Source organism: Ischnura elegans, chromosome 11 (genome assembly GCF_921293095.1).
Source record: "Ischnura elegans chromosome 11, ioIscEleg1.1, whole genome shotgun sequence".
NCBI classification, from domain to species: domain Eukaryota; kingdom Metazoa; phylum Arthropoda; class Insecta; order Odonata; family Coenagrionidae; genus Ischnura; species Ischnura elegans.
Genome location: NC_060256.1, coordinates 62,899,753 through 63,960,709, shown reverse-complemented (window position 1 = coordinate 63,960,709; position 1,060,957 = coordinate 62,899,753). Strand labels below are relative to the sequence as shown.

The following is a 1,060,957-nucleotide window of genomic DNA, read 5'->3' as shown; positions in this document are numbered from 1 at the left end:
TGTATCAGTGGAAATCATATAATAATTATACATACTAATTCACAAAACAGCACAAAATATCCACCCAAATAGCAAGGTAAGTTGCCATCAAGCTTGATTCTTGACTTGACCTAGAAATTCAGGCTTTAATCAAGCTTGACAATGCAAGCCTGACTTCAAAGTTTAAAATTTTTTTTTTATATCCTAGGATATGAAACATATGATGACACATTTTATCTCGAGCTAACACTGCACTGATGCTCGCGTGTACCTACGGCCTATAGGCACAAAAATCGCTCTTATTCCGTTACTTGCAAGAACTTGCAGCTGTTTTTTTACTAATGTCTTTATAATAGTGTATTTTTTATCACAAATTTATTTTCCGTGCAAATCTACGTTTTTTTATAACTTAACATGTATGTGAATATTATCGATAAAATTGACTCCTCTTCACTTACTCCTACAGCAATCATCAGCATCGCTAATAGGTTGATACCTAGAGTTTATGACAGTCAAATGTCTATATATTACGAAGTTATTTTAATAAAATAATTGTCGACGTACAGCCCAAAGTAAATCTAAAATACTTAATTTTCGAAACAAAGGACAAAGCATGTTTCCGTTAGAAATAGCGCAACATTGACGCAACATATCTAGGTTAACAATTTTTTTATAAAATATTTAATTATATTATTATAAAATAATAATATAAATAATAATATATTATATAAAGGGAGTTTACTGTATATAAACCCCTGCCGAAATCATGGTAAATCTAAGCGTCCTGGTAGCGCAACTGGTAGAGCACCTGGCCGGCAACCAGGAGGTTCTGGGTTCGTGTCCCAGTCAGGCCGCATTTTTACCCTCTGATTTCTGGCTTTTTCCATCTACCACAGCACCATTGTCCTCGTCCTTTTTCTGTTCCATGTTCCTATCCCATTCTTTCCTTACCACTGAATTTATATGTATATATATATATATAAATAAATGCCATGATAGGCCACAAAAAACACAGACACAAATAAAAGAGGACTCACACGTTAGTTTCTTTCAAATTTTCGACCTCTTAGGGTCTTCGTCGGGAGGGAGGCAAGAAGAGACTGAGGACGAGGACAGAGGATGCCTAAAGGCTGAGGAGATTAGGATAAGATAGGGGAAGGGAGAGGATGGGGAATGGGGGATAGGAGAAGGCTATGGAGATCAGTGGGCCCTGTTAAGGCCAGGCGGGTTGAATGCTTGGTGTAGCCAAATGGAAGACAATTCAAGCGTTTTTAATTCTAGCGGTGAGGCGGAGGGTGGGAGAGAGGTAGAGGTAGAGAGAGGAGGCAAGTATTCCTATGTGAAAGCAGTCATCAAATTCTAAATTATGGGAAAAGGCGTGGGTAGGGACAGGAAGCGAAGCAGATTGGGAAGTGGGTTTGCAAGAAGCTCGATGGTTGTTAATCCGTAGGTTGAGTGAGGTGGTGGTTACAACAAAAAAAAACAGACCACCCACTCAAACTTAATTCTATTGAATTAAGTTACATTTGGTTATTCAAAGCATTTCTTCCTCCCGGCTTAAACATCCACCGCTAATCCCTTAATTGCCTCAACCCACTTCTTTCCCCCCCTCTTTGGACCCTACCTCCCTTCTATTTCCCCTTCCCTCAGCTATCCTTTACCCTCTACCTACAGTCTCTTACCTAACTCCGAGGAAGGTGGTAATGCCACCGAAAATTTAGTGAGTGTGAGTTTATATTCTTTTTCGTATATATATATATATATATATATATATATATATATATATATATAATATATATTAATATTAATATAAAATATTTAATATTTAATAAAATTTAAAAAAAGCATGAAGTGTGATGCCCTAGAAATATTACCACATAAATTGTATAGTCAAAGCGGGTTTCAAAAAAGTCGAAAAAATGATTTTTGTCCTTGTTTTTCCGGATCCGGACCACTGTGCGTCGCCTCCCGGTTGTAAGTTATAAGATGTTGCTAGTGTTAAGATGACGGATGATGGCAAAAGGAGTTGTAGACAATGCTGACATATTATAAGAGAGCAGAAACCTTAAAGATGGCCATTCAGGTTGTTCATGAATATAATAGATATAGCAGCTCGTAATGCATTTGCCATTTGATGTGCAAAATTCCAGAATTAGTCCAGATAAGGAGGATATTTCCTAAGTCTTAAGATCATAAACTCGTTCTACCAAGTAGAGGCAACGAATAGCGTACCGGTTAATTACTGCTCCTCTGAAAAAATGAAAATTCAGAAATGCCCGAATCTGAACCAAATTACAGCAAATCCAAAATTGGCGGATCCGGGACCCACGAAATCTTGACTTAAAGATAAATGCTCCGTGTGTCAAACATCGCTACAAGACTGTCACAGTGATATCTAAAAATGGTGTAATCAGTGGCGATGACAGATGGGGGGCGCGCGCCCCCCCTTGTGGGGCCGCCCGTATTGCCAAACATTGTAGAACCACAATTATAACTTTTTATATCAAAAGATGATGTTGTCTTGTATTTTTACATAATCACTTTTATTAAAACCTTCTTAAACTTTGCATGTGACTTGATTATTTTTTATTACGATAAAAGTAAAGGTAACTCAAGGTATCTTTTACCCCCCCCCCCCCTTGAGTTTTTTCTGTAGCCACTACTGGGTGTAATTTCATATTCCTCTTTTTTGCAAACAAACATTTGCTTACTTATAAATATTTAATAAATACATTGTTTAATTTTCTGTATCATTATGGCTTGCCGTGATTTTTTTATTATAAAATATCAGCATTGAATTGTGTAACTGAATTATCATCTTTTTTGTAAACGATTCTTTTCCTTGTTTTTAACTTAATTAGGCAATAATTGTTTATTTTTATATATTATCATGGCTTTTAATGATGTTTTTCAATTAAGTCAATGCACTGACGTTAAATTGTTTTCATCTCCCCTGTACATAAAGAAATAGGATGGTGTCCCTAAAGGACCCTAACGGCAACCATCGTAGTAAAATGCCGTCAGGTAACCAGAGTTGAATATATTACAATAGAAATGTGAAAAACTCTAGTGATTGAAGGCTTTATTTAGCTATGTAGGTACATACTTAGCAATGCATTTTACATTACTTAGGTACATTACATAATAATAGAAAGAAAAAGACAGAAAGAACTTCATAGCTACTACTATCAGAGACGGAATAATTGAAATTTAAAGATAAAACACAAATTTATTGCACATAAGGCCCGAATCATCAATGACTCACCTAAATTATTGAAAGAACCTATTATTCTTATTCGACCGATCGTATCTTTTATTTTCTCGCCATTAAAAACCAATTATATCATCTTGAAGTTCGCGATATATAGAGAATAGACCTTGGTAAACTTTTGCTTATTCATCACAAAGAAATATTTAACATGGGAAGATGTTGACAAATAATTTTCAACTTTAATGCACAGTGAAAATGGCCCACTCTTTACACCCCGATCTCAATAACACCTCGAAATCTTCAAAGTGCAAAGAGTAGGTAGGCCATTTTCAGTGTGCATTAAAATTCAAAAGTTTTCATCAATATTTTTCCATGCTAACTATTTCTTTGCGGGAATCAAGCAAAAGCTCACAAAGGTGTATTCTCTTTATAATGTGAATTTCAAAATATTGTAATTAGTTTGTAATCGCGAGAGAAGACAAGATACGACCGGTCAAAAAGAATAATCTGTTCTTTCAATGATTTAGGTGACTCATTGATAATTAAGGCCTAACGTAGGATGAATGTGTCTTTTTATTTCAATTCTTATGCATGTATGCCTTATGTTTCATTCGGTAGCCGCAATTCAGATTCTTCTAAGTTCATTAGCCAATGCATCCTTGATATCCTCGTCTCAAAGCGTGCAGCGGATATCCTACGTTGGCCACAGCAGTCAAAGCAGTTTGAATATTCGCCGGTGTTGCTGTATTTGAGGTCAGAATAATAACACTTTCTGAAAATAAAGAGTAAAAATCAAATCAGAGTTCAAGTTCATGCCTTCATGAACATTTTAAACTTTATTACTTATTAAGGGGCTTGTTGAAAATTCATTTTGATTCAACTTAGTCGAAAAATATTGATATCATATTTGAGAAAAATGCCATGAATTGATGTAAATGTATTCACTCACCAATTTTTCCAAGAAAAACATTTTCACATGAGTAAAGCACCAAAAACACACCATCAGTTCCATCTAATATGTAGTAGTTTGCCGACTTTGAGGAATCTGAAATGTAAAAACAATTGATGAAAAGTGAATTGAAAGAATAAAAGAGACTGTTACCACGAAATTTAGTCAATATGGTGAAAATATATGCTAGAAGAGAGCATAATATCGTGGGTGCAGGGCCGGCCTTAGGGCGCGGCGACCGGGGCGACCGCCCCGTGCCCCGCGCTTTGGGGGGCCCCGCGTTCGTGAAAAAAAATTAAAATATACGATGGTTTTGAAAACGCAATTTCAACTATTACTGTATTGTTAAGTCCGTGCTAGACAAAAAATAATATTATGAAAAAGGAATAATAATGCAGTAATTTTTATTGTGCAATTGCGTTTGTCAGTACAGTACTGTGTCGTGTGAGTGATAACAACGAGTGAGAGAACTTGACATGAGTGAGGGTGGGCGCTATTGAATTTTATGAATAAATATGATTATAAATTTTATTTGTATTATACTATTTTGAACTCAACTGCGTGATGGTATCATAACGGCGTAATTACGAAGTCTGAATTTGGGAGGGGAACACATACTTAGCCAGAGAGTGGTAGGGATTCAAAATGCTCGAGTTTGTAGATGGGGTATAGAGTTTAATATTTTAAGTGAAGGGCCCCGCACTGAAGGATCACCCCTAGCCCCGCACCTGCTAGGGCTGGCCCTGCGTGGGTGTACTTAGATACTGGAGTTCAAACTATTTACTAAAATCAATATAAAAATTAAAAGGTTGACATTTTCGGTATCACAATCGTTGCCAGTTAATTGATGAGCACTTGTCGTCGCTTCCCTTCCTTTCTGTAGGCCAAAACGCTCAGCGATTCAATAGGGTAGTTTCCTTCATCAAAGAAAACAAAAGGCATTGATGGCGATTCGTTACCCACCATTAGTGTATTCATAATACACAAATTATTTGGTTTTTGAAATACCGGTTTAGACGAATGGCAATGGTCAAATTTTATCCTCATTTGAAAAAGGCCAGATTGGCGCCCATGCGATTCCACTCCACGTGACGTCACAGGGACCTAGTTTCTACACGAGAGGATAGGAGTTATGCATCGTCAGAGGCTACCAATGCATGCATGAGTCACAGAGCTCAGGGAAACATGTCTTAATAATCACCTATTAAAACTGGCTAAGGTCGGAAAGTTTTCTTCGATTGATAAGGTATTAATAAACCTTTTTTAAGCCATGCGCTACCAGACAGGAAGGTACTCAGCTACCTGTTAGCATCCTGCGTCCTATCAGCGCTCAGAGCCTCGACCAAGGTCACCTACCAGGCGGGAGGGGGAACCAGAAATGCGTCGTACGGACTTTTTCCCTTCATTCCTACTTACGCGTCGCGTTTTCGCGCGCTTGAAATTTTTCACTTTTCATTTGATCGCGAAAAATAGATATCGTCATTTAAAAATCTAAAAGCGTGAAATACGTACTCCAGGAGTAATAATCTTTCGATTTAGGCAATAAAAAAATAATAGGAAACCACCCTATTCGGGAACCGAAATTGTTATTCATCTGAAGTGTGCCAAATACTTTATTTCACGCACTGCAATTGGAAGATTAAATATCCAGGAGATGCGAATTCAAATGATAACCAATTAATCATCATTGTAACTTCCAAACTTGATTGCAATGAGGAGTAAAGGGATGAACGTAAATTCAATTCCCTGCGTCACTGCTTCGGTAATAAGGAAGAACAAACGAAGTAATTTAATGCTCAAAATCTCATTTTTTAGGGAGAAATTGATACTGGCAGGCCACCCGGCGTTGCTCGGGAAGGATAGTACCCAGAGAAGTGGGAAACACAGGAATTCATGGTCACATGGCAGGATTTTTATGTAAAGGAACAAAGCAGGTATGATGATAGTTTTCATATGAAACAGCAAACAATGGATCAACAACAAGTGGGATCATCTTGTACCCCATTCTAAACATTGATAATTATTAGTGATACGTGAAAATCGCATATGGGATAAAATCCGATATTGATGCGATACACGTGAATAAATGCGATAAAGGCGCGATGACTGGACTTTTAGGATATTTAAACAGCAAATTTGCCTTTCCGATGGAAAAATTCGTAAATTTAGTGCCGAGCCTGCCCGTCGCTGCGCCCCTGTACGTTGGGCCTTACCACTTACTATTACAGAGGTTGAGAGGGAACCCAGGTAGCTTCTGCGGGTTAAGCAAATATTTCTTGCCATCTGCCTAGAAAAAAAACTGAGTTTGGTAATGCTACACTCCACACAATCTGGACAGAGGTTTGCAGAGAGATTTTTCAGCCAGTACAATCTGGTTGTGACTGACAGACGCAACCGGTTGAAGGAGGAAAGTTTCGAAACTTATTCAATGTTGATGTCAACTAGTGTAAATGATATTCAGGCTACTAATATCAATTTTAATTATTCACTTTATGTCTTATTCCTTAATTTATTATTGCTATTCTCCATAATTACTTAAACTATTCCGTATTTTTTCAAATACGGAATATGCGTTTCATCATACTTTGTTGTCAAGTACTAGTGCTACATTATGAAAATAAAGAAAAAAGTAGACACTACAAAATGCAATGAACTATAATTGAAAGTGCTATAGAATAAAAATCAAAGTGATATTTTCACGTATCTAGTCCGTACGTGCGGAGACCAAAAATGTCATGTGAACGCATACCCCAGAAAAAGGGTTTGCACCGAGAGGAATAATTGTTGCTTGTAGAATTTTTTGAGTTATGTTTTTCCTTTGACCGTGTCAAGAGGTGTGCCTACCCGTCAGGATGTCCAACTGAAGAAGTTGTATGACGTGACGCAGAAACGTGGCTAAGAATATGCTTTTTTGGGGGGGGAGCGATTGGATGACCTGGGGTGGCGACCCCCTCCTCCAGCCAAGGGGATTCGGGAAAATTTTTGAAAAATGACATGCCTAGAAATACATTTTACATCATTTTGTCACTAAAAATTTAGCTTTAAGTAGATGCAGTTATTATGTTACAAAACCAGGCAGTAGTTTTATATATTTTTTAAATTTCTCTGAGATTTTGGAAGGGGATCTATCCCCTCATCTCCCCCCATAGTTACGCCACTGACGTGACGTAACGAACAGTAATGAGAAAACGACGCCAAGGACGCGTTGGACACAACCAGAAGTGGCACCACGGACTTCGGGAGCATGAGATGCACCTATGTACTAACTTTGGTTGCAATCCGTATTCCCTTATGGAAATGTATAGCGGGCAGACAAACAGACATGCTCTTTTATAGCCGGAAATCGGGAGTTTCTGGGTTCGAGTCCCAGTCAGGCCGCATTTTTACCCTCTGATTTCTGGCTTTTTCCATCTACCACAGCACCGTTGTCATTGTCCATTTTCTATTATATGTTCCTATCCCTTTATTTCGTTACCTGTGAATTTACACGTATGCTTGGGCTTAAGGCGTCTGGTCCGGTAAAACATAACTAATAAGATTCTACTCTTACCTATTAATACTCTTGGTGCAAATTTTTTTCTAGGGTATGCGTAATCTCATCCCGTGCGCGATATACAGAAATCATTGTTTCCATTATTTGCAGTTATATATGCATACCATCATCAGACATGCTTTGTCCTTTTACCTAAAACTCCTGCCATGTGATCATGAATTCCAAGTTTCCCACTTTCTCTGGATACTATACTTCCCGAGCAACACCGGGTGGCCTGCTAGTAATCAATAAATTTCAAAAGCCATCTGTATCACAAATTATGACTATTAAAAAAATTATCAGCCTCTTAGTTCAATGGAGTGTACGATATTTTTATTAAATCTATCTTTAGCAAACAAACTGGATTGTTTACCACGCGTGAACATGCCACGTATAATTGTCCGTATGAAGAACACGGTGTGCCTCAAAGCCACAAAAAGACATCGTTTGGCCTTGAGACTTGTCATTGTGAATGCCAATCTAACTTGAAATTGAACCCGTTTGTATTCAATTGGCACATTTGTCGGAATAAATGGGATTCGTGGTATTAATGTATCTCCTTGGAACATGCTATTCATAATTTATGGTGATAGAAAGAGATTTCAAACCACATAAACAATACTGACGGTCGTCAAGGGGACAGTAAGCCCAAAGCGCTAAAATTTCACGTTTTTTTTGGATGTTTTTTTCTAAATTTACCGTAAATCACGCGGAAAACGAAATTCGATTGCAAGAATAAGAATGGGCATTTCCTTTTCTTTCCAATGGAATATGTCTCTACTTAATGTGACCGTTATCACTATATTAACTATGCAAAAGAAAAAAGGTCTGCCGTCATTAAAAACAAACTTTACATGTATTTCTTATGGAAATGACTATGGGCCCATTCCAGGGCCTCATGGGCCCTGGAGAAGAATGAAAAATAGTTTACAACATATTTTCAGGCCCACTGAACATACACACCAAATTTCATAGGAATAGGTCGAGCCGTTTTGGAGGAGTTCGGAAACAAATAACCACGTGACATATATACACCTACACCTCCTTACAAATTTTCTGTCAGGAAATCAAATCACGCGAATAAAAAACTGATATTCGCAGCTAGGCTTCCTCGTTGTCCTCCGCGTCGATTCATCTTCGTGACGACAGTTTCGCTATGATTGGGGGGGGGATGAGGGGATAGATCCCCTCCCCCAAGTCCTAAGAAATAAAAAAATATTTAATGCTATTGTCTAGTTATGACATGCAATAACTATATTTGGTTTAAGTTAAATTTTTAGTGCCAGAATGATGTAAAATGTATTTCTAGGCATGTCATTAAAAAAAAATTAGCAATTTATTTATTTTATTTATTGAGCATAGCTGCAAATATCTGTGTTTTATTCGCATGATTTTATTTCCTGACACCTTAATTCCTTGCTTTGATGACTTCATGCGAGGTAAGCAAGATTTGAGGCATGATTGACGAGATATCTTGTTTTTAATACAAATATTTATGTTGGTGATTTGGAATGACTTTTGGATTTTTTATTAGATTGAAACATCTACTGAAGTGACATTGAAACTTTTGCTCATCCAAAATAATTTTCCAAGCATTTCAACGTATGATATGGGTACGTTTTTGTAGCTAATGCTAAACTATATGCATATTATTTAGGGATGGACGGATCCAGGATTTTTAACGGATCCGGATTCGGATTGGATCCTTGATTTTCGGAGCCGGATCTTTCGGATAGGATATTTTCGGATCCAAATGCATTTTCAAAATCCTGTCCCTGAGATCCCCCCGATGAATGTTCAATCTCTTGGGAAGAATCACACTATGCGCCAGTTGTATTTTCCACGGCTGAAATTCTCCTACGTAACCTCTGCGAGAGCTTAAAAAAAAAAAAAAAAAAAAAAAAAAAAAAAAAAAAAAAAAAACGGTTCATGAGTAGAACAAGAATTGCATGGGACGGCGCATTCGCAGATAGAATCGGAATTTAATAATGAAAAACACTTTGTTTCAAGTTTCGATTTAATCGGAACTCTTTCCACCCTTATTGCGCGTTGCATTCACTGAAGCTATTATTTAAAATTTCGGATCAGGTCCGATGTCTTTCGCGTCTTTGGATGCGATGTATCCGATGAAGGGCAATATCCGCGGATATTTGGATCCGAGGTATCCTATCCGACCATCCCTAATATTATTACTTGCATTTTGAAGAATTGGAGCGCAATATTAGCAGATTTGTCAACTATCGCATGGAACACCAGCAATTATGATTTAAGAAATCTTATTTCGTTAGGCACTTGGATAGGATTTTCATGGCCCTTGGCCTATGCAATGTCTAATCCAGGGTCAAACGAAAGAAGAATTTATTCTTAATTAGTAAAACCATTTAGGCATATGTGGAAACTCCCCTACCCTAAAAGAAAAAAAAATTATTTAACCAAGGAAAGTATATGGAATGCAACCGGGTTTAATCTAGTTCTTTATGTCACCACTTGATGCAGTTGAATTTTAGATGTTGTTGTGTCGAAGAATAAATTCTCTTTGGAGGTAAAGAAGAATAGTTCAATTTGCAAGAAAAAAGAAGAATAATAATCTCTTTGGAAGAAAAAAATCTCTTTCTATTAAGCTTTTTTAGATTTTACTCTTGGTATGCGGTAGGTATCTCAGGTTGTTTGGGGCCTGCCATAGGGTAGATAATCAGTTGATGATGAGTAGAACTTACAATAGCTAGGGAATTGGATAGTGAGGAATGTCCCACCCGATGTCGATGCGTCTGCCACAGTTCCACCTGGAGTGATGGAGCCAGTGACGGTGAAGGATTGTTGCGTTCTGAAATAAGCGTAAGAACATTACTCATTAATTTAAATAGTAAAGGCAGGTTATCATTACGCCAGAATCGCTCGATAATTTTTCCCTATCGGTTTCACGGATAGCACCAGCATAGCTTTTAATAATAATAATAATAATGTCGTCTTTATTTCACAAGTGAATTTAGGACTAGATAGTCCTCTCTTACAATTAACTTAATTGACAATCACATACATCCACGCTCTGGATGGTGTTTAAACCACCCAGGCGGGATTCGAACCCTCGACCTCTAGGTTAGCAGTCGGGGACTTTATCCCGGCTCCACCGAGACCGGCTTTTAAGGATCAGCTACAATGATAGTTCGAGCTATACAAATTAATCGTACGATTTAGCCTATGCATGCTTTATTATATTAGCGAGTCACGGACGATGACACATTGTAGAGGTCAGTAGGGGGTATTTTTAAAGAACGGTGAAGATGAAATTGATAAAGAATCTGAGCTTTTCCCGGCATGGATGAAAGCTTCTCAGGTTTCCAACCGGGTCAGGGTTTACATGGTGTAGGCCAAGGTATCTATTCTATTCTATCAACTTTTTGCAATATTCAAAGAAAATTTAGCTGTTTCTACTCTATGGTCACTGATTCCTACAACGGTGCTCACGATTAATACCTGATGTTGTATATTTGTCGTCAATAAATCCAGAATATTTTTTCCTCTGTTAGGTGAGGAGGCAATTGAAAGCAATGCATTTGATGAAAAAGCGTGCAGTAAAGCCCCGAAAATGAATTTATCTCTCCCACCGAGGATTACGGTATAGGTTTCCCTATCTATAGGAGCCACGTTGAAATCTCCACCTATAATAATTTTTTTCACGATATTTGGATGCTATGCTGTTTATCTGGGTTTCAAAATCCAAAATTGATGTTATATCTGAGCTGGGTGGTCTATTGTACAAGCATACAAATATAGTTTTAAATTTTGGACATTTAATTGAACACCACACAGATTCAACGCTGGTCTCCAGTACGATTTCCGATTGGCTGATGATTGAATCCTTTATAGCTACAAAATCACACCTCCAGCTCGATTAATTCTATCTTTTTTATATAAGGTGAAATATTTTGGGAAGACTATTGTCTGAATCATCATGTGTTAGACACATTTCTGTTCCTATAATGACGTTACACATCGTACTATGAATTAAATGGTGGAATTCTGGAATTTTATTCCTTAAACTAGGGCAGTTAACCACTGAATTACGATTATTACTACAGAACTCTTATTATTGTGATTCTTATTGCTGCATTTTACTCTTTTCCATTAAGCTGTTCTTAGGCCCTATAATTCCACTGCGGAATTTTTTATCTCACTACGAAAATGTCTTGAATCTATTGATTTCTGATGTTCCTATTTTATCCCACAACTGACCGACTGCCTTCCCTGCCTTTTATATTATGAAAAAAATACGTTCGTCTTCTTTAAAGTTACTATTACGTAAATGAAAGTCAAGTTACAGTTTAAGTTAAAAATTTCTCAAAGTTGCTACACTAGAGGTGGCTCGCAGGTTATATTGTGTGGATGTAGATGGCCATGGTGAGATTCTCTCGTGAGACCTCATGAAATACGCCGCCAGTGTATGGCACCCGTATGGAAAAGGTATGGTTTCGGATATAGATAAAATACAGCTGCGAGCAGCAAGATTTGTTAAAAATTGCTACCTTAACCATAGTGGTGTAACTGACTTAATTATGAATTTAGAATGGGAGAATGTAACCAATGAAAGGGAAGATTTTGGATTTATTCTTTTGAGGAAATTTGTTGTTGAACAGGACTTACCTAATATTCTAGAAAGATCGATTGCGACCTCAATCATATGGATTAGATTAGGCAAATATACTGCAGAACCGAAAGATTGATGTCGTTTGGTTCGTGTACAGTAAGTAACCATAAGGCTCGTTTCACATGGACGCGGACGGTCCGCGCTACGCGCGCGGATGAGGTTCCATTGACGTTAATGTAAGCTTACACATGACTGCGGATAGTCTGCATGCGGAGGAGCCATCCGCGTGGCCCCTCATGGATCATTCGCGCGCGTACGGGTCACAAAGACAGGTTTGCGCTTACACATGAACTCGGACGGCTGATACGGACCAAGCAGGATTTGTCAGCAGAGTTAGAGCTAGCTTGGAGGTAACAGTGCGAGTGCGTCTTTTCGCTATGGGTACTAAAATTGACAGAGAGTATAAGGGTTCAAGGTGAACCCTTCACGGATACAACACACCGGGGCCAAGCGTTTTTGAATGTTCTTTGTGCCACAATACGGTGCATCCAAAACGTACAGACTTTTAATAAAAATAATCATCACAAAAACAATCAATAATTCTTTTTTTCTTACCCTTATCTTAAGGAAGATCACATATTATTTTCACAATTGGCATGCAACCCAAGAGTTCATGAATATTCTCTGCACATTTATGCTACCGAAAATATTTATTTTAGAAGATGTTGTCAAAATGCCCCATGACCCTTAAAGCTCAGGTGTAAAGCTTAGGTCTAATAGATCTTTAGAATATTCCATAACACCGAAGCGTTCAGACATTTTATAATTTTTTGAAATTGTCGCATCTAAAATGCAACAAAATATTCTTTGAGGATTGCTTAAAATTTTAACTCGGTACTCACTTCAAAAACTACATGTCAAGTACTATTCATTACCAAAATACAATATAAAACATCTGGCTCTATTGTTATGATTATTACTCTGAAACCAATAAATAAATGATATGCAAAGAGTCACAATATCATTCCACAAAAAACCTCTGGTAGGGCAAATAATATCAACTATATGTGCATGCAATGCATTTTAACATATTTCATAAACTCCATCTACAAATAAATGCCATCAAAAACACCAAAATCTAAAGATCAAGAAAGATTGTTAGCTTCACTTACATTTTATTTTGACCGGTGACACTTAAGCTGAAATATACCTGCGTAGTCACCAGTGTAATTGTGTACACAACGCACTGCCAGTTGTGAGTATGCACACTCGGTGTACGGGCATATTCTCTCCATGTACCTTCGATCTGTGAATGAAGAATAAATAAGTACTGATATCACCATTACCAAAACCTTCAATAAAAAATCACCATGTTAACCAACCGAGCGGAAATAAGACTGGCTGACTCGGTCCGAATTAGTAAACGGACTGGTTTGCGAAAGGGCCTCACTTTCGATTAAACAGGATCAATTCTCGGTAAGGGCCGAGTGGTTAACACATCGATCTGATGCAACCAGTGGCGGATAAATATGAGGGGCACAGGGGGCGCCCCCCCCCTTGCGGGGCTGTCCGCATTGCCGAACTTTGCAGAACCACAATTGTAACTTTTTGATATCATAAGATAGCATTGTATTGTGTATACGTATAATCAGTGTAAATAAAACCATTTTTAATTTAGCATGTAACTTGATTATTTTTAATTGCGATAAAAAGTATAGGTAACTCAGAATACCTTTTGCGCCGCCCCTCCCTTGAGTTTTTTTTTGATTCTTCTCCGATGACCATACTTTCTTTCACAAAACACTGTTTTGTTTAGGCGGAATCGACTATGACAAGCAGTTATTTTTTTCTAAAATAAGGTTGTAGACCGAGTAAATTCCTCAAAAATGGCAAATAATTTCTACCGGAGTTCTCTTCAACTCACTAGTGCCTTATATTGGTGTAAATCTGCCATCAACAGTGCCTGGCTATAAAAATAAAACTATGATTCTTTCGCTTCTAATTCTACATCAAGAAACAGAATTAACTAGACTTAATAAAGATGTATAAAGCGAAATGTAAACATATGAGATGGAGGCAAAGAGAGGGACGGCAGGGTCGATCGGCGAATATCGATATATTGAATGCATCTTGGTAAGCGCAACGCGCCGAATCAGCTCATCATCATCATTCGTCAACAACTCTAAGATTGGTTTGACGAAGCTCTCCATAGTATATTTAATCCATATTTTCCGGATATTATTCCATCCTGACCTTCGCCGACGACGGCGTTCCAATCACCTAAAACAATAAGGTTTCCTTCACTCCTAAAGTGTTTGATTACTTCCGCGATATCTTTGTAGACGTCTTCATCTTTTTCATTCTCGCAGTCTGCCTGAGACATTTATACCTGTTCCACTGCGGTATCAACCTGTTTAATCTATAAACTATCCTTGCATTGTACTGTGGGAAGCTTCGAACACGCATTCCGAGTATTATCCCAACCCCATTATTTCTGAGTATTATCCCAACCCCAGCGTTACTGTTTCGAGACCCTGTGTGTATGATATTATACCTTCCTCTCCGAAGCCTCCCTATTCAGGCCAGATCAATTCGCTGATTCCTAGGATGTCAAGATTCAATCTTTGCATTTCCATATTAAGGTTTTCCAGCTAACCGGGGGTCCAAATCGACCTCACGTTCCATGTTCCTATCCTCATAACTTAATCATTTTATCAGAGTTTACCGATTGAGTATGCTCACTTGCTCTTTTCAGAGCGATGTCAGTTTGGTTGGTAAACGTAGTGAACGACACCACATTTCAAAATACCTTCACTACATCTGTTTCTGATAGATTCATATGCATATGTTAAGTAAGAGATAGCGCGGTTTTCATAGACTCATAATCTCCATAAACTCATTCATTCATTAATAGGAATGTAAACCTAAGGTTGCTATATTGAAGTTCTTCATTAATTCCATTCCCGAGCTACTCCCTTCCGTTCCCTGTGATTCTTCATCCTTGTGATCTTCTTTACCTGTCCCAAGTTCTCATCTTTCGGCCCTACGCGGAGGACATATTGGGAATTGAAACAACCTAAGTATAGAGTTTATATTACAATATGAGGCTCCACTAGGTAGCTGTAGCAGTCCTAATATGAACCCGATCTCCGCGCATTAATTCGCACTCCAACTTTCGTCACTAGTGGTGAAAGGATCTGTAGGTTTTAATGCATTTGGCTTTGAATTCCCTTCAGAATTTCATGTGAGCATATCTTGCAATAGTTCCGAGGCAACGGTGTTTTACTCCTATGCTTATATTCCAGGATGGCATTTCGCCTGCAGTACATTTTTTTTAAGGGTATGCGAGTAGTGCTTTTTGATTTCGAGTCGAGCCTCGAGTCGAGTTTGAAACTACTCGCGAATATCGACATGAATCTAGTAATTTCGGGATCTGGCAACATGAAAATAAATGTGCCACGACTTATTCTCATTTTCAAATATTTTTCAGTTTTATTTTCTGAATGATTAGCTTGATCTAAAAAGGAAATGATGATAAGGAATGTTGGTGGTAATTGTGTCAGTATCAGGAGATGAATGAAAATTAACGTATCTTGGAAAGTTCGATAAGCACTATTGCATTCCGATTATGTTTTTTAACCTACTCCGTAGAGTACTGAAATTTCAACTGATAACGCAATGAGACTCGAAAACTAGGTATGAATTGTAATAATGAGTACGCATTATCATATTGCATTAGGAAAAAACCAAGAAAATGTTTATTTTAAAAATGCGTCGTTTAGCGACACGATAATAAAATAATTCAAAGAAAGGCTCGGTGTTAAAAAATGGGAAATATGTTTACAAAAATATTTCCTCGAACTGAAATAAATTTTTTTGTCTGGCAACCTGTTGTTTTGTGGGCCCAAATTGTGAAAATTATGTAAATAATTGTGAATATCAGGCTTCTGTCAAAGAAAAAGTAGAAAGAAATTATGAATAAAAACTACCGTAAGAACTCGAGAATCGATCTTGAAACCTCAGCATGGAAATCGCGCACTATTACTACTACTTATACCACAGTTTCATGTAGATGATAATCTACAGGGAATACATTTCACTTGTGAATGCTTAAATGCATTTTTTGAAGCTACTGGTAATATCAAGCGTAATATTAGTTAATAGAGCATAATTGAATATATATTGAGCTTAATTTTTAGCAATAAACATGCAATTACATGCGCTGCGTAGCGTATCTCTCGCGGGCTAATACGTATATGGACATTTATCCTGGCGAATGGAACGCCACTATTTACGGCGACCGGTGGGAATCAATGGAATTGCGGGAGTGGAAGATCTTGTGTGCAATATTTAGGCCATAAATACTCTACACAGGATTCTCCACTTCCATGGTTCCAGTGATTCCCACCAGTCGCGGTAAATAGCGGTGCTCCAATCGCTAGGATACAAGTCAACTTACGTATTGGCCCGCATGAAATACGCTACACGTTGAATGTAGTCGTTTATTGCTCAAACTCAAACTCAATTAATTAATATTAAGCTCAATTTCATATCTAATAGTTAAAAAAACGCAGTTCAATATTTATAAGTGAAATTTACCTCCTTCAAAACGCGAGTACTTGTAATGTAGTTCAGTTGTTACGGTGCTGGTATATCATTCTCAGTTCGATTACCACCTTTAGTATTTTTTTCATAATTTTCTTCTACTTTTTATCTTACAGAAACCTGCTGTTCACAATTATATTCATGATTTTCACTGAAAATGTTGAGTAAAAAAAAACTATAAATAAATATTAATGAAAGTACTGCAGACGCGACTCGATCTTAGAAAATAAGCGTGGCTATTGAATTCCTACGCGTTTATTTATTTGATGAAATTCAACTACTATGTTGCTCAACCATTAGGGTATTTGACTATGGAGCGAATTTTGACTACCTTTTCGGAGTCGTCCAGCCCCGCGTCAGCGCCTCTAACCATTAGCTGCATTTACGATGCGTCACGGCCTACGCTTAATTCCCCCGTTCAAGAGAAAACTTTAAGTTTCTCAGAGCAGAGTAAAAAAGGGTCTCGCTCTTGAAGATTAATCCAAGTACCCGCTAAATAATCGGAATCTACTGCATTTGCATTCGAAAACTCAAAGATGCAATAATAATCGTAGATTCCAAAGAGCAGTATAATAAAGCATATCATTTAAGTCATTAATCAGCTCCAAACTTACCATATCAATCATCACAGCGGCAGAAGTTACTGTAGGGCAACTTCCAAAGGAAAACTTCTGTCCATAGCTCTGTGTAATGAGGAGGACTAATATGAAGGCGATTGCTACCCTCTTTCCCCCCATCATGATCTCTGCAGTATCAAATGCTGATGAAAAAAAAACTGGATCGTCAAAAAAAAACACTATTAATCACCAAACACTATTAAAAATCAAATTATTTCCTCTCAAATTTTGTTAGTAATATACTTTTGCTTTATGCAGCGGTCACAAAATACACAGTTACTTTCGCACTTAACCTCATTAAAAGAAAATAATAAAGACGTCGACGTCATTCACAATATTTTCTTCGTTAAAATGTCCAGAGTTATGGAACAAAGGGCACATCTTTGATGGAAAGAGGTTGAAGCTTGCAATTTTCATAAAAATACCTATTAAATAAATTGAAAGAGCCCGAAGAATTTTAACCTCTAAGCCTCCGAAATTGAGGAGTTTGATGAGAGCTAAGAACATGCCTTACAAGGAAATAGTGTTAAAAGTGTGATGGACGATGAACATGTAAGAACACCCAAGAACACCCCATCACGGGATGGTGAATCTAATATAGATTAGTAAAGGAGAGTAATGAAATTTCTTTGATCAAAAAAGAAATAAATTGAAGGACAGGCATACTTTAATACGTTTGCAGGAGGTGACCGACAGCTGAGGTCATTGGCGCCATGAGGGAAGGGCAAGGAAGAAAGGGTGGAAAGAAACCTGGCGTTAGCATTAGTATGTTCTTAACGAAAGGCGCCAAAGGGATCACGGCTTATAACGTCCCATCCGACGGTCGGAGTGTTGCACTTGAAATGTCCTCCACACAACATTCAAAGAGGGATCGGGCAGTTGGGCGGATCGGAAAAATCTATTTTTTCAAATCCATCTGCCCCAATGAAAAAAAGTTGTGGGACCGATCAAAAATAAGGCCTGAAAAATTTGAGACCTTTAAGTGAACCCCTGACCCTCGCTCAAATGCAATTTAGGGGGGAGGGTCAAAATTCGAAAAATATAATATTTTATGGTTATCTTTTATAGATTTTGCCGAGTCACTGCCCTTCTAGAGCAAATATTTCGTGTATTTTGACGTATCTGCCACCGTTCAGCCACAAAATGCCTAATTTGAGTTCGCGTCCGCGAAGAAAATATTCCAACGCCCACGCATCGCCGCGGATACAAGAGCGCCAGGCCGATCCAGTACCCTCCCCGCTTGCTTCTTCCCCTCCCACGCCTCGATTACAGCAAAATTCATCCCGCGTGTGCTGCTAGGAGGGCGTTCATCTTTGATAACATAAAGGGGAAGTGGTAGAAGGTAAAAAAAAGGATGCGTAGTGAGACTATTTGTCCCTTCTTTGGAGCTCGTCCGGCGCTAAACAAATCGATGTTACCAACTTTTAGATAAGTGATGAAATATTTTTAGATCCGAGAACGGGAGAAAGGATCCTACGGTCAATAAAGAGGCCTCTCGAGTGGCTATGAAGGTGTGCAAACTTTGGATATGCGCTTCAATTCCGGTATTGTCCGACAGCTGTGACTAAATGGATTTTGGGCGAAGGCCGCTCGAGTCCCCTCCCCGCTCGCCTCTCCCACGCCCCAAGTACACCAATATTAACACCAAGTGCGTCTTTCTTCGTTAGTCTAACTAATATTTAATGTTTCAGCATCGTCTGTGGAGGAAAAATGACGAAAGAATTACTCAATTATCTGCTTTCCCATCTGTATTTCTTATGTCAGTGTCATTCCTCGTCTTTCGCTGCTGTCAACAAAGTTTTGGTGAATTCCTTGCAGTAATTCGGCAAAATCTATAAGAAATAACCATAAAATATTACATTTTTCGAATTTTGACCCTCCCCCCTAAATTGCATTTGAGCGAGGGTCAGGGGTTCACCTAGAGGTCTCAAATTTTTCACGCCTTATTTTCAATCGGTCTCACAACTTTTTTCACTAGGGCAGATGGATTTGAAAAAAATCAATTTTTCCGATCCGCCCTATCGGGTAGTCTCTGAAAATTCTCTGCCATCGCTGGGTATTGAATCCCAGCTTACGGGGTGGGAAGTCAAGATTCTAGCCACCAGACCAACACGATCCCTACTTAAACACTACGGTTCTTATCAGGGAAAAAGTTAGCGATCTCTAAAATTAGGTCTCCTCTCTCACCAACAATGTCCGATCTCTTAATAGAGGACTTTGAGGAAAAGAGCTCTGTCCACTGCGACATTGAAACCCAAATGATTTTACCACTGTGTCGATGATACTTTCCTTGTGTGGTCTCGCGGACTCGAGGCACTTTAATTCTTTCGAAACTATACGAACCAGCAACATTGGAGCGTCAAGTTCCCGTTGGAAATGGAAAATGCCCAACTAAAAATTATTCCTCATACTTAGAGATGCGTGAAAATCACACTTTCATTTTTATTTTATCGCACTTTCAATAACAGTTTATCGCATTTTGTAACGTCTATTTTTTAGTTTCATAATGAGGTAGATGACAATAAAATGTAGCGAAACACAGTTATATGACAACATGCAGAATATTTTAAATAACTATGTCGTAGAACAATAATAAATTAAGGAATAAGACGTATAGTGGCGGAGGTGTAGCTTCCCCGTTCACGGCCACGTCGTGTCGCAGCCAACTAGCAGCTGGCCAGTCGCTCACATGCTTTAGCGGTGTGTGTCGACGGAGCATTTAAACTGCAGTCGGCACAAAATGTAAGAATTTGCCGTTGAAAAGGCAAATTTGCGTAAAAATATCATTAAAGTCCAGTCATCGCATCCATGTCGCATTTATTTGCGCATATCGCATTCATCGCATTTGCGATTTTCACGCATCTCTACTCATACTCTCCGAAGTATGCTTGGCCCACGCCTCAATTAGGAGTTTACTCTCATTGAGACATCTGGGAACACAGCCGATATATTGGATACTATGTCTAGTATGTTCTTCTGTATTAATCGTAAAATAACAGGCGCTAAGAAAGAGGGCAGAAATTAATTTTTAAAGGCGATATTTTCGGCTAAAATAAGACGCGCCCGAATAACGGTCTAAAATTTCCATTCTCAAAAATCTCTGACATACTCCATAAAATGAAAACGACACTCGAATAATAATAAAAAATGCATAGTACAGTATTAACCAAGGAGACGAAATTGCTCAATGCGAGAGTCACCACCCTTTTTATCTCAATGGAGATGGATAGCTACCGCCAAAAGTATATAAAATACGTGTTCGGCACCAATGAAAAACGATGTGAATCACGAATACTTACAATTAGCAAAACGTTTAAGCTGGAGGGAGCGTCCCGTGATCTCGCTTGGTCTCTGGGGATGACAACCGACAGAATGGACCCGCGGACGACCGGGGTTACTCCTTTTATTCGAGCTTATTCCAGAAACTGGAAAATTTCCACCGCTCCCCTCATGGAAGCTCCACTTCCCCTCCCCTCAAGCTCACATTTGGTTGAAAGAACCTCCCAAATTCTCGCGTGAAAGAATTCAAATCGGAGACAACACATCCCCTTATTATTATGGACCAAAATCGGGTAATAAATAATTGAGGAGTTCAGCGAAGGATCAAGAGGTGCGTGGAAGGAGGAGAAAATTAGAAGTGGAATGACGTGCGGGAGTATTTTTTGTTAGGACATGTAAGTGCTCATCTGCGAAATTCGCAGAACTTTTTCCAACAATGGAAGAGCCATATAAAAGGATTTTAATGCCTTTGTAATGGGAGTAAAAGTAAAATAATAGAGAGATAATAGTTTCGTATAAAATCATTTCAGGATTGATTTTGTGGAAGTTCGATATATCCATGGTGACAGTACGCAAATGGTAATTTCACGCTATAATTCAATACTCAACTACCGCCCATGGTTTCAACATATTATGTCATTTTCAAGGAGATACAACAAACACTTCCTCAGTATTCATACCCAGGCCAAGGTAGGAGGTGTTATATTATATATAACATAAAAATATCCCAGGATGAAAACTTGTACCGTCAGTGATACAGTCTGCCTATTTATCGCCTAATTTACACGAGAATTAAAGTCACTTGCACTTATATTACTCTATCAGAATATCCACATATATCAGCACTCATGAAATAAAGTGGTATGATTTTATTATAGCCAAATACTAAAAAAAAACAGCAATATAACATATCTCCACTCGCCACCGGAATGAGTTTCCGGCACCTCTAGCCCACTCGACTTCCATCCGATCGGAAAGCCGGCCTTGAGTCGATAGGAAGCCAGTCTGAAACGCACGGATTGCCTGGCCGATGGTAAGTGACGTAGAATCCGCGTCAAGTCTCCCGATCCGCTCGGAAAGGGAGACTCTGAAACACCCTGCAGATATCGTTTTACTAATTGTTTATTCGACTACAACAATGAATCATTATATATTGTTTAAACGTAGACGTTTAGCTTCTACGGTCGAAAGAGTGAAGAAGAAAACGCGAAAAACTAATCGAACGGCGAAACGGTCGTCTTCTTCATCTCGTCACGGGAAAAATATTTGATTGGTGCATTTCATTGTATTTTTTGTGAAGAGAATGAAATTTTCGCATTAAAAATAGCGTTTTAAAATTAAAATTTAACCCTTCAAAGCTTTTTCAAAATGGCCGAAAGGTATATTTCGATTCCCGAAGTGTAGGAGAGTACATGAATATCGAAGTTACGTATGCTGTATATTGAAGAAGAAATTTCCAGAATTTTCATGTAAGGTAATGCTTATGTTGTTCCTTTTGCTCAAAATAAACCACAAAGACGAAACTCACCATTTTGGTAGCGTGCGTTGCCGCGGGGTAATCCAACTTTTCGTACCCAAATACCTCGGAAACCAGAATTTTTTTTTGGGCGAAAACCCCCTAATGACAAGGTAATAACTCAAAACGATAAGGACACTCATCACGATGATTGCTTCGCATGAAGGTTTAAACATGGAAAATAGCAATATCGTTGGCGAGTCCACCGATGTCAAAAAAACGCATAGGTACAAAAATCGCGCGGTGGGAAAATACAACGCTACCCCAAGAATTTTCGAGAAAATGCCTTTCAAAGGAGGAGGCACCAACACGCCAAGCCGAAGGCATCGGTTTTTTGTACAGAGACCTCTGGCGCCAAACCAGGGGCCGTATTCTGTATTTCCAAAACGATGGGTGCGGCAACGATTCGTCGGGTTGGACGTCACACCGACTCCCGGCAAGCAGTCGTGCGATTCTGTTCGAACCCGATCGGTGCGGCACCGACGGGAGATCGTCGGTAGTAGTACCGACACCAAAAATGTGTCAGGCCCCCGACTAGTGGGTTTCATGAACTCCCATGGGTTTCGTGGGTGCGCATTGTGCGTTTTATTTTGTTTTCACCTCATTACCGAGTAAATAATGAGGTTTGCTTCAATGTCATCTCTCTCTACCCCTTCGAACAGGCCTCTATAATTATTAATTCATTGTGTCATCATCTATATTGATTACCTTGACATCAATATAAGATATTGGTTAATAAACATGAGGTCTGCCACCATATAATGACTTTCTCTCATTTATGTTACCACTTTCACTCGCTTGGATTAGGATTTATTTCACTCTATCATCATTTATCTACTCCTGTGACATAAAAAAGATATTTTTGGTTAAATATGAGTTTTTCCACAATGTTATCACGTTATCTTACTTTGAATAGGCAAATGTTATTTCACTCAATCATCATTTGGCGTTTCTCTCGACATAGAAATTAGATCTTTTTATTTAAATATGAAGTTTGCCGCAACGGTATCAGTGTCTTTCATTTGTAATAGGGAATATTTTTCAATTAACCGTCAGCCATTGGTTTCCTTGGCGATAAAAGAAGTTTGTTAACAAGTATGAGGTTTGCCGCAATATTATCATTTTCTCTCACTTGGAATGCGCAACTTACATGTATTTCACCAAACACAATTTCTTTACTTCCTCGTCATTACACTAGTTTTAATTACACCCAGCCTCATATTTTTATAGCAGTTTCCTTACTTGTTCCTCTAATATATCATTTACATTTGCTTTTGAATACTACGTTCACGTTCCATGGTATGTGATTTTCGTCTGCTATGGTGCCAATGGCATAACCTTCCATTGATAACATTCAGACGGAACTTACTTAATGACAACTATATTACCAAATCATGAATAGATAGCTATATACGGAACCACTATATAAAAAAGAAAATACGATCTCAAGGATAGCTTCATTAATTCTTTCCAGCAACAACAATCTCCATCACATACAAACTATATTGTGATGTTGTAATATTGTTTCCTTCGATTCCGTAGGCACAGCATTACTTGCCCCGTTCACATTACGTTCTTTTTACGCCGGTTAGCCCCGACCATGGTTACAAAACGAGGTGTGAACGCAAGTTCCCGTTAACCGTGGTTGGGATTCTGACCACCGTTTTCCGACCATGGTTGGCGGTGGTTCATGCGTGTGTGAACGCAAGTTGGTTAAAAGCTGGTTAGAAAAAGAAGAAGGCGAAGCAGCAACCTACAGTTGTGAGAGCTTCGTTTGTTAGACGTGTTGATTATTTTATATTTAAAGATAAATATCCGACGATAGAGGCTTGGAAGCCCTCGTATTTTGCATTATTTATAATATTAATATCTGAGTAAGGGCATAAAATATAAAACTGGAGCAGTAAAACCAAAAATTTGATAATACCTAAATAACATCGTTGTAGGAGTCTGAGCCACGGCTATTGGAAGGGGGATAGGTTAATTGTAAGTTGATGTTATCGACGGCATATCATTCATTTAAGTATGTGATTAGAACGATTTTGATGTTAACTAATGTCCCCTTAGCTTTTATATACAATAACTTCATCCGTTTATTCGTAGGTACCGGAGAATTCGTCGTTTAGGACTGTCTGTGCTTGTATTATGGGGTGAATTCCAGTCAATGCAACTTTTGCTCGCTGATTGGAGACATCTAGGAACATATTTGTGCCAAAATAGTGTTATTTTCAACGTGACATCTCCCGTTAAGCTACTGCTAATAATCACAGTGCCAGTGGTTGTAATGCACAAAGTTTGACAAGGTTGAAAAATATCGGCCAAGAGTTATCAGTGTTCCATCGTGATTGAATTGTAAAAAGTGCTATTACGCTATCGATAAATGTCTAACAGTAGTGTAAAAATTGTCAGTGGCGTGCTAATCTCCGTTGTTCACCGTAGATATGACATTTCACGATCACGCTATTGAAATAAAAACTGTGAGTGAAGTTTGTTATTCCATTATTTCAACGAATAGTAGTGAGAAATGTCACCTGTGTCACTTGTGTGGGCTAATTTAAGGGTTTAAATCAGTGAATAAATAGTTGTATTCATCATAACGAGTTCTGTTATTGTAAGTTGTACGTGATGAATATTAGAATGTGATAGTGACATCCAGTTTTTGATAACAGTATTTGCCTATTTCCCACCATATTTTTATGGTATATGCTAGTATATTGTTTATGGATTTACCTATATTATTGAAATAGGTTGTAGCTTGTGTGTGTGTTGGCAGCGGAACCGATTCGCGATCTCACATGTGGATTGTGTGCAGACTGTTTTGCTGTGAATTCGTACCGTAGGACGGATACGACTACCTTCTCCGTTAATCCGGCGTTGCCAAATTCAACAGCACAGCTTACGATCGTTATCCTCCAGTATTACAAGTTTCTTTTACCACTCGATTTGCCGCCAACGTATAGCAATAATTTGTCTTAACAAATTCCATGAGGGTCGTGGCATCAATTTTTGGTGTCCTAAAAAAAGGCTAAAGGCTGGTGTCCTAACACCCCATGCCACACGCCTTTTAGGCGGCTTACGGGGTATTATGTAGACGTAGATGAATTTCAGGTGTACTATTCGAACGAGTGGCAACGTTATCATCCATTTTTCTGATAACCAAAACACACGAAGTGAAACGCTTGTACTTCATCATCCCGATGCCGCATTATTAATACCCCAAGTAATAATCTAGGCACAATAGCAATAGGAAAACTTGCCCAAGAATATCAGAACAAAATAAAGTGACAATGAGCGGCTAAATACTCCCTCAAAACAAATTTTACACCATGCACTCAGCGTATTTCCCTACTCCCTACGGTTGTTTAGGCACCTATGACGTCACGCCTGGCCTCGGCAAATGCTCGGGTGTCGTCGCGAGTCTTATGAATACAGTGGTCGGCTCAGAGAAATTTTTCTCGATTTTAAATGCAATTTTTTTTATTTCTTTTGATGTTGAATGGAGAAACTGAAGGTATTTTTGCGAGCTAATGTATCCATTTGACTTATTCAAAATATTTTTTAGAGCAATCTACGACCCATGGAAGTTCCTCATTGACGGATTCACTTCCGGCCACATTTCGTTTCCTCAAATTATCCAATGCCCGTTCACATTACCATCATTCTTAACCAGCGTAAGATGACGTCAGAACCAACGCGCGTTCATACTTACCATGGTTAGACCCTGGCGACATCTGATGAGTGGTAAAGTAAGTGCAAGTGAAAAATGAATATACGAGAGCGAATAACCTGTTGGAAGGAAATAGAGAATGTGCAGGGAAAAGTTCTTGTGTTAATTGCAATGATTTTCAACGTATGTGCATATTATGAGCTGCTTATGAATTAAAAATTGCATTCCAGCGTCTACAATCATTGTTCCTTGCTACGTAGAAGGTAATTTAAATGTGTTCGTCCAACTAATCATTTCATCGATAGTGTGGCTTGCATTCTCCTACTGCTCTATTTAATACGAATAAAAGCGAGTACTAGTGATAATTAGGTTGATATCAACAACATATACTACTACTTGCCCTTGATTCGGATATGTTGACAAATCATTGATGTAGGTGAAGAAAATCGAGGACCTAATCTTGAGACTTGAGCCTCAATTGAGACACACTTGTGATTTGGGATGGAGATACACTTTTCGCTGCATTATATTCTTCGCAATTATTGTTTTCTGATTTTGACAAAGGACATGATCCAATCTGATGCTCTACCGTAAATTAAAACTCTTATACCTCTTCTTCAAATGCGGACGAATAACTTGCAGAAATGTGACGATTATTGAAATTTAACTTATGAAATAAGAGAAAGAACGTGGTACTTTTTGCGATATGTAGTATCACCCGACGTTTCTAACTTTATTTTCTATAGCTATATCTGACTAGCCGTTAGCCTGATATTTTTTATTGATGTGGGAAGAACTTTCGTCTAAGAATGAACATAAGTGATCTTTTACAAACTGGGACTAAGCACTCTCACCAAAACATTAAAATCATAGTGACTTTCGGGTTTCTATTATGGAAGTTTCGCACATTTTACTTAATTCTACCAAATATTTATATAGATTATTCAATCTGTCCGTAACAATACAATACGAGCTAATAGCTAATTCACTACGAACTATATAGTATATCGCATAACTTAAATCGGGTTTAAAATCTCATAATATACAACAAATTACGGAATGAACCAATAACACTTTCCTTAGAATTAATTCTGACGAATATAATTCAACAATAACGGCCGTCTCCTCTTCGAATGCTTTATTTTCTGCTGGCAACTATTACAAACAAATTACAACAATAGCTTCGCGTGATGTTTAGGCACCTTTGACGTCATCGAGGCTTCGTCGGCAGTGGCTTGGGGGGTGAGGGAGTTTTTCCCGCGCTTTAAAATTCGTTATATTTATCATTAAATATCTCGCGAAGGAAAACTCAGATTTACATGCGGTTTTCTTTGTTGTATTTAGAAAATAATTTTCTGTCCGCCTATGAAATAAAAATAATTCATGCAAGTTCCCCATTCCATCGAAGTGATTCCAACGAGTTAATCTGTTGAAGGATGCCGAATAGTCGACGTGCATTTTTTGGCGAAGCAGATGATTTGTACGCATTGTTCTTCAATTTTATCATTATCAACTTCAGATTCATTTAATTTTGATAATGTTATCTTCTATCTTTGCCATGATTTAATCTGCTTAATCCCTTATTAATTTAATCCAGGTTCATGAATATACAGTGGAACTTGGTTATAACGGCATCGGCTGTAACGTCAGCTCGGGTTTAACGTCACATTTTATACAGACCAGCCAAAATTGAACATTTTATGTTGTACGAAAACCCGTTTATATCGTCGACAAATATTGCGACGCTCGGGTATAGCGTCAAAAATTTTGCGATTCTTAGGTTGCAAAAGTACTTCACTGCTTCAACATTCAGCGCGCTTCAAGACGTTTGTTGCACAACGGAGAGAATTTATATTTCTGAAAGGACCGTTCAAGAGAAGATCACAGATTTTTTTTGGCAGTAAAGTAAGATTTTTATTAGGCTATAAAATATTTAATTGTGAACATAATTTTTTATTTAATTTTTTTATTAGACACATATTCAAATGTACGAGTAGATAGACGAGAGTAGGCTGCTTTTTTTATAACGCCACTCAGATATAACGTTAAAAATCTTCTGGTCCCTTTGATGACGTTATAACCAAGTTCCACTGTATTAGTTTTTAGCACATGATAAAATTGAAGACAATTCTTAGGCAAAGGTATTAATCTTTGAAGTAAATCACAGCCTTTCATCAAATTAAGCCGAAACTAAGTAAGAACTTGATCTTCATATGAATACTTACCCAATACATTGAATTACATCAACTTCTAACTCACCTCACAAATAGTGGAAGACGGCTATGGTTGCCACTCATCCATCCCCCACATTTGTAGCCATTTAGCCCTTACCTGAGGATTACAAGGAAAAACAAAAGCGCGGAACACATCCCTACAACTAATGGAACAGTTTGGTGCAGAAGAACCGCCCATCTCTCTTATTTATCAATTACAAAAATGGAAAAAACTGCACCAACTCGACGTTACGCCTATGCTACAACACAGACCGCCATTAATGATTTGACTGAAGATGGCAGACTGCGACGACTCAACTTCGTAGTTATTATATGGCAATATAGAGGACTCTGCGTCAAAATCGCCTTCAACTGTTCGTAAATAAGAAATACGCCACCGAATTCTTCAGTAGACTTTGGTATCGAATACTTCAGTCATCGGTTTTGCTATCCGGCCCGCGGGGCGATTCGGAACTTGGAATGTGGCCCTCGTGGCTTAGTAGATTGGAGACCCCTGTTCTGGACTTTTAATATCAATGAAATTGATGATGAAATACATAATGCTCTAGATAATGAACTTCTATTTAAACAAGTATTTTCTACAAGTTGAAAACGATGTATAATTTTCGTAAAGACGTAAAACAATTTGAAGTACATTCTGAAGAACAGATAAACTATCGTAAGTCTCAATAAATTCTATCACTTTCGCTTTTGAAGCGATGCGCCTACAATTTCAAGGGAAGTATTATATTACGGTCATGATTATTCGCATGTTTAATAAAATTTAGGCGCTTATAGGAATTACTTTAACAACCAGCACTGATAAATTACATATTTCGGTGTACAGCACGTTTCGAGGTGAAGTGAATATTCGTTTCATGAATTCACAGAAAAATGACTCCGAAAAATCCAATTCATATATACATATAAATTCAAAGGTAAGGAAAGAAAGGGATAGGAACAATTTGTTCCTATCCCTTTCTTTCCTTACCTTTGAATTTATATGTATGTTTGCGCTTAAGGCGCCGTGTGAATGAATGAAGTTGTATATATATAAAGGGGAGGTTTTCGGGCATGTTTGAAATGATGGTTCCTTCTTAACAAGTTATCCAATAGGTATCGATTATCTTAATCGAACAATAAGTCGTAATTTCCGCTAATAAAAAGATTTAAAACGACGACAAAAAACTGCGTACCAATGAGTCTTCACTTGTTTTTACCCTTCTTTCATAGGTGGTGAGACGTCAGATGACTTCTAACTACGGATATATTCGGTTTTTCCTTTTTGGGAAGGAGGGGGAACCGTACAGACTGGTTTGAAACCGACGCACAGTGGGCTAAAATCGAAAAAAGCTGGCCAAAAATCAAAATATTGACTTTTTTATATCGAACCAGGAATAGAATATTATCATTTTAGAATGTCCAGGGCATGTAAAACTGAAGTTAGTTATCCGTCAAAATTTTTTGTGTAATTTTTATAGCTCGCCAAAAATCAATAAAAATCGGTGAAATCGTGAGTGCGCGATTTTTACGAAAAAGTTCAACGTTTGTTCCCCATGCAATTAATACAGTTAATAATTCGAAAATTTTGAGGATATTTATGGATAGTACCACTCTTTTAGTTAATTATGAGCGAACTTTTGTTTTAGTCAATTGCTTTTTATTAACTTTATGAATTTTTAAAAATACCACTATTTTTCGTCAATTTTTTACCTAATGCTAGGATAAAAGTAGTTACTGCCGCTTGCCGCCGCTAAGATATTTACACCAGGAGTTAGACTGAAGTCTATATTATTAGACGGAAAAGAAAAATATTGCTCTAACTTGCTCCCCTCCGATTTTTTCGTGATAAAACAAAATTATGTAGGGCGGTTGTCGCACCCCATGGCCCGCAATACACGGCGTAGGCACTCGAGAACATAGGATGACATGCGTAGTAGTCCGTTTGAGAGACTGGATTTTCCCTTAATTGTGAGTGCATTGTACTCAACTAATTGTTATTTGCGGTGTATTTATGATTTTTGCCTTCTTCTGACCATTATACCCCTGGGTCTTTCCGCGGGAGCCACGTGCGGATGGCAATAAACCTAACGGTTCGCGCGCTCCCCAAGCCTTTTGTCCTCGGCGGCTACCCCTATGCAGCCAGATTTGTTCTTTTACTATGAACACGTGCAAGTGTTTCCATTCTACAAATTGGGTTTTCCCAAAATATGCCGTCTATGCGATTGGCACGCTTATTTCCAGCCGGGTGCTCAGCTTCAGTCTCCCGTCAGTATTCCTTGTTGAAGTGTGTGCCGAAGGACGTTCTGTTTAGTTGCCAAGTTATGGATACAGCATTAGTGACACGCCAAGATTTGCATAGTGTGATCTTGGAAAATAGAACGAGTACCATTAAGCAGAAGAAATCGTTTGTACTGGAGTTTTTACACAAAAAATATTTTTTGGGAGGAGATGAGAAATTAAAAACTTTACTTGCGGCCTTCAAGTGTTTTTTCATCAGTACTTTCGAAAGTGGGATGCGTGCACCAGAGTGAATAGTAGATTTCTTAAGTTGAATCATACTTGGTTACAACAGCCAATAACACTTCCTGACGCTGTGTTAAATTATCTCCCGTGTTCGTCTCCTCCAGGTGAGTGCTAATGTTTACGGATAAGTGATTATATTTACTGCACGCATATACAACTGCACCAGTATTTCATTCCTTGTTGTATTAGTCTGTGAATTGTGATTATTTCGTAATTTATTTATACATTGTTTTAGGCTCCACTGAAAGCACTCCTCGTGGAAGACCGTCACTGCATTTCGACAGTGCAAGTGAGAGGTCTAAACGTAGAAAAGTGATAAAACTGTGAAGTTCTACTTCACTGGAGGAATTAAGTGTAGCAACTTCCATGGAATTACGCGCCACAGGAGACAATGCAGCAGCTAAGATTGTAAAAGAGGTCACAACTACTACCCCAACAAGAGGGAAGCGAATGCTTTCCAAATGGAGGGCTAAAGATGTACCTCAAAGACAGCTCTCGGAAGAGGAAGCCGTTTCTCAAATTGTGACGGCACAATTGACGAAGAGTCAATACCTCTTCATTCGGGAAACAGCGAAATTTCATGGGCACGATATATACCCAAATTATGAAAGGGTTAAAAAAGCAAAAAAGGTGGTTTATCCGGAAGGGATAACCATAGAAGAGGAAAAATGTGAAGTAGAATTGCAATCTCTACTTAATCATACGGCTTCAAGAATTATTCCTTTCATCGTGCAATCAGGCAAGGAAATCTCCGCTTCGACATGCAAACTTATATGTAAATGGGGTTTCGATGGTAGCTCTGGTCACTCTCGCTACAAGCAAACATGGCAGACATCAAATGTGAAAGATGACAGCTTGTTTGCCACCTCTCTAGTGCCTCTGCAATTGTTGGACTCAGCATCAGGTAAACAAAAATTGAGCATAAGTTTTTAGTGATATCTAAAGTCATGATCGTATCTAATATTTTCTTCTTTTGTGAAACAGGAGAATACATATGGTCAAACCCTCACCCGTCTTCGGCTAGATTTTGCAGGCCTATACGGATTCAGTGGGTCCAGGAAACGAAAGAGATCTCAAAAGCTGAAGAGAATTATGTACGCGACCAAATAAACAACCTTCAGCTCGCTAGTGTGGGCAATGTTGTGGTCAAATTTGAATTACTACTTACAATGATTGATGGAAAGGTAAGGTTTCTCTATCAAATTCAATTTTCACCCGGGAAATAATGGAGTAGATATTCATAACTTTTTTGCTACAGGTTTGCAGTGCATTGACTGAAACGTCTTGCATGAGGTGCTATCTTTGCGGCGCAAGAATTTCAGACATGAATAATTTAAAAAAAATAAAAACAATGAAGGTGGACGAATCAAAATTTTCTTTTGGTTTGCCAATTCTTCACTGCTATATAAGATTTTTTGAATGTCTTTTGCACATATCTTACCACCTGGACATAAAAATGTGGAAGGTGAGATCAAAACGTATATACATGTGTTGCATTACTTATCAGAGAAAAGTAAATGAAAATCTCCCAGCATAATTATTTTTACTAAAACTTGAATCTTTACTGACAGATTAAGTCAGCAGATGGATCTAAAATAGCAATGGAAAGGAGGAAAAAAATTGTTCAAAACGGATTCCGGTCCAGAATGGGTCTTATTGTTGATTTGCCTAAGCCAGGTTTTGGTACGACCAATGACGGGAATACTGCGAGACGCTACTTCGCAAATCCAGCACTATCGGCTGAAATCTCAGGTAAATTGTTACATTTTCTTCATTGATATGATAAGAGATACACGAAGCATTTTATTCCTAAAATATTCTAATCTAAGCAATTGGATGTTGAAATTGAAAATCGTCAAAAGTTGATATTGATTGTAAATTCCATTAAATATTGTGGAAGTGGAAATAGTATTTTTACTTTAAGGAATTCACTTTGTCAACTTGGTAGGTTTTCTTAATCGTTAATCAGTTAGGATGTTATTATTGCGTGAGTTGGTAAATTATTAGTAATCGACAATCATAATAGAGTGCCATCTACAATTCTCTTCCAGGAATTTCAGAAAACCTAATTACTCGCTTCTCGGTAATTTTGAGAGCTGTCTCGACTGGAATTCGAGTAAATGATAAGACTTTCTCTGCTTATTGCCTTAAAACCGCTAAAATCTATGTAAAACTCTATCCATGGTTTCATATGCCGCCAACTATTCATAAAGTTTTACTGCATGGAGCGGAAATTGTGAAAAATGCCACACTTCCCATTGGACTACTTTCCGAAGAGGCGTTGGAAGCCCGACATAAAGATATAAGAAGATATCGCGAAAAATATACCAGGAATGTTTCTAGAATTGCCACAAATTATGGACTTTTCCATAGGCTTCTGCTTACGTCAGATCCTTTTATTTCTTGTTCTGCGGGAGTTCCCCGTAAAGTAAAAAAACTTCCAGAGGGGGTGAAAAATCTTCTGGTTAAAAGCGAAAATATTTTAGAATATGAAGAGTCTTCATCCTCTGACTCAGACTAGAATTTAATATGGTGTACCTTTGTTTTGAGAAATTTGCAATAAATATATTTGTCAATGGTATTCATTTTTATTATTACGCTTCAATGACCAAAATTTCAGGTGTAATAGACTCAAAAGCAATTTTAAATCATCACTTACCTTAGTAGTAGCTATTTGATAGCTTAAATATAGTTAAAAATGGAAGAAAATCTGTTTTTCTCTTGATATTCCCGTATCAAAATTTTGCTTGCCCCTGGGAACTATGGTTCCCGCAAAACGTCTAGCTATTTTTAAATTTTATTGCCCTCCTAAACAATGTTCTGGACTAAATCATCCTAAATAAGTTTCATTGTGTCCATAAAATACCCATTTCACAAAAAGTTTCATTTATTTTGCAACACTTTAGACTACAATGATCTTTGGCCAGCTTTTTTCGATTTCAGCCCACTGTGCGACGACCTTACAGAATCGTTGAAAGTGCCGTCGTCGGTAAGGAAACCGTTGTCGGTATGGAACGATGTCCAGTCGGTGGGCTTGAAAGGTAAACCGATCGGTGCGGTACCGATGAAATACAGAATACGGCCCCAGGGCAGAAGAAAAATCGCCTGAATGTAGTGAAAAATTGCGAGAAGTAACAAGAAGTATTTGCTGGGAAAATGCTAGGTGCATTAAAATCCTAAGGCCTCCGATTTTTTTCTCCGGACTGGAAAAATAAAGAAACATGTGTATTGTTTTAAAATAGGGTGGTTTCCTATTATTTTTTATTGCCTAAATCGAAAGATTATTACTCCTGGAGTACGTATTTCACGCTTTTAGATTTTTAAATGACGATATCTATTTTTCGCTATTAAATGAAAAGTGAAAAATTTCAAGCGCGCGAAAACGCGACGCGTAAGTAGGAATGATGGGAAAAAGTCCGTGCGACGCATTTCTGGTTCCCCCTCCCGCCTTGTGAGGTGACCTTGATCGAGGCTCTGAGCGCTGATAGGACGCAGGATGCTAGCGGGTAGCCGAGTACCTTGCTGGCTGGTAGCGCTTGGCTTAAAAAAGGTTTATTTATACCTTATCAAACGAAGAAAACTTTCCGACCTTAGCCAGTTTTAATAGGCGATTATTAAGACATGTTTCCCTGAGCTCTGTGCCTCATGCATGCATTGGTAACCTCACACGATGTTTAACTCCTATCCTCTGGTGTAGAAACTAGGTCCCTGTGACGGCACGTGGAGTGGAATCGCATGGGCGCCAATCTGGCCTTTTTCAAATGAGGATAAAATTTGACCCTTGCCATTCGTCTAAACCGATATTTCAAAAACCAAATAATTTGTGTATTATGAATACACTAATGGTGGGTAACGAATCGCAATCAATGCCTTTCGTTTTCTTTGATGAAGGAAACTACCCTATGAGCGCGCACTCTTTGTCAATACGTGACAGAGATATTTCAACTGTAGGACAGATAAAACTCTTTCTGCAGCGTCCAGAATGGGAACCGTTTTAGATACTTGAATTTACGACGTTTTCCTTACACGAACATCGTGCAATCATTCTTTTTCTGCATTTCCGTGGTGTGACCACGATTGAATTTCATCGACAGCTGAAGGAAGCATGTGATGACGCGTCATAAAAAAAGTTTTTTTGTTCAAAAACCTCTGACACAAATGATTTACTCTGCTTCATGAATCTCCCTCTATTTGCCATGACCATTATATGTAAATCTTGGTGATTCATTTTCATTGTATTCATAACTGGGCAACTACACCGCCCTTCGGCACAAACTTCGACGAGGAATACTTAAGGGAGACTGATGTTGAGCTTGCGGCGAGCCAATAGAAATGGCGGCGGCGAGAAATGAGCGAGCCAATAACTTAAACGGCATATCATAGGAAAACCCAACTTGAAGAATGGAAAAATTTGCACATGCTCAAAGTAAAAGAACAAAATCTGGTTACCGTAAGGGCATGGGTTAAGGCATAGCCACCGAGGACATAGGGCCTGGGGAGCGCGCGAACCGTAAGTGTATTGTCTTCCGAACGTGACTTCCGCGAAAGGACTCGAGGGTAAAATCGTCAGAAGAGGGTATATGTCATAAAGGCACCGCAAATATTGATGCAATGCACTCAATAGTTTGGGAAAATCCAATCTCTCAGACGGACTTCTACGGATATCATTCAAAGTTCCCGAGTGCCTGCCTTGAGTATTCTGGGTCAAGAGGCGCGAGAACCGCCCGGCATCAATTTGCTTCACCACGACAATATCGGAAAGTTGCAAGTTTGCGCAGGATTTTATTGTTCCGTTACATATAATAATCATCACTCTAACTGTTGATGAAAATATTTACGCGGATATAAGCTGAACTAAGTAACTTTATCTCTGATTTATTTAAAATATAAGCGAAAAACAGTTAATGTTTATAAATGTGTGACGGTCAATCGGAAAGTCATATTTTCCAAGACCTTAATAGTAACTAAAACATATATTTTATCGTTATAGATGCGCCAATAGAACAATCTCTATGTTTTGGACCCACACCAGGGCAACAAACATTATTTGGGTATTGAGGTATTTTGCAAAAAATGTATATTAGGACATTCGCGATTTTTTGTCCCTTTTTGTTGGTTAATGTGCATATACAGAAGATAAATAAATGAAAATAAGTAAACGTGTTTAGGTATCTAGACATTCTAGAATAATACTATGCAATTTTGGGACCAATACAGATTGGTAAAAAATTGGGTTTTGGTCAGCTTTTTTCGATTACCGCCCGCTGTGTGACGTCGCGTCGTTATGGATGTGTCCGTTCGTTGGTGCGACAGTTCAATGAAGGCAGAACATCGATTGACCACAAACCAAAAAGTCTAGGCTATTTTCCAGTGGTCAAAGCAGACTCCAAAGAAACCTTCGCCGCGGTCATGGGATCATTGCGCCGCCATTCTGGAAAATTTATCAGTCTGCGGGGAGATTACGTGGATATTTAACATCAGATTCATACTTATCGGATGAGTAGCTAGTTGGAAAAAAATGCCTAAGACCATAGAACTTGAATGACCCACGTAATAATCACAAAGGTCTCCCTCGTTGGTTAGTGCATTCAGAACTAGTAAAATTTTCTAGTCGTGCATTGAATTACATTAGTATCAAAAATCACGCACTCAAAGAAGAATGGTCTACCCAATCGGGAGTCGAATCCATCATTTAAGGGAAGTTAATGGGCATTAATTGCTCAGTATAAAATTTAGAGCTCACTGGATATTCATGGATAACAAAAAAATCGTAGTAATCAAATGTGGTATATGGGTTGCATAAAAGGAGATTTTCAGAGGGGAGTTTTATTCGTGAATATTATTTCATTCAAACAAAATAAAATCATGAGGAAAACTATTAATCTACCGATGTGCCCCAAAAAGATTTGAAATATCTCTGCCTCAAGCTAAAGATCATTTTTTCTCATACAATTCACTAGTAAAAATACTCTCATTTTGGGAATTTTTCCCAAGTATAAGGGAAAAAGGCAGCTTATCCTCACTTGGAATTTCTCCTTTGACTCCTTAGTCTTAGGTTTCTCGTAAGTTTCTACTTTTAACTTTCACCAAATGAGTACCGGGGGTGCGGAAAGGCATAAATAATGACAAGTACAATAACACTGAACGTACTTATTCTACTACGAGTATTTAGTGAATTGTTTTTAGTTAGGTCTTCTTCTGCTTTACGTACCTGCTCTTTAAGGTAACAATGACTAAGTTTTTCAAGGGGTCAGATTTTTAAAACTAATTAAGAAATTTAAATACGTATGGAGTAAAGGGCTAAGATGGCGATGTTATGTGTGTCAGAAAGGATGTAATTTATAAATGGGGAAAATATTGTAAAATACCCCTACATGGAGATGAGGTGGAAAACAGGGAGGAAGTAGAGAAAAAGAAAACATTTAACAAATACAACCAGAAGTGACAGTATCTTCCTTAGAAGAGGTGGAAGAAGCATTAAAATCCTTACAAAATAACAAAACTGTAGGAGAGGATTGCTTGTCAATAAAGCTTTTGAAGAAAGTGGGACAGGATCTTCTCAAGGATATACGAGGGTCGCTCAATAAGTCTTCAGAAAAAGATATAAAAACAAATCATATTGGATCATTTTTTAAATTTTTTTCATTGTAGTCTCCTTTCAGCTCTAAAAGATTGTTAGCACTTCTCCAAGTATTGTTAGCCGTCCAAAAAGAAGAATCTCGGGATATCCTCAAAATAAGCTTTAGTTTGGGTGATAACCTCCTCCTTAGACGAAAACCTTTGTTCATCAAGCCATTTCTTAAAGTTTTGCTATAAGAAAGTCTCTGGAAGTCAAATATGATGAATATGGTGAAGTTTTCTATATTTGAAACTTTAATTCCATTATTTTGCCTATTGCAACTGAACTGGTGAGCAACCGTGCATTCTCTTGTTGAATGAAAAACATTTTTTGTTTCAAATTAGGACGCTTTTCTTGATTTCTATCAACAACCGGTCCAATAACGATGCATAACACTCTCCTGTTATTATTTTACCCTTGTCCAAGTATTTATTTTAATTATTTCGCATACATCCCAATATATAGTTGCCATGACCAGACAGGCACATTTCGGGGGATCGGGTCGGTGTGGTGGCTGGAGTGTTGGCTTCCCACCCCTTGGGCTCGGGTTTAAATCCCGGCGGAGGCAGAGATTTTCAGAGACTGCCCGATCCCTGCTTGAATGTTGTGTGGAGGACATTTCAAGCGCAACACTCCGTCCGTCGGATGGGACGTTAAGTCGTGATCCCCTTGGCGCCTTTCGTTAATAGCAGGCTAATGCCGACGTCGGGTTTCTCTCCAACCTTCCTTACCTACCCTTCCCTTAAGGCGCAAATGACCTAAGCTGTCGGTCGCCTCTTTAAAATACCATACCATACCGGTGCATTTCACCATCATCGACTGCTTTTGAGGCCGTTCATCCTCAAAATTCCATCGCTTTACGTGATATTTTGTCTCCAGAGGGTAAAGACGAAAAACGCAATAGCGATCTTGCCAAGATTTTTTCGCACCTAAATTTTCTTGCATAATTAAATCGATTTCTTATTGCAATATGCATGTGGTTTGACCTTTATTACGCGCTTTCATTCGTCTGCCACTTAAAACCATATCGTGGATTTTGCCAATCATGTCGGGGAAGACACTACCACAGGACGTCCGGTACGATGTTCATTTTTTTGGATGTACGGCCTGGTTAAAATCAATTTTCTGTCCGTAGGAGAGGCATGCATGTGTATCCGAAAGGTATAATAATAGATAATATATTCCAAGAATCAGAGCTTAATAGTATCTAATGGATATATGTTATCGTTAAAGATACACCAATAGAACAATCTTTATATTTTAGGGCAACAAACATTGAGGTATTGTCTATACTAAAGAGATAATATACCTATATATGATACTAGCTTAGACGGTGAGCTTCGTACCGCCGAACAATCAATTAGTAGTTTAGTTACACCATTTATAAATCAATAGTGGCTGAACTGATTTAATTATTTTTGACTTATTTTAATAAAACTGTAAAATCTATAACATTACAAAATAAGTGTTACAATCGCTTTTTAAAAATACATTATCTTCATTCAATTTACATAGGCTGAACGGGGGCACGTAGTCGCGGTTTTTTTCAATGAATTCTCTTATCTTTTAACTCAGGAAATTTTAAACATTGAGGTATTATAAAGCAGTTGATGAGGTAAACATTTTATGCATTAAGTTGAAGGCCCATTCATGTTTTTAACCTTAAAAAATATTTTTTATTCCAAGTCTGTTGCGTAAAACTGTCCCGTTCTTGGGGACTACGCAAATAAATGTATCGGGCAGTAGCAAAACTGTTTAAGAGTAAAATCCTTAGAAAAATCACAATATTCAGGCCCAATCAAAGTATGATTCTACCTACTTTGTTGTATGGATCTGTGATCTGGACACAAAAAACAGAAAAAAAGTTTCGAAAACAAAATTTTACGCTATATACCTGTCCCCGTGTGCGATCAAGACACTTTGAGGGTACGGACCATCAGACAATTGAGAGATTTCTACCATGACCCCGACATCATTTCCCAAATATAACCTTAAGGTTAAGGTGTGCGGGCCGCGTGACCATGAGAGAGCTGGGTTCTACGCTGAGGGTGGTAGCAGAAAAACTCCGAGGACGGCGCGCCGCCGCGGCGGGGAGATCAAGAACTGAAAGATATGCAACAGTTCAACGTAGCTCCGAAGTTGATGCAAGACCGAAACGGTAGGCGATCTGCTGTTGATGAGGCCAAAAAACTTTTGGGTCATAGATGCATTTACTGAATTGGTCCTCCATTCTCCAAGTGGCCACATAGATGCATTTACTGAATTGGTCCTCCATTTCATCAGCTTACTTTCAAATCATCGAGGCTGCCAATCAGGATAAATATTCAAAGAAAATTCGCTTTCTAAGGGGATCATGAGTGTTTCACTTTACAATAGGTTAGTTTCCTATTTTTTTTAATTGCCTAAATCGAAAGATTATTAGTCCTGGAGTACGCATTTCACGCCTTTAGATTTTTAAATGACGATATTTATTTTTCGCGATTAAATGAAAAGTTGAAAATTTCCAAGCGCGCGAAAAGCGACGGCTAAGTTGAATGCTGGGAAAAACCCGTGCGACATGATTCTGGTTCCCGCTGTCACCTTATGAGGTGACCTTAGGGCGAGAATTTGTGCGCCGCTGCGCTGCTAGCGGGTAGCAGTGTACCTTGCTAGCAGGTAGCGGTTGGCTTGAATAAGGATAATCAATACCTTATCAAATGAAGGAAACTTTTCGACCATAGGCAGTTTTAATAGGTGATTATTAAGAGATGTTTCCCTGAGCTCTGTGCTACATGCAACACGATGTAAAACTCCAATCTACTCGTATAGAAACTAGGTCCCTGTGACGAAATGTGGAGTGGTATCGCATAGGCGCCAATCTGGCCTTTTTCAAATGCGGTTAAAATTGACCGTTGCCATTCGTCTAAAATAGAATTTCTGAAACCAAATAGTTTGTATATTATGAATGCACTAATGGTTGGTAACGAATCGCAACCAATGCTTTTCGTTTTCTTTGATGAAGGAAACTACCCTATTGCCATTTAACTCTTACAAGGGCAGTGGCACTTGCAACTTTCTTTTCAAACAGAAGCCTACTTTCAATTTCTGTATCGCAAAACGAAGCGTTTTCGCAAGAATACCCTGCTAGCTGGTAGCGCTTGGCTTAAATAAGGATTATTATTCCCCTATCAAACGAAGGAAACTTTCCGAACTTAGGTATTTTTAATGTGTGATTATTAATAGATGTTTCCCTGAGCTCTGTGCCTCATGCATGCATTAGTAATCTCAGACAGTAAAACTTCTATCTACTCGTATAGAAAATAGATCCCTGTGACGTCACGAGGACTGGAATCGCATGGGCGCCAATCTGATCTTTTTCAAATGAGGTTAAAATTGACGTTGCCTTTTGTCTAAATAGTTTGTATATTATGAATACACTAATGATGGGTAAGGAATCGCAATCATTGCATTTCGTTTCCTTTGATGAAGGAAACTACCCTATTCTCCAGGCCTCCAAAGGCAGGCGAAGAGCCAGGATTATTCCATTCGGAAAAACTCGCATCCGAAATCAAGAATTAAAAAAATTACTTGGAGTAGAACTTGATCACTTGTCCAAAATTTACGCGGTAACATAGCCCAAAAGTCAGGTTTATTTAACATTACGAGTACCCGCGAAAGTTTTAGCGAAGAAACTCAGCTGAAGAGGCCGAGGGTATTTCACTTCCCTTGGGTATGCCAACTGTACAACGGGTTAAATAAAAATGTTTAAAGCAAGAAATACGTCAAAGCAAAGTAGATAATACTCTTTAATGAGTAAAATAGTGGAACAATTTTAAAATGATAACTTGTAATTTTTTCTACTTCTGTATCTAAATTAAACTGAAGAGTTATCCTTTAACGTTTTAAACTGGCTCATGATTCTTTCTGATGGAATACACAGATAGGGCCAATGATTCTATTCAATAGTATTTTCCTGCCGATGTCTATTACATTTTTCGGTCATTTTAATGAAAATTGGAGCTGCTTCAGTTTGCAATCGATTCAGTTTTTTTGTACTGAGACAGTCATTTCACTAATAACGGTTCATTCAACAACCCATAAGAGGAGTTAAAATCTCTATTTATAAAAAGTCCTGACGGTAGTGTCAAAAACTTCGAAGCCTATCCGGGAATCAGTGATCATTCAGCTTCGTTCGTTTTTTCTCAACTGGAGAACTTCCGGGCGGCGCAATAGAAAACAGAAGAAATACATCAATAAAAGCTTGGGCGCAGTATTGAGTTTCAAACACTTTTCAGTTGTTAGAGTAGTAAACTATCTATTTTTGGCATTATAAAACAATTACGTATCGAGGAAAGGACATAGTTCACGAAAATGGATTTCTTGATTGAAAAAATTAATTATTTATCTTTTTATATAAATTACAACCAAATAGTTCAAATAAATTTTTATTAGAATTGGTTGGGAAACAAATTGGTTCGATAAAATTTGTGTTTCCAAATGGTAAGAGCTGTGCGTCATATCGTTCATTGAGATGGAATATAAAAACAAGCGAAGAAATTCACATTTTTATGTTATTTTTCGGTGCAAAAATATTTTCAGTACTAACAGCCGCAATCATAAAAAAGTTCCCATTATTTTATATGCTTGGACATAATTTTGTTCGAAATATGGAGCACGGGTTAATCAAGACTTTAACTATTTTTATCGGCATATTTGACTGTTTCTGTGAAAATACTGAGGATTTTCCGAGTGTAGCGCTTTACGGTTCAGGGGCCGTATTCTGTATTTCGTCGGTACCGCACCGGTCGGTTTCCCTTCCCAGCCCACCGACAGCACATCATTCCGTACCGACGACGGTTTCCATACCGACGACGCGTCGCTGAATTAGCCGTCGCAACGGCTAATTCAGCGATTCAGTATGGTCGTCGGTATCAAACTAGTCGGTACGGTTCCCCCTCCTCAAATAGGGAAAATCCGAATATATCCGAAGTTAGAAGTCATCTAACGTGTCTCCACCAATGAAAGAAGGGTAAAAACAAGTGAAGACTCATTCGCACAGTTTGCTGTCGTCATTCTCAATCTTTTTATTTGCGGAAATTATGACTTTATTGCTAGATTAAGATAATCGATATTGGATAAGTTGTTAACAATGCTTATATAATGTGTGGTAGTAATGCTGTACCTACAGAATCGAAGGAAACAATATTACAACATCACAATATAGTTTGTTTGTGTTGGAGATTGTTGTTGCTGGAATGAATTATTGAAACACTCCTTGAGATCGTAGTTTCTTTTAAATATTGGTTCCGTATATTGCTATTTATTCATGATTTGTTAAAATAGTCGTCATTAAGTAAGTTCCGTCTAAATGTTATCAACGGAAGGTTATGCCATTGGCACCGTAGCAGACGAAAATAACATACCATGGAACGTGAACGTAGGATTCAAAAGGAAATGTAAATGTCATATTAGAGGAACAAGTTAAGAAATTGTTAAAAAAATATGGAGCTGGGTGTAATTTAAAGAAGTGTAATGACGAGGAAGTAAAGAAATTGTGATTGGGTTAAATACATATGTTTAAGTTGCGCATTCCAAGTGAGAGAAAATGATAATATTGCGGCAAACCTCATACTTATTAACAAATATCTTCTTTTATCGTCAAGGGAATCAATGGCTGACGATAAAATGAAATTTAGTTGCCTGTTACAAATGAGAGACACTGATACCGTTGTGGCAAACTTCATACTTAAATAAAAAGATCTTATTTCTATGCCGAGAGAAACGCCAAATGATGATTGAGTGAAATAATAGTTGCCTATTCAGAGTGAGATAAAGTGATAACATTGCGGCAAAACTCATATTTAGTCAAAATATATATATTTTATGTCAAAGGAGCAAATAAATGATGATAGAGAGAAATAAAGCCTATTACAAGCGAGTGAAAGAGGTAAAATAAATGAGAGAAAGTCATTATATGTTAGCAAACCTCATGTTTATTACCCAATGTATTTCTGTCAAGGTGATCAATATAGATGATGACACAGTGAATTATAGAGGCGTATTCGAAGGGGCAGAAAAAGATAACATTGCAGCAAACCTCATTATTTACTCGGTGATGAGGTAAACACAAAATAAAACGTACAATGCGCACCGGGGAGTTCATGAAACCCACTAGTCGGTGGCCGAACCGACACATTTTTGCTGTCGGTACGGCTACCGACGATCTCCCGTCCTCACGTCGGGGCCGCACCGATCGGGTTCGTACAGAATCGCACGACTTCTTACCGGGAGTCGGTGTGACGTCGCACCCGACGAATCGGTGCCGCACCGGTCGGTTTGGAGTTACAGAATACGGCCCCAGAAACGTAGACACTTAGGAAGGAGGACGAGAAAAGACTGGAGGCATTGAAATGGTTCCAAGATGGTTATTTTTTCTCGCAGACTGAAGGGTTTGTGATGGCAACTCAAGGCAGTGTCATCGGAACTCATAATTATGAAAAAAAAACATATTGAAGATAGAAATAACAGATAAATTTAGAAAATGTGGGAAAGCCGGTGAGTCGATTGAAAAAACAACTTCAGGCTACTCAGTTCTTGCATGAAACAACCATCTCAATAGGCACTGAGTGGGTGTGGCAAAGAATTGAGAATGTAAAGTAGACGGAGAGGAGGAGGAACGATGAATTGCTGGACATGCTGGGTGAGGAGAGGCAGCTTTTAGATTAGATACGGAGGAGGCAGAAGGTATGGATGGAGCGAGTACTTGGCGGGAAGGGGATGTTGAAAACAGTATCAGAGGGTAGAATGTTAGGTAAACGAGGGAGAGGAAGGAAATGAATAGGATTTTTGGATAAAATGAAAGGGATTAGGCCTTTTTGTGATTTGAAGAGGGAAGTGGTTGATGGGGTGGGAGGATCCCATAATTCTTCTCAAGTAATCCATAGAAATTTACGTTAATCGTTTGAATACTTTAATAATAATGCAACATACAAGGAATCGGGCAGACTAATTGCTTCCTCCCCTCCCCACTCCCTCAACTAAGTCTTCTCCTGTCACAGAATCCTCTCCCCCCACGCAACCCACCCTCTTCTCAAATTCCCCGCCCAGCTAATTGGAAGGGCCTTGAGCCACGGGCAAAACAGCTTCGGATACACACGCACGTCTCTCCTACGGTAGGAAAAAAACACACTCGTGTTTTTTCTACCGAAAACCCGCACCCGGCATCACCCGGCCTCCACCATCCTTCCATAACAATAACCATTCCGTAACGAGCGCTGGAAACATAGAAAAATCAAAAATCGATTTTTGATCGATTGAAAAATCGAGGAAATCATGATCGAGCTACTATCTTCGGGTTTCTATCCAAACTTGATTTTTTAACTTCGACCTTGACCATTTACTTCGATCTCAGCAGCGTCACTACCGGCCTATGATAACATCCATTCATCCATCCCGAGGGAAAGACTTTTTTCTACCGTTCCGTGTGACCAGGCCTTAATTTCATTCAGACAATCATACAATTTGAACTCAGAGTCACCTGGTGGCAGACTACGAAAATGACACATTCATTTCATCTGGCTTGTATAGGCGACTTCTTTGTTTACATACGGCCCCGATAGTTATTTGGATTTGATATGATCTTGCTTGACTTGGATATCTCACTGATTGGATATGGGCAGCGAAAGAATGGAACACAAGAAAAGGGGATGGGTAAAAGGAAGGATCAGATGGAAAGGCCATTAATGTATGAACCGCGAGAATTGTCCAAGAATGAGATCCAAATGATCGTTAAAAGGTCATAAAAAAGCATGTGATAGGCAAAGAAATAAGTTTCAAGTACTATTTACACTGTATTTACTCGAGTTCCTGTTTTTGAATCAAGACCGACTGCAAAACGAGTCGAAATTTTAGGTGTTGCGTTGACATGCAGCGAACGCTATGGGCATCGCAGTAATAAATATTGAATTTACCATGCGAAAAGCCTCATATTTCTAGTATATTCCTGTAGCGTGCGCCGATTCACAGGAGAAGGATGGAGGGAAATCACGACACACTCGCTTTCAAGACTAAAATTCAACTGCCTTTATTATGTCCTGTTTTTTATATCACAAGGCTTAAGGGCACGAGAAAATTTTAAAATGTGCTTTTGTTGTGGAACACTACTATCCAACAAAATTTGAACGATATCGGCGAAAGACACTTCGTGAATATTCCTTGTTAGGGGCTCCTTTCGACGAGAGGCCGGCCGCCCCATACATTCCTTATTTTTCTCCGTGGTTTAATCGTAATCAGTATTTATTCTCGTAAACAGCCACTTTCCTTATAATTTGATCCTACAATGGGTAGAATGATAGGTACATTTATAGAGTTGTTTACAAAGTGAAATAAGTAACTTGATAAAATCCTGCGGTAACCATGATTTAAGAGTGTACTTACGTTGAGGATATCCCGTTGACAATATAGATAATGTATTTGACTCCGTTCTGTGAATCATTAACCGCTTATTCCTCTTATTTTTGTCCTTTCGAACACAAGCAAAAAACTTCTCCGGCGAGTAAATAGAGGTACTAGACGACGCGACGGGGCACTTTATATGGTTTTATGAGATACACGATTTATATGGTTTTCACACGTTTTTCTATTGAAGGTCCATGCTGCAATACACTTACTGCATTAAGCATATGATGTAGATGTGTAACGTAGATCATAATCTGCAATCAACTTATTTGGATTTAATCTTTCCAAAGCTCCCCAAACAATCGCCTTTATTTATTTCAACAACGCCTTGGCAACCCAAAATATTCGCAATCCGAAGTTTGACGTTAAAACAGCAATTATGTTCGCCAAATATGCGTTTGAGGCCCCACATAGACAGTTTTACTATTCACTTCGTAGGCCTGTCATCAGTGGATACCGTGCCGTGATGTAACGTGCGCACTAGGGTTAAGACTTTTTGTACAAAATTTAATTTCCTGTGCCACAGAAGGATGAACTTTTGCCCAAAAATAATGTTAGAAGTCTTAGTTTCGTTCTATTTATAAAAAAAGTCACCCACAACAAGAAATTGCTAATTAGAATTTCAGTCATATACAAGGTACATCCCTGTTCTTTCTTGAGCCTTGTCAAACATTCCTGAAAGATCTCAACCTGTATGATGGGACTCTATTGAGTAGTCAGGATGTTTGTAAGACTCTCTGAAATCTTATATGACAGTATTGAACTTTATATTACTTAATAGAAATGACCAGAAAGTTCTAAAAAATTCTCCATTTTTTTCTCCATGTAACTCTATAAGTTGGTGCTCTTCTCATTAACTCTCATTAACTTTTATTCCTTATTTCTAATTAATTTGTTCCAAGTCTCATACTGCAATTTGAAATTATAATGTCTCATAAGAGAAATGCAACTAATTTTGAAAGGAACGAGAAGATCTGGGGCAAGAGTCTTACTCAATTTCAAGATTCACATAAGAAAAGGAGAACTGTTCCACTAAAAGAACAATCACTGGAAAAGAACAGCGGGGTAACACTGAAAATCTAAGTTGTTGGCCGCTTTCTATCCCTTGGACCATGTATCAAAGGAAGGAGTGAAATACATTATGAAAGAAGTTATAAGTTTGTGGAAAAAGAAATTAAATTTCCAAACATCAAATCAAGTAGTAAAATTAAAACAAGAACATGAGGTAAAGCTTATGATGAATTCGTAAAGCGAGAAAAATGCTATTCATTGAGTGAAGTATTTGATATAACAAAAGAAAATGGTGAATAGCTGTGCAATGAGGACAGAAAGTTATATCATCTACAGATTGAGAGCAAAGGAAAGGTAGGGCATACTACGGAAAAGGCAGCAAGTAATGAATCTAGACATCCATCCTAAAGAAGAAAAATGCCTTTGGTATCTATTTTATCAACAGCAATTGCAAAAATTATGTCAACTTGTGTATCAGAGACAGAGAGTGAATATCAAGATTCCGAAGAAAAAGAACCTATGCACATGTAAGGAGTACCTACTGCAAAACCAAAATTGCAACAAAATCAGTAACATCTTTCAATTTATCAACCAGCACAGCATCAGCAGTTTGTAAACAGGCATTCCAAGACGGGATTAATGTGGATATGCCTTCACAATTGGGTATTTACAGACCCACTATTAAAGACGCCGTTACAATAATAGGAGAAATGAAGAAAACGCTACAATTAGAAAAATTTTTAATTTAAAAAAATTAATGGAAATTGGAATGGCAACAAATGGAAAACTTTATGGAAAAGTGTAAACATGATTGTTGCGGACACTACAAATGTGAATACTGGAAGAAAGAATGGAGTTGTTATTCAGTGTTTGCTGAAAAGAAACTAGAAAAGCCACAATTCATTGCTTGTCAGCACCATGTTCTTGATCGATTTCTTCGCTTAATAATGGATAATGAACTTGGAGAAAATGAGACGTATCCCAACTTTGATAATATCCATTTATTCAGGTACTTGTATATAATTATGAATGAATGAATTTCAAGAATGGCAAAGAAGAGATTACTGAATCAGCAGGATGAGGTGATTAAATGAAATTTCTATTTCATTTAACTCGGGTTTTCCGTTTCCGATGATTTCCTAGAGTAAAGTTTCAGAAAATACCCAATTTAAGTAATGCCAGGTGGAATTCCCGAGTAATAATAGCTCTTCTGTCATTTATAATTTTAGCAGAAAAAAGAACTTCGCTACTCAGAACTTGTAGATAAATCTCTAACAGTTGGGCAGATCCACTGGGGTAGCCATAAATTACGTGCGCGAGGGGAGGGGTCCGAAACCAGGGGGAGGAAGTTTTGAAAAACAGGGTAGCAAGTAGAAGTTTTAAAACTAATTTTAACACTTTTAATATAGAAAAAAACTTCATTTGTCGAAGAAATATTTTGTAAATTCAGGATATAATCAATATTTTGTTTTCTTTTATGAGGGGAAGTAATTGTGTTTTATATTTCGGTGATGGGGGTTGGTCCAGACCCCCAAGGCCTCCCCCCTCGCCACGCCACTGGACAGATGTGTGTTACTACATAAGTGTTATAAAATTGCATCATTATAATTTGATTTGTAATTTAAATAAAAAAACTGCCACAAAATGATTTTTTCACCTTATACGTTACTATGGTAAAAATAGTTTTTTTGGGTTGGCGGTGACCTTTTTTAAAAACTGAATAAAAATAATGTCTTTTTCTTTACTTTTGAACAAATATTCATCAATTGACAGTACAGGAACATGGGGTTACAAAAAAGTCATAACCCTAGTGCGCACGCTCCGTCACGTGTTTTCAAACAGTCGATGAAGATTATTTTTAATGGCTCATATCTCAGCTATAAAACATTATTCATCCGCGAAATTTTCGGGAAGTATATTTGAGGTAAGTATCTTATTGTTCTAGTACTTTTAAAAAAGTTTGCATGTTCCCATTGGTTTATATTTGAAGTTGAAATAATTTGTTGCGCATTTAAAATGTACGAAAAAATGTACGACAAAATGTACCGTGTAACCACCTAATCGTGGATCTTGTCCATGAGAATGTACAAGAATTGGTTCAGAAAACCATTCAGAAAAATGTACAGAATCTTGTACATTCTAATGTACCGTGTAACTACCTAATCGTGGATCTTGTCCATGAGAATGTACAAGAATCTGTTCAGAAAACCATTCAAAAAAATGTACAGAATCTTGTACATTCTAATGTACCTTGTAACCAGGCCTTAAGGCTAGTTGAATTGGAAAGGCACGCCTTCGTTCATCAAGAAAGCATCTAAATTAGTTGATCTCTCTAAAATAATTAGTGAAGCGGAAGGGTTCCAAGTGGTGATCAAAAAACTTTAATGTGCGTGCATTGGTAATTTTTTACTACAAATAATAAATAAAGCATGCATTATAAGTAAATATTTTGGGCTTTTTCTACATCTCAAATGTGTTTTGAGTTGATGGTTTGAGGCATGACTTGGTGAAATTGCTTCATTTTAAGTAAAAAACTGTAAATTTCACATGTGATGGTAAACACTGAGCATTGAAATAGATGTTTAAACCTGCGACTCCATACTAGATGGATAATTTTCTGTATAGGCTTGCCCTTTTTGCGGCAATAGCGCACATAATAAGATTTTGAGGCGTGACTTGGTGAAATTGCTTCATTGTAAATAATAAGCTTTGTAAATTTCACATGTGATCACATGTGAAATGTACAAAGATTTTATTTAAAATTAGTTTAGTGTTTTTTTTCGAATGCATCTATCATTTTTTCGAATGTATTTCAAGACGTTATTTGTAAAAAAATGTATTTAATGTGGAAAAATATCGTCAATTTCTTTCGATTTATCGATATTTCGGTTAAAATTTCGATTTTTGTCGAAAAGTCGAGCTTTTCATTTCGATTAAACATCGATTGCTCGAAAATCCGATTTTGACAGATGTTTTTCCATCAGTAACCATAACTTCCACAATCAAAATAGAAATGGTATTTAATTTCAAACTCACTCACCGTAAAATAATCGTGATCACAATCACTGATAATTATTATAATCACTATTATTATTTACTATAAAATAAATATCCACCTCTAAAATCAGAGAATGTGTCCCATAAACATGAAGAGGAATATTTCGTGGTAACTCATTGTCATCACTATGGTTCAGTCAGGCAATTAACCCACTGTCAACTCAGCTTAAGAAATGTAACATCGGGTATAGGTTAAATCGCAGAAATGATGCCCGAAACAATCACTTAATCTTAATGGATGATCTGAAACTGTACGCCGAATCCAAAGAAAAACTTCAGGTACTCACCAAAACTGCAAAAACGTTTAGTAAGGATACAGGAATGGAATTTGAACTGGACAAAAGTGTCCCAATCTACACTTAAATGAGAGACAACCTCAAACACCAATGAAATGTATAGACGATATGGAGATACTTCCTGTGGACGTTACATATTAGGGATATCCGAGTAGTGATTTTTCATCTCGAGTCGAGTATCGAGTTGAGTTCAAAACTACTCGCGAGTATCTAGTCGAGTCGAGTTTGGACATTCCTGGATCTGGCAATATGATAATGTATGCACCAACTATTTCCCATTTCAAATCCCCTTGAGGATTTTCTATCCTGAATGCATAGATTGATTTACATAGGAAAAGATCAAGAGGACTGTGGATGGAAATTGAATCAGAATTAGGAGATGAATGAAAATTAATGTGTCTTACACAGTTCCATTAGTACAATTGAAAAGAACTAATCTCTAGTAATATGTCAATTTAATTTATAAATGTATCCAAAATGCTATAAAGAGCTCTGAATAAAAGCATTTGCACCATTCTAATAATGACTACATATGTAAATGAATAATGTAATATTTGATGCTTTCAAATTCTCATGCAGAAAAGTCAGTTGTTCTACATGATTAGTTAGCTGGTTTTGACGCCTCCATGTTATAGTATTACTGTATGCAGAAAATAGTTTTTTGCTGCTCGTGTGGCTGGAAAATTACTTTCTTGATAAAATTGTTATATTTGAGAACTCTATGAATTTTTATGAAAAGTTATGTGAACGATATTTACGGATCTTGAATCTTCGTGGAATTTAATTGGACCATACGAACGAACTGTTGAACTTTATACGGACCAAAATTTTTTTCCTTAAATTCTCACTTAGGCTAATCAACCTTAGCAACTCCTGTTTTGTTAGTTCAAGAAGGATACAAAACTCAGAAAAGGAATAAACTAAAATTAACATCGGACATAAGTAATATTCGAAAAGGCAAAAAGATGAACTATATGTGACGTCAAACAGAGAAAAACCGGGATTGCCCGCTAAAGCCGAATAGTTACATGTTTATTCCTAGAAATCTAAACAATTTTTACGTACTCTCCCAGTGTTTGAGTTAAGATAGTAGGGTTGGGTATGCAAGTATCGCACATTAAAGTATGAGCGACGTAGAAGTTCACTCCGATTATTCCGAATACACCGCCGGGTAGGAAGACGGTCGGCCGCCGCGGCTGACGGAAAGGTTTATGGCGCCGACGCGACGTCGACTACTGACTGCTACGTATACAGCAATCTGAAAATTAAGGGCCAAGGCAATTGAACGACTTATTGACTTTCATAACGATATTATTACATGGGTTTCATGATGGCGTCTCCTGTCGGCAGATTCCTGAACTCACTGGTCTCGATAGCTCTTTAACCGAAACTATTCGACTCGACTCGACATTCGTAATACTAACCGAAACACTCGAGTCGAGTACCAACTACTCGAGTTTTCGAGCATTCGCACATCACTAGTGCATATAAATACTTTGGCTTTTATCAAAATCATCAGATAGACCTTACTGAATTGAAGAAAGCCCAAGCAGATGCGTATAAAATACGGGTGACGAAGAGCCTGAATACTATGCTATCTGGAAGGAACATGATAACGGCTATAAATACTTGGGCAGTGCCTGTCCTGTCTTGATTCTTTGGAATTTTGAAATGGTCTGATTCGGATCTAAATGAGCTGGACCGACTGACGAGGCGACTTTTAAATAAATTCCGATGTTTACATGATAAGGCTTCGGTCATCAGGTTATATATCCCAAGAAAGAAAGGAGGCAGAGGCCTAATAAATATTCTTCGACATTGCCGATCTCAGGAACAGTCAATAAAAATCTCTTTAAAAGCGCCATAAGATGCATTTATGAAAGAGATAGTAAAGGAGTACGTGAAGTGCATACCACTGAATCTTGGATCGTACCAGAATCAGAAAAAAATATCAGACCTGAGCCAACAGAAGCAGGAATGGAAGTCCAAAGTTTTTCATGGATTGTTCCCTACGGTCATGCAGCAGGATTGGGTTGACAGAAGCTCATCTTTGAAATGGCTCCAAGATGGCTTTAAATTCTCGCAGGCTGAAGGGTTTGTGATGGCAATTCAAGACTGAGTCATACGAACTTGTAACTAAGAAAAAAACATATTAAAACTATAAATAATAGATAAATTTAGAAAATTTGGGAAAGCCGGTGAGTCCATTGAACATATAACTTCAGGCTGCTCAGCTCTTGCAGGGAACAACTATCTCAATAGGCACTACCAATTAGAAAAAAAATATCCACCAAGACCTGGCAACTATTTATGGACTTCAAAAAAAAAATACTCCATCGTATTACAAATACCATCCATCTGCCGTTCTAGAGACAAATACAAACATTATATACTGGGACCGACCGATATTTAAAAAAAAAACCTTATAGATTACCTGATATTTTATTGATCCACAAATCACAGCAAAGAGCATACCTATTATTGATGTAGCAGTGCCAATGAATCACGATGTTGAGTCTAAGGAAGGAGAGAAAATACAAAAATATCAAAATTTGGCTGGTGAAATAAAAAAAATTTGAAATTTAGAAGAAGTTAGCATTCACCCACTAATAATCTCTTCGGATGGAGTCTTATCTAAACGGTTCAAAAAAGAAATTGAATGCCTGGAATTCAAGAACCTGATCTCGGGCAAAACGCTGTTTTAATACAGGCTTGCCAGATTTTGAGAAGATTCCTGGGGCGGGTATGATCGGACAGAGAGATAGGGTGAATTATCTTCCTTAGCATGCGAGCCTAATCCTAATTTTCCCTTAGGATAGGTGAATATTACCAGATGCTACAAACCAGCTGATAAAGCGTAAAAAATCGAAAATAGCAAGTTCATTATTACGCCATACAGCAAATCACATTTCAATAGCAAATGAACATTAACTTTAGGTAGCCTTGATGGAGAAACTGTTTAAAACCACCATCGAGTAGTTACACATTTTACTTTTACTTAAAGATACGCATAGCTCGTGCATTGATACGATTACAATCTCTCAGCAATGTAAGTGCGTGCCTTAAATATACTTACTGGCAGTTTATGCACATATAACTCATTTGCATGAATTATTTACAGCAATATTTTCTCTACACTTTCTTTGGTGAGAAACCAAGGACATGAAAATCATACGAATACGCAGAGGCATTCAAAATGAAATTTTGTATTGAAACAATGCGTTGGAAAACGACTTTAATTATTAGTATTTCCCCATTCCTTCACGGAAGTTCAATTCCTCCATCACCTAACAATTGATCCAACTTTGCTAAGTTACGATGTGATGCTAAAGTCTGTGAATAAAACAGGCGTGTTTGGTTAATGAGAAAAGGATAGTAAGATAAACAGGTCTTCTAGGTGGGCTAGAAAGGACGTTTGCCTAAGTGAAGAAGAAAGAGAAACGCAAATTGGTGGGTAAATGTTATGAATAGTAAAACTGGTGTGTCGACTTCCATTGGAACCAATATCAACTTGTATTTTATCTCTAATAATATGGAAAATTATGAGGGAGACGCAGTGGCGGATACAGATGGGGGGCGCACGGGGCGCGCGCCCACCCCTTGCGGCGCCGCCCGTATTGCCAAACAATGCAGAACCACAATTTTAACTTTTTTAAATCAATAGATGGCATTGTATTGTATTTTTACACAATCACTTCAATTTAAACCTTATTAAACTTTGCATATGACTTGATTATTTTTATTACGATAAGAGTAAAGTAAACTCAAGGTATCTTTTGCGCCCCCCTTGAGTTTTTTCTGTTTCCGCTACAGGGGAGACGATGGCCTGAAGGTTACAGATGATTTTGGCCACATTTTTCGTTTGAGCAGCCTCTTATGTGATTCACTCCTTTCATGCAATGGATTCGGAAATAATCGGGCAGGCTATATCATGGAGATAAAAGAGGCGTTCTTGCCAATTATGCCACCAAGCCATCTTCTCAGACCGAGAAGGTAAAATCTATGCTGAAGAGTCATGGGGAGATCCGGATTTGCATCCCTGCGAAGCAAAATATGTTTTCATGGCGAAATTTATCCATGGTGTATATAACTTGCACCCATGCGCCTGACTGTGGACAAAGTCACTTGTTACATCCAGTGCTTTAGAGCATATATTATGTTGGTAATGAGTAAGAAGGTGAAATATTTATGGGAAATGTGCAATCTTTATCCACTGATTCAGCACATTATTCAGCATAAATTATAAATTTAGCATGTATAAATAACAAGATTACTTTAAGACATCAAATAATGAATATTGTTATAAAAATCGTCGTCATCAATCAAAAAAGTTTATCAAGTCCCGGTTCCAAAGCGTTGCCGAGACTTATCCTCGTGTTAAAACGTTAGCATAAATTTTGGCGTCGTAAGCGGATCCTTTTAAACATTTCTTCAGGTATATATTCACAAAAATGTATTTAATCTCCAGGACGAATGAATATTTCGACGTACACTTTCTTAGTTCTGTTCTATTCTATGTCAAAAGTCGCGTAAAATTTGCGTCCGCCATGTTGTGACGTTAGAGCACTAGACGCCATTCCATAATTTTTACCATTTTTTTTATTTCAGCCCGTGCGTTGGGAAGTTTTGGCTGCCTATGTGAGTTCTAAGGATTTGGTCGTTAGATTATTCTTTCTCATAGGATAATCCTCCAAAATCGCTAGAACAATGATGGCTTTGCCTGGTTTCTCTATTTAGTTGGGCCCTTTTCGCTTCCATAGCGTTAAGGTGTTTTTCCCGTCCCATCCCTTCCGAACCTATCCTACCCCAGAGGCGTCGACGGGCTCCTATCGCGGCGGCGCCTCTTTCCTTTTTCCTTCCTCTCCAGCCCCTCCCCGGGTGATCGGGCGTATAAGTCTCTTACTTGGTTCCCGGCCCCGGTGTGTTGTATCCCTGAAGGGCTCCCCTTGAGCCCTCATTCTCATTGTCTACGTGGGTGATCTACGAAAAATAGTAGAAATTTCCCTCCTCATGGGAATTTTTTTCCTTTTCTGTAGAAACATTAAATCATGGTTTCACTAGTGGTGGGCCCTGGTCGCTTTCTTAGCGGCGAGGGTATTCCCTTGTAACGTAAGATTTCACTTTTTCCCGGCGTGTGATGGCGGTGAATTCTTCTCGGGTTTCCATCCGGGTGAGCTCCATCTCCATCGCTGCCGACGTTTAGATAGAATCCTTTTCTATCGTCATCAGGGCCGATGATGCCAGTAGGAAAGTGCCAGGTTTATATATCCTCGGTCGTTATGTTGGGTCGTTCTGATTGGCGGAGAAAGAGTGCGCTTTTCCCGCCACTTTCAAAATCGGGTTCCATGCCTTACTTAAGTTGAAACCCTCGTCTCTGTTGAAGATTCTATCGAAAAGTCGGCAGCGATGGAGATGGAGCTCACCCGGATGGAAACCCGAGAAGAATTCACCGCCATTCCCTTGTAACGTTTTTTATTTCCTCTTCAATGGTTCACAAATATTCTTATTACACTGTATAAACAAACTCGGGAGCAAAAACACATTCGCACGCTACGACTATTAAGGCCATTTTACACGGGGCACGGAATTGCGCAGGTTAGAGGTGCATTCATTTCTAAAATGGCGTGAAATTGCGCGAATGCATGAACGAAATTAGAACAGGGGCTATTTTGCCGTCTTGCATCCACGCATTCTCGCATGTGTTCTAGCAATTCACCGCTTTACACGACGCAATTTCGATTGCGCCTTCGCACGTACGTCAGATTGCGCGATTCCGTGTACTATGTAAAACGGCCTTTACAATCCAACTCCCCTTACTCTCCCTCCCTCGCCGTCAACAACAATTCATCCGTTCCCCTCTGCTGTTCATTATTGCCCGCTTCATTGTCCTCCTCCCATCAATCGTCACACCAACATCCAACTCAAAACAACTCAAAATTAGGTGTTACACCCTATCCCTTCCTCGAGGTGTCCTCGGGCTCTCATCGCGGCGATGCCTCCTATCCTTTTTTCTTTCCTCTGTCCTTCCACTCTTGAGATGGCGCGGGCGTATGAGTCTCTGACTTGGTTCCCGGACCTTGAGAGAGTACCCCTTGCGGGCCCGCTCTGGGTTTCCGATTCCACTGTCCATGTGGGTGTGTTTGTATTTTAATCTCGGGTTGCATGGAGTGATCCACGCTTTTTGGGAGCTCAAACCATCTGTACGTGCTATAATGTGTTTTTTTTATGACCGTGGGGTGTACCTACACGTGGGAATCCTTTTGCATGTTGGTGATTGGCCACTTCCTGCTAACACCCTAAGGGTAGACGGGCGCTTACATTTGAAAAAAAATATCCGATTTAAGAATTCGTGGTCTGAATATTGCTAATTGGTGAGAAAAAAAAACATAAAAAGCCTCAGGTTTGTGCCTCAGTTATTTTGAATTTTTAGGTTTTCGACCCTGATTAAACATTTTCTCAGATATAAATGGCAATTTAGAGATCGAAGGACAAATATTCCAACAGTTTTATCGTATCGTGATTGCTTATTATCGAAACGCTGCTTCAAAGGCGCCCGACGCATTTCCCCCACCGCGGCGGGGGGAATATGTGGGCTAGAATCGAAAAAATCTGGCCAAAACCTCAAAAACGATTTTTTTGAGCTAGGAAGTTTAAACTTTGCATAAATATTGTCAAATAAATTGTGCATAACCTTCCAGATTATATTTTTCTCCGTACTCTCCGCCGCCGCCGTCCAGAACTGGAGTCGACCGCGCGTTCGAAAAAACGATGTAAAAATCGGAGTTACGAGCTGGTGTAGGATTTTACTTTAGATTCACAATGAAGAAGCTTCATAGAACGGCGTGGTATAAGTCATTTGGCGTAAGTCGGAGGAAGTATCTACTTTTTCTCTACGTTAATGTAAAAAAATTGGCTGAAAACAGCCTGCAGGCTCCGCCATTTTGTAATATATCTAGGTATGGTTAATGATGAAAAAATATCTTGGAAAACTCTCCAAATGAAAGAAAAAGAAGTGTTAATTAAGATGAAATAACAGTTTTGACAATGATACTATTCATGAAACCACTGCACGAGGATCAGAAAAGATCGAAGGTTTTTCGCTAAATTTGTTCAAATTTGACCTCTAACATATTGTTAACGTGAAGATACAGGAAAGAAATAATCTGGAAAGTTATGCACAATTTATTTGAGAATATATTTGCGAAGTTTCAACCTCCTAGCTCAAAAAAATTGTATTTAAGGTTTTGGCCAGCTTTTTTCGATTCAAGTCCACTATGCGCCGCCCCGCCACCAGCCGCGCCTTATTTGATGCGTGCAAGACTCTTCAGTCTCGAGAACCTTCCCTCCTTCCCCTTACATACTAGGAGAGGGGAGCTAGAGTGAGTTATAATGACAAACTGGGGACAATTTGAGTCATTCGTAATTTCCATTTGTTTAAAAGTACACTTCAGGCGAAAAAGAAAAAATAGGGTATTCAGGTTCTTAAAATACATTAAAACAACTGCATGTGATCCATTAGGACTCCATGCGGAAGGTGAAGCAGCCCTGCGCGGCGTGCTCTTGTTATTTCCTGTTCTCCCAGATTTTATTGAATTAATTGTATGTATCGAAAATCAGGCTGTGCTCGCCTGTCTCCGCAAAGGAAGCGGACCCCTGTTCAAAGACGATGAATATTGTAATTTGTACCTTCGTATAATAAAGGATCCGACACGCAATGTGTCCTGGAGGTTTGTCCCGTCTGCAGCCAATCTCGCCGACCGTCCATCCCGGACTTTACTCCTCTAATATGCCTAGGCCGGCCATCTTGGCCTGCTTGGGGATATATATGCAGGGTAGAGTAAGGGACTCGGTTGAGTTGGACATTGGCTGTGACCGGGACAAGCGCCCAGTCTCTCCGCAAACCGTTACTATTCATGCCTAACAATCAAAGTAGCATTTTTTATCTAGGTTGAAATCCTCAACATTAAAATGACTGTATTTAGATCCTTTTGGCGCCTCAGGCTAGGGGCGGGTTAAGGGGGTTTATGATCCCCCTTAATTTTATCAAAAAATATGTAATTTTTTATCAGTTGAAAAGTATTTTTATCCTCATAAAGGAGTTAAGGGAGTGTATACACAAACTGTTCCACAGTTCGTGCGCAATTTTTCACCTCTAATTTTTGACTTAACCTTGAGCAATATTCATAAGAATTGGCATACTTATGGGGAAAGGACCTATTTATATTACTGTGAGCAAAATTTCACAATTTTGAACTTTTGACCTCATAATTTGGGTCCAAACCAAAATTTTTAATTAGCTTTTTGGGGTTTTAATGTTAAAAAAATCGAGATAGAAAAAAGTCCGAATTTCATCGACCAAGATGTCTATTCTTAGGTTTTCGGACATGAAAATACCGAAAATAACACTTTTATTTTCGAAAATTCAACCGTTGATCCAGTGAGGTCACAGTAAAGGTCACAGGGGTGGCAAAAGCAATAGCATACCAACAAAGGTATCTATCCAAAGGTTTTAAAGGGTGTCCAAGTCATTAGTATTGTACGAATACCTGTCTTGTACACTGAATGACCACCAAGGTTAATACGGAGGTCAAAGGTCAGAGGTAAACGCCGGGCCGTCATGACAACCAACGTGTGGAACCATAGGTTTTAAAAAGTGCCCAGTTCAGTTTTTTATCCCCCAACCCCTCGCTGCGCCACTGATTCTCATTATGAGACGCGCCGCAGTCGCGTAACAAGCTGTCCCGGTAAACCAAGTTAACCCCAACTAACCAGTTAAAAATTCTATCATTAATGGGGGCATTTGTTAGTGTTGTGGGAGAAGCTTTATGTTTGTGCTAGCAGAAATTTAAAGTTTACGATTTAGATAGAATCAGAAAAACAATTTTTTTAACGCAATCCAGAAATGAAATATTTCACTATAATTATATATTTTCCCCGACCACTTACTTCTTCACAAACCACCTCATCTTCATCTTGCCGCGTATGGTTTGAACTGCTCTGCCAACTGAAGATATGGAATTTGAAGTAGTTCGCTGCAGCTCCGAGTGATGGCTCTTCGGAGGGGCAAATCTACTTCTATGTCACACGGAAGAATTTTCGTGAAACTTCGCAATCACGGGTAAGTTTGTTTTCCCCAGATAGGCGCGAAAAATGAAACTTTTAAAAAGTTAGTTTTATAGAAATTCATTGAGTTTTAACTATATGTCCTAATGAGCACGGTAAAAAATACCTTCAAATGAATTATTAACGTAAAGTCACTTTCAAAAGTTTTAGGACAAAGTTTGTGGCGCCACTTCTGCTTCTCAAGAAAATTTAGTTTCCCTTACTCCATTTGTTTTCCTTGCTCACGCACTGCAAATATTTCGCATCCATGTGAAAATATATGAACAAAGAGGGAGAAGTTGCTTGCTAAATTTATCGTTTTGTTTCGATCTTTGATGGATTTAATGATTAATTTCGTGTGCATACTCTATGTCCTTGCTCCGGTTTTCACTGCTGGTCTGATATTATGTATTACAAAAACCTTAACGTCACCAGTCGTGGTGGCGTAGTGGAGTAAATGCGACGTCGTCAAAGTAAGTGTTGTTGGATCGATTCCCCTGCTCGGAATTAAAACCTCAACTTTTTTTCCTTGGTAACTCCTTTCGTATTTAATAATGGGTTTCAAATAATTTAAATTCGCTGCAACCGTTATATACTTTTTTTTAATGGTAAATGGTAATATACAAGTTAAGAATTGGGCAAGGGTTGACGTATCATTTTTATGGATTGCTAGTACCCATTTTGAAAATTAGGGATTTGCAAAAGGGGTAACCGTAACCCGACGGTAAGGGGCGCATTCAAACCCAGCGTTGGTATTAACTTAATGATTTTAGATTGGCGATGAAGGGTCACGCATAGTTGTTGATTATTGCATTGATTGGTTTAGAAAGCTGTTGATTATTATGATTTTCTGAAATGAGTACCATGCTTCATCACACGTCTCTTGAGACGGGTGATAAAGCACAATGTTCATCACCACAAACCTCAGTCTAGGGATTTGAAATAAAGCTTCGAAATTACACTTTTAAACGCACTATTTATAAAAATTCCCTGGGCAAGACCCCCGGTATGGGCTTCCCCAATATTTTTTTATGAGTCGGCACCCCTGCATATATATCATTATTAAAGATGGCGGAAATAAGGAATTCGCCAATATTTGAATCCTCTTTCAAGTACTGTGTTAAGGCGAACGACAAATAACTTCACTTGCGCGTTCAGGGCACGTTAAAAAAGATAGGGAGTAGAGAAAGCTGGCATCGGCTTTCTCTTGTTCTTAACAAAAGGCGCCAAGGGTCTGAACGTCACATGCGACGGACAGATATTTTGTACTTGCAGTGTTACCCACACACCACACAGGATGGGAACGACATTCAACAGAAAAATGTCCACCACCGCCAGATTTTTGAAAAAAGCCCTCGGAGAGAATTACCTATGCACTGTCAAAACGAAAATTTGTTTCCGTGAAATTACCCACTCATGCTATTCACTTTCCGTAGCAGGCATATAGCGCTAGAGGGTAGTAGAGCTCAATAACCCACTACAACTCTTAAATAATTTCAAGTTTTTTTTAACTTAACTGAGAATCGTTCAACAGATAAACCTTTTAATATTGAAAAACGAAAACTAAAGGAATGAAGTAAATTCTATTACCATGACAAATTATAAAATGAATCCCAGGTAAGTTAAATTTGTGGATATCAATCATCTCTCCCCGAATGATCAAATAAAAATGACTTAAAGTGAAAATAATAATTAAATAAATAATCAAAAATAATTACTTATGAACCCAAAAACTTATGGAAAACTTTAAAATTATTAATTTGATTGCCGTGTTTTTTTCAGTACATACGCATAAAAAATAATTGTAAATTTTCGTAACATCTTTTATCGACCAATAAAAGTTAAAAAATCAAAACATGATACAAAAATGGCAAAGCTTGCAAATTATTCTTCGGAAGGCGTAAGCGTTGGTTTTATCTAATTAATAGCGAGTAATACCACCATTATTTTCTATGACCGCCTCCAGTCTGGAGCTCATAGAACGAACTAAATTCTCGCACACCTGAGGACGGCGTCCAATCGATTGCCATATTTGGCGCACATGACCATTTAGCGCATCCAGATTGCGCTCATTCCCAATGTCCCATTCTCTCACCACTACACTCCAAAGGTTTTCTATGAGATTCAAGTCTGGGGAATTAGATGGCCATGGCAAAACATGAATCCGTGGATGCTGTTCAAAAAAATTAGAAAGGATATTTGCCCTATGGATTGGGCAATTGTCCTGGAGGAAAGTCACTTCCTCGCTAGGCGGAACGACCGTTTCAATATACGGCAGAAGATGGTTCGTCAGGATACCCACGTACTCCTCTGCATTTAGTCTTGGAGACGTGGAAACTATAGGCCCAGGCCCTGCAGCCGTCATTGCACCCCAATAACTTTTGCTGAGGCGTCCTGAGTTATTCCTTGTAAGGATGTGCCGCTGATCGTATCTATGAACGTAATGTGTTCGTGTTGCATTAATCAATTCCATCATGATTGACAAAACAATAGAAATAAATATTAGCAATTTAAGAAATGAAAGAAATGCTTTCATACCGTGTATTCCTTGCCCTCCACAGTTTTATTATTCCTTCCTGATTGCTGCGAAAAGTTTTTTCGCCCGCGAAAATAGTTAAGTCCCAAAAAACCTAGTCGTTTACTAAATTATTTCTGCTGAAAAACAACCTCGAATGCTTCTCCTGCTCAGTTAAGAAAGGCTTTAGGGCAGGTTTGTGGTGTTGTATGCCATGCGCAATCACCCGCCTTCTAATTGTTGCGTAGCTGCAACCAAATTGCGCCTTCCTGGAAATCGCAGCTACTCCGCCAACACTGAGAGGTTTACCCTCAATCAAATGGCGAATCCTGTTGTCCTCCAAATCGTTGGTGGCCCGAGGTCTGCCGCTTCTTCGCCCGTCCTTCAGGAATTCGTCGCCTTCCCTAAAACGCCGTACCCAGTAATACACGGTATTCCAGGACAAATTGAGCTGGCCAGCTATTTGGGCAACTGTTTTACCGCCCTCCACCATGCCAATTACCTGTCCGCGTAAGGCTGGACCGCGTGCTCCTCTGCTCTTCCATAGCCCAGAAGTTCAAGACTGGTTCTGAGTTATCGATGAAGTTGTTTCTGAACCACGTGCTTTTCTTTAGTTCGATGTTCCATGGTTCACGGTTCTCAGGTCCTGTTCCCATGATTACCACTTCAAAGCCATGGATATCTTTCATTCCCAACTGTTAGTAATTCGTGGCATGGATAAATGATTAGAGCGTTAGTTTGCTGATCTGGAGTCTTAGGTTCGCATCCCCTTCGAAGCTAATATTTTTCCTTTTGAAAATTTTTAATTTCAGCGTATTTACTGTCATAATTATTATTCAGTAGATACTCATAATTAGAGAGCGGAAAAAAAACTCTTTCGACGTTTTGTAAAAGTGGGACTTTTGTGGTTATAAATAAAAATCTTCACCAATCTCATCAAATAAAACCGTTTTCAATTACTTTCTTAGAGACTTTTTGGGACTTTTTTGCTGTGGCGTGACTTTTTCAATTAAAAGAGACTTTTCTGGGACTTTTTTTATTGAAAATACGTTTTTTTCACGCTAAGGTAATATTTTGCTGTTGTGACCACACTTGTTCAACTTTGTGTCGGACAAATCTTGTTTTTTATGCTGTGCATACTATACGGAGCAAATATTTACCGTAAAGTGTAAGCTACTAACAATTGCTAATGCGGAATTTTATTAATAACTCTGGAAACTGCATTGAATTCTTTCGATTATTCCACCGTTCATGAAGTAAACTCATGAAGTGCTTCAACTCGAAGGTGGTTTGGATATGTGAGGGTAGAGCTTAACACGTCTTATTGCATGTTAAATTCACATATTTTTTCTTTCCCTGGGCCACCTCACCCTTTCTTGCTAAGGGTGTCCAAAGACTTCACAAAGGGACATTATGAACCAACTTATTTGAACCCGGGTGGTCAGCTGTCAAGGGGAGAGCGCTACACTGTATGCTAGCACTCTGCTTTTTTGCAGGAGATAAGTGGAAAAATGATATAAATGTATGAAAGGTTATCTAGAATTTCCGAAATCTCTCGAAAAGTCTCACGTTATATGAAATGGAATTCCTGCAATTTTGCTCAGTTAAAAATAACTACAACGGCAGGTTCTAAATTATAGAGGAAAAATGTATTTAATTTTTTACTTCAGGTTGTAAAGAATATTGACCCTGAAGACGATGCAGAATGTAAAGAAAATGCTCGAGAACTCTTAGAAGATAGTACACTCTCACTGGAAATGATATGTATTTCAGCATCCTTTGGGTTTTTGGTAGAAAAAATCAAATATCTTGAATCTTCTATCCTGAGCCTCAGTGATTTGGTGTCAACAATAATGGGTGTGAAGAAGAAACTTGAATGTGTCAAGGGTAAACAAGCCATAAGTGTTTATGGCAAATTGTGCAATGTTTTGGATAAAAACGAAGGCTTCAAGTTAATGACTGATATAGCTCAGATTCTCGACGGAAAGGTAAAGGGGCAGACATCTAATGTTTTACAAAAACTCACCTTAAGTGAAGTGGCTACGCTGCGATATGTTCCTATTACAACATGTGAAGTTGAACGATCGTTTTCGACGTATAAACTTATTTTGACCGAACGTCGCACAACATTTACCATGGAAAACATAGAAAAATATCTTATCTGTCACTACTTCATAGATAATTTTTTGGAAATACAACTCAAATTGAATGAAAATAGGTTTTTTTTCCTTTATTTTATATCATACAATTAATAAATAAAATCTGTTATCCGTAATCCGTAATTTGACTTTAATTTCTCTATTTCAAAATGAAGATAGACATTGATCAGCTAAAAAAATTACAGGGGTCAACTATATTCTTAAACAATTGCTGATCATCCAAGAAAGTGTTATTAGGAATTTAAAAAAAATATTCTACAAATTATGGTGATCTCCTGTCTTAAAAGTCAATAAAATAACACGTAAACCCACGAATCCGCATCTCTACCCTCTTTTCTCCATTAATTCAGTTAAATTCAGCCATTTTCTCATGGAAATTACTCAGACTTTTAAAGAGACTTTTTTCAAAAATATTGACAACTTTTTAGGCGACTTTTTTTTTTGAAAAATTGGAGACTTTTTTTCCGCGCTCTACTCATAATTTATAAAGGGCTTAATTTGTTTTTTATGCAAGCTGACCCGGCGAACTTCGCACCGCCTAGCAATCAATGAACATTTATTTTAAATAAATCAACATTCAGCCCTGATGATGAGTGCCGAGACGGTACTTGAAACGTTAGCCGTTATAAAAACATTAATCCGGTGGGAATCCCGAGAAGAGTTTACCCACATTATTCGCCGGGAAAGTATAAAATCATATTTCACAATGAACATTTTGGTTATAGCATTTATAAATAATGAGCGGCGGAGCCGATTTGAATCATTTTTGACTTATTATAATACCGTAAGGAAAAAATTCAATAAAACTACAACAATTAGTATTACAATTGCTTGTCAGAAAGGCATTTTCTCTATCTACATAGAGTTGACCAGGGCTTGTTACGCAGAATTTCTTTCTGTGAATTTTCTTATTTTTATGTTTTAACTTATCAAAATTTAGACATTGTGGTTTTATAAAGCAGTTAATAAAGTCCAAATTGTGGCGAGCCATTTATAACTCGGTTTGGTAAAAGTGCACTCCGTAAACGTGCCCCGTATGTAAACGAACCCGAGTGTACACTACACATTTGGGTTTATTCTGCACTAGCACCTTCTGATATACAACAGTTTTTGCTTTGTTATTAGACGCACGAACAAATGAAGCGGATAGTTTACCAACGCTGAACATGACACATAATTGTTCATGAGAAAAACATGGATTTCCTAAATTCAGACTACAAACACTCAACGGTTGACATAGTAATTAGCTAATCATCATCGCGAATGAAACACGAAGCCGAAATTTTAATTTATTTGCACTCATAGGGCATATCAGATGGGATCATGGAAATCCTTGGAATGAGAATATCCTCATCTTTGAATGTTCCTTTGAATATAACCGCGTGAATCACATTGATTATCGTTTTTTTATCACCTAAAATGTTCCATTACGGTGGTAAGCCAGTAGTCACATCTAAGAAGTTTAAAAATGCAGATGGATAGTTGGTGACTTCATCTATTTTTGTAACACAGTCAATAGATTTGAGTAAATGCAGATTTGAGTAAATTACCAATTATTTGCAAATTTCGAAGTTTCGAAGAAGTAATCCACATCTTCGTCCTGAGCCGCCAAAATTGCTCGCTCGCTCTAAAATTTGTGATTATTGTGCTCATCAGACATGTTCGAGAGCACTTTGTTGAAGAGTTCATCTTTCGATGAAACGAAATTGCAAAAATGCCGAGGATAAGAAATAAATCCGCTCGATTCGTCGACATGAACACGGCCTTTACCGATAGTCAAAAATTTTTATGAGGCTCAGTCATTAAATTGGTAAAAACAAAACAGATCATTTAGTAAGTAGAATGACCGACTTGAACTTGAGCTGTTGAAGTGTTGCCAACTCCTAAAAATGTCCCCTAGCATCCATATTAATTTCTTCCATGAACTGATATTATTTTTAAATGTTAATTCTGCTATTCGAGGTTGATACGAATCCAAAAAATTCTATTCATCTAGAAAATCGTTCAAATATATGTAGCCGTGCTCGAGTTGTAAATAGTGTAACTAACACGATTTACGACTTTTTTATGAATATAAATATACTTAGATTAAATAAATAACATAGAAACACTGAAAAAGGGACACTCACAAAATGTTTTTCAGACGTTTCTATGGGGTTACCCACCATTCTCAATGAGTGAGACAGGATTGCTGATGTCTTCTGTGGAGTTTAGGGGGGGGGGGGAGGTTGAAGGGGTAGGTGGAGGTGAGGGGGAAATGGGGAGGGATTGGCTGGTGGCTACTGAGCGACGTTCAGCCCTGGGGTTTGAACGCTGTTTACACACAGGTGTGCTGGGTGAATTTTCTGGTAGTATTTCGATTTAGGAAAGGGTAAAGCACTGCTCGAAAGAACTATTTTGTGTTGGAGTACTGGTTCAACGAATGGACTTGGTGGAGAAGTGATGGTTGTTCATTCGAATGGATACTGCCGTGGTGCATTCTCCAATGTAGTAGGCAGGGCAGAAATTGTAGGATAGTCGGTAGATGGAATTAAAGGAAGTATTTAAAGGAAAAAGGAGAAGAGGAAGATTTGTTGATGACTGGTGGGGAGGTGGAGCGAAACAAGAAGCAGCACTTGCATCTTGGGCGGTTGCATGTTGAGGAGGAAGAAGATAGGAGGGCAGTACGGGGGAGAGAGGGGCGGTTGTATCGGAATATTTGCGCACGTTGGGTGCCTTTCTGTAGGTGATAGAAGGGCGGGAAGGGAGGAGATTGGAAGTACTTTGGTTTGCGCTGATGATGGGGTAGAGGTCTCTTAAGATATTTTTTATTTCTTAGGGCTGTTTAGGTCTTCTTCTAATTCATTGGTTAAAATTCTAGATTGTGCATTCGCAATAGGGTATAACATCAACAGGTTTCCATTATCAGCTCGCCGATTACTTGGATGAATCCGTTCTGACAAATTAGTTGGATCTTTGCATTGATTGAAAACTAGAAAACACATTCAACGCGAAACCCAAATGAAGTAGTATGTTATGATTATAAAGGCTATTTGCTGTATGTAAGTCAAGTTGGACGTCATATAATGACACACATATCACCCGTCTCAAGGGACGGGTGAAAAACTATGGAGCTCTTTACAGAGAATCATAACAATCAACAGCTTTCTAAACCAATTAATGCAATAATCAACAACTATGCGTGACCCTTCATCGCCAATCTAAAATCATTAAGTTAATACCAACGCTGGGTTTGAATGTGCCCCTTACCGTCGGGTTACGGTTACCCCTTTTGCAAATCCCTAATTTTCAAAATGGGTACTAGCAATCCATAAAAATGATACGTCAACCCTTGCCCAATGCTTAACTTGTATATTACCATTTACCATTAAAAAAAAGTATATAACGGTTGCAGCGAATTTAAATTATTTGAAACCCATTATTAAATACGAAAGGAGTTACCAAGGAAAAAAAATGTTGAGACCTTAATTCCGAGCAGGGGAATCGATCCAACAACCTTTACTATGACGACGTCGCATTAACTCCACTACGCCACCACGACTAGTGACGTTGAGGTTTTTGTAATACATAATATCAGACCAGCAGTGAAAACCGGAGCAAGGACACAGAGTATGCACACTAAATTAATCATTAAATCCATCAAAGATCGAAACAAAACGATACATTTAGCAAGTAACTTCTCCCTCTTTGTTCATATATCTTCACATAGAAGCGAAATATTTGCAGTGCGTGAGCAAGGAAAACAAATGGAGTAAGGGAAACTAAATTTTCTTGAGAAGCAGAAGTGGCGCCACAAAATTTGTCCTAAAACTTTTGAAAGTGACTGTACATATCTTCTCCTAAGATATCTATAATATGTAAAATATGCTTATAAAGGATCCCGTGAAAAAATAATGGATACTTACAATTATATGTATTAGAGGATTTCTTTAGTACTAAGTACTGATAAGGTCACGTGCAAGTAGCAAGTCAAATTATGTTCAAAAGAAGACACAAATGTAAGATAAACTACTTTCGCATCTTTCAATGCTTCGATACCAAAGAGTTCCAGATTTCACCAAAATCAGTCCATCCATGGACGAAGAAATGTATACGGGCTCTTAGAGGTTAGCCATTACTGTTTCCACAACCATAAACTAGGGCTAATTCCAGTTTATATACCGAGGACCCAGAATGAAATTGAATAATTCCAATTTACGTGATGCCATCATCCCATCCGTTTACCTAGTTATTTATTGGCCAATTTCGGCTACAGCGTTTATTTACGTGTCTTTACTTTCGATTTATAATACTATTTCCATTAAATTTAGCAATAACGACGAATGATTGATATCAGGCGTTTAATTAAATCTATCTGTATTCGATGGAAATTTGATTAATGGCCAAGGAAGCGGAAATTTGTCTTAACAAAGACAACTGCACAGGGCAGGAACTACGATTCTGCGTGACCGATCCGACCGCAGAGTACATATGCTCAAGAATGCTCAGGGTGACTGGTTAATAACAAAAAGCTAAGGCAAAAATTAAATGCACAGCGTCTTTATACGTGTGGGAAATGAAAATATTAATAGGTAAAATAATTATTAATACATTCAATCGAAATCCTTAAGTATTATATTCCTTCAATTATGATATTTAATTCCTTATATTATAAATCTTTTTGCCTTCTCTGTGGGTATTAAATTACATGGAAATAAACATTGCTATTGATATAAACAGCAAGATTACAGAGTAGTCTGTCAAGCAGTATAATATATCAAATTACTTCAAATTTTTATCAATTCAGTCAAGGTACTATGCCCAGAAGCAGAAAATCTCTCTCGCTAAAATTAAAATTATGTCAAACCGAAACCAAATTGATCTAGAAGAATTCATTAAATTGCAAATTCATAGATTACTATTAAAATATTTTAACGAGAGGAACATTGACTGATGGGGAAATATTGAAAATTTATTGATCTATGGGCCAAAAAAAGGAACTATGGAGAAAATCCTTTTCTCATTTGAGACCAAAAATATTTTGTTCGGTACCACCAGATCTCACCGAAGTATGTCGTGAAATGAAGATCATAAAATCAGTCAGAAATTGGTTGCTTTAAACAGTAGAGGTTGAGGCTTTGCTCCCTTAATTATACAAGAGCTGATGCCATTACTCGAAGAGTGATGCAGGGACATTAATAAGGGTTGTACTTATTTTCTTCTTCTTTTCTTTCTTTGCATAATTGCCATTTTAGACACTGTATCATCCCTGCGAATTTTATCAGTTTATATAGATTTTTTTTGCACTCCAGACTTTAAGTATAAGTTCAAAATAATGTATGCAGCCCTGGCCAATTCCAAATAGTATATGAGGCAGTCGGCAACCTTAAAGTGAAAAATCCAAAGGGTGTCTAATTCTAAATCTTTGCTTATGCATATTTCATGTATTATTTGTAGTGGTAGCAATTAAAATTATTATCATTATCAAATGAAATTATTTAGAAATACCTTTCAAGCATAATCAGATTGTATGAAACATTCCAACTATTGGCTAAATGAAATAGAAAAATATCTTTCACAGCCACCGAACGAAAAATATATCCTGGTATTATGCAACACAACGTGTTTGTCTCCTTTTTTGGAAAGCCAATGAGAAAATAAGATACGGGTTGCATCAGGTTGTCCTAAAATTACTTAAAAATGGCGAAACTATTGTCCCTCTTCCTGCGCGTTACTCATTCTGGGTGATTCAGTTAAGATATCGCAATCCATGAAGTAGCTCTAACCGCGAATGGTAAAACTGCATGAGACGCAATCGTGGGAAGCTGCCAAAAGTCTTCTCTCACTCTAACGTCGCTATAGGGATACCAATTAATCTTTAGCGTAACGAAGCCGAAAGGATCGTGCGCTAATTGAATCGACCAGTCCTAAATGCGGCTAGGACACATTGAAAAGTATGCCACACTTAAGTGTAACACAAGGTGATGTCTTTCATCCATTAAACCTTAAATTAATGGCGACATTTTTTATCTACTGCGGCTGTGCCAACATAAACCAGGTCCCAGATTTTATCGCATTAGATATCACTAGCACGTCACAATTTAATCGAGAAGTCAGTATTTCTTTGCTAATTTATCTTCTAACACAACCGGAAAATGAAATAGAGGTGCAACTTCGCCGATCTTCGAATAACAGGAAAAAATATGGGATCCGGCGGAGAAAAGTTAAAATAAAATGGAAATTAAATCAGCAAGGATTGTGAAACACTGCCAAGAGCGAACAGAGATTGTTACATAGCATTTACATAAATTAGATTGGGAGACGATAGAGACTCCTAGAGAGGACGCTAAAAGTTATGTTTAGACTGCTTTAACAATGTATGACAGATAACTGAGTCAGAGTGACTCGTAGAACATCATAAAACCGCACAATATACAGCCCGATGTAAACTATTAAAAAGGAGATGTATTTAGTAGAACGAATAGGCTCTGGGATTAGTTTTTCCTCAGAACAATAAAGGACTTAAAAAAAAGCTAGGATTCAACTCTGGTAGGTGGATAGAAATCCGACAAGGATCCCGCGAGGATACGTTTCTTAAGGCTTGTTTACACGGTACATTAACACGTAGGGGTTAATGTCTAAATGTATGAACGCGAGAATGAACGCCAAAATGCACCGTGTAACCACCCAACTTGTGCGAATGCATGCACAGAAAATAGAACCTGTTCTAATTTGGTTCATGCATTCGTACATGTTTCGTTCTGGTCCACAAAAATCATTCATGCGAACAGGCATTAAGTCACACGTGTTAATGTATCGTATAAACAGGCCTTTAGACTGGGTATGTAAGTCAGAGACTTTACCCTGTAACTAAGGAGGGGAAGAAGGGAAGGAAGAAAAAAAGGAGGCGGCGAGTCCGCATAAGCACATAAATTCAACGAAAATCACGCTCCACCATTTTGTTTCGTATCCAAATCAATTATGACAATTAGTACATGAATTTTTATGATTATTAATAAAAATAACTGTTTAATAACTGGGTATTGAAATGGACGCGTCACCGAATGTGCAAATATATTGAAAATAACTGTGCAAAAGTTCAAATTTTGCATTTCGCTGCTTCGAAAAAAGCAGAATTAGTATAAATATCGAAAAAATTCACAACTGGCGATTTTCGCGTGACTTGTTCAACGTAAGGGCCATCTAATTTTGTTCGAAAAAATAACCAGTGAAGGAATGGACGCGTCACCGAATGTGCAAATATATCGAAAATAACTGTGCAAAAGTTCAAATTTTGCAATAATTTTTTTTGTTGAAAATTTGCCCAGTTCTTTTCGATTTCAGTCGGAAGTGTAAGGAGCCTCCATTATGAGCCCTACGACGCGACGTCACTGAGGTAGTGGAGGAGAGGCAGAAAAAGAGATGGAAGAACCTCATGCCGTCATTAAGGCGATGAAAGCTGCCGAAAGCGAAACCAGATGTGAAGCTCTCGGAGAAAGGAAAGATCATCTTATGAGGAGAATGATCCACAGATTTTCCTCATGTAGAACTCAAAAATATCTTATAATGCGCATACAAATGGTTTTAAGTATTATCGTTCGGATTAGCTGGTTGGTTTGCTATCATCTATCGTCACATATCTATTGGTTAAGCTTGCGGAATAGTGTGTGGATGCAGAAGCCATTGTAAATTACTCTCACTCAAGAAATTAATGATAAAATGTAATTTGTAATCACAAATGAATGGTTTTAAATAATAAAGAAGCGAAATGAATCCCTAAAGGTGTGTAAAATGGTAGTGATTTTTTTATTCTGTGCATAGTGATCAAGCCTGATTCTAGCTCATGCATCAAAACCTGCTTTATTAAAATTGCCTAAGGTCGGAAAGAGTCCTTCGTTTGAGAGGGTACTAAGCCAAGCCGCTAGCTGGTAGCAGCCTGCATCGTAGTGGCGTTCATAGCCTCGCACCGAGGTGGCCTCACACGGCGGCAGCGGGACCAGAATGACATCACACGGGCTTTTCCCAGCGTTCATACTTAGTCGTCGCGTTTTCGCGCGGTTGAAATTTCTCACTTTTCATTCAATCGCGAAAAATAGATATCGTCATTTAAAAATCTAAAAGCGTGAAATGCGTACTCCAGGAGTAATAATCTTTCGATTTAGGCAATTAAAAAAAAAAAAGGAAACCACCCTATTGGAGCAGGAATTCAATGTGCTAAAAACGTACTCACTTCCTGGTTGCTATGTCCGATGTTGGGTGAAAATTAACTTAATCGCAATCGTTTAAAGCAGAAGAGTCTCGATATTTCATGCTGATCGTCACAAAAAAATCACATATGCATATTAATAAATTGCGGATAGAAACTGAATATGACTAGAGAATTTTATTATCTTGCTCGCCATTGATGACAGAAAAATACGAAACATTTCAGAATGGAAAGTTCTGTTCAATAACAATTGTGGAGATGCTGGCAGAAATTTTTTAACTCAGAGCGGTGACCTATTGTGGATTCCAATGAGGTACATATTAAGTAATCGTTTCTAAGATAGCTCGCTGGAGGCCTTTTTTATGTAGCTCTTGTCTGTACGGATGGTAAGCTCACAGGTTGGATATTAATACCATAATGAAGATTTATAGAAATGGGCGCGCAAAGCGATTTCTACTCGCAGAGTGACATGTATTGTTGTGACATGTTCCTATATTACTCAGATTATGTGATAGCCAAGAAACATTAATTACACCCCTAAAATTAAACAAAAAATAGTTTTTTGGGTCACACATACTGCTTTGAACTGAATAATTAGTAAAATTTACGATTCTAAATATAATTTAAATATTTACGATTAAAGAAATATAGCTTTTCGAGAAACGACTGAATTCTGTAACTATTTTATTTTTAAAAGCTATTTAAATGCATAATAAATTAATATTTCACATTCGAAACGCGAGTTCAATTTTGAGCGATGATATTCACGCGCTTTATCTAAAAGAATCTGCCATCAAATGCATTCTTTACGGAATGAAATTGATTTACGTCAATGCTCCTCTCAAAAAAAAAGTAAGGCTATCTAATTCAAAGGGACACAAATGCTTTGTTTCCTTGACAGGAATGAAAACTAAGTTTATATTTATCCGACTTCTTTTTAACGGCCAGCCTCAAAATCCGGGGAGAAAAGGTATCAAAGCTCTAGCTATGATTTCAATCTATTTTCAATCTGATGGTTTTTTATTCAACAACCCCTCGAATGAAAAACTTCAGCCTTACTCGATCTTTTGTTTGTTTGAAAACATACGTCAATTGACGAAGTTTTTTTTAGAAATAAACAAACCACAGTCATCAAAATTTTGATTTTATTCAAACTCGAGACAGTTTTCACTCTTAGAATACCTTCTTTTAGAGTTATCAATAACAGACTTTTAGTTATTTCCACAATATATTTTTCAAAAGGCATTGTGATAGTAATAAAGTGTTTGTTGTTGATAATACGGAGCCCTTTCACCACGTACAAGTTTCAAGTTTCGATTTAACTTCTTTTAGTGATTGGTTTTCAATAAAAGGATTCTAAAAAAACCCTATGATTCACAGGACAAAACATTCTTGAGAATTTAGCTGTCTGGCAATGAATTGTAGAAGCTGATTTAGATTTGAGAACAGAATGGAATTGCTCTCATGACTCATCCGCTACTGAGAGACAATCAATTACATTGTTTCTCGAGCACTTTGCGCAACACGTTTATTATTTGCCTCGCAACTCATCTGAATCTATCATTGGAATAGGCTGACATACCCTTGATAGCTTCGTGTTCTGCAATCATTAACCTAGAAGCTACTGTTTATAGTCCTTGAGTCATACTCAAGGGATTTGTAGGTGAAGTACGAATTGCTTGTAATAGTCTTTGAGTATAGGTCTCATTTTCACTTCTTGGGGATATCCCAGTTTATTTCTTTGCCACAGTGATGGAGATGACATTGATTCATTTTATTTTTGTGATTTTCTTCAGATTATGATCTAAATTAAGAAATCCCATGCGTATGTGTACTTATTATTTCGAGAAAAACTTTAAGAATATCTCAAAACGAATATGAATATAGAATTGGTCAATTAATCTAAGACAAAAATGGATTAACCCAGTGAGCAATGAGGAACTCCTTTGAAGAATGGAGAAAAGAGAAGTCTCCCAAAAATCCTATGAAGAAGATGACCCAAATTATCCGGCCATATCGTACAGTATGATGGTCTGATGAAGACAATAGTCGACGAATAAGTGGGCAGGAAAAGATGGAGAGGAAGAACCCGAATGAGTTATATAGGACAAGTTATTATGGTTTTAAAAGAGAATAATAAGTAGAAATAATGTGAAGAGTTTGGTACTATTATTATGATATTACTATGGTGTTGTGGCACTTCATGAATTTTTGGTCGGGCTATTTAGTATTTTAGAGGATTAATATCATACTAAATTCTTGGAACTGGCGGAAAGTAAGATTGGGACCCATGAACAAATAAAAATAGAGTAAACGAGGAGATTTTTTAGAGGGCTATTGTGTTTTGATTGAAATATTTAGAATCATAATCAAAAGTATGGAGAGTGAATAATGAAGTGTTGCAATATTTAAATCTAGTCATGGATTAATTTTGGAGCATTCATATTTCGGGTAAAAAGTTTTTGCAATGTCAATCAATTTAAGGCTCTTCAACTAAAATCTTGCAAGTATTTTTTGATATATTTAAATGTTAATCTTTATGTTAAGGTTATTACATGATAGGAATTAATTTTGAAAGTGTCTTAGTAGCATACATCATTCCAACTAAATAAGGGATTTTCTATGAATAGATCAGTGACTTTATCCGCTTCCTTCCCGGCATAAAAATATAAATTAGCATATTTTGAACGAAATCAAGGAAATGGCCATTTATTAAGAATTGAAACAATGTTAATTAGTCTTATCATAGTACTGTACCCAAATAATTGAATAATGCTTATAGTTTTGAGTGTAAAAAAGTGCTCTTTTGCCATTTCTCTCACTGAATCGTAATAATTTGAAAGAAAATTTTCAAAGAGAAAGGCATTGTGAAGTATTTAAAACTAAGTTTGATTTGTGCCGTTTTCATCATGATAAGTAATTGAATGTAGTTCGTGGGTTTAAGCATAATACTCCCTCACTTCTCACAATACATTGTAATTGTAAATTAAATTTTAAATGATGATGGTAGCATAGGCAGTTGAGATAAATCTCATTCAGCAAAATGATATGACGGCTGCAAGAAAATGTTAATGAGAATAAAAAAAATCGGAAGTAACGCAGGAAGGGCAACTTTACCGAGCGCTAAAAATTGTTCAGCGCGGCAACGTCCATTAAATGTCAAAACAAAAAAAATCACCGGAACGTAGTGAAAACAGAAGCCAGTAATGCCTTTAATACACTTCGATATGTATGTGAGAATGAAGAAGATGAAACTCAAATTGAAACAAACGAGTTGATCGTAAAAGAGGGACTTGCCTCACTTCTGAAGTTAAAATCATTTCTCCAAAATATTGGCAATAAGCACAATGAAATTACGATTGATTCTTAAGAAAATCTCCAAAATTTCATTGCGAATATTTGAATGGAATTTAAACGAAGCGAATTATAGAAATGTACATCCATCAAATTTTTCAGAAAGTAAATATAATCGTTAAACGAACAGATAACCACAGTTTTTAAATATTAGAATTAGATTAAACTCTCATTTTATAAATTTTCATTAGTATTTTGTTAATTAGCCCTAAATCTCCTATTCTTCTGCCTCGGTTGCAGCGGGGTGAAGCCCTTGCCTGCCAAACCGATGGTAGCGGGTTCGAGTCCTGCCTGGGCATGGTTTTTTTAACTGTATTCGATACCTCCACTGCACAAACGCTTAACAATCGCCCATTGAATCAAATCCGCTCATCTAGTACTACTAGGGCTACTAGATGAGCGGATTTGAGCGGGCGATTGTTGAGCGTTTGTGCAGTGGAGGTATCCTATTGTCTACTGATATTAAAATGATCGCAATTGAGGGAACCTGTGATCATTACAGACATAATTATTTAGCGGTTACCCCTCGAACACCATTTTTCTCCTGGAACAGCCTAAGAGAGATTTTACTGTACATCCCTCTGAGAGAGCAATGAGCTAAATCAGTGTAGGATGAACCGGTTGAACGCTCGCTTTCAATCGGACGTGAATTACGAGGCGAGACAAAAGGATCATTCAAGCAAGACCCAGCGCGTTTATAGCCGATTGTAGGACAAATTACCGCGGGAAATCTAAGAAAGAAAAAGAAGAAGGGGGAGAGAGAGAGAGAGAGAGAGAAAAAAAACAAACGCGATAAAGATCCGGCGATGTGGAGACGTCAGGTGTACCAACCGAAAATATTTCCTTCCCTCACGCGCCAACTCGAAATACACTCTTGGCAGAGGGCGGGAGTAGTCGCGACTCCTAGCGCTAGCACACGGTGTTAACGGGTGAAAGACGGAATTGTGGGGGGAGGAGGAGAGGCAGTAGTGAGAATCGCGCACGGAAATAGCCCACGCAAGGGGGGGGGGGGTTAGGACTTTTCAGGGAGGAGGGGGTGGGGGTTGGGAAGGGCGTGGGAAGGAGAAAGCCCACACGCGCAATCATTACACACAACCCGCCCTCATAAGACGGAATTCAAACTTAAGGCGACGCATCACTCCCGCACGACCAAATCAATTAGGCAAATAGTTACAAGTCAACCATGTGGTCGGGTGGCACATAACGTTGTGCACTCAAAACAAAAAATTATATTGATAAATACAAAGACATCATGTAATCACAAGCAGCAAAAAGATATATGAGTGGGTTGGAAGCCAAGTGATTTCTCTTTTCTACGCAGAGTTAGGCACAGAAATTCGGTAAAGAAAACAAACAAGATCAATTAGATACTTAGTAGTGGCATTTGATTTGCCGCTCGATATCACCACAGAACAGACAACAGAGACTCACTCGTTTCCCTTGGCAACCAGGTTTTTGTGTATTCATTCTAACAATTAACTTTACCTCACTCTGTTGAGAACAAAATCACCTGTACCCCTTGGCTTCCGACCTACTCATATATACATATACAATCCAGAACACAAAAAAAGAAAAAAAAAGAAAAAAAATATAAACATTACCCGAATGTATACTTATAATTTTAATTATATCAATTCTTATATAAATATTATTATAATACCCCAAAGTTCAATTATTACTACTATTTTTTTTAGCTTTGTCATTGAAATCCTACTATTAATTAGGAATGGCTCCAATATTTCGTCGGGTAAATCATTGCAAACATCAATCCCCAGAAAATTTTTAAGTATTCGAGAGCTGCCTCCGAGGCTCTATCTTAAAATTTTTATCCCTTCTTGCTAAGTAACTGGGACCCAGCAGGGGATACAGAAAGAAACTCGAGTGGGGGTCGCAAAAGATATCTTGAGTTACCTTTGCTTTTACCCTAATAAAAAAATCAAGTCACAGGCAGAGTTAAAGAAAACTTTAGTCAAATTTATTACACACAATTTACAAGACAATTTATACAAGACAATGCCATCTTATGATATAAAAAAGTTATAATTGTGGTTCTGTAATGTTTGGCAATACGGGCGGGCCCGCAAGGGGGGGGGGGCGCCCTCTGCGCCCCCCATCTGTATTCTCCACTGCTGGGACATTTATCATTACATGTATTTTCTTAACCCATTCAACTTCAGACTATTTTCTGAACATCGTGCTCCTATCCTCTATTTATTATTTGTGGTTATTTTTTTAAGGCAATGAAAAGATATTTAGCTGTTGGTAATCAACGTAGAACAGTGAAAAAAGTTATTATAATTTCATATTGTGGAGTATCTAGTTAACACATCGAGAATAAGCTTTCACTACTAGTATAATATAATTTTGTTACTTCCAATGCATATATTTCATGAAATATGAGTTCATTATGCACATTATGGAAGTTTCAGTATCGGTAAACTTTAAGCAACCGTTGCACTGTCATGAACGGTACCTGTAACATTGCATGTAGACATCGGAGGAAGGGTCAGGGAAAGTAACGCTTTTAAACCCGTTGCATACCCAATAATTTTGGTGGGCTCCTTACATACTTTGATCACGTGAACATATAACTTAAACGCAACACAATTCGCAAAATAGGTGTTAAAACTATTACATACGCTGTTTTAAGGCTATTTGACTATTTTAAGATAACTATAAGAAAAACAAATAGTTTTAAAAAATCCACATTATTTCATAAGTTATTGCGCAGTAAAAGCATAAGGCATAAAAACTTCGTGACAATGATAACAATAAATATTATAATCATTCAAAATTTATGCTTCACGACCCCTTACTCCGGGAATCCGTGGTTGACCCACATCTCGTGATCTAAAAAAAATATATATTATAATCATTCAGAAATTATATTCCAGAATGAAAATTTGAAAAAATTCAGAAATGCAAAAAATTTATTGTTTTTATTTTTTTGTTAAATATTTTCTCAAATTTATAATATCTAGCAACTTGCATATAAAAATTTACACAGCACTGTTTTATTTTATTATAATGTGGGAGTATTTTGGGATACAGAAAGATATGGCTATCTAAAGTAGTAGGCTAAATTTCCAAAGAAGGGAACTTAAGGTAGGTTCTAATAATAAGTGACGTATAGTACCAGTTGCTGATAATAGGATATAATTCATTCGGGTAGCATTAAGTATCGGAGACATTCATTGTTTCGGTAAATATAATAAAAAATATAAACTGTGCTGTCCATTTTTGATTCCAAAATTCTTTCAAATGTAACTGCATACACCATTGCAGTCTCTAATCGGATAAATAGGGTATTTTTGGATTGGGAACATAGTAGCTTTCAAATATAGAACGTCTTCTATCAAATGAAGTAGATCAGGGTAATGTATGATTGATATCTATATTCCTGACAAACAAAAAGATCGCGAGAGGTATTATGTTTGGGATTAAAATAGTGAAGTCATCTTCTGAAACTAATGAGGCTACATAGAATAAGCGTAACGGTTTTCCTCAAGGCCCGGGTTCGAGACAAAAGCGTAATTAGTGATTCGGTGGATCAAAAAGTTTTTGTGCCTTCTTGCTACAAACAATTTATGCCTACCAGGTTATCGTATATGGTTGGATTTTAATATCACGAAAATAACGTTAATTTTTATCTGTAATTCTAAATTTTACGTTTAAAATATGAATAAAAATAATTTTGATGGAAAAACATAAATCTATCACTTTTCAATGCATACTTATTATGAAAACGCCACTTTTTTGTTTTTGCTGACACATTGGAAGCTTTTTTTGGGTTTGAAAATTGAAAACTAGGCACCGATGGTGACCAAAAGCTGTTATTGTATTGAGAATTTATCTAACCTAAAGATTCTTGATTCATCGACGACTGGAGGATGAGGTTTATCTCGAAAATCACGATGTAAGCATTTTTATCTGGCAGCCGCGACGGTTTGGTCATCTCGTCTTGTTCCTGCCTGAATTCAGATCTCCCAAAGTACGAGGAAAGACCTTATTAGGAAGCATTAGAGATACCTTGAACTGTAATCCTCCTTGTATTGTATTCTCGCCGTAGAAAAAGAAGCCTCAAATCTCGAATAAGTTTGCCCCTGGGACATCAGATTTGCTCTGAAAATGGCATTTTCGAAACCAGCTATTAGTGTCGTATGTTATATCAGGAGGTATGCTCGTAAATGGTATCATTAGAATTTGTTTACGTTTTTGCGACCCCTTCTCCAGCTTTCGGGCTTGTTGACTTTCCATTGAAAGGCTGGCTTATCAACCCTCCCCTGAACGGCTGGCTAGTCGTAATGCACCCCCTCCGCTTATCCTCTTTTCTCGGAGCACATCACCAGCCAATGGCAAACAGAGCTTAGGGAAGGAGGGTGAGTAGTCGTCCATCAAGAGCAACAGCTCAAGTCAAGTGGAGCAACTTACCGGGATACCTCCTTGTATGTTATTCTCGCCGTGGAGGCAAGAGCCTAAAAACTCGCAGATTTTTCCCTCTGGGACGTCAGATTTTGCTATAATATGGACATTTTCGAGTCTGGCTATTAGTGTCGTATATTATATCAGGAGGTATGCTCGTAAATGGTATCATTAGAATTTGTTTACGTTTTTCCGTCCCCTTCTGCAGCTTTCGGGCTTGTTGACTTTCCAGTGAAAGGCTGGCCTATCAACCCTCCCCTGAACGGCTGGCTAGTCGTAATGCACCCCCTCCGCTTATCCTCTTTTCTCGGAGCACATCGCCAGCCAATGGCAAACAGAGCTTAGGGAACGAGGGTGAGTAGTCGTCCACCAAGAGCAACAGCTCAAGTCAAGTGGAACAACTTACCGGGATACCTCCTTGTATGTTATTCTCGCCGTGGAGGCAAGAGCCTAAAACCTCGCAGATTTTTCCCTCTGGGACGTCAGATTTTGCTATAATATGGACATTTTCGAGTCTGGCTATTAGTGTCGTATATTATATCAGGAGGTATGCTCGTAAATGGTATCATTAGAATTTGTTTACGTTTTTCCGTCCCCTTCTGCATCTCTCGGGCTTGTTGACTGTCGACTGGCTTCTCGTAATGCAACCCCCACGCTTTGCCTCCCTCTGCTGGATACCATACCAGCCAATGGCGAACACAGCATGGTGGAGTAGGGTGAGTATTCGCCCGGCAACTACAACAGCTGAAGTCAAGCGGGGCGACATACAGGGATACCCCCTTAAACGGTTTTCTCGCCGTGGAGATTCAAGCCTCATTTCTCACCTTTTTGGTCCCCGGAACCCCAAATGCGCTATAAAGACGGCATCTCCGAAGCTGGCTCCGCGAGGCTTGTAATATTTTAGCAGTTATTATCGTAAATGTTATTATTGCCACAACTGCATGGATTTATTACAGCAGCCTTTGATCCTCTCATTTCAAAATTGAGTATATCGGTGTTAATTTCGGCAAAATAATTCTCTTTCCGCATATTTATTTGCATTTAATGTAAAATTGAAGGTTAAATTTGAAGCTATTTTCTCAGTTGAAAATTAATGAGGTAACTACTTTTTAATGTGATTGTGAATGGTGACATATATTTGCATTGCTGCTATTTCAAAGTATTTCACTTACCTACTCGCTGCTTTTAAGTTGCTTAGATACCCATCCTCTGCTTTCAGCGCTGATATGTACTTACCTTTTAAATGGGGAAATAAAATTTCTCATCGATATCTTCAGGCTTTACTTCGTAAAAATAAAAGAATAAACTTTTAAGCTTCCCTAATATATTTAAAATAGCACCAAGGTTTACTAATGCATTAAAAAACCACCTATGCTTGATAAACCACAAAGAATAGGGTGATGTTTTTATAAAATTTTATCGAACCCTAGAAATATTTATTCTTTTATTTTCTTTAAAATATCAATTGCTACTAAAGCATTCTCATCAAGGAAGACACGATCCTTCAGCTTCAAGCAAAACAGCTTCCTTATAGTATAATTAACCGGGAAGAAGAACACTGTGTTTCAAGCCTTAAAAAAAACCTACTCGGTGCAATGCGATGAAGTGTTTTTGAGATTCGGGGAGCTTGTGAGCTGGCTGCGACTTGGCTCCCAAATGACCAAATGGCGCATTTTAAAATGCCTACATTTCGCTGAGACACAACGAAGTTTTGATTGGCCAGAGCATTAGGTTCCCACTCCACAGAAAACGCCATTGCTAGGAAAGAGATTTGCCTACAACAAGTTTAAATGGTATTAGCATCGACTGCTAAACAATTTTCGCCAAATTCTAATACTTCAACAATTATTTTTAATTAAATACATTATTTTTAAGTCAATATTTTTGGCCTTTCACAGTAGTAGCACGATTTAAACTTACCTTATCTCCTTTTTGGGAACGGCTACGGAACAATTGGTTTGATATATATTTGGTGAAAAGACCCACCACGGCCATAGGGCAGTATATAGTAGGGTAACCTTAACAATATGTATGTAAATTAAATAAATGTAAAAAGGCGATAATAATAATATTTATTGGGAACTAGTACAGTCACTTATAATAATAACATAAATTAGCAAACAAGTCAGTGCAATATAAAATATTTCTCGGGTGAATTTCTTCACGAGCTCCTGCATAAAAAAAGAAATGAAAGAAACATGAAATTAGATAACTTCATTTAAATTTTATCAGGCATTAAAGGCGAAGAACAACTTATGAAAATAAATGAAAGTTATGAAATGGTAGGTCTTAATGAGTTTGAAACACCATTAGCTATGACTGAAATGGCTATAAAGGAGTGTTACACAGTCAAACATAGAAAAATCAACAAAAATAAATTAGATAAGACAGAAAAATGGTTGTGTAGATAAATTCACCATTCAAAACTTTTATAAGAGAGAAGACATTGAAAAACAGTTCCGTAATTTCTTACAAGATAAATTCCCTGAAAAAGTTGCAAAAGTACTTCAATACCAGGTCAAAATTAGAGAGAGATTCACATGCGATCAGCAGAAAAATGTATAAAATTAATTTCACTATTAGAACACAGCATAGGATAGAGAAATGAAAAAAGAAAAGACTGATGTATTAACTATCTCAGGTTTTCTTCCAGTCAAAGTAGATTTTCATTGAAGATATGACATCCATCTTAATGTCACCCAAACCAGTCCCCAATTCCGCAGTATTTATTTCTTTAGTTGAGAAGGTGATCCAACACTCCACACTGGCGATAATGCATGTAAAACTCACTCATCAAATTCTAATTATAGCCACAACTTATTTACTATTCCCGATATTCAAGGAAATATGCTATTGCTAATTTCAGGAAACAAATGTGAGATTATTTTAGCAAAGGCATTGTTTTTTGCACAGATACGGAGTGAGAAGGAAAATCTATTGCAAGAACTAGAAAATTCATTTGCTCATTCATCCATAGAACGACGGACTGGGTCCAATGGACCCAGTTGGTAGTTTTGAAAGTTTATAATTATGCCAAAAATGGACGAAACTCATTTTGACGCCGTGACTTTACCTAAATTTATGTCCTCTAAACATAGCAAGAAATAACGAGAATGGGCTCATTACATTGTACAGTATACTACAAAGTTACATAGTGGACGGACTGGGTCCATTGGACCCAGTCGACTATTTTCAATGCTATGGGTAACTCATTTCAACTTATCAGCAATTTTCTTATTTACTTTGTATTTTTGGGAGATTCAATGTTTATGGAGTTATGAACAAAGTCGTAGGCGATACCGATAACCAATTCATGGGCAATTTCCTGGATTTGCTTGAAGCTTTCATATGCTCTTACAAGGCCACATTTACAGTGATAAGGTCAGAAACATGTGTCCACATCGTTTCGTAATGGGTAGTATTTGCAACTTTCTCTGGTTTGACGCATACACAGTGTGAATTATCTACATTCAGTCCCAAAATCTGTTAGTTTTATCTGTGAGGCCGTTCATCTAGCGTCTGCGGTGCTTTCGTGGTGGTCATTCAGAAGTTAAGCTCGCAAGCTGGAGTGGTCTTGCTGCCTGCCAACATTTGCTGTTATTTTCTAACTAAGGAAATTGAAGAATTTGAATACCATCATCAAATTTTGATGCCGTACATGGTAACTACATACCTTTATGAATTATATAAAAGATTATACTCTTTCATTCTAATGTAATACCTCAGTATTAACATCATTTACCAAATCGTTTGCTCCTCAGTTGGATTAGTTAGATGAAGTGGTGTATTGATTTTCATTCTCTATGATATACTTACTTACTCTTACTTACTTACTCCCAGGGCCATACATATCTAAGTAGATATTTGGCCGCACCAACAATCCTCTTCCATCTATCTCTATTTCCTGCGTCCTCCTCGGTCGCTCCTAATCGCTCCAGATCTACCTTCACTTGGTCCCACCACCTTCGCCTTGGTCTTCCTCTTGGCCTTCTTCCTTCAGGATTCCTCATTATAACTTGTTTTAAATGATTAGTGTCCTCTCTTCTCAAAATGTGACCAGCCCATCTAATTCTTCTACATTTAAACTCGCACACTACATCTGGATCCTTGTATAGCTCTCTTAATTCTCTATTGTGTTTTCTCCTCCACTCTCCTCCTTCAGAGATTGGTCCATATATTTTCCTAAGGATCTTATTTTCAAAAACAATTAATTTTCTTTCTTCCTTTTTATCCAGTTTCTAAGTTTCACTTCCATATAACAGTACGGGTCTTATGATTGTTTTATATATTCTGATTTTAGTAGTGTGTGATAGTAATTTTGAGGACATGAGTTTGTTGCAGGCGTAGAAGCATCTGTTAGCCAGATTTAGCCTGTTTTGTATTTCTATTGCTTCTTTGTTTTCTCTTGAAATAAAAACGCCTAAATACTTAAAGGAGTCCACTTTTTCAAATTTGTGGTTGTCTATGTAGAGAGGATTTTGATTTCTGTTCATTTCATTTCTTGTAAAGTGTATATATTTAGTTTTTCCATCATTTACTTTTAGTCCTAGATTAGCTGGTTCTTCCATGAAAAGTTTTGTAAGCCGGCGTATGTCGTCTAAATTTTCTGCTAAAATTACCACATCGTCTGCAAAAGCAAGTATATTTATTCTGGAGCCAATTGTTACGCCTTCGTCCATTTTTGCTACTTTTTGAAGAGCTTCTTCTATTGCTAAGTTGAATAGGATTGGGGATAGTCCATCACCATGTCTTACGCCTGCCTTTATCCTGAAAGGTTCCGACACCCGTGCATTTATTCGTACTGAGTATGATATATCTATGATATTCTCTATGATATACAGCAATTTTATTATTCCTATCTTTACAGGATGCTTGGTGGCACCAAATTTTGGTATTGATGAATTGAGGTATTGATGTGACTGAATTCATAGAGTGACTATTCATATACTTACAGTGTAGTTGAGGAGCTAAGATATCGGCGTCGCCCTTTGGATATTATAGTCAAAATAACTTTCAAGATATATTTGAGGTAATAATAAAAAAGCACTGTTTGTAATTATTGTAAAAATTAGCTGTTCTAGTATAATTATTGAGATCTTTGAATTGCTTGATGATATCAGAAACATAATATGAGACAGTGCTTTGCTAATGTTTACCTAAATTCATAACTAAGGAGTAGCACGAACAATGTTATCTTCCATTTATATCTAAGTAAAGTTTGGAATGAAAAATCGATCAATTTCATTGCCACTTTATCCACAATCTTGCTAATAGTGACACACATTTGGAGTGCGTTCATCTAAAGATTGCAGAAGGACGTGTTCAGCATCTAAACATACAGCGCTGACAGGAGGAGGGTAGTAGTGACTCCGGTGGAGATGAAGCCTAAAATGTTGAATGCGGATGGAGAAGAACGGATGGAGAAGAACCTTGGGCGCATCTTGCTGAGAAGATGATAGAAATATGAAAATGGGGAATTCCTATCGGGAGAAAATTTTATTTCACGCAATCTGAAATAGGAGTGGTAAACAAAACCTCATGCCACTAAAAAGGGTAGAATCCGAAGGCGTAATATTTTGTGTCTAATCCTGTGCGCCGTGCGGAATTTTTATTCTGTCTTTTCCTCTTTTGCTAATTTTGCGTCCTAACATCTTTGATGTTGTTAGAAAATGGATCACCATTGAAAGGCATAAGCTTTGTAGAATGAAGAAAATTACTCTGAAATAAATAAGGTTCTGGGATTGCTAATATTTATCGTTTTTACAAGTCAAAAATGAAAATATTTCACAACTTTGGAGTAAAATAGACGGGCGACCAATAGTAAACAGTATTATTGAGTCAAAATAATACTGCGGGTTATTCGATTTGATGATGCGACAGAAATGAGGAAAATCAGAGGCGAAGATAAGTTGCAGACTATTAGAGGGGTATTTGATGGGCGGAATGAATTTTTGAAATATGCATTCGTGCCAGGATCCTGCATGACAGTTGACGAACAGTTATTGATGTTCCGTGGGCGCTGTACCTTTAGAGAGTTTGTTTCATCAAAACAAGGAAAGTAGGTATGGAATTAAATTTTTGAATAAAATTAAAATTTTCGCTACAAGTGGTAGTAGTGATTCATACAAGTGGAATATCCAAGTATACACAGGTAGAGACTCGATAAAAGTTGAGAGGTCAATCAAGGGAAAAGATTAATTACAGGTATGGTTGAGGGACTAATCATCCAGAAATATAATATGTGAAAGTAGGCCACCTACTACTTTCCAAAGGTTTAGCGATTGCGGAGATCATGAGGTAAAATAAACGAGGGATTCCACCCGAGCTCACGTCTGTAAATGTCATACAGCCTACCGGGTTTCCTAACAAAGAGGTATCTCATGAATCTCATGGAATCCAAGAGAAAATCAATATCGGAAGAATTTACATCGCGAAGCTGTTTCTTTAATAGAACGAATGTATAGTGAAGTTCCAATTTTAACTTAAACTTTTGCCGAAACAGATGATAACCTAATGAAATCTAATATTTCCACAGATAATTTCCGAAAAGTATTTTCCTCCTCACCCCAAGAAATCTCTAGTTGAGTTTAGCTTCTTTGTAGAGCATTTCATGAATTTATTTTAAGATATTAAAGAACGAATGTGCAATGAGAACCAATTTTAATTTTAACTATTGCCAAAATGGTTGATAAACTAATAAAACTAATACTTCGTCATAAAATTGCCAAACAATATTTTTCCCTCTACCCCGAAAAATCTTGCGTAGATATTAGCTTCCCTGTAGATCGTTTCAGGAATTGATTACAAGGCACGAAAGAACGACTACACAATGAAATGTCAATTTTATTTTTATCTTTAGCCGAAATCGTTGATAACTAAAAAAAACAAATATTTCCTCAAATGCAATCCGAAGATTCAAGCGTGAGGGAGTAGAATTTTTTCCATAGTGAAATAAACACTTGCAGCTTTCCATGATTCTAAAATGTATTAAGACATAGGTTTCCATGTTAACCCTTTATAACCCAATGTTGCTTCTAAGCGACATCAATAATGTTTAATCTTTCAACTCTATTCAGGAAATATCTAAATTACCCATTATTTTACAGTGTTAATTTTAATGATGAAATAGTTAGCTGCCACGATATTTCTAATTGAGTGTAAAATTTTCAAGTATTCAAAATGAAAAATCTTGAAATTTGATTTATCTCAGAGTCAGTTCTGGGTTATTAAGGGTTAATGCATCATCTTCTTCCTTACTAATGTACACATTTCGTACCTTAAAGATGACGTACGTAGTTACATCGAAACGTAGGTCGTAATAAATTTTATAATCGTGGAAAATATCAAGTCTTTACTTCAATATTTCCTCGTATACTTTCCGAACAATACTTCCCCCTAGTGGTGTTTTTTTTATCTCCTCTGTTGATGGTTTCAGGTTATTTGGGCAAAATGGATACGAAAACTTAAAAAAATTTAATCGCCGGCGCGCGGTTTCCCGGAGTATTTGGAGCTTGAATACTGACTGCGGCTTGGGTGTTGGAAACCACATCCAGCAGCTTCCAAGCTGTGTTAAGTTTCTCGGTGCCAGATATTTCTGGGCAGTCTCGTCTGGGCCAGAAAGTCTGCTGCCCCCCACCCCCTTTGCCACCTTCACGGTTAGATATCAGCCGGGCGCCGCACGTCCCCTTGTTCTCTGATCTATGCGCTCAACCGCTGAAGCGAACTTTGCTTCGCGAAGCGGTGCTGAGAGAACTGGGAAATGAAGTAGATACGTTCCGGTGGATTGAAACACACCAGGACAGGTATTCTCTGCCTCAATTATATCCGAAGCATTCCGTCGACATGCATTCACTAGTGATGGAAAAACGTTGGTCAATACCGATTTTTCGAGTACACGATTTTTAATTGAAATGAAAGAGTTCGACTTTTCAACAACTGTCGAAATTTCAACCAAAAGATCGATTAATCGAAAAATCGACGTTCTTCTTTGAAAAATATACAGTTCGTACAAAAATATTTATTTTTTATTAAAAAAACATTCAAAATACACACTACTAGAAAAAAATCCCTAAAAATTTACTCATAATACGGGATAGAATTATTAACAGTAAACATTTACAAATGCGCGCACATTTAAGTTCTGGAATCACCGCCTGGAACCATTCAGCTCATCTAAAATTTAAAAAACCAACTGATTATGATGCTTTTCTGATGATGGAGGGCGTGCCTATCCCATATTAGCGGCCTTACAGGAAAGCCATTTAATAGGGAGAGGTGACGTTATCATACGCCGATAGTTATGCTGCTGAAATCAAACGAAATGGTCAAGATCTAAGTTGAAAAATCGAGTTTCGATCGAAATTCGAAGATCATGACTCCATCTCTATTTCATCGATTATCGAAAATTAAAACTCGATTTTATCGATTTAATCGAAATCGATTTTCCACCTTTAATGAATTCATGGAAGGTGAAATATTAAAATTAGCGTATTTGTGGATTAAAATGCATATTTTCTTTTATCTACAGGTTATACAGTAATTAAAAAAATTACTAAAATTACTAGCATTAATATAGAGAGCCAAGAGTAGATTACGTATTATATGTAATTCTCTTAACCTCCACGCAGGTAAATGAAAGTTCTAATACTTGAGGCTGATACTAAGAAAAACGGATATGTCAGATTCCTTACATGGGAAACGAATCAAAGTAAGATTCTGTGTAAGTTTAAAGACATTAAAAAAAACTTACTTTTATGAATGGAGTTCAGCAATTTTGGCATTAACGGCTTGAATTACTATGAAAGCATGTATCTACGATTGGTAATAATTATTGACTAGAGATCGTTATCTCATAATCATCTGTATCATCACAACCAAAATATATTGGAATTGCTCAGGGTCAAAATAAGTTCATACTGGTAGAGACACATAAATTAAAATCTAAAGCCATCAACTGGGATACATCAATAGCATTATACCACGCCCTCAAAATCCATAAAAAATAAATGATCTTAGGAGAATATAAAAATAAGATCAAAGCCAAATGACTCCATAAAATAGTCCACTAGCTAAATATGAGAGATACGATAGTTGGAAGATATAATATCACAAGAAACGGTCGCAGATCGCACCGATATGAAGTATTGCTTCAGGCGTGGCATCGTGGAAGGGATGCAAATTGACGAAAGAATACAATGTATTCGGTCAGAGATATTTATTTACTTTCCAAAAGGCGTTTTGCTATCACACCAACAAATATTATAATAATAATAAAAAAAACAAAGGTGGCGTTGTGCCAAATACATAGATATATCTGAGATAAAATGCGATCTTTCTACCGTAAATAAATGTTAGAGAATTTAAGATACCTTAAATATATTTCATAAAATAACTCAATGACAAGCTTTAAAGGCACAAGATTTTCACCAGCAAGAAGAAAACAAAATATTTTCATGCAGTATAGGAAGGTATAAACAAATTTTAATGGTCCAGTAAATCTTTTTAAGTCTGACAGGCATATACTCACCCTATTCACACATTTCAAGGGGTGGAATACGCTTGCAGTTAGTCTAATCCAAGAAAAGGAACTCTTAAAAAAATTGTATGAGTCGTATTTGTATTTGTTCTGCATGGGCCTCTAAGAATTTCATAGTAATAGCAAGGGGAATAATTCCCCCTGACCGAGTAATAAACCACAGATTCATATTTATATTCATGTGTAGGGAAGAACTTTGTACCCCACTGGTATTTTTTTACCTGACGAATAAAAAGAGAACTTTCCAGAGTGACCTTGACTGCGTGAAACGGGAATGTAACCGATAATAGGGGAACCGGTAATAGGGGAATGTTTTTCCGATCATTGACTATTGTGGTTGATTTAGAAGCAGCAAACCATGGAGCAGTACATACAATCTTTCCAGTCAAAAATAATCGGCTGCCGGTTTCATAGCCTTTGAAGCAGCCTTTGAGGAGATATTTTATTTCTTTAATTTGTATTTACTTGGAGGGATATTGAATCTCTTAATAAAAGGCGTCGGTATGGTTAAATAGACAATTTTTTTGATTGCGTGAAAGTCAGTCGCTTGGGCTTGAACAAATCTACAAGCTATTTCAATGAGAAATAGAAATGGCTTCATGGCTTACTGCTTTCCACATACAATCTTGATGCGAGACGAATTAGGTGATGCGTTCTGTGACTTAATGAACATTTTGCCCTAAGGTTCTACTGTCGCACTTCGCTGACAATCTATTATTAACCTACATTGACGAGAAAATTGCACCTTTCTCTCAATGTATTTGGGCAGACGAGTCCACTATTGAACAAAATATTAGGTCCTCGCGGTCCATGCATGTTAGCAATGAAAGGGAGAATGGACTTACGTGAAGTCACATCCAGATGAGAACCTCACACCAGGGCATGAGTCGCGAGTTGGTGGCTATTCAATTCAAACCTGCTGCGTGAACGACAGAGAAATAAAAATTTATTGAAAAGGGGTGAATCAACAGGAAAAATATTCATTAGACAGGTTCGAAATAACTTAGCGCACTAAAATAAATCTGCCAGAAAAACATATACGAATTGAGTGGCGTTGACTATCGGTTTCTTGGCAGTAAAATATTTTTAGATAATATTTTTATACTCGATCGGCAATCGATAGTTTCTGGGTTCGAATCCCTCGCCCTCTGATTTATGGTTTTTTCCATCTACCACAGCACCGTTATCCTCGTCCCTTTTCTGATATTGTTCCTATCCTTTTCCTTCCTATCCTATGGATATATTTGTATGTTTGAGTTTATTACGTCTTGTGAATGTGTATTTTAAGTTTATAAGGGAATTTTGGAAGCGCATTTTCTACCAGGTCCGCAATAAGTATCGGGGCGATCGCAAGAGATATATCGTAGGAAAGAGGCAGAATTTAAGTAATTCGTTAAGGCAAAGAAATACAAAAGAAAAAGTAGATCGCATTTGCATCTTGGAAATCGTGTTCTCCCGTTCATGCTAGGCAAAGAAACTGGACGCGCGTTAGAGTATTGTTTCGACGTGCTAAATTTGCCACCGAGGATGATCCTCGCTAATGAATATGCGACGTATTAGAGACGTCTTTTATTTATAGCGTCGCATCACGGAGTACCGCTCTCCATTCACTCAGCCATGTGCGAAGCGCGGCAGGAGTGAGGGAAGGGATTTAACGTTCCATCCAATGCCGCCAGCCTTCTGACCTTTCACATCGCAAGCATTTTCCTCATTCCGACATCCGTAGAGATGATTCCCCTAGTCCATAGTAGAGCCACCACGACTCACACCGACGAAAAATCACTGGCTGCTCGCCAAAGGGATTGTGATTCGATAATAATGATTCCTGGGAAATGACGTCCAAGTGTGACGAAGCAAAAAAGTGACAAGGATACCACTAATGACCCACTTACTATTTCAAGGGTGTGAACAAGGTATTTATTTTTTTATTCAAGATCAACGGGCAACTATCCTCTTAAGCACATAGTACACAAAAATAGTAATACAAAAAGAATATATTATCATTCAAATTTAAACTAAATTAATAATTAACATTAAGAATTAGATTTCATATTTCAATAAGGTATGTCATCAGTAAATGAGTATATGTGGATATAAATCTCTCCTAAAGGCTGATAATGTAATTTCCACACGAACATTCGCTGGCAATAAATTTCAATTTCGTCTACGCCTATTTACAGGAGAGCGAGGTAAATAATTTCTTTGTGAAGTCTGCTCAGCTAAGTCACATGGATACCTGATATTAAAGTGCTCGGCACTAAATAAATTACATATTGCAGCACCATAATTTACATATTAGAATTACACAAGACGCCTTTCTGAACTAGAGATCCCAACGAGAATACAAAGTCAAATGAAGAAAGATTATCTTTCTCACTGTTTTAACTTATCATAGGAAGTATGACTGGAGATATATTTTGGCATCGAAATGGAACTCGACATGGGATATGATGTATTTAATGAATTAGTTTATCAAGTTCAAAAGCTGTCCTGATATTTTACTAAGACATGGGCGATATTATAGCATATTTTGAGGAATGATTCACTCGATATCATGAATGTTTGCCTAATCCAGGCCATCATTGCTAAATCAACGGGGCTCATAGAAAAAAATGCGATATTAAAATTGAAACATTTAGTTTTTAATTCAAGTACTCAAGAATACGAGAAAGAACGTAAAGAAAATTCCTTCCCATTAATTTAGCTTCATGCTTCAGCTAACTTCTTGAAAACCCCAACAAAATATTTCATTGAATAGATTTAAATTAATACTGAAACTCGATAAAGGTCGATTTCATTGATTCTTCACTAGTTATCTTGATTGTTTTCAAGCCGAACCTTCCCGTGCCCTGAGTAAATTGGTATTTTATTTGTCATCAATTTGGTAAATTTTATTTAGCATTTTATATTTAATCGAATACAATTAAAAAAAATTATTAACATTTTCAGCATCACATACGTCTTTGGAGTTCAAAATAAATTTAAAATACCGATTCAAGGGCATGTTAGGATAAAGGCTGTAAAATTTTTACTTTTATTTAATTTTACGTGGTTTTACAGTTCAATGTCTTATTAATTAAATAATGAGAAATTAACGCACGGTTATGCCATAGGTTGTCGGTCATAAGACTTCTCGAATGCGACTTTCTCAATGGTAAGTAAAATCTCATTAACGGGGGAAGAGGCTGGCTATTTACGAAACCACCGTGAATGGCGTAAATGATGCCAAGGTAAGCAACATGTCTACTTCACACGTAATAGGGTCCTTTCTTCTAATAACCAGACTATTACGGAATGGTGCAAAGCACTAGGCATGTTAAAATGTTTACCAAATAGAAAATATATCAATTAAATGGCTAGCGATGGGACTATGATGGGTGAAATCTATTAAGAGAACACGTTACCAAGCATAAGAACCACATATCCAAAGAAAATCTTTAAATTCATACAGAGTAATGATTAATAAGGTAAACTGGTAATGAAAAAAATAGTTTTATCTCAGAACACAAAGAAATGTATTAAAGGAAATTAATTAACTTCAAATGATTTAAAACTAAACTTCAGGGTGCAAATTATCAAAATAAGTATATATAAAAATTATTATTAATATTATTATTATAAAGTATTTATAGTAAAAAAAGTATTTTTTCCCCTTTTATCAGAATATTCCTTATATTCGTTTTGAATTCTATTTAGATAGCTGCGGATCTTGTGACATTCATCCAGGAAGTAGGGCAAAGAAGTAGGCGAAGAGGGAGAATACAGAAAAAGATTGAGGTAGATAAAAGCGTAGAGAACTTCAGTATTGGAATAAAAAAGCTGAGGGTTTCAAAGCGCATAAAAAGGAAAATATATTCATTTCAGCAAGAGAAATAAAATGGCGCTACACGTGATGGTGGACAAGAAATTATCAGAAGGTTTTAAAGGAAGTAAAAATGATGAAGGAACTCCAGATAGTGTAGGGTCACGAATATAACCATAATAGCTAGGCTAGTAAGAAAAAAATCATCATTATTAATTAGGTAATTTATTGCAAAAATAAAAACAATATATCAAGGAAAGAGCGTGATGGCCAGATGTGTAGATCGCTTGGCTTCTAATCGAAGGGAACAGTGTTCAAATCTGGCTGAATCTTTCGGCCACCCCCAATTAGAAATTCTTCTCGATACCAGGTGGTCATTGGTATAAAGTTATGATAAATTTACTGCGGTTTAGATTATTCTAGTGAGCTCTAACCCTCACGTCTAAAAAACCAACATTTGGGTTGAATTTATATGAATAAATTGCTTATTTCAATAAAATATGCACACATTTTTAAAGTTAAATTGCAATAACACGTTAATTTCTTTTACTTTTATAATTTTTATAGACCATATGGCTATATGGCTAGCCTGACGTATTTTGAAACCTACACTTTAATTTATGGCCGGTTTGAGAGTTTTTTTACACGAATTTCTAAAGAAAAAAATGAATGGACACCTAGGATGATTCTCATTATTTAAAGACGTAAATGTGTCTTACGTACGAGCATTATCTGAACCTTATTAGGTTTTTCCTTAGCAATCTTCTTGGATTTTTTAGAGGTATTTGCGTCGTGCAAAGTGAGAAATAAAGAAATTGCATGAGATTGCGAGATATTTTTCCATCAATCCCAGAAAATATGGGTATGTTCTTTTGCATATTCCTACGGGCGATGGAAAAAAATTGAATAGACGTTTAGAAGAAAAAATATAATAAATATTCAGTGTACCACAATTTTATAAATCAATTAATAGAATCCGAGGGTTATAAATTATTTCATCCATAGTTAAAAGAAATAGTAACATAACTGTTTATTTAGAATGAATTTTAAAACGCGATATCTACTATCATGATTATTTAAAGCATTAGAAGCCGGTATTATCTACACATTTCCCGACGGACATATCTATCATTAGATTTTCTGGAGGTATAATTGGTTGGAAAGTTTATAATATAGCGTTATTAGCCTACGTCCCAACAATTAATTTATTTTGAGATAAAAATCTCAACTCTACTCCGAGAAAATTGGTAATTATGTTTGAAAAGTCGGTTACCGTGAAAATTAGACCCAGAGTACGACTCGAGAATTTCCTAAAGCAATAGTTGTTTGGGTGTTCAACTTGTGTCTCACTTGGTCAGGGGTGTGTCGATTGGCAAGGGACGAGAATAACTGAAGGAAATGACAGAAAAGCGAGTGAAATTTTAGTAGCATTCGTAGTTGTTTCAGGCTGGCCGTATGCTTACTTAGTTGAAGTTTTATCAATGGCTACGACAACAAGTTCTCCACGAGTTTTCCCGACCCGTCAAGAGCATCATACTATATTCTTAAATGGCTGGCGTGCGTCGCTCAGAAATGGACGAGGATAACTTGGAGAAACAGAGAGAGAAAGGTTAGTTGATGACGTACGGATTGTGCGGTCACCAGTTAGTATTGCGCACGAACGGACCGTTCGGAAGAAGGGACGAAGGGGAGGGGCTGAGGTTCTCCAAGTGGAAAGGGGGAAGTGAAAAAGGGGAGAGGGGAAGGAGCGAGACAAGTCGGAGAAACCCAGGTTTTTCTGTGGCAAGACTTTTGGGATGATGGCACGACGCCCAAAGAAGGCCGCGCCCGTTCCCACAATTCCCGGAGGGCGGAGGGGGTGAGGAGGGGGTAGGCAGAGGGCGTAGGTGTTGAAAATCAGGGGGGGAGGAATAGGAGGGGGTTGAATTTTGAGGGGTCTTCTAGGGCGACGCCTAGCGGATCTACCGTGCACAAGTATCCGAGGATCCAAAGCGAACCCGTCGCAGTACACCTCAGGACTTCGCCAGGGAACAGTGCGGAACAGATAAGGAAAAATTGTGTCCAAGGACCCGAAGAGAATTTAAGCTAGACAAGGAAAAACCTTTGAACGACTCAAGATGGTTTACGAATCTGACTTCTACACGACCCGTCGGCCTTACAGCCGTCCAAACATCTCTTCCTACACTGTTTCCGTGAGTAGTTGAATGATTTCTGAATTGTGTACCACTGACTTTTCCTAGTTTTCATTTGTTATCGAGATCTGTATGCTCCTGTTGAGCGTTTTGAACCCTTTTAGACGTGGACTTTACCTTCGGTATGTCCATTCCCCTGTTTAATAACCTAGAACGTTGTGTTTACATTTGTTTACGGTTGTTGTGTTCAAAGAGAAATCTTCCGATGTTTCTTGATTGCACCTTTCTCTCTCTCTCTCTTAATTTCAATTGTTTAAACATCTTGTGGTATGTACGACAGTGGTAGTTTTTTTAATTGTCACTTAGAATTGTGGTGTGGAAAAATTGTTCGATGTGAATGATATGTGAGTTCGTATAGGCTGTGTTATCGTTTAAGACCCTTTTTGTGTTTCGAAAATTTATGTTTAGTTCTTTTTGTATCATCCCAGACGTTTGTTTTGTATATGGAAGTTAGTTTTGTGTGGTGCAGCTGAATTCATGCACGTGCGAGGGGCGCCTGGAACTACTTTTGTAATCACAGCAAATAAATCGAGTAAATGGTACCGAAGGAATTATCCGTGTAAGCTTCATTTAGAATTTGCATTAATTAATGCCATGAAATACTTTTCATACTTTAATTATACATTTTTGACATCGATGCAGAAATAATGCCCATAAATCTGCGACGTAGTCAAGGAGTCTAAATTAGTAAACACTACAGTTTCTTTAAATTTTCGTCGGTATTTCTTTTTGTTTTTTTTATTTTTGGTGTTTTTGCACGTTTTTTTAAGAGCCTAACTATAAATAATTCACCTTACAATTTTTTTTACCAAAGTGACGAGTGGATTTTGAGAAAAATCTTAGCCAAACAAACAACCATCTCATGATTAACCGTGTAGCATGTCACTATTTGGTAGAGTACGGAATATATTTACATGTTCGTGATTTTCATTCTGAAACCCTAAGTATTTCTAAAATCAAAGTTATTTAATGAAAAAACTGAAGAAAAATTACAGCTTCTCAACTTATCTTCCAATTACAGAACCATTTTTTATTTTTATGCTTTTTTAAAAGAACTGCGTATATTTTTAATAAAAGAAATGAGTTAATGATTACCTCGAGAAATTGGCGAATTATTATTGACCTACTATTAAACGTCAGTCATATCGTGGGTACTTACTTATAATTTGAGTCCTTCGATCGTCAACCACAAAAAGAGAACGCTAGCATGAGAGCTTTACACTACAAACATTTTTACGTCAAACTCAGCTAGGTAGGCTGGTTAGACGGAAATGATTATTGAAGTTCCATAGAATACTTTAAATAATCATAGCAAAATCTGATTCGTAAATTTGAGATTTTTATCATTATGATGTCCGATTGCACCCAGTAACGTCTAAGAATTCAGTGTTTAGTTAAAGAACAGTATACCCCAAATGTAACCCCACTTCAACCTAATAGCTTATGAATATCGTACTTTAATCACTTTATCAGTCACATAATGAAGGATTGGGGATATTCATACAGAAGTTTCTGATATATATAAGAAATCACTGATACTAGACATATCAAATTCATACCTTATTTGAAAACCTACCTTTAACGGCTAGAGTTCTTTAATAAAAATAATTAACAAATAAATTAGGACATTTTTTCACCAAAAATTTGCAGGTGTGATGTCATGAGAGTGAGTACGTATTGTGAGTTTTGAAGAGACACTTCCTGAAGCGTAGGCAGCCAGTACCGCAGCGCCCGGAACATATGCATTCAGTGCCGTCAACGCACCCAGTTCATATGCAACCATCCAAGCATCCACCTCAGTGGAGTTCGGTAAATTTGATATCAGCTAGGTATTTAGGCAAAAGAACCAAATATAAAGGGTATTAAGATCGATTGTCAGTGCGAATTTTTTGGACTTGAACCGCGTAGGTAGTTTGAGACTTTTTTTCTTAAACAGCGGTCGCTTAGCTGGTCTTTAATACCAAAGAATTCATTCAGTGGAAATATTTGAGTAAAATAATAGTGGAAATTTGATCTGTACCATAATTAAAAGTTACTACTTCGAAATAGACTTTTCATGGAAGAATATCGTCTTCTGCACATGAACGGTAAACTCTACGGGCGCTCTCACGCCTGGTATATAGGTAATGGAAGAGCCGCACTCAAAGACGTCCAAGAGCCACATGTGGCTCACGAGCTCCGATTTGCGGCAGGTAGACACTGGAAGGGAGTTTTCTGGTCCTGGATACCGTTGAGGAGCGGTGGGTGGAGGATTTGAGCGCGAGTCGTAGGCTCTGAGACCAAAGTGGGGATCATCCCACAAAAATTCCTCCCGTATGAATAGCATTTGGCGGATATAAATACACGAGGTGATTCAGTTCCACGGAGCGGTGGTAGAGAGGTGGAGAAAGGGGCGTTGCGCAGCACCTTTAAAATCTTTCGCATGGGCGAAGAGCGAGACACAAGACGCACGGGGAGCGTTGACAACTCAAGTTCGACGTTGCGCCATGGGAAAAGGTGGCGAGCCGATTGACAAGGGCCAGCAGGAATGACGTTTGAATGATAAAAAGGGTTGAGTTATATTTTTCTTTCTCATGACCTCAATTTTTAACGTTTATTAGTGTCTCGGATTGTAGATCTTTAAAAATTGAATGCAAACTTTTTGCTAAAGTTTTTATATATTTTATACCTTTTTCTGAGATTGTTTTTGCAATGAAATACAGGGTGGGGCAAAATGGGCTCCCTGATTTGAGAATTGAGACCAATTTTTATTCCGCTCATTTAGTACTATTAAGGCTACTAGAAGAGCGGATTGATTTGGTGGGAGATTTTGAGCGTTTGTGCAGTCGAGGTATCGATTTTTCGTATGCTTAGAGAAGAATATTTCTTTAGTCATGAGTCCGTAGGAGTCCATTCTGCCCCACACCGTACTTTCTTGTTTAACAAAGCATATTCCTATGAAGGTTTAAAAATATACCGACACGTTTAAAAAAATGTATTTAATTGTTAAAGACCTTAACTCCAAACACTAATCAACCAAGAAATTAGTGAAAAAAATCAAGTAGAGACGGTAGAGCTCTACAGACACAGCTAGTTTCAGATCTACTGTTTGTGCAGACAATTATTTTTGGATTTTGGAAGGGCTGAAAAAGGGCGTGGAAAATACGATAAAGTTGATTAAAAGACACATCGCTCCCACTTGTCTAGTCTATTTTTAATACTAAGTACGTGTTTAAAACTTTCGCCATTACGTTGATATTTTCAGAGTACAGGGCGTACATTTTTTCCGCATCTCAAATATGTCAAATTTACCTCAGTATTTCGCCAAATGTCAAATTTATGTACTTCATATGTATGAATATGCAACTAAATCCTATAGTTATATCCTATATACGCTGAAAATTTCAAGCTGAAAATCTAGTTTTCAAACAAGTAATTTGTCGCGAAAAATACAAAATATAACCTGTCTGGAGGGAGAAAAACGTTTACGTGTCCGCAATTTTTCAAACTCCTTATCATGATGACTAAGCCGACTGACTATATCCATGTTCGAACGGTTTCATAAGCCTATTGCAGCAGTAATATATATTTTTCACTCATATAGATCTGAAATCAGAGCTATAACTAACCATTCATGCACTCACAAATTAGTAAATGCAAATGAATTAAACTTAATCATGAAGTAAACCGAAAATTATAAAACGTCATCAAAAATCAAATTACTAAAGGTTTCTCGGTCCATGTTTGTAGATTTATGGGTTTTTGGAAATATCCCTTGTCAGGTTATTAAAATGGCCGACGTTTCTTCTCCTATGCCGGAGACCTCATCAGGGTAAATGCCTGATAATAATGCCTAAGGGCAAATCCCAAAAAACCAAAAGTCATCAAAAATGTTCATATTTTATCGAGAAATATTTGGTGCGGAAATCACGGCCACTTATTTTCTCCGAAAGAAATCTATTAATCTGAGATTTTCTGAACACAAATCTGCCAAAATATGAGGAAGACGCTTTAAAAGCTAGTTTCATCGAAAAGTAAGGCTTAGTAAGTCAACTCTTGTAAATTTACCCACATATAGTCATTAGTTTAGTCGTGTTCAAAATCCGATACGTTTATATTGGAGCGACCACAGACTTTCTCAGGAGTATAGGAAAAATCAATCGGTCACCATCATCACGACACGATTATTAATAGTTTTAATGAGAATGATGTTTTTCTATATCTTTACAAAATTGACCCAGGCTTACGCAAACGAGGAAAGTGGTTTTCATAACAGGATGTAATCAATTTATTTCCGCGCACACAAGAGCATAACAGCATTTGCTTCCACTCCGTATACGCTTGCATTCAACGCAGCCCCGCGGGGTATTTGGCAATGTACCCATGACGCATGCGATTCCGATTCACGCTGACCCCATTCCAAAGGATCCGAAGCGTTTGCTTACGCGCTCATCCGCCTTCCAACCACATGCTAAAGGTGAATGCCGGTGCGTGCGTTGGTTAAGCCAACAAGCAGATGTCAATTGCGTCCGATAATTGCACGTGGAGCTGAAGTTTTCAGGCAAGGAAAAATCTTAAGAAAAAATAAAAATTGGTATGAAACAAAAGAATTAAGAAAATTAAATTAAAAAAGATTAGATTTTCGTAGTACATGCAATTTGGAGCTTCCGTAATGGAGATTGTGAATTAAAAGTCTCGACCAAAATTAAACGCGGGGGATAAAAAAAAACATTTCACAAGATGCATTATGCCAGGGGTGTCAAGCACGCAAGCATAATAAATATGTAGTCAAAATGAATTTCAAGCCTTTGCAATAATATATTTTTTAAATATTTTTTTTCACTGAATAGACACGTAAGATAAAGAAGAGCATTTTCTAAGACACAGTTGTTACAGTTATAAACGATTGAATAAAGATTTTTTCTGAAAAATCCATAGTCTCTATGTAAAACTACCTTTTTGAAAAAAACATATACATAATTAAATCACTAAAGCGAGCTGATATTTTACTTCTGGTCATTATTTTTGTACGTTAATTTCCTGTTTTACAATTTCAAGTCTGTTGAAAGTTGTGATAGCACTTCATTACAAGATATAGATGTGAAAATGTTGAATACTTCATATAATAAAAGTCTCACCCCTACTTTCTCTGAAATAACACCCTGAATGTACTGAATTGGTATGTCTGAAAGACAGGTGAACTGGAATATGTAAAAGTAAAGACGAAAAAGAACGAACTTTAAGTTTGGATTTCAGGGGATATAGAGAGAAAACAATGCAAAGCGATACTCGAAATATGTAAGCAACCTGCGTTTTTAAAATTTTTATACGACCAGTTTCGCTTTTATAGCATCACTAGGCGATACAGACCTGATAATTTTGAAGTGGAAGTTTCCCAAATTAATGAGTGCAAAGTGCGAATTAATCGCTTTCTTTCATTAACTTGTCATTCTTTACTCATTCCTCAGTCTTTTTTTCTCATGCAAAAAATTGCCTGCAACTCGTGCTACTACTTCATCACGCGGCACAACTGTCCGTTGCCCTTTACATTCCCTCTCCCTCCTAATGGGAGTATTTATAGCGACTTTAAAGTCGGGGATGTTTGGAAGAAAAACGTGCCTTCACTGATTCTTGGACGAGGGAGGATGTGGTTGGGCCAGGCAGATGGTTCCGGTCTCCGATTAGCGGCGGGGGAAACGAACGAAGAAAAAAAAACAGTTGACGGCAGCCGTGCGTCGATTCTAACGAGCATTCTGCAAGGGGTGGGTTTGGGTTACGCCCCATTTCTCCCAGTTTCACACTGGATTTTCCCCTGCGAAAGTCTTTTTTTTTCTGGATAAAAAAGACTTTCGCAGTTTTGTTTATTATCGCACCAGATCAAAGGATATAAACTCAGTGGTAAAAATAGGAATGCATTCCCATAGATTATTTGTGCACACATTTCTTTCCGCTGGTTATGAGATATAGGATTTTTTTCGAGGTAGAGAAAAATCCTTAAAATACGTTAACGAAGATTGGCATTAAACCAATACACATTTTTCGATATTCTACTATTCTACCTTCTAATTTTACTAAATAGAACCACAGGCTAACTCGTCAAGATTAAAAAACGAAAAATTACGCGAGGGGTTGAATTCGCAAGTAACTATATCAGAATTAGAATACTAAGATTGATAAGAAAAGAAAAATGTCACTTCCAAAACTAAGAAGAAACAGGGGAATAGGAAAAATAAGGCACAGTAAAATTGGAGATAGCAAATATTTTGTCATTCTCATACTTCGAATTCCTCATAAAAGTAAATAAAAAAAAGATTTTTTGTTTACTTTATCTCATTGAATTTTTCAATGTTATCCTTTCCCGAACCTGTGGGTTGAAGTGAAGGCCTATTCTTGACGTGTAAACGCGATTTATATGAGCCATTTTACCATTTGAGATTAAATTCACATTAGTATGAAATTTTTTTATCGGAAATTGTAATTAATAGCGTCACTATCACTTTATAGCAGTACACTCAGACCTTCTATTGCGTGAAATTTATCGTCTATCACTCCACGACGCAACTAAAATTTCAGAGCGACTCCGAAGAATCGACTATTTCTAAGGAAATTCCGTACTAAATAAAACATAGCGATAGAGTACTAAAACCTTGATGCAATCACGCTAATTAGTTCGTTGCATTGCCATACCAACAATTGCACAACTTCATAATTCAATAACCTTGAATTGGATATTATGATATAAAAAAAATGCTGGGCCTTGCAAATTTATGTGCTCCACTTTATGCCTAAGGGCTAAAAAAAGATCTTAACACCCATTCACGACGATAAACATTGTGAAACAGGCTGTTTTCGGTCCATTTCTTCTGAAAAGTCATTGACTCTGTGCCAAACATCGAAAGTGTGTCAGTATTTGACAGTTGAAGTTGTGCTAGAAAAAATATGATACTCAAGAGTGTTCCCTTTTTAAATGTTTTCAGCCATGAATTCGAACACGCGGAATCAATCGTTCCCATTTCAAACTCTGCGCAACAGTAGGGCTATTCAGATCAATCCATTTTGATTGAGACCTTAGTCTTTCAGATTCAGAAGTAACTTTATTTTTTATTCGCTCTTAACCATTTTAACTTCAATTTTATCTCGAATAATTGCGTGAATGTATAAAAAGATATCTGAATAGGTTCTTGAAAGAAATGACATTCATGAAAATGTTGCATATTATCATTAGCACTTTGAACATCATTTGAAAAAAATTGAGGTAATTAAAGAATTTACAAACATTTACACTTTTTCCCCCATAAGTATAAGTTTCGCTTGAGAATTTTGAATCTATCGGTTCAAAATGCCCAAAACTCGTCATCTAAAATACGTGTGAATCTTACTAAGTAGAATATCTGTAGAGCAAACATTAAAAAAAAATCAATGAGGTTGTGAGGAAAAACCTCCAAAATACTGCACCGAGAAATTCTCAAAAAAGAGCTTAGACTTACTGTTAGAAACAGGTAGAATTATTGAAAAATAATTTGCTTTCGCTGGCCGTATCAACAAAGTGGTCATCCAAACTTACCCAAATCGTAGCTTTCTCACGAATGAAGAACCTTGGGATTCAAATGCTGTACACATTTTCAAGCGATGATAGCTTACACTCGTAAGTACTTCGCGCCAAAGAAAAGAAATGCCTTTACAGGAAATTAAAAATAATTACTTACCTTGAAGGTATTTATGAATATGAGTAAATTTGATTCTATATTGGAAGATTCTAAGCCATAAAACCAATGATAATTAGACGGCTATTTGGGAGTTGCGCGCAACAAAAATAGTCTCCCGTAGAACGCTAAGAAAAATCTGTGGTGGTCACATTTTATAAACGCTTGTTGACAGAAATTCTTCGATATTTTTTTGCCTCTCTTAGACGTCATTTTTTGCAGATCTTAAATGCTGTTTTTGTTATTAATTGAATTTTATTCATCATCATCATCACTGGTCAACAATCCTAGGATTGGTTTGACGCAGCTCTCCACTCAATTCTCCTATCAGCTAATCTTTTCACACCTACGTATTTCTTCTCTTTCACATCCCTCTTTACTTGTTCCATATATTTTGCTCGAGGTCTTCCTTTTCCATTCTTGCCTTCCACTTGTCCTTCGACGATTACCAGTTTATAATAATACAGGTTCACAGAATAAATGGAAGGAATATACCCTTTGAAGACAGTAAACCTCTCATAAATACGTCTTAGGGCAAAAAACCTACGACAAATTGAGCAAGAAGAAAAACTAGCTAAATTTTTAAAAAATTAAGCGGCATTTGTACAATTATGATTCATATAAATTTTACAGTAATGGGCTAAAAAACTTTTCATAGTACATGGGTTCATTTCTTAAAGAGGAAATTCGTATACCCCCTGAAAGATTCACTGTTAAATAATTTGAATTTGTAATTGAAAGTGAGGTAGATAATATGCAACACCCTTTTTCCAGAAGGCAAAGAAATGGAGGTACATTGTATTTTCGGGGAATGTTTACGGGGGAAGCAGAGGGCCCCCCGAAAAGAGGAAAACTTTTTGCCCACCACCTGTCGCTAAAAACAACCTTAGTGCCTTCATGTATTAATATTATCTTCCTTCCTTAATATATCAATGACACATAAATTTTTCATAAAAAATATTATGGTGTTCCTTTTTACAATGTAATATATTGTCACGTCAGGCGATTGTTTTTTTTTCAAAAATCTCTTTATTTTCTTCAAATTGTGTTTTTTTTTTAATTCTCTCACCCCTTTAGGCAGTTTTCTCTTCTTTTCTCCTCAACAATTCCCCTGTCGTTTTTGGCCAACAATTCCCTAACAACAATAAATAACAGCGTTTAAATATCAAACGCTAAAAAATATATCCCCAATCTCGAATTAATTTTATCCCTCCAAGATATAAGATACCAGGCCCTTTCAAAATATTGTGAAGTCCTCATTATGTAAAGCAGCATTTAAGCAAGCAATGTACCCGAGATAACGCTCATATTACGCTGAAGGCGAAAATGAACAACAATGCGACCCACTTTGGCACGCGACCAAAGTAAATAAATGCATCGCTTCCTGTGGGCGCCATAGAGTACCTCCCGTCGGAAAGGGCAATTTCCTCCGTCTGCGCTAGAGGGTAGCTGGTAGGGCGGTTGAGGGAAGCTGGCGGCAGGGTGGGGCACATGGGTGGTACAATGCCAGGGAGGAAGGAGGCTCCTGGACTCAAACGCACGGGTTTTCCGGCCGCCGCAGAGGCGAAGGCAGGCAGGCCTGCGTAGGTATAAGGTTTCCATGGAGAGGAGGAGGGTGGTGGGACCAAATTTAGACAGGGCCGGGGAGGGTTGAGGCGCGAGGAAAGTGAGATATGAGGAAAGAGCTGGGAGGGAAAGGGAGAAATGCTGGGAAGGAGGAAAGCGCAGAGAGAATTAGCGCAGAAGGGGCGGGAGAGCGATACCCTGAGGTATTGATGAATGGATGGCGATCAATCCTGCGCTACCTTCATTTTTTTTAAGTTCTGGCACATCCGTCGTCGCCTAAGTTGTGACTGATGTCTAAAGATTGGGAGTCAAGTACAAATTTGTATTTGTAAAAAGAAATTCAGTGCATATAAGTAATTTAAAGCTTACTAGAAATTTAAGCAAACACTTTAATATTCTTTACACAGCCGGTTTCAAGACATTGATTGTATTAGCATCATGTGTACTTCTTGTGTAATATGTACCTGACGATTATACAAAATTTATTGAAATATGTAATCAACACAAAAAATATAATGAAATTTATATAATAACTTTTAATAAAAAACGCAGAGTAATCTTACACTTCTAAAAAAAAGTTAGAGAAAGTGCGTTCCGGCACTGCTAATTTTGCCATGACGTCACTGCATTACTATCGATAAATTTCCACAAAAATCGATCTGATGCCAGAAAGTTTTTATCGACTAATATTTTAGAACTCCACCAGATTAAGCCCTAAGAAACTCTCTGCAATCAGTATTTATGATGAAAAAAATATTCTTTATTTTCGAAACTATGCCTTATAAAATACGAGTCAGTTTTTTTACTTAAAGAGTGGGGTACAATCAGTACTTGTTTAATCGTTAATGGAAAATTATTTCATAAAGAGACGCTAGAAACTATATCCTACGATGTTATGATAAGAATGCTAAGCTATGTATACCAACTATGTTTCCTTCACTATTTGTCATATAAAAGCCATTTTCCTATGAGTAAGCGTAGCTAATGTAGCAAAAACTCTTCGGCTTCACGTGTAGTAACAAAATCACTAATTTAAATAATTTACACAAGAGTTTTTTCCATGAATTTCCAATAAAGAGAAACTTTTAACACTACATCCAATCATAAACATCGTTACAAATACGATGACCGATTAAATGCGTGTGAAAATTCGTATACGTAAATTTTTTCGCGCGTACACGAACCCGGATGTCTCAAATTCGCGTCTAGTGATGCTGCCATATAATAATAATTCTCTAATTGAATACGTGCGGCGATATTTACGCCTTGATTCGCTAGTTTTAGCCCTAACTGACCTGAGAAGACATGTTCTTTCATCGAATTTACGTCCGCCTTCATAAGCGATCTCTCTTGACCAAAGACTTGGCCAAAATATATAACGATAGCGAGCTAAAAATGTTAGCTTACCCGACTACCTGGATTTTCTGCGAGAAATATAATTTCAGGGATGACCGTCTTTTTTATGGCAACGTTTCAAAAGAAATTTCCAGAGTTTTCACGACCTGGAGTTGTATCTCACAGGTGGAAATTAATCCAAAGAAAAAATATGCCGGGAAAATGATCTCAGATGGATCCGTAAAAAACGGAAGCAATTAATTTCTCGCAAATAAGTAGCAGATCTTTCTGAACGGCTCAACTAGCAGATTAATTTCGGTTTTCTGAACAGTGAACTCTTTTATATAGTCGCGAAGGTATGAGCTTAAGTAATGAGATATGAACTCCGTGTAATGCCTTGGTGAGTAAGCATTTGGCTCGCGTCCGACACATAGCTATTACTTAAAATACTCAAATATATCGGGGCCCAATATAATACTCCTTTTGAAACTGAAGAATAATTATCCTACACGAAAGATTATTTTACCCTAATATCATAAAAATATTTACTTAGAAAAAAATTTTTCGATCTTGAGACAACTTAACATTCCAAATGGACTTCAGTTCTCCCATACAATAAGAGATAAGGTAAATAAAACTAAATATACCTTTTAGAAAAGGTAACCATCGCCTTCCATTATCTAATTGCATAAAACGCTGAGTGAAGAAGGTTGAAACATATTACTTGAATTCCACCAAATGCTTTCAAAGGAAAAGCCCAAGTCATCATGTGGTCGTTAAAGAAAATGGAAATTTAACAATTGAGAAGTTTAATTCGTGAAATACCGCTAGAAAGTTTCAATCGACTAATATGATAAAACTGCACCCGATTAAGCCTGAAGCAGCTTACAGTAATTATTATATATGATGAAAAAAACAGATGGTTTTCAAAATGTTTCCACTATCCTACGGCAAAAAAATTCACGTCCACCTCCCTTCACATTGAGCAGCACTAGATTCCTTCTTCACGGTAAAAATAAGTTGACTTAAAATACCTTCCTCCATGTATTGCACTTCATTATGCATATCAAACGTAGAAAATAGAGAGAAATGTATAAAAAGAGTCCATAAAACAAAACGAATTAAAAAAAATTTTATTTGGAAAAAAAACTATTATCTGGAAACAAGTATAAAGAGCAGAATAATTCGAGATGCCGAGGCGTCTTTGACTTCGAAATGGGGCACAATAGAATTTTATTTATGGAGTAAACATCCGAAAACCGATGGAGAATTGAGAGGGAAAGAGGAGAGAACGCAGATTTCAGCAGGGCTTAAAAATAACCCAAAGGATGAAGAAAGGATGGTCCGTTAGATGTGTAACTTTCGCAAAGGAGCCGGGTGGAGCCCATGCGGGTGATGCAATGAGTGATGGAAAGAAATATCTGGTCGCAGCTGCCAAAGCCGTAATAATCGGGGAAGGAAATGTTCTTTTTATGACAGTATTAAAGACTTTTAATGACAGTATTAAATTATTTACTAATTGATAAGGATGGCATATTCATTAGAATTGGTATTTAAGGAAAATTTGGAGATGAAACAAATAAAGATTATCTAATATGATAAAAATGCTAATTTTCTAGTAAATAAATTATTAAAAAAGGTCAAAAAAGTCAAAATAAAATTGAAGCTGTGAATTCAAAAAAGCGCAAGTCCATTCAGCAAAGTTTGAAACAAACCAATTTCTCAACAGATATCCTAATAAACCAAAGCTATCCCTTCAACTTTTCCCATGAACAGATTATTACAGTATCCATTCATGCAAAATAAAGATGAGCAACAGCTCTAATAGCCCCAAAAGGTATAAAAATAAACTGTTCATTCTAAATTCCTGCCAAATGAACGTATTTTTTTAGAAAATAAACTATCTAATAGGTCACAACATTTGAAAAGCCACTCTTAGGCTACTAAATTTGCCACCAGAATATTAGTTCCATTTTTAATCAACCTGAAGTAGCTTGTTCTGATAGTTGTCAGAAAAAGAATTTGTGGCTCATACAGTTAATTTTTTCGCAATAATTAAAAAATGATGGCCTACCGTTAATATATCTGGGATACAAAGATATATGCACGAACTAAAGACTCTTACCGTAGAAAGTGACAAAGGCTACATGTATTACTGGACCTCGATAACAACAACCCCCTTTTTAAACTTAGATAATTACCAACTATACAGATTTTTCATTATCTTAAACTCACAAGCTAATGATTCAATCCTTATAAAATTGCATCAATTAAAAAGAAATTCCATCAATAATTTTCATTTCAAGTTTCATCTATTACTTGAAAGTTAACTAACAATTCAAGAAACAACACCATTGTTACGATACATTTGGAGAAACTAAGTAAAAGTAATTAAAGAAAAGGACCTTATTGAAATCATAATTTTTGTTTAAATTACTTTTCGGTTCAAAACATACACGGAATACAAAATTGAAGGTACAAATGATAAGATTCGTATAATAATGAAGTCATTAATGTAGAATTTTATGGCCATTAGCACTAATTATAGAACAAAATTTATCGCACATGATGGCAAAATCTATCTCTCGTACTTAGCTTCTTGCCAACGAGTAGGCTATTTCGAAGAAACGGAAAACTGCTAAACTATCAGATAGCGCAGGAATCAAAGCGCGAAAAATGTCGTTATCTTTTTACGATCGTACGGCAAGCATCAAGATCTCTTTTTGAGATTGAGGTTCACCAGTTTCGTTGAGCTTCTGAAATACCCGGGCGTGCGTCAATGCGTCGAAGTGGTACGGAATGAAAGTATGCAGCCAAAATATATACTACGTTAACGAGACACGAATAGGCCCCTAAAATTCACGTGGATTTCAAAATAGCTAGCGATGATAGAAACGAAAAGAGAGGAAAGAGAAATGTAAATACAGCTAAAAGCTACAGATCATTTTATGGAAGAAAACCAATTTCAGTAAGAAATAAGAGGATTGGCGGCTTTAAAACCCATCAAAAAAACTTCAATAAAATAGTAAAGATGTCCAGAATTAAACATTATCATCAACTCTTAAAAAGCAAGGACCAAAAAATGTGCATTGGAGGCCATAAATTTTAGAAAATACAAAAAAGAAGTAATGGAAAAATATAGCAATAGACACATTTGTTAATGAGGTTGTGACGTGAATCTTACTCACATCATATAGATATTTCAGTACTTGTTTTTTTGAATTTTATCTGCAGTATAGAAAATGTGATTTCTGCACCCAAAGAAAATTGTTATTTTCGAAGAAATGCCTCGTCTACTGTTTAAATTTCAGAAAAGTTAATCCTATTTTACGTGAGAGATAAATATATATCATCAAAGACTTAAAAATCACCTAGCTGAAGTACAATATTGAAATGAAAGTTGTTGGCCTGATACCATTGAACGTATTAAAATGCAAGTAGATGTATAGTGAAGAAAATACTTCACTGCATGGAGACTGGAAGATATTCCAAGCATGCTATCATTTTCTCTGGCCTGACAATTATAGAATTGTGGGTCAAGTTCACTTAACTTTTCACGAGCACAACACACATAAGATAGGGGAGGGGCGGTTTCAATTTTCCTTCTCAGACATTACTTTAACCTGATGGTTGGATTTTTAGGTGAAGGTAGAGATTACCCCACATTAAGCCATCGGCGTTAGATATCACACATTCAAACTAGGGGACCCAGTTCCTTTCTCTTTGCCAATTCGAGAATTTTTGCTCGGGGAGTCTCAAGAATTTTATCGTTGCATACGAAATAAGAATCGCTATGAAAATTATTTTATTTGTACTTCAACTGGATTTAAATTGAAAACAAGAGAATTTGAGAGGCTTGGAAAGATTAAGTCTATACCTAAGGCTAAGTCTATTTTTGTCGTATTATCCTCGGTCTACTTCCCTACGAAGAGATTAATTTCTGAGACATATTCATCATTTAGGAATCCATTTGAAAAATACCTCTGTGCGTGGGAGACTAAAATCAAATTAGAGTCTTGATGACTTAAGTAATTGCAAGAGGCGGAGGAGTGGCGAAGCGTCGCCGTCGTCAAGGTGGGTTGAAAAGAGAGAGAGAGAAATGGAGCACAGAGTCAGAATTAGAATGGACAGGCTTTGTCGCCAAGGTGACAAAGAAAGAGTCAAACAAAGAGCTCACGAGGCAGACTGGGATGTGAAGGAAGAAATCTTTTTACTAGGTAACTGTTAGGTCCACTAAATATTGTCTATCAGCTCGCTCTTTTAACTCCATAATTTATTTAGAATGTCAATTCATTTATAAAATCCTCACCTCGTTAGGACATGAATTTAGGAATGAGTTGCCATCAATATTAAAAAGTAGTAAAATTTTCTTTTCTTCAAATCGTATTTTAGAAATAAAAATAATTTTCTCCTCCAAGTTCATGCTGTATTTGAAACATCAAGTCCTTCCTCTAATTCTCAGATGGGACCCTTGTAAATTATTGAGGAACTTGCTACTCTCAGCTTAAAACACTCGAGAAATGTTCTTATTGTAAAAAATTCGTAATTCTTGTTGAGATCGATTCAATTTGCCGGACTAACAGCTCATGGGATCTAATTGTTCCTAATGAATATATAGTTGAACGTCAAAGTTCTCGAAGTCGCTATGGGTTAAAAGGAACATTGGTTCCATACATTCAAGTCACTTGAAAAATTAGGGTTGAGATGGTTTCTGCACCCAAAGAAAATTCGTATCGTTGAAGAAAGATAGTATTCTCGTGTACTAGAAAAGTAAATCCAAAATATTCAATAATACGCCAATCACAGCCAAAAAATCTGACAGAATAATTACATCAGTTCCACTTATGTCCAAAATTTAACTCAAATATCAAAGCTTGAACAATTGGAAGGCATACACGTTCTTTATACCAGACAGCAATTTGTACAGAATTTTCTTTTTAGTAGCCGCGGATTGTAGAAGTAAAACAGTGAGGAATTGATGAACGTTCTCATGTAACATAAGGTAGAGCTCTTTAGTGGTTAATCGAAGAGCTATTTATCATCCACTTAATGCGGATCAAACGGATGAGAAGGCAAACATTTTCTTTATACCAGACGATCAATACGAACAGAATTTCCCTCAAGTTGCCCCGAAGCGTAGGAGTGATATAGTGAGAATTAAGGAACGTTCTCATGTAACATAAGCTAGAGCTATGTAGTACTTTATCGGAGAGCTATTTATAATGTACTTGATGCGAATCAAAACAGCGGACAAACTGAATCGAACGCGGGGTTTCTTGGGTTTGGGGCCCACGGGGATTCTCACACAGCGGCGCCAAGTGCCTTGGGAGATGGTCCCGGACGTGCCGCGTCCCAGCCAGGTGGCTCCAGTGTTCACGGCCTTCGGCAAGGTGGGCAAATACGAGGAGGACAAGGCGAGGAAGTCGCTGCCCAGGAGGACCGACTTCAACGCCGGCTTGCCCAGGGGGGTCCAGTCCGTGTACCCGCGGAGATACCCCAACCCCACTCCGACCCAGATGAAGGAGGACGCCCAGAAACAAGTGCTCATCTCCCGCAAGTACGCGCCGCGCAGGGTGACGTTCGAGGGTGCGGAAGGCTCAGCTGCCGCGCCTCAGCTGCCGCACCCGGCGGTGAAATTGCCCGGAGACGAGTTCATCGAGCGGCTACTGTCCGGGGAACATCCCGTAGCCGCGACACCCTTGCCCGGCTACTCGACCAACTACCAGGGGCCGCTCCGATGCTACTCAACCTACTACCACGCCTAGGACCGAAGGGAAATCCTTTGAACACCCCCAACCTAGAGCATTCTGAATTCAAACCGTCAATCCCCCACCCCGACTAGATATTAAGCTAAGTAGGTCTAGGCACGTAAGGATAAATTTATCCCAACATTGACATAGACCCAGAAATTTGAAAAAAATCTAGAGGAATAACAAATATATTTTCATTAATTAGGAAGCACTTACCGTAGTCATTACTGGCACTTTTACTAGAGAACTTCGCGTGGGGTTTGTTGATAAATAAAAGATGCTACTAGATCCTACTACCAAGCATGGGGGATGATGGGAAAACCTTGAACACCCCCACCTAAAGCAGTCGTAATTCCAACCATCAATCCCCAACCCGGACCAGATAGACAGATCAAAGTAGGTCTAGGCGCGACGGGATAAATCTATCCTCTCATTAAAATAGACTCGGAAATTGAAATAGACTCGACTCTAATCATCAACCCCCAACAATACATCGACAAATCTAAGTAGGTCTAGGCGTAACGGGATAAATCTTTCCTATCATCGAAATAAATGCGGTACATAGAACTGAAACTGAAATAGACTCGGCAATAGAAAACAAATATCATTGAAACAGCAACATTGTAGTGGAATAACCTAGTTTATTCCTATTATTTAAGGAGCACTTACCACAGTTATTAGTTGCAATTTCACAAGAAAACTTCGCGCATTATTAATGGGTTTTGTTTAGTTAAAGATAGAATAGAATGTCTCCTGAGAGAAGTCATCTTCAACTGAGCCATTCATACAATATAGGTTTAAAAATATAGAGCGCATTTTAGAAACGTATGCATTTTTCTTAAGGTTTATGCCTTTTGAAGGAAAAATTCCACAGGCTTGTGAAGCATCTAAACAGAAGCATCTGCTGAAAATTTAATTGCTGATAAAACGACTACTTCCTTACAATACAGGGCTTACTAGATGAAATTTCAAATATGGTTTCTATCAATTCGTGGTTCCAAGTTATATTTAGGTGAGCGGTTATTGCTTAACCCTAGTCTATAGTTATCACCCAAGGGAATAATTTAGCTTGCTCAATACGAGATGTTTTCTTTCCACCAACCCCTTTCCTATTATCCCCAGAGTATCCCCAAGAATCATAAAACTCAAGCTTCTTTTGATAGCATTTATAAGTGGCATTATTTCTGCTTCGAAAATATGAGTGAAAGATGAACAATATTGTGACGAAACGAACGAATGATTCATCGAAAACTCGAAATTTACACAATAATGAGGGTGTGAAGTGTAAAACATGATTTTGAATATTAAAAATGGTCTTCTCATCAAAATATTTTTTTATTCAAGCATTTGATATATCTCCAAAATATAGACGTATGGTCTTCAATTGCATGTGTCCATTTAAACCATTTAAAAATGGCCTATACTGAAAATAAAATTACAAGAATACATGTTTGAGTTCAATGAAGCTATTAAACGAGGGTAACTAATTATAATCATGGTTTTGCAACGGTAATTATCATTCAAATGTATCTAAACGTGATTTGACTAGAGAGTCTTCTCATTCTACTTAAGATGTAAAATCACTACAGCAGTGGCTTCTTCATGACATAATTTTGTGCAAATAGGCCTGAAAGCCCAACAATAAGAACTGTCTTCCAGTTTCAACCACTTCCCTGATACATTCAAGTGAACATAAATTTTAAATATAAAATTTCCATATCAACATGTAAAAATGTAAGCTTAATTTCATTAGCTACTCTAAACACTTCGTTTCTTATATTTGGATGTCATTAAACGAAAATTAAACCATATAAAATGCAACGGACAAAATTATTACCTTGCGAATCTCAGAGCAATCAGGTAGTTGCTGTACATTGGAACCAGTAGACGATATTGTCTGCTGAAGAAAATGTAAGACTATTATCAACTTGCCCGACTTCCTTGAAGTCATTTATCCTAGCAGGATAACAGTTTATCCTTTGCATTATTATCTTACAAAGATCAAATTTTAACAGACATTTCACATACCAAATATTTAGCACAATTTCTGCTCAATTATATGGAAAAGAAGTCATTGAACAAACTCTAATATTCAGTGACGAGAATGGCTCACTACATTTTGGTCACAAAAATTTTTCATACATGAAATTCAATCCCTTATTAACTAAAATACACTCTGCCTTGACCTCTCATGACACACAGAGTGAACAATATACATCATCATCATCTACGGAGATGGGCGTGATAGAAAGAAGTCCTGAAATTCCAGGAGCAGAGGGAGGTGAAATAGTTAACCCCGATTCCACTGACTCCGATGTGAATGCCAAAGAGCTATTCACCAGCACCAAGGGAACATCTGGAAAGTCTTCGGAACACGCGGTAATTTGCTGTGAGAAATTGGAACCTCGATCTTAAACCTGATATCAGTTCTCCAATAGCCACCGTTGGGCAAGGGTAAATAAATTTTATTTAACTAGAGAACTTTCCGCGATCAATATTTTAGAGATCTTAGAAAATTGCAAAAGATTATTTGAGTACATTTATATAAAAAGAGCACAAATATGTGGTTCAAATTCGTAACTCACGCAGGACACTTCACTCTCGATCGGTTTTTTCTAGTTAGGACACGTATTTCTTGTTTAAAAATTAAACCATCATCTTGAGATTTTTAGAGTACATAGAGTACACCTTTTTCAAAATATGACTGATTCTCAGATACAAAAAACTAACAACAAACAAACAACCGAAGGATTTTTTTCAAATGTGCGGCACAGGAAAATTTTGTTAAAATTCTACTTTGTAAGCTCTGAAGATTTCAATATGATACTGTATGTTTAACCGAGTCACAGACAGATACGAACAAAAAAGAGTCCAACTAAGCAGGAGTGATACGGCTTCTTAATGCAACGTTTCGGCCGGTAATTAGAGAAAAATATTCACAGCGAAGAAAGCATTCTTCTATTGTCTGCCGCTCATTACCAAGCAACAAAGTTTCGCGAAAGTGGAAGCCAACTCGAAAAGCGTCCATTAATTATTTTGAGCGTAGTCCAAATCAGTAAAAAGCATATACATGCAAGTCCATTTATCGGCTTTCAAGAAGAGAAGAATCTGAAAGCGCCACGAAAGTTTTCAAGTATTTTATTCTGTGGCTATGAATTTTCATGCAAAATTAAGCCGTGAAAACCTTTTAAAAAGAGATTTCAACGCGGACTTTGGTAGGATTGAATTTAAATAAGAGTAAATTCCACAGTTATATAAATTCTAAATATGCAAGATGCAGCTGTGTAAATTTCAATGCAAATCTCAAAAACGGAACTTATTCAAGCTTCCCAACCTGGATGCTGTCGATATAAGAACTGTCATTCCTCAACTAATCATGTCTTCCCTAATGAGAGGAATTAAAGATGAAAAATATTACACGCATGAAATGTATTTTCATCACAGGCGTTACTTCACTGGTGCCATGTAATCCCACTTTATTTGGGAAACACATATATTCGAGATTATTTTAAAGCCCAAAAAAATCTTAATAGGCCTGAAGTGTACCGTGTAAGTGGAATTTATTCTAGGATGATTCGGTAAGAATACTCGGAAATCCTGTCCCTCGGTGTTATCCAATGTAATGTTGTCAAAGTCGCAGTCATTTTCCTAGTGCGTCTCAAATTGTATATTAGCGCTCCTTTATCTTTGAAAGAGTTAAAATCTATTGATGAAATTGTTCTTTCAAATTCAGAAATTTAACAGCATAGATAATTGTTTCAATACTTGATTTTCTATCAATCCATTTTTCTTGTGACAACGTACGTCGAACGAAAAATTTCAAATTGAAGAATATATTCAATAGTTATTCTGATAACAATTTTGATTGCTTAATTTTACAAAGAGAATGATTCTCGTACGCTATGTTTCTTGGTATTTTTGGATTTTGTGATACTGAAAGCCAATAAATAGAATATTTTGTGAAGCCTGTTTTATTGCCGACTCGGACTCAACTCAAAAAAGAAATAGATTTTTTAAAAAGCATTGCAGCATTTTTCCGGGTATTAATTTGCCTCGTATGGAGAACTGAAATCAGGTTTAAGGCCGAGAGTGACAAAAATATCCGCGAACGTTACCATCTGGGAAAAGTTGAAGAGCAGTTTCCGTCGGCGAAATAATTTCAGAGGTCGGGCTCACCTGAGGGGGCTAAGTCTTCACCGGTGGGCGCTGCCAAGACTGTCCAGGGGGCAAGACCCCTGCTCCTCGACGGTGGATGGCTTGGCAACTACGCACACGTGTACCCTAGAGGCGACGGAGGCGTATCCGACCCTCGGAGACGCCGCAACGTCCGGAAATAAGAGCCGTCCAAATTCCTCGGCGAAAAACTCACGCATAACGACGCACGCTGACATTTCGCTTGGCCACTGAAATGAAATATGCCTCCGTTAAAAAACGCGCCCGTTATAATTAACCACTTGCACAGCGCTCCGGCAGCACTTATTAACTCCAAACCATCACACATCACCGCTACATAGTCAAACAACACAAAATATCAGTACAGGCACTCATAAGACAATAATCACTTGAAATAAAACAGGGCAAACATTTTTAGTTACTTAGAGAGACAAATAATTTTAAACTTGCAATTTTGGTGAGGCATTAATTATTGAAATCATAGCGATGACACTTCATTTGGATAAATTTTAAAGGTCTTTAAAAAAATAATTTTAAACTTGTAACTACACCAGACTTATAATTTTTAACTTGTAACATTGCTGAGATCATAGCGATAGCACTTCATTTGGGTCTTCATGTGAAATATTCGACAATTGGTGGCATTTGCTGAAGCAAATCCCTGAATCCTTACATACTACGCATTATTTTCGTGACTTTAAAAAATACGGTGGTAACACAACAGGCATGCTTCCATCAATAAGACCAACGAAAAATTATTTTGAAGTTCACTCAGACATTATGCAGGCAAGGAAGGTTACATATGAATTTTGTTTAAACTCATTGTGAATTACGACACAATAAGCTCCACAATCTGAGTCATCCAATGTAATTTTCTATTATGGGCAGGTAAAAAAATGTAATGAGAGCTATTTAACCCACATAATTCGAAAACATCCTTAACTCATCATTAATGGTATAGCAGGGCAAAACACTTGGCTACATTTAACACCAACGAAATATATTCATTATTACAAATCGGTGAAATAACTTACTCATGATACAAACTTTACCACCGGGATGGTACCGCGGGAAATGTAAATTCATTTCAAATCACTCATTATGAAAGAAAAATAGGAGCATATTGCGGAAGATAATTTTTTTTAAATACGCAGATAAAACATGCCATTGAAGAGTAAAAACAAAATACTAACACTATAACTGATCCTGAAAATTCTCGTGAGCAACGTGCACCACAATCCAAACGAAGGGCTCAAGAGAGGATGTAATTATTGTAAGTGTTTATAAAAGTTCTTTAAAGTTATGTCGATGGAATAAATACTGCTTTAACAAGGTATAGCTTGCTTTAGATAGAGCAGCATGAAAAGTGGAAATGTTAGTGAATGGAAGTTTATGAGAACTGACATTTCAGTATGCCATTTCACCCCCCCAACTCTAAATTTCATTCGAATGGCTTTTAATACATGAATTAGAGGTATAACTAACTCATGCACCTAACGGTAGTCATGAAGCACACCTTAAATCCTATATTTTACTGTCTTCGATTCACAAGTTTTTTCACGAGCAATAAGTAGCCATGGATGTTATTACTATTTCTAGAAATATTTCAAACACTCTTGATTAACGTATTGAAAATCAAATTAGAATCCTCCATCTCTGCTAGTTTCAATATCAAAAATAATTCCTATTTGCAATAATTTATCCGTCAAAACAATGATGACGAACCTTTTTTTTTAATTTTAATGACCATTTTTAATTAAGAAATTAGGAATTTACGAGAATAAACTTAAACTTTATCTTATTAACACAGAAAAAAATAGTTTACCCTATGCAACAAATTATCTTTGATTGATAAAGCCTGTTACCACTGCACAGTCAAATTTATGGCTTAAATATATCTCACGAGGAATAGGCTACACTTCAAAGAGGAAGTGGTTCCTATATACAAGATATAATTGGAAAAAATATCGCCAAAATGCATTTTCGTGTGAAGTGTGTGAAATGTAAGGCTTGCATGTGATATGTCAAAAGAACATAGCAAATATATAGAAGCTGACTTGAGTGAGTAATCAAATCCACAGATCAACGCCGAAAAGAGAGAGAAAGTGTGCACCATAGGAATGCTGTTTTTTATGCTATAAGTATGTGTGAAACCTTATATATGCACTGTTCTATATTGTATATACACTATTTATACATGTTTGGCATGGTGAGCTATATCCTGAAAGTTTCTATACAGGCCTTTCGCGAATTTTTACGAAAAGAATCTTTTAGATAATTCCGCGAACAATACTGACAGATAAATTAATTTATAACTACGAAGGTACTTCTGCAAGCTATGCAATATGTAAACTATGACGTCCTCAAATACGTAAAGACACATTATTCTTGATTAGCACCTTATTTTGTCTACTACAATATTTAATAGAAAAATTGAGCCAACTTTACCCTTTGAACGACTGAAATAAAATATAATGTAAAATAAGAATAAAATATTTTCAGGAGTTACTCTTCTAGAAATCATGGTAATATTAAGTATTCCCATATACTATAGTGATGAATCTAACCGGGGAGCGGAAATTACAGCTTGTTCAAAATATTTATTTTATAACTCCGCGAAAAAAGGACACAGTATCTTGCACAAATTTCTGAACGAAGATTTGAAAATAATTAAAATTTTGGGGGCCTTGTTTTTTTGCAATCGACTCCAGAGTTTTTGAACGATAGAAAAACTTTCTTGTTTCGATAGTTACTAAAAACATCCTAATGATACCTATTGTTGTAACGCTGTTCTATCATAATTTACACGAAGCATTTGTTACAAAATCTATGAAAATCCTTTTAACGATAGCAAGTAATTAAAATGTCAAACTTATACAAACGAAAGGAAGATTGAAAGATTAATTTTCTACGAAGCTCCATCAAATGGCCTGAAATGGAAACTTTCAGGATATAATTGGAGGAATGAATGATAAGAGGTAAGGATGGTTTAGAAAGTGGTGACGTCATCGGGAGTATTGACTTTCCCCAAAATCATTGCGTGCTAGCAATACCACAATATGTATGCTCGGTGCAATCGTAATCACGAAACTACTTCACCATTATCGTAGACGTAGTATAGATTGTTTCCATTGGCGTTCCTGTGAATTACAAACAATCCCCCAAATTGTAACTAATAATTGAATTGGCCTCTTCTTGAAATAGAATTTAACAGAAAAGTCCCAAGTTTAAGAATCCTCTGTGGGAATGGAACCTTGTGTACATGTTTTATGTCTACCTTTGGGGAAATATGTAAGATAAGAACTTGGACTGGAAAAGACCGCCCATAATTTCCAAACGAGAAAGATCATTCTAACAACCATGCGATTTTCCACAATGTTCCATTCACCCCCTATGTACGTTTTGACAACTGGAGTGAACTAATTATTGATCAACGTAATTCACGCTTTGACTTCGGGAATAATGTGAATTCAAGGAGTTCGTTTTATATGCCACACCCGTTTTAAGTGGATAAAAACTGGCTGGGGACCATAACTTTGTGGTTATTATTGGGTCTATAATACTTGTGACCATGTCCCATAAGGGTATAACCATGATTCACTAAATATATCGTTCTTTTTAAGAAATATACTGACTGCGTTGGCAACATGATGGCGCTGACTTTATCTTGCAGTCCATTCAGAATTACTAGTTTCGTGTGCAAGTAAGAAATTTCCTTTCAAGGAAATTTTTTCCGCGACTAAATGTATAGGGATTACGATGCTCAAATTTTGCATCAGAGGTTAAGTAATACGCATTATCTTTTCAGAAGGGTACCGAAGTGAGTAAAGTCATCAAGCAGCCTAGGAATAGCTAGAAATCATATTCCGATGAATTTTTCAAAAATGAACTATTTGAAAGGGATTGGCGAAGCTTTCTAATTACTTAAAAAATCCGTGTACTTACTCACGGAAATAATGCTCACGGAAATCACAAAATATTGGAAAAGTTGGCTCTAAAATACTTGCATCTCAATCGATATACAAGCGAATTTCTGTGAAGGTACATTGTGAGCCGATTTCCACGACTATATACCACAAAATATTAAGCCACTTCGTGGGTTACAATGAAGAGGCTTAATTTTTGACGGGAGGTGGTATTGGGAAGAGGTAGGTGGCAATCTCCAAAGTTGGAACTTGGCTTAAAAACCTTGGGGGTAGCTTAAGAGAAACACTCATTATGTCAGCTTGGAGATAGCTTATGAGAAATAGACTTACAATCAGTACGAATATTAGAATTTACTCTCTTTGGTACTCCTCCGAAATGATAAAACTCCATCTATCTCGACAGCAAAAATTGTACTTCAAAATTTGAAGGTGACATTGAATCGTTCATTATAAATGGTTCGAATATCAGTGCTCGGAAATACCCTCTTCATTTCCCCCTGAAACTTGTAACAATAGTAAAGACCGAGTAGACCACGAACCCTTCCTGAATTAAGGGATAACTTGGTGCTCAGGTGCCCCTGTGTCGCACCCTTCTGTTCTTAACCAAAATCACGCAATCTCTCTCTCTGTTGTCTTCCCCGGCAGACCCCGCGCCACTACGTAGTCACGGACACTCCAGAACGCGGTCGGCGCGCCGAGGAGAATTACTCTTATGCTTACACCTCCGAGACACAGTCATCTTCGTCCTCCAGCAATCCATCATCCTCCTACTCCTCCCCCTACCTGTCCTCATCCGTCCCAAGCCGCAGTAACTACTCTGTGACCAACGAGAGGGTTTCCCGTTCTTCGGGGGGCCCTGGAGCCTCCTCCTATTCGACCACCACGGAGAGGAGCTCCCGTTCCTCAGACTACCCCGGCTCCTACCACTCCTCCTACACCTCAACCTCTTCCGGAAGGTTGCCTCACGGCACCACCTACCGCCATTTCTCCTACAGGGTTTAGATCAAGGGTGGGAAGAGAGAGAGGAGGAGGGGGTATAACCCTGATTATCCCCCCCCACAGTGGGAGAGATCATTTAGATTCAATGATCTAACCCTTGAAAAAATATTAAATAACACAAAATTTCTCCCTTGTAAAAAATTGAGTTACCTAACCCTTACCCAAACTACCTTAAACCCTTCATAGCCTACCCCAGTTCCTCAGCTTATACCACTCGATCCGATATGTAGGACTATCTTGCGAGCATGATGTTCGCGATTTTTTCAATTGGCTTCTATTAAAAGAAAAGACTAAAAAAACACATCTATCAAACCTAAAAAAAAACTTAAATGAGTTGTCCGCTCTTATTTTTTTACCAAATTTACGCGATGCGTATGAATAAAAAAATACATCTCTAAAACAGCTAAAAATATTATGAGGTTTTTATGATAATATTTTTATTACATCCAGGAAAATATTTAGCTCATGCAATAACGATAATGTAAAAAAAATGGATGAAGAAAGTCATACCTCTAGCATTACGCACATTCACACTTCCGCACTGACAAGCTGTTAATCGTCACAATAAATTACCCTAGCACACATTTAGCGAGGAATTACTATCTTCAACAAATCCAAAAAAGTTATCGATTCATCCTTTACCATCCAAATGGATACTATCACCGATGAAACTTGAGCATTACGGAAATAACTTTCAGAATGGGTATCCACAATAAATACTAACTTCACAGATTGCGTTCAAGCAAACTCACGAATAATATTGCTTCACTATAAAATCTGTAGTTGCTTCTTTGTGGCCACAACACTTTTTTTATGGAATTACATTATATTATCTTATCCCACAACGAAATTTTACAATGCTGTTTGGCTTGAGCATTAACGAATGTTCTCAAATTAACCCAACCTTCACCTCTTGATATTGTTTTCTTACTACTTTGCACATGGGTTGCGTTAGGTTGTAAATAGAAAGCACCTCACCATTAGATCATCCCATAAGAATCGATTACGATATTTGATACTAGTAGGGACTTAAAAACGATAATATTATTTGGACGTAAATCATTCCTTTTATTTTCCTGAGATGCGACCTTCTACACTTTTGTTTGTGAGAGTAGCGGGTCAATGCAGAGCATTCCAACAACAGAAAAAAGTTTACTAAAAATAATATTCCCTTCGAATGGTAGCTAGTTATAAGACCTGTTGGGATACGTGTATACGTCATAATTAAAGCTGGATGACCCGATATTTTAATCGCACTCATTTAAATGATTGATTTAATCGATTCATGGGGTTTCAGAACCACATCAACGGCTTCTGTAGTCAATGGGTAATCAACCCAAATATATTCAGTATTGTAAGCGAAGCTTTAATTTTTTTATTTACCCCTGCTAGCGTAAAATAAGAGTGATAACTTAAATTATATAGCTAACTGTTTGAAAAGTTGTATCTAATTCTATTCCGTGTTATTTAATCTAACCGCAAATAACTCTTAGAGAATTATAACCACTTCACTTGTTCAGTTACCATGGTATGATAAAGATCAGCGCTGGTATTTTATTGGACACTAACAAACCACGAAGAAGGTTTATATAGATACTTGTGACGTTTTGTAATAGCAAAAAAATAGAGATAGAATGTCTTGCAACGAGGCGATTGTAGGATAGGGCTTAAGTGAGGGTGTTCAAGAGGTGAAAGAACTCGGAAATCACTTACGTCAACATGCAAATTATATATATAATTTATGAAAAAGAAATACATAGGTACACCTATGACGTCACCACTTTGTCTCACTCAAGGGGCACAAAACTAGAATTCCGCCATATTTGGTGACCCAGCCTCTGTCGACATCTCGGGTTGAAAGCTCCCGTTGGATCCTTTCGAAAAGAAAATATATCCTTATCCTGAATTCATTCACCCACACCCTTAAAAAAACCTCCAACTCACTTGTAAGATGATGAATATTTTGAATGAGGAATGGGTGCAATATTGCACGTGACTAATTTAGTTCTCTCTCTTCTTTTTCTTGTTCTCTTTCTTCCTGCACTGTCTGCCCGTGGGGGAAAATTTTACCCTTTTTTCCGACCCTCATTTTATTTTCTTTTTGGAAATTTTTTTTGCTTCCAAAACCTTTCCTGTTTTCTTTTTTGTAACATTTTCCAAAATCCGATTGCGGATATGAAAATATAACGGCGCGCACTTTTTTTTGAAATCGCCGACGCCAATACCTTATTTTTTTGTTTTTTGCATTTTTATCTCATCCCACGGCATATGAAACCTTAAAAAAAATAATCATGGAAATCACCCACCACAACCATATTCACCCTATTGAATCCACCGATCTCACACACACGCCAAAAACGGAACACTTCACCTGACCTGAACTTCCGCTGCCGAATGCTGAACACTGGGGTTGAACCGGGAAGGTTATACCGGTAAGTTTAAATTGGATATATTCAACGCAGCTAAACAAGCTCTCACTGCTAAGTAACAATGGATTTTCTTTGCAGCTACAGCTTCTGCCGATGTATGTATCTTGTGGTGTGATCGTTTGTGCATATACTAATTGCCAACCAACTCTCTTATTTCCATGGTACGATCATCAGCAATGCATACAAACTTTTGGAAGGTTGAATGGCACAGGTTATGAAATCAGTTCTTATTTAATCTCTGAATTTTCTGGTCATACTTAAGGAATGGTTGGGGGAAAAATAATCTTTTGATCCACGAGCTTCATAATTATTCTCACAGAACAATCCGGAGTTCTTTAACTCCATAAAATGATCTAGAAAATTAGGTCTTAAATCTGAATTTTGCAAAAATTGTAAACTGTTTGACAGAGTTATTTCTTTATCATAGGGAAAGTTCACAAAATTGGCGGCAAAATTTAATCCTTGAACTGTCCATCTTTATGTATATACAAATATTCAGCGACATTAGAATAGCCAAGGGTGGCTGTAAAAATCATTATGACCATGAGAACCAAATTTTTTCAGCATAGTTTTATATATACGGATTCCAGTTGCTGGTATAAATATTCAGGTAACCCAAAGGAAAAAATTCTAAGGTGATATGGAAATCAGAGAGTTGAAAACCGCTTAACGCTATGTAAAACTTTATTGAATTCCACAATTTTTACAACCCTTTTCCATCAACCAATCATGATTATTACCCGCTCAAAATTTAAAACATATTTTTTAATGCTTTTTAACACTTCAAAAGACTATATTCACTCTTTTTACGATAACGAAAATGGTGAGTTACACATTTTCTTTGAGTTGAGACACTGGAATGTTTCGAGTGTGTATTTTCTTGGAGTAGTTAGGTTATTCTTTAAAATCCTTGTGTTTATATTTAACTTTTATACAAGACGTCAGTATACAATACTAAAACACTGAGGAGTAAACTCCGCTTTTGGCAAGATGTTCGATTGGCTATTCCCTGAAAAACAAAGGCATTCTTTGCCTGAAAATACCTATTACAGGTAAACTGCAACAAGTTTTCGTTCTCTCGTTACGGTAAAGGGAGGTTATTAGGGTTATATTTTGCCTGCGATGCAGAAAATTAAGCAATATTCCATGAGCTAACTACAACTGAGACAAATTTCACTTAGTTACCATGAAATACTATTCCCATAGTTTAAGAAACCTTATTTTTCAAGGCATCTCACGCATGAAATTGAAGTAAATAAATCCGATCAATTCAGTTTCGTAATGATTTAAAGGTATTCTAAGTAAGCCCTTCGCAATGAGGCGAAAGAAATGCCAGATAAAACCTTTAAGAGATAAAAGAAAAGTCCATAAACCTTAAGAGGTTCACACGTCGCAAACCACGTCATTGATACGACTCAAAGCTACAGAGAAAGTGGTGTTTACTGATAGCCCAGGGAAAATCCTGAACTCACTCTCTGTTGGCCTAGTTAATCCCATTAATAGGTATAATAATTCTCCCAATCCGGTGTGAAAAAAATTCAAACTCGAACGGACACAGTGAGGGTAGGACCTGGATGGGCTACAACGCCATTCCGAAATCTCTTTGAAATTTTTTTTATCCACTATCTCTGGCGCGTTTTACGCGCGTATTTTTAACTCGCAGAGTCTGGAACCGTTCCAAGAAACCTCTCGGAGGCGCGAGATTCACGAGGGTCCATCTAAGTCTCAGGATACGGTCCGCTTGGAGGCCCTCAGGCGCAAAAAGGGATGCCATTCTTGAAAGGAACCAACATTCTTACAAAAAAAGCCATTTCAATCCGCAACGGTGGTCCCATGAAGGTCTTTAACCTTCTTCTACGAGCAGCTAATAACTTTTTCCTATGATATCAGTTATCTTAGTAGGCATAAAATTCTACTCCCAAAATTGAACGGCAAATCTACATTTTTCAAGGCGTTTTTTTCGATGCATAGGAATTCGATTAAGTCAGTTTTCTATAGATTTAATTATTTTCAAGGAAAGTCCTCCGTGATAAGGAAATAGATATGCAAGATAAAACCAAAAGTAGATTTAAAAAAATATCCCATAAACCTTAAGAGTGATTATAATTTCCTTCGATTATTCTCGTGGATATTTTGGTGATACGACATTTGATTGTAAATAACAAGGAGAGTTTCTTTTCAGTTAAATAATACATCATATTGGCAGTTAAGTTGTTGACCAGGCAGTTCTTCCCTACTCAAACTGTGTAATCTCGCAGTACTTCAGTAAAGTTCCAAAAAGAAATGGCCAGAAGCAATATTTTGTTTGGAGAAAAAATAATGCTCATAGAAATTTCTGCCTTCTTCGAGTAGTTGTCAAATAAGAGACGTATGCGACAAGGGTCACGCTCTTCAAATGAAAGTACATGCAGATAATTAAGGTAAACAGTCTGGTAGGAATTTTTAATTAATTAAATATAGTCACCCTATGTAAGCTTCTAAAATATGTTAGATCATGTTTGAGCAAATATTTCCACTAATTCAGAGTGAATCCTGGCCGACGGCTCATGAGAAGAAATTAAATTCGAAAAGAAATAATTTTTTGAGCAGGGGAAGGTTGCCTAAATAGCACCAATTTTGGAAAAAAACGAATTAACTGAAGAATAAGAGACGCAATAAAAGTTTTAAATGCTGTATAATATGAGATGTGTATGTAAGAATTTCTATTTCTCTCACAATTAATGGGGACAATCAATTCCAAGTTGAACACATGTATAAAAATTCAATTTCAAACCTCTGCAAACGGTGCGATTAAGGCAACCGGTTTCTCAAATCGCACCACTGGAGGCCAAAATTAGGAAATGATGTTTCAACGACAATGAGAGGCAGAAAGGCAAGTTATTTAAGGTTATTGTTTAGATCCTTTAACAAAGCAAACGAGTACATTAAAATACCATTAACATAAGTAACGAAAAAAGTTAAATAAGTCATATCTTTGACATTAATATTAGATGTATTTTTTTGCTTGATAAAATACATATAATAATTGAAACAAAATTTACAATTATTTTGTAGAAGTGTTTATGCTTTGGAATAGTCTTTTCATGGCAACTTTTTTGAGACTTCTTATATCGCTGAGGTATAGAGAGACGTGTTGCGATTTGGGAGTTACCGCCATTTTATATGAAATCATTTACACTGCCTAAACACGTAATCATATCACACTGTTAACAGCACCAAATGATACAAAGTAGACTTCAAAAATATGATATGCAGCTAAAATTATGTAAAAGCTACTTATTTGTTTTCATTATTCTTGCAAAAAGACGAAAGAAATAGCAAAAGAGACCCTTATCTTCTTAATACCTACGCACCTGACATGTCGCTACACTGGTGACCATATTTAAAGTGTGGTGAGTTAAGAGATGCAGTTCCAAATGCAGCCATTAGATTACAAATATATCTAATACATTGGTTTTTAGGGTGGTGGTGCGATTTGGGAAGCGGTGCGATTAAGGCAACTCTCCACAATGTTCCCTGGAGCTAAAATAAGCCAATGCCAAAAGAAGTGACAGGCCAATAAAAATATCGGACTGAGTTAACAAGGATTGACAGCAAGGACAACAACACTTTCTCCAAGAAAATCATCCTAAATAGGCTCACTCCTTTCCCAGCTTTTACTATTCAAAACATTTCACATCTTAATCTCTATTTATTTACCTATGTATAACTATTTATGCACCCATATATAACTATTTTCATCCATTATTTTAATACGATTTTATTAAAACGGCATGAGCAATACACGAGAAAGCATACTAATTCTAGATGCAAAAATGAGTAAATTTGATTAATTACATACGCTTTGTGCTATTGAACACATTCAATTAACCGCTATAATAACACTAACGCCGCTCTTATGCTCAAACTATTTCTAAATGTTACGAGATTGACATATAAAAAGAGGAACGTATTGAATAACCTTGTATAAATATATCTTGCCAATTAACACGCCAAATTTGCGAACGGTGAGAAAAAATAAGTAATATTTAACGCTTGAGAAAGGGCAATCAAATTTGTCATTTGCTACTTCATTAAAAAAAACAATTATGCAACTATATTCAGCACAAAAATTACATTCTTTCAAATAAAAAAGCACTTGCTAAAAATCAATCACATTCTAGTGAAGTATTCACACAGTGTCGAAATTCACGTCCAAGTCCTATGCAAAAGAGAGAAATGATAACTCTTTCTGTGGCCACCAATTTTGGCCCCGTAGTAGCTTGATATTCGCTTTTAAAATGCCGAACCAATTACCCGATCACCAGTACTACCACCACCGTGCCATCCCATACCTGGCGCACACCCGGCTCACCACTACTGGACCGCCACCAAGATCGACCCGGGTTCGACCCTCGGTGATTGTCGCCGAGATTGACCGCATTGCTCATCGTGCGAGACCGCACCTTTCCTATCAGCCAACCGAAGATTACCTCAACTCGAGGTCAATGGTGGTAAGTTTTTAAGTTAATTTCCAACGTGAATTCTCGCAGAGGAATGAAGATTGCATTATTTTTACACGAAAGTATTGGCACTGGAAAAAAATGGTGTGAGAGCAATCACAAAGTAAGTACCGAGTATATCACAGAAAAATTTTGGCACGCCAAGAATTTAGAACACACTGGAAAAGTAAAGAGAAACAGGTTGTCAGGATATTCCTCGAATAGAAAAATGCCTCAATTATTCCAGTTGAATTTTCAGGCTTAAAATTATATCAGTTTAAAAAAATTCATTGATTAAATCATTTATCACTTTAATCCATCGGATTCCTGAATCCCTGATGACGATGGGCGAGTTGTCCGTCGAAACGTTAGAAGGAGAAATGGAGGACCTGACCCGGTGCGAAACCCGAGAAAACTTCACTGCACTTTAATCAAACATACGTGTCATTCAGCACACTACTAATTTTCCCTCGGACAAATACCCTATATCCGTGATTGTCTCGTCACTTTGAAGTACTTGTTGGTGTCCCTTGTTATTCTCCAATGTTGACTAATATCTCTTTATTCCAGGTTAAAAATTGAAATAAATAGATTTTTATTTCAGGCACGGGAATTAGAAAAATCCAGAGTTTCTGTTAATCTTTGGCCATAGTTGATTTTAGTTGACTTCAAATATGATAACCATAACCGGAATATAAAAGAAACTTCGAGTGCTTCAGTCCCACTTTCGAGGCAAAAATTCTTACGGAAGATATGAAACAATTAGAAATAAAATCATATTCCCAGTTTTATCAATATGGATTAATAAAACCGTTAGGGTGTAATAATTTATTACAAGAAAAAAACCTAGCGGAGAACTAAGGGCAGCTTTTTGGAATCAAATATCTACGCTTGTATTATCTTCAATAAAATTAGTCGTCGACGGGCTTATTTGGCTGAAAATTTTCCATGGTTTGGAATGAAAATATTTTATATTGCACACAGTTTTATTCCCCTACTTCGGTTTAAACACTATTGCATAAATTTGCAGAAGTTAAAAAAAACAAGAGGTTAAGTTTTCCAAGATTTTAAAAAAGCCTTCTTCGAGAATTTAGCGTCAATGTTTCGAGAATTTGAGAATTAAGCGTAAATGCCGCAAAATGTCGAACTAAAAACATCAAAATTGTTACATACTTCTTCTCGGATATAGTGGTTATATAAGTGGTCACATTTCTCGGTAAATACAAACCAAGCAAAAAAATGGTATACTTACAACACAATGTAATGGGTAAGCCGCTTTTCATGTAATTTGACGAGCTTTTACGGTGGCAGCTAAGGTCAGCTGAGTACGTAGTAGGCTGCTCACAACACATTTCTGCCTTGTACTCTTAACTTTTTCTTATCTCTAACAGCTTTTTTTACCTCTTGAAAATGACGAAGAGGTTTGAAGCAGAGGATAATAAAACTGTGTGGAATATTAGAATTTTTTAAATCCAAATCATGGATTATATTATATGGGAAAATGAATCGTCCACTCTTACCTTTGTGAGCAGCGCTGAGAGGATGTGCCGCATGATAATATAGACTATTCCCTATCTCTTCTGCTTCTCTCCTGCAGTCATTCGACGATGAGACGCGAGACATCCGAGCTCATACGAACGCCCTCCTGCGGCGGATCCATGAGCCTCTGCCGCCGAGGACCAGGAAGCCCCTCCTGAGCGCCACCCCCAGGTCAGTGGCGATCCACCTCTACCCTCTCTCCTTTAGCCTACCCTCACCACCTCATTCAAATGACGCTGTGAATGAAAAATTGAATGGGAAATATATGAGGTGGTGAATTTCACGCACGAGGTCCTTCAGGGTTCCCACACTAACTAAATTATAAAAATTCACGGTTTTTTCCAGGTTTTCACGGTCAAAATTGCGTCAAATTCGCGGTCTGTTGATGCGCCATTTTAGGAAGAAATATTGATCACATAAAAATCACTGGCTGCACGTTAACTAAACATATAGCGAGCGCAATAAACGCAGGGAATGCAAACGCCGAAATGAGTGTTCTTATGACGTCACCTATCGTAACAAAATTTAGGGCCGGCTAAAGGTTGTGAGAGGGAAAATAGAGGGTGACCGGGAAGTGAAGAGGTGTCTGATTTTTCGCCAGGGTTAATGATCACTTTGGTTAAAGGTCTTCCAGTTACAGCCTTAGGGTCTGTGTGTCGTCATGACACATGGACCAATATTTGCGCTCCAAATGTACGTGTGTAGATAAATGCGTGGACTTTGTCTGCACGTGACTCGGCCTTGAAACATGTTCGAAGTATCGATTTTTCTTTCGATCTGTCAATCGTAGATCAACAATCAAGATTGCGAGGTTTTTAAGGTTTTACGACGAATTTCACGGCTATTTCCAGGTTTTATTTTCACGGTAGACGAAATTCACGGCTTATTCACGGTTTTAAGATTTTCACGGTTGAGTGGGAATCCTGTCCTTTCAGAAAATAACGGGAATTTTTCAATTTCGCGTAACCCAGAGTTTGTAGTCCGACTTTCAATTTTTTATTATGTCGGTATACATTAGTGGTGTAGCCAGGAATTTCATTCGGCGGGGGTGGGAATCCAAAACCAGTCTAAAGAGCCCCAGAGCATATTTAACATGAATAACTTAGGCACAATATGCCACTAATTTTGGTGATATCTTTTGTACAAGCTGGGGGAATTTTTTTTAAACACAGAGTAATAAGCACATAGAGGGTTTTAAACTAATTTTAACACTTTTCATAACCGAGAAAACTTCATTTTCCAAAGAAATCTTTTGTACATTCATGATTTTTCTATATTTTGTTTTCTTTTAAGATGAATAAAAGTAATTGTGTTTTTATATTTCGGGGGCGGGGGGCGGGGTTCGGACCCCCCTTCGCTACGCCAATGGTATACATTAGGGCGGATCGCAAAAATCGATTTTTTTCAAATCCATCTGGCCCAATGAAAAAAAGTTGTGGAACCGATCAAAAATAAGGCCTGAAAAATTTGAGACCTCTAGGTGAACCCCTGACCCTCGCTCAAATGCAATTTAGGGGGGGGGGGGGTCAAAATTCGAAAAATAAAATATTTTATGCTCATTCCATATAGATTTTGCCGAGTTACTGCCCTTCTAGTACAAAAATTTCGTGCATTTTGACGTATCTGCCACCGTTTAGCCACAAAATGCCTAATTTGAGTCCGCATCCGCGAAGAAAATATTCCAACGCCCACGCGGCGTCGCGGATATCAGAGCCGCAGGCCGATCCCTTCCCCTCCACGCTTGCTTCTCCCCCTCCCACGCCTCTAATACAGCAATATTCATCCCGCGCATGCTGCTAGGAGGTCGTTCATCTTTGATAATATAAATCAGAAGATGGTAGAAGGTAAAAAACGATGCGTGGTGAGACGACTTGTCCCTTATTTGGCGCCTCGTCGGCGTTGAACAAATCGATGTTACCAACTTTTAGAGAAGTGATGAAATATTTTTAGATCTGCGCACGTAGGAAAGGAGACTACGGTCTATGAAGACGCCTCTCGAGTGGCTATAAAGGTGTGCGAACTATGGTGATGCGCTTCTCTTCCATTATGAATGTGACTAAATGGATTTAGCGGTACCACAGGAAGTACTAAAACTTACGGAAAATCGTAATAGGCCAAAAGTAGGGTTTTATTGAAGTATAAGACTCAAACAATTTTAAAGGAACATTTTAAATTATGCGATGTTTTTGCGTGTAAGTGCATGGAGGAGCATAAGGTTCCCCCAATGAAGAAGTATTTTGAGAGACAATCTGACGAAAAGAAAGATGATGGCTGCTGGATTGAACCCTAAAGAAACTCGACAACTGAGGAAAAAAGGGAATCGTAGGAGAGCGTTGAGTCATCATCGTCAATTCTTGTACGGGAAAATAGTATCAAAAATTTTCTTCATCAATTCATCCGAAGAAGATTAAACTGGCGAGAAATTAGCCGATTTGTATCTCTACTTTCCTCATGAAATAAACATTAAGGACTATAAACTCAAATTGGAACTTCTTCGGGGAAAATGCGTCTGCCAACTGTGATAGAGGTATATGCAAGAACCAAGCAACAGCAATGATCGTTCCCGCAACTTCAGCTGACGCAAAGGTCATAACTTCGTAAGATACATCAAAGCTAGTGTACCAGAATTACTTACGTAGACAGAAAAAGATGCTAATTACTGTGAATAAGAAAAGAGAGGTGTCATCAAAAGGCCTTATTTTATTGGAATGAAAGACTATACTCTTGTCTGATGAAAAAAGGGAAGAGGACTTATCAATACAAGTTTAGAGGGGAATGTGTGGTGTTAGGTGAAGAAACAGGTTCCCACTTTTGAAGGTTTGCCTCCCCCGTCGGAGGATTAGCAAAAGTTATAAAATCTGCGATTATCGATTCCTTTCCGAGTGAAAATTAGATACACAGAATTAAAAAGGATTTCATTAAGATAGTACCAAGCGAATACCGCCCAAAAAGGAGGCATCATCCCTTTGCTATAAGCGTAATTCCATCATCCCTTACAGTGTGGGTAGACTCTTCTCGGGATTCCCACCGGGTTAATTTTTCCATAATGGCCAACATTTCAAGCTCCGACTTGGGGCTCATCCTAAGGGATAAATTTTGTTGAACCCCGAAAAGAGTTTACCCACATCATTCGCAGGGAAAGCATCAAATCATATTTCATCCCTTACAGTGGTCTATTTGCTAATTGCACTATGTTGACTTGGATTTGCGACATAAACGTTGGGAGAGTAATCTAGGGACCCAATTTGCGTTTCTGCAAGGATGCGTTTGGCGACCAATCCGAGATTTTTTTAATTGCTGGATTTTAATATCGACGTAAAGGACTACCCGCTGCTGATATATTGGAGAGAGACTCCGGTTCCTTCGGCTATATCTGAGCTTAGCGCTGTGGAATTTAAAAATCTATTGATGAAAGTTCAAATTTGAATTTCAATATTCCTTTTATTATACATGCGGACGAGAGATTCGCGAAAGAATTCACCAAAACTTTGTTGACAGCAGCGAAAGACGAAGTATGACACTAACATAAGAAATACAGACTGGAAAGCAAGTCATTGAGTAATTCTTTCGTGATTGTTCCTCACCGGACGATGCTGATACATCAAGTATTAGTAAGACTAACGAAGAAAGACGCACCTGGTGTGAATTTCGGTGCATCTGGGGCGTTCGAGAGGGGAGCAGGGAGGGTACGCCGGCGGCCTTCACCCTTATTCATCCATTTAGTCACACCTGTCGGACAATACCGGAATAGAAGTGCGTAAACTAAGTTCCCAACCCTTCATAGCCACTCGAGATGCGTCTTCATAGACCGTAGTCTCCTTTCCTACGGGCGCAGATCTAAAAATATTTCATCACTTCTCTAAAAGTTGGTAACATCGATTTGTTCAACGCCGACGAGGCGCCAAATAAGGGACAAGTCGTCTCACCACGCATCGTTTTTTACCTTCTACCATCTTCTGATTTATATTATCAAAGATGAACGACCTCCTAGCAGCATGCGCGGGATGAATATTGCTGTATTAGAGGCGTGGGAGGGGGAGAAGCAAGCGTGGAGGGGAAGGGATCGGCCTGCGGCACTGATATCCGCGACGCCGCGTGGGCGTTGGAATATTTTCTTCGCGGATGCGGACTCAAATTAGGCATTTTGTGGCTAAACGGTGGCAGATACGTCAAAATGCACGAAATTTTTGTACTAGAAGGGCAGTAACTCGGCAAAATCTATATGGAATGAGCATAAAATATTTTATTTTTCGAATTTTGACCCCCCCCCCCTAAATTGCATTTGAGCGAGGGTCAGGGGTTCACCTAGAGGTCTCAAATTTTTCAGGCCTTATTTTTGATCGGTCCAACACCTTTTTTTCATTGGGCCAGATGGATTTGAAAAAAATCGATTTTTGCGATCCGCCCTAGTATACATGCCCCAGAGGTATGATAAAATTGCAAAAAATGCGTTCAAATTGGCAATAAATATCAGAACATGCAACCCGGATATCTTATAAGCATAAGATATCTTACCCACGAAGCAAATATCTGGCTATACGCGCATGGACCGCACGTAATTAATATCCAATAAAACTTTTATGTCGATTGTTGTCCTTGAGTATAGGTCGAGAAATATATTCCAAGACATTGAATCTATATTAAACATAGAGGTCAAGAGAAAGGAAAAAGACTCAATATTGTTTTTTACAAAAGCTCTTTAAAAACTTAAGCCATTCTCGAAATAGTCACGACTTTATCTTATTCATCATCTTATTTGTTTAAATTCGAAAAAGAATCCTACCTGCAACCTGATGACAGAATATTTGATTACAGCTACGACGTGGACCCTCCGATGCGCATCACTTCTGACGCCTACATCCAGAGGATGCTTGGGCCCTTGAAGAGCGTGCATCACGACGTGGAGACGCTGTCGTACTACCCCGAGGGTCGGCAGTTCATCGGTGAGACTCTGAGATCGGCGAAGGCGAGGCTGAACACCGCGGCTATCGCGGCTAACGGCAATGCGCAGCTAGCGTTCGACCTCTACCACTGATTTGCCTCGGTCGGTTTGTTTCGCGAAAGCTCAAGCCATCTCGGCAACGACAACAATGACGCAGGCCTCACATTTTCAATCATGACGAAAGAAACTTTTTCACAGTAGCAATATGATACCCACGAAACATGATCGAGATATAATTTGTGGCACTTCTTGTTCTGAGAAGTGTCATTGGAAACGAAAAAAGTTAGAGGGGTTTCCTAGCGTTTCGATGCTAAACCCTGCAAACGATTCGAAAACGACTTTTTTTTTGCTTTTATTCCAACGCATTTCTTTTAATTTCTTTTTGCTCGCAAATTTTTGGGCATAGTATTGCATTTTTTGGTAATAGTATTAACGCTTGTTTGTTTCACGATCATACATAAACCTTTTATTTACATGGTGGACAGTTGCGTGATTTTTTAAACATTTTTAGCATTTCTTTTACAAACCTTCACGATTATTTATTTTTTTTAGAGTAATGATTGAAGTGACCTTTATTTTGATGACATTGGCTGATGGATGAATTTTTAGAGGTGGGAAGCATAAGAAATTATTTCATTAAAATTTTACGGAGTATTAAACACTCAATAATATTATAACGTTATATTACAACAAAAATACATTAATTAGAACATGTAATTAATTGAATACGATTGCTTGGAAAATTAACTTTCACTTGTAACAATTGATTGTTTAGAGAATAAACTATTAAGATTTCTAATTAATATCAGATTTTATTTCCTAACTTTCACCAACATTTAACTTACATAAATATTCACAATTGGGAAGAATAATTTTATCTTTAATGCAAGCAGTAGAATTGAATAAAAAACGATTAACAATCTAGTCAGATTGAGCATAACTTGATAACTATGAAAATCACTTGGCGAATAGTTGACATGAAAAAAAAACCTTCAACAAAAATGTAGATTAACCTGTGAGTTTGAAGATGATAGAATAAAATGTGGCCTCATGTGATATCAACCTCTAATTTATAATAATGAACAGAAGCTCTGATCGAAATTGAGACAAAGGGGGCTATTCTGCTCATAAAACCACCATGATGAAGGCCATGATTTCATTAATTTCTGTATAGTAAGAATACTTAGATTAAAACTAAGTCTTGGCAAACTGAAGGTTTGAATCCTATCCCAGATAATTATGCCCAGAAAGGTTTCTTGGTATTCCCATTAGGTGATAGGCTCCATACTGATAGCCCTGATACTAGTGAATGAGGAAACTTCGGCAACCATGGAGCCTGTGACCTAGTTGGAATCCCAAGAAGTGGCAACTTACCTTGGGTGGTACATGAGTTGCAGTGAATGGCTCCCAGAGCATATTTTATATGAATAACTTGGGCACAAAATTCCTGTAAATTTCGTGATATCTGTTGTTAACTTCATGGAGCTTGCTATTTATCTTCAATGAAAGAGGAGAGTATAATTTCATAAAATACATTTTGGTTGCTAGCGATCATTGTTTTGGACATTACATTTGTCAGCTAGAATGATAAAAATTCATCTGCTAGTTACATTTATATAGAGATGAGTGTAGAAGGGTAGGTTTGAGCCTGAATTCTTATATAGTATGCTATCAGGTGAGGATGTCAATTACTTGGTTCTAGCTAGCAATCACATGCTTATGATAAGCTAAGCCATAACAAAACGCAACATACATTTTTGAATATTCAAGTCACCATAACCAGCCAGAGCATTTTAAAAAGAAACAATACCTTTGAATATGAAAATATCTCTGGCATGATTAACATGAATATCCAATTGAAATAAAAGGTAGTTGTTATTTTTCACCATTTTTTATGCATATGTTGCATTTCGACTCTCACAGCTATCATCTGGTACAAGATGTCACAGTATATGTTTATGTACTGCGATGTGTACAGTAATGTCTTGTACCAGATGATGGCTCTGGGTGCTGAAACACATTGTATGCATTAAAATAATTGTGGAAAAGTGCAACTAATTTTTATTTCAACATGTCGAACTTCCACCATATCACACCTGAATCAGTTGAATTTATGAAGAATCAAGTGTCTCCCTTTACGTTAGTCCTGCAAAGATCAATTTGTATTGGATGAATTATATAAAAAAATATTCTCCACTAAGACATGTTTTGAGCATCCAAGTCTTCATGTTTCCACTCATTTATATTATGTAAGAGAATTTTCGAAGCCACTGAATTAGAGGAAAAAAATTGAAATGAGAAAAAATATCTGACAGTAAAACACCCAAGTCGGTCATATTTATCAAGTTTTATCAAGTTATGTACCAGTACAATTGGTCAAAACTTTATTTAATAATGCCAACCACAAAAATCATTTTAAAATTTAATATGTACATAAAAAGTTAGGTTCTTAACTATGATACCATTTAGACTCGAGGAATAGTATCTCACAATCAGACATAAAATGCATTAGTGCAACCCAGTGGCACAGCAAGGGGGGGTTTTGGGGGAGAAATTTTTAAATTTAATTCATTTTACTGAATGAGTTAGAATTACTTATAGAATAGTGCTAGGATTAATCAAATATCCCCCAGAAAGACGTAAAACTCGCCATTTTGAACCATTAATCTTAAAAACATTTCTGGAGGAGAGCCCTCACAACTCCCACTCACCCTGGCGGGTATGCAATACCCCTACACCCCAAATTATTATTAGTTGCGCCTAAAACCCCCCCTAGCCTTAATTTTTGGCTGCGCCCCTGGTGCAACCCAAATTATGGCTGATTAGTAACATCGCATGAGGATGAACAGCAGAGAGGCTGATAGGCATGTGTTGGTGAATGTCCAACAAATTTCTTGTAAACCCTAATTCACCCCACCAAATCATTTTCACGCCTGGTGCTGCCATAGGCAAGGGTCACCTGGCCTGTCTCAGTTTTGCTGGTGGTCGGGCCTTCTCCAAGAGGAGGAACCTGGCATGGCGAAGGGACGACGACCAACGTGTCAAGGATGACGTGACCTTCCTATCCCACTACGACAGGATGCGCACAATGGCTGCAGGACCAAACCTATCTGACGGCTCCCAGGCGGAAGGATCAGGTAAGAACTTAAGTGGCTTGAAGCAATTCAAGTTAAACTTTTAGAATACCCAAATCACACAGCGTAACCATCAGATAGTATTTTGATCCAGACTACATAACACCATATTCACCACCTCAGAGCATCAGTCTCATTGGAAGCAAAGCAAATATGGAAACAGTTAAGAGAGAAATGTGACAATAATCTTCTACTGGAGGCCTCTAAGGGGCACCTCAATCTTTTCTGATATCACCATTGTATCCAAACTTCTCTATGATAATTTGTCTGATACAGGTAGAATAACTAATACGTATTTTGTTGTGATATTTCCCAAGTTTAGTTGGCAAATAAAACCATAAGTGCACAAGAAAAACTAATAGAGATGGTTCAGACATGACTTTTTAGGATCATAGGCATTATAACTTATCTCAAGTTTTTCAATACTGCGAATCAAATTTTTTGGGCATTGCAGTTTGAGTTTTTGAGTTGATGATGAGAATGTAAAAAGGTTTACCTCTATATCTGGTTTATGATTACCCTTTGAGAAAAAAGAGGTGATATAGGTAACATTACATGAGCTTTTTCATGCTCGTCAACCTTAAATTCAACTGTTTTTAGTATGACTATGGCTCTTTTACTCTGTAAATATCTTGCAAAGTGTGACGTGTTGCTTGTATGCAGGAGCAGTAAGGATGAAAATTGTAGCTTTCAAATATGTACCAGGAAATATGACAAATTTCTTAATTATCCTTTTAAATTGTAATTACTATTTTTCTTATGGATCAACAGAAAAATAAATGAGCTGCATAGTACAATTTGACTCGATTGCAGAGGGGCTTCATTTCTCTCTTTTCCATTGACTATGAAGATAGTAAAAATATGTACGTATAATACCACAAAAGACAAAAAAAATGTCCACAGGGTTTAAAATCAAGAGTTGACTTTCTACAAATAGATGGATAGTTTAGCATATCAATGGGTAGATGAGGGTGAACTCACACTTGAACGACCATACCTAAGTTAAATAAGTAAGTTACTTTACGGAAGGGAATTTCCAATTCATATGAATGTTAGTGGTTACCAGCAATCATGGAAGGCTCTTCCATATTGGAAACTGTAAGTTCACCAGTGATTTTGGTTAGTATATGCTGAAATTCCATCTCACAAGGTGGTTACTCATAGGGCAATGATGTTAACTTATCCTTATTATAGGCCTTAAGTGGATCAATTTGAGTGTTTCAGAAAAAGAACATGAATTATAAAAATTCCTCATTAATCTTTAATTCAGCAACTGCTGCCAATTAATGAATATTCACCATGTGAACCTTATACTGGTTGGTTATGGCCACAGCAGTCGGAATGAAGTCCCTAAACATTGTCCGCAAATTTCAATCGACTGAGATAAAATCATCACTAAATAATTGACACAAGGTAGTTTAATGAAATAAGAGTCTAATATTTCCTAATTATATAGTAGTGAACTACCTGTGGACAATATGGAATCGACTCTAGATAACATTCATATTCAACTGCAACAGTTTCACAATTAACAGCATTGGAGATGATTTGTGCAGGATTTTATTGTTTATGGTGCCATCCAGTGGTGACCACCAATTAAATGATGACCATGAATTATTGGTTTTTCATTGATAATTAATTTTTTCAATTCATAAATTATGACAAAAATATTATCAGTGAGATAATACTGATTGCTCAAACTACGGTTGAGACAGGGGAATGTTTTGAGGATGGTGCATCACGAAATGAGTGCCCTTTTCATGAGTTTTTGTAGAATTTATATTTCTTCTTAGATATCTGTTTCCCATACACCTTTCAACACCAAGCATTTACTAACCTTCATCATCTTTCAACAACCTTTTGAGTGTACACCACTTTTTTTACCATAGAAGTGTGATTGTAAATACAATCTTTGCACAGTAGAGTGTCCACAATGTTTTCACTCGTACATAGTAGAGGTTATGAAAATTGTGATTCTATGGTTATTGTTATGCACCAATATATGTTTTGTGCCCATGCCAAATCCTAAAATGTGGTAGAAGCTCTAGTTCTTGCACCGATTTTGAGAGGTATCATGAAGAAGTGCCTCATACACAGAGGTTCACATTTTTGATAAATTTGAAGCAATAGGCTGAATAAAAATTTCATTAAGAAAACACATAATGATGACAGTCCTTTAAAATCATAAAAGGTCTCTTCTATTGATGTAAAACCATGGTAAATTCTAGGAGTGGAGAAATGAAGTTGGAGGAGGGTTTTTCCATAATAAAGAGAGTGGATCATTTACGTGAGCCTAATTTAGGTTAATAAATATTAAATAGATTTTAAGCTCTACTTAGAAACAGGAGAAAAATTTAAATAGAGCAGCCATCTACCTTCAACTAAATTAGATAAGGTAACAAATTAAGATGACCACAGTGCATTTTTGTCGAGAAAACATCAACATCGGTATATATGTAATATTGAATGGATTATACTGAAATTATCGTCAATGCTCAAGAATTTTTAAATAATCAAATTATACACAATTGGGCCATCTAGTATGGCTAGATAGGTTGAGAGTTATCATTTGAACCACATTTTTGGATTTTTGACATGTGTTTTTCTCTGAGTTTGCTTAGCCAACATGAGTTAATGTGCCGTCTCAATTCCTTCTCCTTTGCAGGGTCTGTGGAAAATGCCTAAAGCACTCATATGTGTGTGTGAATGTTTGTGGTGCGTGTTTGTGGCTATGAGCGTGAGTCAACATGAGAAACTATGATGAATGTAATAAAAATTACCTTCACTCCTGCAAAAGTCAATACTCATCCATTACCTCAACCATAAATCCAAGCCTAAGTTCATATTCTCTCTATATTTCAATGCTAAAAGTCACAGCAGCTACATCAATATTTTTATATGTCAATGTAATACTCAGTATCTATACCATTTACAGTATATTAATTGTCTTGCTTTGCAAAAGAGTAAAATAAAGGTTTCAAAAAAGCATTTTCTCAATCTAGAAAGGCTTTTCATCAGCGTATACCTATCATGAATCTTAATATTCATGAATGCCTTAACGAAGCAAAGTTTCTATTTTTGATTAATCTGAGTCTCCTAGAAGTAATTAAGAAGTTTTTTCATCACTTTATTTGAAATCCCATTTGTGTTGTCTTCATTCAGTGGATTTTTTAAAATCGCTGTTTGGAGAAGAAGGCATTGGCCATCACTGATGAAAGCAATTCTGGATAGCTATCAACTTGTTTTTCTTTCACCTACGGCTTCCTTTAGTTGCAAAAAGAGATATGATTGGCTATACCTATTCATGGACTATTAATACATGCATTGGTTGTACATATTACTTACACAGAAATAATGAATTTGAGACAAAAGTAACCCAAGAAATTGAGAAAAAATTAACCAATATTTTGATTAACACCCCTTCACATCAACATTGTATATCTTTTTATCCATCCCTATTTATACTCTGGCCTAGTGAATTTTTACAAAATCTTCCCAGTGTCAACTAACATATCCAACATTACCTCATAACATTGTCAATATTATTTCAGAAAAATTGAAATTAATGACTTCATTTCAATTTTTATACTACCTTAGACACCAATATAGTATGAAGCATGACCCAATGAGTTGTTAGAAAATTTTCATCACATGTTTTAACAGCTAATTAGTCTTTTAGGGGTAGCATGAAACTCTATTTTATCATGTACTTCATTTTGTTTTGCTTACAACTTTTTCTTCTTTATTATTTTGTTGATATGTTGAGCATACTCACTGAGTTGTTTTTTATCAATATTCAAAGCATTCAATTACTGTTCTTCAGTATCCAGATTATAATTTTTCTTTACTGGTGGTATTGATTTTAATATCCAATAAAAATTCTTGACCAGCAAAAAGATGGAAGTCAGCAGATGTAGCTTAAACAATACATTATACAACACAACGAGTGGGTATGGATATATAGCATTTAAGGAAAGAGGACTTTGCACAGAAAAGAATAACAGTTAAGTGGAATTTCTTTAAATACCTAGGGAAGAAAAGTATTTCAAAAAGATATTTGTACATACCCAGATGGCACAGAATCCTCCGTATCTAATTCGTATGCAGATAGTATCCATTGACGAAAAGCGACGGAGCGGTAGTCAATGGATACTATCTGCATACAATTAGATACGGAGGATTCTGTGCCGTCTGGGTAATTTAACCAAAAAAGTGGTATAATAAAAAACACATTTTTCATTTAAAAAATCCATTACCATCACACTTCATTGGTTTACCTTCAATCAAAAATGCAAAATTGAATAGTTAATATTTAAAGAAAAAGTTTTTTTTTCAATCACAAAATTTGAAGAAAAATAAATCAAGTTTTAAAATCCCCTCATATTCTAGTACTAAATAAACAAATATATAACTTTTAAATTATAACTGACAAAGTATAACATTACAGGAACATATTTCCAACACTAAACAGGAAATTCGACTGAGATAGATATTCAATATATAAAAAAATATTAAATCTATCACAGAGAAGTAAATTATTATTGAGGAACTAAATTATAGTTAGTAAAATGCTGATGAACAGTAAAGCTTAGTTATATCCTTTCAAATAGGCTGAACACCTATCATCTTTTTATTTAGAACCTAAACTTATCAGAAATCAATTATATAATATCCATCAATTTTACTGTGAAGTATTATTTTTTCTACTACCTCCTTTAATTGAAATAATTCAAATTTATTCATTAATGCATCTTCTTCACAACATAGTGTTGTCTAATACAATAATTTTTGTATAAAATTCAATGTAGATATTTATTGGTTCCTTGAATATCATTAACTTATTCTGAAAAATATTCAGAGCTATACTTATCTGAGGCTAAATAATCCCCGAATAAAAAAGTAAGGCTCTCTTCTCCATAGACACTAATCTGAAATCTTACAATAAATGACTATAGTCGTAGTCTACTTTAATGGCCTACTCATCAAACCATACTTAATAGTCATCAATTAACTTATTATGCAGTAGTATCACTGACAGTAAAGCAGTAACCTCAAAGCAATTTTCATTCCCTGATATGAAATAAAAATCAAATTAGCACCACACTGCCCTTTTTAAACAAAAAATAACGAGAGTGTGAGAGCGAAGATGGAAATCATTTGAATCAAAGGAAGAGCTGCTACGGTTACAGCATAGTCAACATACGAGTAAGTATCAAGCGTTAATAATGATCTTTAAAGATGATTTTACCATCAAATAATAAGACTAACCATTTATTGAAGAGGGTGAAAAATTCTACCAAAAGGCAAAGCATTGTCCATAAAAATGAATCCTCTTCAAATGCCAGACTAAAAGATTCAATAATAGGGATTGATGACTTCCTGAAGTGCCTTCTGTTTCTATCAAAATGCAGTGATTGAACTAAATATTCAATGTTAAACTGAATTCAATTGAATGTTGTGTGTGAACAGAATAACGAGTGAAAGTGATTAAAATGGTAGAAATAGTTTCTGAAATCATAATTTGACGTGCCATAAGACACCTTGAGCCTAACAAAAAAATGTCAAGTTTCTACTTTGAATCATCGATATGAAATTGTCAAGGTATTTTCAAAGTACGCAAAAAGACTTCTTGTAATGTTACATGGCTCAGAAACGGAAAGTAAACATTAAGAATTGGCTCATAGATTTGTTTTACCTAGCAGCTAAACAATTTGGTAACTACATTTTTAAAATAACATTTGGTATTATGTAGATAACTTCAGTAGTTATGATGAAAACCCCAGTAGGTTTGTATATGCTGCACAGTACCCTTGCTTTGAATATCACATTTTGTGTAGGCAACTACTGGTTCATTTATTTTATCTAACCAGGCTTCGAGTTAAGCATACTTTTAACCAAAATAAGTATCAAGTAACAGCAAAAAGTTCTTATTTCAAGCTTTGCCTCATAACCAAGAATTGGTGATCATGGAGACAGATTACAAAAGATTGTGCAATTGATATTCTAAAACGATTATGAATACTTACAAAGGATTAATTAAAATTTACTTACTCAATCATTAATCCTTCAAGTTAAATGAATATTTTAAATGCTCTTGCCTGAAATATTTTCTGTAATTACAGGTCTGTACTACCTGTCTCACTCCTTGAACCGCTACTCTTCTAGGAACAGTGGATCAAACCTGAACCCTGAATATGTAAGTTTGAATTTATATCTACCTTACTTCATCATCCAATAAATAACACCCCATTTCACTATCCTCAAAATAATATAAACACAGGCGGATTTACAGGGGCACGAGGACATGTGCTCCCCACCTTAAAAAATGTACAACATTTTTAATATTGCTATCGTTAAGTTTGTTTTGTTTTGTGTTTTACGGAGCCTCAATCATTTAATTTCATATTTATAACTTTGATATTAAAATAAAGAGGATATTTTGCACAGTAAATGTTATATCTTGTTTATAATTTCAATTATGAGATCATCTGTCCGTCAGGCTCTTGAGCCCCCCAGAAAAAAATTCTGGATCCACCCCTGAATATATGCATAATACCAGTGGCTGGCATTCAGTAAGGTAGCCAGGATTTTGAATTGGGTTGGGGGTTTACTGGAGATTTAAGGGCCCTTCCTGGGTTTATGGAAAATACCAAAGGGCAAAGGGGGTCCTGGGATTTTTAGGATCTTTCATGTTGAAAACGTAATTTAAAAAATGTTATAGTAGTTATTTTGTATGAGTATTTATTAAAGTAAAGTATAAAATATGTATATATGAAATAAAGTAATACAGGTTCAAGGGGGTGGTTGCAGGGGCACAGCTAGGAATTAATGCTAGGGGGGGTTTCAGGCGCAACTAATACTGGGGTGCTTGAGGTATTGCTTACCCGCCAGGGTAAGCGGGAGGCGTGGAGGCTTTCCGCCGGAAAAAATTAAGATAAACGGTTCAAAATGGTGATTTTTACGGCCTTCTGAGGGATATTTTATTAATCCTCACACTATTCTATAAGCAATGTTAATCCAATTAAGTAAAATAGATTTAACTTCAAAATTTCTGTGAGCTCTGGGGGGGGTTTTATCCCCCAAAACCCCCCCTAGCTGCGCCACTGGGTGGTTGTAACTTCCCCCCCACCCCCCAGTGACTACATCACTGCTGAGATTGATCGACTGGGGAGGGATAAGGTATGTTGATTTGGGGGAGTAGTTCATTTTGCACAGCAGCGACATAGTGGTATGCAATGCCTCACAGCAATTATGCGCCAGAGATCTGAAATGTATAGAGGAGTGGATTTTCGATTTAAATCAATTATTTTTAAATGTTGTTAGTTATGATGGTGAAATAAAAACACACTGCAGAGCCACTACAATAAAATAACCATCTTTCCAATTTTTTCAGTAATTACAGGTTACGCCTCCTTAAACTAGTAGTCTAGGAGGAGGTTAAAAGCCCAAGCAAAACATCGCATAACGGGCCAGGAGTAATCTATGATGCTTAAGATTTTAGCTAATATGCTGTGGCTGGGAAGACTCCCAAGCCTCCACAGTAGTTCAATACAAAACACTGCTTGGAAATTTATGTAAAATATTGTATTTCCCTTACTTTATTAGACACACAAAATTAATGATAAAGCTTACAAACATGCTAAATATTTAAAGCGATTTTGGTATTCTTTGCATCACAGATATTCTTAATCACAGCCACTGCTGATAAGGTAGATTGACAGATATTAACCACTGCCCCTGACTGCATGCTTTTAGATTGATAAATCTTTCCTAGGGGAGACTCATGGTTGATCAGGGAATGAAAAAATCTCCTAAGTTAATGAATTGAATTTTCTCCATTCCATTCACAGTTTTGACATAAATATATCAAAGAAAACATGGGGAGTTTTGCTTTCTCGAATCAATTCGCAACTATGTTGTTACAGCCTTATAACTTAGGTAATGGAAAATATTTTCTGCTCAACCTTTTCTGTAGCATGCTACTGGGTAAGTGTTCCTAAAAAGTAGTAGCAATAATTGACAAATTGAATGCGTATGATTCTTTCAGGTCCCTACAAAGTCAGTGGTTGATGACCATTCATTCAACTCCAAAGTAGCCAGAGAGGAGAGAGCCAAGGCAAGGGAAGCTGCAGCTGCATCGCCTTCCGACGCAGATTCAAACGCAGCCAGGGAGGAAAGGTTGAGGAAGAAGAAATTGAGAGACGAGGAGAAGAAGAAGGAGGAAGAGGAGGCTGAGGCAAAAAGGCTGGCAGAAGAGGAGGAGAGGGCAAGGCAGATGGAGGAGAGGAGGAAAGAAGCGGAGAAGAAGGAGATGGAGAGACAGGCGGAACTGGCGAGACAAGCTGAACTGGAGCGGCAGGAGCAGGAAAGGCAAGCCGAGTTGGAGAAACAAGCTGAACTCGAGAGACAAGCTGAACTCGAAAGGCAGGAAAAGGAGAGGCAAGCAGAACTCGAAAGACAAGCTGAAGCCGAGAGGCAAGCAGAGGCTGAAAGGCAAGCTGAGGCAGAGAGGCAAGCAGAAGCAGAAAGGCAAGCTGAGGCAGAGAGGCAAGCGGAAGCCGAAAGGCAAGCTGAGGCAGAGAGGCAAGCTGAGGCCGAAAGGCAAGCAGAAGCTGAGAGGCAAGCTGAGGCCGAGAGACAAGCCGAATTGGAGAGGCAGGCTGAACTGGAGAGACAAGCCAAGGAAGAAGCCGAAGCTGCAGCCGCAGCTGAGGCAGCCCCAGTCGAGGAAGAAGTGGTCGCCGAGACAAAGGAGGAAGTGGAAGCAGCAGCACCAGAAGCTGAACCAGAGGCCGAGACTGGAGAAGTGCCCCCTGAGGAAGAGAAGCCCGCACCAGAAGAAGAAGCAGTACCTGCGGCAGCAGAGGAAGAGCAGGCAGCCCCTGAGGAGGCTACAACTGAGGAGGGCGCCGAACCAGTAGTAGAGGAACCCCAGTCTCCAGAAGCACCGTGCACAAATGGCATCGAGAATGGGGGAGAGGAACACGACGGCCCCACGATCGAGGAGGTGATGAGCCCACAGCCTGAGGATGAAGACGCTGCTGCAGCCCTTAAGCTGTCTCAGCTCAGGCAAGAGTCAGCGGCAGCAGAGGCCGGTGGCGAAGAGGAGAACGAGTGAGGTGGAGGTCCCGTGCGTGCTCCACAAGAGGTGGTGGCCGAGCGGGGAACCATTATCATACCATTCACGGTGGGACCAATTGTTTGAAACGTGAATCACTTTGAACTGAAGGATCATCATATGAAATACCAAGCACGATCGTGTCATCATCTGGAAATCATTTTGATTTTCGTGTTGGCACGTCAGTAAGTGAATGTTAAGGATATTATAAAAATGTTAAAATTTTAGGCAAGTTGAGTTTTAGTTGATCTAGCTTGTGCTGCCTCATTTTCGGTCGTCGGTAACAGTTTTGAAAGAAACCTCTAAACATGAAGAATTTTATTTCATCCCGCGTAATAATGTACATTCATTTAGACACAGTTAAATGTTGCTGCAGATGCCAAAATTACAGTTTCATCGATCAAGAGCATAAGTCAATTATAATGAGCAAATGAATAATTGACAGAGGTCCTACTGTATGGTATAAGTGAGGCAGTTCGACATGTTTTCCCCGTTCTGTATATAACCAGTTAGAGCCGTCCACTTATAGTTAACAAAGCATCTATTGTTATTTGTTGAGCGTGATTGTTAATACCTATGGCCGGCCATTGGAAGTATAATCTATCAATATTACTTCCAATTTATGATGCTGATGTGTATTAGGCTTGAAGCCCATATATTTATTTATTGACTGATGTTAATACTGTTGGCTTGTAAATCACCAAGTGATTGATTTTGTAACAGCCCTACTGATAATGTGTCGTCTAATTGTTCTTCTGCTTCACTTGATACACACTCATTGTTTTATACAAGAAGCACCAATGTAAATAAGTATGTAACATGTTCTGCTACTGAAGATTTCTAGAACAGCATACTCCAGCACGAAGCTTGCTTGTTACATTCATTTTCTTCTTTAATGTCATGAGCATGGATTAATCGGAACTGTTCTTCATCCACTATTTTTCATAACGCAGGAAAATGGTGAAGATGAACAATTGTTCCTCACAAAGGGCGGACTTTTACTTATCATGATTATGTTTTTGCCCACATGTATGTGAGAGATATATATTTGCTTTATAAAAGATATTTCATCTTCATATAAAAGAGAGCCAAATATAGTTTGCTCTTGCATACATTTTTCACCGCTTTTCAATAAATGAACATCCTTCACAAATGTCTCAATTTTTATCAATTATTATAAGGTACCACTGACAAAATTCTTACTTAACAAACATCCACATGTATGTAATTTAAAAAGTACCATCAAATTATTAATACCAAGAGAATTCATCTGGAGGACAAATATTACACTTTCGTTTTATGCTCATATTATTATTTGAACAACATTTAATTTATGCTTGTAAACTCATCAATTAAATGTACAAGGTAAAAAGCTCAAAAGATAATATATTTTGCTTTAGTCACATTTCTTATGAAGTGCAATACTATGCTAAATTTGGTAATAGCAACCAGTATCTTGACTTGATAATCTGATTCATTGCATAGCACAAATACTTACTTATTAATTATCATGCATTAAATGAGTTTAATGAGGGCTATAAAATTTAGGTTAATCAGCTATTATCAGAACGGGTTGGGATAAAGTCACAACAAAAATTCCAAAAATGTCCTGATAAATAGAACTTAATAGTTGAACAAGAAATTGTTGAAAGGCAAAAGGGTTAGCACTGCATCATTCATAATAAAAGTTCATTCTTTAATTTCTGGACATATTCAATAACAGAAAGTCAATCTTATAATAATACGCATCTAGGTTAACTAGGTGGAGCCACTTCCTGTACAAACAAGACACTTTGTAAGTTCCACAATGAATATTAATTACCGATCATGATTTAAACACTTAGATAATGAATTAATCATCAAAACCATAATGAGTAATAAATTTTCACTGTGGAATGAACAAAGTGAATTTCCTTTTCCTTATGATGAAGCATCATAATCACTCCAACGAACCTCACCATTCAAATCAGGTCTTTGCTGTAGATCTATGAAAGTGAATTTTTGTAATGTGAGGGTTGGAGTTTCCTTCAATGAAAGCTCTAATTGTTACCTCTAAAAGCCCTGCCAGTCCACCAGTTGCAATGGTTCCGACAAAGCTGTACCATTCTAGTCTATAGTAGTCCATTAAATTACACAGTTAAATTCTGTGTGTCCCATACATTGGAACAAGTGAAGATGTAATCAAAGAGTAATGACTGCAAGGAAGGAATTCATGTGAATTGCTTTAAAATATAAACTTGTGTGTGTAAAAGATAAAAAGTAAAAAGTAATGAAAGTGAGCAGTTTTTTATAATACGAGGACTAGAAAAACATTGCACTTACTCTTTCAATGTCCTATCCAATTTTGAAACTCATTCTTCCTTGGTTCCTACTCAGAAACTATCCAACAAGACTCAAAATGCCAAGTTCTGGTGGATCCTGGATCAAATTTACTTAGGCTGTCATAGTCTGAGAAGTAGAAATATAAATATAATTCTACAAGAAACTTCAGCAAGAAAAACCATCTCAATAAAATCCTTGCCAGCAAATAAGGGTGGTATATCCCAGAGAAAAGTTTTTACCTAATAATATCCAGTGGCGTAACTAGGAATATGCTTTGGAGGGGGGGGGGGGGGGGTGAGGGGCCTAGGGGGTGACTCCCCCCACCCCCAAGCAATCGGGTTCCGGGAAAATTTTTGGAAAATGACATGCCTTAGATGCATGTTGCATCATTTTGGTACTTAAAATTTAACTTTTAACTTCAAGTAGATGCAGTTATTATACATCAAAACTAGGCAATAGTTTTATAGTATTATTTTTTGTCAGAGGCTTCTAGGGGGGATCTGCCCCCCCATCCCCCCATAGTTACGCCTTTGATAATATCCCTTTTTCGTGAGCAATTATTCAATGGAAATAAAATTTCAAAACGAAATAAAAATAATATGAAAACAAATGCTACCGTTGTAGTCGACCAATCAGACCCATAAGATCCAACAGGTGACATCAGACCACGCGGGAGTTTCGATTCATTTCGGTGATTCGAATCATGTGATTTGGTTCATGTCAATGAATCGTTCAAGACAACGCAGATTTTAGAGTTGAATATTAAAAAGTCCATTTCCGAGAGAATAATTAAAAAATAAAACTGTAATTTTATAAACTTTCAATTTTTCACGTGCATTACCAAGGCCGAAATTTGGTTGAAAAATATATTTTATTCCTCCTCTTATGTCATTTCTCAAGTCACTATTATATCTTTGTAATTTTTTTCAACTATCACCGCTTTACATTAGGCCAAGTATCGTTAGTGACGGATATTAGCACGAGCCAACTTTTCCGCGTGATTCCATTTTCCCTCGTGCGACGGTTCTTCAAAAACTACTTAATCGAAATGAACCACATGATCGACATGAACCATTTGAAACGAATAATGCAAATCATCACATTCGGTTCATGACAAAGGAACCGATCAGATTGAACGATTCACTCATGAGCGACACATATCTTGTCGCTCCTAGTCTTCGCCATTTCTATCTTGGTCTATGCGCAGAAGCCGAAGAAAGTGCGCATGCACTGAGATGTAAGGGGTATTCATGGGGTTGGCCTCAACATCAACCTAGGCCACTGAACACTAGCTGTTTTCATTCTCACCTGTTTCTATTCGTCTCTTTTTTCCAATCATGACGTGGGATTCAGCTGTTTCGCATTTCGCACACGTAGCGTATTTTCCGCGAATACGCTACATAGCGTAGCATACTGCTAGTATTTTTGACATAGTTTTTAAGCACTCTTGTTCCAGATATTTATAAAGTTTCTCAAACTCTAGCTTCAAAACAAACTTCATATTAACACTGAAAAAATATTGCAATCCCGAAAATTCACGTTTGCGAAAAATAAGGAGCCCTACTCATAAAGCCGTGTGACACTAGTGATCCATTGCAAGTTCCTCACGAAAATGTTTTCGCGTTGGGACTCATTCTGCCTCGGAACCGAATCCACTCTCTACACTCTTTGTTGGCCTCAGAGGCGGCGAGGATAAGTCCTCGCCTATCATACCAAAGGTCGTCGGTTCGAGTCCCGCTTAGCGATAGCTTTCCCCTTCCAAGACATGGATATGTGTGATCCTCTGCTGCTGATTGTTTAAACTACCGACGTAAAGAGCAAATTATGCTCATATCGGGGGTTATTGAGATAAGTAATAATATACACTACGCATTTGAGCCAATCCAATAGGCTACTTAATGCTTATTTGGAGTTCTTAACGTTGTCAAAGTTCCGCTAGCTTAGTTTGGCAATTTTTGGACTTAGTCACCAACTGATATTTTGAGGTGCCTCAGTTTTTTTTTAAATTCCCTACAATAAGAAAAAAGATGCTACCATAATCATTAGTTGGTATTTATCCGGTGATTTTGATCGGAGTTTTTCCATCATTCGTGATACTTCTAACAATGTATAAACTCTGTGCCCTGACAGCCACTTTACTGGTGGGGACATCCTTTATTTTAATTACCTCTCAACGTGCTACGAGAGGTTATGCAAGATTTCCTGGTCAGGCAGCAAGAATGCCTTAAATGCGATGGTGGACCTTTAGTGGACAATAATGAAGTGTTCAAAAAATAATTTTTCTCGTTTTTAATCAAAATGGCTGTTATTAGTAAGAAAATATTTAAAAAGTTTTTTTTCCAATAACCAATTACTTTATTTAATCATCCTGTTTCATTGGCGGACCCTGTATTTCGAAGGGGGGGATCCGGACCTCCCGAACTCCCCCTGCCCAAACCACCCTCACCCAACTACCCATCTACCCTCGGTTACCTCAAGTGTCGGCTCAGCCCCAAATAAACAGTCAATACTCGAGGCCACACAAAGGCAACAGACCCACATTCACTTCTCTGGTACGGACGTCCGCCGTGCACGGAATGAAGTTTCGACTGATTTACAGCGGCGGGCCGGAGGCTTGGAAACATCACGCAGGGAAGAGGGTCCTGCCACACAAATCATCATCATCATGGGCGGGAGGCGGATCATCACGTCCCGATTCAATTTATTCCGGCCAGTCGCGCTCTCACGACGGCCAAAGGGCGCCTTGAGGGACGGGAGGGCAACCTCATGCGAGGGTGGGCCACGCATCGAGCTTCCGGAATGTTCTCCACGGACCAGGGGGACCAAGGCAGTGCAGTAGCGAGGGGGGGGGGTCCAGAGGGTCCGGACTCCACCCCAAATATAAAAATACAATTACTTTACTCAGTCATAAAATAAAACAAAATATTGAAAAATCATGAATTTACGAAAGATTTCTTAGAAAAATGATATTTTCTCTATAGTGAATAATCTAAAATTTAAATTATAACCTCTATCGTCTCAGGCTCAACTTTAAGGAAGTTCATTTTAATAATGAAATGAAATAAACTTTATTTTATTCCACCAATTTATTTTAAGGTACGACTAGTTTCGACGCGGTGCCGTCATCATCAGGTACGAAGAGTCGAATCGAAGGCATGGCTCACATACAGGGTGTCCCATTTATCTTGACCACCCGTTATAACTTTTTGTCCAGATGCAAATTCAAAAATGTGTCATGTACTGTACTGTACAGTACTGTAGTACAGGAGAGTCCACGTGACTTTTGTGTTATGTTTTGACTTGGTTGTCATTTGTTTACTGCTAACTCCAATAAGTGGAGGCGGTTGTGGTCCCAGGCTCAAAGTGACTTTGGTGTTATGTTTTGACTTGGTTGTTATTTGTTTACAGCTAACTCCAGTAAGTGGGCGCTTATGTTTTCCTAACGTTGCGTTTATGTTAATGGTCCATTTTGCTACATTTCTGAATTAATCTTTAGAAGAGGAAATGAATTGTAAAAAAAAGTTATAGGGTGCCATTTAAAAATGGCATAGTGCTGTTCATATCTTTGTGAATAACATAGCTACAAGGAAGGCAATCATGCTGATTAATGTCCCCTTGACGGCTAATGAACATTTACATGAGTTGAGGCGGAGGACCGTTACAGGTTTGGGTTTTGCCGGGTCGTTGGTGACTAACGTAGCGGTGAGTGTGTCCATGGGAGTAGGGAGCGGAGGAGAATTACCGGTTATAGTTTTTTCTGTGAGGGCTACGAGGGGGGAAAGGTTTTCAAACAGAATGTCATTAAGAAGAGGACGTTTCTTCATTTGCCTCCATATCCCCAAATCTTCCTTTCTGTCCGCTCTCCCACATTTTTCTTCCCGGAACAGAATTTTTCAAGAAGGCCAAAAAATTTTTGGAGGGGTGAGCAATTGGTAATGGAACGATAATTAACGCGAATAAAACAAACTTAATTAGATTCAAGAAAGGTAGAAATGTGGTATTATCCGATTACTGCATCATGGGAAAAATTCTTAGGGAAGTTAACAGCTGAAAGTATTTAGGAGTGGTATTGGGTAGGGATTTACAATGGGGATGACACGTGGAAAGCACGAGAACGAAATCTTTTAAAGTATTACCCTTTTTGATGAGAACCATTGGAAAAAACTGCACTAGTGCGAAAGATTTTGCCTACAAAACATTGTAAGGCCTATTTTAGAATATGGAGGGTCAGTTTCATAAATATAACCCATTCAAACAGGGCCTGTGACCTAGGAATACGATTTGATCCTTCCACATCGAATCCAGAAAATTGCAACTTAAATGGTTTATATTATTTACAATGTGCAACAAAACATTTTTTCCAGGATTGACTCTCGTGAGCAATAATATTTTGCTGGCATTTATGTATATATTACTCGTCACCCCAAGTCCGACCCCGGAAAATACTGCATTTCGCTGCTGTGTGCCAAAGGAAGTCTCAAGATTATTATTTGAAACGGAACTAACAAGAATACATTTCTGTTGAAGTGCTTCCAGAAGTTCTTCCCAGTATTTGAAAAAGCCGTAAGACGAATGAATAAGCTTAGCGCAAATGCAAGCAAGCGCTTCGCTCAGGTACTATAAGACGCAAGGTGTTGGTTCCCATGGACGAAAAGAGGCCTACTTCAACGCCAGCGCAAAAGCTTTCATGAAATTCACAAGAAGGAGAAACATTTACCCGGAAAAGGAATGTGAATGAAAGCTGCATGTGTTTGCACAGCTTACTGACATCGGATCCAAAAAAACAAAAAAAATTCTGGAAGTGAGGGATAGAAATAGATTGCAGTATTCCTAAGAAAAGTATATTCCACACCTTTCAACCTATTGAAAATAGAATTTTGTGAATTTCATTCGACATTCTTGTTCCAGGGCATTCATCTATAGTGCCTTTTGATCGAAATGCGAAACAAAGGGGTCGTCCACTTAGATCCGAAATCACAATTCATCTACATCTACATAATACCCTGCGAGCCACCTCTAGGGTGTTTGGCAGGGGGTGATCAATCACCAGCATGCAGCATGCATTGGACTCCCACGTGCACACCACACCGTCCAAAAAACGTCACGTATACTAACAAATTATACTACTATATGCTGTTAGAAATAATAATAAAATTAAAAAACATGCAATAAGTTTTACATAGGTTAGTTGGCTACACTACAAGTCATGCAATCTATCTATGAGTTCCATCGCTGCCGTTATAATCTCTTATTGATCGTGGAAAAAATGACATTCTGTACCTGTCTGTTGTACAATCTATCTCTCTTATTTTATTTATATGATCTGATCTTCCGTAGTATGTTGGTGTCCGTAACATATGGTTAATTTCGTTAGAAAAGACACTGCTCTTGAATTTATCTAAAAGGTTTAGTCCCTTTTTTCAATTTACGGTCCGACAGAGATTCCCATCCGAGTTTATCTAAGAGGTCACTTACACTAACAAGACCTTCGTAAGGACCTTTCACATGCCTGGCAGTTCTTCGTAAATCTCTCGCACACATACCTGGCAGCTCTCATCAAAAGAATGCGGATGATAAAATGGATATACAGGGCTGAGAAAAATTATGTCATGAAATATTAACCCTGGATAGCTGACGCCAAAGAGTATGAGGGTTCAGGGCGAACCCTTCGAGGATACAACGCACCGGGGCAGGACGCATTAGGCAGTAATTGTAGGTAAAAACCATTGCAAAAGTTATTTTCTATATTCTCAGAAGGATTTACGCTGGGCAACCTATTGTTGATAAATACAAGTGAAATGTTTCGTAAAGTATGTACTACTACTTCATGTCCTAGGCGATTCATTCTGTTAAAGAAAAGGATACAAACTTAGCCCTTGATTACTAAACCTGGCTCAGAGTCACGTGGTCACTAAACTCTCGTCATTTTGACTATGTTATTTTTTTTACCTTCCAATGAGGTTATTTTTGTTCTTTAAAGCAATTAACATAAAGTTTTACTATTTTTAATATATATTTTAAATTTTAAGTCATACTTTTTTCATTAAAAATATTTTTTAATTAATGCTTTTTAATTTCATTTATAACAAATTTTTGATGTCAGGTGCTGGGGAAAATATATGAGAAACCATTAATTACGTGTTCTTTATAATAAAATGCATTTTCCAAAAGTATGGAACTTTAATTTGGCGTATCGTAAAAATTACGATGGTTTAGGGTGTTTTTTACATTTCCCTTTTATTATTTTCGACCTTAACATAACTAAATTGGGCGACGTTGCTTTAATAAACGGAAGAGATTAAAACAAAGTGAAAGATTTGCCGCTTGAAAGTGACTTGACGAAGCATATCGAGAGGAGAGCGGGTGGAGAATAGAACAGAGCTGGTCGTTAATTCACCCTCAGCATCTGTTGCCACCTCGACGGAATGTATCAATTCGTTGCCACAGAGATGCGGAGAAGAACAGAGGAATACTCCTTTTACTGCCTCGTTCACTTTTCCAGCGCACAGCGGGGGTAGGGTGCAAACGACTCCATAGGGGGAAGGGAGTAAAGAAGATGCAAAGGGGTGACAGACGGGGAAAGAGGGGTGGAGGGAGAATAGATGGGGGGAAAATTGAAGGGGGGGCTGAGAGAAAATGAGGGAAGAGGAGAGGTTGGAATCAGATTGTGGAGGGGAAATGAACAGAGAAAAGGTAGTTGCATACACTTAAGGATATTCCAGTGGAAAACGATAAGGGAACATCCATTTATTAGGTGTGGCGTTTTGGGGGTTGAGGGGGTCCAGCCGATTCTCACCTCATCTCAGGTGGAGGAGAAAGGGGTCCTGGCAAGTATCACGAAATTTATTTCCACAAGAAAGAGTGTGAAATGTGATTCTAAACTACGATATTAGCAATATTAAATAAAAATAATTCATCATCATCATCATCACTGGTCAACAATCCTAGCATTGGTTTGACGCAGCTCTTCCATCAGTTCTCCTATCAGCTAATCTTTTCACTCCTACGTATCTCTTCTCTTTCACATCTCTCTTTACTTGTTCCATATATTTTGTTCGAGGTCTTCCTTTTCCATTCTTGCCTTCCATTTGTCCTTCGACGATTGTCTTCATCAGGCCATCATGTCTCAAGGTGTGGCCTATGAGGTTGTTCCGTCTTCTTATTAAGGTTTTCATGAGGCTTCTCTTCTCTCCTACCCTTCTTAGGACTTCCTCGTTACTAACTCGGTCGATCCATTTGATTTTCATCATTCTTCTGTAGCACCACATTTCAAAGGCCTCTATCCTTGCTTTCTCCGCTGCGGTCATTGTCCATGCCTCACTTCCGTATAGGATATAAAAATAATCAAACAAATTATTTTTTTATGAATCCAACGCAATGAAGCATATGTTAACGTTTTTACACTGAAAATACGCATTTTGAAAAATCTCACCTGAGATTAGAGGGAGGGGGTCGATCTCTCGATACGTCTCTCACAAAGCTTACGATATCTCACTAAGATGGGTGCTAGGGGGTACAGCAATCGCCAAAATCACCTCGCGTAATTAATGGTTTACTGTGGAAGAGCCATTTCGGTGTCTTAGATCAGCACTTGGTTTTGTCTAATTTGTTTTTGACTAACTTTAGGCTTCTAGATAAGATTTGTAGTTTAAACTTCAGATTTAGACCTCAGTTTTTATCTATCATGTCAAAGGTTTAAGCCACAGGATACCCTCTTTTAGCCTTATATGTCATACAAAATTTGAACATGAAAGAATTTTAAGGGGAATGGAACTATATGTACTCTCCATTCGGAAGGGTATTCATCTACACGATGGATATATACAAGTGGTTAAGGTTAAAATTGCGATCAATCATTAACCTTGACATGAACGCTAGAATCACCATAATTAGCGTCCAGAGTGGACTAGAGCTTAAACCAAACAAGTTACTCTGGCATCCAAATTTCACTCTCCGTCAGAAAAACAAAACAATGCAAAAAATATTTTGAAATGAAAAATTAATTTCAAAAATCTTTTGAGTGTCTTCTTACTTTGATCCTGACTTAAATAAATTTCTTTTCCCACTTCTAGTGTGCTTCGTGCGCATCCAGAACAATTGAAATGCACGACTTTGTGCCCCAGTCTGTGACCGATCGTCAAGGGATAAGTAGATGGTATGCATGCATATAGGCACATGGAAGGGATAAGGAATAGGTAAAGAAAGATGTGTAACAGAAGAAAAACCTAGGTGTGAACAGATTAGCTGATAGGAGTATTGAGTGGAGAGCAGCGTCAAACCAATCTCAGGATTGTTGACCAGTGATGATAATGAAGATTATGTTCTCCTTGTTGCTCTGAATCTTTCAGAGCGACTAGTAGAACATCATTTTGATCGGATATCAGGTGAAATTTTGAATGAGCACTAAAAATTCAACGTGAATATAGGTTTGCCTCATGTTTCCCGGACTTCCGCCGTTTTTTTATGTCCAGGGATGGCAATTTCTCGGGAAATTCCAACTCCCACTTAGACTTAGAACTAAAGACGCTGACCGATGACGACAAATAACGTGGTTTAAGACTGGAAAAAATAATCACACTGCGGAACTCTTGAAACATTAGCCATACACCATATTTACATACACCACAGTTGGTTGTATCTCTTTTTCAGAGCTAACAATATCTATTAAATCCCAGTATTTTATTTCTAACCAAGTTGAAAAATTGTACACACAAACTTCATTGCAAAACTTATTTTTTATGAAACATGAAAGTTTTTCACTCAATGTTTGCTAAAATAATTTAGTAAATTTTATATCAGATTTGTTTCCAATAACGACAAGTATTGACCGGAATTTTTAAAATTTGATTCGTTCAAATTCTGTATTGAAAAATAATTTTTGTTTCAAAATTGTGGAAATAATTAAATCAGAAAAGTAAAGCAGGAGCATCAAAAATATTGGAAAACTGATGCCGGATTTGATTTAAGCGGTCTCTAAAACTTATATATATGCATATTTTTGAGTTGATGTAAAAATTTTTAGACTTTTTTCCGTCCAAAGTGGGGTTTGGCCCCACTATGCGACGGCATGAAAAATCATCGTAGTTTGACTTTTTTTGCCTCGTGAGTCGCCGGAATACCACTGGGAAAAGACGTCACTGCACTGTTATCACGGGGAAAAGAATAACGAATCGCTCCTGGAACCCTAAGAATCTCACCCCCGCTTCAGGTTGGAGGCACTCGACTTAGCGAGGCACGAAAGCATTTTCAATAACCGTGGCGGGATTCAGATAGTCGATATCTAATAACAATTCCGGCGTTCCAGTTTGAGAAGGCGGAAACTGACTTAGCGCGCGTAGGTTTGCCCAGGGCGGGGGTCAACCGTGGGTGTGGAGAGCGTTACGCAGGGGGGGAATAGAGGGGGAAGACCCCCCCAACAACCTTTGCGTCCCCAAGACTAGAGAAGGAGGGTGGGAGAGGGATGTGATGAGGTTATAAATCTATTTTTGGTGCGGCGCCGCATTCGCTGTTTCCAGCCGATACTACTACACCAACCACCCACAACCAACACGAGCCGCCTTTGCACGTCCTCGCTCAAATAGTCCTCCCGTGGGCGATTCCCTTGTACCCCACTCCATCTGATCACGGTTCATCATCTACGTATCACATGAAAATCCGCTTCAATAAACAGAAAAATAGGCTAAACATTTTATCTCATTTCAAGAGCAGTGTATTTTCCGTCGAAGTTAGCCATAACTAACGGATTCCAACATACTATGGTAGGTATGATCGTATTAATTAAATATGAAAGATATGGTGAATCATATCCTTCGTTTACCATAGTACTATAGTAGACGTGATCATGAGAATAAAATAAATAGACTGCAAAACAGAGAGATTTAAAATGTCATTCTTCCCTCGTACATTAGGGATAGCAACGTTGTCTCAATTGATAGGATTAATGGCGTCGCTCGCTAGGATCACTCATTGCATGTTTTTTCATAGTTCTAACCTTGCATGTATTTGCTCTAGGAATTACTAACCATTAGCAATTTTTTTATGAATAAGCATGTATTTTCTTGTATGCGTAATATTTCAATGACCGTGCGGTGTACATGTGGCGGTCCTCTTGCATGCTGCATGTTGTTGATTGGTCACCACCTGCCAAACATCCTTGAGGTGGCTCGCAGGGTATTATGTAGATGTAGATGGTGTAGAACAGATGTATTCAGGATGTCGACTATAACGGCAGCGTTAGAACTTACAAATAGGTTAGTTGCCTAGTGGTTTATCCTAATAACTTATGTATTCCTCAATTCATGTTTCTGAATTTTCTTAGTATTTCTAACAGATTGTTTTGTGTTTTCTAGCTTTATCCACAGATTTCCTTCCTGAGTACCCAGTCGATAAGTTTTGCATTTACATGAATGTGAAAGTGTCATTTATTAGAAAGTGTCATTTATTAGAACATTTTTACGCCCGTGCGATGTGCATGAGGGAATCCTCTTGCATGCTGCACGCGGGGATTGATCACCCCTTGCCAAGCACCCTAGAGTTGGCCCTCAGGGTATTATGTAGATGTAGATGAATAGTCGCGTTGCCGGAGATGCTACGGAATAACACCCGTGTTCTAAAAAAATATAAAAAATATAACAGACTAGCAATGTCAACCTGCCTGTTCCACAGCCAGGTTGACTCCGCTGCGCTACCGGTCGTTGCCTTGTCCATTGTTATCATGGCATCATGCACTTATGACGATGGATGACTGGTTCATTGAAGCGACGTCCATGGTTGGGAACCTGAACTCTGGAATCCCCCATAAACTTTCATGTTGCAATACTTCGGGAAAGCCTGTGATCATTCTTCAAATTCAAAAATTATTTCTCGCAGAAATCCTGCCTGTTCGATAAAAAGAATGCTCTTAAGTGTCTGGTAATGGTGAAGTTTCCCTTATTCTTTAATTTCATTCACTGGGCTTCAGAAACGTGTTTGTGAGGTATTTTTTGTTAAAAATGCCTTTCGTGTGTATATTGTCGGGATGTAAAGGAAACCCCGGGACATGGTTCAAGTTTTTAGCTTTCCAAAAGATCCTGAGTTGAAGAAGAAGTGCATTTTGGCGATAAGAAGAAAACATTTCACCCCTACGAAAAACATTAAGGTATATTCTCTTTCTCGCTGTAATTATTTGGATGCAATTTTAAGTTAGAAGTGGTTTCGGGATGTTGATGCAACACTTCAGTTCTGAAAATGGTGAAAGAACGTAATGTCAGTAATTCGAGCTTCGCGTAAGTAGGAATAAATAGGCTTCACTATAAGTGTATGCTTCGTATATTTTTTCAGGATTCGGTCTATTTTTTCATGACTGAAAAAAGGAGGAACCAAGTGACGTCACTGCCAGAATTCACAATGGTCTCCTTCATGTGAGTGTGCGGTATGTTGCCGTACGTCCTTTCGAAGGTGTCGCGTGGAGACACGTGGCGAATTATTCATTCCAGGTTTTTGCCTGGGAGAGCACGAGGAGTGCGTGACGACTTCGCGTGATGCACGGTGCACGAAAGGAACATGCACGCCCTCTCCGGCCGCCACGATAAATAAGTGAGCGAACGACTCATCTGCGCCTCAGAACTACGGATACCCCGAAGACGGCTATTGGGAAGCCTACTCATCTTCTTTTATTGAAGACCTTCCTTATCACGACTTTGCGGGTCAAAGCAAACACTAAATGTCACCTCTACGTTTGTGCGGGCGAAAATAACACGCAGAGAAAACAAAGATTTGTGAAATTCTGGTTAGATCCTACGTGGAGAACATCGGGGTAAATAGATCCACGGCCGTAGCCAGTACATGGGGAAATCAGCGGTACAAACCCCACGAAATTTTTGTGACATAGTCATCACTGAAACCCCTCCGAATTTTCTTCTGGATACGGCCTTGAACCTCTTAGGTACTATTTTTCCAAAAACATGATAAATTTTCAATTTCGAAATTATAATATCTGCTTTCTACTTTCCATTACCATGGAAATATATTTCCAGAGCGCAGCTTATTTTTTATCCTCTCATTCTTTCATTTTTTTAATTCTTTTCTTTTTTAATATATAAAGAAGACGAGAGAAGATTGGTGGCATTCGAGATGTGGGTACGGAGAAGAATGGAGAGGGTGAAATTGACGGAGAGGAAAAGGAACGACGAAGTGCTGGATATGGTTGGTGAGGAGAGGCAGCTTTTAGATGAGGTACGGAGGAGACAGAATGTATGGATGGAGCGTATCCTTAGCGGGGAGGGGATGATAAAAATGGTATTAGAGGGTAGAATGTTAGGGAAACGAGGGAGGGGAAGGAAAAGTATAGGATTTTTAGATATATTGAAAGAGAGTAGGCCTTACAGTGAATTAAAGAAGGTAGTGCTGGAAGGAAAGGGAGGCTCCCAGATCACTTCTTTAGTATTCCATGGAAACCTACCTTAATCGGTAGAATACTGTAATAAAATAATTCCTTTTTTATATTTAACTGCTCCAATGGCAGTTAAAACTCGAGTTAATTTTTTCTCAGATCGAGATTGTTCTTCCGACTGTTCCGGAGACATTCCGAGGGTTTTTACACCTCATGTTAATCTATCCTTCGCCATTTTCTTCATTTCGTAAACCATTGGTGTATTAAATTTTTCATACTAATATTATCTTAGTATGGATGCTTAAAACCCCACAATCGCCATTTTATTGATTTTGTTATTCATTTTTATACTTGATTTTTCATACCAATATTATCCTAGCATATTCTAACATCCCCATAATCGCCATTTTCTTCACTTTGTTACCCATTTTCATATTTGATTTTTCGTACCAATAATATGCTAGTATGGAATCTTTAGACCCCAAAATTACCTCTTTTTGAATCACCGTATCTCAGAACAAGAAATGAAAATTTGTGAGAAAGATTCCGAAATGTCTACATGTTTAACCTTTTACATCCAATGAATGAATCTTCATCCATCATTCCATACCTTAACGCATTTTTTAAGTTTCCCAGGATATTCTAACTCCGCTCTGTAATTATAGGCAATTTACAAGTAGGTATCATATGAAAAAATACAGATTTTGACATCGCCATAGAAAATATCATTCACTTCCCTGAATTTTCTCTTAAACATACTTTATTTCTTAAAAATTATTTTAGTATCAGGGCAGTAATTCATATCATTCCCAACAGATGCATTTGCGATGATGGCGTACGATCCATTTCAGTTGTCGGCTTCACAGTGGGTCACAAAAATTTATTTAAGAATACTTATTAGTTTTATATCGGGAAATTGTCAACAGCAAAACCCTAAAGCGGTCACGTGACTTAATTCCCGAATAAAGAGTCCCGAGAACTTGCGTTAAATTCCCATTTCTAGCTAACATTCTTCCCTCGGGGCAGATATAATATAAGAAAGTGAACCACTAAAATTTACGTTCATTTTCATACACACTAATCGTTCCCCAGCTATTATCCTAAACATTAATGCATCGGCAATGTTTCATGAGAGATTTATCGTCGCGATGGAGTAGAAAAAAATTTTCAATAACTATCTTGAATCTATTTTTTGAACACATGAAAAGTTATTTAGGAATTCTGCCGAATATAGATAAAATCTTATTTTAGGCACTTTTTCTGTTTAGTAATCCCTCTTTTTAATGTAATCGCTTCCATTTACTTATATCATCGCTCAACTAAAATTCTGTTCTCTGAAGGTACATAAAGATTTTCATGACTTGTGTTTTGACAGAGATCGATCACGTTTTGTGAATAAAAATTGATTTTCCGCTAATAAAATCCTCAGAATCAGTAATAATAAAAATAGATCACTACTCACTGCAGTCAGTTATGTACAGCGCAGCACCAAATATGCTACCGATTGTTTTTGTCACGTGATTTTGAATGAGATAAATGTATTTATGAATGACAAACATTGAATGAAAACATAATAAAAGAGAATGTAAAGAAATAAAACTGGTTTTATAAATTCTGTTTGTATTATGGTCCCTTAAATGTAACTTACACATAACTAAAATAGTACAGTATGCTTGATTTTAGTCACTGCTTTTCTCTTCACTGGTCTATTCATTTGTCGCCGTGTGCAGCGTCGCAGCCGGCCGTTCCTCGTACCTCAAGTTTTGCTCGTATTTCAAAGCGAAATTTCGCTCGTTCGACGGATCGTATCTTAAGTATCTCGTATGTCAGGACTCGTATCTCGAGGTACTACTGTATATAATCGTCCGTATCGTGCAAATATACCAGTATTTAACGGACCATTTTCAAGTAATACAATCAAAACAAGGAAAGACAAAGTGATATAAGCAAATCAACAAGAGAATTTATAAACTATTACAGAAACAATTCTTTTTAACAATATACCATTTTTACTGTGCATTAATTTGAAATTAATATATATGTTAATTAAGATACATAGTTTTGTGCAAATATGCCGAACAAAGCACTACCTTACATTACGATATTATGGTAATTAGAACATGAACTTCGAGAAACAGGTAGTTAAATAGTCTTTGGCTAAATATTCATCTACATCTACTTCTACATACTACCCCGCAAGCCGCCTAAAAGGTGTGTGGCAGGGGGAGTTAGGACACCAGCCATTTAAACATAAAAGGAAATGCTATAACGCAATTACGATGAGCATTTATTAAAGTCCTTTATGGTTCTGGGGAAAAACGAATTCCCATATATGTCAGTTCGGCAAAATATCTCTCTTAATTTATCGCTTCTGTCGGACCTGGAAATTTAGTGGGGCTCTGAGATGATGTTCTCCGCGTCGCTCCCATAGATATCTATTCTCAATTGTTCAAGCAATCCTATCGCGAAGCCTCTGAGTGTCTAGCGGCTCCCAGCCTAATTCGCTTAACATCTGGGCAAACGCTGTCTGTACGCCATTAGAAGATTTTGATGAACCGTGCAGCCGTCCTAGGTATTTTATTCAGCTCGCGGATTAGGTCTTTCAGCACCGGATCCCATACGCTCGCTGCATATTCAAGGTGCGGTCGGACGAGTGCGAAATAGCACCTTTCTTTTACTTTCTCATCCGAAAATCTTCCCATAATACGATTGAGAAATCCTAATTTCTTCAGGGCTATGCTGCAAATATGTCTCATATATGTTCCCCGCGAGAGGTTCGAGGTTATCGTTACTCCTATGTACAAAATATTTGGCTGCTTTTGGAACCACGTAATTTAATGGATCAATTTTGCAGATTTGACGAGGGAATAAATTTCCGCATAGTTCTCATTCCCGTAACCAGGCAAAAATACAACTAATAAATTCACACACACGCTAATTCCGCGTTGGACACACGCACGCACACACGCAGGTTTATGAAGATTACGTGTACGACAGTGAATTACTTATCCAAATAAAAAAGACATAAAAATTAATTTAATAAATGCGAGCTCAAACTCACGCTCGTAACTGTCGTAAGCTTCTCAAACCTGTGCGTGTGCGTGCGTGAGTCCCACGCGGAATTTTGTTCTTTAGAGCAAATCCGCGCTATGCGTGTGAGTGTGTATTTATTAGTTGTATTTTTGCCTAGTTACGGGATTGAGACGCACGCGGAAATTTATTCTCTCGTCAAATCTGCGAAAAGGATCTATTAAATTGCGTGGTTCCAAAAGTGACCCCGCGCTATGCGTGAGTGCGAGCGTACATTTTTCAATTAAATTATTATTTTTTCCTATTTCATTTTGTGTGAGTGAGTCACTGTCGTATGCGAGAGCTTCATAAATGTGTGTGTGCGCCGTGGTCCCACGCGGAATTTCGTTCTTTAGAGCAAATCTACGAAGAGCGAGAGTGTGTGCGTGCATTTCTATATTTCATTATTTAACAAATCCGCCTGGGGAGTGAATGTGAATGCACAATTTTAATTATAATTTTCGCGTGATTGAGACCTATGCGTACAGTTACTCCCTTGGCAAATCTGCTAAGTGAGTCAGTGGGCTTGCGTGAGGGTTTATTTTAGCGTTCTTTCAGTTTCGATTGTTTTATTTTTATCCACTGACACCTTCTTTAACTTCCTTTCGTTTTATTGAGACACCTAAACAGAATTGGATTCGAAAAAAAAACAGTCAAGCATATGTTAGTTAAAAAATTTTTGGGCTATGTCGCCGCGTCAATTTTCGGGTGCCCCCAACGTTTCCCGACCGATGCTGGTCGCTTTTTCAATGATTGAGATTCCCTTGAAAATAAGACTGGCATCGGTCGGGAAGCGTTGGGGCCACCCGAAAATTGCCGCGGCGATATTGCCCAGAAGTTTTTTTTTTAATAGCATGCAAAGTACCCGCGAAAGTTTTAACGAAGAGTCAAGGATTTTTATTGAGAAAACTTAAGATTAGACATGGTCATTGGTCAACTGGAGTTTATTTCCTGGGCTACTTTAAGACTTTACTACTTTGCAAACAATACGTCAAAGCTAAAATTGATCATCTTTAAATGCAGTCTCATAAGTACACCAACCTTAATTGAATTTTTGGAATCCTTCCGTTTTGGGAAGAAAAAGAATTTGAGTGAGACTAGCCTTGGGGAATTTATTATTCCAACTTTTTTTACGGCCGTATAGCTTTCGTTATTTTGTATTTATCTAGGATTTTTGCGAATTAATTTTATATTAAAAATTATGCAAGTATTTAGGCGATAAAAAAGTTAGCCGAGACATAATTTTAAAGTTCGATACTTGAGAGGCCAGAGTCGTTCATGATAAGTTGATGAAAAATATGTATTCATCTTTGCAAAACTTAGTCTACATTATTAGCTCAATAAGTCCGCAATAGGTTTTGCAATTCATTATCGTAATAATAATTTGGTAATGGAATAATGGTAATGTATTTCGAGATATGAAGTGAAACACTTTGCACTTTCCACATAAAAATTTATTACTCTAGAGTCGACATGTCTCGCTGCACTACAGCATTATCAAGACTTAAACAAGAAATTAACCTTACCAATATATATACACCAATTGCACACTCGCAAACATTTGAGAAATGGGGGTGGAAGTTGGGGGTCGAAAGGAGGGTTGGGAATTATAAACTGAGCGTTAGTCTTTAAAATTCTCAACCCTCCTTTCCACCCCACCTTCCACCCCCATTTCTCAAATGTTTGCGAGTGTGCAATTGGTGTATACATATTGGTATGGTTAATTTATTGGTTTAGTCTTGATAATGCTGCAGTGCAGCAAAACATGTCGACTCTAGAGTAATAAATTTTTATGTGGAAAGTGCAAGTGTTTCACTTCATATCTCATAATGGATCTCCACAAAGTATCTGCCTCATCCATCCAATTCAGTAATGTATTTCATTACCATTATTTACTATAGTAGAAGATAGAATATTTTGTTTACTTTGAAAAATCACAAAATATATATCAGCTTCAATTTTAATTTTTTTCGGGTTCCGAGTTCATATTGTTCCACTTTCTTTACGACTTTCAAACGGAAAACTATGCGCTTTTAGATGTAAATAAGCCAAATCATTGATAAGTTCACATTAAGGAACCGAAGAATTCTTCTTTGCGGAGTGTAATCCACAACCTCATACTCAATCACTATTTGATTGCTGTTGTGCGTCCCAGAATGCAGTGCTATTTTAGGGGGAGGAGAATGAAATGTAAATGAGATCAAAAAAGCTGACGGAATATTCGATAAGTAATTCAATTCTGAACGTTTTTCTATACCAAGCAGATGACTGAGATTCCATTTCCCTTGCGTTAATACAGCCATCCCTCCACTTTTAGAACAAAAAAAAACAGAAGTTACATTAGCCGTCACTTTTCCCGTGCCCATTCTCTAGAATAATCTGTTGTTTCCTGGATTACTGAAGCTCGAAGATTGCATGAAAAAGATTCTTTTATCCCGTGTCTAAAAAATCTCGCCGTCGGAAAAACCAAATTTCAATTTTATCGAAAAATATCTCAAGACGTTGAATATTCCGACACCAAGGAGATGAATTCTGTGGCTAGTGCCGAGAATTCATATAAAATATTCTGTAAATCGTTTTAGAAGGAAGGCTAAAAATATAATACATAATTTGGAAGGAAAAAAGAAACAGTCAAGGAGATGTATTGGAAAAAATCTAAGCTTAGTAATGGTCACCCAAAGTTTTGTTCTTTGGGAATAGCTATAATAGCTTGTAAATAGCTATTTTATGGCATTCCTACCTTGCAAGCAATGCGTCAAAGGTAAAATTGGTCCGATAAAGTCGGTTTCTATAACACTTCAGAGGATTTCTGGATCCATAGGTGACCAAAGGAATAGAATGACCCGTTATCTCTGAATATGCGACTGTAAAATAAATGCTGATGGTGCTCCACGGGGTACCCCCGATCGGTGTCAATCCCACCAACTTGCGAGTGAAACAATGGAAGGCCTACTCGAAGCTAAAAGCTTTGCAGTTCGCAGTGAAATTATTCAACAGGCTAAAGACCTGAAATTCAACGTCTTATTTTCTCGATTCTACGGAAGTTAAGTAAAGTCTAATAAGCAAGATGGATGCGAAAGATACTATCGTCGATACAGAAGGGAGTTTTAAGTGCTCTCGTCATAAATGGAACAATAAGAGAATGAAAGACAGTGAGAATACTTAAAAGAGGTTCGGATTTAGAAGCCAAGCTCGAGGGTTTTCCTATATTTTGTCTTTTGCTGCCTCTTTACGAGAGAAATATTTTAGGTAGAACCATTTTGTGCAAATGGTATTAAATTAGGGAGTGATAAAAGGTAATATGAATTTTCTATGAATGTTATTATTTTTCATTTCATAAAATAATCCATTATTTATCTTATTGGACTTCAAATTGAGCACTTGCACGTATTATTGTCCACCTTATTCCCGAAGATACGACGCGACGTCTATTGTGAAAAATGTTTTCTTTAAATTCAAGTTTTACAAAATTGTACTATCTTATAAAAAGTTCTACGTATGTATCACAATAAGACTCCAGATTTTTTATTTAAAACTTGAGATTTTCGTTCTGTAAGCTAACGAAGAGTATACGCCAATTTTGGTCGAAATTGGCTACCCCAAGGGTTTATTTTCTTTGACTTTTGGGCAAATTTGGAAGGAATGACTCTATTAAAGAATTAGCGGAGAATTTTTTCTATCCACACATTAGCGCTTTCTGATACCTTTCCCCTGCTTGATACACCTAAATCTGTCTTTCTATACATATTACTGTTTCCTGCCACACTGTAGGGCGGGGGGAATGAACCCTTTACCCCTTCCTTGTGCCCGTATCTCAAAAATATAATACTTAACATGTTGGAAAAAATATTTCTTGTGTGTAGCGCTTCTGATCATACTTAGGAAACTCTGTAGTGGGTATTTCAGGAAGAATTTCCATTCAGGTGGTACAGGAAATAATTTTAATCATTTTTTGTCCATAAAAATGGCGTCGCCACTCCTAAGTTACTGAGCCATGGCAACGCCAAAATTGTTTTCGATTCACTGTGCAGTTACCATGACAACTGTTTTTCTTTTGTATCCAGCCTTTCAGACATTTTATTCAATACTCTGGATTGTAAGGATATTTAAGAATTTCAATCGGTCGAAAATGAAAGATAATAATTTTCCGGAACAATTAATCTTATAAGCTTAATTGAACGAGAGCTTTGAGCGATTATCAACAACACGATTGCTCAATCTCATCCATTTTGAGATTAATTTTTTCACACTATTATGATCGCATAATTTCGTCCAACCTTAATTATGTAATGTCCTTAAACATCCAGAGTTTTAAATAAAATGTTGAAGGGGTTGGATAACAAAGAAAAACTCTTATCATGGTAACTGCAAAGTGAAACAAAAAATAAATGTTTGCGTTGCCAAGGCTCTGTAACTAAGGAATTGCGACCCCATGTTTATGAGCGAAAAAATGATTAAAATAGTCTCCCCTACCAACTCCGGAAGTATTGAAAATTTAACCTGAAATACCCTGTGTATGCAGATATTTTTCTTCTTGTACGAGCATAAAAAGGATTTCGAAGACGAAAGATTGTATAACCAACAGGGAAATGGATTACAAAAATTTCCTATCGTAGTTAAAAGAGAAGACGGTCTATTATCAGGAAGGTTTCTTCGGGTTGGTGACCGCAGAAGCCTCCGAAAGAAAATCCCAGGGAAGCCTCTACGAGCACGTTTAGCCGAACCCACTAGGAGTGATTTTCTGAGTTGCAGCTCTTTTTAGGGAAACCACAGATGGGGCAAGTAAAGAAACTGCCTACACCCACCCTGCTTCCTGAAGACAAAACGAATGCATAAGTACTCGCTGAGTTCAACAACCTATCGGTTTTGCATAGATCAAGACAAAGTATTTTGGAAATAAAATAAAGCAATTTTTTTCATCAGAATGGGAAGCAGCATTTATGCGTAGAAAATACCGTTAAGTTTATGGCCCCATTAATTTTATAGAAAAATTTACACTGTCTGCTTCGTAAAGAGGTACCAATTTGGCATGTTAAATTATTTACAGAAACAATGCATCATATGACGTTGAGAATGGAGCAGAATAATCATCCTCCTCAAAAATCGTAGCTGAAGCTTGGAGAAAACTGCGCAGGGCGCTTGGGGGATAATCATTAATGAGCCCATAATGTCCGAAAAGAGAAGAAAACATGTCCGTTAGTGTCAGGAGCATAATCGCAAATATTTCCAACGTAATCTGAGCTTATCAAGGGCAATGGTCATTAACCACTCCGTAACAATGGACATGTAGGGTCTTCGAATACGAAAACTGACCAGTTTTATTAGAACGATGTAGTTCTCGGTTGTTTTCTTCTCGACTTGTTCATAATTTAAATTAGGAAATTATTTTTTCGACGCAAAGAAAAATGAGTGCCGTATTTTAAGATAAATTACCTCATTCAATTTTATTCACTTTCGTTGTCAATTTTGTACAGTAAATGATTGCTTGTAAAACTAACTAACGGATATTAGAAGTTAAGCAGTAGCAAATTCGATTTTAATACCAAGAGCATTCAAAAATATCGAATTTTCTACTTTCCCATGGAACAGAATAATAGCCTTGCTGTTAGTAATCAGGGACTATGAGGAATATTAATTTTTCATGGCAGAATATTTGTACACAGATGAATAAAGAAAAAAATCAAAGAATTTCATTCGAATGAAGTAGCAAAAAACCATTTTTCAGTTAACAGACGTGATCGAAGATGCATATAAAATATTTTCACACGTGTCCCAAGCACAGGATATCAACTGCTCCTCCTAATTTTGATTCACAATCACGTCCCTTAGAAAATTCTATGGGGCACGTTACAGAATTAATTCCCAGTTTTCTTCCTGGAAGCAGTTGATTGAATTTCAAATAAATTTTTTTCTATACTACCCAATTCGAACCATGCACTACGGTTATTGAGTAACTTCATAGCCTCTAAAGCAGGACTAATTCGATGGATTAAAATATTTATCCGTTAACTTGGCAATCAGCTTGTAAAATAGTGGTTGAATTTATGTGTCGCTAAGTGCATGGAATAAAGTAGGATTTTTATTGGCGCGAGATCTAAAAACTCGTTCTTTCGGGTTTGGCTGCAGGGCCCGATTGCCTTAGTTTTGTAAGCTGTAAGTATACCGGTCGTAGGTTATAATTATTAGATAGTATTATTATTAGTACTAGTATTAATTAGTTATTACGTTGGCAACTTAGTTCCTGCCGTTTTTCACACTGTTATATTCCTTATCTTATTAAATGTTTTTAGCTCAATGTCATAAGTGATTCGAAAGAGAACATTTTTTTATGGGGGGATGAAGCGATAGTTCCTCTCAAAGCCTTAGAGAAATAAAAAAACATTTAAAACTACTGTCTAGTTTTGACACATAATTACTGCATCTGCTTAAGGTTAAAGATCATTTGTTAATATCATAGCATTAAACCATTGAGATGAGTCGTTTCATAAAAATATTTCTTGGAACCCCCGTTGCCTGGAGGGGAGGAGGGACGCCTCCCAGCCCTTCTATTCCCCCAAAGCATATTCCTAGTTACTCCACTGATCAAAAAAATAATCTAATTAGTCAATTACACCTTTATCAGTTTTATTTATATTTGTAAAGAGATTCGTATTCCTAAAATCAATATTTTCACGCGAAAATTTTGGGAAGTTGCGATTGATAAACTTGAAATAAATTTAAAAATTAGTAAAACCATCGAACAATCTGTATTGGTACATAGGATTTTACCTCTATGAGCATTCATCATTAGAAGATGAATATTAGTTCCAATGAAATTGGTTTATGGAGTTCACTAAGTTTAAAACTTGTTTAAATGATATCAGATTTATCAAACAGGTGTCGGAATGTGTGCTTAGTACTCATCTACTAGGGCAGGGGTGGGCAATTGTTTGGGCTTGGGGCCACCTTGTATGAGGGGAGGTTATCGGATGACCGTTACGTTTACAATGATTGTATTCATCAGTTAACATTATATTCAATTTCAGAAAAAATATAAATTGTATAATAAAAATTAAACAATAGTGGTAGTTCTATTCTACTTATTTATCTTGTTTACTTAATATTAGTTAGATTTCTAGCTGCTAGCTCATTTAATTATATAATCAATTTAATGAGACAAGTGTACTCTATCACTTTTTTTTTAATTCTGTGTCGGGCCATCAAAACTTCTGTGGGGAATATTTTCCACCTCTGTACTGGGGGAATATTTTCAACAATTATCAGTATCGGTAAGCAGAACAAGATGGAGGGGATAAATTCCAATGAAGCGGCCTGACATCGATTTAAAGGTGAAGATGCCACGACGAGCGTGAAGGGAGCTAAAATTAGCACAACCAAAAAAAACAAAAGAGGTAGAAAAAGCGCTACTTTATTCATGGATGGCGCTCCCGTAATGGAAAAGAAAAAGAAGAAAAAAGTAACCTCGTTCCGAAGTACTCGACGCGGAAGCGGTGGGGGACGTCGAATTGCCGAAGTTTCCTGTCGATCGTGCTGATCTTCGATCGTTAACTTCCTCCCTAAACCTGGGATTGTCCTCGGAATTCTCCTCCCACTCCTCCTCTCCGCCTATCTGCGGCAATTCACGACTATGCACTGCTTCGAGACGGGTCGTGGCGTTAAAATTTCCGTCCATCTCACCGGATTATCTATCTTCAACGGACCTCCCTACCATCCACGCGTTTTGTTTCTCCTAACTCAAGAAGGTGTGTTTTTAAGGAGGATAGTACGAGAAGCGGAGTCTACGTATTTCTAATAAAAAAATTAAAATATGACCTGCATATTGTTTTAAATCGCTCGTTGGCTACAAATATAAGGCTTTCCGTGCTACAATTTCATGGAACTTCATATTGGGGTGGTGTGAGAATGTTTAAAATTTTACTTCAGATTTGGTATAACGCGGGAAATTTGCGATGGAAGAATATACTTAAAAGTCGAAAAATTATTCACTATCTAACTGTACGTCTATGAGTGAAATTTCGCGCTCTTTTAAGAGGGATAAAATTGTTTGTAATACATAGAGGTTTCTTTTCTTTCGAGGTTTACTGCTTTATTTTAAAAGTTTCTTTATACAATCTGATTTCTTGGTGTCCCGAATGTAGAATTTGCTATGGTTACGATACCTCTACGTTGTACAATGTATTGATGAGGATAGACGTTTTTCAAAAAAGTTTTTGACCTTTGGTGCGACTAATTATTTTACACTAGAAAAATTCACTTCCATATCATCCATCTTCCTCGCTAACTCTCTAGAAAAGAGCATTGCGGTGCATCCTTGTGAGACGGGAGTTTCTTTGGGGGAAATTCTTCGGAATGGCCGATTATAGGGCATTGGACTGCCTTTCACATTTCTTAGCCATTGGAGAAACAATTTTACAACCACACGGGATAAAACCATCACCTAGTGAGGCGGTAAATGCCATCCATATTGCACAACAGTGGATGACAGAATCCACAATAATAGATACAGTGTGGTATGGATGCATTTTCATTTTTGAAAATCCTTTTCTGGTTTCTCATCGTGCTAAAGTGATGTAGATTTCATGTTCGAAATATAACGCATTGCGAAATTGCATGTTTCGTATTTTTGATGGCTTTGAGCAGTCAAAAGACATATTTACATAAGAAAATATCTATTTTCGATATTTTACGGACGGGAAATAAATCTTCACTTTTTATTTGAAAATATCCTATTTAGTTTCATTGAAAAATTATATGAGATTAGTTTCGATTCATAAAATTTTAGAGACTAGATTATGATACATTCTAATGATAAATCATCGATCCGTAATATTGAATTAATTACAGCATTCAGAGCTATTAATTAGTGAATTATCTTTATAATATTATGCTAAGAAGGTGGGTATATTAGAAGGGTGTGCAGAAGGAAAACAATCGAAAATATGAAAGAAAAATTACTTGATCTCCGTTTTCCTTTTCAAGCCGTCATTATTCGGTGAAAGGGCCATGGAGATGATCAGGCAGCGAATAATTAAAAAATATCAAAGAGAATGTTTTTAATTTTCCTTTTTTATTATTCCAGCCCATCATCGGAAAAGGGTAGGGTGACTTTCACGATAAAAAATGTGAAACTTATAAAGGGTGAAAAAATTATAAAACTCGACGGAATATAGGCACGAGTAAGAGGAGGGTTATCGGCATGCCAATGAAGCACGTGCTTGAAAATGAAAAAGAAATCTAAAAGAAAAATAAAGCTAAAAAAAAACTCTGTACAGAAAATAATCACGCGAGGGGTGATTATTGCTCGCAATTATTCACCACAACCCTGAATGCGATCAATGTCCAGGATAATCACGCACCCAGTGATCAAAAATATCAAAGAAAATGCTACAAATTTCATTAAAGCTATTTTAATCTAACATAGGCAAGTAATGGCGTTTGTAACGTGGCGTGACGATTGTAATGGCGTAGGTGAGCAAAAATACTTAACCATCTTAAAACTGCGGGGCTGATTCTCGGCCGAAAAGTGCCATCCGCCTAAATATCGACTTTGCGGTATTCAATTGTTCAAATTAATAATCACGCAAAAATACAAGAAAACTCTGGAATAAAAAATGAGGATAAACTATGAAGTTGAAAATTTATATATTAAAGGTAAAATAGAAATAACAGCATGTTTATATGCCAAAAATGACAAAAGAGACATTTCTTCTCGAAGGTGTTACATTTTATTAAAAAACCTTTTGCATTTCTCACCAGTGCCACAACAAGTAGGTGGTACGGGGGTAAATGAATAAATGAAGAGAAGATGATAAAATGGCGAAAAAATCAGCACTTGTTGGTGGGATCGGGATGGTAATGTATAAAAGTGATCGAAATTACAAAAAATAAAATAAAATCGTATAGACTAACAAAGCCAAAAAAAGAACTCAGCACGGCGTGAGTCAGGTGAGGGTTGACATTTCCTTACCGATAAATACACAGGATAATCAGGTTGCGGATAATCTAAACTATCATATAAAATTTTATAATATTTTTACATCCTTTTAATCTATCGTTAACAAGGGGTGGAGGCATTGTAATGGAGTAGAAGAGCGAAAATATTAAAGTAAATAAAGGAGAAAAGAAAGGTGATAACGCAAAAAAATCAGCACTTCTCAGCGCAATAAATTTGCTGGGATCGTGATGGTCATGTAATTCATGATCAAAAATACGAAAAAAAAAATAAAAAAACGTATAGAATAACTAGGAAAAAAAGAACCCAGCACGGTGGGAATCAGGTGAAAGATGACTTTTCCTCACCTATTAATTCACAGGATAATCAGTTATTTGAAAATCAAAATTATAAAAAAATGTTATAATTTTCTTTTATGCCATTTTAATTTACCTTAGTTAAGGAGTGAAGGGATTGTAACAGAGTGACCGAGCGAAAATATTAATAAAAATAATAAAGGAGCAGGAAAACGTTAAGAAACACAAAGAAAAACATCAGCGCTTGTTGGTGTGATCGTTATGGTCATGTAATAAATACGTGATCGAAAATACAAAAAAATAAAATAAAATAAAAATGCGTAGTGACTAGAGCAAAAAAAGGCTCAAACACGGGTTGCGTCAGGTGAGGGATGACGTTTCCTCACAAATAATCCACAACAGAGCCGTAGCCGATATACACCGCGCCGTAGCCTTTATCCTGCCTCTATCTCTCCCACACTTCTCCACCAAAACACACAACACACCCTGACTCAACCCCATCGACTTCTCACGACGCATTTCCACGTCTATCTCTCTTTCTCTTTCACTCGTCCACCCTCTCTCCCACACTCCTTCTTCCCAATCGATAAGAGGACAATAATAAACTGAAGGACGAGACACATTGGTTGCGCGTCTCCGGAGTGGTGGTGTCGTCCCTTTAGACTCTTTCCCGCACCCCTCATCGCCCCACACATGGACCGTTCCTTGGGGGAGTCCTAGCCGAAGGGTATGGACTGTTAAAAAAATAAGCCATCATCTTCATCAAGACCAATCGAAAGAAAACTCAATAATCGAAGAAAACTAAAATATTTATCAATTATATTAGTAATTACCTCATAACTTGATAAATGTTTTAGTTTAGTCTTTGACTTTTGAAGCCTTGAGAATAGGGTGGTTTCCTATTACCATTTTATTGCCTAAATCGAAAGATTATTACTCCTGGATTACGTATTTCACGCTTTTAGATTTTTAAATGACGATATCTATTTTTCGCGATTAAATGAAAAGTGAAAATTTTCAAGCGCGTGAAAACGCGACGGGTAAGTATGAATGCCGGGAAAACTCCGCGTGTCGTCATTCTGGTTCCCGCTGCCGCAAGTGAGGTGACCTTGGGGCGAGGCTCTGAGCGCTGATACGACGCAGGATGCTAGCAGGTAGCAGAGTACCATGCTAGCTGGTAGCACTTGGATTAAATAACGATTATTAATACCTTATCAAGCGAAGAAAATTTTCCGACCTTAGCCAGTTTTAATAGGTGATTATTAAGACATGTTTCCCTGAGCTCTGTGCCTCATGCATGCATTGGTAATCTCAGACAATGTAAAACTCCTATCTACTCGTAAAGGAACTAGTTATCTGTGACGTCACGTGGAGTGGCATCGCATGGGCGCCAATCTGGCCTTTTTCAAATGAGGATAAAATTGACCCTTGCCATTCGTCTAAACCGGTATTTCTAAAACCAAATAATTTGTATATTATGAATAACCTTATGGTGGGTAACGAATCGCAATCAATGCCTTTCGTTTTCTTTGATGAATAAAACTACCCTACTGCTGGAGAGAAGAGGAACCCTATGAAAACTTTTAGAAGTAGACTGCCTACAAAAGGGCGTAGCCAGGATCAAAACTAGGGGGGGTGAAGCCAAGGTTGTTCAAGTTTTAGTTTAGATTTAAGCATGGAAATTGTGAATAAAATCAACATTTTAAGGAAACTATAACAGCTCTTTATTAGTTTTTAAAATTATTTGCTTGAAAAAATATTATTTTCCTTAAAAACATGTGCGATTTTTGCTTTTAGGGGGGCGGCTGACCCCGCCTGCCCCTCGCTGGGTACGCCCATGTGCTTGAAGAAGAACCTGTGGAGAGACTCGTGGATGGCAAGAATGGAAAAGGAAGACCTCGTAACTTTAAATATATGGAGCAAGTGCTGAATGAAATGATAGAGAAAAATTTTTTACGAGAGAATAATTAAGATAAGTTGATGGAAGAATGGAGAGGAGAGCTGCTTATTCCAATCTACTAGTATATTAGTAGCTACCTCATAACTCGAAATATATGGATTAAGGGCCGTATTTTTAAACAATACCCTTGCTCTTATTCTTCGCCGGAGTCGGAAGAGAAAGAGATGTATCTCCACCAACTATTCGCAGTCAAGAACGTTCCTACAGCAACACCAAACTCTTCCTCTTCGAAGTTGTGAGTGTTGAGTTGATCGCTGAAATTCTCATATCTACGTCATGCTTTGTGTGACGTTAGCTGCCCACAGTTCATTGCGGCAGGAACGCATTAGCAAAAAGAAGGATCGCTTTTATTTATAAAAATGGAGGACAACAAGATGGTCAGGTTTACTAGGGAAGAATCTGAGGTGTTAATTTTATGCGTGTTTATTCAGAACAATATTTGGCAGCATTAAGTCAAATCCGTTTGAAAATTCATCAGTATGTTTTGTGGAAAAAGGCTCATACTACCGGCCCAAACTTAGCCTTTGATTGACATGAAACTGCTAGGTCATATCCATCGTAGTCTGTTGGCAGGGACTCATGGCCCACAATTCTCGGCACCGCTGTTACAGTTCGACTTCTCCAGTGTTTGGTCAATGCCTTGAAGCTCTCAGGGTAATGGAATTTCGAATGGCTAAGGACCAGTTTTACCTTTCCAGCGTAAACGCAGGAGAAATGAAAAAAGCAAAAAAAGAGAGTGCATACAGTGCTCACTAAACGAGAAGTATTACAACTTAACACATTTTAAAATATAAAAAAAAGACTTGTCAAGATGGCGCTAGAGCGAGCTGGAATGAGTCCAAAGAGCGATCAACCATGATTACGATAGGGTGGTTTCCTATCATTTTTTTATTGCCTAAATAAAAAGAGTGAAATACGTACTCCTGGAGTACGTATTTCACTCTTTTAGATTTTTTAATGTAGATATCTATTTTTCACGATAAAATGAAAAATGAAAATTTTCAAACGCGCGAAAAGGCGACAGGCGAAAAGGCGAAGTATGAATGCTGGGAAAACCCCGTTTGACGTCATTCTGGTTCCCGCTGTCACCGTGTGAGGTGACCTTGGGGCGAGGCTTTGAGCGCTGATACGATGCAGGCTGCTAGCAGGTAGCTTAGTACCCTGCTTGCAGGTAGCACTTGGCTTAAATAAGGATTATTAATACCCTATCAAACGAAGAAAACTTTCCGACCTTGGGCAGTTTTAATAGGTGGTTATTAAGACATGTCTCCCTGAGCTCTGTGCCTCAGACGATGTAAAACTCCTATCTACTCGTATAGAAACTAGGTCCCTGTAACGTCACGTGGAGTGGCATCGAATGGGCGCCAATCTGGACTTTTTCAAGTGCGGTTAAAATTGATCATTGCCATTCGTCTAAACTGTGATTTCTAAAACCAAATAATTTATATATTATGAATACACTAATGGTGGGTAACGAATCGCAGCCAATGCCTTTCGTTTTCTTTGATGAAGGAATCTACCCTATTCAGTGGGTGAGGAGCCGAGGGGTACAAGTGATTTCTTTTTTCTACACAGTTAGATACAGAAATTAGGTGTAGAAAATAAACAAGATCAATTAGATGTTTATTAGTGCATTTGATTTTCCACTAGATGTCAGCACAGAGCAGAGAGTCACTCGTATCCCTTGGCAACCAAGTTTTTGTGTATTTCTTCCAGCAATCCACTTAACCTAACTCTGTTGAGAAAAAAATCACTTGTACCCCTTGACTTCTCAAACCCTCAATAACCATAAAATCCACAAGACACGCCTTTGACAGCATTGCTTTTTAATTATATTTTATCCAAATTAATTTCTTCAGCCATTATTTTTTAAATTTAAATAGGCCACGAATACAATTTCCACATAATATTTTATTAGCACCGATCATGGTTTCGTTACAGAGTAACATTATCAAGGCGAAGATTTAGGTAAATTGACAGTATATATATAGCAGGAGCCGTTGGTTAGGGGAAGGCAAGGGTTGGGGTTGGAGCTGGGTTAGGCGTCACTGTAGGTGGGGTGGGTGGAGGGGTGGATGAGTAAGGGGGAAAGTGGAGGAGGGGGCAGCGAGAAAGGTAAAGGTGGTCGTTAACCAGGTACGAATCTCTGTGGCTTAAAATTTCCAATTCTTCTAAAGCGTCTAATCTCCGTCCTTTCTTCCCAAAATGCAGAATGGTAGGGATGAAGTCACTTATGTGCCCCGTGTCGTTAAGGTGTTTTGCAAATTGTGAGTGATCTTTCCCCTGTCTATGACACATCTGGTGCTCATCCGCCCGGATGGAAAAACTCCTCCCTGTTTGGCCGATGTAAATCGCGTCACAGTCGGCGCAATTTAGGCGATATACTCCGCTCCGTTCCTCCGGGATATCCCTGTCCTTTGGTGACCCCAGCATGCTCCTTAATGTGCTGTGGTTGTAAAAGGCTGGCCTTATTTTTTCTTTGGGAAGTAATCTTTGCACTCTCAATGACAAATTCCCAAGGAAGGGAATCCGGCACCATTTAGGAGATCCCAAAGTTCTTGATCCTTGTATTCGTGCTATTATGGATTTCCACCAAGTTACGCCCTCTACGATTAATTAATTAAATAGGCCAATTTTTGCACATTATGCTCATCTATTTGCTATTTATATTATTTTCTAATTAGATTATATTTTTCCACAGAGGGGCAAAGGCCGCGTCGCGGGGAGGAGAACTCAAATAACCCGCTAGGCATGAGCGAAATGGTTAAACGTGTATTGTCAATGCCCCGACTAAAAAAAAATAGAAAAAAGAGGTGGTAGACGAGGGTGATGAACATCAAAGGAAAGCGGGCGAAATATTAACCCCATAAAAATAATACTTCGGCCTAATATTTATCCCATGAATGCGGGTATGGAGGTCTAGCACTGACGCTACTCTGAATTCCTTTGATCATAGCATGCGACGAATTTTTTTGTCTGACCAACGTTAGCACCAAGCTGGCGCGGTTTCCCCCCTCTGATGATTTTACTTCAGAACTCTACACATACTAAAGGAGGCGAACGAAATGTTCAAAACTGTGAAAACTCAGTCTTTGCTAGTAGTAGAAATGCGTTTTTAAGGGTGCGTCGACAACGGGGTCATTTGCACCTTTGACTGTATATTACCTATAGATATGATTTTATAAGAAATTAAAGGCTGAGCAAGTATTATACCGAAGAAATTAAGCATAAGACTTCGTTCGATCACAAGCAATGTACACTAACATTGACACATTTAAAAAATATTGCTATTTAAAATGGTTTACACCATACACCATGAAGTATTCAAGACTTTAGCGTAAGTTTTTATCAATTGATGTGGCATGAATAAAGGCAAAATTGGAACTGGGGGTAATAATTTATTTCCAAATGAAAACCAACACATTCACATAGCTTTTGGTTCTTCAAATGCATCGTCCAGTGAGCCATTCATTATTCGAGCCCACAACGATTACACGATGAAAATGAATCGTTCCAGTGAAAGCCAAGACGATAAAGTAAACCTAGAATAAACTTCAAACAATACTAATACTCGGTTAAGTTTGTGACGCCATCCGACTTTAACCAATATTCGGAAAAATAGATAATTACCCAGGTGAGCGGGAGTGATTAGTTTCACTCTTGCACACCAAGTTGTTTGAGAAGAGCTTTAGTTTCCTCGCGACTGTCCATCTCAATCCATGCTGCCTCTAAACCCACTCAGATCACGGTGCTCGTGAGTGGCTCATGCCTACATCAACTGGTCGGTAGCGTGCGGACCGATGAGGTGTTTTTTTTACTTGGGAAAGGGGTGCAATTAGTCGCGCAGTTGAGAATTAACTTTGACCGTGTCCGAGGAGGTTGACTCCGTGACATTCGGATGGATATACGAGGCCAAGGTTAAAGACCGTCGTGCAGACGATCCCGTGGGAATCTTAGACTTCTCTCTCTCGCCAGTACGACACCTCCAGGAGTCTGGTACGAGAATCGAAGTATACGTGGTACTCGCAATGTCAACGCAATACGCTCTCCTAATTTTGCCTAATTGAGTGGCTTCCAAAAAAATAGATTTTCGTTCCTATAAATAAGATGATATCTAGCGTAATTCTGATGCATGTTGAACCAACATGAAATAGCTTTTAAAACCTCCACTGGATGATCTAGTTTATTTTTATTTTTTACTGATCCTATGAGTTTAATATACGTTATTTGGATTATACGTGCAGAATGGTCGGCACAAAATCACACGTTTGGTATTATTCCCGCAGACGTTTGGCAAACTGACACCCTGATATATTACAGGTGATATAACGTTTATTTTCCTCAGTCTGCACTCTGAAACACCTTCCCGTCAGTCCAAAATATGTGGTCCCACATGCAGAAGTAGATTCAGCATCCGATTTGGGTGGGTCCAGGGAGTATGGAATACCACCCTGCAGAGAGGGGCGATCTCTCGAGTAAAATTTTTTGTAGGGAGTGCTACGCTCTACGATAATACAACTCTAATCTCTCTCACGTTTGGGACTTCTAGCCATGCATTTTGCAAACATACTCCCTGTACTCCTTCACAATGGTACAAAAACTATTAAACTAATAAAAATAAAATCTTTTGATAAAATTTGGGAGGGGTCATGACCCCTGCGGAACTCCCCCCTCCTGAATCCGCCACAGCCCACAATGATGATGTCGACCTCCCGGCAAAACCAAGGTCGTGATGCGTCGCCGTAATTAATCATCTGATGGAAGTTTTCAGAGATTTTTGTCTAGTCGGTTCAACATTTCCTTGCTAGATTTCCTGAAAATCCTCATTTTCAGACTGGGTTCATCAGGCGATACTTCTCCAAGCACCGAAATTATTAACGCCTGCATATATCGCTTTGACAAAAAATGGATAAAATGCCATTTATACCTTAAGAGCCATGGTAGTCGAATATTTGTTGGCGTGATTTCATTAAATACTTTTTTCAACCGTTATCTACATGATCTTAGGTGCATTCCCAAGAGCATATTACTATTATATTCTTTTTAGAGCTATTATGAATATAAATTCTTGGCCCGTCAAAGTACTCGGACAATTGACTAAGTTACCAGCAAATTAAATTTGCAATTACTGATTTCAAGATACCTTAGTCAGGGTAGTGACAAAATTGAACACTTTTACTTAGTATTTTCTCAACTGCGAAACCTTTCTGAGATACAAGTGAAAGTTAAGTCACCACTACTCACCATAATCTAAAAACTCCGAAATAGCCGCGTAAGTTTCGAGCAAAAATACACCAAGAAAAAATATTAAATACGACCGGTTGGTGGATGAAAGCATTAAATAATTTCCATTGAATAAAATTTCAATCGCTGGAAAAAAAACATTAGAAAATTGGCTTTTCATTCCTATGAAATATTGCTTTTATAATACCTAAGGCCGATAATCGGCACCTGAGCACATCACACCAATTGCAGAGGGGTACATCAATTTATATGGGTACTGACTCACGAAAAACATTAGCTATAGTGACAGTGAATAAGAACATAATAATCTCATTCATTCATTTATAGCACTTCTTTCCCATCATTGGTGTACTGCAGCCCACCTTTTGGAAGATAGCTCCTTCAGCTTCATGGTATACTTTTTCTTAGAGTCCTTCTCATCTCTCATCTCTCACTCATCCATCCCGTGGGACTTTTATTGCGCTTTTATTTCTCCGTTTTATTCCTCACGCAATTACTATATCTAATGACACGACCTGTACAACGGATCCTTCTTATTCGTATGGTACTCCAAAATTCTCATACTTCTCCTATTCTTCGGTACATCACCTAGTTCCTCACCCTACCTGTTCATTTGATCTTCAACACACAACGCCTACACGTCTTCGAGTCTTTTCTGATCCGCTTTTTCGATTTTCCTGATCTCTGATACATAGAGAACCACTGCAAGTATGAATTTTTTCCCATACTAATTCCCAATAATCAATAATAATCCAAAAGCAATGCGCAGAGAACGCGTTTTAAAAATATATTATCACGGGTGATTTTAATGGGAAATGCATGTCAGCAATAAGTCATTTAAAGAGATCATAATAGTACAGACGATTGTGAGCTTATGTCTCAGTATGAAGCCTTTGTGAGAACTAAGATCCTTAGGGGAGCTTTTTCATCTGAATTATCGCTTGAATTAGGGGCGTCTGAGCTTTTATTCGGAGAGCACTCTTGAGGAGAAGAGTTGCCATGGATACGAAAACTGGGCTAGCACGTGACTGTGGGCGTACTCCTCTCTAGCCGAACGAGGCAGAGGCCCAGGAAATTGTACCTTAATTATAGTCCTGACCGATTTAAGACAAGGTGATTTCCTATAGAGGTCATCTAAAACTGCGAACTACTAATTGATAGGGGATTCGATGATAATTTAAATTACCGTCGACTTCACTTTTTCAAAATGGAGGATAGGGCAGATTTTTAAGTCTAGCTTTTAATAACATTCACAGGCCCGGAACTAGGGCAGGACAAGGGGGGCATGTACCCCGGGTGGCAAATTTCAGGGGGCGGCAAAATGTGAAAGTTTGTAAAAAAAACTTATTTAATTTCCCCAGCCAAATTATTTATCAATAATTATTAATTTATAAGTTATTAAACAATGATATGAATAGAACGTCTTAATAGCATACATACGGTGCGTAGCTTCAACTAATGCATCTCGAAAATATAGCTTACGGATGTATTTTAGAGAGAGTTTAAGGAGGAATCTGCAATACTTCAGGAGGTGGTAGAGGATATTATTATAATAATATTTTGTCCCACAAACATGGGGTCGCAATTACTTAGTTACCGAGCCATGGCAACGCAAACATTTCTTTGGATGCACTTTGTGGTTACCATGAAAACGGTTTTTCTAGGGTACCCACTACCCAGCATTTTCGACATTTTATTTATTACTCTAGATTATTAAAGACATAAAGTATTCAAGGTTGGACGAAAATGCAAGATTATGATTGCCTGAAACAATTGAAATCAAAATGGTGAGTATGCACAATCGTATTGTAGATACCCGCTCAAAGCTCTCGTTTAATCAAGCTTATAGATTAATTGTTTCAGACAATTTTAATCGCAAATTTTCGTCCAAAATTGATTATTTAATGTCCTTGTAAATTCACAGTGTCATAGTATCGAATAAAATCTCGAAAAGACTGGGTATCCAAGAAAAACCGTTATCATGGCACCAAAAAAATGTTTGCGTTGCTATAGCTCGGTAACTAAGGAGTTGCAACTTCTTGTTTATGCACAATAAATGATGAAAATGGTCTCCCCTACCACCTCCTGAAGTAATGAAGATTCCTCCTGAAATACCCTGTAATTTGGTGGTGGGGGGTATGGGGGCGGCAAACTGATCTTTGTCCCCCCTGACAAAACTCCTAGTTCTGGTCCTGGATCCCTATCCAGTAACTACGTCCCCCCGTTTCCGAGATTTCGGAATCGAATTTTCTGATTCCCTTTCCGTCACTCGGAGGCTCTCTTATGCTATCCACCGTGCTAGATGTACCGCATTGTTGAAAAGCGTCAATGCCTTTCAAGGTATGAACACTTTCAACTGGTATCCCCTGTAACTTTATTAGATTCCTAATTTCGCACATAATCATCTATTTTCCATAATTTTTAGTACACGTACCGTGCCAGTTATTGCAAATTACTCGTGACTTCTTACCAGCTTCTGCAGCACCACCACTTTCGCGGTAAAAATATCCCATAAATTATCAGCTGGCGCATCACTTTTCGATTCCAAGAAACGGAAAGTCATTTTTCGAGACCCTCAATCGTTTCGGCCACTCTCGGAAGATTTTCCGTGACGGAAAGTTCGGATGGACCTCAGTGGATAGGTCATTCCGAAATTATGACGTCTTTCCGAGAATCAATCACGAACTATCCGAGAGATTGCCTTAGTGTATAAGGCTCCTGAATATTCATTATCATCAACAGCCATAAATCCTAGTATTGCTTTGACGTAGCCCTCGACTCAGTTCTCTAATTGGCTGATCTTTTCACACATATAAAATGCTTCTGCCCTACATTCTCAATCACATCTTCTGCGTACCTCATCCGTGGCCTATCTCTACTTATCCTTTTCACTTGTCCTTTAACGAAAATTTTCATTACACTCTGCCCCTCATAATGTGGTCCTTTAATGTCCCGCCTTCCCCCCCAGGTTTTCAAAACACTTCTCACTACTTTACTTAGAACTTTCACATTACTCACACAATCTATCTACTTGATCTACGTCATTCATCTTTAACACCACATTTCGAAGGATTCCAACTTTGCTTTCTTCCATGATATCATCGTCCATGACCCACGGCAATAAAGAAGCATTCTCCAAATGTAAGTCCTAAGAAATTTCTTCCCGAATTCCACCCTCAGCATTAAAAAAAAACTGCTCTTTTTCTGGAATTCCCTCTCCGCTTTGGCTATTCCTACTATTTTCTTCTTGCTTTGTCCAAAGTTAATCACTCGACAACCCTAATAGTAGAACGGCTTCACGTACTCAAGATTATGGTTTCCCATGTTGCTTACCTCTGATTTTCTAGGCTTCACATGTTACACTTGCAAATTTTGTTGTAAAAACATATATGCCGTACGAAAAAAGTAAAAATATTGCAACGTATTATTTAACTAATACTTAAGGTTTCCTAAATTTCAGTTCGTCAAGGCCTCATCTTTTCTACTCCACACCAATAATTTTGTATCCTAAACACTAATTTTCTACCTATATCTAGTAATTGTGTTTTCCATAGTTAAAAAAATTATATTCGTGTCTCTCTCAGCCACTGATATAACTGTTATGTCATCGGCAAATCTCAGCATGTTAAATTTATCATCGGTGATTTCCACTCTTGGCTTCCGTGCTTTCTCTTTTACTTTTTTTGATAGTTTGGTTGAAGCATTCTACACTTTTTTTTTAATTCCTACCAAGAGATTTTAAGCGAGTAATGGTTAAAGTAATATAAAAAATAAAGGTGTGAAACATTAAAAAGTTTACTGTATCCTCTGTAACAGTGCCACAATCGCCCTTTAGCTCTTTCCAATCACTGCTCCAAACAATCTTCAATTCCCATTGGACTCTAGGACTGCGCAGTATAAGGAAAGGCCTCGGGATGTATACGAAAACTGCATGAATAATGCAGCCAACGTCGGGAGTAAATCCTATAACCCTAATATGAGATTGCGGGCCAAAGTGAACGCGGCTGGGGGCAAGTGCTTCGACCAGGATGACCTCCATCTATTCGTGAGCATATTGGATTGGCGCCTCCGACCATATTCAAATCCATTCTAACACTCTCCCGAGTCTTACGATGCGAGGAGGAAAATATGGCGGGGGAGGATTGCCTCCCCGGCTTTATAGCACAGTGACGCATCGGAGAGCGCATTCGCACCCCAAACCACATGACCAAGGTGGTCAACCCACTTGGGAAATTTGGGAAGAAATCGGGAATAGGAAGTTATCATAAGCGCGAGTCATTTCGACCCAATTTTTGTAGCATGTTAGCTCGCTCGTCTCTTCACCAATAGTTTTCAACAATTTCATTCATTGCTACGAACTCATACATAACTACAGTGTAACAGATACATTTATTGAGACATTATTATTAAAGAGATCTACATTTTGTGGAAAAATAAATATTTTTGATGGGAGAAATATAACCCTAACGTTATACGATACTTGACTTTTACTTATTTAATCCACGAGTTTCGCTACCTATTGTAATTATCCGGGAATATAAAAACCTTTCAGTTTGCATAAATTGCAAGTGATATTTTATAGAACAGCACTGTAATTATTTCAAAATCATAAGTTAGCAGTATAATTTCGGGGCCCGAAGGAGCTTGTATTGCAGATGATATAAATGCAATGTGAGTTCCAGTATGTGAAACGAATAGCATAATTTTAGGGTGTTTGTCATCTACATAAGGTTTCGAGATTTTCAGCGTAATACACGACAGAGTAGATGGAATCTGATAAATCATAAAAGGTTAGACTTAGCAGTTCACAACCTCTTCCTATTGCAAATATTACGAAACTTAAAGAACATATCCGTTTTGCTCGAAAATAATCTGTGCTTCAACCCTAAAGTGGTCTGTTATGCTGATAACTCGATGAAATTCCAAATTATCCATTATAATCAAATTAAGCTATGGCATAATTTTGATCCTCAAGTCATTGGGCATTTCATTGCAATTCAGCACTTTCATTATAGCGAAAAGAAAATTGTACAGGAATCAGTTTAGTAGTCAAGCTTGTTAGGCGAATAGGGTGGTTTCCTATTATATTTAAGCATTTCTTAATAATCACCGATTAAAATTGCCTATGGTCGAAAAGTTTCCTTCGTTTGATAGGGTGTTAATTATCCTTATTTAAGCCAAGCGCTACCTGCTAGCACGGTACTCTGTCACCTGCTAGCAGCCAGCATTGTAGCGGCGCTCATAGCCTCACACCAAGGTGACCTCATGCGGAGGCAGCTGGAACTATAATGACGTCACACGGGATTTTCCCAGCATTCAAACTTAGCCGCCGCGTTTTCGCGCGCTTGAAAATGTTCACTATTCATTTAATCGCGAAAAATAGATATTGTCATTTAAAAATCTTAAAGCTTGAAATACATATTCCAGGAGTAATAATCTTTCGATTTTGGCATTTAAAAAAAATAGGAAACCACCCTATCCTCACTTGAAGGGGCTTTCAAGGGTAAAAATGACAGGACCTGGCAATGAGTCCCATATAAGGAGGTTTATCACTCACTTAGATCTCACTTAACGAGGTCTGACTGCATCTGTCCTATAAACATGGGGTCTCCTTGTCTCTTAACTCCTTAGTTGCTGTGTTATGTCAACGCAAATATTGTGTTGGATGCACTGTGCAGTCACCATGAAATCGCTGAATAACGCAAATTGCAGAGATGGAAGGGATCAGAAACTTGTGCTTGAGATATGTTTCGTTCATTTTATGCCACCTAAAAAGAGAATGGTGGCGTATTTTTACAATGGACTCAGAACAATTGCGGACATTTCAACTTTCAAAGGCTCATATCTTTAAGATTAAAGCTTGATTTTCAGAGGCATCATTAAAAAATTCGTTTATATTTTTAGGAAAATGTATTTTATTTATTGTAGTAAACATCATTTCTCCATCATTATTTTCTCAGATGATATGAAAACTTAGGTTATGTCTCTTAAATGACGCCTTTATTGAATAAAACCTGAACATTGGGGTGAATTCATTCATCTTAAGTTACTAACTTCTGTGTCAAGCCTCCATTGTTGGAGCTAGATTTTAGGGAAGACAATTTGAACTATTTTTGTCCTATAAACAAGGGTTCGCAACTCCTTAGTTACTGAGCTATGGCAACGTAAACATTTTTTGGGTCACTTTGCAGTTTCCATGAAAACGCTGAGTAACGTAATGTGTAATGATGGAAGAGATCTGAAACTTGTGCTAATTGTGCTTGAGATAATTTTCGTTCGTTCGGTGCTATTCACAAAGAGAATGGTAGATTATTTTTACAATGTACTCCGAATAATCGTATACATACATATACAACTTTCAAATGCGTATTTTTATGAGAAAGCTTTATTTTCCGAGATAACATAAAAATATTCATAATGAAATGTTAGGAAAATTTATTTCAATTATGCTATTCACAAAGAGAATGTTAGGAAATTTTTACAACGGACTCCAAATAATCGCAGCCATTTCAACTTCAAAAGACGTATTCTTGGCGTATTCTTAAATCACAAGGGAAAATTAAAATATTCTTGCGAAATGCGGGAAAAAATCGGGAGTCATATTTATGTAACCGAGAGGCCATGTATACAGTTCACGCTTCCTCGTTTCGAGACCTGTCCTCAGTGACCCCGAAGTCAGCCGGGCGGAGCCAAGTGACCAATCCGAAGCCATACAAAAGGGCCCAATTTTCGACGACAAGGGGGTCAACAATTGAATGACCGAGTTCGTTCAGCACCCTCGCACGAATTGGTGAGAGTAGAGAGAATGGTTCACTAATAAGGTTTTCCAGCGAAGTGCGACATTTTATCGGAGACGTCGATTCCAAGCTCGCAACCGTAAAAATCCATCGGATACCATGTGAATTTACAGAGAGATACTAAGTAGATGAAGTATTTCAAAGACTATTCAAGAATTTTTAGGAGTTTTCAATGCCAGAATATCCTTCATTAAATTTCATTGATGCGTCATGCTTATGGACGATGGAAGCAAGGTTTTGGTACTAGGAGTAATTTAAAAGAATATAAGTAGTAAAAATATTTAAATACGTATAATAAACTAATATACATATTTATATAAATTTTATACTGCTTTCGAGAAGAAAAATATCCCTATTTCCTGAACTTAAAGACGACTATCCGAAGACCACATCGCATAGCTGCCTTGTGAGTTTTCGTCGAGATACTCGTAAAATACGAACCATTAGAAAAAAAAACTCAAACTTTGCAGAATATACTTATAGAAATTATTGAGGATTGCCGGTATGCATGATAAATGTAAGTTGAAGGATTTATTTGTATTGATAAGTCTCACTACACACAGCAAGCGAAACGATGGAGGGGTAAACAGAATTGTCTAGGAAAGTGCAATATTCTCTTTAAAAATATTTCCGGAGTACGTTATCGGAAAACACTTCACCGATATTATACATAAATATTTGCCAACGTGAAAAGCGAAATATTTAACAAAACTTTTCATTTAACAAAAGATTTTTTACCACGAGGGTAATAAAATCTCACATACAAACATTCAAGCCTCCGCAACGATCTTACATAGTACGTATTTTGTCTTAAATACAAATGATCAAAGATCTATGATCAATGATCGATTTGGAAAAAAACAATCTCACTAAAGAGACAAATCAGTAAATTATCAAGTATAAAGTTTACTATACACTCTCTACGACGAAAAGTATCACTGCGTCAGTTTCTTTTTCAAGGATTTATCTTTCGAGAATACACAGTACCATAGGCGGATCCAGGGGGGGGGGCACGGGGGCACGTGCCCCCCCCCCAGGCCCTCAAAAATATGCAAGATTTTTAATACGGTCCCATTAACATGGCGTTCGTTTTGTATTACGAGGTATCCTTGTGCCCCACCCAGAACAAAATCCTGGATACGGCCTTGCTTGTGCCCCCCCAGAATGAAATCCTGGATCCGCCCCTGCACAGTACGAAATTAACACTGCAAAGTAAGATCGAGGGCAAATATATTCGATTGTTTACAATTACTATATGGTAGAAGTAATAAGCCATTTGTTGGCAGGGGAATTGGTAAAATGTTTGAATCATATTAGGTGTTAAATTAATAATAAATATAAATTTATAAAATAATAATGATAATTAATATATATATATATAATATATAAATAATAAAAATAAATACATATTTTATTAATTTGTTTTCGATTTCATCTTAAGGTAAATACTGTTATTATATAATTATTAAATTAGGAAATATAACATAATCACACAAAGTATACATGCTACATTTTAGTCAAAAGAGTTGGAGTACACTAAATGATGAGGATGCGAGTAGGCACTTTATACCAAAGAGAAGGAAAGCAAGAAAGTTCACTGAGGCCCTTACAATAACTTGTATAACAAGAACCCAATCATCAAAGTTCATCAGGGGAAAAATCCCCTCATAGGGCTCAATTAGTCTCTAATTCTCCAAGCATTCCCGTTAAGTCTTATAAGCGTTTAGTCGCGAATAAATTAAATTCTCTATATCACTTCAATCCCTGATCAATGACCACCTGCGCACACAATTTCTATAAAACTAAGACTCACTTGTCACTCACTGAATGAAGAAGATTACGCTTTCAACGCATTAATAGGTATTAAGAATTCCAATTCCTCTGCCAAAGATAGCCCAATCATTTCCTACCTACCCTCTTCGGACAAATGTTAAGAGCGAATTAAACCCATCATTGAGTTAACTATTGACTCTGTAAGTACGATTCGAGGTACAAAATCCGATTACCGCCCTCTCGTGCGTCACCATAGAAAGGGATCGTACGCCCTAATTTAGCACGATCAATTCACTCATGAAAATGTTCTGACGGTGACATCCTTTGCAACTCCTCCTATTATATTATATCTCTATATATAACTCCTCCTCGACATTACCTCCCTAGTAATGAATTGATGGAAACGAATTCGGAAAACTACATATTCTCCGCAACATCACAGTCCTAGGAAAAAATAGTTGGTCTTATTTTGATACAAAATGGAAAACACATGCAGTAGCATATTTTGTACCTACTGCTAGAAGAGATATTTTAAAAGTTTGGTAAAATAAATTCAAATTTATCAGCAAAAAAATGTTTGATGATAGTAGCCACCTTATAGTAGTTTCATTACAATATCATATGTGACGAAATTCCTCAAAGGTCCTAAAAGAGTGTCTATATCCCAATTGTAACTCGTGCGAATGTATCCCATGCACATACGAGAAAACAAAGCAGAGTAAAAAAAGAGTACTAAATTTGAAGGTGTAAGCGCTAAGGAAACGATACCCCACTTCATAAAGAGCACCTGAATGAAGTATTTTGTCGTTCCCAATGATTAACAGTCGGAAATACGATTTCCTTCAACAGTTTTGCTAGGATATGAAAATAATCTCTAGCTTTACAAGTCCTTGTTATTATTTATTATTATTATTAATATTATAAGTACAGTTACAAGTCTACCATCCGGTCGGGTGTTAACATAGATACACATAAATAAATAAATAAACCCATAAAAAAGTAATAAAATATAAACGTTTATCCAAACGTAGTGAAACATACAAAATGGAAATACTCTTACCATTCAACCCTCTACAACTTTCTCATAAAGAATTAAATATTTCGCGGTAATGATTCCAAAACTACCTTAGGAAGACCGTTCCAATGCCTTATCTCCCGGTGCAGGAAAGAATATTTCATCGGATTAGATAACTGTTTTTGGTGGTCTATTTTGTGCACGTGATCTTTTCTTAACAAATAATGCGGCTCTTTAAACTTTTTCAAAGCAACTATTTAGTTGCTAAAAACCCACGTGGTCTATTCCTGCCGGCAACAGTTTGCTCACCCTCGGAATAGGTCCAGATGCCATTACTTATTCGTGGCAACTAAAAAGTCACCCGTACGCGGGACCACAGTCAATGGCGTGCGTTTCATCGGAACTTCCTCAAAGTAACTAAATACTTGCTTTGTAAAAGTTGCCAGAGCGCGGGAGGAATTTCATATTTTTTATTTTTACATAATTTTTAATATCTATCCATATAGGATCACCAACATAGGATTTAAAAATCCCTTTCAACCGCACTTTTTTTCTCCTTAATTCAAGGGATTCCCATCGTAGTAGATACGTATATCATATCCGTTACACTGGCCTTCCTTTTGAAATTCCCATTGGCTAAACGTTGAACTTTGGATAGTTATTTTATATTATGTCCCACATAAGGATAATAAAATGACCACCATATTGTTAAAAAATTTTCACCTTCATAAAATATCCAGCTTCACAATGAATAAATTGATAACAGTTAGACAAAATATGCAAGTCAATTTAACTAACGAATTCGGTGGTTAGGTATGAGCAGAGATTGAGATAAAATACCAATACCTCGTAGGCAAAGGCCTATTTCTTCAGCCAATCGAACCAAGCTAAGAGGAAAGACTGGGAACAGGTGTAAGGTTTGGAGAGATTCAATTCTATTAGCGCCATGCACAAAAGGAGCAATCAAAATGTAGCCATTGACTACCGACCTCGAAACCAATGCTGCACTCGGAGAAAGAGCAGAGTGGAAGGCGATAAAGGAATATGGGCCGTGTGCCGCCGATAGAAGCGAAGTTGGCGAATTGATTTCTCATTCCGAAAACGTAACGCCCCACTTGGAAAAAAATTCATCAGAACATTAACTACATTATTAATATCTTCAATGCAGTACAAAGAGACTTTTAATGACTTTACAAGGCAAAATTATCATCAGTGAGTTGATGCAATTTTATTAGGGAAATCGATATCACTTCGGTGACATGGACAGGATTTATATGAGATTCCACTTTTGAATCGTTTAAAATTAGCATTTAAAGGTTACTGAGAACAAGGAAAGTAGAATATCTTTAATCCACGATCCCAAATGTCCCGATCAAAAAGCTCCAAAAAGGAAGAGGATTTTTCTTGGAAATCCCTCTCAGCCACTATATTCCAAAGTCGATTCTCTGAAAAATATATAATGCTCAAAATACGATATTTCTTTGCAAATTTTCTTCAAGAAAAAAGTATCATAAAATATGAAATTGCTATTTACTGTTCGCAAGAGATAATTTAATGAAAAAATCATTATTTAAAAAATGCGTATCAAAAACTTACAGGCTTGAATCTACGTGACAGTAAATTCGTCAACAGCACAGTTTTTTGGGAGGGATTTTCATTATTAGGTGAAAGAAAAAGAAGATATCATTTCGTTGGAAGGATAGTACTTAAACTTCAAATATGTAACGGAAAAAAATGATACATGGTAACAGAAAAAATGACGGAGGGTGAAAAAATTCTAGTCTTGCGCCTCGACTTAATAAATTTCCTCTATGATGCGAGAGGTCCCGGATATTTAAAAGAATTTTGATGATTCTTAAAACTTCGTGTAAATTATGGAATATGTATTTAAAAAAAACAGAAAACATGGAAACGTTATTAATGAATATTATTATAATAAATTGCCTCTATAATGCGAAAATTCACGGAAATTCAAATGACTTTCGAATTTTTCGACATAGCATATTAAAATGCTTTATCATTGCATCAAGAGAGATTACGATAGTTACCTAAGGAGCACGATCATTATTTCTCTTCTCTATGATCCTTGAGCACACACAGTTTCGATCATTCTAGAAGATTTGAGCCCAAATCGTAGAGCATCTTCCCTCAAGTGAGCAAACTCCTCGGAATACATCGTACGGAATGGTCCGCATCTTTGCGAGCAGAACAAACAATCCCTCAAACATCGCCAAAAAGTACTTCGGAATTTACGATGACTCAATCAATGCTCTGTGTACTCTAGGGAACGAAGGAAGACGAGAAAGATGATGGGAGAGGGAAAGAAAATTCATCGACCAAAGGAAAAGTCCGATAACTCGCTCGCATGCCTTTGGAGAATGAATCCATTCCGGAGACGCCTCAGCACTTCATCCGTAACGTAAGCATGCGGGCAGGAAAGGGGGGGAAAGCGAAGCCGTTTTCGGGAAAATAACATGCTGAGAAAACATACCCACACACAGACGTACAAACACGCACCTTGAGATCATGCGAGTGAGGTGGAGTGAGTCAGGGGTAACGTTCATACTCTCTTCGGGAAAGAATCAACACGTCAAGGGTTGGGATAAGGGGAGGAGGTGTGTGGCGGTGAGGGAAGGAAATAGCAGGGGGCGGGTTACAACAACGAAGGGGTTTGGAAGATGAAATAGGGGTGTTGGGTCTCTCTCTCTCCCCCCCCTGCTCCTTATTCGACCCCTCTTGCAAGACGGGGCATCGAAAAAATCTTCGGAAAAATCCGTCCATTATTTGGCCTAAGGGAGAAAGTTGCGTCGTCGAAGAAGAGTCGTTGTCGAAGATGGGGACGAGGAGGAAGGGTGGGAATTGGTGTGGGGATGACGTAAGGGGTGACGCCAAGGGATGTGGAGAGTGGGGGTGACGGAGAAAACACGTTGAATAAGGGAATATTCAAGGGGTTGGTACAATACCTTCGCTCCTCAGAACACTATTTGCTATTGAGTTTAGATTTATTTATTGAGTTAATACAAGCTGACCCGGAATACGTTGTTTTGACATATAAATTATTTCTAGTAAATATTTTGGTGGTCAAATAAAAAAATAGATAACTTATCGTAAGTGCGTGGGGATGTGTTATATGACTGAAAGAGGAAGATGCTGTGAACAATGTTGACCTAAACAAAACAGTAAACATCTATTTTCTTTTAATTCTTTGTTCTTTTATTATATTTTATATATATAGACACTTCGAAATGTTTCTCGACGAGGTAAATAACATAAAAAAACCCAGGTTGGACAGAAACACAGTGTACAAAAAAAGATAAAAAATACTCACAGTACTGAATTTTCGGTGGCGCATTACCACCTTCCTCAGAGTTAGTTAGGAGACTGTAGGTAAAGGATGAAAGATAGCTGAGGGAAGGGGAAATAGTGGGGAGGTAGGGTCCAAAGGGGGGGGGGAAGAGTGTGCTGAGGCAATTAAGGGATTATCGGTTGATATTTAAGTCGGGAGGAAGAAATGCTATAAATAGCCACATGTATGTTAATTCAATGGAATTAAGTTGGAGAGGGTGGTCTGTGGGGGAAAGGGAGGCCAAAACTGATACATTGTAGCAATCATTGAATTGATATATAAAAGAGGATGACTGTTCATTAATCAAAGTTAGTTCGTAGGTGCATCTCATGCTCCCAAATAACGTAGTGCTGTTTTTGGTTGTGTCCGACGCGTCCTTTGTGTTTTTATTTCACTATCATTAGTTACGTCACGTCATGCAATTTCTGTGGTTGCTAATCCTGCTGGGCAGACAAAACCCTTGACACGGTCTGGTAAAACATAACTGATAAGATTCTACTCTTACCTATTAATACTCTTGTTGCAAAACTTTTTTCTGGGGTATGCGTAAGTTCATCCCGTGCGCGATATACAGAAATCATTCTTTCCGTTGTTTGCTGTTATTTATGTATACCATCATCAGACCTACTTTGTACTTTTACCTAAAAATCCTGCCAAGAATTCCCAGTTTCAACCTTCCTACTTCTCTGGATACTATACTTCCCGAGCAACACCGGGTGGCCTGCTGGTAAATAATAAATTTCAAATGACATCTCTATCACAATTTATGACTATTAAAAAAATACTATCGGTTCTTAGTTCAATGGAGTGTTCGATATTTTTTAGTAAATCTATCTTCAGCCAAAACAAACAAACTGAATTGTTTACACACGCCTGAACATTCCACGTATGATTGCCCTGATGAAGGTGTACAAATATACCAAAACGTAGGCAAGCATTTTTAATTTAAAATTCTTTAAGACACATACTCCTCTGAATACCATTTTCTATTGACAAATTCAAGTATACTGGGAATAGCCACGGTGATAACTTTACGGAGTCACCCGCAATGCACAAATTGTGCGAAAACTCCACGGGGAAAATAATCATTCGCCTAGACCGGGATTCGAACCCGGATCCCCCGATTTTCGGTCGAATGCATTATTGCCAAGTAATCACATCTGAAATTTCTCCCATAAAATCTTATGTCAGAATACTGGAATAATGAAAACTTTCATTCTTACATACGACTTTATGGAAGAAATTTAAGATGCGATATTATGGCTCAAATTTTACTCATGTGATTTTCTTGACTAGTAATCCAAGATACACCAGAATGAAACGATTTTTGGAGATGCTATTTTGCAGCTAGGAGCGGTCGATATGTAAAATATGGGGTCCGAATATTTTATTTTCATCGTCGATCTACGAATGAAGTATGCAGACCAATTTTGTACAGTTACCAGGGTGAGTCGTGCTTGACCCTGTTTGGAATTTTTCCAATCGGTTTCCATGGCGAACGGTTGATTTTGATTGGTTTTCAATACGATCGGAATTTGCTGCGCTTGAAAAATGTCGTTCCGATGGCGATATACGCCCTCGCATTGAGTCACCTGAGTCCGAACAGTGTCAAGCACACTCTCCGGGGAACTTAAATTAACCCTAATACGGGCAACATATTTTTCTGACGTAATCGGGCAAGGTAAGCCCAATGGACTCTTTTAACTTATACTTTTAATTTAAACTATTAAACAGTGAAAAATATTACTTTTCACATCAATTTGTAAATATTGAGCACTATAGAATCATTTAACATAAAATTGATTATTTTTTGTTTAACAAAAGTTTTACAATACTTATTAATTTCATACATAGTCAAACAGCGAGTACAGTAGACCCTTTTGACTAATTATTTCTGTTTTCACTGCATAAAACACCAAATATTTATCGTTACATGTATATAGTGATAATTTTACGTTATTTTGACAATTAAAACCAAATATTTTTACATGCATATTACTTTTTACACTTCGTGCAAACAGAATTATTTCTAAGTTACTTTAATTCCGAAAGAAGTTTGAATCACTCTAATTTATAGGAAATATACAATTAGAAGAAGTAAAAAAAATTACAACATGCTGACATTTCAATAACATAATAAAATTCTCAAAAATGTGATGCGATGAGTCCAAGAGACTCACCTTGCCCGTATTAGGGTTAAGGGGCAATCTTTTGCATTTGATGTTACTCTTATGCAGCGATGTATTTATGATGTATCATCCTTTAGAATAGCTCGTAGTCTAATTAGAGCTTCTGGCAACGAGTGTAAAGCAGGGATGGCGATGGAAATTAAACGAAAGTCAAAACCAGTAAAATTTCAATAGTTTCTTTCCCGGGATAGAAATGTAGAAACTAAATTAATAAAATAAAAAAAATAATAAATCTAAAGTCATTAGATTAGATAGTGATGTATATGAATAACACGAGGGGGGAATGACATTTTAAATCTCTGTTTTGCAGTCTATTTCTTTTATTTCCTTCTCATAATCACGTCTACCATAGTGCTCGTACGATGGTAAACGAAGGATATAATTCACGTCGTCTGAGAAAATATCTTCTTCGAATTTATTAAGTAAATTAAGCTTATACTTCGATCTACGCTCCTGTGAAGATTCCCATCCTAACTCGTGTAACATTCTTGAAACGCTGCACTTTTTGTCGTAACAACTCATCACAAATCTGGCCGTCCTGCGCTGTACTCGACTGATTTCAGCTATCAGCCCTACTTCATAAGGGTTCCTCACGCTAGCAGCATATCGATGGCTAAGTTCTAACAACGCGTATCTCAAATTCGGACGGTTTGAGACAGGTATCTTAAACAAAGTGTGAGATACCGCTGCCAAACACCCTAGAGGTGGCTCGCAGGGTATTATGTAGATGTAGATGTAGAAACGAAAAAGAAAGGAAAAGACCTCAAGTTCTACTGCGCACGCAAACGAACCAAAACGTAGTCTCACGCTCCTCGCACCGTGACCGAAACTCGCGTTCACTGTGAATGATGCTGAGAGTAACACAAAAAAGGGGGCGCGCTGTTTTGGTGGGAAAAGCGATAAGTTTGGGTGGAGATTTCCGCGAGAGTGAATACGTCAACAATTGAAAAGGGTGTGGTGTGAAAAGGGCGGCAAACGAGATGTGACGTCAGAGTGATTGGGGCAGGCCGGAAAGGTAGCCGAGTGGAGAAGATGGGCTCGGTCATCAGAACTGCACGAGATTGAATGACGATCAAAATCGACCAATGCCTCGTTCAGACTACGATTGTTCCAGCGATCGTCCTAACGTCAGTTGGCGGAACTAGAGGCTAGATAATAATGTCAAAAATATCAATAAAAATAAAAATACGAAGATCTGAATGCACCTCATCATTAAAATTGAAAAAATATATTTGTGTTATAGCTTACTCTAACTATAGGCGGAGTGGCGGTCGCAGGAACCTCTTCCCCCGGGCATGATCAACGCCCATGCTAGAGGTGTGAACGCAAGCCTGGACAATAGTACCCGTAGTTCAGAACATTGCCACTTTACGATGGTTAGGCGCTACGAAACCGGAAGAGGAGGCGGCAAGAGAAAAACGAAAAGTTTGTGAAGCTCCCATCGCTCCATTTTTTGTCATGGAGTTGTCCCAGCAAAAAAGTATACGGGCGGAAGAAGAAATGTACTTTAAATACACGTTGAACACATTAATATCTAACCTCTATTCACCTGAACAGCTTTGCTAACCGTTAGTTTCTCGTTCACTTCAGATTTCAGGACTGGAGGGCAGCACAGGTTTCACCGTCGTAGTGTAAATGATAAAAGGTAGTTCGTACGATCGCTAATACGATTGCAATATGAACAAGGCACAAGTCCCAAGATAATTTTTTCGTGTTAATTTCACAAGGCATTCCCGGGCTATTTCTAGACGCTTTTTCTTCACCTGCATCGTCTATTTGTCTGTTTCATCCAAGGAATCTTGTAATCGATTTTAAACCCAATTTTTATAGTCGGATCGGCTTGAAATTTTGCATACTTGCTTGCTTCTGATGACAATACTGTATTTAATATTCAGACAATTGAAATTTTGTTCCATTGTGCCCTAATAAAGTTCCATATAAAAAATAGTTTTAAATTGTCAATAGACGGCGTTATTGGTAAATGTTTTCGCTGAAATTTCGTTTACGGCTCTGGTTTAATCGATTAAAGGATTCACCTCAAAAAAATTGGTAATTAAAAGAAGGGAAAATAACTTTTTCCAAAAACATGGCTTTTATCTCTTAAAAACACTACGTCATATAAACTATGAATGAAATGAAAGTAAAAAATAGACTTTTCATTACTAGGGGATTAAGGCGTGAATGGTGATTAGGTGTAGATATTAGCATGCGTGTTAATCCTTACTTATCTATCAAGCTCTTTTACACTCATTACTAATAGGTCTAATCATGCTTTATTATCCGAGTGATGAAAAATCTATTTTGTGCATTAGCAGCATAGCGAATTTTATACTGATTTTGGAAAGAGAAAGTTTATTGAAATATTTTTTTTTAATTTTCTATGAGCTCCGTCAGTGAATGACATGGCTACAATTTGAGACGACAACATCTTCGCCACACTGAGCTCAGCGGTCATTCCTACACTTCCTACCCGTTGCTGCACCCTTTTCAACGCAAACATCAACACGTATCCAAATCCAAACTCTTTCCTCCTCAACGCTCCCCACTACTTGTAGCCACGACCAAGGGTGTGAAAATTGACTCAGGTCGAGGAGGAGGCGCCCTCATTCTTCCACTGGGCGAAACTTATTCACTTCGGACCCTTGCGTCTTCCTTGCTGAGTCCTCATCTCCACACGGGCCTCAAGTAACAGGGAATAGATTCACTTCCAACCGAGGTGACATTGGGAAAAAGTAAGGGACCGAACCGAGAAGAGACAGTGTGGCATGAGGAACTTCGGCAAGACACGCATCATCATAACTAAATGTTGCTTCTAAGTAACATGTAATAATGATTGAGTAGAAAATTTTCGCTTTTTTAAAATGGGAAGTCTTGAAATTTAATTTCTTCCTGAAGCAGCTCTGGGTTAGAAAGGATTAAAATGCTCTGAAAAAGGCTTTCTTATACCAAATACCAAGTACATAACTCCTACAATAACGTAAAAATTCGTCTACATTTACGCTTAAGTACGTGGGATCAGCTTGGTGTGGTAATTAGAAATTTGGCTTTCCACCCCGAAGGATTGGGTTCCGATCCTTGCGATGGCGGAGACTAAACAAGACTGCGTGATACCAGTTTGAGAATTGTGGAGATGGAACTTAAATCAGAGCACTTCGCCCGTCAGATGGGAAGTTAAGCCGTAGTCCTCGTAGCATCTTCCGTTAAGAGCAGGCTATGGCAGACGCCTACTTTTTCTCTACACTCCCTTCCCTTCCTCCTCAATGGAGTTACCCTTCCAACCGATTTCCAGGGAATAGACCATCCCAAGATCCCACTCGGCACGGCGCTATTAATTTATGTAACGTGTAAATGTCTTTTTTTGCCGCAATTTATAACTATCTCTTGTGAATGGGAAAAAATTTTCACAAAGTATAAACACTTCATACGAAGGATGAAAAAATGATTTGACTTAGCTTTGGCTTGATGGGATAACGGGTAGTTTTACTGACCTGCTGTCGAAGCATTCGAAGAAAAAGAAGGGTTCGAATCTCGGCAAAGCCAAATGACTTTTACACTAAGATTTTCAACCTCGATGTAAACTACTGTGCACCCGTGCAAATGACCGCGTACATAGTCACTTGTTTCATTCGGTATAGCTCCGTGAAAGGTCTTCAACTGTGCCAGCCGTACGTTTTGATAAGGCAGTAAATTCCCCCAGAGTCGAACAACGCCAAGTACTATATAAATACGGCCATTTATACTAATATTTATGCAGAGAGGATAGGAATCCAGCCAGACTCACCTTCTATGTAGTATGGCCAGGCTATGTAGTGAGTCAGATAATCAGCAGCCTCCCCAATCACAGAAAAGTGGAGTGCTGGAACAGGTTACCCGGTTTCGGAAGTTTCAATCTAGCCCAACAAACGCAGAAGCAGAAACTCGCCCTTTCCATATGCTGGCTCTGAAAAAAAGTCACATGAAAAACACTTTTCACACACGCACTTATAAGTATATTGCGCACACTTGCTCACAAATCATGGTTAGGAACTTAAGACGTCGATGTTAAGATCTACGTTACATTAAAACTGTGGCCGTGATAAATGAGGCATGATAATGAGTCTGTCGTAAGAATAATATATTTTGCAGAACTCTAGAAGCCTCTAATAGGGCATTTTGACCAATTTAGAAGTCTCCGTCAACACCTCAAAGTTGTGGCCGTTGGTGAGATATATGATTTAGTGTTTTACATTAGTTCATGCAAATTTAGTAAATAAAAGTAATACTTGACCATTTCATATTCATGTACCTCTCATCTTTTCACATAATTCGCCTTAAAAATGAAAAATATAAAAATATAGTTCCGATACGTTGGCACAAGTGCTATTAATATAAAAGGACCTAAACCTCAAAATTTCATGTCTATAAAAGTTTTGAATAATGATTACATTTTTATTCAAACAAGGCCATCAAAAATAGAATCGTGCCTTGCTCACAAAACAGTGAAGGTCTAACCTGAAAGCGTGTCTTGGGGTGATGCGGTGAGTTATCTTAACCCTCCACTGCATTTTGTATCATATATGAGTGGGTGAGTATCCAAGTGGTACAAGTGATTTTTGTTTCTAAACAGAGTTAGGTACAGAAATTAGGTATATAAAATAAACGAGATCAATTAGATGTTTATTAGTGCGTTTGATTTTCCACTCGATGTCAGCACAGAGCAGAGAGTTACTCGAACCCTTGGCAACCAAGTTATTGTGTATTTCTTCCAACAATTAACTTTACCTAACTCTGTTGAGAAAAAAATCACTTGTACCCCTTGGCTTCTCAACCCCTCATATGATGCACTACACTCTTTGCCGTTTATTTCTGAAAGCCACAATTCTTCCTCTCTAACGCATGATGAATCAGATATGATAAATCCACTCGTTATACTATGTGGTTCTCGAAACAGTCAGTAGGGGCCAAAGGTGATCAGCTTCTAATTATGTTGAAGGAAGTCAGCTCTCCGGATGAGAAACGAATAAGAGGATTTACCCAAGTGATATCTATATAAGTAATTATTAAAGGTATGGGCGCCAATGAGAAGTTTTCAATGAGTATGTGGTATGAAAATCTTTGTTGGAATTTTCCCAAAACTGAAATACATATCAATTTAATGTTAAAAGTTGTCTATAACCATAATGTATGTAATAATATTATTTTCTATAACGGTAATGTATGTATTAATACGAATAATGTGTGATACCTATTAAATTTTTTTCTTAAAAATTAAAAAATAACATAAAAGTTATTAAAATGTAGCAAATGCAGCGTTTTTTGATATATTTTATAAAGAAAAAAATTGGCACTTATTCAGAAATTCATGCAGTTAAGGGCAAAAGTGAAAATTTAGTCCTATCAAATGTTGAGCTCATGATGAGGAAGAACTTAAAGCACTGAATCTCCTATCTAATGACGCATTTCAAATATCCGGATTAAGTTCATAGTGACGTGAATAAATTCATTACCCTAAGAGGAAACGAGAAATGCGCACTCGTTCCACTGTAAAATACACTCTGAAAGTATGCTATATCGTTTAAAAATTTAGGAGCAAATTTTCCTGGAATTTAAGAGCGCGAATGAACTACAGGATTAAAAAGACGATTCATGGAAAATTTTACGCACAGACGTAGGAATGGTTCCAAAGAGCACCATAAAAATTTGCCTCATAAAATGACCACTTTTCAATAAAAATAAAGGCCAGCTTTGAAGTTTTCTCTGAAGACACGGGAGGTAAAATTCTCTTTTTGCTCACAAGTATGCAAGCTATTCTTATAACTGGGACCTTCTACAATAACGGCCACGGGGAAACTTCTGAAGCGATAAAGTGATTCCGTGAATTTGAACAGCAAGCACGTACATAGCAAGTCAGCTTTTCAACGTGCATTCAAGATCGTCATTATTTTGTTGACATATATTACGCAATATTCCGAGAAACGTGACTATGACTATATCACAACTGTGACTAAAGGATCAATTATCATAAAAAAACAAGAGTTTTTCGAGGAAACACGCAGCATATTGACTTGCCCACATTGGCGTATCCACCGGGGGGCAGCTGGGGGAAGCTGTAAAGCAAATGAAGCAAAAGTAAATTTGGTTCAAACGAAATTTTTGAACCAATGTTCTCTAAATCCAAGAAGAGTGATATTAGCATAAAACATGCAATTAATATAAAAATATTATTTCCGAGTAAATATTTGAAAACTAATAAATTGCTGTTATAATTTTCTTGAAATTCTTTTTCATAACCTTTTCTGTGTCACAATTTGAACGACCACGGCTTGACCGCTTCTGGTTTTGATACTGGTTACTCTCTTGCTTGCACAATACCTAAACTTGAAAGGGAATACTGCTCCCTTACAGTCTTGAATTTCATTTCCATTGGGTATGTACTGAACGATTTATGACGTTTCTTAGCAGCGATCTGCAGATGTGGGTCGCAAGACCACAGCATGGTAGAAATGATGTTTTCGGGATGCAATGTTGGTTGTACTAAATCCGAAGAGAATGAAAACTTTCATTAATTTACATATTAGGAGCACTCTATATTTCATCCACAGATTAGACCGGGGTTTAATTAGAAGAGTGAAATCTAAACGGAGGAGAGTAAATTCAAAATATTGTTTGGACACAGGAAAATAGCATCCACGCACTTCTTGAGGCTACACTCCAAAAGCCATGTGTACTGAGTCTATGCACTATTGCGCTTCATGAGGGGTTGGAATTTGGAGAAGAATTAAGAAACGTGTATTCGCTCCGTAAGAAATATAATTACTAAATTAAAAGTATGAAATTAGCGAAGCGATAGGCAGGACGAATCTTCCAAGGCCAGGACAGTCGCGGAAGATTCGAGAAGGAAAGATATCGCATCGTCAATCAGCGCAAACTACCAATGCGGACACTTGGTTTTCATCAGCAAGGTTTCTGGCGACGAACAAACAACAAATCGGCCGAGTAGTAAACAGGGACATTAAGGAAGGCCAGCAAACAATTACCGGAAATGATAGGAGCGAACTCTCATTCCCCTGAAATCTCACTAACGGTTTCCGTTCACGAGGATATTATCTTAGTCACGTGGGCCGAGATAAGGGAGAGCCGGTGCATCGAAGCGAGCGGAAAACACGGATTTCATTTCAATACTTTTATTTTAATGAACATATTCTTTTGATAAAGAAATACCCAATGGCCGTACTGTGGTCTATATAAGAGATTCTTAAGGAAGAGACTGAGCGGAAGGGAATTGAAGAAGTAAGTCAGCTAAATAGAACAAAATTACACTATTAGACTAAAGAAAACACAAACATGATATTGGGACATGTTTGTGTTTTCCAATTTTATGTATCTTTCCTTTTTTTAAATTTACCACAGTTTTTTCTCAGATTATTTTCTCAGGGAATACTTATTTAGGAAATGCATGAGAATATTGACCAAGGTATATTCTGAAAGTTATTGATGATCACTTACGTTATTAACTAATAATACGCCCTAAAATAAGTATACTATTATAGGGCGCCCTATCATAAGAATATATATTAATATAATAAGTAATTAGCTAATAATAATATCCCCTTAAAAGAACAAATCATTCCCACTCGATAAGTGGTATTTTGACTAACCACGTGTCCAAAATATATGCCAAAAACTTGAAATTTTCAAGATAAGCAGGGCAAGCCCTTACCATCATCATCTGCTCTTTCAATATGAAAATTTGACCTTTCACAAAATACTGAGGGAAAATGTTTATATTTAGGATACAAACAAATGTTGACGATCATTACGTGGCCATGGATCATTACATTAAAAAATTAGCATTCGGTTTAAACCAGTATTGTATCACGAAAAAAGCTGGTAGAGTATGAAAGCACATGCTATCTACTCAGGCATTCGTTCCTTGGAGCAAATTGGGGGAGCGTGGTATCCTATTGAGTAGATCATTTGTCTACATTCCGGAGAGTCCTCGGTTCAAATCCATGGCGAAGCGTTTAGTCAACCCTAACAAATATAAACTCCTAGTACGACGTGGCCTGGGGAAATCAACAGGTACCTCTACTCTAAATATGAGTAATATTAACGCCTGTGGTTTAATTTGGGGCGAGCTCTACCCTCACCTACACAAAAACCTTTCGGGTTGGAATACTAATTGCTAGTGAGTGAGTGAGGAGAAAATATCCGAGGTGTATGAGTGAATGTGATTATTATTTAGCTTATAATGCGTTTTTTGGCATCTACATCTACATAATACCCTGCGAGCCACCTCTAGGGTGTTTGGCAGGGGGTGATCAATCACCAGCATGCAGCATGCATTTGGACTCCCACATGCACACCACACCGTCCAAAAAACGTCCCGTATACTAACCAACTATACTACTATATGCTGTTAGAAATAATAATAGGGTTGTTCAAGCCTATCAGAACGGTCTCAAAAACGAATGGATATCACTTCTGATGTAATTTCATTTTGATTGGGATTAATTACAGATGCGTTGAAAAAGTAATGGTGGAATTATTAGCAATCAAAATTCGAACAATTACAACGCCGCCAAAAACGGTCCGCCATCTTGAAATAAAGGTGATGACGTGACATGAGCGCTTCACTGGCATAAGAAAAATCCCGGATTACTGTGTGAATGCTTAAGACACATACGGAAATTTGCTTCTTGGGATAAATCTGTTGCCTGAAAGCGTGTGTATCCATCTGTATGTTTCTATCTTTTTGTTTTTGGTGTATTTTGTGCAGTGATTTATTTCCGTCCCTACCTTCTTCTCCCCAATCATTTTCTTATCCAATTCATTTGCTCGCTCACTGAAGAGTAATTCAACAAATTATATTCATCATTTGATATGTTCCTAGGAGTTAAAAAGTTATCAATTGCATAGGACGAATTTCTCCGAATTTCATTCAAAAAATATTGCAAGGTGGAGGGATGGAAGAAACTAGACCGAAAGTAAGGTCCGCCAACAGGGTGGATGACTTTGCAATGAAGCCCTCAGCGCCTCGATCGGGTGTCAATTAAAACTTAACCGACGAGGCGTGGGCGCGTGGGCGATTGTATTACGTGCATAATCCCAGGAGCAAAGAAATGAGGTCGGCTCAGTCTGTTTTTCATCAACGCCAATGGTCATAGGAGGTTGATCACGGGAGCTGGGATAGTGTATTGAAAGCCATCCAACCGTTTCCACGCGCCCATGTTATCCGTCTGCTCTCGCTCCGTACTTTCACTGATTCAGTTGTACTTCGACTGACGTCGGTTATTGGTTACGATGCGGTGGCTAGGTATGTAATCTTATGCCGTAAAATAGAAGCGGTGAAATCAAGGCTGCGAATGAATTATTTCGTACCTATCAATAAATTCTCAAATTGAATACGTGTCGCGCTGAAATATTCTGCGGTGACCACCCATTCCAGGGAAAGCATATAGGTAAATTGGGTAAATAATTATTTATATGCGCTCTTACGTACTGCAATACAAATAACAAATTAATAAGCCATTATCCGTAGCTACTTTGAATTTACAAAGGAGATAAACTAACAATAGACCGTGCTATAGCCACGAGTTGTAATCAAGCAAGCACAGAGTTTTCTTTTTTTATGCGCACCGAAAAAATACGAGGATCAGGTTGATCAAGTGGGTAGTGTTGACTCCTCACGCCTTGGGTTATCTATCTAATCCCGGCTAAGGCAGAGGTTTATCAGAAGTTATCAGATCCCTGCTTAATAACTGTCTCGAAGACATTAAAAATTCTGTACTTTGTCTGGTGGATGAGACGAAATCCATTATCCCTAAGGCGACTTTTGTTACGAGCCTAACAATTCTGACGAAAGATTTCTACGCACTTTCGCTGATTGAGTTGTATTTCGACTGACGTTGGGTATTGGTTATGATGTGATGGCTAGTCAGGTAATCAAGAGCCCTTGAGCATGAACAGAGATTTCTTACTTTTGTAGTAAGTATACTGAAAAAATACTGCGGTCAGTTCGATAAGGTGGCTTGAGGGTTGACTCCTTACCATGATTCAAATCCCTGCGGAGGCGGAGATTTATCAGAAGTTATCAGACCCCCACACTTCATTTTTGTCGAAGGCATTTAGATTTTACTTCTGTCGGATGGGACGTAAAACCATGATCCCCTTGGCAACTTTTTCATGGAGTATGTCAAACCTGACGCAAATTTTTCTGTCCACTTATCTTCTATAAGCGATCCCACGGCGAAAATAGCCTATGCTGCGGGGTGTCGGTCGCCTCCTCAATGATTTACCAACAATTTACCGACAAATACAGCGTACTTTCCCAAGGAAATCATTGGCAAGCAATAATAATTCCTGTTTACATTTTTATTTTAGTAAATGCAAAAAAATACAATTTGTCTGTAAAGAAATACAGATTATGCGACCAGAGTAAGAGACTTTCTGTGAATAAATCATTTGATTTCTCCTAGATACGAATAATAGGAGACAAAAACCGGGAATATTTATTCACGGCTTATATACATGTAGCCTCCGAAAGCGACCGATTCCCAGTCGATATCCATAGTCCGCCTTGTGAGATTTTTATTGATGAAATTGGTTTTGCTAAACCTTAGGACCATCGGGTCAATGAAGATTTAAAAAAATCCCTTTCATAAATAAGATGCTGGTTCCAACAACCTCAATGAATACTGGAAAGCATTAACTAGGTGTTACACCAAGGCTCTCAATAAATAGCCCATATTGCTGTCTTTCGTTACAATTTTATTTGGATATACACCAGTGAAGGGGTATCGGGTGATTGAGTGGTACGAGCATATGGAATATGAAATTTTAGGGAGGCAAAATCGGAGGCCTATCGGTTTTCAATTCCGCCTCCAACTTAAAGCACCGCTGACGGGAAATCGCTAATATGTCGTTCTCCTCCTACTTTTAAAATCAATAAGGGTCTAGAATAAACCTAGAAGAGATTTAAAAATATTTCCTCATTCATGCAGATTTATTTCCCCAACAGTGATTGAATCGATCTGAAAACTTTTTTCAATAGCGTCAAATAATATACTTAGGAAATAGCCCGGTCAAAATAGACATTGACCCTTGCATAAATTGCCAACAAGCTGAAAATTTGCATGAACCTCAAGGATACTTCTCTTATGAAATCCTGAAAAGTCCCCATCGATCCCGTGTGTGCAAAAAATTTTATTCAAGGTCAAAAGTCACAAAAATGAGTTTTTTGCATTTTTTGGCCAAACGGTTAGTTTTATGATAAAAATTGCTCAGATCAAAATTGTAGATCAGAAAATTATCTACAAAATTTTTATTTATATTTTTTCTATAAGATTTACCGTTTCTGAGAAAAAGCCTTTCGAATGTAGGCTGGAGCTGTACTCTCCGTAATATGTTTGACTATATTGTTGCGTTCTCCGAACATTATTGGAACATTATTAATTATTATTTAAATTTTTTTTGCACACACGGGATCGATGGGGACTTTTCAGGATTTCATAAGAGTGGTATCCTTGAGGTTCATGAGAATTTTCAGCTTGTTGGCAATTTATGCAAGGGTACCCCTATTTTTTGGGCTAATTTGACCGGGCTAAAATGGATTAAATCGATAGTGAATAAAAAAATGTATCGCAATCACTGGAGAGGGTAAATTCATAAAACAAATGGTTCGCGTAGAGATTTCGCGAAGCCGCTTCATGCTGGTAAAATAAAAACGTCTAAAATTCTCACTAAATTCAAAATAAATTCACCTATTTTCTTGGATGGCCAGTTCTGTTGCTTCGTAAAACTGGTGGTGCAATAAACTTACTTATATTCCATCTGAAATTATAGTGCATTTAAGTTTTTATTTTAATTTAATTAACAAAACTTTACGTAAAGTGAAATTTGTATTTACAACTCCGTCATTTTTCAACAAAACATTTTCTTCGCCAGGTACTAATAAATATTGTTAGGCGTTACTAAGTGGATCCTCAATAATGTGAAACACAAATTAGTAGGTACAAAAATTCTACAAAATATTTTACCGTTGCACTTTCATCCTCAAGGAACAAACTTGCATAATACATAGATATTAGTTTCATCAATATATACTTCTTGTTTCCAATGGCTTTCGCTAATGTAATTACCATTCACCAATTGAGTAAATGTACTACTTTTCGCCATACATCCACACCGTTTTAGTACATGCCTACCCTGCAATGATTGGGACAAAAATCATTTTATGCCAACCATATTTGCAACGGATTAACAAAATGAGGCGTTCCGCTGGATATTGAAACGTGTGAATTCCTAATCGGAAAATCGTGCGGATGTGAATTGAAGGTGGCAAATCAATTATTTCGGACCTATTAATAAATTCTCAAATCGAATACGTGATGCGTTGAAATATACCGCAGCGACTACACATTCCAGTGAAAGCATATTAATTGGGTTATACACGCTCTTACGAACATGTATCCAAAAAATAAATTGCTAGTCAATACCCCTCTCTGCTTTGAACTTACAAAGAAGATAAACTAACAAGAAACCCTGTCATAGCCACGAGTTGTATTCGAGCAGGCACAGATTTGTCTTATTTTTATAGCATACCGAAAAAATACGTGGATCTGGTTGGTCAGGTGGCTAGAAAGTTGACTTCTCACCCCGTGGGCCACGGTTCACATCCCGGCAGAGGCGGAGATTTATGAGAAGTTTTCAGACCCCTACCTCATATGCGTGGAAGATGTATAGAATTCAGTACGTTTTCTGGCGGATGGAACATTTAGCCATGAACCTCTTAGCAACTTTGGTGAAAAGCATGTCAATTCTAACACAAGATTTCTGTTCAATTATCTTTTATAACCTATTCAACGGCACAAATAACCTAATATGTGGGGTTTCGGCTCCTCCAATTATCTGCCTACTGGTATGGTATTTGGAGGAGGCGACCGACAGCTGAGGTCATTTGCGCCATGAGGGAAGGGTGTGGAAGGAAGGGTGGAGAGAAACCCGGCGTCGGCGTTAGCCTGCTATTAACGAAAGGCGCCAAGGGGACCACGGCTTAACGTCCCATCCGACGGACGGAGTGTTGCGCTTGAAATATCCTCCACACAACATTCAAGCAGAGGGCAGTCTCTGAAAATTCTCTGCTTGCACTGCCGGGATTTGAAGCCGAGCCCGCCGGGTGGGAAGCCAACACTCTAGCCACCACACCAACCTGATCCCCCTATCAACGTACTACTTACCAAAGATACACCGTAATTTCCTAAAAAAGTATAGGCAAGCAAGAGTTATAACTGTTTACATATTTATTTCACAACGTGACACAATACTACGCCTTTTTTAATTCCATATTTTTTATGGTACTCGCAACTCCGTACGCCACATTCCGAATTCACAAGGAAGATAAACTAACAAGAAACCCTTCTAGAGCCACGAGTTGTATTCAAGTTAAAGTAGGTCATAATAGCGTTGAGGTAGGTGCGAAAGGCATTTACGAAACCCGGAAAAAAAATTAAAAAGTTAAATGAGTTAATGCACGCATGGCTTCATAATGCAGAGTTGAGTCCAGACATCTCAGCGAATTATCCTAATTTTTCCTCGACTTCTCCGAGTAATTAAGGTCATTTCACGCGGCACGTGCTTGTTAGCAGGAGATAATGCAGATGAAAGAGACCTCACTCATAATTGTTAGGAAGAGCATAGGTACTCACGCAAGTGATTTAAAAGTTAATCAAACGATTTTTATTATCTACCGTGGATTTCAGAATAAAACCGGAAGTATGCTGAATTTCCTCATCAGCAAACGGCAAAATAAAAATAAATAGCAGATCGAAATGGGGTTTAATTACACTGATCTCGTCATCATTTAGTAAGTCTGGAGTAATAATTTAAAATTGAATAGGGATGGGGCACTGTGATAATTATTGTAAAATGATGAAAAATATTAAAAAGAATTAGAATCTCCTTAAAAACAGGAATATGCCAGAGTTGATTTGAAAAAATTAAATAGAATAATAAATACCTCGAAATAGCAAAAGAGTATTTTATTTACGATAGACGATATTTTTATTTATATCGACGAATATTGGTGTACAATTATGTTATGAGTAATGTTTAATAAGAATCGTATACACCAACACTTTTAATGATGGAATAACTTTTAAGTAATCCAGACTAATCAGTTTGCATAACTTTTAACAGTAATTTTTAGAACCGATGGTTGATTAACGCTAACGTCTCTTCAAAAGTACATGAACTTAATTTGACTCTATTATCACATTATCAGCCATAAAAATTTAAACTCGGACCGACTGGGTGGAAAGTCAACACTCTAGCCACGACACCAACCCGAAACTCATTACAAAGAAAAATATCTTGTGTTATTACCGAGTGTAGTGGGTTACTCAATCTGATGAATCTCTCCCAAAGACAAGTCCTAGTTACGCCACTACTACGTCTTACACGACTTAAATCCATTCTTTCCTGATCTTCATCCGATTCTTAGAAGCGTTTTACCCTTTGTCTACCAACCACTTTATTTCCAAATACATTTCCTGCATGCGACATTAGACTTCTAACGAACTTTATACGTTACTTTTTACGGACAATTTGTAGGATGAACATGTCAACGACGACGTCATATGGAAAAGAATATCTGCTTTCTTTAAGCGCCTATGTAACAAACAAAGAGCTCTTCCTCACGAGAATACATTACTAAAAGTCAAGGAGATTAACAGGCCATAACTCAATAGTTTATCACTTCGTCGGAAAAGGGCAAATATATTACCAGTTGAAGTAATTTTGCTTGTTTAAAAATATATTTGGTGTATAGCAATACACACAATTTATTTGCTTCTTAATAATTTACAGGGTAAATTAAAATTTAAAAATATACACCTACATTCTGCCAATTTTGGCATCAAGCGAGTAAAAATGCGTCATTTTAGAACGCAAGAGCTATGAAATGAAGAGATTCCACAGACAACTCATCTCTTTTTTTACGTTGAAGCCCTGGAATGTGTATCACTGTTTTTAGTAAGTCCACGTGCATTGCGCGCAATGCAATTTTTAATATCCTTACCGTAGCGAGAATCAATATGACAATTTTCATACCAATTTCCCATGGAATGTTATCACAATTTATCCCTCGCAATATCACACGAATTCTTCACGTCTATCTCCTCCTCCCAGCACTTGCAAATTAAATTGAAACAGCAATTTTTCGACAAAGCCGTAGAAGGAATTTGAAAAAATTGGATTTGATATGAGGATAATATCATATCAATAATATAGGTGATTGAAATCTACGGCCGTTTAACAGTTGAAATAAAATTAATGCCCCGAGGCCGTACTCTTTGCTGGGCAAAAAGGTAAAAAGGTGGGGGGTGGGAAGTTGTAAGGATGACAGTGAGGTGATACACAAAAATTAAGCTGAAAAAATATTAAAAAAAACAATCGCGCAAGCTCACTCACTCACCTGGCAGGTTAACTCAAAGGAAAAAATTCCACGTAGGTCTCAATCACACACACACACTCAGATTTGCGAAGCTTCCGCATACGCCAGTGACCCACTCGCAGCAAAGAAATATACAAAAATATAAAACTAGGAAAATAACACTCAAGCACCTCGCGGATTTGTTCTAAGGAACAAATTTCCGCGTAGGTCTCTATCACATACACACTCAGGTTTGCGAAGCTTTCGCTTACACCAGTGACCCACACATACCAAAGAAATAGACAAAAATATAAAACTAGGAAAATCACGCTCACACTCACGCACCTCGCGGATTTTCTCTACGGAATAAATGTCCGCGTGGAACACACGCACTCACACACACAGGTTTGTGAAGCTATCGCTTACGACAGTGAAATCACAGTTCTACTATCACAGGACTGGTCACATAATTTCGATCAACCGCAGAATGTAAATATTTTCCACAGCGATTAAATTGATTTGCGAATCTAAGTGATTATTAGGATTTACTTTCAGTAGTTTCGCTATTTGCCACATTTATAACTCTACCTGTTCATAAGCTAACTCAATAATTGATATAGATTTATACGTAGGTATTCAATCAAATTCACTTTTTCGAATGGGAGGCGAAGCCGTGGCCATTTTGGCGCCTTTCGTTATGATAAGGCTGATGCCAACGCTTAGTTTTTCCCAAACCTTCCATTATTACCCCACCCTCATGGCTCACATGGCCTCAGCTGTCCACAGGTAATAGATATTTGCTTTAGGGGAAGCTTAGGTTGTATTCTACGGGTGTCCTATAACTGCTGGTAATTATTTTGCCAATTTCCACATATTTGAAAATTATAAATTTAAAAAATAAATTGTGTTTGCATAAAACTGAACTTTAAAGTCATCGTAAGCTTTCACCGAAACGGCCGTAATTATCACGGCTAGGTCTTACTAAAATTAAACTTTGGGACACTAGCGGCAGCAGTTTTTATTATCCGATCCGATTTTGAGAAAATTACGGATTTTAGACCCTAAACATAGTCCACAACTTACCATAGTGAAAGAGAAAGTCAGAGGGTAAGTGCCCCTGGCCTAGTTGAATCCTAAAGGGATGTATCGCAGGCAGTTGTAACAAGGAAAACAATTTTAAGGGGAGCTATCAACAGATTATACTAACCTATTATATTAATTATATCAAATATGCAAAGTCGATGCTTGCAACTTCCTTTGCCGTTTCATTGACATTCATCGCTTCCATAAGAATTCAGGAGTTGAGATCTGATTTGATACTAAGGGTACCAGTATTTAAAGTTTATGCAATTTTAATTATGCAAATTTTTTCGGAGACGCAGTTATACTTAGCTTTTACGAGATGATTATTTTCTAATTCAGCTTTTATTCCGCATTTCTATCACCAAAAATAAAACAAATAATCTAAATACAACAAATAAAAAAATCTCCGTAAACGCAAACTTTAGTTTTTCCTGGATACACACAATAACTTATACCACTTACTTAAATACTACTTTAAATAAGTGGTATAAGTTATTGTGTATATCCAGGAAAAACTTATAATGGGATACCACAAAGTAAACCAAGAGTTAGTGAATTTTGAACGCAAACTTAGTTGATGCGCGACACCATGATGTTATCCCTCTGGCTTCAATTTGCCCGACCCACCCCACTGTTCTCCAGATCCCACCCCTCCACCCTTGATACACCTCTCTCCTGCACCCCCTCACCTCTCCCACGCCTCCCCTCCCCGCCCCCTCACTCGGCTCGCACGTTGCCCGAGGTTGCGCGAACCTCGCGACCAGTCGTCAGAGCGAGTACAGACGAGAGCGGTCGCCGAGGAAAACAGCTAGTGCTTGGCGGACGGAGAGCGAACCATCGCCCGGGAGAAGTTTCGTACGGCCGGCGCGAGGCGGGAATCTGCCGCATCAAGAAAACAGGAGGGAATATTCGGAAAAAAACTCGACACGAGTGAATAACTCTTCCTTTTGAGGGACTGTAAACTTTTATTTCTTCATAAACACCACTCCTGGCTCTTCTTGAAACCCAAACAAACTTCCACGACAGTATTTTGCGAGGAGTAGTCGCACCGAGAAAAAAACACGCTAGTAATAAAGTTGGATCCCCTCGTTCTGTGAACTAAAGCGTGACGGTTCAGTGCAAGTCTTGGTGGAACCTGCCTGACATCCGCCCGACACACGGCTGGCTTGGACTGCCGGCGAATCGGTGAGGAGGCTGACGTATTCTGGGTAGGATAGAGACCGTCTTGAGCGGCGATGGACCGCGAGGATCAAGCGGAAGGACGACAGCAGCAGCCGTCGCCGTACGCGCCGAAGCCTCCCGTCTCCGAGACCCGGAGAGGTGAGTTATGCACACGTTATAATCCACCAGTAATTTTACGCGTTTTACAGAAGCAAGTTTTTGGACCCTATTATGTAAAATACAGGATGTTTGACAAAGAACTCCCTAGTTTAAACGTGTCCTAGAATCTGTAAAAAGGTGACATACGCGAATCTATCTTGTGGTGTTACATTTAACAACTCTCCAGAATTAATTAGAAATTATCTTTCATGATATGTACTCTTTCATGTAATTTTTCATTAATTTTCCCATTATGTTTACATTTAAAACTAGGGAGTTTTTTTCGAACACCCTGTATAACTGATAACTTCAGGCTTAACTATGTGAAACCTTTCCAATATGGAAAATATGAAAATAAAACTTTGCTAGTTTTATTAATGTATTAGCGAGCCTAAAAAAGTTTTATTCCTTTATTTTCTATTATGTGAAGTCGATACTTGCAACTTACTTTGCCGTTTCAATGACATTTATCACTTCTATTTGAACTCATGTGATGAGACCTTTTCTTGTAAAATGCAGTAACAGTTAAATGTTAGGATAAAAGGTTGCAAATTTTGCATATTCGTAGGTATACTTAGTTTCTACGAGCTAATTCTTTTTTAACTCAATTTTAGTCCGCATTTCTTCCACCAAAAATAGAACAAAAATACTTAAAAGAATCTTATGAAATAGCCTACTTATATGACCCTTACTATGGAGAATTCCTCTACACATGCATATGAATGAAATATACTCCGATATAATAAGAGAAATGTATCGAGTCAGGTGAGGAAATCCATGCCTTTTTTGACATTTTGAGCCAAATGTCTATACACAGAATCGAGAACTAGTTTTACGTGGAGCACGTTTTTGCATTGTACTAGGAATTTAATAATTTTTTGTCAGTTCATGACATTTTAGCTTACACTAGAAGTAATGGGGAGAGATTTGTATTTTTATATTAATTTTGGGTAGAGATTTACAGTTGTAGGTTTCGATCATGGATGATGCAGATTTCTTTAGACCAATTGTCACCATCCCCCCTGCCTCTACCTCAACTCAGACCAACGGTCAGTTGAAAATTCCCAATCCTTCCCACACTCTTGTCGTCAACTTCCTTCCCCACCCTAAACCCTTATTAACCCAGAGCTGATTCTGGGAGAAATCAAAATTCAAGATTTTTCACTGTGAAAACGTGAAAATTTCGCTCTCAGATAACATTATCGTGGCAGCTAAATATTTCGTCATAACAATTTACACCACAAAATAATGCGTTGTTTAGATATTTCCTAAGTAGAGCAGATAATTTATAATTTTCAATGTTGCTTAGAACCAACATTGGGTTATAATGAGTTAAAACCCAAGGAATAGGATAATTTTCTCCTTCCAACCAACCTTCCACACCCACCTTCTTATTTTTTTGTGAGCAAATTTGTTCGAGACTACTTATTCTGGTATGGTTAACTTTTTTGTTAGTCTTGATAATGCTGCAGTGCAGTGAAACATGTTGACACCGGTGAAATAAAGTTTTACGTGGAAAAGTGATTAGCATCGCTTCATATCTCATAATGGATTCAACAAAGTATCTGGTTCTTCCATTCAATTTATGTTTTAAATGTTCTAAGTCGAAGGTCTTGGAAAATAACGTTTGAAGCTATTAATGTAGATTTGATGATTCCAATACATAAATGCTGACTGTGAGTATAAACCCTACTACCGTTCGTTCGGCGCAGATTTCTGGCACCTTTACCTGTTAGTTAATCGTGCATATTTCACGACACTTACAACCCATTCCAGTTTCTTAATCATTTCTCTTCCTAAGAATTTCATCCCGTTTACTCTCCCTTCAATGGCTCCCTTCATTTTGGCATGGCACACGATTTCTAATGTATGCGGATAAAAATGTTGGTTAGATTTCTATAATTTCCTTCAGTATTTCTATAAAAACTAAATGAAGTTTTTCCCTACCTTCCAAGCATTTCCGTTGGAAATTCGAACTTCGACTACCTATAATCCTAGAAAAAATGCATTGATCTGATAGCAAAAAAGTTACTTCATTCTTAAATACCCCAATCTACTAACACGCAATGAATCATGTGACCGAAACTATATGGTAACGTATAAGAAAATGAATGAACGGATATTTTGATTGAAGATGAAAGATTGACCTTACAAATTATTTCTCTCGCAGTACCGTAGACACCTTTTAACGCACATATCTCATTTTGGAAGAGGAAATGCTTAGTGCAATCAAATCCCTTTTACTGCTTAACTTCCGGGTACAGCGTTTATGACAAGAGAACCATAAATATTCCGTGGCCCTGCGAAGTAAAGTTCCTCTCATCGGAAAATAAACTTTGAGTTTCGTTTTATATTTATTTCAAATCGTTCACTCTTGCTTTACGGCTAAACTGCAAATAAAGATCTACGATAGAACAATACATGTGATTAATATATGAATTGATCCATGGAAAAAAGTTTTTATATATTCGAAATAAGTTCATGTACACAGTACCTACACGTTTAAATTTTGCATTTTACATTTCGGTCCCATTTCTTCTGACATGTCACTTTCTCGTAAACTATAACGAAAATTGAATGGACGAATACCAGATCAATATTCGCAATGTATAACGCACGTATTTTAAGCACCTTAAAATGCATTAACATAAAGTCAATGTTTCCGCAGACAGTTGAATTTCTAGTCAAAAAAAGGAAAATAAGCTGAACCCAGGCAATCAAACCTTCCTGCGATTTTAATTCTCTGCTGCTAATAAATGGTTCCAAAAAAATATAAAATATCAAATTAAGAAATGAATGGCTTAAAAGGATCCCATGTGATAAAGTATTCCATTAGGGTAGTTTCCTTCATCAAAGAAAACGAAAGGCATTGATTGCGATTCGTTACCCACCATTAATGTATTCATAATGTACAAATTATTTGGTTTTAGAAATCCCGGTTTAGACGAGTGGCAGTGGTCAATTTTAACCTCATTTGAAAAAGGCCAGATTGGCGCCCATGCGATTCCACTCCACGTGACGTCACAGGGACCTAATTTCTATACGAGAAGATAGGAGTTTTACATCGTATGAGATTACCAATGCATGCATGAGGAACAGAGCTCAGGGAAACATGTCTTAATAATCACCTATTAAAACTGGCTAAGGTCGAAAAGTTTTCTTCGTTCGATAAGGTATTCATAATCCTTATTTAAGCCAAGCCCTACCAGCTAGCAGGGTACTCTACTACTTTCTAGCTTCCTGCGTCGTATCAGCGCTCAAAGGCTCGCCCCAAGGTCACCTCACACGGCAGTAGGGGGAACCAGAACGACGTCACACGGAGTTTTCCCAGCATTCATACTTACCCGTCGAGTTTTCGCGCGCTTGAAAATTTTCACTTTTCATTAAATCGCGAAAAATAGATATCGTCTATTAAAAATCTAAAAGCGTGAAATACGTACTCCAGGAGTAATAATCTTTCGATTTAGGCAATAAAAAAATAATCGGAAACCACCCTATTTAAGGCTCCGGGTGCAATTTCATTAAGCCAACGTACCTATATTGGCCTCAGTTACTGCATTTCCGTGCTAAAAACCCAAAAGCTAGCTAGCTGAGACACCAAATCTATGTTTCTAGCGCGACCGTTTGATTTTAGCGCATCTTAAATCAGTATTCGGTCAAAACAGCACTCATATTATAATCGCGATCACATTTTTTTCCACACTTAGGTTAACCTTGTCATGATACGTTTCATTGGCTAATGAATTCAATTTTGTAAAAGCAGAACTCTAAAGCCCAGTTTCTGCGTTTATATTGGGCGGAATAAAATGAGAAATCCACGGAAATTTTAGCGAAAGTGACGTCTACTATCTTTCCCGGCAGGACCTCCGTAAATGACAAACTGAGAAGTGCAGGTGCAAGAAAGAACGCGCTAGCGAGACTCAACAGTCGCGAGACATGAGGAGTGACCGGTAATTATCCCCGGAGGAAATAATGACGTCTAATCCATAACGTGTTTACTTTCCGATGAGTCCCCACAACGAGTTCAGCCGGCAGACTTCCACGGTCTGGCAGCTGTTGAGTCCGGAGAGCACAACTAATTGTTGTGAACATATAGTGAAAGAAACAACATTTAGATTTAACCGGCATCTAGCAGGATGTGAACTTGGGGTTCATTCACTGGAATGGCTGAAGATGTTATAACGGCTCATGGGGGCTAGTGTATTCATTTATTTTAGAGGTTACCAACATTGAAAAAACGACCAAGATAAAATCCGATGGTGATTGAGTTTACTGACTGTAACGCATAGAGAAGTAGGACTCCCCTCCCGCTGTTCCGGGTTCAGATCCCAGGGAAGGCGGATATTGTTCAAAGGCGGCTCATGCCTATTTGGCTGCAATGTAGAATCTAAGGAGAATACTCCATTGCACTCCTCCGCATAATGGGTTCCAGAGCGAATATAAGAAGGGAAGATTAGAAATTCTAGCCCTCCCATCCCTCAAAAAAATGAGGACACATTACTGTGTCATAGGCTATCTACGTAGGCTACCTACCTTTGGTCTATCGTAGAAATTCCTATCCTAACTCGGGTACTATACTTCATTATGTTTTTACTTTTAAAATTTATATTAGACATGAAAATTATGGTGCGCCCTTATCCAAAATACTTAACCAAACCTTACATAAGCCTTGTCTCACAGAGATATAATCCATATGCACCACTGAATAGGATATTAATTCGAGGCTCTCTTTCTGCCTCTAGCTAAGAGTAGGCTAACGCCATCTCAAGGTTTCTCCCCTATCTTCATTTAATTACCTTGACCACTGTGCACAATTAATCTTAACTTTCTGTCCTCCCTCCCAATTCCATACCAATAATTAATCAACGGAAAGGGAATCAAAGTGAACTGGTCTTTATCCTGATTTGGTTACAACATGAACGAAAATGCACGGTACTTTAAGGATGCTTGCTAATATTGCAGTTCAGTCCAAAATATAGATTTTACGTGAAATTAATCACATTGAATTCAAGAAATGGGTTTCTGAAGAGTATATATGGTGAGGTCATATAATGTATTGAACAACAAGCTATGACGAAGATTTCCCGTAAATCAGAACATGAATATAATTAACAAGCTAGATCTCAACAGGGGAATAGTAATAAAAATTAGCATAAGGGCAGAGCTTAATTTTTTGTCCATAATTCTTGAAGTATATTAATATTTTGCACCATATCATCCATCATCAACCTAGTATTAACTCATTAGGCATTAAAAAATCAAAATAACATTAGTCGCATTAATGAAACTCGGATAAATTAAGAGGAAATTTCAAACGTTCCACGAGCTACCGCTAGGGGATAATTGAGAATTACTCACTACATAGAGAGGATTGATTAGGCAAAACATTATATGAACATTTCTCTTCAAATAAACGTCCATTCATTGTTGTGAAATGACATCAAATCTACTGAGGAACGAGCAAAATCCAGAAGTCTTGTAGAAATCCTATATTGACTAAAATTATATTAAAGTAAAACTCAATATATTAAAAATTTGTTTAGACTGTATCATCCTCAAAGACATTGACTCTACCGCGATCCCAAATGATAAAGCTAAAACGAAATGAACGAAGTACCAAGGTGAAAAACCATTTTCAGAGATGTTGTTTCGTTACAGATCTAAGTGCTATTATTGAAAGCCTTCAATATTTAATAATTGAATAACAAAACGATGAATTTGAAAAGAACGTTAATCGGTTTAACTCCTGACTTAATCCAATTTTGATCCAATTTAGCACACCAAAAAAGTAAAATAATTTGCATTACCGCTCAACGTTAACAGCCATCATGAAAAACTGACGTGTGGAGAAAAAACCTAAGAGTTTATTTACTGCTAACATGGACAAAATAACAGTGAGACAATATGTTTAAGCACCATTACTTAAAATAAATATAAGCATCTTGTTTGTATGCATTTTCATTCAAAAAAGTGGCATGCCCCTACGTCATCAATGGGAAAACATAGAATTAATTGCAAGAAAAATCTAGACAGCTGAATCCAAAGACATTTCCTTTAAACCATACTCTATATTAATAACTAATCGAGTTACTCGAGCGTAAGGAGTCAAAGATGATCGTCACGTAAAATTCATTCGTATGCTCGTATCCTGATACGGTAAACGAAGAAAATCATGAACGCATTCAAAAGCATTCCATACATGTTGCCGGGGGCAAAAATTTGCGCGCGATGAGATCACGAGAGTAAGTCATCTAGAACAACACCCTTAAAAAAGTAACATGTGTGTTCAAATTGAATATCAGTCACTGACAGAGACTAAGAACCTGTTCTGTTGATTGAATTTCTTCCCTCGATTCACTCTCAGCAGCTATCTCCAAGAATAACAGCATGGATTAACACATAAAATGAGACCACGCATGAGGCAACAGAATGTCAATGTACTTTTTGTCATCTTTAATTGTGATGTTAAATAACAAGAATGTGTAATTATAGGAAGGCACCTCAGCCACATTGGATCATTGAACACTGAATTCCTAACCCGTTTTCAAATCACGTGGATTCGGAGGGACAAATCCTACTGTATCTTCACGCAGGGGCGGATCTATTGGGGGGAGGGGGGGCTAAGGAGGCCATAGCCCCCCTTAGGAATCTAATTTTCAGTAGATAGAAAGGTAATTTTTTCCGACCCCAACCACAGCTGGAATTTTTAACCCCACTTAGCCCTCCCTTGTCCCTATCCTGGATCTTCCACTGCCTTTATGTGGCATCAAATGTTTTTAAAAACGACGTTATGATAATCAGCGGAAAGAAAAACGCACGAGTTGAGCGGAATTGATTCCATGACACAAAGAATGGAATTGTTTGCAAAAGAATTTCACAATTGAATAATTTCCATGAAAATCTTGAAGGTACGAGAATTTTTCTCTAATTTTGCTCATAAAATTGAAATATAAATCAAATCAGAAAATGTACAATAATTTGGTCGGTGCCGAAAACATTTAGTAAATTCTCGTTACTCATACTACTGAACATGTTCTACGAACAATGTCTGTCGCTAAAAATAAGTAGATGCCGACTTTTCAGGTAAATCAAGGTAGTGAAATAACTAATAACAGGTAAAATAGAATTATGGAGTCCTCCTAGGATTTGGAAAGGAGTTACATACGAATGATGGGAACTTTCCGTTTTACACGGTGAATGATGGTCATTCGCAAGATCATTCGGACGAAAATTCGCCGTGTAAAACGAGCTTAATGAATAAGCCGATATTTTAGATTCATCGTAAGCAATTTGGCTACTTTGCCTCGTTTCAAACTATTCCTAATAATATAATTAGGATCCCGTTATCAAACGAAGAAAACTTTTCGACCTTAGGCAGTTTTAATAGGTGATTATTAAGAGATGTTTCCCTGACCTCTGTTCCTCATGCATGCATTGGTAATCTCAGATGATGTAAAACTCCTATCTACTCGTATAGAAGCAAAAATCGCAACTCTTTAAGGAAAATCAGGAGTGGATTGAAACGAAAGTTTTCAGCGAATTTTCTTTAAACCACGAAAAATATTATTAATATAAGAGATGTAACTAAAATAATATTATTCGAGCAAATAATGTTTAAAACTAATAAAGCGCTTTTATATTTTTCTTAAAATGTTGGTTTAATTCACCTTTTCCATGCTTAGATTTAACAACTTGAACAACCATAGCTTACCCCCCCAGTTTTGATCCTGGTTACGCCCTTGCTTTGAAATACTATCTCTGTATAACCAATGACACATCTCTGACATGCACCTGGGCGTCCATCATCCGAGAGCATACATTTTACGTAAACCCATTTTAGAATATGCGGCTCCGCACGTAATCCGCATGTGTTGCTCTTACGGCCTTTCAGAAACGCATCACTCACAGCGCACGGCACGGATATCCTTTTCAGACCCTGAAATGAAGCGTAGAAAAATCTTGATGCACGCATCCACAGCATGATACCTTGCCGCTTCCAAGTTTGTGCGAGCTAATTTGTCAGATCTAGTTCGGTACTGTTATCTTTCCCTTTGCAAGGATAGAAACTCCAGGGCTTGAATTCTCCCCGCCTTCCTTATTTGCGTAAGGGGATTGTATTATTATACGAATACGAGATTTAGCTTGAGTACTTACCAATTCTATAAAGATAGATAGAAAATTTAAGGACTTACTCACTTTATTTTAAGTTTTCAGTTACTAAAATTTTAGGACTCACATAAAATATTTAGGCATATACTTTGACCAAAATTGTAAATGGAAGTCTCACATAAATAAATTAAAATCAGAAATGATTTCCATTGTAAGAAAATTCTACTTCCTCACATACATATGCCCTGAATCAGTGTTAAGAATGGTATATTATGCTCTTGTTAATTCAAGATTGCAATACGGAATAGCCTGCTGGGGTGGAGCATATTTTATCAGCATTAAGCCATTGATAATGGCGCAAAAAAGGGTTATCAGGGTTATAATGCGATCGTATAGGAAAAGCCACTCATTTCCTTTTTTTTCAAAAACTTAGATATCCTCCCACTAAGGCATCTATTCATTTATAAAGTCCTTAGAGTTTTCTATAACCGTAGCGGTGAAAAGGCCAGACCACAAACTTTTACAATCGTCAATAAGCCCAACTTATATAAATAAACTAACCTTCACTATACTTCGAGCCTTGCCTTTCCAAACATGCGCTTTAAAATCTATCACACTTTTAAAGCTATGCGCTGAAAAATCTGTCACACTTATGGTACTCAATGGCCTACATTAAAAAGTTCTCTATTATCTACTAGCGACGGTGGTGCTACAAGTTTATTAATATTAGATGTGGGTAATAAGGCGATAGAGAATATCATTTTAGGGGGAAGGCAATGAATTTTTACCATTGCATTTTCTTCAATGGCTATTATTATTTGACAATTTTTCAAACTCGTTACTTCTATCACTAAAAAAATGCCCTATTAAATGATTACAATTATTTGATAACGATAAAGCTGCAGCCACACTAGATTAGCGAAGAATGATTTTGATTTCTTGCTGTTGTTTTTTTATAGAACGATTGATTCAAATTTGTTAGAATTAAATCAATAGTTATTTTTTATTTTAAATTGAAATGAAAACAGTTTTCTGTTTAGCTCATAATTTAAATAGAAATTTCAAATCATAGCGTCATCATCTACCAAAATATCAAGTAGAATCTGGTCAAACCAATTCAATGAAATACTGCTGCTCTTTTTCTGCTGATTTTTGTAATGCTTCATATTTTATATGAAAAATATTGTATTTTCGTGGTGATTCTGTGAAAAAAAACACGACAAAGAATGATTTTTTAAATTTAAATTTTCCAATCCCACCCCATTATAAAATAGTATTACGTTTTTATTTTCAGATCACCATGGAATTCAAATTTGTTAGAATTAAATCAATAGTTATTTTTTATTTTAAATTGAAATGAAAACAGTTTTCTGTTTAGCTCATAATTTAAATAGAAATTTCAAAGCATAGCGTCATCATCTACCAAAATATCAAGTAGAATCTGGTCAAACCAATTCAATGAAATACTGCTGCTCTTTTTCTGCTTATTTTTGAAATGCTTCATATTTTCTATGAAAAATATTGGATTTCCGTGGCGATTCTGTGAAAAAAAAACACGACAAAGAATGATTTTTTTAACTTTAATTTTCCAATCCCACCCCATCATAAAATAGTATTACGTTTTTATTTTCAGATCACCATGGAAGAAAATAAAAACTTTTCGCTCAACGATATACCATAACTGAATCCCACTCCATAAGAAGGGTGGTAAAATATTGCTGTATGTATTTATTGTGGTACACCATCCAATTTTTATCTCTGTCTTCGTGTAATACAAGCTCTATTCGATAACAAGTCTATCTCATACGCAAATGAATAAACTAACAAAGTTAAATGAATACAAACAGTCTATGGGATACAGTCTAAAAAATTGTAATATATGAAACGGAGCATTAGAAGGGAGCGTTCAAGCCATCTTGAGTAGATGCGATGGTAGTCAATGAAGAATAATAGCCAAATAATTCACACATTTCTTTTAATCAGGAGGATAATTCACAATACTATCTTTCATAATAATTGGGAGCATGACATTCCAGAATCCCGAATCAAAAGTATTTCTCCTATAAAAAAGAGCCAATTAATTCATGTGAACGAGGAAATTCTGGACTACTTTCGGTGTAGCTAATTAGCGGGAATGGAGAAATAAGTCTTCAAAACGGTAATAACAATTTGATTTACTATATACCAGCATGAGAAATTACTCACGTATAGCTTTAAAAGTTGCACATGTGATTCATTACCAATTTGTAATAATAAATAGGCACAGCCTAAAAGTCCGAGATATACCTACACACGGTATTTTTGATTGATTTTCTGTTTTTTTAATTGATAGTACGCTCTCAGATTTAAAAAGACGTTAAAAATTTGAAAGAGAGCAGTGCAAATGCTAGTTAGCTCTTCCTAAGTCCTGGTTTAAACAGTGCGAGCTATTATCCGAGCTGGCCTGGTTAGTTACATCAGCGCAGCTACTCTGTGTGTGTCCTCATCATACGAGCTACTGTTATATGCGAGTCGGTCAGTAACTCACATCCGAGTTACTACAACTTTTTTTTGTTTTTACTCACCCTCCTCCACTATGCCACAAGCAACAGCCTGCATATCACTAGGACGTCAACTTGCACGGTATTGCGAAATGACAGTAGCTCGTAAGTTCGGGACCGCGCCGGGTGCATTCTTCGTGTTTCTGTCTTTCAAATAGTGATTGAAAACAAGATATGGCGGATAGATGGATTTCCGAACGGAATATAAAGATTTTTGGAGTAATACAAGGACCAAACCAACTAATCGAATTTTTTGGATCCTAATCATAAGAATCAGAGATTTACGTAAAGCCTCGCTTGAACACATTCGCATGGAATTGGGTTCGAAACGCCACGGAATCGATGCGAGTGCACACGTGCAGTAATTGTCTACTTTCACGCTAGCACTTCGCACTTGTGTGATCGGGCGAGGCGAGTCGAGCTACTGTCATGCGAGTACCCAGGTCCAGTAGCTGTCTACTGTCAGGTCAGCAACTTGTGTTGTGTAACCGCGCCCTAAGTTGATAAACAACCAATTCAGAGCCCCCATCTTTCGTATGATAAATTCCAGAGTAAAAAGACAGAAGACACACACGGACGATAATTTAGGCCAGGGGTCTCCAATTTACTAGGCCACGAGGTTCACATTCCAAGTTCCGAATCGCCCCGCGGGCCGGATAGCAAATTTGCCGATTACTGAAGTATCGATACCAACGTCTACTGAAGTATCCGATACCAAAGAGCAGTTGAAGGCGACTTTGACGTGCAGTACAGCGCTGCAATGCTCCTAGCGGCGTCTCACAGAGTTAAACGAGCGAGAATCGCGCACTACTTGAAACGAGTGCCGTATTTTGGAGACCCCTGATTTAGGCCATAAAAAGGTACTCATATAGAGGATGCAATAATTTAACGAAAACAGTTTCCCTATGCTTCGCAAAGATAGGAGCATGATATCTTCAATTGTTAACTTCATGATATATAACGTGGGATTGGAATACAGGGGTAACTTCAGAAGGTTTTCTTTACATATTTATCCTCATGCTATTGACAACAATGATAATTATCCTAATATTAAGACCAGGGTTGGCAAAATGTTTCGTTTCTCGGAGGGAAACGAAAATATGAAGCCTAGCTTTAGTTTCGTTCCTGCACGAAATCAAAATCACCAAGGAGTTTAGTTTTGACTCGGGACGAAATTTTACTCCCGGGAACGAAACTAAATTAATCGAAACCCCGCTGCTCAAAGTTAAGTTTCGATCCCAGAAGTTGAGTGGAGGGGGATAAGAGGGAATAGTTTCGACCCATTACGTTTGACATACGCGTAGAGAGATTAAAACATTGAGCTTTAAAATCGAATGGCCAGTTTGTGTTCACCGATCTCTTGTTAGTGGTAAAAATATGAGTGCCCCATGCATCTAATGCCGGTAGGCCGAACCTCTTCTTCATTCAACCACACTTCGTACTCGGTGTGTGGGTCGAAACTAAACTGTTAGAAGGTGAAGCACGTGATCTCTGCGGTGAGAAACATTATCTCCGTTTCGTTTCGTCTCAGAGTTTTAGTTTAGTTTCAACCCCAAGCAGTATTTACTCCGATTTCGTTTCGATCTTGAGTTTAGCTCCCTGGATTTAAATCCGTTTCGTTTCTATATTCCGCTCCATGAAATGAAACTATTGAAATTTTACTGGCGTTGAATTTCGTTTCGTTTCTCTTGCCAACCCTGATTCAAAGAGTACACTTGAAGTCTACTCGCGGGCGGTTAATCTCAAACTCGCTGAATATAGAAGTTTCCCCAACACTCAAAAGAGAACAGACAAAGTGACGATGCGAAGTGAGCAAAACATAAGTATTATAATTTTGTATTCGGCCGTAATCAAAAATAATTAATCATTTATAGAGTCATAAGTCTACACGACATTTCTCAAGGGAAAAAATATTCGCATACTTACGCCGGACCTTATCTCGAGCGAACTGGACAATGGTGATCCCGGATCGTGTCCATGTAAAGGAATATCTTGTATGATATGTGGTGCGATACGGTGGAAGTTAATAATATTAGTTAAATTTTGTCAGTAAAAATTATTGATATTAATTAATTGTGTTTCTCAACTTCTATAACCAATTGGTCTGCTTGCCAACTACACCATCAATTGTAAGTTTTCTTCAGTAGTCCCTTATAACTACATAGCATTGCAAATTCAGCGGAAATATTGCAATGCTTCATTTAACTGACATGAATTGGAAACTGATTTATTACGGTTGAGATTTTGTAGCGGCGTCATCACCTTAATAAAAATTTAAAGACCATCCAAGAGCTTGGATAATAAACAATTTGCCTCTTTATTGATGAAATTAATTAATGAGAATGGCATTACTAAGAATGGTTTCTAATTTGGACTAAGGTCCACAGTCAGCTCAACAAATTTACTGAGAACACGCAGTCAGCATTTTGGTCTTAAAATTAAAGAGGTGTGTCAATGGCTAAAAGGCACCTGCTCCTATTCCAGACACCAGGTGCACAAGTTGCTTAATTTGGCGCACTCTGCGGAGAAATTAAACTGTACAATGGGAAGCTTTTCTTCCACAAGGTAATTTCCGCTAAGTTCACTGCCAATTGGGCCTGAAAGGCTTGTATGAAAATACTTGGCCATCGTACGTCCTAATTCGTCAATGCCCACGCTATCATGAAATACCTTGACGTTAATTCCCATATCATACTAACGCTTTTTAGCTTTCTAATAAGCAATTTTTTTTCTATTACATTTTATGCTTACTTTAGAGTAGAATAAATAAATCTGAAACCACAGCTACACACATATATTGTTTATTTTGGGATTTGTGAGTTACAGACAGACTCCCTGGATTTTGCTTAAATATTCCGACTTCTGCAGTCTTTTGGTTCCCTTGCCAACTTCACCATCTATTTCAAGTTATCTTCAGCACTTCTTTATAGCTGTATTTGAATAATTTACCTTTATCCCCTTAATATCATTATCTGACTTAAAAAGTGTCAATTTTTAATGTTTTTATGGCTTATATAAACCTTTGCTTTGATCAATGACAATAAAAATTTAATAAGTCTCAGCAATTTTGTCAACTGGAATTTCACAAATCCTTTTTTTTTTGGGTGAAAAATCTTCTTACCCCAAGAAATTTAACGGAATAACTGGACCTTTGAGAGAGAGTAAAACTACTCATTTTGTCCGTAGAAAAATGACTTGTGCAAGCATTAAAGCTAAAATAATTTGTCAATTAAAACATCAAAATTTATTATGCAAGATAAGTTATGTTTTGTTGATTATTCATAAAAAAATATTCTGAAATTGCGTGATAAAAATGTATGACAATGAAATGAGTACGTAAGTAATACGAGAACGATTATGACAAAATACAAATACTTCTTTAGAGCATTTTTTCCTCGCATATCGTGTGAATTTAATGGTAATAAAAATTTATTAGAGTAAAATGAATAGTAATTTGAAATTACTACACTAACAAACGCCCCACTACATCAATTCAAACGTTAAAATGAAATAGCACACAGCAAAATCTGACGCTATGTCATCACACGAAATCTTTTTATGCGTAGGTCTAGCTTTGACTAGAGTATACAACTGTCATATTAAACCATCCGTCTTTACAAATGGAAAACCATTATGCTTCGTTCAGGCGATTATGAAAGAAATAATTCCTTTCAATATTAATTTTCCTCTCTGACGAAAATCTAAAGCAGGGCACGTCAAGCCCTTCCTAATAACCACTCCTTTCAAACCATCCCCGGAGTCAAAAATTTCCGAACGAACATCATCCGCTAAAGTAATTCATTTATTATGTTGAAAGGTCACAACAAATCGTGTTCCAGGCCTTTCAGCGTCCCTTTTCAACCCCGAGATTAAAGTGGAAGAGGATGAAAGAGATTTTGACGCGACATGGAGAGCGCCTAAAATGGTCCTTACATCCGATACAAATCGCGTAACAGGGTTCCATAAAAAAAACTAAAATGTTTAATCTGCACTCCATTTGCACAGGAATTTTGAACAGAAATCAAGAAAGAGAGACTATTTTGGAGTCGACATATTTATTTCACACTCTCAGAAACACATATGTGATTAAGTACTCTGGAAATTCTCATCTACAAATACCTGCATTCTCTTAGTACCATTATCTGAACAAAAGAGTAAATTATGAATGTTTTGATGGAAAATTTGCCCTGTGGTTAGAAATTACTGCCTTAAGGGTTCGCACTGAATATGGATTATCTTACCCTGTTTCCAAAAATAGCTCGTGCAAGGCATCGAATTCAAGCGTGGGAAACACCAAGAATAGAAAACCTAATAGTCCGTATCTCCCGCTTTGTAGATAGCACTTTTCTATACAATTTTATAACCAGGTTTTATAAGAAGAAGCATGCTACTTGAATTTGTCCAAACAAAATTATACATTTTTCGTTCCGTTCCAGATGTTAAACGGTGACCGTTGTCTTGTATTCCCTTGATAAAAATGTAATTCGAACGTATAACTAAGAATTTATGAAGAACCAAGAGGCAAAGAAAATGGATTTCCCAATTGATAATTCACATAGGTCCAAAGTGACCCTTAAATAGCAGGTTTGTAACCGCGCAATCATAAATTTAACTTCATAAAACATGATTTAAGCGCATTTTAATAAAGTAAAACATTCCCTTGGCATTTAATTCACATCGACGTTAACAATCAATATTAGGATAGTCGGCGCGATCATAAATGACACTAATTAAAAAATACTTTTCGCGCATATTATTGAAATAAAGCATTTACATTGCAAATGATACATCGAGGTTAAGAAGAAAAATTGGGATAATTGGTATGAAGTAGAGAGGGGGAAATACAAGCCTTATATTTTTGAGTAGGTACTTTCATTCTTAACAGCTATTCAACTTCTCATATTTGTGCCGTAGCGCCATTCTCCTGTAACTAACTATGATTCTGAACCAAGTACATAATTGTATCGAAAATAACTTAAAAATTAGTACGGTGGCGTGTTTGAATTTTACTTTAATAATTATTCTAGTGTTATAACGAATATTGCATAATTTTTTGCCTTAATGACTGCCATTAATACCATTTTTCTTAGTGAATAGAAAGTTCTGCCTTAGGGGCTCATGTGAAACATGGATTAACTCACCTGATTCCCATATATAACACGAAAAACGTATCTTTTATGGCCTCCAGTCGATGAAGTATTGTTCAGAGATTATATTTAGAAATTTCAGTGAAAATGTACTATACTCCATTTTGGACACCAACAAGGTTTCTTTATTCGAGGAATTTTCGTGTGAATCCTGATTAAGGTGCTTTGGTGCAGAAAGAAAATTTAATCCTGTAAATCATCAAATTGCAAGAAAACTACCATGCAATCCGATAAAAAAAAAATTCAGACAGGAATATCTGCGCATAAGTGTGCATCAGAGTGCATTCGTAAAGCTTGCTTGACGTCTAATGCAGGATGATCGCCGACAACGCTGAGTTTAAAGACCTTCGCAACCTAAGACTTCCATGGGGATGAAGATAACCTCTAAAGTAAGGCAGCAAGAAACGAGAGCATGACTCAAAACGAATGAGCGAATACTTCATTTTTCCCCCCATCGGGTAACTGGGTAACTAAAGAAGGAAATCGCACAGGAATATGGCGAACCGGAGGGCTTCTGAGAGAGAAAGAGCGCGCGATTGCGTAATTTATGCGGACGCGTTGGCATGACAACGTTGTTAAGTGTGTTTAGGGGATGGGAAGGAGGAGGAGCTTGAAGAAAGACACAAAGGGAGCCGAAGAGGCAAACAAGCCCTGCCTCTTTTTCCACTGAGGGATTACGCCCAAGTATAAATACTACACGGCAAAACCGCTTAGACACTGCCGTCTAAAGAGAAACTTACGAAAAAATAGTTTTACGCAAGTTTTTATTGTTGATTGCTCATCTTATATATTCCCAGGAAAATTCTCTAACATACCTCACACAGGATGCTTTAAAAACATCTATCCGTGGCAATCATAAAAAATAAGCTCAAAGGCATTCGCGTGTCACTTGATTTAAAAGTGACTATTGCCTGTGTTGGAAGAAAATACGTTAGGAACGTCATAATAAAAGAAAGGACATTTAAATGCAATTTTACTCCATTAAAAAACAGCAAAAAATAGAGTGAATAAAGATAAAAAACTTACTTTCGAGTCATGATCCACGTTGGGAATTAGCATTTTTCTCCCTGTTTCGGAATTGAATGCCGTAATATATATTTTTCGGACCACTCTTTTTTCTGTGTTGCAAGCGTGCATTGCTTCTCTTGCATTGCAGCGAATAGGAAAATATACTTCACATTAATCGTTGCAAGCTGGTGTAATCCATCAAAACGTGCACAGATCGATTGCTTGGATTGATAGTCCGCAAAATTCTACATTCGGAGTAATTTACTCTGAATCAGGATGAATATAATTCGTAATAGTTGACCTTCAGCGAAGTAGTGGATTTCGTTGACTTAAGTGTGTGATTACTTCATCTTAATGAAGAATTAAAGATTTTATTAATTTGCTAAAATTTAAGTCTCTCTGATAATATTTTAGCTGAGAAACAATCACAATCGATGCCAACCAAAATGACAACAAATTTGTGGAAAAAACACCACTACCTAACTTCAATAACCAGAATAAATGGGGTCTTTTACTCAGTCCGGAAATTACTATTCAATTTAAAAAGTTCGGTATATCAATCGGAAAGACAGCTAATGACGAAAAAAATATTTCTAATTCAGTCAATTTCTCGTAGTTGAAAAATGAAAAAAATGGTAAAGTTGAATTAAAAAAAAGAAGACATAAATGACAGCTGACAGTGATGCATACTTCAGCTTGCAAAGCTTACAAGGCTACAAAACTAGTACAGAAACCTTCGATATAGATAATAATAATAATACAATGTGTTTATTCGGGCGAGGTTGAGACTAAAAAGTCCCCTCTTCCACCTAACCCCTCGATAACGTCAATGCAAGCATATTAAAAAATGGTAGACAAGCGTTTACAATACAAAGAATATACAATATACACTGTTTGTGAAATGTCAGGGCGAACTATCCACGAAAACACAATAGATATAATTGACAGTTGACAGTGATTTTCTATATACATGTTTTAGCTTGAAAGGCATGGTGTTCTTTTAAATAACTTCGACCGCAGTGGGGTGGCCAGGAATTTCGTTCAGGGTGGGGTTCAAAACGATGGGGGAAAATATTTTAAAACAGGGTAGTAAGTAGAGGGTTTTTAACAAACTGTAACACAGAGTCGAAAAAACTTCATCTATCCAGAGTCGAAAGTATTTTCAGAGTCGAAAAAACTTCATCTATGAAAGAAATATTCCGTAAATCCATGATTTTTCAATTTTTTTTCTTTTCATCATCATCACTGGTCAACAATCCTAGGATTGGTTTGACGCAGCTCTCCACTCAGTTCTCCTATCAGCTAATCTTTTCACACCTACATATTTCTTCTCTTTCACATCTCTCTTTACTTGTTCCATATATTTTGTTCGAGGTCTTCCTTTTCCATTCTTGCCTTCCACGATTGTCTTCATCAGGCCATCATGTCTCAAGATGTGGCCTATAAGGTTGTTCCGTCTTCTTATTAAGGTTTTCATGAGGCTTCTCTTCTCTCCTACCCTTCTTAGGACTTCCTCGTTACTAACTCGGTCGATCCATTTGATTTTCATCATTCTTCTGTAGCACCACATTTCAAAGGCCTCTATCCTTGCTTTCTCCGCTGCGGTCATTGTCCATGCCTCACTTCCGTATAGGAGCATACTCCAGATGTAGGTTCTTATAAATTGTTTCTTTACATCCATATTTAAGTTTCCCGCTGTTAGCAGGTCTCTCTTTTGGTGGAATGCTCTCTTCGCCTGGGCTATTCTGCTGATAATTTCTTTCTTGCTTCTCCCGTCACTAGTTATCTTGCTTCCCAAATAACAGAATTCATCCACTTCTATCAGTTTTTGCCTCCCTATTTTAATGTTGGTCTTGACTTCTTCTCTTCTGCTGCATACTAAGATCTTGGTTTTCTTCGTGCTTATTTTCAGTTGATATCTACTCATTACCCTACCCATATTCACCAGAATATTTTTCAAATCCTTCTCTGTTTCTGCTATAACGGCTATGTCATCGGCAAATCTTCGCATGCTTATTTTTTCTCCATGGATATTCACTCCCAATGCCTTTTCTTTGATTTCCATAATGGCTTTTTCAATGTAAACGTTGAAAATTACGGGTGACAATGTACAGCCTTGTCGCACTCCTTTCTTAATTCTTGCTTCTTCACAGCTGGGCCCTGATTTTTTCACGGCTATTTGGTTTTTGTATAAACTGTGGATGATTCTTCTGTCATTATAAAGAACCCCAATTTCCTTTAGGATTCCAAGCATTGTGCTCCAATCCACGTTATCAAATGCTTTCTCTAAGTCCACAAACGCAACGAATGTTGGCTTGTTCTTTTCCATTCTCTTTTCTATGAGCAGTCTTAGGGCCAATATTGCTTCTCTTGTGCCTTTGTTTTTTCTGAATCCAAATTGGTCCTCATCCAAGTACTCTTCTACTTTTCGTTCTATTCTTCTATAGATGATCCTTGTCAGTATCTTTGATGCATGTGTAGTTCTTTTATGAAGGAATATAATTGTGTTCTTATATTTCGGGGGGTTCAGGACCCACCGGACCTGGATACACCATTCAGCCGTGATATAGTGGAAGTTCGACATATTGAAATAAAAGGTAGTTGCACTTTTCCCCAATAATAATTAAATGCGCGCTACGCGTTTCGACTCACAGAGCCATCATCTGGTACATCTCGCCTTTTAATGACTCGGTGAGCCGAAACACATCGTACTCATTATATTATTGTTGAAAGGTGCAACCATATTCCATTTCAAGAGTTCATTATAATATCGTACGGGTTTCTTTGTTTCCACAATCAATAATAAAAGAAAATCTGTAAAAATTTTATCCAGTTAATATAACCTCCTATACATTTTATTACGTATTTTAAGATAAACAAAGAGCAGGTAATGCAGTTTGCTTGATAACGAGCTTGAATAGCACCGAGAATTGAACGTTACCACCAGGATAGGTCAAGAAGTAAACCCTTAACGAAAAACGATGAAATATTTTCAGTGTGTTGCGGCTGATCGCTTACACATCGATCGCCCAGGGAAACTCGGTAAACATTTACCGTATCGTAAACACAGTCGGCCATGGGAACAGAAGCAAGGAGCGTGCTTCTTCCCTTCACAACACTTCCCCTTCCAGCCGGCCAGAAAAAGAACCAAAGCACACTTGTTGATTGCCCGACGCAATACAGCTCGCCTTAAAAAAAAAAAAAAACAAATGCATCACGACTGCGCAGCAGACGCGTACATCCAAACGTTTTCGGGGACATGTTGGTAAAGTACGTCAGCTGCACAGTTGAGTATGTGATCGCTACTCGAAGACGTCGCGCGGTTGAACTGGTTCTCTACGTTCCAGACTTTTTTTTTGCTGGGAAGCGCTCGAGATTGTCATCTTTATCCAAAAACCTCTATCCTATTCTTTCGCAACGTCCATAAAGAAGCTGCCCAACAGACTTTCAATGGAAATGCTTATTCTGTGAAAGAGATGCGTTTCTTCAAAACTAGGTTACATAGATTGCGATAAATCTCGTGTTCGGCGATATGATATTAGGATATCTAGGATTTCCAGTCAGTGATACAGACAGAGTTACTTGACAAATTACGGTCAACTGAGATTAACACTAAAATCTCTGGTTCTTTGAGAGATGAAAAAATGAAGAATTATGAGCTGATATGAGTAAACCTTCGCTGATATATTGGTTCGGCATCTCAGGCGTTGATTAATGCGCATAACCATACGGACTATAATATCGGAGAAATCAGTGTCGTAGCCAGGAATTCCGTTTTGGGGGGGTCCAAAAGCAGGGGGGAAATTTGTTGAAAAACAGAGTACTAAGTTTACTACTACAGAGTACTAAACTAATTTCAGCACTTTTCATAATCGAAAAAATTTTATTTGTTGAAGAAATATTTTGTAAATTCATGATTTCTCAGTATTTTTTTTCTTTTATAAAGGAAAATAAATGTGTTTTTATGTTTCGAGGGAGGTCCCGTCACCCCTGACCTCTTCCGCCGCTGCCTGAGAGAGTTTACCTCTAGGATAGCTTGACTCGGAATAGGTCAAATAGGCGCTGTATATAAAGTAAATAACTTACTATCTTTGTAATAATAGCTATCAGCATGCATTTCTTGGCATGTTAAAACTCATGCATGAATGTTGCTACGATAGCTTTTCCTTTTTATATCACTAACTAGTAGTTTTATCTGCATGGTAGCAAGTTCGTGTCCTTTGCATTCTACTGGTTTCTGATTTGCCCGCATGTCATTGTCTTGTGTGCTTAGCCTGTGCCCGGCGAATGAGCACGTGTCTGATTAAGGCATACCCCGTAGTCATGTCATCACCCCGTGCCACACACGGTATGCGTTGCATGGTACGACATAGATGTAGATGTAGATCAGCGCGCGAAAAGTTTCCCTACGTGGATCATTACTCTAGAATAGTTTTAGCATCCTGATCCATTCAATGTTTGATACTTTTAGTGGCATAACTTTACGTTTAATCGTTATATATATGTATAAAAGAGGATGCATGCCCTTCTGACCACTATGCATTTCCATACGGCAGCACTGATTGCAACCAAAGTTAATACGTAGGTGCATCTCAGACTCCCAAATCCCGCAAAGCTACTTCTAGTTGTGTCCGATGTCCGGTTGTGTCCTTTGCGTCCGTTCTAATTACCGTTTGTCACGTCACGTCATACAACTTCTGTGGTCCGACATCCTGCTGGATAAGAACATTTATTGACACGAATAAAGGGAAAATATAGCTCAAAGGATTCTCAACTTAACTATTAATCCTCTTGGTGCAAATCTTTTTGCTGCGGTATACGACGTTTATGGTCTGCGCATGAACGGACACGTAATTATCAATGTTGTGGAGCGGGGTATAAGGTTATCCCGTGCGCGGTATAAGGAAATCAATTTTTCCGTTGTTTGCTGTTACAATGGGTCAGCGAGGGGGGGGGTTTGGGGGATAAACACCCCCCCCCCCAAGAGCTCACAGAAATTTTTAAGTTTAATCTATTTTACTTAATTGGATTAATATTGCTTATAGAATAGTGTGAGGATTAATAAAATATCCCTCAGAAGGCCGTAAAAATCACCATTTTGAACCATTGGTCTTAATATTTTTCCGGAGGAAGGCCTCCGCACCTCCCGCTTACCCTGGCGGGTATGCAATACCCCCAAGCAAGCAAGTATTAGTTGCGCCTGAAACCCCCCCTAGCTTTAATTCCTGGCTGCGCCCCCGTGCTGTTACACATGTATACCACCATTATATCTGTTTCGTTCCATAACCTAAAAATCCTGCCATGTGACCATGAATTGAAAGTTCCAAGTTTCCCACTTCCCACACTTAAAAACGCCGGCAGGATCACGAGGTCATTCCTTTCTTTACTTGCCAGTAACTTTGATCTCCGATGCGCCCAGCACGTGCTTCCGTATGCATGTGTAAAGTGAGCTGATGCACAATTCCGCCCCCACCATTGGTCATTAGAAACTTTTCCATTCCCGAGGACGTTCACCGAAATATAGCATTCTAATCTCTCGATCCCCACACGCAAGGATTTACTCAGCACGCCGCCTTTTGAAACCTTATAGTAAATCAATCACTCGCCTCACTGATATCACCTGTTTATCTCTCTCGCGCGTAAACAAGGAGGAGAGTTTCTTCCGAGCACCTGACGCAGAAGACTGGCCGAGTGCTGTAAATCAGATGGATGACGGATTCCCCCGCAGTCTACGCCACATCAAAATATATCGGTGATTGGGATATCGAGTTGGAGTGATGGATAGATAGATACATAGATTCTGGCTTCCTAACCTCTGGGTCCGGGTTTAATCCCCGTCGGAGTTAATCGGAGACTGCCCGATCCCAACTTGAGCAGGGAACATAATCACCATTACACAAATATTGTGTGTTTCACAAATTTAATAATGGTCTTGCCAAAGTTTCGACACTGTTCTCTTATGTCAGGGTTCTTCATCTTTTTTTTAATGCAAGGGCCAAAAATTGATTTCACATCTTCCGAAGGGCCACAATGCTCTACTTCACTTTACCACCAGATCAATAAAATTTTTAAAAACAGTGGTGGAAAGATAGATTCTGCCTTCCTAACCTCTGAGTCCGGGTTCAAACCCCGTCGCGTCGGAGGCGGAGTTTTCCAGAGACTGCCCGATCCCAACTTGAGCAGGGAACATATTCACTGATTCATTAATATAGCGTGTTCCAAAAATTTTGCAATGGTCCTACCCAGGTTTCGACACTGTACTCTTATATCAGCGTTCTTCAACCTCTTTTGATGAAATGGCCAAAAATTGATTTCACGTCTTCCGAAGGGCCACAATGCTCTACTTCACTTAACCACCACATCAATAAAATAAAAAAATATAATTTCAAAGTGCAATAACCTTTATTGATTAAAAATTTGAATCAATCAATGCGATGACGAGTGTGTCGATATTTGGTTCGCGATAAAACATTTCCTTTAAAGGACCGCAAGAAATTATCCGGCGGGCCGCATGCGGCCCAGGGGCATCTGGTTGAAGACCCTTGATGTATACATGACTAAAACAAATAGTTTGTTTGCATTGTAACTAATTGAAAATAATTTGGTATACAGTGCCACCGCAATAAAGTTGATAAATTGGTGTACCAAAATCAAGTAAAATAAAAAATTATTATGGAAAATTTTTTGAAAAATAAGTAACTTTTTTAATAAGCTTTTCAAATTTTGCCGCCCTTCTGCCCGACACAAGTTCCGGCCCTGCTTCTAGTATTGGTTTAATTATTAAGTCTATTCGGATATAAAGGTTCCTGATGAGCCGCCCCCGCCTTCTAAGGCCGGGGAGAGGACTAATACAGGGCCGTAGATCGAACTGGACTAAACGATAGGAAAGCAAGAAGGCCGGATTGGAAATGCAACCCAGACATGAGCTGTATAGTAACTCAAAAGCCTCCTGACTCAAAGGATGCGTCGGCAGTGCGCTTGCAGTGGTCCAGGAATTAGCGATTGTATGAGTTCCAGCTGGCAAACGATGCCTCAACGTCTGAATTCCGAAATAACTGCGAGGGACATTGATTTTTTCCTCAACCTAAAGCCTCTCTCTCGACATAACCTTTCCCTCCACCATAAATAACCTTTAACGAACTCCTTTATCCCAACCATTCACACATCGTCGAGAAACTGTAAATTACTCCTTCAATTCAATGAATATGAGTTTAGAGAAAGATACAACAGGGAGAGCCTTGGCTTAGGAGTATAATGTGCAGTGTTTCACTGCAGTGGAATGGCTGGTAATTTGCCCCTAACTATATTCCCTGGTACTTGTTCGCGGAAGGTAAGATTTTACGAGTGTTTAAGAGACATCCCTGACTATAACCTATAAGTTTGCATTATCTTCAGAAGTTATAGCTCAATTTGAGCTTCCGTGTATTCCTTACATATGCTACCAAACTATTCATTCAACATTTATATATCCTTATAATTACTCCACCTAAGCATCATAAATCGTTAATCATTGGGATGATTTAATTTTATAATTTTTTAATACAATTTATACTTAAATATAGTAAATAAAATAAATTTTAAAAATATTTTTCACTTAATACAATTTATTTCAAAGAAACTTAAAAAATAGAACAAGCTATTTATTTTATCAACTGTAGAAAAACTAAAATCATTTAAATTGTAAACTTGAATGGATATTTGTATTTATAAAATGGTTTGCGAGTCCCAATGGAAATTACGCCCGGTAACACCACCGTTCAATTATCGACAATCAATAAATCAATAGAAAAGAAAGGATTTTTTCAGTGGGATCTGAATTTTTTCCTTGGTTTACCACGATTGTTTCTTTACCATCGATATAATGCCTTAGATGGCATAGAAGTGACGATTAATCTGGTTCACGATCATAGACTATAGGGATCAGGAATTCATATCAGATTATGAGCTTTGAGCGGTCCACGGTCAATGAGAAAAACGAGCCCAGAGCGCTCTCATTAAAGGCATTGTCCGCCCCTGGCGTTTAATACACAATAACCTCAAATCGGCCAACATCCGAGCGTAAATTTGACTACTCGAATCCCTCCAAATCTCACGACTGACGAAAGGACCCGGCTGAATATTGCAATCTCCGACATCAATGCCAATATCGCAACTCCGAGGATTCGTGGACAACGTGATAAATAACGTGGTAATATTTCACTGCACTGTGCAGAGACTCAGAAAATTATAGAGCAATCACCCCGCAATAGATAGAAAACACGTCGAAGCAGTTGCTTACTTGGTTTTAGGGAATACATAAATTTTTCTGGCCTCAACGAAGATAATGGCATGCTGATTCTTGAATAAAATATTTTTTTCCACTTTCCATGCCGCAGGAATGTGTAAAATGTGAACAACAATGCGGTAATATTGCACTACACCAACGATTCTCCGAACCCAACTTCATATAACTATCATAAAAATGACCTATTAATTAGGAAAGGGCTATTAAAATCTTTACATTTTCATTCTTTTCTAAGTATCAGGAGGAGTAATTTTTTGGGTAATTTTTCAAGTACACATGCAAAATGAAACATGGAAAAATACATTATCAATCCGATTTCTTAGGCTGCCTCATTTTCTCTTCACATCACCAATTTTAGATAAGGATTTTTATACTGTAACGGATCATTTGCTTGCTTTGACTTCACTCATAAAAAGTGCTGGCGGAGATAACAAAATCAAACAGCTTCAAGTGATATATATACCTCGTAAGTGTTTAACCATTATAAAATCTTTGCTCCTTAAGCCAAGAAAGTGATCACGATTCCAACACAATCACACGTTTTTTTATAGATTTTTAATGCTAAGTAGTAAATATTTGGTGAAATTAAAGCATTTTATATTTGTTTGCTTTAAAATGTACGCAGCTAATCGAATCCCATGTACACGTTTGAATTAATGGCTCTAATTCCCTATTCCCAAATAGTTGGATCCACGTTCCGCACCAGCCATTATTACTCTTTAAGATTAAAATTCAGACCATAACAAACTTGTCCGAGTCGACAAAAAATGTAAAACTTAAGACCATTAATAACCTTAAATATATTTACAGTAAGAAAAGATAAGACCATTAATAAGCTCAAATATATTTGTAGAAAGAAAAGATGTCTTCAAGAATGATCAAACTGAGGGGGATCAATATCATAATGGAATAGTGATAGCAGAATAATGATCTGTAGCAGAAAAGCTACTATAATGAGTAGGTAAGGAAAAAGCGGCAAAGTTGATCGAATTGCTCACATACGTTTGCATCAATGTCTCTATCTCTCAATCTCAAACAGGTGAATCCTAGTTCGATACCCGCAACTTAAAGGTTAATATAAAGAAAATAATAGTCGTAATTAAGAGATTAACGTGTCAAAGATGTTACAGTTTAAATGAATTTGATGTCAATTTTATTTACATCTTATTGATTTTATTAAAATCTATGATTTTTATATCCTTTTTGTGAAAGATAATACCTGCTAACTGTTTCCATTTCTCATAACAATATCAAAGTTGGATCTAAAATGCTAGCCTCAGTTTTTGGCTACTGGGCAACACACGCTCTTCTATATTTTTCCTCCGCGCTGTTCATATTTTCGAAGGCTTTCAGAGTAAACAAAAGAGCCACAAAAGATGCAGGTACTCGGAAATTTATTGTATACACCGCAAGGACGAAGAGGACATCGGATGAAATCATAGTCCTTTCTCGGAAGATAAAGAGGAAATAGCGTGGAGGCCAGGGGCAAGTTGGGATAAACAGGAGGAAGATCGTTGGCCCGGGGGGTGGTTAATAGGAAGGGCATAGTGCGGTGGGGTGATGTGTCGATATATATACCGCAGCCCAATTTCCGCCTAATTAATTCAGGGACCCTGGGGGGATTATTCCGCTCAAAAGAGGATCTAGGCCTCTTACGTGATAACCACAAGTAAGTAAATGTACTCCGGCAGGTGAGACGATGAGTGGATAAGGGTAGTAGAGATTTTGTGACCACGAATGCGGGGACGATATTAACTTGAGGGTAAAAAAGACGTGAAGAGGAAAAGGGAAAGCTATGTTAGTGAATAAGAGTGCCACAAGGCACAGCAGTCGCTACTCAAAATAGTACCGGTCTTTTTATCTGCAGTGGAACCTATGGATTTTGGTATTAAGAGTGACACTCTACTCGACGAAGTAAAATGATTTTCGGAAATTAAACGAATATATCTTTGTTAGGTTCACCTGTATATTTAAAAACGATACTAACCAAGTTTCATAACATAGTATTTGTAACTATGTTATGAAACACAGGTCATGTCTTCTTTAAATATAATAGTAATAAACTATTGCCTAAATAAATATTTTTATCCTTTTCTATCCATTTCAAAGTTAAATAAATTGCGTACGTATATATAAAAAGATTTAATGATCAACTACTGTTTAGGCTTACACTGCCCATCTATATACAAATAAATAGTGGATGTAGATATGTTATGAAACCCTGGTCGTGTCTTCTTTAAATACACGGGTGAACCTACCTCCGTTTTATTCTTTCATTTTCCATGATTAAAAGGTTTCACACAGTTCAGCCTGAAGTAATCAGATGTTCGTTAAAATTCTGAAATTTATCCTTGTCATATAAACTCTAAATATAAATTGCTGACTGCACAAGAAATCAGCATGGGAACAAGGATAGGGTTAAAAAAAATTTACATATGGAGCATCGCACTATTTTGCTGAAAAACCTGAAGTGGAAGTGGTGGAAGATACGAAAAGGCTAAAGTATTTTGGGAATTAGTGTTTCGGAAAATGTTGAAATTACCGTGGACTGACATATAATTTACTGCGGTAAGACATTGGGAACCAACATATGCGAGATCTTCCAGATCTATATTAATCAAGCTTACTAAGAACTGATCTTCATAACATTTTCCCTGAAAACTATGACAGAATTAGATAATAGGGATTTTGAAACGCGTGAATAAATTGAATTTTTTGTCCGAATGCTCCTCAAGTTGCAGTGAAGGTGCGTTGAAAAATCAGATGATTAAAGATTACAAGTGGTGTGTAGGACATCTTTCAAAACAGCATTTAATAGTACGAATCTTAGCCATCGATATAAAAAATATAGAAAATAAAAGTAAACATCAAATCCCCACGAAACATCAAAAACCAAAACATTTCAAATATCTACGAGAAATTGAACTTAAAGCAACTAAAATCCATTTAACGGGTTTTATGGTAGCATAAACACTGGCGGCATAATAAATATTACCAATGATGCATTTATAACACCATTTCGATTACATTCTGGCCAGGGGGGTAGCCAGGAATTTCGTTCGGAGGGGGTCCAAAAGCAGGGGGGAAATTTTTTGAAAAACATGGTGCAAAGTAGAGGGTTTAAAACTAATTTTGACAATTTTCATAATCGGAAAAACTTAATTTGTTGTAGAAATATTAAATTAATTTTATTAATTTCATTCATGAATTTTAAATATTTTGTTTTAAGCATGAGATGCACGTACATATTAAATTTGGTAACAATCCGAGCAGCCGTATGGAAATGCATGACGGACACACTAACAGAAATCCTCTTTTATATTTATATAGATGATAAATGTATAAAACGTCTCGTAGCATTAATACGGGGACATGAAGAGAGTTACTTCAAGTACCGGGTGTTTCAAAAAGAATGGCGAGGTGTTAAAACTTTAAAATATTTATTACTTTTAACGTACAGCTAATTCTCTTCCCGATTTAGGAAACGGGATTGAGAGAGCTGTTGCAGCTATTACTCGAGATTCTTTATCAACGTTCGGGAAGAACTCGAATATCGTCCAGTCATGTGGCGAATGGTACTCAAATCGAACACTTATAATAAACTCTTATGCAAATTTTTTCGAGTTGCTCCTTCATTAGAACCATAATGCACAGCTGTAAGTTTAGTGTGATAAATATTAGGGAGCATTTAAATTCCGCTATTCATTTTGAAGCACCCGGTATATCGTGAAGGAAGAGGGAAACATCCCACGAGTATGGGTAGACGTTGAAAGAACTCCATCGCGAGAGGTGGATTTCGACAAAGGTCTGTGGAAGGAGGGGCAAAGGATTTAAGGGGAGAATATAGATTGCCCTTTGACGGATACGTCACCGACAGATTTTTGTCGGCTTATATTTTTTTTCTCTCCCACCCAATGACGTCATAGACGACGAAAACGTTTTTCTCTCTCTCTCCCCCCCTCCCTCTTCCACCAATCTCTGGCCTTGCCTCCGCAGTGTTTTGAATCCGAAATTTTCTTTGCTTTCGCCACGTTGTGCCAGCCAGCCAGCCAGCCCTAATATCTCGGCGTGCGACCGAGAATTTCTGTTTTTTTTTATATATTATTTCCATTCCGCATTTTCTCCTCTCTATGAAAAAACTCCGGCGTCCGTTAAGGTATTTCCACGAGAGAAGGAAGAATGATGGATTGGAGGAAAACGAGATTCGTATAGCGACGACAGCGATGTAAATGTGTGAGTACTAAAGAGAGAGACACGTGCATTTCGGAGAAAGGAAACCCTCGCCATAGAAAAGAATGAACGCGCTCAATGCATACGCCGGAAACTCATCTGATACGAAGGTAACTCCTAGCATGAACGAAGGAATTTAATTTCAGAAGTTTTATGCACGTTTATTGCAATAAAAGTCCGCCGAGAAACGATAATACTAGTAGTTATTGCCTCAGAGATATTGCATTGTTGTCAATTTCCAACGGTATCAAACTCGAAATATTAACGTACAAAATCTAGGAACAAATACTAAACGCGAAATAAAATACATATTAAATTGTATTTTTGTTTATTTTCAGCTGTCTAAAACTGAAAATGATAACATATAATATGCAAAATAAAGACTACATACGAATTAAAATATATATTATATTGCACTTTTGCCCATTTTCAACCGTAACTAACTGGAAATAGTAAGGTAAAAATACAAAATAAAGACTACTTACTAATTAAAATAGATATTTGTTGAGTTAAAACTTAATGAAGAGAAAAATAAATAACTTTTTCCGAAATTCTGAGAGTTGATAATAAAAAATGATGCATATTTCTGTATAGATATGAAAGGACTAAGAGAGAGACACATGACTTTTGGAAGGGGAAACCCTTACTATTCAAAGGAATAACGCGCTTGATGCATACGCCGGAAACTCATCCAAAATGAAGATAACTCCTTGTATCGATGAAGGAATTTTATTACAGCAGTTTTTTACCATGTTTATAAGATTCCACCTATACAAAAAACTCCTGTTTATTATTGCCTCAAAAGCATTGTATTTTTGTCAAGTATGAACCGTATCAAACTGAATATAGTAACGTATTAAATTAAAAATAAAGACTACATACGAATTAAAACACATATTATATGGTATTTTTGTCAATTTTCAACCGTCGCAATTTAAATAAGTAACGTATGAATATTCTTTGTGACAATTAAAACCATATTTGTTCATCTAGAGAGTTCATCTAAATTATAACGAAGAGAAAATACTAAAGCAGTGACCCTTTTCTGAAATCCTGAGGGTATTAAAAATATTGCGTATTTCTCCCAGCCTCCACGTGAGTAAATAGCACTGAAAAAAATACGATGAAAGAGAATACGTGCTGAGGATAAGTTGAATGAAGGAGGCGAGTGTTTGAAATCGCTTTCTAGCGTTTAAAAAAGTAGTATTTTCAAGTTCTGTACAAATGCCACCGTCCTAATTAATGGGAGAAAATTCAAGGTAATTCCTCAACTGCGACCCGTGCGAGAAGAATTTTCCCAAATTAGCAGCTGCACCTACCATATCATAATCACCAGCTGATCCATACCATAATCTATTGTAATCAAAGGTTTCTCTACTCTTTCACGGTACATAATAGCATCAAATAAACTTACTCGGGTCCTGCAGCGAGAGTTATCGGGATTCCCGACTATATACGAAGTATCCTAAGTCAAATTTTAAATGAATGAAATTGCGGTTTTTATAATTCCATTTCAACAATTACAGATTCTCTAATTTTCTATGGTATTGCTTTCTTAGTTACTGAGGAAAAGAATCTAATAAATTAATAAATAGAAATAACTTTAATAGCAAAAATTAGGCCACATTTACACAATAATAATAATTACTAAAATTCTTAGTAGACTTACCATTCCGAGTTTTGAGTTGTCAATACATTGAAAACTTAATTCCTGTCAAATTATGTATAAGTTAGCAGGGACAGATAAGCTAGCTCTCACCAGTCAAAGAAAGTAACGCTCATGAGGTACATGTCCGGTAATAATTCGATAAGAAAGCTACTCCAGTCTTGGACGAAGAAAATCAATTCCAATAGTACTGATGTACGCTGTTTACTAAAGGCGTGGTTATACGGTACATGAACACGTACAAGTTAATGTCTGTTTACGTGAATGACTTTGGTGGACCGGAATGGTACATGTACGAATGCATGAACCAAAGTAGAACAGGTTCTATTTTCTGTCCATGCATTCGCACCAGTTGAGTGGTTACACGGTGCATTTTCGTATTAATTCTCGCGTTCATACATTTAGACATTAAATCGTACGAGTGAATATACCATGCAAAAAGGCCTTAAAAGAAGGATCCATCGACACACTAAAATTCTATATGTTATTGCCTCTATAATTATTTTATTTTTATAAATCCCCACGCATCTCAAACTGAAATTTGTTTCTTGAATAATTATGTAACAATACAAAATAACTAAAACTTGGTTAAGGCATTTACGGCCAATGACAGTAAAAATAAAAGAAACTTACTCATGTCTTACCACGTGATTTACCAGGAACACCATGGTTGGCAAATAAAGGCATATAATAAAATGAATGATCTTAAAGAATGAGAAGGTTTGAAGTGTACATGCTCCAATAATTGTTCGGGTGTACAAATGAAGAATGGTTGATAAAGCAACAAAGAAGCTTCTTAAGGAGGTCTTAACGGTTTTTCAGGAGTCTAACCGTAACACGTGACGTACTTTAATCGGTGGAAAATAGCATGAGTCATGTAACTAATAAATTATTTCCAAGACGCTTAAAACGGAACAAAGGCGAGCAGGCCTACAAGCAACCTTTACCCTGAGATCTAGCTCCAAAATATAATACTAAATTCAGTTAAATAATAATTGAAATTATTTCATACTGCAAACCAGAGCAACAATGCGTGGATATTAAGAAATGGAATGCTTGGTATGACGGCAGATAGGAACAACAAGGAAAAGCTTGAACTAGAAAAGCTTCCGCGAATAATAGCACTTCTTACTGATTCTTGCAAGGATGACTCGGCAGGAGAGATGATTCTAGTTCCAAGAATCACTTTCGTGCGCTTTGATAGACGAGAGGTGTGAACCATTAGAAAAGCTATGCAGGGTGGAAACGACGTACCCACAGTATATGCGAAGAAGAGTTGATGAACCGTAATTTGAAGAAGAGTTAATGAACCAGTGACCAAAGAAGGAGAAAATAAAAGCGCCAATAACTATGGTGAATACTATTAAACGTTTTCAATGGCTTACATTAAGGATGATGATAAAAAAATATATAATTTAGCTCCTGCCATCATGACTTTACGAGCATACTGCGACATCGTCAGAGCTTTCATGAAAAATTAAAGCTGTTCAACAAAATTTGTATATAAAAGGTTTTAATAGGCATAAATTTGGGCATAATCTATAAGCAAACTACTTCAATGGGGAGGCTTCTTGAAGTACCGAAGGCCTTTAGATTAAAGTTAAGTCCATTGATTATTTTAAAGGATTAAAATGTTTGATTATTGATATTGCGACAAGGACGCGAATTAATATGAAACAACAGAAACACAATTGAAAAATAAAACATGCAATTCTATTGAACTAGAAAGAATAACTGAGCCGCGAGAAAGAATATTACGTTAATGGCGGATGTGGTGAGAACATGCATGTCATTACTGAATGGAAAAATGGCTTAATAGCGTGCAACAATGAGAAATATCAAAGCTTATGATGGAATAGAAAGGAATAGAAAATGAAAACAGAGTGAGGAAAACTGTTAGTAAACAGGATGGCATGGATATTTATTTTCTGAGATTAAAATTCCACTTGCACCTCATCGTTCAACACTGGACAGTTTTAGACTGATGGCTAATAATCCTCTCGAAGTAAAACTACATGTTAGCTTCCACCGAGATAAACACCAAACATTAATTAATTACAAGCTTATGCTTAATGCTAATGGGCACAGGAGAAGCAGGAAAAGAGCACCCTGAGGAAAAAAGATAATTCATTGGAATAGGTAATAAACGGCGTGGGGGGAAAAGTGATTAGGAAAAGGTATACTACGACGACTTAAGTGAGGAGAAGTAATGATGGTCTTAAACGTGAAAGCTGCTTCGGGACAGAGCTAAGGAGATAACAAAATAGGAGTGAATGCAGGTTTAGTGATATTTTTAATTTTCCGGAAAAATTGTATCCAATGTAAACCTTCTATATTAAATGCATGTGTTGTTCTCAACTTGACGAAAAAGTTGTGATTTCGCAAATTCTCACGTAAAACTTGTTGGATTTGTAGCATGACTGAATAATTATTTTTCGCGTTATTATTAAAATCATCGCGTTTTTTCGGATTCTCAAGGACTCTGGCACATGCCGAATATCGAGAGAAGTACCTGCAAAGTATCCTAGTAAATATTAATGACATCCTAAAACTGTTGTTGAAAACTTAATGAATTAGCATCATGTCGTTTTTTATTACATTGCCATTTTATACTGCCTTTTGCAATCACCGTGTGAGATATTAGCCCATTTGTGTGAAACATAATGACCCTCGAAGTAAAACTATATGTTACCTTCTATCGAAAAAAACTCCAAACATTAATGATTAGAAGCTTATGTTTCATACTAATGGGCACAGGAGAAGCAGGAAAAGAGCACCCCTAGGAAAAACGATAATTCATTGAACCATCGGTAATAAATGGTGTGGAGAGAAAAGCGATGAGGAAAAAAGCTGAAGGTATTCGACGTGAGCTTGAATGAGGACTGAGGGAGTGATGGTCTGAGACTTGAAAGCTGCTTGGGGAGCTAATAAAAAATCAAGCGATCGATAATGCTACATTGAAGCTTTGGGACGCGCTGAGCTCCAAATTAAAATTTGCTTAGCTTAACTGAACGTGAACGGTTTGGTGAATAATAAACATCATGCGACAGCCAACTTAAAAATTCAATAGCGAGCGCTCAAATGATGCAAACTGTAAGCTTTCTCCCGATTTTAATTTCATCGCATTTAACGAAGACCTTGGAGGTGAAAGACACGTAAATTACTTTATGAAAGACCTAACAGTTTCATTTTTCCTAAATTTGAATATGCCATTACAAGGGGAATTTATAGGGAACATAATATGAGGATCTAAAGCCTTCATAAAGTGCTCATAACCAAGAATACTCGAATACTCTAAATATCGATTATCATTATTTAAGTATTCAACCGATTAAGGTAGGTTTCCATGGATTACTTAAGAAGCATTCTGAGAGCCTCCCCTTCCTTTAAGACCTACGCTATGCAATTCATGGTAAGGCCTACTCCATTTCATTCTATCTAAAAACCCTATTCTCTTCCTTCCTCTCCCTTGTTTAAAATTCTACCTCCAACACCGTTATCAACATACCATCCCCGCAAAGTACTCCCTTCATCCATACCTTCTGTCTCCTCCGTATCTCATCTAAAAGCTGCCTCTCCTCGCCAACCATATCCAGCACTTCGTCGTTCCTCCTCATCTCAATCCACTTTACCTTCTCCATTCTTCTCCATACCCACATCTCGAAACAATTAATAGTCAATGAGAATAAAAACTCATAACTCAAGTTCGTACTCATAGACAGAAGAACTTACAGTTAATTAAAAAGTATTAAAAAATAAAATACATGTTCACATACGGACCTTTATTCTTCTTATCCTTGGTAGATCTTTTTGTATATCCTGATAATAGGTATAAGCCATATCAGTTATTTTCATTGTTTTTTAAATGTACGAATTCCACTGCTATCTGTACCTAGGGAACAATATAATGCAGAGTAATATCACGCTGCAGCATCTATCAATTGCATCAAATAAAGATAGTAATGTTTTCAGGTCTAAACCTACAAATACTTTGTGATATTTTTGGTATTTTCAATGGGTTGCATAAATATTTCTCGCATTTGATATCACACGCAGCACAATTTTGCCCCCAGTACCTAAAAATAAACACTTAAGTCTTATAAAGCAAAATGATAGACAAAACAAATTTTAAAGTACTATTACAATACGCAGTAGTTCAGCCATTCCAGATTGATCCAATGTTGTTTTCATTCACAGATGACAAATTCCTCGACACTGTTTTACAACTGTCTTTTTCCCTTGAAAGGAGGATATCCAGCTTAATTTTTAACATAGCGTAGAATTTTCAATTTTTCTATCGTATCTTTGAAGTGGCTACCTTTGAAGGCAAGAACCAAAAGTTTTGGATAAGGAAAATCGTATAAAAATGTTAAACCCTCCTTATAGAGACATCTGAAATTCGATTATAATCTGATGATAAAAAAAAAGTTTTTCGTTAATTTTTGGGAGAAATTTGTAATGAATTCACTGGAATTTATATTTTATTATTTTTAAATTTTGATTTACATAAAAAATGACGCACATTAATCATTATATTGGGATAATCGTATGCAAATCAGGGATTGACTGATTTCAATCCAGCCATTTCTCGCAGAAATATTCCTTTAGGTTTTTGTCCATCAGTAAATAGCCCGTATTTCTCGAACAATTGCTGTTAAATGGTCTATATTTCAAATGTAGATGGTAATCAAAAGAGCGAGAACTGCATTATTTACTTCGTTAAAGTATGCGCTAATTCCCATGTTTAATAAATAAACCTCTTCGTGTGTTCAATACACGCAGAGCATGACTATGAATACATTGAAGATTCAACATACTGCGTTTAAATTTTGCTTGCTTTTTAGCATTAACAACTATTCAGTTAGTTTTTCATGAAAGAAAAACTTGGACGCTTGGAATTTTAACGCCCACACAACTCGAACACGAAGCTTTTATTGACCTCATCCATGCATATAAAAATAAATCTCTATCGAAGCATGTTCACCAAATATGAGGATTTATAACCCCATTTTTGTATCCAATACTGGGGATCCAATCAACTTCCGTGTTTTTGCGGTCTATATTTAGAAAACTCTGCCATTTATCGAATTATCTGACCGAAACCGAAGGACACCAAAATTGATAGACCAAGAATAATAATTTCCTTTGACATTGCGAATATTGTCGAGAAAGCTTCTGAGTCTTTCTATAAGTAAATCTTGAGGAACTAAACAAGAAAATAATAAATAATAAGTTCACGTAATATCATAATCATCTCGGTTCATCGTCAAGCTATGGAAAAATTCCATTTCTATCGCTTGTGAATAAATATGTAAATATTGTCAACCCATAAATTCAATACATTTGGACCAAAAAACGATCGATTTCCAACAACAATTAAAGATGTTATTTTTACCCTCGTAAAAACACTGTATAGCAGGTTTGCAATTGAATAAACATGAGATGAGACCTGTCTTCATTTATTCGGGCTGTTTCCCTCATGATTAAGAATCATCTTTAATAAACCGAATGTGCTTTTCATTTGAGAACTAATTAAAACACACACGCACACAATAAGCCTAAAAAAATATTTTCCTCTTATCAAATAGACATGAGTAGAGATAAACAAGACATAACTTTCCATGTAATATCATCACCAGGGCTCGTCAAATAATACAAAAGAATTTTCCAATAAATATGTAGAACGTTTTCAACCCGTAAAATGAATCGATATGAGCTAAAAATCGGTTGATATCAAAACAACTGCGGGAGCTGTTATTTGTAGGTAGGAGCTATTATATGTGGCAGGTTTGCAATGAAATATTCACGAGATGAGACCTCGCTTTTATTCTTCCGGACGTTTTCATTGTCATTACGAGTCATCTTCCATAACCAGAATGTGCTCTTCATGAGTGAATTGATAAACTCACTTGAGGCCTATAAAATTATTTTCCTCTCTTCTGGTAGACACGAATAGAAATAAACAAGAAATTACTTTTCATGCAACAGCATCACTTAGGCTAATCGAAAAACAATAGCAAATCCCTTTTCTATTGTGAGTCAATAAATGTGGCTTGTGGCATCATATGCTCAGCAGTCCATACCACATTGTCCGGTATAGTCCTCAAATTTCCTCAGGACAGGATGACGCCTCAGTACCTTAACTGGCTAAAGCACTCGACCGGAGATCGAGGGATTCGGGATCGAATCCCGGACGAGTCGAATAATTTTTTTCTCTGCGGATTTTTCGCACAGTTTGTGCATTGCAGCTCACTCCTTGAAGTTATCACCACGGTTAGTCCCGGTATACTTTAACTGTAGAAATACAGGATTTGATATCCCTCCTAGAACTACCGAATGGAGTCACTTACTCCTACCTTATCATTGTATGTTTTTGCGGATTATTTCGGCTTTTATTGATACATTACTTAAGGTAATCATTTTTGTTTGATATGCGAAATTCGAAAGTACATATATCAGGCGATTGCGTACATCGCAAGGAGTCAAAATGACTCCATCGGTAGTTCTAGTGTTACATAAAATATTTTCAACCCGTAAAATCAATCGATTTGAGCCAAACAGCGGTTGATGTCATACAAATAAGGGAGCTATTCTTTATATCATGGTAAAAGACCAGTTTCGCAATTAAATACTCACGAGGTGAGACCATCGGGACGTTTTCCTTGTCATTACGAGTCATATTTAATAAACCGAATGTGCTATTCATGTGTGTATGCACCCATAAACTCACTCGAGGCCTATAAAATCCTTTTCCTCTCCCCAGGTATAGAGAAATAAACTCCCTCAGACCCCTTGATATCTCGACTGACACGTCCAACAAATAAATTCACTCGATCACTCACCACAGACCCGGAATCAAGTACTCTGAGCCGTTCCACCCTGTGTCCGAATGGATTCGGAAGAGGGTCAGAGGATATAAAGCCCCTTCCATACTCCGCTCTTCCTGTCGGAGCTCTAAAAATAAGTTTCATTCAAAGCTCGTATTCCCCGCTGCCCCCGGAATCTCCGCAAACATTCACTCTCTCCCTCAATAAGGCCTTCCGTGCGTTTGAGCGGTCTGGCGTGACTGACGTCATTTGTCCCAAAAGCAGACCTCAGATAAATCCGCAAGAGGGTGTATTTATTTTCGAACGGGCGTTTAAATAAGGCTTATCGGCACAAAATCATCGTTTGAAAACGATTCGTTTCCCCTTCCTTGTCCCGCGAGCCGAAATTCCTTCAAGGGCCGAGTCAAATGCGGGCCCAACCGCCTTAGCCACGAATTTTACAAAAGAGGATTCTCAGGTCTGTCTCTGAATGTGTTGACAACCACCGCGCAATTGAATGGGTTTGCAGAAGTCGCCACTCGCGTCACTGACGGACAAATGGATCCGAGTTTCAAGGGTAAATAAGGTATAATTAGGAGTGATAACCAAGGGGGATGCATAGAGGAGGCCCAATTCCATCCCACAGAAGGTTGACTTCTGTTGCCAATTCGATCGCATTTTAAACGGTTTTCAAAAATGTCCGCAGTGCCGTGATAAGTGTAATGTGATCCACTTTTTCCCAATATTTTGCATTATTATGTTTGTAACTTCGAGGAATATCATAGGAGAGGATTATGAATTTGATAAATAACAACGTCATGAATCAAAATTTTGGCTGAAACCCCGAATTATACCTTATTTCCCCCTGAAACTCGGATCAATTTGTCCGTCAGCGACGCGAGTGGCGACTTCTGTAAACCCATTTACATGCGCGGTGGTTGACAACACATTTAGAGGCCGACTTGAGGTTCGCTTTGGTATTATTCGTGCACGATACCGAGGCGTCATCCCCCTCTGTGGATATTGCGGTCAATACCTGAAAAGATGGTCTAGAATGCTGAGCATACTTTGCGACTAGCAGTCCAAATCGTGCGCGCTGCGTCACAGCCGGACAGCAAACCCCAATCGTAATATTCAATGTTACAATCGTAATATTCAATGTTAAAGTCAATTAAAGTCTGGTGCTTTAGCACAGATATTGTCTTGAAGATATAGACTGGCACCGTGTGGTACCGCTAGGCCCTTAAGGGGTCAATAAATCGAAATTAAATATTTCGAATTTCACTTTTTAACGCCAAAAACGATAAATATTTTCTATTTTTCGCAAAAATAAAGATTCATTTTCATCCAAAATTACTGAAAAATGTCAAATCTTGCTTAAAAAAGTTATCTTTTCTGAAAAAAGTAATTATAAATATGCATATCAGTGTAAAACTCTCAAAACCCCGAACAAATTACAATAAATAACAAAAAAAGTTCGTTTAATATTGCACTACCAGCTGGTATCATATGGTACCGCTAGGTGTTTACGGGTTAAAAAGGTCCAACACGGGCCTGCTCATGATGATGAGATATCACATTCATAACTCCTCAATGCTACTCCTCACAATTGCACCGGCCGCGCGACAAAATAATGCATTAAAAGTGGATCGCATTGCACTCATCACCGCGCCGCAGACATTGTTGAAAGGCGATTAAAATGCGACCGAAGTGGCAACAGAAATGACCCTTCTTAGCAAACTTAACCTTCCCTATGCTGTCCCTTTGGCTTTAACCGTCATTCAATCCTATTTTTCATAAGAACACTCCAAAGCTCTACTCAAAGCCAAGACTGCAAAGAGAAGGGCCCAATCCCATTCCATAAAAGGCTGATTTCTGCTGCTTCTTTGGTCGCATTTTAATCGGTTTTAAAAAATGTCAGCGGCGCGGGGATGAGTGCAATGCAAGCCACTTTTTTCCGATATTTCGCAGTATAATGTTTGTAATTACGAGGAATAGCATTGAAAAGTTATGAATTTCATAGATCACAAATCGTGTACATAAATTTCGGTTGACACCCCTTATTGGATCTTCGAACTTGAGGATCCCTTGTTTGTAATATTCGTGGTGTTGTAGTTCATTTCTAACTACTCAGGCTACTCTCGGTAGTTTTCGAAGAAAAAGATGCCTCCTTAGAGCTCGATTGGTATGTTTTTAAATACGTATTACATCCTATAAGTTAATTTATCATGTTGATATGATCAGGGTACATACGGTAGACCTTTGCTAACATTAATCTCTATATTAGGAGTTAAAATTGTATCTCGATCTTTTCACTTCCCACGGCTAATTCGGCTATTCATTAACCTTTGCTGGCCTCGGTGGCAGCATGAGGAAGACCTCGCCTGCCATTCAAAAGGTCGCAAGTTCGAGTCCTACCTGAGTAGGTTGCAACTTTCCAGGGCATTGTTGACGTGTACGCTTAAATTGTTAACATGTTGAACATCCCAATGTAAAAGGCCATACGGAGCTGTTTCGGATGGTATGGGAATTAAAAGATAGACCTCCTTATAGTGCCATCGGTATTCTTTAATGAAGTATTGAACGTTTAAAACACATTTGATCACCTAGACATTTTCAGTATACCTTGAGCAGTCCCTTATCAATGTTAACCTGTTCATCAACTATTAAAAGTTTTCCTTAGTATTTTCCCAGTAGCAAATTTTTTAAATTGGAAATTTAGGCAAATATTGACCAATCTCTACTTCACATACCAAGAGTAGTTCAATTTTTAACAACATTTTAAAGCAAGGAAAACGTTAAAAATCAATATAAAACTCTGCAAGGCTGAATTCTTGATGTTTGGCTTGTTCAAAACTTTCGATATCATCTCGGCATATTTCTGAGTGTAAACAACTGGCCAATTTCCATACCTTCCTGTAAAGCAAAAATGAAATTTTATAGCTCAAGATTTTCTCGTGGGTGAAAATTCATGTTGGAGATGCTGTCAAATATTGATAAGAGACTTCTGTACATGCCCTATATGGCAGCGCTAGTATTAAACAAATAATGTGCCAGGAAGTGGAAACTAACTGTAACCAGTTTGAAAAGGAGCGATGTGTCCTGATTCTCGCACGGGGTGACAGATTTGTAGAATCAACGAGTTAGTATAACATTTTTCCAGGCGAGCATATCTAACCGTAACCTCCATCTCGGTGGTTAGGATCAAACCCGCCTCTGTTTTTTCAAGAATATTTGCGGGTATAAATTCAAATATCGATTACAAACAGACACGAGAGATTATGAGAAAGGAATTTGATGAGCCCTTTCAACTACCCGTTTCACCACGAGCAACTTCAATAATGTGCTGCAGTGAATATTTCAACAACGCGGTTGATGATAAAATGAAAAACATTTTGCGAGCGCACAGAATCTTTTTGCAATAGTGGGCATTTTGGTTTTAATCGCAAAATGTATTCCTGCGAACCTCATCGATTTCTGCGACCGTGTGGGCAACACGCCTTCGCTTTTTTCTGTGCTTCGGGGACAGTGCAATAACCCGCATATCTCGCAAATTATTGTCATACGATCGCTCCAACCGTTATTGGCAATAATGCCACATACAAAGAAAAATGTAATCACAATTCGGCTCGCCTGCATAAGTTGAGTGTAGAAAAAAAGTATGGGCTACTAACTCTCGTTTCGAAAATCTTAGCATCAGCGTTGACTATCTTCCAAGTTCCTTGTTTATTTACGGTTTCTCTGGCGATAATGGGTAAAGGTACTCATTACAGAAATAGATATGTTTTAGCCATTTAAAGAAACTATGAATCTTCAAGACCATGAAAAATTTTCATAGGAAATATCGCAATAAAACACTTTTCGTTCCTACGAATATAAATATAATATAATTTATCACTATTATCCGTAATATTATATTTTAATCTTGGAATATAGGTCGAAACTCCAGGATTCAAATTTAATACTAAATATAGAGGTCAGGAAAAGGAAAAACTATTTATCTGTAATTGAAAATACCTTTTAATAGTAGTAAAACATGAAACAGATTTTAAGTTATATAGAATTAAGAGCACACTGAAATAACTTTTTCCAGCGCGTCCAAAGTAGTATAATGATACACTAAACGTCGTAAATGGTATTCTATGATTTGTATAGAAGGAAAACCTGGTCAATTAAATTTACAAGCATCTGCACATTTTTAGGTTCAAGAACTCACCAATAACATCCCATGCAATGCGATACACCGAGTTACCAATACTTTATGACGTCTTACCCCTTACATTGTAAGACATTCATGAATGAAAATAATAAATATATCGGCCAAATTGTTGATGGCATGGCTAAAAAAAGTCATTCAGATATATTTGAAATCTTACAAAGCAGACGCATCTATTCAAATAATATTAGACAATGGAATAATGTATAGTGAAATTCACCTGTATCATTCGCGTACATCTCGTAAATTTTGCAAACAAATGCTTTTCTCTGGAGTATTTGGGGGGCAGGGGATACTTCAAAAGTAGACATAAAGACATTACCGCACTTTTCAGTTTTTTTTGCCAAAATTTCCTACTTCGTTTTTTACAGCAATACTAAAATAGGTATGTATTGTCACCCCTTTTGCAAGACTAATCCAGTATTTGTATATGCATTCAAACCCATAGTCGTATATTTTACGGGCAATCAACACATTAAATCAAGCTAAAATGGTGAAATCGCTTATTTTGCGAGGCCATTTTCTAAAAGGGGTGTTAATACCTATCGTGACGCTAGATTAAGCAAGCAGCGCTCTATTCTGATATTTCCGTCCCAGACACTCGCGTTCTCTTGCCTTTTCTCCCGACGAACAACCCTCTCTCTTTCTCAATATCACCCCCTTCCACTTTCTTCGATCTGAAATCGATATTGTTGTGGAAGGAGAAGGACAAAATGTTCAGAAAATCGGCGGAGAGTGAGGCCGGTAGGGAAGGGGAATCACCGTCTTCACGATGAATGGACACGAAAAACTTGAGCCAATTTCATAGGCCGAGGTAAAAATCTATATATATATATATATATATAACATAGACACACGTAAAAAAGGAACACTCACAAAAAAACGTTCAGACGTTTCAGCGGATTGATCCGCTATCCTCAGTGCTGAAGGGAGTTCACCTTCAGCACTGAGGATAGCGGATCAATCCGCTGAAACGTCTGAATGTTTTTTTGTGAGTGTTCCTTTTTTACGTGTGTCTATGTTTTTAATAAATCAGAGAACGTCTGTTTGTATGTCCCCCAGGCATTTCCATACGAATGCACAGATTGCAACCAAAGCCGGTACGTATGTGTATCTCATACTACTTAAAGCTGTAGTGCTATTTTTGGTTGTGTCCAACGCGTCCTTAGTGTCGTTTTCTCATCGCCGTTTGTTATGCCACGTCATACCATTTCTGTGGTTGGGCATCCTGTCGGGTAGGCACACCTCTTGAAACAGTCAAAGGGAAAACATAACCCTAAGGATTGAACAAGATATTAATCTTCTTGGTGCAAACCTTTTTGCTGGGTATGCGTTGACACGACGTCTCTGGTCTACGTATGCTAGGACACACATTATGATCAATTTGTTGAGCGGGGTATGAGTTGATCCCGTGCGCGGTATACGGAAATCATTTTTCCATTGTTTACTTTTACATATGTGTACCATCATCATACCTGCTTCGTTGCTTTACCTAAAAATTCTGCCATCTGACCATGAACTCCAAGTTCCAAGTTACACACTTCTTTCAGTACTATCCTTCCCGAGCAACACCGCGGCGCGCCGGGTGGCCTGCTACATTTGTTAAATGCCGTTAAGGTTTATGCCGTGATTGATTTTACCGAAACATTTACAATACTTGCTTCATAAAGGGGAACCAATTTTGCATGCATAAGTAATTACAGAGTCAATGCATCATGTAACGTAGATAATAGAGCGGAATAATCACTTTACCAAAAATCCTGCCATGTGACCATGATTCCAATATTCCCACTTTTCTGGGTACTATCCTTACCGAGCAACGCTGGAAGGCCTCCAACTATCAATGAAAATAAAATAGGACAAAATCAAACTGCTCTCTCACCAAAATAAAAAAAAAACCTTATCACCCCGTTCCACTATCCCACCCTCGCGAAATTCAATGACGTCATCAGGGGGGAAATTCTCGAGAAAATATGTCATCAAGGTTCCCTTTATTCTGAACACTGCGACGGTTCCACTCCAATCAACTTAGGGGAGGAAAATCCGATTCGTCCTCGCAAGTGGATGGGATTGACTCTCCCAAAACGTCGAAACAGTCTTTCGCTTTCATCGGAAATACCGCCGCCGCGACCTGGAATTGCCACATAACCTCCACTCTCTTAATACCAACTCTGGGATCCAATTCTGCTCTCCTTTATTTATGGCCCCCGAGAATATCACCTTCGATCAATGCACAGACCCAACTCCTCCTCCCCTTTCGCCACTACTTCTCAACCCTCCGTAATTTGGGTGGAAAAGGGGTTGATCGCGGAATTAGAATGCCTTTCCCTCCTTCGGTCCTCACGGTCGGATTTCCGTTTACTTTGCCGCGTGGGGATCCCATTCGGACCCTTTAAGACTGCTTCAAAAGGATCCGTTTGCGAGGAGGGATCGTCGTGGATGTCAAAGAGGGGGTGGTTAGAGAATCAATTAAATGCTTGAATCGACCACATCTTTTTATTGAAGACGAGGAAATGATCGGCAGCAGGTATGCTAATTGCTCGTGGCCCTCAGGAGATTTCCATTCCATAGTGTTTGTCGTTTTACGGTAGTTTTAGGCTAATTTTTACAGTTTTCAGCAGCTCGTACATATTTGTACTGATTTTCATAATTATTAGGGTTAAAATTACGGCTACAGTACACAATGTTAAATCTTCCCGGGTTTTCCACCGGGTGAGTTGCTTGCATGCCGACGTTTCGATTGGCTACCTCCGCCATCGTCCACCGGGCATGAAATATGTCACCAGTACCATACGCCGAGAAAAAAAAACAAAATCATACGGTACTAAACGGTCTCAAAACTCTGTGAGCATTTTGTGAAAAAATTGTCTTAGATAGATATCATTTAAACGGTATTAACAAATATTCTATATTATGAAGAAAAATGATGAACGAATGGATATTACCAACGGGGTTGTAAATATCTGGAGGCTTTGTTTCCGAGTTTTAGCGTGATTGAAGTTCCGCCTTCTTGGTTTGAAAATTTTCGGACTTAGTCTCCTACTGATATTTTAATATGTCTAAGTTGTGTTTGAAAATGCAATACAACGAGTGAAAAATGCTACTACAATCACTAGTATTTCGCCCGTGATTGTTATTGAATTTTTTCCATCATTCGAGATACTTCTATTTATGTATAGACACTGCGTCTCTTGGCCACTTTACTGGTGGGAATATCCTTGAAAATATACTTTATTACTGTAATTGTTAGATTACCGTTGCCTACAATAAAATCAAATACCAGTATAAGTGCAGGTAATAGAATAGTTTACTCTCGTAAATTTTATTTTCAGCTGAGCTGGTTGAAGAACGTAACCGTGGTGATTTACTTTAATTTTTCCCTGGGAAAGGATGTTAGAGTCATAACTTCGCGAAGCCTACCAATGCAGTAAAAAAAAGTTTACATTGTGCGTTCCGTAGTTTATTTTAATGCATCAACGAGTTATGACCAAAAATTTCACCAAATAGTTAGCATTGACCCTTGAGGGATTATCAACGTTTTGGTCAAAGTGGGTGTGGCTTGTTCTATCCAAGTACCCCCATTCCGGCCACACTTCGCTCCACGCTTGAAACCAGTGGTGCCCCCTCCAGATATTTACAACCCCCTCGGGTATTACCAATAAACGCCATGGTGACTTTTGAATGTTTGCATAAAGTGTTTGTCGTTTTACGGGGTTACTTAATAGGGCAATAGTTATGGAAATGGTACAAAACGGAGAAATCTTCTCAGTTTTTCCAGCGGGTGAATTGTTTTTAGGCTGAGGCTTCGATGGCTACCTCTGCCATCGTCCCCAAGGCATAAAAAAATCGGCCTACAAGCAAGTCATCCGGTGGAAAACCCAAGAAGATTTTATTAGTATCATACCCCGGGAAAGAGCTATATCATATGATACAAAACGGTCTCAATACTCTCAGAATTTGATGAAAAAATGGTAATAAATAGCAATTATTCACAAGTACCCGTTATTATGAAGAAAAATGATGAAGAAATGGGTATTACCAATAAAAGTCATGGAAAATCTTGATTTTTTTACACAAAACTTGAACATTAACGGAGATTTCAACGCAAAAATGGTAATTATTTTCACACTACGAGAGATTCCTTCAGTTGTTAAGATTGGAAACTTATTGCATATGGATGGAAATTTGGAAAAATATTCACGCACAAGTAGTTCATTTTCACAAATGGTTCATTTTTGAATCATTAACGCCCAAATATTTAAGCGTGATGGAGTAGATTTTTTTCACATTGAAATAACTACTTGCAATTTTCCACGATTATAAAATTTACTACGAGCTATGTTTCATTATTAATACATCATCCTCAAGATGGCCACCTTTAATATGAGGTAACATTGAAATGTAGTCCGTAATAAATTTTTTTACCGTGAAAAAATTGCAAAAGTTTATTTTGATATTGCTTACATCATGCGTCCAACTGCTGAACAAGAGAGCAAGCTTAGCACAACACCCGGTAAATATTCTTTTCAAGTACCTCCTTACAATACCATGGTATTATGAAATTCATAACTGCAGTTTCATGTAATGGTGAACTCACTTATGAACTCACTCAGTATCAATGAATTCAAACTAGTAACGCGTGCAATCGCGAATTCATTACTTAAGTTCAATTCTCAAGCTTTTAAGGTTGTATAAAAATAGTTCCATCGGGAATCACTAGCACTCTTATGGATTCCGATAGGTTTTGCTAAATGACGTCATAGGTAGGCTCCTACGTCCATCGATTCCCAACACTCCTGAGACACGTGGACAGTTCCATTCCGCAGTTTTATTTTTCACCGAACGCCACAAGGAGATCACGATATGAATGGCTGAGATTCGTGATGGATCTAAAAGAGACCTTTCAATACATTTACCGTTCAGACTTCGAAAGTGCAGAGATAAATCCAAATATAAATCTCATCGCAATAAGTAACGCAATCATTCACACTCAAGGATAATGCTCAGTTTAAGCTGAAATTCTATGAAAGACTCTTTTGAACTCTTTAAGTTCTTAGAGCAATGTTTAAGCGCTCTTTAACAGAAAGATATCCGCAATAAATAACTGTAAAGACGGCTGGGTTGAACAAATCATTTTATTAGCCAAAATAAATGACAATGCCAATACATTTCATTCAATAATTACACTTTAATCCAAAAATAGATAGAATTTGTTATGACTTGTTTGTAAGTTATGTTAGAAAATAATTACGTCTAATAGTCATCAGACTAGGAAAAATATGAGGTAAATAGCAATCTCAACGTCAATGTTTTCATGCTGGAAAATTTAATTTGCTGTCTCCCATGAGTTTCTAGACAAAAATGCCAGATTTTATTCATTCAATAGTATTACATCGGAGTATGACGCTACGTCCACATTTAATTCAGTTCTTCGGTATTTACTCTACGCTGAGGTGTAACGGATAGAAATAAAATATTAAACCACAGAGATATAAGTAGAAATCTATAAATTTATGTGGACATTTTTCTATTTAAACCCTTCAGAGAAGAGCATTACGTACCCCACAGGGATAAATTGGCCATTAGGTAAAATTTTCTTAGAATGTTAGAGCAATAAGCACGAGAAATTTCATCGTTGAATATTGCAATAAATATTAATTTTTGTCATCTCATAGACCCTGCAACATCTGAAGTATCGGGGTTTGACGTAAACCCTGTTTCACTTAAACGCATGCATTGTAAATAGTTATTTAATTGTGTGTTATTTCTTATATTTTACATACATATTAATTGTAAATTTATATATATATACGGTAAAATATTCATATTTATTACCAATTCCGATTCCAGCATGCGGTCCGTACGGCTGAAAAGGTTGACGACCCCTGTTTCAGAGCAAAGAAAATGATTTTCTCCGAACGTTGTCTCCCTCTCAGGGACTTAAAGCCAGTAGGATTATTACCCTTGGAACTGAAGACGAAGGGAGGAAACTAGAATGATATATACAGAAGGGAAAGCTGAAAATTGTGACATAAGCGGTATACCAGGCCTCTAACGAATAGTCCAGCGAAACATAGAATTCGCTTTACCGAAATACTGACGAGACTTTCGATGACTTTTCTATTGATTTTCAACCCATTTTTATTCGAGAACGATCATATAGGTCTAATTTTACTAAATGATTGGAGGCGGTAGAAATAGAGTACTATCACTAAAAGTCAACACCATTCAATTTTTGCATATTATTTAACTGCAAACATTGGAATAAATTGGAATTCCGATATGGTTGGTGCTGGTTACATGCTGAGAGAGGAAAAAATGATGAATAGGTTGTGAAAAAAACAACGCAAGTCATTTTTAACTCTAAAATATTTAATAATTTGTTTTTTTAAGTTTTAAGGAATTATAAAGTTTTTGGGACAGGCACTCCTTCACAAAAGTAGGCACTATGGAGGACACCTTTACTGGGAAGAAAATATCAAGATGAATAGTAAGTTATGGATACAATTATGGAGCAGAGAAAAGGAAATAACATGCGGAAATTCCATGTGGTTATTAAAAAAATATTGTCATTTAGTCAATGCAAGAAGGATTTGTGAGTGAAAGGACTGTCGAATATTGATTTCTGAGCGTTTCCAAGTAAATAGTCTGCATTTCGATATAATTTTTCCTTTTTAATTTAAATCTCCATCGTTTCGAGACCCTCTGGCCCCCGACAGCGTTATGAGTGAGCTTATAAGTCTCTTTTTTGATATCTGAGAAATATCCGTGTCCTTATCAAAATAAATTTATATTAATTCCAAAAGGCATTGAAAGAGCCGCGTGCCCGGTAGTATTCAAAATATAAAAAAACAATTAAAAAATAATATGCATAGTATTTTCAAGTAAGGAACAAAGAATGATAGTTTTCACAGGGACTATTCATTAGATACAGTGTTTTCGTCATCTGTGAAGTATTCATCGGTTCATAGCTTGGGAAAGGAAAGGTGCAGGACTGCAGAACACCAGTCTTATGCATGCAACACTATGACTGAGTGAATAAGTTGACCATTAGCGAGTAACTCTTCTGGTCCGCCTTCTGTCCGCTTGCAAGCTCCCCCGTCCGAATGAATTTTCGGCTGGAAACAACGCAGCAGGCTGAAAGCAAACGTCTTGAGGGATTCCTTTCGGATAAGATATTGTGCATTTAAGTGAGATCCGGCGCGTATGCCTGGGGAGCGAAGGTCGCCCTGATTCTGGCCCCAGTGGATAGGTTCTATTTCAGTGTTTCGCACCGCCTTCCGCGTCTCAAAGAGCAAGCAACTGCGAGCGTGGAAGAGCTTGCGACGGGAGAGAAATATTACCGAGAAAAGAATTGGAAATTCGTAGGCAAAGTAACAAATTTATTCACTGAAAGAGTCAGGTGCCCCTCACACATTCACTATGTATTATCTCCAACATGAAATTACTAATCATCTTATAAAAGATGCAAATATCATTCTTTTATTTCCCCCAATTAAAATGTACGCGAATAGTATTTATACTAAGAAGAATTTATAAGTAATAACTAAAAATAAATGAATTTATAATATGAATGATTGCATAATAGAAACTCCGAAGATGTTACGAAGAGATAAAATAACTGAATATGGACTGATCAAAGCTAACAATCTTTGGTTAGCCAAAAAACGACTCGGAAAATATAGCTACAAAATTTGCATTCGCATAATATTTCAAACGTGGCTAAGGCAAAATGTTTAGTTCAATTTTAATTCAAAAAATCCACCTGAAAATTTAATTAATTTATGGGTGTTTCTTTAAACAGTAAGAGGTTTCACTCCCAATGTTAAAAAGGAATCAATATTTTTCAAAAATCCCACAATAGAAATTTTACCGCGGCCCCATGAGGAAAATAATCCCTGAGGGAACTGACTCCTGAAGGAAAAGGGCTCACACATTATCAGGGGATATTGGCTAAGTCAAGTGATTTCCTCAGAGGCATATTTTGTCTCTCCCTTCTTAAGTAGGCGAAAATATTATCAAATACCGTTTACTAGTAAAGAAAATTGAAAGTTTGACTTAAAATTCGTACACTGGAGAAAGTATGACATATTTATATGGCGAAATGAATATAACAGGGGATCGGGTTAGGTGTGGTGGATTGAGTGTTGGCTTCCCACCCGGTGGGCTCGGGTTCAAATCCCGGCGGTGGCAGAGAATTTTCAGGCCCCATCCCTACATGAATGTTGTGTGGAGGACATTTCAAACGCAACACTCCATCCGTCGGATGGGACGTGAAGCCGTGGTCCCCATGGCGCCTTTCGTTAAGAGCAGACTAATGCGACGCCGGGTTTCTCTCCACCCTTCCTTCCATACCCTTCCCTCATGGCGCAAATGACCTCAACTGTCGATCGCCTCCTAAAAAAACCATGATTACCTATAACACATTGCTTATTAGCATTCAGGTGCTTGAATACACACGATTTGCATGGAACACGGTCACAAGCATCACCATCGGTTACACGTTAACAATTAGTTTTCGTAGTTAGCCATGAGTTGTCCTTCAACTCTAATGACTCCTTTTATACATGAGCATTGGATGCAAGGCTTTAATACAGCAGTGTATCTAATAACAACATCTAGGTTTGAAACTTTGAAGCAAGAGTATGGTTGGTACTCAAATTATAATTACCCGGCCAGGTACGAATTCGTTAACCGTTAAAACAGCCCACAAATATTGGTCGTGCCATGATTAGAAAGTCAAAATTTCTCTTTTATACCGGTTAAGGGGTAACGAACAATGTTGACAGAAATCAGCTGCTCTGTCACCGGTCAACTTCAAATTGCCAATGTTCACCACCAAACACCGTACAATTGGCTCGCAGGGTATTACGTAGATAGATGCAGATGATGATCAAGAAAGCTGGAAAGATGGAAGCTGCATGAGCATATCATACAGGATAGATACATGTAGATACTTAAGGCTACTAATAGGTTTGAGGGGTGTGTGATGATATGGTCATCTTTGATGTGCGAAAACGTCTCTTAATATATAATTTTATGCGTGTTCGGATTGATAATATAATAATAAATTAATAAAATAGCACAGTGATTGATTAGGTACGCTTTATCTTTCCTCTTTTGCCAGTTTGCTTGCATTTGGCAAAGTAAGAATTCTAATCGGAAAAAATCACTCTAAATTTCTCTCATGCTTAAAATTCCGTGTATACATATATATAGCTCATCTTCCGCGAAATGATTAGCAACTTGAGCTTTAATTCGCTTAGTAGAAGAAAGTGACAGCTATCTTAACGTCCGAGTGATCTATGAATCCCATGCGTGGTGTGAGTTTCACATACGTGGTGTTAGTTCAAGCAAATTATGAATTGATTTAATAATCGAAATATATTGGACAACACAGTAACAACTATATGATCACGCATTACAAAGAGGCATGAGGAGATGGTGGAATAATATAAAAATACACCTAAAGAAGAGACAAAAAAATTGTTGCAGAAACTAAAACGCATAAAGAATGAAATTATAGTTTCAAAAGAAGTGAGCTATACCATGAAAACAAAGAATTCCAGAGACCAAAATAGTGGATGAAAGGTAATAATGCTATTCTGTAATATCGATTCACAAGACATTGATGCTCAACAGGAATGCCTTCAAAGCTGGTAAAAATGCAAGACATTGGTACAATTTACGCGACATTTATTCCGGTTTATAGGGTCATTTAATCAAGCTCATCAAACGGGTAAAAACAGAATATAGTTCTTCCGAGCTCACATTGAACTCAGGTAAAACTATGTTAGGGGAGATTAACAATACAAAGTGTATTGGTGAGAGGCCGGTGAATGTTTTCCATAACTGATTACGACACCAGTTTTTTTATCAACTTTCACAGCAAAAACTTTAAGTACAGCGGGCACTACTTTAGTTTTAACTAGTCTATAAATATTAAAGGTTAATAGATAAAACAACATTGAGGGCAGAAGAACTTTATAAAGTTTTTCTGGCGGAGCAATTGTTCTTTTCATGTTCGCAGATGATTAAACTAGACATTATGCGGTGATCCTTTTCGCAGAAACATCTTCCAGACTTTCAGACCTCCGTAAACTTCAATGAATCGCATGGATCGATCTTAGCCATAATGCCACTGCAATAACCAAGGAACTGTCCCATATGAAATCCTATATAGGTCTCGTCACTCTCGTGGTCTCTCCGAGGAGAGACATTTCGTTAGGGATTCTCCGTAAGGCTAAAGGGGCAGGGCAAAGCTGGATGGAGGGGAGAAGTGAGTGAGATATCTTCTTAAGAAGGCCCTTATGGAAGTTATCTACCAGCGAGCCACTCCCCTCCACAGCGGCTCCGCTTCCCTGAGGGCGAATACCAAAAATAAAGCGGCAGATTATATCGCACGGAGAGCGGGCATCTTGAAAAGTCTTGAGAAAGGATCGCCAATGAAATGGACCATCGAGGACGGTGAGGCGGAAGCCATAGGGAGAAGTATTTTGTTCTGAAGCCAACCATATAACAGCGTCCGCAATCAAAATCTCATTTATCTATTCGGGAGCGGCCTGAAAGCAAAGGCAAGAATGCGTGCCACTTTCTGGGAGCAAAGCAATCTAAATTCCCACAGAAAATCAGCACAGAGGGGGAAAAATAGCACTGTATGATTTGGGTGGCCGAAGTAGGTGCATATTATCTTACGGCAAAACAAAGTAAGCTACAATTAAAAGGTATACGCTCCGGCTTCAGAGTAAAATTATTATTCCTCAGTAATATCCACAGCGAAAAAAGCAACCAATTTTCCGTTGAGCCGAGGTCCCCTAGGCGCCTTTCGCAGGCTGCCTATGCCGGGTTTCTCTCCACCCTTCCTTACCTACCCTTCCCTTATGGTGCAAATGACCTAAGCTGTCGGTCGCCTACTCCAAATACCATACCACAAAATCTTAGGATGCTAATTTTTTCTCCTACATCACTCCCGAAGCCTTTTCTTTGATTTCATTAATTGCTTTCTCGATGTAAACGTTGAAATTTACGGGTGGCAAAGCACAGCCTTGTCTCACTCCATTCCTAATTCTTGCTTCTTCACAGCTGGGTCCTGATTTTATCACCGCTTCTTGGTTTTTGTATAAACTGCGGATGATTCTTCTCCCATTTTAGATAACTCCAATTTCTTTTAGGATTCCAAGCAGTGTGTTCCAATCCACTTTGTCAAATGCCTTCTCTAAGACCACGAACGCAACGAAAGTTGGTTTGTTCCTTACCATTCTCTTCTCTATGAGCAACCTAAAAGCCAATATTGCTTCCCGTGTGCCTCTGCTTTTTCTGAATCCAAATTGGTCCTCATCCAGATACTCTTCTGTTCTTCGTTCCATTCTTCTGTAGATGATCCTGGCATAACAGATATTTTCGTTTTTTTCATTCCAGCAAATTTTGCAACCAATATAACTTGCTTCATGATCCATAGATACATAACATAAGCGGGTACTTCTAAATTAAAGAGAATAAAAGAGGGTGCGAAATGATGAAAGACGGATAAGCATTAAGAGCGGAATAAAAAGTATGTTACTTGATGGCTATTACCAATTATGAAATACATGAACTAAAATAAAAGCAAAAGGAAATCATAAACTACCATAGCAGTGAAAAATAATAGGAGCAGCAGAATGATTTCAAGCGAGAAATCAAATCGATGCTAGATTTAGTCATGGTACAACGTAATATTTATCAGTATCATGGATTGAATGAGTAGGCTGAAAGCAAATAAAACCGGGGATGGCAATAGCAGCTAAACGAAAGTCAAAACCAGTATAATTTCAATAGTTTCGTTCCCGGGAGCGAAATATAGAAACGAAACGAAGTGGATTTAAAACCAGGGAGCTAAACTCAGGGTCCAAACGAAATCGGAGTCAAAACTACTTAGGGTCAAAACTAAAGTAAAACTCTGGGACGAAACGAAATGCAGACAATGTTTCGCATCGGAGGTACCACGTGCTTCACCTTCCAACGGTTTGGTTTCGACCCACGCACCGAGTACGAATTATGGTTGAATGAAATAGAGGTTCGGCCTACCGCCATTAGATGCACGGGGCACTCATATTTTTACCACTAACAGGAGAACGGTGAACGCAAACTGGCCATTCGATTTTTAAGCTCAATATTTTAACCTCACTACATGTCTGTCAAATGTAATGGGTCGAAACTATTCCCTCTAATCACCCTACACTCAATTTCTGGGATCGAAACTTAACTGTGAGCAGCGGAGTTTCGATTAATTTAGTTTCGTACCCGTGAGTAAAGTTTCGTCCCGAGTCAAAACTTAACTCCTTGGTGATTTTAATTTCGTGCAGGAACGAAACTAAAGCTAGGTCTCGTATTTTCGTTTTCCTAACATTTTCGTTTGGTTTCACTTGCAATCCCTGAATGAAACACCGTCGTTAATAAATAAAAATGTCCAAGGGACCATGATTAGTGCTCGGGAATACCAATGGGCATATCAGATTGGACGAAGGCTGGAAATTCACACACGCACAGGATATGCACAGAAAGCCGCCGACATTGAGACATATCGCAACGAATGGGGAACAAGAAGCCTTAGATGTCCGACCATTGGGCGTGAAAAAGTCCGGGAGGAAGCCTTTGAAAGGAAGGTAAATTATCACATGCTACCGTTTCCTTCCCGCGTTTCGGTCGCTAAAAATCGCGAAGGACGAGAAAGAGAACAACCTTGAACACGCCCCCACAGCAGTCATATCAATCATTTATTTCCAACGCGATACACCCGGCGGATACCGCCCATGCTAGATTTTTTCCAACACATGTTCGCACTATATTAAAAAAGAAATCCCTATCCAATTTCGAAGTCAATATTTTTTTATCACACTTGAAGTAAGAATATCGTTGTTAAATAATAGCAAAGATCGTTGAAATATTTCAGCAAGTTCAAAGTTTAAAATGATGGTGAGAGTGTATAACTCTTTTTCGAGTGAAAATATGCCTTGAAGCTGACGATAGGCATAGTTTAAAATCCAGAACGAAAATACCTTTAATAATAAACAATGAAGTACTTACGCCATCCATGGTTGAAAAAATGTTAAACCTATCAAAATATCAATTAAAGGAAAGTAAAATCTGTAGGAAAGGAAAGTTCATACAGATTAAATGTAAAATAAATTTTGAGTGGTGAAAATTTAGGTCGCTATATTGTACTCAGACTTTAAAAAAATACAATATGCAATTGGAAAGCTGCTATATAAATGGCTGTGAAGAAATCGATAACTAAAAAATTGTTTTCGACTGAAATTAGATAAAAATACGCAACATCTTTAGTACACAATATTATCAAGCGTAAAATATATTTACTAACAATGCAACAATTGACAAAAGTAATTTTTGAGTTCTGGTAATGGAATTTCGATTTTATTTATAAAGCACTGTGATAATGAATTAAGGAAACAAATAGTCAAAGAACAACAAAAGGATAAGTTATTTGCAACATAGTATTCAGTTCTCAAAGTGAGATTTAAAAAATTGCAGGATTATCCAACAGGATATCATGTGGAAAATATATTTACCCTTTTCGCGACTGAGACTGTCCGAATATTCTGACTCAAGAGTCCACAAGAGGGTTTCGACAGCTTTTCGCAAACATTGTGATATAAACATAAAATTTAAAGTGCTTAAAAAGGGAAAGAAGTTTGAGCAAGCAACTTTAAAACACTTCAGTCCGAGCTCGACTTTATACTGGGGGATGAGAAAGTACTAAAAACATCTTTCACCATTTCACTTTTCGTCGGCTTTTTCCATAAAACTGATCATTCATGGCGATCTTTCCCGTGGTAATGCTTACGAGAAAAAAAATAACTCGCCATCTCTTTCGGCGCTCTCACGGGATTGTGTTTGTGTACGAATGTCTGCAAGACTGACGGAGCCCCTCTTCCGAAGCCATGAATGCAATTCGAATACGGGCACTTCATTCGAGTGATGAATTCTATCCTTTCTGCGTGGCTATTTTCGGGTTCCGCGATTTCGCCCACGAAAGGAATCCGGGCGTAAGTTATCTCGCATCCACGCGCTCCGTTTTTGCCACTTGATCAGCACCTACACTTAAGCCTCCTAGCCAAAAAAGCTCGCACGAGCGTGCTATTTCTCGAGCGTCAAAATGATGTTAGACGAGACCCAGGTCGATATTCATTACCTTCCGCTGCATAAATTTAGATATTCTGCACTTGAAAAATACTGTAATTTTTACTATCAATTTCAGCTACATTTCATAGTACTAATTTTCACTCGTTAATACAGTGTAGAAAAAAGGTTTAGGTTGCTAACAACAATTCTTATAGGCGTATCCATGGGTTAACATAATAAGAGAAATGAAATAATACACCAATCACGATAAAATATGAAATACATTTGGTAATGTATCTCTTTTATAATTTAATGGCCATTCCTACTATCCATTGGTTTATTTCATTTCCAGCCTTCGTCTACCGCGGATAAATAAAGCCTGAAAAAATTAACTAGTACCTACACACTCTGAACAGAAACCGAAACGTTCGGTAACAACTTAATGTCATCCAATGAACCTCCTTTCTTCGCAAACCTCGCGTAGCGAGATCACTTTAAACACCCAGAGATAAGCCATGAAACTAATTTGAAGAAGAAATATCCTCGCTATTTAACAAGAAAAATTATTAAATTTATTATAAATACGAAAATTAAGTGGCCCACGGTGAACTAAGAGAAGAAAAATTGATAGAAATATTGATATTCAAATAACGCTGATATAAAAATACTCAAATGCTAATAAAAGGCACAAAAGGGATCCAAAGAGGTCAAAATGACAACTAGCATATAGTGTACGAATTAGCAGAAAAAGTTTAAGGTGAGAAATAAATAACTTGGGCAATATTTTAATTCAATAACTATATTTTCTTCGCACCATCCCCAATATAATACGATAGAATATTTAGCTTGATAACAGAGAACCAACAAGTTCGGGGAAGGAAAGGTCTTTGAGCTCGGTTGACTTCCAAGGCTGGAATTCCTTTATAATTTTCGAACGGAAGTAAGACTTCGAGTTCCCACGGCTAATTTTCCCACGCCCGCGCAGCGATCAGAGACAATACCAAGCAGAGCGTACTCAATCCCACCCTCCCGCTATTTCTCACACTCTGCATTTATCAGGATTTTGGCAGAGAGGAATTAGATTAATTCTGTCCAATTTCCACCCCAAAGTACCCGCAGACCTACCACCTTTGTGATCCAAGCACTCGGTGGGCAGCCAAAGCTAAATCTTCAAAGATTCTTCCTGATTACTAATTCCATGAAACCGCTTGAAGCAATTCTTGTTTCTGCATTGCATGTTGATGAGCCAAGTCTAGTGTTTGCAATAGCCCAGCAAGTATCTGTTTGAGGCATACTTTGAGTGCTAGGGGTCCGTCATTCAGATGCTATTTTTCCTAGTTATATAATGCTACTTTTTTCAATTTAAAATTCTTAGGATTATCCCTTCCATGACATATTATATGAGTTCGATACTCAGAGCTCTTCTCACTCTCAGATTCATATAAAAAAAGAGAACCCACACCACCTGTATATAATCGCAAAGAAAACAACTTCCAAAACAATGAGCGGATGTCAGCGAAAGCTTTTCCTTTCAAAAAGGGGAGGGCAGTTAATAAAATTTCTAGTAATGCCGTAAACTCTAAAGAAACAAAATAAAGATATTGTTTCTGCTTATTCATTATGAGGAATTGAAGACTAAAAAAACAACAGTTATACGTAAATAATCGGATTTTCTTATCCGTTATAAATAGAATTTCTTCTCACTTCTAGCTACAAAATTATTTCATTTCCAGCAAAGACGTAATACGTTTCCCAATTACCTAGCACTCAAAACTTATCGTTATAACATGGAATTCCAAGCTTCACATCCGTTTATGCTCAACTGAACCATCTCCTTCCGCGCATTTAAGTTAATTCCATAATTTATCTTCTAACCTGAGAGTTATTTTTCAATTTATCACCGCCTCCATCCTTGTTCCTTAGAAAAAAAAACTCATCCCATCAAAAAAAAATTCTATATTTTCATATTTGAACATGAAAAAATGCAGTATAGCAGCCACTATTACTCCACTGTCGATAGGAAATCACATTTAAATCGCACAATCATTACATAAAAATGTAATGGATCGACCGAGTAAGTAATAAGGACGTACTAAGAGGAGTGGGAGAAAGAGAATTCTTCTAAAAACCTCAAGGAGACAAAAGATAACCATGAAGACAGTAATGTGGTCAGCTTTGTTGGCCACATTATGAGACAAGATGGCCCAATGTAAACAATCAGTAGGGCAAGAGACGGCCCCGAATGACTTACATAGGACAGGTTAAAAAGGATGTAAAAGAGAAGAAATACGTCTCTATGAAAAGGTTAGCGGGTAGGACAGAGAGAGAGGAGTAGGAGAGCTGCGTCAAACCAATCTTAGGATTGTAGACTAATGATGATGTTCACTAAATAAATTGATCGAAATCTAGAAATTCACTGTTTGTGTGTCCCCATGAAATCGTCAATAATCATAGAAAAAAATACAAAAATAGTGAAACAGAAATTAAAAAAGATATTTAGTAAGAACATGTTTATCGCGAAACATTGCATTGCAGATTTCACCGTGATGTAAAACGAGAATATCATGGTGAGGTTCAGCTCTTTCTTTTATACTCTACTTATTGAGTGCCTACAAATACAAGTCATGTAAAACAGGAAAATCTGTATCAAGTTTCGAAGTCACGAAATGCACTTGTGCAGCTTCTATGGTCTACCTACTTTTGGAAAAGAATTGATGTTGCACGCTCTGTGAGAGCCTATCTCAACCTCCTCCATGTAAAAGTTAATTCAATAGCACCAAAACCATGTTGAATATAGGTCAGTGCATGCTGAGAAAAAATTCATCCTCACCCAAACATCCTTGAGATGCACAAAACCCAACAGTATCATGGGTAATCGCAGTGAAATGTGCTCCATGATTTGAGAAGGGAAAACACTGAGAACATGCTATAAAATGCAAATCAAAAATAAACTCTTCAGCCCCAAATATGCCTACATATGGTTAACTAACTATACCCTACATCTTAAAAGAAAAATTTTCTCTCCAATGTCGTATTACTCTAACGTATTATCAGGAAATTGTCTTTACATAATGAGGGTCCCTTCTTCGCCAATTACAATCATATTACGCGAAGAAAATTCCAGGTGACCGCTAATTTTAATTATATTGAGGAGTATGAAGTAACTGCCAGTTCGGCGGGAGAGTAAGGCGGCATCATTAAGTCTACAACATTCATATGGGTGTAACGGGGTTGCTAGGGATAGTAGGTATTAGGCACGGATGATCAGGGATGCCGACATACAAAAAATATTGGGGGGCCCAAACCAGGGATCTTGCCCCGGGAAATTTTATAAGTAGTGACTTTTTAGTTTTTTAAGCATTTCAGAAGAGTCGTTTGATCAACATTACAAGCCTGATAACTCGAACCTCGATATCTGGACACTCCGGGGAAAATCAGCAAGCCTGATACAGTTTTTCCTCACGCCCATAACCAATTTTTGAGGGGGCTAAGGGCCCCCTCAGGCCCCATGGAGTCGGCACCACTGACGATGATGAATACTGGCCTTTCTATTCCCAGATATTGTATTCAGCACAATTCGCAGTTTCCTTCTTCAAGCCCAGAGTAAGCAACCAGAGTACGATGTAAAGTTTGATACCGAAAGAACTCCCGGCCATGTTCCCACAATCTTTACGTCAATGCTCTTAACGTGTCCTTATTCTTGCGCAAAAGCCATCGTTGAAGACTTATCTACACATATCCCGACCCCGAGTTCTTACTCCTCAGCCTTACGAGCTTCTACCAGAGCCATGTCTTTGCTTTTCACGAATCGAGTGGAGAAACTTCAATATATGCTTTACTTCTTAGCTGAGGCTTTCACACTTCCCTCAGCACTCTGACGTCTCCAGCAAGGAGCCGTCGTCGAGGAGAAAATAAACAATATACGACTGCGGTGGAAGATTTCCATTCGCAACTCCATCAATTGAAAGCACATTCGGAGAATCATTCGGTGAAAAACTCCTCTATACAGCGCACAATGCGGTGTAAGCTTGTACGCGCCATTTTCTTCCATTCTGGAACTACTGCCACGGGAAGTGCTCTGTGGTAATGTGAACTGAATTTCTATGACTATGCGAAAAATGCTGCTAAAATACATCCAAAGACTATTGGGCTGTCCGGAAGAGGCATGAAGCCGTCGACCTGGTGATGGCGAAGAAATGTTCATTCATTTGATTATTTATCGTGTTTAACGCTCGCCCAACACATACATTATTATAGGGTACTCAATCCAAAAGTATAATTAAAACAATTAAAAAAATTGCCAACAGCCACAATACATGTAATAAAAATGAAGATTAATAATGCTGAAAATACTAACTAAATATGTGACAGACACGAAAAACACAAAAAGCATTCTAAATTGCTTCATAAACAGATACTTAGCTTCTTTAAAAAGTAGTATTTCCTCATGCATATGTCCAGTTCGTTGAAATGCTTGCTATCTGTTACGAAAATCCTTTGTATTGTCAAATTTTCACAATAATTGGTATTCACCCTTGGTATGTAAAATATTTTATATTTAGCATTATCTCAACCGAATATTTTTCAGTAAGGAGCCCAACGCAACAGACTAGTTTCCACATTTCTGTCTATTGTGAGGTACCAATTGCTTATGGCATGTGATCCAATTAGCCATAACAGCTGTTATAAATTTCAAAATTTCGGCTAAGCCTCAGTGTGGACCAATCTCTTACCGAATTTTCCTGTGAGGAGCACTGTGCAATGGACTAGTTTTCAAATTGTGCCGCTAAAAATAGTTTAAGTCAGCGACTGATTTCCATGCCAGGCATATTTCAAGTGGAGAGTCAAGGGCAAGATGACGTTGTTAATATATTCAGTAGCAGGGTGAGTACGGTTGGGAGTGGTTGGGTCGGGAGGGGCAGGAAGGGGCGGGGGTGAGAGAAATACAGCATGGAATATGGATGTGACCTTGCCCCTACTTCTCAACTTAAGAATGGGGCCCTGCGTTAAGACCGCTCGAGGATGGAACAGTTTTAACCTGTGGAATTTTCCAAAACTTCTCGTGCATGGCGTTATAACATCCTGGACGAAAACTTAAAGAGACTGCAGCCAGAATAATTTCACTGTACACTCTTCAAAAGTTATTATCCCGCCAGTATTTCCGCTACCAACAACCTTACAACAGTGGGAAAATTCGCCGGAGGAAAATTCATTTTCCTTTACCGGGATTCGAGCCCGGATCTCCGGGGCCTACTGAATCAGGATTAAGGCATCATTTTTCCTTATCGGAATTTTTGCAAGTTCCGTGCCTTTACGGGCGAGAATTTAAAGCCACACCTTTTGCAATTCCGAAGTTATTTCTTTGAATGAACTCATAACACTGCGGTTGGAGAAGTATACTCCCCAGTGTTACTAAAGGTAACTAATTTGTTGGACGTTACGCGTTGCAATGTAATGCTCCCTGGATTATGAGGTACTTAAAACCCGCTTGCATTATGTTAAGACAATATCTTGTAAGGTATGCGTCATGATGTGATGCCATTTCACAATACTGATCACTTGAAGAATGCGTCCAGACGACTAAAACGATAAACAAAAACTAAAGCTACGAGTGATTTCTTAAAAATAAGTAAACAAAATTTTCAGTGACTCCATGCAAGACAAAAGTGCATGATATTAGTAATTACATAGATGACACGACTATAAAATTTTGATCCGTATATTACATTCTTTCTGATTTTTAGTGATTTTTTCGGATTTTAGTGATTTCTGATAGTGACCAATGCCTGCGAACATGGTGAAATTTTTTCTTTTGAAATGCGATTCGTGGAAGAAATCCGGGTGCTTAGCAACAGTGCTACCAGTTCGATACATCTGGTAAATGTGACCAGTGGCGGATCCATAGAGGGGGTAGGGGGTTTATTGTCCTCCCCCTGGGATATCCAATTTACACCATATAAAACGGTAATGGATCTTTTATAATGAGAAATAATACTTAATGCATTATAGAAACTTACCATGAGGTAAAATCACAAAATATTTAGGGGAAATTCCATTTGTGACGGAATTACCTTTAGAGAAAACTATGCCATTGGGCATTTCGATAAAATTGTTAACTACAAAAAAATGCAAAAATTCCAACTGTACATGATCAGAGAACATTTATAAAGGTGATTTTCATGCACAGAAACAGAATTAATTATCGAAATACCTTCTAAATATGCCCAAATTTGACATGTGACGGAATTACTGCCAGGTCAACCTACTAAGTGTAATGATATAAAACATCTTGAAAACTCTGTGGAACGAAGTATAATTTGAAAACTTTTAATAAGACTCTGAATAATTTTTCAAATACCGATTTCATAAAATTCGATCACGTAGCTATTGATTTATCAAGATAAAATATTTCCAGCCTTAATTTTAATTTGAGAGAAAAAGTTGACATTTTCATGGAAATGCCCTTAGATAAATGTTTCTTGTAAAAACTCAATTCTTTAAAAAATTAGGAATGAGACAATCTTAAAGTGTTGTTACAAGCCTGGAAATTCTCAAAATTTTCGTCAACTCCCGTACCTTTACTATTGTAAAGAAGTTACCCCCTAGGTTCCTCACTTAGCCCTCCCCCTTGTCCCTATCCTTTATTCGCCACTGAATATGACTTTGATGTGAAAAGGTGAATCCATTCTGAGTGCATACAAGATATCACCAGAAGAACATTTTTGACATAAAATAATATCAAAAAGATATCACTTTGCTGCATGGGCTATTAGAGCCGCTAGAGACTCGGAGGCTGCGCGCTAGGCTTCGCTTATTTGAACAATTGAGAATGGATATCTTTAAGAGTGACACGGAGAACATCATCTTATTATTGCCCAACTATATTTCCAGGGCCGACAGAAGCGACAAATTAAGATAAATATTTTGCCGAGCGGATAAATATGGGAATTCGTTTTTCACCCTAACCATATGGGGCTTTAATAAATGCTTGTCATAATCTTATTTGAGCATTTGGTTTTCATATATGGTGTCCTATCACCCCCTGCTACACGTCTTTTTATGCGGGTTGCGGGTCAGTACGTAGGTGTAGATGTACTGCTAGGAAGTTAATCCCCAGGCTGCCCACTCAGCCTCCCCTTTTCCTATCCTGTATCCGCCACTGAACATGACTTTGATGTAAAAAAGTGTATCCGTTCTGAATGCATACAAGATATCACCAGAAGAACATTTTTTACATAAAATGATATCAAAAAGATATCACTGTGCTGCTTAGGAAGGCAGGAAGCAAAAAAAATCATGGATGCATGGAGTAGGTGGGAAATGAGTGTCTGACGGAAAGAAATATGCAGCTTTTCACTCTTGCTCTAAGCCTCCCACACTGATCACTCCCTTTTCCGCTTGAGTGACGTCATTTGTACCACCCCCCCCACCCTTCCCGGTCGTTCTTCTTCCCAGGATACCCCCTCGACCCACCCGATTCACCAACCTACCACACCCCTTCGTGCACTTCCTCCCCCCGTCAAACCAATCCCACTTTATACTCCGCCTGAGAGGTTGTAATTGGTCACGTGACACCGCCCTGATCGGAGGGGAGGAAGAGGGATGGGGAGCATGGGAAATACGCCTTCCTCTCCTCCCTTTCGGAAAATATCTTCCATCCGTCAAGTCTTACTTCACACTCTTTCCTTCAATCTCTTTTCTGCATCCAATCCTTCCTTACCCTCGTACATGTACTTATTCCTGCACACTTGATGACGCATAAATTCAAGAATTTTCCCAGTTATAGTTGTCTCGTTCTCTGGCGGTACAGCAAGGAATCTATTCATCATATGAAAATACTATCTTTGTTGCTCCTCATGAAAAAAAAGTATTTTAGCTACCTGACTCAAATTATCACTTTATCGTCATCCATGATTTATAAATCCATGCAGGATGAAGGATAGATTTTACCCATAATTTTTTTTACCCTGACTGAAAAACACGTTCTTGCATTTAAAGAGCATGTAATAAATCAAGTTTTTCGATGGGATATTTTTCCAAATTTCCTCTTTCCATTCCCTAACAATTTTGCGATGAAAAGTAAAGACCTATATTAGTGTGGGTAAATTTTCTTGGGATTCATACCGAGTTAAATTCTTCATGTTAGCCGACGTTTCAAGGTCCGACTCGGGGCTCATCCTCTGGGCTGCTGAAGGTCGTATAATTTTTTATGGTTGGTAAGTCTCATCATTGCAATTAATTTAGTTTATTAATGTATAAAAATATAACTAAAAAGTTGATGCCAGTTCGTTTAGCGCCGCTATATGTATTTTATAAAATACTCTATTTCCTTACATGACCTTTTGTAAAATTATGTTCTTTCAATGGAAATAACATGGAAATAAAATTATGTTCTTAAAATGGAAATAAAATGATGTTTTTTCAAAGAAATTCGGTAATTTTTTCTTTATTTATTTCCAACTTTCCGTAAACAGTACATAGAGGCCTTTATAACGGAGGATTAACAGAGCACGACACAAAAATCCACGCCCTGAATAGGGGCCACCTAACCAGGCGGGATTCGAACCCGCGACCTACAGTATGGCAGGCGAAGACTTTAACCTACCGCCACCGAGGCCGACAAATTTGATCAGGTGCATCACGATTGGCTAGCCCAGTGACGCTAGCTCCGTATATTCGTCTTCGCTAACTTTCTCTAACTTCGGATATTTAATGCAGACCGGGTTTCCAGGTATTGCTGATGGAATACCCAGAATCTCGATTGAAATTATTTTCCTCGAGTTATATTTCTATGGCTTGAACGCGACTAAATTCGGATAATTTAACCCAGTGGGAATCCCGAGAAGAGTTTACCAACATTATTCGCGGGGAAAGCATCAAATTGCATTTCCTATTTTTCTGTTTTCGTTTACTGGTGAGATAAACTGTCATATAGAATATCCTATGTACTAGCCGTGTGCAAGGCAAATGCAAATAGGTATTCTAAAGGCCGTTTTACACGGGGCACCGAATTGCGCAGGTTAGAATTGCATTAATTTCAAAAATGTCGTGGAATTGCGCGAATGCATGAACGAAATTAGAACAGGGGCTATTTTGCCATCCCACGTCCACGCATTCTCGCATATGTTCTAGCAATTCACCGCCTTACACGACGCAGTTTTGACTGCGCCTTTGTACACACATTCAGATTGTGCAAGTAAGTGCCCCGTGTAAAACGGCCTTAAGAACATAGCTATCGCTATTATGCCAGAATAAGAGAGCGCAAGAAGTGACAAAGAACCGCAACAGCGCACTCCAAAAAACCTTGGGGCAGGCCAATTATTCCGGTTCTGCGAGGGAGAGAGTAAGTTTTTCAACTATCTTGTTCCCGTGTGTCAGTACAGCGTGCACGCAACGACATGTATATGAGAGAAATATCTCATCTACGCATGCGGTACGTGTTCGTGCGCGGTCTGTGTGGTTCGGTGAACTCAAGTAGCTGGTTACTGTGGTCAGTGGTTTTTCGCGGCTGGGATGGGGGACGGACGCAGTTTGCCGTGGGAAAGGTTGAAGCAGTGCGAGATACGTGCATGACAAACGCATCCCGGATACTACGATGACAAATCTATGCGAGATTGATGCTATCGCTCAGATTAAGAGAACTCGAAGCGACAGCTCCAGCTGGGAACTCACTGTTTATAGGATCGTTCAGGAGTTTGAAGCGTATTGCAACTAGGACCACTGGGATAAGATATTATGAATTATAGGTTTTGAATGATACATTAGAAGATGACAATCGGCGCCTCGCAATCATGAATCGCGCGAACACAAAGAATTTCGTCAGAGTTGATGAAAACGAGCAATACATACGTCATAAATAATAGAGCAATAAATAAATTACGGTAAAACTTGAGCATTAGTTTCTTCAAATCTAAAATTTTCAATTGCTGCAATCACAAGAGAATAACTGGTTCAGATGAGACAATTATTGGTCAAATATTGCTAAATGAAAAGTACTCCAGTAATTTTGATCGACAAATCCAAATTGTGTCACCTTCATCGTTAATGTTATACACAAGTATATTTATCGTTAAAATGCATTTATCCCTATCAAATACATTTTTTAAGGAGAATTACTTTTTTGGCGAATTTTAATGTAAATTCATTGCATGATTTTCGATTTCTCACACAAGGTTCAAAATTTACCATCTATCTCCATTTTACGCTATTATTTCGAGCACAATTCAGCAAAGTATTTCTATTGGCTGGGAAGCATAGGGTTGACTTAGGCCAGGCATGCATATATCCAAGGATTGGTCTTAATATGCATCATAAAACAGTTCGGTCAACTAGAATCAGCTACATCTCCTCGCTCAAACCTGAGGCACGCACGCAATAGTGGCTGTTTCGTAACAAAGCAATTTTCAGAAGCAACTCCACGCGTATACCATTGGATACACGCGTGCATTTAAGGGCGTCATTCTTAATAAACCAATGCGGCTGGCGGATGCAATGAAAATCAATCTGATCCTTACCGCTGACGGCGAAGGGTATGAGAAACTTAAGTCAGAGACAACCTGCGGCCGCCGATACGGTGATCTAGAATGATCCCTGGGATTTCCTGTCTTTAATAAACGGAATAAGAAGAGGGTAGGATTCAGGGAGGTTGTGATTGATGGTAATAACTGCGAACAACATCCACTTGAACTTTGAGACCTTGTTAAATTAGGCATTGTGTGAGCTCCCGCCGACTGGTTGAGGCAGGAATTCCAAGTCTTTGGCTCACGCTCCCGTTATAGGATTATCAAACTCAAGGATGGGAAGTGTTTTTGGAGAGTCTCAGCTCTTGCACAGCTCGGTGAAGAATTCGAACCTTCTCGGATGATCCTCTGTAAATGGTTCCCTAAACCCATAACATAAGAACATTTTTATATATTTTAAGACAGGACATGGAATTGATTAGAGAAATAATCGTGAAAAGAAACAACATCAGAATGTTTCAAACAAGATGATATCCACATGACCAATTGAACCAGCAACCCCCATGAAATTTCGAAGTATTCAATTTCCACCCTTACAGTTTTAATTAAGTTTTCTTGGATATTCCACTATTACTTATACCCCTAATTTTTTACATAATGCGTCCCGCGCTTTGATGAGTTATCATCATCTTCAGGCGTAAATTATGATCTCTTTATCTAGTTATTGTTACCTAGCTACCTAACGGAGGAAGAGATGATTTTTAAAACGGACGCCGGAATAGGGGAAAAGGATGGGTAAAGATATTCGTTTATCAGAATGCTGTCCTGACTTTCAATAATTCTTAAAATCTCCTACTGCTCTCTAGAGTCCAATTCACGGCGGTCGTTGCATAATTTTAAAATATTCATTTTAAAATAGCTCCTATGGCAGTTTCATATTAAGTGTTTAGCAAAATTACTTTTAGCATCTTTGTTATTTTTGTAAGCACTTATACTTATCCTTGTCCTAACATAACTCATCGAAACCTGGGTCACGCTATGTAATAAAGTAGTGGTATAAGTAATAGTGAAAAAAAATTATAATGGAATACCACAAAGTTAATAATGAGTTATTGAATTAAGTTTTCTAAACTACAAAAAAAGGAATTTCACAATTCTGACTAAAAAAGGGCACTTACCTTAGTATATTAAGGACAGTTTCCATAAGGAGCTTCTACACTTCAAAAATGCGACAAAATATCGATGCCAAAAATAATGATTTCTGCGCAATTTATGGTTTATTTAAGAAAAAATAATGAATATAAGTGAGAAACTTTTCAATACGGAGTGAAATTAATTCAAGCAGCCTCTACGAAGTGGAATCCTAAACTGTAAAAAATGTGTTATGTAAGGTTGAAATGATATTATTTCATTTTTCTACGAATTCTGGACGCATAACGGTGCTGGGCCTTCCTAATCGGAAATTAATACGCCCACACTCAGATGTGACTGGAAACATTAAAATGAATACTCGTGGAATTCTAACATTTATTAATAAAGTTAAAGACATTAACTTACTGGTAGTTTCGTAGACACTTCAATTGCAATACTGTTTTCAATACAATTTGCATTATCTTCAGGTGACTTTATCTCAAAAAAGTTTCGTCTAAATACCCTGGAGCGGAAGCGGGGATTACTCCTAAGCAGGGTTGGATTATAAATAAGCCGTTCGATTACTCTAGCGGAGGCGGAAGAGCGGGCGAGTGTGACTTTATTCGTTACGCTAACAAGCTTCGACTTTTCACTCAAGTTCGACGGGACTGATTTAGGCATGCGTATTTTTACGGAACGAACGATGATTCATATTTTTTATCATTTTTCCGAACGGCTCAAAGGAGAGTAACATATACTTTTTCCCGCCCAGATTACGGCCCATAAAGATTGCGAAGTCGGATTTTTTGCCATCAAACACCCACGCGCCCTGCGCGCCATCTCTTATGCGCGCAAAAAATAATAATTCGGCCACTCAAATCTCCCCGCAGAAATTTATTAATACCAGACATCCATCCCCTCGCCTCTCACGTTACGAAATGCTTCCGCACTACAGCGAATCCACGTCAGCATCCGCAGATCCTGAAAGTGTTCGTTCCAGAAGAAATATACTGAAAAAATCAATTCGGAACACGAAAAATCCTGCGAAAATTCCACAGAGAAAAAATAATTCGCTTTGACCGGTGTACGAACCCGGATCCCCCTATTAAAGGTCGAGTGCTTTAACCATTTATGCTACCAAGAGGACTACCAAGAGATTCCATCCCATAGAAGACTGATTTATGTTGCCGCTTCGGTCGCATTTTAACCGCCTTTCAAAAATGTCCGCGACGCAGTGATGGGTGCAATGCGATCCACTTTTTCCTAACATTTTGCTTGTTATTTTTGTCATTGTGAGGAACATCATTGGAAAGTTATGAATGTTACAGATCACATCATCAAATATCTCAATTTTGGTTAATACCCCTAATTATACCGTATTTCCCCACGAAATTCGGGTCTCTTTGTCTGTCAGCGATGCGAGTGGTGACTTTTGTAAACCCATTTAAATGCGCAGTGGTTGACAACACATTTAGAGGCCGACTTGAGTATTCGCTTTTGTATTATTCGTGTACGATACCGAGGTGTCATCCCCCTCTGTGGATATTGAGGTCAATACCTGACAAGATGGTCTGGAATGCTGAGCATACTATGAAACTTGCAGTCCAAATCATGCGCGCTGCGTCACAGCAAGGCAAACCCCGGCCTGTGATTACTAGAGGTGTTCGCTCTTGGATAGTTTAAGTATTCAGGGACTAGCCACGTTAATATCTGTACAGAGTCAACCGTAATGCATAAAATGTGCGCAAAAATCCCGGGATCCCGGCGAATGATTTTGTTCTCTGGGAATTTTGGCGCAATTTCTGCATTGAGGGCGATTCTGTAAATATATCACCGTAACTGGTCCCGGTATACTTAACAAAAAAATATTTTACGAAAAATTCCCTAGATAAATTTCTCCTAAGATTCTCACCGGGTTAGAAGGTCCAATTCTGAGGGCGTTTGGAGCTCCAACGCAGGGCTCATCCTCAGCGCTGCTGAACAAATGGGTCAGTTTCAGAAGTCCTGAGGATGAGCAGAGAGTCAGGGCATCAAACGTCGGCAGAAATAAAATGTTTACCCTATGGAAAACCCGAGATAAAGTTTACCATATAATTATCCGAAAAAGCACCGATTTTACGAAAAATGCTATTCTGAAATGCGCAAAATCCAAAGGTATTTTTTTTCTGCCGTAATAAAAACCGCTCTATTGGACAGGGATTTTTATGATTAATATTTTAAATATTTGCGATCCATTCTGCTCGATTTAACCAAATAGCAGTCTTTACAAAAATATCTTCGTTCGAAAACGAGGTTCGCGTCATGCGTAAGTATGGGCGGGTCACCTGAGTATACCCATTTTTAATCCTAGGAAATACACATAGCGGCGACGCATATATTAACTAATTACTTTTAATTTTCCATGTCGCGCCTTCCAAAGGCGCCTGGGCTCGCCCGCAGATTACCCGCCACTGTCACAGTCATCGCCATTTATGGAATATTCCTGTCGCACGAGCAATAATCCGCTATTGGTGGCCAACAATTGTAAACACAAGTTCGCTGTTTCTTAGGGAACGGTATAATCATGGGCGAAGTTAAGAATTTAACGTTGGGGGGACATCAATTTTGCCGGGGGTTTAGGGAAAATGGAACATCCGCAAGAGAACAGGAGTTATTCCATAGCCCGTGAATGTTCCGGGAAAATTTTTTTCAGTTAACCACTGAAAACAGTATTTTAGTTAGACAGTTAAACTGTAAGTTCTATCGTAGGCTAAAATTTGTTTAGTCTTTTGATGTTTTTGTTTGCATTGTACTTGAATGTAAAGGTTTCGTACTAATGTCGGACATTACCATTTAAATTTGGGGGGGGCCAAGTTCCCCCCCCGCATATGGGTAGAATACTGTTCCATTGTAACAATGTAAATTCTGTAGTTTTCCATTTAATAATAAACGTTATCTGTGGCCATTTTTTCATCAATACATTCCTAAATTCGTTTACCAAAAAACATGGCTCGCGTCTTACACGAGACCGCGTGGTAAATGAGACAATGCGTAAGATACAATTTCCTGGTCTTGTTCGTTCGTAAAAGTACGTGTTCAGTAAATATTCCACGGTGCAGGGGTAGAGTCATATTTTTTTCGGTGTGTGGAATCCATGCTTATAGTCTCCACGATTTGACTAGGTCACTAACAATGGAAAAATTAAGTTCTATTGTAAGAATTAAGCAAAACCAAGATTAAATTTTGAGTAAGCATCCTTGTGGCCAATATTTTCCATGTTATTCGATGTCTTTCTTATTGAGATTCACGAATTTATTTTTCGAATGTGATCAGTAACAAAAGAATAAAAATTTATGCCTTGTATGGAATATTACATTTTTGTTGCTGAAGCTTCATTTCCAAGTCGGTAAGAGCGATAATTACATAATATACAAATTAGATAGCCTATGTGACAAATTAATGCAAAGGGAAAGTATTTGCTTTCATGGTAAAGGTAACAATAATCCTCAAGGTCAGAATAATGTCTTCAGAAATTAATTTTCCTCGGAGATTTGATAAGAATCGCATATAACATGGCAGGAACTAGATAATAGTGCACCTGTAGAAACGAGAAATTTATGCCAGCTTTTAACCACAAAAATTATGCTGAATTAATGAAATTAAAGTGATTTTTAGATCAATAAAATTACTCGGTTGTCTATAAATCAAGCGTTTCAACCAGCAGTAACATATCTCACCAAATTCTTCTCTCATAATCAATATTCAGGTCATGGTGGGACAGTAGACAAAGCGTTGAGCACAGGGACTAGAAGATTCCCGACCAAAATGAGACAAAAAACTAATAATGAGTTGCAGTAACCACAACGAAACCCCATGGTGTGATATTCTCACCAACAAATCTCGATAAATAAAATCATGAGTGGTGCATTGAAAGGAGCTGACTCCCAACTATTAGTAGGTGCATGAAAGTCGACATCCAATTACAAAATTCAAGGTTACCCTAACGCCTAAAAATCAAATATCAGATAAAAACAAATCGAGTGAGCAAAATTGAATTTTCCCAATTTAATCAAATTATTGACACAATAATCATATTAAGTACGATTCACATATTTGGCTGATGGGACTAAATTTCGTCAAGCATCGAGGAAACCAAGAAAATTCGAATTTAAAACAAAATCGTGCGTGTTTTCCTGTTGAAATTCGCTCTAACGAGTAGGAATGGCTTGTATTTTTGGATAATTCATTCGAAAACAGAGAAGCCTTGGATTTTAAACGCACGTGCAAAGTTCATGAATTGGGAGACCTGAATCAAAAAATCCACCGCTCGGAGAAGATGTCCTCGTTTGGTCCGTGAAAAAGAGCTATGTAGATGAATGCATACTCCTCACAAGTAATCTCGCTGCCTGAGAGGCTTCCCCCTTTCTCTTTTAGCTTGCGAAAAAAACCGCAGGGTGGCGCTCAGAGCGACAACCCCTTAACCGTGGGCACCTAGATACGTGCCTTAGAGGAATAAAAATTTCGTTCCGTTCTCTGCCGGACTCATAAAGAGGCTTCCCCGAAATGCCACATCAAGCGAAAGACCCCCTCGAAGTTTTAAATTAGGAGCTGAAACAGGGAAGGAGATGACTTGCGAAGGGGATGAAAAGTTACGAGCACGGAGCTTGCGAAAGAAATATTTAGTCCTGGTGAACATGAGGAAAACATAATCGTCAACTAAAGGAGGACCTTATGACTCCGACGCGTCTTCATATACGAAGACTGAGCTCTAGACACTGAATTATTTTCTTCAAACTCCATAATATGACTAGGTCTTTATTAAAAGCTGCTCGATCTAACAAATTTATAGTTTCGAATTGGTTTATGAACAAGATTAAAAGCAACGTCAATGTCAATTAAGTTCAATCGCCACATACATACTTTGCTAGTAATCTCCATGTGTCGAGCACATTGATACTATGATATAGGTTGGTAACTTGCATTTAAGTAATGGGCTTATAAACTTACTAACCTTTTTAAATAAATTCAATTCCATTAGCTCTACAGTGTATATTTTATCAAATAGATCATTGTAAACACCTTGATTACGATGCTAGAGGAACAAATCTACACCGATCATATTTGTAATTCAAAATATTCCGCAAAAGTAATTTTGTTACTTGTAATGATCGAATAACTCTGGCAAATTAATTTCATTTAATAAACTTTCGAAAGCCACGTTGTATTACAGGAAGAATCCATTACTTGGCTATCGGTAGCAGGTTAGAAGCCTTCGAGACGCAGATAAAACTTCCACCGAAGTTTGGATTTCCTAAAGTCTTTGCGGTTGCTATTACTTTGTCCTCAAATTTTCGGCCCCACCTTTGGTAAAACTCTTTCAACAATATTAAAAAGACTAAATAAAAACACATCAGCTCACAAACTTACTACTTGAATGAAAATTGGCCTAAACTTAGCCGATGAAGTGACACGACTACAGAATGATGCTCTATCTAAAAGGAGAACAAAATTATTTATATTATTGAAAGACGCGCGTAGCTATTTTCCCAAAATTTGGCAGAAAAGTAAAAATAATGTTATAAAAACCTACTTATTTCCCACTTTTTAAACTCACAGAGTATAAAATAGAATAATTTTTAAAAAATCAATAATTATGTACGAACTTCAAGAGGTCTGAAGCAACTCAAAATGAGCTCCAACTCTTACGTTAAACATAATACAATTCGGAGTAAATTATCTTATTTATGCCGTAAATTTTTATACAGATTGTAACCCCAATCACCAACGCAACGGTTAATGCTGTAACGCTGGTAACAGCGCAGAAACCCGTTTTTTCGTCCAGTTGTCTTAAGATTGTATTCAATTTTGCTCAATTAAACTCATACTTGGATAATGGCTCTCCTTCCCTGAATGTGTGAAAATCTGGGGTGAGCCCTACCCTCACATATGCAAACCAACCTCCGGATTGAATCACTTAGTGTATATTTGATGAATAAAAATTGTAGGAATTGATCTCGTGAAACTCTCGTGGTGTGCCCTCGATGTTTCCTGTGGCCTTGCCTGAGATTGCCTTTCACTCGCTGGGTCCGGCATGAAGATAACCGGGAAGCAATTGGGATTTATTAATTGCGGAGCATATAATTTCATCCCGGACCGGCTGGTGCATATTTCATCGAAGAACCGCCACGTTTTCTTGTACCCACGCACGCGAGAACCCGCCTTTCGTATCGACGATCCCGCTCCGCTGGTCGGAATACGCACAGCAGTGAGACGGAGAAGGAGCGCGCCATATTGCCAAATGTTTCGGAAAGCCGTTGCGGCGAATAGGCGGAAATAATATGAGATGGTACTCATCCATGGCGAAATATTATTTATTTTATGGCTCCAGATGGTAGCACTGGATTTTCTGTGGCGCCCAAAACAGGAATGGATAAGTAGCAGATGGTTACAGGAGATTTAATGGATAGGGAGGAGGGAAGAGTATAAATGCATACATGCACGCATTTCTTAGGAATTTATATTTATTTCAGCTGACCTCTTAATTAATTCTATTTTTCGATGATATGTATAAAATGTTCTCTCTTTACTTACTGTTACATGTTCTCTCCTTATTTAATATCACATAGCTAAACACCTCAAGTATATTTGTAGATAAACAATTCTGCGCCCAATTTCTTACTTAGATTTAACTTATATCAAAATTAATTAATTATATAATTATTATACAATTAAAATTTTTAATAAATTATATTTATAATTTTTATTCATTCATTAAAATTCTCAAGTAAAGGACTGTTTACACAAGTTATTTAATAAAATTCTAAGCCCTGAGATTACAAGTAAATTTGTTGAAATATTGGCATGGAACTGAAAGTGAGCTTTAATAGACCAAACCTCAAAATTGCATAAAACAATTATATTAATTTAGGGGTCAACAGCACATTTATTAAATACTGGTTAATTTAACTAACATAACCGCAATCAGGAGAGTTTAATATACTCAAGGAATGGACCTTCAAAGAACTAGTATTAAGCATTATTTCCTAACAAAATATTCCTTCTTTACAAGAAGTAAGTAATGTGTCAACATTAAACACAAAGACAGATTTGGAAAAATTAATTCCCGTCACTGATTTATAAATATTCTTAGTGTTAGCTTTTTTAGTTTTCTATTTCTACCCTCCTTAAAAATTTTATCATATCGTACCAATACCCATTTTTTAAACTCGAAAATGACTTTTCCTGTAATATCGCCGACCAGGGTTGCGGCAGGGTACATTCCTCGCATGCCAACTGAAGGTCGCGGGTTCGAGTCTCACCTTAGTAGGTAACCGCTACTAGGGCATGGTTCTTAGGGGTCATCTATTGTTATTTGTTATAGCCCCCCTGTGTAATAGCCAAATAGCGTTGTTTGCGGGTTTACGAATACAAATAAAATTGTTATCGACCACATTAAACTTCCAAAAGTAAAATATTTTAATATATCAAAATTTTATTACGGAACGTTACATATTTAATTAAAAGATAACAGTGGGGAAGTATTTTGATACATATTCATTCTCATTCAAAGTCGTTTATTTTACCATAAATTCGCAACACTACGGAAAAAAAGTATATTAAAATACTGGCTTCTAGGCTGCATTAGATTACTTTATACGTAGGAAAATAAATCTAATTTAATTGAGAGAAAAATGCAAGTAACGGGCACATATTGAAAAGAGACTGAAAGTTTCCATACGCCATCATTTTGTTCATTTTTATTAATATAAGGAGAAATCAGCATTCAGCAGAGTTTATTTCTCAGCAGAAGGTTTAAAACTAGTTAATCCCATAATACCTCGCATATCAGAAGTGTTGAAATTACAAATACAAGTTTTTTATAGTTCTTTATCGTATACCTGGGAATGCATCTCCAGGTTATCATGATGCTGTCATGCATAGTGCCTCCAGCCTCAGAGGAAATAATGTTACAGATTACCAACCTTACGTCCATTAGATATCTCTGTCCTGAATTTCCAGGTTTAAGATATCACTCAGAGGCAATAAATTAACTTTAATCTGATTCATCTCCTAATCTAAGAGCATTGCCACGAGTCTGTAAATTAACACATTGCCGTAATCGATAGCGCCTTCCGTTTATTTCAGAGAGAGAGAACATTGTCATTCGTGAGATTTTAAATAATTAACTATGGCATCAATATTACTAATATTAATAGGAATAGGTTGATTGAAGGACATTGGTTCCAGCAAAGAAACAATATTAACATGTTCAACTACATAAAAATCTTTCATAATATCAGGGTACCATCTTCACCATTTGGAGAATAGATTTTACATCTACTTGTGACTCTAGCAAAGTATTATTCGGGGTGATTACGAAAATTTTGCCATGAAGAAGTCGCAATAAACCATTTCAGTTTGAGGAAGCAAAATCATAATCCGCAAACTCTACACCATCATCAGGGGAAGTAGACCATCCCAAGCAAACTCATAGTAATTCGATTGTTTGAGGCGTAACTTTGTGAAAGCGATTCATTATTAAAATTAAAAAGAAGAACTTAGTGATTATGATGACGTCTAACGTTGAAACCATGGTCGTAAATTTGTGAATAAATATTCTTGTGAAAGCACGAAGTTCTTCTTTTTTAATTTTAATCATAGCAATTCATACCCTGATATGGGTGTAGAAATATAACGAAATGTTGGAAAAAAATTGCACTTTAAATTTTTCAAGACCTATACTGCAAGGCCCTGAATAAAAATTAAGAGACGCAAAAAAAGGAAAAATCTAATCGCAATTGCAGTATTTCTCACTAAACATGGGGATTTCACTCGCCAGTGGCGAACTCTGGGGCGAGCTCTACTCCCCCGCATCCAAACCAACCGCCGAGTGAAGACCTCCATCCAAATAGGGCTATTTGTCCTTCATATGGAAATTATTTCCCTTTATCACGAATCTTAAAAAAGAGGATCCTCAAGCCAGCCTCTAAATGTGTTGTCAGCCACAGCGCATTTAAAGGGATATAAGACACGGTCTCCGACGTTACTTTGTAGTACTCTTGATGATAGCATGATATGCAGGAACCCGGGTCGTGCTATTTAAAATAAAGAGTAGAATACAACAAAGTATTTTTATTTTATCATTTAAAGGGATTTTACTAAAGCAGACACTCGCGTCACTGACGGGCAAAGTGATCCGAGTTTCACGGTGAAATGAGGCATAACTAGGGGTGTTAACCGAAATTCATAGACTGATGATGTGATCTATCAATTTCATTACTTTTCCATGCTATTCCTCGCAATGACAAATATTATACTGCAAAATATTGGAACAAAAGTGGATCGCATTGCACCCATCACCGCGCCGCAGATATATTTTCGAAAACCGATAAAAATGCGATCGAAGTGGCAACAGAAATCAGCCTTCTGTGGCAGTGGCGCTGCGAGGGGGGGTTTGGGGGATAAAACCCCCCCAGAGCTCAGAAATTTTTTAAAGTTCAATCCATTTTACTTGATTGGATCAACATTACTTACTTACAGAATAGTGTAAATATTAATAAAATATCCCTCCGGAAGCCGTAAAACTCACCATTTTGAACCATTTATCTTGAAATTTTTCTAAAGTCCGTTTTACACGGTTCACGGAATTGCGCAATCTGACGTACGTTTGAAGGCGCAATCAAAATTGCGTCGTGTAAAGCGGTGAATTGCTAGAACACATGCGAGAATGCGTGGATGCGAGACGGCAAAATAGCCCCTGTTCTAATTTCGTTCGTGCATTCGCGCAATTCCGCGCCATTTTAGAAATTAATGCAGCTCTAACCTGCGCAATTCCGTTCCCCGTGTAAAACGGCCTTAAGAGAGTTCCCCTCGCACCTCCCGCTTAACCTGGCAGGTATTCCACACATCCAGACACCCCAGTATTAGATGTGCCTAAAACCCCCCCAGCCTTAATTCCTAGCTGCGCCCCTGTTCTGTGGGATGGAATTGGGCCTTCTCTATGCAGTCCCCTTGCTCTTAATGCATATTCTTCTCTTTCGAGGGATCGCTGTGACAATCGGCCGATGGCATGCGTAGTTGCTCCACCTGGTTCCGGGGCGGCCGGCCTCTCTCCCTTCAATACTTCCCTCCCCTCTTTCTTCAACTCTTCCCACGCCTGTTACGCCCCCTTCGCCCTCCTTCCTCCTCCTCTATTCAAACGCCACCACACACAAACATGCATAGTCTCACATCTTCCTCCCTCTCAGCGCTCGCTCGTTCCAAAAACGCACACGCCATGCACACCACCAGATGTCTCCCAGTCCCCCCTTCCCCCTCGACCCACTCCTCCTATGACGTCCAAACCTTGCAGTTCTCTGTTGCTGCCACCACTTCGAGCGGTTAGATACAGGGGGAGCCAACCGCGATTGGGCAGATGCCTTTCTTCCCTCCTCCTCCCGCATGCCGCACCGCTCCTTGACAACAAAATCATATCTGATGCGATGCTTAAATTCATTCGAACACATTGCTTAACTTTTTTATTTGAATATTGTCATATACTCTAATGAAGTATACCGGGACTAGCCAAGGTGATAACTTATACGGGAGTCACCCGCAATGCACAATCGTGCAATAGATATCAACAGGCAAGAATGACGCCTCGGTAGCTTAACTGGCTAAAACACTCGACCGGAAATCGGGGGATTCGGGTTCGAATCCCGGTCAAGGCGGATGATTTTTTCTCTGTGGATCTTTCGCACGAATCGGTATGGTATTTGGAGGAGGCGAACGACAGCTGAGGTCATTTGTGCCATGAGGGAAGGGTAGGTAAGGAAGGGTGGAGAGAAACCCGGCGTCGGCGTTAGCCTACTCTTAACGCAAGGCGCCAAGGGGACCACGGCTTAACGTCCCATCCGACGGACGGAGTGTTGTCCTTGAAATGTCCTCCACATAGCATTCAAGCAGGGATTGGGCAGTCTCTTGAAATTCTCTGCCACCGCCGGGATTTGAACCCGAGCCCGCCGGGTGGGAAGCCAACACTCTAGCCACCACACCAACCCGATCCCCATTCGCACGAATCTAATGAATTTTATGCATAGAATGACGAAGTAATTCCACGTGTGACACGTACAAAATAGGTTACAAGCGTCATAAATGAGGGGAATTAAGTGCGTATGATAAAATTTCATAATATGAGTTTAGGGGAGAGCTGTCTCCAACCAAATTCAGGATTAATGACAAATATAGTGAGGATATAAATAGAGGCCAAGTGGTGCGTTCACTAACGTATATCATTGAAAGTTACCTTTTAAATTCCTTGCCCTCTTGAATGCATTGGAAAAAAAATATGTCGGCAGCCAACTGCTACATTGTTTTAGCATTTTCAAAAAAAATTTTAGGTTACTATATTCCAAGTCCTTCTGTCATGGGGATATATCTACTTTCTTCTTCCTATAATATGTCTCTTTTGACCAGAATTCGTGGATGTTAGAAACTAGACCTCTTGTTGATGTGATCTATTTGCACTCCGGATTAAATGGCGTAGTGAACTGTTTTAGCTTATGTTTCCGCTAGTTTATAAACCGGTCTATTCGAGCGCATCTGGAGGAGCGCCCCAGATGTCATTTTCATCGGAACATTTAATACGTTTGTGAAATGTACAGGTGTAGAATATCACAACAGGAAATGCGCATGCAGCTTACCTCTCGCTCTACTTCAATCGATATTCACGATAAGAGTGTGTGAAAATGTAATGAAAACTAGTTAAATGAAACTGCTCTGAGATTCGAGGCATTCATTACCACCGAGGCTGAACGCATGTCCGTCCGGTTGTTGAGGAAATTTTCCTGGATTTATCCGAACATATTCTCTTGTAGTTTTTTATGCGTTGCACTACTCCTTCCTATCGTTATATTTCTTCCTATTAAAAATTGAACTAAAACTAAATATTTAAATTTTTCTAAACGCATTTTTATTTTGGAGTTTATCTCGTAAAATTAAGCATGCGTGATATTTATATCGCCAGATATACTGGTGGCACGAACATACTGTGCCAAATTGAGATGTGCTTTGTTTTTATCTTTCTATCGTGTATTTGGAGCGCGGTTTCATTAGTCAGAATCGCCGGCACGCATCCGAAGTTTTGTCAGTGTAATTCTACCTTTGGCCCCTAGTTTTAAAACGTGCAGGCTGGTTGATGCATCTCTATTATTTTGAATATTATATCGTCATCATCAGGTGTTTTTTGTCATGGAAACAAAGAAACCGAGCACTTATATCCAATGCGCCACCAAGGAATCATTCCCCCTTTGTGCATATGATGGATTTAAGGGATCATCAGCACTCCACGCGCCATCGTCACATGCGTATTTTATCAGCAAAATCAAGAAGATTGATGTATCTATGAATGAAGTAAGCTTTTACCACCCGTCAGTTACGTTAAGTCTTTGATTTAACACAGATAATAAATAACCTACTTCTTTAACGGCGTGTACTTTTAGATTTTGGTTAATAGATTGGCTTATTATTTTTCCGATAATGAAGTGCTGAGAGATCGACACGTTTGAAAGCCAAATTAAAATTCCAATATTTTATTGGAGTATAATAAAAACGAAATCAATCTGTAGTAAAAATTTTTCGTTATCATTCAATCTTTATTTATATTGAAATATTCTGCCAAGCATAAAGATATTGCATATTTCATTCCATATTCCATTGCATTAAAATTCCCTCCAAGTCTATCATTATCTTTTTGTCATTTTCTCCAGCGTTTTCAGCGAGAACTACATGAAAATAGGTTCTCATCTGACGTCCTTTGTTGCTCATCTGAATGAAAAGCTAATACACGGCCTTACACAAGGGATGGTGTAACATAGCCTTCATCCCTGGATGCCTGACAATGCTGAGATTGTAGGCGGGTGTACCGAGTACCCGTACGAAGTGCGTTTGTGATAGCACATGCTTGTCCTCAGTGATGAAAATGCCGTCAACCAGATAATATCCATTAGGTCTTTGAATCGGATATAGATCGCCAAAATTCAGCTGAACGTCATGGGTAACAAAGAAAATGCAACGACATCGTTCCATGAGTGGATATCAAAGCCAAACAGGGCTCTCTATTAATGGCTGAGCATAGTACAAAACGATCAGTATTCAATACGGTGAGCATAAGCTTTATGAGCTTCGTTTAAATATAAATAATAACCTGAAAGTATAAAAATGGTGGGAAATGTTGAAATCCAAAGCGAATTTAATCTAGATTTTTACCTCCATGGCCAGGAGTGCAATTTTTCTCTTCAGACGTGAAGACAGTAAAAATTATACAAATTAGTTTGAAAAATCTTACGAAGGAAATAAAAATGACATTTGAAAATTCGTTTCAGGCTAGAATATGCCATTAGGGCTTGTTTGAGCCCTGGCGCTCAAAATTTAGGGACTGGCCCTCATAATAATAACTAAGGGCTACTTCATGGACTATAAATTTTAAACAAGACTTTTGCCCGGATATTTAGGTATCATGATATTTACTAATTCTCTAGTGGGTACAAAGGGTGGCGTGAGGTAAGACAGCATTTGTAATTGATGTGTCTTGATGATGACTCATTAGGTCGAAACGTTGAGCGGTCAAATCAAGATTTACAAAATATGTAGATTATACTTTTATGTGATTTAGTCTTATTTTATCAATTGAACTAATACTGAGCCTATGTACCGATGAAGCTTAAAAATTAAAGCCAAATGTGGGCCCGGAAAATTTTAAAAAATCGAAACCTAAACAAAATACACAAAAGGAAGATGAATAAATAAGTGGTACATAAAACTAAAAAAATCCACGAAATTCCTCACAGCATATTCTCAATTTTTCTTTACAATCCTTTCCATAGCCTACATAAATATGCTTAAAATAGAAATACTATGTCACGATTCCCAAAACCTCCATGCCGAAGAAAGAGTCCACCTTTATTGGATTGAGATTTGAATCATTCATCAGCTCATTCTGCTTCGCTTCCCATCCATCCACCTGAGTGTAATTAAGATCACTCCCGACCTATTCGAGGAAGCGGAGAATATTACACTCCAACCCCATTGCAGGCGTTCGAACTTAGGAGCAGCTCATGGTGGAACCTCCAAACGTAATTCGTTTCCGCAGCACGTACCTCAGCTGATCTTATTACAAGCGAGCCACCAACCCGCCTACCTCGTCGCTATTCGGGAAAATATAGCACTCAGAGGAGATACGTTCGTAAAGGGATTTCCACCGTTGAAAATGGAATAGAAATGCATGAAATTAAGCTCTAACGTGGAGAAAATAAATCTTTAATAGTATTAAAATACAAATCTATAGATGTATCGGCAGTACAAGGTACGCAGCCTCCTATATTATTTCTACTGTATAGATACCTTTTTCTCAACTTATACGCAACCAAACTCTACAAATAAAGTACCAAAATGCACATAAATTATCAGAGAACATGCGACGGCATATCTTACTTACCTAAATATTGCTATTGTTTCCTAAAATTGGTTTTCAAATAATTTTAAAAAAACAAGAAAACAAAAACCGGTATATGTTCCTGACGTTAACGGCGCACAAACTGATACATTTGTTCATTTGCAACAATATCTCGCATTCTTTAAATAACTTTTATCAAAATGCGGCTGATTCAACATTCAAGTCTCCTGTTGATACGTAAGAGAGTCATCATGTGCGTTTAACAGAGGATAGTGTAATTACTTCAAATGCTGTGTTTAAAGAGGTCCTCTGACCTCAGTTTGTACATGAATATTCCAATTAAATTTGTACATAAGACCCGGCCTTTTTTTCTACATTTTAAGTTAATTATTAGTTTAAAAAAAATTAGAAACGCGCCTATTCCTCTGTGGACCTGCATTGAAAATTTTTTGCGTATATTTTTAAAACAATAAAAAGGTTCAATCGAGGTATTTTAGCTAAGGACGAATATTTCGCAAATATCTGATTACAATTTACTCGGCGCTCGTTATTCTACTGTTTACAGTTAAGAGAGTTACACTTAAAGACGAAGGGTCATTACTGCAAAGTGTTCCGAAGGAGGGGTCGAGCGAATAGCTTTTAATATCGCTTCACAGTTTTTGCGCTAAAAAACATTGACAATCATATCTTTAAAGTTCCACAATATTATTCAATGATATTCCAGTGAATTTATAATTCTATTTTTGTATCTTTCTATGATTACTCTCAAATGCTATACGAATCCGAGGTGGCTATTCAAATTATACATTGTAAAATATTTTTCTGCCGACAATATAAATTTTTCTGCGACCTAAGGTCTTTTTTCTTTCGACAAAGCATACATAAATATGTATAATTACATTTATATCCTACTATGTAGATAACGATGTATGTTAATGGCCAACTCAGGTAAACTGTGTAGTTAGCATGAGTTGGCCATTCAGATTCCACTAGTTTTTCCACTAGCGGTGTAAATATATTGTGCTCTACGGTTCCTTTGTTCTCAAAGTCAATCAGTACATTACATGCATAAATATATTACTATTGAGGGTGAAATGTTCTCGCATATATAGGCCTTGATGCGGACGGTGACTTTGGTGCAAGTCAAGGAGTTACGGGTGCGATGAGGGAGGTGTGCGTAAAATAGTGCCTTTGGAGAGGATATGCATGGTGGGTGTCGCGAAAGGGGCGGGAGAGTACTAAGGGAAGTAATAATGGCAGGGGTCGAAGTGTGCAACTGCGGTGGAAAAAAGTGAGGCTATTGCCATAGGCCGAAAGGAATTTTACAATAACAATCAGCGGTGTCATAGTGCCAGAACGCCGTTCCGGCAATGGTTGAGAAAATACATAATAGTCAAATTACACTTTATCAATATTGGGGCCTCAAAAATTTTAATATATATTCAGTCGTAACCATAGCGAAATGGCTTGTAATAAAATGTAAATAATAACTTGTAATAAAAAAACGCACAGAGTAATATTTCACTGGTAAAAAAAAGTAGGAAAGTGCGTTCCGGTGCTGCTAATTTTTCCATGACACCACTGATAACAATCTTAAGAATCATCATCATCATTTGGCAACAATCCCAGATTGATTTGACGAAGGTCTCCGTTCCTCTCTCTTACCAACTAGTCTTTTCATAGCGACGTATTTCTTTTGAATTATATTATATTATTTCTTTTACAATATCAATCAATAATATTGCGGCAATTTCAAGAAATGATTGGCAATGTTTTTCGTGCAAAATTGTGATACAAAATTAAGTCATTCCACCGTACCTTCGGAACGCTTTCCAGTAATGACCCTTCGCCTTTAAGTGTAACACCCTTAACTCTAAACCATCGGAATGTAGAACGTCTCGTAAATCATAATCAGCTCTTTGCGAAAGAGTAGCCCTCAGGTGAAACACCTTGATTGAACATTTTTATTGTTTTAAAAATATATGGCGTGCCTTGTCCTGTCGGCAAATCTATGAACTTAATTGTTGTTTTATAGTATTTCAGAATTATTTTCGCTGACTTAGAGCCGAATTTTTCTCAAGTGAAACTTATCTTAATCGATTTGAATACTTTTTTAGAAATAATGTCAAAAAAAAAGTACTGGCCGAGCTGAAATTACGTCTTGTCAAGGTGTTAGGTGTGACAAACGAAGTAGGTGCTTATCGTTTTCATGACAGTTTCTAAACACAATTTTCGAACTGTACTTAATCGACTCACGATCAGCGAAAAAGGCTTTTAGAGCTACTATTATCGGTACGGTATTTGAAAATACGAATTTTTATAAAAGCACTGTTCTATTCCCACGAAAAATGTTGATTGCCGCAAGAATTTATTTTTCACTTGGATAAAATACAGGCATAAAGGTCGTTACACCATAAGGTTCATGGTAAAAATGAAATTTTTCCTAGCAGCATTACCATTTTCTAGTAATTAGTTTTATGTTGTAATTGAAGTCAAATCACGTTTTTTACATGAAAACGGTGCAGGGGGGACTAAAATAGCCGGAAAAGTATTAACTAGAACTTGTATGACTTGAACCACCCATATTCTGCGTATACTAAACATTGCAAATGACTATTCTAATTATACTTTCCGCACAGCTTTATAAGTACCCCTATCGACTACGACGACCAAGCGTCATTTTCAAGTTTTTCCTGGATATACACAATTACTTATACCTCTTATTTTTTATCAGAGCGCGACCCGGGTTTCAATGAATTATCATCATCTTCAGGCGCTAATTATGTCATACAAATCATAATGTTGGCCTGAAGATGATGATAATTCATTGAAACCCGGGTCGCGCTCTGATAAAAAATAAGTGGTATAAGTAATTGTGTATATCCAGGAAGAACTAATGATGGAGTACCACAAAGTAAACCAGGAGTTAGTGAATGTTGTCATTTTCAAGCTTTATTGAAATAAATACTAGCGATTTTTTACGATTGTAACATTTTTCAAAGTAACTACACCATCTGCAAGGTACAAACATAAGTACTTAATGACTATAGATTGAATGTACTTCATCTCATTTGTACCTTGAAGATGATGGAGAAGCACTGAAACCCAGGTCGTAATAGATTTTTATAATCGTGGAAAATTGATATTTTAAAATTGCTAATTAAAACATGGAAAAATTCTACCCCATCACGCTTGAATCTTTCGATTTCATCAATTTTCAAGTCTATAGTTGGCTCCATTGAAAAGTATTTGAAGATAAGTTGTTGAAATGGATCGAAGTACCTAAAAAGATGTGTGGAAGGAACCAAGTTGTTTCATTTAATAGATATAACGTTCGGAATTTCCACAATCTATCGCCTTCATCCATTAATATAACTGTGTTTACTAATTATAATTTTTTAATCCGGTTGGAAGTCCACTGTGATAGCAAAACGTTCATGATAAAATATAAAACACCATTAGTATTTCCCACTCTTTATTATATACTAGCACATATTGCTAGAATAGTATGAATTTGTTTTAAGGGTTTATATTTTTCTACTAAAATTAATTGGTTGAGGGAGGCACGTGCCCCCTTTGTACCCCTTGATACGCCTCGGGTGAAAAGTATGCGTAGCAAGGTTTTCGGGTGACCTCCGCGTCGATTCATCATTCCGCGTTGAGATCAAACCGAAAACCTTGCTATGCAATCTGCACCATTCCGCGAAAGTCTCCATCAACACCTGGTGAAAAGTATTAACACTGAAAGGACGGACACCTCTTTCACGGACACCTCTGACTTGAGGACAGAATTGAATTCCACTGCAGAAGGATATGCTTACGTATAAGGATAGAACCTCTAGTGTACGTACTCTCCCAGTTGCGGACACAGACCCTCTTTAGGCACAATTTTAGTCTAACGGACACCGTCGCCATGCGAATTCTAACCGAAAGTTTAAAAAAAATGAGTTTCTTTTTTTTAATAAAAGGATTAGCTGGCTTAACTTTCTACACCACAATACTTGCGGGGTAATATAAGCGTAAAATTGAGGTCTTCTTTAAGTCACCTCCGAATTACGGATACCTATAACTATAGGACACATTTTTGAGGACCGTTAGTGTCCATAAATGAGAGGTTTCAATGTAAAAGGATTTAATTCAGCTGGATAAAATTGCTACGCTACAGTGCTTGAGGGGAAATATTAAGCGTAAAAATGAGGTTTTCTTTACGTCACCTCCAACTTACGGACACCTTTAACTTACGGACACATTTTTGAGGACCGCTAGTGTACATAAAAGAGAATTAAATAATTATTTTTTTCTCTTCTTATCTTGACCTTGTTTAATACGTGTTATAATATTTCCTGGAGTTTAGGTCAATGTATTTTATGATAACAAGTTATAGCCAACGTTTCGATTTATTTTAAACCATCATCAGGGCTATGAAAGAAAAAACATGAGCAATATAAAACACAAAGATAACAACGATATACAATATTTTTACATAAAAATGTTACGATCGCGTTTTTTTTCTACAATAATATAATTTAAAATGTATACTAGGAAAAAACCTAATGACCTAAGCTCCAGGAAATATTATAATACATAAAAGAGAGGTTTCACTGTATTTAGAATAGCGTATTCGACAACTATACTGTTTAAAGAGGAGAAGGAGATGGTAAAGTGGGGTGCAGTTGGGGAGGGAGTGGGAATAGTGGGGATATGGATGGAAGAAGGTGTCTCTTCGCTTGGTGTTCATGAGAGGGTGACTAGGGTAGGAGGTGCGGGTGGGAGGGACGGAGAAGAGGGAGGGGGGGGGGAAGCTAGTGGCGGAAGTGACTGCGACGAAGGTGCTGCGGTTGCTGAGGGCGACACCCCGTGAGACAGAGAGAGAGAGAGGTCACAATCCTCTTTCCTTCCCCCTCCCCCACCCGCGTCGAAACGGATGCGAAAAGTTCGCATTCTAAAAAAAATACGCCGATGCTTTCAACGCCGCGGCCGAATTCCAGACAATTAAGGGGCTAAAAGCTCTCCAGAGACAGCTAAGGAAAGCGTACCGGGTGACTTCCCGGCTTCGTTTGACGCTCCAATTGGGGCGCTTGAATTTTTAGGCGGTTCGGAGGATTTCACGCACGATAGTCTCATTCCCTAATCCAAGTGAGATATAAATTTCGATACAGTTTCATTTTTTTTAATGACCTGTATTTTTGCGTTTTCCGATTCGTCGACTACTTCTCGAGTTATTTGCGGTGCAGAATCTTACGCCTTAACCCTTTCGCAGGAAAGTTGATAACGTCATGAACTTCTGGCGAGTATTTTGATAGAAAGGATGGGAAGAACCCAGCGTCACCATCAGCTGCTTTTAACCATAGGCAACAATGAGATCTTGGCTAAACCTTCCATCCAACGGGCAGCTCTGCAAATAAAGTGACCTCCACGATCATATCGCACTCGAGCAGGAATCTGATAAATTGCTTTGAAATATCTAAAACACTGGCGGTATATGAACCCCGGCTCTATGTTTGAGAAGCCAACACTATAGCTGCCACACCAATCCGATCCCCTTTTACGATAGTTAATGCAATATAGATAACGGGGGAATGAGCTCTACGGCCTCTGTAGAAGGGAGAATCAAACAGGGTTCTCAAATGGCCGTATAATTTGACACCACTCGTCAAAAACAAAAAAAAACGCTTAAGCAGAATACCCTCCTGTACCAGTTTACGGGAATTACTTGCACGCCAAGGACTACCACAGACACAAGTACACCCCCTGAATGGACACCTTCGAAAGGCTGTCAGACCTCGCTATGGTGACCCTGGGTTGTAACCTGGGACCCTTGGTAGAGATGGATTGTCTCTTCGTAGAGAAGATTTCTCTTTTCTCCCTTTATAATTACTAGGACGTTTTTATAAAGCAATTTTCATTGAGTTGACGCATCGCTTCATTTCAAAACATTATAGTTTTATAACCGTTTGATTAAAATCAGTTTAAACCGAGTCATTATGTGCAATGTGTAATACGACGTATACAAAGTTTGTTCATTCCTCATGTATAACAGAACAGCACGAGCGGACGAAAATATTATGCAATTAGAAACAAGCTGCACCGCATTAATCCCTTCCAATTCTAGTTTAAGGATACCGGGACTAACCACAGCGATGTAAGAGAGTCACCCGCAATGCACAAATTGTACTAAAAATCCACGAAGTTCGCAGTATTCGAAACCGGACCGGATTTCCGGGTTCGAATACCGATTAAGGCGAATGATCTTTTTCTCTGTGGGTTCTTCGTACCCTTCCACTTCAATTAATTTTCTAAATATTGAGATCCTATCCTCTATTTATTTTTTCTATGGGTCTTTTTAAATGAAATGGTAGGTAATGAAATTACATTTTGCAGTTTGTAATCAACGAATAACAGTGAAATAAGAAGTTATCAATGCTTCATATTGTTCACGAACGAACCCTCTTCCCGTAAGAATATCGAGAACACAGCTGTCGGCACTCGTATAAACTCATTTTATTTCTTCCAATGCATCATATTGCATGAAATATGAGTTCTTCATGTACATTGTGGATGTTTTAACATTCTTAAACTTCCAAAATATTTATAATATTGTTCCCAGGTCCTTAAATCATAAACAGTTTTATAATGTCGTATCCCGCTCGTCTTCGAACGAAATATTAGCGACAGTAAGCGTCCTCTCGAAGGTAAGGATCAGGTTCGGAAATAAGGAGTCACTCTGACCCAAAAATAGTGACTTTAAAATTATGTTAATCCGATGACGAGCTACACTCGTCGTTACAAGATTTGGCATCGGAATTTTATGACGTGCTAGACTTGTCATTTCATCGCAAGGGTTTAAAAAGAACTTTCCCAGAACGGATGGGATGTGATTAAATAAGCGACTCCCTCGTCTGAAGGTTGATGACACCTCAGTCGAGGGAGAGAGGTTGTCAAGAGGACTGCGAAGGATACAGTGAAGAAAAACATGGGCTACGGCGGAAAACACCGGAAAAGCTTGGGGATTTAAAAGGGATTAGATCACAGATTAGATAACACTCAAAAGCCAGGAAAATAATCCCACCGTTGTGTGTATTCCGCCATCTGAAACATCTCCAGCCAAATTAAAGAAAGGCAGGAGGAAAGAATGCCAGGGTCTATGTGAAGAGTGGAGTTGGTGTATGGTTTATAATACTGTCTTTTCCTACTTCCATTCTAAACGAAGGCCAGTGAAATTTATGCCGCCAGTTTACGCCAAAATATCCATGTTCATCTGAAATCAAAACAGTAAGTAGAGGCAATATCTGTGGAAGGTGCAAATACCTCCAAGTTGATTCGGGAGGGGATTGTGTAGCCAACCGGAAAGTAGGCGATTATATCCACAAGCCATAGCTTCCAAAATTTTAACCCATTAAGTTAAATCAAATCATCTAGCTTAACCAGTGGTGGGATAGTTGCTTTTCCAGCATCGAAATGCTAAAAATATTTATGATGTTGCTCACAAAACACATTTATTTTAGGTTCTATAAATTCGTGATTCCTAGCAATGGCTACGGGCCTATGATATGAAATGTGGCTGAACAAAGTCAACAATTAATGTTCAAATGAGATTTGACGATGATGTATATTTTAATGGAATCCAAAGTTTAATCACTCCATTAACTATTTCTATGATAAAGACATCTGCAGGTAATACGAAAAAAACGGAATTTCTCACCTCATCACGGCTCATTGTACTTGACCTCCCGTTTTTCTCTAAAAAGCAAATGCCAAATTGGTATTTTCACGACTTTTACTTGACTCAGATGTTCTTACGGTGAATATCAAGGGTTTCATAGGGTGAGACAACTGCGCAAAAGTGGATTACATAGTAAAAGTACAGAGTTATAAGGGTAGACGAGGCGAGGAGAAGCTTTATGTAGCTCTCTGAAAACAAATTGGATTCATAGCCTGTTGCTCTAAGAAATACTCATTCATAATATCGAGTCATTACACTAGGGCACTAATACGAGGATATGCTAACAAAAAAGTGAATACTGGAAATCAGCCAACCCAGCCAAAGAAATAGCCAATGAGCATCAAAACATTCTCACATTCAAATATGCATGGATTATAAACACAGCGGCACCCACGGGGTTGTAAAGTAATTAAATATTTTAAATACGTTATTATTCTCCTTAAATGGCCATAAAATAAAAGGTAATAGTTAACATGATAATATTCTGGTACGGGCTACCAAATAATTAAGTATATCCCGTTTCTACTCTTATACCTGACGTAGCAAACTTATCACAGTGGCTATTAAGTAATTCACGGCCATATCCATTATAGTTCACCCTCTTCAAAAAAATAATAAATCAAGCACTAAGAGTGCATAGAATTATTATAGAATATTTAAATAGAATATTTAAAGTAAGAAAACACCATTCTGATCGTTTGTACAGTCATCATAGATGCCACTGTCATTCTAGAGCTAATATCAGGGGACAGTGAAGCTGATTCCTTCTTCAAAGGAAAAAAAAAAAGCTTTCCATTTCCTGCAATCACTTAACAAAACCTTTCTTTTTCCCGCTTGGATGCCGAATGATATAAAAAGCTCTTTTTTAGCCCGAGCTCCCCAACTCATTGAGCCAAATAAAAAAGGAGAAAAATAAGAAAATGCGAAAATGAAAATCCAGCTGCCTTGATTTCCAAACGTGGCTTTGCTCAGTTTGACCTGCCTCATCCGCTCAGAATATTGAGCGAAAGAAAGGACCTGCCCTCATCAGAGGATGAGAAGGGGACGGGGGGCGGTTAATGACAATTTTATTAAAAACGAGCAAGACGGAGGGAAGGGAAAGATTTTTGAGAGTGGAACATGGAAAGGATATGAAATATCACGAACAGTTGGAATGAACGCGGGAGAGTTTTATTCGCGAATATTACAAAAGAGGATCATCAAGTAGACCTCTAAATGTGTTGTCACCCATTGCGCATTTGAATGGGTTCACAAAAGTCGCCACTCGCGGCGCTGACGGACAAATTGATCCGAGCTTCACGGGGATATATGGTATAATAGGGTAGTTTCCTTCATCAAAGAAAACGAAAGGCACTGGTTGCGATTCGTTACCCACCATTACTGTATTCATAATATACAAATTATTTGGTTTTAGAAATACCGGTTTAGATGAATGTCAAGGGTCAATTTTATCCTCATTTAAAAAAGGCCAGATTGGCGCCCATGCGATGCCACTCCACGTGACGTCACAGGGACCTAGTTTCTACACGAGAAGATAGGAGTTATGCATTGTCTGAGGTTACCAATGCATGCATGAGGTGCAGAGCTCAGGGAAACATGTCTTAATAATCACTTATTAAAACTGGCTAAGGTCGGAAAGTTTTCTTCATTTGGTAAGGTATTAATAATCCTTATTTATGCCAAGCGCTACCAGCCAGCAGGGTACTCAGCTACCCGCTAGCAGCCTGCGTCGTATCAGCGCTCAAAGCCTCACCCCAAGGTCACCTCACTTGCGGCAGCGGGAACCAGAACGACGTCACACGGAGATTTCCCGGCATTCATACTTACCCGTCGCGTTTTCGCGCGCTTGAAAATTTTCACTTTTCATTTAATCGCGAAAAATATATATCCTCATTTAAAAATCTAAAAGCGTGAAATACGTACTCCAGGAGTAATAATCTATCGATTTAGGCAATAAAAAAATAGTAGGAAACCACCCTATTAGGCGTCTCAACCGAAATTTATATACATGGTGTTGTGATCTATCAAATTCATAACTTTTTAGTGCTACTCCTCGCAGTTACCAACATAATACTTGAAAATTTGGAAAAAAAATCGGATCGCATTGCACTCATCTACATCTACTTGCTACCCCCCAAGCCGCCTATAAAGGCGTGTGGCAGAGGGTGTTCGGACACCAGCCGTATACATATAAAAAGCAAATGCTCAAACAATATTACGACTAGTATTATTAAAGTCCTTCATGGTTCGGAGGAAAAAAGAATTCCCATATCTATCTGTTCGGCAAAACATCTCTCTCAATTTATCGCTTCTGTCGGACCTGAAAATATATAGGGGCTCTAAGATGATGTTCCCCGTGTCGCTCCTAAATATATATATTCTCCATTGTTCACGCAATCTGAGCCTATCGCGCAGCCTCCGAGTCTCTAGCGGCTCACAGCCTAATTCGCTTAACATCCGGGTAACGATGACTGTACGCCCGTAGCAGTTTTTGACGACTCATCACCGCGCGGCGGACATTTTTGGAAACCGATTAAAATGCAACCGAATTGGCAATAGAAAACAGCCACAAATGATATGGAATTGAGCCTCCTCTATGCAGTCCGCTTGGTTTTATCATTCGGACAGAGCTATTCATTTGGGCATAAGATCCATCCGATTGCTTTCAGAAGTAAGGTTGTGAGACGGAGAGAAAATTGTTTAAAGGAAAGATTGGGATAGAGGGGTATGCAGTGAGCATTCTTGCCGCGCAATGGTGAAGCAGCGTTTTAGCGGTCACGGAAACGAAAGCAAAACAAGGTGGGAACAATTACGTATTTTTCCCGATTTCGACCTTGAATGATTCTTTCACCACATTTTCCCGCAAGTCCGATAGTTAATTCGCTCGATTTATACGTTATGCCCGGCAATTATTTGGTGATAAATAATATATTCGATGAAGTGGAACTTTTTGCGCGTCACTGTCAATTAAGGTCAAGCAAGGGAGGTGTGGCTTTAAATATAAGCACCTCTACTCGGCAGAAAGCAATATATTTTGGAAAGTTTCATTGAGTGGTAATACTATGACCGCTGGTCTTTACCGTCATTTTCTCTACAAATAGTAGACTAAGATGAAGTATAAGTGAAATTTTTTTAATTGGTACATGAATATACGCACTCTAGGTATAGAGGAAATTATTTGAGTTCAGTTAAATGCAAAATAACAAAGGATAGGTAAATACGCCTAGATTTGTTCAGAATTAATCACTGTTTCGTGGATAAAATTCCACTTTATGAGGTCGATATTATTTACAGATACATTTCTCACAAAGGTAATGGCCGAAGTTAAGATATGTCTCAGGGAAAAAATAACAGAACAACTTAGTAAATCACAAATTTTCTTCAAGTGCTTCAATTAAATAAAGAGTGCGACAAATTTCGTAAATACAGACACCTACAGCTACAGCTTTATCTTTACAAAAAATGAACTAGTTGTTTGTCCCACTCTACTCCAATCATTTCATTGGCTCCAGAACGAGACACCGAAGACATTTTTATTTTCCGTGGCACGAATGGAAATTTTCAGGGCAATTTAAAAATTTTAATTTTTTCAAAGACTTATAATTATACTTCCTTGTTTGAATAGCTAAATCCTACATTTTTAAAATTACTAACATCAGATTAATTAGGCGGAAATCATCTTCAATTAAAGCCGGAATTTAATTTCAAGCTCTCAAAAACTCACCCATAATTTCATAACGCGAATTTCTTTATATACTCTTTTTCCGTATTAAAGCGACCTCTCATTTCTTTAGTTGTTTCGCTATTCCCCTCTATATTTTGTTAACCTCCACAGATCAATGCTGAATTTCCTTTGCTCTTTTCTCCACACCAACAACGCATGATTTGTTCACTGAAATTAAAGTGAGAATTCTACTTTTCCACGATTTCATTGTTTACAACGACGCGTTTCGAAAACCAATCATCTGATCTTTGGGTACTTGGGTAATTTGATCAAAAGTGTACAGTTGGCGAAGTACCCGATGCGAGTCAAATTAGAGACTATCATTCAATTCTTTTCTTTTTAATGTGTATACTTTCAAGTGTAAGGAAAGTTAAAATGAAAATTTATTTCAACAGGAATATAAAAAATTTCTTCTAAGCCAAGCCTGAAACGCTTACAAACTAAATTAACTGATAGTGGCGCTAAAGAGCGCCGCGTTTTGTTTAAATATTTTTTATGTGAATTATCACCGAGTATTCCAAACAATTTCACAAATGATATTCCAGATAATATAGCGGTGGATGACATTTCCGCTTACAAAATGTCACCTAACTATGTCAAAAACTCTTCCAACTGTCAATGAACTCTTATAAACATTTTTGTTTTAGTTTCCATGTAGGCTTCCGCGGAGATTTTGACCCTAAGCAGTAATTCTTACGGGTTCCCTCCCGCTTTTATCCATTTTTCTGGACAATATTTTTTCCAAAGTTCCAGTTCGCTAGGTCCACTGAAGAAGCCAACTGGAACGTTGGCGAAATATTTTCCAGAAAAGTGGATAAACGCGGAGGACAACCAGGAAGAATCACTGCCTATTTTTTAGCTTTAAAATGCTGGCTTTATTATTTTCGTAAGTATCTCGCAAATGAGCAACATTGGCCCTCAGCCGAAAAAAATTCCAAGGTGTTACCAGCCGAACGGCGCACCGAAGTCACTATCCAATCGTGTCAACAACTCGAATGCGTTTAACCTTCGATGAGTCGAGAATGGTTTCTGCGCCGATGCAGCCGATTGACGAGCCAGATAGCGAGCCGTAATCCCCATTCCTTGACGGAAGGAAATACGTATCAGACGCTCAACAGAAGCGCAGCGGAATCATCCCGAATGAGGGAAGCGAGGAAGGGGGATATTTTATTGGATTCAGCTCACGACGGGAGCAAACGTCGAGGGCGGGCGTTTGACGCGTACCATATGGCCGTGACCATTGTTCTGATTGGATGCTACGTTGGGAAGAACAAGTGTTTCTTTCAATTCAGGAGTAACATCTCTTTCTTCCCCTACCTTCCCTCCAAACGCAACCGAGAACATTATAAAATTGATTGTTTGAGGCGTAACTTGGTGAAAGCGATTCATAATTAACATTAAAAAGAAGAACTTTGTGCTTTCACATTAATATTTATTCACGACCATGGTTTCAACGTTAGACGTCATCATCAGGTGAACTCTACAGAGGTCCATCACATCCTTTTATACCAGGCTAGGAGGGGTAGGGAGCACCTAGTTCAACCTAGTTACCTTCGTTAGTTACCTTCCTCCCTACCCCTCCTAGCCTGGTATAAAAGGATGTGATGGACCTCTGTAGAGTTCACCTGATGATGACGTCTAACGTTGAAACCATGGTCGTGAATAAATATTAATGTGAAAGGACAAAGTTCTTCTTTTTAATGTTAATCGAGAACATTATCTTGAACTACAAGCGAGATACGGTAGGAACAGGTAACATTATCCTCATCACAGAAGTCATTTATTAAATCTTTGCAACGAAAGAATAACAAATCCAACCATCAATAAGGAAGTAACACTTTGAGTCTTACGAACGCACTGGTAGGCCCATCAATTTCCCCCTCGAATAGGGTGTCCAGCCAATCGAAGCAGAATAGTCCATGCATAATTCCAGGTTTTCCAGGGAAATTTCACAAAATTCCAGGTTAATCTTACGTGATTACTGCCATATATAATAATTTTCAAACATCAAAAATTACCTCAATACTTTTAAATGATATTATATTTATGTATTTACAAGGACAAGGAATAGGTTAGTTAGCACATAAGTATTGTATTTCAAATTTAAATTTTTTCAATGCGAGCCAATACGCAGCTTCGACCTCGTAAGTACGTGTTGACGTCACCTGGCATTCTATTCTTCGCGTTTTTGAATCTTACTTGCGTCAATATTTCTAGAAATTTCGATTCTGTTTTCTTGTATAACATTCCACGTTTCGATGCGGCTGTAAAAAATGTGCAAGCAATAAGCTACAGCACTTTAAATAACGAAAAACACATTTTAGGTCAGAAAATGGGTGTTGAACCAGCAACATTTTATGTGAAATGAATTTGAAATAAAATATTTTTAAATTCCCGGTTGGAGCAAAAATTCACGAATAATTCATGAACAATTCCAGGGACAAAAAATTCAGGCACAATTCCCGATTTTCCCGGTCACTGGCCACCCTGCAAGAACAGATAGCAGATGCATCACTGCTAAGTTTCCGTTATAACGTAAAAGAAGTGCTAGAGGATGTGATTAAGTATCAGTACTTTCACTAAAAAATATGGGCCAATGAATAACCACGCCATAATGAGTAAATAGCAAGATAGAGATATCTTGGAGACTGACAACGATATCATCGAGCCAGAATCAATCCATTACCATCTCGTAATTGACTATACTTGTAACAATATATTAAAATAGCAAAGGTGAAACACAAGCCATTTAAAGCTACTAAAGCATCGGAACAGACCAAATATACCTAATATTTTATCGTTATTTTTCATCGAATACCATGGCTGTGGAGAGGGAACCAACGGATCATAAGACACAGAGACAACTGTCGATCATTCCGGTGATGCTGGTTTCGGGCACAATAGCGAATAATGAAATGATCTGAAAATTAAAGGTGGTTTCACACAGTCAACTTCCCGTTCAAGACTCGTTGAACAATCTTTCTCGAATGGATATGACGTCATGTCAATCGTCATGACTACGGACCTCTTGTCTTGTTTGCTCTTGAATTCCTTCGTTTCCATCAAATTCAGCTAGTCTTGAACGGCCCTAATTTCTATTGAATCCTGAATGGTATTGAATCTCATTTTATCGTTCAAGACGACGTGTTCAACGTTCCTTGTTCAAGAAATCTCTAGTAGTGTGAAAGACGCTTAAGTCTGCCATAGTATTGATCTATAACATCAATCAACGTAGAGAATATGCCTAATATATTTCTTATATGGAATTATAGGGAACCATTTATTTGGGATTACTGGAATTACAGATTAATACGTTCAGGTCGATCGACCAATCTAAAATCTACCTGATATTACGCACGATATTCTGAGTGTCAAAAAACTCACAAAAAGTATTTTAAGAGTGGGCATCACGAGATATTCTCATATTTACTGAGCAGTGCAGGGATATTTAATAAAAATTAATAAAATAAAATTCTTGGGTTAATTGGCCACGAAGTCACCCTACGTTAAAATATTTACCCATAAATATTCACAGCCTACACTGATTTCAACCATCTTCTTTTTTTCTATCGCTTCTATTTTAACTCACGTAATTCAACCAATCATCTCCATTTTAAGTTTAATGAAGCCAAAGAAAATTCCGTACGCATTTAATTTGGTACTAATTGATCATAAATTCATTTATTCTATCTTAAAATTCTGGAATGTTCTTTCAGAGGACGTCTCCTACGCACCTAATGTAAGTGATCTTATCATCATTCATACAAAATTAAGCTTTTCCCTTCAAAAAGTATGTTGATATTTATCTAATAGCTATCAAATATTCTGTTACAACTAACATAGAGCACTCGGCAGTATCCTAAAGCAGGATTAGAGAGCCAAGTAAGTCAGAAAGTTGGCTAACGGAGCCATCAACATTAAATCAAATCCGTTACGAAAATATATCAATAATATACGGTGATCCATCTTTTCTACCCAATATTTTTATGAAAACAGTCAAAGGCATCCAAATGGTACTGAGTTGGCACATAACGTTTGAAAATAAAATTACCACCGATTATATCAATCGGTTGTTATTCGCATTCATTTTCATTCCCTTAAGAGCTTTTTCTGTCGATTGAATGGTACATTAAGGCAAGACATTGATGCATAACTAATTTGCACTTAAATGCCCATGCCTCTTCAGTTTACTCAAAGGTACGATCTTCGGTAGTGCTTTCAAACATGCAACAGGGAAATCCCAACATGAACTCATTTTCTAAAAAAAAACAAAGAAGGCATAGACATATCAACAGCACGAAAAACATGTGTTGCGACACCAGCTCAAAGTTCAACTCATTAGCAAACGTAATCGAGGCTTACCGGCAATGAGGACAACAACGACGAAAATATATGCATTCCAAATTTTAACGAGAAAGGTAATTTTTCCACTTATTTGGCCTCGGGATATTGGAAGACTGCTCTGAAAATATTCGAGATGCGTAGTTTCCAGCGGTCAGGCATTTTAGGTGGGGGTGGGGTAAGACAAAGGGGGTCGAGAGAATGCAGAAGACTAGAGGACGTATGGCGTATGCACGGATGGCGCCTGCCCACCTTCCTTTATATTCGCCCGCCGTGGCAGGTGGCCAGATTGGAGAGTGCCAATGTCGATTCCCAAGCCGCCCTCCAAATTGAGACGAGCTGGATGGGAGAAAGAATTAAAAAAATGAAGAAAGGAGAGGCGCACACGCTGAAAATCCGACGACGCATTGTTACGAGGCGCACCCGAAACCCATGAAGGAAGGACCTGCTCTTCGTGATACTGAGGTGGGATGAATATGCAGTGAAACCTATCAATTTACGGACGATAACGGTACCCAAACATTTGTCCGTAAGTTAGAGGTGTCCGTTAGTCGGAGGTGACCTAAAGAAAACCTCAGGGTATTAGGATTAAAGGAAACATGAAACTTCATGTGTCGAGGAAAATTCTGCTATAACTGGCACCTCATTAGAAGAGCTGCGGAACAACATAAAATCATGTAAATGCATGATGTTTATTCACTTCTTCGAATGCATTGTAGCGCTAACAAGCCATCGGCAATACATTCGGTGAAGCAGGAAGAACAAACTGATCAGACAAATTATGCAGCTCATACACTGACAGCCCCATCGAAACAAAGCCGTTGAACGTTACAAATACCAAAACATTGTAGAGAAGGAGCAGTTAGAATCCATGGACTGACTTGTAACTCACAGCATATCGCACTACAAAGTGATCTATTTTACTCAAAGTCTAAGAACAATATATAGCAACAAAGAATGATTGGGAAAATACTTTTCGGATCATAATATACTAATAAAAAACAATTTCCCAAAAAAATGGTATTACGACCCAAGTCCATCCGGAATTATTTTATTTTTTATCTCTCAATAATGAAAAGTAATAAAAAATGATTCATCCACACTCCTCTTACTTGCTAATAAAATGCAACAATATGACATATATACTGCTATGCAATGACAGTGAATTATAAATATACTAGAAGGCAAAAAACCTTTAAATACACTGACAAGATAGTGAGTGAGATTTACTTCGCCTCTAAACAATAATAGCAACAGAAAGAACTGAGAATATTACGCACTTATTTAATGTTAATTGTTCGTATAAAAAGTGAGTTTAGAGCGCACATTTTTTGTAATTTCTCCAATAAATAAATTTTGCAGGGTAAAAATTTCCCGATTTAATAATGAACAAAAAACGCTCGTAACCTCCTTCGGTCCTGGCGTATCGTATTAAAGACATCGACATTTGAATTTTTTCACCACTTAGCTAAGTGAAATGTCGTTATTGCAACTAGTTAAGTGCGTCCTGACAGATGACAGCATCAGTATCTACACACTACCCCTCAAGCCGCCTTCAGATCTTAGAGAAGCAAAATATAAAATAGAAAAGTAGAAAAAAGTAGATGAATAACGGGTTCTCCATCATATTACGAGATAATACAAAAATCTGCAAATAAATTTAGCATATTTTATGACGTTTGCACATTTTATAATCATATAACGCCGATTGTAACAATTGATTGTAACCAATTGCACTCGGTCAAGATATTTTACCAGTTCCTACAACGCTTTATTTTTAAATGCACTCCAAGCTACGTGAATCACAATAATTTTAAACAATTTCATTCGACGAATTCACATTGTTTTCATCTACATCTACATATTACACCGTAATCCACTTAAAAAGGCTTGTGGCAGAGGGTGTTAAGACACCTGCCGTTTACATATGAAATGAAAGTGCCCGAACAAAATTACGACTAGCATTCATTAAAGTCCTTTATGGTTCGGGGGAAAACGAATTCCCATATCTGACCGTTCGGCAGAATATCTCTCGTAATTAATAGCGCCTGTTTTTTCTTCATACAGAAGCATGATTCACAGAAATCGCTAATGTTGTTTTCCAGCATCTAATTCACCAGAAATATGCATATAGTCTTCGGACACTAATGTTCATCTGTTTTAAATATTTCAAAACGTATGGAGAATAAAGGACTAAGCCCCAAATAATAGCCAGTTTTGGCAATAAATATTGATAAATAATATAACATCCAAGTTTATATAAACGAAGTTTAAATTTTATCTAAAGAAAGTTATGGTTTTAGAATGATCAACATATGTCTAGCGTATGCAACCCAAAATGTCCGCCAGGGGTGGCACGCGCTCACTCTTGGGGCCTTATCTCGGGAACCACTAGTCATAATTGCAAAACATTTTAGATGCAGCATGTAAAATGTCCACTGTGGCGTTAGTTACCATTGAAAATCGTTTGAAAAATACAGGCGCCTTCTTATCGCCATTCATATTCGAAAAACAGCCAAAAATTCCAAAATTTATCAACTTTGAGTGCGATGCGGCACGTCATCCAATTGCAATAATATTTTACAGGATACGTTTTTACACCAATTGGCATAAAATGAGGGGGTGTCCCGAAATAAATTCGAAAAATCGAAAAATAAGGACCACCCTAATGTCCCGCGACTGAGGAGATTAAAATAATCCTTTGGTCAAGCTTTGCGCAGCTCATCTGAGAGTACGTGTCCTCATCGGTATAAGTAGTGACAAGCGAGACTTATCTTGGCAGTTATAGTGTCGTAAACTGCTTGAACAGAAGGAAAACCTCAAGGGTGGCAAAGCATCCTCGTGCAGGTAAACTATTCGTGAGTACAAAGGGTGGCAAAATCCCAGGAGTCGACGACTCATCCTCCGAAAAATTACGGCACGGAAGCGACGAAGCCTTTTGCCTCCCGAGGGAAAGCCAAACTAAAAAGACCTCGAGATAAGAAACACGCACAAAGAGAAACGGGATAAACGCCAATGACGCTCTTATCCGGAAAAAGACGAATCATCAGCTCTGCGACGAAACGCTTATTCCGTCGCTTTACTTCTGACAAAACAATCGACCACTATCAAATTCTGGATACTTTTTCTTGCTTTTTATCCCCATTTACACTCTTAAAAAAGTGAATGTTCCTTTCGTCATCCATTCGGCTAAGGTCCTAACAGACGAGTAAAGTGATCAAATAATTTTGTCAGAAAACTCATATCCTATTAGAAACCTTAGTAGACCTATTAAATCATCTTTGTATCTCAATATTTGGGAACAGTACTAACTTCAGGATGGAAAATTAAAAATAGGAGAATATACAATTTTTTTTATTTTTTCCATACCACCGAAAACAGCTTTATACGGCCTTTTACATCGGGGTTATTAACATGTTAACAATTTAACGTGCAAAAACAACCATGCCCTAGATAGGGGAAACTTACCCCGGCTGGACTCGAACACGCGACCTCCTGTTTAGCAGGCGAGGACTATAACCCGCCATATCACAGTATTTTTACGTTATTAAATTTTAAGCTTTAGCAGGAACAAATTGACTTAGAATAGAAAAGAGCCATTATTTACTTATGAACAAGTTTAATCCATTTTCGGGTTAACTGCTGCGGGGAATAACGTTTTACCGCTAAAAGTTTTGACCCTCCGGTTGAGAATAAAACTGATATTCCAATGCAATCAATATTCTAATATTATGGGCACGAAGGCTTAAAAACAGACAATTCATGCGAGAAAAATATGCTTTCATATGTAAAGCAAACATACGGTAGTAAAATATTCTAATATTATGGGCACGAAGGCTTAAAAACAGACAATTCATGCGAGAAAAATATGCTTTCATATGTAAAGCAAACATACGGTAGTAAAATATTTTGAATCATATCCAAGGGAACACTGAGACATAGCAGCATTATTATTCTATGAATGAAAAAAATGAATGCCTTCACATAATACCCGCGCGCTGATGAGATATTGTCCAATCTCTGATTCTTTTTAATTTGACGCAATTAAGAATAAAGTAATCTTTGCGGCAAAAAATCTACATTTCACACTTTGGAGAGGCAAAAAATAAAATGGAGAAGTAGGAAAAAGTTGGACAACGGGTTCTCTATCACCATACGAAGATAATACAAAACGCTGATTCTAACGGTTGCATATTCTACAACTTTTACATGTTCCATAATTATATAAAGCCGATTCTAACGATTGATAACGATTTTAACGTGTTGCACTCGGTCGAGAGATTTTACCCGTTCCCACAACGCATTATTTGTAAACACGCTCCAAGCTATGTGAATCACTATTCCCGGGAGAAGAGCATAGTTTAGGTTGAATATACTAAACAATTTAATTTGACCAATTCACATTATATTGTCCAGGAACAGGAGAGAATTCGATGAGTAATAAACTCTAATGAGCCACGAATCTAAAGGCCATATTCACGGTGAATGATCATGCGAATGATCACGCTGAATGATAAAATGATCATTCACAGGATCATGCGAGCAAAATAGAACATGCTCTAACGAGCGTGATGCGCCCGCTCCCTGCGGGCTTCCCCCGCTCTTTTCAATGCAGGTCCACAGAGGGATAGGCGTGTTTCTAATTTTTAAATGTAGAAAAAAAGGCAGGGTCTTATGTACAAATTTAATTGGAATATTCATGCACAAATTGAGGTCGGAGGACCTCTTTAAACACAACATTGGAAATAATTACACTATCCTCTGTTTAACGCACATGATGACTTACGTATCAACAGGAGACTTGAATGTGAATCAACTGCATTTTGATAAAAGTTATTTAAAGAATGCGAGATATTGTTGCAAATGAACAAATGTATCAGTTTGTGCGCCGTTAACGTCAGGAATATTTACCGGTTTTTTTGTTTGTTTTTTTTGTTTCTTTTTTGTTTTATTTTTAATTATTTAAAAACCAATTTTAGGAAACAATAGCAATATCTAGGAAGTAAGATATGCCGTCGCATGTTCTCTGATAAATTCTGTGCATTTTGGTACCTCATTTGTAGAGTTTGGTTGCGTATAAGTTGCGAAAAAGGTATCTATACAGTAGAAATAATATAGAAGATTTTCACTGAATGACCATGCGCATGAAGGTTCATTCGCGAATTGTTCCGTCGTACACGGTGAATGGTCATGCGAATGAAATCATTTGCCGTGTATAGCGGCCTTATGACAATCTCACTCCCATTCAGTAAAGTCACCTCCATCCAGAAATTTCTCCAGTGTGATTCATCAAAGCCCTCAGTTATAATCGATCCGTATTCAGTTATCCAAGTCGGCCTTTCCATTGGCTCTCACCACGTTTTGAAAGACAGGATGTCAGACGAACGCTTGACGCGGCCACAGAGAAAATGGCTTAACCCCCCCTCAGGGAACCAAAGGGACGTTCGTGGTACACACATAATACGCTTTCGCTTTCCGAGAGAGAAAAAAAGCCCCCTGGGGGCGGAGCCCGAAGCAATCGACATCCAGCAGCCGAGGCGTTCCTAACATTTTCTTCCTTCCCCTCATCGTGACGCTCGAAATTTAGTCAAGGTCGATTGGATGGGCGTTGATTTTTGCCCCGACCGATCAGCGACGTAGAGTGTTACGTACGAAAAGCTTCGTTCTCTGAAGTCACAATCTCTCGCTTTCTCGTCAAGGTCGAGAGACCTGAGTTTACCTTTCATTGACCGCGCGAAAAAAAACGAAAGGTGAAGAAACTGCACAGGTGAAATCGATGATAAACACACGCGTGAGAATGAGGATCTGAGTTCCAGGTTTAAGTCACGTCCGTCTTTGCTCGCAGATCAATTAGTTGGACTAAATTCGATTTTACGTGGCGGATTGGATTTCTGCGTGAAATCACAATTTGGGAAGCGCCCCAGAGGAAAAAGAAGAGGGACATCAGGAAAAGAAGAAAGCTGGAAAAGAAGGCGTTCATGAACAGGAAAGAGCTGATGATAGGATCGATGTGTAAGAGTGTAAAAAATAGACTAATGAACAGTCTCACCTACGAAGTGTAGCTCTTTAATGTGCGGAAACGTGGACACTTTAGAAGGAGGACGAAAAAAGACGATGAATTTGAGGTGTGAGTGTGGAGAAGAAAAGAGAAGGTGAAGTGGACGGATAGGAAGAGGAACGACGAAGTGCTGGCCTTGGTGGGAGAGGAGAGGCAGCTTCTAGATGAGATACGGAGGCGACCATGGTTTCGACACTCCGTCATTTTTTCATAAATTAAAGTGTGGACATTGCCAATTGTTTACATTTTATCATGGAGCAATCTACAAGTTGTGAGGGCAGACAGGCCTGGGTGATTGGGAAAATGCTTCATTTAAACCTACATCTACATAATGCCCTGCGAGCCACTTCTAGGGTGTTTGGCAGCGGGTGATCAATCACCAGCATGCAAAGGATTCCCACATGCATACCACAAAGTCAAAAAAACGTTACGCATAATAACAAATTATACTTCCACATTATTCAAATGCAAAACTTACCAACTATTCATGAAGGCAATCTGCCGATAAAGTGATAACACCCAAAACATGGTGTTAAAAATACTAAGAAAATTCATAAACATGCATTAATGAATAAAGAAGTAAGTTGGCTACATTACAAGTCAACCAACCTATTAGTAAGTCCTAACGCTGCCGTTGTATTGCCTTAACGATCGTGGAAAAAACGACATCCCGAATCCATATGTTCTACCGTTTATCACGCTTAGGTACTTTATTTTCATGATCTGATCTACCGCAGTACGATGGCGTTCGTAAGTTATGGCTAACTTCGTCGGAAAATAAACTGCTCTTGTATGTATTATAGGTTTAGTCTAGTTTTCAGTTTCAAGGTCTGACCGAGATTCCCACTCGAGTTTATCTCATTGTCAGATATCAGTAACACTAACAAGACTATCATAACGACTTTTCACGTACCAGGGAGCTCAAACGTTGACCGGTGGAATACATTAGTAATAGTAATTAAATCACGAATATTACAACGTGATTCTCCGGTGGGCCAATAAATGTGCAGTCACTCACCTATCATTAAATTTGCTTATAAAAGTCACCACTCGCGACGCTGACAGCATAGTGATCCGAACTTCTCGGGGAAATAAACTTTAATTAGAGCTGTTAACCCAAAATTATATTAGTGATAACAAAATATAATGGTTTCACAATTTTTCTATGCCATTCCTCAAGAGCGCGCCTTTATCCCAAAAAAGGCATTTTTAAGTTTTGGCCGTGAGAAGTAATGAGATTGGACCGCAGCACTCTTATACACCTGTTGCACTCGGTCGAGAGATTTGACCCGTTCCCTCAGCGCTTCATTTTCACATCCGTTCCCAGTAACGTGAATCACGATACTCCAGGAGAAGATCATCATTTAGATTGCATATATTTAGCCGTTTAGTTTGACAAATCCGCACTGCAAGGAATTACAAGTAAGACAGCATGTTTTAGTGCCAATTAAACCCCTTACTGAATTTAAAAAAATCGGTAAAACCGTTTCGTGAGTAAGGGCAATTTGCTGGAAGAAAATAGGATAGCTTCATGATATTGTAATGAAAGTTATCCCAGCCACACGGCACGAAAGTTGAGCATTTCCTCCTTAAACCTGTGGAATCACTTCGTTTACGAAATGGTTACACAGGGAAACAGTGCATGCAAACAACCAAGGGAGTATACGACAATACGACACGCACTACGATTAGCAAAATAAAATATTGAACGAACGACCAACCTTCGCGTTGAAACACTGAGTGAGAGACCTTAAGTGCTAAACAAGTAATACATCACTTAAAAATATGCTATCGCTCAAGTAGTAGCAAAACGATCTCAGAAGAGTAAATCACATTTTAACACACTTGGGTTAAACGTAATTCCTCCTTGTACTTGAGTTCACCGTATATCGAGGTTTAACCTCAGTAGAAGGGGAAAACAGCATAGCAAAACCAGCATTTCGCAGTTCAGTTAGCGTATCACCACGCTTCCGTTGTCGCCTTCACGCGGTAGACCACAGTGTCACCGGCCTCTGTGACCTCGGGCGGAAAAAATCGGGCGTGGTTGGGTCAGGGGCAGGGCTGCAGCTTTTTGCGCGAATGCACCACTGTGTTCGCGACTGCTTTGCGGCATCCCTGGAGACCCCAATAATCCAATACATGTCGTTACTATGAAATCATTCTCTCGATTAATACAGCTCTATATTGAGCAGCTTTCATATTACCCATCCTTTGTTTCCCTTCTAAATTGGACTTCCCTTTGCAATTAAAAAAAGGCTACTCCCTTTCCTTATTTATATAATTCAGGAGGTGGTAGGGGAGACAATTTTAAGCATTTTTTGTCCTGTAAACATGGGGTCGCAACTCCTTAGTTACTGAGCTATGGCAACGCAAACATTGTGTTGAATTCACTTTGTAGATTTGTAGATACCATGAAAACGCTGGATAACGTTATGTGCAGCCATGGAAGGGATCTGAAACTTGTGCTAATTGTGCTTCACTCATTTGGTGCTATCCACAAAGAAATAGTAGCTTATTTTTACAATGGACTCCGAACAATTGTACACTTATCAACTTTAAAGGCGTACTTTTTTATGATAAAAGCTTTATTTTCAGAGAAAACATAAAAATATTCATAACTTATTATTAGGAAAATGTGTTTTAATAATTAAACATCATTCTTCAATCATTATTTGCAGGGATTATATGGAAACTTAAGTGATGTCATGGCCGTAATGCAGAATTCCTTAAATGGAGAGAGAGAGGTAATTTTCCCCAGTTACCGAGGCGATTAGCTACAACAATGGAAGCTTCTTCCCCCTTCCCTCCCCACCTTACATTCTTCTCTCTAACACTATTTTAGCATTTACCTAACTGTTAAGAACCGCATCCATCGACACCTTCAATCTCCTACGCGTCATGCTCAAGTTTTCACTCCTTGCCCACAATGTCTATAACTTCATCGTTCTATTTTTTCTTCGAGTGTATAGATTATTTTTAAAGGCAGTGATAAGGATTCATGAAGAAAATAACTGAAAAATTTAGTTTAGTTTTGTATTTCCTGAATTTTTGCCACTTTGATTTTGTATTTCCTGGATTTGACGGGGCCTTTTAACTGACAATGAGTGTGAATAAACACATACGAAATCGGTTTTTCATGATTCACAATCAGCTAGCTAGATCTCAAATAGACCCTTGGTAATGACCTGTACCTTAAGGAAGGAACGAATTTCCGTGATCCACAGCAGAGATGGAGTGACGTGCAGTGTGGGCATTATTCTCCTCTCAGAGGAAGGCAGCAAGGGTCCATACATTTTGTGCTTCATTTCCATCATTTAATTAGTGTTCGAATCCTGAGATAGATACTCCGCAGCCTACCAATATCTAATAACACCATTTTCTGCTATTCTTTTGTCGAAGCTAAGGTTCGTTTCGTTGGCTCTCCTTTTCCGAGAGCTCATCACACATGTCTAGAAGCGGCAAATGCTAAGTGCGAGATTACCTTAGTCCCTCTGGCTCAAATACTATTTTTTCGAAACAAATTACTTGATTACAACTCAGCCTATCACCTTGAAATGCTTAGGCTATTAGGATTATACGCAAGTCAGCATTTACCTGCATCTCAAATTTGAACATTTTACCTCAGTATTTTCGCATAAGGAGAATTGTCTTTTAATATTTAGGTAAGTGTTTAAAAACGTCTACTCTATAGACTCAGAAATTTTAAGATGACAACCTAGGTTTTAAACCTCACGAAGGGCCTTTTAATGTCTGCAAGTTACAAACGGGAAGTGCGAAATGGCCTTGAGAGAATGTATCTCTACTGCTCAATTGATATCTTTCCGGAAAAAATTACGTGCTTAAAACTTATACATTCGCCTTGAAATGCGCAGGCTATTAAGAAAAGGAAGAATTGTCCTATTATATACACGTAAATCTTCACAAACGTCTGCACTGTACACCATGAAATTTCAAGATGATAACTTACTTTATAAACCAGTTAGGAGGGTTCATTAATTACGTGAGGCGTTTAGGGGGTCAAGATGATTTTCACGCAATCTCATGCAGAGGTCCTGACAAGTATGACGTAATTTTTTGTCTGTGATTCTAAACTACGATATTAGCTATGATAAATAATATTATTAACTAATATTTAATAAAAATAATTTTTTTAAATAATCCAACCCAATGAAGCATAGATTAACATATTTACATTGAAAGTACGCATTTTGAACTATCTCTCAAGGTTAGAGGGAGGGGGTCGAGCCAAATCTCACGATACCTCACTAAGGGGGAGGTGGAGTCCAGAAATCGCCAAAATCACCTCACGTGATTAATGGAAGTCCCCTTACAAGTTAGAAAATGAAAATAAAATTTTAAAAATAATAAAATTGGCTTTTTCCAAAAACAGTATCATTCACTAAAAAGTAAAAGAAAAATAAGTTTTTCCTCACGCAGGGAATTAATCGTGAGTGCTGATTAAGCTTATTAATAAAGGGCGTGTAGGAGCCTGAAAGAAGAGTTAGGATTGACACGCAATGTTAAAATCTTAACCTAATCAGCAAACATGCTTAATTATCCGAGTGATGAAAAGCTCATTTTTAACTGTAAAGTGCATTCATTCTACTATTTTTGGAAAGAGCTTGTTTTTATCTTTATTTTCCTTTGAGTTTCTACTATTTAACGGTGAACAGTGGCGGATCCAGGATTAGGATAAAGAGGGGGGGGGGGCTACTTAGGGGGTAACCGCACAGCAGTAGTGAGGGGTCCGAAAAAAATGGCCATTCTACCTAGTGTAAATTGGATATCCAAGGCGGGACTATAGCCCCCTTACCCCATAGATCTGCCACTGGCGGTGAATAATGTAATCGATTAGAGCACAGCTTCAATCATAATCACATACGAGTATTCCCATATCTATGAAATGGGGACAAATAGAGGTTTAAAATGTTACGGTAATTGATCTGTCAGTTTTAGTTTTCAAATCTACGGTCAGGGGCACAAAACTTTAATCTTGAATATCTCAAAGCACACCTTCAATTACTTTTTGAATAAATTAAATTATATTTCCTTGGAGTGTCGCTATAGATAAACTTGCATAACATTTAAAAGCTCTAATTATTCCAATATCAAAAATATAAATAAAATATATATTTATATTATCGTTTGAGTGTTTTTTATTGTCTTTCATTCGATTTTATAATGTGTGTTACCCAACCTGGATTATATTTTTTATACGTATTAACATTAACAATAGCATACGTTTTTAAAAAATGCAAGCGAAAAGTTGTGATAAATATATTGTTTTATGTGTAGCAATTGCGTGCAAAGTTGATCTCACTTCGCTTTAAGAAGGGGCATATCCATTTTCCAAATAGCAGCTCGATAATTTTTTCGTCATAAGTCATGTGATACTATCGCAAGTTTATTTTTTGAATGGAAATACTTGTATGTCAATTTTTTTATATTTTTGGCTGGAGAATAGCTTTGGGGCTTCTCTCACCAACTATAAACTCAGAAAATTTGGGGGCGATGGCGATAGCGCAAGTGATACGTCATGTTAAAAAAGACCTGCCGAGCGGGAGTGATGCACCCCCTTAAACCTTCTTGCCCCGATCTGTCTCCTCCCTTCTCGTGAGAGAGAGAGAGACGCCCAAGAAGAGCGGAGCGTGCCAATCCGACTCGCACTGGATCCTCCTCCCGCCCCCAAACAAGACTGGTTTTGTGCACTCTTCCATAATCGCCGACGGGGAAACTGGGTGGCGGACGAAATAAAAGGGATTGGAAGGACGTTCCGTACCTCGACGGCGAAGGTCGTCCCCTCGGCCACCTCCCCAGCCTACGATCCGCCTCCGCCGTGCAGCCGAACCGACGTTTATGCGAGAGTTAAAAGGACTGTGCCACGAGCCGATCGTCAAGAAAGCACGCGGGTCCTTAAAATACTCAGCCCATTAAAACCAGGCACGGCAATAGAATAGACAAGTCTCAATTCTTTCGGTGCTACCGCGTCGGTTGTTTGTTGATGACAACGTTTCAAGCTCCGACAGCCCTGAGGATGAGCCCCGAGTCGGAGCTTGAAACGTTGGACATTAAGGAAAAATTAACCCGGTGGGAATCCCGAGAAGGGTTTACCCACATTGATTGATATTTTTTAGTAAGGGAGGTGGCTTAAGATTACGCAATCAAAAACAAATAATTTTAGCGGAAGTAATTAAATAAAAAGATTTGACATCATAGGCGACATCATTCGAGGTAAAAAGTAAAACATGAGTTGAGAGAATGAGGATAATTCAATTCTCATTTTTTTCTGTTCGAGATGTCCACAATAAGCACAACGCGACACAAACTTCAACATCATGAAAGGTGAAATTCAATACGGTTTTCGAATACACAATAGATTGACTGGCGAATTTAACATTGTAATAAGTCAAATTAATAAGGATTTTATAAGTTCATCTAATTATTACTGCATATCTTTCTCAAAAAGTGCCGAAAAACATTTCTCAGTTCCAAAATCTGACAACGAAGAGCATATAATTTAATAAAACTCAGACAATTAAAATTAAAATACCGTGAGAGATGATTACAAATATATATATTTCCTTCATGTTGTTTTCGTTGCTCAACAATTATGAGAGTTTATACTCATATCGTGGATAAACAAGGCCACTAGGAGAAAATTTACAGAACGTGCCGCAGCGAGCCAGTAACTATTACTTTCGTGTTTCATGAATTATAAACGAAGAATTTAAGAATTCTTATCGTATAGATAGGTCTCAAAAGAGTTGGGATGGTGATACGAGTCTTTAACAGGCACACAAGTTTTCATGAACAAAAATAAACCATATTATTGACCCGAAATTCAATACTCTATGAATAGCCACGCTGATTTTCGCAAAGCGTTACTGGCGATCAGCGGGTGCGAAGTGACTTTGGCAAAATGGGCCATTATTCCAGAAGAATGTCGTGAAAATCCACCAGTTTAAATAGAGGGTTGAAATGCGCATTCAGAACCTTAATGACGGCTGTTTCCTTTCAAGAGGGCAATACAGAGTATTCCCACTGTTCTATAAAGCATAGAATCTGTACCTCAAATTTCGATTCACGAATGACGTTCTTGAATCGACAGTGATGATTTCAAAAATGAAAAAAGAATTTGATTTATGAGAATTACACATTTTAAATCTTGCCCAGAGTGGGTTTGGCGAGAGATAATCAACCCCAACGAAGGTCATATCTCTACATTTGTCGAGATATTAGACCCCTGAAGATGCTGCTGAGGAATGTGAGGATTGTAAAATTTTGAGTCATTATCTCAGAGGCAGTAACATATTATCACCCCCCAAAGAGTTTAATCCATTGTCATTTTTGTTGCCTTTACTGCAAGTTCTTTCATTAGTTAAAGGAAAGTTGAAAGTATAAAAAGCTTAAAATATTCTGTTTCATTTCATCTAATCGCTGTGTGTGACCTAATAATCTACCCCGATAGAGGAGCTGATTGGCTAGGTATGCCTTCATGACTTTGTAGTCCTCTGAAAAGATTATAATTGCCATTTTGAAGAACACACAACGTTGACCAAAACAAAATTGGAAAATTAGAATACGGGGTTCTAAAAATAAATCTGGCATTTGGTATGCCTGTTCATGAGACTCATTAAAGCAATAAAATGGTGACAACTCACTTCGAATCCTAATAAACGATCCAACAGTCAATTCTTATAACTGTAGGAAAAAACACATTAATAATGAAACTAGCGTTCCAGTATCAAAACTTATAATTAAAATTTATATTCATACATTATATGGCAATACACGGCTAAAATAGCGCTAAACAACATATTATCACAACAGCAAAAGCGTACTTTTTTTAAAAATGCACGCGAAAAGCTTGGATAAAAATCTTATTTTGAACGTAGTAATTGCGTGGGAAGTTGATATCGCTTCACTTTAACAAGGGGCCATACACATTTACCAATTGGCAGTTCGATCATGTTTTTGCCATGGTTCCTGTGAACCTACCGTAAGTTTCCTGCATGTATATAAAAGCAATGACTGAAACCCAGTGTAACCAGTCCTGCAGTAAAGATGTCAAGAATTCCTCAACTGTCAGCGTCGCATTCGCCTTGTGCTTTCCCCAACAGACCAAAACTTGCGTGACCAACCTGTTTTCCTCAATGCATGAAAATAAAACCTGTCATGACCTCGGAAAAGCAAGGAATGTGACATCTCCCACGACTAGAAGACTCGCACCAGACACCCCGCAGTTCCCGACCTATGCGTGTACTTGCGTTAATTTTGGGATTAACTAAGATATAAATTAACCAAAAGAAGGCATTTTTCTGGTGAATTGAAACTATTTATTTGATTTAAGACCCGATTTTCGGCATTTTTACCTTAATATCATCGCATCCATCATGAATCTCTTGATATCAAGATCATAAATAGTAATGGACCTTAACGAAATCTGAACCAGCCGAGTAGAATAGCACAACATTTCTGCTAAATGTCAAGTTTATTATGTTTTGCACAACTGGTTTTCACGATGTCTGTTAGCAGGTATCAGTAAATGACGCGAATTTATCGGAAGCAGTCGTACGCAAAATTAAAATGTGGGTATTTACGCGTGCATATTTCATAACTTACCTATAGCAAATGTTTATCTGTATCTCAAACACTAAAAGGTTCTAATCAATCCATATCATTTGTTATTACATTTTCAAAAGAAACTTTTGTTGAAAATTTACTTTCGTTTTCGAATTGAATATAAATTTTGTTAGTCTATATTCTGCTCCAATGTCACTGCAGTATCCTGAATTTGACCCAATCAACAGGCAAATGTCGTGGGAAAAAAAGCTTTGCATAGAAATTGACACTAAATTTTGCGTAAAATAAGATGAAGCAATAAAAAATTGTATTATCACACGGTATGAAAAAATGCCGATTGCGACGGAGAGATTCACTCCCTTGATAACAATATGTTTTTCCCTAAGTTTCCGCGCAATCAATTGGCAGATATTCTCCAATTCGTCCAACTACATCGCCCTTCGGGCCATTCAAGAGGCAACTTCGGAAAGCAATCTTTTCCTAAATATTTATTTTTTATTCTTATTTTATTTTTTTTATTGTTTATATTTTTCTTTAATCTGCAGATTTTAAGTCTAATGCTCAATGTAAAGGCCGAATCAGCAGTTTATGAATGATGAAATTAATTAATTAATTTATTTATTTATTAGTAAATTCTTAGAATTGTCTACTCACCATATGTACCAAGAAAATTTCAAAACATTAACAAAAGTATTATGCTATTCATATGGCACGAAAAATTCCTGTCCCGCTAATTTCTATTAGTTTACAAAGTTACCCCGCAAAGCAGATATTTTATCGAGGGGGAAAAAACCTCATCCTTCCGCCAAATCTAGGGGGACACATCGTTGTGTACGCAGACGGTTTATTTTTCGATTCGAGTGAGTCACTCTCGCGGGGCGAAAGAGCGGTGGCAAGACGAGTGGGAGGTAGGCGAAGCAAAAGAAGGAGGGAAAGGTACAAAAAGCCGGGCTCGCATACATATAGGCTGGCTGCCTACCGCCTGCGTTGAGAGGGGGGGACAGTGGTGCAATGAGACGGAATGGATTATACGAGAGTCGAGCGTCTCTCTTCTTGGCCGGCTTAGAGAGTGAATTGGCTTCATGTCAAGGAGAGAGTATCGGAGACAGGAGGGAGGGGGAAAAGGGGTGTCTCAAGGCGGAGGGGTGGGGGGAAGATTCAGAGAGCCAGGCTTTCCCAACCCTCAAAACTGGCACTGGAGTCGGACAAACAAGAAACGATTTCCGGAAACAAATTTCGCACGCTCGATTTGCAGTTCGATTTTCTGATTCCTTGATTTTCGCGAGCTCATTATTGCTTGCAGTTTTTCAGTGAGGTAGTAAGGCCCAAAAACCAACCAAAATCGTAGAAAATCTTAACCAACGCCACGAATATTTAGAAATCGCGTAAATGACGCAAACATATATGAAGCCACGAACATTTTTACTTACAAAAATCCAAGAGCCCTACTCATTATCACACTACATTTTTTAATGCCGATCTACATTGAAGGACCCCATAAACATAATACAGTAAACCTAGCCTCATTTTATATATGATTGTGAAGAAATAAAAGCAGGTGAGAAGCGCAATTAAGTTTAATTAATTTCTTCATTTTATATAAGTTTGTGAAGAAATAAAAGCAAATGAGAAGTGCAATTAAGTTCAAATAATTGCCAATTTATAGTGACAGCATACATGGTTAGAGCTTGAATATGATACTTAGCGTCATTATGCACAGCACGTATAAATAAGGAAGGTTGATCAGTAAATGGTAGTAATTTTAATTTTCTCATGAAGGAAATAAGACCATCACAGATACCGTAACCAATGAGCCATTGAAGTCTTGGAGCCATTTATTGTAGACAGAATTGGACCCTGACCAAAACCCAGGCTCCTGGCACTTCGACAGTTCGACAAACGACAATATCCGGGAACAAATCTCGTAAAATTGACCCCCATACCTACCAAAACTGTGAAAATTTTACCCATCATTGTGTTAAATTTCTCAATGTGGATCTGCAAATCTCCCATTAGCATAATTCAGTAAATATGAAATGAATAGCAGAATTTCATGGAAAAAAAAGCCTGAATCTTTGTACGTTATATTTACTGTAATCAATTTTGCTGAAGAGTTTTGATTAGCCATTGAAAATGTAGATTTATTGTTATTATGTAAAGCACGAAAATATATAAAATGTGGAATAGCAAGCCCCTATTATGGCTTAGTCATTTCAATTATCCCACGAAAGAAATCACTTCAAGACCTCGAAATTATGGAGTCGAGTATTGAAGGCACTACTGGAGACAGTAGTTAGGGTAGAGGAAAGGGATATAAGGGGGGCTGAAGGCGAAGGGGAAGGAGGAAGAGATAGGAGTCAGGCTTTCCCCAACCCTCACAGGAATCGGACAAATGATAATTTCCGGAAAAAATCCCACACACTTATTCTCTCTGAAAAAATCTCATTATTAAGTGGGTAGGTTTGAAGTTGCACAATTCAAAATAAATATTCATATCACATGCCAACAAAAAATGTTTTACAACATAGATGGCATACGTCAGGTTTTAAAAACAATATTATGATAGAGAGAATGTGAATAAATCGATCGGTCATAATTTTCAAGTTGAAGATTTTCACGTCTAATTAAGCCGGCCGTGCGACCATATTCATAAAACTAACGGATTTCTTAAATGGTGCGCAAGATCACTTTAGTTGGCCACACCAAATATTCGCGAGCTCATAATTGCTTGCAGTTTTTCAGAGAGGTAGTAAGACCCAAACTAATCGTACTAAGTCGTAATAAGTTGACTTTCCATATGAAGGAAACAAAACAAACGCGAAAAGCCTTTTCAATACGACCTCGTAATTATGGATCCTTATTGTAGACGGAGGCAAAAGTGTACGAGAGTGGTGGCTAAGGGCGGAGGGGAGGAGGAAGCAGGGATATCACCAGCCAGTTAGGCTTCTCCAACTCCTTCTGGCACTGGAGTCGGACAAGTGAAAATTTCCAGAAACTTATCCCACACGCTTACCCCAGAATCTATACAGGGTGTCCCATTTATCTTGACCACCCGAAATAACTTTTTTTCCAGATGCAAATTCAATAATGTGTCAAGCAAATGTTCATTAGCCGTCAGGGGGACATTAATCAGCATGATTGCCTTCCTTGTAGCTTTGTTATTTACAAAGATATGAACAGCGGTATGTCTTTTTTAAATGGCACCCTATATTTTTTATTCGGCAATTCATTTCCTCTCCTATAACTCCTCCTGTTCATATCTTTGTAAATAACAAAGCTACAAGAAAGGCAATCATGCTTATTAATGTTCCCCTGACGGCTAATGAACATTCGCTTGACACATTTTTGAATTTGCATCTGGACAAAAAGTTATTTCGGGTGGTCAAGATAAATGGGTCACCCTGCATACGTAGTGCATGCGTATATTTTTCTCAACCTTCATCTTTTCATTGACGAACTGTATTTAAGTTCACTTTCAAATCACTTACTCTGGCTTCAACGAACTCAAGTCCATGATGAATTTTTTCAGAACCCTTGTACGTTTTTTTCAATTGCCAATTTTTATGGAAAGTATTTTTTTAAGTACTTTATGATGTAGACATAGCGAAACGTTGCATTGAAAAATATGAAATAATAGGCTTTCACTGTAAGCCACGATAGTTTCAATTTTCTCATTAAGGAAAAGACCCCAACAGAGGCACTATTAAGTAAGACTAATAAGTTTCAAGTCACTATATAAACGTCAGGACCTCGAAGATTTCATAAAATACCGTTCAAGAAGTTGAGATGATTCGAATTTAAGATGTGGCGCTCGTGAAACTTTCGGTCGTGAAGCTGAAAAGTAGGTCATGACTGAATGTAGGCCTAGATATCGCTTCAATAGGAATTCTTAGCCCTTGTTCGTAGTCTTTTTCTGGGGTTTATTCACACTCTAGAAAGAGCTTAGATCGAAAAGGAGTCACAGTCACATTTCAGCCCTTCATAGCTCACGTTTCCTTGGGATCGATTACTGCTAGTTCCCGGCAGGGAATGCGTTCTGTCCTAGAATCTATCCAATAACGTATTGAAATAACCATTTCACTAAAATTATGTGCGTGTGTTTAAGTGATAATAAGGCCTCATACATAAAATTAAGAAAAAATAATAAAATTTTAGTAAAATACTCGTATTTTATTTTTATCGAATCCGGTATTTTAAGACCACAAATGACAGTAGAGCCCTCCACCGGGTTTATGGCAAGGTTATGGGAATCATGGTGAATAAAGTTCCACTATGACTTCTATTATCTTCGCAAATAAATGCAGTTGATTCCTGAGGATAGCAAATACCTAAGGTACCTATTATTAATATCACTCTTGAAATCAGAGATACATACGGGCAATAATTTTTAAGGGAGAACTTTCAGAGAGCGTAGAGGATATAGAATAACAAAGGTATATGAGAGTGTATAGAATTAGGGGCTAAATTAGCTATCGGTACTCTGAGTAATATATCATATTTTAAATAAATTCTTCAGTCTTCCTCATTGAGGGCTTCTGTCAAATAAAAATACGCCGCGATAACCACAAGTGACGCTTGGTAAAATATGCTTAACTATTAACTACAGCAAACATCGTTCGCACTTGCAAGTGGATTCCATGGATTTGCGATGGGACGACTGTTTCATAATCCGCAGTCGCTGGCACTTGGATAATGGAATGGAATTATTATTATGGAATGGAATAATTAATTAATTTTATAATATATTATTAATTGTATTCTTATATTATTAATCATTTTTAATATTTATTACATATTACAATAAATGGGATGGATTATGGAATAACCGCGTCGCTACGAAGTTGGGATACACAATTGAAACTCCAGACTCATTTGGCATTCGTCTGCTTTCATACGGCAATAATTACATCGGAGTGCATCCACACAATATTTCTGCTCTTTCAATGCAGGCTAGAATCAAATCATTTTCATGTCCAGCTCATAAAGGCGCATATGCCATCTTGGCCTGTGAAAAAGCGCTCCAGAAATCACTTTCTTTCCCAAGAAGCACCATTAGCGCCGAAGAGAGAGAGAATTATGAAGGGTCAAGAATCCATAACCTTGCCTTTCCTACCTCGTAAAGTGTAACTGCCCGTCCAGCCGCAAGCACGCCACTAGTGGTGAAACACAGAAGAACACTCCCGCGCAAATGGTCGAGTCCTCGAGGGGAAATGATCTCCCAAATGCAAGTTGAGACCAGACCCGATGACTGAATAAACGTAGTCACTCCGAAGATTTTCACCACAGGCAGGAAACGGCATGAAATCGGGGTTGAAAAGAGATGTGAATAACTACTAGTGATGTTGTATCGTAATCTTCCGTTCAGGTCGAAGTTCCTTCACGCTTGGTGGAATCCCAGCGATACTATCGTCGACTTATGACAAAAAACGCGGCGAAAACCTGAAATATGTAGACAATTTCGAACTATTAGCAATTTCCCCACGCATCTCTCTTCTGATGAATGTTTACTTTCCGTTGCCAGGCAATAAACGGGAACCACGTCCATTTCAATCATGCGGTTCTTTAATTTTGGGATATGAGAACTTTATTTGAGGAGAGAAACCATACTCTAAACAACTTGACTTAAGTTTGCGTTGCTATGGAGTTGAAAAATTCTTTTTATTTTATTTATTTATTCCAATACCACCGGTTTTTGAGAACTTTACTTGAGGTCATAAGCCTTACCCCCAACAACTTAAATTAACTTGGCGTTGCTATGGTGTTGAAAACTTATTTTTACTCATTTCTTCACTTATTTTTCCCATACCAACGAAAACAGCACATACCTATTGAACATTTACATCGGATTTATCAGCAAATTAATAATTTTACGTCCATAATTACCATGTGCTGGGTCTTAATCCCGTCGCCACCGAGGCCGGCAAAAAAAGAAGGGGGCACTCTGATTTGAACCGGGGACCTCTCGGTCTGCAGTCGAATGCAGGCTTACCACTAAGCTATACCCCCGATGATATAAAAGAGGATTTTGCATATAATTAAAGCAGGACAAGTACTCAAATTAGGATTGCAATTAGTTTATAAAAGCTAACATTTCTCTGGAAATTAACCATAAGCACCAGTAGCAAGAAAGATAGTTTTGTCTATCGAGAGAAATGAAAACTATATTATGCCCTCTACAATCATGGCTGATGCGCGATTTGTGCTCTACTTGAAGGAATATTTCGCTACTTGGGCTAGTTCAGGTAAATTCAAGATACGCCAATTTGGTAAGAACGGGGCTTTACACCCCACACGAAATGCAGCCGTAAACCAACAGTTTTCTTACAGGGAAAAGTATCAAACATAGTAATGACAACGATTTCCATCCCAGGAAATGAGAAATAATTTGTAAACATCACAAATATAATTTAATAAATCGACCTAGGTATAGACAATCCGGTTTCTTCTCTTCGTCTCACTTTTAACACAGCAAATATGGCACTAACTGTAACGGTGGTCTCAGTGAAATTAGCTATGAAGCGCAAAAACATTTTTAGCCATTTTCCGGAAAAATGCTCTTCTTTACAAATTGCACAAATTTAAAAAAATTTTGAGAATATTTTTAGCTTTTAATTAAATGATAAGAGAATTTAATTATTCTTTACCAACTTATGACACAGCCTTTGGATAGAGTCACATATTATTCCATATATTTCATGACGTGTTGTGAAGGTAAAATATTTTGGGATGAATGCTTTAAACGCACAGTAAAGTGTACAATTTACATCCTGCCGTAAGAGTGTCAACAGCAGTTAATTTTATAAGAATGTATGTCTATATGGATACAACTGGATACTCTCAAGCAGCTGTGACCTTTAATAACTTTTATCGATCACAAACTCTGCCAAATGATCACAATTTCGCCAGTGAAATTACACCTCCAGCTGGGCCTTACGTAGTAGTCATAAAATTTATCACTACACGTTCAATAAAACTTCTATCTAAGGCATAATCTTAGTTATAACACTTTAGTTCTTATAAACGGTATTAAATACAAAGTCTTGTTACTATAGCCAATTAAGTCGTATTAATGGCATTTGTATGAAAACAATTTAGATGGTATGGTACAGTATTGCATTGCTGTAGTAAACTCGTCATCATTAAGTAATTCTCAGGCATTTTTCACCAGCATTTTCTCATGAGAAAGAACAGATTTAACAAACTTTTACATGGTATTTAAGGTAAAAAGCTCATAACCACGTTGAATCGTGTTGGCTGTTAAGCGTAGATTTAAACATACGCTTAACGTGGAAACAAAGGCTTATTAAATATAATTTCTCGTATTAGAAATGAGAGAAAAAGAAGTAATCGAGAAAAATATTCGATTTTTATTGTACTCTATTTAAGAATCATCATTTTCATCCAACATCTAGCTTTGATTCCAAAAATAGAGATGTTATGAGAGTGACAGCTCCTACATGATATTTTTTCCTCGCACTTTTCTCCGATTGTAATGGTCGCAGGTGAGTATGACTACCAATGGCAACAGGTATGACTAAGTGAGAGTCAGATCGTGCACGGCTGAGCGTCAACAACGCCTAATAAATGGTAGGTGAAAGTAGGTCGGCAAGTCATGCCTAACGTTGATGCATTATGCGCCGATAAGAGTCGCAACCACATGTAAGGATCTATCGCTTCGCAGACTGGATCGACACCAAATTCTCACTCCAAGGACAATTTTAATTCGACTATTTCCGAAAATCCGACATTCTTTAAATCGCTCTAAAGGCCTGGTTACACGGTACATTAACATGTACGAGTTAATGTCTGTTTGCATGAATGATGATTTTTGTGGACTGGAGCGGAACATGTACGAATGTATGAACCATAGAGTTTATATTACTATTTACAGTATATCATTTATGGTATGAACCAAATTAGAACAGGTTCTATTTTTTGTTCATGCGTTCGCGCAAGTTGGGATGTTACATCTTCGCTTTCACTCACGCGTTCGTACATTTCAGGCATTAAATCGTGCATGTTAATGTATCGTGTAACCAGGCTTTCAGGATTTTACCACTGCAATTATCAATGCAAAAGTTATTTTTTCCTCTCATTGAAGAGAAAAGGAGAAGGTATTAACCTCATTTAAAATTAATCTCCAAAACATGCCCCATTTTTCAAATATGTCTCACAGAAAACATTCCTCCGTTGATATTTTAGCAAAGTAATTAAGGTTTCCGGTTCCGATTTTTGAAGCCATATATTTACATATTTATTTCTGGCTATAACTTTTTATTCATAATATTTCATGCCATAATTTTTTATATGAATATACAAGAATTATAAGTGCCGAGAGGGATTCGAGAAAAATAAATAACCCTATTGATAAATTGACTATAGCAAAATGTTTAACTTTTCATAATTAAACAATACGCCATATGTAATACCTACAGTGGCGTCAATATAAACACATATTCAGTAAAAAGTTCTTCTTTACCGGTAATTTATCGGGGTGATGAAAACAGTCCTTCATGGTGTAGGTTCTTTCTTAAACGGAAGATTTTTACCGCACCACGATTAGGTGGATTAGAAATCTAATCTTCTCCCTCGCCAATCATTAAATATGACCTTTACGTTTTCTTTCCTTCCCTGGAACGCCTTAGCTTAGCGAAAGAGATGATATCTAACTTCTACACTATTTTCGTTAGAGTAGCGAACCCGATATTACCTTTTATCTACTTGGTCATTTACCCCAATTATTGACATTTCGTCCAATAATTTTTGAAAACGCTTTTACCTGTTGGATTTTTCACAGAATAAATCAATAAATGTTGTCACTCGTATGCAAAATTTATGTTTTAAAATGAAAAAACTAAACTAAACAGCGTGAAATATATAAGTACTCCAAATAATCAACACTATTCAATGAGGAACCACAATTGTCTCCTACTTAAGGTAATTAAGAATGGTTACGCCATCTGATAAAAGTATTTTATTGTTTGAAGTCTGTGATACTATAAGAATCCAATTAATTATTGCAGTAATGAAAGAGTCCCACAGAAAATAAGAATACATCATTAAAAGGAAATACATAATCCTTCCATATAGTAGCAGACTTTTCTCCATACTCGTAGTGTTTACATTTTTTGTTGTATTTCTCAATATCGAAGAAAAAAGTAATCCATAACGGTTTCAGTTGCCTAACCTCACTTCATCTTCAATATCCATCTCATTCTGAAGCTATCTTGCTGATTTAAATGATGAAATGCGAAGTAGAATAAAAATATTATTATAGAACATTCTAGTAAGTTTAATACTCATCAGACCACACGTGAAACATGTAATGGAACATGGAGGCACAAGTAGTAACCCTAACAGAATGATTCTTGAAGATATCAGATGATGTCCAAGGTTTATAATATCAATATCATGTGATTATATTTCCAAATCTTCCACGTATATTTAGGGGATACTTGAAAATCAATCACTTCACTGTTCACAGATGAATACTTAAGGTCATTTGCATACAAATTGCTATTGCTTACAGATTATTCCATTTTAATAAACAAGAAGAGAAAAACTCTGGGATTGGAATATACCTGAAACACGGATACCGGATAATAATATCATTTTCACCGGAGAAAACAATGTTTTTGTCCTTGGGCGTAGGTTCAAGCTAGAACATATTTGGGCTCACCTCGATTAATTCACTCTTTAGGAAAATATCGTCCTCAATTTCATATTTTCAATATCACCATTGGTAAAATTCAGCCAATTGACGTTTACAGAAGAGATGATTACTAATTCTGGGAATATATGATTTCCACTTATGAATATTCAAATTTGCGCTCTGGGCATTATTGCATGAATTAATCGTATTGATACTAATTAACGTTTCATAGTAACGGATGTAATACTCAAAAATTAATTGAGTTTATACACAATTATTTTAAGCAAAATTTAATTATTAACAAGCATAATCAACAAAAAAAAACTGGTCATAAGCGGATATTTACTCCTCTTACATGATATGGTTTCCAAAACCACGGCAGAACTAGGAAAAAGTATTTATTTATAATTCTATGGACAGTCTATGGAAAAAAAGTCTATGAACAGTGGCGATTACTTGAATTTAAAACTTAAGCCTCATTCACTACAAGTTTACTTGACTGCATTTGCCATTTGTTGAAATATCAAGACGAGTGTCTCTTGGTTCAAAACAGCATAGTATGGCTCAAATCGACTTAAGATTGTCATTAGGCGAGAAAAGGTAAAATTTACCTAGAAATTAACCAGTACCAAGGAAGGTAGCATTGTCTACAGAGAGAAAAACAAAAGGTTAATCCCTCAAACAGTGATTCCACGATTGATGCGCGGTGTGTGCTATGATTAAAGGAATATTCCATTAAAACATGTGGTTCATACTGTTTCAAGTTATGCTAACTCAAGCTGTGGGGAACGAGACTCTACTCAGGGTGATTGTGGAAAGGAGTAGATCTAAAATTACATTAAAAAAAAAGATTTTTAAGAAAAAATATTTCAAAAAATGTGATTATTAACGGTAATTACATCACTTTTACCAGACCAATGATCATCACTGATGTTTAATTTTTGACCTTTTCAGCAGGAGCAGAAGCGGCGGATGACCACATGGGTCCATCCAGCGAGGGAGACACCGCGCCAGAACCAACCCTAGTGGCAGCAGGAGGAACTGAACATGCCCAGTATCACTCACACATCCCACCAGGATTCAGGTGAGCACCGAAAGCTATATTATAACAAACTCACCTTATTCCTAATATTTTGGACAAGTATCACTCGCTTTATACTAGGTTAGCACTCGAGCTCCTAAAAAAAACCTCAGCAGCCAGGACATAAAAATGTAATTCCATGGATGGAAGGGACGCTTTGAAGTCAAATTTGTGTGGAAAAATTGGCAGCAAATAGAAAAATTCCTAAAGAGAATATGCCTCTCTCTTTGTCTCGAGATGACTAAGATTATGCCTCTATTTATCGTATATTTTCGGCAATTCCGAAGAGTTTGTCGAAAACTCAGGATTGTAAAAAGCAATGCCAATCAAGCCAGAGGACACAAACCTTTTTCTATATAGCAAATGAACAACAAAACAATACACCCACAACAGAACACGTGGGGGATCGGGTTGGTGTAGTGGCTAGAGTGCTGGCTTCCCACCCGGCAGAGAATTTTCAGAGACTGCTCAATCCCTGCTTGAATGTTGTGTGGAGGACATTTCAAGCGCAACACTCCGTTCTTCGGATGGGACGTTAAGCCGTGGTCCCCTTAGCACCTTTCGTTAAGAGCAGGCTAGCGCCGACGCCGGGTTTCTCTCCACCCTTCCTTCCACACCCTTCCCTCATGGCGTAAATGACCTCAGCTGTCGGTCGCCTCCTCCAAATACCATACCACCAACAGAACACGTGCGCCATTTTCAAATTAATCAATGTTAACTGGCTGAACAATAGTTCTGGTTTTTGGTCAAGAGTAAAGGAGAATATCACATGCTGTACATATAGATTGTTGTTCAGTTCAATTGTTCACACATTGTTGATCAGTGATTTCTGTGCCAACATTCCAACTACGCACATAAGAATTCACGTAAGACAGGTAGAATGAATGAAGTTTGAAATTTGTTGGTACAAATGATTTTGAGCATAATCAGCTGAAATCTGCGTTCCAACTTGTAATGCCAAATGGAGTATCCGGCCAGATGGAATAGACAGGTCATCAACCCCTGCGTTAACGAGTGTTGTTCAGCCGGATGGAAGTTTCGCTGAGTTACCTTACAACCTAGACTTCCACAAACTTATTTTTATCTTCTTCATTGAGTCCTTGATTATTTTCTTCCTTTAATTGATTTTACCTCAATAATATGTTAAGCCAATAATACACTGACTAAATTAGTAGTGAGTTAGTCAAAAGTTTAAGAGACTTACCCAAATTTGGAATTATAGCACGTAGGATCAATCCAATACAATCCACGTTGGAGATTGGAGTTTTTTCACATCCAGCGTATCTCTGCGAGAAAAAAAGACAAGTGACGAAGCACTATGAACTCTTACGCAATTTTTCCTTATATTAATAAGAAACCGTACTCAACAAAAATTTTATCGCTTTCAGAGGCATAAGATGCGATATTTGAATTTGTCTAATTTTTCTTTTATGCTTCTTAATAGACATCTCACCACATTGTGACCCTTGAAAGGAATGAGGAATACCAATTTGCACAGGTTTAAAATACTTTATTATTACAGTGAATTATTTACAACTATTATACTTAGGGTGATCCCACTGATTTTATCTCCTGATATTTATATACATCAATTTAATAGATTATAAAATATAAATATTTTCAAAAATCTTTTGTTTTGTGAGGTATCTGCAACATTTTTAAGACCGATTCTATCCCTTTTCAGAACTCTGTTTTTTAATTCTTGATTTTTAGTAAAAAAAGAATTATAGACGCCAATCTGTAGATGGAAATACTTATATTCCGCAGTATCCCTAACTTATTGTCCTACTACTCCTTGCCCATTGCTGTAAAACTGAAATACGCTATTTTTTAAGACTTACAAGACTTTAAGACTCACTGCAATGCTGACGAGGAAATTAATAAAGGAGATTTAGGTGGAGTGATGCGTTGAAACTACAGAAAATTACCCTTAAAAGGAGATGTAAGCCAACCCGGGAGAACTGTAATGTTGAAACAACAAGTAAAAACTTCGTACACTTCCACCGGATTATTAAATGCAAGATCTGGTTTCGCCGGATGGTTGAGGTACTACAGATGATGTCAACTGTTCGACGAAACTATGGTCGCATAATAAATCATCCTATTGAAGTTAACCAAGTTTTTTCTGTCTGATTATCGAAATTAATAATGTTGATTTGTGTCTTGTAGTGTAGGTCTTGAAGAATTAAATGCCTAATTTTTGGCCAACGTTCCGGTATATTTTTATACCTTCTTCAGGGCTTTTTTGCAATGAATATGATTTGTTCATACATAATTAACAAATAATATTTAAGAATTACTCTACAAGACACTAATTAACGTTAAAAATTGAGGTCAAAAGAAAGAAAAAAAGAAAAAAATAATGTTTAATAACCGACTACCCTTATCTTACCTAATAAATATAGCCTATAATTAATATAGGTAGTGGATAGATAAGAATAAAGTCGCAATAAAGGAATATGAGAAGCACCAAGCGCCTCTGAACTCCACGATCGGCGCCATGAAGTCCGCAGATAGAAGAACAACCATGCAGGCGGGGTTATACCGACTGCATTACTCTCACAAGCTAGTGATCGGGTCTCGATCCAAAAATGGGGTGACATGCCACCGAAGCAACACAATCCCAGTGCGGCGCCATGACCTCACCCCTGACGCCTTGTGCACGACGCCCAACGCCTGCTTTCCGCCTGCCTTCCTTTCTCATGCCATGCGGTGGCATTTCCCTCGGCTGGGTCCTCGTCTTCCCCAATAATATGCCCCGACACGAACTCTTGCGCCATCCCAGCCCCGTAAGGGGGTGCTCAACGGTGATTCTCCTCCCTCTACCCTTTCTCAGCCAGCAGCAGCCCCTTCCCCTTGAGAGCACCTTATCCATCCCCTCGAAAAAGACGACCAACTCAACCCTTTTACGTGAGAGTGTACACGGGGGAGGGTTACGGACAGTGTTGCCAATTTGAGGCTTTAAACCTATATATTGTGTCCGTGATAAAAACACGAATGGTTTTTTTCCACACATTAATAGGGTAGTTTCCTTCATCAAAGAAAACGAAAGGCATTGATTGCGATTCGTTACCCACCATTAGTGTATTCATAATACACAAATTATTTGGTTTTTGAAATACCGGTTTAGACGAATGGCAAGGGTCAAATTTTATCCTCATTTGAAAAAGGCCAGATTGGCGCCCACGCGATTCCACTCCACGTGACGTCACAGGGACCTAGTTTCTACACGAGAGGATAGGAGTTATACATCGTCTGAGGTTACCAATGCATGCATGAGGCACAGAGCTCAGGGAAACATGTCTTAATAATCACCTACTAAAACTGGCTAAGGTCGGAAAGTTTTCTTCGTTTGATAAGGTATTAATAAACCTTTTTTAAGCCAAGCGCTACCATTCAGCAAGGTACTCAGCTACCCGCTGGCAGCCTGCGACGTATCAGCGCTAAGCCTCGCCTCAAGGTCACCTCACCGGGCGGGAGGGGGAACCAGAAATACGACGTACGGAGATATTTCCCGGCATTCATACTTGAGCGTCGCGTTTTCGCGCGCTTGAAATTTTTCACTTTTCATTTAATCGCGAAAAATAGATATTGTCATTTAAAAATCTAAAAGCGTGAAATACGTACTCCAGGAGTAATAATCTTTCGATTAAGGCAATAAAAAAATAATAGGAAACCACCCTATTCAAAACTCAATTATCGACCATGGTTCAAACATATTATGTGATTTTCAAGGAACCATGGTCGGTAGTTGAGTTTAGAATTAATGTGTGGAAATTACCATTTGTGTTTTTATCATGGATATATCGAACTTCCACCAAATCAAGCCTGAAACGATATTATTCGCTATTTATTGTGACGCCGGGATCCATCAATATAAATATAAAAATCCTTGAAATTATTCAATTTGGCATTGCCCTTGTTATTATCATCTTCTCCCATAAAACTTTTTTTTAACAATCCCCTTCTTTTGTCAGCAACAACATAGCAACCTCTTTTTAAACCAACAATAAACAATCTAAAACATGAATCAAGGTAAACATAAAGTAGCGTATAAATTAATCAAATGAAAACCCAAATAAGGCATAAAGCTAAATAAATGAAGTTATATGAAATAAATAAAAATGAACCTTAAGAAGGCATGACTTTACAATACATCTCATTTATTTTACATGCATAAAAGCGTATTAAGGTGAATTATGGGTCCAAAACGGAAACGTTTTAACATAATTAATTAATGCAATGAATGATGGAGGCTGATATCTTGTGGAAGTTCATTGTAGGATATGAAGTAATGGTACTTCGCACTTTTCCACATTTATATATATTTAAAAATGAGTACACATTTTTCAATGCACTGCATCATCATCACGACCCACCGTCCTTACGTGAACATTTATTCTGGTATCGTTAACTTCGATGTTAGTATTGATGATTCTGCAGTGACTCGTTTTGAAAAAAATATTTTTGTTGAAAAGTGCAAAGTATCTTTACTTCATTTCCTATAAGTAATTATTAGCGTTTACGAAATTAAAAGCAGCTTAAACTGTGCGCGACTAGTTAACGTCTTAAAAACCAAGCACACGGATAAAAATACGGAGAGAAAAAGGGAAGACTTCATGCTACACATGGTGGGCGAGGAGAAGAAATATCAGGATATATGGAGGATACAGAGGGTTTGAATGGAGCGAGTACAAAGCAAAGAACGGATGCCTGTAATCGTGTAAAAGAGATCAACGTTAGGTCAGAGAGGTAAGAAGAGAAATAGAATATATCTTATAGATAACATTAAAGGGATTAACGTGGATTAAGATGGGAAGTTCAACTCTGCAGGGAAGAGGGCCTAGGTGATTCACAAAATGTTCCAAGTAGATCTATCTTTACAGCCAGGACGCTTAATTATCACGGAAGCAATTAAATATTCCGAGCATGTTTTCAGCACCTAGCGCCATAATCAAGGTTATTTGATTGATTTTCTTGGAATATTAGCAAAAATTTTATACTTGTTCACTAATGAGAAGGTGACGGTTTTAAATCACGTATTGCTTTACCAAGACCTGACCTTACGGTATATAAACATTGTTTCTTGTTTATAGGCCCAAAAGTGTATAACTTATTCCCTGATTCATGTCTGAAATCAAAAAATAATAACGCAATTATGAAAAATATACAGTCTTGGTTGTTTAGAATGCAAAGTATGGAGGATATTTTTATTTGATATAATACCATGTAATACATGTGCGTACTTACTTCAATTCAAATGCTGTACCTAAAATGTTTCTATGTCAGCATGACCCTTTGTAAATGATGGTAGCCATAAAATAGGTTGTCCTTAATGGCTACCTAAAGTTACTCCTTTTTATGTAATTAATTCTATTCTGTGCTTTTTATTTTTTGGAGTAATAAAACAAAAACAATTTACAATTTAAACATTTTTTCACCGATTTGTAATAGTGCAGAATGACAGCTCTTGATAACGAAGGGGGACCGGTTGAGCGAATAAAATTGTTTGGAAAATTACTACAGGTGTTTTTATCTTATTACTATGACTTTCCACAAAATGGACTCGTTAAAAGTCGATCTGAATGCATAATGATTTTTATTTCACGCTGAGTTAGTTTCACCAAACATTCTCCCAGAGAGAATGAGAGAGAATGGGAGTCGCGGAGAGAGATTGGGTTATGAGGGGAGAGACGTCTCTTAGCTCTCGAAGGTGTGGGAAGGCGGGGATATGTGCCCTCGGCGCTAATGATGAGGTCTCAGGTGGGGGAGAGGTTTTTTGGGGTGGCGCACACGAGAGAGGAGCACGTCTTCGAGTCAATCTCCCTCCAGCCGCACTTCCAGCCTCCTCTCAAACTTCGGGGCCTTGTTTTCTCCCCTATGCTTCGCGTCGCCCTCGTCCACAGCCTCTCAATGCGTGCCGAGGGGAGCTCGTGAATACATCCACGCTGACAGGCCGAGACACAATTTTGATGGCGAAGCCACTCGACTTGTTGTGGAGGGCGACCGACTCACTAGAGGTGATCTTCATCGTTAGGAATGGATGGATGGGTAAGGATTTTTGGGATAATGAAGGGGAAGAGGAAGGCATTTTCCTCCAGGCTTAAATTGAATGTAAATAGTCGAAGTTGTCCCAAATTAACGTTCTAATGGAAGGCTAAGATACTGTGCTTAAATTGCAAACATTTCACAGAGAAAAAATCATTACCTTTGAAGGGATTCGAACCTGGATATCCCGAATTAGTTCAAGTGTTAGAAAACCCTATGCTAATTCAGGATTTTTGCGAGAGACTCCGTAAAGGTAAGCCGCTGGTTAGTCCACGGTAATTCATTCAATTAAGTTTTTCGATAGGAAGAACAAAAATAAATTTGGACTCAGAATCTGCTTTTAAATCATTAAGTGTGAACCATAACCACCTAATTTCAATGCAAAGCCGGTGGAGTTTTTGTTTCATTTGGGACTCAATGTCGTCTCAATGATACCTCCGCATAAAATATTGCAAGGCATGAAAGACTTATTTTAAAACTACGGAAGCGGTGGATTTTCCCTCATGTTTTTTAAGCAGACCTACTTGAATATATCTTATCGAACCAACTAAAAAAGAACAGCGTATTATGTGCGATTTTCAAATTATATAGCCTCTCTCGATTTATCCAAAGCTTAACAATCCACTATATGGTCTTTCCAGCTGATCCAAATAACTAATAAAGTATCACTCAGGTTATAGTATGCGGGAATCTTATAGCTGGTTGCTGCCTCACCCTTGTCTTCTTTTCACACAAACTCACGTATAATTTGTTAGCCACGACTCACCTGACTTCGGCTTCGATATTATTTTTTTACGACAATTTTAAACCAGAAAATAAATCTTTCTAAAGCCATTACGATTAAAATTTAGCCAATCCCTAAATGAGGCTAATTTTTTAACCTACGTGATGCAAAGTTGACTAATAATTATAATGAAAATATACAAGTCATCCTTAATATTCACAACGTAGATTATTTTCCTTTTGAAACCACAACATTTAATTATAGTCCTATGCACAAACTGAAATCGAGATCAACTTTTACAGAAAAGTTTCTTTCCTACGTCACTTCGATTTAAGAATGCTCTCATATTATATAATGCACAAAAAAATCGACGAAGAACGAGGAGGCGCAGGGATAGAGACTTCCGCCCCACACTGAATATGTGGAGTTCACTCACCTGCGGTTTAGCCGGGGATGAGTTCTATCCTCACCTACCAAATCCGAATCAACCTTCGGGTTGAAGCACCGCGTGAATGATTTAAAAGCCTACATCTACATCTACATAATACCCTGCGAGCCACCTCTAGGATGTTAGGCAGGGGGTGATCAATCACCAGCATGCAGCATGCAATTGGACTCCCACATGTACACCACACGCTCCAAAAAAGTCACCTATGCTAACAAATTATACTACCATATGATGTTGGAAATAATAATAAAATTAAGAAACATGCATTAAGTTTTACATAGGTTAATAGGCTACACTACAACTCATGCAATCTATTTATGGGTTCTATCGCTGCCGTTATAATCCCGTATTGATAGTGGAAAAAAAGACATTATGAATCTGTCTGTACTACAATCTATCTCTCTTATTTTATATATATGATTTGATCTTCCCTACTATGTTGGCGTCCATAAGATATGGTTAACTTCGTTAGAAAAGACACTGCTCTTGAATTTATCTAAAAGGTTTAGTCTACTTTTCAATCTACGGTCCGACAGAGATTCCCATCCGAGTTTATCTAAGAGGTCAGTTACACTAACAAGACTATCGTAACGACCTTTCACATAACTGGCAGCTCTTCTTTGCACACGTTCTAACTCTGTTATTAAGCCTTTTTCATGAGGGTCCCAAACACTGGCAGCGTATTCTAAATGTGGTCTAACGAGTACTGAGTAAATAAGAGTAAGCCTACTAAGTAAGAAATTTAGAATGACTTTGTCTAAATAAATATAAAAGGTGCCCTTTTAACCATAATAATAGCCACGTGGCATCTGAATCGTGGGAATCCATCGGCCATCCACCCATTTCCAAAAACTTAACTCGACAAGTGGATTCGAGTTCATCAAACTTCTTTTGTCTATTGGGCAGAGTTATCAATAGCTTGGTCAGTCCCACCACATTAGATTCTGGTTTTATGAGCCACCGAGTTGTAGGGAATGCAACTTTTATGGGACAGATCTCCCAGAAAAGAACCCGATTGAGGGATTTCATTGATTTTTCTCCAGTTAATTGGGACTAAAGGCCATTTGAAAAGGCCAATCATCAGCGGTATTGGCCTAACTTTTGTATGAAGAAATATAATATTTTTTTCACTAGACACCCATTGTTTACAATCTCTTTCACCGTGGAGCTAATCCTGAACATGTCATCTTCCCTCTATCCTCTTTCATTGTCTTTAATTTCATTGCTTAATCCATAAGACACACGTTCTTCCACTTGGAAGCTGAGAAAAATATGTATAGATTTAAATCTACCACCAGAATTCCAGAAAGTATTTAGTATTTATTATTTTCTATACCTGAGGTTTAACAAATCAAAAGCAGAACTATAGCATATTTTAAATCTCAATTAGTCCACCTCGTTGCATTAAAATATCCATGCATTCTTAGTTACGGAATACTTCGGATAAATAGGACAGCCGCATAATCGGAGCCATGTGCAGCGGAACCGATACTTTAAAATTAATCAGACTTTGAATTACGTATTTCCTTAATTTTTACACGAATTTTATTGAAAATCCAGTGGAATATAAGAAATGTGGTATTACTCTCCCTCATTTCACACAAACGTGGCTTGCTCCATTGTAAGCCACAAGACGTCTCGCCTGAAGGTGAACCGATTCTCTAACCCTTTTCACACCCGCGAGAATACAGAGCTACAGCGTGAGAAGAGATATGAGGCGTGAAATGCCTTCCTCAACCCTCAACAGCCTCACCCTGAACCTCTCCCGTCTTATCCTCTTGTGGAGAGCCATGAATGCCTCCAACTATCGCCAGAATCCTCGACTTTTCCTCTGCCCACCTACAGGGAAGGAGTAGAAAAAATATCGAAAATAATGATACCACTTCGATTTATCGATTCTCTCCCTCCTCTACCACGTGGTGCGGCGGCCCCATGGGAGTGACGTGATATGTGCGAAAGATAAAAAAAAGGAAGTAGAGAGAGGGAGAAGTAGGGGGTTGGGGTGAAATGGTGTTGTTCGGAAGAGGTGGATGAGAAAGAAGCATGGGGAATACTCTTATTCCAAACTATGAAGACGGTGGTAGTGACACCGAAAAGTTAAAATCGTGAGTCTCTTTTTACTGCGCCTTTTATACGTTGTATTTCCCAACTTGGGAAATATTTGTGTTATACGTATTCATATTAAATAAAATAGTAAGGAACCAGCACTTGATAAAATAAACACATTAACAGAACATTCACACAGGAAAAAATTTTATTTGAAGCTTTCGAAGCTTCTGGTTTCTTTCTCAACGACTGGGAGAAGACTACTATATCATGGGTCTACACAAGTGTATACGTAGGTGCAGATATACAAGAATATAAATACATAGAGAGGGAAAGAAAGGAATAGGAACGCATAAGTAAAAAATGGACGGAGAAGGGGTTGATTCAAGAAACCAGAAATCGGGGGTTAAAAATGCGGCCTCACTGGGACAACATACAATTAAATATGTGAACATAATATACATACACGATTTCGTCGAAAAATGATGCGTGTAGCCCATAATAATAATGAAATGGCAAGTCACAAGCACTAAATAAAAACACGTACAAAAAATCACTATAACGGATAAAATAGTTTCCGGAGCTTTCGACGTTAGATATATATTTTTTACCAGGAGGTTCTGGGTTCGAGTCCCAATCAGGCAGCATTTTTACCCTCTGATTCCTGGATTTTTTTCCATCTATCACAGCACCGTTGTCCTCGTCCTTTTCATAGACGGATTTAGGGGCTTAGGGGCCACGTACTAGACGTTATTAAAATAGACAAGAAATTTTTATACGCTCATTACAGCTTTCGTATTTTGTCTTTGTTATCTAGGGAGCCTCGACCATTTGAGCCTTGAGCTCAAGTCAAGAAGACAGATTTGTCTGTTATTGGTCATTCCCTAGCCAGCGCAAAAAAAAGCATCGCCCAAGTGGGCTCACAAACTGTCGTTATTATATACGTAATTTATTAATATTTTCATATTAAAATAATGATAATACTTCGTTCAATAAATACTGAATGTTTTTCCTTATTTTTAAATATGAGAATACCGTTTGCCTGACAGAGCCTTGTGCTCCCCTACAAAAAAATCCTGGATCCCCCCTTGGTCATTTTTCTGCTATTAATTTCTATCTCTTTCTTTCCTACCCTATTAAGTCATTTGTGTACACATATACAGACCCACGAGAAGCAAAGCGATCGTTCCGTTTTTTTTTAATGTTTTTTACTGAAGGAGGAGAGATTGATGGAAAGGTGATTTGATGAGTACTGGGCACCTGCAAAGAATCCCCGTTCCACAATAGGTCTCCTGCCGTTTTTTGCAAAAGAAATTTACGCTGGAGTTCAACGCTCTACCGATTGCGGGGATGGTGGAAAAATAAAAGCTTTTTATTCCGGCCTCCATTGCCCACACTCAATACCATGCGCTGGATGTTATTTTTATCTCGGCTAAACCGGAGCAGATTTCCTTCTTCACCGCGTATAAAAAAATGGGGATATCTATTCTCGACGGGCATGATCAAAAGTGATATCTGCCCCCGTTGAATCCATATTATTTCATTTCTCCCTCAGTTCACATCCGTGGGAAATGTTTGCTTGCCCGTCGTACGACATGAGGAAACTAAAAAAAACGAGACCTAATAAAATCCAGTTCGGCGGAAAATCCATGAGTTCGAATTGCATCCGATACAAATAAGACAAGCTTTAGTGGCTATGAGAGCGAAAGAGGTTATTGAAATTTCCTCCAGACTTTACTCAAAACACACTGTATGAGGCGAGGGAAAATATACAGGGAATTTTCTAGGACCAGAGACGAAAGTAGTAGAACAACGGCTTTGCTTGACAATATATAAGTTTTTCCTTCGCGTGGAAACAGGATAAACTTTTGGTACGAAGTCCACCATTTCTCCTCCGAAAAAAATTCTACCTCCCTCAGTTACACATCGACGAGATTCAGCGTACGAATTGCAAACTTTAATTAATAAAAAAAAACTAATTGCATCTCCGTTAAATATATGGAATCGAAACAATACGAATTTCATTTCATACTTTTCTAAGCGAGAAGTTGTAATTAGTTGGTCCGAGCCAAAAGTATAAGACTTGGGCTGGTGTGTGTGTTAATGCTGCACCATCAGAGAATAGGTAACATAGGGATATGATTTTATTTATGAGCGTTACGAACAGGTTATGTTCGTCAACAAAAGCCCAAGTTCTGTAATAAGCGACCCCGATAAACAGGAACTTATGCTGATGAGGAACAAAATGAAATCGAAAGGCTGAAGTACCTACAACCGACACAAAAATTATGCGCATTGTAACATAGTTAGCACAGAAAAATGGCCAGATTGGAAGTATTTAGTTATCATCTTCATTTAATGACAATTATCTGAGGCTTCCGCTGCTGTCGAGCCTCATGAATTCTGACTAGTGGTTATTTCTCGTTGAAGGTATGGAAACTCTTCCTAGGTAAAATGAAACTTACGTAAAATTACAAATTTCCTAGATTGTGAGGAATCCGTTAGATATCTAGTCCGCAGTATATCTAGTTAGATATTCTAGTCTAATATATTTTATTGCGACTTAAATCCCCTCTACGAATCACTTTTTCGATTTTCTTCCACTGCATTTCATCTGCTCAGTGGCACTGGTCCGAAAATGATAATAAGTTGGCATAAAAAGTTTTGGTTCATGTATAATCGTAAATAGGAATAGAAATCCCATTCCAAAGGTCGGTGCCTCCAGTAGATGTTAATCACAGAGCTAAAGCAGTCATATGAAGCTTGTAGATGTAAGCAAAGACGATTTCCTCTGAAAATAAATGAATGTATCAAGAAATTACTGACAAAATCCTCTCGAAAGTCTCAATGAATCAATGAAAACTCATCGATGTTGACCCAATCGCCTAATCTACACCAAAGCAGCTATGTTTGTTCCGTAAGGGATCTCTGCGGTATCTCACCCGATTCTATCCAACCGGCATATAAGGTCTTCACCGACTGGCTGACTTTTTAACGGTCAAATGATCTAACTCCGTGGTCTTACAATCAAGAGGACTGCTTAGAGGAGGACCAATTCCATCCCGTAGAAGGGAGATTTCTGTTGCATTTTCGGTCGCATTGCAATCGGTTCTCAAAAATACCCGCGGCGCGGTGATGAGTTCAATGCGATCCACTTTTTTCGAATATTTTGCAGTATAATTTTTGTAATTGCGAGATATAGAATTGAGCTTTTATTTAGTTGACAGAACATGTCATCATGTAAAAAAATTTCAGTTATAACCCCTAATTATACCGTATTTTCCCATAGTAAATCGGATCAATTTGTCCGTGATGGAAAAACATCACGTACTGCCGTAACTGAATTAACTGCCACCCTTTAAGACCCCCTTGGACTGCGACGCTCCTAGGCACGTGCCTATTTTGCCCTACGGTAAATCTAAACTTCGGTTGCATTTTAATCGGTTTTCAAAAATGTCCGCGGCGCGGTGATGAGTGCAATACGATCCACTTTTGTCCAATAATTTGCAGCACATGTTGGTTATTGCGAAGAATAGGATTGAAAAGGTATGAATTTGATCGACCTTGTCATCAAGTAATTAATTTTCGGTCGACGCCCCTAATTATACCTTATTTCCCCGTGAAACTCGGATCATTTTGTCCGTCAGCGACGCGAGTGGCGACTTTTGTAAACCAATTTGAATGCGCGGTGGTTGACAAAACATTTAGAGGCCGACTTGAGGATCCTCTTTTGTAATATTCGTACTTACTCTAGCGGCTGGTTCTGTGGAATATTTTACCCTTCATTATTGGTTTCCGGGTTAATTCTGCGTCGATTCATTCTAGGCGGACGAAAGTTTCGGGCGCGTTCCAGTTCCCGTCTTCGGGTCCAAAATTCTGGAACCGAAGACGGAAGCTGGAACACGCCCGAAACTGTCATCCGCCAAAAATGAGTCGACGCGGAACTAACCCGGAAACCAATTATCAATTTAATCACTGCGGAAGCCTCCGTAATAACTTTATGTTATCCTCCACTTTGAAATTTCTTTCGTGTGTTTAATCGCCCAACATTTCATGTTTATTCTGTAAAACCTTTTTTTTTGTCAGTAATAAATCGAAGATTGATTTGACGATGCTCTCCATCATATTCCCCTATCATTTAGTGTTTAATACTTACATAATTTTTTTTATTTTATTACATTTATATTAATCTAAAAACTACTTGCATTATTAACTATTGAGACTTTAATAATGTTTTTTTTATCTTATTACACTTTTCTTAAAACTTCTTGCATTAGAAACTATTGAGTCTCTCATATTGTTTGGCTCAAAAATAAGGAATAATTTGTGAATGAAGCCTAGGCTTTGACGAATTTACAATCATAAATCAGGGATGACTACACAAAGCCATGCAAGAGTCAATAGATAGATATGACTCCACGGTAATTAAAAGAACTCTATAAATTCGTACGTAAAAAAATGAAAGCATAAATTGAAGAGAGAAAAGAGGTAGAAAATCAATGGAGATGTATACAATGAGACTAGATTCTATTAGGATCATATAACGCATAACCAATTTCTTAACTGAGTGGTTGAATTAAAAAAAGACAAAGGTAGCCATGTGGTCCAACAGAGTGTGATGAAAGAAAGGAAAGCATTACTTAGGCGTTGAGAGCTTAATATTCAAATACAGGGCCAGATCCGATGAGAAAAGATATGACCCCGTCGCTAGAGATAATTCCAGTGAATAAGTAACTCGTGAAAATGTTGATCCCATTCTCAATGTATCACGCGCTTACTGATGTAAGTAAAACTTGCAAATGCATCGTGAACTCTAAAGGGCGACGCTAACTACATTTATAAATATAATCTTTAATCTCCCAGGTTATAAAATGATGAAAACTTGATTTCGTCATACAGGTGGAAAGATTATCTTTAACGTATTGTGTAATTTCAGAAATTTTAAGGATAATGGGATGTGCGAGGAAATCTTAAAAACTATGCAAGGAGAGCATGAGGGCGTTCGCAGTTGGTGCAACCTCAAAAGGTAGTAATAACAATAATAATAATAATAATAAATCTATTTTCCTAGGATAATATCCTTTGGGACATATGAAATAAAATTTATACAATTTGACTCCGTAATATGACAAAATAGGGAAATGTAAATAAAAAAATAAAAAATTCCTCGTTGAATAATTAAAGCAGCGAAAGAATAAGTACAACATAAAGCAAAAGTCATCAAAACGAAACAAAAATCGAAGAGTGGGTACTTAACAAAACTTGTCAATACAGAATTATCTTAAGGATATGTAAAGTTGATTTTCAGTCTGGCAAATACAAAAGTAATTCTGTTCAATTGAATAATGTATATAACATAAGCATCATCAATGTATACGGAGATGTCCCACATTTTTCAACATTGTTCTCACGGTACGGCGAAATTTCATTCAGTTTTTTCCCCAAAATGACCTGTACATTCTATCAAAATCAACATTTTTCCTATACCATAAGAGCCTGTGTAAAAATGCTGATTTTCAAATGCTAATTCCAAATATGTTAGCACGAATGACAAAATGGGCTCGTTCAGCATTTTTTATTATTTTCTGCTTTGTTATCGTTCAAAAAAATGAATGAACCTATCAGTGGCTTAGCCAGGAATTTCTTTCGGTTGGGGGGGGGGGGGTCCAAAACAGGGCGGATTTTTTTTTTAACTGGTTACTAGGTTTTAAACTAATTTTAAAACATTTCTTAATCGAAACAATTTCTTTTGTAAAAGAAATCTTTGGTAAATTTATGATTTTCCAATATTTTGTTTTCTTTTATGAAGGAAAGTAATTGTGTTTTTATATTTCTGGGAGGGAGAGTCCGAACCCCCCGGACCCCCCCCCCCCCTCGCTACGCCACTGGAACCCATATTTTTCTATTTTTTGATCCGTCGCCTGCTTCTCGAGCAAACAAAAGCGAAAAAGCAGCAGACCTCACGAAAACCGTAATATTAAAGTTGGTGACGTCACCGACTCTTACCGAACGGGTCATCGCTTCTCTGCAATTTCTTGGCCTCGCGGATCCGTCTCAGGTGGTTTTTTTGTCGCTATCTCGGAGAGTTACTCGAAGAAAATCCGAAATCCTTTTGGTCACATATATGCGAGAGAGCTTCAGGGAAAATCTTCAATCGTATATTATTTGTTATTTGATAATGATGGTAAAGTTGTCACCGAAAATATTTACAAAGCTAGAAAGTTAAACTCCCGCTCCGACATTGCATACACTACAGACGATACTGCGTGTAATTTAGATTTCTATTCCCTGAGGAAATGATATAAGAAATCACTAATCAACGCGATGGGATAACAAAACATCATCGATACAATGCATCAACGATCGATATGAGGTAATAAATTGCGGGGCGGGAGGGAATACCCGCGCGCGTCCTCAAGGAGTTAGCCCCACCAATCACACCGTTCTAAGAGATAGAATTCAAGGAGTTTTTGTCTGAAGGAAAGCTACCTGCAGACTGGAAAATTGCAAACGCTACACAAATATTCAAAAAGGAAAAAATATTTAGCCAATGGAAATGTCGACCAATTACATTATCATCGATTTTAGGTAAGATACCAAGCCATCCAGAAGGACATCTCGCTTACGTTTCACATACACACATGCCCAGAATCGCTATTGTATTATTTTGTATTCCCATCGCCCAGGACTATAACGAGCTCCTTCATTATATCTTCGGGTTTCTCGGGTTTCTCTCCTACCTGTCCTTTTGTGTGGATGTAACATCCCGTGAGGACAGCATTCACCACGGGCCTAAGAACTACTTGGAGGCCATGAAATCCATGACGTCGTCAAGAGAACAGCACGGGAGACACGCCATTAAAAATACCATGATACGAGCAAATACTCATCGTGAATATCAAATAAAATAGAAAATAAATTCGGTATTAATTCTTGGAATAGTGTATTGAAGATAACGAAACTTATTCTATATCATTCAATATACTAAGTTTTGAAACAAAACATTGAATAGCATGTAAATAAATTTCATTTTAGTTACATTCTACACTTTAAGTGACCACGGTTTCGACATTAATATTCATGTTTATTTTTTCACAGGGGTGAAAATTTCAATGTCTATTTTATGAATTGGGAGTTAGCAACAGATGAGTACATAATTATACTACATAAACAACAGAAATAGGACTTCTAATACTGAGATTTGTTCATAAAATGGGCAATAGTTAAATTTTATGCTAATTATGACGTTAGTGAAAATATTTATCGATATTTCATATTATAATTATGACCGAAAGTTAATTGTAAGGACTCGCTCCACCTTCCTAAATTCATTCGAAAACCTCTTTAAAATATTTTCCTCTACTCCGACGTTTCTTTTTTTTTCTTATAACACTTTAGTCTTATGGTAATTTTGAGCTCTTTATAACGCCTTTTCATGAACAAGTCCAAAATTTCTAGTATTAATATCTGACTACTTAATACTCCATTCCTGTATGGAAAATTACTCATTTTCTTCCTCTGTTTGAATACATGTTGAGGTAACAACCGCAAAATAGACATCCGGATAGATTTTGGGATACGGAATCTTCCAGGGTGTGTGGGCACTTGGTAGTACATAATTAAGGATAGGTGTGGATCCTCTGGATGAAAAACTTATGTGTGCATAAATTACTTAAGTATTTTTTCGTAACACAGGGCCATTACTTGGAAATCAATTCGGCACGTCATTAAAGGTGACTCTCGAATTCAAAGTTCATAATTATTAACCTCGTGAAAAATCTTTAATATGGGCGAAAAGAATCCATTTCCTTGCCAGAATATTCCTCAAGTATAACCATTAACCAATAGCTTATTTTCATTAGTGTTGTTACAGAATTCCTGAATTCGAATTCCCAGATTTTTTCGAGAAATTTTCTTGACACTAATGTTCATTTATCATGACTTTTTCACATCACCAAATAAACCACAACATGGTAATAATAAGTAAAGTAGTGTAGTATAGTTAGTATTAATAGAATACCAAATTATAAAATTATAAAAATTGTTTTTAAAACATTTCTCAAAAACAAACGCATAGAAAAACAGTGACCCTTTCTTAAAATTATTTCAAATTATTATTATATCCTAATTTTCAAGAAAGGAAAGCACTAAATTTCAAGCCCATAGTATTGGTTGAATGAAATTTATCAATGAAAAGCATAAAAAAGACAGACGATATCGGAAATTGAAAACGTAGTGACTGACTTTTTTCTCTCGTGACCGTACTTAAATCTGATACTTGTTTTATCAGTACTTTCATTAGCTGCATCAATACTCTTCGGCACTCTCATTTCTACGATTTAGCTGCATGATTTCAAACGCTAAACCACAACTGTCAAGAAAACCCAGCCATCGGGAAATACGAGACTGCTTATCATGAGTTTTTGTACGTGTGAGTGATTCAACAAGTCCATCCTGACCCAGCCTACTGTGCAGTCGATGATAACGCTCTAAAAATGGCCACTCGAAGAGAACGCTTCTAGGTTAGCGAGGGGGAGGTATTTGTTCGTGAAATATTGCAGGCACTAAACACAGCGTACACGGCTGGGGGAAGGAAATATGTTGACAGCTGTGTAACAATGGAATTAAAAGAAATACTTAGTCCGCACTCGGATCCCATGGAGCACGACCTTAGTATCCTCTTTTTTTTTATTCCAACATGGTGCCAAATATTATGAAGTATTGACAAAAGTATTTTTTAAAGACTGAAAATTGTAGAGACATAACCACTTTACCCTATTCATTACATCAACATCAGAAATTCATTGCCAATGGGAAAGAAAGATTCTAACGTTATTGATGAAATTATGATCTTAATACGAAATATAATAAAGACCTACCCAATATTATAAAAGTAAGAAAGGTATTAAATTCTGCATGAATGTACTCAATATTTGATATCTGTCCTTTAACTTTAAACAAAAGCGGCAATTTATAGCCAATAAAAACCAATCACGCATCATTTTAGTGCTGATAATTTCTAAAACGATTAATCATCAGAGCTAATTTTTTTAAACAAAATATTTTCGAAATGTAAATGAAATAAATATACGTGATTGAATCCTGACTTATCTCCTCAAAACGTCATTGGCATAGACTTTTCATTATCAACTTAGTGAAACGTGAGACTTGAGCCACACACGGGGCCCCTCAGGGATCGACTTCTCGAAGCACGAAGGACCTATTGCGAGACCAGTCAGGCTACCCCCTTTTTCAAAAAATCCAATCAAACGAAACGGGAATTTTTATTTGTCAACGGGAACGTTCGGACGGTCTTACTTCATACCCCGATGGTGAAATCACCGGAATGGATATTTCGCCACTGCAAGCGATTCGTCCAGCGTGGAGAAAGAAACGGAAAATTTTATGAGCTCGACAAGTCCCCGAGCATGAGATTGTTGGGAAAAATTAAAAAAAAAATGAACGCTCCACAGCGCCAGAAGGACGAGGAAAGAGAGACGTGTGAAGTAGTAGCAGCTGAGGAAGAATGAAGTCCATAAGCCACCCCTCCCTTCACCTCTGGCTAGTGATCTGGGAAAAATTCATCCTCGTGACATTTCATTACTCCGAATATATTTTTACGAAAAAAATCTTATCTCTTCACATTTTTCGCGAGGCGTGTTTGCTGCCCTGTGCTTCACATAGCACCATATGCTATCACCGTAATTACCTGACGACTTGCATGTATCAGGAACTGAAGATGATAATAATTTGTTCACAGATTGTAACATCCGATTTGAACATTGTTAATAAACAGTTTATAGCTCAGCAATAATTTTAATACCTCAGTAAAGTAAAATTGAGATCGTTCACAGATGAAAATATATGTACAACAAAGAAATCATCAAATATCTTCTAATTGATAATGAAACTCATGGCATTTGATTTTTAGGTCCAGTCCTATTATTCTAAGCCCGTGGTCCTGTCTCATATTTGGAACCAAATTACTATATCAATTACGGCTCAGCGTCTACGTATAGAAATAAAGTGAAAATCGTTAACAAATGAAAATATACAACACAACGAAGAACATACATAAGTTAATATACAGCGTTGAAAAGGTCGACTGTTTGGGCCGGTTAGGAATAAGTACAATTGTTTTCTGAATTATTACTGGGTGAAGAGTCTTTGATTGGTTTAGGAAGGTAGTTTCATGCTTGTTTGGCGGCACCGGTAAATTATTTTTGAAATGTTATGGACCGATAATGGGATGAAGATGTTAGTATAGTTAGATTATTAATAGTTAGATAATGGGAGGAACATGATGATAGTTAGTACAGTTCTAGTAGCAACATTAAGATATGTTGTTCCCTTGGGAAAGAAGTCGAAGCAAGGAAGCATTAACGATTATACCTGGCGTCTACATGGCCAGAGGAGGTGGTTAACAGACTAAGAAATAAATTTTCCGCGTGAATTTTACGGCCCGTAGCAATGATGGTTATTGACGCTTCTTACACCAAAAATTGAACATAAATAAAAATGTTTTCCTTAATTTTTTTACCGTTGTCCATGAATTTCTAAAACTGTACATCGTATCCAGACGTGCAGCGTGATCATTTCAGCTATCAGAAAACGTAATCGTGGTTTCAAATTTAAAAGAAATATGTAAATCAGAAGCTATTTGCATTGAAATTTATAGAAAAACTCTATGCACACCGTCTCTAATAACCACCCCATGTTAAAAAAAAAGAAACCTTGTAGATTGCTCATAGATAACTTTAATCTCGACCCGTTTCTTTGCTGTGCGCCATCGTCAGGAGCAAATACCGAAAAAGCATAACCTGTACTGAGCATACATTGTGTCAGTCACTTTATCATTATATTCGCCAAAAATATTGAAACTCATTGAAAGACTTCAATCGGAAGAATGAGTAGCTAAAGAAAAGGTTTAAACTATCTGTTCTGATCCGCCTTGATCCTAATCTCTGTGTTAAAGATCCAGGTGAAGCTTGAGAATTTGTCATAAATACACTCAAAGCCGAAATATCAAGCGTACTGTGAGCAAGCACTGTAGATAGCGTTTCAAGTATGTTACACGAGTTAGGTTGGGAATCTTTACAGGAGCGTAGATCGAAGTATAGGCTTACCTTAGTTAGGAAATTCGAAGAAGATATTTTCTCAGACGATGTGAATCATATCCTTCGTTAACCATCGTACTATAGTAGACTCGATCATGAGAATAAAATAAAAGAAATAGACTGCAAAACAGTGAGATTTAAAATGTCATTCTTCCCTCGTACTATTAAGGATATCAACGCTGTCTCAATTGATAGGATTAATGGCGTCGCTCGCTAGGATCACTCATTGCATGTTTTTTTCATAGTTCTAACCTTGCATGTATTTGCACTAGGAATTACTAACCATTAGCAATTTTTTTAATGAATAAGCATGTATATTTTGCAAGTGTGCGTAATATTTCTATGACCGTGCGGTGTGCATGTGGCGGTCCTCTTGCATGCTGCATGTTGGTGATTTGTCACCCCCTGCCAAACAGCCTAGAGGTGGTTCGCAGGGTATTATGTAGATGTAGATTAAGAAGCGCATTGAATTTCCGCATGGGAAACACTACAGAAGCATTCTGAGATATCACAAAGCATGCAGAGATGAGAGAACAAGCCGTTCGTCGGTGACTTTCCCGCATTTCATACCAACTGACATCAGCGGCTCAAACTCCGAGACTCCTTCCCCCTCCATCCATCCAACTACCAACCCTAAGGTTAAGCGAAGACCTATCCATCACGATCGAAGACAAACGAGGATCGTTAGAGCGCAACACGTCACGACTTGAGCAGGGGAGGTGGGGGGCCCGGTTTGAGTCCCGGAGAGTGGGGTGGGGGCGAAGGAAAGAGGCAATAATGCCCCTGCCCCCACCCCCTCTCCGCACAGCCGCCGGCCTCGGAGGAGGAAGTCGAGCGATGGATGTGTTGAAGCGGTAGGCATGCGGGAAATGCAGGATGGGGGGGGGGGAGAAAAGAGTGGAAAACTAAACTATTGGTAGCCATGGGGATGAGGGATTAGTGCGAAGATTGCGCTGAAGAAAAATCATTCTCGTACCCATCAGTCTTAGAAAAAATATTGAGATTCATTGAAATTCTGAAATTGAGAGAATGAATGAAAGAAGCGATTTCAACTATTAGTTCTGAACCGGGATAACCCTGATCGCTGATTCTCTCTTTTCCGAAATGCATCTTTAATAATAATAATTATAATAACAATAATAAAATGCCTTTATTCGGGCGAGATTGTGACTAAGAAGTCCCCTCTTCCACCTCACCCCTCTATAGTGTCAATGCAAACATATTAAAAAATAATAGACAAACGTTTACAATACAAAGGATATACAATATAAAAGATTTGTGAAATGTCAAAAATATGAATAACTGTATGTAAAAATTTTGTGGAAAAAAGATTTCTGGAATCTTTTAAGGGTTTTATCGGTGAGTGAGGTGAAAGGAAGAAGGCCGAATGTGATTTAAAGACAGTAGTTTACTTTTGAAAGAAGTTCATGCGAGATGATTCGCAAAATGCTCCATATAAACCTACCTACGCCGGATTAATCCTCTTAGTAACAAAAAGTAATACCTCAGTCGCGCAGCTTACTTTTTAGGCACAAGTATGCCATTCTAAGGGCCATTTTCACCAACGAGGATAATTGAATTAACTCGGATAATATTCTCCAAAAATCGAGATATTACAACAATCGCGCTTCACCAGATGCGTTAACTCGGTTTTGGGCTGTTATCTCGGTTTATACTTTTACTGACGATATTCCGCCGTTCAAAGCTTATTATCCGAGTTAATCTGAGGGCAGATGTAACGTGGCATGGCGCGCATGCAGCTTCATCAGCTCTCGGAAAATACGTAGTAGGTGGCAGGCGAAAACTAAGGGATATTAGTGGCATATGGAAGGAAGGATAAGGTTAGAGCCGGCGACCGGATTAGGCTCCGCTTAACGAGAGTCACCATGAAGACCCAGGCTAAACGTCTCATTCGACGAACGAAGCGCTGAACTAGAACTGCCCTCCACAAACCTATCACGCAGATATCGGGTTACCTGAAAAATCTCCCCACCACCGGCATTTGAACCCTGGGCCTAAATAGGGTGAAGCTGACACAATAGCCACCATACAAACGCAATCTCCCATGCTTGAAGGGAAATCCTCCGCGGGTATTCATATATCAAGGCAGTCTCGCTAGAGTTTAAGCAGGCGTCTTCAGGTGAGAGGTTATGCTATACAGCGGCGCCGACTCCATGGGGCCTGAGGGGGCTTGAGCCCCCTCAAAAATTAGTTATGGGTGTGAGGAAATAACGTACCAGGCTTATCGATTTTCCTCGGAGTGTCGAGATATCGAGATTCGAGTTAACAGGGTTCTAATGTTGATCAAATGACTCTTCTAAAATGCTCAAAAAACTTAAAACTCACTACGTAAAAAATTTCCCGGGGCAAGATCACCGGTTTGGGCCCCCCCAATATTTTTTGTAAGTCGGCATCCCTGATGATATACTTAATTTTATAAAGGAGTGATTTCTCTAATGACGACTCCGGCAGTGGGAGCCAGCGAAATAGCCGCGTAATATGCATCAACGTGGAGAATAGCGCGAAAAAGGAGATCCGCCACTAGTCCTGCCCCCTCGAAATATCTATTACGTAAATCGCTTTTAGTCAATCATACGACCACTCCTTCCGACCTTTTGAGGTAGCGTAATATTTTGGGAAACCCCCAAAGCACGCTGAACCTAAAGCCTGAATTACACGATCATTTTCTTTCGCCGCGAAAAGTGATCACTCGAGCGATCGCTTTTCGCGACCGGAAAAGTGATCGTTCGAGTGATAATTTTTCTGAATCACACGGTCCCTCCCGCCGTCGCCTTTCGCATCACTTCCGATATCACAGCTCGTAGTCATAGGACCCGCATAACGAAAATATATATCGTGTTTGTTCATCTATGTCGTTCCCACGATTGCCAAACGTTGCGCTGAAATCGCTCCATACGGGAATGCGTTCTGATTGGCTGATATGAGGTTTTAGGGACGGTTTCAGTGACGGAAAAAGCGACCAGCCGAGTGATGAAAAAAGTGATGGGAATCCTAATCATTAGAGTGATCGCGAAAAACAATTGCCGGCGACGATCATTTGCGAGTGATCACTCTAGTGATCGCTCTATCACTCTGTGATCACTCGGAAATGACGGATAAAATTATAGTGTGATTCAGGCTTAAGGCTAGATGTCCATTAAATAGTGCATAAAAGTCCATTTCCGGCTATTTCGTTTAAGATATTGCGAACTTGAGGTGTTTCGTCAGATCGTGTACCACAACTTACCGTGCTGAAATATTATAAATTTTACATTTTTCCTTCAACAATCACTATTGGGGATCGATTAGGGAAACCATGGTTACTATTGAATATAAATGAAGAGTGGGACTTGAAAATTATATGATCGTTAAAAGTTTTCGCAACTTCTATCCATAATGCCCTCTTCATACAGAGTGAGGCAAATTATCTCTCGTGGCTAATTTATATTCTTAGAGATCGCACACCGCACTTAGTAAAATTATTTTACTCTGTAAATATTGAACGCAGTTAAAATTTAAACAACATAACTTAATATTTGACAACTATGAAACCTTTAAAAGTAATAACAGTCAATGATCAGGGAGTAGCGAAAATCATCATTCTTTGGATAGAGCTTCGGAATTCAGATTATTGAAAGCTTTAGGCATGGTGTAAATTTATACCGAGAATGGCAGACGGTAATACTTCCAAAAATGCAGTGAACACGATTGAATTTGGCAGTGAGGGCTGGAAAATAATGAATATTGAATCCTAAAGGAAAACTACATAACAGGTATACCTGATCCAATTAGATTTTCCGCGAAAAGTCATTTCCTGCTCCGAGCACTATTCTAGGAAAATTATTTTAGTCCATACTTTTCCGAATAACCTCATGCGAAGTTATGATTACTTTTTTTACAGGTATTATTACGGCACGGAAGTTGCGGTACTAGGAAGAGCGTAAAAAATACTTCGCCAATGATAGAATTTTAAATAAAATTGCGTTCATTTCCAGAAAACAGGAAATATGTATGGAAGTAATAAGTACCATAAATATTACAGCATGGAAATCGAAGACTATAAAATATGATCAACATTTTTTTTCCGCGCACTACAAAATATGAACAACAATTTTTTTTAATGCTGAACCGCAATGGAAAGGGCAATGGAATGTCAATCCGATTCATGACATGCTTTCAGTGTAAGGCCCCCTATTTTGGTATTCTCACTTTTTATTCCTTTTTTGAAATGCCTGGATTAAATTGTAAATATCGTGAATAAAGAGGGCCACCGTCTGCCAATTGTGTTGATGAAATCTCGGACATCAGGCTACCGTGTATAGATAATAAATAATATGGCATATAGAAGCAGTACTAAGGCACAATCAGCTCTGATAATGCCAATCGTGAGAAAGCCATAGGAAATGTGAACAAAATTGTCAATGCAATTTAAATATTTCTTCAGAAGACAGTTTAAGTTGCGTACACTGTAATGAATTGGCAAATAAATTACATTCTGCATTGTGTTTTTTTTATTCCTGCCACTTAGAGTAGCTTCCGATAGATGGCTCCTATTCACAATTTTCAAGCCCCACCTCATTGGCTATCGTGCTTAGAAAACTTGAAAAGATTGAAGCTACCCATTTATCGTATCCGCAAATTTAGTTAACCGCTGATTGTGTCTTTCCCTTGGCCATCGTTAGATTCATCTTCCGTCGTTTTACATCCAAGAGTCCCTTGACTCTGTCCACGCCACAATAAGATATGAATAAAATTAGCATCCAGGAAAGGACCTCGGCGCATTTGACAATTGGTTGAGGTTAAAATAGACAGCCGATGGTCTGACGTCATTCGGGGGACATTATATAGCGTCTCGCCGCAGTGTCGTCCGAAAAAAAGGCAATAAATACGAGCTTGGGGTTGAATTAGAGGCCCATCTTCTGAGCCTGATCATCAAAAAGCACTTCCGAACTGCGACATTTTGGAGCAGGGGCAACGTGCTTTGAGGCTTCCCATAAGGGAAGCAGAGAGATAGAAGATTAGAAAGAGAGTGAGAGATGAGATAGGGGAAGAGAGAGAGAGAAATATTTTATTTCGTTATGCCAATACAGAATTTTTAACAAAAATTTGAAACATACTCGGAGGCTACTCAACTTCATATGATGCAGTGAAAAGCAGCAAATATTTGTACGCATTTTTTCCATGTATGGAAATTTATTTCGTCAATTTCATAACTTTAGTGGATTTCTACGAAATAAATATAATTTCATACAATGCTCAAACGGCATATTTGTACAATTTTTTTGATTCTGTATTAGTATATAAATTGCGTCTTGCCTATATCACTTTATCTTTTCTTGTTTTGATTGTATTACTTTAAAAAAAAATGGTGCGCCAAGTACTGGAATATTTGCACAATACGGCCGATTTTGTTAGTGACAGCAATAAAATTTCTGAGTAAACTACATCAAGTGATAGGGGAACGCCTACTCAGTTTGGCGGCTAAGAGATGCTATTGGTATATTTGAAAGGTGCTATCTATCAGGAATTAAAACAACTACTTATTAACACCTACACATTTTGTTTGAACTTTAAACCGGTTTTACACAGAAGTTAGCTATTGCCACTGACATCCCTTTGCTTTTCACTGCCTGATATGAGCTTTCAATAAATTTACAAGAGAATATTGGTCCATATTGTACAAATATTCCAGTGTTTAGCGAACCATTTTTTTGAAGTAACACAAAAAACAAGCAAGGATGAAGTTATGCATAGGCAACTCAACAAGGAAATTTATATAAGGTAATTCAGAAACAAATATTTTGTAAAAATATGCCACTTGAATATTGCACCAAATTAAATTTATTTCACACAAATGCATAAAATATGAAAATGATGAAATAAATTTTCGCACATGGTAAAAATGCGGAAAAAAGTTTCATGCTTCCTTTAAATATATCAGTCATTGTATTTCTATCGTACCCCATTTTGGAAATCAGTCAATTAAACGCGATGGTCAATGATTACGTCCTAAATTATGGAATGGTTGCCCATGCGAACGCCATCATTGTTTTCAGCGAATAGACGCTTTTTGTGAAAGTTCCTTGCCCTTGATTATCACAGTTACTGTACGTAAAAAAAGGAACTTTGAGGAACTCCATCGTCTAAATGAAGCAATAAATTTCAATGCAACAAAAAGCATACGAAAGAGAGACTTTATTTCTGCGTCGGTTCATATATTTTTTGATATCTTCGTATTCATAGTATTTCCTATACTTAACTTTTTCTCAAAATCGTACCCGTTTATTGCGCGTAAAATTTTGAACGCTTGGTATTCCCGTAGGTGTTCCTTTGTCTCCGTAACTTGCAACTTTTATGCATGAAAGTAATGCATGCAATCTAGTAGTAGTTAGTATTGAAATTTTGTCGAAAAAAATATCGATACCACTAAAATTGGATTGGATTTTATGTAACAACGCAAACCTATGCTAACTTCGAAACCAATGGGTTAATTGAAAATTTATCGGTACTGCGTTGTGTGCAGTAGAATGTAGAGACATTTTATGGACGTTTTAACCACTTATTGACACAGCACTCGAAAGCACAAGACGCAAAATTGTCTCTTTACCAAGTAGTGCACGCTTGAATAAGTCAAGCGCTAAATTACTCTTAAAACTGACACATAGAAAAAGTTTTGTGCAAATATTCCATTTGAACATTACATTAAATTTCATTGATTTCATACTAGTAGACCACTCAGCGTTGCTCGGGAAGGATAGTACCCAGAGAAGTGGGAAACGTCTAACTTGGATTTCATGACCACATGGGATTTTTATGCTTTCTGTCTGATCGTGTCAAGAGGTGTACCAGGCCGGCAGGATCTCCAATCGAAGAAGCTGTATGGTGTGACGTAACAAATAGTAGAGAAAACGACGGAAAGGACACGTCGCACAGAATCAGAGGAAGCACATGGGGGTTTGGGAGTATAAGGTGCACCTACATGCAAACCTTGGTCGCAATCAGTGCAGCCGTATGGAAATGCATGGCAGACAAACAAACAGACATCCTGTTTTACATATATAAATAGAAGATAGATGAATACATAAACTAATAAAGAGACAAAGTTTCGTGCAAATATTCCATTTGGACATTGCATTAAAATACATTTAAGAGGGGGAAGGCGTGAAATAAATGAGGGAACAGGAAGACGGAGGACGGAGAGAGAAAGGGGAAGGGAGAATTATTTCCAGCGAGACACGTCCATTGAAAGGAATAAATTCGTAGAGTTCAAGACGTCACGGAATGACGCAAAGAATCCATGTGACCTAGAGCGTCCATCAATGATCGCGTCCGGGGCATCAGCAGTGGTCCCAACGAATCCAACCCCATCCCACCGAATTGACCCGAATATCCCAACGCCGTTGACCTCTACCGTCACCTCCAACCCATCGGGAAAGAACGCTTCTCACTGCGTCTACAACTATGGCCTTAGGGTACGCTGGTTAAAAATCTTTCCCAGGAGGATATTGATTTGTAGTTTCTGAAGGCAACAGGGCTTGTAGCCTTGTTACTTCAACCCCATATACCTCTGGACATACGCTCAACAATCGCCCGCCGAATCAACTCCGCTCATCTAGTAGCCCAACAATACGAATCCGCTCATCTGGCAGTAGCCGGCAGTAGCGTTTGTGCTCTGGCTTCTGCCAGCTGAGCGGATTCGTATTGCTGGGCAGTAGCCGGAGCATAGACCTCACCTACAATTCTACAAGCTTCGGAGGTGAGCGTTTATGCTCCGGCTACTGCCAACTGAGTGGATTCGTATTGTTGGGCTACTAGATGAGCGGATTTGATTCGGTTGGCGACTGTTGAGCGTTTGTGCAGTGGAGGTATCGCATTGTTACTTCAACAGCACCTCTTCCCGGAGCGGTAATGGGGAGATGCGGGTTCGAATCCCGGTTAAGCCAATTATTTTTCATTAATTCAGGGACTATCACGGAATTGGCCAGAAGCGAATCTTTACGTAGTAACTGGCAAGTCGTGGATTAATATGGGGCGGCCGCTCCCTCCCCTCCTCGCCCCCGTAATTAAGAAAATGAAAATACGGTAATTTTTAAGGTGGTATTCCAATGAAAGTTTTTATTCCACTGGCTTAACAAACCATGCAATGCAAGCAAAAATTGACTTTGTACGCAGCAATGTGCACGGATGTTAATTTATAAACACCATGGATGAATTTTGCCATGAAAAAATATTTGACTTAACCAGGATTCGAGCCCGGATCTCCCGATAGCTGGTCAGGCGTGTTAGCCAGTTACAACAGCCAAGCCATCTTCCCTAATCGGCACTAGGGAGATGCGGCCTCGAATCCCGATTAAGCCAAATATTTTTCCTTCCATCATTGTTGTATTTTACAGAAAAATTCATAAAAATAATTTCTGAACATCTAAAACCCACGTGTTAACACATAACAGACCTGAGACCCATTATCACTGAAAGGTATTTCATACCACCAAGGCGCTGTGGAAAGAAATAACCCCAAAAAAAAGACCTTAAAACGGCCTCTGAGTAGGTAATCCTACGGTTAAAAGAATCCGGAAAATTAATTAAACAAGGCATGAAATTCCCCAAGAAAGAAAATTATTTCTAGGATTTGAACCTGGGATTCAATTGGGAGATCAGCATAACGGTCATAATAGGGTGGTTTCCTATTATTTTTTTATTGCCTAAATCGAAAGATTATTACACCTGGAGTACGTATTTCACGCTTTTAGATTTTTAAATGACGATATCTATTTTTCGCGATTAAATGAAAAGTGAAAATTTTCAAGCGAGACACGTAAGGATGAATGCCGGGAAATCTCTCCGTGTGACGTCGTTCCGGTTCCCGCTGCCGCAAGTGAGGTGACCTTGGGGCGAGGCTTTGAGCGCTGATACGACGCCGGATGCTAGCAGGTAGCAGAGAACCCTGCTAGCTGGTAGCGCTTGGCTTAAATAACGATTATTAATACCTTGTCAAAGGAAGGAAACTTTCCGAACTTAGGTATTTTTAATGTGTAATTATTAAGACATATTTCCCTGACCTCTGTGCCTCATGCATGTGTATTGGTAATCTCTTGGTAATTGGATTCATTGGTAATCTCAGACGATGTAAAACTCCTATCTTCTCGTATAGAAACTAGGTCCCTGTGACGTCACGTGGAGTGGCATCGCATGGGCGCCAATCTGGCCCTTTTCAAATGAGGATAAAAATGAACCATTGCCATTCGTCTAAACCGGTATTTCTTAAACGAAATAATATGTGTATTATGAATACAGTAATGGTGGGTAACGAATCGCAATCAATGCCTTTCGTTTTCTTTGATGAAGGAAACTACCCTATTGTATAGGTATCTCGTCTTCACCAGCTACAAGGATATTAAATCAGCGTAGTACAAAACCAATGGATAGATACACCAAGACTGAAATTCGCCAAGGAAAAATCACTTGGTCTAGCCGCGATTCGGACCCGGATCTCCTATGGATGAAGATCACTTTATTATAGTGAATTTACCCTTGACATAAATGAATTTGCACCAGTTCAAGTGACTACCTTCGTAGATACTTGTTTCATATGAGGTTCTTGGAAGCTGGAATATTTTGTTGATGAAAAATTATGTAACTGGTCGAATTTTTTTCAACATTAATTAAAATTTACGGCATTACGATGATTTAGGCACCCTAAAATCTATTTTTTCAAAAAGGAAAATTATCAACAAGTCAATTTTTCGTAATTAATTCCTTTAAAATATATTTAAACATTGTGTAGTTAGGGCAGTAGGAGATGAGTAGGAAGAGTGCATTTGAGTATATTTAAATTTTCAAAGAAACGTTCCGACCCATGAATGTTTTGGAGTTAAATTAGAAAAATTACCTTTTTTATGGTGGTTCATTATGCCAACTTTTATTGTTGATTTCAGAACAAGATGTGTTCCTACCTCAAAAATTGAGCACGACCCAGCATTGTCATGGACTTTTTAAAGAATAAGTGTATTTGATTTGCATGGCTGAAAAAATGTTCTTTTCGACAAAGGTCACTAATCTTATCCTGAATATCTTTTCCATTCATTCTCTGCATGAGCAAAAACTATGTTTTTTTGCCTTCCCCACCAGTATCACAGGTCTTCTGGAGGAGCAAATATGAATTTTCATGACCGATACGTATTTATCCTAGCAACGGGCCAAAACAATCATGACTACGTTGACGAATGCATTTGATCCTTCTTTTGGTACGACTATCCTACTCATTCAGGCCAATAACAAGGATTGTTTTTCACCAATAGCGCCCAAAAGCGCGAATCCGCTGCGAGGCAAATCAGGGGCTTCATTCATATTCCCTCCTAACGCGTGATTAGGAGAATTAACGCACGTTCAAGCCATAGCATCAGATCGAGCCTTCGAGTGTTTTCCGTTTAGTGACATCGCCCTTTACCGATAGTATCTGCACTCGTGGTCACAAGTTTTGTCCAATCACAAAGCATTTGGCTATCTAAAAACTAAGAAATGAAATTGAAAATGAAAATTCAACGACGCGAACGTAATACTGCAAAAGTTATTCAATCCCTCTTCAGGTGAAAATCCGTTTTCTAGCAATAACATGCCACATAAATTTTAGTTAACATAGATCCATACCACGTTGAATCACGGAATTTATACCCAAGATACGAAACCTCAAATCAAAATTCAACACTAAATTTCCATTATGTGCACGGAATGTCTTAATAGCTGAATTTACCATTCATGGCAAAAGCGAACGCAAGTTTCAAAGAAGTTATCACAGATTTAGTGACGATGACAGGTAGGCAATAGCGTAACTAGGAATATGCTTTGGGTGAGGATGAAGGGACCTGGGGTCCCCCCCCCCCCCAGGCAACTGGGGTTCCGGGAAAATTTTTGAAACATGGCATGCCTGGAAATACATTTTAAATCATTTTGGCACTTGAAATTTAACTATAATCATGTGCAGTTATTATTAGGGATGGACGGATCCAGAATTTTTTCAGATCCGGATTCGGATCGGATCCTTGATTTTCGGAGCCGGATCTTTCGGATCGGATATTTTCGGATCCAAATGCATTTCCAAATTCCTGACCCTGAGATTCTCCCGATGATTGTTCAGTCTCTTGGGAAGAGTCACACTATGTGCCAGTCGTATTTTGCCTTTTTTATTTTCACAGGTTGAAACTCTCCTACGTAACCTCTGCGAGACCTTTCAAACGAAACGGTTCATGAGTAGGACAAGAATCGCATGCGACGGCGCTTTCGAAGATAGAATTGGAACTCTTTCCGCCCTTATTGCGATGCATTCACTGAAGCTATTATTTAAAATTTTGTATCCAGATACGATGTCTCCCGCGACTTTGGATCCGATGTATCCGATGAAGGGCAATATCCGCGGATATTTGGATCCGAGGTATCCGATCCGACCATCCCTAGTTATTATTTCAAAACTAGAAAATAGTTTTAAATAAATTTTGTTTCTATTAGACTTTGGGGGGAACTATCCCCTCACCCCCCCCCCAATAGTTACGACACTGTAGGCAGGGTAATGGTTTTATACAGAAAAATCTACTCTTATAATTCTTTTCATTTTACGAATTACCTGTCTATAGCGCAACGTTCTTCCTTTCCATCTTCTTCTAAGTATAACCTACCGAATACCAGGGATGCCGACTCACAAAAAATATTGGGGGGCCCAAACCGGGGATCTTGCCCCGGGTAATTTTATAAGTAGTGAGTTTGAAGTTTTTTAAGCATTTTAGAAGAGACATATGATCAACATTAGAACCCTGATAAGTCGAATCTCGATATCTGGACACTCCCGGGGAAAATCGACAAGCCTGACACATTTTTTCCTCACACCCAAAACGAATTTTGAGGGGGCTCAGGCCCCCTCATACCCCATGGAGTCGGCGCCACTGCCGAAGATTACACTAGAGTATCACTAGGAGACCACCTAAAATAAATTTCGAACCCTGAATAAATCATTATTAATTGAATATGACAGGACTTACCACCATAGCCCTTGCAATCACCGATTCCACGAATTAAGTTACCAAATAAAATCTATTTAAGACAGTGGCGTAACTAGGAATATGCTATGTGGGGGATGCCGGGGCTTCGAGGGGGTGACGGGGTTTAGTAGGGGCTACCCCCCAGAAAACGGGGAGTTCAAGAAAATTTTTAAAAAGTAACATGTCTGAAAATGCATTTTACATTATTTTGGCACTTAAAATTTAACCTTAAAAAGATGCTGTTATTATATATCAAATACATTTTTAAATGGTTGTTTGATTTCTCTGAGGTTTTGGGGGGGATACATCCCCTCATTGTCCCCCCCACCCATGGTTACGCCACTGATTTTAGATGTATTTATACTTCTTTATCACTTATTCTCTTTTGAGAAGAAAGCCGACTTCTGTGGAAGTCATTAACTTTCGGGGTAGCCGTCTACCGTTCCTTTAGCTGGGAAATGTCTCCAAAAGGAGATGGATCAATAAAAGCTGAATAATGGATAAGAGTTACAGGTAAGATCTGTGACAATAAACTCGATCGTGAGCTTCCTTCTTAGACGTGAGGTGTGAAATATTTAAGCCGGTGACAAAGTTAACGACTGTCGACTTCAAATACTAACCAATCATTCTCGTATTAGATCCATGACAGTTATTCTACCAGCCCGAGCTCATCGCATCAATTTTCAACCTTCAAAGCATAAAGAGTGAATTTTCTGGCAAAATCTAGAGAAAGTCTGACCATATAAAAATAATAAGACGAAGGCAATTTTTCGAAAAAAAAAAATTTGATTTCCGATCAGTTTCGACGCAGTTCGTAGGTATTATCAAATAATGAAGTATCAGCTAAAAAAACACTACAAATGTACAAATAATAATAATAATAGTATTGTATCGATTAAGGTAAGTTTCCATGGAGTACTAAAGAAGTAATCTGGGAGCTTCCCTTTACTTCCAGCACTGCCTTCTTCAATTCACTGTAAGGCCTACTCACTTTCAATCTATCTAAAAACCCTATTCTCTTCCTTCCCCTCCCTCTTCTACCTAACATTCTAACCTCCAACACCGTCTTCAACATCCCCTACCCGCTCCAAACCTTCTGTCTCATCCGTACCTCTTCTAAAAGTTGCCTCTCCTCACCCACCATCTCCAAAACTTCGTCGTTTCACCTCCTATTTCACCTTAGCCATTCTTCTCCATACCCACATCTCGAATGCCTCCAATCTTCTCTCGTCCTCCTTCCTGAATGTCCACGTTACCGCACCGTAAAGAGCTACACTCCATATGAAACTCTTCACTAACCTTTCCTTTAAACTCTTAAATGTACAAAAGTAAATTAAATTTATTGATTTCAACAAAACATTACAAAATACTGAATTTATTACAATAAGAGAATGAGAAAGCTGGGTTGCCTCAAAGGAGAACTTGTGCTGAAGCAACCCTCATAATAATTGTATATTCATCGCTCTTTTTCATCGATTTCTATTTCTTCATGCAAAAGTAATGGTAAAAAGTGAAAGTTTCATAAAAGAGTTACAATTAACAATAAAAACCAGTTACATCTGAACCATATGATAATATCTACATACGAAAGAATAAACGTTTATTAAGGCAAGAAAGGGACGTGGGGGTGGGGAAGATGGCTATCTTCCTTCTTTTACTACACACCCTCCGCCGTTTCCTCTACTTTCTGTAATACGACTATAATAAGATCAGTCGGTTATTAAAACAATTTTGCAGAAAATAGCCAGCCTCTGCATATAAATACTTCCATGCATTACCTACAAATGGAATTAAAACAGTTAACTTAGCTCAGGCAACTTCCTGTAGCCCAAAACATTTGCGTAAATTAATACACTGGGAGAATAATAGCTATCTGCTTTTGGAGTGCTCTACAAATGGTATAAAATTGCATTAAGTGGCAATCATTTCTGGGCATACGATATATGTATATGCAGTATACGACTTGTCTGAGCCTGAAACTTTCGGTTGTTCATATATCAATTTGTTTTTTTCCTGCAGGACCAAGCATTAACGAGGGGCCAAGGTTATGAATAAAATCATGGCACCCTCACAAACCACTTCGGCTTTTTTCGTAGACGTTTTTATTTCCTGGAAACCTCAGAAAAGATGGTAACGTCGTATGGCTTTGTTAAGCTTCAAAAACGTTATATCTTTCGGACTCACTGACGGCTTCCCTACCAGCCAAGCAAAGTCTTCGAAGCACACTAGAGGTATTTTGGAAGCCTTTTCATTCCACCGTCTGGAAGATTGCAATGATACCTCCAATGCAGACTTATTCCGCCCGTGGGCCGAAAAGGGATTTCACCTCAATGCTGCATACCGAAGACAGAGTGATAGCTTTGTGAGCTAAAAAGCTTCTTCGTAATTTACGTCATTCATATTCACATCGAATAGCGATATTTTCATTTCACGATTCCCTGGAAGCCTCAGAAAAATTACTAAGGAAATAGACCCGCATTCATACGCTGCCCACGCAAAATTGTGCAAAGCTATTTTCGCCATCTGAAGAAATAAGTTCTCTCTGCGATCAATTCCAAGGCGGAAACTTATTTTTAAGGTCTGGAAGTTGATTAGAAAATGATTATAATGCAAAATATTTAATAACGGGAAAATATATAATTCGAGCACTATCTTTCCGTAAACAGAAGTGTCGTAAATACTTCTCACCGTGGAATTCATCTAATTCTACCTTAGAGCTTCTTATAGATGAGAGATGCTGTTAATCATCGATGAGAAAAAATACATGTTATATTATCTATTTCTCTCCGTCTTTTTCTCATGTGACTTAACTAGATTACTAAGAAAATACCATTAACGATGAAGCAGAAAATTAAATTTCCTGGATCGTTTCTCACTACATTTTATAAAATAAAGAATAAGCTACGGGGTTTCAGGAAATTAAATTCTCAAACATGATACCTAGGCTCTACATTTTTCAAATTCCAATAATTACTTTATTTTGTCCATGACCACTAATTTTATAGTGCAATATCTGCCATATTACGAATCAGCGAAGCGCAGCATGTTAATTTAATCCCCGTTTACCTTGATTCCCTTTTCTAAAGGCATGAAGCAACAATTAATTCCCCTTCCTCTGCACTTTATCCGTGCAGATACTTAAAGAATATTATATTATAATAAATTCATTCTTTCAAGTAAACAAAAGGCAAAAATACAATGCACCAGCGAAAGGAGATGAGACTTGCAGAGATGCATTTCCGAATTGAGAAGCATGCAAACTTCATGCCATTATCAACATACCACCCTAGGCAAGGGACTGGTCACATTGGTATATCGAACACTGAAGTTGAGCTATGTTCGGCCTGTACTAACGTTTGATAGTTGTCCATTCATACCTAAACCAATATGTTCTTATCTGATGCCTGCGAGTCGCTGAAAGGGTAAGCATAGGGTTGGAACAATAGTTTAAAAAGATATCAGTGCCAGGGAACTTGACGAAGGTCACACCAATCATACAACTTAAGCCTGAATCACACGATCATTTGTTCCATCCCTCAGAATGATAGCTCAAGCGATAGGTTTTCCGGGACCAAAATATTGATCGCTCGACCCATCATTTTCTGAATCACACAATCATTCCCACTATCCTTTTTTCATCGCTTATTCCGCAACTTTACGTATTTAAAATTGTCATTCAATTAATATACAAGCGAGGCATTACAATCGCTGTTAGCAGCCGTGCGTTCTGATTGGCTGAAGAACGGTAACAGGGATGTTTTTAGCGACGGAAAAAGGGACGAGCTGAGTGATGGGAAAAGTGATGAGATTTCCATCCCTCGAATCATCCCGGAAAATGATAGTGTACAGCGGTCATTTTTTTCCCCCGAAAGCAGTGCTGTAGATAGGCCGGTACGGCGTACCCCCTAAAATCCAAACTCATTATAAGCGTACTAGTTAAACTACCTTTTTAAATCCGTAAAAATAGCCCTACTGTAAATAGCCGATTGGATTTTAGAGAGAAAAATTGTAAATATTTATTTACTTGTTCAGAATTATCTCGTGGCACAACATGGAACTAAAATAAAAGTTGGACATTTCAATCGCGGCCGGATGTATAATACATGTTCAGCTGCTGGCAAATTCTGGTGAGTACCATCTAAATTTTTTCTCCACTACAGTACTGCTCCAAAGGTATGGAAAAAATGATCGTGTCTTCAGGATTAATCTTACATACCACCATACGTGTTTTTTCATGAGAACAAACTATTTAAAATATACGAAAAAAGAATTTGCTTCGAATGAAGGGGTTATTAGCTGAAAACTCGCGAAGAAAGTAAATGTTCAATCCTATTCTCTTCTCGTACTGTCTTGCTTCTTAGCACAGCGAAACATTTACATCGGAAACATACATACAGTGGAGATTAAGTTTATTTGGGACCACGGATAGAAGGGGCAGAGTCGCTAATGTGGGGCATAACTGGATTAACTGGGACAGGAAGCCGTTCAAATGGGCATTAAGTCGTAGGTGCTTGCCAAAACATTTCTTGAATATTTGCATTATTTTAAATACAAACTGATTTCGTACATTTGCCCTCACCAATATCTATCTACTCTCGTTTACCAACAATTTTACCGCAGCTCATTTGAAAGCGCATTTTCAATTAATTTTTCACTTATTCAAAACCTCATTTGAAACGCTACAAAACATCTGAGTATTGTCGCCATAAATTTTCACGCTGGTCATTTCTATAGTAACGCACAGCGTGGCGGTTAAATACTTAATGATGATGAGCAATAAATCGATAGGTAGTTAGCATCAGCTGACTTGCGTTAAACAGAACAGCGGGGCAAGCTGTAGTAATTGGTCGTAATGATAACTAATATGCACGGAATGCTTCGGATATACAGAAACGAGAATATTGTGTCACGAAATTTTAACTCTGTATAGCTGATGCCATAAAGAACCAAAAATTACTCGGTGTGTTTAGGTTGAAAAAGCACTATTCTTAAATTATAGAAATTTTGAGCCAAGTGCTCCGATTGGCCGCGAGTTTCATCTGTTGCCGGATGCTTTGGACAACTCATGACTTCGAATGCTTTGCCTGCCGCAAATCGCGATGTATCCTGGATATCCGGCAACAGGTCAAACTCGCGGTCAATCGGAGCACTTGGTTCAAAGCTTCCGTAGTTTAAAAAGGGTACGTTTTAAACATCATTAGTAATTTTGGTTCTTACTGGCATCAGCTATACAGGGTTAAAATTTCGTTACGCGGGGTTCGAGTTGGTGTGATGGCTAGAATGTTGGCTTCCCACCCCGTGGGCTCGGGTTCAAATCCCGGTCGTGGCAGAGAATTTTCAGAGACTGCCCGATCCCTGCTTGAATGTTGTGTCGAGGACATTTTGAGGACAGCACTACGTCCGTCGTATGGGACGTTAAGCTGCGGTCCCCTAGACGCCTTTCTTTAGAGCAGGCTAATGCCGACGTCGGGTTTCTCTCCACCCTTCCTTCCCTACCATTCCCTCATGGCGCAAATGACCTAAGCGGTCGGTCGGTCATACCATTTCGTGACACTATTTTCCTCCACCCAGTATATTTATGATGATACACTATAAATCAATAGGGAGTGTGCACGAGCTTACCAGCGTCAAAAAAATTCAGCGGAAGTAGCAGCAGTATTTGTTTGTAATATGGTAGTTTCCTTCATCAAAGAAAACGAAAGGCATTGATTGCGATTCGTTACCCACCATTAGTGTATTCATAATATACAAATTATTTGGTTTTAGAAATCACACTTTAGACGAATGGCAATGGTCAATTTTAAACGCATATGAAAAAGGCCAGATTGGCGCCCATGCGATGCCACTCCACGTGACGTCACAGGGACCTAGTTTCTATACGAGTAGATTTTAGAGGAGTTTTACATCGTCTGACATTACCAATGCATGTATGAGGCACAGAGCTCAGGGAAACATGTCTTAACAATCACCTATTAAAACTGCCTATGGTCAGAAAGTTTTCTTCGTTTGATAGGGCATCAATAATCCTTATTTAACCTAAGCGCTACCTGCTAGCAGGGTACCCTGCTACCTGCTAGCAGCCTGCATCGTATCAGCGCTCAAAGTCTCGCGCTAAGGTCACCTCACACGGCGACAGCGGGAACCAGAATGATATCCCACGGGGTTTTCCCAGCATTCATACTTAGCCGTCGCGTTTTCGCGCGCTTGAGATTTTTCACTTTTCATTTAGCCGCGAAAAATAGATATCGTCATTAAAAAATCTAAAAGCGTGAAATACGTACTCCAGGAGCAATAATCTTTCGATTGAAGCAATAAAAAAATATTAGGAAACCACCCTATTGTAACTGCAGATGTGCACTTAATGCTTTGGATATATTGAACTTCTTCTTGTTTCTCTGCAGTTTAATTCCCGTTAATGGTCGCTGTTCCTGACTCGTCGCGTTTAAGTCACTCGATCCTGGGCTTCCCTTTCAATCGAACCCTTCTCCCTCAAAACATTCGCAACGTAGTCCTTCCATCTTCTCTTTCGTTCACTTCCCTTCCACTTGCAGATCTGGAATTCTACTCCCCCCATACTTCTCATCCCTCCTTAAAATATGTCTGAATCATTGCATTCTTCCCTCTTGCACCTTTCTTGAGACCTGAACGACGGAGATCAAGTTGGTGCGGTGGCTAGAGTGTCGGCTTCCCACCGTGTGGGCTCGGGTTCAAATCCGGGCGGTTGCAGAGAATTTATAGAAACAGCCCGATCCCTGCTTGAATGATTTGTGGAGAAAATTTCAACTTTCCGTCCGTCGGGTGGTACGTTAAGCTGTGGTCTTCTTGGCGCCTTTCGTTAAGAGCAGGCCAACGCCTGGTTTCTCTCCACCAGGGGCGTAACTATTGGGATATGGGGTGAGGGGATAAACCCCCCTCCCCCAAAGCTTCAGAGAATACAAAAAATATTTAAAAATATTGCCTGGTTTTGACATATAATAACTGAATCTGCTTAAAGTTAAATTTTTCGTGGCAAAATGATTAAAAATGTATTTCCAGGTTTCATTTTTCAAACATTTTTCCGTACCCGCCGTTGCCTTGGGGGGAGGGGTCGCCACCCCAGGGCATCCCAGGGTTCCCACTACATTATAAAATTCACGGTTTTTTTCAGGTTTTCACGGTATAAATGTCGTCAAATTCACGGTTTGTAGATAAGGCATTTTAGGCAGAAATATTGATCACGTAACAATCATCGGCCGCACGTTACTAACAATGAAACAAACGCAGCAGATGCCTTGAATGCAAACGCAGCAATGAGAGTGCTATCTCTTATGATGTTACCGATAGCAAAATTCAGGTCCGGCTAAAGAGTGTGAGTGGGAAAAATGGAGAGAGCAAGGTGGCAGGGAAGTGAAGAAGTGCCTGATTTTTTTGCCAGGGTTAACGTCTTCCAATCGCAGGCTTAAGGTCAATGTGCTGTCATGGCACACGGACCAATTAATAGTTGCGCTTTTGAATACGCGTGTGCAGATAATTGCGTGGACAGTGTCTGCACGTGCCTCGGCCTTGAAACATGATCGAAACATCGATTTTTCTATTATTCTGTCATTCGTAGTTCTACAATCAAGTTTGAGAGATTTCAAAGGTTTTATGACGAAATTCACGGCTATTTCCAGGTTTTTTCACGGTAGATGAAATTCACGGCTTATTCACGGTTTTAAGGTTTTCACGTTTGAGTGGATCCGATTCCCCCCAAAGCATATTCCTAGTTACGTCACTGCTCTCCACCATTCCTTACCTACCCTTTCCTCATGGCGCAAATAACCTCAGCTTTCGGTCGCCTCCTCCATGCCATACCTCAACGACTCGGATATATATATAACAGCCGCTTAATTTGGGCGAATTGTCCCGGTCCGGATGGGACTCAAGTAAGCGCACGCCACTGTATGGTATGGTATTTGGAGGAGGCGACCGACAGCTGAGGTGATTAGCGCCATGAGGGAAGGGTATGGAAGGAAGGGTGGAGAGAAACCCGGCGTCGGCATTAGCCTGCTCTTAACGAAAGGTGCCAAGGGGACCACGGCTTAACGTCCCATCCGACGGACGGAGTGTTGCGCTTGAAATATCCTCCACACAACACTCAAGCAGGGATCGGGCAGTCTCTGAAAATTCTCTGCCACTGCCGGGATTTGAACCCGATCCCGCCGGGTGGGAAGCCAACACACTAGCCACCACACCAACCCGATCCCCGCAATCCACTGTATGTTCTACCTAGAGATGGTCTGGCAAGGAGGGCTGGTCGACAACCGCCGACGGCCCTGAGGTCCCCCACCACATGGCTCGCGTCCATCGTGAAGCGTACACGAAAGGTGTAATTTAAAAAAATGACTCGGATAACTTGAACCAAAAAGTTTTTGCAACAAAACAAACCCTGAGTTTTCATTAGTAGCTTCGTTTACAACAAACTCAGTTTAAAAAGATTATATAAAAATATGTAAAATAAAAGTGTCAGAATATAAAAGAGGACCTGATGCATTTTGTTGAAAGGGTTATTCAAAATGGTTATTTTAGAGATCTTTTTTTTTTTATTTCAGTGCAGTTTCAAAGAGCGAATTCACTAAATAGATAATAGAGCCATAATACATCATTACATTTTATAAGCTGTGAAACTATCATTTTCGGTGGTATTATTTCTTACGAAATCGCTATTGTTTATTAACTTTTATCTAGTTTTTTAAAGAGCCATAATAGCGTCAAAATCCATTTTCGAACATGCAATTCACTAAATTTTTCCAGGGGTGGAACCCCTTCATCTCTCGGTAAGGAGGGACAGTTCATGAGTCCCGCGGGCCACATGTGATGGCCCGACACAGATTTTGTGATGCCCGACAGAATTTAAAAAATGATCGGGTACACTTGTCTCAAAATTGGTTCTATAATTATATGTGCTAACAGCTAGATATCTAACTATTATAAAGTTAACCAAATAAATAAGTTGAATGTTGGTGGTTGCTTTCGGGAATAGCTGCGTAAGTATATAGGTTATATAGGTTTCGTTAACCCATTGTTGTTAAGCTCGGGACGAGAACGGTTTCCCTCCTATTCCCTTGAAAACGCTCCCAGTAGGAGAAGTGAAACGACGAGCAGATAATGTTACCTACGCAGAATTTTCCGAAAGCAACCACCAACATTGATAAAAGAAGCTATGAAAATCTTCATACGAAAAAAAACTAATAATTTGAATAGAACTACCACTATTGCTTAATTTTTATTGTACAATTTATATTTTTTCTGAAATTAATTATAATGTTAACTGATGAATACAATCATAGTAAAAGGTGCGGTCCTCCGATAACCTTCGCCCATACAAAGTGGCCCAAACAATAGCCCACTCCTGCTCTAGACTGTCCCTGATTCTCACCAACTCTCTTCACTCCTCAAGGCCACCATCGAAAAACCCGCATGAAAACCCTTTAAAACCCATCCGCAAACCTACACCACGGAATCCCTTTAACGACACTCACCCCTTCGCCGTCCCTGGAACATTAAATAGCAAAAAAAAACACGGCCAACCTTTTTCCCGTCCCCGACAAAAAAAATACCTCTTTCACCAACACACATACCTCCACCAGAGAAACCTTCAAACCAACCACGGCTCCAAGGCGTCTCTCCCCACTGTCCTCGCATCCAAAAAAAGAAAAAAAAACCTTCACCATCAACGTCGATCGGGAAGAAAATACGGAATCGATTCTAGCGCCATTCTTTTTTTTCCACCTATTTTTTCCGCTTCTCCCAAACTGATTTCCCCCTCTCGCCAACCCCTATGCTACTTCGAGAATCTAGGGGAGGCGGTCGCAGAAAGCAGTTTTTTGCATGTCCCGACACTCCATTCGACAATTCCATTTGCTCGCCTTCAAACATCTCCCAGTCCCACCCTTGAGGTATCTTACTTCTCCCTCTCTTTCGTCTTGTGATGCCGACGACGGAGCTTTTGTTTGCATTGTAAAAAGAGACGGGGGGGGGGGGGGGGACGAAGACTGCGAAGGATGGATGGGTGGTGTCGAGGGGTGCGTAATGCCTCGTTCAGACTGCTTTCGTACCAGCGATCGTACGAACGAGCGTGCATTCACACTGCGACGGTGCAGAACAGGGCCGGATCAAAGGGGGCCCAAGGGGTCTGTTCTGGGCCCTGGGTCACCCACCAACTCAGGGCTACCTACCACAGTGGCGCAGCGAGGGGGGGGTTTGGGGGATAAACCCCCAAAGTTGATAAACTCCCAGAGCTCAGAGAAATATTTAAGTTTAATCCATTTTACTTAATCGGATTAGGATTAATTATAGAATAGTGTTAGGATTAATCAAATATCCCTCGGAAAGCCGGTAAACTCGCCATTTTGAACCATTAAACTTAAATTTTTTCTGGAGGAGGACCCCCGCAAATCCCGCTTACCCTAGCCGGTATGCAATACCCCGACACCCCTTAGCATTAGTTGTGCCTAAAACCCCCTCTAGTCTCAATTTTTAGCTGCGCCCCTGGCCTACCAAGCATGAGCTTTCCACCAATACAGAGGTACTATTAAAGCATTCTTCCGATTAAGGTAAGTTTCCATGGAGAACTTAAGAATTCTGGGAGCCTCCCCCTCCTTCAAGCACTTCCCTTTTAAATTCACAATAAGGTCTATTCCCTTTCATTCTATCTAAAAATCCTATTACCTGCTCAGCACCTTGAACCCTTGGGCCTCCCACCAAAATGGGCCTTTGGCCACCCACATCCTAAATCCGGCCCTGGTGCAGAGTCCTCTGGATTGCCGATAATACACTACATAGTAGCATGTGCAGCAACAATACACAACCCTATGAGGGAGTAGAGTAGAGAAATGCCATCCAAGGGACTCTGCGACGGTGAAACCCTTGCTACCCTTCATTGCTGAAATATAAAGGGAACGAGAACTGACTGCTAACAAAGCTGAACTCTGCATTCTCTTCGGGTTTTCATCGCGTCCGTTGTGTTTTGGCGACAATAGTTTCGCTGACATTCCAGCCAGCGTCTTCAGGTCGAAGGAAACTGTTGTCGCCAAAACACAACGGACGCGGTGAAAATCCGAAGAGAATGCAGAGTTCATCTAATCAACGCCGCGAAAATCTTCGAACCAGCTAACAAAGCTGTTGAGGTAATTAGGGGTTAAGATATTACTGTGTTCAACGTTTACCAAACGTAACCTATACTCCTTCTTCCACCCTGATTCTTCCTTGCTGGGACAACTCTATGATTCACTCCTGGAGCTATGAGGGCTTCACTAACTTTTCGTCTTTCTCTTCTCGCTTGATGTAGACAATGGTAGAGGCAGAAATGGATGGCAAGAACGCAAAAGGAAGACCTCGAACGAAATGCATGGAACAGGTAAATAAGGATGTGAAAGAGAAGTAATACGTAGGTGTGAAAAGATTAGCTGATTGGAGAATTGAGTGGAGAGCTGCGTCAAACCAATCTTAGGATTGTTGACCAGTGATAATGACGACGACTTGGCGCTTCCTATTCCGGTTTCGCAGTGCCTAACTCATTGTAAATTGGCAATGTTCGGAACTACGTGTACTATTATCCGGACTTGCGTTTACACCAAAGTTCCGCCAACTATCGTCAGGACACATGGGCGTACCCAGCGGGGGAAATTGGGGGGTCAACTACCCCCCCTAGAAGCGAAAATAAATATATTACAAAACAAAAGTTATGGACAAATTTTCCTTTTGAAGAAAATTGATATTAGTATAAGACATGAAACTAAAATAAAAATCATTATTTTTTCAAGCAAATAATTGTAAAAACTAATAAATTGCTGTCCTAATTTCCTTAAAATTTTGGTTTCATTAACCTTTTCCGAGCAAAAAAGTTACAACTTGAACGACCACAGCTAGTTTTGCCCCCCACCCCCTAGTTTTGATTCTGGGTAATAATAATGATAATAACTCATTTATTGTTCTAGGAGTGAACTCCTTTGGAACATATAAATTACATAGTGGTGCGCAAGATTAATATGGTAATAAACCAATCAGAAAACAAATAAGGGAAGAGGTCATATGCATAGCTAACAATAGAAATATACAATGTCATCATTTTACAATGAACTGGAAAAGAACTGAATTTCTTTTTCTAACAGAAAAACGAACAGTAAACATACTAATAAACAAATAACACAACTTTAAAAAAGGAAATTTAGCTTAACAGATGAAAAAAGAACTAAATTGCTACTTATCACACAACAGTGGACATTAATCACATCAATGAGCAGATAAATGAATTACATGGTCAGTATTCATGGGTCGCCAGAAAGTAAGTGGGTGACAACCCTTTTTTTTATATTTCCTGTGATGCACTGTCTTTTACCTGTTTCGGCAAATCGTCATGGTGCGCCCATGGTAGGACAATCGCTGGTATAACCGTAGTCTGATCGAGGCATTAGAGGGGGTGATTGGTTGGCGGAAGATGGCGGGGCAGTCGGAGGGGGGGAGGAATGAAGAAAGGAGACGGGGGTGGCGCTCACAGCTCCCCACGAAAACCCTCGATCACCCAAGCAGCTGGCTCCCTCCCGCCAAATCTTCCCCGATTCCTTACAAGAACAAAATGGCCTTCGGAGGGAGGGAGCGACAGGAGTTTCGATAAATTCGCGCCACTTGGTCACGTACGGCAAACAAGACACAAAACTCACCGCCTAAGTCCAACGTCTTCGTAGGGTTACTTTTCTAACCGAGCAGGAGATTTAAAAAAAAAAAGAAATTTTTGGGGCGATACAATCATCCACCTATTTTAGTGCTACAAAGATATCTTTCACTACGGAGAGGCTTTTTACGCTTTTTACCCCGGTGGAAAGAATCACGAAATAACGGTACGCTAAGCGCGAAAGGAGAGGGAAAAATGGGACCTGGGGGAGAAACACGATTTATGAATGAGAATTGAAGAATATTTGGGTGAAGCAGGGAGAAATAACTCGATTCCGAATGTGGAAAAAATGAATAAGGAAATAAAGCGGTTCTATAAAAATTTTCACGGTAGCCTAACTGAATAAAGGTAACAATGCAGGACAATTGAGTTTGGCTGAGGATCCAGGAAATATTTCTGTATCTAGAGAAAAAGAAAGATTTGTATGAGTTCCTGAGAATAGTACCATACTTTTAGCACGAGAAAAGTTGAAATAATGGAAATATGCCCGACACTAATGTTTCTTTATTAGTAGCTGAAGACTTCATCTGAAATATTAACGATCTATTCATTTCCGATAACCATTAAAATACGTTAGATCCTCTGAGGCATTAATTCTACAGCCTACAGCAAACGTTGTCAATTCCACTGCTTTGAGAGCGACTCAATTCACTCAGAAGTCAATGGTCTTTTCGTCGGAGGAAAATATTCCACCCGAATAAAAGCAACGGATATACCACCACTTTTAATTTCCCAAGAGCTTTGAAGATTGGCCTGGCAGCGGCGTCATTATTTTGGCCGATAAGGCGCAGAGGAAAAATTGGTGTCCAGGGAGATGTCTTTTATAAGAACTGCACGTATGAAAATTTTTGTACGTACATAAAAGCGGTCGAAATTTGGGCATTTTTTTGGAAACGTGTAGCGTATGAAAACTTCGAGAAAAAGGAAAATATAGCTATCTATGATTTAAATTACCTCCCATTTTACAGGGAAAAATATTTAATCCTTTCCGTGGTACGAAGAATACATAAATTCCAGCCAAAGTGAAGCTTTGCATATAATTCCCCTCAGGCTAAAAATTCAATTAAATAATAATCCTATATACATAGGGGTCTTCAGCATTTTAGGAGGAGCTTTGATGCAAACAAAGAAATATTAATATACTCGTGGAACTAATTAAAACAGTCTTTCATTCTAACTAGGCAACACCTCTTGTTTTCATGGTACCGAAAAATTGAGTGGCTGCCGAAATGTTTAAAACAACTTTTCGATAACTACATCTTCGAGTAAAAGTTTCGGTCAGCATTTCCCGCATTTGCGATTCCATCTGCATAAAAAGAAGACATTATGCTGCAATAGCTACCTTTTCTCACCTTCCAAATCATGAATCACAATGCACACACGACCCGATAAAATAATTCACCCGTCTTGGCTAAATATCACTATATTTTACAATGAATCAAATCTAGTATCATGTCTATTAAGCTTACCGGTAACTTTTGCCTCTAGTCTTAATTATAGTTAGTTTATCAGTGCTACTGTAACCCGAATGACATCGCATATACTTAAGTGACCAATTCCCAAGTATTAAACCATTTAGGTACAAACCTTTATTCTTTTAGCCACTAACGCGCGTCTAAAAATATAAAAAGTAGTTTTACATCATATTTAACCTCAATCATTGGAATAATTCAAATAAAAAATCCAGGGACAATCATCCGCATGCAGCCAGTAATATGTGCCGAATTTACCAAAATATTCAACCATGTTACAATACAGAGCACCCTTTACACAATGGAAACGAGACACCTAGGGCGGGCTCGCGGGTTACACTCCTGGGGCAGGGATTCTAAGCGCTAGCTTTTTTCCTCTGCCCGCAGGAGAGAAAGGACGGGAAAGAACAAGGAAGGAGGCACCGCGATGAGAGTCCGACGACGCCTCCGGGGAGGGGATAGGGAAGGAAGGGAAGGGACGAGGAATCCCGCACCGTCACAAAGGCGGGCGGGCCCTACTAACAGCGAAACCAAGCGAAACGCAATTAATATACTACCAATCCTAGTGGATTTCCCTATGAGGAAGAAAAATCCATCGATCGAATCGGTAGATACCCTTTATACAATGCATGAGGGCTCAGGGGAGCCCTTCGAGGATACAACGCACCGGGGCCGGGACCAATCCCGTGGCTTATACGCCCAATCACCCGGGGAGGGGCTGGAGAGGAAGGAAAAAGGATAGAGGCGTCGCCGCGATGGGAGCCCGCCGACGCCTCTGGGAGAGGATAGGAGCGGAAGGGAGGGGACGGGGAAAAACACCTCAACGCTATAGAAGCGAAAAGGGCCCACTAAATAGCGAAACCAAGTATACGCATTAATTTTCTACCAATTCTAGTGGATTTTCCTATGAGGAAGAAAAATCCATCGAGTGAGATGTAGAAATTAAAATATTACTCGACACGCACCATGCCAGAATTAGGTCAACCAGCCGGAACAATATATCTACCCACTAGGCCACCAAGCTTTCCCGCATTTTACTTTCATCTAAGTAATCAAATATTAAATTTTGGCAAACATTCGTCAAATATTTCATTCCTTATTTTCTTCTTTAGACCGTAGATTTTTATTGGAACTTCCGGGGTTTGCATCCTGGGCCGTATATCGCATCCAAGCGCTCCATCCACTGTGACAGGGATCTTAAACCTTATATTAATGCAAGGGCCAAAAATCTATTACACATCCAGTGGGCCACATTGCTCAACGTCACTTTACCGTCACATCAAAAATATAAAAATAAAACAATTTCTAAGGGCAATAATCTTTACTGGCTAAAAAGTTTCGATGCGATATTTTACATTGTTTACTTTTGTGCGAAAAATCCACAAAGAAAAAAAATCATTCGCCCTTCCGCATTCGCAATCAAAGGCGAATGAATTTTTCGCTGTGGATTTTTCGCACAATATGTGCATTGCGGGTGACTCTCGTAAAGTTATGGCCGTAGGTAGTCGTGGTATACTTCAAATTGTCTATTTCTGACGAGAGTGTCAATATTTGGCTTGCGATACAATATTTTATTTAGCCTCTAGAAGGGCCACAATAAATTACCCGGTGAAACGCGGGTTAAAGACCCTTGCAGTATGATAAAGCGCTCCCGTTAGTAAAACACAATAGGGTAGTTTCCTTCATCAAAGAAAACGAAAGGCATTGATTGCGATTCGTTACCCACCATTAGTGTATTCATAATATACAAATTATTTGGTTTTAGAAATACCGGTTTAGACGAATGGCAAGGGTCAATTTTATCCTCATTTGAAAAAGGCCAGATTGGCGCCCATGCGATGCCACTCCACGTGACGTCACTGGGACCTAGTTTCTATACGAAGAGATAGGAGTTGTACATCGTCTGAGATTACCAATGCATGCATGAGTCACAGAGCTCAGGGAAACGTCTCTTAATAATCACCTATTAAAACTGGCTACGGTAGGAAAGTTTTCTTCTTTTGATAAGGTTTCATACTCTGCTACCTGCAAGCATCCTGCATCGTATCAGCGCTCAAAGTCTCGCCCCAAGGTCACCTCACTTGCGGCAGCGGGAAGCAGAACGACGTCACACGGAGTTTACCCAGCATTCACACTTAGCCATCGCGTTTTCGCGCGCTTGAAAATTTTCACTTTTCATTTAATCGCTAAAAATAGATATCGTCATTCGAAAATCTAAGAGCGTGAAATGCGTACTCCAGGAGCAAAAAAATAATAGGAAACCACCCTATTAGTACATTGCGGGTGACTCTCGTAAAGTTATGACCGTAGCTAGTCGCGGTATACTTAAATTTGTTTATTTCTGACTAGAGTGTCAATATTTGGCTTGCGGTACTATATTTTATTTAGCCTCTAGAAGGGCCGCAAGAAATTACCCTGTGAAACGCGGGTTAAAAACCCCTAGGATATAGTGCTCCCCTTAGTAAAACACAATTGCATAAGAATACACACCTTCGCAAGAAGATTCACATTTCCTCTTCTTCTTCTTCTTCTCCGGCAGCTTAATAGTGAACGACGTGGACGCGGAAAAGGGCAACCCTCAGGAGGAGCCGGAGGAGAAGGCGTCGATGGAAAGCAGCGACTTCGGCGTGGAAGTGGTGGTTGCCGTGGAGTGCGACCCATCGCTCGAAAGCAGCGACCTCAGCGAGGAGAGCAAGGAGGAGGAGGGGGGCTTCAAGAGGCACGGCACGCTCACGCACTCGTCCAGTCAAAAGGAACTCTCCGACGCCAGGATAAAACAAATCCAGGTGAGAGCCTCGTGAAAACATGGGGGAGGGAAAACGGTCGAACAATTCAAGTTCGGTGGCGGCGGGGTTAAGGTCTCGCCTACCAAACAAGAGGTAAACGAGCGAGCTGCGCCCGCTCCCAGCGGGCTTCCCCCGCTCTTTTCAGTGCAGGTCCACAGAGGGATAGGCGCGTTTCTAATTTTAAAATGTAGAAAAAAAGAGGGTCTTGTATACAAATTTAATTGGAATGTTCATGTACAAATTGAGGTCAGAGGACCTCTTTAAACACAACATTGGAAGTAATTACACTATCCTCTGTTAAACGCACATGATGACTCATACTTACGTATTAACAGGGCACTTGAATGTGGAATCAGCCGCATTTTGATAAAATTTATTTTAAGAATGCAAATATTGTTGCAAATGAACATGTGTGTCAGTTTGTGCGCCGTTAACGTCAGGAATATATACCGGTTTTTGTTTTTTTTATTATTTAAAAACCAATTTTAGGAAGCAATAGCAATATTTAGGAAGTAAGATATGCCGTCGCATGTTCTCTGATAAATTCTGTGCATTTTGGTACCTCATTTGTAGAGTTTGGTTGCGTGTAAGTTGAGAAAAAGGTATCTATACAGTAGAAATAATATAGAAGATTGGTTCATGTACAACGAAAAAAAGTTTGGGCGCATGTTCCACCATAACACTTATATAAAAGCGGTCATTGCCCCCCTTGACCAAACTCCTAGTTCCAGCCCTGATGGCTAGTGACCATCTCCGCACATTCCCATTTTCTATTGCAGGCTGGGACTAGCAAATTACATTAAACTGAGGCTTATACAACAGCAATAGGCAAAGGATAAGTTATTCACATCATGGATAAATGAGCCTACTTAACATTAATTTAAATGAAATTATAGAGGAACATGCGCCCACATTTCCTCCATTTAACTTAAACGGAGGGTCAGGGATTGTACGAAATTGGTTTTACTGTATTCTCAAAAAATCCATGACAGTGATGAGAATCAAATGAAAATAGTGAAAGGGAAAAATAAAGCTATTAAAATAAGAAAGAAATTCTTTTATTGATGTTCTTAATAATTCAGGGAGGGATTTTTCATATTGCACCACGAAACGCCTGGGGGGGTAGGGGGGGGAACTTATACATGGGTATGTTATAAAAATATTCCTGATAAAAATATCAGTAAAAATGAAATACTAGCAAATACAAATGGTAAATGGTAGCAAAAAAAAAAGATAAGGAAAAATTTTCAGATATTTACCCGATCTAAAATTTTGGTCTGAACTGTTATGGCAAAACTAACTGTTGGGCCAAAAAAAATTTTTTTACGACCTTCGACCTTTTAAATAAAATTTTTTGCACACATGGGATCAATAGGAAATTTTCAGAATTTCATTAGAGTGGTATGTATGCCTGATGTTCCTTGTAGAGAATTTATGTAACGGTAACCCTATATTTTTGGCTGATTTGAGCTGGCTATTCCATGAATTAGCTACATCATAACAGGTGCTGATAAAACCTCATGTCTGATAATTCCATGTGCTTTATTTCATACATATTTCCCCTAGTGAAAAGTTTAGTATACATTACTTCCTCAGAAAATTTTTAAGGTAAATGATTAAAAATGGTGAGTGAATAGTTTGATGTTTTGTGTGTGAGCCATCCGTCCCCCCTAATATTAATCACAAAATTTATCACATTAAAATATTTTTATTAAAAAAATTCTCTGAGCTCCAGGGGGGGAGAATTTAATCCCCTAAACCATCACATTGCATATCCATCGTGTAATGACAACGTGTTCTGAATATGTATATCAAACTTAGGTATTTATAAATCCAATAGATATTGTCTGCTGCTTGGGAGTGTAACGTTTTTTAAATGTCCACCACTAACTTGACAAATAATTTCAGTACAATTCAAAAACAAGCTCTATATTTTGAAACTTGGGAGCAAAAAACAACATCAAAAAGCCACCATGACTATCACAATCCCATTTATATTATCCGTACTACCACTCACTGAACCACCGCCATGAACTGCACCAGTGTGGGGGTCTTGAGTTCTGCCGTATTCCTTTCCTCCCATTCTCTTCTCCTCTCGTAAGCGCCTCCTTTTCTCTGCGTTCTCTTCTTCTCCCTGCCGATGTTGAATTCTGCCGTATCTATTCCTCCGCTCTCTCAATGCACCGCTACTTTAATTTTTCTGTCTATCTCTTCCTTCTCTCCATACACGACTCCCTCTTTTCCGTTCACAACAATCTCCCCGTCCCTCACTACCATTGTTAGTTTTAAATTATTTACAAACAACATGGTGGCTTGTTTACATTGTGTTACAGGAGTAATGATGATGATGAGAATTTTTTCATCAAAATTCTGACTTAAGCCAGATTAGGTCTCCAGGCGTCAAATAATGTCAAACATCTCCATTTCAGGGTGAAGTGGAAAGCCGAAAGAATGAATTTGCTCGCCTCTTGGAAGAGCACGCCCAAGTGGTGAAGCAGCTGAAGGCAATGGAGGAGGAAGAGGGTGGAGACGGCAGAGTTGGTAGACAACAGCTGCACTAGCACAATAGGTGGATGAAATGTCTTCCCCATCAAAATCATGACAAATCCTGCAGCACAGAAGCTGCTGAAGTTACTTCACTGTTGATGGTGTTTGAAGATCAACAACTGATATTATCAAAAGTTGTCACAGGGGAAAAATTCTTGGAATAGAAATGTAAATAAAGCAGGAACTCTTTCGAGGATGAGATGATAATACGTGTTGAAGCACAAAACACCCAACAAGAAGTTAGACACAATTTTTTCCAGCATATTTTTGGAAAAGTGCCAATTATTCAATGCTGATGTCTTCATTCTTGAGGGTAGCCATCAATGCTTCTAATGGGGTGATCAGAAGTAATTATTATGTGGCATGATGTAAGAAAATGTTTTAATGAAGATTGAAAAAGAGTATAAAAAAATTGAATTCACAGAGACATATAATGGATTTCTATTTGATATTATATTTCCCATTAATCCATCATATAATCAGTGATCAGCTAATTAAATTCTTTTTTCGTGTACAAAGCATGAAAAAAACAGAACAAATTCCAAATATTATGGTAACATAATTATAATTACCAGTTTCAACCCTAAAAACTTAAGTATTACCTAAAGCACTCAGGTTTTTCGATTTTTTTCAAAACACCTACCACAAAAGAATTATTTATATTGCATAAAAATAATAGCATTCATGAACAAAGTGAGGAAAAGCTGCCATGGTACTTAAAAAGAGTACATTAATTTTACAGCATACTATTTAAGAATGTGAAATTCGGTTCCGCAATATATTTTGGGCAACATTTAACTTTGTTAATGAGTCAACTTCCAATAAGGTACCAAAAATTTAGCCTCAATGACCTATTCACAATTGTATGAGATGTATATAAGCAGGGTTTTGTCATTCGATGTGCATGTCTCCTATTACAAATGCATATATTTTGCCTCTTAAAAAACCCATACCTACCAACCATGAGTGTATAGTACCATTGTGAGCTCTGATCAGATTAATCACGAGACCATCGCTATATGTTCCAAGCATAAAACTGAAATGAATTACTGTTATCTGAAGGGGTGAACGATAGTTTATATAACCCCAAGAATAAACCAAATAAAATAAAATTAACAGATATATTTTTATGTTCATCTGCATAGATTTAAAGATGATGTTGTTCAATGTTCGTACATTTTTAAACATGTACACACCTGTGGAATTTAACTGTAATTTGAAACAAATACAAACACAGTTAAGCCAGAGCTGCTTAGTAATTAAAATATTTCACTAGATGCTTGTTTTACCCTTGGTTCTAAAGAGATGATTGAATATTTCAACTATATAACTTGCAAAATGTACATCCCATTTCTAAAATCCACATTCCTTTCCAACCAAAGGATGTAAAGGGGTGATATTTACTGAGGGACTTAGACAATCTGAATCAAATAGAAGTATCCACTTGATGTACCTAATTACTCCTGTCAACTAGAGATCATAACCAATCTTTATCCAAATTCTTGAGTTGCTAATTATGATTTTATAACTGTTATGAAAAACTGTAACCCATAGTGTGTTTACAGAACTATTTTCCAAGATGTAAAAACACATTGTTATAAAAGAGCTTTATAAGATGAAAAGGCCACATTAACGTGGGTGATTTATAACAAAAGAAAAAATCAATAAATATTTGAAATAATGTTGAAAAGACAATTTGTTTCCTTTACCCCTATGATTTTGTTATTGAAAGAAATGTCTCTATTAAAATTTTTATAATTTTAATGATTTTCAATCAAGCAAAATGTATCCAGAATGTAATCAGAAAGTTATTTCGTACAGCAATAATGTCTACTCTTGTCATATGTGTGATAGGGTCAATCCATACCAAGAGGACCAAGAGAGTAGTTGCTTGACCCTCATAGAAAAAAATCATTTTTGAGGGTGGGTTTTTTATTATTAACTGCCCTACTATTGCCATAAATATCAAAATTATTTTAATATTTATGGCAATAGTAGGGCAGCCATTTATCGATAGCCACATAAAGCATTTTCTGATTTAACATTGGAAGGAAATTTCTCGGATAGTGTTAGATCAATTTTGATCAATGAAATACAATCTTTCTTGGAATCCATATTCGTGGATACAAATTCAAACACATAATTAAGGAATGCCTTTTGTTTAGGAGCCCTTTGGTTAGTGTGTAGTCCAACACTGTACCATAATTACAATCCTTGCCTGAATGTCAATGAAATACACTATAATAACATTCAAAGCATTATCAAGCTTCACCATCTGCATTGGAGCACAATTTTGGACAGGAGGAACTTTAAGGAAAGAATTAAACAAGGTAAGGAGGTATTTGTGAAGATAATAATATTGAAGTAGCCCCAGCAAAGCTATTAAGTATTCCATCATAACGTGGGACTAGATAGCTCAAAGACATAGATCGTTACGCTACAGGGGGCAGGGAGCTTTCCAAGGTGCGTTGGTGGTATGCAATGGTATGCCTCAGCTATAATGCATCTGAGGTCTGATCTCATGTACAAATGACTTTTTGATATTCATCAATGATTTTTTATTATTGTTTTTCATGCTGGTGAAATAAATACTTTCATTACAGAGCCACCTTAAAGATTGTTATCATTACAATTTTTCAAACAATAGGGTAGTTTCCTTCATCAAAGGATACGAAAGGCATTGATTGCAATTCATTACCCACCATTAGTGTATTCATAATATACAAAGTATTTGGTTTTAGAAATACCAGTTTAGATGAATAGCAATGGTCAATTTAACCGCATTTGAAAAAGGCCAGATTGGCACCCATGCGATGCCACTCCACGTGACGTCACAGGGACCTAGTTTCTATACGAGTAGATAGGAGTTCTACATCGTCTGAGATTACCAATGCATGCATGAGGCACAGAGCTCAGGGAACATGTCTTAATAATCACCTATTAAAACTGGCTAAGGTCGGAAAGTTTTCTTCATTTGATAAGGTAATAATAATCCTTATTTAAGCCAAGCGCTACCAGCTAGCAGGGTACTCTGCTACCTGCTAGCATCCTGCATCGCATAAGCGCTCAAAGCCTTGCCCCAAGGTCACCTCACTTGCGGCAGCGGGAACCAGAACGACGTCACACGGAGTTTACCCAGCATTCACACTTAGCCCTCGCGTTTTCGCACGCTTGAAAATTTTCACTTTTCATTTAATCGCGAAAAATAGATATCGTCATTTAAAAATCTAAAAGCGTGAAATTCGTACTCCAGGAGTAATAATCTTTCGATTTAGGTAATAAAAAAATAATAGGAAACCACCCTATTACAAGAAAGGGGAGCTGGACACCCTCCCTTTCATTTACAATTGGGTATACCCAAAAACAATAAATGCAGTTTTAAAGGCACAAAATTTTTAACCACAAAATAATTAGTACATCTGACAAAAAGTTATCTTACCGCAGACCTTTTTTCTTGTCCTCTTTTAAGACTTTAGGGCAAAAACCTGCAAATGTTAAGGATGAATTCAAAGCTGCCTCAATTTGGAGTGAATGGAAGATTGCCAATCAAAAGTAAAAAACTAATTTGGCAATGAAAGTAAAAATTGATGATAAAAAAGTTGAACCAATTTTGCTACTGCACAGGAATTTAAATCCAATAACATTCTCCCTTAAGCTCCTGAACTATTCCTCTCAAGATAATTACAATACCAATGAAATAGGCCAGTATGATCATGCATTAAGGCCTGGTTATATGGTACAGTCACTTTCAAAAGTTTTAGGACAAAGTTTGTGGCGCCACTTCTGCTTCTCGAGAAAATTTAGTTTCCCTTACTCCATTTGTTTTCCTTGCTCACGCACTGCAAATATTTCGCTTCCATGTGAAGATATATGAACAAAGAGGGAGAAGTTACTTGCTAAATTTATCGTTTTGTTTCGATCTTTGATGGATTTAATGATTGATTTCGTGTGCATACTCTGTGTCCTTGCTCCGGTTTTCACTGTTGGTCTGATATTATGTATTACAAAAACGTCAACGTCAGAAGTCGTGGTGGCGTAGTGGAGTTAATGCGACGTCGTCATAGTAAAGGTTGTTGGATCGATTCCCCTGCTCGGAATTAAGATCTCAACTTTTTTTTCCTTGGTAACTCCTTTTGTATTTAATAATGGGTTTCAAATAATTTAAATTCGCTGTAACCGTTGCATATTTTTTTAAATGGTAATATACAAGTTTAGAATTGGGCAAGGGCTGACGTATCATTTTTATGGATTGCTAGTACACATTTTGAACGTTAGGGATTTGCAAAAGGGGTAACCGTAACCCGAGGGTAAGGGGCGCATTCAAACCCAGCGTTGGTATTAACTTAGTGATTTTAGATTGGCGATGAAGGGTCATACATAGCAGTTGATTATTGCATTAATTGGTTTAGAAAGCTGTTGATTATTATTATTTTCTGCATATTTCATCACACGTCTCTTCACGTCACGAGACGGGTGATAAAGCACGGTGTTCATCACCACAAACCTGAGTCTAGGGATTCGAAATAGAGCTTCGAAATTAAACTTTTAAACGCACTATTTATAAAAATCCCTGGGCAAGACCCCCGGTATGGGCATCCCCAATATTTTTTTATGAGTCGGCACCCCTGCATATATATCATTATTAAAGATGGCGGAAATAAGGAATTCGCCAATATTTGAATCCTCTTTCAAGTACTGTGTTAAGGCGAACGAGAAATAACTTCACTAGCGCGTTCAGAGCACGTTAAAAAAGATAGGGAGTAGAGAAAGCTGGAATCGGCTTTCTCTTGTTCTTAAAGAAAGGCGCCAAGGGTCTGAACGTCACATGCGACGGATAGATATTTTGTGCTTGCAGTGTTACCCACACACCACACAGGATGGGAACGACATTCAACAGAAAAATGTCTACCACCACCAGATTTTTGAACAAAGCCCTCGGAGAGAATTACCTATGCACTGTCAAAACGAAAATCTGTCTCCGTGAAATTACCCACTCATGCTATACTCTTACCGTAGCAGGCATATAGTGCTAGATGGTAGTAGAGCTCAATAACCAACTACAACTCTTAAATAATTTCAAGTTTTTATAACTTAACTGAGAATCGTTTAACAAATAAACCTTTAAATATTGAAAAATGAAAACTGAAGGAATGAAGTAAATTCTATTACCATGACAAATTATAAAATGAATCCCAGGTTAGTTAAATTTGTGGATATCAATCATCTCTCCCCGAATGATCAAATGAAAATGACTTAAAGTGAAAATAATAATTCAATAAATAATCAAAAATAATTACTTGCGAACCCAAAACATATGGGAAACCTTAAAATTGTTAACTTAATTGCCGTGTTTTTTTCATTACATACCCATATAAAATAAATTTAAATTTTCGTAAAATCTTTTATCGACCAATATAAGTAAAAAAATCAAAACATGATACAAAAATGGCAAAGCTTGCAAATTATTCTTCGGAAGCGTAAGCGTTGGTTTTATCTAATTAATAGCGAGTAATACCGCCATTATTTTCTATGACCGCCTCCAGTCTGGAGCTCATAGAACGAACTAAATTCGCGCACACTTGAGGACGGCGTCCAATCGATTGCCATATTTGGCGCACATGACCATCTAGCGCATCCAGATTGCGCTCATTCCCAATGTCCCATTCTCTCACCACTACACTCCAAAGGTTTTCTATGGGATTCAAGTCTGGGGAATTAGATGGCCATGGCAAAACATGAATCCGTGGATGCTCCTCAAACAAATTAGAAACGATATTTGCCCTATGGATTGGGCAATTGTCCTGGACGAAAGTCACTTCCTCGCCAGGCGGAACGACCGTTTCAATATACGGCAGAAGATAGTTCGTCAGGATACCCACGTACTCCTCTGCATTCAGTCTTGGAGTCGTGAAAACTATAGGCCCAGGCCCTGCAGCCGTCATTGCACCCCAATAACTTTTGCTGAGGCGTCCTGAGTTATTCCTTGTAAGGATGTGCCGCTGATCGTATCTATGAACGTAATATGTTCATGTTGTATTATTCAATTCCATCATGATTGACAAAACAATATAAATAAATATTAGCAATTTAAGAAATGAAAGAAATGCTTTCATACCGTGTATTCCTTGCCCTCCACAGTTCTATTCTTCCTTCCTGATTGCTGCGAAAAGTTTTTTCGTCCGCGAAAATAGTTAAGTCCCAAAAAACCTGGTCGTTTACTAAATTATTTCTGCCAAAAAGCAACCTCGAATGCTTCTGCTGCTCAGTTAAGAAAGGCTTTAGGGCAGGTTTGTGGTGTTGTATGCCATGCGCAATCACCCGCCTTCTAATTGTTGCGTAGCTGCAACCAAATTCCGCCTCCCTGGAAATCGCAGCTGCTCCGCCAATACTGAGAGGTTTATCCTCAATCAAATGGCGAATCCTGTTGTCCTCCAAATCGTTGGTGGCCCGAGGTCTGCCACTTCTTCGCCCGTCCTTCAGGGATTCGTCGCTTTCCCTAAAACGCCTAATACACGGTATTCCGGGACAAATTGAGCTGGCCAGCTACTTGGGCAACTGTTTTACCGCCCTCCACCATGACAATTATCTGTCCGCGTAAGGGTGGACTCAACCGCGTGCTCCTCTGCTCTTCCATAGCCCAGAAGTTCAAGACTGGTTCTGAGTTAACGATGAAGTTGTTTCTGAACCACGTGCTTTTCTTTAGTTCGCTGGTCCATGGTTCACGGTTCTCAGGTCCTGTTCCCATGATTACCACTTCAAAACTATGGATATCTTTCATTCCCACTAATTAGTAATTCGTGGCATGGATAAGTGGTTAGAGCGTTAGTTTGCTGTTCTGGAGTCTTAGGTTCGCATTCCCACCGAAGCTAATATTTTTCTTTTGAAAATTTTTGATTTCAGCGTATTTACTGTCATAATTATTTTTCAGTAGATACTCACAATTTATAAAGGGCTTAATTTGTTTTTTATGCAAGCTGACCCGGCGAACTTCGCACCGCCTAGCAATCAATGAACATTTATTTGAAATAAATCAACATTCAGCCCTGGTGATGAGTGCCGAGACGGTACTTGAAACGTTGGCCGTAATACAAACATTAACCCGGTGGGAATCCCGAGAAGAGTTTACTCACATTATTCGCCGGGAAAGTATAAAATCATATTTCACAATTAACATTTTGGTTACAGCATTTATAAATAATGAGCGGCGGAACCGATTTGAATCGTTTTTGACTTATTATTATACCGTGAGGAAAAAAGTCAATAAAACTACAACAATTAGTATTACAATTGCTTGTCAGAAAGGCATTTTCTCTATCTACATAGGGTTGACCAGGGCATGTTACGCAGAATTTCTTTCTGTGAATTTTCTTATTTTTATGTTTTAACTTATCAAATTTAGACATTGTGTTTTTATAAAGCAGTTAATAAAGTCCAAATTGTGGCGAGCCATTTATAACTCGGTTTGGTAAAAGTGCACTCCGTAAACGTGCCCCGTATGTAAACGAACCCGAGTGCACACTACACATTTGGGTTTATTCTGCACTAGCACCTTCTGATATACAACAGTTTTTGCTTTGTTATTAGACGCACGAACAAATGAAGCGGATAGTTTACCAACACTGAACATGACACATATAATTTTTCATGAGAAAAACATGGATTTCCTAAATTCAGACTACAAACACTCAACGGTTGACATAGTAGTTAGCTAATCATCATCGCGAATGAAACACGAAGCCGTAATTTGAATTTATTTGAACTCATAGGGCATATCAGATGGGATCATGGGAATCCTTGGAATGAGAATATCCTCATCTTTGAATTTTCCTTTGAATATAACCGCGTGAATCACATTGATTATCGGTTTTTTATCACCTAACATGTTCCATTGCATATTTTAGGTTTCAAAGGTTCATGACCACCGAGTCAACCTTCAGCTGTATATTGTGCGGTGGTAAGCCAGTAGTCACATCTAAGAAGTTTAAAAATGCAGATGGATAGTTGGTGACTTCATCTATTTTTGTAACACAGTCAATAGATTTGAGTAAATGCAGATTACCAATTATTTGCAAATTTCGAAGTTTCGAAGAAGTAATCCACATCTTCGTCCTGAGCCGCCGAAATCGCTCGCTCGCTCTAAAATTTGTGATTATTGTGCTCATCAGTCATGTTCGAGAGCACTTTGTTGAGGAGTTCATCTTTCGATGAAACGAAATTGCAAAAATGCCGAGGATATGAAATAAATCCGCTCGATTCGTCGACAAGAACACGGCCTTTACCTATAGTCAAAAATTTTTATGAGGCTCAGTCATTAAATTGGTAAAAACAAAACAGATCATTTAGTAAGTAGAATGACCGACTTGAACTTGAGCTGTTGAAGTGTTGCCAACTCCAAAAAATGTCCCCTAGCATCCATATTAATTTCTTCCATGAACTGATATTATTTTTAAATGCTACTTCTGCTATTCGAGGTTGATACGAATCCAAAATCCATTCATCTAGAAAATCGTTCAATATATATGTAGCCGTTCCCGAGTTATAAATAGTGTAACTAACACGATTTACGACTTTTTTATGAATATAAATATACTTAGATAAAATAAATAAATAACATAGAAACACTGAAAAAGGGACACCCACAAAATGTTTTTCAGACGTTTCTATGCGGTTACCCACCATTCTCAATGAGTGAGACAGGATTGCTGATGTCTTCTGTGGAGTTTAGGGGGGGGGGGGGGGGAGGTTGAAGGGGTAGGTGGAGGTGAGGGGGAAATGGGGAGGGATTGGCTGGTGGCTACTGAGCGACGATCAGCCCTGGCGGTTTGAACGCTGTTTCCACCCAGGTGTGCTGGGGGAATTGTCTGGTAGTATTTCGATTTAGGAAAGGGAAAAGCACTGCTCGAAGGAACAATTTTGTGTTGGAGTACTGGTTCAACGAATTCTCCAATGTAGTAGGCAGGGCAGAAATTTTAGGATAGTCGGTAAATGGAATTAAATGAAGTATTTAAAGGAAAAAGGAGAAGAGGAAGATTTGTTGATGACTGGTGGGGAGGTGGAGCGAAACAAGAAGCAGCACTTGCATCTTGGGCGGATGCATGTTGAGGAGGAAGAAGATAGGGGGGCAGTGCGGGGGAGAGAGGGGCGGGTGGATCGGAATATTTGCGCTCGTTGGGTGCCTTTCTGTAGGTGATAGAAGGGCGGGAAGGGAGGAGATTGGAAGTACTTTGGTTTGCGCTGATGATGGGGTAGAGGTCTCTTAAGATATTTTTTATTTCTTAGGACGGTTTAGGCCTTCTTCTAATTCATTGGATAAAATTCTAGATCGTGCATTCGCAATAGGTTATAACATCAACAGGTTCCCATTATCAGCTCGCCGACAACTTGGAAGAATCCGTTCTGACAAATTAGTTGGATTTTTGCATTGATTGAAAACTAGAAAACGCATTCAACGCAAAACCCAAATGAAGTAGCATGTGATGATTATAAAGGTTATTTGCTGTATGTAAGTCAAGTTGGACGTCATATAATGACACACATAACATCCGTCTCAAGGGACGGGTGAAAAAGTATGGAGCTCATTGCAGAAAAGAATAATAATCAACAGCCAATCTAAACCAATTAATGCAATAATCAACTGCTATGTATGACCCTTCATCGCCAATCTAAAATCACTAAGTTAATACCAACGCTGGGTTTGAATGCGCCCCTTACCCTCGGGTTACGGTTACCCCTTTTGCAAATCCCTAACGTTCAAAATGTGTACTAGCAATCCATAAAAATGATACGTCAGCCCTTGCCCAATTCTAAACTTGTATATTACCATTTAAAAAAATATGCAACGGTTACAGCGAATTTAAATTATTTGAAACCCATTATTAAATACAAAAGGAGTTACCAAGGAAAAAAAAGTTGAGATCTTCATTCCGAGCAGGGGAATCGATCCAACAACCTTTACTATGACGACGTCGCATTAACTCCACTACGCCACCACGACTTCTGACGTTGACGTTTTTGTAATACATAATATCAGACCAGCAGTGAAAACCGGAGCAAGGACACAGAGTATGCACACGAAATTAATCATTATATCCATCAAAGATCGAAACAAAACGATAAATTTAGCAAGTAACTTCTCCCTCTTTGTTCATATATCTTCACATGGAAGCGAAATATTTGCAGTGCGTGAGCAAGGAAAACAAATGGAGTAAGGGAAACTAAATTTTCTCGAGAAGCAGAAGTGGCGCCACAAACTTTGTCCTAAAACTTTTGAAAGTGACTGTACATTAACACGTACAAGTTAATGTACATTTGCGTGAATGATTTTGGTGGACTAGAACGGAGCATGTACGAATGCAAGAGCCAAATAAGAACAGGTTCTGTGCATGTATTCATACAAGTTGGGTGGTTACACAGTGCATTTTGGCATTCATTTATTTATACATTAACTCGCACGTGTCAACCAGGCCTTCAGAGATGGTTCTCCTGCAACAGTTATGAGGGACAAGTGAGCAAATGAAAAAGTTATTTTCCTCAACACTGTACAAGATAAAATGCACCGCATATCAGGAGAATATCATTTGAATAAGATTGCATGAAAGTTAGCCTTGACATATGGAATTAGAGGAAAAGGTAAGGAACTCTTGTGATTATGATAATGGTGTGCACCACCCTACTTAGCCAATGAATTAAAAAGAATGTTCATTGGAAAGGGGTTCCTTATTTTGGCCCAAAATTGCTATTCTTTAACCCTTGGGCTGATGGAATGTTTTCTAATGGTCTGCATGGTGAGTGTGGGAAAAACGTTTGTCAATGTTCGACCAGATTTTCTTACCACTGGCAGCCTTTCCTCCGGACCTCATTGTTTTCCCATCCGGTCGCCGTCCGGCCGAAAATCCGCCTCAAGGCATCGCCACACACTGTCAGTTCTGCCTCAAGGCCTGGACTTTACTGTCCAGGCCTTGAGGCCAAACTGAACGTGTATGGTAGGCCTGCGGCTCCGGCCAAACTGCGCAGTCCCGGCCTCAAGGCTCAGCCTTGAGGCCAGGACGGAACATGTATGGTAGGCCTTAGAGAGAGCTTCCTGCCCTCTATGGCCCATTCACAACAATAGCAATTCCAATGAATCCTTGCATTTCCTAGGAATTTATTTATCTAGCCACAGTCCATTAACCGGGACAAATTATTTGAAAGCATTGGTCTCTTTTTCTTATACTTTTGGTTGTGGGTCTCCCATCCCTGCGTAATTACCAAGGACATATTATATTAACACTAGAACCACGGACGGGACTTTTTTGTCCCATCGCCCTTAGCAAATGTTTGCCATTCATGTACCAGAGGTTTGATCCCTTTGAAATTTACAGACTTTTACTCATTTTTTATGCTCTTTCGAATGGTTATATTGAAAATACTGTACGATGTTTGGTTCGCGAGAAAAACTACGATTCACCTAGAACCGCGGGATGGGACTTTTTTGTCCCATATGGGGAAAACATACAATTTCAGTTTTTTTTGTACACTTATTTTGTATTTAGCATAATAACAGTTTATTACGAAGGGGATCGATGCACAGATATCGTTATTCTGCCAGTTAGAAGCGCAGAAGGGAATAATGTGTGCACTGCGCCGGCCAACTACTCACGCAGTGCCCGCCGCGTCACCTCTGCCCGGCGTGTCTGCAGGTCTGAGCTTGCAACCAACACGCTTCGCCTTGCAGCACATTTAAACATTACCTAAACACGTGTTTTGTTCACACAAACCACAAAAAAACCGTCAATTATACTTAAACATGACAGGATCAACGTATTTTGTCAATGGGACAAAAAAGTCCCATGCTGCGAGTTTGGTGGGGTTGGAAATTTCAGCGGTTCTAGTGTTAATGGTCTGTCGTCAGGGTATAGGGTGGGCAGTCCTGCATTATGAGGGTCCACTACCTGCTAGACACACGCCTGGGGTCGACGGAAAAATATCTTCCCCGCTCATGTCCCGCATACGGTGGCAGCAAAATTTTGACGCTCCCGCAGCTAAATGGTTAAAATAGTTTGGTGATGAAAGGGAAATATTGAGTGATTGTAAAAAAATATTTAACATTCAGCAATTCTCTCATAAGATAACAAAATTGTTACCTCTTACTTTTCATGAGTTGGTGACAACATTGAAATTCTGGTTGATTTACTCATTAAGGGAAAACTGAGAGGAAGTATGTGAAAAGAACAGAAAAGCACAAAAGGTCCATGCAGAAGGCTTAGGAGAAACTGAGAGCAAGGGGTAGCCTCTTCGGTAAGAGTGTGAATTGCCACAAACTTTTTTGCTAAATGTTTAAGGGTTAATCTGTTTTTTTTTTCTGAAACAGATCTATAATAATCTATTATGCGGAATGAAATATGCAATGACATACTACCTGGATGGAAGCGAAAAATACTTAGTATTCTAAAATTCTACTCGATGAAAAGTCAGCTTTTGGCAGAAAAATAATTTCATAACTTAATCTTCACCTTCTTCCACTGGTCCCCACTCTTTTGGGGTCCATGCCCCCTAACATGTTTGTCCAACTCGAACCACTGCCTCTCGGACGTCGCCTTTCTGTGGCCCTTAGAAGCGTTCACACGCAAAACATCGGTGATCAATCATGTAATTAACTAAAACAAAAATTATATCATCTCTTAATCGAGCTGATATTTTCTATGCTTCCCTAAAAAATATAAATAAATAAATTTTTCTGTATCTAGTAAAAGTGTTATGCCATGGGAACTTTAGATGAGATTTTATGCCACTCGGAAAAAAATGAGAGGCGATGCGGTATTACGGATTAAAAAACAAGTAAATATTTAAAGAAACATTTTATGATATGTTGCTTACCTTGTCAGCACAATTTTTAATAGTTTAATTGGCAACTGTATAGTTTCGATGATGCCAATGGTTTTGAATAAAATTCATCTAATTCCACAGGAAAATTTACTGCAACTTTCCCAGTCAAAGATACAAGCCATCGGCCAGCCCATATGAAAGTGACTGTTTTAATCCACTCATCATGATTTTAAATTTCCCTGATACCATGGACTAGAATGCCGGACTTTTCCCTGACCTGTAACAACCATCTGGGATCAGTGACAGTAAAAGAGAGCAAAATTTTGACCAATGTGAACTGATATAGGCATACTGTACAGTATGAGCTTCCCCATGAAAAGTTGGGAGGATACAGAAAGAAGATCTGTACATGGAGACTGGAAGAAAAATTAGCACTGTCTTTTGAGGCCTTTTTACATGGGGCAAGTCATTGCGCAATCTGATGTATGTACCAAGGCGTAGTCAAAATTGCATCGTGTAAACCAATGAATTGCTAGAACACATGCAAGAATGCATGCATGCGAGATGGCTAAATGATTCCCTACCTTTTTCCCGAATCATTTTTTCCGAAGACCTTTTTCCCGAATTTTTTTTCCGAATCCATTTTTCCCGAATAACCTTTTTCCCGAAAGCTTTTTTCCCGAAACCCTTTTCTCCTAAACATTTTTTACCGAACACCTTATTTCCCGATTGTATAAAAAACAAGCTATTTATCGTAAAATTCAACAAGTGGGACTCCAAGTCCCTTACAATGACCCAACAGATAGAACCCTCAAAACGACAGTTCATATGATGGCAGCTTTAGCGTTTGTTCTAGTTGAAGACGTTGAAACAACTTTCGAGCTTCTAAGAAAGTACGCGGATAAAAATATTCCCAGACTTGAGCCAATTATGAAATATTTTCAAGAATCATACGTTATTGGTGTAAAAGCTGTTGGCAGATGACGCGCTGCTCCTCCTCGATATCCTCATGGTACGACATGCACGAGAGGCTGAAATCGGTTGTAGAATAATATGAAGATTACAAGAACGATAGGAATTTTCTTGAATTTCTTAGAGCTATCGCGCACAATATAATTTTCTAAAAAAATAATGTATCTTGTGTATGAATATATGTATTTGGTTATGAAAAATATGAACTCATTTTTATACAATCGGGAAATAAGGTGTTTGGTAAAAAATGTTTCGGAGCAAAGGGTTTTGGGAAAAAAGCATTCGGGAAAGAGGACCCGTTACGGTTCGGGAAAAAATTCTTTCAGGAAAAAGGTCGTCGGAAAAAAAGATTTGGGAAAACGGTCGGGTGCCTGGCTAAATACCCCTTTTCCAATTCTGCGATTTCGACAAATGTTTTCGGTGCTAATCAGTGCAATTCCGTGCCCCACGTAAAACAGCCTTTAAAGTTCTCTTTTCTACCCCTGACCCTGAATTCCCTTCCATCCCCTGCAAAAGGCAAATTAACAAAAATGAGCATTTTAACTAAGTTCATCGAAAGGTTAGGAGAAGATTAAGAAAAGCCTACCTGAGATTACACTATAACCCAACAAAATATATACATACAAACCAACAATGGTCAATACGTAAACCAACAACATGAATTTTTAACAACTTTATCTTAAAAGCACTCAAGTTCTATTTTGAATTATTCAAAAATATTCATTAAATATAAATGAACACTAGTAGACAAACAATGGTGGGTCGTTCCATTTCAAATCACCCAATACAAATGAAATTTGTTGCTCAACATTTTTAATTTTCTTGATTTTTTAATCATGAGTTCCCTATGGGTAGACAGTCACCAAACACTATTTGAAAAAAATTTATGAGCCATTTTTTTTGGAGATGTTCTTATGTGTCTAAATAACATTTTGTAAAATTTTTGCTTGTTTTCACTCAGTCCCTTTTTAGATATTGACCTGCGAAAATTGACGTTAAAAGGTTTTCAGCTATTTTTGATAACCCGTATTAAAAAAAGGAGTGCATTCTCAGAACTAAAACTTATGCTGCAAATAGTTATTTAAGTATTTAACACAGAAATAAAATTTGATTAATGAGTCTCATTTCCTTCATAAAAATTTTAGGCCTAAAAAAGTTAATATGTATTGACAAATTTTTCCCGAGTTTTTGCAGAAAGAGTTAGACTGACTCTCTTTCATGATAGAGCAATTAAAACAATGAATTCCTATAGCTCATTTTATGCTAAACTCACTGGTTTTTTAATTATTCTGATATCTTTTAAAATACATAGCTTCGAAATTTAACTTTATGCAAATCACGTTTTTCATAAAAATTTGCCCAGCCGCCCTTTTAAAAATGGCTGCCAAAAAAAAATATGGCTTCTAAATTTTTTTCAAATAGTGTTTTGTGACTGTCTACCCATAGGGAACTCATGATTAAAAGATCAAGAAAATTAAAAATGTTGAGCAACATTGCCTGGGTGATTTGAAATGGATTGACCCTCGTGCAAAACAAACTTAATAACTCTAACTAGAACTCTCAATCACCATAAACTTGTAGGGCAAAGATAAATACCAGTACCGGAAAACTCAGAAATTTCAGGTTAGTATGCAGTGTGAGTTTTATTATTTTATTATAAAAAGGAGGATTACTATGCACATGAGTAATACAAAAATATAAACACAAATCTATGGCTAACCACTGAGCTTAAGCAGTGGCATCACACAAAAAAGGGTGATTGTTCCTAAAGACAATACCTTTTCAAGGTCTAAAATGCAATCATCAATAGAATATGAGTAGTTACATCACAGGCACCTTCAAGATCAACAGAGAAAATTAAAAATTCTTTCATGCAACTTGCAAGATCATCAATGACAATGAATATCATTTAATTATTGATAGCACTGGTCCTACTTATTTCCTTGTTAAGTCTTCATAGAGATCCTTCTGATTCAGCTTACCTGAAACAAATTGATGGCCATGTAAAAATAGAAACATTCACTCAAGGCATTTCCAGTAAGAAAGGGTAATGAACTTCTTAGGTCCTAATATAACTTTTTTCAGGAAAGTGGGAAGCACAGTGTAAAAGATCAGTAAGCTTACAATCTTCTATATTATTTCTACTGCATAGATACCTTTTTCTCCACTTATACGCTATCAAACTCTACAAATGATGTACTAAAATGCACAGAATTTATCAGAGGACATGCGACGGCATATCTTACTCCCTAAATATTGCTATTGTTCCCTAAACTTGGTTTTTAAATAATTTAAAAAAAAAGAAAAAAAAACAAAAAAAAAAACAAAAAAAAAACAAAAACAGGTAAATATTCCTGATGTTAACGGCGCACAAACTGATAGATTTGTTCATTTGCAACAATATCTCGCATTCTTTAAATAAATTTTATCAAAATGCGGCTGATTCCACGTTCAAGTCTCCTGTTTATACGTACGTATAAGTCATCATGTGCGTTTAACAGAGGATAGTGTAATTACTTCCAATGTTGTGTTTAAAGAGGTCCTGACCTCTATTTGTACATGAACATTCCAATTAAATTTGTACATAAGACCCTGCCTTTTTTTCTACATTTTAAAATTAGAAACGCGCCTATCCCTCTGTGGACCTGCATTGAAAAGAGCTGGGGAAGCCCGCTGGGAGCGGGCGCAGCACGCTCGAATTTTACATTATTACACTATGTGCACTGTTTAGGCAAGTAAAAACTGCTATTATATTGGTTCGCTTTGTCATGATTCCCACCAGCTTGAAAAAGGGGAGCATTATCAAGATTCTTCTAATAAACCATATTATACAGATTTAGATTTTTAATGCTTTCACGATTGCTTATAGTTATAGAGACATTAACTAAAAAACTTTTTACATAGAGTTTCACACAGTGTAAGTATCAATTTCCAAGTGGAGCAAATTCATTAACGCATTCAGCGTGGAGCACATCAATTGACTTGCTCTGCCGCTCGGGCCTGGAGCCCTTTCTCCACCTCCGTACGTCAGCCGCGGCTTGTTTACATCGTTTGCCTCATTGTTCTCCATAAGTCCACAACTTCCGCAGAGATAATTATGTATTTAATTAGAAAACCTTTTTGTCACTTGTAATCACATTTTGGGCTATTTAAAATACATTCGTTGAGAAAACACCAAGAGTGCGCGAATGTCACGGAAGGAATCATCGCATCGAGTGTTGTGATTGTGAACTTATGTAATATACTTTACGCTTTCCATGTGGAAGTGTTAATATTTGCATTGTGATACTATTTGCGTGTTATTTCAAACAACTTTAGGTTGATATGACTTGAACTAAACATACTGGATCAGTGTTAATTTGTTATATACTTCATTGAAGGTATGAAGATTTTCTCTAGTTGAAATGAATGACTGTAGTTTTATGATTAATAATTCATTAAATGTTTCCTTGTTTCGTGCAATCATTCTTAATATTTGCCCCTTTCTTTTGTTGGAACACACAGTATGTACCTACTCAGTGCTCTCATAATAAAAAAACTATATTAAAGTCCTGTATGGTGTTTGGTTAGTATGGTAAAGTAAATTCAGCGTTAATATAAACAGAAGTTTTGTGAACCGGTAATGAATTCAAAGAGTGTGAGGATTTAAGTGATGCCATTTGCATTCTTTTATGGTAGCAAGATGCTTTTTCTATTTCGGTTTTGCAGCCTTATGATCGCAAGGGTACTTACGAAGGTAGGAGAGTTATTTTCATTATAAATCCCATTCTCATTTGCTCACAAATAAAGGTATTGAAATTAAGGAGAAAATGAACAAAATGACCACGAAAATATTTCATTTGAAGTGCATCAATCCCAAATAGCAGCCCATTCGCTTTTGATGAAAATATAATTTAATTTCATAACCAAACTTCGCGAGTCAGCCATGGGTACTTATCACTTCTTGCAATAAGTAATTCAAGCAAAGCAATACGTTACATTTGTAAAATGATGGAATATATATATATATATATTGTAAAATACCTTACACTATTAGAACACATAATGTAATATACGTGTAACATTGGCAAAGTTAAATACTGCTACCACTATGTACATTTTATGTTTCAAGTGTTTAATAAATCATTTTTATTACAAAGAGCATGCAATTAGAGCATTTCCACGGATCTAGCATCTGAGATTACGATTTAAAATCATTAGCTTGGGCCAAAAATTGTAAACAAAAGTCCGCCATGTTGCTTAAAATGCGTCGGTAGGTCCTACCGAGCGTTTCGAAATTGTTGGTAGCTACCGACGGGTTTACCGACAACTGTCGGTGTGATAATGACAATCGTCAGTAGAACGTGTCACCTGAATCGCTCATACCGAGAGTTATCGGTAGGACCAGCTTACCGACACTTACAATCGTTGGTACGGTGTACAGAATTCCGCCCCTGGTTTTGGACCCCCCTAACAAAATTTCTGGCTACCCCACTGCCATCGACTGTATTCAAATTTTCCTCACGCATGTTTCCCCTGAATTTTGTCACTTTCTTCTCGCATACAGACTTGTGTTTCACCCGAAAATGCTACAGTTGTGGTGAGGTGGATTTAGCACTTCCTCACGACAATTTCATGCCACAGTGCATGCACATGGCATACATTGGTTCTCTTTATCTCAATAGAAATGTTTCTATACAATGAAATACATTTTTATCAGTATATCATTAAATTTAATTGCAATTGCGCAATCAGCAACACAATTAACAGTGTTGAAAACAGCATTAACGTCACATGCGACGAGGGGCTCGACCACTCAGAAAGAGGAAGGGGTGGGCAGCAGAAGTGCGTAAATTAGAGGTAGAGGGGTAGGAGCGTGTTCCCTCTGTATTTCAAGCAACGAGGCTACAAATGAGGGAGTCAAGGACAAACAAGACAGGTCTTGCTTCAGTGACGTCGTTGCCTTCAAAGCGAAGCCAGGTGAGCTACATGATATATGAAATTTTGATTATTGTTTGAGGGGTTAATGCTGCACTTGTTTCTTTGAAAATTGTACTGTTCGGACAATGTTGCACATAAGTATAGTCTAATTGTAAATAGAAAACTTACAATTAGTGGCAATCAATTAGAACTGAAAAATAAACAGAAATATAATCCTGAATTTGTTGCATTTGGTCTAATTCTCTTTTAAATCTCATGAATGTCATCTAATTGTCGAAGCTATCGAGACATCTTCGGGCCCAGAAAGTCACTCACCTAGCATTTGTTGTCTAGAAACAGAGAATTGAAGCAGGTAGGCCAAAAAAGGTCAGTTGGTGAGACAGGGTAGGGATGAAACAAGCTTCATTTGTTCTCGTGTAATTTGATATTTTCCTTATAAGACAATGATTTATGGTCTGTGTGATCTTGGAAACACAAAAAAACAGAGGCCCGGGCTAATGGATGGCCGATTGTGGTTTTCCGAAATCTGTGACGTAATTGTTATTAACCTACGACACTTGAGGTTCCCCGGATGATTGATAAATCTCTTGGGAAGAGTCACACTATGTGCCAGTCGTATTTTGCCTTTTTTATTTTCGACGGCTGAAATTCTGCTACGTAACCTCGGCGAGAGCTTTCAACCCAATAGTTCATGAGTAGGACAATAAACCCCTTGCGACGGCACATCCGAAGAGAAAATTGGAACTTTTTCCACCCTCATCAATTGTATACACATATTTTCATGGGACACGGGATATTGCATTCACTGAAGCTATTACAGTAAAACCTCTATGTAATGAACCCCTTTACATCATAAACCTCCATACTTCATACCACCCCTACAGTCCTGTAAGATTTACATGTAAATTTATAGGCAAACCTCTTTGTAGTGAACCTCTTCATCCCATAAAACCTCCACTTATCATACCAAGGAGACACCCCCGAGACTGCCTAACTACCTCCACTAAGTGTACGAGACAACTAGAGACCATTAATGCAGCTGCAATTGCGTACATGGAATGACATTTTCAGCAATAAATGTTTCATGCTTATTTTTTTTTTACACCTTTAATATCCTGTAATTTCCATGTTAACCATTAGTTATGGCCATTTTGTTCCATATGAGAGCATACCTAACAGTAAATAAGAAAAAAGATATCTGACTCTCCTAATCATTTTAAGTGACTGTTGAATTAAGAGAGATCACATCGTTTTCTCTTGAATCATGGTAAAAGTCACGTGATAGCACTCGCTTTCTGTTATCATTAAATACTGTACAATGTGAATATAGTCCCTCCTTTTTTTCCAAATGTGCCTGTGATAAAAGTAAAGGGGGGACTAATTTCAAATGCATTTTTAAATTTTTTCCAAAACTGAAGCCTCAAAATTAGGAATTATATTCAGCGAAAAACGGTAATAAATGTATGTTCACTAATGCGTGCATGTTTATTTAAACGCATAAATATAATGGTTTAAAAGATAGTAGTGCCTTTCATTTCAGAAGGATATGAAAAAATGGTGCCCATCACTGAAACCTCTCTATAGCGAACCTCCATACATCAAATTGCCCAAATTTTGGTCCCCTCCATTACCATGTAAAGAGGTTTTACTGCATTTAAAATTTCAGATCCAGATCCGATGCCTTCCACGACTTTGGATCCGATGTATCCTATGAAGGGCAATATCCACAGATATTTGGATCCAAGGTATCCGATCCGACCATCCGTATTGATAACTAGTCACAATAACATTACGATAGAGAATGTTTATAAGTTAATTGAAATTATAATTTTCTTGAAATATCATCCACAAATTGCTTTTCATATTTAATTTTATTACACATTTTTTTTTCAGCTGTTATCTGAAGTGTTTTCTGACCTTCTGAAGATGCACATTGAAATTGATGAAATTGTTTTTGTTGCATTATGATGTTTTCTACTGACTTAAAACCATATTTTTTACTCATAAAGCTATTCCAATCATTACAGATTTTAAAACCTCCAAAAAATGGCAAGTCCCCATTTGGCATTCTTCCGAATTTAGCGTTTAAAATTTTCTTCCCCCCACCCCTTAGAAAAACCTTAAATCGGGATTCTACTGTAGACATATGGGTCACTTGTGATTCCAAACTTTCCCCTCAATTCATGGTAAATAAGAGAATACTTACAGCTGAATCTTTCATGAAAGTCCAAAAGATCCTTCTAATTCGATAATTTTCTCACAAAGAGCATCACTCCTAAACCGCAAACACCGAATAATGTCAGCCTGCGTCTGGACCAACTTTTCATACTCGTCCCTCGTATTCCTAAATGAAAGAAACATGTGTGTTACTGCAGCAGAAATGTCAAGGTGAGATGGTAGATAGGCCGCAGGTGAATTAACAGCCTTCTTGATGAAACAAGTCCATCAATGTTTACACTTTGATACAGACACATTGTAAACACTCATCTATAAGTTAAAGTTTTGAGTGATATTGAGCCACACTTTTCCGTGCACTTAATTTCCATAAATTAAGGTGGTTATTGTGAACAATGGTATCATTGCCAGCTGAAGTTAATCCATAAGAAGACTATTAAATAATGCTGATTACCAATATAACTAGAGAAGGAAGTTGATAAGAAAGGAGTTTTTTTTATAATTACCAGAATCCAATTTCTCCTGAGGTATGATTGCTTTCTCCAACAAATTGAGGCTGCCACTCATTTTTTCTGAAGTCTGGAAGATCTTTTTTTCGGTTAAACCTACGCACTTTCACTATAAGAGAAAAATGTTACTGCAAACAAGCTCTTCCAATTACAACCTTCTGCACAGTGAAAAAACATTCACATTAACTCACCCAAGTAAGATATACAATACGGTATGAAAAAAATATTTTCCAATGAAATAATCCCCAGCAGATACTCATATGGCCTCAAAAAAGACGGATTTTCACACTGCTTCTTCAAGTCATCATAATTTTGACACAAAACAGTGACTAACACCAGCATCAGAGTATTAGCTGGAATATAACATTTGACAATTTCGCATTTATAAGCATTGATAGGTTAAGGATTCCAAAATTCACATTACTGGGAAAAACTAAAACAAAACACTAGAGCAGCCCAAGACAAGTTTACAAAATGAAGCTTTGTACTTACTAGCAGACACTAAGTAAAATGTGATTTTGCTAGATACAGCTATATTTTTATGAAATTCCACATAGCCCCTAATCATCAGCATGTGATGTTTCTGCCTCAGGAAACTGTGAACGATCTACAATAGAGGATAATGTATTCTTATTTTCCGGACTCACTTAGGTTAAGATCATGGTCATATATTTAATGATACTCACCAAAACAATGAGCCAAAAAACGGCATGAGCGTAAACGATAATGAAAAACGGCTCACATTTTCCAAGACTGGATGGCCACAGAAAATGTAACAACACGGCTGCTACTTCAACACCGACCTAAATGGAAAGCAAATGAATAACTACGAAAAACTACTAGCCTTGATGCACAGTTACCTCCGACAGGCCGAGAGAGGTAAAGAAAATATCAGTACATTAAAGTGTGAAAGTAATCATTTCGTGGTCTTACAGCAATCATCAGCTGCAGAAATACAACATGCCCGGTCCGTAGAGGCTTGAAGCCATCGAAGTCTGCGTGGTTCCTCGAACACAAAATACAGTTATCATCATCAGCATCAGCAGACGACTCACTTGGAAGAAGCACTCCACCCTATGATTATAAGCATTATCTTCAATACAAAAACAAAACGACTTTGATTAATACTGAGTCAAAAATTTACAAAAAGTACTGACACTGGATGAAATGCTGACGCCCCTTGTAATGCTAACCATTGCTAGAAGAACACATAATAATCATCACTACCAATAGAATATCGGTTTGTCCATTATCTATTTAACAACAGACAACAGGTCAGCACCTTGTGACTCAAATCAACTCGACTGCACTCGAATGTTTGCATTTCATATTTAGCTATCGCATTATTCGCCGGTTATCGATAGATCGATAGTTATATCGATTCGGGTGTGATAGGAAGTTGTTTCAAGTTTGAACATACGTAAATTAGAGACATGATGATTCATACTACAGTTCCTCAGAAAATACGTCGATAGGATGAAAGTTATACATCTTTTCGAAAAATATCTTCAGCGAACATATATTTCTAGAAAAGCGAGTGTTGCGACCGCGCCTACAATGATGTAGCCTAATTAGTTTTTCTTGATTTAAATGGTCTTCACATACGTTTTAGATTATTTACATTTATTTTTATTGAAACTTCATTTTTAGTGTTAAATTACCTCTCAACATGGCATAATTAAACGAAGAACAAGGAAACCAGAGTGCCTTTGAAAGTGCCATTCATAATTCTCTTGCCACTCTGCCATGTATAGTTATCCGTGATTGTGTCGGGCAATAGCATGAAGGCTATAGGCACACTATAGGCCTTATTGTGAATGTGAGAGGGATCCCATGAAGAGATTGGAGACTGCCAAAATACTTCTTAATTACTCCATGGAAACCAGGCTTAATTGGCAGAATTATACAACGTAAGGTTGGTTGATTGGTGACGAAAGGTATGAACATGAAAGGTAAATAGATAAATGTACGCAAGGGCAAACGAGTATTTGGATGAAGATCTGTTTGGTTTTAGAAAAGGGAAGTCAACTCATGATGCAATAGCAATAATAAGGTCCTTGGTGGAGAGGAACCTAGAATATGACAAGGACATGTATGCCTATTAATTACGTGGATTTTGAAAAAACATGTAGATTGGAGGGATAGCCGACTAATTTGTAATCTGTATATGGCCCAAACTGTGCAAGTGAGGGTAGCAGGCAGAGAATCTGTGTGAGCATGCATTGGCCAAGGAGTGAGCCATGGCTGTCCTCTATCGCTGCTGCTTTTTAATATATATGCTGAGGAGATGGTAAGAGATGCATTGGTAGAGTTGGAAGCTGGAGTAAAAGTGTGAGGAATGATGTTAAAATCAGTGAGATTCCCAGATGATCAGGCGTTGATTAGTCAGTCAGTTAGGGGTCTTCAGGCTCGGGTGGATGCGTTAAATGAGCATTACGAGGAGTATGGGATGAGGATTAATCACAAGAAGACCAAGGTTGTGCGGTTTTGTAAAGCATCGCGAGCAAGGAATATGAGACTGAAGATAAAGGTGGGTAGGGAAAAACTTAACCAGGTAGAGCAATTCAACTATTTAGGCAGCACATAAGAGAAAAACAGATGCAGTAGTACGGACATCAAGAGGAGAATTGCATTAGCAAAGGAGGCTTTCATGAACAGAAAGGAGCTTCTGAGAGGATCATTATGTAAGAGTTTGAGCCTCTACGGACAGATATATAAGGCGGCCAATTCACTGCATCATTACTTCACTGACCTGAAGAAGCCGACTGTAACGCCGGCGAAACTGTCGTCCGAGAACAATGGACCCACGCGGTGTTTTACCCGAAAGAGACGTATCTTCATACTCATCGACCCGCGGAAGCCTGCATAAGGAAAGTACTGGGCATGGTAGGTGAGGAGAAGTAGCTTTTAGATGAGATACGGAGGAGACGGAAGGTATGGATGGAAAGAGTATTTAGCGGGGAGAAGATTTTGAAAACTGTGTTAGAGGGTAGAATGTTGGGTAAAAGAGGGAGAGAAAGGAAAAGAGTAAGATTTTTAGATAGGATGAAAGGGAATAGACCTTATTGTAACTTGAAGAGGAAAGTGCTTGAAGTAAGGGGAGGCTCCTAGAATGATTCCTAAGTACTCCATGGAAACCTACCTTAATTGGTAGAATACTATAATAATAATAAATGCAACAATGACATAGTACAAGGAAATTTAACGTCCATATAATTAAGAATCTCCCAATTATTATATTATGTGAGTGTTATATGTTATGTAAAATAAACACCATATCAAAGTAACAATTGTTTTGTTATGTGTCACTAATTCCAATTAATATGATTGCTATATTTAGTGTTCACTGGGTTTTTCACATTCATGCTTCACTTTGACGATTTTATGACAATGTTAACTGTTAACTAAAAAAATTGCATTGGTGATTGACAGCTGTGTCCATAATATTGTGCAGACACTGCTAAAATCACAGTGGGAGATTCCACTAGGTGGATAAAGCAATTGTGGACTGGGCTTCATTGCTTCAATCGCCATCTTGAAAAAAAACAAATCAACTCTCAAAGGAAGAATAATTCATTTTACTCTAATTCAATTTGGAAAAGAGGAAAGAAATTTTTCATTTGAATTGCAGATGGATTATGGACAACAGATGCCCCTAAAAGAGCTCATAAGTGAGATATATACATATATAATAATATGTAGCATGAGTTTATTGTTAGGAATAGAGCAGTCACACAAAAAATGACCTGCTAGGTATTCTATCCCTCTAGCTGAGCTGAGAACCCTTACATTTTGAAAAGAAATATTCTTCACCATTATGTAGTCATAGTGTGTGTGGCTTTCTAGGCATTTTTTCATGGTCATTTATGTCAACTGCATGAACTTACTAAAGAAATGTGTTTTGAATGCTAGTGCATTTAACTTTACTAGTACATTCCCGCAGTGGCGGCTTGCCCATAAGGACTCTCGGACGCCGCCCCTCCAAAATATTTTAATAAGTAAAAAAAAATTAATATCCATTAATTTATAATTATACATCTAATTAATCAGAGTGTTTTTTCAGTCGCCTTCATCGAAAGTGTAGGAAAAACACGAAAAGAAATAGCGCGAGAAGTTCGTATTTGTAGCCGTGGGGCGCTGGCCAGAACGTCCCAATCCATCCCCATGCAGTTATATGGAGAGTGGTAGTGGTGGGGGCCGCTGGTGCTATGACGCGTCTAACGTTGTGTCTTATGGAAGTCTTGGGACGTCGTCCGAGAATGCGCAGAGCGACGTGTGAGTTGACATCGCTGCGCAGGCCGGCGGGCGTATAATCTGGCGTCTACTTGGTGCTGCCACAGAAAAGGGACCTACGGAATCAGAATGGTCACTGTACTGGGTGTAGCTATACGATTTTAATTTTTAATTACTGGTAGGTATTGCTACAGAAAATAAATTATCTCATTATGCTTGCGTTTTTGGGTGTTTGAATTCCGGAGCACATAAAATCCAACCAGTTAAAGGCCGTATTGACGTAGGAAAACTATTCTCGAGTATTTGCCACAGTTCTGTTATGATTACGAATTTCAAGAACCTTGGGGAAACTAATATTATAATATTTAGGCCTTAACAATGTATTCATATCTTCCCGATGATTAGAAATGCGGAACCTATTTTTCAGATGAATTTATCAAAAGGCCTGCAGTATTGGGAAAAATCAGTTAACATTCCCCACTGATTTATAATTTAAGAAATAGGTGCGTGCGTGATAGGGTGAAGGATTGAACATGATTTAACCCGTAAAACGTGACTTTAAATAGAGTCATTCAATGAATGCCAAGAAGTGCCGCGTACAATGCACCTTTTGTGTGTAGATTCATCATTTTTCTAGCCGTCCTTGTTCTATTAGTTCATGTTCACCTAATTCCTCAGCGGTAGAGCGGTAGCTGTCTGACGGAAAATGTCCACTTGGGTCTGATTTAAGTGGCTTCGAAGAGTTCATATCATGGTGCGGAGATCCTTACAGCTCCCATCTGTGGCTCAGAGTCGTCTTCTTTTACGATCTAGAATTTATTTTCTATTATATCATGGCAATTATTTCGAAGACATGGTATTCCAAGTGCGACCCGTTGGCGTTTCGTGTGTTTACCACATATGAATCTTAGACTCAAGGAGATGGTCCGTGACGTCTTCTGTTTGCTTGAATGCCTTTGCTGACCTTAAATTCGTCCCTTAGCTGAATCAGCATTAGTGGACCACGACTTCTATCTCCCTTGAGTCGTCCTTATAGTATGATAGTAACGGCAAGACTCTCGGAAAGAACGGAGTGAAATGAGTTCAGACATCATTTTCGAGGAGTTAACTGTGTGTAATTGCCGATTAAGAAGTTTCTTAGTGCTGTGTGTACATTCAAGAAGACAAGAACAGTGCTCGTTTTTGATTTAGGGAAATATAGGGAAAAATTGTCCCAATTCTGTGTCCAGCCACCTTGTTCTTTTTGATCGTATTTTTCGTCGGCCTATTTTGTGTCGTCCCTTGTTTATTATAGACTAGTACCTTTGCCATGTGTTCAATCGGAAAGAAATTGTTGTCCGGCGCTGGTTTACGTGTAATTGATCACTTTGCTGGACAAAAGGAAAGAAGGATGGACTTCTGCAATATAACTAAAGGAATGTGAGTATTTCAGATTTTTTTTAAATTGTGTGTTTAATTCTTGATTTTAAATCATATTGTATTCAAGAAGCAACGCGAACACCTCAATCAAAGTTTACATCTGCCATAGCAAAGCGCGTGCAGTGTTTGTTGCCTAGTGGAAGTCAGTGACACTCCCCTCCCTCCTCAGGTGTTACAAGTGTCATTGCTACATAAATCAATGCAAATATTGTATAGATTTGACAAATAACGCATTATGATTGCAAAACGAACAACAGAAGTGAATTGCGGGCATATTCGCACAAAGAATGTAGGCGCTAAAACCGAAAGTTACGTATTTTCGTTTGTATTTGCAAAATATCGCAGCAAATATATTTTTATCCTTCAAGATCATTGATCAGTATAATCGAGATACCGGACTAAGCCGATCCGTATGACCGAGAGTCTTCTGCATTAAGTATTTATGAAGCTTTATTAGGAAAACTAGGTATTTTTGTTGAAAAAAACGGAACATATGGCATCACAAAATTTAATTCCTAGATTGCCGTAAAAACTTAATAAAATACACGAAATATTAAAAAATTATGACCCCCCGGTGGAGTGCGCCCCCCCTAGCATTTGGCTCACGAGCCACCACTGCATTCCCGGTAGGTATTTCAAGTGTATACAAGAATTTTAACTTATTTAAATATTAAAGTTAAAATATTTTATTGAGAAGAGGACAAAAGAGACAAAGGACTATCAAACCCAAAGGAATTTATATTTGTAATACCTCAACTTAGAATGTTAAACTTGTGTTTCAAGAAATGCCATAGTGCCACATATTAATAGAGTCCATATATGACACATGCTAAAATAGATACTCATTTTGGCAGGAGAGAAGATTCAAATAAAGGCACATGAAAAGTAGCTTCAAAATAGAGCCAGCACTAGATGAAAAAATGAAAGTGGTTTCCAACACAGTTGATCCCATATCTCGTTGATTTGGGTTATTTTCTGAGGTTACATCAGCACGAGAGCCTATCCTATTTCTCGAAATAATTAAATCAGTGATTACTTTGCAATAAAAACTTCATTCATTCTGCCATACGGCACAAAAGGTCCTCTAATGGTCAAATTAAGTTCATTCATTTGCTTACAAAGCCTTAATTGGGAGTCAGTCTGAAAGCAAGAAATAATTTAAGTAAGGTTGGGAATAAAGAAATATGAATGATGAAATTTTCTTCTTATCAACCAGCCCTGAGGATGATGAAAAAGTTTTTCTTATAAACGTCGGCAGAGAATGAGAGCCTGACCCGGTGGGAAGCCTGAGAGACATTCACAGTCACCATTCCCTGGGAAAGAAGCAAATTCTACTTCAATTTAGGTAAGGTTGTCCAGAACTTGGAAACTACTTGAGATTACATTCATGCTTTACCTAATGTACTACTCTGAATAGGGTGGTTTCCTATTATATTTTTATTGCCAAAATCGAAAGATTATTACTCCTGCAGTACCCATTTCACACTCTTAGATTTTCGAATGACGATATCTATTTTTAGCGATTAAATGAAAAGTGAAAATTTTCAAGCACGAGAAAGCGCGACGGTTAAGGAATGATGGGAAAAGTCTGTGTGACATATTTCTGGTTCCCGCTGCCACCCTGTGAGGTGACCTTGAGGCGAGGCTTGAGTGCCAATACAATGCAGGCTGCTAGCAGGTAGCAGAGTACCCTGCTAGCAGTTAGTGCTTGGCTTAAATATGGATTATTAATACCTTATCAAACGAAGGAAACTTTCCGACCTTAGACAGTTTTAATAAGTGATTATTAAGAGATGTTTCCCTGTGCTCTGTGCATCATGAATGCATTGGTAATTTCAGACGATGTAAAACTCCTATCCTCTCGTGTAGAAACTAGGTCCCTGTGACGTCATGTGGAGTGGAATCGCATGGGCGCCAATCTGGCCTTTTTCAAATGAGGTTAAAACTCAAGTAAAAATTTTTCCCTTGAAACAGAGCTGATTCTGGGCTGAAACTCCACTGAATGTGTGGAAACTGCCTTGAAACAACCTTGTGACTGCACTGCACTGCCTTGTCCTCAACAAGAAAAAGGGCACTCAACTGAAACTCTGATGCCATTCTCCCTTGCAAGTCCATTGCTTTTGAACTGCTTCTCCCTTGCTGCATGTGTGCTCCACTGATACTGAACTGGACAATAGCCTCAGGCCAGGCCGAATTTATGACACCACTGCATCTCTCTTGCCGCATGTCTTTACTGCCTTGCCACAGAGCTGCTGCAGCATTTGGGTATCCCCTCTCCCTAAGAATTTGAACTGCTTCTCCCTTGCTGCACATGAGCTCTACTGACACTGAACTGGACGGTAGGCTTGTAGGCCAGGTCAACTTAATAACTCCACTGAATCTCTCTTGCCGAATGCCTTTACTGCCCTGCCACAGAACTGCTGCAGCATTTGGGTATCCTCTCTCCCTCATGAATTTGAACTGCTACTCCCTTGCTGCATGTGTGCTACCCTTCGTAAGTTTTGCCAACATACGGAACCAATCTACCGGACATATTAGCGACCCCGGTTTTCAGCGGCAATGTATTTTTTTATTTAGCTTTTGGCAACACGTATATCTTTTCCCGCGCGTAAAGCTGTCGGTTGCCGTTATTTCTCTCAAGTTGCTAGGAGCGAAAGACGAGTGGTGAGCGTGGGTTTTGGCATGAAAATATGGCATAATTCTTTTCCTGGTACTTCGACGATTGTTAACGGCAAGAATTAATCGAAATTAAGGTGAAGGGGAGAACGAGGTCGGTGGTGGAGACTGCAGTCAAAATTGGAGGTAAGCGTTTTAACTTCTCTGATGGCATGTTTATTCCTTCCATGTTTAGCCATGAGAACGTTGACAATGAATTTGTGTTTTAATCCAGGCAGGTTTAAGGATTTCGAGCTCCTTTTTCGGGGTTCATGCCGCCAATAACGAATTCTTCTTTCAACGCCTTGGCGACTGCCATCCACTTTTCCTGCCTCATGGATACCTCGGACGAGGAGGATAATTCACCGACCGGTCATCAATGCCGCGCCGTCCGTCATCCTGCGGAGGATCGGACACTGTGAGCTCGAGCGGGCTTTGGAAGAAATAAGGAATGCAGGTGGGTTTCGCTATAGTGCAATGTATATTTACTGCTTATTATTTACTGCTGAATGTTTTGAAATCTTGCGTAGTTTTCGTTTAGAGTTCACACATAGCCTAAGTAACGAGTCATCGCTTCGTTTTTCATTGAACTATGATGCAAAGCGCATGCTTCCCCAGTGATAATTTAAGTGTTGCTTTCTATAATTTGAATCCTTCACATTAATGCACCATATAACTAATAAGCCGAGTAAAGGAGAGTTTTTTATGTGCAATTTTGCTAATTTGATTTTGAGTTAAGTCGTTTGTGATTCTCATCAGTCATGTTTCTTCTCTATTGCAGGAGCATCTAACTTCCATGTCTTCTTTCATTTGGAATGTTTTTGTATGTGCTTTTGACAGTTATTAATTTATTGATGTATTTTCATGTTCTAATAAATTGTGTCTTGAAAAATGTTGTGGTCATTGCAGTTACAACTATTGTTGATCGCAATCACCTGTCCACCCTTAATCTTTTATCATGAATGCAAAATTGTGGGAGAAATCTGTTATGTGATCATACACTGTTGGCTGAGTTGCGCAAGTTGTTAATTTACTGTGTTTCATATGATTTGACAAGGGAGTTTTAATGGATTGGGCAGGGGAAATGTATTCAGCCAAACAAGGGAGTTTCAGCCTAGCTATCCAATAGAGTTTCAGTCTAGGTTGTAACCAAGGGAGTTTCAGTCTAGCTGGTAGCCAAGGGAGTTTCAGTCTAGTTAGTGGCCAAGGGAGTTTCAGTGTAGCTAGCCAAGGGAGTTTCATATTGGAGTAGCTGGAGTTCTTTATTGCACTGCTACTGCACTGCCATCCCTCTTCCAAACTCCACTGGTTTGTTTCAAGTTCAATGCAGTTTCAGCATAGAAGCAAGGCAGTGAGTTTCAAGGTAGTTTCAGCCCAGTTTCAGTCAAGTTGCAAGGAAGAAATTTTTACCTGAGAAGTGACCATTGCCATTCGTCTAAACTGGAATTTCTAAAACCAAATAATTTGTATACTATGAAAACCTTAATGGTGGGTAACGAATATCTATCAATGCATTTTGTTTTCTTTGGTGAAGGAAACTACTCTATTATGTTCTCTGCCAGCAAAATCTTACCATCCCAAATAGGTTGTTCTGCATAGCTGAATCCATGCTTACTTACCTTAACTCCACTTAATAATTTTGTCACCGCATGAATAATCAGGAAATGCTGTCATACCACAGTAGAGATCTTTTATAAGTAATATTACAATAGAAGAAACATCTTTGTCATTTCCATGTCTGTTGTCTAAGCATGAATTGTAAATATTTTTATGAATAGGTACCTTCTAATGGTAGTATCACATGATAACTTAACATGAAGCCTTAGCATTAACATTCTGTATCAACGAAATAATCTCATTAAGGGTGCAAAATAAAAAAATAAATAACATCAAAAAAATTGAAAGACCTATAATATATTTTAAATATATTCACAGCAAATTTCTCGTGGAATAAAATAAACTGAACAAATAAAATGCATCTAAATTGTATTTTATTAAAAAAACATTGAGGGTATCAAGTTCAACACTGTAATATCTGTTCTTCAACAAAGTCATCACACAAAACTATAAAGTGTTATGTAAAGTAGGTACCGATAAATAATTTTAAAGAAATGCTTTTTTTCAACAAAAAATATTCTTCAAGGTTAGCTCTCTTTGCTGCAGCATAAGATTGTGAAACAGTGATTATGCTCAAAGCATGATACACCTTATCCACCCATCAGAATATATCCTAGTCACCCCACCCCCATTTAACCTAGACGGTAGCTAAGAACAAAAGGTAATTATGTTCACATCCTAAGCTAATGTCTGATTATAATTCTATATTAGATATCTACATTTGCATCCATTGTAAACATCAACAGTATAAATTTTTAAGTTTGCTGGAAGCACCAGTAACATTTCCATTCATGGTGATATAATGCATGCATGTAGATCAGGATACAGGAAACTTGCATTTTCAACCACCCATATCAATAACCATAGCCACCCCCCTATAAGTTTAAGCATATTTTGGATGGACTCTGGCCATACAAAGTGGCAATGTAGGATTCTCATCACATATACCAAAATAAAAGACAACAAAAATCATATAATTGACCTCATTGACCAAAAGGCCATGGGTTGTCAGACATTATTTTATTAAAATAAAAAGCAGAAATGAGATAAAATAGTACGCCATGAATAAATATAAATAATTTGATCATACGATATTATCAAGACAAAAATCACTTAACAAACAGAAATATCAATATCAGAAAGCATAAAGACGAGAAAATAATTGAAAAAAGAGCAAATAAAAATGGACAGACAATGAAAATTTGAAAACAATTGGAAGAAGTATCAACTTCCATTATCGTTTATGGTCATCTGTATTTTTTTGACAAGAGACTTATTGGATCGATACTCAACAGAATATAATATTTGAAAACTTGCAGCATTCAATCAAAAGATGGACGTTGCCTTCAAGCCGGTAGGGAAAAGTTTCAGATATTAGTATTGAAACTGAAGGAGAAGCCTTAAATCAATGAAGAAACAAGGAATCATTTCGTATTCAGTACATTCATCATAATGATATGTATTTGATGACATTTAACACTTCCCACGATAAAATCACGAGGTGGTCATGAGTATCAAATATATTATTTAGCTTTAAAATCTTGCCATAAGAATACGTAATAAAATGCCAGGGCTTTAATTGGCATCGACTTGTTCATCCACGGCATAATACCATATAAAATTAATTACGCACTATACATCATTCATCATGAATTTAACCCATCATAAATATCAATTTTTATTCTTGGAAAGAAGAAATTGTAACCTGATAAAAAAATGCATGAATTGAAATCATCATTAGAGTGAATCTACATTTCTTCCGTCATTGTAACACTAAAACTAACTAAATACCCATTACAGGTGTGAAAAGTTTGGAGCAGCACGGATGAAGTTAGAATTTAAAAAACTATCTATTTTAATAATCGATTAGTTTTACAAGGCCCTACATTATGACAGAACTATATTACCGGCTTGATAGGTTTGTGAGAAATATTCCATAAATACCATTAAAATTCATTTTAATATTTGGCTCACAGGATTTCATAGTAAGTTTAAAGGTCATGCCAGGTTCATCAAAAATGGCATTCAAATACATGATACATATTTAATTTGCTCATGATGTAGGATAAGGTTTCACAGCTAATTTTATCAGGTTTAAGTAACTAGGTGTTATTAATAAAGTAAGTGGTTGTTAAAATAAAACAATTTTGAAATATGAATAAAAATTGCTGAGATCTATTAGAAAGATAATAAAATGATACAAAACATAAAGAAACATGAAATAATTATGTAAAAAATATAAATTATTAACACTGCAGAGGAAATTAATGAGACTTGTTAGAAAACATAGGATTCTCAATAATTATTGTTAAGTACTACAAGGTAAATGTAACATAAACACAAAAGTACCACTTTCATTGAAATTTGAAGTACAAGTAGGAATTAGTAAAACTTATGATCATGCCATGAAATTTTTACTTTTACAAATATATGCATTGAACATAAACCACAGCTAAAATGCATTCATTACCAGTCACTTAAGGTATTGAATAATGCTTGTGCACTTCAAATGAAAACGTTAACCATACCAGAAATTGCTTTCAAATCATTGCCCAAAAACTGCCTTGGCTTATCTATTGGTCCATCAGCCTTAAATACATTAAGTACATAAAATTATGGAATGTTAGTAATAAAAGTACATTCAATAAACCCACATCCACAGCTTTGTTACAGAAAAATATAATAATCAAAAGACACTAATTATGCTCTTGCTTAAGAGACTTTTGAATACATCATAAAAAAAATAAGGAGCAGCAAAATTTTTACTCAAGCCTAATTTAAGGGATTTCTATGCTACTTCAGTACCATAAAAACTCTTTACAGGAAAAAAGTTTATTAGGTTTTCATAAAAAAGACATTTAAAGCACTATCATAAAATAACTTGCAAGGTAATTTGACAAAAATTCAAGATAATTGTAATAACCTCCATAAAATACCTTACATAATTAATGTTTCATGGATGATAATATTGCTATTAACTTTTGGAGCAATTTTTTAGCATGTTATCTATTTACCTATTTTCAAAGTTACCATTTGTTTAAAGGGGGTGACACTCAGCTGATATAACTTAGGACATCCTTAAAAGAAAGTGATAAATCAATACTCCATCTGTTTCTCTTTTTTTCTGCATCTCTAATTCAGGTACATCCCATATATTTTAGCTTGTTAAGATGGGTGCCATAAGTGTAGCTTCATTTTCGCTTTATAAGAAATTGTTCTAAAACTTGAACATCCAAAATATTCTAATTACATGAATAATTATGAATAACACATGACCCAAAGAAGATACTATAATATATTCTGAGGAACATTGCCAAAGTAATTAAATTTATGTACATACAGGTAAGTTTGATTAGAATCATAACACCCCCAATGATATATACAAAATGTACACAGTTGTATTTATGTATCCAATACAAGCTACTCACATAATAACAGATATAAGATTGAATGATTCATTTGGCCAAAATTTTCTAGAAAAAAAAATATTTCCATATTTTGTACAATGTTACCAACCAGACAAGAAGAAACTACATCAATGGCAACATGATAGGTTATTGCTCAATGTAGTTATGCTTAATATTGATGTTCGAACAATGCCATGAGTTTGGCTACAATGTTCTTACTTAATTATTAATAATTAAGAGTTATGTGCGACACAAGTTATTATAAGCAGAATTAAATTATTATTCATTTTTAAGTACCTCCAACATTCTTTCAGAAGACTGGAAACATCAGAATCTACTGACCTCCCATTCTTATAGCCATACAGCATGGTCTTCAAGTGTGTTAGGTTTTACAGTGATACTGGTTTAAGGGACCCATAAGGAATATGAAAGACTTGGGCCAGCCAGCATCAAATCAATGAAAACAACTATGAATTTTTTTTCAAAGACGTTTTGGTACACAAAAATGACCTACGAAACAGGACAAGACACACGTAATGTGAAAGAAAAGTCAACTCCGAACTGATAATAAACAGACTAAGTCTAAAACAGTCCCATGATGACAGGCTGGAGGGTGAATGAGAGCGTAGGAGTCTAATGTTGCAGTGCCCTTCGCATCCATTGATCAGGCCATGCGGGTGTCTCGGATCCTTCGTGATGTTGCAGTTTTCAGCGTTGCCGCACCCAGGCCTTTCACATTTCTCCTCCTTAGGATTTGAGGAGCTTGTTGGCTCTCTGGTTGGCCACCGCTATCCGCGTCTCGTTTGACTCTCCCTAAATTGTCGATGCAAGTTGGCCATGAGGGTAGAGTTTAAGGTTTGAGAGGGGTATGGATATTACAGGGTAAGATAATTTTTTGTCAGGAAATGGTTTAATATCAAGGGGTAAGGGAAGGCACCAACAATTGGTGGTCAAGGAAATGAAAAATAAACAGTAAGTAAAAGCTTATTTTAGCATTGCATCAGCATTAATATGATAGCTTATCAACTGCTAGCTCAGTCTGTATGTATTGGACCATAATGACAAATGTAGCAGGCCAACTTCAAGCGCAATTCAAATGCTATGCTTGAAATGCCTGGTCAACTCAAAAATGCATCAAGCTCTATTTAAAAAAAACTCAAATTTAATAATACAGAGCTCATACTGTGTTCACTGGTTAATTTTTAAGATGGAGAATGACAAGACTGAATTAACAGTGACACAAGCAAGTGCTATACTTAATAATAGAAACTACTTCACCAATCTAGCTTAGGTAAGAGATTAAAATATGAAGTGGAAGATATGAATACAGTAAAGATGCTTGGGAACTGGTAAAAACGCATAGATAAAAATTAGCAAGCCGAGAATACTTCGAAGGAACCTGGGAAAAGGGCATGAATTCCTAATTGGAAATGTGTTATGCAAGAATATTGCATGAAAAATATTACGGTATTCAATGGAGGTAGATATGTCCCGAACGAGTATTTATCCTTGACAAATGAGAAAACTGTTCTAAGATGACAGATGATTCACAACATCTAGATGGAGAGGGACCACTACCATCATTTCTTATGCTATGGATATGAATTAATTGCATACGCTAAAATAGGGATGACCTCGGAAAAATAATCATTGATACAGACTTCCACTCTTATACACTACCTAAAAAAAACCCACAGGTATACGCAGTTTTTCTGGCAAGGCTGTGGAAATGAGAGGGGCAATGTCATACAGAAAAATACGGAGATGGAGCGGAAAAGGACAATACACAATATCCAAGAAGGGGAGGTTGATCCTTTGCTTTTAAGATGAGAGAAGTTTACCAGTTCGCTGAGTGACTGAAGTCACTTGAAGAACATTAGAATCCGCCTGGAGAGAGAAAGAGAACCAATGCAACACAGACAAGGGGCGTAGTATGGGGCAGGGTAAAATAAACATGGATAGTAAATTATAGCATAAAACAATTTGCAAGAAAAACTTTGACTTCATGCACACTTAAAAGTAAAGTTCACTGCATCACCAATAATGGTCTGTTGTGCCTCAAAAGCAGTTCCTTTACATCAGAATTGAACTATAGTACAGTATAAACTAAAGTACATATAGTATAAATATATTTACTTTATGCACACTTAAAAGTAAAGTTCACTGCATCACCAATAATGGTCTGTTGTGCCTCAAAAGCAGTTCCTTTACATCAGAATTGAACTATAGTACAGTATAAACTAAAGTATAGTATAAATATATTAATATAGAATTAAACTTTGCATAAAATGAGAGTCTTAATTTATGACTTCTCAATTTACTGAAGACCTTATTCGCAATAACCGACTACATATCGATGGCTAAGTTCTAACAACACATATCTCAAAAATAGCAACTTTTCAGGAGAGCAAAAAAGCAATTAATTTTTTTTTACTTTTACACAGAAATTAAAAACCAAAAGGCAATAAAACTGAAAAAGAAGCATTTATTTTCAAACAAAGAGTTGTTTTTTGCTTGTATTTTATTTTTTAATGCTATAACACTTGGTTTAAGATACCTGTCTCAAACCAGCCGAATATGAGATACCTGTTGTTAGAACTTGGCCATCGATATGGGCTAAAGATACATCCACCAGTATGAAGGAACAATAAAAAATATAGGAGTTATTTGAAAATAAAATTTTCATTTTGCTAGGCATGAGAGCACATCGGAAAGTAACACAATATTTTTTTTCTCCCCCAGTATTGTAACTGGAATGTTGAAATTTCACAATGATATATGTAGATTGAAGTTTACATTATAGAGGGTATTTTGTTTGAAAAAAATTCAGATAAGAAATATTTATAGCCATATTCCAGAATGCTAATCAACCACTGATCCTCATTCAAACATGACTCATTTGCCGTATTGGTATCATGACATCACACCTGAGTCCCAAAGCTTGCTCTGACTATACTCCACAGATGATAAACTGAGTCCCAACTCAGATCGAGTCCACAAGGTACAAGATACCTCCAGTCATTGCCTCTCATTTTTTAAATGACAGGTAGGTATATCTTGTAACGTCTGATTTTTGAAAGTTGTTATTTTGGTTGTGAAGGGTTTGTTTTGGGGAGAGGGGATTGTTGGGTGAGATGTGAAAAGGAGAGGTTGTGTGGAGTATTGAGGAGAGAATTGAAGGAAATAAAAAAGGTTCTGAAAATTAATCGACTTACGTTACAATCTCATAAAAAATACTTCATGTGTGATATTGCACTCCAGTATTGCTAGTTTTTGTTGTGTAGGAGACCATGAGGGACAAGAGTTAAGGCATAGCTCTCACAAAAGATCGTATCGCTGCCCAGTCGGGCAAACAAAATTGAGGATTTGGCCATGGAACTCTGTAGATACCTTTGAATGGGAAAAGAAGGTTTTTGGGTGGAGTGTTAATGTTAAACCCACCGTAATTGCAACCAACACTCCCACAATGAGTAATAGGTAACTATTCGCTACCTTCTAGCTCCGTCTCATCACACAGCAACAACGTTCACCTAGAAATTCTTCCCAAGTTTTAAGGGTCTTGGCCATGGCCCTTATGTACTGGTTACTAATCTCTGGCTTGGTAGTGTTGCCTGAGATTCTGCTTTCACTCCTCAAATGCCACCCCTCAAACACAACTCTGGGCACAGTCCCGCTACCACTAGGGAAAATATGGAACTAACTGTGCTGTCGGCGGTGGTTCGAAAGCATATCGGGACGAGAAAAAGTATAATGTGGACGATTTATTAGAGGAACGATCAGATAAACTGAAATTCATCAGGTTGTGCCATTACTTGCGCCGTGTAAAATGGCCATTTAAGGGGGGAATGCTTTTTCATGTCCTTATATATTTTTCCAACTGCCGCCACGTTAGATCAAAGGATTTAGGTAATCAGAATATTCCGCGAGTTAGGATAAATCCTAATGGAGAGTAAATTCGTTACTACTTCGGCTTCACTTTGCCTTATTTACCCGCCAAAATTATAAAATTAGCGATTTATAGCCTATAGCACATTTCCACAGTTAAATTGTTCAGTTTATTTGATCGTTCCTCTAATAAATCGTCCACATCATACTCTTTCTCGCCCCGATATGCTTTCGAACGGCCGCCGACAGTGCAGTTAGTTCTATATTTCCCCTTGTGGTAGCGCGACTGTGCCCAAGGTTGTGTTTGAGGGGTGAAAGCGGAATCTCAGGCAACACTACCGAGCCGGAATATGTTGGGAGATTAGCAACCAGTATATAAGGGCCATGGTCTTGGCAATGGATGATTTCCCCATTTGCCTACCATCCTTGCATGTGTGTGTTTCAGGTCTCTGTCCTATGCATTTCAGTTTGACCTTAGGTCCATTTGTACATAACTCAAAACAGCCATTATGGAATTTCAACTTTTTTCTTTAGTAGTCTGGTTACCCTGCCATTCCCTTTATCCCTGCCTAGCTATATTTTCCTTCCCATACACCCCTTCCACTGCTGCCTACCCTACCTCTCACACGAGACCGCATCAGGATCTTTTGCATGAGCTTTAAATGCATTATTTTATAAATTTTACGTAATATTATATAACTCTGAACGTCACCACAAACGTTCTTGCTCGAGTGAGCTGAGTCGAAGTTAGTTTCTAAAATACAAACTCCAACTCAACATGAGTCTAACATTTGAACCACCGAGATGGAGTGAGTGCTCAAGTTCAGGGATGCCGACTTACAAAAAATATTGGGGGGGCCCAAACCGGGGATCTTGCCGCGGGAAATTTTATAATTGGTGAGTTTTAAGTTTTTTAAGGATTTTAGAAGAGACATATGATCAACATTAAAGCCCTGATAACTCGAATCTCTATATCTGGACACTCCGGGGAAAATCGACAAGCCTGACACATTTTTTCCACACACCCATAACGAATTTTTTGAGGGGACTTGGGCCCCCTTAGGCCCCATGGAGTCGATGCCCCTGCTCAAGATTCAGTAAGGTTCTGGAATGTGGGCCTTAGATCTAGAAGATGGAACTCTAATTAATGATGGTAATTGTATGAAATTGGTTGGAAAATTGAACTTTTTAGTGCCAAAAAAAGGTTGGATAAAAAGGACATTCTATGACAGAAGCGTAAATACAAATTATAGGATGGTTGCAGCTATTATAGATTATGTATCTCATTCAATGGACTTTCAAGTGAATGAAATATAAACTTACCTAAGGAAATGTTTCACGAACAGATATCGTAGATGTTAGCAACATTATAAATTTGCACATAATTTTGTATATGGCATTCAGCTGACCCCGACTGTTTTGGTAATTAATTATACAGTGCATCAAGCTCTTTTTTATCGTAATTATGGTTAACTGTGAAGATAGTTTACCCTATTATTGTGTTTTCATGTCGGGTGAGCTTAAATTATAATTAAACAAATTAAATTTAAATTTGATTAGAATAAAATAAAATTAAAAACTTCCAGGTTTGAAATTGGACACTAGCAAACCAGTATGGAACCATTATGGAACACATGGAACTGGTACCAAAGCAGTAAGGAACTGATAACTGGAACACAGGAAATTGGGTATGGAACCAATCGGAAACCAGTAGAGGTAACATATGTTACTCTTACGAAACAAGTACAACAGGCAGTCTCTTTATGATATTATCTGTTCCAAAGCGGTGTTTGTAAAATGAATCCCATCGTATGTTGAATCGGCATTCCCGAATGTGGGATTAGTTTAAAGAGTAGAAACACAAGTAAATAATAAACTATTTTATGTTAATAGATAAGGTTAGAATTAGATAAGGGATTATATATGGTGCAGTAGGATAAACTTTGAAATTTTAAGAAGTGCACACAAAATCAGCTAAGATCATATGGCAAAACCACTGTAAATAACCCATTGTAATGCGGTTGTCTACTGCATGGGACAAAATAATATGGCAGGGAACATAGTATCCACTAGAAAGGAAGTTAAATTATTTATTTTGAATCTGTTGATGTTGAAATTTATAAATAACCAAATTATAACTATAATTACATTGAAATTATTGATAGATGTATGTGCTAATTTTTTCACTGACAGCAATGTTGCCATTTAACAGACAAATCAATTAACAGCAATGTTGCCATTTTATGGCAACATCATTGTTAATTGATACATCTGTCGTTCAATCAAATTATTTAAATCTGTTGATTTTTTATGTTACACAAAATCAAGTCATAATCCTTCTCAAAAGGAAATAATAACTGCATAACTGGGATTTTGGTCACAAATCTATTAAAAGAATTGAACCATCTTATTCTCGCCTCAAGTAAAAAAGGTAAACAATACTTATATCAATAAGGAGGTAACTTTAAGCTTACAAGGCACCCAAAATTTCCTTTAACCTGAAACTCAACCAACTTTAATATGGTAGAGCATTTGGAAAACGAACAATCCTATGGATCAAATGTCCATGCATTATCTTCCAACAATAAACGTTGCTGTGCAATATAAGGTTGTACATAATTGAAGACAAATTGAAATTAACATATATCCATCTATCTTCGTCTTTTTTGGGAGCAGATGGCCAAGAAGCATCGTTTTACAAGCTTTCACGTCACAAAAAATCAGCATATTGAGGTGATTTCAAAATGGAGATAAATCCGATCACCTTTGCTGTGACAACAGTCACACTTCCATCAGTCCCAATTATGTAACTTCCATTATATTTTCACGGAAAATTTCCCAACACAATATGTACATATTTATCGAAGGACACCTAATAGATAGAGAATCCCAAACAGCTCACCTTACGGTTGATCCTATCAATCTGCCTATTCTGGTTCTCAAGTTCTGATCCCATGTCAATGGCCATGTTGCGAAGGTTACCAATCATTGTGTTCACCTGCCCCATGTTTTCTTCCATTTCATCTTCACGAGCATCATTTGTAATCCTGAAAAAGACAATTAGCACATTAATTATATGTGTGACTGATGGATTCATTGTACAATTATCCATAACCTTCTCACATTCATTTCAAAAAAGGCAAATACAAAAAAATCACAGGAAAATTAAGCTAGAGTTATATACTATTATATCTAAAACTTTCTAATTGATTATATTAAAGTAAAAACTGAGCAAAATATTTTGGTTTCACTGGAACTAGTTGTTCTCATCAGAAAAGAAAATAAGGTCACTAACTTCCAGTTAGGTAGCTCTATTTAAATTGTCAACCGCATAATATAATATCAAGCCAAAAATAGGCTGATGGGAACCTAATTAGATGTAATATACTGCAAGAATTCTTTAAGTAAAGCATCAATGTTTATCTTTTCCCTACTAAAGACGAAAATATGCATCTGAACGTTTCTTGACCCGGGAGACGAAAGCAGAAAATTTTCGTCGGAGATCATCCTTTGCAGGTGAACGAATGCCAAATATATACGTTTCCTAGCTCTCCCCCTTTTATGACGGTCGCGGGTGTGCAATGTCTTTGTTTCAGGACCTAACACTGCTGGTCTTTGGTAGTACTCTTGAAATCCGGGAGCAGGTACCCGGACCCCTCGTCTTATATTACCCCTCTTAGCGGTATGGGACCACGGTCATACAATTGTGCATCCAGTCATTTTGCAAAATAAATATTTTTTCTTTTCTCAAAAATATAAACTAAGAATTGAATTGTCTTTTGAGCAGCGTTTACAATTTTTAAACGAAATTCTAACTTAAATATTAACTTATATCTCGATTTCAGTATAAGCATCAGCATGGAAATTGTTGCTGCATTAATTGTGTTAATATTGATGGTAGAGCTTCGTTCAAAATTTGAAAATTCTCAGAATAAAACGAAAAATTCAATTCGAAGTCTGCAATTCACTTTCAAGCAACAATAGGGTGGTTTCCTATTATTTTTTTATTGCCTAAATCGAAAGATTATTACTCCTGGAGTATGTAGTTCCGCTTTTAGATTTTTAAATGACGATATCTATTTTTCGCGATTAAATGAAAAGTGAAAATTTTCAAGCGCGTGAAAACGCGACGCGTAAGTAGCAATGATGGGAAAAAGTCCGTGCGACGCATTTCTGGTTCCCCCTCCCGCCTTGTGAGGTGACCTTGATCAAGGCTCTGAGCGCTGATAGGACGCAGGATGCTAGCGGGTAGCTGAGTACCTTGCTGGCTGGTAGCGCTTGGCTTAAAAAAGGTTTATTAATACCTTATTAAACGAAGAAAACTTTCCGACCTTAGCCAGTTTTAATAGGTGATTATTAAGACATGTTTCCCTGAGCTCTGTGCCTCATGCATGCATTGGTAACCTCAGACGATGTATAACTCCTATCCTCTCGTGTAGAAACTAGGTCCCTGTGACGTCACGTGGAGTGGAATTGCATGGGTGCCAATCTGGCCTTTTTCAAATGAGGATAAAATTTGACCCTTGCCATTCGTCTAAACCGGTATTTCAAAAACCAAATAATTTGTGTATTATGAATACACTAATGGTGGGTAACGAATCATAATCAATTCCTTTCGTTTTCTTTGATGAAGGAAACTACCCTATTATCCAAATAGCTAATTCATATAAACAAAGCATGATTGACCGCGAACCAATGCCGCTGGTAGGGTTATAAAACCCGAAAGGAGATGGCCCAACTACCCTCAGAGTCCGAGATAATGTGGAGTCCCTGCCAGGAAGGGTCAAAAAAGGTTGGTGCTGAGAGTGCATTGTTATCAGTGAGACCTTTCTTAAAGAATGTCCTGAAAAATGCTCCATAAGGAGGGGACGGAAGAGTCTCTTGGGGCTCAGTACAGCAGTCATGCTAAGGCGAGAACTCCACCGTCTCGAAAGGGTAAAGGAAGAAAGTAGAAATACAGAGGGAGGTCTAGTAACTTGGACAACATTAGTGTTAGAGGAACCACCATTTTTTTTAATGCTTTCACCAAAAGGCGAGAGATGTAGGAAGTGGGATAGAGGAGAAAAGGGTGAATTTGAAATCTGACTGACTACATGGCATCATCAAAACTTGGGTTACACTTACTTTACTACATGGGAGCAAAAAAAAAAAAAATAAGGCTTTGAGCGTTTCACAAGGTACCCAAGTAGCAATTAATATCCCAACAACATTCAGACCACATTGTTGGCATTAGCATATGACATCTGTGCAATACCCATGTTAATCCAATAGGGTGGTTTCTTTTTATTTTTTTATTGCCTAAATCGAAAGATTATTTCTCCCGGAGTACACATTTCACGCTCTTAGATTTTCGAATGACAATATCTATTTTTCGCGAAGTGAAAATTTTCAAGCGCATGAAAAACGCGACGGCTAAGTAGGAATGCTGGGAAAAGTCCGTGTGACGTATTTCTGGTTCCAGCTGTCTCTGCGTGAGGTGACCTTGGAGCGAAGCTTGAGCGCTGATATGACGCAGGCTGCTAGCAGGTAGCAGAGTACCCTGCTAGCAGGTAGCGCTTGGCTTAAATAAGGATTATTATTACCCTATCAAACGAAGGAAACTTTCCGACCTTAGGAAATTTTAATGGGTGATTATTAAGAGATTTTTCCCTGAGCTCTGTGCCTCATGGGTGCATTGGTAACCTCAGACAATGTAAAACTCCTATCTACTCGTATAGAAACTAGGTCCCTGTGACGCCACGTGGAGTGGAATCGCATGGGCGCCAATCTCGCCTTTTTCAAATGAGGTTAAAATTGACCATTGCCATTCGTCTAAACTGGGATTTATAAAACCAAATAATTTGTGTATTATGAATACACTAATGGCGGACCCGCCATTAGTGTATTCATAATACACAAATACCCGTAAGGAATCGCAATTAATGCCTTTCATTTTCTTTGATGAAGGAAACTACCCTATTAACGTAATCAGGATATCTATCAAATATCCAAAGGACCCGCCAAAAAAAGTTGCAGGACCTGGAACTTGGATTTCCTAATCATACAGATTTTTATGTTTTCTCTTTGAGCATGCCAAGAGGAGTGCCTATCCGGCAGGATGTCAAACCGTAGAATGTGTATGACGCAATGAAACAAAAGGTACCTAATGAGAAAATGATGCAAAGGACACGTCAGATGCTACCAAAAGTAGCACTATTGATTTCGGGATCATGAAATGCACTTATGTACTACCTAAACAAGTAATGCTTGTAGCCATATGGAAATCCATAGCGGACAGACAAACAGACATCCTCTATTACACACCATATTTCTCCAAATATAGCTGCCTAAGGCTTTTTTTTTCTGCTTCAGTTTCGGAAAAAAATTTTAAAAATGCATTTGAATATAGTTCTCTCTTTACTTTTACAACAGGTATTTTCGGAAAAAAGGGAGACTACATATGTATATTCAGATAAATACAGTATAAAGATGGTTTTTGTATCCTTGTCTAACATTGTTCAATTTTATCTGTTGATAAGAAAAAAAAATAAATTTTAGGCTTCAAAATGCATTAAAAAATTGGCATTTAAAAAAATTTAACACAGGTGAACTCTCTCTCTTTCTCTCAGGGAGCATTTCATACTCCCCAGACCCAAGTCACCCCCCCCCCTAAATTTGATGCTAAATCCGCATCTAGGTGAACTACTCAGATTTAATATCCTCAACTTATTATATCCTTATATGTACTGACTTGTCCTATGCATTTTAAATGTCGCTTGGATTAAAATAAATATTATTTCATACATTTTCACAGCATTTTTGCTGGTTTTAGGCGAGGTACGGGTATCACCAAGTACTCTCGTCTTCTTACTCTGTGTTGAAAATTTTTCTGACACTCCGGCAAGTATTTAAAATTGCTGATTTTTGTATTGTAATAAACAAGTTTTTCGGCAGTCCAATAGTTTGAAGACCTTGATGGATTGAATGAGGCACTACTCCTGTGGCAGAGATAATGATTGGTATTATGTGTACTTTATCTGATTTCCACAATCTCTTAATTTCATTTTTAAGTTCTTCATACTTTTCCATTTTGTTGGTGTAGGTTGTAGTGATATTATGCGAATTAGGTACAGCAATGTTTATCAAGTACGTTTCATTGTGACTTTTTCTTGCACTACTCGATCAGGTCCATTGCTATGGACTGTTTTATCAGTAATAATTGAACGGTCATAATAAATCTAACAGTGATCATTTTCAAGGATGGTTTTAGGTGTGTACTTATAATAAGGAACTCCATTTTCTATGAGTTTATACTTTAGAGCTAATTTCTGGTGGATGATGTTGCATATTTGATTGTGACAGTGACAGATTGTGACATAGTCTTTTGGGATAAGTTAGTGCATCCACTTGTGATGTGCTGTATTGTCTATTATTATTATTATTAACATAAATAAGGTGAAAGTAGAGGGATTGAGACGGCAGAGAGTTCATTTGGAGTTGACAAAAAAATGTAAATTACTAGAAGTTAAAAGCAAGGTTTTACAGTAGGTTGACTTACTTTGCAATGTATCCACCCTGTGGACCAAGACCATTACGATCATCCATGACCCTTTGAGGTTGGTTGTTCACCACTTTTCCATCATCATTTCCTTTCCATGTTCCTTCATCCTCCTTGAAAGAAGCTGATCTGGAGACGAATAGATAAGAAGACAAGTTAATATTTTCTTCTTCTAAAATTCACGATTTGCATTCATGACACTCTAAGTACCCCAATCAATTTGAATGCAATTCCATTTCTTGAAAATGTTTATATGTTTACATCCTCATTTAAGATACTTCTGAATATTTTCAAGGGATACTGCAAATCATGGAATGAATGAATAACATCAAATAAAATCAATAAGTAATTGATGCAGGGACTTGAGACATGATTGATACCTAGAGAAATATTTCATTATTCTTTAATGCATACCCACATATTTCAATTAGCTGCTATTTAATTTCCAGCATTAATTTTGGAAAAAAAATTCTAATATTTCAAAGCCAATTAATAATGCCTAATATTTAAACAATAACCAAATTTTTTGAAATTTCTTCAAATAGTTAATTTTAAATGAAGTAAAATAACTTCTCATTGACCAGTAACATATTAGCAATGCATTTATACACCTCAGCTGTAGTAATTACAATACAGTTCAAGAAAAGTTTTATCAGACAAAATTTTTAGCAAGTTGTAAAAATGGACTTGAAGTATTTAATTAACTGGACATGCAGTGGCAAGGCCAGAGAGGGGTCTGGTAGGGTCCGGACCCACCCCTAAATATAAAAGCACATTTATTTTCCTTCATAAAAGAAACCAAAATATTGAAAAATCATGAATTTACAAAATATTTCTTTAACAAATGAAGTTTTTTTGATTATGAAAAGTGTTAAATTAGTTTAAAACCCATTACTTAGTATCCTGTTTTTCAAAAAATTTTCCCCTCCGGTTTTGGACCCCTCCAAAAAAAGTTCCGGGCTATGCCACTGGGACAAGCACTTTTTATATTACATATACCTACTTAAATATGCAAGCACAATATGCACGTACAAATATGCACATATAATTAAATATGCAAGCTCAAGAAATGCTACACAGCAGAGAATGTCTTATTTTGAGGAAAATAATTTGATTTTCAGTCAAATTTTGTAACAGGATGATTGAACAAAACCCATGAGTGATTCGGTGGCTGATACCTCTAGGTGTTGATATTTTTATACCAAAAAAGAACTACACAGCGATAACAAAATATGACACTATATAGACTTGACTCAGTCAGGGGCGCAGCTAGGAATTAAGGCTAGGGGGGTTTTAGGCACAAGTGATACTGGGTTGTCTGGGGGTGTGGAATACCCGCCAGGGTAAGCGGAGAGGTGCGGGGTACTCCTTCAGAAACATTTCAAGATAAATAGTTCAAAATGGTGAGTTTTACAGCTTTTGGAGGGATATTTTATTAATATTTACACAATTCTGTAAGTAATATTAATCCAATTAAGTAAAACGGATTAAACTTAAAAACGTTTCTGAGACCTGGGGGGGGTTTTATCCCCCCCTTCACTGCGCCACTGGACTCAGTATACTCATGATTTTTGTACAAATCAGTGTCATCTCACTTGTTGCACGGGAGGACGCAGAGACCACAGCATTTCTCCATGCCAGTGAGGTTCTTCTCTGCCTCTCGCATGTCCGCGTTGATCTGGTCCATGCCCTCCTCGATGCGATCCAGTTGTTCTGGCGGTGCGGAGCAGTCACGGCGGATGATGGTGGAGCATCAGTTTAACGGCGATTTTTCGCAAGGAGGATACGGAGGGGAGGAGGGGGGTACCCAGTGCGTGGGAAGGAAGGGGATGGGAGGCACATAGAGACAGATGAACGTGCAGGGTTATGGTAAAAAAGAGTGGAGAAGATCGGAAGAAGAGTTAACGAAGAGAAGAAAGAAGGAAAGAAGCATATTGAGGCGATGAGATCAAAGAGAGGGGGCAAAGAGAGGAGAATGGAAATGACGAAGTATATTTTAGTCAGAACATTTCAGGAGGATATAGATAAGAGTGGAAGAGAGAAAGATGTTTGAAAGTGTAAGGTAATAGATAAAGTAGGGTGGAAGTCAGGAAAGAGAAAGAGTAAAAGCAGGGGTGAGGAGGAAGATGGGAAAGGAAAAAATCCAAGGGTCATAAAGGGTTCACACTTTTATATCAAAATAATATTTTAACAAGAGCACTTTGACTGGTCAATAAAAATGCTAATTTAACTGCTCTTACTTTTTGCAATAAAACATTTGAAAATTTTTGAAGCTTTTTATAATATTTTTTCCAATGAATGCACATCGATCAAGCAAAATAGCTTGGCCCATTCAATGGCCACAACAAGTGAATGACTAGTACTTTGCGCTATAAAGAATAACAAAGCAAAGGATTCCATGATCAGAGAATACGTATATTACATTTATTGCTCCTTTTTTAAGCAGAAAAACGTAATGAAATTAGGCTTTACAGGAATTGGAACAACTTGTCTAAAATTTCTAACCTGAATACTGCCAGCCAAAATAATGCAATGAAAGACCATTGTACACAGATGAGATCATGCAATCTGTTTTCAATTTTTAAACACTTACTTAATGTTCTTATATTTATAACACAATGAGCACATAAAAAGCTCTGAGCAAAATTTTGCAAAGAAGGATGTATTCCAGTTCCTATATGGCCTTACTCAAAAGTGTGTTATATACAGAATTTTTACTTACCGCAAGTGAGTAAAAATAACATGTTTCATGTTTGTGTGCTATGTGAGTGTGCCAAAATCAATAAATAAAAACTGAATGAATTCTCATTAAGCTTTTCACTGTTTCTCACACGGGGCATTGATTCAAATCAATTTACATATTTCCTAAATTTGCTGGTTTATAAAATCATCTCCCTAATCATACAGTGTGCCAATGTGCGTACTGCAGAAATAAGTATGATGAAAGAGAATCTTCCACCACAAAATTAACTTTAAAGCTGTAACTGCTGATGATTTATATTTTATGGCTAGCATTTTCCATTTAGGATTAAGCATTATTTTTTCTGTTACCACATTTCAAGAGCAACAACTTGTTACAATTGCTAGATATAATTCAAACTCTTCATCCCAAAACTTACCTCAGTAAAGACTACATGCCATACAAACTATTGATAAGCTATTGCTGACAGATATGATGAACACATTACTGTTTCCTTCTTCAAAGCCTATTTGCTCATCTATCCACAAATAGAGACAAAAAGTGATAGCTAGTGTTGGATAATGACAGGTAAAGGGATGTAATCAGGTTTATCATAAATTATGAAAATAATAAGCACATAAAATAATCAATGTTAAACTATTAAACAAATAAATTCCATATCAGCCCTCAAAAGAAACATGAGTTCCTTTCAGTTGTCACTGTGATTGGAGCTTTCACTTATTTTATACTTGCCTCGCGTCATTTTTGAAAAATAAATAAAAAGAAAACTTGGAGAGTATATCTGTTAAGAAATATAGAAGATAAATAGGAACTATTATTCTCTAGTGGTGTTGGTTCAGTGATGCAGAAGGTGCTACATGAAATTTCTTTCACTCTCAAAACAACATCTAACTACCCTATCTTGGTACAGGTGGTTTGTGTGTGTCTTAACTTTTAAAAGTTTGGCATTATTCTAGCAAAGCAGCTGTGTTCACTAAGGATGTAAGAAAGCCACGACTGCTCAAGGCTCTAAAACGGAAATTCTACTCAGGCACACAGCAAAAGAACTCTACACTTGCGAATTATACCATGTACCAAAAAGTCCATCGACTATAACCTGTATTAACTCAGTTACCACTTTAAACAGTCATAAGTCTCAATTAAGTGGTTGTCTACACAGTTTCCACAACTTTCAAAAAGTTTATCTAAAAAGTTTAAAGGAATACCAAATAACATGCCAATCTTTAAAACATTAAGAAATATCTGTCTGGAAATTTCTATGGGTAACTAACCTAAAAATACACAGAGAAAATAAGTGAGATTCTCAAAATTACTGAAGGAAAAGAAAGAGTTATCTATAATCTGAATTTCTTATCTTTGAAAATCTTTTTCACAATAGGATACTTAGCAAGAGCCCTTTTTTTAAGGAATACTCAAGAATTATAAGACATGGCATGGTTCTGAAGAAAATTTACTTTGAAATATTGTAGGATTCTTAGGAATTTGTTCCAAAAACTAAGTTAGGTGCACAACTGCACAGGACGCAATGGAAAACGAATGGTAGGCAGCACACAACAGCTATCAACATAATGTATTATCTTACCCCCTTGCTCATCCAACATCACTAGCGTTTTCATTCCGACTTCGTGGCTCTACAAAAACAGTAACAACAGGAGGAGAGCATCATCAACAAATGTGGGATGGACAGCAGAGTGCGTTGTTTGCACACGGCAGCGTCTGGGTCCCATTGGGGCAAAGGGGTAGGGAGCCAAAGGAGTCAAAGCAACAAGGGCTCTTATATGGGAAAAGGGGGGGTTATCAGTGGGTGGAAAATTATGGATAAATAAGAGGATTCATATAGAGAATGATAAAAAGAAACATGCAGACATAGAAAAACTCTATAAAGGTTGAACAACAAAATATAAACCTCTAAAACATTAACTAAATAACAGAGTAACAGCATCAAAAGGAATGCAAGAGTAGTATGAAAAAATTAATTTAGGAAAAATCTGGGCCATAAAAGCAAACTGGGTGTAATATAATAGCAATAATAAAAAGATGAAAGGAAATATAAATACATACACAAGATTATGGATATATGTATCAGAGAACGTCCATGAATTCTATTTCTGAATGAAATAAAATGGTGGGCAATAGGCCATCTAGCCTTCTATGCCTCATAGGGCAACTATCAAACTACAACTGGCTTCGGAGAACTATATAGCTGCCACCATCACTGCCAAACACCAATCACTGGCCATCACCCACCACAACACCGGTGCTACATAAAACACTAAACTACAGCAGGGCATCGACGCTTTGATCTTAAGAGGGGACTGCAACGGCTCCGTAAATATGCAAAAGGGTACATTCTGTTAGTGGGAATATCTCATCTACACACACTCTCAGCCAGGATCACACACATGATGGTGATTTTTTCTACCTAACGGACAAACACAGGGATACAAAAACCTTCACTCCTCCATTCACTCATCAAAACAGGAAAGGTTATCATGAGAATGCGGATAAAGATGGACAAGATGGTTCAGGAGAGAGGTAATCAATCATATGCTATGGCCGGCAACTGTAAACAGTTATTACAGGCAAAGAGACAACGATTGACGCAGCCGCACCCATTGCAGGATGCTCCATTATCCAACAGTTGGAGTAATGGATCCTTGTTCAATTTACTTTTGATAACTACCAACCAGAGCAAGCTTGCACCTCGCTGACAAGAGGTAGGGAAGTGCCAAGTGCTCTCCACAACGGCACCTTGGGTAATTGGGGTCCACTTGAATGGGCAGGGATAAGGATGAGTGGGATAGGAAATCGAAACACTAACAGACCGGGCATACACACAGTAGAATTGGTTGTGCACGGCCTTCCGTAGCCCACAGAGATGACATGCAGAGGCTTGAAGTTATGAGGAAAAAAAGGCACCCTTTTTCAACCATCGCCTAGAATGAGTTAACAGACTGTTAGTGATGAAAGGAGGATGATGGAGATTGGTGAAGAGGATCAAGTCTGATGATGATGTCTTGGGTGAGTTCGAGCATGAAAACGCAAGGCTTTGGAAGTTGGGTGTGGATAATTTTGAAAGTATTTTATATTTTGAAATATATATGATCTGTTAGCAATATATATATTTATATGTCTTACCCCCTTGATGGCCCAATGCCTGCAAAGTTTTACCGCCAACTTCTTCACTCTAGAAAACACAAAAAAGCAAACTCCAATTTAAATAAAAAGCAACGAAAATTCTTTAAAATAATAATAATAACAAACCAATAAAAATGAAAAGAAGCCTTGAAATCATAAGGACAACAATGAGGAGAAATCCCTTAAAGAAAATTTACTTGAAATATGTCCCGACTTAAGTTTTCATAACAGTAAGCTCAGTCATTATCCAGAATTTTCTCACACTGTGTTAAAGTTTTTTTTTGATGAGTTTGACTAAATAAAAAAATGAAATTGCAAAAAGAATTATATTATAAATTATTCGCTGTGAATTAAACATATTAATTCAACACACTTAACTTAAAAAATGACCCACATATTCCACAATAACCCCAAATACTCATTTGATTGCACGATTGAAATTGGAGCATATAATGAAGGACATACACAAATTTAATTATCTAATGAGTCAATTAGATCTAGTCTTGCAAATCAACTGTGAATCCGTTAAAAAGCTATTGCCGTATTTTATCCTCCAACAAAGATCAAGGGTGTTCTCCTCAAATGATCATATATAGGTACATGGTAAAAAATAAAAGCCAACGATAGAACTCAATGTGTCTGAAAATAATTGAAATGATACAGCAAAATAAAGACCATTCTGAAGAAACGAACCTCAAATCAAAATAAATCCTTGGGCATCATGGTAAAAATAAATAAAAGATACAGCACAAATCATAAAACATATAACCTTCTCCATGAACTGGCTTATGACAATCATGAGTGATTGTGAATTAAGATACCCCTCCATCTTGAAATGAAATGTCAAGGTAGGGTCCCATGGGATGCTTCTTTCTGATAATTTTCCTGACTTTCCCGGTAACATGGGGATCTGGGGAAAGGTCTCAGATCAGACAGGTGGATTGGTGGGAAGATGGGAGGCTGACTGGGGCCTTTTGGCACCACAGGACATCGCCTGTTGAGATGCCTAAGATTGAGGGAAATGGCCTAAGCAGACAGAGCTGCGAAAAGCAATTTCGAAAGATTTGAAATACAGAAAGAGGAAACAGATCATAGATTACCCAAAGTGAAGGCTACAATTTCTATAGTAATTAAAAAAAAAGACAAAAATGAACAACTGAAATGAATAGGCATCACTGATATTGTTCCGCACAGAGCAGCAGCAGCAGCAACAGAGAGAGCATGGTTGGGTTGCGCTGTTTTTCACGCATTGGATAGTGGCAATGAGCTGCTGCCGTGAGCCGTAGGGCACAGGAGGTCGTTAATGGAACACAGCAGGAATCAGTTGAGGCAATCTTGGAAGTAAAGGATAAGAGGCAGGAAACATTGACCAAGAGCAGGCCAGAAAAAGATTTGAAACGGAAAACAAAGCAATGATTCAAGAGGTCTGAGAGAATGAACATTACAGTGCACACTAGACAAACTATAAGGCACCTCCCCTTGAAATGGCCAGAAGCGTTCACGTCTAGAAAATAAATGGCTCAGGGATAGTGAAGAACACATCAGGGAGCTAATGGAACATAAACCATACGTAGTTATGGGATTTGGGGTCAACGAAGATACAAAAATGAAAATATTCCATCATGATGAGAACATAGTGAGGATTCTATTAAGGATTAATGATTGTTATAAATGTTAGTGTCATTTATTTTATTTTTGATGCATACACCACTCATGCATGAGTCTCTAGATTTTATTTAACACAGTTAACCTCTCTTATGTATAAATGGGGAGAGCTGTAATTATATTAAAATTATTATAAGCATTATTAAGACATTATTTCATCTTAAAATGGTAAATTCCCTGCTTAAATAAACAGTTTTCAAAATGGTGGCTCAACCCGTTTGCAAATGAATGCATGGTGAGGTTTAGGTGTGAAGCTGCAAGTACAGATGAGTGGATAGATGCTTAAAAACGGCTTGACCCAGCATTTTGGTGCTTCTAAAAATGCTCTTGTGACTTAAAACTTGTTTCCCCAAAATGTGAAACACCTGATGGATAATAAGTAAATAGTTTCAAAAGTAAATTTATATTTGATTCATATAGCACTCATTACCACTTTAATGTCATAAATGTTTACTTTTTGAAATAATGAGTAATTTAAGCAGTTAATCATCATGGGGTCATGCTGTATTTAGGCTATTAAGTTTACTTATCGGAATTAAATCTAATTATTATGAGCTTAATCGACAGACTAAATAAGTTATATATAATTGTGATTTGCATGCAGATAAGCTGTCCCCTATACAATTTTATTCTTCCTAGCAGTTAAAGTTTTCATAGTTTTTCATTTATATTTAGTGTTATAATGTGGTAACAGTGTGAATAGTTAAACTTAACACATAATGCACACTATGTGAGGTAGACTGATGTTTTAATATGCATAGGTATGCCCTCAAGTGAGACACATTAAAATCACACACATTCACAAACAAACAGTCACACAGAAAAATACTTCCCAATAAGGAAAGCCCATGTGAAAAGTATTAAGTAATATATATATATAGAAATATATCAGATATATATTTTCATCAATATATTTTCTGGTGGTATCCTCGCTCTTGGCTAGAAATTCTTTGGTCTTGTAATAGTGTCCACTACGTTCCGCCATATTTTGCTCAGTGTAAATGATTTTGTCTGCAATATTGTAGCATGTGAATCAAACTGGAGACAGGAGGTACAAAAATGAGGTATGCAGAAAAAAATTAGGAAGGAAAGAGTGGTAATATAGAATAGAAAAAAGAGTTAAAAGTCAAAGAATGAAAAGAAAAAGTTGGGACAAGGACAGAACTTGCAGAGGAGATGAGTAATGATAGCATCATTCTCTCGCTTTTTTTCACTCCCCTCTGCAAGAGCTGGGGTTCCGGTAGTAAACGTCTAGGGCAAAGGGGAAAAACAGAAAGACGAGGAAAGAGAGATAAAGATTAAGAGGAAATAGAGGAAAGTAAGAGAGAAAGAGTGAGAAAAGACATAGGTGACAGGAGGGAACTCACCTCCCTGGTCGTCGAGTGCAACCAGTGTGCGGATTCCAGCTTCCTTGCTCTGAGCAGCACGAAAAGAAAGAGCCACACGATTTTAGTCTTCTGTATATATATATAGATATATATAAGCATGGTTTCCTTATTTAGAGAAAGTGTTACGTGGTTAAGATGGGTTTGTTTGGGATCGTATATATAGATATATTTTTTTTTTTGGTCAGTGGATGAGAGAGAGAGGGATTGAAAAAAAATACATAAAAATTTTGTGGGGTAAGGTATTTTTTTTTAATTATAAAGGAGATCAAAACAGAGACATGCATTATCAACACTTATCAACATTGAGAAACACCACACACATACGACAGCTCCACGCACAAAAATCACAAAAAAGAAACACAGCCACTATTAAAATTATTTCAGCAGGATGGTTGGGATTGGGGAACAGGTTTTATATTCCTGAAACACCTACACAAAAAATTAAGATGAAAACAAAATTTAAAAAAAAAGAAAGAAAAAAAGTTTGACACACTTATCCAACATGGAGGGTACAAAAAGCACACGGGCACATAGACAGAGAGAAAGATAGAGAAAGAGATAGAATACCAAAAGCATAGAGTAATCGCCATCCTTCGTCGGATACAGAAAGACAGATATAGAGAGGCATTCCATTATAGCCCCACACTGCAAACTGGTTTGGTATTTTTGGAGCGGTAGGTGGAGGTTTTGGATAAAGCAATAGGGTAGAAGGAATTTACAAGGAGGCTTCCTGATATTCATACATATATATAAATATATATATATTTTTTCCTTTTGGAGTTCCCTGGCCTTCCCACATAATTCCTGCCCAGGGGAAGCATGCAGGCGTCTACTGTGGAGAGGTCTCGGCAGACACCAATGGGGATCAGTATTCTATTTGGAAACCCCATGAAATAATATGGCTATTCAGCTGGATAAGGAGATAGGGGTGCATTTTCACAAGGCATTGAAGTTTTTATTACATTGGTTTGGTAGGAATTGGTTTGACAGGAGGGTGGTTATTATGGGGGATCGGAGGGAGGGAGGGAGGAGGGCTAGTAAGGGCAACACCGGACAATCTTACCTCCTTGTGACCTCCAATTGCTCATTCCCATAATGCCTCACGACTCCAGCAAGGTTTTTCATACAAGTTCCCTTTTTTTCTTTTTTTTTTTTGAAGGGGCACATTTGGTAATAAAAAAATATTCTTGGCAATTGGGATAATACAAGGGGGAGAGGGAAAAAGGGGATGATTCAGAGATGGAAATATTCTGGAGGGTGACAATATGGGGGAAGATTGGTCAATGCTGTCACTTGCGTGTCCCCAGGTCCTCTCCTTCTGACCAAAACTGTCGCTTTGTGTCATAGCGATAAATCTGCAGATATGAGGGTTAGACAGTGTACTATCATTGTGGATGACTGTGGGTTCTGGTCGGCTGTGAGAAAGAGTTGATGGGAATGTAAGGAGTTGGATGAGGCTAGGACTGAGAGGTGATCAAAGTGACAATTGAGGCTGCAAGAACCTCTGATGAGAAGAAAAGTAAGAGCTTTAATGATTAGTCGACCAAATTTTCCTGGCAGCTCTCAAAACTTCAGTCTCTGCCCACGAGTCAACTTGAAAGAGAGAAGTAAGGTTACTAGAAAGAAATATTTACAATGCTCTGCAACTCCAATACAGCTTACTAGATTAGTCTCTGCAAGCAATCGAAACTTCTTATATTCAATTTTTTCATGGCTTCGAAGCAGCAGGTTATTGAGGAAAATTTACATGGGGAACAGAAGCAGCCAATTTAATTGTTGTTTCCCTTGATTTAATAAGCAAAGGAGATAATCCATCCATAACCTTGAGCAGCTGCACGTTATAACCTGTAATTTTAAGTTAAAAATTCTGATAATTATTGAAATAAATTCTTAACTATTTCTGCCTCAGCAACAGGAAAAACTGAAACCAGAAATGAGAAGTAGTTACAATATTTTTACACACAAAATTGGGGACCCATTACGACATGATAATATATTTTCACTCATTTCAAAATCTTATCTTTTTAAAAAATCTTTCGATAGGTTTTTGAGGATTTGGAGTGGGGGGGGGGGGGGGTAAAAGGGTGCAAATTTTGGTAGACAAGGCAGTGAGGACTGAGAATTTTTTACTTAGCAGGAGGCTCTTCAGTACGTGGGCTGAAGATATCAGAGTGAGAAACACAGGCAACAGCTGACAGAAATACATAACACCACGGAGCAGATCACAAAAGGAGGTTCATTCACAGTCTGCACAGAGATAAAAAGGTGACTGAGAGAGAAATCACTTGTGAGTACAGGAGAAGTGAGACAGATGGACAGAGAGACAGAGCACAGCAAAGACAGGAGTGTGTCCTTGATGCATTCACGGAAACAGTGACAGTGAGTACAGAACGCCTATGCATGTGAGCATTAGCATATTAATTCAAAACACAACAATGGCAGATTGAACGATTGATGTAAGCTTCTTCCAATTACGATTGCAGTGCATCACCATATTCAAAGCAAAGAGACATGCATTCCACAAGGATAAGTATAAGTCTTTACTCCAGTGAGATTTATCGACACTGATTTCACCAGAATAACAGCTAGTGACAAGTGCCAAAAATTACAGACTAACTTAATGTACCATTAAAACAGAAAATATGATAGAATTTGAATACGAATAATGGAAGATGGACAATATTAAACGTTAAGGGTTGTAGGACTGAATCATAAAGAAATCCCAACACTGGAAAGAATCATACCACTGAGATTCATTAGTCCAGTATAGAAGTTAACTCATCCTCAACATTATCTACCATCAGATGAAAGAAGTTTGCTTGAAAGAGTGGGATGGGTATGGAAAGAAAGTAAAAATGATAGGAAAAAGAGAAGAACACATGATGAGGCAAAGATAAAGGAAATTAAACTGAAATATGTATAACACATGATAGCCGTATGGTACCAGAAGGTTTGGCGAAACAGTCCAACAAAAATTCAAATATTATGAAGAAAAGAATACAGCTTACCTAATTTTCAATTTTCCACTGAATATAAAAAAATTTAACAACCACTTCTTTCTACACTGAAATGACCAATAACTAATAATATAGCGACATATTTTATCCAAAAGAATGGCCACATGATAGTATCTGTTTAGAACAATATTACTTTCAATAACATTAGTTTTCAAAGTTAGAGACCTGATATTGAGGTTAATTTTTAGCGATACAATTAATCCAGGATAAAAATTCCCGATTAATACTTCTTAAGTAAACTTCATAGCTTCAGGACTGGCTGTCACTAACACCACCACCATCATGAAAATGAAATTCTTAAAAATAATATCAACAAATTGATGCACTTCCATCATAGCAATGATGCCTTTAAGAATTACATAATTGGGAGGAAACTTAACAATCTGCCATTGAAAATTTTAATTGCACAGCAATTCGGAAACTGCCCGTTTATACCACAAAATAATATGCCAAAACACACACAGCACACAGGCAGTTACTACAAATATGCTCAAGAGGGTGAAACAGATAGACAGGGTGAACAAGATCTCAAGCAAAGGCTTAAAACATCCATCCAAATTTTGGGAGTGAACAACATGCTTTCATTTTTAGTAGGGCTTCCGAGTTGAAGGGATAAATTGATACCTGACATAACTCCTCATAAAAAAGAAAATATCACCTTTAGAAGGTAGCTTTCACACCTTTTACCATATATTAAGGCTGATTGACCTGATGCTGAGCTATGCATAACTCCTTAAATTTGACGTTGATACAGCCAGATTTTTTTTTCTATTTAACTAAAACTTTTAATGGATGTTTTAGAGCCATTTACACAATAGTTAGAAATACCGTGCTGGACTGCTGTTTCATTACATACAATAATTTGGTGCTTGAATAAGACACAAATGTGTTGAACATGGGAGAACATTTCACAACAAGTAATGAGGTTTTCAAGAATTGTCTTGTTTCCAAGATGAAAAAGCTTAAGCCCACATTCACATTGCACGTAATCTTAAAAAAAAGCAATCGCTTAAAGCTTATCCATCAGACTTACATAGCAAAAATTCCTTAGAAATAGTAAGCATGTGAGTCATAATTTAAGCCACAACGGACACAAATTTCAAAAGCATGAGATTTATTTAGTCCTGTGCCACTTAAAATTGTGAATTTAAATAACGGTTAAGGTAATTGACAACTAAGTGATAAAGGCTCTCATAAATTCACTGCTTACAAGTTTCTTCAAGTTTATTCCAGAGATACATAACATGGAATTAAGCTTAGAAATATGATGACGAGAAGTAGACAAAGAAGTCATGAATGTTTACTTTACCCTCTCTCTTTCGTGATACATTATATTTCGTGTAGTCAAGAAACTGTATACCGCTCAAAGTACACAGCATCATATACAGAGGAAATAGAAAAATGTAATATCTTCACAATATATCCAAACATAATTGTGCAAGGCAGTATAAAGCCAATAGTTACAGTAAATGATGCTTCAAATAGATTTTATTTCAACCACACAAAAATTATGTAACTTTTAGCATATTACAGCTGAAAAAAGTAAAAATTTTTGCTTTAATGTTGTGCCAACTTTAAAATGGGCACAAAGGTACTTAACACATGACATTCATAAAGAAATCTTATTCAGGTAAAAAAGATTTTGATCCTATTTACATAGAGAATCATTCAAGGCATTTATTATTTTTATGCATATTTGTGAGGGTAAAAATATTTAAGTTCAAAGTATTTTTTTGAGTAAAGAACTTCTAAAGCACTTTTTTCATGTTAATAATGAGATATTATGATGATTTATAGAAATCATCCTATCGTTTAAGGAACTCTAGAAATATACATTTCCAGAGTGTGTGTGTGTCAAAGATATTGTGGCAAGGACATATCACGTAGGTAGGCAACTTTTTTGAACCTATTAAATCTCACGTCTGCCAGGGAACACAATATTGAGCCTTAAAAAACAAATCATAAATTATGTCGGGGATGAAGGATTTCAAGGGAAAAAGGCCTATTAATTTCATACGAAAAGTTCAATTTTTCGAATTAAAATTTCATTAAAACTTCATTAAAGATTCTTTAGAGTTCTCAAATTAATAGGTAATATACGGTTAACACAAGCACAAGTACGCCGTTTGGACCTGAGAACATTTGGAGGTTATTTTTTCTCCCCTCTCCTTAGCCCCTGATTACAGGCAACACTCTACACAGCTCGAATTTTAGAGTTTAGGCGAATCCCGGGAATCATTTTTGCATTCAACTCATCGTAAAAATTTTAAGTCGTTAAAAAATAGCCGCTCCTATTACGAGTTTTCCACTGTAATGACGTGATATTTTTCCAAAACAATGAAGATTTGGTCAATGAAGAACGGAAATCACACCAATAATTTACGAAAATAATTACGAAAAAGGCGAATTCATTCCATGCGATCAGAGGCATCTAAAATTGAAACTATCTAAAATTAGATCAGGGGTTTCCAAACAATGGCCCGCAGGCCACATCCAGCCCGGGACATAATTTCATCCGGCCCGCCAAACATACGCCTGCGTGTTGGCCTTGAAAAAATAATTACCGTATGGCTGGCATCGCTGAATTATTCAAAGCTGGATAAATATTCAGTACTATGTGAAATCCAGCTATCGAGAAAATTTGTATGATTATCATTTGAAATCAATTCTTACAATTGACTCATCTAATCTGGAACCTGAATTTAATGACATTTTTGAGTCAAAACGATAGTATCATTCGCCACAGTAATCTAGTTGCACAAAAATGAAGACAGGAATCTATTTAGTTTACCCTGACTTTTTTTCCGACAAGATATTTTTTTTAAATTTTTCATATTTATACTCTAATTTTTGAGAAAATTAAATAACAGGCACCGATTTCTTTCTTTTTTATTTTTTCATTCCTCGGCCCGCATAAATGAGGGAAATATGTGATGTGGCCCTTGCATTGGAGACCCCTGCTGTAGATTATCGTCATCAGACGAAAACATGATGGCGAAGACAAAGGAATGCAAATTAGGGGCACGTGTTGAGTCGCAAGAAACAACATGCCGTATCGCGATTACACTCCGTACTGATCTAGCCGTGTGAGGAGCGCATCTTGATCACGGAGTTTTTGGCGACGGATACCCGGCTAAATAGGGTGATTTCCTATTATTTTTTATTGCCTAAATCGAAAGATTATTACTCCTGGAGTACGCATTTGACGCATTTAGATTTTTAAATGACGATATCTATTTTTCGCGATTAAATGAAAAGTGAAAATTTTCTAGCGCGCGAAAACGCGACGGGTAAGTATGAATGTCGGGAAATCTCTCCATGTGACGTGTTTCTGGTTCCCGCTGCCGCCCTGTGAGGTGACCTTGAGGCAAGTTGAGCGCTGATACGACGCAGGCTGCTAGCGGGTAGCTTAGTACCCTGCTGGCTGGTAGCGCTTGGCTTAAATAAGGATTATTAATACCTTATCAAATGAAGAAAACTTTCCGACCTTAGCCAGTATTAATAGGGGATTATTAAGACATGTTTCCCTGAGCTCTGCGCCTCATGCATGCATTGGTAACCTCAGACGATGTATAACTCCTATCTTCTCGTACAGAAACTAGGTCCCTGAGACGTCACGTGGAGTGGCATCGCATGGGCGCCAATCTGGCCCTTTTCAAATGAGGATAAAAATGGACCATTGCCATTCGTCTAAACCGGTATTTCTATAACGAAATAATTTGTATATTATGAATACAGTAATGGTGGGCAATGAATCGCAATCAATGCCTTTCGTTTTCTTTGATGAAGGAAACTACCCTATTCCAGCTTTCAGTAGGCGCCATTTTTCACAAAATCTCTTAAAGTTTTGAACAAGAGAGACTGAAAAGGTAGATTTTCATACGCTATACCAGATCATTAGGCTTAATTTATATTCTTAATGCCAATATGCAGGGGCGGATCCAGGATTTCTTTCTAGGGGGGCACAAGCAAGGCCGTATCCAGGATTTTGTTCTGAGGGGAGGGGCACAAGGATAACTCGTAATGCAAAACGTATTACCTCATCCTGATCTTTCTTAAAGTTTTATTGAATGTTACCGTAATTTATTCTTTGCACATTTTCTTGCAAAACATGTATAAGTATGTCATTTTAGAATTTTTAAACCCATACGATACTGGGACGGACGGAAAATTGCAATTCATTTGCAAACTACGAAATTGCATTTTATTTCATGAAGAAACAAACTTAATACATTGGACCCGCCGCCTGATCCAAAAAAAAAACAAATTCTTTATTGTTGATTTTTCAGTAACAATTAAATTTAATGTCGTAACGAAATAAGGTGTGTATAACACGCGACATTTGTGTAGGAATAATACGAAAGTAAAATTTACCACACTGCTAATTCGAGTGGTCATACGGTTGACACATTTACCCAGACCAGAAAATATCACTATAAGTGACAGTATCAAAATTCACCACAGCTTGATACACAAAAATGAATTATCTCACCACGTTTTTCGTTTCCTTCCAAAACTTATTTCAACTTTCTTTTCCATTACATTTGAAATTTTCAATAATTTAAAGGTCTTAACCCGTTATTTTCTTCTTTTTAATAAAACGTGGTCTTCTATACTAAATTTTATTTTTATACTGCAATAATATTTGAAGGTATTATTACAAAATGCGAACACTCAGTAGAAATCACCCTCACCGGTAAGGTATTATACGCAAGGTGTAGAGGAAATATCCAAAAATTCGCGATTCTAAATTGAGGAAACAATTCAGTTGGAGGGTCTCAAGGGGATAGAAAGCATTCATGAGTCAATCTCGGGACTTTCCACGCGCCATTATTTTCAGAAAACTTAATTATCGAATAAAGGCGGTCGTCACGGCTACGAATGGATGAATGAGTCGAGTTTTAAACCCTTACCCCGACCTCCCTAACGGTGGTATTTAAAGGGTTGATTTGGCTGAGCGGAGACCGCTGGTGAAGGATGGAAAGAAAGGGAGTGGCGGAAAATGGATAGTCATTCCAAAAATATACCCCTTGAGGTGTTTTATCGGAGGCGATAGGGTCATGTCCCAGTCGATATTGGAAGATCCAACCCCGATTGGAAGGGGTAGAGAGAAGGGGAGTTTAGGGGAGAAATCTCTCTTCGCCTTAAACAGGTATGAAGTCAACTTTTTGCGGAAAGATATCGTGGAACATCATACCGAATTATAAACAAAGATATCGTACTGCCCACTAGTTTTACATTAATGGATCTTAATTAAAAATGTTAGGAGAAACAGGTAGGAGAAAGAGAAGAAGATACTGGATACCAAACAGAAGGATGAATAACGGCAGTAATTATGGCGCATACCCCTCAATTAAAATATTATGAAGAACAGAATACAGCTTACCTAATTTTTAATTTTCCATTTGATTGAAAAAATACAACAACTGCTTCTTTCTACACTGAAATGACCACTAACTAGTAATAAAGTGACTTATTATATTCAAATAAATGGCCACTTGATAATATAAAAACTAATCCATTTTGAAAAATATTACAATTTTAACTACTTTTATATGTTAGCTTAAAAAACGTGTTTCGATTGTTACAAAATCATCACCTGATGATGATTGTGTAGCAATCGAAAGACATGCTGTAAGCTTTCAAAATAAAATTAGTGGACAGTAAGATATCTTTGTTTACCATACTAAACTGGTACTCTGGTAAGAAAGTGAGGAAGATGACTGATCCTGACTCTACTCAACTAGCACAATCAAAGAAAAATACGAGCCATTAATTAACTAAGTCGAAAATTGAAAAGATAATTATTTCTATCTCCATTTTTACGCAGATTTCACGGCTATTCGGCTTAGGCGCTAAATGACAGGACTCACTGCTGTTCCGGAATCGTGGTGACAATTCAGGAATTTCCGAACGGAATAAGTTGCGTTGAGTAGTACTGATATTTATGTTTCTATGCATGCATATATCGGTACTTGCAATTTATCCAGGTTTACAACGAAGTTTTTTTGGCATTATGCCGGTGTATAGCATTATAACAATACGGTGACTTAGGTCATTTTCCATATTACCTTTATTTGTCAGCCAGGTCTTTATATTTTATAATATTTTCTTCATGGCTTTTTGTAAATTTTGGTCTTTTGGGATTGCTATGTCTATTAAACTTTTTCCCTATTTTATTGGTAAACATATGTTCTGGCTAGTCTAATTTTTCTTCGGACTACCAGTCATAGAAATAATTTATATTTTTAAGCCGTAGAAAACAAAATTTATAAAATGTCATAATTTAATAAAATGATTCATAAATCGCTTTTCGACAGTTAAAAAGGAATAGAGTACACGCCGCACACGAAAACTGGGTCACAAATCCGAGACCCTCCAAAACACACCAAGAATCTCAGCCTGATAATATACACGAGCTTTCTCCACCGCTGGATTTTGCGAGCTTCAGATTTTAACCCAAAGGGCGCCTAATTGAAAAGGTTAATTGGTTAAAGCAGTGGCCCGCCTGAGTGGGTTAAATACCCTACATAAAGCTATTGGAACATATGTTGGTGCGTTAGCGTCGCAGAATCAAATGGAGTCCTTCTAAAATGCTCTATTTTGCATAATACTACGACTTAATCTCCAGAGCAGACGAACAGTGAGTTTGATATATATTGAGCCATCTGAGGTGACACTCCGTGGAAATCAGTTCTATTTCTTTTGAAAATCACTTTATATGATTCCATAGCACAGTAAAACCTGCATTAAATGGCCACCGAGCCTGTTGAACATAAGGGGTTACTTAAAGAGGATACCGCAAAATAGAGGCGAAAAATACAAGGTTTTCAGGAATGAGTAATAGAAAAATGAGCCATTAAATAATTTTCCTCCAAAAATGGCATTATTATCAGGTAATATTTTTTGAATTTTAATTTCAAGTATAAATTATCCATCAGCACCATACATCATTTTTCAATATCACTTCAATTTCTCCATCCCTTAGGCTATATATAAGTGATATCATTATAATTTCATTTAGGAATTTAAATTTTATAACACTAAAAATCATATAAAAGTAATATAAAAAATTACCTGCATATAATCATTATATATCACAGCAGGCAATCACCATGTGATACCGATTTTAGATCAAAATAATGTAACTCATAAATATCACTATTGTGATAAAAATGGTATCATTTGGTACGCATAAAGTATAATATCAGAGATGTCTTTAGGACACAAAGTGATGTCAAAAAGGTGAGGTGGCTGAATGGAGTTGGTCGTTGGGGCAGGTTTTGCGGTATTCATAACAATCGATCTAGGTTAATTTTCTCAAAACTCACCTTGAAAATAACATTTAAAATGTTCTGAAACCTTGATCTTCCGTACCATGGAAACAGCGGTGTCAGAAGAACTTGAATGATTGAAATTCTCTGGTGCTTTAGAAAACAGGATTTATCGTCAAAATTGATAGAACTACACCACTGTTCCTTCACTTTGTCTTAAAGCTTTTGCCTTGTTTGAAATTTTAACTGGCACCACGCTCAAACTTAGCTATAGTTATATGGTTATACTTTTGGCTCAAATTATGGTAATTATTAAAAATTCGTCGGAAAATTTACCAAGTTGTACCACTTTTGACACGGACGTGAGGAATTTTCGCCAAAAACCAGCCAAATACGCTTTCATACGTATTTCTTCCAGTAGGGAGTAAGGAGTGGAGAAGGAGAGGTGTAGCATTCCACGACAATTTCGGCACCTCATCTCAAGATGAGGTTGGAAGCGCTTCTAGTCGCATTACTGTCGCCACTTTCGTACCTTCGCGGTTTGAGTGGGGAGGGATGGGAAGGTATCTCAGCTCCGAGAAGCATTTTTTTTTAGAAATTCGCGCCTACAGGCAGACTCACTGCTTGAGCAGCGCGATCGATAACTAATACGAGACACGCAAGGGTTAGTTTGATACACCTTGAATACCTCAAGGGAAATGCTACGTGCCGGAGCTAGCAAATTCCGCAGATTCATTACAACCAACATTTCCGACAGATTTGCCACCTGAGACCCGAAATTGCTAGGTCATGCAAATAAATTTACTTTTCAGACGTTAATAAGCGACAAAATACCTAGCAACAACGACAAATGAAACATAAATTACGGCTTTCTGGGACATTTTCGCTGTCAAAAAGAATAGGAAATAAAGATGAGAAAAAAATCAAGGCATCATCAATTTTACATCCAACCCAACGAGCCGAGCCATATTCGAGGAATAAGTGGATTATTAAAAAAAGACCAAGATAAGATAAAAATCAAGATAAGAAGATCGACGAAAAATAGTGGAGGACAGATACGGAGTCAAATTACCCGAAGAAAACCGCGTTAACACTGAATCTTTAAATGAAAATTTTATGTTTTATACATTCCTAGATGAAATTAAGAACTGAAATATAAATAAGGAACAGTAAGAAAATATAAATAAAAGAACGATGTACAGGGACGCATATCACATTGTGTTAACTCGTCTAAAATTTCGAAAGACCAAACGGATTTTCATTGGCAATGATGGTAAAAACAATCAACGGCAGTGAATTAAGAGCACTAAGCAATGCAATGATCGATTCAATTTAGAATGATGTAGATTTAGAATGGGTAAAAATCCCGTGGTTTATTACTAGAATTATTAACATGGATTTTGAATACTCTAATGTTTGAAAGTGCCTTTCATCAATGCATTCACAAATTTATTTTATGAGAGAATTTAGCACCTAAATCTAAATTTGAATAAGGAATTTCGCCATCATAGTTGGCGAAGGAGACTGTGTAAACATTAGAGGGACTTGAGCAGAGCATGACTACGCTCAGAATAAGAAACGGAATATAACGAATGTACGATTCTGCCAACGGGTTTAAGTTGGTTCAAATTCGACTCCTCTCCACGACCGCGAGAATCTCACAAAATGGATATTTACGACACATGTCGTCGATTGAGAGAGAAGGGGAAAAAAGAGGACCGACGACAAAACCGACATGATTCCATGCTGTCGAGGCGGGAAAAAAAAGGCGGGAAAATAAAAGGCGGGAGAAAAAGAGGCGGTTCATTTGACAACCGAGTGGAGGCGCCGCCTTGTCCGCCCCCCGTCACAACCCAACGGGCGCAGTTTGAGTAGGGTCCCGACGGGATCACAGGTTGTCCGGAGATGGGTGCGGCGCGGAGTGGGCGGGCTGCACGTCTTGAAGCGTGAGGAAAAGGGAGGTGTTATGCGTCGCGAACTCCTGGAAGGAAAACGGGCGGGGGCGGAATCCAATTGCTCACCGAGTCCCTAAAATATTCCCAAGGTCGCTCCTCCGAGAAAGATTCGCCGTAAGGGGAGGGAGAACGGACGACATTTACGGATGAATAATTCAAAACATTGGCTCACCTCCACTCTAAACCCCTCCCTCCCCTCTCAAACTACTTCTTCCGGATTTATTTTATTTTTCTAACCCACCTCGTGGGACACACATCAACGCGAGGGTGAAGAGAAGAAGAATGCGGGAAGAACCCTGGCATTGAGTTTAGTCCGAGAGGAAACGCCCACAAAGCGTCTCCGGTCCAAGTCAAAGGCCTCCCGGCCCACAGGTGGTAAAGACAGAGGTGGAATCGAATGGTTATGTAACCCTGAGAGCCCACCCGCGAAATCGAAACACATTTTACCACATAGAAGGAAGTTTAAAAAACGAAAATATATCGACATTGTTACAAAAGTTATTCAATGGCGGAATCAGCTATTTAACAGGGGTAAAATAATAATCACAGTTTGAGGAAAATTTATACATGTCAACAAATAAAAATGGTAGTCTTGAATTATTCAGTTTTTTTGTTATTTTGTCCAATTAATGAAGTCAAGAGGAAAAATGAAAAAATTGGTAAAGAATAGGCTTTATTTTACGATCAATATGTAATTAAAAACGACACTCAAAATTCAATAAGAGAAAGAACATAGGAAGAATTGGGTAGAAATCTACCTTATCAACATTTAATCCAGGAGTTAAATACGAAAAGGGATGGATGAATTTATTTCACCTTCCTGAATGCAACGCGGAAATTACTTCTGATCCAAAAAATCCGCTGCACGGAACGATGAACATTCGGCAAATTTACAATAAGGATAACCAAAGCAGGCTTTCGCTACACCCTCTACTCATTTCAGAAATAAATCTCCCACAAAAACCAGACCAACCCCAACTAATCCGTCTTTAAAGACGCGAAAGACCGTTGCAAACAGCTGAATAACCTCATAACCTGCTACGATTGAATGAAGAGGAAATTGTCTCGTTCTAAAATCTTTGAGCCGCGGGCACGGCCGCTTTCATGGACCGATCAATGAGGACGCAAGGAATGTACGTAAAAAGGGAAAGAAGAAGATTTTCTGCCCGAGGCGACAAGAAAAAAGCTATTTTATTTGGGCAAATTATTAAAAATTAATAGTTTCCCTGCCATTGAGGAATCGTCGCTTCCCTATGCGACGCGCGTTACCTTTCTACCTTCTCGAAGAAAAACGGAAAGAAGAAAATATACACGACAAATCCGAATTAACTTCAGACTTAGCAAATTGAGTCAACTAGAGTGACTATATTGATGAATTTCCCGACTTTGCTGCTAGCTAAGTTGCCGCAATATCGCTTATCATTGCCTTTTCCGGATTGGGCTAAGACGACCGCGACTTCCTACCGTGATTAGGCAGCGTAAAGCCACACCATATCACACACGTGCACTCTATAGTTGCATGAGCGAATGGTCCAACATATGCACGAATGGAGTAGATGCATAGTCACGCATTTGGTAAACAAAAAATTTGAGGGTTTTCTCGAAAATTATTTTAATGATAGGGTTCAAGCCTCTGCTTCCGTGGGTATATGCATCGCTTAGCGACAGCGTTAGAAACTATGAGATGTATTGTTCACCGAAAGTTTCAGAAACTAGGAATTGAGTACGTTAGTTGCCTCTCGAGTTTCTTTAGTAACTACGACTCACATCATTAAGCGAAGGCTTCAAAAACTACAGGTAAAAACTGTTGATTGTTATTTTTTTTAATGATTTAGAACGACGAGTTTCCTCACTTGTGATGTCTTGAGAGACTACATATTAAATCGCTTAACAAATACTTCATAACTACGACCTATATCGCTTAACGAAGGCCTAGGGAGCTAGCAGTAACATCATTTAGTGAAGGCTTCATAAACAACGAGTGAAGTGCATAAAAATATGAGTTCAAACGAAATTTGTATTCGGCTTTCGCGAGTTACGTAAACATTTCACTATACGCTGCATTCTAAAAACGGTGCGCCACAGTCTACGAATTGTTGCTAAAAACCCTGAGGCACGAACGTAAATTCAAGATCTGCATTCAAATCATCTTGATTCGACCCGAAGCTGCGAGCGGAGAGGAGATTCGGAGGGGTCTCTCCCTCTCCCCTCCCTTTCCCCCGAAAGCATAACCGCCAGCGACGAGGAACAGGTGGGAAATGGAGCGGGGGTGGAAGGCTGGGACGTGGGGAAGGGGTGGCAAGAGGCCGACGATGGGATTGGAAGAGTGGGAGAACTTCAGGAGGGAATCCGGAATTGCACGGAATTGATTCTCGAGAGTAATTCGAAAAAGGTTGAGTAGATGGAGTTGCGGTTACAGCCCCATCGGAAAGAGGAGTGTGAACGGAAGGTCGGCAGACAGTATGGATGAGAGAAAAGGAAAAGGATGGACAGTGAACGAAGAAGGAGACGAAAAGAGGAAGTTTCTGATGTAAGTTTTCGCGGCCTTCTGGTTCTGAGTAGGGTAGATTTTCGGATTCCGTCCGCATTGTCATTTTAATGGCGACGTTTCACGTACTGTGCTCTAGGCATCCTCAGGTCAGGCTGATGTGGAGAGCACTTCTAAGGTTTCCGATATGTATACGCTCTCAGCCTGGCGTTACCGTATAAACATCGGACACCCCAGAAGCGCTCTCCTCTTCAGCCTGGCCTTGAGGACGCCTACAGCACAGTAGGTGAAACGTCACCATCAAAATGACAACGCGGACGCAATCCGGAAATATATCCTACTGCGAAGAAAAAAGGAATGTTCGAAGAAAGAGGCGAAAAAGGAAGGGAATCACCCTAGGCCAAATCATCACAATGCCGCGGCAACAACAGTTTTGGAGTCGACACCAGAGAAGAACTGCCGTAAGATGATGGCAGATTGCACCTTTGAAACGTCAGTGCTGATCAACAATTTGTCTAAGTTAGAGAGAGGGGGAGACTTTATCAGCAGTACACACCGGAAAACCTTGAAATCTATTTCTTGATTGAAAATACCGCCAATATAAAAATTTCGAAGCTAATTTTAGATGCCTATCCTTCTCTCACATTTCTGACTCAATTTCGTCCATAGTGCCCACAAAGATTGTGCGAAGTGAATAGCTTTGGAATAATTTCGCACAAAGAACTCGATAGCGTAAAGAATCAGGATAAAAAAGATTTATAACAAAGCAATTTACATTTGGAATAAGGAAGGGTGGTGCAAAAATAATAATTCCTCTACGGATTACTTGCCAGTAGTCAATAATTGCAGTTTACCGATTTCCGATTAATTGCAAAAAGTCATCATCAAACCATTCCGCGGGGTTTAAACAATTCAATGTCCTCTCTGATAGTAAGGAGAGTTCCCTGAAATTCCAATTATTTAGAAGGAACCTATCAGTTATATTTTTGCTAGATTTTCCTCAATGACTTATTTTCTCATTAACGACCTAATGCCAAATGATTGTACAGAGTTAACTGATATCAAGATTCACAAACATTCGGACGTAGAAATTATAGCCGGAAAATTTTGATATTTTCGCTTCCAACCGATAAAAAAGATCAGGAAAAATCTTATTCTACGTCCATCTCAATTTTACCGTATCCCTCTATGCATACAATTGGAACAAATGCCTCTTTAACTGTTCGTTCATTACGTCTATCATTTACTCTATCTTTTTTAGTTTATTTAGGCTATTACTTCATTTGATTTTACACCTCGACCGGATTCAACACTCACGAGTAATTTTCTAGAGGAAATTCCTTATCTTTAATAGGCTGAACCTCTTCAATAGACCGAGAGGAAGAGAGAAATTTGTTTAGGAATCTGACAATTACAGGGTTTTTTGTTTGAAGATTTTCGCAGTTTCTTTTATCTGTCATGCAAGTTCCTTTCGGGAAATGCTGCGTGAAAAACATTTTTCGCTCCACTTACTGGGAGCGCTTTCAGGAGAATTCGTGTCGAAAGCGAAAAATGTTTTCCACGCAGCATTTCCCAAAAAGGAACTTACAAAATAACTACAGGGTTTCCCAGAATTTCCTGATGATCCCCGACCTGATAACAGTCTGACACCCTATAAATTGTGCAGTCAATCTATTCTACAGAAATTTCTTATGTGTCCAAATACTAGCTTATATATTTAAGCTTGAAAGATACAGTCTAGCTTTTTCTACCTTTAGAGCATATCTATTATAGGGACAGTCTTGTACTCAATACCCCCACCTTCTCCATATACTTTCCACGCGTTCAACAAGAACAAAAGCCTCTTAATGGGCCAAAATAACTACAGGGTTTACCAGAATTTCCTGATGATCCCCGACCTGATAACATTCTGACACCCGATAAATTGTGCAGTCAATCTATTCCACAGAAATTTCCATCGTGTCTAAATACTGGCTTATATATTTAAGCTTGAAAGATACAGCCTAGCTTTTTCTACCTGTAGAGCATATTTATTACAGGGGCAATCTTGTATTCAATACCCCCACCTTCTCCATATCCTTTCCACGCGTTCAACAAGAACAAAAGCCTCTTTAATGGGCCAGGAGGAAGACCAATTACCAAGACGCGTCGCACTGCCACAGGGCCGATTTATTCCGGGAAGAGTTCGAGAAGGTGGAGGCGGGGAGCGTGAGAGGGAGGGTCATCGGACATGAAGGCGGGAAAGCGTGGGAGGCCACGGCCGGGCTCTCGGGGGCCGCAATCGAGGCACGGCCAAGAGTAATGGACGGGGAGAGGTTGATTTCGCAATGGCTGATTCGGAGAGAGCAGCGCCTCTACCGGAGAGGAGAGGAGACGGTGGGGCGGGGACGGGCGTGGGCGGGAAACTGCGCCGCTGATTCAGCCGCTGGTGACAACGAGAGTGTGTGCGATGCCGATTCCCTGCCCGGAATAAGGAATACAGGATTAATTGGTTGGTTATTCGCGGGAAGCGAGCGACAGCTGCGGTGTTACTTCAATATCTACGGCGGGAGCTCGATAAAATAACACGGGTTCGATGATCACTTATTTTACTAGATGACACCATGCGTTGTAAGGGAGAGTATACCAACTTATATACTCATATATTTTTTCTATAAATTTACTTATTTAACCTTTTTTCCCCAATTAATTAATTTTCCTGTGCTGTAATATTACTGTAAATATAATATCTCATGGACCAGAAAAATCCACGACAGTAAATGGTTTGAATATAATGGATTCACACCATTTTACGCTTGCGCATACTACTCACCAAAAATTAAGTACATAATGCTAACTGAATTTAAACGTGAGTATAAATAATGAATGGATACGATATTTGATAATAATTATAATAGTTCGTTAAATTAAACGGTTCCTTAAACAAAACTTGGTAACAATAGTTATATTATTGCACTGTAAAAGTGTAACAAGGATAGAATAACATCTTGTGATAGCTATTAAATTTGCCGAAAAATTGGCTTCAATGGCTAATTGAAAGTTATTCCCGAACAAGAACTCCATAGGACACACGATAGGTTTGAAAAATAATGTATTTGTTGTAAAGGGGATTAAATATGCAGCTACAACGCAAATTGACAGCTGAAATTCAAAGCGTTGGTACAGAATTCAATGTGCATTTACGATGGTCCAGCTTTTTCTATGAATTTGCAACATTTCCAAGATTTGCAAAAAGTTAAAAAGAAACGATCAAGTAAAAACAAATGGCAGTAATTTAAAACGCGCAGCTGGTCGCTACTCCCTCGAAAGAAACGCACAGTATATGTCTTCCACAAGAGAGTAAAAAAGAGCGGCAAAAAACAACAGGGAGAATTGAAAACACGAATAAAATGTATTACCGGTTTCGAAACCTAACGGAAAAAATTACCACATTAAAAAAAAACAATTTTCCAACGCAGTTACGGTTAACTGCACTAAAAATAAATTCTCCGCCACAAAATTTTAAGGAGACATTATTTTTTCGAATGATACATATGATGAGTATGTTCATCGTCTGATATACCAATTATTGAATTGAACTTATTTAACTTTTTATAGAGATTTACTGCTTCAGTCTATAGATAGAAAAGTACCATGCGCATCACGTAGCGAGTGCCTTTCGGGAACAAAAGGCTTTTTATTGACTGAGAGTGCATGAACGAAGAGCCGGTTAGGAATGGAAAAAAGAGATTCAGGTAGGAAGTAGGTTGGACTTATTTTTTATTCCGCGTCACGCGGATGGAAGGCTGTCAAAACGTGCGTAGCCATGGTAACCGTGCGCTCGGTAGGTCGAGGAGTTGCGCCTCTGACGTGAGAGACGTATTCCATCGTTCATTTGATGGGTTCGATAAGTGATGGCATTCCTATTTCAAGCTCCCCATCGGGAATAGAAGTTGGTAATAAATAATGAGCAACAAAAATGCCACTGGAACGGCACTCTTTTTCTACATCTGAAATCGAGAGGGTGATATCGATTGCCGACAAAAAAACCATTCGCTTCGTGAGAGAAGGTCACGGCATTAAGATGGCAATATCGGCATCGACATAAAGATGGCGATATTTAACTCTAGACATCGACTTTCGTCATTCACAACGTTGGTAAAGCAATAAAAATTACACAAGTGCGTCGAGTGAATAACATGAAAAGCAAAGCGTGCGATGATTTAGCTTTAGTTTTGTGCTGTTTATACGGGCGGTGGCTACGCTGAATAAATATTTCCACACAGAAGCACGACTTTGACCGTAATGCGATAGGTGATACGAGTGAGGTAGTGTTTGCATAGTGCAACGGGAGAGATAGACAGATGTGTAAGACTTGGCATGAATACAGGACGAACAGTTTTAATAACATATTTTTGGTTTAAAGAACTGTTGCTTCGACATTTTCAATGAAAAGTTAATATTGCACGAAGAAAATATCTCTTAATGGGAAAATGAAAAATTTAAAGCTTAGGTAGCATTGACGATGCACAAAAAACGCCTGAAAATTTTTTTCTGACAGGAGAAGTGTTACTAAGGTTCTAGATATCGTTCAACTGTAGCGCATTGTGCAAAAAAATTGTGTACAATGTACATGGGACAAGAGTTTGATACTAAAAGGGTCTTTTTCACGATGAAGCGACGTCACGAACCTAGCTTGGCTCAGCAATGAAAATATGAAACTGAATTTCCATAAATTAAAGCATGAAAGTTTAAAAAGAATATACTCTATTTTCAAATGGTGGAATGTAAGTTAGAATAATTCAGCAGTCTTTTACCTCTGAATAACTGTTCAACTTGGGTCAGATGTAAAAATTAGTATGCCTTGAATGACTCTCATTGTACCAATTAATTTTCACATGGCACAAATTGGTATTTTCATATGTATATTTTAAATTGAATATGCAGACAAAAATTGAAGATGTTGTCACGATTTTTCTGACAGTATAATTATCAAAAATATCACATGATCCTATAGAAAATCATTTTGTCGAAAAATCAAATATTTTATCGGTATAGAACGATTCATCCACAACGATTTAACGTACTTTGTAGCAGGTCTCAAAACTGCTGATTGGACTTGCACTGTTTCGGAATATCCGGATCAATTATTCTATTAAAAAACTAGCGACGAAATTGCTTTATCTAATTTACGAGGATTATTATGACAGGTGTATAGTGGATGATCTCTAAGGGACGAAAAATAGGCCTTGAAAACCTAAAAAATCTAGTAAATGTAAACTAAAATCCTAAAAAGCTGTGATTTCAAAATCACAGAAAAAATGATTTTAAAATATTAATAAATATTCATTTGCACACGATCTTTATAACCACTCATAAAAGGAAATAAAATTATAGGGGTCGACGCTCATAACATCCCATGTAAACCATGCGAAAAAATCTTAAATACGTATATGATTCGAAAATTCCTCAAATGATGTATCATTCGCCCTGGCCGGGATTAGAACCCGGATCTCCCAGATACGCTGGAGTAAAAAGCCTTGAGGTGCAAGAGGCAGGATACCCGGGAGATCCGGGTTCGAATATTAGAAGGGGCTAATAATATTGATGAAATCTTTGCACCCGGTAAGGCTGTTTAAGGCCAACATTTCGAAAGAAACTTCCTCATCATCATCGGGACTAACACTAACTCTAAGTCTACCTTAGCCCTGATGACGATGAAGGAGCGAGTTTCTCATCGAAACGTTGGCCTTAAATATCCTAACCCGGTACCAAACCCGAGAAGATATCATCAATAGTATTCGCTTGGAAATCTTGCGATCTTTAAGGCAAATAACTTTTCCTCTGTGGAATTTTCGCATTTTATGAGTACTTGCGAATGATACCGTAGAGGTACTCCACCCGCTAGGCGCGCTTATTCCCTAAATAACGCCTATGGTTATTGTTGAAGACAGGGCCGGGATTTGAACACGGATCTGCCAATTACGCAGAAGGAAAAAGCCTCGTAGGTGCAAGTGGCAGAACCTCTACCGACAGCGAATTCGGAAGATTCGGGTTCGAATCTCAGCCAAGGAAAATATTTTTTCCTCTGTGAAATATTCCCACTTAATGTTCACTTGCGGGTGACACCGTAAAAGTATTCCACCAGGGTAGTCCGCTAGATTATTCCCTAAATAACGCCTATGATTATTTTTGAAGGCGGGGAGTTTCGCTGGAGGATTTAGATCTGTAGAGAGGGGAGACGCGGGTGTATTTACGATATGGGTGCTTCGTGCGGGGGGGTTCCCTTAGGAATGGTAGAGTGAGACAGCAGTCCAGCACACTTTCTGAGTAAACACGCGTCATTAGCGTGAGGGGGATGACAATAGTGAAGGACAAGAGTGAGGACAATGGGGCCCACTGAGTCGACAGCGGGCAAGTGGTGAACAGGGTGAGAGCGTCAGTGCATTTCGCAGCAAACAAGGGTGACAAGATTAGTAGTAGTAATAGCGGTACAGAGGGCGTGGGGAATCATACACATACCTCATCCAATATTAATTCTTTTTACGTCTCAAACAGAAAAAGAGGGTTGGTAGTTAGTAGTTATTTTTTTAGTTTTCTTTAGCCTTAAAAAGGGATTCAATTTTTATGGAGAGAGGGAGGGAAGTGTCTTTTATGCAAAAGAAAGGGAGTGAGGTAGTTGGAGGGAGAAATATTTATGTTAAGGTAAAGAAATTTGAGGGGGCTAACGAGGATTTCGTTCAACCCTTGTAATGTGCAACCCTGGGGGCCACCCATGGGGCAGGCCCCCTAGGGCTAGCACATTGCCACTACCATGGGAGGGCTTCCAGAGCAGGACAGAGGAAACTTACCTCCTCGCATAGTGACAGCATACGCCGGGTACTCTCCAAGGACTGAAAAAGAAAACAAGTCAAGCATTACAATGGTATAAAAACATAAACATGAATGCCATTTGATGCATGATTTTTACATTCCCGGAGATTAAATAAAGTGAAATTGTCTCGGGCTCGCCACCATTTGAGAAATTTAAGTTCAGTCGACGTTTCGCCGTTCTGACTCATTACCTTTCTCAAGGAAGCTTTTTTTGAACTTGTAACTCAAACCTAGGCTAAACTTTTAACTATTTCCGCTCACCGTAATCATGTCTACATCTTTCCATTCTGAGCATTTTAAGCTCTCGAAGAAAACCTGCACTCCTTTTTGTGGTCAAATGTCACAAGTATGCAGGAAAAACTTGCACAAATTTAATCCACTAATTCGTTTATTTTTGAAGCTGATCAAAATAAGCCTATTGACGGAAAGTTGCGAATGCAAAACGGAAATTCAACATGGACGCCTTCTGTCAGTATATTATTTACAATTATCACAAAAGTAAACAGGAGACGACATTGTATGGATTATTTTAACTGTCCTTCATTCAAAAATATGCTTTCCCTGATCCGTTTTTTCTGACATTGAACTCATTTTACAATCTCGCCATGTCCCTTTTCCGGCGAATAAATAAATCTCCTTTTTCACCTCCCTTTCCACGTGTCTTGTATTTTTGTTCTTCACTATCCTTTGCCTCTACTCTTTGTTTGGATTGTGTTTACGTTCAAATTTCATGTTAGTTACCGCATCACTGTAAATTTGCATAAATGCTGTACGTAATTACTTAAATAAATAAGCAAAAAAATATTCGGCATTTTCATCAAGGTCACTCGAAGAAGTTGCACAATATTAGATTCAGACCTCGTTCACAATCGGTGTAGCTGTTTGGCTACCGGTCATTCTGAAGAAACAAATAGATGCATCACCAATGTATTTGACTACATAAATATAGACGAACATAAGAGCAGAAAGACGTACATTAATATCTTCACAGTCGCTAGCAGAAATTTTTCTGGGCGGATATGGGTTAAAATTGGGTGAATAGTCGGAGTCGCAAAACGTTAGTAGAGCTAAAATTTCTCACCCGGTGGTGAGACGGCGATAACTTCACTCAAAAAGGCCGTTTTCGCTCAATAAGTTAACTGCAAGTAATACATAACCAAAGAAACTCGCGAAAACGTAACCATGGTAACAACTTGTCATGCTAGCAATTTAAGCGGGTCTTGACTTCGTGGAAACACTCCAAGGTAGGAGCGTTTAAACTTCGTACAGTTAAGAAAACCTAAATTACGACAAGGGGAAAAGCATATCAGATATGTATTATATCTAACGCTCCTCGGAGTTATGCGTCATAATTAGAGATGCGTGAAAATCGCAAATGCGATAAATGCGACATAGATGCGATGAATGGACTTTTACGATATTTTTACGCAAATTTGCGTTTTCGACGGCAAAATTCGTACATTTTGTGCCGAGCGCAGTTTAAATGCTCCGCCGACACTCACCGCTTAAATCATGTGAGCGACTGGCCAGCTGCTAGTTGGCTGGGACTACAAGTGGGCGCGGGCAAGCTACACCTCCGCCACTATATATCTTATTCCTTAATTTATTATTGTTCTACAACATAATTATTTAAAATATTCTGTATTTTGTCATATAACTGTGTTTCACTACATTTTATCGTCATCTACCTTATTAAGAAAATAAAAAAATAGACGCTAAAAAAAATGCGATAAACTGTTATTGAAAGTGCGATAAAATAAAAATGAAAGTGCGATTTTCACGTATCTCTAGTCATAATGAATGGAACCTGGAGGACTCCTAATCTTAAACTACCACGCAAGGCATATGCGAGTTGGGCGTAGCCTACCACTAGGGATGAAATTTCTTGGACAACGTTAGGTAAATACGTTGAAACACTTGAACGTACCACTAATGGTCCGAACAAGAAATGCACATCTAAAACGAAACAAGGCAGCTAAACGTCGTACAGAGTTTATCTATAGTCTCCTAAACCTAAATTTTACCACACTTTACGATAAGATGCATGGACGGGCGAACTAGAAGGAAAATAATGGGTATCAGGAATTTTGGAAGGAGAAAAACGATCACTATATTACAGATAGGCGCCGCAATTCCCCAAGCGAAACTAAATACCTTGTTCCTTTTGATTTGAAAAGAAACAAAAATTTTATTCAGGCACCTCTCCGGTTTATACTATGTGCTCCTCTGAAAATACACAACCCGGGTAACTTTTCACTGGAAAATTATTTATTGGTGCGACGCGTTTCGACGCTGAGGCGTCATTCTCAAGTACGTTCTCAAGTCAAGGTACTTGAGAATGACCTCTCAGCGTCGAAACACGTCGTACCAATAAATAACTTTCCAGTGAAAAGTTACCAGGGTTGTGTACTTTCATTTCAACATGGATTTACACAAAGTAAAAGCCGAATCAATCGATTTCATGTGCTCCTCTACTTAGCCCATCATTAGTCAGTAATCCTAAAATTGGTTTGACGCCGCTCTCCATTCCGCTCTCCTATCCTCAGCCTTTTCAGAGCAACGTAGTTCTTCTCTTTCGCATTCTTTATAACCCGTCCTACGAATCTCATTCGGGGCCGTCCATTGCTCTACTTCACAACCACTTGTCCTTTTAAGATTGCTTTCATGAGGCCATCATGCATTGCAATGCGTCCAACTAAGTTTTCTCATCTTCTCCTTGAGGTTTCTAGAAGAATTCTCCTTTCTCCCACTCTTCTTAGCACTTACTCATTACTTGCTCGTAATTAAAACTAAAGATCGGTTTCGAAAAATTTATTTCCCGCTTAGAAATATTTCCGCAGCACCCCTTTCTTGGGATATATTCAGATTATTCAAGGCCTTGACCCATGCATTTTCCTGCTCAATTCTTCTTAATCTGGTGTTCATTAAATTTTGGTCCCTGACATTTTGTGTTAATGTGTTATTAATGCACTTCCTCCGAGATTCGAGGAAAATTCTGGACTCTGCGGCTCTTCTCCGGAATTCTCCGCTGACATGCACAGATTTCTTTGGAAAAATTAATTCTTCGCGATTCTTTAAGTTATTAATTATATCACTACTAACCTCGCAAAAATTTCCGGAAAAATGTCTTTGCACGCGGCACGTGTTATACAGTCATAATTAATGGAGGTAAAAAAAAGAACGAATCAATTTCAGCAGAAGATCACCTGTGTATAGAGAAAATCGCGCAAATTCAATGGCTTCTGTATCATGTTTTCACTCATCGACGCCTTTCTCACGTTTGAAAACCACAGCGCTAAAAATCATTCGCAATGAATTTACAAAGGTGCATTATAAGACTTCAAGACTGAGAGAAAAATCACTCAGCTTTTCCCAGGAAAGCAAAAACCTAGATGTTAATTTTCATTCTAGATTGTTTTTTCTTGAGAATATTGAACGGGAAGATTGGGCGTCAACTTTGTTTTAAATTAAACAAAATGATTAAGTTTTTAAAAATTGATGAAAATATTTACATGCTTATCATACTGAATCGGTACACAAGCAGAAGATAGCTAACCACACAAAATAGAGCTCAACAACGAAGCAGCGAATGATCGACTTTATCCACGAGTCGATACATGAAAGAGACCATACTGAAACAGCTAAGAATGATGAGCTCGTGCTCCCGAATAGGAGGGACATCTAGCGAAGCGCAGATGACCTAACCTATCCAAGAGAGTTTTCACGATCGACAGAACGCAGGAGCGCAAACGGGAAAGATTTGGATCAACTCGGAACACCGATGAAAAGATGAGGTGGCACAAGAGATTGTCGCCAAAATCCCCCATTCGCTTGCGGCTGTGGGCGAAGGGGTTAGGAGAAGATGAAAAAAGCGTTCAAGAGATTTTCCTCCTTATAAGACTACGTGAGAACCTCCCAGAAGCAGCGGTGTGGGATTGATCCCTGAACCGGGGACGAAGATAAGGTTTCACAAATGGATCTTGAACGACGCTCGACGAAAGTGATAACGTTAAATCCACGCAGCATCTCTCTAAGAGCTTCGCTTGAATCGAGAAAATTCTTTCTCTAGGGATTCAACCGTGGTGTTTTCAAAAATGGTATTAAAGCGTGGATTAAGTAATAATTTTATTTGGGCATGTGTCGATTCCAAATTTCAATTCTCTATTCCACCCATTATCGGGCACGGAATCCAAATCGAGAATCGATAGCATAAAGTCGATTCCGATTCCTCCGGTTCCAGAAAGATAAATATTTTGAAAATGGATTATAAGCTTCAGGCATAAAGTCCGCCACACCCAAGCCATTGTTCCCTGTACATTACTAAGTTAACCACTTATGTCTGAAACAGATAAAGCGTTGATCATTTTATTTACAACACTGAGGATATATTACTTAAATAACAATAATTTGCTATTTTTAATAAATATACCTTTTCGGCCATTAAATTCTCTTTGTTATTTTATTCCATTCATTTCTTAAATTTTAATGACAGCTATGCTAATGTCAAATCAATACTCCACTTGTTAGTACGAATAATAATCGATGGAATCGCTAATCGATTCGAACGAATCAGAATTGAAATCGAAAAAAATCGGAACGTATTCATCCCTAACTTTATTATTTGAGCTTAAGTTTTTGCGAAATAAGAGCTTAAGCATAGAATGACTCAAGAGTTCTGCTACCACCTGGCTTAATGTACGAGGGCCGTTATTTTTCAACCTCCAATGGGTCATGAACAGAAGACGATGTGATCGATTAAAAATTATTTCATTGCTAAAATATTGAGCACACTTGTGGTGTCTTTTCAATGGAATAGCCTCGGCGATTGAGGAACTGGTCGTGCCTGTGGACAACCTTTTCTATACCTTCTTCATAGGGTGTTGCCACCAGTGACTTCCTATGAACTTTTCCTTTTACCTGGAGCTCATCGCCCGTTTGAAAACGCTTCCCTCCTACCCACTTCTTCATTTCAGCGTAAGGATAGAAGTCACACGGCACTATGTCGACATTGCACGGCGGGTGATAAAAAATGTCCCATTGAAATTGTACAATGAGCAGTTGGTCTGCATCAGCGCTGAGATGACGGACGTTGTCATGGATCAGAACACTTCCAGAAGTCAGCATGCATCTTCTTTTGTTTTGAATGGGAATGGACGTAATATTTCACACTCCAGCCAAAGAGCATTAAAAAATCCTCTTTCATCGGCATTAAGGTCAAGACATATCAATGCTGAAGCCATTCGGCGAGTGGCCTGAAACTCTCCGCAGTGCACACAGGGCGGGAGAATCAATTTGAGCAATGTAGTTAACGAGATTGCTACTAACCTTAAACTAACAAATGACAGTCAGAAATTACTTGAGGGTGAGGTACGGAGGACGTGTAATTGCCCCATTAGCGCTGTACCCTTCTGTCGCCTGTATGGTGTTTTTGATGAGCGATCGGAGATTGAAAAAAAGTCCTTGTACATGCTGAGTAATTTTTCACAGGATTTTCAATACAATGAATACCTGATTACAATGAATACGTTGAATACCTGTGCAGGCATTTTATACGACGCAGCAATAACAATAAGAGGGCATCCCAAAATGTTTGCATAGGACAGTCACCGATTACTGCAAAACAGACCAAACACTTGGCCAATGGAAAATAATGCGAAAACTACTTTCACAAATGTCTATAGCCATTTGCATTTTTTCAAAGACGTCAAAAGAAGTTTTGAAATGTTTATATCTGGAATCTAATCTTATAATGCAGACATTTATTCTCTCGCGATACCAACTCACCAACCTCAACCCATAAGATGAGACTAAATCACGTGATACAAGAAGCTAATATTTATGAACATTTCCATGTTTTCAGTCGAAATTTTATGCTTTTAATTTGCTACAATACATGCAGCCATTATATTATGCAGCAATCCGAATTAAAAATATGAAATTTATTAAATAAAACACGCTGCGACTTCACCTTTAAAATACGTCTGGAGGATGCTCCTGAAACGACTGAGGTAATCTTATCCGGTAGATGGTATTAAAAAATAGCATTTTCCAGGAAAAGACTCCACCTTTTCAAGAATCGCTTTTGACTGCAGTCTAAAATACAAAAATTGGGTTGGATATCTCGATCAGAGCGAAAATGAAAATATGGAATGAAACACTTGTTTTTTCATAAGCTTTAGTAGTTACACAACAGCTATGTTGAGCGCTGATGACAGGGTGGTCACAGTTTTTTTTCTATAATTTTCCTGTCTTTATCCTGTGTTATCTCTAGCGGTTTTCTGCATTATATTCTCTGAAATTGCTTCCTAAAAGTTTTCAATGCGTCCCGAAGTGCAGTGAAATGCAGAACGCAGTGATAGCAGAAATAACACACTTCTCAACAATCAAGATTTGATTTTATTTTTATGAAAAATATTCTGATTAGAACTAGTAATTTAAAAAATTGGAGATAATGAACATAAATATAATATAACTACACCTTTCAATCGACCCTTTAACTTGAAAGGTCAAATTGAACTAATTAAACATTTAAGGAACTTTTTGTGAAATATTGCTATCTAAAATTAAATGACTAGAAGTTGATTATTCAGGTAGCATACGACAATTGCACTAAAATAAAGCGAAGGTTTTTATTTCTTTATCTTATTAATTTCTACTTATTAATTTCTAACTACTCTCTATTTTCATTCAGGCCTTGACTTTCTGCTTTCAACGTTCTAGTTCATTTTCTTCCTTTCCTCCTCTCCGTTCTGAAGCGCATCTTAGTACTTGGCATAAGCCCCACGCGCATATATGATGAATTCTCAATCAACTTCCACAGACGTCTCGCCTCGTTCATGAAAAATTCCATTTCAAACTCTTCTCAGAGCTATAAGATCTTTCTATAGGTTCTAAACAAACGTGTCATCGTTCACAGATAACCCACTCCCAACAACTGCATTACCGTGAGAGAAAAGTAGGATAATTTAAATAGCTGCCCAAGTATCCTTAAAGTCCTCTCGTCTGCTAAGATTGCTCGCGTGACCTGTAAGTCGTAAGTCCAGTCCACCCGTATCCCTAATGAAGTCCGTGAGCAGTACTTTATCCACCTGGGATACAAATATTTTGAACTGGATACCTGCGCGGTCTGTCTCCAGAGCGGTCATGTGGTTAGCAGATACTGTAACCACAAGACAAGAATATATATCCGTTTAACACGGCACAGATTTTTAAGAATTTTGCTCGGATCCAGACATGATACTGCTTTGGTACGTTTTTACTTTAAAGAGCTTTCTTTCTCTAAGCAATTGTCACTATCAACCAATGCACGTTTAATCCTTGTAACATTTCACCGCCCAAGTAGGCTAAATAAAGTCACAATCAATCACAAAATTGGATCACCGTTAAATCGCTTATTTTAATCTTCACCTTTTTGACTTCTGGAATTCAAAATATAATCTACAAATTAACTTGAATTTCACTTCTGCAAACGACTGATAACACCCATCGCGATATCCATATCATTTCTTTTTTTGTAGCTTCAACAACCGAGGGAAAAAGTTATCACTCCTAGGTAAAATATGAGCAAGGAAGTTTACCCGTGTATAAGGAGAAATGTGGGGGCTACGCACGCGTCATTCATAATTTCGCAGCGCGGCGCTTTGATGCTGGAACTGCAGAGACAATGACATATCCTGCTATTTGTTTCTCTTTCCAGCAGCTCGCTGTTCAATACCTCACCCTTAAACCTCACAGCTTTACCTACTTCTGAAACTTCTAAACTTTGAAATTTAAGAAACCACGAATTCCTCAGTCCTCAGTAAAGGTTTTTTTCCCCCTCTTTCTTGATCTAAAACTCACCGAAAAGGACTAGCTTGAAGCTCATGACGTATGAGGCACTCACTAATTAAGACAGACAGATGTTATTAATATTAAAATAAACAGTATTAGAGCTTAGTTTATACGGATCAACCAATAAACGTCGTTTTCCTCACATTCGGGACATTCATTCATAGTCTCATAACCCTACGATAGCCGTGGTGTAGCCCTCCACTTTTCCATTTCCCAAAGCAGTTCGTTCAGTTCCTTGATATTTGTCTTCCTTGTGGCCTTCTTTATCTGCTCCCAGTATATTTTTATCTCTCGACCTACCTCCAACAATTTTACCTCGTAAATGTCCCTCCATTATATTTCTCAAGTAGTAACCTCGTCTTACGACATCTACTGGGTTCTCCTCTCAAGGATAGCGCTCCGCAGTTCCCTTTCTTCACCAATTATTCATCAATCCCCGTCCAGTTGATCTTCAGCAACCGCAGCCAACACTAGTTCTCGACGGCTTTTTTTTTCTCTAACCAGATTTTCCAATGGTCCATAGTTCTTATCCGCAGAGTTCCACTGCACTCACGGATTGTTCAGATACTGGTTCCTTGTCTTCGCTCATACGCATAATTTGTTCAACACCATTTCGTCTATCAACCCTTTCCTGGACCTCTCAACGCTCTTCGGATTATTCAAGAGCCAGCTTCGAAAGGCCGTCTTCTACTGAATCTATATTTTTCTACTTTTTATTTGGTTTCTTAATAATTAACATTTGCTAAAGCTGCACTTCATTAGTTTTATATTCAATTGAAAGGCCAAATCAGAAGTTTTTGAATAATTAAATAAATAAATGTGCTCATATGGGACGTATTATTTTGGCCTGTATGACGCTTGGTGTACCTGTACGTCTGTGGTGCATCTTTTCACATAAAGTCATAAAAAAGTAAATAATGTTTTTCACACATTTCCCGCGCATGCACAACCAGCACTTCATATTACACGATATCCACCAGTTGACGTAGGATAATATGGAATACTTTAGCCTTTATGTCTACTACTCAGCATCCCAATACCCATAGTCTTTCACAAAAACAGGTAAACTTAGTAATTTTTTCACAGAAATATTAATGCACACGACTAGTTACGCGGAAATGTCCACATCATCAGTTGAATTAAAACGAAATATTAGAAATTATATGAAAGATTTAAGTATAAAAACGAGGGAGGGGGGTATTTGAGGAGAAGAGACAGTGAGGATAACGTCGGGGAGTAGAATCTGGTCGTATCTGCGGTAGGCGGGCAGATTAAACTGAGGATATGTTATAAAAAAATATTTTATATAGGTAGGGTATGGTATTTCGAGGAGGCGACCGACAGTTCCGGTCATTTTCGCTGACAGGAAAGGGTAATAACGGATGGGTAGAGAGAAGCTCGGCGTCGGAATTATCCGATTATTGACCAAAGAGGGCAAGGGGTTTACGGATTAACATCCCATCCGACGGACTGAGTGCTGCACTTGAGATGTGAAGCAGCGGTCAGACGGCCAGTAAAAAATCTCATTCATAGCTAGGATTTGAACCCGGGCCCACGGGATGTGAAATTAACACCCTGGCCACCATACTAACCTGTTATCTCTAAGAAAATGGGGTAAAAAGGGTAAAATGGAAGGGGGCAGATGTTGACTTACATTTTTCTGGTGAAAATAAAATATTAGCGGGTAAAAAAATTACAAAAAATTTACATTTCACTTTCATAGACCACTATTCAAATCAGGTGCATTAATAGTTCTGTGAAATGCCCAGTAAGTTCAAATTTCACTGTAAGTGGAGTTTCACAAAATTCAAATCCCTTAACCGTCGATTTTAATTTATTTCTTCTGTCCAGCATACGGTTTGTAGCACTTATTTCTATCCATAACCTAATTTCTCTTCCTCCACACTCCACAGTCCTCACTTACCAAACATCCATCCTTTGATTACATTTTTCCGTATTCCATCGCCCCTCAGTACTCGCTTTCATCAAATATGAGTACCACAAAAGTTTCGAAATAAGCAGTGATGACCACGTTTCGACTGAGAAATCAAAGCTGATTTAATCTGGAAGTAGCATATTCTCTTGAATAATTCCCTTTTACACTTATCCCTGACAATTGGCGGTAGCAGTTGATGAAGAAAAGTGTCTTCATACTTTCATCGCATCAACACTATGGGTCCAAAGACTAAATATGTGACTTTTAAATAAATAAGGAAGAACGGAAAAAAGAAAATATTTTGACTAGTACGGCAATTTAAAACGGGAGAATCAACAAGGCAGACCGACGTTTGGGACGATCACATAAAAAATATTTCTATTTATGAAAAATAAAAGTTAGAGACGCTAATGTTAAAGCAAATGGTCTTATTACAACGATTTTACCAAAGCAACAACGAAATTAAAAGTATCAAATGGCGGTGAAATATTATATTTCATAAAAATAAAATGCAGAAATTATCAGATTGAAGTTCACTAAAAGTTCCAACGAGCACAACTCCCGAAGCTAATTATGGAATAAACACCAAAGCCGTTCGGGAAATGATGAGTTGGTCATAGAGACCGAAGAAAAATGGTTTATGAGGACGCATTGCAAAGGTCAACCATCATTTGAGTTCACATTCTGCTCCAACTCACCCACTAACTGCCATGCCTTTTCCAGGGGCACATCAGTTATTCGCTGCCTGAATGTTACCCTCCACAGGGACTAGAGGGCGTCACCATGCGATACAGGGACAAAAGGTTGGGCTTCCGAGGAGAAAGTTCCACCCCCATGGGATACCTTTTGACCAGGACGGGAAGCCCGAAATTCCATGCAATTAGCTCCTCTGCCCCGTCAATGCATTAATAAACACCATTATGTCCCACGGACACTATTTCCAATAAAATATGCAGTGAAGTGGCAATTAAGGCCGGTCTCAGTCACATTCATATCGTAGAAACTCAACAACCATTTCAGCGTCTAGTGAGACACGAAAGTCTACACCGCCAAAGATTCCAGTTATTGACACGAGTTATAGTATGATAGGAATCTTACAGAATGAGCTATAATTCACGATTTTGAAAAGCAGCATCAAAATATGGAACTAAAATGATTTGAAATATTGAACAATATTATGCAGCGAAAAAAAGAAAGCTTGTGAAAATCATTAAAAACAACCGAATTTAAAGATAAACCCATTCTTTTAGTTTTGATCCAATCGTTTCTTGTGTGGGAAAGGGGATCTGAAAAATATTGAGTTCAAAATGATACAAATTAATACAAAGCGAAGCTTAATAGTGAGCCTTGATTGGAATTTGAGCTCAATTTCATGCCTAAAAAAAACCAGAGATTATTCCTAATTTTTCGCATATGGTATCTCAAGCCTTTGAAAATATTCCTCCTTGCTTCTTAGGCGATGAAAAACAATATTTGTTCTTTTCGTAAGTGATGCCACATTAGAGGCAATTAAACATAAAACCTGACAACGATATTGTTAAACTTTGGATGGCTTTAATCCAATAATTCCCTCAATCTCGTGCACTTATAAGTCTGGTGTATATCATTTATATTTCTCATTTCATTACTGGAAAACAAACACTCAAACGCTTCACATACAGTTTACATGAAATCAGCTGAAATTTCAGAGTGTTACACCAAACATGCTGAAAAACTCACATATAAGCGACTGGAGGTTGTAAGTTAGAGGGTTATAATGCTTTTTATTTAAACGGAAAACTTCACGTTTCAAGTTTTTCTAAGATTTATTTATTCTCGCAACCTGAAAAGTTCTCAAAATCATTAACTACACAAATTGATATTTTTTAACTGTAGGAACATTTTTGGTAATTATTTAAGTTTATTACTTATACTTTCATCTTCTAGAGCAAAATAAATCGATTTTGAGCAATAAATTACATGCTAAATTTTCTTTTCTAAGAAATGTTATGACGATTTCCTCGTTAATTATCGTTCTAAAATAATTACGTGTTAGCAATAGCTAAAGCTGGCAGGCCAGAAGAAGATAATCCAACAAATGTAACGAGAGACACTAATTTCTTAGCTATCTTGAGTTGGCGACCACTGCAGGAACAACTGCAATAAATGCCCACGAGACGAGATATAGTAATATGCACAAATATTAATACATTGATTCACAAATACTCCTGGATCTCGTTTTCGTGTAGCTCATTAAAAAGCATTTGCAATCATGAAAATTGTTTGCATTCTGATAAAATTGTAACTTTTAAATAGAAACTGTAACTTGCGTGAATTACAAAACTATAACTTCCATAAACGATAATTGATACAAAAAATCCTTCTATAATCATAAAAGTAACGTTTTCACCTTTTCATGGAGTGATATACTCACGACTGAACACCGTCACGTTGGACACGGCATTAGTTACGTCACGCCATCCAAACTCACCTGAAAAGGACAAAAAATAATATTTCATGAGTATGCCCAAACATTATTTAAAATATTAGCACATTAAATCAACATAAACACGTACATTGACAACATATCTGTAAACATACACGATTGGACACTTGGTCACATTTAAAGAACTAGGTTTAGATTTTGTTGAAACTATGTACTACCAACTCACAAGTTACCAAAATTTTTATCGGCTATCGGCGAAGATTACCGCTTCCCATTCACACAGATTAGTTCATGTTTACAAAAATTATGACGTTTCAACACGCATAGGCATAATTTCGATTTGATGTCACGAACACCGCTATTTTCTCTCTCATCATTTCTCTCTGTCACTAGCTTCAATATCATTGGCAGCCAATTTTAAATCCAAACCGTTCCACACAAAATGCAGTAACACATAAATGGTTACACAAATCAAGACTCGGTCAGACAGGACTCAGTAAGCCAATAATCACTGAGAATAAAAATAGCTTTGAAGCTAGCTCGTGGATATAATGTCAAGACTCTTAAAAATTTTAATAACGAAGAATGGCTACTGAAATAATGCAGATTGAAAGAAGTTAGAGTATCAGACACATTTAAAAAAGTAAAAGAAAGTGAGTTGTAGTAGAAAACAAGACAAAAATCAAAACGAGATCCATTGAGCTACTGAATTCAACCATGGCTTCTCATATAGACGGGAAAATTAAAATGGTAAGAGATAGCAGGCCCCATTCTCGAGTTAACTATGAAATTGATAAGATGAATGGAAAAGTAAACTAAAATAAAAAAAGTAAACCCCTTAAAAAGCGTAAACTGTACTAATAAAGGCCAGAAATAGAGACTAGTCGAAATACTCTGCAGAACTCAGTACGATAAAAGCGAATAAAAGTAAAGGAAATTATACAAGAAAAAATACACACAAAAAAGCAATGAAAAGCAAGGCCTGGATATAAATACAGTTTAATATAATCCTTAAAGCGTCACTCACAAAACCAGAAATTACTGTGAGTCATGACATGTAGGTCAGTGCTTTCATGAGGTAAAAATAAATATTTTAAGGTAATAAATTCTTTAGCGTGGCACTCAAAACACAGACTCCATAAATCGAAAAATAATCGAATAGGTATAAAGAAAAAATATTTATCGACTTAGAGGTTTGTCAAGGTACAACAAACAAACATATAAATTAAACTTGCGTAATTCATAACAACTTTTATTCTATGAAAAATGCACAGAATAAAAAGACTGTAGCCAACGCACATTATTCATCTCCATTACTAGATCGTTTTTCCGTGACGCGACACCATGAACAAGCTTGGAGCGATGTGTGACGTTAACGTTAGAGGGATCACCGCAGAAAATTAACGGATGGCTACAACGCAGTCATCGAATCCGACGCAAGCATCAACATTTATGGGCGCGGACGAGCCATTTCTTTTCCCACGCCCAGCGGTGGGGCGAAGAATAATGGCATCCACGACCGGGGATAAATGGTGGGACAGTATGTGGGTAGATCGAAGGTCTACGAAGAAAATAAAATTCACTAACTCATGTTTAACTATGTGGTATTTCATTTTGAGTTTTCGAATGGAGGAATATTATTGCTAATACTTCTTCTTTTTTAAATAAAGCGACCCGGGTTTCGTTGAATAGTCATCATCATCTTCCGTAAATTCTTAGCTATTGAATAAACTAAATAGATAGTTAACAATTAAAGCATTATGATGATAATTATTCATTTACATCCGGGTCGCTTTATTAAAAAAAAGTGGTATAAGTAATAATATTAGACCAATTAACCTTTGAATACAAAATCAAACCTTACAATACAGAATCAGCTATTGCTTAGTGGAATACCATAAAGTGCATAAACACTATGTAACATCCATATAAAGCGTCGTGCAGCCCAATCTAAGACGGCATCCATGACAAGAAGCCCGATACTCTGCTTGAAGAGCACTTGAATACGGACAAAGAAACAGCATCTAAAATACACGTGTGGGCAGTGATACTCTATCGATCAGAAACAGACCATTAGATAAACTGACCAGATATTACTTGCAGCCTTACAGATCTGGTACTGGTAATGGACGTATAGGGTGAAAAAGTGATATACCGAAAAATAGGAGAAGATGGAGAACTGTAGTGGATCTTGCGTCAAAGAAAGATCCTTTGGGAAAGCAATGGCATAATAAGTATTAATTACGCAATAATTTTAATTTAGTTAAACTCTAAGTAAAATATCCCTTACGAAACTTACAAGGGACTACTCCGACCTCGAACGCTCGGAACCTCATGCAACTACGATCGGAACAACAAGCAGGCATAAACAAAACATTGGTATGAGTCATTTCCACGCAAAACTCCGCACTTTTCTGCTAGCCATTAGACAGTAGCTGCACTAACCAGTGCTCCAGTTTCGTGAGTGGTGTGGCTCATAACGTAATTTATTAGCTGTGGAATATTTCGAAGTTTTTAATTCATAAATCAAAACATTCTTAAGGCCGTTTTACACGGTAGACGGAATTGCGCAATCTGACGTACGTGCGAAGGCGCAATCAAAATTACGTCGTGTAAAGCGGCGAATTGCTAGAACATAGCGAGAATGCGTGGATGCGAGACGGCAAAATAGCCCGTTCTAATTTCGTTCATGCATTCGCGCAATTCCACGCCATTTTAGAAATTAATGCAGCTCTAACCTGCGCAATTCCGTGCCCCGTGTAAAACGGCCTTTATAGATAGAAAACTTTGTCTTCTACATTGATGGAATCAATTCTTCACACGTGGATTGCAGTATGTAGAGGATACTGTATTTTTTATGATTGCCGATTATCGAGATTTGAAAAACGTCAAATAGTGAATTTTTTTATACGCGAGATCAAGAACAACTGCTGTTTAGAAGGGCCAGCAAAACTACCCAGAAACTGTCGACAACTGAAAGCAACCGACAAAAATAGATGATTGTCAAGAGAGTACATGATCATTTTCTATTCGCATGAATTTTGATATCAGAATTAGCTGACTAATGGGAAATAACAAAATCATCCATTCAACAATCCTACAGCATGTAACTAACGAGGATTTTCATCTGTATTTCCTCAGCAACGTAGCTCATCAAAATATATATCGGAATGCTTGAAGCTGAAGAAAAGCCTATAATTCGATAGAATTTACTTAAATGAGGTTGGAATTAAGTTTTCGAAGAAGGAATTCAAAAGTGGGTCTTATGGATTTTTCGAAGTCAATTATCGCGATCATCACAGGAGCATTATGTGCGATAACGACAAGGAAACAAAATATCAAAACTTCAATCACGGCGCTGTGGAGTCATTATTAAAGGGAACGAACGCGGAGCACTTGTCATTAATTCATCACGAGCCGAGTGTTGGCGCTAATGTTTTTTCATTACCCCTCGAAAGTCGTTACGCAGATTTCAAGTTCACGGCTAATTTAACGCTGATTTTTCCCCATTAACCGGCCTCGAGGTACGAGCTCCCCAGGCAGGAAGGGAAGGCGGGCACATAACCCATGAATTTCGCCGGGGGCGTCCGCAGATACAGCGTCCGCGACCTCTGACCTTTTAAAATTCCCAGACAGCGGCGGTGACACCGTGAATTGGTTTATTTTCTACTCAACACTTGACGGTTCCGCCCATTCCGGCTCTACAACAGCCCTTTCCATATCCTGCGCATCCCATTCTAATGTATACCCTGGTGGGGAGGGTCTGTATGCAACCCTAACCTTCTCCCACACATCCTAGGATAGGGGAGAAAATATCTCGATCCCCATCGTAACGGGAAGATAGATCGACTCCATGCCCCCCTGTCACGCTTTATATTCACCATCACACATCACCTTATTCCGGATTATAGATTTTAATCTGCCCTTAATTATTAATTCCCTTTAAATTGGGAATAAAATTAAGAAGTGCAGTCGAAATAGAAAAGCAATATTTCTTACACGAATAGAGAAAATTAATTTCGCATACTGATAAAGTGATTAAAGAGGCAAAATGGCAGCGATCGTAACAGAAACATTACATAAATACAATCTATGAATCATGAGTAGTTCAAACGATGCTAACATCCCTACATGTACAGATTTCAAGGAGCGATCCCTGAACATTCGGTTAGAACGTGCTTACAAGTGGCGCTTTTTCACAATATAATCTTCCATTTCAGACAGTTTTCAAATAAAAAAGCTGATTAGGCACAGCAAGCGTATTCGTGAATCCCTGAAATGAGTCTAGTGGGATAGTGCTGAAAATCAATAATTGAATACCGTTTATTCACCCATCATATCAAATGCACACATAAATAATTTTAATGCCAATTATTTTCATCCATGATGAAAAAACCACCATAGGTGGTGAAAAAATTAACCACCGTCTACATAGCACCATAATAATGATTGATTATATTAATTAAAAATTAATATAAACTTCCCCACTAAAACTTAGAGAGATTTTTACACTCTTCGATACTTACTGGCGAGGGAAAAAATTTAGCATGAGAAAATGATAAACGATAGAGAAGTTTACAACAAGATAACATCGGACCAAAAGCTATGAGGTAAAAACGGAAAAATATCCCTGTCAAAACTACCAAAATAGCTTACTAAGTACTGCGTTGAGCTCAGAGTTAAAAAGCGCCCTGCACATGGATGGCGGCTCTCAGCAAGTTTCTGAGATCTATTATAGAAATACTCCCAAATACTTAATATACCGAACCAGTTCATGCTATACACACAATGTGATGTTTTCTCTTAATCGTAATCAGAATTTCTCAAGTTGGCCTAAAATAAAAGATACGAGGACTACTTCTTATTGTAAAAAATGAATGCATAAGTACTGAACATTGGCGTCAGTCATACATCATTCTGCGACTCATAATTACTGCTTGACTGCTCCGTAAGTCTTCATTCCCCATCTTGCTCTTAGCTTACGAGGTCAATTTCAGTCAAATTGAGACCAAACTGTGTTCGTTAACATCAAATTAACGTAAAAAAGAAAGTAAATTATGCTCTAGACTTTCAAAAGACATTCAAAGATATCTAACGTTCATAAACAAACACCCATTTTAGACAATATATTCAATACACATTTTAAATAACATGGCTCTAGTTTCTATCATTAGCCGGTCATATCCGAAAAAAAATTAAGAAAGGGCAAAAACATTTCTGACAAGATAGGTAAATATAAAATATTACAAACGCAGCAACTATAAGGACTACAAACAGTAAATACAGATAAAATCAAAGGTTTGCACAAAACGTATGCGACAGATAAAATCTACACGAGTTCGGCGCCAGGTTTGGCTTGTTATTTTTGGCAGTACAAGGTTTAGACCGCTATCAAAGCCTATGAGTCATCATTCATATTATATTCATATTATTGACTGAAAAAGCTTGCGATCTCTAATCATGCATGCAGAGCTCAAATAGATCAAACGCTAGAGGGGTTACACGGGTTGGAAAGCTGCTAAGATACGAAAAAATAACACATTGAGGCTTCCGCACTTATTTTTGTGATACCATCTTCAGATGGAGCAGCTTTTTCGGCTGCAATTTGGTACAGTAGCTATTTCTAAAATTATTTACGAACAATTTCCAAAAAGCGCTCTCAGTTACAGCCCGTTAATAATAATAAGCCACATTTCCATGATCCACACACCCGGGCAGGCTCAACGACGCATAAAAATAACTTATTCATACATTTCATCATGGGAGCTGCTACTCCTCCAACTGGAAGGTCCGTTTCATTTCCCAGTGCCACCTCGCTGCAACTCTCCCCGCATCTCCCATAATCCCTTACTTCATAAAAATTTCCCGACGTGGACGTGGTCAACGCCTCGTGTAACCCGCGCACGCAGCTGCTACAGGAAAACTGATTCCTTCTCGAAAGAACTGAGCCTAACATTTCAATGGACTGAGCCGGATTGAAGCATCCCCGATAGTCCTGTAACAAAATCGCTCCTAAAACGTGTAGCAAGTATTTTATCAAGCTAACTGGCTACGGACCAAGAGGGGAAATTTTTATAAGGTAAGACACGGTTTTTCACTATAGAAATGAAGTTGTTTCTACGGTTTTTCTACATCAATGCCATTATGTTATATAATACAAGATAAAGGCACAAATTCCGATTCCACTATCTGTACAATACTATTTAACTCTGAAAATTGCAATATTCAAAAGAATAAAGAATTCTGAATATATTTACCCGGCTTTAAATCATTTAAAGATCGATAACCACACCATCCCAAAAAAATAAAAAAAATAAATGGAAGTCTTTAGTCATGAAAAATTCATGATGATGGTTAATGAAATATGAGTAAAAATTCATGATGAATGTAATGGATATAATGAACACAGCTAGTTCGGTTGGTTTGCGAGCAAGGTAACTAAGTGCACTTCAAGGAGTTAATTACATATTGGTATTCATAAACAGGTACTTTCTATAGAAACAGTGAGCCTCTGCCGGTATATTCTTTAAGTACCATAACATTATGGAATAAAGGAATATGAGTGAAAAATAGAACGCAGAACGGATAGTTTTTGACGTCAATCTCCCATCGAATGCATAAAGATAATTCGGTGGCTTTTTAAACCCATCAAATCTCCATTCTCAATGAGGTTATTGACGGCATGTGTTTCATTTTGAATTTTGCCCTTTATACCCGCTTTAATACATTTGTGTCAAGTGTAAGCCACGCAATTTTTTTGTCTTTTACGAGTTTTGTCTTTTTGTCGTATATTGCTACAAGTCTCTTTCTGTAGTTCTATGCATACATGGCGGGACGCATACAAGGTTTCCACGAGACATCAGTCAAATATACAAGCAACCGTTCAAAAATATCTTCAAAAAATTTAAGAGTGTATAGTTGTGTATGCTGGTGAAAACTCGTCCCATACCACACACTCTTGATGAGATTGGTAGGATATCATGTGTAGCTTCGATCATATGCGTCCACAGATACGCCACTGAAGACACAAAACCATTTAGGTAGTAGGTCCCAGCATCAATCCAGATCAATGATGTCACTCTGACGCTGGTGGTTTCCAGCCTTACTTTGTGGAATTTGCTGACCATTTTGAATGAATAAATTAAACTTTGTTTTTCCACAGAATTTTTCTTTTATTAAAACACGACCATGACACGATGGTTGACCAGAAGATGACGTTTATTCGTCGACACCATGATAGTGTTTTCATAAAAATATCTGTGGAAAAACATTTAAATTTATTCATTAAAAAAGGACGTCACAATCCTTTAAATTTTAACCTTTTGAAGACGGAAGAACCCCCAAACTTTTTAGCTGTTTATTTCTGGTTTTAAGCTGCTTATTTCGGGTTACGCGTGTGATGTCAGAGGCAAGATCCTAATGAAAAAAATTAATGATGGGACCAATAATTTGCCCAACAACGCACCTTAACCTGGTTTATACGTGATCTAACGAATAATCCAAAGGTAACCATGAGCTTCCACTGAGAGCAGGCGTGCGTAACAAGGCGAGACAAAGAAAAGGGGTGCTGAAGCGCTTACTGGGACTACCGGAGCGCAAAACCACCAGCCAGGCCACAGAAAGCCATCGCGTTACCACTAGAACCCCTTCGCACTCTTTCCTCGCACTCCGCATTCCCATCCACATCCTGAAACCACAGACTCCTCCAAGGTTCGCACTTTCCCCAGGGGAATTAAGAATACCTTCCACGAGTCTCCCCCACAACAGATGGCGCCTTTCCTGCCTAGGAGGCGAAGGGAAAGGATGGTGGAGTCGATTTATGGAGTGAATCGTGAAGTTAAGGATCGCGACTGCACGATTCAAAAGAAATACTTTTGGCTCACGTTACTGACAAAATCTATGACAACCATATATGACATACACTGAGGTTAAAAATCGTAATAACAGCAGAGGGAAAGTATAATTTCAATTCTATTTTTTCCCTTCTTTCTTATAAAAAACTTTACTTTTTACTCACTTTCACACCTATTTGAGTGGGCCGTCGCGCCATTTCCATGTAACTAAGGTTTTCTTTTTAAACTTAAATGGCAGCATAAGTTTCTTAATAACTCAATAAGCATATCAGAGAAGAAAGTTTTCTTTCTATCACTATTAATTAGGAACAGAGACCATAACACACCAGCGACAGCAGAACATAATATCTGTTTTATAGCAAAATGAAATTTATAATCTACGAATACTGAAGTACTACTATTAATTAGGAACAGTGACCATAACACACCAGCGACAGCAGAACATAATATCTGTTTTATAGCTAAATGAAATTTATAATCTACGAATACTGAAGTACTACGAGCAAAAAATATACGAAAAAGGACAAAGGGCAGCTTTATGATGCGATAAAAATGAGAGCCCGATTATAAGCTTTTTATCTTGTCCTCGATGCGCCTGCGCGAGATGCGACTTCTGCGAGTCTCTGAGAGATAAATACACTGAATAAGAAATAAACATTTTTAAAAAATCTTACCTGCTCTCCGGCTGTCAAATGTATTCCCTTTCTATTCCCTTCCTTATGCAAACACTTGCTATACCCCCCAAAATAAAGAATAATTCGTGATGTATTTCAAAGCTGCAACCTTAATGGCGGTGATTGCTAAAGAAAAAATCACGTTTGGGCGGATCTTTGGATATCCGAGCTCCTGAGCAGACCACGGTGATATCCAGATTCTTAATTCCCGAAATCCAAAAGGCCAGCGGTTCAATACCCGGGCAAGAAGAACTGTTATCTACGTCAATTCATGATGAAAAATTAATAATTTCACGGTTCCCACCACGAAGAAGAGCCCTAAGTCACATTTTCACTAAGATTAGGGTAAAGATAAGACTGCAGTAAGGAATATGAAAAGTTATAGAATCCGATAAATTTACCGCCCTTTAAGGAGGAATTAAAATGATTTTAAAAAGGATTGGATCAGGATGCCATCTAACGGAGGGAGTCCGACCAATCTGAGAGGGCGGCAGCGAATTAGCCTTGCGGTTCTAAGAGCCCGCCCACGCAAACAGGGCCGAATAAGTCGGCCGGGAGAAGGGCAGTGACCGAGACCCTATTGGCGGTGACCCTTAATTAAAAGTGGGGTCCAACGGAGCTCTAGGGCCCTGATAGGCGAAGAAAGGGTAACCCACAGGGAATTGACGAGACTGGGATGCTAACCGCGCTGGACAACCGGCACTGAAGGATTTGTGCAGTGAAACAAACAAGGACAGCGGAAGAAAGGCCTGCAGGCGATATATTTAAGAACACGCCTAATGCACTATTTTATACTAACCGTAAGGCGAAAGGAAGGTGGAAGAAAGCTTAAGATTTACGATAGAAAAATGGGAAAAAACATGCATGCTGAACTTCTACAAGGTTATAATTACTGGACTGAAACTCAGCGTCTTTTGATATAGAGCCATAGCCGGATTTAGGAGGGGGTGAGACAGGGGCACGTTACCCCCTCTCCCCCAGACGCTAAAAATATAGACAAGATGTTTAATGCTGTTATCATTACGTTCATTTCGTCTTGTGCATTACGGAGTCTCAATCGTTTAATTTCATACTCTAAACTTTCGTACTCACAAAAGAGGATATTTCGTACAGAAATTGTTGTATGTTGTTTAAATATGAGAAGTACGTTTGCTGCAAGGCCCTGGTGCCTCCCCCCAGAAAAAATCCTGGATCCACCCAAGGATAGAAAAATACTGCCTAGAAATCAATTCACACTGTAAATTAATTACTACCTACATTGCGATTTAGCTAGATAATTACATACAATGCCAAGGGCAAAAACCATAAAAATTTAAATGTAATAAAATGGACTAGAGTTTTTTCTGATCTATCGCATGATGAAAAAGGCCCAAAATTATTCAAATGAGATACCATACATTTTCTGTATTAGCGACTTTAAAACAAACTCTCAAAATAATTTCTGAAACGAGCCTGAATCCTTGACGGTTATAGCAAAAATGCCATATGGTGGAGTATATAAAAGACGCAGTGTAAGTTTTATTATGGAACACAAAAGTTCACTTAATTCAAACAACTGCGAACGATACGGCAACTATTTTTCAGGCTTTACTTTACTGATGTAATATTTCACGAAAAAACCATTACGCCTTTTAAGCTTGTTTCATTGAATTCAATAAGGAATAAGAGTGCTTATAATGAAATTCAACATGGGCATTAACGAAGAAAAATGATATATTGGATTCAGAAGGCGGAGCAAATAAATTAAATCAGCACAATGGAAACCCTAATGTGATACCTTATGATTGACATTAACTCGATTGCCCGTTCCAAGCAGCACTGACCTTGGTTAGGTTTTCGAAGGCAATTCATCCCTGAAAAATTCCCTCAAACAGAATGACGCGCTATGAAAATCCAATAAAGCAGAAAACGGAAAGTGAATTATTGAGCAAAAAAAAAGAAACGCCGGCGAAGGGTATGATATGGTGAGTAAATAAAAAGTAAACACAGAGGTACGGTCAGTTTTCGCGGCAAGTTTTAATAACGTAATCAGAGCATGAAAAGAGAAAAATCGTTACAGTTTATGGACCACAAGAAAGATATATATAGGGCTTATAAAGAGATGTGAGATTTTGACAAGCGACGAGAAAGAGCGGGGAAATTTTCAGACATTATCTTTACAATACAGAGGCAAGAGTTAATGAAACAAGGCGTCCCTATATGGGATATGTAACTTGTTCCATGCCATTGCATGAGCAGCGGAACCCATTTATTACGCTCATTGCAATACTCCTATACTACTCCAACAACAAAATTCTAATTGAGAAATCAAAATTCAAGATGGATTATCAAAATGCATTAATTCAAGATTGACTGAAGTAGAAAGATATCAACTATATAAAATAGCTAGTTGATAAATATTCAACGCACCAAAAATTTCAAACTACACAGTAATAATTCCAAAATTGGGCGGTAAAAACTTTGACTTAGGTTATACTCACGTCATTTTAACTTCTAATATATCATGACGGCAATACATGGTTAGCAACCAAGAAATTATTGGGAGTAAAAAAAGTAACCTTTTCATTGGAAACTATCTCAGCCAAGAATTCTATTGAAAAATCGCACTAATGAAATCAAGCCAACCACTCGCAGCGATTAGACATAATAATATATGGAACGTAATAAAAAATAACATAAATATCCGCAGATAAGGGCAGTAGTCTCCGAGGGAAAAATCTCAATCAATCAGCGCTTCAACCGGAAGGATGATTTCGATAGGTGAGGGTAGATATCATCTCTCGCCAAGCCACCGGCGCGTGAAATTCAAACATTCAGGGTAGGGTGATGTTCCCTGGGTCACCTCGCACTTCACCTTTCCCGCCAGAGATGAGCACGAACGATAGATAGAACATGTGCTGGAGCCAATCTACGATCAACAATGTCGGAACGAACCGAAAAATCACGCGGAGTCTTGGGTTGACACGTACCTATCAATCCCACGGGCAGACCCTCCACGTCACAGCCAGGCCCCGACACTTCTAATTAGCTCACATTCGGGCGGGTTCACGAGGACTGAGTTCTCCAAACGGGACCTCTCTCTACTCGCTCCTATTCCGCGGGAATCAATGCCGAGGGGGATTCGGGAGCGGATATTATGAGGAAAACGAGTGACACGTGCAAACGTCGAGTACTTAAGCCATGAAAGAACGCAAGCTGTGCGAATCATCGCAGAATGCTCGTGCGGGCTTTGAGTAATGTGCTCGCGGCAAAACTTATAATCGTGATTTCGATGCACACGCCCTCGAGATGGATAATTGATAATGAATTATTTATTACGGAACTTATAAAAACACAAAAACTCCAACATTGATAAATACTCAACTAGAAAAAGGAGAAAAATAGGAGAAATATCTCCTGAGGTCCTTTAACCACTTGGCAGTTTTAAATCTAAGGAATTAACACTAATTATTTGCAAAGCATTGCAAATAACAAGTGACTGAACGCAGTCACTTGCACGTTAGCAAATGTACACCAAGGCTAGAATTTCCCATGAAAACATTCATCATCATCATCATCACCATCTAAACAAATAATTCTTTCATAGCGAACCTCACCCTTCGAGTAAAAACTACACTTTAATTTCTCGTTACATGCCCTTCAAGTTAGATACCTCGGCATATTATATTATCTCCACAGCCATTGCCATTCAAACCCAAGTTATCGGTATGGGCTTTTTAGGAACGCATAAAACACTTCACTCTAATTACCGTGCAAACTTTTTTGGAGGTATCAGAGAGAATATGCACGGAAAAATCCACCACTCCAGTTTCCGGATTTAACGAACTGGCCGCTTCCAAAACGCTCCACGGGGAAATCATTGAAGCACACACGTACACGCAAAGAGAGATCACGCCAAGTTTGGCACAGTGAAAGTGCGATGCAAATAAGTGGACTGGAAAAAATACAAAGAGGCGAAAAACTTTGTTTGGCAGAAGCCAAAGCAATTGATGGTACCTGCAGTACAGGTACCTGAGGAAGGTATCGGAAGGTAGGTAGGTATTTCCAGAAACCTACCAGATATCTGAAAATCCCAACACCAACATTCCACAATTTGAATATTCGAAAACTATCGATGGCGAAAGCAATTGCCGTCATTAAAAGACGGCCAAACTAAAATGAAAGGCCACAGTAGGGACGATGAAATATCTCACGGTTAATAAAAATAGCCACGTGAATCTGAAAAATATTTTTATGAAAAATGATCAACGGTAGTAAAAAAAATAATGATTTTCTGCCACATTCCTTCACCAACAAACCGCATCATCCCTTCCTTTATTATCATTCCAAACTCCAAAGCACTTTGACGGACACATCCCAACCTCAGTGTATAGGGAAAGATTAAAAACAAAGCAATGAAATTTCACCCCGCAATTTGGCGAGAAATTTCATTTTGCGTCAGACTTGTGGATACGTCCATCGATATTTAGAAGCGACAGCGGCTTCAGATGCGACGATAACATAGAGGTAAAAGGGCAGGGCAAAACCCTTTCGATAAAACCCTAACCCGGCCGATCGAAACGACACGCGGCGGGACGGACGGGACCAGAAAAAGAGGTCAGAAAAAAATCGTCCTAATGACCCCAGGGCAAGGAGGGGGGAAAGGAGCGGGTTCACGAGGACAGGGTAAAGCTTCGCTTTAATAACTTAAATTGATTTAAGTATACGGGACAAGGCTCGGTCCATCCGCATTACGGAGTCATCAGCAATGCACACATTTTGCTAGAATTCCATAGAGAAAAAAAATGACACCTCGGCACTTCATTAGGCCAAAGGAGTCGATCGGAAATCGGGGGATCCGGGTTCGAATCCCAGTTAAGGCGAATGATTTTTTTGGAATTTTCGCATAACTTTAATAGACGTTGCATGACTTAGAAATTGAGAACTTGAGAAAACAATTTCCACTCACACAACAACTTAAAGTGGCATATGAAATTTGATCCCGAAATTTGGCCAAAAATTTCATTTTGCGACAGACTTGTGGATACGTTCATCGATATTTAGAAGCGACAAGGGCTTCCAGGGATGTGATGATAACATAGACGTAAAAGGGCAGGGCAAAACCCTTTCTATAAAACCCTGACCCTTAATGGCCAATATGAGCTGTATTCGGTGGTTTGAGAATAAAATAAATAAAATAAAATTCACTAACTCATGATTAACTTTGTGGTATTCCATTATAAGTTTTCTTGGGTATTAATAAATTATTTATACCACTTCTTTTTTACAGAGCGCAACCCGGGTTTCGATGAATTGTCATCATCATTATTAATGAAAAGGATGGGTAAAGAAATTTCTAACTGTTCTCTTGAGTCCAATTCACCTTATGCCACTCTGAGCAGACTGATTGTTAAATGTAAGGATCAGATGGACCAATTGGATAGATGAGGAGTGTATTCATTGAAATGCAGCGATTGCAAAGGTGTATACGTGGGACAGACAGGAAGAAGTTTTGAAATCAGGAAGAAAGAACATTTAAGTGCTTACAAAAATAACAAAGATGAAAAAAGTAATTTAGCTAAAAAATTAATATGTAACTGCCATAAAATTTAAATTTCAAAATGAATATTTTAAAATTTTTCAATGGCCGCCGTGAATTGAACTCAAGAGAGCAGTTAGAAATTTTAAAAATTATTTAAAGTCAGGACAGTACTCTTATAAATGAATATTTTTACCCATCCTTACCTCTATTCTGGCGAACGTTTTAAAATTCATCAAGTAACTAGGTAAGAATAATAAGATAAACAGATCATAATTTGCGCCTGAAGATGATGATAATTCATGGAAACCCGGGTCGCGCTCCAGAAGATAGGTAATCCTGTAACAGCAAAGAATATAGCGTTGTCTATCGATATCCATAAGCAAAATATTCCGCAGTAAGCTAAAATAGATTGACCACTTGATAGTCCGAAAAATAGTAGATTAAATATTTACCTCATTTTTCCGGATTAAATAAAGCCAACATACACCAGGTTAAGTCATCATGAACATTTCATTTCAAAGTCATTTTGAGTCAAAACATGGGATGGCATTTGGTTTTCAAGTTTTTCCAACATTTTGTAACCCTCGTTCCGAGATTTCCTTGGATCACTTTTCATTCGTTTTGAATAAATCATCAATTCAAATAAGACAAGAATGCAAGCTTATAATTCACTGGAGGGAGTGGTGAGGAGCAGAGAAGCCAGGACACGCGATCCTGGCCTATACTGAGCTGCAGACATTCGTATTTAAAAGGAATTAGAAGCACTACTGATCATTAGTTCAAAACCAGAGGAATTAGCAAGGAGCGACCTGGATATTCAGGGGATTCTATACAAGGAGAAATTCCTAACTGAAATTTTATGATAAGGCTTCCTCTAGTCTAGAATAATAAGCTGAGTAACGTCAGATCGGATGTATAGCGTTATTTCACTTGATGCCATTCCAATTACGGGATGCTTTTTTAATCAAACCCCGCCTTTATGACCGGATAACAAACACTTTTATCCAATTCGTTGTAAAGAATTCTCGGAAATCTGAAACGAGTGGGCAGCAGTGACATTCCCAGAATAGTAACACAAATGAATTTCCCTTGGAAATACGCCCTCGTACAGCACGCCACGGCAGGCAGATTACGGGAATAATTTCGTCCAAGACCACAGCACAGACGAAAGAATTTGTGAATAGGATTATTTTTAAACGAAGCATCAGCATGACGATGACTGAGGTAAAAAGATACGATCAATTGTTGAGGTCATACACTGCATTAATTTTAAGTCCAGAACGAGGTCGAGATTCGTCCCGCATTGAAAAAATTCCAGCAGGTCGTAAGTGTAACTTTTATTGGCACTTTCGTCCATCATACATTTGCTTTCTTGATCGAGAACGGTATGTATACCGTCGAAACGTAGACTAGCGAAATTACTGCTGTTTACTCAAGTTTGAGAGAAATAGGAGGTAGCCTAAGAGGAAAAGGACAGAGGTGGAATATTGCCACTTACTAAAAGTCAATCCACAAAATTACGGTAGTCTAAAAAGAAAGCCGGCACACGGACATTAATGTTCACGACAACAACTATCTGCTGTGTTGGATTCAGATAATAGGACGCGTCACTCTCATTCAACCGGTGGCACGTATTTTGCCTGAAGATTTTTTTATAAAACTTTTATCGCAAAATGTTAAAGGGTACATTACGTAGGCCATGGTCCATTTACCTGTACCTACCTCAGATGTAAAAATTTAGTATTTGAGAAAATATTGAGGCTACATTTTTTTTTCGAGATATGCGAATTTTTGCATGTTTGTGTCGTATATACCTTATTAGATGTTAGCTTAAGGTTTGAAGAAGTAATACGCCATCTTAACGCATTTTTATCATGAACTTAACTCGCTCGTTTAATCCGAAACATGATATCCCTTCCCTTTATGTGGTTACCACGAACCATTCATCCATTAAGAATGTCCTGAAGATTGCCCTCACACTCAAACAATACTTTTATAACTACAATCACGTAAACTGCAATAGTAATAGTAATATCAATAACGATTAATTTAAGCAACAAAAAACAATACACTTCAAAACGCAATTCCATTGCTGAAAAGTTACATAAAAAATAACTGACAGAAAAACGAACGACCTCATAAAGAGACAAACAAAGTACACAACGATGAGATTTCACTTTTTCCCGGCGTATGATGGCGGTGAATTCTTCTCGGGTTTCCATCCGGGTGAGCTCCATCTCCATCGCTGCCGACGTTTCGATAGAATCCTTTTCTATCGTCATCAGGGCCGATGATGCCAGTGGGAAAGTGCCAGGTTTATATATCCTCGGTCGTTATGTTGGGTCGCTCTGATTGGCGGAGAAAGAGTGCGCTTTTCCCGCCACTTTCAAAATCGGGTTCCATGCCTTACTTAAGTTGAAACCATCGTCTCTGTTGAAGTTTTTCTTGGAGAGTCGTATTTCAATTGCCTCCTTGGTGAGACGATCCCAGTAGCCGCTGGAGTGGCAGAGCATTTTGGTGTTTTCCCAGCGAATCGCGTGGTCGAGATTGATGGCGTGCTCCGCAACCGCCGATTTCGATGGTTGGCACAGCCGGAGATGACGCTTATGCTCTTTGATTCGGGTCTCGATCGTTCTTCCCGTTTCACCGATATACTCCTCACATTGCGCCTTGCGGTATCCGGCAAGATTTCGCGCATTCTTCATAAACACAACATACGGACAGTGCATCTGCCTCACAAAAAAAAAACTAAGACAAGTCTTAGTCCGTGCCAAAGACCCTGCAGGACTGAAATTGCCTGGTGTCTACAGCATACCATGCGAGTGTGGTGAGGAGTATATCGGTGAAACGGGAAGAACGATCGAGACCCGAATCAAAGAGCATAAGCGTCATCTCCGGCTGTGCCAACCATCGAAATCGGCGGTTGCGGAGCACGCCATCAATCTCGACCACGCGATTCGCTGGGAAAACACCAAAATGCTCTGCCACTCCAGCGGCTACTGGGATCGTCTCACCAAGGAGGCAATTGAAATACGACTCTCCAAGAAAAACTTCAACAGAGACGATGGTTTCAACTTAAGTAAGGCATGGAACCCGATTTTGAAAGTGGCGGGAAAAGCGCACTCTTTCTCCGCCAATCAGAACGACCCAACATAACGACCGAGGATATATAAACCTGGCACTTTCCCACTGGCATCATCGGCCCTGATGACGATAGAAAAGGATTCTATCGAAACGTCGGCAGCGATGGAGATGGAGCTCACCCGGATGGAAACCCGAGAAGAATTCACCTACACAACGATGAGTTAGTTTCCACATTGACTAAACCTTCGAAGAAGTTACGGTTTTGGAGGACGATTATCATTTATTCCCACGCAACAGCAACCAATAATATTACGAGGCCGTTGACTTCGGCTTCTCATAAATCAGTAAATAACTGCTTTTCACCAAAGGTTTCCCAAATACTCTATTTAGACTCATTATTAAAAAGGAACCACGGTCTCCCTATAATTCCAAGCCAACTGTCGTCCCTCGACTATGTATGGTATGCACAAGATACCTTCATTCACCACATGCAACGGTAAAACATCACATTACAACTAACAAATTTAACAAGCGGCATTTACGGATTTCCAAGTTAGGAAACGGCGAAGGCATGGCGACAATAATTTATTCAGTTTCACACTGAGAGGTTCGAAGTTGACCTGAAAGTGGAGTGAGTTAAGTGGGCGGGTTATTTATGCCCGAGTGTTACGGTAGCATTTATTTTAAGGTATCCGTGGAAACAGGGAAACAAAAAATTAAAATTTCTTCGTTTCCGACTCAATTTTTTTATATTCATAACGGCTGCAGTATTATCCGAACTGAAAGGAAGTTATTTCTTTCCCTCGAGGTCAAAATATTACTGCTTGTCGAGAGGATCAATCACTGTGATTCACAAAAAAGGCTAATTTCTGGTTCATCACTCCTTCCTTCAACTGCTTTCCCCTCTCTAATATAATTAAGAAAAGCAAGTATCGCCTGTAAAAACTCAAAACTTGAAGTCATTCGCCTAAAGTCGTTTTCATTTACCCTCACTTTCACATTATATCGCGCGCTAATTTCAAGAATAAATCAGTATTTAATTATAGTGTATTAGATGAGGCAATATTGACCATAGAGCACAAGAAATCGGATCGAAAATGGCCACAACATAATATATTTTGTTGAGGTCATTTAAAATAGTTACATTATTTATCAGAAAAAGCCATCACAAAATCAAGACGGTTTACATCACCACTAAAATCACTATGTTTTGGGCAAAGGAGATAAATATGCTTCCGTAAACATCCTAATGATGTGTACCAAGTGAGCCAATGTTACATACTCCACAGAGAATACTGAACTTCAGGGTTTTCCCGGAGGCTTTATCGACGCACAGACACTACACTCGAAAAAAGTGATCTCTGAGGATGGTCGTGTACTTAAGCCAAGCCATTGCCGAGTATTTGAGTCCTAAAATGGAAAGCCATCGGTCAGACCCTTCAACGATAACTCGAATTTGGCAAAAAAAAGTCTTGGAGATGGAAATTATCGTGGGAGTCAATATTTGCTCCTCCTACAGTGTTTATACGCATTTTCTTTTTTTTTGTAGCATGACTGTTGCGTACACAAGACCGACAAACATGGACCTGGTTAAAGAGTTAGGTGCCGAGTGAGAAGGCCAGCGCCCTGGCTGGTGGGACATCAGTGAAATGAAGCGTTGAATCACCTACGAAAATTATAAAATGTATACGAATATAGTTCAACAGAGAGGGGATACAATGTTACGCGTAATATCATAGGCAATATTGCACTTAAATAGCAAGACCTAAGGCAGAACAGCATAGTGCCGTAAATTAATTTTTCGCAAGAAAATTACCAATTCCGCCAAACCAGGATAAAGAAATTGAGATGTGTCAGAATCTAGAAAGCAATTGAATAATAAAAACGCATCCTGCCACCTTAAAATTTTCAGTTTATAAACTGTTGTCGATAGTTTTCTGTTTCTTGAATTGGAATGTTTCACCACAATGTTATTTTATCAACATGCTATCGCTATTTCCCCACTATAAAATCCTGTCATTCACGCTTCATAAGTCTTTGAGCAGTAATTTGATGTTTTACATTGCATTTTGTGAATTAAGGCATCTCGTATATACACCATTTTGTCGAAGGGACATCATTTGGCGAGGAATTTTAGGGAAACATTGGTTCCTTTATTAATGATGAGACTAGATAGAGAATATTTTGGAAGCTTCTGGAAAATAAGTTATTTACTGATTTATGATATTATGTTACTACGTCGGGCATGAAATGTTTGCATTGACACACGCAAATTCTAACAAAGTCCTAATTTATAAACTTTAAAAATTCACAGAAGATAACGAAAAATTTCGACGAGTAATTCCTGACGAAACGAGACTAGGTACGACTGGTCGAAATGCAGTGATAGGTCCTCTTAAGACACAAATCCAACCTCCGAGTAATCTCTTATGAGAATTTCCGTATCTCAATGCAAAAATTTCACGTCTAACACAATATCATAATATCATAAAACAGTATATAACTGTTTTTCCCCCAAAGGCTTCTAAAATATTCTCTATCTCGCCTCAAAATTAACAAAAGAACTAAGAGTTCCTTAAAATTCCGCTCCAATTGATGCACCTCGACATCATGGTGTATATATCTCCCTTTCATCTCCTTGCCCCTATTCCTTTCTCCAGTTCGGAGTCCTGGCATTTGATGACACACACCTGGAATGCACCTTGCAAAGGTGGTACGTAGATAAAGGTGCAGAATGAAGTTGGGGCGAGATCTGAGATGTTATTTATTTTCTACTCCGTCCAGGGGGTGGGTGGGGGTGCGGGGGAATGGGGATGGAGGGGTGGTTGAGAGGGGAAACCCGAGAGAAAGAGAGAGAGAGAAGAGGACAGGAGGCGGTATTGATCTGTGGGGAAGGGGTGGGGGAAGAGAGGAGGAGAGTGGGTGGGGTGGTCCTGATGGAGAGGGGAAGGGAGAAAGTGAGTGGGAGGGGGGAGGAAAGGAAAATAAAGGAGGAGAAAGAGGAGATACGTGCACACGTGAACTGCGGAGAGAACTAAAGAGAACTTACGGAGAGAGAATGGTGGACAACGGCCCCGAAGTTGGTCAAAATTTGCACCTTCCCCAAAAATTCTTTCATTTAAATTTATTCATTTACATTCATCACGTTGTACAGGTCAAGAGGTACAGGTATTCATCGCGAAGATAAACTGGATCGACAGTATAAGTAATGACGAAGCGCCGAGAAGAGTGGGAGAAAAGAGAAGCCTTCTTAAAACCTTAAGCAGAAGACGGGACAACTTAGTTGGCCACATTATGAGGCGGGATGTCCTGATGAAAACAATCGTAGAAGGACAGGTGGAAGGGAAGAAGGGCAGGGGACGGCCCTGAATGAGTTACATAGGACTGGTTCAGAAGGATGTAAAAGAGAAGATATACGTCGCTAAAAAAAGGAGAGCGGCTGGCGGCTAGGAGAGAGGAATGGAGAGCTGCGTCAAATCAATCTCAAAAATGCTGACAAAAAATCATGATGAAAAACCTCGAAAACGGCACTATTTGGCTTTTAGATCGCTGGCTTATAACATATACCACTCTACGACCACAAACACACATCCCCTAATTATCTGTATCCTACCCAGGCGGTGCTCGAACCCGCGACCTCCAGTTTGGCAGGCGAGGTCCGTCCCCCGCCGCCACAGATGCCAGCAAGTTCCTGATTATTATTAAGGTATTCTACAGGTTAAGTTAGGTTTACACGGAATATTTTGGAACTCACCCCTCACGTTCTCCCCCAACAAATTCGACTTCCCTTTTCAGCTAACAGCAAGGCCCGCTCTATTCTATCTATAGTAACAGTATCTATCTATTCTATCTATAACAGTAAGGCCCGCTCTATTTATTCTACGATAAACCCTATTCTCCTTCTCTCCTTTCCCTGCATTTTGCAGCTGAATCGAATTAAATTATCAATGACATCATTCACGGAAAATATTTCGATACTCTGCATTACATCTATTCCTATTTAACAAGATTGTATACCAGCAGTTTTTCTTCCATGGTATCGCGGGGAGTTAATCCACTTACAGATGGCATCACGGTATAAATTGGGATAATCCATGTCAGGCCTAGGAGTGGGATAAATTATGTCCTTGCATGAACAGAATGAAAATTTTCGATGCTGATTCTAAAATGTACTTTTTTTAATATCATTTTATACTTTTTGAACTTTTGCAAGTTAAAAATCACACTTAGTGCCCTTTACAACAAAGGATAAAGAAATTTGATAAAGGGTATCACTGCTCCCATTTGATTACTTTGGGACCTACCTATTCATTGCCTTTTCACAGCTAAACTTAATGGGCATCACAAACTTTCGGAGTTGGAAGAAATTTTGAATGTTTTTTTAATTCCGGAGAGCGGCTAAAAGTATACATACTACTTTTCCAATATCCATTTCCCACTCCCAAACGAAATTCGTGATGCCCACTTGTTGTTATCAAACTATTTTCATTGGACATTGGGGTCTGAGTAAACGAATAGCTTGGTAATCCGAGATCCCCTACAAGCATTTTCGCCGTGGTACGTTGAGTAAATGCATATACTTCTTGTATAGATATAGTCTGAGGTTTCAGGCGAGATGGAGTGGAAGCGTGACATAATGAAAATGAAAGAGCAGGAGCAATTTCCACAATTTTACATTTATTGATACGACCGGTTTCGCTTTTCAGCATCATCAGGTACAAAAATATCAAGTGCGCTGTGCTTAAATAGGAAGGTAGGAGGGGGTGGTGGGCGGTAAGGCGGGGGAAGGGGATGGAGGGAGGGTGTACAGTCACGGGGCTTGGGAAAACTGAGGATGGGGTTAGAGAGGAGTATGTTAGAGTTATTTGTCATACTCCTCTCTAACCCCATCCTCAGTTTTCCCAAGCCCCGTGACTGTACACCCTCCCTCCATCCCCTTCCCCCGCCTTACCGCCCACCACCCCCTCCTACCTTCCTATTTAAGCACAGCGCACTTGATATTTTTGTACCTGATGATGCTGAAAAGCGAAACCGGTCGTATCAATAAATGTAAAATTGTGGAAATTGCTCCTGCTCTTTCATTTTCATTCTTGTATAGACTTTCGCGACGTGGTGAAGATTCAGCGGAGAGGTACACGGGATATGCATCTCGTGCGTCCACCTGTGTAGAAGGCATCGCAGCTGGCTTCTACATCGACCTAAAGAATCCAGATAGATCGCTGGCGAAACTGTCGTCTACTCAGATGAACACATGTGTAAATCCCGCAAATCTCTCTGCTGAGGCGTGCATATTAGCGGGCGACCAGCACCTGAGATCGCTCGGCCATTAGTAGAAGGTGATCAAGGCGCAAATAGTTACTTGAGAGAGCGGTGAGACTAAGGAGAAAAACCAGGCATCGGGATTTTCACGTATCTCGAGCGATCTATATAAAAACCTACGGATCATTGAAATAAGATTCAATACTTTACCGGCAAATTATGTGGGTAAACTTTTTTCGGGATTACCACCGGATTAAAATCTCCATTTCTACCAACGCTTAGATCTCGGACTCAGGGCTAATCCCAAGGATCTCTGTGGATCATTATCCTCACGTGATGACCTACCCTTTCTCTACGAACATCAATTGCTTCGTTGGAATATGTGATAGGTCCCGTGTTCTTAACGACGGCGCGAGATTCTACCATCACCCTGCCTTCTTTTTTTTTTACCCAAAACCTAAGGATAGTCGTCGGGGTAATCATAGCGGCGATGCCTCAGTCCTTACATTCCCGAGAACTTCTCATGAGGTGTGGGGAAAAAAGGTATCATGCTTGCAGACCCGGTTTTAAGGATATTATATTTCTAAGTTATATAACTTTGTCACTCCTATACTTCCAGCGATGATAAATAGTACGTTTATTTAAATTTTACCTGAATATTCAATTTGGGACAACAGTAATACAAGAGGATTGAAACCCATGGTTAAAAATTTATGAGAATATAAAATTTCACACTTTCCGGGAAAAAATTATTTCCAATTTGAATGCCGTAACGAAGTGTAACAATCGCTAATCTTTCGCTCTCCTCCTCCACGGAGAACAACGAAAGATTGGCGATCCTCCGTCCGACAGGACTATCGGTCATAAAGGCTGAGGCAGAGGGATGTAGATCTAAGGCGACAAGCGAATCAGTTGTAAAGGAAAAAAATATAAGTTGAGATAAAGTGATAAGAATTCGAAATTGGAATCAGCCGATTGCAAAGAGCATGCTACCAATAGGAAACATGTAACAAAATAAATCATCAAATGGATCCATCACGACGCAAAACAGCGATAGAATTGCAACCGAAAGATAATCAACAGCTGAATAGCAAGTAACGCTATTGGTATTTAACCATTATTTTAACATAATTATAGTAGCGATGGTATCCCGAACTTTTCATGGTTGGGATCACAAAATTTACACGAAGAAGTATACAACCTGAAAAGGATTCTCGACAAATTGTTTTCAGTCATAGAATACAGAAAAGTTTCTCGGGTTTTCCACCGGTTGATGTCGTCCATGTCTCCCGACGTAGGGAGACATGGACGACATCAACCGGTGGAAAACCCGAGAAACTTTTCTGCAACTGATACGCCGCGAAAACCTAAGATCATACAGTCATAGAATAGGTGTTAAGAAATTAAAGCTGACATTATTTGTAAAATATCAGTCAATCAAAAAGGAACTACGCATACAAACCAATGACGGATAAGATAAGAAGTCAGCGAATGAAATAAAAACACATTGGACAAGAGAGGGCTGGAGGGAACTTCATTCTGGCGTGAAACGTGGCGGGAATATTAAAGGAGGGAGAGTAAGAAAAGGGGAGAAAAAATACATGAAATAGTCCGCTAATGCAGAACGAATCGTTCGCTTCCCAGCGCTGTGACCGTGGAACGAAAAGACTGACTCTGATGGAGGTGAACCCAAAATAGTCGTCCAATATTACTGGGTATGCGCTGTATCTGTTGATTATTGACGTAGACGGATAGCTTCGCAAAGATACGGACGGAGAAAATTTCCAGAATTTTCTTCGCGCATAGGAAATTATGATACTCTGCTTCCTCGTTCTCGAAAACTAAATCTTGGTCATTCAGTCATAACAAATCATAGTGCGGCCAAAATAAAAAGAGCAACATTTGGAACCTTTTTCATGAGTTGGTGACTTTTCATGAGTTGGTGACTTCATTTGAGTCGGATAATCAATTTGAGTCGGATAATCAACTAGTTTAGGAGGAACTATTCATGGAGAGAGGAAATCGCTCGCAAGAGGGATTCAACGAATCACTGGATTATTAGAAGTAGCTGACGACCCGTAGGAGCACGTGAAGTCAACTCTCTCGCGAAAGTATTAAGGCCGTTGATATTTGGCTACAAAATGCTCGAGAAGTACGAGATGAACCAAAAAAACGTAAAATAAAGGTCTCCTTGGGTTTTGATCTCAACCACAGTTGACAATTAAAAAATACGAATTAGCCTATCCCGAGATTCTAGCTTATGAGGATAATCTCTATTCAACAGACGACTGTACATGGTGCACTGAATTTTTGAGGCCTTAACCTTGTAGATTTCTATTTTAAGTTAAGAAAATTGACAGACTTTGCTTTCTGCAACTCAAGACTAGTGTTGTAACTAGTCTTGAAAATGATATAGTGTATTTAAACTAGTCGACGATCAATGGTTAAGTTGTAGAAAGAAAATTCTGTTATTTTTCCAACAGACTAAAATTGAGTTTCAAAATTGGACAACGTCGAGAAAAAAAGACAGTTTGAAAAGATAACATAGCGGGAACGACCGCGTGAACTTCCTTCGGCACCGTTGAGCAAGCATCGCGTCCCTTCCAAAACCCCCAACGCCCCTGGCTCGCGCCGAATGTCGTCAAGAAAGGAAAACAAAAGGGGGAAGATCAATCTGGCGGAAATCAAGGTCGAGCCAAAGAAGGTGATGACGGAGGGAGGTCGCGTGGAGCGAAGGAAGGGACGCTGGGTGGAGAGGAATATGCTCTGAGGGCTCAAAAAACCCAACAGAGAAGGAGGTCGGGCCAAATTCAATTCCACTTCACCCTCGAAACATGATTGATCTCAAGAGAGCATTTCATTTTGGGTGCTAGCAGTACTTCCTCCAAGAACCTATGCATACCTACTCAGGAACACATTCAGAGCCCTTGCCTGGGTTCCCTATGTCAAAAAATGGACTTTTTTTACTGCTACATGACCCACCTATCCCGAGATCCCACATTATTAATGATTCTCATGAAAAATGAAAAAATAAACTTTGTTTAGTACACCTACATATTTGAAAAAGCACGACCCGGGTTTCATTACATAGTTCATCGTTAATTGAATCGCTCATGCACGTTCCATGAACCTTACGATGTGACTTTGTTACGTAAATATAATTTATTAAATATTATTTACGTAAATTTGTATATGTAAGTATTAGTGAACCTAACAAAGTTTCATTTTCCAAAGCGGAAAGGTTTCACGCAGTAAAGCCTGAAATCATCGGTTATAACAGATTCTTCTTTGGCGTTTACCCATTCATGATAAGATTGCTATTGCTATAATTAATGTGAGCTTTAATAAATGAGATACAGCGTTTGTTGCTCCAAATGCATGCCGGTATCGCCTCCTGAAGGCGTGAATATTTATTATTATTATTGCCCATTCCCAAGGAAGAAGTGACCAGTGGGAGAAATAAAACACTGGGCTTTCTGATGCGCGGTGATATTAAAAAAGAAATGAGAATACAATGAGAACCATCGCCGACAATTTCTAACAGGTAGGCAATTATATGAAAATTTATTCCTTAAAAAATTAAACGAATTTTCTAAATTTAATAGGTACAGAGCTAGTTTAGAAAATGAATAGTGTTTAATTAGTGAATATGATATGAAATCAAAGAAAAAGCGACAAAATTACGAATGAGGTGGTGAGGTGTTTTATGCCAGCTAAAATGCGACCATTTTAGACGCAAAGTAATCAGATAAATTTAAGATAACAAAAACGATCAAGGTTCTGCATTGTTATGCGAAACATAGATTTTCAATTGCCCAATTGCCCAATAAATTAGGAGGCCCTTAGTCAAATCCCAGTGGCTTATTTTAAACCAAATGAGCTTGTTCAATGATGTAAATAAGCTAGATTCGTAAATAGCTACTGAGAAGAGAGCTTGATACTACCAAAATATAGGATAGATCCTACAAAAGATAAAATTACGACGCACACCCATTAAGTTAAAGATGCGTTCGATAAGAATTGGAGGAATCGACTCAGGTGATAAAGAAGGCAGCAGACGATTGAGGATCGGGGAAATAAATTTGCAGCTTTCCATTGGGATTTGATATATTCACGACTTTTTCCTAAAATATTGCCATTGTGTAATGGGAAGATCACCACGCCTTAACAATCGCAGGGTCATTGGAACTAGCTGTGAACACATCCTTCACATCCTTTGCACCTTGTAAACTGTACATTTTTTTCCATGAAACGCTATCACGATACATCCCCCCCGATAGAAATGAATTTACTATTACGGATCGAAACTGATATTAGTAATGCCTACACGTAAATAGTCACATGTATCGACGTAACATTTTTGAACATCTAAATGGCCTTAATTTCCCGTACATCCAATTCACGTAGCTCTAGTCATCATCACTACTGGTCAGCAATCCTAAGATTGGCTTGACGCAGCTCTTTACTCAATTCTTCTATCAGTTAATCTTCTCACACCTACGTATTCCTTCTCTTCCACATCCTTCTCTACCAGTTCCACATATTTCATTCGAGGTCTTCCTTTTCCTTTCTTGGCATGTACTTATCCCTTGACGGTTGTATTCATCAGGCCATCATGTCTCAAAATATAGCCTATTAGATTGTTCCGTCGTCTGGTCTAGATTTTCATGAGGCTTCTCTTCTCTCCTACTATTATTAGGACTTCCTCATTAATAACTCGATCGATCCATTTGATCCTCATCATTCTTCTATAACACCACATTTCGAAGACCCCACCCCTTGATTTCTCCGCGGCTGTCATTGTTCATACCTCACTTCCATATAAGAGCATCCTCTAAATGTAGGTTCTGATAAACTGTTTCCTTACTTGTACTCTAAAATTTCCCGCTTTAAGCTGCAACCCCAAGATTGGTTTGACTCAGATCTCCGCTCAAATTCTCCGATCAGTTAATCTTTTCACACCTGCGTATTGCTTCTCTTTCAAATCCTCCTTTACCTGTTCCATATACATATTTCATTCGAGGCCTTACTTTTTCGTTCCTGCCATCTATCAGCGATGCCGGAGCTTTAGTATGGACTTAAATTAAATAAAAATTAGCGTTCACCAAGACCCACTGCGACGAACTTACTTTAATAATTTATATTAACGCAGAGTAAGTTATTTAAGTACATTAATAATGAGATCATACTTCATTTAATTTTCAACACAGTTCTTAGATAACAGTGAGAGGGGTAGTTGGTGATGTCACAGTAAGAAGACGGAGAGACTATCGCGAGATCTGAAAACTAACCAAGGAGGCGCGGCCCGTGTTGAGGTTGGTGAAGAAAATGCGTCGATTCGGAGAGATGGACGCGAGACGAAGGACGACGGGTCCTTATCGATTGCGAAAGGGGGTGGGGGAGTTCAGAGTGAGAGAGTGGGAAGGGGAGGAGAGGGGGTTGGGGGAGAAAGACGAGGGACTCCCCCGCGCGGTACGCATGACTAAATGGAGGAAGGACTGTAAGGGTTGATTGTGCCAGCTAAGGCGGACAAAATGTTGTTTTGCCTCGAACAAAGGGCAGGATAAACGCCGTATCTGCCGCCAGCGTTCGGATCCGTCGTTAAAAGGTGAAAATTACAAAATTAAAAGGGGGGGAGGAAACAGATTCGATGCTACATATTTCCATACCTGTAGTCTTAGCTTTTTTGTTACGTTATACTCTTGATACCTGTAAAGTAAACTTTTTACGGAGAGATATAGTGGAACATCATTTCGATTGATAAACAAAGATATCGCTATTCCCACTAATTTTATTTTAACAGCTTACACCTGATGATGTACCCGATGATGAATGTGTAGCAATCAAAACACGTGTTGCAAGCTGTTACAATAAAATTAGTGGGCAGTGCGAAATCTTTGTTAATCGTTCTTGATGCCTGTGACGAAAACTGAAACTATACGTTATTTATTCAATGAGCTGAATAAAAATGGATACTTTAGTGCCCAAATACGGGCTCTCCTTCCTTATATTGCCGATTTTCTCATGGAAAAGGCTTTGGGCTAATTTTGATGATTTTACGTTCGTTTAGCACTATATCCACATTACACACCCAAATAACAGCCCACTAAATAATGGAAGAGTAATGGTGCATTTCACGCATCGAAAGAAAGATTACGCTTAAAGGGAGACGATAAACATTGAGGACCGCTAGTAAAAATGCGTAGCAGAGCTTTCGCGTACACAAAAATCAGTGACAAAAAGAGAAAAGCGATGAGTATGGAACACACCAAGCTATCTTGTTAGAAAACATTAGGGGTATGATAAGACTTTGTGTTAATATATAGCATGAAATAGACGATTTTGTTTAAGTTAAAAGCACGATTTTTTAAGGAAAAATGTTTGAAATTTATGGTGAATCAATTGCCATGAGTTTAAGGAGGCGTAAGGACCTTACTTGTGACTAAAAACTGTTTCAAATAAAAGTAACTCATACAGCAATAAAACATTGCGTTTGAAATGTTATTTTGTAACGATCTCATAAAACATTTGTTAGGCCATGCCTTTCCGATACCAGCGCGGGATGAAGATGTAGCTTCATCACACGCAGATTTAACGCGATCAAGTAAAGCCACCCAGAAATTGAAAATTGGAAATATTTAAATAAAGGGAAAATCGAAAACGATAGTACACGAAATCTTTCTCACAAATGCAATGCAAACTAACCACGTGATACCGATTACTAAACGGGGGCAATAAACGTTAACAAGTAATGAGAATTATTTAATTTTATACCAATACGAGTATTTGCTGACTTAGAAAAGCGACGAACGCCATAAAGAGTCAAAGAAATTCCTAGCGTTGGTTGTAAGTTAATATCGACAAATCAAAGATCAAATGAACACCTTCTGCCTAAAAGTAAATGAAATAAAATTTTCTGTGAATGGGCAATGAATTAACACAAAAATGAGAAAAACTAAAGCTTATTCACAACAAAGGCAATGAACTTATAAAAGTTAGACTTGAAAATGAGAGCAAGTGGAGGATAATAATTTAGCAAAACGATAAAAAATGCATCAAAAAAAATCCACAGGAGTATGTTTATATAATAATGAGCTTAGGCTTGTCAGGATAACAATAACATTCAAACAAAAAGGAACCGTGGGAGTTCCATTGTCGGGAATATAATGAGCATAACTTTCTCGATTCCGACCCATGACTTCCAAGTATTCAAAATTAACGCAAAATGATTCCCCTCAATGAGCGCCAACATTACCGTGAACTGGGAAAAAAGGGGGAATACAGTTTGGAGGAAAAATTCTTTGAAGGGCGCGTGGGAAACTTAATGGCAAGGGGCTTAAAAAATTAACATTTACGCCCCAAGGTATAGAGAGTTCTCTTTCGAACAACAGCATTCTCGGACCTCAAATTGATTAAAGAGGGACACAGAATCGCCTCTGGCAATACGCAAAAATAATAAAAAGCCAATAAATAAAAGGTATATTCCCAGCCCTTTAATACAATAAGCGCAATGATGCAGTCAGGAGGGGGGGTGGTACAGGTGGTGCGTGTCCGCCCACCAAACCAATTAGTTTTAGCATAAATATATTAACCTATTGTATAAAAATGTATTCAATCATTTAATATTATTTATAAAAAGAGCTTACCGACGACCCATATGAGTGTACTTTGAAGTGCCAAAATAGCATAAAATGTGTTTTATAGAGAAAAAAATGTTCACATTTCCCCAAGAGGGGGGTCCCACCCCTCTCACCCCCCTGGTCGTGTCCTCTCCCAACGCATCGTCCTAGCTACGCCCCTGGATAGGCGACTCATTTGAAGAGAGACTGACCATTAAGGAATTCTTGGAGTCAATCTTCAAGGTTGGTGAATGAGGGTGTGTTTTTGTCTTTGATATTTTCAGCAATCATATTTGTCGTTTGCCGTCATTGAGGTAAGAATTAACTTCGAAAAAGGTGAATCCTTAAGGCCTACGCGGAAATTTGTTTCTTATGCAACTCTTCTTGGTGAGCGAGGGGTACTTATGAGTGTGTTCTTTTGTTTTCTATTCTAATTTTGTTGTATTTTTTGCTTTCCTCTTGGCCTACCTACCACCGACAACTTATTTCTCCTTTGCACGGTAAAGATACAGCCTTTTGGGACTTCATTTCTTTCAACTTATTGCGAGTTTATTCTTGGAGTCAAGGTTGGTGAATGAGGGTGTGTTTTTGTCTTTGATATTTTCAGCAATCATATTTGTCGTTTGCCGTCATTGAGGTAAGAATTAACTTCGAAAAAGGTGAATCCTTAAGGCCTACGCGGAAATTTGTTTCTTATGCAACTCTTCTTGGTGAGCGAGGGGTACTTATGAGTGTGTTCTTTTGTTTTCTATTCTAATTTTGTTGTATTTTTTGCTTTCCTCTTGGCCTCCCTACCACCGACAACTTATTTCTCCTTTGCACGGTAAAGATACAGCCTTTTGGGACTTCAATTCTTTCAACTTATTGCGAGTTTAGAAAGGAGTGAAAACTCGTTAAGGAAGTTTCATTATTATCTACCCACAAAAATATGAAATTCTTCAGTGGTCTACTGCTAAAGTCAAACATCTACGCTTTTCATTTACTGTATGGCATTAATGGTACTAAGAGGTATTTGCATAAAGAGTTGTGCCTTGTGGCAACCGGGAAAACTGTGAACTTTACCTCCGTTCAGGAGGGCCGTTTGTTTGTTCATGAAAATATGTCCATCGGTATTAATCTTCACGCTGTCCTTACGGTAAGAAATCTTGTAGACAATTCCTGGCCATCATTATACCTGAAGTAACGCGTAAAAATTATCTTTAAAATGATTAAGCAAAATCATTTTCAATCCTCTATACAAAATACTAAACATGGTTGTTTTTGGAGGTGAGAAAATTTCACTTTCCCAAGGTTTAGCCTGCCGTGAGCTCAACTCTAACCTATCCCTATCAACCTTCGTGTTTAATGGCTTAGTAAAATAATATTTACGTTAAGGAATAAGCTAGAAATATTCAGTAACGAAGCCATAACTTGGTAAAATAAGAATTAACTTAAGCAATAAGCTCGCAAAATTCAGTAAAAAAGCCGTTCAATGAAAACTCCACAGCGTACAGTCTATTGATTCACACAGTACTCACGCCTAGATCACGAACTTGCACACCGTGCACTCGATAATCGATGAGAACCCTTTGACTAGCGGCATTGAAAACCGAAGGATCAATGCTCCCGAAGCGTTAGACGCCACGTCTACGACGAACCTCGTAATATATGGATCACGCCACGGAGGCGCGGCGGCTGCTGAGCCGGCCCGGGGCCAGGGCGACGAGATGAAGGGGAAAGATAGAACCTTACATCATTCAAGGAGCACCTCCTCGGCGTGAAGTAAGGAACGGATTCGTGTCGCGGCCCGTAAGACACGTCTCGGAACGCCGTCGAGGCGGAGGGGGCCACGGGGAAAGAGAGGCAGCGGATGCATTAAGGCGCAAGAGATCTTAAAAAGAAGAGAGCGTCGGTGGAGAGCAGAGAGGTGATGCGGGTGAGAGGCTTTTGCGAAGAGGACACGCTCGGAAGAGAGAGGGCAAACACGAAAAGGTGTCAGGGCTCGGAATGAAAGCGGAGGAGGGGTAATAAAGGAGCACTAGCTTTGGGTTTTGAAGCGGTGCCCAAGCTAATGTTTTCCCAAGTAAAATGTACCACCAAAATAAACCACAACAGTCATCACCATCTGAGACGAAAACGTAGTCGCAGAAAACAAACGAGAAATAGTTCTACTAATAATGTTCATAATAATATTACAACATAAAAAATATTACTTTTTACAGAAAACCACGCTTTATTAAAAACAAGAAAATAACGGCCTCTTAAATAATTGAAATTTTCAAATATGCTTGGCGTGAGAGTTTTTATTCTTTATTTCTTATAGAGTTTTAGAAGAAAATTTCAGATCACTGAGTAGTAAATATAATAATTTAACTGAGAATAAAATGCTGAAATGGCTCATTATTATAGAGAACTATTTCAAAAAAGAGCACAAAATTTAATGTAATTATACGCATTCTATGGATAAACGTAACATTCCTTTGTTGAAAACGTATCTTAACAATAACATGTACGGTAAAAGGTTGCTGAAGAATTTTGTACCTCATACCTTTAATTGTATGCCAAAGGCTCTATGTAATCTAAAAGTTTTGGCCGAAATTAAAATAAAAGTGAAAGAATGGTTAATTAGTGAAACTTTAACTTTTAATTTCTTTGATTATTCTGAAATGTACAAATTATGTAAAATTCTAATATTTTGGTGGTTCCTAAAACTTTTTGTGTCATGCTATTTTTTGTTTGTGAAGTTGAAACTTGAAATGTAACATAAATGTGCTTTCAATGTGCTACTATTTAGGATAAATGGACCCTTCTGACAAGCCATACGGCTTAGAAGAACAAGTTGTATATGCTAATAAAGGTAAAATATTTCATTATATTGTATTTATTATTGTAATTATTACTATTATTATATTGTATCAAAAACGTAATGCGAATTTCAGACTATGCTCGCCAAGAGACAAGGATGATTCCAAGTCAAAAGTTAGAAGAAGAATACATAACGCGGATTTGTGTTCAATAGTCATATCAACAACGGGATTTACAGCAAGTGAAACAAAGAACCAAAAGAAAAAACTGAACTAAGATGGGTTTCAGGCCAAAAATCAATTATCCTGGATACCTGTCATATTGTGCGAAGTTTGTTTACTATAGAAGAATGAAAATAAACATTAACTTCGCTTGGCTAAAAAAATTGCTGAACGACGTATATAATAAGGAACTAATATTAATTATGTCACACTTGCAGCGGATATCATGAACTTTTGGACGAACAGATTTGAGTCAAAATCGTTAACAAAGTTTATTTTTTAAGATCAGAACAGTAACTAATACAGTGGTTCTCACAAAAGTGAAAAATGAAATGTCGATATGTAATCCATTACGATGACGAAAGAAGTTCATTCATACAGGTAACTGATATCAGCTGAAGGATATGGCTGGGCCTAGTCTCGAATTTCTCGGAATATTCAAACCACAAGACTACCACGCCCTGAGGCCCCCCCCCCCCCCCCAACCTCTATACCGTTCTCCTCTCGGTTGAGGCAAACACCGAATCTCAGGAGCGGTATCGATCTTATAACAGCTGTCATTCCGTTGCACGTTGAAACGTGAAACTTGCTAATTTTCTTTCGGCTTAATGTACACATTCGGGTTCCAAGAACAGGACTTAAGACTTTAAATACACCTTGTTATGAGCTGACTTTACCACGACAAGAATTCTCTCGCAGCTAATACATTAGGGGAATCATTTCGAACACTCGCTCAGGACTACTTAAAGCCAGTTTTAAACATGTTAAGAAATATTATTCAGGAAAACAACTACTATAACCATAAATAAGTTCCATTAATAATGCCTTCACGAGGAAAATTGAAAAAATATAGTATAAATGATTATTCCTTTACCATTTTTCTGCTCGAAAATGTCCGTATTTGACAAAAAGTGCAATCTAAAAGCTTGAAATTCTAGCTATCTATAATTATCTCCAAAAATGACATGAAAACGGATGTTACGGAAAATCGAAGGAAAAAAAATAAGGAGGCATATAATTCAGTAACAAACAGGAGCATCGATTGCAAATTACTGTAAACGAATAAAAAACCTTTTTCCTACTTAATGAATATTATCGATCTCTTGTTAATTTTTTTTCATTTTGACAAGAAATTGATAAAATGCTAGCTCTAACATAAGAACCATTATGAACAAAAATATCTGGCTCATAATTGGACTACTTAATGAATTACTAACAAATTAATGTCGTAACTGAGGTAAAGTCATGTTGGTTGCATAAAATTATTGCTATTGTTAAAGTTGCATAGGTACACTACGATCGGCTCAAATAGCAGTGAGCGAGTTGACTTAAAAATATAACTATTAAATTATCTACATCTCTGTATCCCTAATATTACTTTTAAATCTCTAGAGATGACGCCTTCCATATAAAACGCTTTAAAAAAATAATATGTGCGAAAAGCATTTGCCCTTAATCATGTAGTCTAGATACTAGCTCCTTAAAGTTTAACTTGATTACTGTTTGAACCTCTGGCCTGCGTCCATGAGTTTCACTGGTATAAGCATGAGTCAAACATAAAGATGTAGACAGGAGTTGACTTCGGTCTACGGAAGTCGGTAAAAAAAATAGGATAACCAGGATAGTGATGGGAAAAAATACGAATACAAGTCACCAACTGCACCCCCTGTCCCACTTGCCCATCCAAATACACGCCTTATAGAAACCACAATCCATGATTTAACGCTTATATTATTAAGCAAACTTACATTTCGTCTTCGTACAAGTTAATTACGATTGAACTTCCCACATATCTACACAAAAACATAAAATATAATGCTAAAACAAATAAACGCCCGACACGCCATATGGAGGAACTCTACATACCATACCATAGAACATCCATTTACGCTAGATTTTTCTATATCACCTCCTGCGAAATATGGAATAAATTGTCATGCGATTTAAAAAAATCTAAAAATTTAAGACAATTCAAAAATAAATATTATGAAATATTTCTACATGTAAATTGAATATAGTAACTTAACTGATTATTGTGCTAATGCTAAAGTTAACTGATTTATGTGCTGATGCTAAAGTCAATAAAATCAGATGTATTTATGAGTTCATAAGTTTGTCGTGCTGATAATTATATATACATATGTATTTTTTTTTCTACTCTGTCATATATTTAGTCGCATTCAATAAAATCAGATGTATATATGAGTTCATACGTTTGTCTTGCTATTAATTATGTATTAGTATGAATTATTTTGTTTTACTCTGTCATATATTTAGTCGCATTCTGTGAAATCGATGTATAATGTATAACTATTTATTCTTGTAATATGTCTCACTCTATTATATTTATAACCATATATGTTCCTAAGGGACAAACTTGTCCCGGATTAATACATTTAATTTTCTATTCTATTCTATTTTCAGGCGGTTTGCGGAGTAGTATATAGATGTAGATGAATCCTGAAGAAAAGACAAAAGCATAAAGGCAAGAGTGTCGGCTGCTGCTTTTCTATATAATTTCAGGGTGCCAGGGAGAAGAGATAAGGACGGGGAAAGCAGAGGGTAGTGGGCGGTGGTTAACACGCCGCTTAGGGCGTGGGACGTCGAGAAGTGGCGCTGGGGTTGTCCGATGAGTCCGACTCGGTACCCCGCCCGAGGGAGAGGTCGGGAGAAGCAGCGAGGGGCAAGGAAACTCAAGAAATAGGGAGAAGCAGTGGGCGACAGGGGGGATGGGGAATAGAAGTGCATTTCTCCGACTCGCCCTCAGTCCACGGGCGAATAAAATCCACGTGGATTAAATAACCTCCAAACACATTCCTATTCTATGCGGCGTAACAAAAATACGGCTAACAAGGACAGCCGCTTCCTCCACGCCAACCGTACTAGGTTTAAGCGTGGCAGAGCCTTGCAGAGCGACTTGGAGAACATCATCTTCGAACAGTACTATGTATCTCCACGTCCGGTAAAAAGGATAAAATAAGTGCAAGTTATATTTCTGAAGGGACGGGGAGAGGAATTCGATTTTACTTGTAGCAGCAGTGGACTTTGACATATTCTAAGCCGTGTCGTGCTCTGGCAGTTAAATCTATCAAAACGCGTGCCTAAAACATTTATAACTATGGGTAAACGTCAGGTAAACTAACACCTCCTGCCATGAGCCTAAGACGGCTAAAGGGGTTGTTTGCAGATTTAGATGTGGCCTTCAATCACAGATAATTCAGCATCAATTGAATCTTTTTCAGGAACTGATAATTACATTTTTTTCCGAAACAAATGTTCGACAATTTCGCCCACCATGCCTTATTTCAAAATAAATGCCAAATTAAGTTGGTCGCCTTTAATTGTTAAGGCTGAATTACATAGTTATCTAATTCGACCAGCGTTACATCGCGTATGAAGAAAAATTTATCGTAAGATATTATTAAAAGTAAATGCTTTCCGATACCGCAGCAACAACAAATGAAAACGAGCATTCACCATTGCATGCAACATCTAGCAGCTAAAATTTTACCGGTCCACTGAAACTTGATAAACCGAGATGGAATAGCGAAATGACATTTCTTGCTGCCAAGTGCAAGCAATGCATGAAATCATTTCAAGCCTAGATTTCAGCAACGTTAACTTTGAGTAACAGCATTACGAATGAAGCGGACAAAACGGTAAGAGGAATCGTAAAACGCTATATGGCACGAACAAGTCTGTTAGGCCTTTGGAGTTAACTCCCACGCCTTTTTCATCACGCTTCAGCGTGATTCGAGAGAAACCGGGTTATTCGCCTAGATTGAGCCCCCAGCAGCAACGGTCAATGGAAAACGCAACTTCAATTTAAAAGAAAGAAAATCGAAACCAACCCAACTTGATCTTATCCTCAAATACATACCTACAGCACTCATTTGGAGGCTTTTAGAAACGGTTAAGTATTATGGATGTTAAGAAGTGGCATTAAATCCGATTGACGTTCTTTTTTCATGAGGGATTGCTCATTTATAGTTTACCTATGATGGAATTTTTTAGGGAACGTAGTTATTTATTACAAATTATGAGTGTGTATAACATAATGTTTACCAGTACCTCAAATATCACCATCCCAATTTAGTCTTATTCTAGTATTCTATGATTTGAGAAATGACAACTTTTGACAAAGTTCTACTCCATAAAAGCTGAACATTTCAAAATGATAAAGTAATTTTTAAACAATTAAATGCAAAGTTACACGAGTAAAGACAAAATATGACCGATTGAGAGGTAATTAAGGTTTCTTGGACGAATATCTATTACTTATACCACTTCTTTTGTTTAAATAAAGAGGCCCAAGTTTCGATGAATAACCATCATCTTATGAGACGTAAATTCTAAGGAAAGAACTTACAACTGAAGATGATTATTATTCATAGAACCCAGGTCGTTTTATTTAAAAAAATAAGTGGTATAAGTATTACATATTCGTCCAAGAAACCTTAAAATGGAATGAAAAACAGTTAAATATAAGTTAGTAATTTTTTTAGGGTGCGATGCGCTCTCTTAGCGGGGAATGGAAACATTTTGGCAGCAAATTTTTCCCGAGCACATAAGTCCACAAGTGAGAGACGACCATACACAAGTTATGTACGTGCATTCACAAGACTACATGCCTTGCACACTTGGGTTTAACACACGAGGCAAGAGCTCAAGCAGGGCGATTGCGGTAATTACGAAGGTCTGCCGCGAGTTGAGGAGCACACACGGGGCAACTGGGTCACGTCATTCCGGAGATAAGAGGTCGACGAGAAGGGAGACTCCAAGAGTTTGCTCGCTACTATTTTTTAAAAATTTCATTTCCCTTCCACCTAGGCTCGATATTTTTTTATGAGAACACGCTCGGCGCGATATGCTGAGGAAAATAAATAAAAATAATAAAAGTGTCGCCGCACCAGACGAGGTTAGAGGAACGAAAGAGGGTTATTCGTCACACAGAGAAACAGATCATCTTTTCAGGCGGCAGGAGCAAGCGAGCGGGATGTAGGTTTCTTGGATGGTAAAAATGGTGTTTCAGGAGGAATCTGCAATACTTCAGGAGGTGATAGGGGAGACAATTTTAGGCATTTTTGTAATGTAAACATGGGGTCGAAACTCCTTAGTTTCCAAGCTATGGCAACACAAATATTTTTTGCATGCACTTTTCCGTTACCATGAAAACGGTTTTCCTTGGATATCCACTCTTTACGACATTTTATTTACTTCTCTGTATTTTTTAAGGATATTTATTAATAAATGTTGGACGAATATGTGCAACTCCTTAGTTACCAAGCTATGGCAACACAAACATTTTTTGTATGCACTTTTCCGTTACCATGAAAACTGTTCCTCTTGAATATCCAGCCTTTACGACATTTTATTACTAATCTGGATTTTTAAGGACATTAAATATTTAATTTTGGATTAGCAATTAAATTGTCTGAAACAATTAATCTTTGAGCTTCATTATATGAGAGCTTTGAGCGAGTAGAAAAAAGTACGATTGCGTAATCTCGCTACTTTGATACTAATTGTTTCAGAAACTTGAGGGGTTGAGCAGCCAAGGGGTGCAAGTAATTTTTTCTAAACAATATTAGGTACAGAAATCAGTTAAAGAAAACAAAATAGATCAACTAGATATTTAGTAGCGCATTAGATTTTCCACTCAATGCCATCACGAATCAGATACTCACTCGTATTCCTTGGTGAACAAGTTTTTGTATATTTCTAGTATTAATTTCTGCACCAACCTCTGCTTAGGAAAAGAAACACTTGTATCCTTTGGCTTCTCGACCCTCACATTATAATCGCACATGTCCGCCCAGCCTTAATTATTTTAGGTCGTTATAAATCCAGAGTATTAAATTAAATGTGGAAAAGGGTGTATACTCAAGAAAAACCGTTTTCGTGGTAACCGCAAAATGCATACAAAAAATGTTTGCGTTGCCATAGTTCGGTAACTAAGGAATTGCGACCCCTTGTTTATGGACAAAACATGCTTAAAATGGTCTCCCATATCACCTCCTGAGGTATTGCAGATTCCTCCAGAAACACCCTGCATAGAGATTTATAGCGTCGCGCGAGCGAGGGTATCCTCCTTTCCTTCAGGTTTTTTTTTCTCTTTCCCTTTAAGATACACTCCCTCGTCTTCGCCACACTAAATCTGTTCCCATCCGTTTCGCTGCCATTAGCTCGTCCGCAAGGATGGACACGAAAAATAGAGTCAACCCATTACGGTTGGTTACGATATGCATCGACTGGATGGTCATTAAATAAGACGGCTCAGCACCCTTTCACTGCCTCTCGCCTTTATGGTGCGCATGATAAAGGAAAAACACCTGCGAGTGACCTAATCAACGGAGTATCAAATTATTAAATGCAGCTTTTGGACAGAATAATAAGTTATAACTAGGTAAACCGTACGAAAATTTCACACTTTCACTTAGGTTTCAGTTTAAATAATTTTGCCTGCTAATGCTACGCTTCTTTTGTTTAGTTATGGATTTGACGGGTTTTTAAGCCTTTTTTTGAAGTTTAGCATCAAGTAGATATATTCGAGCGAGGAATCAACGTGAAAAAATCGAAACTTTTACGTGAAATTAATGGGTTAAAAGTGAAATTTGAGATTGGGATAGTATATTTCGGTAGAGGCCGGTGATTCAACGTTTAAAATGATACTTCACTTATATATACATTTTTAAAAATTTAGTTGGTTTTGAGGGATAACTTGTCTAAACTTTATCCAGTAATAATGCAGTATGTTTTAATGAAAGATACATAGAGCTCGTATAGTGATTCATGACATCTCTTAACAGTGTAAAAGCGTACGGTGCCTGATAAAGAGGGAAAAGTATCTGATTCTCACGCTCAAAAATGGATGTTAGTAATTTTTGGTATTCCTATTAACGTCATTCCAGGCGCAATCGTTAAGCATGCTATTGTTTTTTAATTTATTGACATTAAAATACGAGTATATTACCGTTATAGTTACATGGTTAATACGAGTACATTAGTAGTTGTTAATACGAGTAGTTGTTACCGTTACATAGTCGTTCCATTTATTAGCTCTTTTATAGTTATAGGAGTAGAATTATAGCAGTCTTACATAGTGCTGTTTAGTGTGTGCTAAAAGGATCAAATACATTATTACCTGACCAAAAATAAAGTAAAATAAAAATATACATGAGTACAATGGCAAAAAAATATAATAGCATTTCGAGAAAAATATAGCAAGTCTCATATCGTGACGTCACGTAGCACTTCACTGAAATAAGAAAAAAAAGTCTTTTTAAAACGAAGTTGCAAAGAAAGAGAGATGTTGAAACGTGCCATGACCAAAAGAATTCTTTTCTTTCCCGAATCAAATTAATGAGGTCGCATTAAACATATTTAATTCGGTTCTCTTCACGTGTCGAGAGAAGAAAAAGGCATCTGTTTTGAATTAAAAATTTGCTATCTCTAGTAACCGTAGATATTAAAAATATACACTCAGATTTAATTAAACACTTAAGGCTAGAGTTATGAGCAAAGTCAAAGAAACAGTCAAGTGAAAGTGAATGATTTTATGTCAGAGGCCTATAAATAACGATATAAAAATGAGAGTCAGAGGGGAAAAATTACGAAGCAAGATAATGGCTCATTTCAATGTTACTGCTCTATTAAACGTTCAGAGAAAGAAACAGTACAAAGTTTTAAGGAATTAGACTGGGATATTATGCACCTAACTCGGAAATTATGAGTTACTAACAGATTATCATTATAAAAAGATGATGATAATAATAACGCTAGATATAAAATTGTAAACACACCAACTATCATTCCAGAAAGTATTGATTCACAGGTCTACCGGACATGAGACAAGTTAAACAAAGCTAAAATTTACTCTCGCCACTAGCTCGTGAAATTTTAACGGCACGAAATAGTATTTTTTTTAAACATAGAAAGGCCATTAACTTTGAAGCAAACCCATTACACTTTTACATCAACGAAGTGAGTGCATCATGAACAAACCTAGGTCCACAGCCACTACTTACAATCCTTTCAATTAAAACTTGCAACGCTTGTCATTAAGGTTTTCGTGGAATATATTCTAAGGCTGATTTCTCTCTACAACAGCAGCATCGCAAAGTTCTCCACGGAAGGAAAGGATTTCCTTATAATTAAGCAGGATTCTGCTCAATTTCTCTGCAGAAGCTTTGGAATTCCGTAAAAGACCGAGGAATAAGGAAATCCTGAGTTAATCCCACTACCTTCAAAACGGAAGAAGCTTAATTTCCCTACGCATCGGACACATCCATTACGTTGTATATACTTTCGCCAGATTTTTCAATTATACCCACCCGTTCAACCGTTGCATCACACGCGCATGCAACTTACTACTGTTCTATTCTCATTCACCCTGCTTATTGCCCCCATTATATCGTTTTATTATATTCTTATCATATTAATGTTATTGTTATCATACACTCTACCAATTGTTATACACTCTACTTATCCATTCAATCTATGCATACGCATAATTCAGGATTTTTAGTTTTTTTCTATTATACTTTATTAATTTGTTCTTTATGCAAATGCATTATTTTGGTTGTACATCCATCAACGTCTGAAGGACTCAGAGGTCCACGATAATACATTTATTTTATTCTCAAACCACCGAATACAGCTCATATTGGCCATTTTATATCGGGGTATTCAACAAATTTAACAATTAACGTGCACGAACAACCATGCCCTGGACATGGGAAATCTACCCAGTCGGGACTCGAACCCGCGACCTCTTGTTTGGCGGGCGGGGACGTTACCCCGTCGCCACCGAGGTCGGCTGTACATACATGTTTATTATCACTATTATTATTATTAATACGGTCGGAGAATAGGATTGACAAGCGTTCAAACTCCTAAAAAATCATGCAGAAGAGTAAACAAAAATTTGGGACTAATATGAAATTCTGGCAACTGACAAGCTTTTAAAGTTAATTTCGCAGTCCCTCGACTTCCTCGGGCTGGAATTCCGGCCTCAAGGAAGATGAAAAAGCGGCTAATGAGAAAATCCCTGCTCAACCTAATTTATAGGTAGAGGGTACAGGCGCTCTCCAAATATTTCCACAAAAACCTTTCCCTTTTCCTCTTCCTATCCACTCCGGACCACGGAAATCCCTTCAACCACTCCTTCCCTCTTCTTCCAGCCAACTACATCCTAAAGGAACCATCTCCCGAGCTCCCATCCTTCAATTTCCACCCTGCGAAGCTCATTCTTCGCAGAAATCCGTTTCAAAAATTCTAAATTTCGCGTCCCATCAACGACACGACTTCGAACAGCTTTCACCTTCATTTAAAAACCCTAAATATGCCGCGTGCAAGCCAGAATAACTCCGTGTACAGAGGTGCTAAAGCGGAAGGAGAGAATGTGATTTTACAAAAAATTCTGCTCGGGAAAGCTACACTTGTTTCTATGGTTACATACAAGTCAATTTTTTCCCAATGAGTGGATACATTAAGCAGAATATTTTTACACCGTCACATTCGAAAAGAAACAGTGTAGTAGGTGTGAAGGCGCAAAATAATTTAGCATGCGTAGGAGCAAGGAAACTCGAGAATGACGGTCAGCGAGCCTTGCAGTGCTTGCGCGGTTATTACAAAATACCAACGCCAGCACTACATAATATACTCGTGAGGACATCAATGCGTAATTTTTCCACGCTCTCAACACACTTGATAAGCCATCATACAAGACTTGAATGAGAATTTGTCTTAGGATAAATTCATAGAAATAGATAAATTCCAAAAATTCAATCAAATTAACTTCGTGGTTCTAACACAACACATCATTTTAGTCATGCATACATAAAATAGGCTCTACAAGGGAGTTCGTGCAAATACGTCATACCACCAAATAAGGAATCAAATATGCAAACAAACTACAGAAGGAAAATTAAATCAGTATACGCTATGACAGGCAAGAAAAAAAGTTTAGGTTCCACACCACACCTATAAATTTAATTATGTAAGTATATTCAGCCAAATTCCAAAATTTACCATTTAAGTACGCTGATAACAAATGTAATCCCGCATGGAGAGACAATTATTTCGTGGTCATATTAAGTGGTTGTAAGGGAAAAATTGGTATTTATACTTGAAAATTCGTAATGTAGGCTGTCACTATTAAGATTACGGGAAAAAATATCGCGGACGTATGCAGCAATTGCACATCAAAATTATACATGTAACTTAATTTTTACAAATATTGCGTACTGTCCAGTCAATACTATTGATTTTAACGTCCGCCAAATTCTCAAGCGACTTAATTCACCTATAAGCAGTAATGGATACCTGAAATCTGAATAGTAGTTAGCTATATACGGCTGAAATAAAACTCAAACATAGCACGCACCCCATTAATGGGAAAGGAGATTGTAAATAAGCTAACAGTGGCCAAACAGTGAGTAATAATTCCAGCTATAGACCCAGCTGGAAACACGGGAGCATTACCTGAACATTTCTTTTTAATCCTCACGTGATTGGTAACCAATAGGATAACTTTTAACGCTTATGAGGCAGATAAGGATACATAAATATCAATATATACACTACGTTCAAGTTCTTGACAGTTTGTATATATTATTTCCCAGACAAAACATACAAGCATCGGGTGAAAATAGGTAAAATAATGCCCATTCATCAAATAAGGTCATTACGCCTCGAGTAGATTTTGATTAGGTTAAGTGACAACCGCAGACTGAAAAGTAATTGTAACTATAACACGGCGTGCATAAGAAATTCACCCCATTTCCTGATCATTTTTTTTTCATCCACATATAATTGGTAAACACTAAGACAACTCCTAGCATTAAAGATGCAGTAAGGGGTATAAATCAATATAAATACTCTGTTATATATATCAAGTGCTTGAGAGATCGGACAAATTATTTTACAACCAAAATACACAAACATCGAGTGAAACTACGTAAAATAATGCCCATTCATCAAACAAGGTCATTACGACTCAAGTAGATTTTGATTAGGTTAATTAACAATCGCGGAATGAAATGGGAGTAGTAGCTATAACACTGCGAGTATAAAAAATTCCGAAATTTTCTGAGCATTTATTTTTCATCCACACATAATTGGTAAACAATAAGAAAACTTCTAACATTGAAGCGGAAGTAAAGGACATAAATCAATAAATACTCTGTTCAAGCGCTTGAGTGCTAGTAAAAATTATTCCGCAACAAAAACAAACAAGCATCGCATGAAACTAAGTAAAATAATACTCATTCATCAAACAACGTCATTACGTCTCGAGCAGACTTTGATTAGGTTAATTAACAATGGCAAACTGAAATGAGAGAAGTAACGATAGTACGGCGGGCATAAAGAAAAAGCCAGTGAAATTCTAAACGTAAAATAGGTTGGCCGTTCCGCTGCTGCGTGCATAAAATGGGGTGGGAGAGCGATGGTTTACAAGCAGGCGAAGTCGATGTTTCTCGTGTCCGGAGGCGGTACGGCAGACATCCTCCTTTCGCGAGTAATTGGCGACGAGCCGTGAAATCGGATCCCAGCACCTGCGCACCAATTTGGAGGAACATCGGGCTCGGTGAAATAACGACCGTGAGCTCAAGGGATTTGTACGCCGTGACCAAAATATGAATGAATGCGAGTCGCCGCTAGCTTCGCGTGAGGGTCGATAGCGCCAAAACCGAGGAAAAAAGACGCAGGGAAAGCAGCAGAATTGAGTCGGCTCCTTTTTCGGAGAAGAAAGTTGGCTAATGAATACTTGATTCCATTTTTTTCACGGGCGTGCATTACATTGAATAATACAAAAATCCTCGTCCTCTCTTACCACTTTAAAACAGAACTCATATCTACAATTAAGGTTTAACTCTTTAAAATAGGTTAAGTTTACGTACTAGAAAATAAGAAAGGGAAATAAAAACTAAGCACGAAAACTGATGGGCTTCATGCAGCATATTGATGTTGTTTATACTGAGGCATGAATAGATGGAGACAAACGTAAATTATATCTTTACCAAACAAATGTGAGATACAATTCCGTACGATGACTTTAAATATGTGCTATTCATTAGATGCTACACAATCGTGTGTAGGCAAGTATCCTAAGCTTAGCCGCCTTCACAAAGAGCTACTACACAAATTTCTTCACTACATAAGAGCTCTATGGTAAACTAATGGGCAAAAATCAGATAGACCTGCAGAAAAAATCAACTGTAATTTTAAATATGAAATCAAAGAAATTAAGTAAAATAAATAACCATGACAACAATTCACCACGAACAATGGTTCAACCTAATGGATCAATCTATGTGTATACCATTACCAAATACGACACTTAGGATTAGTGAAAGAGCATGGGCTCAGCACTTTTTCCAATAGTAACTCAATCTACTTCCATCCCCATGAGCGTACTCGTTTTGAAATAATAATAACTAATCAACTGATTTGAGAGAGCTAAGAATATGGGAGTCGAATACCCTTATGGGCATGCAAAAAATACCACATCACCTTTCAAACGGAAATGGAGATAATCCCTTCTAAATAATTCAGCTTTCACATTCGGAAGCGTTTCTCACCTAAGGTACGGAGTGAAATCCAATGCAGCGTTATTATTTACAAAATTTTTGTCCTTCTTAAATATGACAACTTATTTTCTTCTGAAGGACTGAAAGTTTAAATACTACCAACAGAAATTATGAAAATCGAAAGAATTATTATAAAAAATATCAATAGACCGGAGAGAGCAAATACTGAGCGATTCGCTAGTATTCAGGTATCTACACGTCAAAATCTAATAATTTCATCAGGAGAAAATGGAGTGAAGGGCTGATAAAAATTCATCGTTTACATAAGCGGCACCACGCATTTATTGTACAATGGCCATTGTTAATCCGCACGCATCAAAATTTAAGTAAAATTAATTTACTTATGCATCCAGAATTTTTAAAGGGCAAAAAGAGCTGCGAGACTAATGGCCAATTCTCATTATCTTGCCACTTGAATGCCTATTTTCAGAGAGATGGGCATTTCACCTTTTCCTTACGTCTATATATTTAATGTGCTGTTGTATACTCATAATAATATAACCCAATTTAATGAAAACAGTTCTGTACACAATTACTTTACAAGAAGTTCAATTGGCCAACCTGTCCCATATGTATGCACTAAAACTGCATTAAATGGTCCCTTCAATGAGTCTAAAACTATATAATGATTTATTCAAGAAATTGAAGTTTAATAATAGTTTTTTTTCGTTTTCAAGCCCAAAATCGAGGAAATATTACTTCATAAAATGTATTAAAAATTTCTTGACTTCAAAATGACAGAATTTAATATTATTACCGTGTATTTTGTGATAGTAATTTGTACATTGTGCAATAAGTTGCTGACTTATACTATATGTTGCACTTGATCGCTGGAACAATAAAATATGATCATTTATTATTATTAGGGGGTGAATGAAAAAATCAAGTATAGTATGATACCCTCCGCTGTTTTAACACTTTCAAATATTTCCCTTGTTTCAATATAGAAGCATATTTCCTTCCGTCCCCACTAGCAGATGGCGATGTGAGTGAATTCTAGAGTCCCTAAGGCTCTTCGATAAGACCCCATATCCTCGCAAAGCGAAAGGAAGCATAAAAGGAAAAGTCTTTTCCGACGACTCCCCAGTCTCTCTTCCCCCAATTCACTCCCCTTAACGGGAAAGCGAAGCCGTGGTCCAAAAGTGCACAGCATCGGAGCACATTAAGGAGATGAAATGTGGCCGTCTCGTGGGCCCAGGTTCGATATTTAAGCAGGGCGCAAAAGAATGGCTCCCGCACACGGAATGCGGGTCACGAAGCAACAGGCTCGCGCGTGTTTTCACCGAGGTAATAGTAATAATAATTTAAGGGCTTTAGGAATGTATGAGATTCCGCGATGTTATACGCATAAGGGTTGTAGGCAATTGAAAGTTGTTGTACCTAAACTGTTCAATAATTTGAAGAGCGAATTTAAAGAGTTAAAATCTTTGAGTGAAGTAAAAAGAAAAATTAAGACATGGATATTGTCTGGTTGTTGATAATGGAATGTAACAGTATTTTATATATTGATATGCTTAATTGCTATTGAGAATGTTTTTTTTTAATGTAAAAATTTGTTTGTTAGTGAAATTGTTAATTTAGTAATTTTTACAAGACACAAATTGTAATGCTTAAGTTGGCACCTGCTGACAAGCCAATTTCGGCTTAGCGGGACCAGAATGTTTGTTTTCATTTGTAAATTTACACTGTTGTATAAACATTATCTAATAGGACGCGAAGCATAAAAGTGTATACATGCGGAACCGTTAGCGGACAAAAAAAAAAAGAAAAATAGCACGAAAATAATTCAAATTTGTTAAAGTTCACCAATTTTCAATGATTTCAGCGAAGTTGAAGAGAAAGGTAGAAGCAGTTTTACACAATAATTTAATGCGCACAACGCGTTAAATTATTTTGGAAACGTGCAACTATCTTTCATTTCAATATGTCGAACTTCCATTGTATCACTACTGAAACAGTTGAACTTATTCCAGCAAAGATTTAGATTGTGCGACAGTACTACGTACTACACGTGGTTGAAACCTGAGTTAATACTATCGGAAGTCTGTAAACTTTTAATGAGTTGCATTTATTTATTTATTTCCATTGCGAGGAATTTCCTAACTTAACGTCTATGACCATGCATTCAAGCACTTAAATGTCAAAAATTGAGGAAGATTTCTAAAAGATCCTACGCCGAAATTTCGAACTACAGCTTAACGATTTTTATTTCATTACCCCTGATGGGATCTCCAGAGGACCAGTAAAAACTTTTTCAAGTACGAATTAAGAGTCCAGTGGACCTATTGAAGGGTATCTCACAAAAAAAGCCTCGGTTTCTACAAATTGTCCATAATAAAAGGACAACAAATGGTAAAACTCCGGTCAATAGGTAAATCAATAAAGTGAACAGGGCAATTATTTAGCATTGTGATAATGAGTAGATGACTATCACTAATTTCTTCAACGTTAAGTATGTTATGATTGAAAAATTTAGCTTTATGTTTATTGTTGTGCTATAAGAACGGATGCGAAGAGTTGAATTCGAAAGATGTTCATAGAATATAAGAATCTAGAAAAGATATAAGGGTAGACCTATACTATTCGCTAAATACGGTGGAATTAATAAAAACATTTTCATGCGTAAGGAAATCCGAATCCGTAATAACAATACGGTGATAACAGGGATATGATTGTCAGCTAGACATGATAAAAACACAGAATGATTACCATGACAAAATTACTACCATTGCACGTTACAAACGGCAGCGGATGAAAAAATACGCATTTTACACTACACAAGAATTGAAGTACAATGAAAATTTCTTGATTCATAGCCAGGGAGTGTGATAGGTTTCACAGCGTATAGCTTTTTGAGGTCGACACGTTCCTCGTCATCAGAGATGCTGTTCATCAACCCACGGCACCCCTGATGCTGAGCATCCCTAACGAACAAGGACGTGCCTGACCTTGAAGCCTTGGGAATTATGGATCCTATTGCCTGGCGAACACACCAAGCAGGGAGATGTGTTGAGCACGGATAAAATTTCTAAAGATGAAAAGACAAGTAAAATCATTTTACAGAGCAATGAGAGGACACATATGATGTCACGTTATAGCTCGTAAATATCGCCACTCAATTTAATTTACTATAAAAGCAGGAATTCAATAGCGAAAGTACTTACAAACTGAACTCCCTCCATAAACGTAATTAGACCAACACCACGGTGCTTGAATGGAAGCAATGCCATTATAAATCGTATGACATTTTGGACTAAAGGAATCGAACAAAGGATAAGGCACATTATCTTTAAATTGCTATGGATAAGGATTATGAATGTTAGACACAAAATGAGAAAAGGTTCCATTAGGATATATTTTATCAGTATGATGAAAACATTGAGGGATGCAGATCCAGATTCCAGTCGACGGAGATATCATAGCACGGCAAACTTATACATCTATGCACGTAAAGACGTTTTACAGAGATGCCAACAGACAATCGTAATTATTTTCAAAGCAATAAATACTATATAAATGGTAAATGAAAATGGCAAAAAATATAAAAAATGAAAATTAGCATATTGAACTCTACGATAGAAGAAATGTTCTAATTTTAATCGTTTAATACTGAAAAGCAGTAGTGAATTCACTGATTACTGGTATGTACCCGACATTAAACGAATTTCACGAAGTATACCAATTCAATCCAGTAACCTAAAGCTTCCAAGCTCAGGAGAATATCAATTTAGATTAATTCTTCATAAAAATTAATTTGCCTCCCATCAAAACATAATGAATGTACTAAAACCAGAAGCCAAGGAAAGTAATCAAAATTGTGAAGAGAAAAATAATCTCAAAAACGCCCATTAAAAATGAAAAACCGATTCGTGATCTTCTTTCAATGTAACGACAGAGGGTAATTTTATATCAACGAATTCGATGAATCCACACTCTAAAGCAAGTAATATAGGCAGTTACAAACATGAAACACCGCCTTCCATCACAATATCCATTTACAGTGTATGAGTTTGATTTACTCTGATGACGTCACAGGTGGCGGAACTATTAGACGAGTGGGAGAAGAATAGAATTTTGCGAAAGTGAATCGCGATGCCAAATTCAGTATCCACGGGCCCTTGGAAAGCCAGAGGCGTAAATAGATGTTTGATGAAGGTAAGGATGTCAGTTAATGTCGCCCAAGAGAGGGATACAAGGGCTAAATGAGTGAAAGAGATGGATATGAGGGGGAAGGGATACTTGGAGAAACTTGAGAATGGGTTGGCAAGGCTCCCGTGAGAATTCAGCGAGACTATCCCTTTCCGATCGATTCCTCTGGTTCCCAGCATCAGAGGTCACAAACGCCTTATTTGGAATTCCCTTTACCAGAGATGCGCACGGAGCGTAGCAATATTCCAGGGCAAAGAAGAAATAGTAATTCTCTTTCGCAGGGTACAGAAATATCATTAATATATCACAAGAAACAGATAATTCCAAAAAAAATTGAATTAGGCAATAAAATCCCCTACATGACTGACCAAGGCAGACAATAAACCAGTTTCTCATGCGTAACAGTAGATTTTTATTGGGTTATACTTTCCTCCTAAATTATTCAACTGAAGTCGATTTACCTTAACGCTTCCTAAGCACATTGTTTTATCGCAAATTCCACCCGACGGGTATTTCATCGCACTAAAAATTAGTTTCATTCTTAGTCCCATTCAAATTTTTGTTTTAAATGGGACTAATCCCATCTGACATTTTGGTTTCTTTTTAATTATCCTAAGAAGATCTAATTCTTCTTTAAATTTAAGTCAATTTTAGGAAGATAATGTTGGTATATACATATTATCAACATATGTGAATACAATTTCAATGTTAATTTCTAGTTGGTACCATGTGCATTGTTGTTTTGTTGATTTTTTAATATATGAGTTTTCAGTTTGTGTGAATTTTAACATGTTCTTTTAACATTGAAGTTACATATTAATTTCCATCCGGCCTGAAAATCTACCCACTACAGCAGATAAGACTACCGATAAGTATAATCTCACGCTGTGCATTGCGTACAAATGAATAATTAGGAGCACATGAAAATATTTTTTTTATTTAAAAAACTGAGATGTTAGGAATGGAGAGCTACGTCAAACTCAAACCAACGATAACCTTAACGCCCTGCGATTACTGACTTAAAATGACCATGAAGGATTCAGATAATAAAGCAATTTCAAGCAACCAATTATGACTACATGAACACTTTTCCTTGGAGAAAGTGGGTCTAAAATTCCGCCTACATACAGCCAGGACGAGATAGGAGGGATTGGAGGGGGGAGAGGCGGATCGATCTCCCGGTCCCATCCCACGGCTGGAATTTCACTCTCCGAGAAAGACACCTGCCGCACCACTCCACCTGTAAAACCCTTCCTGAATCCACAGGCTCCTTCCGTATAAGGCATCAGCCTTTTCACGCATTATCCGTTTCATTTCGAACCTTTTAACGCCAACCCCTCCCGCGCGTATCCCATTCAGTCGCCGCTTCGACAAGCTTCCGGCTCCCATCTCACGCTCTCGAAAGACACACCGGAATCGCCGGAAGGGAGAGAGTGTCGGCCGAGGAGAGCAGATATCTCCGCCGCCAGGGGCTGTCAAGTCTGGGTGGAGTAAAAGGACCGGGAGCCAACCTCTTTTTCATCCTAAAGGGATCGGAAGCACAAAGACTCGTCCAAAACAACTTAAGTTTGTTAGAGCGTCTCGAAAAGAAAAGAAGATTCTTTGAAAGAAGCACTTTCAATGATCCAAAGAAAAGGGATTCTAATGTGCCGTTTTTGAGATATTTGACGCTAAAATTAGGATTATTTAACATGGGGTCTTATGGAGAAATACGTTTTTTCCGAGCAAGCGAAGCTGTCTGTGCGAATATGTTGCTGAGATGGCATTCATCAAAGCAAAATTTTGTGAAGAATCTAAATATGAACGGGAAAGTATAATTTCATGATGAAATAAGAGAGATCTTTGCGAAAAACTAACTGAAACTGTCCAAATGGGCGCCGGGATCTCTGGTACCAACATCGCATAGAGAAAACCACAACACCGACTTCGCCTAAATAACGCAAGTATATTGAAGTTTCCGGCTCTTACATTTCTTTTGTTTATAAATAAATAGGGTAGGAAAGAAAGGGATAGGAACATTTGGTTGAAAAAGGACTAGGAAAACGGTGCTGTGTTAAATGGAAAAAGCCAGAAATCAGATGGTAAAAAAGCGGCCTGACTAGGACTCGAACCCAAAACCTCCCGGTTGCCGGCCGGGTGCTCTACCAGTTGCGCTACAAGGAATATCATGTTCAATTTATGCTGATTATGGCGGGGGTTTATACACCGAAAACTCCCTTTGCTTTGGCCCATAAGAGTAGCCAATAGATGACACTGGGGAAGCTCACCACTCACCAACAGAAGAAATGTACAAGGACACAAAAATTAAAGGAAAGATACTCACTCACACTATAGCTGAAAGAGACGGGAACATGCGTTTCGTGGCACGCCCAAGGGAAATAAGCCATTATGGCCGATACACTACTTCATTCATTCGCACGGCGCCTTAGGCGCGAAAATACAAGAGCACTTCCTTGTATATATTTTTAGGAGTTATCACTTAGATAACGAATACTTAGTCAATGTGTGTCGTCAACAGTTTAGTGCGCAAAGGTTCGAAGCAGTGTTGAAACTAGTCAAGTTGCCTACTGTATGTACCGTTTAAGAAAATCATTTTTGACGCTTGGATTGTGCTGAGGTGCAAAATGGAACTCACATTTCATTCCGAATCAATTTTTCTTTTGTTTAAATTTTTTTGGTGACTTTTTTGCGTAAATAATAGGTAGCTTGAGTACATCCCTTGATTTCAGGCGATGGCCTTTAACTACCTTAATTCAGCGCAGCTTAACTTAGCTTGTTGTGCCACCTGCATACTTCCCCGCCTATAAAGGTGTGTCGCAGGGTTCTTTTCTAAGGACACCAGCCGTTTACATAAAAAAATCAAATGATCAAATACAATTACGACTAGCGTTTAAAAAGTTCTTTATGGTTCGGCGAAAAAACGAATTCCCATGTCTATCTATTCGGCAAAATATCTCTCTTAAATCATCGCTTCTGTCGGACCTGGAAATACAGAGGGGCTCCAATATGATGTTCTCCGAGTCGCTGTTAAAGATATCTAGTCTAAATTGCTCAAGCAATCTAAGCCTAGCGCGCAGCCTCCCAGTCAGTAGCGGCTCCCAGCCTAATTCGCTTGACATCTGTGTTATGCTTTCTGTACGACCGAAGCTGTTTTTGACGAATCGCGCAGCTTTCATTTGTATTTTATACTGTTCACGGATTTAGTCTTTCAGCACCGGATCCCATATCCTCCCTGCGTATTCAAGGTAAGGTCGGACGAGTGGGAAATAGCACCTTTCTTTTACTTTCTCATCCGAAATCCTTCCTACAATACGCTAAAAATGACATATGCAATGACAACTCGGGTAGGGAATTCTATTATTTCACCTCTATCATATATAAGCCATGGAGAATCATTCAACTCATTCGGTGATTCAACTATAAGTTTGGTGCGGATAGGTGAGAGTAGAGGACAACCCGGAATAAGCCGAAAGCGGGTGAGATTCGTATATCCAATTATTACATGAGTTTTCCGCAATCAACTTGTGGAGGTCTTACATATCTCTCATCTTCACGTGAAGCCATTATAAGGATTATACGAAATGCATTATCACAGGTTTCCCAAATAAAATTCGTGCGGAAAATTTCCAGTCCGTTTTATTAATATGTTTGAAGGTGCCCGAAGGAAAAACAGGGAATTGAATCCAGCACCCTCTGATCAGCAACAAAGCGCAGTACTTACAAATCAAACACACTCCAGCTACTATTCGTACCCTGAATATAATAAGAGCAGTGTTTAACTCTTAAACAAGTAATAAGTCGTGAAAAAAGACCGTCAGAGCACGAGTAAAACGTCATTATGAGCCTTACACGCGTTTCTGAATCCCGTGTCTTCATGGAAGTCCCAGGACCGCTATTTTACTCCACATTATCTTCGAGAAGATAGGTAGGAATGGATCGTGGGAGATACGCGGACTAGATTACCAAGCACCAGATTACCCAGGGTGGTGGAGTGGAACAGGGACGTGAAAAGGCAAAAGGAGGCGATATAAGGAAACAGGTGGAATTGAATCCCTCTTTCCACGAATGAGCATAGCGCAACGGCGTCGCACAAACCAAGTCTGTATCCCCAACCTAGGACACTTAATTAGCCAACTATAAATTTAGAAAAGTAAATGAGGTCAAAAATCACAGATGTAAATGTACTAAATATACGAAACAGGCACAGTAAGCGAGAAAAAAAAAGAGCTAAAACTACTGGCATTTCATGAGAAAATCAATAGTCACCTCTTATCAATAACCCTATCAAGTTTAAAGCAACTGATGACTCCAAATCAAGTTGATAAGAAAAAGCATGTCCCGCGACGAATAATTTGAAATATAAAAGGGTCTATCGCCCTTTGGGTCTGTATCTCAAAGCAGCAGTCTTTATTTTGCATATTCATCAAAAAACAAGTTATTAAAAACATATTTCGTCACACTAGTGCGGCCACAAGACGATTGGTAAATGGTTTGAAATGCTTTTTCTAGCGAGATCACTTTAAATTGATTTATACCTGATAGCTATTACACGTGATAAAAATACATAATAATAGTAAAATTGACAGTATTTGCAATAACTATATTCAACGAGAAGCTTGAATCCGCGAATTAAATTCAATTGAAGTGTTACATCGAGATCCTTTTACAGCATTTGGGAAGATATTGAACGACCAAATTCCACTTGCTTCTCATATCACGTGAAGTTAGAGTACCGTCTATGAAGCATGGATTTCAGCTAGACTAAGCTTGTGAACATTTTCCCCTGAAACACCTCCAAAAGCACGCAAGTGTAATCAAAAGCTGCCTGAGGCATTGTTACTGCAAAAGTAGTAATTTTATAATGTGTGCGGAAACATAATTAGCGCATAAAAGCTGTCAATTCATGTATTTTCATTGTTGATAGGCTTATACGGACGATTTTTCAAACGTAGCAATAAACCCCTCAATAATTACTCCAAAACCATTTCTTGATTCCCCTCGTTTGATCCCAAAAAAGATTGTGCCTATTTTTTCTGCCATAATAATTCTCATGAGCTCAATGAAATATACGGGTTGCATAAACTATCTCGTACTTCCACGATTACTGGTGACACAAAGTACATTCTCTCTTATACAAGTGTATTCTATCTTATGGCTATGTTCACTGTTCTATATTCTTAACTTCCAGCCCTGCACTTGCAAGAGCGATCCAATAAAACACTTAAAACTCGGCCTATTTCCAGAACGTACCGACAACGCAAGAGTAACCCTCTCGGGATTCACTCCGTTCCGCCAGAGAAGGGAATATAAAAAGACCTCGCACCCAATAACGCACCGCATGGTAAATAGGATCCCCCACCGTTCGGCAACAAAAACAAGACCGCGAAATTCATGCGTCGTACGTCCTTCTCTTTCCGTTCTTTCCGCATGGCGCGGTCCGGAGGCATAATGTAGGGGTTACGGACGAGAGAGAAGTTTCTCGGGCTAGGGCAGCACTCCATCCCGCGGATTGAGCCGCCGAAATTGGATCTTGGGGTTTCTTTTTTTCAATTCCGACGGTTCTGCGGGTGATTGGCGGGGAAGGTGAGGGGGGAAGGCCGGGTGGAGAGGGCTTATCCCACCGGGTTGAGAGAGGCACGCCGACAATGGGATGTATATCGCGGTCGGCCCACGAGACAGGCGGAGGAGGAGCCGTCAGTGTCACCGGGCATGATCTCTCCGCTGGCGATTCAGCCAAGTGGAATACGAGGGTCGTGTCTGCTCGGGATAGCGGCGTTTGGAAATCCCCCGAAATGATCAGTATTCATGAATGTGGATCGTAGCGGCGCGATCTCCGCCGGTTACTGAACGTCACGGGTGAATTCTGACGACACTTTCGTCAGAATAAGAGTCAAACCCTGCCCAACCTCGGTAGAAGAGTGCACAGCTGGTATGAAGAACAAGTTTTTCACACTTTTCATGGAAATACACATCTAGATGAATATAAAAAATACACCTACTGATCTATAGTTTATTTTTACTCGGTGGAAGGCCTAACTAACCCAAGGAGCCGCATTGAACGGAAAAAATGGAGTAATTTGTTCCATACTTTTCATGAAAATAAAAAACATCCTCACGCATATAAAAACTACATCTAATCATTCATAGTTTTTATGGCGTGGAAAGCTTCATCCAAAGGAGCCGTATTGAACCGTCTAAAATAAAGAAATTCCGCCGCATTATTTATATGCTAAGGTTCTTGATACGTATGCATGAAAAAAATATTAATAGTGATTCCAGTAGTGCGATATCCCCTGGTCACTGAACATCGTAGGAGAATCCTAACGACACTTTTCCCAGAGTACGAGACAAGCCTTGACTAACCTCGGCAGAGGAGGGCACGGCTAGTCTACGGTACATCTTTTTCTTTTGTTCCTCACTTTTCATGGAAATAAACCACATCTACATGCAAATATAAACTACATTTACTCATTTTTGTAGTTCTATTTTTATCGCGAGAAAGGCTTTACCATCCAAAGGACTCGTATTGAACGGTTTGAAATGGAGAAATTCCGCCGCACTATTTTAAGGTTACAGTTCTGAATCGGTAAGCATGGAAAAAATCACCGACAAGAATTCCAGGAGTGCGATATCCGACAGTCACTGAGTTTAATTGGAGAATTCTGAGGGCACTTTAGTCGGAGTGAGAGGCCAACCCTGCCTATCAAGAAGATTGCGTGGCTAGTCTGGGGTACACCTTTTTGTTTTCTCCATACTTATCATGAATGAAAAATCTACGATCTATAGATAAAGTGAATAGCGAATTTCGCGAGATTTTAGATAGTTGAATGATTGAAATAAGAAAAATAGACTTAGCATAAATTTCAAAATGAAAAAGGTTATTAAAGAACCAACATGTTTCGCTGCAGTGCAGCATTATCCGGACTGTTGTCAATGCTCACCGTAAGAGACTATATAATTCGCAACCAGTTAAAATGTTTAGGAGACGTAGAGTTAGATTTAAATTTTTGTTACGACAGTTTGAGAAAACCCTGTGCTCAAGATGAGGAAAGGTTTGCAGAGGAGAGGGGTAGGCTATGGCTGCCCGGAGGGTATGTTTGGGATTAACTGTGACAGTGACATCACTTAACATTTTGCCGTTTAGAAGCTGAATTAGCGGTAAATTGTATAAATTTTCGAATTTTATTCATTAATTAATGTCACTTGCAATTAAACCCTTAACAATTTCTTTGGTAATCATAATGCTGACCGCTATAATATTCATAGTTTATTCCTTAAATGACCGTAGTTAAATTGAATACACCCTCATTGGCGTTTCTTTCAGGAATCAGGAAAGGAAAGTCAATTAGGGCTCAGGCAATAAAAGTTAATATAATCCGATTTTAAAAATATTCACACCTAGAATATTGATGTAGATGACTACTTTTCCTCACAGGGAAATTTCCAGAAAAAATTGTAATTTTCGATCCACCGTGGTCTACCTCTATGAAACAGGATCTATGACTACGATAAGATTTTTTTCCGCATAGAGCAATTTTAGTTGGCCACATCTTGAGGCCTGATGAAGACAATCGTACAAGGACAAGTGGAAGGGAAGAAGGGCAAGGGACGGCCCCGAATGAGTTACATAGGACAGGTTATAAAGGATGTAAAAGAGAATAAATACGTTGCTATGAAAAGGCTAGCGGATAGGAGAGCGGAACGGAGAGCTGCGTCAAACCAATCTTAGGATTGTTGACCAATGATGATGATGAGAGTAATTTTACTCTGTATGTGGTGGATACACCAAGCAGATAAAAAAGTATTGAAAAAATGGGGAGGCAAATGTGTCACGAACGCATACGTGGCACCTTCCATTGAGGCCAATTGATATATTTTCCATCATGCCAGTGTATATTAAACCTGTCAGAGGCGACTCTGATTCACATTATTAGAAGATGTGAATTACTTCTATGTAACAGAAATTGAGGACGGAGGAAAATCGAAGTTTCGAGTTTAATTATTTTTCTACTGAAAAATGCTTTCACAAAACTTTTTTAAAAATATTTCCTATGATTACTCATCATATGGGTACAGACTGAATGCCAGAAAACCTGAGATTTTTAACTCGCGCATGCGTATAAAAAGGCTATTACCGTTCTTTTCTGAATTTACCTTTTACTAATAGCTATTGGTTTCATGATCTACGCGAAGAGTTTGACCCTGATCGACAGCTATCATTGAGTAAAAATATTATTTTGAACAAATAAGCTTCAGTACTAATATTTAATTATCAATTCACAGCAAGCAAAAGATTTTCGAAAAAAAAACACACTATCATAATACCAAAGCGTTTTCTCAAGGCTCCACATTTTCACCAAGGCTTTTGATCATACACGTAGGTTTTACATGTGTAGAAGACATCATTTGATGAGAGTACATAATTTCAAAAATCCGAAAATTCATTGTAACTTGTGCTTACTTCCGAGACGAAGACTTATTCGTCATTTCTCTCCTTGAGCGTAGCACGTTCGAGACTTCAGCCACATAAAAACTTTGCAAATCACCTGACAAAAAAGCAACATTCTGGAACAAATGATTTATCGTGTTTTGAGGAAGTTAGCGTAATGAGTTCGCGCGGTCTAAGAGGACTTATCCATCATTTATTTAATACTTTTTTGAAACGTAAACCAGTAAACACGATGCCACTCAACTTCGACTGATAGAGCGACAAAAGATATGCTCGCAGTAAACACAGTTTGCTCAGCGATAGTATCGCCCTGTCGTAAAACTTGGTAAGAAACCTCCAGCGCTAAAGCACGCGGTTTGCTGCTTTAGTGTCATTTCTTCGAAATGTATGTGAGAAACTCGACAGAACAGTTTTGAGTGATTTTCTTTTTTTTGCTCTGCACTACAGAGAAACTACCAGGAACTAGGTCACGTTTCTCATGACAAAAATATTGAAAGCACGAGAAATATGCATAAAGCTTTACCTCACGGTTGTTGTACAACAGATTCTTAAGCCATTAAACTTGCCTTAAATTGGAAATATAACCTGCGGACTACTAAGGTAAAAGAAACAGCAAAATTAATGCATTCTAGACTCTTCCACCACTACGGAATCCTTTTTGTTCGTATTTTCTATAAAAAAAGACACAAGATGGTCGGTATAAAGTAATATGCCAGTAATATAACGCCAACAATACGGAAACATACAGAAAATAAATTAAGAAAAGTTCAATGAACATGCATTTACTACAATGACTGTAAGTTTTAATATTTTGTTTAGACCTCACAGCTACAAGAAAACAAAAGTTAGATCCGTCTGCTACTTGTCAGAGCAGGCATAAGGGCTCCATGAATTAATTTGCCGGCGTCTTAAGTAAACTAAAGGTTATGGTTCATGTAGAGGCGAGCCCTGCAACGTGTCTGCTAACTTTACACAAAACGCTGAGTTAATAGAATACAAAGGAGAAGCCCAGGAACACTTTTCACTTACAATGGGAAAAAAATGACTCGGTGGAACTAGCATTAGGACCATTTATCTCCCCCGAGTTCCAGGCCGTTTCAAAACAAGACTAAAACATACAGAGGGACAAGAAGGAGCTGGAGAACTTACGTGACAACGCAAATTGGCTGCGGAGTAGTTGCAGCAGGCATCGGCATTTCATAACGACCGGAGCATTCATTATTTACCGAAGCACTGAGTGTTCAGCTCGAGGCCTGACGTTGGAACGACCCGGAAATCGGTAGACACGAACGCGGTAAATGCCCGCGCGCGATCACGTGACCCCGAGGTCACTCCCGAGGAACTAAAGCTGCTACACGTCCAATGCGACAGTCACGTAAAGAGTAGAGGGGGGTCAAACGGTAGACGGTAGAAGACTGAATAGGGATACGCAGACTTGACGGCTTCTTAAGGACTTTTTAAAAGAGATACTTAAATTCATACTAAATTTGGAAAAACTATGCGGATGAATACTAAAAAAAGCGTCTGCTAGTTCGCAACAAATTAAAGTGACGTAACTGTAGTTCACCCGGTCATTTTTAAATACTTCAGGTGCTTGTAGATTATACAAAATGATTAACATGCTCAGAATATGTGAATAACTTCTTTGAAATAGAAATTGAGGACAGAGGAAAATCACAGTTTCGAGTACATTTATTTTTCTATTGATAAATACTTTCACAAGACATTTTTTCAAAGATTTTACATGATTATAGATAGGTACACAATGAATGCCAGCAAACCTGAGATTTTTAACACGCGCATGCGTATAAAAAGGCTATTATCGTTATTTCTGAATATACAATTACTAATAGCTATTGGTTTCATGATCTACGCGAAGAGTTTGACCCTGACCGACAGCTATCATTGAGGTAAAATATTATTTTAAACAAACAAGCTTCACTACTACTCTTTAATTATTATCAATCCACTGCAAGCAAAGCATTTGCGAAAAAACACACTATCACATTATATGTAATACCAAAACTGGTTCAATGCAATTGAAGTATTTGAGGATAATTGCCAATAACTTTTAATTCACCCATTCGTTAGAATTCCACCAGATTAAACCTGAAAAAACTATCTACATTATAAAGCCTTACCCACTACAACTTATATTTGCTGGACTAAGAGTAAATATGAAGATGAAAACTAAAAAAACTGATGCCAATCAGACAAAAACGATTTGGAATTACCATATATTATTGTTTCGCTGAATTATCTTATTCAAAATTGTTAAATTATTCCAAAACTTAAGAACGTATCCAAGTAATTAGAAATCATGACACCGTTTTATGATTGTATTAAAAGAGTACATTTAGTTTATAAACTAAATATCATTAAAAGAAGAATACTCAAGCATGTCTCGCTTTATACAGCTCAATTCATCAGAGAGGTTCAGAACAACGAACATTAAAATATGAGGACAAAAATATGTTAATACGAATATTCAATGCCTGACGGAAAAATTCAACTACAACAACTCAAGTACATAAGCATTAATTTTACGCAGCTCTAACTGTATACAAGGTAATACAATTATGTTAATTCCTAAGAGTCAAAATGGTGAACAACAGCAACAGTGTGAACATAATGAACACAGGTAGTCCGAAATTCCCACCCAGGAAGATCGGTGGGGATGGGTAATATGATTGGAAACGTAAGAACTAACTTGGGGCTTCAACTGATAACCGCTCGGACGCTATCAGAGCTTTAAGAGAGCACGCAAGCAAAACAGGGCGGGGACGAGAGGGGCCGTATAGATGTGTGTGTGTGTGTGTGTTTGAAGAGCGTAGGTGTAGATGAGGACATTATTCGGAGTGACGGCAAAAGGTCGTGCAAATGTTTGCGGAGTGGTTAAGTGGATGGAGGTGGCGCTTCCTGCACAGTTCGAGAGGCCCTCGGCGTGGGAAGCCGTCTTCAGCGACGCATAACACAGCCACGGCGACGGGCCGGCGTCTTGACCTTTTGAGGGTAACCCACGCCAGCCCTGACGAAGACTCCAGGGCCATTAATATACGTTAGTGTGGGCTCCGCTGAGAGGCAAGGTTCCCCACATTCCGCCGGCGAATACTTCTGGATGAGGAGGGCACCGATACCACACCAAAACAAGTGGTCAATCGAAGTTTGCCGCCCTCAGCGATCTAAGAGAGATGACTTGCGTGGAGCTCGATGGATACATCTCCTCAATTATTGTAACAAGCATTCGTTCATCTGGGTCACTAAAAACGTGACTATACCCTCTCCACCTTACGGGAACCTAATTAAAACACAATAAAGAAAATATGACATTCCATGACGTTTTATGTATAGCTAAAGTGCCTTCATATCATAAGATTTTTAGACAACATTTCTGATAACGCAAGGAGAAATTAATGATTCATAGTCCATTGCTTTTTCCGCGGCCATTCTGAAAAATAATCGTTTCTTAAAATGGCAAATCGTTCATTATTGTTGCTAGTTTTTATCTTCAACAATGATGGTTTGGCTTTAGATGTTACCTTGCTATAGATTTAATGATCAAGGGTTGAAATATTCGATTATATCCGGCTACATATTTTACCACGAAAAAAATAATTTTATGACTCATTCAATACATCGGATGATGACAATTTGTTCAGAACTGCTAGGCGTGCATTCATCCAGAAAGCAAACATTATTATAAAGAAATATGAAAAGCCTGCAGTGAAATCGACATAAATGTAAAAAAATATCAGCGCAAAGAATCATCCGCATTGAACAAAGTTTGAAAATTTGTAATGACTATAAATACTGCATCTCTTTGTGAAAGAAAAGGGAAGAATAAATTAGACGGATTTCGTCGGCGTCTAATCCCTTCTCGTCTAAGAGTTTTTGCTAATTATCTTTGCCACGATGTCTCATCCGGGATCTCTAATTAAAAATTAGTCACGGGACGGAAATTTGACGGTGCTGAACGTGAATATTACCTCGTTTTCATTTTTTCAAGATTTCAATTGACGTGTCTACAAAAAATTCCACGTAAAACATTCAGTTTGGGTAAGTTATCTTCACTCCAATTAAGGAAAAAAAATAAAAAGTATGCACTGAAGATAATGAAAGGCAGTTTAATCGTCGATAAGTCGTATGGTTTTGTAATCACAAACGGTCAGTATTGTGTGCACGGTTTATTACGTTACCTTACAGACAGAACAAAAGGGAGATGAAAATTATTGAAACACAAGAAAACGATTGTTGCTTATTTCTAAGGTGGATAGCAATCTATCCTCTCTTTTATAAATGATAATAAGTTCGAACATTAGAATCACCACTTTAAATTCTTCCCCATATCCATCTCTCGTGCTTGAAGGATAGCTATTTAATAGCTATGGCCTATGCAGGGAAGGAGTTTTCCAAGAATTAATAGCCACGTGGGCATACGCCAGGTAGTAAAATTCTAACCGCCTAGGGAGATAGGGAACAATCTGTACGGAGAGCGTCATTACCTACTCAGCCCGCCCGAGACCTTCATCTGAATTTTACAGCTCACGACCCTGGAAGATCCGCCACATTTCTCAGCGGAACGCCCCAGAGCGCGAGGGGATGGGAATGATAGATCGTCATAAAGCGGGGTAATCGAGGAGGGAAATTAGCGCTGGCCGACATCAGCCCCAGCACGAACGGGTCGCACCGCGGGGCGCATTTACACAGTCAGCGCACGAACGCAGGTACAACACATTTCATCCACCCCTCAAACGACAGCCTTTTCAAGGGCATCGCCAATGGTTCACCACCATGCTAACAGCCTCATTTCCCATACGAGACTCTCAAATAACAGGGATGAACGCAGAGAGCTGAACCATTTATTGAACTGGGGAACAGTCATTTTGTTGCCGTAGATCTGCGACTCTTTTTTACTAACATTTGGCCTCTGGATAAGAAAAGTACTTCAGTTTTTATCAGGGATGGCAAGTGAAACTAAAAGAAAGTCAAAACCAGTAAAATTTCAATAGTTTCGTTTCCTGGAGAGAAATGCTGACGGGAAACGATAAAAGAATTAAACCCGGGGAACTTAACTCCGGGTCGAAACGAAATCGGAGTCAAAACTACTTCAGGTCGAAACTAAACTGAAACTCTGGGACGAAACGAAAGACAGATAATGTTTTGCACCGGAGTGACCACGTGCTTCACTTTCACACAGTCTAGTTTCGACCCAGACACCGAGTACGAAGTATTGCTGAATGAAGTACAGGTTCGGCATACCGCCAATAGATGCATGGGGCACTCATATCTTATTTTGTATTATTTATATTATCCAAACTTTATACTTCACGACCCCTTATTATATATATATATTTTTTTTTATATATCACGAGATGTGGGTCTATCTTCAACAATGATGGTTTGGCGTTAGATGTTACTTTGTTATAGATTTAATGATCAAGGGTTGAAATATTCGATTATATCCGGCTACATATTTTACCACGAAAAAAATAATTTTATGACTCATTCAATACATCGGATGATGACAATTTGTTCAGAACTACTAGGCGTGCATTCATCCAGAAAGCAAACATTATTATAAAGAAATATGAACTACTCGTATTACTGGTCTTTTCTTGTTGACCCACATCTCGTGATATAAAAAAATATATATATTTATATTATCTTAATTTCGTGCGGGAACGAAACTAAACCTAGGCCAAGTATTTAGATGCATGGGGCACTCATACCACTGACAGGAGAACAGTGAAAGCAAACTGGCCATTCGATTTTTAAACTCGATGTTTTAACCTCTCTACACGCATGTCAAACGTAATGGATCGAAACTATTCCCTCTTATCTCCCCTCCACTCAACTTCTGGGATCGAAACTTGACTATGAGAACCGGAGTTTCGATTAATTAGGCTTCGTTCCTGGGAGTGAGGTTTCGTCCCGGGTCGAAACTAAACTCCTTGGTGATTTTAATTTCGTGCGGGAACGAAACTACACCTAGGCCTCGTATTTTCTTTTCCCTCGGGTCGAAACGAAATATTTTCATTTTTTTCACTTGCTATCCCTGGTTTTTATCTATCATTCAAATGGTATGGTATTTGGAGGAGGCGACCGACAGCTGAGGTCATTTGCGCCATGAGGGAAGGGTAGGTAAGGAAGGGTGGAAAGAAACCCGGCGTCGGCATTATCCTGCTCTTAACGAAAGGAGCCAAAGGGACCACGGCTAAACGTCCCATCCGACGGACGGAGTGTTGCCCTTGAAATATCCTCCACAAAACACCCAAGCAGAGATCGGGCAGTCTCTGAAAAATTCTCCACTGCCGGGATTTGAACCCGAGCCCGCAGGGTGGGAAGCCAACACTCTAGCCACCATACCAACCCGATCCCCCCATCGCTCAACTATTTAAGCCACAGGACACCCTCTTTTTGTCTCATACGTCAAATCAAATATTCAAATCAAGAATTTTGAAGGGAAATCCTATCACAACCGTGTAGGCAGTGGCGGATCTACGGGGGTGGCTAAGGGAACTATAGCCCGCCCCCCTTGGATATCCAACTTACACTAGATAGAATGGTAATTTTATTCGGACCCCCACTACTGCTGGGAGGTCACCTCACTTAGCCGCCCCCTTGTCCCTATCCTGGATCCGCCACTGAGTGTAGGTAACCCGCGAAACACCAAAGCTCCCTTAAGAAGTAAATTTCAAGCTAAGTGCCTGTGTCTCACTATACTATCTCCTGCATAACTAGACTTCTATGCATCTTTCGCTGGTCTCCTACGACGTCAATCACCATGCGCCAGTCGGATGAGGTTAATGACAGCCAATTGGAGAGCAATGACGCCTCCTGCAATCGACGTACGCGCGCTTTTATATTTCGGGGGGGGGGGGGCTCTGGACCCACCCTTTGCTACGCCACTGGCTAGTTCGAACTCTGTTCGAATACAGAAATACACCAATAATCGTGAACTGAACAATGAAATCAAGAAAAGCTAAAAAAATAATTGGGTCGAATGGGAACTTCAATGGATAAGAAATTGATTTTCTTCTACACTTCAGCTCCATAGGAATACGTCAGTTGAAGTAGACTCGTGATACTGAGTCGGGGCGGGATGATTGACTATACACCCATCACAGATTATCAATCTTTCAGACACATTTCGACTGAGTGGTGAGGGTTCACGAATCGAGAGAATACATTTTCGGTTCGAAGAAGCCGTGTGGGGTGAAGAAGAAACGAGGACAGGACTGACGTAAGCTTACGTGTTCGTTAATAATCGACGCGAGAAAATAACACTATCAAAAATTCCTGATACCAATCGATCACTTCCACAATGAGAGAAGAATGAATTCATTGGTCTCTCTCCATTCTCAGCTCCTAAAACCATTTATACTACACCATCAAGCTTTTTTTCGAATTTCTTCCCGTTAGATTATAATTTCTCACTCGAGGATTTAGTAACAGAACGTCCGGTCGTTCATGATAAGATCAGAAGAAATCGATAAAGGGAATGGACATGATGGTCAACTTGGCACACTAAATTAAAAAAAAAAAGTTTAGTTATGCTTAAGTTGTGAAAACATAAAGAACGCAATTGATTTTTTTACTTATTTGGACTAACAGTATATCAAGGTAGAACGAACTGAGCTCCAACCTAACCCAATCCAATCTCAGCTGAGATGAAACGATAATCTACGATTATTTTTGGAAAGATACAACACTAATGAGAAAATGCTAGAGGGTATTCTCATTCACAGTAGTTTTAAGATTGGTCCAGTTACGATGTTTTTTAAGGAGCGTCCGAATTTACTTGACAGATTACGCTATGTTTACCGTAAAAAATACCCCAATTAGTTAGCTTGAATGAATTAATGAATATTTTACAGTCGTTAACCGGGCTATCTGTAGTCCCATAAACTCTAATTTTTCTATCGCTCAAAAGAGATATGGGTGAATGTGAAGTATCTAGCCTAGTATAATTTTAATTCCTCACATTGAAAGACCCTAATGCGAAAAACAGGCTGAAAAACAGGATAAAGGTTTGCTATATCAAGTTTTCCCTCATTCATTGGTTTCTCTAATTTGCAAACATCTACAATAAACTCAGAATTTCAAGTGAACACGTCAAAACAGCTCTATTATACTGCCGCTGGCCAAATAAACAGACATTTGGAGCAGGCAGATACACTTCGATCGACAAACATTGATACGTACATTGACAACCTAGCGGAAGAAATACCCATATATCCGAGCTTTAAGTGAATTACAGATACGTGCACTATGTCTCCCCATGTTAATCCACCTAAACAAAAGAACTCACATGCCCATGCGAATAACAGCGCGTGGTAAATGAAAAACCTGCCCGGGGTGCTTTTGTGCGCTTCATGCAAAGCGTATCTCGGAGGAAACAACTCATCAGATCGTCGTCAAAAATCGAAGCGAGGGAATGAGTAGGAAAAAAATGAAGGGGAAAAAAATCACGGGAGGGAGGGTAAAAATTAAACATTTATTTTTTCAATTTTCCCCAGTCAAAATAATAAAAAACTGTCGTGCATGCGAATTACGGCCGGAATAGCCCGATGAGACGATCATGACTCCCCACACATTATGAGTCAATGGTGTGGGAGTCGTTCTGAGTTATCGAGCTGTTCCAGTTCATGTCCGCCCGCCCGTACGCGGCAAGAGATGATTAATTGGTCTTGCCAATCAATAAGGACGGATTCACGAGCAGCGGCATTTTTACAAGAGCACAATAAGGTTGCACGCGTACATATCGGAAGCTTCATGACGGGATGCTGTAAACAACGGGGGAGAAATAACCAGGAACTAAGGAGATTCCGGCGGCTGCGATATTGGCTGAAAAGCCTTCGCAGACGAAACAATAGACTATGAACCTAAAAGTTAGGACGTATTTTGTGAGAAAAGATCTCAATGAAACATTTTTAGGCAACAATGTAAAGATACACATCAAAATATAAATTAGTATGTTGTGGATCTTTATGAGAATTGCTTGCGCAGAATCCTGACTTTTTAGCATGAAAAAAATAATATGTAATAAATATGCATTAGTCGAATGAAATGCAGCTACGATACGGATTTAATTTAAAAAAAGGGTAGCTTAAACAAGTAATTGAAGAACCTGTAAATAATTAAAATAATTTTTAAAAAATATTACAGATTCATTTTGATTACAATTAATCACCGACCATTACTTCCATTTCTATGAACATTCAAGCTTGATATCCGCTCCTGAGTTAATATTATATTATAATTCACTTCTCTTAAAAAAGTTTTTGACACGGAACATATTAATGCCGGTGTGATAAAATACTTGAAATGGATATAAAAAGGCCAAACATCTCAGCAAGAACCACCACAATGATCCCGAACGAGAAATCCATTACTCAACGCATTCATTTACTTCAGAGTCAACAGTAAAAAAAATAGCAGCGCCACAATACGTGAGCGTCAATTTAGGAGACTAAATAGCAACCGAGAGCGATAACTCACGCGCACTTCACTAATAATAACGCCTCACAACCGAAACGCTTCAAGAGATCAAGGAACTTAACGGTAATTTATTCTACCAGAAATGACTTCTCTCCTGTGGGACAAACGTGGAACGAGGAGGCAGGGACACAAAAAAGGGCCAGATATTACTCATCCAAATTATCAAATCCTCCGAAAACCGGAGAGGGAGGCTAAGAAAATACACACGGACGCGTTGAGGCTGAGGCAATTAGGACAGGAAGAACGGAGGGGAAAAAATATCACCACGCAGTCGGTTTGAGACGCGCAAAAAATGAACGACATTAAAAGGAATGGTGTGATCCACACCGTATAGTCCCAGATATACACGGGGATAAAAAAATAAATGAAGAGGTTCTAAAGGGGCTTCCGTTCCCTAAGCATGATAAATGATTAATGAAATTCGCGAGGGGAAGCGATTCTAAGAATCCAGGATTACGTTTCACGGGCAAAGTTTGCAATTAGTGCGGTTTTGTTGAACCTTACTTAATTAATTTAAGAGAAAACACAAAGTGATAGCAACAATTATTGAGAGGAATTGGCAAACGTTTCAATCTGGTTAGTAGCTCAAATAATTAACGAATGTAAATCACTTATTATACAAGTCGGAGTTGACAGGACTCGTGATTGATATGCATACCACCTTCCTCCACGTGTAAGTAGAATTTTCTGATGCCTTCGTCACTAATTGAAATGCGCATCGTAAACAAAAAGGTTTTGAGAATGGTGCGAACAAATTTAAAAAAATTAAAAGTCATATGGCGAAAGCTTACATCCACCACACTAAATTAGTCCTTCTAATGCCAGTTGAGTACGAAAATAATTATCAATGCCATCAAATATAAGAATTATTTAGCCCAAAAAGAAAGTTAAAATTCCTAAATATTAAAGAAATTGAAGTTTATCCGTATCAAAATAAAGATTTTCTCGCGATAAATTACGTTTCACGGTACAAGAGGCAGCTGTCTATATCACGAATGCACATTTGATTATTTTTTAGGACAGGCTGCTCTCCAAGTATCGACAGTCACTGTTTTCATTCATTATTCAGGCACTAACCTCATGAAATACCAGGAAATAACAAAAGACCGTTTCCCACAATCTCACTGCACGTATGCTATTAAAACGCTATTTTCCATATATCAGCTATTTTCATCACAAAGAAGAACCTACAAAAGCAAAAACCAGTACATTTTATATTATTAGCCTTAGGAGCAACATGGTAAATATTGGTCCACATCATTCCCGGTAACCAATACTTAAAAAACGCGAATAAAGCGATCCTTAGGAAATATTTAGGCTTACATGAATTAAATGCGCCACTGCTGGATTGATTCGAGCAATAACTGCCCATGAATATCTCAGATCTAAATCAGTGCACAGGTGAAATAATACAATTATAGCAAAAGTACATGCGGTCAAAATCAATTCTGAGGGCATCACCCAATGGTACCCATTGTATACGTGATCTAAGAAACATTTCCCACCCCCAAGCAATATTTGGTACGCGATCGAAAAGAGCCTCTGTATAAAATTGGAACACCAGCCCCACTAATATATAAGCAATAAAATATTCGGAGTTCCTTCATAAATTTATAACGACAGGGAGATTGGAAGCATATCCCAAAAAACCACGTAGAAAGGAAGAGAAAAAAGAAAGATTTCATGGGAAATAAAATATAAGCTAACTTTAGACACTTTACAGCTATCAAACCAATACAACTTCCTAATTCTTTCCTATACACGGGTGCTTAATATAGCACCACAGTTCAGACACGCAAATGGAGCAAGGCCAACCTTCCAAAACATCGCTTTCTATTGACAACGGTTGGAGTCACGACAGGCTAACTCGATAAAGGAAGGGCTCCACAAAATTCCAATAAACAGCAGATTCCCATAGGTCCTCTGAACGGTGGATAATAAAAATATGCCTCGATATTTTCATTCTTCCCTCTAATGAAGAAAGTCGTAATCTAAAACTTTAGCCTTGCCTATTTCTCTAAAATTAAAGCTAAAAAAAACACTTTAAAAAACTCAAAGGAAAAATTCAAACGTCGTGTATCATTATACACATAAGCGATATTTTAAATTTAAACGAATGGATAAAAATTATGGTCACAAAAATGCCACTCCTGGCTATATTTAAACGAGTAATAACTTCATAAAAAAAGGGATAAGATTTGAAAATGTCTCCAAAATAATAAGTCTGCGTTTATTCAATGACTTGCAAGTTTCGATGAAATTTATGTAGCAATAAATAACCCACCTACGTCGAATTACCTGCAGCGGGAGATATGGAAAATAAAAGAGGGATAATCAAAAGGTAACAGAGTAACGATATTGAAGATAAATCACTGAATAACTTCCAAAAAGAACTAAAAAAATTAGCTTCTAAAGAGGAAATAACAGTCAAAGCAATTCGTAGTATCATCATAAGGAAAGGCTGATAATAGCTCGAATATAAGGTAATACTCATAATAGTAGCCCAGGCGAAACGGAAGTGTTGAGGAAGTGTTGGGGAAGCGTCGGACGGAGTGTTCGGGAAGTGGCGGGCAAGTGTTGGGGTAGCGTTGAGAAGGTGTCGCGGAAGTGTTCGGGAAGCAGATTATGGCCCACTTGGAACGCTTCCGCGGAAGTGTTTCGGAAGCGTTCGGGGAGTGTCGACAACGGTCGCGGTCGAGTGTCGGGGAAACGTCCAGCGAGCGTCGAGGAAGTGTTTCCCACGCTTCGGAAGCGTTCCGGGAGTGTCGGGGAAACGTCCGGGAAGTGTTTCAACCACGAAGTGGCGAGGAAGTGTTCGGCAAGCGAAGGGTCGACAGTCAGGTAGTGTTGAGGAAGTGTTCGGGAAGCTGCCGGGAAGCGTTCACGTACCGTTAAACGCTTCCTGAACACTCCCGCAACACTACCCGGACACTTCCCCGAACGCTTCCTTTTCGACAGGGAGATTCTAAAAAACTAATCTTCATAATATTCAGAACAACCGGCAATTAAAAATTAATAGAGGAACACATTTTTCTCAGTAAAAACATTTCGCAAAAATAAAAATGGCACGAATATTATTTTCAAATCTAGTGCTTACGCCTCCACGGAGGAAAATAACGAAGGCAGAGATCAAGTAAAATAAACTGATAAGTAACCAACACCATATCATTAAAAATTAAGAAAATAAAATGTTCTGCTACCACAGAGTAAAATGGGCTTCCTATAGAGCAAGATAGCGGCAAGGAGAACTTCAAACAATCATACAAAACGCTATTTATAAGGTACATTTTAGTGAAGAAGTTGGAATAGACACAAAAAACAATAAAGATGGCTAATTCATTCAATTATATATATTCAACTCGCTATGCTCGCTGGGGGGGCTCTGCCCCCCCTAGGCCCCCCCGAAAAAGGCCTCCGGCCTGTTATGCTCACTGAGGGAGGTCTTACACTTTTTGTTTGCTACTTGTTACTTAAGGATCGTTTACTTTTAAGCTGGCTAGCTTAGGTATAAGCGATATTTCCACTTTCACGTAAAACGAGCGCATGGTACGTAGGCTACAATGTGAATGTAAATATTTATAAAGAGAAACGTTTTTCTAAGGGGCTATAAAAAAGTAAAATAAATTTCTACGAGTTTCTTTAACTTATTCAATTCAAATACAAAAAACGTTGAGACCACGTTCCACAGCAACACCCAATGCATACGTAACATCATAGCATAACGACTTTACGAATTACAATGAAAAACACGTTTATTAATTATTTTCCACAAAACTCAACCAAATTCTTGATATACGAATAACATGAAACAGCTGTTCCCCTTCGTAAGCGAATTAAGTTGGGACTGAATATAAATATCTAGAAACAAATGCGCCTTAGCATGAATTGGGGCTAGTATAACGAATTTTATCGAAATATTATTTATCGTGATCGCGAATGATTTCACTTCAGAAATACCTCTATTTAAAGTTTTAATGAATCGGGATACACAAATATCTCAGCTTTAATATCCAACGCAATGCGCAATAAATCTGGTGAGTAACGGATCACAGCCTTTGGTGTACAAGACATTGTGAATGTCAAGATTTCGATAATTTTCACAGTTGAATAACTTAGTCACTCAAGGAAACGTGATTTTCGCAAGACAAATAATTGAATAAGAAATACCTTTATTTGCACTTATCTTCCATATTGTATTATTCACTGCCTATTCACTCCTGCAGCTCACGGATAACATTGTACATTAAAAAGGAAATTAACGGAAAAAAGAACGTGAACAAAAATAAAAAGTTATCACCATCACAAAACACGATAATAAAATCATTTTTACCAACCTATATTATGTAAGACTTGTTTAAAAGTCTTTCTACTACAATCGTGTATCGCCAACAAGATACGAACTATAGTCAACAGCACGAAACATATTTCTAATATGGCATTTAGAGCACTTGTTAACTTTGAAATTAATAACCACCACACTCTCGATGTAATATACCAAAAACAACAACTAATTTCTTACCTTACATTTCTCCGCTTTTGATTTGAATGCGCTTTGATTTAAACAGGTGTTTGTTCTTGCGGAAAGAAGACGCAAAGAAATAGACACTTCAATTATTACTTTCTTAATTTCCTACCTTATATTTATCAGTTTTTCGTTTCATTTCCTTTATCTTCTTTCCCAATTTAGCTCCTCTTGTTTGCATAAACAAATACGTTGCTATGATTGCTTGCTTGTATGACTGCCGCGCCGCCATTGGAATTTGGTGGCCATTTTTTGAACTAATCCCCATACACTCAATTATATATGAATAGACGGATAAATAATTGTAAATTTAGTATTGTATTATTCACTGCCTATTCACTCCTGCAGCTCACGGATAACATTGTACATTAAAAAGGAAATTAACGGAAAAAAGAACGTAAACAAAAATAAAAAGTTATCACCATCACAAAACACGATAATAAAATCATTTTTACCAACCTATATTATGTAAGACTTGTTTGAAAGTCTTTCTACTACAATCGTGTATCGCCAACAAGATACGAACTATAGTCAACAGCACGAATCATGTTTCTAATATGGCATTTAGAGCATTTGTTAACTTTGAAATTAATAACCACCACACTCTCGATGTAATATACCAAAAACAACAACTAATTTCTTACCTTACATTTCTCCGCTTTTCATTTGAATGCGCTTTGATTTAAACAGGTGTTTGTCCTTGCGGAAAGAAGACGCAAAGAAATAGACACTTCAATTATTACTTTCTTAATTTCCTACCTTATATTTATCAGTTTTTCGTTTCATTTCCTTTATCTTCTTTCCCAATTTAGCTCCTCTTGTTTGCATAAACAAATACGTTGCTATGATTGTTCGTTTGTATGACTGCCGCGCCGCCATTGGAATTTGGTGGCCATTTTTTGAACTTATCCCTATACTCACTTTTAATTGAATAGACGGATAAATAATTGTAAATTTAGTGTTTTCATAATTTTTCCTGGGGTTTCAGACAATTTTAGAGGGGGTCTTCATTAGACTTTTTGCCGTATCTCGTCTCGTTCACCCCAAACATTTGTATACGTGAATGAATGAATGAGTGGTCGTTAAGGGGCTTCATGTTATATAGATTATAGATTCAGCTAATTATATAAGGTAAGTAGGAAAAAATTATATACCGGTAACAAAATCCCCAATCATTTCGTCGGTCACGTAAGAAACATGGTTTTTAAATCTTTAATTCTTGTAGAAAAATTCGTTCGCAATGATAGGAAGGGCAGACCGATCGGAGCGTACTGTGTCATATATTCTAAATATGATTTCCATTCCCATTTTCTGAACCTTTCACGCCCAAAATAAACATAGAGATGACAGCAAGTGGATATGACCAAACAATTCCAATAGTGAACACGCAGCTAGTCTTTCTAAAATGAATGATCAAGCAGAATCGCCAAATTTCAAAGTTTTACTGGCTACCACGGTACTCAATGAAGACCTAGAATAACAGAAGATACCAGCGACAAAATCTCCAATCATTTCTTTGGCCAAGTTAGAAACATGGTGTAAGCTATTTCTCTGTTTGAAAACTTCGATCGCAATGCTGGAAGGGGCTGGATCGGAGCGGGCTGGGATTTATTTTCTCAATAAAATTCTCATTCCCATTTTCTGAATATTTCAAGCACGACATTAAGATAGACTGGGCATATCCTCTCTAATCGAATCAGTTATTCCTATCCGCGCTCCCTCCCCCTCGCCCCAAGCGCTTTTTGCTCACGGAGCGAGAAAACTTCGCTCGGGTAACACGACCACCTGCGGCGCCACCATTTCCCAACGCGTAAGTCTCTTCCTTTCCGTGCAGTTACATTAAAATACTGACCCCTTGCCAATCGCATCGCGGTTCGCTGAACGCGTTGGCATTCTAGCGAAATACCTAGATCGCAACCCTTCGACCAAACTTGCGATGTTTGACGAAGGTGGGAAAAAAATCACTTTTTTAAAGACTTAGTGTCGCAGGTCTAACTGTACATTATAACATATTAATTTAGAATAAGCTCAGTACCAAAGATGCCACCGCATGTAGAGAGAGTAGAGGCTTATATTAATACATATCTTGAATAAATGGAAATTCTAAGGAAGATTCGAACCACGATAATCGAATTTCTGAGATAAGCAACCGTTCAAAATAGTATTTCCAACAGGAAAATTATAGTATCTACTTAGATAACACACGATTAGATGTACACAATAAATAAAGTTCTATTAGCGAATATACAGTTGGTTTTTTTCCAAAAATGAATAAGCAAGCGGAATCGTCGTATTTTAAAGTTAAAATATTTTACCAGCTACCAATGAACTCAGTAAAAAACCTAAAAGACACCACACCCACTGATACAGTTACCTTTCCAAACTTATTTCAACATTTATCTTCGAAGACAGCAAGATCAATAAATCTATAGTCGGATACCGAAGGAATACATAAATCAGTGAGCTTCGGAGCACTTCGCGTTGCTTCCAGAGTCTTCGAGCAAGAGTGATTGACAGAGTGAGTAATATGTATCAGTCACGAACGTCGATTCGTAACAAAAAAATATTTGGTATAATTACACATTCTTTGAAATATGGAGCAAAAGCAAACATCCAATTCATTACAATATATTGCCATCCGAAACAAGAATGTTTTTCTTTAAATGCTCGATCCGCAACCCAATTTTTCTCTAAACGACGCCGGTTAAGAAAAGAAAACTAATACTAACATGAAACGAGACAGAAAATGGAAGCAGTTAAATTTAATGTTTCATAACAGAATAGATTATCGCCGGCAGAGACTTATTATTTTAAGCTAACTTTTATTATAAAACTAAACTTTTCCAGATCAAAAATCAGCCACTAAAAAGTGGAATAAAGTGAATTCGCTCGTGCATTATGTGACGTATCATATCTTTTAATTCGATGATTAAAGAGAATAGAGTTTGAAATACAACGAACAAAAAGCTGGGTCTCCTTGAATAACATATATAGAGCAGCTAGCTAATGAGTTATGTGAAAGATCATGAGTACATAGGAAAGAAAATATAAGTACTGTACATAAGCGAACAGAGGAAAAAAAAGCTAAATCAATGAATCTTTAGAGTGATGATGATTGGAAATTTTAAGAAATTAGAGATGGATAGACAACAAGTATATCGTAACTAGCATAAAATTAACGAATTGTGACTACAAAATATAAATACCTATATTATTTTAGGATCACATTCAGCAGCAACGAAGGAAATATGCGTCACAATTTCCTACACATGTTCAGATATGTAAACTCTTAAGATCCGTTGTATAAGGCACACAACCGGAGGGTAGGTTCCCGCAAACCCACCGGCAATTATATCGCGAGAAGCTTAGGAACGCCATACTAATTGTAACCTGCAAACATACGGGACACGCGTGCCCACCATGACTATATGGCTGCATACGCTCGAGGATACAAAAAATTCTTCAAAACACAGGCCTAAATAAATTATCTGAACTAGTAGCATATTATGCTGAGGCAAATTGGAGTCAATTTTTTATTCTCCGGTATTTAAAAAGCAAAGTAGTATTTTTGGATGGGAGATCGGTTTAATCACGCGCTATCTTGGTCGAGCTGTTGCTGCCTTAAAATGAAACTGTGGACAAAAATTTAGACTAAAATACAAAATTAACAACGGTGGGACAATAAAAATAATATTTCGATACGATGGCATAAAATTTTTTGGCAGACTGAACTGACAGGAAAAAGAGTATTAATACCAATTTGCGAGTAATCGTCAAATATACTCGCACGATGACATCGCGTCAAGATTGTGTTCTAATCAATATATTTTAAATGAATAAAGATTTCTCGCGTTCACTGAGTTTCTAATGAGCCTAGGTAATCTATACTGAACTAGACATTTGCTTATATGGATAAAATAAAACAATCAACGACATTTTCAGTTATTCCAATGTGTAAAATTTGATGAGTTAAATAAAAAAATCTTAGAATAAATTCATCAGCGTTTTAACGAAGAATGTTATCTTGATTTTTAGACGCTGAACTGCTTATTTAATCCGTAAAAAGGTAAATTAAAAACAATAACGCCACATAACTCCTCTTAAAAACGCGCAATGGTTAAAAAAATTATCAAACATATAGTCTATGATAACGATCGATTACTATGGGCCGCTACCGAAAGGTACACACTACTTCCCCAGCATATGAATAACATAAAAGGTGCAATTGTTATACAATACAGCTCAGCGATAAAAATGAGATTTTTAAACTTGGTTTACGCAAATTTGAAAAACCCAAATGCAACTTGGGAAAATAATTTTAAACAATAGAAGTAGAATAGTAATATCCCTCTTTAATACCGAGCCATGCTTTGATAAATATCTATGGTAATTTAAAAGAAAAATAATATTGTAGCTATTACCCTAAAGACATAGTACACTGTACAAAAGGAATTAAATTATTCGTGCTAGAAGAAGTTAGCATGGTGTTGAAAATGACACCAGTTGCTGGACGGCAAAATATTCATTACTCTCTTAATATTTCGTTTCATCTAGAATTTTTACAAATCGACAGAGTTGTCAAGTGTCAATTCACTGTGATTTATAAGCAACAGCCAATGGCGAAGCAAACAACGCCTTAATAGGTGAGAATATCCACAAGCAATTCCCGCCGGTCGGTTTAATGTAACTAGTTAGCGTTCAAAAAGGAGACTAGCTATAACATGTGACCACTACGATATTGATTAAAGAATTAATCTTGATCTTACGCAAGAGAGAAAGATTAAAAAATACCATCACGAGCCCTGACGGAGGGAATTTAAGGTCGCGATCACGATTAACGACCGAATTCATGGAAGGCGGGTTAACTGAGGTGACAACAACAGGTTTAATTCCAAAAGGTTGGGTAAGCAAGAACATAAAGAAAGGGTCGTAAATTTGAGTGTGACGTAAAACCAAGCTGAAAGGAAACAACGAGAAAGAGCAAATCTATCTAAAGGAGAGCATGCCACGCTACCGGAAATGTGCATTGTAAGGAATGTAATTTAACACCGAAATATATGGTAAGAGACAAAAAAACATCTCTAATTACGCAGCAAGGGCACAGAAAACATTCGTGGCACTGCAAAAGTGGAGGCATACTAAGTACCTAGCGAATTTTAGAGGGCGATAGAAGAGGTAAAAAATAATGCAGGCTAATATAAATGAAAACAACGAGAGAAAACTATTAATGAATTATTTCAAAAGGCTAGATAGACATAAATTTACAGGGCAAACTATTGAGGCTGTCAAAAAAAAACTCGACCGTCAAAAAATAAAAACCCCCGAGGAATTACTATCTAAAAAATGAGAAAATTCTGTTGTAACGAACGGATTAGATAGATCACAAAGTCAAATCTTACGTTTTTAAAGTCCTAAGAGTAAGCTCGGAACTCACAAAGATGATTACTTCATGAAGTGTAAAATCACGTAAGTATTAATTTTGAGGACTGAGGTAAATTATTTTCCTGATTTCGACTTTAGCTCATATCGCGAAATCCTCGGATTAGATGGGAAAAGGGTAAATTATTTGACAATGATGTGGAAAATAATAACACATCCTAAAGGCAAAGATAAGATAATACATGATTAATGAGGGAAAATATTTTTCAGAGAACATTTAGAAATTAATCATCCCCTAATGACACGCCGAGCATTTCGTAGAAAATTCAAGTAGAGAGCGCGCGTTATTTTGCTTTCATTTGAGTTCAACTGCTTTAAAATCTGTTTTTTTTATACCAATTGGTAGACTCTCTAACTTACAAAATGGAAAAAAATATTTTTTTTCCATTTTTAAAGCATAATTCAAAACAATACTAGCTGGTAGAAGGAAAAAAATCTAAAACTTCGAGGAAGGAAAAAACCACACCCAAAACACTCAAAATGATAAAGAGCAAAGAGGAAGTGATGATAACGTAAAAAAAGACGAGAAGCGGAAGTCCTAAAGAAGAAACTCAGGAAAGACGATGGGATGGTTGGGGGGCTTTACAGTTCTGGGAGAGGCTGCGCGTCAGACGTGGGAGGATAAGACATGCATCATGGGAGGAGAGGTCCGAGCAATAGGCAAATGGTGGAGAGATAGAGATGGGCATTTTAATAGGAAACGAGGATGAGGGTAGGGGTAGAGATGTAGAGTTTGGCGGGAAGGGGTTGGACGATTGCGGGGGAGGAAAAAGTGCACGGTGGGGTTGAATGAAGTTCATACAAGTTATGAGGGCGAGGAAGAAAGGGCGTCGAGAGGAGGGTAGGGAGACATTTTCGGAATAATTGAGAGGCCTGGACAAAAAAAACATGGCAACAGGAGGGACTCGAATAAATGACACGGCGGTTTCAAACTTCGAGAAAACCACTCCCATTTCAATACGAAAAAAATATCCTGAAGATGATAATGTCGTGTATACCGTATACAGGGTTTCCAGTCAATCAGAGTAGAAAAATTCATGTATAATTCCATGTTTTCCAGGGACGTTTTACAAAATTCCAGGTTAATCTTACATGATTACTGCTATAGATAGGTATTTAAAAGTACCCAAATTTTTCTACAACACTTGTAAGTAATATCATATTTATGCATTTTTCATAAAGCGCAGTTTGAAATGTTATGAATACCTAGCGAGGAATTCACGTAAATAAAATTTTCTTCTATAAATTACGACAAACACTTTTAAGGCCAGAAAATGTATTTTTAATTGGAAAATGTTTATGTGAAATGAATTTGAAATAAAAGATTTTCAAATTCCCAGTTTGAGCAAAAATTCATGAATAATTCAATGATAATTCTAGGGACAAAAAATCCACGCATGATTTCGATTCTCCCAGTTTAAACAAGACACCCTGGTATATTATATGCATAATGAGAAGATCCTCGACAAGAGAATCATGCAAGCGCCTGAATATCAGTTTCTTTCTTATTATTCCACAGACGTAACGAATATTTTACAAGAGCATACATTATCGCAGCAGTGATTTGAGTTAAACATATATCAACGGATAATAACATTCTTCCGTTAAAAGACGAATTTTCCACTTGTATTTGTCAAAGTGAATTATGAAGCCAAAATACAGTACCATGAAAAAGAGACGCAGGATTAACTCGAACAAGAAGACATGGCGACTTCAGGGTCCGAAACAGTTCTACGATTCTCTACGAAAGGGTATAGGTATAAACAACCCCTGTTATGTTTTAGAAGTTATCGCGTGCACGAAAAGCGAGAAAATTCTACACAGAAATTAATGAAAACTGTCGAATAGTTTTTCACTGCTATAGGAGAGAAACTATTTTATACCAAAATGCATCAGCAAGGCTACTACCTTGGAATAGATGATAACACTAGTTGATTCTAGCTTCTGACAACGCGGTCAAAATATTTTGAAATTGGAAGAAAACTTTCCGATTCAGTTTTTATTTAAGATACCAATATACATACAACGCACATATACATAACGATATTTCTATTGAGGGTCCTAAGAAAATTCTTCTCGAAATACCATATAAAAAACACAAATCATCCGGGTCAGTTACGAACGCGCATATAAAAAAAACACAAATCATCCGAGTCAATTACGAACGCGCACCTGTAGCTGGGTTCTGACTTAACTCATCAGCTCGATAATATAATATCCGTCCATTACCATAAAAATGAAGGCAATGTATATGTAATGGTGAAGAGAACATTCACAGCGCAAATATCTAGACATGACGAACGATGAAATACCTTTACTGCCGCAACGTTACGAGGAGTTATGACAATACTATCATACCAGTTGGGACATGCATTAAATTTATAACACAAGAGTAAAGTAATGGCATACTAATTTTAACTCATAAATTCTTACCAGCTACCAAAATTGCTAGCGAAAAGACATTTTGTAAACTTACAAAAGAGTTTCCTTTCAAAAAAAAAAATATAAAAGTGTTGAATGTAACGGCAGCGAAACACGAAACCTCCCTAGGAAATGGCATGTTGTGAGACAAAGGAACGGTTGAGGAAAAATATTTAAAAACAGAGAAAATTGCATGAAAGTTTCTCTCCTTTTCCCTTCTAAGAGTACACCTCGCAACAATCAAACAGTGATAACCGAATAGCGGAAATTAAATCATGCTTCTCACAAGCAAAAAGAAGCTAAATACTAGTGTAAATAATCCTCCGACAATGGAATACACGCTTTAAATGGGTTAAGGCCATCCTTGTGAGTTATTTCATGGCTTGTTCCCTCTCTGCTGTCGCTGTACTCAAGATTATCCGCCGCCGGGATGGCAGCCAACTCGGTCATCGCACGCACCAACCTCCGAGCGCGAGAACAACGTTTTGGCAGGAATGGATCAAGCAGGATGCATAACAAAAGAACGAGACGGAAGATAGCCAATAGAAAAAGGACAAATCTTAAAGATGCGAAGCAGATATAAGAGAGGATAAAGGGTAATATACAAAAGACGAGTAGGAATAAAAGGGTCCGTTATCCGATCATGACAACTTTTCAAAACATTCACTTGCATGCAAATCTTTTCGGTCATACCTTAGGGTGTACACCGACATATCCAATCAAAGAGACGGCAACAACACCAAAAGCAACATTATGAGGGGAAGAACATTTAGTATGAACCACAGGGTGGAAAATAAATAACGTCAAAAATCGTACTTCCTTCAGAATTTTTATTCCAGGTGAATTTTGAAAGAAGTACAGACTAAAAAAACAATCATGGGACGGTAAAAAGAAAAAATGAAGAGGAACCTTCAGGAGAAACGATTGAAAACGAACATTTGGGATGGCTCACACAGGTTGATAACTGCCTATTTAGAAGTCAATAAATATGATCATACACGTAACAGAGAAAACACTGAGAGTATGAGAACAGAAAACACTGAACCAGATCCAAATAAGCACTCATGAACCACATACACGCTTATGAAGAACACTCATATGGAAAAGCCACACACAGAATACGTGGGGAATAGAGGGATCACTTTCTCTCTTAAAAAATAATTCACGAAGTTCACACTTCATGTTGGCACCACAGAGAGACGGGGGAGACACTTTTTTCCAAAAATTTCTCTCGACCATCCACACCCAGGAGCACAACACGCGATACTCTCGGACATCGCCGAGCACGATGGCACCGGAATCCCCCACAACGCACGCGGGATAGGACTAATTAAGCCCTCTCTCCAAGGCCATAAACACGCGCACACAACGAAAATTGAGACAGATTGCCCGCTCAAGGACCGGGATCACGGGAGACTCCGACCCGAAAATTTCACCGTTTCACCAAACACTTAGAAAAAACCGGGTCCGATCCCTTACCTCCACTTGCTTCCCGGTAACCGTGGTCTGGGGCGCCGTTACGTCGCATCTTTCCACCATGGCTTCGGACTCTTGGTTGAGGGGGGGAAAAGGGACTCTCGCGGGCCGCTCTTTCCGTGTTCACGCCTCCGGTGCGTGTGGCCGTGTTGACCCACGAAACGGGCTGAGGACAGGGTGAGGCATGAGGGAGGTAGGGGCACTGAGGAGAGAGAGAGAGAGGGGAGGGGAGAGGCGGCCCTATGCTAAGGTGGGGGAAGGCGCGAGCAAAACAAGGAGTGTGAGGCGCTAAGGGGCGCCCGCGAGGGGTGGGGCGAGGGGGACACGGACCGTCTCTAAGGCAACGGCCCTACACCCTACCCCTTCGGAACGGAATGGGTTGGTGGGGGGGGGGGGCGGTAGGGGGTTGGGGGCCACTACGCATGCGCTTAGAGATCGCCCTGCCCTCCTCCCCGCCCCCACACCCACCCAACCTCGCCCCCGAAGAGAGAGAGAGCGAGGTTATCCCCACAATTTTATGAATGGGGACGGGGAGAAGGGACCCCTATTGGAAAATTCCTATTGGATGCGATGGTGTGCGTGTGGGGTTACTTCCAAAGGGGTGACTACGAGACCGACAAACCGGGGGATGAGGGGGAAGAAGGGGGGATTCTTAACTATCCCCGACTCTTCAAGGGGAAATAATAAACGCTGGGAAGTGAGGGGGGGGAGTGGGCGAGGAGTGGGCGAGGAATGGGAAAAAAAAATCCAGACGAATACCACGGCCGTCGTCGTCGTCTCCCCCCCGGTCGAAATATACCGCCTTGACAAAAGAGTTCTCGCCTTTCTTTGTCTGCGTCGTGGGCGGGAGGTGGGGACTCCCTCCCGAGAGGTCAGGACATAAAGGAGGGAATAAAAGGGACGCCGCGACACTACAAAGTGATACAAGAGAGAGACCATAATCGGCGAAAAGAGATGAGTAAAGCATGACACATTAATTCGTGGTACACTCCCAAAAAAGGAGTTTACGCTTTATCCCAAACAAGTGAATGGACAGACAAACGTTCATTATTCTATTATGAAGCCAATATGATTGAAAAATGTCGTATTCGGGGAGATACATAGATACTTACGCACTGGTAGACATGCTGTATTGAGAGATAAGTAAAGCTTGACATATTAATGTGAAGGGCACTCCCAGAAAGACGTTTACACTTGATCCTGAACAAGTGAATGGATAGACAAACATCCAGTACTTAATTATGGAGGTTGAAAAATATCTAAGAAGGGGAGTAATATAGACTAGTACTGGTAGAAATGGTGTACTGAACAAAATATACTAATTTTTCCACTACGCAGAGTAATGCTTTTTTTTATTATTCCCATACCACCGAAAACAGCACATAATGGCCTTTTACATCGCCGTTTATTCAATTGTTCAACAATTACACATGAACGAACAACTATGCCCTGGATAGGGATACCCAGGCGGGACTTAGCAGTAATCATTTAATTTTTAAAAAGCGGACTACTCGCATAAATAGATAATAATACATGAAAAGGTGATGAAATGAAGGCAATTAAATGAAAAAGCAATACGAATGAGTCGCCAGAAGGGTATAAGCAGAATGGAGCTAAATAATCTCGCAGCAAGCAGCAACAAGTTGGCTGAAAGATCGCCTCCGGCAGAACAGAAGTTTAAAAAGCCATTTAAGCGGTGAATCATTACAGAGTATCCTTCACATAGGAACCCAATGGGTAAAATAAAATCCTGTTTCATTGCTCCGAAGCTTCATAAAAACTGAACACATACTTTACTTTTAAAATAAATTTTCTTCGAGATATCATAATTTTAAAGTAGTATTAAAGAATCGGGAAAATAATAATTGTGTACTCAATAGCAGTGACAGTACTCTCAGTTATATACTTAGAAGTCTTAAAAATCAAAATAAAAGCATGGCCTCCTGGAATGCACAAAAGCAACGTGTAGCTCCTTTCAAACTACAAATTAAGGCCAGCTACATCACAGGGAAATACGAAAGTCATTTTCGTTTTTATTGTTAATAAAAAAAGACAAATCATCTCACACAGTATTTCAAGACTGTCTCTCCTCCATTTTGAACGACAGGCAAGGCTCCAAAACATGGTGTTTACGAATGTTAGGACCCGCAATTCCAAATGCATGAGAATAAATGGATCAAGAGGGTCTCTAACTTCGATTAAATCTATAATAACACATATATTTAAAAAGGAAGGGTATCACATTGGTGTACTCTTCAAGACTATAGTGCACAAGTTTGGACAGGCTTTAGAAGGAAACACAGCCTTTCCCAAAGCTTTTCGACCCTGAATCTAACATTGTTTTCATAAGTTAATACAACTTAAATTAATGGATGATGGCGATACTTGGTAGGAATTCTTGGCGTAACTAATTGATGGATGCGCGAGCAACATATAAAGTATGACAAGATGAACGCTTAATAAAATACCTACAAGCAGCCAGTGACCGCGGAAAATTTTCCGAGAATGTTATGTAGGTCAATCTGCAGCCACTAAGCCATTCGTGCAATTCCTATCTGCACTTGCGTGAAACATGAAGGCAATCCTGACATATATCTAGCAAAGGTTAAAATCTGCTCATAGATATCATGCAACCTACTTCAATTCCTGAGCAGATCGGTGAAATACCTTGAAAGAAAACGTTTGAAGATTGAATCACCCATTGCATGCAACTTATTCCTTTCACATTAATAAATTTCTTATAAAATACTCATAATCCTTTAAATAAATAATGCCAAGCTGCAGCAACAAATAACTAATTATTATTAAAATATTAATATTGCTTACTACAATAACTCTGGCGAAGTAACATTAGATCTCTGTCATAACAATTTTTTCAAGCATGGCGCTGAGGAAATAGGCTGATTTCAAACTTTTAGACATTTCGTTTACTCATATCATTAGAGTCATAACTGGAGTGGTACACCGTTGTTCCCACAAAATTTCGAAGAATTATAAGTAGCTCCGAGATTTAAAATTTTCAAACTTGATTCCGTCATATATACATTATATTGCATATTCAGACCATAACAAGATAAATACATTGGTAAATAGATTAACAAAAAACTGTGTGAGAGACACTCATCGCACTCATGCATACAATTTTGAACTATATATATCAAGTGTTCAGGCTTCACTTGGTGGAACCACATATCTATAGTGTGAAATAACTCACATTGTAATTTGCCACATAACTTTATTAAACCCGACCATGGGTTTCAAATACTAGATATCCATAGCCTTAATCATAGGCGGATCTGTGGGGGGGGGGGGCACGGGGGCAGGTGCCTTCCCCCAGACCCTTAAAAAATATGCAAGATTTTTAATACGGTCCCATTATCATTGTGTTCTTTTTCTATTATGAGGTATCCTTGTGCCCCCCCCCAGAACAAAATCATGGATACGGCCTTGCTTCTGCCCCCCCCCCCCCCAGAAAGATATCCTGGATCCGCCCCTGGCCTTGATAATGACTATCTAGTAGTTGACACCCAGGGTCGGAATAATGAATTTTTGTGGAGCATTACAAAGTAAGTTATTTCGCACTATTGACCTTTCTGATCAAAGGCCGAAAATTTTCCAGGAGCCCGCACAATAGCAAATACTTCGAACCAAGCAAATATCCAGTCACACAAAAAAATGAACAGCAAACTCACGTTCAAAGAAATAAAAGCAACCTAGCGCAAGATTATGTATGGACTTCACAACACCTACGGTGCGTGGGACAGTTACAAGGCTTATGCACACCCAGTGCCACCAGAGGGATCGCTTTGAATAACGTCCAGGCTCAGACTTTTATTCGGCTATACGAGCGAGCTTAAAACAGACCGGGCTCGCGTTCATTGTGAGGTGAAAGCAGTTCTCGAAAAGGGAAGCGATAGGGATTTAATGCAGATTTCTGTAGGGAAGGAATCGTTGGGAGGGGTCGAGTAACAGCCAGCCGAGGAAAGAGAGCAGGATTTGATTCCAGAGGAGAGATACGAGGAAATTCTGCTCTGCTAAAACGCTCACGAAAGCGGCAGTAGTCGCTGACATGGAGGCAAATTACCGGCTAAAGTTTGAATCCGCGACGGACAACAACGGCTTTTTAAGGCTGCCATATCATTGCCCTTCACGTTGAAAGAAGACTGATTGCATTTGACTAACATTTTTTTCGCTCCCAAGGGTATATTCATAACAATACACCAAATAAATACAAGTTTAGCGGAAAGAAACGTTTTAGTGGGCACTTTAACGACCAACAGTAGACAGTTTATCTATTAAAAACAGCAGGTACACCTGCTGTACACCTGCTGTTTTTAATAGATACTCGAGTATATTTTACTCGAACTGGTAAGAATAAAAAAAATAAGAAAAAGATGAGAACATATGGTAATGTTTATAATGAGAGCAATTGATCAACGTATTGTGCATGAGAATTACTTCATTACCTAACCTCTTCCAAGAATTAATGTCCGGGGGTCTATAGCCAAATCATTACTTTCAAAGCATTGCGAATGCTGCATCTTCTTCGGGTCTATGAATAGGTATGCCGCCTTTATCAACGGTTAGAACTTTTAACCCTCAGTTCAATACACAAAGCACCCCTGATTCCTTAATGTTAAGAGATCATCGGATATAAAGCAAGGCAGATATTAGGTATGACGAACAAAAAATGACGCGAAAAACAAAAATAAGAAAAATATTTTTTTACACTTTTAAATTAGGCAGAAGCGGAAATAAGAACCGAAATCATGTCCAAGAGCGGAAAAACATTTATTCGATATAACTATTGTCACATTAATACAGTAATTTAGTATCATTAAGCAATTTATGAAACTCCTCGGTAACAATTACAAAATGGGAATGTAGAATGGTAGGGAAAATTGCTAGCCTCTTCATGGTTTTATGTCCCACGGTAGTTAATTATTATCCTCCATATAACTCTACGCCAAATGTTTTTCCATTAGCATGTTTAGTAATTTCAACAGGATAACAATCAGCCAACAAAACAATCTAAAAAGTACCAAAATCGGTCCATTTACCTAAATCCTAAGTTCAGAGTTCGAGAAATCTGTCACCTGAGAAAATGTGGTCATGATAATTCACCATCAATATATTTATCATACACGCACTAAAAAAATCAGTGTTAGATCAGCTGTAGATTAGTATAGGTGAAATTACAAGGGCCTGAATAAAATACAGGTGAACAATAAAAACTCTGGAAATATTAGTTGTTTTGAATAACAATTGCATTCCCCCCTTCCATTCATTTCACTTTCGCGGAAGAATATTTCCAGAGAATTTGGAGTCACTACCCAAGTGCTGGGTCGAGCGGACAGCATCGATTACCGAAAAGACATAGTGAAATAGATTTTTTTAGTCTCTAGAATTTGTATAATATAATATCAGTATGAATAAAAATAGAGAAAAAAGGTAAATACGGACCAAGTAATATTTTAGCTTCGAGAAATGTGTAATTACCGGGCTCGACAAAGCCATGACAGGGAAATGTAGCTGGCGGATGATGATGTTGCTGAGGAATAGGCATATGAAGGAAGAGAAGACAGAAGGAAATTGAGATGAATCTGTAGGCATTTTCCTCTCTGCTTCACAGCAAACATTAGGGTGGAAATAGCCCGAGGGAACATTTGGAGGCGGAGAACTCCAGAGGATATAAGGAATGACGACACAAGTGAGAAAAGATGAAAGACCGACATAAGAAACAAGAGAAGAGAGAGGCACAATTAAAATCGAACAAAAAGTACATGTATCCCAACGAATTATTCTCGGGTTCTCAACCAGGTTAATTCTGTCGTATAAGCCAACGTTTCGGAAGACGACTTGTCTCCCATGTTCAAGGCCGTGTTACTCAATGAAAAAAAATTTTCAATCGCGACACCGGCTTTCATCTTAGAGACATACAAAATACATGAATACATGGAGACCTGTGATCAGCTGTATAAAAAACATAAGGGAAGAACATAAAGTATTTCAAAAGACCTACGGCTAATCGGGCGACACCTGAACCGTATTGTTGTCCTCGCTAAACGGTCGTATCGATTCAGTGTGAAATTGAACTTTCAATGAGTAACACGGACTTGAAGATGGCACACAATTCGTCTTCCGAAACGTCTGCTTATGCGACAGAATTAACCTGGTTGAGGCCCCGAGAAGAATTCGTCAGTAGTATTCACCAGGAGGAGTTAAAATCGTTAAAATTTATGCCCATACAATACACGGGAGCAATAGCGTAACTATAGGGAGGATTAGGGAGATAGATACCAACCCCCACCCAAAGACTGAGAGAAATTTAAAAAAATCATTGAAAACTATAGCATATGCTTAAAGTGTAAAAAATGACTTAAAATACATTTCCAGGCATTTCTTGTTCAAAAATTTTCCCCCGGAACCCACGTTAACTGGAAAGGAGGTTTCTCCCCATACCCTCACATGCCACCCCAAAGTAAATTCCTAGATACGCCCACAGCCCGAGAGGATGATAAATGTGAAGACATAGAGAGGAGAGAGAATAAAAGTAATCAAAAAGGCAAACTCGCCACGATAATTAAGGGAACGAACGAGAATAAATATGCATCCCCAACGATGAAGTAACTTTTAGAGCGGGCGAGTCTTTCGCCGATGGAAACTCTTAAAATACGTAGAAGTGTAGGGGGAAGGTCTGTCGCACATAATCCCGTCGCTTTACTGAATAATGCCTATTAATATGAAAGAGCCATTAAAATTCAAGCGGATGAGCCGTTCACACCAATGTGAATTTCTGATGGCAGGCACTATTTTACGTCCAGCGGAGCCAAGCCACCTCCTTCGGAATCTCTTCGTCCTCGAAATGCCTATGTGAACTGCTCAGCGAGAAAATCGATCCTCCCATTCCGCTTTAGCGGAACCGTTCGGTAATTTTATCACCGCTTCGTAATGGACATCTTTCCGGAAAATCTGCGGATAGACTTTGTGAGACTCGAAAATCCCTTCTTCACAGAGACGACGAGAAAAATAGGATAGGAATATACTCTCTCATTTTTCAATTTCTAATCTCGAGAGCAATATTTTCGATCGGATTACATGTAAAATTAGGAAAACTCGGAAAAAAATATATAAGTTCATCAAAATATACAGCAATAGTATGTATCAGTGCAGTTTACATATACATAATAGATAGCGATTCCAAATGAAAATTTTACACGTTTTGCTAGATTAATTAATTATATAAACTGGTTCTATGTCGCATTATCATCGAAATAATTTACTCATTTTACGTGATACGTGGAAGACGGCAACAAAAAATTGAATTTAAAGCCAACAAACCACATAATAGGATTGCTTTCAATAGAGAAGATTTGCGTTTCGAGACTTTAACAGGGACATAGGCTATCCAGTTCGTTTTTAAAGCATGTAAATGCCGTTTTAGCAGTTATTTGATTCCCAACACACCATTAAAAACCCCCGAACTTTCTGTAATTTCACTGATCTCTGTTAGAAATTATGCCGTTTATAAGAAGATAGTGAAACGATTACGACGCATATTAGCTGCCCTAGCTAAGCTAATAGATCCCGCTTGAAAAATGCGTAAAAGCTTTCGAAATTTATAAAGCCCAACAAATTACCCATATGTCGATGAGATACCTTTTGAAACCATTTATTACATGCAAAAATATAATTTAAATACTATCAAAAAGAGATAGCCTTTTTAAGAGATGATGAAAGTACTCAGTTCGCGATGGAAAAGACCCCTTGAGTCAACAACATCTGAAACCTTTCACGATGAATTTTATCTGCGCATGAATACCATTTCTTGGAGCATATGAAAAACCCGCAGCACTTCAAGCATAAACTCTCCTTCTTCGCAAAATAAACTTCACGCAAAGAAAGTGATAATCATGTGCACAAGAGAGAGGGTGGCATCCCGTCTCCTCATAAAAAAATATGAAAGTTGAAGACAAGATGGTGATCTGCAAGACATTTCCCAGACGAATTGGTTTCTCCCATATTGGTGAATCATAGCCAGAAGACGTAAACACGGCGCCTTCGCCTACGTTAAGCTTAATGCGACCAGTCTGCTGATCGACCCTGCGTCGCCAACTCTAATAAGTCGACGTGAAGTTTTTTTGGCCTCATAATCATGCAGATATGGAAATCCAGTGAATCATATGTAAAGCTTAATGGATAAAATATGTCCCAGCAAAGAATATTGTGCTTATGAGTATCATATTAATGCTTTCAGCCTCCACCACTACCGCGATTCAAACAGAGCATCATGATACGAGGCCGATTATCCGGCTGAGTCCGTCCATGTTTGCCTCACAGAGTATCAAGTGCAACATAAATTATGAAAAAAAAACACACAAAACCATTTGGTATCAACAATCGAACTAGCAAGCAAACGCACCGTCTCAGATGCCTGAGGCGCAATTCCAGGGATAAAAAGAGAGATATTCCTGAAATATAAAATTTGAAACTAGCGTATTTAGGTAAAAATCGGTGAACCCCTATTCTGCAAAGTGGGAGGTGGGAGCAAATTGGGAACACAAAAATACTTATCCTAAATAATTACACAAAATAACTAATAATCTAATACGAAAAGTAAACCACTTTTCATTCACCACCGTTATTTGATTATAACGATCATTAGCATTGCGGGGACTCCTATGAGTGATACAGGGCGAAAAGTCTTTAACCTTTCTTAACCTTTCCCAGATAAGTTGAAGACGTCACGAACTCCTGCCAACAGGGTCACCGATTCTCAGGGACCACTCGCCCTCGAGCATTCCCCACGTGCGGTTCGTTGTTTCTTTGTGAGGTATTCTCTCCCGCGGTAATGCTCATCAAACGGAACCGTAATGACGTAACCAACTCACTAAAGTGTACTTCGACTTTCGCTCATTTTTCCTTTTTAATCTATGACACAATGACGGAATGAGGAAGATTTTGTTTTACGTCGTAACTTATTGTTCCCTCCCAAATACCGAAATCTTTTAACCTTTTAAACTGTTAGTCTATACATATAGGCCACAGTTCAAAAATTATTTATGCTGAGGAGTTAATTCTTCTAAAAATCAGTTTATGAAAATGATATTGGATATTCAAAGCTATATAGTATTGTAATTTTTTTCAGTATTGTATTCCCCGTCATCTTTTCTCCCGATAGCATAAAATTGTGAAGCTGAGATACCTTCAGCGAAATACGATACATGCGCTTTCAGGTCTGAATGAACGACCGCATTAATCACATAATAGAATAATCAAATTCTGTCCAGACAGTTACAATGCGTGAGCTCCTATCCAAACAGGACCGTATCCACACGTCCTTTGTCAAGATGACATCCCGGCTTGGAACAGAACGCACGTCGCACGTTTCGATAGTCCCGTGGGGGTAAAGGGAGTGACCCTTGAGCGAAGTGGGCCGACGGGGGGAAAGGGAACAGGCCCGCAGGGACTCCCTGTCGACGTGGGAACATCGACAGAGCGAGGAAGGGAGGGAAAGAGGTTTTTCGGGAGTGCGGAGACGGCGTAATGGGGTCTCGTCCGTATCTACCTCATGCAGCGTCCTACCTGCGTCGCACGTGCTATCGGTTCGCCCGCTCAGATGAGAAGGCACATGTTCGGGGCGACGGAACTCGGCCTCCGCCGACATCGTACACGAGTAGCGGCGGTAATACCGATCGGGACGGCGAAAAGGGAAGGACCAAAACATGGAATACGGGTAGCCACAGGGGACGCCGAATTTCAAACATGATGGACACCGTTGGAGCCTTTTTTTGCCTCATTCCAGAACACAAGCTCGCCGTGCGTTTAAGTTACGCTAGCAGGGGGAGGAGGGCGGCTAAGAACAGCAAATACTAAAGTGTAAACCTTCAGGAATACTAAAAACACGGAAACCATAGACAGATTTTTGCTAAAGAAACGTATTTTAAGGAGGCAACTCTCCCTTTCAACTGACCGTTTTAAAAATATTTTTTGACGAAACACCAGTTCATAACTTGACGCTACCATCATAAAATATTAGGGGCTATAAGGTAGAGAGTCTAAGTGTCCTTGCCTTTGTCCAAAGCGTCTCCTTGTCAAAGTCAGAATATAAAATTTTATAGTTTTGTTCATGAGAGAATGATGAGAAATTTTTCAAATTTAAATGAAATAAAACGTTGACAAAGGTGCATTCATCAAGCCTTGAACGAGTAATGAGCAACGAAATTTGTCGAGTGGGAGTGATACATCCTCTTAAGAAATATTTAGGAGTAGGTGAAATGAAGGCAAATAAATATCGGAAGAGAGTAGAAAATATTCTGAGCTGGAAATATGACAACACCGTTAAACATAGGGTATAATAAAATAAGGTAATGTTAAATGGAACGCATAAAATGAATTTATCTCATACTGGGCTTATAAAGTAGGCTGAATTTAACTTAACGACAGAAAGTAATTAAAGAAACAAAGAACCGCGCAATCCCGTAATTCTTAAATCTAATAATTAAACGTTTTATCAAAACCTATTTTCTAACTAATATTCAACGCTTCAAACCCATATGTTACCGAAGATCAGAAGGCTAAATTTAAGAAAGATATACAGTTTTCTAGCGGCGAGGATATGAATCGCTAACTTCAGAGAGGCATCATGTCCAAGTTGGACGATTTTTGTTTTTTTTCCTTAAGGTTGTTGCTAATTGTAAGTGCAATACTAAACGTTTCCTACTAAAAGGAATCATGTCATGCTAATAACACAGAGTGGACATGTTTCTTTTTAGTGGGGAACGTTGAGGCTTGCACCTAGCAACAACTTCAAGAAGGAAAAAGAAAAATCATCTAACTTGAACATTATGCCTTTCTGCAGTTAGCGATTCATATAATAAAATAAGTGAGACAGCATTCAGAAATTATTTAATGGGTCCCACCAATGGGTGTGGGTAATTACCCACAAACATTTCGCCCTCACTCCCAACATTCTCCCACAAGTCGACGATTCATTAATTCATTCCTCGATTACGACATAAAATACTCCTTCTTAACAGGAGCATTGCTGACTAAGTCTTTTTCAGAGAGAGGCAAAATTGAGGTCAAGCACTCCAAAAAGAACTCAATCCTCAGAATATCAGGTCAAACCTAGCGACAACTTGTTGGAGATGACGAAATTTTCCCATTTCATCGGCACCTGAGTCGCATACGCTATCGATATTGCATCAGGCACCATCGAAAATCCAATTTCCCAATGCGATTACTATCTCAATTTTTTTACCGCCACCTAAACAATATTTAGGCACCCAATTAGTCCCTAGGTCATGCAATCAATACGCCAAAGGTACACTATATAACTCAAGCACATGCGAAAATGAGTTTTTATGCAGAATGAAGCCCTTAATATGAGATAAAAGCGTTATTTCTTAAAATACCTTCACCAAACTGCAATGGATGATCATGATTTTTTTTTAATACATGGTAAGAGAAAAGCGATATACTCATTCGAAAAACAGTTAAACTCGCAGAAATATAGTTAAGGATTCCTTTCAATTGTAAAACACAAATATTAATTAAATAAGTCTCGAAAAAAGAGGCTGGAAAACGGAAAATTGAATCTTCTTTTAGATGGAAATTAAAATTAAAAGATGAATTTATAAGTCAAGAACATGCCTATTTTTTAAAGCCCTTTTGAAATTGTTACGAACCCGTACATTTCCTCCCTTAGGATATTAAATGCATAATAGTCAATCTCTTGGGTAGCTGACACTTTAAACCTCAAGTGCGATATTGGAAGAGATATGTTGAGTATTTAACAAGCAACTACCTGGGTTTCAACGAGGCTTAGCATTCAAAATGATAATGTACAAAAAAAAAGGTACTCCAACCAGGTTATTCAACATTTCACGCCCTAACTTTAATGAGATCTCGAATTCGAATGTTTAATCTCTCGTGAGAAAAAAAAAGTGATGCAAAGAGAGAGGATGAGTAAATCAGAGCTTGAATGGGGACAAAAAGAGTATGGGGCGGAGGCGGTGATGCAGAGAGCTGAGGCAGGGAAGAGCTTCGGGCTTATTTAACTCTCAACACGTCTCAAGCAGCATTGTGAGCAGCCATAGCCTTCCGACACGCTCAACGGTAGGTCTCCAAGGACCTATAGTATAACACCCTCTCCATCTTAACTATGCATATGCTATACAAACCACACATAAAAGATAACCACGCACCCAGTGCGAAACTGTGCGATAAAACTATGCTTGCAGTGAACATCTGATGAGCCAGCATATATCACCTACCTTTAATCGAATATTCTTTATATAATTATTGAATTTGGATTATTAGTATTGATCATCGACGACGCAATATGGAATTTCCATCGAGATAGTAATGATAAGGGAGCAGGATGATCAAAGATTTAGAGAATTGAACTACTAATTGTAGTGCCTTACAACTTTTCCCGGTCAAACTAATGCCTACTAGCATTAATGTTTAGCATAATAGGTAGATTAGAAAAATGAAATTCATTACATTGTTTAAGTTATTTCATCCAAAGCCTTCGATTTTAACCCGAATTCCAATTGCTATTCACCTAGGATGCGACATGCGATCAAGTAAGATTAGGTACGAATAAAATATGGATTAATGCCGGCAAACATCCGCTCAACAGAAATACTTCGAACGGAATAACAAACATTGGTGATTAAAATTGGATATTGAGAAAATCCTCAGAGATGGACGTCGTTTATATAAAAGGACGATGATGACACATTGATGGGTCACATTAATCTGGCTCGACCGCTATTATTTGCGATAAATAACTTGTTTAAAACTAACGTTAACATCTTGAAATTTTGGAGGCACATAGCGTCTATCCCTATCAATGATTTCCCTGCATCTCAATTTTAAAAATGTGACTCGTTATTTTCTCGTACGTAAAAGTTTAATATTACTTATTCACGCAAATGTTAAAAAGGATTGCATCTACGAAGCATAAGAATTTCCAATGCTTTAAACGAGTAATTCGTCACGAAACGGAATATAAAACCGATATATGTAGAATACTGTTGAATATTGTTTTGCCTATTGTTGTTCACGTTTTGCATACTATTTGTTGATTGTTTTCATTGTTATGGTGAGTCTCTTGTGATTGGCATTAGCTGTTTTTGCACTGCATTTAATAAATGAAATAAAAATTAATAATGAGTGTTGCAGTAATCGTAACTACATGCAGTAGAATAGTTCCACCCACGAATATTACAACAGAGGATCCTCAAGTTAGCCTGTAAAAGTGTTGTCACCCACCGCGGATGGAAATGGGTTTGCAAAAGTCGCCACTTGTGTCGCTGTCGGACTAATTGATCCGGGTTTCATTGGGCAATTAAGGGTGTAAAGCGAACTTTATATACATCATGATACTATCCATCATATTCATAACTTTTCGATACTATACCTCACAATTACTAACATTAGACTGTCTAATATTGGAAAAAAATTGGATCGCATTGCAATCATCACCAAGCCGCGGACATTTTTGAAAACCGATTAAAATGCGACCGCAGTGGCAGCAGAAATCACCCTTCCATGGGATGGAATTGGGCCTCCTCTATGCAGCCCCCATTGTTCCATCTCTCCCAGAAACGCGTCCCGTGCGTCTTTTATTCCTGACGTACCCCGCAACTGCGAGTGGGCGCATTTAATTTGACGCACAGTGGGGGGCCCGTCTCCCGTAGGCCCCTCTACTCAGAAGACCGAGGGTGGTTTCGCGACCGGGGTCGCAGGCAATTCGCGCGGCGGGAGGGGCGACGGGTCCCGCCGAGGACGAGTTCCCACCACCACCCCCGTCCGTCCACGGCGGGGAATCCCATCAAACGCCGAAAGCGTGGGAATATCTGGGGAGCTCTTAATCTCAACGATTACGTCGCATTTCTGTCCCACACGCCGTCCCCGTTTATTCAATTCCTAATGCGAAGGGAAGGACGGCAGTTATTTCAATCCCTTAGATTAGTTGAGTGAATCGACAAGAGGACATCAACAATGAGGCGTAAATAGATTGCCACAGAGGGGCAAAACGTATCGGCCGGACTTAACTCACAATTAATGGGCGGTGTAATACCTGGATAAATATCTATCTCCATGATATTCAACTTACAAGTTTGTTAGACTTGAAGCTGAACACGAACGAGACAATAAATACAACGGCATGACCGGATAAAAAATTACTCGAATTGATAAAAAATAATAAATTACATAGACATTTGCTTAGCAAAAAACAGATTTTTGGGAGGATAAAAGTCTATGCACCAGAGCTAAAAACCTTAGCCCTAAAAACTATTAACAGTCAGAAGCATACTCATCAGCGTATTGGGTCACAAAGAGTCCGAATGATTAACCATATAATTTTCTATTAATGTTTATAAACAGAATATCAAAGAAAATTACGACGAAAAGTTAAGACTTGTCCTCAACACGAACTAATCCAGAAAGATATCCGACAGCAGAAAAATTTACGGCAGTAAATGACATTCGTGAATACATTTTGAAAAAAACTTAATCTTGCCTTACAGCAATTAAATTCGCCCATCTGTCATCTAAGAGAGATAGAGTATAATAACATTATGGCTAACACCTCAACAGAACAGTAAATTTAATCGCAATGAGAAAGAATAAAGTTGAATACGGGAAAAAATCGAAGAAAAAATAGCAAGGCCCTGAACTGTTGTCTTGCGTTACGGCGCAAAAGGTGCAGATGAACTGAAAATTGCCTTTTCATTCCAAAATCAATTTTCTAAAGTGACGATGGTCGAAACAGATAAAAGGATGAGAAGAGTAAATTGCGCAGCGTTTTCCTCGATGCAGATGAATAAGTTAGGTTGAGACATCAATTACGCAGTTAGAGAGAGTGGAAGTCAAAACTTCCCGAAACAGCCAGGACTGGTGCTGAAAAATATTTATGTTCGTTGATACCCCATGAAAACTAAGAATTACAAAATGAGTAAAAATACTATTATTTAACATTTTTACCAAAGAATATAGCTTTTGGAGAAAGATTCTCCATGCCGAATGCAATGACAAGAATGAGAAGAGGTCTTACCATAATTTCTTTTTTAAGAAGATCGAAACAGGCGTACTAATTTTTCGCTTTTATTCATTTATCTCAACCGGTTTCAACGTTTATACACACGTCCTTTTCAAGACATGTCTCCATCTTGTTACCATGGCTGTGTTATATACATACAGTTGTTTCTATGTGGCTACCACGAATTTCCACGACGCATACACGTCGACTATCGATTTGAGCAACCTTATATCCCATTCATTTTATTCCTACGATAAAGTTATTGTAATTAATTAAATAATTAAGTCTAATATAATTGATCGAGGAAGATAAATCAGTAAAAATTCATAAAACAGAACGCCGTACGAAACCTATATACAATGAAATAATCGGTTTGGTGCAGAAAACTATTTATACACGTTTCCGAATGCATTATATAAATGTAGCTAGGACGGGTATTTCCATTCGGGTGACGTTCAGAAAACCTCAGCATATCCACTCCTGTTCACCATCCGGTCTGCGCTAAAAAATAACGCCCGGACGACCAAACACAAACACCACTTAAGGCCCGCGGTGATGACACATGCGCGTCGCGAGTAAAATAGGAGCTCGGCCATAGAGAGAGATAGAATAAAATACAAAAAGTCCCCATTAGATGCGGAAAAGGAATGAATCTCGGGCATTATTATTTTTCGCGCGAGGTTGTACAATTGGATACGTGACGCGCGGAAAACGGGAGATGGACCTCGCTCGCTGCCTCGTGGTCGAGAGACGACCCTGCAAAGAGTAGAGAGGAAATGGAGGAGGCGAGGATCCACGCTCCGCGTCTGCGAAAAGCACTGAAAGGGCAAAGGTCAAGAGGCCATCGGGGTTGGGTTCCGCTCTATGGGAATAAGTGGGCGGGGAAGGGGGGTTGTAACAGGTTGAAAGGAGGAGGGGGAGATGGGATAGGTAGCGGGGAAGTGGAGGGGCATGATACGGCAACTTAACGCGGGCAAGTGATGATGATATAGTGGATACGGCATCAGGATAGATAGGGTAGTGATGGTTTCCACTTAGATTTCCACGCTCAAACCAGAACTATGTTTTTCACCATTGTCCGTTGGGAAAAATACACAATGTTATGTACAAGGATCACGACGGGATAGACAAGGGAAGAATCATATCCATTGTCTTCAAATGTTGATTTTAGGTACGTAACAGAACTCTTTAAACGATGCCAGACGTTCAAATGAGGAATTCGCATTTAAGGCTTCATCTGGAACAGTGAAACAGCGATAATTCGAAGATTGGGAAATAATATTAGATATAAATACTACTGGAATGACATACGCCAAAGTGTACCTTAAGGAGTGTCTCCCAAAAATCTCCACATAAAAGTGACTGATAAATTTTTAGGCGAACAACATTCTTTTGGGTCGAAAATGATAAAAAATAGATTTATATACACAGTAAATAACATTATTAATAAGTAATAACAAGTAAATATAGATACATTGTCATTTATGACTTTAAAGGTTGTTCGAGAATGATTTCAATCGATTATTAATATTTCCAATGCAATCGTGAACACAGAACCTGAAGTGAGAGAGTAACAAAATCAAATTTTTTAGTGCAAAGAATTGTTTATACAGATAGGGTATCATAATAAATGCTAGACAATACTGAACATCTTGGGCGAACATGAATAATAATACGGACGACCGAACTGAAGTTATAAATATGCGTCATTAGTTGAACTGAACAACGCCATCCGGCATTGAAATAAATCTAGAGCTCCTAGTCTACTTATGACTTTACCTAAACAAAAAGAACCACGCAATTTTTACGCGGATGAATAACAGCAGAATTAATCATCGGCTTGGATTTCGTCAACCATGGTGAAACAGAAAAGGGAAATGGCTATAACGCACATGAGTAATGACTACCGCGCGCTTATTCACGCAAACATCTACACTGAAGAGAGGATACCACTCTGTGACGTCATCAAACAGGACAGTTCAACAAGTATTGGGACTCGAGGGATAAGATGGAGGTAGGAAAAAATCTTTCTGTGGTATACACTGAAACTTCTGATAATGAAGATAATGGCCTTATGACAAAAATGTATTTGTTATAAGTGAGGAGACGAAAGAAGAATATAATTGAATTAATACGTATCCATCAGCAAAAAATCAGGTAACTTTATCTATAATATTTTTCGAATTTGGAGGTACAAAATGACCATAGCCGTCAATGCACCATTTACTGGAAATACTACTACTAATACTACGAATTACAAAATAATTGTATGCACTAATCGATCGCGCAAAGATAGTAGAAGAAGTAGAAGCTAGAATAAGGAGAACTAAAGAAGCCCAGCTTCCCCTCCCATTGGTCTACAACGGAACGAACGGGAAAGTACTTAAAAGTGCATTCCCACGGCACCAAGAAGCAATTTTCCATCAAAAGAAGCTGTTTTGAGACTCATCATCAGTAGGCAGACGGCTTACAGTGTGCGGAAAGAACGCGGGGTCGTCCATCTGGGACCCAAAAGCCTTCGGAATGACGAAGAGCACGATTTCAGTCGAATTGCAGCCGGTCTGCCAAGTAGAGTGGACACTGCAGCCTCTCCCTCGCCTCTATACAAAACAGCGAGCAAAGAACGCACCCATTAGAATAGCTGACCCGGAGACATTGGAGTGGATGAGTGATGCGCCCGGTTTTTTTTTTATTTTTAGCAGCGAAGATAAAATACCGCACACGGACTGACACCCCGGAAGTAATACCAGACCACATCAACTTTCAAGAATACCAAAATTGCAAGAGTAATTGCTCAGCAATACATTGGGTTTCACCCATTGACGATTTAGACATTACGTTAGGGGATTTTTTTGCGAATCAGATGAAAGAAAAATATGTTTCTAGAGCAATTGTTATCGCATGCTACTTCATACATCTGCTTAGGAGTAACAGATGGATGGCTGCGGAAAAAAAGAGCACGAGTTTCCAGATGGATCTCAGTGGTATCTTCTCTCTTTATGAGTATTAGTTTGGAACAAAAGGGAAATATTACATTAATAATAACTGAAAAAGTAGCTTTCGCACCACGACGAAAGCCCGAGAGGTATAAGTGCAATTTCCCTTATCAGGATCATTTTATTAGTCACTTAGCGGCTTTGAAACTTTTCAAGCGGAAATATTTTAATCCGTTTCCATTTGAAGAGGTTGAGTTTTGTATGAATGTAATACATAAACGTAACAGGTGAAAAGATTGAAAGTTATTAAAAGAGAAATCGCAAGGCAGCAAGAGAGAAATTTCAGGAGTTCCTGGGAACCGTCCGCTACTATAAGCCGAGTGAAAATCTCTTCTCGGTCTTCCGTTAATATTCATGGGTTTGTTTCCAAGAGGATTCTTTGGGGATTCACCTGTTGGCTGAGTTTCCCCCGACAACATACAGAGGGGAGTCATCAAATTGAGTGGCGGTTGGGAATGACGGGAGAGAAAGTGCACACAGATACGGAAAGATAGAAAGTGGGATGAAGAGATACCAAGACAAACTAAAGAGGATTGAAGCACGGAAGAGAAATAAGAAAGTAAAAAAACACGTGAATAAAGGTGAAAACTTAGGTTCATGGTCCGTCAGAAAGTTCCCAATGAGCACAAAAGAATTTAATACATTTAACGCGGAAGTACAACAGGATTCATCGTCGCAGTTGAACCAAACTTTACGTGATCAAAGCAGTCCATCAAAATCGTTGCTTTAGCATTCTATGCACATTGAGCAATACTTTTAGTAATCGAGAAAAAGCTCAGAGCCCCAACTGCGCGAAAATATTCTTCTGATGCCAGTTTCAAGGAGAAATCACAGTAGATTTTATACTGGAAATCTCCTTGAACTCTGCATGGTATCTCCATGAAATTTGAGAATGCTTTAAAGATAGCCATTTTTCTGACTTAAAACCAGAGATTGCCTTAAAACCAGACCATTGCTCAAAAGAATTATAGTTTGAAAATTATTCAAAAGATAATTAACGAATGTTATTACCTGTTTTTGCTAAAATATATGCCTCTCCGCCATTATTGCGAGTAATTCTAACATGAAGCCTCCTTACATAAATAATATGGCTTTATTAGACAAATTTACAGCTAAAAAATCAGTATACGAGAGCCAAGAATCGGGCATAAAAAGAAATGCAATACTGTATGTAAAACTAGATTTCGCAAATTCGTCCACCACTAAGGCTTAAGATTAATTGGGGTATTAAGTTCGAAAAATTAAATAAAACAAAAAGTTAAACCTAAAAATAACAAAAATAAAGCTTGACGCGATATTGAAGAAGATAATAGACTAGCGAGTATATTTCTCTCTCGGAGAACCTACACATGAAAGCCAAACAATAAATCAAGTAAAAATTATATTATTACATTTTAAGAATAATGTCTTAGTTATTACTAATCATTCTGACTAATCAACACCGAAAAACACACACAAAGAATCACTAACGTAATTTTGAGCCCAATTGATACACCTAGAATGCGTTACAGCAAAGAAGTAACATTTGAGTAAAATCAGTTACAGCATAATAAATACACGTATTTACTCCAAGGCATTCACCATCAGGCACAATTGCAAAAAAAAACTTTCCCTTTGAAAATCAGCAATAATCTTAATGTGTTTTTATGAAGTATCGGCTCGGGATTGGTAAATGAATTTTCGAGCAAAGCTAAACATTCAACAAATTTATGTTTACGGCTTATTCAATTCATTCTATTCGTGATCAGGAACTGTTTTAGGAACCGTAAAACGCAAAAAAAGGAATAAATGTTAATGGAAGTGGCTGATAAGGATATAAAATTATCAGAACTACTCACGTCCAATTAGAGGGCATTATAATCAATACGAACTTAATAAAATTAACATGACCGGCCCCTATTCGGTTTCGTACGTCTTATTATGAATTAGCAGTAAAAAAACAGAATGACACCAGTGTTGACCTCATATTCCGACGAACTTAATAAAATTAACATGACCGGCCCCTATTCGGTTTCGTACGTCTTATTATGAATTAGCAGTAAAAAAACAGAATGACACCAGTGTTGACCTCATATTCCGACGAGGATATGAAATGTCAAGTCATATTGACGAAGCAAAGTAATGAAACTGAGCTCGGAAGGTGAGATTCGCGTGCTAAAAAGTGCACGTATCCTGCCTATTACTCCACTTCCAAAAAATCACCGCAGACTAATTACGGGTGGAAACGGTAGAGGACGAGAGCTAACCACGTAGCCTCAAGGGAGACGATTGGATGAGGTTGATTCTGTCGCGAGCGAATCAGGGGGAGGGGAGAGACTCGGGTCGTCCAATGGGAGGAGAGGGAAATTACGGAGAAATGACATGGTTGTGGGCGATGAGTTCGTGGAGCACAGGGAGACGACGAAAGACTGGAGAGGGTGAGGTTTGCCGGAGGAGAAGGAATGACCCGGAAGGGGAACGAGGGTGAGGAAAGACTATAGGTTGAGGATTAGGGGAAGGATGTGATGGATTACGCCGCGCTCAGCGAAACAGAATGAGGCACTGAGCCCGGTGAACAAATATATATACAACTCCGAATATATTTTGTATACACTCACCGAAACGATTTTTCTGCAAGTAGTCTGAGCACATGTAAATATCCTATACATTGCATTCTATGCTGTTGTCAGCCACTGAAGTTGTGTCTAGTGATGCACAAAATACAAAGAAAAATTTCGACCGAGAGCGCATTTTATAAAACATACAGAGTGGTAAAACTTTTCATGCCTCCGAAGCTATAAACTGCGTTCTGTGCATTTATGTATCTACAAATGGAGGCGTGTCTTAAGATGCATAAAATGCGTATAAAAAATTTAATCGTGAGCACACTTTATAAAACATACAAAGTTCAGGTAAAAATGTCCATACCTTCGAAGTATGGAGTTTCCTATGTATCGGAAAATATACCACTCATCCCCTCTTCACAGAAAAATTTGTCTTCAACACGCGCAACTTTAACTAAGCTTTCCCAAGAGCTCATTGCAAAATAACCAAAAATTTATATATTTTCAACCCTATATCTCTTTGATGTCATATCTGGCACTGATATCGGAAATTCTGTCTCATGGACGTTTTGTCTCTCTCTCTCTCTGTCTATTTGTCTATCCTGGACTTCTGTCTGGATAATATATGCCCTAAGCGTACCTCTGGATTTTACATAAGCATCGAAGCAATGACAATAAACATAAATATCGATAAAAAAAGTTGTTGAAGACACAAAGGTTTAGTCAACTCAAGAACTGCGAGCGGCTCTATTATTTACCTTGGCGAGACACACCTGGTTCTAATTGCGTGAAAATAATTTAACCTACCTCATTTTTCATCAAGGAGAAGTATCCGTTCAAATCCTACCGACATCACTTACGATCGGCCTACAGCCCATCAATTACTTCAAAAACACATTCACCACTCCGACATGACGTAAGACATTGATTTCATGTTGATAAGACGTAACATCACCTTGTACTGACGGTAGTGGGACGGTTTTTGGGGCTGAAATATGTGATGGGAGCCGAACGGAAGATGGGAAGGGAATTAAACTGTATGGGATAATTATTACGGAGTAAAGAAATGAGGTGGAGAGAGGCTTCCCCAACCGACACGCGGAGGAGGAGGTTCATATACAACTACACACCAGACCGCAAGCCATCTAAACAGATATATGTGGTGGGAAGTATTTGGACACAGGCCATTAACCTAAACGATATTTCTGAGACTCGCGTTATCGCGATAGACTGTCTCAGTTTGCTTAGCATCAATATGAAACGATAAGAGTAAATTGGCTTTAAAATGCACAGAAAAGGAAACGGTTTAAAAAATTAATAAATCGATCATTTCGGTTTTCACTGGATGAAAATTCATCATGAATGAAGATATAAAACCTGTGTTGATTTTCGCATATTTTTTTATCTGATACGGCTCAAGTACTCTAGAATGACGCCTTTGCGTCGAAACGCGTCGCAACAAATAAAAATATATGCGAAAATTTACTAAAGTTGTATACCTTCACTCTTCAAAACGGTTTTCAATTTATGGACATCAATAAGAGATATTTATGACCATGTAATACGCATTTAAGGATAAGATCGATTGTTGACAAGTTCACTTCGTGGAAATTCATCGATAGTAATAATACAAACAGCTTCAGTAATATTACACACTATTTTATCTCCTCAAGCGGTATCAAAGTTTACACGCCATTACACGACAGCTCTTGATAAAGTCTTAAACCTTAAACGAGATGATCTAATAAAATAGAGTAGAAATTATATAGCAGTGTGTTAAAGGGACTGGCATTGTGAAATACTTACGCTTTTTACTCAAACAGCACATACGTTTTCCGAAGGTAATTTTTATTTCGGAAAATATCATGTTCTGTTCAAATGAGGCTCAGCTACGAGTGTACAATTTACTAGATGGGCCCCACAGGTGATAGACGGGCATGGGCACATCTTCTGGTAACCTTTCACCTTTGCCACTCGATGGACGGAGGACAAGGCCGGGGTGGGTGAGGTGCGACCTGTTAGGTCCTTCGTCGGCGATTGGCGGAAGCAGAGTGTGTCCGATAGGGCGGGAACCGATAGAGGTCGAATGGGACGGGGGGTGGTGGACCCGTCTGCTGAAGCGGAGGACAAAAAAATCAGAGGGGAGAGGGCAAGTCAACTAGCTACACCAGGGGGGCTTCCTACTCTATCCCTGAATTCTTCTTGCGGATACTGCCCGCAATGCATCAGCAATGACTAGAAGCGTTCGCTCGAGCTAACCCTTAGGAATAATGAAAATAGTTACAATATTTTATTCGGCATTTAAAAGAAGCACACTGCAATACTCATCGTCACAAAACAGAAATCTGGCAATGAAAATTTGATTTCAGAGGTATTACCCTCAACTTCCAGTAATGAATAAAATGCTTCAGACAAGAGCAAGGGATGAATAATCGTTTTAAACCGACAAGTCTGGCATCTTTGGGGAGCATACCAAAAAAACTGAAGTTTAACTATATCAAATGACTTATGGGACTTCAAAATTGTCCTTCATCTTCGCGCAATGATGTTGAACATTGACTACTAATACAAATGAGCTTCTAAATACAAAGGTTTTCCTTTACTTCACATACACACTTATACATACAGTGTCCATAGATGGATATAATACCCAAGCGTTTAAAGAGTCTTTACAATGCTCAATTGAGTTTGCACCAGAAATTATAATAACCCAGGCCTTTCTTCTCCGGAGCTTTCGTGGCTAAGGGTGAGATACAGCTATCATTAGCAAGCAGTAACAAAAGAAATGTAACATGCGTTTCTGAGAGCTCCAATTTTTTTAGTTGACTCTAGTTAGTTATCAATAATAATAGCAAAAATAACCTTCAGGCCTCCGCTACTTCAAAGCTACGCCACACGAGGTTCAAATTCCTGATACTGTTTTTATTTACAGTTGTAATACGTAATGTCAATCTAAGAATCACTTTGAATGTTTACCATCCTAACCAACGATGAACGTTCATTATTAAGACAGCGAAAATAACGACTTCATGAGAAAATTAGAGCGAATTTACCCACCCAAAAGAGAGATGATGGGCACTATGAATATACATTCATAGCATAAAAAATTGAAGAAAGAAATATAATCCGCCTTGGTATCTGATAGAAAAAGGCATCGTTTTATAAGTGACTCTACACTTAAAATATTTCCCATGTCGAAGCAAATTCCTGGTTACATGCCTGTAGAGGGCGACGGTAAGCACGAGTATACAGATCGAAAGGAAGGGGGAAACGACGGATTTCTAAAATATTTATCACCGGGGAAAATGCCGAAGAGTTCCCTCCACAGCGCCATTCACTCCGAGGCGGAAGGGAAGAGAAAGAGAGAGAAAAATGACAAATTCGGGGCGCTTTTTCCGAGCTAACAGCTTCACCTCGGAACGTTGTTGGCTTGACGCCGAGCTATAGAAAGTTTTCCAACGGCTTGACAGCTTTACTTTCGGCTCTATTCCAAACGATCATGCGCGACTATTGATCCGGTAATGATGTCTGGCGTCAAAAAGAAAATAAAGTAAAACCGTAAAAGAATATACCTATCATCGAAAAAATCATTTTTATGATCCAGTGTCGATTAATAAAAATCATAAAAAGAGACATGCACAACTTTGGATGGGCTGTAACGTCTTGTCTTTAAAAAAATGGGGGAATTTACTGTTTTCTATGATATTAAAGATTATTTATGTTTTAACATTTTCCTGAGAAAATTGTTAATTTCACATGTGAGTTCAAATTAATTTACATAGTTAATGTTGCTAGTCAATCGGTTGTTCACAAAAATGGTTTGGAGAGCAGACAGAAAATTGAGAGCGGTTTGAGAAGTTGAAAATTTATTTCCTATGAAAAAGTAAAATTACTTCCAGAAAAATGTTTACTTAGTAAAAAATCAATCGTTCACAGGGAAAAAACTGAATTCATATAGCTTGAAAAAGTAAATTAAAATTCCTCTTAATTTACCAATATAATACACAATTCAAAACGGTAGAGCGAATAAAGAATTATTATTAGCTAGAACACCTTTATTATTAAAGGAGATTTTAAAAGTTCTTTTTACCGCAAATTTAAACTTGTATGACCGAGTTTTCATTCCTAATAATTAATATTTATGCAATTTCCAAAGATAGACTGATCTGTTCCGATTACAATATGAATTGCTCATATTTTCAAACAATTAGAGGAATTTTGACGCGGGAATTGAGAGATGATATACAAAATAGAAATACAGGATAATGAACTCCTTATATATCTTAGGTCGCCGAAAACAGCATTAAGCAACAGAGTTCCTCAGATCACCAACCACATCCATATCCTTCAGGCTTTCAAGTGGAACCTCGATTTCGAATGCTATAACCAAAAGGACTATAAAAGGAGGACCAAGAACATGCTAATTAAGCGTTGTATCTGTTGCTGTTTCGCTCGCATTTTATTCCGCGGCGCCACTAGGCAGCTGAATCTCGTTCAGTGTGACTTATACATTTAAGCGTAGTGGAAGTGGTGTTTTTTAGGCTGAAAATCGTCTCGCATGCGCTAAATGTGTGTTTTGCATGATTTATTGCATCAGTTACACATTATTTCCGTCTATGCCTTCGTGGACAATGGATATGGATGGCTGCTAGCGCCGCAAGTGGCGATTTTGAAATTGTTTTTTAAAGCGAGCGGAGCGAAAAAATTCTAGAGGCGGACCTGAGAATCCTCTGACGTAATATTCGTGACAAGAACACACCTTACCAGATAAGATTATGAGATTACGACGAGGAGTAGGCGTAATTAGTGAGGTATCGGAAAAAATGAGCGACAAAGGAGGAAGAGAACATCCAGCAAAGGTACCAGGAAATGAAGAACGGGGAGCGCAATGCCGGTGTTGTGTGGGCGAATGTGTGGGATAGGACGTGGGTGTGGACCAAGAGAGGAAGTTAACGGCAAAGAGCTCTCCGTGTATAAGGATCGATACACCAGCAAATGGAAGCAACGGTACCCTACGAGAAAACTAATTTTTCTTCCGAATGACATCGTCACGGAAGTACTAGTCAGTACGAAATGATTAATGGGAATATGGAGAGAAATAATCAAATAGGATAATTAAAACATTCATAATTCGCATAACTGCGAGGATTAATTTTTAGGATTACTCGCGTTTACATTTTACAGCATAATTTAAGATACTGTTTCAAAAAGAAAAAGCAAGACTAAACAACATAAAAAATGAACTGATGAAGCCAATGTAATATTATTAATATTAAAAATGAGGTAGAATGTGGGCAGAGGTAGAGAGAACCAATCAGGGATATAAATAAATAAATAAACAACGAAAAGACTTTGGCTTTCCATTATATCCCTGAAGACAATTGCAGACTCAGCCTTCGAAACGTCGGGACTAATTACACAAAGCCACACCCGGTGGGAAACCCGAAAATTATTTTTTCGGGTCAATTATTGTTCACGCCTCAATTATAAGGGAAATTCTTATTTTAACATATTTGTGAGAATGCCTTGCTGAAGAAAATTGGTGGATTGAAAATAAAGCAACATCCTTAAAACATTGTATGGCAATGACATTTATTTACAAAAACTATTGAATTGCTATACGTCAAATAATGGGCGTATGACGATGAAGTGTAATACATCAATTTACTCAGAGAAAAAAGTCGGAATGCGCGGAGGGACTATGCCATTTGATCATCATTTTCAACCTAATCATTTTCATTCCGTAACTTTTCTGTGCAGCCATTTAATATAAAAATTCTTTGCAATCGCTCTTATTACTTTAATCAACCAAACCCAAAAAGTAACTATTTATTTGCAACCATTACTCTAGCTAACAAAGAAAGTTCACTTCTGCCATACCCACATTGAACTATGATTAGACAGAACTATATGACCTGTTCTCAGCTTTCTAATGCTAATTTGCCGAGAGTAATCTCATGACACTCAAAAATAAAATAAATACGTCTTATTTGGGTTATAAATTGTCCTTTGCCTTCTTCAAAAGAGCTCGAATACGGCGAACGCCATCAAAGGTGGACCCTTAAAATGTTCCTTCATCTCGTTGATGCGGAATATTTCGAGGAAAACTAAATCCATCACGATGCCCTTTCAATCAAGGAAGCTTCTGCGCTATGACCTGACGTATCCAACATGACATCGCGCATAGGTCACGTAAGTTTCTGCACAAGGATTTAATTCCAGATTCATTAGTTGACAACACTCAGGACGAAACAAGTAAATCACACTCTTATATATGAGATCTACGATCACAGACAACCGACAAATGCGACCTCAATGACCATACATTTCTACTTAGTGTTTACTGAAACTTGGCTACAAGGCTACACATAATCACAGTAAATTCATTGAAGATAATGCTAGTATTTGTCACACGTAGAACTCTGTACGCTTAAAAATTAACCATAGAGGAATATAAAATTAAGTAATAATACCGTCGGGAATCTTTTCCGACAGTCAGAACCAGTGACGTAACAATGGGGGAGAGGATGAGGGGTTTAGACCCCCCCCCCACCCAAAGCCTCAGAGAAATAAAAACTAATTTAAAACTATTGTCTAGTGTAGACATAAAAACTGCATCTCCTCAAAGTTAAAGATCATTTTTTAATAGTGAAAAAATGTTTTTCCAGGCATGACTTTTTGAAAAATATTCCCGAATCCCCTGTAGCCCAATGGGGGGGGGGGGGAAGCCACCCAAGTCCTCATCATCCCCCCAAAGCATGTTCCTAATTACGCCACTGCACAGACTAAAACAATTTTGAGACAACATATAAACAAAAAATAATATATTTAATAACAATAACTATATAAAACGGAAAATGAAAATAATACGTGAGGCAGTGATTCCTCACAATTATTGAATTCAGAAGTTATTAACGACAAATGGGTAATTTTAAAATATCGCATTCAATTTTTCTATCCTCTCGCTATGCATCCATTGGTTGGATAAAAACGACATTTTTAGACACCTTTCAAAGGAACTGATAAAGTAGGACTTTATATATAATGAATCATTGGCAGAGAATATCGTCTCAAGCCAATGCGAACCAACTTGTGCCTAGCCCCTAGCTGATGATTGACTCAGCGGCTAGCATTCAAACGACGCATAAAATTTTCAGCGACTAAGAATCATTGGGAAAGTGTATGAACGTTGAAGTTTCAAGAGAGGCAGAAATTTTAAAAAATAATACAAGTTTTCCCTCTAGCAACCCGTCATAAATTCCTCATTTTAAGAAATATGTTGTTCATATGGATGCAATTGATCGACATGATTATCTTCGCTGCCATCTGCAAACACATTTACTTTTCTCCTCTTTTTATAAGAAGAGTTGCGACTCGTCGATGAAGATTTATGGGTCATCATGTAGAAAGTAAACAAGAAATGAATTAAATATTCCCTCATCACATGAAATTAAATTGAATGCCTTTCTATAATCACTGTAAAGATATTAACACTAATTAATGAGGAAAGACATTAAAATTTTAAATGACTTTTGCATAATTTATGAACTTTATTTTTAAATTTATATTTGTGCATTTTATTTACACATCTATGGAACTTAATGTTAATTTCACATTTATATACCCCATTCAGTCAGTATTTTTTACCATAACAATTGAATTCAGGTCTTTCTTGCTGAGACAACTGTGCGATATTTTTCACTTCTATACCCACGGTTAACATAAAAGGACAGAATTTATAAACTTCAATTTATTAATTAGCAATTTATGCACTTCTGTAGCATTACATTAGCTTGAGCTTTAAGTGACTTTATTTTAAAATATGCACAGTTACAATAAGGTCATTCTTGTTTTCACACCCACTGCCACTTTGTTCACTCATATGCCCACGAATACCGCCCCTGTAATCCCAAAATCTTCTGTACCTAACTCTGTTTAGAAAAAAAATCACTTGTACCTCTTGGCGTCTCACTCCCCCATATAAAATCGGCGTTTCTTCCGAAGTCATGAGGTGTCTGTGTTAGAAATGACTCTCGATATTGCGCAGCCAAATCGAGCGATAAGTTTTTACTTTCTTAAATGAGAATAATAAGAGTTTGCAGACGTGGTTTAGGAAATGGGGTCTCAAAGAGAGAGAATGAGAATAGACCAGCTGTGGAGTCGATTTTGTGTCGGCAGCCCTTGGAAATTAATATGGGAAGGTGGAAGAAGATTATTGGCTGGGAAGAAACCGGGTGGGTGGATTAGCGTGGGCATGACGGATTTGCGATAATTACGCGGCATCAGGTGTCCCGCCAGCGAGCTGCAAATGAGGCACCGAAGAAGAGTTCAGAAGGTTCAGAAGAGTATTTTACGCGGTGACGGAGGGCGGGTATTACGCGATCCTACAAAACATGATCCCCATGATTACACAGAAATGGACTATGGAGCGGCTGAGAGCAAGGCATCCCCTCATTTCGGCCTAGGGAAACGAATTCAATGCACATCCCAGGCGCCAAATGCTTCACCTGTCGCACCAGGATGCCACTGTATATTGCAAATAGGAACGGGGTTAAATAGGTATTTATTTCGTACGACATAACCCGGTGAACTTCTCAGCATTTTTAGGAATGTTTAATTCTCAAAATATACCTTAAATCGCGTAAAAAAATGTAAATAAGAATGCAAAAATAAGAATATAAGGTATTTATTTTTCTTTCCAGTGGTAAATGCTTTAACTATATGTGACCATTACCGCTAGTAACTTAAATATGCAAAGAAAAATAGGTCTGCTAGTATTAATAACGAACTTTACATGCATTTCTAACAGAAATGATTCAGGACCCTGCGGAATAATATTTTCAACTTTTAAATTTGACCTGGAATTCCACAAATATTTTAAACCAAAATAAGCGAAATCGGTCCAGCCGTACTCAATTCTTATCGCGGTAATGAACAGCAATTGATTTTTATATTATTTATTTACTGTACCTTAATTGGCTTCGCTCAATCATACCCTAGCGTTAATCAGTAGTATCCTAGTTCTCAAGAATTTTCAAAATGAAACAATGAACCGTGATTAATCGTGAAAAATTACAGCCCTTCCTCCCAAACGATAAAAATAGTTTCATTAATATTTAATGCGCTCCTCTAGAAACCTGGATTAAGACAATGCCTTGTAATATTTTGATAGGGATCATCCTACGCCTTAGGTCGGATTACATTTTTCCTTCAGCATTCCAGATGTGAGGAATACTCTCGTAAATCCTTGTTTTGCCATTTATGGGATGGGCTTCAATACAGCTATTAGTGTCACAAAATAGGGTGGTTTCCTATTATTTTTTTATTGCCTGAATCGAAAGATTATTACTCCTGGAGTACGTATTTCACGCTTTTAGATTTTTACATGACGATATCTATTTTTCGCGATTAAATGAAAAGGGAAAATTTTCAAGCGCGCGAAAACGCGACGCGTAAGTATGAATGCCGGGAAATCTCTCCGTGTGACGTGTTTCTGGTTCCCGCTGCCGCCCTGTGAGGTGACCTTGAGGCAAGTTGAGCGCTGATACGACGCAGGCTGCTAGCGGGTAGCTTAGTACCCTGCTGGCTGGTAGCGCTTGGCTTAAATAAGGATTATTAATACCTTATCAAATGAAGAAAACTTTCCGACCTTAGCCAGTATTAATAGGTGATTATTAAGACATGTTTCCCTGAGCTCTGCGCCTCATGCATGCATTGGTAACCTCAGACGATGTATAACTCCTATCTACTCGTATAGAAACTAGGTCCCTGTGACGTCACGTGGAGTGGCATCGCATGGGCGCCAATCTGGCCCTTTTCAAATGAGGATAAAAATGGACCATTGCCATTCGTCTAAACCGGTATTTCTAAAACGAAATAATTTGTATATTATGAATACAGTAATGGTGGGTAACGAATCGCAATCAATACCTTTCGTTTTCTTTGATGAAGGAAACTACCCTATAGTAGTGTTATGGTATAAAAGACACGGTTATGATACGCTTCTGATTATTCCTGGCCATCCGATACATTCTTACCCATTCCTCCCCCATCTGATCAATCTCCTCTCAAACTAATCTCCCGTAGCTGGAACGAGTCTGCAATTTTATATACTTGGAAAAACTTGGAAAATATATTACTGAACTTCCGTGAAATTTCCACCAATACCATCCGGGGTTAGATGGAAGATGGGACTTTCTAGTCCAAATCTCGCCCAATATAGACGAATTATTATTATTATTATAATTACTATCATTATTATTATTATTCTCTCCTCCCTCTCTATCCCTACTCTCATCACCCTTAGTCTCATGGCAGACTTAAAACTAATTTCTAATATTCTTAACTCCATCATCGTCTTCCCACATACTTTTCTTCATCAACTTCCAAATTCATTCTGCCCCACCATTGTGCCTAGCGCTATAATCTTTTACCCAGTCCGGCTACTCCCAGAATTTCGATTACTAAACGTATCCTTATCTTCCGCCTTTCCTCTCTCCTTGTACTCCCACTTAGTAAGATTATAGCCCTTTCCCTTTTCGAATCTGTCACCTAAAAAGTATTTCTACCCCATTAAAATTCTTGCTTTCTACTATTATTAATATTATTACTCATATTTATTGCTAAATTTCCAGTAAAACGACTAAAATTTTTTTTCTGTAACTTGGCCGCTATGAAATTTCAACCTTTGCCCGACGTACATAGTTCTACAAAATAAAATAGATACGCGAAGCGTGAACACTCTTGAGGGTTGCTGACACTCGAAATGGGCAAATTTGATCCCCAAAAAGAAGAATATTTTTCGGAGTACCCCTGAAAACCCCTTATTATTCTTATTACGTACCCCTTACTATTATTATTAAACAGGCGATAACCAGGAAAGAGGCGACAACCCGCATTACAGATGCGTTCCACGGATAAGGCTAACAACTAGGCGTTCACATTTCATGCTAATTTTATTTGTTTATTTTTTATTTTTTTATTTATTTCACACACCACCGCAACACAACAGCACTGTTCGGCCTTTACATCGGGGTTGATAACATTTAACAATCACAAACATACATGCCCTGGATAAGGGTAACTTACCCAGGCGGGACTCGAACCCGCGTCCTTCGGTTTGGCAGGTGAGGACTTTACCCCGCCGCCACCGAGGCCGGCGATTAATAATTTCAAAACTTTCTACTTTTCTACTCGCATCATAGAAACCATGCTTCTTTGCATTCATAGGTCACAACACACCAATTAGCGCCGAAAAAATAATAGCCCCCAAGCATTATTCTTTCTTACCTTGCATAACGACAAGGAAAATCCAGTCGATAAAATTTGAAGAATTAAGAGAGACAACACAGAATGTCTGCAGGTGGCATTTGGTTACACATTACCATGAGTCACTTAAGTCTACACATTAGCTTAAATCATTATACCAGATGCGAATACAAATTCTTTCTATGTATTCCCCAGTTAAAATATAGCTATTTAAAATGATTATAATTGATTTTCAATTGTTCTGCGGAGGGACTGCTTTCTTCTGGTGGGTTGTCTGCATTATCTTCAGGGAGCGAATTTACCAGGCAAAGGTTTTGGCACAAAAATCAGAAAGATTAAATAATTTCATGATGAATAATCTTAAAAAGAAACCATACCAATTAAGTTCAACAGATTCAGGCTTCAATTACTGGAAGTTAAGCATATTTAAATAAATAAAAGATCGTGGAAAAGTTATACGACCTTTTATTTACTTAAATAAACCATACCAACTTGGGCAATGATTTGAATGTTTCACGTACAAGACGACACAATGTTAAGCGGAGTCACACACACGAAAGAGCAAAGTGAACCAATACACAAAATCCGGAGTTATTGAATACATAATTACAATTCATAAACGAGAATAATTAACGTATAATTTATTTAAAGAAATATCAAGATTTAAAGTCTCAGCGTAGGGTATCTTAATTCCTGCTTCAAACAGTTACCGCTCATGCTTCCGCTTCGAGCTTCATGTGCATGCCCAAGCCATCTAGCGACGTCTCAGAGAACCTCTGCCTCCTTGCAATCGACCCAAAGAAAAGAGCTCAACATGGCGAAAGGTAATGTAGCAGAGGTAATGTACTCATTAATGTATAAAAATATCCTAAATATTTACATGAGATGAACTGCATGTTAAACTGAAAAAGACTCTTTCAAAGTATTTCTTCTAAAATTAAATTAAGACATAAAAATATCATTTTTACTAAACAGCTATGTTTATTACGCATTACTCGAGTTAGAGACAGAGTTAATACGTTTCACTTCAGGATAAATTATTTTAAAAAATAATTAAAAATGCAGTTATGATGAAGATTGAATTACTTACTTTCCCATATAATTGCCTTGCAATGAGGAGGATATTAAAAAATATCATTCGAAGTAGTCATACTTTTCCATGATATAACTAAACGACTTAGAGTAAAATCATTGACTTTCAAATTCATATTCAATTTCCGGACAGATTATAAAAAGAGAATATATATTATTTTAAAAAATAAATTAAAATTTATTCAAATTTCATAAAAATACTTTTCTTGCATATCATTTGCACAGGAGACCAATAATTAAGACATCATTCCAAACCTTCCCATGGCGTGACTGCTGGCGCCATCGGACATTCCCTTTCCGAACTACAAGACGGGAGCTTGACTCAGAGGTTCAGCTTTTGGCCACGGCGGTGCTGCAGTGTAATACCTTAACAAGGGTCGATTTCGAAAAGAGATATCCCCATGGGATGAATAGCGAAAAGACTTCATCATAACGGAGATTATAGCTGGTTGTGGTATTATAGGAATTTGAACATATATTGGAACAAACGGTCCAATATATCGACGAAAGAGATAAAGAAACAGAGATGATTAGTAACAGAAACAGAGGCGTTACGAAATGGCAAAATTAGAGAAAGAACATGGACGAAGTGACTGCACTGAGACAAAAAATAACAGGGTGAAGAAACTGCACCGTACAAATGAAACCTCAAATCCATTCTGCCATGATTCATTGTCCGATCTAAAAATATGTATGTATGCAAAAGGTAGACAATTATATGAAACGCACAAGATGGCAGTTCTTCAGAAAATTCATAATTCATCAGCACAATTATGAAGAAATGGACTTATTATCGTGAGTACTAATTTGCTTTCGCCAAGGAAGGAATATTAAAAATTGCTTCACACGTAATCATGATATAATGTACATTTAAAATCGACGTTTTATACGATACTCTCCAAATGTGCGGATAATATTCCTTGCACAAGGAGGAGCAGTAAGAACAGCGAGGAATATCATCCAGGGAGAAAAAAACAGGAATGCAAAAATGAAATTACATATACGTTCCGCGAACGGAGGGTGGCACAAAGGCCAATATCTTACAGTCGAACATTTCTGAAACGTTACTTCGGCAAATGGAGGCATAATGATTGCTTCGGGAATATCCCTCTTCCTATTTCATCGAGGGGAAACGGTTATTTCATTAACTGTCGGAAGGGAGGCACTCGTTCAAGGACGAACCACGCTCTACTTAAGCCGAGAGGCCCTACGACGTATTTGGGGCACAACATCTCACCCTTCTCCCTCTCGTAAGCAGCAGCGCAGGGAAGGAAGACGATCCCACCGTTTTTGCAGAAGAGTCCAGCCCCACACACGTATTTGAGTTTACATCCAGATTCCATTACTGTAGGAATATATTCATCACGCGAAATTAGACTTGTCATAAAATCATGCAAAATATTTACTTTATTTTAATATAGACACACAGGTGATATATCAGCAGCCCCGATTCTTCATGAAAGTCATTCCTCCAGGCGAACAAATACATAAAAATCACGGTTATTATGACATTAGCTTCTAGTAGATGTAGTGACAGGCTCCAATAATAGACAATAATTTAAGTAACAACCCTAATTTTAAACAAATGCTGAAAATGTGTACTTAGGTATGTTTTTAATTCCGTAGGCGTTGTTACAAAAACGTTGTTGCAGGGATAAAAAATACGTTGTTACAACGTTGTTGCTAAATCTAGTCATCAAGCAAGAAAAATTCGAAAAATAAGTGTGCAGGAGGTTTTTAAAAGAGATCATGAGGAAATTTCGAAGCTGGATGAAGAAAGTCCACGAAAGAAAGTAAAAGACCCAAACAAGGGAAGGTTAATGACATAAATGAAAACAAAAACTTGAGAAATGATAACTTTTGGTTCAGTCCCATGGCGAAAATAGGATAATCAATAACAAAAACTAGGCTTTAAATGCAAATAACAGCAATAGCTGTTCTATCATTTTCTTTGAGCCACTTTATTAGGATTTCCAATATTGTAGAGAATAAAAGTAAAATGTAAATTAAATAAGGTCAGTATTATTTTTTTCAATTACAACATAGAACTAAAACATTAAAAAATTAGATACTAGATACTAATATATTAAAAATTATATACGTATATTGTAGATACTAAACGAAGGAAGCACTTAACAAAATTGACTTAAATAAAAACTGCTCATCAAATCCCGAAAAACTTTTTTTATCCTGGACGTTGAAGCTTCGCAAAAAAATCCCTAAATAATTAACATGCTACTTTCATTTTTTCCTGCCTTTGGCATACACAAGATATAATCTGGGTCAAATGTCAAAAAATTATTCACCGAATTTAAACGCGCAAATTTTGGAATTTAAACCCGGTCAAGGCAAATGACTTTTTCTCAGTGGATTTGTTCGCACTCACTCTACACTAATGGATGACTCCATATACCGTTGACTACTCCTAGTAGACAATAATTTAAATAACGACCCTAATTTTTAAAATTGCTGAAAATATGCACTTAGGTATTCATTCAATTCCGTTTGTGTTCCTACAGGTTAAATTAAGCAATCAAGCAAGAAAATCTCAAAAAATAGTGTGAACTAGATTTTGAAAGATAACATGAGAAAAGCTCGAAGCTGGGTGAATAAAATGCGCGAAATAAATTAAAATTTGATGTTTAATTCCTTAACTGCCATTAACTGGCTCGTTGAGATTCACATTCCTGAACCGTTCTCCCAATATATACGTTCTTGATTTCAAGTGCCAAAAAATTTCCATTCCATAAAAGTTCTCCAACCCCGTCTAACCAATTAAATATGCGCCAGCAAAGTCAAGAAAATATTAATCGATAAAAGCAGTCCTTTCAGCTCACGGAATAATCATAACCACAAATCAGCCAGACACAACAGGGCGACCTCAACCATCAGCGACGCTTAAAGTGTACTCTCTTGATGCATTTCTTCACCCTCAAGTGAGTCAAGGAAGAAAAGGCTGCCCGCATTGACAGCGGAGATGAAAAAAATACTAAAAACGCCCAGTTCACGAACCACCTATTACCCGCGTGGCATTAAATTTCGTTCCAGCTCACCCAAACGAAAGGGAATGCATTTACCGGAACATGGTCACGTGATAATGGCCCTCAGCCAAGAACAATGCACCGGGGCCTTGGCCTGCTTTGGACGAGGATGAGGAAGGGTGAAAATTTGCGCCCATTCAAGGAATAAACACGAGTGTCCTGATCCGGTAGACACCCACTCACAACATCGCAGACCATTTTAATGAATAGAGATAACTAATTTTCGACTGCTAGAGGCACATAATTTACATGGGCAGCACCGACTTTTCGCTTCGCTTCCTTGCATTTTTTCCAACATCTCCTGAATCTGGCGCTTACGACAAACAAGATACCGTGTTGAATCGCGACAAGAAAATTAAATACAAGTAAAATGTAGCATTTTTAAATAGAAAACGCAAAAGATTCTCAGTTCTGGAGCAGAGAATTTCAAATGAGAACCCTACTAAGGGGTATGAGTGCAATTTTTATAAGTTTTGTTATAACATGGTGATAACATATACACGGATTCACTCGTATCCCTTAGCCAAAATAATACTGCGTATCCCACCGACCATTATCCGCACTTATCTCCAAAGTTAAAATTGCACTTGCACCCTTTGGCTTCTAGGATCATTAAATGAGACATGGAGTATTACAGTTCTTTAGAAACATAAAGATGACATGATAATGCTCTAAAAATATAAAATTCGTAACTACTCCTACTTTTCGTGCGTAGGTTTCCGCGGCGTTGTTCACGATGACTGCTGATTTTCGGATCCTCCATCCGCGTCTGTCGTTTATGGTTGACAACAGTTTCGGAAGCCATCCTGCTTCCGTCTTCAGGTCGAAGGTGAGAAGTTTTCATTTTTTGCCGTCTTATATAGCACTGGCCGATCTCCCCCTGTGCGCTGATTGGTCAGAACTCTCTTCCAAACGTTGCTGATTGGGTAGCCGTTGTCCCTGTTAATATTTTGTGTTAACTTCTCACCTTCGACCGGAAGACGGAAGCAGGATGGCTTCCGAAACTGTTGTCAACCATAAACGACAGACGCGGCTGGAGAACCCGAAAATCAGCAGTCATGCCCCTACTTTCGTTTCGAATAGAAAACTTATTCCTAGTTTTACTTTCCACTTGATGATAAATTGACACCAAGTTATTTCTGTGAAGAGTATAAAAGGCACTGTTTTTTTCCGAAAAACGGGAGAAGCTATTTGTGAATTATTTATGAACCAAACTAATTTTGTGCGTTAAACCATATGTGTGATGAACGTTAAACTAGTGTCTTTTCATGAATCGCCTTCACAGAAAACCAGTTCTAATAGGATTTAGCAGTGTATTAGACGTTTAACAATCAGGAATTTTCAATTACTTGTACACGGTGAGGTAAATCAACCCAGGTGGGAATGGAACCCGACTACCTGACTTTTGAAAAAACTTTAATATAAAAAGAAAATAAGACTCCTACCCGATTCATGGAATCTATGGGAATACACTTCAAGAAAAATTGATACCAATTTCCCATCCATAGAGGCCCCATATAATTTTATTCGTCGAGTAAGAATATGTTTACAAAAAGAAGCTTTTGAAATGGCCAATAGAATGGTTCTAAGAACGTACTCTAGTTATACAGAAAGTAACCTGACCCCGTTGTCCGTGTTGACGGAGAAACATTATCAACAAAATCTAGCCACAAGCAGCTGGCACCATGTAAGAAAATGTTATCAAGCAGATGCACCCACACTTGGAAACTAGATGTTGACATACATCTGAATATACGAAGCCGGCAAACAAGGACAATCTCTATCGAGCAAAAAAAATGTCATGCGATACAGCAGAGTTATGGCTAAGAGGCCTTGAACAAGCCAATTGCACGGGAAAGTTCTCTCTTTGAAGGAGAAGCCAAACATCATCGATTTATCTCTAAACGGTTGGTAACCTTTTGAGAGCATGAAATATCCAACGAATCAAATACCACAGTGATTTCTAACCCGACCAAAAGGAAGCAATAGAAGACATGCCCGCATAAGCCGGAACCCTTACTAACCCTTATTGTAAATCCAGGGTTCCTTTAGAAATTCTCTTTTTCTTGATCTCAATGTCTTCATGGATAAGTCAGAGTTTGAAATTTCCCACTTCGAGCAATGACTCTGTATTTATCAAAGCTGATTGCATGCCTTGCGGCTTCCTGTTTCACTACAGCTGAGTGTTCTGTCCTTCACTACCCTTATCCATGCTTCGCCACTGATTAATGCTGATAGATATTTTAATTTGCTGTGTGTGACATTTATGAAAAATAAAGAGACTCATACTTTTCCCCTATTCGTTCCATCACCTACTTCTCAAGCTTATCACAGTGAAATCGATGGCCTTAACATTTTTGCGTTGATGACGTCGCAAACTCAAGTCTGCATACTCCCACTCCTCTGTTACTTCATGGGGTCTAAACCAACTCATTTATGATGGAGAGGCACATGAAAAAGTTTTAAATGGCGATGAGTTTCACGATCCAAATAGAAATTGGGAGGCAGAAAGTGCAGTGTATTTAAGTATAACCAAATAAATTTCAAATAAATAACAACAAATCATTTATGAGCAATTCATATACTCATTTTCGATGTACACTCCTAATACTTAATCTACTTATTTTCTAATTCTATATCTTTCTTCTTTCCTACCACTCTTCCGTGTTATTCTTGTTTGTATCCCCATCTTTTGTCCTTTCGATCTGAAGCCAAAGAATAATGAGTGCGACCAAAAAAATTAGACATCATCTCAAATTAGCCAGGATTGAGACTCAACGGATTCACCCCCGACTTAACTCGAAGTTCGAAAATTCGTATCAACCAAGATTTAGAGGACCAACATCTACTGGTGGAGTGCTTTATTTAGACACTCAGCCGGTTTTAGTCTATGTCTGAGGACATTATTTTTAGGGGGAATTTTGGCACGTAAAAACTTGATATGAAACTACTTACTATGCAATAAGTATGATGTATCGTACTACAGCCTATTTATTTATTTGTTAATTCGGACTCGAAAGAGTGAATCACTGGGATCAAGGGGCTAAATGTTAATATTAAAAAAAAATAAATGAAAAATTGAATGCTAACTGGGCCTCTAACATGAGGATAGGAAAAAAACAAGGAAAAAAGCCACTGAAACATAACCTCCAATTTGCTATTGCTATGGCCACAAAATGGAATTAAGGTACCTATCTTCACAAAGTTCAATGAGGCATTTACAAATTAATAGCATTCGAAAAAATATCCAATTATCAGCGAATTCTCCCTCCTAAGGGCAACATGTGAAGTATTTAAGCTATAATATTTTTATAATTTTCAAAAATAAATGTTAACTTAAGCAGTAAGTACGCCTTGTGGTACAATCACGAACAGCAAAAAAATCGAGTTTAAAATATGCTTGCTTACACTCTTCACATCCACCTCCGACACCGAAAAAATAGTCGATAGCCTAACATGTTGAGAACACGATTTGCTGCTCACACATATACACACTCCCGGAGTCAATATTCCCTCACACACGAGGCGAGTCGAGAAAAAACAACTAGGACTCCGAGGCTCTCCGCGGTACGCCATCATATGGCTTCCCTTCGAACGATCCCTGCAATCCTCCCGATGCCGTCAACACACAAGGCATGCCTCTCACATAGCTCGAGACGTCCCTTGTGAGTGGAGGCCCTGCATGAATACTGAAGCGACGACACCGAGCCCGTGAGAGCGACCCTTTCCTGCCCTCGAACCTTGTCTCCGTGACCCTGGGTCGGTGTCTGAATACCCTCGCTTGAGCCTCCGCTTCCGCCGCGATTAAATCCACCGCCTTAGAGAGGCGACTGCGACGCTGCTACGGTCATATGAGGACGGCGTTCGGGAATGGATATACCTCCGACCACATCCATGAGTAGACCGCTAAGGCGTGTCTACTGCGTACATGATAATTAGATATGGACACGAACCACGGAGGATGCATCGAATCAAGAGGGATGATTTATAAAAGTCTGGTTCACAAAAATTTGACTTAATGGCAAAATAAGCACTATTAAAATCACATCATATTCGAACTTGTGCTTATAATATAAAAATTAATTCATATTCACACTTGAGCTTATAAATAAAAAAAACAGTCCCCCAAATTACTCAAAAAAACTCACTTTTAGCGTAACCATGGAATTGAGCACTTAAAAATGAGAGTATGTGTGTATATGAGCAACAGAGTATTCAGAGAATAGAGTATATGAATATAAACAAACACCATAGAGTAGGTTCTCAGGGTATTATGTTGATGTACACGAGAGTAAGTCTGTTCCCAACATATTACAATGGCTTCACATGACTTAAGGAATTCTTAAGTCGAAAAATGCACAAACTTCTCTTGAAATGGTCCACCAGCAAGGAATGTGGTTTTGTCTAGAGAGACATAAAAACTATCGGGGGAACGTAAAAACATATATTTTAATGCATGATTCATGGAGTTATGCGTAAAAATATATTAATTGTAAATCAATATCTGCCTAAACAGGTAATTACTTCATGCGCTTAGATAACCTCAGGGATCAACCCACATAAATATATGAACTAATATTAATTTACTTTGAAGTTTTCGATTAAGACACGCATCTCCAAAGAAATAAATGCTTTCAGATTATCTGGCTATCGTAATCTCTTGTTCAACACACTGTCGCCGTAAAATCTGCTAATTATATAAACTCTGTCAATCAATAACTAAGGTACCTGGGTCGACACGTAAATATGGAAACAGCCTTTCTTCGTGTCTTAATCACCTTCCCCACCCCGTCACCTAGCCGCAGGCACAGTGCCCTTTAATCGACCAATCACCGTCCTCACAGTCAATCCACACCTTCCGGCTCCTCTCGTCAAGTCCCACTTAGGATTCCCCATGAGCTCATCCATTTGCCAGCATGTGTGATTAAACGGAGCGAGTTGAGTCAGCGATGGCGTCAGCGGAAACTTGAACGTCACCAGTTTCGATCTCTATCCTGGCACTCACACATCATAACAGACTCTCCACAGAATTTCCAATTTCTCCAATGCTCTAACAAATTAATTTCAATTCGTAATTTCTTAAGACGTGAAGATTACCTCATCGGTATGAATAATGCGCCTCTAGTGTTTGCCTTTCCCTGTGGCGGCGGGGTTACGGCCCAGCTTGCCTACCTGAAAGTCGCGGGTTCGAATAGCGGCTGGGTAGATGGGGACGGAGGGGGATAACCCTCGCCTGCCAAACCGAAGGTCGCGGGTTCGATTCCCGTCTGGGTAGGTTTCCATAACCCAGGGCATGGTTGTGTGTAATAGTCGTTATATATGTTATTTCCCCCGATGTGAAAGGACTTAAATGAGAGCTGTTTTCGGGGTGATGAAGATGAATAGAAAACCACGCTTGACATGTATATGTGTGAATTTATAACTCTTTAAGGGTCCATACGATTACATAATCTTATAATTCACTTTCGAAGATATTAAGGGCGGTTATTAAAAATCTGAGAGCAGGATAGTGCATTACAACGGAAAAATATAACTCTATATCCTGGGCTTGAAAAATAAAATTGAAGGGGACTTTGAGAGCTTAATGAATTAAAAATAGATTTCGGGTGGAAAATGTTTGGCATGAGCAGTGATTTTTCCATAAATAACAAGTGATTTAGCACATTTATTCTAATATCATCATAATATCTGGAAATTCTTACATAACATTAGCAATTAGCTCTCGACTTGAGTGATTGCAACTGCTCAAAGGCAGCGCTAGCCGATTCTTTGTCATTATAACCGATTGGAATTCTTATTAGATCTGTTAGAATCGTGCATTATCACTACGAAGGGGAAACCTCATCATGTGAAAGGGAAAAAGATGAAATCTAAAAGCTCTAATATTTCGTAAATTTCGTCATGATTCTCGAATAGATATTTAATCATTCATTGCTACGCCTTAATTACTGATTTTCACCAATATGATATTAGGATACATTTTATAATAGATTTATTTTCAATGAAAAAAGTGCCCAAGACGAAATTCCTATGCATAAAGGCCTTCAATAGGAGAAATAGGTAATACAAAAAAATACCCTTTGAAGATAGTTAATTCGATCAAATCATAAGAAAAAATATAGAAACAAGAATGTAATTAGAACAACTCTCACATAAACTAACCATTAATACGAAACTAAACAAATGTACTCCATCCAACAGCAGTTCTCATTGATCCCTGAACTGTACAATATGAACTTTTTTTTAAATGTTTTCAACAATAGCAAAGTAAGTATTTTAAAAATTTGTATTTCATGCGTTCAACTCCGACAATCAGTCGGCATGGAATTCAACTTTTTCAATTAATTATAAATAAATGAATATTCTAATGGAAGCATCCCAGCTTCTTTCATTCCGCGTTCTATCCTGCATTGGGGTAAACATTGCCACGACCGTGACCTCCCATCCGTGATATTGATCCTCTAAGCACGTCCGTATGCTGCAATTAGGTCGCAGTGGGTGAATAAAATGCGTTCCGGGGAAACAATTTAATCTGCGGGAAAAATAAAATGCCTTTCACGCTGAATATACTCGCGAATGCATTCCCGTATGCTCCATTCGACCATGCATGTAATCCTTTCTATCCACCGTATAAACAGGAAATACCACGGGGCTAGCCACAACATGGAAGATGCAGGCTTGAGAGGGACTTGTAATCCCCACCCTTTACGTTGCATGTAGAGGCTCACTAAATGAAGGATCAAAAGGGAGTTATTTCTCCACGTGGAGCACTTAATGAACGATCCACGCGCGTCCAAATATAAGTAATTAAATGCGTATTGCAAGACCACCTCCGCTAACTCCTTTCCGACCCTCTTTACATCATAAAAAGCAGTTTTGTTCCAATTGAACATTCTGGATTGAATACCACAACATTTAACAGCATCTCCAACACGTTAATTCATTTATTTGAAGTGTTAAATGGCTGATTTATACATTTTTTAACTTAAATAAGCCAGCTCTTAATTTGCAAGTCTACATAATCACATTTGAAGCAATTTTAACAAGTGGCCTGAGATTAAAAAAGCAAAACCACTCCACAAATTTGCAATGATCACATATTTTTATTTTTTTTTTACAGATACCATACCCGCAACAATCTGGAAACTATCACTGAGAAACGTTTTTGCGTGTATGTGATATCCTTTTACGACAAAATAGCAATACAAAATTCAAAATGAAGGCAATAAAACCATTTTCACGGCAAAAAAATCCCAGTAGTGGCAAAAAGTACTTTTACTGATATATTTCAACTGAAGCACCGGGAAAGAAAGGTGACTACGATTACCATATCATTAAATAACCCTTTCTTTGATAATTCACTAATGGCAACGCATATATATGTTTGAAACTAACAATGAGAGCAAAAGGACTCTAAATAAGCGATAAAAAAAATCTTTCCAGGTTTGCATAAATGGTTAGCATTTCTTAACGACAGTTCTTCCGAGAGGATACTGATTGCAATCGGCCACGCGAACATTGCCCACTCGAAAATCTAAAAATGAAAGAAGCTTGGCTGCGTTGCGACGCGAGGCACCTAGGTGTATTTTCAGGGTCATTTGCTTATCTGAAATCGCGTTCAATTCATTTCTCCCGCACGACTTTTCCAGATAGCGTTCTGCCTCCGTGAAAGAAGGAAAATAATAGCCATTAAGATTGAGATTGCGAGAGGATGTACCGTATGATGATGCACGGAATAACAAAGTTACTCTGAACATTCGCTGAACATGATTCACTCCTGATATAGAAAGCATTTGGCCCCGAAGATCGATTAATGAGCGACGCATATTAATCAAGATTAGAATTACTTCAAGATTATGGATGGGCAGACATTTAAGATATCATAACATCATGAAAATTCATTTCTGCACACATAGTTATTTTTTAATAGTATTTCAGTATTTTATAAAGTCCAATCATGTGTATCATGGCTATGATTGCGAATCACTTCCATGCGGTCAAAAACTTAAATGGATAATAAAAGTAATAAAAAGGATGCATAACGGTGAATTACCAGTTCTCCCCTAATCAAAGTACACGATGGGCAGTAAGCAGATGCCAATGCATATACGGATTTGTCGTATAACTTGATCGAATATATAAGTCAAAAATATTCAAGATACAATATTAAACATTACGCATCCATTCGCTCACTGTCAATCTCGCAGTCACTGCTAAAACGAATTTTAATAAAAATGAAGCGTTAAACACAGGTAATAGTAAACGAAAATAGGAAAACACTCATAATAGCGAAACTAATACGTTCCCAAGAAATTTTCCAAAAGAAGTAAACCAATACGTTCCACATATAAATAGTATCAGTTCATAGTGTTCTATATCTTCCGAGTCCCAATCCCCATGCCTTATGACAATTCCACAGTTCTTCTAACTTAATCCTCACAGTCATTTCTTCCTCTACCTAATGTAATTACCTACCTTCCACGTCCGACAGAAGCGATAATTAAGAGAGATATTTAGCCGAACGGATAGATATGGGAATTCGTTTTTCCCCCGAACCATAAAGGACTTTAATAAATGCTAATCTTTATTTCCCACTTCCTTTTTGTGTGTAAACGGCTGGTGTGCTAACACCCCCTGCTACACGCCTTTTAGGCGGCTTGCGGGGTAGTATGTAGATGTAGATGAATGTATCTAGCCTTGAATTGCCTCTCCTTCGTCTTTCATCTGGGTTCCAATGCAGCATGTGTTTTTATTCTTATTATACATCTAATTTCTGGTTCCATAATAACCTACTCGAATTTGCTACAGTTTTTTTAGTTGAACACGGTTCATTCCATTCTAGGGATAGATTTAAGTTTTCCTAAATTAAATCTATCCCTTATGGCTGCCTACTTAGCTTTGTTCACAGCAAATTCTTCACATTGAAGTGAAAATATTTGAAGCTAATTACCTCCAATGACTCCTTTCACAAATTTGCTCCAGGGAAAATTAAGAGAAAAGTACATGCACTTAATCAAAAAACCCAAATTTTCAGGGGCTTCAGACCGTGTGATGCTTGCTAATGACGCCGACGAATCGACACACCACTGGTCCATCCTCTTTTGGGCATGCTGTGATCGCACTCAGAAATCTGATACAGTAATAAGAACACGCCCAAAAATGATATTGAAGTCCTCTGTGGAAACTATACCGTCATTCAAAAACATTTAGATACTGTGTGTCTGTTCCCACGATCAGCCACTCAAAATTACTACAGTATTTTTTCTTTATCATATCTATCCCCAATAGGCTAGTTTCCTTCATCAAAGAAAACGAAAGGCATTGATTACGATTCGTTACCCACCATTAGTATATTCATAATATACAAATTATTTGGTTTTAGGAATCCCAGTTTAGACGAATGGCAATGGTCAATTTTATCCTCATCTGAAAAAGGCCAGATTGGCGCCCATGCGATGCCACTCCACGTGACGCCACAGGGACCTAGTTTCTATACGAGTAGATAGGAGTTTTACATTGAGATTACCAATGCATGCATGAGCCACAGACTTCAGGGAAACATCTCTTAATAATCACCTACTAAAACTGCCTGAGGTCGGAAAGTTTTCTTCGTTTGATAAGGTATTAATAATCCTTATTTAAGCAAAGCGCTACCAGCTAGCTGGGTACTCTGCTACCTGCTAGTATCCTGCGTCGTATCAGCGCTCAAAGCCTCGCCCCAAGGTCACCTCACTTGGCGGAAGCGGGAACCAGAACGACGTCACACGGGGTTTTCCCAGCATTCATACTTAGCCGTTGCGTTTTCGCGCGCTTGAAATTTTTCACTTTTCATTTAATCGCGAAAAATAGATATCGTCATTTAAAAATATAAAAGCGTGAAATACGTACTCCAGGAGTAATAATCTTTCGATTTAGGCAATAAAAAATAATAGGACACCACCCTATTCCTCCTTCGTTTAGTTCTCTGCAGTCTTTGCACTCAATTCACCGTGAAAATCGTAATCATTTACGGTCTTCAAACTTCGTGTACGTAGGTGTACCGCAGGAAGCAGGGTTACACTGTATAAGAATAATTAAGAAAGTCATAAAAACTATGACACGCCATTAAGAATGGTGGAGGGAAGTCATGGACCACACTTGACACACAAGGAAATTAGGTCAGCTGACTGAAAACGTTTCCCCTGAAAACATATATTTAAAAAAACAGAGATTAGCCTCCTTCACATCACAGAATCTGCCTCGCCCGTTAACTCCAGTTCGCTAATGAGCGGCAGCCGTCGAGAGCGTTTGCACGAAGGGCAAATGAGACTCGCGCCTTAGCACAGTGGCATCCCTCCACCCACAACGGTAGCGTAGACATCTATGACGTCACGCGCCCGCATCCAACCCAGCGGGTGGCTTGTGCAATTCCGCACGACCGATGAAATTTTCCTGGGACCTTCGAGCAATTTAAAGGTCGCACAAACAACCTTCACTACCGAGAGGAGCAAGTCCGCAAACAGCGCGTGCTTCACGCGACCTGAAATTTTGAACACAAACAGAGGAGAAGCTAAAACCAACGATACCAAGGCAGGTGGAGAGACCCTTTGAATGCTGATAGTATACCAATCCTTGTGGCCATAGAAGGGAACAGACCTTATTCTTCTCAAACCTAAGGTAAGTGGGCATAGGCGGATTTAGGGGGGGTGGACACGGGGACACGTGTCCCCCCCCAGAGTCTTAAAAATAAACGAGATTTTTAAATACAAATATTAATAAATTGCATATTTTATAAATGATAACTTCAGGCATGACTTTGTGAAACCTTTAATATAAAAGCTATAAATACTTACTTATTTATAAATTTTATATTAAAATTAAGAGTATATTTCGTATAGAAATTGTTGCATGTAGTTTTTAATCCCAAATATGAGAAGAACGTTTGCCTGCCCGGCCCTGGTGCCCCCCAGAAAAAAGTCCTGGATCCGCCCTTGTTAGTGGGTATCTAAATATCTTCTTCTTTCCGCAGCCAACATCTTCAAATAATTATTCCTTCATCAATCTATCGTCTCAGCTATGCATTCTTTTCTTGATGGACCTCTACCACTCTCTCCAGTAAGGTTCGTCACCGACTAGGAGTAGCGTAGAGGGGTGCCAATCATCACGTTTCTTCTCTAACTAATTTAATTCAGCATTGCTACCCAAATCCTCTCAGTACTTCCACGTTGGTAATCCTTTTTGCTCAAGATATTTTTATCGCCTTCTTCTGCACCATACTTCAAAGGACTGCCTTTAATTCTACAAGGGGAAATAAACAAGGAGGTTGTAAATATACTGGAGGGAGCACCACTGGTTCCGAGTGTTGAGCGCAGTGTGGCAGGAATGGGGTGCTTGGGTAGGATAGCCACGCCTATTTTGACCAAAATATTGATAATCCCATAGGAGTCAATGCTAACTATTTGCTGAAATATTCGGTCATGATCGTTGTTACGTTAAAATAAACTATCGCAAACGCACACAGTAAACCTTTTTTTCTATCATTATGGGAAGGCTTCGTGAAAATATGCCTCGAATACCTTTTCCCAAGGAATAATTATTGTCAATCACCACGGTTCCACTGTGCAATTAGCTTAGCCGAAAATAACATTTTACAAGTATAAAATATCCATTCCTCTGCTCTTCGACTGGTAATAAATAAGGTTGCAACCAATGGAAATCTTATGATAGCGGACCGGTCGCAATAATACTACGAAAGTATGTTCACGACGATATATTATCACCACGATATGACTATATGGACAGTTTAATATACAAAGTAGTATGACGAACGATCGGAAAACTCCGACGACAATCAAGATGTAATTGTTGCGTTTTCACTTTATAAATCAGAGGCGATATAAGGAATAGAATACTTGATTATATACGTACACTGTTTGAGACTAAGTCCGAAAATTGTCAAACCAAGATGGCGGAATTCTGAGCACGATTAAAACTCGAATACAGTGCCTCCAAATATTTACAACCTCCTTGGGAATAAATCAAAGTATAAATTCAAGTATTAATATCCTCATTAAAAAAGGAAATGTACTAAAAAAGGCTATTTTTTGGACTATGAGCGCGTTTAGTCATAATGAACTAGAAGACCGAATTACAGGGAGAGATAAAAGGGAGAAGCGAAATGGAACTGAAGTAAATCAAAAATTTGAAATGAAATCCAACTTCTTTAAACGTACAGACAGTGGGCCCCGTTCATTTTCTTTTTCGAGGGAAATTCCATTACTATTCTGCCGAAAATTAGCAAATCCACAAAAAAAATCATGGCAGTCACGCATGCTGAGTACTTGAAGGATAAATTCTCCAAATTGAACAAAGTTCGGAGATGGAGAAAACGTTTTCATTCCCTAATCACAATCAAAACGGCAAAAAGACGAAAGGGAATTGTGCGCGGGGAACTAACGACAGTTCCGCACCAAAATGCCAAGATCTCATTCCGAAAGCTCTCTTCCTTGCCTATCCTTTTACCATTACCGTCCATAGAAATATCATTAACCTACATATGAAGAACTACCCAGCCCACTCCACTCGCGAAGGACTCGAACCAACGGAGAGCAGTGGCTTGACTTTTTTTTTGCCGTACCGTGTGAGAGCGCACATACAGTTACACGGCTCTGACGTAACCCAGGCCCCTGCCCTAGCCACTTACACCTGACGACACCGCGGCAGCGTGAAACGACTTCGCAAGAACCAAGAATAGGCAGGGCAAGGAGGAATAAGTAAAAGAAGTTATCGGTAAGAAGAAATTAAATGAAGAAAGTAGAGTTATGAAACGAGCTGAAAATATATTCATTTTTGATGTTACTTAAAAGCAATATTGGGTTAAAATCTGTTCATATCCAACGTACTACGCTGCAATCTATATACTTAATACATTTATGGAATAATAAAGATATCACGGTCCTTTAATTGGAAAACAAATTGTTTCTAGATAAATCTCAGAGAGCGCGGGCCAATATTCCAAAAGTAGCATCGACTATCTAAATAAAATGCCCATATTGAAAAATCCAAATAGAAATAGGAATGCCTAGGCTCTTATGGTTAACTCGAAAACATGAGAAGAATAATCATTACGAAAGCACATTAACTTCAAACACCACATTTATTCTAACTTCTCATGTAATTATTATTATCTCATTAAGTAATGTTCTCATTTTTTGTAACATCTGCAACCTCGAGTAAACAAATCTGATGTCTGAGGTTACGGTTCAATACCTTAGTCTCTCCCAATTAATCCAACGTTATTTATGAAAACCTCAAAACAGTAGGAAGCAAAAAATATCTTTCCTATAATCCAGAGTGCAAGAGCTATTTATTGTTGCAATAGAAATAAACCCTAACGTCCAGAGCTAAAGAAATGCATTACCTTGGTAAAGTAAAATTTTAAACCTATTGCCTAACCCCCGCAAATTTTTGAAATCGTTAGTAGGGAAATTTGTAACATAATCTGCAAACATTGCACTGCTTAAAACTCAATAATATAAGCAATAAATATTTTTGTACAATAACGACCAAAGGTAGGCCGGGATAAAGTATATCGAAGAATAAATTCGCCTTCAATGAGATCGATTTTCAATCTCATTGCGAGAGAATATTTTAAATCGCATCCGCATAGATCGCATCTGCCTTCCCAAATTTGACGCGTGATGAGCAAGGAAGATGCTGAAAGAAAATATACATGCAAAAGAAATGAAATCCATGACGTACCTCATCTGTAACTTGTCCAGATTTGAGCTGCAATTCCTGCAGCTCCGTCTTGGGAGGGCCATTTTCGGCAACCGCTGGCGCTGGGGCAGGCATCTTGTCTCTAAAAGGGAAGAGAAAAAAACACACACTACGTTATGAAACAGAATCATAGGAGTCAAATAAAATTCAATTATAATTACACATATGACATAACGAAAAGTACTTGCATATTTCCACAATTAATTTATTCATTCCAACCAACCTAGGTTTAGTCACATAATGCTATTTTCAAGGTAATAGGATTATGTGCCGAAACCGGGGTCGGTTGGATTTTAAATAGGTGTGGAAATAGACAAATCCGTTTTATTATATTAAATATCAAAGATTTTTATACAGCAACCGTTCAGGCTTCACTTGGTTGAACCATATGTATATAGTGCGAAATAACTCACGTAGCAATGTTCCACAAAACTTAATAATTACAACTACTTTTGGGTATCAACTACTGGAGAGTTCTTGATAATGACTATCTAAGAGAAGAAACCCAGGGGCGGAATAATAAAGTTTTGTAGAACATTAAAACGTGCGTTATTTCGTACTATCAAAGATTTCTACCGAATTACGCCGAAAACTGTATCTTTTATAATTACACATTCGATGGTATGGTACAAGAAGGAGGCGACTGACGGCTTAGGTCATGAGGTTAGGGCACGGATGGAAGAGAGAAGAGAAACTCGGGTTCGGCATAAGCATGCTCTTACAGTGAGAATTCGTCTCAAAGTCCCATTAGACGGACGGAGTCTGATGATGCACCTGAAGTACCCTCCCCTCCAAACACTCGGACAATCTCTGAATAATATCTGTCACCACAAAGACAAGACCAGAGATAATTTAGCTCTAGGATAGGCTGACTCGGACTAGGTAAAACAGGCTCTGCATGTGTAGTTAATAACTAATTTTAATTGTAAATATTAGCTTTTAGCATGTATTTCTTGGATTGTCATAACTAATGCATAAATCACTTACTACGCAAAATTTTCGTTTTGTATTGCTAAGTAGTACTTTAATTTGCATGGTAGCATGTTCGTGTCTCTCGCACTCTCCTAGTTTCTAGCCTGACAGGGTGTCGTTGTCTTGTGTGCTTGGCCTGTGTCCGACAAGCGACCTCGTGTCAGATTATGGTTAGGATGAGTGCTGCATGCCTGATGCGACATCACCCCTTGTCAAACTCCCTGGAGGTGACTTGCACGGTACCTCGAAGATGTAGATTTGAACCAGGACCCAAAGGGCGAAAATCCAATACGTTATCCACCGTACCAACCCGATATGTATTACACATATTAGAAATCTCTTTCAAAATAAAATTACGAAAGGTTAGGTTTAGGTTAGACCCTACCAGGACTAAGCAACAGACATGTGATTCCCACAAATTTCTCGGTGCGCGAGTTTCTTACCAAGGGCCATCTGGGACTACCGAGGATTTTAATTAGAGGTGTCTAATGGCTTCACCCGAGATCGGAGCTCCGCACCTTCCCATCATAAGCCAAACACTTGATTTTCCGAAGTGCCATGACGTTCCATAATGACAGCCAATAAGTTCTTCGCGGGTTATGCTCATTTTATTGTCACAATTGTTTAAATATTTTGAAACAGACACGAAATAACTACACTGGCATTATCACACTTGGGAAAAAAAATGACTGGCCACAAAAATGAGTTCCGGTTCAAATCCATGATCGATAAACTGCGGAAAAGTTCTTGAAATAGCCTTGCTTGCCAGAATAACATCAGGTTTGGGAAAGGCAAAGAACAACTTTCCAAGCTACATTATACACGGTTTCTCAAAATAGGCTCACAACGCATAGGGAAGGGAAAATAAGGGACAAGAAAAAATAGCGTTCCACCGATCAAAACCTCCGCTATTATACAAAGAAGAAAAGTTTGTTCGGATCCACATGTATACAATGAGAAATTGCTTACTCCGATTGAGAGGACCCGGCAAATCCACAGAAATCATTAAATTACGAAATATCGTGACCGTTATCGTCGGCACGCAATCAGGTGGACGCGTAGCGACGGAGGTCATTGGAAAAACACACCCTTCGATTTATTTCGAAAGAACAAGACCCTCAAATTAACTGTTTGTCGCATATCACCACCTCGCGCGGACAAGAATTGGCAGGATAGCGATCAGCAGAACGCGGGAAAAGGAAAAGGACAGGCCACGGGGGGGGGGGGGTGGGGGGGGGGAATCGATTCAATTACAATTACGAAGGGAAGGACAGAAATTTGGGTCAACGCTCAAGGCAACGGAGAGACATTGACCTATTCTATGGCCAGAGGACACGCGCGAACATCTCCAAGGCAGGTGCGGGCCCGCGACATGACGAAAACTTGTCTCTGACAACTGTCGGGTGGAAATAGGAGCACCATCTAAAGCCCATTTCACGCGGAGCACCTGAATGCGCAGGTTAGAACCAGGGATGGCAATAGAAACGAAACGAAAATCAAAACCAGCAAAATTTCAATAGTTTCGTTCCCAGGAGCGAAAATTTAGAGACGAAATGGATTTAAACCCGGGGAACTGAACTCAGGGTCGAAACGAAATCGGAGTCAAAACTACTTCGGATCGAAACTAAACTCTGAGACGAAACGAAACCATAGTGCAGATAATGTTTCGCACCGAAGGGACCACGTGTTTCACCTTAAAATAAGTAGTTTCGTTTCGACCCACACACCGAGTACGAAATATGGTTGAATGAAGTAGAGGTTTCGGCCAACCGCCATAAGATGCAGGGGGCTCTCATGTTTTGGCCATAAAAAGGAGAGCGGTGAACGCAAACTGGCCATTCGATTTTTAAGCTCAATTGTTTTTAACCTCTCTATATTCTGTCACGAAATGGGTCGAAACTATCCCCTCTTATCCCCCTCCGCTCAACTTCTGGGATCAAAACTTAGCTATGAGCAGCGGAGAGTGGATTAATTTAGTTTCGTTCCTGGGAGTAACGTTTCGTCCCGGGTGGAAACTAAGCTCCTTGGTGATTATAATTTCGTGCGGAAACGAAACTAAACCTAAGCCTCGTATTTTCGTTTCCCCCCGGGTCGTAACGAAAAATTTTCGTTTCGTTTGACTTGCCATCCCTGGTTAGAACTGCATTAATTTCTCTTCATGGCGTGGAATTGCGAGAATGCGTGCTTGGAATTTGATCAGGGGCTATTTTTCCGTCTCACGTCCATGCATTCTCGCATCTGTTTTAGCACCCCTTCACAGAAAATAACTCTGTACACACACGTCAGATTGTGCCAGTACGTGCCCCTTGTGAGACTGCCTAAGGGATCGTCGCAGTAAAAAATGGATTATTAACAAATGAAATTTTCAAACAAATTTGAAGAATATCCAAGAACGACCAAGAAAGACGGGGAACAATAGGAAAAAATAAAACAATGTTATTCCTAACGGCGGTACCGTGCAGCCTTGTTAATCCAGATTAACTGGGACCGCACATGATCCGGATAAATAAAAATCCAGATAAACCAGAACCAGTAGATAAAGCAATAAATAGTGTACTAAAATAGAAAAACTAACCTTATAATTATCGACATATCGAAAATAAGCAAAACCCACGACACAGTGATCAACACAAAAAGGATAAATGTACGTATTTAGTTTTTGTTTCCACAGAAATCGTCTACATTCCCTTGTTTTAAATTTCGGGCGTTCCGTGAAATATAGGATCAGATCTTTGATCTTGATAAACTGTGCCGGGTCGTTGAGGTCCGAATATATGAGGTTTTAATGTATTTCCATACCAGAAAGCGCATTTATACAAATAATACATTAATACGAAATTCGCGTGAGTACGATACGCAAGCAAGCATATCAAAATCAAATAAGAAAAACAATGGAATTGTACGACTAGATAAAAAACAATCTCCGCCTAAAGATAATCGAGAAAGTACAATAACATTATCCTCTACGACCCTCGAAGTGAAATGCTACACAATATACCCACACTAACAATCATTTCTAAAATGAGAATGATTTCCAAGGTCACGAACCTGAGTGAGAACAACATAATTCGCACAAAAAACAACCCATTTCTTCGGCAAAAGTTTTAGGTTTCAAATATGAAAAAATCGCGAAATAGGCTTCACTTATATTTTACTACATCTGATTCTGTACTACAATAATAGTTCAATGTCTAATGTCATTTTATGGTATTTGAAACAAGAGACACTTTTTTTTCGTTAAAACTTTCGCGGGTGCTCGTCATTATGATTAAAAACTTTTGGGCTATGTCGCCGCGTCAATGCTTTGGGTGGCCCCAACGTTTCCCGACCGGTGCTGGTCACCTTTTTCCATCGTCGGTCAGTTTTTAATCATAAAGAGACACTTTTCTTATGAGGTTAGATTGAATGCTAAAAGCCTTTAATAACCTAATACATACAGAGGCAAGGTAATGGAGGATAACATAGAAATTATTAGGATACTCAGGATATCCTTATCTTTCCCAACAACTTGGATAGTAAAGAGAATCATTATAATAATAACACCACAAAAAGTATACGCGTACGTCGATAACTAGGTCAATTGTTTTCCCTGTACCTACATGGTTCATTAAATATTTTGTCATTGCGAAGAATTTTAAAATAACTAAGGCATTCTTATGCTATGCTCGGCAGAGTATAACATGTTAACAATTTTTCCAACATATGATTAATTTAGATCGTAAACTTACTTATCCAATTAATTTGATTAATTGGATAAGTAAAATATAAAGCAGAAAATATTCTGGATTATTTAATTAATCCAGAATATTTTAGCAAAGAAAATGTTATTCATAAATATACTCACTTTAAAATAATTTAAAATAGTTCCACCACCAAATGACAGTGAATGTATTATAATTAATATATTAATATTACTGATTCTAAAAATAACACCACCTCGAAAGCCAGCATCATCTTACGCACTTTCAATCAGAATCCCCAAATATATTCATCCAGAAAATTTATTATATAACAGTTTATTAATGATGGTAGCTTGTATAATCAATAATGTGTCAAAGATGATGTTGCCGATACATTAAGAACCAAATACAGACAACCAAACAAACGAGAACCTTTCAGATTTTGAGAAAGAAAAGGAGTTAAAATTATGGCTATCAATCTCCATAAATAATAAATGGAAACGTTTTCATTACGCTTATAACGATCCAGCCAAACTGAGCGTTTAATTAGCCAATCCCAAACTCTCAAGTCAATCCAAAAGTAAGGAGGAACCGTGGGAGGAAAGGCTGAGGGATGAGATGTGATTAAAATAAAACTGGAATTTTCCCCACAGATCGGAAGCTCCGCGAAGATGTCAATACGGTACCAATTCCACCGGTGGGAGAATATAATTAGCCGAAACGGCTTAAAACAACTGAGATAACCACGAAAGGAGCAAGCAGATGTTAATTAAAGGAAGAAACAAAACGGATCTTCTAAAACGCTCAAAAGGTTTCCTTTACAACCCGAATGCCTTGTGATGAAGGGATCTCAGGAGGGAAATATGACTGCTTTCGTAAATGAAATGGTGAAACCATTCAATTAACGTGGCTGGCTAAAAGATACACAGAGCTGCGTCTAATTTTCAATTTTCTGCCCATTAGAGTAGGCTTTATACCTTTATCTCCGGGAATAACCTAATCTGTAAAATCTAATAAACATCAACGACACTATCTGTAAGTTTTAGATTTTTATCAGGCCTCCTTCCTGATAGGTTTCTGCCCTAACCCACTTTTTTACCAGTATTTATAAGCAGTTATACGTCTACGTTTCTCAAAAATAACAATTATAATTCATGAATAATGTCACAGAATTCAAGAATATATTCCAAAACATTAATTTTTAAATTTCAGCGTATTATTTCACTCATATGGAGATTTATAAACGTTATTTCCTTGATGCTTTTATCAAACAGTTGTTATATAAACTAACTATTAATGAATCAAAAGGAAACTGACGACTGCTAAAATAACAGAAGGATGGCTTACCAGCAGCCTAGTATCAATAAAAATTCAGTTCAACGTTCAAACAAGCCACTAACTTGGAAGAAAAGTCAATTTCCATTCATTCATGCATGATGAATTTACTTTCCCCATTCTAAAACATAAAAAGCCAAAATTTGAACAACTATCAATTTGAAGGTCAAAAATATATTAATAAAAGACCTCTTAGTTGAATTGAACGAATTAAGTGTATTTTAGAGGTTTTAGGAAAAGTCTTAAAAATGTTAAGCATTCTCAAAATCAAATACAGATCCAAGTTAATAATAAAACTTGAATAAGAAAACGTACCAAATGATGAATTCCAAACTAATTTACCCAACAGACAGCCAAACTCTTCGAAGAACCAGTTCAGTAATTCAGCAATACCATTTTTTTGTAGACGCGAAATACATAAGTACCAAGATACGGCCAAATAAACTTCAAAACCGCATGAATGTTAGTCACGTAAGAATTATTCCAGCAAACATAATGTACAATGAAGAAGAGAAAAAACAGATAGTCAATGATAAAAAGTCCAGTCGAAACCCGGGGTTTAAAATAAAAGTTTTTGTGGAACATAATAACCAGTTTTATTAAAACGTTTCATAAACTATCAGAACGAAAATAAGACGCTTTCAATGCAACACTCCACGGTGAAGTCTAGCACATCTCTTTTGCAAGACATCTTTCACAATCGTAATGTTCCGTAAAACAAATGAAACGAGAAAATTTTTGGAACCGAGTGCCTCAATTGACTTCTAGACGGTAGGAGAATATGAAGCCCCCCGTACTTAGGCTTTCAAACTTAACGAACGGAAGCCGACAGCTAGAAATCTAACGCTAAGGAAGGAAGACCTTAGACCTTAGAGTAACCAAAGATTCAGGGAGTATAAAGAAAACCCTAGCAGCCAACGCTGTAGATGCATTAAATCCTACGCCATAAAACCACTGGAGGAGGTGAAGCTAAAGCGCGTATTTACATGAAGGGGTAGTAGAAGGGGTAAAAGGAGTAAAAGCCTTCTCGAGCTGGCGCGAGATTTATTAACGAGAGCAGAGGTCTTCCCTTAACGGGGGAGGAAGGTTCCGCCGGCAGCCAGGATGTATGCGCGCGAGTGAACGAAGGCGCTGAGAATGGCAACCACGGTCGGAAGCGGTAAAGGATGGAGGCGAAATGAAAGGACGGAGAAGGAGAGAGAGAACCCAAGAGACGCACACTCGAAAACGTGAATATTTGAAGAGGACCCCGGATAGCGGAGTGTGGTTCCCTCCATCACCGCCAGAGGCCATACCGAGCGGGCGGGGCCAGCGCAAACGGTTAACCCGGCCGCGTCTCCCCGCGCTCCCCAGCCCGCGTTCCGCGACTACTCATGGTACTTGAAAAGGGGAATGCAAAGAGCACGGTACGATATTTGGAGGATGCAGCCGACAGCCATAGGCGGAGTTTGGGGTGGTGGCAGGGGAAGCCTGCCCCCTTCCCCTAACTCAAATGGTAATTTGTCCGAAAAAAGTGCGGAAGCTGTACATTCATGTACGATGACAACAAAAACATCAAAAGTTAAGTAAATTTTTGCCCTAGATCAACATTTGAGCTTTGGAATCAAATTAGGAGAAAAAATCACTCGCTTCTCTGTGGATTTTTCATACAGTTGGAGAATTGCGGGTGACTTCGTAAAGTGTGGCTAGTCCCGGTATACTTAAATTAGGCATCAAAAACAGTTTAGGAAACATTGGCGAAGAGAAATTTTTAAAAAATTACGTTTACAGGGTTGTAGCAATGGCCTTATATAAATCATTAAGGTACGCAGATGTGTTCAATTAAAAGTTACTCTGCACAACGAGAGGCTAAATACGTACCTACCGCATTCCAGGCTCGCCATTGGCCGGTTGCGAAAGCTTATGGTGTAACCAATAACGGTCCACGAAGTGACCACGGAAAAAGAAAGTCTGATTGAAACGAGAAACCCATTAAGGGCGTCGGGGCACGGATAAAGATACCCTTTGAGAGCATTCGAATGTTTTTGCGACATCAAAGAGGACCGGAGTCTCTCGCTGCCACTCAACTTGTTTCCACGACAGGGACACTTATCCAAACATTTACTCTTTTTCACACGACATGACATTCCTTTGAGGATCCGAGTCCACCGTTGCTAACATAAATCATTCGAAATATGAGGCGTTAAATATTTCCGAAATCCTTCCCGATTCCTTCATTCATTGGTCGATCAATCCTGAGATTAGTTGACTATAGCCCTCCATACCACCCTATCTAATGCTAGTTGGCTTGCTTACTCGCATCTTTTCCTTTGTACTTTCATATTTATTTGTCCCATGTATTTATTTCGCTAACAGCGTAGGAGTACCGTGAATAAATATCGTTTTATAAAGTACATCGAAGGTCCGCAGAGAAAACCGTGATTACACAGAATAGATGGTAAGAACTACCACGTGAATAATACGGGAAACACGATCAAAACTGCTGGATTTTTTATCCTCGTAATATAAGCTTAATACCTTAATAACATCCGCGAAACCATTCGAGAACCATTATCACATTCTAAACATGAAATACTTAACCATAGACGATTCAAGTTACAGGATATGAATACCACCACATCACAAAAAGGCTAACCCTGTTCTCAATGGAGAGTTTCATTCAGCAGGCTCGCACGCTAAACCAAAAGGCGGAACAAATACGATATTCGTTAACAGCTGTACGGATATTAAGCCTGATTAAGCCTACTTTAATACGATAAACAACATTGATGCAACATTTATGAGCAGGACCAACGTTCTCACTAAGCGCAACACATGTTTGGTCACGGAATATCCAATGCACAGCGTGAGAGCTATGTTCCGACTCGCTAATTCGCAAATAAATCCCTATGATGAGCAGTATCGAAACGAGGAACAACAGAGAGTGGAGAGTTTCACCAAGAAGGTACGAACGCAAACCCAAAAAGCGAAACAAAAACGATACCCAACAGCAAATTTTTCGCTCTGTGGACCTGCAGTGTACTGTATGATGTGATATTTATTCAATGTACGTCTTCGTGGTGAAGGGAATAAAGAAATAGGAAAAATGAAGAGAAAAGTACAAAGGAATTGATACGAGGAAGCTAGCCAATTAGCATTAGAAAGGGTAGGGTGGACTGCAGTCAAACAATCTCAGGATTTAACGACCAGTGAGTCAATCGGAGAAGATTTTGGAAACATCTGTACGGATATTGTAGCGAAAGGGGAGGAGGTCTGAACCCCCCCCCCCCCCCCTCCGACATATAAGGACGCTTACGTTGCTTCATCATATCAGAAACAGAGTATTGAAAAATCGTAAATTTACAAAAGATATCTTTGAAAATTGAAGGTTTGTCGATTATGGAAAATGTGAAAATTAGTCTAAAACTTACTTAGTACCCTGTTTTTTTTTAAATTCAAAACAACCCCGAACTCGCTCATTTTGGAAATTTCTGCCTACACAACTGTGCAGAACAAAAATTGCTTTGCTTCTTCATAAAAGGAAACAAAATACTGAAAAATGAAGAATTTACAAAAAAATTTCTTTCAAATTGAAGAAATTTTCTATTATGGGAATTGTACAAATTACTTTAAAACTCTCTGATTAATATTCAGCTTTTCAAAAATTGTCACCCGGATCCCTTGTTTTTGGATCCATCCCCCCGAACGAAATTCTTGGCTACACCACTGTGCGTAACATATGCTTGGTCGCGGAATACCCAATGCAAAGGGTATGAGCAGTGTACCGGCTTGTTAATATGCAACTCAATCCCGATGAAGAGCAGTATCTTAGGGGAACGATAGAAAGTGGAGAATTTCATCAAGCAGGTACGACATTAAACCCATTTTAACCTCTTCCACTTCAATTTATTTTCTGAATATCGTGCTCCTATCCTCTATTTATTTTTTCTCTGGTCCTTTTTATGTGCAATGGTATGTAATGAAATAATATTTTGTAGTTTGTAACCAATGTAAAACAATGATATAAAAAGTTATCATTATTTCAAATTGCTCACGAGCACTTATTCTCTCTCTTCCCGTAAACAAAATCGAGTAAACAGCTATCGCTAATCGCATAATATAATTTTGTTCCGTCCAATGCATCATATTTCATTAAATATGAGTTCTTTAAGTACATTATGGATGTTTGAACATTGTTAAGCTTTCAAAATATTTATACTGTTCCCATTAATATCTCTAAAATCATGAAAATCTGATGACAAGCTGCCCCCGAACGAATTTACGTAAGAAATGTTTGAGAAATTAATGTTTTTCCAGTATGAAAAGTGTAAAAATTAGTTGAAATCCCTCTAATTTGTACCCTGTTATTTAAAAGGTTTCATCATGGGCCCCCTGTTTTTGGACGGGAACCCCTTCCCCCACCACCGGCCTTCAAACGAAATTCCTGGCTACACCACTGCTCGGAACATATGTTTGTACGCGGTATACCCAATGCATAGGGTGTGAGCGGTGTACCGACAGGCTAATGCGCAACTCAATCCTTATGAAGAGCAGTATCGAACCGTGTAACAAGACCACAACCTGACGAGGAGAAAGGAGAAAAAAATTAAATTCCCCGAAGATGAAGGTCGAGGTGAGATAGGATTGAGTTGGAAGTGGACGAAAAAGGATTCGAATAATGGAAAAAAATGAAACGCGAAAGTCGCCTCTTCAAAAGCGTCTCTTCCTCCTCGCTCTCATTTCCAACGCCATTCCTCACTCGTGACGAAAGTCAGAACTGAATTTTCGCGTGAAAGGTCTGCGGAACGACTTTGACTCCCTGCAGAGCGCAGAAAAGGGTGAGTGTAGAATCATGGCAGCAGTTAATGGCCCCCGGGCGAAAGTGCTGGCGAAAGATACAACCCTCTCTTGCTGCGAAATGTCACCCGTCACCATTAGAAAAAAATTACAGCGGGCAGGAAACCATACCGCGAAAGAGCAAGTAAAATATTTGGAGTGAAGTACCACCTCAACGGCGGAGATTTTTCGCAAGCCGGAAAACCAATCTGTGCACAAACACGTGACACGGCTGAGGCGAGTCAAAACGGTGACATAGCGACGAAAATGAAGGAAATCCTTATTTCACGGAGAAGGAAAGCTTAATTAATTTGCCACCTCAATTTTTTCACTCGGGTGTCTGAAATAAAAGTGATACTTCAATTTTCCAACAGGTATATCACAGAGAGAAAGTCTGTCAAACATCATACAACTTTAAGGAAAAAAGAGCAAATTTTCTCCAAAAATCAATTTCCATTAAGGCATTGCCAATGCTTTGCGAAGCAAATAAATTTAATGTTTTAATAGAGCTTTCAAACAATTTATTTTTGGAAATTTAGTGCAAAAGTGAGAAAAGATCTATCGTAGGACAAGCACGAATTGCTCTTCACAACATCCTTGAAGCACAGTAGTACATAATTTATAAAAAACTAATGGAAATTAGTGTAAAATATAATACGTGGGAAAAAAGTTTCGGAGACAGCATATTCAACTTAAAACATATTTCTTACTATTTATCACCAACACTCACAATTCACTTAAAAATGAGTCTCGCCTTTGACTTTCGCTTTGCCTTTTTTCCAAATTATATTAGCCAAAACGACCGCTTTGGGCGTTTTTGGTTCAATGACAGGAAGTCCACGAAATATTAGTTTAGCAAGTTAATAAGTAATTTTTTAAAGTAACTGCAAAGGTCTAAACGGTAACTATTCTTAGACATATGATATTGAATCAAAGTTTTTCATAGACACGTTCATGATCCTGTGTGGAACTATCATTCATTCTTTAACATTCGCGGGAACCCTTTCGCAATTTTATTTCCCGAAATATTCACGCAGCGCGCTGACCATTGAATATACGACTACATTATTTTTTACTTGCGAGCGAGGGGAGCTAAAAAAAGAAAAAGGAGGTAACTCCCTTCCGCCACCCTTATATTCATTTATTTCTCTCCCGCGTCGTTAATTTCCCACTAGGCTAGTCCCATTCTGGGGAGGACTCAACTTTCAAAAACAAATATTTCTCTGGCTTCACCTTCGCCCAGAAACGAGGGCTGAAATTGATGAATAAGCATCAAACATGAAAATTACTTGAAAACTACTTGATGGAATGATTAAAAGCCATTATGCCGTCAGTCTCGAGGCAAGAAAAATATATGAAATTCTTTAATGCGTAGGAACTTGGCTGGTTCACGAATGTGGTTAATTTCTTCTATTTTAAATTGAAAGTGGAGAAAATACAAATATAGGGTAGGTGGTGGTAAATTAATTACGAAATATATCTCCTTAAGATACATCATATCCCTTCTACCATATACCTCATGTATACGAGTATTTTGGAATAATACTATTTCGCAAAGAGAGTGAACTCAAAAGCACACACACCTCATGATATGCAATGAGTATTAACTTAAATAAATAAGAAGCCTGCAACATTTTTACAGGCGTACTCAACAGAAAATGGTTATCATTACAATTATCCCGATCAATTTTTGAAGAAACAGTTGAATGTCAATATTTACAATTCGTTAAACAAAAACAACGATGGCTTTGCATGATATAACCTGATACTGCACGAATCCTTTTCAACGTCTTACGGCACAAATAATGCACGTTTATTAGTTACATTCCATAAATATGTGTTTTCGCAGAGTTCATTAGAGGATATACTTCTCAACTCTTATTTAAAAACATTAAGAGAAAGAGAACATTCGTAGGTCGATGTACACAAATAAATGACCTCTTAAATGTTCTCAGCATCTCATTATCGCTCTTCCCAATGCTTGTAGATCAAAAAGGCAAATCCTAGGATCGGAAATATTATTATTTGCAAGTTCAAAAATTCAAATACATCATCCTATCAGGCAATTTCCAGCGGTGAGGTATCCTTCACTAAACGAGCAGGAAGATAGCGCCCTCTACAATAGACAGTGGTGACTTATGCATTATTATTTATTTAATAAAATACAGACTAAGGCAGAAAAAGATCACTCACAAGTGTTCTAAATGAGATGCAAACTAATTTAGGCTCCTAAAAGGCTTCAGGTTTTAGCCTTGCATTTAGAGAGTAGGTAATTTATTACGGCGATTGGCATTCATGTATCGTGCCATAGACACGCAAGTCAGCTTCCAAAGTACCGACTCGCGTGTAAAAGAGAGAGATTAAGAAATTTAAAAAAAATTAACTCTCGTGCTTCGAATTAACATACAAAAAACTCTATGTTCCCTTTTATTTTTTTTAATAATATTGTTTCCACACAAGCACCGACGCCGAGACAGGCCCAATTAAAAACGGCCGCAAGAAATCCCTGGCATATTAAAAATAATAGCAACACGTAAAGTGCGGGATAACGCAGGTAAATGCAGATACAATAATTAATACCATACGCCGACCTTCAGAAATTTAAATGATTCAGCAGCTCAAAAGAGCGCGTACCTCGGGATTGGTGGGAAATAATAAACATTGGAAATCTATTAACATATATCAGAACTTTTCCTAAACATATTCAAACAGTTAATATGATATTTGATTAAACCCAAGCGAAACCAAATAACCTACGCAAGGGCACATCAACACTCACCTACTGGAAATGAAAAAATATGAAATGCTCCTCACCTTACGATCGATAACCACAAATCGAATTCAATTTCTACCGGAAATACCGAGTTTGAAATAAATGACATTGACGACAGGCTGAATTAAAAAACACAATATATTTTATGAATAATGCTTCTTATACACCAAAAAATTCAATCCGACCGAATGCCACTGTTAGCTAAACTAATACAAGGTGATCAGCTACACGCGTTAGCTACATTTTCCTATATTTTACCGATGTCAATAAAATGGATGAAGCTTACTCTTCTGCACTAAGGGCAACTCGCAAAATCATTTTCGCTACTGTGACTAAATGGATTTCATGCCAATACGTTGATGATTTGACTAGGAATCGAATCATACAATTGAAAAATGAGAGAATGAAGGCTAAAAACGAGGGGATTCCATCATAATGCTTTCACAAGAACAACTTTTCAAAAGTTTAACGAGAACATTGCGGAAAAATGCATATCCATGGGTAATACTTACGCACATTAAAATTTTGCATTTATCGGTGACCCTGCTCTTATCCTCCAAAAGGTAAGTTTACTGATTTGTTCATTATAAAGTTAACACTCTCCCTATGCCTACAGTACCTGCAGAGATACCGTTATATAACAGGCCAGGATATTTAACCGCTGATAATACTTAAATTACTTTGAACTAAATATGAACACTGCATTTCTACCAAATATGACACGTTAACGGCAAAAAAAGATGAGCCTTAAATACTGTTATCAATGTTTAATGCATACCACAATCGTCTAACAATATTAACTTCATATCGGTACACAATAAATATGGATAATTTGGAGCAACTCTTCCACAAATTTAAAAACATGAACGGCAATGGTATATTCAGTTCATGGATGATCACAGTAAAAATGAACCCAAATAATCTCAATATCCAGAGCAAAAATTGTGCCAATTTCCTTCCCTAACTAACTTAGATGCAATAAATATCTACTCCACTTAATAATAAATTAATTTCACGACCGTAACACGGATACTCTGACCCACTTTGTATAAATTTTTAATTTATTTCCCTCTAAGTCAGTAATTTTAATCGCTTCAATCGTTGCTAACAACTCCTTGAGAGCTAGAGCACCATGAAGTTCTTGTATGATGATGTTATTATTGAAATTTCTGTCGTTTATGATAACATAAAATTTTTGGATTTCGTTGGCATTCTTCCTACGTTTGAGCGACTAAAAACCCAACAAACATTATCCTGCTTAACGGCATTGTATTAACATCAAAGGTCAAATAAACACTTTAATTTGAAGAAATGCTTCGAAATCCAAGATTAACGCAATGCATTTAGATTTGAAAATATATTTTTAATAGTTTCAAAAGTTGAAATAGCCACGCATATTACTGAAAATATCGTAGCATACCTTGATCAGATTCTAGACAGACCTTAGTAATTAACTTAATTAAATTAATTAAAGTAATTAAGTGTCTAACTCGGGCGCATTCCTTGAAAAACAAAACCATGCAATAAAGCACTGATGAGGCGATTTCGGTTTATTAACGATAAATTATTTTCACAACCAGAAACCAACTGAACCACATACACATGTCACATATTCATATTTACAGAATTGATTGAAAAACTTCAAGGAAAAACCCCGACGTTAAGCAAGAGCAGACACCACTCTACTGTGCCGTTTAGAGTTGATAATTAATGAAAACTACCGAAATGAACAAGCAAAATACCCTAAAAGATAATTAGAAAACGCTCCATAATTTTTTAGGCAAAAGAAGAACCACAGTGCTAATTATTATAATCCATTAACATACTGGGTACTTATTTTTGCATGCATAGTTTCTGCGACCTGACCTTGGATAGAAATTAATTCACCATTACAAGTAGCATGTGTCGTCTGCAAACATGAGGCGGGTAGTTTAAATTAAACTTCGATCCGTAGAACTTAGCTATTCCACTAGCATTCAATTTAGGTGCCAGGTGTATCAAGGTTAATTGGAATTTCGAATTGAGGAGGCCCAGTCCCCCGACTTATTACCCGGTTGAAATTCTGGGAGTTTAATTATATTATCGTTAACTAGGTGAAATCCAAGCACTATGAGAATTTTTTTAAATGTATTAAGCGACTAATACTTCCGCAAAATATGTAATTATAATACATTCTTCATCTCAAAGAGATCGTAATAACTACCTCTCTCCTATACAATTATCTCTCAAATGTAGCAAAACTAGCAATCGGAAAGTTCTGGACACCAAGTATAATTGAAAACATTGAATACCGTGCAAAGTAAAATCAACTGTTTACTTGTACAATTTCATAGGAAAAAAATGTCAAATATACTCGAGAGGAGCAGCGAACACGGCCAAATGAAGACTAAAATTAAGGAAACCGGTAGTACTCCGGTGCATTAGGCCGACTCGTTGACAAAATGCCTTTCATTCGAAGAATCGAAGTATTGATGCCGATTCTGAAATATATAACCAAAGCATTTTATAATAAATAAATATTCAATTGAATTTTATTATCTATAAAATTCTTGGATTAAATCATTTCAACGTTGCTTCATATGCATTGTGAGATGTTATTGTTTGCAATAAATAACGAAGTATCCTAAACAGCATTCCATGAAAGTAATTTTAATTTTCCGCAAATACACCACTATTTCCTGGGATGAACGTCGAGGAAAAACTATTTCTCATCAATGCAATTCATCTCTATCATAGCTCCAACGTAACTTGACTACCAATTCAGTCTGACAAGTGCGACTATTACAACATGACCCAGGCGAAGGCAGGAAAGATAAGTTTAACATCGTAAGGAATTTCTTCATAAAGGCTAGGGTGCGAGTTTAAGAGCAGTTCAAGAGCATCGAATGCCTCCCACTTTTCCATTAAATTAATTAAAACTCTTCAACACAATGCTCTCCATTGTAAGGCGGAATAAAGAACCAGCAGCCATACGAATAAATCATCCCTTCTCTTGCAAGAAAACCATTTTTAACTCACGAAATTTGACCCAACTTAGGTCGTAATTTTTAGCAACAAGTTCCTTCGAAATCCATACTACGCAGGCGTTTCTCAAAAATGTATGAATTAAAGAACTAACTCTGAGTGAAATTTGAGTTCACCTTAATTTCTGAGCTTAAGCCATTGATGCCTGTAGATAATATAGAAATATCGTGAAGAAGCAGGGAACACTAGACTCACAATATAGATAAATAGCATGACATATTAGGCAATTCATTTTAACACATGGGTATTAGTTAAAATACATCACTGAAACCCGAATTTTCTTACGTCATGCGTCTAGCAATACGATATCTAGCCAAATTTACGAGTGGCGAATAAATGGTTAAGTCGTTATAGTTTATAATATAATGATCTTTTCTGCGAATATCTATAAGCTAACTCATTATATTATCGTAGAGAGTAAATTTTCTGAAATTACAGGCCAATCAAATCAACTCCTATTACAGTGCATAAGCTTGACACACAAACGATTCCATTATGGTACTAAACGCCAATTTCACGGAAAAAGATGAGTTTCGCGAAAGGTGAGTTAGGAATTCAGGGTGAAGCAAACCGTGAGCAAACCCTTCAAACACAAAAAATTACGATATATTCATCGAAAACAAATAAATGTATAAATTTACAAGAGCGACTGTACAAGATGTACTAATTCGCTTAAAATAAATTGAGCGAGAGGAAAACAGCGTAAAAAATAAATTACCCTGAAGGCAATGAAAAACATTTTGGCCGAAATCTTCGTAATGTAAAGACACCATTCAAGTGTCATAACTAAAAACAAGTCTGGGCCAAAATATATTTCTCGAATGCGAAACATATGTTCTCCAAAACCTTCTTCCCTCATTTTATTATAGATATGCACCATATTTTATAAGTATTTCGGCAATAGTGCTCGATTGTTATGATTAAAAGCATCTCAAGACGTTCCCCGAAATTTACTGAAAGGCTAATGATCACTGATTTGAACATGAAAATAGGGTTTTAAGATTTCTTTCCCAAACATTATTTTAGTTCTTCCGGCGAACTATCTATCACAAATAAAGGTACACAAAAGAAATCTAGATACTATTCAGCTTTCACTATAAAATCATTCATTGACAAGTGATACAACCTCTTTATAAACTCTTATTTCCGCAAGAAAAATTTGATTAAACACGATTATATAGCGTAAAATTAAGAGAAACTTCCCTGGCATGATTATTCTTGAACTGGCTAAAAAATGTCAAAGAAAATATTAAGACGAACTGGGACATAATATCGAGTCCTAACTACGAGAAGCATTTAAATTTGAATCAAAAATTAATTTAAAATAAAAGAAAAAACCAAACATGATTTAAAAAACGATCGCTTTAGAAATGTACACTATAACACCACGAATAATCTCAATTTGAAACAAAAATTCATGAAGCCCTGAAGAGATCACCAAGAGACGCTCAACGCTCCTTGAATCTAACAGAATAAAAATAAAGACTCATGGCCGCTGCGTCTTCACGGGAACAAACCCTAAGCTGTACAGAGTAGAAGACTGACAGGTCATAAATCAATTTATCCTTTTCCTCTGAACACTACTAAGTTACCTCTTTTTCGAAGCTGAGAAACTTAAATGATTCATTTTTCCCTCGCAGCCACTAAAGTCAAATATAGCCGTCGTCTCCTGCAAATACATACGCCCGACGAAATAAATAAGAAATAAGAGAAGGGAGAATCTCATCTGCTTCTTTAGGTTTATTTAAAAAAGAAAGAATGCCTCAAGCTGAACGAAAAAAACATGGAGCACACTACCAAGGCGTTCTAATTAGAAGTTCATAGCAAGGAGACGTGCAAGATACTCTCCGTAAAGTGACTATCCCAAGATTCATGAAGGCACGAGAGACACCAAAATGGCAGCGTGCCACGTTCGTCGCGATTAAAGAATAAATTAAGTTCCCAGCAAAGCCCTACTTATTTAATAAGGGGCTTGGACTGCCGTAGAAAAAATCTCAAAATGAAGGAAAACAGCAAAAAAATGTAATAGGAGACAAAAACGTCTGTTGTAGACTCTGATTACTCGGCAGAGAACTAAAAATAACAATCGCAAAATAGGCATGAAGCATGAGGACTCCTACGAAACTCTCAATAATTCATAAAGGTAAAATACTAAAACTGATACTAGAAATGACAATATAAAAATAATCCAGAAACAAGAAAGCATAATTAATTCAATGTTGAAATGAGAAAATCTAATTTTCAAATAATTGGCTATTAAAATAAAATTTAACTGCCATAACTTTGACATCAGAAAAACATAGACACTATCACCTTTCGCCTACAACTTTCAATAACAATGGAAAGCTGTACCTACTGCAAGCCTACGATCGCCGTAAGTGCTTATCGCAATTTCAAATTGAATGAATACCTATAAACAAAAGATCTACTTCACTCAAAACGGGTAAAATTAACATGATGATGATGATCATTCTGAACGATACAACAGGATCCGTCACCGGTATTTCGAAAAATAAAAATGCAAGAAGATTAGCAAAATTTTATAACACACTGACGGATAATGCACTCCATACATACAAGTGAGATTTTCTTCACATTGACACAGCAGCCTCGACATGTTCACTAAGCATTTACGAATTGCATACACTGCAACATTTTCGTTTTTTTCAACTTTCCCTATACTCAAGCAGGAGGAGGAGGCTCAGACACATTCAAGTGTGATAATCAATGAATTAATATCAACAATTCATTAACATTCAAGGGTGGTGAATGGCTCTCAAAATATGGCATAGATAGTATTATTTATAAAGTTCTTTTTGAGTATAAGTATATTGAACAAAACTACTCCCCATCATGCCTGTTTGATAGTTTTTAACAAATCTTTTTTTCCTTGTAACTATATTAAAACTGCTACGGGAATTCAGAGACAAAAAGTGGCATTTAGAAATATTGAAAATATATTCGAAAATTTATAAATATTTTTCTAGAGTTTATCAGGTAACTATATCAACATTTAGTGTTCATGGCTGAGAAAACTAGTCGTTCATCACTAAATACGCGTTTGAATTTAAAAAATTACACCACAGCCAATTTAAAGACTCCATGTGATCCATGCGTACGCGATTTTTCGCTTGGAATGTAAAAACTATCTTTTTAAAAGTCCTTCTTAAAATCGAGCAAAAATAAAACTAGAGACCATAAAATATCACAGTTACACAACCGAATTAATCTAAATTATCAACGAAACGAATCTTAATGAATCCATGAAAAAGTAAAACACTGAAAACTACGTTTAGAAGAGGGAAGGGACGCCGGAGTGATTTCTATGAAAACTTTAAAAGCTCAATTTGAAAGGCCTTCCGTGATTTCTTTCATCATGGAGAGATTAATCCGGTAGAAAGCTTTCACGGTACGTCATCGCTTGAATTGCGACCGTAAGAAACTGAAACATTGGAAAAAGTCCATTTAACGATAAGATATCCCACAAAATTCACTGAATGTGCGGGAATCCATAACGCAACATTAAGTTACACCATTAAGTAACATCACCATCTTCAAATAAAAATCATTTCAATCATAAAATACAGCCAAAACATAAGTGAGAGGCAATTCAATTTCTACGAGGATTAAATAGCACTCTACTGCACGAATGAAAAATTTAAAAAGCGGGATTCGCAATCGTAATAATTATATCATACAGATATAGATATCAGACTAGGAATTTGAACTGGTATTGCTATTAACAAGAATTAAATGACCCATCATCAGCTTATAGAACAGGGATAGCAAGCCAGTAAATAATATATTAAAAATTTGCAATGGTATTTAAAGTAGGTATTATTTCGAACAAATATCATAAGAAAGGATATAATCACTCTTGGTCAACTAGATTTCACGAAGCAGTTCTAAATAACGAATATTTAAAGCCTTTGTAGTCCAGCAATGCACCCTCATTGGAAAAAAACCTGGTAAACCATCAAAATCGAGGGAATTTTATTACAGACGGAATGATGGGAATTCACACTACGGACGCAAGGTAAATACGTCGCCAGAGAGCGAAGTGGACTTTACACTCCAGACGGCCTTTCACCCATATTGACTCGGAAGTCAGGTGGCGGACCGATCATCGATGCCCATCTAGTTCGTCGTGTTAGCTTTCACTTTCCAGCTATCGCACACTTTGTCTGCCAGCAGTTAAAGCTAATGACGACCACATTCCTTTACGTTCCCCGAAAAGAAACACGAACACATGATAATTTTTTGGAAAGATATCTCTCAAAGTTTACATTCATACGCATTAGCACGTGAAAAAAGGTAGTGGCGGAATAAAAAACATAATTACAATCAGAACTCAAAAGAGTAAGAAGTTTTAATTACAAAATAATCACATAATGGCCTATTTTCACAGCCTTCGAGGGAAGTATCTGAACTTATTGCACACTCATTGCACAAATAATAAATACTATGTTACAGCTATGAATAAAATTCACAGTACATATATCTATGGCCGAAGCAATCAAAATAATACACAATAATATGGACATGAGATTCTTACCTAGGACTTCACTCTAAGTCAAGAGCTAAAATACATGTCTTGTGGCAATTTTCAAAAGAAGAAAAACATTAACTAAAAAATGAAATCCAACACAACAATAATTAGGTTTCAGTCCACAAAAATTAACAAAAATCATACAACTGAGGTTAAACACCTAGTGCCAACTACTGGAATGAACCCATTAGTTGGCACTAGTTGTGGGAACACTAGGTGTGGTGATTATACTAATAATCAATTTTTGTGTACCTAATTTATGAAAATCGCAAACTTCCAAAAAGTTCAGCCTGAACTAATTACCAACACGGAAAACTCTTGGCACTCTCTTCCTCAATTAACATTATTCTAAGCCTTGGAGAAATCCCTTACAGCTTAAATCACACGCCAAAACGAGCGGGACCCAACACTGAATTCATAACACCCTCCACCAAAACACGCACGTGTCACAAAGTGAACCGGAAAATCGACTGACTAGGGTCGTTCACTTTTTTCCAGGGACCCGATGCTGCGTCGCAAAATATAATTCGCCACTGAAGAGTGCGCGTGCGCCGACGGAAGCAGATGATGATCACGCATGCCGACTTCCGTGACGGAAAGAAAGATACTAGACAGGAAGGCTCGAGAAAACTCGGTCGACACACCAAACGGAGCGGATTTATATAAATATAAAAGGGTGGAGGGCTGGGATTTGGTGGGAAACTTGCGGATGTTCGGACGCTCGTTTAATGGGCGATTCTACCACGGACATGCAAATGTATAATCAATCAATGTACCATGAAGCCGACTGAGAATATTTTTTATAAATTTTTATTCTCGATTCCGATACATTTTCTAAAAGACCCGATGATCTGTGATTTTTGATTGCCAAAGCCAGCTGATTTCGGGCAATCGTTGTGAACCGTTGGATTTCATTATTTTTTGCCAGAGTGGAGGCCGAAATTTTTGACAATTTTCGCCCCACGGTGAAAATTGTACGAGTACTTCATATCCGACGACCAATTTCTTAAAATTAACTACAATAAACACTAGGGTAGAAACGAGTCTAAGAAAAGTACAGCCAATATGACTTAACACACCTACATCTTTTTGAAAACCCCTTAACACAGTTTTATCGATACATGTAAAAGAGGATGTTTTTATATCCCAGATCAATAGAATTAGACTGTTAAACCGATTCGGTGAAATTATAAGTGCAATGCACATATGATTTGTGGATTTAATAATAATATAATATAATTTGCCATTTAACAATAATTCACATTGTGCATTCATGTACAATTTCAAGAGGAAAGAAATTATGCCATTTACTTTGGTGTAGCTGAGCCTCACGGAGCTCGAAGGCCTTCCCCGGTGGTCCACTTTCTAAGCATTGGATTCTATCCAGCGGTTTTAATTTATTACATTTAAAACGTAATTTCACAGTGGTTTGTGCTCTGGGATTTGTTTAATTGGATGGACGAATGAGTTTCCATCCCATTTCATCATATCCTTTTACCCGTCATATTTTTCTTAAAATAATATTTCAGCGGAAAATTCTCACTTTTGCCTGAAATCAACACTTGCAAATTTTCGTGACAACCAGCTATTAGCGCAATAAATAACTTAAGGTCAACCCATTCGGGCGGGAAATAGCGGAAGTTCAACATATTAAAATAAAAGGTAGTTGAACCTTTCCACCGTCATGGAAATTGTGGAGAAGTGCAACAAACTTTTATTTCAATAACAGTGGAAAAGGGCAACCCTTTTATTTAAACATTAAATAACGATCGAAACTATAAAATTTGATACCATTTCCATTCGAAATGCGTTGAGAGCTAGACGTTATTATGCTTTCTCTTCCCCTTGTTAATTCTTACATTAAAAAGTGGCCGGCAGAAGGCCTGTCAGTATTTATTGTTGGAGGAGATATTTAGAAGACAAAAAATTCTTCCTCCCCTACCACCTGCTGAGGTGTTGTAGATTGTTTCTACAACAGTTCAGATAATAATTGCCATGGGCTAATAGGAGGAGAGACCTGGAGGAGGCGGAACGGATCGCACATGGACCGGGATCAAATCCCATCCGTGATGGTGTCTCCGCGGTACGGCAACGCATTGGAGTGCATCCAAAAAAATGTTCTCAGTAACTACGGAGCTGCGACCCTATTTTTAAAGGACAAAAAATGCCAGCAATTGTCTCCCCTACCACCTTCTCAAGTTTTGCAGATTAATGAAGGATTTGGTGCTTTCCCAGCGAATCATGCTGATGAACTCTTCTCGAGAAATCAGCCGGGTCAGGATGGACATTGCTGCCAACGTTTCGATAGCCTTCTCTGCCATCATCATCAGGGCGAATAATGGACCTGGTTAGTGCTGGGTTTATATACGCGGTTGGAGAGGTCAAGTCTTCTCTAATTGTTCGATCTTTGGTGCCCTTCCTCTTAGCTTACTCATTCGTTTGAGCAAAACTTGGAATCAAACGAATGAGTAAGCTAAGAGGAAGAAGGACACCAAAGACGGACCAATCAGAGACGAATTGACCGCCACAGCTATGTATATAAACCCGCCACCCGCCATTCGCCCTGATGGCGATGGCAGAGAAGGCTATCGAAACGTTGACAGCAATGTCCATCCTGACCCGGTTGATTTCCCGGGAAGAGTTCATTAGTATTTCAGATTCCTCCTGAAACACCAATTATAATTAGTGCGTTGGGTCAATTGGTGGAACGGCCTGGAGGAGGCGGAACGGATCGCGCAGGGACCGGGATCGTATCCTATCCGTGACGGTGTCTCCGCGGGACGGCATGGCAGTGGGGGGGATCCCCGTCGGAAAATCAATACTCTGGGAGGACTGCTGTTGAGGAGGGAGGCAGCGAGAGAGAGAGGGGAGGGAGTCACGGTGGCAGGGGGAGGAGGGGAGGGGTGCAAGGGCGGCGCCTACCACATAACTTTCCCCTCCCCTCTACACACGTGCTCCACCCCCCTCCTCTCCCATAACCTCTCCAACCCCTTTCCTCATAGGGGGGGCCTCCTCCTCTCCTCGACCTCTTTTTACCTTGCCTGTTTGCACTCATTGCCGCCGTCGGCTTTTCCCCGTAGACTTCCCCGTTCGCACCCAAAAGGGACGTTGAGGGGTCGGTGAGTTCACGTGGGGCGTGAACTCCTGCCTCGAAAACACACCGGTGTAGTGCTCCGCACTCGAAGTACCAACTCACGAAATGCACGATGCGTTTATGGCGCAGCCTCTCAGAGGAAACCTGCCTCCCGTCGTACTTTGTCGCATCAGCAACGAGGATGACGTTCTTAGTCGAAGTAGTTCACTCGGAGACCAAAAAAAAAAAAAACATTTTTTTCACACTGACAGCCTTTGTTTTACCTAGGATTGTTTAAAAAATAAACTTTAACACTCTAACAGGATGTCCAGGCGATCAAAGCATTAAAAAACCATGCATAATTCCAGGTTTTCCGGGGATATTTGACAAAGTTCCAGGTTAATTTTACGTGATTACTGCGATGGATAAGAATTTGAAAACAACCAAAATTACTTCAATACCTTCGAATGATGTTATATTTATATCATCCACTAATTCCATAAGCAAGTTGAAAATAACTATCCAATGCATTGGCGACGTAGGTTTATAAACTGATGAGGGTTTATTAATACAAATTATTTATGTAAAATGCATAGCGCGAGTTGAAATGATAATTATTTCATCCCCATATATAATCCAGATAAAGAGAATAAATAGACCACCGTTTTAAACAAATCCGACAATTGCTACCATTACAGTGAAGATTTGTCTGCTTCATCTCCAAATAAGTGAAATAATAAGTGAAAAGTTTCCCATTTCACTAAAAAAAAGGGGATTCATCTCAATGCTTCTCACATCTACATAACTAATGCATATTAAAAGAGAGCTAAAGTGCTAAAATTTATTGATAAAACAATATACTTATTAAAGTTATACTGCTGGACTTAAAATTAATTGATAAAATAATCGGGGGAATAGCTGAAATCTTATCCCCACATTCCGTAAACTACGTATTTAAAACACGTTAAAACTTAGTAAAGAGTAAATGTGATAGTGGGTGGCTTAACATGGTGGAACTCCTTCATCATGCACAAAGGGTAAGAAAAAAAGACAGATTATGATACATCGTATCGAAACCGGTCGCAAATATATATTTTATTTCGTTGAACAGCAAAGTCTTTTTTTCTTACCCTTTGTGCATTAATAAAGAGCTTTATTAAAAAAAGCTAAGTCGAGATCTTAATCAGCGATTGAATTAATAATGCATAGCTCCCAGTGTAGGGGTAAATAATCACCAATTACGTCAACACGCCAATTTCATAGATTTACAGCGTCTGAAATCATTTTTCAAAGCATAACAGAAGGCTATGAGACTATCTTATCTTGAAACCCATAGTTTTATTGACATGAGGCTACGGCAGTTAACCCAGGAGCAAATGGGACTTCAAGAAACTCTCTATATCTACCCTTGAGGAGAGACATTTTAGTAAAATTCGAATTGTTAGATTAGTTGTTAGACGGGCTTTCAAAATATTACGCTAAATCTATAACACCGATATGGAACACTAGAACGACCGCTAAAAAGGAGGACCACCTAATTAGGATTTCCAAAGACACTTGCCAAATCAATAGTGGAGACACAGAGGTCTCAAAATGAAAAAAAAAAAGCTGGGCATAGGGTGACACTAGGTGCTTTTGTAAAATACAATATGAAAATCAGGTAATATGTCGCGCGAACCATGTGTCGTATTACTGTTGGTTTTCAATGGCGATAACCAAACATAAATGAGAAAGACCTAGAGATTTCCCGGCGAATCAATTGCGCGAACTTTTTTCGGGTGTGCCACTGAGTAAGTAATTCCATCTTCATAATTTCAACAAGAAGTAAGGTCATCACTTGAGCCCGGTTAGGAAAGGTTTCCTGGCCCATTCCAAAGCCCAACGGCTATCGCCTACCGCAAAAAATTAAAATCGGGCCAAATAAAATAAGACGACGAGCACTATACAAAGGCCGTTTAACACGGGGCACGTACTTACACAATCTGACGTGTGTACAAAGGCGTAATCAAAATTGCGTCATGTAAAGCGGTGAATTGTTAGAACACATGCGAGAATGCGAGGACGTGAGATGTTAAAATAGCCCCTTTTCTAATTTCGTTCACGCATTCGCACAATTCCGCGCCATTTTAGAAATTAATGCAGTTCTAACCTGCGCAATTCCGTGCACCGTGTAAAACGGCCTTAAGATCGAGACGTGAACGTTGCCCTCATTCTTTAAATAACGCTCCCAGTAAGAAGAGTGAAAAATTGAGTTAACCCTTTATAACCCAGAGCTGCTTAAGCCAGAAATAAAATTTCAAGATTTTTCATTCTGAAAAGATAAAAATTTTGCACTCAATCATACTTATCGTGGCAGATAAATATTTCGTCATGAAAATTTACACCACAAAATAAAACGTAGTTTAGATATTTCCAAAAAAGAGCTGAAAATGTAAACATTTCTGATGTCGCTTTGAAGCAACATTGGGTTAAAATGGGTTAAAATGATTTCCACGCAGCATTTCCCAAAAGGAACATTTACTATCACTTCATCTCCGTCGATGTTTCGATTACCGAGTCAGTCGACGGAGATAAAGGTTGCTCACCTGGCGGAAGACCAGAGAAGTCTTTACGCAAAATATCAGTGGGCAAAAAAGATTACATTTGGCAATCATCCTGAAAATTACATAAACCTAGTTCACCGCGCCAACCCTCTTAATTTGAGGGAGAGAGCGGTAACCCGATCCGCAAACTTCCTGCCGGCTGCTTCATCAGCATCGGCGATCAAAAGGGAGGCGGAGAGCGGCGTGCGGTCTGAGGGTCCGGATGCGGAAGTGCGCCGCCGAGAGAGGGTGCGGAGAATCGAGCAACCACCACCGTCTCCCGCTCCTTTTATCGGATGGGCCCGAGGGGTGAAAGGGCAAGTCCTGCACCCATCTTCCTGCACGCTCAAAAAACGATACCTAATCCCGTAATGAGGCTCTAATTCCTTGTCTCACACACTAGCTCAACCGTTAGCAGCGCAAATCTTAATTATAGCCTGCATTTAGACAAAACATATACATATTTAGCTAGGCCGTTTATAAATGTCCAACAAACAAGGAGGAAGATGAGATTTTATTTAAAAATATAATATAAACATATATTAAATAATAGAAACCTCTATAATTTTGCTAACGCTCAAAAAGAGCTGTGTCGAAAAGCATACATTAAGCATGCATATAGTTCAGCCCTTAATAAACGACAACTAAATCACGAGGAAGTTGAGTTTCATAAAGAAAGATAATATAAAAATGTATTGAATAAGAGCGATAAGGTTTTATCATTGTGTTTAAGTTCAGAGGAGCTGTGTTGACTATGTGGTAACCGAATACACCATTGATGATTATAATTGTACAATTATGTCGCTTTATCGTTCGGCTGAATGAGAGCAAGATCTGACATTCCTGAGGATGGTAACCCCATACAATATTTCAGAGGGCTACCTATATTCCATAAAATGTTTGCTTTGTTCGTAAAAGAATGAATGAAGTAAAATAAGCTAAACCTAGTACATATTATATTAATTTCATGGATAATAAGAATTTAATAAATCAAGCCTTGAATCCCACCACAGCTCAAGCAAAATGATAAATTTGAAAGAATTGTTCCCAGACCACCAATGGAGGCACTACTTCCTTAAGTTTAAAGCAACCTCGACACACTGACACCACCTCCCCGTAAACATCAGCAGTAAATATTTCTCGGGTTTTGATACGGGCCAAGTCCTTCATGTCCCCTTCCAACGTTTCGATATTCAATTCGCCCATCATCTTCAAAGATTTAGGAATCCATTGTTGATTGAATTCCTGAATCTTTGTAGACGATGGGCGAGTTGCTTATTGAAACGTTCGAAGGAGATATGAAGGACATCACCCGGTGCAAAACCCGAGAAATATTTACTGCTATTATTCGCCAGGAAAGAACGAACATTACATCACCCTCTCAACATTTCGTCCAGACGTTCTATTCGAAGGTGAGGAGGATTCAGCGAAGAGGCGACGGCTTATGCACCGACTTTGCGGCTGCAGAATGGAGGAAGGAGCTGATGACACGACCAGTATAAAGGGTTCTGTCACGGCGGCGAGGTGGTGAGGAAGGCACTGGGGAATAGGACACAGCCGATGGCGAACTCGGAGACGAGGCTGAGGGAGGGATGCGAAAAGGGAAGACGCAAAAAAAAGAGCGAGCTGAGATACGACCACGAAGGAAGGCAGAGATGAATGGAGGAGGCGAATTAGGGGAAGGAAAAAGGGAAAGGGAGTTGGATACTCCTCGGGGGACAGTGATGAAAGAGCGAAGCAAAGGGCAAAAGGAAACGAGCATGGAGGGGGTGTGGTGCAGGGTCTTCAGAGGAATTATACCCTCGCTCTTCCATTAGAGGCGTTATAAAACTCCCGCATCACGACACATTACGTCATCGACTTCAAAGGGGGTTGAGTGGCCTCCTACAACGTCACCACGAGCAGGGCACATAAAACTTGTACGGAGAGAAGTACTATCAGCGTCACGGAACACGATTCACCCCTTTCACGCCCGGAAATATAATAGTAACGAATAGCATACATTTAACTATAGGCTGGGGGCCACGAAGATACGTGAAAATGCTTTCAATGAGAAATTCACGTGGAGCTTTACGGTGAAGCAGTGAACTGTTTGCACTGAAGACGGAATAAAGAATCAATATTTTACAAGCGTATGAAAACAAAGAAGTTTAAATATTATTATATAATTATAAAAAAATTATATAGCACCACGGAATACGAATCACCCCTCTCACGATTTAAATAAAGGCAGAAACGTGGAAATGCTTTCAATGAGAAATTTCGGTGGAAAATTCCGGTGAAGCAGTGATATGTTTCAATATAAGATTCCATGGAATCAGTATTTTCCAAGCGTATGCATCCCACACAGATTAAGTATCTATCCAGAAAGCAAATCATCATTCAAAAAATCAACGGGCACTAGTTAAATCATTGAACACAATATCTTTTAATGAAAACCGTCCAAATTTATCCCCATAAAAATTTTATGTCGCATCGCAAACTTTCCCACTCCGAGCTAGAAGCGATCCAAAAGGAATTCGTGACATTCATCACTCTTTTTTGGCATAGACAAATTGGTAGGATTAATAAGTGAAGCTGGGGCTGAATGTTGACTTTTCGAATCTTTCGGGTTTCCTCCAACGTAAATTTTCATCGGTTGACGACAGTAAGTCAACGTAGAGTAACTGGTGTACTGACAACTATTTTTTTAATAACTGGCCGAATACCACGCCTTTTAGCAAGAGAAATCCCCTACTGGGGCTATGCCATTATACTACAGAACATATAAATACCTAAAGAATTTATTCAGAGAACTAATACAAAATTCAACTTCTCTTAGTCCTTTCCGTCTTTGACGACCAGCATTCCATTCCTGACATTCCAGAGATAACACTTAGACATAGCCCTCAGTAAGAAGAAGGGTTACTGATAAAGAACCAGAGTTGGAAACGTTAATCCAAACTGATACTGCGAACTTCTGTTATCAAAGAAATAACACTATTCGTGCTTCTAGCTGGGCTAAATTCGGATCCTTACAGACACGGTTTATTTATAGAAGGCACCTTACAGACACGATACAAGGGGTTGGTTTAATATCACTTCAAGAGCCTTAAAGAACGTTCTTTCTTCACAGCCACTTGATTTAAAATTTGAGCTCGGGTATATAACAAGACTACGAATAACAGCCAGTCACAGTACTCAGATGGATTGAAGTACAGTGGAAATTTATATTTATAGTTTCTACGGTTCAATCAGTAATCACGCGGCTGTTTAATGATCCGATGATCTTCATAATTCTACTATAACACATATCGAAAGCTTCCAACCTTGACTTCTCCGCTGCTGTCATCGCCCATGTATCACTGCCATAAAGGAGTATACTCCAAATGTGAGTCCTAATAAATTGTTTCCTAACTTCAACGCCTTTTTTTCAGCTGTAAGAAGAATCTTTCTGAGGAATGCCCTCTTTGCTTGGGTTATTCTACTGACTATTTCCTTCTTGCTTCGACTATCCTTGGTTACTCCACTATCCTAGTAGCAGAACACTTTCGCCTTCTCAAGTTTATAGTTTCCTCGTTTCAGGATGGCCTTCGCCTCTTCTCTTGCTTACTGCAGATCAATACCATTCCTTTCTCATACGATATCAACAATGTTAATAGATTGTAGTCACAATTCGTGCATTGCGGCACTATCTTCGAAATACATGAATAATAACTTCACTCACAAGCACTTCCTTCCCATACCTCCATCTCCTAGTCCACTCCACTCCTCGATCATTCTAGATCAATCAATTTGGGAAAATAAACATATTCATTAACTGTATCAGACAACTGTAAGACAAAATGGATGTTTGGACTCTTTGATTTCACTGTAATCTTTTACAGACCTTATTTCCCATCCCCTACGATTCTAAGTACGAACCTCCAGACTACATAAAAAGTAGGTAGATTGAGCACTTTTCCATTTCTACTCAGACAACCTTCTTCCATTAACTCCAAAATTTGTTCCCAATTTTGAACCTTTTTTCATCCCTCATCTTTTCCCACCATCTCCATCGTAATTTTCCTCCAACTCCCCGCACCACACTTCATCGATTCTTTGCTTTTTATTTGATAACAATTTATTCCGTTGAATATTATTTAGTTTACTGTTATTTACGTTTTTCTTAATATTAGCTAATTCTTTTCTATTGTAAGTCTTCTATAATTGGCTTTGTGCTGTTTTTGTAATTCGTTAAATAAATTAATTAATTAATTAAGGAATAACTGGGAGTGTTCTACGAACATTTAATACGGATGCAAGTTCAACAACTTTTAAAAATTCACCCGCTGCGTTTGTGCCACACAAGCTCTCCCTTATAAGACTTCCGCATCCTACTCCACTCCTCAAACTTCTTTGAATAAACAATGTAAACACTCGATTCCAACCGTGGATTGCCACCCATCCTACATGGACCTTCCTCGGGGGGTTGCTCGGATCAACCTTTGCGCTAACTTTCCACCACACGCAGTCTCTCCACCTTTCCCTCTCCCTCCTCCCCGAACCGTTTATTAATAACCCTCCTGCTGTTAGTTCCCACTCAGAACTTCCCATTACACCCCTCACCCAGCTTAAGCCCGAATTAGGGGAGATAAACACCGAGTTTAAAAGATCCTCACGCTATGGCGAATTCCTTTGCGTGATAACGGAGCGAAGCGAGGATGAAAAGCATGCCACAACAGAGGCGAAACAAGAGCCAGGAGCAATGAAATTCCTCGCGCATTTAATCAGGGCCCTTTAAGCACAGGGTCCTCGGATACAGACTAAAGCGAAAGGCAGGATCGATTACCAGGAATCTCGCGTCGCAGACGTTGATGAGAGTGTTGATCTATGCGTCAGCTACCAAGAAGCGAGGAGTAAACATTTGTAAGAAAAATTATATTCCTTCTTCTCCGTGTCCCGGTGAATAAAAAAACACGAATGTTACAAAAAAGAAAAACCATCACTAATTGTGCGAAAATTCAGCAGAGAAAAACAACGTGTGCCTTGACCGGGATTTGAACCCGGATCTCCGGGTTCCCGTCGAGTGCTTTATCCAGTTTAGCTACCGAGGCGCCTTTCTCCCCTGAAAGAATTTGTGGACTGTACCGAACAAAAAGGTACAGTCCGCTATTGTGTACAAATTTCTAGCTCAACTGGCAAATCTCCTAAAATCCACCAAAGGATAAATTTGCCGAAAGATATTAGCAGATAAATAGACATAAAATCATCGGCTGGTCAATTTCGTGAATGTCTAAGGCGTCACATATATTGTTGCAACGGAGCTACCGTCAAATTAATTGACGATTGACCAATGGAATTATCAAGCCCACTAAAGGCGATTGATGCAAGTGGTCTCTACGTCATTAACATAATTCACCCTCTCGCATAATTTAGACTGTGTTAAATGCTTTATCCATTTTCAATCCAATAACTACACTACAGCAACACAATTTAGGGTATTTCAGGAGGAACCTGCAATACTTCAGCAGGATACGACAATTATAAGCATTTTTTTGTCCATAAACATTGAGTCGCATCTCCTTAGTTACTCAACTATGGGAACGCAAACATTTTTAAATGCATTTTGCAGTTATCACGGAAACGGTTTGTCTTGGGTATCCATCTATTTCGACATTTTATTTAATACTCTGGATTTTTTAGGACATTAAATAATTGAGGTTGGACGAAAATGTGCGGTTATAATTGTCTGAAACAATTAATCTTTGATCGTAATTAAATAAAATGTTTGAGCCAGTATTAAGAATACGATTGCGAAATCTCACCCATTTCAGGTAATTATAACCGCACATTTCTTCCAACTGTAATCATGTAATGCCCTTAAAAATCCAGAGTATTTTATTAAGTGTCGAAATAGCTGGACACCCAAGAAAAGCCGTTTTCATGGTAACTGCAAAGAGCATTCACAGAAATGTTTGCGTTGCCATAGCTCAGTAACTAAGAAGTTGCTGAGAAAGGAGATTTCCGCGGTGTGCGTTGAACTTCATTTCAAACTAAAATTAAAACTAAGTTTCTGAAACAGTTATCACCACAGCAACCTACGCGGTGGTAACCGGAAACGAAGAAGTTTAAGGAGTTGCTATCCCAAATTTATAAGGAATAAATGATTTAATTGTCTCCCTAACCACCTCCTGAAACACCCGGTATAATCGAACATTATGTAACATTCTCAACGTTAAGCAACAAACTTATTCATCGTCTCGGAAGCAGGATTCCCACACAAACTAAATCATAAAATTCACGGTTCCTTCCAGGTTTTCACGGTCTAAATGTCATTTTCACGGTTTGTAGATAAACCATTTTAGGCCGAAATGCTGATCGCGTAACAATGACCGACCGCATTTCAACTAAACATTCAACAAACGCGACAGACGCAATGAATGCAAAAGCAGCGGTAAAAGTGCTATCTCTCCTGACGTCAAATATCGTTTGCAAAATTCAGTTCCGGTTAAAGGTTGTGAGTGGGAAAATGAAGGGAGAGGTTCCAGGGGAAGTTAAGAAGTGACTTGCATTTTCGCCAGGGTTAATGAAAACTTTGGTACACGCTTAAAATCATAGTGTCATCATGGCACACGGATCAATAATTGCGCTTCGAATATACGTGTGCAGATAAATACGTGGACAGTGTCTGCGCGTGATTGACTATGACTATGATTGAAAAATGATCGAAAAACCGATTTTTCTCTTGATCTGTCAATCGTATTTCTAAAATCAAGATTGACAGATTTTTATGGTTTTGTGACGAAATTCACGGCTTTTTCCAGATATTTTTCGCGGTTGACGAAATTCGCGGCTTATTCACGATTGAGTGGGTGCCCTGCGGAAGTCACCCACACACTCCCATCAACCCACGTAAGCCACAAACTCGGTGCAACAAACATTGCTTTTCATAGTGTTCACGACATGCGCAAAAAGAGGCTAGAGAAAAGGAGGAGACCGTCGTCATGTCTCGACTGTTCTCGCTTCTCATTCTTCTGTGCGGTGGGAGCAACGCATGTTAGGACTCCTACGCTTTCGTACGCCCACATGCTATTTTTCCAACTCCGCTAAACCCGCGAAAAACCTTCATTCATAACTTTTCTCATCCTTTCCAGGCTTCTAATCCTCCCGAAAACTCCTGCTCAGGCGCACTTTAATCCGCGTAATCCTGAGTCTAAACCCTTCTTCTGTGCTGGAACTACACCAAACTTTTAGCCACTGCCATCCGTTCGCTTCCAGCTTGACTGAGCTTGGCAGATAAAGCGTTCGGCGGGAGTAAATATCCGGTGGTATTCTGGACTCAATTCCACGGAGTTTGAGAAACACATCCCTGAGATACATTAATTGAGCTGGCACTTGGGCGGCACCACTAAAAATAATACAAAGGTAAAAATCCGTGTTCAATGGAGGATAAGCAACAAAGTTAAAACAGCTGATTTGAATTATCTATACTTTGAAATTTTCAAATAATTAAACTCGCGAGTAAAGCCATTTATTGAAGTTTTTTTTTTACCTGCCATTCAAGCCTCAGCCGAGTTCAATTTTCCTTCCATAGTTTGGAGACACAGAAAATTACTACCTGTTCGTAAGTATTGAGGTAGCAATTTAGCGACTTTCTAGGTAGAGGAGGCATTTTCCCCTAAGGATATAACGGATTATATTTGCCAATTATCCAGAGAAACGTTATTAGCATTTTTCCACTTTCCTTAACTCAGGAGCAGGGGAGCTTGTAGCCGTTTAGCCCTTAATTCTTCGATCAGCACCCATTCCAGAAAATCGAAGATCGCTTCATATGATCAGACTTCGTATGAATCATCCTGCATGAAATTTTCTCAAAAACGTTAAGTCTTTTTTTAAACAATGGGTATTCTTACGCATACTAAAACATTTGTCCTTAAAAAAGTAGGAAATGCGAGATGTTATTCAGCCGCACCCACTTACATCGAAGTATTTTTTTTTCGTCATATCGTAAAAATTCAATAACAATCAGTTCAGGAGAAGGAACTTACTTCTCTTGTGAAATTCATGCTGAAAAGATATAGATCTGTCTAGCAAGAGAGAAAGTAAAAGGATTCTCTAAAAGTTTTAGGTGGCTGCAAGCTTTAAAAAATTTGAATTTCTAAATTTCCCATGCATCTCGTGCATAAGAGATATCACTTGTCTTCGTAGTTGAGATTTCTCCAAATCGGAAATGTGGACCATTTATAATATGAACATTTTTTATGTATCCACAAAATACCTAAAAAACTACCTCCGATATGCAGGAATAGTAAAACAAGTCACTAGCATTTCCTTCGCATACCTCCGTCTCCCACCACACTCTTCAACCATCTTAGAGCAAACAATTTAGGTTCCTGAACGTATCCACTGTATTTACGACCAAATATATAATTGGACTCTTTGATTTGATCATCCTCTTTATACAACTCGTTTTCCAACCTTAGTGATTCTTTGTGAAACTGACTACACAAAAAGTGGGCAGATTGAGCATTTTTTTATTAAGGAATATCTGATAGGAATCTTGAAACATTTAATTCGGACGCGAATTCAAAAACTTTAAATTTCGTTCAAAACGCTAGCGCCGAACAAAAAAACACTACAGTGTACTAGGCGGTGGAATTTTTTGCCTCCAACCGTTTGCTCCAAAAGAGCACCGCGAGCGACACGACGCGTGCTACTCGAATTCCCAGAGACGCCCATCGTTCCGCGCGCTTCGCTCTTAAAAGGCGTGCGCCAAAAACACGTGCTCTCGTGCACAGAGGCGTCAGCGACGGGCCCTCGACGAGCAAGCGAGAGAGTGAGCACGCAGATTGAAGCTAGAGGCGTAATCGGGCGCTCCTCGAAGCGGGTGATGGTTCGCAGAGAGTGGCCGCAGCACAAAGGGAGTGGAAGGCCAAAAAATCTATACGTATAAACGAAGGTGCCTGTTTGTTTGCCCGCTATAAGTTTCCATTTCTTGCAACGATTGCAACCAAAGTTACTACTTAGGTGTATATCATGCTCCCGAAGTCCGTAGTGCTGCAACTTTGGGTTTCGTCCGATGAGACCTTTGCTTCGTTTCCATATTACTGATTGTTAGGTTTATATCATGCATATGGCTACACCAAGCTTTCAACCCGCCTGGTCTTCACAGGGCCCACTAATCTTTATAGCCCTCTCCTCTTTCCCATTCCCCATTCCCCACCCACTCCCTACCACCTTCTTATCCTAATCTCCTCAGCCTCTGGTCATCCTCAGTCCTCCTCCTCAATCCCTACTTGTCTCCTTCCAGATGAAGACCTAAACGGGTCGAAAATTCGAAGCCTCACGTGTGAGTGCCCTTTTATTTGTGTTTAAGTTTTTTTGTGGCCTCTCATGGCATTTTTTATATTTATATCACCTGTGGTGTCCTTCAAATGTAACACAAAGACGTATTATTATTGTTACGTCACGTCATACACCTCCTGCGGTTGGACATCCAGCCGGGTAGTCACACCGTTTGACTCGCTCAAAGGGAAGAAATAACTATAAGGGTGATACACTTGAATATCAATTCTCTCGGTGCAGACCTTTTCGCTACTGTAACCGTTCACAGGACGTTTTTGGTCAACGCACGAACGGACACACACAACTTTGAACGTTGTGGAGCGGGGTATAAGCTGATCCGCTGCGCAGTATATGGGAATCTCGTTTTCCACTGTCTGCTGTACAGCGAATTACGCTCAGAGACTTCCTTTAATTTAGATTCAACTGTGAGATAAATTAATAGTGATATGCCAGAGTGTCTGAGTATATAGAGAGTCTCATATTCTCAGGGTACTATCCTTCCCGAGCAACGTCGTGTGGCTTGCTCGTGAATAATAAAACATCTTTAACAAAATTCACCAACTCTTGATTAACTTTGTGGTATTCCATTATAAGTTTTCTTGGATATCACACAATTACTTATATCACTTATTTTTTACAGAGCGCGACCCGGGCTTCAATGCATTATCATCATCTTCAGGCCTAATTAATTATCAATTTAAAACATCTTTACCCACTATTTGACGGTGGATCCTCCATGTTCGAAAATTAAGTCCATCATAATTACTATAGCGATAAATATGTACCGTAAAACGGCCTGAATTTGCCCCAAGCGGCCTGACCCCACCCCGTCAACAATGTTTCATTTCATAGAAATGGATACTGTGTTGTTGATTGGGAGGGTTTTTTTATTTTTCTTGGATTCTTTGGCAACACTGCAAGGCGTTAAAAGGTTTCTCCAGTAGTCTTGCATGTTCTAACGAAGGGTGATGCTGATTTTGTGAGGAGGGAGTTTTTGTGGTATTAAAGTTTTTATGTAAAAAGTTGCTGACTGTCGGTCTCCTAGACGCTTCCAGAAGGTGATGTATTATTTTACTCAAAATTTACCATAGATCAGCTGCATAAATCATTCTTTTGTTCACATTAATCACGAAGAATTATATTAGCAAGTTTATAGGACAACGTACCTTTTCAGAGAAATCCGGAATAACTTTACCCCAGACATATTCTTGGGGAAAAGTCACATAGTTTCTCATTTCGTGGGAATTTTCAATGTTTTATCGTAAAATTACTGCTGAATTTCAATTTTCTGTTTTCCTTTCGCCCTCCCATGTCCTTACACTTTATTTTCGTTCATTTTTGGATTTGGTAGTAAAATTCCCTCTAAATATAAAAGAAAGCCAGGAGCTAGGAGGCATAAGGATTGCGACGAAGAAACTTTAAATAAATGTTTGGAACAAATTAGGACAAAGAAGACAACCCATATTACAAGGAAGAATTAAACATCATCATCAAAAGTTAACGTTTTAAGATTGGTTTGATGCAGCTCTATATTTCGATATCCTATCTGCCAGCCTTTTCATTGTGACGTATATGTTCTCTTTTACATCCTTTATAACCTGTCCTTTGCAACTCATTCGGTGGCGTCCCTTGACATTCTTACCATCTACTTCCCTTCATCAGACGATCATGACTCATGATGAGGTCAAATAAGTGGTTCTGTCTTTATTTTAGGGTTTTCACAATTTTTTCTGACAAGGGGAGACCACGAAAGTTGCTCCGCCTTTTTCAATGCCGTATTTTTTATGGCCTTCGGAATGGTGAACACAATACCTAAACGCCATTATGATGATAAAAAATAGCCACATGTCTATGCTTGTCGCAATTAAAGTTAATGAAAAAGTTGACGCCGTATGATCACAATCCCAATCACAATCTCGATCCCTGGTCCCCCGGGTGGTAGCCTTACATGCTAACCACTACCCAACCCGACCCGCCTATACGGTGATGCGATATCATGGAACTATAGGCTGCTTGTGAAAAGTACCGCATGAAAATTAATTAATTAAAGCCAAATTAAGGCCCATTCAACGGAACCACTACTAGTTCAGGGATGTGTTCACTATTCCGAAGGCCATAAAAAATACGGCATTGAAAAAGGCGGAGCAAGTTTTGTGGTCTCCCCTTGTAAGTTTAGGGTTTTTAGAGTTTTCTCCTTTGTTCCACTATTTTTAGCACTTCCTCATTTTTTAACCCGGTCGATCAATTTGATCTTCGTCATTTCTCGGTATTATCAAGTTTCAAATACTCTTGACTTCTCTGCAGCTGTCAACGTCCAAGCCTTGCTCCCGTTCATTCTTGGCCGCTCGCGCAGGAAAAGAAGTCACCCCCACCAATCCGTACTCTGACGTATGAAAATCTTCAGAACAGTCGACTTTCGCTCGCCATTTCCAATAGTATCCTCCGTATTATTATCTTGCGCAATTTTCTCGCGCAACATTTCTCATCAGTGAGAACAACTATAATTGAGTAGCTTATTGAGAGAGAAGGGTAGGTTTCATATTATCACGATTACCAGTCCGCTTTGCAATATAAGGCTGGAAGGCGATACTTAGTGGAAATCAGTGACAGGAAAAATAATAAAGAACACTTATGTATGCTCCACAGAAGTTTTAATAACCGACCCAGGTTTCGACAGTGCACTATGTGATAGTGTACTGACCTTAATAATGACATAGTGCACTGTCGAAACCTGGGTCGGTTATTAAAACTTCTGCGGAACATACAAAAGTGTTCTTTATTATGTTTCCGCTTTACAATATCTACGAATAGGTAAATCCATACATATACAACATCTACTGGCTCACGCTATGTCGGAGGCACTACTGAGGATCACACAAAAATGTTTGTAATTTTAGAGGGTATTAGCAAACTGACTTGGGGAGGATTCGGTCATACCCCCGGAGTATTATGTATTCGACGTCGAAAACCTCGGAACTACAAGGGAAATATTTTTCAATTTCGAAAAATAGTTCGATGAATTTTATTGTACATCTATTTATTTACGAGATTTTAGAGACAAAATTTCGAATCCTTCCGGAAGAGGTCTCCAGCTCCCTCGAAATCGCACCGAACAATAACGCTGACCACTTTTCATTTTCATATCACATGTAGTAGTGGATTCCTGCTAAGGTTAATGGTATTTACCTAATTCCCGTGTTATTCACATTAGTGTAATTACAAGGTTTTCTCGAATAGAAAGGCTATGGTCAGAATCAGTATTTTCAGGCAAATAGACAGCTTACATTACGTCATGTCGTCATTGGTTTCCATTGGAGACAAACTCGTTAGAACACATCCGCAATACCGTCATTAGGTGCACTGCGTCATTGGGGATTCATTTCTAGAAGGAGATGCAATGATGGAAGCCGCGCGTTCCTGTACGATTACTCTGAAAGATTGATGCCCGAGGGTCCACAATTCCACAGACTATGCTATGAAAGAAGCAATTTGCCACGAGAGTTCTTCCCATAGTTCCCTAGAGAAATTTCCAGCAGTGCCAGTTATCCAACTGAGGCTAGAGTCAAAAATGGAAATGCAGAACTCTAGACAACAATATAACCTTCTTCAAACATCAATCTTGGATACGGTACGAATTTTGAGCACTATCGTCATTGATCAATAATCCTATAATTAGTTTTAAGCACTCGTTTCTTCTGAACAAATATTTTCATAAATTTTCGAATATTACTTATCACTGCAATTTAGTCTTGCCACCATGAGAAGGATTCTTCGGAAAGTCTGCGGAGAGTACAATGAGCTGAATGAGCTGATAATTACAAAATTTGGCTCTCCTTTGAGAGAAAATCGCTCCGAAGTATCGCTGATTGAAATTATCGCATAAAATTCACTAATTGAACGAATTCGGGTCAGCAATTCACATAAGTATATTAAACCTCGTCGCATGGAGAGATAAATCCGGAATCAATATATTACTTCCTAATATAATAAATCATGCATGCTACTCTAAAACAATCATATAGCTTATGACATTAATTCTATTGGAATAGAGAACGGCCTCGCAATCTTCATCGCAATGGATTCCTCTCATACAATCATGCTTGGTCTAACATGAAAGTTCTTCCCACTGCCGATCTGCATAGTAGCAATAGAGGGCACATCTATCTCCATTGCTAGCAATTACAGTTTTATTACCAAATGTATTATATAAGAATCAAAGTAACTTTGTTTTTTCCACAGTATATTGTTAATATTTGCTAACACTATGCGTAAACTGAGGACGAGAAAATACTGGAGACATTCGAGATGTGGGTGTGGCGAAGAATGGAGGTGAAGTGAACAGAGAGGAGGAGGAACGATGAAGTGCCGGACATGGTGGGTAAGGTGAGGAAACTTTTTGGATGAGATACGGAGGAGATAGAAGTTATGGATGGAGCGAGTACTTAACGGGAAGGGGATGTCGAAAAGAAGTGTTAGACGGTACAATGTTAGGTAAACGAGGGAGAGGCAGGAAAAGAATAGGATTTTTAGATATAATGAAAAGGAGTAAGCCTTATTGTGAATTGAAGAGGGAAGTGGTTGATGGGGAGGGAGGATGATGATAATAATAATAGTAATAATAATAATACGTAAATTCCACAGAGCCTAACGCCTAAGCAGTAACGCATAAGACAATTAATTTCACCAAATCAAGAATTTCAGAAACCTGCTAAACACAGAGAGGAACTTGAATACTTAGGATAATTTTTGAAGGAAAACAGATGAAGATGGGCAAAAGAACCAAACAAAAAAATCTTTGAAAATATCCATGCATTTTAGGACAAAGTAAAAGCAAACGACGACAACTCAATGGAGTTGCCAATTTGGCTCTACCTCTCCCGACTTTTCAAACTTCATCACAGCTACGTAGAAGGGAAACGTATATCCCCTAATTCCATCGTTGGTTGCTCGCTAGAAAATCCGAACGACCTGATTCATTCCTATTCCAATGCTTTTTATCATGGGTAACACAGGAAAGAGATGATGAATCTAAAACTAATATCTTGACCTGGTTTTTGCTCATCAACTTCGCAGTAGGAGCGCATTTGAGAGGACAGCAGATCGGCAGTTATCTAGCGTAGCTGAAAAACAGAATCACAAGCGCCACACACTGTCGCGAACCCCCGGATAGAACATCGCCTAGTCCCGGCAGCCAAGATCAACTAGCCAACCACAGAGCGAAGCTCTGAACGTATGACGAAGAAAATAAAACCTCTCACCCCTGCACCACGATACCCACTTCGGACACATGGGTATCCCTACTACAGCAATTATTCATGCTTCCACTATTATATATACTTGACCTTCTTCTGAAGAGGTACTCTAGACTCAAATCTTATATTCTTTTTCTACTTTTCATCTCCTTCCCACACGAGTTTTTTAAACATCACCATTCCATTATCTGTTTAAAAATACAATCGCTACATTTTCAAATAAAAGCATGAATAATTATAAACTTCGAAGTCACCCCGAACAGACCGATAACACAAACTTAATTCAAGTACATTAATGAATGATCGAAAAATAAATCGATATCCATGAATAAAACCTGGCACTTCCCAAAGAAGAAAGGTACTTCCAACGATAGGTACATTGGAAGTGATCAAATGGAAAATGTGAATCATCAACAATTAATGTTCAAGTGGAAGCATTTTTATAGTCAGCAATTTAGTAAAATATTCCTATTCTCATAAACTATCGATTTACGAAACACTAAATAATAGGAGATTCGCTGTAAAAGCTGCGAAATAAAAGCCTCAATTTACTGAGCAGATAACGCTGAGTATTAATAAAATTCAGCATCGGTTGAGGTAGGAACGGATTGCAGAGCGGTTGGATTTTAATGTCCATACCAAATTAAGCATGATACGCTGAAAGGAGGCATGGTAGCACTTAATTCAACGTGAAATGCGAATATCAGTAGAATCTTATTGCTTTTTGAACCATTATCTATGCTGAACAAATTAATTGGAAAGCGCATTCATAGGATCGATAATATTGATTAATAGATCAGCAATTGCATCTAACGCCTAAATACATCACTTTATTGGCTATATCGCAACAAAATTTATTCAAATAAAGTTGGTCAAAAACGAATTTCGATGAAGTTCATACAAGCGATGGCGACATTTCGTGTCTATTTATCAGTATGAGAACCACCAAATTTGACGGCGTGAGAATTAGAATAGAAAGGTAAGACCTGAGACCATGAAAGTCACGGGTCATGGGACTAAGGAAAAGTGAGTACCAATCGATCGGGGGAAATTCTAAGTTGAACTAAATGGACAATACAAAAAGCTATGTCATGTTAAAATATTTCTTGGAGTGTAGGTCAACGTATGTCATGCAAAAAAAGTTATAGCTAACGTTTCTGTTTAGTTAAAACCATCATCAGGGCTATGAAAGAAAAAACATAAGAACAATATAAAATACAAAGATAACAAAGATTTATAATATTTTTACCCTATCGTAACATTTATTTATGTAAAAATATTGTATATATTTATTATCTTTGTATTTTATATTGTTCTTATGTTTTTTCTTTCATAGCCCTGATGATGGTTTTAACTAAACAGAAACGTTTGCTATAACTTTTTTTTGCATAACATACGTTGACCTACACTCCAAGAAATATTTTAGCATGTATCAAACGAGGTCAAGACAAGGAAAAAAAATAAAAGTTATGTCGACATTCAGAAGATAGGTAATGAATCAAATATTACGTACGTCGTGGAGCCATAAAAACTGAACAAAATTCAAGAGGTTCAACACGTTAGGATCTTCACAGAGTAAAGCATGACAGAAGTGACACATGCATGTATCCATGTTACGACTATTTTTCACTAAAACCGAGCATGGGGCATATTTTAATCCACAATATTCCAGCAAAACGGAGGGTCGTTAACATTAATTAATGCCATGATACTTAAAAATCGCACCATTACGTTAACTACAGCGTATTGACTGTTAAAATGTGGCAGAGTAAAACAAGGGGCCGTTTGGAACAAAAGCTGGCGCAAATAATGCGTAAAGGGCACGCTTCCATCAATCCCATGTGCCCTTAGTTTCATTTCTTAAATATTCAGAGGTGAAAGAAAGGCCATTAACCCTTGAGGAAAGAAAATAAAGCCCAAGAGAAACGAAAATTTATCGCGCACCAGGACTTTTATTCATTTCAACTCCCTCAAGGCAAAGGGATAGCGTGAGTTTAATTGCTATTCACTGAATAATTAATATATTCTTGGGTTCCGTCAACAGGCAGACAGGAGGGTAAGGCAACATTCAAGTAATAAGATATGGGTACAACAGCAATGCAATGAATCGACAGAAGTAAACTTCGTCAAATTTAGTTTTTATTACCAAAGTCAGGAACAGGAACATTCATAAGGGAAGATGTGCAAAACTCGGACCGCATGCGCGTGAACGCTAAGATTTAATCGTCACCTTCAGTAGATATAAAAAAAATATAAGAGGTCAAGAAATGTTGAAAAGACTCCATTTATATGTGCACTTAACTGAGAAATATACTAAGGGGTTTAATCAAGAATTCTTGACAAGACTAATTGACATTTTCGAGACTTTTTACCCAACGAAACACAAAAACCATCAGTTCAGTGCAACGAAACTAGCGTTTCACGAACACGATTAAAAAAACTCATCGTCACATGATGGCGGGGGAGAGGGTGGGTGAGAATAGCGTGTAACGATAGAAACCATGGTAACAAAACGCTTTTTGATAACGCCACACCCAAAGATGAAGTCCCAGGTGCAAGGGTAGTAACAAGGTGGGAATTCACGACCTACTTCACCGTTAAGCCCGGAATATTAGCTAGCTCATTCACAGTATAAGGAAAGGGGAGTCTCCTATAATTCTGATAAGGTCAAGGCTGCCAAAAAATAACGAAGCCTTTTTTTTGCACAAATATCTGTCCCTCCGCGTTTCAAGAAAAGAGGGTTGGGTGAAGTTAACCTCAGCAGCTCATAACAATAAATATAAATAAAAAAAGATGCCACTTCCGTCTTGAGTTCATTAGCACGTAATTATGCCGATAAGATATGGTTTCAGAACCCTACATTAAATGCTTGTTTAGAATGGGAATATTGATATATTCATAGAATTTCTTCATTTAATAGGTGGCAATGGTAAGATATTACAGATTTCCGATTTTAAACAATTCATTCTAGATGACTGGATAATGTGTTTTATCCGGTGATGTAAACCTCAATATTGCGTACATGCTCGCAAATAATATAAATTAATGTATAATTTATATAAAATAAAATAAAAATACAATAAATTTCGCTTGAATGTTAGAAAATGCATACCATCAAATGATATTTGACAAACATTAGCCCTTTTATACCTTTCAGGCCAAATAATTATAAACGCACTGTCTAAAGTAGGTTAGAATTTCACCAGTAATTTTCTTGAAATTTTTCTGTTTGCAAGTAATCTATTCTCAAGCACACACGTAGGTAAACTCCACCCAGTAAAGTCTACGTTCTTAATAATTTAATATAACACCATATAAATAATAATGAACACCATGCTCATGGTTTGCATCATCTTAATAATATATTGCGGAGCACAGAAGTATTGATAATTACAATCCGAAACCTTGGTAAAGGATGTTACTAATTCCTGACTTTCCGACAGCCTTAAAGCTACAAATCAAACGTACCTGCTCAACAAAATTTTTCTCTACCGTGTTAGAGCTATTGATTTCTTCGTCGGTAGTGGATCCAGATCACAGGATAACGACTTCCTGTCACCGACCATTTGAAAATAACTAGTCAATTATTAATCTCATTCAGTGAAAAGGAAGCGAGGAATGATTAAGGAGAATTTTGGGAAATGGAAAGAGAAAAAGGAATTCCGGCTTCGAGATAAATGCTTCCCGAACCTATATACTCCTATAACAAAAAATGAAGATGAAATAGAAAATAAAACATGATAAAAATGAAATTTGAAGATTTTTAATGCAACATGGATATAAAAAATCCTGATAAAATTTTAAAATAGGGATGGATTGGAGAAAATAACATAATAAAAATTAAATTTGAAGTTTTTAAATATAACCTTGGGTACAAAAATTGCGAAAAATTTACGAAAAAAAAATGAACTTTGAAAAGAGACGAAAACCGAATCGTATTCGCAATTACGGATGAAACGCTGAGCGGGATAAATAAATGGAGAAGGACACGAGGGTGGCAGTTTGGAAAGAGACCAGAGGATGAAGGCGGAGGTGGTGAGGGAAAAATGACGGAATTAGGACGCCGGAGTTGGGGAAGCATTGACGTGAGGTGGTAGAAGAGGAGGGGGGTAAGAGGGGAGGGGGAGAAAAGGAAAGGAGGGGAAGACTGGAATGGGATGCGGCGAACAAAAGGTCCAGTGCAGCTGCGGCTGTAACCTCCCAACAATGACGTCAGCAGCATCAAAGCCACCATAAAATAAACAAAAGAGGAGCGAGGTCGCGAGTGGCGGAGTGTTCCAGCGGGTGGGAAGAGGGGGTGGGAGAATTGGAGAGTGGGGAGGGAAACGATGTTAAGCCTGTTGGGTTTGGAGTGGGAGGCGAGGGTTGGGGATAGGTGAGAGAGGAGAAGGGGGATTTTGAGGGAGGAGTCCAATGAGGGTGAGGGAGAAAGGGAAGACCCCGAGACAGGAGGACTAAAGGAGAAGCATCCCGGGGAGAGGGAATGAAATCAAGACAAGGGCCCAAGAAACGGTGGAGGAAGAACACGACTCGAGACACTGCCGCATCCACCCCGCTGCTCGCACACCTACGTGAATGCTGTGGCTGGAGATTGGATGAAGAGGCATTACGCCAGGGTAACCCACAGAAAGACTTGCTCTTCTACAAAAATCTCTCTCGATAAAATATCCTAGTTCATCTTAACAGGATTACCCTAGGAAAATAGGAACTTACTTAACAGGAAAAAAAAGCAAAACCATTCAAAGAAAGGGACACTTAAGGGACATTCACACAAAGGGACAAGGACAGAGGTTATTAACTCAGCCATTCGTGGAATCCCTAATTTAATGAAAAAACAAAATAATTCTGGTATCCAAAGTTCCAAAATCGTTCCGGCCAATCAGGAGTAATATGAGAGACCTGACTTTTGTGATTTTTTATGGATACATCTAAATATTTTTAACTAACTCAAACTAATTAATTCACCTGGAGAATGGAGTATGAAAGAAGTAACAAAGAGGAAACTCCAAGAGGACTTCCCTTGAATCTTAGTTCATTTACAGAATTCTTGATGACAACCAAAGTTTATGATCAGGGGAAATAGACGCAAAACCATTCAAAGGAACGGGCACTTTTTTTACATCTCAACTCAACAACCGCGTAGATATTATTCCTAAATTCTGCTCTGTTACCAACAATTACACACTCCTCGTATCACAACATTTTCTCAAATATCGAAACTTCAACAAATCGTACTGGAGTGAGTGATTCTAGCTAAATGGCCAAGAATCCATCTTTTATTATGGTGACCTAGGAACTTCTTTCTTGAACTGAATAAGCAATCATCCAATAAATATATAAAATGCTCGTCACAAATGTGCAAATTAAATATGACACAGTTCGAGAATCATCCTCATGTAATCAAATCCATTCTTTTTCACGGGCAATACTTCATGAAAGCAAACATCATCACAAGTTAGGAAGAAAATTTCAGTTGTAACCCAAGTTCACATCGAAAATATGTTTTTATTAATCTTAAATAATGGCTGCATTAATTAAAAATCTATTACTATAACCTATCACTTAATTCTAATGGGAAACTGATATGATTACTTTATCATACAGCCTTATAGTTATTACTGTAAATAAATAACTGAAATACGTGCAACAATTCGAAAAAGTTTTCATCATATATTTATAGAACCTTCCTGTAACTTATGCATGGGTTAACAATACTCCTTAAAGAGAGGTAAATCAAAATAAACTTCAAATAACGAAAATAAATCATAAAATTTCACATATTCATACTCTCCAAACTTGGCACAGAAGAATATAAAATGGATATAAAATAGCCATAAACATAAATACATCGAAGTTCGGCATTGAGCGGATGTAAAGATTATGAACGGCGAACTTTTAAGTAAAGGGAGAAGAATTAAACCCGAGAAACGCATTCATGCAAAGAAATTTCTATTTATACAAATTATGACGAAAATCTTTCTCGGGGAAGATTTGCGTCATAATTGATTGCGTGATTTACGTGAAGTTTTCATGGGATTTTCACCGGTGGGAATACCGCGAAGACTTCAAGCTCTTTTATACAATTTACCTTCAAAGGCTAAGTGGAAGATTTTTCTATTGATCATTACTAAAAATCTCTGACCTAAATAAGGCGATGAAGTGGAAACGTCGGTCGAGATTATAACTTACATAATTTGAACAACACACTTGGAAAATAAAAGATACATGTAACAGAAAGCGGTCAAAAATGGCATATATTAATAAGCTGAAAGCTTAGTTAAAACGCATCATATCGAATACATTTAATGAATAGTTCAAAACTTCACTGGTTTTTCATTCTGCATAATTCCATGCCATCATACACCAACTGATTATTCTTTCTTTTATCTACTTTCCATAGTTTAACCGGCAAATTTTAGTAATAAGTCCCAATTCAAGGTATATTAGAACCACCATAGTATTTATTGAATGGTATACTGGTATTACATATTTAATGAAACTGTCTCATTGAATTTTTTTGGGGGTATTTCTTCCATAGGTTGAATAAAACAAAATAGAACTTTTTCCACAAGTTTTACTATGGTACTACGCGTTTTAACCATTGGCAACCGAATAAAACGTGCATTACCACAGTAAAACGTGCGAAAAAGTGCTATCTTATTTTATTCCACTAATATGTATTCCTTCCACTAAAACTCGCCTGCCTCAGTCAATTTTATTTCCCCCATTCATCGATAAGCAATAAACGCCGAATGGATCTAAAATCAAGAAAGCATCCACGTGCATGAATCTACTATGAAAAGGCTCACTAATGAAAGTAATCTAGGGCAAAAGCCACTGAAACGATACACGCCCAGAAGTGACTGCGCTCCACATTTCCAGGTTGTAGCCTCAAGAGGCCTATTTTTTTTCCCAAAGGGAATCGTTCAGCCGGTTAAGTTCTGGGATGTCGAATCCGAAGGGAAATGTAACAATCATTCTCGAGGGAAGGCGCGGAAATTCTTCCGTTTGGAACTATCGGAAGATCCCCTCACAAGACCTGTAAAAAACCTTGGTTCGTCCCGTAAAATGGATTGAGAAAAAAAATGAGGCCGCATCGAAAAATTCCACACTTCTGGTGCACTCCAGATCTGAAGTAATCAGAGAGAACATCGATTACTCCAAGAGATGACGAGTCTTCCTCTGTCTGAGGGCGACCGGGAAGTCCACGCCCTATCCACTCTATGGGTGAGCTACGATCCGTTGTCACGCGCACTCGGGAGGAAAACAATTTTACTCGGACAAAACGACTCGTTAAGACAGGGAAATAACGAGGAAGAAGAAAAAAAACATTTCCTACTGTTCCTGCAACGTATAGCAAAGAATCTTAGCACTTACGATGCTGTTCCCTCACGGCACGTTCTTACTATTGTTGGAATGAGCAAATATTGTCCTTGACTTGATGCTTTCCCGGCGAATGATGTGAGTAAACTTCTCTCGGGTTTCCCACCGGGTTAAAGGCTCCATAACGGCCATTATGAAGCCATTAACCCGGTGGGAAACCCGAGAGAAGTTTACTCACAAATATTGTCCTTGTTTATAGTGTCATTCGTTATTTTTCTGTTGTTTTTATTTGGTTCTTTGATTTGAGCGGTGGCCGGTTGTGGTTTTTGCTTTTCGCTTGTTTTTTATTTTCTTATTTTATTCCCAAACGTCCGAATACAGCTCTCATAGGCCATTTTAAATCGGGGTATTCAACAAATTCAACAATGAATCGTACACGAACAACCATGCCCTGGATAGGAGGAACTTAACCAGGCGGGACTCGAACCCGCGACCTCATGTTTGGCAGGCGAGGACTTTACCCCGCCGCCACCGAGGCCAGAAAAAAGTTTTGAAATAGAACCATGTTTTTGGTTTGAACCACATTGTTCTTGACCAGTCGTTGTCAAAATACTCGTTCCTATGAGTCGAGTTCTAAATTAATAAGTGTGAGCAATATTTTTTTACTGCAACTGGATTTTCACATTTGAATAATTATATCATTTGATAGCGCAAAGTTATTGAAAATTTTCTGGAACAGGCTTGCCATGGAGGCCTTTGAGATCCTGCGACACAAAAATGAGTTTAATCGAGACAGAGGTTGTTCACTGAGCCATTCGTGGAATCCCTTATTTAAGGAAAAAACAAAATAATTCTGGTATCCGAAGTTCCAAAATCGTTCCGGCCCATCAGGAGTAATATGAGTGACCTGACTATTGTGACTTTTTATGGATACATCTAAATATTTTTAACTTTTACAGAATTCTTGATGGCAACCAAAGTTTATGATCAGGGGAAATAGACGCAAAACCATTCAAAGGAACAGGCACTTCATTTACATTTCAACTCAACAATCGCGTATTGTTCCTAAATTCTGCTCTGTTGCCAGCAATTACACACTCCTTGTATCGCAACATTTTCTCGAATATCGAAACTTCAACAAAACGTATTGGAGTGAGTGATTCTAGCTAAATGGTCAAGAATCCATCCTTTCTTATGGCGACCTAGGAACTTCTTTCTTGACCTGAATAAGCAATCATCCAATAAATATAAAAAATGCACGCCACAAATGTGCAAATTAAATATGACGCAGTTCGAGAATCATCCTCATGTAATCAAATCCATTCTTTTCAGTGACAATTTCATGAAAGCAAACATCATCACAAGTCGAGGAGAAAATTTCAGTTATAACCCAAGTTCAAACCGAAAAAACTATTTTATTTACCTGAACTTATAGCTGTAATAATTAAAAATCTATTATTACAATCTATCACTTAATGTTAATGGGAAACTGGTACGATTACTTTATCATATAGCCTTATAGTTATTACTGTGAATAAATTACTGAAAGACGTGCAAAAATTCGATAAAAAGTTTTATCATATATTTATTACACCTAAAAATGTTACCGATCCATTAATATACCAGTAAATATTTGGTTAATTTAAAATGAATAAATGTAGTCCACGTTAAGCCGAAAGGTTAAGCGGAAAGGATTAAGTCTCAAAATTAAAATCGTTTCACTTTCTTCTTCTAATATGTGGAATTTTTAAATGATATATCATTACTTTGAAATCATAATTGTATTTTCTACTTCCATGACAGCAAGTTAAGCCATTGAATTTAAATCTAAGAGAGGCCAGATTAAATGTACACCTCATAGGTTATATGGGGCAGGCGGGGACCTCGGTGCGCTGGCTGAATGTCAAGCCTGTGAGGCAACTCTTTCTTGATTACGGCCTAACAAAATTTAAAGGTCACACACCAAACCTAGTCCAGGATTTAGAGGCATAAAGTGTCTTCAACGGTGCAAAAATCCTTTCGTAGCCATCAGTTATATGTCTTACCATGAAGAAGAAATGCAAAAATATTTCAATACCAAGGAGTTAAATGTCTAAAAAAAAGTCGATTTCAATAAATAAAAATCTATTCTATCAAAACCCTTCATGAAATTAAGTTAAGCAACGTATAGCAAATCATTTTCCCTGATTTGCTTATTCAGCGTAATTCTCCGCAAATTTTCACAATATCGGGCCGCAGATCATAACCTTACTGAAAGCTTGATAGTCTACTTTCAATACCTTAAGCTCTATCAGTACCAAGGAAGGATATAGTGTTTTGATCATATTATATAACATAAATAATCATTCAAAAAATGGCATTTTTCACAGGCACGATATAAAAGAACTGCCTATCATAGATACCAGTCAAACTTACCCTGTAATGCTCTAAAGTAAATTTTACGACATAAAAATCTCATTATCGATAGAAATAAAACCAGCCTTTAAAAATAAGGCTACCTCTTCCTGGTATCGCAGAATTTGGAGTTTTATACCGCGTCCGCAGATAGGATTAGCGCATTAAGGTTTTATCACGCAGTAACATGACGAGCAAGGGATTAGATCCTTAGGTCGTTAGTCTGACAATGTCTCGTTTAATTCACAAATGCGACCATCGTAACGGCCGATGAACGGGTGAGGAAATGACACCCTACCGAGGAAATGACACCCTACCAGAGAAATCCTTCGTCTTATCGAGAGGCCAGATTTGGAGCTAGGGTTCCAAGAAAGGCCGCGAATTCAAGAGGTTCCGTGTCCCATCTTGAGTCCAACTTCACCCGTCCACTTATCCCTCTTTCGGAATACTAAAAACAAACCCAGCAGCAGATAACGCCTGGTAATCATCGAATTTGCCTATCACCCGCCCAACGACGGGTAAAATTACATTTTGGATTTAGATGAATCAAGTCGTAAGATGACAGAACCGGTGAGTTGGATGAGAAGTGATGGTACATCGAAAAAATTATTGATTAACTATTCAAGCCACCTGAAGAGTTATAAAACACGTGCTATCATGGATATTTTTTTATCTCACAAAATTACAAAAGAATTTCAGTCTGAATTAAACCACGCACGCCATTAGTTATGAAAAGCTAAAACTAAATGAAGCATGTTGTGATATAGAAACAAATTATTTTCCGGATATATCCGCACAAAAATCATAATTCCCACAGTTCGGAGAGCATAAAAAATGTCTGGCATTTACGTTAAGCAGGTACAAAAATAAGACATTCGCAAACTTAAAAGAACGAGTGAAAGGATAATTATTGCCAAGGAATAGCTGTGTGAGTGTTCTGAGTAGCATGATTCAAGGATTAGGAATTTATGATGCATTAAATAAAACAGTTACTGGAAGATTAAAATTGCTCTATTAATAAATAAATACTATGAGCTAAAGTATAATTAAATACAATCACTTCAACGATAGCACAACATTATTGCTTCTGGTAAATTGATGACAGATATGATAATTGAAAATCGCAAATTCATCACAATTAGTGTATTTGCAGATCAAAATTTGAATCTTTTTAGTGAATACTGCCACCTAAGGGTATGAACCTGACATGAATAATGATTGTTGTAGCGCCAACTTATTTTCAGTCTGGTAATAAATTTTATAATACTACTTTGAACTACCTTCAATCTACGTCATCTACCTCGCTACGCCATAGAATCCACGGTAATTGAAGATACACAATCCGTTATAATTTGATTCTCAAAATTACAATGTTCGTTCAGAGTCTGCATTATCACCATAAATCTCCGAGAGAAAACGCCGAACTAGAGGAGATCAAATTCTCCCGTGAATAACAGACACTCACATGGAAACAAACTGGTTGCGGGATTGTTAGACAAAGTGGGAGCATTTAACACCACTTGAAGTCGTCGAAAGAGCACATTCCAGGAAATAACTAACGATGATTGGCACAGACAAGCCCCCTATGTATTGGTGGTCATACCACCATACGAGTGAATGGCAAAGCCGTCCCTTAAAAATTGACACTGGTCAGCGAGGCATCATTCTTTCTACTCTAAACACCCAGTCGTGCGTACTGCCGCGGACAATCAAATGGTTAACTCTCGTTCAGTTCCACCACCTGCGTCATTGGACACAAAATATTCCATACAACGCATTTTGACTCCACCAGTACATGATATGTAATGGTGGAGTCAAAATATGCCCTCTAAAAAACAGTGTACAGTTCAAAAACGAAAAATAATAGCAAAAAAAACGATAATGGCAGTGTAGTAAATATTTTTTTCTGAATTTCATTACAACGCAACTTTTGAACAAAACACGGGGAAAACTATAAAATTTCCTATGGTAGAAAGGAAGATATTACAATATCGGCAAAATAAAGCGACGAATTTTCCATTGCTGCTATTACTCAAAATAGGCAAAAATTACTATAGAATAATAATATTCTTCAATCATGCACCAACTCAATTTAAATTTTTAGAGCGATCACAATAGCTTGCATGTAAAGACTTGTTTATAAGAACCTACTTCTCATTAGTTAGGAGTCAAAATTTTGAAAGACTTTCGTGCTGCTTCACAATGACTTGCAGTGGTCTACTACACGTGACCATAAATTACTACGACATCAACTATTCCATAATTCTATAGCATATCACATCCAGGGAGATAACAAAGCCTATGGATAGCTCCAAAAACCAACGAAAGCCCTATAACATAGATTTCATGACTGTTGTGCGCAGTAAGCTATGATTGGATATACGATATTACAAATTAATACATCTGTGGTCCACTAAGTATAATAGGCATGTTTTTACTTTACTTGGGAGTTGGTCAAAATGACTGACAATTTATTCTTTGTCAACATTTCTACCAATTTACTGTCTTCCTCAGGGCTACTATATACACATTAAACAATCAAGTAGGCAACATATACAATCCTTCATTATACTGGTTATTATCGCTAATTTCGCCGATTTTTGTGCGTGCATGTGTGAACAAATAAATCTGTCCCAATTTTAAGTATACTGGGACTAGCCACGGTGGTAGCTTTTACGGGAGTCGCCCTCAATGCACAAATTGTGCGAAGAATCCCCAGAGAAAAAAATCGTTGGCTTTGACAGGATTCGAACCCGGATCCCCCGATTCCGGTCGAGTACTTGAGCCAGTTAAGCTACCGAGGCGTCATTCCTCTCAGTGGATATTTGTCGGCACAACCGGATTAGGTGTTATGGACTGCTGAGCATACGATGCCACAAGCAGTCCAAATCGTGCGCACAGCCGAAGAGCAGGCCCGGACTTGGAACACATAGAGGTGTTAGCTCTTGACTAATTTTAAGTATGCCGGGACTAGCCACGGTGATAATTTTTACGAAAGTCACCCGCAATGCACAAATTGTGCGAAAATCGCATAAATCTGTCGAAACGAAGAGAGGAATTAAATAAAGTATATTATTAATGACCGGCCTCACGAAAAAAATTAACGTCTATGGCTTTGGCTTTTAATGGCTTTTTACTTCATTTCTTGGTCTAGGACACAATAAGACAAATTACGCCGAGTTATGCTACTGGGGCTAACTCATACTGAGTTATGTTATGGGGCTAAACATTCTCCCAAAACACTCGACTAAAGAAGGCTCTTCTGCGGTGTCTTTAGCATTAGCTCCACAGCTCCATCTCCTATTTTCTCTCTCAAAAGAAGAAGTGCTGACGGTCGAATGGGAGATCTATCAAAGTACACCAAGATGCAGAAGAACCGATTAAATAATGATGTTGATACGCTGACCCTTCCAAAGCCGTCCACGGGCATCTAAGGGGTAAGGCGGTGTGTTCCCCGCCCCTTTCGCCTCTATCCTGCATAAAAACGAACTCGATCCACCGTCACAGTGCTCCCCACGCATCCTGTCCCGCTAATGGATCAGACGCTGTGGAGCGGGGAGGGACACATACTGCGGATGTGCATCATTTAGTCGTAACTGGGACAGGTAGGGCAGGAGAAGGATAAAACTAAACCCATCTCCCCTTTCCCACAGAGGAGGAGAACGACATAAATCCCCAGCTGGTGGACAAGCGGGTTGCTGACACATCCATCACGAGCATTTGCCGAGAGCGTTTCGGTACGAAGACATATGGGGGATTTGGGTTACACCACGGCAGCGACGCAACGTAAAGAATAATCGGGATGGACTTATTGAGATGATCGTACTGGGGCAATGAGGAAGTGGTACAGGGCGATGGAATGCTGAACGCGATCTATAGGGAATACAGAGGAAATATGTAAAATGGCTGCGCAGTAACCTCGCCGGTTCTAGATCCGACAGAATAAATAACCTTAAAGTGCCTTTTTCAATTTAGGAAAGGGAAATGAATTCGTCTATACCCCAATCAATAAGGACGTTTTAAATGCAAGGTGCGACTAAGTGGTTAAATACCTACAATACAACAACAAGGCAATATTTATTTCTATTTATTATTATTATTATTATTTTATTTTTTTTAAGCTGGTGTCTTAACACCACGAGCCATACGCGTATAGTGGCAACTTACGGGGAAACATGTAGAGAAAATTATATGCCAAGGCCAAAATTCAAACCCAACCTTCCGTGTGATTTTCAATCTATCCCGGTTTTCCACCGGGTTAATGGTGACATGGCTGCCGACGTTTCGAAAACGGAGACGATTTCCATACCCAGGGCTGATTAAACGTTCCTGAAATCGGCCCTGAGGATAAGCGTCGTCGCACTGTCGAGCCATGTCTTTACTGAAGTAATGAATGGAAAACCCTATTATATTTCCACGAGGCTCTCCGCAGGGACAACAAATGCAAAATCTGCCGTATTAATATGAATATTGAAACATCTATGCAATCATGCACCTGAAGGACACATTATAAGAATCAACATACTTTTCCCTCTTACTCCTTGCGACTTTAAATTTAATCTACATAAAATAACCAATCGAAATAAACAACTATAAAACAAATACTATCGTTGTAGTTGGCCAACAAGACCCATTAGATCCGTCAAGTGATCTAATATTTTGCCAATTCCATCTAGGCCCCATGAGAAAGCCCATGCGCACTCTGTAACATATTCCTTTAACGTTGGAGGTGATATAATAGACGGGGTATGAGATGGTGAGGTAGGAAAGCGATAGCGAACTATAGGGAGTGATATAGTGGAGGAGTTGAAATCCAAAGCAAACAGATGATGCGCTACAGTAGGGGAATGCGAGCATAAGTCTAAATCAGCTCCGAATGTGTGAGTTATGTCTACTCCTCTTCAGTCTCAAATGTAATGCTCATATATCAAACTTTATTTATGGAGGATTTTGGGGAGATAGAAAAAATAAAAATTCCACAAGAGACGAATCAAACAAAAATAGGAAAATTTTCTTTGAGTTTTTCAATATTTCTCCTACTTGTAAGGATAATTAAGGAATCCTTAATCCTTTAATGTGAGGGGACGTGGAAAGTTATTGACGTCACTAACTGTTACCATACGTGGCCAGCATAGGCCACGAAACGTCATCTGAAAATAGCTTCGCCGCATTTAAACCAACGAGAGAACTGAAATCCAGCATTGCGAAAGCCTCGAGTAGAAACTTGAGAAAATTCCAAGAACAATTTTTTATTAGTAAGAACGGTTTAGCCCGTTACCTGACCTTCAGCTAATTTTGCCTGGGAGTGTTGGTTTTATTGAGATGATACTTATATATGCAACTACTAACTCGCTGATTTAACCTGACCGTTGGTTTGCATACGTGAGGGAGAGAACTCACCCCAGACTAAGCCGCATGCTTGTAAACATCACACATTTAGGGTAGAGGGAGCTATTGCTTTTCCCAAGAAGACCTCTCACTTTGAGGTTATTTTGCATGAGGGTGTCCAAATGCTTCCTTTGAACTTGAGGCCCTTCCATTAGTAGCCACAGGCTCAACCCACTTGGGACACATTTTAGGTGGACACCAGTGACGTCATGGCAAAATTATAAGAGCCGGAACGCACTTTCCTTAACTTTTTTTAGAGGTGAAATATTACTCTGTGGGTTTTTTTATTACAAGTTGTTATTTACATTTTTAACAATTTTTTACAACAAGACATTTTGAGGCAACAAAATTTATAAAAGTGTTATTTTACTATTCTATCTTTTGTTAGCCAGTGCCGGAACGGCGTTCCGGCACGTTCCGACACCATGACACCACCGGTGGACACCGCATCCAAAGTATACCTTCTATTCGTTAGATTTAAGTATTCAAACAGAGGTAACTGGTAACCGAAATCCTTAATTGGAAACATCAAATGGCAATGGATATGAGATTTTTTTTCACCAATTATTGAACATGTAACATGAATAAAACAAAGAACCTTGAATTCATTATGTGACAACAAGCTATCGACCGAATTTGATGACAGGTCACCACTCAGGCTATGCGACGAAAACCGAATGCGGGCGAGCATAAACCATTGCCTGTTGTTCTCCCTTTTTCTCTCGCAGGGACATCCAACGTAACCGCTCCCCGGAGGCTGGGACGGAAATGATGGACGAGGGCCGGGGGAAGCAGGAAATGAGAACAGAACTGAAACCCTACATTAGGTGCGGTCGGTACAACACCAGGGCCCCTCGCTCCACGGGGAAAAGGGAATCTGATGGACAGCGACAGAGCATGGGTCCGAAAGCCAAAGAGCAAGGTTATCCGGATGAAACCGCAAATACATAAAGGCCACAGAACCACAAACATCATCTACCGTCTTCCCCAACAACGCCATCTCGGCCAGCTGTGACCTCCAGAAAACCCTGACGCAAGAACGATCCCTAACTTCCCGCAGAAATGGCACCAGGAAATACCCTTCCGAAATTTTTAGAAGTACGCAAAACAAAATATCAAAGCAATCAAAATAGTATTAATGAATTTAAATACAAATCAATAACAAATAATAGAGTAATAAAAATAGTAAGCTTTCCCGGCGAATACTATGGATGAATTCTTCTTGGGTATGGTACCGGGTTAGGCTGATTAAGACCAACGTTTTGATGAGAAAATTCCCCCATTGTCAACAATTAGACGTGATGAAGATGAGGGAGTTTCTAATCGAAACGTTAGCCTCAAACAGCTTTACCCGGTGCCAAATCCGAGAATATTACATCAACTACTAGAGTATTTTCACACAACTAGTATTTTAGGAAAAAATAACTGGTTTGACAGTTTTGTATAGACATAAAATACCAAAGTTTTTTGAGCAAATGTGAAACAAATGTTTATTTAAGGAGATTACTCAAGGAAATAACTGCGGCAAAGCAATCGGCGTACCTTGATATAATTAAAGGCAAGTGTTAATTATGTGTGAAAACGCCACAGATAAAAAAGAATTTGCCCTGATCGAGATTAGATCACGTATCTCCCGAAATTATTTTGGGTTACTATTATTGGCATAGTAAAAGATTTTTCGTAAATTCTACATGGAAGAACGAAAAGGCCGTGATACATAATTTTCGGGAGAAAGAGTAAGATCTACAATTTTTACAACAGGCCCTGCAAGTTAAAAAAGAAATCGGATACAAGAACTGCAATTATAACGTAATAATAGCCCATTACTTAATGTTCGCGAGATAACAATAGGGTAGTTTCCACTATCAAAGAAAACGAAAGGCATTGATTGCGATTCGTTACCCACCATTAGTGTATTCATAATATACAAATTACTTGGTTTTAGAAATACCAGGTTTAGACGAATGGCAAGGGTCAATTTTATCCTCATTTGAAAAAGGCCAGATTGGCGCCCATGCGATTCCACTCCACGTGACGTCACAGGGACCTAGTATCTATACGAGTAGATAGGAGTTTTACATTTTCTGAGATTACTAATGCATGCATGAGGCAAGAGCTCATGGAAACATCTCTTAATAATCACACATTAAAAATACCTAAGTTCGGAAAGTTTCCTTCGTCTGATAGGGGAATAATAATCCTTATTTAAGCCAAGCGCTACCTGCTAGCAGGGCACTCTGCTACCTACTAGCATCCTACGTCGTATCAGCGCTCAAAGCCTCGCCCCAAGGTCTCCTCACTTGCGGCAGCGGGAACTAAAAATACGTCACACGGAGATTTCCCGGCATTCATACTTACCCGTCGCGTTTTCGCGCTCTTGAAAATTTTCACTTTTCATTTAATCACGAAATATAGATATCGTCATTTAAAAATCTAAAAGCGTGAAATACGTACTCCAGGAGTAATAATATTTCGATTTAGGCAATAAAAAAATAATAGGAAACCACCCTCTTGTACAAAGGATGTATAAATGAATCAGCATACATTCAGCGCACGGCATTTAATTCCCCAGGTAAATTCACGCTGTAGTCTCCATGAAGGGTAGGGGAAAGACACCGTTGGCATGAATCTATAGGGCAGATGAAGGAGAAAAGGATGGATATCCATACTCCTATAGAGATGCGACGGTTTAATCCATTGCACGAGGCAGAGGAGCCCGAAGCGGCACAGAACTTCTTCAGAGACCACGAGATTCCTGGGAGGACGAACGCCTCACACAGTTTTTTTCATAATAATATTTCCGATGAAATGTCCTCTTTCAACCTACGAGACCTCTTAAGTTGACCAGAAAAATTTATTTTTGAAATCCCTGACATTTCCATCTAATTCCGCGATAAAAAGGTTTCCGCTCTTTTCATACTCCTATTGAGAATATCTGTTTTAGTCATTTGATTATTATTCATATCAATCTCTGAATGCATGAATAAAAGCGTAAATTTGCGTTTTTGCCTCCTACAGAATCATTACTTTTGCCTATTTCATAAGTTTTGATTCAGGAGAAAGGAAATTCACATCCGTCACGGCACTTACATTGTATGTATCGACACGGTTAGAAAAAATCATCGATAAAAATGGATCAGTCACTCATTACGAAAACAACAGATAGTAATTTACCCAGCAAGTTGTCTAACAAGTCAATCACCGTTAGCCAATACGCAAGGCAACTAACACAGCCGCCCTTCACACAGAGTGTATAAACAAATAGGAAAGTAAAAATAGTTTTCTTGACAGTCGAGGATCGCTCATATACCAGAATAGATATTAAGGAAATTCTGCCATTTAATAAATGAAAATGCAAATAATGATGTAATTTTAATCGTTCGTTGTAATTTTAATAGCTCGTAAACGCATATTTTGGCACAACCCACCTGCCTGTCGCAGTGACCAAAGGTCGCAGTCACCTACAGTGTTACTTATCCCGTGATGCTCCTTCCAATCCCTGTGAGAATAAGTCACGCGCGCTCCCGATAAATTCTCGTCAACTTGCAAAGCAACACGAGCGATCCCACCTCCGTCAGTTGCGTGCGTTCGGCCTTTCATTCGAAAAATATGTCGAGTTATTCGAGACGACGGGAAATTTCATTATTCCCTCCGTTCAAAACATCCGCTCGAGTTGTCGCTCACCCGTCTCCCTCTCCGTATTTTAATCATATTTCGTGATGGGGCAGACAGGGGCCGCAAAAATAACAATTATTCCAGCGATATCAAATTTTTGCACGCAATATTCGAGAAAATGTCTTTCGAGAATATTACCATACATCGATTTATAATTAACAACCTTGGGTGGGAAGAAAACTAAATAAAATGAGCAAATTTTATAGAATAAAAATATAGCAGACTTAAGGACACCGAATATAACCCATAACAGTAACAAAGGATGCTGGGAAAAAATCCAGCGTTGTTGATAATATTCCGTATAAATATATACAGAGATGATTACTTATAAAGTTATTGAAATGTACATTAATGAAGATACGAGTACTTTTGAAATGGGCTGCACGAGAGAAAGATTTTAGTAAAAAATTATTAATGAAAAAAATCAATATCATAGCCACTGAAAAAAAATACTAAGGGATATCAATCTTGAGTACAGAAGAATATACTTTAGGCAAAAAATTTTTTTCCACATATTTGTGAACATGGATGTTACCGTAAGTACTGAGAAAATTAAATTGATTATAAGAAATTTGGATCGGTACGATTAATTGCCGAGAAATAAGAAATGTGAGAGAAATTATATTGGAAAGAAATCATTGCATATAGTTTAAATGGAAAATGCATAATTGACAACTGTTGTAAAAAAATAGAGATGAAAATAAGCGTAACGGGGTAGGCAAAGCACTGCCAGGAAGAAAGAGCAGAAATTGCTATAGAAAATGCATGAGGAAAGCTTATAAACTCAACAGTAGTAGATGTGGAAAAATTAGAAGAATTTCATGGTAATATGACGCAGTAAAAATTATAAGTTAAAATGATAAAATGAAAGGTGAGTCAAAATGCAGCAATACTAAATCCTCAAAAGAATACTTAGAATGGTTGAGGGGCTTGGCATCCTAAAACACTTAGCTCGTATAAATACATACAGGATAAATTTATCGCGCCTAATTCTACACGCATGGATCTACCATAAAACTTCAAGGAGGGTGTGTTCTTGCATTATTAAAGAGAAGATTAGGTTTTCAATGCAGCCAGTAAAACAAGTTCAATGATTCAGGCTTCAATTTGTAGAAGTTCATCCTCAAGTTGTGGTAAGAAATACATACTTTTTAGATAGAGGTATGAGTAATTTTTCGTCACTATATTTTAACACACTCACGTCCAATGCATGGGACAAAGGCACGAATTATTATAATAGTTCCGACTACTATCACAACACAGTTTCGTCGCTAGATGGACAGATAAATACTCAATCGATGATAGATTTACATTGTTCATCAAGCTTCCGACGAATTAAAATCTTCCGTACAATTTTTATCGGGAATTCTAGTCAAATAAACGCTAACTGAAAAGAAAAATTACGTGGAATGCTAATAATTGCCGACCTCAGAATGTTTGAGAATGGTTCGAATTCCGCCTGGGTAGGTTGCCCCTATCCAGGGCATGGTTATTCGTGCATGTATAATTGATAAATTTGTAGAACATTCCGATATAAGATTGTCAATATGCGTTGTATTCGGTGATACAGGAATACATTCACAAAATAAAAGATTGAATTTCAAGAACAGAATACGACCACGTTAAGGCAGAATGTGAATCCATGATTCCTCATTAAACGTGTCTTTTAAAACGATTAACATCCGGCACACGCAAGACTTTCCCACCACTTCAAAGGACTTAAATAACAAAGCCTTCCCTAAGACACTGCCCCGCTGTTGCCAACTGCATTCTCATCGACTTACGAAGCACACGGCGTCAGCGAGGCGCATAATGACCTCGGGCTTTTGCGACTGGAGTCTACCAAAACTCCCAACCAACTGATTAGGCCAGCCGTCCTTCGACAGTTCCTTCATAAACAACTCCCTAACTCTGTTGGGGGGTGGGGAAACGTCCCGGACGAGGCTTTAATGACGATAGGGCCTTGAGCGAGGGTGGGCAAACGTGACCCAGGTCTCTAGAATGGAGAGTCTCGGGAACCGCAAGATTGCGTGCGACTCCTCGTGGGAGTTGAACGTGCGGCTAACGATCAGCACTTCCTTCCGCGAGTGGAGAGAGGCAGAGAGAGAGAGACGGGAGGATTGCGGCAAAGACAGGACCCCGAAAACGCCGGCGGACGGGGCATCGATCGCGGGGAAAAGCGCGCGCCGTGCCAGGAAGACTCAAACTCCCGACTCTCCCACGAAACAACATCGGTTCGCTAAAAGGTAACAACGGGCGAGTGCTCACGTTTTGGTCGACACGGAGGCGCATTTGTTTGACGTCCAAAAATATCTTGAGAGCGTTCCATTTCAAATTCAGTGGGGGAGGATTCATCTTCATCTACATACGACCCCCACGAGCCGCCCTAATAGGCGTGCGGCGAGGAGTGTAAACCAGCCATAATAATCCAAACCAATGAAAAAGAAATAAAATAGAAGAAGATGCGTTACGAGACGACTTCGATCAAGCGTTTGTCAAATCACTTCATCATCATGGGAAGAATTACTTCCTTCGCCTATCTGTCCAAGAGAATATTTGAGAACGCTTGATTTCTCTGTAATAATCGTTTATCATCATCATCATCATAATAACAGAATAAAACGTGCGCTTATTGAAGATTTTTTCCGGGTGCATTATGTCCTTGGGGTAGTCGTGTGATACGAATTTCATTTGTTCGTTCGGAGACTATGATAGAAACATGTCTATTTTCATGAATTGAAACATATGATATAAAACAACTTATATGCTCCATGCTATGCACCCCATGAAGTTTTCCTCAGAGGTAAATATACAATTCCTCGGCAGTAAATATAGAATAACAGTAAAAAATGCATCAAGCATGCAGCCTTCAACAGCACAAGAGTTTAGCCATTACTAGGGAATTACTAAACCTTAACGTATAATTTTCCAGCCATCATAAACACGGACTGAGCTCGCAGAAAGTGAAATATCCCCGATCAACTACAACTTCTAATAAAACATGACAGGAGTTGCTGGAACCATCGCTGATGGAATCCCTGATTAATTCGTATCGCATTATTAGCACCAGTTAAAATAAACTTTATTTATAAATCCAACGTTAAACCAGTACCAAGAAAAAAAATAAAACGAAACGAAATATATTTTTAAACTACTCAAGTCATTCAACATCCTACCATGAACTAACCTGTTCAAGCTTAATTATCCTGCAGAAGCCAGAAAGAAAGCTAAGCTCGTTAAAAATTGAAGAAAAAAAAAACAGAAAATCGCCTCCAATGGCCGTAAAGTTATGAGTTCTTTCTAATGACTTGAGACTTCCTTTCATGGAAAGTACACATTTTTGATCTTAAAAATGTACACAATGTAATAGGCCAACGAAAAATAAGATTAGAATAAACTTATCTTTTTCCGGATTAAAACTGTAAAATGATAATGCCCCCAAGAGAATTCGTCAATATCATTAGTTTTTCCATTTACGAGGAATAAAATCCCAGATAAATTAATCCTACGTCTTTTTAATATGGGTAATGATTATTGCTAATCAAATAGATTGGAGTTATGTAATCAGTGTTTCTGAACGAGTAAATCAAATGGATCGTTATATCAAAGCGCTAAAAATTCTAATGATCGCAAGATAGGCAATAGAACTAACAGCAGCTATACCAATTCTATTAACGAGTTCAAAATGAAACATAAGTAATATCATTCAATATACTTCAGCGAATCTAGGATATATTGGACGTCATAGGGACATCGTAAATGAACAAGAACTTTTGGCGATGAAAGCCGCAAAAAAAATAATAAAAACCCTTTATTTCTAACCTCGAAAAAATGGTCCGGAGAGGATATTGACGATGGGAAGGGGTGCACGGAGACCGCAGACTAAACCGTAACCCACCGAGTCACAACGAAAACCACTCCCGTGACGTCATGAATAATGCAATTGGAGGGCAGCAAACGGAAGGAATATGGGGGTGGGGTAGGAGTTTTTGTTTGTGGGTCGGGGGAGTGGCGAGGGAGGAAAGGAGAGGGGGGTGAGAACCGAATTGGAATCTAATAACGACTCCTCATCCGCCCAAAGGGATGAGCAAGGGTCGAAGGAAAACGAATTACGAGCCCAATGCGGGTTGGGGAGATACCTGGCCAAAGCTGTATAATTCGCGAATAACCAGGGCCCAAGATTATTCGAGTTTGCAAAAAGAAAAGAGAAAGTTAAGGCTGTCGCTTCAAAAAAGTGAAATTTTAAAGAGTACCACCTCCCAATCAAAAGGTTAAATCCCCACATTTATATCATTTAAACGTGCGACGATCCAATAATTGATACTGTTTTGGAAAAAAATGTGAAGAAATTAATAGAACTTGAACCAATATCTCCGATCGGATTTTCAGTTTGCTTTGACGTTTCGGCGTCTGTCTTGATCTCCATCTGTGGAGCAACTCAGAGGAATTAGAATACGATGGACCTCGAAACGCTTCCCTAATTTTAATTGCTACTCGTATGGATACGAGAGATAGCCTATCTCTAATTTAATCTTCAAGAAAACGTGCGAAAGATCCACAGAGAAAAAAATCATTCACTTTAAACGGGATTCGAACCCGGATCCCCCGATTTTCGGTCGAGTGCTTTAGCCAGTTAAGCTACCGAGGCGGCAGTCTTCCCTGTTTCAATGAAGTTGTTTTGAGAGCATCAGAAACTTGGTATTCGTTAACTAAAAATAAAGATTCAACGGCAACTTTAAATAACAAATACTTTTGGTAAAACTAATAAAATGCAGTCACATTCACCCGCAACCACATTAATAATTGTCCCAAACTCAAAAATACGAAGACAATTGAGGTGGTTAAATGCAAAGATTGGCCTAAGTTGAGGCCAAAGTTCATTGTCTGTATTCTTTCTCTATCTCAACCCACCGATCATGTCAGAGGAATCACGAAAAAAATGATTTTGCTCTCAGGAACATACGATCACAATGCCGACTATAGAGAGAAACATATTTTTGAATACTTCACTCTTCGCTTGACCAGATAATTCCCCGGAAAATGAGGGATTCGGGTTCGGATTTCGGTATGATTTTTTTCTCCGTGGAATTTCAGCACCATTCGTTCCCCTGAACGAGAGTGCTAGAAATTCTAGGCGGGCGTTGTTTGTCTGGCTCAAATTAATTTCATAATACGTATTCAATCAATTGGTTGAATTTCCCAAGTGCATTCATCAGGTCAATTTATGGGAAATCACTTGATCTTTGAGTAAGTAGTTTAAAATTTGTATGATTTCTAGGTGACTGGTGGTGATGAATTCCCTGAAGGTGATTTATGTACTTATCATCACCTTTTCTCGGTTAATTTGTGCAAGAAGTTTGAAGTCGCGTGGTGCAGCTGGTGAAGAGGAATGCAGATGTAGCCGCCTCAATGTGCATGTGCAGATAGTGTTAGCACACCTTCCGTTAGACGTTACGAGAATGCTAAATTTAGGTGCAGTTAGTGAAAGATTGGGCTGCAAGAGTTCAGTGCAATTTTCGCACAATTTGCGCATTGCGGGTGACTCCGTAAACGATATCACCGTGGCTAGTGCCGGTATACTTAAATTTGAAACGAATGGTTTTCTAACACCTCCAGTGGCGCCGACTCCATGGGGCCTAAGGGGACCCGAACCCCCTCAAAATTTCGTTATAGGTGTGAGGAAAAAATGTATCAGGCTTGTCGATTTTCCCCGGAGTGTCCAGATATCGAGATTCGAGTTATCAGGGTTCTTATGCTGATCTTATGATTCTTCTGAAATGCTTAAAAAACTTAAAACTCACTACTTATAAAAATTCCCGGGGCAAGATCCCCGTTTTGGGCCCCCCCAATATTTTTTGTAAGTCGGCGTCCCTGAACACCTCCCGTAACTTGAGGCGACTTGTGACGTGAGGTTTAAATGAAGACGTAGAGGTCATCGCCATCGTAGACTTGCACACAAACCGCGAGGGCTCGCGATGACATGGAATTCCCAGGTTCACGGGGAAGAGACCGAGCTCCCGAAAAATGAGGGTGCCTCATACTGTCGTCCAGCTTGAATCGATCCCCCACTCTCCCCGACACCCTTTATTATGCGGCACCCAACGAATTTCCATATTCAAGCGCCTCCTGCGAGGCATTCAAGGAACCCGGGGACCACACCACCGCCGTGGCGGAACCAGAGCAAAATCTCCGGGCGAGGTAAACGGCGCGCTGGCAGCTTGACTCAACGAAAGAGACAGTAATGTGATTAAAAAGATCAAACATGGCAAGGCTTTGTGCGGTCGCTGAAATGAATGAACTTTTCCGCACAGTGAAGTCGGGTCAGAGTGCTTTTAAGTACCCACCACAGAAGAGAGAGGAAGCCGCAGGCAGCGAGTTATTCTCTCGTGAATAGCAGAAAACATAACTCCCGTTTTCATGGAAGGACTGTATTAAGTTCTGATTAATGATGGCATCGTCACTCGTATGCCGGCTGAAATGAAAATATCAATTACTGAACTATTCTTAAACTTATATAGTATCTACATATTATATTATATAACATAAATTATATTCAGTCTTTAGTAATAACGGCCTGGGTGACTCTTAAGTTTAATTATCACAGAAGGTGAAGGCAAGAATAGCCCACGAAGTTCATGTATTTGTAAAAATGCCATCATCATTGAGCATAAACTCTTTGAAGAGGACTGAATGAGCCTAGTGACTTTGTACGCAGTCAAGCGCACGGGTGCAAAGTTATTACACCAAGGATGAAGTTGCCCATGAAAAAATATTTGACTTAGCCAGGATTCGAACCCGGATCTCCCAATAGTCGTCTTCCTCCTCGGTGTATTTAACTTTGCACCCGTGCGCATGACTGCGTAGAAAAGTCACTTGCTTCCTGCAGTGCTTTGAATCATCAATTCATCGTCGCCGAATAGAGCGACAAAAAGCAGGGTTTTCACCCCAACAACGGTTTAGCAAAAACGACCTCCACCACATAAGTCACAGTCCGGAATTGTGACGACAACACCTTGTCTGATGAAACCCATTCCGAAGTTCACTCTGAGAAAAAGGCTTGGTAGTGTAACTGTCAAACACCCTGACCAGAAATTGGGAGAACTGGGACCGAATCTCGGCTAAGTCAAATACTTTTTCATGGCGAACTTCATCCTTGGTGTTGAAGAGTGGTTTTTTCAATTACTTAGATTATGCTTATCTTTTCATCTCTCCATGCATGCATTTATTATAATTTAAACATTCCTTAAGTACTCCATCCGACATATGTTACCTTGACAACCTATCACTCGCCGTGAACTTTTTAATTCAACTCCCCGTTTCTCTCAATGATAGTTATCTCAATTTAATTTTGCAGTCTTCTTTGACCTTAAGCATAATTTACTACAAAATTATCCTGCCCGCCAAATTTATCGCTCATGTCATACTGCCGGAGGGAAGGATGCATCCGCTGTATGCCCACACAAAACAGGACCTTATCGCCATAAGCTTTCAGAAACAGCTGTTTTGCGCGCATTATTACGTTCTTGCCACTTCATATGGATTCAACACACGCCACTCAACCAGACCACCTCCCATTCCGTCTAAATTTAGCATTCTTTGAGACCTTTGCACTTTACGAAAATAAATAACCATTGATACAGCTTTAAAGGAATTAATAAAAAAGTTTCAGGACACTCTACTTGGGAATTTTGCGACATCTCAGTACATCCATCTATTGATAACCGACCATAACTTAGTATTTAATTAAAAAATAGAATATATAAACAAATATTTTTGTAAAGTAAGTGATTAGCTTAAATTAGATATGCTAGATTTTATATGCATTTTAAGATAAAAAGAAAGAATTGCCATTGCAAATGTTTCAACCTGCTTGAGATCAAGTCCACTAAGAATTTCATTGTAACAAATTAAACCGCAGCACTGTATTCCCCCAAGCTTCAAACATAAAACGATTATATCGATAGCAAAAAAAATCAATCAAGTACTAATATATTTAATTCTCTACCAATAATTAACCTTTGGCGGTTTATACATGAAATAAACTGACGATTTTAAGATACAATACGTAAAGGATGCATTCCAAAGATTTCATAAAAAATAATTGCAAAGACAGTGCATTAATCAAAGGGGAGGAAAAATAGAGAATACGAAAACCAAGAATGAAAGACTCCCGCAGGACTGCATAATTTACTCTCACCGTAAAAGTCTAAATAGAAATATAATCGAGACATTAAATCAATAAAATACTTTGGGCAGGCATTAAGAATGAACTCCAGATATAATATCTGCTAACCAATTGGGCCCCCACTGAAAACTGCTGAATATAACGTATAAAAATAAATACAACTGAGGCTTAAAGGCATTTGATGGATTTGATTGAAAATCTATAGATGGCATGAAAATGAAAATACGCATAAATTTCCATCGAATTATAAAAATAAATTCAAATTCCACCGGTCTGCATTTTTTCCACATTCAGAGATTAAGTCAAAAAAGAAGTGGAGGAATTCAGGGTAACGACCGCTTTTATCAAAGGCAAGTGGATGATGATAAATATATATTTCTCAAATAATCATGAGGCAATAAAATAATCCACGTAGACGTTTGCATGCATTTGCAGGAGACAGCATCAACGCCACGAACAAAACAAAAATAAAATCCTTAAAAAAGAAACCCACATTGGTCACGAAAGGGATGAAAATATTCAAATTCGGGTTTTGAAAGCACAATAACGAGCAGAGAATTACCATTTATTACTGGCTCACCTTATAGCGCCATAAATTAAGCCGATGATAAAATAATAATTGTAAGCATTCCTCTTCCGTTAAATTAACTGATGCATGTGAGGGGTACTGTACTGAGTAAAGAATCACAACAATGCAGAAGATTCAAAGGACCTCAAAATGTCGACAGATGACTCTGTGGTGAGCCCGAGTAGCCTTCAGAAATGCCAACGGCGCGAAAACCACAAGATATCCCTCCAATGCGCTAGGTAAACTCTTGTTTTTTTGCATACGCTTACTTACTTGACACAACTATTGGTCACGGGTAATTGTTGGCCATATTATAAGATATATAAGTAATAATCGAAATGTAATGTAATAAAATATCAATGTAAAATACCCCGACGAATACAAAGGGTTTAATATTTACGTACGTGAAGGCAAGAAGAAAAGCACTCGAAAGAAACATAGGGAACTAGAGGAATTGGATTTTAAAATCGAAGACTATCTTGTGAACGTAAATTCTTGTGAACGTAAATTCATAACATCAAAAAAATTGATGAGGAGAGAAAACTATTGGTACCTTTCATGATAACGCTAAAGAAGTACAATTCACAGGAACTTAAACGTTACCTTAGAACCTTAAAGCATGAAATACGATATAGTAATTTGAGTCTGCATTTGAGGATAAAAGGCATTTTATTAAGTGTTGGCTAGAGAAAGCTACAAATACAGAACGACAGCAAACTGTGAAGAACCATTCAAAAACACTTATCGCTGCTACCACCGCTTTTAATGATGACGAAAGCGCAAAGGAAAAAAACGTATAGCTAATTACCGTACGAAAATTGACGAAGAAGGAGAAGGAAAATTTACTGCATTAATCACCAGCAGACTAAAAAGAAAGAACACTCTGTTCCATAGGTGGAATTTCCTCATTGAGTGTTCGAATATTTTAGCTTTCAGCTCGGATGCAATGTAATGCACCAATAACACTCCTCTGAGAAGAACGTACCTCCCTAGCTCTCTATGAGACGGATTCTTAAAAGATTAAGGGGTAGTAATTTAGGAGATGTAGAGGCGGAAGGTGGTGTCTGGAGACAAAAGAAAGCTTGGTGAAAAGGGCACGTTCAAGTCGTAGCCGGAGAATTAGTTTTTCTCTCTCCCTTCCGTTCTCAGAGAACGGTTCCAAGGCGGGCAGGAGTACCTCCATCATTACGACAAGGAACACTAGACTGGACGACACAAGGACGCCACAGTGATTAAAACTTGTCCTTTTTTTTATCTCGAACACTGAGGGCGAAGAAAAAGTTAAAAAGGGGTAATTTTTGGGGTAAAAGAGTTCTCAAGGAACCCCGTGTGCCTATTATCACACAATGAATGAGATTTACTGACCACAGTCGTGGCCAGAGGCCACTTTTTAATAGGCTTTTCAATACACTTCTTCAGCGTCTTCTGTGCAACACGAGAATTAAAATACCTAAGAGAATTAAATGTTGGAAATTGAGACGAAAATATTTCTATACCCCTATAAACTTATTCCTATCTAACAATCTCACCAAAGATTTATAGCAGAGTAAATAAAGACAATATTACAAAATTAATTGTTATTCCAAAAACATTTTAGAATTTTTATCTTCAAGTCCATTTACGGGGCAAGCACTCTATTCCTTGAACACATAGCAAAACATTTCTTTGATGAAATTTCTTTATTTATGTATTCAATAAACCTAGCTCTCGTTATCGTATTCAAAGTTATTATTCAAGGGAAAAATTAGGTGCTCAATGTATCAAAAACTCAAATTAAACCCAACCGCAGTCACGGTTGAAATATGCAAAAAAAATCCCCACAGAGCATGAAAGACTCACACTAGACACTAAAATGCCATCTGAAAGGATTAATTTCCCAAGTAGCAACATTTATTAGAGTTGCAACGATATTTATTTACCGTGTAGACCATAATCAACTCCATATTTTAAAACTGTGACCTTTCGGTGGCCATATGAGTTTTCTGCGGATCAGAACACCATACCTGGGAGGCTCTGGAACGTAAAATACCTCCGCCAAACCGATTTCCAGCGAACCAGGGACGGAAACTAAGGGAACTGAACACCTCCATTCCCATCCTGGAGCAATGCGAGCTCGGGAGTTTCTTTCACTGATGGGAATCCACCGAATAAATATCTCCATCCCTCCTCGGCCCCTTCCAATCGAAATTTACGATTTGTTTACCCCATCAGGTTTAGAGGCACCCCAGTGCTCTCTCTCCCGAGTTCCTTTGCCAACAGAGGGATTCATCCTGGATTCCCAGGATTTTCACTCCAATTCACCCGAGGGACGGCCCAGGGAGAAGGAGAGACAATCCAGCCCCTACGCCGACCGGTCCAGCACCTTCCGCGAGAAAGGGACAGACGAAGTGGAGAAAAAAAGTTTCCGGGCCTTTCCGACCGATTCTCTGCCAGCAACCTCCAGATGACTAGCTCTCTGAAGAGAATAAATAATTGATAAAAGGAAAACGGACGACTTCCAACTTGACTTATGGCAACTTACCACTAAAATTAACATTTACAGCTAATAAAATTGATACTATCTCCAAGGTCGCTTTCCTTGTCGGGAAAAATGTTCACTAATACATTTACATTGGCACACTGTATTAATGTGCTACGAGCGTGCAGCGCCCGCTCCCAGCGGGTTTCCCCGCTCTTTTCAATGCAAATCCACAGAGGGATAGGCGCGTTTCTAATTTTAAAATGTAGAAAAAAAGGCAGGGTCTTATGTACAAATTTAATTGGAATGTTCATGTACAAATTGAGGTCAGAGGACCTCTTTAAACACAACATTGGAAGTAATTACACAATGCTCTGTTAAACGCACATGGTGACTCATACTTACGTACCAACAGGAGACTTGAATGTGGAATCAGCCGCATTTTGATAAGAGTTATTTAAATAATGCGAGATATTGTTGCAAATGAACAAATGTATCAGTTTGTGCGCCGTTAACGTCAGGAATATTTATCGCTTTTTGTTTTTTTTCGTTTTTTTTTTAATTATTTAAAAACCAATTTTAGGAAACAATAGCAATATTTAGGAAGTAAGATATGCCGTCGCATGTTCTCTGCCTTTGTGTGAATTCTGTGCATTTTGGTACCTCATTTGAAGAGTTTGGATGCGTATAAGTTGAGAAAAAGGTATCTATACAGTATAAATAATATAGAAGATCGTTTCCAATGCTATGTGAAACCCCCACGGGTTCCATTTTATTGATGGGGCCGATTCGGTGAAAACTTGGAGTGTTAATACTCAATGCGAACTGCATCCTTTGCCTATACATCGCCGAGAGCCGCAGAGGTCGGACGCGGATGTCGCCGGGCCACCAAAATGAGAGTCAAACTCCAGGGTCAAAAGCCTTAGCGGACGGAATGCAGTAAGGAAACTCACGTTGACGCATAGGTTGGGCCGTCGGAGTGCCTTTTTTCGGGCTCAGTGACGAGGTATTTCCTCTCTGTGGATTCAAATTTGGACTCACCGATTCTGTTTTACGAAGACGAGGCTTCGTAACCGATAGCGTTTATTCCATACGCGATTTTTGCTTTCAAGTTCTAGGAGGGTTCGAATCCGTAGTGGTTATGCTCTTTTTCATTTTTTGTTTAAACTCAGTCTTAATATCAATATATTAAACGTAGATGACTCAAGAAAAAGTTAATGCTGATTTTTTAACGACTAAATTTCTTTAAATAATGGATCTATCTATAAAATAGCGCTAGTTGGTGTCTATATATATTATTGGAACGATAGCACGTAAATTACCAGCATGAGAAAATAACCATTTTGGAATTGAATTGAGAACGGAAGGAATTAAACGGCGAATGTACGTGTGAATGCTTAATGTTCAGTGGAGAAAGAGCCAGGTATCTGCGGCGCGCCTACACATCAGATAGTAACGACGGACAAAGACGCGCGCCTCGCAACAGCAGCGAGTAGCCGTCCTAGTTTTCTAACGGCTGAAGAGATAGCACTGCCTAGAAATTTAAGAACTAGCATAGAGCAACAATCAAATTGCGCAGCAAGTTCGCTGGAGAGTGGTCTGCAGAAAAAACATTTCTGCACGGTTCTGCTCTGATACCAAGCCGTCAAAGTACGATTTTCCGAATGAAATCCACATCCCAGCGGAAATGAATTTTAAGAATTGATGCAAAAATCAATATCGAACTTGATTAAGTCCTGGGATTGATGGAATAGCCAACGACGGCAATTGATGGGTTAATGACAGTTTGTTACCCCGATTGTTTCCCAAACTCCCTATCCATATTACTGACGCCAAAACACAAGCATAATACTATGTAGGCCTAATTTAATGGAGGTGTCTCCCTCTATACTCATTTAAATGTACGATTAGCAGTATGTGAAATTGAGAACCATACGCACATGAAGTGAAGAACCATAGGTGCATGAAGCTCGAAATTGTAATTAAAATTTTTGCATGACGTAATTAATAAAGATAATTGCATGGAATTGGTTAGGAAATTTCAATTTTAAGTCCCAACAATAAATTAAGGATAAAAAGTTTATTCTATAAAACAATGAGAATAGAAATGATTGCATGAATGCATTTATTATTAGAATAGACACTTCGAAATGTTCCTCGACGGGGTAAATAACGTAAAAAAACCCTAGGTTGGGGAGAATCACAGAACACACAAAAAAATGATAAAAAACACTCACAGTAAGTACTAAATTCTCGGTGGCGTATTACCACCTTCCTCAGAGTTAGGTATAATAAATAATATAATATGAATCTCATTCAATACAGTTTTAAGTTAATAAAATATAAACTTACCTAAGGAAATTTTTCGCGGACAGATATCGTTGATGTTAGCGACATTATAAATTTGTACATAATTTTGTATATGACATTCATCCGGCCTTGACTGTTTTGGTAATTAGTTGTACTACTAGTTTATCAAGTTATTTATGTATAATAATTGTAATGATGATTAATTGTAATTGAATTTAGTTTACCCTTATATTGTGTTTTCATGTTGGGTGGACTAAAAATTACTAAATAATTTTTAACTAGCAAAGAGGGTGTATTACTATTTTCGGTAAAAAAAAATTGCAACTAAAGTCCCGAGAGAATTCAATACATTGTTTAAAATTAGCAACACCCTTCTCCACAACATATTGGAAGTATAAAACGGTATGAAAATGGAAACATAAAGGAAGAATAGAATGATTATCGGAGGCATGATAAAAATAGAAAAGTGAGAATAAATATAACAAAGTTATATTGTCACGGGAAAGGCTATTTTTCCTACTTGACGCATCACTAAATATCACTAGATGTAGAGACCATGAGTTAAGCCAAAATCATAGTGCTAAAACATTTTTTTTCTTCGTAAAATAAGTACACGGTGTCAGATGCGTTTAAAATTTTAGGATCATAGCAATCTCACCAATAATATCACACTATAGGTTTATCTCGTTTTCATGGGACAGTATTTTCCAATGTAGGTACTGCTCACCCACTGTTCATTACTTGGTAATACATCACCCAAATAGGAATTTTGATGTCCTTAGATACAGCTACGGACTATCGCTTGCACCTCCGCGAATTTCGATTCTATTGCTGAAGTTGACTTTTGAACTCCAAGGTTTCAGTGACTTTAACGGGATAATTTTAGCTTTGATAATATACTTTCAAAAGTGAACTACAATTAAATAAAATTAATAATCAGAAAAGTAATAGCATTTATGCATATGACGCATCCTGGAACTTTGGAGACCTGAGCGGGGAAAGGTTTGTACATTTTCAACCATTTATTTAAGGTACCAAAGTATTTTTACGAATCATCGCACAGCAACATGTGTAATATATACGAAAATCAAAGGTAATCAAGCCAAGGAGGCCATGCCATCTATTTAAATAAGCGTAAATGAATAATTTTAAATTTTACGAAGGAAAGGGGCAACCGGAATCAAGCCTTTTAATCACGCTACTCGGTACCTCCGTACTTTGCCACATTTGACAACCGAAGTCCAATATTGATTCGCACGGTCATGATCAATAGGCGTCACAAAAACCCATCCACATTTCAAAGGAAATTGCTGAGCAAAAAATATGAGAAATGCCGATGAAGACTCGTAAAATATAAAAATGCCGTCCGAAGGGATTCCATAAATTATATTTAATCGCAAAATTTCCACGTCGCTGCGCTGGAGGGGAAAAAAGTTTACCGGTCAGTAACGTCAAGGATTTCATAACACTGAAATTTTAGGCAATGAAAATAATTTAAAAAAATATTATTTAAAGAAATGATTCATAAACAATTATTACAATCTATTGTACAAACAAAAACAAATGCAATAAAAGATCACATATTAACAATCTAATAAAAATTTATTTTTACTTAATAAATGCAAATTGATGGTAACTATGATATTGTTCTAGCTTAGTTACAATCAGTAAACAAATCTTTGCAAAAAAGGTATGTCAAAATTCTTTTTTCTTAAATCTATGTACTTTTCAACTTTATTTTTCTAATCGTCAAAAAATTACAAAAATCTTTCATGCCTTCATGCATCCATTTCATTTAATCATAGTCATCTGTGGCCCTGAAGAATATTTTTTTTATATGTAAACGTGGGCAAATAATTTTGCATATCATTATTGGACCTATACTCCGACGTTAATACAACAGAAACATCAAGGACACTCCTTTCGGCTCCACATTACCGCATACACACATTTTCCGCAAGGTCTCAAGGATTCGCGAAAACGTGACCGCTCCCTCAGCACTGGAGGCAAATCTGAATTATTTCCGTAATATTTCAAGTGTAGCACTGTCTTTTACGTATTTAGGCAAATTGTTCTCCAGTTGTGAGGCAACAACTGCAAAAGATTTTTTCGAGTGTGGGTGTGCAGAACAGGGAGGGGGCATACAAAAAAACACGATATTGTCATCTAAAATGTAAAACCTCGAAAATCAAAAATGTTCATAAAAATAAGATTTTTATGTCATTAGTTGTAAAACCTAGAACATAGTATAATACAGCAGCAAATACTTCTATTTAAATTTTAATTTAATGAATTTAAAAATCAAAACAGTTTTTCCAATGTTGTATGAACAAGGTTCCCAAAATAAACAGTATTTTGTTCATGCTGTAAATTTTGATATTTTTGTTTTTCGAGGCTATACATTTAAGGCTACGATGTGTACCAACGCAGAGACGGTGATATATAGAGTTCAGCAGGAGAAATATTGCTCCCTTGTTTTAATTCCCTTGATTTCTCTCTTTTCCCATCAAGGGTGTCTGTGCAAGGGCCCGAAAATATGAGCGGGAGCGGCTGGCTAACGTCCAATGAAAACGAACATGCCCCGCGACTGTGGACTCGTCCCATTGATCGAGAAAATTGGCGCCGCGGGCTTCGGCAACGGAAACGAATTTCGCTATGAGGACGGAAAGGCCTGCTGTGCTCAGATATCCCACCGGGTTTAAGCAAAGCGAGTGACTGGTTCGGATGAAAGAAAAGATAGGGGAGTAGCACGCCGAGTTAATTGAAAAAAAATGGAAAGGAGGGAAAAATAAAGAATCCGCACAGATTGGTAAATCTGTGGGTTCACTTCAACCGAGCTGTGCGAGGAAGGGCTACATGACACAGGCAATTAACTTGAGTCAACAACGGAGTTTGAGATAGTCTTCCCCGGGCTAAAAATTTAAAATTCAAATTTTAATACCTTAACATAATTAGGTGACGTGAAAGCATAAATGTGTGAAGAGGTTGAAGAGGCGAAAAGCTTACCTGAGAAATAAGCGCTACCACCAGCATTGAAAAGACATCGCTATTCTGAAATTTTCTGCATTTCCTTTGAAGTGCCCTTTAATCTGGATGATTTAAATTTTAAACCACATTTTCAACTCATCAACATCGTTTTTCACGTACAGAAGCAACTTCAAGGGTAAACCGACTATAAACTAACGGTAAATAAAATTGATGAAGATAGAGGTTATAAGAGCACAGGAACAAACAATTATTATTCCATAGGTACTACGATAACGATATCAAATATTTAATATTCATTGTACAAGCAAATAACAACAATGCTGGAGTAAAGTTTTAAAAAAAAACCTCATGTTATATTGGAGAAAAATGGAAACCAATAACAGAAAGGAAGTAATAGGGAGGAAGCGGGAACGACTTCTCACTTGGCGACCAGATATTGACTCAGAAAAACGGATAATGAAATCATCACACGTAAAATACTTGGGACGGAAAAGATAGTTAACGAAGACCTGTGATCATTAGGCTTGAGCTATAGAAAATGTTATCCAGAAGATTACCTGAGAAAGAAGTTAAGTGGAATTCAGAAAAGAGCAATGGAGGGAGTGAAAGCAAAAGGAATGTTAGCGCGATAAGGCTTATCTAAGTAAGAGCGCCTTAAGAAAAAAATACACTATCATTAAATGTTATCCACCCTTAAAAGTGCACCGATTAAAAATTGTCTGAGGGCATTTCGCTAGGGTAATGAGGGAAATGAGCTAGGATTACTTAGCTAAGAGAATTTTGATTTCTGATTCAAATTTCGGATTCTCCAAGTTACTCCATAAGAAAAGCAAATAAAATGAACTTTGGATTTAATTAACACACAAAAGGGACAGAAACGAAAACAATCGGCGACGTGATAACTCAGAATATTAATAATAAGGAAATTTAGACGGTTTCTTGGTCCAAATTATATGGCACTTCAAACGTAAACCAAGTTTCGAAAAAATCGACCTCCGGATGACATTCTTCTGTGATCCCAGAGGTACTCCACTGACAGAAACTAACATTCTGAAATAAAATTTTTAACCACAAAAAAACTCTTGTAGAAAAACCATCGCAGCCCTACCCATTCAAGGGATAGTCGGTCATCGAGTTTAAGCATATGCATGGATCCTAGAATGTATCAAAGCAAACTAAAGAAGGAATGAAGAAAATAACTGCATCGAGGAAAAATTCCTCTATTAAAATAATTACTGTTCCATAAAGAGGAGGGAATAGTACCGAAATATCTTGTAACAAAACTCACTCATGACGAAACTCCATTACCATCACTAGGTACGAGAAAATACAGAGCCAGGAACAGCTGCACAGGCTCAATGATCAACTAGCCAGCGAGTAACAGAAAAGTAGCCAGAGCATTTTAACCCCTTACGCCATTACCAGCAAAAATAGTAGCATACCCATCTTGACTGCGATGCGGCTCAAGAGATTATGACCCTCAACACAAGCGCCGGTCAAGGGGATAGATAGACGAAACCGTAAACGTCCCTCTCAGTCATAAAACAGCAAGAGGCCATTAACGCTGGGTTAGCCAGGAAGCTAGACATAAGATCGGCAACGTTGCAACAGTGAGAAAACCCAAGAGAGGGATGAGTGTGTGCTTATGCGCCTGGTTCCCACTGCTGATACTCCTCCCATTGTAACTCTAAACTATCTTAATTTCAATTTTGGGAGCACTAGAACGCCAACTATGGCTTACCTACGGTCGTAACTCGAGTTTGGGAACGTAAAAATATCCGGATGCTGTTGAGACCCAAGCATGAAAAAATGATAGATGAAACCCTAAGTGTGGTCTCCAGTTTTAGGTATCGAATCATAATAGATACGAATTTGAATAACAGGTTCAATTAATCAATTATTACTATTGACTTTGACGTAAGAGTCTTCAGGCTATGAAAAATCCCTGGAGCACTTCAGTAATCTAAAAACCATTTTCCAGATATTGTATACATGTAATTCAATTCACACTGGCGTGTACTCCTCCAAAAAAAGTTAAGAAACTAACAATGGAACGAAGGGAGTAATAATGACGGGGGTTGGTTGTAAGGGCGAATCCGACCATGGTAACAAGCGTGGTGGGAATAAGGAATTAAAGATGGGAATTTAAGCGAAGGACCAAAAATATTACAAAACTATAGGAAATGGAAAAGGTACAAAGACAACTGTACAATACCCCGACAGGAAGGGAAGTCCAGCGTACACACAAAAGGGACAGGGGTCGGAAGAAAGGACGGATGTCCGATACGAGTCTAATTAGAGTCACAAACCCAGCCACGACTTGAACCATTCGTGGAGCCCCCTTGTGTTTTCCCAATGTCTACTCTCCTTTCGATGCCTTTAATTCAACCTCCCTTTGAGCCCAGGGTAAAAGCAGCCACTTTTTCCCAAAGCGCCCACTCTTGAGGACTAGGGGATGGAATCAAATCTCCAAAAAACTCCGAGGATTGGAAGAACCGAAAGGACATTCACAAAAATATCTCGAAAAGACCGAGCCGAGCCATTTACCAGACTGGAACTGCCCGGAGGTGAAGGGAAAAACTTTTCAGCTACGGCAGAGTTCCCCGAAAAGACCTGTCCGTGACGTATACTATATAAAATGATTATTTATTAGTCCCCAGCAGCTTTGTTTCTATGCAGGATCGCTTCAAGCGGACGAACTAAATATTTTCTGCCATGAATTCAAGAGACACTTTTTTTCGATGCATGACTGTTTTGTATAAATTCTCATCTCCTCGTTATCGCTCAGCTTATATTAAAAGCAATAAAGAAAAAAGTTATCGAAATACATTACTTAGAAAAGCTCAAAAAATTTACAAAAATGAAACACAATTTCCATTATTAACGTATTTTACGAAGACTTAATGCCCACACATGTAATGTATTATAAACGAAGAAAAATTCATTAAAACGTAATAGAAATGAAAACGAAAAATTTTAAAATACAGACTTCAATGATAAGATAAAATATTTCCAACGCATTAATATGCTTTTTAACATAGCTAGGGGAAATTTAGGACAAAGTGTGAGTTAAAAAGTAATAAGTACTTATAAAAATTAGGAAATTTTAAATAATAATGACGAAAATGTGTTTCATCGTAGAGGTTCACTCGCCACAGGTACTAATTAGAGGTAGGTACATCGTAGATAATAAACATAATTGGAAAAGGACCTAATACCAATAGAGAAGTGCCGTTAAAATTGCAGAATTAAAATACGGAATATAAGTTTGCTGGCAATTGGACACAGAACTATTGTAATTCCTGAAGCGCCTGCATTAATTGCGTCATAATTTGACGTAAGAATTTACGAAAACTTTAAAAATGATTGAATTACGCTTTGGGATATTATACGTTACCTAACAATTGTCTCTTCAAATACTAACAAAATAATATGTGCGTACTAAGAGAGAAAAAATAAACAAGAAAATGCTAAACGCATTTAAGCCTTCTTAATCATTCTTTTTCGAAAAATATTAATTTATTTCGTTTCTTCAAGAAACCTGCGACTTCTTTGGCATAAATTTGTACAAGAAGTTTAAGCATTTACTTCTAATCCCCTAAGGTATCTAAAGTAAATTAGTCTATACGCGTTGACCAAATCGCACTGGCGTTTGAAGTTTCGTAGACCAAAGAGAAAAACATAACTTGCCGTGATTAAGCCACCTGAATAAGGGAAATGCGCTAACCTGCCAAAATGCTCATTAGAAAGAAGTTTATATCCTTTAAAGGTGATTCTAAATTTTTACAAAAGAAAAATAAACTGATATCGGAAAGTATGCACATAATATAAAATGTTCTGCTTGAACCTATAGTTGATTCGTTTCTCATTTTCTAAGCCCCTTTAAACTGAATCTGATATACTTGGACAATGATTTTTTCTTGTTTGAGGCATAAGGGTTGAGGTACGTAAGCCTGCATAAGTAAAAATTTATTTGGGAAACTTCCCTAAATTATCAAAGAAATACTTGCAGAAAGTCTACCATTAATTGCAAAAGTGGTAACATTATAATTTGATTTAGTGAAACTAGAATTTTAGAGATACACGGCACCACATAAACTTCGGGAAGGGAGACTTGAATGACACGAGTCCGCGGGTACATGTATGCAAACCAATGGAATACATAAACCACACTTTAGAAAGAACACTTGATATGGAGAAATTCATAAGTGCTTAAAAAATGAGCAATAGCTTCCGATAACCGCGGGATATCTGTTCATCCAGCCTTTCCACCAGTCATCTAGCTATTTATACACATTAATATGGAGGTTAAAGTCAAATTATTAACATATTAAGTCAATGAAAAAGCTATACCTTGCAATCATCAAATCTGAGGCACATATAGTTTCAAAACACACCAATATCGATTGGAATTAATCAAAGGGTTTGCCAATCATAACTTCCAAATTTTACTAAATTTGCAAATGATTTGGGAGATCGCACATGCAAAGGGGCTACGCAGCTTCCTCATAAATCACGTGAGACACAAAGGGAAGGAAACAGAGGGAGGGCGGGGAGCTGCTGATAACACTGCTAAGACCCCTAAGCGCCGTACCCTGGAGCCCAAAAGGGTTGAAATGGCGAAATCCTAGGGATCCAACCTCCAAAGCCAAAGATCCCGAATCTCTTGACATGCGTTCAGATCCAGGATCCAGCAGGACATTCTTCATTTCAGAATTTCGAAATTGATTTCAATAATCTCATGTGATTGCTCCGAGCATCAGCCGGTTCAATAGAAAGACTTGGGACATAATTTTAATAGATAATATATAATTTTTATCAAGATATAATAATTTTTCACTTTAACTCAACAATAAATCAGGAGTGCACGGATTTACCTACCGAAAATTATCGCTAATGAGTAAACATTTCACTAAATAAAATATAGGATTCAGCAACGCAATCATCATTTCAGAATTACGCCATTTATTCCCATTATTTTTTAATTCACTTCAATAATTTTCAAAGATCAATACATATTCTAGCCAAATGCGAAGCAAAATATTTAATGACTACCCAAAATAGAGTAGTTATTTTTATCAAATCGGTTAATCCATTTTGGTAGATCCCCATTTTCACTTACTTGAGGGAGACTGAGAATAGAATTCCCATTCCATTTAACATCAAAGGTAAATTATTTAAAAAAACTAACAAAATAAATGAGAACTACAAAATTTAAACACTGCTAATTCTTAATGACATAAATCTTGGCTTTCCCGAAAAGGATAAAATACTGTTTCAGAGGTCGTATGAAAAACGGCAAGACAACTTTAATGTTAGGGCGGGTGCAATAATTTCCTCATGTGTTTGCATTATTCTACGTCATAATTCCAGAGACGTCATAAATTTGCAAATGCAATAAACTTTGCGGGTGCACATATATAAAACCTTATATAGACTCTTCCATGAAGGTGATAGGATCCATTTAAATAATCACCTTAAAACAAGAAAAACTAGCACCGCAACCAAATCCAGCCTTTCTCCAAATTCAAACGCATTAGTGTATGGATATTAATTATAAATTGAGGATAACCACACTTAATTCAGCACTATCTTAACTTCGGTAACCATTTGCAGCATCCTCACTTGGACTAAATCGGACTCACTGCGAAATATAATACGGTCATTGTCTTCCGCTCCAAACAAGTTGATTAACCCCATGAACTACAGATAAGACAAAGACAGAGTGACAGGCGAGTGAGATAAGGCAGGAATTGTCATTATTTACGAGGCACGAGACATTTCCCGCATAAATGGCAGCGACTTTAGATAGTGCCATTGACATTGAGACAAAAACGGTCTATTTCCATAACCAACATATTAACGATTGAGTACACATTTTCACTATATTCAGAATCCTTTCTTTAAATACATTTTGAGTCTATAACTAATGCATAAATGGATTAAATTAGAGTTAAAATGAGTCCGTAATGAACGTATTGCATTGAGCAGTAAACGCCTTACAGTGAAAAACGAATCGCTCGAATTTCTTTCTTAATCGCTCGAATCTATTTCTTAACCATTCGGTCGAACATAAAAATAAATGACGGATAATAATTGACCACAACATGAAGAGCATAGCCCTCGAATGAAGATAAATTTTTTGTTCTCACAGGTACGGATATGTCACCGAACCCATCCTCACATGAAAAAGCAAACGCATAAGACTATTAAAAACACAAGCCATTCCGACACGAACATCTTTAGGCCGACGATTCTTTTAAAAAGAAATCATGGAAGAATACAAATGAATATCAACCGCTATAACAGCCATATATATTTAAATAAATATATTCAGCGATCTTTCTCCTAAATATCGACCCACGTCTGGGCAATTAGGGTGAAAAGGGGTTTAAAAAAAAAAAAAACAAGAAAAAATTTTATATACACGGGGTAAGGTCATTAAATCCGTATTACACGTTATTTAGTTTTTTAAATATCATTTTCGATTGCAAGTAAGAGGGAATTTTGAGTGGTTCTATTGTTTGAGTTGCATGAAATGCATAATTTAAACATAGACATTTAATATTAGCTGTCGGAATGATTGAACGGAAAACAGAAGGCACGGAAATTTCATTCAGACAAATTTACGACAGGGGTTTCATTTAGCGGTAATGGAAAATTGCACGGCGGAAAACGGTGTACATGCAAACTTCTACGATAGTTTCCATTTTTAATTTCAGAAGTAGTGTAAGCATTTAAGTTAGGTTCAAATGGAAGTCGGCGCACTAATAAAAATAGTCGCAAAAGTTGTAAAATACTGAAGACTACGCTTTCCTGACATACGATATGGGTGAAGTTTTCTCTGTTACAAGTCACTCAACGCGTTCATCGTCGCCCTGAGGACGATGAAAGAGTAAGTCACCGAAACGTCGGCTAAGCCAATTCACCTGGTAGAGTACCCGAGTAAAATTATCCACGCTCTAAAATACTATTCCCTTCTTAAATTCTTCGAAAAAGCGTGGTTTGTATCATTTCATTCAAAAAAGCTTTTGGCCTCCACGCTCCTTTTGATTTTCCTAAATCCTTTGTAATATATACAACAGTTTAGTTTTTAAATACAATATCTAAATTTTACCAAAGTGATCTTTCTTTCTTGATGCCATTCACCCCTTAATCCTCATCACCCACCATTTCTAGCACTTCCTATTCATTATAAATAAAAGTAAAAAACGAATAAATTCTGTAGAGAACCAGAAGTAAGTATAAAACAGCTTATGGTATAACTACTTTAGGAGACAAGTGGCCCGTATGTTTAATACGACGACTAGATAACAATTGAAATTCGAATCGCTTAAGTCTCGGGGTGATACTTGCCATATTGGCTTACTCCCGGAAAACATCTCCACAGCTGACAAAAATAGATAAACCAGAAAGATAACGGATATCACAAGACCAAAAAAAAAGAACCATCTTCCCAAGCAACATTATCGACAGCCACAAAAACGGAGCGAGGCTTTCTTCCGGCAGAATTTTTTGTCTCAACCCTTTCCTGCGTCCCCGCTTCCTTCCTTCTTCCCTTCACAGATGGTATTCAAACAGGCACATCGCATCCCCTAGACACACCCCCACGGTGACGGCTGGCAGGGTGGAATGTAAGTTCATCCATCGTTTTTTTCGGCACTATACTGCGACTGCTCCACGCCACGCAGGGATTCCAGGGAACCTATTCTTATTTCCACATTTTTGAAGTTTTTCGCATCGTCTTAACCCTCCCGTGACTTTTCTTGGAAAACTTACGCGAACGACTGTGTGGGGTATTTCAGGTATCCCATTTATAATTCATAAATTATATGTTGTATTATAGTCTTTCCCATGATTCCACACGATGGCCCTTATTTAAATTATATAATATCTTCTTTTGTAAAATTTATAAATACAATGTATGCTACATTTAGGTTTTTACATTGATTTTGAGCGAAATGGCAGCAATCTTACATATTTTACTATTGTAGCTGTCCATCGATTAACATGCTATGAAAAAAACAAGTACAGAAGGTGCCATCATATAGAATATTGGCGTTATTGAAGTTATAGTACATTAAAATTTATTGAATTCAACTTTAATCCCTCCACTTATATAACAAACGAGTTTTTTTCCTCCCGCCAACAGCTGTGCGGGGCAACTTAGTTACCCCACGAATAAAAATTGTTTTAAAGAATAAAGTTTTCTAACACAATTTAAAAGTAAAAAAATCATTCGTCGCTTAAAAAGGGACGAAATATTAGAGCTTAAATACAATAAATATCAAAGTGACTAAATAAAAGGTTAAAAAATTATACAACATATACATAATTTGGGTAACCGAGTTACCCCGCACGGTCACGAAAGGGTTAAAAATTAAGGCGTGAAGTACACCTTACTATACTTAAACTGTCTACAGTTTAATTTAGCATAGATTTATCACTTAACGTTTAGAGATCAAGGCTTATTTTCGCCATCAAAGAGAAGCCCCATGATTTTGAGGAAGAAAATACGAGCAGTGGAATACGAAGTTTGTATTGATGCGCAAGCAATTTCAACTTGGAAGAATTATTAATGGTAGAACGCTACAATGTTTTTACTTCTTCATTGATAAACTTTTGTTTACACTAAATGTAGCCGGACTCAGCTGAATTTGCCCATAATAGTTTTTACCTAGGATTTTTCCAATTACTGTAAAGCGAAAAAAATAAAGTTAAATAAAAAAATAAAACTAAGCGCAAATTTTTCAAGTTATAGCGAATAAAGACAGCCAGTATTAATTCAAAAGTTTGCAGACTACTTTAGAGAATAAATATACATATCGCTCATTGTCCTGTGAGGTACTAACTTAATTAAGATATCATAAAATCTATTCCGCCACATCAATAATGTTTCTATATGCCTCTAGAGACATCGTACGGGAATTTTAGCTCCATGTACATCTAAACGAATAAAACAATATTAGAACAGTAAAAAAGTTTCTGTTTTCTGCGTTTAATTACCGTGGTCAATTATTTCAGTAAAGTAAGTTGAAAATAGAAAATCGAATGGAAGTGTTAATAAGATTTTGTGACCATAGATAACAAAAAGTAACAATGAAAATAATATGAGATTTCTCGATGAATTTGACTTTTCAAAAACATCTCATCTATATATTTTCAATTATACATAAGAATTGGCCACCTTACGGTCAGAGACTTCCTATCAGGCGGATGGTTTTTCATTACAGATCGAACGGCTACAATTAAAACCAAAATATATATCCCAACGGACAAGACCCATCAACATTTGAACCTTCTTTTCATGCGTAAAATTAGGCGCACGATCCTTCAGGCATGCGAAGCAGGTCATGTGAATTGACTTAATTGAAATTATAAATCAAACATTCATTTGCTATACTCTCACCCATATTTTTAAATAATACACATCTTTAGGTCTCAATGACGAGTTTATCTCCATTTATTTTCATCCCACATTTTGCCAGAAATTCTTGGTTTATCCAAAAATTCATAAACCTTCGTCGATTGATAAATTCTGTGAACGATAATCATCCTGAAGCAACTTTTTAGTGCCCAACCGTTTATGACGCAATGAAATTGAAATGCTCCCCATTGCAAATGCAAGGTGCAGTCCTCCATAGCCCATGCGCATAACTTAATGGCTGCAACCCCCTTCTCCCAACATTGTTCTCGCTCGCGCAACCACGTAACATGTAACACGTGATCCCATTGACTCATCCATCATATTTATACGACTTTTACCCACTATTTTTTTTCGATACACAGTCTTGTTTTTACAAAGACAAGTACACAGCCATAACGCTACCGAAGCTAACGAACCTATTGACGAAGTCTACAAGTTTCAAAATCTATCGCAAGGTCATAATGGAATACTCATTGAAACGATATAAAATTACCACTGCCATTAAATATCTTCAGTAAAAAACAAAATCCACCTTAAAAGGAGAGGAATTTGAAGGCACTAGAATTGATAATAAATATAGCGAATGCCCGCCATAAGAAATGGGAAAAACCAAAGTCTGCAAGCCATGCTATGGCTCTTTTAGAAATCCCGGCTGTAAATTGACTGACTTAAAAGCATTATTACAACACTAATTCAATGGAAGAATGATATTTGGCCGAATGCGAAGATGAATCTACATTAAAATGAATTCATTTTTAGAAAATTCAGTAAACTTTAAATGCTAATTAAAATTAAACTAGGTTTCAATACATGAAAGTTAATACCATTACGTCACTGTATCAAACATACGTAATCATACACAACCTTAATATGAAATATGAGAAGCACTTCAGTTTCCACTTTCCAAAAAAAAACATCAACAAAATATTGCAGTAGCTAATGTAAAGCAGAAAGTAATTAAGCACAGCCAATATAACCACCGATATTACTACTGTTTAGTCGAAGCATGATCCAGTTTCCTGTTTTAAAACACATAGTAATATTCCAGAAAACTGTTCTTAAGAAAATTTCAGAAAACTATGTATTGAAATGTAAGAAATAGGTCAGTAAAGATTTACAAAATTATCCGATTTTCTTACAGCCTAAGTAGTAACGACGTAACAGTTACGCAGCTACGCTTTTCGCGAAGTTACGCATTTCCCAGAGAAATTTACACTACGTATCTCTCAAGCCATATATTAATGACGATCGAGTGCTATTTACGTCATTAGGAACATCAATCACTAGTAAAAAAAAGTTTGCCAAGCACCGAATTCTCCAAGCCCCCGATGTCTCCCTATCCATACGAATCCCCAGCACAGTGATACAAAGCAAGAAAAAGGGAAATCCATCGATAACTGTTACTGCCTTCGAGGACTATCGGTTAAAAAAATATAAAAACTAGTATTGGAAAAATTAGAATTGGAAAATTTTCAGTCGCAGGCCCTAGAGTCGGAAATGGGAAAAGGTGGAGTTTTTGGAGGGACTTGGGAGATTGGGAACACATTTGAATCACTTCCGCCTCGACGCACAGACCAGCACACGCACATATCAACTCCAGACAAGAGCCACGCCCCCCTCCCGCCATCGGAAGGACGAAAAAGTCGCGACTACTAGAGGGGCGCGGAACCAATTCGCCTGCCGTGGCGCCGTACTTTCTCCCCGCGGCTATTTTTAGTTCACTATACGGATGGGCGTGGAGAATATGAAATTCAGGGCTCAAGGAGCTCTACCTGCATATAAGGGAGGATGGACACGCGCAAAATATTGACACGCTGTCGAGCTTCTTGAGTTGTGGCGAGTTCACTCATGGTATTACGCTCGTGGATAAGTCAAGTTAAAAACTAGAGTGCGATCCATTCTACAATAAGGTTCAAAAACCGTATTGAAGATCAGCAATGTATAACGAAATACCACGAGAAGCAATAAAAAATTAATACAATGCCGTTAAATACGATCGGTAAAACACAAAATCCAACCTCGCATGGAGGGGAAATTTCAAGAAATTAGAATTGATAATAAATATAATAACCAACGTAAACACACGCTTTCAAGAAATCCAGATAAAGGCGCTTAAACCAATTTAACAATACGAATAGATTTAGGGAAAGAAAAAACAATCTCGTTTCCAATTCTGAACTCACCATGAACAACTTAACAAGGGATGCGAAATTCAATCACCGATGCTCATGGTTTCCCTTACCCAAGCCTCGCATGCTTAAAATGTCATTTCACCATGAAGCAATGCTTTTTCAAGTAAATATATTGACACCACAATTAAAATTGCTTAGAATAAGAAAGGTTTATAAGAAAATTGCCGCGAATTTCTTCATTAAATGACCCAGAAAACCAATCAATTAAATTCTAAAATGTCGATTGTTCATCTCAAAAGCTACACACGTTACACAATAGCGTATCAACGATTCCGATGAACTATTCGTTACCCCGTCTCCTGGGAGCTTAACTTAAGTCGGCCACAACAGATCTAGAGAATAGCTATGGAATAGCTAAAGCGCCAACCACATTGCTTCGATCCATACCAACATACTTGGTTACATCATATCACTAATGACCGCATCTGAAGGCGACAACAATTTTGCAGTTGCCTTTTAACCGCGGTGATACTTATGCAGCATTAGCTTTGATCTCACGAGACTTATCCTCCCGAACGCGAAGCACTGAGCAAAAGGATTGAAACAAAGCAAAAGCAAAGCGACGATACCGCAGGTAAGGGGGAGGAGATATACATCCATACTCTCCCGCCAAGCGTCGAAATACGGACGATGAGCGAAGCGAACGTGGGATAAAGGCACGTCGTGTCGGGAGTAAATAAATGCGTCGATCACGGAACAAAACACCATCGGCACAAATTTGGAATCGTCCACGGGAATGTGCTCTTTAGGCACTGCGGCAAGTATGCTCTCTGGCGAGATAATCCGAGCGATGGCACACACACACGTTATAACACACCAATTCCCACTGGCGATGAATCGGGCTGTAGAAGAAAAAATAAATCCGCAGGCACCGTAAATACTCCACGGGGATAGAAGAAGCAGTAGCAGTAGACGGCTGGAAAGAGGATTATGACGACGTGGAAGAGGGGGTATGGGGAGAGAAGAAAAAAGGATAACCATCGCTACTCACGGTTATTTGTCCTCGATGGACACGGATACAAAACCCTGGGGAAGGAGCAGTGGCCCAAGTCCTCAAAAACACGGGAGACTTCCGAGAGGGAGAGTTGGTGGAGGCTCAAACAAATTTTTCGTGAGAGATGGTCTAAAGGTTCTGTGAGGGTGCAGGGGGGTGTCGGGTTGGAGTGGGAGGAGCGCAGGAAAAGAGAGTGAGAGAGAGAGATAGGAAGATAGAGAGGGTGTAATATGGCGACGGGAACGTTACACTTGCGCACGTCCTGACAGTCTAAAGGACTAACGTCGACTGACCGAACCTTTCCAACACTCCCTCGCTGTCGCCTCCTTCCCCTCTTGCCCCTCTTTCCCACCTCCCCCGCCGCTCTCCGCCCTCCCCTCCGTCCGCGCAGAGCCCGCGAGTCTCCTTCCTACCCCTTCCGCGCGCAGAGAACCTCCCCTCACGCCCCCCTCTCCCGCGCCACCCGCACGATGCAGAGGTTGAGCGGAGTTCCACATCCCTCCGCGACCTCACCCACTGGGTCTCCCCCTCACCATACCCGGCTTGTGCAGACGCGGGAACCTCCCCTACCGTAGCCCCCTTCTCTTCCGGATAACCCGACTATCCCCCACAGATCTTCTTCTCCCTTTTAACCTTATCCTACTCTCTCTTTCTCTAACCCTTCTACTCCTCGGCCTTAACCCCCCTCCCCCCCGGCCCGCGCATCCTTGGAATACACCCTTTTTCCCGTAGAAGGGACCCAGAAAATGGGGAGGGAGAGCTGGAAACCCTTGCAAAAACCCTGCTCCTCTCCCCCCCCTGAACGAAACCCTTTTCTCCTCCCTACCTGCCGGGCCCCTTGCAATCCTTCTATCGTCGTGCTACGCTAAGCCGCACAGAGGCCCGGATCGACAAAAGTTTGAAAAAAAATCGTATTTTTATCGGATTACTTTGAAAATTGCACCCCAAATGTTTTTTGGGAGCTATTTTCATTTCTGCAGGCATTTTTACGAAAAGCCTATTATTATAGAAAATATTGTGGAATTAGACTTTATTAACTGACCAATAATAACGCTGACTGTATAGAACGCACAGCGGTCAGCATCTGTAAAAACGCGGGCAAAAATAATGTTTTCCGCCTTTCTTGAAAATCTCTTTGACTAAGTAAGTTATGCAGTAACATGTCTGGGGTATAACGCTTCATTCTTACTTTTTATAAAAAATTGTTTTCTCACATATATTGCGTCAATGTAGCACCATTTCTAACGGAAATTTGCTTTTTCCGTTTGTTTTAAACTATGTATTTTAGATTTATATTTGATCTACGTCGCCAATTATTCTGGTAAACTAACTTCATACTAAGTCAAATCTGATGCTTTCCCGGCGAATATATTCGAAAAAGGCTATTTGGGCTTCCAGCCTTAACTTCGTACTATAATAATACATGCATATTACTATCATAAAATATAAATATAAAACCTTTCAGTGATGATTGCTGTAGGAGTAAAAGAAGATAATTATTTTTTCGCAAGAATTCCTTTAAATATTGAACGGAAATCATTTTTTCGACTTTTTTTAAACTCGCTTTGATTAAGATATAAGTTATGTAGTAATTTCTGGGACATCACACTTCATGCTTACTTTCTGATAAAATAATTTGTTAACTTAGAGATATTGCGTCAATGTAGCTCTATTTCTTACGGAAACGTCCATTATCCGTTTTTTTGAATTACGTATTTTAGATTTATTTTCGGCTCTACGTCGCCAATTATATTGTTAAACTAACTTCATACTGCCATAATATGAACATTATACTATCATAAAATATCGATATCAACCTTTTACTGATTTTTTAAGGTGTTTTGAAGAGGAGTCATTTTTTCGCAAAAATATACGTCAATTTTTAATTTTTTTACGTCGATTTATGCGGATATGTACGGCGCGACATCCTCCTGTCCTCCCTATCCTTATCTAACGTCGCACCTCCTCAGGCAGTCTCTAAATTCCCATCAAGCGGGGTCGAGAGGTGCTCATTGGAGCACGATTAAAATCCACTCCACGGTTGACCGGTCCGTCGCCTCGTGCCGGCGGCGGAGTCGCGCGAGCAACTTCACGCTTCCAGAGCCACTCTTTTCATCGAGCGCTACCGAGAGAAATGTCTTTCTAATGCTCTTGCCACAGGAAATCGAATACAGGATGGCAATCAATTTTTAAAACTATTAGAGCTAGTCCTTTATAACTAATCCCTTTTGATAGTTGAAATTAAAAAATGCCAGATCTAAAAATCCACCATGTAGTACATCTTCTTACACGTCTGAAGAACCATTCTAGGAAGATATCTGACAGTAATATTACGGTAGGATTATAGAAAACGGTCAACTTCAAACAGACATAAAATTACGTTGGCCGCAGTCCAACTAAGTTTCGCAATAACGTAATATTATGTCATTCACACTCAAAGTGATAAAGAGATGAAAATTTAGAGGTAGTTCACGAAAGGAAATGCATCATAGCCATGAAAGGCGGTCCTTCAAAATCAGCGACCGCTCGTCTGCAGAAGAAAATATCATTAATATTAAATAACCATTCTCTACATCCACTAATAGTTGAAGAGATCGTGCCAAGCATCAAGACTTTCCAAATGCGTTTTAAATTTAGCTATTACCCTCATAAAGTCTTAACCACAAGGACATAAATTTAACAACGAAACTTAGAAAGTCAAACTGGACACACAATTTGAATTTTCACGTCTGGAATTGTTAAATCTTGGATTTTAAGGCATCCAATTATTATTTCTTAAGCCCGTACCACACAACAATTGGACAATGCATGCAAAAACGAGCATATTGAAAAATCATGTTCACGCTTCCTAGAGTGAATCCCAATAGGCCTTTGATACAGAGAAAAATTACGCAGTGGATAGAATTTCCGAATACACGGACTCGACGCGGGAAAGGAACTCTTGCAAAAAATAAAATGTTTGGTAAATTTTTGCGGAAATAACATAAACTGATTTTTTCAGACTTCACTTTGTGAAAACTTTCCACTATGGAGAATTAAAGAATAAACTTTGTTAGGTTCACTAATGTATTTAAAAAGAAATACCCGAGTTCCATAAGAACCTGATAAGAACCTGATGTAACCATGATATGAAAACCGGGTCGTACTTTTCAAATATATTAGATAATCATACAAAGATTATTCTTCCCTTTTCGAAAACAATATGGGATTCAATAATTTTCATGGATCGAAAAATGAAAGTCTTCACGGGTTCTCCACCAGTTGAGTTCTTTCAAATTGTTCGCCGGGAAAGCTTATGATCTTATTTCATCGAAAATTGGCTCAGCATACGAATGAATTGGTTCATAGATAACTTAGAGATATAAATACACGCGGGAAATAAACTTAACTTCGGAGCATAGCGGGCGGAGATGAAATGGAAGGACAAAAAAAAATATTCAGTTTCACATGCTGGCTCAGTCAGCGTACACTCCTCTCCGCTATGGGTTAAGAGGTAATACACAGATGCAACATGCACACTCACAAAATCAGAGAAAAAATAACAATTTACGCGCTTTAAATTAATTCGGTAAGGCAAGTCAGAGATGACGATTTTTCCAAGCCTCGGAGTTCGATCGGAATACTATTGAAAAGAAGCCATACTCTGAAGGTGTATTACGATTCCCATCCAAAAAGTTAACAATTTTAAGTTGACAATAAAAATTCGTACACTATTTATTTGTATTTGCACCTACAACAATTTTTCTCAAAATTAAATTGATGAAACTTATACTTCTACTTCTCGTTGAATAATGAAGTTAAGATTAAAATGTGCTTTTGCAGCAATGCAATCAACAAGATGAAGTTACTCGCCATTTCTAGATCCATATCTGTCCATTCATTTTTAACTTTTTTTAATTTTTATCATTTTTAACTTTTACATTAGCGCTGCTTTTTCCATTATTATTTAATATAAAGTGGTTATATTCTGAAAAAAATGTACTACAGAAATATTTCATCAGTGGCATGAAAGAGATCTCGCGGCCAAATTTTCTTTGAGGGCAATGACTCCTTAGCTACACCGCAGTTTCATTTTTCGTTTATGCTAATTCCTCGTTTTGCTCGTATATTTATTATTCATAAATCATAATATATCTTAAGTCTCCCTACCAGTAAATGAGAACAGCCTAGCCGAAAAAATACTAAAATTATTATTTCCTGGAATATAATTCATAATTATGCATCAAAAGTGGGAAAATGTGTAAACTCACATAAGGAAGGTGAATACGTCCCGAAATAGATTCAAACTGACATTATTAACTTGTTACATCGGTATAGATATTTCATTAACCGCTTCCTCAAGACATTTTAAATTATCAGGAGAATTCTTTCCTCAGCCTATCATTGGATTCAGTGTTTTATGCTGAAATAGATTGGATAAACGAATAATCGAAAAAAATCCATTCCCTGCAAAAAAAATACATTGACGAAACTAAATTTAACTAGTATGACTCGGCAAATGCAAAATTCTTTTTATGCCGAGTACGCTGTTGATCCATTAAACAATTTCAAACGCGAAAAGATAGCTAGCTCTCGATTTAGTTCACAAAAAAGCGAGTCCACCTGTGGGGTGCAAATAATATGATGAATTTTAATGTTTCATGGATGAGGGATAAACATGGATATTTAATATGGGATCAATGAATCACTAATTTCAATTTAGATTGACTAGGAATACATATATGAGAAATATTTCAAGGTACAATAGTGCACCCTGAAATCTGCCAACCGAAACCTTTAGACCAAATTTTTATTTTGATGGACTGCCAAGTAGCCAAATTCCTCTCTCGTTTATCCTCATTTTTGGCTCACCATACCACATAGATATAAGCTGTTTTAATCAGACTGTATGTTTACTCAGCAATGGAATAACCAGCGGCTATCTCACGACCGTCTCTCCGAGCCATCTTTCCATGTTTTTCTAAGTTAGTCGGGCTACTGAAAAAAAAAAGAATCCATCATTCAGTCGCTCTGGGTCCCACGCTCTTGTTCTAATGTATTTCTCGTGCGCCCCTTGCCATAACTCCCACTACCTCATCCTCATTTATAAACCCAGCGCCTCGCTAATCCTCTACCCCACCCCAACATTCCGAGTCCACGTTTCCATGACCACTCACTCCAAGAACGTCGCCGACATATCCCGTTTCCCCAACCACCTTCCCCAATACTCCGCCCATCGTCTCTCTTGCCCCCGAGGGAAAAAATCACTCCCCCGCCCAGATCCCCACCCCTCAGGGGTCCACAGCTGGTACCGCCCACCCATTGATCCAGCCTCCAGCGCACTCTCTACAATGACTGAGGGAGGTAGCGTACAGAGATGCACACAGTCACGGAAGTAGAGGGATAAAAGGGCAGTCAGGAGCGTTGCTCGAAGACGAAGAGAGATATGAAGGATATTACAGCAAAAAGTTAATGAAAGGAAAAGAAAGGAAATTTAAAAAAAGAAAGTTACAAGTGGCTCACTCAAGAGCCGCGTCGCGATTGAACTGTCGACTTTCCAACGAACGATGCCCATGGCTATCACAGAGACTCGGCTGTGAAAAAGATTCCAGGACTATCTATCCCTAAAAGGAGTGCGAAGAGGGATTTGTAACGCAGCTGATATGAAGTGAACTATGAATCAGATGACAAAGGATGGGTTCTAAAGAAATTCCATTCTTCACTTGCCTATGGACAAGTCACCATAGTGACGAAAATCGTATTTTATTCACGATTGAACTGTCGACTTTCCAACAATGCCCATGGTAATTACAAAGACTCGATTGTGACAAAGATTCCAGTACTTTTTATCCAGAAAAGGAGGGCGAATAGGAATTTGCAAACGCTGCTACTATGAATCTCACGCAAAAGAAATTCTTTATTCACGCGCCTAAAGACAAGCCACCATCGTTACGAAATTGATATTATCTTTCTTCCGTATTCTTCACAAAAAATCAAGAACTCCAGTTACAGGTCCATATCCAAGACAACTAAGTGGAAAAACGTGCGTATATTAAGAAAAGACAAACTCCACTCAAAAGACTGTTCAAAGAGAACGAAAGTGCATATCAAGGGTCTTATGGAGGACTCCACCGGATCACCTTTTCTTGACCTTAAATTTCAGTCCATCAATCCCTTTTGCCACATTAGATAGTATATATACTATCATATTGTGACGGAACGCTCCCGTGAGCCATGCACCGTCGAACTGAGATTATTATCCGAGTTCTTAATTTTTCGTAGGTTCTGGGGCTCGCGGTCAAGATGGGAACTCGCGGCATTAAACACAATGGCACAGCAAGGGGATGAATGACCTCGTACACAGCGAATGACTGTCATACAAAAATTTATTAGAGAAAAATAAACGAACACTTCTGTCCTTAAACGCTAATGAGGGATGGAATAGTGATGATGAATTGGGCGAGACATCAATGATACACTTGCAAAAATAAAAATGAAGCAAATATGCCATACACAAAAGAAAAAAGAAATCTTATATCTAATAAATGAGGGATGAGATGATTGTTGGGGTAAATGAACAAAAATGGACAAAAATAACACTGTATACTCTCAGAGATTGCTATGACACGGGCACTCGAAATCTTGCTGCACTTCAAAGGCAATTATGAGTAATGTTCGTCGTTCTACTTTCAAATGTTACATGCTCCACGTTCTGTTCAATCAAAAATGAGTCTGACGTCAACCAGATGGTATGACGCGAACGGGAGAATCGTGATACAATTAAAAATGGTCTTCAGACCGAGAAAGAGAGACGTGAGTTTGTGTCAGAAGCCACATGAGTATTAGGATGACACACGTGCACACTGGGGGACTTTCTTCGTACAGGGCGCGTGGGCTGGCTGGAGCGGGGGAGGGATCGGGATTATTTCCCCGTCCCGGGAGAGGGTTTAGAGTACTTAAGTGTCAAAGACGGCGGGTCCGAATCCTGGCCGCCGGGTCACGATGCGTCGATCGCGGGGAACCACCTCCCGCAAATCCTTGGACGATGTCGTGATGTCCTGACGAAAAAGCAAGGACACTTTTCTCGTGTCTCGCTGTACTCCACGCTTCTCTCTCCGCACGCCCTTCCCCTGGTCGCGTTGCCCGACCTCCGAAATTGCCGTAGCCCTCGTCTGCCGCAGCCTTGTCGCCCCACCTTGGCACTGTCACAGCTGACCTCCGTCTTCTCTAGCGGATCAACTGCCGCTTTCTCCGGAATCCGACCCCACATCCCACAATACCGGGCCTTATATACCCATTACAAAACAAAAGACATGCTAAATTCTAGCAGACAACACAGGAAAAAGAAAAGAAGGTCGCTCATCACTCGCTGTTGCCGCGCGCCAATATGAATCGGGGAGAAGAGATGTACGCAGAATGCGCCGTGACGAGGCTTTTCGTCACAATATATTATATATGCTATATACTCGCTGAGTTAAACGCGCAAAAAGGACGAAAACATTATTCATAAATCCTACAAGAAGGCGAAGAATGAAATGAAGGATATTACAACAAAAAAATTCAGAAAAGAAAAGCAAATTCAAGGTAAAAAAAAGTTACAAAAGGCTCACTCTAAATCCGCGCCACGATTGAACTCTCTACTTTCCAACGATGCCATGGCAATTGCGGGGACTCGGCTGTGACAAAGATTGCATTACTTGCTATCCCTAAAAGGAAAACGGACAGGAATTTGCGACGCAGCTACTATGAATCCGATGGAAAAGGATGCGTTCAAAAGAAATTACATTCTTCGCGCGCCTGAAGACAAGTCAGCATAGTTACGAAAATGATATTTTTTATCCACGAAAATAAAAATTGTATAAAAAATTCAGAGCTCCCATTGGATGATCATATCAAATACAACGAAAAAAATGGAATAAGGTTTCATATATTCAGAAAAGCAAAGCCCAGTCAAAAGACAGGTCAAACAGAACGAAAGCAAAGTGCATCGTAAGAAAAGGTAAGCTTGGGTGTCATTTCAGTAAGGCTTTAAAAAAATGTCCACAGTGGAATATAATGTTTGCGATTTTTGAGTCTGAGATTAACAATGTTGAAAGTATAAATATTAAATGAACAAATTTAAAAAATATGACAAAAATACTAGAAAGATACTGGATTTTATATGCATTATATTTTATAATACACTATCTGATAGCTAAAGAAAGAGTGGAAAAAAGGCCAAACGACATTAATTGTATTTCCCACAATTTACTTGTTCCACTGTTTGCCGATTCATCTGAGTATACGTGTTTTCAAACTCCCTACTTTTAACAGACATATTTTTTCTTTCGCCATAGCTGCTTACTATCTTTCTATAAATTATGGATTACAGTATTAACCTCCGAGAACTTGCAGATATGTACATGAATTGTAGTGGGTTCTGAGATATACAAACGATTAGCCTCTGAAATTGACCTATCATAAATTCAGCTTGAGATTTAAAGTGACTTGCCAGCAAGAAGGCACTAAATGGAAAAATAAAATAAATACAGAAATTCTTCATAGAGGAAAGTCATTGGTAATGGCTGCATAAAAATCTGACTGAAAAGTCACTATTCAGCATTAAAGCATGAAATTAAGATAGTATTTAAAATCTCGATGCTTTTCCCAGTATAGTCTGATCCCGTGCCAAATTTCAGGATCCTTCAAAACTGGAATTAGATCTTATATATTGAATAAATGAGTTATAACGACCACACTAATAATATTGATGCCAAAGTACTAAACGTATGTGACATTTTCTCTTCAAGGACAGTCACCTGTAACACAAACTTGTTACGCAAGGTAAGAACCAAACAAAAATGAAGAACAGGCATACATACGACGAAATAATCATAGAGCTCAGGCGAGTAGGAAAGAAACCTGGACAGGAAAAAATCTTACTAACTTGCGCTACATTCCACGATATCATTGGGGAAAAAATACATTGCTGTTTGACGTTTTAGTTTTTGTTACCGATTTGCTCCATTACTCGAACTACTCTTTGCTTTAAACTTTCGACCAAAATAAAATTACATTCATGCATAAAATAAGAATCCTTTCAATTCATTTAGTTCACACGTTCCACCAAGTATAAGCACAATGATTTATATTAATAATGAAACGAAGATAATTTACAAGTGAGATAACAAGGAAATCATAACATTAACGCACCTACGTGGAAGAATAAATATGAACATTCTGCTTTTAAAAAAATAACCATGAAGATGAAGATGCGCCCTGAGTTGATCTCAACAACGTCAAAAAGCAAGTAAAGGAAAAAAAAGACTAACAACTCATTGCAAGAAAAAAAAGTTAGAAGTACCACATTAAGTACTTATGCAAATAACCACGGAAATTGCATCCTCAACTCTGTAACTAATGGAAGTACGTAAGAGGAAATCTCTAGAAAAGCGCATGAAATCACCATTTCAATAGAAGAAAAACAATGAAATAATTGGTATTATCTAATTTTGGCCAAGTCAATGTCATAAATAACACGCATAAAGAAAGCCGTCACGAGTATCTCAGTGGCATTGAATTTATTCCTTAAAAGCAACGTACAAATAATTCACAAAGGAAACGAAACTTAACAGGGATTTAGAAAAAAGTAATTAATGGAGAGAGAGAGAGCTCGAGTAATTTTAAACGGAACCGTGGCAGAACAAAGTGGCTAACTCATTCAGCCGAGCTGCGTACATTAAGATAATGGCTTGTCCTGACCGCACGGCAGTATCGCTGACCGACGAGAGAAGTAGGATGAGGACAAAGAGGGATGAGATTTGCATGGGGAAGAGGGAGGCCGATTCGAGGTTGGCTGCGGTTTGGAACCGAGAGGGAATAAACAATTGGATGCCGGCGATTTTAAACCCGCTTTTACCCCGAGTTCAGTAAACAGTTACCACTGAGCAGAAATACGCACGGAGAAAAACTCTTCTTTTGAAGAGATTAACTTCAGACAAGTTTTGCAACCGACGTACACTAGGCGCAAAATTAAATCATATAATTAATCATAAATTAAATCTGGAAAAAGTTCGCAAAATATTCGAATATCTGCGACGTTAATGCAATTTGATAATTTATACGCTCCGTGCACACGTCTCTTAACTATTTAAACGTCTAAATGTCAGCTAACGCATCCAATTTGCACACTGTTTACATTCTGATGCTGTCAAACAAACGATTAAATATCACACAAAGTATATCATTGTACTCATCATTAGCTAGGCACACCCATTACAGTAAAGACAGCGAGTAGGTATTTACTAAGCTATTTTGAAGTATTTCCTATTTAAGAAACGAAACTGAGATTACCTAGTAATCCCTTGTCGACGAATGAACGATTATACAATTGCAAATATGTTACCAATAAAACCGATACATCTCATTCTCATAGATAACACTATATTTAAATCTTAAAAAATGAATGATAGTTTATCTCCCAATGCAGACTGTATAAAGGACACATTTACACAATAGACAAGTAAACAAATAATTAGATAATGGAGAAAATATTTCCCATTTTGACAGTCTGCATTCAAAATAAAATATGTCAAAGCCACTATAGAGGCTCATCACGTTGTTTTTACTAAAACATTACTCCTGTAAAACTTGAGCTGACGCCTTATAAGGATCCGACAGCGCAGGTTGTCCGACAGTGTCGTATTTTCAGTGACGTAGATATTTTCGGGAGGTATATACTTGTTGCAGGAGGAAACAAGAAGAATCTAAAAAGAATAAAACGGCGAATGTTAACGAAGGAAGAAAAGACCTTAAAAACCAAAAACCATTTCTAAGTTGCGTAGGAGCATCATGAAATACTCGACTTTTATGCCCATCCGACTTCACCACAAAAATAAATTAAAAGGATAATATAGTTCTTAAACGAGAGCAGTACGAAAATGAAGGAATGTCTCCTGCGTCTTTCTAATGCTCTTGCTACATGTAATCTAATATAGGACAACCATCAATTTTTAAAGACTTGAATACTTAAAGGTAGTTACGAAAGGAAATATATCATAGCCATAAAGGACGGTCCTTCAAAATGCCATATCACAACCACAACGGCCGTAAGCCAGCAGAAGAAAATATCATGAATTGTAAATAACTGTTCTCTACAACCATTAATAATTTAAGAGATCATGCCAAACACCAAGACTTTGCACATTAGCTATTAGACTTATAAAATCTCAACCACACGAATGTAAATTTAAATAAAAAGCTTAGCACGCTAAAATGGATACATAATGTGCATTTTAATTTCTGTATTTATTTTATCTTGGATTTTAAGGCAACCTAAGGTTTCTTAAGCCCTTACTACATGAAAATTGAACAACGTGATGTATGCAAGAACGTGCATATTAAAAAAGCTTCAATTGAAGACGATAATTGCAGGAATACATGAGCAAATACATGAGTTCAAGGTGGAAAAATAGCCCGTCCCAATTCAAAAATGATTGCACGCTCTATTGATAAAAGCATGTCATTTGTTGATGAGCAATTTCGTATCCCATGAATCAACCTTATTAACGCATTCCTAGGATGCGATGAGAAACCGATAAGTGAATAAAATACGGAATCGACATAATTCCGTGCCACATCAAAACCTGCAGCGAATAAACACCTTACCCATGAAAGCCCTGGGCAGGGCCGCAGCTAGGAATTAAGACTGGGAGGGTTTTAGGTGCAACTAATAATAACAGTAATAACAATATAATAATAATGGAGGCATGGAAGGAGCGAGATTAATTAATTGCGGCATTTATAAATAAATAGTTCAAAATGGGAAGTTTTACGGCTTTCTAAGGGATATTTTATTTATCCTTACACTATTCTATAAGTAATATTAATCCAAGTAAATAAAATGGATTAAACTTAAAAATTTCTCTGAGTTCTTGGGGGATTTTATCCTCCATAATCCCCCCTCGCTGCGCCACTGACTCTGGGTAACATGAGAGGTAATACATTAGCGATAACTGTCAGCGAGGCACTCGCGGTCTATCCACCAAGTACCCTGGTTACAGCCAGAGGCGTTTAAGGGACGAAGTCATGTTCGTGCCATCAAGAACATTTCGCTCAAGGTAGTCACACTTCAATCGACCCTAATATTCTGCAAACAGCCGTAAAGTTAACCAAAGCGATCTGTCGAACCATGGAATACCCGTTAAAGCTGGAATAGGTCACACACTGCGACGCATAAAAATGTCACCATGGTGAACATAGTCTGAATAATGGTGCACCGTCAACTCTTGACAACAATCAGCCGTCTATATTAAAGATTTTTAGGTACTTATTCTAGAAGTTGATAATAATACTTAGCACATTACAATAACAGCTATTTTTCTATGAAATCGAATGATAAATCATTCCCAAATGGAAGATTATGGGTCAACATCATAAAAACAATTTAGTTTTGTTGTTAAATTGATAAGACAGTATATAGCTTAAGAGTCAATATAAAATCTTGGGCAACAAGTTTTTTATTCATTAGCAGGCTCATGGTGCAAATGGAGTGAAAATGCGTCGATGAAATGTAAACGCCGCTAAGATCGGATCAATGAGCAAGAATAAGAAATAACTAATAAACAGTTTCAAAACGCAATCTGCATGCTGTGTTCGCTGATTTTCTTTTAAAATATCGGGGGCTGTCATCCATGAAATCTACAATCTACAAACCATCTATGAAATATCATTTTAATTTGGTTTAAACAGTATGTCTTGAATATCGCTGATGAGACGATACGTCCCTAACTAAGCTTTCTATTGAATTCAAGTTTTAAACCTCAAGAGAAGAGAATAAAACCAGTATTCCCTTAATGGGACACACTTGAATTCTGATAGATATGTCCCATAATCCTACATCTCTTTCTTTCCTCTCGACTTGTTCGACACTAATCTGAATTCTGATCCTTGAATAATCCTCAAAACCGATTTATAAAAACTTCAACCGTCGATTATGTGATTTCTAGCGCGCTTAGGATGAGTATAAAAGGATAGCGACGCAAGCGGATGCAGGATAGAGGACCGCTAAGAATCGCCCGTGGAACGGCACCTGAAAATATGGAATCTCCATTATAAAGGAGTTCATGACGTAAAGGAGATATTCCAAGACAGGACGAGAATGGATGACGGACAACAAGACCGTGACTAAGCATTATTCGACTAGGCCCTTCATCCGCGCAATATGGAATACAGCGAAGGAGATGATGAGTGAAAACATGAATGAGTCCACCTCTTTCCTCTAAAAGATACATTAAGATGAATCAATTGATAAAAACACTTCTTGGACTCCACACGCGGTATACATAATCTGCCTGGGGCGCCAAAAATACATTACTCACTTGGTAACAAGATAGATAAAAAATTAAACAATATTCAACACGAAAACGGGCAACAGGAAAAGGGCTCAGAGTCAGCGCTCTTCTAATTTAACATCAGCTCTCTCCTGGCAGTGAGAAATGGCTTATGGCCGTCCCAGTATTCACGCATAAACCAATGAAAAAAAATTCACTAAAAGAGACGACTGACGTCAAGGCTCCATCAAATGTAGCATATTTCTTGTACTTCAATATATTTTCTACTTCAGCGGAATGTAACATATATTGGACCCTATGCTGAAGATAGTTTCTAATTCATTCATTAAATGATAGCCCTTAATTTTCAGTACTGAATTCGGGGTGGTAACAATAAGCGCAGAGTAATAATTCTACACGATAATAATCACTCATATTTGCTCTTGCTCTTAAACAAGTAAATATTTTCTACGAGCATTGAAATCTATTTCTTTCCATTCATAATCCATGGTCTGAAAAAGGTCGCCTTCCAGGGTACAGTCAGGTCCACTGAAAACTTTGGTGACTTTTTATTTCCTCAAAAATATAAGACCCATCCCAATAACCGAAATAATCAATATTATGCGGGAACTTATGCCTACAAGGCAATATAAAACAGCCAAATATAAGTAAAATGTACGTTTTTCTTGTAAGCAATAGGAGATATGCAGACATGAAAAGACCTTGGAGATGATTCAAATAGAAAAAAATCAATACCTCAACATTCTGCTTCAGCAATGATGATCTGCGCCATATTTTAAAAATGCACCGGCTCCTCAGCAAGATACACATATTTGATTACCCAAACAGTACTCTTTTAAACTTCAATATGCAATATCTAATGCAAGCATTAATAATGAATGACCGTCCTTTGAAACTACTGAATTCACGACCAAGTCGTTATCCGCAGTTGAAGGACCAAGTTATGGTCAATAAATGCCTTACTTCGAGACAAATATCCCTTCAGAAACCTCATTCCTGACTTAGGGAACAATTTTGAAGATAGAAGATGCGATTGTGCCCAAGGGAACAGAGTTTGAGAGACAAAGCGTCTCTAGGGATACTTGTGACGGCTCGTATTTTTCAGCACCGACGCGTCCTTAATAATAAAAACGTCTGCTAAGTCTGACGGGGAAATTATGCGAGCAGAATCTGTGAAAATACGAGGATGTAGGGCACAAAGTCGCGGCAAATCCCCACGGAGGGTACAAATGTACCTGAAGATAAGCAGAGGCGGAAACTTTTAAGCAGATGATTAAGGGATTGAGGAAAGAGCCTAAGGTCAAAGCGATCCCCATCCTCGTGCATATACACTCGCCTTCTCAAACGGAACGGAAAACCGTCTGACTGTTCCGTGGGATTGGTGGAGACTGAGGGAGGAGTAGGTCAGCACCGATATGAACTAAAGAGAATGGAAGAATATCGGGGAGAGTATATTATTTAGTTTAATAAATAAAAGATCGTAGCACTTTTCCACAAGATTTTTTAATGCGTACAACGCGTTTCGGCTCACTGAGCCAGCACAAGACTTGATGTTTTAGAGCAATTCGAAATTGTACAGTGTGATATGAATGTGCTCATGAATGAACAAGTGTTTTTCACCCACTCTCCTCTCCTTAAGATACCCTTCCCGAAAATAAATGGTCAAATTCTTTCTTCACCCACGCCTTAACTGACCCCAACATCCACAGGGTGTTTCCCGTCCGCACACCCTCTTTCCGTATTGTGTTTGACGATTTTCTTTTGCTGGCAATTTCCTCCCGGTACCCCCGCTAACTTTCACTCCTTCTCAGCTAACCCGAAGGGACTCCTCACCCCCGCCTCTTTTCCTGCGTCGCTACTTACTCCGCTCCCTTTCTAAAGACACGCGGCCTCTCTTCATACCCTAACCTCCCCCCCCTTTTTTCACTCTTCCCAACCCCCCTCCCGTTTTTCTATGGTTCTTCCCCACGTGTCGTTATTTTACAGTTATGACTAGAGTCCTCTTTCCAACGTGGGTTCTCCACATCCCGTAGTTGTATCTTTTCCCACTCTCTCTCCTCTGCACGCCTGTTCCCACCCCCTTCTTCTAAGATGCCAATCCTCCCAAACGCCCCCTTTCTTTCAAAAGCAAAAGGAGATTTTCAAATGTTTTGCAGTGTCTTGCACCAAATGATGGCTCAGTGAGCCGAAACGCGTTGTACGAATTAAAAATTTTGTGAAAAAGTGCTACGATCTTTTATTTATTTAGGTATGTATAACTTCCACCAATTGAAGCCTGAATCTGTTGACCTTATATTATTTAGATTATAAGAGACTTTAAAACAGAAAATTACAGAATAGGGAATGGTGTCTTCTACGGGAAAAATAATACAGGAAAAATCGAAACAAAAAATAAATATAGGTGAAGAAAGATTCCACATAAAAACACAAAGCGAGTAAAACTTATAACAGCTCAAAAATAAAAATGAAGGCTAAGCATAATTCCTGCATTATCAACGCCAATCGGTTACTGATGCGTAACAAATGAACCACTATAGCTAAAAATGGATTAAGAAAATTATAAAGCAAATCAAAATATTGTCTTCAAAAATAGGAAGATAGGATTTTTTTCTATCAATATGGTCTGAGGAGGAGCGAAACGCATTATTAAGGGGAGACAATTCAGGCCATCGGCGACTTTTACACGCACTATTACAGGGCAGGCAAACGTACTCCTTACCGAAACAAATTGCACAAGCAATCGCCAGGCATTTGTGAAAAAAAAGATGATGTAAATTAAAATTCAAAATTAAAATTCATTACAACTCAGAATCAAAAATAAACTATGCGTATTGAAATACAATTTTAAAATACTAATAGCGTGAAGCGGCTACTTATATGTACAGAATGACGAAGCTTCAAATTTATGACGAAAATGTATAGCATGTAAAAATATTATTCCACCATGCTAACGATTTTCTTGAAAAAATGGAAATATTGTTATAATATTCTTTCTTATATATAAAAATATTTCTTTTCTTTTCTCCATAAATGGAGGCACCGATATCATATTAAGGATAATTCTTGTGGTGGGAAGAGATTTCACGACACTGCGACTTATTAACTCACGTGCAGGACAGGCAGAGAACTCCATGCGTTCAACTCATACAAATTTCCACGGGGATTCGAGAAAGTTATTCATTTATGAAACAAAACAACAAATTATGATATAAATAACATAAGTACACAAACGGGCACGGTATAATTAAGGGTTAAAAAGTGAAAAAAAATTATAGGAGGCTTAGCAAAACTATAAATATGTCGTTCCATTGAGCGAAATGCTTTTACATTAGGTAAATAAAAGGATGTACTGGCATAGGAGAAATAATATACGAAAAACTAAATAAAAATATAGGTGAAGAAATATAAATAATAGAAATGCAAAAATATTCAATGCAACACAAAATTAAAAAAAAGGCTACAGATAGAAACATCTCCAGCATTAACGGGAAGTGACTACTCATATACACTAAATAAACGAGGATATCAATTCATCGAAAAATCAATAGGAAATTTAAAATATTTTTGATCATATCTTCAAAACAATGGGAAAATTGTAAAATTATTCCTTTCTGCAGGGCGGTACCGATATGATATGAAGAGATGCGAAGAGCAATATTGAGAAACAACAACTCAGGACACACACGACTTTTACAAACACAGTTACGGGACAGGCAGTGACCGCCACTTCTAGTACCCACACAAATTCCTCAGGGAATTAGCTAAATCCCGCCATTTGCGAGAAAACGCAGCGTAGGGTATGCAATCCGCCGCCATCGCGACCAATAGTACGACCTCCGCCGATTTCGCTGCGAGAAGATTCTAGCAGACAGTAACTAGGCTCAGATGCACATTTAAATGCAATGGAATACGTTGGGGAAATAGAACTTGGCTTCCGTTTGAGCAGCATTAAAGTGATCGTAGAGGTTAGGACGAAAAACTTTATTTTCACAATTAAAGAAAAAAGCCGAAAATCTCTCGTGAAAATACCAATTCCACCCACTACTGAACTGTACTAGCGCCAAAAGGATTAATTTCTATGCTACCTTCAAATGTGAGCGGGATTTTAGGGCATAAAAAGACATTAAATGAGTCGCATACTCGCATCGGAGTTGTTTCAGGCGAGAAAGAAATCTGCACAATATTAGGCCCCAGAGAAACACACAAAATTGTATACTTTACCGATGAAAAATTCCGTGGAAAAATAATGAGATGTTGTATGACATGTGGCACGATATGGTGGAAGTCATAAATAATTTAAATGAAAAATTGCAGCCTTTCCATTGAATTATTTGACCACAACGCGTTTCGCTAAGACACTTGAGAATGCTATTTTAACAACGAAACCAGTCGTGCTCTAGTAAATTCAGAGGAAATATTCCAATGTATCTTTAACTAATAAGAGATGCATTAACATAAATGGAATCTTTCCAAAATACGATAGACCATGGAGTTTCTTCAGCATGTTTAATACTTACACAAATCCCCTCTAATACGAGCATAAATTGAACGTTGGTCCATTTTGACGTTCAACTCTATTTTACTGCCTAGAGAAGAGTATAACTCGATTACTCTAGCACTTATTGTATGTGAATTGAATTACAATTACAATTACAATATCACAAAACCAGACCTATGAAAAATGATGAAATCGTCTTGTACTGAACGAGAAATATCAATTAATTACTATTATTCATATCTTCAAGAACATTTCATACCAAATCGAACCGCTTCACCCTTAAGGCGTCGGCATCATATACAGTTTGGATAAATGAAGATTAAGTATTACGCATCCAAAATAACTCACATAAGAAAATGGTACCCCAGGAACAGTTCAAGATTAATGTTAAAAGAGTAATAAGAATTTTTTTTAATTTGGAAAATATTTAACATAAACGATTAGTGAATAGCAAACCGAGTAGAAATATATCAGGGAAAGACTAAATCCCAAGCTTAAACTCTTAATAGCCTCCCCTCCATCTCATAATCTCCTAAAACCGACCCTGATCCCTTAATAATAGTGGACCATGAAGATTGGCGCCGCAAAATAAAGGAAACAGGCTTTAATTAATGCGCCATTATTCTTCCAGCTACAATGAAAAATAGCCCGATTTTCAACAATTGAATCATTACCTCATCGTTCTATAGCCAGTGAATTAATACATAGGAACATATGAAATTAAATGGAACTCGTATTTTCTCCAAGAGGATTCGGTAAAACAGAAAATTTGCGGGGGAATCTGATGGTTAATCTATCAAAAACTGGAATTAACGAAAGCAAAGGAATGGGAAAGGTACATCCACGTGCATCCAGGGATTATTTGATTTGGGCAGAGAGCACAGAATCCCATGAATGCATAACGATGGCCACAACTCAATACCGACGATTACGGCTCCGGCGCAAACCGGCCGCCCGCTTCGAACGCAATGTTGCCAGTTAGGGCAACGATTCGAACTGCACTCAATACCCGCGGAGTGCACACGCCTTTATCGCCAAAAAGGAGTCACTCATTCTCGACCACGCGCATTTCATAACGGGCATGAAAAATATTTCCAACGAGGAAAAGTGTCTTTCGGGGCCAAGGACCAACGGAGGAGGGATGATATCGAGAATAAAAAAATTTGGCAATGCATCGTCCCCTGTGTATGTATTTGAAAGAAGGTCCAAATTTAAAAAAAATAAATAAATGCGTGACAATACCGTCCCACCTTAAAAATTAAGTAAACTTTTATGACCGCATGCATTGCCAGTCATAATTTTTATATGAATACGGACTTAAATCAACCTTTCAACAGAATATTTTTTTAATTCAGCATAGGAAACACTTGATGAATGATTCAGTCAAATCGAATAATAGGAAGCAAATTACACGAAAGCGTAATACGACACGGCAAGAATAGAAACTAACGAGGGACAACAAGAAAATCTCTCAAAGCGTTAATGCAGTCTATAATTATTTTCTTAGACTTTAGCCCCTGTGATTCCAAAATGGCCACTCCTAAAATGGCATCATTCTTAATATTACAGTATCAATGCTTCCTCCAACTATTTCATTGTAAATAACCCTACTTGAACTAAATTGTGACACATTTAAGTCAAAGTGTGAGTAAATTCAAGTAGTTATACTTCCTATTTCTGTTAACAACCGAGTACCACATTCCATTTAATATTCATGCAAGACCAGGGTAAACTTCGAACCTGATAAAGGTAATCTTGATATCATTTCTTAACTCAGCTCTAAAAGCATAGGTAGTGTGTTAATCTAACCTAAATAGACGTTATGCCATCAAATAAAAACTGAGTTGAGCAAAATGGGTTCAACATATCATACAGGAATTTCAAAAAAATGTAAAAGAATGAGACAATATACTCACAATCAAAGGGTAATAATAGTGCTTGGGTGTAGCTAAGGCGATGAATTAAAATAACTTACGTTATTAGTAATTAAGGAAAACTCACTAACTGCTGGAAACCGGCTATTATATGGATTCTCTAGTCCACAAATCAGCTCACCTGAAAAAATAAAAGATAGTTATCACTCATCAAAACCGATGTGTTCCATAGCAGAAGTGACTTTAGATGTTACAAAATATAATTTCTTCTGCATTTAATTCCATGGTTTTTAAAATCTTATTGGGGAAAGCAAAACTAAACACAAGAAATAACTTTCAGACAAAATAAAAGCTCAAAGCAAATTCAATTTGCACACAAGCATTGATAAATCTTCATAAAACGCAGATAAAGTTGAAGCTTTGGGGAATGCAGTATAAAAAGAAAAGTATGCGTAAGCAATCAAATTTATAAGCTATTCCATGAGGAAGTTAGTTTTATAAGCATTGAATTTAGAGTGCTTAAGGAGGGCCATAAATAATGTATATTTATTTTTAAAAATCTTATTTCTATTCTCCTAAAAATAAACTCAAAAGGCAGAAAAATAATTATAATTACCAAATAACAACATATCGACTATGGACGAATTTTTTAACTTACTCACGTGAAGAGAGCTTATGAGAAATTGAGTATGGTAAGTATAAATGGGTTTATTTTACACATCCTGATAATTTCAAGATACATCTAGCGTTAAACGAGTAATAAGTCGCAAAAGAGACAGGACGAGAGGGAGTGCTGCGTCCCATTAAGCATGGTATTTAAAGCTAAAATCTTTGATTTAAGTAAGACAGACATTTCTTTGACTCATGAAGGGTTCAAAGGCTTCCTCACAAAGGAGAGCAACATTCTCGATGGAGATTTACAAAAACCTACAGGGTGAAGTTTTAATGCTTTACAAAGTTTAACCTTTAATTTAGCCACTAATTTACTTTATTAATTCCTTGATATCCACATGGAGTTGAACTAGCGGTCACATAGAAGCAATTCACTAGGGTCAGTGTAGCACGGTGTGTAATAAAAATAAAAGCCGAAGCAAGTTACCAGCAGAATCCATAAACACGTTATCACAGGGAGAAAAATGCTCGTGGACTGGGAAAATGGGATGGATATGGGCCAGAGCAGAATCATACACGTAAAATGGGAAGCTAAAGAGAAATACAGGTGAAGAAATACAAAAATAAGAAAAGGTTTGAATCGTGCTTGAATAACAACCATTCAGCGGAGGATAAACTATTTAAATTTGCCAATGAGAGGACTTTAATCCTGCAGAATCGAAGCGTACGGTCTCATCACGCGTGCAACAATCACCCGGTCCCGTAATCCGCAAGATGCGCATGTGTCGTATGCAGGGTTAACCACCTATCCAACGTAGCCGGCCGTGGTTACCTCAGCCTCTCGCCAGCTTACGGTCGATACGACGAAGCATACTAAGCTTACGCGAGACGAATGAATAGAATCGCAATTAAGAAGAGAGAAGGATGAACACAAAAAAAAACATGTAAACCGCTATAGTCCTAATCGCTACATTCTTGTTACCCATATTTCTTGGCTTAAAACTTTTCCTTTACGAGATTCCAATTTTTGGAAATATATTCAATCTAAGTTTGAAGAGTAATGATGTTAACGCCACTGTCAATATTATTTTAGCTAACAAATATACAAAAAAGAAGTTCATATCTAGAAGACTCATGAAAACAAAGGATTCAGAACACAGAGAATTTTAGGAAAAATATGAAGACGGAATTCGGGGTAGAGCTCAATATTCATACCAGGAAAGCGAAGAAATGAAAAAATATACCCCCTGCTTAGTTGAAAAAATAACCATATAGATATGCATTCGAGCAAAAACAACCTAACGAGCAAAAAAATCAAGCTCAGATTTAAATTAAAAGTCTCAAAATAGAAGACGAACTGGAAGAAGATATGGAACTAATTTTGGAGACAAAATTGATACATACAACGAGGAAAAAATAGTTAATTGACAGGTGAGCTGCATTATATAAGTCTTTGTATCAAAAAATAATACTATGTGGTTAGTTATAAAAAAAAAGATTTGAAATATTATGATAAACAGCCTACGACATAAAATGTCGTCTTCACCTGAAAAAGTGCAGCTGAAACTTAACTACTTAATGGAAAAGTTGACATTTGAGACATGCTTGTTGGAGAAAAGCATCATCGCATAGATAAAATAGTAAAAAGAGCATAAAAATTTTTAAGAGGGTAAAAATTAAATTTTAAAAAGAGACCAAAAAGGTGATTCTTCACATTTACGACGCCATGTTAGAGTCGATGACGAAACAATTCACACTGAACAACGAAAATGGAATTTTAAAAAAGGAACTTCAGTTAATATAAGGCTACCATTTGAAACTGATGGAAATAAAATATAACGCAGGAAAATTACCTACCTGATCGCATAAAATAAAGAAATACGACATAAAAAGTGTATATTGCAATTGAAAAAGGTCGAAAGTAATTCTGCGGTAGTATTTTATATTTTCCTCATAATACACGATGGTTTCAAGATCCGTAACTATTCCTCCCCTATTCTTCGCCTAATTAAAAAATCTATTGTAATCCAAACCAACCTTCCGTTTGAATCACTGAGAGAGTGATGCAAGTAAGCATTCATATATCCTCAATATAAAATCAAATGCTACATAAACCATCACAACATAGGAATGAAATTCAGGCTCTTGCTAAAAATTTCAGTAGAAGAAGAAAACGTATACGCTCTATCACATCTCACAATCAGACGAGTTCTCTAAGCCACTGAACTCGAAAAATATTAAAAAGAAGGAATAGCGAAAAAAATGCACCACTGCATCCCTACCATAACCCGGAAGAGGGCGAAATTACCAACTGCGAGTCGAAATTTTAATCAGATACTTCACGCTTCACGTTTTTTTCACGCGACTGCAAAATATTCGAAAAATTACGAATATTCCTGAAAACGCACGAAGGGCCACGCCTACGGATAGTTTAATCACCTCCCGACGAGGCCCCTTCCGCGCCCTCCACGGCTAGACACCCGCCTGTCCTGACCCCACGCCCCTCCCCCGCAGTTTTCGCTCTGCCCATGCACCAACTAAGGTCGTGGACCTCACTTGAATCTCCCCGAAAGTGCATTCGCCCATCTCAACCCCCCTCCCCCTCCAATACGAAATTCAACTACCCCCACCTCTAATCCCTACCTCCTCTACAACTGTCTCCCACCCAAATGCTGGGATTCCGTATTCGCGACACGGATCGTAGCATCACAACGGCTAGCTGCAACCTCCTCGAACTCATTCATACAGCCCGAGTTATGATGACCACTCAGAAATAAGAGAATCGCGACCCTCGCCTCTTCTCCCGCACTGAAAGAATCGCAGAGTAATTCCATAACTTATGGCGATGTGAGTTCTTCGGGCAGATGCGCAAGGGAATGGTAGTCCTCAAACCAAGTCGCCGGAGAACAAGAAAATATTTCTGCTCGCACGCACACGAATTTATTCCACCCAAAAAATTTACTTCATCGCGCTGACTTAGGTATCCACGCCATTTCTTTTCGCTGCGTTTTCCCACGTTTCGCATTGACATAAGACGCGAAATAGGAAACATGGGAAATGAAATGATACACAAAGATCTCGTATTGCCTACTTAAGTTTGCAAGTAATTGAGTACCTGATAATGAATCCTATATTTTATAAAGTCAACTTTATTTGGAGAGATATCGTGGAACAGCAAATAACACACATCGATATCATACTGCTCACTTCATTTTATTTCAAAACTTTACTTCGCGTTTTTCGATTACCTTACGGTCACCAGGTACTTGAGTTTGCAAGTAATTGAGTGCCTGATGAAAATTGAAAGTCAGTTGAAACACGTGCATTAGAGTTTTGAAATAAAATTGTGTGTGCAGTACGATATCATTGTGTATCACTTAATATGCTGTTCGACGAGATATCTCCGGAAAAAGTTGACATTAGGAAATAAAGGAATTGCAAACACATGACTCCGTTATATTATTTTTGATACGATAGAAATCACGGTGCACTAAAAAAATTGGCCAAGTACAATCTTCTGCTTCTTTGTTAACTAACAGATTTGAAATTATGCCAGCACTAATACAATACTATATACAAATGTTGCTACATACTCAAAGCATTTTTGCTAATTCATAACGATTCGGAAACCCCTAAGTGGAATTTCTCCAAAGAGGTACTTACATCCTTGACATAAAAGATAATGTGGTACGGAGGCTTCCACGGTGATTAAATTGGTAATTGTTTTTTCACGGTAATGCCGCTCAATATGATTCGACGCGACATTAGCCCGATCAATAAATCGATTATTAATAAAAGAAAGTGTAACATACATTGCATTTGTAAAATTCCAGAATGCTATACACATTATAATATTTCTGTTCAAATATTTTCTCCGTTGCACCAGCGATTTCTTCCGGCTGATTTGGGAGGTAAAAAATACACGAAATGTAAAAATCAGCTAGATGAATGGCATTCAGGGGATAACTCGATTACGTCGAAAAAAAAGAGATATCGGCATGTACAACGAGCTCAAGGCGGTCAGAAAAATTGACGAGATTATCTAAGTGACGTGAGGAGATATAAACCAGAAGACTTGAGTAAAGGGCAGTATTTAATATTACCAGCAGGGTTTAAGGAATGAATCCACCACACTTCTAACAGGTCAAAAAACCGTTCCCTTCTTATTGGCCTCTTAAAATGTGCCTCCACTTCCCAACGCGCCCTCGCCCACCTGCATTACAAACAATGGAGAATCTTTCACCCTTCAATAAATTCTTCTGTAACAATTGTGCCCTGCATTCTGCATCAGAGATATCTCCGCTCAGCATGAATAGACACTGCTCCTGAAAACAACCCTTCCACTATTCCTTCTTCCTATTCATTGGAAGGAATTTATATTTATCACTATCTACACGGGTTCGGACCGGAACAGCCTTATGTTTTTCTATTCTTTTAAGCTGAATTTCCCTCCTTTCTTCTTATTTCCCGCCTGCCTTCGTTTTTGTTTCTTATATCTAGGAATCGGATATCGGATTTGATATAGATCTTCTTCAGAGGCGCAGCTGATCGGATTCTGTGATGCATCGGAGCGCAGCTAGAGCGACGTGGTGTATCGCAGAATCAGAAATTAATGTTCATCTAGTTGCGTAAAGTTGCTCACTTGAAAACTTTATCTATTCCAAGGCTTGAGTTATTGGGAGTGTATTTATTATCTAAGCTTCTATCCCGTTTGTCATCTTTTTTGGACAAAATATTTGAGATCTTCAAAATATATGCTTGGACCGATTCTCAGATCATGTTGGCGTGGTTGCGAATGTCACCTCGTTCATTAAAGACCTTGGTTGCTAACAGAATCACCAACATTACGGCTTCAATTCCCAGTTCTTCGTGGAGACATATTGAATCATCCAACAATCCAGCGGATTGTGTTTCGAGGGGAATGATGCCTAATCAGTTACTGCTATGTGACTTATATTGGTCAGGTCCAGAATTTTTAAGGGAGGATCAATCAAAGTGGCCCTCTATACCATCGGAAGGTAAATATGCAAATGATCTACCGGAGGTGAAGATTCAGGCGCAATGGGCAGGGGCCATCCAAGATGAAAAGGGATACTCATGTCATTGGATGAAGGCGTATTCCTGCTACTTGAAATTAATACGAACAGTTGTATTTGTGCGTAGATTTATCTCTGGTTGTAAGGGAGAGCAGCGACCATCTAATCTTCTTATTTCGGAATCTGAATGGACTGAATCCATTAACCTCATCATAAAACTGGTTCAGAAATGTCATCTTAAGGATGCCCTCCATTCGATTTCTCGAAACAAGTGTCTTCATTCGACTTTTGCCCCTCTCTCTCCTATGATTGATGATCAAGGGATCCTCAGCGTGGGCGACAGGCTCATTAATTCCCCATTGCCTCAATCACAAAGAATACCTGTTTTGTTGCCTAAAGAGTCATCTCTCTAGATTGATTGTGTGACATTATCACTTTGCATCTCTGCACGGGGGACCTCGAATAGTAGACGCATTGATCGTCAGAAAATTTTGGATTATATCTGGTAGAGCACTTGTTAGATCGGATATAATTAAGTGCATTATGTGTGTGCACGTTATCGAGGAGCTCACCGTCAGCCTATTATGTCACCGTAACCATCGGCGCGGGCTGTTCCTAACCCCCCATTTTCTTACATTGGAGTAGATTATGGGTGTCCTTTTGCTTACAAGTTAAGTAACAGGAGAAATGCAGCACATGATAAATGTTAGTTGTGTATCTTTATCTGCTTCACCACTAAGGCGGTTCATTTAGAGTTAGTGACATCTCTGTCAACGTAGCTTTTATAGCGGCATTTCAGAGATTCATATCCCGACGCGGTATCCCTAAAGTGATACATTCAGATTGTGGCACTAATTTTGTTGGGGCAGATAGATATTTAAAGGATCTGTATCAAATGATCCGTTCACAGCAAGGCGGGACCACGGTAAGGCGGGACTTCCCTTCTTTATTTTCTTTTCCACCCCCTTAATTTCTTCCTTTTTTCAGTTTATTCAAGATTTGATTTCCAGTCCCTCACTTTTTCTTTATTATTTTTCGTTGTAAACGTAAGGCTAAGTTTCGGCCCTACATGGCTTACATTTCGGGCGGGACACAACGGCCCCGTGACGCGACAACACGTATAATGAATACTTCAGGGTCTGTTCTTCAATCTTTTGTTTCACAACAATAATCTTTTTCACTTGAAATGCTGAAATATGGAGAAAGGAAATGAAAACGAGTCATCAAACTTTCGGGAACGTGACACGACTAAATAAATACATTATTGAGTGGATAAATATGCTCATATTTTTGAAAAGTTAATTGAAATCGTGAAATTTGTACAGACAGCAAAGATAAATAAAAAAACACAATATACAAGGTTTTTTATAGATGGCATTGCTCACCGCCAAAATAAAATTCGACAGTATCAATAAAACGATAATTATTCTTCAGTCTTGTATTCATAGTTTGGCGATCTACGGAAATAAAAATTGGAAATCTCAGAAGGTAGAAAGGAGATCCTTAATTTAAGAGCAACACAACAGAATATCCCATGATTCGGTGATGAAACAAAAATGCTGATAGCTGAAGTTCCTAGGAGCAAGTAAAAACCAAATGCTGCTCCTGAGAAACAGAGTTAAGCAACGTTAAGTGAGCACTGAATGATATACCGAAATAGCAGCGATAAAAGCAATTACATCACACGAATCGCCTCGAAATGCACAAATAAAGTAAAGGGATATGTATAATTTATCGGCATTAATATATTTTAATTGAGTGAAAAAATAAAATAAAATCTACACCCGCCTTAAAAGGCGTGTGGCAGAGGTTGTTAAGACATCAGCCGTCTGCGTATAAAAAGCAAATGCTCAAACAAAATTTTGACAAACATTTATTAGATTCCTGTATGATTCGGGGGAAAAACAAATAGCCATATCCGTTCGGCAAAATATCTATATAAATTTATCGCTTCTGTCGGACCAGGGGATGGGATAGAACTACCATCCCCAAAACCTTGAAAATAAAAATAATAACATTCGTATCATAGTTCGCGAAGTTATGATTCAAACTTTTTTCTCCAGGGAAAATTTATTATCAATCACCACGGTTATGTTCTACAACCAGCTCAGCAGAAAATAAAATTAGTCATTACCCTCCACTTATACTGATATTTAATTTTATTTACATATAATTTAAAATGATTTGCTGGCCTCGGTGGCGGCGGGATAACGTTCTCGCCTGCCAAACAAGAGGTCGCGGGTTCGAGTCCCGCCTGGGTAGGTTTCCCCGGTCCAGGGCATGGTTGTTTGTGAACGTTTCCTTGTTACATTTGCTGAATAAAATAAAAAATAATGGTATAAAAATGGCCAATAAGAGCTGTATCCGGTGGTTTGAGAATAAAATTTTTAAAAATAATTGGCGAAAGATCATAAACAGTCATATGCTACTACGTTAGGCCCTAAAAGATAAGGTCACGTCTTACTTTTCTAAATCACGTTTATAAATCCAAATCTCACTCGACCTCTTCCCCCATCACCAAATAACCCTATCTACGTAATATAATTCGCCACAGCTTCTTTACCAGCTCTGACCACCTAACGCCTATTATCTCCACCAGCGGTCTACTCTACTAGCCAACAATCACAGCACTATCATTTCTTGTATTTTTGTTTTGAAAGGGCTGATGAGTTAGGTGGTCCAACTTTTACGAACGTGGTACGGATTTATTTTCTCAACTCAAATATCAAAATTGAGTGTCAATGATAGATGATAAGGGAGGGAGGAAATTAGCTTGATGCAGCAGTTTGGCCCGTCCCACAATTCATTAGATTTCCTTTCATGACATAATACAATAACAATTATACCCATAAAACGTAAATTATTCGCTTTTTCATTTTTCAGGAAATATAATGAAACCTTATATGCCACGCAACAACTACTTATAGATTAAAAAAGGAAAGTATGGCAATAAAAATATGCAATTATTATTAAATATGCATATCATAATGAACATATGCGTTAATAAGATAAATTAAATGATGAAATTAATAAACAAAATAGAGTTAGTTTCACTCCCTATCATTGCGCCTAAGAAAACGACTAAGCCCTCTTTAGGAGGACGAAATCAGTTTGCATTGCGAGTTGGATAAATGAATTATTGCTCCGTGGCTAGCGAGAATCAAGCCACACTTATTTAGGTGACATCTAAAAATAGCGTTCGTTTAAAACTGCGAAAAATATAGAGAAAGCTTCTACTTTTAGTACGTCATCCTACATTCTATAGTTCAGTTATTTATCAACACCAACAGTCATTTACTAGATTGACGTATTGCTCTTACGCCTACACCTCACGGTTTTCAGAGCCTGTTCAATCAAACTATCAGATGAACTAATAAATCTCCATAATGAGGTCTATTTGGAAAACTTTCGTGCATGGGAAAATAATGCGTTACTCGAGTTGAACTATGTGAATGCACTAGTGGATAATGACGCGAGCACAGCCATGTCCCCAACAGGCACTCGAACATAATTTTAAAATTTCTCTAGAAGAGAGTTATGATGCTATGTGTACATATGAGAAGCAGATTTTCGACTTTTCCAAATGGTTTCCCGCAGCAAACTAAAGCACCACTTCAAAATCGAGGAGAATCGACTCACCTGGGGGATAATTACTCTAGACGTGAATTCCGTGATTAAAAAATGTTGTCACAAAGAAAAATTATTTTTCAGCTCCAAATGGCTGGCTGGTTGGCTGTGTTTTAAAAAGATAATGCTTCTGCAGCTTATTCCGGGTAATGCAATTGCTTACCATCGTCTTTATTAACTTCTATAAATACTTTTTTAATGTACCCACTCATTAAAATACCTTCATTCCAAAAGTTTGTCAGGCTACAGCTGTGGTTTCATACTTCATCATAAAACCGATCCAAAGCGGGCTGAAATCAAATATCGTTGGCCAAGGCCTCAAAAATTATTTTTTTGACGGAGGAAGCTGAAATCTGCAAGCTGTTACCAATGCAGTAATGTACATAGAGCATGTCACTTTCATTTTCAAGATAAACATGGCCTGAAATATGAACGAATTTCGCAAAAATATATCGTAATAAATTCTTCCAAAATTCATCACAATCGAGCAAATACTACATCTTAAAAAGTACACCTTTCCCAGAAATCCAATGCAATGCAAAACTTCACAACATTGTATAACGGTTGTTTTTTATTAAAAATCATTGACTATCATGATTTTATTGTACGTCAGAGAAACTATACAAAGAGGGTTTCCTGAATTTTAGCTCATTTTTTGTGTTTATGTAGCATTACTGTACATTGTTGAAGGATTTTGGAAGAATTTAATGCGATCGGTTTTAGCAAATTTTGATCTAATTTGAGGGCATGTATTACACCAATCAATACGGCATATGGAAAGTGCCATTTGTCACCATATGCATTACTATATCGGTCAAAACTGTGCAAGTTTCGGCTTTCGTTGTCGAAAAAAGTCAAAAAACTTTTTTGAGGCTTTGGGCAGCGATTTGAGATTTCACCCGGCCTTGGATCATTTTTATTATTAAGCTACGATATTAACTAACGCTAAAGCGTGACAAAATTTTTGAAGAAGGGTCTTTTGAGGAGAGGATACATTCAGGAAGCTTTTATTAAATAAAGAGGAAGGTATGCCCCTATCACTCCATTTCAATGATTTCAAGAAACAAGAAAGTTCCTTCTTTTTAATTGGCCAAATATTAAGCCAAAAATATACCTACAAATACACGCATAAATCCAATTCAGACAAAGACGCATGAGGAGAGTCACAGGTAGACAACCCTAAAAACTTACGCTGCGGAAATGCCACCATTAGGGGGAAGGAAAAGAGAAAAAAATACGATCGAAGTCGTCCCGTATCGAGGCCAGGAGGATGTGGGCGGCTGAAGTACGGGAAAGAGAAGGAGGAGACACGGAGCCATGACTTCGCGGAAGAGAAGATCCCGTGGCAAGGCCATCGGACGGGAAGATACATGGTCGTATCCTTCGGCAAAGGGGTGGATAGGCGTAGAAGGGGATGACAGGGACGCTGTTCGGTCGGGTTTGGAGGAGACAGGGAAAAGGTGGGAAGGAAACCACCCGAGACATATCAAATCCATATTAAGTATCATGAGGGAGATGGTTTACCAGTTCTTCTATCATGCACATAAAAGAGGATGTCTGTTTGTATGTCGGCTATGCGTTTCCATATGGTTGCACCGATTGCGACCAAAATTAGTACATAGGTACATCTTATGCTTCCGAAGCCCGTACAGCTACTTTCGGTTGCGTACGACGCGTCCTTTGCGTCGTTTTCTCATAAATATTTGTTACGTCACGTCATACTTCTGTGGTTGGACATCATGCCAGGCAGGCGAACCGCTAAACAATCATGAAGGGTTTAACTCTAAGGGTTAACTATTAATCTTAATTAACTCACTTACCTATTAATCCTCTCGGTGCAGACCTTTATGCTAGGGTATGCGTTCACACGACATTTTTGGGTCTGCACACGTACAGAAACATTACGATCAACGTTGTGGATCGGGGCATAGGCTGATCCCACGCGCGGTGAACGGAAATAGTTTTCTTCCATTGTTTGCTGTTACATATGAGGAGGTGAGAAGCCAAAGGGCACAAGTGATTTTCTTTCTAAAGAGTGTTAGGTCCAGAAATTGGTAGAAGAAATACACGAAATCTCGGAGGCCTAGGGATACGAGTGAGTCTCTGTTCTGTACTGACACCGGGTGGAAAAGTAAATACACTACTAAACATCTAGCTGATCTTGTTTCTTTTCTTTACCTAATTTCTGTACCTATCACTCTTTAGAAAATAAAATCACTTGTATCCCTTGGCTTCTCACCCCCTCTTATGTATACCATGATGGTATTACCATCACCATACCTGCTTTGAATTCTAAGTTCCCTCCTTCCCTGGGTACTATCTTTCCCGAGCAACCCCGGGTGGCCTGCTAGTTTTTCTACTAAAGGAGCACTCGAAAAGGGACTCGCCTAACAAGAACGAGGAGTCCACTGGGAAGAAGCATCCGATAAGAATTAAAAATAACTCGTAAGGGTAGAGAAACGAGGTCATATATTAAAGCAAGGAATTGAACGGGAATGTAGCCGTGACTCATACCAAAGGATGGCGGATCCTCTAGAGACACAAAATGAGGGAGTCTGCATCTTTACCGTTAAATTGGTTATGTAACAACAACGAAACCATTAGGGAACAGAAACATATGCGCCTATATTCAGAGGAAGGAAAATTAACCCAAAGAACACTATCTCGCGTGTATTGAAAAAAGGTACCTGAAAGTTTCAATATCGATCTACTAACTGCATAAACAGAAGAAATTGTAAAGAAATATTTTTTCTGATGCGATTCTTGACACATGGGCCAGCATAATGGCCCACTGGGTTTATCGTAAGGGGTGCTGATAGAAGGGTCTCGTGTTCGAGCCCCGAGTGAAGCCACGGACGCTCCCGAATATTCATCCTCTAAGTGCAAGGCCGCGCAGGGATAGGAACTTGCCACCCTACCCCGAACATGAGTATTCACATGCCTGTGGCTTCGTATAAGGTAGGCTGTACCCTCACTAATCCAATTCGAACTTCGATTACAACATTCAGTGAGTGACTCTCCACTCCAGCATTTACTAGTTTAATTTGATAGATGTATTACACTTTATGAGTAAGAATAAAACTTTCTGCTACACACTATTAAATGAGAAATTTTAGACGAAGGTAAAATAATTTGACTAATTTAGATAAAAGTTCTCTCAGAGCTCTCTCCCAGATTTTGCTTAGCGTTACAATGATGCCTGTGAAAGACTAAAGATAATTTATTCAGATACTCAACTCACGAATTTAGTAACGTACTGAAGCTCATTCAAAGTCATCACTTCGAGCGATTATCATGCGAATTTTCAGAGAACGCAAGAGAAAATAATTTTAATCCCAATGAAAATTCAAGAGCCCCATTTCCACAGCATTTCTAATTGACCAAAAAAAATCCCAAATTGCATGCGTTTTTCATCAGTAAAACCCATTAATAAAACATTTACAAGCAGCTTATCAGCAAGGGTATTACCATAGCTAGTAAATATGGAGGTCAATTCATAAAGCTAACACCTGTGTTTCGGCTACTAGAACGGAAGGAATTTTTTATCGACACTTAAACTTATAATATTTTTTCAAGCAAGCATGAAATAAACTATTTTAGAATGACTACTTATGGGGCAGACTTATCAAACCTACAGAGCCTAATAACTTAAATATAATAATATTTGTTGATATATCTTGTTGTTAATATATGTCGAATCACTGGGTGGGGATGTTTTCTTAAACAATAACATGAAGTAAGTGAAACCGTAGACAGCCGTATCAAAAATTACGCGGAAAATTTGCTGCAATCAAGTACTCCCTCACCACTAATATTCAACAAAAAAACTCGATTACATCACCATTGATAAAATTAATCCACCTAGGTCGGCACAACTCTTTCCACAGGGTGACTAGCACTGCCAACCTGCCTGTTCCACAGCCCAGTTGACTCTGCTGAGCTAACGGTCGTTGCCTTGTCGCCTATCGTTGTGGCGCTGTTGCCTGTGGTGGAACTTAAGGCGAGTAACGGGTGGTAATGGAAGGTGTACGTGCGGACAACAATACACTAACCCCTTCCCAATCGCGAGAATTACGGGCCGATTGCGAGAAATAGTCACGGGAGTTTTGGGATTAATTGTGGCATGTGAGTGCCTGGCTCGCCTTAGCTAGATTTTCACAAAGGAGAGCCACTGCAGTGCGGCGGCAGGAATTAAATATGGCTTGCCACTGTTTGTCTCCCGTTTTGTTAGGCAGGCTGTTTATGGCCCGTTTCTGAACGTTTTTTCCCCGCGACTTCATGCAGTTTCGATCTACAGCGCGGGGACCGAGTTTAAAACGTGCGTTCAGAGATTCTACGTCGAACGCACCAAACCCCATCCCTGAAGCACTGTGTATCACTGAGATAGACCCTAAAGTGTGACTGTGCAAAATACAGACAGACTGACACGCTAAAAAATACATAAAGAAAACAACTCAACAGCAGGAAAACAACGGTTCCTCCCTGAAAATGGTCCCATTCGGATTACACAAAGAATGCCCACAAGCAACCTCATCCACATTCTCGCGGCGGCGACGAACATTGTTCTAATCCAAGTGGAAGAAGCGAGTGGGACAAGGGGAAGCGCGTCACGAGGTAATTGCGACGAAAACCATCCGTCAGAAAGAAAAGAAGTTGGGGAAAGAGAGAGAGAGAGAAGAGAATGAAGCCAGAGAGAAAGAAACAAGGACGAAAGAGAAGGCGAAAAGGGACAGAGGAGAGTCATTCAACCCTGGGAGGGAGTTATTCCTGGAAGCCGTCAGTTTAAGGTCTTGTTTACCTTCGACCGAGTCGCTCTGAGGACCCCGAACGCGTCCCGCTACATGGTTTAGAGGTGCGAGAGAAGGGGAGGACGATGGGGTCCGACGGGAATATTTTTTTTTTCGTGGAGGAAAACAAAAGACGGGGTAGAGGTGAGTGATTGCGTCGCCAGGCGTCAGGGGCGAGGAGGAGTCAATGAGAGCAGGGTGGCCACTCTAATACCAACATTCCCTAACTCAACTCTACCTTACATTCCCTGAAATTTTGCGGACTTAACAGAGCATTTTTTAAATAAAAAAGGAAAAAATAAGATCATTTGGCAAAGAAACTTTTACAAAATAGTCATTTATAAATCAGAAAAAAATGGTATCACCTTCATTGTAAAAATAGCCAACGATGTAATTGAGTAAAATCTCGATATATAATTATAAATAAAGATAAAAACACGGGGAAATTTTTCACCCGAAACGTCTGCGCTCTTACAATATCTTACCCGCGCGTAATCCCGAGAAAAGTTTACGTATTGTGGTCGCCGGGACAGTGTAAAATCTTATATAAAAAAACACTCTTTTAGACTTAATAGAGCATTTCCAAATTTTCCACTTCGTTTGCTAATGGTAATTTTATTAAATACTCATCTCCAAATGAAATATTTTTTACTTAAGTTTAATAAAAACCTTAGATTGTATAAAGTAATATCACTATGCAAAAATAAATACTAAAAAAGAAAGATTTTTCCAAAAGCAGTATAAAATGAAAAGAAAATTAAAACAATGAGCTTCTCATTACTCGGAGGAGAAGCATGGGTGCTCATTAGATTATGAATAAATGAGTGTAGAGAGCCTGCCATGCAAGTAAGGATTTTTATATTAATATCTAAACCTAATCAGCACATAATCTTTATTCTCCGAGTGATTAAAAGCTTGTTTACCTACTTTTTAGTGCATTGTATACTTTAAAAAAAAAGCTTATTTTTAATCCTTCATACATTATTTTTATTTTCTACTTTTTAGAGGTTTATCATGTAATCGATAAAACCAGAGATGATAAAGAAATTTCTGCCCAAAAATTTATTGCAAACATTTTTATACATGTCACGTGACCATTTATAAATTTATAATTATTGAGAAAAATTGAACTGTATTTCTATACGGAAATTTACTTCATTAATAAATCAACAAATGAACAAAATTTAAAATTTCTGATTGTTGAATATTGTATTTCCATCATAATCAAGTAAGTGTGAGAAATATCAAGCCGATCCGACGATAAGAAGTGGGTTGAAATTATTTAGAAGATTCCATCGATGAAACAGACAAATAGACGAAGGAAGTTAAGACAAAGCTTGTAAAAATGAATTCATAGAGTAGTAAAGCGGCATTTAAATGACATGATCGGAATAGGATTTGCAAATATTTCCGAATGACCTATGCATAAGAGGATGAGGAAAATCAACACTAAATTAATCATCAAATAATATTTTTCCAGGCTTTTCCCTCACATTCCATAGTTTTTCCGTGGTGTGGCCACCCTGGAGAGGAGGTCTGGAAAAGGGATTTGGGGTAGAAAATGACGGGAATCCTGCCCTCCACAGGACTTCGGTACAGACCTCTCCCCCACCTCAATAAAAAATGTTTTCGCATCCTTCCTGCGGCTCCACGGCGATCTGATCCACCCAGAAATTAGGGCGACCGTTTCGGAGAGGACCATTTCGTATTGGACAAACCCTTTCTCTTCCGATGGAGGACCCCCAATATGGCGTTCCTAATTAACCCTTACCATTAAACGCAGGCTCCGCTCAGTGGGTAGACATTTTAAAAAACTAGCCAAATATAAAAAGTAGTTTCCGAGTAAGATGAAAATAAAAAAATGTCCATATTATTTGTCAATGACGAGAGTTATTTTCCTTACAGTGGTCGCAGCACCACTACACAAAGTATCCTAGTGGAGATTCATATAGTCTAGAAAAGTTTCGGAATATACATATACATTATACAACCATATACATACACATGTATAGCTAGTCACAACGGAAATATTCAACCTTCACCGCTATTTTTAGAAGTCGTTTGTAAATTGTTCGTATTACACATAAAAAGGATGAAATTTTCAAAAACAAAACATTATTTAACTGAATCGGGATGCCCCTTAAGCCCGGTAAGTATTCTGCAGATTACGCCAACAACTCATTAGCATTCGCAGAGTAAAAGAGTTAAAAAAAACTACCGACAGATCTCTACCTCATAGTGCTAGATAGCACCGTAGCATTGGAGAATATATACTAAATTATATTTCGAGGGAAGTACGTTCATCCGCACATAGCGGTGATTCCGTTCAATGAATTTCCACCAGCCCCGCAATCGATACAGCAGAAATTTAAGGAACCTTGGATCCGCTTTTTTTTAGGATGGCACAAAGGAAATGAGGTTACCAGAAATCAATATCCGCGACTTGCTTAAAGCAAGGATCCCCAGAGCTCGAAAGACACAATGTTCTACAAATACTTTAATGACCTTGGATTCAGAAGAGATGTAGCTTTCGATATTAAGGGCGTCGTGCCAGAAATAAGTTACCGAGAACGAGGTCTCTTTTCCGGAGAATTTTCCACAAGATTGCGATGAACATCAAACGAAATTAACATTCTGCTCCTCTTCGAGCCAAACCGTCGTTTCTGAGATAAAAAAAGGAGAAAAGAAAACCTAGTCCACAACGTGAGGGAAAGGAAATTCGTCAGCTATAATAACGCACAGCTATTTTAGACACAATCGGGACTAAGAAAATTTTCGTCTCCTGAGTGGTACGACTTTAGTGTCTAGAAATGCATCTTCAAGAGAAGCACACACATACGACATAAAATTGAAGGCAAAACATTCATCAAATAATGACGCCCTGATTCAAAAGGCAATTTACCTTTATTTAACCCTTTATAACCCAGAACTGATTCTGGGAGAAATCAAATTTCAAGATTTTTCATTTTGAAAACTTGAAAAGTTTACACTCAATGATAATTATCGTCGAAGCTAACCATTTCATCATTAAAATTTACACTTCAAAATAATGGGTAGTTTAGATATTTCCTGAATAGAGCTGAAAGTTTAAACATTTTTGATGTTGCTTAGAAGCAACATTGGGTTATAAAGGGTTAAAAAGGCAATACTTCAAACTTGAGATTTGATTGCGTTACTGAAATTATGCTAAATGACTCACGGTAAACTTGGTTTGAGGGGTAATTGTGTGAAACTTTTCCATGGTGAAAAAAAAAACAAAACTCGCGATTTTCACTTCAAACATTTAATTTCAACACGACCTGCGCACAAATAATTAATTACAATATGTACCATTCCATCCCATCATCAAGACAAAATTCCGAGAAAATTTAATAATATAACCTGGCGGTCCCAAGGGACTTTTCTCACTAATAGGTGAACCCGTATGTCAATGAACCAGAAAATAATGAAACAGTGAAGATTTTTAATTCTCAATGACTGCTCTCTCTTCCGTCTTAATATCTATTATTGGATGCGTGCATGATATCTCTGATAACTGGTGAAGCCGGTTAATAGGATTGGTCTCATAGCCCCAATTAATGGAAATCTAATAATAATAATAATATGCAATCGGTAGAGATATACCCAACTGTCATAAAAGCCACTGGAATCACGCGATGTGAAGAGCTTCATCAATTAAAAAAGCTAAACCTGAAAGACAAATAAGGAAAAATACAAAAATAAGGGAAAGTAAAGAATGTAATAACAGTAATTTCTGAAATTGTCACCGGTTAAACCAATTACGAACATCTTAATATAATTTAAAATCTATTGAATTTTGGTGGAGACGAAACTATTAATCTAGCATCCGCAACGATTTTCATCAACAGTATGCATATCCAGACCAAGTGGGTTTGCTTGGCCAGCGCCTTTCACCCGAAACCAATTCCGGTGACAGAGGAAAAGGGACAGGAAAGATAGGGGATGACACAAAGGGGGGGGGGGGGCATGCATTGGGATGGTTGGGTAGGTGGTCGCAGACAACCAATCCCCGAATTGGAAACCGCTGCCGACGATGATAGCAATCGAGCGGTACGACCGTTTATAAAAGAGGACATCGCTCCAAGGCCCACAGAGAGGGAGAGAGACACCGATCGAAGTCCGCGGAGAGATACATGAAATTATTGGCGCTGGGAAGCAGCGGCGTTTATAGATCCACATTTTAAGGGGGGAAGACGCCCGGCCCTTTCCCTTACATTAATCCATAAGGGGACAACTGTTACTAACAATGTATATGGAGGGCTTAGAAATACATCTGTGTAAGTCAAAAATCAAAGTTTTTCAACAATTGAAAAGTAGCAATTCGCAAAGAAATTGAAACTGTGCAGAGGTCTCCCACTATGATCTGCTTCCTGGCGGTTCCAAGTGTAATTATGACTTGCACCATAAATGAATTATTTTGGAGTCGGTTTCCATGGATAACTTAATATTAACATGAATACACTTACAACAATATGCTTCTTATCCGTCCATACAGTAACCTAGGTGATGATAGGCGATTGCGATTGTCAGGACACATGGAATATCCGTCACATATACAACGATTGTAAATTTTCACAATTTTTTTATTAAGTGCCACACTTTTCAACGGTAGGGCGTCATTCTCGAGTGCACATGTTCGTTAAAATGCCAACAAATAAAAAAAATCGTTCAAAACTTTAAAAATTGGTATATCTTCATTCGGCATGAATTTTCACCAGGCTAAAGCCGAATCGATCGAAATTCAATATTCGTCGAATTTAGGAGGCGACTTCAGCTCCTCGGGTTTGTCTTTCTCTACCTCTCCCACGCACATCGGCTAATAGTGACTGCCAATACCTTAAGATGATGCACTGGTAATATATATGGGCACAAGTTCATTGTATGAATGCATTTTTTATATCTATAAATACAGCGGCGGTTTTTCTGTAGCAGTTAATATAATGTTAAATTGAGGTGATATAGTTTTCCAGAACGCCTTTCTGTACCTTTACCGATTCTAAAACTGTATTTCTAGTCAATAAATGATTTCCTATCATCCATAAAATTTACTAGTCCCCTTTTCACAAATTTTTCAAGGACATCAGCAAAGAAGAACAAAGAAGTCGAGTAGCAACTGTAAATAACATGTAGACCACCTTTTTTGAGAACGAGAACAACTCTTGCTTTCTTTAAATATGTAGGTTAAACCCCATACTATGATCATTTTTAATAGACGTACATTTATGCGATCTGGACCGGTAGTTTTTTTAGGAGACACTGACAAACTCTGTCAATGTCTCCTAAAAGACTGACTGGTTCTAAAAGAGGGAGTTTGGGCTTACATGATTTTTACTAATTGATGAAATATCAACCAATGAATTATTTTTACACTGGGATACTACTTGGTTGACTCAAAAGTGGTAATGAAAAATGTATTAAAATCATAAGCGATAAGCAATCGGTCCATTAATGCGAGATTTGAAATTTTTAGTTCAACTGATTTTTTTGTATTTTGCTCCCGTAAATTCACTGAAGATTGCCATTCCATTCCATTGTTTCCTTGTATTTCAATTTGCTTCGCCAACTTGTCCATGCAATAGGATTTAGCCGCGTTAGGGTTACATGTACACATTTTGTTCCTTAACTTCATGTAGGTGTTTATCATTCCGTCACTATGAACTGTACACTTGAAAATAAAAGGATGATATTTATAAAGGAAAGTCACTTCATACCGCGGTCACACCCTCGCGCATTATTCGTTTAAAATACTAAAAATTAAAAAGGCAAGGATACTTAATTTTGTCCACTTTTCTCTAATTTCGGATGGAAGGGTGGAATCCTTATCCACCCTTAAACACGCCTCTGGCTTGGGGAATGGATGAGAGAGCGCGGGAGATTTGTTTAGCGAAGTTCCACGTGATACGACGGCGGCTCATCACAAAGGAAAAATACACTAGACTTCATCCCCATAACAGTCCGTGCGTCCACACGGCGTGGCACGAACGACGACAAAAAGGAATAGCGATGGAGGGAGTTGACGCGACGCCGTCAGGGGTCGCAGGGGTCACGGCCGCCAGTCACCGACGAACCTTCGGTCCTTGTTATCTCGCCGACACTGTCTCCTCCGCCTCCCTTTTATCCCTAATCCATACCAATCCATCCGTCTTCTCGTAATGGGTGACGGTCCAATTCATCTCGTTTCGGTCACGTCACGTTATGGAAACGTGAATTCTTCCCGGGTTAAGCACCAGGTCAGACCCGCCATCTAGACACAAGTTTCCACGTGAGACCTCCCAATGGTTTTCAGCATTAAGCAGCGACAAATATCTACAGTAAATCACTTCGATAGCGTGTGGGAAAATTATCGAAAATCATCTTCAATACAAGTCCACTGACAAGTTCACAGCGCCAAGGAGAAGAACGTTAGAACCGCACTATCTGATAGAAACGACGAAACAGGATGAATATTTTACCGTATGGATAGGTTTTAGTTATAGTTTTTCCACCGAACCATAAAAGATATCAAAGTTAATGCTAGATCAAATGCAGGTAGTCAACTTTTTCACAACGCGCGTAATTATTATAGTATCCTCGAATAGGTCATCGGCTAGTGTCCTAACACCTCCAGCCAAGCGGCAATTCAAGCTGCTTGCGTGAATCCGTATAAAAAGATGTCAATGTATGTAGGTTAGCGACACTACCTATGCATCACTTCCCAAATTGATAACTTGATGGGCTTCATCAGAAAACTTCAGCGTATTTTTTACTAATGTTCCGTGTGTTCACTCGTGTTTCAAATGTCTCACTTCAGACAAACCATTATCTATACATTTTAAAAATATCTTTAAAAAATTAACATGAACATTTCTCGCATTTTCCACCGGATAAGTGTGTAGATGGGCATCTATCAACTTCATTCGCGGAGAAAAATCTATGAGTTTTCACTTTCTGACACAAAAATTCTGTGTATGATTTAACACTTTCCCGGCAAACACAATAAATAAACTTTTCTTTGGTTTATATTTCCTTTTCACCGCACGGAAACCCGAGAACAGTTTAAAGATTCAGCTGTTACCCGTTGAATTAACTGGCTGAAATACCGAGGGTACGCAACTAATGTCGAGCCATTGAAATGTAGAAAATTTCGAGGTCCTTCCTAACTTCCTTCGGTATAAATCACATCCATATTTGGAGGGATAACTATCGAGAATCACCTTCAATACAAGCCCACTGACAGGTTCAGAGCGACAAGGAGAAAAACATCATCTTAGAACCGCACTACATTTCCAGGTCCGATAGAAACGACGAACTAGGATAAATATTTTACCGAATGGATAGGTGAAGGACTTCGTTTTTCCGCCATTTTTTAAAATGACTTTAATTAATGCTAGATGGTACACAGGTCGTCAAATTTCTTCCAACGCACGCCTAACTTTTTTAGCATTTTCTTACAGGTTATCGGCTGGCGTCCTAGCGTGGTACTAGATGGATGTCGATTGATGTAAGTTAGCGATACTACTAATGTATTAGTTCCCACATTGATAGCTTGAGGGGCTTGACTAGAAAACCTCAGCGTAATCTTTACAAATGGTCCGTGAGTTTACTCGTGTTTCAAATGTCTCACACCTCTGTAGTACAAGCAGTTAACTCTACATTTTGCAAATATCTCACAAAAATAATGAAAATTTCTCGGGTTTTCTACCGGACAAGGGTGTTGATCGACTTCAGAAAATTCATCAAAAGCATTAGCGGGGGAAAATCTATGAGTTTTCACTTTATTACACCCAATATTGTATGGCTTTCCGGTAGTAAACTGGCTGAACGTATCCAGAATACTCAACCTGGATAATAATAAAGGTCTAGCAAGAAACAAAATGAAATGTAGAAAAGTTCGAGGCAACAACTCTCCTATAGCATAACAATTGCGTAAATGGTAATTCTACAAGAATTCATCGTGTTTGGAAATAGCACCACGAACTTTAACCATTCAAGTTGATGCGCAGGCCACCACGCTGCCGAAGTTCTTGGGTTTTGATGATTAATTCAGCAGGCTAAGCACTAACCTGAAAATTGAAGTTGCTGTTCGACACCGCCTCCACGTGGATTTGTCACGTATTAAGTTATGCAAACATCATCCACGCACGCAGCTTAGGTTGATGTAACTCGATCGATAATTAGAAAAATAAAAACGGAATAATTGTTATATAACTTTTAAAACGAAAGGACCGTATGAAAACACATGATTGAAACTCATCCATAACATGACTAATTATTATAAAATATTTTAATCATTCCATGGGACAAAATTAAAACTATATGACGACATAGACGTTAATGTGAGCTAAGCAAATAAAACTTTCAATTTATTAAATCACAATATTCAGTTCATACGAGATCAAACGCATAAAATTCGTCTCAGTAGGTCGGAAGGATCAATAAAAAAGCATAAAGTTTCCAAAACTCATCACGAAGGGAAGACTCTCATCACGAAGGGAAGACTTTTCCCACTAACCCAGCATCAACAGTGTTTACATACTAGCAGCCAACACAATGGAGCGAACGTAAATTCCCATTAGAGGCAATGTATGCTTGGCAATACCTCACCATGGCAATAAATCCGGAAGATTTTCAGTAGACACCCCACAACTTATAGCAATTTTGGCCATGCGGCCAAGTGGGGCAGACCTGTATTTTCCACTGGGTAAGCATGTTATTTCAGCCAAAATAAGGACTCTTCTTCAAAATCGAAGGATAATGGAGGTACCAGATATCGTGTTCAATTGAGAGAACGCCACTGGGTCAGGTAACTAAATGTAATCACCTCATTACGAGGTTTAAGAGAAAATCTTCGTGAGATTTTTCTGTAAACAGCCTTGGTTTTTACATCCATGAGCATCAACAACATGTGATACTGCACTCGTACAATGAAACCTTAGACATAAAGTAAGAAGGTTATGCGTATATATACGGCAACATACTTCTTAATTGATGACTAATCTAAAGGTGGAAAATAATAACATAGACTTCGAATAAAACACAGGTACAGGTCGTTACAGGTACGTCTACCCCGTGTATTAAGGTCTGATTTTCAAAGCACAAAGGGTTCCCTCATATTAGAAAATAGAGTAATTATTATGAATACCTTACAAAATTGGGAATAAAATAAAGAAAAACTTATTCAGTTCGTGGAACAAAGGTAGTAAAACTTGTACAGATGTAAACCGTGAATGAAGTCGTAGGTTTGTATTTCAGGGCGTGTCCACTACTACAGTCAATCAAGCCATGTACAATTTACAGAGAGATGATCATTTAAACTATACTAATCATATAAACAAATCGGTGCGCAAAAATTAAAACTAAAATTATTTGAATTTTATTAATGAGGTCGGAAATTTTTGACAAAGATGTGACACGGAAAAGACGATTAGTGCCATATGCGGATGTGCCAAGCTTGACAGTATTTGCCAATTACGAGTAAAAATGCCACACGCAAAGAGAGCAGTGTATTAGAGGACGCATCACTCATGCTCAACCGCTCTTTTTTTGTGAATTATTACTTGTTTAAAACTTACGCTAACATGTTGACAAGTGCCTATATCTTGGTGGGCATTTTACTAAGAGTCATATTTGAAAAAATTACCCATGTTTTCTCTTACATAGAATTTTATATTTGAAATACAGGAAAATTTAGAAAAAAATGTCCATCCTACGTAGCCTGAAATTTCAGCATAGTAACTCAAAAAGACGAATCAATACTGCTCAATCGGACTTCTTTTACGAAGAGTAACTCGTTTATACCTACTCTACAATCTCGTTATTTTCAATGTACATAGAGCCTTGTCATCAAATGCGTGTATCTCAACTTTTAAAATCTACCTTGATGTTTTCTCATAATAGATTTTCTAATTTTAGAATATAAGTATATTCTGCCAAAAGTCTACCCTATACACTCTGAAGATCTCAACATGAAACATTAATTTTTTATTAATTAAATGAGACATTGAAATATTTCTTAGGGTTTATTGTTTCCACAAGTGTTGTTATAACATCAACAATGTTTTTTACAATGAAACGCGTGGTCTTTCCTCGTAAATCCTTTTGAAATACTGCAATGTTTAATATAACTGATATGAAGACTTCAACCTCATCGTGCCGCACAAGATACACAATATAAAAACTTTAGTTTTCACTGAGAAATACGTCACGAATAAAAGACAAAATATAACCGGTGAGAGGGCGTTATGCGACCTTTTAACTTCCAAATCGATAACCTTCTACCAGTAAATATTCGAAATTATCCACAACCAACTTTTTTCTTTCCTCAAGTTAATCCACAACAGGAGCCAAACAACCCTTTCGCCAATCTGGTTGGCGGGTTGACAAAAATAAATAAGGCAGGAGGCAGATTTTGCGACTCGTGTTGGCGTGAAACGAGTTATACTGCGTCACGAAATGTGTACCATCGACCGCCTAATCGTGAAGGCAATGCGCGTGCAGCGACCGGATTGGCGACGAAGTGACGGCAGAGAGAACGCCATCGCCTGGCGCCACGCTCCGACAGCGATGAGGCGCGAACGAATAAGAAAAAAAAACAAAAGAGAATGAGAAGGCGCAACCGGGAACGTGTCTAAAAATGCTAGCAAAACGACCGGAGGAAATCTATAAAAATCACCTGCCACTGACAATGCCACTATAGATAGAGAGGATAAGACACGAAAAGCGAAGGTCGAGTCTTTCATAAGCATCATAGGGTCTAAATTCCACAGCGTGGCTTAAAAAGCTATCGCTGTTAGGAATGATTGGTTAGGTACTGAGAAGGCCGGTTTGCATAATCGAAGGACACCGAAAACAAAGAGCATGAATGAAAATAAGTGTGTCAAGCTTCTGCCGATAGCAAACGTATCACTTCATTACTATCATGTCCATTACTAAGACTCATCGAAGAATACTATCTACTCGATATTACAGTATTTCGTCGGAAAATAAATCGTTCTAATAATCGAAAATATCATTAAAACGAGACGACCATTCCCACGCAATGTTGCTTCCATAAATATTTTTTTGAATAATGTTGTTAATTTAAGTATTTACGTAATATTTAAGGAACAGATCTGGAACTAAATATAATGCGCAGTAACCCAAATTGGATTTTCAAAGGCGTCACTGAGGAGCGAAAACTCATTACCCCATGCAAAAAAAACTCAGTGTAAAAGCATTTTTTATTAATAATAAATGAACTTATATCCTTTTAGATTATGTACCAGCTGAGACAAGGATCCAGAACAGGGACAAGGGGGGAGGACTAGGTGGAGGGCTAGGGCCCGGAGGGTAACCTCCTAGCAGTTTGTGAGGGTCCGAAAAAATTATCGTTTTATCGAGTGTAAATTGGATACACCAGGGGCTTGATATAGTCCCACCTAGCCTCTTTCTGGATCCACCACTGAATGCCAGTATACTGATTTCATAAATAACTTTATCCAGAACTAGATAAATGCTTCAATACTAGAGATAAGTTATTTTGAAAGCACTCATTCCGAATTTCCAAAATAACCCTGAACAATTCTTCAAAATAAAAGAGAAAGCACAGGCACCATCGATAACAGTTAACTTCAACCCCTATTCAAAGATTGAAAAGGTCAATGAGAAAAGACTGCGGGCTTCAGCACCCTCCAGCAAACTCCAATTTTTGCCTTTTTTCGTTTCAATCGAAGACTTTCAGGAAAAAAAAATATTGCCAAAAAAACTGGGAAGAAATGGGAAACCCAATTAGAGAGAATGCTTCAGACGCTGATCCACTCAAATTTGGTTTAAGTCCCACGATCTCCTGGATAATCTCTTTAACGGAGCAAAGCTATTGCAGGGGAAGCGAAAGGTTTAAATTTTGGATAGGATAGGAGGAGGGAAGGATGCGGGTAGACATTCTGCTGAAAGGTCCTTCGCACCACTTTCACTTGCCGACGTCTCATCGGGGGCAGGATGGAGGCAGGCACTTGGAAAGAGTTCAAAAATAGCATGCAAACAGACACGGGGGCAGCTGAACCGGAGACCAGGACGGATTATGATGGAATGCAGAAATAAAGCACTTGAGAATGGAATGTTACAGACGAGTAAGAAAACAATGCAGAAAAGACTTTTTATTCATGAAAAGCCAAATTTCGTATGATACGGGGAGAAAACCTGACTGAAATCAAAAATAGAATCCTTCCTGACACGAACACTTCCCACAAAATGTACCTTGAATCCTCAACCGCGGTGCTGTAAGCTATGCAACGTAGTTTTATCGAGATGCAAACGCAGCGAGGAATAACTGCAGGAAAATTTGCCTGCCGAGAGAACAACTATCGAAATCTTGAATAATTTAGCTAATAGGTACATGTTAGGAAATGTCAATATAGATTGATATATTTCTTAATATTAGCTTAAATTCCTGTGCTTTCTATTCGTTTCCGTTTTTCCAAATACATATAATATAAATAGTATATTTGGATAATATAATGATAAAAAATGTATGCATTAGGAATCACTAACCCTAATAAAAAGTTAATAACAGAACCTCAGATCCTCAAAACCTCAGATCTTTCTTTTAATAACAGAAGACAATGAGACAGGTATGAGAAAGATGAAACGCAGTCTATGATGGATTACAATCCCAAATGATTGATTGAACGCCCCCATACAAGAACAAAACATTTAGCAAGCCACAACAGAACGAAGAAAACAATGCAAAAAAATTCGCTTTTGACTAGGAAAGCCTAATACGCTCCTTCTATAATTTTTCTTCTTCAATTTCTTAGTTTCGACATAGTTTGAAAAATAAATATACGAGTATTTTGCCATTCTCCGATACTTCTCCTCCTTCTGGAGCCATTAGCACCGAAAAATCTTTGGTTTCAACCCTTTCGCAGATTAGTTGACGACGTCACGCGCTTCTGCCGAGAGGGTCATCGCGTCTCAGCTATACCAACTTCTTCGTCTCGGCCTCGCGTGGTTATACGGATTTGACATTCTTATAAGTGATGCGTACACTTAATGATCGGTTCTCCGACAACAGGTTAATGACCAGGGACTTAAATGACGCCACCAACTCAAGAAACATAAGGAGCAACCTACGAGTTCACTAATTTTAAAATTATAAGAGAATATCCGACTGAGAAAGAATATTTTTTCCGTCATAACTAATCATTACCTTCCACCCCATAAAATTCTCTTCATAGATTACTACTTTAGATCAGAAATAAAGAGCCCATGATCTTGAATTCAGAAGACAATGCAATAAATTAAACCCATTCTACATCTTCCTGTATGACTACACTTCAAGTTGTGCCACGGGATTATATGATCAATGGGACAGACAAAGTAGGCCAAGCATTTATAGCACGAACATTTCTCTGCAGATTGCAAGGCCACACAAACGCCGTACCTAGCTAATACAAATATTAGGGATTGTGCATCCGCAAATGTTTTGTAGCTCAGCCGTGCTTTGCTGGAGGGCACCAACCGATTCTTCCTTGGATGCAAGCTATGATCACCGCTTCTAAGTCAACGAACAAAAACTGAAAAAATATTCGATAGTTTTGAACCGTCATTACTCGTACTTGAAAAATGATACAACTCTGAATTCCTTAGCTTTCTAACCAAAATAAATATGAACATAAATTGCCTGAATAACCATTCAAATTGAGAAACAAATGCATTTACATCTTTAATGCATCAAAAAATATTAATCAGCGGTGTAATAACGCAAAAGTATAATTTAATTTTTTTTTTAATACCAATTCATGCGAATCCTTTATCCCAAATCCAAATGCTTTGCGGGTAACATTTAAAATTGCCATCACGTATTGCATTATTAGAGTGTATAGTCGATTGTAATAGTAATAGGCAAATTCAAATCCGTAACGTCGACTAAATGCATTAAACTATCACCGGCTATGAAGATGAGATTAATTTTTCCATTTTATATAGATCACCCTAATATTCAACTACACAGTAAAGACATTTAAAAACTACAAAGATGCAGTTTGGACCTATGTATCTTATTCCATGATAGGCAAGGTAGCCCTAAGACACTCCAAGAAAATTTCCATGATAATATATATACATGGTTATTATAAAAGAATAGCGCTGTTTTGAGCATGGTTTAAATGAAAACAGAATTTCTTATGTGAAATATTTCTAAACCTGCCGCGTGAACGGCGGTGAAATATACAAGAATTGCCATGAGAAAAAATTCCCCTGGACCGGGAATCGAACCACGGACCTTTGGCTTTCCGGGCCACTGCGCAGACCACTACGCTATCCAGGTTCCTTAATTCTCATGGCAATTATACCGAGGCTCATGGTACTAGGTGTTAGGCCTAGTACCATGAGCCTCGGTATAATTGCCATGAGAATTAAGGAACCTGGATAGCGTAGTGGTCTGCGCAGTGGCCCGGAAAGCCAAAGGTCCGTGGTTCGATTCCCGGTCCAGGGGAATTTTTTCTCATGGCAATTCTTGTATAAAATTTCTTAAATTTTATGATTATATTTTCGACTTTTTCGTCTCAAATAATTTTTTATATAATTAATTAATTATTACGTCCAAAGTATCCGGTCGTAAGAAAGAAAGTAAGAAACCCGGCATCGACATAAGCCTCCCAATAACGAAAGGCGGCAAGGGGCCACGGCTTAATGTCCCATCCGACGGAAGGAGTGCTGCACATGAAGTTCCCTCCTAAAGGCACTCAAGCTAGGGTAGGGCAGCCTCTGAGAAATCTCTGACATCCTATCCCCACGATCTTCCTCTTACTAAAATAGCTCAAATTTTCGTGCTTTTAAATTTGTGTTTCCGTTTTTCGAAACACATATAATATAAATAATATATTAGGAATGTGTAATGATAAAAAATTAATGTAATGTAATTGGAAGTACTAATCCTAATAAAAAGTTAAAAACATAAGACAATCAGAGAGGGATGGGGTAGCTGAACGAAAGTCTAAGACGGATAATAATACCTATTGATAGATTGAATACAGGAATAAAATATTTAGAAAGCCACAGCAGAACAAGAAAACAACGCAAAAAATCGCTTCTTTTTACTAGGAAAGCCTAATTAGCTCCTTCTATAATTTTCTTTTTCAATTTCTAAACTGCTATAGAGTTTGAAAAATAATTATTTGAGTATATTACCATAATTTTTGATAAACCTGTATTTTGAATGTCGAAACAATTTCAGTAGTTATTTCGGTTGCCCAACTCTGACTTCCTCACATTCGAAATTCTTCTCGCTCTGAGATAATGTCTGCCCTATATTGGCCCCACTATCCACCCGTAAGAATATTAATGATCTTTCCTTCATTTGCATTGCCTTATATCGTAAGTAACGATCCTCTAAAATACTAAAATTCTTTTCATTACACATTCGCCTTCGTATTAACCACCAACTACACCAACCTAAATTACGCCTTTCTCTCTCATAGAGACCGCTTTCTTTACAGGATTCCTACCTTGTTCAACACTATTCCGTCTATCTACCCTTCCCTGAATATCTTAGCGCCCTTCGAATCGTTAAAGAAGTTTGAAAAAAACATCTTCTCCTGAATCTTCAAGTTTTTATTGGATTTTTTTTCAACCTCCGATAGCTCAGCAAAACACCATACAAGCGATAGGCGGGTACTGCGCAGGTAGGGCAATTGCGCGTCCTTCGCACCACTCGATCAAGTCATTTCTTACCGCAAGTTGTTAGTTTAAGGTTAGCGGCAATCTAATTAACTACACTGCCTCAATTGATTCTCCCGCCAAGTAAGCACAGCGGAGAGAGCCAGAAAACTCTCCGAATGGCTTCAGCATTGACATATCTTGACCTTTATGCCGACAAAAAAGGATCTATCTTGCTATGTGGCTAGACTGTGAAACTGTGAAACATTATTTCCATTCCCATTCGAAACAAAAGAAGGACATCTGACTTTTGGAAGTGTTCTGATTCATGACAACGCTTCAAAGGTAATGCATCTTAGCGCTGATTCAGCCCAACTGCTCCTTGAGCAATTTCAATGGGACATTTTTGATTACCCGCCGTGCAATGCCGACCTAATGCCGTGGGACTTCAATCTTTACGCTGAAATGAAGATGCGGCTAGATGGCATTTTCAAGCGGGCGATGAGATTCAGGAGAAAGGCATAATTCATTGCCAGTCATTGGAGGCAAGAAGAAAGTATAGTAAAGCTTGTCCACATCCACGACCAATTCCTCAACCGCCGACGCGATTATGTCGAAAGGACACCACAAGTATGCTCAACATTTAGCAATGAAATTATTTTTAATAAATCATTTCGTCTTCTGATTTCGTCCATTGTAGGTTGAAAAAGACGGCCCTCGAAGTTATCTTACAGTCTATCTTTGTTAAAGCTGCAAATTTTAAGTTTTAGATTCAATGTAAAGGCCATAACGACTGTTTTTGAATAATTAAATAAATATGAACCTGAGGGTAACAAGAATATCAACTCTCCATTCTTTTCATATAACTTCCACGATTTGAATATGATGCGGCTCAATGTAGAGTCGAGAGAGTTAACATTTAAACTGAAGTAGGGCACACAAACAAAAAATTGGAATATTTCTGTGCGGGATTTCATGTCGATATAATCGACGGAAATGCGCGCCGGTCATCCGGACAAGATTCCCCATCCCCTGAGCTGGACACCAATGCACTCGCCTTACTGGAAAAAAAAATCACGCCACAGATTTGAAAACGAGGTCAACAGGGGATTTGGAACGTTCCTCGCATTAAACGATGACTACCGATCCCACACCGAATATTTCTATGAACTAACCGATTTGCACGCCTACAGGAGTGGAGCTCTTCATCTTACAACAATGCCGTCAACATTCAGTAGCACAACAATGAAAGTTAAACTCTGTAAAAAATTACAATTGAGTATTAACTAAGCAACAGTTCATGATGTCCAAAATTTTTCGCCAACGATTCGATATTTTTTTTTTCGTGTCATTTTATGAAAATAAATATTCTACGATGGCTGTATAATCTGTGAGCTACTTAATAACATATTCTATATTTTATAGTTTAAAAAAATATCGACACGTTGGCCAAAAATGTTGACTATCATTCTAGGATACTCTAATAAACATAAAAAATTGAGGTAAAGAGAAAGAAAAAAGCAACCGATCATGAAATCAATTGTTGACAGTGATTCTCAAAGTGTCTTTGCCTTTCCTTAATGCCATCACTGCCACGTCATTACCTTCCAATAGCTGCCAAAATATTTTAACTATTCCAACACTTGAAAAAAATGGCACCGGTTCTTAAAATGACGGTTAACAGCAAACCATGGTCTATTACTTAACAGCTATTTCAATAAAATTTACAAATTTGAATTATCAATTGTGTCATTGTGTCTCCCAGAACGCTATCCCTGAAGAGAATGGCAAAAATACAGCATATTTCTGAATTCGTACAAGCTTGATCAGAAGAGATATTCAATTAATGTTAAAGAAAAAATTTAAAACCAAAATTCCATATAATAACTTCAAAAAATGCCTAAAATAACTCGGTGAAATTGCAAACAATACACTTGTAACACAAGATCAATTAACCATCACAACATTTAAGTTAATCCACCATCGGTTAAAATTATTGAACTACCTCTAAAGACGAGTCTACTGCATTAGGAAAGGAATCATGTTACAAATATTTTCAAAAAATTGAAAGCATATCGTACCGTACACGAAATAGTCCAATGGCGACTCAAACAGACAATAGTAACAGTCAGACTACCTGAAAATGACAGAAAATATGAATTAGGTTGCAAATTAAATAATTACACAGGAGTGATACAAGAATAGGTTTTAAGTACAACATTTTTCATCTACTCTTTCTTAATCTCGTGTGAATATTATAACATCTTCTAAAATGACCTCTAGTACCTCTTGTATCTAGTACCCCTTATTCATCCTATCATGAAATTCAGTACTCATAGCAAAAAATTCAGCATGCAGGAAATTATAAATGATTTGAATTACGGCATTTTCGCGAAAGGAAACTGGATAAGTCAATAAACTTTGAAATAGATGGCTCTAATTTCCGTTGTTTTCCCAATAAGGTAAGCCCTTCACAAACACATTTCCGGAATAGCAAGAATATCCAAAGTTCTCCACAATGAAAATGCAGGAAAAGGTACGGAAGCCGCGACTTAAAGCCGGCAAATGGCATGGGAAATCGATATCCAAGCCAGCACAGTAAACTTTGAGGACCTCGTGAGGTTTTAGATAGCAAACTTAATTTGATGAAACAAGAATATGCGGCTGCAGCTTAAAAGAGAGAGGGGAAAAATGAGCCCATAAAGGAGTCGGTGATTAAAACTTAAGCCATGGTTCGAGGGGGGAAAATTGACTACCGACCCACTTTATTAAGCTTTATCGCAATCAGCGGGATGCTAATCTCATTTCATTTGTTTCACGTGAGACATGAAACATAGATGATAAAACCATCATAAGCTTCCAAATGAGAGCCACCAGCAATAAAACAAACTTTGAAAGCTACATTCTGCTAGAAATACATTATCCTCGGGTTTAAAAAGCCTAAAAGTCAGTAAAATAGCACGTAACTAACATGATTTACATGCCGATTACATAATATTAGCGCTATTTTCTGAGGTAAAAATGGCGATGATGACTCATCACAGAATAAAAAATTAGGACACAGTTAAAAGAGAACTATAGAATTTTATGTACATGTTACTCCTCAGCAATTTGAAATACGCAGGATCCAATAACAACACTCGTTCACTTCGTGATCCAACCCGAAAGTATGTCTGAATAGGTAAGGATAGTGCTCGCCCCAGATTAGGCTTAAGGCGTGTAAAAATATCACACATTAAGGTTGAGCGAGTCAGATTCTTTCTGTGAAAACCACTTATTATGTATATTTATTAGCTTAAAACCTAATACGTCAGTACGGTAATGTGTAGAAAAAAATTGCCATTTTTACAGAGCTGATAGATTGATTGTAACGATAATCTCGAGTAATTTAAAAATTTGAAGCCTACAAATAATAATCAGACTGCCCTATCAATTCGAGGGACACAGAAATAGGAAGGTCCAGCACTACTTTCAAAACCTCTTTGAAATATTGATATCAGATACTCTTGAGGAGTGAGCAAGGTGAAGGAGTATGCCAATAAATAACATGAATTGTCAACTTTCCACTAATTTGTAAACAAACTGCCATATAAAGAAAAGTGCTCCATAGTTCCATAGGTAAATTGTAGCTGCTTAAAAACAAGCAATAATACTATTTCAAAAAAAGAAATGAAATACACATTTTCGATCCTGAATGGTTAAGTGAAAGGAAAACTAGAATTTAAATAAATACCATTCGAATGCCCATTCAAAAGGGGTAGACCATTATTCTACTTACTTATAAGTTTCATTGGGTTTTTATTGAGCACGATCTGTTAAGAAATCTACTGAGGTTTTAGGTCCACAAACTTCAACTCGACGGAATCCCGGTCAATATAACGCTTTAGATCAGCCCCAATCGCTTAGATTTTGAATAGTTAAAGCTAATCTCAGGCCAATCACAGACCAATCACGAATTCATGCCTTGAAAACGCCTTTCCATTCCCGGACTGTCTACTGCACGCTAATCCCAGCTCTTACCAAAGATCACCTCCCACCCCGGTCATCATCTCTCTGCACATCATTCATTTGATGGTTTACCCTTTCCACACGCGACGGCGGACGCGAGGCGTACAGCCTCTTCCTCTCCTACTGCGTGCGTACCACGTGGAGATTAAGTCCTTCCCGCGGGCGCTTTCCCCACGATAAAACTCACTTCCGATACACACCCGACGAACGTGAATAATTCAGTGCGCGAATGATTTTCGGAATTACGACAAAACCATACATGAGACAGAGATATATACCGATTTGGCAACGGGGCAAAATGAAACGCAAAGTTAACGGATTATAGACTCTGTACGATAATACCTACCTAATAACTTAACAAGGAGAATTAAGACTAAAAAAATACATCCGTGGCCATATTTCTTTTATGAAATTGTTAAAACTTCCGCGGTCCATACGTTGCCAATTGATAAAACTTTATGGTTAACATGCGTCTTGCCGCTTAAAAGTCAACGTTTCTTCCCCTCTGCAGAGGACCTGTTCAGAACTAATGTTCACATCACAAAGTTAGCAATAGGGTCCCGGCATAGGGAAAAAGACGTTGACTTTCACGCCACAAGACGCGGGTTGGCCCAAAATTTATTAATTGCTTCTTTAAATTAAAAAATATAAACAATTGGGTAATACTTGAAAAACCTTCAAGCTTGTGCCAAAGTTCAATCAAAATACGTGCAATTCAATTGTGGCTAAAACTTATTCAAAATAAGTTTAGCATTAAGGAAAGGAGAAAATAAATAATGATGATCGTCTAAAATGATAATTGTTGAAAATGGCAGCTCATAATGCTTCCGAAGAACTATAAATAGCCTTATATAGCGTTTTCATCTGGTTCTGATCTGAGACGAAAATTTTAAATCGATGGCTAATCAGGAAGCGATTGGCAATTTGAGTCGCAATATTTTGTCAGGACGGACATACAAACAGAAAATGGCTTTGTAAAAACGTGGTATAATCTTCAACCTAGGCCCAAATTTTGGGTTAGTTACATTTTTTGCTGGTTAAAGCCTTGCGTTTCACACTTAATCAAAATAAAATTTAACATGAAGGCAATAGAATAACCAAGGTAGCATACGCTCACCAACGCCAAGTATAGACAGTAGGTGGCTTAGTGCGGAGTGAAATCTACCACCCTGACTTGCCTCATAGTACCACCAATGAGGGAAAAAGACGAAACGACTTGTTGAAAATAAAAATTTTTTCAACAAGAAAAGTGAAAAAAAAGTTTACAAATTCGGGAACTAAGTTAGCATAAACAATATACAATTTGACATATTTGAAGAAATTTGGAGCTGATACTGACAATATATTCAATTACTAAATGCTTAAGAGTTGTATGGCTCAGAGTTATTGGAGGAGCAAGGTGGCGTAGTGGGTTGAGCACTTGGATATGAGGGTAAGGGGGTTCAAACCCAAGCTGGAGTCTTCAGGAACCCCCACACAAAAATCCTCGCATTACTAAATGGCCTATGGAAAGGACCAGGCCCCCGTACTCAGACTGTGTGATATTTACATGCCTGTGCCTTGGTTTGGGATGAGCCATACCCTCACCAATCAAAAACCTTTGGGCTGGTATCACTAAGTTAATAGTTATTTAATTATTTTTTAAGAAGCATGAAGAGCTGGATAGCAAACTAGCTATTGAAGGAGCAAGGTGGCATAGTGAGTATAGCTTGGATCTGAGGATTGGGGGTTTCAAACCCAGGCTGAAGCCTTCCCGCACTCCCACAAAAGATTCTCGAAACGCCCAGCGAGAGGACCAGGACCCCCTACTCTGATTGTGCGATATTCCACCCGTGGATTAGTTCGAGGTGAGCTATACCCTCACCAAATCACACCCTTCGGGTTGGAACACTGATTTAACAGTTACTTCATCAAATTTTGAGGAATTATTAACTATGTTATCACAATTTTCCCTCCTCATCTGGAAAGCCTGGAAAAAATCCTGGGATATATTAAACGAAAGATATTCGCATCTTCAATGATTCCTAATATTACCTACGTTTTAATAATATCCTTCTCATCTAGGAAGCTAGGAAAAAATCCTGGGATGCACTAAACGAGCGGTAGACGCATCTTCTATATATCTTAAGAATATTTTAAATTATATCCTACGGAGAAAGAATTGATTATCATTATCACCACGCACAAAGTGCATGCTTAACCATGCATGATAAAGGAATGTATCTGAAGGCGGAGGAGAAATACACCGCCTGCACATACAGCGGGGCCGGAGTCGAAGCACTTCATGGAGAGACGTTTTGGAAGTCTTTCGTACACGCGAATGCCATTTGCGCGGGCAGGTCACACTTCACGTTCTCTCTCTCTGAATCCCACACACCGCCACAGCCCCTGAAAACCGTAAAGGGGTCGCCGGGTGAGCGGCGCAAAAGAGCGACCCAGAGGCCGAGCAGGGCCATATGTTCGAAGCTCCAGAGCACCGTTTCATAATTCCGCGGCGCGCCCATAATACACGAACGTTGAACAGCACGGTATTTCTGAAGGTCCAAATTACATGTCAGATGATCAACCCGCTACACAAACACGCAACGCTGAAGCAATGATTTCAAATTTTCAGAAATTTCGTTATAAACTTTTCATTTTTTCAATATTAAAATATGAAATATTTCCACTAAGGATTTGATGAATTCTAAAAAAACAACACTAAAAAGCATCGAAAATATATCTTTTGGGATGATTTTGTGATACATGGATTGCGTGGGACAACTTTTCACTGTGAAAGATACATTTATGTTCAATCAATGACCGCATCAAAATACCATGTCGTGCCCAGAAAACACGAACGCAAAGCAGCAGTGCGTTTCAGATTCCCGTGATACTTCACCTTTGTTCTCGTCAAAATTAAAACATTTTCACACGGGATTTGATGAATTCTCAAAAAATCCACCCTAAAAAGCTTCGAAGATATAATATCTTCTTTTGGGTTGATTTCGTGATACATAGATTACCTATGACTATATTTCACCGTTAAAGATACATTCAAGACCGTTTCATAACCGCAACACAATGCCATGTTCTTAGCAGAATTAGCGAACGTAAAGCAGTTTCAGAAGCCCCAAATTACAGGTCGGATGATTAATCCCATGCTACGATGAAGCAATGGATTCAAACGCAAAGAAATTCCGTGAAACTTATCGTTCGTTCTTGGCAAAATTAAAATATTTCCGCGAAGGATTGGATGAATTCTCAAAAAAATTAACCCCATAAATCTTCGACACACATGAATATGCATTTTATTTTGGTATAAATTTCGTGATAATAATTGCCTAGGACAACATTTCACTGCTTAAGATACATTTATAAACATTCTGTAACCACATCATAATAATCATAATGTCGTAGAGTACACGAGCGTGCAGCAGTAGGGTGTTGCAGAGGAGAAAAGAGGGAGCAGCTTAGAGGCGAAAATTACGTGAATAAGTCGAGCGAAAAAACTCTCACATTGCTTAAGAGGAACATTATAATAATACCCTCGCCCAGGCTATACAGTCTTCCAGTATTACCAATAATGTTCCTTCAAATAAAAGACCAATTTTGTTTCGATCCCCTAAAAATATTTCGACGATATACATACTCTAAATTACCGTTTAGCCACTCTGACAATGCTGTTATATTCAAAAGAAGAATAAAGGCATCAGATTAAAAAAAAATAGCACTGTAAGAGGCATAAATTCAGATCATGAATATTTTAGGATGATCGGGTTATTTTTCGCCAAATACTTTCTTACAATCCAATGCACAGCCATTTCCTGCAGCTTTACATCCGGCCATGCTAAGATTAACAAAGTTATTTTGACAAGGATTTGAAGAACTCTCCCAAAATAAGCTTTTAAATGTTTCTACGTGAAGCAAAGGTTCTTCTCGAAACATCTCCGAAACGAAGTCCTTCTCTAAACACCTTGAAAATTATAATTAGTTAAAATTAGTTTTAAACAATTAGATAATACGTCGCGAAAAAAGGTGAAATGCAACCGATCGATAAGGAGTTACGCGTCCTCGTTAAGTCAATTTTTCTAGGAGGCGATCTAAAAGAGAGATAATTCAATAACGCAGGTAAACACCTGAAACTGAAATTTAATGCCCATTACAAAGACGCAAATCGATTTACTCCGCCATAATACGACCTAGTGCTGGCACAAGACCGCCAGCCGACTGAAACTAACGCGGGAGATGATGACAAGCGAAAGCAATAACCCGTGGAGTAGGCCATCCGACGCTCCATTAATGAACATTGGAGGAGGATTTCGTGAGCAGGATTCGACGCATGTGGAATCCATGGGAGGTCGGAAGAATTCACCACGCGGATATCACGCAAGACTGAATAGGAAGGATAGAGTGAAACCGAGAACGATGCTAAAAAAAAGATGTCTTCGGAGGCTTGAAAAATGAAATGAGATGACGTAATGCCATATGAGCTTTGCACAGAAAGGGAGGGATTCAGGTCATCCACAGATCCGCGAACAAGGTGGATATCCCTTGTTTCCCCTCAGCTCACGTCAAAACTCAACTCTTTCACCGAGCCTAGAGGACTGCGGCAGGAGGTTGACGAAGTATGAGCGAGAAAAATTTTTCATTTCATCATTCCATTTTACAAATAGGAATATTTGGCAGAACTTAATATATACACAATCGTATTGCTGATACTCGCTCAAAACTCTCGTTTAATTAAGCTCAAAAATTAATTGCTTCAGACAATTAAAATCGCACAATTCGTCCAACCTTAATTATTAAACATATTAAAAATGCATTGCATTAAATAAAATGCCGAAAAGCCCGGATACCTAATAACAACCACTTTCACGGTAACTGCAAAGTGCATCCAAAAAAAATGTTAGCGTTGCCATACTTCAGTAACTAAGGATGTGCGACCCCATGTTAAGAGGACAAAAACACTTAAAATTGTCCCCCCGACTGCCTCCTGAAGTATTTCAGATTCCTCCTGAAATGCCCCGTATAGGCTCATCACTATCATAATCACTGGTCGACAATCCTAAGAATGGTTTCACGCAGCTCTCCACTCAATTCTCCTATCAACTATTCTTTTCACACCAACGTATTTCTTCTTTTTCACATCTTTCTTCACTGTTCCATATATTTTGTTAGAGGTTTTGTTGGAGGAACGTAAATTGTTTCCTTACCTCTATGATTAAATTTTCCGCTGTAAGAAGATCTTTCTTTTGGTAGAATGCTCTCTTCACCTCAGCTATTCTTCTTATAATTTCTCTCCTGTTTCTTACATCACCCGTTATCCCGATTCTCAAATAACAGAATATTTTCTCACTATTGAGATTAAGAGACAGACCTTAAGTGGTCAAACGCTACAAGCAATTCACATTAATTGCCAAGGGGCAAAGTTCTCCCAGACACGAGATCGAAGCACGGGGCTCAGGCTTTCCGGACCACTGCGCAACTGCTACGGTATTCTGGTTCCTTAATTCCCGTGGCAATTTCACCGAAGCCCATGGGCTGCCATTTGGATGGACTTTGAAGTCATTGCGCCAAGCACCGTGAACCTAGGTAGAATTACCATGGGAATCAAGGAACCTAGAAATTCGCAGCATGCCGGATAGCCAAAGGTCCGTGGTTTGACCTCTGGTTCAGGGACGTTTTTCCCATTGTAACTATTGTGAATATCTATGCCGTCGTTCACGTGACAGTTTTGACATACATCACAACATAGGCGATGCTTATCGTGAAAATTGCTCGCGGGTCTTGTAGGTACAGTAATTTTCCAACCGGGTAACACCTCCCCATTCAAAATAAATATGAGTCACGCGAACTTTCCACGTGCTACGTCGTTGACCGTTCCTCGATCAACAATCATCTTTTTAATACATAGTTCCGGATTGCCAGCATCTTCATCGTGGCTCAAAAAAATACCCGTGATTTTAGAATTAAGCATTTGATGAAGGTGCCGGCAAGCTCATTAAGCGGCGCACCTCAATATAGCATTTCCATTAACTGAGAAAACTCAGCTTCCACTAAATTCGAGACTACAGCGAGTAGGATAGTAGGATCTGCGGCTTGCCGACAGATTCCAAATAAAATATCGAAATAACTTTCTATAATCGATTTCAGAATTAATTCATACAGTTTTATCTGCAAATAGCGAAATTCTTAACAACCGGGTATAATCATAAAAATTACAAGGCACGCCAAATAAAGTACGAGTTAAATTAAATAAATATGTAACTTCCTTTGCTGAAAAAATCTACCATTAACATGAATCTATCTGAAACTCTGTCCTGCATCGTGGCAAATAATACGATAATTATGGCAGCACTTCAATGCACCTCATTGGAAAAATTACGATTCAGTCATCACCAAGCTATTTTGAAGGACATGATCATGAAGGAAAAGGAAGACCTCGAACGAAATCAATGGAACAAGGAAAGAGAGATGTTAAAGAGAAGAAATACGTAGGAGTGAAAAGATAAGCTGATAGGAGAATTGAGTGGAGAGCTGCGTCAAACCAATCCTAGGATTGTTGACCAGTGATGATGATGATGATCATGAAGTGCGGATTAATTTGACAGGGAATATCCGAATGCAATTAAGAAATAGTTGAAAATGAGTAATAATCAAATTCACGTCACTTCAGTAAACGAGTCATTTCATTCTAATCATAAATTCGCGCAATTCTAGTACTCACTGAAGTGAATGCATTTTCAGCTGTTTCTCTGATGGAATTTCAGGGCTCACATAACATTTGTCATTTCTTTCCTTTTTTTTACAATTTACGCCTTTGCTAAAGGTACACGGCTCAGGACAAATTATTACTCGGTTCAACGGGTTGAATTTTGTACCAACTTTATGTTCTTCAATAAAATATTATTCCCAACTAACAAAAAATGAGACAGCCTCTGTAGCGATTGTCTAGCGAAATCTCTATCCATGGTCTTCATCTATCAAAGCTTACTTCCTGTAAGGTGTAAGTACAATGCCGAAGATAAGAAACGTCCTGAGAAAGATATGGACGACGCCTTCAAGTGAATGCTTATCATGGATAACAACCTAGCGGCCGTGAGAGCCGTCAGGGAGGAAAATTTATCTTCTCTGGAGAAAGCAAGGAGGGAACGTACAACCATGATGCCGCAGTCTAGTGGGAGTTTACTAGGAAAAAGTAAATACCCTCTTATTTCCCGAGCCTGCCTTCGCATGAGGTGGAAACTTTTGCCAAGAAAATTCAGCTCAACTTGTCTCGAGCAAATAACAATCACAAATATACGGGGAGGATGGTGTACCTATGTCACACGCATACCAAAGATGGGACCTGAGGATTACGCTAGGCTGATGCAGAATCTTGATTTTCTAACTCCACTGCTTTTGCAAGTTGTCAAGGTTTGGTAAGAAACGTTTAAAGAGGTATTTATGACAAAAATATTTTTAAAATTAAGAATATGGCATAATTTCTATTTATTCCACTTCATACCTGTACTTCAATTCGTCGTGAAAATACAGCACGCATTAAACAATCCTGCAATGGCACTCATAAAGCAAGCTTGTTCACCGCAAATTTCCTGCTTAGCCAAAACCCAATCAGGGCAATTTCCGAAGAGTAATTACAAAGTGGTAGCAAAAAATCTGAACAGATATGACATTAATGTGGAAATTGTTTTTCATGGATTCATTCCTAGCACAATTTCCATGAAAAATTCAGTGCTGCAAGCAAGTGATTTTTTTATTTTCTTTTTAAATAGTCTACGAATCTACGCTCAATTAAATTGTAGTACCCAATACAAAAATGTATAAACTAAATTTGTTTTAAAAGCCTTAACTATCAAATTAACTACTACTACTCACGATGAACCAGTGGAATAAAATACGTCTAGGTTTTAGATAAGTATTCACGACAGTATATGTAGACTTGGACTCTATACCTTTGATAACGTTGGAAAATAAATCTTGTTTTTAACTTAGCATTAAGACACATACAGAGATAGGGAATTTATTTATCCAAGAATTATATACTTAGGAATAAATAATAGCGTAAATACGAGTATATAAAAAATCAAGGGCCAAATACCCAAGACAGCTCAAGATCATATCCAATAGTTCTACAAGAGAAACTCATGACAACTATCTTTGGCGTATAAAGACGTTGCGGGCAAAGAAGACACGCATAATTACAAAATAAATCCATATGGTCTCAAACCATATCCTAGCAATCAATTTTTTGTACGGTACTACGACTTATTCAAATAACAACGACTTAGCCGACACATTAACCTTTAAAAACACGGTACCAAAATATTTTGTTAGAAAAATATTACCCAAATTAGAGAAAATAGAAAACTACGTTAATTTTCACATATTAATACAGTTCCAAGCAACGCAAAGATCAAAGCAAACAATTTCTTGATAGAAACATGCAATTTGAGGACTTAATTTTATAAATGAACCGATAATTTCTCCATTTCCTAAAATTCCACTTCAAAATTGACCTTCCCGATCCCCATGTCATACACGGAAAAAGTTATGAGGAAAATTTATTTTATACTTGGGTGCGTGAAGGATATTATTCAATCGATATAATCATGATCATATGAAATGACGGAGTATTTTCAGCCTCTTTGGGACAAAACGGAATGGATTTTTTTTTCCAAGCAAAAAGTGCAAATAGATAGCCTGCACCCACAGTGTCTCGTCAAATGTCACCATCGTACCACTCGGCCTGCCCGTTTCCCCTGACCCCATCACTCAGATTGGCTCTCTAAATAGACGAAATAGCCAATTAAGATAAGGTCACCCATTGCGTCAATTAGCCGGAGGGACTCCCGCCGTCGGCACTGCGGACCGGGAGGTGAAGTTCAAACGAGTCGACGGGACACACAGGAAGTCATACAATGACGAGAGATACGTTTTATGATTCCAAAATTGGCTGCATTTATGTAAAAGATAAAAGTAAAACTAGAAGTAAAAAAGTTAAATCGATATGAAATATTTCAAACTCAAATAAATTCAACGCAAAAAAAAACATAACATGGAGACCCTCAAAACTAATCATTTAGGCAGTATACTATTTCCGCCAAACAAACGCTTAAAAACATGATACTTGTTCAACCGAATTTAAACTGCAAATTATACAGTAAATATTTGGAAACAGAATAGCAAAAAAAAGCTATTACCATGGATCATTCGTTGCTTCTATTTCCCGCTGATAGAATTCACTGCTGGATGATTTTAAAATATTTCAATCCTTGGCAGGTTTTGTTAGATAAGTTTTAAATATAATAAATTTCAACATGCTTAAATGAAAGGAGAAATTGATTTTTTATTTTTTTTTATTTTTGTATCCTCATTCACTCTATTTATTGCTGCATTATCTATTCCATGTGTACACATGATTCAGTATTTTTAAGTTGCACTTTTTATTATGTTTTATTTACCTATTGTCTATGTAAATGTATTATTTTGGTTGCACATTTATCAATGCCTAAGGGGCCAAGGATTCCACGATAATTAATGTTTATTATCATTACCATGCAAATATGAGAGCTTCCGATTCCGCAAAATGCTTCACTCCATAGATGATAACCCCAATAGGGTAGTTTCCTTCATCAAAGAAAACGAAATGCATTGATTGTGATTCCTTAACCACCATTAGTGTATTCATAATATACAAATTATTTGGTTTTAGAAATCCCATTTTAGACGAATGGCAACGGTCAATTTTAACCTCATTTTAAAAAGGCCAGATTGGCGCCCATGCGATGCCACTCCACGTGACGTCACAGGGACCCAGTTTCTATATGAGTAAATAGGGGTTTTACATTGTCCGACATTACCAATGCATGCATGAGGCACAGAGCTCAGGGAAACATGTCTTAATAATCACTTATTAAAAATTACTAAGGTCGGAAAGTTTTCTTTGTTTGATAAGCTATTAATAATCCTTATTTAAGCCAAGCGCTACCAGCTAGCATGGTACTTTGCTACCTGCTAGCATCCTGCGTCGTATCAGCGCTCAAAGCCTCGCCCATAGGTCACCTCACTTGCGGCAGCGTGAACCAGAACGACATCACACGTAGAATTCCCGGCATTCATACCTAGCCGTCGCGTTTTCGCGCGCTTGAAAATTTTCACTTTTCATTTAATCGCGAAAAATAGATATCGTTATTTAAAAATCTAAATGCGTGAAATACGTACTCCAGGAGTAATAATCTTTCGATTTAGGCAATAAAAAAATAATAGGAAACCACCCTATTGCTCTTTTTGGAGCATCGATTTCTCTCTTAGTTAAGGACTCAAATGATGATATTCCATGAGGGAGCGAAGATGGATCTGAACTACCAAGCACCGGCATCTCAAGCAATACACACGCAGATAGAAGGCCAAGGGTCTCGGTCAAGTTGGGGTCAGGGCAAAGGAAAACTACGCCTTGGAGGGCATCGTGAAGGAATGTCTTAACGTTCGATCACGGGCATTCCGAAGGAGAAAGGCATGCGGATATTACGTGATCCGTAAAAAGCACTGCAGAGACAACCCATCACGGTGCAGCGAATAAAATAGCTTTGTTCAAACGGTTGTCCTATTGAGACAACAAGCGCACTGAATACAAACGTCAGGCTTTACTTCTTCCCTAAAATTTCGCAATTTTCGAAGAGAATGTAACCTTCAGTATAAAATAAAATAGATAAAATTAGGGAGACGGAGAAGAAAACCACGAAGAAGTAGTGAATATGGTGGGCGAGGAGAGGAAATGTTTGGAGGAGATACTGAGAAAACATAGAGCGAGTAATAAAACGCAGGAAGGGGATGCTAAAAACCGTGTTGGACGGAGGACTATAGGCAATAAGTGAATGGGGAGGAAAATAATATGATTTAAAGATATAATGAAATGAAGTGGACCTAATATTGAATTTAAAAGGGAAGTCCAATTTCGCATGAGAGACAAGCAGGGGTATTTCGCAATATGCTCCATGTAAACATACGTTAACCAACACAGTAATTTCATAATCGTAGTATTCACTGAGCAAGTGAGATCACTGATTGGTGGTGCTGCAATGGTCATTGTAGATGCCGCATTATTATTTATTAGAGAAAATATTTATACAATATGAATACACAGTTAAACGGGAAAAATTACATTTATATATATCTTGCATATTGATATTCTCCGACGGCCGATAACATTCCACATGGAAATATAAAGAGATAACGTCTAGAAATACGAGGCACTTTTACGTTGAGGAAATCAACAAAAAAGCGTCGGATCTATTGACAACAGAAAGCAATTAATGAAGCGAGAGAAGATCAACGACTTCGCTAAATACTTCGCTCTAATGTCATTCTCTCTACTCTATTCGCAAACTATTTTTGAGGAATAATTTGCTTTATATGAATGCATAAGAATCCGCTCACTTAGAGCATGAGATGATATCTAATTACTTAGATGGGAAAAGAAATTTAAATCCCCTCTTCGCCCTTTTTTCACTATTCCAATCCTACACATTATTTCCACAAATTAAACTTTCTACTCAAAATATTTTCTCAAGTACCAAATGGTTTTAGCCATTCCTTGAATAAATCAAGTTAAAATATCCTATATACCCAACATATGCAACGAAACGATCTAGCCACCACTGGAGATATTAATATTAATTAATAGCTAGGAAATTTAACCGGTGAATAGTAACAAGGTCGCATCGTAGGTGTACAAGTATCGGTTACACTAGCATATAATTTTACTTTTTACTTTTACTACAAATCACTACGTGCGGATACGTAATTATGCTCCAATACTGTACACTTGGGTATTATACGGTTGCGGAGGTAGAGCTCGGGAATGTTTTTTCTTTGGGTACGCAATTCAGTCCGCATATAATCGTAGAGAAATACTCAAAGCAGCGTACCGTGCAAGACGAAACAAAGGGCGCGCTGCGACGTTCCTGGACCGTCCAGGGAATAGTTGCTCGCAGCATTTGAAAAGACCCGAGTCGACGTCGTCCCTAAATACAGATTCTCGGACATCTCCTGCTCCCGAGAAAGCCAACAGTCTGGCCGTCGTCCGGAGGATTGGATAAGAGGAGAGAATAAAAAAGGAAACGGAGCAAGCGAGATGGCATGGACGAGAACGAGGCGGTGCGGTAGGGCGAGCGTGAGGGATTAGGCTTCAAGGGCACGGACGCCGCTGGTTTCGTCTGGGCTAAGGTCAAAGGCCAAAGTGGCAGGAGGCTGGGTCACGTCCGAGAGTGAATCAACTTACGCTGGCACACAGACTACGTCGCCAGTCACGTCTTCTTTCGGACGATGTTCCTTTAGAAGCGATGCTCGTGGGGGGATTAGGTACGTTTTTTTGGGTGTGTCAAAACAAATGTCATTATGGCTCTCATTAGCAGCTTGCACATTATTCCACTGCATGAACTTTCATCCAAGGATAGAGCATAGCGTGTATTTACTACAAATTTACATGAAAGTTCATTTGTGATCTTGATTTGAATGAGGCCATTGACTGCCATTAACTTTTTCTGAGCTACAGTTTTACTCATACGGTCTTAAACGGCAGCTTCAACGCAATTAAACAAGCAAGTCCAATTTCGGGTGGGCTGATTCGCAATATGCCCCATTTAATAGCTACATAAAGCGCCAGCTTGGTCACCTACTGTGTTCAGCCCTTTAGGTAAACAATAGATGCGCAAATATTGGTTCCAACATCAAATAATTTCCAGGAGGTGTCATGAGATGTTTGCATTAGGCTACAAACGCCACACACCTCATATGCCGCACTGCGCTTACGCAGCCACAAACAAGGATCTGAAAACCATGCCACGAATGGGTTCCCCAGGTTGAAATATAAACAGTGTGACAGCGGTCCGGGTTGAAGTTACAACCAACTGCTTCGATGTTAAGATATAGAAAAGTGGCGTACGTTTTGACGTGTATGATCGAAGGTTCGCCTAAAAACAGTAAACAACGCGAGGTGTTTAACGGTTATAGACGCATCACAAGTATGGATTTGGAAAGGGATATTTCCACAGTTAACGGAAAGATATTAAACGTAAAAGTAAGCCGTGTTCCAAATACGTGATGGCTACTTCCTCTCATCTATCACCGCGAATAGAGACAAATAAAACCATGCAGATATCCTCGTTTAGACAAACTGGTTCGCTCCGAGCAACACCACTTGCCCAAAGGTACTTAAGTTTCACGAATTGGGTCGAAAGTTCACACTTCTATCCAGCGTAATTCAGCAATTAGAGACAATGAGACTCGAACATAAGCGTTTAATAGACTGGGGCACATAAGCGATGTACAGATACCTCTTGCGAGGCCACAACAAACCAATATATCTTATACGTAGATATAGTTATAACCTACGCAGTATGAAGCTTGTGTAACCGCTCTGTAGGTGGGTATTAAGAGATCACAACGCTTCTATTTGATCGATCGTATGGTCTTTCCTTCTGAGTCATTGCTGATCTTAAACTTAAGGCATCCGCCTGAATTGTTCAGAACTGATGGAGTATACCCTTGTTAATATTTGCTTAAATTCAAAATATAAAAATTTTACCACGAAGAAAATGTTGACGGAAAATTTTTTATCTTGATATTACGGCAAATTTTTATGCAGATCTACTATATGTACCTACCCTGGAAATTTCAAAATTAAACGCAAAGTAAAAAACAAGCAATAAGCAACAGTTAATATACGTTGGGAATATGAATATACATGATTTGATGAGCCATAAAATAATAGAAAGTAATAAAAAGTATAGCCAAAGCACAAACACATTCTTCCACAATCCTTCGTCCATCATTAAATATCTCATCCTAAGAAATAATAAGATCCAAGAGCTAGTATGTTACTCTGCTTTCCGTTATTTTTAACGAAGGAATGATGTAAGTTTAACTTCTGCTAAATTTTCAGAATATACTTGTCATAATGTGATATATCTACAAATTATAAATTTAAAAAGGCTGAAAGGGTTGGAAAATGAAGTAAATATTAAAATTATTGCCGGATTTGTGAAATGCTATACTTGCCTATTCGTTGAAAAAATTTGAATTAAAATTACATTTGAAAATTTACTTTGACGAAAAATTCATGTAAAGGGAACCTAAGTGCCCAACTCATGGCAAAAATAATTAAGGGGCTTCGCCAAAATCGTTTTGGGAAATTATCAATCGATGCTTAAAGCAAAGCCAAATGAGTCAAAGGAAAATTACGAGGATTTGGTCTAAGCATTTGGTGATGTTCATTATATCCATAAACACGCACTGACTAAGCTGCAAACTATGTATTATCGTTTTTATACTAAATATCGAAGCAGGTAATCAAAGAATCCATTTCTCAGAGTATTGCCGCCTGAATAACCTCCAGTCTACTATCACCGGAAAAAAATACCATGTTTACCCTAAACATTTCCCAAAGGCATTCAAAGCAGTTCCTAAGATAAAATTGAACGGGGGGATAAACATAGGTTTGCCGTCCGGAGTGGTGCCTCAGTGGGAGAAAGAGAGGTGTTACCATAGCACCCAAACGGCGAGGAAAACAGCCAGAGAGGAACTGTAGACCCAATATTGGGCGAGAGAATCAATTATGCAACGTTGAGAGATAGAGAGGGCGCGAAACGGTAATGCGAATCTTCCGAGAATTTTCAATGCAAAGTGGGAATCCCTCGCCTCTGTTGAGAGCCAACCGATTGGATGAACCCTATGCCTCCTCGGCTAAGAAGGTGGCAACGATTTGAGAGAGACTTACCAGAATGTGAGTGGGAAAATTAACCGATTTGGTTACGGAAGGAATGGCATCAGAATATAATTAACTCGCGGGCTGCCTTATTCAAATTATAAAATCATGAATAATCAAGAGTTACAGGTTATTTATGCCATTTTCATAGACGAATTTCATGACGTTGACGAAAAAATACACTAAGATAGCTGTATCGTAATAGCTTAGTGTAGAAATTTTAAGTTCACTTTCGGTAACCCTTCAGTTGAATCAAAGTCACTAACTCACTAAATGAATGTCACTAAAAACTAAGTCACTAAAAGAATGACCAAGATATATTTGCTATTTTAAAGTCAGTAAAAATAAAACCCTACCATGACAACAAGCCCTTCTGGCATCAGCATATGTCGACCATTGCTCATACAAAAAGTACATCATACTTAAATAATTTGTTTCGAATTTTAATATAATGCAAACCAAATTTCACAACCAAGGTTATCATTAAGCAAACCAAACCAAAAAAGAACTTCGGAGCGTCAAGAAAAGCCTTAAGGATACGGCAATGACAAAAATCATCTTCTAAAATATTTACTTCAAAAGAGTACTCGCCGATCAATACGAAGACCTCTGGCCTTGGTCCTCCTCGATTGTATGCCGATGGCTAGCAACCCCCTTTCACTTTTGCCACATCCCTTCACCCGCACCAACTTTGCTGTCTACACTCGCTTCTTCCATGAATGACCAGCCGCGGCTTCTTTTTTTCTAAATTCCCCAACGCAACGCTTTTTTCAAGCCCCAAACGCCGATATATTTTGTCTCGTTGTCACTAGACAACTTATTTTGGGCTATTATTTCAAGGGTAAAAAGGAAGTGCAAAATATAAATACGCCATTTAACACAAAAATATACACCCGTGGTTGAAGATTTAATAACAAGAGCGAACGCCTGAATACCTTAAAAAAATCGATAGCTTAGAGGCAGTAAAGCGCATATTTAATACGCCAAACAATAACGCAGCATGATGTAATAGACACGCCCTATCAGGCTATGGTAGCGTATTAAAGTTGGGTCAAATGGACAGTGCATACGAAAAGAGTTGTTATTGGGATTAAAATTTGATGCTGCGAAATTTTAAAACAAACTAGTTTACGTAAAAATAGGTAAATATTTTAATGAATTTAACAAATTGGCGTTCAATTTCCCGTACATCAAAGGTGGAAAGGCAAATTATTTTGAACGACAGTCGCCTGAGTCAGGTGGACAATCATGGAGGTTGAAATTTTCAAATAAATGATATTAGCTTCATTCTTCAGTTTCAAGCATCTTAAAATCGCTACGACTGTGAAAAGAGTGCGCCAGTAGGCGCGCGTTGGGCTGGCCTGTGGTTCGATTCAAGGCCCCGGAAAATATTTTTTTGCGGAAACTTTTTTAACAAATTAATAATTAAGTTAATTTCTATCTTCGCAGGTAGTTTCTGTCTCGCTATCCTGCTAAACTAATGAGGGCCTCTGAAAAAATATTTTAGCCAAAATACTTCGGAAAGTACCCATTGAGCTCCTTTTAATTAAGAGGCTGGATTCCGAGTGGAACTTTTTCAAAAGCCTTCTCATCCACTTTGGTGGGTTAGTTATACTCACGGAAAAAAAATAAAATTCCAAAACTTGTACGATTGAAGAGTAAAAATAAATCCGTAGCTGAAATTTCTTTATACATTAGGATGATATCATGTAATGGAAAAATAATAGAGTTTTATAAAATACCACAAAATGCCACATAATTTTCTGAAAACCGTAGCCTGAAGTTAATACTGCTGGAATATAAGTTTGGAGAGAACAAGACAAAAACCCTCACATGCCTGTTCACCGGAGCTTTAAGTAACTCCTCACACAATTTACACCAACACATTTTAAAAAAAGGATAAAGGCATATTTAGGACACATCTTGAGTAACAAGAAACGCCTTCACAGTTGAAAATTGAAATAAAAATCGTAAGCAAAGAGGGACCTAAACGATACACGAGGTGCCGGGGGTAAAACATGAAGCAAATGGATGTCACTGTCACAGCAATCACCTGAAATAGAGCGACAGTGAAGGCAGTGACCGCTAAAATCAATACGCATTGGAAGAATAATAATTTAGTTTAGTTTTCCTTTAGAGAACAGCACAGCTGTACTTCATTCAACCACGATGAAATATAACAGACGTCTAAAACGAACAAAGAGTTTTCAGATATACCGCCGAAAATTGCACAAGAAGAGTGAAATCATACCAGATAATATGAGAAAATACACAGAGCACAAAACCATTAAATTCAACTATATTTTCATAACATTTACTCATTCAATAATTCAACCCGCTAAATGGTTTGCATTGGTGAGGAAAGAACTCACCAAATACTAAGCCGAAGGTGTTTGAATTTTCACACCTGCACAGTCAAGGGGATAGCTTTCCATTGACCACCTCGTTTAACTACAACTTCCGAAAACTAGAGACGGCGGAGCAACGACTAACGTCAGAAGATATTAAATTTAATTAAAAACTTCAATTTTCTAGAGAAATGAGCACTGGCATAATAAATGATACTCTGCTAGATAGCACAGGAAGCGGAAAACGTAACACGATTGACCGTTTCTTACAAGGAAACGAGAAGTGGCCCAAGAATCTTATCAAGAAACTCTAGAGGGATTCACGGAGCGGCAATAGCTCGTGGTCCAAGGAGGAAAGCTAAACGGAAGAGGTCAGGATGGGGGAGTATCGGTCTGCGGAAGGCGACCAGACGTGGGAGACAAAAGGACCCTAGAGTGAAGCCGACGGGTGAAAGGAAGCGGAAGATATTTCCGGCAGTAAACTCCACTCTTCTCCTTCGCTGTGCCACTGAATTTCCTCGCTCCTTCCTCATCCACGCAGTCTAGAACTCACCTCGACACTCGGAACCAAATTCACTCCCTTCTAACTCGTCCTCGGGACCCAACTCCAGGGAAACACCCACTCACAGGCAAAGGAACATGTGTTATCCCCCACGTCTCTCGGCGTAGGGGAGGGGGTAGACGAAAACAGTTGTCAGTTCCACAAATATTCCCGAAATGTAAGAAAATTAGCCTTGAAATTTCGACCTTCATGCAGAGATTGCTTAAATAAATTATTTAAACGACCCCGGTTTCGTTCCACGACATGCAACATTAACTTCCAGAGGAAATGTGGCAATCATCAAAAGATGATGGTTCAAAGAATAAAATAATAAAATGGGCAAAAGCCAAGCAGATTGGGTGAAGAAATATGAGGAATTATATGATTCAAAGGACAATATTTTGGAAAAATGGGGAAAAAATCAATTTCATTAAAGAACGCACCTAAAACAGAAATTTATTTCGGTCTCGGAGCATTTGATTTGAAGTGAATACTCATCTATGAATACATTTTGAACACAATCGGAGGCCTTGTTAAACGAGCTACATTTATATCATACTTACTCTAATCACTGATCATACTTATATTATCATTAGAATAAGGTGATCTAACAATATCTTTCCTACAGCCGGAATTGTCAAATTTCCTGAAAACGTCCAATGTGCTTAACTCCTACAGTGTCAAATAAATCCTAAGATTTAGCTCTACACAAATTACAAATGACTAAAAATAACTGGCGACCCTTAAAAGAAACATGGCGGGTGATTACCACACTCTTGGTTTTAAAATGTATATTAAGTACATGCTTCGGAAGGCGTAACGTGTAGACTAGTATTGCTTTTTACTAAAAAATCATGAATAGTTTTAATACATTAATAATGAATAATGAAAAATTTTCAATCCCTATTACCTCATTCCTAAAACACCCGAAAAGGCATGTGTCAGGAAAGGTGAATGCATGGATCTCCCTCAGTCTCCAATGTCTAGTGGGATGATTCTGCCCCAAGAGGGAAGTAGGTAACGACTTCCCTAAAGGATATTCCATGAACCCGAGAGAATGGCTTGGCTTAGCCCCTCATAACTTCTTCATCCCAAGCCTTCCTCAAAGTGAACCTTTCATCAACGAAGAGGCGAGAAATCCAAGACGGTGTACCAGACATATCTCTGGTCTCATCCCTTTTGTAATCCTTATACCGTCTCTTGGGGACAAACTACAGAAACCCTCGACAAGGACAGGAAATGAGAAGAGACAGAAGGTACACAGAACATGCATCCATCGAACATAGGAATGAGAAGCAACATTCAAAAGGGATTCGATGAGACCCCAATTAATGCCAGGAATTACGATCTGAGATTCGCAACACTAATGAGAACATGAAAGATCTATTCTCGACGTTTGACAAAAAGCTATCTCGTGCACTCATTCTATTATTAAAAATTAAAACAAGCGAAAAGAAACTGAATCCCAGACAATGTAGGCATTGATTAAAATGGATAAAAACCATGAAGAGGAGCGTAATTAGCTACCTACGAGTTTCCACTTCGACGGAAAAGTAGGTCAAGAACGTTTCTGGGATAGGCAAATGAAAAAATAGCATGACAAACCAGAAAACCAAAATCCAAATAAATTTTATGTAATACATACGCAGCATGAATTCGGTAACCTACATTTTCATGGCTAAAAAATCTTGGATTAAAATGAATTAATTACTTATTGCTATTATTATTGGATATGACATTGATTAAATTACGTTAAACATCAATATTAGCTATTCGTAGATTTGTCACAAGAAATATGGAAAAAAACCTAAGCCTAGCAAACGGTAAAGCTTAACCTGGAAGTTGCAAGTGGAAATTAAGTGCGTAATAATCCATGAGAACGAAACTAATTTGATCTAAACTTTTAAAACAAGCATTCAAAGAATCCAGACAAAGACAGTAGATATGTAAGCCACAATAAAAAATCAATTTTCACTGTAACTATTGTTCACAAAGGAAATAAATACAAAAAGAGCACGTGATTACAACCAAAACAATCCGGTTGGGTATACGAAGATAAATGAAGTCATGCTCAATATAATGCCAGGAATTGCACACCTTAGCATTGAATCCCCAATAAAACAACTTTTCCTTGCCTGAAATTCATACGTACTTCAAATTTCGACTTCCTATTTTTGAATACTGAAAATGAGAATATGCAAACGTATGAAGCCAATACTACTTAAACAATGATTGCTGCAATAACCTCCAATATTTCTCCAAAAAAGAAGATAGAACAGAGAATTTTAATTCGAAACAATGAATAATCTACGCAAAGTGTAATCACGCGCTGCGCGACGTGGAATACCAGTTAGCACTTATTTTATTTGTATCGCAAAAGGCCAACTCTAATGGCAGAATCAACATACATACTGCTAAAAACAACATGCTGAAAGTGGGCCAGCCCAAATCATTTCCCAAGGGCAAGAAAAAATACAAAATAAAATGAAGGTATTTTCAGTAAACTATCCATTAAGGAGCCAAGCCAAGGTTGAGACTATTTGATAACTTTCCCTTTTGCTACTTAAAAATCTCAAACTGCAGACAAAGGTCATGCACGGACCATGAACCAACAGCCCTTTAAATTCCAAGAAAAACACTCAAAACAACGAATAATATCGTAACTTTCTCCATCGAAATTACTCCTTATATACCAAAAATGAGCAGCAAATAAAAATCTCTTAAAATAATTTAATTGGCCAAGTTGAAAAAATGTACCATAAAATATTTGCATTGCAAAGCTGACGAAATGGGATGGAAAAAGAAAACGTACTTAAAAATACATCTCCACATTTAATTACACTCGACGAATTCCAGGGAGTGTTATTAATATAAATTATACATTAGCATGAATTAATTATAATCTCTATAAAAATGAGCTTCCCTAATTCCACAGGAACATATTATTGCGAAATGACGAGAGAGAAATTCTTCAATCGTCATGAATAGGAATTGCTGTTTCAGCTTCACATGTTTTTCCGAATGAACACGCGCAGAGCGGATGGATTATTTTACTACACCTCATTAAACAATATCCGCAACAATGATGACTCAACTTCGAATGCTTTCATTTTCACTACGCCAATTGTAAGTAATGAAAGCGATTACCGCAATTTCCTCGCATGATTTACTTTAAACGAATCTTCAGTCAAATACTTCACGTTTACAGTACTACTACAAACCATTCACAATAAAACTGTGAATAACAATGCGGAAATTAAAATGAATTTCTGATGAGTATTCGTAAAATTCAGCATTGCTACCGGTTCACATGATATAAGGCAAATATACACGCACATATAAAGACGTATTTACAAAATTGAAGGATCGCCAGCACCTCCATATCCAAAAGCTGAAGCCACAATAGATTAAACTAGCTGTTTTTATACGAAAGTATGAAATTTCCAATTTCAAGAGGAATCAGTGTTGCTAGGAATTGTGTGGCTTCAGCTTTTGGATATGGAGGTGCTGGTGATCCTTGAATTTTGTAAATACGTCTTTATATGTGTGTGTATATTTGCCTTATATCATGTGGACCGGTAGCAATGCTGAACTTTACGAGTGCTCATCAGCAATTTATTTTAATTTCCGCATTGTTATTCACAGTTTTATTGTGAATGGTTTGTAGTTATACTGTAAACGTGAAGTATTTGACTGAAGATTCGTTTAAAGTAAATCATGCGAGGAAATTGCGGTAATCGCTTTCATTACTTACAATTGGCGTAGTGAAAATGAAAGTATTCGAAGTTGAGTCATCATTGTTGCGGATTACATTGACCTTCAGAATCCAGATTTCTGACGGAAAATTAAACTATACAATTACCTTTCGACGAGTTATTTTTAATATCAAAAAAGCATATTTTAAATAATGATTACTTCAACATGAAGGTTGGCATGGATAAATAAAAAAAGAGCTCACCGCCACACTAAGTTAATAAAGTGTAAAATTCTTACTTTCAAGTTTGGGAGCAAGTTCCTTTGTATAAAACAATCTCATAAAAATTTAACTTTATTCATTAGAATATAAAGAATAAGTCTCCAACTAAAATCCGCAAAGAAATTAGAAAATGCGAAATTATAATGGACACCACAGAGAGGCAGGGATGTCTTTTTGCAGAAATTCTAACCGTCAAAGTTTTGCTATTTGACATTAGAATTAGTTTTACATGCACATAAATAGCAAATAACAAGTGCATCAGAGCAGTAAAATTAAGATATTCTGATCTTTAAAAACTCTTTGGAGAGAGGAGTCATTTCGAAAAAATCTTCATGTCACTGTCGGGCCGGACTTCATCAGTAACGGTGCAGTGAATTTTACACATTCACGGGAGGCACGTATAATATCTTCAGCAGGAAATATTGTTCGCCATACTTCAAAATACTTTAAATTCAATACTACTGAAATTTCTAAACAAGTAAAACCTCGATTCTTTTTGTTAACCGGGTTCTTGGTATTAATATCCACGAAACATGAAAGTAACAAAAGGAAGCTAATAAAAGATACCATGTGAGATAAAAACAAATGGGAGATCAATTTGTTTCTTCATCTCTTATTCTATAGGGTAGGGTCCTCTCAAATTTAAGAAAAAAATAGTTCCCTTTAATTCCGATAAGAGGTTCATTCCGGAAGGCTTAGTATCATAAGTCACATTTAAGGTAAAAATTTACCTCTGTTAATCAGCACTAACTAATGATTACAAATCAAAAATGGAATTTAACGAGAGGAATTTAACCTTGAGATGAAAAACTCAAGTTATGGACACAGAATAAGGAGAGAAAAAAGAAAAACGATATATTATTATTTTCAACCGCACTCCCTTGAGAATCAAGGCAGGTATTTCCACATCACAACAAACCGAAAATTCATTCCACGGTGAAATAATAATACCTCACACACCATCGATCCAACATTATGACTTGCCACCTAGCATGAACTAAAGGACCATTTTTTCGAACGCGTTAGCAAGAAAATACGTACATCGTGGAGATATAAAACATCCTATCCTCTTCACGCCTTATAAATACGGAAAAAATAAACTCGGTCGGGTCTGGAGGAAGACTCCGATGCCCTGATAATGATAAATTTATAGCTAAAAATAGAAAAAGGTGAAATTTTCCTAACTTCAATACATACTCGAGAGGTGTCTTCAATGGCCAGACACCAGCGCAGAAGCTACCATCATTAAAATTCAACGCGTTACCGACCTCACAGGGGTAAACACAAAAAATATAATCCAAACATAGTGAAAACATCGTCAATCCATTTAGAAAAAAAAATATTTTAAAGAACAAATACGCTGACACAATATGGGAATAATAGATAATTTTTTAGAAAATTCTAGTTTTGCCCTCGCATTTCAATAGGCAAAAATAGCAGCTGTTGCCTACATTTCAACGGCTATCTGAGGCGATAAATAAACTTCTTCCGAGCAAACTTTATGGAAGTTAAAAGTCGAAATAAAACAGGTCATTAGCTCCTGTAATTTAAAAACTACTGCCACTCCCTTATTGTAAAATAATTTCACACACACGACCACGAAATTTCTTTTATTTTTTAATAAATAAAGTATTCTTGCACACCTTTTTTTGCTTTCCCGAAATACCGTTTATTCATGGCAACATGACTGTGATGGTAATGCAGAAATTAATCATTCGTAATCGGCAGGCTCTGGAAGTTTTTGCTGCTCAAATTTCAGAACGACACCATGATAAATATTCAACGATTGAGCATACATGTAAGAAACAATCCCTCCAATCAACATTATTTTTAGTTGCGAAATAAATATTTGAATGGAACGTGCTACATGGTTCCCACCTAAAACTGAAACATAAAATTCACGGTTTTTTCCAGGTTTGCACGGTCTAGATGTCGTCAAATTCACGGTCTATAGAAAAACCATTTTAGGCAGAAATATTGATCGCGTAACGATCGTCGGCCACAGGTTAACTAAAAATTTAACAAACGCGACAGACGCCGTGAATGCAAACGCAGCAATGAAAGTGCTATCTCTCTTGAAGTCGCTGGCAAAATTCAGCTCCGGCTTAAGTTTTTGAGCGGGAAAATGGAGGGACCAGGGTGCCAGGGAAATTAAGAAGTGTCTGAATTTTCGCCAGGGTTAATGAACATTTTGGTTACCAGTCTTCCGGCTTTGGTACAGTCGTCATGGCACACGGACCAATAATTGCGCTTAGAATATACGTGTGCAGATAAATGCATGCACAGTGTCTACGCATGACTGACTTTGAAACATGATCGACATATCAATTTTTCTTTTGCTCTTTCAATCGTAGTTCTAATATCAATTTTGAGAGATATTTAAGGTAATATGACGAAATTGACGGCTTTTTCCAGGTTTTTTCACGGTAGACCAAATTCACGGCTTATTCACGGTTGAGTGGGAACCCTGGAGCTAGTATAGTTGAGGAGTGATTACAACTAACATTCTGATCCTGTCCATAGGCGTAGGATGACGTTGGAGTATCATTGTACCTGATGGTGCAGCAAGTAAGCGAAACGTGCCAGGAAAACAACTTGTGGAAAAATATATTGTATATCCTAAAATGAATGAGACCAATTTCTACGGAGCTAAATGAATTCTTTCGATTCTTTTCGGTATGGGAAACGAGGTACCCTTTTTACGGAGCCCCGTTCGATCCACCACCAAGCATTTCATTAAAGATCAGCGGGACGCATAACCATAAGGATGATGCATATCTAAACCCTAAAGCTACAGATCTAAAGCTTACGTTATCCCCACTCACGCACACCTTTCCCGTCGGAGGCGGGAGTCACCATAAAATCTATATCACTTACAAAAATATTTGGAGTCAAACGATTTTTTTTCGCTTAAACCGGAAGGAATTTTAGTTTATAAAAACATCCAACCTTAGATACTGATAAGATAGATTTCTTTTTTCGGTAGTAAAAATAAAATATCATGGAACAAAAACTCGAACAAATAACTTAAAATGCATTTGATTCAACACTAACAGTTTCAACAGTGGATCATCTTCTGGCACCACATAGGGCACCAAATATCACCAAATGACTAACACCAAATAAATATCACGTTACCTGAATGCATAAAGCAATTTCAATATCTGCGGCAACTCTTCTTCCACTAATCACCGTCGTTTATAATCGTAAAGACTTAATAACCACCTTTATTATTGAATTCATCGCGGTAAAAATTATTTTCGCATAACTTTCAGAATCTGGTATTTATTTAAGATGCTTGAGGATGCCTGAACGTTTTTAAACCAGTAAATTTAATACATTTCCGGAAGACTAATAAGTTTTCATGTAGAAGGTAGCTGTAGTATCATCCATATAACTTTAACATAAACCGACGAATTCTCTTTTATTCTATATCCGATAAATCCTATTCTCTTCCTTCCCTCTTTGCAGTTTATTAAGTACTCTTTCCACTAAAAATACTTTTAACCACTCCCTTACTGCTTAGATGTATTCTATCCATCCAAAACCTCTTTCCTTTGTATTCCATCTATAAATGTCTGCTGCTTGCCCACCACGTCTACCACTTGGTCGTCCGTCTTCTCTATGTCCAATTCACCCCCATTCTCCTCCACACCCACACATTTAACGTCTCCAGGAGCTTAGCGCCCTCTATCCACAGCGTCCAAGTTTCCGCACCTTAAAGCGCTCCACTCAAAGACCACACTCTATAAAAGCCTTTTCTTTATTCTCTCTCATAACGATCGTCTCGTTAACTATTTCCTTTTCATAACCGTCTTCCTTGCTCCGGGTTGGGTCAAAGAGGGAAATTAAAAAGAAATACAATAGGACATTATTAAGTAGTTTTTGTGAAGGAGTAACGGCCGCTAGGTCACCACACGATTCAATGCCTTGAATATGGCTATGAGTTGATGAAAACTGAGTTAACGTGTATGTAATAAGTGTGGAATATTACTGCTGTTTGTTTCAACGTCAAACATCAACGTGAACGTCAAACCCTCCGATCATGTAAAACAAGATTTGTAGCCAGGACAAAATGTTTGTCCCTTGAATCAACTCCAATACAAGCCTCATGAGTCACGTTCCCCATGGGCAATCCGAAACAATTGGGGAAAACCATTTCTTGTGGGGGCTCCTCCAGTGAAAATATAAACCGTGCTACGTCACTGGTCAGGGTTGATGTTGGAACCAAATGCCTCAGCGGTGAGGTATTACAAAGCGGTATAGCTGACTGATAGAATATAATAGAAAATCACAATATGCCCCGAAGTTACGCCGTGAACGACGTCCTGTTAACAAAGACTAACTTTTTATTTTCACGAAACCTCGCGCGTACAAATAAATACTTTATTTTTGGGGCAAAACAAATTCCCATTTCACCGTTCTCTTTTTAATTTAAGAGGGAACCTCTCCAACTTAACCCCGTCTAAGACCGTCTTCGCGACACGAGGGTGGCAGGAGAGGGAGCAGGAGTGCCGGAGCGGAGGAACAATCGCTCCCGGGCGTTGGATTTCGCCCCACGGCGCGAGAGTCGGAACAAGGTGAAGAAGAGGAGTTGGCAAAGTAGAAGAAGAACGAGAAAAGTGAGAAAAAAGACGGAGAAAGGTGGCCGAAGATAAGAGAAACAACGGAAAAATTACGGGGACCACGACCAACAGCCCACTGTGCTCACAAAAGAAATTTATAGATGAAGCATAAAAAAAGGCACCGCAAAAAGACCCGATCGGGCATAATTCGGTTTATTAGCTAGCTATCCTGAGGAATAGTAAGAGGAGAGCGCTAAGAAAAGTTTACTGTGGGTATCCACTGTTGTCTAGGTCAGACAAATAAGTATAAAACGGAAAAAATAAAGCAGCTGAACGAATTGGATTTGTGATGGGAGAATTGGAGGATTTCACTATACTAATCTTAGGATAGCATTACTACGAATGAATGGTAAAGAGTCGCTGTTTGGATAATGGAAAAGAAATAATAATGCGTCATATTGCTCCGTCAACTACTTTTCCGATTGTATAGAGCTGATGTAAGTACAGTGCATATATGCAAAGCGATATATATCCAGAACTAAATTTTCAAGCCTCAACCATCGGACATGGCACGGTTCTCTCAAACAGTAAATTTTTCGATAAAATGGAAAAAAAAATCCCATATCATTATTCCAATCAGCAGTGTAGAGTGGCTACCAAATGGAAGAATGAATCGGCCTAACCCGGGTAGTGAGCTATGCTAACAATTTTCAAGCATTATAGGCCAAGAGCTCGGCTGGCTAATCACAATTTCTCCACCTCAGAAAAGAACAAATTTTTTCACCGTAATTTTACTCAAAATAAAAACTTTTACCACTTTTTACACACCATTCTTTCAATAAAATTTTCGATGGACCATTAATATTGTCAAATATGTTATCACAAGCAAGTCAAACTGCGATATGACGAGGTGAAATGCAAAGACCAAACGAGAGTATGTCAATTCTCTAACCTTCAATTTTATTCTACATAATGTTAATTTGTAGAAAAAGGCATGTGAAAAGGATTGTCCTCCTTAAAGAGACTTAAGAGTATTTAGGGAGTGGTAAATAAAGGAAAACGTTAAGGCATACTCATTATAGCGATAATGAGAGGACGAAAATATGGTTGAGGAATAACGTAATCCTTTTTACGAGAAATTAGCAGAGTCATTGAACCTTTTCCAGAAACATGTTACGAACACTTCGTTCCGGTTTCACACATGAGAAATAATTTGTCAATGATTCTAGTTCTTCTCGTTCCTAAAGAACACTAACAAAAAAAGGAACATTACACACAGAAAACATGGTAACGTATCATTTCCATAGATACACCACACTTTTTTCTGGTGTTCTAATGGACAGGATTTTTTTAAATTTGGGTCTTAATTACTACGTCTCTAAACTATGAGGGAGCCAAATTTATTTCAGCAAAGGCAGTATTTTCTTTTCCACAGACCAGTTTCACTCCTACTCCTCCGCCAGTCACGTAAAGCTTGTTTACTTCCACAGACACCCTACATCAACCGCTACCTTTTTTTCAACCGCACCAAATTCTTGAAACAACAATTACTACCCGGGGCCGCCAAATATTTGCGTGCGCTCCGCCAAATGTGTTCTCACTAATACCGTGCCGAATACCCATCGCTTGATATTTTTTTCCAATACCCTCATCCACCACGCGGCATGAGGCAGAACTAAAATTTTCTTAAGGAGGGGAGGAGATTCTGCATAATCTTCTTTTCCTCGGCCGGGGCGACGACGGGGTCGAAGTAGGAATGAATGGGAAGGGAGCAAACTCGGGGGTGTGAAGATGTGGGGGGACGTAAAATGGAGAGCTTTCGGAATTGAAAGAAATGATATGGAATAAAATAAAAACGGCAAGGGGGAGGCGGAGAAGGGGGATTTATTTAGGTGGAGGGGGTTGGGATGAAAAGTTCCCAGGAGTAAGAGAGAAGGAGAGAGAGAGAAATGATGGGAAAAGAGTGGAATTCCCCGCCAAACTCAGAGCTCCCGATTCCTCCTCCTCTCCGCGCTGTTTTTGTACGTACAAGTGGCGCGAAAGGAGAGGACCGAGAACGGACGATCTGGCAACACCGCACCCCACAGTGGCGAGCACAATCGATACGAGAGTGGCGCGAGGGGAAGGGGGAGAAAAAGATGGAGGGGGGAGAGAGGGGTGGGAGAGAGGAGATGTGTTCTCCCGCATGTGTATATATGTGAGTGTTCACCTAGAGGATGAGGACGCGATGAGGAGAACACGAGGACAGGGTGGGTGGGTGGGGGGAGGGCTAAACTCTGGAGGGGGAGAGACTGTACGCAACAAAGGAGTTCAATGCAGAGGTGACAAGAGAGGGAAGAAGGAAAGCAAGGAAATGCAAATACAGGGAAAAAATGCTTTTTATCTCAAATTCCCCCCTTTGCTTTCCGTGATCTCCCCTCTCTCGTTCGGATATCTTTCTCTTCCTCTCTTTTCTCCAAATTAGTTTATTTAGCTCTCTCCCGTCCCTCCCTGAAACGTTTCAAAATGAAAGGAACGGAACAATCACGAAAATTTATCCTTCCTTCCCTCCGGCAAAGAGTGGATGTAAAAATAGACGTATTCAGAAATTGAGAAGCTCAGGATATGCGTTTAACTGGATTGCTACAGTCCGCGGAATTATCTTCCTATTCATCACCGGGGGACTCTCGTTTCACACGACATAAGCATCAATTTAGTCACATTCGAAGGAAAGACGTCGATAAATTAGGAAAATGGGACAAAAAAGACTGTCACGCCATGCCTTGGTGAATCTCATAAAAATCTGGTCCACTCTTCTAGAACAATCACTACACTTAAAGTCTATATAACACACTCACTAAAATTACTCAAATTTTTTATATTAAATACAACGCAATTTTTGAAGCTGCTAGTGCGAAAATATACCTCAGCGAATTATGAGCTAAATGGAAACGGATATAACTAGTAAATTAAGTAGCTCTACAATATTTCAAACCATCCTACTTAACATTAATTCCCAAGGTAATTTAATTCCATGAGCCTTAATTTTGTCTGTTTAAGGATCATCATTCATATTTGCCGTATTTGAGATATATTGGTATGAATATCTAAAAAAAACAGCCGATTTCGTTGTTTTTGGAGCCCAAAGCTAAAATAAGAAATTTTTAAATACAAAATTAAGTGCACTCCGCAATCACAGGTCAAATATTTTTTTAAGGCTGGAATTGAATTCTTGAACAGAGAAATTTCTATAAAAATGTCTGGATGAAAAATATCCATCTCGAGATTTTTACCTTACGACTTCAAATAAATTTTTGGCTATGAAATTCTCAGCCAACATTGTACGCCACCTAACTTCAAGCAACATCCTAAAATCCTTCTATGATGGCGCTCAATTCTGCGGTCAAATAACAGTTCAGCGCAACAAATTGCTTCGAGAAGGAAGAGTAAAATGGATACTGATTTTTACCTTCTTCTATTGTTTAATTTGAGCCAAGCCACACGTGATTGTTTATTTTAAACAGAGTACCAAAAGGGTACCGAAGAAAGGTAAAGAAAGCAAACGAGTTCAATTAGATATTTAGCGGTGAATTTGATTTTCCACTTGATGTCAGCACAGAACGGAAACTCACTCTTATCCCTTGGCAATTTTTTGTACATTTCTTATGACAATTAACTGTACCTAACTCTGTTTAGAAAAAAATCACTTGTACCCCTTGGCTTCCCAACCACTCATTTGTATTATAAGCTAATATTTATCTTGTTTACCTTATCTTATCTGTTTTATTTACCTTGTAACTCTATATCCGGTCTGCACCCTAAGGAATTAAAGCATGGGCTGTAGCGCAGTTAAATTTAAGCTATGATAAATTGTATCGCCTTACTTAGACCTTTTCAACAGCTAAGGCGATCTATGTATGAAAAGGCAATAATGTCACAGGCGAAACAGCGTATACTGACATTAGCAATCTATAGAGATAGTGATATAAATATCAACTTGCAACTCACGGTCCTAGGATATGAATTTTTCTATTCTCGCATTATTGATACTATTATGAAAAGGTTAAATAAACTATTAAAACGTAAATTCTCGTATAACTTCATAGAATCTGGAGTCGTAACAACAAAAAACAGGAAAGATGAACACAGTTATTATCCACGCAAAAAAAACAATCCGTAAAGGGAGAATAGAGTCATACTACATATAATCAGATATCAGTTTCAAGAAAAAAAATACATTTTCTCGTATACTAACGCCTAAATGCACAAATTAATACTTCTCCCTGATAGAACATACGTTAAAATTAAAGCAAATTCAAAATACCACAAAACAAGGCATATTCATGACGCCTAAGTTCGAAACTATCGGAAGGTGTGAACTCTTTGAAGTAAAATTCAGAACTGGGAAACTGACAGGAACTTTTACCGCACCTTGCGCATCAAACGATGAAATACACACCTAATGATCACAGAAAAGAAGCATCGTGTATACGTGAGTTTGGTTTTGACCAAATACAGCCTCCTCAAATGCTGAGGGTGATCATTTCACCTAAAGTAGCATGTTATTTTTTCCCTTTGTTGACTTCCCTATTTACCTTTAGTCGGTCTCCGCCATGTTTTCCAAAAATCGAGGACCTACCCCTCCGTCTTCTTGTTTGTAAGGTCTCTCCGTGATACTCGCAAGGTCTAGGGTTTTTTCGGGAAAGGCACAAGGCCGTGCGGTTTCAATCTCGCCCTAATACGATTACCCATTCTATTTTCCCCCTCCACGCGTCTTATCTTTCCATTCCCTATCCCCAGCAATAACTCTTACGCCCTGCCCATAATTCTATGCCTTTTCTTTTTCCTTTCCCTTTTCTCCATCATATTTCCCTGAAACCCCTCTCCGCGTAGAGCCCTCATCACTTTCATATTGCGGTGGAGGTATTCCAATCGTCGAAGAGATTTTCCGTAATCCCTTCCGGGGAAGAGGGGACGCTGGACCTAAGTAATTCCGGGGAAAAAATCACAGCTCCAAGCGCCGACTTAAACGCTCACAAAGGCTATCATAAAAAAAAACTGAGACAAAAACAATACGGGTGGAACACAATAAAACACCCGACTGCCCATCGTGATCATACGACAGTTCCATTCCGCTCTGGGACAAACTGATAAGCCCAGAGCATATTGAAAGCTATCTTCCAAATTATGACAAGTGAGACTGCTGGATAACATGAATTTTGAGAACAAATATAAGTCCGCCGCAGGAAAAGAAAACTTGACAAAAGAAGAGATAGATTCCATAACAATGCATAAAAGCACCCATTCCACCCTTGCGATAGTTTCTTCCTGGCACATAAAATACAAACTCATCAAATTAACAGCGAAGATGAATGTTTGGCTGATGAAAATTTTTCCTCACTTCTATTCCAACATAGAATTGTATTACATATTGGATGCTTAAACCGACTTCTTCCTTGGTCTATGAAATTGGGTTTGGGTCTACTGAATTCTGGGTCTATAATTAAGCCTGAAAAAATTATGCGAAAGAGTTTAATTCAAAATCCACACACTCAAAATCAATTTTTTTTTATTTCTCTAATACGCGACTTAATCCTGGAAAATTCTGGATACTTAAAGCGACTATTCGCAGGTCATCAAAAGTATTCACGTAAAATCTCACCACCAATTATTATCATTGCATTGATTTCCTTTTCGTCCAGTAGTGACATCAATTGAACTAAAACCAGATTGGAAAATTATGAGAAATCGCATAAAATAAAACAAAAGGTTTAGATTCCAATCATGATATCTCCTCAGCCTACCTCCAAAAAATATTATACTCTGCCGTTTATGAGATCTCTAATTGCGTTGCAGACAAAAAGGAAAGAATTCATAAATACTATGAAATATGACACATGCATCAAACACCTTAATTACCTTCAAAAACCAATCGTATGGTTATGAAAAGCGAATTTAATTTTTGCACGGTGGTGAATACTTAAGCCATTATTATACGTCTTCAAACATATAATAATCTTCAACTTTCATTCAAAGAGTTTAGTCCACTGGATAATTCATGATAATTGCTCCGGGAATGAATAGAGCTTCCCCATTATCTGATTTTCACCTTCACAAAAAATTAAACACTCGAAGACAAACACCTTACAAGGAGTACCCTTCCCTTTTATATACATTCTTAAGCAATACCTCTCGCATAAATTAAGTAGGTAATTTGAAAAACCGACCTAAACATTATAGTAATTCAACATGATGGATACAGTCGTCATTAAAAATAAGGATTTTACAAGCCAATATCCCAATTGCAACGGGAATCTAGGCCACACACAGCCATTTGAGTTTCCATCACAATCGAGTTCAATTAAGTTAATCAGTTACCTGGCAGGAATCCTATTCCCAAAGCCAAATTGCATGTGGCCATGCTTATTTCGTTTTCCACCTCCTAGCTTGCTCATCACCCTGTACTCCTCAATTTCTTCAATTCCGTTGTATCTTCTCATGGCATTGTGAACTGTAAACCTCCACCAAACTAATCACATTCATCGACCTTTTCAGTGCCATCCCTTTTGCCTCTCCTATAAATCTATATCAACGAAGTCCTTCAGTATATCACCATATTCTCCTGCTCTATCTCCTCCGCCAATGAGTTTGCCTTCTCCAGACCCAAATCTCACATTCCTCCGACCTACCCACATTCTCGCTTCGAAATGGCCAATTTTCCAACCAATAGAGCGACGCGTTCTCCAGATCGGATCATGCGCCAGTTATTCTTTGAGAGTCTCCACATTCCCCACTCATTATTTGCCTCCCCTTACATCACTACTTTTCCGAGGAAGTTAATACATCTTACGCGCGTGCAGTTAAAACACCATTCTCTGCTACGAAAATCCATGGCAATAGTAATACTTCCATTAAAATGAATACACCAAATATGCCATTTCTTTCTACTTTGTCGCCTGTCGTTGTCATATCATTTAGACCTCAAAATAATTAAATTTCCCGTTATTCATCTTTACTGTGAATGTAATTGAGCGTCCATTCATATTATTTGTTGTAGAATGATACGAATTACTTTGGAATCCGCTAGAGACTCGAGATGTTAGGCTTCAATAGCTACAATAATAAGCATAGATACTTTTCAGAATGATACAATGAGCAACATCTCGTTCCAGCATTGTATTTCCAAGTCCTGTATTAACAACATAAAGGAGAGCTATGTTTCCGAACGAATAAGTATAGGAAGTTTTTTCCCGCGAGAGCAATAAAGGACTTTCATAAACGCTAGGTCAAGCACAGGTAGTCAAATTCTCTTTTAATTAGTCTCGTAAAGGTTAACGGCCGGTGTCCCAATACTTTCCGCTACGCCTATTGAGGTGGTTCGCAGTGCAAAATTACATGTAAAATGCAAAATCCTGAGCCTACCACCGTCACCACAAGTCAAAAATTCTAGCATTGGTTTGACGCAGCTCTACATTTCGCTCTCAAATCCGCAAGCCACTTTTTTCGTTTCTTCTCTTTTACATACTTTATAACCTGCTCTATTCAACCGGTAACTTAAAAATCGCTTGCAAAATGATCGCTATTCGTTTCAACTTCACGCCTTCTCTTCCCAATGCCTGTGCTCCATCACGTACAAACTAAGGATACAGGAGACACTCCCGCCGTATACAGAGTAGCCATGGAAATTCAACCCTCAATCACACTTCTCCACACTCAGAATGAAGGACCTCATGAGGGGAGTTCGTCAGAGGTACTGCAGCCATTAACCCCAGAGGTTACACGAGAACCTTAATCAGCGTGCCCAAGAGGAAAGTCTGACATCCTTCATTTTTACTTAAATTTTCATTCTGAAAAATTGCTCTGACTGAATTAACACACATTGAGCATAATAGATTCACGTCCATAAAAAACCCACGCGTTTCCCACCCACGTTTCCGACTGTTGAATATTAGTGCCTGGCGGTAAAATTCCGTAATGGCAGGAATTTCTACAAAATCACGGCCGCTAAATTAAGTTTCGGAGCATCATAAAGGGAGGTGAATTCAAATTTCAATGACACTAATTACCCTTATATAAGTACGTAAAAGAGCCACCACATCAATTCACGCGAGGTGCCTGAAAAGGACTGATTACCTGGAAGGAATAAGAAAAAGGGATTAAAATCGCCCTAAAGTTACCTAAGTACTCCACGCTGGGGAAATTTCATGAACAATAACATTTAATCTTATACTCATTCTGGAGAAAGAAAGGAAATAGAGACCCCTCTTTAATAACTACTACTACCAAAATATATCAAGTTTTCACGCTTTACTTCGTGGAATAACAAATCTAGATTGGCTATCATATACTATAACTACTAGCAGCTGAAACCCAGGGTCGGAATAATAAAGTTTTGTGGACAATTAAAAAGTTATTTCGCACTGTACCTATCAATACAATTGGCTGAGCAGTACCCATTTAAAGCCAACGGATATTATTTACAATACTTCCCATTCGTAAAGGTTAGCAATTTTCCACAAAAAATTAAATCATCAGTACTCATTTTTAATGCAATTAAATCACCATTTCTCATTGAAAAATATTATAAAAACGCCCTTGAATTTATACATGTATATTCATGCGTCCTAGGATATCCTTTGCATCATTCAGGCATGTATCTCTTAGTTTTCTTATGAGGTCAATTCATGAGTTAAAATTTAACATTCACACATATTTCGCTATGAAGTTAATGAACACTAAGACTGGATTTTGGTTTTAATTCTTTATATATTGCTATATGAGATAAAGTACCACGCATACTTTATTGGCATGAAGTTCCCATGGTATATGCAGTAGATTATTTTACCATTTAGTACTACGATTACTTTAATACACTACTCCCCACTTTGTAATGAAGAGGCGAATTAAATACATTTCATTAGCGATGGACAAAATTTTATATAGGTTTTAACGTCATGTGCAAAATCAAGAAGCTCAGGACTCATCGGTCAATTTGACATCCCACTGCAGACGCAAAAGGATGTCCCCTCGAGATTTGATACGAGTAACTATTTAACAAAAAGAGCCACAGAAAAAAAATTAAACTTTAGCTTACTTTGTTCAATTTTAGCGTGGTTATGAATAATTAACTGAAAGGCTGTTCCCATTTTTTTCATGCGAGCACAACGCACTGAGCCCTCGTAGAGCGCCGTTCTTAGTAGCGTTACAATTCACATCCTCACAGCATTACTAATACGAAATTGTCCACAACGACAGCAAGTGAATTTAATTGTTATTGATAAATATTTATACTGACAAAAGTGAGTTTTTTTCGCAGGGCGATTCTTCTTGGCTAACGGGAAATAATCCTTGCTGAGTCGTCCCCATTCTCCGCTCCTAGATGCCCGAGCCTGTAGAGACAGCAAAAATCATGGGACACAGGATCACGATGCAACTCGTCTTTACCAGTAGACCACGAGACTTAAAAAGGTATAAAATTAATTTCCATCAATGAACTAAAATGGGTGATTAATATTCATTAAGTAATAAGGATACATTTTTAAAATTACTCTCTTCACACTCAGTAGCGCAGCCAGGATTGTGAAAAGGGGGGGGGATTTACCGGAGATCCCTGGGCCCATCCGGATTGATTGGAAAACACCCAAGGGCTAAGGGTCCGGAGGTCCTCTTTTGTAGGCTCAAGGGAGGGATTGTAACCTGGAAAACCGCCCGTGGCTACCCAAAAATTAAGACTCGTAACAATTATGACTATAAATTTTGCCAGGATGGCATCTTATACAAACGAAAAGTTCATCTGCTGCAAAATACGAAACCAGCTGATAAACTAACAACCCACAAATTTCTTTCTGCTTAACTTTCTCGTTTCTTTGTATCCTTTCCCATTTCTCAGAAGTGGTTTAAGGGTCGCTGAGAACAGGGCATGGAATGCCGCTGATAAGAGAAATCGGAGGTTTCCAACCCAGGGTGCACTTGCTCCCCGGAATAGCGAGCGTGGAGGGAGAGAGTTATGGGCGACGCTGGTCAGACGGGACCGAGGTAAAGAGGTTGGAGGCGGCTACGGCATCCACGAGTAATCTAATCCCTGAGACGAAGAATGGAGGGGGGAAAATGCGAAAAAAAAGTTCTATTTAGCGATAAAAAAAACTATAATTTCCATCCGAAATTTAGCTACTGCTCTCGATAATTTTGAGATGACTGATCCACTATTACTATGACTACTACCTATACTAAGACTGTACACAAATGACGCTCGAAATGATGATGAATGAGTACAATTATGAAGTAATTTTACATTCACAGCTACGTGACAATGGGGTGTTTGCATAAAAATTTTTTGCGCTTAAATATTTCTTCATCGTATAGAGGAAAGGAAGTAGATGAAGAAAACATAGGTTTCAATGCAGTAAAATGGAGAAATATATTATTAAATGAATAATAAAATCGCTAAAATGCCAAGGAAATCAGCGGGAGAAGATACGGTTGGTGACGTCACTTGCCCGTAGTTACCGGTATGAGGCCTCATTGCGACTGGGAAAACTGTCGAAAACATGGCATTAGAGGTAAATTTTGATAAAGGAAATACAAATAATCTACCAAAAGTAGATGTATTTATGGTGGCGGAGTATTTGAAGGGAAATGACTGCTTCAGCATTCCGGACGTTAGAGGAACGAAGGCACTTCGGTAAGTTACCTGATGATTTCATCTCCATAGTTCAATGAAAGGTATGGGAAGCTGCCTTTTTATAGTCACCCTATAAGGCAATAGATCAGTTCCTTCAATGTGTGTGCCAGGATTGGCACAGTTCTGTTAAAAAATTTACATGCATGGCCACATGATATGCAAAATTGATCCGCGAGCCTTTCAAAAGAATCATTTACCTTGATTTTCATGAGAGTAAATACAATGTCTCTCTGGCCAAGTTTAGTGTATTTCATAATCAAAGACATTGCATGAGGAAACCACTCATCTGGCACGCCAATATACATTTTGGATTTCCTATTTACACAAGAGAGAATTGCATCAGGGTCCTGAAATTCATGAGCAGACTCATCACTCTCAGATGAGCATGGCTCATATTCACTCCCACTGCCATTTTCCACACCCTCAGTTGTTGTGACAGACTAAAATTCCTCTTCATCCACAGCCCCACCTATTCTCTTTAGTGGAGATGTCGACACATCTCTCTGTAACTTGATGGGTGATGTGGTAATGTTAAGTACTTCCTTTTCTGTCATATTGCAATTAATACCCTTACTCCTGTGAGAAACAGAAGTTTGGACACTACCATCACTAAATGTCTTAGTAAGAGTCAATGGCTCATAGTTGGATGCAGCATTTCCACCCTCATGAGCTTCAGAGCAGTCTAGTTCTATGTCCACTGACTCCTCATCCAAATCATGACTGGTTATATGGGGAGGGATATGTTTATCAACCTAAAAGAAAAGCATATATTTTATGAGTTGTATAATTCAGGCAATAATTTGCAAGTAACTGACATACATTTAACGAGACCCTTATCTCCATATTACCAAGTTGATTTTTTTTTAATTTGAGTACCTGAGCAGCACCAAACTCCTCACTTCAAATTTTCAATAATCACTTGAGCTTATATGAAAATATTCAAACTCCTACTGGGCATATAAGTATAGAATCAAATATATGATAAACAACATTTTATTTCACTTTCAAGCTTATTATTTTGCCCATTTTATTTCAGATATGATGGGGTTAGAATCCAAGTGTAGCCAATAGTTAGAAGCCAAGAGTATGGATGCCACATTTTAATATGAAATATTTTTCAGAAATATTAACTGTTCTGTTGTTATTAGGCTTCAATGTTGCACAGGGGCGGATCCAGGATTTTTTTCAGGGGGGGGGGGGCACAAGGATACCTCGTCATACAAAACGAACGAAATGATAATGGGACCGTATTAAAAATCTAGCACATTTTTAAGGGTCTGGGGGGACAGGTGCCCCCGTGCCCCCCCTGAATCCGCCTATGATGTGGCAGCATATCATATATTAGTCCAGCTATACCTGTAGAACACATTTATGTCTCTGTAACTGTTTCTATTTAGTGATTATCATTTATTTTATTCATTTATTAAAATATTTATTTACTTAAAGGGCAAATATAAACAATGCAGTCTACACTTAAAGTAGGTACCTATAAATAGTTCCCATAATAAGACTAATATTCATCAATTCACATTGAGGATACAAATATCTTTAGAGCCAGCCTAGGGAGGGATGCATATGTATAACTTACACTCAGTGCGTCTTCTATTATTCTCTGCTGATTCCTCTTCATCGGTAATTTTCGGGTGGTTGACGCAAATGCTCTCTGGCGATCTTCCTGGCAGCCAAATACGCGGAAAAGCACATTTTTTCAATAGCTTATACCATTTTGCACCTCATGAAATTTCCCATGTCGTCCTCCATCTATGAACAAAAGCATTAGGTATATATTTTTAACTGTACATACCAAAATCATAGCTCGAACTGTTTACTTCTGATCTACTAGATGCTTCTTCCAAGGTTTTCTTCGTCAACAATTTAGATCCTTTGCATTGCAGTTTTTTGGAAGCATCTATTTTCCATTTCATTACGTTGGCTATTTTGTACGATTAATGGATTCATTCAGCAGATGTTAAAGGCTCTTCATCATGAATAATTTACGTGTCATATACATACATTAGCTTCTATTCAATAAGCGTCAGTAATAAATATTAAAATATCTTAAAATGGTCCTCGCAGCAATAAAGGGTTGATTTCAGAGAGACATTGAAGTCCCTTCTTGCAGCTCTAAACCATTTCTTCCTCCGTTTCTCTTCCTTCGGAACCGCGAAAAACACTTTGCTAGGGTTCCTGCTGCTTGTATTTGTACACTCTGGTACAAAACATCATTTATATGCCGACATTGCGCACAGTTTATCTCTGACTTTCGTTCGAAAGAGAGCGCGTAACCATTAACCGTACGGCAAGTACTCGAAGTTACGGGCACGTGACGTCACCGGCGGCCATGTTCATTTTTCTTGTTTTCGCGGACGTTCAAACCGGGTAATTTTTAACGCAGCCAGAAATGGCCAAAATTACCCTAAATTTAAGTTTAAATAGCATTTCCGTATCTAGGATGAAGTGAAGTTTCCGCATATATCGCTAAAAAAATCCATGCAAACACCCCATTGTGTACGCGTAGTTTCTTAAGGTCAAACGTTTCCATTGCATGAATTACTGTTAAGGGGCAGTTTCTCCAATAAGCAACAGAAAAATACAAAAATTCTATTCCAAATTATCAAAATTATATGAACGGAATGGTGATGGGAATGCTACGGTTACCTTTGCTTTATCACTAACCGCAGCAGAATGTTACGGATAGTGATAAAGAATTATTGAATTCCATGAGTATGGGGAAATAGTCACTTATACCATTAAATTTAAAACTGATGAAATCAGTTGACGATTGAAATTAACAGCTGCACAATTTGTCAAATTATTAATTTGCATACAATACCGACACATAACGACAGATATAACTACCACAGATAAAGGTTTTCATAAGATACAGCGTCATAAGAAACAATGAAATTAATGCTACAGCAATCTACAATAACATTCTTACCGAACAATTCCTTACAGGAAGGAAAGCAATGGAAATCTTTTTCCCGAATGCATTTAGCTATTATTCCTGAGAGTGAATATTTTTAAAAATTCATCCCCATTCCAGCCTTCCGTATCAGATCAAAAGTATTTTTCCTTCAATGATTTTTCCATTTCCGTTCCTGCAGCATCCGATGCTTCAAGGTTCAGTGACCATTGAAACGAGCGAACAAAAGGTCGTGGGGTGCAGCGGTTGAACAGAAAAGGAACGATGGGATAGAAGAAGAGGCGAGAATTGATAAAAATGAAAGCCGTTCCAGGAGACCCGGCTGGAATGAAGGCAGGAAGTCTGCAGGAAAAAGGGATGAGGCCTGGAGGGCGGGGTAAATGGTAAGCCGAAGATGCGCAAGGCGAGAAATCAGGGGAGCAGACGGCCGGTGGCAGCGGATGTTGGAGACGGTGGCTTCCTGCGAAAGGAAAGGACGTGACCGAGTCGATATATCGTTGGATGCGAGGTGAGGCGCGAGTTCCGTAGGGGAAGGCAATGAGCTAATGTCTCAGTCTTGGGACGAGGGAAGATTCAAGGCGAATCGAAGTGAATAAGCCACATCTCCTCTCTTCCTTATGAGGAGTCTGCGAAGAACAACAGCAGAGCGACAGAATACTACGAATACCACAATCGCCTTTCTCAAGCGAGAAGATCAACATCCAAAACGAGAAGTACACTCTACATTTAAAGTACTGAATAACATGATAAAACTTATTGCACTTTCCACTGTTTTATTAGTAATAATAACGTATCATCAACGTGGTCGTCAGGTCAAGTAGAAACGACACTTGTTATTTTTATTTGACCTGATGACGATGCTAAACGCTCTAAACTAAAACGTCGAAACGCGCTGTTATTATGAATAAACCAGTGGACAGTACAAAAAGTTTAATCATTTTATTCGGCATGCTGTCCCACCGTATCTCGCCGAACATAGTTGAATTTAAATTACTAACTAAAAATACTTGTAAAAATACTGATTGTAAGAAAAGGAGTTATTCCTAAAAACTATTTCAACAAAAAACTGCATGTAAAAATGATATTACATTTTTTTTAATCAAAAGCCAAATCGAGGAAGTACCTATGTGTTTGTTGACTCGAACGAAAATTGTGATGTTTTTCACGTGAAGACACAATTTTGCTGACAATACCTGGAGTCAAAGAATATCAATTTATTAAATATACTGAAACTTAATTTGTCCAGCGGTAGGATGAAAAGGAAATCACAACCCTCAATTTGAATTTAAATTGCTGCCAAAAAGCAAACAATGAAAACACAGTATTGAACCTTTAGTAGTCCAAAACTTGGAAATCCTGCTCAGCAAATGGAAGAACACGATTTTTCCACCATCAGTTTCCTTCTAAAAATATGCCTTTATTCTTTTTAAAAAAAATTTTTGACCTCAACACAAATACGGGCAAAACAGGGCCGATTTCTATGTCAAATTTGTAATGATTGTTATTACCTACATTCACAATGTATTAACATGCAATTTTTATGTACTATACATCCATGTTAGCAATGTACCTAATCATATGATGGTTGCCTCAACAAAGGTACTCTTTGGAGACTACTTAGCTTGAAGAAATGGATTTTTTTTTTTCAATTCATAATAGTTGTAAGCAATAAATCTATCCATTTTTTCCATCTACCACAGCACCGTTGTCCTCGTCCTTTTTCTATTACATGTTCCTATCCCTTTCTTTCCTTACCTATGAATTTATACGTATATATATTCACTGATGTAATTCCTACTCAAATTATTTCCTCTTATATTTTGAACGGAGTATATGGTCTTAGATACTTCAGTACGGGCGTTCTTGCTCTACTCCTATGAACGAGAAGTAGGCGGGGCCGCCGCAGGGAGGGGAGGTACAGGAACAAGAGGAATTTCTCGGTCGTAAAACGTACCATTAGAGCCCGCTACGTGGATGGAAGAGGAAATGGTTTCCTTTCCGTGCAGGAAATGCTCAGGCAGGAGAAAAAAGGGGGTGGGTTTTGATAATGCTCGGGAATGAGAGAGAAATAGTGACTTCCTATGATGATAAAAAAAAAACTCTACCGACCACCTGGATAAAGTTGTAAGTCATAATGATGGCTAAAAGTGCTCTCTCAATGCCTCGTACTTGTTCCGGATTTACTAGAAGATAAAGCACTCCACAGCTCCGCGAAGTCCCGAATAACTTAAAAAGGAAAGGAAAAAAAAATCTGCCCTTCTACAGTTTCGAAGGGAAATAGTTACATACATATTGGGGCATTATGGCGGCAAGGAAAGACAGTCGCATTCACGTGGTCCAATGGAAGACCTTCGCAGTGACAAAACTGACCACATCATTGTTCGAGGTGAAACAAAGTATAGAAGGTGCAAGGTGTGTGGTAACCGTACAATATACATATGTAAAAATGCCAGAGTGCCCTCCATCCGGAGTGTTTCGAGGCATTTCATTGATGACATTGGCCAATAAAAACAATGTAATAATTCCTGTGACTTGAAGTAAAAATAAAATGTATGTATGTATGTATTTTTATGAAAGTCAGTACTGTCTCATTTTCATTAAATATCCATTAATCACCCTATTTTAAAACTTTTCACCTATAATTTTCTATTATTTATGCATTATAGCATGATATATCAGGGTAAATTAAAATACACGGCTACTGCCCAGTGGCAACTTTAGTTGCAAAAAGCAAAAAAAGTGTTCCACAAGCATATGATTTTTAAACTTATTTTTCCCTAAACAAGGTACCTATGGAGAAACACAAACTAAAATTCAGTGAAAATTGTAAAAAAAAATTTCTCTAGGCATTAATGGGTTAATTAAAGAGAAAATTCAGGGAATTATTCATTTAAGGGACATATACGACTCCATTGTACTCTGGGAACTTGGAATGGATTATGTTTTGCACAGCGTCTAACCTCGTTCACCAATTTTAAAGTCACTTCAGCCTTTCAATGTAAATTTAAAAAACACTACAGTTTTTTATTACATTCAATCCTCTTAACATAAAAAATTATTACAATACACACCACAACTTCTAAAATTTGCTTATTAGTATACTACCAAGACCAAGGATATTAAAAAAACACCCGACAAAATTCCTTCTTTCGCAAAAAAAACATGAGTGTACCATGGTTGTTTATAACTGAATATTTTAGACTATCCACAATCATTAAGCAAAAAAACCAAGATTCCTTAAGAACTTAACTGAATGTCTGATATGAGAACAATACTCTCCTGAAATGAAAACCAATAATGGACATTTTCAACTCAGAATAAGCTTCAGCCAGACGCTAAAAATAATATCCGTGGATACTAATACGAGAATTTTCCTTATTGCATACATTCCAGTCTAAAATATATAAAAACTGTCTCTGATAAGGTCTCCGTCTTTTGATTCGCAGAGGTATCTAACAAACTAAATTAGAGCGTAAACATTCTAATTATCTAATGATTTAACATTCCGTTTATGTGACGAACTTCAGTACCTTAGGCCACTGCACTAAGCGAAAACGATGCAAATAGAGTGTATAGAGATAAAAACGGTGTTTTAACTCCACCTTAACAAATAAAATACTAGTGAAATAATAAAAATACAAAATAAATAATGATGATTAGGTGAAATCATTGTACAAATGTTAAATGGCATTATAGCAAGATTTCGAAGGTAAATCTCTGTATATTGGAGGTAAAATTTAAACCAGGACTCTGATATGCATAATCTCACTCGCATAGATTAAACCGAGGGCAAAAACCATTTCGAACACGCCCACTCTTCGTTATCGGGCTCGTTAGCCCCGCAGCCCACCGTTGCAAAGGACGAATGAACGTAAAATCGAATCACTAACACGAAGAACGGTGAATGTGCCCACGAGATCAATGTCCTCAAGAAGCAAGAGACTTAATCGGGTTCCGTAGTGTCACGTCGCACGCGCTCGCGGCGCGTATAATGAAATTTACCAGCAATCAAGGATCTCCAATGTTTCCACTTTCACCTCTAGCTTTCCCATCGACCCACCACAAGCCATATACCGACCTGTGCACAATAAGGTCCAATAAGGAAACTAGATGGCCCATTCAAATTGAAATATCAAATCAGATGTACACAAAACAAACCGATGCATATGAATTTATGATTATAATCGCCAAAATACACGCTCATCATTAACGTGATTAACACTAGAAATACCGGACTTGATATCCCTCCTATAACTACCAAATGGAGTCATACTGACTCCTACCTTATCATTGTATGTTTTTGCTGATTATTTCGGCTTTTATTGATACATTACTTGAGGCAATCATTTTTGTTTGATGTACGGAATTCGAAAGTATATCAGGCGATCGGGTATATCGCGAGGAGACGAAATGACTCCATGAGTAGTTCTACTGTTCAAGCAATTTAAATTCCCTTCGAGGTGAAAACAACTTAAAAATACAATCATATATGTATTCTTAATTTACCTACAAATTCAAGCACACAATATGGCATGACAACCATTTTCTCCTACTGCGTCAAGCATATTACGACAATAGCATACGTGAAACAGCTTGACTGAAGCAGTCAGAAATCTTGACTTTATGCTCGCAAAGGAAACACGTGATAGGTTCAAAGCAAGGCTTCTTAATATAGCTGAATAAGTTCACATTCGAAAATTCAAAATATCCTAATCCAAGTGTGGTAATTTAGAACACACAAATGTACTTGAAACTCCCCATATTTTATTACATTTCGTCGTTCTCCGACCTTCTGACCTTACTCCCGCCTAAAATCTCCAAAAACCTGTGAAAGTTTTCTCAGGGGATTCCATAAAAATTGAGCCGGGAATCAAAATCTGTTTTTAATCGACCAAGATGATGACCATGGTCAGGTATTAATATAATAATATATTTATGCTAACTTCCCCTTTCCTCCTATTCTAACCTCCTTACAATGCATAAATTAAATAATATAACACAAATATTCATATTATTTACTCATTATTACAATGCCAAGACTTAGAGCAAGAATAAGCCACCTTAAATCTATCATCAGTATAAAAAAAATTTAAAAAACACGCTTTTTCCAAAAACAGTATAAAATGCACTAGGTAAAAGGTAAAAAATAAGATTTTCATCACTCGAGGAAAAAGATTTCAAAAATTCGACGAGCAAAAATTATGAATTCTTTTCAAGCTTCATTAGATTATGTTTCAAACAATTACTAATTCGCGAAAACAGACAAATTCCTCTAGCAATAGTGATCCTCCACAAAATCCTTATCGAAATTATATTTAACATAGGCAAAAAAAGTACAGCTTTGCAATTTAGTCTCTCAGCCCACCTGATTGCTTCTCTCTTCCACGGATAAAAGCCTTACTATGGCCACTATCAAAGTTTATCCAAGGTTAAATATAAGCTACAAATTTTACCTTCCATACTTAATATAAAATTCCACAACCAACCATGGTTCCGACATTCTATGTCATTTTCAAGGCCTTTACAACGTCGAAACCATGGTCGGTAGTGGAGTTTTATATTAAAGTGTGGAAATAATCATTTTTAGCATTTATTTTATCATGGATATATCACGTTACCAACGAGCCAAGACGGAAACGATTTTACATTATCGAAGTTGATTTTTAGCGCCTTTTCTCATACATGATGGGAAAAAATTGCGCTATTGTATTCGGTATTTCTGTGTATATTTACTAAATGCCGTTTCAAAAAACATATTATGATGCTCAGATCTCGAATTCACAACCTTAGTCCGAAGTTTTTTTTGATTATGCATGATGAATTGTTTTTGCGATTTCCACGTATTTGGTGAAATAACTTCATTATTTTTATTAAGTTTAGATAGAAATGTTTTTGCTATAAACATTCCCTTTATTTTACAGCAATGTGAAAGACTGATTCCTTTGAAATAATTGCATTTGAAAAATATTATTTATAGTTTTCTTTATTATTAGTAGTATAATACACTGATTTCTGTAAAAAAGCGGATTTAGAGTCTCCTTCGAAATTCACGTTTTTCGGTTACTTTTTGCAATATGCTATCGTAGCGCAATAAACTAATCGCAGTTGACATACTAATTGCAGTTTGACATACTAATCGCAGTTTAATATACTAATCGCATTAAAAAATCTGATCTATACAAGAGAAAATGCGCTCTATACTCACTGCAGTGATTACAGAACTATTTTTTCCTTCCTGAACGAAGTCCTCCTACCCTACTTAAACTATTTTTATTTCCGGTCGTGCTATGTACGCTATGTAAGCATATTTTTATTCCAGCGAGAATGATGCTTTCTCCGTAATAGCCTTAATCGAAATGATGGGTAACAAAGGCAAAAAAGGACACTTTCGCCAGTTAGATTCTCAGTCCACCTAATAAAAATTTTGCTGTTACTACTATCAAAAATGCCTTCTTCCTTAATGAGCGAACGCCTCCTTTCCAACTGATAGCTACCCTACCCCTTATGTCTTTTTAACTTAAGTTTTAAACAATTGTTAATTCGTGAAAATAGTCTAAGCTGGTTCCAGCGAGAGTAATGCATTCTCTATAGCAGTATTGACAGAAATTGTGGATAACATAGGCAAAAAAGAACAGCGGATACGAAACCCTTGGGAGAGCTCGCGGAGTTACACTTCTGGGCCGAAGTCTGAAGCTATAAGCTTATCACCTCTGCACCACAGAAGGGGGAGGGTAAGGTAGGAAAAAGGAGCGAGGCGCCGCCGCGATAGGAGCCCGACGATGCCTCCTGGGATAGGATAGGATTGGAAGGATAGGGAAGAAGAATCCCGCACCGTCACAGAGGCGGGCGGGTCCTACTACTAACCATAATTTAATGTTTCTACAGAAAGGAAAAAATTCCCTATGAGGAAGGAAATTTCTACGATTTCCCGTATAAAGGCAAAAAAGTAGTTTTGCTAATTATACCCTCAGCCCAACTAATAGAAATCTTACTATGGCCACTATAAAATTTGCTTCTTTCCTTCCTAAACGAACGCCTCCTTCCCAACAGATAGCTCTCCTACCCCTCATGTATCTTCTCACTTGGTACGTACAGCTCCATCATCTCCGCTCCTCTCCACCCATCTCCCGAAACTGTTTCTCCAACTCACCTGTTCACCTCCACTCACACCTCTCTCTAACATCACCTTCCACTTGAGCACTTCAGCTCCTCATCCCCACCACTCGAATCCATATCCCTCTCTCTTCTCTTCCCGATTCTCGGTGAAAGAGAGCTTTTCCTCCCGCGAGACCCACGCATGCCGAAAAGATTTTCGGCAAACAAAAAAAGGAAGCGCTCGCAGAAGCCGGCCAGAAGCGAAGAGGCGGGAAAGAGTTTCCCTCTTTTCGAGAGTCAAATCATAAACGGGATGAGACGATGAAAGTTCTCCAGACTTGGCTACTATACTCCCTCCCCCACCATGTCTCCCCTTTCCTCGAGAGCCAACCAACATTAAACATGGGAATATAAAAGATTCAAAAGCAAGCGAGGCAAAATTCTTTCCTTTCACTTTACAGCAAGGAGTGTAAGAGATTTCGAGGCACATGAAATGAATGCAAGACAGAATAGAAAGCAAAATACCAAAGAATATTTTGAAGATTTTAAGTTGGCCCAGAAATTATACCTAGGCTCTTCAAACGAGAGAGATGTTTTGCCGAATATAAAGTATTTCGTTTTTACCCCGAGCAATTAAGGACTTCAATAAAGGATTGATCACACTTAAGCAGTTAAAGATCTGAAAATGCGCATCAAATATTTTTATATGACTGATACCTTCAGGCTTTACTTTGAGAAACCTCTCCACATTGGAAATAAAGAAAAAAAACTTTGTAAGGCTCACTATCATTTTTTTAAATTCCCGTACGAGTTTACAACTGGTATCCCAACATCTTACGCCACACGCATATTGGGTCTGCTGGCGAAGTAGCATGTATATGTAGATGTATCCCATACGAGTGAATGGATGAAGAGTAAAGAGTCAAATCTCTAGCTTAAATGTCTTACTACGTTTGAAGTTTAGAGAAGTCTGGGCGTCTTACAGAGAACCTCCCCCCCCCCCCCAGGGAACGAGGAGTCCAGGAAAATTTTAAAAAATAACATCTCTGGAAATGCATTTTACATCATTTTGGCACTTAAAATTTAGGCAGATGAAGCTATAACTTATAAAATCTAGACAATAGTTACAAATATTTACTTTATTTCTCTGAGGCTTTGGGGGGGATCTATCCCCTAGTGCCCCAAATAGTTACGCCACTGTGAGACAAGTATTACAACTTCAAATGTTCGAAAAAAACACGCAAATAAATACGAACGACACCTTTCATGAACATAGGAAATACGACAATATCAGCAGTAAAAATGCGAAGGTGTGCGTTAACTAATGATATCTCATCGGCTAAAACGACAGTGAATACCAATGTGCAAATTCGATGAGAATTCCTATTTTAATTACTAAATATTTGCATTTAGACTATTACATAAATAGACGATGATGATGCACGGCTGATGAAACCATTGAATCTCAGACTATACTCAATTATTCGTCATCACTTTAATACACTTTGAAAAACTGTTTAATAAGCAACATTTTTATTTATCTAATCCAAAAATATAACAGACACTAATGCTGCATTTGCAGCTTACTTAGCAGCTTGTAATCTGAGCATAACGCAGCTTGTAAGCTGAGCGGAGAAAGAAAATACCTCTAAGGTGTTGTTACAGCTTCTGAGGACAATATTTCTTGTTATGACCGGGATACGCACCTAGAAAAGAGAAAATAAATCAGTATACGCAATAAAAAGGAAAGGGAAACTGAAAAGAAAAGGAAATCGATAGTCCATCGTTTATCAACATATATTTCAACAGTAATAATTTGTTTTACCCAGAGCATGTATATAAATCACATTGAAAAAAAATCGATTCTGATAATACCCAAAAGACTTCCACTATTTGATACACATCGCTAAATGACACACACACACGTCAAGGCCTCCTCACTGAGCCACTTTTGGTTTCGACTACCGACTCAGTGACTTGTGAAATAAAATAAAAGGTGAAGAGTAATCGACTTTTCCTCCACCTGCAGTTAAGTAGGCAGGAGGCCATAAAAGTTTCAACACTCAACACGCATTCGAGTATCAGAAAGAATCCTGGTCTCCTTCCCAAAACAAACCACCATGAAAGCAGCAAGGTAAAGCAAAATAAATAACAGCTGTGATCGGCATGTTCCTCGCAACTAATACGCTCAACTAAGGGTTTAGACAAAACCTAAAAAGGGTAAAAATAAATGTGGGAAAGCAAAGCGAGTTGAATAGGGACCATTTTATTCCACTCGTTACAGTAGCTTCAAAAAAAAGGGTATAGGGGGGGATTTAGGGGTATGACTACAGGAAAGGATATAGGTAGAAAAAGGGGACAAAACAAGGGTGAAACAAGTAAAAAAAAACTCGCGAGGGAATCACGTGATGATTGGGGCGGATAAGATAATACGATAGACGGGTTAAGGAGGGTAGGGTAGGGTTAAGGAGAGTAGCGCGCTAAGGCTTGAATGGCTGTGATCCAGGAAGGAGCCTTTACATAAAGGCGGAAAAACTGTAAAATAATCGATAAAACATAAAAAATAAAAATACCATCAGGAAATTGAGATGGTAATATGGATAACTTTAAACAATAAGATGGCTTATAGTTCATCAATAGAGATTCAAATACAATTCATACGTTTATGAATGATTAAAATGCCTAGTTTACACTTACTACACGCCATTATTTGTACCACACACTTTGATAGTTGACAGTTCCAGTTAAATTGCCTGTGAATGTATACACAAACATTTTCATTCCTTATCCAATCGAGTATGGCGAGGCTTTACATAAACTAACAATGTAATGTTTATGCTCTTGGAGTATAGGTCATGATAAATTAAACTCACATTTGGCCAACGTTTCGGAGATTTATTCTCCTTCCTCAGGGCTCTTAAACATTCATTATAATTAAGAGCCCTGAGGAAGGAGAATAAATCTCCGAAACGTTGGCCAAATGTGAGTTTAATTTATCCTGACCTATACTCCAAGAGCATAAACATTACATTGTTGTTATAAGAAGGAAGGTCAGGAGAAGAAACTTTATTCATTTACATATACTGACACACAAACTAATATAATTATTTCAAATTCAATAAGAACATAAAATTCCTCAATCATACAACACTAAACTCCATTAATTTTCATAAAATTGATATTTATCACAGACATTAAAATAGCAATCCACTCTTTAGTTTATACAGGCATGATTATCGTCGAGGTTGTAAAAAAAATCAAGAACAAACTCTAGGCCCAAAACTAATTAAATTAAGCCGAAGAATTACGTTGCTATTTTTCCATATATCTACTAAGAGACCCGATGACTTAGGCCAGAAATATTCTTTACTCTTAATAATAAATATATGAGTGATACATTTTATAAAATGCATCCTTGACAAAACAAAACAAAAATAATACTTTATACATTTTGTATTTTTTTAAATTTTATTCATTAATGGCATTCATTGAATTAAATATTATATTGATGAAATTTATGAAATAAGTACTAATGGAGCACAGAATAATTACTACCCAAAGATTACTTTTTTGAACAAACCCTTTTTCATACTTTACGAGCCAACCTTAAAGCCATTTTCACGAAACTGAGGCGATTCGATTTCAATTACAGATATCATTTTCTAATGAATAAGAAGTAGTAATGTGACGAGAATTCGTGTAAATTTTCTTATGACCCTTATGACATATTAAATTTTACATCAGCTTTTTGTCACGATATTAATATTTAAGACATAGTCAATATTTTTCCTACGCTCAGACTCGCATAGCAAAGTGACCTACGCCAATCATCCGATATTATCTGATATTATAACACAATTTCCAGAGCAATTAGCATGGGAAGTCCAAATCTACTCACCGTTACTTAAGGAAGTATAATCAGGAGATAATTTATTTTAAATTTACATTTCCTTTTCGCTTTTCGGAGGAGCCTCCTGGCTTAAGATTCCAAGAAACTGAAGATGCGATTTTATTCGAAGACGGATAGGAGAAAGACCCGATTTCCGTTATTCCTGAAGCATCCCCTCCAGGATAGGCGGAGTACTAAACTAAAGAGGTAACATGAGAAGGGAGATATGACGAGGGAGGGAAAGATCCGTGATATCCTGAATGGAGGTATAATGAGATGAGAGGCTAAGGAAGGGGAGAAGCTGCGAGGAATGAATGGAAGAGGAAAAAGGGACGACGATGATTACTGATAAGGATTCGGTGGAGAGGCTTGCCACGGGAAGAGCGTCATAAATTTTCCCCTCCTCTGTCGATCCAAAGAAGGTTTTCTCAGCTTCGATAAAAAACAAGACGGTGAGAAGATATCGAAAATTTTTTACCCAAATATCGACTCGTTATTCCCTCAATCTCAGACATTTTGACGAAAACAAGAGGATATTCGAGAGGTATTAAGTACTCTATGTTAATAATCTAACACCAAGAGCAATGAAAAATGCGATGGCGAGAAGAAACCAACGCATAGAGTCATGATTTAAATTATTTTACAAGCACATCTTGTCAGAGATATTTCGGGGATATGGATTACAAGACAGCATAATCAGATAGTAAACGATATCCTAATTTCGTACTTCACAATCATTAAATTCTCGTTTGTTTTGTAGTACAGACAGTTGTTAATATAGTACAGTCCGGGCAGAAAACATCGCACACTCCCAAACACAAATCCTTAAGTGTGAGGTACCTATGAAAATTTAAGTTACCTCCTACACTGAATGTGTAATATTACACGCCTGTGGCATAATAAGGCGTGAGCTCTATCCCCATCTATCCATTGTTCACGGTTGCAACACTGAAAGTGTAAAAGATAACAATTTCAAAACTAACTCCATCTATCATATTTACATTCCTATGGAAACTATCAATTTTACAGTAAGCATTATGCACATTGTAGGTTAAATTCGGGTCAAATGAGAGTGGTCTCCTACTCAAAAGATAAAACTAAACGGAGCATGTTGGTATAAAGAATATACAAGTCAAAATTGCGACCGATTTTATGAAGGAGCTACTGAAAACCATCACAATGAGTCGGTGTACTGCCGGCAATACTTGAATACTCAATCAACTGAAAAGCATTACCGCAGAAATTACGAAAATCGTTTTGTACCAGTATGGTGAAAATAATTAACAATTGAATGCTTTTTGCGCGGTACCATCCATATCCCCAGTTTCCCATAGTTCATCGGGCCGAGTAGGAGTTGGAAAATTGGCTAAAAAAAGCACTATTAAACATGAACACGACAGAAAAGTACTTACCAAGTAATACGATGAAATAAAAAAAAACTGGAGATGACATAAATGCAAAATGAACTCTCGAAAGACGTAATTTGTTGTCTTTTAATGGCATTTGAGGTCACCCTGCCTTCATTCGTAAATACGATCGTTCGCCAGCGATATTCAACGGAAATAATAACTGCGAAAAGGAACGAAGAGGTATCTCTCATCGTCATTATAGCTGAATAGGACAAATAAAACACATTCGTGGAATTTAAAGAATCCACTTAAATCGTATGTAATTTAAGAGTAATCGAATGTGATAACCAAATTTCAGGTATTTGTGTTTATCCATTAAGGTAAAATAAAGGCTTCTACAATAGCATCGCTAAAGGCAACGTAAATACAGAATCGAATAATAAACTATGCATGCTTAAATATGCCATTTAATTTGTAATAAGAGTCGAGAGCATAGATTTTCGCTCAGATAAGTGCGGACACATCTGAAACACTTATTCTTGTTACCCAAAAAATTATATTAGTCAAACTTCAATTTATACAAAGCATACGCTATTTTTAAAATATAAAGAATTTAGTTGGACAAATTACGGTTTCACTACATAACATACCTAGAACCAATAGATAGATACCAAATTATTATATCACGTTCGGAAAATTCGAAAAATTTCCTCCTGTAAAATAATTCAACGACATCCAACGACTTTCTTGAATTCAGTATGCAAGGAAAAGGTGCGATACTTAACGAGGAGAACAAGAGTTCGGTGTTTGCATTTTTGTAAACAGGGACATGACAGTTTATACACGCTTTATGTGCACTGTGTGCTTTAATGACTAATGGTACAAAATTAGTCAGGTTCACCCACACCACGCGAAGTCTTGGCATCATCACTCGGCCAACTGAATGGGTCACATATTCACCCAGGGCCATTGAAGCCTCTTTTTAACGTACAGAAGAGCGTAATCCTAAGTAAATAAATCAGCCTATTTGGTCCAAAAAATTACACTGACCCTTTGCAAGTGCCGCATAAACACACGGTGTGGAGAGGAGTTTCCCTTCCACTTCCGAAAAAAATGTGACCGGAAACAGAATCAACATCAAAATCATGTAAATACATAATAAACAACACGAGTAAACAGGAGCAACACGCACAACGCATTCGTGTTGCCCAAATTCCTACGCGTTAGCCCCTGCAATCTTTACGATGCAGACGTTATTTCATAGGTGCACATATGGTTGCATGCATCTACGGGGCTAATAGAAAATTCACATAAATCCCTTCAAGCACATTCGTATTACCCATCGAGTAGCAGCTACGTTTTCAACTGAAATAAAAGCTCGATTGAGAGCTTATGCCTTCACAATACAAGGAATGGGGATGAGGGATGAGGAGAGTGTGTTTCATTGAGTAAAATTGGCAGAGGAACGCAAGCTTCTGCCGTCGCAGAGGTCCATAAGGAATTGCTCCGTTCCTTAGCAACAGACGGTCGCGACAACAATACAGCAGTCGAGGTAGAAATTGCGTCATTGGCGCACCAGCCACTACCGTCGAGCAGTTCCATGATATATTCTCTAGTTAAATTTTCTACCTTCAGCTATCTTATATTTAAATTTTTAAGCCCTGTAAAGGAATCCACAATTTGCCGTGGGGAAATATTGATACTATACTGTTATACATAAGGATGGGCATTGTGCACTGTCATCATCATCATCACTGGTCAACAATCCTAGGATTGGTTTGACGCAGCTCTCCACTCAGTTCTCCTATCAGCTAATCTTTTCACACCAACATATTTCTTCTCTTTCACATCTCTCTTTACTTGTTCCATATATTTTGTTCGAGGGCACCGTCATAATACCAGAAAAATTTAATCTGACTTTGAAATTCGACTATATTTCTGCGTCAAGTAATACTTTTAATAATTTTTAGAGACATGCTGCCGAAGGTTCCGAAAAAAATTTATTAAAATAAATTTTTCCGATGGTTCTTGTCGTCTATCATTTGATAATTAAATTTTATGCTTCATGGTGAAAATCGAGTGGATTGCAATTACAGCAGTCGGCATACTGCTTACCTCAAGTTTCTCAATGCCAACTCGGCTGCACTAAAAGTAGGCTTATTTTCTATTATCATTCTGAAAAAATAACAAAGGATAAAAAACATACTAAACCGCCGTAATCATCCGGAGAACGCTATCTTTGGAAATTAACCATATCACGAAGTTATGCAGATTTTTACATGACTCTTGCAGAGAGGACGAAGTATCGAAGGCTCATTCTAGATACATAGCGGAATTGGGAAACACAGATAAGTCGCAAGGATAATGGGTCAAGCCTTGAGCCGATCATTATGCGGGTGGACAAGAACAGAACCTACGAATGGAAAATGGGCGTTAAGGAAAAAAAACGGAAGGCGGGAAGAGACAGAGAGAGATAAATGAGGTGGTAATAAAGAAGACTAGGCGAAAGGAGACCTTAAAGTGACGGTTCTAAGGTGCCTCTCGGAAGGAATCAGCGATGAGAGACAAGAGGGATTAGGCAGGAGCAATCGATCACACCAGGACATGAAGGACGCCTGCGACAAGGCCCCCAAGGAAAAGGGGAGTCCCATGACAGAGGAGGAGGAAATACAAGATAGATTCCATTCAAGACAAGAACTGCTCCGGAGACGTAGTTAAGACTAGATGGCCGCCTCCAATGCTATAATTAAACCATTCAGAACGAATTTGACGGCATCTGACGATAAAAATTCTCGCAAATAGTAGTCCGACGAAAAACTAAAATGATACCGGGTAGGGCCGTGAAATGTCTAATGAATAAGAATTTCGAACGTAGGCCGTAATTATATGTCTACCTTTTTGCAGAAAAGGGTGTTTTTTTTTTAGTACATTCTCATTGAAATACAATTAATGCAACACATCTTGCACAATTACCAAGTTCGTTATCATGCAACAAGAATAAAAAGGCTATCACGTCACGGCTACATTAACAATACATACATCTCGAAAAAAAGTATTTCCACGCAGCACACAGCGCGATTCATAAAAAAATAGATACTCGTTAAATTACAATAATTCTGAGGTTCACACATTAATTGTGGGAGTTGTGCTTTCTGTTGAAAAACGTCGAGCAATGCTTATTAAATCTAGCAGAGATCCGGTGAGCGGGTATATTGTAAAAATGTGTTTTAAACGTTACACTTCAACCGTGGCCGACATTTCCAACAGACACGAGTGCACAAGAGAAAATGCACGAGAACTTATAAAATATTTTCTTAACTACTAATATTTCTCATAAAAATTAAAAGAAGTTAAAATAAAAACAATCCCAAGAAAAAATTAAAAATCAATGTGCTTGATTAAACAATCAATTTTTTAATATTACACAGTCATTGCTAATATAATTATAGCTAGTTAGAAATTCCAAGTACATTATAAGCAGCTACAGTAATCAAAATAGGAGAGAAGTCTGAAGAAAGCCTATCAGCAAACTTATCTTCAAAGAAATACAACAGGTTTTACTATAAAGAATATCAGAAGGGAGAGGGACATGAGATGGAACATCAACTAGAAGGGTTCAATGCGGTTTTCGTCATCCAACCCCAGCAAACTGTTGAGCCGAAGAAAGGAGCAGCAAAAAGTTTCACCCAAGCACTCCCCTTCACAACTGGCTTTCTCCTATCCATCCGAATTCACGCGTACCTTTACAAGACAGAATCGAGGCGAAAGGCTCCAATGCAATTTTCTTAATATCTGAGTCCCCTTCTACGGCATGAAGGCAAAAGTAAGGGATAAAAAATAACAAAAGAGAGTTAATAACCAATGTATCGCCATTATGAAGCCTAAATGATAGCTATCCCGCTCAGAAAGCAAGTTGATAGAAAGTGAGAATTAAGATATTGTTACTTCCTAATACGCTTAATAATAAATATCATAAAATACATCATGAATGTAAAAACAGTCAAATGTACATAAAATTACCGTAGAACACTCTCCACTTAAAACAATCAAATAACCTTTTTCCCTGATTTTCAACCTTATAAAGTCCCACAAGCGCGAATTCTTGAGTTTCTTGAAGTACTCATGAACGACTAGGAGAAATAACTATCACCAATTTACAAATACACATTTTTATTATACAGCATCATATCAATAATTATCCAAATTGAGAAAGTAATAAGAGTGCCAATCACACGCGCGTAGAATGGATAGAAATAGTGAATTGGCTATCATTAAAATAACATACTGGGTATATCTTGTTATAAATTTGCAGAAAATAGGTGATTGAGACAGAAAAATTTGTCACCCATATTTCTTTAGGCAATGGAATATCAATAATATACAAGGGGGAATAGAGGGAGATGAAAACGAACTCAATTGCGAGTATGATTCTATGAGGAACACTTAAGTAGAACCGAGAGAGAGCATTTTACTCCTTCACGTAATCGCCCTCCTTACACTAGAATTTAAGTTTTGAAAAGATAATAAAGATACCCTTTTTATGAGAGATTAACAGCCCATACTGAAAACTAGCAAACATAAGGTATTGTTGTCATCTTATATTGCATTCTCCACACCCCAAATTTGCAATATGCATGACGATGATGCGTGTTTCATGGGTTTCATATCCAAAAGTGTCACTTTCTAAAATCATAAAGGTCGTGGAAAGTGCATTCCTACCTAACGGGAAGGAAGACTGCTGTTTTCAGCACTCAGAAGTCCGATAAAGGAGACGTTTTTTTCCGTATCCATTATCGAAGAACGTAGTCTCTATATTTCAGTTTCCATCGTCCAAACTGCAGGTTCATGCCCGTAATGGAGTATAAACAAGAGCAGTAAGAAAAAAGAAAGGGAAAAACTACGCCACAGAATGGATTTTTCCTGTTAAAAGGATGTATATATCGAAAAAGATGCTGTCTGGAAGAGATACGTAGACACATACCTATTTCAACGTCTCGACACCCAGCATCTAAAAGCATTACCGCTCCATTTCTCTCACGGTTATTCTTTATTCACATCTTTGAGTTTTCATTGTGGTGGTACAATAGGGTACCATCAACGGCGTCATGCGAAGTGTAAAAATCAGAAAAGCATGGCCCTTTTGATGAAAGATCTCTCCATTAATTTCAGACTAAAGGTACGTTTTCATGAACGCGTTTCAGGCGAACCGACGCGAAAGCGAAATTTTCAGCCAATCAGAAGCCCGGATTTCTTCGTGTGATATCGCGTACGTTCGCCTAGCTTCGCGTCTCCCGAGATGAAATATGTTCAACTTTCGACGCGTGGGACGCGTAGAATCTCAAACATGGCCGACCAGCGAGGTTTCGTTGATGAAGTTATCATTTCGGAAATCCGGGTAATTTGGTAGAAATGATTTTGTTTTTATTATTTGTGATGGCGATAAAGTTTTAGTTTTATTTACGTTCATTTTTCTGTTTATTTCTGCTTTACATTGCAATGTTATCCGTAAGCCGGTGCATCAAAGACAATGATTGAACAGCGTATTATCATGGATATTAAAGCTGTTAGGAGATGTTTGTGTATTTCGACACATAAAAACCTTAATTGGAGGTATTCTTGAGGCATAATCATTCGCGATCATGTTGAATGACGTGATTAAAGTCGTCATACTAGACGCAATCCATGCTAAGGATATCACCCAGCACGTTAAAATCACCTCTAGATCGATGTAAAAAGCGTACAAACAAAGTTTTCTTGCGCATATGCACTAGATATGGATATGGAGTAACTACTTAGTGCAATTGTGTGCATCAAGTATTACTCTTAAGCTTACAAAGGGAAAGTTTAATCACATCTTATTCACATTTCAACGCAAAGGTTAATTATGAACATTAATAAAATATTACTGTGTTTGTGTAGGCACTTGTTATGGCAACCGGTGTAGCCCAGTGGTTAGCGCCCAACGCTACCATGCGGAAGGCCCACGTTCGATGCTGCTAACAGTAGTATTTTTTTTTTTACTTTTTTATGTATATTTTTGGCATAAACTTACGTTTAACTATTAATTTTATGATTTTAAATCATAAGAGTGTTTTATGGATTGAAAATATTTCACATGTGCACGCTACGTATGTTTTATTATCTTTTGATTTTGATAGTTTTTATCGAACTGCTGTGGCCATTTCGGTATCAATTACCAAACCAGTTTGATATAATTTATCAAATTGGTTTGGTAATTGTTACTAAATTTTTCAATGAGCCATATGACGACCGAAAATTTTGATAAATTTCATCAGAATTCGATAGTTCTAACTAAACCATTTCTGGGGACATTCTTAAGTAATTAAAAAATGACTCGCGGTCGTTAAGCCTCATCTCTTGGAGGAGATGATGGTAGTCTCCCTGCCTTCTGCGTTCCTCAAATATTGGGCGAACCACCACCTTTTTCTTGCATATCGCCGTCTTCTTAGTAAAACAAGGCCCAATAAGGCATTAAACCTCCATTCCATTTGTACAGGATTCAATGGCAGTACTGGATCCATTTCTTCCCTTCAAATATGTTCGCAGAAATACACTCCAACTCATATATCTGAAAGTTAGTTTGCAACATTCACACACGGTCGTGTCGTTTCTTTTTTTTATAATTTCTTCTTTGCCGTAGATGTCGCGCAAGCACATCCTACGCGCAGGTTCGCTTTCGCTTGCATGTGAACGGTTCACGCGAATACGTGACGCGTATCGTCGCGCGCGTGCGCCTCTGACGCGTCTATGAAAACGTACCTTAATGGTTCGCCGGCCACTTGCGGTCAGTGGTTCTTACCTGAGCGAGGACATTAAAGCCACTAAGGCCTCGAGTAAGGCTTTCTACGGTAATGAAGCGAGTGGACATCAAAGAAAGTCGAAATATGCAACGAAGCGAAGAGCAATCGATTTACACGAAAGTGGCATACGAAGAGGCATGCGAGGAAGGATAATTTATCACAAAAATACACCTCGGGATAAAACTTCACTTTCTGCGTAGTCTTCAGCTCAATTCGACGGGAAAATCAATCTAAAGATCAAGCATTTACGTAACGATGGTCTAAGAATAAGGCTATCCCTTATCACAAGAAGGTTTACAGGGTTTTCTTAAATAACCATTGCCTTTTCCTTTCGATCACAATTTTCAAAGCCATATTCTTGGGAAAACCAGCAGAAATTTAAGCGATCCTTCCTCTTGAGCGACAGTCGAATCTTTCACTAAAATGCAAACGATAGATTAACGAAAAATAGTGTAAACAAATTTAAACTGAATAGGTTTCGCCGTAACTCGGTGAAACTGCATTATTTTCTGAAAAAAAATGAGTAAAAATACTAGGTATGCTCCACAATTAAAATTAAATGAGTCTAATAGGTCATTTTATGACTGGTCTGTGAGTCTATGAGTTCCAGCTGTTCCAGCTCGACCATCACGGATTTCAATAAAATTTCAGCATTTAATGGCACATGTTTCAGTTGATGATTGGTAAAATATTACGGCCACTTATGCAATAATTCTGCTGTATGCTCTATTGAATAAACCTATACGGCGGCCTTCCACAGCGTGAGGCGGTATTTCCGCAACTTCGAACTTGTATCTCCGGATATATTCAAATAAGGTTAATGAAATACCGCCCTGATGTAAATATATTTTGCTTCTCTATTGATCAAAATGAAAATACACTTCCTTCCTGTTCCACAGTAAAAAGATAAGTTTCGATACATCACACGATACACGAAACTGGCCACAATAAGGAACACCTAGAAAAAAAGTTTAAATTTGGATGTATTTACCCCAAGAAATATATGTTTGATACTCATAATATTTTTCGTATGGTTATCTGTAAGCTTTAAGTACAATGCTGTGACAAATAGTATAAACTTGGCTTTAAATTACTCCACAAATTGAGCGTAAAATCTCCTATTTCTGTATTAACACCGAAAAGTGGCATTTTCATACTGTTTTTACGAAATAAAATACACTATTATTTTTAAATATTATGATCTTAAAGAACCTTATTTTAGCTATTTCAAAAATTAAACCAAATTCTCATTGCAATCAACATCGAAATCAGACCTCTTGAAATAGAATGACCCAAAACCGACCTGAGTTTTACCTACTCCGAAGGCAAAAGGCTGAAAATGCCTACGGAGTCGGTGAAACTCGGATCGGTATATTAAATTGCATTTTTTGGAACATAGCATATGTTTTATTCCATTTCCTTACTTAACTTTCAAACTAATTTGGTGGTAAAATTAAGAAATCATTAGCTAATTATTAGATAAAATCTTCACTAGCTTTCCGAAAACATTTATTTCGTTGATTCAAAACTGAGTAAAATTCTATTGCATTTCTATCAAGGGAAGCTCCAAGTTCCACTCATGGCACTATCTTCAAATTCAACTAACAATCTACTTTTCCAATACGGAAAGGCACACACAACTATCAAAAGGCATAAGCATTAGTATTCATACACTATTTTTCATAGTTTATCATCAAAATATTTTTATTGTGATATTATCACCATATCATTAAAAATTTCACTTTGATATTTCCTCGAGTCAAAAAATAATACCAAAAATTAATCAAATTCTTATGGTAGACTACACTACATCATGTAAATCCATAAAATAGATATATCATCATCTATCTTGTAATCTAGCGTTATGGATAACAGACGTTACACCAAATAGAATGAATGAACTATCTCATAAAGAACAAGTTCAAAGCTAAACTGAATCTTCAAATAACCATTGAGAAATGAAACGAGAAAGAAATATGCGACGACAATGACTGGGGAATATTTTTGACTGAAAAACGGGGCTGAATTGTTTAAGCATAGGGTCAAAAATACGCCCAGGGGAGCCAACTGCGTCTGGTGGAGGAAATAACACAAGCCCCAGTTTACCGCGGCAGAGGGAGAAAGGAGCGTTTGGGCAAGCATCGCGGCGAAAAGAGAATATATGAAAGACGGAGAAAATGGGGGAGAGCGACTCGGAGTTCGTCAGAGGCTTGGGGTTGCTTTGAAACGAACAATGGTGCGCAGGAGAGGAGAAAGACGTGAGGGAACGATGGAGAGACCTCGCTTCATAACTGTTTTAATATTCTCCTCGCACTCCATCATTACACCTCATGCCAGATAGAAGAGAAACATATTGCGCATTGCTCACGAGAAAATTCATTCCAGCGACTATAACGACAAATAAGTACTCCTAGGTATCACAACCAGGTAGAAAGCTACATGCTACTACAAAAACCGCCCCAATAGTCGTGTGGCTGGAGGTGCTGCATCTACATGATACCCTGCGAGACCTTTAGGGTGTAAGGCAGGGGGTGATCAATCACCATCATGTTGCATGCTAGAGGACCATCACATGCACACTGCACGTTCGTATAAATATTACGCATAATATCAAAATATACGTACATATTTATGCAAATACAAAACTTGCCAATGGTTAGTAATTACTACAGCAAATCCATGTAAGGTAGGAACAATGAAAGAAAATTTTTAAAAAATATGCAATGAATCGTCGTAGCAGGTGACGCCATTAATTTTATTGATTGAGACACCGTTTCCATCCTTTATAGTTCGAGGAAAGAATGACTTTTCAAATCTCTGTTTTACAGTTTATTTCTTTCATTTTCTCCTCGTCATCACGTCTACCATAGTACAATGGTAAACGCAGGGTATTTTAAATGTCGTCTGAGAAAATATCATCTCCGAATTTACAAAGTAAATTTAGCCTATTCTTCGATCTACGCTTCTATAAAGATTCCCATCCTAACTCAAGTAACATACTGAAAACGCTGCACTTTGAAAACGTGCTAGGACACCAGGCGTTAACCTGTAAGAGAATGCAAAATAAAAGAGGCGAGCGTAGTGAGATATTTGACTACTTGAGTCAGACATTAAAGTCCACTATGCCTAGAGGCGCTAGAAGAAAAAACGACTTTCTAAGCCCATTAATTTTCACACAAGATTCACCCAACTGTTTCCGACACTTACTAAGTTTCATTACCAAGGGTGGACATCCCTTAACGACACAGTAATTGTCGAAACCAGTTGGGTGAATAAAGGCTCTGGAAAAGGCCATTATTTAGTCGTTATTACTCCCGTCATCAAGGCGAAATTCCACTAAGTTGAGTCGGCAACGGATAAATCTCAAATCCTATCACCTCGGAAAAATATCTCTGTTAATTGATGTGTGTGCGATTGCGGCTGAAAGATATCCGTTATTATTTGCCTATGCAATCTCATCCAAACATGTAGCGTCCGAGTCTCAGACCTTCCATCCTACTTCGTGTAGCCGGAGTTTAAAGCTCACTGCTAGCTTTTAGAAAATTTTGACGAATCGTACCGCATTCTTATGCATTTTAATTCGCGAATTATATCATTCTACGCCGCGACCCACACGTGCTTTCTACATGCATGTACTGAACAATAGTGTTCAAATCCTTAGATTTGGAACACAGGCGGTAAATCTTACCGATGTTATTAATAGTGCCTTGAATGAGTCTATGCCTAAAAACAGATTTGTATAAAACGTTTAATTAAGTTTCACTTTCAGTCAAATCAATGGTGTAAGTTTAAAGGAGTGGAGTGACAACCTTTTTCGAATAGATGCTGATTTAAGCAAGAAGCTTTCCAGAAAATCAGATAAATTTCGTTACAAAATCGATAGTCAAGAAAGTGATCCTTTTGAAAGAAAAGGAATTCACATTACATTCCTTTCTAGTTATTGATATAAATCACGTCATACACCCAAGTCAAGAATAAAAAAATACATTTAAATACAATCGCCGTAAATTTAAATAGTCATTGGTCATTTTTATATTTGCCTAATTGCTTATTAGATTAATAATTTTTCAAATGTTTCTAAGATTTGAATTTTTTATGTCAAAATTATTTTCCCGTTTTATAATCCCATAAGATTTCCACGCCTATTCAAAATCATCGCTACTAATTAAATTATACGACACATATAAATGATATGAAGCTTGACTTACAATAATACCTGATAGTTTGATTCCCTTTGAATAAATATGGCCATATATATTCTTTAAACAGGGAAAAGATTTTGAAAATAATGTAGACGAGTATTCTCATTCTACGAGTAATCAAAGGCTAATGCAATCACTTCGGCATTTAAATAAATCATACAGATGATAATCATTAAAATTTCCACATTATCTACATAGATAATTTCATGGCATGACATTGAAAATAAATATAGAACGGCAGAATATAGAAATCAACAGAAATAACTAAGTGGACCGAAGCCACGTCCACAACCAATGGTGTAGTAATGCGCTAGAGATGTAAAGAGCAAAATTAGTGTCGCAGGAAATATGACATTTTTCAAAGTGAAATATTATGGGCAGAAAAACTGAACAGTCGCAATTCGGTAAATAAACTTTTTCACGGAATTGCACAAAAAAATTCATGCCAAGAATGCAGCAACCACGCACTTATCGATATCAAATTTGGTATCCAGTATGCCTTTGAGGATTTACAATAACTAAATTCACCCCAAACAAAAACGACTTGCGAATGGATTTAGAAACCCGCTAATGGGGTTCAGAGGTAGTTAAAGTAAATTATGAGAGCCTTTGGAGCATTTGCCAACGAGAACAACTGAAAAGGGACCCACCAGTTCGCTACCAAGCCTGTCCTGGATATTGGTGTCTTTGTGAATTATCATCTCGAGGTCTCTCAACAAAGAGGTCAACAGTGCCAAGCCCTTTCTCCAGGCGAAACAAGAAAGTTACTACATTCAGTAAAGCCATAAATACGCTTAAACTGAAGACAAGAATAAACAAGTCTTCGAAAAACAACAAAAACTGAATTAAAAACATACGTTCCGTTTGCAAGCAACGAACTCATAAATATGTGGATTGAAAGAGGAAAACAGTTTTCACCGAAAAACATCTTTCGGCATTAACAGAAGCTATTTTGAGCGCATCTCTGCAAAAATACATAGGTTAGTGAACTCAAGTTGAACCGAAAAATCATCCCTTAACGTTTAAAATAGTTTTATTAAACTGTTCAAGATATTTCCGAAATTTTGCAATTTTTACAACGCAGAAGTTTTACACTAACTAAAGAAATAACTAATACAGATTTCTTTCAGCATAAAGTTTTCTTCATTTAACTTTATTCTTGAACTTAACTTTATTAAGGTTGTTCCTTTCAGTCTAGGGTAGCGGATATTCGGATTAAATTTTAAGCAAATTTTATGCAACCCTCATTGTCCCCTCCAATTTATTTGTGTTTTAAATTATTTCGGGTTCTTATTTAATTATTTTTTAAAACTATATTGAACAATGGACGCATTAATTCCCGCATGGATCGGAATCAGACCCAATAGAGAGTTCAGAGAACGGATTTGTTGATAGATTAGTCACTGGTTAATACATCGAGAGTAGGCTCCATGGATTTATTAATCCAAAGAGAATACAGGGAGATATAATTTAAAAAAAAAACAAAACGAAAGCGAGAGTGAACACAGAGGATGGAAAATGCGGTTCAGGCATATTCCTATAAACAAAGTAACGACCACTGAGGAAAATAACGCTGAAAAAGAAAGCAAAGGTGTAGGGAAAAGCAGCTCCCATTGACTTAGTGCGGCAGTCAAGGCCCTCATAGCGAAGTGGGGTTGCCAGAGTGCTCCGGGAAGGAGTGGCGCCGGCGCCAAGATTTGTAATGAGGAAAGCGGGAGAGAGATAAGGGGTGGACAACTTGAATTAGAAAGGCGACCGAGCACGCTGGGACCACGCCATTTACGAAATGTAAATCGTCATCAGGAAACCAATAAACAAACAAGTCAGCCAAAAAACTTGGAAAATTTATCTCTACTAGGTTGAATGATAGGCCCCTGAATGTTGGAGGACAAAGTCGTAAAAATACAGAGTGAATATTCATGAACATTCATTTCTTTATTCCAATGCAGCATAATGCTTTCAGCCAGATATAAATGGATGCAATTCGAAAAACAAAAACAGACTGAACAAAATGCTTGAGCTGCTAAATATATATTTATTTCTTGAAAGTATTGCGTAATTCCACATCGATAAACATCCTTAATATATCATAGATCTGCACTTTTTTCTTCCACCAGAGAAATTTTTCTGTCGTTTTTCATGGCACACATTTCCTCGCAAAGTCAGAAAATTTCGTATCTTTTGAGCATGTAATTCACATACGTATTTCAAAATAATGTAAATCTACAATTCATTCCCTTTTCAAGAATATCTTCTAATTAAATATGGTGAATCATAGCTAATTTATGTAAAGTTTATTTCATCCTATTCTTAGAACCAGCAGCCATAAATTCCAAAATGTTGCTGCTGGATATATCACTATTTTCTAATTGCTAATAATGGCAACGTTTTATTACTTCTTTATTCTGTGCACTTATAACACTCTCACGCACTCGCCTTTTGGGCTTCTTCCCCCAATCACCCTAAAAATATCCCCAATAAGTTACCCCCTACGATTTTTTTCAATACGTTTCTTATTTCTCCGAATTTTCTCCGATGAGTAGTGCAAGATTGTAAATTCAACCCAGACATATATACCACCACCACCAACCTGCCACCAACCACTATATATACCACCAACCTGCTGAACATATGCTCACCCTTAAAGATAGAATATAGGAGTAAATGGGTCCCTTGCTGCGGTTCCATAGATACTGCGTAGATACAGAGCATAGGCGAGAAAGAGATGTGAACGCTAGGGAAAGAAATCGATGGAATGTGGCGTCGAGACTGCACGACGTCACAAAAATTGGAAAGGAAGGCGGGACATGACTGGAGCATAATAGCATAAGGCGGAGGAGGAGGAGGAGGAATGGCATACTGCAAACCAATGTTTGAAGACCAAACAAAACAATGTTTACTTGTATTAACTTTTTAAGGCTATCACTTTGAAACTTCATACAAAAAAGCCCACACTTGATTCAACATGTGATTGTTAAATGTTATCAACCCCGATGTAAAGGCCGAGCAGTGCTGTTTTCTGTGGTATGTGAAATAAATAAAAATTAAATAAAAATAAATAAAAACATGCATATAGAAATGTATCCATACAATACCCATGAAAAAAGTTAATTCTTTAGTTAAACTAAAAACTTTTACTATTTTTCAGCGGTTCTCGCCTCTTTTCAGAGTAGTAACCGAAAACAATTTTGAAGTGCTCTCGATTTCTCCAGCTACTCGTCGGGTGACAATAGATGAGGAAAGTATGACAAGAATGGGCGGCACGTAGAGATTTTTGGCAAAATAATTGGCAAAATTAAAATTAAATTTTTTTGGAACAGTTTCCGATTCAACTAACACACTTTAAATTATTCGTCTACGATAAAGGTTTAAAACACTGAATCCATGGTCATAAGTGATCACTAAAAAAGGATAAAAAACCAACCAATATTTTTCGTTAGATTTGTAGCTATCAAGTTAGCGCTGGGCTCTCATTCAGGCTCTAGGTCTTGTTTCCAACTTAAAAAAGTCATTCGAGATATATCGAGTTGAATTAACATGGGAGCCTTATGGGACTAAAACTTTTCCCCTTTAATTTCGTAATTTTAAATGTCTCATGAAAATGAGATTCCCTGAACGAAAACTAGAATTTTTGGTTGATTTGTTGATGTGGTTGTCATTCCGATGAAATAATATTAATTATAAGTAACCGAATCATGAGATTTTATACCCCCTAATCCTTAATGCCACTCGGCATTAACTTAATTTTAGTTGAAATTGTTGGCTTACTTCATGATTTATTACGGGAAGGACTGGAAAGCAAAAATTAGTAGGACGAAGGTAAATATGGAGAGGAGGTGAAAAGACAAGGGATACTAGAGATGGCGGGATGGCGGGCGACCGGTGTAATCCACGTAAAGCACCTCAGATAGGCAATTCAGGCTTCGAGGGCTTTTATCAAAAGACAGCCCAGAGGCGAAAAAAAATGGCGAGGAAAAGGAAGGCGATAGACGCGGGTGAGAACGTGGACAGGGAAGTGGGCAATAAATTAGATATACAACCAGTTACCCTTGATACTTTTCCCACACCAAAAACACATTCCGCCACCCTTCTTCCGGAGGAATTAATTTTCAGAAGCAAGCATGGCGAGAAAGAAAAAATTTCATTTGCAGTTTTGACGTAACGAATGGCTTAACTCTTCCAACCCCTCCCTGTTGCCCGGTTTGTTAAATGTTGAATAATGGGACATCGGATTCCTCACGTTTTTATTTCACTTTTCAAAAATCGATACGGGAGCAGAGGAGAGGAGATAGGAGGTCGAGAGGAGTTATTTAAAAGGTGCGAATCGGCGCAAAAAAATACCATTTCGACTGAAATAGAATGGTGTGGAAACGAGATTGAACCGTTACCAGGCCGCGGAAAGATAGCGAATTCTAAGGGGGAGTGCTGTGGTTATCCCCATTGTACGAAATGGGGCGGTAGCAGGCACCCAAGAATATAAACAGATAAGGACGGTACTTCAATTTAACACGAGGAAAAAATTCATCATAATCAAAAATAGTACATGTTCCAAAAATTGAGATATAGTTTCCGCGCTATAATTCCGCAATCGTTCAAAACCATTCTCAATCATGGCTCCACCACATAAATTGATTGATAACAATGACAAATTTACGATCATAAGTAGTTGTTGCAAAATTCCTAAAGCATCAGTAAGGTTTCCACTCCGTTTCCCTGACCTCTTACGATCTTATTATACACAGGACTCTCCAGAATAAGTTACACGTTCGTCAACGACGATTCTTAGTATTTGCAGTCACAATGGGTAGTAAAGACATCTCTGCTATTCCACACACAATGTATTCTATTTCGACCCGTTCAGATACATTATATCATCATTAGGCACTTTTCTGTATTTACTGTATTTAAATGTACTGCGTTGTATTTTCTGTAATTATAAATGGTTTTATACAATAGAAAGCGGAGTGATATTCTTTTCTACGCACCATGAAGGAGTTCAACAAAATTAACCCCATCCATCACTGCAAAAACTTGCTGAAACGTTTAAATCATTACTTATCAAGAGGTTTTATTACTAATAATAACTTAAAACCTAATTATTTTTCATGTCTTTAAGAGTTTAAAATCATCAAAACTCTTAACAACACTTCTCCGTCACTGATACAAGGGCATTTCATATTTTACCCCAAATCTCTGAAATTCATACAACCCAAATTAGTATTCAGCTTTACATTAAACTGGAAACTATCTCAATGGGTGAGCGTGATTAGAATTCGAATACCAGAGATTAACCACAAAGAGAGTACGCATTCATAAATATTGTAGCATATGTAAAATATTTTTTGAAAATAAATTTTTATGGTACTCTGAGAGTCAATGGAAAAAAAGAATACCAATACCCATACAATACTCAATATATATCCCTTGTTTTACCGCTTCTATTGGACCCGGAAATGATCTGCGTTTACAAATATTTACATACTTCGATTGAAAGATTTTGACTAAACCAAGGTAATTACGTGTCTTAAAGACTGCGTACACTCTCTCTGTATTTTTAAAAGTTTCATTTTGGAGAAGAAGTTTCGATATTTCGTGTGCCATCGTAATCACAAAACTGGAAACTGTGATCCTTATCACATACTTGATCACAATGGCAAAGCCATTGAAAATCTGAAATGTAGGCCTGATTAGCTCCAAATGGATCATGTGATCAAAGAAATCCATGCAACACAGATACAAATCAAGAGAACCTCCGACTCTTTTAAATATCTTTCGCAAGAGAATTTAGCACTTGAGTGTTCGGAAGACAAAGCACCAAAGCGAACATGAAAATTTCTCACACTTCGACCACCATTACGCTAATTTGGCTCTCCGAGGATCCTGAATAAACTTAATCCACAATAAGGGTTCGATACGTTGTTGGGTATAAACCTCAAGGAGCCGAAAATCAGAGATAAAATTTAAACTCCGATTCTTTGGAGTACTTCAGCGACAGAGTAGCCTATAAGGTAATATGTAATATCGGTATGGACTCTTGAGGATGGATGGATGAGGATGGATAGGAGTCTATACCGATATGTAATATCGGTATGGACTCCTATCCGTTCCAGTGTATGCCAAAAGAATTAGGAAAATATGCAACCGAAAAAAATACGGTTAGGATCAATTAGGATCCTATTGGGATCCCTTTGCTTATTCCTTAGGATCGGTTAGGCACGATTGCCACGCGAATTTAGGAACCTGGAGGGCGTAGTGGTCTACGAAGTGGCCCGGAAAGCCAAAGTTCCTTGGATCGATTCCCGGTCCAGGGAATTTAGGATAGCCTTTGGGGCCAACCAGACCTGAAAATGGAAGGATTAAATCTGAACCCAGGTTACAGCAGTTAGAGCGAGACAGTAGTTTAGAAACATGTAAACCCATTTTTAGCTCCACTCATGCCACGTCAAGAATAGGTACCACCAACAACGCAAACAAAAATTTATTCCGCAGTTCTACCTATGAAATTTAAACGCTTTTCAAACAATGGCTAAAATTTAGGTCACACTAAAGCACGGTAGCGAACGAAGAGTTCACATACTCCGCTTGAATATAAAATTTATTCGACCAAAATCGAAAAAAAATACAATTCGGCTGCATCTGACTTTCCATTTTGAATGAATGTGCAGCCAACGATCCCTGATGAATACTAATCATGAGCACGGTAGGTCACGTGACAAAAAGATGTAAAGGGAAGTGTGGAGAAGGCCTTATGGAATGGTAAATTCATATAAGGTTCACTTAAATTAATAGGACAATTTAAAAAGCATAACAGCAAAAACAATAAAAATATTTATGCCCGGATTGGGTGCTAATTTTGAATTTGATAATTTTATTTATTGCTCTATCTACATTAATGCAACTTCGTTTAATAATGAGAATTTTATTAATTCGATTTTATAATTAGGCTTTTTTCCACTTATTGGCCCATGCCTTTTCTAGGCTCTTTTATTCATGCGTGCGGGAATTATAATTCATAATTAAATGGATTTCCAAGATATTCGTGGAAGTTGGCATGTGAATTTAAACATTAATGTCATTTTTACATAATCGAGCACTTGAAAACAATCTCTTCTGAAACTATACAAAATTTATATAAAAATACTACTCTATCAAAACATTGTTTTTTTCGTTACATTAGCGAATAGCAAATAAATATTTGAATGACATGACACGAAAAAGTTAGACCGATAGCCTCCCAAAATAGTAATTTACGCTACATCACGTGAACTATGCGGGAGCTTGGCTCAATCACAAGTTACTTCAGTATATGATATACTACAAGCATAATATACACAGATAAAGATCGCATTGAAAACCTACTCAAAATATGATACGTCGAAAAACCCAAGGATAAGGATAAAAATTAATGTTCATGAATACTACCGTTATTTTCACAACCGGGGGTGAAGACAATAAGATGGTAATTATCCGCATTTGTCAAAATCTAAGTTCCTTTTTAGAAATATGTGAATAACATCAGATTAATTATTTTCTTAAGTTAACCAAGTCCCCGAAAACGAACTAGAATACCATTCCAGAGAAATTTAAAGCCAAGTCAAACTACTGATTTTTCAAAATTATGGTTTTACGAGGATATTCTTTGGAATAACTTCTAATCTAATGGGATTTGTGCATTGAAAATTAGAGGATAAATGTGTATCGATGAGTTTCACATTTAAAAATATATTTGTTGGCAATTGAAGGAATTGGATAGCTTTTAGGTGCCATTAACAAGACCGATGAACTTTGAAACTAATTCTATTAAACTATCTATTAAACAAATTCTAGGATGAAAATGATGAAGAGTAGGGGATTAATACAGGGATGCACTCATTTTTCTGCGGAGCTCGTACTCACGCCGCAACTCTTCGCGGCTTATAAATTTATTGTCAGAGGACAGATAGATAAATTGTATTAAAAATCTCAACGCATGAAAAGTATCCTCATATAAAATCTCATCGTATAAAAGGTAAGACCGGTTCACATTGAGAGTGTTTTGGGAATACCCCGTCTGCCCCACCTCCTAGAATTGAACCTGCATCTTTGGTTCCAAGGAAGGCTTATGTCTTTCCATTCTATCCACATATTTTTCCCCGCTTTTCCGCACCACATGGCGCAACACTACAATAAACCCTTCACTATCCTTTTCTTACCACTTTCGTCGAACGACTCTCTCATACGCTCTTTCTTATTCCCAATAGCCTCCATTACTAATGCCATTCACTTCCAAATATCCTTACTGTTGACTCTATTTTACCTTAAAAACTTCAAAAATATAGGCAAAGAAAAGAAAAATGCCAGCCTCGGTGACGGCGGGGTAAAGTCCTCGCCTGCCAAACAAGAGGTAACGGATTCGATTCCCGCGAGGGTAGGTTTCCCCTATCCATGGCATGGATGCTTGAGTACGTTTAATAGCTAACTAGTTGAAAACCCCCGATGTAAAAGGCCACTAGGCTGTTTTCGGTGGTCTGATAAAATTACTTGACCGAGATATACTGAATTATGTGCGGGGAAAAAAGCTAAATATGTTTGATAAATTATCGCCGCAATTTGTGTCCCCAGAGTTGATGAACAAAGTTCTGCGTGTGAAAATATTTAAATGAGACAAAGCTACAGCACGTGCGCTTGTCAAGAGACAGGGAAATAAAACGAACGAAATTTTCTTACATTAGCCGAGAGAATGGAAAATCAATTTATCGGACTCAAAAGGAACCGTAATAGCACCACTGTCTTGGAACCATATAAATTTGAGGAAAACCTGGTCACGAGCAAATCCTTAACTCCAAAGATCTTTTGCCGTATTTTAGACCAGTAGAGCCAATTCCTTTTTTGACACCTAAGTTTTACATTAGTAAATGCCAAGAAGCTATCACGCGAAGGTGTTGAGATATGAAAATTTCAACACAAAGAGTTCAAGTATTCGCGAAGCGCTGGATTCTAGCGTTACACGTCAGATGGCGTGTTTCTGTTGCCACCAAACGAGAAGCCGTCTAGTTTTACAGCGACGATTATTACCATATTATCATTTCTCTTAATCCCTACACCCTTCGCAAAGAAAATATTACGAAAATTTAACGAGGAATTGGAAACTTCGCAATATTTAAATCACAATACCCTGTACAAGACAAAATGTTGGACTTGGATAAATCTTAGCCCAGGCAGAAAACCAGCATAGCTGAAAATAAAAACCATGAGACGAGTTCCCCACTGCAATGATACTATTCGGTAGAAAACGAGGAAAATATGCTTTACATAACAGCTATATTTATCTGATTATAGCGCAGCCCGTTGCGGTAGCTTCCTCTCAAAATCTATCCACTGCCTGATGCATACAACTCAGATCCAAGAGGAAAAGATAACATATTTTCACGGATCGTACCTCAGATATAGTACAGACACTGATATTCAATACACTCAGTAGCATATTCCTTACCAAATAAGCGGTATGAAAATCTCTCTCGCATTTCCATACGTAAGTTATCTACCCCAACAAAGCCTTCTCTATATTTGGCACCCTGCCCGAGTCAATCCAATGGATGTAGCAAGAGGATTTGACTGAACAGGGATGCCGCAGAGAAACAGAAACACACCTTCACTAGGTGACCTGGATATGATTTCAGTATCATAAAAGGAAACTAGAAGCACGATGAATGCTGCGCGGTAACCACATACTCTACTATACTCATAGTATACTGAAGAAAATTTACAGTAACTAACGTAAGAAATTATTTTTTAGCCAGTAAGAAATAAGTAGTTAGTAAGAAATTATTTTTTAGCCACAGGAAAAAATTAAAGAGCCAAAACTTACACCAAATTCTTTTTCTATGAATAGAACGCTTTTGATTTGGTCTCACTTTTTCCTCATGACGGCTATAACCTGTCGGAATTCAATCCAGAAATGTCATATACAAATCTATAATAGCACATAAGACCCTTCTGCACATCCTTAAAATAATTTTACAGCTTATTCATCTTCGCTTTTTCGATCCTAGTCAACGTTCATAATTAATAGTAATAATTTTTAGGATGAACGAATATGCACATAAATTAAATGACAGTGGCTTGGGTAAACGAAATTATTTTTCCCACTAATTCTCGTTATAAGTGGAACACAATAACCAATTTACATGTAAACTTACATAAAACCATTTCTAACTTTAAAATTTTCAACTAGATGATAATACTATTACACCAATGAAGTAATAAATTAATTAAATTACATAAATGAAGCCTTAATTTAATATGAAAATGTAGCAAATACAAAAAAACATGGTTCACAATTTTATTTTCCATTAATTTAGACAGAACTTTCATTAAGTAATTCATCTAGAGAAAATGGAATTGTTGTAATATTCATTTCCTCACTTCAGGGTATGAGAGCAGCACAGTGTTGCAACGCTGCCTCCGAGGCAGTTATATGAAGGTTACGCCCTCATAGACTCGCTTTCTGTGAGCTAAACAATATCGCGTGAGCAAGACAGTCACCTTCGAGGGAAAGAGAAAGTTACTTTGAGCAGTTTGAGTTATGTTGAACGTGCAAGTGTCCAGGTTAAATAAATGACAATTGATGGATATGAACTGTAATTACACATAATTAGGTTATGCAGCAATTTCATTCGGAAATTTACGTGTTTTATACTAAATTAATTCATGCATATTTGAGGTTGAAATTATTGTCAACGGTACCCTAACAGCAGCCAATCAGGTCGTTATAGTAGAGATATTAGTTAATAATGGATTTTGGTGATCCAACATTGAGGTCGATTTCCATCTTCCTCACTCTGTAATGTATTATCTACCACGCAATTGTGAGATAATATAAAGTATAAATAATAAAATCATTGCAGTTCAAAATATGGCTGATATTACCATCACTATTTAAAGTACCCTTAAGCTGCGATCAAATTCTGAACCCTAATCGAACAATCATAATTAGAATAAAGATAATTTAACACATTAGTGGGATTGCACGAAATCAGTGTGCTAACTTAAGTCAAAATCTTATTTGTGAATGTTGTTCGAAAATTTTTTGAAGATATCAAAATAAACGACGCTGATCGCCACAACTGTCTTATTTTTCGAAGCTGCACCAACACAAAATCAACGTACACCATAAATTATAACTCTAAAAAGAATTCAAAACTAATTCGCTACACCATCAAGGAGTCATGATTAGTACCAGCGTTAGCTTAGGTGCGACAGGGCGGTGTTGCACATGAAATGTTTTAAACTTTTACTTTACGTGAACTTTTATTAGTATTCCTCGCGCAATATGATTTTGAAAACGAATAATATAACCATGATAGCCAAAGCCCTATATAAAATTTACTTAATTGGTAAATATTGATTACTGCGTTGAATTCACATGAAATAACCCTTTCGTCACACAGCCACAAGGTCATCGGTACTACCTTACGTGCACACTCTTGTAAGGTCGTCATAGTTACTCGTAACTCCTCCTAACTCATAAAAAATTTGATAACAGGTATACGATATTTCGCAATTGGTAGAACTTGTGAACTGTAAAATTATTCTAGCTTCCTGCCTAAAGAACATTCACCACTAAGCATAAATTAATTGGTGAAAGTAACCACACCAGAGCCTGAGAGTAGATTGAGAGTTTAGACGGCCAAAATTCATTAAAAGTAAGCCGGATTCTTTTAATGCTGCCTACAACTCGTCCTTTGATAAAATTGAAGTCACTCAGTTATTACTAAAAGTTATTCAATCAGTCACGGTAGGGTAACATGGAGCATTTTGCCTGTACCCTTGCCAAAACTGGACTTTCAACAATCCCAGAATGGCTTATTTCCTTTTATGATGTCTATACTCTCTGTTCTCTTCCTTACTCTTCCCCCTTACCAAAAATTCTTCCCTCTAACATAACTCTCTCTCAATAAAAACAGGAATTATTAATAATGACTTTGCTAAAACACACTAAGACCTAAATGAATCAAAAACTTAAGTCGAATCCCTGAACAGATTTGAGTGCGTACCAAATGACCCCGGATCATTCCCCCACCTAAAAAAGCAAGGGGAATATAGATTGAAAAGGAAACCAAGAACGTCCGGAAGAAAGAAAACATGACTTGAAGGATCCGTCTGGGAAGCGTTTCCCTTTTGTGAGTGAGATGAATGGAGTGGAAAAGAGCCGGCACAGGAAAGGGGGAGAGGATTGAGAATCACAGATCCTGAGGGGAAAAAAGACAGGTGCAAGCCTTGTGGATACAAAGGAGAAGCCAATAGGCGGAAGTGGATGGAGGAGGCCAGACGAAATGGGTGGAGAGATTGGGGGGGTATGCGCGTGAATACAGCTGTATAGTGAAGGCCAAAGGTCAATGCTGAGGCAAGTCTATTGTGCTCCCACGCACGGAAGCAGAGGAGATACTGAGGAGCTTGCTGATGGGATGGAAAGAATATGAAAGGCGCGTAGCGAATATAATAAGGGCAGAAAATGACCAAAATCCGGCGTCTCAAAACATTTTTCGTGCACACGAGTCTGATGCAAGATTACATACAGGGTTCAGATTCGATGCAATTCTACAGACGACAAATTTCTTGTCTCCCTCGACTTTTTCACAGTCTCCTTTTGATCGTTTCATAAAATTTGAGAATAAAAATAGTCATTACATAGAGTCATGTTCTTTTTTAAATGCAATTAAATTGTTTATAAAACGAATTTCCTTCCAATGCACAGATAGAAAAACGGAAAATTTGTTTGACTTTTTTGCCGACTTGATCCCACTCAAATAAAAGTCAAATCACAATGACACATGATACAAAGAGATTTTAAAATGAAAACACATTACAGCACCTTGATAAGATTTTCTTACTTAAATACAATAAAATAATGAGCATTTTAAACTTAAATATAGTGAACTGAATGCTAAACAATGGGGAAAGACTTAAGGTTTTACTTTAATCAATTTTATATTGAATTCATCCCATGTTTCCGCGCCAAAGACGCAAGCCATCATCTAGCTGAGAGCACCGAGGTAATTTTGATTTTCACCTAATCACTTAAATTTTCCCTGACGCCAGGGGCGAGATTCCCTGAATTTTCCCTGATTCCCCAAAACCTATGATCTAGGATAACCCTGATAGATTTCTACTATACGGATGATTTCCAGTCACTCGAGTGAAAAAATCCGTTAAAAATTTATCATTTCGCCAAGTGATTCACGCAGTGTGAAGCTTCTAAAGTAGCGATTTCTTTCGTAACATCTTTAACATTTAACTGTAGTAACTGTAACAGTATCTTATGTTTACGTACATACCATGGTGGAAGACAAAGGTCAACTGAATAAAATGTCTGCCTATCGAATATATTCCAAAACATGAACAACTGCTCAGTTCCATCGACTTCTACGCGCTACTCCTAGACACACCAGTCAAAAATTTTCTCAATAAAATCCATACATACATTACTCTCTTTTTCAAAAAAAATAATCACTGCTTCTTCATTATAAGTGTGTTTTGCGTAATATATGTATATTGATATTTTCAAAGAGTCTTTTCTATAATAACTGTACTTGACTCAAAATCAGTTTATTTACTGTTGCATGAGCTGACAATAATCTAAGTTTATTTTATTCTTCTGCTTTCTCATCCCTCAAAGAAGACTTTCTACTCTCTCTGGCACTACGCCCGAAACTTTAATGATAATAATATTTCATTTTTTCCATGTATCACTAAGCCCGGTGACTCCGTATCTTTAGCCATTTTTCCTATCTCATCGATCTCTAGTATCGCAACTTTCGACCACATACGTACACAGATACGCCCCTTTATAAGCATATCTATGGAGACAGCTGGCGCCAACATGAACCCGGAATATTAACGTCACACTGTTTATACTTTCACCAGGAGAGCCAATAAACCAAACGGTTTTGAGCCATGCGGTGAATTATATTTTGATCCAACAACGCATATCCTGTTTACAAGATCAAAGTTCGCAGCGATAAATATATCGCTAATCCGGAATTATAACCACCACCACCCCATCATTTTCTCTCGTGGATTGCTATAAGAAGTCGGACACAGTGAGCAGCATTCACCTATATTTCAGGCTCAGAATAGAAGCATTGACTTCGCAGCAAGGATTTTATTAGCAAGGACTTCAACCGGAACTACTAAGTATTAAGGTCTGTTGACGCAGTACATTAGCTCGTACAAGTTCACTCCTAAATGCAGAGGCAAATCCAGAGAGGGTCTAAGAAGGGCTGTAGCCCCACCCCTCCCCCGTTGGGTATCCAATTTACACAAGCTTAAATGGTTCTCGAAATTTTCGTAACCTCCCGAATCCCCACTGCTGCTAGGAGGTTACCCCCCAAAGGATCACGCGGACAAGAGCTCCGTGATTGTCAAAATGCCTGAACGCGAGAATGAACCAGGGTTCCCACTCTAACTGCTGCTAGGAGGTTACCCCCCAAACGGTCACGTGGACAAGAGCTCCGTGATTGTCTAAATGTCTGAACGCGAGAATGAACCAGGGTTCCCACTCTAACTGAATTATAAAATTCACGGTTTTTTCCAGGTTTTCACGGTCTAAATGTCGTCAAATTCACGGTCTGTGGATAAGGCATTTTAGACAGAAATATTGATCACGTAACAATCATCGACCGCACATACTACAAATTTAACAAACGCGACAGACGCCGTGAATGCAAAACGCAGCAATGAAAGTACTATCTCTTATGACGTCACCTATCGTTAGCAAAATGCAGGGCCATGTCTCACGGACCAATAACTGCTCTTCGAATACACGTGTGTAGTTAAATGCGTGGACAGTGTCTGCACGTGACTCGGCCTTGAAACATGATCCAAAAATCGATTTTTCTTTTCATCTATCAATCGCAGTTCTACAATCTAATTTGAGAGATTTTTAAGGTTTTATGACGAAATTCACGGCTATTTCCAGGTTTTTTTCACGGTAGACTAAATTCATGGCTTTAAGGTTTTCACGGTTGAGTGGGAACTCTATGAACGCTAAAATGTAGCGCGTAACCACTCAACTTTTCCGAACGCATGAACATAAAACAGAACCTATTGTAAATTGATTCATGCATTTTTACATGTTCCCTTCCGGTCCACAAAAGTCGTTCATGCAATCAGACATTATCTGTTAATGAACCGTGTAAACAGGCCTTTAGAAGGTCCCTGAGACGAATTTCACAAGTTCTGCGACACAATAGGGTATTTTCCTTCATCAAAGAAAACGAAAGGCATTGATTGCGATTCGTTACCCACCATTAGTGTATTCATAATATACAAATTATTTCGTTTTAGAATTACCGGTTTAGACGAATGGCTATGGTCAAGTTTATCCTCATTTGAAAAAGGCCAGATTGGCGCCCATGCGATGCCACTCCACCTGACGTCACAGGGATCTAGTTTCTATACGAGTAGATAGGAGTTTTACATCGTCTTAGATTACCAATGCATGCATGAGGCACAGAGCTCAGGGAAACATGTCTTCATAATCACCTATTAAAACTGGCTAAGGTCGGAAAGTTTTCTTCGTTATATAAGGTATTAATAATCCTTATTTAAGCCAAGCGCGACCAGCTAGCAGGGTACTCTGCTGCCAGCTAGCAACCTGCGTCGTATCAGCGCTCAAAGCCTCGCCCAAAGGTCACCTCACTTGCGGCCACGGGAACCAGAACGACGTCACATGGAGTTTTCCCAGCATTCATACTTATCCGTCGCGTTTTCGCGCACTTGAAAATTTTCACTTTTCATTTAATCCCGAAAAATAGATATCGTCTATTAAAAATCTAAATGCGTGAAATACGTACTCCAGGAGTAATAATCTTTCGATTTAGGCAATAAAAAAATAATAGGAAACCACCTTATTCACTAGAATCCAGGCAGAGGAAACGGGGAGCGCATAGAAAAAGTCCGCTTAGAAACGAAAACCCGGATTGAATAGAAAAATAACCCTGCATACAATCGGCTTCCAGAGAAATACGCCAGAAGTCGGAAGGAACGAAAAAGCTTGGAAAAGAAGAAGGAGGGTCGAGACGTATTCAAAAGTGAGAGGGAAGAAATGAACATCTAAAACGCTCGCTGGAGTGGTACGTAACCCTGAACTCGAATGGGGGCAGCTCTCCAAAGTACGAATAAATAAAAGCCAGGGAAGAGATCATGTGGGAATAACAGAAGCCGAAAAGAAAAGAGGCAAGTTCAAGGAACATGGGGAGATGCCAAATAGTGACTATTCTCAACACCCTCTTCCGCCTCTGAATCCCAGGATCTCGCTTCCACAGTGAAGTTAGAGAACTCCAGCGGCAGAATAGAAATCACACGAGACAGAGAGGCAACAATCACCCCGTTCAGAAATCTCGATTAAACCCTGCCTACGAGATATGGGTCTGTTTTCTGACATCAGACAGAGTCTGGAAGTCGCTAACATTTGGATGAGAGAAGAGGGAGGATTTTGAAATGGTCATTTAAGCTATCTTTTCCACCGGACACCTTAAAATTACACGATTTAGATAATAATTCCTAGTGAATCACATCAAATATACAAAATATATAAATATACATAAATACGTCATATTTTACTCTTTAATGCACAGAAAAATGATATCATTCAACAACGGAGACTTTCTTAGCCAAAATGATATATGGGTTGAATCACTGATTGAGTGGCACACCAAAAATTCAAATTATTTTTTTTTAAACATGAAGAATTTCATTTCTCACAATGTTAAGTACACGCAGATGACAACATCCATAACCAAAGACTTATTTATGGCAATAATAAATGTTTATTAATTTAAGATGGGTTGAAGTATTGAGTCGTTGACCTAAAGAATAATAATATCCATCGCCATCCTCATCCTAACATTTGACAAGAAGAAAGAGAGGAAAATAGCACAACTGTCCAAGGACGTTACATTTCTGCAGGAAAAATTCTCGGCCCCTTGCTACATGCAAATAAAAAACGTACGGTAATAACTTTGGAATGCTTACAAGGGATTGAATACTTAAAGTTATCCCAACATCATTCATAAACTGTCGATAAAAATACAAAGGAATACAGTCCGAAACATAAGGTACAAAAAAAGGAATAATGAAACCATAGCAACTGAGCAAAATAAAACTTGATTAAATTTCCCGGAGTGAACGAAATGCGTGAAAGGGTTTCCCAGATAGCCTGTAAACAAAATTGAATTCTGAGAAACTCGATAAAAAATCGGAAGAACATCTGAGAATGCCGTACCCTCTCCATCTAATTCATCCAACTTTGAGAAATGAGGGTGAAAGTAGACGGGCGAATACACTTTTTACGATAAAATACATAATCTACAAATTGTGATTTCCACACTTTATTATAAAACTCCACTACCGACTATGGTTTCGACATTCTGGGCCATTTTCAAGGTAATCAATTCAAATTTTCAGACATAGAACGTCGAAACTTTGTCGGTAGAGGAGTTTTATACTAAAATGTATACAATTTAAATAAAATGTGGAAATTGCCATTGGTATTTTATATTTCATCATGAACACATCGCATTTCCATCAAGTCATGCCTGAAAGGATTTCAAACGAATTTTCAACGGTTACTAATTTTCCGTTAAGCACATTTATGATATGAAAAGATACACACGGGTAGCATAAAGCACCGGCTGGTCTATTCAGAACGCTTGTAGGAGAAACCGAAAATTCAAGACCTCAATCAACTTCCGTCGATACATATTTTAACAGAAAGAGCTAAGTAAAACCTACGGACAAAGTATCACAACACAATTTAGATTCACAATTAAGGTGAAAAGTACAAACATTTATGGAACAAAAATATTCAAAACCTTAGCACGATGTATGTCAGTTGGCAGACATACGATCCGAACTGTAATGATGCGCCTCCTTATTCACCCTACCGGAGGACTCAGAAGAGCAATACCCCAATTCCGATAGGGCTGCATGGACCAATGATCTTGCCAAAATTGATTATCTTCCCCAATAACACGTGTGCCGAGCGATGACAGGAGAGACACAAAAGTTACAATAGGAAAAGACGCAAAAGGACTGAGTTACCAAATATAACCTTCGCGACAGGGAACTAATCCCGACGAGTGACATGGTAAGCGACTCATTCGCGAAGACTACCGAATGGGATGAAGCCTTCCGCCAGACTGCGCCCGCATCGAATTCATATGAGGCCACGAGGAATATGTCAGCGATAATGAACAGCCGGCTCCTGCCGGATATGGCAATGCAGTTTTAAGTTCCGAGGAACTGAAACGAAGGACCCCAGACAAGGAAGAATTGGGTTTCCAGTGACGGCAAAGATAAAATAAAAAAAGAAAACAACTTACCACTCCGAAATGTATTCCTGATTTTCGATGGGACGCGCGTCTCGAGAAAAAAATCTTGATTCCTGGCGACAGACTCAATCTTCGAGTTCGAAAGCGTAAAAAAAACACGGCGACGGAAGATATAAACTTCCTCATGAGAAGTGGCATCGGAAGGAACTAACTTGGTGGCACTCGATAGAAATCTCGATGAATCAGGAAGGCTCCGATTGAGATAAGGAGTCTGTCAAGTAGGACGCCAGGTAATGATGACCTATATAAGCTCTTGACCGTCCAAAGAGCGATTGGAATTACAGCAAACATACTCTAATGAGAAAAGGCCCTTGGAATCGCAACTTGAATGATTTACCGCAGAGAAAGCATTGACACTGTACCACACCTTTCTCAAACACCATTCTCAAATCTCAGAAGATTCAAAATCACAATTGTTCCCATGTATGAGAAAAAGCTACAAGATGAAAATAAATGTTGCCCATCACTGGGTGATTTGCTTACTTGGCTTCAGAAGTGAATTCAGATGATTTTAAAAATTTTAACCAATACGGAAAGTACAAAAAAATTAAAAACTTCAATGCAATTATTAACTAAATCCTTCGATTAAAATGATTGATTAAGTCACATAATTACGTATATTTGCCAAATAGTTTTGCAATACTGTAACTACTGATACGCGACCATTGCAAAAATCACTCACTCAAAGATTTGTTCAGCAGGTTGATTACGAGCCCACATTAATCAGAGTGTAGCAAAGAATCCAGAACCCATTTTATATCAATCATGACATTTGGGAGATTTGAATCTATTAAACAAACATTAATTCCAAGTAAAAGAATAGCTAAGTTCCTTTACAGTATATACCTACCACTCAAAGTCATGGGTTAAACATATTTAATTATTTGAAAACTATCAATTGTGTAATAACCGTTTAATTTTCATTTAATAAAGTCGCATATCTGCAAATTCATGCTGAAAACCACCATTTTAAAATATTCCAACCCCTCACGATCCAACGCTGGTCAATTTTACCTAGTACTCCACTTCAGGGAAATAAAGTATGGAATATTATCGGCTATGCTAATATTGGTTGATAAGCAGAATACAACAAAGCAACCAAGTAGAATGAATATCATGAGACGTTTCTTTTTTGTCTTTCCCAACCAATCGATCTTGCTTTTACATGATAATTTTCGACCTTATTCGACCTATCAAGCAAATGATTCATTAAAAATATTCTTAAACTACCGTACTTACATTGAAAAACGTCAAATAGCCCAGGGGATTGTAAAAATTCTTCATTAAGGGCTATTATTAAAATCAGAGAATATTATTGCCAGGCTGACGTACTGAAAAAAAACAGATCTCATCATCCCATTTGGCACAAATTAAATAGAATTTACCCCGCATGTATCTTCATGCATTTCTGTAGGAGCCAAGGGGCGTAACTGAAAAAATCGGCCGTTATTCTTCAAAAAAATTGTTGAAATCATAGTTTCATCATCGTTTCCGGATACTAATCTTTCATTCAAAAATTCCACGGAATTCGAAAAAGGTATAAATTCACCGCACTAATTCATGGGTAAACTTTTTTGTAGGGATCTTCCCTCGGAATCGAGATAAAATCAATAAAACTATTCTCTTAAACTGATCTATTGAAAGTTTTCTTCCCTTACAGGAGAAGAAGAAACATTTCAGTGATGGGAGACTACAGTTTTGGATTGAAAAAATACTCAAAACGAAAAAAACTACAATAAAATATCCGACATTGACAATCTCATCGTCAGTCAAATTTATTTTTATTTAAAAAATCCAAATTGATGTTAACTATGATATTTTACTAGCTAAGTTACGATCGGTAAACTAATTACAAATAAGCCACGTCAAAATTCTTCTCTTCTTTTTCAATTGTGTGTACAATTGAATTCTTATATTTTTAATTTTATTATATTAAAAAAACATTGTAAAAATCGTTGATGCCTACACGTATTAATTTATAATAACTTTAATGATTCATAGCCCTGATGATGATATAAGAAATATATCGAAACGTTGCCATGCATTTTTTTCATTTCATTCCCAGACCTCTACTCCAAGATGTTAATTATTAAAAAATTACATATGACACAAAGAATCTGTTCGCCGGTAAACAAAATCGTAAAATTCTCCAAAAAAATCGTATTCATCACCACTGTGCGTAACAAGTAATTAGCTAGGAAATATCAATCGTATTCGTGTATAACGCAAGTATTTTTAAGGCAGACAAGATATGAGAAATGAGAACGCATCCTTGGGCTGGGAGAGAGTTGAGGCAGGACGAGGAATTGATTCGGGGCCTCCTTCCTGGGGTCAAGGTCCCATTTTCACCGCATTCCACCAAAAATCAACCGCGGCCCGTACGTGAATAAACAAGAAGATAATCTGCATACCAAATGAAAATTTCCCGAGGAATCTTTGAAACTTTACGACCATCTAATGAATAAGCTCCAAAAGCACTTACGAATACCAAACATCTCAGCCCATATCGCAACAATTAACATCCATAACGCCTTCATCCCGCACCTTGCTAAATTTTAAATAGCAATGGTGGTCACATTCTGTCAACATAATTTAAGCATTTCAGCGCATTAGATTTCTTATCTACCTAATCTCAAAGATGCGACTCACGATGGAGAAAAAACTACAGACAACGTGAACGGGATTCGAGAGTTGATAAATATTGGGCAGCCAAATGCAATATTTATTAATAGAGTGATCTCAATCTTCACACTAGGTTAAACATTAAAATGTTTCATGGTTTTTACGTGTATGGGGCCTGTTCACATTCACTCACTGAACACTTTCAGTTCAACTTTAACTCACTAACTAACAAAGAAAGCTAATTAAACCACAAGAAACTCACTTTATCATCAAATCTCAAATGAGTTATACACAATAATCGATTCTCCATTCATCCCCAAATCACCGCTTATTTAGAGTCAATTCGAACGCAGTTTCATGGGTGACGGTCGAGCTGGCCCCATATCAAGGCAATTGCTTGCTAAGTCCCATTCCTTAACCAAAACTTCACCCTGTTTTCCAAGATCTAAAGATTCCAACACCCTAATACTATGCCAAAACTATGCCCGTCCGCGACTTTCATACAATAGTGTCAATCAGCCAGTATATGTAAGTCACATTCCCCATAATTTATCTGGTTAACAAACGTCTCTTGGAAATTTAACTACTTTAAATCCATCGTAGTACCATCTTCAAAAGAACGTACAGTCTATACAACACACTAAGGTTATGACCACAATTCCTCATGATAAAGAAAAATAAACCCTAAAAATATAAAAATGCCACGTCAACTGTGTAAAGCTTTCTAGAAAAATAAATCAAGCAGAAGAACTACTACATTCCAGAGTTGATAAAATATGAAAATAAAACAAGGGAAGCGAGGCCATATTTAAAGAATGACAGTGGAAATAGTAAGATAAAAATTCTAGCAAAAAGACATGACACAAATTTCGGAATTAGTAATTTATAAAGGAACAGAAAAAAATCAAATTAAAATTAAATGGATTAAAATTTCATTCTAACGTCTGAACGTGCCCTAGATATTCAGTGGCCCGATTGGGAGTCTGACTGCAGAACAAAAATAGAAAACAGAGACTCTCAGCTGCGGTGACACATTCTATTTTTTAGCAAATCCAGTTATATAAAGTTTCCATAAAAGGTTTTGTTTGAGGAAATTCCAAACCAATTTTGAACGATGTCTTCTCGGGTTACGGTCTGCATGTTGTAGGCTGACGTTTCGTTGTGAGACTTTACCAACAACTTCAGGTCTGATGATTCCGATTTCAGTAGCGTTCCGGCACACTGCTCCTTCACCTAGCTGGTCCATGATTGGTTCGTTTTGATCTTGGCTTTACCGCCTATTTTATGGTCGGGTTCCAATTGGTGCTGTGATGGAGTCCTTGATCTCTAATCATGCTATTGGGATGAAACTGGATCTCTATTGCTTCTTTGATGATTCATAAATGCTGGATCTCACTTGCTTATTTGGTTATTCGTTTCTTCTTCATCGTCAAACCAAACCGACCTTCGGGTTGAATCATTGAATTAGAGATTATTACAGTGTCGTAGCCAGGATTTCGAAATTAATGGGTTTGCCGGAGATTCTCAAGAATGAGTAATTTTGTACGAGTAGTTATTAAAATAAATTATATAAATTAAAAGAAGTAAGAGCTTTGAAGTCTCAAGTGGCGGTGGTTGTAACCCGGAAACGAATATTACAGTGGCCGTTTAGCAGTACAAAGTAGCAGTAATGCAAAACTCTTTGGCATTTGTACCTAATCATGAGACTTTAGTTAAACATTTTCATTGAAGGCTTTACTTAAGAATAACATTGAATTTCACATTACTTGCCACGGAACAAATTAAGGTACTTTGTACACCGAAAATTTAATCTAGCGTGAAATTCGTTTCCCGTTACCTATTAATGTGAGGCCAAAATAATAGACAAAAATCAGCCCCCAAACTAAGACTACGCGTTTGTATCCTGCGGAACGTAATCCTCAGGGCCCTTGCGTCCCAACTACCTACGTCTTCGCCTATGTGCTCCAGAATTTTGACAATCGAACCAGCTCAACCCCCCGGGGACTGCCACACTGGCTTATCTGCTCCCTGTATGGTTTTCCGCTCGTCGGCCGATAACATTCACCTACGCGTCGGGAAAGCGCCGAGATGTGTCAAAGAGGAGAGAGGCACGAGAGAAAATTGCGACGGACCGTATGAGTGCTTCCTGCAAATGGTAAAAGGGACAAGGGAAGACTACGTATCTGGGGGAATCTTTTGTGCGATACCGTTGCAAACAGATAGTGATGACGCATCATTCATCGCGAAATTCACGAACCGTTATCAACAACCTATCCTGTGAAACATAGGATACCAGAACTCGTTAGGCTCGGTTTATAACGCTGAAACGCGCTATAACCTAGGAGTTACGAACAGACAAGACTGTTTAATCGTCAATTTAAATTTAGCAAAACACATTTATTTCCGGAATCATTCGTAAAGGAAAACCTTTGCAGTCATGTTTTTCTGATACAAAATCACAAAAAAATGGATTTATATATTCCTCGAAAATACAATGTCAACTAGTGAAAATTTTACTCGTTCCATGAAAGTTAAAAAATATATAGGAAAAAGTAATTACAATTACCTACTGAAACACAACAGCACAAAACCATTCAAAATATCTACAAAAAGTTTCCTATGCTAAATACTTTAATTAAACAATCTTCTAGTTCATGTGCTAGTCCCAAGGCCCCTAAGAAATGCATGGTAATTCATCACATTTGTGATCAGTGAATCCAAAAACCAATGGATCCAAAAGGTCATCACAATCTGAGGAAAATTTTCCGGCACACAAGGGCTGTGGACCACTGTGTGCGGCCCGGGAAAAAACCCCGACCGACCCGCAGACGCGCCGCCAGCATCGCCGGCCTCAAACGCCGGAAGCCCTAATTCTCGCGCCGCGCCACCGACGGGAAAAATCGATGCCTCCACCTCTCCTCCTCCGGCGAAATCCTTCCGTCTCCCGCTCTACCCAGCCCTCAAAACGCGAGAGAGACCCTCCCCCTCACACAATCATGCGCCGCAGCTTGCACACCCGTCGCGCGCGCGAGGGACAAGCGAGGAACGAAATGCGCAGATCATGGGCCGCGCGCGCGAAGGTCGTAGAGGGAGCGGGCGAGCTGTTCGTTAATACGAGCTCCGCGCGCGAAAAAAAAATATCCCCCCTTGCCTCCCGCACCACGGTTAAAGTTTAATCACGGGTGCTGCGACGTGACCATAAATTAAGCCACGCTCCCACACCGGTGAAGAGAAAGGGATGGCCGATAAGGGCCGGGTTGTGGAGGGAATGGTGATTCCGCCACACCGGCCCTGAGAATACGAGCTGCCAACCCACAACCATAGACATAGAAGATGGAGGATTTTGGGAGTAATTTATTATAGAGATATTTTTCTCTCAAAAGAAGACTTTCGATTGCTAAAATTTACCGATGGATTTTGGCATTGATGGTGGAAATTGAAGGCGTTGTACTTGGAGGAGGCGACCGACATCTGAGGCTATTTCGACCGGTCCTAGTCGCAAAGTACTACCTATGTAAAAAAAATCATTCATTTCAGGAGTGTCTTGAATTTCTATTCTACAAAACCGCATGTGCAAAAATTGAGCCTTATTATGGTAATTGAAATTTCGTCCATAAAGTTCTACGTTAGAATACCAGTCCACAATGGACAAAATTTCAGATACGATTATATCGCTCAAATTTTATTCATACGATTTTCTGGACTATAAATTCAAGGTTCGCCTGAATGTAATGATTTTTGAGATACTACTAGACACGACTACTACGGGGCACGAAGCGGTCGATTTGCGCCACGGAAGGAGTGCTGTAAAGGAAGTGCCCTCCACAAAGCACTCAGCAGAGATCGGACAGCCTCTAGAGATATCCGCCACGGCCGGGATTTGAACCCAGAATCAATCGAAAAAGCTAATATTTCAATAATACATGAGGATCCATAGCTAAAAATTTTCATTATTTTTTTTCGATTAATGAAATTGAAAAATCCAAAGTTATTTTGTCGTCATTCAAACACTGTCGAGAGTAAACAATTATCGAAAACTGTCGACTATTGCAGGAAATTGGCTATCGAGGTAGTCAGACTTATGTTGACAGGGGTCAAATTACGATCGTGGGAATCAATTACCACAGTGGTTCAAAATATAGATGGAGCATAATTACTAGCCCTTAAATTGCGGCAATAAATGACTCTAGAAATTCAGAATTGAAGGAATCGATGACTACATTAGCATCGAAAATCAAAATTAATAATGCTTTCGTGGAATCGAGCAGCCGAGCAAACCTGATAATCAAGAAAAAACGACGCAAGCGTCGTCCGTATCTGTATCAATTGTTGAACATATAATACTCCACCGTAGGCATTATGTAACCGATATGTATAAACCGAGAGACGTAAAGCAAAACCAATCCATTTCACTCAATGACTTTTCACGGTTCAGTATAAACAGATAAAGCTCTCCGCGCTGAATCTAAATTTGTATAAATCATTCTCACCCTGAAACTAATGGTTACGAATTAAATTTGGGAGATAGCAAATATGAACGTCATAATAATGCTAAAATGGATGCTGTGGGTTGATGAAAATTACGCAGAAGAAATAATCGACAGAGAGAGCGGATGGATAAGGAAGTTGCCATGGTGCGTCAATGAAAAAAAAAATATAGAGAGGAATAGTCAAGCAGAATAACCCAGCGTTACTGTTGTTAAATCCGGAATCAGACCTCCTTTTCATATTTCCAACTGATTACTGCGGTTTGAAGTTCTCTCCACAAACTACAATAGATCTAAATAATTCAAGGAAAAATCTTTACGGTTCCACATAATGAGCTATACACTTAGGCGCTTCAGCCAAGAAATAGTGCAATTATAGTCCCGCAAAGGAGTCAATAATATTAAATTATTTAAATCGAAACTTGAATCACATACGTGGTGGAAGGGCTCCACAAAGTGTCTTTCATTATTACATCATTTGATGAAATATAATAAGATTTTAATGAAATAATCATACACAAAGAGCCATTGAAAATTGAAAGTTGAAAATACGCAAAAACATAATGGGAGTTGAAATCTGCGATAGATGGGATGAAATATGGTAAGCGAGTGTTAAAAATTAAGATAAATATGGGAACGGAAAATGAGCAAAAACTAATGAATGCGTGTATCTTCCTCGAGGACCACCCAGATAGATGTGAGAAAAATCAATACATTTGTACTTATTCTTTATCTCCATTGACCCGAAAACAGAGCATATAAGGCCTTTACCGTATCTAACGAATGACAACGTAGAACGATCACAAACAGTCCCTGGATATAGACAACCTACTCGGGCTGAACTCGAACTCGCGACCTTCGGTTTGGAATGCAAGGACTATACCACGCCGCCGTATAACTTATAATTCTCGAATCATGTAAAACAGCACACATGCCGAATTACTTGTTTTTTACGCCGTGGATACATTTTTTTTTCAATTCCGAACCCAGTAAGATTCAATTCACTCAAAGCACTACGCGAAATCTATAATCTGAAAATTAAATCAGTTTTTCTGGTAATAAATTTATGTTTATTCGAGAGCAAAAAGTTCCTGCCAGTAAGCTGTATATAAGTGCAGCATAAATCTGTTCATTAAGCACTGTTTCAAATACTTTGACGTAAACCCAAAGAACACAAAAAGAGGATTTATTGGCAAGATAATCCATCCCTCCATGAAGGGAACTTATTGAGGGAAACGGGTAAAAATAATTTAAAAAGGATTGTACCTCGGTTAAAGCGAGCGAGATGCTACCTAACGAGGAAAATTCGCGACCAAGTCCAAAAACGCACATCACAGATTAGTTTACAGACAGCAAAATTGCTTCTGATTTCAATCAATACTTTAAAAGACGTTCCTACAACTCAAAAAAAATATAAAAATTGTAATAATCAAAACAGAATGAATCCAAAATAAAACTGTTGAACAGAGGCAGTTAAAAACATGTTTTCGGGGGAAAAAATTCAAAATCCTTTTTTATTTGTAGCACTACTTCCTCCAACAGGCAGCTGGACTTCGCCACGTGATGTTTTCGTCGGTGGGGCAATCATTTACCACTGAATTTAACCACCATCTCTCTAGCGCCATCCATAAAACAAAAAAAGAAAAAATTAATGAAGCATTCATTATTTGCTACGTCATTAAAAGGCATCATTAACGTTAAATAAACTAAAACAATACGTCAAATTAATTGATATTGTAATGGATATAATACATCAAAATGCCCTAATGAATATCACCGAGTGGCTCTGAATAGTTCATTACGCTTTTTTTATCGGCGCCATTAATTGGTTTCCATTCGAAATGATGAATAGAATACTTATCTCCACGAGGGGATCAAAATCAAATGGATGTCTTTCTGCCTCGTCAAACGCCGACGATGAAATAAATTTCGTATTGGAGTGTTTCATTCGAGAGCAGGTCTCTTTTGATTTTTCCAAGGAAGTGGGATTTGTAGTATTTCTTGTGATTTTTCTCAAGTGACTGAATCTGAATATTGAGCAGGGGAAAATTAAGTGCTGGTATATTTTTTTTCCTGTTCGGAAAACCGCTTTGGGTATGAAAAGGATAAAACGTTCTAAAATAAAATCACTACATCGCCTTTTTTAAACTTATCATCACTATGCAGCCCGAAAGAATGCTGAACTCAAGTAATCACCGCGGAAACCTGCGTACGAACATTTATCATCACTATTCATGCGGGAAGAGGTTTCCGGCAATTGCCATTTCAAGGTAAAAAGAACAAGATGATTTCATTCCATCCACTGATTCCTGAGCATTGAATTATCTATTTCCACCGATTTCCTGAATAAGTTCGCTTACCTTTATTGGAGCTGACAATCCGTAAGTAGTAGAACAGAGAAACGATTCCGAGACGGAAAATTCGATCAACCGCTGACAAAAAGGTTTGCGTTATGATAACAAAATGACCTCATCAAAACTCAATTATTTCTTAGGAATCAAACATGCTATCACCTGGTAAAAAATCAAAAATTCAATGCCGTAGGTAATTACTTAACTACGAACACGATAACAGCATGTCCAAGCACTCATAGTTACCACTAGGTCATAGAGTTTAAAATTCCAGCAACCAAAATATTATCATAAAAATCTGATCTGGAACTGATTATAAAAATCATATCATAATTAGACAGAGAATTTAAAAGATTCTGGTGAGGATATAGAAACCAATTACACGACGCCCAAACCTAACTTAATAGCGCAACATCTGCACCTCGCATTACAATATAGACACTCAGAAATATCAAATATTTATTCATAATATTCACCACGGATATGTCTCGGGAAACTTTTTCGCATTCAGTTGTTAAAGGACGATAACTAAATCAAAATAATCCTAATGACGTATTCCATCATCAAAATTTTTATTTCTAAATAAAATTCAGAAACAGCCACTTCTAGTATGCATTTAAATAGCTTAAGTTAATGAATTGAGACTATAAAACCACATCAGATTTAGACGACAACTTCGTATTTTTTAAAGAGTTTAAGTCCTTCCTGGATCAATAAAATTTTGACATCTAGCAATTTACCACTAAAATTAAGGAATAAGAATATCATGCCACTTCCACCCTTTATTGTGTACTTCCAAAAACGCATGAGATTCACATATATTTTCCTAGTATAAAGGTTTATATTAAATCAAAATATCATGAAGGACCCTAAAATACTACTCTAACCACATTTCTTATAGCCATCGTTAAGTCGCTCGAAACTTCAATGAGATACAACACTGTGGTCTGAAATTGCATTTTATGGAGATATTTTGTGATAACATTTCTAATTTACGAATACATACACAACAAATTGCTGAAAAAATAGAAATGCTGTAGGGTGCGTACGTTGTATAATAGTTACTAAAAAAGGGCAACAGGGATAATTACCATGATAACACAATTTCCAGACAGCTACAAATTATGAGATTGAACGAGATGAAGTTAAAATTCAATTGCAGTTAATAATCAAAAAATTAATATTTTTTTACACGAATAAATTCTGTACCTACCTATGTTTCATCATTCATCAACTGATTTAGATACCAGCTTTAGACAAGCCTAAGGCAAAAGCAATTTTCTACAACACAAAAGATTTTTATGAAATTCAAAATTTCTTTACATCGTTAAAATGATCGTAACTACCAGATTTGGGTTCGATGTGAATGAAATATAATCGAAGAATCTAACCCTCCCAATCGTCACGAGAACATGCTCAGTTAGACACCCCAAGAGCTATTTTATGAAGAATTTTGAGAATTCCTGAGTTCCCTCCACAAGCGCCCATTTTCACCAGGCTTACGGTTGAGAAATGAACAGGGCTTCCCCATGCATTCCCAACGTCAATACCCCAGCCAATATGGGAGGGCATGGAACACCTTGTTCGGAAGCCTAAACACAGGAAACAAGGGCCGGTGAGCAAGGGGCCCTTCTTTGTCCCCTCTTCCCCACGGCCCTGAATTAGTGGACCCCTTCCCTCCCATCCTCGTCCTCCAGCAAGGGACATCTCTCCGACTGGCGCTAAACTCGATAGTGGCCAACTTTCCTATCATGCACGTCGCCCCGGCTGAGAGCAGGTTAGCAGATGATGCGAAAACCTTGACATAGTTCAGGCCAGCAGCTTCGCTGGGATACCGCGATGCATATGGATGATCGAACGGCGCGCTTCAAAGCCCCATGCGAATGAGAATGCCCCGGTGCGGTCAGCTCAAAATTGGAACCGTGGCCATTATGCACTCCATACGCCCAACGTTTAACCAATAAATCAAGAAATTTATAGGTGGGGAAAAAGATTTTAAGCCACAAAGGTAACTTCTCCGGCATTATATGCGGTACCACGCAACATCAAAATGCATATTAGATGTCTGCATCTACATTCTAACCCGCAATCCTCCTAAAAAGGTGTGTGGTAAGGGGTATTAGGACACCATCCGTATGCATATAAAAAGCAAATGCTCGAACAAAATTGTGACATGCATGTGGGCAGAGTTAAGAAGGAGGAAAAACTAGAGTTTTATCTCAGTGTGACGGAAAACCTTTAGCCAGCTTCGAACCCATAAGTCAAAAGGCAGGAAATATATATAATTGATGACACACAGAAAAAGTAAGAATGCAGAGATAGAGGCAAAAAAGAACATTAAGTGCCTGAAGTAATGAATAGGTGAGAACCTATCGACAGAATAACAACACTAATAACTACCATGAAGTTAAAAATATCTTTAAAATAAATTATACTTCGAATAAATAGCTCCATGCTATTTAATAACTTTGACGTGCCCACCATAAATAATCACATGAAACTACAAAAGAATAGTCAGAGCCTATTTCTTTTTTTCCGAAAATAATCTTAAAAAATATGGCCAATATCATTACTCTAAAAGGTCTTCTTCTAAATCTTTGGTCTGACACAATTTTACTCAGAATACCGCACTACACTTCATGAAATTATTCAAAGAACAGTTGCAATAATATGATGAGAAATTACAGATCACATAACTTTATATTAGACTAAAAAGCGATAAAACCCACGAAATCGTGAGTAATAAAGATATAATATGGATACAAACATACCGAAAATAACAATATCCATTCGTCAAATAGAATTATGTGAGTGGAAACATATCTGAGATGTAAATTTTTCAAAATGGTAACCACTCATCCACTTCATGATAAGGAGAATCAGTAGCTATTTACACTAAGGGAGAAATTGTGATAAATTGGTTATAAACGATGTAAGATTCCGAATACAAACTACGAAGCACGAGAAGAATGGCATGGACGAAAGAGATTTATGGCACCTGATAATATTTTATTCCCGTGAATAATTTTGAGAATATATATGTAAAATAATTATGATCATTCGCAAATTTTCGGGACTGAATAAGTGTTTCGATGGGATATTTTGGGGTACATCATAAATCACCCATTAATATATTTCATACAAATACTTCAATGACTGACTCACAACAATTTCAACCCAAGAATAATAATAATGATTCAAAACCTTTGACTCCATTAATTCTCGAGTAACTACTGAACAAGACTAACAGAGAAAAATAATGACTAAGCAGTTATTAAGGACTTTTTTAAGCAGTAAACACCAGAACCTTCCGATATACACAAAGTAATATCTAACCCTAAAATTTCTAAGAAAGAAAGTGGCATAGTAATAGTGGCTTACCTATGCCATTACTAGGTCTGCAAATTTGAAGAGAGCCTTAACATCAACGTAAAGCTTTATGGAATTTCTCAAGGCATAGGTAATCACAGAAACTATGAGAAACAACCGAGCAATTTGTGGGTAAACACCGGGGCGCGTGGTGGCTCTCCATCAATTAAGTAGTTGCCAACAAACTGGAGCTTACATATTCAACAAGCGGCGTGTCTAGTGAATTCCGAATTCGCTCTGGACCTAACGAGGGTTGGTAATTACAACATCCACCACCTTGCAGGACCACGAAACTTCTGGATATGCTTCAGGCCACTAACTCTCACCATAAACAATGCATACATAAGGCAGTGTCGGGTCAACTTAACTATCATCCACTCGCAAAATCTCGCAAGATGGGATCATAACTGCATAAATTTAAACTTTCACTTTAGATTTATTTTACATTAGAGAAATCATCGAAATTGGGTTCATCGCTTCAAACTGAGTCCGCGCAAAATCGCATTTTTTGACGAAAAAAAACTATGCATAAAGTCACGATGAACAATATTTTAACGTCTCCAAATAAAGATAAAAATTAATAAAAGGATAAAATTCTTATGAGCTGAAAATCTGACAGACATTCCACCTCAGTTCTATATACGATTGACACTTAGGGTATCAGCTTTCGATCAAAATTTTAGTATGGTTAGCCACACATTTTTGAAGAATGAACAAACAAAAAAAACACACTTTTTTCGCTATTTATCCTCATTTCAAGTTTTCGGTATTTTTGTCAAAAATAAATATGCTCTGAATAAAATTTCTACGCTAGTAATTTTCCAAGGTATACAATATTTTTATGTTAACAATACTTTTACCATCCCCTTCCAGCGGTCCACGACCAATTCACTAATTCACTCTCTCAGTGCTTCACCCTGAAGGTTGGTTTTGATAGGTGAGGATAGAGCCCATCGCTCACTAGGCCAACGGCGTGTCCTGGCTAATGTTCCTTTCCCTAGGCCACTTAGGAATTCGAGGATTTCTGTCATGGAGTTTGGGAAGGCTTTCCACCGGAGACGATAAATCACTTTTGCCAACAAACTTTCATTTTATCTTGCTGGTTAGCCAAACATATTGATACATAGCTGGGTATTTCAAAAATAATAACGAATAGCAAATGATTTTTACAGTGAAAATTCAAACAAAAAATGCTCCTAAATCTTGGTATCGCAAGATTTGAACGAAAATTGTAACCTAGTTGAACTAGTTCCATTTTTATTCATCACTAGCTGGCCACCTGGCCAGGGTAGGGTAGTACCCAGAGAAGTAGGAAACTTGGAACTTTAAATTCATGGTCACATGGAAGAATTTTTGGGTAAAGGAGTAAAGAAGGCATGATGATTGTATACATATATGACAGCAAACAATGGAAAAAATGAGCATGGGATCGGTCTATAGCACGCTACACAATATTCATCATTATGCGTGTCCGTACGTGCTTACGTACCAAAAACGTCGAGTGAACGCATACCCCAGCAAAAAGGTTTGCACCTAGTACCAAGAGAAGTGGGAAACTTGGAACTTGGAATTCATGATCACATGAAAGGATTTTTATGTTTTCTATCATGTCGTGTCAATATAATACAAATAAAGAGAGATTTCAAATACCCTCTTGAGTTTCAGGAGAAATAAGCTCTTATAAAAAAAAATTTTTTAACAACCAGCCTTTATATTTAAATTACAGGGGATGAGCAACGTTTATATATGACACAAAGCAAAAAAACTCAGTGACCCCGAATAACCAAAAGTGACGTATTAAAAAAGTCACTATATTTATTAAATTTTCAGTGAATGGTAAGCCCCCTATGTTTCAAAATGCCACCCCTATGCTTTTAAATGCCTACTATGTGGATATGCCTTAAGTGGATAACTTTTACTGTGGTCGCAAAACACGAAAATCGACCATTTGGAACTTCTTAGATCAAAAACATGTTTTGGGGGGCTATAGGTTGACTGGGGGGTGGTTAAAGGGGGGTTGGAGAGAAAAAGTTATATTTTCATGTATTGTCATCGGAAATGAAGAAGTGTGCAAAATTTCAGCGTTTTTGCTTCACAGGAAGTGAGTCAAATTTGAGTTACAAGATTTGTACCAGACAAACAAACAGACAGGTTGGTGAGTTGATATAAAGGCTGGAAAAAAAGCAGGAGGCGTTCATCCAAGGATGGTAAAATGTCGCCGCCACCCTTTCACCCATCCACCAGACCCCAAAGAAGACATAAACAGGCAACGAAATTTCCGTTTGATTCTCGGCGATTCGGCGACTAAGCCGCATTCGGTGATGCGGAAGTAAAACGACCAGAGATTGGGGCGTCGAAGCCATCCGTCCCCCTGCGCCACAATCAGCCGCTTTGAGCGGATGGGCAGAGGGGGTCGAGAGGGTAGGATCGAGGGAGCTTTTATAGCGATCGCTTTCGAGTGGCCGCTTTCGAACGGGCCCAGCCAACCGCACTGGAATGAGCCGACCGCGGACGATAGTCCGGGCTCCGGACCGTAGTAACATTTCCCCAACATTACCACTGCGAAATTTGACATCACAGTCACCTCTTCCATTATCACGGGCATCACACCGGCTGAATAGAGGTTTGGATGCTCATAAAATCATCCCTGAATTTTCCTTAGTACTCTTGACGGCTTAAATTGGTGCCAGCTTAAATGCTTTATGCAATAGAAAACTAAAAGCTAAATTTATCACGTAAAATAGTAAACAATACCTATCATTTGCAAAAGATTAATGAAAAAATCCATTCAAAACCGCGCAGTAAAATTATTTAAATGATTAATTTCGTAGGGGATGAAAATCTACATCTACATACTACCCTATCTCCGCTCGTGTGACAGGGGTGTTAGGACACCAACCGTTTACATATAAAAAGTAAATGCCCAAACAAGACTACGACCAGCATATATTAAAGTCTTTTATGGTTCGGGGGAAACCCAATTTCCATCTTTATCCCTTTGGCAAAATATGTCCCCTAATTTATCGCTTCTGTCGGACCTAGATATATAGTGGGGCTCTAATATGATATTCACCGAGTTTCTCTTAAAGATATCTATTCTCAATTGCTCAAGCAATCCTAGCCTAGCGCGCAGCCTCCGAGTCTCTAGCGGCTCCCAGGCTAATGGCCCATCTAATAGTCTATGGCCCATTCCACAAAAAACTACTTGCAGTATAAGTTTTAGCACTGAGAAAGCACTCCATTTTTTTCTAGAGCTTGTCAACCAATGCCGAAAGCCTTTTAGCATCGATTTTCGTAGGTCAATATCTAAAAAGGGACTAAATGTAAACAAGTGAAAATTTTACAGAAAAATCTTTATACACATGTAAATATCTCACAAAAAAATTGTGACTGAGACTCTACTAAATTTAGAGTAGTAGAGTAATGAATTTCAATAAAAATGCAACCACTGTACATGCTCCTGAATTGCAAACAAGGGCTCGTGCAGTGCAAGTTAGCACACAGGGGCTTGATTAAATAATAACTGCAACAATATGTATTGTTTACACTAAAATTACATTTATAGTGAAAATTTATTTAAATATAGAAATATTTTGTATGATCGGCATTGTGACCGCCATCTGTTGTAAACATTTTGTACTGCAGCTTACTCCCGCAAGTGCGTTGTGGTTACTACAGATGGCGGTCACAATGCAGACCACGCAAAAGATTTCTATTTTTAAATAAATTTTCACTATAAATGTAATTTTAATAGTTTAAGCAATACTAACTAAGTGGGTTTACAAAAGTTGCCGCTCGTGTCGCTGACGGACAAAGTGATCCCGAGTGTCACGAAGAAATAAGGTATAAGTAGGAGTATCAACCGAAATTTATATACATTACGATGTGATCTATAAAATTCATTACTTTTCAGTGATATACCTAGCAATGACAAAATTTATACAGAAAAATATTGGCAAAAAAGTGGGTCGCATTGCACTCATCACCGCTTTTTGAAAACCGGGTAAAATGCGACCGAGGGGGCAACAGAAACCAGCCTTCTACAGGAATGTCGGAGCTGAGGAGAGACTAAAAAATACACACGGTTGGAAAATAAGCCGCGCATGAGTAGATACTATGTCTGAGGGATCAACAAAAATAGAGTGACTCATCCCAGCGGATGTGGCGAAGACAGAGAGGGAAAGTGAGACGAAGCGACGTCAATGGTTTCTGACCTCAATTCGACTCGCCGAGTGGACGGGGGGGGGTAGCGGGGGAACTGGGGCGGGGAGCTGGCGCCTGCTAGAGCCATCACATCGGCGCACTTCTCACGGCAGTGTCTCGACCAGGGACTGGCCGAAATAAGAACACTTGGGGTGGAGATTCGAGGGGGAAATGAATGACAGGGAGACTAGTAAAGGAATTTATGTCAAAAGCAGAGAGCACGGTACCAAAGCAGGCATCTTATAGTTCTACAATCTTGGCCTGGCATCAGGAAGAGGTCACCGCCAGCTGAAGTCAATAAGTTTGCATACTCTGACCCAGGGGCGCAGCGACGGATTAAGGCTAGGGGGGGTTTTAGGCACAAGTAATACTAATGGGTGTGTTGGGTGTTGCATACCCTCCAGGGTACGCAGGCGTTGCGAGGGCCCTCCTTTAGAAAAATTTTAAGAATAATGGTTCAAAATGGCGAGCTTTACGGCCTTCTGAAGGATATTTGATTAATCCTTTCACTTTCTATAAGTAATACTGATCCAAATAAGTAAAATGGATTAGACTTAAAAATTTCTCTGAGCTCTGGAGGGGTTTTTAACTCCCAAACCACCCCCCCCCCCCTCGCTGCGCCACTGCTCTCTGACCCAAAAAGGCAGCAATAGAGTGGCAATTCAAATGTCACGCCTAAGTGCTACGATTGTGAAGACTTAACCAACTATTTTCGCTATTGCCCAGACAGTTTAAAGAAATTTATAAAAAACAGATAGAAATTATTAATGATTCAATCACTCACTATTCAACCCAAACGTTCGGTGGAGAAGTGAGGGTATAGGTCACCCCAAACTAAGCCGCATGCGCGTGAAACTCATACATTCAGGTCAGGGGGGCGGTTTCCTTCCTAGGGCCGCCTCGCACGTACACGCATTTTTCGTACAGGATTTTGGTTCGGGGTTTCTAAAGGCTTCACCAGGGAACTTGAATCGAATTATGAAACATCACGAAATAAAAATTATCTTAAACAGACTTGGATCGCCACCTCAATCACATTTGGGGAATAAAATTTTCCGATACCGAAGATTAATCTATGTTAGCGGATAGGAGAGAGAAATAGAGAGCTGCGTCAAACCAATCCTAGGATTGTTGACTAATGATGATGATGAATCTGATTTGTTTCATCAGTGAAATCGATTCAGCTATAAACTTAACTGATGGGTAAATTTTTGTTTTTTTTTTAATCCGTATTTTCAAAAAACATATTAGACACTAGATGAATCTCTTGGCTTGGTGAGGAGTCGCCAACTCGTCATTGTTCGGTAAATAATTAGAATTTTAATATTATTTTTTAAGTGAATTGTTGTATTGAAGACTTCTTTTTTCGCTCATTTCTAATTTTTCTTATTCAACTGTTGAACAGGTGATTTTAAAGTTAATACTTGGTCAGAGGCAAGAAACCTTTAGATCTCAATCATTGGTGTCCTTTAATAGCTACATATTTCTTCTCTTTTACATCCTTTATGACCTGTCCCATGTAACACATTCGGGGCCGTCCCTTGCCCTTTTTCCCTTCCACTTGTCTTTCAACGATTGTCTTCATCAGGCCATAGTGCCTGAAAATATGGCCAACAAGTCCCATCTGGCCCGTCTTCTGCTAAGGTTTAAGAAGAAGATTAAATTTTAAAAATTAATGTCAATCGAGGATAAAAATCAATAACTTTTATCACAATTATTATAGTAACTATTACCATGGCAACAAGTCACTACATGGGAATCTACTCCGGATTTCATTATCCGAAACTATTCCCCCGCAGACGTAATGAGGAGATACAGACTTTAAAGTTTGGTACAGTGAAGCAGAGAACACGGCATACCAAAATGTAGTCTATTATGTTCATGTCAACGTATAACAAACATTAAAGTACTCTCGTTTCTCCATCAACCAAATCAATGACAGAACAGGATATAAATAATAAGATGTAAGGATTCTGACAGACAAATATAAATATTATTGAGGCACTACATTCCGCAATTCATCTTTTCGTTTCTTTGCTAATTTGCGAATTTTGTTGCAAAAATATAGAAGCAAGATGGAAATTCGAACAAAAATCTCTTCGGAGCTTACACGGGTAACGTATAAAATCGCATCGATAATGTATTAAATCTATAACGCATTGATTACCACGTTTTTCATTTCAACCTACCCGTCAATAACGCATATTCACTAATCATTGCAGTCTTGGACTATGAATAAATTTTTTTTTTACGTTTACTAAAAACTATCATCGCTAGCCAACAATACGAAGAATTTTTTGAGGAATATATCCATTCCGCTCTTCAATCGGCTTAGCTTTTCGTTTCATTGTACATATTTCACTATGCAAGCAATGACAATGAGACTATTTTCCCCTCAGTACGAGATCAAGTCACTCAGCGTCTTTCAGGACTAATAAAAAATATATATAAATAGACGATATTTTCTAAACATAATTCAGCTGTTTAGCTACGAGCTAATAGTTTAATAGGTAGTATTATTCTCTCTTTCCTATCAAACATAGCGATAAATATAAATGGCGAACTCTCCCAACAAAAACTCCACATAAACACATCACAAAGAATGCGCGATTACACGTATTCCCTGAAAACATAATCTAGATATAATCACGGATAACGATTGTTAATCTGTGAAATGCATACAGCAATAACAAAAAATATGCTTCAATTTTTTTCAGCAAAAAATATTTAGATGACAATAGGAATGACTCATATAAACCCCAGGACTATAGGAAATATTGGTGGTTATCGTAATTGAGACGCACTGATACGGCCTTCACCAAGAGCTATCTCATCCTCACCTTAAAATGCATGATAAAGACAGATTCTCCATAAAAAGTAATTTTTCATCCTATTTCAACTATAAAATAAATTTAGAATCTCTATTTATCAGTTCACATGGTATTGCAGCATAAATTCTCACTAGAAATGATGAAAATTACTAGGCAGTCCGCTTCAATAACATATTTCAACTATAAAAATAAATATTTGTCCCCATTGCGTTTGCACATCATTTGCTGATGCGGGAAGAAAAACAGCACCCGAACTTTCCTAGCAAAGATGATATTTGTTTCTAATACAACCACAATAAAATCTATAAATCCTCCGCCCACATGGATACATTTTCATCTTAATCCATATAAAAAATACTTTCAACGAATGCTTCCCTATGAAAAGAAACACACTACCTCACTCTCCAAAAGATATTAATTAGGCTAGTCTAAGGAAAATATTACGAACCAAACAACCCAGGATTCGAGCAACCTGAATAACCCGAGTTTTAGACCGAGGTGCCGAGGTTTAATTGACCAAAATCACCAAGAAATAAATTTCCTACCTTTGCTATATTCTTCCCTCTAATATCCGCAATCTAAAAATTAAACATAAGCCTAATTAAAATCCAAAACTTAACCAGAAGCGATAAGTATGTGATGGAGACAGTAAATCTAGTACAGCATTATTTTTTTTTTACCGTAAACATACTTTCAACCTCTTTTTCCTCCGTTGAGTTCCCATAAACTGCTAGTACGACAAATACTAGATTTTGGTGCGAGTTAATAATACGTGAAAATTTAGGAACCATTGGCCTGACAAATCCGAGTTTCCATCCAAGACGAAGACATATTTATCAACCCTGAACCCATTTCACGACCCATATGGATAAATCTACCGCTTTCACCTGATCTATATCTGGTAAACTTTCGGCGCTCACCAACTACCTCCGCCGTGAGAGGACACTCTTTGACGTAGAAGGACGATGCAGTCCGGAGAGAAAAAATACGGCAGCGGACGCACATCTATATCGCAAATGGACCCAGGGAAAAAAAGTTGAGGGACATAGAAGAGGAGTAGGGCTGAAAAAGGCCCAGGAGAGAGGAGGAGAAGAAGTGGAGGGAGGAGTAGGACGAGAGGAGACAATTTTTCTCTCCCTAACCTGTCCCGGCGGGGGTACGATGAGAAAAGGGGGGCGCTGGGGGAATGGATATTCGGGAATAGAAAATGGGGACGAGAAATGGGGAAAAAAGTAGGGGAGGGAGAGGAATAGACTGTGTTGCATAGAGTGAGCGGGGAAGAGAGATAGTGGAGCCAACTGGCGCGGATTGCCCACACTACATCGATGGCCCACTTCGCCCTACTACACACAATACCATTGAACGACTATAACGCCACCCCCGAGCGAGAAGATGAGACATTGCGCATCCCGCCATCTTGGGAAGTACCTCGAGAAGAGCGCTCTTAATAAATGAATGGGATATCATGCAACTTCGTCGAATTTTTATCAGATCGTATAGTGCGGATAGAATTGTGACTTAAATCAGCAGCGTATATGGAATACAAAAACCTGGTAAATTTCACATAAATGATTTCAATAATGACCATTTTCGTCGCTATGCATTATCGTCAAGTGCAAATACAGGATACAGTACAGAGTATTGGACTCTTCCTGTATCCTGTATTTGCACTTGCCGATGTCGCACAGCGACGAAACTGGTAATTATTAAAATCATTTAAATGAAATTTACACGACTATTTTATTAGACATGAAGTAATATCACCAAGTCACGCCTCAAACTATCAATTTTAGTAGCGTATGACATAGTCGGCCATTTTGGGTCTGGCTTCAGCCTCAAGGCTCATGATGCAATATGATAGACGATTTTCGGCTTCTGCGCATGATACCAAAAGTGAAATAACAAAATCCCACATCCAAAATTTATTTACATTTACAATGAGAAGACGAGAAATTGCGCATCCTGCCATCTTGGGAAGTAAAAGATAGTGTCCGGCGTGATGCGGTGGAAATCTTTGATATTCAGCTTATTAAAACAACTTGTCTGTTTCCACACTATTTTATTTTCACCTTGAGTGAAAGTGGTGAAGTGAGAGGGGTGAAAATAAAATAGTGTGGAAACAGACAAGTTGTTTTAATAAGCTGAATATCTCGGGAAGTACCTCAATGGGATATCATGCAACTTCTTCGTATTTGTCTCAGCTCGTACAGTGAGGATTGAACTATAGCTCAAAATCAGGAGCGTATATAGATAATGTATTAGGGGGAGGGGCAAGACCCACTTAGATTCGGTCGATTGAATTCAAATGCGGAAAACTCACGATATCAATAGATCTGAAGTACAACGAAACCCCAAAGAACCGGGCGCTATAAATATTAAAAGGAAAACTTTTCCTCGTTTCGGGGGTCGGTCCTCTTTAGATCCCCTCTGATATACATCCTTATTAGGTTTATAAAATACTGGGATACGGAAAAATAAGTAGTTTAAGCATTGCAAAAGACATAATGCTAAATTTCGAATTTAGCGCACTTTTCTCTTTAAAAATATAATGTGAACAAGTCGGCCGTGTTGGGTCTGGCTTCAGCCTCGCAGCTCATGATTTAATATGAAAAAAAAGATTTTCGGCTTCTGCCCACGAGGAAAGAAGTTACATAGCGTAATGCCACTAGCAAAATTTATTTAAATTAAACTTAACAGGTACTCACGAATAAATTGAGTGCTTTTCTGCGTGAATTCGTGTAATTATTTCACGATGAAATGAATAGCTAGGCAGAATTAACCGTTGTAGCTATGTGAAATTTTCCAAATTTTTCATTTCAAGTCTCACGAATAAGGAGAAGTATCACGATTTTAATAAGACCTAATTGGAATGATGTATTTCCTTTTTAACTTTATCCAAATTTCGACAGAATTTCAAAAGTTGGACGTCTCAATATCCGACTCAGCTTTGGTTACCACGGAGCCCAGGCATGTAGTAAGGGGGATATTTTACGCTTGGAGCGACTACCCGCCATACTTCCCCTGGGGAGACCATTAACCCAAGGACATCCTCTGACACTCCGTTCTTCGATATAGTTACATTTCATAATTTATGCCAACAACAAACGATGACTTTAACTTTGAGCATGCAAACGAAATATACAGGGTGCAGAAAAATTATGTCACGAAATTTTAACCTCATAGTGCTGATGCCAGTGGGAACCAAAATCACTAATGACGATTAGGTAGAAAACGCACCATTTTTCAACAACAGAAACTTTGATCCAAGCGCTCAAATTGACCGAGAGTTTGCCCAGTTACCGGATGCTCTGGACAAAGGCAAATGCAGGCAAAGCATTCGAAGTCATGAGTAGTCCAGAGCAATCGGTAACAGGGGAAACTCGCGGCCAATCCGAGCGCTTGGGTCAAAGTTTCTGTAGTTTACATATAAATGGTGCGTTTTCGACCTAAATATCACCAGTAATTTTGGTTCCTACTGGCAACAGTTACCATGGATAAAATTTCGAGACAATTTTTCACGGCTGCCTTAGTGAAATGCATGGTTTTCCGATGCTTGCGAATTGATCACAAAATGTCATTGTTGGCAACCCGCATTACTCCTCAGAGCTCTATGAAGCAAATTTGGGTACATGTTCGACGCAGCCACATAGAGCACTCTTGTTTACATTGATGCTTCGGCTGATCCGTACAGCGATCGTCATTCCGCTGTAATGAGTCCAGTGCATCCCCCCACTCTAGAGACTAGCCCCCTTCCACCCCACAATCGATCTGAGCCATCTTCCCCTCCTCTCTCTCCCCCCTCACACGAGCAAGTACCCCTTCCCGCCATCACTCCACTCCTATCCCATCCCAACCACCGCCAACCTCTTGCTCCATTCCTGCCTAGACGGACCCTCCGTGGCCGGGTTCACCATTTTGCCGTGGCGCTCTCAAGCAAGGCGGGAACAATTTTGCGCGCCTGTCGCCACGACCCAAACGCGCCATGCGGCTGTGCACCGCTCCAAGCAGGGGGAGTCTGGCCAGGTCGGTTGATCGGCAATCGCCGAGGGCCCAGAGCTTATGGGGGGTCCACAACGCTCGCCCCCAGCATGAAGCGTATAAGAAATGTGTAATAAAAAAAGACTAATTTTTCTTGAACCAAACTTTTTTTGCTATTATAAAATTCTACATTTTCATTAGCTGATTTATTTACAAAACACTCAATGTAAAAATATTCTTTAAAAATAAAATAAATGTATCAGAAATAAAAGATAATCTGATGTTCTTTTGAAAGGGCTATTCGAAAAGGTTATTTTAGAGGTTTTTAGATTCCAGTTCAGTTTCAATGAACAAATTCACTTAATAATACATAATAGGACCATAATACACTATTAAATTTTAAAATCTGAGAAATTCCCACTTTTCATAGCATTCTTTCTTACGAAAATGCTATTTTTATTAAATTTCATATAATTTTTAAGTGTATTTTTGTGTGTCTTTAAGTTTTATTTTTTGAAAACGTTTTATCTTTAGCTACCATTTTTACTTTTTTTAACGTATTAAATATTGCTTATTAATGTTTATATGCTTCTTGTACACACTTATTTATGTAACATTACGCCTATATGCTTATTTATGAAGCACTATTTTTGTACGATGGGTTAACACCCGTAAGAATAAACAACTGTTATTATTATATTATTATTATAAAATGTCACTTATCATTCCATCAACTCTTGTTAAAGGATGAAAACGGAATTAAATGATTATTCCTCTTGATGCAAATACGGGAGAATTGGTTCGAATATAGTGGTGATAGATGTGGGTGTACTCGGCGTCAAAGCTGAAGGGGAATCCGCTTATGGGAGTGTTTGCGTATTTCGTTTATGAAAGCCTGATTTCGATGTTATGAGGAGATGTGCAAGCAATCGAGTCTGCGCTTGATCACCTTTGCGCATAGCTAACTGTGCAGTGTTCTCTACGATGCGTCAGTTCTCGGTTTACGATGTGGGAAACCCCGTTTATCTGCAGCATAAAGCGTTTTAGTTCCCTCTGCAGCCCTCTGTCGGAAGCCTCTTGGTATGTCAGCGAAAGTTCAACTTAGCTGTTATCGAGGCGATTTAGGGGTGAATATTCTATTATTCTGCCGCGTTTACGTTGGTCACAAAACTTGGAATTTTATTATATGTTTTTCACTTAAAAACGTTTTCATGGTTTTAATTCTCTGAAGGCCGTTTTACACGGTACACGGAATTGCGCAGTCTGACGTACGTGTGAAGGCGCAATCAAAATTGCGTCGTGTAAAGCGGTGAATTGCTAGAACACATGCGAGAATGCGTGGATGCGAGACGGCAAAATAGCCCGTTCTAATTTCGTTCGTGCATTCGCGCAATTCCACGCCATTTTAGAAATTAATGCAGCTCTAACCTGCGCAATTCCGTGTACCGTGTAAAACGGCCTTTAGAGTTGGTTCTGCTATGGAATGCTAGTTTGGAATTGGTGCGTTATTCAACAAAAGCAGAGTCATTTAAATTAAATTGACCTATTTTAACCTCTTCTTAAGGTAATTGATAAAAATAAATTAAGCAAGATAAAAAGGTGGATCTTATGACTGTTCATTTTCGTGGGAAAATGAGGTCCTCATTTAATGATTTCATGTGGGTGGCCTTTCTATTTGGCAAACAGTTCTAATTTTGCTGTACTCTATTCATAAATTTACTGTTACTATTCTGATTTTGTAGGAGACATCGTAAAAGCTACAACTTTGCAGCTGTAGTTAAATGCCAATCATTAGACTCTTAAAAAAATAAGGAGCCATTACAGGCTTACTTAGTTTTTTGCCTGTTGCCTCCTTAAATTTTAACCTTCCTTTCCTTACTGCTGCGCGGGGTCACGGAATTTTTCCGTAGATATTCTTTTATTTATGGATTATGTCATCTCCCTTACTGCTTCACTTTCCCTTTCTTTCTCATACTTCAGCTTCGGTGGTGATGGAGCGAATCCTATGCTCTAAATTTATAGGTCAACTTCTGCCTCTGTCACCTAGCAGTAATATTTTGTAGTGATTGTGAAAGAGGTTAATGTCCTTCTTAGGCCGAAGTCAACATTATCCTTTTAATTTTTTACCTAAAGACAGAAGAATATCGGGATTCATCCCGAACTGGATATTATGTTTCTTCGTTTCGATCATAGTTGGCGATTAAGGTCAGTTTTTCCCTGAGATATTGGGTGAGCTATTACGCAATGAACTTCTTCGGATTCTGATGTCCTGACCTGTTCGAATTCGAGAGAAGTTCGTGTGTGTCATCCGCCGGTAGATCATTAATGCTACATTATTTTATACGTTGTATCATTAGCACTTTCCATTTTATGCTTCCTACAAAAACTTCAGATCAACGTCCTGCATCTGTCATTCCGAATCAAATAATGCAGATTATGCTTTTCCTTAAATTCCACGTTAAAACTAGCATCTTTTTATTTTAATCGCAATGAACACGATTTATTTTTCTAGTTGCTCATCTACTATTTATGTATATTTGTACTCTAATTGTCACAATTTAAAGGTATTAATGCTATTTTTTATTCTTTCCCGAAATGGGGAAACCTTCAATCACTCCTTGCGATTTCTCTTTTCCCCACTGTCTTGGCTTCATCAGCCCAGATTCCGAAAGGACGGATTTTTATCCAGTCTCAATTAAAATTTAATTTTTTAAAGCATTTCCCACGAAGCGAGTTATTGAGACATACCTTGATAGAAGTACCTAGTTCTATGGGACGGATTTGTATGAATAGATAGGAGTCCAAACTCAGATATGTTTCATACAATGACTCTTATCATTAGCATGTGAATATATAACCTGAATGTAATAATTATTACTGAATTACTTATCTGCGATTGATAAATTATCCCCGTTTCACGAATCTATGCAATCACATCTTTAATGCGATGTACAATCCTTACCCTGGAGCGATGCACAGTCGCATGGGGCGGCGTTTGGGTCCTGTTGACAGGTGCAAAATTATTTTTTTAAAGTATGTTTCTTAGAGCAGGGGCGCAGCTAGGAATTATGGCTAGGAGGGGTTTTAAGCGCAACTAATACTGGGGTGTCTGGGGATATGGAATACCCGCCAGGGAAAGCGGGATGTGCGGGGGCCCTCCCCAGAAATATTTTAGGATAAATTGTGGGTTTATAAATCCTTACACTATAATATAAGTAATATTAATGCAATTAAGTATAATGGATTCAACTTAAAACTTTCTCTGAGCTCTGGGGGGGGGGGGTTTATCACCCAAAACCCCCTCCTCGCTGCGCCACTGTATTAGGGATGGTGTTAACCCTTTATAGCTCAGAGCTACATTTGAAAGATGAGTTTAAGACCTCTCATTTCAAAAATGTGAAATTTTTCTTCTCAAGCATTATTATTGTGGCAGCTACATATTTCGCCATTAAAGTATACAGTTAAATACAGCAGCACAAAATAACACGTACGTAGTTTAAATATTTCCTGAATAGAGCTGAAAATGTATAAATTTTTGATGTAACCTGGGAATTACAACATTGGGTTATAATGGGTTAAGGGGACCGAACCAGGATTGGCAAGTAAAACGAAACGAAAGTCAACACCAGAAAATTTCCAATAGTTTTGTTTCAGGGAACGTATTGCAGAAACGAAACGAAATGGATTTTAACCCTGGGAGCTAAACTCAGGGTCGAAACGAAAGCGGAGTCAAAACTACTTGGGGTCGAAACTAAACTAAAACTCTGGGACGAAACGAAACTAAGATAATGTTTCGCGCCGCAGCGATCAGGAGCTTCACCTTCGAACAGTTTAGTTTCGACCCACACACCGAGTAAGAAGTACGGTTGAATGAAGCAGAGGTTCGGCCTACCGGCATTAGATGCATGGGGTAATGGGGCACTCATATTTTTACCACTAACTTGAGATCGGTGAACGCAAACTGGCCATTCAATTTTAAGCATAATGTTTTCGCCTCTGTACACGTAAGTCAAACGTAATGGGTCGAAGCTATTCCCTATTATCCCCCTCAACCCAACTTCTGGGAACGAAATTTTACTACGAGCAGCGGAGTTTCGATTAATTTAGTTTCGTTCCGGGAGTAAAGTTTCGTTCCCGGTCGAAACTAAACTCATTGGTGATTTTAATATCGTGCGGGAGCGAAACTAAACCTAGGCCTCGTATTTTCGTTTCCCTCCGGGTCGAAACGAAGCATTTTTCTTTCGCTTCACTTGCCAACCCTGGACCAAACCCCGAAACGAGGAAAAGGTTTTCCTTTTAAGTTGTTTACGTGCTGCTCATGGCTATCGTTGTAAGTCACACCTACTGATACCGGCGTTTTTCCTGTTTTAAATGTCACTTTTAAGTATAAAATATCATGATTTGTCCATATTTGAAATCAATTGACCGAATCTAAATTGCGTATGAAGATTTTCACAGCTTCTTTTATCAATTGACCCAAAAAATATTGAAAATTATTATTAAATTTTATTTGAAAATTCAAAATCGGGTCAACAATGGGTTAACGACATCCTATATAAGCTCGGGACGAGAACGGTTTCCCTCCCATTCTCTTGATAACGCTCCCAGCAGGAGGAGTAAAACGTTGAGTAAGAAAATGATACTTACGCAGCAATTCCCGAACACAACCACCAACATCGAATCTAAATTGGTCTTGCAATCCTAACTCAGAGCCAGGGGGGTGTGGGGTGATTGGAGGCCCTCGGCTGGGGCTCATGATGTGGCCCTCCCTACCCTTCCCTCCCTTGCCCTTTCAGGGATCCCCCACGGAAAATTTTAGGAAACCGGAAAATGTGAGGAAATTGCATGCCCGGGAATGGATTTCGACGCTATAAAAAAAAAATAAAACTTAAAAACACACAAAAAATACAGTTAAAAACTAGATAAAATTTAATAAAAATATTACTTTATTTAACACGTAACGGCATTACTTAACACGTTAAAAATTTTAAGTTATGTTTTTACATTTGTAGAGCAATATTAAGTTATTATGTTTTGAAATACTTTTAAAATTAATGCTTTCCGTCAACATTTACTGTTCCTAAAATTATTTCACGGAAATATATTAGCTAATATTCTGATGTCTAATAGGTTAGTTAAATACACTGATGCCTGAATCGATTAAGGAATGCCTGAGGGGCTAGTATTAAAGTGAAAATAAATTATTAAATTCTTTTAAGTCCACATATTTATTTATATAGACTCAGGAATTACGGTGGTCGAACTTCATGATGTCTGCCAATGTATCCCACGATGAATCTTACATTCAGCACTATGCAAACTAAATATATAGCTTATTTAATGAAATAAAAGGTTTTTCAATATACGAATCAAAAGAAATCGGTATTTGCAACCAGAATAACAAATAATCTCTAAAGTTTACGCTTCCCTCGAAGCAAATTTTTTATCTTCGTGCCTGGCAAGTAATATCCCGCCAGTAATATCTCGTCCGTTACGATATTACCCCGTGACGAAGCAATTTTAAACATACAATTATTTATAGCAATTATCATGTATCCTTTAAAAATATACTTCGAAAGACGAAATACCTCTACGGTCAAAAGCAAAATTAAATCGCATAACATTCGGTTTATAAAATGATGCATAATTAAATCCATACATTCCATAGGTGGGATCAAATTACAATTTCATTTCAAACTGTATTGACGCATGTATTTTACTTATGTAAAATCATTTACCTGCCAATATCATTTCAACTCAGAATATTATCAACTCCAAAATGGGATGGTGTGCAGCCAACTAATATTGAATACAATTTTATTTTAATGAGCATCCTTAAATCATATTTTTCCAAAACGATATATTCTGATTGCAAGTTACATTTCTATGGGCCAGTTATAGCCACAAGCTGGGGCGCAGCTAGGAATTAATGTTAGGGGAGTGGGGTTTAGGCGCAACTAATACAGGGAATTCTGTGGGGTAAGTGCGGAGGCCCTCCCCCAGAAAATTTTTAAGGTAAATGGTTCAAAATAGTGAGTTTTACGGCTTTATGAGGGATATTTTATTACTACCTTCTCACACTATTCAATAAGAATTAATAATCTAATTTGATAAAATGGATTAAACTTTTAAAAATTTATTACCTATTGGGGGGGGGGGGTTATCCCCCAAACCCCGCCCTCGCTCCGCCACTGGCCACAAGAGAGTGCGTATTGGAGGCAACTCGGAATATTACGGCGATTTCCGAAATATAACGAAGAAAGGCCAATATTTTTAACAGCAACTGCTAAAGTACTCTTGGGGCACATTTTTATTGGTCGATAAAATAATATTATCTTCGCCTCGGTGAAAACTTACGATCGAGGGACAGCAAGAACATTATTTAACTCCTTTTATGGTGAGACAAAACAGCAATTAAGCACACCAGAATGAGCCGAATCGCCCACAGAAATTTCCTCGCCCTGAGCAATTTCACATTTCAGATATTCTGGAATTTATATCGTTAACATTTAATTACGAAGGTAATTACATTTCCTTCTATTTTTCTCTCCATATAGGTGATCCGTTGATAGAGTACAAGGCGATGCAGTAGAAAATATTATCTCCAGACCGGTCCACCCGAGGCGCTTTATTGCATTCTAATATAGAAACGCCAGTCAAACGTGTTTGAGAAAACATTAGTCACGGCATGTATTCCCACCCCTTACACATACACTTAAGGGTTCATTCTTGATGTATCTTAAACTTCAAAAGGTAAAATTTGCACTGCGCCTCACCACGCTTGTCAAAATGTAATCTGGATGATAATGTCTGTGGTATTTAAAGATATACTTCTACGCTAAATTCCCTCAGAGTTGGCTGCTCCAGGACTAACCATAGCCATAGCTTAACCCTTCTCTTCCGCTACTCCTTTCAGCGCCACGTTCCCAACCCCGAAAAAGGAAAACCAAACTCCTTCGCAGACCACAATCTAACCCACCTGCGTCAAATTACGTCCACAAGCTGGAAGAGGGTTGACGGAGAGAGAGAAGAAAGATTAATAACGCCTTCATCCGCGCATCGAAGCCATTTCGCCTAGTGCATACGGACCCCTAATACCATTCAAGAATAATCGATCAATGTTTCGCAGAAGGATAAGAAATCACTTAAATATAGTTACAGCGTGCATACTAAACCTCTGGAAATAATTCATAACAATTAAATTACTCCCGTTTGTAACGGCTTAGAAAAAGCTTGATTAGGTAAAATCCTCCAAAACCAAGAAAAGGCAATAGGGGCCTTTTAGCCTCACTATATATGTTAGAGAATTAAATAAAAGAAAAAATATATTTTGGTTCGAGTAGTGAGTAACTTGACGAAGGTCAGTCCCACCACCCATTCATTGAAGTCATTTATTGTTCAGAGGAAAACAAATTCCTTAATCTATCCTTTCGGTAAAATATTTTCATTAGATTAATTATTTCTGCGCCAGATCCCATATTCTAGCCGTTTTTAGAAACGAGGCCTGAAGGATACGAATCTCTCACCTTCTATTCAAAAACCAGCCCACAACACGCATGGCGAATCCTAGCTTCTTCAGTGCTGAATCACATATATTTCTTGCGCCTGTTCCCAATATTTTTAATCCAGCTTCAAAGACCCCACCTGGTCTTAATCGAATTTCACGGGGTGAAATTATATGGTACTGCTCTTGATCAACGAGACATAGGTATGGAGTAGAATGGAGAAGATAAAATATGAAAGACGTAATTTAATTATACCGCGACTAACCACGGTGATAGCTTCACGGAGTCACCCGCAATGCACAAATTAGGCGAAAAATCCACAGAGAAAAAAGTCAGTCGGCTTGACCGCGATTCGAACCCGGATCTCACGATTTTCCCAGAGGAGAATGACTCCTCAGTAGCTTAACTGGCTAAAGCACTCGACCGGAAATCGGAATATCCGGGTTCGAATCCTGGCTGAGCCAATTTTTTATGGCGAATTGCATCCTTGGTGTACACAATTGTACACCCGTGAGCGTGACCGCGAACACAGTTAATTTTTTCGTGTAGAGCTTTGAAAATTAAAACACTCTAGTACATGTTCGAATCCGCATGCTGTTCCAAAAATAGCTGGAGCTATCTTTGAAACAAAATGCGCATTTTGATGCAAGGGAAACTGAAGTGAAGACTCCCTCTCAGTCATCCGTGGAACATCAAACCAAGCGAATTTGTAGAATTTCTGGTTCTTCCCAAGCGTATGGAAGTAGGAAGTCCACCAAAAATGTGTCGCGGACGGAAAAAGACCCACTGGGCGGAAACAATGAATGCGTGAAACCGTGAGCTCCGACAAAACGATGACTTGAGCCCATTCAGTTCGTGAAGAGCAGTTGTTTTAAACGTATCTTCCTTTTTTTTCCCGACCTCAGCCACATGAGGAACAGTGAGTTTCAGAACTCAAGTTAATCCGAATTGTACAGCAACTCAACTCCTATTTCTTCTTCACTCACCCCTAATCCGAATTGTGCGGCACATTTACTAGGAACGCACTAACATTGACCGATTTAATATAAATCCAAAAAATTCAAAGAGGAAACTGCCTTTGCTTGCGCATAGACTTTGGTAATCTGTTCACATATAATCATAATGTCTATTCACGTTGTTTTATGTTAAAAATATTATTTCATCATTTTTATTTATGAAAAAGTAGTGTCTATTATTTTTACACATGTCTTAGAGGTTATTTTATACATATAACACATGCAAAAATATTGGCATATTTTTTTTCTATTTATCAATTGTGTGTTTTTGTAGAAAATTATATGTGACTATCTGGCATGACTAAGAGCTTGTATCACTAACATTTCTAAGAAATTCTCTTTAACTAACTGTACATTTTGTAAACAGGTAATCGCCCATCAATGAACTTTATTATTATTTCTGTATCGGATGTGATTATTCCCTGAACACAAGAGTTAGATGTAAAATGTCAACAAAATTTGGAACAACCTATCAACGACTTAAAAACATATGGGTTGCTGTGCTGCACGCATCCGCGACATGGTATTCATCTACTGGTCATAAATTTCTGTTTTTTCCAATCGACTAGTTTACGACATTCGTTTAATGAACATTCTGAGAAAGCTAGTCGCTGTAATCACAGACTGTATGTATCTGCATCTCCGCCTATGTAGTCCAAGCTGGCAGCTATTACGGCAAAAGCCTTTGCAAGAGACCTACTATGGATGGATGTAACAAAAGTTACTTCCGGCGATGGAGAAGAAAATACACACTGGAAATCCAAGGATGATAAATATCAATTTGTGGGTAAACTCTTCTCAGGATTCCTACCGGGTTAATTTTTCTATAATGGCCAACATTTCAAGCTCCGACTCGGGGCTAGAACTACCCTGAGAACAGGATTTCTTGTTTCTTTTTTGGGAATTTTTATTATGCAACTACAAGATATTAGAAAATTCTCGCATTGGATTCTGAGGTGATACTCATAAAGAGTATAGCATTCCGGGTTCTTCAGCCTCATTCATTGACATAAGATGGCAACAGTATCAAAAACCATCCTGCTTTCATCTTCATGTTTTGAAAGTGAAAAGCCTGGTTATTTTGCTACCTTTGATTGTGATAGCCATCCTAAATGTATCAATCTGGTTAAAACACTCTCTAACGAACGAATGATTGAAAGTTTCATAAAAAATAAAATGCTGATAATTTAATGATACAAAGGAAAAAGAAAGATTGAAGGCAGTGGCTAGACATAAGTGAACAGCATTTTCCTGAAAATCAAATATTGTGAAGTTTCCATTCTTGAGCTTTGTCTGAATTTAAATTTAACTCTTGCTGAAATGTGCATTTGTCTTTTCCCTCTATCCAGGTTATTCGCATCTGGAAGGGAATCCAGGTGGCAGCACTAAATTAGGTGTCATGGCCGAATATGGAGGATCGGATGCATTAGTACGCTTGTTCGTGTGAAACGTTAGCCGGCCAGCACTATACCGTTTAGCCGAATATCAATGGCATTATGATGAAAAACTTGGAAGGAGAAGTTCATGAGCAACAAAATGTGCGGCGTTTATAATTGCACCGACCAGTGTGAGACAAAAGCTATCTCTCTACATAGATTCCGCAACACCCCTAATTTGGGAAAGAAGTGGGAGCACGTCATGAGAATGGGCAAGAGTGAGCTAGCATATAGAGTATAGGTACTTACACCTGATAGATAAAAAATATTTCATCATTTAAGACGACTTAGGATTGAATTTACCGAAATAAGTTTATTTCCAACTTTCAACAAGGACTACCAAGTCCAAAAAATGCTGGACTATTTATCTTCTCACTCATAGAATCAAGGATAACTAGCAAATTATGTGAGAATGTTGAAATCGAAGGAGAGATGCCAACACTTTTCCATCGAATGTTTAGGTGGTATTACTTAAACTTAACCATTACAATCAGCATTATTTTTCACCTCATTTGCCATAACCTAATAAAACATACTTTCAGCATCGCTATAATTGCTCCCAAAAATACATCTCACAACCACAAGTCGGTAGGTACCTAAGTCAATATAATAGTATATTTCAATATAAGAGTGATTTGTGTCATGGTCGGCTTTAGTACCAAATTTGTGAAGGCGAACAAGCTATACTGATAAATGTTGAACCAATGAGTAAAAAACGTTGTGTACTTCAACAGGATGATTTATTACATGACCCTGGTTTCAATGAACAGTTGATGTAATCTGGTGAGCTATTCATAGCTAACTGTTCAATGAAACCAGGGTAATGTAATAAATCATCCTATTGAAGTACACGAACGTTTTTACTCATTGGTTCAACATATATCAGTATAGCTTGTTCGCCTTCACAGAATGAGGCAGGTCAAAAAATTGATACTGAAGGGGAAAAGGCAAGTGGTGAAGAAGGGTCGCTACCATCTAATGCAGATCGGAGAAGCCATGGAAACCATTAAGACTAAAAACTTTAATGGGGACAATGGCTACACAATAAGCAGCATGTGAAAGAGAGTGGTAGCCACTGTTCAGAGGAAGGATGACTAGCACTAACAAAGACAGCAAAAACAGGCTTCTCACCTTCAACCTGAAGAGCACCATCATGAGCACCGCCTCAGAAGCCTATACAAGAATATTCTACTCTCTTGTAGCTAATGATAAAATTTCCCAAAAAACAAGAAATTTTGTTCCCACGGTAGTTCAAAATAGATCAAAAGAAGAATTAAAAACAAACCATTCCCCACAACCCCGATTCCACATATAGAATTACAAGGGAAAATAATGTTACCTTGGAAGAGTGGAGCTCAAAAACAGCCACGGGAAACCTCAGATAATTACGCCTGAAATAAATGAGAAAAGCACTTAAAAATATCATAAGCATACCTAAAAATAAAGTGTCACAAGTTCATTAAAAAAATTCAACAAGAGTTATTTATATGCTCTGTAAGAGTTAAGAAACTATACTGCAATGAAATTCAGCCAATATCTTATAACCAAAATAAATAATCATAAATAGAGATGGGTCGGTTCCGGTACCCGGTTCTCGGTACCGCCGGTTCTTGGCTGTGGAACCGGTCGCATGAAGTCGGTTCTTAGGAACCGGCTCGGAACTGTGGTGAGGATTTGAATTAGGCGCCCAGAGCCGAAATCGTCTGCAGCGTATTTAAGGCCAAAAAGTGAAAAGAGATTAAAAAACGCATATATTACTTCCCGATTGCATGGCTTCCACGTTTTTTTCTTTTGAGAGTTGCTCGCTAACTCACGCATTGAAAGGGTTCGTCAGATTGTCGCTCTCGCCAACATTGTAACATTTCCGTAGCCGCAACCACTATGGGCGCTTTAAAACGAGCTGAATTTTTGCCTGCCGCCGTCCACGGCACCATCAGTCTCTATGGACGTCTTCAAACGAGTCGTTGACGGCACGGCGCCCATTTGGCCCGGCGATGCGCCGTCTACGGCGTAAAATACAGGCAATGCTACATTGTGTCCGCTTTCCGACGAAACTACTTTTCGTCGTCAGCCACTCACGTGAAATTCAGGCGGCTTTCAGACGGGGTGACCGGAGACGACTCTCTGTAACGCCATGTGCCGTGCCGTGAACGGCAGCCAGCGGAAAATCGTTTCATCTTGGTGATCTTACGATTGAATTATGTACACATACAGTAATTATTTGACAAACGAGCAATATGCGTTCTGAGAGCTTGTTCGTAAGTTGATAAACCTATGCAAGGCATCGAAAAGTGTTGTATCCTGCAGAATGCAACACTGCATAACAATTTTGCGTTAGCTCACGGCCGCTCATCAGTATCCATAGTGTTGCTGTCGTGCCGCTGGCGTGTTGAACAGTTTATTGTTGAGGTAATAAGAACTGTGACAGTGAAGCATGCAAATAAGTTGTCCATTACAGTAACAACTTAAGCTACATCGCAGAATACAGAATATATTTTGAAAGAACTCACAAGTTACAACAAATTAACGGATGATGTCGACAGAAGATGGGGAGTTTCACTATCTATCCTGATGCTACGCAGTATTTAAACTGTGCTCCAAGCATATTCCGCGCGGCCCTTCAAAATCAACATCGACCACTACTGTTTTCAGAGAACGCCTGTTCAGTACTGCAGGCAATATTCCTCCCAAAAAAGAATTGATTAGACCCAGTTAGGGTAAAAATGTTGAATTTTATAAATCAACACCTGGAGAAATAACCAATGGCTGCCTGATGTAATGTGACATATTGGTCGATCATGCATTCTTTAACAACGAGTTATTTAAACTTTTTTGCTTGGCAAATAAAATGATGGAGATGATCTTACATTTTTTTACAGACCTTTCCAGCTAATCTACATCTTTAGTGAAATTATTTTCATTCTTTTCTTGCGGTTGTTCACTTAAATTTGACATAAATTCAGATAATAAGAGTTCTTCCTTGGAACCGAGTTTCGAGAACCGATGGGGGAGAACCGGTACCGAGAACCAAAAAAAATTAAGAACCGACTCATCCTTAATCAAAAACAAATTAAAATGCAAAATCGAAGACTTGACTGCTTAAAAACCAACGATTCAAAATATTAAAATTAACCCAAGATAAAACTCAGCCGTGATAAGATCAGGATGACTAAATGGGATAAAATATCAATACCTCAAGGTCCATGCAGAAAGAAGATACAAAGTAATAGACAAGAATGGATCTCACAGAACTTGAAATATTGCAACTGCTAAACATGAAACAGGCGCAATTATTAGAATTAATATAATACTATACAACTGGAATTACTATACCACTCAACATAGGCGGATCCAGGGGGGGGGGCACGGGGGCACGTGCCCCCCCCCCAGACCCTTAAAAATATGCTAGATTTTTAATACGGCCCCATTATCATTTCGTTCGTTTTGTATGACGAAGTATCCTGGTGCCCCCCCTGAACAAAATCCTGGATACGGCCCTGCTTGTGCCCCTCCCAGAAAGAAATCCTGGATCCGCGCCTGCCACTCAAACACTGCAGCAAGAAAATGATGATTTCCCTTGACAGAAAAGCAAAATGCAATGGCACGAATATCTGTCTTCAAAATTGGGAATAACCAAATATGATACCAAAATGCCAGCAACTGTGTACAAAACTCATTGAAAAAACTGAGCATGAGGAAATTTCTTGATTGCCCCAGTATAAGTGCACTGTAATTAACATATGCAACGAAAACTATTTGGATGGACGAAGTCGAGCAAAAATATTTTTTTGAGTTCTTCAGGGAAGCTTTTTCTAGGTCGACTTTTTCGAAAAAGTCATTCGAATTAAAAAAAAACTGATGCATTAAATACATAACTACAGTCATTATTAGCTAAACCATACTACACAAAGCGTTGGTGAATTAAAGGCCTTCACTCAAAAAAGTAATAACAACTATTTCACAACAGATATTCCAAAGCAAGTTGCAAAAGCTAAGGACATTTCCCAAGGGGTAAACAGGAAGATGAGATTGAAACATTCTATGAACAACTTAAGTGCATGTAGTTAAGGAGGGACTCGTGCCCCTAAAAATGATATATTTCATCCAAAATCTTTAGGACAGGGAGAAATGCAGGGTGCATTCCCGACTCAGTCATTGGGGGAGCTTGATGGAAGTCCTAGCTATTTACATGGATATATATGATGGAAACGGTGAGGTATTTGAGAATTAGGTTAGAGAGAAAAATAATTAAGCATTTACATCAAATGTATTAAAAAAGCAAAAAAGGTATTATTCAGAGGGTATTTTGATGATGCTCAGCAAAAAAACTATTTATATCCATCTATTCCGATGTTTTCCTTATTTTAGGGCCAAGAAATGATGTAGGGACTTCTCTCATCACTCAAAGTAAATTACTTTCATTTGAGACAGTTAGTGGTGATTTTTACTTTTGATGGTTGAAATGATGTTTTCTCACTTTTGTAATAAATTTGCACAAATGGTTAATTTTTCCCCCGCAATTGCATTTTTTCAACCTGAATCACACATTTTTCTTTCATTTTCACATTAGCATGTTTAAGTGGTAGCGAAGTTCAACTTCCGACATGAAGTTGAAATGTGAAATGGAGTTTACACTTATTTACAATAGTGCATAGTACGTATTAGGAAGAAAAATTAATTAGAATATTGCATTCAACAATGACTTTTTAAAATCAACTAAACTTGATTTCATGATTAGGTGTACATTTAAAGCTGGGGCTATTAACGGCGGTGTAATTCATATTAACTGCGATAGATAAATTGCCTACACAAAGGCCTGCTTAATATCAGATTCATTTTAAGATGGTGATATTCCATAAAAATCCATATTTATACACAGTAGTGCAGCATTATGTCTTCAGATTTGACTAAAACTGAGATACTCAAGAACTGCATGAAGTATAATGGGCTGAAAAAGACCAATATTTCAGCCATCTAATACTTACCATTATATGGCTCATCAAAAAGTTTATTTGTGGTTCACACACATATATGTTCAGTTTATGATGCTCAAAACTTCACTAATACTGTACATTTAACTTTGTTTCACTGGTTTAAAAAAAATTAATGTACGATTTCACTTTTTTGACAGATTTCTAATCAAATGATAGAGATTGATAGCAGATTCTTCCTTCAAAAAATATTCTGGGCTGATATAATACCTAGCCTTGCACAAACCTATGGAATATCTTCTTTCAATTATGAGACTCAATAAGGGTCTCAGTTAGTCACTTTCTGAGTAACCTTCTCGCGTAAAAATAGCAAGAATTCAACATTGGAGAAATAATTATATAAATGCTGTCACTAACAAATTAGATATTCATAAAAAATCTAGAGCTTAAGCAAAATTATCATAATTCATCAAAAAGATATTCCTTTCACATACAAAACTTACAAAGAATTCGGTGATAGTCACTTGGTTCACCCCTGCCTGATTTGAGATGAAATCCCCAATAATAATTGAATGTCTTTGAAGGGGTGAGATCAAGACAAGAAAATCCTTTCTTTACACTAATCCCAGGCAGTACAGTTGTAATAAAATAAAAATAAATGATGATTAACAATTTATTGCTGATATGGTATACGTTTTATAATCTTACATCAGACAGAGTGCTCCGTTACTTCCCAATTAAAAGAACATAGAAATGCAGTATTACATCACGACACAGAGAAGTCGGTCGTAGCTGAGCATGCTCTCTCTGAAGAAGGACATAATATTTTAATCTACAAAATGCAGGTGTTAGCCCAAGAAAAATTTTATATCAGACGACTAATTCGCGAAGCTATTGAAATTGAGAAAGGCCCCCAGAACTTTGATCAAGTGGACAGTGTTAAACTCGGCCAGACGTGGAAGAGAATCTTCTGAAAGAAATAATGGCCTTGATGTTTCCAGTATGTTTTCAGCAATGATTCACCTGCCCGCAACACCACAATGGGGGAGGTGGGGAGATTTCGCTTTTTGCTCAAGGACAGGGCTGAGAGTTCTTCAGCCGTCAGTGTCACCCTTCTATGGTGATAAGGGTAGATGAGAATATTAATGACAACCAACTTCCAATTTTCACTCATCGCCTAATGATGTGACTTGCAATGGCTGTGAAAGCTCAGTGTGACAAAGTTCAACACACAGCTGCTCCCGAAAGCCATTGATACTAATGACAAGGAACATGATTTTATCCACATTGTGCACCATGCCACTAGTATCATAGTGGATGCAATTACTACCAGAGCACTATTTTTCATTGAACTGTATACTAAGGAACCAACTGTATGATTTTTGCAGGAAAATATGCTGAAATAAATCTTTCTGACTTCAAACCAGAAGGAGAATATTCTAAATAAGTTTCAAATCCATAAATAATTGTATGTATATCACATTCCCATTCATTTCTTTACATGGCATATTAATTTACAGCACAAGTCTTTGAACAAACCTCTCCCCTCAATTTCACACCAAACTAATCCAGCTATGAAGGTATACACTTGCACTGTTTGAAAGGAAATTTGACATAGTCAGAAATTTCTCTCTAACCAATTGTGAAAAACCACTGTCATAAATTGCAATTTAGTCATTCAAAACCTAGCTGAATTTAAGCAAAATCTTCTTCGTAATACGCACAAATAGTGTGTCTATGCGGAGACTTGCACACCGATATTTGAAAATCTTAACTTTCACAGTTGCAGAAAAAAATAACAGTGGGTATTAAGGCTCACTTCTTCATTTAACATAATTCATTCTTTCAGATGGCCTGCACTCATTAGCTAACCAAATAATAGTCTTATATCAAGTAAATCACAAGGTTTTCACTTGAGCGTACTATTGAACCTAATACGCCCTTCCATTCTCAATATTTGAGAACCGATTGATGCGAACAGTGCTAAATTATCAATTAAGTGTGAGAAAGCATTTATGTGGAGGTAAAACTGCTTATTCAATCTGATTACATGTGATAATGTTTAACGCTATAAATTTGCCCCCACACTTCATTACCTGTGCTGTTTCTAAAGAGTGACAAAAAAAAACAGTTTGTGGATGTCACTGCATACAGACTGACTTTTTTGCACATTTTAATACTTATCAAATTCAACTGACTAGTTAATCCCTTGATTCAGAATGCAGTTAGGTTTTACACTCAAAAATGAGCAGAGCAACTAATCCCCTACCTACCAACTAAATTACGTAAGTACATATTTACCTATAATAACTGAAGTCATACAAAACATGTCAATTTAAATAATTTGTTTCAATGCTTGAAACCTGTGTAGTGTAAACAATTCAACCATCCGATGAGGAAAATAGACCATCAAAACATAAAAAGAGAGAACGGATTATCAGACAAGGAATGGAGTCCAACAGGCCCTGCTTACCAGGTTATGGTAAGAAAAGTATAATTCTTATCATAAAAACCAATAGCCAAAACCAAAACAAAAAATAAAACCAATAAGCATTGACACAATTCCCTTTGTTGTCCAGTATGCCATCATATTGATAAAAAGTAAAAAGACAAATGAAAATACATGATTATTTAATTTTATCAATTGAAATGTACGAGATCACCTAGTTGGGCTCACCCAGCCTAGGTGAGGGTTTATGTTACACAGGAAAATAAAATGTAAATAGGAAAAAGAAATACAACTCGAAATATGTAAAGGTCAGAGGTGTCATGTCAAAATTAGCATTGCCGGAATGCACTTTCCGTAACTTATTTTTTACAAGCAAAATATTACTCAGCGTGTTTTTTTATAACAAGTTACGTCTGCATATTTAAAATGTATACACATTTGTTCAATCAATATGTACTTAAATTCTGGATTTTTGTTTTGGTAAGGAATGTATACATTATCAATTTTGAAGTACCAAAATTGATAGAAGCATTCTTTGACTGTTATGTCTTTTCCTAACCAGTGCCGGAACACAGGAGACACACCGGTCTGGGATTGAGGGCCAATCAGTGTCAAAGTTATTTTTGTTGTTTTTCCTTTGCAGAATCCTAAAATACTCTCTATTCTATTGTTTTATAACTCAAAACAATATTTTTCTATGATAAAATTTTCTATTTGTATAACACACATCCACAAAACAGCATATGATCTGCAACAAACCAAATTATTTGAAATATTGGATTCATAAGGACAAGGAAAAACTCTTCAGGAAAAACAGGAACTCTTCAGGAAAAAATACCTGGAAAAACTCTACGGTATATGATGCAATACATAATGATGTTTGCAACAACAACACGAGTCGTGTTAAAATAAATCCAGTGGAAATATTGCTATATCTCATTTAACTCATAACATTAGCCCATTTATGCCTAGTGTTCCATTTTTGGAACACCTGATGTGACTTTCTAATTTAATGACTACGACTCATTATATACAAATATGCCATGGTTTTTCTTTCTGTACCTCTTTATAAAGATATATTTTATTATGGGGCGCAAAGATTTAGTCAGTTTTGCCAACCCATCGCAGCCAGTGTGTTAAGAAATATAGGTCTTTTTTTTCAAGACAGTTTTTCTGCGACCATCTCTAACGTTATATTAATAACTATTTGCCATTACGCCCAAATGTTGTAAATTTTTCCCCGCATGTTCAGTAGTAGTTAACCTACAGTGCTTGATGAAGAAATTTTTGAAACGACGTACTTTGTTTTAGTTATAAGCTTCTATTCAACAGTGTTCAATTTTTGGAACACTAGGCAAATCCACTACTATTTTGTATGCATTTAGGCGCACTGAAATATTCACTTTAATTTTAAATCAAGTCAGCAATTAGATGTGGAACAATCTTCCTGGTTCATTGCTGCACGTTTCTGCTCATCTCATTCATGGTTCTTCTGACGAGAACTTTTTACACTTTTCTGATACCGGATGGTGATACTACTGAAAATAGCAGTGCATCAGCTTCTGCTTCGCCTCAACCTCTTCTTGCTCAAAGAAAAAAGGTAACCAAATGTGTTCACAAATGGAAGAAAGCCGATCTGACTGCCCAGCCAGTAGGAGGTAGATTTTCAGAAGAACAAATCACGAAAATGAAAACCCTTACAGAATATTTAGAACTCTTTCTGGATATTGAAGTGAACCTTGAACTGACTGTCGGTGTTTTTTGGGAATAATTTCCCTGAGTGGTTGCATCTTTGTTCCGAGACGACGTATGCTTTGGGAGCAAATACCAGATTCGCATAATTCTCTATTTAGTGGTGCAATGAGAGGTGACCTATTCGAAACAATATTTTCAAATTTGCATTTTGCTGACAATTCAAAACTTGAACCACACGGACAAGTTTTCCAAGCTGCGACCTCTAACTGAGCGTCTGAATGACATAAGTATGAAATTTGTGCCAAATGAAATATACTTCAGCTTTGATGAGGCCATGATTCCCTATTTCGGTCATGACGGGTGTAAACAGTTCATTCGGGGTAAGCCTATTCGATTTGGGTATAAATTCTGGTGCGTTTAGGCTACATTTGCTGGTTGCAGCCTTATCAAGGAAAAAACCCGAACACTCAATACCAATAATAGGTTGTAGGTGCTTCTATTGTTTCGCAATTCTCTGAGGCACTCACAACGCAGCATCCCGGTAAATACCATTTTGTGTTCGACAACTTGTTTACAAGCATTGCACTCCTCGATAAACTTCATTCAATGGGCCACCAATCAACTGGCATAGAGAGAAAAGATCGCGTAGACAAACCTCCTTAACTATCTGATGCTACCCTAAATAAAAAATATTGGGGCACATTCGATTACCGAATTGATGGAAAAGGCAATATTGTTTTGTAGATGAAATGATAAAAGTGTTGTAACTGTTGCATCTTCTGGTGCCAGTGTCAATCCTTTGCAACAGTCAGTCATTATTCTCAAAAGCAGGAAAAAAGATACAAGTTACTCTGCCAAATTCAATCAAGGTCTATAATCAGTACATGGGAGGAGTGGACCGAGCTGATGACAATATTGACTAGTATCAAGCATCAAACCGTGGAAAGAAATGGTACTCAATCCCTCCAGTTATTCTGCTTTGAGCTGGCTTTACAAAATGCTTGGCAATTGCATAAAATAAACGATGTGAAGCCAATGGATCATCTTGAATTTCGTCACCGTGTGACCTGTCACTATATTGAGACATACGGTAATTCTGCTGAGCCTGGTGGGAAACCAGGCCAGGGACCATGAAATCTATCAATCGTAAACTTGACTCATGTCATGACGGCATGAATCATTAGAATGTAAAGCAGGGAAACCAAAATCGCTCTATCAAATGCCATAAAATTACCACTTTTCAATGTAAAAACTGCAATGTATCGTTGCATTTTAAGTGTTCACCTGGATATCATTCTTAATAGTGAGTTAATATAAGTCTGAATCAAATTTTTTGCATGCTATCAATGAGTACGTCATAGTAGTGGATTTGCCTAGTGTTCCATTTTTGGAACACCTCGTAATTAATAATTGGCAAGAGCTACATTGTTTTTTCTTCCAGATATTGTTTTCGTACGTATTTTTATCGACAATATGTAAAAATCAGGGTAAAATTTGCATTTTTCAAACCTTCTGCATAAATGGGTTAAGAACTACATGGTAAGAGGATACAGCAGTGCATGTACAAATGGATTACAGCTACAACCTGTCAGTGTGTACAGGAATAAAGTCAGGTTGGGCACATTGAAATTCTCAGTAAACAGCTTTATATTATTTGGTGGAGGTGGAAGTTTTGCTGCATAAATAAACACCTGTAACTACTTTGACGTAGGGTAAAAGCCACTGAGGGTGAACTCCAGAGGCAGTTGAGTTAACTTTGCTGAAGGCAACCAAGAGGTCCTCGATGAAATTTAAAGAACAATAACATTTGCAGGGCTGGTAGTCATTGCCATTCAACGGAAATTACTCCTAAAAATAGGTCTAAATGTTATGTTATATCATGGGTGCATAAATATCCTGCATAGATAAAATCTCTGTAACTTAGTTTTTAGTCAGAATATTTCTTAGAGTTCCTAAATGATGCTCCCTGACTTCTACATAGATTATTACCATTAGGAAATTTCTGAAAAGCTTCAGATGCTATACCCAGTCCAGCATTGTGGACAGAGGATAGTGGTTGTAGGTATGACTTCCTTCATCATCATCATCATCATCATTAGTCAACAATCCTAAGATTAGTTTGACGCAGCTCTCCATTTCTCTCTCCTATCTGCTAACCTTTCACTAGCGACGTATTTCTTCTCTTTTACATCCTTCATAACCTGTCCTACGAAATTCATTCCGGGCCGTCCCTTGCCCTTCTTCCCTTCCACCTGTCCTTCTATGATAGTCTTCATCTTGGCTGGCCACATTTTGAGGCCGTTGTGCCACAGTTTGAGGCTGTTGTGCCTCAAAATGTGACCAACTAACTTGTCCCGTCTTCTGCTTAAGGTTTTTAGGAGGCTTCTTTTTCACCCACTCTTCTTAGCACTTCCTCATTACTTACAAGGTCAATCCATTTTATCTTCATCATTTTTTGGTAGCACCCCGTTTCGAATGCTTCCACTATTGACTTCTCTGCTGCTTTCAATGTCCGAGCCTCGCTTCCATAGAGAAACATACTCCATATGCAGCATCTGATGAATTGTTTCCTTACTTCTATGCTTGTATTCTCAGCTGTAAGAATACTCTCCTTTATGTAGGAAGCCCTCTTTGCCTGCGCTATTCTACTGACTATTTCTTTCTTGCTTCATCCATAGTTGGTAATTCGGCTTCAAGTAAGAAAACTCTTTAACCTCTTCAAGCTTATGCTTCCCCACAATAATGTTTTCTTAGCCTTCTCTCTTTTGCTGCAAACTATGTAATATCTTAGTATTCTTTTTGTTGATTTTCAGATGATATCTGGCCATTGTCCTTTCCATATTTTTCAAAGTCTTCTTCAAATCCTTCTCTGACTTGGCTATGATTGCTATGTCATCAGAAAATCGCAGCATAATTTTTTTCTCTGTGGATATTGACACCCAAAGCTTTCTACTAGATTTCATTGATGGTTTTCTCGATGTGAACATTAAAAATTATGGGGGAGAAAGCACACTCCTGTCTAACCCATTTTCCTATTCTTGCTTCTGCTTCATTGGGTCCACATTTGGTCACAGCTACTTGGTTTTTATAAAAACTATGAACAATTCTACGATCATTGTAGAGCACTCCAATTTCTTTCAGGATTCTAAGCATTGAATTCCATTCCACGTTATCAAATGCCTTCTCTAAATCGACAACTGCTATGAAAGTAAGTTTGTTTTTCTCTATTCTCTTCTCTATGATAAGCCTAAGAGCCACAATTGCTTTTCCAAAATCTGAATTGGTCCTCATCCAGGAATTCTTCTGCTCTTCATTCTATTCTCCTGTAAATGATCCTAGTCAAAATCTTCGATGCATATGTCGTCAGGCTTATGGTCCTAAAGTCTCCGCACTTCTCTGATATCTTCTTTTTGGATATGGGAATGATGATGTTCTTTTCGAAGTCACTAGGTAAATCTGCTGTTGAGTACATATCACAGATAATTTTATACAGTTGAGTTAAGACCTTTTCTCCAGAAGTTTTGATTACCTCTGCTGGAATGTCATCTATTCCTGGGGCCTTATTCTTTTGTAGGTCTCTTATTGCAGCGTCAAATTCCAATCTTAAGATGCTCACTCCAATGTCATCCATGCAACATCACTTTCTTCTTTGATACTTTTTGAGCTAAGTTTGCTCCCGTAGTATAATTCCTCCAGGTATTTCTTCCATCTCTCGGCTTTGTCTTCAATTTCAATTAGAATATTTATATTCTTGTGCCTCATGGTATTACATCTTGTGCTTCATTCCCTGAAATGGTCCTCACTATTCCATAGGCCGCTTACTGATGAGTAAACAAATGAGTCATAGTCTATTTTTTATCCCAGTATAGTGCAGTAAAGTAAAGGAAAATCAAGAGGCTTGCGATCAGAGCCCTATTTTCTGCTCAATAAAAATTTTAATCAGGGTTAGAGCTCTAAAAAACCTCTCCCTAAAAAACCTGACATGTTCTCCCCAGTCAATTCAGTACACTAACATCATTCTTGAAAGCAGGATAACTCAAGTTCCATATTTCCCATTCATCACTTTACTTAAATAAGCTATGATACAAAAATTACTCTAGAATGAGCATATACCCACTTATTTCCCATTCAATTTTATAGCCAAAATATTTTTTAAGTCTTAGAATCATCATCAGGGGAATCTAGGGTGGCATCTGGTAACAAAATAAAATGTTGAAATGTGCTAAAATCAAAATGAGAATGGAAGCATAACAAACTGTTACACTATTTATTTGTAGATTATTAATAGCTTAAAGGCATGCATAGAATATAAGAATTGACACATAAATACTTGCAGACTACTGATGTACCTATCCTTGACATAAAAAGTTAACATAGGGGCCTTTAAAAGAATTCTATAGTTAATGGTACAATGGATAACGAATATGAAGATATCAATTGAAATCGCTTCAAAGAAGCCAACTTGGAGGCAAAAGTGGAGAATAGCCAACAAGAAGAGAAAAGGAACATAGTGTATCACTTTGACTATCAACAGGAGAAAAATCTAAAAGGAGGTATCACAAATAATAGGGTGTGGATAAACAGGAAATGTGTCAGCTAAAAAATATGACATGAATCAAGAAAATAAAACGCTTCTAAGGAAGAAAAGGATGTAAGGCAAGAAAGGAAATGTCAAATTACAATAATATTTTTGGACGAAATGACACAGAATTCATTGAAAAGTTAACCCGAGCACCCGAATTCGGCACTCACGCTCTCGAAGACAGCCATCATACATGTTCACTCAAATCATTATAAATCATTACATTAATATTAATAAGGGTAATTTATTTCCCTGGTGTTCGTTAAAGCAACACAAAATTAAACCCGTTGGAATAGGGTAAAAACTGCAAAGAGCCGTAGGAAACAGCAAATGCTGTAGATGAACAGGAGCACATTATATGTGCAATCTTGCACAAATACACACAAATGCAAGTACACTATGAAGGACATTTAATAAATCATAAAAACAAAACGAATGGAATGCACTTTTATCTTTATAGGATACTTTTCAATATCGAACTATACACTTCCTCATCAGAATGATTGTAACGAGCCGAAATAGTGGTGACATCACCTGAAACATAGACTATCTTTCATTGCACATACCTTGTCAGACTTTCCCAAAAGAACTTCTCCTGGAACGAAAACGGCTGTTGAATAAAAAATGGCAGCCGCTAAGCGAAGACAGACGAAGAGTTGCCCAAAACGAAGAAACTCCACTGACAATTTCAAAATCGGTCACTATTAGACCTTGCAGAAGAAAACAGCAGAAACAAGTAACAGAAATCCTCACGATATATCGTTCGCAGAAACGGATATATCGATTGACTATCGATTCGTGAAGTCGGAGAGCCGAGCCGGGCCATGAACGGATCTTTCGGTCAAAAGGAGTGTCTCAATTTAGTTGAGTAACTAGTCACTCCAGCGCTAGCATGGTAAAGGCTTAAACAAAGTTCGCGGAGGATCCATGGAAGAACCTTCTTCCATGGAGGATCTTTGTATCACTTGATATGGCCATATTTTTTATTGCGTTAAATTAATATCAATTTGGCATCTCCCAATGCATTTATAAGCTAAATCAGGCTTCAAACTTCAATTTTGAAAAAAATTATCACCACTATTTTCCAGTCCTAAGCAGAAACCAGACCGACCAGACCAGAAGCAAACTATATTAGGTAAATGAAAAACATGCTCAAATCTATTTCCGAGAAATCAATCGTTGCGAGAGTGAAAGGCTTTAAACAGAGACTCGTAAGAGAAGCAATAGAAATATCTAAAGAGGAGAAAAACAACTTTAACAGAGACACTGGCCTTAAAATCAGCCGTACTTGGCAACCCGTAATCGGCAAAAATAATCGACAACCTACTCCTCCAACCTCTCACTCCCCTCCCCCCACCACCTGACACGTATACCTATATATACCAATTTTAAATCCCACCTCTTCAGATTCCCTTGAGAAAGCGACCAGCATCGGTCGGGAAACGTTGGGGCCACCCAAAATCTGACGCGGCGACATAGCCCAAAAGTTTTAATTCAACATAATAATAACTACTTAAAATTGCACTTTGTTGATTTATTCTAGGGTTTTAAACACATTTATCAGTCAACACCATTAGTACATCTTTAAAAAATACTTTGTAACCAGAACACGTATATGTTACACAAATATTAGAAAATATTCGTAAAATATATCTCATACAAACCGCCCAGCTATTTTAAAATAAATCAGAATGAAAACCTCGAAAATGAAGAAATTCGCCGGCCATCTCAACATTTTATGAGAGACTAGCGCTTCGAACGGTTAAATATGAAAACCATCATGTGACAAATTCGGAGGTGCCTGAGCTCCCTGCTCACGATAGCTAGGTCGCCAGGTAACATGTGAAAGCTGACGATCGTAACGCATGCCTACTAATTTTGATTTTGTGTTTTCTTTGTGGTGTGTTGTGAAGTAACGAAGAAGCAAAAAATGATCACAAATTGCTGTGATTTAAAGAAAAATTATCTATGGAAAATGGAAGAAACGCAATAATCCCAGGGGTATTTTTGCGTGTACTGTGGTGTTACATAGTGTAGTTTCCTGTAATCTATTGCCCATTTTTCTCATTTGTATCCCAGAAGAAAACGATCTGCTGCTTAGATAAATTCAAGGTAGATATCTTGGCATTTATGTACGTTATTTCTCCAAACAAGTTCAAGTACCTTTACTATTTGTATTTGTTTTTTCCCTCTTCGTCAGGAGATCGTCCTGGCGCATGGGAATGGTTGGTGGAATTCGTGACTTTCCTGTGCTGTAAATCATGGATCATTACTATCAAGACATTCCTCCGACCCAGCGAAACTTCTCTTACCCTGGGCCTCGCCCTCGAAGTATTCCAATGCCTCACCCAGCCGCCCATTACGAAAACTTCAACAGGTTTCCTATAGTGGGTGAAAATGCACCTGCTCCTTACCCGAGATCCTACTCAAACCATTATAATAGATACAGACATGACACGTCTAGGTATCAGAAACATCCGTATCCATTGAATATCTCCAGGAATAATTACAATCCATTCGGATTCTATGGAAATCACAGCCGAGCAAACTTTCATCCCGTACATAACAATCATCAAGGCAGGTTTCCTCTTGATAATCAATTTTGCGATATTAATAATGTATTTCCTTCCGACTTTTGGCAATTCAGAAATCACGAAGATGTTCAAAGTTCTCAACATAATTTTCTTTCCAAAGAAAGTGAGCCCTCGCAGCAGGATAAACAAAAGGAAGCGGAAGCAATTAAAAAAGCTAATCTGGCTGCAAAACTAAAAAAGTCTCTGGATGACTTCAAGAAGAACCCATCATATAAAAAGAAAAACTTATCAATAATTAGTAAAACTGATAAAAATCGTTCGTCCAAGCATTCATCAGAAATCCAACCATGCTTTCGTTGGGATTTACCGTTAACTGTGGATGATTTAAAAACAATCAGGAGGTGTCCCACCAGAAGTGAATGCGATGACCAGTCAAGCCTTCCAGATGAAGGTAGGATAACCGAAGGGATAGAGCGACCCTTTGATAATGAGCCTGCTTCTTCCTCTCCAGACATCATCTATGTCAAACGTTGTCGAAAGAGAAAATTATCCGAAAGTGTGGAATCGAGTCAGCCGAAAAGAAGGTTATTTGAGAATCGGCGACGTCACCGCTCAGCATCGCCAAAACTCTGTTTGGAAAATGCTACCATCACAATCGATGAGCAAAGCCATTTTACTCCCAGTCCCAATAGAACTCGAAGAGTAAGAGAAGAGAGCTCACATTCCATAGGTTCAAGTGGAAGCCCATCTCGTACGGATAAGTCATTTCAAGGTTCGAACGTGATGAAGTTGCTTGGTGTGAAAAGGAGAGAATTTGATGAGTTAGTCAATCACCCTCGGAGTCCACGGGTGCAGTTCATGCTAGGACTTCTGATGAAGCGGCACAAAGAACTATTGTTACAAAGAGCAATGCGCTCCAGAATTTCAAATGCATCGAACCCCGAAGAGCAAAGAGACTCGGAAGTAGAACCCTCTGTGGACCATGGAATTAACACCTCAGATGTAATCAATGGACCAGTTAAATTGGAAGGAATGGGTGCTAGTGACACCATTGATCAGCTAAGTAACATACTCCTCGAGTCTTCTCTGGCTGTGGATATTTCAAATTTACCTCAAGAATTAATTGATCAGTTAAGCTCAATCTTAGAATTAGGGGCCGATAGTAGTACTAGTCATGATGGTGCAGGTGTACCTGTTGATAGTGAATCAAATTTTTTAATTGGAGAAAATCATGATCAAGAGCCATTGGAGAGCAGTGGAATTATCACAGATAATTTGACTAATTCCGAAGGGCACTTGAGCTCTAGTAATCCAAATAGTGATGCTGATATTCCTGGAATGAGCAGAATTCATTTCAACAAAACTTCTCAGTCTCCTCTCATAGATAGAGCAGTCAACTCATTCAGGCAAGAAGGGCAAAGTAACATCATGATCAAAAGAGAAACTTTACATGCAGATGAAACATTGGGGAATATTCACTTCAAGACCCCTGTTATTCGTAGGTTTAAGAGATCAGATTGTGTGCGTAAGTCACCTGAACAACGGCATCGTGCTTCGGACCGTGAATGTAATTCAATAGGTGACAGACATATTTCACAAAACACAGCCTTGAATGTTGGTCATTCACTTAGTACCGATGTCACAGATTGTGATTCTACCCAAACAGAAGATCAAATTATGATGAAAATTTATTCGATCGATGCAAAGATTTTTGAATTGACCCAAGAAAAAAAATTATTGTGGGAGAAACTGTGGAATAAAAAAGGACTAATGTGTTATAGCTCTGAACTTGATGACTCTATAGCCAAAGTGGTCAAGAGTAATAATATTTCCTCAGTTCCAGAATTCGAAAATGTACCTCTTTTAAAGTCGTGCAGCTCTGTCAACACTTCAGAAAATTCTCTCGCCCATTCTTCATGTGTTCAAAGTGGAAGTTCCATCATGGATTCTAGGGATGATGCCCATCATTCTCCATCCACATCTGATAGCTCCACTTCTTCTAAAGATACACATAAAAGTATATCCGCCGTGGATTCAGAAGTATCTCATCTTCCTAACTCTCCAAATTTGAATGTAGCATCTGGTTCTCAGAAGCACGAGACCAAAGGAAAGAGAACTAAAGTCAGAAGTTCCCAGTGTAGTTCCATATCAGGGCAAGTTGACTACGAAGTAAGGAAAACAAAGTCCAGCACATCTATAGATGTTAATGTGGTGGATGAAAAAAGCAAGAATTCAAGTCATACGGCAGTTGACTCAGCCCCTTGCCATGAGCCCAAAAGTGTGGAAACAGATCCTGATATAGTAGAAATTCTTGATGAGCCATTGGAAATACTTTATGACTCTAATGATCCTGAAAAAAACAAAGAAATAACAGAAGGAGAGATCACTGATCATAAGGATTCTGTTTTAAAGATCAAGGTAAAGTATACCCCTCGATCCCATCTTTCCTTGTACAATGCTGAGTATACCACAAGATTATTAGATTATTTACCAAAGCCACTTTTTCAGAGGAATTTTATGTTTCTTTTTCAGAAACTCTAAGTGAGTCACATGATTTTTTATACAAATCAAGAAATAAATTTTACTAATTTTCAAATCTATGCTAAAATTTCATTGAATACCCAAATAAATGGACTTATCTTCTGGGTATGTGCACATAAATGTTTTCTGTCCATTTTTATTCTTTTGCAGAAGAGAGTTATTTCAATCTAGACGTTAAAATCCCCATTACATTCATTCATTTGCTGTGTTTTCTAGTTTATTAAATTGCTATCAAATGTACTTAAATATATAAACAGAAACTTTGCAATGTTTTAATTGCTCTGTTGACAGGCCAATCTCTTCTGAAAGGAAATTTGTTTTAACTGTATATCAAGAGAGAAAAATATTTTATCAAGTTATCTAAGCCAAATATTACGTTGCTTGGTGTTTCATTTTATATTCACAACCAAAGTTTTGCAATCTACTCCATACTGATATTACACATGTGAAGTTATGTAATGTGTTTCTTTTATTTTCTTTCTAAATTTTCTACTAATGAGTGAAATTTTTCTCGGGAATACTAATGGAATTACCACGATGGTCACTCAAATATTCCCCAATTCATAAAAATTCTCAAATATAAAATAGATTTTACTAGTTCTGGAGTATCTTTTATTCATTGATTTTGCTTTTGGGGCATATCTGTTGATCCATCTGAGATAGCAGTCAGATCCAGAAAAGCTGATGGGTCTATCATAATGAATAAGCCATGAGCGTGGCCAAAAGAATTCTGATTTGAATGCACTGGCCCATGAAAACCTCAGGCAGTACCAAATCCCATGATTTGGAAATTTGTGGGAAATAAGTTAGATGTATTTGCACGAATATCCAAATTATTAACGGATTTTGTAACTAACTCATAGTCTCAGGATGACAAAGCATTTCCATGATACATGTATTTGATTTCCTGGATGTAAACTCAATACATTGTGTTTCCATCTCTGGCATCGATCCTGTGGGGGACGTGCCCCCCCCCCCCCCCCCCCAACATTTGGTATGTAGGATAAGTCCCCCAGAGAATTTAATGAGATAATTATGAATTAGTGGTAAAGAGGTAAAAAAATGCTTTAAAATCACAATTTCCATGATTTTTTTTCTGGACCCCGTCCACTGGGAGGTATTCCATACCCCCTATACCTTCCAGAAACCCATCTCCCTCAAAGTTTTACTTCAATCAATACCAATGATTAACATATAGACTATGTCACCATACACTCCAGCTACTACTTTGTATTGGCGGAGAGGCTTGAGCATTTTTTGTCATAACTTATATTTTCCTTACATCTACCAAAGTCTTCTACTGAAATTTAATGTTAGGTTTGAATGGATGGCATTCTGAATTACTCACAGTAGGATCATACAAACCAGATAGGTCATAAGGTAAAAGCTAGATGAAAGGAATCCACACGATGATGTTAGAATTTCATGAACTTTAAATCGGCTTGGCAGAAATAAAAAGCATTCGCGCAATGAAATGAAATGTTCATCCCTAGTGTGAGGGTTTTATTCTGAGTGAAATGTAGCAAATCTTCCAGACCAGGCCACACATAGCTATGCGTTCTCCCAGAAGAGGCACCACAGTCCTCTCTTCAGCACAAGCTCGAGACCTACTTCCACAGCCCCAAATAGATCTGTATTGGGGTAGTAACCTACCACTCTAAGCATGAATCCAAACCTCTCAACTTGTGCTTCCAGCATTATTATCATAAAATTGATAGTTTGAGGCGTGACTTGGTGAAATTGCTTCATGTTTAATAATCAAAATAATACAAGGTGTGATCAAAAAAAGACCAGACTGATTTTATTCTGAGCAAGCCGTTTAGCCGATCGAAACAAAACAAATTGCGACATCTTGCAACACATCTAATGACTAAAAAGAGAGGTGTTGCATTTGTTAACGTCAAGTCGTTACTTGGCAGCAGTGGTACGTGTCTTAACCTGTTCGTCACCGCGTGCAACGGCAGCAATGAAGGAGCTAGAGGAACAGCGTGTGAGCATGAAATTTTGTTTCAAACTTGGCAAAAGTGCTACAGAGATGTTTGGAATGATTCAGTGAGCCTATGTTAATGTGCTATGAGTCGAAGTTTTTTGTCAGTCAGCCAGTGTTTTGAGAGGTAAAGTCATTTTAAATTGGACAGAACCTTGGCAATTAAAGATTTGCGAACGGGGCAGCCTTCCACATCGACAGACCCCAACCATATTAGATTGATGAACAATTTGGTGCAAGAAAATCACCGTTTAACTGTTAGGGAGGTAGCGGAAGAAGTGAGCATTAGTTTTGGATCCTGTCAGACAATTTTGAATGACATTTGGGTAATTTGTGCGTCGCATCAAAATTCGTCCCTCAAGAGGTTTTGTATAGCCAATATTTGATCCAGATATCATGAGGGTTCTGGCACACTAGGACAAGATCAGAGATATATTGGATATATTGCATTGCTGTAAGATAGAGCTTTAGGAATAGTGTGAAAAACTTCTCGGCAGTGATGGGGATTTGGAGTGCAAACGTGTACTAATGAGAGGCAATATCAGGATCATAGAGGTTACCAAAGGCAGACTGATCAGAAAGTGGAATGTATAAGTTCTGAATAGCAATACAAGAATAACATAATACCAGAAACCAGTAAAATAAAACTTTAACATTCGAGCTAGATAATCATGCCTTGTTTAGATGACTCAAAGATGTAAAAGAGAATGTCTGTATGAAAAGGCTGGCAAGTAAGAGAGTGGAGTGGAAAGCTGCTTCTAATCAATATTAATATTATTGACTTATGATGACGTAATTATAACTTGCCATTAGACTTTCCTTATCTACCACCCCTCTTAGAACCTCCTCATTGCTTACTCATTCGATCCATTTTAACCTTATCATTCTCTGGTAGCACCACATCTCGAGTGCTTCAACTCTTGACCTCTCCACTGCTGTCACATTCCAAGCCTCTCTCTCTCATGCAGAAACTTGCTTCATAAGTAGCATCTGATGAATTGTTTCCTTACATCAATGCTTGTATATTCCTGAAAATCTAATATATCTCACCTCTTTGCAGTGATCACCCGTGAAAGTGGTCAATTTCCATCAATTTGTATGGTGCCACTAAATACTGGTTACACTGTGCATATAGGACCTAGCAATGGTGGCCCAAACTTATAAAATTTCCACTTTTGACCTTTAGTGTAGCAGTTGAGGCTTTCGCTTCATCAGTATGGAAGACGATGAAAATGTATAGGAAAAAATAATGAGGGTATTGTTATTGAATATCAAGCTGTAATTTCCTAATGTTCCGTGATAAAGGTTGTTTGTTTGATGAGATGGCATGCAATGAGGAATGTATTGATTTGAGTTCCGTGTCCTTCTTTAGAAGTACCTGGGTATAATCTGTGACTCTACACTTGAAATTAATCTTTTTTGAAATCTTTGTACTATTCCTAACTTAAATTTTATTTTTTCACAGGCTGTGGCAAATTACTTATTTATTTGCTGTGCTGACCACTGTGTTTATTGCTATGATCTAGAGTCATTCGAACTTCTTCAAACCTATAAAGGGCACGAAGCTATGGTGACCTGTTTTTTTGTTGACATCATGGCCAACAAAATGAATTTATACACAGGATCACATGATAAATGCTTGCGTTGCTTTTCCATTGAGGTAAGTCAATAGTAATAATATATTTTATTATTCTGCCCGTGTGTGTGTGTGGAACATGGTCATTACACAATACATAAATCATAGAAATTGGCATTAAATTACAGCCATAAATCAATTACTTATTCTTGCTCATAAATTCATCATACTCTTAGGGTCTGTTTTGCAATAGCAGTGTCTTAAACTAATTTTTTAGGAAATGGTTAGAGGGCAATGAATGAGGGAGTTTGGAAAAAATATATTGGGATTTTCTGCCAAACAAGGTGTCATAAAAAATGGAACTGTTAGGGAAAGTCATCATGTGCATGGTGCTAGTTCACACATCACATCTATTCCAAGTTGATATTATTCCTAAGTATGTTTGGTGGTTGGTGATCTATATTAGCTGTTACTTGTTATCTGGTTGGTATCATCTTATCATCAATGCTCTGTCCTGTCTGAAATATATATTTTACTGTCCTTCTTCTCCCATTCACCTTTATATTTTTAATAAATAGTTGCGCAGGTGATGTGCACATAAATTGGTCCCACAAAACCTCTTTCATAGTCATTTCTCATCTGTGTCTTTCTCATTTATGTTTGCTGTTGAAAAGGATACTCCAAATTTAATAATAGTATCTTTATTTTTCTGGAGATCTGATATATTGATATGCAAAGATCTAGGGTAACCCATATTCATACAAACAGGTAGTCATATTAAATGTTATAACAGGCAGTGTCATTGAGGTATTCATCAATGGAATAGAACAGATTATTTTGTAAGTACTTTTTCAGTTCTGATTTAAAAGCATTGATTCTTTTTACTTCCTTTACACACAGTGGTAATTCATTGTTAACAATTTTTCTTTGGGTCCCATTTTAGCCACTCTTGTACGTACATAATTGTAATGGATATCATTTTTTGACCTAGTATGGTGTTCCCATCAAAATTAACAATGTAATTCATCACATACATTATAGTTAGAAATAAGTATATTCGTCGCACAGGAAGAAGATTCATGTCTTTAAAAATTGGTTTGCTTGTGGATATTTTACTTTTCTGGGCAATGATTTTGACCGCTTTTTTCTGTAATCTGGATATCCTTGAAGACAAGTGCTAGTTCATGAACATTAATCTGATGTTGTTTTGTATGTTTTCATGAAATCTTTTTTCACTTCTATACTTACGCTATGGTAATTTACTAGATTTTTCCTTCAATTTATTATTCGCTTGAGCTATTCTGATTTTATTATGTTTTTATTTTAGACTCCGTTAAATTTCATTGAGGCAATTTCAATTCCAGGATTTTGTTTCCTTATTCATCGTTGTTCAAAACCTTCTCCAGGTTAGGATTGGGTGGAACATAAGCATTCTCATTCTCAGCAAACTCATTCTCTGTATTTGTCTGCCTTTCAGGAAGGGACTCTGAAGTGGGTCAAAAAGCTGGAAGACCCTATCCAGTGTATGATTTTTCGCTGGGGTTGTCTTTTCCTTGGAACCAAGAAAGGGAAGATAGAAAAGTACAAAATGAGGGTAAGAGTATGTGCTTTAATATTAGTGCCAAATAATTTCTCCTACTTGGAGAACATAATGACGATAGGCAAACTTGTGCGTTAACACATTACTGCACTAAAACACATCATGCAAACATCTTACTTTTCCACAGCGTATAATAGGGTGGTTTCCTATTATTTTTTTATTGCCTAAATCGAAATATTATTACTCCTGGAGTACGTATTTCACGCTTTTAGATTTTTAAATGACGATATCTATTTTTTACGATTAAATGAAAAGTGAAAATTTTCAAGCGCGCGAAAACGCGACGCTTAAGTATGAATGCCGGGAAATCTCTCCGTGTGACGTATTTCTGGTTCCCGCTGCCGCCCTGTGAGGTGACCTTGAGGCGAGGCTTAGCACTGATACGACGCAGGCTGCTAGCGGGTAGCTGAGTACCCAGACGGCTGGTAGCGCTTGGCTTAAATAAGGATTATTAATACCTTATCAAACGAGGAAAACTTTCCGACCTTAGCCAGTTCTAATAAGTGATTATTAATACATATTTCCCTGTGCTCTGCGCCTCATGCATGCATTGGTAACCTCAGACGATGTATAACTCCTATCATCCCGTATAGAAACTAGGTCCCTGTGACGTCACGTGGAGTGGCATCGCATGGGCGCCAATCTGGTCCTTTTCAAATGAGGATAAAAATGGACCATTGCCATTCGTCTAAACCGGTATTTCTAAAACCAAATAATTTGTATATTATGAACAGGGTTGATTGATTTAAATCACTTCGATTTAAATCATGATTTAAATCACGATTTAAATCACTCGATTTTTATTTTAAAAAATCAGGTGATTTAAATCATAATGTGATCTATATGTTTGATTTTTATAGAGTCAAGAAAAGGAAGCTGTAGGTGTATAATTTTGATTTTTATGTCTTAATTCATACAATGATTTGACAATTATCAGCACAATGGTGGCTGTTAAATATAAATGATACTGTAGGAATGCATGTAATATGAAAATTTTTAAAAATCTTACATTTCAGTTTTTTAATAGAAAATACAATTAGCGCAAAGAAAATCATCAGTAAAATTGACAGATAATAAATTGAGCCTCATTTAATTCTTAGAAAAATTCCATGACCTGCGTCAATTTCAAATCCTTTTGGTCGTACGCGAGAGAGCTTCAGGGAAAACATTCAACCGTAGATTCGTTATTTGATAAAGATGGTAAACTTGTCACCGAAAATATTGACAAAGCTAACACTTTAAATTCCCACTTCGAAAGTGTATACACTACTGACGATTCTCAATTCAATTTAGACATCCCATATACTGAGGAATCGATGGAAGAAATATCTGTACAACGTGATGGGATAACTAAACAACTACAATCGATTAAGAATAGTAAATCTCCGGGTCCGGAGGGAATACCCGCGCGTGTCCTCAAGGAGTTAGCTCCACAGATCGCACCTTACTTAGAGATATATCCAAGAAGTCACTCTCCGAAGGGAAGTTACCGCTAGACTGGAAAACTGCAAGCGTTACACCCATATTCAAAAAGGGAAACAGACATGACCCAGGCAACTACCGTCCGATTTCATTAACATCGATCATAGGCAACCCAGTCAACACAACAATTATGGCCACAGTGTGGCCATACTGTGGCCGTACTGTGGCAAGGCATTATGGCCATAATGGGTTGCCATTATGGCGCCATAATGGATTTGACCCCTGGCCACACTGTGGCCATAGTGTGGCTAGCCATAATGTGGCTTCAGTGTGGATAGCCACACTATGGCCACATTGTGGCTAGCCATAATGCTCCACCTTTAATATATTATTACACCCATGTCTCGTATAGCGCAAGGGATGCGTTCCTTGGGGTCTTTGCGCTATACGAATTTGCGTTATACGAGAGCGTTTTAACATTGAGAAGATAGGGATGCGTTCCTGGTAGCATAGGTCCTGGGTATTGAATTTCCTCTAAAACATATATATTCCCATAAATAGCCTTAGAAAACATTAATTATATAAATGTTTATAGTTTAAAACATCTTTAAAGATAGTATGCACGTATTTGAAGACTTTTATTCACGTTAAAAAAAATTCTTACGTGCTTTTGAAATTCCCTCCTGTCGTGCGGGTGGGCTAACATCTGCTATCTCAGGGGTTCGTAATGCATTGCCGGCAGTTGACGATTTTTCAAACCAGTCTAAAAACATCTATTGTTTCACCCAGGCCCTTTTGTCGCTCATCGAAATGACAGGCAAATGCTACTTTGAATGCCATTTCATAGCTAGCGGAGTTTAAGAATGATAAATCATTTTCATTTGAAGTCCTCCGAGTCATTAGCAGCTACGTGAAACAGTCTTTAAATGCCTTGAAACCTGACCCAGGTTTTCCTTCCCTGAAAATGAATGAACGAGAATGCATTATTTTCCCAAAGAATATTGTCTCGTCAACACTAAAAACTAGTTGAGGGGGAAAGGAGCCACTTTCAATCACAGCTTGGAGTTCATCAGAAAATGTTGGGGTGACTGCGCTATCAACACTTGCAGATTCACCTGATATCGCCGCACTGAAAATACCTGCTTGCCGTTTAAATTCTGGAACCAACCGGAGATTTCACTAAATGTCTCGGAGCGATTACCACTCTCGTCTTTTTGCACAGATTCACTATGAACTTTCCGTATGTGTAGACCGCTTGGTTGAAGTTGGTGCGGCTGAGGTCACAGATGTTTTAACTTCGTCTTTATTCAGAATAAGGCATCGTGCGTTTAAACTTCCGGGCAATATCGCTTTGATGTTCTCCATTTTCAAAGCAATTGACCTATATCAATTTCTCTTCTGGGTTTATGGTTTTTCTTGATAAATTCTTGATTTTTCTACCCGAATTCCTATTTTTTGCCATTTTATCTTGGTTTTTACTCTGCATGGCTCTATCGACATCACCTTCTACTGCTGAACTGTATTCTTGAGACGCACAGGGCCTATGACTGCGGGGTGGGGAACGAAGCTATTGTGTTTGAGACTCTACAGCGGACCCTCTTATATGTTGATGCTATTCATGCGCAACTCGGCCACCGCTCCGTTTCTCCCCCGTGAATACCGATGACCTTGAAGGCTTAAGCGTTGACCCTCTACCTGGAAGTCAATCGCCCGATAACCTATGACGGCAAAAATTACGTCTCAACCAGTATTGCTTAAAAAAACTCATTTCCACTAGCCCCACGCTTAATTAATGATCTAAATTAACTCATTCTGTTAAGGAGACGAGATAAATTACTTCGGTAGGCCGGCTATCTGGACCCAATGACGAGTAATACTTTTGGCCATTGCACAGCAATGGATTTCGATTAATATATAAACAAAAAAGAAGATTTGAGGCAAGCAATAATATTAATATGCGTAAAATGATAGAAATTTCGTGTGTACTTAGCGCAAGTTCACGTTTTATCACGAGAGCGTTTAAGATTTTTGATTAGGCTACACTGCGTTGCAATGTTTCCCCGAGGAACGACTTTGCGCTATATCGAAATTGCGCTATACGAGACATGGGTGTACTTATACATATAATAATTCCTTCTTTTTAGTATTATTATTCCTCCTTCAATCCTAGCTATGCCCATCAATACAAAAATAATGATTTTTTGGAAAATTATAGATGCGAACCAAAAATTTTAATTTACCATCAATTTAAATAATAAATACGATAAAATGCCCTCTGGTGGGCACCCCATACCCAAAGTAGCACTTTGCGATATAGAGTATCAGAAAGGTAATTGCAAATAAAAGTTCCTACTTAGTAAATGATGTTCGTAAGTACTTTATTATTGCAGTAAATTAACCATGAATAGCATAATATAACCATTAATGATCGCCTAGGTTAGCCACTAAAAAAACATAACAACATTGCAGATAAGCTAGTATTACAATATTGCCTTGGATTTGAGACAGTAACATGTTACACATCCACCTCAAGTTATTTCAGCTAGGCCTATGGACCAATCTGTAACAGGTAAAATCACATATGTAAATATATATTCAGTCATTACAACATTTACGGTAGTCTTATCTAATTTTCCCCACATTTCAACATCACAGTACTCACGGAAAGACGCCGAAATAGATAAAATCAATAAATAATGTGGAAGCCTTTTCTCTTGAAATAAATACATACTCTTCTTTCTTAAACACACCTTCTTTATGAATGAAATCAACCAACTCTCATTTTGATAACTCATCAACAAGTCTGCATCTATAGCAACCGTAAACAAACTTTATCCTCTGTGGCAGTTGTGGCTTTCCAAAGTATGGCCATAGTTGCATATGTGTATGGCAAGCCACACTATGGCTTGCCGCATGACAACCACAGTCTGGCCATAGTATGGCAAGCTGTGGCTAGCCATAGCCATAGTTGCCACAGGTAAACCACAGTTCGGCCATACTGTGGCCATAATTGTTGTGTTGACTGGGAAGATACTTGAGCATATCATCGTTAGCAATATCATGACTTTCTTGGACAGACGTAACTTCCTCCATGACTGTCAGCACGGATTCCGAAAAGGTAGATCATGCGAAACACAGCTTGCGCTCTTTCTTCACGACGTTATAAAATCTGCTGAATCGAAAAGACAAGTTGACGCACTATTTCTAGATTTTAAGAAAGCTTTCGACACTGTACCTCACAACAAACTTTTATACAAATTACAGTCATGCGGATTAAACGAAACAGTTGTAAACTGGATACGCGACTTTCTCAGAGATCGTAAGCAAAAAGTAGTTCTTGACGGAATTAGCTCTGATGTTGTGAAAGTTACATCAGGTGTTCCACAAGGAAGCGTAATCGGCCCCCTGTTGTTCATTATATACATTAATGATCTCTGCTCCCGCATTAGTAGTAAAATACGTTTATTTGCTGACGACGCTGTCATCTACCGCGAAATTAGTGATCACTCTGACTATGAAATTCTATCATCTGACTTAAACAACGTACATTTGTGGAGCCAAGAGTGGGGACTCGAACTTAATCTAAGCAAATGCATGGCGGTACATTTCTTGCGGAATTTGTCCAACTCTAACCATGTTTATGCAGTGGATGGTATTAACATAAAGGCAGCAGACGAAGTGAAGTACCTGGGAGTTGCGATAACCTCGAACCTCACGTGGGGAACACATATAAAAAATATTTGCGGCATAGCCGTGAAGAAATTAGGATTCGTCAAGCGTATTGTGGGAAGATTTTCGGATGAGAAAGTAAAAGAAAGGTGCTATTTCGCTCTCGTCCGATCGCACCTTGAATATGCAGCGAGCGTATGGGATCCGGTGCAGAAAGACTTAATCCGCGAACTGAATAAAATACAAAGGAAGGCTGCGCGTTTCGTCAAAAACTGCTACGGGCGTACAGACAGCGTTACCCAGATGTTAAGCGAATTAGGCTGGGAGCCATTGGAGACTCGGAGGCTGCGCGCTAGGCTTAGATTGCTTGAACAATTGAGAATGGATATCTTTAAGAGCGACACAGAGAACATAATATTAGAGCCACACTATATTTCCAGGTCCGATAGAAGCGATAAATTAAGAGAGATGTTTTGCCGAACGGATAGATATGGGAATTCGTTTTTCCCCCGAACCATAAAGGACTTTAATAAACGCTTTTACCAACCTCGTTAGAGTACTTCTTTTTTTATAGTTGTAAACGGCTGGTGTCCTAACACCCCCTGCCACACGCCTTTTAGGCGGCTCGCGGGGTATTATGTAGATGTAGATGTAGAATTTTTAATGAGACTGAGTGTAAGTGAGTAGTCGGTCTGTCAGCTCAAAGTAAATGTGGGATCAAGGAAAAAATTGTTTTTTCTTCTAATTACAAGGGGAAGGCAGTGCACTATGTCACATAAATGAAGGCATAATAAAGGAAAAAGACAACATTCGACAATTAGATTAAACAAAAATTTTATAACGAAGTTGCATATTTTACAGCATGAAGAGCAAATATAAGTTGTCATGCACTATAATGATTTAGCCAATTACAGACAAAGTGAGTGATATAGGATGTTAATAAATACCACATGTCACTCACTAATCATGGTTAACAAGTGTTTTTATATTGAGAAGTTCGTATATACAAAAAGAAAACCATGTACTTATCATATAGTATTCCTATCAACACTGTGCAATGAGGACACCTACATTGGATGGCTATCATTTAAATGCTTCTATAAGACAACTAACGTTGCAGCTTTATTGTGTCCTAATTTATTCTGCAATTTTGAATGAACTAAGTTAAAAGTGGAAAAGACTTTCCTCCCCAGCTGATGATGCTGGGAAAATGAAAAGCTGTTCAATTATTCTTACGATAGAATTTCCTTGGTGCTCATCTGGTTTAGAGTATGTTGCCTCTTATTGTTTCTGCAAACGATCATTCTCCAATATGCTGCCCAAAAAATTAGTTTTGCAAATAACTGAATTTTTGGTGAATGGAGAATAATAAAGATACTGTTACATTTTGTATTTTTGGGTATTGGAGGGGTGAAGACTTCATATTGCATCACATAGCTAGTTGGGGCCAGAGATCACCTCACTTCGTCTCCATCTTGATTTCTTAACTGCTGAGATCACATTACCTATACATTGTACTGCTTGAGCATTGCCATTTCAACCCATACTACTGGTTCATGGCTCACAGTCGAAGGCTTTGGTTAGAATACTAGTGTATCCATTGGAAAAAATTGTTTTCTGATTTAACTTCTAAGCGTAGGCACCGTACAAAGTTGCAATTACAGAATTTTTCTAAACTTCATATGCTTTAGAACCGCGTAATATGTATAGCACATTTGATACTTCCAATGACAATTTTGTACTATGCTGGCCTAATTTGTAATTTGATACCATTTGCATTCCCATAGTTCTCTCCCCTGATTGACTAAATGTTGTATCAAGTTTAGAGTCTGTTGCCTCTTATTGTTTCAGCAAACGATCATTCTCCATTATGCTGCCCAAATAGTTAGTTTTGTAATTAACTGAATCTTTGATGGATGGAGAATCATTAAAATCTCATTTAAATCAAAAAAATCCGATTTAAATCAATAAAATCCGATTTAAATCAAAAAAATCAACAAAAATGATTTTTTTGAAAAAAATCATGATTTTTATCAACCCTGATTATGAATACACTAATGGTGGGTAACGAATCGCCATCAATGCCTTTCGTTTTCTTTGATGAAGGAAACTACTTTTTTCTCGACATACAAACAAGATGCATTCTGAGACCTTGTTTGTAAGTTGGAAAACCTAAGCAAGGCATCTTAAAGTGAATTTATGCTGCAGAATGTAACACTGCATTACAATTTTGCGTTAAATCACGACGGTGACGAACTTATTTTGCTGTGCAAGCGATGCGGTTGGAGCCGAAAAAAATTTGCAGTCCGTGGGAAAGAAGAGTGTGTGAAACAGAGAACAGTTTCTGAGAACTTCATGAGAGTTTAATTGATACAATAGACTCCCGATTATCCGGGCTAATGATGGCTTTTTTTCTCCTCTCGCCAACACTTGCTGAACCAGCTCAGCCGCAAAGAGAAATTGAACTGGTCATATGAACTGATAGCCGGCCTTGGTCGTGCCATGGTGAAGTCCTCACATGCCAAACTTCAGGTCACAGGTTCGAGTCCCGCCTGGATACTGAGGGCATGGATGCTCATGTCTGTCAAATTATTAAATGTTATGAAATCGATACTCCACTTCACAAGTGCTCAACAATCGCCCACTGAATTAATTCCACTCATATAGGAGCCCAACAATGCAAATGCACTCAGCTGACAGTCGCCAGAGCATAAACGCTCATCTCCAATTCTCCGAGCTTCAGAGGTGAGCGTTTGTGCTCCGGGTACCGCCAGCTGTGCGTATTTGTATTGTTGGGCTCCTAGATGAGTGGATTTGATTTGGTAGGCACTTGTGCAGTGTTGTTTGCTTGATTGTTAAGCGCTAGTGCAGTAGAGGTATCGAAACTAGGGCTGTGCGAGACTCTCGACCACCCGAGAGTCTCGACGGTCGAGACGAGAATTTCATTTCTCGGCATTGTCGGGACGAGACTCTCGCCGCGCCGAGAGTCTCGCCTGGGTCGAGAGTCTTGACGAGAGTCGAGAAGTCTCGCCCCTTCGAGATTTCTCGACACCCGTCGAGACTCCCGCTTCCTCGAAAAAATAACACTATTTCTATTTTAGACATTGAAAATAATTTAGCAAAAAGATTATTTTAAGACATCATATATATCTCCAAAACTAAAAATAGTTGTAATATAAGATCGACATTGACAATTTAAGCATATTTTATTATTTAATCAGGCAAAATTGACTGGTAACCATGAACCTTAGTTACCATAAATAAACATTTCAAAAAATATATAAAATTCTATAGAAATAAACGATGATCTATTCTTTTTTTTTAATGATCAAGTGAATGTTTCTTTTCTATTATATTACTATAATATTTAACATTGATGTAACTCTTTAACATGCCTGTGTATCAAAATTATTTGCTCAATTTCATTACAAGCCCTGCACGCATATTCTGGAACCCTCTAACGATTCGTACTTTCTACTAATGGACACGTTAACTGCGCTTAAAGGCACTCACTTTACAGGCATATTCCAAAACCCACTAACGTGAGGAAAGCCGTTACCGATACCGTTATTGGCGCTTTAAGCGAAAAATTCCATTCTGGAACTGGCATTAGCAAATCGTCTTAAAGCAGGGAACTTTAAGGGGCTAGTTATCGTATAGCGCATATCTTCCTCGCTTCAAGTGCAAGATCGTAAGAGTTATTGGAGCTAATCATCACCAAAAAACTGATTACAGGTACATGGAACTTTAGAATATACTCTGTATATATACTGTGACTTGCATGTTATCTCTTAAGGCCTATAAACCAATGGGGAACATGCACGCTTTTTAAAAGTACTAGAATAATAAGATTCCTACCTCAAATGTGCTCGCCGAAATTTTCGCGGATGAATAATGTTTTTAGCTGAGTTTTGAGTCTATAAAAAATAATCTTCATCGACTGCTTGAAAACACGTGACGGAGCGTGGGCGCGTTATATCACGGCACGGTATCCACTGATGACAGACTGAGGAAGTGGATAGAAAAACTGTTAATGTAGGGGTTCAAACGCAAATTTGGCGAATATAATTGCTGTTTTAACGTCAAACTTCGGATTGTGAATATATTGGGTTGCCAAGGCATTGTTGAAATAAATAAAGGAGATTGTTTTGGGAGATTTGGAAAGATTACATTGATATACGTTGATTGCAGATTGTTATCTACGTTACACACCTACATCATTTGCTGAATGCAGTAAGTGTATTACAGCATGGATATTCAATAGAAAAACGTGTGAAAACCTTATAAATCGTGAATATCAAGTTTCCTACAAAACCATATAAAGTGCCCCGTCGTCTAGTACTTCTATTTACTCGCTGAAGAATTGCTTGTGTTCCAAATAACAAAAACAAGAGGAATAAATGATTGATGATCCACAGAATGGAGTTAAATACATTATCTATATTGTCAATGGGATATTCTCAACGTAAGTACACTTTAAAATAAGAGTTACCGTAGGGTTTTATCGAGTCGCCAGTTTTTCTCGGATGACCACCAAATTTTGGATGAATAACTTATTTCACTTTGTAAACAACCCTATAAATATACCTATTATTCTGTCTATTATAGGATCAAATTATACGGAAAGTGGCTGATTACGAGAACAAATACTGATTATGATTAAACCACGAGGAAAAATAAGGAATGTAACGGGTGGCCGACCTCTCGTCGCAAGGAGCCCCTAACAAGGAACATTCACGAAGTGTCTTTCGCCGATATCGTTCAAATTTGGTAGGGTAGTAGTGTTCCATAATGAAAGCACATTTTCAAAATTTCTCGTGCCCTTAAGCCTTGTGACATAATAAACAGGATATAATAAAAGCAGTTGAGTTTTAGACCTGAAAGCGAGTGTGTCGTGATTTCTCTCCATCCTTCCCCTGTGAATCGGCGCACGCTACAGGAATACACGAGAAATATGAGGCTTTTGGCAAGGTAAATTCAACATTTATTACTGCGATGCCCAAAGCGTTTGCTGCATGTCAAAGCAGAACCTAAAATTTCGACTCGTTTTTGCTGTAGGTCTCGGTTCATAAACAGGAACTTGAGTAAATACAGCGTAAATAGTATTTGAAACTTATTTCTTTGTATATCAAATGCTTTTTTATTTCTTTTTAACGATCATTTGGATCTCAATCTTGGACGATTCTCGCGCTTCATACATTCGGCGCCTTTCCATCTAATCCTTCCATTTACCCATCCCCTTTTCTTTTGTTTCATCCTTCCGCTACCCATATCCAGTGAAAAATCCAAGACAAGCAAGACGTCAAAATCAAAGTAACTATCGGAGCCCTACGTAAACAAAGAAGTCGCCAATACATGCCAGATAAACTAAATAATTTGTCACCTATTTCTTCCATATCTGTAAAAGTAATTGAAAATTTTACCTTCCATCACATAATATAAGTTATTTCTCCTTAGGTAAATATATTTCATGGTCTAGTTATCATTAGTCATAATAATAACATATATTAAAGATGGACACATGCACGTCTCACATTTCAGAATATTTAAATCGATATTTTAATTTAAGATAAAGTTAGTACGCACAAGTAATAGTTTTCAAAATAAAAGTATGATAACTATAACAACAGTTACATTAGCGCCTTTTTAGCGCTTATTTCTGGATATGGCGTATTTCACTCTTCACTTGTTTTCTTCTTAGTTTTCTTCTTTTCGTCTATTGGTCGCAATGATCTACGCCACCAACATCAGTGACGTCTATGGCTAGGCCATTAGAGAGACGGATTCACGGACTTTCACTTAACCGCCCGGTCACCAGAATACGATGGCAAAGTGACTGCCGTTAGCTGTAAACCCTTCGCGCTTTAAGTAGCTCGCGTCCACCCGAGTTCTGGAATAAGGGTGCAGATAATGGATTGTAAATAAACGGAAACGTTGGCACAATTTACATTTCAATTTAAAGACCTACACTCCATGATTCAAATTTTATATTAAATATTTCCAAAACTAAAATTAGTTATAAAATAAGATCGACATTGACAATTTAAGCATATTTTATTTTTTCTATTGAATTCAATAGAATTTTATATATCTTTTTGAAATGTTTATTTATGGTAACTAAGGTTCATGGTAACCAGTCAATTTTGGTTGATTAAGTAATAAAATATGATTAAATTGTCAATTAAATAAAATATTTTTATAGTGTGAATAAATCCATAAAAGTAGTAAGGGATACCCCAGTAATCTCTATTAACGATTGATTGCGGTATTCATCGGAATTTCTCGCCTTGCTCGGGAGTCTCGACGGATGTCGAGAAATCTCGAAGGGGCGAGACTTCTCGACTCTTGTCAAGACTCTCGACCCAGGCGAGACTCTCGCCGCGCCGAGAGTCTCGTCCCGACAATGGCGAGAAATGAATTTCTCGTCTCGACCGTCGAGACGAGACTCTCGCACAGCTCTAATCGAAACCCTCAATGTAAAAGCCAAGAAGCACTGTTTTCAGTGGTGTAGCATTAAATTTTTTTAAATATCCCTCTACCTTTAGTAATGACATTACACTCATCAACAAAGAATTCTCACAGTCACCTCTTTTTTAAGAATCCAAGAAGAAAGTGCAATGTTACCTTTACAGGTCTTTATATTGTAAACAGACAGAGAATTATGTCAAAATAATGTTTCGCAATTTCAATTGAAGGTGTTGTATTGATGGCATATTTAAGATGTGCTAGCATATAGGAACATGCTTATACTTTCACAAATTAGCCTTGCCCATAATGTTGCATTAAATGTGGCATTGAAGCTGGCATTCTTTCCAGAACTTCAACCTGGTGCTTTCTCATAAAGTTACCAAACTGGAACACTTTGTAGACCACATTTTAATGCCCCGTTCACATTACGTTCTTTTTATGCCGGTTAGCCCCAACCATGGTTACAAAACGAGGTGTGAATGCAAGTTCCCGTTAACCGTGGTTGGGATTCTGACCACCGCTTTCCGACCATGGTTGGCGGTAGTTCATGCGTGTGTGAACGCAAGTTGGTTAAAAGCTGGTTAGAAAAAGAAGAAGGCGAAGCAGCAACGAAGTGGGATAGGAGGAAAGAAAACAGAAAATAAAGCATTCGAAGAGGAGACGGCCGTTATTGTTGAATTATATTCGTCAGAATTAATTCTAAGGAAAGTGTTATTGATTCATTCCGTAATTTGTTGTATATTATGAGATTTTAAACCTGATTTAAGTTATGCGATATACTATATACATAGTTCGTAGTGAATTAGCTCGTATTGTATTGTTATGGACAGATTGAATAATCTATATAAATATTTTGCTAGAATTAAGTAAAATGTGCGAAACTACCATAATAGAAATCCGAAAGTCACTATGATTTTAATGTTTTGGTAAGAGTGCTTAGTCCCAGTTTGAAAAAGATCACTTATGTTCATCCTTGGACAAAAGTTCTTCCCATATCAATATAAAATATCAGGCTAAAGGCTAGTCAGATATAACTATAGAAAATATAGTTAGAAACGTCGGGTGATACTACATATCGCAAAAAATACCATGTTCTTTCTCTTATTTCATAAGTTAAATTTCAATAATCGTCACATTTCTGCAAGTTATTCGTCCACATTTGAAGAAGAGGTATAAGAGTTTTAATTTACGGTATAGCATCAGATTGGATCATGTCCTTTGTCAAAATCAGAAAACAATAGTTGCGAAGAATATAATGCAGCGAAAAGTGTATCTCCATCCCAAATCACAAGTGTGTCTCAATTGAGGCTCAAGATTAGGTCCTCGATTTTCTTCACCTACATCAATGATTTATCAACACATCCGAATCAAGGGCAAGTAGTAGTATATGTTGTTGATATCAACCTAATTATCACTAATATTTGCCTTTATTCATATTAAATAGAGCAGTAGGAGAATGCAAGCCACACTATCGATGAAATGATTAGTTGGACGAACACATTTAAATTACCTTCTACGTAGCAAGGAACAATGATTGTCGACGCTGGAATGCAATTTTTAATTCATAAGCAGCCATAATATGCACATATGTTGAAAATCATTGCAATTAACACAAGAACTTTTCCCTGCACATTCTCTATTTTCTTCCAACAGGTTATTCGCTCTCGTAGATTCATTTTTCACTTGCACTTACTTTACCACTCATCAGATGTCGCCAGGGTCTAACCATGGTAAGTGTGAACGCATGCTAGTTCTGACGTCATCTTACGCTGGTTAAGAATGATGGTAATGTGAACGGGGCATTACTGCAATGACCTATCTTTTATGATGCATGTAATTAATTACTATTGACTTTCTACAATTTCTTGCCTTCAAGTCTGATTGCAAACATCAATGTATTTCACAACCTCTTAGACTTCCAAGTATTGGGGCCATTGCTGAGTTTTCATAAATAAACACCAGTCACCAACATGTAATTCTTGTGTGGCCAATTGCGATGATCCTATAAGCGATGATACTGCCAAGAGGCTCAAAAGGAAATAATTACTAAGTAGTTTTAACTATTAATTCCTTTGCTAGTGTTTTTGCATTATTTTAATTAATTTGAACAATTTCCTCTTTCAGAATGCCCAGTTTACTAAAGGTCTTAGCAGTTTGGAAAATGAAATCATGGCTATCCAGGCGAGTAAGGAAGGACCCCGTCAAGTACTTATTGTCGCTCCCAGAAACATACCCATGGTTGTGCGAGATGCTAACTCTGGTAATTATGGTTATTTTACTCGGTGTCCGCTAACCTGGAATACTCCGGGAATTTTGGTCAGGAAAACCTCTGGGAAACCTTGGAGAATGAAACCAGTATCATGGAAAAATTGGTTTTGTTGCATGGAGTGATTGGCAAAAAAACCTGCCCAATGCATTGAATTATCACGATTCACCCAAAGCAAAGCAATAATAGAGTTCCTATTACTTATTTATTCTATTTATTGTGGCCACTCAAATCCAAGATGATTTTTGGCCTCCCCGTCAAGTTGTCACCAACAGTGGCGCAGGGAGGGGGGGTTTTGGGGGTTAAAACCCCCCCCCAGAGCTCAGAGAAATGCTTAAGTTTAATCCATTTTACTTAATTGGATTGATATTACTAATAGAATAGTGTAAGGATTAAAAAAATATCCCTCAAAAAGCCGCATAACTCACCATTTTGAACTATTTATCTTAAAATTCCGCAATTTATTAATCTCGCACCTACCGCTTATCCTGGTGGGTGATCCATACCCCCACACACCGCGGTATTAGTAACACCTAAACCCCCCCAGCCTTAATTCCTGGCTGCACCCCTGGTCACCAATATATATCATGTACTTTGGCCTCACTTGGTGGAATCACATATACTATAGAGAAAAATTCATTCTTCTTGACCAGGAATGATTTTTTTTTCTGTGAATTTTTCTCACAATGTGTGTGTCGCAGGTGACTCCATAAAGAAAGTGCCTAGTCCCGGTATTCTTAAATTTTGCAAAATGAATCACTTAGTAATGCTCCACAAAACTTTTATTGCTCCAACCCAGGATTTCAACTTGTATATATTATTACGTATTATGTATTGTGCAAATTGAAATGCATGGTGGGATCCGACGGCGTTAATTGTACATATTCTTGGTATGAGGACAATCTTGCCAGAATCGATTTTTTTTAATCAATTATTTTTATTTATTTTTAAAACCCAATTTTTGGAAACAGTAACAATATTTAGTCATTATTTAAGTAAGATATGCTGTCGCATGTTCTCTGATAAATTCTGTGCATTTTGGTACATCATGGGTGCAGTCCAATGAATGCTACTTACGCTACCAGACGCTACAGACGGCAGTGCTCCGGAGCTCCGGTCCATAGGCGCTACGTTCGCTACGGGAATTTCTTTTCGGAGCGGTCAGGAGCGAAGTCAAGATGGCGGAAATGAACGAGGGTGGGCAAACTGGGATTATGAAATCGAATATATGGTTTTAATTGCGAATTGAGGTGATAATGGTAATTGAATATTAATAAATATATTCGAATATCAATTAAATGAATTATATTTTCCAATATCGAGGTTCCACTAAGTAAAGCAAGAAACTTTGGACCGTATTTCTCACACCTACCCTCGCCTACCCCTTCTAAATGAAACTCATTACCCTAGAAAAGGAAAAAGTAGGTACTCTACCGTTTTCTCAGTTGAAACATGTCAACTTATTATGGCTAAAGACTATTAAAAACATTAATCCATTTCATGTAAATCCTATTTTTCTTCAGATTTTAAGTTATGGCATGAGTTGATTTGTCGTTATGTGTTCTCACAACCCTTTCTTATATTACCTGCCCCTTTTAATAATTTTTTGTTGCCTTTTGTATGTTAAGGCTGCTTCCAGAGACATTAGAGTTCATTTTGGAGGAGATACGAGAATTTTTGCGGATAGATAGTTCTTGCTATATATTTATTTAAATCACGATTAAATTTACATCTATTTACTAAGTGCGTCTACTCCGTTACTTCGTAGTCACTTTTATAGGAGAAAAGCGTCCACATTCAGCGTCCAACAACTGCAACTTGAGTAAACTCTCCATTGCCTCAGTGCATTCCCTCCGAATTTCCGCCAAAAATTGACTCGCTCCTCCGCTGACCCAAGTTTTCAGGGGAGCGTCTGGAGATGGTCTGGAGCGAGGCGGGAAACGGGTGTATGACGTTTGCCGTGACGTCACAGCCTAACCTGTAGCGCTCCGTAGCGAATAACGGACCGCTTGGTGGCGCTCCGAAGCATTGGTAGCGTTCAACGGACCGCACCCCATTTGTAGAGTTTGGTTGCGTATAAGTTGAGAAAAAGGTGTCTGTCTATACAGTAGAAATAATATAGAAGATATGTAACATGATAAAATTCAAAGAAGAGATGTATTGCAATTCACCCCTCACTTGGGGCTTTTAATATTCTAAGTATCAGAATGCCACATTTTTATGTCCTTAAATGAGTCCTTTCTTTGTCAGCTGGAATTTGTTTTTCTCTAACCGTGTTTTTGGATCTCCTTGCATGCCTATTGTACCCAGGGTTACTGCTGAGGACCATTGGGGAAGACTTGGTGCAGCACACAACATATTCCTTGTATGAATCCAGAGGCTTGCTATATGCTGGGACCAGCACCCTCGGAGTAAAGGTTTTTGATTTCACAGTAAGTACATATTCGGGTGGTTTCCTATTTTTTGTATTGTCTAAATCATTTACTGAAAAGATTATTACTCTTGGAGTATGTATTCCACGATTTTAGATTTTTAAATGACGATATCTATTTTTTGTGATAAAATGAATAGTGAAAATTTTCAAGCATGCGAAAACGCGATGGCTAAGTATGAATGCTGGGAAAAGCCCGCATGAAGTCATTCCGGTTCCAGCCGCCGCTATGTGAGGTCACCTAGGTGGGAAGCTATGAGCACCGCTACGTTGCAGGCTGCTAGCAGGTAGCGCTTGGCTTAAAAAAGGATTATTAATACCCTTTCAAACGAAGTAAGCTTTCCAACAATGGGTAATTTTAATAGGTGATTATTAAGAAATGTTTCTCTGTGCCTCATGCATGCATTGGTAATCTCAGATGAAGTAAAACTCCCGACTACTCGTATAGCATCTGGGCCCCTGTCACGTCACATGGAGTAGCATGGCATGGGCGCCATCTGGCCTTTACAAATGAGGTTAAAATAGACCTTCTAAACTGGAATTTCTAAAACCATATACATAATTTGTATATTATGAATACACTAATGGTGGTTAACGAGTCGCAATCAATGCCTTTCGTTTTCTTTGATGAAGCTAAAGAAATATTGCAGTGCCTTATTTTACTAATATTAGGAACTTCCACCATATCGTGCCCAACATCACACAAGACATTCATTACATATTCATTATTCTCCTGTTGCAACATATTGAGATGAGCTTTTAATTAGAGATGCCCGAAAAGTATCCGCAAGTACCCGAATACTTTGCATTTTGCGCCATACACTGTCGCACACACGTCATTGGTAGTTGACTTGGAAAAACGTAGAGGACTCAAGTCGTTTAGTGCATGCACCACTGTTTTAGGCAAGTTGACGACCTACATCATAGTTGCGGTTGAGCGTTGTGAAAAGATATCGTTCGACGCGGGGGAGTGAAGTAACCAAAAGTGATCCGGGGGAAAAATCCGAAAATCCAGTTTTCCACACGAAACCCCTCAAGAAAATTAAAAATGGCGGGAAAAGAATCGACTTGTTACGCATTGAGCTACTGCTCCCGAACCGTTCCACGCATCGGAAAGATCATCACAAATTCGAAGACTGCAAGAATACGGGCTTCCCCTGATGTCAGTTTTGTTTATTTATGCCGAACGACTGCTTCGCAATAGCTCACCACAGCTGAAAAAAGTGCATTAAAATAATAGTAAAAAATGACATGTGAGTGGGCTCTTGGCTGAATGCATCAATACACAAACATTCAAAAAATTATTTTCACCACTTCTCATTCTACACTCAAAATTCTCAATCTATTCAAATAAAGTTGCGATGATAAAAAAATCATTTGGCTTTGGGAATGACAAGTCTGTCTAAACAAAGTCACCAAACAAAAGCAGATACCTTAGGAGAAGTGCAACCAAAAATAGCTGATAGAAAGCAACAACAATCAATGTGGGGAATTTATTCAAAATAAAAAAGCTGATTTTTAAAATGTATTTGAATTTTACCTTTTTATTTATACATTCATCAAGTGAAATAGAAGAAAAAACGTATGTTTAATATGCTTTGCGCCATTCTAGAATACTAGGTACTATTAAAATATTTGAGCAATGATTTAATATTGGAATTCGATATTTGAGTTCGAGAAATCTACTATTTGACCCATCTCTACTTATAATGAACAGATTCAATTGTCTGGGTTTTGACTGTTTAGAGGGTTACTAACCCAGGGGGAAGACAATCTCTGAAAGCAGTGGCTACCAAATCATTTTATAGTTAAAAAAGTGTGAAATATTCTCTGAAATTGTTAATATTAAAGTACTTATCAAAATGTAAGAATATATTTCAGTGAGGGAGGTTTTTTCTCATATCATTCTCAAAAATTAGTGACTTCCCTCAATTAATAATGGTTTCAGATGGTCATTCAAATTTTGTCCATATACATACCAGTGGTAGGGTCCAATTGATGGCAATGTCATTACTGTGCAATTAATGTTGATGAACAGGAGGCCTAGTTAAGGCTGAATAAAATGAGGCATCTATTATGCATTATCAATTCGTGTCCTAGTTACTACTATTGTCCAAATCGCTATGATTTTAAAATCCTGAACTTCTTCAAATAAGGATTTAATTTCATCATGGTATCTTCACCCAATTTTATTAATTATCATGTCAATTATTCAATTAACACATTTCAATAGATCACAGAGTCCTTGGTTCTTTGTTCTGTCAATGGAATTGGAGCATTTCCATAAATATGATTCTAGTGGTAAAATCATCTACTTAAACAAGATGCAATTATTTTAGTGCAGTTCATGGTGTCATCAGCCTTTGTTTCATTGATGGAATATAGGCTAGGGGTGGGGCCTAATTACAAAAAGTAATACTTAAAGCCCTGTTCTTACTTATGAGTTAAACCAGTGTTTAGGAGGGCCATTTTCTAATGAAAAGCTGTTGCTTGAATGTCTTACATTCAGTGGGATAAAACATTGATCCCAAATATTAGGTGGGTCCTCCCTTTTCCCCAGCGATGACACCAGTAGTGTACAGAATGCAGAAGAATAGCATGCAGAACGGTTGAGGTTGAACTCCTAAATTTAGCTCATCTAGGGTAACTAACTACCTACATCAGTCACCCATTGCACTCGGATTAACTGAAATGTGGTTGTTAGTGCCAAAATGCCATTTAGGGCCCCCGCGCACTGGCAACTTTTACAAAGCAACTATTTAGTTGCTTTGAGGAAGTCCCTATGGAACACGCGGCAGTTGCGGCAACTAAAAAGTTGCCCGTGCGCGGGGCCACAGTCAATTTCGTGTGTTTCATTTGAACATCCGCAAAGCAACTAAATAGTTGCTTTGTAAAAGTTGCCAGTGCGCGGGGGCCCTTATTGTTGATGTTACCATTAGAACATTTTGAGCCAATTTCAATGTTCGTCTAACATAGGCTGAATGCATTATTAATATTACTTTAGTAATTAAAAAGTAGTTGTTAGTAATCACTGGTATTGCCAAGATTGACATTCTGAGTCTCTTACCAGGGTTGGGGAAGCAGTCTGGATCAGTCTATCAGATTGAAAAATGAACTGGTCAAGTTGACCCATTTGGTTGACTTGTACGTATTTTAATCCTTTTATTTTTCTTGGCACAATTCTCAGCAATGCTTTTCATGAATTTTTCAGAGTGGTGAAGTGTTGCAAACATACACAGGTTGTGGGAGTATCGTGGCAGTGAAAGTCAGTGCTGAAAGACTTTATGCTGCCAGCTATGATGGGAAAATATACATTTATGATCTCAAGGTAAATAATTCCAAAAATTTGCTTGTGAATTTAATAATTTGTAACTTATGTGATATTCATTGAAATTTCTTTAATTTCAGAATCCCTCCCCCGCACATATTATTGATGCCAGTGATAGATTACTGCTGAGTATGGAAAAGAAAGGCAATAAGGTAAGCGGTATTCATCATTGTAAATTTCCTTGTTGTTCACCAGCATCCTTGCAGTACTATACATTACCGTCACATACTGCTTTAGCGCAGGTTTGAGGCTCTCAACCAGATGTGGTGTCTTGTAAGTACATCTGTTATCCCTTGCGTCGCCATCCTTGGCTTACCATCTCGTAACATGAGCCTCAGTAAAAGTGCCATGGGAATTCAGGAACCTGGATAGCATAGTGGTCTGCACAGAGGAATGGAAAGCCAGGTGCAGTGGTATTTTTTCTCATAGAAATTCAGGTAGAGCCTGAATCAATCATTTTTCCATCCTCCAGCTCCAGAGATGGCAAAAAAAATTATCGTATTTCGCGATCATTCCCTGTAATGGCTCTTGGGATAGGATTACCGTCACTGGACATGTCCCTTTCAAATCATAGCTTGTACCATCATTCAACCAATCACTATGCTGCTAACAGTGATTGTAATGCCATGCTTGGCTTTTGATTGAATGGCCATTATACATGTGGAAAGTGATGGAATAAGTGATGGAAAAAATGGTGGTAGGAATGAACGTATGATTCAGAAAATAATGGGTCAAGCGATCGTTTCTTTGGTTCCTGAAAGCCATTGCTGGAGCTATCTCTCAAGGCTGTTTTACACGGGGGCACGTACTTGCACTATCTGACATATGTACGAAGGCACAGTCACAATTGCGTTGTGTAAAGTGGTGAATTGCTAGAACACATGCGAGAATGCGTGGACGTGAGATGGCAAAATAGCCCGTTCTACTTTCGTTCATGCATTCACAAAATTCAACGCAATTTTAGAAATTAATGCAGCTCTAGCCTGGGCAATTCCGTGCCCCAAGTAAAACGGCCTTCAGAGAAATAAATGACCCTAAGATTCATCCTTAACCCTTTCCTGCTGGTGCCTACAATAGGAAACCATTTTCCGTACTACATGTAGCAGAAGAATATTTGAAACCACTGTGAGCAGAGCTCTTTTTTGGGGTTGGAGTAACCCTGGTATTTTCGTCCCTCCAGAGTTGGTACCCAACTCAATAGGGCATCTGTCCCTAACCCCATCCACTGAAATACACCCTTTAACACCATCATAGCACGAATCCACTGGCAACTTATTGCATTACCAGTGTTTTTTTTTTCAACCAAACATTGTATGTGATTTTCAGTAATTTACTCTTCTAAAAGAATTACTAACATTATTTTAAGCATTGTGGAATTTTAACTGGTTTCTAGTGTTAATAACAACAAAGTTAGTAAACACAAGGTAATGAGGCTATAAGTCCGGAAGTTCGTTATTTATAACTATAAGGCTAAAATTTCGTTTAAAAATAGCTTATGGACAGAATAAAATGAAGAATTCATTCCAAAGTATAGAAAAATTGTATTATGCTACAAAATATATCAATTGACAATACTATCACTTTGCAAAGGATTCCTGCTGTGCGGATGGACAATTGCTACCTCAGTGGTCACTTCCCTTCCCTCACATTAGCAAGAGCCAAGGTTCCGTTGTTTGCATTGAAAAATCTGCGATGACAGGTAACTAGACTTAAATGCGTAGTTGTGTACATCTTCTCTTTCGAAGTAGAGAGCCAAAGTGATGATCAGGAACCAAATGATGCAGTCATTTTCCATTTTAAACAAGTGTTAAATGTTCACAAAGGGCCCAGGTTGGAGAGAGAGAAGTTTGGGAACTCCATTACTCTTTCAGCACTGAATCTATTTCACTTCATGGCTGGGAGCATGGGAGTCTTATACCTGTCGCATTTGAACAGCAATCTGAGTTCATGTCCAAGTGATGGCAATTTTTTTCCTGTCTTGTATTTCATGGAATTACTGCTATATGTACAAACCCATACATTTCCCAAGTTAGTTAGGATAAAATTTTTCTGTTTTTTTGCCCATTTTATATGAATTTTTAATGGATCTTCAAACTGACTAAATCAGAAAGTGAAACTGGGGATTTTGTTTTCCCATGAAAGACTTGCCGTTGTGAGTTTAGACTGCCAGAAAAACGGTATCGAAAGATTGTATTTTTTTAAATCTGAGACCATCGTAGCAGAAATCTCTTTGGAACTGCCCAGGAATGTTCAAATAGAAAGCAATTTAAGGCATGTTAAAAATATGAACAATGATATTCTCACGTGGCACTATTTTATACAAGGGAAGGTAATGCTTCCTGCGCATGAGGTGGGAGGGTAAATAGTGCTATCCTTGCACGATACATTTCAGGGCAAGTCTTCCCACAGCTTCAATAAGAAACATTGTACTTCAGAAAATCTTTTCATTTTTCCTCTGCCACAATCGCTTTTCAGTCTGGCGATATCATGCTCATCCAAAGACAAAAAATTTAGTGACATTAGTGAAAACTCCCAGGGTGGTTCTGAACGGATCTTCTTGCACCCTGGGCCTAGAAGGCATGAGTTGTGGCTTAGGCCTGAAAGGCATGCGTCGTAGCTCATTTGAAAATCCATTCATTCCATGATGTATTGAGGTAGTCCAGTAAAAATCAAACCTTTGTAATCCAAGGGTTTCCAGTGACCAGGAAAAACAGGAATTGTATGTGAATTGAAACAGGTACAGAGTAGCTTAGCTCAAAGGAGAATTCTAAGAATACATAGTGACTTAACCAGTACAGCGACATGATAAAAAAAGTTTCCAGAACCGCTTATATGTGTTTTGTGTTTTTTTTTGGCTGTCTACCTTCAAATTCTCTCTATTCACGCAACTTATGGATGTATAGGTATGCCCTTGACTGCTTTCTGCCACCCGAGTAACATAAGGAGAATGAGAATTTGCGAATGTTAATGCCACAATATTTTCACCAATATGAACTATGTATGTACTTATTTATCGAATGACAGTTTACCACATGAATTTGAGACTGAACACTCCATATTAACTGCATTTCTAACAGATCGCTAGCAATTACCGAGATTATGGACTCTTGGTGAAGGTTTTCTGTTGATGGAAACTCGCTATGGCAAGTGCCAGCACTAAAAGGGCCTCGTAAAAAAGAAAGTTTTTCACCCATTAATCATGGGGTCAATAGATGGTTCTTTAGCAGTATCTCGTAATCGCAAGGGTCTCGCAATAGCCCATACTCCCTTTAATGCGGTTCCGCTGTATTTTAAAACTAAAAATCATTTGTTACACAGATGTCCAAGTAGACATTTATTTGAGTGCATCCGAGCAAAGTTGATGGCACCCTAGGGAACACTCCTATAACCTTGCCATTTTTTCATGAACTTGGAAGCAGTGTTCTAATAAAGACAAAATTTACAATGATTAGATGTATTTGAAAATATTCTCCATTTAGACACTCAGACAGCATACAAATTATATATTTATACAAATATACAAAATTATACAAATGTACAAAATTTTGTGAATTTCCCACATGTTTCAAATGTGATTGAAAGTACACCCATTACCATGCCAGATTTAAGATTTTCGAGGCAGCCGTGCTCTGACAAGAAGTATTTAAGACAAAATTTACAATAAATAGATACATTTGAAAATATTTCCCATTTAGATTCACTGACAGCTTACAAGTTATTAATTTTAACAGTTCACAAATTATTAATAATTAATTATTAATTACACCTATATGTGGTCCAACTCCCTTCCAGATTCCTCTTCCTCTAAGAATAGGTCATTAAAATTCCACCTCAGGTCATCAATTATATCTACCCAGGTTGGCTTACTCCCTGTCCCAGTTAGTGCAAATCCAACCCCAGTTTGTGTACTCCTATATCCATATTCCCTGCAGGTATTTGCATAACAATAATAATAGTAGGTCCACAGCCTTCCCCTCCGTCACCCTTGCCCGAATTCTCCGTTTTAGCCTCCTCCCTGCAGCACTTGAGTTACCCAAATCCCAACCTAATTCTTCCTCCTTCTCTCCCTCTTCCTTCTCCTCCTCAGGTAATTCAATAGAATTGCACTCCAGTTGATCTGCCCACCTTTGCCTACCCCCGGACCGATTTTTCTTTTTCCTAGTCCGGATTCGTGTCTTAGCTGCCTGGGTTTGCATACTCCCAGCCTCAACTAGTATACTTCCTATTTCTGTCCTCCCAGTTCGCTCTACCTCTAACAATACTGACATTACGTCCCCAGCCTTCACTCCTGCCTGAAATCCCTGGTCACTCTTGGCCCGATATCGTATTTTCATGGCATGAGTTTTCCTCCTCGCTGCCTGGATATGTGTACTCCAGGCCCCAGTTTGAGAACTCACGGACCAAATTTCTGTTCTCCTGGCCCCAGTTTGTGTACTTCCCATTTCTGCGCTCCCTGCAGGGACCCACCTGGATTCCTCTTCCTCATTAAAATTGCACTCCAATTCATCCATCGCCTTTGCCCAGGTTTGGTTACTCTTGGCCCGATTTGGCTTTTTCTTGGACCGGGTTTGCGTCCTTGCTGCCTGGCTTTGGGTACTCCCAGCCACGGTTTGCATACTCCGGGCCCCAGTTCTTGTACTTCCTGTTTCTGTCCTCCCAGCAGGGGTTCCCTCTACCTCTGACAATACTGAAATTAGGTCCCCAGCCTTCACTCCTGCCTGAAATCTCTGTTTTTGCCTCCACCGTGCAGCAATTGGAGTACCCAAATCCCAGCATGATTCCTCCTCCTCAGGCAATTTGTTAAAATTGCACTCCAGTTCATCCATCGCCTTTGCCCAGGTTTGGTTACTCTTGGCCCGATTTGGCTTTTTCTTGGACCAGGTTCGTGTGCTTGCTGCCTGGCTTTGGGTACTCCCAGCCACGGTTTGCATACTCCGGGCCCCAGTTCTTGTACTTCCTGTTTCTGTCCTCCCAGCAGGGGTTCCCTCTACCTCTGACAATACTGAAATTAGGTCCCCAGCCTTCACTCCTGCCTGAAATCTCTGTTTTTGCCTCCACCGTGCAGCAATTGGAGTACCCAAATCCCAGCATGATTCCTCCTCCTCAGGCAATTTGTTAAAATTGCACTCCAGTTCATCCATCGCCTTTGCCCAGGTTTGGTTACTCTTGGCCCGATTTGGCTTTTTCTTGGACCAGGTTCGTGTGCTTGCTGCCTGGCTTTGGGTACTCCCAGCCACGGTTTGCATACTCCGGGCCCCAGTTCTTGTACTTCCTGTTTCTGTCCTCCCAGCAGGGGTTCCCTCTACCTCTGACAATACTGAAATTAGGTCCCCAGCCTTCACTCCTGCCTGAAATCTCTGTTTTTGCTTCCACCGTGCAGCAATTGGAGTACCCAAATCCCAGCATGATTCCTTCTCCTGGGGCAATTCGTTTAAATTGCACTCCAGTTCATCCATCGCCTTTGCCCAGGTTTGGTTACTCTTGGCCCAAGTTGGCTTTTTCTTGGACCGGGTTTGCGTCCCTGCTGCCTGGCTTTGGGTACTCCCAGCCACGGTTTGCATACTCCGGGCCCCAGTTCTTGTACTTCCTATTTCTGTCCTCCCAGCAGGGGTTCCCTCTACCTCTGACAATACTGAAATTAGGTCCCCAGCCTTCACTCCTGCCTGAAATCTCTGTTTTTGCCTCCACCGTGCAGCAATTGGAGTACCCAAATCCCAGCATGATTCCTTCTCCTGGGGCAATTCGTTTAAATTGCACTCCAGTTCATCCATCGCCTTTGCCCAGGTTTGGTTACTCTTGGCCCAATTTGGCTTTTTCTTGGACCGGCTTTGCGTCCTTGCTGCCTGGGTTTGTGTACTCTGGGCCCCTGTTTGGGAACTCTTGGCCCAAGTTTCTGTACTCCCAGCCCCACTTTCCATACTCCTGGCCCCAGTACTTCTCATTTCTGTGCTTCCTGCAGGGACCCACCCGGATTCCTCTTCCTCATTAAAATTGCACTCCAATTCATCCATCCCCTTTGCCCAGTTTTCCCAACCCCCAGTCTGAATATTCTTTTTCTTGGCCTGGCTTCTTGTCTTTGCTGCCTGCGTTTGCATACTTCCCGTTTGCATTTTCCTCATCCCTGAAGGGGCTTGCTGGACCTCTGACATTAGTTCTTCAACCGTTCTTCCCAGGTCATCAATCGCCCCGCCCCGATTTCTCTTTTGCCTTCTCCCAGCAGCATTTTTTGTACTCCCATCTGGAAATGGCCTTCTCCATCTCACTGAAGACGAACGGCCTTGATGTAGCCCATCAGCCATTATTCTCAGTACTCTCCCAAGTGAGGTTGCAAGGTTCCCAAATTTCCGGTATGATTTTTTATGAACATCCACTAGTTCGTTCACTAGGATTGTAAAAAGATGGATCTCAGAAATTATTATCAAATCTCATTATTGATTGAGTATTTCGCATATATATCTATGGCCATGGGTCCAGTATCAACATTGAATGTGTCTGGTCTTCTATCCAAGTTAAAGATAAGTAACTTCTCCCACATGCAGCACTACTACTGATTGCTGGAATTGTCTGCTATAACTCCCCTTCCTTGTACACCATCTGTAATCAGTGAATTAGTATAGAAATTAGACAAAATTGATTTCAAAGAATGGACTATCTAAATCTAGAACTTTGGTCCAGAGTAGCTCAATAACACAGGAATTGTTCTTGAGAAATGGAATTAAGGGCTGCTGTCATAGATCAGAAATACGGAATTCTAGCAGAAGCATTGGATACAAACCAAACTAGAAAAAATTGCAGGGAGGCTCTAAAGAGATTCCTTGAGTACCTATTACAACTTATGTAGCAATCCATGCATTATACATGAGGTAGTCCAGCAAACAACAATCCCCCTTGTATTCAAAAATAAATTCACAGAAGGTCAGGTAGCATGTGAGCCAGTCATTGGAAAAAAATCTCACTTCATGGTCTCCATTCGGAGGACCATAGAAAATCCATATAACTGGCAGAAAATATACAAGTACTGTCGTAACTGACGTATATGTATGGGTATGGACACATAACATCTAAGCCAAGTTTGTAAGGCTAGGTCTACGTTAGAACATCATATATATAAATATTTATCTTACTGGGTGGTATAAGTGACTTGCATTCATATGTGGAATTTAAGTGTGAATGATTGTCGTCGACTGTCGAAGTCTCAACTATCTTCTCCATTAGAAAGCCTATAACTTTCTGATATTTCTTGATTTTTTTTGGTATGACATCATTAAGTTTACACACTTAGGTTTCAAAGTAAGGAAAACAATGATACTATTACGAATTTAGTCATACCGAGGGATTACACATAAGTAGAGGTCCGTGAAAGTGGTTTTATTTTTTGATAAAATTCGTTTTAAAATCACGTGATTTCGGTGTTATAGAAAATCTTGGCGGTGTTATTATAATGCTACAATTTTCCCACGTTTATAGGCATTTTATTATTTTATGGCTCACATTTCATGAATACTTATACTTTCATTAAGCATTTTACATAACATTTAACACAATTTCGATTGTACAAAATTTCTGATAAAACTAAATGAAAGAAATGGTTCTACTTATATTCGTTCAAGGTATGTGAATGGGGTAAGTATTTAGTCTTGGTGAATACGATCGGCAAACGGCATATTCCCACTACCTCATGGATGTGTATACTTATGTGTGTGTATAAGAGCCATTCCAGAATTTTTGGATTGTCAAGTTAAGTAACTAAATAAAGCCTTTAAAAATTTCTATAGTAGCAGCAACAAGCTCCTCCTTTGTTTTCTTTGACTAAGTGACTGTGTGTTCAAATGATAGCTGTCATTTAGCGGGTCCCCTTTCAATCGCAGGTTTACGTGTATTCCTACTGACGTGCTTTAACAAAACATCTAGAATGAGAAGCTTTCTCACATGAAAAAATAGATATTAGATTTGGCCAATGTTAAAATGATTTTTTTTCATTGTAGCTCAGTGGAGAGCCGAATATCCGACGATCCGTCTGCCAATAAGGAGAACCCCCTCTCCTCCTATCCTTTCTGTTCCTTCCTTCCCTTCCTCTCCTGCTTCGTGCTTTCAAATAACCATACGTGTCTTTAAACGAATCAAATCGCGCAGTTGACGGCATGGCGCCGTTGACTTCCGCCGTATTCACTACGGCGCCCATTTCAATCCGGCCCGGCGGTACGCCGTCTACGGCGTGAAATACAGGCAGTGCTACATTGAGGCCGCTTTCTGACGAAACGACTTTTCGCCGGTCGCCGTTCACGTCATGACGCTGTGAAATTCAGGCCGCTTTCAGACAAGACGGCTCTCTGCTACGCTGTGGGCCGTGCAGTGAACGGCGGCCCGGTTCCAGCCAGCGGCCGTGTTTAAGTCAACGAAATTGTTACATTAGACCCACACTCAAGGTTTTCCAGCAACAAGTTATCCAATAACGCTGTCTAATGCGTCGCGGTGAGTCACCGGAATTACTGCTCGGCATTGACGCGTACCGGGCGCGTGAGCTTGTATTTCCGGTCTTCCGCGGCCGCGTTAAATTTCTTCCGCACATTTTTAATTCATAATATCTAATTCTTCAGGTGAGAAAGCGCCTCATTCTAAATATTTCAGGATTGATACATGGGAATCGAAGAGAAAGGCTGTGATAAATTCAACGGCAAATTCTGGCGCAGAAGTCACTACAGTGCGCGATATTACGCGGGTGCGTTATGCGCGAGACTAAACGAGCCAATTGACCTTGGAATCGTAATGAGATAAAGCAAATGAACGTCGGCAGCGTTAAACAATGAAGGCTTAGGCTTTAATAGATTGTGACTCATTAGATGTGATATTTTTCGTTAATCCACCTAAAATCGCACAAAACGCGAAATTTCGTTTTTATTCACCGATTTCGCGTTATTTCGTTTTATTTCGCGTTATTTCGCGAAATTCACGGACCTCTACACATAAGTGATAACCGAATTTCAAGTGATTACGTTAATTTTCGAATGCGAGCACTATGAAGTAGATATATTCGCTCGTACAACCTATGGTAGAAAAAATATCGAATACCTAGTTATCGAGTTTTTTACGTGCTAGTCATAACAAAGTGGCCAATTTTAATTATTCCTCGAAGGAATTTTCATTAATTTCTGTAGAAAAATCGCTCATAAATCCCAAGTCACCAATCAAGGTGAAAATTTGCAGCTCTAGCGATGGAAGTGGTTGTGCCCTCTCCTGTACGATAGCTTGTTATACAGCATGCACACCCAAACTAGACTTTCAACTATTTAAAAATTGTATCCTTGAGTTTGTATCCTATATTTCCATCTGTGGAATTAAAAGAAAATGAAGTTCGAGCAGGAATCTTTATTGCGGAAAAGAATTGGTTAGTACCCACGTAACAGTTTTGAGTGTTAGCAATGAACGCTGCGAAAAAGTGAAGAAAAAGTTGACACATGATATTGTGTACTTGTTTACATGCTTCTGGCAGTTGCAGTGTTGTATTTTGCAAAGATTTTATGAAGCTGCATTTTCTCGTTCTCTCATATTGTGTGCAAATGTAAATGAATATTGCATCATTGAAAGCTTTTCCCCACTATCTATGTTGCACATTAATGACTGACAATGAGTTGGCTGAATAAAAGCTCACTTTTAATTAGCTTCGTGCATTGGAAATACTCTCCCATGTTTCCAGCGAAGTAAATATCCAAATGATGATATTTTCACGTTATTTTGTTGAAAGAATGAAAGTATATTTGCGTGCGTGAAAGATTGAGTGTATGTGCATGCGAATGCATCTAAGAATATAGTAAGTTACTGGTATTTTTTGTGTCATTTGCTCGTAATCCTCGACACCCCTCTTACGTGTATTAACTGTGACAGTGAAACCACCAGATTCATCAATCAACGTAATGTATAAAAGGCAGAAGATATAATGATTAAAGGTTGGTTGACAATGCATTCTATGGTCGCTTAGATCGCAGTACAACATAATGAATCAATTGAAGTATTCAGTTTAGTAATGTAGCGTTGAGATACCGTAATTTCCCGAATCCACGCAATCGGTCAACTCTGGGAATAATATTACGCAATTTGATTGGCAATGCTTGAGATGCAACTCTCAGACTATAATGTTTATTGATTTTGTATCTAATAACGTAAAAATACGCGGAGGAGTTCATTAATATCGCAGTGAATGAAACTTCACTGAGAATTTACCGCGCATTTCTCCGCTGAGAATTTCACCGCACCGATCGAAATCTCTGAAGCACTAACGCAAATGTTCGACTTACGTAAATTTTGACTTACCCAGAGCCTGCCGGAAGGCATCTATAATTCAATACTTTTTTAATGCACATCAAATTTCCTACGTAACTCAGGGGATGCCTGTAATTTTTTTAATGAATAAATGTTAGACATTTTCACATTTCACCAATTTTCACATTTGATGTGCATTAAAAAGTATTGAATTATTAATTGAATTAATGCAATGTATTGAATTGTAAAGTATGCAAAAGTATTGAATTAATGCAATCTAGCTTCAATAGGAAGTGAAGTGATACAATCGGTTTTGACGAGAAAATTGGCATTAACCTTTTCCCTAATAAAGACGTAAATATGTGTCTGGATGTTTCTTGACCCAGGAAACGAAAGCCGTATATTTTTGACGGAGATTTTCCTAAGCAGGTGAATGAATACCGAATATATAAGTTTCCTAGCTCTTTCCCTTTTATGACGGTCGTGGTTATGCTATCTTTGTTTTGGGACCCAACACTGCAGGGCTTAGGCTTTACCCTCGAAATCCGGAAGCAGGTACCCACACCCTTCTTCCTATATTACCACTCTTAGCAGTAAGGAACCGCGGTCATACATTTGTTCATCCAGTCATTTTGTGAAATAAATATTTGTTCCTTTCTCAAAAAATATAAACAAAGAATCGAATTATTTGTCTTTTGAGCAGCATTTACAATTTAAAACAAAATTCTATGATAAATATTAACTTATATCTCGATTTCAAATATTATATATTATATACTATATTCTCGAACCCCAACATGGAAATTGTTGGTGCATTAAATACGTTAATAGTGACCATAGAGCTTCATTCAAAGTTTGACAATTCTCAGAATAAAATGAGGAATTCAATTCGAAGTCTTGAAATTTATGTTCAAGCGACAATTATCCATATAGCTAATTCATATAAACAAAGCATGATTGACTGCGAACCAATGCAGCTGGTAGGGTTATAAACCTCGAAAGGAGGGAGCCCAACTACCCTCGGAGTCTGAGGTAATGCAAAGTCCCCGCTAGGAATGGTTGAAAAAGGTTGGTACTGTGATTTATTCGCGACACCCTTGTTAACGAATTTTCTGCAAAAATGCTCCGTATGGAGGGGATGGAAGAATCTCTCAGGGCTAAGTACAGCAGTCACGCTTAGGCGAGAACTTCAACGTCTCGGAAGGGTTAAAATGTCTCAATTTATCATTTTTTTCAACTTTTACTGAAGCCAAATCTTCGATTTTTTGTGAATATTATGTCCAGTCAAGCTCATCAAAAACATTGCAAAACATGGCAACTGTCCTGAGGGTGAGAATTGGCATGTTCTTATGGCCTGAGAAATGATTTTCAGGTGCTAAGGACTGCTGCTCAAACATTCATGCACAATTATTATACATAATTGCATTATACCTATAATATTCATATATAATATTAATATATTATTCCTTCTGTTGGTGAGTGGTGAGCTGCCCCAGTGCCATCTATTGGTTACTCTTGTAGGCCAAAGCAAAGGGAGCTTACTGTGTATAAACCCCCGCCGAAATCATGGTAAATCTAAGCGTCCTTGTAGCGCAACTGGTGGAGCACCTGGCCGGCAACCAGGAGGTTCTGGGCTCGAGTCCCAGTCAGGCCACATTTTTACCCTCTAATTTTTGGCTTTTTCCATCTACCACAGCACCGTTGTCCTCGTCCTTTTTCTATTACAAGTTCCTATCCCTTTCTTTCCTTACCAGTGAATTTATTTGTATGCTTGCGCTTCAGGCGTCGTGTGAATGAATGAATTAATTTATGATATTTATTTATACATATAATATTATACATGCATAAATCATGCATCACATTTCAGTCATCACCGTCTAAACTAGCATCCAATAAGTCATGTGAGTCAACTTTATTTTCGCAATTTCAAGAAGCGAAGGGGGAAGAGGGGACGAGGTAGGGGAGTGGAACAAGCATTGGGAGTGGAGAAAACATTTAATGGTCCGGTTTAATGCAAGAGAGGGGGAAGGAGGTGGTCTGAACTTCCTCCCATCCCACTTCCTGCTTAAATTGAGACTCCAGTGTTGTTGGCCCGGTCGCATCCTCATCAGTCCTAATGACATAAAAGCACAGGATGCAGCTTGTGTCATGTGCCAATCTTTGTACCTACCCGACCCATCAGTGAAACTGAACCAGTGGGTGTCTACTTATTATTGAAAATGATAGCACGTAACTCATGAAAAAAATATGTAAAAGACCCTAACTACCCATTTGAAAAAATTGTATAAACCTGTTTTAAATTTTTATACATTCATATACATCACCATGGCAATGTATAAGAATGTATAAAAATTTGAAACAGGTTTATACAATTTTTTCATAGGGGTATAGCTTTCACTCTTACCATTTTACTGAAAAAATTCAGAAATCTGAATTCCACGTATACAATTGGAATTTTCCCTTGGTTGATATAGTGGAAATATTACAGGATGACAGTTATGAAGGTGATGTAATACATGCAAATGAATGCCTGAAATAGAACATAGTGAATTATTTCTCTGAATATACCTAACAATCACTGAGGCTAAGAAATTTTAGTATTTCAATGGCTCAAGCAGGGAAGCAGAAAATTATCATAATGTCCAGCACCTGTCCTTGATGTGTATCATTGGAGCCTCACACTCCTGTGTTGCTAAGCAAATCCAGGTGGTAATGTATTCCAAGACTGAGAATTCGAAGAAAGTCCTATCTCATTCCTCTTTTTATCAGTTTTGATTTTCATGAAAAGATGCAGCAATCAACTTTATCTCATATCTTACTGATAAGGCAACGTGACAAATATGGCTACATCTTTACATATGAAAAAAGTGGAAAATCGTGTTAGCTAGAACATTTATAACTGGAGAATGGCTGCACCGACTTTAATGATATTTGTTTTTTTAGATTAGTCTTTGCCCCAGATTACAGGATATACATTCAAAAATAGTGAAAGTTAACAAAAAAAATTGATCTTGTTTTTAGGTTTAGTTTTTCAGGAGTTGGTGGCTCTGCAACAGCTAACAAGTTGGTCCAAACTAATGATTTGTTTTGTTTTAACAAATTAAATTACTAAGCTTCTGAACAATATTTAGAATATTAAACTAATACAGACTGTCCTACAAGTTGTGTTTCATTTTTGACCTCTAATTTTAGTAACTTCTCATCAAACAATATTCATCAAAATTTGCATGCATATGGGGCAAGGTCCTGGTTTTGTAGAGTGTAAGCATAATTTTAAAACTTTAACCTTTTGACGTCATATTGTGGATCCAGACCAAAAATTTGAATTTGCCTTATGGGGTTTCAATGTTAAAAAAATCGACATTGAAAAAGTGTGAATTTCAATGACCAAGTTGTCAATTCTTATGTTTTCAGACATGAGAAAACCTAAAATAACACTTTTATTGGCAAAAATTTAACCATTGACCCAGTAAGGTCAAGTCAAGGTTATAAGGGTGGTAAAAAGAATAGCATACCAACAAAAGTGTCGATGCATGGGTTTTTAAAGGGTGCCCAAGTCAATGGTATTGCCCTGATACCTACCCGTATTATCCACTAGTTGACCTCCAAGGTTAATACAGAGGCCAAAAGTCATTAAGGTCGACGTCGGGTCATAGTAACAACCAACGTGTCGAACCATAGGTTTTAAAGGGTGCCAAAGTTGGTTTTGCAGTTCATTGATCCATATTGTTAATTTTTTGATCTCCGAAGGTCATAATGGGGGTCAAAATTCACAGAAGTAAACATCGGGCCATCATGACATCCAACGTGTGGAATCATAGGTTTTAAAGAGTTCCTAAGTCATTTTCGCAGTTCATGGACTCATATTGTTGATTTTTGGACCTCTGAATGTCATAAAACCTATGATTCCAAACTTGATGATATCATGATGGCTCAACATTTACCTCTATGAATTTTGACCTCCGTATTAACTTTGGAGGTCAACTAGAGGAAAATATGGGTATCAGGACAATTCCATTGACTTGGGCATCCTTTAAAACCCATGGATTGACACCTTTGTTGGTGTGCTATTCTTTTTGCCACCCTTATAACCTTTACTATGACCTTAATGGGTCAACAGTTAAATTTTTGCCAATCAAAGTGTTATTTCCGGTTTTCTTGCGTCCAAGAACATAAGAATAGCTAACTTGGTCATTGAAATTCACACTTTTTCAATCTCGATTTTTCATTACAATGAAACCCCATAAGGCAATTTCAAATTTTTGGTCTGAACCCACTCTGTGACGTCATGTCAAATTTTAAACTTTTGCTTACACTCCACAAAACTAGGGCCTTTCCCCATATGTATGCAAATTTTGATGAATATTGTTTAATGAGAAGTTACTAAAATTAGAGGTCAAAAATGAAACAACTTGTAGGACATGTATGTGTGTAGGACATGTGTATTAGTTTAATATTTTAAATATATTGTTCAGAAGCTTAGTAATTTAATTTGTTAAAACAAAACAAATCATTAGTTTGGACCAACTTGTTAGCTGTTGCAGTGCCACCAACCAAAAGTATGCAAATTTTGATGAATATTATTTAATGAGAAGTTACTAAAATTACAGGTCAAAATGACACACAACCTGTGAGACAGTCCGTATATCAAGCTAAGCCCAGCTCAAATTGAGTTCTCAAACATCTATACTATGTACGTAAACAAATCTAAAAAATTGTTGACTAATTGACCGTGTACCTGTTGACGAATTGAATGGATTGATTTCATTCCCTCAGAAGTTTTGCAATTTCTTTTATCTTCGAGAGATGAGATTATCAACAAAGTGCTCACGCACATGATTCATAACCACAAAAATCAAAAATGGTTCATTGGGCATACAATTTTCGGCTCTCATCATCAGATTTTCATAATGTTAGCACCAATTTGGGTATCAATTATGTTGAAAGTTACCTATTATGTAACATGATGCAGCAGGAGGAATAACATTACTTCATAAGAGAAGCAATAGCTGTGTTCTCAATGTTTAATAATCACCTTTTATTTTATTTCATCTTCCAGTTCAGTGACTAGACTTAAATGCAGAGTTATGTACATATTCTCTAATAAAGTACACAGCCAAAGTGATGGCAAGTAAGCACTTGATGCAGAGATTTTCCATTTTAAATAAGTGTTCTCCATGGGCCCAGGTTGGAGAGAGGGCACTCCATTACTCTTTCAGCACCAACTCCACTTAGGACCAGCAATCTGAGTTAATGTCCTAATGATGGCAAATTTTTTCCCGTCTTGTATTTCATGGAAGTACTGCTAAATGTACAAACCCATACATTTCTTAAGTCAATTGGGATAAAAATTTTCTACTTTTTGCCTATTTTAAATGAATTTCAATTTGATCTCCTACCAGACTAAATACGTGAAACTGGGGATTTTGTTTTCCCAAGAAGGCTTACCTTTGTGAGTTGAGACAGCCAGAAAAAAAAGTGTCAAAAGAATACATTTTTTAAATCTTGAGACTCGTGCTGCAGAAATATCTTTGGAACTGCCCAGGAATTTTCAAATTGCAATTTGAAAGCAATTTATTAGTGGCATGTGAAAAATATGAACAATGACATTCTCACGTGGCTCTGTATTTTATGGAATAGAAAGGAAGGTATTGCTTCCCGTGCATGAGGTGGGAGTGTAAATAGTGCTATCGTTGTAAGATATATTTCATTACAAGTCTTCCCACTGCATCAACATAAAACATTGTACTTCAGAAAATCTTTTTTCCTCTGCTATCTCGTCTTCAAAAATTTTTCCTCTGCTGCAATCGCTTTCCAGTCTGGCGATATCACGCTCATCCATGGAACGAAAAATTTAGTGACAATAGTGACAACTCCCAGTGTGGTTCTGAACAGATCTTCTCGCACCCTAGGCCTCGAAGGCATGAGTTGCTGCTTAGGCCTTCAAGGCATGCGTTGTAGCTCATTTGAAAATCCATTCATTCCATGATGTATTGAGGTAGTCCAGTAAAAAATCAAACCTTTGTAATCCATGGGTTTCCAGTGACCAGGAAAAACAGGAATTGGGTGTGAATTTATAGTCCCTCGAATTATGTGTGAATTATTCATGAATTATTGCTCCAACCATGGATTTCACAATAATTTATTTCAAATTCATTTCTCATAAACTTTTGCCAGTACAACATCCATTTTCAGGCTTATAACAATTTTGCTGAAATTTCAAGTGCAGTAGCTAAGTAGAATTTTTACAGCTGCATCAAAATGTGGAATGTCAGACAAGACAACAGAATCAAAATGTCCAGCGTTTGATTTCAACTCATTGTGATTCAAAGATATGGAATGGAATGCAAGGTGGCGTCAGTATCTGCTTACAAAGTTGAAGCAGCTTCCTGGCTTGCATCAGGTAAATTTCAATTTTAACCTTTTCCCTAAAGACAAAAATATGTATCTGGAGGTTTCTTGACAAGGACGAAAACCACAAATTTTCGTCTGACATTTTCCTATGCAAGTGGACTAATGCCGAATATATACGTTTCCTAGCTCTCCCCCTTTTATGACGGTCGCAGGTGTGCTATGTCTTTGTTTCAGACTGTTTCAGTTGTAGAATGTTGGTAGAAGAAAGAGGCCAAAAGAAAACTTCTTGCAGAAAAATAACAGGACACCAAGGAAGAATATTTGTTAACCAATAGGAAAGTAAACAAAACCCTCAGAGCAGAGAAAACAAAACACATTACAAATACAGTTATGAGGGCAGAGCAAGACAGCACTCAAAACAATTCAAGAGATTTTTGTAGAAAAAGAAGATCTTTCAAAAAGGCTTTAAACCTACTGTAATAGGGGTTAAGGACAAGAATGGAAAGATAACCAGTGAAGCAGCCCATCTATTGAGAACTTGGGAAGAATATTTTTGTGAGCTTTTCCACTGTGAAGAAAGTATGGATGCAGGGGCGCCGACTTATAAAAAATATTGGGGGGCCCATATCGGAGGTCTTGCCCGGGGAAGAGGTTAAATTCAAAGTGTGTCGCAGCACCGAAACACTACCATGATTCACACCATTTGATTCAGTTAACCCTTTCTAACCCAGAGCTGCTTAAGGTAGAAATCAAATTTCAAGATTTTTTATTCTGAATAGATGAAAATTTTGCACTCGATCATAATTGTAGAGGCAGATAAATATTTCGTCATCAAAATTTACACCCCAAAATAATACGTAGTTTAGATATTTCCTATATAGAGCTGAAAATTTGTACATTTTTGACGTTGCTTTGAATGAACATTGGATTATAATGGGTTAACCTGCTTAACATTGTAATTATTTGTTTCAGCACACGATGTTGAATTTATTTTAAAAGGTAACTATTGTCAAACATGGGAAATAAAAATCACCAATATATTTTTGTGATTTCACAAAGCATTATATTACTTAATTATTTTCTTGAATTATTGAGGGGGCTCCGCCCCCCCATAAGAATCTTTGAGGGGGCTCGGGCCCCCTCAGGCCCCATGGAGTCGGCGCCACTGTATGGATGGGGAAGAGAATGAAGATGAAATTAGAGAGGATATGAACCTGGTCAGGGGTGAAAGTGCCACATGCTCTTAACCAATAATAGAGGAAATAAAATCTGTATTGAAGTCTCTCAAAAGTGGCCAAGCTCCTGGTGAAGATGCTACACCCATTGAATTAATAGAAAACGGATGTGAAGAGGTCACTGGTTATTTATATAAATTAATATAGAGGGTATGGAGATCAGAAAGAATGCCAAACGCATAGACAGAGGCAATAATTGTTCCTTTACACAAGAAAGGAGCACATAAATTGGATTGCAAATACTACAGAGGAATATCATTAATTAATACAACTTACAAAATATTATCTAGAATTGTGTTAAATAGACTTAAAAATCAAGTTGAGGAAAAGATAGGAGACCATCAAGCAGGGTTTATAGAAAAACAGATCAAATATTTCTCCTGAAAGACCTAGCCTCCAAATACTGGGAATATAATAAGGATCTGTTTGTCTTGTTTATAAACTTCAGTAAAGCATATGACTCGATAAACAGAGAAAGATTATGGGAAAGGAAAAAGAACTTTGGAATACCTGTAAAACTTGTCGAACTAGCCAAAATGTGTATAAAAAGAGTCCAAAGCCAAAGTACAAGTGGGAAGAGAATACACCAACACGTTTAATATAAATACAGGCGTGAGACAGGGAGATGCATTTTCTCCACTTCTCTTCAATGTAGCACTGAAATAGGCCCTAAAGAAAACTAGGAGAACACCTGGTGGAGCCAAAAATCCAGATAATTTTAATCTGCCAGCTTCTGCAGATGATGTAGCAATTGCTGCTGAAAAGGAAGACCTAAAAGACCTAGCGAAGGTGCTATTAAAAGAGGCGAACACTGTAGGCTTAAGAGTGAGCAAAGGAAAAACAAATTACATGAAAATTAGCAGAAACAAGGACATAGACAATTATATACCAATATTAAATATTAAATTTTTCTAAACTAACCAATTAAAATATTTAGGTTTGATACTAATAAGCAACAATAAAGAAATAAACGCCCAAATAACAGCAGCTAAAAGATCATGTTGGTGCTTAGTAAAACTATTTTAAAAATAAACTTTTGTCAAATAAAACAAACCTTAGAATCTATAAAACAATAGTCATGCCAATATTATTATGTGGCTCTGAAGCATGGGCTTTTACAAAAGAAGCTCATAAATTTTGAAAACAAAGTTTTAAGAAGAATATTCGGCGCAATGAAGGAGGGAGAAAGATGTGGAATTAGGAAGAACAAAGAGTTGAGAGGTCTATACAAGGGACCAGATATCGTGAGAATAATTAACACGTTGCGTACGGATGGCGAGAATTCTAGTCATTTTTTTTTTCCAAAAGGTTCTGGACGGATGACGAAGATTCTCGTCATCTAGGCGCGTCAACCTAAACAATTTTAAAGCGTATCGCAAGCGAATATGTTTCGTACACTTTGAAATTGTTTAGGTTGACGCGCCTAAATGACAAGAATCTTCGTCATCCATCCGGAACGTTCGGGAAAAAAATTACGAGAATTCTCACCATCCCTACGCAACGTTTTATGACCAAAAGAATAAGATGGCTGGGCCACCTCCACAGAAGAAGTGAGGACACAATGCTGAAACAAGTTCTGGAAGGCAAACTCTTCTTCGCCATTCTTCGAAACAAGTTGATGCCTTTCAAGGAAATACACCCATAACCTTGCTATTTCTTTTACACGCGGTACAGGGTAGCTGTGCTCGAAGGAGAATTCTAAGAATATATACTGACTGAACCAGTACAGCAACATTATAAAACCTTTAAAAAATTTCCTGAACCAATATGAAATAATTGACAGTTGTAGGCATCTGCCAGGATATGCTATCAGCCAGGAAAAGAAAATGACGAACATAGATTGTACAATAATGTATTCTTAAGTAATGAAGATATTTACAATGAGTGGGAACATTTGAAAATAGTTCTGTTTAGACACAAATAATAAAAAAATTTACACAGAATAGTAGGCACAGAATTTTGTGATATTCTCATATTTGTTAAACGATAATGCTTTATATTCTTACTTGAAACACAGTTGAAAAACACTTATAAAAGGAAGTCAATCCTACAACAGGCCCTCAACCTGACTCCAACACTTTGCCCTTCCTATTCCTAGTCCCAATCCTACTGCAGATCTACAGGATCCTCTTCCAGGTCCCAATCCAACTGAGGATCCACAGGATCCTCTTCCAGCAGTAGCTCCCACTTCTGTATTATTTCAATTATTTCATCAGGAGTCAGCGATGGGTTGTCCAACTCACGGTCCATTTGCTCCTGCAAATGATAATACAACTGTGCAGGTAATCCAGCAATAAATGCCGGCGGTGCTGCACTCCCTGCCAGTGTAAGTCCTCCTGCTTGCGAACCACCTACCGGATTTCCCTCACTCCTTTCTGTGGGTCCTGCACCCCCTGTCGGATTTCCCCCACTCCTTGCTGTGGGTCCTGCACCCCCTGCCAGTGCTTGCAAACCACCTACAGAATTTCTCGCACTCCTTGCCCTTGGACCCGCACTCCTTGCCCTCGGACCCGCACCCCTTGCCCTCGGACCCGCACCCCTTGCCCTCGGACCCGCACCCCTTGCTGGATTTCCCTCACTTCTTGCCATAGGTCCTGCACCCCCTGATGGCATACGCGCCCCCCCTGCCAGTGCTTGCAAACCACCTACCGGAGTTCCCCCACTCTTTGCTGTGGGCCCTGCACCCCCTGATGGCATACGCAACCCCCCTGCCAATGCTTGCAAACCACCTACAGAATTTCTCGCACTCCTTGTCCTCGGACCCGCACTCCTTGCCCTCGGACCCGCACTCCTTGCCCTCGGACCCGCACTCCTTGCCTCACTTCTTGCAGTGGGTCCTGCACCCCCTGATGGCATACGCGCCCCCCCTGCCAGTGCTTGCAAACCACCTACCGGAATTCCCCCACTCCTTGCTGTGGGTCCTGCACCCCCTGCCAGTGCTTGCAAACCACCTACAGAATTTCTCGCACTCCTTGCCCTTGGACCCGCACTCCTTGCCCTCGGACCCGCACCCCTTGCCCTCGGACCCGCACCCCTTGCCCTCGGACCCGCACCCCTTGCTGGATTTCCCTCACTTCTTGCCATAGGTCCTGCACCCCCTGATGGCATACGCGCCCCCCCTGCCAGTGCTTGCAAACCACCTACCGGAGTTCCCCCACTCTTTGCTGTGGGCCCTGCACCCCCTGATGGCATACGCAACCCCCCTGCCAATGCTTGCAAACCACCTACAGAATTTCTCGCACTCCTTGTCCTCAGACCCGCACTCCTTGCCCTCGGACCCGCACTCCTTGCCCTCGGACCCGCACTCCTTGCCTCACTTCTTGCAGTGGGTCCTGCACCCCCTGATGGCATACGCGCCCCCCCTGCCAGTGCTTGCAAACCACCTACCGGAATTCCCCCACTCCTTGCTGTGGGTCCTGCGCCCCCTGATGGCATACGCAGCCCCCCTGCCAGTGCTTGCAAACCACCTACAGAATTTCTCGCACTCCTTGCCCTCGGACCCGCACTCCTTGCCTCACTTCTTGCAGTGGGTCCTGCACCCCCTGATGGCATACGCAACCCCCCTGCCAATGCTTGCAAACCACCTACAGAATTTCTCGCACTCCTTGTCCTCGGACCCGCACTCCTTGCCCTCGGACCCGCACTCCTTGCCTCACTTCTTGCAGTGGGTCCTGCACCCCCTGATGGCATACGCGCCCCCCCTGCCAGTGCTTGCAAACCACCTACCGGAATTCCCCCACTCCTTGCTGTGGGTCCTGCGCCCCCTGATGGCATACACAGCCCCCATGCCAGTGCTTGCAAACCACCTACCAGAATTCCCCCACCCCTTGCTGTGGGTTCCAAACCCCCTGATAACATAAGCGCCCCCCCTACCAGTGCTTGCAAATCACCTACCAGATTTCCCTCACTCCTTGCTGTGGGTTCCGAACCCCCTGACGGCATATGCACACCCCCTGTCCTATTTCCCTCACTCCTTGCCGTGGGTCCCTCACACCCTGCAAGAGTTCGCTCACTCCACCTAAACAGAGCAACCACAGGAACCTTCTTCAATTTGTCATGAACCACCCCTGCCCCATTTTGAGTTTGCCTACTCCCTGCTACTGTTTGTGTACTTCCAGCCAGAGTTTCCTTTCGCCCTCCTACAGATGGCAACCCACCTCCATTTAACCCCTCTGCCATGATCCTCAATGCTCTGCCTAGTGAAGTCTCAACGTCCAAAAATGTTCTGCAAGAATTTTTTAATAAGAGTACGTTCTCCTGGAGGAGGTTAGTAAGACCAATCTCAGAAAGTTGGTTCAAACCTCAGAGATAATATCTATCATTTAGTTGATGGCCATGGGTCCACTGTAGTCATATACTGAGACAGGTCTTCTGTTAAAGGAAAAGGACTTTCTCCCACAGGCAGCACTACCGCTGATTCTAAATGCTGGAATTGTCTGCTTTAATTCCCCTTCCTTGAACACCATCTGTAATCAGTGCATTTAAATCAAAGTTTGATTAAGTATTGCAAAGAACGGACCAAATATATTTCGAAAAGTGGATCAGATTGGTTCAATAGCACAGCCAATTTCAATAGAAAAAGCGTGTGCAGCACATACAAAAATTTATTTGAACAGTTTACAGGAATTATCATGGCTGAAAATGACCACAATCTGGTGGCTAATCTAAAAAAAAAGGGCTGCAATGTGAATTTAAAAATTCACTTTCCTGTTCACGCCTTGACTTTTTTTTAAATTCAGCAACATGTTATCAGATTACAGGTGGATACTGAATAGGGACTTGCCAGATGTTAAATGTGCAAGCTGTTAATATGCGAGAAAATCCTTAGATAATAGTGATGGGTCGATTCCAAAATTTTATCGATTCCGATTCTGACATTTCGATTCCACCGATACAGATTCCATCGATTCTGATGCCATAGGCTCCAAGAAAAATATCACTTAATTCCAGGCAGTAAGAAAACCTCTTCTAAAAATATTACTCTGTGAAAGAGTCAGTTGACAAAAGCATCTTTTATATCATCACTATGTAATTAAAATATATTAGCTAAATTTCAAAACAGAACATACCTGACAAGTGGTGTTACATGATAGGTATTACTTTAGAATATTGGCACTCATAATATGTCGACCATATATATGTATCCAAACTACAAGGGAGAGCCCTGAGTACAGAAATTCTCATAGCTGTAATAAAGATTGCATACTAAGTATATAAATCATGTAATATTTGGCCCTTTCAAATTCTCAAGCAGAAAAACCAATTATTCTACATGCTCAGCCAGCAGTTTTGACGTCTCCGTGTTACATTATTACTGCCTGCAGAAAATTGCCTTTTGCTACACACTTGTGTGACTGGGCAAGTACTTTCCTACCAAAATTGCAAGATTTCGGAGACTTTGGAATTTTTATTAAAAATTGTATCAACGATTTTTTTGGATCTTGAATCTTCATGGAATTCAAGTGGACGAAGCGAACAAACTAAAGAACTAAAATTTACTTTGTAGAGCCAAAAAAATTCTATACTTCTCACGTCATTTAATCAACCTTAAAATCTCTTCCTTTTTCCCTTCAAGAAAGAAACTAAACGCTACAAATGAATATCACATCGGTCGGACGCAGTAATAAAAAAGGCTAAAAGAGCATTGTGGTGTGATAACTACCCTTCTGCGCGACTCACCTCGGCGAATGTGGAAAGGGAAAAAGGGTATCGGTTGTTGCCTTTCACGGAAACAGTTCATTTTTCTCTCTCTTAAGCATGCTAACTTAATCTCTCCACTTTACTTCAATACCCGAGGCATTATGCGTGGGATGGATCCGAAAAATATCCAATCCTTAGTATTTTCACTCGAGTAATGCGCGAAATGTTCTAGTCGATCTATGCATAATCCTTTTTAACATCCTCAGTTTAGTGTTTGAAGTCAATTAAGACGATTATCCATGCTTTAAATGATGATTTTCAAGACTAATGTTTTAAAAAACTTGAAAAATCTGCCTCAGATACCGAGCCTTAGAGTTCCCCGGCATGTAGCGAAGCATTGACGCGCGATTGAAAAATCGCTCTAATTTCCTTCGTAACAAACTTTTTTTTTCCGAGATTTCTAATTAGTAATCTTTATAAATCTCTACTTTATATTGTGGACCAAATTTTCCGAGTTATATTTTACGTAAACGAAAGATAATGTCTACTTTATGTCAAATTTCACGTGAAAAACGGGTTGGCCATTTTGTGTTGTAAAACCAGACAGATGTGAGCCAAAATCTTCAAAAGTCAATGAAAGTATAGGTAAAGCACCAGATCAAAGGAATATTGCGTTTTTATTCCATAAAACTCATACCAACGCAACACCACCTGGATAAATTTAAAAAATTTCGAGGATTAACGAGATCGCACATGGTTTTGAAAAGTTGGTCATGTTTGGGCCACTGTATCATCACTAAAGGGTCGTATTTATGTAAAATGGCATATAAATCTATTATCTGGTAATGATTTTTGAGTATTTACGCTAAGTTTCAAGTCTCTACTCCCAAAAAGGTGATTTTGGACTTAATACCAGCTTTTTCCAATTTTGGACCGGTGTGCGCCGGGTCAGAAGACGATCGGCCGCAGCGGCTGGCGAAAAGGTATTCGGCGCCCACTTCGACAGCAAGCTGAATCTACCAGGCCAAGGCATTAGAATGACTTATCGGCTTTAAAAACTGTATTACTACATGACTTTCATGATAGCACTTCCTGTCGGCAGATTGCTGGACCTACTAGCCTCGAAAGCTCTGTAACCTTAACTACTCGACTCAACATTTGTAATGCTACTCGAAACGCTCGAGTCGAGTACCAACTACTCGATCGATTTGAATTTTCAAGTACTCACACATCCCTGGAAGATGTGTGTTTTGTTAATACGGATACATGGCGCCAAAATTCAAATGACTGTTGGAAATGCGGTCGTATATTTTGTTGTTTGAAGTACTACTGGAATCGGAATCGATTTTTCACCTTGGCAAGTACTCGTTTTCGATTCCGGTTCTTGGTCGAGAATCGAGGAATCGAACCAACCCATCACTAGAAAATAAGCATTTTTTCACATTTTTGAAAATCGCTATTTATTTGCCGAGACATCCCTGAGCCCTTATATCATCCACTCATCCTAAGAAAACTAGACATGACGGAAAAAATGTGAGCCCAGGCTTGGAATGAGCATAAAAAAACACCCCTACAATCACCCAACCACGTGTGTAGTACAGACAAGTTTTTTTGTTCATATTCAGAGTTAATTACAATTATACACATGATACTAATACCGGCACAAATTTCAAGGAATGAAATATAATTACGGTTTGAACAATGGCGTTCATTTCCAATGAGTAGAAGGATACAACTACGTATTTCACACCTAGATAAGCCCTCAAGAAATGGGAGTAATAGGAAAATTCTACTGAGTATAGTCTCTAATTATATCCGCGGCTGATGAAACTGATCCGGGACTTCTGTTTCATCAGCCGCGGATAAAATTAGAGACTATACTCAGTAGAATTTTGCTCCTATTTCTTGAGGGCTTATCTAGGTGTGAAATACGTAGTTGTATCCTCCTGGGGTCATTTTCTGGTCAGTAGACTTTAGGGTTTCCACAAAATTTTTTAATGTGCTTTCAGAGTCTTTGAAAGACGAGCTATGGCTAAACCATTGTAGGTGTCAGACCATCAAGCCAAGCCAAACTAGTCTTCAGAGGTGCTGTGATATTCTCTTGTGCTAGTGCCCCAGGAATTTTCTGCATAGTCAAGGGAATGCATTATTAGCATTTACCTTTACGTCTGCAAAGAAATTGTGAAGGCAACTTGCCCAGATACTCTTGAGCGACAATCCTGTCGTAGATCATGAAACACTGTGTTTGGATGGAGTGTCAAGTAAGCTTTATAAAAACCTTGGAATCAATATCCTCTTGTTGGTTGTTATTCTCCTTGGTGATGAATTAGTTGGTAGAATGAGAGATAACATATGAAAACTAGTGCATCGAGTATCAGAAAATATCTGCAAGAACCTGCCATCCACGAACAATGACGCTGCCTACATTTAGATCTAAACCACCAAAATCAGAGGAATGTAGTGGGATTTACACAATACAAAATTTATTATGGTATAATTCTTTTGCTCTTTACCCAGCAATGGAAACAGAAAAACTAAGAGGGGGGGGGGGGGTCACAAAAGATATTTTGCGCTACCTACAACTTGATCCTAATGAAAAATAATCAAGTTACATGCAAAGTTTAAGATATGTAGTTTAAGGACTGATTATATTTTGATACTGATTATACACACATACAAGGCAATGCTATTTAATGATATATGAAAGTTACAATTTTGGTGCTGCAATATTCAGCAATGCAGACAGTCCCGCAAGGGGGGAGGGCTGCCCCCCATGTGTACCCGCCACTTTCTTAACCTGTTAATTTCGGCAAGTCTTTTTGTTGAAATTGACTCTTGTGCGGTTTAATCAAATTCCTTTTCGAGTGCCTAAATTCGAGGTTTCAAATGTTCTTATGCTACTCGTAGCACTGAAAATATTTTTCTATTGGAAGCCCTGGTAGGTAAGGGTTAAGAATGTGCAGCCGTCATTGCGATCATAGATAACTACAGTGGAACCTCAATAAAATGACACCCCACGGTGCACCAATAAACACTCGCTATAGCGAATTGTCGCTTTACCGGAGGTGGTGCAAATAATAGCCAATATACCTCATATTACTCCTTTATTTTTATTTTCTCGCTTGGACGTGTTTGGTGTTTATTTGGCCACGGTGTGTTCCATCAAATGCTTTCTATTCATGCAACTCATGGACATACGGGTATGCTGACGACTGCTTTCTGCCGCCCGAGGAACAAAAGAAGATCAAGCATTCGCGAATGCTAATGCCACAATATTTTCACCAAAATTAACTACTTCTTTATCGAACGACAGTTAACCACATAAATTTGAGACTAAGCTCTCCATTAACTTCATTTTTAAGAGATCGCTAGCGATTACAGAGATTAAGGAGTCTTGGTGCAAGTTTCTCCGGCGGTGAAACCCTCGCTATGGCAAGAGCCAACACCAAAACGAAATTTTAAACATGCTTATTATAGGATCAATTGACGGTGCATCGGCTATCTCTCGTAATATCGGGGGTCTCGCTATAGCCCGTACTCGCTTTAACGAGGTTCCACTGTAGTTACAATGTGGTAATTCCATTTTGAAATTAGGTATAATTCAGTGAAATAATTAATGAAAATTACATACTGTTTTGGGATATTCTTCATAGCACAAGATCTAGCTTAATGAATGGATAAGTGATCAACTTTAAGCTAACATGAAGTAAAATGCCCAGTTTGCCACGTCTAGTCTTATTGATTCAAACCTGTTTGTGCCTTAATTTCCTCTTTACTTCTGCACATGTAGGTTTGATTAAGAGATTCCTTGATTTTCAATCTAATTGCCACAGTTTCTTCGTACTTAGGAACATTTTCTCATTGGATACAAAACCGGCATCAGTTTGATCGAGGAAGCAATGGATATAGACAAATTCACTTCTGTACAACTTAACCCTTTCCTGCCAGCACCTACAATTGGAGAACATTTTCCATGCTACGAGTAGTGTGAAAGTGTTTTAAACACGTTGACCACCATGATGTTTTTAGTAGATATGTCCTCTGACGCCATTAGATTATTTCATTCCGTTAACTATTCCCCCGGATCATGAAACATGTGATTTTGTACTTTTCCTTAAAATAAATATATATATTCTGACACCACAACGATCATGGCCCATACGTTAGATTCTAGTCACTCCGGAGTCAGAAATCCACTTTGAAATACACTCGGAGGCCGGTCAGTATGACTGGCCTGGCGTGACGGTAGCCACTCGACTCCGGTCATTATGACCGGCATGATGGTCAACGTGTTAAACTCACCATATGGAGCTCTTTTTGGAGGTGGAGTTAGCCTGTTATTTTCATCCCTTAGATATGGGACCCAACTCAACCGTCCCTTACCCCAGCCACTGGTCTGGACCCTCTAACCCTATCCTAGCACGAATCTACGATCACCTTAATTGCATTACCAGTGTTTTTTTTTTCAACCAAATATTGTATTTGATTATCACAAGAAACTTGTCTAAAAGAATTACTTACAGATTTTTAAGCATTGTGAAATTACAAATGAATTTCTCATGTTAATCACAAGTTAGGAAGCATGCAGTACAATGACAACAAGTAGAGATGTGCGAATAGTATGAATTTCGCATCGTACACTGTCGCACGCACGTCGTTGGTAGTTGACTAGGAAAAATGTAGAGAACTCTAGTCTTTTAGTGCATGCAGCGCCGTTATAGGCAAGTTGACGAACTACATCAAATTCGCGGGTCAGAGCGGTGAAAAAAATTCGACGTGGGGAACCTTAATTGATCCGGGTGAAAAAATCCGAATATCCCCGGTTTCCCCCACCAGGGAACTCCAGTAACATCAGCGCATTTCCCATGATCTGCTATTCCCCTCCATTCAGCATTCGCCTCACCCACTCTGAAGCTTTCATCTTCTCCGAAATCAAACAAAAGGTCCTCCCTCGGGCAGGGGTCGTATTATGAAGACCTTAGCTTCGAAAAAAAATAACAAGTTACACGAGAACAATAAAGACGTGTCTCACGCCCCCCTTTTCTAACCCACTGACCTTTTTCTGTCTACCTGCCTCGCGTGGGATAGTAACATTAGCGCATTTCCCAAGATCCGCTATCCCCCTCAGAGGCTTTCCGCTTCTCCGAAATAATTTTTATTTCTCTCAGCATAATATTGTAGTTAGTTCCGTTTTATCTGTATGATTTTTTGCTTAACCTATGATACAACGTATGACGTACGAACTTTGAATTCCTATTACGAATGATTTGAAAATGGTAATAACGGTAAATTTACAAATCTTTTCACTCTATATGCTTATTTTTTCTTCCCATTGAAGTAAAGGATTTCGATGTCCCCTTGCATAATTTTCTTTATCTTATATATTTTCAAAGCCCGGCGAGGAATGAAAACGAGCATAATTTCTATTTGAAAAGTGGCGGAACTGTAATTTTTCAAGCCACTAATTCGGTTTTTGCGTATTCCTCCCAGCCATATTAATCTAAGTTTAAATTATATTGCGTAAGTAGCAAGGAAAACAGTGTTTTGTGAGTTACAGGAAGGAAGTGTGGACACAGAATTAACTCCCACACATTTCCATTTCAACCTTTCGTCAAGAAATTATAGCGTCTGAATACACGAATTTATCTTTTATTTTAATCTTAACATCATTATTTTCATAATTCGGCATTCAATTTAAAATTCGGCTTATAGTTTTCAATAGAGGGTAACTTCACGAACTCGCTGCGGTAAGCAGTTACGCCCGCGGAAAGGCTAGAATTTGAAATGGCACTGGAAGTTGGGTCTACAGTGACGTCAAGCCAATGGGAGCTCGAGTCGCGAATGAGGCAACCTTTACTCTAAGAACCTTGTGTTCTATGTATGAAAATGCCCGTTGGCACTAAAGGGTTAAGTACAAGATCTGCCGAGTGAAAAAGAGTATGCTTTAATGACTTCATTGAAATATGCCGGTTAAAATTAAGATATACAAGGTTTAGTTTTCAATAACTATGTTAAAACTAAAAACCATTAGTCACAGAATGTGTAACTAGACATTTATGTGAGTGCATTCTAGCAAAGTTAATTGCACTCGAGGGAACACTCCTATAACCTTGCTATTTTTTCATCAACTAGGAAGCAGTGTTATAATTAAGACAAAATATACCATGGATAGATGTATTTGAAAATATTCTCCATTCAGACTCACTGACAGCATACAAATTATTAATAATTTTAGGTACAAATTTTTGTAAAATCACTCTTTTGTAAATGTAAAGTACACGCATAAACTTGCCAGATTTTCATTTTCTAGGCAGCCGTGCTCTACCAAAAAAGTAATTTATAAAAAATTTACAATAAATAGATACATTTGAAAATATATCTCATTTAGATACACTGAGAGCTTACAAATTATTTATTATAGTAACTCTGGGTACCAAATTTTGAGAAATTCTCATATTTTTTTGCATATGCGATAATTCAGTTATATCACAAGCATATATTAAACACTAGCAGATGGAGGAAGTTACTCTCCTACACCAGGTCCCCAGCCAACTCACACTCTCCTAAAATAGATGGTCAAACTCCCACCCTGATTCCTCTTCCTCCAGAAATGGGTCATCCAACTCCCAGCCAGATTCCTCTTCCTCCAGGAATGGGTCATCCAACTCCCACCCAGAGTCAGACTCCCATCCTGATTCCTCCTCCTCCAGAAAAAGATCGTCCAACTCCCACTCGTCCTCCTCTATCCATTGTTGGTCCAACTCCCATCCCGATTCCTCCTCCTCTATCAATGGGTCATTAAAATTCAACTCCAGGTCATCAATCATCTCTGCCTGGTTTCGCTTACTCCCTTCATGGGTTCGTTTACACCCAGCCCAAGTACGTGTAATTCCAGCCCCGGTTTGCAAACTCCCTGCCCTGGATCGCATACTTCCTAATACCCAGGTTCGTCTACTCATGGCCAGATTTGGCTTTTTCTTGGCCCGGGTTTGCGTCTCTGCTGCTTTGGTTTGCATACGTTTTGCCTGGGTTTGCAAACTTCCTGTTTTCATTCTCGTCATCCCTGCAGGGGCTTGCTTGACCTCTAACATTAGTTCTTTAACCTTTCTCCCCAGGTCATCAATCGTCCCACCCCGATTTCTCTTACTTTGCCTCCCCCCAGCATCAGTTCGGGTACTCCCATCTGGAAATAGCCTTTTCCCTCTCATGGAACATGGCCAACAGCCTTTATTTAACCTATCAGCCATTATTCTCAGTACTCTCCCAAGTTAGGTCGCAATGTCACCTTATATCCCGCCAGAATTTTTATGACCATCCGCAGACAGAATGATAAAGCCTCACATTAAGTATAGCATATAAGTTTATGGCCGTGGGTCCACCATTGACATTTACGTGTCTTGTCTTCAATCGAAGTTAAGGAAAAGTAACTCCTCCGGCAAGCAGCACTACTACTGATTTTAAACGCTGCAATCGTCTGCTATAACTCCCCTTCCTTGTACACCATCTGTAATCAGTGCATTCGTATCAAAATTAGACAAACTTGATTTCAAAGAATGGACTATCTAAATCTAGAACTTTGGTTCAGAGTAGCTCAATAACACAGGCATTGTCCATAAGAAACTGGAATTGAGGGCTGTTGGCACAGATCAGAAATACAGAACCAAAGCAGAGGCAATGAACACAAACCAAACTAGCAAATATTGCAGTGAGGTTCCAAAGAGATTCCTTGAGCACATCTTACGACTTATGTAGCAATCTATTCATCATACAGGAGACTTTATGGTAGTCCAGCAAACAAACTCCTCATTCAAAGAAAAATTCACGGATTCTACACCAGATGGGTCAGGTGGCAATGACAATGCTTAAAAACCTGAACGCCATTATGATGATAAAAAATAGTCTCGTGTCTATGCTTGTCGCAGTTAAAATTAATGAAAAAGTTGACACCGTATGATCACAAGGAAGACAACAAAATATATAGCCATCACGAAGCCCCGAACCCTGGTCCCCTGGATGGCAGCCTCAAACGCTACCGACCCGTCTGCTGAGTGGTGCGATATCATGGAACTATAAGCGTTGCCCATTCAACGTAACCACTACTAGTTCAGGGATATGTTCACCATTCCGAAGGCCATAAAAAATATGGCCTTGAAAAAGGCGGAGCAAGTTTCGTGCTCTCCCCTTGTGAGACAAATCTTTGATTTTTAGTAAGTTTCATATCTAGTCAAGCTCAACAAAAAACCACAAAACATGGCAATTCTTCTAAGGGTAGGAGTTCTTTTAGTGTGAGAAACGATGTTCAGGTGCAAAGGAAAGACGGCACGAGGTAGGGGAGTGACACACGTAATGGGAGAGGAGAAAACACTAAACAGTCAGGTTTAATGCAAGGGACGGGAAGGAAGTGGTCTCAACTTCCAGCCCACTTCCTTTGTAACACTTTCCCTGCCGCAAACTTTAAGACAAACTTGCCCATTGCGCCTACATGATTTTCTTTTTTCTTTCATTAACCCTTTTAGTGCTATCCTTCTTCCCAGGGTACAGTCGAAAAATGCGGAGGGTATTTTAATAAAATGTAGCAAATAGGAAAAATAAATACTATATAATTAATTTTTTGGAAATCTATAAGTTTTTATTTAATTAATGACATTAAATTGGACAATAATCACAACATTTTTTTACGTTAACTGATAGATAAGTTTTTTTATTTCAATGTCCTCAAATCAAACAACTATGTAAAAGCCGATATATCAGTGCACCGAACTTTTCACTCGAGCTGTAGAAGTCGATATATCCGCACTGAAAGGGTTAATACTTGATACTCTTCTTTCATTAAACTTACATTAGAGTTTTAGTGTGCATTCGGCTACACACCCCGCATCTGTCATGTCATATATACTCTTCGCCTCAGTAGCTGTGGCGGACGGCATACTATGAGCAGCCAAAGGAAAGGCTCCTTCTTCGGTCATAATGACCAAGTGACGCAAGTAGTCATTATGACCGAAGTGGTGCTGAACGTGTTAAATTGAGACTCGTACTTGGAGAAAGTACTTTCATTAGCCCAATCGCAACCGCGTCCGTCCTTATTGGCTCTTATGACACAGCACAGCACAAGATACAGCTTGCCTCATGTGCAAGTTTTCACTGACCCAGCCCCATCGGTAAAACCGGACCCGTGGGTGTCTACTTATGAATTGAAAACATTAGTGCATAACCAATGAAAAAAATAAGTAAAGAGCCTAATTACAGATTTTACTCTTACCATCTTACTGAAAAAATGCAGAAACCTGAATTCCATGCATACAAATGAAATCTTCCCTTGATTGATATAATGGAAATAATAAAGGATGAACGTTATGAGGATGATGTCATAGATGGGAGTGAATGCCTGAAATAGAACATCATGAATTCTTTAGCTAAATATACTGACCTAACAATATCTGAAGCTAAGAAATTGTAATATTCCAATGGCTCAAGCAGGGGCGCAGGAAATTATCCTTCCGTCCAACACCTGTCCTTGATGAGGATAATTGGAGCCTCACAGGAGTGTTGCTATGCAAATCCAGATGGTAATGATGCCAAACTTGAGAATTCTAAGGAAGTCCTATTTCATGCCTCTTTTTATCAGTCTTCATTTACCTGGAAAGATGCAGCAATCAGCTTTATCACATATATTACCAATAAGATAACATGACAAGCATGGCCACATAAATTTAAAGAAAATTATTATGACGTAAGGCAGTCGATTGTCAAACCAAGTGACTGAACCAGTAACTTAACCCCTCAAGTGCGGCGGGCATTTAATTAAATCCTATCTCAGCGGCCAGAAGAGATTTGAATGACTTCGCCTTTTCGGCATACTATCATTCAATAATTTATATCTTTCACTATATACTATCAGTATCGTTAAAAATTTTTGTAAACTTGCGTAATACAATGCGCTACTATATAATAATTTTTCGAGCGATTTGAAAAAATATTTATTGTTTTATGTATCTCCTTTTATGAACTAACGAATAAATTTTCAATTTTGAAAGATTTTAATTTGGTTTCGAATAAGCTAAGAGATCACTAACATTCCATGCATTAAAAAAATACAATTACATGATGTCATTTAGTTATTTGTGGTTGAAAATTTCTTAACAGATTGGATACTTTCGATAGGATTACCAGTTTTGCCTACTTGAAAATTTACCACTCCGCCCACTTAACTCTTGACTTTTTTCCATTATTACCGTATCATTTCATATAGGTAATCACGTGCTAATGTTTCAAACGTCAATATGTGAATATTCAAATGATTTACCTTAGAAAATCTGCTTCGTGGGATATGATTTGAAGCAATCCCAACATAATCCCACTGCACTTTTTTCACACCAGTACCCACAGTCTCTTAATTTCCCATATTAGGCACTAACTGCTCACCTCCTTTGAGACTTGGACTTCTTCCCAGCTGCAGGAATTGTTCTTAGGAAATGTATTTCTGTGAGTCTTGGTACTAAGTTGTGTAATGAGTGACGGCCATGTCCAAACAGTTCGTATTACGTTGGATATTTCAAAAATATTACCTCGATCAATGGCACGTGAAATGATAAGTCAAATTTTTATACGTGTTTTTCCTACGAACAACATATGAATTTAGGACTGCCGCATTCAATAGTCTCCTAAATAACTTCATACACCACTTGTAATGGCGTTTTCTTTCCATTAGGTACGAATGCAATATATCCTTAATGCAATAAGGTCCTTGAAATTCACCCCACCAATTAATAGATTATAACGTAACACACAAACAGACTTCCAAGTCTGTTTTGCCTTTCAATACTATTCCTGTTTCGTGGGATCCCCAATAATAGATAAAAATACCACACAGGAAGTACAACCGATGAGAATTTCATCACACTGCCTGAAAGAACACCACACCGCATGAATGACTCTAGTGGACTGAAGCTGGCGCGTGATTGTGATTTCAAAGGTCCATCAAGAGACGAGAAAATATCTCGAAGGGGTCCTGGTAAATGCTGACTGTTTAGATGGAATCTTATCTTCGTTGATGACTGTGCAGAAAAAAATAAAAAAAATAAATGCAGAGCAAAGCACATGGCCCCTTCGCTTAGGACAATAAGGACTAAGGAGGCAGACCAAACACACTTGGGGCTCGAGGTGACGACAAACAAGGAGAAGAGGGAGAGAAGGCATTGAGCTTAGAAGATACCATATCTCAAGCTAAAGTAGCTGACCCTTCTTGACCTCTCTCAAGCTTAATAGCCGGAAGTTTTCATGATCGAGTTTTTGGACCGAAGTAGTCAACTTTAAATGCTGGGTAAAGCGCTGGTTTAAAATGCAATTTTATCAAAGCATTTTTTTATAATCTTGAAGGCAAGCCGCTATGAATATTTTATTGGAGAGGAAAAACATTTCTTCAAAAGATCGAGCAATTTGTGTTAATTTAACATACAATATCTGGCGGAGAAAAAATATTATATACAGTAGGTCAGGAAGCGTACTGGGTACGCATGATGGCGGCATACGAAATTTTAAGGGTGCGTACTGGGTACGCATGACAGCATTGAGGGGTTAAGTGTGGGGTACCTATTCGTAAAATATTAGTTGCAGATGTGGAGATGGGTCAAACATAGAGATATGACAACTACACTAGCAAGGGTTGGTGTGCGCCAAAATGTAAATTTTTTCATTGATTATACTGATAAACTTCCACATTAAAAATGAAAACTACTCATGCCATTAAAGGCTCGCTGCAATCAACAACAAGCGTACAGACATAATTAATAATAACACAAAACAATTATGAATTGCCATTTCTCTCGTACACCACAGCTGTGCTTTCATGTATTATGATGGAATAATCTCGATATTTCAGCTGCAGATGTGGAAAAAGCAGAGGGAGGTGATGGTGAATTTGAGGGTGGATGGAACAGCTCTGAACAAGTGAATCTAACGCTAGTAATTCATGTGGAAAGTGCTGCTGTGTCACTTCTTATCGTTTTCCTATCAGCTGATTTTTATCTGCTCACTGAAAATTTACATACCCTCAACTGTGCCAATAGATAATCTTAATTGTGTTAAGAACTTTCTTGCCTATAGACGCAACAATTTGTATTTCTTTCCACATGATGTATATGTATTGCATTGTTTTTCACAGATATTGTATTATAAGTCTGTGGTGAATCATATTCGATCGGAAACTTTATTGATGATTGGAGAAATCCTTACAAGCAAGCGATTCAAGTTGACTGCCCATGTTATAATTTGATAAAATTCCAATTTTAATTGCAGAAGGTAGCGAGTAATGTAGGGAAAAGAATTTCGACTTGCATTTGCATGCATGTATTTTTTTTTTGGAGAGCCAATGGGTAAACACAAGCTTGAAAAAATTCAAGAATTGACCTGATGGCCCACATTGAGGATGTTTTCGTCGTTCATCAAGTATTGAAATAAAATAATGCAATTACTAAATGACTGCAGAGCGGAAAATTTTAGGTATTCAAAGTAATTATTTGCATTGATATAGTTTACGCACTGTCAATGAAGCAAGTTTGTGCTACACATGTTAAGCTCGAATGTCAATTTCTACACAATTTGCTTAAATAGTTAAATATTTGTCACTTATGCTACGATTACACATTTTACGGGGTGTAATACTGCCAGTTGGAGCTACAAATTTTGAGAATTATGCCTTCTGATGTAATTGTAACACGGATAATGCCGGTTCAGAATACAATATTGCAACAGGGTGTTATTCGCAATATTATTACAACTTCTGGTGTATTATTGGCAAATAGCACGGTGTAATTCCATCCAGAATAGCAGCCCATATCTCACTATGGACTATGGTGGTAGGGGAAATCACCTCATGTAAATACTGGCTACCCCAATTTAAGTTATGGTCCCAGTAATATTGAAAAAATTTATGAATGCAGTCATACCACAGTATATAGAGGAAAAATTAAGTATAATGGTTTAACCCTTTCGAGATGATGGAGTTCCCTTCTTAGCCTGACAGCTGAAGTGAGCCCTTAAAGTCTCTTCCATCCCATCTGTACAGATCGTTTTTGCAGGAGATTCATGAAGAAGGAGCTCGCAGATATACACAGGCTCAGCTACACTTTTTTTGAACCCCTCTCAACTGGGACTCAGCATTATCTCAGACTCCAATGGTAGTAGGGCTCTCTCCTTTCTGGATTTAGCCCTTTTGGTGCCAGCCTTTTTTACCTGGTATACGCAAAGAATGCCAGGGCTTTTTTAATGAATTTGCACGATTTTACTTAAAATTTTATAAAAATTCTAATATGAATGCGTTGAAGCTAATTTTTTTTATTTAAACTTCTAACACTTGCGTCATTGATTAAAAAGTTCACCTATGTTGTTATCTCTTCTGTACAACTTGGGAAAAATATTTAATTATTAAATTAATTAAAATACACCTGGCTGATAGATCGGCCCGTGGCATTCTTCACGCATAACCCTCGGGCCGATCGATCGGCCGGCTGGCACTAAAAGGGTTAAAACCCTTCCAGTGGCATTGGTTCATGGCCAACTTATGATTTTTTATGTATTAGCCAACTTGATATTTGTTGGTTGCCCTTCAATTTAGCACTTTTACTTTACTTTCCCCTATTATTGCGTTCATAGTCAAATTTTAAACTTCTACCATCAATGGTAACGGATTAATCAATAATTCTTAAATTTATACTGAAATCTAGATATCAGTTAATGGTTATGATAAAAATAATGTTGACTTAATTACAAGTGAATTTAGGGTTAGATAATCCAAATCATCAAAAATCACAACCCTGCTTTGCCCTGGGATCTTTTCCATAGGTAAGGTCTCTGAAGTCTCCGGTAAACCCTCTCCCCCCCCCCCCCCCCCCCCAATTAAAATCTACTGCTAGACTATGCTTCAGAGGTGGATAAGGGAACAGAAATCCATTCAAGGTCGGTGTCAATGACAATGATGTTGATTGGAATGTGAAAGCAGTCACACAAAGACCTTTTATGTCCCTAAGAACTACGTGGGCATTTCGATAGCTTCTACACCAGATCAAATATCCTTGAAATTTGTCTATGATGACAATTCAGACAGAAAGAATGATGCAGTGAGTGATTTTTCCATTAATTTTACTGATCATATCAAATCATCAAGCTATTATTAAATTATACATATCCATTTACTTAAATGGCGCAATAACACAAGAAGATTAAAATCTTATATCACTGAAGGTTTGTTTACATAGTCGAGTAACCCTTACAATGTCTAAACAGACAATTCAGACAGAAAGAATGATGCAGTCAGTGATTTTTCCATTAATTTTACTGATCATATCAAATCATCAAGCTATTATTAAATTATACATATCTATTTACTTAAATGGCACAATAACACAAGAAGATTAAAATCTTATATCGCTGAAGGCTTGTTTACATGGTAGATTAACCCTTACAATGTCTAAACGTATGAATGAACTAAAAAATGCACTGTGTGACTGCCCAACTTGAGTGAACACACGTACAGAACATATTACCTGTTCTAATTTGGTTCATGCATTCGTACACGTTCTATTCCACAAAATTCATTCATGCAAACAGACATTAACTCCTACTATTTAATGAAAGAAAAATAATTAATAGTCTTAAGAAATATTTTTAGAGTATTTCATTAGCAATTTTTTTTCTTCCCAATTGTGTGTGTGTAAAGTTCATTGAAATGAACCACTTAAGTCATGGTCCTGAGAACTTAATTAAAAGGGTAGTGACGTGATAAGACAGAAGTTCACAAGAACTCATTCTTTTCTAATGTGGAGTTTGTTCTTCTTACAGATATATACAGGGAGTGTACATGGAAAGTTAAAATTTTGGAAAATCCCTTGATGTGCCACTGTGCCAGATCGAGAATCACCGACTGAACTCCAAAATTGGTGGCCCATTTTCTTTAAGAAGTTGAGGACAAAAAATAACTGTCAGGTCACCATCAAAGAGCTTCTTGAGGAGGCTAATGTTCAATGCAAGTTATGTAAATTCAAGTTTTGTGTACAATTTTTCTTTGTGAGGTACAATGTCAATGGCCTGGTATACCAAAGGTTGTGCAATTTTTTTAATTAATATATTTTTCTAAATTAAAATATAAAATGTATACTTAATGTTATTTGCTGCCCTACGTTCTTCCCTTCTTGAGATCGTTTCATACTGAGACATACAAACATTGCGTTGCTGCTTGGTTTTCTCGCACCAAGAGCAGAGAATTTTTTTTTCAGAAGAGATATTAGAGCAAACTGGAAAATGAAAACCTCTGTTCACAGAGCAGCACATTGGGGATCTTGTATGAACTAATAACGAGACTCCGCTGAAGAAGAAGATTACTTCATTTACAAGTGAATTGTATATTTTTGCCAGCACTCCTTCTCCAGCTACTATGTAAGCCATGGTAGTTACCAGCCCCCGATGCTTTGCAGGTAAGTTAGAGGCTAGGAGCAAACCAACAACTGCTTCAATTCAGAATTGTTGAGCCAACTCCTGACCTTAACTCGCCCGGAAGATGCTGCAACCTGAAGAAAAATGTTTATCAATCAACTCATCCTGACTATCTCAATTTGGCGCTTGGCATTTAACCCTTTCATTGCGTAACATTTTCTCAGAGTTGTTTCACATTGGCGGATAATTTTTTTTCACTGCATTCATCGAAAATATGAAAACAATTTCAAGAAAAAAGGGATTTTTATATTAATTTGACAATTTATTAAACGATTTGTTAATGGCATCACAGTGATGCCATCCGCACCCATGTGATAAATGCTCCGGATATTTATGCAACCCGTTACACAAACATTAGAAACGACGTACAACATGTTTTTACATAGCAACTAAGAAGCTTGAAATAATTTCTGAAATGATGGCGGAATTGAATTATAAAATAAGATAAATAAATTTTCAGATGTCATCCACTATCCATGCATCAAACTTTGGGTAAATAAAAGTTTTCGAATTTTAATTTTCACATCTAAATTTTTAAATTTACTAGTAACTTAGATTTGGATGCAAACATATGAAAGTTATTTTATCTTTTTGCCATTTTCTTTTGCGTTAATGCTGAAAATATTAACTAATAATTGTGAAATTCTTTGAAAAAAGGGTTCAAACACAGCCCTGGAACATCTGCACATCATACACCATCAGAGTTATACTGATTCGCCACTTTAGTCATTCTAAGGACATGAGGAGGATTATTTCTTCTGTTTGTCCTTTAGAGTTTCAGTGGTGTGTCTTTTTGAGTAACTCGATAGATATTTGAACAGATTATTATAATTTTTATGACGATTATAATTTTCCATGTATAAACTCAGTAGAGTAGCCACGGGAGGGGGGGTTATGGGTAACAACCCCCGTTGAGGTGCCAAAAACGGGTAAAATGGCCCCCGCACCCTCCAGAAGGGCCCTCAAACCTCCGGCAAAAAACCCCATTTCAAAATCGTGGCTACGCGACTGTATAAACTGTGCCCACTGAGGAGAAATCTATCGATTAATTTTCGCACGACTTTGTTTGCACGGAAAATTAGTTGAAATCGGTCTCGGGAAAAAGTGCTGTGAATGAGGGAAAAATCGAAGATATTTTCCTACCTTTTCCAATAATCTGGAATGGATGGCCATCTTACAATACTTCATACAATCATACATTAGGTATATCGGACCAAAAATGTCTCCCATACCCCACGAGTAAGATTTCTATGCTCGGTTATCCTTGAAGAACTGCATGTTGAGAGGCATTGGCAATATGGACCAAAGCCTTTCAGACGACAATGTTTCCTCCACTCCACATACTTGCATCCTCAACGTAAACCTCAGTTAACACCTTTAAAATATACTACAATAAAATACATTACACTTACAAAATGTACAAGACTGATGAGGTTGCTCTTTTGCAGTCAGAAAGAGATGTAAGCGTTAAAGTTTAGAACCGACGTACAAGAAATATCTAAACGTGAATGCTCCAGATAAAACGGCAACGTATAATAATCCAAAAATAATTGTTTCTTTGCGCATAGAAATTTTTCTGACTTTCTTTTCTGATTATAATAGCTCTATTTGGTCGAAGTAAAATATGTAAATTGCTCCAAAGTTAAAAAAAACCTTCGCGGAGAAGACCCAATGCAGTGTTCCATGCATACACTTGAGTAAATTGTGCCAGGGGTAGTTTTATTGCGAGGAGATATTCTAAGCCTAGTTGACCAAAGGCTGATACATAAACGGTCTTTGGGGTTTGAAAATAGGAATAAAGTTAAAAATGAAGATGTCTCCCATATTCCACGTAAGTGGCTAAATATATGTAAAATACCAAAATGTCCAATGAAAAAAGGCCATACGGTAATATTAGAAAAAAGGAGTGAAAATGCACGCAATCGAAAGATGTCCGAAGGAGAGACTGTACTGATAACGAGTCGCAAAAACTGAGAAGGAAGAGCTGAACTTTTCTACGACATGCACACAACAGAATAGTTGCATGGATTTCTAATAAGAATGGCAAAAATACTTCTAAAAATAGAGATAACAGGCGACACAGAGCGACTTGTAGTCTATTCCGCGGTGACGGAGAAAGACTTTTTTATTTGAGCCCCGAAATACGATCATTTTTTCCTCAAGGATTTCCCCAATTCTAATTTCTCCTTCAAAATGGAAAAAATATATAAGTTTCCCTAAAACCTTCATTATTTCCCGTGAATAACGAATTGGTGGTCGTAATTATTCCCACCTAGTAACTTTAACAAACTCGTACGAAATAAATGAGAAAAAGTCGAAAACTCTATTTCTTCTTCTGTAGCCAATATAATCAGAATAATTGAAAGGATCGTTCAGAAAATGAGTGGCAAATATATTATGGAAGAATGTTATGAGTTATAACGGCATTATGTAAATATTAAGTTTAAACATTAATAAAAACAGTAACAGATTATTCAACTGTGTTTAGCGTGTGTAGGTATAGTGACCGTAATTTGAAATACGAAAATATTTTTCGTCAATGAGATGAAAGGAAATATTGTTTGAAAAATTTTAATAGGACTAAAACGAAAATAATAACCTTCAAATGTGGCAACACTTAGTACAAATATTCAGAAAAGTAAAGAAAATATCACATTTAAATTTTTTTGTAATGGCGAAAAATCTTACAAATAAAAAATTACTCCATAAATGTAAAAAAAATTTATTCAAAAAATATAAACTATTTTTCAAAAACGGAAGGCATATGCAGGTAGCCTAATCCATTTTGTGTGCGGGAAACCATCATGAGAGTAGATAGAACAGAGCGGAGGAGCGTAGGGAGCGATTGAAGGACATAGGCCGGCGTGGCATCAATGTGATGCCACCCGCCCGTTGGCAGGACCTACGCTGGGCATCAATGCTATGCCATCCGCACACAAAGGGTTAAGCAGGCAACCGAACGAATGCTGCATGGAAATTTGGAAATTCTCGTGGTGATGGTGCGGCTCCTTTTCTGAGCTAGAAATTTTCACGAAAAGTGGCATACAGTAGCCCTCGATCGTCACTGTCGTTCTTTGCAGTTAGTCTTCGTGTGTGAAATCAGGCTTCAAGAATGGCTTGAGCAGGCTGCTGGAACGCAGGGTCATTGCGCTTGAGGCAGTACCTGAATGCAGTGGTTCAACTATGGGGGGGAGGGATGAGGGAGTATATCCCCCCTCCAAAGCCTCAGAGGAAAAAAAAAATATTTAATGCTAATTTCTGGTTTTGAAATGTAATCACTCTCTTTCTTTCTCAATCTCTTTAAAGCTATATCTTGAGCACTAAAATGATGTAAAATGTGTTTCCAGGCATGTCATTTTTCAAATATTTATCGTTGACCCCTCCCCTCTAGGCGATCCCCTTCCCCCCCCCCCCTTAAGCGTATTCCTAGTTACGCCACTGCCCGAATGTGAAGATAGCCAATGGTGTTTATTTGGTGAAAAGAAAGAGTTGAGATTATAAATACATGAGGCCGTGGGAAGCAATGGCCGGGGGGAGGATGAGCATAAAACCTGGAAATTCACGTGTAAGTAATTACGTATATACGACCACAAATTCGCATGTTAAGGCAAGATTCGGATTTCCATTTATTTTCCAAAAAGTAATAAGAAAATTTAAAAAATTGCCAAGCAAACAACTAAATTAAACAAATGGGGAAGATTTATAACAGTGATTTCAAAATTTATAAGATAACAAAATTAGTCTTCAACAGGACTCATACCCAGGACCCATGGGTCAAGGTCCAGTAACAGAGCCTTCCATGCACTCGGCCAGAGGTATTTGAGGTATAAGCACTCACGGTAAGTCATGGTGCGCGATATCTTTACATGCGAATATCTCTCGACCCGGGCCTATGTGGAAGAAAGCCGTGACAGTTTTTCTACGCTACCTATATAGTTTCAGAAAATAACATCGGCATTCAGAACCTGAACACTCTCCCGATGTCTCCTTATTAGTGCCATTGCAAACTGCTTCTGCAAAGCAGGTTTTACTGGCGAGATACAGTCCGAAGAAGTGGGAGGGGGCTTAATGGCCTTGGGCTTGAGTTCCGGTCAAATGTTCAGCAGACAATGTATGCAGAAGCAGACGTCAATGTTTAACTATTATTCAAAAGTTATTTTAATAAATGTTTTAAAATCCATCATTGCTTGCTTCATTCACCCTTTTCCAGATAAAACAGCTTTCTTGTAATGACCGACGTGTTTGACAATAGGAAGTATCTTGGACCAAACCAGTACTCAAAATGCTGAGATATTTCAGCAGAGAGGTAAGTTACAACATGGAAGTAACAAGTGAAGACATGATTCCACTTAACCCCTGAATGCCATCATGCGTATCCAGAGCATACCCATTAAATTTCATACGCCTCCATCATGCCTACTTAGTACGCTTCCTGAATTTGTGTATTTAAAAATTTTTCTCCTTCAGAAATTGTTTTTCAAATGAAAACGAATTACTCATTCATTTGACGGAATGTTTTTTCTTTCCAATAAAGATGGCTTCAACAAGTAGAAAATTATTAAAATTCCTAATGACAATGAAATATTGAAGAATTACTTGCAAGTGATTAAGATGGAAGTGTAAGTTCCACAAGTGGAGAAAATTATATCACTGGACTCGCTGCGCTCCGCACGCTCGTTAAGGGGCTCCGCCCCTTAAAACCCCGGTTCCAGCTTCGCCGTCAACATTTGTGGTCGTTCGAAGGCTTTTGTAGTTCGAATAATCTCACCTCAGCTATTGACCGGCTTCACCGGTCAGGGGGTAGGGAGGCGCCCCACTCATTCCTCGGAACGGCTTCGCCTGCGCTCCGCGCTGATTCGGGGGTTTTAATGTGTTATGCATGCGGTCACCAATCGTCCAGAGTGATCACGTAGCGATGATTGTAAAGGGTAGTGCAATGCGGAGTAATAGTGGCGACAAGTACCCATAAAAGTCTTAATGGCAAGTTTTTCATTTTTTTGCGGGGGGTTCCAACGAAATACCGGGGGTTTTATACTTGCGTTAAACCAGTGGACATAAATTGTTCTCATAAATTCCGTGCCGATAAGTCCTAGGGGTCCGGAACAGTGGTCTGACGATTCTTTTACCGGGAGAGGCGATTTATTACAAAATTTTTGGGAGGTTTCACGGGGTTATCGGGGGTTTTAATAAGTGGTAGGGTACCCCGGTTAAATAGTGACGAAAACTATTGGGAAAGACGACTTTAAAATTTTTTTATTTTTTTTCCGCAATGTTCCAGGAGGTGACCGGGGGTTTTCTGGTATTTTTTCCCGTATGGTTTACGGTGCCTCGCCCTCACAAAATATTCCGGATATAGAGCTCAGAGGGGACGGGTAGTGCGGCGTAATGTTTGCGAGAAGTTCCCAAATAGGAGACTTAATGGCAGATTTTACATTTGGGGGGAATTTCAGGGGGATACCGGGGGTTTATATGTGTGTACTCCCTGCGGTCACCATCCGTTCACAGAAATTCCGTTGGGGGCGGTGGAATAGTCACGAAAAGATCCATAAAGGTAGACTTATGTGAAAAAATTTATTTTTTGGGGGGTGTATGTGGGTTTCCCGGGGGTTTATAGGTTTGTACTGCCAGGGGTCATCAATCGACCACATCAATTCCATAGCGATGAGTGGTAAAGCTTGGGAAAGCGGCGAAATTGTGACGAAAAACACCCGAAAAGGCTACTTATGTGCAAATTTTAAATTTTTAGGGGGTTTCGGGGGGGTTAAAAATGACGATATTATATGGTCATATTCATTTACTGTCATATCTAACAGAAGTGTGCCCTATGACATCCATATTTCGAAAGTAGTACAATAAAAAGCAAACCAATACCCGAAAAAAGTTAGTAGTGCCCGCCATTTTTATTTTTTCGCTGTTAAATACATGAAATCATTTATTACATGTTTATGTTTTCTAAAAGATAATGCATAGCTGTATATAACTACAAAGTTTGAAAGAAATCAGTCAGGTTAAAATTGACAAAATCCTGTGTTAATCTTTCGGAAATCGTTATTTTCGGTGATTTTCGGTTATATTTTGATTTTTTTCTGAGTAACCAAGCAGGATGAAAGAAAATTGTTATCTACATTTTGTAGACGATGTTATGAGCATATATAATAATCATTTTCGTTATCTAACACCTTAAATTAAGTCGAGGGGAGGGGAAGTTATGAAATTTTTTCGAAAAATAAATTTTTGGACGCCATTTTGGCTGCAATTTTCTAAAATGGAAACTAATAAATTTACTTAATTACGTGCACACGTTCATCAGCTTTCAAAAAAAGCATTCCGTGTGGCACGCACAGTTCGCGTGCAGTAAAATTAAAACCGAAAGAGGATCCCCGGAAAAAGCGCGATTTCGGCCATTTTGTGGTCCTAGCGACGACACTTGGCGGAAACTTCCTGTTTTCGGATTTTTCCTCCGGATCATTTCGGGCTCCCCGCACGCGTGCCAAATATCAGCTCTCCATCACGTCTGGAAGTGGTCGGGAATTTGTATCCATGAGTGAGTCAGTTACCCCAAGCGCTGTATATAATAGAGATGCTCAAATTGACACACCACATACGAACCACTGCTAAATCAAGGATGCTGTGTTTAAATGGACAATTTTTAAAAATCTCCTGCTCGTACAGGACAACTGAAATGTAAGTACCTGCCTGTACTGGGAAGTTGAACTTAAAGCATGTCCCAAAATATGTTAAGGTGAAGTAACTGCAGAGGCAGAAATATGTGGAAAAAACACATTGACTCGTTCTTTTCAAATGCCGGGACAAAAAATTGTCTCCACATTCCACATGACAAAATGGGAACTGTATTGAAAGGCAAAAAAAGAGACTGAAGTCTCGGAAGTAATTGCATTTATACCTAATCGAAAGAAAAAGCCACAACAAGTGGTATATGAAGAGAATTCCTGCAACTGGAAAGAAATCAAGGCCCCAAAAGAGGTGTGCAGTTTGTAGCAAGTATGGGAAAAGAAGAGACCGTGTACTGGTGTGAACGAAGTGCGGTGAGCTTACGCTAGAGATAGATTCAAACCACATCACCCAAAGCAGAATGACTAGGTATAGCCATTTGAATATTTCCATTTGGAAGTTTGAAACAACAGAACTCGTGTGCCTAGAAAGAAATGATTCAGTAATAATAGAACCAAGTCAAAGAAATGGGTGAAGTCATGAATTTTCATGTAGGCAAAACAGGTAGGCATGCCAAAAATACCCAATCCGCTATGAAATTTTTCACACTATCACTTAACTATACCAGTTCAGTAAAACTCGCTTATAACAATCACGCATGTAATGAAATCCTGCCTATAACGAGGTGAGTTCCTGATCCCTTGGATTATCCTATAATTGCCAATGTTAATTTCCTTGCATGTATAGGGTTCAGATGATATGTCATCCCTGCTTTTACGAACTACCCTACGGTCCCTTGGAGCATTATTTCAGGGATATTGATTAGATAAGGGATCAGTAAAGATTAAATGGAGTGAAAATTTTTCATACAGAGGTCTGCAAGCCACTCCCTGAAATGCATCGTCAAAGGATAAATAATTTATGTTGCCCCTTACTTGAAACAACGTGCTAAGAGCCTCAGACAAACGAAGTCCCAAACTTCGATATAGTGAAAAGTCCCAATCTTCGAAATAGTGAAGTATCAGTCCCATGAATTTGGCGAGGAACAGGTTTTACAATAACAGCCATTGATATTAATGGAATAGGGGACCCTAATAAATTCCTATGAAATCAGGGCTTTTTAGCACATTAGCACATTAGTCTCAGCCTTGGGATCATTCACCTTAATTTTAACACGTTGCGTACGGATGGCGAGAATTCATCATTTTTTTCCCAAACGTTCCGGACGGCTGACGAAGATTCTCGTCATTTAAGCGCGTCAACCGAAACAATTTTAAAGTGTACAACACGTATTCATTAGTACGTTTTCAGTTGTTGTTCGTTATTCATAATGAACTGATGCATCATAACATTTGATTGGGTAAAGTTATATTCTAAACATTAGCCTTTTAACCATGTTTAAACCAAAGGCATTACGCCCTAATAGGCACTATTTCCAATCTCAACACCTCCACCCAGAGTTCCTAGGAATTTAAATACTCCGGTATGCAACGTGTTAGAATACCTTAAGAATAATAACCATGATTTTAGACCAACAGTTCTGAAAATACAGTAATAATAAACACATTCATGAATCTATACGGTCCAAAGACTTCACAGAAATAAAAATTCAGCTGGCTTGTACAATTAGAAAATAAGAAATAATAAATACCATGGAACTATAGACAAAATATTACATTACGTTTTAAAGAAAGTGATAGTATCCTCCATACAGCAACAACTTTCACACTATACACAACTAGACATGAAACAGGTTTTGTCTCGAGTGGAATGGAATTCGAAACTTCTAAATGGCCCACAGCAGTAGGAATTGCCAGCTCACCAGCATTGATATCTTTAGATAATTTTGACATCAGAAATAAAAGAGGGAGCCCCAGAAAAGAACTGCCATTTTACTGCTGATGCATGCATACCCAGACGTATTTGATTATTACATTACCTAAACTATACAACAACTAACACCTATAATTGATACAGAAAATAATAATTTAGGTCAAATACTAGTACTGGATGCCTATGTTTAACCCTCCGACTCCACCTGGGGTCTTTTTTGACCCCAGGGTTGATAAAATGCCTGCAATTTTTGATTCGATTCAGATAATATTTCCATGTTACAGATATGCCTTCCCGCATGTTTTGTCTTTAAATTCATAATTATTTGAAATTAAAATTTTGAGTTATTCATGGATGGGAATTTTTTTCCTTGGTGGGGTCAAATTTGACCCCAGGTGGAGACTGTGTAGGTATTAAATTTTGAAACGTATATCCATGGAAATATAATTGATAAAACGTGTTGAAAGGTAGATAATTCTTATTTAGGTTTTCATGGTGGGATGGAGATTCAGATGCAAAGTTTCCGGGTTATACACCGCGTGTGTCTTTCTTCATATACAACAGTTTCGCCGGTATTGCAGCTAGCATCTTTAGGTCACTGAAGTGCAGAGTGGAGGTAGAGATCGTCTTTTGTATCATTCGTACAAGGCTGGGCTCATCTCATTCATCAATACTTCCTCGTGTTTTTCTTTTTTCCCTGTAATTTTTTTCTGTATTTTGTTGGAGCATTCTGTTCAACATCTAAATCTACATGATAAACTCCTAGCCACCTCTAAAGTTTTAGGCAGGGGGTGAGTATGTTTTACTCAACGTGTACTATTTTCCATGAGTCCCGCTGGTTCCCGTCTTTCCTGCTGAAGATATTTGTAGAATCCAATATCTTCTTTTCCTCTGTTTAGAGCTAGATTTTGAATATAAAGTATCACAGATATTGAAACGTGGGCCCAGTGAAGATTGAGTGAAAATAGTCACAACCTGCCTGAGTTCTCATGTAGGGTGTCATGTTCGTGTATTATCCTCGTATTATTCCATGTCAAACACTTACAATTAGCATTTTCACTCGTGAAATAAGAACAGCATGTAACGCCTATGTCGAAAGCATTTAACGCCTATGTCTAAGGCACTATTTGGCCTCTTAGATCATCGTAACCCTATGTCATCAGTGGGTGCATTGAGAGAAGGAAAAGAAAATACTCTATGGGACAATTTGCCTCAACTGTGACGGTGATTCATCACCTTTACTTTGTCGTAGGATTTCCCCTTCCTCCTCATTTTCAAACTAGCCTCGCTGTCTTTCACACAACTCTCATGTCAAGGAGGACAGGCTTTATTTTCATTTCAGCTCCGTAGGTGCATAATCCATATTGCAAGCAATTTTGTGGGATCAATAAAAAATTGTACCTTCAAAACGTTGTAGCAAATATGTATATATTTTCATTTTGATTGATATTTTGCCATTATATTTCATCGATATTTTTCAGGTGATATCTAAAACATTAATAAAAATATAAATATGTTACTCTCAGCTATCTAAATGGGTGGATTTGGATATCATAGAGCTAAATTCTTTCCTTGGTCTTCCGATTATGTCTGGTGTTCAGAAAGGACGGGGAAAGCCGCTGCCAGAGTTTTGGTCAGCAGACTATGTCTTACCAATATTTAGAGCTTCAAAGTCTCGTCACCGGTTTCAAGATATTATTAGGTGTCTCCTATTTGATAATGAGACTCATGCGGCTAGGCAAGAGATATCAAAAAATAAAGTGGAGGCAATAAGAACTGTGTTTGAAATGTGTAGGGAGGCCTGCATTTTATCGTACAAGCCATCCTCAAACATTACAGTTGATGAGCATTTGGGCAAATTTAGAGGTAGATTTATATTCAATGTGTGCATGCCATCAATGCCGGGGAATGTGGAATAAAAGTATGGGCAGCCGTTGACTTGAAACAGCGTATATTGTAAATGCACAAAGATACACTGGAAAAATTGAAGGATCCCGGGAAGTAAATCAAGGTAAACAAGCAGTGCTAGATTTGGTTTGCCACTTGCAAGGCAGTAGAAGTAATATAACTACAGATAATTTCTTCACAAGCAATGAACTGGGTCAGGAACTCCTAAAAAGGAAATTAACCCTTGTAGGTAAACTAAGATCAAATCGCGTAGGAATTCCGAGGGTGATGTTACCCGCCATGCATTGAGAAGAGCAATCAAGTATTTTTTTCTTATGCAAAGAATACGCTAATGGTTTCATATATCCCAAAGCCAAGAAAGGCCATTAGTCTACTTTCAACTCAACGCCGGTCATTTGATGTTAGTCGCAGTAAACATCAAAAAGTAATTTTATTTTATTATCATACAAAATCCGGCGTCGACACTAGATGTATTGGCAAGGCATTACTCAGTAAAGCATAGGACAAGAAGATGACCTCTTGCTCTATTTTTATTTTATTGATATTGCAGCAATAACTGCTTTTGTTTTAAATTCAAAGAGGTTCAACGGGGAAACAGGAAAGGGAGCAAGGAGAAAATTTCTTATTGAATTGGCAAAGGAGCTAGTAGAACCAGAGATAAGAAGACGATTGAAAAATCCTCGGACGCGAATACAAGTAATTAGGGAAGCAGTTACCTCTGCAGGATTTGAACATTTATTCCACTGCAGCGTAGAAGGGATTTACAACTACGTAGAAAAAAACGTGGACGCTGTTCATTTTGTCCGAGATAATCTGGTAGGAAAATGAATCAGAGGTGTGAAAAATGTGGTGTGTTTGTTTGTAATGATCATGCAAATATCATTATATCCCGCAGAAAATGTGAAGGATTGTAAGATAGATTAGTTACTATTTCAATACATAATTTTATAAAAATATTTGTTTTTGCCTTGGACTGTAACGGAAAAATTATAGAAGAAATTTTCTGGATGAATAAAAATTTATTGATTTTTCTAGGATAAATGAATTTGCAGTTCAAAATGTTAATATTACTTGATAAAGCAATGAAATTACCTATTTATGTCTTTATTATAATTTAAAAATGTATAATTTAAAATATCGTGAAATATACCTATTTTTTTATAAATTTACGGCATGGGGTCAAAAAAGACCCCAGGTGGAGTTCACGTAAGTATTGAGCAGGTGGAGGCCGAGGGTTAAAAGAGTCAAGGATGATCCGTGGCCCGAGGAAAACAAAGTAAACAGATATCCAGATAAAATCCATCCCTTTTTGACTGCTAATTTTCGGGTTCTCGAGAACCCGAAAATTAGCAGTCATCTTGAACAATGCCGCGGAAACCTACGCACTAATTCCATCCCCTTCTCTCTGAAATAATCCCTGAGCATCTTCAATCCACAGGGCTCAGCAAAAGGGAGCTTGTCGTGAATGAGGGAGAAAGATCCACTATTACCTCTCTTCAAGCTATTCCGATGCACACAGTGGCATTTGTTCACGAACGTATCCATTCCACGTTGAGAAAAATAAATTACTTATCTATTTTTAGTAAAGAATAATAATTACTACATCCGATGTTCACTATTACCGGTATTACATTATCCACTCGAGGGTTAAGAAGTCTTATGCAACCGCAAGTCAAAAAATAGGTATATCATGGTTGCCAGCCTCGGTGGCGGTGGGTTGAAGTCATTGCCTGCCTATCCATAGGTCACGGGTTCGAAACCTGCCTAGGTAGGTGGTCCCTATCCAGGGCATGGATGTTTGTGATGTTCTATTGTTAATGTAACTCCCACTCTAACTAAATTATAAAATTCACTGTTTTTTTCAGGTTTTCACGGTCTAAATTGGGTGAAATTCACAGTTTGTTTGATAAGGCATTTTAGGAAGAAATATTGATCTCATAAAAATCACTGGCCGCACGTTAACTAAAAATATAGCAAAAGCGATAAACGCCAGGAATGCAAACGCAGCAATGAAAGTGCTCTTATGACGTCGCCTATCGTTAGTAAAATTTAGGGCCGGCTAAAGGTTGTGAGTGAGAAAAGGGAGGGTGACAGGGAAGTGAAGAGGTGTCTGATTTCTCGCCAGGGTCAATGATCACTTTGGTTGAAGGTCGTCCAGTGACAGCCTTAAGGTCTGTGTCGTCATGACACACAGACCAATATTTGCGCTTCAAATATGCATGTGCAGATGCGTGGACAGTATCTGCGAGTGACTGACCTATTTTTCTTTTAATCCGTCAATTGTAGATCTAAAATAAAGTTGGAGAGGTTTTTAAGGTTTCATGACGAATTTCACAGCTATTTCCAGGTTTTTTCACCGTAGACGAAATTCACGGTTTATTGGGAACCCTGGTAGAAACACCCGTTGTATAGGCCGTTCTGAACTGTTTACGGGGAAGTGGGCAATACATAAGGAGCAGAAACGTCATCGGCATTTTGAGAGAGTATGGCTAAATGCTGGTCACCTTGTCGTCACAACTTCCTAGGCTTTCTTCAATTAATTTTGCATACATACCACCTTAATTGGTAGTAATATTTATTATATAAAATTTCATGCCACCATATACAGCAAATAATGGCAATTTTACGTCAGGATCTCGAACAAATTTAACAATTACACGTGCACAAACAACCAGACGGAACTCAAACCCGTGAGTGCTTGTTGAACATGGCTTGCTGGCAGGCGAGGACTTTACCCTACCACCACTAAGGCCTGCAATATTTTCGAAAAGAGGATATATCATTTGCAGGAAAATACACTAATTGTTTCACTCACGTGACACATTTTTCATTTGATCTTGGATGCGTTTTGGAAATTTAGGTTGGCATTATTGATTGGCTTTCAACATGTTGGTGAAATATGTATCTGCCAGTTCAAAAATAGTGTCATATTGCACCAGTAAGCATATTTGAGCAGGAGAAATAAGGAGGTAGAATGATGCTTTGAAGATTTGTTAACTTTCATTCTAGATACATTAGGTCTACCAGTACAATAAATAAAGCTCTTTCAGTGTTGCTTCATGCATGGAATCATTGTTCATTTTATTTTTCGCATTTTTATTTTATCATTAGTATGGGTTCTCGTGACTTCAATTGTCAACATGAAAAATTGTACTAATGCAAAATTAATTGCAGTGCTTTTACAATTGTAGTGATATCAACACCTGTAGGAACTCGGACATTCTCACCACATGTGAGGTGGATTAGTAAGGCATTTGAAGGTGAACAAAAGGTCAGTATACGATGTGAGAAAGTGACGAAATTCGGAGAGGAACTTATGTGAGGAATATTAAAATTCAATCAATAGTTTGCCTAAAGACTATATCCTATTTTAATTTCCAAACGCAAGCGTATCCGTTCAGATCCTGAGCATGAAAAATTTCATTTTTTTTTCTAATTTGAAAGGTTATAGTATGATTTTTTTAACAGTAAAAATATTAAGATGTGTATGTAAATCAAAAAAGCATTCCTTTAATTGTATGTGCCCAGAAGTAACTTTTACTTAAGAACAGTTACTTCATTTATAGCAGGAATTTGAAAATGCATTTGGATCTGATAATATCCAAAAAATCAAGCACCGTAAATCAAGGATCTGATCCAGGTCCGAAAAATCCTGGATCCGTCCATCCCTTGTTAAATCTGTTACTCTTGAAACAATACAACAAACATGTAATTATTATTACATGCAAATGAAGTAAGCCCCAAAGAGTGTCCTGCCACATATTTTGATTTCTCCATTACCATACGTGAGAAGTCTCACGATCATTCATAGCCGGACCAAATCTGCCATCTCGCATATGCCTACCTAAAAGCTGGTGTCAGATCCCTTTCCATCAACCAAAACCATGGAGTCCAGAATTTTGGCCGAGTGATTTAGCAGTTAACCCTTTAAGTGCAGAGGGCCGACATATATCGGCTTTTGCCGCTCGGGCAAAAATTGCATTGAGCTGATATATCGGCTCTAATGTAGTCCGTTATTTTATTTGCTAAACCTTATTACATTGATATAATTTATTTCAGTGAACGTAAAAAAATTTTGTCAACATTAGCCCGTTTAAACCTCATTATTTAAAAAAAACGACTATGCATACGTAATAAAATATGTACCTATTTTTTTCCTACTTCTTACATTTTGTGGAAATACCCTTCACATTTCTTGCCAGTACCGCAGGCAAAAGGGTAGCACTAAGAGGTACCACTCAATGGACTGTACCTGACTTTCTGTATGGAATTTTCACACAATTTGTGCATTTCAGGTGACTATTAATGCAGGCCTAAGAATGTTTACGACCCTGTATGGGAGTGCGGCAGGTCTGTTTTTTCACGTCAGCGTCAACTTAGGACTTAGAAAATTTATGAATCCAGGCATTTTTTAACCCTTAAGATGATAGGTTTTTTGTTGTTTTCCCTTGCTTTTTCTAACTCATGCACAACCACTTCGAGCCATTATGTATCTAAATATTACCTACAATATTTACAATTCCATCTCCTGGAACTGCCATACCATCATCCCATTGTACAAGACCACATGCACTAATACAAAAACAAAAATATGTACATGAAGGACATGAGGTACAATGATATCCTTGGCATATGTCGAAGATGAATGGTGAAGTTGGTGTCAATAACACTCGGTAAAAGAAGTCCGCAAGGGTGTAGATACTTCCGAGACGCCTTTTACCGAATGCCATCACAAGGCTAAGGCAGCATACACACCAATGCCATAGAGAAGTAATTCCCAGGTGGTTTTCTTGCTTTGGAAAAAAACTGAAGCTTTCATTTCATAATAGTTCCTGGCATCACTGTAGAAATTCTTGAATGGACGAAAATGGTTCCAGATGCTAATAGGTGGTAACAATAATCCGGTACAGGGTATTCGAAAGAACTTTAACTTTCAATATGCCCTGTACCGAATGCTGTCAAAGCCACCATTGAAGAAGTCTCCCTTCGAATCACTGCTGGGCAGCCAATGGTATTCCCAATTTCAAATACTTATAAATATCACTCCAAAGTTATGACTACACTTTAAAAGCAATATTTACAAGTATCAGACTTTGGCACTTGGAAGTTCCTCAGATGTTGCTGGATGGATGGTGATAATTATGTCTGTGTCATGGCAATCTAAGGTCTCAAGGGGGGAGCCGAAAGAAGTCCATCAGCATAACCTTCGTCCCCACCCTCAAGACACCAAATTGCCATTTTCAAAACAAAATATAAATTCAATCCCTAAAACACGCCTGGACAAGGCCACCAGCTCTTTGATCCCCAGTTGTCAAATAGAAGCAAAGAACAACTGCTTAAGTATTTAGAGGACCAACTGTCAGACTTCAATTACACCTGAAACAGATAAGTCTCTAAATATCCAAACAGGTCAGTAAATCCAATGATGCATTCTCACTGGGAAGTTGAGCATCCGGATCAGAGAAGATTTAGCCACTTAGATCTTAAAGAAGTGTGATTGTCAGGCAATCATTGAATTCCTAGCAATCACACCTCTAAAATATCTAAGTTGCATTAAAACAGCTGCCGTTGAGTACTACATAGCAAAAATTCAGCAAAATCAAAATACATGACCTAGATTAATCAAAACATTCTGTTCAATTAGGGAATACATCCATTGGTAATCTTTGCCCTTTTTACGTGGATGCTTCATTCACCCCATTCATTAAATAAATATACATTCATGTAAGTAAAAATGTAACAAAAGACATTTGGAGAAATAATTATTTTCTAGGCTGTCATCGGCCAATTGAACTGTTCATTTATAGTAAAAGAATTTTATTCAATTCAGGCAATTCACTGCAATAAATACTTTAACCCTTTTGCTGCTTCAATAGATTTTTCATCGGTTCCATTATTTTGCCTATTATCCAGAAAAAAATGAATTGAATCATTCATTTGACGTCGCTGAATGTCGCCGCACGAATGGACGTAGTTCCGCTAGAATTTCGAGCAGATGCCAGCACCTACGACCGAAGGGAGGGTTTTTCGAAAATTTAGATATTTACCCGCATGTTGTGTTGAAAGGAAAAGTTTTTTGAAAGAAAGTCGTGGAATATCCCCGCATGTCGCAGTCAATAACCATAATGTTTTTTGCGGGTACTCCCGCTTGTAGCAGAGAAAGGGTTAAAAATATAATTAGGCACACTATTTCCACTATCCACTTATTATTACAGACTGACTGGCACTCCTCCCTATATAATTACCACATTCAGTACTCTAACAATATCAAATTGCTTAAATTTGTATACAATCAATTAATGAACTATAATGAACCATTATTACCCAGACGGCACAGGAAGTTTTCGTACCTGAATACGAGGGTGGACCATCAACATACAAAAATCGCGCTTAGGAAGTTACTAAAAAGGTTTTGTTTCTTTATTTCCTTTAATGACGAAAAAAGATGCAAGAGGACTGGCAAATTCATATGCATCAATAAAACTGTATCTCATCGATAAAACTGTACTCGGTCTGGGACTATTTTCTTTCGCGGGTGGTGCCATCGTGCCATATCCTCCTAGAAAGATCACATGCCTTCACAAGCTGGCACAAGCCGTTGGAGATCGCATCGTTTACGTCACGTCTCACCACATTTCAGGGATTTTTGTGGTTAAGTTTGTGAAAAATAGAGTGTCTGGTAATGGTGAAGTTTCCCTTATTCTTTAATTTCATTCACTGGGCTTCAGAAACGTGTTTGTGAGATATTTTTGTTAAAAATGCCTTTCGTGAGTGTATTGTCGGGATGTAATGGAAACTCCGGGACATGGTTCAAGTTTTTAGCTTTCCAAAAGATCCTGAGTTGAAGAAATGCATTTGGGCGATAAGAAGAAAACATTTCACCCCTACGAAAAACTGTGAGGTATGTACTCTTTCTCGCTGTAATTATTTGGATGTAATTTTAAGTTAGAAGTATTCAGTACTGAAGTACTGTAGTACAATTCAGCAATTCTTTTGAAAATTCTTGCATTTTAGTTGTCTTTTTTGTATTAATTCATTCGGTAAACGTGTGGTTAAAGGAGAAACTAGGAATAAGCTGCCAAGTTTATAGGATCGAATATTGCTTCTTAGCTTGCCCTATGGTGTATTACACGTCGGCTTTCATCATTTCAAATTATCTTATGCTATAGTTTAAAACAATAAAAATATCAGGCATACAAATATTTACTATATTTACGAGCCTAGTAATTTGATTTCTCATGCAGAAATACCAAAAATTGGAAATGATTTGACCTAATAAGTTACATGGTATTTTATTATTTATTAATTTTAGGTGTGTGAGCTTCACATCGCACCTTGTGATATAAGAAAATAATCTGTGGCCTTGGACGAGAAGACTAGGAGAAAATTCTTGCTGAATTGAAGGTGCCCAGATTGGAGGAAGGTACCATTGCTTCACTGTTACCTGTCGCCAAGAAGACAGACATTGTGGCAGAAGTGACATATTTGTGGATGTGGATTTGATTTGTGCAAGTTGATGCTGTGATAGTGGACGTTCAGCGGAGAAAGTATTGAAGATAGTTTTTATGTATCGACCAGTCCTCTTTTAAATAATTTTCTATTCGAAAGAGAATAAGAGTAATTGCTTCGCTAAATTAGATGTGGGATAGAAGAGAAAATTGGAAATATTATTGTGGTTGACAATAGAAAATACATAATATATGTATTGTATTTCTGTGGGTTTTTTCTTTCCTGCCTCTTTTAAATTTCTTGTGGTGGTGACTTCATGCAAAGTAAGTATAAAATCGGAGGTGTGATCTAAGAGATACCATGTTTTATTTTACAAGTGTTTATGCTGGTGATTTGGCAGGACTTTCATATTTTTAATAGGTTGATACATTTACTGCAGTGACCTAGAGACTTTTACTCATCCCAAATAATTTTTCAAATACTTTAGCGCCTGATATGGGTAAGTTTTAGTAGCTGAGACTGAACTATACGTTAATTTTTGCTTGCATTTTGATGAATTCGATCATACTAATAGCAGATATGTGTCAGCAATCCTGTTTCATCGGCAATTTTTATTTAAAAATTTTATTTCGTCAGGCTTTAGGGTAACCTTTTTAATGCTCGTGGGCTATGTGATGCCTTATTTAGTGTCAAAATTAATAAGAACTTACTCTTATTAACATCTCAAGGTTTCCAAGTAAGTACGAGCCACTTAAGAATGCTGGATGCTGGGGATGCGTGAATTAGCCTTGAGAATCTCATTTTTCGCAGTTATTTAAGTGGCCGAATAAGTTTTGTAAGTTCTCAATAGGTAAATAATACTGTATCATGAATTCTAAATACCATGATATAGTATTATTTACCTGTTGAGAACTTAATTCATAATGATTCGTATTAAGGTTCTCGCTACGGTCGGTAGCTATCGATTGTGTTGCGTTCGATACATTTTTCGATCGTGCGAGTTACGATATATCTAATTTTTTACCTAATCGATTGAGATTGGCCTGAGTGCTGTGTTCCTGCGCACTTCGTATCCTATCGTGCTTCATAGCGGACATTCACATGCTGCGTACGAGCTTCGTCGACAGGCCGCGAATGGAAATTATCCATTGACGAAAAGCGACGGAGCGGCATAGTATCCCCGTAGTCAATGGGTACTATGTACATACGAATTAGATACGGAGGGTTCTAAGCCGTCTGGGTAATAAACAATCAATTCAAGAACTTTAAAAGATGGCATGCTCTCAAATCTTTCATTTATCTGGAAATCTAATGCAAAGACACTTTCCAAAAATTGCCTTTTTTTGAGATTGCAACATCTTGCAAATCATTCATACATTGTATATACTCAGGGTTTCAGTTTTCATCAAGTGAAGGTAATTTGCGAATATAGGTCAAAATCGGTGCCACGAGGAGCAAACAACTGGTTGAATTCGGGAGGAAGGACCAGGGGCATAGTAGCGGAGGTTTCTGGGTTACATCCTCCTCCCCCTCCCCCATCCTTCCATAGAGGCGCCGAAAACTTCATATAATTTATTATAATAAATGCTCGTACAAAATCCTTTAAGCCCCAGAACATTTTCAATATCAAAAATCCCAAAATTCCAGAGGAGGACCATTGGATCCCCCTTGACCCTGGGGTGTTTTCCATATAACCCGAAAGGGCCCCGAAACCTCCGGTGACTCCTCCCCCTCCATTTCAAAATCCTTGCTAAGCTACTGGGAATGACCTACATGTATATGCTAGAAGCCTTCTGGGGTTGACGGTTGGAGCAGTGTCCATTTCTGAGTGAAATACCCTCTTTCCAGGAAATTTTTTCGAGAAATCAGATTGAAAATGCGGAAAAGTCTTACCGAGGGCCTGAACTGGTCTCAATACCGCGACATTGAAACAAGTAGGGCTGCATTACTGGCGAGTCCTAATATACGGAACAAAAGATGAACATAAATCATTGTCCACGGATCGGGAAGGCAGTACGACCTGGAATTTTATTGTAAAAATATCAACGTAAAATACTACTTTTCCAAAAGTACTAAATAACGAGAAGCATTGATACAAGAAGTAATTCTTTTGAGAAAATTAACGCTCTTGAACCGATAGATGTAATGTCATGGGTTGCAAAACGCGGCAGTGAATTAAATTGACCCCAATGACATTCCCAATGAACGGGCATTATGTCTGGAATGACACCAATAAACCAGTTTTATTTTACTCGACTACAAAAGAGAAATCCCACGGCTGCATCCAGATTACCTAAGATATTATTTACAGTCCATATGGAGACCTTTCAGGTACGAAAAAAATCGATATTACTAACCAAGGTTGCACTGAATTTGCCATTGAGTATCTTATTTTCCGTCACCAAGATTCTCTGTTATTATTGATTACCTTGGCGTAATTATTTTAAGAAAATACGATGAAAGACGAGGAAGTTGGAAAAAACGTCTTTTAAACTCGTACCGAATGACCATTTTTGAGTTTCATTTCCATTAGCTGAATTTCGATTGTTTATTGAACCGTTCATGCATATCTATTGCGTATATATTAGAAAATTTTCATTTTCTCGAGCAAGCGAATCGGGCATCGCGCCATGGTGTGGCGTAGATGCCAGTTCCTTCCAAAAGAAACGAATTCCATTATTCGCATGGAGTCGTTTATAAAGCATTGCATGGTACGCAGTTAAACATGAATTGTCTCTATAAAACTCCGTTACAATACACATGCTACTTTCAAAATCGCCCCCCGTTCAGATTTGCGACATAAACATTGGGTGGGGTAATGTAGGGACCCAATTTTTGTTGCTGCAAGGATGCGTTTGGCGACCAATCCGATATTTTTTTAATTGCTGGATTTTAATATCGTCGTAACGCACTACCCGCTGATGATCTATTGGAGAGAGACCACGGTACCTCCGGTTATATCTGACCTTAGCGCTGCGGAAATTAAAAATCTATTCCTGAACGTTCTAATTTGAAGTTAAATATTCCTTTTATTATACATGCGGACGAGAGATTCGCGAAAGAATTTACCAAAACTTTGTTGACAGCAGCGAAAGACAAGGAATGACACTGGTATAAAAAACACAGACTGGAAAGCAGATAATTGAGTAATTCTTTTGTGATTGTTCCTCACCAGACGATGCTGAAACATCAAATATTAGTAAGACTAACGGCGAAAGACGCACTTGGCGTGACATTTGGTGCATCTAGGGCGTGGGAGAAGGGAGCGGGGAGGGGACGCGAACGGCCTTCACCCAAAATCCATTTAATCACAGCTGTCCCACAATACCGGAATAGAAGCGCATTACCATAGTTCGCACACGTTTATAGCCACTCGAGAGGCGCCTTCATAGACCGTAGGCTCCTTTCCTGCGTAGGCGTATCTAAAAATATTTCATCACTTCTCTAAAAGTTGGTAACATCGATTTGTTCAACGCCGACGAGGCGCCAAATAAGGGACAAGTCGTCTCACTACGCATCCTTTTTTACCTTCCACCATCTTCCGATTTATATTATCAAAGATGAACGTCCTCCTAGCAGCACACGCGGGATGAATTTTGCTGCATTCGAGGCGAGGGAGGGGGAGAAGCGAGCGGGGAGGTGACGGGATCGGCTTGCTGCGATTGTATCCGCGACGCTGCGTGGGCGTTGGAATATTTTCTAGGCGGACGCGGACTCAAATTAGGCATTTTGAGGCTAAACGGTGGCAGATACGTCAAAATGCACGAAATGTTTTCCCTACATGACAGTAACTCGGCAATATCTATAGGGAATGGCCATAATATATAATATTTTTCGTATTTTGACCTTCCCCCCTAAATTGCATTTAAGCGAGGGTTCACGTAGGGGTCTCAAATTTTTCAGGCCTTATTTTTGATCGGTCCCACAACTTTTTTTCATTGGGCCATGGATGGATGGATTTGAAAAAAATCTATTTTTCCGATCCGCCGTACCGTAGAAGCTATAAATTCACGCTTAAACACTGTTTATTGATTCATTGTTGTAGCCGAATGAGCAATAAGTGAAACGATATAAGGCACGACTCTTAGGAGCTTCGGCAAAATTTCATAAATATCCCCCCGAGTTCAGCGTTCTACCTTTTTTGAGCCGAGTATGAATTTGGACGTATGACTACATAAAATTTCACTCTCAAAAAGCAGAAACTAGACCAGTAACTTACATGTTTAACCTGATCCTAAGAACTTATAGTAAATATATACCGGATAAATTTTGTATAATAAATGACGGATATGTTATGTAGGACTTCTGAACAAAGTGAAGGACTTCTTACTCAAGCAACTCGCAAGCATTGAATTGATGACAGGATGACGCCAATTGAAAGCGATATTTATGGGTAATCCAGGTGGGATACATAAATATTTGAATGACGAATTTGAACAGAGGAATGGTGGTTTTAATAATTTTAACCTCTAAATGTGGTCAATCCCTTAAGGTTCCTGGAGAAGGATTCGAGGTTTTTTCCATGCCACAAATAAAAATATGATAAGCATTTCGTCAGTGTCATTTCAAGAATAATCCCTTAATTCTGACATTTGTAAAACAGACCGCAAGGAAGGCGAGTAAATGTCTTAAAAAGTTTCTTGTAAACGTAGAGATTAGGTTATGTCCCTTGTATATTGATAGTTTAAATGTACGTATTCCTCTTCGTCAGGACCATTACCGCCCAAGAAACTAATCTCCATACCTTCCCGTACAAAATATTTAACAATCATCACTTATTACGCCGAGCTGTATGCGTCAAATTTGTTATCAAATTTGGAATTATTTCACCAGTCGATTACATTATTTTTTAACAGCAGGCTTCTTTGAGTGGCCGCCACGGCGCAGCGGAAAACCGAAGGGGTGAATCAAACGAGAAACGCAATAAGACAGGCACTTTCACAGCGATCCTAGTATGACGAAATTACCACATTCCACTCCCGACACCGTATCAAGAACAGGGAAATAAATCCTGAAATTTGAAGTCTTGGTGTTTCGAAACAAAAATCAAAATTATTAAATAAAATGGAAAAATATTTCTGATAAAAATTTGCACTCGCCCACCACAAAAACAACGTCTACGGATGTAAGATTGATCAGGAGCTTAGTATCTGGAATAGAAGAAATTTTGCATTTTTCTCTCAAACTTCATTTACCACGCAAAGACAGACGGGCAGGTACAGAGATGTCATTACTTACGCTACAGAAACTACCTCACGCAGTTCCCCCAAAAATTTGACATTTGACTGGGTACAGAATTGAGCCCATGACGACAACAAAGAACACTCGAGCACCATATGATGGGAATTCTTGATACTATTGTTAACGTGCTACACAGTGAAATGTGGAAGTCATGAATAACCTTGCATGCAATAGTGACGAATATTTGTGGGAACAATAACACATACATCACAAATTTGATTACCAAAATTTATCTGCGTGAAATCCTATATTAAAGCGGAAAAATAAAATGCCTACCACAGGACAATTAGGATCCCACTCAGCGCTCTTAAAAGATAGTGCGAACCAAAATTAATTCGTAACTACCCACTACGTATAGATTGACCGTCTGCCATACACCGTGGAGGTGGCTCGCAGGATATTATGTAAATGAGGAGAAAGGTGACACCTATAAATAAGTATTCACATCACACCGTTGTCCCAGCCGACTTAGCAGAAAAATGCCGTAGTTTTTAAGCACTATGATAACAAGCAAAGATTACCTAAAGCCAGCAAAAACACAAAATTAATACAGAACTGATAGCTACTCGTCAATGCCGACTTCTTATCTACCTGAAAAAATATACATGCACGCAAAATTATGAGGAAATGACAATTACCAGGCGTACACATGCATTGTTGGTTTTCCCTTATGCCTAATATACAATGCAGAATGTCGCCGAAACTAAACCCATTTTGTTTAATCAAAATATTACCAATACATTTCGTACATCTTTGTAAGCGCACATGGCTTTCAGACAGCCTTACAAGCAGCACTAACACGGGTAGGTTTAGGGAGGGGGTACGTGCCCCCCCATGACGCTTAAAATTATGTTACATTAGTAATTCGTTTATCATTACGTTCGCTGCTTCCTGTTGTATATCGCGCAGCCTTATTTAATTTATTTTAAAAACTTGCATATTACAATACAGGATATATTTCGCATAGTTGCTTATTAAGTTGTTTTTAATCTAAAACATGAGAAGACATTACCTGTCAGACTCTTGAACCCCCCCCCCCCCCCTTTCCCAGAAAATAATTCATGATCCGGCCTTGAGCACTTGTGTGATGCTTCCCGTGAAAACAAATTTATTCCACTTATTACAATTAGCCTTGTGCTTTGATTGCATTGATAGGGCTCAGCGAACGCGAAGTGACCGTCAACAGACGCGCTGTACAATTGTTCGTCAGACTTTGTCGCAACGCTAAGAATACTGTTGTTTACGCCAACATCCATGATTCAGGCATTTTCAAAACCAAAATTTGCAATTTATAGTTAAATAGCAAAATTATCAATTCTGAACCTATGGGTTGAACAATTACATATCAAAAACAGTTTTATTCGATTGAAGAAAACCTTTACAGCTCTTAAACGGCGAGGAGAGTTAAAATCGCGCGCTTTTGCGCAGCTTATAGTGATATTCCACGCGGACTTCGGCATAACGACTCGGTTGAAGCAAATTTGTGTTTACCTACTCGGAGGATTATAAGGGAGAAAGGGTTCGGTAAGTTGGCCGATGGGTACCACTTGATCACATTTCTAAGAGAAATCAACAGACCACCACAGGCACTTACCTAGCATCAGCTGTAACTGATTCAACATCGCTAACGGAAGTCCATGAGTTTACAGAACTGCCATACCACTTTACTATTGACAGGATGAATACGAAACGAAATTGATTCAATAATGACCTACAGAGAGCTCGGATGTCGGGAAGCGGGACAGCTGACAATGACCGACGCGACCGTAATGCGGAGCTACCACGGATATACGAACAAACCTTACAAAAAATATACATTCCATGAGAAATGCACTCGAAGATTAATAAACGATAGACGAGCCTGGCAACCCGAACTTCGTGAACAACGAGCATTGGTACGATTAAAATACGAACTTTAAAATTCACGTGTAATGAAAACGAACACCAATTAATTGTACAACGTACCAAATTATTTTTCAGGGGAGGGCCCCAGGAACCACTCCGGTTCACTGGAGTTATTGCATACCCCAAGAGAGCAGCCCCCCCCACATTAACACAAAAATTACTCGGCCTGCGACCCGTCGAGCCGATAACAGGGTGACCAGCGAATCACAGTAGCAAATTCGTACATAATTCCTTTCAAATGGATATTTGGCAAAATAACAAGTTAATCTTGAGTGATTACTGCGATAGGTGAAAAAAATAGAAAACCAAAATTTACATACATACTATCAAAAATTATAATTTACAAGATAGGGGTTTACAAGAACAAGGAACGAGTTACTTATTACCTTGAAATTTATCCAATGCAAGCCAAAACGCTAATTAGACCCCTTCAGTAGTGGAAATCGACACCGTCCATTCTTTTCAACGCGTTCCTGAATCTTTACAGCGTAGTGAGTCCAACACGCATCTGTACTGCTACTGTCCTTCCGTACGTACCGCCCTTCGACGCGGCAACAAAATTACACTACGATACTGCACTTTTCCTGACTAACTCATATTAACCAAATTTTGATGTTGAATTAGCGAGATTTACAATAAAACATATAAGGCCTGTTTACACGGTACATTGACCTGTAAGAGATGTCTGAATTAAAGAACGCGAGAATGCACACAAAAAAGTACTACGTAACCACTCGCCTGGTACGAATGCATGCACAGAAAACAGAACATTTCATATTTTATATTATACAAACACAAATGTTTCGTAACGGTCCACAAAAATCATTAATTCACACAGACATCTCGTACATGTTAATGAACGTGTACACAGGCCTAAAAGAGAAGATTTAGAAATTCCCTGATGGGCCATACGCTCACATAACCTGCATGGAATAGACCGAGGGATAAAATTCACGAACAATTCTTTGTCGCTGGAACACCCTGGCTAATGGGACTGATCGCGAAAAATCACACCAAAATATACTCCCCCGAAATTGTTCGCAAAAAAGTGTGATAGAGAAACAAGGTACTACTTACCCGAGGACTTCTGATTTCTGGCGTCAACGGGACAAGGGCACGCCCGCAAAAACCACTGCCGGTTCCCCTGATGATGATCTGCTGATTACCTCTCGGCCGCTGCAGGAATTCTTCCAGGTCTTCTCCGTCACGATTCGAGACACTTCCGCAACTGACGCGCCTACAAACATTACAACGATTACAACTATGGCCAACCGCAACAGTTAAAAAAATTGGCATACGTCACGAGACGATCCTAGTTTCCTTAGCCAATCAACTGCGAGAAAAAAACTTTTGGAACTCCACCCCCTCACCTCCGACCAGTAGTAGAGAGATAACGTTGTAAAGTAGTGGGGAGAACAGCGGAGGTGTCCGAACGAAAGTGACGAGAAAGGGATGGAGGGTGAGGAAGTTTTGCTTTGGAAAGTGTGGGAGGGGTATGGCGTGTTTGAAAATAACGAACTTTCCATCCTAACGCTCGCCCAGTTGAAAAAAAACAAATGAAATATGTATGTAGTAGTACTTGAAAATGTTATAGTTACTCTTTGATTTTCTTAACTTTTTCTTGCACAAGGTTATAGCGAGCGGGGGGAGGGTTGAGAAATACACTCCCCTGAAAACTCTTGGAGATTTGTCTTATGGCCGGTTTACACAGTACATCAACCCGTACGAGTTAATGTTTGAAGTCCAGTTTACACGATACATCAACAGGTGCGAGTTAATGTTTGTGTTTATGTGGACCGGAACGGAACATGTACAAATGCATCCAACAGGATCCAGGATTTTTTTTCTGGGGGGGGGGGGGGGCACAAGGGCCTGATAGACAAATGATCTTCTCATACCTGAGATAAAATACAAGATATGTAGAACAATTACTGTTAGAAAAATTCTCTTTATATCTGCATGAAAGTTATTTATACGATATTATATGATTTAGGTTCCGTAATACACGAAACGAACGTAATGGTCACCGTATTAAAAATGTATTCTATTTTTTGAGCGTATGGGTGGAGGGCAGGTGCCCCCTTGATCCCCCCCTCAATCCGCCTATCAATGCATGAACCTAATTACGACAGGCGGGACAGGCTCTATTTTCTGTACTTACATTCGCACAAGTTGGGTGGTCGCACGCTGCATTTTCGTGTTCATACATTTTGGCATTAGCTCGGGGGTGATAATGCACCGTGTAAACAGGCCATAATTGCAAGAACGCGTGAATGAATACGAAAGTGCACCGTGTAACCACCCAACTTCTGCGAACGCACTAACAGAAAATAAAACTTGTCCTGATTTGGCTCACGCATTCGCACACGTTCCGATCCGGTCCACAAATCTCGTTCATGCATTCACCTACATCTACATTATACCCTCCGAGCCACCTCTATGGTATTTGGCAGGGGGTGACCAATGGCCAAAATGCAGCATGCCAGAGGACCGCCACATGCACACCGCAAGGTCATATAATAAATATTACGCATACTAGCAAAATATATTATCTGCCATCATTTACGGGATCATGCGAGCGAAATAGAGCATGTTCTAATTTTCACTGGATGATCATGCGCATGACGGTTCGTACGCGAATTTTTCCGTTATACACGGCGAATGATATTATTCGCATGATCATTCAGCAGAATCATTCACCGAGCATAGCGGCCTTAAGAGTTTAAATGTGACCGTCGAACTATGGTGGACGTGATAATAAGAAGAAAATAAAAGAAATAGACTGCAGAACAGAGAAATTTAAAATGTCATTCTTCCCTCGAATTATTAAGGATTGTTGTCTAAATTAATAGAATTAATGGCTCACTCGCTAGGATGAAATATTGCATGTTTTTCCCATTGTTCTAACATTGTATATATTTGCCATAGGAATCGCTAACCATGCATGTATTTGCCACAGGAATTACTAACCATTGGCAAGTTTTGTCTAATGACAATGCATATATATTTTGCTCATATGCGTAATATTTCTATGACCGCGCGGTGAGCATGTGGCGGTCCTCTTGTATGCTGCATGTTGCTGATTGGTCACCCCCTGCCAAGCACCCTACAGTAGCTCGCAGGGTATTATGTAAATGTAGATGTGATCTTCCCTCACCCATCCATGCACTCCAATCATCGGGAAGTAAACTTGCACCTTATTCCTGCTGGGCTCGCTGGCGTCGGGGCTATGTTCCATATTGTCAACCCAAAGGTTGCGGTTTCGAGTCCCGCTTGGTTGGATATACCGCCTTCTAAGGCAAAGAGTCATGTATTTTTAAACAAATAAATTGCAAGAAAGGGCTATGCAATCCTAAACTCGCTTGTAATAAAGACGACATAATAATAAACTCCATATCACTTTCTTTTTCTCAAGGTAAGTAACTTTCTTTGGCCCTATGGCTCACATGTCCAAGATATTACTCATCTCCCCCTCCAAAAATTGTTGTATTTCTACGGTAAATATGTATAAGTATGTAATGCCATAGGGTAAGTATATATTTTAGAGTATTTTATATTTTATAGAATATTATATATTTTATAGTATATTATATATTTTATAGAGTAAGTAGTATATCTTTACTTACTCTATGGTAGGTAATACTTTACGAGACACCACAATGGTGTATGGTATGTGGTGAGTTTTCAGCGAGACCGTGGCGAGGGGGTGGGCAAAAGATATATACATCTACATCTTCGAAATACCCTGCGAGCCACCTCTAGAGTATGATTTAATGTTTTCCCGGGGAATAATGTGGGTAAACTTTTCTCGGGATTCCCACCGGGTTAATGTTTTTATATCGGCCAACGTTTCAAGTACCGTCTCGGCACTCATCTTCAGGGCTGAATTTGAATTTGAATGGGCGGACTCATTACCATCCAACTGAACGAAAAGGGATCCTGAAAAAACTTAGTTCAGCACGCCTAATCCGATGAAGAAAGCCTGCCCAGTGTATTGAAACACCTGCATAAATCATATTCAGCCCTGAAGATGAGTGCCGAGACGGTACTTGAAACGTTGGCCGATATAAAAACATTAACCCGGTGGGAATCCCGAGAAAAGTTTACCCACATTATTCCCCGGGAAAGCATTAAATCATACTCTAGAGGTGGCTCGCAGGGTATTTCGAAGATTTTGGATTGTATGTAATGTTGTAATAATGTATGTAATGTAGTATTGTATGAATTGGATTCCCACATGCACACCAAATGGTACAAAAAAACGTTACGCATACTGACAAATTATACTATCGCATTCATTCAAGGCGAAACTTGCCAACTACTCATAAATTTTTTCTGCCAAAAAAGCTAGAACACAAAGCATGCTGTTAGAAATAATAACAAAATTCAGAAACATGCACCAAGGTATCATATTCCCATATTCCTATCTAAGAGGCCGGTTACACTAACAAGACTATCGGAACGACTTTTCACGTACCTACCTGGCAGCTCTTCTTTGCATGCGTTCTAACTCTATTTTTAAGCCTATTTCGTGGGGATCCCAAGCAATGGCAGCGTATTTCTAAGAGCTACCTTTCCTTTTGTGGTAATGACAAATAATTAAGCCACATGCAAAGTTTAACAAAAAAATTATTTAAACTGATGATACATCTTATGATATAAAAAAGTTACAATTGTGGTTCTGCAATGTCAGGTAATGCGGGAGGTCTAGTTATTTGGGGGGGGGGGGGTGTGGCGCGTCCCCCATATGTATACGCTACTGCACCAAGATGCAGAATCCAATACTGCACATCTATATAATACCCTGCGAGCCACCCTAGGGTGTTTGGCAAGGGGTGATCAATCACCAGCATGCAGCATACAATTGGACTCCCACATGCACAGCACACGTACATTTCTTGGGGATCGAGAGGAAAAGAAAAAAATTCGCATCGATGTAACACCATGCGAGCCATCTCTAGGGTGTTCGGCAGGGTATGACGAATCACCACCATGCATTTGCATACAATTCAGGCCGAGTAACCTCCCACCAGGCATGCATGCTATATAACGCAGGACCAGGGATGCCGACTAACAAAAAATATTGGGGGGCCCAAACTGGGGATCTTGTCCCGGGAAATTTTATAAGTAGTGAGTTTTAAGTTTTTTAAGCATTTTAGAAGAGTCGTATGATCAACATTAGAACCCTGATAACTCGAATCTCGATATCTGGGCACTCCGGGGAAAATCGGAGAGCCTGACACATTTTTTCCTCACACCCATAAGGAGTTTTTGAGGGGGCTTGGTCTCCCTCAAGCCCCATGGAGTCGGCGCCACTGCACACTGGACCAGTGGCGTAGCTAGGAATATGCTATTGGGGGGGGGGGGGCGTTAGGCGGGGGATGATGGGGGTTTGTAGGGGATACCCCCCCCCAGGAAATTTTAAAAAAAATAGTATATCTGATAATGAATTTTACATGGTTTTGGCGCTTAAAATTAAACTTTAAGCAGATGCAGTTATTACATATCAAATGCAGACAAGATTTTTAGATAATGTTTTGATTTCCATGAGGCTTTGGGTGGGGGAAACCATCTACATATCATCCTGGAAATCACCTACAGAGGTATATGGCAGGGGGTGAACCATTACCAAACGCTCACCGCGCAAAAATCATCATGGGGATCAAAGTTTACTTCCACGAACATGCACGTTATCATAGAGTAAGTATATTTACTCTTATACTTGCATATAAATTCAGAGGTAAGGAAAGAAAGGGATAGGAACATATAATGGAAAAAGGACGAGGACAACGGTGCTGTGGTAGGTGGAAAAAAGCCAGAAATCAGAGGGTAAAAATGCGGCCTGATATATACTTACTCTATGACGCTACGCATGACACATAAGCTACGAGGTTAATTTATATCCTACTTATGAAGAAAATCTACGAACGAAGCTAGAATATGCAAAAAAAACATGCTGTTGGAAATACCAGGAAAATTCAGAAACGGGCATAATACTGTTCATGCACAATACATTACAATGTCATGATGCAATGCACAACACTGAATTATTTTTTAAGTCCTAACGCTGCCGTAACAGTCCCTTATCCATCGCGGAGAATAGAGTCTATCTCTCTCATTTTTTTATTTTTATGATCTGATCTACTTTATAATGCTGAGGTTTGTAAGATATTCTTAATTTCGTCGGAAAATAAACTGTTCTGGACTGTGGCACAGCGAGGGGGGGTTTTTGGGGGATAAATTCCCCCCCCCCCCCCCCACAACTAATAGAAATTTTAAAATTTATTCCATTTTACTTAATTGGATAAATGTTACTTATAAAAGTGTGAGGATTAATATAATATCCCTCAGAAAGCCGTAAAAATCATCATTTTAAACCATTTATCTTCTAAATTTTCTGGTGGAGGGCACCCGTATTCCATACCCCGGGTATTAGTTACTGCTAACCCTCCTCCCCCCCCCCCCCCAGCCTTAATTCCTTGCTGCGCGCCTGACTCTGGAATTCACGTAATATGTTATAATCACATTAATCTGATTGAATAAGCTATTATTTAATTTTCTTTGTTTTAAAAATTAGAGTTACATATGTTTATTATCGAAAGGGATCGCCTGCACTCATTATATTTGCCCGGAGACCCGACAGTCAGCAAACAAATTGTACTTGAGGGAATCACCGTTGTTCTCGAGCGAGGGGTTGCTAAGCATACGTAAAAATATCAGAGAGAAAACGGCGGCCAAAATCGCTTGGGTCACGCCATGTGTAGGGGACCGTGGATTGCTGCTTGAACGCACTATCTGGAAGCTGGGGAGGAGGGTTGGTTTATGAGGTTTATAAGAAGGGTTTAGAGGGAGGGACGCTGTCCTTGGATCCACATCTAAGCCCAACCCCAACTCCTAAGCTTTCGTCACCCTGTAGGACCGGACCTTCTTCTCGCTGGAAGATAGGCAAAGATATCGTACAGCCTGTTCTTAGTGCTCAACAGTGGAATTAGAAGTAAACAAGTCAAATCTATCAGAGATGGGCTTATTATTTATTCTTCTTAATTTAATTAAGTACAAACTCTGCAATCCGGCCTTGGGGTAATCAGACACGTTTAGTAATCCGGCGCGTTAATCTAATTTCGTCAGTTTAAATAAATGAATTTTCAATGCATAGTAAGTATTTGTTTTATTGTCGTGTGTGTCCGGCTATGCCACGGCTACACAGTGGCGTAACTATGGGAGGGATGAGGGGATATATCCCCCCCCCCCCATAGTTACGCCACTGTTATTTAAACTTCTTGTCTGGATTTGATGTATAATAACTGCGTCTGCTTAAAGTTAAATTACTTACATATAAGCTATTCCCCTCCAATTTGGAGTATGAATTTTAAAAATAAATTAATTTTGTATGATAGAGAAATAAAATACATCACCCTATAAAACTTTTCCTTGGCTCAAGTTGCGCCATACACGTGATCCGAAATATAATCGAATCAGGGCGCTCACTATTATCGAAAACCTGAAAAATCCTTTAAAGCAATCGAATTTCATAGCCTGGAAAGCCGTGGATTGTCCCCCAACTCCGCCAATCCAGATGACACGTAGGGTTACAGAACAAAAACTCAAGGGGGATCGCAAAAAATATCTTGATCTATATATACCTTTACTTTTGTCGTAATGAAAAAATTAAAAATAAGAACTTTGTGCTTTTACATTAATATTTATTCACAAATTTTTGGTTTCAACGTTAGACGTCATCATCAGCAGATATGAATGATATGAGTGATATATTGAAAAAATAATCAAGCCACATGCAAAGTTTAAGAAATTTTTATTTAAACTGATTATAAACACATACAAGACAATGCAATCTTATGATATAAAAGATAAATTGTGGTGCTGCAATGTTCGTCAAGGCGGAGTCCGCGTGCCCCCTTCGCCTCCCAAATGTATCCGCCACAGGGATGAGAGGACCGGAGGATATCACACATCAAACTGATAGTAAAAATTGAGTGACCCGCCTTGGTTTCCTGCATACAAATCACGTGTAAATTCTAGCATTTCATTCCTTTCACATACTCATACCGGGGGCTTACATAAAACCTAGACAATTCATGCCCTGCAATTCGCATTTTGTCTTTTCGTTTTATTTCAAGTATGAGAAAACTCAAAGGCCATAACTTTTAGAATCGTATCATTCGTTAACATTTTTTATCTTATTTCTATATATTTTGTTAACTATTTGGTGCGTATGCAGGGTACCTTTTGCATGCTTCATGCTGGCGATAAGCCTCCCCCTTCCAAAAACCATGGAGGCGGCTCGATGGGGATGTAGATCCATGCAGATAGTAATGGACCCCGTGACACCATGTTGATTAAATCGAATGAGGTGATTTATTTATTACCACAAATTTTCTGTTATTATTACGAAAATAAATACCCAAGGATCAAAATTCCGTATTATTATTTAAATAAAAATATTTTTAAACAATTTTATACATAATTTTCCACAATTATAGAGTTTATTCCAACATAGGATTCAATAAGACTGATTGTCGATAGTTGACTTCGTGAAAGTCCATGGAGAGTAATAATTGAAACAGCTGTGGTAATTTTCCACAACTCTTTTAATATTTTTCGACCGGTTTCAATGCTTACACATCATTTTCAAGAGCTGTCTTGAAAATGACGCGCAAGCATTGATATTGGTCGAGAAATATTAAAAAAGAGCGGAAAATTCCTACAGCTGTTTCAATTATTACTAGGTTTTGATGTTAGTACATGAGGTTCAAGGTGCAAATCGATACCTCCACCGCAATAAACGCTCAACAATCGCCCACCGAATCAAATCCGCTCATCTAGTACTATTAGGGCTACTAGATGAACGTATTTGATTCGGTGGGCGATTGTTGAGCGTTTTTTGCGGTGGAGGTATCGAAACAGTGTGTCTAAACCAAGGTTGGAATAAATTTCATTGTTGGAAGTAGAGAATTGCAAGTATTTATACCAATATGGAAAAAAATCCACTCCATCACCCTTCGATCTTCGCATTTTACCATTTTTCAGCGTGGATAAATCAGTTAAAAGAAGCGTCATTAGTTTTCGTCTTCATTCAAGCTCCGGTGGTTGATTTCACACTAGTGTCCCTACGCGTGGGGCGCTGCCAGACGCTGACCAAAAGGAGTCTTTCTTCCGCCCGGCTGCGAATGGCATTCCTCCGAGATGCCATTACCCCCGTTGTTTGTAAACCAAGGAAGGACGCTGACGAGGCACGCTACTCGATTATCTCAAGAGGCCAGAGGCTGCTTATCTCTCGTGTCCGCGCGCTGATAGACTTACTTCTGCTGGACCTACTCCTAGCGTTCCGACCACTCCGATTCAGCTGTACCAGCAAAGGAGTGGACGTAGAAAAGAAGTTAACCCATCAGTGCATAAAGTTATTTAAGTCAAATATTCATCTAGAAAGTAATTATTCTGGCTAATAAGGTTCATTTTAACTTATTTCTGCAATTTTTAAATGTTTACAATCAATAGTTTAAATAATACAGTCCGTCCGATACATCGGACAGTCAGTTTTCAGTGTTGATTGCATATTCAAAATAGTATGGAAAAACTTGATAATGTAGAAAATGAAAAAAATACATTGAGCAGAAAAATGAGATAAAAGTTTTCAACATATTGAGCTAAATACAGCAATAAAAAATAATTTCCTTGCCCCGTGCGGGTGACTGAAAATTCTTTCAATGCCTTGTCTCACAAAAATGCTTCTCAAGTCGATAAATTCAAGGAGACAGCTAAAATATTAGCGGGGCGATGAAGACAGGCATCCATTTGAATTTAATATAGTATCAAAATGTAGCACAAGTCAACTGGAGCCCAGAAAAAAATTAAATACGAGTGTCCGATACATCGGACGCTATGAACTAATGAGTTAAGAGTGGTACCGAGATATTCCTGGCGTTAACAGCATGTTTATTTCATTTTCCTCTGACCAATAATTACCCATTAACAGGGCTGGACAAATTACAGGTCGAGGAGTATTGGAAACACAAAATACTGCTCCAAATGTATTTAAAATATAAAATTCCTTTGACTTGGTAATTTGAAAAGCATGCAACAAAATATTATTTTAAATACCTTTTAAAATACGAAATACATTTTTATGAAAACTAAGAGATCTTTTAAAAAATATAACCTGCCTTGGCACGTTACCGATATCTGCAAACATGAAGAAAACGAGTCTAGCGAAAGCGAAGTAATCTCTGAAGCATTATTGTAACAGAAACGTTACAAGAGCTACTTCAAAAGTATTTTTTATTTTAGAATGGTAAAATGCTAAGAATTGGTATTTGAAGTACAAGCTACATTCACGGCGTGTATTTGAAATGCTAAATGCAAATTTCAAATGTATTTCAAATACATATTTTAAAATACTCGTATTTCAAATAATGCCCAGCCCCGCCCATTAATTTCCCAGTCATGACACAAATAGATATTTTGAGGATCAAAAATATTTTCAAGCAAGGGCGGATCCAGGATTTTTTCTGGGGGAGCACAGGGGTCTGACAGGCAAACGGTCTTCTCATATTTAAAATTTATTAATTAATTTATTTATTTAATTCAGCACAAAAGCAGCATAAGGCCAATCACAGAGGACTGAGAATAACAAGGGAATAATTACTAACATTAAACAAAACGTAACCAACAGAACAAAATAATACTCAAGAGAAATAAAATACGGTGGGAAGACACCTGAGTTTTATGCGATGTAACTTGAAATTTTAACGTTTGATTTGATCGTTTAACCAAAGAGGCGATTGAAATAAAACTTGAAAATAAGAAAGTAAACAGAGACACCGGATTTTCGATCAGCAGCTCTTGGAATAGAACCCTTAAAAGAGTTGTGCTTGCCGGAGCTAAGTCTACGCTGGTCCACGGTCTTCCGCGACAACAATCGGATCTCGACCAATCCGGCCCCTCCTAATGCTGAGCTTCAACGGTAACTTCATATTTTCTATCAGTAGCCGTGAGAATGGGTAGCGAGTCGGTACCCGAAACGTCGCACAGTGGGCTAGAATCGATAAAAGCTGGCCAAAACCTCAAAATCGATTTTTTTGAGCTAGGAAGTTGAAACTTCGCATACACGTTCTCAAATAAATTGTGCATAACTACCCAGATTATTTTAGTCCTGTGTTTTCACTTTAACAATATATGTGAGGTCAAAGTTGAGCAAATTTAGCGAAAAACGACCACCCTCGATTTTTTCTGAAAATTGCCGACTTTATCCTCGTGCAGTGGTTTTATAAATAGTTTTACCGACAAAACTGTTATACCATCTTAATTGACACTTCTTATTCTTTCATTTGAAAGGTTTCTAAAGATTTTGTTTCATCAATAACCATAGATACATAACAAAATGGCGGAGCCTGTTTTCAACCCATTTTTTTACATAAACGTAGAAAAAAAGTAGACATTGTCACCGGCTTACACTAAGTAACTTATATCATGTCGTTCTTTGAAGCTTCTACATTGTGAATCTAAAGTCAAACCTTGCACCAATTTGCAACCCCGAATTTTAAATCGTTTTTTCGAACGCACGGACGACTCCGGTTCTGGCCGGCGGCGGCGGAGAGTACGGCGACGCGGCAAGCGGGTGGATGCAATATGGTCTCATTCACTTTTATGTGTGGATAACAGATATATTAGTGACAGAAAATAATCACCAGAAAGTAAAATTTATAAATATTGCTACGAATGACTCTCATTATGCAATCGCTGGGCACTGCAAGAGGTGCACTGAAAGGTTTCTTTCTTTGAGTGCATTCCATGGATAATGGACTTACATCGCGTTCTTAAAGTGGGGAAACGGACTCTTTTACTAACTAATAAACTTTTTAAAAATAACAGTTAATATATTCCTTAAACGTGATGGAAAATGGCTCAATACAGTACTTGATTTTGCCGAATTTTGCCAAATCAAGTACTGTCTCGGTGCTTGAAGAGTTCATTATTCTTATTTCGTTTATATTCTTGATTTAAAGCAATTAATAACTATTCCTTATGCAGCACAATTTACATGTTGCTCTAGTTTAGCCAGTGCAGATGGACGTCAATTCATGTTTTCAGGGTTGTATCGAAAGAACGAATAGGAGGAAAACGAATGCAAAAGGAAGATACAGTGACCATCCTCGGAGGCAAGAAGAACTCTTGCCAAGTGGATAAAATGCAACCCCGAATATTATGTTATGTCAGATTAAGAGGCCATCTCAATAAGTAATTGTGTCCATGCAGCTCACCAAATTTCGGTGCAAGAATCTTCGAAAATCTGAAATGCCAGGGATATAATATTAACCCCAGCGATGAGAGAGTGACGCGAGCATATGATTTCATTTACCCGAGTGAAATTATTGTAGCAGAGGTTATATAAGAAGTTTCCAAAAATGGTTCTGTTCTCTTACTGCGACTCGAATCTTAACGTGCATTTCCACAGATCCTAGTTTTGCGTCGCATATAAAGTGCACTTTAATTTGCAAACACGGCTTTGATAGCATTGAGGACATGCGAAATATAATTGCACGTGGGAACGAGGGCCTATGTCTCATGAATTATTGCTCGTGAGCACCTTTGTGCCTTCTTGTTTAAGTAAAAAATGCTGTTCGTTAGGCGAAGCATGAAACAGGCACGAGTATTCAAAAGTCATCACAATTATTCTAGATTTCCTCTCCAAATAATTTAATTTTCTCTCTCTCTCACTGACGCTTTAAATACAATTATGGTATGCCACCAACCGTACATAAGGTCTTCATTCAAGGAGCTGACATTGCAACAGAGTCCATTCTTAATTGAGACAACTGACAGGGGAAGCAATATAAGCACGATATAAGGACGTGAGAAAGTTCCGTGAACGGTTGACTAGAAAAATGGCACGAGTGGCCACAAATAGGGATTTATTTCGAAGACAACTCCTAATGTCATAACTGATAATGACAAAAATTATGCCAATTAAACTGGAGGAAACACACAGCTTACCGAACAATGTAATGGATCTGTTTTTGAAAAAGGAAAACAAAGCTTTAGCTCAGACAGTGAAAGTGATAAAAACTCGTCAGATAGTGAATGAAAAACAGTAACCTTTTATTGCTGACAGTGCTAATTGCAGTATGTTAGTTGGGAAAAGCGTAAATTGTGTTGCTTTTGTTTATGTTATGTTTGTATGGTAAAATATTCCTGAAAAATAACCATTTTGTCAGCAGCGCAGTTCATTAAGTATAATGACGTTAATATATAGGTAAGAGATTTAAATCAATACTTAATATTGAGCATAAGACATAGATTAAAATGAACTGTTATTCTTAGCAAGAATACATTATTCGATGTGAGTAATATGCCTTCCGAAGCTTTTAAAGCTAAAAGGAGTTCAAACCAAAAACAAGTTCGAAGGACTCGGCACTACAACAATACTATAAAACGGCCGTTGTCCGAAGGCCTTTAAATATGTATGGCAGGTTAGGAAGTGGAGGCCATGGATCATCGAGGGCTCTTGCCTAGAAATAGAGCTTGTTAGTTAATAAAAGAGTCCGTTTCCCCAGTTTAAGCACGCGATATAAGTCCATTCTCCATGGAATGCACTCAAAGACAGAAACCTTTCAGTGCACCTCTTGCAGTGCCCAGCGATTGCATAATGAGAGTCATTCGTAGCAATATTTATAAATTTTACTTTCTGGTGATTATTTTCTGTCACTAATATATCTGTTATCCACACATAAAAGTGAATGAGACCATATTGCATCCACCCGCTTGCCGCGTCGCCGTACTCTCCGCCGCCGCCGGCCAGAACCGGAGTCGTCCGTGCGTTCGAAAAAACGATTTAAAATTCGGGGTTGCAAATTGGTGCAAGGTTTGACTTTAGATTCACAATGTAGAAGCTTCAAAGAACGACATGATATAAGTTACTTAGTGTAAGCCGGTGACAATGTCTACTTTTTTTCTACGTTTATGTAAAAAAATGGGTTGAAAACAGGCTCCGCCATTTTGTTATGTATCTATGGTTATTGATGAAACAAAATCTTTAGAAACCTTTCAAATGAAAGAATAAGAAGTGTCAATTAAGATGGTATAACAGTTTTGTCGGTAAAACTATTTATAAAACCACTGCACGAGGATAAAGTCGGCAATTTTCAGAAAAAATCGAGGGTGGTCGTTTTTCGCTAAATTTGCTCAACTTTGACCTCACATATATTGTTAAAGTGAAAACACAGGACCAAAATAATCTGAGTAGTTATGCACAATTTATTTGAGAACGTGTATGCGAAGTTTCAACTTCCTAGCTCAAAAAAATCGATTTTGAGGTTTTGGCCAGCTTTTTTCGATTCTATATCTATTCTATTTCTATTCTATTTCCCCGATGGGACCTAAACACCCAAGGTGAAAGAGTCTTACTTCCAAGCCGCTTGCTTACTTTCGTGTATCAATGTATTCAGATAAAAACACTGCTGTTACGACGTATAAGTAGTTATTCTCTGTTTAGGATATCAAACGAATACATAAATACATTTCATAGTATGCATTGACAAAAAACTTCTTTTCCGCCCGAGAATTTTCCCTCTGCGCGCAAGAAAAAGCAAGAAGCCCGCCCAGCGGCACCGTAATATTTTTTCTTAAGATCAAAACCTTGTAACTCGCTTCAGAATTGATGTAAGTCAATGATTTTTTCACCAAAAATAACCTTGTAGTTTTCTCCACATTTGGTACGCAGCATATAGGGACCTACGACGTAAGAAACGTAAGTTAGTAAGCGACTACTTTTTACATTGCAAAAATCAAAATTTTCTTGTCCTAAAGTGTGTTACGTCGGCATAACAACATTAAAACTCAATATTTGTACAATTGGTGAAGATCTTCAAGCAGAAAATAGTGTGAAGAATTTTTTGCAAAAAAATTCAATTCAATACAGTCAACGGTCAGGCAGAAATTGCGAGAAGAAGATAAAGTAAAAAAATACACGTTTCTGACGGAAATTTACGGAAATGTTTTTTATAGCTTTTGTTATAATTTTTATCGAAAAACTATTGGCGCCAATGAATGCAGCACCTTTTTCTACATTAGAATAAAATTTTTAATCAGTGCATAACGCAACTTTAATTTTCGTGCTGTTGTTGACAACACCGCGCTCCTGGCCTTATGGAGATTAACATGGGAAACGATTCTCCATAAGAGCCCATACTGTCAACTAAATGTGGAACGCTCTATAGCCCACTGTGCGACGGCGCTCTTACAAAATCTTACCCGCGCGGTATCCCGAGAAGATTTTTCTAAAATACTCAATAGTATTTACAAATAAATAACAAATAATGATAGACTATATCGAGTGGTGCGAGGGGTCGAAGTAGAATAACGATTGAGATGGTACAAAATGGATGAGGGATGAAAAAAAGGATCAAAATCAGGAACACATTTGGAATAGGAGTTCATGGAAGAAGGAAGCCTGAATAGAAAAACAAACTATTACAACAAACGTAAGATAAATACTGTACGAAATATCCTATTAATTTCAGCATAAAAGTTTAAATACGACATTGAATGACTGAGACTCTGTAATACACAAAAATATACGAACGTAATCGTATTAAAAATCTTGTCTATTTTTTAAGCGTCTGGGGGGTGGGGGTGGGAGCACGTGCCCCGTGCCTTACCTATGCCTGTGGTTCATTCTGTAATAGTAATGCTTACGCATAGAAGTATTTTTTAGTCCTAAAGACCGCCTATGTATTGAGTTTAGTGATGTCTACACCTGCAAAAAAAATTCCACAGAAAAAATCATCCGCCTGGACCCGGCCTTTCTTGTTATCAAATTTGTTTTACTCTGAGGGTTCCTCTCAAGTTCTCAAGTAATCTTTTTATGTTTCCTTCGTCATTTATTATCACTTTATCAGTGAATAGTTAATTGCAAAATAAAAAATAAAAGGGGACTAAAGTAAGAGCGAAGTTTGCCACGAAAAAATAGTTAGGCTTCGCCGGGAATCCCGTAGGAAAGTTGCCTAGGAAGTAGTTGGCATGGTGGTGTGACTGTTTAGCATACTTGACCGCGAATTGAGGGACCCGTGTTCGGAGGAAAAAGAAATAATTCATTGAGATTATTTTTTTTGGTAATGTTGTATCCATTTTTAACCCACCAAGGAAAACGATCAAATATCGCTTTATATGAGATATCGTTGCGCAATATCTTTTAGCATTTGTTAAAATCAATTAATAAAATAGTAAAAATCGTGTATCTTCTAATATTTCAGCTCACTTTTCCATGGCGTAGGCCAGAAATAGCGTCGCGAGATCTCACTCTCGTTGCATGCTTCATCCCTTGTTGGAACTACGTCGTAGGTTTGTAGGATATCAGCACAGAATATTATCTGTCGGCCTCGATGGCGGCGGGCTCGCCTACCACACCGAAAGTCGCGGGTTCGAGTCCCGTCTGAATAGGTTGCCCCTTGCAGGACATGGGTGAGTGTCATTTTGATCGTCTGTTGTTGATCGTTTAAACTCCCGATATAAAATCCTAATTGTGCTGTATTCGGAGGTAATTGAGATAAATAACTAAATAGGGACCTGCGGAAATCCGCAGTAGTACTCTTTGGTAGTAGTGTATTCATGAATGGACAGTAAATTCCACGCAGATGAGCATTCTATTTCCAGTAGTAGTATTTGATTATCAATTGTATCATATCTCTAGCGAAACTTATTTTAAACCGAAGCTTTTTACTAAGCTTAATTTTTGATCTAATACCTTGCAACTGTCCACTTCAGTGTAAACTACAGTTTACTAGATGTGTACAGCGTGGAATTCAATTCCACTACTCACAAAAATACAATATAATGGCTTTTACATCGTTTTTTTTGACATATTACAATTGATATTCGAAAATACAAATTCCCTGCACAGTTGCAACCGAGTGAGGTGGGATTGGAACCCGCGACCTTTGGCTTGGCAGTTAAGGATTCTTTATCGCCCAACCATGGTCGAAAAATACGAATTAGTTTGCAAAATATCTTTGTGACTATCCATTTTTCCTCATAGGTGCCTTTTTTCACCTTTATTACTTTCCCCTGAGTTAATGTGAGTTGATGAACGCTTTATTATTTATATAACAATACCGACAGTATAATTTCTCGTGCCTTGCCTTACTGCCAATCATAAAAAAGATGCTGTGGGATAAATGCAATTAGTGCTAGCTCACTTTTTTCACATGTGTCCACATTATTGCAGAGATTCACTAAATTGTTTATTTATCACGACAAAGGTTTCAACACGTGGTGAAGACTCAGCCATTTCATGGTCCACTTGGAAGTGAAATTTTTATTTTTCGACGTGAGAAATAATCGACTAATTTTCGATCGATTTTATAAACAGTTACTGATAATGACTACACTATGATACGGAACTGGCGATTCAATCATGTGCGATAGCACTCAAGTAGAGATTGTCAGAACAAGCATGCGATACATTGTGATATCATTGACGGGTATTTGTTATGCTAATCTATGCTTATCGGTGATTTTAATCTAATTTAGGGTTAACATTTATCTTATGTTTAGGAAAGATACGAAATTTCTATGCATAAAACTTCAAAATAATAATAAATAATGATATAAATAGCATTTGTCACTCCCATTAGAGCTAATCTTGCGTATCTGTATCAGAGGCGCCGACTTATAAAAATTATTGGGGGGGCCCATATCGGAGGTCTTGCTCCGGGAAGAGGTTAAATTCAAAGTGTGTCGCAGCACCGAAACACTATCATGAATCATACCACTTGTTTTAAGTTAACCTGCGCACTACCTTATGATTTGTTTTAACACATTGTTGAATTTATTTTAAAAGGTAACTATCGTCAAGCATGGGAAATAAAAAATACCAATATATTTTTGTGATTTCACAAAGCATGATATAACTAAATTATTTTCCTGAATTATTGAGGGGGCTCCGCCCCTCCAAACGAATCTTCTGCCGCCTTCACCCAGAGAAAATCCGACAGGTTCAATTTTTCTGCGACGACCCAGCGAGCTGGAGGCGTGACGTCATCAATTCTCAAAGACGGGCTCTGATTGGCTCGCTAGCCGTGGCGTCAGCGCGACGCCGAACTGTGAACGCACCCTAAATGGAGCCCATGATGCTTTCGAAGCTCTTCGGTTACTTGATACCTTGTCACGCCACCCATAAGCTCTGACAACAAACCGTCGCTCGTTTGGGAAAATGAAATTTGACCTATTCTCACAAATATTGTTCTCTCTCGTTTCGTTAGCGGACACCTGCGTGATATCATATATTCGTGGGAACCTGACCTCACCCCAGTAAGTTGCAGGGTGCAGATGGAGGAAATCAGATAGCATAAGTTCCCGAAGTGGTATGCGCAGCAATCGTTTAGTCATAGGCAGGGGTGGATCCAGGATTTTTTCGGTGGGGGGGGGGGGGCATAAGAGTCTGACAGGCAAACAACGGTCTTCTCATATTTGTCATTAAAAACGAAAAAAGCAATTACTGTAGAAGATGTTCTCTTTATTTTAATATGAAAATTATTAATCGAAATTAAATGATTGAGGATCTGTAATACTCAAAAATAAATGAACGTAATGATAACCGTATTAAAAATCTTATCTATTTCTTAGGCATCTGGGGGCCGTGCCCTCCACCCTATCCGCCTGAGGACATACGGAGTTAGAGGGCTCTTCGGTCAATTCTACGGAAATTTATAGAAGTTCATGCATCGAAATATGTAGCATCTGATTGGAATGTTTAGAGTTATAAACGTGTTCTTTTATTTTCTTAACTATGGCATAATATCCCCCGAAGGTTCAAGATCCTTCTCGAAGACGTAATGAATTGTAAACTAAGTGCTAAATTATAATGGAGATTTATTCGTTTGTGATTAGATTGATAAATAATGCAGAAAAAGGGAGCTAGATAATTGGCTATAGGTTTGTTGTTCTGCTAAAAGCTTTTATAGATTAAAGAGGACGTGATTTTATTTTCTAGGGGTATTATTTCACGGTGTAATTCTCCATTTTTTAATCCATTCTTTAGCAAGGCAGGAATTGAGATACGAAGGTTCCCTAAGCTGTTTGCTAGCTATTTTCACCGAGCAGCCAGAAAATTAACTCGACTCTGATCGGCTGTAATGTCTCAGGGAGAACAGTATAGTACACAGTAAAAAGGTCTTATGTGGCTTAGTATTCTTCCCACTGGTTAATTTTTTTCTATAAATATTAATTAAATTCCTTATCCATCAGTACCTTTTAGCAAATTAGGTGTGTATTTTCTTTCCGACCGTATACAAGATGTGTATTTTATATATTTGTGCACTAGATTCCTATACATGACAATAATCATATTTATACCACTATTAATCACAAATTACAAAGTACACGTATACAATATATAAAACAGTAATACGGAATATAGGACTCCCGTAGGAGTTACCATCACTTCTTAAAACTGGTGCTGCTTTGTGAACATTAAAAAAAAATCTAATCGCACAAAAACAATTTTGTTGTGCAATGTGTTGATCAAACAATTTTGCTATATAAGAGCGGAATCGGGAAAAGAAAATTCAAGAATTGTGATTTATAGCAATGCAAATACGAAATAAATCGTGAATTTAAAGAATATTTCCTTATAAAAAGTTGTAGGAATGATGACTTTTAACAATGAAAATACAAAAGAAATAACATATAAAAATTATGAATTTCAAACAACAAATTCAATTTTTTTTTTAATATTTTCACTCTCTTGGCATAGGATATTGTTTTAATTTAGCCAGAAACAAAGCCATAGAGTTTTGACTCAATACCTCAACCGGGAGGGAACCGAACAATTTCGGTGCAAGAAAAAGTGTATGCATGTTTGAAGGCTTAATTTTTGGGCTTAGGTATATTAGAAGATCTTTTCTGGTATAGATCCTCGATTACCCGTAGAATAACAATGTAATTGCAGTTCATTATTTTCTATTGAGCACGTTTATATAGTAAAACCATTCCGTGGATTATATAGTAAAACCATTCACCACATAGAGTATGTGCAATTTATTACTCGGTGGCTATATTAAGGCTATTTTAACGTTATTATGCCAGCTTTCCATATGGAAGTAATGATTAGGCCATTGCGTTTATATATTTTAAATATAAGCAAGATTAAAATTATGTTCAATATAACCGCCGCATAACTAGAATACAATGACAAATTCTTATTTTCCCTTATTATAGACTGCATTCTAATAGCGCCAAGGGCGAAGCAAAGATTTTTTTATGGGCGGGCAACAGGGTCTGATAAGGCAGGCGATCTTCTAATATTTGGGTTTAAAAACCATATGCGACAATTACCCACAGACATATACTCTTAATTAAAATATAAATGTTATCAATATGTAAATATTTTTAACTTCTACAATAAAATAGAAAATTTATAAATATTTTACAGAAATTTCGTCAACTTTTAACTGCCTGGGGGCACGTGCCCCCCCTAAATTCGTTCATGAAAAGCGCCGTAAATTAGTACTAACCTTGTGCTACGGAAAATGTGGTCTTAGAACTTGCAAGACACTCCCCAGATTTTGATCAAATCGGTAAGATGGTAGTGTTTGATAATAAAACCAAAATTGTGAAATTTCCCTTGCCAAGAAGGCTACTCAGCGAAGATATTAGCTTCCTAAGTTCCGCGCTCTCCACGTGAAACATAGCCTTCCTTTACCGTCGTACTAAGGTAGACAGGATCACGAGAAGAAAAAAAAGAAATACTTAGACGAAATATCTAAAATTTATTTCAAGATATCTTATTGTTTATTTGTCTTTTTCCATTGCAGGCATGCATAGATGATGATTACTGACGATCGGCAAGTTTTACCTTAGTGTGGATGTTCACGCATTTTTATTTTATTTTTATGACCGTATGGTGTGGTACGGTGTGCATGTGGAAATCTGCTGCATGCTGTGATTGATCATCCACTGCCAAACACCTTAAAACTGTCACGCAGGGTATAATGTAGATATGGATGAATACATAGGTGGTTTCGTCAAAAAGCTGGTATAACTTTCGTGATATCATAAAAACCATGATGATGATAAAACTTTTGCAGGGGCGGATCCAGGATTTCTTTCTGTGGGGGGGGGGGGCACAAGCAAGGCCGTATCCAGGATTTTGTTCTGGGGGGGGTGGGGGGGGGGCACAAGGATACTTCGTAATACAAAACGAACGCAATGAAAATGGGACCGTATTAATTTTTTTCATATTTTTGAGGACCTGGGGGGGGGAGGGGGCACGTACCCCATGCCACCCCCCCCCTGGATCCGTCTCTGAGCTTATGAATTTAAGACTCAGAGATGTTAGAATTTTTTAACATTTCTCGAATTGAAACTCTTTGAGTTCCAATTAATAACTTCTGCATTTTGTCCTATAAGAGCAGAGGCTTTCTACGCTCTCAATCCCTCTCACTCACTAATACATTAGATGACTTGTATTGCAGCCAACTAACTTAATGCATGTTTCTGAATTTTCTCATTATTTCTAACAGCATGTTGCTAGTAGCTGGCAAGTTTTTCCTTACATGCATAGATGTGGTAGTAAAATTAGTTATAATGCATAACGTTTTTTGGACCGTGTGGTGCGGATGTGGTAATCCTCTTGCGTGCTGCATGCTGGTGATTGGTCACCCCCTGCCGAACACCTTAGAGGTGGCTCGCATGGTATTATCTTGATGAACCCATTTTCCGCCAATGGGCCCCTCGCATCAGGGGCCCATAACGAGGCGGCTGTCCGCGAGAGCGCTGGGGGATAGCCGGCGCTGCGCCGGCCGCTACCTTCCCACTCTGAGGGATAGGATTTGGAAGAGGTGAGAACGAGAATCGTATGCCTGATTATTCCGACAATTTTCTTTAATTTAGTGGTTTAAGGGACTTGAGGGGACACTGCATTTCATTACCAAGTACCCTAAATTGCAGTTCTTCCACAGACTTATGGAATAACCTAAGTGCGCAAGATACGTTGGCTACCAACCTCATTTCTTCTCTCGTTGATTTGTGGCGGCCCATTTAATCAGAGACATGATTAGTTTAGAGAAAACATGAAAAGAGGAGTATAACGTCATACAATATCAAAACATATATTCTAAAACGTCGTGAAATAATTCGTTTCGATCAGCTATATTTGGTATGACATACGTGAACGGTATTATGGGAAGCACATTTGCTAGTTATTTTTCTTAATAGATCATATTTAGGAAAATATAGTCCAATTTTATGATATATCGAGTAAAAATAAAATTCTTACACTACTCGAAGGTTGGGTTGCCCGAATTTGGAACGCATTTTATTTTTATTTCATTGCGATGAGGGTTGTAATAATATTCTTCTACAAGCAGTGGCGACAACTCCGTGGGGCTTGAGGGGGCCCAAGCCCCCTCAAAATATCGTTATCCGTGCGAGGAAAAAATGTGTCAGGCTTGTCGATCTTCCCCGGAGTGTCCACATATCGAGATTCGAGTTATAAGGGTTCTAATGTTGATCATACGAATCTTCTAAAATGCTTAAAAAACTTAAAACTCACTACTCATAAAATTTCCCGGGGCGAGATCCTCGGTATGGGCCCCCCAATATTTTTTGTAAGTCGGCGTCCCTGTCTACAAGTGCATACAGTTACCTATAAAAACTCATATTAATGGAATCTACATCTAAGCAATACCTGCAAGAGCACTCACATATGCACACCATACGGTCATAAAATATTACGCAAGGTATGTAAATGGAATGCATGCATACATGTTAACTTCCTTAATTTTACGAGGAAAAATGACATTTTACATCTCTTTGTTTTGCAGTCTATTTCTGTTATTTTAATCTAGTGAACACATCTACCTCCATAGTACGACGGTAAATGAAATGCAGAAAGTCGTTAAGAAAAAAATCATTTTGTTCCCTCAAGTCCGAAACTAAGAAAATTATCGGAATAATCAAGCAAACGATTTTCGCCCTCATATTCATGTCTCTCAAATCCCATCCTTCATAGCGGGACGGTAGCGGCTGGCGTCCCGGCAGTCTCCCTGTACCCTACGCCGTAGACGAGTTGCTGGAGGCCCGTGACGAGAAACGTGACGGGGCCCTTAGGTGGAAAATGGATGGAGAGCGCTGAAAGCAGGGAGGTTTTAAATACTGTAGGAGAAGGTTGTATATTTACAACCTCCTTGGCTGAGAGCCTAAGCTCCAAAAAGGTTCGAAAGCCACAAAAGTTGCATTCACAGCAATTATTAATTGGAACACAAAAGTTTAAGGTGGTAGGCTGAAACTTCAATCACCTTTGGGTCTTGAATTCAAGAGCTTTATCAATATTTTAAGATATAACGAAAATCTTAACAGCTTTTTGACGAAACCGCATATTCATCTACATCTACAAAATACCCTGCGAGCCACCTCTTGGGTGTTTGGCAGGGGGTGATCAATCACCAGCATGAAGCATGTAATTGGACTCCCACATGCACACCACACCGTCCAAAAAAGTCACGTATACTAACAATTTATACTACCTTATGCTATTAGAAATAAAAATAAAATTAAGAAACATGCATTAAGTTTTACATAGGTTAGTTGGCTACACTACAAGTCATGCAATCTATTTATGAGTTCTATCGCTGCCGTTATAATCTCTTATTGATCATGGAAAAAAGACATTCCGAATCTCTCTGTTCTACAATCTATCTCTCTTATTTTATTTATATGATCTGAACTTCCGTAGAATGTTGGCGTCCGTAAGATATGATTAACTTCGTTAGAAAAGACACTGCTCTTGAATTTATCTAAAAGGTTTAGTCTATTTTTAAGCCTTTTTCATGAGGGTCCCAAACACTGGCAGCGTATTCCAAATGTGGTCTAACGAGGGAAAAGCAGATAATTTCTCTCATTTTGTCGTCACACTTTCCTAATATTGTTTTAAAGCACATATTCCTCTACATCTACATTATACCCTGCAAGCAAGGCCGTAGCCAGGGGAGGGATCAAGGGGGATTGATCCCCCCCCCCCCCCGAAATGAAAAAAGTTAAATAGATACTTTATGCTCGCTTGGTGCTCACACGACGATATTATATAGCGGCGCAGGGACATCTAGTAGTCCAATGCGACTTAAGTCAATAATTATCTAAGCGAATTTGTAGGTGCAGTGTGAAATAATACTGCTGTGAATTAGTAGAGAGGTGAGTAACTTATGAGCCTCCTGAGGGACCGCAGAATTGACATCGACACCGAGGAATTAATTCATTTGGTCGCTGCAAAAAAAAGCTAGAAGGCTAAATTCAATTTTATAATAATATTTTTATGTTTTCCTTTAAGGGTTTATAATAAATATGTATATTTAACCGTATACGCTATTTTATTTATCTTATAAAAACAATTTTATGTTTGTCGACTATTCCATAAATCCCCCCCGAAAATATTTTCTGGCTACGGCCTTGCCTGCAAGATAGTTCACGGGTGTTAGGCAGTGGGCGATCGATCACCAGCACGCAGCATGTAAGAGACATGCACACCACACGGCCATCAAAATATTATGCATAATAACAAAGTAAACGTCCGGATTCGTGAAAAGGCAAAAATTACCAACGGTAAGTAATTCCTATGAAAAAATCATGCCAGGTTAGAAAGATGGGAAAATAAAAATATGCAATGAGTCGTCAAAGCGAGTGAAGCCATCAATTTTATCAATCAAGACACCGTTAACTTCCTAAATTGTACGGGGAAATGACATTTTGCATATATTTGTTTTTAAGTCTATTGATTTTGTTTTAATATAGTGGACATGTTCCCCTCTACCATAGCACGACGCAGTGGTGTAACTAGGAATATGCTTTGAGGGGGGATGAGGGGGCTTCGGGGGGATGAGGTGGGGGCAACCCCCCTTGGAAACGGGGATTTAAGGAAAAATTTTGAAAAATTGCATGCCTGAAAATGCATTTTACATCATTTTGGCGCAGACGCAGTTAGTATATATCAAATCCAGACAAGAAATTTAAATTATTTTTTGATTTCTCTAAGGCTTTGGTGGGGGGTACATCCCCTCATCCCCCCCCCCATAGTTACGCAACTGGCACGACGATAAACGACGGCTATGCTTCACGTCGTATGAGAAACAGTCTTTACCGAATTTGCTGATTGTAAGTAAATTTAGCCCACACTTTGCTCTGCGCTCCTGTAAATATTCCTGGAGAAAATACCTGGATATTTCTTTGTATTAGTGGATCTGAGTTGTTCATCTTAAACACTACTTGAAATACAGATAGATGCCATTAGTTCTTGGTCGAGGGTCGAGGTGAAGGCGTTGATACGTTCGTCGTGAAAATAGTGAAAAGGCAATTAAAAAAGGAATTTAAGACATTTGCACTAATATCTCGATTGTTGGTCACTATTGCCTCGATCATTTTTGAGTGAAGAGACTATTGCATCTTTATAGTACTTGTCAACACGTTTTTTCAAGTGGTCTCAGGCAATAAGATAATTGTCACGAAAAGAACACGTAGACACTGATGTTGACATTCGATTTACAAGAAATTGTCGAGGAAAGCCTACTTTTTGTGGGATTCATTCAATGAAGTATAATTATAGGAGCATATTTTGAAAATTTTATGAAAATGATATATATAAATAATTTTGCTATAAAATGTGCGATTTACTGTCTGTTAAAAAAAGTAAGACACTCGAGTTTGAGGAGCTCTACCGTATAAATAAGGCAATTAATTTCAATACAACAAATAGCATACAAGAGAGAATTTATTTCTACGTAGGATCATATACTTTTAAAACTCTTCGGCTCCATTATATTTCCTGTACTTAATTTATTTCTCAAAGAGCACTCGTTTATTGCTCGTAAATCAAGTTGCTCAACTTTAAGCTTGGTATTCCCGTATAGTTCGTTCCATGAACTTCAATTTTGATGCAAGAAAGCCAGATCTAATATTAAAAGTTTCCAGAAAACAAATTGTTCATACCTTTAAAGTTGCAAAGCAGCAATGCTTCTGAATCTGAAGGCTAGTTCCCTAAGTTCATAGTTTTTGTGAAGGAGAAATAGATATATTTTTAACTTTCCCCTACATAGGATCATCGATTGCATTTCAGCGAACCTTCTCTCTTCCCATATCTTTTTCTCCAGCGTCTCCTGGCCGCTTTGTTGAGAAGAATCCCTTCCTTTTCCTTCCAAGCCCGGCCCCTCAAGGTTTTTCCACAAACACAATTGCAAGACTCTACACTAGCTGCTTGGAAAGACCCAAAAACATCTTTGCGTCCGCATTTATGACACCCTCAATAGACAGGGCTCTCTTGTTATTTCCCTAGCCGACACGCGCCACTCCAAGTGTGGTCTCGGGGAAAACTTCTAAAAGGTTGCACGTGTGCACCTATGCTGAATGGCTGGGTTTGGAAAGAAACAGAGTGGCGTGCACCCTAGATGGATGTAAACAAACATATGTTCCGGTTCTTGGTTAGATTTAGCTCTTTCTCTAATCTCCTTCCTCAATAATACGTTTTACAAATTCTATTCTTGACTACCTATCTAGCGGAGTTGTTTTTATCTATTTTGAGGTTTGTTCAATAAAAGTTTGTATTTATTTCTTCGACAACGTTTCAGCAAATATAATTGTCATCATCTGATCTTGTAACTTCATTAGGAAATTCGCTGATTAAAAAACGTTTCCCAATGAATTTCCAAGCCTTGAGGGTGTCACATGTGTAGCCACGTTGGCAAAGAAATAAATGCATACCAATTTTATTAAACAAAGCTAAATATATTCCAAAACAATACAATTTACACCAATATTTAATCTTACTTGCCCATTTTCATCATAAATATATGCATTTACAGAGATTTTTATTGATACCACTCCTATGGAAATATGTTTCCATAACAAAAGGTAAAAATAATCGCGTACGCGGAGGAGTCTTAGCTTTTAAATTCACAATTGACACCGTTGTTCAGTGGCGCCGACTCCATGGGGCCTGAGGGGGCCCGAGCCCCCTCAAACATTCGTTATGGATGTAAGGAAAAAATGCATCAAGCTTGCCAATTTTCCCAGGAGTGTCAGAGATATATCGAGATTCGAGGTATCAGGGTTCTAATGTTGATCATATGACCCTTCTATAATGCTAAAAAAAACTTGAAACTCACTACTTATAAAATTTCCTGGGGCAAGATACCCGGTTTGGGCCCCGCCAATATTTTTTGTAAGTCGGCACCCCTGCCGTTGTTTAAGGATAAGTGTAACATATGCTCGGTCTAAAGTCTAAATTGAGGCTATAATTGACAATAATTATTGTTGGTCAAATATTGCAAAACCAGGCAGGCATCATGTCTGTGAATATTTGTGTGGAGGAGAATTGGGATGGAGTAGTGCACGAGTAGGAAGAGGGATGACGGATTGCTAGACGATAGGCGGGGCGAGAAAGTTTTAGTGATCCGGGGAAGACACCAGGTTTAGAAGGCGCGAGCAAAGAGCTAAGTGGGGATGCTAAAAGAAAAACGCGCCATTCGAAAATGATCCATAAAAAACTACCTTTACCGGCATAATACTTTAATAAATATATCATAAGGGGAAGCACTTATCGAAAGATAAATAGTTATTTAGTAATAAAAGAATAGTCATTCGATTAAAAATTCAGTAGGTACTCAAAGAAGTTCGATTGGAAATGTCATTGCATAGTAATCTCAGGTTGAATCATTAGGCATTGCCAAATCACTATTTATTATTATAGTGGTTTAGCTAGTTTTTTTCTAAATCTGAATGAATATTGAATAATGCCTCACTTCGGCAGAAAAGCATTTTTAAATGTAATTGAAATCTTACTCTAACATATTATTAATTGGCAATAAATTTTCTTTTGTCGATTATGGTCCATTTTTACCGATTCTCCTTGAAATGTCACTTATGTATTTTGGAAGATATTAGAGAGGAAGAATCGAAGTTTAATAGATACTACCTTGTCACTCAACTGGCGATAGTCGGTAAAGATGGATCCTATCCTAAATTCGGTGGTTTTGTAGAGTGAATAAAACGATTTCCATTTACATCCATTCCTTTCTACCGAAGGAAATCCATTTCATATTTACAATGTGGATTGATTTTAATATTTTGCATGCGTGAGTAAAGAACTACAATGTTTAATTGCGTTCTGATATTTCCCTAGGAATTGCTGAGAAATAACGGACATTCATGTTTTTCCGCCCAGCCTGCGGTGCCGGAGGTCGCTAGTTCGGCTGGGGTTGTTTTTTACCATTCTGGACATGGATATTTGATTTCGCTGACTTATTTGTTGTGGGCCTATTACCCCTGTCACAGATAAAATTCCAACACCACTGTTTTCCGGGACTTTGATAAATGTTTAAAATAATACTACTAAAAAGGGCAAAAAATAATTTGTTAAATGCGGGAATTCCATAATAAAGCATCCTTAGCCTAAGATTTTTATCGTTTTGGTTCCGAAGATTGATTGAGATATTCTGAAGTAAGTTTCCTGCCATTGTAAAGGGAATGTTTGTGTTCAAAATACCTTGAGATGAGTAACATTTTCATAGAATTCGGATATAAACTGATACTAACATATTTACAGTTAAAAGAGAAGACACAGATCGTGCAGTTGATAATGATATGGGCAGTTCAAGATGGTCCATTGACGGAATTGTAAGAGCAAGGCCACACAATCGAATATCTCCCTCAACATCCAGGATATCCACTTTTTAAAGAAGACGCACTTTCCACATGACACGCTTCCATTGCAATTAGATTTTGAAGTAACGTATATTTTTTCAAAATACCGTGACCTAAATAATATTTTTTAAATCCGGAAATAAACTAGCACTAAAGGCCGCTATACACAGTGAATGAGCATGCGAAAGATGTCATGCGCCATGCATAACGGAATAATTCGCGAATGAAACGCCATGCGCATGATAATTCGATGAAAATTAGAACGTTTTTAGACGTGACTCCGTGGCGCAACGGTAGGTTTTGGCTTGTAGTGTAGGCTATTAACCTATGTAAAACTTAATGCATGTTTCTTAATTTTATTATTATTTCTAACAGCATAGGGTAGTATAATTTGTTAGTATACGTGACGCTTTTTGGACCGTGTGGTGTGCATGTGGGAGTCCAATTGCATGCTGGTGATTGATCACCCCCTGCCAAACACCCTAGAGGTGGCTCGCAGGGTATTATGTAGATGTAGATGTAGCGCGTCTGACTCCAGATGATTGTATCACCTCGGGATCAGTAGCGGATACAGAAAAAACTCAAGTGGGGGGTGGGGCGCAAAACGTAACTTGAGCTACCTTTACTTTTATCGTAATAAAAAATAATCAAGTCACATACAAAGTATAAGAAGATTTTAATTAAAGTGATTATGTAAAAATACAAGACAGGGCCATCTTATGGTATGAAAAAGTTACAATTGTGGTTCTGCAATGTTTGGCAATACATGCGGTCCCACAAGGGGGGGCGCGCGCCCCTTATCTGTTATCCGCCACTGGACGGGATTACGTATCTTTTTTGCCGGTGGCGACGGGATGAAGCCTTCGCCTGCCAAATAAGAGGTCGCGGGTTCCAGTACCGCCTCGGTAGGTTTCCCTAATAATGGCATTGTTCTTAGCAAACGTGCAATCAGATCTATTGGGGAGGGGGGGGGAGCAAGTGGGCTAAGCCCCACCCCTTGGGTATCCAATTTACACCTGACAGAATTGTAATTTTTCTCAGACCCCCACTACTGCTGGTAGGTTAACCCTAACTTAGCCCCCCCCCCCCCCGTGTCCCTATTCTGGATCCACCACTGCGTGTAATAGGGTAGTTTCCTTCATCAAAGAAAACGAAAGGCATTGATTGCGATTCGTTACCCACCATTAATGTAATCATAATATACAAATTGGATTGGTTTGGTTTTAGAAATCCCAGTTTAGACGAATGCCAATTGTCAATTTTGACCGCATTTGAAAAAGACCAGACTGGAGCCCATGCGGTTTCACTCCACGTGACGTCACAGGGACCTAGATTCTATACGAGTAGATAGGAGTTTTACATCGTCTGAGATTACCAATGCATGCATGAGGCACAGAGCTCAGGGAAACATTTCTTAATAATCACCTATTAAAACTGGCTAAGGTCGGAAAGTTTCCTTCGCTTGATAGGGTATTAATAATGCTTATTTAAGCCAAGCGCTATCTGCTAGTAGGGTACTCTACGCTACCGCCATGCTCGGCAGCAAGGAGCCTGCATCGTAGCGGCGTTCATAGCCTCGCACCCAGGAGGCTTCACGCAGCAATAGCCAGACGTCACACGGGCTTTTCCCAGCATTCATACTCAGCCGTCGGTTTTCGCGTGCTTGATATTTTCCACTTTTCATTTGATCGCGAAAAATAGATATCGTCATTTAAAAATTTAAAAGCGTGATGTATGTACTCCAGGAGTAATGATATTTCGATTTAGGCAATAAAAAAATAACAGGAAACCATCCTATTGCTGAATTTGTATAGAATACCCCGATATAAAATTATCAACATGAGCTGTATTCGTTGGTTTGGGAAAAAAATAAAAATGTTCTATTTTAGCTCGCATGATCCCGATTATACCAGTGCGAATGATTTCATTCGCATTATGATTCACTATGATCATAGACCATGTGTCATCATACTTTATCATATTTACAGGTCAAAGAGAAGAAAAAAATCGTGCAGCTGATAATAATGTGGGCAGTTCATTGACGAAAAAGCAATAGCAAGGCAGTGGCGGATACAGATGGAGGGTAAGGGGGGCGCCCCCCCCCCTCCTCCTGGGGCCTCCCGCATTTCCGAGCATTGCAGAATCACATATGTAACTTTTTTTTACGTCGTACGATGTTGTTGTCTTATAAACGTGTGTAATGTTTTTAAATAAAACTTTCTTTTGTTTCACACGTGGCTTGATTAATTTTTCATCATGATAAAAGCAAAGGTAGCTCAAGATATCTTTTGCCCCCCCCCCCCTTTGAGTTTTTTCTGTATCGGCTACTGTACAGATGTGCCGACTCCATGGGGCCTGAGGGGGCCCGAGCTGCCTCAAAAATTCATAATGGGAGGGAGGAAAAGATGTGTCAGGCTTGAATGTCGAGTTATTGAGAGTGGAGTTTTCAGGGTTCTAATGTTGATCATATAACTCTTCTAAAATGCTAAATAAATTTACAACTAACTATTTATAAAATGTCCAGGGGCAAGATCCACAGCATGGGCCCCCCAATATTTTTTATAGGTCGGCAACCCTGCTACTGCAGTAAGGTCACTCAATCGAATCGAAGCGTCTCCCCCGACATGGGGGATTTCCATGGTTCAACGAAGACGCACTTTCTGCACGCTTCCATTGAAATTAGGGACTGGTGAAGGTCGACTACCTTGCCCGAAAAACCTATGTCGGCATGCACCTCTTTGTTGTGACGCCTTCAGGGAGGTGGTTAACTCAGAATGTCCAGGGTGACCTCTCCTTTCCCTTGCACCCGGGTGGCTATTGTTGCCCCCCCAAGCCCATCCTTGCTCCCCACATGTTGGGAATCCCTGCTCCAAAGCTTTTCAGATACCACTCTTTGCCTCACTCCAAGGTTTTCCCATTTTAGACAAGGTTTTTATGGTTCTGCCCACTCGTGCCGTTTCTGTGACCCATGGAACGGGAACTTGAAAAAAAAAACTTCGGGTTCCAGGGAGGCTACTGGCATTCCTCCTCATTGTCTACCAAATTCGTAAGCTGGTTGTTTATTCCCTTTGAATTCTTCACAGACAGTATGTCCAATGCGAAAAAAATACGTTTATTCTGCAAAGGATATAGCTATGGATCGAATTCAATATGGATGATATGGATGATATTTTGTCTTAGATAGTCTGCATTGATATTTTTAGGAATGCCGATAATTACCGAAAATGTTTTTGTGAATAAAGAAATCGATAAATAAAGCGGTGGTTTGCGTATTTTGCAAGCTGGTTTTTCCCTGCTTGTGAATTCTTCATAGAAAGAATGCTCCACACGAATAAAAGGGATTGATTATTCTCTATCCTTCGCGGAATAATCATTATTCCGCGAAGGATAGAGCAATAGGTGAAAATCAATCTCACGGGTTCCTGCTTTCGTGAAGAAAAACTAATCCCTTTCGTTTTGTCTTGAATAGCTTTCATTGATATTTTTAATTTATTTTATTTATTTATCACTTCCCCGCAAACAGCACAGAATGGCCTTTACAGCGTGGGTTGCAACATTAACAATAGAACATCACAAACATCCATGCCCTGAATGGGGACCACCTACACAGGCGGGATTCGAACCCGCGTCTTGCGGATTGGCAGGCGAGGACTTTACCCCACCGCCACCGAGGCCGGGCCGAGTATTATACCGAGCTACAATCAAAGCCAAAATATTTTAGTGTGTAAAGAAAATGAAAAAACACACGGTCATGGGCGTCCCCAGAATAAAAACGGGGGGGGGGGGGGGACAAAACTAGCCGTAGAGGTTTGCCATGTTGTAACTTTTTTGCACAGAAAAGGTTAATGGAAGCAAAATTTTAAGAAAATTATGACAGCATTTTATTGGTTTTTATAATTATATGCTTGAAAAAATAATGATTTTTATTTTAGTTCCATGTCTTATATTAATATCATTTTTCTTTTCAAAAGAAATTTTTTTTCGTAACTTATGTTATGAACTAAATTTATTTTCGCTTCTAGAGGGGGGGGGGCAGTTACTCCACCCCCCTGCCCCTCGCTGGGTTCGCCTATGCACGTGGTAGTTATGCGTGTTTGCCAATTGCGTCTCATGAGTTTCTATCTGTCGTGACGATTCCTTAGGACGGGAAGTTACTCATATTTAGTCACTCATATTTCTTTTCCTAGTACATTCCGAAATACTTATTTAACATTTCGAATCAAATGTTAATGGTGACTATTTTCTCCCCGGTATTCTCACACGATACAGGTCCTGGCGAGTAGAATAGCACCTTTTCAGCAGGATTGATTGTACGTTAGAACGCACGAAGGGACAAATGAGTTGAGAGAAGAGAGAGATGAGAAGAAGATATTTTCTCAGACGACGTGAATCACATCCTCCGTTTACCATCGTACTATAGTAGACGTGATCATGAGAATAAAATAAAAGAAATACATTGCAAAACAGAGAGATTTAAAATGTCATTCTTCCCTCGCACAATTAAGGATAGCAACGTTGTCTCAATTGATAGGTTTAATGGCGTCGCTCGCTAGGATCACTCATTGCATGTTTTTTTCATAGTTCTAACCTTGCATGTATTTGCTCTAGGAATTACTAACCATTAGCAAGTTTTTTTTATTAATAAGCATGCATATTTTGCTAGTATGCGTAATATTTCTATGACCGTGCGGTGTGCATGTGGCGGTCCTCTTGCATGCTGCATGTTGGTGATCGGCCACCCGCTGCCAAACACCCTCGAGGTGGCTCGCAGGGTATTATGTAGATGTAGATGTGAAAGTGGCACAAAAAAGAGTAAGAGAACACTGTTACCTTTCCAGTGTAAGTGGCAGAGTAGATGAAAGACAGGTTACATGAACATGATGGCACAAACAAGTGTAAGGAACCATTGTTGCATGCACACTGAATCTAGTGATACCTAGCTAAAACTAACCGACAAATGGCGTTTGGCGTAGTCCGAATGGACGACAAACGATTAAATCATACAATATAGACTTTTCTTATATATTTTGGTTTTCATGTATTTTTTGCTTTAAAATATCTCATAAATTTTCGCTTATTTTTTATATTTCTTTTTAAATTTTTAACACTATCATGCCCGACCAATCCTTACACCCTATTATGACCGAGTGGGTCAATTTGACCCAACATGACCAGGTTTGCATATTTTACTCAAAATATTTAATTCCTTCCCAGTCTCTTTATTAATATTGTTTAAAAAGTATTTGGGAGGGTGGCAGAAAATTTAATTAGACGAAAAATTTTACAATTGCAGTTGTTCAACAATTTCTATGGTGTTATGGGAAACCAGCTTCCATAAATTTGTGAATACTTATCACTTTTCCTCTCATGGGTTTGGGAGGTACAGTGAATTTCAATGGTATCAGGTTAAAAAAAAATTACAGGAACAGTTGGACAAAAATTCAGTGTATAAAACTTTAAGATTCCACGAAATTACTTGTATTCCTAAACCAAAAATTGAAGCTTATAAAAATTTCTTTAATTATTTAGCACCAAAATTGTATGTTAATCTTTGGCAAAAATTACAAGGTTGTAACAGCGAATCTGAATTTGTAAAAAAACTGAGAGACTGGTTGTTTAGTCATAAAAATATTGAATTTTTATTTGAGACAATTAAATAATCTGTTCGTTTAATTGCTTAAACTTGTTTTGTTACAAAATTCATTATAATTTCATTTTATGTTAATTTTCCTATTATTGTATTCTAATCGTATTTTGTATGTTTTCAAGATTGTATACATGCACATGGACAAATGTTTCCATGAAGGACTCATAGAAGAGCCACTTTTGTTTAAAGATTATTATAAAATGCACTGCCGAGCATTGCCTTATTGGTATGTAATGGCAACCCCTAATCAAGACTTATCTTAAGGGGTGTCTAATTTCACTGTTAATGTATGCATATGTTGTAATATTTTGGGGCAGTGAAATAAATATCTTTATCTTTGAAAAAAAATAACACACCGTTACATTGAATACAAAGGAACAGTAGAAAGGCTTCAAATCAATTTGATAGCCTGGGTCTAAATGACCCACCCGGGCATGGCAGGTATAAGTGATGGGAAAAAATAGAAAAAATAATGATAATATCTGGCCTAACTTTTGCACCGTGGTAAACCAAACTAAATAATTAAATGTCATGAAATATGAGTCCAATATATTTCTTCGTTTTAAAGTAACCAACATTAATATTATCTTTTGGGTCAAATTGACCCAGCCGGGCATTCTAGTGTTAGATATTTTTTTCGTTTAGTATTGACGTGAGGCTGTGCCCCTTCTTTTTTTCTCAGGAAGCAGCCACTTGACGCGGCTCTTTAACCCACTGCGTAAACGCAACGTTATTGAATCCTAATTCTCAGAAATATTTTCTACTTCAGAATAATTTTTTCTTCGATTTACTGACTTTTTTAAAAGAATCTCCAGTTCTAATTTTGTCATTTTCACCAACATTTTCATTCATATAATTGAATTTTTATGACTGAAGGCGTTTGGCATACAAATCGGTGCGCACATACGAGACACCCTAGGAAAAATGACATACACCAGCATGTCCTTTAAGGCAGAATGTGGCACTTCCTCCAAAGGAATACTGATAACTCCCGGCGAAGATGTCGAGAGTACAAATCAAGATAAAAAATAAAAGATGTAACCTAATTTTTAAAAATTACTTTTTTTGTATTTATTTAACCGGAGTTTTCCCAGCGTTGCGTATTTGAGCAGCATTTTGAAAATCATATAATATGATTAAAGTATTTTTATTCCAAAAATTCATCTTAATTAGGCCAAAGTAAATCGGGAAATGCGAAACAAGCGAAGTTAAAAGCCCTGAATACAGTCTGGGGAATTATGGGTTAATTTGGGATGGAGAAGACAGGCGTTGTATTTGAAAGACGGAGAAAATAATGACAAAATTCAATTCTTTCGGTTTAATATTACGCTTGAAATGAGATTCTGGCCAGTGCGCTTCCAGTGAAACCCTATGGTAGCACGTACTATGGTATTGAGAAGTGTTAAGGATTTAAATAAGGATGATAGGATTTAGTATTCTAAGGAAAGTCAAATATATGCTACTTTTCTTCTGCTGGTATATATATGTTTCTCTTTCCAAGTTCCATATTGTGGAAGTAGGTAGATCTTTTTTGCTGAGGGTTGTCTTGAGGAGTGGGGGAAGGGAAGAGAACTCTCCAATGAATAGCTTAAGAAAAAAAGGGAAGGGTTGAAAAGGTGCGCCTAAATTCCGGGGAGGGAGAAAGTACATATGTATTGGCTCTTACCTTTAAGTTTACACTGATATCATATCAGTCTTTCTCTCTGATATCAATACAGTATATAATTTTAATTTACTACTCGGGAGATCTATTTACAAATAATGATTAGCGGCAGCAGCAGAGAATGTGATGAATGATTCTCATTCACTGTCGCGAAATATTTATTATAAATAGTTATAGCGCGAGTAAGAAATCCATTCCCATGATCGGTATTTGGGAGTTTTCTAAACATAAACAAGGGAATGTTTCTCCTCTTTTCTGGATGATTGCGCGAACGACGCCATTTGAAGGGAAGAATATATATTTCCTAATTATATAAATTTAAAGGTCAAACTGATATTTCAATTACTAAGTAATTTTTTATTAATACTTAGCCATAGCAGAGAACGTCATATTCATCAAAACAATTATAAATATCAAATTTGTATCAATTTAATCAAAGCCGATTACGCTTCTAAAGTTTTGAATACTGGATTGTGGGATGGGTAGGTATGTAACTTGCTGCAGGTCGGGTTGATTTTATGAATGCATAAATGTAAGGCAAGATAATATCTTTTCCATTACAATAAAATAGAACGAATAATAAATAAAATACTAAAGGGAGCTTATTTATTTAATGTTTTATGATTTTTTGTTACGGCAACGGTGCCTATTGAGTAACTGGCGCCCCCACTAAAAAAACATGTATATTATGGTGTCAAAAGTTGAGTCTAGCAGTAGGAAAATATTGACGATCGACCCGTAAGAATTTTATGCACCGTTACCATTCTATACTTATTTGTTAAAAAGGGCCATCCGAAATGCCGAGAGAAATTATCCAAGCAATTACAAATGAAACTGTTAGCACTAGAACGACTCGGGTTGCATGGCTGCGTAGACGGACGATTACCCGTAATTTTGACAGGAAGTAATTATTTTTAATATTTCTTCGTTATTGCTTAAATTAATAGATAAATCCATTAAATATAACCTTTTTCTTTATTTATCAATACAACTGAGTATTCCTTCACTGATAATTTCACGTAAAAAAAAATAAAAATGTAAAGTGGTCACGTCGCTCCAGCTCCAGCCCTGAATTACAAAACGCCAATCGGCATGGTATATATGCTGCTTATTTCCGACCAAACAGTAATAAGGAATTTTAAATGCATAAATGTGCTAGCTAAAGCATCAAAATGACCATGCGAAATAGAGTGTAGTTATTTCCTGAATAAAACACACGTTACCGTTACAAACTGAATAACTCTGAACGCTTAACCTGTTATTTCGACAAGTGATGGGTTTTAAGGTAGACAGGTGGTATAATTAAATTTATACGTGAAGAGATTAAATTATATTTTAATTAAATAGGTACCATAAAAATAAATAAGAGTAAAAAAAAATTGATGAATAGCAAACAAACTAGACAATATGATTGAGTAAGTAAGAAGATACTCGTCAAAATAACGGGTCTGGTCCTTATACTAACTACATACTACTATTACTACAGTAGTAATTTATGTAACTGCCATAAGGGCAGGCCTTAGGGCTGGGCGACCGCCCCGGGCCCCGCGCTTTGGGGGGCCCCGCGTTCGTGAAAAAAAAATTAAAATATACGATAGTTTGAAAACGCAATTTCAACTATAACTGTACTGTCAAGTCCGTGCTAGACAAAAAATAATATTTTGAAAAAAGGAATAATAATGCAGTAATTTTTATTGTGCAATTGCGTTTGTCAGTACAGTACTGTGTCGTGTGAGTGATATTTTAAGTGAAGGGCCCCGCACTGAAGGTTTGCCCCTAGCCCCGCACCTGCTAGGGCCGGCCCTGACTGCGGGAATACCATGCGCTCAAATTTGAGCAACTTGATTTAACGCGCAAAAAACGGGTGCTTTTTTTAGGAAAAATTAAGTACAGGAAATACTATGGCGCATAAAACTTTTATAGTATCTGATCCAACGTAAAAATAAATTCTCTTTCGTGTGCTTTTTGTGGAATTGAAATTGATTACCTCGATTAGATGATAGAGTCCTTCAAACTCGGGTGACTTACTTTTTTTTTAACAGACAGTAAGTATCCATGAGAATAAAATAAAATGGTAAACTTCCAATTTGGCTTTCCAAGTTCTATATATACCGTCCAGCAACAGAAAGTTGGGGTGGAAAGGCTAGCAAGGGAGGGGGGAGACAGTTTGACTAAAAAGATGCGTAATAGGGAAGGTCTTTGAAGGAGGGGGGGGGGGGACTAGGGATTACGTAAATCAGCGAGGTAGGAAAAGCTGGACTTTTACGAAAAAATTGAAATTGTTAATAGCCCGCATAATCTTTGTAACGATGAAGTGTATTCTACCCAATCGCCTCTTTTAACCCTGAACATTCCTGCCCGCCCTTAGATGTTTTTAATTTTTGATCTCCGCCAACACCCGCTCCACTCCTGGTTGTTATGACTTCTCTTCCTACCTCATCGATTCACTGATTTACGTAATCCCTAGTCCCCCCCTCCTTAAAATACCTTCCCTATTACGCATCTTTTTAGTCAAACTGTCTCCCCCTCCCTTGCTAGCCTTTCCACCCCACCTTCCTGTTGCTGGACGATATACATAGAACTTGGAAAGCAAAATTGGTTCCTTGACAATGACACTACGTGTCGAAACCGGGTCGGTACTTTGTAAATAAAATTGTGTGGAAGTTTACCATTTTATTTTATTCTCATGGATGTAAAACATTTCCACCAGATATCGCCGAACACTGTGAATTAAGACAGTAAGTAGATCGATCATTACGATATTTCTGGAGAGAATGCTGATAAAATTAAACAGAATTCTCGCCATTATGTTCGTGGCCATAGCATACCACATTTTTCTCATTCGGATAATTTATGTCATCATTCACAATGGACCTTGTTGGGTTTGAGAGGATTGTAGTCGACTGATGCTCGACATTTCGTGACTGCGGGATCCAGATCCGGAAGTTAGCCATCCGAGGTTCTTCCGCACGGCTTTTTTCACCAATTTCCGCACTTTTTCGTTCCAAAGAAAAACCACCGAAATGAAGAGGCCTTGGAGATTTCGTATGATCAGCATGAAGAACCAAACGGTACTCCTGTAGTCAGTCCTGTCCGCTATCATCCATTCGTGAACTGTCCAAAATATGGGCTCCATCACCCATGACAGGAAACCCATGACGACCAGGAGTTTCGCATATAGTTTAAACCTGAAAAAAGCGGAAAAATTTGTTGTCACCATTACTTATTGTTAGATGGAATCACTTCAAGAGAAAGCTTTAATTCACAGGAATTATTCAAATAATAAAATTGATGGTTAAAGGCGTAACTTTGTGAAACTGATTCATTATGAAGAATGAAAGAAAATAAACTTTGTGCTTTCACATGAAAATTTTATTTTTCTTTTTCACAAAAAATAACATCCTAAGTTTCTTCTTTCTCACGAATAACAAACATTCTAATAGCGCTGATGTTGCCATAAAACAATCGTGGTTGAAAAAAATATTGAAAATTAGAAGTCACTCCGTAAATAGATTCCAAATGCGCATTGAACTGGGAGATTGATAATTTTTTCCGTCAAATGAAATTTTCAGAATAATTTTTTGTAGTACCCATAATTTCACAGGAATTTAAGTAAAAAATATATGTATTAAAAAACAATTCTTGTTAAGATAATTGATATCCATAAATTTTATCATTTCAAATCAATGAATTGCTTCGAAGATTGATCAATAATACAATAACTTGGTCATGATTTCTGATTTATCGCAAAAAATTAATACTACAAAATTACCCGACAAATATATGTTTGCGTTGATTACTTTCCGCAAAAAGTATGCAAAAAACAGCAATTTGGAAAATACTCGTTATTCAACTTTTTTTCGATTTTCGCCGAACGCTTCGAATGGCATTTTTTATTTGAGAAGGCATATATGTTTATCAGGTCAAGGGTGAACTCTACTAGCAGTCTTAGTACTCGAACGAGTAATCCTAGTTAGCGAGGAATGACCCATATGAAGAATCAGTGGCGAATGTAAATAATATTTTTTTGAGGGACGGCGGCAATACCAATAATAAGTTATTAGCAATCACAATAAATCTTTTACATTAGTTTTTGGTACGTAAATTCTGAAAGTAAAAAAAAAATAGTAGGTTCATTCTTGAAATACTATTGATTTAACAAGGTGTTAACTTTGTGTTACTATTTTATCACGTTCGTTTTGATTATAGTTATTCAGATAAATTATTTTTTTTGCATTTCGGAGGGGGGCGCCCCCCTGTACCCCTCCTTTATATTTTGCCTTGTGTAGAAAACACAATTAAGATTTTCTTTTCCAAATTCATTTATTTATTTATTTATTTCACACACCACCGAAAACAGCACTGTTCGGCCTTTACATATGGGGTTGATAGCGCTTAACAATAAAGAGTTCACAAACATCAATGGCCTGGGTAAGGGTAACTTACCCAGGCGGGACTCGAACCCGCGACCTTTGGTTTGGCAGGCGAGGACTCTTCCCCGGCTGAAGATATTGAAATCGCTCAGTCCAAATAAATCACCTGGTCCAGACGACATCCCTCCTCGCGTACATAGAGGACTTCACTCAGAAATTGCAAATAATATTCAGTAAATCCATCAAGCAACACGAAGTACTAAATGACTGGAAAATCGCTAATGTAACTCCAATAATCAAAAGTGGAGACAGGGAACATCCATCTAATTACAGACCGATATCTTTAACGTCCATCTCATGCTAAGTCCTTGAACACATCGTAGTCAGCTCGGTAATGAAACACCTAGACGCGCAAAACTTATTAATGAGAACTCAGCATTGATTCAAGTCTCCGGAGAAGACAACATTCCAGTAGACGCGATTTTTCTTGATTTCAAAAAAGCATTTGATAAAGTACCCCACGGAATGTTAGTAGTAAAACTGAAATCTTATGGTCTAGATGAAGATGTCATTTCCTGGATAAGAGAACTTTTGAGCGACCGCGTCCAAAGAGTAGTATTAGACGGTGCAGTCTCCAACGAGGTTAGAGTCACTTGTAGATGTAGATGACCGGAGGCGGGCAAAAATAAGGGGGCACCCGGGGGTCAACCGGGGACCTCTCGATCTGAAGTCGAACGCTCTACCACTAAGCTATACCCCCGATAAATAAAAGGTATTTTTTTAAATTATCATTTTCTTCGCGCCTTTCAGTACAATCTGTACTTTAGCTAGTTTTCATGAAGGAAAATAATGAGAAATTATTTGTTCAAGGTTTACCTCCTTTATTACAGTACTCTTCCCCTTTCTTACCTCTTATCTTTGTCGACTGCGTTCCTCTGCACCTGTCCATCGCTTCGTAGGATGGAAGTGGAGGTGTTAATTCGGTTTATCTTAATAGCGGTCGTGACGAAGAGTGCCACACTTATCCCCATGTACACTGACATCGGAATGTAGCGATAGTAAGACGATGAGAAATCTGCGGATGATAAATAGAAAGGAAATTAATATTATTTCATTATTCATTCCTAGTCGAAAACCCAAGCTCTCACCAAGTAATTCAAATTTGTGGCTTGGACATAGCTATCTGTCCCATCGAAAGTTTCCTCTACCCTGGATGAAACCTTATATTCTGAAGATTATTAGCTATCCATTAAAGGAAAAAAAAACAATTTTGGAAGGCTCGTTGATTCATAACTGAACAAAGTAGCTCAGATATTCCCGTTAATCCTAGGGAAGAAGGAAATAATTTCCGGGAAATTGGATTGAACTTATAATATCACCAAGGATGTCAAAATAGGATGATGGAAATATTTTAATTCCATTTGAATGAGCCACATGGTAATTTGATTCTATCATGTTCCACGGCTGCCACAATCACGGCCATATTTCTCCCTCTAAGTTGCATGTGAAGTGTGGTAACGATAAATACAATCAGGAATAATTTACCATAAAAATGAGTGACTCATCCAATTGCTCATGTTACCATTTATATGTCATTTTAAGAAAATAAATTTCTTTCCTCCTATAATCTACTTGTCTTAATCACATAGCATCCGATGCCGTATTGTATAAAGTTTTAAAATGGAAAAACAAAGAATCCTGCTTCATAATATGGAATGAAAAATTGTTTGCATGAAGACACCAGAAATGAGTTGAAGGCGATTTTTATGGGACGAATATATCAAGGTCGAACTCACACTTGCAATCAGTGAGAAAGAATGTGCGAGGATTTTATGAAATATCTCTTATCTAATATCTGTGAACACAAAAGAGGGACATGGCCTGATTTTTTAATATATAGTGGTGACAACAGATACTACAAATACAGGCTATAGTGGCTAGCTATCATTTCACAAATTTTACCCTTTTATTCATACACACTCCGTAACACACTCCATACACACATATTGGAAATTAAAACATAGAAAAACATTTCAAGGTTCTCAAATCTTTTTTTGAGTGAACCGGCGATAAGAAGCAATGGCCTCCTGTTGCACCTTTGCAATTAGTCGCATTGAAAATTGGTCAGAAAAAAGTGCACAAGATGACATGGTGACAAAAAGTACAAAACCTTGAAGTGCTCCAAAACATTATGCTGTCGTGTTACTACTTCTTCAGAATTATTTGATGAAGTTACGGTAGTGTTTTTTAAACTTATAATTGTTTCTATAATGAAAATAATAGAGAATTGTTTCGTCAACCTTTTTTGGCGCTAATTGCATAATTAAGCATTAATAATCTAGGACACGCATTTCAAAGTCATTTCTGCCATTAAAGACACTTATAACAAGACGGCACAGAACTTTTTGTTCTGGTTTAATTTTTTTGAAATAGTAATGCTTAAAGTAATAAACCTTTCCGGGCTTCAAACGCCCCACCATTTTAGATCAAAACCGCATAAAAATATTGATTCTACGAGAAAATAATCTCGCATGATGAGTTGCTGACGATAATCAGGAAACATCAAAATAAATGTAATATCATTGTAAATTGGAAATGTATGTATAAAAATATATGTAAAGAGGTAAATTAAATCCCTTCAACTACTAAAACCGATTGAATAATTACCAAGATACAGCATTTCAAACTCAGGTACTTCGGCTTAATACTAGGACATTAAAACCAATCACATTTCAGTCCCTTCCGTTTTCAACACACTCCGTTAACAAATTCCAAACATTTTGCAACTCACGTTTCGCTGAGCACCATTTGCTTATATCGATGTGGGAGAAATCTATTCCTTTGTAGCTCAAGTCAATGTGGAAACTCGCAATGAGCGCTGCAACTGGAGTAGTCCAAGAATACAGGGAATAGCACGCGAATTTCATCCACTCTGTCTTTCCAAAGTGGCCTATGTGCCTATGCCTAAGATTCCTGAGGAAAAAAATGAAAGGGAGCGTGTGAAACATAACATTATTATCTACATCTACATAATACCCAGCGAGCCACCTCTAGGGTTTTTGGCAGGGGATGATCAATCACCAGCATGCAGCATGCATTTGGACTTCCACATGCACACCACACGGTCCAAAAAACGTCACGCATACTAACAAATTATACTACCATATGCTGTTAGAAATAATAATAAAATTAAGAAACATACATTAAGGTTTACATAGGTTAGTAGGCTACACTACAAGTCATGCAATCTAATTATGAGTTCTATCGCTGCCGTTATAATTTCTTATTGGTCGTGGAAAAAAAGACATTCTGAACCAGTCTGTTCTACAATCTATCTCTCTTATTTTATTTATATGATCTGATCTTCCGTAGTATGTTGGCGTCCGTAAGATATGGTTAACTTCGTTAGAAAAGACACTGCTCTTGAATTTATCTAAAAGGTTTAGTATATTTTTCAATCTACGGTCCGACAGAGATTCCCATCCGAGTTTATCTAAGAGGTCAGTTACACAAACATGAGAGGTATTATCAGAGGTATTTAGAAAAGTTATCCTCGCTTTTGAGGCAAGGAGAAGCTTTATGAACAGATGGAGGACCGGATTTAGCATGTTGGTTGCCCGGGCAGTAGCGGATACTGAAAAAACTCAAGGGCGCAAAATATTTCTTGAGCTACCTTTATTTTTATCGGAATGAAAAATAAGTCGCATGCAAAGATTGGGAAAGTTTCATTTAAACTGAATTTATACATATACAAGATAAATCTATCTTATGATAGAAAAAAGTTAGAATTATGGTTCTGCAATGTTAGGCAACGCAGGTGGCAAGGGGGGCGCGCGCCCTCTACGCCCCCCATAAGTAGTCGCTGGGCCACCCACGACGTTAAAAGTTGATGTGGTGTCAGCCGTAAAACCAAAACGCAATATTTACCTATTCGATAAATGTAACTTCACTAAATTTGGCGAGATGCTTAATGACTCCTACAAAAAATTCGTTGTTACATCAAAGGACCAAAGCACAGATGTAATATGGACACGTTTCTTAGAAATTCTGCGCCAAGGAATCAATGAACATATTCCGCAAAAACTGAAATGTGATAATAAGGAACCTCGCTGGTACAATAAAGATGTCAGGAGAGAACTTAGGAAACAGAGAAAACTATACAACTTGTACAGAAAGTCCATCACGTCTCGTAATAAATCGAAGGAACTTGAAGCTAAAGAAAGTTACGCTGCTCAACGCTCAATAACCAAGAAATCAATGCGAACTGCAATGCGAAAGTTTAAGAAAAAAGTACTTGGTGAATTACTCGAAGAAAATCCGAAATCCTTTTGGTCGTACGCGAGAGAGCTTCAGGGAAAACATTCAACCGTAGATTCGTTATTTGATAAAGATGGTAAACTTGTCACCGAAAATATTGGCAAAGCTAACACTTTAAATGCCCACTTCGAAAGTGTATACACTACTGACGATACTCAATTCAATGTAGACATCCCATATACTGAGGATTTGATGGAAGAAATATCTATAAAACGTGATGGGATAACTAAACAACTACAATCGATTAAGAATAGTAAATCTCCGGGTCCGGAGGGAATACCCGCGCGTGTCCTCAAAGAGTTAGCTCCACAGATCGCGCCTTACTTAGAGATCATATTCAAGAAGTCACTCTCTGAAGGGAAGTTACCGCCCGACTGGAAAATTGCAAGCGTTACACCCATTTTCAAAAAGGGAAACAGAAATGACCCAGGCAACTACCGGCCAATTTCACTAACATCAATTATAGGCAAGATACTTGAACATATCGTTGTTAGTAATATCATGACTTTCTTGGACAAACGTAACTTCCTCCATGACTGTCAGCACGGATTCCGAAAAAATAGATCCTGCGAAACACAGCTCGCGCTCTTTCTTCACGACGTTATAAAATCTGGTGAATCGAAAAGACAAGTTGACGCACTATTTCTAGATTTTAAGAAAGCTTTCGACACTGTACCTCACAACAAACTTTTATACAAATTACAGTCATGCGGATTAAACGAAACAGTTGTAAACTGGATACGCGACTTTCTCAGAGATCGTAAACAAAGAGTAGTTCTTGACGGAATTAGCTCTGATGTTGTAAAAGTTACATCAGGTGTTCCACAAGGAAGCGTAATCGGCCCCCTGTTGTTCATTATATACATTAATGATATCTGCTCCCGCATTAGCAGTAAAATATGTTTATTTGCTGACGACGCTGTCATCTATCGCGAAATTAGTGATCACTCTGACTCTGAAATTCTATCATCGGACTTAAACAACGTTCATTTGTGGAGTCAAGAGTGGGGACTCGAACTCAATCTGAGCAAATGCATGGCGGTACATTTCTTGCGGAATTCATCCAACACTAACAATGTTTATGCAGTGGATGGCATTAACATAAAGGCAACAGACGAAGTGAAGTACCTGGGAGTTACGATAACCTCGAACCTCACGTGGGGAACACATATAAAGAATATTTGCGGCATAGCCCTGAAGAAATTAGGATTCGTCAAGCGTATTGTGGGAAGATTTTCGGATGAGAAAGTAAAAGAAAGGTGCTATTTCGCTCTCGTCCGACCGCACCTTGAATATGCAGCGAGTGTATGGGATCCAGTGCAGAAAGACTTAATCCGCGAACTGAATAAGATACAAAGGAAGGCTGCGCGTTTCGTCAAAAACCGCTACGGGCGTACAGACAGTGTTACCCAGATGTTAAGCGAATTAGGCTGGGAGCCGTTGGAGACTCGGAGGCTGCGCGCTAGGCTTAGATTGCTTGAACAATTAAGAATGGATATCTTTAAGAGCGACACAGAGAACATAATCTTAGAGCCACACTATATTTCCAGGTCCGACAGAAGCGATAAATTAAGAGAGATTTTTTGCCGAACGGATAGATATGGGAATTCGTTTTTCCCCCGAACAATAAAGGACTTTAATAAACGCTTATCCCAACCTCGTTAGAGCACTTCTTTTTTTTTATAGCTGTAAACGGCTGGTGTCCTAACACCCCCTGCCACACGCCTTTTAGGCGGCTTGCAGGGTATTATGTAGATGTAGATGTAGAAGTATCCGCCACTGGGCCCGGGGACCATTTTGGTGGGAGGCCCACTGCTTCAAGGTGTTCCAACTTGTAGCGTAATAACAGGAAAATCAAGTAACACAATTTTCAACACATTTTCAGAGCTACATTAACAACGCAAAAGGATAGTGTTTTTTTATCAGCAGCGCCAACCAATTATTAATTAACCAACAATTAATGTTGACGACTACACATCAACCAAAAAACAACCCAAATTCACTTTGAATCCCCTAATACATGTTTTTCTTCTGCTTTTTTCCGATTTTGCGAGATTTACCTCTATTTTGACCGAAGGCTTATTCTTGTAGGGTGGTCCAGGGCCTGACAGGCAAACGATCCTCTCATAACTGAGTTTGAAAGCAAGATATGACAATTACGGTTACTTTACTTACTTTTTGCCATTACGAAGGATTTTACGAGCATTGCCATCCATGAATTGTTTTTAATGATCGTAGGCGAACTAGGCAAAAGTGTATTTCTGGGATGTTTTTTAGATACTACTCACGATTTTCAGCCGTCGAGTTAAGTTTTATTTCACCTACTTAAGAATATTTTTTTCAGTCTTTCATAAAAAATAACTGTCTAATCAAATCTCATAAAATTATTTCATCATTAATTTAATTTTTAGTTGATTCTTTGAACACCTATTACTATTTCCCTTGGTTTTGTTAGCTTTTAAATATTTTTCTTCCTTTTTTACAAATGAGTTGAAAATTTGAAAAACCAAAAATAAAGAACTTATTAGATGTTAGGTATTTTATTGTTTGCTTCTACTAATATCATAGGTCACTGGAAGGAGGGCGAGAGAAGACTGGAGACGTTTGAGATGTGGGTGTGGAGAAGAATGGAAAAGGTGAAATGGACGGAGAGGAGGAAGAATGACGAAGTGCTGGACTTGGTGGGTGAGGAGAGGAAGCATTTAGATGAGATACGGAGGAGACAGAAGGTATGGATGGAGCGAGTAATTAGCGGGGAGAAGATGTTGAAAACAGTGCTCGAGGGTCGAATTTTAGAAAAACGAGGGAGAGGAAGGAAGAGAATAGGATTTTTAGATAGAATGAAAGGGAGTAGGTCTTACTGTGAATTGAAGAGTATGTAGTCCACGAAGGAAGGGAGGCTGCCAGAATATTTCTTTTAAATTCCATGCAAACCTTACTTCATTGGTAGAATACTATTATAATAATAAATATATGAACCATGCAAAGCTTGGTAAAATAGGGGGAAATATAGCCACCTTTCTTGAGATCGAACATTAACGAAGACAATAACTGGGATTGTATCTTAAAAGAAGCGATACAGATTATCCCAGAAGAAAAGACTGGGAAAAAATTAAATTCATAGCGGGGAGGGGGTGTTGAAGACAGTGTTAGAGTGAAGTTGATGGTTGGTGAAGTTATACATGATTTGCTTGGCTTTGTGGAAGTTATGCATGATAAAATAAAATAAAATCACTTTGTAATGTCCACACTACTTTAATATTTTGCATTTATGGCAGTCTAGCTTGAAAATGGTTACATCTTATTTAGAGTGTTTATGCATTTCATCCATATCAACATGCTACTTCTGCTAATTAAAATCTATGGCAACGAGTTTGATTATTTAATCAGGAAAGAATCAATGGCTGCCAGTATATTTCAACATTATGCGGCTCAATTCTGGCAGATAATTCGCGCGACCGTATTCCTTCGCAAACTCAATGCATTTAAACCAAAAGCGTGGATGAAATTCAAACAAAATAGTTGTCATACTCACATGAAGGACATGCTAATGTCGAAACAAGTCACGTTCAGCCAGGAGAATGGAGCAAGGTAGAAGTAGTAGCGGGAAACATCTGGAAAAAGACGGAACTAACGTTTCCGTTAATTTTCACTCAAAGTTCATTAGTAAATATTATTTTTAAGCCATTCATTTTGAATAATAATTGGGAAAAAATTATTCCATGGCCATGGGATTGCTCAGCAGGTTACGAAAATTCTTATAGTTTAAACCAGCAGGAATACGTAAAATTGGGAGGAATTAATTGGTTTTAAATCGCACGAGTGATTTGCGGCGGCAACAATCTAAGGAAAACAAAGTGCTAATAGCAGTTAATCAAATTCAAATCAATAGAGAATTTTCAAATAAATTACGAAGCGTTTCTATCAGTTTTATTTTTACTTTCGGGGTAAACTGTAGGACAAGATAGTGTTTAAACATTTTCGTTATTTTACAATAAAAAATGCGTTATAAAAATGTGCAAAAGCCATTTTATTAATCTAAATTAATGTTGGCAACTTATTGTGGAAGATGAATGCTGTAGACGTAGTAATTTTCCCTAGGTTGAGTTACGAAGTTCATGAAGGTGACAAAACGGCTAATTTTATGGTGCGCAGAGTTATTTATTGCACTCACGTGTTTTGATTTTTGAAATTTTCATGAAACAAAAAAAATAAATCAGAATCGAGACTAAAATTTCCTTTAAAATTACGTATTATTCATTATTATGGCATGCACTAAAGTTCAGATATAAATTTGCAAAGTACAGCGGCACATAATTATGACGCCGACAATAGCCCTTGTGTTTTCGTTTCCCTCCGGGTCGAAACAAAACATTTTCGTTTCGTTTCACTTGCCATCCCTGTTTTAGAGTGAGCTTGAAATAGGTATTAGCATAGAGTACGTATGTTCTAACTCTATGGTATTAGGTACTTAGCATGCTTACCCAACGCGAGACAGCTCCACCCGTCATGCCTCATTTCGACCGAGCGGAATCTCCTGATGATGACGATTAAGTAATAGACGATCAAACTCGCCATATGGCAAAGAAGACAATTCCCGTGCAAGCTTCGTAGTTCGCGAAAGCAGGAATATACCAGGAAGGTGCCGGTGAGACTCAGCGATGATATGAAAAGCATTGTCGCGATCATTTTGGGCATGATGTGCGACGGGTAGTGATAGCCTTTCCACGTGAGTGTCTTGACATTTGTCGCGGTGGCGTTTCTGCAAGATGCGACGACCAAACCCCTCGGAGATGATACGTAGTCTATGCACAACCCGTCTGGTTTGAGGCAGAAGGAGTCATTCCCGTGAGACGCGCAGATTTCTCCAGATTTCTGTGTTAAATATGCAGAATTATTCCCGCTCAAGTCATATATGTACAGTTCCTCTCCAGATGGGCAGTCACCGAAGCAGCGTCTGTTGCTTGAAGCCACGTAATTGTTGACGACACTTCTCGATGACCTCCTCGCTTTCGTTCCTTTCCCCGTGAATGTTTCATCCTCAATGCACCTGATGATGATAGAAAAGAGCAAATATTATACGGTCTATTTTTTTTGTGCAAAGTCTGGATCGCGCGATCATTTTTTTTCCATCCTTATCGAGGAATAGCTCTAGCGATCGCTCGTATGGTAGGCGTGGTCACGAGAAGAAAATAGAAGAAATAGTGCAAAACAGAGAGATTTAAAATGTCATTCTTTCCTGTCATTCAATGTCATGTCTATTAGAGATAGCAAGGGTGTCTCAATTAATAGAATTAATGGCGCCACTCGCTAGGACGACTCGTTGCATGTTTTTATTTCTTCCATTGTTCTAACCTTGCATGGATTTGCAATAGGAATTACTAAAAATTGGCAAGTTTTGCCTTTGCATGAGCCGTTGCAATTGCATGCTTGATTGATTGGCAGATTTGATTTGCACCCTAGAGCTAGCCACGTGGCTGGCAGGGTGTTTTGTAGATGTAGATGAGAATACACGCATAGGCGGATTTATATCTACATCTACATAATACCCTGCGAGCCACCTCTAGGGTGTATGGCAGGGGGTGATCAATCACCACCATGCAGCATTACTCTATGGTATTATGTAAACGTAGATGTGATAGCGGAAAGAATGATCCTTTCACGTGTCCGTTTTCCGCGATGGCTCGAGGGATGGAAACATGGAAATCCCATCCCTTTTTCCAAAACTTGGCTGAAAGCATCGCTGTCAGCGAACATCAGCCAATCAGAACGCACGGCCGCTAACAGCGATTATAACACCACGCTCGGATTTTAATTGAATGGCAGTTATATAAACGGAAAGTGATGGAATTAGCGATGGAAAAAGGGGCGATAGGAATGACTGTGCGATTCAGAAAATGATGGGTCGAGAGAGAGCACTATTTTGAAAACCTATCGTTGGAGCTATCGTTCTGAGGGACGGACAAAATTATCGTGTGTTCAGACTTAATTTGAGCCAAAGAATCAGTTCATCTCCAATATGAATAGGAGTTCTAGCATCATATCTACGATTTCATACAACCCCGCAAACCGCCTCATGAGGCGTGTGATGGGGGCACCAGCCGTAAGTAAATAAAAAGGAAATAGTCCAGGGGTGGATCCAGGCTTTTTTTTCCGGGTGGCACAAGGGTCTGACAGACAAAAATTCTTCTCGTATTTGAGATTAAAAAATTATACAACAATTGCTTTACGAAATATTCTCTTTATTTTCATATGGAACTTATTAATTTGAAATTAAAAGACTGAGGCTTCGTAATACACAAAACAAAACGCACGTGATGATAATCGTATTCAAATTCTTGTCTATTTTTTAAGTGTTTGGGGAGGGGAACGTGACCCTCCCCAAAATCCGCCTATGGAATGCTCTATCAAAGCTTCTCCTAGCATTTATTAAAGTCCTTTATTTTTCCGGTAAAAAGTGAATTCTCACATCTAATGTCACTCCATATATATTTGTTATACCACGAAAAACACATGTGCCGAGATATATTTAAATCTCACTTATTTCGATCCATATTCATGCTAAAGTATCGTTAAATGTAAATAGAAATTTCCTCAATGGTGTTGTCTATCTTTAAATAATTATTCTGAGTCAAGTTATAATTGTAGTCTTTCACCGAAGTAACTTCTAAATCCATTTTTTTCTACCATCAGGGATGCTGACTTCTAAAAAATATTGGGGGGGCCCAAACCGGAAAATCGTTTGCTTGATTATTCCGACAATTTTCTTTGTTTCGGACTTGAAGGAACTCTTAATTCATACAGCCACTGAGCAAAATGATTTTTTTTCTTAACGACTTTTTGCATTTCATTTACAGTCGTACTATGGAGGTCAGGGACGCCGACTCACAAACAATATTGGGGGGCCCAAACCGGGGATCTTGCCCCGGGAAATTTCATAAGTAGTGAGTTTTAAGTTTTAAAAGCATGTTAGAAGAGTCATACGATCAGCATTGGAACCCTGGTAACTCGAATCTCGATATCTGGACATTCCGGGGAAAATCGACAAGCCTGACTCATTTTTCCTCGGGCCCCATGGAGTCGGCGCCACTGACTACCATATAAACCTAACCATGATGCCAGGATTAAATTTTCTTAACAAAATGATCAATGCTAATTACTTATACCTTTTTTACGAATATTGATCATATTACATTAAAATCAATTTTAATTTGTCATATGTGTAGAGATAGCAACAAAAAATGCAAGTAACTATGTGAAATAAATATGAATTACTAGAGTAGGTAAGCAATTTTACACTGCAATACTAACATACAGTGCAAATAGGAAATTTCTCTTCCTCTGTGCATGAAGGTAACCTATTGCATATTGTTTATCCCCTGCCAAACACCTTAGGGGTGGCTCACGGGGTATTATGTACATGTTTAGACTAGATGGTCACGTGCATAACCGTGCAATATATCCAGGTCCGTCAGAAACAATAAAATCAGAGAAATATTTTGCGGAAAGGCTACGCATAGGTTATTCCCCAGAAAAATTAATTACTAAATAATAAACGCTAGGCAGTCCAGTTTCTAATAACTTCCGCTTTTTTTATTTTGAACTGGTCAAGGCACGTGTCCTTACACCTCCCGTTCCTCGCCTTTCGAATCGACTCGCGGAAATCTGTATCATGTAGATCGAATCTCAGATTTTGCCATTTCAATCTCGGTCACTTGCGAAGAAACTAAAAATCATACTTTTTTAATTGTTAATATTTAATTATTCTCATGATATCAGCGAGCACAAAGTCTAGCCACCTGAAATGCGTTTTTGAACTATTTCCATAGTCCTTAAATGTAAGGACCATAACTATTTCTCAAATGAAATTTTCGAGATCATTTCACAGGGTTTTGGCTACTCGCTCCGTTATAGCCGCTCACGCAGATTATAACTAGGTCAGCAGAAGATAACAAATTCGTGGCCCGCTCCTTTTCACGGATGATTGCGAAACACTTGAACGCCCCCTCATATCATAGCTTAGGCCTAGGCGCGGAACCAGGCGGCAGTACCGGGGTTTCAGACTTCAGTATGTCCAGTATGTCTTCTCTCTCTCCAAAGGACATACGTACATCTTCATCTACATAATACCCTGCGAGCCACCTCTAGGGTATTTGGCAGGGGGTGACAAATCACCAACATGCATATCAATGTGAAGCCATTCCTCGCATATTTATTGACTTGGCGTGGAATTGTTTTTTTTCCAAGCATTCGGTGGCGACGATTTAGGTCCTCGGCTTATATGTGATTATATGCACTGAAGCCCGAGTGCTCGAGTCCAGCCTGGTTAGAATTGTCACATTCATGATATGAGCGTTTGCTATAACCCGTTGTTATAAGTTATTTCTTGTTAGCCCTGATGTAAAAGTTCCATTGAGTCTGTTTTTATGTGCATGAAATTTAATTTTAAAAATACATATTAACTGCTTCGTGTCTTCATATAAAGAAATTGGACCGAGAAACGTAGTAAATACCATTTTCATAAATATTGCCATAGAAGCGCAATCTAAACGTCCGTCTTATTTTGCCGATATTTTATAAAAATAAAAAATGATTTCCAGGATAAAACAAAATGCATGTTAATTATGCTGGCCTCGGTGGCGGCAGGGTGAAGTCCTCACCTCAAAAACAAGAGATTGTAGGTTCGAGTCCCGCCTGGGTCGGTTGCCCCTATCCAGAACATGGTTGTTCGTGTTCGTGTGATTGCTAAATTCGTTGAAAACCCCGATGTAAAAGGCCAATATATCGATGGCTAAGTTCTAACAACACGTACCTCATAAATAACTTCTCAGGAGAGAAAAAAAACGATTAGTTTTTTACTTGTACACTGAAATTAAAAACCAAAAACTCATAAAACTGAAAAAGAAGCATTCATTTTCAAACAAAGAGTTGTTTTTCGCTTTTATTTTGTTTTTTTTAATGTTATTACGCTGTGTTTAAGATACCTGTCCCAAACCGGCCGAATTTTGAGATACATGTTGTTAGAACTTAGCCATCGTTATGCTGTAAAAGGCGCAGTGGGAATAAATATTTATTTCATTTATTTATTTATTTCACACACCACCGAAAACAGCACTGTTCGGCCTTTTACATCGGGGTTGATAACTTTTAGCAATCACAAACATCCATGCCCTGGATCAGGGTAACTTACCCAGGCGGGACTCGAACCCGCGACCTTCGGATTGGCAGGCGAGGACTTTACCCCGCCGAGGCCGGCAATATATGTAATACACCACGTTTACCAACCGATCTCAGATCGGTCTGAGCTCAGACCGAGCTGAAATTAGAAAGTGAGCTGACTCGGCGCGTTGCGTTTACCAACATGGATTTGACGTATCGATTGTTTCATAGAATCGATCAGAATCGATCTTCACCCATCGATTCTGTTTGGAAAGTGGTTTTGTTGTCATTGCTTGTTGTCATTCCTCTTCCTTTCCAAACTCATTTCTAAAATCTTATTTCTCACCACGCCAACTCAATGAATCACAACAACCAAGCGTGCTCTTGAAGAGTTACGATTGCATTTTGTCTGTTATGGGATGACAAAGAAGGAACGAAATGCGCAACGGAGCTGATCAGCTCGAATCGTTTACCACTCAGGCCGAGCTCTACGGCTCGATCTGAGATTTCAGACTGGTTTCGAAAGTGGACTGAGCCAGCCCGCTTACAGGCCGGCCTGGTCGGGCCGCTGCGTTTACTAACCCGGACCGAGCCGGCTAGACCGATCTGAGATCGGCTGGTAAACGTGGTGATATACAAATAAGAATATAAATTTCTACGTTGAAATAGCAGGGGTTGGGTCACCCTATCTCATTCGTCCCTTCCATCTTATGGGGTTTCCCAGTTTCAACAAACGCACTTTTTGGGGCCCTGCCAAAGGGCTTATTCAGAGACCACTTGTGGCTGGGCTGAGTGGCCCTCGGGCAAGGGCTGCCAGCAATGAATGGGCTCGTGCGTTGCCACACCTTGTGTCCAGCATCTACTTCTAAGAAACCTCCGATACCCTCCGGGGGTCTTTCGGGACGCGCTGTTGTCCTTTCGCTCCCATTGTGCTCCATACCTCCCTCCCTTTGGGAATCCCCTCCCTTTCTTTTCAGAGCTCCGTGCATCCACATTTATGAATAGGTTTCACCCTTCGCGTGAGCCTCTGTTTCTGGCCCTCCGTGTCCTCCTCATGTTATTTCTAGCCTTGCAAAAATTTTCAAATGAACTGGGCTTCCCCGTTTTCCTTTCTGCTCGGGAGTGCAAGAATATGGGAAGTACGAAGATTAGTGCGGCGTCTTTGAAGTCCAATTTCCTCTCCATCCTCGGTGAATTACTCCGAAGCCTTTTGCGGGAATTCCGATGAGTATGCATTTTGCCTAATGTTCGCGATATTTTTAGAAAGCCTAACTATTATGGTAGAGGCGATCATGGGGATAAGATTAAGGAATAGACTGCAGAACCGATAAATTTGAGATTTCGTTTTTCCACGTACAGTAAGAGACCATAAAACCTGCGATCAAGGGCGGATACAGGATTTTTTTCTGGGGGAAGCATCAGGGTCTCACTGACAAATGGTCTTCTTATTACATTCAATGGTTTTCGGCTCAACTTTGTGGAAATTAATACACGAAAATGAAGTCTCCTTTTCATTTTCGTGGTCTTCTTATATTTGGGATCAAAAACTAAGTGCAACAATTATTCCACGTAATGTACTCTTAAATTTAATAAAAAAGCTATTATTATCTAAATATATATAACTTGTACATTGGAGTATAAAATTTATTAATATTTGTATTAAAAATCTCGCCTATTTTTTTAAGCTTCTGGGAGCTGTCTGTCTGGGAAAGGTGGGTTACGTATTTTTCTCCTGCAATTAGTCTGAGAAATTCATATTCTTACACGGATGCCATTGAGACCGCCGACTGATGTGGACTTGCAAGTGCACCGCTTACTGTAAGTCTATCGATGTTGGAACGCAGCTGCCCATAGTATTCTGTTACCTTCAGTGACGTCATGGCAAAATTAGCATTCCCGGAACGCACTTTCCATACCTTTTTTTACAAGTGAAATATTGCTCTGTGCATTTTTAATTAAAAGTTATTATTTACATTTTGTTAAATTTTTTTGCTTTGGTTACGAATGCATATATTAGATATTTTTGGCAACAAAATTGATAAAAATGTTATTTGACTATTATAACTTGTTAACCAGGGGCGGAACAGCGTTCCGGAGCGTTCCAGCGCCATGGCACCACTGGTTACCTAATCATCACTAATTTAAGCAAGTGAAGATCACGACTGGATTCCGGAGCCAAGATGGTGATACATATAAGAATCGCCTGAGCAATTAGCCTAAGAAGAGGAGAGTTGGCATTGCTGTGCGAAGAAATTGGATATCTAACGCGAATGTTAATGTTATCCAAATGCTATCGCTTTATCTACGCTGTCGTATCCGATCAATTATTATTAAATTCGACGAGTTAAAACTTTTCTATGGCCACAACAATTATTGGTAAAATAACGCATATTTATTATATTCACCTACATCTCATCGTGCCACGTGTGGAAGTCACACCAATGCCTGTGGAAATCATTTTTTTATACGCAGAACAGAAATAGAGCTTGAAGAAATTTAAAGTAATTCCTAATTGGAGGATTTGTAGGTAATGCGTGCGATTTTAAGGGATGACCCAAAACGGAATGAAACGAGAAAGAACTATTTTTTATATAACACATCTACATAAGCAGTGAGTGAGTTGGCCTCGTGATAGAGAAGAGTACTCACCGCAGTTGAAATCCGAAGTCGGTGGTTCGAATCTCTCAGAAATATTTATGAACGACGAAGTGCTGTACATAATAATAATAATATTTATTGTTCTTGGACAAATTTTCCATTAAGAACATAAGATGAATATTACATACAAAAGAGATCACAAAATAAACTTCTACAAAAAATATACTTGTATATCAAATATTTCCGAATGGAATTCAGCTCAACTAACACATCAGGGCATAGAAATGAAATCTTGAAGTTAACTCAATCAATCATAGCAAGAAAACCTATGTATGCACATATACCATCACAACATTTAGGGTAGAACATGAAACAATAATTAAATAACTAAATAGGTAGAACATGAATAATGATAAATCATTTACTCCAACAAATATACATACATGGTACATGGTGGGTGGAGAGAGGCAGCATTTAAATGAGATACGGAGGAGACATAAGGTATGGATGGAGTGAGTGTTTATCGGGAAGGGGATGTTGAAAACAGTATTAAAGGATAGAATGTTAGGTAAACGAGGGAGAGGAAGGAAAAGAAAGGATTTTTAGATAGAATGAAAGGGAGTAGGTCTTATTGTGAATTGAAGAGGGAAGTGCATGATGGAAGGGGAGGCTCCATGAATTCTTCTTAAGCACTCCATGGAAACCTACCTTAATCGGTCGAATACTTTAATAATAATAATCTACATAATACCCTGCGAGCCTCCTCGAGGGTGTTTTGCAGGGAGTAATAATGTATTTAAAAATGAAGAACTAGTCGATGATCGGTCTCCAGACGTGAAAAGTATCTGATAGTGACGAGGTCGACTGTATTTTTACAACCGTAGATATTATGGTCGTTAAAGTTGTCGTATGAGCGCAACTTAAAAATAAATCGCATATCTATTTGTAAAATAGAGAAATAAAGGAACATTCCAAAAATCAATTAAGTAAGTTTCCTTTACCGTATGAAACGTTTTCTTTATGTTTCGTACGATTACGGTAGAAAAGTACTGGAATGATTTTTCAACCGAATGCTCGAAAATAAATCCATAAATGAAAGAAGAACATGGAAACACATGGAATTTTGAAAAATATATATTTTATCTTACCTTCTAGTTTCTTTATTCAGCACACTATCTAACGGGCAGCATTTCCTTAAGCAGGATGTTTCCGACTTGCACGGGCATTCCGATAAACTTATAACTTCATTGTGGCCAATGGAGTTCACAAATCCTCGTCGAAGACTTATTTCATTCTCGAGGTGTGCTTTAGACTCTGCTGATTTTTTTTCATCGGCCATGAGATCATTTGCCCTTAGACAAATCCCTTCAGGGCAAGACGAAGTCATTTGTAACAATGCAATGGTCGTTACAACCACGTACATATAAGCAGTTGTCCTTTCAGCCATGTTTCATACAAAAACCTTCATCCGATCCTGAGAAAGAAATGGAAATAAATGACGCAAAAATTAATATAGATAAAATTATCAAAGTATGTAGCATTGAAATAGTCAGAGGACAGAATGCTATTCTCATTATTGTGCCTATTTTCATATTTTTTATTTAAGCCAATGTTACGCTATTTATAACCCTAATGATGTTTTCCTGTTTTAGTCTCCGGCCGACATAGATGGTGGCGGGGTAAAATCCTCGCCTGCCAAAGATTAGGTCGCAGGTACGAGTCCCGCCTGGGTAGGTTGCCCCTATTCAGGGCATGGTTGTTCGTACGCGAGCAATTGTTTAGAACGAGTTGAAGGACTCCGAAATTAAAGGTCAATATGTACCCTTTTCGGTTGTATGGGAACAAATACCAAAAATAAATAGTTCAAAGTCGCGAATCTTGATTTGAATTTTGACTTTTTAGACATATACATTGTAACAAAATGTAAGTAGTTGATACAGTGAGCGAAATGCTATTTTTAATGTTACGTAATCGAATCGGGTGGTTTATAATTAAAATTTTAGTTGCATACTTGGCGAGGAAAATATCATGGAGCAACTCCCAATAGAATAAAAAAACATGCGCAAATAAATTTTCTGCCAGCTACAGCATTCCGTGCATGCTGTGATTATGGACGCGAATAGTACTTCCATATACCTTTGTCGTACTTTCTTTTAATTTCTATTCATTGACACTAATCATTAAGTTGAGGATAATATCTATACATTTTAAATTTTAGACGCCTGTTGGAATTGTATTTGGACGTATTTGTGTTGAAATACAACTAATTAGGAACTTTTTATGATGTTTCTTGGAGTTTAGGTCAAATTGAAACCAAGTTATAGCCAACGTTTCGATTTATGTAAAATCATCCTCAGGGCTCTTAACTTTGTACATAGAACCATATAAGTAGCCATGATGTGCTTTTTGTTGAGTTGAAGTTGAGCTGGATTCTAGGTTTTTTTTCTGGTAGAATCCTAGGATTTTTTCTGGGGGAAGGGGTGGGGCAATAGGGGTCTAACAAGCACACGGCTTTCTCATATTAAAGATGCAAAAAAACCTGCAACAATCATTATGGTACTATATTCCTTTAGTTTCATACGGGTAGGATATATGTGGCTCGCGGCCTTCAGGACACCACAGTACTCCTTCGCAGACTGCCTAAGTTGAAACCAAAATCATTTTCGAGTAAATTTAACTAATCTTAGGTTGAATATATGAATCAAATAATTGAAATGTGAGTGGAGTATAAGCAGTATAATTAAAAGTATAACTCCCAGGAATGCCTAACTATGCAGCGGCATATTCTTTCTGTTCTACTGTTGACGCAGAAATTACGTACTCTCGAATCAAACAAATGAATAAATAATCAAAAGGGTACCAAAAACAAATTGCGCCTCGTATGTTTGTTCACTTTTTACCTATTAAACGCGTTTGAATATTATTTACTCTGGTTTTAACGAAAATAGCCCATTTAAGAGTGTTCAACCGAAGCAACAACTATGGTTTAACCCAAATTACTTGATTAATTATTTTTATGCCGCCGAACTTTAGTGCCATCCTTGTAAACGTATTTGCTATAAATTCTGCCAATTTAGGATACGTATGTGTTACACAAAATAGTTGTCGTCAATTTTGCAAAACAGAATTGAGGCATTGCGTATTAGAGTTAGTAGGGTTGTAATCCTTATCTCCACAGTGTTACTGATTAAATTAATATTAAGCCATTAAGTGCATTTTATCTATATTGATGGGTATATTTACTGACCGAAGTAAGCAAGAAGTAAGCAGGAAAACTCAAACATGTCCTTGTAGCACTTCCCGCGCGAGCCCACCGCAGATACTGATCCAAGCGTGCGTGAGCTGAAGCGAAATTTAAGGGACCACGCGGACTGATAAAAGAGAAATAAACCAGAATTGCAGTTGTCATCAGATAAGGCTCACAGCGCTCATAGGCACTCACCAGGAAGAGAATTTCGGGTCATTTGCGAATGCAACCCATTTCTATTTTTGGATATTTAATGATTGTGGCCTCTGGGACGAAACTGTGTCTACATCTACACACTACCGAACAAGCCGCATAAAAAGGCGAGTGGCAGAGGGTGTTAGGACACCAAAATCTAATGACTATCATACTATAGTTAGGTGCTGCCGGAAAGTGTTCTGATACAAAGGGCGGATCCAGCTGGATTCTAGCTTTTTTTCTGATAGAATCCTAGGATTTTTCTGGAGGAAGGGAGGTGGGGGGGGGGGGGGGGGCAAACGGTTTTCGTATATTTGAATTTTAAAACAACATAAAACAATCACCATACGAAAATTCTCTTTATTTTAAAATCAAAATATTTATGCGTCACATGTATAAGAACGACAGTTTTCGTGCCCATTTTCCACTTGGGCGATACATTTCTTTGAGCGCAGACTAGCAAATGACTTATGAACGGCAAATCGGTCTTCTTGACTTGCGCTCAATGCTTATATTATTGGGACTCAGTAATGCACAAAACAAAACGAACGTAATGATAACTGTATAAAAAATATTGTCTATTTTTTAAGAGTCTGAGGGGGAACATGTCCCCTAAATCCGTCTATAATATCTAAATACGGCTTCTCCCATTTCCATAGCTATGGAGAAAATTAGATCTCCCTTATTATAATATTGACGTCTGTCTTTATCCACTCATTTTTGAACAGTGGAAAAAGTAGTGTAAAATAGAAAAATATCTTTTAGACACTAGATAAAAATTTTAACCTATAATGTAAAATCGGAACTATGGTGGTAATTTTATTTCCACTCCCACCTCTGCCGGAGCACTTGTAGTCGAAATCATTCTTTTTACAAGATAATTTTACGTATACCAGCATATCGCTTTAGCCTTTCACATGGTTCACATCACCAACTTTCATAGACCAATGTTTTTCGACATTCCCGATCTCAATGCGGCAACTCGAGCCATAATTGCGGGTAGAGTGAGCAATGACATCTTGGCTAGAAGAGGTATTCATCATAGCTTTAGTTTCCGATAAAATAGTCTGCTTAGCGTGAACTGTTCAACATATTTTGAGAGATGCCCGATGCTCAAGATATTTCGAGAGAGCCCAGTTATTACGGTAGAAAAGATCGCAAGGATAATATACGTAGTAAGAAATAGATATAATTTTTACGCGCACGATAAGGTAATACCTGTAATTGTTTCTCTCTAAGATATCTTGACTCGGACTAGGTAAAATAGGTTCTGCATGTATATTTAATAACTTATTATATTTGTAAATACTAATTATTTGCATGAATTTTTGGGATGCTATTTAATCATGCGTGAATCTCTTACTACGCTAACTTTTCATTTTTCTATTACTAACTACTAGATTAATATGATGCTAGTATGTTCCAAGCAATATAAGCACTCTGCTAGTTTCGGGACTCACCCTGTGTCGTTGTCCTGTGTGCTTGGCCAGCGGTGCCGACTCCAAGGGGCCTGAGGAGGCCCGAGCCCCCTCAAAAATTCGCAATGGGTGTGAGGAAAAAATGTGTCAGGCTTGTTGATTTTCCCCGGAGTGTCCAGATATCGAGATTCGAGTTATCAGGGTTCTAATGCTGATCATGTGACTCTTCAAAAATGCTTAAAAAACTTAAAGCTCACTACTTGTAAAATTTCCCGGGGCAAGATCCCCGGTTTGGGCCCCCCAATATTATAATATAAGTAATATAATATTATATATCTTATATTTTACTTACTCAATAGCATAATATAATGTAAGTCGGCATCCCTGTGCTTGGGCTGTGTGCAATAGCGCGTCCCTGATTAAGGTTAGGATGAGTGCTACATGACCGGCGTGTAATCACTCATTGTCACACTCTCGGGTGATGGCTGGCACGTTACCTAGTAGATGCAGATCTAGTTGACGATCATTCTTATTTTTGCCTATACATAGAGGCCGAAGGGGAAAACGTTTTTCATTTTAACTTCACATTAGTTGCGCCACGTGGTAGAGCTGATTAAATATCTCTGTAAATTTTCCTGAAGGGGGAGTCAGACACTTGAACGCAAATTTGAATCATTAAGTACTAGCTTTAATCCATAACGATCGTCGGCTAAAGTCGCTGGTGTTGGAGTAATTGAAAAATTAATGGAGAAGAAGAATAGATAGGCTGAGTTCTATTAATCGTTACATAATAGCAAGTTCCTCCATACATACGGTTTTACGAGGTGAAGAATAGTGAATCGATATCTATTTCATCCACCCTTATGTAAACCTACTAATGAAATGTATTTTGGTTTGCGTTGCTAAGCATCATGTCACTTCTACATAATGCTTGCCTTCCACCTCTATGCCTCATGCGCACTATTTTCAATCTAATATACGTAAATAATAATATAAATATGGTGTAAATATTCGTGCAGGTGGTGTGAGGTCCCACCAAGTACACATCGATCCATGCAATTCAAGACAGTGGCAAAATTATACTGACATCGAAAACTAAAATTTGAAAATGGGTGTTAATTAAAATTAGGCCATCCATGCTAGAATATATTGGAATCAAACAAACCGTATTCCGCTAAGAAATATACTTAAAAAATGATATGATAAAAAATATGCGATATCAATGTAGAAAAAAAAAAACAAAAAAAAATACAAATAGGGTATAAACAAGCAATCTGTCATCCTAGCGAGTGTCGCGATTAATGTCATGAAATGTTCCTGATTGTACGAGTAAGAAATGACATCTCTCAGTTCTACAGCCTCTCGAATTTCCGTAATCTTCCTCTCCTCTTCCACACGATCGTGGTCCCTTCCGCTATAGGTAGAGTGACGATAATCGCACGATATTACACACATCATCCGATAAAAACTCCAAATTTGCACAGCAACTTCAGCCTAAATTTTGCACTACGCTTATGCAAAAGTTGCCAGCCCAACTCGATTCCATATTAGAAACTACTCACTTCACGTACTACTGCAACAATTCTAAAAAATCATACCTTCACTATTCCTGTCATATTATCAATTTATAAAATGATTAAAAATTATCACCTCACACGGTAACGTTAAAAATGAGACATACTTCCTGAGGAAATTTTCTTCGCGGGTAGATTTCGTGACTTGCCAGCATTACATCAAGGATACTGAGTCAGCAAATTTATTTCCTTAGCCCAGACATCGCGAAGGGTTACTTGAACCAGTTGACCTTAGGGCTTTTGAGTAGTATTTTAAAGCCGGAAACCTGCTTTGAGCTTGATGGTAAGAGGCGATGCAAATTCAGCGATCTAGGAAAAAATCAGTGATCGTTGTTGTATTCAAGGTAACCGGCTCATCGCTAAAGCCTGGATTTTACCCGAGAATTAAAAAGTGATAGTGAAGTGCACACAGGCACACTAGGCGCATCACTGTCACTAGATGATCTACATCTACGTAATAACCTGCGAGCCACCTCTAGGGTGTTTGGCAGCGGGTGATCAATCACCAGCATGCAGCATGCAATTGGACTCCAAAAAACTCCAGCATGCAGCATGCAATTGTATATTCCACACTGTTTTTACTATCTTAAGACTATATATCTCTATACCATACTTTTAAAAACCCGCTATACCGTAGAAATGACAATGGAAAGATAAAATGATTAATGCAAAATATCCTTTTGCTGTCACTTGGAATGTGCAATAGTGACAATGAATAGTAAGGACTATCTTTGACATTAGAATATATTTTCTATTGCTGCCATGCTAACAGTCAATTTTTAGGAAATCATAATTCGTCATCTCTAAAAGATTTTTTTTTCATATTTACCGTTTGCAGAAGAACAGCGAATGTAGGTTGTCGCTATTTTTGCCCCTTGTCTGACTTCCACAGGACCGGAGTGTCTGAATTCTTCGTCACAGTGCGGTATAAATTGGTCATAACTCATTAGATTTATGAAGCAAGATATCCATCCTTTTCAGAAGAGTTGTATGACCTTAGGTTGAATTCCTAGCGGCACATGAGAGAAGAGTGTAATTCGGAATGTACCAACACAACGAACAGTTTCCGCACCAAATTTTGCAGAGAGGACAAGTCACATCATCGGCGTCTTCATCACGACTGGCTCTCGTTCGGCGGCGAGGTAGGTATTATTAAATGCCTTGTTTGCTGGCGGAAAGAAGGTAAATTTCCTTTTTTTACGAGAGGGGGGTCACTACTCGAGGGAAAGTTGACCGATAGGTCACCTTTAAGTGAGTAAACACTCCTCGTTCAGCATGACCCTAAGGTGAGAAATAACCTTGAATGGCGTTTTAGTGTCCACAAGTTACCTCGCGAGACTCATCTGCATCTACTAAATACACCACGAGACGCCCTAAAAGGCGTGTGGCGGGGGGTGTCTACATCTACATCTACATAATACCCTGCGAGCCACCTCTAGGGTGTTTGGCAGGGGGTGATCAATCACCAGCATGCAATTGGACTCCCACATGCACACCACACGCTCCAAAAAGCGTCACGTATGCTAAAACATTATACTAGCCTATGCTGTTAGAAATAGTAATAAAGTTAAGAAACATGCATTAAGTTTTACATAGGTTAGTAGGCTACACTACAAGTCATGCAATCTATTTATGACTTCTATCGCTGCCGTTATAATCTCTTATTGATCGTGGAAAAAAAATTCTGAATCTGTCTGTTCTACAGTCTATCTCTCTTATTTTATTTATATGATCTGATCTTCCGTACTATGTTGGCGTCCGTAAGTTATGGTTATGGTTATGGTTAAGATATGGTTATGGTTAACAATGTGTCAGGCCACTATCCGTTAACAAATAAAGAGTAGATGGTCTAATTACCTAATGGTCTAACAGAATTACGCCTACCAGTGGCTTAACTATGGGGGGATGAGGAGTTAGATCCCTCCCAAAGCCTCGGAGAAATTGTAATAAATATTTAAAATTATTGTCTAGATTTGATATATAATAACTGCATCTGATTAAAGTTAAATTTTAAGTGCCAATATGATGTAAAATGTATTTTCTGGCATTTCATTAAACAAACATTTTTCCCGGACTCCCCGTTGCCTGGGGAGTCGCCACTCCCACCTGCCCAAAGCATATCCCTAACTACGTCACTGACGCCTAGTCCTTCATTACTCGGGGAATACCTATATATACCTCATACCTTTCCGTTAGGTGAAATATCACTCTTATCGTTTCTGTCCTACCTGGAAATATAATAGAATTAGGAAGAGCATTATTTTATATATTTCTAAAATTCCCAGAAAACGGCCATATTGGGATTTTGGCTGCAGCGAGGTTCACAGGATCACAGCCATTGAGACCAAACGGATTCGAAAATCTATGTCCATAATGGAAAAACATAACCTAGTTGAGAGACAAACCCGCGACCCTCAGCACCGCGGGCAGGTTTTATTCGCTGTCACGCCGCCACAGTGGCGTAACTATGGGGGGCGATGAGGGGATAGATCACCCCAAAGCCTCATAGAAACAAAAGCAAATTTTAAAACTATTGCCTGGTTTTGACAGATAATCTGCACTGCATCTTCCTTTAATTAAATTTTTAGTGCCAGAATGATGTAAAATGTATATCCAAGTTTGTCATTTTTCAAAACATTTCCCGGACCCCCCATGGGGAGGGTTGGGGCCACCTCAGGGGAGGGGAGGGGAGTTGCATGGGGAGGGGAGTCGCCACCCCCGATCATCCCATCCCCCCCCAAGCAGTGGCGCCGACTCCATGGGGCCTGAGAGGGCCCGAGCCCCTCAAAAATTCGTTATGGGCGTGAGGAAAAATGTGTCAGGCTTGTCGATTTTCCACAGAGTGTTTAGATATCGAGATTCGAGTTATTAGGGTTCTATCGTTGATCACATGACTCTTCTAAAACGCTTAAAAAAACTTAAAACTCACTACCTATAAAATTTCCCGGGTCAAGGCCCGGGCCCCCCCAATATTTTTTGTGTGTCGGCATTCCTGCTCCAAACCACATTCCTAGTTACGCCACTGTTGGCATTAATAACTTGTCATTACAGTGAGGCGTAGGCTGGAAAACATAAATGTCCACTTTATCCAAGTAATTCTTGGGGTAATATTAGAACAGAAATAAGCATGGTAGTTCCTTGCTAACGCATCTATATCTAAATACTACCCCGCAAGCCGCCTCCACAGGATTGTGGCGGTGGATGTTAGGAAACCAGTCGCTAACAAGTAGAAAACATAGAATACATTAAAAAATTAAATGCTCCCACGAGTCCTTTATTATTCGGGGGAAAACGAATTCCCATTCCTATTCATTCGGAAAAATATCTCTTCATTTATCGTTTCTGTCGGACCTGGACATATACAGTGGAGTTCTAATGTGATTTTCTCCGTGTCGCTCAATTGATCAAGCTATATTGCTATTATTGAGCAATCCATGTGCCACCAGGACGTTAACCCTTTCTATTTTCAGTTTCGTTTTATTTCTAATTATTTTTATAATATTTTCAGTTTCGTTTTATTTCTAATTATTTTTATAATATTTTCAGTTTCGTTTTATTTCTAATTATTTTTATAATATTTTCAGTTTCGTTTTATTTATAATTATTTTTATAATATTTTCAGTTTCGTTTTATTTATAATTATTTTTATAATATTTACAGTTTCGTAAAATATCTATAAGTACATATTATTGCCCCAATAAATCTTCCGAGGCAACGCATTTATTCCAAGGTTCCTCAATACCATAATTGCTCAAAAACGTGACCCAAGAGGTGTGGCGAGAGGCAATATGATGAATGGCTGTAGTTATTTGATTAGAGAATTGCGCCGTGAAAAGAAAATGGCATGTGCTACTTAGCACGCCACTAACTAATCGATAACTTTCAATTGAGATGATTCACTTCGGGTTGCGACGCGGCAGGTTTTTCTTCTATGCCTTCGCAGCTTACGGAGTCCGATTTATTCAATATTGTGGAGGATTTAATTTTTAACGAATGTGGGATGAATTGCACGATCGATATCGATGCTATTGCGTTATGAGGTCACTCGAGTATGTTCATTTTGAGTATTCCCAAGGACAGAGGTTGCAAAAAATTAAATAGCGTGTTATCGTGATGTACTTCTTTCCTCCTCTTAATTAATTTAAAAAGAACAATTTCCCTTGCGTGCTCATGTAAATGTAAAATATATACGTGAATACACTCATGATAGACTCCGGTCTTATTCGCGCCAGGAAAATAGGCAATGGACACGGTAGCAAAGCATAATTTGTGTCTGGCTTCAAATTTTTGAAAAAAATAAGCATAATTTCGTGTTGTCTCTGGGTCTGTTTCACGATCGGCACTGAATATACTCAAGAAAAATCAAGACGTGGGGAACTCAAAGACCAAGCCATAAATGTTTCTGTGTTTTTGCAGGAATAGAAGGATCAACAACTTTGCTGTTTCCACACAGAAATTTATTAACACCGACCATGGTTTCGTTACAGAGTAACATTATCAAGGTGAAAATTCAGGAACATTGACAGTATATATAGCAGAATACCGAGAGCCGTTGGTTAGGGGGAGGTAAGGGTTGGGATTGGAGCTGGGTTTGGCGTCACTGTGGGCGTCCACCCACCCCACCCAAAGGAAACAGCAAAGTTGTTGATCCTTCTATTCCTGCGATTATGGATTTCCACCAAGTTATGTCCGCTACGGTTAAGTATATTAATTCTGTGTTTTTATTTGCTAAGCATTTCTGGGGTCTTGTATCGTTGGGGTGCGCTGGAGACTATCTTCCAAACATTTCTGAGGTCATGAGTAACCCTTCCACCCCCAAACCCGCATTACTACGGCCTTGACGGTACCCCGAACTCAAGAGATTGGGATTGACATGGCGGCTGGTGCGGATCCAGGATATCTTCCTGGGGGGGCACAAGCAAGGCCGTATCCAGTATTTTGCTTTAGGGGGGCATAAGGATACCTCGTAATAAAAAACGAACGCAATGATAATGGGACCGTATTAAAAATCTTGCATATTTTTTAAGGGTCTGGGGGGGGGGGGGGGGGGGGGCACGTCCCCCAATGCCCCCCTAGATCCGCCTATGCGTGGCGGCAACCTTGAAAGAGTTTAGTCATCGGGAAAAATCTATTCTGTCTGTTATTAAAAGGATAATTTTTACGCCTTAACGGTTATTTTTAAATAAAATTATTTTACTTGTAAGGCATATCTCGATCACTTCCAGCTACGTTAAACTAAAATATAATATTTACGCCATAAAATTTTCGTAAATTTAACAAATTATTCAGACGAGAATTATCGGAGGTAATTAAATTTTTGTGCATTCTTAATTGGAAATGCAATGAACTTTTCATCAGTTAGAGTGCATATTAGTCAATGCATCGATGTTATAACTTATTATTTATGGTTATTCCGGAAAAAGTAAATTTAAGAGAAACATTACCATGGTAGGTCATACTATAGTAGACGTGATCGTGAGAAGAATATAAAGTAAAAAGACTGCAAAACAGAGAGATTTAAAATGCCATTCTTCCCTCCATAGGCGGATCTACGGGGGGGGGGGGGCACGTGCCCCCCCCAGAACCTTAAAAAATATGAAGATTTTAATGAAGTCCCATTATCATTGCATTCTTTTTGTATTACGAGGTATCCTTGTGCCCCCCCCCCCCCTAGAACAAAATCCTGGACACGGCCTTGCTTGTGCCCCCCTCAGAAAGAAATCCTGGATCCGCCCTCGTAATATTAAGGATAGCAACGTTGTCTCAATGCATAGGATTAATGGCGTCACTCACTAGGATGACTCATTGCATGTTTTTTCCATAGTTCTAACCTTGTATGTTTTTCTTATAGGAATTACTAACCATAGTCAAGTTGTGAATGTGCATGTATATTTTACTTGTATGCGTAATATTTCTATGACCGTGCGGTATGCATGTGGCGGTCCTCTTGCATGCTGCATGTTGGTGATCGGCCATCCCCTGCCAAACACCCTAGAGGTGGCTCGCAGGGTATTATGTAGATTACTTGAAAGTTAAGACAGTGAGAGTCTCTTCCATCACGAAATAGTAATCTGCTTCATTGCAGTAATGTTTTTGTATAGACTATAACTTTCCATAGATTGTACTAATGTATTTATTATTATTTTTCAGGAATTAATCTACTTACCATTTTACATGTTAGCACTTCCTCCAACTTGAAATGGATTTATTTTTTAAACAATTTATGCGTCAATAACTTCAATCGTGCTCAATTATTATTATTATTGTTTACTTACCTCAGAGACTTCGTTGACGATTTCTTTCTTTGACGAATTTGGCAGGCGAGGACTTCATCCCACCGCCACCGAGGCCGGCAAACCATACTGCAGGGAAAACCTTAAAAAGTGTAGAATTTGTTGGAAATCATATACATGTACATCAATTTTCATCAAAAAGTTATTTTTGAAAACTGGAGAGCCTCTGTATAACAAAAGTGCCAAAAAACTAATATTAATCTCAACTTTGTGTATTATTTTTCCAATGTTGTGTCACGAAATTTGTTACTGAACCTCATATTCGGATTCAGCGCCCAGTCAAAATATCGGAGGAGGAATAAGTTGAAACCACCCCAAAATTTTCCAGGGGGCATGAATTAATTACGTGAAGCGTTTAGGTAGTGAGGGGGCCAAGTCGATTCTCACCTAATATCACATGGGGGGGGGAGGGAGGTTCTGGCAAGTATCACGTAATTTTTTTCTGCAGTTAGAAACAGTGTAAAATGTGATTCTAGACTACGATCTTAGTAATCTTAAATACTGCTCTTAACTTATCTTAAGTGAAAATAATTTTTTTTTCAGGTTAGAACTTAGCCATCGATATATAAACGTATTTACACTGAGAATACCCATTTTGAACAACCTCACGTGAGATAATAGGTAAATCTCACGATATCTCACAAAGGGGATGGGGCAGTCCAAAAATCGCCAAAACCACCCCACATAATTAATTGACCCCACTAAAGGTCTTTTTGAGCACGTGTCGGATGAACGAAGTCTTGCGCTGGCCACGAGGGGAAATAGCTGGGGAAATATTGTGGGGGGAGCGCGCCGCTTCCCCTGCTCCTTGACTTCATTTGTCGCTCAACGCCTTCGAATTCTCTGACTTGACACCCCAGCCCGGAACACTTGGCTCAGCCACTTGATTATCCTCCGCTGAAAGCTCTTCCGTTGTCATCTCTTTGCTACAGTGTGTCGCCATCGTTCAGACCGTAATCATCTGCAGCTGGAGGCAGGGAAGGCTTGGTCGGCGACTTAAATCCGAAGACGGGAGATCATCCAGCAATTTATGTGTTTACTTCGTATAATGTTTACTTCGAGATAGGTGCTGGATAAGGGATTGTTATCCTGCCCCCCCTCTGGGCCTGAACTCAGCAATGCTTACCCCTGTCAGGTTGTGTAGAGGGGAAAATGCTGATATGAAAAAGACTGAGGTTGCAATGGGCCCCGAATATTGTTAAGACGGTTTTACACGGGGCAACTACTTGCACAATTTGACGCGAATACAAAGGCGCCATCAAAATTGCGCCGTATAAAGCAATGAATCGCTAGAAAACATGCGAGAATGCGCGGACGTGAGAGAGCAATATAGCCCCTGTTCTAATTTCGTTCATTTATTCGCAATTCCACGCCATTTTAGAAATTAATGCAGTTCTAACCTGTGCAATTCCGTGCCCCGTGTAATAGGCCTTTGGACTTTTATTTCATGAGCCATATATACTATAAAGATGGATAATTCAGTTCTTCACCTCTCAGCTGATAAGATTCTCTACAGTTCCCGATTTTATCAAAATATTCGATATAAGCAATAATTCGCCCGAGTGATAAAAATAATTTTATCATTCGTCAAATTTGTATTGTTTATCTTCCCTATTTTTTTCTCCTGCCGAGATGATATGATGTGATACACCGCACTCATTGCCAGTTATTTATGAAGGGCATCATTCTTCCTCTATAACGCATGCTGTAGCAGATATGATACACCCCGTCGTTATAGTATGTGGTCCTCGAAGCAGTCAGAAGGTCCCAGAGGTGTTCAGCATCTAATTATGTAGAACGAAGGAAGCCCGCTCTTATATGACAACCTATATATTTTTCCAAGCCGTCTTTACATAAATCAGAATAATTATGTATTTATTATAAGAAAGTAATTAGTAAAGGTACGGGAGCCAATGAGAAGTTTTCAATGAGCATGTGTATCATATGTGATACATGTACATTTAATTTATAAGTTGATTAAACCATTCTTTATCGTATGTGATAGATGTACAAATTTTCCTTTAAAATTGAAAAATAGCAGAATAAGTTAATAAAATGTAGTAATTGAAGCGTTTCTGGATATATTTAATGAGTATTTTTTTTGCACGTTTTTAGATATTCATGCAGTTAAGGGGCGAGAGAGGAGAGGATTAAAGCATGAGGAGATACGAGAACATTGATTGATCATCATAGTATAACATTGAAGCCATTAATTTAAATAAATATTTTGTACGTGTGTGCATGTAGTTAACCATTTCCATCCACCGCATCCATATGGAGAACCCTACAATTGTGGGAGTCTCTTGATCAGTGGCGTAGCCAGGAATTTCGCTAGGGGGGGGAATTAAAAAACCAGGGGGGAAAAGTTTTGAGAAATAGGGTACTAAGTAATGGGTTTTAAACTAATTTTAACACTTTTCATAATCGATAAAACTTAACTTGCCAAAGAAACATTTGGTAAATTCATGATTTTTCAATATTTTGTTTTCTTTTATGAAGGAAAATAATTTTGTTCTTACATTTCGGGGGGGGAGGGGGAGAGGGAAGTAGGTCCGCACCCCCCGGAAGTCCTCCTGGCTATATATATTATATTATTATATATAGGCTATTGATCTTGGTGAAAAAAGATGCCCTACTTTGTTTTCAAATTGCTATGAATGTGCTGCAAAATGTTTGTTGACCTAATCCGTTAATTAACTTATTTTTGAAGCTGGCAGAAGTAATATCCCATTTGCTTAACGGTACGGTTGCACATTGGAATTTCAGACATTTTTCTGGGCGGAAATGTGTTGAAGATATATCACTGGATCTCAGGAATGAATTTTGATGAATTTTAAGAAGAGGAGTACTGAAATTCGGCACTTCTGGGAAGAGCGGTCATTCATCGAGCATATCACGAATGATTTCGTCTTGGATTTTTGCAATGATATTTTTCGCGAGATAGGGGTAAGTGAACGCGCAACCATAGCAGTCACTTTGGGAATCATGTTGTGTCTAAGGGCCGTCTAAAGGAAGTCTAAAGGCCGTTTTAAACGGGACACGGAAATGCGTAGGTTAGAGCTGCATTAATTCATGAACGAAATTAGAGCAGGGCCTATTTTGCCGTCTCGCATTCTCGCATGTGTTCTAGCAATTCACCGCTTTACACGACGCAATTTTGATTGCGCCTTCGCACATACGTCAGATATTTCGTGTACCGTGTAAAGCGGCATTAACTCGCTGCGTTTCAAAGGGTATATCAGTGGCATACCTATGGGAAGGGATAGAACCCCCTCAAAGCCTCAGAGAAATAAAAAAAATATTTATAATAATTGTCTATTTTTGATGCATGATAACTGCATCTTTTTAAAGTTAAATTTTAAGTATCAAAATGATGTATATTGTAAATCCAGGTATGTCATTTTTCAAAAATTTTCCCGGACCATCGTTGCTTAGAGGGAGGGGGTCGCCATCCTAAGCTATTGCATCCCCCCCCAAACATACTCGTAGTTACGCCACTGGTGAATAGGATATGGAGTCACATTTCATATTTTCTTTTTGCTTTTCCAAGAATAAATATTCTAATACACATGCATAATTATTATTAAAAAAGGACCAGGCGGTTTTTTACCTTCCAGCTCATAAAAAGAAACTGAATGAGTACAGACCATTGTCATACATGGTACATAATTGTTCACATTTCTTTAGTTCTGGAAGAACACGAACCTCACCTGTAGACTTTGATATATGGAGTCGGATGGAGCCAAGTGTTGACTTCACGAGAATGCATTTGACGAGGGGTCGAGGAATACTATCTCCTCAGGTTACAGCTTGTTTATTTTTGTTTCTCGCTTCAGCTGTGCCTTTAGAAAAAAGGCATCGCTCGATCGAGGAGATCACGTGATTTCCGGAGGCAACCCTCTCTTATTTCAGGGAAGGAACTGCGCAGCTGCTTCAGCTTTGTTTCTCGTGAGAACCAACTCCGATCGCCTTTCCCACGCTTTTCGACCTGACTTTTTTTTCTTTTATCGTCAGAGCAAAGGTCCCATCAAGCCAGCTTGAGAGCTGGCAATAGGTGACGCGTAGTGACGCCATGGTAAAATTAACAGTGCCGGAACGCACTTTCCTCAACTTTTTTTTACAAGTGAAATACTTCTCTGTGTGTTTCAATTATTTCAGCAAATATAGAATAAACAAATCAAAAAATATTTTTATATTGGTTACGAATAACATTAGAAATTTTGAGGCGCCAAAATCGATGAAAGTGTTATTCGACTACTATCTTTTCTTAACGAGTGGCGGAACGGCGTTCCGGTAAGTTCCAGCACTTCTGGTGACGCGAATTTTCCAATTTCGCTCTTTACCATGCAGAAATGGAGCGAGGGGGGGGTTGTGGGATAAAACACCCCCCAGAGCTCAGAGAAATTTTGAAGTTTAATGCATTTTACATATATGAATTAATATTCCTTATAGAATAGTGTAAGGATAAATAAATTATTCCTCAGAAAGCCGTAAATATAACCATTTTGAATCATTTATCTAAAACTTTTCATGGAGGAGGGGCCCCGCACCTCCCGATTACACTGGCGGGTATTCCTTCAATATTAGTTGTGCCTAAAACCCCCCTTAGCCTCAATTCTTAGCTGCGCCCCTGCTACCATGTATTACAGAATTTGAAGATTTAATTTTATGTGGTTTCCAAATCGATACCCTACAACAGCGAAAGCGATATGATGCTTCATTTTAACCATAGAGTAAGTATACATATACTTACTCTATGCTTTTACTCGATATCTCTGGTACCACTGATGCTGATTTGGATCAAAGAAGATAAAAAAAAACAATGTGGCTAATTTTTTCATGATCCAGTATTTACACATCTCGGCAATATCGCGCAAGATCGCAACACCTGCTTTCCGGGAATCATCACATTGTTGAAGATGATCATTGCTTGCTGTTACACCGAGATGAAGTCCTTGCGGAACATGTGCCAAATAATTACGTGGAGGAGAACAAAAATTGTCGAAAGAAACGTTGAAAAGTTATAATAGTTTTACAATTTTACATGTGTAGATATATACAGCCTGGTCATAAAGAGCCGGTGGAAAAGAAACATGCTTTGGTCAAGTGCAAATTAGTTGGTGAAGTAGTAAGTACCCCAAAATTGAAATGCGTAAATTTTGGGAATTTTACCAGAAATTAAGGGGCCATTGAGTCTCTTCCCCTCACTTCAGGCTTTACTTTTTTGCTACGAGAGGACTTGCATAAAGAACAGCCTGAGGAAATAATAATAAAAATTTTAAAATGTATAAGAAAATGAATAAAATAAACTAAGTTTTGAGAATTTATACGCATGCTTTTTGCAGATGTCATATTTTAGCATTTTTTATCATAGCAACTTTTATGAAGTTAAAAGAGAAAATTAAAGTCATTTTAGCAATAAAAGTACAAACATCTATCGGAATCAATCGTCAGAAAACTAAAAGAATCAATATCAGCGGCTGGTTCAATTAATCATAGAGAAAGTGAAGTTTTTGCGGAGATTAAGAATCGGCATTTTTCAAGTAGCACCGAAGCCCGTACGCTTCGTCGAAGAAAATATATTGAGAGATAAATTTTACGGAAATATTGTATTCAAAATAAAAAAAATGCATATTTTTCATTTCTCTTTTGGCATCTCTGCATTATTTTTAATGATGCGTCACGAAATTTCGTATGCAAACCTCAGATTCGTAATTAGCCTTAAAAAAAAACAAAAACAAAAGGACAAAAAAGATGCAATCGAGGGCGGATACAGGATTTATTTCTGGAGGGAGGGGAGCACAAGGATCTGACAGGCAAAACGATCTTCTCATATTTGAGATAAAAAAGGCATAAAACAATTATTTGCGTGAAATATTCTTTTTATTTTAATACGAAAGTTGTTTTTGTGAAAATGCTAATAAGTTGCAATATTAACTAAAGTTTTCGAGCCATGAGGTTTTTCTTCGAGCGCTGAGTAGCGAATGACCAATGACCAGCAAATCTGGTTCCTTGACTTGGGCTTAAGACTTACATGATCGAAGCTCCGTAGTACTTAAAACAAAACGAAAATTATAATAACCGTATTAATAATATTGCCTATTTTTTAAGTGTCTGGAGGGCGCCATGCCCCTGTGCTCCCTCCCCCTATGGATCCAATCCGCCAATGGATGCAATCAAAACTAACCAGGCCCTTGCTGGACCCCTTTTTAGGGCGGTGGATTACCAGAGGACGCCAGCACTATGCAGGGGTAGGAATTCCGGGAGGTCTGGAGGTTTGGAATATAATGAATAAAATTTGAAATTTGAATCCTTACCCTCTAGAGCAGGGGCTCCCAAACTGGGGGGCGTGGAGAAAGTGCAGGGGGGCGTGACACCCAAATGAAATAAATAAAAAAATTGTGTTTCAGAGAAAGCTGTTCGGATGTACTTGCCTTTTTCAACACCATACATGTGCGAGAAAGCGTTTTCAACTCTTGTGGCGATCAAAACCAAGTACCGCTACAAACTTGATGTCGAAAGTGACCTACGCTGTGCTTTGTCTGAAACTTAACCCAGGATCTGTCAACTTATCAACATGCAAGCGCACCCATCTCACTAAATTACATTTTATGTTTTGTTTTTGTAAGTAGGTAGGCCTATTGTTTCACCTTCCATAAATTGAAAATGTATCTGTGTTACAATGTTAAATATTGTATCTGTAATTATATTCGTTTTTCATGTAATACTTGTTTTAATTTTCATCATACGTACAATTATTGAATTACCGCATTCAACAGTGAACAAAAAAATCTACCTACTCACCGTATCAAGTAGGCACATACTTGTACAAGTACAAGTACTTGTACAAGTACAAGTACTTGTACAAGTAGGAGTTGGTATGTACGGCACCGTGGAAATAGGGTATTGCAAAATGGAAGGGAACCCCTGCTCTAGAGATTGAATTGAATCTTACAAGATGGAAATATGTTAATTAAAATTATTATTTTGTTTACTCAAGACGGTGTTAATTATGCTGTTAAATGAGACATCATTGAAATCAACTTAACTGCTCAATGTTAGTATTCTGACCAGGGGTGCCGACTTCTAAAAAATATTGGGGGCCCATACTGGTCCTTGCCCCGGAAAATTTTATAAATGGTGAGTTTTAATTTTTTTAGCATTTTGAAAGAGTCATAAGATCAACTTAGAACCCTGAAAACCCAACTCCTGATAACTCGACACTCCGGGAAAAATCGAAAAGCCTGACACATCTTTTCCTCCCCCCCATAACGAATTTTGGAGGGGGCTCGGGCCCCCTCAAGCCCCATGGAGTCGGCGCCACTGATTCTGACTGTAAAAAATGTAAGTTTCGGAACAGGAGGGCGCCAAAGATTTCCAGGCTGGAGGCGCACCGGGATACCTCCCGGTGCGCCGGCGGCCCACCACGGGCCTGAAACTAACCCAAAACCCTAACGAAATACTTTTTGAGCGCATATTCGCTAGAATAATGGGTAAAAGTTGAGGAAAAGTTACAGATGGTACGTAGCTTGGAGGGTGGGGGTTTTTGAACCCGAATATTTTCTCATAGAGAGAATGGTATGGTATTTGGAGGAGGCGACCGACAGCTGAGGTCATTTGCGCCATGAGGGAAGGGTAGGTAAGGAAGGGTGGAGAGAAACCCGGCATCGACATTAGCCTGCACTTAACGAAAGGCGCCAAGGGGACCACGACTTAACGTCCCATCCGCCGGACGGAGTGTTGCGCTTGAAATATCCTCCACACAACATTCAAGCAGGGATCGGGCTGTCTCTGAAAAATCTCTGCCACTGCCGGGATTTGAACCCGAGCCCACCGGGTGGGAAGCCAATACTCTAGCCACCACACCAACCCGATCCCCTCAGTGAGAGTAGTCGGTGCCTTACTGCTCATGTGCGTAGTACCTACATTATCTAAATTATCTCTTGGCTTGCGAAGGTGCGATTAATACCGTACCTGTGAGATTTAGAAACCACTCACTAGTAGGGAATGGGATAGTTATTTTTCTACTTTTAGGCTCCCAAATGAGGCTTTATAGGCTTTAAATGAGGGCTTCAAAACTACTGGATTTTCTATTCTGTGGACGCATGCGCAAAACTATGCAGATCTCCCGGTGGAGTTCAAACCACGGATCCAGCTCAATGTGGTCTTGCCAGGGGCGGTCTTGCCAGGTCGGTTGGTCGCAGTGGCAGGTACAGATGGGAGGCGCGCCCCCCCCCTTGCGGGGCCGCCCACATTGGCAAACATTGTAGAACCACAATTGCAACTTTTTTATACCGTAAGATACTGTCTTATATACTTGTATAATGAGTTCAAATAAAACTTTCTTCAACGTGGCTTGATTATTTTTTTATTACGATAAAAGTAAAGGTAGCTCAAGATATCCTTTGCGCCCCCCCCCCCCTTGAGTTTTTTTCTGTATCCGCTCCTGGTTGGTCGGTGATCGCCTAGGGCCCCGAGCTTAGGGGCCCTCCCATCCCCCCCTTACCACAATGCTGGCGTCTATCGTTCAGCGTGCATGAAAGATGCAATAAAGAAAACTCAGATTACTCGAACAAAAGTTTTTTTGTACAATTATGACATTCTACGTTTTCATTAATTTGCTTTATTTACCACAGACTCATAGTAAAAAGGTCGCATAAAAATAATAAAATAAAGGAGTCAGAAGAGTAAAGGAAACCTGATTCTGTTTTTGAAAGGGTTATTCGGAAAAAGCTTATTTTATAGTTTTTTTTAAATATTTGTACTATTAAATTTTACAAGCGATGAAATTTTTATTTTTAACAGCATTTCTTCCTTACGGAATTCCTACTTTTATCTAGTTTTTCATAGCCAGAATAGCGTCGAAATTCATTTTCGGGCATCCAGTTTCCTAAAATTTTCTGTGGGAGGACCCCATCATGAGCTCCAGCCAAGGGCCCCCATTAACCCCAGACTCCCCCTGGTTCCAGTTTAGTACTTAAGTTTCTCACTAGCTCAAATCCATTACTGCAGGGCAGGGATTATAGGGTTCAAACCAGGGGCGTAGGGCCTAGGGGGGGTTTCAGGCGCAAAACACTGGGGTGTCTGAGGGCGTGGAATACCCGCCAGGGTAAGTGGGAGGAGTGGGGGCCTTCCCCTAGAAAATTTTTCTAATAAATGGTTCAACATGGTAAGTTTTACAGCCTTCAGAGGGATATTTTACTAATATTTACACTATTCTATAAGTAAATTTAATCTAATTAAGTGAAATGGATTAAACTTATACATTTCTCTGAGCTCTGGGGGGGGGGGGTGGGGTTTATCCCCCAAAATCCCCCCCTCCTTGCGCTAATGGTTCAAACTACCCTGACATTTTTAGAAACCACAGTATTCTAAATATTTCTGAAGAAAAGAACCCCATCCTAATTAGTACATAGTTCATCGTATCCTGAAATCCCTCTTTACATCCCCACCCCTTCTTTTTCCTAAACCACCATCAATCTCTTCCCTGTTACCTGCTTAATAATGTTGATTCCTCATCTGCTTGTCAAAACTAATCTATTCCTCTGCCATCAGTCTACCTTTCTCACCTCTTCTCCTATTTCCACACAATCAAGACACTGATTGTGAAATGCACCCAAATCACCTGCTCTATTCAATAGCCACTTCTATGAGCGGCTTTTTTTCCCTGGATCCAAACGTTTTTCCCTTGTAAGCAATATAGTAATTACTTATTTCTTGGAGTGTAGGTCAGACTACAACTCAGTAATAAAAAAATACTGAGTAGTAGACTGATACAGGCATATGACAAGAAGAGAAATAATAAATTACTGTATAAATTGAGGTCATGATGAAGAAATAAATTTACATATCTTGTAAGCATTGTACTTTTTTTCAGCAGCAATCTTCTTCATCTGCCAGCCAGACCTTTACTTCCAAAAATACTTTAGAACACTCTTTGGGGAATTGCTCACTTCTAATGTAGACAATGTATGTTCTAAGGAGCATCTAAATATAGTTCCTTATAACTGAAATCATGTAACAACACTGTCACTCCTCCCATCTACGGAAAAATCTGTGGAATATTTTTAATTACTTATAGAATATTCTTCCATTTCTGTAGGAAAAGCAAATCATGATTTTGCTTATACTAGCCCACATCGCCCTTATGACGGCATGAGACTCTTCCATCATGGGCGTACCCAGCGAGGGGCAGCTGCCCCCCTAGAAGCAAAAATAGCAAAAGTCTTTAAGCAAAATCAGTACTGAATTGAAACGAAAGTATTCAACAAATTTTCTTTAAACCCTCGAAAAATTATATGCACTAGAATAAGACATGTAACTAAAATAAAACTATTTTTTCAAGGAAATAATCTCATAAACTAATAAAGCGCTGCTATAATTTTCTTAAAATATTCATTTCATTCACCTTTTCCATATTATAATGTCACAACTTGGCTTGCTCCCCCCTCTAGACCATGGCTTGCTCCCCCCCTAGAAATGATCCTGGGCTGTGGCGCAGCGAGGGGGGTTTTTGGGGATAAACCCCCCCCCCCCCCCAGAGCTAAGAGAAATTTTTAATTTTAATCCATTTTACTTAATTGGATTGATATTACTAATAGAATAGTGTAAGGATAAATAAAATATATCCCTCAGAAAGACCCCCACACCCCCCAGCCTTAACTCCTAGCTGCACCCCTGATCCTGGGTGCACCCCTCCATCTCAATTCTTCCCTCCCTATCCCTATATACCCTGGAGGCATCTCCAAGCTTCTATCATAGCAGGGGTGCCTTTCCCCTTTTTCTTCCTATCCATCCCCCTCATGAGGAATGCAGGCATAAAAGTTTCCGAGTTAGTTCCTGTCACCCTGTTAGCCCACCCTGGGGACTAACTCCACTCCTTCCAGGCCTGTCGCCTATACTTTGTACATCCATAGCCCTGGAAATATATAATTAACTAATGAAATTCAATTTTGAAAACTCTTGCCAAATAATCTTGCCTGACTTGGCATTTTGTAGAAAATTATTAGATGGTTCATTTTTTATTACTCACTCTTGAATACTTTACATCTTTAACTTCTATTCAGTAGTCACCTCCAGCACCCACTTTTCTGGTGGTGGCTATTTAAGACAGTTTTCACGATGTTTCTTCTTCTCTCTTCCTCAATGCAAAAACTTATTAAATTCAGGCGTGCAAACCCCGCACGTTGATACCAGTGCCCAGATGAGGACAAAATTATGAAGAACAAAAGAAATTACAGAAATAACTCCTTATACTGACAGATGAAACGAGGACTCAGGGCAGGCTTGCAGGGTTACTCTCCCAAGGGTTGGATCTGTAAGTCTTTACTTTTCACCCCCATGCCTGGGGGGGGGGGGGGGGGAAGGACAGTGGAAGGAAAAAAAATAGAAGACACCATCGTGATGGAGCCCGACGACACCTCCTGGAAGAGGACAGGGATGGAAGCGAGGGAATAGGGAATTCCAATGCCGTCATTTGGGTGACATGGGCCTATACTTGTGAAACCATAATTTAATGTTTCTACAGAAATGAAAGATTTCCTTATGAGGATAAATAAAACAGACAATTTTCTGTAGATAGTCCTTATACTGACAATCAGACAGACAAATGATAGATTAGAGACAGACAGACAGATTATATCATGAATTCTCTCCAAAAAATTAAACTTCTATCTGGTCCCACACACTTTTTTTCCATAATGGCCAAAATCCTAACAGATAGACCATAGAAATAATGATCTGATGCGTCAATTTTCAGTCCTCCACTCCTTCTAAGACTTCCTTCCATTTACTTTTGAGGGGGAAAAATATTCCTTTCATTAAAAGCTAGACTTGGATAATCCTCAGTCCTAAGTTACTGCTTCAAACTGAGTTAATTTTATCTCATGTCAAAGGAGCTCATAAATGACTTATAGGCAGAGCGCTATGATTTTAAGCTTAAGCTGCTCATATTGACACCTCTTGGCATGCCCAAATGAAATCCCTGAAGGTTATAGAAAAATCCCATCAATAGAAATAACCCCTCTTCTGCTGAAAGTGTGCCATTATCATGGACTTAAATGCATATGCATGTCTAACTAATTGTTGAGCTTTACCTTTTTCTAAACTACCTTTTCACTCAGCATTCTTAACCTGTAACTATCATTATTTTTTAATCCATAGTCGCATCCAGCTGGGGACAAATGGGGGCAGCTGACCCTTACTCCCCTCGCAGCAATAATAAATTTTGTTCAGAACAAAATTTTGAGCAAATTTTCTTTAAATCTTAGAAAAGTGATAGCAGTATTAATGTAATTAAAATAAAAATAATTTTTTTTCTGAGCAAATAATAAAAAACAATAATTGTTGTAATTATGTTATTATATTATGCGGTTATAATTTTCTTGAAATTTTGGTTTCATAAACTTTTCTGTGTTACAACTTGAACGACCATGGCTCTCTCCCCTCTAGTTTTGATCCTGGGTGCACTGCTGATTGAATCTAAATTGAGATCTTGCAAATGTTCCCATAACTTATGGTTCCATGCTTGTACCTATAGTTTTTTTAGAATTCCCATGAATTTTATTGCCTGATATAGACACTTTTGGAAAGACAATTTAATACATACATCAAGGTAAGACTCCTTAGCAGAGGCCTGCATAGTTTTCTGGCATCATTCTTACCGCTCAGGAATCATAAAACAGTAGCAGCAATCCTGAGTGAATGTGAGGCTGAAACATCATATGCTTAAGGGAAATAAGACATATCCACATGCCTAATGTCAAATTATTACTTGTTATTACTCTCTCACTTCCCTATATATCCTTTGAATGACTTTTATAAATGAAAATAATGTATGAATAATAGCAGTGGCGGATCATATGGGGGGAGGAGGGGGGGGGGGAAGGTGGGTATAGCTTCCTCCTCCCGACTTATAAAAATATTGGGGGGGCTCATACTGGGGGTCTAGCCCCAGGAAATTTATAAATAGTGAGTTTTAATTTTTTTATCATTTTAGAAGAGTCATATGATCAGCATTAGAACCCTGAAAACTCTACTCTCAATGACTCGATCCTTCAGGGAAAATTGACAAGCCTGACACATCTTTTCCTGCCCCCCACAAAGAATTTTTGAGGGGGCTTGGGCCCCCTCAGGCCCCATGGAGTCAGCGCCACTGCTCCTCCCAATGGGTTGAAAAAACACTAGATAAAATAAAAAGTTTTGGAGGTACATATTCTCTTTGTACAAAAGTATTTAATTATATTTTCTGGTAAATTTACCCACTCTAACGAATTAAATACAAATTAGTTAGAAACATAGGGCCTATTTTGCAGGCTTTGGTACCAATAAAATGACCTACTACAAGTGCTTAGTACTAGTAGTGTCTTCATTTTATCAAAGAATAAGCCTAAAACCACTGTTTTTAAGTCTTGAAAATCCCAAATTTTCAAAATCTCAAAAACCTCCTTTTGACTGGGGAGGAATACCCCAGACCTCTATAGTGTGCCCCTCTTGGTCCAAACCTAGATCTGCCACTGAATAATAGGCTCTTATCAGGCCCGTGCTGGACCCCTTCTTAGGGCGGCCGCCCCGGCCATCCACCAGTAGATGGCCAAGGCCAGAGGGTGCCACCATTATGCAGGGGGAGGACTACCAGAATGATTCGGAATGAATTATATTAATTTAAATAATTGTTTTGTTTACTCAAGATGGTAATAATTATGCTGTTAAATGATACATCATTGAAATCAAGTTAACTGCTCAATGTTGGTAAAATTTGTCAGTTTCGGAACAGGAGGGCACATAGGTGGATTCAGGGGGGGGGGCACGGGGGCACGTGCCCCCCCCCAGACCCTCAAAAATATGCAAGATTTTTAATACGCTCCCATTATCATTGCATTCGTTTTGTATTACGAGGTATCCTTGTGCCCCAGAACAAAATCCTGGATACGGCCTTGCTTGTGCCCCCCCCAGAAAAAAATCCTGGATCCGCCCCTGGGAGGGCACCAAATGTTTCCAATTTATGGCTCTGACTAATTGGGTGCGCTTGGTTCATCCTTGCGTACACAATGAAAAGAGATATCAATGTTTGCCAAATAAATTAGTATGATAGGTATATATATTATGTATGTACTGAGTAGCTTCAACTTTATGCCTCAGGAGAAATCATGGGGCCATTAAGAACAACCGGGCTGATTAAAAACAAATCCAGATGGTCCCTTTTGAAAGCCTAAATATTCCACCTTATGAGAGGAGGCAATAGGGTAGTTTCCTTCATCAAAGAAAACGAAAGGCATTGATTGCGATTCGTTACCCACCATTAGTGTACATATTCATAATACACAAATTATTTGGTTTTTGAAATACCGGTTTAGACGAATGGCAAGGGTCAAATTTTATCCTCATTTGAAAAAGGCCAGATTGGCACCCATGCGATTCCACTCCACGTGACGTCACAGGGACCTAGTTTCTACACGAGGGGATAGGAGTTATACATCGTCTGAGGTTACCAATACATGCATGAGGCACAGAGCTCAGGGAAACATGTCTTAATAATCACCTATTAAAACTGGCTAAGGTGGGAAAGTTTTCTTCGTTTTATAAGGTATTAATAAACCTTTTTTAAGCCAAGCGCTACCAGCCAGCAAGGTATTCAGCTACCCGCTAGCATCCTGCGTCCTATCAGCGCTCAGAGCCTCGATCAAGGTCACCTCACAAGGTGGGAGGGGGAACCAGAAATGCGTCGCACGAACTTTTTCCCATCATTCCTACTTACGCGTTGCGTTTTCGTGCGCTTGAAATTTTTCACTTTTCATTTAATCGCGAAAAATAGATATCGTCATTTAAAAATCTAAAAGCGTGAAATACGTACTCCAGGAGTAATAATTTTTCGATTTAGGCAATAAAAAAATAATAGGAAACCACCCTATTGCACTGCAAAACAACTCAATAAATGCATTAGGGGACACAAATTCCCCTTCCCAAGATAAAGAAATCAGTCAAAGTAATCCACTCGCACAAGTTTGTGTTAAAGCATGTGTCAAAGTATGATTCCATGGAAGGCTATTCTTCAAATAAGTACCGAGTTACTGCTCGCCATTTTCAAGCTGGCTTACCCCTTATTTCCCTCCCATCTTATTAAGGGTGCCCATGACCACCCCCTGGGGATTGTGATAAGTTCAGACTCCCCAGGGGGCCCATCCCAAAAGTATGAAAATGAAAAAAGAATTAAGCAACATATGGTCTGGATTGGTTTAATAAATATTGCATGAGGGCATGGTCACAGCATGCATTCATGCTCCCAGGGGCGCAGCTAGGAATTAAGGCTAGGGGAGGTTAAGGTGCAACTAATGCCGGGGTGTGTGGTGGTATGGAATACCCAACAGGATAAGCGGTATTAATAAATTGCGTAATTTTAAGATAAATGGTTAAAAATGGTGAGTTTTACGCCAAATATATTTACCTAATTAATCCTTACACTATTCTATTAGCGATATCAATCCAATTAAGTACATTGGATTAATGTTCAAAATTTCTCTGAGCTTTGGGGGGGGGGGGGGTTTATCCCCCAGAACCTCCCCCTCGCTGCACCACTGCATGCTCCATTATGTACAAAATTATTATTCCTAGATTTTTAAGAATAAATTATCATGGAGTGTCTTTATTAAAAATGAGTTAACCTAAACTTAAGTTGACCATGCAATCCCTCCCCCCTTTATTATTGGTCTGTAATCTTCAGCAAGGGTGGATCCAGAATTTTTTTAAGGGGGGAGGCACAAGGACCTCCCCCCTGGACCTGACTGGCCAATGGTCTCATATTTGAGAACAATGTTCAACAATTACTATAAGAAATATTATCTTTATTTTAATATGTAATTTATTATGTAATATGAAATTAAATTATTGAGGCTCCGTAATACACAAAACATAAGGAACGTAATGATTACGGAATAAAAGATTTTGTCCATTTTTTAAGCGTCTGGGGGGGCACAAGCCCTCCCCTAAATCCGCACATGATCTTCAGTTATTGCTAAGCAGGGAATGCATGAGAGATAGAGGCAAACGTGAAGGGCTGAAATGGTCCAACTTATTTTTAGGAATAATCCTTCAGTGTCCTGACTAGGCACTAAGTCAGAAATTTGCTACAGGGGAGGTTGGGTGGTACCATAAATAGGTTGCCTGAACTGTTATTTTGTTGTCTATTAATATGCATTGTAGAACCATATGCTTCAATAAATTAGCTGTGTATATCAAATTAATAGTCCTGGCAGTTAGTCATCATTGGTCATTTCCAGAAATTATGAGAAGAAACAAAATCAAAAGATGAAGGATCAGAGGATAGATGCATCACTATTAGGCTAGTGGTCTCCTCAGCTGATGTATCATGGGCAGTTGCTAAGGGGAAAAAAATTAGAGGGGGAGGCTGAAGCCCTCAAAGACCCCCAAATGCATGTGCATGATCATTCTTGCGACAAATCCTCTTGCTCAA

General features: G+C 38.2%; 11 protein-coding genes across 26 annotated transcripts; 5 read left to right on the top strand and 6 right to left on the bottom strand.

The window, feature by feature from the left end:
- Positions 1–3,112: 3,112 nt before the first annotated feature.
- Positions 3,113–17,629, bottom strand: LOC124168269. The gene is made up of 5 exons (XM_046546411.1): positions 17,476–17,629; positions 13,429–13,562; positions 10,389–10,495; positions 4,140–4,235; positions 3,113–3,962 (listed from the first exon to the last, which is right to left on the bottom strand). The coding sequence occupies exons 1-5, from the start codon at positions 17,599–17,601 to the stop codon at positions 3,835–3,837; spliced, it is 591 nt and encodes a 196-aa protein (XP_046402367.1). The 5' UTR covers positions 17,602–17,629; the 3' UTR covers positions 3,113–3,834.
- Positions 17,630–30,903: 13,274 nt separating this feature from the next.
- On the top strand, positions 30,904–31,957 carry LOC124167644. Its single transcript, XM_046545624.1, has 3 exons — positions 30,904–31,583; positions 31,664–31,863; positions 31,946–31,957. The coding sequence occupies exons 1-3, from the start codon at positions 31,046–31,048 to the stop codon at positions 31,955–31,957; spliced, it is 750 nt and encodes a 249-aa protein (XP_046401580.1). The 5' UTR covers positions 30,904–31,045.
- Positions 31,958–32,060: 103 nt separating this feature from the next.
- Positions 32,061–62,229, top strand: LOC124167643. Its single transcript, XM_046545623.1, has 4 exons — positions 32,061–32,144; positions 32,251–32,431; positions 32,731–33,064; positions 61,911–62,229. The coding sequence occupies exons 1-4, from the start codon at positions 32,136–32,138 to the stop codon at positions 62,227–62,229; spliced, it is 843 nt and encodes a 280-aa protein (XP_046401579.1). The 5' UTR covers positions 32,061–32,135.
- A 32,892-nt stretch (positions 62,230–95,121) lies between these two features.
- Positions 95,122–147,591, top strand: LOC124168068 (uncharacterized abhydrolase domain-containing protein DDB_G0269086-like). Of its 5 annotated transcripts, none has more exons than XM_046546180.1 (8): positions 95,124–95,364; positions 123,219–123,227; positions 127,532–127,717; positions 129,303–129,415; positions 134,060–134,187; positions 137,135–137,323; positions 143,443–143,516; positions 145,368–147,591. In XM_046546180.1, exons 1-8 carry the CDS (start codon positions 95,290–95,292, stop codon positions 146,436–146,438), a joined length of 1,845 nt encoding a protein of 614 aa, XP_046402136.1. In that variant the 5' UTR covers positions 95,124–95,289; the 3' UTR covers positions 146,439–147,591. The 5 variants fall into 5 exon arrangements, with proteins under 5 accessions (XP_046402137.1, XP_046402138.1, XP_046402135.1 ...); XM_046546178.1 differs by having other exon boundaries at positions 134,045–134,187; XM_046546181.1 differs by lacking the exon at positions 127,532–127,717 and having other exon boundaries at positions 95,122–95,364; positions 134,045–134,187.
- A 66,424-nt stretch (positions 147,592–214,015) lies between these two features.
- LOC124167904 lies at positions 214,016–391,468 on the top strand. Of its 2 annotated transcripts, none has more exons than XM_046545972.1 (4): positions 214,016–214,583; positions 337,747–337,873; positions 386,985–387,231; positions 389,661–391,468. In XM_046545972.1, exons 1-4 carry the CDS (start codon positions 214,499–214,501, stop codon positions 389,790–389,792), a joined length of 591 nt encoding a protein of 196 aa, XP_046401928.1. In that variant the 5' UTR covers positions 214,016–214,498; the 3' UTR covers positions 389,793–391,468. The 2 variants fall into 2 exon arrangements, with proteins under 2 accessions (XP_046401928.1, XP_046401927.1); XM_046545971.1 differs by having other exon boundaries at positions 214,017–214,583; positions 337,744–337,873.
- Positions 391,469–405,184: 13,716 nt separating this feature from the next.
- LOC124168239 (transmembrane protein 192) lies at positions 405,185–412,479 on the bottom strand. Its single transcript, XM_046546378.1, has 8 exons — positions 412,316–412,479; positions 412,092–412,232; positions 411,845–411,961; positions 411,651–411,765; positions 411,350–411,511; positions 411,156–411,267; positions 410,681–410,818; positions 405,185–405,536 (listed from the first exon to the last, which is right to left on the bottom strand). The coding sequence occupies exons 1-7, from the start codon at positions 412,352–412,354 to the stop codon at positions 410,692–410,694; spliced, it is 813 nt and encodes a 270-aa protein (XP_046402334.1). The 5' UTR covers positions 412,355–412,479; the 3' UTR covers positions 405,185–405,536; positions 410,681–410,691.
- Positions 412,480–421,439: 8,960 nt separating this feature from the next.
- Positions 421,440–882,271, bottom strand: LOC124168311 (synaptosomal-associated protein 25). Of its 7 annotated transcripts, none has more exons than XM_046546472.1 (9): positions 882,069–882,270; positions 869,185–869,236; positions 609,884–609,983; positions 466,368–466,409; positions 440,195–440,243; positions 437,507–437,624; positions 435,912–436,040; positions 431,277–431,421; positions 421,440–425,302 (listed from the first exon to the last, which is right to left on the bottom strand). In XM_046546472.1, the coding sequence occupies exons 3-9, from the start codon at positions 609,974–609,976 to the stop codon at positions 425,237–425,239; spliced, it is 642 nt and encodes a 213-aa protein (XP_046402428.1). In that variant the 5' UTR covers positions 609,977–609,983; positions 869,185–869,236; positions 882,069–882,270; the 3' UTR covers positions 421,440–425,236. The 7 variants fall into 7 exon arrangements, with proteins under 7 accessions (XP_046402428.1, XP_046402426.1, XP_046402424.1 ...); XM_046546470.1 differs by lacking the exon at positions 440,195–440,243 and adding an exon at positions 441,751–441,799 and having other exon boundaries at positions 882,069–882,269; XM_046546468.1 differs by lacking the exon at positions 440,195–440,243 and adding an exon at positions 444,783–444,831 and having other exon boundaries at positions 882,069–882,268.
- Positions 882,272–883,356: 1,085 nt separating this feature from the next.
- LOC124167804 lies at positions 883,357–949,958 on the top strand. 5 transcript variants are annotated; one of them, XM_046545837.1, is made up of 10 exons: positions 883,357–883,503; positions 883,582–883,614; positions 883,706–886,454; positions 890,030–890,224; positions 891,618–891,734; positions 905,424–905,559; positions 907,876–907,997; positions 911,208–911,324; positions 911,405–911,476; positions 949,646–949,958. In XM_046545837.1, exons 3-10 carry the CDS (start codon positions 883,764–883,766, stop codon positions 949,694–949,696), a joined length of 3,501 nt encoding a protein of 1,166 aa, XP_046401793.1. In that variant the 5' UTR covers positions 883,357–883,503; positions 883,582–883,614; positions 883,706–883,763; the 3' UTR covers positions 949,697–949,958. The 5 variants fall into 5 exon arrangements, with proteins under 5 accessions (XP_046401793.1, XP_046401792.1, XP_046401791.1 ...); XM_046545836.1 differs by having other exon boundaries at positions 883,703–886,454; XM_046545835.1 differs by having other exon boundaries at positions 883,357–883,614.
- Positions 914,775–924,324, bottom strand: LOC124167805. The gene is made up of 3 exons (XM_046545839.1): positions 924,231–924,324; positions 923,986–924,111; positions 914,775–917,918 (listed from the first exon to the last, which is right to left on the bottom strand). Exon 3 carries the CDS (start codon positions 917,621–917,623, stop codon positions 915,236–915,238), a length of 2,388 nt encoding a protein of 795 aa, XP_046401795.1. The 5' UTR covers positions 917,624–917,918; positions 923,986–924,111; positions 924,231–924,324; the 3' UTR covers positions 914,775–915,235.
- Positions 940,971–944,400, bottom strand: LOC124167806. The gene is made up of 2 exons (XM_046545840.1): positions 944,238–944,400; positions 940,971–942,314 (listed from the first exon to the last, which is right to left on the bottom strand). The coding sequence occupies exon 2, from the start codon at positions 942,055–942,057 to the stop codon at positions 941,374–941,376; it is 684 nt and encodes a 227-aa protein (XP_046401796.1). The 5' UTR covers positions 942,058–942,314; positions 944,238–944,400; the 3' UTR covers positions 940,971–941,373.
- Positions 949,959–1,013,885: 63,927 nt separating the features above from the next.
- LOC124168101 (probable G-protein coupled receptor Mth-like 4) lies at positions 1,013,886–1,035,069 on the bottom strand. Its single transcript, XM_046546215.1, has 7 exons — positions 1,035,010–1,035,069; positions 1,032,911–1,033,236; positions 1,024,490–1,025,055; positions 1,023,541–1,023,619; positions 1,018,480–1,018,661; positions 1,016,598–1,016,763; positions 1,013,886–1,014,503 (listed from the first exon to the last, which is right to left on the bottom strand). The coding sequence occupies exons 2-7, from the start codon at positions 1,033,207–1,033,209 to the stop codon at positions 1,014,179–1,014,181; spliced, it is 1,617 nt and encodes a 538-aa protein (XP_046402171.1). The 5' UTR covers positions 1,033,210–1,033,236; positions 1,035,010–1,035,069; the 3' UTR covers positions 1,013,886–1,014,178.
- Positions 1,035,070–1,060,957: the final 25,888 nt, after the last annotated feature.

Bases quoted from the DNA above. Each gene is read 5' to 3' on its own strand.
- LOC124168269 (XM_046546411.1), bottom strand. From the start codon at position 17,601: ATGATGGGGGGAAAGAGGGTAGCAATCGCCTTCATATTAGTCCTCCTC. The intron at 13,563-17,475 runs GTAAGTTTGGAG...CTTCATTCACAG, and splicing joins CCGCTGTGATGATTGATATG to ATCGAAGGTACATGGAGAGA. The intron at 3,963-4,139 runs GTGAGTGAATAC...CTTTATTTTCAG, and splicing joins TGTTTTTCTTGGAAAAATTG to AAAGTGTTATTATTCTGACC.
- LOC124167644 (XM_046545624.1), top strand. From the start codon at position 31,046: ATGGAATTACGCGCCACAGGAGACAATGCAGCAGCTAAGATTGTAAAA. The intron at 31,584-31,663 runs GTAAACAAAAAT...TTTGTGAAACAG, and splicing joins ATTGTTGGACTCAGCATCAG to GAGAATACATATGGTCAAAC.
- LOC124167643 (XM_046545623.1), top strand. The intron at 32,432-32,730 runs GTAAATTGTTAC...ATTCTCTTCCAG, and splicing joins ACTATCGGCTGAAATCTCAG to GAATTTCAGAAAACCTAATT. The intron at 33,065-61,910 runs GTCAGATCCTTT...GCTTTAGGGCAG, and splicing joins TTCCATAGGCTTCTGCTTAC to GTTTGTGGTGTTGTATGCCA.
- LOC124168068 (XM_046546178.1), top strand. From the start codon at position 95,290: ATGGTTTACGAATCTGACTTCTACACGACCCGTCGGCCTTACAGCCGT. The intron at 127,718-129,302 runs GTAAGTTTTTAA...TCTCTCCTGCAG, and splicing joins TCAACTCGAGGTCAATGGTG to TCATTCGACGATGAGACGCG. The intron at 137,324-143,442 runs GTAAGAACTTAA...CTGTAATTACAG, and splicing joins CTCCCAGGCGGAAGGATCAG to GTCTGTACTACCTGTCTCAC.
- LOC124167904 (XM_046545971.1), top strand. From the start codon at position 214,499: ATGGACCGCGAGGATCAAGCGGAAGGACGACAGCAGCAGCCGTCGCCG. The intron at 337,874-386,984 runs GTGAGCACCGAA...CTTCTCCGGCAG, and splicing joins CACATCCCACCAGGATTCAG to CTTAATAGTGAACGACGTGG. The intron at 387,232-389,660 runs GTGAGAGCCTCG...TCTCCATTTCAG, and splicing joins CCAGGATAAAACAAATCCAG to GGTGAAGTGGAAAGCCGAAA.
- LOC124168239 (XM_046546378.1), bottom strand. From the start codon at position 412,354: ATGGTTAGCATTACAAGGGGCGTCAGCATTTCATCCAGT. The intron at 411,962-412,091 runs GTAAGACCACGA...CTTTCCATTTAG, and splicing joins TTCTGCAGCTGATGATTGCT to GTCGGTGTTGAAGTAGCAGC. The intron at 411,766-411,844 runs GTGAGTATCATT...CCTCTATTGTAG, and splicing joins TTTTTTGGCTCATTGTTTTG to ATCGTTCACAGTTTCCTGAG.
- LOC124168311 (XM_046546473.1), bottom strand. From the start codon at position 609,976: ATGCCTGCCCCAGCGCCAGCGGTTGCCGAAAATGGCCCTCCCAAGACG. The intron at 466,410-609,883 runs GTACGTCATGGA...TTTCTTTTTCAG, and splicing joins CTGGACAAGTTACAGATGAG to TCCTTGGAGAGTACCCGGCG. The intron at 436,041-437,506 runs GTGAGATGACAC...ATTCGTCTCCAG, and splicing joins TGCGTCCTCCCGTGCAACAA to ATCAGCTTCTTTCAAGGAGG.
- LOC124167804 (XM_046545837.1), top strand. From the start codon at position 883,764: ATGGATCATTACTATCAAGACATTCCTCCGACCCAGCGAAACTTCTCT. The intron at 907,998-911,207 runs GTAAGTACATAT...TGAATTTTTCAG, and splicing joins TAAAGGTTTTTGATTTCACA to AGTGGTGAAGTGTTGCAAAC. The intron at 911,477-949,645 runs GTAAGCGGTATT...TTCTTCTTACAG, and splicing joins TGGAAAAGAAAGGCAATAAG to ATATATACAGGGAGTGTACA.
- LOC124167805 (XM_046545839.1), bottom strand. From the start codon at position 917,623: ATGGCTGATGGGCTACATCAAGGCCGTTCGTCTTCAGTGAGATGGAGA.
- LOC124167806 (XM_046545840.1), bottom strand. From the start codon at position 942,057: ATGGCTGATAGGTTAAATAAAGGCTGTTGGCCATGTTCCATGAGAGGG.
- LOC124168101 (XM_046546215.1), bottom strand. From the start codon at position 1,033,209: ATGGCTGAAAGGACAACTGCTTATATGTACGTGGTTGTAACGACCATT. The intron at 1,016,764-1,018,479 runs GTGAGTTGCAAA...TATCATCCGCAG, and splicing joins CAAATGGTGCTCAGCGAAAC to ATTTCTCATCGTCTTACTAT. The intron at 1,014,504-1,016,597 runs GTAAGAAAGGGG...CGCTTTTTTCAG, and splicing joins GCAGTCGACAAAGATAAGAG to GTTTAAACTATATGCGAAAC.